This window comes from Poecile atricapillus, chromosome W (genome assembly GCF_030490865.1).
Source record: "Poecile atricapillus isolate bPoeAtr1 chromosome W, bPoeAtr1.hap1, whole genome shotgun sequence".
NCBI classification, from domain to species: domain Eukaryota; kingdom Metazoa; phylum Chordata; class Aves; order Passeriformes; family Paridae; genus Poecile; species Poecile atricapillus.
The window spans coordinates 11216662-12317249 of NC_081288.1; the positions used below are offsets into that span (position 1 = coordinate 11216662).

The 1100588-nt window shown below is 37.9% G+C and overlaps 4 protein-coding genes across 13 annotated transcripts; 2 read left to right on the forward strand and 2 right to left on the reverse strand.

The window, feature by feature from the left end:
• Positions 1-241590: 241590 nt before the first annotated feature.
• Positions 241591-948411, forward strand: LOC131591889 (membrane-associated guanylate kinase, WW and PDZ domain-containing protein 2). 2 transcript variants are annotated; one of them, XM_058862997.1, is made up of 22 exons: positions 241591-242153; positions 453031-453147; positions 656171-656290; positions 704381-704596; positions 711579-711792; positions 723476-723555; positions 790105-790162; positions 796996-797117; positions 798819-799001; positions 827054-827689; positions 856205-856236; positions 860577-860766; positions 877154-877245; positions 883200-883392; positions 884386-884472; positions 886431-886679; positions 899043-899228; positions 902776-902950; positions 905572-905812; positions 907032-907175; positions 924645-924783; positions 945261-948411. In XM_058862997.1, the coding sequence occupies exons 1-22, from the start codon at positions 241853-241855 to the stop codon at positions 946058-946060; spliced, it is 4575 nt and encodes a 1524-aa protein (XP_058718980.1). In that variant the 5' UTR covers positions 241591-241852; the 3' UTR covers positions 946061-948411. The 2 variants fall into 2 exon arrangements, with proteins under 2 accessions (XP_058718980.1, XP_058718981.1); XM_058862998.1 differs by lacking the exon at positions 884386-884472.
• Positions 948412-972324: 23913 nt separating this feature from the next.
• LOC131592022 (protein PHTF2) lies at positions 972325-1033817 on the reverse strand. Of its 7 annotated transcripts, XM_058863251.1 has the most exons (19): positions 1033682-1033817; positions 1019551-1019627; positions 1008366-1008422; positions 1007977-1007988; positions 1004920-1004989; positions 1001882-1002040; positions 997342-997507; positions 996492-996656; positions 991635-991836; positions 990371-990529; positions 987293-987511; positions 985183-985311; positions 983667-983939; positions 982386-982517; positions 981330-981416; positions 980033-980188; positions 977608-977703; positions 975215-975340; positions 972325-974450 (listed from the first exon to the last, which is right to left on the reverse strand). In XM_058863251.1, exons 2-19 carry the CDS (start codon positions 1019593-1019595, stop codon positions 974430-974432), a joined length of 2274 nt encoding a protein of 757 aa, XP_058719234.1. In that variant the 5' UTR covers positions 1019596-1019627; positions 1033682-1033817; the 3' UTR covers positions 972325-974429. The 7 variants fall into 7 exon arrangements, with proteins under 7 accessions (XP_058719234.1, XP_058719235.1, XP_058719239.1 ...); XM_058863252.1 differs by lacking the exon at positions 1007977-1007988; XM_058863256.1 differs by lacking the exon at positions 1033682-1033817 and having other exon boundaries at positions 1001882-1001946; positions 1007977-1008051; positions 1019551-1019628.
• Positions 1033818-1034086: 269 nt separating this feature from the next.
• On the forward strand, positions 1034087-1039040 carry LOC131591519 (transmembrane protein 60). Of its 2 annotated transcripts, XM_058862314.1 has the most exons (3): positions 1034087-1034302; positions 1034689-1034738; positions 1037528-1039040. In XM_058862314.1, exon 3 carries the CDS (start codon positions 1037570-1037572, stop codon positions 1037972-1037974), a length of 405 nt encoding a protein of 134 aa, XP_058718297.1. In that variant the 5' UTR covers positions 1034087-1034302; positions 1034689-1034738; positions 1037528-1037569; the 3' UTR covers positions 1037975-1039040. The 2 variants fall into 2 exon arrangements, with proteins under 2 accessions (XP_058718297.1, XP_058718296.1); XM_058862313.1 differs by lacking the exon at positions 1034689-1034738 and having other exon boundaries at positions 1034093-1034302.
• A 7537-nt stretch (positions 1039041-1046577) lies between these two features.
• LOC131591518 (lysine-specific demethylase RSBN1L-like) lies at positions 1046578-1087965 on the reverse strand. Of its 2 annotated transcripts, XM_058862312.1 has the most exons (9): positions 1087351-1087965; positions 1076143-1076256; positions 1066528-1066788; positions 1066145-1066209; positions 1055058-1055195; positions 1054714-1054856; positions 1052971-1053138; positions 1048188-1048296; positions 1046578-1048105 (listed from the first exon to the last, which is right to left on the reverse strand). In XM_058862312.1, exons 1-9 carry the CDS (start codon positions 1087934-1087936, stop codon positions 1047452-1047454), a joined length of 2238 nt encoding a protein of 745 aa, XP_058718295.1. In that variant the 5' UTR covers positions 1087937-1087965; the 3' UTR covers positions 1046578-1047451. The 2 variants fall into 2 exon arrangements, with proteins under 2 accessions (XP_058718295.1, XP_058718294.1); XM_058862311.1 differs by having other exon boundaries at positions 1066145-1066788.
• Between the last annotated feature and the right edge of the window lie 12623 nt (positions 1087966-1100588).

A 1100588-nucleotide genomic window follows, 5' to 3' on the forward strand; every position in this document is an offset into this window, starting at 1 on the left:
TTTGTTGGCTTAAAACACATACTTTTATTTCTTCAAAGTAATTTACAGATTTTAGATTTGTATACATTACTCCCTCCTTCCTTTCCTTCCTTCCTTCCTTCCTTCCTTCCTTGCTTCCTTCCTTCCCTGACCCTCTCCACCAGGGAGGGAGAGAGAAAGGACAGACAGGGGAAGAAATAAACAATTATTATTAATTTTCAAATGTCATTAAAACAACTTTTTTTTAAAAAAAGTTTATTTTTTCACAGTTTTGTATTATAAAGAGCCCAAACTCAGAATTTATTGAGTCTGGCTGCAATCTTCTTCTGTTAGAAGATAGCTTTTGTCTTTTTTATTGCATGCCAACTTTACAAATACAGTGTTTAATGGCTTTAGCACAATATTATTACACAGCTGTGTTTTACTGGCTGTTACGAATTTCTGTGTGAAAAGCAAATGAAGCTGGAATATTAAGCCTAATAACATTATTTATCACTGATTTTGATTAACTTTTCTGATAAAAATGTTAGTCACTTTAATTCATCGAGGACTAAAATAAACAGTTCATTATAATGAATTAAAAAATAAATCAAATCATACCTTTGTCTCAAAAAATACCCCAAATTTAATATTTTCACCACATCGTTAATAGTTTCAGCTTATATCTTTAAGAAGCAGGTTACTGTTGACTGGCTTCCAACACAAGAGCTTGTAATGGTTTTAAGCTTTTCACCAAAACTGCTGGAGAAAGTCTGAAAAAACCTTTTTTTCATAAATGAATTGCTTAGACAAAACAGAATTCTAAGTTCCTGTATTCCAGTTCCAACATGAAAGGATTCCTTCTCCGAAACAAAATGCTGCTCTAGAGAAGGCCAGAAGGAGGAGAAGAGTAAGAAAGAGCAGTAAAGGTAAAAGTGGCCAGTTTCCTGTTGGAACTGAAGATGGAAGGGGGATCCAGGTCTGGATTTGAACACTGAGAGGCCCCAGGTGGCTGCTGGTGGCTGTCCCTGCGTGCACAGGGCAGCAGCACCGGCTCTGCTCGCTGCAATCTGCACAGGAATTCAGCTCACGCTGGAGTTGCCATCAGGGACCCTGCTCAGTCACACAATGCTCCTGTCTAATACCATGGGGGACAGCCTTGAGCACACAAAAGCTCATGGGCTGTGTGCTGGGGGCAGGATACCCCTGGGCTCTGGGCTTGCTGATCAACCCCTCGGAGCCATCCGTGTTCACAGCCCTCAGTATCTTGAGGAGCAAAAATACCGTGCCAGGTGTGTGAAGGAGCATGGCTCAAAGCAACAAAATTGTAAAGGTCTGCAGTGAGTATGGTACTGGAGGGCCTAGAACCCAAGGAGGCAGTTCTGCCAATACCCAGCACACATTTATTTGTGCAGTCCCATCTACAATAGTAGATGCACATCTAAAATGTCTAGCACAGAAGGAGCAACCTGCCAATTATGGTTTTATTTTCTGTCAATAATATTCCCAAAAAATGCTTTTTACTTGGAATTACTGATTTGTGACAGTTCCTACCTCTCTCACATACACAATATTTAGTGTATATAAACCAGATTTGAGAATTTAATAACTGAATTTTAAAGTCCAAGTTGTATACATCCCAAGTAATTTGTAAAAATTTGTACTGTAAGCTCTCTTGAAATTCCATCACCTTTTACTTTAGGAATGCATAGAAATAAGGAGAAAAGGTGTTATAAAAATAATAAATATGCATTCTATAGTATATTAGTCAATGCTTCAGTACACTGCCAACATATTTAGAAGCAATAAAACTCAGATGACCTGGAGAGGAGATGAACCTTTCTCTTGTCCAACCTTGACTTTATGAAAAGAGATAAGTGCTCTATGCCACACCATAAAACATGTTCTGGTACTTCCTTGGCAAGATCATTCAGAGCTACAAGTCATCTACCAAACTGTTGTCTCCTGAATTAAAAAAAAATGAACCTAATCCACTATAGAAAAGAGGCTGCAAGTGGCTTTGTTCTATTGAATTGATGGCAGAATAAAGAAGAGGCAGTTTTCATACAATTAAAAACCAGCAAATAAAAAGACTCGGGTCAGCACTGGTTTAGAATTGCATCTAGAGAAGGCTGCTGAGGTCATTGATTTTATTTTTAACTACTAACACATTTGTTTCAACTACAGAAGCTGCTCCTCAAAAGAACTCTGAGAATAAACATTCTTATTCACTGCTTTCTTTGTAAAAATAAAACCAAAAAAGCCTTGAAGATTAAGCTACTTATCACCACTTTCAGGGCTATGTTCTCCTTTTTTTCATGGCTTCTCTAGCTGGAGCCTCAAAATCAATTAACTGAAAGGTCTTCATCACCTCTGGAATTCCACTCATTCACATCAGTAATTACAGAAGGTCTCCATGAAGCAGTGGTTTCTCAAAGAGTTAATTGAAATGCAGGAACAGCTTAATACTGATTCAGCAGACTTAGCTCTAAACTTCAAAGGAATTGTGATTTACCATTTGGTTCTTTGTCTATGTAAATTAATCATGTTGCTCAAAGCAAGGGAAATGAAACATTGGAGGCCTTAGAGTCATTACAGCAAAAATGTTAAAATACATTAGTCCTTTGAGACACAAATTCTGAATTTTATTTTTATTTTTATTTTTTTTTATTAAATATTTATTTCACAAAGTATCTATTTCATCTGTCTTTCCTGGCAAACATAGGATTTGCCCCCTGAATCTATCTACACCACATCTAGGTTTATTAATCTTAAATACACGAATGTAAGAAAACACCCCAGGGCCTGATTCAAGTTTTACAAAGGTAATACAAAGCTTATCAGATCTATGGTTCACTTACTCTTGAGATGGAGTAGGCTGCCCAGCACGATTCATGATTCATAACTTCAAATAGATACTACCACTGCTTGAGATGGCCTGAGATTTGGCAGCAACTGATCTCAACACACATGAAATGAATCCATTTCACACCTGCACTGTGAACTTGCATTTTGATCCCCAGATATGCAAAGACATAGATTTACCCCATAGACTTCCCTGGATCTGACATGCAGTATGTTCTTGTTGCTCTGCTGAGGAAGACTGACATTATTTCCACCTGTTATCCTCTGAAATCATGGGGCAGTTGAGAGGATTTAGTATCTGTGTGTGTTTCCTCTCCTTTTCCTCTCGAGCCTGCTCCGTGCTGTAGCACACAACAATGATTCCCTGCTTGGTTGGGTGAGGCCATGGCTCCACAGGAACCAGGGACCACACTGGCAGCTACAACCCAAATCTGCACTGTCTCACACAGAAACAGGTGCAAACCTGCTCCCTTGGGCTGACTGGGGCTGGGACCCCCATGAGAAAGATTAGAAAGATATCCCCAGTATGACAGACTGGGAGGAGGATGTACCTCGTCTTGCATAAGTGTTGGAAGTGGCCCAAAAAAACAGAGTATGTCCTATTGGTGTCTTCTACAAAGTGATTCTCTGTTTCTCAGTAAGGGGTGAGCCCTGAAAGACTCACAGAGTGAGCAGAGACAGCATTTCCTCACTTTTCTATGAGGTAAATTTAACTCTTTCCTATAGAAACCCTCAAGAAGGTTAGTTGCTAATTTTCTCAGTTCACAGGTGGGCAATCTCCTCATTACATCTTTCAGGATGAGCGGATAAGTGTAATTAGATATTTATCTTGGAGTGAGTGCAAAGTCTGCTGCACCTTTCACATTCTTTGAAGTGAGAAGGGTCAGTTTGTAACACCATTTCCTTAGTCATCATTTTTATCTGTGTGTTTTCTGTAAATACAAGCTTAATTACTAGCTCTTGATTATTAATCACTGTCACTGCAGGATAATTCTGTTGTGAAAAAAGACTGTGGTAAAATGATCCTTTACTCAACAGCACAGCGCTGAGTTCTCACAGCAGTACCTCAGTGATTAAGACTGTGATTTTCAAAGTACCTCCAACCCACTATTGAATTGAATCCTAACCTCCTTAGGATCCTTTGAAAATCTCAGCCGGAAATTACTCTTCCATCTTTTTGAATCAACTACAGAACCGTCATGGCTCAGATTGTCTGCTCTTGCCTGTTTTCCCCGAGAGGCGCTGCTGGCAGACCTGGCTTGGACCAGGGGCATTTGTGTGGCTCTGGAAACCTGGTGGGAGCCATGGAAGTAGAGATGCACTTGCAGATGTGATGGGGAGAGGCAGGGCTGATGCCTGTCCCTGAGCTCCCCGTGTCTGCTGAGGAGCCCTGTGCATTGTGCAACATATGACATGGAATTATTAACTCAGTTGACTCTCAGGATGTTGTTTACAGCAAAACTGCAAGAGTGCCACCAACCCTGTCCCCTCTTTGGGTTTAACAGAGTGTAAAATGCAGCACAACAGAGCTCAGACCCTTTGGTGAAGGTTGGTGAGGAAAGTCAGGGTGCTGGGAAGCATCATTTGATGAAGGACACATTTACTGCAGTAATCAGAAGTGTGAGTACTCTTTGCAGTGCATTGCAGAAGTGTGTCATAACCTAGTCCTGAAAAGGTTCTCTGGATCTCTGAAAGGCTGGCTGGCTACAGCCCTCCTCCTGGTAGTGCTACAAATTATTTGTCTCACTTCAGGCAGGAATCTCACCTCTCCTTCCCTTGGATATTTGCACTGTTTCAGCCTCAGCTCCTGATCTACAGTTTACAGATGATTCTAGAGGTTTAGTTTTTTTTTTCTTCTGCAGTCGTTATCAGCTGTTTTTTTGGTTGTTCTCTGTTTAACTACATGACACAACTGATTTGTTGTAGCTTAAACGCCACCTATCACAAGCACTTTAAGACTGAATTTTATAATACACGTTTTTGTGCAGCAAGTCATTAAACTTAAGTAATTTTGAGAGGTTTAGAAAAATTCAAAGAGCGTAGTTATTTCCTTGTTTTTCCCTTTTCTCCCATAGGAGAAAACTTGTCTAGTGCTGGAGAAATGGAAAACAGGGATGTTAAAACAGCCATTACAACTCCAAAAACTCCAGTCCTGGAGCAGGCAGAGCCTCACATGGCACTAAAACCTACCACAGGGTCACAGCTTTCCTCTAGGTCCCTGCCCCAAGCCTGAACATTCCAACACCAGCTTGGCCTTGATCTTTTCTTTCACAGCTGACACCACGCTGTGGAGCAGTGGGGACATCAGAGTGGTGGTGATCTCTGAAACATCTCTCTGCCTGCATGGTCTGGGTGGAGAGGATACCTCCCAAATCCAGCCTAGCAGCACCAGCCCTGTCCCAGGTCCTGGCATTTGGAGCATGCTGCCATGGCTACTGTTTCATGGCCCAGTCACAGAGAGCTGCTTTTTTGTCTCTGAATCATATCATCCTTCCTGCTTTCTTTCTACTTTTATCCTACACACACAATTATTTTTTTCAAAGGAAAGCACATTTTTAACTTGTATCTGAAATATAGTACATGTCTATTTACCTGAATTCTGACATTGTTAACTTTATTTGGCAAAATTTCATTTTCTGAGGGGAAGGAAAACAGTATTCAATTTGTAATAGGTACAGTTCATCTAATTTTATGAGCTGAGCTGTTCATCTGCCTAGAGCAGAGATGAACCTGGATAATGTGGGACATCCAAAGATGGTCAGGCTATTTTGAAGGAAGAGTGTAAAGAGCAGCCAGTTCTAAGCACCTGAGTATGTTCCCAGTACTTAAATACTCCTAGAGAGCTTAACCTGTGTACTGGACTCCATAAATTATTCTGAAAGGTCACAGATATCTCATGGCTTACTATCTTGTCCCTGCTTTGTTTTCTCTTCAGGTGTCACAGAGATAGATTAGACACTGACCTGGTAATATTAAAACAAATACTGTCTGTAGCACAGACCCTTGGAGCTCTGTATGGTTCTACTCAAGTACACAGCTACTGCAGAGCAGAGGCAGTCCTTGGCTTCCTAAAACTGAATGTGGCAATTGTGAAAAATTACCAGCATCAGCTTAAGCCAAGGATTTTCATGGCATCAGTGACTTTTGCTCAAGACCTAAGGTGACAAATAGCTATGGCATGTCTAGCCACAGTGCTGTGAACTGGTTTAAATTATTTGTACTGTAGATCTATTAGCAAAGATTAGCATCAGCAGTATCCCTCCCTTCGTGCATGTGTGTGTGGAGAAGGAGTTGACAGTTTTAGCTGTATTAACCTGTCAGATAAAACAGATATTATGTAATATGGCACTTCTACCTTTGGTCTAGACTCTGTTATATGTGTCTCTCTAAAGATGAGACAAATTATCCTATTTAGCTGTATATGTAACAGCCTGAGGCAACTGAGAAGAGAGTTGTGCCATAAAATGTATAATTGCTGGAGGCATGTTTGTCTCTGGTTGATGTAATTTTGAGCATTCCATTTTATACTTCTCAGAAAGAAGCACCTACCTCTGGTATCAGCCTCTGGTATCAGAGCTGACACCTCATTCCTTGTCCTTGCTGTGAGATCAGTCACCTGTGCTGTTTCCACTTGGGAGCAAGGCTGGTCTGAATTGGGTTTCCCAGCTATTGCTATAAATACCATCTTTTAATTGTGGTTGTACAGAAAAGACTGATATTTAAATTTTATATTCAACATTCCTATTGCTGTGAGCCTGGGCAGTCCAGAGGGTCTCCCTGGCTGTGTGTGATGCTGGCAGTGATGGAAGCCAAACAGTTTGGGTGTTCTTGACAAGGAATATCTCTGTTCAAAGGTCAACACCAAGATGGAATGAAGCATTTCCTTAATCATCCAGAAGTGTTTCTAACTATTCCTATATAAAGTGGATGGTTTTCAGGCTCAGTATCCTACTGTGCCTGTTGGATAGGTGTAGCTTGGTGGCACAGGCAGGATTCTGTGATTAATAAATTTTTTCCTGGCTGTGTTAATTCTGGACATCGGGTCTGAAGGGGGACCCTGGGGAAGAACACCTGCAACAGAAGAGATAGGTCATATAGAATGATACATTTGTAGGAGTCTCAAAAATCACATAACTGAAACCCCCCAGGCTGAGGAGACAATCAAACCTATCTCTGTTCCTGCTGATTTAGCTCCTTAATTAAAGGCACCCAGTGTTAGATCAGATAGTTAACGCCAGGCAGTTATTATTACTTCTCCTATGTCCATAGCTGATGTCCCCTGGTATGGCAGAGCACACTTCTCCCAGGATTAGATGGGTCTCAGCTGCCTCCTTCTGTGGCTCCTGGCAGAGCTTGTGAGATGTGCTTTCCTGCTGCTCAGGACAGGACGTGGCCACCCAGCCGTGTGCCCAGGCAACCTTGTCACTGCCAAGGAGCAGAGCAGGGACAGCCTTGAGATGCCAGGAGCTGCTTCCAAGGGGCTGCAGTGTCTCATTAACCCTGTCTGAGGCTGGCTGACCTTCCTCTGGAAACGACAGCTTAACCACAGTACCCACAGGTGCCCTCTGGCACACGGCTGTATCCGGGTGAGCCCAAGGCAGACATCACCCCACTCCATCCTGCCTCTTCCCGCAGAGAGGAGAGCTGATGCACAGGCTGCAGGGAGAGCAGATTTACACTGCAGCCACTACCTGCCTAATGATTTTGACATAGCCTAAATCTGTATATCCCTTGACCCATTAAAGCTGTTTTTGTCAGGTCAAAATATGTTTGTTTTCCTTTCAGGAGAAGTTTAGCTCGCTTAAAGCAGCCCACAAAGCTTTTCTACTCACTTTTTCCTGGTATTCAAAGTGTTCGTCCTTCAAGGGATGAGACAGTGAAATAGTTTCTTGCTGCTACAGTAACTTAGAAGGAAGGTAAAAAACAGTGAGAGTGAGCTGTCAGCTGGGTGACCCCATCATCTCTGTACCTGTCTGTGTTATGAAGCTTAGGCACAGAGAAGTAGTTTCCTTTTGGTGCAGGGAATAGATCAGATCCAAGAAAGGGTCTGCTGTGTCTTTGCTGGCCTCTTTTGGGAATCTCAGACTGTGAGGAAAACTGTCCTTTTCTCTCCACCTGTCAACACCCTTGCCCTCTGCAGCAGGATCTTTTTGGCACTGCTGTGATGGATTTCTTTTCAGGAATGATTTCAGAGGCAGGAGAAGATCTTTGTGTGTGTCTCCTGCAGCACATCCAAGGCTCCTACCTACACCCCTGCTCAGTGATGACCCCTCAGGAGCTGCTCCTCTCTCACTCTCTGCTGAGTTGCTGACATCTAAAAGACACTAAACATGCTGGACAGTCAAGGACTGAGCACACTGGACTGTCAAGGACAGAACAAAAGCATTTTACAGCTCCAATTGAGTTATTGAGAGCAGTTTTCTATCTGTAACAGTCTTGGGTTTGTGTGTGTGTCACATTTGAATATATCCTTGCATAGGGTTAATAGATGCACTTTGAAGATAGCTGCTCACAACAAATTAATGAGACATTTCAAGACAAAATTCTTACCAGCTAATTGAATTACCTGCCTAGCTTACTAGAATTAATCACTGCTCTCCCAATATATAAACAGACAGCTTTTCATGCAAATTAAGTGATGTTTGAGATGGCTAATGAATATCTTTGTTTGGCAGTTCTAATACTTAGTACAGAAGATAAAATTACTAGAAACCATTCTTTGTTACTGCTACCACATATTCATACTACTTTACCAGTTTCTATAACTATGTATCAAACAATGAGGTTAGTCTGCTTCCTCAGAGGAAAAAAAAAAAGATATATATATTGTAAAGTCTGATTTCTGACACTTAATAGCCAAGCATGAGAGCGACTGCAGTGGTCAAAGGAATGAGTTTTGGGGAATTTAAAAGACTTAAATTATGGAAGTTTTTATATGAGATCTATATTTGTCCAGAAGGTTATAACTATGAAAAGAAAAAAAAACCTCAAAAAAAAATTTTATAGATATATTTTAGAGTTAAAAGAGGGCTTAAGCATTTCTCTCTAATCCACTCACTTCTTTCAAGGATGACCACTCCAGCAGAGGAGAGAAAGGTTTTAAGATTTTCTATCAAGAAAATGCTAGAATAGGAATAAAGAAAACTGGGTTCTTTCTCTATTCCTCTTTCCAATTCAGTTGCAAAAGCCACTTTGTCCTTCAGTGCCTAAGTGCTTGTTCCCTGTATCAACAGCTGCAATACATCCTCTGCTCTTTTCCTTCCTATTAGGAGCGAGAGACCAGAAATAATGGCATAAAACAAGATTATCTCAGTTTATTGCCTTTAGACAAACTGTAAAATTCAAATTGATTTAATAAAATTTTAACTTTTTTTGATTATATTATGGAGTATGAACATACCTATGGATATACCTATGTATACCTAAGCAATTTTTCATGTGCAAAACCAGTTCCTAGGGCAGGAACTTATTATAGTTTCTGGTCTTAGATTTTCACTAGACCTAAAGATCCACACCTAAAAGTCTTCTCTCAGCAGCTGGATTGACATTGAGCAATTCAGCCCTGGATACAGATGATGAAATTGCATTTACTACAGCAAATGTTGGAAATCCATTCCTTGAAGACTTAGGCTGATCTGGCTTTACTCCTGTGTAGAACTGGCCAGTTAAGGAATGAAATTTCATAGGCATAGGCACAGGCATAACTCCCAGGAAGGGGTTGCAGAGTCCTTCTTTTCACAATGTCTGTTCTGCTACTATTTGTGTGGGGTGGATCAGCATTAGAGTTATTACAGGTAGAGAGGAAATTCAGCCAAGGATGATGGAATGATTAAATTATTGATTCCCTTTTCATCTGGAATGTGCCATCAATCTCAAATATTTGTTCAATTGCATGGTTTCCTGTATTTCCATTTTCCAGAAACTCCAGCATAAACAAGCATAATGGTTTCTTTCATGGAATATTGTTTTTAACACATTCCTATCCCAGTAAATTCAGAGCCATGCTTAAATTATTTTACTTTTCTTGGTGATGTTTACCATTTAAAGGCTCATATGAACTGTCTCTCCTAGGCTCATGAATTGTAGTCCTGTGTCTGAATGCACTTCTGTGGCTTTCTGAGGTCAGTTTATAACACGCAAAGTTCACAAATGCAGAATGATTAGGCACTGCTGCTGTCAGAAATAATTGGGCTGTTTACTTTTTGTCAGCTAAAGGACACAATGTGGAGTATCAGACCCCGCCTGCAATGATCTTCCAAGAGGGTTGTCTTTGGTTTAGAGCTTGAATTCCACTTCTTCCCTTTTTCTGTTTGTGTTAGAATATTTACAGAGCAAAATCCTGCTGCCCTAAGACTTTCTTAAGAGTACCAGGGAATTGCCTTTACTCTTGCAAGATGTGTTCTGAGCTCCCTAGCAGCATTTCACTGCACCTTTTCCATTATTGGTGCTGTGCTTTTTTTTTCCCTTAGGTCAATCTGATCAAAGTGTTATACAGTATTCCAAATAAGGTTTTCTTACTGTAATGGATGTTGTCATCAGTGCTTCCTTGTCTTCACTAAAATAATCTTGTTTGATCCAGCCTGGGTTTGCATTTTCCTTTTAGTCATCCTTCTTCTCATGTGAGAAACATTTCCTTAATAATGCTGCCATGTGATATCTGTTCTGTTTATGTCTTATTTAATTTCCTTTGGTGGGATTTCTGCTTGACTAATTACTGTGTCTTTCAAGCACTTTGATGAAATAGACTGAGACCTTAAGTATCACACATATTCACCACCACAAAACCCCCTAACCTCAACCAAACACAAACTTCATGTGCATTCTCTCATTAAAAAGCAAAATTATTTTTAGGCAAGTTTAACAAGGGTGGAGTGAACTGTAATTAAATTGATGTATTATTCCAATGAATTATGATGAGGTATAAGGTAAGATTGGTACTGTCTACTCAGGCTACTTAGGCATCTTAATTAAACTGTGATTTAAAAGCCCACAGGAGTGCAATTCAAAAGGCTGTGCTCTGTGAAGGCAATGAAAACAAACAAGCACTTTTGTGGGGCTCAGTTAAGAATGCAGGTGCCTCGAGTAGGCTAAATTCAAATCCTCTCCCTGGTGCCCACCATGGAACAGCACTGGCTCCAAACTAGCACCAAGTTCATCCTTCGTGAAAATTAAAGAAGTGTTTTCCACCCAGAGGGACACAAGGGCTTATGAGCTTCAAATATAATATAAAATTATGTAGATATTAAAGTACTTCAATTATTTCTTTACCTTGCTTCCATGAATCCTCTTGTTTCTGTGAGACATTTCTAACTCATGATATCCTGTTCACTTGGGCTGATATTTCTTCAGTGCTGACTGAAATTGGCTTAGCTTTTAATATAAAAGTACAAAATATGGATCATTTTTTAATAAAGCTTTGCTGTGTGTATTCCTTAAAGATTTGTGGGATATGATAGTGTTAAAAGACAAAACAGAACAGTTAAAATGAAATATTTAAAAAATCTCTGAAGATTTTATTTTCCCTTTTCTTTAAAAATGTTCAAGTGGGAAAATACAATTTTCTAATGATTGATTATTTTTCCCATTAATAACCAATTAACTGTACAGTTCAGAAGACCTGTCCACTTTGTCCTTTTTAGTTTTTGCCAAGCAATCTGTTGTTTTCGGCTCATTTCCTGGCAAGAAAACTAACTGGTTTGTTTGGGGTTTTTTCACCATACTCTGAGAAAGGTTAATCCCTCTGTTCACCTGACACAGGTTTTAAGTCCTACTACAGCCCTTTTGATCATAACACCAGGATTATTGACAAGCTGCCAAAACATGGGTTATAGCTAGTGCTTTTCTGGGCTTCAGTATTGACAATGTGCCCTACCAACAAAACAGCATCATCATAATAATTTCAATCCCCAAGACAACAGGTGGCAGGTACCAAGCAGCGAATGACTGCCAGACTGAGCCCTGTGGCAGAAATAGCTGTCTTACAAAATGCAGTAAAGTAATAATGGTTGTGAACAATTACGTTTCAAAATGAAATTTTAGAAGAATAAGGCCCATCAAGGTTTCTGAAATATGGCACTGAGCAGTTTAATTTTCCACTGCAGACCTTTTGAAATAAATGCTCTTAATAACTCTTGCTTCTTTTCTTCTGCTATGCAGAGAAGACAAAAATTCATCTCAGTTTTGTAGCATATATGCTCTCTATATAGAACAATTTTTCAAAAATCAACACAATGTTCTTGTTGTGCCTAGCAATATCTGTTAACATTCATCAGTAAGAAAGCTGTAAGTAGCAGTTCAATAAAAAGACAGAGCCTAGATGGGTGACCAATGTAAACAACCTGGAAAGCAGAGTCCTTGGACACTGGATGCATTCAAAGATTGATGGCTCAGGACTGTTTCCAGCCTTGTCTGTAGTTTCCAGGCTCTGTCTGAGAGATGGTAATATTTGAATTATTGGTTTTTTGACTGTCTCCCTGCCCAGGCTACAAAGAGAAAGAGTGATCTACATCACATTCCTTTATCTTTGAAAAAAAAGGTCTATAGAAAATGTCACACTGTGACTATCTTCCTGGGCTTTCGAGTAAAGGAGAAAGAAATCTGTCCATTCTTGTATTGGAAAGACGGAATTGACTGTATCAGTAGCTGAATACTATAAAAAGCTTAAGTGTGTATTTAAGCTGGTATCAAAGGCCCAAGTTTAGGTAGTACCAGTTTCCCCATAAATAAATTACCGTGGGTGGCTATATATTGGTTGCTTGACAATGAAACTCAGGCCATCTGGAGCTATAACCTTTATTAATTGCTCAGCTCATCTTTAATCTCTACTTTTGAAAATAAAAATACTATTTTCTGTAATGTAGAACTTTTACTGCAGAAAGTGATCTATGTGCTCTGCTGATTTAGATGTGATTTTAGGGCCCAAGCATTGCTTTTCCTCTCAAAATACCAAGGTACTTTACAGACAATTAAGCTGAACGAAGCAGGGCATTCACTGCCTTGTTACCCTTGTTAAGGGTACCTCTAGGTGCAGTGCAGAGGACTGACTCTGACCATTTTTCCATATGAGATGCTAAATTTACTCTCAGACTGTTTCAGAAGCATCTCAGCTACATGGTCTCAGGCAGTAAGCTAGAAGAAATTAATCTTGCTGGTTCATCAAATTTCCAGGAGATTTCCTAGGGAATCAGACTCCAGCTGCCATTTATCTGTACTCTACAGCCAGCACAAAACCAGCTTGAGCCATGCCTTGCATGGCATGGGCTGATCACTGGGCAGAGTCAAAGCAGTGAGGAGTCTCAAAGTGGAGGAGAATTTGGACCGTGATTGTGGCCATATAAGTCCTTCCCCCATGGGAAGAACAGGAGGGAATAAAGCAGCAGCTACACCAGGAAAGAGGCTCTCCTCTGCTCTTTTTGTGGTACTCTGTGCAGCAAAGGCTAGTTTGAGCCAGAAATGTAAAAAGAGGAATATTTGTCAAGGTAAAGGATTTGAGGGAGGTGTCTAAAGTAACTATTGGTGAAAAGATGTGATCAGAGATGAAGCAGCACAGCACAGCACGCTCCTGCACCCCCAGGCACTTCAGGGGAGAGAGCATTGCCTTTTCCTCTGCCTTTATTTTTGTTCATGGTTACATGGCTTTGGTTATCATTTAAATAAGATTAGAAAAGGCACAATCCAAAGTGCAATACCTCAAGCATTGATTTTAGTTTTCTGAAATGGGGCATACACCTGTTTTAAATACCCAAGGCAAAGAGCCTGCTAGAGTCTCCAAATTTTACAAAAACTTTAGCAAAACTACAGGAAGGACCGACAGAATCCTACTGCTTTCCTATGGCTGAGCTGGAAGTGTCACAACTTCTAAATGGATTTTATGAACCTCAGAGGCTCATATAACTATTACCAAAATAATAATTTTTGAGTGGATTTCATTTGTTACTCTGCGTTTCACTCAAAATAAAATATAGTGTTAGACTGAGTCACTTCTGAACAATTACTGCTATTTTTTCTCACAAAAAAAAAAAAAAAAAGCAGGATAGGAAAGCTCAAAGCAATCTTTGGTCTTGACTATATCCGGTGATATATCGCAGTACAATTTGGCATAATAAATGTTTCTGAGTTGCTACAAATGAAAGCACACAGACACTAAGTAAAAGGAGCTAAATTAACAATATTTGGAAATTAAATCCCCTCCATAGCCACAGGAACGTTTTATTCAGTTCTCCTGAATAAACTCCTTCCCAATAAATTTGAACTCTAGCCTGGTGTGCTGAATATTTTGGGGAAGAGGTTAATTCTTTAACCTGCATGCTGAGGCTGTCCATTAGCTGTTTTCCACTGATTTTGGCCTGGCCACATATTTTCAAGGATTGTTGAACTGATATTGCCAGGGAGCAGCTGGATGTTGGTATAAGCAGCAGCCATAACCTGGAGTTGAAAAACTTCATGGTTCTTCCCTAGAACAGTTTCCTCAATTATAAGTTTCTGATGGCAGACAGATTTTTTTTAATTAAAATTACATTCTGGCAGATCCCTCATTAGATCTGATGGCCACATGTAAAATATGTGGCTGAGTTGCCTGAGTGGGATCTGTTAGTTTACCCACTAACTGCTGTAACCTGGAGGAAATAATATTAGTTTAGCAGGTAAGAACAACTTACTCAGCATTCCTCACAGGCTGGAGAGGAGGAAAAGGCAGCTGACCCCAAATGGTTTAAAAATACCCCTCCTAGCAGGATGTGCTAAAGCAAACACTGAGAGGGAAATGCTGTGAAATGTTTTCATCAAGGACCAGTGTAATAACAGAGTTGGGGCTAATTAAATTGTTTTAGCCACCAAAGGGATGGGGTTTTCCAGCTGTGTGCAAGCAGCAATAACAAACTTTCCTTAGGGTGCAGATTCTTTCCTGCTTCTTTAGCTTCACACGGCTCAAATGCTGTTCTTACTCATGACAGTCCCATCAGAAGTTTGGCTTCAGAAACACTTGCCTGGCTGCATTAGCTAGGGAAGAAAGCAAGGAGGGTGAATTAAATAAAAATCCAGTGCCCTTGACAGCAGTGGGGAGGGGAGGAGGGAGGATGTTCCTGTAGCAGTTTTTCTCTGGTCTACTGAATGTTCTTAGGAAATTCTTCAGCTATATTCAGCCTGAATTTGAGATCCAGATTTTCTGCCTTCCTTGTACAGTTAATTGTTATTTGTTTGTGCAAATTTTTTGAACTTCAGTGTTTTCAAGACTGGCTAAAAAATCAGGCTCCTTTTTCAGATGACTGGTGGGTGACTTTAATATAGGATGGAAATATTACTAGAGTGTTACTGCTCTTTGGTATCACCCCCTTAGAAGTAAAGAGAGAAATGAAGATTATTTATTAGGAGCTCACTAAATATTCTGAGAATGACAAAAAGTTATCATAGAGCAATATGTAGGATAAAAGATGGAGAACTTTTGACTGTAGATGAGTTTAGATACCTATATATATATATATATATATTACAGGCAGATAAATGTACTATTTAGTTTCTGATTTCAGTCAATAAGCAATTACACCCGATGAGTAAGGAAAGAACAGAGGGTCAGCTGTACTTTCTAAATTTTACAGACAGTGACAGGGCTTCATCCATCATGGTAGCTCAGATCTTCACTGTCCATGCTTTAGTTAATAATATGTCCAGGACAGGGAGCTGGAGCTCTCCTCCCTTGCCAACCCAGTCAGAGAGAGGGCAATGGAACTCTGAAACCTGAGTGACTGATGTTTCAATGAATATGTGCCTGTCATTGGTAGCAACCTTGGACTTTATATATACTTTATATAGATTTTAAATGAGGTTTGCTGAAGATATCAGGAGGGACAGGTGGAAGTATCAAAGCACCATGGTACTTACTACAGAGCATTAATTACAATTTATTTGGGATTTTTCTTGTCTTAATTGAACATTTATATGCTTATAATATGTTATGAAAATCTGAATTTTGAGGAAAAATATACAAATCTTCATCTGAAAAAAAACAAGTGGAGTCAAAAATAAAAAAATGCTTAGGAAACATAAAATTCATTTTAACTGCTAAGAGATACTAAAGCCTTCATTAGAACTGCAAACATGGCAAAACTGGTAACGGGATTCATGTTTCTTCAGTACTAAACACTTAAGAAGCTAATATGGAGCTGCTGAGACAATGAAAGTGCTTCAAGTGCTTTTGATAAGGAACTTCAAAAGTTGAACCATTTTCCCCCTGCCCTACAGAAATTTCATAATTTCTGTCATCCCCTGGGTCAGCTCAGTGTGCAGCAGAGATGTCTTCAGGACCTGGGGAATGTTTTGGGCTGCAAATCCCCATCACCCTTGGCTGGATCATGACTTGAGTGTTGGGAATGACCTGGTTCAGGTCTGGCAGATGCTGCCAGCAACTCCTCCACTTGCTGCTGTTGTTTTCTGAGCAGTTGTTCCTTTCCAGCTGACTGGTGAGTGCTGAGGGAAACCAGGGCAGAGGTCCCAGTGAGTCTGAATGGCCTTGCAGGAGGATGCTGCATGTGCTTTCTGCTGCAGGAGAAACAAGCAGTGTGCTCAGAAAATTAATCGCATCCTTGAATGCTACAGCTCCAAATTAGATGATTTCTTTCAATTCTCTTTTCCCAGAAAACCCACTTAAGCATCACTTAGATGGAAATTCTTATAAGATGAATATGCAAACATCTCCCCCTTTCCCAGTCAGACCTAGTGAGATAATTTGGGGTTAGAATGGGATAAGCCTTATAATAGGCTTAAAACATTTTGTGCAGGACATCCATGACTCATTAGCTCATTGTTCTTCCCTGATGTACAAAATCTTTCCCTTCATACAAGATATTTCTTAGCTGTCTGTTATGTTGACATCTAGGCACTGACTCTTCAGTGCTCATGCCTTATGTAACAGCTTGGAACAGTCATGCAGATGAGTAGGAATGACTCTTCAATGCTGCTCATACCTTGCACCATGCATGAACTATTTCCTTCAGTGTAAGCAGGTAAAAGACAGCAAAGGTATAACCTCCAGTGAAATCAGCCCTGCTCTGGATAGCATCCCAGAAGTACTTTGGCACAAGAGAAACCAATGTGCTTTTGTTCTCACAAAAACAACATCATACCCAACAAAACTCCAGCTGCTCTGCCTCTATGCTATTCTCAGTTTCTAAGAAATGCATATTTCACCTGTAAAATGTATTGGGTTAATTTTCTGGTCTATGCCACATTAGCAAAGACTCACGTGAAAAGAGATGTTGGTATGAGTCATGGTAGTTACAAAATGTTTGAGAACACATGAGAAAGCTCACATGAGATCAACAGCAGTTACCAAAGAAAACACTGAAGTGCTTTTAGAGAGAGCTTTTATAAGAGAAAGTGGAGAAATGAGAAGATGGTGCACTTCAGGTACACACAGGCATACTGCATACTGCAAGATACTGAAAGGATTGAATCCTTTGGCTGTAAAGAAGAATGCAAGGAAAGAAACATTCCTTGGAGGCTAATAAACAAACCCAACACTTTCGGTTTAGGAAGTCCCAAGTCATACTAAGGTGAAGGAATATCTTGGAGAACTACCTCTGTGCTCAACCTGTTCTTTTACATAACCCCAAATATTTTCTCTTCCTAGATGAACATTCCATCTGACCCTGAATGGTTCCTGCTTTTATTTTTTGGCCTTCTTTCAAATAATACTTTGTGATAACAACTGTACTTAACAAACACACTGCTTCATCTGTCACTGAAGCAGTCAAGGAATCAGGGCACTGTCATGAGTAGTTTGGGTTCAAGTGATCTATTTTTCTTCTGCTCTAAGATTGTACTTTTTTTTCCTTTTGTGGCTTGCCTGGCCTTCTCCTACATCTATCACATCTTATTAGGTCTCAGAGATCTTCAGAGCTGTTTGCTGATACACAGGATGCCTAAACTTTCTGGTAGAGGCCTGTATTTTGGAATGGAGAATTTCTTTTCTCAGTGGTCTGAACACTGCAGTTTGACTGCAAAGTGCATTTTGATGAATTCTTAGATATTTGTCTCATGCCAGTCTTTCTAGGACACTTCAGTAGAATTGAGATTTCTTTCTGTTTATCAGACAGATGGAAGGAAAAATGTTATGAATCATTGTTTGAAATGTTTGTCATATGTGTTTCATACAATTCTCTTGAGAACTTTTTTAAAAGGGACATGAAAATTTATTTTCAAATGGCCTCAGTGTTCCCCGTCTTTTATATTTCTGGAAGGATTGCAATTTTGTATTCTTATTCACTTGTCCCTCATTTAATGCTACAATTCTTGCCTGGAAAAGTTGTCAGTAATTGCAGTCCATTTCTTGCAGAGTATGTATAAAATAATAGTGCTGTTCCCTCGAAACAGGGGCTAAAAGCACCCTGGAGCAGCCTGCTTTTAAGAAATGGCCTCCAGTGCTTTAGGGCCACATTCTCCTTGAATAGCTTCCTGCTCCTGAAAGAGCTGGGTGAGCTTTTCATGCACAAACATCACTGCAAATCATTTCCTTCAATTTTTGTCTATCTTCCATTCATGTTAGTGTCACTGAGAAGTTAAGGCTGTCCATTTCATAGCAAGGTGCTTCAACTCTTGCTCCATCACTCTTGTCTTTGCCTTTTCATTATAAGTGTCTTAGAATAGGTCACTAGTTCTTTGGCATATGGGACAGGTGTATCAAGAGGAAAAAAACATGTTTGTTTACTTCTCTGGTCAATCAGTGCCTCATATTTTGCAAATAACTGATTTAAGGGAGATATTTTGAGTTTTGGAGATTGGTCACAGTGTTTCTGAATTGATCTATTATCAATTAGGATTTGTAATTATTTCTCCTTTCCAGGGTCTGTATCCTGATATTTCCACAAATACTCAACATTTCATATCTATCCAGATCTAGATATGCTGATTACCTGTTTGAAGAGTCTGTGGTCCCAGTCTGATGCTGCTGTGTCCCTCCTGGCCTCTGGATTACTTGTAGGCTGTTCTACTGCTCCATTCAAGGCCTGCCTTGCAGACTATTCATCCCTTTTTCCAGCAGCCAAACACTGATATAAATACTTCCCCATTCGAGTTGTTGTCAGTATTGTTCTACAGATGAAACACTTGGAAATATTTTTGCCTTTCTTAAAGTGCCAATAGTGCTTACTCTTTATTTTACATTTTATTTTCCTCTTATCTGTGTATTTCTGCATTTGCTTTTGTAGCAATTTAATACATCTTTTTACAGTTTCCAAATTTATTTACATTATTTGCTGCTCTAACTCTGTGCCTGACTCATATATTCTATATTTGGTTCTGAGCTTATTTACAAGCTCTGTGTGTTGCTCTTAGTTGATTTATTATGGGCTGTCAGACTATTCCCATTTGTGCTCCTTCATACTTCATGGCCATGATTAATCTATCACAACATTGGTTCAAGTTTTAAGATTTGATCATTAGTCAGCCACGATGCACAGGTTGACAATATACTAATTTTGTACTTTTCCTATGGAGATGTGAGTACAGTCTTTAAATAAGAATCATTTGGACTGAAAATACTTTTGGACCATTGCTAGGATTTTACATAGATACTCCTGCTCTGTTATCAAGATGGTCAAGGTCTGTCAGACTTAAGAGAGCTTTTGTTATTGCTATGAAGAACATAGTTCTTGCTTTGTTCAATTTCTATCTTCATTGTAATTTCATCATGTGCAATGTGTTGTGTGGAAATTTCCATCTGCAAAAGACTTCTCTGTCACAGCTGGACACATTGTGGTGGGGTTTTAACACATCAAGATCATTATGTTTTGACTAATATTTGTGTGTTTCTTTTACACATTTACTTGCAGATAAAAGTTACAGGGAAGGGTTGCTTTGTCCTGTTAGTGCTTTCACTTATCTGCAGGAGCCAATTTTAGATACTAATTTTATTGTTAAAAATACAGGTAACATTCAGGTTCTACTGCTTTCATATGCAATGTGTTAAGGGTACCTCTTAACTTTTAACTTTTAACTCTTAACTTAACTTTTAAATTCAGGATTTGCTGGTAGCAAATGTTTTAAATTCCCAAAATTATTTATTACAATAGTATGAAACAATATGGTGATTTTTGTAATGGAGGTGTTCTTTATAATTTGGTTTAGCTAGTTTCAGTTTTAATTGGTGAAATTCACAGATGTGATTTTTCTAAGACTACTTCTCTCCTCTGTGTTCAGTGGCCATACTTTCTTGTCTATTTATTTCACCCTCATTCCTATGTTGTTTTCCCCAAAAATACTGGTAGTTAATTCCAGAATGACCATCATCTCCTTCACTCCCAATGCTTCTCTGCTTCTCTTCTCTGGAGTTGGAGATTCTAGAGCTGATGAGAAACTGAAATTGGAGAGTGCAAGAAAAGACTCTGATTTTAGTAGTTTGGGATAAAGAGAAGAAAACCTGTATCAATTGAAGATTATAGCTTGTCAGATAAACTCCAGTAATCAAAAAATAAGTGTTTATTTTAATAACTGATTTTCAATAGCAATGATTTCCACCCAACCCCAGTTTTTCCTATCCTATGTTTCAATGCTATTGTTTACCATGGCCTTTGGAGACTCTCAGTGTCACTCTGATTTTTCATCAGTGTTTATACAAGCAAAAGCCATCAGCTTGAAATCCAAAAAATAGCTCTTCTCTTTTGAAGGTCATTTCTATGGATTCTTCATGCAAGGCTGACAGCCATCATTATTTTTTGTCTACATCAGTCCCTTCTGAAACACATAACTGTCTATGGTAAACTGTAGTCCACTAATTCCATTAACTTAAGGCTGGGAGGATTGAAAAGAAAAAGTTGGCTTAAAATCTTCTTTTATTACTCAAACTAATTTCTTGCATACATGACAATTCCAAAAAATTAATTTTTGTTTATTTTAATTAGAGTTTTAAGTTATACAAGCACCTATGATTAATCTGTCACCCTGGACATATAAATTACACAAATTTAAAATTTAGAGCACTCACTTTAAATATAATTTCATCAAACTTCTCTAAAATTGTCCCCAGAAAAAAGCACAGCATATATTTCACAGCTATTTCTAATATACACTCCCATTAATAGGGAGCAATACAAAAATAAATTGAGGGCATGCTGAGCTATAAGACAACATTTAGAAGACAGAGAATTGATTTTCTATAAAGCTGAAGGATTTTATAGAAAAGTAAATAAAATTTTCAGGGAACAATTTGCCAGTGAAATATGTGAAATTGGATGTCTCTAAGTCACACATCGGTTTGATCTTCATAAACACATTTGCTTGTCGATGTTGTCAGTGATCATTGCTCAGTCTTCTTGCAAACATCAAACAGGGCATGATAATTATAGCAACAACATCATTAGGGCTGGACCTCCTGGAAAGCTGGAGCTGAGAAAGTCTGCGTTTCCTGCTGGACTTCACCTCACACATCCATAAAATTGGTTGCAAACTGTTCTCTTCAAAGGACATGGATGGAAGGCTGATCTGGGACCCTCGTGCTGCTGAGCTGTGGAGGATGGAAGTGGGACAACCACCTTCTGTCACTCCATCACACTCCCCTGGCAGGAGGGCAAGACCCAGGATACGGTGTTAGCTGTACCAAAGGTACCCCAAGAGGACTCCTGGGTGGGAATTATTCCTTCCCTGCTCCCTTTCTTCTTTATTAGGAGTAAATCATAGCCAGAAGAAGCACATATTTTGACATGGCCATTATGACCAATATAGAACTGTACTACAGGATAGAATAAATTTTTTCAAAGTTCAGTGTGAGCTAAAGGCAGTTTATGAATTTTGTTGTAAAGGGTTGATGAGATGCAGTTACCAAAAAAAGAGTTCTCAACCCAGCTTCTCAAAACAGATCCATTAAACAATTAAAACTAATTTCAACCTTATTTTGCAATCAGACTCTATGTATTATTTTAAGCAGTATCCCTGCCTTGAAGAATATGAAGCAGGCAATAGATTGATGTGGACAGACATGGATATTTATTTCTTTAGTAACAAAGTAATTTGCAGCACTCTAGTTGCTGCTAGCAGAGAATATGTAAGTCATAAAGTGCAGTTAGGTGATAAATTTATTTATAAAGTACCTTAGCCACTTCCTGCTTCTCTGCTCACTAATCATTCTCCCCCAGGAGTTACTCTAATTTTAATCCACCAAGCAGATAGGTAAATGGTATGCAGGGTAGATAAGAATAAATCCTTGTCGCCTGCAAACATAAGATTTTCTGCCCAAATTTATTCAAAACTAAAGGACATCATGAATGTGGACCAGTCTAATCTGACAATTTAAATAAAGAAATTCCCAGCCATGGAGATATTGTTTTGTTGCCCTGAAAGCCTGCAAGTAGGACCTATATCTCTTCAGAATATGGACTTTTCCAGCTTCTTACTTTGAGTCCAAGAAAGCCTTGATAAAATTTCTATTAAAGCTCTGATACCCTAAAGCTTCTTTGTTTTCCTGTTAGCTGGCTTTCACTTCTTTATACTGTTGAGTTCCTGGTGAAGGAAGAATACAGCTTTGTAAGAGAAGAAATTACCTGTTTCAAGCAGCTCTTTCAGAAAACCCCAAACATTACTAGAATATTTGTTCTAAATTTCTGGTGCACCTCATGATAAACAACACATGCTGCCATAATACCTTCCCCTAGGTGAGTGTGTTGCATGACAACTAACAGGGAATACAACTGCTTTTGCTCTGTAAACAGGAAACCAAAATTTTTTTAAAAAAATTAAATAAATAAAAAAGAAGAAAGTTCTAGACAGAAATTATTTTGTCTTACAATGTTCAAAAAATGTCATTACATACAGTCAGAGAGATTAACTTTCATACCTGTCCCTTTCAACTGCTGAACTCCTGTATGACAAAGGACAATTTTATTTATAGGATTTGTAATATGAGAGAGTTTATGTTTAAAATAAAAGTAAATGTTTAAAATGAAAAAAATTAGAAAATAACTCTTACAACGCTAGGCTATTGTTTTTCAAATTGGTTCAGAACATTGCAGAAGATAGTGCTCTCCCTGCACATCCTATGTATGTTACTCATTGCCTGTTCCATCTGCCTCATGCCCGCAAGCAAACCCAAGAGGTAAGCAGAGCAGAGGGATCACCTCGTAGTCAACCTCTGTTTTGCATCAGCCATCCATAAATGTTGTTAATTGCTGCTTAGCTTCTTGATCCAGATTGTCAGAATCTTGGAGTGCAAAATTGAACAATGAATCAATTTATGATGGATATTGGACAGCAATTCTACAGTGGCTTCTGGGAAAGAAAAACCCTGCAAAGGGAGCCCTCCCATAAATAACTCCAAAAACCAGGAGTAATTCTGTTTTCCTGAAAACATTTTTTCCCTATTCCTTTTTTCTCACTGAAATCTCAAATATATAGCTAATAAAAGAATGAGATGTAGCTTAAGCTGTATGTAAGACAAAGTTTTACAGAACTCAGGCTGAGTGACTTTTGTTTCCAGAGCTCTAGCACTAAATCATGACCCACCCATGATCATTTTATGACATACATGCATGCTGTTTAGTTAAGGGTAATGCCAAGCAAGTGAAAATCTTCAAAAAAGAATTAATCCCAACTTAGTGCCTTACTGATGAGTGAAATAATGACAGAGTGCTGCCTTTTAATGTGATAACTTTGGTGATAACATGATAACTGCCATTCTCCAATGAAAACAAAATAAAGAGAGGGCCTTAGTCAGCTGCTTGAGCAGCTTCACAGTTGTCTGCAGTACCATTAGAAGCACAGCCACAAAATTTGTTCTCCTACACACGTGTAATGTGTGTTTCCATGATGCCTCCTACAAAACAGAGAACAGCTGGGTGTTGCAAATCAGTTTCTCACAGGAGGAGGAGGAATTGATTTTAGGACAGCTTTCACTGTAAATAGTTAATTGCCATTATATACTCCACCTGAACATGAACAGCCATTAAAGACACCCAGGCAGTCCTTTATTCCAGGAACCTTGACATGAGCCTGGCTACCTAATGCCAAGTAATGGTTTCCTACACCAAGAACTGGCAAAAGATGATGATGATATAGAACTTTCCCGTGTCCAGGTTCCCCTGAAAAGAGAGCTAAGATTGTGTGGTTTTTCTTAGATATGGTGCCCCTGTGCCAAACAACCTCTTCCTCAAGGTGTTGTTGGCACCAGCTGTGCTAGCAGCTGGATAGGGTCAGCACCAGGCTCAGGGAATGCCTTCAGGACCAGGGGTGGGCCTTGCTCTTCTAATAGTAATTAATTGGCACAAAGATCGATTATCTGGCCAGTACTTTCAGATTGCTGTCACTGTAGTCCTGGGACAGCACAGGTACAAGCTGGATCCTCAGTAACTCCTCTGGCCAGACAGAGAAGAGACTTGGAAACAGATGACAAAGTGAAGGGGTATCTAAGGTCAGATGGAAAAAAGATGGAGAAAGGGATAATTTGGAGGTTAATAAGAAGGAGAGAGAAGATGGGAAAACAGGATGAATATCAGTAATAGTCTTTCTCCTTTTTCCATCCTCTTCAGCCTAAAGACAATCCTGTAGCCACCCATCCTCCTCTACCTTCCCACCTTGTACCAAAGCAAGATCACTCCATTTGTCTTGTGATTGCAATCAAAATGAATTTTGCACTGCCATCTGCACACTATTTCATTACTGGCACTGTTTAGAACATCACAGCAGAGTCAGCAGCCCCAGTGAGAGGGAGAGCTCAGAGCAGAGCCCTCAGCACCCTTCTGGCACGGCACGGGCTGGTGATTCCCAGCTTGGGAACAACTGGGGCCATTCTGCTGCAAGAGAATTCAGTGCAGCTGAATTTCAACAGACAGCTGAATGGTTTTGTTGCTTTTTTTCTCAACTTCTTCATCTTTATTCATGTGGAAATTTATTATTATTGTGAATACAGAAGGAAAAAGCACATTTGAAAGCTTTTGCTTTCACTGCAGATAAGTACAACGTGACAGACAAAGAGATGAATTTCCATGGCTAAGTATAATGTGTATTTTCACTGTAGACCAGCTCCAACCGGCACAGGAGCAATATGTTTTCTCTTCAGGCAAATAGTATTTAGGTGTGAAAAATAAAGATGTCACATCCATACTGCTACTGCATATCACTTTTCTGATTATACTGTCATCTGGAGGAAAAAAATATAACTTTGTCATTATATATATTTGTAAATCAGCTCATAAGTTAAATTGTAAACTAAATATTCATTAAACTTTGTTCTCATTCTGCAGCTGGATAGTCTTTGTGTTTCTGTAGCCCACTCTTTCTTGTGGTTTCTAATAATTCTTTCAGAGATAAATTTCTTAATGAGAATTATGCTGAGATGTAAATCTATAGCTTTGCTTTGATCAAATGTTTCAACTGTGGATGGCCAGAAACTTCTTTCAAAAATGATCCATCTTTATATTCCATACTAGGTGCACAGTAGTGGAAAATCAAATCACTAACAACAGTTTTATTAATTTTAATGTGATAAAGTCAAATTTATTACTCTAATTTGAAATCATTACAGTGATTCCCTTTGAATTCCCTCTGAATCATCTTCTTTATAAGACTTACTAGCAAACGTGCCAAGGCCTTTCATTAGCACAAATTAGAGCAAATGCAAGGATTTGTACTTCAATAAATTTTCACGGATGCATGAAATTGCATGGCCAATAATTGCAGCCAGCTCAGTTATTTCAGCAATTATACTGTGTGCAGAGGAAATTAAACCAAGCCAGCACAAACTCCAATCTGGACAGTTATCCACAAACAAAGAAAAATCCTGCTTTACTCAAATGAGGGCCCTCAAGAGAAAAAACTTGGTAATTTTTTTTTTGTTATCTGTGACTTTGCACCTCCTACACCATGCTGTGACACGAGCTCAGCTCTGGCACAGGTTTCCAAGAGGCACTACCACTATGCCTGTAAGATCATGACTCATTGAGGGGCCTTTAGAGTTTCTACAGCAGTTTTCAGACAGCTGAGATTTTTACAGCCTCGTGTAGTAGTTTTCATTCTGTTCTCCAGGATTTTTAGCAGAGCGTTGCTCTTTGCCCCACATTGTTGCAGTTTGTGTACTGCTGATACAAACTGTTAAACAGCTGCTGTGTTCCACTAGAGAGCTTCTCTTCTACTGCAATTATATGATTGATACACAAATCCTTACCACTAACAAACAAATCTGAATAACAAGGAACCAGCAGATGCAAACACACAAATTAGCCAGACCAATAAGTCCAAGCAGGGACTGCAAATCTGATGCACAAGAGCAGCTGAACTTGCTCACTCAGCACATGCCAGACTCAGGCTCAGAGCAGGGAACTTTCTGTGTGGAAAATGGGAAACAGTTCAAGGCTGGATTGGATGGGTCTTTGACCAAGCAGGTCTAGTGGGAGGTGTCAGTACAATCCTCCCCTAAAAGTAAGGGTAACAGTTTCTTGGTAATAGACCCCTTGGTGGGGGGGAGATTAGACTGAAACAACACTGAGCAATCAGAGTTTATAAGTATTGACATGTAGGGTTTACTTCAGAACAATTTGGTTGCAATGGAAAGCAGGTATGTAGTCATTTTGGTATTATCCACTGTAATATAGCAATACGAAAGCATAAAAATATCACTTAAGGGAAGAGAAAGAAGGAAGAAAGAAAAACTAAAAGTAAAAACATACCACCCATGAGACTTGATTGTTGCAATTTAGGTGTCCATTTGTCAAAGTGATGATTGCCGAAGTGATGGTCACCATCTTGATCCATTAGATTGAAAAAAAAGCCTGCAGAGCACAAAGTCTGATGAAACCTCGGTAACTGAAGGTGAGGTGGGAACAGCCAGGTACTTCCCCTCAGCAGGGGGAGCTTTCAGGCCTCTGGTGGAAGGTCTTGGAAATGAGTCTGGGGGTACTTTAGGGGTCTTCGATGCTTTATGACACATTCTAAAACAGGACAGCTGGCACTCACATCAGTGTAATTGAGTCAGTTATGTCCCATCAGAAAGGATGAACATCCTCAAGACCTTCCAAAGAAGAGAGAGGGAGTTTTACAACTGAGTGAGTTCTGTAGGAGAGGGCCACTGGCATGATGAAAAACACCATTGCTCCTTGCAGGATCTGCCTCTTATTACCCTTAAAGCTCTTGTACCCTCTGGTGGTGATTGTTCATCCCCTCTGTCTTATGCAGACCAGAGTCTTGCCATTACTCCAAAAACTCACCTCCTACCCCTTGGGGGGTGCAAACCTGGCCTCAGCATAGCACCCTACCTCTCCACAAATGGACAGTTCTTTCAGTCATTAACCATCCACATTTCAGTCTCTTACAGGTGTCCCTGCTCATGACAGGAGGTTTGGAAATAGATTATATTTAAGGTCCCTTCCAACCCAAGCCACTCTCTGAGTCAATCAAAATACTGGTTCACTGGCAGAGCCCAGCTTTGCCAGACATTTTTCTGCAGCAGCAGCCACCACCCTGCCTGGTGTCACGAACCATCCAGGTCCCTCACCATCAGCCTGCAGGCCAACCTCTGAGCCAGGCAGAGCAGTTTGAGTGGGCAGTGAGTGATACTCACATTCATCCTGGCGTCTCTGGACTGCTGCAAGTGTTCCCCAGAGCTGTAGACACAGATCTAAATGCACTCTGGAGCAGTCTCAAGCACTCTTTAATTATTCCTCTTGCCTACAGCTCATGCCAGGGACATGGTGTGTAGGCACTGATAATGAATCAATATCCAAATCTCTGGTGCAAACCAGCTGTGACAGTTACAGGGAAAAGCAGTATCAAAGAGAAAAAAGAAAGAAACCCAAAATTAAAAAAAGATACTAATAAATATAGGGTGTAAAGTGTCAGAGAAGTATCTCTTCATCCCAAAATACTTGCTAAAAGGAAAGAACCTGGAGTGACTTGGCCATGGGCTTCAGTCCAGCTAATTACCTTACCCTTAATTGCTTGCCAGGATGGCAAACTGGAGAGGATGCACATCCTCATTACCTCAGTCATCTTTAGTTGTCCAGAGAGAGTAAAATCAGAGGCAGTGGGGTAAGGAGCATCTGTGGCTGACTCTGGAATGGGGACAGAGGCTGCAGGAAGGATTGCTATGGATATGCCTGGTGAGGCCAGCAGAGAGGAGCAGGCTCCTGGGGGACTGGGGGAGTGAAAAAGGCACAAATGGTGGTGAGTGATGAGAAGAGTAGATACATGCTGGTCCACAGCATAGAACAAGTGTGCTAGACTGCTCCATTTGCCAAAATATTCAGTCTTTCCTTTTCTGGGACTGTAACTGGATCCATTATGTATAGGGGAAACTGGAGTGGTTTGCTGTCAACGATGTTTATTCAGAGATCCATTCATTCAAAATTATCTTGCACATGGAACAAGCACTGCTCCCTGTTTATTCGAACTCTAACCTGTCTATGCTATCATGCTTGCATCATTGGAAGTTGCCTTCTGTATCTGGTATCATGTTCCTTGAGGAAAATACTTATTTTTTAAAGCAGAACAATATTTGCTTCAAAAATTATGAGCAGGTTGGAGTGAAAATATAAAAAGTGGCATCTTGAAAAAGAAACATTTTTGCAAATGTACTTTCACAAGTGTCCAAAACTCCACTTTTCGTTACAGTAACTCAGATGTGGCTTCTTTACAGAATCTCTACAAAGATGAATGAAACTTTCTACTGTCTGTAAGTGATTTATTGTCTTCACACTACTGCTGTATTTTATATTGGATTAAATTAGGGTTAAAAGGTTATGTATAATTGTCGGCACTGCTTGGCATATGTACCAGTTTGTCCCACCTCTGCACATCAATCCCAGTACTTTAAAATGCAATTAATACTTGTCTCATTATTAACTGTAATATTGATATCAAAGGAAGCAAATGCAGAGTTAAGATGAAAAGATATTCTTCAATGGTTCATTAACATTTGTTTTTCTTGTCTATGGACCAAAACATAAAGGATTTTCTCAAAGATGACTTTACCAGAATGGAGAAAAAGCATCTCAGTATTTGACTTCATGACTTTGACCCTCATAATTACAGGTAATTAGGGACATAATTGAGATTTATCTTTCAGAAAGCAGCATTAATACTTGCTGGGAGTTCTGTTCTCTAGCAACTGTTCTCCAAATTTATTGTGAGACTGAAACTCATATTGAGTGCTGATATCTACTCTTTTGAACATATTATGGTAGAAATCAAGTAGCATAATCAAGTCTTGTCCAAAATGCTGAAACCTGCAGAGGCTGTTCCATTGACTTCCTTGTAGCTTTTCTCTGCTCTGGGGTTCTTCATCTCCTGTACAATCCCTCAAGTGTTTCCTGCGGCATCTCAGTGATGGAAACTTGAGTAGAAGAAGGGAATACACTATAGTTATTAGTACACTCTTGCTCTTCAGACTGTTTCTGTAATGATAAATGTACTCAGGGTCTGACCCTGAATGGATCTGGGAGCTATCAAACAAATATGCTTTCAAAAAACTCCAGTAAAAATGCTCTGTCACCATTTATTTCAGTTTTCTTTTTTTCTGATAATGAATCTTTCATGTTGATTTAAGGATCCTGCTGTTTTAACTTCTTAAAATTACATATTTGAACTTATCTTCTTTAAATACTGCATGTTTTTTCCCTACATGTTTTCAGGAGATTTAAACATAGAATGAATGATAAATGCAACAAAAGGGAGACACGCAGCATGGATTAGAGAAGGTCATTTTCATTTTGGATGATTTCTGACAGAGCCTGTGGTAATTGTAAGCCTTGTACATAAATTTATAAAAGTTTGAATTTCTAAGTGATGCATATCAATATGTCCATGATAAATGTCAGAGAAGAATGCAACAACCCTGGCTTCCTACATGACAAAATTAAATTTGGGCCCTTTTGGTGGCAGCTGAAAGTCTTCAACAATTTTAAGAATGGAAAAGATACAGAAATAAGGGTTAACACCACAAAAAACCCCTAATATTTTTTTCAAGATATAAGGCCTGTAGATCTCATAGACAGAAGACAATATAACAGGTGGGATTGATTTGTCCTAACACAAGCAGTTAGGTTTTGGATTCGGTTTATGTTCATATGAAATGGTCTACATAAAAGTGTACAATTCAGTTGTCTAAACATTAGGACCTTCTGCTGTTTGATGTGCCTGAAGTTATTCCACATGACTTCTTACTGCCCCTTCCAAAGGACATGTACTCCCCATAAATCCCATATCTTCCTGCAGAACATCTCAGAAAATGTCAGGTTCCCATTTTAGCTGTCTTATTGAGACATGTCTGTTTTGGGGTGAGCTGAACTGAACTGACCTGCCTTGTGGCTCCACTGGGAGCACTGAAGTCACTTCTGAGGACTAGCAGCAGCCCCAGCACAGCTTGTTCACATGCAAACACCTGTGTTCCAGAAACCTTAGTTCAGAAATCTGCTCTGGGCTCAAGTCTGACCTATGTTCAGTGTTGAGAACAAAAGGGTCTGTTCATTTGTCAGGTGAATTTCCCTCTGCGAGGTGATATCCTGGAACCCATGGAGACATGCACACACTGACTTTTTGACATCTGAAGTGAGTTAGAGTGAATATATTTGCCTTTATTATTTGGAAAGTTAAGGTGCTACGAGAAGATAACACTGAACAAAACTTGGAAAAACGCTCCAGAAGAACTAAACTGTTTTTCTTTCTGTTGTAGAGCTGTTAGGAGCTGTTGTGGCTCTATCTCTGGTCAGCACTAAAGGCCTTGTTAACTGAGGGCAGAATCAGATTTATGGTGCATTTACATCTGCAGAACCACGTTCATTTATGGCTCAGTAATAAACATATTGTACTCATCTCCCAAGATTTACCACCATCTGCTGGTTGTTTGCAGCCAGTTTTCCCAAGTTTATTCTTACTGATTTTAAGCCATTTCTGCTTGTGGTCATGTACCATACGAAGTGATTTACAGCAGCATTTACTCAGATAACAGTACATTGCCATAGATCCTTTGCCAAGGCTTCTTGACCTTTTTTATATATGTTGTCCAGGGTTGAAGGATTACTTACATGTACATTTTGGTTATTGGAGATAAGAACCCTGACAATTTTGTTCACACGCTGCTAACTTTATTGAATTGTTCTCTGTGTCCTGTTGTACTGCCTGTGCTATGAGAAGGACATAGATTTTTGATGGAAGAGAGAAGTTATTCTATTTTCTCTGCACTAAAACTTACATGCTTCCAGATTTCTACAGAAAACTCACCAAAAAATTTTCCATTTTGTTCTAGCCTTTGTGTGTGTTCCCAGGTAAAAGGGAGAGAACTTCACTGGGCTTAAGTCTGCATGCTTCTACTGCAGAAACCTCAAGGTGTAAGAGTTCACATTCAGAAATTATCTGATTTAGGCTTTGTAATCTTTGGCACAAGATTCTGCCCTTCTCTCAGCCCTACCACCACATGGCACTTTCTGAAGAAAAAATATGGGCTTTTGCTTCCATAAAACTCAATAGAAACAAATCTGGAGCAAGGTAGATGAAACACCTCTATAACAACCTTCATGAGCAGTACGTTCAGGGTTCATTAAAAAGCATCTGTCATTGCCCCTCCCTCTGAGACAAGCCTGGGTTAACCTTTAAGAAGCTTCCATGCTTTCATTTCCTCTTCTCACTTTGACTGAGCATGTACTTTTCACATCTCTATTGCTTTTAATTCAGCGACTAAGCTGGAGGATGAGGTTTATGTCTTGCTGCATAGCGCAGGCACAAAAGCGTACAAAGCAATGTGCAATGAAGCACAGTCTCACTCAAAGCCAGCACAAAACTGCTCAGTCCAGAAACAAATGGGGTCAGAGCTCCTTTCCTTTGAAGCAAGGGAAAAGGATTTATGTCAGGACTTGAAATGATGCCACTTATTTCTCCCATTCTTCCCTGAAATTAGCCCTGCGCATTGCAGTGGTTGGTGTTAAGCTGTGTAAAGACCCATTTCATTGCCTGCCATCCATCACACACTGCCTGCTCCTAAATGACCCCCAGAGGGAGGCACAGCCAAATCATAGGTGCTCAAAATCTTGCCTATATTGATTTGGTGAAAAGGTATTGGACGTCAGTATTAGATATCACTTCACTGATCTTTATAGACACCTAAATCAACAAATTCCATCTGAAATCTGAAGTTTTATTCATGGTAATACCTAATATTTTTTATTTTTGAGCTACTTATACATTTATTTACTGAACTAAATATCTAGTCTTTTATCTATAGCCAGTCTCTGCTATTTCCCATTTAAAAGGACAAGTAAATGCAAGAAGAAAATAATACTAATCTGTGAAATTGTATAGATTTATATAATTTTTTGGATAGGAGCCAAAACGTAGCCTACCCTAGGAGAATAATAATCTATCACAGTAATATTGGCTGGAAGTGAGTGAGAGAAGACTGAACAAGGATGCTGAGCTGTACTAATAAGACTTCAGCTGTTTGCCTGTGAGCACAGAGGCATATGTAAGTATATAGTATAATCATCTTAACTGTATCTGTCATGCTTTGCTTTGGAAGGGCAGGGGATAAAGGATGTGTTCAGCTGGTTTGAAAAAAAAAAAGAAAAAGTCAATTCTTTGTAGTCAGCAAAATTCTTTACAAAACTTCCCAAGGAGAAAGCAGATGCTGAGTAGCACAAAATTAATCTCGTAACATACTAGCTATAAAGTACAGTAACACAAATCAATACTGCAGCCCTAAACTAGCAGCTGCTGAGCATAGGAATACTCAGCTGAATTGTGTAGGACATACAGGTTTCTTTTTTAGGTCCTGAGTTAGAGCCTGTTGGAAACAGTGACAGAAACATGGCTTTGGATCAAGCCCTGAGCTATAGATTCGTACTGACCAGTACCCGAGGATCACTGCAGCTGAGTCAGTGCTGCAGTGAAGTGCTGCTGGTTATGTTATCCCACACCAGAACCAAATTGCTCAGTGTGAGAAGAAAGCCAATTGCTTTTGAACTTTATGATTTTAACACAGCAAAATCTGACCCTCTAAGTGTAAAATTGTGCATTGCAATTATTTGCTTCTGCAGGAAATGAACTCGCTCTGTATTTAACGCTTCTGTCCAGCAGCAATTAGGATACTTTTATAGCTGAGTGTGCAGCTCTTAATGCCACAAACCCACTGCCTGTGGTAGACATCACTTACCAGCTCAACTGCAGAAACACAGGCTCTTTCTGGAGACACAGGAATTAGTTCTTTTGCAGTTGACTACAAAAGCAGCCATGTTCTGTGACAGCTCGGCTCATCAAAGCTTGGGGAACAGGAATTTGCTATGTGAATTTTCCTTCCTTGAACCCTGCTCCTCATTTTGGGTCACAGCCACCCTTCCTCAGTCCCCATATTTGGCAGGTGAAGGCAGGAAACAGGCATTCACTGCAAATGAAGCAGTTCCAGAGGCAACATGTCCTCCTTGAACTCCTTGAACTGCTCCTCTTTGAAGGCTGACATTTGCAATAGAAAAACATGGTGGATAAACACAGCTGAAAAATCTATCTATGGGCTAGTAGGATTCATTTAACAAACTCCCTCTGGCCCTGGCCACAAACACCTGATACCTTCAAAATCATTTCCATTCTACCTTCTGAATATCTCCATCATTGTCCACATGGTGTGAGGGTCTGCTGCATCTTGGCATGTTGTGGGATGACCAAGCAAAGAGTTGTATAAAGTTGAAGTAGCTAAATGAGGCTCAGTTTCTTGGCTGCTGAAACCTTGGAACAGGTTGCCCAGAGGAGTTGTGGATACCCCAGCCTGGGAAGTGTTCAAGTCCAATTGGACAGGGCTGCAAGATGATCTTCAATGTCCTTTCCAATCCAAACCATTCCAAGATACCATGAAAAAATCACTTCCAATGAGCCTGGTCACAGATTTGGGCTATAGTAAAAGTGTTATTCATAACATAGTAGATCAAGTTAAATAATTTTTTTTTTTTTTTAATACTCCTCTTTTACTATTTTCAAGGGAACAATGGTAGCATATAAAGGTTTTTCAAAGTATATGTTTTCCTTTGGTGACCATAATTCCTTCTGCCACCATTTCCCATGGCAGGACCACCACACCTCTCTCATACAAACCCTTTTCTAATAAACCAGCAAAGGTAAACTTTAAATTAAAAAAATATATAAAGCTTATATAACAATCCTCCTTAATCAGCATCTGTTGATGAGTTCTATACTTTATGACACTTTCCCAGTTTATATTTACTTGCCATATCTATAAAAATAGTATTAAATCTCAGAAATGTTCAGCCCAGAGAAGAGAGCTGCTGTGAATTCCAAGATGCAGCTCCTGATTATACAGTGTACAGAATGAAGAAGAATGCATAAGTAACTCACTGCAAAATGGGAGCCATACTTGGGCACATATTTTTTGTCCTTTGTATCAATGCTATGAAAAGGCAATTAAGTTTATTGGTGATTTATCAAGCACTCTGGCAGGAAGATGCACAGTCGTTGGAGAAGACTTAATTTTTCTGCTACTACCTGACTATCAAGATGCTTCAGACACTGAGAGAACTTAAATGTTATTCTCTTTGTTTTTCCCTGCACCTTTTTAGAGTACTAATTTTCTGAAAAAACCCAGATCTTGTCATATAATTACTCATCCTGGGGACAAAAGTTTAGCTGATATAATTTTTCACATAACTTCATAGAATTCTGAGGAAATAGCACTCTAAATCTGGTATCCTAAAAAAGACCATATCTATTTTTAAAAGAAAACAAAGTATTAAAAGAAAGCAGAATAAAAAATAAATGAAATACTCAAACTCTGAACTTCAGTATTTACTCAACTTTGGTTTAAATCAGCCTTGGACTTCTTGAGTCCCTGCCAATTCAGCCAAGTGTACCTGTGTATGACAATGTTCCAGTGTGTAGGACATCAGCACTGCAGACAGAGGATGCCAGGAAATGCTCCTTTTCTTTGTGGTCTTTCTGATGGCTTCTGTCCCTTCCATCTGTCCCTCACTGTGACCACTCCACTCTGCTTCCAGAGGAAGCAGTGACCAAAATCATAAGCAGGGCTTAGATGCACTTGTCTCTTCTGTGTTTCTGCCTGCAGCTCTGAGCTTCAATGGAAGCTGGGAAGATAACACAGAATAATAATCGTGTTCTAATGTACAATTCTAATTGTGTTTTGCAATAGCAGCTCCTTGTAGACAGACTGTTAGAGGCACACAGGTGCATAACTGCAGTTTTGTTTAGCCTTCAGATTGTAATATTTGATTAACTTTTTATTGGTTTTTCTTAATTTATTTCACCTGATTCTTTATGACTTGCATGGATTTAATGTGAAGTTAACATGCCTGAAGACCACTAAGGATAAAAATTGCTAGAAAAGAGCTACCACTGCTTGATTGGTATCTGCCAAATTCATTTGGCTACTGACTTTTTAATCAGAATATAGTTTTTGCTATTGTTCATGACCATTCATGCAGAATTTCATCTCTATATCCCTTATTTAACTGAATAGAGAAAGTAAGAAGATTTACATTTTAAAAGTTTAAATGATGAGCTGTTGACATACCACAACTAGGCTCACATAATTAATTTATGTATCAATCAGCCACCTAGTCATTGTTACTAAAATTACCATTGGGAGTTTTGGTTTTATTCTGAGTTGCTTAAATATGTAAGGACAAACATATTTCTAATTTTTTGTCAAAGACACAGACAAGCATCACACCATGGGGAACGCTGTTCTTACTATTTTAGGAACTGACATAGCCTGTGCAAATACAGACAAATATCTAACTGGCAAATTCAGTCTCATAATAAAGAAATATATATGGCCAATGATGTTAAAATGTATAAGGTCTATTACCAAAAGATATTGGTTAATTACTATGTAGAAATTCAGTGAATGTATCATATTGTCCTGAGCTCAGTTGCTATTAATGTAACCATCCTCAATTTGCATTGTATGTGGAAGTGGCAGGTCAATAAAGAAACCTGTTGGATGTTTTTGCAAGTATTACAGAAACAAATATGCTGATTAACATTCCATCAGTGTAGCTTGTTATCAAACCTGCTTGGAGGCATAGGCTGAGTGTGCTCCCACCATCCAAAATGACTTCTGCTTACCCAGCCTCGTCTGCACTTCACCATTTCTGCATTGGCACGGAGCTGCTGCAGCCACTGAGCAGGACCCTGAGGTAGCAGCTGCAGCAAATGCAGACAAAAGGAGCTGGTTGTGAGAGCTTGGGATTTACTCCTCCATCTTCTGCCAATGATGCCCTGCTTTGGCAGTGAAAGAGGTGCAGTCTCCCCCCTTCCCAGATCTCTTTGGACAACAAAGACTTGACTCTTCCCATTTGTCACATCTGTAATTTGGTTTTCCAATACTGACAGCAGGGTACTCTTGATGACACACAGGCCTTGAGAAAACAGACCTGTGGGAGCCCACTTACCCCTGGAACATTCTGTGAGTGTGAAATGGCGAGGATGGAGAGCTGGAGGTCAAGAAGGGCTTCAGGAGCCTTCTAAGGGAGTTCAACATCTCAGTGTCTGGGATAATGCCTATGTCCAAGGCAGGGTTGTGTGGCCTACAGCTCTGCTTCTCTAGCCCCAGTCCAAGCCAGCTGTCTTCCAACTGCTGGCTGCATCAGTCTTAGGGTTTTGTTAGTGTGGGGTTTTTTGGTTTTGTTTTCTGGCTTTGTTTTAACTGTGGTCTCTGAACCCAGGATATCTATGAATGATTATCAAGGGGATTACAAAGAGTAGTTATGCAAACCAGAGCTACCATCCACGTTCATTGTTTTGGGTCCCCAGCTCAACTGGAAAAGCGACAAGGTCCTGAGGAAGCCCTGCCTTAAGGGCTGGTAGCAGCCTTGCCTCCAAATGCTGCTCCCACTCTTCTCTCAAGGCTCTCCCTGTGCACAAGGACGGATGAAACACCTTGAACCTGTCCTGTGCCTTATCTAGATGTATCTTTAGCAATTATGCCTGTACTTTTAAGATAACATATAATTAGTAAAAAAGAACACTTGCTTTTTGTCAATTGCCTTGCAGAACAGATTTAGATCCCAGTAACCGAAAGTGGCCTGTACATTAGAGCCTATCCAGAGATGCAGACAGTTGTGGGGTATCCAAGATCAATACCAATTCACAGAGGATGCTATCCAGGACCTGATGTTACAAGTTTCATTTCTGGCTTTAATGAAAACTGCATTCTACATTTGGTCAACAAGATTTCTTGCAGCAATAAAGCACACTTTTTACACTGTGTCTCTGCTGTGGGAGCAATAATGTACAAAGCTCCATACCTTGCTCCTTCCCAGGTTATTAAAAGAACTCTACCTACTAGCTGTACAAATAATTGCTCAAAGGTTATTTAATAACTGTTAAATATAATTAGTGTAAATATTGATATAAATATTAAATAAACAAAATGCTAATCTTATTAAATATTAAGCAATTTCAAGAGTGTCCTGGGAACTTAATTAGTCTCCATAAAAAATTGATTCTTTTCCTCTGTAACACAAGGCATGAACAAATGCTCAGCTGTTTTGTATTGGAGAGCTCAGCTGGTTTCAATGAACTTTAAAAGTCCAGAGTGCTGTATCACACTTTAGACTCACATCCTATTGTTGATGCTCAGGTATGAACACAGGTGTAAAATTTGTTATGGATTGTTTGTTATTAGGAAAGTCTGAGGTCCTGCAACAGGTTGGCAGAGAACTTGATGTGTTATGCTGAATGTCTCCATTACCTTGTCCTTCTGTTGGTGTTTAGCGGTACAAATGTTCTGCTCATGCAGAGCAACAGAAATGCTTTCAGATACATACAGAGACAAAAAGTTAAAAAGAAGTGTTGGCAATAATGTGTAATATTAATTGCCTTATTAAATCACAGAGGTGTTGAGTATTTGATGCACAAAACAGTAATTAGGAGTAATGGGATATAAAGAGGAAAGATGATGTGTTGGACAGTTTTCAGGATGTGTGTCGTAACTTAATTCATTACGCTGTGAAAAACAGTAATGCTGAATATGGTGGAACATTGACTTTTTAAAATTAAAGATACAGTAGGCAAATCACAAAAAAAGGAAAAAATCAGGCTGAAAAATCAGGCTGTTCTGACTATTTTTTCGTTGTTTTTTTAGCTGAAGCTTATAAACTCCCATTCAGGAAAGCAACAAAGTCACACAGGAAATAATGGAAGTGCTACCACCAGCTGGTTCTACAGCTAGAAAAGGTTATGGCTGGTGACAGTCACAGAATACAAGTTACATTTAAGCAGAAGGGTTTATAGAGTTTGGCTTAAAATACAGGTTCTCTGACACCTTATCAGCCACTCTGCAGCTCCCATGTGAATTGTCCAGGCTGGACTCAGCCACAGCCCAGGCAATGGAACCTGAGGTGGGGCTCCAGGGAAATGTCTGGAAGCAGGATACAGTCACAGCTCTGAGAGACAGGACAAGCTCAGGCACCTGCTCTGCCACCCAGCAATGACCCAGGTGAACCTGGCCACTTCAAGCAATGTCAGATCCATGAAAGCCAAGTAGAATAAAAACTCCACTGTGATCTCCTTCTCTCCTCTGCCAGTGTAAGCTTTTTTGCCAGCAATGAATCAGAGCAGACAACAATATATTTTCTCCACCAAATAGAGCATGTAGCAAAAATACTATTTTGAATACTTCGGTAGATAAATATTTTCTGTTTAAACAACAGAAAATTAAAAATGCATTTTCATGTTTGAAGGTTGTTTTTTTTTTTTACATTTATGAAATTATTGACTTTTAAACATAATTTTTCAATTCTAAATTAGCAGCAATTAAAAGAAGAAAAAGAAAAATGTTTATATTAAAGGCTTTATAACCCATAAATGAAGCATTTCCTCCTTTACTCTGAAGTCAAGCAACACATTCTGGTTTATCCCACAATGAATCTTCTATTATTTATGCAGGTTTAATTCTGAATCATTGCCTCCAGCTAGGATGTGCAGAGTTTTGCTAACAGAACTTCTCCTGGCATGCAGGCAAGAGCTGATTTTCTGTCTAGTAGATCAATCCCTTAAGTAGCTTTACCCTTTATCACCTTGGAAAGGGATCAGTGCCAAGCATAGGCCAAGCATTTATTTTCCATAAGTAATAAGCTCATGATTATGGTGCTTGTACAAAACAGGCTTTGTCTTTTTAGAGTTATCAAGGGGAAAGGCAGCACTGATTTATATTTTGTTAAACAATGCTGCTGACTTCTTTGTAAACAGAGAAGTTCAGATGATCTGAGCACACCTGGGAACACATTCATCACTGGACTTGTAGTATTTTACTGTTTCCAGATCTATTTTAAGTTATGAGCATATGCAGAATCTGGAAGATGGTTTCTGTGGGAAAGTAAGCACAGCAGATTAATGAGAGGTTTGAAATTTTCTAGTTACTCCTTTAGCATTCAGGTGAGTCTAAATTGGCCTCCTCAGGCTTCTGACTGAAAGTGCTACACAGAAATGAGTTGCAGGGAACATTTGCAACAAATTGTGGTACTTGACATTTTGTCTCAAACAATTTTTGTTTTGTTAAAATTGAGTATTGTTTGCTTTTGGAAGCCTACCATAGAAAGCCAGGTACTATCTTACAGGCATTCAGAATTAGAATATCTGAGTTTCCCAAGAGACCCTTACTGATCTGTGGGTGATTGTATATTTATAGTATATAATAAAATAACTGAATAATATAAGCTGAGTGTAACATTAGCGAAGTTTTCTTAGTGAATTTGCTGGAAATTTTAATTTCCATGCTGAATTTTTTCAGTATTTGTGTAAAGCACAAAACAGGACAGCCACACTGGCATCTGATAATAAAAATCTATGACTTAGAGTAAATAATAAAAGGCAACCTGCCTATACTGCAAATTAAACGGAGCAGAAGCCTTAGGATGAGGTATATAGAAGTAAAATTCATCAGCAAGCAATACACATCCAATGTCTTGAATTAAATCAGTATATTGAATGGACAAAATGATACACAGTGGCCGGTTCAATGCTACTGCAGGAATTTCCTTTTGTTTCTGCAATGAAGCATTAAAAGAACATTCTAAATCAGAGCAGCCATAAGGCTGAATAACCTGTGGGTTTGACCTCCTCTGTTCTCAATCCCTGATGATAATGCAGGGAGTTAAAACAACAATGTAGTTAGAATGCCTCAGCCTGCACACATTGTCTCTCTGTCAATATCTGAGAGAAATGCCAGCATGTCCTTACTCTATCAGACAGCGTGCAGGCATGTGTGTGGTAGAAAATAATCTAGTAAGAGCAGACGTGCCGTAATTATGACTGAGCTGATTAAAGTTCCAGGAAGAAATGACTACTTTTTCTGTGATGGTTATTTCCATCACAATTCAAAACTCAGCACTGGATTCAGCAGGAATCCTGGAAATGAATAGCAAGAGGGCTGTGTCCTTTAGCAGACACCATGCATTGCAGTGCTGCCGTGGGGTGCAGGCAGCCCCAGCTCCTGACAGCACAGCGTCAGCTCCTGCCTCAGAGCCCCTCAGAAAAGGCTCACTCTGATGGCTGAGAGTGGCCCTACACATGCCAGAGCACTCCTGCTGCAGAATCCAAAGGTGTGGTTTGACACCTCCAGCTAGAGGTCTCTATTCTCTCTGCTTCTATGAAACTTCCCTGTGAAAGTGAAATTTTCTCAGCATCAGTTCCCACCCACGCAGGTTCACAAAGGGAGCAGGCCTTGCCTTTCTCTGCCCATGCCACAACATGCTGCTTTTCAAAGGACAAAGCAGTAGAAAATAAAACCATAACATTGAAGTCAAATAAGGACTGGCCTCTTCCTGAACATCTTTAACACATTCTCCCATGGTACAGCAAATGAGGCAGAAATCTTCCTCAGGATTTTATTTAAAAATGAGAACGGTAGAAGAGGCTTTGTATTTATAGGGGGTCTTTCTCTACTGTGAATCTCAAAGCACAGGAGAAACCTCACTGCCCAGCAGAGGAATATTTCTACAGAATAAACTTACAATGAAGTGTTTTCAATTTTCCAGCCTTTTCCCATGATATAACCACTAGACAAAATTTACAGTCTTCTTTATAGCCCATGAACTTTTAAAACATAGCCATAGCTTGTATCTACACAGTTGCTACTGTATTTTGCTATGAATTTTCTCCAAAACCAGAAGAAAAACTTCCTTTGCTGGTCATCTTAAAATAGGTTCCATAAATTGGATCACTCAGTCACAGATTTAGAAGGAAAAGGAATTGAATTATTTCTGTTCTGCCAAATTCATGGCAGAGATCAATTCTAGGCTGTAGAATTTTTAGATTCTTCCTTTGGATTTTGTTGTGAGTGCTAGAGGGACTTAAGTGTGATGTGCAGAATGATCTTGTGCTTACAAATATTGCTTTCCAAAAAACCAGAGCTTATGAACAGTATTTCTGAAATATATTACATACTTTGAAGGTTTATGGATCCCCAATGTGCTTTATTTTAAGATTACTAGGATTCTTTCAAGCAGGAACAATAAGAATTGTCAAGAAAGTGCACTTTCTTTTGAGAGAATAGAATTCTTTTTTTTTTCCTATTGCCTTAAGTCACTAACTAGCAGAAGAAACATTTTAAAAGCCTAGATGTTATTTTAATCAAGATCTATGAAACTACTTTTATTTCAAAAAGCTTACATTAGGTAGAAAAGGAAAAATGGGAGAAATAATCACTATTTTCTACTTATGTATCCACCTTTTTCCTCTGAAGGAATTCTAGAGCACTTTACAAGCCATCAGACTCGGTGTACCATGGGGACCACCTGGAATGCTGCCTCCTCTGAGGTGGAGCCAAGCAGACCTTCTACACTTAATAGCAATATATAGAAAATTACCACAAGAACTGAGTGTAAGGACTTAAAAAATACAGCTGTCTGTCTCAAAGCAGTTTCAAGGCCACAGAAGTAACTTGCCAACTTGGTTAGAAGTAACTAAGCCACCACAGCTTAGTTGCTTGATGTAAGCACAGAAGGGAGGAATTTGCAACAGGAAAGTGCAGATTTCAGCCCTGATGGTAAGATCTGGTAAGCATATCCTGATTAATCAAAGAAACACTGAGTATTTTGAGTTGGAAGGGACCCACAAGTATCACCAAGTCCAATTCTTAAATGAATGGTCCATATTGGGATCACAACCACAACCTTGGCATTGTTAGCACAGTGCCCTGACCAACTGAGCTGAGACATCCAGGCAAAAATTCCCTCTGTGACAAACTGGCAAAGAAGGAGCTGCTCATACACATATCACCCCAAGTTATGGGAATGACATCTGTGCTCTGTGGATACCTGGAACCTGGACTGTGTAAAGGTGGTGCCTGCAGAAGAATGACTCCAGCCGCAACCCCACACTGAGAAGCCCAGGGTGAGGAAAGACACTGATGGATTCACAAGGGATCACTATCTTCTGCCTAATTTCTCTCTCTCTTCCTTTCTTTTCCCCCCCTCCCTGACCCTCTTTTCTATTTCCCTCTAGCTCCCTACCTCACACTTAAATAAAATCTGTATTACTGACTTTGGCACATGGTCTCGTTTGTGCCTTAATTCAGGCAGCAGCATCTTTCACTAATGGGAAAACAACACTGAGAAATATCTTCTCTGCCTAAAACTGGTTAGGAGAAGCTGTAGTGCAGCATTCCTGATGGCTCATTGGTCTTTACACACATTTAATGAGCTGCAGTTACAATGTCCTTCAGCCCAAGGACAGTACCCCTGCCCAAATGTGTACCTGCCTACTGCACTGAGGGTCTGTTCCCCTCAGCTTCTTCTGAGGTGAGTCATGGCAGCTCCTATAATCTCCTATAATCTCATATATAACCTCTATCTCCTTGTGTTTCCAACTCCCATCCCAGAAGTTCCTCCTCCTGGCTGCCTTTTTTCTGTTCTGTCTAGGTGGCTTATAAAGCCTAAGGGACAATTGTAAGCAGAATGTGGTACCTCAGCACAGAGCTCACTCATATAACCCTTCCATAAACTCACTATCATTTAACTGTATTAATTAGGCTTCTAAAATGCTTCCCATCCCAGTGGCTATGGGGATAATTTCTCACTTGTAGTTTATATATGAACCTCGCCTCCCTTCAGCCTTCCCAGTCAGGATAGCTGCCAGAGAAGGTGCTGTATCCTTTAGTTTCACTATATTAAACCTTCTGGTTACAGATCCATGGTGAGTGCCAGGAATGTGCACTGGGACACTGGTATATTGCACAGCCCTGACTTCAGCAAGGCAGCTCAATTCTCTTCCCCCTGGGGCTGGGAAGCAATGCCCTCTGCAAGGTAAGGGACTCCCACAGGTGGGTGCACAGATAGCAAACTGCTTTCTCTGACAATTAAGATCATGGTTAACAGTTTTTCTTCCAGTGAATGAGTCTGACATTTTCATTCTTCTCTTAAAACTCAGTAGACTACATCAATTTCTAAATATATGAGGAAGAAGAATTTCAAAACATTTAATTTTAGAGAATTTTACAATTCATCAGAATGTTTTATTTTGTTGGTGCCAAGATGGTTCATGTTTTTACTGTAAATGTAGTATGCAGTGATACTGTTTAAAATCAATCTTTAAAAAATTTAAATAATTGAAGTTTCAGTGAAATTAAAATATAATGATTAAAAGAAAGACAACTAAAAATAGATGCTGGCATCAAACTGGTAGGATTGGTATGGTGTGAGGTTTCTCTTCTCTGGAAACTTATTTTTAAAGCCATCTGCAGTTAAAAAAATGTTTTTACTCAGAGGGCGATGAAACACCAGAACAGTTTTTCTAGAGAATTGGTGGATGCCCCACCTCTGGGAGTGTTCAAGGCCAGGTTGGATGGGACTTTGAGCAACATGGTCTAGGTGGAACATGTCTCTGCTCATGGCAGGGGTGCTGGAAAGAGATGAGCTTTAAGGTGCCTTCCAACCCAAACTATTCTATAATTCTATTGAAACAAAATTAAAGAAAATTTAATACTATTTAAAACTTTGCTAGAAATGTCATTGAAATTAAATGTTTAATCCAAAACATGCCAGTGTTTCTGAAACAGAATTTTTCAGGGGAAAAAAACCTTGTTCATCAGGTGTTTATCACCATAGCTCCTCTTAGTTAGAACTCCATACAGTAGGTGTTTTCTGCCACATCCCAGTATGAGTGAGAGACTTGGAATAGCTTTCAAGGAGCTCTGGTTTTGAGGAATTTTCTTCTTGATCAACTCCAAGACACTTTGGGAATTATCATAAACAGGGTGAAATTCAGAACTGGTTAGGCATCATAAGTGAAATAAGAGAAAAGGAGAATTATTTTTGCTTTTGAGAAGAAGTACATCCTTATTACCTTCACCTAAAAGTCCTCTATGCTATTGATGTACATCTGTGAGGATTTTGATTGCCAAAATGATAATTTGATGAGTACTATTGCTTGTTGAATTCCTCAGCTTTTTTATGCAGCAAAACAATAAAAGTAAGACCATTGAGCAGCACAGTGTGAAAAATTGAGGACAGATCTGTCTGTCTGCACCTCAGGACTCTGGAAACACCCTACCAACACATTACAGGGTTTAATATCCTTAGGTTGCACCCCTACTGCTAAATGCATTAATAGAGTTAACCATAGGCCAAAGATAACTGGTAAAGAGTGGAAAACACTTTTGCTGATTAAGGCAAGTCCCTTGCAAATTGGCTTAGGTGTATTGCTGTCTAGAGAGCAACACGTTGCCTTGAGAAACAGTGATGTTAATTAATTTTTTTTCCTGAGAATTGTTGTGGGATTTTTAGATGAATTTCAGCTTGAACATGGAGTGAACATGGTTTTTTTATTGTACCAATGTACATTTGAAAAGCCCTGGAGTCTGCAGGACTTTCTGTCTCCAGAGACCATTGAGGGCAAAGGTGCAGCCCTGTAGGTGTGATGGTCTGACACAGACTGTGTGTAAGATTTGTGCCACTTGCTCTGCTTGGTTTACTGACAAAAATATCCCAAATTTAAACTAACATCCACACAATAAAGACAGTAAGGATCCAGTGCCTGCCATGAACTCAGAAAGTAAATTACCTGGTAGTGTAGACAAATCCTGAAATAGAAATAAATTACAGTTAAGGCTGCTTTCATGTTACATGATCACCAGAATGGAAAGGCATTGTGATTATGAGCTGCTGACAAAGCTACCTCTGAGTACATTTAGTTACCATTCCTGTAGCTTTTCTAATTTCCATAATAAAGTTCTTGCTCTTTTAGACATAGACTCAATGCTTATGAGTGGGGAAATGCTTCTTATTGAGGGTTCCTCAGAGAAATAATTTCTGATTTCAAAAGCTCAGGTGGCTGTGTTTCTTAGGTTCGAGGGAAATGTTTCCTATTTGACAGCAGCCCTGTCATTTTATAGCAGGAGGCTTCCTGCTCTTAAACCAGACACAGGGTTTTCCATTACACCTGCAACAGGGATGATGCTCATTTATATTTAGATATGTGAGATTTACATGCGAGTTCCTGTAAAACTTCTACACACCTTGCTGGAGTCAGCCTCTGTCTGCTGGCTATGAAGGAAGGTTGGAGCACTCATTTAGGATTCATGCCTAAAGTTTATAAAGCTAAGTGAAATGAGTCATTATTTGATAGGATAGCTCATGCTGCTGGGAAGTGTAACATAAACTTCTGTAAGTGTTTCTTTAAGTAAAACATTTATATGTCAATGTATAGCCACAGGGACTCAAAGAGAAAATGTAACTGATGATGAAAAGCATGACATTTTCCAGTGTATAAACTAGTTTGATACAGTAGATTAACTAATAAATGTAATACAGAAGCTTCAAAGTGTCACTTTATTAATTATTTTCCCTAATGTATTTAGGATATTTTGGGAATGGAGATATGGCAAAATACATATTTCCCCATGGTGTCACCAAGGACACATCTACATAACAAATAGAAAAACAGCTGGAATGATAAAGAGGAGTATCTGTGGGAGTTTAATATCTTCTTCCATGTTTCCAGAGAATAATTAAAAAAAATATATTCTAGTCCCTACTTTGTTGCTTATCTTAAATTTGGGAATCTATTTTGCTGCCTTTGTACTGCACTTTATGTTGTGGAACCCAAGCATTGCAAGCAGTAAATAAGAACAATATATTTCCATGTACAATGATAATTTAAAGACATTAGTCTTTGTTTTCTAAAGTGATTGGAGAGCTACCAGTTGGATTTTTTAATGGAGTGAGAAAATACCAAGGACAACAGAAACATCACCGTTGTTTTTAATGGGGGCAGGTGATATTTTTGTAACTGCATGTTAAAATGCAATTCATTAAGAAACAATAAAAACTGCCTTAGCACATTTTTAGTTTAGCTTAGAGGGGTGATTTTTCTCCTAGATTTCTTGTTTTACAACACCCAATAATTTTACTTCCAATCAAATGCAGCATCACCAGTGCATTTTTTTTTTTTGCTGTATTAATATTTTCTACAGATAATGGGGTTCACTCCAATCCCAGCTTAAGACCCCTCTGTGCCTGTGGTATTACACATGTGTTAATGTGAAGATTGATTCCACTGTGCTATTTCTAACCTCCACAGCATTACCTTGGACTGGTGTTGGCCTCAAACTAGACAAAGGCCATGACCAAATTCAAGTACCTTGATTTATTTACATGGGAGGCAAGGAATGTGACTTTCCAATTAAAGCTATTCCCTACAGAGCTGCAGGATCTCATTTACTTGGAATGCAAAGCCTTTTTCTTGTGAACTAAACTCCTCCAGATCTAGGGAATGCATTTAGCAGCCTGTGATAGTGTAGCTCTGGTTTTATCACATATCTATGCTTCCTCCTGAAGAGTTAGTTAGATAACATATGTGGATTTTTATTAAGGTATAATTCTATATGGTCTGATCCAAAACTGCTCAGCAAAATGCTTCAAAGCTAAAGGGACTGATTCTAATCTCACTTAAAATTTTGGCATCAAGATAGTCTTAACATGTACTCATATCTGTGATTACTCCCTCTCAGCTATGTGCTCCCAAGACTGCAGACTCATGCAAAAGTCCTCAATGCACCTTGGCAAGAACCTTCACTCACACACTCATTAAATTTCTTCAAGGTGAATTTTTACATAAAAGAGATTATTTTCCTCACATATTTTCTAATTCACTATAATCATACCCATGACAGTCTGGAGTAACTAAAAGCTATTTTTTTCTTTCTGGAGATAATTTTTTGCAATGACATTAAAAAGAGACTCAAGGATGCTTTTATACTTTCAACTAAGTGTCATGATTGTAAGATTAAAATTTGGCTTAAAACCTCCATACTTCAATTAACTCTTTTTCCCTCCTCACCCAACCATTCACCTCCTTCAGACCCTTTAAAAGCAGGTTAGAATATATGTGGAAGACAAAATCAAAGCATTTTGTCATGTTTTGATTCTTTGTTTTGGCAAATGAAATGAAAACCATCAGCTGGAATGGATGTTGCCTCTAAGTGAGAGAAGGGGCTGGAGATAAGTCCTTGTCTTGGGTTCAGAAAACATGTTTGAGTATATATCTTAAAATACCAGAGAGTTTACAGAAGTGCAGAATATTGTAAAAGCATTTAGGATCAGCCATGTAAAAATCATTTAAGCACATCACAGTATTGAAGTATCAGCAAATGCTTGCAGAATATTGGTTTGAAATACCCCAGCCAATGTTTCTGCAGTGAATAGGGGTGGCACTGCTCTGTTAGGCTGTGAGACTGCAGTTGTATTACAGATTTACTGGCACTTAGTGATTGCTCAGACACTTTAGTACAGAGCTGTGGGTCCAAAGGCTTTGGGCTCTATTATCAAAACCAAAAGTAATATTTTTAAAACATTGGTTTTCTCTGTGTCTGGAGGTTAAGCAGTCTCAGCATGCAGTCAGCACTGAAATTCCAGTTTATTTTTGCACTGGGTTTGGACAATCTCCTCACAGACTCACGCAGTGTCTCAGGGAGGAAGAAGTGGCTCAGCAGTGACAGGGACAGCAGAGCACACACCAGACCAGAGAGAGAGGGGCAGGGTGCCACTGTCTCAACTCTGCCTTCAAATAAATTCAGCCCTTAATCTAATCACCTGCCTGGTCCTATTCTGAATGGAACATTAAAAGCAGAAACCAGAGCAAGACTTTCCACGCCCCTTTCCCAAGAAATAAACAGGGTGAAGGTGAGTTTCATTGGTAATGTTGAAGAATCAGAGAGTTTAAGTTCCTAACCGAGAAGAAAGAATGATTGCCATCTCAGATAATATTTTTCCCAGCAATCAGAGAAGGTTTTATGATTTCAGGCAGTGTCATGATCTTCACCTGACAGGAAAAGAGATTCAGGGAGCAACTACTGTTGGTTTTTGTTTGTTTTTTTCTAGGTATTTTCTTTTTTCTGCTTCCTTTTTGTTTTTTTATGGTGCTTAATACAGAAGGAGCAGAAGGCACATTAGGCTGCATGTAGCTCTGAGTAGTCTTATAATCAGGTTAGGAAAGCACTTTTAGCAGACTAGAGCACAGCTGTAACCTCCCCCAGTGTTAACTGGACGACAACAGATGGAGCAGATGGAGTAGTGTCAGAGGCTGCAGGAGCAATCAGCATGTTGAAGTTGAAGAGTCCCTGAGGCAAGAAAATTCTGCCTAAGTATAGCTTACGTCTTGGGATTTCATTCAAGCTTAGTTTAACTTCTAAGACATGGGGTCCATTCTGAAATCTTATAAAAAATATCAATAGTTTGCAACAACTACTGTGCTGCTTCAGTGTGCAGCCAAATCATTCCTACTCCTCTGGTGACAGACAGTCCAGGCAGATGATTTATTTGCTTTTTACGATTTTTCATTGCAGATTTTAACAACTCATTTAAAAAAAAAAAAATAAAAGCGCATTCCTCAAAATGTGGAATGTATTGAAATTTGCCATCTGCTCCACTCTAAGCATCTATAGGGTTTGGTTGACAACTGCAGCCCATCACTTCTGGCACTGGCTAACCCACAGCTCAATGCTTTTTACTCCCATTTTTCTGAATTTGGCATTCTTCTCTACAGGTTTGAAACAAAACCTCATCAACTCCTTACAATTGCTTTTAACCTTTAGGGCATCACTGGTGACAAGAACATGCTTCTGGAGTGTGAAATTAGAATATTAACAAAAGTGTGAATCTTTTCTTCACACCACACAAAGGAGCAGGAATGCTGGCAGATGAATCGTGTACTCCAAAAATGTTGGCAATTGAGGCAAAATACCATGAAGTGGGTAAAAAATATATATATGCTGGGATGTAACTGTCTGTTGCACCCAGCCCAGCTGGCACACACTGCACCCTGTGCACCAGCTGGCAGGAGATCAGCATCCATCGTAGAAACATTTAGGATGCCTATTAAACTTTTGGCATAGGCAATGGGGACTGTTATCATCTCTCTCCTAATCTATGGGATCACTTTGCACTTTCAACCCATTTCCTTGGAGAAAAACGTCCACATGACAAGACTGTGGGTGCAGTAGGATCCTGAGGAAGCATCTGGATAGACTCCAAGGACTAAATGGCATCTCTAACTACTGCCACCACTTGCACTCCATTTTGGTAAGTATTCTTCTGGCTTCCAGACCTCCAGCAGCCTTCCTGCCAGGCTGCCTTCCCAGGATCCCAGCCTCGGGACCCTGTCCCTGGCTCTGAATCACACCCAAATGCCAGTTTCTGTCACTGCCCATGGGCTGGGGAAATGATTTGTGCTTGCTCAGTGAGTTCCTCAGAGCATCAGGCTCCTTCTCTGGTCCAGTGCTGGAAGACACAAAATAGCTACAGAAACCAGGCACTTTTTTATTTTTAATGTTGTCTTCCTTGCTCATTTGACATATAATGGGACTACAGTGCAGGAAGGCATATACTCTGTGAATTATTGTTGTCAATCAAAGGCAAACCACGCAGTAAATTCAACAGTGACACAAATGACAAATAATTTTAAAGGAAAAGAGAACCAGGACTGTGCTGCCTACTCAGTACTTTTCCGGGAGACAGACAAAGAACTTCATATTCTTGTGCTGTCAGTCTCGCACCTTTTATAAGCAGCGACTTTGCTAGGAAATTTTAAAACACTAGAGAATGCTGATAAATATAGCAGCTATTTTATCTCCATTGGATTGCATATTCCCTGTAGCCTGTGTAATGATATTTTATCTATATTAATAGTTTCTTCCAGGCTCTAACATATATTATTTGTCTCTCTCCCTTTCTTTTATTTCTCTTACTCCAAAGGCCTAAAATGTTTATTGAGGGAGAATGTGGTACAAAGAGAACTTTGATTGTCACATGATATCACCCTATTTTAAGCCACTCTTAATCCTATGACTCATTAAAATTTTCTGAAGCTCCAGCATTTCTGAAAGAAAAAAAAATCAGATACCTTTGCAACTGGGTATTAATATTTGTGTTGTACAAAAATTATTTTTGCTGAAACTTTCCCCTTTAGATCTTTTGAAAAACAATGTAAAACATTTCACATCTAATCAATAGAAATATATTTTTCATGGTCTCAATGGGGTGTTATAATCAGCATAATCAGACAACAATAGGTGATTAATGTATAAATTTTCATAATTTCAAGTCTATCAATACAATGATATGACCTTTCATTTTGGTCACATTTGCCAATCCCATTGTGTTACTCAATTGATCCAATTACATATCTAGTAACAGCTATTGCAGGACTAATTTACTATCTCTGTCCTATTCTTCTACTCTCTGATCAGTAATTAACATCTTCCACATGAAATAATGAAGTTTTCCACTCTAACAAAACCAGATCTTTCAGGTGTTCAGTTTCAACATACAAACAACTGCATTTCACAGAACAGTGCAGAACTTCCTTTTAAATGTCTTCTGTGGTCCCATTCAATGTGAACAAACCTTTAAAGAACACTAATGATTTTATACAGCTATGAAAACACTTCCATGTAGAAATAGCTTGTAAAAATAGAGGTCTTCATTCTGGATGTTATCCAAATAAATATTGTTTTAAAGTGATTATTACTAAACCCAGGATGGTCCTTACCTTACAACCTTCGTCTGTTTTCCTTGTGAAAACCACAAACCCCTCTGTTCATAATGGACACAAACTCACCAGTGTGGGACTCTACCCATGGCAAGCTACGGAGGAAGGCCAGGGAGTCAAGGGCTAGAGAGATGTGCTTCATGCAGGCATCTTCCTGCTGGGTTTGAGGTGCCCCACATTCATTAGTGTGGGTAATTACATTGCCTCAGGCCATGCCATGAGTTCCAGATTTTTCAAGTGAATTAATTTTAATTAAATTAATTACCATGAGAGGAAATGGAGATTCATCTACAATTCTGTGACAATGCTCATGGCTGTGCAGAGAAATCTTTGAGGGCTTCACTGCCTGGCAGTATAGATACACAAAAGATCACACTGACATAAAACTTGCTTGTGATAGCAAATTTTGGTAAGAGTTATTACCTGTGTAAGAAGAAATCCTGTTACACCAGTGTGCCAGGGTTTATGCAGAAGTGTGATGTCAAATAAGGTAAACCAGTGTAAGATCCAAGACGTTTCCTACCAGGCCCATGGCAGTAAAAATAACATGGCTAATCCATCATACATGAACTCATGTATTTTAACCGCTTTCACCCTGTACACCAGGCTTGAAATGCTGCTTGTTTCTGACAATCTTTATATCAGCAATCAAAAGGAGGTCTTCTTCATTAATTTTCAAAGGATGCTGCTGAGGACTGTATATTAAATTTATGTATGTAGAAAAATAATGGTAGGAATTTTATTGCAGTGTGTTTTGGCATAACTTTTTATAATATCACGTTCCAGTCACTGCTTTCCACTATGTCACACCTGCTTACGCCATTTGTGACATGTTACACTCCACAGCTGTAATGCAAAGTGACTTATCTGGTGTAACACAAAGTGAGGCATTAGCAAATGTATAAATAGCTTTGGGAGGGAACCAGATTTAGCAAGGAAATTTTGATTGCATCAGACAGTGCAGATTTTGATAGACTTTTAGTCAGTTTGCAACAGAAGTCTAAATGCTTGCATTATTCAGTGCAATTTGATATGAATTACAAGATGAAGAATGTAAAGAGACATTCTGGTAAAACTCTGTGCCATAATATGTTAAAGAAACATGAGAGCTATATTTATGGACATTACATATCAAATTTAAAGAGAAGAAACCCCACATATTTAAGGACTCATGTCATTTACCAGAACCAGGCCCAGTCATGAAAATACTTAAGCCTATGAATAATTTAACATATGAGGAGTTAAACTAATATACATCAGTTATTCTGATTTTGCTGAAGAGACTAAGCAGGCATGTACCTTTAAGCATGTGTGGAGAGTGTAGATTTTGTCCCCCAGACCTTTTATTGTCAATTTTTTTCCCCTTTACTTTAAGGAAAAGAACTTCTAGTAATTAGAAAAATAAAATTTTAATGTATGGAAATATGTGAAAAGATGTTATATTATGTAACAACAATTTTACAGGAATATATTTTTGCTCAACCAAATGAGTACTTATGGATATTCACTTCCATTTTTTTTTTATTTGTAACAAGTAATAATCAGAAAATTAGAGAAAATGGTTCCAATAAGTAATTGGGAAAAACATTTTCACTGAAAGTTTTGCTTAATATGTTTTCTTAAAAAAATAAACTTTTTATTTGTAAAAAGACTAAAACCTTCCATGAAAAAATACTTTAAAAAATAGCTAAATTTAATTAGCATAAAACCTTGATGAAGAATTTTTATTGCCATAATGTAAATATAGAAATAATATGTTTTGTTACTTCCATTATATAATTGGAAACTATCTGGAAAACATGTATATAAGGATACAACATTAATATATGCAACCTTTACATTGGTGCCCTGTGATTTAAGACTTTTTTTATTATTCTACTCTAGTACTTCCTCTTCATAGTTTTGGATGGAAAATACCTAATATTTTAGAGCTCTTCCCTGATTACTCCAATATGCTTTACAGGAAAACATAAATTCTATCAGTAAATGTATAGGAAGCCAGCATGTCCTACTCAGATCTGAATTCTGAAATATTTTTAATTTATGTAACATGGCAGTGGTATTTCCATCTACTGAAAATTACACATATATTTCTGCAGTGAACCACTCAAAAGTGACTCACAACAGTCAAGAAGTGGAAGAACATGTGCACTTAGCACGATTCTGGCATTGTAATTTTTAAAACACATTATATTTCACACTATATTTCATTTCTGCACTCGTTAGCAGAGCCTGCTTTTTGCAACAGGGGTGCAGACATGTAAATTCCAACATACGCTGGAACACAGATTAATATAATTCTGCAGCACAGATTTGCAGTCAAAGGATAAGAAAAGAGAATAGGTTTAAATATTATTTTTACCTAGAAATCTTTTGGGTTTTTGTAATATGTATGTGGTTTGGAAGAGAAAACTTAACTTCCCACTTAAGAACCTAAACCCCAATATCCCTCGTGGAAACAGGAGATTTGCTTTGCCAAAGCTCAGCAATTTATCTGACATCAGCAGTTCACACACAGGTGATACAACAGAGAATGAGCCTGCATAAAAATAAGGCACACCATTTTTAATAAAAGTATAATGACAAATGAATTTTAATATCCTCTAATGCTTTTTTGGGGTTTTTAGGTTCACAGGATTAGGTGACTGTGTCTGGCATAGATAACATAGCTGAGATCTATGAAACAATCACTCATTTCCAAAGAGTAAGAATAACTGAGTTAATTAGCAGATGTGACTATGAAATAGCTTTCCCATTAAAAAAAAACCCCACAAGATATTAGAAAATAATTACTGCAAAAAAGGTATGAAAATTAAAAATTGCATACATTTGTATTGGCCAAACCCTCAAGGAGAATTGACTGCAGAAGAGCTAAAACACTAGATTGTTTTCTAGTTTTATGTTTTATGTTTTCATAATTTAGAATTTTTTTATGCAACATAGAAAATAAATATAATTTTCAAATCTTAAAATGTGATTTAATAATCTGATAATAACAATACTAATTATACTCTAATACTCCAATAATTCTACTGAAATAATTCAGTAGAATTTTGAGAGGAAAATGCCCTGTCACCCAAACTTTTCACAAATTTGTAAAGGTTTCAGTTTTGACAAGTAAACACCACCAAATAAAAAAAACAAAAAATCTATGAATGAAACAAACCTTCATAAAATTTCTTATCATTTCTTTTAATCCATTTCTTTCTGGTGGAGAATTCTTTTTCATACTCAGCTTCCTCCCACATTCTTCTGCAGTGCAGACTCTTTCTAAGTTAAGTCATTATTTGATGCAATGGGGAAAATAAATTTTCTAAGTTCCTTAAATATATTTTTCCTGTTGTCCAGGCTGCCAAATCATTCTCATAGGAAAAATATTGTTATTCTTTCAGGTTTTTTGAGGTCAGAACTAAAGCTTGCTGCAGTGCAAATATAAGCAGTACAAAACTCATCCCATTACAGTTAGGTCACATTTTACATACAGGACATAAAATACCTTCTACAATTATTCCACACTGTAAAGTTTTAAAGACAGATCCCATGCATTTTAAACAAGGACTTTTAATTCACAGTTAGTGGCTCCAGGTGATCCTGTTACAGCAAGATAAACACTGATGATTAACCTGAAATTCCATTATTTCCCAAATACATACCCTGCAGAGCTGCACCAAAAATTAAATTTAAATGCATAACCCAGTTTTGGTTAGAAAGAAAAATTTTTATTTATTTTCTTGAAATTTGAAATTACATAGAAAAAAAAAAAAAAAAGACTGATGGACCTGCAGAACCCCTGAAGTAAGTAAGCAACATAATTCCTAATTGCAGACTCACTCTTGGATTTAGCTGATGCCAACTTGGAGTCATTCCTCTTTATTTCAAGTAATGCCCCACGCTAGGAAAGAAATTGTCCAATTCTCTGTTTCTTGGGAGAGTAAAAGACATTTCCTGAGGGCTGTTCAGATTTCAGGTGTACTCTGAAGGGCACAAATGTCAGTCAGTGTGACTGGTGTGCTCCTGGCTGGTTAGGTAGAACAAAACCTGCTTCCTCTGACAAGGAGGGGCTGAGCTCCCCTTTCAGGATGGTGACTACTGCAAAGAATTTTAACTTGGAAGATGGGGCTGCCAGAAAGAGCAAAGGGTTAGGGGATGATTGAAAACCACCAGAACTGTGAACAAAACAAAAGGGCACAATTTACACAGGAATATAAAACTACTGTTCTGCTGAAACATTTTTAGTTCTGTCTCATGCAGGGGGGTAATTATGTGTCCCCATGGTTAGTGGAGAGGAGGAACTGGTTAGATCATGCATGTGTGCTTCTGTTACAGGCCAAAAGCCAGTGGGAAAACTATAAAACCAAAACACAGCAAATCTGAAAAGCTATGACACTGCTGTATGGGCACTTTTGGCACAGAGTGAAGCACCACATGGAAGGGAGAGGCTTCTTGGTTTTGTTCCTGCAGAGCTGTCATAAAAGAGGGTTTTGTCTGGAATTTCTGTAGACAGGGCTCCATTCCAGAGCAGCTACTTCTGATCAGAATTATTTTATCCTCATGGAAATATTCCCTGAGCCCCTAAATTCTGTTAGAATTAAAGGATCAAAGCAGGTAAAGTGTCTTCCTAGTCATGTGTGTATAATTACACAGACTTTCACACACTTTACATTTACTCAAACTGCTACATTTTAACTGCAATCTTCTGTAACTTAAGAAATACAAAAAAATGGGATTACTGAATCATTTCCTCTGTAAAAATTACTGTTACTTTTTAAAGCACAGTGAGGTCCAGGGTGTACTGTAACCTATAGACTTCTTTAACACATTCAGATGGGAACTGGAAACACTTGCATAGCTGTGCATCCTATTGAACACTGACCTAATATTACAGCTGAGTATACAAGTAGCAAGAGTAAAGAGAATAAATTTTGATGTGCTTTTTACACAAGCCATGAGAGTAAGAAATAATTTGTTGTTTAGGCACAGACTTCATATTTTCAAAGCAGATTTTGCCATTATTTATTTAAATATCTTAAGAATAAAAATGCAATATGACATTGTTCCCAGTTTCCTATTTCTACAATTACACTATTTTACTTAGTCTTTCTTTAAAGTACTCTAAAGTAAGCAGATTTACAGACACATATGCAGCAACATCTGGTTATTGCCCTTCTTTGATCTGGTACTGGTAAAAGAGCAAGATAAATGTTTTTAAAGCATTTAACAGTCTAGTACAATTACACAGGCAAAGGCATCAAATTCTGCATCAAGAGGAGGTCTCAGGAAACTTTCTGCTAAAATTAAACCAGGGTACTACATCCATCATACAAATTTGATGGAAAACTCTGTATTTAAAGCTAAAAGTGCATTAGTTTCTGGTTTTGAGATGTACTGGAATAGTAAGACTTTTTATTTCTTCTTTTTCCATACTCCCTTGAAATCATAAAATCACCAGTGTCCAAACCATTGGACACAGGTACCTTTGTTTGCCCAGAAGCTGAAAAAGTAGTGCAGGTCACAGAATAAGTACTTCATTTTCCATTCCATTAAATCTGACTATTTGGAGAAAACACAACCTCATCTTTCCCCAAATCTGCCAAAAGATCACTTCAGATTTAAAATACTTCATGATTCTGGATAATAGGCACAGATAAAACTTGGTTTTACTATCTCCAGAATGCTTTTCCACCTCCTGGGAGTTACCAAGCAAGCACACCCTGTCTGATGCCACCTGAAGCTGCCAAGTGAGAAGTCTGGCATGGGCCACTGCCGCACGCCACGGCAGAGAAATGCTACTCACCTGTGGCTTGGCTCCACACTGATGGTGATACATATAAAGCATGATTAATATTACTGACTGCAAATCCAGGGGTTTATTACAGGTAAGGCTGGAAAATACAATCTCTCTATCACTTCACAGTATGGCTAACCAAAAGCAACCCCTGGCAGAATGTACCCTCCCCTCATGCTGGAAGCATTGTGGTGGTGCTGTTGCACTTTGCTGGAAAAGCTCTTATTTCTAGCTAAATTAGAATGCCTTACAAGGCATTTGTCATTCATGGTAACAGTAGGAGAGAAATCAATAGTACATTCACAGCTGATCCCCAGCAGCTCTTGCTCTTCCTATTCTAAAAGGAAAAAAAAGCACTGAGTTCCTCAGTCTGGATAACTTCATTATCTAATGCAAGCCTCAATTAGAGAAGATTTAAAAGGTAAACAGAGCTCAGTCTCCCAAGCCACAAAAATTCTGTATTCCAGTTTATGTCAGGGATGGTGAACACCTCACATCATTGCATTTTACATCTACCTTGAGGAAGCTGGGTACTCTTAGTACCTGTTTGTTATGCAGCTGGTCAAGGGATGTGAGGGTGTGGGAAACCTGCCCCAGTGTTCAGCTGCTGGATGGCCATGTGAAGAGAAACCACAAAACGTGTCTATACTAGAATGTGAACTTCCATTAGTTAATGTGTTGTCTTGGTAAGGGCAGGACTTAATCCCCCATCCTGTTTCACAGTTTTTGTTGTTTTCCCACTATGGCAATTCTCTCTTGCAGCCCATCTTCATCTTTAGGTATTCTGAAGCACATTAACACACACCTCATCAACAATTCTGGGCATCAATGCAAGAAAAATGTTACCACCTTTCTGTTTTCTAAAGAAATTGAGTTCTGCTAACTAATTACCAGTGTGTCCTCATCAGTGTGGGGTTTATTTTTCTTTTTGAACAAAGCAAACCCAGATGACTTTTCTCACCTTAGACAATGAATCTTAGTTTTCTCTGCTTTCAGAGCATAGATAGACGTGAACTGTTACAGCACAGAGATTAGGCTATAATTGTTCTTTTATACAATTTGATCCCAAAGTACTATGTACTTTGATATTCTTTATTGCAGCACCTAGAAATCCCAATTGATTCTGAGCTTTTTTCTAGAGGATGTTTTATTCCTTGTAAGAGATACCAGTCTTCTGAAGCAGATAATCTTAATGTTCAAGAGAAAGCTTTGTCCTCAATTTATAAAGTAAGTACTGAACTACAGAGCACCTAAATAACTTCTTATTTTCACCCTCATGGACTGTGATAGCAGAAACACTAAACTTGATTTCTTAATTGAGAAACCTCTTTGACTTTTTAAGAAAATTAATTTAAGGAAGACATACTGCTTTAGACACGTATTTATTCACATTTTTCTGTATAAATATATGTAAAAAGTGTACAAACATGCATAATTATTTATCCAAAAATATACCTTATACATATATACTTATATATGTGTATCATAGCACACATATATGAGGAAGGGCCATTAACAGGACTCTGCTGTGCTGCTGGGGCAGCCTCAGGGCTCTGCTCAGGACTGCCCTTCATGGGCAACACAGACCCATCAAAGTGAAAATCCAGGACAATGCTGAAGAAACTGTGGGATGTCAATGAGGAAATAAACTTTACATTAATCTTGTTACATTGGTGCCTCAGACCACCTTTATCTGTGTACCTGAGTCATAAAATTGTACTGAGGTGCTACAGTCCTGCAAAGCAGAATTTTCTTATTGATCTGGCAGACATTGTTGGTCTAAAATTTTTTCCCAGTCTGCGAGGGTGCAAGAGATGTAATAGAGACATAAATCCTAATATGAATTGCATTTGAAGTTATTTATTTATTTTTATCTTTTTGCTAACTCTAGTAGTAGAGCTGGATGCCAGGCCAGGGCTGTTGTTATGTTGTGTTATGTTATGTTATGTTATGTTGTGTTATGTTATGTTATGTTATGTTATGTTATGTTATGTTATCCCAAACAAAGGGCTCCATTGGTTGTCCTTCAGTGAGTGAAACTGCACTTGAACACACTTTTGTTAGCAGTTTTTTATGATCATTCTAGTGACTCTGGAGCATATTTCCAAATTATTTAATGAGTTTGATGATAAAATACTGGAACAGTTTCTTTCTTCATATTGTGAAATATTATTCCTCCAGCTCTTATTAACAGAATGTGGGACTGAAGGTACAAACCTCGTGCAGCTGTTTAAAGTTGAATTTCAATGTTTAGCATTGTATGAGACCAGCTCTGTGATGGACTCATGAAGAAAATAAGTTTCCTTTTGCTAATATAAAGTCTTAAAAAATTTTTGCCCTATTGTTGCTCACCTCAATTTTCCTTGGCTTTCCTAAAAATAGATTTCTGAAGTTGAATTCCATTTTGCCTATCTGGTATTGAATACTCCACTGTTAATGTCAGGAGTCAGTTGCTGCTCCCAGCTGTAAATGTGGCATTTGAACTTGGGTCAAAATCTATATCTGATACCAAATGACATCTCTATTATTGCCAATAAATTTCTGATTAGCCAGTGGTGTAGCCCATGATAATACAGAGCAGGACAGTTGTTGAAATGTATTAAAACTCAATGTTTCTTCATCTTCTTCTCAAACTTTTTTCCTCAGTTTTTCTTGGATAGGAAGGGATAATGAAAGGTGAGTAATGTACAATGGGAAAGCACAGCACAGAATAAAGCTTATAAGAATCCAATAAAACAGACATTTATGAAGACAGGATAGGATAGAATTTATAGAAAAAATGATTGCATAGAAAGAAATTAATTTCAATATTAATTTGCAATTCTGCAGGAGGAAAATGGAAAGTTTTTCATAATACACTACTGTATTTTGAGGGGCAACATCACAGGACTTAAGAAAACTTAAAAACCACTAGAAGTAGCTGTCATTTTTTGTCAGCAGATAGTGAGTAATAGGAAATAAAAGCCCTGGAATCTTCTAGAGCAGTGGAAAGCTGTTGGAAACATTTTTATGTTGATATGAGTGGAGAGAGAATGTGAACAGGGGGATGCAAAATACCAGCAGGAGCAGGATTGTAAAAATTACACGTGTTGGTGAGGCCTCCAGCAGCAGGCCATCAATATCCCAGCACACACTGTGATCTCTCTGAACAAACAGGTACGAAGCACAGACTGACTAAATGCTAATGACTCACAGCAGTGGGACACAGCAGGAAGATTAATCACCACCAGCTTCCAAAGGGTACAATGAGACACATCCAAAACCAGCATTCTCCCAAAAACCCAGTAGCTGCTGGGAAGGTTCAAAATTGGATGCTCGTGGTCCTCCCCAGCACCGGAGGGACAGGACATGCTATGGGGCAGAAAAGGATGGGTCAGAGGAGTCACTCTGGCCTCTGGTGTCATATTTTTCATCATGTTTGTGTCCATCTGACATTTCTCCCACTCCAGAGGTGTGAAGGCTTCTCCAGCAGCCTTTGGAGCTGGGGGTCCAGCAGCAGCCTCTTGATTTTGTCTGACTGCTTTCTAATCACATTAAAATTTAACCAATCATTCACTTGCTCTTATAAAATCTGTTCTTTGTTACTCATCCACATGCTTAAGAACATAGAGTTAGTTTAAATATGTTCAAATATAATATGTAAACATATTTTATATGCAGCTGTGTATATATAAATAAAATATTTATTTACATGTATTTGTACAATTTTATATATAACTTTATATGCAATACGCTATACATATAAAAATATCTGCTTATCTATGGAAGAATGGTAGACATATACTGTCTCTTTTTACATAGGATTGCTTTATGGACAAAAAGAAACATGGAGCCTATCAATTGGTTTCAAAAAATGGCAAGTGGCCAATCAAATTAATGAGAAAATATGTTGGGTATGAGGCAGTTGTGCACAGCAGGCACCGTGAGCGCTGGGGACGGGGCTCCCACAGTGCCACACGTCCCTGGCACCAGCAGTGGCACCCTGGGCTGTGCCCTACAGCTCCATCCCCAGCTCCATGTCCATCTCTGCCCTTCCCAGCCTGTGCTCCAGCAGCAGCCCTCAGCAGCTTGGTGGTGCAAAATAAACACTCCCTTTATTCAGGCCTCTCAACAAATTCTCCTAAAGCTTTAACTTGCTTATTTTTACTATGAAAATCTCGCCCCTATCTGTCTCTATTAATTGTTCCAGCAACAGAGTAATTGCTAAAATTACTGGTGTCAACTGCATTGCTTTCTTCTTCAGCCACAGTGCCTGTGGGGTAGCCCAGGATGCCCTGCCTCAGTTAATGGAAGCCTTTATTAATGCTCTGTGGTTGCTCTGTGCCATTTGCTTTCCAACTCCTGCCCAAGACAGGAAAATTAAGAAACACGTCCTCGTCCTCAGCTTTCATCCTTCATTGGACACACCTGAACTGCAGATCCTGCTTTAGCTGAATGTTGATGTGTTTTGTACAGACTACAACTGTGCCAAGAAGAAACATTATTTTTCTAGAACAGTGGTAATGAAAGAAGAAACATTATTTTTGTAGTGCAGTGGTAATGAAACTTTCCAGTTACATGAAGGAAGAGTGCTCAGATCAAACAGAAAATTATATGAAATTGTTTGGTTGATGCGTATGTCCAGGGCAGGGATGAAGAGTATTGGATGTAAACTGGGCATTTTCTTTTCTTTCTTTTTTTTTTGTAGTAGAGAAAGAATTCACATTGGATTTGCTGCTTAAGACCTAGAAAGTAGCCAGAGTTGAAAATCCCCAAAAGAGGTAGATGCCCATGTTCACCTAGCTCTGCTTCAGCAACCACTGTTTTTTTGTAAATTCAGTAATCCTACTGCTGCAGTCTTACTCCTTTTCTTTGTGTAATGAAAACGTTATTTTTGTTTTCAACTAGGATGTTGTTGGATATTAAATATTTTCACATGCTCAGAAAACCAGGAGAAAAAAGTAAAGAAATCCACAGAGAACTATGAAATACAACAGGCACCTGGAGATCCCTGAGGTACAAATTAGTAGAGGCTGTGGATTATTTGCCCTGTTCTCATGTATTTTAGGACTGCTGCTCTCCAGAGTCAGAGAAAAGGCTAGACAATTAGGTAATACAGTATTTATAAGCACACACACACAGACCCCTTCTCCATGGCATTTATTTTACTTTGCAGTGCTGCAGTCAGACACAGCAGTGCTGTTTCACTGCAGCATTTTCATTTTCATTGCCATTGCAATCCGGTGAGGATGAACTATAACTCCTGATTTGATTTGATTTATTGTGCTGAGCCATACTTTGTTTCTACAAGATCATGACAAAAAACTTGCTGAAGGGGGCACAGAGGATGTGCCAGATACCAGATAACCAGGGGGTCTCACTGCCTGCTTGGAACATAGACCAATACTGTCAGTCCTTGAAACAAATACAAGACAAATTTATGTTGACATATAACTCATGTGAAACTAATCAAATTCCAGTGAATTCCAGGTATTGAGAAGAAGGGGTTGTTGGAGCTTGAAATTTGAAGCAGAATTTGACAAGGCGAACATATACGCAGAAAATGAGATAAATAATTACATGAACTACTCTGTGCCTGAGCACAAGACTCTTCAATTTAGGGGTTTGTGCCCATGCTTAACTAAAGATGTGCATTTGCCTCATCTTTTACAGGTAAGAATCTCAAGTACACTCTCTGTTTGACTGCACAGCCATCATTTCATTCGGTGTGCAGGAAATTTTGGGTCGGTTTACTCTGCTATATTGATTTGGGCTTGACTTAGCCATGCAATATACTTCAGATTCAGTGTATGGCTTATGTTCTTTAATAAAAACAAATCTTTCATCTATGACCAAAACCCAAGCATTATGGCCTCACTAGAAGCTTCATTTTTCTTAAATAATTTGTATTGCTTCATCTCTCTAGCAGATCTATGATCCTACTTCATCCTCAAGCTTTCCTAACAGAAATCCTCTACCATGACACTGCCATGTTGTGTATGGGTATTCAACATCTCCATTTGTAAGGTTGAAATAAGATTGAAATAAATGCAAATTTCAGTAAAGCTATAGAAAAGGGGAAGCATCTTTTGATTACAGAGTTTTAAGCTCCCAGTGTATTCAAATATTTTATTATTTTAAATTTTTTATTGCTTCGTTGCTGCCTAGGTGGGAAGTGAAGGCTCTTTATGATTCTGAAATGCAAAATCCCGAAAGCTTTCCAAACCAAAATTTTGTTTTAAGAGTTGCTGCTCACAGCAAGTCTGTATGCAAGAGTTGTAATATGAATGGGCATTTTCAATGCTACTCCAATTTGCAAGAAAACAGAGAAGTCTCTAAGGCACAAACAGAAAAGAGTAAAATCTTCAGAAAAATAGACTCTCTTTTCCATATTTATTAAGTAATATAAATACTCATTGTAAAAGTATAAAATATTAAAGAAATGGAATATTTCCAACAAGATAGGGAGAGGCCATTAAGGAAAATATCAAGGTAAATTGCTTCTGTGATAGCTCTATCAGGAGAATCAGTTATCATACATGAGTGCTCTCCTGCTGGGAAGATTAGTAAAAATGTGATTTTAAAATTATTTGACTTCTTTTTTTGTCTCCATAACTTAAAGTTGCAGAACAGTTTGCATTTTTTAGCATTCCTAAGCGATTACACTGACCATGTTTATCCCGAACTATCTCACAGTCTTTGAAATCCTAATTTATTTCCATGGAAGTTATTTACATTCATATTATTCTAGGTCCTCCTTAAGAGAGAGGTTTACTGTTGTGTTCATTAAAAACTTACCTAACTGTCCTTTTCTTTCTCTGCAAGCTTCTTCTTTCTGGATGAGAATTAATTGCAGCTCTGAATTTGTCAGCTTGTAGGACTTTATGGGTAGGTATGATACTTCATTTTTTATCTCTTCTAGAACATTGCAGGCAATCAGTCTTAAGGAGTGCAGCTCTAGTGTGAATGTAAGGCAAGTGTAAATCCCCAGGGAACAGTGGAGGATTTAAAATATGGGTCCTCTATTTTCCATAAAACTGATATCCATTTAAAGATATTTTCTAGCAGTGAGATTTTGTCCATAGCCAAATGTGTAAGTAAAGAAGAAAGATTTCAGTGTCAGATTCTGATTTGTCAGACTCTGAATACATGAACCAATCTGCGGAGAAGCAAATGCCCACATTATCTGCTATTCTTTCCCACATCAATATTGATCTGTCCAAGACAGGCTCAAAATACAGCCTAAATCATCTGGGAATTCAGGTCATAGGTTCAACACAGTGCACATATGCACTTCTGGTTTGGTAAAATTAATAAACCTCTGTGTGTGCAAGTTAATAAAAATTAAATCAGGTGCTTGAAAATCTGTAAGAAAATGGACTTGCTGGACAGCTATACACAAATAGCTCCTCTAAATCTACAGACAATACACAAAATTATTTTCAAAATTCCTCTGACATTTCATATACACTTTATTTAAGCTAGCTCTGATTAATGATATTTCAGACATTTGTCTTCCTTTAGCAGGCAGTGGAGGCTGGTGCACCTCTCATCAGGAGATGATGATCTACTGGCTTGGTTCCTATATTTCATCTGTATTTGTGTTTTGCCATTTGTAAGTGTAAAAAAGTTAATAGTCCCCAAGTGCATCTGCTGACTGGCATTTAGAAAGTTCATCAGAAACACTTAAACTTTTTTATCTCAGATGGAATGGTACAACATTCTCTCAGATTTACAAGAGTTGTTTATCAAAGATGACACTGGCTGCAACACAAATATCAGCCAAAGTAATTTTTTGATCACTGCCACATCCATTGATTTTCTAACTTCTACTTTCCACAGAATCCTCTGAAAACATATTTTTTTTTAATTTGCTTCATAATGTTCGTAACCACACCTATGCACATTTCCAGGAGCAGAACAGAGGATCATTTGCTTTCCACCTGCTTTACAAATGAGCAGGAAATTCTCCCGTCAACACTTGGAGAAGAAATAATTAATAACTTCCATTAGTATTAATAGAAGTTGTCAGCATGTATCCCTGTGCATTTTATTGAGAGCAGACTTCAAATTGGGCTCTAAATGTTTTAATTTATTTTTAATTTTTAATTGTGTCAGTAAACCAATCTAAAAATCCAGTGGATGTTTTACTACCTTTCTAAACTGTTTCTGGATGAAATGTTAGCACCTTTATAAGGGAATAAAAATTGAGTCAATATTGCTGTTGGTACTTTCCAGTAAGAAGAACCATCAAAGCACACTTCAATAAAAAAAGAAAAAAGAATAAAAAGAGAAAGGGAAAGTGTTGTTATGAGTATAGCAAACTTTTGCTTTTAAATTAGGAGATTCGTTATTAAAGATGAGTGGTCCATCCTTAATTTGCACTATTTCACACTTAAAGTGCAATCTGACCTGCAGTAAAAAATATGTTTTTCTAACAAATATAAAAGATTCTTGTCAAAAAACATGTTGCTACCCTGATGACTAAAGTGTATCACCTGTTAGGCCATCCAAACTGTATCTCCCTCATGTCATTGTCATACTCCCCAGCTGTTTTGATTCATTCAGTGTCCCATGCTGTACATCACAGAGGGCTGTCTACACTGAAATGGCTGGGGGGATACTGACAGCTTGTCAGGGATCGACATTCTGCAGACACAAGAAGCAAGGACATTCATTGAGTGGTGTTGTCATGGGTAGTGGAAGAAAACTCAGTTTGGGGGGAAAGGGGCAAGTTTATATACCCATTTATGCAAGGACTTCTGGAAATACCAAGTTAATTGGCAGAACAGTAAATTACCTGAATAATTTAGGACCTGCCTCTGAAGTCCCACAATAGTTTCTGCATTTGAAAAATATTTAGGAGAAGAGAAGCAGCAACATATATGACACCGATGCATATTAGCAAATTATGTGCCTTTAGCATCCAAGATTTAGACACTGACAAGATATAGCAAACAATTTAAATCATTTACTCTCCCTTTTGTTTAGTAACATCAGCCCTCCCCACTGATCAGAGAGAAGTGTAGCTGTTTTCTGCTATGCTTTTTAAGAGGTAACTAGGAGTGATGTTTGTGCTGGCAGATTGGTTGTTAAAGTCTTTGCAAGGGGCTCAGAATGAAAAAGCAAGCTAAAAATTTAATTCAAGTAAAAACAAAAAATCCCCATTATGATCAACCCAAAAATGCATGAAATTAAGATGGGTTTGGCGCAGTGCTTTATAATTAAAGAGTTGCGGGCTTTCAATCAGAGAAAAACATCATCTCACTCCCTTATTAGGTGCCAGAGTAACTTAGCTTCATTTCATGGTTCTTGCACATAAATTGCCCTTAGATTGATCAGTGTGGAGAAGTTCCTCAGTGTTGTACATAGCAATTTATGTCACAGCAATTCCTTTGGGTTCTAAGGAGAAATAGAGCCATCCTAGCAGAAATGTAATCACTAGATATGCCATGGCTATGCTGCACTAGTCACCTTCATTTTCAGGTGCTGTATGGTTGGGAAGGGCCAGGGAGCATAGGCAGGGGAATTGTTCACAAAGTTTCTTCCCTTCTCGTGGGAAGCTCAGTCCTACATTCACAGTCCTTATTGAGCTCTAGGAGGAAAAACGAATGTTCCTTATTTTGAGTGTTGTGGGAAGAGGGATGCATTTTTCTGGTTTGATGTGAGACCCATTAGATCTGATAAAATTTTTCTGGCTCAAGGAAGGCATCTCTGTGGTCAAAGCTAGTGGGCCAAAAAAAGCTTTCGTCATTTTTGTCAGAGATACACACATCTAGATAAAAATTGGGATCTCACACAAAAAATCTCTTCTCAAAGGATATTCCAAGGTTGTTGCATCCATTCCTTTGAAAGCAAAGTCATTTCTACTGCAGCTCCTGTATAGGCATTGAAGAATTCAAATATGAACAATCAAGACTAAAAATTATGTACAAAATCACCAGTTGTCTCAAATCCTTTTGACCCTTCTTGAACATCTCCAGTGCCTCATTCTGCAGTTGCTGGATAACAAGGTAAGCTGCCAATAAAGGTTTTGTTGTAACCACGTACTATAACCTAGAAAATAAATGTAAATATAATGAAAATCTGTCATTCTAAAAGCAGGCAGAATATCTAAGAGAAAATATGACATCCTAGTCTTCGTTATAGATAATTTCTTATGTAAATGTATGCCACTTAAGGAGGGAAGTTGATGCCAGTTCAGACACCTACCTGAGGTGAAATAAAGAGCAGAAAAATTTGGAATCCAAATTTTCTGTAGAGTAAATATTAAAAAAATTATTCCCCAAAAGACAACTGTGTCTACCCAAATCTGATTATTAAATCTAAGCTGTGTCAATAGCTGTGTATGATATTTCAACAGGGTTCATCAGAGATATCTGGAGGTCTCAGTCCCAGATATAGATGGCATTTTAGCTTTAGCCGCCCAAAATATCCCAAATCAAGAAAGAATAAAAATATCCCAAACCAATACTGATTCCTATGTAAGACCTCCCTAGTAATTCTGAAGACGTGCTTATGACATCTAACAAATCACTGGCATATTCATTGTTAAAGTAGGTTCTGGAATAATACCCAATTTAAACCTGTATTCTTTTAGTTAATATTCCAATCACAGCTTTTGATGGTTCACTATAAATCATTAATTTTATCCATATAGATTTTAAATGGCCAATACATTCCCCTAGTTGCTCAAACTCAATTTTTTTTCTTTTATGTGTTGATCTTGGGATTGAGCTACTTTTTCAAAGTACTGATTAAACAATGATTTATAATAAGATTATCATTTATTGCCATGTTCTTTAAAAATTACACAAATTGAGTTCACAGCCTGTCACTTTTTTTACAGTGAGATCTCTAAACTTATTTCCATGTCTTTTGAAGCAGCTACTTACCAGATTAAGTATCATTATTACAGCAAAGGTGTCACAATATAACTAATCATTTCCTGGTTGCTTTTTGTAAAATAAATACTTGATGTTATCTTTTGTGAACAATAAAATTCTATCCCATAGCTTCCACTTAGCTTCTTAATAAAGTCTTTTCAAAATATTTTGTGGAATCTTCTTCTTTGACAAAGTCCGTTAAAGGATTTCAAAATATTTAGCCACTGAAATTAAAAAAAAAAAAAAAAAAAAGAACAATAAAAAAAAAAAAAGGTGTATTCATATCAGGAAGTAAAATGGGAGAAATTGGAGCATTTATTAAAATACAATTTAATCACAGGAGTTCACATTTATAATTTCTGCAGAGGAATCCAATGTAAGCTTCTGAACTGTGGGCAGGTATTCCTGCCTCTTTCATCATGCAGGGATAATCCTCCAACACCTGCCACATTGCCAGCATGCCTAAAAAAAGCAACCTTAGGAAATCTTTACTCCATGCTCAGCTTGATCATATCTAGAGATACAGCTGCCAGTCTGGCTCAGAACAGCAGCAGAACAATTATCTTGCCAGAGAAGCTTGAGTGAAGTGATGGTTGGGTGAAGTCCTGATTCCTGGGTGGCACTAAGAGACACAACAGCCCCTCCCCCTAGAAACGTTATTTAAATAAGAGAGGCAGATTTGGGCTATTTGTACAGAATTTATCAATCTGCTTTTGCACCATGAGTTCAACATACCTAGAGCACATCTGGCTCACTCTCACACAGAAGGCAGCTGTGCAACATGTGTGTGTCTGTGTGTGTGTGTGTGTGTGTATTTCAGTCCAGGAAATCCCAAGCAGAAACATGACAAACAGTTCCTGGCTTATTCCATCAATTTACAAACATTATGGAGAAATTCATGGACTAACACATTTCAAAATCAGTGCTTTAAGAAGATGTCTTCCAGCTCTGTATATTATTTCACAATGTGATTTTTGTCTAGTTTTTAAACATCTCGGTGTCAAACATAGTGAAGAACCATTGATCTGTATCCATATCTCCTCTTCAGAATTTTCCTGAAATACCTGAAGGATGAGCTACTGAACTCAGTAGTTACAAATTCGAGTGCTATGATTCAGAGCAGTGTGTCAGTGCAGACCTTCTGTCCCAATACTCCACATCTTTTCAAAACTCGCACCTGAAGTCTTCCTAGAGCTGCACATGCTGGTTCTTATTTGCCTTTTATCTTAACTAGGCCCCTATGGAGAAAATGTGAGAGATGTGTATGACAAATATTTTTCATAAAAAAATTGTGCAATTTTGCCAATTAGACTGTTTTCCAGAGCCTTCAGAAACAGAACTTCAACATAGTCTTCACTGCAAGTTTCTCTTGAATTTTTTTCCCTGTTAAGCTTGTCATAAACATCTCTTCAATAAGAGCTAAAAGAAATTACTTTCTTAGGATGTATCAGATTATACCTAAAATAAGGAAATAAATATGACTCTGGTGCAACATTTAAGTTTTTAAAACAAAAACTACTAAAATAATTTATCTGCTGCAGGAAACAGCACAAATACTTGTAGATACCTCCAGTGATGGTGGAGAAGGAATCAGGCATGAACTGCAAAGTTTTGTATATGGATAACTTCAACACAAGTTTTGGATGGGTGTTTGTGTTGCAAAGAACAGTGTTTAGTGGCAAATGGTATATTGGAGAATATATTCGTAAGATGATACATATTAGGGCTTGGTAGATAACTGATCTGTACATTCTCTACCCAGTTCCAGGCAATGCAGACTTGGGCATACAAATAAATACAAGTGAATGTTTACCAGCTACCTTGAGACTTCACCAGAAAAAAATATGGTCTTATCATATGTTATAGATCATAACTATCAGTGATTACACGTTCAGTTTGCATTCGGTAAATTTGTGGTGGTCTAAGGTCAGACTTCATGTCTAAAGGGAACTGTGGTCCAAAGTAGCAAACGCTGTTTTAGGATCCAGGCACTGTGATTTGGCAATAGTGTTTGAACAGAGTTTTAAAAACAAATCACAAGAGAGAAGATGAACAGACTTTATCAGGTTCAAGGTAACACTGAAAAATGTGTGTGCATAGAGTCATAGAGATAACAAATATTGTTAGCGGTAGTTATGAAATACTTGGAGATATAGAATTCACTGAAAAAATATTTTTTCTCCTTTGTCTTCTCTGTACTTGCTTCCTTCCCAGAAAACAAGTCTTTTAATAATGGTGATTTGTTTGAAGTGTCATTTGTTATGACCTGCAAGAGTCTTCCAAAAGTCTCCAGGCAGGACAGGAATAAAATTTACATATCATTAAAATGAGAAGAAGTAGCTGGAAAGAGTAGAAGATATCCTGTATAAAAATGTTTTACAGGTATCGGAATTTCCAATCAGTTTACTGTCTTGTTTCTTTTTAGAAAATTGTAAAGAGAAAACAGTTCATAGAACATCAATCTTTAAAACAGTGTTCCTATTTAAACTAAATTAAATTTAAAATAGCCTTTTAGTGACTGCCACAGTAAACTGGTAAAGAACAGTAGTATTATTCAGGGCATACATGCTTTGGGCAAATACACAAACCACAGTATTTTACCTATTAAATTTGAGCAATTCAATCAACCTGCTAGATTGGATTGATGGCAACATCTGGTCTTCTTAAGACTGAGTAGTTTTGCTCTCAGTTCTGCATGTATCTGCCTTTTGTCTGTCTGGATGGATTTTGCTGTTTTAATTAGACAGCTCTGGTAAGTTCTCAAGTCCCTGATTAATATATTAATCACCCTGGCACAACTAAGTCCCCTTTTAAAAGTGTCAGGTAGAGAATGTAAAGCTTGTATCAAACTGTGTCATGTAATTACACATTTCAGTTTCAGCTTTCATGAAGCCAGCAGCCGTACAATAGCCTCAGTACAATTTGTCTAGCCTGAGAAGGAATGTGCAACCCAGATTACACCAGGCAGCGTATGGCCAACATCTGAGAATTAAACTGAGTGCTTAAAGAATTTCTCCTATGCTTGGTGCAGGTCCCAGTGGAACAAGTGGGTCAAAGATAAGATATCCAAGATTTCCAGTGGAAAAATGAAATTCAACTGTAAAGAGATTTTCTTCTGTCTTCATTTTTCACCCTCTTTTATGACATAAATATCTGAGATTTGTCTTGATCCAAGGGCTTGCTTTCCATCAACAAATGACAAGTAGGTGCCTGTGGTGAAATCTCAAATAATGGAGAAAATTCCTGTGATTTGGCTAGTCAAATGTAAGATAGACAATAGATTTCCACCCCAAAAGACATCTAGAGGCAAGTCTGCTGCTTGGAAAGAGTGGCTTGAGATTGGAAGAGGAAAGGCACAGGCAACCCTAGAAATTCATTCAGAATTAGGACATTTCCAACTACAATTAAAGTTCATCCAAAATCACACCCTTCATATTTCTGCAATATTCAACTGCTTGCTGCAGTTATATGAATTAGTCATTCTGAGGTTGAGTTCACTTATCTGTAAAACCAGCATTTACTCTCTTTGCTTTGTAGGGTGCAACCTGTCCAGTGGCAATAGAAAGAGATCCAAGCTGTATGTTGAAGTCTTAGACATCTTTAGTGTGCTAGTCATTAATTATAAGCAAAGGGACAAGTAAAGCCAAACCAGGTGAAGAGTCCCACCAGCTTACAGGCAAAAGATATCATAATAGGCACTTGACATGACAGGACCACTGATGATTACTGAGTATCACAGGTAGAAATCAAACCTTCTGGTTCTTATTGAAGTGTATCATAAACCAGGAGCTGGATGCTATGAATAGAAAACAATGAGAGGAGACCTACTTCTCATTTCACATTTTATATTTTATATTTCATATTTCCCATTTCATATTTATTTTCTCCTTCTCAATCTCATGAACAAAGATGATTTTGAGAATCCCTAGAGTAACTCCTCTGGCTTTGTGAAGATACACAAATCATAAAACAGTTCAGAACTCTGAGATTGCAGAACTAAAAATGCACTACTGCAAAAGGGACAGTTTCATTTCCCAATCAATTGTGCTGCAAATGTGTGGGGTGCAAGCTTTACTTGTCATTCACTCAGTGTGAGTAAACCCTGTGAGTACAGATGTCTGCTCCCACCTTAGCTCCTGCCTGCCAGTAAATGAAATGTAAAGTTGTGACATCACCTTTCCATTGAATCTCTGTCGTTAAGCAACTCAATTTGTTACATGATGAGCTTAAAACCAGAGCTGGACTAGGTGAAGCTCAGCAGATGAACTTCATTTAGCACCTGCAAATGGCTGTCATAAGCGTGTCCAACACAAGCTGGTAAGAACAAGTTATTCAGCGTTTGGAGTCATTTCCCTAAGAATTGGTGCTAGGTCAGATGCTGTGGGAAGCAGCAGGCAGCCACAGACAGGGCATGGGCAGGCACTGCAACCAGAGCAGATACTGGGGGCACTGGCACGGGCAGGTCTGCTCAGACAGCCGAGGTGCCAGGCCCTGCAGACTGGCAGAGGTTTCTGTCGGAGCTGCAGCTCTAAGCCAGGCAACAAACCAGCTGAATCCTACTGCCTTTTGCTGTGGCTCTTATGCTGTGGCTGCACTTCATTGCCTAGCACAGGCAATATACTTTGATTTTCACATAATTCATGTTTTGCTTTACTATCTAGCTTCATACAGATAAAAAAATGACATTAATTTATTTATGAGGCATAAAATTGTCGATAGCCATTAAGCAAAAATCTTATTCCACAAAAAGTCTAGCACATTCACCTTTTACTTTCATGGTCAGATACTGTATTTATTCAGTGCCATTGGAGCATATAGTAAAAGCAACAATATTTTTACTAATGTCTTATATACAGAGAAGTTTTAGAACATTTGGTTTATTCTTTTTGCATTTTTATGCATTTGTGCATTCCAAATTCATTTCATTGTCCATAAAGTTTTAATGATATTTCAGTCTTTCCAGGCAGATTGTTAAATGTATTATATTATGAGAAATATTTGGATTTTTAATTTATTTATACTTGCTAAGCACTACAGACACAAGGTAGAACTAAAACCAACTATTTAGGCATATTTTGAAAAGAACAGTCACCTTGGATATAGAAAAATTTTAGATGTAAAAGTTCTTTCTATTCTGTGATGATTTCAGTTGATTTTTCATTCTTTCTGAATATTCTGTAACACATTTTAAGAAATATTTATCCCTATTTGTAAAAATATGTAAAGTAAAATTTTGAGGATACTTTTATAAGTTTTATTTAGAAAGAAGTTGAGAAAAAAATTGACTCAGATTAGAATTTTTATTGAGTTGGCTGCTTTTCCATTAACTATTAATTTAAAATAAAGCATAAGATTGCTCTTCAATTTTCATTCATCTGTCAGAAACATTTAGTATAAGTACCAGAAGGCAAACTATCCAATTGCTATTAATTCATTTTAGAGCTAAGCAAATATTTGGGTTTTCTGTCGGAACAACCACAGGGAATATTTGCATTCCAAGTACTTGCTCACTTTCACCACCTTCATAAATTCAAATACTTAAATTTTGTGAAACAGAATATTCCATTTCATGAAATACAGTCAGTAAGTTAACTAAAAGCAGGATAAAGGGCTGTTTTAATTGTTTGACAACGGAAGATGACGCAGATCACTTGATGGCAGATGATAGACACGGTACTTCCTAAGGCTGAGTGGTGGATGGAGGTACAGAAGGGTCCCAGAGCCAGGGACTCCTTAGGTGGAGCAGACAGCACTTCCAGGGGATTGAAACAGCTCCAGGGAATGCTGAGCCCAGTGCTGAAAAGACCGAGGTTCTCAGCACATTCCTCACCTCTGGCTTTCCAGCAGCGTTGGGCCCCAGGCTTGGGAACAGAAATGCAGGTGGATGTGAACACAGAGCTGGACTGTGACAGGAGCCTGAGCCCCACAGATCAACAGCCCCTGCAGTATCAGCTGAGGGTGTTGAGAGAGCTGGCTGACACTGGCAAGGCCACTTGCCGTAATCTCCAAGAAGTCATGGAGATGGGAGGATGTCCCAGAAGACTGGAAGAAAGCTCATGTTGAATCCACCTACAAGAAAGGTTTAAGGGAGGATCCAGGAAATGAAAGGCACACCAGGCTCATTCAGTCCCTGGGAAAGTTATGGAATAAAACCTCCTGGGAGCCATCAGAAGTCAAACTAAGCACATGACTGGGAAAAAACAGTATGGATTCACCAAGGAAAAGCCATGCTTAAAAAACCGGATAAACTTCTGTGACAAAGTAGAAGTTTGCTCAGTTGATGGGGACCAGCAGTAGACATTGTCTACATAGATTTCTCCAAGGCTTTTGATGTGGTTTCCTGTAACAGTTTCCTAAGGTCTCCTCCTGTGTTTTTGTCTGGACAAGTGGTCTGTGCAGTAGATGGGGAATTGGCTGATGGGCTGCAGCCAGAGTGTAGTGGTAAATAGCTTCCTTCAAATTGGCAATACCTGTCACATTTGGGTCCCAGGGACCAATACTGAGTCCAACACTGGTTAATATCTTGGACCAGAGTATCCCTGAGGCCCCTTCTAAATCTGATATTCTATGATTCTACGATAGTGACATGGGTAAGTAGTGGAGCTCAAGGACAGCACATTAATATTAACTAGACAGTGCAGCAGAGGATAAGTTAATTAAAGAATAAAGAAGCAAGATTCAATCTCCCCAACTCAGAGCTGCTGTCAGCCTTTGTAAGTTGAGCAGAGTCATGCCTGTAAGGATGTCAGATCTCCAATGAAAAACTCTCTGCTTCTGGAAGTGATGGTAGCATTTTAGTCCCTAATGCCACTATAGGGGAACCTGGCAGATAATGTCAGTTCTGTAGTGCAATATAACCATAAGACACATTCACCTGAAAATTTGCATTTCATTCACACCTGCAGGAGGAAAGATTGAATTTTAAAAGACACTGAATCACAAAAACACTTTGATCATCAAAATGGAATATGTTCTCAGTGTGATGTAGTAGCTAATAGAGTCTTTGGATGCATGGACATGTAGGGCTGTCTGTCCATTAAGGCAAGCTTGAGTTATCATTCAGAGCTGGAAGCAGCAAGTCTGTCTCAGGGCAGTGCTCCCCGCAAGACTAATCGGTCCTGCTGAGAGGTGACACAGCCCTGAACTGTGCCAGGAAAAACCCACAGGAAAACAAGTCTTGAAAAACACAAAAAACAGCTCACTGCTCTTGTACATAGCATTAGAGAATCTGATGAAATATCATATGTGTTCTGTGACTTCTGCTCAGCTTAGTGAAGATTAAGATGAATGATTCAGTCATGGAGCACCAGCACAAACTCCCAGCCAGCATCGCTCACTACTGCTGGGCAGCTGTCAGACCCGATAAGATTGCTGTGCTGTTTTGACTGTAGCTGACACATTCATGAGAGGCAAATATAAACCAAGGGTGGTAACTGACTCCACAGAATTTTTTTAAGTGTCTGCAGTGCAGGTGTTTACAGACCAGTCAGATTTCTCAGCCCTTGGCAAAGCTTATGAACATCTGGTCAGTGAGGCCAATGAGTAAGAGCTCAGTGTCCTGAACAGGGACAGTGGATGCCATTTGAGATGCCCTGGAGGATGTCATACATCTGTACAGGCTTTTGCTACATGACCCCATCCCAGAGAGAAACCAGTGTCCTGCTGCAGCAACAGCAGGAGGATGCACAGGTTAGCCTGCGGCATATAACTGGCACTAGGCAATGATGATTTGGTAGCTGAATATTGCTACTAATTTTTCTTTTCTGAGAATAGTCATCTATATTGGGATTCCAAAAATCTCTCTGAATTCACTGTTTATTAAATTCTTATTGTCTATAATTGCCTAAACTTATCACACATATAGACATTATACAAATCTGTAACACCTAAATTTGGTGTCTAAATCTGGAAGCTCATTTATGACAATCAAGAAAATATAGAATTATGTACTGGATGTTCCAGTCTATGCACAGCTGAGGCACAGTGCTACTACTGTTTTCCAAAGGGCTACCTCATTTCCAGAAATTCATTTTTGGAACACAACATTATTTTCCTTTGACTCTCACAAAAATTGATTTTCAAGGGATGATCCCAGGGATGAAAATTTGGTAAAATAAAGAATTTGCAGGTGTGTGAATGTAGGGTGCAAACATGGCAAGCTTTGCTGCAGTCTCCCTTTGAAACTCCTGATTTCATGGACATTTGCACTTTGACTCACACCTGCAAAACTAATCTGTCCAATCCCAGTTCCAGAGGCTAATGACCTGAGACATGTCAAATGAAATTTATCAGTCACAATCACTAAGGACAAATCTGTTCCATGTAGCGGAGCAGTGTGCAGAGATTTAAGGTATCATAGGCCCAAGTCAGTAACCAGAGGAGTGTGTAAAGCCAGCTTGGATCTGGAATTAGTTGCTCGTTTCTGTGTAGCCACTGGCAGGGTTTATCTAAGGCAAAGCCGGGTTGTCCTGAGCAAGGTTTGCTGCATTAAAGCCTTCTCTGCACTATTCAACACTTCTGAATCCAGAGCTGACGTCCCTGTCCCTCTTTGGGGTGAACCAGAAGCAGAACTAAGGAAGCCCAAGCTGAGACCTCCTCATTCCTTTCCCATGGAGAGCTACAACCTCCCAATAAAATATGAGAGAGATAACAGGAAAATCTGATCACCAGTGTACAGAAAGATGAAAATGTCACTGTCATAAAATAGTCACAGCAACAGGAAATGGATTATCAGGTATTTTGAGTTCCCTCTGGCAATATGCTGATAAAAAAAGGCAAAGAATTCCAATTTATCTCAAATAACTGGACTTTTCCCCCTATGTATTTGAATTTACTTCATCAGATAAGCAAGAAAAATACAATTTTAAATTTATAAAAAGCTGAGCTTGTGATTAAAAGTAATGGGTACAAGATCTTTTCAGGAGTTCCTTTTTCAGTTCACTTTAATGGTTCTTTTGCATTTGTTGGAAGTTAGTAAAAGGAAATACACTTATTTTATTCAATAAGGACTGCAAAATAAAGTGAAATTAAACCCTTCTACTGACAGATACTTCAAACAGGTAAACTTGAAAAGAAAAGAAATAGAAAAAACACTTAGAGGAATCCAAATTACAACTTCTATCACAAATGGAGATTTGATTTCAGGTGAAAAGACACAGAAACCAATCTGAGCTATCAAATATTAATACAGTCAATGTAGAAGACACTTAAATTCTTAGTTGTCTTGGACTAATGACAGGAAATTTTACATGTTTCCCCTATTTAATTCCCTTTTAGTCTTGTTCTTGTCACCTAGAACATCACTGACAACCTGCACCATTTGGTTAAAATATCATCTTTTCATTTTTCACAGAAAAATCCCCATCTGCAGCAGATGCCTCAAGCACGTCTTGATAGGTTACAAGGCTGCAGCAGACACTGCATGGGTACCTGGCGAGTTAGGGACATCTGCCATGCACTGGGGCTGCTTTAGGCTGCCAGCCAGGAGACCTCTTGGCCCAGGCACCAGGCACAGATAACACAGAAGCTTCCCACAGCAAGCCCTCAGAAATGGCACACAGGGGCTTACATGCCTTGGCAGGCTTTGCAGTGGAATGTGAAGGGAGGAGAGCACTTTTACTTTTGGATACACGGAGAAACAGTGATAAAAATTGTAATCAGATCATTATCACATTGCCAGAATGTCCAATTCAATTGTAAATCTTGGATTTATAACAAATCCAAGAGGCTGTGCAGCCTTGGGCCCGTATTCTTTTCCCTGCACTAAAATTTCTTTTGGCTACAGTACAGGGTTCAGTCAAGCAGTAAATCTCAGGGCCAGAAGAACATGATGGCTACAAGATGAAACTGTGCCTGAGTGAATTTTGGCTTGACAGAGGAGAGGAGCGGGAGGAGCATTGGGGCATGTCTCCAGCACAGGCTCCAGCCTCACACAGCAAAAGGTTCCTGGCTTCCCTCTGCCTCATGCCTGTCCCTGGTGGCAACGGGGTGCTGAACAACATGGTGAGGAGCTCGTCCTTCCTGGCCTCAGGCAAGTCTCACACAAGCTCTTGACTATGAACCTGCCCCTCTGAAACTGCATTTAGCTTCACTGACACAGTTTGAGATAGCTCTGGCCTCAGGCTCCACATAACCCTGCTGATCTGACAACCTGTTCTTAAACCTATGATTAGACGTTGAAGGCAGCAAAGTCGTACCCCAGGAAAGAAAAGTTTTGGTTTGTCTACTGCTAAAGGCATTTTCAGCTCAAAGTTTCCTTGGTCAATTATCACACTTTGGCTGTCACACTGCTTGGCCAGGTCTCCAGTGGGCAGCAGTTAGAGACACAGAAGCCTGAGCCTCTTTTGGGTTCATTTCAAAGGGCTCGGCGATGTGTTGGCACTGCCAAAGTTGCCATCCTCTGTATGTATAAACTCTGTAGTATAAACTAAAGTTACATGTTGGGCCCTGGAGAGACTGGCATGATATGAGTAATTGTTTCAGTGCACAAATCCTGTTGTACTAACCCTGGATACTTTTGTAGGTAGGAATCAATGTCTGAAAAGAACAGAAGGTGCAATGAAAACCCTATTTATTGATGCATTTTAACAAGCTTGCTAAGGTGTGTGTGCACAACTTGTAGCAATGAGAGCAGAATCCTCATATGTAAACACAGGCACATATAAAAATCAAAGATCTATTATTAGTTGTTGAAACAGAGCTTGCTTTGAAACCTCTTTCTTTCAGCTGTTGCAAGTACGTTTATTAACTCAATAGGAGTTGTGAGTGTCCTTTCCTCCAGCAGAGAGGCAGATGAAAAAGCCTGTATTTCTGCAATGGAATGGGCTTTTCTGACCAGTCTGATTAGCAAGACAGAGCAATTTATGTGCAAGTAGAGAATCCACAATAATGCCATTTTTCATAACAGCCACAGAGGTCAACTGCATTTCCTCCAGAGTCCTCAGCATGTTAACACTGAAATACATCACAGGATCAAACCCTTAGTTTATCTACCACTGATCTCTGAGCTGAGCACTTTGTTTGGAAAGAAGCTGCTCTGATCCATGCTTTTGGACATTTTCCCCTGTTTGTTGTCATTTGGGCCTTGTGCTAACTCCCACCTGGATCTAATCCAAGCAGCTCAGACACCGTAACTGTGCAGATATGGAAAAAAAAAAAATTACTTTTTCATTATATCTCACTAACAGAAGTATTTATCATTCCAAGGACTGTTTTTGTAAGAGGAAATGTTCTCCAGGAGTCCATGAATTCCCTGTGGATTATTAGCTACATCACAGAAATTTTCTAACTTATGGATGCAAATGTTAAAGTGACTTACAAAAAGAAATTAAAAAATTGCTCTTATGTGAGGACTAAAGAAAGACTAGAAAGTTTCTGCTAAAACTTCCTTCCTCAATTGGGAGTATTAAGTGTACTTTGCTGTTTTGTGGGAATCTTCCAGGACCAATCAAAAAAGTACTGGATATGTAAGAAAATTCAGATATCACCATCTAAGGTGGGAAAGGTGTTTAGTCAGACTTTTGTGCCATTAAAAATTACATAAATCAAAGTTTAGCAGCAATCTTGATAAAAATTGGCTTTTAAAATTAAATTCTCATGTCTCTTCCATGAGATAACATGAAATAAAATAAGGGTCTATGTTCCTGAAAGCAACTCTCTTTTTGTGTCTTGACAGTGTCTCTGTCAGCTCCTGAGAATTTTGAACAAATTGACTAATTTCAAACAAATGCAACTTCTGTGCCTATGGCCCAAAAGTACTACATTCATGTAAACTTCATGGGAAGTGGTGTTTCTACAATGGAGAAAAATCCAAATCAGCACCCTTCTGGTGGAAAATCTGGATTATTTGGTATAATGGCAGCCCACTGGCTGAGACATCTGCAGGTTCAAGTGTGCAAGTGGTAAACAGAGATCGTTGGGAAACACTGAGGGTGCCTTATGGCTGGAAAACAGAGGTGCTGTAAGGGATGAAGGAAACATGGAGCCCACCAAATGTTGCAGAGGGGATCCTTCTTTCTTTGGCAAATTCTTCTCAAAAGAGAAGGATTTGGGGCAGATACTTGCTGGTACAAATTACCGTTAACTTAATTATAGCTGTTGATTATCTGTGCACAGCTGCAGTGCTTACGAAAAGGGAGACTTAGGCCATGAAGGGGATTCCATCCACAGAGAATGGTTAACTTGTTTGTCCCTCCTACTACTGTCAGAAGGTCAAAGAAAAGTTGAATATTTAGACCACACTGGATATTGTCAGAGTTCTGGTCAAATATTAATTAATGACTTGTCACAGTACCCCTGTGGATGTTGCAAATGTTCCAATAAACCAAGGTAATGATAATGGTGTGGGAGGCTGAAACACTGACATTGCTTTTCTTGCTCCAGAACACTCAATGAGTCAGGAGGACAGGAATTCAGAGTAGCTATGCACAGTCCCTAGGAGAGAACTTCACTGCTGGCAACACAGACACTGAGAGTCCCCCAACCCTTATTCCAAGGTGAAGAAATGAAGCAGAGAATGATGTCAGTCATCAGTTACACCGGCAGAGGTCTTGGCTATTTACTGTCCATTTACCCTGCAATTCCCTGTCTGCAGGCCTACAAAGAGGAGCTGTCCAAGTCACATTCACACTAAACCCACTAGGTTGCTGAGTATGTGATTTGCTGGAGACTGTTCAGCAATCTTTAATGAGAGTGTTTCTAACAGCTTTTACTTCATCAATCAAAACAGCAGCATCTGCATTCTTTCTTCCCTATCAATTTTGCCATATTTTTGTTTCTTCATTCTGGGCTCTTCATCAGCTGCATCTCCTGCCAGCCTCCCCCTCATCACCCATCAGTTGCCACTGCAGAAAAAGATACAGATTTCCATACTGCAACAGCATCTCAAGAAACAAAACACAAATGGTTAACTCTAAATTACTTGGACAACAGCCATGACCTCCCCAGAAGTTAGCTGTTGTTCTGCTCTTAAATTTTCTTTGTGCCGTGGAATTGCCACTGCAATCCCCACACTGCAGGGACCACAGCAGCTAACAGAGCTGGCAGCTGGCCAGCATGTGCCATGCTGGGGGAGGGTTGGGGGGAAAGATCCCGCACAGGTGTGATAGATCCATGTATATGGAATCCCTAAATCAGACAGGTGCAGAAATAGATCAAAAGCACCAAACCTTCACGATAAGAAAATCTATTTCAAAGGTACTGCAGAAACCAGAAGGATGGAGGTGGGGTTTTTTTGTTTGTTTTTGTTTGATTGATTGGTTTTGGGGTTTTTTTGGTTGTTTGTTTTGTGTGTGGTTTTTTGTTTTGTTTTGTTTCGTTGGCTGGATGACTGGCTGGTTGGTTGGGTTTGGTTTTTTTTTTTTTTTGGATTGTTCTCATGTGTGCTTAGCTCAGGCCAAGGGAAAAAAATGAATTCTATGATCTGGCAATAAAACTGCATAGCAATACTTTGCTTCTTGGTAATAACTTTCAGGGAGTTTCTCATTAAAACTGCAGTACTGCATTGCACACATGCACAGAGCTCAGCTTAGCAGCATAGCCAACAACAGAACACTCCACTGCAACTCCCTTATATCCAGCTTCAGTGTCAGGTGTAAATCATGCTTTATTTTTATTAACATCCTGATTCCAGAAGACAAAAGTTATATGTTTAAGCCCATCCTTGTGAGCACTACTGGTATGAACAATGACTTTCCAATACCAGGCAAGTATAACTCACTATAGGAATTATCTGGATAGAATTTAAATGGCAACAACAGGTTCCAAAGGGGCTGGACACATACACTAGCAAAGGCAGGCCTGGCAGCTCCTGGAAGACAACTCTGGGAAATGTGTCTTCTGGTAGAGAAAGCTGAAAGGATTTACTGATGCCCTCGGACACAGTCCCAGATCATTTTCAATATTTGTCCTGGCAAGCAGGAGCAGAAGGAGGGTGAATAGTGGCCACAAGGAAATGGGATGCAGAAGGAAACAGAAAGTAGAGCAAGAAGTAGAATAAGTGTAACACTAATTAAAAGTAAGAAGGAAAATACAAATCTTGGTTACTGGGATTAGTAGCAGCCTTGTGGAGAAAGGTAGGTTAAAGTAAGTGTGACTCTTACTCATCTGCCCCTTGGTTCAAACTACAGTTCTATACTATAAAACAGCCACTTTACAGAAATTATCCCTTTCAGGCAGGGATAAGTAAGGCACTTCCTATGCATGTTGCAGATGAGGGACAATACTTAGACATAATCTTTCATATTGTCCTGAGAATCTATTGTCAGTATTGAGTGATACTGAGAGATTGGAAAAATACAATCAGGAATTCAAGATTTTCTTCAGGTGTTTTTTAACCTGGTTTTAAGGCATTGGGTGAATATAGCCAAGTCATTTAGTTGCAGAAGCTTCTTCAGCAACAATAGTGTGTAATTACAAATTACGAACTCAAGTAGCCCCTAGTTACATATGTTTCATCCTGGACTATTCCAAGGTCACTCAGATAGCCAGCACAGAGACTGAAAGTGATCAGACTTTTCTCAGTATTTCACTATGTCTGAAATGAAAACTCCCTTGAAGCCACATCTTACATTTCTTTCTACTCCCTGAATGTGTCTTTCATTTTGTGAGACATTATAGAACATGATGACTGAGAAAATGAGTTTCTGCTTTAAATGATGCCTACCCACTTAAATCAGCATGATGCTATTAGAACATCACATGACAGACTCACATTGAGTTAACCTTTTACTATTGCATATTCACTGCTTAATCAGATGAAGAAATGCCTTGCTAGCTAGCTCTTGAAAATGTTTTACCATGAACATTGGCTAATTATCATATATTTACATATATTCAGGAAGCTTCTGGTGCACTGCACAAGTATTTATCTGTTAGTATCATAACTGTCTTTTTCTTTCATAATTAAAAAGTCTTACAATTTTTCAATTTGCTTAAAATCATCTAGTTGGTTCAGTATAAAATATCCTCTACTCTCTATAATAAGCCATAGGTTTAAAGTGATAACAAAGGAAACTTGATGGAATAGGTGATATATCCTGTCTGATATTTGTATGACAGATATTCTGGATGAGAGCAGTCTGTATTTACAATGCATTCAGGGACAATACAATCAAATTTTAATACCTCTTTTGCCTTCTTTGAGGTTTGAACTAGAACTAGTACAAGGCAGTTACTGAGTGGTGCAAGTTGTTCGTCCCTTGAAAGCAGACTACTGGCATTATTGAACATGAAAGCAAACTCCTAAGATATGGAGCACTCATTCCTTTTCTGAAAGTTTCTCTTCTTTTTATGGCATGACATTCATAAATTGTCCCACTCAGAAGAGGCGTCTTAATCCCACAGAGTAAAAATATCTCTTAGCCATATCACCAGTGATTAGCAGCACAAGTTAGAAACTAATCTACTTTAGGAGAAAACTTTCTGAGAGAACAGAGATTTTTTTTTTTTTTTTTTTTCTTTTTAAAGTTGCCAAAAATGTGCTTGTGAATGGGTGGTGCTGCTCACAGTACAATTCTGCTAACTCGTTTATCCCCAAACTGACGACTGCCTCAGATGAAATACAGCTCTAGAGTATCAGCTCACGGTAGATTATTACCCCAGATAACTACCAGCTGTCAACAGGTTCATATTCTGAATAGACACACTAGTTTAATACACCATTAATATTATTAACAAGAAAGATTCCAGATGTACACAAAGGAAAGCAAAACCACTGAATTTTTCACCAGCTGCTCATTTTTTAATATAAAAATACTTAAAAAAATTCTGCTGTTGTTCACAGCCCTGACTACATCGATGTACATGTTTCCAAAGGCTCATTAGGATATATTTTGGGTCATACTTGTACATTTATGTGCAAATTTAAGAGGCACATTAGGAATATTTTGTCACACCAGTACATTTATGTGTAAATCAAGGGGCAAAGGCCAAAATTTAATTTTCTAGTATTTCAATAGGAAGTTATATTTTCCCATTAAGAACAGAGATACTTTAGTCAAAGTCATGTTTGCATTACATCAACAGAACACCAAAAATAATTTCCTTTTTGTACAGCAGAGCACAAAGGTCTCGAAGTCTGTATTATAATGAAGTTTTAGAGCATAATGACAGTTATAGTTCTAAAGCTCTGTTATAGACTTACACATGGCAAAGACAGAAAAGACCCCTGTAACCTGTAGGGTCCCATAAAACATAAAACTTAATTTTCCTGATAAACTTCTGCTTACAGCAGAAACTGGAGGAGTAGCCAGTGATTTTTATATTCTTCCAATGGTGGAAAAGTTATCTACTACAGCTCTTGTTAAACTCTACTGATGATTAATGGCCTTTGCTGTTGATACTGTGTGTTCTACTTATTGACTAGGCTTCTCTAGGTTTAATTCCAAGCACTTGTAGCTTCTTGTACGTGTCTCTGTGGAACAGAGGTGTATCTGGCTCTATCAGATTTTTGTTCCACATGTAGGTATTTAAAAAGGCAATTGGATCACTGCTTGTAACTTCCTTTTTGATAAACTCCTATGTACACAACCAAGATTTCATTAGTCCCTTGGCCAAAGAATTGTATTGGAGCCAAGGTTCAGCTGATTATCACAATTATCTCAGTATGCCTGTTTTAAAGCCAGTTCTAATGTGGATAGATCTCCCCACGCTGTAATCAGGTTCTCTATTCTTCCTTCCTAAATGTGTAATTTTACAGTCAATTTTATTGAAGGTCAAATTAATTGCTTGCAGCCTGATTTATCAAGTAATTATTGTGATTGGTTTCCTTCTGTAACATATCCTCACCATTACCTATCATTCTCATTACTTGTGTCTTCCGTGAACTTTGTCAGCAGCAATTTTTGATTTTCTTCCAGATCAGCAGTACAGTGTGGAATATGTGAAATCAAGGACCAGCCTCTAAAACATCCTGATAAAAATCCAACTTACAGCGGCATGTTGAGACACAGCAGTTGTCTTCCTCTTAGAGTAGTCTAGGTAGATTGCAGATTCTCAGTGACAATTGTTATAAATCTCAGTGTAAATACATCACAGAATTCTGAGTTTGCGAACTTGTGTTAGCTCTAACTTAAAAAGAAGTAGCAAATTTAATTTTAAATTGTACAGCATCCACTTTGAAGTAGTTTATGAATTGTTTTTTAACACTTATGACATTATTTGTTTAAAAACTATAGTGGAAGTCATGCCTCTAACCTTGTGTTTACATTGCTGCTGCATTTGCCTCCTTTCAGTGCTCCAAGACTTGAGACAGCACGGAGGAGCCAGAGAGTCCTTAACCATCTCTCTTAAAGTTACTGGATACAAATCTTCTAAAGCCAGTAACTGGATAATAAATTCCTGCAGTTAATGCTTACCATCATCCTGACTGTCTGTCGAAAAGACAGGTTGTCAAGTACTCTGAATGTCTCCTGGTGTCTCAGATCAGAACTATTTATGGCACATGCTTTGTATTACAAATCACAGTCACTGTCCCCGGGCTGGTCATTACAGTAATCAGTGCAAAATTATACCCAGGAGAAAATCCACTGCTAATCTCTCCTTTGTTAATCTAGTCACATCTTCTCTCTTTCCCCAATCCTGTTTACCTGTTGAAGAACAGTGGCTGTAATGTGCTAAACCTGTCTCTGTCTCCATTCCCAACTCAACTGGAAGAAGTTGAAAAAAATGGTTCTTTCAGTCTTTGAGGGTAAAACTAATTTTTTTTTGTCTCTTTGTTAACACAAAGAGAATTGTGTTCACTGTTGGGCAATGACATTTCTAAAGCCCTATTTAAAAAACGTAAAGTACCCACTACTACTGTCCTTCAGCTTTATAATCAGAAGAATGCCTGTCTGTCTAGTGGTATTTTTACTGCAGGAAAGGTTCACATCATTGTTTTGACATCCCTCAGCAACTGTCACTTAGGCTTTTATTTGTGTCACTTACGCTTTTATTTGGGTGGTCGTACATGTGCAGCACATGATGGATGATCTGAATTCCTTTTGTTGGTTTTGTAACCTGGAACTCTTAACAGGAGTAACTTGTAAAATAGTCCATCTGATCTAAATATAACACATGCAGCATGGCAAAAGGAAGGCTTTCATTAAGGTTTCTCTACACAGAGTTACAACAAACTCTTAGAGTGTCCATAAATTATTTTTTTTTTATTTATTTTTGAAAACTTAATCATCTTTTTAAAATGTTTGGCATTGAAGAGAAAAATAAATTCTTACCACTACTTCGTTATTACAAACATGCAAGTGCAAAAATTAAATTTCAAGAAAACAATATTTTTTACAGAAATACCATTTGAACTGATCTTCATATGAATGCAGAGGTTTTTTTATCTCCCTTGAACTTACTTGCTTATCTATGTTGTACTGAGTTCTTATTTTACTAAAAATAGTAGAAAAATTCCTGGTGAGATGAATAACTCATCTTAGGTCTTAACTAAGTCATTGAAGGACATCTGCCTGATCTCATGGCAGTGGCCATTTTTATGTTTCTGTGTAGAGGAACAAATTCCTCCAGTTTGCAACATGTTCAAAAAATCCAAGCAGCTCATGGCTGATGAACACTTCTCAGGGCACAAGACTTGTGATATGCTTGACAAGTCCTTCTATTTTATGAGTCAGATGACTTTGTTAAAGTGATTTTGAAACCCTGTGTGACAAGCCCCTCCTTTCTCTAACCCTTCACTAACACCGATGCATTGTCTGTGTGACAGCCCAAGATACACAGAGGCTTTGTGGTTTATATTCCAAATCAAGCCATACCTCATGAGGCTTCTGTATCTTCCTCAGTGCAGCAGGAAAACACCTGTTTGAAGGACACTGTTGCAGTCATGAATTAAATTTTCAGTCTGCTTGAAGCAGAGGCAGAGGATGTCAGTGATCTTGTCACATCTTGTCACTTTAAGCATTTAGGGTGGTGTTGACTAGAGGTTGCTAACACAGGGTCAGTCAGATGGGTCAGATGGCAGTATTGTATGAATAATAATCAGTGTGCTGACAAAATGGAAAACATGTCAAATTATGTCCTCACAGGTCTGATTTGGGTAGAATTCTATTCCATATTTTCATTAAATACTTGGATGATGAAACAAAGAGTGAGTTTACTAGAATTTTAAATATTATCTAGTTTTGAGGGACTGAAAGTATATTTTGAGACAGTCCAAATGACTTTGAAAAATAGAACAAATATTTTGGGAAACAAGGATAAGACAAGGATAATTTAATAACCAAGTTTTATACTTTGACAAGAATAACAGAGGAAACACAGGATGTGAAATTATTAATAAGTACCGCAGTATCAGGTTGAGATATCATAGTGACTCTCAAACTGGAGAGAAATCTAATAGCTTTGAGGCTGCAAAAGAAGTCCAACATTGTACTTGAATCCAAAACAACACTGTCACATGAAGTGATTTTCTTACTTTGCTTATCTGGAGTCCTGAATTTTATTTTAGGCATACATTTCAAGCACAGCCTGCTTGGATAAAGACTGGAGGAGAACAAGGTGACTATTTATAGCTCTTGGATATGTAACTCACTGACAAGCAACAGAATCACAGAAACATTTGGGTTGGAAAATACCTCTAAGATTATGGAATACAACCCACCACTAAGCCATGTCCCTAAGTGCTACATTTACACATCTTTTAAATTCCTCCAGGGACAGTGACTCCACCACTTCCCTGGGCAGTTTGTTCTAGTGCCTAACAATGCTTTCAATGACATTTTCCTAATATCCAACCTAAACCTCCCCTGGTGCACCTTGAGGCCATTTCCTCTTGTCCCATTACCCCCACCTATTTACTCCCTCCTTTCAGGTAGCTGTAGACAGCAATAAGGTGTCCCCTGAGGTGCCTTTACTCCAGGCTCAAGACCCCCACTTTCCTTAGCTGCTCCTCATAAGGCTCCTCATAAATAGAGGCTAAACCAGCCACACTTGTTTTTTTTTTCTCATGTTCCTGCTGAGAAACACATTCAGTCTTATAGGGGAGGCCATGACCGTACCATCCAAACAGAAGGATGCTGTAGGTGCTGGAACTACGCAGAATATCCATGCACAAAGACTGTGCATGTCTGCAGCATGTGTTAACCCTGCCTGGGGCATAGCACAGTCACTTTGATTAGCAGATTTCCTTTCTATGCTGCAAGTCCTGGTTCAAATCTAGGAACTTCATAGGTGGAAAGGTCATTTGGATTAGATATATCTTTGAATCATATAATGGTTTGTGTTGGAAGGAGCTTTATAGATCATCTAATTCCAGTACCCTGTCATAGTCAGGGACACTCCATTATCCAAGGCTGCTCCAAGCCTCATCCAACCTGGCCTTGAACACTTCCAGGGAACAGGCCATTCACAGCTTCTGTGGGCAACCTGATCCTGTGTCTCACCACCCTCTCAGTAAACAATTTCGTCCTGATATCTAATCTAAACCTACTTCCTGTCAGTTTAAAGACTGAATGCACACACATATCAAGAGGCATTGTCTCTATTCAGGAGTGCTAAAGGCTTCCCAACAGGAACAGTTTATCTTTTATGTTTTCAAATTTCTCTACAGCAGTAGAGTGTCTTTGTTCTCAGTACAGATGTAAGAGGGCTCAAAGGATAGGGTCTGCTTTGCTGGGTGACCAGTTTAAATACACTGTGATCTTTAAGAATCTACCTGGTTTTCTCTAGAAAGTTTAAAAAAAATATTTTAAGAGACATAACACACACATACTCAATTTTTCATAGATTTGGCGCTTTAGATTTGTCTTATTTTTCCTTTTATAACAAAAACTATCTTCATAGTTTTTAATGCACTTTGAAACCAACATTGCTCTAAATTTTTGACTCAACATCAACTTATTATTATTTGAATGCTTGGCATTTTTTTTTCTTAGTGATAAGGATGTTCCTTTACAAATCAACACATTTCTGACCAGATTAGAACAAAGGAAGTACTGGCTTCAATGACACTTTAATGTATCATAGAATAAATATAGTGCTTGAGGGGATAATTTTTTTCTTGTATAATAATTAATCTTGTGATTGAAGCAAGATTATTTCATTTTTATGCTCCATTACAAGATAATTTAAAATGTTACATTTATTTAATGAGTAAAGCAATACAAGTGTTTTGGCAGGACAATATTTTTACTGTACCAAAACTATTTATTTTTATTTCAAGCAGTAAGTCCCAGCACCAGAAATATTTTGTTCTTGCTCACAATATAGTAAATATTTAATCATTCATTGTCACTGCTATGCACAATTTTTCCTTTAGCTCTTTCTTTACAGTGTGACATGACTAACTACTCTTGCCATTATGTTCTCATTTACTAATGTCATCATGAAGCAGTAGCTTGTTCTCTTCACAATGAGATCAGTGCCTGGAAAAAACAAAGCAGAGTAATCATGCATCATATTTACCATAACTGACATGTTATATAAGGGGAGACCTTGTTGCAGCCTTCCATAGTTGAAGGGGCCTATATGAAGGATGAGGACAGAATTTTTTAGCACAGTCTATTGCTATAGGATGAGGGATAATGGCTCTAAACCTAAAGAGGGTTGAGTTAGACAAGTTATAAGGAAGAAATTTGTTGTGGTGAGTGTGGTGATGCATTGGAACAGGTTTCCCACTGGGGTGATTAATGCTCCATCCCTGGAAATACGCACGGTCAGTTTAGATGGGGTTCTGAGCAACCTGATCTGATTGCAGGTGTGTGGGACTGGATGGCGTTTAAAGATCCCTTCCAAACAAACTCTTCTATGATTCTGTGCTGTGCTTAGGAAAGAGTAAACTATAATGGATCAGGAGCATTTAATAATGAACAAGGGAACTGCAGAAGCAAAGAAAAACAAGGCAACAGTCTGATAACACAAGTCAGAGGTTTTGCACCAGGTCGGTAAGTGCTGGCCTGGGTACATCTCTGTAGAGGATGTAAATTAGGGTAGCTGAGCTGAGATGAATTAGAGTTTATCCAGATGTACAATTTAGCTCATAAAACAGAAAATGAGCAGTGAGGGGAAGGAAATGTGAAACAGAGCAAAAGGCTGACAAAACCATTGGGAAGTGTTTTCTGCTGATGCCCTCTCAATACAATGGCAGAGATGTAGGGCCACCAGTGTTCTCTTCCACAGAGCCTCAAGCATGTGCTGAATGGGGCTGGTTAAAGAAATGTAGCAAGCAAAGGAAAGGTTAATTACCAATATTATATGACCTGTAAACTGAACAAAAATTAATTAGGACTATTATCAGTCCTTGATTTGAATTTCTCACAAATTCCTACCCCTTTTTACCTGGCAGCAGGTTGTATGTGCAGCTGGCATTTTATATACACAATCTGCCATTTCTGCTTCCTGATAGGACATGTCATTTATTTAGCACATGGCTGCTAGCATTTACACTGCTTCCAAAACTTACTTAAACAGTTATCTTGTTCTTTGAGAACTTTAATAATGTCAGGAATTTTTGAGAGGGCAATATTGTTCTTAATTTTATATTGTCCAATCTAGCATGTGAGGGGCAAAAAAATTATCTTAAATAATTCCAAAAGTTCCATATCCAAACAGCTGCTAGGATTTCTTCATGTTGTTTACATGGATTTTTCTCTGCTTGAATCTTCTCAAAAAATGCTGTAAAGCATTCTTCTCTGAATATGCTAGTGTCATTTGTATTAGTTAATAAAAAGTGCTTGTTTCACTTGAATCAAGAAAGAACTCTTATTCCCTTAGACTTCACATTTTCTCCATCTAAAGAAAAAGCAGATCAGCAATGCAAAGGTCTACATCTGTTTTAGCTTGTGTAATAGAGCACCCTGTACAGAAGGAAAGAGAATTCAGGATTTTGTTTGGGACATAAAAATGAAGCCGCATGGGAGGATGCTGCTGAAACTTGAGAAAGAACTGGAAATGGGGAACATACTTGTCATTCAGACTTAGCCGGAAATAGTCAAAGTATCCAGCTTTTCTATAAAGATGTCATGATGCTGTCATGGAGTTAAATATTACAAAACAAGCTCAAAGATGAAGGCTCAAAGTGAATTCTTGAGTTCACTCTGTGGGTCGTTTTTTTTTTATGAGCAGGAACGTACTCAAAAATTTCACCAATCTAGATTTTTTTTATCTGCTCACAGTGTCCCTATTCAAGCCCTGTTTTGTGCTTCACATGACACTGAGTACATGAGGAAAAAATCTACACAGCAGCTGCATTAGCAGTGCAGGTGCATAAACTTTATTCTCTCTTTCCTTCAACTAATACCTTCTCCTAGTCCTGTTATCAGTTCTGGTTTATTGTGAGATGATGAAATCTCTTTCTGGCTGAAAATCTATATGATGAAAGTACAACAGTACCAACATTTTATATATACCCAGCTGCTCAGTGGGATCTCTGAGATGAAACAGAAGAGCACACCTCACCCCCAGGTCTGACAGCACAAGGAAAATAGTTCTTCTCTTTTCTAGTAGGTTATGGCAATTGTCATCATAACAGTGACATGGGAGAGGGATGGGGCTCACAATCCCACTCTAAAATTATATATAGCTTATGGATAAGATCAAATAACCTCCTCATGCACTGTATGAGGAAACAATGAGCTTTTGCCTACCCTTCTATATGGTGCAAGCAGCTGGGTAATCATTCTTTGCAGGTATAGAAGGAGGGGAAAAAATGGTTATAGCAACAGTTCGGGGTTTTTTTTTCTCATCAGAAGAATTCCTTCAAACCTCTGGTATTCCAGGCAGCTGGGAATTTTACAAGCTCTTCTGACACATAAATTGTTATTGTGCACAAATATTTGCACGGTGTTGTGCATACCTTGATGGTGCGTGAATTAATTACTGATATCATTAAATAAAAATTATAGTATTGTTAATAACAGCAGCAGTAAAAATACTTACAAGTAAAAATCTTGGTTTCCTGTCCAGGAAAGAAACAGCATCAGGAGGATATCTGTTTGCACAAAATGTAGTGATAGAAATGAACATGAAGTCAAAGCTCAGCAGAGAAATAAACCATAAGGGCAGACTGGGTGAGATGCTGGGCCAGCTGGAGAACATTTACATTCCAAGCAGCATTCCCATGATTTACTCTGAACACATGGTAGGTCATGACTATCAAATAGCTCCAGAGCAGATTCATGTCTTTGTGCCTGAAGAGAAAACTGAAGGACGAAAAGACTAAAAACTGATAATTTAAAAGACATGTTTTAATATTTCACAGAAGTACATAACTACTTCCATCCACAAGGATTTTCAAAATCTTTCTATAGAGAAATCATTTTCTCCTTCATTGACTTCACAAAGATATTAGATATGGTGGGATGAAACCGAAGATGAATTTCCCATAACATCTAGATGAATTTTCACATAAGCTTTATTGCAATAAAAATATTTGTCAAAGCTGAAGGCAGAATACTGGAGTGCTTCGTCATTATAAAAGACATAAAACAAGGACATATATTATGGTGCTTGATTTTTATCTATTTTTTATTTATTTTCTCACAGTTTTTAAGAGATAGGAAAGAAACTGCAAGTTAAATAAGGAAAGTTAGCAAATTCCAACACTTATAAACTAATACTTACCAATTAATTTGCAGATTTTACACTCTGGACTGAATAGTGGATTCATTTCCACAGCTGCTTGTTATCAACTTAATCCTAAATCTCAAATTCCATTCAGTCTTCTGTGCTTTTTCCTTGTTCTACTAAGTGTCCTCTTTATTTCCCTTAAATATGCTTTAATTATCGACTCCTTCAGTGTCCTCCCTATCTGACTACATGTACAAGATGTGTTGTCTTCCTTTGAATTGATTCAATACTGGCACTCACAGCAAAATAAAGTTGGTGCCTACACCATTTCCCACAGAATTCTGATTATGAGCTGACTTCTACTTTCCCAGATGCATTTGGTACATGTGTAGTGTCTGATGTCCTTCAAACAATGTTTTTATATGAAATAACATAAATCATTAAGTCTCATCTTACATTCAAGGTATTATTTTGTCCCATGTTCAGACTCCTCCTATTACTCCAGAAACAGGGTTTTCTGTCATTTCTTTAGGCTCCTGTTCTTATCTGAGATATACTACTGTGAGCTCTCATCTTGATGTAGCTTATTTTTTTGTTTATATATAGCCTTTCAACCACATTCCTCAGGCGATAAAATAGACAAAATCATATATTCTGTAAACCTCAGACTTGTGAAGAACTTGCTTCCTACCTTAGAGTACTGCTCCTAAGGATTTTGCTTATCAACTTTGTTAAAATAAAAAAGTGTGGTCACTGTCCATATAGAAAAACAAGTTAGATTCACACAGTAGCTAGGAAATAACTCAGGTGAAGACAGCTGAAATTCTATTGAGACAGAAGATATTCAAAGAGCAGGAAAACACCCTTGTTACGTGTTGAATTGAACAGAGACAGAAAGAGAGAAGCGTAGAAGAAGGATCTAGGCTGAAATACAGATCCAGAAGTTGAACTTTAACAGTTTGACAATCCACAAAATATCTTTGCCTCTTTAGTAATCATAAAGCCAATGTCTACAGTTTGTGACAAATCTAAAAGGTGACAACTGCCATGATACACTATGTAAGGGTTTATTAGCAGTGCCAAGGGAAAGGCAAAAATGCTGGTTTCTAATCACCAAAATGGTGCATTGCAGTGCCATGTCCTGTCTGGGGACATCACAAATACACAATATATTGGAAGTGCTGGAAGAGCAGAGCTAAATAAATTGTGCTGCAGACTTAAAAAGTAACAAATAAAGCTGTATTTTATATAGATAAATGAAGTGTTAGAACTTAAATGTTGAAGCAAGCTAGACGTGAAAAAAAATCATGGCAATACCTTTGTGATTTTCATAGATCCATTTTTTATTCCTAGACTTGCTGCCTGAGGGACAGTGCTATTAAAGTGGACAATTAAGCCTCATTTAATTGCTGTAGGCATTACAGATTTGGAGTATCACTCGACTTATTAACATTCAGATTTCATTAATCCAAATTTTTGTAATGGATGAAGTGAAGTGTTATTATTATTATTGCAAATTACCTTATTCCTTATGTTTCAACTGCATATAAAGTATTGTAGACAGATGGAAAGTTTTTACTTTGGGCATACTTGAGCAGACAGACATCAACACTGAAGTTCAAATGATCTTCAGGCTGCTCTACTCATAACCACCCACACTACTCCTAATCACATCCTTCACCTGAGGTCCAGCCCCTTCTCCAGCCCAGGGGTTGATGGGAACCACCATGTGTAAAATTCAGGTAATACAAATTTGAATTGTTTTAGTCTTGGATTCCTGGGGGGAAAAGGCAGGAGAAATGTGGCCCAGGTAGAGACAGAGTGCCCTGAAGACTTTCCTAGGAGGTTGCAGAGCAGCCCATGCCCCAGAGGTGCTGTTGAAAGCCTGTCCCTCGCCCACCAGGCTGCCCTGTGTGCTTGCCTTCCTGTGATCACACCGTGATCACACTGTGATCCTGTGACCTACTGTCACCTCCTGGCAGCCCCAGTCGTGTGACAAAGTCCTTAAGGATCATTTTTCAGAGCAAAGGAAGAAAAATTTTCTAGCCACTATCAGCCAGGGCTGGCCAGAATTTCTTCCTGTCCCTGCGGCTGTTGATGAGCGCGATCTGGGCTCATGTATTCAATTATTTGTGGTGGAATAAGTCAAAGGGGAGCACATCAGCTGTCCTGGCAGCTTGCCAAAGGCCGAGCTCCCAGGATAACAGAAACTAGACTTAGACCGCACCTAGTATCTGCATCACAGTAAGTGCAATAGAAAAACCTGCCCCAAAGGTGCAGTGTCCTGACGGGGACACCTGGGGAATATTTTCATTCTCCTGTCTTAGGCTGAGTTTAGCCAAACTTTCAGCTGTAAACCCAGTGTCTGCATTCTCTACATAATGACATTCAACAAACACCTTTTCTTTGCACTCTTCTGATTTAAGTAGTCTTCCATTTCCTAATTATAATTAATGAGGTGCTTCTGAGACTACTGTGATGGAACATGAACACATTAGGTTTAGTTTGCTACTGCAATTGCACCATCTTCTATTTTTCTATCTTATTGTCTTTACCTTTCACACATAATAAAATACCAAAAGTCCTTCCTCAAGTAAACACCAGAATATTAAGTTTCTCTAATATCCTGCAATACACAAGTGTGCTGTATTGAAAAATAGCTGCATTAATTCTAAATGTTTATATTGAATTTTCTATATTGAATTATTAAAATAATACATTAATTATTTATGTGCAGCATTGATGTACTTTCTAGTAAGACAATGTATGAAATAGAGCTGTCAAATATGGAAGAAGGGAAAAATGTTAATATTTGCAACAGAGGACTCCCTTCTCGTTCCAGACTGGAGTTTGTTGTTACGTTATCCATCACAGGTCGACAAAAAGTGTTTTCCACTGAGATATATAGTTGCAGGGACATCCAGATGATTACTGCCTTTTCACATTCACAGTGTTAGGGATCAGAGAAATGCATCCACTATAGATTCAAAAGAACTAATTAATAATTTTGGTTCTGATGGGGCAGTGACAGAATATCTTAGAGGTTTATGGATTAGTTTAGTTGTAAAAGGTCCTGAAGAAAAGGAGGGGAGGAAAGCAGAATCACCATTCTTTTGAGAAAGATTCATTTGACTGGGTTTTATGCTGGTTTCCTACAGAACAGATCTATAATGTTCTGAATATGAGGTTATTTTCTGATTTCTGGGCCATGTCAAATATTCAATATTTGTGGTTTTTTTTGCAAATCTTTTATCTAAAATATCAGTAAATAATTCTATCTCCTTTGAACAGTAATGTATCCTCATGTGTAAGACTGAAGGAAATGATTTCTTTATGAACCAAAGAGAAAGAAATTTATTTATGAAATTAATATTTTGCTCTGCTGTATCATGTGACATAAGAGTGATTTCAAAACAACTGAAAGCACATTCTAAGCTTCACTAATGAAATATATTTGCTGTTTGTCTATAAGTTTTAGATGTAGTTCTACCCTTTATCTAAGCATTTAAGTGGAAAACCAACCACAACTCACCATGTTGTTAAATTAATCTCCACAACTGTTGAAGGCAATGGAATGATGGAGTCCACTTTATATTGACTATTGGCACCACTAGGTTTAATCAACAATAAGAATTACATATACAAATAGTACAAATTCAGTAAAGTTACAGAAAAAAACAGAAGTGTCTCATTATGCCTATAAAGCATTTAAAAACTGATCAACTCCATCAAAGTCTCCAAAATTGCAATTATTTCCAGAAATTTGCCATATTAAGACCAGTCAATATAGTCAGCAGCAACTGTCTTAGCTCACAGCCCTAAAAAGAACTCTATATTTATTAGAGTGATGTGTAATATATGTATATGAAAAAGAACCATTTGTTCCCTGAATATTATTGAGATATCAATTATTTAAAATATGTTAATTTTTTTCTTTCATCTGGATGAGTATCTGTGCTCTGCTGCATAAATCTTTTTAGTAAAAGATTGTAGCATTTTTCCAGTTTAGTTTCTAATTTATGCATGTTTCCCATGCACTGTGTGGCTGATGAGGTATTCCATCTACTATTTGAGGTTGCTATAGCTTTATTATGATTTTTAGATAGGTCCTTCACCTGCCTAATCTATTGTGAAGTAATCTGTTATTATCTAAATTCATTAGAAATGGACTACATTGTGCTATTTCATGAGCAAAGTGTGGTAAAATAGGAAAAACACATTATTTGAATTCGAAGCAACTTATAACAGAATCACCAGTCCATGAACATCACTTGTAGAGCATGCATGTAGCACAGAGCCAGTTCTGATGTTTCAAAAAGCTTTGCAGAGCAACACTATAATTTCCATACAGCTCTCACAGGGCAGAGTTACTGGATTTACACCTGGAACTCTTTATCAGGCAGAGGAGAAAAGAAAAAAGGCTTAACCTACAGTACTTTTGTGGTTCAAACCTTCATCTCTGCAGCAGGAACAGGGAAAGCAGGAGTCTGAAACCTGAGGTATCCAAGGCAGCTACAACAAGCTCTGAGCAGAAGCCCTCCATGCTGCTGTTCCAAAGTGGGTGGGTGTCAGACACTCTTTTTGGGCTTTTAGGCTGTTTGGTTGTATTTCTCCATGGAACATCTTCTAAGACATTTGTTTCATCCAGATAGGGCAGAGGAAATCACAGGAATGTCTTTTTTCCATCCACTCCCTTACCCTCTGTTCTACTAAAACCTAAAAATTTTAGAGGGAAGAATTACAGTTTAAATATCTCATAAGTACTACTGGGTAATATATTTCAAAAAGAAATTTAACCTGTAAACATAATTCTAAAAATGCTCTGTACTATTATAGCTGAGAAATGCTAAAATAATACGGATTAGGTGGAAATTTCACTGAAGATTAATATTTCTTTGGGCTTCACGAACACATTCAAAGGTGAATCCTCTATCAAAAAAAACTGTAGTGTTTTATGCATGTAAAGTGATAGGAGCAAAATATCCTTGCAAGTCAAATTCATGAAACATTTCTGCAGTCTCAGATTTGTGCAGTAATGAACAGGAAATTTCTTAGTCTAGAAGGAAATGTTTAAATTTGGTACATCATTGCCAAACATTTTAGCAAAGCAACTAGACTCCTTTTTTAGAATGGGAAAGGTCAATTCCCTGAGGAATTGTCCATTTTGTCATTTCAGTTACAATAAATTTGCTTTCAAATTCAACATTATTCTCTAAATCTTCAGGCCATAAACATATCTTGGACGATTAGAGCAGACAATGCAGATAATATTAGGAATCTGCTGAGGCAAAGTGGTTTCTGGATTCTTTGGATCTTTTTGACAGTACCAGTTCTTATATTCCTGCAGACTTATCATTTCATCATGCCTCATCTTTTCTAATTTTCCTATTAGCAGTTGTTTAATGGATATTAATTGTAAACACATAGAAATCACTTAAAAGTCCAAGGTCACCATAAATATTTTAGGGACTAGGTCCCTGAAAGCAGGGCCTTAGGAACAAGAGGGAGAGCTGCTAGAGTGAGCCAGCTGTCTGCATGGTCTGTGAAAGGAGTTGGAGGCCACGAGGACAGAAATCTGAAATGTGCAATACAAGATTTGGTTATTACCCCTGAAGAGCAAATCAAGAATGGAAAATTTCCCTTTCTCTTTTCTGTGTTCCTCTAGTCAATTTTTTTAGCTATGGAAAATCAACAGTAGTAATGTAGCTGGACTAACTAGGCAAGTTGATTGATTTCCATTTTTTTAAGACAAAATTTTATAAAATAAATTTATAATATGGAAGAATATAGAGGAGAATTTCTAAATATCTACATTTCATTTAGGGGTCAAAATCCCATTAAGGGGAAAATTCAGCAAGTCAATCTGATTCTGATTCTGATTCCACTTCTTCCTCCACTCCACAATTACAAAAAAGAATTGATCATCTATTTATTACTGAGAATTTTCATTTCTTGTTCTGTGGCTTTGTGACATGTTCAGTTAATGAATGCTTGAAATTATTGCCTTGGAGTTTTAACTATGGAGAAATAGGCCTTTAAGTTTCAAATCAATGTGGATGATTGCAATGTGAAACTAACAATTTTCTTGAAATTAATACTGGAAGTGAAAAGCTATGGCGAAGAAGTAAAATCAAAGTTCATTTTTAGACACACTCCCACTATTTCCACAGAACTGAGATAATTAACCTATGTAAGCATCTTACATTTCTGATTTCTCACTCAGTGCCCATTTCCTAAAACCCACTAAACTCAATGAAAAAATTTTTGGAACTCTCATCCTAATTCAAGTATTTTTCCATAGGATTACTTCACTCAGACTTATAATTCCCAACAGTCCTAAGAAATCACTTGGAGAGAGGATTGTTTTTGGTGAGGAATCCCTGTGATATCAGCTCTGTCCAAGACTACCTGTGTCAATCCCCCAGCAGCATAAGCAATACCCACAGAAACTGCTGAAATCTCTTTTCAATTTCTATAGCTAAAGCCTATTTCAGTCTAGGGCAAGACAAAATAGGGGTTCAGTCATCACAGAGGGCATGTAGCTTCTCCAAATGGAATATATGCAGGTTCTGTGAGGCAACTTATTAAAACAGTTAGAAACTGTATTTATCTTGAAGAGCTTGCAATCCAAGCAGCAAAGACTGTGAATGGGTAGATAAATACAGGTACAAAGCAGTTAAATGGCTTTATCAAGGCTAGTGACAGAGCTGAAATTAGAAATCAAAGTACTTTTAATTCCAACCAAAGGATTTCAGATCTATTGAAGAATGTGCGTGGCATGTGACTTTATTAAAGTTTTAGAATGTATCACAAAGGAGATACTTGTTCATGAAAAATATCTCATGTTGTAGCCAGGCTGCAAACAGATGCATATTTTTTATGGAAAGCTTACTTTTTTCCTGCCTCTTGAAAAAGAAATGAAGAGGCAGAAATCAAATTGAATTTTGATGAACAACTGGAAATTCTTGTCTGCTGTTCCAGCATATTTTGCTGGTGTAGAACAAAGAAAAATAATAATAAAAAGAAATGCAGCAAATGAAATATATATAGATTAGCTAATTTAGATTTATTGAACCATACTCCTTTATTGCAACATAAAAAGAGTGGTGTAATAGAGGAGACTGTGAGGGACAGAGATTCATGGAGAGTAACAGAAAACTTTGATACAACTTTTCTTCAGTGCTGTGTCTGGACAGGTACTTTCTCTGGCTCAGCATTGCTCATTTTTTTCTTAACCTTTACAGTCCCAAAGGCCAGATTAGATCAGAATATGCTAAATAAAATAAGTAATAAATAAATAAACTATTAAATTTTCAGAATTATGCTTTCCAAACCTTGTTATTTCTTATTGACTATTCCTTTAAAAATTACTTTTGGGGTTTTTTTTGTCAATTATCTTTGCAGATGCAACAAAGAGCTCAGGAAACGAAGAAATAACACATTCTAAGCACCCTGATCATGAAGAAATCACATCTTCCTGCAGCAGGAGGCCATGAGACAGAAGGATCTGAGCTGTTCCAAAGTGCTGTTATTGAGAACAGCAGTAGGGCAGAGAGGTGCTGGCTCAGCAAGTGCAGCACAAGGGGCAGCTGATGCTCACACACACGCTGGGAGTGGGAGCAGGAGTGTGTGCACATGTGTGAGAATAGATCAGAAAGGATGCCAAAATCCAGTGTAAGAAGATGCACTTAAATGACACAATAATGTCTTTTTTTACTGTTACCAGTGTGACAAAGAACAGCAAATTATCCCTCTGAACCTGTGATATAGTGTGATACAGTTCCAGCAACACATGCTGACACTTGAACAGCTTTTGAGTCCTCTGTTTGTTTATCATTTTAACTCATAGAATGAATTTTTTATATTTTTTGGACAATAAGAAAAATTTACTAAAAAATTATGCAACAATAGGAAAGGAGAAGAAAGCTGCTGTATTTCTGATGTTAGCAGCTACAATATTCTATGACAATCAGAAGGTTTTCACCTTTTGAGAACACACAGGAAAGATGCACAGTGAGCACACTGCAGTCCTAAGTAACTCAAGATGAACTATTTGATGTTATGTGCAAAACACAGGCAAAAGCTCTTGAGGCATAAGCACTTAGTTCTGAGGGCAAATGTCGTTTGCTGTTCACTGAGTGATGCTAAAGATTCCATTTGCTTGAACAATTACTTTTTAATATTATACATCCAGCAAGGATATCTTGAAAATATATAGGAGCAGAAAGCTATTCATGCTAACCTGGGATCTCTGCAATATTTAAATCTGAGCTAGTCAGCCCCACCTCTCTAATCAATGGAGAGAAATGGGCACTTTGAATGTCTATTTTGGTCAACTATCTCAGGAAGGGATGAATCATGACTTAGAAACATTCATTTTTCCTTGAGCTTTCTAAACTGTAAATCTTTTGAGATAAGGATCTTTTAAATGAGTTTGTGACTCCAAATGACATAAGACATTGACATATAATGCCTGGTTTCAGTCCTAAGAAAGAGCAGCCTATGAACAAGTATAAAGAAGAGGTAAAGGACAATCATTTAGAGTAATTCTGAGCACCATCAGAAGACTCAAAATGGGTGATCGATGTAAATGGCACAAAGATAGGACAAGAGCTTTGTGGACCATTGACTTTTCTGACCTTGGTCCAGAAACCTATGTACTAAGAACTGATAGAATAAATCAACATGGCTAAGTACAGTGTCTGTCACAGGATGAAATATTCCCTCACAAATCTTCATAGCCCTCTGCAAACTTTAAACTTTATATCTCTGAGGTAAATTATTAGCTCCACTGTCAGTGTTTCCCAGCTAATGCAATGGAAATGAGGAACAGCTTTACCAACATTGAATAACAGCCTTACATTAGAAATAAGAAATAGCATGGGAGTCTTCTTAGCAGGTTTGATTCCAGTTCCATTATGATTACGACAGTAATTTTCCAGTTAATTAATCTAAAACACTGCAATCCTGAAATTCAAATTGCTCCTGCTTTCCACAAAATGCTTTCCTTTGATGCATTGACCCATTGCATTAAAGTAATAAGCAAATTGTTTAAGAACATGAAGTAAAAATAATTTGAACTATTTTCCTTCTTATTCTTTCAAAAGGATCATATACACCATGTAATAGTCTGCTCCAGCCTCCAATGAATTTCACAGAAAGACTTGTATTCACTTTAATGAGGGCTGACTTAGTCCTGTGATTCTACTAATTTAAACCAACTATAAATGAGTCCCCTGGTTTTTAAACTACATGGCACAATATTGCCAGGAATAAGCATGTGTTCCACAGTATTTTATTTTTCTTTTATTACTGACTTGACATCTTTTCTTATTCCCACCAAATAGCTGGAAGAGGTGAAGAATAAAAACTATTCCCAAAGATAATATAAAATCCTACATTCAGAGTCTTGACAGTGTTCCCAAACTTGGGAGGTGGCTGTTTGCCAAGCTAAACTCTCCTCCAGGGCTGATGAGTTACAGTCTTCTGCAGAGGGTGATGGTTGGCTACTGCTCCCAGCGTAGGCAGCTGGAGCAGCAACAAAGGAGCCACCAGTTCTGTCACAGCTCAGCCCCTCCTGGAGGGAGAGCAAACCGATGGTGCTGCTGCTGAGTGTGCAGTGAAGGAGGGAAGAGCAGGAGCATGGCTGACATCACTTGCTGAAAAGGAGAGGGATGCAGAAAACCACTTTTAGCTAAACCCTCAGCTGCCATAAACCAGGCTAGCTCCACTGAAGTCAGCTGATGTCCCACCGGTGGATATGAGATGGCCCATTGTCCCTGCACGTGGGATGGCCTCACCTTCAGACCGTGCCTGCTGCTGGATTCACACAGCCACAAGTGGCCCCACAGCTCCACTTTGCCCAAATGACATTTCTGCAAGAATGTAATGCTTGTTTGCTCACTGCTTCACTGCCCTGCCCTATACTTACTCAGTAACTGAAAGATATTCTGGTTTATATACCTCCATTCAGATGTAAACTTACATGGACATTCCTCTGGGAAACAACAATCCATATTTATCAGCAGTGAAGGCATGAAAAGAGGTAAATTGTGCAGGATTTGAAACATCCACTTCAACTGCTCTTAGCCCTCCAATAGTTTATTTGACAAAGAACAGGGAAGCACTGTCAAGTGCTCCAGAGCTGGCTAAGGGCATAGTTGCTACCTTGCCTTGTGTGCACTGCAGACATTGTGCAGAATTTTGGAGGGCTTTGCTGTCTTTCATCCTCAGGAAGGATAGACACAGTGGAGGTCCTGGCAGCAGTGGGTTGTCTCAGGCTCACATTTATTTGATAGATTGGAAAATCTGCAGAATTTGGAAGAGTGAGACCAATATTCTCGGCAATTTTTTATTTCAACTCTTAATTTTTTTCTCTGTTTCTGTCTTGGATCAGTTGCTGAGCTCTGTTTGCTTCTGAGAATTATCACCTCCTTCCTTAGTTTCTGGATTTCAAAACATGATACAATGCACAATATTGAAAAGAAGCAACAGAGTGTCCTAGTTTAGGGATCCAGGACACAGAGAGACTCAGAAACTGTTGTTAGTAGTTCCTTTTCAGATTTTTTTTTTTTAAAAAAGCAGTTTATATTTCAAGACAGGATTTCAGGGTTGATTAACTGCCTTTGCTGTTGTTGCAACCATTATTTTGGTAGGCAGCTCTCCAACATCAGTGCATCTATTTTTGAGCTGAGTGAAATGATGCAGAAGCATTTATTTGTGCCCATCTCTTCTGGTATCTAGCAAAGTTGAGGGAAAGCCTTAGAGTACTGTCAAAGGCCTTGAGTATGGGCTTACTGAGCCAGTCAGTAAGGCATGTCTTACCTGACAGGGGACCCTGCAACCGTTCCACAGAGAATATTTTGACTGTTTATAAATAAATGCAATTTTTTTTGAGATACAAATACAATGGAGACAATGACAGCTGGTGAAAAATATCACATCTTATGGCTAAAGCAATTTAATTGCCAGAATTTCTGGTCAATGCTCAGTAATTGTACTGCAAGTGGTTAGTACTTCTTGCTATTAACATCCCCATGTTTTCTTAATAATGTTGTTTTATTTTAATAGACTGTTCCCATAAAGCTGCTCATGTGACTGTGGTTCATTATAGACATAAAAACATTTGTTTTTATCTGAAGAGTGCAGAAATCAAAACACTGCATGCAAATACCAGAAGCACAAGAAAAATAAAAGAGAGTTACTGATCTTGAGTTAGTAAAAGCTGAGCACCACAAGGGGGAAAGCTGCACATCACTCAGTGCCTCATCACCACGCTGAGGTCCGAAGCACAAGTCAACACAGCTAAAAACTTCTTTGGTCATCTCTGCCCAGTCCTGTTCCTCAAGGTGAGCTGCAGAGAAGCAGAGGGCACAGACTGCCCGTGGCACACAGCTGTACAAGCTTTTGGGGCTTTCTTGTGTTCTCTGCAAAGCCTTTCAGAATCAAGGTCATGGCTCTTACATGTATTTGCACACACATCCTAGAGGCAATTCAAGCTAGAACTGCCAATTCAAACAAAAGGCAAGTTTGGAATTAAAGGCTGACTGAAGTTTAAAATATATGTCTGCGTGAAGTTTGCATAGTAGTTTGCATAACTGCTGCAGCAAAGCAATTCAACTGCTCCTTCTTCAGCAAATGCTCAACATCACTGTGAAATATTATACTGTGTGACTAACTCATTTTAGAAAGGCAATTCCACAAATCTCAATCCTGGACTGTCTAAAAGTTTGTTGCAGCAACAACAGAGTCATGTCACACCTGAAAAGTTTGCAACAGTCTTCCTGGCAGTATCCTGGGATGCTTCAGACCTCTAACTTCTGCATTTTCAAAAGCAAAATATAAGAACTCTACAGAGTATCCTAGCTTTTCAGGACTATAAATGTCATGAATTGTAATCTGGAAAATAGACTGTGAATTATATTTTTCCTGGTGATTTTGTTATTCTAATTTAAAATCTTGTCATAACACTAGCTGCAACCTCTGCCTACTTTATTCATTAGAAGAATGGTGCTTGTTAAAACAATAAAATTTTAGCTGAAATGTGACTTCAGATCCATGACTTTGGAAAACATCTTCATCACTGCTTGCTGCTTCTTACAAAGCTACGCTGGAAATTCATATCAAGTAACATGATAATAAGCCTGCTGTTACAAAAATAATCCTCTTGGTTATTAATAATAAATAAGGTTGGACACTGATTAATTCATGACATAATATTAACAGCATTTTATGAATTAGAGTCAGAAAAAAAAAGGGATTGTTTATGACTAATGAGTTCTTTTGAACAATTTCCAAAATCAATGGATAAAGCTTTAAACTTTCTGTGTCTAATGTAGAGCACAATGCTCTGGCCAGCAGCACCTACGGCTCTTTTAACTGGGGAGCTGCTACCCAGGGTCCCAGGTTGGTCTGGCTGGAAAGTTCCTGTCCTGCAGCCAAAAGTTCCTCTGAGCTCTGACCTTCCCTTTGCTCAGGAAAGCTGAGGCTGTGCAACAAAAGAAACAACAGAACATGTTGCAGGACCAGAAACAAAAAGATCAGGGGGAATGAATTTGATTTTAACCTGTCCACTTGACCTTCACATTCATTCCAGTTTTCTTTTAGATAATGTTCACTGCTAGTTGTAGTTGTAAGTAAAAACTTGCTATCTCAGCTCCTGGTTCAACTTCCTCCAAAGAAACAAAAATCCCATTAACTTTTATAGAAAAAGGATCATGACCCAAGTGATCACTTAGCGGTGTTTTCTCTTTCCTCTAAAAAAGAGAATAGCCAGAAGGCCTAAAAAAAAAAAAAAAAATTCTCTAAAGAAAGAGTAAAAGAATTCACAGAACTCTCCTTGGGGCTTAATGAAGGAAGGCTGCTGGGAAGCTTTAATGAATTTCTGCCTACAGAATCCAAGAGAGAGATCCTCAGGAGAGGATCTGTGCCTCCTCCAGCAGCAGTGAGTCCAACCAGCTCCCAAAGCCACATCTCCAGTGGTAGAAAAGTCTGAACCTCTGCAAGCAATGTATTGCAATTTTTACTATATTACCATGAAAAGCCTTTCACTAACACCCAACCTACATGTTATTCATCTGGGACTTTTTGCAGCAGCTTTTCATGTATTTAGAGATTGTTACCAGCACCTCCATTTTTTTTTCTACATTTCCATTATATCTCCATAATGCTAAACAGTTCTACTTAATTCAGCATCTCTTTGCAGTCTCTGTGACCTGGATCTATGATTGCTCACATTTCTACCTATTTCTCTCACAATTTTGCTACACGCTGTAGGAGATGTGAAGAGTTAAGTATGTGCAGTGTGTTCTAGACTATTCTAAGTTCTTATGAGATGCAAAAGAATCTGGTAAGATACATGAAGCCTACAAAAATCTTTTTTTTTTTTATTTTAGAGAGAAACAAATTAATAACAAGTAATAAAAGTGTTGGATAAAAAGGATTTCATATTTATATTTAATATAATGAGAAAAAAAATTAGATTAAAAGGCAAAGAACTTTTTATGGAAAAAAGAACTGGATAGGAAACAAAAAAACTTTAAAATTTAAAAATAATATTAGCGAAGTCCATCATGACTGTGTATTGAGTCTTCTATCTTACTTACCAGTGAACTAGAAGGACATAAAAACTGTTTGAAAAATATTGTTTTAAAAAAGGATTATCTGAAATAACTGCATGTCTTCTCCGGCATTTCTTACACAACAAGAAAAATAGCAGCATGCAAAACAGCAATTTCTCCAATTTTTCTTAGGTCAGCTTTTTATGATTGCTGGTTATGTTTGTTCTTCCTCTCTAGATTCTCTACAGCTTCCCTTACTGTTCACTGTGTTTCAGAGTCACTGATAGGTAAACCCTCCACAGATTTAGCCTCCCCCATTTGGTGTCCACAGTATATTATGTCAATATATTCCACAGTTCAACGATGTTCTCCCAGAAAAAGGCTTTCCTTTTATTGTTTTAAGACTATTAAACATTATTTTCATGGCTGCCCTGCTGTTGTTGAATTGTGAAAAACAATGAATAATCAATGCCTATTCACTTTCTTCAGGAATTTATAGGCTTTTATCCAAACTGCCTAAATCATCTTTTTTACAATCTATTTGTTCTGCTCTGTTAATTGTCTTATTTTATAAATCTGTTCAAACTTTTGATCAACTTTATCCAACTAAATCCCCTCTGAGATGGAGTGACCAGGAGCCCACAAAACATTCATGGCTGGATGTGATGTATTGAGTGCTACTTGCCTTGCTATTTTTATAGAAAATACATTGCTTTTTAATGTGATTCTGTATTTTTCCAAATGCTGAAGTAAAAGTTATTGTTAGACAATACTTTGGTTTTCCTTTCACTCTGTTTGGAACATAAAAACAAAGAATTAGCGTAAAACTTTACTGAGTGTTATGCTTCCCATTTCACCTCTCACAGTTCAATTTTAATGTCTACTAAATATAATTATTCTGTACTTATTTATATATTTTGTGGTACACCTTGAGTTTACATTTTTTCTGTCCTAATTGCCCTGGCTGTCTGACCACAGCTGATTATGTTTTCTGAAGATTATTGTTTAAAAAATTCTCTACTGTCTTGCTGACCAACTCTTCCCTGGGATCTTCCTATCTTTCTGAAGGTTCTTACAGAATGTTTTCTTGTTCATCTTAATGACCCTTGCAAGCTGTATATCATTTTATACTAATTTTGTGCTTTCTGCTCTTGTCCAAAAATAGTTATCTCTACTTATCTGTCCCTGGCTTAATTTTCCCATCTCCAGCCTTCCTTCCTGTATTACCACCTGTGATCCAGCCACAGAAATCTCTTCCTGCATTTCATCCTCAGCACTTGCACAGTTTGCAGTTGTGCCATTACTGTAACTTTCTTCAGAGGGCTCCCTGTTAGCTCATTTTCCTCTGTACAGATCTGGTTTGAGTAGCAATGCTCTGAGTTTGATGCTGCCTTGAGAGCGCAGACGGAACCAACAGCCTCAGCCTCGAGGGTTTCCTTCCTCAACAGACCTCGGATTTTTTCAAGAACCCCGGTTCCATTATAACTTGTACTGATTTCACTGCCCACTCACAGGAGACTGCATCCACCTCATTTTCACAGAAAATCTGCAGAGGATGCCTGCTATGGCAATCACTTCTATTACTGTTTAAAGAATTACTATAACACCTATGTGCTCAGCACTTAAATACAAATCTTTCAGATAAGCAATGTCTTTTATTTCTGGAAAAGGTGCATATTTTGATGCTAATATTCTGACCAGGTAAATAACCTGTTGCAAGACATAAGGAAGTAAATAATGTGATCAATGTAAAGATTTTGTAAAAAAAAGCAAGAATGGGCATATATACGGAATATTTGCAACACAGGCTCCCTTCCCTGAAACAATTTATCATAAAAGTCAGCATTCAATATAAAAGCAAGGACAATTAAACTTTGCAGCTCATACACAGGGACTCCAGCTCCCAGACTTTGTCAACAAAAATATTATTTGTGTGTGTGTGGAAGGTACTGCAGAAACATTTCTCACTGGTTTCACAAAGATATCACAACCTCACAGAGCTACAAAAAGGCTACTCAGAGACATTACAGAATATAAAGTTCGTTGGCCACTTCTAAACCAGCACCTTGGAAAAACTTCTGCATTTCAGTGTTTAGTCAGGTGGAGTTCCATGGTGTTTGCATTTCTACGTGTACCATTTTCTCAAAACCTTATAGCAGAACTCAGCGCTTTAAGTCATTAATTTTATTTTTCATGATAAACATTACTTTTCCTGTGTCTGCCAATAAAATCAGGGATAACCCTGCAAGAAGCTGAATTTAACTAGTATCAGTAATACCATATATTCACATTTAGGACATTTAGCCATAAGTCATATTACATTTATGTGACACTGCTCTCTTCAGTTATAGTCCTGGCTTTGTTGGGAATGTGGCATCATTGCCATCATTCAAGTTCATTCTCTATTCTTCATGAGATTTCTACCACCTTTGTTGAAAGTCCCCTCATTTTTATAAGTATGTTTCAACTGTTCTGCTTCATGGTCTTTTTAGTATGTCACAGAAAACAAAGTTGGGACTTTTTGTCTCAACATTTTGGTGAACTATCTGTAAAAGTCAGAGGTTTCCTTCCAATTTTTTATGTACAGTAACTCTTTAATTATTCAAAAATAAACCTGGAAAAGAAAACCCTAGACTTCAAAACTTTGTTAAAATGTAACCAAATTCAAAACATAAATAAGATCAGAAAAAGGAAATCCAAAAGTGATCAGCAATTCAAGTTCATATCTTATGAAAAAAAAAAAGTGAATGTTATTTTATTTCTTGATTAGCTAAGTTGTGTTTCTGGATGAGATGTTCTGTATTAGCCATTCCAGAAAATTTTATAAAAGAGTGAGCCCAAAGTATATTATAAATACTTTTAGATTCTAATGTTATGGCCTTAACAATAAACTTTCTTTTTGAAAGGAAAAGTTTGGTGTCTACTGCTGTATGAGCCCAATTTCTAATAAGCCCTTCAGCATTAATGGAGAAGAGACTCATATTCCATATTAATGGATCCCAGAAGTGCTATTTGATGACAAATGTACAAGTAGCTTTATCTTTTGGGCATAGTAACTGAATTTATTTGACTTGGCATAGAAAGCACCAAGATCTGCTGGTAGCCTGAATGTATTAAATAACATCAGTACTGAAGGCAGTAATCTGGAAGCTTCCAGAGAACAAAATCCAGGGTCACCAACAAAAGAAGAAGACGATAAGATTTTTTTTATCCACATCCTATAGTTGGCTTCCTTATTATTATAAACATTTTTGACAACTGACACAGCCCTTCTGAAAGGCACTAAACAGACTCTGAGCAATGCATGCTTCTAAGAGTGCATTTAAATAAATGAGTAAAGGTGTCTCAGCCTCACACCACTGGGCAGCTCTGAGCTGCACACAGAGCTTTCCTGCCATGGGATTCAGGAAAACCTTTCCATCTGCAAATATAAAGCAGGAAAACCTGTGACTGGGTAAACCAATCACACAAAAAAGGATCCCCAATCTCCTTTTCTCCCACAAACCTTGACGTAGATTCATTGAACTTGCTAATGATAAATTTGGTGTATTCCATGTTTTCAGGTGTTTTCATTCATTTGTTATGCAATTTTAAAGAGAGAGACTTATTTATGGTAACATTATTATCAATTTTATTTTCTACATTTTACTCTGGGCCAAAGGACCAATTCTTGCATTTATTCATGTAAAACATGGTCTAAATTGTATTTATATTGTGTTATTGAATTTTTTTGTGTTAAACTGGTTTATGCTTTCATTTTTCTTCCCAGATTGACATGTTCTAGCTTATATAGGTAAATCTATTTTGAGCAGTTTTCTCTTTCAGATAAGGTGTTTTGTCTTTAAATGCCACTACAAGTGCTATGACTCCTGAGATTTTATGCTCAGCCAAATATCTGCAGTCACAGATTCTCATTTTTAGATGAAAGCATTTATACAGACTGTCAAAACTCTCTGTCCTGCAGTTCCTCATAGACCCATCTGTGTATTTATGCAGATAGTCCCCCAGTTTACATCATTTAACTTTGGAATGTCCCACTTTATTCTTTTAGCATGTCAGGTAATATATTTTGCTTTTTGGTAATGCTTCATTTAACAAACAGAATTAAGCTCTGGAACTGGTCTGTGCATGGCCCAGGCCTGGGAATACTGGAGCACTTAGGGAATCGCTCTTTCCTGTAGCGCTGTGGTTTCAAAGGCAGCAAGTGGGATCATGGCTGGGTCCCTTTTCTCTCTGTGAGGCAAGAAGGTAACCAAAAGCAAGGCAAGGCTGTGAACCAGGAAAAATTTAGTTCAAATGGCAGAGTGTTTTTAACCAAGGTTCAGAAGGAAGCAGCCTTTCCACATCTGCACCAATGAAAGAGAAGGAAGAGACCGAGTCAGGCACTGATGGTGCCATCCCAGTGTTTGCATCCACTGCCAAGAGCAGCACAAAGCATCTCTGGTCCAGAAACTGTTGGGACACACAGCTGGGCACTGTTGGAGCCCAAGGCCAGCAGATCAGAGCTGTGGCCAGCTGGCTCTGAGCACAGGGGACACCAAAGAGCGCTGCCCAGTCGGCCACAACACGCCAGGAACGGGAAACAAACCAAAAGCATGAGCTGTGTTACTCTGCTGCTTTATTAGTTATAGATTCATGCTGACAGCATTGCACACACCCTGTACAAGGCCCCAGACTATGTGATGACCTGCTACAGAGGCAAAACCCTCCCAGTAGTGGGGAACAGAAAAAAGTTTCTGCTCACTTATCTTTCTTCCAAAGCCCATCACTCACAAGTCCTATTTCTAAAGTCAGATTGCAGCTGTTCAAGTTAAGGACTATATCTGAAAGCAAGACTGGGCCTTTTTACATGAGTAAGACAAGCCTACTCTGTGTTTGTCATTTCCCCAGCAAGGGTGTGTGGCTGCTCAGGCCTTTAAAACCTCATTCTCTGTCTATATATATATATTTATATATATTTATATATATTTATATATATTTTTATATATATGTATTTTAAATAGGGGAGGGAAGTGTAGGAAATTAGAAGGGTGGGAACTGTTGGAAAAAAGCAAGCAAATTGAGCTGAGATTTTGCTGTGTTTTGGTATTCATATTTTTCGGTTTCTATCAATGTCTTATGTTTGACACATGTTTTTAAAGTTTTTTTCAGGAGTGTGTTCATTAACAAACAAAAAAAATTCAGGTTCATACTATTTTCACCTACTTGATTTGTGTGAGCTTAGCCAGCTGATTTACAACATGAAGTAACCGAATGATGGATGGGAACATTATTCTACTCATTCATTTTTTAACATACAACTTCATGTTTTTATTTCTTGATGTATATTTGCAGTTATGCTGCAAATAACACACAGTCTTGGGGAGGCAAAACAGTATTCATATATATTTAGCAGGCCTCATTTAAGTTAATATAAAATCACTGTTCCTTGAGATTACATAAGAAAGAAGTTTTACTGCAAATGCAGAGGCACGAAGGCACTATTTTGTGGGCACAGAGCAGTATAATAGTTATTTCTGGAAAGAAAATAGCAATCTCATTTAAATATCAAAGTAAATTAATTGAGGCTCCTTAGAAGTAACATCATAATGCCATCAAAATATGAGGTTACTGAAAAGCAGGACATGACTTTGACAATGATGGTTATTTCCACACTTGATAGTGGGGAGCTGCCATACCAAATATTGTTCCTTGTGGTTTATAGGCCTTCCTTGATTTTAGTGGTACAAAACCAGGCATCTGCTACCACATCCTACATTTATATATAGAGTTAAATTACTCCCAAATTAATATCCCATTTTTAATTGTATGCAATACCATTTTGACTATCTAAAAAAGATTTTGTGCTGTGTATGCTTTTTGGCTTCACTGTTTTGCCTGAATATTTTATTGGAACATTAACTCAGGTAACTTGAGAATTACTGGGTAGTAAATGCACTAGTTAGGGAATTTAGATATGGAATTTATATTATTTTTCAAATAATGGGCTAAGGTAGAACTATTATTTTATCTAATTATTCCTTTTTGAAGCCTATTAGTCATCTTTAGATACAGATTAACCTTTTAGGTTTGAACCACTTATGAAAATAAACCTGTGATTTCAGGAGGGAAGCACACAACTTTTTTTATGTATGTACTGCATAGCAGAAGTTATTTTCATACATTCCTGGTCTAGTTTTAGTTCTGATTATTGATTTGAATGGATTTTCACTTAACGTTGATCTCTCAGTCATAATGAGTCATTTTTGACATTTGGTCTTGAGCCATAAAGGTTTTAATATTTCAGCTATATCTAAGTCATCAGTGTCTGCAACCATCCTTTGGCCACAACTTTTCTGCTTTCACAGTGGCTCTGATCATTTGAAATGTGTTTCCTTGAGGAGAATTCCAGTCTTAAAAATTCCTAGTTGAAACTCATGACTCAGTGTTTTTACAGTGTTCAGATCTTTAGGGATACTGAGCCACATATTGCTGGCTCAGTAGCACATGAATTCTGTAGTGTTCAATTTACTGTCTACAGATGTACAAACAAGTATTTGGTCCAAAAGATTGATTCATTGCATCTGCCTTAAATACTCAGGTTCCTTGTCTAACAGGGAGATATCTCTCAGAACGAAATTCTCTAAGTATCTAAAACACCTGTCTCTCTAGCTCTTATAAAGCAAATATTTCCTAACAGGGCTATTCAGCTTCCCACACCCAGTGAGGAGCTGCCCAGAACCAGTGGGGTAGGGAGCTCAAAAAGGGAATGGTCTGAACTACATCCAGAGAACTGCTCTGTACAGGGCAGCCTGAAATCCAGGCTTGCTATACCAGACTGTTAATTTAAATTGATTTTCTCCAGTCATGGGAGACAGAGGTAACAATGATTACCTGCAAAAGGCAATCAGATTTTTAACACATTTTCCACTGATGAGGGCTAAGAGCAAACAGACTGGTGCTTACAGATGTTGACAAGTTCCCCCTTATTTCCATGAAATTAATTACCTAGAGACTTTCTAATCTCCCTTTACATGATTTGGGAAAAAAAAAAAAAAAAAAGTCTGATTGCCAATCTCTGTTATTTAAACACTTTAGAAATCACTGCCTTATGTGGACATACATCTATGTACAAGCCCTAATTTTGAACATGTAATTTTCACTCATCCTTAATGCAGCTAAATGCTTTTGCTTTCCCAATCTCTGAGCAGACTGGGAGCTGTTTGCTACAAAATCCAATTCTTTATTGCATGATACTGCAGCTAATTCAGGGACCATCTGTGTGTACTTATAACTTAAATCATTCCTTTCAATGTGCTTTATATTGTCAAGGTTCAACTTTATTCTCAGCAGTGTTGCCTGTTTACCTACGTTTTCCTCTTCCCAATGGAGCTCATCACTTTCCTTCTGAGCTTGCACATAAATAATTCTGATACAGCACCATATTTTACAAGTTTTCTTCATTTTGGTGAACCATGCAAAAAGGGCAGTTTCTGCCCAGCTAAATTGCAAAGGATACTGTGCTGGAATTGCTGCCCATCCCCTCTGTGCTCTCTCTCGATTGCAGAGCACTGCCCCACAAAGCAGCCAACAGCAAAATGTAATTGTCACCCTAAACACAGGCAGGGCAGGGCAGGAGGCTGTCCCACCTCAGCCTCCCTGATGTCCGTGTGTCCTTGCTCAGGAGGAGCAGGTGTCTGGTGCAACAGTGGCTGGCACCTTGAGGAGTCCACTGAAGATTCATGTGACACATGCAGCACCTCCTGATGGATGGCTTCTTTCAGACAGCATGACAACAGCACAAAGAGAGATAATTAGCTCTAAGGTAGCTGTCTGAGGTACCATGAGCAATGATGCCTGAGGCTTCACTGCAGCTACATAACCATTTGCCAAAGACTGTGTTGCTGTGAGTATTCTGTATATCAAAGCCAGATGGACTTAAGGTACTGCAGGCAGATCAGCTGCAACCCTTATGCACAGGCAAGTGCTCTTTAACTTGCTTTCTGTACATTTGCTGTCTTTTCAGAGATGTCAATATCTCTTTTCAGACCAAACCACTTATAGAAGATATAAAGGGTCTGTGTTTCTGATGAGGGATTAATCTCCCTGAACTCCAGTTCTCAAGTACATGCAGCTGGAGCTGCAGTACTGGCTGACATTTCTTCAGCACCCTGCTCTGTGTCATCAGCTCATAAGGTTTTATCATGCAGCTTTTTATCCTTTGGGGAGTTTTCTGAAAGTTCTAGTTCCCCTGTGACTTTAAATTTTTCATTATGTTACTTTTTTGTTGTGGAAAATGTTTCATCTACAGCCACAAGCCAAAGACTAACATCTATAATTACTAATGGCACATGGTTTTTAAAAGCCTCAATTACAATTACTAAAAGTTGATCACTGCTAAATGTAGCCCCCAATCAGAACTGGAGACAACTTTGGCAAGTGGTGCAGGCTGTGGTTACTGTCAGCTGCCCAGCTGCAGGATTGTCTAAGCCCTCTCATCCTGAATCCTGGGCTCTTCTGAGGAAAGGAGCTGGAGGACTCACCAGCATTACAGGGATCGTAACGTAGATAAAGGAGAAAACAAAAATAATCAAAATTAGAAACAAAACCATCTCATGTCAGGTGTGTAAGGTACATATGAGGAGGAAAGGAAAAAAATGGCAAATCTACAGGTGCCCTGAGAAGTGGAAGAATGTAAGCAGTGAATGAAGGTGGTTGCAAGGAGAAGAGACAGCGAGGGAGGAGCACAGAAGAGAAACCTGGGCAAGTCCCTACGTTTTAGACAGAACCATCAGCGTGCCTGTTCCCATCTGAGGGTTCATCCTCTCCTCTGGAGTCCTGCTGAACAGGAATCTGCCAGATGGTGATCTGAGGTGAAGGAAAGCAACATACCCTTAAATTTCTGTCCAGGGACATTTTACACTTGGAGAAAAGGGACAGGCAGGAGAAATCCTCTGGGAGAAGGAATGGAACATTGAAAATGGCTTCCAGGGAGTATTGCTTCTTCATCTATTTATACTGCACATACATTGCAACAGAATCTGGGTCTCTGCACGATGTTGAGCACATTTCAAGAGCCCCACTCCAACAAAAGGGAAATACAGGAAAAGGAACCATGGGGTTTTTGTTCCCAAGAAACTCAAGACAAGCCTACTGAATGATAATTTATCTATATTTAAGGGTTTTATTCCCACAATATGTTTGTGGTGTATCTTCAGCTTTCTTGAAACCTGAAAAGTGATTTTATGGAACACAGTTTTTTAGTTTGTGTTGGTTTGGGGTTTTTTGGGCTTTTTTGTAGACGTGTTAGAAAGTTATATAAACATGTGATGAAAGTCCCACCAGCACCCTACTTCATTTAAAACTTACCGATTTTCTGGTTTTTTCTGTTGTGCAGATTTCCTTCACAGTTTTCTGGGAAGAACCATACAGATACAAGCTGTGAAAATCCGAGGAAAGGTGCAGGAAACAAATACTCTTTAAAAGGACAGAAAATACAATAAAAAATTAAATGCAGAAAAGAAAGAAAAATGAGGTAAAATGTAAAGAAATAGAAATGAAAACCAAGACCAAGAAGAACTACCTATCTTCATAAAGTTAAGTATACCCTAAGTAACATTAAGTTTTTAAAACAAATTACACAATATTTCTGTACATAAAAATATAACCTGCTTTTGCACAATACTGCCAGAAGGATTTATGAGCCTGCAAATGCTCATTCTCTTCTAAGAAAATCTTCTCTTTAATATTTTTTATCTTGTCTCTCCAATGAGTGAAAAAAATCCACAAATTGTGAGGTGTATTATTTCGTGCATCTTCCTTTAGTATTTGAAAATTTTATTGTACAATTTTACATGTACTACTAGGACCTTGATCCTGCACTTTGTCATTAAAAAAGAAAACTAAGAACATCAGTAACATTTTCTGACATATGGTAAAATACATTATTTTATTATTAATATAATTAATATTATTGCTTCTTCATCTATTTATACTGCACATACATTGCAACAGAATCTGGGTCTCTGCACAATGTTGAGCACATTTCAAGAGCCCCACTCAAACAAAAGGGAAATACAGGAAAAGGAACCATGGGGTTTTTGTTCACATTGGACATTGGACATTAATTGGACATTAATATAGTTCCTAATATTCCAGAGTCAGCACATAAATGGGTTGGTTTTGGCAATTCTGATTGTCAAACATGCTCCCCCTGCCTGACAGAGCTTTTGTCTCAGCAGTCACAGAAAACTGCAGGACTCCCAAGGCTTACCCTGGCTTCCTAAAAAATTTTAAGCACTGTAAGATCCTCCCAAATAAGTGCATGTGTATTAAAGTAAAGATAATCTACATAAAACCAAAGGTTATTGCAGTGCCTTGACTAGAGTTATGCAATCCTCACTAGAGGGACTTTTTTCCTAACTCCAAATTCATGCATTTTTCAGCAATGGAAAACAATGAAGGAAATGTATTTACTAGCTGTAAGCTGTTAAGAGGAGCTTACAATATTCAGTGTAAATGTCTAACAGAGATCTTATTTGGAGGTAAATGCTAATAACCTTAAATGCACTCACAATGCCACTGTGTACTCTGCTTATCTGAGATAATTATAGTAAATGGGAGAGTTTTCCAGAAGAAAGGGTTGTTTGGCTCGTCTTCTCTAAGTACACAGCTGTAATTTTAAAGTCTACATATCATGGGTTTATTTCACTAGATAAATGAGTAATAAATAAATAAATGAATAAATCCATCACTTACTTGGGTTATAACCTTAGGAGATCTCTCCTGCCTTTATTTTTCTTCTCTTTTTTATATGCCTTATCAATCTCATTAAATTTCCAAGTCAGGGATTATCTCATGACATATTTTGCTCTCAGCTATGGCTCAGTAAAAAAGACCTTGATCTCATTTAGAGTCTGTTCACTGCTGTAATATAAAGTAATGTTAATAAAGAGTTCAAAACAGTAATACTTCTGTTGCTGTCCTTGAAGACTATCCTGTAGACCAACACTCAAAGGAAGTAGACTTCAATCAAAGGAAGTTTTCTTTTTTCATGTGTTATCACAGCCTTTTCTCTCTCTGCATAACTCTTATCTGCTCTCAGCTGTTCTGCTCAGTGCTGTCCTGAATGCTCCTTATCTACCTCAAAAGTCCACTCATCAAATATTTATAAATTAGATGAATGTTTCATCACCTCTTAAGTTAAATATACAGATTTCCCTTTCTAAACCCTTCTGAGCCCCTGGATTTCATTTTGTGGCTTGCCTTTGGCCATCCAGTATTCCTTGCAGAGGTACCCTTTTTCCTACAGACTGCACAAACAAAATATCACCAAGAAAATTTATGGCCCTAAAAAATTGCTTCACGAGACCTGAAATAGCAAAGCATTCTTATTAATCCTGAATGTACCATACTACAGGAAAGTAACATGGATCCCCAGTGACAGACCATAAACCATGCTTCTACCAGTTTTAGTACCTTTCTCAGAAGAACAGCTTCCCTGTTTAAATTTTAAAATAAATGTTAGATATTTAAAGCAAGAGGATTCCTTTTGCCCTTCAGATGCTTAGCCAGTTGTAAGGCACAACAGGAACTCCTCTGCCAGCGCCGACATCCGGCTCTCGTGCTGCTGGTGCCACAACTGATTACACTGCACAGAAAATGAGAACTGCTAGCAGCAGGTCCAGGAAGGCTCAGCCCCCACCTTGAAAAGGCTTCAATTCAAAATGTGATTCACAGCTCCTACATGATTTTTTTTTCCAGTGTAGATATACATTTGAAACAGTATGACAAGAAAAAAATGTTTGTTTTTCTTTGGGGGGGGTATGAATACAGCACATATTTTTCAAATAAAATAACTCAGAACACTGTATTAAGTGATGGACTTTTTTTCACAGAGCTATTTTTTTCAAGGTCAAAATCTGCCCCCAGTGAAATCCTGAGAAGATTCACAATTGATTGCAGTGGTACTGGGATATTGCATTAAAGTCCAGGTTCTTTCCTCAGAACTTAGTTTGCATATATGCAACAGTCTGTGGTATGTGTATGGCATTGTATTTTGAAAACTTTCTCATGATTCACAGTATTATTTTTGTAACTCCAATTTAGAGCTGGGAAAAAAGAAACAAACTGTAGCAGAATCCATCTGCCTGAAATATTTAGTGAACAAACACAACCTATATAAAAAGGAAAATGAGAGGAAAAGCAGCTTCATTTTCTTGTAGGGTCATTTGAGTAATTTTCAGTCACTTTTTTTCTATTCTGTTTTCCTTTATTCTAACATGGCATCCTTCAGTCTCTGTCTTCCCTCTTCCCATTTCTCCCATCTTAACCCTTAACATAAGAATGTAAACACTCCTCTTAAGACAGATGGACATCTTTTCTTTTCAAAGAACATTTCTGCTGAATAGAATGTCATGTTCTAATATAAATCAGTAACGGCTTTTCCTGGATATTATCTCAGATTTTTAGAGAGTCCAGCTGTGGACAGCTTCACCTGAACAATTTTTATGCCCATGATAGCTCTAGTGATGGGGAAGGTTATAACACTAACCCAATGACTGTCAGAGGTATTCAGTTGCCCAAGCATAGGTGTCTAGTGATGAGATACCCTGGGGCACCTGAGATATCCCATAGTGGCAGCAGACAAAATAGAGCAGCCTTACAACCTCCTGCCTCTTTCTGGGCAGCTGAAGCAAGCCACTTTTCTTTGAAGATAACCTGCTGAAGGAGCTCTGTTCCCTGACTTAAGTCTATATACAAGCTCTGATGGCTATAACCATGTAAGGGAGCCTGGATGCCATAATGTCATATGAACACCTACAGATATATATGTTTAGATCATATACCTTGGCTTAGAGCCAAGTTTCATTCACATGATTTCAACTGGCACAGGCAAAGCTGTGATCATTGTCATACATTGACAAAAAACTTCTTGTTACTTGGTGACAATTTTGATGCCAAAACAGTATGGGCTTCTCAGAAGATTAAAAAACCCCAACCCAAAAGAACCAAATCCCAACAATTTGTCACTTACCAATCACTTCTAAAGGAAAGGCATGCCTACGGTAAGTTTCTTAAAAAAACAACCAACATCATACCAGACCAGAGAAAGTATAGGAATCACCTAATACCTTCCATCTGCCATGCTGAAATCTATGCAGAGGATGATCCTTATCCAGAGCATGAATAAAGCCTCTCACTGTGACACAGCATGAACTGTAATTCCAAAGACTTGTAAGTATTAGCAGATAATCTGGTGCTAAAATAAAGTAATTACTATTAATCTTCTAGCTGATAATATAGAGGCTGTAATCTGTAAGAAATTATTGCCTTTCTGAGCTTGAGACTGTAGTGTAAATAGCTTTCTGAAAAAAATAAACTTCCATTATTGCAGTTCAGAAACAACTGACTGGCTTTAGTGAGCTCTTATTCAAAGATTTTGGTTTCATACACCAATTAGAGCTTGTTTAGAAATATGGTGTTTTATCAATACAAAAGTGCTAGATTAAAATTAATACTGTAAGTGATGTTATTTTTCAAGAAGAGAGGCAAGTTTTTTATCTATTACATAATGGAGATTAACCAGCTACAGACCTTAACAACAATGAGACCAGAAATCCTTGACATGCAGAAACTTCTAGTCATGATTCAATCTCACACTGCTATGGCAGATTCAAATAACTGCAGGACCTTGAGACAGAAAAACCTTCCATGGAGTTTCACAGGGTGGCCATTTCTCAGTCTTCATTCCAGAGTCAGCTTTGATGATGTTTCTGTGTTCCTGATCCTGAAAAGTGCTGAGAAATCTGAAATAACCCCTAATTGAAGGCAGCTAGAACTGTTTAGAGTTTCTTCTGCTTCTGATTTACCTGAACAAAATGTTGGGGAAAAGTGAATAATAAGAAATGCTGGCCAGGTTGATGCATGAACAATGTCTTCTTCAGTTAAGTAAAAACCTGTCAGTTTTACACAACAGACAAAGAGCCCTTGTGATGAGAAAAAACACTGACTCTAATGTTTTACTGAAGCACTTACTCTTCTTTGACCACTGAATTCCCCATTGCTGAGATTATAAAATGCTATTCAATCTGGGGCACAGCAAGACAAATGTTTAGAATTTAGGGTTTGTAAAATAACTGTGGGTAGAAACCTTGTGTTAGTGATTTTCAGTACCATTTATAACTTTACTTATACATTTTAGCACCACATCAATAGATAAAACTGATATGCTCATTACGTGGGGCACAATCAGGGACTGTACACTCAGGAAGAAAATACTTCTGACATTATGTGATCTTGATTGTGTTTTAAGTGTCTGAAGTGGAGCATTTCAAGGAGACACCAAAAGGAAATGTATAATGAATGATGTCCTGAAAATTTCATGAAATTTGTTATCTGATGGAGAAAACTGGTTAACTTATGACTCTGTCTGGTCTGACACTACATGTCTAAAGCCAGTTTAATGCAATCAGTGAAGCTTCAAGTGTGGAAACACAGTCTTAAAATTGGACCCACTCTGATTAAATAATCTTTAAAATCAGATTTAATTTACTGTATCTATCTTTATAGTGTCTTCTGAGTCTTAACTTTACCAATATATTAATACTGATCGCAAGTCTATTCTGATTAAAAATAATAACATATTCAGACTATGTGTTAGATGTCAAAACTATGTGAAATGACACCAGGTAAAGATGCTATTAATGGAAGTCAGCGCTGCTGAATGTTCAGCTAAGACAACAATTAAAGTATAATGTGTTGTTCTTTCAGGCTTTTATACAATGGAGGCTATTACAAGCACTCCTTCACTTCTATCAGATAATTTACAGGGGAAAATATTGGGTATTAGGAAACAATAATATGGAAAATGAAATAATAAAAAGCACTAAAGCTTTTTGAAAACAGAGTTTCTGTAAAATCTCTTGCTCTCAACAAACTTGTAAATACTGTGAGGTTTAATCATCTCACCAGAAAAGGAGGAGTGCAGGCAGGGTAACTCAGCTCCTCCTTTACTTGTAATGGGAGGGGGGGCCATGCATCAGGCTTAGAGTGCAGCATCTGCTCTAAAGTCTGCACTCACTAAAATTTTGCTTCCATCTCATTTCATTAAAGTGGGTAAGGCCTTAGCCAATGTCTGTGCAAGAAATGGGCAAGAAATAGAGAACGTGTTGAAACTCATTTGAGTATATTGGGAGAAGCAGAGAAAATGTTGATTCCATCCTAGAATCTGGCTTAAAGCTTGTGTCCCTCAAAGGCAGGAGGATGAAGAGCACAGGGATGGCTTTAGCACACGCTGGTCCTCAGTCTGGACACAAAGTTCATTTTGCTGTTTTGGCATAAGTGGCACTAAAGTACTCATTCTAGATGTGACTTGCCTTGTCTATTTCAGACTCGACCACCTTCAAATTAGACTATCAAAATATCTGGTGCAGGAAAAACCAGCACTAATGCCTTCCTTTGCCTGCAAAGCCAGTGGTTATCTGCCTCATGGTCTCCAAACTGTTCCCAAGGTGTGGAGCTGAGGGCCATGCCTTGGAGAGGACAGAACACACCTGTCTGAAGAACATTTTTTTGCTTAGGGTGTAGTTACAGGGGTGAAATGATCTGAGTGAGTGCCTCTTGTTTTAAAGGAAAGGACATTGCCAGAAGGGCATTTCCCAAGAAGCATGGAACTGATTTCACAGAGCTGCTACAAGATGTTCTCATGCATGCAGATGTTATTGATCTGGAAGCTCTGGGAGAAATCTTACAGATTTGGTCAGAAAGAGAGGCAAAGTAGAGTGTCTTCTGTTGATTTTCCTTATTGGCTGGATGTCTGAAGCCTTTACTTATGCCTAGGGGCTTTTTTGTTTGTTTGAGTCTGTGTAAACAAGTGCAATTACAAATCTATTAAATTAAAGTCCACAGAGGTTTTGTATTGATATTTTTATTGCTGTTTAAATCAAAAAAATGCAGGTCTGTGTCATTTTTTCAACTGCACAGATGAATGTAAAATCCAGATATGTCCAATAATGATTTTTTTATTTTCTGTTATGAAGTAATATTACTGAGGTGAGACTTCAAGGAAGAACGTTGCAGATCACAACACTGAAGGTGTGCTTTTTTTACTTTCACAAAAATTTAGAGTTTAATTAAAAGCTTTTAAGAGGGACTTGATCAATCTTAGATTTCAATACATACAAAACAAACAGGAATGGGAAAGTCTATTTGTAAAAAGTCAAAGATGGGCACAGTGATGCCCTTGATGACAGAAAAGCACATCGGGTTGTTTACCAAATACAGTCTCAGCCTTCCTCTCAGCCTTCAGCTCTCCACCTAATTATCAGGTTAAAAAAAAATGGATTTACTTGTCCTGATGTGCATTCAGAAAGTTATCATTAGGTCTACAAGGATTACAGGACAATTTTTTAGCATCCAAAATATTTTCATGTTAAATTAACATGTGCTACATGTTAATTGCGTGAATATCTAGCCTTTTACCATAACATTGATCAGAAGATGGTTTCTTATGCTCAAATGTTCCTGGCTCTGTGTTTCACAGTTTTATGTGTTGTGACAGATGAGCTTTGAGTTTCAAATGGAAGGTGATAATGTGCTAGTCACATCATCCCATTTGATTAGTTATTTCATAAAACTATTTTTATGACTAATCACTTTTACCATGTCAAAATTAATCCTACTCAATTTGAAAGGTTCTCTACATACACAGTAGTAATGGATTAAAATTACATATGGATAATTTTAAAATTTTTAAAATGCAGAAACATTCCATTCATTCTCTACACAGTTTGTAAACCACACATTTGCCTATGCATAGCAATAAGGGAACAAGACCGACTCCTGAATTGTAGTTGTTTGATGACACAGATTGTATTATTCTTTTCAGACACCAATAGAGCTCTCTGTCTTAGAGTCAATTAGGTTTTATACCCTTATGCTTCTAATTGGAAGTCTGTTCCCTATTCTTGTTTCTCTCATGGTTAAAAATCTCCTCATATCCAGCCTAATTGCATCCATAGCTAGTTTATGTGCATTTATTCTTGTGTCAGCACTGTCCTTTACCATAAATAGTTTTTCTCCTTCCTGATGCTTACCCATCAAGGATCTTTATAGAGCAATCATATCCTCTCTCTGAGACTTCATCTGATGGACTTAACAAGCAAAGCTTTTTTAGTAACTTTTTATGAAAAGCCTCTCCATTCTACTGATCATCCCAGTAACTGCTATATTTCTGAACCAGATTTTGGTTCAGCTTCTTAAAAAATTATTTTTTTAGATGGGTTTTTCTCCAGCATCTTGAACAATCCCTAATGATTATATGATCCACCTGTTACATCTCAATATTGCATTTGATTTTTTTATTGTTCTTTATGGTATTTCATGCACTGATTGGTACATGCCAGTCACTGCTGTTCCCAAGATTTTCTCTACCTACTGGTTTGTATGTGTACACTTGTGCATTTTCTAAGATCACTAGCAATTCTGCTGTGATCAATCTCAATAAATGCAGAATATCTGTTGTTCTGCTGATGCACTTGATTTATGGATAACTTTATGTCAATCTGAATAGTGAGAATTCCAAAAAATATGATTTCATGGTTTTGTTCAAGAGATTAAAGCTTAAAGGTCCTGAACTTTGTTGAGACACCTTCACAGTCTGTTAGCAATAATTAACCAAGATCCAAGTTTTTAAAACAACTCTTAAAGACCTTGTAACTATCAGTACAGACTTTAAAGATATAATTACAGACCCTGTAGATGAATTCTCAAAATCTCAGGTTAGTACCATAGAGTAGGAATGCAGAGTTCAAACTGAAAAATCTACCTAGTGCTTTGGGTAGAACAGATGGACATTGACAAATGACATAATGAGGCAAAAACTCTGTCTCAGAGAAGAAAAATTAAAAATTTGTTGTGTAAAAAAAAAAAAAAATAGAAATACTCTCAGGCATCAAACTTCCATTAAGCTCTACAACATGTGAATCTGACCACTTTAGACACATGTAAAAATGCAAATTTCAAAACTTAAGCGGATGGACTGAGTATGAAGAATAGGTCAGAGAGATAAAATCATTCACCCTTTTGTTTTATTCTCCTTTTTTTTTCCCCTTTTTTTTTTCCCCTACATTTTATGAGAACACTGGAAAAATAATTTTGCCAGAAAACATTTCCACTGAAGAACTGGGATAGATCTGACATACCTTTACAGTCTAAAATATAATGTGTCCTTGATTTAAGAAAGTGACTCAGAACAGAACGAAATTATGAGCCAGGGAAATTCTTGCTAATAAAAGTGATTGTTTTTGTAGTGAACCTTTTCACTGCAGGCAGTTACTTCAAGAGCTTCGTCAGTTTGAATGAGTTTGCCAGCAGCTGTCACACATCTCTAGCCAATTTTTCCTTGTCACACACCAAAGAACCAGAATGATTGTCTTTAGCTGTTATGAAAACCACTTGGATTTCTTGGAATACATTTTAGTGAAATTTCTGTGGCATTTCTTGAACTCATTCAGGATGGCAGCCTGGCTCTCAGGGATAGTCTGCTGATACTCAGGACAAGTGCAGTACAAATGCATTTTCCCAGAGTCTTGCAAAGGAGTGTAGCTATGTTTCATCCAAGTGTGAGAACCTCCAGGAGGAAGGATGGCCTTGGGAACTTCTGCTGGACACCCTCTGTGTGACCATGGTCAAACCAATCTGTCACACATGGTCTGTGTGGCCATGGTCAAACCAATCTGTCACACATGGTCTGTGTGGCCATGGTCAAACCAATCTGTCAAGCAGAGCTGAGGAGGTGATGATACTTCAGCACTTTGTGGGGAAACACTGTAATGAATGATGGTGGGATGTTTGGATGTGTGTCATAAAGGGAAAACTTTGCTCATGGCTAGATCCCAATCAAATCCCTTAGCCATGGTAGAAGGGAAAGGTACTCTGGGATACTTACATATTAGTGTAGATATTTGGCTTCAGGAATTAGAATGTTCTCACTCTTGCAATTTGGAGCACAAGCAGGGAAGGTCATAACTGTCCAAACTTATCAGACAGAAACTCAGAATCCTAAGACATGTTCATAGGTATTTCTGTCTTCACTTCCATTGTGAGTCTGATTAATAGTTTGTGGGGGTTTTGAATTCTTTCAATATATTTAAAATGCTAAAACTGGCTATTAGCAAAGAGTTATACCAAACCAAAAGTAGAGCCTTTTCACATTTTAAGAAATGCTACTGCAAAAAACACCTCATGGTGGTGTAAGAGTATCTGAACTAACTAACAAAGCATGTGAATTTCTTTAATCTTCAGACAGACTCTAACACCTGTTTGCTTGTGAGACCAGTGAAAATCTCAGTCCTAATCATATCTGCTTACCCATTACACTTTTTGGGTTATATTTCAGATACTCCACATGGCTGTACTGTGGTCAATGAGTTATGAGCTAAAAATAGTTTGAGGTGAAGGTCATGGCAAACCCCATATGTTTTCCTGTGTGCTTTCCCCAGTGAACTCCAAACATGCCAGCTTCTGCTGAGGAAAAGGGTGTTCAGCCAGATGAGTGCTGAGCTCTGTGCACAATGTGCTACATGCTCAGTTAATCATGAATCCAAGCCCATCCCAAGATCACCATGGCTGTGCACTCCAAGGCTGACTGAGTCCAATGTTCCTGAAGAGGCTCTGTGGACAGACAAGTCACAGGCAGCCACATCCATGAGAAGCCACCGGAACTGGTAATTGATAAGCATGGTATAGATCTTTTGTTCATGAGATTCCATTACATGCTGCTTTTGCCAGTCTCCTAAGTGGAACAGAAATATGTGTCACACATATCAAAAGAAGAAATTACCAAAATAAATCCAAGGGAAGTGTCTGTCATAAAAGTATTAGGTCACAGAGTGCAATTTAAGTGGTGGTCTTTTTCTGCCTAGAGGGCCTGATGGTAATGGGATCTGAAACTAAACAACACTCTTTTGCCCAGACCCACAAAATGTTTCACTCTACCTCCTTGCTGACCTAATCATAAATTCATGACTGCTGTAAAAAACTCAGGCTGTGAGCTTTATTGACCCAAACATGACACCCAGCAATTCAGGAGGGACCAATCTAAACATCTCGTTTCATTTTCTTTCATGAAGCCAAGAGCCCATATCACTTTCAAGTTCATTTTAGCTTTCTTGTGTGCTTCAGCAGGAAACAACCCCCCTATGTACACTTTTGGTCCACTAAAATTATATGAAATTTATCTATGCTAAATTTCAGAGTTTCTACAGGCAACATTTTATATAGTTAGCCATACAGAGAAATGCACCATGCTGAAGAAAAATAATAAAATTTATACATAAAAGTATGTAGTGGGTTATTGTATCCCTTAGATAGGATGGTCCTTGAAAAGAGTCAAGAGCTTCACAGAGCTTCTCAGAGGCAGGGTTTCAGCAAGTACCCTGTCTGCTTGTGTAACACCATAGGGAGTGGAACAAATTAAGAATCTTAAGATATTCAAAATCAGGCAAACACAGAATGAATCAAAGTACAAGGCTGGGAGCAGGAATTTCTAAATATATATATAAATATATATATATATATATATATATGATTTGGAATTTCTTTTTTTTTTTATTTGTAAAATCTCATAGATATTCTTTCACTCAAGCTTTCAGTTAGTAAGTCAATTTTACTGGAAATATATATTCATATTGAATATATTCACTTTCCCAAAAAAAAATAACTGTACGTTTCTTCTGACTGAAGCACCAAAAAATTTACTAAGAAGGACTTTTCCTACAGCATACAGTAAAATCAACTTGTATCTATAAAAAATATTGCCTTTGTTTTGAGATTGTTTGAGACACAGACACTCTGAAAGTTAATATGAGCTTGGGTTGAGCATTTGTTAGTTTAAAGCCACTAAACCTGGGTGAGTAGTTTAATTCACTTTCAAACTAAAAATAGTGAAAAAAAATGCAAGCACTTGAATTCTGAATAAAGATATTATTATTGATTCATAGCTTTCATTTTCTTCAAAATCATGTTTTTAGTTTGAATTAATGGCCCTGAGAGTCCTTACAGAAAGAAATCCTGAGTCTGTTTGACTCACTCTAAATTCAGGTTGAAGCTGTAGTAAAATGCACAGATGTTTTTTTAAAAGGTGATATATATAAAGCCTCCAAAGAATTTGTCATATGCATACAGATGTAGATAATAAAAAATTTATAGTAGCTGAACACATCAGGATCTTCTTGTGCCAAAGAATCATGAGATCAAATCAATAAATTTTAATGCCTTTGTTAGGAGAATCTCTTTCAGATGAGAAGCAGGGAAAACCCAGGGATAACTTGATCAGGCAACAGAGGAATGATCTGGGGAGCATGGTTGCTTTTCTATCAGCTGTTTAGGTGAGATATCACTGTATTTATTTCCCACTTGTTTTCTTCCTACCCTGGAGATGTTTTTGCTCAGAATAAGCTTCTTATTTCAGGTCATGTGAGACCTTGAGAAACTTCCTTTGCACTGCTATGCAGACCAGGATTTCCATGGAACACGGGCAGCAGATCCTGGCCCAAAATATCTGCCACATTTTCTGTCAGTGCCAGGGTGCACACATGGCCCTACTGTCCTGCCCTCAGCCTAGGACCCCATTCACTCCAGCCCTGGGACCATAAGCCCCAGCCCCAGCAAGGCCACAGGACAATCTCCAGCCCCAGCACAGCCCTGTCCCTCCTGTCCATGGGCTGAGTCCCATCCCCAGGGCTGGGGCTGCCCAGGAGCCCCCAGCCAGCTCTGCTCCTGTCCAGGAGCTTCTACCCCTCGTCCCTGGCACACCAGACACAGAGGGGCTGGGAATGATCCAGGCAGCCATGAGGAACAAGCCAGCAGCAGCAGCAGCAGGGTAAATCACAGCCCTTCAGAAGATTCAATAACCTGTCAAGCAAAAGGGTCACAGGGATTCTCTTGGATTCTCTTGGATTGCTAACAGGACAAAGCAGTTACAAGCTCTTCTTTATTTGGAGAGCAGCAGCTGAAGCTGACTCATACAAAATGTTAAATCTTATACTGACCTGCTCTACCCTCTATTACAATTACCATGTCTCTACTTGGAGACTTATGTTCTCCATACAATATGTTCAGCTCATCAAAGTGATGTATGCACACAAGCCTCCATATTCATGCTGGCTCTCAGGAACACATATATATATATATATATATATATATAAATGGATTCTTGGAATTATATAGATATAAATATATACATGGATAGGACAAAAAATCTCCATGAAATATCTGTATGTGAAGTCAGATTTTCTTTTAAGCATAAAGTTCAGTCTTGGTAATTGCTCACACAAATGCTTCCTGGAATATGGTAGGAGCTTTAGCAAAGATGCAGATGTCCAGATAATTCAGATTTATGCATGTATATTTTATGTTTAGTACTATGCAGAGGGAAATAATTCTTTGTAAAGATTTAAAATAATCCATTGGAAAGGTCATCAATCAATCTTGAGGCAAGGAAGCCAAAAGTGAAAAGTCATTTTTACTTAATGTCAACCTCTCTCTCTAAAAAAGAACATTTAAAATAATGTAATTGACAATAATATCAAATTTTCAATAACATTTTTCAGACGTGACATTTCAAATATTTTTATTTTGAGCAAAATTCTTGATATTTTCAGATCCATAAACACTCCTAGAAAAAAAAACATTTTGGTTACACGTATATTAATTTTCAATTAATGTATGAAATGTTTATAATTCATAAAAAATCATTTGTAACAGGTATTTCACTCCTAGCAGGGATTCTAACAACTGTTGCCCAGCCAGCTCTGCAGCAGAGCACTACCATGGTGTTTCACAGATCTCTCCGTGCTCCCCAGCAGAACATATTGCAAACCTGCCCCCAATGACCTTTCATAACAAGTCATTGGTATTTTTTCTCCCTTTGACCACCCCACACATCATGCTTTGCCAGTCAAAGCCTGAACTGAAAAGAACTCATTGTCACATTGACAGATTGCCACATTTCTGACTTGAATCTGCATGTTCACATTAAATTCCTCTGCAAAAGGATTGGGACCATTGTTTTATAGACAAATGTGTCCAATTGATCAATAATATGCTCTCATCAGGCCATGGAAAGTATTTACTTGCTCTCAGTGAATGCCAAAATTCCCTGTCTAATTCAATATGCTAGCAAATGAGGACACATTAAATTGCTTTCCTGTATGTATATGTCTATTGACAAGAGATTTCACACTAATCTCCTTTATACCACAGAACTATTTTAATGGTTGAATGCTTCAGCCTTTGTCTCCACTGGGTAGTAATCAGGCTTTCTCTTCCATAATTTCTCTTCCCTGCCTGCAGATATATACAGCATATTTTCTCCATAAGCAAAATGGAAAAACTTTACATTTTGGAAGAAAATGCATGTGCTTAGAAGAAGAAAACTCTGCAAAGGTGATGCTCAGGCCTGGAATTCTTCATTTCATCCAGCACCACCAGATACTTTTTACAATGCCAGAACATACTTTTAATACCTTGCCTGTTTATCAGACCTAACCTAAGGTTTGTTTTCTTGATTTGACAACTTGCTGGAGATTCTATTAATTTTATGTACATGACACAGGGTTAGAGACATCATTCTGACAATCTGATCTAGGCCAAAATTGTCAGCAGTTGTACGTATATCACATCAGGCACTGAGAGCCTTACAGGAGCCTGAAGTTATTCTTTCTGCCACATGTCAGAGCCTCACAGCAGGCAGGGTAAAGTTGAGTTGTGCCAGAGTTCACTAGCACTCCAACCCAAACAGAAGCAAATTATCCAAGACACACAAGTTCACTGCCAAAAGCATTTTCCAGTTCCAGGACAACACCTCCATTACAGATTTAGCCAAAATTTCACCAGGCTGATATGTGTTGGAGTCTGAGATACAGACTGTGTGCCCTTGTTTTTGGTGTTTAGTTCTGAGATCCAAGAAAACACTGAATTTCATATAATATGAAATTCATGAGCATGTTTTCATAGTGATACATGAAAACAAATGTTAAAGTTAGATAGAAAAAGCTAAAAGTGTAGGTGTGTAGATTAGAAAGTTTCTTAAATCACTGGGTGAAAAAGTAGTTTAGAGAACAGGAGACAATATGGAGGATTTAGGGTGTTGTCCCTTGTCCTTCTTCTTTCTTCTTTATGTTCTTCTCCTAGAGGTTTTTGGGTAATAGTTAGTGATTGGATAGAAAATGCCGCAGTGCATCACAGAGGTGATGGGTCATTGGGTCATTAAGAAAAATAATATACGTGTCTATTGTTAATTGGATAAAAATAGGTATAAAAATAAAAGAACTACGTAGTTCGGGGCCATTTTGTGTATCAGACACGAAGTGTGCCACAAGGCCTTGTTTGTACCATCAGAAGAAAGAAATGTACCAAATTGCAAAGATTAACCTTGTAACCAGCCTAGAGAGACCTGTTAAGTTTTGTAAGGATCCTTCAATAAACACGAGAAACAAGATTCTAACGAGATCGAGAGTTTACTACAAATAATAAGAACTAAGATAAGTGGAACTCTCCACGAGGGAGGATCCCAGAAAAATTCAGCCCAGAGAAGGCTGGGAAACTATAGAAAAGCTGTTTCTACAGAGAATTCAGCCCAGAAAAGGCTGGGAAACTATAGAAAAGCTGTATCTACAGAGAATTCAGCCCAGAGAACGCTGGGAGACTAGAGAAAAGTTGTATCCACAGAGAATTGAGCCCAAAGGAGGCAAAGAAAAGAGAGACAGAGGTAACAATATGTAAGTCAAATCAGACAAGACTATGAAGGATATATCTATATTATTAATATGCTGTATCTGGCATGGATTTTACAAACATACCATATAATTAGTTTTTTCAGATTCAAGGAAGTCTATTAAAAAAAAAAAAAAGACACAAAAATCTGTAACACATTCACAGAGATAAAATAACACCAAACTCATTGAAATAGTCATAGGGCAGAGTCAATCATTGGTCCATAGTCATCAAAATACCACCCTGGCATCTAATTCATTATCCCATTCTACAGAAAACAGAACAATAATTCTTTGGCACCCACACACAGTATTTTCTGCAGTATCTTACCAGGGTCATATGAAATGCTTTTGGTGCCTTTAACTGTTAGTTAATAATTTGATTTATATTTATTTTCTCATGTGAAGAATAATAATATACCTTTATGATCAGAAGTATTAGAAATTTTATGCTAGCAGGTAGGTGGTTGCGGATATTCTTTTAAAAGAAAAAAAAAAGCAATGCATTATGGCTTTTGAAAGACAGCCCTGCAACTTGTGAAGAAATGTAATTCAGGCAGTATCTCTTCGTGCTGCCATGACTCTGAACAGGTTCCTATCTACATCATGTGTGCTGATAAGACAGTCAAATACCACAGGTCTGTGATTTGTAAACATCTGAATCAAGGGCACTGCTACATTCCCTGATCATTCATGCAGTGGAGTGCAGCAAAACGGAACAGAAAAGCTCTTTGGAGCTCTGACTGCAATGCCCAGAGTTCAATAAATTAGCTGAGTCTGGGGGAAGGTTAAAAGAAACAAGCTGGTTTGATTCAAGTTATAATTATTTTTCTTGTATCGTTTTTGGCATTCTCAAAGCTTGTTTATGCTCTGGAAAGTCATGTACTTCTTCCAGCTCCATGCAAATTATTACTCTATGCATGACCTTGTCAGGCAGCCACATTGAGCATTTCATTGTCTATAGGAAAACTCTGCTTTAGTTCAGCCAAATAATTATCACAAAAGTGGTGCAGAAAAAAAATAAAATCCCTGGGTCTAATGCAGAAATACTCCAATTTTTTTAGTGATTTGCAAGACATACAAAGTGAAAATAAAGTATTCAAGTGAAAATAGTAGTAATTTCTATTCATGTAACTGATAAAAACCTGAGGCAACAGGGTACATATGAATTTTTCAGTCATGAGACTACATACTGCATCTCAAAAGGGACACTGAATTGACACTAAACATTTGGCTGTAGCTCTTGCTACCACATTATGCTCACATGGAATTTGTCACTGTCCTCCCAGTTCTGAAAATTTGTCTGAAAGGTACAGATTTGTGTGTCTCAATAAGAGCTTTCTCTTCATTTGGGAATTGTCCCTTCCATTCTGACATGAAGCGGTGCCAGAGATCCCCAGCTTCCCTCATGATTTTGACATAAACATTGCAATGATGCCCTGTTTGGATTCATTACCCCAAAGATTCAGGCTCTTTTCCTAAAGTTCACTTTAGAATACCAGGTCAAGTTTAATGTCAAAATAAGGTTTTTTTCAACAAGTGGAAAAGCTCATCTCTTCCCTATAAGCTGAAAATTTTAAAGGAAGCATTGGTGCCTGGGGAGCAGTTCACTGCCTGAACATTGGTACCTGGTAATGAGTGTTTTGGCATGTGGTTTTCCAGGCTTTTTTTTTTTTTTTTCCTTTTAATAAAAGAAGCCATAAACGATACATTAATCCAAAATATATGAGATGTTGGTCAAATCTGCTCTTTTTTTGTACACATAAGCACCCTTAACTTTCAGAATCTGTTTTGCGCACACCCAAACTGTGTTTCATTTAGTGAGACCAGGTGAATAACATAGCTGTGGAAAGAGGCTCAGGGGGTTGGCCAAGTGCTGCACTCTATGCCATTGGTGACCACCTCATTAGTGACCACCTCATTAGTGACCCCTCATTAGTGACCACCTTAGCTCTCTGAGCTCTGGAGCTACATCACCTTTAGCAACAAAGCTGACCTAGGCTAATTCCTGGAGACCCACATGGCACTTTGATCTTTGATCCATCAGAGTGGATGTACTGGCAGAACATGAAACTCTCATGAAAAGAGGTTCCAGTGGGACCCAAGGCATCCTACAGTATCCATACATCACAGTGTACAAAAAGGTCACTCATGTCCCCTTTACCCTGCTTGGGCCTTAACCTGAAAAACCCCCACTTTGCCCTCCAGAACCATGACTTTCATACAATTTAAAAGTAGCACAGAAGAAGCAACTTTTGCCCTGAAATAAGAGTCCTAAGGACCCTAGGTTTATCAGAATGAATTAAGTGGTGCAGCAAAAACACTTTAATCAATGTTCATTTTAGGCTCATTTAATTTTTATTTTTATTTCTGGATTTCAAAATTGGATGAATAATCTTCTTTATGAACTTTTATATTGCACAGTAAATTTGATAGCATATATCTTTGCAGAAGTGCTAAATGTTACAATATTTAATTTGATTCTTCTGGTTTACGATAAAATTTATATTCATTACACACAGATTGTCTAGCTTAGTTTTTACATATATATAAAAATATATATGTATGTTTCAGGCTAGCCCTAGGAAAAATATAAAAGAGTGTCATTTTACATTTTCCTTAAATCATTAATTTAAAGAACAATATTTTCTTTGACGATAAGCTTTAAAATAACAATTTTTGCTTTCAAGTTTTAAGACCTCATAAGAAATGTAAGGATGAACCTGCTATTTAAATATTCCTAATGAAAACTACTGTTTGTCTCTTTGAGGTCTTGGAACACTTATTGATTGCAAAGTCCCCCAAAGCCAAACATTTCAAGGAAGAAAAAATTCAAATTATATCTTTTAAGTCTTGCAGCCACATATCCCCAGTATTTTTATATGCTCAAATCTGTTTCTCATGTAAACCAACAAGGACGTCCTTTGTTTGGTTAAGTAAATATAAATAAAATTAACAATCATACTATATCTGCCTGTACGGACATGAGAGATTTCATGGCTTTTTAAATCTCAAACAATGTTGTTAATTGGCTAGAATTTAGAGTCAGAAGTGTTTTGCATTACCATGTCCCTGAGCTCTTTCTATCACATAATAATCAGTTTAAATGAACCTTATTCAAGGGCTGCATGCAGACATTGCTGGTGGCATTCCATGGGAAATACCAGGAAGGATAACTGCTCTCAGTCATGGAGAAAACAAGCAAAACACAGCCTTTAACTGCCTTCCCTCCCCTACAAAACAATATTTTTTTTAAAAAAGAGCACTCACAGTACCATTTTGGAGGACACACAGCAGAGCAGTAAGATTTCCCTACCATCTCACTGCTTACTAGGCAGTACAGAAAACATCTGACACTGAAGCTCATTCCCAGGCCCAAAAGAAATTCCACATTTATTATTAGGGACACAGAAGTAAATAATATGTGAAAATAGGTGCTCAAAATGTTTATGGGGAGAGAACCAAGAATTATGTTTGTGACTATGATGCATTCTTATAAACTTAGTCACAGGCAGAGCGAGATGAAAATGGCAGTGCACATCTCAGCAGTTCTGCGCTCTTTGACATCTCCAGGATGTCAGATCTGAACAATTTATTTGAACAGAAAAAAACTCTTTAAAAGTCAAGTTTTTTCCTCTCAGGCTTTCAATGCAACTGTTCTCCAAGAAGCTCTCATCTGATTTTTGGTCCGAATTACATCACACTATTCATGAAATTGTAATATAACCACCTAATCAATTCAACAGCCAGGGAAAACCAGTTGGAAAAGCCCACGCTGAGCAGATTTCTAGACATAGAGAATTAAAGAATTTATGTTTTGAATTTATGCCTTTGAGAACCTGGGTTAAAGCTACTAAGTCATCTCTTGCCAGTGCAGATTGCACTTTTAAAGTAAAAATAAGCTGAAAAGGTCATTTACTGCAATTGTTAGGCCAGGTATTGAATTTTGAAAAAATATTTCTGCAAAGGAAAGGTCAGAGTTTTTAAGCAGTAGGGAAATGCAGAAATCACAGAATTAGTAAACTGTCTGGAAACATGATGAAATCAGAGTAAAGAAAGCATAATTGCTTCTTTCTATAATTTGACTTCTTCAGCATAGTTTTGCTGGTGATCAGCAGGGTAAGTGTGATACTGAGCTGTATGAGGTTGGATCACGCTTTCATTTCACTCTCTACTTGCTGCTCTGCAGAGGATATTTCCTGTACTTTATGGTCTTCCTAACTTCTTGATGCTGTGAAAACAACATGTGCCACATTTTTCAGGAGAAAAAAACTGTGACCAGTTTTCATGGTCATCTAACTGTGCTGTGGTTTCGAGGAAATGTTGGCATGCACCAGGCTGAAGGGGTGATCCTAGGCCTGTTTTTCTGTAGGTTGCATATTCTGGGTGACCTAGTGTGAGATCCTGCACCTGAATGAAGACCTGAGGTCCACCACTGTGCATCCCACAGCCACGTGCTCCCATTCCAAGCCCTGCTCACCCCAGCAAGGACCCTGAGAGTGGAAGTGTGTGTGTGTGTGTGTGTGTTCTCTGCTCCAGCCTTCTCACATGACTGGATAATTGAGACCAAAGCACCGAGGAAGGGTGCAGGTATGAGCACATCTTAACAATCTCTACAAAACCAGAGAATTTAGCTTTCTCATTCACTAGTCTGCTCACAGGGTAGCCTCACATTAAAGTGACAGGTATCAATGACTAAGGAAGGACTACAGACAGGTTCTTCCAGAGACACTGTGTCTAGGTCCATGTCACCATCTCAGCTGTGAAGGCAGAGTTAGAGAGGTGGCCTGATGCCCCCTCTGCATCCCTTGTCCTTTCCAGCAGCAAGAGGGCACTCCCTGCCATTCCCACACAAACAGAGCTGCACAAGCTGTTTGTCACTGCTGACCAGCCAACACCTCTAGCAGACACCTGGCCAGTGCATTTGGAAGTCCTTGCTGGTGCCAGTGCATGCAGTATCAGAGGACCTCTGAGTGACCAGGTTTTGACCAGTGCACTGGTTTTGGCTGGGATACAGTTAATTTTCTTCATGGCAGCCTGTGTGGGGCTGTCATGAAAACGGTGTGGATAACAGAGTAATTTTTTACTGAGCAGAGCTCACACAGAGCCAGGGCCTTTTCAGCTGCTCACCCCACCTCACCAGTGAGGAGGCTGGGGGGCACAAGGAGCTGGGAGGGGACAGAGCCAGGACAGCTGACCCCAGCTGACCAAGGGATATTCCACACCCCGCAATGTTGTGCTCAGCAATAAAAGCTGCAGAAAGAAGGACAAAGCAGAGGTCATTCAAAATTACAGTGTTTGTGTTCCCAACTAACCATCAAGCAAGATGAAGCCCTGTTTTCCTGGAGATGTCTGAACACCTGCCTGTCCTTGAGAAGTTGTGAAGTCCTTGTTGTACATTGCTTGCATACACTGCATTTCCTTTACTTATCATATCCATAAGTTTTCTAACTTTTGCCCTTTGATTCTCTCCCTCATTCTACTGTGGAGGGGAGTGACCAAGAAACTATGAGCTGCCTGTTGGGTTTAAATGACAACAAGGGATTAATCATGTAATAATCCTGTATTTAATCCCAGTGCTCAGCATGGATGTATAAAGTAATGTCACACTGAAAGGAAACACAATGCTTTTATGGGTCACATCCTTTAACACTGGATTTCTGGACACATTTTCACCTCCTAGCTAAGAGCTTGTGAAGGACTCAAAGGTGAGAACCCTTCAAATTTCATGGTATTTGTGCAGCTGTCCACATCAAGAGAATATCAGTGAAATTTTATTTTTCATTTTATATGGATGAAAAGATGCACAGTTTTACTTAGTGGATGTTAGAATGTAACTCAGAACATTTGATTATTCAGCTTCTGCCTAGGCGTGTTTAACACAGCCCAACCATTTCTGAAACTCCACAGGGATTATAGAATATAAGAGATAAAGGGCCCATTAAAACACCACAGTTCTTATAAATTCCTATCATGTCAATTTTTCAGCTGCAAAGGAAGACAGAAGCATGAAAAAACATCCTAACAGAGTACAGAGTCCATCAGTGCCCTTAAAAGAGACACGAGCCTAGCAGTCTTCCAGCGTTGTTGTCTTTGAAGGGTGGATAAGAAAGAGCTAGAGGTTGCAATGTGCAATGAAGATTAAAAGCACTCTTCCTGTAGAGAGGAGATCATCTGACATCCATTTAAAGATAATGATAGCAGTCTATTAAAGGCAGGTGAAACAAAGGGACAAAAGAAGATGTGTCTAAATAAAAAATAATGGTCATGGAGCTTACAGGACTCAAAAATAAACACACATCAAGTCACTAACCAGTAAACAGTAGAATCTTAGGGGCCATTTATCACAGAACTGAACAGATATACATAAAAAGAACAATGTTCTTCACCTCAAATGGTAAATCAAAAGCATGCTTTTAACCAGCAACAGCCCAACAGGGAGAAACAAAGAAGCTTTTTTGATTCACTTGTGACATTGCAGACATAATGGCATCACCCCTCAAGACAGGGAAAGATAAGTCTGAAGTTCCTTCTTAGGGTTTTTTTAAAACCAAAATTAATTGAAGGGAGATAGGCTGCTCAGGATTCATGTTGTATGCTGGGGGTGAATGACAGCCCCATCCAGCTGAATTGATATGTCTTAAATGGTCTATAAAAACCTCTAAAACTCAACAGTGTTTCCAACCAGTCTGGTCACCATGAAGTACAAGACTCGTTTCACAAGTTTTTTAATTTTCCTCATTCAGGCTGAGCTAAGAAGATATGAAGATACAAATACAGATTTCTGCCAGACTGCAGTTCACAGAACAGATTCACAGCTTTTATACATGGTTGCATCTTGTTAAACTCCACAGAGACATGCAGATTCAGAGATGAGTATCTTGTCCGTCAAGCAAGTAATGCTGTTGTATGTGTGGAAAGGAACAGTTTATTTTAGGACTAGAAAAGGAAAGTATTTTATGCAAGACTGCACTAGCCTTGCAGAATCTGGTTTGCAACAAAATTTGGACTGGATTGAGTTCACCTACTTGAAATTGGTAAATAAGGCATTCCTTCACAGATGTGACCAAATTTCCTCAACAACTCAGAGTAGAACTTTTCTGTCTCAAATATCTTCCAGAGCTTTTAAAACTGCTAGCACATTTGCCACTTATATATGTTAGATAGATGCTTCATACCTGGAGAATTTAGAATGTCAACCTCTTTCTTTTTATGCCAGAGGAAAATGATTGTTTGCTTGATCTTTGATGCAAACAGGTTTTGATGCTACCCAGCCACATGTGGAAGCATGTGTGTGTCCACATGCACCTGTACAAGCCACCAATCCATTAGAGATGCCACCATCCAGTGCTTTGGAATAACATATTGCATATGAACTTTATAAAATTCCACATCCTACTTTAGATGTAGCCCACTTGGAAAATTCAAATGCAAAGCAAAAAGATGAATATTGGACTTGCTGTTCTAACAGACTTGGATCACTGAAACACCTACTGCCAGAAAAACTGTTCAAGATGTCTCATGAGAACTTAATATACAATTTCAGTAAGTTTACTTACCTGATAATGCCCCTGGAAAGCTAGTAATAATCATCCTCTTAATGAAAAGATGTCCAAAATTAGACTAAAAAGAACCATCAACCTAAGTCTATCTTCTGTCAGAGTTGCTGCAATATGTTCTGAAGATATCCTATATCCCACATACTGCCTTGCTGGTGACTATATAGCTGTTAAGAGAAAAAATTATTTTCTTTGCATTAGGAGGCATCACAGAAGACTTTTCCTACACAGTAAATGCTACTTACAGATAGATATTTTTCATTCCTCAGTGCTTAAAAAAACCAACTTCTACGCAAGTAACATGTGTAAACCAGATGAGGGAACAAGTCACAGTAATGTTTGCTTTGGTGTCAATTCCATTACTTCGATCAGTGCTACTTCGAGGTGGAAAATAGCTTGGGGAGAACAGTTTAAAATGTTTTATACAGACAAACAGATACTTAGAGAATTTCTGACTTTTGCTCCACAAAAAATCACACGTGTTTGATTGAATTTCTGAAACCAATTCAGAATTCAGAGTGCATTAGAAGTGGTCAATGACCACTTTTAAAAATTTTCATTCTTTAAAATCAGAACAAAAATCCACTGAAGCTGAAAATAGCTCACTATTAAAAACAAAAACAAAAACAACCCAGTAAAAAAAAAACCAACAGGGCTCCCTAGGTGTCACCTCTTTGTCTGACTTCAGTTGTGATGATTTAATGTTGTTCCTATCTCCATTGGATTCACATTAAAGAGGACATAGGACAAATCATTATGGATGTATTCAGGTAACAATTGCTTCTCCAAAGGACAGCCCAGAGGAATTATAGGCAAAGCCACTGTTATGAGCATCTCTTCTGAAAAAAAAAAAAAAAAAAAAAAAAAAAGTACTGACAGCTTACACATTTGTTTAGAGCACATAACAATATCTAGATATTCTCTTTCCCATGTCAGTCTAGATATACCTAAGCACATTGCTTGGTGACTCGAGGATGTGCCCTCTGAGATAATGTCTTCAGTTCAGCAGGTTCTTAAAAGTGAAGGGGAAAGGTTTGACTGGGAAGAAAGCAGAAGATTTGGCAGAAGTATTTTTTGCATGGTCCAAGCAATCTGCTGCCACTGTCTCTGCTCTTCTCCTTCCTCACTGAATGAGTGCAGACTCCTACATGGGAAAGCATAGGAGGAGAAAAGGGAGCACAGGAGAAGACTGAAAATCAGTGTATGTTGTGTCATGTTGTTCAGGGACTAGGCCTGGCACCATAAACCTCCTGAACCATAGGTCCAGTGGTTTTCCTACTTGCAGACCAATTGTGCCACAGCCACTCTTTTGTTGAGGGTTCCATGGTACTCCTTGGAGGAATAAATTACAAACACAAATCAATTCTGTGACTGTCTAAAATATTGTTCACAGGAATATGTGAATGGTGTAACAAATATTAATACTTTATAAAATAGTAATAAATGTTTATGCCCAAGTTCCTAATGCACTCATCCATGGTCTATAAGGATGACTTTGCATTCTTTCAGTCAGCTCTCCTTCTGGCTATATAGGGAACCCAGGTTCCATAAAGACTGTGGTACTTTTGAAAAGACTTCCTATTATGAACTGAATCAGAATTTTCCCTAAACTTTATGAGGTCCTCTGAAATGGCAGAACACTGAAATCCCTTTGATATGATCATTTTCTCTCTGAGTAATAATTATAATTAGCTCTTTTCTAATATCCTCTTTTGGCTCTAGTACAGCTAAGGCTATAAAACAGACATGAAACTTCTCCAAGGCACTGTTGGGAACTACTTTGTATTTTAAGTCAATACCCAAATATAATAAGTTTTCTTAATGTGAATAAAAATTCTATATGAAGTCAAAGGACTTTTATGATGTTCTACAAAGATATTAGACCCCTCTCTCCTTGAAGTAACCTTGACTAGATGGTTACAAACTTTTGAGGGGTATTCTAGAATGTGTCTTGATTGTCTTCCCTCCTACCGCATTTTATCCCTCTCTTACTCCTTTCCTCCTACGCAGAATCTTCCTTTTCAAGTGGCCTGAGCCTCTTAAACATTCTTGCCTCTCTAAAAACTTACTTTCTTTACTTCCTTTTAATTTCCAAATACTTCATACACATCATTTACACCTATGGTGTTTCTTTCTGCAGTAAGAAATCATCTTCAAAGACACCTACCCATGGCCAATAAACAGGCTCATGTCAAATTGTTTCATAATGGCTTTCTGAAAAGCAAGTCTTGAATCCCAGCTACTCCTTGTTGAGGACTGTCTTATCTGCTTATATTTTTGAACTATTTTTGCTATCACCTTTCAGAAAATGGCCTTGTGATGGTCATTGAGGTGTCTGTGTGTGTCCCAGAGGATTCAGTCATCATCTGCTGCTCTTTCCCTGCCACACACTGTCACTGAGCAACAGCATTCAGAGCAGCTTTATTCTGAGGGATCTGCATTCTGCTTCTGTGGGCAGCTTTCACCTCTGATAGAGCTGTAACCCTCCTCTTGTGTTTCTGCCATATTCTCATCAAAGGAACATATGAAATTTTGGATGGGAGGACAACAGGCATTCTCCAGTCCAATCTGCTGCTCGAATCAGGGTCAGCTCTGAAGTCTGAGATCAGGATGCTCAAGGCTTTATGTTGCTGCATCTCAAAAACCTTCATGGAAGGAAAATGTGCAACCTCTTTGAAAGCCTCATCTTGTGCTGGACTATTCTTATGAATCTCAGTCTCAACATCCTCAAGAGTGCTCTGATGGAGTGTAGCTTTTCTCTAATGCTCTCCTACTGTGGAAAATCCATTTATTTTCTTGTCATCAGGTTACATCACCTGCCTGCTGGTGTTGCACAGACAAAAGCCTTTGTGTAGAAATTCATTATTTGGATTGTGGCATAGGATCAGGGCACAATTGGATTGTCTTGTGGACCCACCCAGGAGTCCCAGTTTCAAGGGTTCTCACAGCAGCATCTTCAGCTGGATTGAGTGAGACTCCCGGAGATGTTCTCCTGCTCATTTCATACAATCTACAAGCCTGTGGGTGTGTGTGACTGCTTCAGTTCGTGTGTGATAAAATGTTATTGATTGTCTCCACTATATCCAAAACTGCTTTGAAATACCTAACCAAAGAGCTGTCCTACGTGACCATTTCCTCATCTGTAGGAATATATTCTATTGGCTATTTACACCTTTTGCTCACGTACGATTTGACTGATCCTGTAGCAAGAATCTTTGTGACACTCCACCCACAACATTAATCAATAGGTGTAAGCAAATAAATTGGACTTGACACAGCAGGAGCAGCCCAGTGGAATCTCTAGGGCTGTCTAAAATTCCCACCTGGAGAGCTCTTGCAGCAATCAATAAAATATTTAATTTTAAAGGTGGCTGGTGTTTCAGACAACCACACAGCTTTTTAATTCTCTGTTGGAAGGTGATAATGACAGCAAGCTCAACTCCTAACTTTCACGAGATGGGGGAGTAATAAAGTCCTGGGAGTCTTTTGCTGTCACTGGTGTGTATCTCAGGCATTTCAAAAACCCATGTACTCCTCCAGGCAGTAAGTGGGAGTCTCCAGCTGGGATTGAAATTAGCAAATTCGTTTACTGTAACAACAGCAAATTGACACAAGCATAGAAATGCATTTTTGTTTGATAGTTTTTGGTTTCTGCTTTTGACTATGTATAAAGAACATTCATTCATATAGTATGGACATGTCTCTTTTTTTCTCAGCTTGTACATATTTGTTATGAATGCATTTATATTTCTTGATTCTCATGCATTTCTTCTATTTTATTCAACTCCACTAAGGGTTGATGTGTGGCATTCTTGATAAAATTTGGAAAAAAAAAATCCACATACAAACAAAACAATACAAAACACAAAACTTTCTCCTTTTGTTTCTTATTTTAGATCAATATCTTATTCTTGGAATGAAAGACTAAATTAAAATATTCTGATGTCACCTCATTAATGAGAGCTCAGGGCTGACACTTGTGTGTCTAAGTCCTTCAGTTACCTGCATGACACAGCAAAGATGTTCATTAGATCAAGCTCAGAGAATATGCTTAAACATCAGAATTTATGAATTTAAGATGGCAAAGAGAGCGGGGTTTATGGCCCAAAGAATTCATTAGAAAGTTTTACACAAAATAAAACTTTAAATCTGTTTGAACCTGATACCTGAGATGAAATGACAAGAAGTAAAACAAATGACAATGAACATAGTTTTCTTTTGTGTTACTCTAATCTTTTCTGTGAAAACCACTTAAAAGTTTTGATCATGGTACTCGCTTGAAAGCTGCAGAGGAAGAAGTTAATAAAATTAAGATTCCAAGTAATTCAATCACTATTTAGTCAAAACATCCAGAAAAACTCTTCCTAATTCAATAAATCATACTTTTTCTATTGTGTATGTGTGCATGACTTTTAATGAAGACAGCCCTTAAACACTGGAAAACTGAAATTTCATAAATACATTTGACCTGACTGGAAGCTTTACTTTTTCTTCACTCTGAAGATGACAGTCAAGTCTGAAACAATTACAAATGTTCACAATGCTCCAACACATGAAATGTTTGGATTAATCATATTTTTGCAACACAAAGAAACTTCAAAAAGCCTGTTGTTAGCTTCCTTCAACAGAAATGTTTCCAAACCACCTTGGTAAAAACATAATCACATGTGGATATGTCCTACACAAAGACATATGTGGTTTAAGATAAGAACAGAATTCCACCCAGCCTGGCATTCTGTGACTGACAACAGCCAAAACAAATGTCCTGGGCATATGGGAGAGAGATAAGTACACAATGATTTTTCCCAGAATATTTTCCACCTTCCTGCTCTTTGAACTTCAGAGGTAACCTGGAAGAAATGTGATATAATATACTTTTATATTTCCTCCTGGTAATTGATGTGATATTGCAAACACAAATTTCACCTACATAGCCCTGTTGACTCTAGCAAAAGATAGGGGAAAGAACAAATGTGGAGTTTGGGGATTAACATCTTTGTGCTTGGCAGTGGAGATTTGGAGTGTTTCGTACTTCTGTGTCAGCATTCACAAGTGTTTGGCAGGGCACGTGTGAAGACGTTCAGGGCACCAAAGGTTCACAGCCCTTTCCCAACAGAACACAGCCTGCCAGGGGCAAAGTTACTCTGGTTTAAAAACCTGACTTGGACTAGGAGGGACATGCATATAACTCTCAAAATATCTTTAAATGTCCTGGAAGGCAAAAAATATCATCAATCATTTCAAGATTTCCTGAGGCAGAGACAGTGCAGATACCTCTTGGGGTCTGATCCCAAGCTGCCTTGCATCCATGACAGTGTTTCTATTGCCATGGGTCCTAGGGAAATTTTCATCCTCCTTAATATTAGTTATCAACCTTTTTGATTAACTAATATAGTTAAAAAAATCTGATCCATTCAATCAGTTTAAGTAAGTGTGAGCTTTTTGTGTGAACAGTATTATTTTGAATTAAATTAATTTAGTTTAAATATTCTGAATCAATATATACCAAACAAAAATAAACACATTGTTGGACTGAAATAGTTGCTCACATACAATTTTCAGGGCTCCACATATAACTCCACAGCTTAAGTAATTTTAGACTTTGGACTGTGTATGATGCCATTCCACAGTACATTAGATATTTGAGACAAGGTTTTCTGGGGTTGCATTTAGTTTCTCATCTCTTTCTCCTTAAAAGATTCAGCACTGAGCTGAAGCATTTGCTAAAATAAAAGAGCCAGAAAACAATTTTCATGACTATCAACAGCAGAGAGACACTTGGAGTGTAAAAATGTCAAGATGCAGAAGCTGTTGAAATCAGTTGGAAAATGCTTATCAACATTTAAATTTTGTATCCTGTCCAGCAGGCCAAATATTTACAACCAATAGCAAATTTTGTGGCAGCTAATGGTTTCCAACCAAAAGTTTTTCGCTTATTTATAATAGCAAAAATAGCAATTTCTTTAGGCTATTTTACAAAGCTAAGCATAAAGGGTCTGTTAGTGCCAGATGAAAGCTGTTCAAAGGGAAAATTTTAAAAGCATTTAACAAGGGTTTTTGTTTACTGTCTTGCAATCTATTTGTGACAGTAAAGAAGCTTTTTTGCATTCAGACTACCAAAAGAATTTTTTTCCACTCACAAAAATTGTGTGTTTAAGCTCTGTAAAATTCTTGTTAGATTAAATTATTGGCATGGTATTTTTTTTTAAAGGAATTTACTTATCCTTAATTAAGATATGTGTCAAACTATTGTCCACCCATACATTGCTTTATGAAGGACTCTTAGAAGTTTTATTGAGATACAAACACAGAGCTGATGGCTGCAGAGGATGTTTGCACACAAATTGTGTGCAGGGAAATGAGATGTGCACTTTGTCATTGGTTTAAAAGGAGCAGGGCTCAGTCCTGATGAGGCAAGAGTAGGATGGCAGCAGACTGCTTTTCCTAATGCCTTCACAGGGGTGGAAACAGAGCAAAGAACTGCATGGGCAGCCTGGTCCACAGCAGGAGGGCCCTGCCAGGGAAATAAGGCACATTGTCACTCTCTACAGCTCCCTGAGAGGTGCAGAGGGAGGTGCTGAGCTCTTCTTCCCAGTATTCAGTGAAAGGACTTGTGGGAGTGGTTCCAGCCGGCCCCAGGGAAGGTTCAGACTGGACATTAGGAAACATCTCCTTACAGAGAGGATGATCAAAAACTGGATCAGACTTCCCAGAGAGATGGGGTCAATGCCCCAAGCCTGTCAGTGTTTAAGAGGCATTTGGACAATGTCCTTAATATTATACTTTAACTTTTGGTCATCCCTGAAGTGGTTGGGCAGTTGGATTTGATTGTCACTGTAGGTCCTTTCCATCTGAAATATTCTATTCTATTCTATTCTATTCTATTCTATTCTATTCTATTCTATTCTATTCTATTCTATTCTATTCTATTCTATTCTATTCTATTCTATTCTATTCTATTCTATTCTATTCTATTCTATTCTATTCTATTCTATTCTATTCTATTCTATTCTAGTCTAGTCTATTCTAGTCTATTCTATTCTATTCTATTCTATTCTATTCTATTCTATTCTATTCTATTCTATTCTATTCTCACAGACTCTTCAGTTTTAAACATCTTTTTTCTTCCTTATAATCACTGAATGCTGAAAGATCCAGAAGATACTAGGAAGAAAGAGAGGACATTCCCCTTTACCAAGCTGTTTATTCCTGTTTATACTGTGATTCCCTAGAACTTCTGAAAGAGATTAAGTTGTTAGAAATAACCCAAATCTCCATATTTAAGATCCTGGAAAGTTGGTAGAAACAGTATCTTGGTTTCTGTCAGAAATGCAACAAATTTAATTCTTAAAATAAAATAACTTAATTATTTTTTTCTTTTTTCTTTTTTTTTTTAAGAATATGACTTATTCTTTGAACTCTGTCAGGAATAGGAGTAATAGTAGTCCTGTAGATGAAAATAAATTATTCTTTGATTTTATAATCAGATTTTAGCCAGATTATTCCTTTGACTTTCCCAGCAGATATGATCTGAAGTCTCTTTGCAAAGCTTTTCTAGCTCTCATCTTGTGTACATCAGAGCCAGCTCCAAGGGGAACAGCAGAATAGAGAGACTATTGCATGTATTCAAATACCTGATGTTCTTCTCCCAAAAATTTCACTCATCAGGCAAGCCCATGAGAGCTCGTTAACACAAAGCCTGGCTCTTGGCTTGGTCTGTCAGCTTGATGCCACTGAACCCATGGAGCTACTCCAAAGTGAAGAGAAAACCCCTTCTCATTCATATCTTGACACTTTTCCTAAAAGGCATACATTTCTTCTCTCTTCATGTGAGAAATTTGTATTTGCTGGGAATGAGAATTGGGCTTTATAAAATTACTGTAATATTATTCTTTCCTCTTTTTTTTTTCTTTTCTTTTTTTTTTTTTCTGTAACCAAAGTAAAGCTGAAACTGAACAGTTACATTTCAACTGTCATGTTTACTTTTTATCATTTATGCTTGGCTGTAAAGGGGTGCCAGAATCACGAGTGTCTCCCAACATTAATGGAGACAATCCAAAGCCATTTTTGCAAACTGTTGTTGTGTTACCCTTTCTTGGCCATTCAGCTCACTTTATGTCATCACCTGTAATAGTTCTGCTCCCGCTAGGCTGTGGTCAAATCATGTAAAATGAGTTTAAGCAGAATCCAGTTTTGTTCCTGGCACAGACAAATTTTGGAAGCAGGATGCATTTCTTCTCAAGGGGATCTGAGAAGTCCTCCTCCCATTTCCCACTGGAGTCAGCTTGGTTGTACCTGTGTGAAGATGACAAAGCAATCTCAGAAAAAAAGGTGGTCTATGTCTTTCCTTAGAAATGTGGAGTATCTCCTGCAAGAAACTGTAAAACATGAAGATCCCTTGGTTTTATTTATTGTCAATGTTTATGTTATCTCAATTGTTGTAAGTTTGCAACAGCTGTGAAACCCAAACACAGAGATATTCCTGGAATAATTATCTCCTGCTGCAGTCTAATCAGAGTAGAGAATGTGACTGGGTCAAGGCTCTGGAGTTTTTTAAGATGAGATCCATGTGATGATAAATAATGTATGTGTCTAATGTGTTGCAACAAGATGTAAAAGAAAATTAATTCCAGAGGCAGTTTTTATTATTCTTGAGTCTGTAACCTGCCATCTTCACTGTGAGTCAAATGCCAAATTACAGCTAAAATCCTGTTCTGCAAATGAAATCCTTTAGTCATGCTAATTTTAATTTTAAATTTGATTGTTTGCATTTTACAACTCTTACTAATAGCCTGCAAGCCAGTTATACCTCCTAAATTTTAAGACACACAGAAAGCTCTTTTCCTATTCTAGCACTGTGGATATAAATCATGATGCCATAGCTTTACCTCAAGTGCTTTTCAGGAAGGCTGTGGGTAATGAACTGAGGAGGAAACTGGGCCTATTGAGAAGGCCTGGAGGAAGCAGAAGAATTAAAGCAGGAATGATCTAGGGACCTTTAGTAGATATAAAATAAAGGATACAAAGCCAGAGAAAACTGGGTTTCATCAGCTTTACTAGAACAGTTTATTTCTACAAGAAGATATACCCATGTAAGCAAGAAATTTAAACAGTTGCTCAAGTTCAGCAAGCCATCAATAGGGTCTGGTACCCCTTTGGACTGTCTCAGACCTGGGCACAGCAACTTCCTGCCACCTTTAACATTATCTAGATCAAGTGCTCTTCTCATACCTCAGGATTTGGATCTCATCCTGAGCTTCTAATGTTAAAGCTCCAAAATTACTTCAAGGTACCACCAGCCAAAAGCAGTAAAAGATTTACTTTCCCTTTAAAGAAATTGTTCTGCAATGAAATTGAACTCTTTTTTTTATTTTTTATTTTTTTTCCCCACAGCATGAATCAATTTTAAACAGTGTTTTATTACAGGAAATGAAACATACCAGGTGGAGCTGAGACATGCTTTTTAAATTGGCAAAATTAATCAAACTCCAAATTTGACAGGCCAGAAGAGTTAATATAAGTAGAGTTTCAGAAAGTGCCCACTAGTCAATGCTGTTCAAGACTGTTACTTTCTCAATGGGGAAGAGAGCTCAGCCATTTAGATATCATCTCCTGCATGCTGCATCCCCTTGCTCCCAATGAGGTTACAGCAGTGCATTCCATAACAAGTGACTGGCCATGAACAAACAGCATAGGTTAATCTTTTGCTCCAAAAATTCACTAGCTCCAGGCAGGCCTCTGTCTGGAGCAACTGGGAAAGTGGGTTTAGATGACCTTGATGTGCATAACACCAGGCACAGAGCTAATCATCTGAGAATATATATCTATATCTAAACTATCACAGCTAAATGCTAGAGCTCTATGTTCAGCTGAAATTTGTTGAACATATTTGCACACCAGCTTGGCTAATATCTAATTTTAACAGCAGAACTTCTGCTAATTAGTTCACTATTCAGCAACTCAGGCTTCGAAGCCCTTTTCCATTGAATTAGCCATAAGATGCATATCTTATGAGAAGACAAGTTATCTGGAGAGGGAAAAATAACTGGTATCACAGCACACAGCTCAACTATTGATCTGGGAGCTGATAGTTTTAAATCTCTAACAGAACATTTCTAATAGCCTAAATAAGCAACAGCTGAAAATACTTCTAAGAGAAAGGAAAATGGAGGACGAGAAGACAAGGACAATATTCACAGTGTTATTCAGAACATGAAATCAATAAAAAGTTAAGAGTGCACATAAAGTGAAATGAGAGAGTTGATAGGAAGATTTGAGGTGAATGTAAGGGGTTTTTTTGGTAGAGTATTTTTTGTGATGATCCTCTACTTTTTAGCTGACATTAGGTTGTCCTGGGATTTAGTTTCTAAACTGATAATACCAGCAGAAAATCATTTCTTTAAAAAGCCACTCCCTCAGTGAGGGACTTTCCTATCACAGAACCAGCAAAGATGATTGTGCCATTTGCTCATGCAGGCCTGTCTGAAAACATATATGCATTCAAATGTTGCAGCCTGCAACCTCAGGATCTCGTCCAGGGAAGCAGCAGGATTCTGGGGACCAGCATGAAACACCAACGAGACGGGCTCCCGGTTCATGAAACCATTTATTCAGCATAGGAACAAAGTCAGGTCCAGAACAGAGAGCCCCGAACAGAGGCACAGCAGGGGTTTTTGAGGGACAGAACCGAGGGTTTACACCTTTGAGGGTGGAGTTCAGGGTCAGGGACCATTAGAAACACACCAAGGGAGAACCCCCCAGGGACTCAAACCCAATCAGAACTCCTGGGCCGCCCTTCACAAGGGGTTTGGGGTGGGACAATGTAACTCTTTGTCTCCCTGAGGCCGCTGCAACATTCAAACACTGTGTATATAAGAGGTCATGCAAGATCTAGAGTTCCTCACTGAGACAAATTTCTCAAATCTGGGCAGGATGCAAATGAATAAATCAATTATTCTGATTGAAGGAAATCATTGGTATTAAGCACTCATTATAGGAACACTAAAGTTAACATGTACATGGACATCTTACTCTGAAGATTCCCAGACACTCAAATTTCTGCTTTTGTGCATATCCAGGGTCACATCCATGCCAAAACCTGTACATCAACTTTCCACTCAGCTGGGAGCAGGACTGGAAAGCCAAGGCACTCCACAAAGATTTTATTTCTTTAAAACTGTAACTCCAGCTGCACCCCTTCAAAACAGACCTGCAGGAGGCATTTGCCTCTGGACTGGTGTTTTGAAAGTGGGGTACCAGGGTCTGCAGGGAGCATTTCCCACTCTTTCTGATGATGTTGTTCAACAGAATATTTATCTCTAGTGAGGGCAAGGGAACATACCTCAGTACCACAGCAACCTGTGATCCCATGGGATAACAGAAATTACAGAATTAATGGAGTTACCTAGTTACTAAGCAGAATTTTCCAAGTGGATTTAGAGGTTCACATTTCCAGCCACAGGCCTCCCTTATCCTTGGTAAATGTTAGGACATTTCTGAATAAATATCACTGGGGGCTGAGGTTCTCAAGGGTCAGATATTTCATCAAGATGACCATGTATCTGGAAATCCATCCACAACTCCTGTGTAGTGTTCCTAGCAAAAGGTGATTTTTGGAAAACATCCAGCTCCCTAATCCTCTAGTACAAGCCACAATGTACCAGAGTCCTGACTTAGTGTGCAGTGACTCTGCAGTCACTGCATGGTAGCCTCCAGGGCTTACCACTGAAGGGTTTGAGCATCTGTTTAGAAGGGGGTCTTCATTTCAGCAGTGTGAATATTCCTCTGTGCTTCCAACTTTGCACACAGAAAAGCTTCATAAAGCTACAGCTATTTTTGAGGGTTTGGATAAAATAATATGGAGGACTGAGATATTATTTGCTGTAATCACAAATTAATTATTATAGCGTAAGAATCAAAACTGACATGTGGGTGATATGCAGGCATACATTTCTCTTACAGACTGGAACTGCCTATATTTGCAGGAGAATTTCCAGAAACTCAGATCTTTATTAAAAAAAACAATGTAGACTACAGTCAGAAGAAAAAACAAACAAACAAACAAACAAACAAACAAACCCCAGAAAACCCATGTCTTCCAACTCTCCATATAATGTAATTCCACATAAATTAACTCTTTAAAAAATAAATTGCAACAAAACCTCCTGTTTTCTTCATTGAAGCTTTCATATGCAGTAAACTGTATACAAATCATAAATCAGTTCTTGATTCAATGGTCTAATGTTTTGGAATTTAGAAGGGAACATTTTCTCTGAGTGATGGTGCAGTACATTGCTACACTAAAATATGAACCACTTTGATGAGGCAACACTACTTATCATGTGGATCTTTTTGTAAAACCTCTCCTGGCAAATGCTTCCTATCATATTGATTTTTGAAGAATACTTCAGATTCTCATGCTTTCATGATGGCTTATTAGCATACAGTAATTTTAAAATACATCTATTTTTGGATATATTTTCTATCAATATTAATTAACTATTGACTAAGCTAGAATGATTGAGACAGATGACAGTTTTATTTTGCCTTTTGCTGAATATCTTGCTTACAAATTTTGAACTATATATGCATATTTTACTCACAAGAAAAAAAATCTAATATTGAAATTCTCCTGAGTTTTTAGTCTCAAAACATCAGAAGAAAAATGAAGTTGTGGAACCCATATATTTAAAAACAGAGGTGGGAGAGAAGGGATGGTAAAAAAATAATTTCTGTATATAAATACTGTCATTCTTATGTGGATAAAAAAGAGGAGTACAAATAAGCAAGGTGAAAGGAAGATTGTGAAATAGCAGATTTTACTGATGGCTTGTGAACAGGCAGCTCTGTGCCCTTAAATAGTGTTCTCCACAATACAGTGTAGTACTCACTTCTCATTAAAAATCTGCTGTCAGCAACAGCCTGAAGGCTTTTGGTCTTCCAGTTGTTGAAATAGAAAGTAAAACAGAAATATTACAACCAGTTCTCTCATGTTTGACAGCTGGGAGCATACTGGGTGCATACAAATTTTAATAGCCAAAACAGAAAAAGGGAATTTATTAAACAATTCACTTGTGAACAGTGTGCTCACCAATCACAACTGTTACACTCAAGAGGAAGAAAATTACCTTCTAAGGAATAATCTAGAACTGAAGGTTTAGACCAAAAGTATAAAAGGAGCCACTAGAGATGATCTCCTCCAGTACCTTGTGGTGCTCATGAATGAGTCCTTGTTTGATATGTTTATAAGAGCCTGTAAAGAGATTTTGAGCTTTCTCCTCTTAAACAGATCTTATCTACCTTAAATAGATAATTTTCACAGTGATTAGAAAGTGTTTCCTAATATTTCATTTAAATTCCTCAATGCCAAAAGTTAATTCACTTTCCTATTTACTTTAGCCATGTAATAGCTTGTTCTCTTCTAGTATGACCTTTGACAAGTCACAGTACCATTACTGTGATTTTTTCCTTTGTATCTTTCTTAGACCAAACAGAGCTGATTCCTTTATGAGTTTGGTTTGGATAATAATGGATAACAATGACTATCCTTAGCAAATGCTATCATTAGTGATATGGTGAGAACAATTTTTGTTTCACACTCCCTTCAATAATGCTTGGAAAATGAAAGTTTATCTGATATGATATGATATATCTAAATATGGAAATAAGTGGAGAGTTTCCAAATGATCAGAATAAAACAGTTCAATTACCAAAGAAACTTACTATTGCAATTTTAGTAGGATTGCTTCTTATTGTCACGTTTTTGTAAGATTTCTCTTGACATGCCCATTACTGGCCTTGTCATCTGAAAACGTTTTGGTGTACAGGTGACCTGCCAAACAGGTGACATATTAGAGTGCCATGCTTACAAAAGATTTTGTTTCTCTCCTGCATGGAAGATATAGGATCTGTCCATCAATATCCTCCTCACCAATAATGCACATTTCTCATCATTTTTGTAACTGCTTGTAGTATTGTAACATGTAATATTGTAATAATTGAAACTTTTGTATCATTTTTTAAAGGTCCTTAAAATTGGACATATCTGACATCAAGGCGTTGTTTATTTTAGTGCCAAGGTCAAGCCCTTCCAGAACACACACACAGTTTGAACTGCCTCATCCTTTATTAACACATGCCATCACTCAAATAAAAACCTGGAAAAGCCTCTTGCACACTAATTCCTGCAAGGTAATAAGAAAAATAAAAATACCCAAAAACAAATTAAAAGCTTTGCCTGTAACTGTTTACATTGTCTTAACAAACTTGTCAATTTACCCTCTTCAGTGGGGGCCAGCCTTGACCATTTCTTACAAATATTGTACCTGCAGGAACCTGTGCTCATGCACGATTGTCTATTGCTCCTAAATTCATTAATGTCCTAAAAGAAATAGGAAGGATTTAAATTCAGATTGGGTTAGAAAAATCAGCCTGTTGGTGACCAGTAATATTGCTTGTGACTACTGGGCTTTCAAAATAAAGACAGAGATTTGATGGAGGAAATAAGGAGATCAATTCACAAAGTTGCTGTGGCTAATGTCACTCATGAGCTGAAGGTTTTGGCAAACAGCTGATTTGTAGATCACTGCTCCTTTGGAGTCTTCACTGTCATTAGAAACTTCTAAATGATTCTGAAGAGAGAGGCTGTTTGAATTTACAGAGTTGGATCCTAAAAATAATATTGTCTATTAATAATGAAATTAAGGGTAAGAGGATGGGAGTATTTGCATTATTAGACTGGATTAGCTATGTCCAGAATAAGCTCCTCTGAGCTTCCCTGTGTCAAAAGATGACTTTACCTCACTTTCCAACAGAGAGGCCAATGAAGAGATCATGTATAATAATTTACTGTTATTATACACAAGATCCTCAGTTTCTTAAAAAAACTATGGGAGTTTCAATTTAAGAGTAGAGCAGAAACACTGTTCTGTTGCTAGTGCATTAAAATATTATAGTTAATTCAGTATTAAAGAGCTTCTGAGGTGGACATAAACTGAAAGCCACACACTTTCATGTGTCAAAGACATTTTCTTCCACAAAACATTTACAAGGCAGCCAGAGTTTGGGGAAGAAAAAAGATGCTGCAGCAAGTATATTAATCAGTGTTGGGGCTTGGACTTGTGCTCAAGTGTGCAAGTGGAGAAACCTACCATTCACCCCAACAAAGCAAGCCAGTTCTATTGCCCAGAGAGAAGTTAGTTTATCCAGTCAATACAAGACATTATTATTAAATTATTTAATAATTTAAGGTGGGTTTTTATAATATTCTAAATTTAAAACAGAAGAAAAAAAAAAAGTATGTTAGAAGCATTTTTTAAACTAGATTTGTTAAATTAGATCTGCTGGATTTTTGTATTTAATATATATCATAGAAGTGAAATCCATTAGATTCTAAAGAAAGACTTTTCCTTCAGGGTTTGTACCACCATTTGCTGTATATTGACTATTTTGAGCTGGCACCATCTATCACTTTAATCAGACAATGTAATTCATTCTTTTCATTCTATATGATGGCACTCAAAATCCCAACAAACTTTAAGGACAAAACAATATAGAGCCTCCAGGGAAAACTTTGTATGCCTTTAATATATGCTTTTATATGCCAGCATCCTCACTATGACTGAGCCTGAAGAAATGTTACCTGTCATCTCATATGCTGGGAGGGTAGAAGGATGATCTTTTCAAAGGCTGAGATGTGTATTGGGGTCAAATTGCCTTTAAACACTTTGTCCCCCAAAGAAAATCTATTGTACTGATCAAACCAATTGTTTGACAGATGGATGAATAGTTCCTTTCAAGCACAAGCTGCTGGGCCTCCGGTAAGAATTCCTACAAGGAATTTCATGCCTTGTGTTACAGAAGAAATCAGGCTACATGGTCATTATAGTGTAATTTGTACCTAAAATTTGCATCTGTGAGTGCAACCCCAGAACATGCAAAGAGAAATTAAAATAAACATGTGGTATAAAGAAAGGCAAAAATTCATAAAGTGACTATCTCTTAGGTTTGGGTCTTTTTGTTTGGTTTTTTTTTTTTCTGGAAAACATTACTTCCTTCTCTCACGAGAAACTATTATTTGTGTTTGGCTTAAAATAAGCAACCCTCCTAACCTTTGTTGGTTAAACACCGAGATTTTTAGCATTTGCTGAAAAAAGTGAAAAAATTGAAAATATATGACGGAGGAAGAGTCAAAAGGACCCTTGGAATGAAATGGCAGTGTGATTAATGACAAAAATAATTATTATAAAAATGAAAAGATCATAAAAGATAAATGGGCCAGGAAGCAATGATGTACATTTTCACTTCAGCTTGAAAAATACCAATAAAATTATTCTAAAAGAATTTGGAGAAAATTATTATGAGAAAAAAAATTGAATAAAATATCCTGGAAATATATTAATGGCAGAATTCAGTAGATAAGTTTGGTAAGTTTGAAACCATGAAGTGTTTAACTATCAGCCTGTGAATACATTTGATTTGGAAAAGGCAGAATTAATGACAGACAGGAATCCTTAAATCTTAAGATCATAATTTTTTGTGTCATAAGAAATGCAGTAGAATCCATTCTAAATATGCATGCAAAAATACTTCCTATTAGGTATCACGTAAAATTACAATACAGTGTTACTGCAAACTAATTCAGAACTTGTCATATGGCCAACCTAGAGTAACTGTGCAAGTCCTGCTGGAATGATACAGGAGAATACTTAATTGATACTAAATTTTTACATCACCTGGATAAGCTGAAAATGTGTTGCACTTAAAAAGAAAGGGACAAAATGGGGTGGGGGGGGAAGTGCCTTGGCCTTAAGAATCAAAACAGCCTTCTGTGGAGTGCAGTTGTTTACTGAAGCACAGCTGTGAAACTTACTGCATCTGGTGGAATGGCTGCAAATAGAAATTCCCTGAAATATATGAAGGGTCTTGATTCGGGAAAGTGCTTTAGAAAAAAGTTCTTCTTAAAAGACTGGGTGAAACCCAGAGTTCAGATCCACAAAAGGAGTACAAAAGTCCAGCCAAGGACATTAGTGCAATGCCTAAACTTGGCTTGGCTTGAGGTCACCTGAGACCTTGATAGTTCTGCTACCATGGTGTGCTTTAATGTCACACTAAATTTCCCTCTAAGAAAACTGCTGCACAAATGAGCCTATAGCTGAAAGGCACTCATTTAAAATACATCAGGCATGGCAAAATCAAGGAGGCTAGAAATAGTTGACCACAGTCTTTAAAAAAATTGATGGTAAAAAAAGTTATATTTTCCATTAATCATGACATTTTCTAGAATTCATGTTAGAAACCATTAAAAAAATGCATGAAATAAATTTTGCAGGATACACACAACAGGAAACAAATAACAAATATAGATTTGCACACATAAGAATAATCAATTTACATCAACAAGTGTATAAGACAATGAGTGATATATAAATTTTGCTTCTACTGCTGTGTGCCCTTGTCTTTAAACTGATGTTTACCCTTTCTCTGGGGTTACCCAGATGTGACTTTTCTCTCTATTTGAATTAATGGATTCTGTGATGGTCTGCAAAAAAATGACTCTTGGCTAGTTCTGTGGTGGAAGACAGAGAAGGAGCATAAGCAATTGCAGTTCCATTTTAAAAAAGATGTGTCAAATTTAAATAAATAAAAGAATAAAAAAACAAAAACAAAGCAACAACAACAACAACAATAAAAACCAGCTGGAGACAACACGGGTGTTCTACTCATTCAGTCTGGAATGCCTGAAATCAATCCTGCAAAGACTATCTTTGTGAATTCTGTAGGAAAGAATTCCACATCTTATAGAACCTACAAAAATAGAAATTGTTTTATTGGAACAAAGATTGACAGAGTAGTTATCAAAGGTTCATTGAGAAAGTGAAAGAATTTATTGCATGGGGTTCTGAAAACATCTGCTGCAGATGGAAATTAATTAATATTTTCAAGAATAACTCGAATGATGGAACTAAGCATGTTTCTCACATTTGATAGTGACATCATCCTGGATGAAACTGTGAGTTCATTCACCTGGAATACAAACAATCCTGGTAATTCATGAGAGCACCTGAAAAAGCATAAGGCTGTCTGTGAAACAGTAACCAGAGCAAGATACTGATTATGGGGCAGGAAAAATCAGCTACAAAACATAAGGGGACAACAGATTAGGGAGTAGCTCTGCAGTGGTGTATCCCTTAGAGGGGTTTACAAACTGAATCAAACTTACCTGATGCAAAAAATAAAGACAAATACCATCCAAGGAGTACATGCAGAAACAGTGTTTTCCAAAGTACTTGGATCAACATTCTGGGAATCCAGCTGATGGACGTTCTTGGGCTCAAGTATGGTAAGAATCCATTGGACAAAGTTTGGAGAAGAGGAATGAGACAAATCTTAGTCATGCACACAAGTTCACCACGAGGAAAAGGGCGGGACTGGGTGACCAGAGGAAGAGGCAGCTGAGTGGCAGCTCCATAATTACTCAAAATTGCAGAAGATTGCTGCAGAGAGAAGGAAAACAATCTGTTATTCATGTCATTGGTGAATAAGGCATGCACCAATCAGCTTAAATTCAAGTAAGAAATATTAAAATTAAACAGCAGAAATTGTTTGCTAGAATGATAGTGAAATACTGAACTTTAGTAGGTGGGGTAACCTGTGTACCTGTACATATCTAAGAGCAGGTTAGACAACCATAATGCAGTGGTCCTGGTTTGGGACAGGAAAATGAACTACATAATCTCTCAGGGCACTTTTAGCCTTCTGATTCTGTATTTGAAGGTATCAGAAATAATGTGATACTGCAATAAAGTGAGGCTTGCCAAAGAAAATGCTGAGAGAAATCTTGAAAAGGATTATGGGAAATAGCAACAAATAAAAAAAACTGAATTGTTTTTATCCATATAAAGACATAGAAGAAAAGATAAATATGGTGTAATATGTGAAAAAGAAAGTGTTTTTTAAAATAATATTGAACCAGGATAGATGTGTCAAATAAATGCTGAAAAAGTAATTGAAAATCCAAGTAAGTACAGGATGGTGAATTTATCATCTGAGGTAAAGGAATAAGGTTTATTTAGAGTTTTGGGAGGACAGGGCAATTTCTACTGCACAATAAATAAAAAAATAAAACTCAGGGTAACATCCACTGTAAAGCATAAAATATTTTTGAGAAAATATGAAAGCTAAAAATACATCTTTAAAAACAATTAAATTATATATAAGAAGTACATCAATAGCTAGAAAACCACTTTCATCAAACCTTAAGATTATGTAAGACCTGAGAAAAAAATTTTGGAATAAAAAACAATATTGAAAACACACAGATAAATTACAAATGGGATGGTCTCTATTATCCAAACAACAGATTGCCAAAGGCTTGCCTGATTTCTCAGTAAGAAACTATTTTTAGAGGAAAATATAAATATAGTAGGTATTTTCTATCTGATTTTCAAATATGGTGCTTTATGGAAAACAGTTGGTAAAACCTAACTGTGTGGGAATTAGTAAGTGAATTCTGATGGGAAAAGGAAATGACTTATGGAAAATGACACCTGGCCATGCTGGAGGGGAAAATACCAATCTGGATAGAGTTTACCATTCTCTACCATTGATCTTTTAAAATGTTTTTGACAGCCTAAGCACTAAGGGTAGTGGTGTGCTGCTAAATAGGCCACGGTCAGCACACAGAGGGGCTGGGATAGCACCAGGAAAGAGCAAGACAGCCATGGTTTGTGCACAGGGGAAAAAGGATAAAATACAATATACACAATATACTTCAGAACACTAAATATAAATTTGTAGTGTAAAATAGTAGAGAATGGGACAAAGAGCACCAGCCTTGTCGGTGCCAAAAACTGGTTCTCCCCCCACACCCCCCTCTTCTCCAGGATAAGGAGCTACCAGAGCTGGAAGTTAGTGATGGGGAGCTGAGTAAAGCCTCCACAGTCCGGGAGAAAATAGTGACATGCTATGATAATCAGACATCCACAAGCCTATGGGCCCAGACAGGATGTGACTGAGAGTAACGAGGGAGCTGATGAAAGAGCTCACCAAGCCATTTTCACTCATTTACTGGCAATCCTGGTTAACCAGAGATGTCCCAGGTAAGTGGAAATTAGCAAACATAACGCCAAACATAACAGCAAACATAACAGCAAGAACTGACAGATGGAGGATATAGGGAACCACAGACCTGCCATGCTGGCTTCAGTGCCAGGAAAGGGCATGGAGCAGATCATCTTTGACACCAATTCCCACAGCACTCTCCTGGAGAAACTGTCTAATCCTGGCCTGGATGGGTGTACTCATTACTGGGTGAAAAACTGGCCAGGTGGTGGGGAATGGAGTCACCCCCAGCTGGGTGTAACTAATGTCACTAACGGGATACTGGCTTCTGCTGAATGCAAGAGACCTGATGTGGTACAGAATTACACAACAGCAACTTGGCTACAGAGCCCTCCTGTACCCTTGCCACCAGCCAAGGTTTCTTACACGTGTCTGTTCTGATCACTACACACATAGTTTTGATAAGCTCCAGCCTAAGCACTCCAGTTTAATCACTGGTAATGCTGCTCCTAGTTCCTCTTGGCATTTATTCGGGTATGCTAATTTTATTACTATTACTACAGCTTTATTTTGTAAAGCAACACAAACATCTGCACCACCTTCCCTCTCCACCTTTAATCTTAGCATTTTTGTGGGTGAAGTGAAGAAGGTCTAGCCAGTCCAGCCAGTCCTGGGAACATCCCATGGGACATATATACCGTCTTGGGAAAAAGTAATAAACCCCTGATGCTGTAAGACATCAAATGAAATTCTGTATTTAGTTCTTGTCACCCCTATTCAAGATAGACCAGGTGCAGAGATGGTTATTAAGCTGATTTGTTAATATAATGCCAGTGTGCCTACATTAGCATTTAGTTCAGTCAGGAGTGCCCTTCTCTAACTAATCTCATCACCCTCATTTACCATGTTTAGGGGCCATAAATAAGAATATTTTCAAACCAAGTGAGCAATACCCAACTAGGGCATGTTCCACCCACAGGACACGACAAGAAGAGCAGGCAGGTGCCCTCACAGGGGTGTTGAGCAGTGGCAATGCCCTCTCTGCTGATGCTGTTTGCTCTCTAAAGGGTTGTGTTGGAGCTGGCAATGGTGAAAAGGCACACTGCAGCCCAGCACACCTTGCACAGGGCAAATCCCTTGGAGTCAGGTCCAGCCCCAAGGTGTGCAGCCCGTGTTGGGGTTGCTACAGGAGCCTTGCCTGGGCTTTGTGGCACAGGGATGGAAGAGGAGCATCTCCCCTGAGAGCTGGGCAGTGTTGGGTCACAGGTGGGCGACTGGGATGCTGGTTAGGTCAAGCTAACTGAACAGGGTGTGAGAAGTGGCTGGATGAAACATGAGAAAAATATTTGGTTTAGCAAGTAACAAGGTGAGAGGCTGACAAAACAGCATCATGAGGAATATCTAGATTGTAAAAAGTATGTGAGAAACAGTCAGAATTCTCAGATAATAGGTAACAGAATAAAGAGGACCTTTAGGAAGCCCAGATTTATAAGACCACCAGTGCCCAAGAAAAATAGTAATGCTTTGTAATTTTTCAGCCTGGTTACCTGAGTAAGAATCAGAAATACTAAATATGGGTACATCTGCAGAAACAGTGGAGCAGTGAGGAAAAAGTAACTAGGGCAAGGTACAAAAGGTACTAAAAAATATTAAAAATTCTGACAGAAAATAAAGAAAATTTAATTTTATTTCTTCTGACAAAACAGAAGATTTGTTGGCTGCTTTCTGACAGAAGAAGAGGAAAAATTTTTAAGTCACAAAGCATTGATGTTACCCTTCCACAAGCTCAGGTGAAATGTACCTGTTCAGTTCTGGTGCAATATCCTAATATAAACGTTAGAAAAGGGAAAGGCTGACCCAGTGAGAATAAGTGACAGAAGGAACTGTAGAAATGAGAGTAAATAAAAGAAAATTACTTTCACTTCCCAAAGGATTCCAGCAGCCCTGAAGCTATGCAAATCAATGTCCTCCTAACCTCAAGTAATCTAAAGCAATCCTGCACCTGCCCTTGCTCAAACTGTAAAACCAATGCAACAATGCAGTGAACCACTGCATGCTATAATAAACAAAATCATTCAACTCAGCCCCATAACTGAAGAAATAAAGACTTAGTTATTCAAAAACGAGCTCTGTGGCAACTTAGTCAAATTTGGGATGAGAGCATGAGCCCTATTTTTATTGACAACTTCTGTCTCAGACTGGGGAGCAGTTGAACATGACAAGATCTATCACTCTGTAGTAGTGCCTAATCAGAAAGAGGAAGAACTGCTATTGATACATCTCATTGCTTCAAAGAACCTGATAAAAACAGAACTTGTACCAAGGCAGGATCCTAATCCACATGGATCCATACTTCAGGGAACAGACTTGCTCAAATCTAACAGATGGACAATAAAGTAAGATACTTATTTGCATTCTGATATCAATAACATGAATAGAATCACGTTTTCCATGTAGGAGGTCTCCAAATTCTCAAATTATCTGAAATTATATTTAAATTCTAAATGTTTAAATTGTGGCCACTGAACTATTCCCAGTTATTCTTGACCTAGCTGTTCAATCTCTAACTAAATTCAACAGACTAGTAGAGGAAACACTTGGGAAAAAAAAAACAACCAAACAAAACAACACCTATTTGTTTCTTATTTCAGAATTTAATCATTTCCAGATTAAAGAGTTAATGAATTATAATGATGGAGGTAGAGAAGAGGAGAAAAGGACAGAGTAGAGCAGAACAGAGTAGAACAGAAAGAACACATGCCCTTGTCAAAATATTCTGGTTGCACAAATGACGCCAGTTAAGAACTCAACTGAAAAGATCTCTTTTCCCATGCAGGGGAAATCTTTTCTAGACATACAGCTTTATGTTTTCAACAGCTATAGAAAACAAACGCACATTCCTAAAGAAACTAATAGTAATAAACATGCAAGGTCTCTTGGTTAGTGAATCATCCATATTTTCAAGTGCTCACAATTACAAGTAGAAAAATTCCATTTTCTGGAATTGTGCCCTAATTTGTTCTCAAAAAGAGAAGTAATTTTAGACCCTTAAGCAAAATTGGTTGAGCTTACTGTAAACATTTTGAATAGGTAGGAGCAGCTTGTTGATGTAATTTAGTAGACTTGTCTCCACAGCAAGAAAAAAAACTTAAGCATAAACTTTAAGTCTTGGCTTCTGTAGCTTTTACAGAGATATATGGGAAAAGGCTGGCAACAACTTGAAATGTTATGAATTTTTAAACACATGAATGATGGACTTATTTTTCCCTTGTAAACCTAGGAGAGGATATATACACATTAGGGGGTTCCCATGGCTGGTGAAGACATCAACTTTAGTAGTAACTCTCAGTTACCATATATGAAGCATACAGATTTTTTTGAGCAACATTTATATATTATTTATTTTAAACCAATTATGACATTTGAAGCAGCACTGATACAGCTGCAATGTATAAAAGGAGAGACATGAGTCAGTTCTGTTACAAGATTCGAAAAGAATCTAGGAGTGATTTTCTGTATTTACTGAAATCATAAATCTTGCATTCAATTTAGTGGCACAAACCTATGCACTTATTTCTACCTGAAGTTCTCTCCTCAGTCTGCTGCATCTGAAGTCATGCAGGTTTGTAAGAGAATTGTGATTCGCTGATATTCTGCAAAAAGGGAGAAGAGGTAAACCTGCTGCAGGAACATACCTTAGGTGTATTTGTTTCCAAGTAGATGAATACAAGAGGAAGAAGAATGACAGTAAATCAATTTTCCATTGCTCACCAGAAAGGTGGGAATTCTTGTGAATGTGAGAACTCCAGCTGGATATCGGGAATTGCCATGCAACCAATGTTATGCAGCAAGCAACCCAAATAATGGTATTGCAGATTCCTTTATATAAAACCTTCCATGCTTAGCCATGATGAGAATAAATGCAGCCTTGCCTAAAGGCAGCACTCTGTTCCTTAGCAGGGAGGGGATGAGAGACCACCTAACTCCACACAGCCCAGAAATAAACTCTGCAAGTGCACCAGTGTATGTCTACAGCCTGTGAAGCCAGCAAATCTTTTATGACAGCTTTTACAAGTAGATTTTTTTCTTGCATAGCAGCCCCCCCATTCAACACAATTTTGAGATTAATATTGCCATTGACACAAACAGGAGCCACTGAATAGTCTAGAGGATGCACAGCAGACCAAAAAACTCAGATAAGCCATCTTAAAGTAACTAGACAACAAAATTAAAGAACAAGGAGCTCTCTCTCATACAGTAGGCATGCCACAGAGGAAGGGTCCGGTTCAATGATTAGGGAAATGGGATTGACCAGAAAAGATAGCTAATTATACTTAAAAGGGAAAGATAGAGGAAAAAGAGAACTAGGAAGTAAGCCTGCCTCAAAAATCATAATTTTTAGTAGCTGCTGGACACTTTCACTTCCTCTGAGTTTGTTAGGAATTTCAGATGGATGGCTTTACTGATAGCCAGGTCAGAGCTTTGAGTAACTTGCACCAGATTCCTCAACCAAGTACAGAGTCCCTGTCAATGACTATAAGGCAGATGATACAGCCTTTATTTCTAATATAACATGAGAGTAGCAAGAAGTGATTTAAATATGCTTGAGTCAGCAAGGAGAGCCTCGGACAAGCTGAGTTCTGTGGTGGATGTGCAGAGGGGGTGTCAGGAAACAGCACTCATGGACAATGCCATGGCATTCCTAACAAGACAGCCACAGACTCAGGCAGGAAATAAGTTGAAACATATATAAATATATAAATATAGCTGACAACACAGGAATGAAATTTTCAGCAGTTCTAGCCCCACGAAGAGATGGGTCTGGCTCAGGTAAGTCACCAGGGTGCAGCTGCTTTCCCAGTGACTGTTAATGCTGCTCAGAGACTCCAGATTAATACAGCAGCCTCCAGTATCTGCCACCAAAAGTTGTTCCATGAGTCTAAATGCCAAAACAGTCTCAATTATCAGACAAGACAGACAAAACACCAGTTGTGAGCCCCGTGCAGGAAACTGAGGGTCTCCAGTCTGTGCCGCATAAAGGATATGGGTGACAAGTTTCTGGTTGCTGTACACTAAGAACTCCTCTGAAGCTTCTGTGTCTCAGTATACATCCTAATTAATAATTTAAGTGTTAAATTATTATTATGATAAATGATATTACAAGCTCTTTTATACACAAGGCCCTCATATTTCTACCACTGGAATTATTTTTTCTCATATGTAGCTCAGTGGTCTTCAACTCTTTTTTCATTTAACCACAGGTCTTCAGTAGTGAGAAAAAAGATAAAACCTCACTGCAGTGTTACTTTCCCCTGCAGAATTACAGACTCTAAGATGTATCCCTGACAGAGAAAAAACAGCCTGCAATGAACATAGATTCACAAATTTGAAGGCAAAAGATTATTATGAACATTTATTCCTTCCTGCATAGCTCAGGTTACAGAATTTCCCACAAGTGATTCCAGTGTCAAATCCAGTAATTTACAGTTGAATTAGAGTACATACCCTGAGAATGATTGGAATTTTTCCATAATGATGATGTAGGGCAGTCTATGCTCTGTAATGTTCTATATCAGCTTCCTTAACAGAAAAGCACTGAGGAAATACAAATAACCTGACACTTCTAAAACTTGGTTTTAAAACATTTTTCAGCATTCTTCCAAATCTTATTTTTAATTAATTAGTCTGGACTTGATTACTGAGCTTTGCTACATGACATAGTCACGGACAATTTGTGCAAATATCAACTCTGACAAACACAAGACCCAAGACATAACTGGCACCATGGATGCACTTCTGCACTGAAGGTTAATATTAATGAACAGTGAACATGAGCAATCCTTTTTTGGATCCTGCCCTGTATTACCCTTTTATTAGACATAGTTACTCTGAATTTGTGATCACTGTGCATCTGGGTACAGGAACTTTGTAACACGCAAGATGGGCCTAAGGTGGGTGTTCAGTAAATCTGCCTTTAGCTGTGTCAAGCTTAGTGTGGCACCCAAGAAAATATTTGTGTGGTTCAAGGAGCTTGCAATCATTCAGTTAACACTCATTAACTGATTTGCCCAAATGGAGGCTGCAAAAAGCAAATTTCATCTTAAGATTCTTTCAAGCAACAAGACTCATTTCTCAGCTGATGCAGAAATCAATTTACTGAAGTCAAGAAAGCTTCAAGAAAATCAATTTTCACCAACAGGGATAATGTCATCAAAAACTCCCGAAATGGAAGAATTCCAAAATATTCCAAAAATATCTGGAAAGAAGTTTTCAACCAGCCTCCATGGAAAGACCATTTCTCATTTCAACTGCAGCAAGCTGATTCTATACAAATCAGTGCACCCATCAGCCCACTGCATGCAGTCACCATGGAAAACATGCAGAAGAAAGGAACCAATGAATTCTGTGGTGTCTCTTCTGCCCTAGAATAACCATGCAGCTATTAGAAGTCCACTCCTAGTTCAGTGCATAATTATTGTTATATTTCTTTTGGAAATGACTGGCTTTTATCAGCCTTGATTGCTCCTCCCCTGGAAAAGGTCAGCATCTCCCCAAGGAGGTCCTGCTCGCAGCCTGAGAGAAATTGCCTGGGAGTCCTACCCTTTTGTCAGCTGACCTTTAAATACAATAATGTCAGTTTGTTAACAAGAAAGTTTCATCTGTTACAGTCCTTAGTGTTTGTCTGACATGCCATTTAAAGCACTCATCCGATTTTTTCCTACCCTGTGATCTCATGATAATGCTACAGTGTTAATCTTTGAGGTCACATACTAGGCAGGTTCCCTCTCCAGCCCTTACTTGCAAGCTTAATATAAAAACTTTCATCTGTCATTAAATTAGTTTTAAGGAAGTTCAGACATAAGTTCAAAGAAATATCATACAATTTCCAAAAGCTTTTACACCAGAGTCTAGAAGCACTCTTTCTGTTTCTCTGTGTGATTGGAAGATTCAGGAAACTTGGGGAGAAGTTTTTGATTGATTTCATGGGTCTCATTAAAGCAGTGCTCTGTTCTGCAAAAAACAAATACTGTATTCATCCTCTCTGTACTAAAGAGGCAAATACCAAGCACTAAAGACAGTTATAGTGCAAAACTGTTTTTCAGTAAAGAGTTTCACTAGAATATTGTTGGGTGAATATGAATACTCCAGCAGTGCAGCATAAATTCAAACTTGCTTTCCTCAACTCCTTCTGGTGCTGCCTGTATTCACAATTACAGGCATGATATTAGGCCTTTTGGTGAGCACATATATTACTGGCAAAAAGTAAAGAGTTTTTTCTTTTGGGCACATCATTTTTCTTGTAATACTCTTACAGAAACAGAAGTTCAGGCTCTTAGGGATCCTTTCCTAGGAGTCACTCAAGCAGTTTACACACTACAGGCAGCAGGTTAAATGTAAATTTTCCCTAGAAATTGAGTCCCTGCTGCACCACCCTTCTCCCCAGGCTGCTTATATAGGCAACCTAACCAAGATGCACAGGATGCCTTTCTGCCTCCCAACGGGGTTTCTTCCAGAGAAAACTGAGGGAAGTATGAATGCTGGCAAGCACCACATGGGGATTAAGGCTATGGGATGTGATGCAGAGCACACCAGCCTGCAGCATGGGCATACCAATGAAAAAGAGAAGAAACAATGAGACTGTAAGGTCTCAGTCCCTCAATCTTGTGTGTCAACAAGGGGAGGAGAAAAGAGCAATGTACCACCAGTCTGAGAGCTGGTTAGAGTCAAGAAACTGAGAAGGGGAAATACAACTTACCTGGTATGTCCCTTATTGCATACTGCAAAAGACAAATTAAAAAAAAACAAACAAAAAACAACAAAAAACCAAGCTACTGGCCAAACTAACTTGTCCAAGCCAAGGAAAAATGTTCTTCCAAACTGATAAACACCTTGATCATGAATGTGTGATTGCTTTACACTTGTAGCACCTCTAAGGACACGGATTCTCTGCAAACCACTAGAGCACTGACAGAGCTGTGCTGATGATCTGCCTCCAGCTGTGCCCCATAAGCAATGCTTCAGGCAAAGATGCACACACACACAAACTTCAGATTATTTTCCTACCTCTGCTTGGTGTAGCTTCCCCTTAATGTAATTCTGAAATTCACATTATCCCTTTTAGTCACAGCTCTGCAGGCATCTCATGTTAAGGTAATTATCTGTGATGACCCTGAAGTCCTTCTTGGAGTCTAATGTACCTATCATGCTCATTACCATAATATCCGAGTCTCCGTAGTACCAAGGCATCTGAGTCAGACATGCCACTCGGCACAGCACAGCCTGGAGAACAGCAAAGAAGGAAAATAGATGAAGATAAAGATTCAAGAGCAAAAGCATAGGCTTTTTAATTATTAGAAGATATTTAGGAGATCAAAAGGGTAATGTAAATTTTCAGTGATGAAATGAAGTCTGAATGACAATGTTCAATTGGAAATAATAATGGTGAAAACACTGTAAGAAGCACAGTACAAAACTGCCTTTTAGGAACTGACAGGAAATCTTTTTTTACTAAGAAAAAATAGATTTAACAGAAGCAAATTACAATAGAAGACTAATGACACTGCCATGTACACTGACTAAACCAGGAGTAAGTTCATTGCAAACAATGCAGCTACACGTGTGAAAGGGTGTGTGAGAGTAGAATAAAACTCAAAGTAAGGGAAATTCAGCTTATTACTATTGATGTGTAACAGTGGAAAGTCATATAAAAATAATGCACATTGCCCAGCACGGTATCTGTCAAACTATATATTCACTCTGCTCTAACAGATCTCTCCTTGGTTACTTGTTTCTTGCTGGTTAGTCATTGAGTGACCTCCTTTAAAAAATGACACACTTCACATCTATAGCTTTGCACCACTAATAGTAAAAGTATCAATCACACATTTTCTCTGTTGAATTGTGCATCTCATATTTGTGACTGAAGAGAGGGAAGAACCATGCTGGCACAACAGTGCCTCAGGGTGGGAATCATCTCACCTGACTTTATATGTCTGCACTTAAAGCAGTCAGACTCAACTCTTCCTACAGCTAATTACAAGCTTTTCTGTATTAGGGCATAAATGGCATCTACTTTAAGTAGATGAGTTATGTTCTAAAAGTGCCTGTTTCTCTTTATTGACTGCAAAGGGAGCCAGGAGTGACTAGATCAAATAGAGCCTACACAGAGTAAGCTGAGTCACCCCCACAGTTTATAATTTTGATAAATCACACACATTTTAAACCAAATTTTTTCAGTGAAGCATTCTTTCAGCAAAGCCTTTGGCAACTAGCATGCACGTAGAAAATATGTCCTTCTGTGTGAACCTTCCCTGCCAACACAGGTGCAGGGAAGTCTGTGTCACTGTGTTGGAGTATCTCTTAGACAAACACTTGTGCCAGCTACCAAAGGACAGCAGACCAAAATTGTATAGCTGTAAAATTGTAAGCTGATTGCTTATTAGTCCTCTGTGGCCTGGTCTATAGTAAAGCATTTTAATGAAGAGAGGGATAGCAAAACAGTGTTCATGAATACTGTTTGAAAATCAGATACTTCTTGCTACAGATGTCAGGTTATTTCAGAAAGCTCGCAATGGATGCCTCTGTGGGATCCATTGTCATGTATTGCCTAATTCCCACGCACTTAAGTGGTATCCTCAGCTCACCTTGTGCTCTTCTCTTCCAATTGCCACTGCACTTACCAAACCACATGTGATGAGCTAAAGGCACACTAGTGCAGAGGCCCAGAGCTGCACACCTGCTCCAGGCCAATCTGGTACAAGGGAGTTCTGGTCTGCAGCCATGTAGGACCAAAGGGCACTGACCAGGATCCCTTCTCTATTTCATGTTCATTCCCATCACAACAGTGGCATAGAATCATAAAATTATAGAATGGTTTGGGTTGGAAGGGAACTTAAATATCATCTCTTCCTAACCCACCTCTCATGGGCAGGGACACCTTGCACCAGGCCAGCTTGCTCAGAGCCCCATCCAACCCAGCCTTGAAGACTTCTAGGAATGGAGTAACCACATCCTCTGAGTAAAGATTTTTTTTCTAATTTCTAACCTAAACCTATTCTCTTCCAGTTTGAAGTCATCCCCCCTTGTCCTATCACTACATGCTCTTGTAAAAAATCCCTCTCCATTTTTCTTGTAGGCTGCCTTTAGGCACTGGAAGGCCAAAAATAGGTTGCCCTGAAACTTTCTCTTTTCCAGGCTGAACAAATCCAATTTTCTCAACCTTTTCTCATAAAAGATGTATTCAAGTCACCTTGGTGCCCTCCTCTGGACTTGTTTCACCAGGTCCATGTCCTTCCTGTGCTGGGGACTCCAGAGCTGGGTGCAGTACCAGGGGGGATCTTGCAAGAGCAGGGCAGAGGCACAGGATTCTGTGACAGTTCCTGATCCTGTCCTGATCTGCTGCTCATGCTGCTTTTGTTGCAGCCCAAGATACATGCTGACATCTCAAGGGATATACTTTTTTACAAACAAACAAACAAAAAATAATCTCAGATGATCAAGAAATAACTCTAGGTAGAAAACTCCAGGTAGAATCTACAGGTAGAACAGGTCACCCAGAGTGGCTGTGGAGATAAAAGATGTCTGGACAAGGTTAGCTGGGTCTAGGCAGCCCTACCGAGCAGGGGTTTGGACCCTTCCAACCACAGCCAGCCTGTGATTCTGTGGAAACTCCCACAAAGCAGCTGCTAGGGAGGTTGGTCAGGAGAAAATGGAACTGATGCACTTGTGCCTGTGCCTGCAAAACCAGTGTGTGGAACAACCTTTAAATATGCAGTGGGGAAGGATATCACTGCTGCTGCTCTATGAGATTCTTGTTCAGGTATCCAGGTAAAACTGGAGTTGTGGATTTAATCTCTGCCATAGGAAGAAATTGGAATGTCCTATAAGCCTCTCTATCCATGTCTCCCTTCAGCAGCTATTTCACAGCAAGGCTCCAATTTCAACTGTACAGTTTCAAATATAACAGATCTATCCATGATACTTCATAAAAGCAGCTTTCATTTGTATTGATTTTAAGATAATTCTTACATAGTAGATTTTTTATTTACTCCTGCTTTAGACTGCTTATATTACATTTGTAGAAAATCATAGAGCTTTTCTTAAATCAACCAGTCTAGGGAAAAATCATGTGCAATAACAAAATCCATCCAAAGCCAACACACAGCAGGGTAGTATTTTCAAGGTCTGAAACTGCACAAAAAAAAAAGAGGACTTTTTTTCTTCACGAATATTACACATACAACATAAATTGACTCCCTTTGCATGAAACATTAAAAAATTATATGCCTCACCATGTTTTGGATATTTGGCTTTGTTTCAGATTGGCTTAGACTTCAAAATCAAGTTCTGTCAGATTAAAACCAAGATCTGAATGCCAAGAAACATATCATGCTGAATAATTGTGGTTTTAAAATTTCAGTTATTTTGTAAACAGAAGCACTAAGTCTCACTTGTTATTCTCTGTCTCACATGAAATATTGAGTTTTCAGATAGAAAACAACAGTTTCGTGGTTCAGTGTTTGCCTTAGGACAAGCCTACAGTCTACAGGAGCCTCCAGCCCTAGAACCCTGCTGTGGAACAGTTTATACCACCTTACCCAGATTATTTTGGTTTGTACCTTCTAGAGGCGCTGCAGTTTCAGTATTGAACAACATCTTGTACATTTAGTAGTTTTTTTTTTAATATCCCTGTGCACTTCCTGATGAATATCATTCTGATGAAGCAGTTTTCAGGATAGTCTGATCTTCCTTTGGTATTCTGTTAGTTGTTACAAGATGAAAGAACCACTGAAGGAATTTGTGTTAAATGTCAGTCTCAGAGAATGACGTACAAACAGCCTCATTCTATTTTCTGCACAGAGATTGACTAGAATTTTTTTTAATCTTTCTTTTTGGGGAATACATATGGAAAACTCTTATGTGATCCTGAATTTTCTTGAAATTTTAAGAGTTTATTTGAGATGAGAAGTTTTAATTTTTTTTTTCCAGAAATTGACTTTGAGGATATTTAAAAATTCAGCTAAAGCAAGATTATGGTTTTTTCCGTCCCTAAAGGGACTTAACATGATTCTGTGACAAAATATAAGTACATAAACCTAAAGAAATTATCTTCCCTCTTATTACTTTATAGACATATATTTCCTCATATATTTACTACAGCATTTACTGTTGCAGTGCTTATTCATGCTTTGTGGCTTTCATATTAAGGAAGTACAACGGGAGGTGAGTTAAGTCATGTGGACATACAGAACAGCTTTGGAAGTCACCTTTGCATTATGCAGAGAAGAAATGAAGGGGAAACTCAGCCAAAAGGGAAACAGTTTCTCAGTTTACCCTCTGACAAGCCAAATGCTGAGTACCTGCCCTGTGGGGAAATGTCACACTGCAGTCGTATCAGCAACATGAAAGCTTCAGAGAGAGAATTCAAACCCATGAGACTTGGAAGGCTGAATAACAGGAACTGAGAGAGACAGAAAAAATAATCAGCTGCATTTTCATGGACACGTTGAAGCCATCTAATCTTGAAAGGGGCATAAGTGCTACCTAATGAGATGGAGCTGTTCATGAAGAAATTCAGAAAAATCACAGAAGACGGGAAAAGTAAAAAATAATTACAAGTGACACGTTTTCCCCGTTAGATAATATCAGTGTATCATCCAGCTCTAAGGATGTTCCTCTGAAATTAGGAATTAAACTGGAAGAGGGGAAAATGTTGGTGAGAGTGGAAGACGTAATCACCAGGCAAAAAGATTTGCTACTTTTGCTACTTCGAGGATGATTATACCAAGACTTTTGCTCATCACAAATGTGGTAAACATCATAAGGAATTACAAACCAAACAGACAAAGAAAAGGGAAAAAAAATGCTTGTTGAGACATTTTGTTTTCATGTCTAAAGAAGGGCAATGAAGCTGAGGAAGGGTCTGAAGCACAAGTCTGAGGAGGAGCAGCTGAGGGAGCTGGGGGTGTTCAGCCTGGAGAAAAGAAGGCTCAGGGGGGACCTTATTGCTCTCCAATACTACCTGAAAGGTGGCTGTAGCCAGGAGCAGGTTGGGCTCTTCTCTCAGGTATCAAGTGGCAGAATGAGAGGAAATGGCCTCAAGTTGCACAAGGGGAGGTTTAGGTTGGTTATTAGCAAAATTTTCTCCACTGAAAGGGTGGTCTGACATTGGAATAGGCTGCCCTGGGAGGTGGTGAAATCACCAGAATTGTTCAAAAGGTGTGTGGATTTGCACATGGTTTAGTGAGGACATGACAGGGCTGGGTTGACTGTTCAACTCTATGGTCTTGGACGTTTTTTCCAACCCTGACAATTTAATGATTCTGTAAGGGAAAAAAAATATTACTCCAGGTTCATTGTGAATAAAGGTGATTTGAACAAGAGAGGTGAACCCCAAGGGACAAAAAAGTCAGCTGGCACTTAAAGTCAAAATGGTTGGAGGGAATTTTTAAAATAAATGGTAGAGGAGTGCCAGCATTTGCAGTGATATTTTAAAAAAGAAACCTGAAGAGCCCAAAGTACAGAAGAGCTCAGGAAAGACAAGTCCACTGAAGAAGGCAGATTAATTCTTCAAAAAGACACTAACTTTAGTAAAAAATTGAGGCATTCTTACATGAAAATCTCTCCTTGTGAGCAAAGAGAATAGGGTCAAGGGTGTCTGCAGAGAATCTGTTTGAAACCAAATAACAGTGGAAAAGAATGTGGTGTAAGAGAAAAAATATATTAGTGGACCTGTGGATAAATACTGTTAGATTAAAAATTCAACATTGCTTCTTTAAGGGCAAGTCCTGCTTTACAAGTGTCTTAGGGGGCTCTAAAGGACTAAAAATATATGAGAATAATAATTATTTGACTGGTTTAATCTAACCTGATTTCCAAAGGCATTTTAAAGGAAGCTGAGCAATGACTTAAGAAAGTAGGTCCTGTCATGTCAAAAATATTTGATGAAATATAGAAAACTTAGAAAAGGAGCAAATAAATAGTTTTTACACATCAAGGATGACAACAGTGGTTTCTACAAGTGGTTTCTCATTGTTCTGAGACCTCTACTGGTTAATATATTCATAAATGACCTAGAAGAGACAGTAATCGATGATAAGGTTTGCTGATGGTTCCAAGTTATTAAAGATAGGAAGATGGGAGCCAACTGTGAAGTGTTGCAGAAGAACTGACAAGACAGATTGGGCAATAAAATGTCAGATGAAACTTAGTGTAGATGAATGTAAAGTGATGCCCCTGTGAGAAGCCAATTGTACCTTCAAAGTGGTTTAGTCTGAGCTGGCTTTTACTGCTTGGGAGCAAGAACTTCAGGTGTGATGGTTGGTTCTAAAAAAATACCAGCTCTAGGCTGGTCAGTGTTTTTAAAAAAGTTTAAGAATTGAGCACATGATAGGAATATTGGATAAAAATAGCTAACAAAGAAAGCAGCTCTTCACTGCTGTATAAATTCACAACTCACCCATGCCACACTCTTCAATTAGAAAAACATATGAGTGAGAAGTGTGACACAGATCTACAAAACCACATTGATCACAGAGTAAGGAGAGGGATGGAGTGCTCAACAATAATTCAATCATTGAAAAAGGATCAGTCTTCATCCATGCTCAGCATAAATAACAAAACAATAATGCAAGGGATTGGACAGTTTGACCAAATAGATTTTGGAATCCATCCCTGCCCATGTAAGTCTTATCAACAGGGCATGAGATCCAGTTTGCTTAACTTTAGATGTCTACACTGTGTCTGTACCTGAGTTAGCTGACTGAACTTCTTTTGTGCTCAACAGAAAAATATTTTCAGCATGCAACAGATGATCATTTTAGACATGCACAAAAAGAGTTGTAACCAAAATGCCTGTTTGCTTCCCATGACCATAAAAGGAGCCTAGATAATTATCTCAAGATAAAGAAAGCTGAACTCCAGTCATCTCAAATTTTAGGTGAAAATCAGAGATATCCATATGTTGAACAAGAGAACTATTTTTCTTACCCAAACAGATAAATAATTTTGCAAGACTGTCTTGTACTCAACTGACTCCACAGATGAGGTCCACTCCCCACTGCAGGGTCTCCTTTTATCCTCCTAAACCCCAATATACATGTTCCATGTCTTTCCCTTCCCATTGCTATTATCTGTATCCCTTTGGCTGTGCATTTGTTTTTCCTTACTACAGTTCTATCCCCCATGACTGTCCACCCTCCCACAAATAAGTCTTCCCCTCCCTTTCCTACAACTGATCTCATCCCTTGCTCTCCATGTCAAGATCAGGAGCTACTCCTGCACCTCCACCCCATCAGTCAACTTAACATCCCTAAACCTTACCAGTGGTTTCTGAGAGATAAGATGTGAGATAAGATGATAAGCTAAGTGGTGGCATTCTGGCAAAAGTCCTAAACTCTTTTCAGGTGATTGGGCAATTCCAATGAAGCAGATGTTTTTTTAAGAAATGTAGTAACTATTAAATAGAATAAATTTTAAATTATACCATAAAACTATAAATAGCCATGGTTTATTTACACATGCATGCAGAGCATGTGCCTGTTGTTTTGTACCAGATCAGTACAGATAAAGACTCACTTCAGAAGATATATATTGGCCAGTGTAAATTTAATATTTTTACCTTTAAAAGAAAATACCATTTATAATCTGATATTTTAATAGCCCTTTACCATCTTTTATATTCAATTAAGCAGAGCAGGTTTTGCATCACAGCTTAAAAACAATCAGAGCATGAAGATCTATTTATCTGTTTAAAAACCAAAACCATATTTTGTTGAGCTAATTTTTGACAACAGTTGTGTTTCATGAAGACGCACAAGAATATGTTTCATTTCAGTTTAATTCACTACTTTAGCTTAATGCTGAGCTGAAGCAAAGCTGTGAGAAGCAGAGCATGTTGAAAAAGAAGGAAAGCTCATTTTCTAGTTTCAGTTTGTAAATGAATGATGAGGTGTGAAATGGTGAGATTTACCCATTTTAAAAATTTGAAGAACATGGTGAGAAAAAAAACAGCCCATTGACTGGTGATGATTAATATTTTCATTTAATTTTCATTAAATCTTGGTTTGAGGAGCCTTTTAATGCATTTTTTGTAGTTTTAAGTCCCAAATAAACAATATTAAAATACCATTAATCTTTAAAAGGGCATCAACTAAACTGAATTTCTACTTAAATGAAACTTCATACAAATAATAATTAAAAAGAAAAATTATCCACTAAATAATGAATTCTCCATTCATTGATTTCCAGTGTAATAAAACTATAAGTACTAAGTAGCACAATAAAAGCATGTAGTTTTATTACAACTCAAATATGTAGCAGATGTGCATTTTTCACTGAGCAAATAACTTCACTAAATTTATCAAATTATTTCAGCTAATTAGAACAGACTATTTTGCAGAATATCTTTGAGAAAAGGACAAACATTATTTAAATTAATCCTTGTTGATTTAAATGGTGCTTAAAGTCACTATGATATAAATCACTCATCTTGGTGCACGTTCTGCATATACACTCTGGTTTTGTATGCAGGCAGTGACATCTCGTTTGTAAAAGGCTGAAATCTATTCCTGTTCCATTGTTAGCTGTTGAATATTTACATTTGCAAGTCTCATATTATTCCATCGTCGGTGTTTTTCAGATGTCTGTTCTGAGTTAATGTAAATTGCAAGCATTGCCTGCTTAGTCTGCTGGTACAAGATTTTGTTAGGAAACCTAAGTACAAATAGAATTTCCACAGTTGTCATAGATGTAGCTAAGACATCTAGGTAGGAGAGACACAGGGGTGTGAGAACATCTGCATTTCTGAACATTTGCAAGTGGCAGTGTGATTTACAAATCATGTGAAAGTCAGAGTTTCACAGTACAGCCACAAGATGTAAAATGGTGGGAAATGATGAACTACTGAACTGCACTCAGCTGGGGAAACTGAAAGCTTTACATGAGCCACACGCAGTGCCTCCAAAGTCTCCATGATTGTCACCTAGGATAAATCAACATCAAGGATGCTGAAAGCCAAGATTAATTTCTAAAAGGCATTACACACAGAAATAATGGCCTTGAAAATTCACAAAATAAAGAAGGAAAACTCATGATACAAATCCCAGGGGAAAAAATTGAGTTGGCATTGACATAAAATAATTGTATTTAGGAAACCTCTTTTGAGCTAGTCTACCTCAGCATCAGTAATCTGTGGAGCTGGCTGCAATAGTGAAATTCAAATTTGTACAGAGTAAGCAAGGAGTTCATGCTGCATCAGAGGATGCAAGAATGAGGGAGACCACTGCAGCACTCAAAAATGCTGCATTACCTGCCAAGCAAATCCAGAGGAGATATGGCACTGACAAAGAAACAAACTCAAGCCAAATCATTTTTCCCTGGCTCTTCATATTTGCCACAGGGAAAAAACATGTTTATGAAATACTTGGAAAATTCAAATAAATGCAAATATCCACATAACACCAGTCAGGTAGCATAACTGTAGAAGAAACTGCCTAATTTGAGGATATAAAAAATCATAGTCATAGATATATAAAGTTTGATATTCAGAGGACATTATTTGTTGTAACTGCTGAAACCTGAAAAGCCACAGGAGAGCATAGCAGCTGTTTTTAAAGCTAGATCATGAAGCAGATAGATATATAGATATATAGATATATATGGCAAATTGCATACAAAATCACACATTACATTGGAATTACACATTAAATTGGAAGAATGCAGGTGATTCAAACAAGACTAACACTTTAATGCTTGCTCTTTCCGGCCCTTGTAAAAAAAAAAAAAAAATTAAAAAAGGGAAATTTTTAATGAACATAACTGCAATATTTTTCCAAGGAAATAGACTACGAGTCAGACTAAGAAAAACAGCTTACAAAATAATTTGCTAACATAGATGTATTGAGGTAGGCATGGCCAGATGTAATTCCTCCTTGGATGATTAAGGATATACACAAAACAAAACAAACTCTGATTACTATCTTTTGAAAGCAGTGAGAGACAGATAATACCTTAAGGACTACCAAAAGGACTACCAAATTCTGTATCTCTAATTTAATGTAGAGAAAAGAGGACTCAGTGAAATACAGATCTAATCATCCTAGTTCCAAAATTTTAAATACACTGGAAAACTTATTAAAGGTTCATTTTGTGAATGTCCAAAAGGTAATTAAATGATAAACAATGACCAACATGATTTTGTCAAGAAAATTAGTATGAAACCATTCTAGTTTCATTGAATGGTGTATTAGAAAGGAACAAATGAAAAATATTTTATGTAACTTTATTTTAATAAGGCTTCTAACATTATGTAGCATTATGTACCTTAATGTAATTAAATAAGAATAAGTACTAAGTTCAAGTCGAGTGAATAATCAGTTAAAAATTGGTTTTCAAATTGGCTTTTAACTATGGTCTACTCTTAAAATGTTATGCATAGTCTTACACATGTCTGATCTGTTTTTCATTCTTCTCAGAAATACGTATTTAAAGAGGAGGCTGGGCATGTATTAAGTTTCCTAGCTGACCTAGAAACTTCAAACATTCTGCAGAAATCCTAACAGATGAGATGCACTATATTTTTTCTTTCTAGAAAATTAGGCACATCTTAGATGAAATATGGCAAATTAGTTTGGACTGATATGATTTCATAAACCGATATTGCATTTAATCCCATTTTCCATTTATCTCCATGTCTTAATTATTCTTCTCTTCCAAATTTGTTCAAAAGCTTTTCATTATACTTAGGTCAAACTGACATATATCTAGTTTTCAAGATTACATTTTTTTCTTCTCTCAAATACCATTACCATAATGCTGTTCTCGCTGCTGTACCATCTCGTTTGACAGATTCAATACAATGCCTTGCTGCCAACTTTAAAACTTAATGTACTAGTTCTTTCCAGTATTATGCCATGTACGTTATTCTTTCCCTTCCAACTGAGCATAGGAGCTCTCCTTTCACCTAAAATGGACAGGCACATTCATCACTTATTCTCTTAAAGCTACAGGGGAGATGACAGATGCTGGTGTCAAGCTTCCCTTCAAGGCCATGCTTCTCCTACCAGCCTGCTCTCTAACTCCTCCAGACATGAACTCAGTCCACACTGAGCAGTAATCAGATTTCCTTTTGCCCAAGAAAATCCAGTTTGTCAAGGCCCATGTCGATGGCTTCTTGCAGGCTGATCAGCCTGTGACAGAAGGCAGAGGCCTCTATCCTACATGGCACTCACCTGTCAAGGATAACTCAACCTGGCGGCTTTCTCACTCACTTATCCTTGTTCTTTCTTTGCTCTGCATCATCTTCATTTATAATATACATTACTGCAGTCATCTCCTTTAACACTTCCAAAATATTTTGACTTCCCTCACTTAAAATATACCTTACTGAAGATTTCCTGCCAAAACACGGTTGATGTATGATACCGAGAGTATTCTCCCCTCTCAAACCTCTGTTCACATCCTGGAGGAAGTTTTTTTCAAGAAAAAGCATTCTGATTATGCAGTGTTTACTGTCCTCTGCTGCTTGAGCCCCACAATCCTAGTATTGACTCCTGTAATTCCCAGTTTCTGGGTAAATCATGCACAAATTTTGTTCTACTGAAGCAAGTTGAAATTTTCCCAGACACTGCTGTGCCTGATTACTACTTCCCTCTCTACACGTACAAGATTGTGGATTGTACTAATTCTAATACCTAATTATAATACAGCATGTCACTAGTAATTTTTTGCATGTAATTCTATAGCTCTAATAGCATATATTTTTCATTTTTGTCAGATCTAGACAGATATTTAATCTCATATATTTTTTAACAGGAAATTATTGAAATTTTGAAATAATAGTGATTCATACATACAGATACAGTAATGAATTTATTGTTAGCTTTCAAAACCACAGTCACAGAAAATAATAGATCCTGGATTTAGTGATAGTATATGGTTTTAGGTATTGGGACCAAAATCCTATTTGACTCATACAAAAGATCCAATAACTTTCAGTGAGCCTTTAACAGCCAAGGTTTTGGCCCCACAAAGGATGCAGGGGGTGAAAATAGATTTTAGAGATGATTTAAGAGCAAAGCTTCCAATTTATGATTTGAGAATTCTTCACTTAAAAGCTTCCTAACTCTGCAATTGCCAAAGCTCCATAATACATCAGGTTTTGATTTGTTAAGTTCCCAAGCACAAGAAGCTCTGCCACAGCTCATTTCCAGGATGATATCTTTCTTAACTAATTTGACCTCTTAGCTGCCCAATTTATGCCAATACACCAGATGGAGCAAAAGATTGGTCACACTTCCTGGTCTCTGCTTGTGCCATCCATGGTAACACGGAGAAGATGACTTTCTCTAAATACATACAGACAAAAAGGCCAGGTTATCACAGCACACTGCACCTCAATTAATGGGTGCACACTCTTGAAATCTATAGCAGATGGCCATTTCCTAAAGCATAACTTGCAACACTGTGTATAGAAAAATCTTATGTTGGACTTTATTTGTGCAGAGAGGAAAAATTGAACTTCAGGTTAAAAGACTGTTGAAATTGTACATGGTTCTGTCATATTTTGCATAAACCACTAAAATCTGATCAAGTCACCCAGGTTAACATAAATATTAAGAATTTATTCTAGCAGATGAAATAAAATTCTAATGAACTTTAAGGTTCTATTTGCGTTACTAGGCTGTTTACACTGCATCAGGATATACTCTGTTCTGTCAAGACCAGGCTGTTTTACAGTCGGGAACAAATTTAAAGTAAGAAGATTGGTGGCTGGGACTTTCACTTGGAAAAGTGGAAAACTATGACTTCACAGGCCTTGTCTAATTTTTATTCCAGTGAATGTACCATTTCTAGTATATGAACTATCCAATGAGTAGAGCCTTGATCAGGCCTGGAATAACTTGTATTGGAAACTCAGAATGATTGCACAAAATAGTATGTAATACAACATTAATAGCCAAATAAAGAAGTAAAAGTGTCTTCAGAACGAAAAATCCATGCCTTCCATTGTCTCTTCACTGTGACATATGACTGTCACTTTTATTGCAAACCCAGGGCAGTGGATGGAACCAGAATGAAACAGCCCATGCCTTATCCCAGTGGCTGGAGCAGGCTATTCCCAGGAGCTGAGCAGTCAAACACCACGGCATTAAAAACTGACTTGTCCCCAAAGCAGAAGGCTATACTAATCCAATCTGCCAGTATTTCAACACAGCAGCTTTAGGTGTAGAAAATGGAAATGCTTATGGATTTCAGATAATTACAAAATATATTACTCCTTATCTGCATTTGAGTGTTGATGTCTGTTTATTCCACATTGGACTGAAAGAGTAGAAGGGAAGACAAGTGCATAATACTTCTCCATGTGAGACATTTGGGAAGAGTATGAGAGGATAAGGATTTATGTTCATCTCTGGCTTTTCTAATAGTCAAAAGTGCAGAAATGAAGTCTAGAGATATTCATGCCCAGGATATACTAGTCAGGCTGCAGTCTGCAGTGTGTAAAGGAATAAAAGAGAAGGTACAGGGAAGTTACATGCTCTCCATGTGGGTTTATGAAGTGCCTCATAAATAAGTTTTGCTCAACTGCCTTGATTAATTTCTTTATTCTTTCCTCTCTTTTTTTCCAGTTTTCTCTACCTTTTTTTTTTTTTTTTCCCAAGTTGTCATACTTTGAAAGAAAGTTTTGGAGATAACAGCACTTCTGTAGTGCAGGGTGACTCTTCAAGGATCATCCAGTTTGGACCTGGTTCATGGATGGGATAATGTGCTCACAGAGAAGTTAGAGACCAAACTGCATGGGCAGAAAATGTTGCATCTCCCTGGCCCTACAAGTAACAGCAAGTTAAGCAGGAGCAAACACTGCTACCCAACTACCTGATCTCCTGCAAGGGTGCCTTGGGTGAACAGATTAATATGGTTCTCTCATACATAAGAAGAAAATACCGAATTTGTGTAGAGACATTATATCAAAGATTTAGGAGCAGTTAACCAGCAACACTAGAATATTATATTGATGCCACAGAGATTGAAGAAGAACTAAGGAATGGAGAGGATTCAGGGTGATTGACAGTTTGAAAAACATTGCCTGCAACAAAATTTTCAAAGGTCTGAATCCATTATGTTTATAAAAAAAAAAAAAGGTGATTTGATTATGGGCTGTTAATTCTAATTTGGATAACAATCTGATTGTAGCTGGCTCATCAACCTCATAAATAAAGATAAAAGAAGATTCAGAGACTGCAAATTGAAGCAAGGAAAGTTCAGACTGAGAAATAAAACAAGGTGAGAAACTTTTAGAACAGGTATAAGCAACCACCAAGATAACCTAACAATATTAATGTTGGGTATATTGTTAACTTGTTGATTTGGGTTTTCTGCTTTTTTTTAATGAAAAAAATATTTAATTCAAGCAAATTTATTCAGGAAAGCCTTATGGCATGTATTATTCAAGAGTGCAGAATAGATGATGGTGATGATAATAATACAGAACTAACATCTATTCTGAGTGGAAACCCGAGCTTATTTGATCCAGAAGTGTTTTGCCACTGGCTTGATTTCATTGCTGCTTTTGATTATATTAAAAATTCTTCCACCACACCAAATATACTGATAAAATAAGCACACATAACCCCATCTGAAGTAGACCAGGGGATCTGGTAAAATACAACACTCCAGGAATAAAAGGTTTCTTGAGTTCTTACAGGCAAATATCCATGCACCTGTGTACACCACACCACTGCAAACAGTGGCACAACAGAAAACACAACTGATTGTGCCAGGACAGCATGATAAATAGTCAAACCTAGCTTTGGCAGAGAGGAGCAGGAACTTTCAAAGCCAGCTTTGCCACCAAAGACTATTTATTTCATGTGTCTCCTAAAGCAGGATACTGGGCAAAACAGAACAGTACTGGTACATTGACCTCTCATTGCCAAGGTTCTGTGACAGTAGATCTTTTTAATGCAGTTGATTTGAAATGTGTTCCTTGTGTTTGTTTATGAAGAGTAAGAGCTCAAGGGCTTTTACCACAGAACAGTTTTCATGTAAACCACAAACCCACATTTCATTTGCTAAAGATGTTTAATAAGTCCAAGTGCTGAGTCCTGTATTTTGGCCACAGCAACCCCATGCAACACTACAGACGGGGGATGGTGTGGCTGGACATTGCCCAGGCAGAAAGGGACCTGGGGGTGCTGGTGACAGCAGCTGAACATGAGCCAGCAGTGTGTCCTGGTAACCAAGAAGGCCAATGGCCTCTGGAATGTCAGGAATGGTGTGGCCAGCAGGAGCAGGGAGGTCATTCTTCACCTGTGCTCAGCACTGGTGAGGCCACAGCTGGAATTCTGTGTCCAGTCCTGGTCCCTCAGTTTGGGAAGGATGTTGAGACGTTTGAGCACGTCCAGAGGAGGCAACGAGGCTGGTGAGGGGCTGGGAACACAAATCCAGTGAGGAACAGCTGTGGGAGCTGGGGCTGTTTAGCCTGGAGAAAACAAGACTCAGAGGTGACCTTATCACTCTCTACAACTCTGTGAAAGGTGGCTGTGGTCAGGTGGGGATTGGTCTCTTTCTCCAGGCAACAACTGATAGAATGAGAGGACACAGTCTTAAACTGAGCCAAAGGAAATATAGGTTGGATATTAGGAAAAGGCTTTTTACGGAAAGGATGATAAGGTATTGGAATGTTCTGACTGGGGAGGTGGAGGAGTCACCATCCCTGGATGTGTTTAAAAATATCTCTGGATGTGGCACTTGGTGCCATGGTTTAATTGAGGTGTTAGGGCTGGGCTGGGCTTGATGATCTTGGAGGTCTCTTCCAACCTGGTGATTCTGTGATTCATATTTCCAGTCTCTAAAAGAAATAATAGACAGTCCTAATGTCATTCTTTTTGAAATTCAGCCTCTCCCATAGGCTGTACATTACATCCAGCAGTCATCACAGATGGAGAGCATCTGAGATGGGTTTTTCTTAGTGTTGAAGACTCAGTGAGCTGCTGACTCAGAATCACCTTTCTTGGAGACATGCCTTCCTCACATGTTAGTCCTTTGCTTAGACCACTAGAGCCATTTAAAGAATATTTGATTCACCACATGGAAACATGAATTTTGAGTAATATTCCCCTAGCACTTACAGTGTGGTTCAAAATAGCATCCATATACAGTTATATCTTAAGATGATAATTTATTTTTAGAATACAGCCCAGAGCATTTTTTAATGCCCACATTTCATATTGCATTTGTCTTTGATTTGTGCTATGGAGAATCCCTACTTAATGCAAAGTGTATTGAACATATTTTTTTTTCAGTATTTTTGAACTGACATGCTAATTTTAGACAAGATTAGTTATTCCCTCATCTAGATACTTTATTTTGATCTCTTGCTAACAGGCCTCAAGCCAACTTTAATGTGTCATGTCCTGAAAAAAAGAGTAGAGAAACAGTACAAGGGAGACATAGCTGAGTATCTATATCTACACAACACATATAGTGTAAAGAAACTCAGCTGAAAATGCCCATAACTTCCAGGAAGATATTGTGGTAGCTGAAAAGCCATCCTCAATACCTTCTTGTAAGGCTTTGGGAGAAGTGCCACGGCATTTTGAGAATATGCTAGAAAAAGCAGTCCTATCATTACCCTGACCAAGGTGAATTACTCAAACTACATCATCTGTGATCACCCCAGCTTTTGTAACTGAGGCAGGAGCAAGGCTGGGGTCTTGATTTAGTCCCTCACCTTGCTGGGATCAGCTGGATAAGGTCCCTGATCTATTGTCTGGGCAATTGGTGGTGCTGTCAGGAGGGAGAGTGCCAATGTGCATCTCAGATGGAGAGAGTTTTGAAAGAAGCCCTTCAGTCTGATCAGCTGAAGTCTGTGAAAAGATTCACACTTTTTACAGGTGTGTTAAATGCTTTTCTAGTAAGAAATTAGAACATATTCAGCCCGTATGAGCTGATGCAAAATCACTAGCACTCATTATAACAGACCACCTAGTAGATTTTATAACAGTCTTATATTTAAAACCAAACTATCAGGGCAATCTTCTCTTGCACAGAGCTGACTTTAGCAGTCCCTAACCCAGGCACTTGCCAATTCATTGCCTGCCCAGCAGTGCAGCACCACACTGCCACCGCTAAATGAGAGCCATAAGGACTGAGGCTTGCCAGGGCTGCTCTGCCTGAACTTTTCTTGACTTGCCTGCAACTCTGTGGCTAATTTGTTCTAATTTTGCTTATCTTTATGTGGTACAACCATGGTTTTATACAGATAGCTGTGACAAGCCATCATTCTGTGGAGAACAAGTTACTTACATCTCTAACAACAGCAATGTAAGGTAGAGAAATACAATCCCAAAAAGCCTTGGGAAGTGGAGAGGCAGGATGCAGCATAGAAAAGTGCCTGTCTGGAATGATAAGAGGTGGGCCCAGGCTGGCATTGAGGCGTCCAGAGATATAAACAACCCAGCAGTAGGCACAGGATTGCAGGGTTTGATGGTAACAAAAAGAAGAAACAGAAGTATCTGCCACAAAGTGAGCATTAGAGAGTAAGCATGGATGTAACATGGAACTGTAAAACCATGAACAAAGGCAAAAGGTGTATGGTAGAAAAATGTACAGTAAAATCTATAAAATTGGGTAAAGTAAGGGGAAAAAACCAGCAAGACCAAGACTGGATCCTTCCCTTTGAAGGATCAGGGGGTGCTGGCTTGTGGTCCTACCCTTTCCAGCAGCACAAATCTGCTGACTGTTAGCTCAGAAGAGAAATACAAAGGTAAGCATTCCTCAAGAAAAGCATAGAAAACCAAGAACTGAGTGCTAATATTTCAATTGTATCACCATTATTGAGACCTTTTCTGTACAGAAGCACTCTAATTGCATAATTAGTTTCTTTTCAAGGTCAGCAACAGAAAAAAATGTGCTTTTTTACAAACTTTATATTTACATCTTTTTGCAAAATAAAGGTTAATTAAATTAAGGAATTTTTCCTTATATTTTATTCAACCAGAATTTTTCAATTATTTAGAGAAATCTGTTTTGTAATTTTTCAATATAAAAATATATTTTGAAACGGTGTATTGTATATTTTTATTATTTTTCCACATTAAATATTCTTGATTTTTTCAATATCTTCTCTTTAGTAAAAATTTCAGAATCAGCTTTTTCAGTAGTAAAAACCAGAGCTTTGTGCTTTTTTGCATGATTTCACTGAACAGTTTGATTAAGTCTATTGTGACTGAGATGAGTGAATCATTATTTTACAAATTGCTCTTTATTGGTTCTGAAATACCCATTAATTTTTTCCAATCAAAAACTAATAAATTTCTTTGTCAATTTCATGTAATTTCTTCCAGACTGTAATTCAGACCACTGTTTCTTTGGATTTCAGGACTTTACATGGGTTTCTACATCTGTTCAAGATTCTCCTTGAAGAGTAGAAAATATTTCTTAGGCTTCTCCTAAATTCTTCATTATGCTATTGATTGCAGAGTATTCTTGACTCCAGCTCAACTAGGTAATTGAAAAGTTCTCAGGTTAGGCATGTGAAATGTTTCATTAAACAAAGTTCTTCAGTGTTGATCAGTACTTAAAAGCTTGGGTGAATCTGGCCTTGGAAAATGTTTCTTCTCTCAGAGCAGCTTAAACAATACTTCTCTCTCAGTAAATTATATCCTTGTCACTGATTACTCTACTTCTGGTCCTCTTCAGAGAGAAGAGTGCTATCTTTTGATTTAGGACTAGGTCTCAGTACTTGGACTACAAAACCTGCTCATTTGAAGAAGTAATTAATATCTGTGTCAGGAGACGGGATATTTATTATCAGGTTTAAGTTGTTTCATTAGAGGTACAGCTTGTTCCAAGGAAAAATAAAATCAATTAGACACTGTAGCACTGAGCACTCTAACATCCTAATGTTTATGTTCTTTGGCTCCTTGTCCTCAAAGAAATTCAAAGAGGTGCCAGCAATAAGAATTGTGCCAGCAAAAGGACACCTAAGCATAATAGGACCCATAGGAGACAAGGGTATCTCCTAAATCCCATATGACCCCACAGCACCCTAAAATCTCTATTTGGACAGTTAACTCAGCTCCAACCAGAGCTCCTCTCTGCGTGGTACCAACAGACATGTACCAGCAGTCCCTTGTCAATGTGAGTTGGTGAAATTCCTGAATCAAAAACTAATGGACTTGGGTGGACATACACTGTCCTGGCTCTGATGCACACCCAGAAAATTAAGAATTGTCCACTGCTGCAAATACTGCACTGGGCCATGTGGCACTTGGATCTGCACTGATACAACCATTCCTACCATCTCTTACTTCTCCTAAATCACCCAGGGAAGCAAACTCCATGCTTTGCCCTTCTGAGCAGGGCAGTTGCACCCTCCTCCCCCACCACACCCACATGTTCCTCCTGCAGCCTTGGCCCTGGGAAAACATTCTTGTGTGCACTGAGTCCTGAAACAAGCCAGGAAAATAGATTGGCTTTAGGTAATGGTGTTTTATGACTAGAGAAGAACCACTTACACATCCACCCACAAGCTGAGAGAAGCCAAAGCTACAAGCTCTTTCTCTTAAGAGAAAAATAATTCAAGACTGCAAATAGTCTGAGCTGGGGAACAAATTCTGCTCTACCTGTTGAAATTCTAACAGATCATACCCTTCAGTTTGTGAGACTTACCAACTCTAATGTGACTAGCAGACACAAGGAAAAGGAAGGTTCCTCTCAAGATCAAATCTATCACATCAATGAATTCCATTTATCATGAGTAGATTACTGAGGCTCGATGGGAGACCCACAGGTCAGCTCAAGCATCACCTCTGCAGTACCCTTCTCTGCAGCTCCCACGTGTCTTCAACCCCACCTTTACTTTTTAGGGTGATCCTTCTTTCAGGGCGTCAGACTAGAGTAACTCTTAAATCTCTGCATATATAATCCAGCTATGCATCTGCCTTAGACAATTCCTATCTGCTCTTCTAGAAGGAGTGGACATTAGTGGTTGGACTCAAAAGGAAATTTTTCCCTACACATAACTGTTTATCTACCTGAAACTTCAGCCTAGAGATACCTTTATTCCTTTCCTTGGCTCTTGACCCATCCTATCTTCCAAAAATGTTGTGACACTTGGTAGCACCCTTGTCATGTAACATGTACCCATTCCTACATTATAAATGGTCATTTTTGCACTCTTCAGCAAACACAAAGAGAAGAAAAAAATTTAAAAATTCAAAATTGCTTTCAGTCAGAAGTTTTTCATTTGGGGAAAAAATGTTATAATATACTTAAGGTTTCACAATTCACAGCTGACACATGGATTAAAATGTGACAGCTTTAAGTACGCAATCATTGATTTGACATCCCCAGATAACAGCAAAGTAATACATGTCCTAACCTGAGACATTGTATTTAAATTCTGCAGTAAGTTAGATGGCATTGAGGTCTGGAAGTAGCAGGTACGAAAACTATAAATATTTGCACATGATGTGTAAGGTCTCGGTGCAACACAGATAGGAATAATAATTTTCTTTTTGTGATGAAGACTAATAAATTTGACAATTCTAAGAAAGTTCCTAAACATTTTCAATGATCACATGTGATCACTGTCTTTCAGAAAAAGGAAAATCTTACTTTTAATAGTTTTAAGACTCAATTCTGAGCCACAAGTAGCTATCTGTGAAATAACTTTGGAAGATCTACCTCTTTTAATTTGCTCAAAGTAATGAAAACATTTCTATTTCTACTGAAAACGGTTTCTGCAACTTTTAAGCCAGGCTCTGATAAAGTTCCTTTTATATCACTACTGAAATATGGATCTAATATGGTACACCTGCAGTCAAGTATTTGCATCACTCCTGTAATTGCTATGGATGGTCACTAATACTTAGGGCTCTCGCTAAACCCACTAATTGTAATGATCCAGCTTATAGTCTGTATTGGCTTTTGAATCAGACTCTTCCTCAAGTGTCTAATCAAATCAAGACCTAAAAAAGTATCTGGATCTGCTTTTCTTGAATTCCTTTTATATTATGATATTATGATATTATGATAAAATATTATAGTAATTTGAAAGTTATAATATCAAATATTATTTTGCCATTCTTACTCCTTGTATATAAACCCTGAAGTGAGCTGGAAGGGGGAAAAAAGTTAAACTTGAAAATTATCCAATATTGTCATTCATTATACATTATTATTTTAGAAAATTATGTCATATACGTGATAAGATCATATGTGTCTCTTCAAAATCAGATACATGAAGTGTTATTTTCAAATGATTTTACCTTCCTGTGAAGCTGAGGTTCCTGAACTAAATTTAAATTTTAGCTAGAACTAAATTTTAGCTAAAATTACACTTTTTTCAATTCCTCTGAAAAATAAAGGTGAAAAATGTCAACTTAAGAGACATCCCAAAGATCACCAGGGTAGGTAATGCTGATGATAGTACAATCCAGAAGTTCTCTATTCTGTTTTTGCCATCAGTTCTCATGAACTTTGACATGTAGTGCATTCAGTTTTTCAACGTTACTTTTTCAGAATATATTTTCATTTTAATCTGAACATTTCTGAACTGGAATAATAAAAGTTATTAATAAAAAATTTTTAAAAAGTTGCTAATTTGTTTGTAAGTTTTTGTTTCTTATTTTAAAATCAATATTCAGACCTTTAGACTACATCTTTGTCCAACAAACTGCAAACTTCAGTGTATGAACAAAGCCATTCTATTTCCTTTGTAACTGCCCTTTCCACATAGAAAATATAATGGATATTAAAACTGAATACTCCCCATGCTGCACTACTTTTAATAACTCTGAGAGCCTTATTGGTAACCTCGTATTCTATCATTAGCATCAATTATTGTTCAGTTGACCACAGAAAATAAAGATCTTGATATATCCTCATGCAGAAGATGAGTAAAAGCCTCTCTCAACATATTATTCGTAAGTGTAGTGTGTATTTCTATTAGGATTCCTGGAATGTGATGCAATCACTTGAAAAGAATGGACCATTGACTGCAAGAGTAACCTTTCCTGTATCATGATGATCTTCACAAATTTGTTGCCAAGGGTAAATACTCCCAACTGAGATAGGTTTTTTACAGCTGGAACAGGCCCACTGTACCTTCATTTTTGAGCTGCTCACAACCAATGTCATAAAAGTCACATTTTGCTGGCTTCAAGTAGCTCCGAGTTAAGTGGATGAATTGTTGTTATTTTTTCACCTCATCCTTTATACAGTGCAGAACAAAAAATAAAAGCTCTTGGGAATGATTTTTTTTCTATAATTTCCCATTATCAGTAGTGAACATTAACAAATCTCTTGTCTGGGTTATTAAAAGAAAGTCGGGAGCTACATAACCATGGAAACACAACTTCCAGCCCCCTCAAGCACATGACTACTCCAAGCCATGACAGGCAAAGCCGTGGCAGCAGGAGCATATGATCCACTGGATCTGCTGACATTCTAGGCATTAAATTTTGTTTGAACTTATGTACAGTAGAGTTTTTTATTATTAGATTTGGCTTTTCAAAGAAAAATGCAAACACATAAAATAATAAAGAGGATTTTCCACTAACTCAAATGAGCTTTCTGTGTGTTTACCATGTGTGTGACCATTAATTTATGGTCTATGCTGGCACCTTGAGACCTGACCACAGATCTATTTTGTTTTGGACATTTGAACAAACACACAGTGAGACATAGTTCTGGTCCTAAGGATCTTACATGTCTTACAAATAAATTAATCAAAGTGTGTGAACAGAAAAAAAGTCCTGACCACATCTCTAAATACACAACTATATTGACATCATTGGAAAAACAAGTTGCTTTACTGAGTCAATGCCTAAGGATCCTAAGGATGCACAGAAAGTCTGTCCAGGTTTTAAAAGTTGAACCTCTGTTTCCCAGGTACCATGTTGCCTCAGCAACAAAGCCATAGTTTTCCTCAAACAGACGTGTGTCTTCTGCTCTGCTGATCAGGTGCTTTTCACAAGAACATATTTCACTACAAATTTAAAAACTGTCACTATCACACCCTTCTCACTCCTCCGTGAGGGAAGACTACAATCAGAGATCTTCACAAATGTCTTGGGAGGAGCTGTTATCTTCCCAAGCCAGGTACTCAGGGTGGTGGCAGAAGAGGTGTTGAAACACAGCGTTATTGCAACACTTCTACTGTAGTTAAACCTGACGTTTCACCATTTTGGTTCCTGGAAAGTTCAGCTTCCACTAGGAAGTTCCTGACAGACCACCCTGTGAAGGGCTGTTTCCAGAATGAGGGCATCTTCCATACCTAAAATTAGTGAGAGAATCTTGTTTTGAAATAGATTCAAAGTTTTCTGCTCCTATTGTAGCACTGCAAAATCATCTTTGCATTCTAAGAGCTCCCTAGCCCTAGCACATCCCAAATGTCGACAGGGACTGCACTGAACTGCTGGGAACACTGGATGCCAGTCCCATGCTCCCTGCATGGGAATGCAGGACATCCAGGGGCAGTCTCAGACCCAGCACAGCCATTCATTGGCATTGTCAGGAGCCCCACTCTTTTTCCCTTCTGAACACACCTCCAGCATTTTTACCAAGCACAGATTTTGCAAAATGCATATTATTTATCAAATAATCTTCAAAAACATGTGAAAAGTTTCTCCTTGGGGAAAGAAAAGAACTGCTCATGATGCTGGATAATCATGTTGCTTACAGCAATTTCACAAGGGTTTATTAGTGCAGTGGTGTGAACATACACAAACCAGAGCAGAATATTGACACTGCTGTTTGAAACAGAAACATCCCAGCAGTACCCAAGGACTCCTGCAGGCTTCAGAGGAGGAGGGGATTATGAGGACTGGGAGATTTCCCAAGTTCCATCTGCTTTCTGTGCTGTGAGGAGTGAAATGCCAAGATCCAAATTGGTGGCTGCAGGTTTGTTTCATCATCAGGGTCCTGTTATGGAATGTCCTCCTTGAAATGTGACTAAAGCTTTGCTTCCTGGGATGTACATGTACATATATATATACACATACATACGTGTCTGCTGGTCACATCCCTTCCAACCAGAACCCCATATGCCCATAGAAGCTCCTAACATAAGACCAAAAAGGTAAATACATGGCTCTGGGGGCAGCCCATGATGCCAAAAATATCTGCTTGAGATTTCCGTGCTCTCACAGTGCTGCTGAAACTATGCAGAAGGGAAGTCTTTTGGCCTACAGTCAAGTATCCATGCAGCATAGCAGAAACCACTAGGAAATACCAAGGTTGTTCATTCACTTGTCATCCAAATTACCCAGCCTCCTCTGAGGATGAGAAAATAATGGGCAAGGGCTCCTGTGTTGTGTATTTTATATTTTAGTTCAGAAATTGAAGCAGAGACTCGAAAAGTGAAAATCCTGAAAACACAACACTAAACATTATTCCAGGAAGTCTCTTGCATCAGCATGTTAATGTTTTGTTCCCCTCCTGTTAAAAGTAAGTCATGAAAGCAGGACCTAAATGTCTAGAAGGAGACCAGGTAACTGTGTACCTGCTCTTCCTGTTTGAATGGATTTTCTGAAGCTACAAAGTCTGATTATATAACTAAATCTGAATTGAGCCCTCTAAGTATGAAAGTCTTGTATCATAAATTGCAAGTCTGGCAGATGTAATGCAGTGTGAGCTGCTCAGGTCCCAGGTAACTGTGATCTTCCACTGCTGCAGGCAGACCTGCTCTGCTGTCAGTGCTAGTTCCCATGTCAGCCAGCTGGAGAAACTCCTTGGACATATCACAGTGCCAGATGGAGTGCAAGAACACTTTCCTCTTGTAAAGTTAGAATGTCAGATTTAAACAAATACAGTTGTAGCATTGTTAGGAATCCTGTCCAAAATGAGCAGATGTAATCACATCCACCTGCAAGAACACTGTGCCAGCCCAGCACAGGCTTCTGCTCAGGACCATTACTGAGCCAGGTGAGTGTCAGGAGAGGAAGAAGAGCAGCAGGTGCTCTACATCAGGCACTGAAACGTGGCTTCAGATGTGCAAGGGCAATTTCATCAAGTGCCATCACATGTGATAACTATAACTACCTGGGGTTTTTTAACCCCATCAGCTGCCTGATGCCATTTTAGTCATCCCTTGTTGTACTACCTCATCTTAAATGTCTGCTGTGCCCTCGCATACAACAGCTGTTGAACTATTTAGAGGCTGATGAAGGAAATTGTCTTCTTCTATCTTCTTTATCATGCTGCATAAGCCTTTTACTTGACTATTAAAGATAAGCCAGGTAAATACCCATTCTTTAATTAAGTTCATCTCAGAACTCACAAGAAGCTGTCAGAGTTATTACTGACAATTTTGGATTACTGAATATTTTGGAATACAGAAATGAAAAATAAACTATCCAGTATTTTAAGTTCAAGGTTCTATGAAGCATGGACACAAACCCCAAGTTTTTGGTGGAAAACTCTTCATCATTAAATTTTTTTAGCAAAAGTTGAAAAGGTAAGAGGAGAGCATCACTATTTCCGATTTTAATGTTGGCGGGTTCTCCTGAAATTGTGCCAGAGATGAGTGCCCTTATGAAAACTAAGCACCCTTAGGGAAGATAAGGGATTTCATCTCCTATTTTTCCAAGCAACTATAGTTGGGCATTCAGAGAGATTTAGGCTGAACAGAAGGGCATGCTATACTATAAGCACTTACAGGGACAATACTCTTGGAGAGTAGGTAGGCTAGATTGATTTTGAGTTTTGAGATTCTTAATCTATATTTAGTCAAGATTTAAGTGACTTAATTTCTGAATCAAATTTCTTTAAAACTGAGGCTCTAAATGAAGAAAAACACATTATAAAGACTATTTCCTTTAAGCCCTCTTATCTGGATGGACATAAAAAGAAAAGTTTCTAAGTCATGCTACTTTATCTCCACAGCTGTGTTAGGTACCTTTTAATTTGTGAAATTTAACTGCCTCATTTATTTGGCTTGATGCTTGAAATACCCTATTTTATTTTTTAGACCTTACATTTACATCACTTCAGTGTTAACCACATAATTAGGGCTCCAAAGCTGTCAGAGCTTGACTTGGCCAGTATTGTCATAGGTTTGGCATCAACACAGTTTGAATTCAGAAATGTTATATAATCTCATAAGTAAATTATTTAAATACATGCATACTTGTATTTTTAAATAATTACTCATATGCATGATGTAGTCCATCATACTAATGAATAAAGTATCAGAAGGCATCTTGGAACACTGATTGATTTCTATTTATAAAGGCATTTATGTGCCTTAATATATATTTTACCTTTTTTATATAGCTTTTATATATCTATAAAATATATATTACATATATTATATATGTTATTATATAATGTGTAGTAATATATGTTATATATTACATATATTATATGTTGTTATATAATAATATATATTATATATTACATATATTATATCTGTTATTATATAATATGTAATAATATATGTGTATATTGCTTTTAACAAAATCTTTGTTTTTCTAGAATCAGCCTCTAGCTACCTGTTTAATCATTTGTATCTTCATCCAGTTTACCATTTAATTATGAAGCTGGTGCAAAAGCCATGCCAGGATTGATATTTATTCTATTGTGTAGGCGGTACTAATATATGAGAATACACCAGGTATCTGACCAGCAGAAGGCAGGCATTCTAGTCCCAGAAAAGTTCTTTCTTCTTCAGTTTTATTTCCTGTTCATCATAGGACTACACGAGAAGTTAAGAGAGTGTCAAGCCACAAGACACATGTGAGTGTCCAAATGAAAACAGAAGCACTTGTTGCCATCCTTCTCTGTTTGTGCAAGACAAATGATGTGGTTGTTACTGCCAAAGAGATCAGTCTGTCACTGCTGCACAGAGTGGCTCTTCAGAGGAGCCAAGCAGACCTTGCTGGGGTCTTGCAGGGCACAGTAATGTACCCAAACCTTCAGCAACCCCACGAGGGGCTTGCCTGTCTTTACAGCATGTTAAGAAAAAAATCTAACTGAAAGACATTTCCAAGAAGCACAACCTAAAATGAAATCTGATTGATGAGCCACAATTGGAAAGTACAAAACACATGCTTTTATTCAAGTCATTAGTCATTGTGAGAGACCAGAAGGATTGCTGGCTCAAAACATATGTGGGGTAAGGGGCAAGTCAAGTCTTCCCCTGCCAGGCAGTGCTCTGCTTAGTACATCCCACCTGTATCCAACCTGTGCCACATCCCTGGCAGACAGGAAGCAATGGTCCACACCCCACCTCTGGCATCCCTAACCCAGCTCCTGAGCAGTCACCAAACCAGAAGTCCCACCTGGGAGGATGGCCTGGGGAAGGCAAATTGGACTTAAAACAGAATGTAACACAACTATATGTCTTGACCTTATTTTCTCGTGGCTTTATCATCTAGAGCATCACCAGAAGCAGGTGTGGTAGCTATATTTGTTCTTTTCTATAGCTCCTACATTTTCCCTCAAATTTCTTCCTCTCAGACTCTGAGTAACTTAAAGGTGGATGGATTGGAGTTTGCTAAGTTGAGGGGGCTTCCCTTTGTTAAGTGCTTTGTGAAATGCTTCATGTTGATTGAATGTTGTTTTGAACTTTTGCCAAAGTTACCCGACTTTCTAAAGATTGCCAGTGAATTTTATGTTGTTTAAAATGCAATATGGAATATAAAAAACTGAGGGAGAAAATGAAAGGCTGGGTAGGAAGAATTACCTCTGTGCCACAGTCCAGTGCCCCTCCACTGCTGAAGGCAGCTGGGTGGGTGACTGGCAGGTGACCCACTATAGAGACCTCATATAAATCCAGCACAGCCGAAGTGGGTGTCATCAGCTAGGAGTTCCTGGTGCTGGGAATAGTCAGATCCCACTCCTTCCCCTGTGCCTGGGACCATGGCACCAAGCTGCACCAGAAGGAGAAGTGGGTGCTGTTACTATCAGATGCCTTACTGTGTTATCTGCAGATGGGGATCAATGCTCTTAGTGAGCTCGACACGTGATGATTATGCAAAGATAAAAAGGCAGAGAGACAAAGAAGTGCTTGTATTCCCTTGAAATACTGGCTATGTGTTCGTTTAATTACCATGTAATCATTTTTAATGAGAATCAGAAATTTGGGTTATTCTTAGTCACTGAAAAAAATTCTGGTACTAGTGATCTAAACAAAGAGAAGAAATGAAAGAACCAAACACATAATAAAAACTGATGTCTGTTTTTTTTTCATTTTTCTGTTCAAACACAACTCATGTTGCTATATACAAAACCTTAATGACCACAAAATAATTTTTGTCATCACTATATCAGGTTTTTAATGTGATATTCTTCATAGCATCTAGTAAAAAATACTCAATTATCAGCCTTCTAAAGGCCTTTACAGCATGCACTGCCAATAACAATTAAGTTGATAGTGACTTCTGAATAAGTGACTATCCAGATCTATTGACCCAAGAGTTAAATATTAACTGAGGAGATTCCAAGGTCAATATTCTCTGAGAACACCACTAAATCCTAATGGCCTTCACAATAAAAACGATGCACCTAATACCACATATATTGAAATCTGTTGCCTGGATGCCACAATCTTTCTACGAACAAAACAAAGCATGTTCAAGAAAGAGGGAAACCTTTGTTATAGGTGTGAGTTAAGAGCAAAAGGTGCAGCAATCCAGCACCTTTTGCTGGATCCATATGGATCCATATTCCATTGTATTCTTCAAAATAAGGTGCTCTATTATTATTGCTCTAAAATATGCCAGGAAAAGTTTCCATCTGTAATCAGCACAAGATGGAGAGAGCAGGTGGCTGCTTATCTCTTCCAGGTTCATCTTCTCTATGAATCTTCATCCAAATTTAGCTTGAAACTGTGAAGAGAATTACATTTCCCTTTTATACCAAAAGCAAGGCACCCATCTCAGCTTCATTTGAGGATCAACTGAATTGATGGAAATTTGCTATGAAGAACATTCTCGAGAAGATATGGACTTAGAGAAGACAGAAATTTCTGATACAAATATCTCCTACTTTTTTCAATTAAAAAAATACCAGTTTCAAGAAATGCACTAAACAACAAAAATTAAATTTTACTACATGATCCATTATTGCATTTGCTTTTCAGTTAGTCAGAAACATTAAAGTTGGCCTATTAGATACTACTATTTATATTTCAGTCATCTGAATTATCTACATATATGGTCTTGGTAGCAGCTAATTATTGCCCAGCTGAAGCTCTTTCAAATTCAGGATTTTCTGTGTGACAAAACATCCAAATGAACAAAAAGAAATGCCTCAAAGACTCATGTCAGTCGCTCAGCAGTTCAGAAGGAGGGGCAGGAAATGAATCAGAATGATTTCCAGTCTCATAGGTAGAACACATATTCACAAATTTGTTTAATGTATAGCATAAAAAATAATTGCCGCAGTTATAAGATGTCCAGTAAAAGATTTTATTATGCATTGAGTTTAACTCTTACTCAAGGTCAGAATTAAAGGGCAAAAAAAAATCTTGTTTTAAGTCAAAATAGCCCTAAAGCAGCTGCTTGCTTAGTTACTGTTATAAGATCAAAGAGATCAGCCCAACTGCACTTTGAGAAGCAAAGTTACTAACATATTTCATTTGATTAAGCATGGTAAACAGATACTTCCACAGATAAACTGTGTTACCATGTTAAGCACCAGGCTCTAAGAGAGCAGCAAAGTGATCCTACTCAAAATTGTTCTTTAGGAGCCAGTGACCTTTGGAAAATCCTGACTCAATTGATTTCAGCACATAGACTGAAATCTGTGTTTTGCATAGAGATGCAAGGATGGAAAATGTAAGAATGTAAGGATAAATAGTGTAAGTAAACATGTCAGCAGGATGGGAAATCCCATTCCAAGAAGAGGAAGATTACGTTCAAAAGGTTTTGTGTGCATACCTTAACTAGAAATTTTAGGAGCTTTAATATAGGTCTAACACTGACTCACTGCAAATTTTTCACCCATATGAAGTTTTTCAACAAGGGGTAAGATTCACCCTTCCACAAACAAGCTTTCTTGGGCTCTGGGAATATCTGGGGGAGAGTATTTTGTTTTTCCATGTGTTCATCAATCCATTATTTCTCCATACAATTTTCTTGGAATAAGGGCTATGAGCTAAATTCAGATAAACAGATTTTTTTTTTTTTTTACCAGAGTGGTATTTATAACCTATATGTCAAAGTGCATGATCCAATAGCAGTTAAGAAAATTTTAAAATATTTATTTGTATTGTATTTTCTCCTGTCTGTGTGCAATGTTAAGAATACATCTCATTGTTTATTATTATTCTGCTTGACACTAATCTTGGGGGGGAAAGAGTGAGAATTTTTTCTTATTTGCTCACTCTAGTTTCTGATATTTAAATGCAAATTACATACTGTTAGCCAGATTGTTATTCTTATCTCCCTGAACCTTGTCTTTCTTATATCTCTCATTTGTTCTGCTTTACTATCTGTGAACTGTCTTTTTTTAATTCCTACAGGGAAATTCCCTCAAGCCTGTTCTAAGATGTACAGTAGAAAACATTCTCTTCTCTCAACTGGTAGAGCCATTCATATACATCTCAAGTCTCATGCTGCTGGAAACTGGAAAATAATCAGAATATTTGTTTATATATCACTGTTTTTCTAAAGTTCAAACCATTATAATAAGAAAATCCTACCATGTATTCATAGAGAAAAAATGTCAAACAGAAAATATGGACATATCAGAAGACTGACTCTCAAACAATACTGAACTAGGGGAAGGAAACAAAAGCAATTTTGAAGTTAAATATTTCAGAAAATGTAGGAGATGAACAGCAGGCAAAGGTCTCTTAGTCATGTATCTTTTTTTTTTTATTATTCTAAAATGCAAAATTGTAAGACTGAGCAGAAAGACAATGCCATGAAAACAGTTTGGTTCACTTTTAGACTTGAGAATGTACTGCCATAACTGAATTTCAATTTCCAGTGAGAAAATTTTATTGGAAACTGACATTTCTGAACATTTGCAAGATGGAAAATATACTAACAATAACATGTACAAGGGCATGAGCCTGATAGACTCATCGATTCCTATGAGAATTCCCAGATTGCTTTATAAAACATTTAGAAAAACTGTAGAGAAAACTAAAGGAATGATTCTTCTTATAACAGACAACACAGATTTAGGAAATAAATACTGACCTTAACTATTTGCTGCTGATTTTATTATTTTAATTAAATTTAGTATTAATGGAAAATGCTAAATCAGCAAGAGTTTTCTATGTTGAGAAAATGAAAACATCCATGAAACCGCTTTCTGTGCATAACCCTATAAATGCCTTTCTACATTAACAGACTGTCCTTATCAGGCTTTTGTGTGATGTGGCTTTGCATGAAATGATTCTGCTCGACCAGGATTGTTGAGCCAGGTGACCTCCAGAGGTCCCTTCAAAGTTCAGCCATTCTGGAGAGCCATTTAAGCACGTGAGTAATTTCAATATATAAGCAGTGCCACTAAATGAAGACTGCAAGATTTTTACTTACTTCTTTAATTGGTTATAGATATGCTTAAAATTATGCATTTGTGTTTTGACCCAGGCCTCAGCTTTGTCCTGAGTTTCCTTCAAGCTGAGCCCCAACACAAGCACTGGCTGTCCAGGGGGGTCAAGTATCAGGGATGAGTGCACCTCATTTCTTCCAGTTATATCTTTAGGTTGTTTTCTTTCTTTTTATATTTGTCATTGCTTAAACTTCAGTACCTTTCCAAGCAGATATTCCTCTCAGTGTAATGCTTTTAAGTCTCCCCCAGAGAATTCACTTCTATTCTTCACTACTATTCCTGGCTTATTGCACATAGAGCCTTGCAGCTAAGCAGAGTGCTGACCCCTGGACAGGATTGGGTTTTTTATCATCAGTTTGTATGGGGTTATTCTTTGTAAGGTCTGGATTTCTGCCTATGGCCAGGGTAAATCCTTAAATGTTATTTAAAATCCTTCCATCCACTTCTTTCTCCGATAAGTTTAGGGATAAACTTTTCTGCCTGGTTCTTCTAGAAAATGCATGATTTTATTTAAATGTGAAAAAGGAAATTTGAGAGTGTATTACCACTTCATCTCCATGTATGGATTAATAGCTCAGTAGTAGGATTAGCTAGAGAGCTAAGGATGACACCACCTGTGACACACTGGAAGATTCTTTGTACTCTAGAAATGTTGCTATAAACCTGATCCACTGAGGCCAGGTTTTTCTCCAGACTTTGCTGTTTTAAAACCAGAATATCTTCCCAGACTCCTGTAGGATTATAACTGACTTGCAAATAAAGTAACTCAGAAAAAATAGTCCTTGATTTTAGTCACACTGAAAGAATTGTCCTTTATTTTCTTTTTCACAGTATAAACTTATATTTTAAACCTTTATTTTGATCTCAGTTAAAGACATTTTGAAAAAATGAAAATTAAAAAATCCCAAAATCTAATATTTTCCATTTGTCACCCAATTGCTAATTTATTTTTAATATAATGAAGTGCTGAGTAGCAGACGACTATTTCATTATTTCTCTGAAATAAAATAGCTTAAGAAATATGCTGGAGCATTCTTTAGCTAGGGAGCTAGACCTTAGCAGGGCTTGGATAAAATCAGAATCTGACAATCAAAAGACAATGATTCATAAACTTTCTACAATATTTTTTCCCCAGAAAATTACTTTAAAAGGAAGTTATAATCTTTCCTGTTCTGAATTGCCCCAAATCCAACCTCATTATTTTTTTTAATCATGTAGAGCAGGGAAAAAGTCAGAATCTTAATCCTTCCACTGCAGGTTTTGTGGTATTGCCAGTCTATTTTCTCAGGAATTTGTTCAGATGTTGTAGGAACTGGCAACAGTATAAAACATGTCACTGGGCAGGTCAGGGTGCTTTTCTGCCGTATTCAGGATTTAGATGACCTTTTCTCAGGGCCAATGATGTTGAATTTAATCTTATTAGAAATTTCAGCTGCAGTGGTAATAGGTCACTGGTGAATTGTATGGAGAGTTTGTGTGAGAGAGAGGTTTCCTATCTGTTTTCATTATATCTAATACAGATGGATAAGCAATGATTGTGTTCAGATCAGATTTAAACTGAATGAGTTGAAGATGAGGCTTCAAAGTTTAAACCTGAGTTATATAGGTTTGGTTTCAATGACCATATTCTCCAGCCTTACCTTGTAAGGTCTCTGTCATCCCAAAGCAGTAGAATTTTACTCCTATGATGTTCTTTCCATGTCTAAAGTAGAACAAGAAGAATCACAGTTTTCATTTGGACATGTCTTAAGAGTGACTCCCTGGGAATAGATGGAAGTTTTAATATATGCATTTCATACTTCTGGGAATTAAAATATCATTTTTTTTCAATAATCTTTAAATCCTAAACATTTGCTCTCCATTTCCAGTTTCTTCTTGGACCACATCAATGTATTTTTGGAGCCAGCTATGATTCAAGCACTTCACATTTACTTGTTTTCTTCAGTAATCTAAAATATGGATTAGATTTCAATTCATATGTTAATAGTGTGCCAGTTTACTTTGAAGATCGACTCTAATCTTTCATCCATTTTTATTCTTATGTGAGCTTGTCGAGAGAAAATAAATGCCTGGCTGGTCAAGTGCATATTAAAACACAATGCTAATAAAGATGAACTATTGAACTGAAATGTGCAACTTTCAGGTGTCTTCTTTTCATTTTTCTTGTCTGCAGCACCCTTTCTTGGTCCCACACCACTAATTTAGCTGATAGGCTGAAGACTCTTGGGGCTCACTGCTGGTGTTTTGCAAAAGAACCATTTCTAACAAATTAGACGAGTCAGTTGGATCTAGGTGCAGGGAAGATTAGTGTCTTCCTTCTGAAAACTGGCTTAAGAGCAGAATTTCATTTAGAGAGAAAAAATACAGAATGTTACTATAAAAAAAAAAAGAAAATATAGTATTTTAATACATGATAACCATAGTGGTATTGTTTTGTTTTGTTTTAATGGAAATAATGCTTTATCAGGCCTCTAAAGGCGAGGATGACTTAAGTGAATATTTTGCAACCTCTTCTTTCTCTGTGAATGAAAAAATGAAGTCTAGTGACAGCCTAAATAAATATGACTCGAGAGGTTATTAGGATCAATACAAAGTTACCAGTACTCCTATCACTGTGCCAGAGGGATGCTCTATTCCTGTAGCAGCAGAGAACACCTTTTATGGTCACTGCACTTTACAGGAACACAAGTACGAGAAAGAGTCATCACATTTCTACTTTGTTACGCTTTCAACTTCAACTAGAAGGCCAGACACCTGGAGACACTTTTACTATATCTTAACTAATTTGTGTCAAGAATATTCACAAGCCAGGTATTTCAAAATGAAGGCTTCATTGTTTGAATGCCTTGCTCACTTTACTTTGGGTTAACTGTTTCACAGAATCTTGGTTATTCTTTCTTGATATTCATGAAATGCTGCACTGTAACCTTGAAATTAAATGGTCAGGTGAAAGAAAAGCCATAAATTTGTTATAAAATTGTAGTTTATAAAGTCCAAAATAAAAGCAAAATAATCCATTGGGGCAAATCAGGGTTTACTTCCTTTAGACAGTTTCCATTTTTTTCTTATTGCCCTTATCTAAAAGGAGGTAGAAAGGAGCAAGAAACAAAGAATGCTAAATGTTGGCATAGTAATTGTATTAAGTTTTTCGGTCAGAGCTCATTTTTTCTTAACTTTCCATAATGCTCTTCATCTGAATTAATCAACTCACAGAGTGTGGTTTGTGTTTTAAAAAGAGCTTTCCCCCCACACCTGCCCCCCCCCCGAGATACAGCTCGGAAACTGGCAATTGAAAACAGATACAAAATGCATTAGTGGGATGAAGTTGGCTGCCTCAACAAAAAAGTCAGATTGACACAACCATTAGACAAGACTCTCAAGAAGTTCCTGTGTCTGATACAGCTTCTCAACTGGATTTAAAGGGGGAAATGCATAAAACCACACGTGCTAGAGATAAGCCTGGGCTCATGGGAATCAGGTGTTTCCTCAGCCACTTTGCAGATGTGTCCAAGGTTGACACCGAGCTGGGCAGGAGGGTTCTGCAGACAGATATGAACAGGCTGGATTGATGGGCCAAAGCCAATTGTGTAAGGCTCAACAAGGCCAAGCACCAGGTCCTGCATTTGGGTCACACAACCCCAGTGACACAGGCTGGGGCAGAGTGGCTGCAAAGCTGCCTGGTGGAAAAGGACCTGTGTGTTCTGGTCAACAGCAGCTGAGCATCAGCCAGATGTGCCAGGGGGCCAAGATGGCCAATGGCATCCTGCTCTGTATGAGTAACTGGTGAGGCCACATCTCACATCCTCTGCTCAGTTTTGGGCCCCTCACTACAAGAAGGACATTGAGGTGCTGGAGTATGCCCAGAGAAGGGTAACAAAGCTGGGGAAATGTCTGGTGAAGTAGGTGAGGGAACTGGGGGTTTTTGACCAGGAGAAAAGGAAGCTCAGAGAGGACCTTACCACTCTCCACAACTCCCTGAAAGCAGTTTATAACCAGGTGGGGGTCAGTCTCTTGTCCCAGCGAGTGATAGAACAAGTAAAAATGGCCTCAAGTTGTGGGAAAAGAGGTTTAGATTGGAGACTAGGGAAAATTTCATGCCCAAAAGGGCTGCCAATCATTGGAACAGGCTATGTTTGTAAGTAGGAGTCACTAGTCCTGGAGGTATTTCAAAGATGTGTAGAAGTGGAACTTATAGACATGGTTTAAGTCTGGACTTTATAGTACTGGCTTAAGAGTTGGACTCAATGACTTTAAAGGTCTTTTCCAAGCTAAACTATTCTGTGATTTTGTGATACTTCCTTATCAACCACATTACAACATTTGATTTATATAATTAAATTAAATTCCTCTTGCCACCTGCATAACTTGACAAACAACTGATAATAACTTTCAAAAAGCTTTATAATACATTACCCTGGAGTGGTGGCTCTCCAGACTAACACAGGTGAAAATTATCTGAACCTAAGTAAAATACTGAAGGATATTTATGGTAAGCAGGGTTTATATGTATTTCTTCCAGCATTTTTTGTATCATTGCAGGGATTATTCACAGTCAGTGCAAGGTTTTGTCAGTAATTTTCTATAGTTTCTTTTACAACCATAGAAAAACATATTTTTTTGCCTGCTACAATACACATCTCTGCTGAGGAATTTTGCTGCAGAACTTAATTGCTATATTATGTTCTCCATCACTTCTATGATACTCCAGGGAAGAAAGAATGAGAAATTTATAACTGCAAAAGGAATATTTTCACTCCTTTGGGCAGCTAGATCTTGAAATAGTTTTAAATGGAATTTCAGGCATTATTACTTTAGCAGTCATCCTCTTTCTAATCACATGTGGTACTCACCCATCACTTGCCAGTCCACCAAAAAGTAGCTCTTTTTCACCTTAAAACAATTCAACAGTTAAAATTGTTTACATTAGGTCTTTATTACAACTCAGTTAATGATTCAAAATTATACTGGACTAGCTGGAAAGATTTTAATTTTGTCAGACCCATGAGGTTTTGTCTCAAAATAAAGTTCATACCAGAATTAATCTGGGTGAACTCAACAAGCCCATTAGCTTCAGTTGTTTCAGCAACTCAGGAACCTAGTGGTGTTTTTCTGAAGATAGTTCCAAACTGAGTTTCATTTTTGTGTGCTTACACTGTACCAGTTCTCCCTGAACTGGCTATATCTGGTGCAGATCCAGAAACACTTGTCTTCTCAAGCCTTATGAGAAAGCATTTAGAACAAAATAAAATATATTTCTGGTTCAGCACTAGTGAGATCATCAACATAGTGACTCAAAAAGAGAACAGGTAAATGCTAACTATACAGCAGAGAAGAATTCATGGCTTTGTGATACTGTAAATCTTTTGTGCTTGATTGGTTCAAAATCACCTACTCAACACAGAATATGCATTGTGTCCTTGAATTCATGAAATCTTACTCATTTTTATTGGAGACTCTCTAAGCATATCCACCCTCCAAGACGTTCTCTAGCACTCCTCATCAAAAAGCCTACAGATCATCTCAGGCTTCAAGGAGACGCTGCTTTGTATTTGCCCATTTGACTCTTCAGCTCAGGTTCATCTCATCTGTATTTAGACATCTAATATATGTAAAACCAAGGGAGAAAGACAAACCACTCCTGTGAGCCATTGGTGGCTTGGGTGGGCTGAGTCCTCCCCAGGGGTGCCCATCCTTCTCCTCTTTTTGAATAAAGATGCTAAAAAGACTGTCCATGCCATGGAGACTCCTGAGCAAGGCACATAAAGTTACAGGCAATGTTCCAGGCATGAACTCTCACACCTTTATATGACTTCAGTTTCCATAGGGACAATAGAATAGGGCTTTGCTTTCAGAGGGTTTTAGTAATATTGTAACACCATTTGTGCTCGACACTTTTAGCACATCTTTCTGCATGCCACTATTGCATTACCTACAACTTGTGGATTATAAAACAAGACAACCTGATGTGTGATATTATATAATCAAGGCAGTGATGAGACCCAGGAAAACAGATGGGATGCTTGATTTTCTTTTCCTTCACAAGCTTTTTGCTTTAATTTTCATTTCAATATTGTCACAATTCCAATGGCTTCTTAGCAGAACACTCTATTAAGTATTACACTATAATAGACACCGTTCTTTCCCATTCAACCCAGGCATCAAAATGGCCATATTAAAATTTCTAACTTGAACTTTTCTGTGATATGAGAAATAGTTAGAAGTAAAGAAACAAAAATCCTTTTCTCTTATCCTTTCCAGATGCACTTGAAATGGCAAGGAACGGCTTGCGTGTTGGTGGTAACAAAACAGTCTCCACACACAGAATTGTACTGGTAGCTACCTGAATCTGGGAAAAAAGGATGAGAGGATGAGGAAATGCCCACATCACAGAGCAGTGGTGCTGCAGTCTGAACCTGAAGGAACAGAAAAACTTGTTCCATATAACTCAGAACTAGCCACTCATCCATTCCTCAGCTGAGCTGGGGTGAAGAATGTAGGGCATGAATTCATACCAGAGATAGATATTATTGTAATCAAATCAAATGGAAGCTGAACTCTGGGAACTGATGTCTAACTCTTGCATTCAAACCTTGAAAGTCCATCAAAAGGGTCATAGCACTGACCCCAGGTGAAATCCAATTTCTTTTTCGTCACACGTTTTTAATTTTCTGTAGTGTCTGTCCCTCTTCCTGTTCCTGTACTGTCTGAGTGTACTTAGCTAAATTTATCTGCTCTTCATTATCATCAGGAAAGATTATTTTTTATTATCTTTCTCTTAACATCATTTTACCCTGATGAAAAACCCCACCTACATACATTCTGTGAAGCCTTGCAATGCCTGTTTACATACCCTGAATCTTTTCTCTCCGACTAATAAAGTGCTGTCACCAACCAGGCTTTGCATCCCATCTGGCATGAACATAACACTTTAACTACTTAACCTGAGCCTATAGATAACAACTATTCCTCAGAGTTATCTAAATATTATTTAATATTTTCATTTGTACTAAAATTGAGTGGTAACACATTCCTGGCAATACTTGCTGGGGTAATAAGTGCTTCTGGTGTTAGGACTGAGGGGGATAACAAGAGGCCAGAGGTCTTTGAATCTTCCCAGAGTCCTCATAGCATGTTAGAAACACTGCACTTAGGATATTGTACTGTGAGCAGGAAATGAAAGGCAAATAATAAGATGAAAAGGCTGTGCATTAGAAATGCCAAGGGTATAACCTTTCTGACAACAATGCAAAATGATTCTTGTCTAATGCTATACTTCCACAATAATTACTTTTAATATTAGCACATTGATTAATTTTCCACTGCACGTAGTAGTTTGCAGTTTGAGTATGATTTAGAAGCTGTAACACATCTGTGTAGGTTACTCCCAGTGGGAACTGCTTACCCAGTTTGGAATCAACAACTTTTAGTGTTATTAGGTAGCTTTGTGTCCTGCTGATGTTTATAATTTCTATAGGCTGTTCTTGGATAGTTCCCAGTGACAGAAGCTATACTTTTACCATCAAATACCATAAAGGAAAAGGTGCACAAAAGGATGGATTTACAGAGGTAACTGAGCACCTTAAAAGTTGAGAAGCACCTCCACCTTGGGGCTCAGAGAAGCGTGCAAGTCCAGCATGCTCTGGACAGTGGTCTGGGCCAAACCCAGCAGTGTTCCCAAAATTTCTTTGCCATGCGACTGAAACTACCCTGCTTGCAAGGGGAAAGTGATAATTTGCACATGCCGCTGAGCATTGGTGGAGGAACCCTTGCCAATGAGCCTGCAGGTCTCACCCAGAGCAAGGCTGGGTTATGGGCAGATTCTGGCCTGAATTTCTGCTGTCTCCTGGAGCACCTGACATCCAGGGGTTATACTCTGGCCCAAATGAGCATCATAGGTAAGTGTGGGATAACAATTCATAATTTAGTTCTCTGGAAATGTGTCAGGGAGACCATTTTTCACTATGCAAAGATCTCAGATAAATACATGTAAGTCGTCTGTGGTTTGTGTTAAAAAGAACGAGGAACAATGATTTCAGGAGTTCTGACAATCAGAGATAGATTTCATTGTTAAATTCTCTCTCAAAAATGTGAACATACACATAAACATTAATCTAAGCATTTTATTCTCCAGTCCCAAATTTGTCTCACTCAATTTGGCAAATAGCACACACTCAGTGTGTGCCTGTGAGAAAATAATGTTCTCCCCTGTGCCTCAGCTTCCCTTTTCTATCAGTGGAAGCTTCTAATCTAATCATTTTTAAATTTGTACACAGAAAAATGTTTTCAAGCTTAATATATCAAGATAAATAAATTACACAGAGATGTTTACAAAAGAACACTGCATCAGTGCTGAGACGTTCATCATAAAGAACAATTATAGCAAATACACTTCGAATATTAAGCCTAAAATGTTTATAAGTGTATAAATCTTCAGAACAAATCCTTTGAGCAAAGCTGCTGCTTTCATAAGAAAATGCTACCCAAGAATAAGAATGAGATTAAATTTTGTTTATGTATATAGCATACCATAATAATGTAGCTGCATTGGTTAAAAAGCACTAATGACATCACATTAATTACTTTAAAGAGCTACATTGTCTACCCCAAGTGCTAAAGATCTGCTAGCTGTAATGAGCAAAGACAATTCCCCCTTAGTATAAAATCTTTTCTTTAAAATACACTTTTTGCACTTCATATATATCACATTCATGTGTGTGTTAAATGCAAACCAAGAGGAGAAGACAATTGCTATCTCTAAGCAGTTGAGGTGCATAAATATCAAAGAGGGAGAGGTGTCACAAGATTATAACAAGAAGATACAGACAGAATAGTTCAGGCTGAATAGGAGGGAGGGTTTCTTAATAATGATAAGGTCTATTGAACCATGGAATAGTCTTTAAAGAGAAATAATAGAACCCCATCTCTGGGGATAAGTATAAGCACGCTGGAAAAAAATATGAAATGAAAGGTTGCAAGAAACAATCCTGATGTGATTCAAGATTTATCAGTTTGTTGTAATTGCTTTTCTTCAATTTAAATTATCTGTGTTTCATGGTGGACAAACAGAAAACACACCACACAAGCACTCTAGACTTTCAGTGATAGACGCAGTTTAACAGATTAACATTTAGAAGACAGATTTGCAGACCTATCGATCATTACATGAAAGCACTTATTATTCAGAATATATATTGATAATAACCAAGAATTCATATTTAAGTTTCCAAGTCTCCATTCATTTCCCCATTACCTCTGGGCTTCATTTCAAAACAAAACAAAAAGGCAATGGACTTTCTGACACTTATCTCTCTAGATCTTGTCAGAGCACAATCACTATGGAAATTATGTTGCTGATTAACTTCAAACTTCCTTGCTTTTTTATTTTTATTGCCATGGATATTTTTTTCCTTATAAGTACTAACACAGAGAATTGATAACATGCTTTGTAATATTACAACTCATGGAAAAAAATACTGAAATTGTAGTCTTCTAACTTGAGGCCCTTGAGGCGAAGGCATACAGAAGTATTTTCCATTTGTAGAGGAGGACATTCATCTCTAGGACAGTGAAAGAATTAGGGGTTGGCCAGAATTAGGCCAGCAACCATAAATTTAGTCTCCAGAAAGGTCACATTTGCTAGAAGGACTGTAGTTTGAAATAGCCTCCTCTTTTAGTTTCTTTCCCAAATCTCTGTTTTAGTTATAACACTAACTCTGCAGAGAGGAACATCTAAAGATTCCTCCACCTTCCAAGTCTGGATTTACTTCAGCAGTCAGGGTCTTAAAAGAACCAGCAACTGACCTTGATAAGCCCTTGAAAGCCATCTTCTAGAGAGGAGATGGCAAAGCACCACAACGTGTAATATACGGATATCTTCAGGATGTCATCCCTGACAGAAATACTGTGGTACCCTGAAGACCACAGTAATTCCTGAAAGTTTCCCAGCAGTGACTACAGACCCAGCATGGAACCAGATTAAATATTTTAGCTGACCTGGCTACTTCAGAATAGAAACTGCATATCACTTTGTCTGATTTCTGAACTCTTACAGAGTTCAGCATTTATTCTCTCCAGAAGCACAAAATCTGCCCCATACCTGAAGATAGGGCACATAAGACGTCATGGCACTGAATGATGAGGTCCTTTTGATACAAAAGGGATACCCAGTCAAACATGAAATTGAAGGTCTTCTAACCTGTCTTGATAGAAAACTAAAATACATGGCAGAGGCAAGGTGGTCTTTTCTGCTTTCTGCAGCTGAACTCTTGACTGTGCCTGTAGTGTAATGTTATCTGCGTTTATTTACACTCTGCTGCCATAGCACTTTAGTTCTACATTCCGATTCCCTTCCAAATGCAAAGGTTAACAGAATAGAGACTTCTTAAATAAAAATCCTCACCTTACTTCTCTACTTAATATGAAACATTGCCTTTTAGTGTGAAACACATATTTTCACCTCTGATTCATGGTTCTCAGGTGTATGGTATTATGTGCTCACATACACTCTCCATCACAACTTCAAGTACATAAAAGCCAGCAGTTCTGGCTGCTCTGATTCTCATCCTTCACCTTTACCAGCAAGAGGAAAACAACATGAGCAGTAGAGGGTCCCTGTAAAGTATCTCACCTGCCCCTTTCCCCCTGAACAAATGACTTGTATTCCAACTTTCCACACCACATCCCTATCAGCTCCTCAGAGCAGCACACATCTTGTCTGCTTCTGAGTTTGGAACACGCTGATTGACAGGCATACATGCTGATCAACAAACCTGGGGATATTTTTGGCTTTCCCAAAGCAGAGGGCAGTAATTTACTCCTTGCATACTTTGCTGCAAGTTTTAATGACCAGCTGGTTCATTATGGCAGTAGAGGGAGGCAGACAGATGGAGGAGGAAAGAGGCAGAAAATTCACTGTTTCTGTTGTGATCAATTGTATGTGGAGAACATAACTTCCGTCTCCCCGTAAACTGAAAACGGCTCACAATGGTAATCTAAAGATTTCTCTAACTATAAAATGACAAATTATTTGACTTTTTACAGTCAGCTACGTTTTCTAAATGTCATTGCTATAGATACACAGGATAAAGAAGAGAAAGATTTTAAATTTGCCAATACTTCCAATTAAAATGTAAGATTTAGGGTCATTATAACTTGTTCATACCTGGATGATAAAAGAATCTGCCAATATCTGGTAAGATCAGTTTTTTAGAGGAATTCTGGAAGGAACCTGAGAACCAGAATAACAAGCTATGTAAACCTACTGCTTTGGATAAAGTTTTAAAGACTCCAAATAATGTTATGATTTCCAGACTGAGCTTTATGTTAGCATGCAGCTAAAACCCTAAGACAGGGTTTAGAGAAAAACATATAGGAAAAATGAGTAATCCTGAAGAAGTTTTTATTTTTGTCTTAATTTTAAAGACAAGTGGCTTGAACAATTAGAAATACTGTGTTCAAGGGAAAAAATACCCAAATACAGGTGATGTTTGTGTTATGTTTAGCCATCTGAAGTTAGATATCCAATCTAAGCTGGTCATCTAGATTAACTTTGTAGGTGGAGAGAGGTCAGCACTCATGTCAACCTCCATTATTTACCTGAGAGCAATGAACTAGCTCTTCAAGGAACCTACTGATTTCCACAGATAGTTTAGAACACACAGTTAATTTTGAAGTTTCACAAGTTGACTAGATAACAACTAACCAGGCTGATTGGGTTTCTTTGTATAACAAAAGATTTGCAGTCAACTAGAATGGGTCACATGAAAGTCTCAGGGGCACTTTTGTTATGGAGGGGTCACCATGAGCTGTTGGAAGGGAAGCAGAACCAAGGTGCAGAGACAGCGAAGGGCTTGGCCACCTCAGCATGGAAAAGGCAAAATGAAACACTTGGATACAAATCAATGTAAATTTAAATCAACAGAGGAGCTGAAAGCAGCCCAGCAGACACCAGCACTTCAGGCTTGCCACGTTATTCTGCCTTACATTTCTCCAGATGCCCATCTTGAACTTCTGAGCACCTGAGCGCTTGCCTCCAGTGTGCCACACTGCGCCACACAGATAGGAGCTTCTTCATTTAATTCCTGGGAAACTTGGACCTTGCCATCTTCCCAGACCACTTCTATGCACAGCAACCTTCTGTCTTCTTGAAATGAAAAACAAAAATGGAGTAAAGTTGCCAATATCTTTTTGCCTTTCTCGTCATTCCCATTCATTTATTAGTCTAATAGATGAACCACTTTTCTATGAAGCAGCAAATGAATTTTCTCCGCGCTGAGAGAGGTTTTGAATGGCAAAACATATGTCTTGCCAGTCATCTGTGCAGATACAGACTTTTATAAGCAGATCTTAAACCATCTATTACTAAGCATTTATTGTGCTAAAGCATCTGTTAAACTAAATCCATCTTAATAATTTATCAGCATCCATACAATTCTAACAAACTGTATTTTCTCCCTGGGTATGTCTTTTGGTTCTGTAACTTAAGTTTCACAGGTCTGATGCCCACTTGCATTTTATCGTTAAATTCTCTAAAAAGTAAACAGAATACCCATGAAACACTGCTGAATCTGAACATTAGTGTAGCACATCTTCTGTACAAGATGACGCTGGTGCAAAACACAGGACAAAGCAGAATCTTAGGTCTTCAGACATCAGTGTCCTTTTCTTAGTCTGAGCATTAATGTTCCCCCATACTTTTTGAGTTTTCAGAAGCCAGTAGTATTTTAGATCTGCAGGAGGTTGTGAATAATAATGTGCATTAATAAGGTAGCAGAAGACACAAGTTGCTGCTGATTGCATATCCAAGATTGTTGTTGATGACTACATTACTTGCTAAAAAAAGTAAACAAATTCCACTTGGAAAGATCCAAGATATGCCAGTTGCCTAGTTGCTAAAGAATATTAACTTTCCAACAAAAAATGCTCGACTGTGCTATCATTTTCAAGGGAAGCATTTAACAAGTAACATCCTTTTGGAAAGAATATAAAAAAACACTTGAAAGTATGATACATTTTCAAAAGAAGTAAGGATTTTATTCTTTTCATTGTTTGTATAATCATAGTCTCTAGCATTAAATCCAGCACTAAAATGCCCAAGAAATCAAGCAAATCTTCAAATATGTAATATAAATTGTTTTTATGAAACAATTTGTCACCAGATTTCATTTCACTTTTTGAGCTACAATTAAAATAACCACCTTTATTTAACCAGCAGTGTATTTTGATAACCTTGTATGTCTGGTTAGAGTAAGAATTCATCTTATATCCCTGAGTCTTTCTCATTGACTTCAGCTGAGCTTTTCCCATGAGGATGGATGGTAAAAGGATTAAGCTGCTTTCAATTTTTAGTCCATATATTTTTATTTAGGTATATGAGCCAAGGCCAGTACTGAAGGAGTTTATTTTTGGAATATGGGAAATGTGAGTAGGCAGTTGCATTAATAGATTTATGTAAAGTTCTTCAACATGCAACAATACATTTCACATCTAGCTTTTATTTAAATTAAAAGCTATAGAATTCTGGGATCCATCTAACAGAGCCTGACTTATAATTTGGTTTAGGAAATGACTTATTAATTTTTATACAATATCCAGCTTCCTGAGCATCACTGAAAAGAAAGTGCAGGCTCCAACTGTTAGACACAAAAATACAACACAGTATTGTTTGGAGACTCCCACAGAAACAAAAAAAAAGGATATCAAAATGAGAGTTAGGTTCTTCTTTCCAACAAAAAATAATAAGCAACAAGTCTTGGGCTATTCCAATAAATGATTTCCCAGGGGACTGGTAGAGTGAGGTACCAGGAAGAACTGTCTGGCTGCTGTTGCTCACCAGGGAAGTTCAGGTGGTGGTTGCTGATAGGGTGAGGCTTCTCTGACCAGGGATGTTAATGGCCATAACTACTCCCATGAAATTAACTACTCTGTAACAACTATTCCACAGTAGCTTCTCCATGCAAGCATCAATTTTCAGGCTTTATTTGTCTGGAATAAAGTGCATTGTTCATGTTTCAAAACAAATTAAGCCATAGTTGATCTTCCAGAATAATTATGCTTGTCAGTCTAATCTTTAATGACAAGTCTCCAGAAGACAATAGAAAAGCCCTGAAGATCTTCTCCATGTCCTGGACATGGGTACAGGACCTTTTTCTGAAGATTATTTAACTACTGGCAAATATATGTTGTTCTAGGACAAGGACCTGTTTAGACACAGACACCACACCAAAAGGACACAGCTCATGCACACACAGGCACCAGGTTTGTTCTGACTAAAGTCCCAGCAGAGCTGAGACCAGGCACATGCTGCTGGATTATGTGCAATATTTGCTAATGCATTAAACATTTGTAATGCCCATTTTAAGCATTAGCATTGTGAAATACAGATGGCAAAACCTAGGCTGGGTGTAAGACATCTTCAGCAGTGGTTCAGTTTCTCAGTCTGATCAGTGGTACCTGAGAAACACAAGATACAATCATGGTCCCTTGTTGCATGTTATCAAGCCTTTCAGTGGCAAGGTAAAAGCACACATACCAGTGCCATGTATAAGTGACAGTATGCAGCATTTGTTGACACCAAACTGTTGAATTTTACATCACACATGGATATTTTTCACTTTGCACAATTGAAAACAATGAGGTACAAATTGAATAATGCATAAAACCAATGAGTACAGTGCAAACCAGAAAATTTTAGAGGTGTCAGTGCAGCATGTGAGCATAGGAAAAGGAGTTATTCCTCAAGATATATCTAACTGCTGTGTCAGAACAGCAGAGCCTGCAGAAAGCTATTCTTGCTCTTGATGTTGCTAGCACCCTGCCTTTATCACAGCCTCACAACATTGGGCACTTTTCCTAAGTCCTCAGGAAATGTCAGTAAATGTGCAGGGGCTTTTTCCATTTTTTAATGGAAATTTCCTACTTCTCACAATGTTAATGTAAAGATTAGGAAACATATGTATCCAGAAAAGACAATCAGAAATCCCCAAGATAATAATTATTTTTCATACCTAGATTTTTGATGTGTATGTTTTTTAAAAATTTGTGGTACTGGCTTTTCTCATAATCTGTAGCAATTGATTATTTATTTAGTTAAGTTTTCGTGTTTAGCTACTTATTGCTATTGTACACTTTTATTCCAGATTAAGAATCAAAAAGGCCCAAATTTTCAAAAAAATTCAGAGTAAATCTGGGTACAAATCCAGTTTCCACTTTGCAGACTTATTTTCCCACAGAAGTGATTTTGGTTTGGATCAAAATAAGCAGCAAATCTGAACAAAGTTTGCAGCAAAGGAGCAGCTCCCTAGACATGGCAGCTGGCCAGTGAAACTGATGCCCTTGTTAGCTTTTCTAACATCCAATTTAGCTGCTGTGAAGTTGCTGGGGGCCTCACACCTGCCTGGTACAAGGGTAGACTTTCCACTGGACTCCCCTGGGGACAACATCCATGCTCTCCTAGCCTTCTCCTAGGAATTTTTTATAATTTGTCAAAGCACTCAATATCACATAACATTCCAGTTTTGACAATAACTGGAGTAGGTTAGACACAAAGCTCTGGAAAACTGGAAGAACAATGACTTTTAATTTTTCTTTTTTTTTTTTTAATTAATGAAATTGTTGTAGCTATCTTCATTGGAATCATGGTGAAAGTCAATGTATTTCTAGTATAGTGATAGTCTGTAACCATCAAGTGATCGTTTGAACACAGACAAAAGCAAAGTGTGTTCTGGCATCTGATAATATCATAAAGTTTTGTGAACATCATCCGTACATGAGTCTGAAAATAGAGATATCTATTTCAATATTCTTTCACTGAACAGCAGAGCAAATAAATATTAGTGCTGGGTGAGCAGACTGAAAATCTGAGATTTTACAAAACCACCACTGGTTTAATCTTCAATATCACTATCAGACTCTCTATAAAGAGAAGGAACAACACTTTAAATTGGAAAGATGCGCCATGGGAGAGATCAAATTTTTTTCTCTCAATGGTTAACTTATGTATTTCTTTCCTCATCTGACATTTCATAATGCTTTTTCACTAAAATATTCTCCGTCTGAGGATCTCAACAGGATTTGTTGTGAGTACAGTTTCCCAGAGGTGATTAAGTACATTGTTGGGTGTCTCTGCTGTCATACTGGGATACCTACAGACAGAAAGATGGAAATAGGGCCAGCTCAGAGTTCTGCCTCAGCCTAGGAGAACTGGATTTGCTTTATTGGGTGAGTAACACCTGTATGTGACTGGGAGTTTGCAGATGGCATTGGAAAGGATGTAGTTGGTATGCAGAGCCACATGGGGCTGAAAACCTACTGTTTGGAAAGGGAAATAATGCATGTGGATGCCGGAACACAGAAACAGTAATAAAAACTTGTCTGTGAAAAACATTGAATAGTGACATTATTGAAAGAATAGTGTGTTTAGATGCTTAAAAAATGCAGTTTCAAGCAGTACAGCTTCCAGAGTGAGGAATTCCACTGTGCTTCTATTCTTGAGAAGTCACTGAGTCTGACAAGCAGGGTGGGAGGGATAATGGCAGAGAAAAGCCTGGCAATGCACAAATAAATGCACAAAACTGAGAAGGCTTTTCAATCCCTTTCATAATTTTTCATCTGTTCTGACTGTTCTTATAGCATAGGTATGGAACAAAAAACCCTGAAATTAAGGCCAGGCTTCTGCACATGAGTAGTTTTTCCACAGAGGGCACTGGAAAGAACTAGCAGGTTCTCATGGAAGACACATACATCGAAATGAATTAGTAATAACACTTGGCTGAACAGGGAGAAGCTCTGGTCCACTGGCCCCATAAGTATGGGGGAAGGACATTTTTAAGAAATCAGGCAACCCTGGCACTAGGTTGGGAAGTAGTAGATGTGATTTCCCTTCCCATGTCTGCCTTACTCCTCCTGCCTAAACTTGAACAAGTCTCTAAGTCTCCCTGTGCCTCAGTCTGTAATGGAGTCATAATATTTTCCTGCCTCACTGTGGGACACTGTCATCCTGATATTGTGCTGATGGGTACAATTGAACAATCTGCCATATATTAAAAAGAAAACTTGTTCAGATGGATGGTACTTTATCACTGAAAAACGTCAAGTGAATGAGGTGTACTGGCTTTTTATAGGTTCCTTGTATGTGCTTTGTTATAATAAGAAATTCATCACCACTGTGGGGACCTGAGTCATCTTTGTCCTTATTCTGCTCTTTTTCTAGTGTTTTCCTTGAATGCAATACACATAAATCAGTAAAAAATGGAGTAATACCATGGCAAATCATGGGTTTTGTTTTCCTCCCTGGAAGTTGCACTAGCTCTGCAGTCCAAAACAATTATTACCATGTAATTTATTTTCAATTTATTATGTTTCTCTGAAATACAAATTGGAGTTTGCTGGTTATGCAACAGCTCTCCATATTCATTTTCTTACACAATGAAACTTCAGCTGGGAATACATACAAATTAAGGATTCAAATCTTTCTAAGAAGTTTTGCAAAACTTCCTTTAGAGCCAGCTTCTATCAAATCCCATTTGGTTTTATAAGCTGCTGAAAACTCTAATCAGAAACGTCTGTACTTATGTGCTCAAAACATAGTATCATCTATATCTTACCTTACTTCCTTGCAAAAATCTCTGAATAACATCAAAATGGCATGCCTTTCCTAATTCAAACATTTGGCAAAACAGTGTTCTAATAAATGATGTAACAAGGGAGATCATAATAAGAAACATCTGTACAGATTGCTGAAGGCAAGCTCAAAGTATGTCAGAGTCTAAGAATTTACCACAAGGAAAAATTACAGAGAAAAATATGTTAAAAATGTTTATGTTCAATGTTGCTTGAAAAAGAACATGAATAAAATATGTAACTATACCACACAAGTAGACCACAACCCTCTTCTCAAATTTACAAAGCTGGTGAAGGGCTGGCATAGGGACATAAGATTCTACCCCTTACTAGCAGAAAAAGATTATGACCTCTCCCTTTTTGATAGGAAATCTCAAGTACAGAGAGGTCAAATCAAAATTGTTCCTCTGATCTGAGCGTAATAAAACTTGGGCAATCAATCTCATTTACCTTTTTCTTCACCAAAAAATGCAGTGTCTGAATCTTCCATCATTTTCAGCTAAAGAAGACAGCACTTGGCCTCCTTGGACAGCATGTCTAAGATTTCTCAAGTAAGAGGCCTCCAAAATGAGTATGGGAATTGAAGGTCATCCATCCATCGTATAAGGAATTTGCCTAAGGACACTCCTACACTGACCATCCTAATAACCTGATTCCTTGTGCTTCAAAACAATACTGATTTTCATTTTTTACAAGACTTTTCATCCATCTGTACCAGTAGGGAATGAGTAAGAAAAAACAAAGGAAAAGATGCTGCTGAAACACACAGTGTTCTGAAATCCCTAGCAGGCCCTTGCCAACAGGTAGGGAACGCAGCCACTGAGATTGGCAGCAGTGATGTAAAAGAGTGCCCTCTGAATGTCATGCCTTTAGATTCCAGGAGGAACAAGCAGGGAAAGAAAAAAAACAAGGAGATTGGACACATTCTGGAGAATGAATAATAAAGTTGGACAAGTGCACAGCACCCTGTCAGCCTCTTGCTAACAAAAAGTCAACTTTTCCAGGAATCGATGCCCTATGCCTGGAGTCCAAGAGGCAGAAGTGCTAAGAATGTCCAATGTTTTGTATTTCTTTAAATTTGGCCAGGTCTAGAAGGAAAATATTTGCAATGTTATGCACTATTGAATGGGGATGTCTCTGCTGTGCCAGATACCTGATTATGAGAGCTCAAGGACTACTGACAGTGTATGTCACTGATACTCAAAACTAAAACTTTTGCTCTGTGCTTGGCTAGTAACTGCATTTTTTTTTTTTTGTTTTGTCATTCCTCAGAGCTTTTCAAAGAGTGTTTTAAAAGTGGAAAGGCACTGTTTCAAGGTTTTAGTTGTTGATAATTGTTTCTCCACGCATGAAGCTACACAGTTTTGAGGGGAGCTCAGGATGGCTTTTTAATAAAAACTCTGTTACTTGGAACTATATAAAATATTTTTGTGTTCTATAAAAATAATGCTGATTCTGTTCAAATAAGCTCATTGCTGAGATGCTGCAGTAAGCTTCAATATTTTTAGACCATTTGGGCCCCAGGCAATCAGAAGTAAATATATTATTTTAGCTTATCCCTGGTGTAAACAGAGAAAACCTGAACATCAGGGTAAAGGTCATAATCCCATGGGCAACATCTGTTCTCTTGAATTTTGAGGAATAGTTTGGACTTAATATGCAATAAAACTCAAGAGCTCTGCTCAATCTTCTCACACCCCTCCAAAACTCCCAGCCCCAAAATGTTGAAACCCTTGAATTTCACCTCATGTATCAGACAGGAGTGGGTCAGCTACAAGTGCTGGACAAGCTTCAAACTGTGACTCAGTCTCAGTGTCCCAGCTTCAGTGAGAATATCCAAAAAGTTTTCATTACCTCTTGTCATCACTCTACATCAGGAAATATAAAGCTCTATAAACTAATTTTATTTTTTTCAATCTGTATTCATTCTTCTAAAAAAAAAAAGTCAATGCTTTTCATTGAGTTAAAGCATCACAGACAGAAAATATAGGATCTTTATGTTACATTTTGCCACACAGATATACACACTTAAAAACTTACACCGTTTATGTATATTTTCCTTTAATTATGCTGGAAAGTGAGGAATGGCATTCATTAATTTTTTTACCCATAATTTCTTGCTTTGGCAGGAATCAGAGTCCATTTCAAAATACCAGGTGCCTCAGTTACGCCTGATTATTATTCATGTAAAATTATTTCACATGTTCTGCACTAAGAATATAAAAAAGTCGTAGAATCACAGAATATTCTGAGTAGGAAGGGACCCACCAGAGTCATCAAGTCCAGCTCCTGACCCTGCACAGGTCACCCCACCCATCCCAACAGAAGTGTTGTCCAAACACGTTTTTGAACTCTGCCAGGCTTGGTGCTGTGACCACTTCCCTGGGGAGCCTGTTCAGTGCCCAGCCACCCTCTGGGGGAAAACTTTTTCCTTATCAGGAAATCAAAATTTCCCTTGACTCAGCTTCATGTTGTTTCCTTGAGTCCTGTCACCGGTGACAAGAGCAGAGATCAGTGTCTGCCCCTCCTCTTCCCCTCACAAGGAAGTTGTACTTGCAATGAGGTCTCCCCTCAGTCTCCTCTTTTGAAGCTGAACAGACCAAGTGATCTCAGCCACTCCTCATAGACCTGTCACCACCTTCATGGCCTTCTTTGGACACTCTCTAATAGCTGAATGCCTTTTTTGTGTTGTGGTTCCCAAAAGTGTCCCCAGCACTCGAGGTGAGGCTGCCCCAGTGCAGAAGAGAGAGGGACAATCCCCTCCCTTGTCTGGGTGGTGATGCTGTGCCTGATGCCCCCAGGACAGGGCTGGCCCTCCTGGCTGCCAGGGCACTGCTGGCTCTTGTTCAGCTCGCCACTGACCAGGACCCCCAGGTCCCTTTCCCCAGCACTGCTTTCCAGCCTCTCCTTCCCCACTCTGTCTGTACATCCAGGGTTGCCCCATCCCAGGTGCAGAATCCAGCACATTCCCTGGATGAACTTCATATGGCTGGTGATTGCCCATCTTTAATTTGGTGAGATCTCTCTGCAGGGCCTCTCTGCCTGGGAGGGAATTGACAGCTCATCCAAATTTAGTTTTGTTGAGAAACTTCCTTAGTATTCCTTCAAATCCTGCACCCAGGTCATTTAAGACGATGCTGAAGAGAACCAGGCTGAGGATGGAGCCTGGTGGAACCCCAGCAGTGACAGGTCCCCAGCCTGGTGTCCCCCCATTCACTGTGACCTTTGTGCCTGACCCGTGAGCCCATTGCTCATCCACTGTGTAACTCCAGCTGTGAGCTGCACATTTTATCCTGCAAGAGAAAGTACCAAAAGCTCTGCTAAAGTCCCAAAAGATGACATCTACTGGCTTTCCTAGATCAGCTAGGGGGCTAATTTTGTTGTAGAAGAAAATTGGTTGCAACAAGAAGGACTTTCCCCTCATGAAGCCATGCTGACTGTCACCAGTGACTGCATTGTTTTCCAGGTGCTTTTCAGTACCAACCAGAAGAATCTTTCCCATTATTTAACTGGGCATTGAAGTGAGACCAATAAAAAATACTTCTTATTTTAATATTTATTTATTTATCTATCTATCTATATATCTAGATTATTTGAATGATATATATTATTGAATTTTTATTATATTTTATCAAAATATTTATTATTGAAAAGTGTATAAAAACAGAAAAGTAGTTATTGTTTTGTATGACACACCCTTCAAGATTTTAGATCTAAGCAGTTCACAGTCATTCAGATCTCTTGGGATATTCAGATATAACACTGCTACAAGTCCATCTCTGCTCTTCTCAGGGTTTGCACTGCTTACAGACACTGGAGTGCCTATCTGCTGCATACCTGCAATTATGATTTATAAATAACAGTTTATAACAAACTGTGCCTGTGTTGTTCTGCTCACAAGAACTGAAGTACACATAAAATGTGAGTTCTTCAAGGATATTATGCAGTGGGCTTGTTTTACTGAGGCTATTCTAAATCTAACATAGGGAAACAGCAAGGTTAAAATGCCAGTATATTTAACTTTATTTATAGCAAAGCAGCTGTGCTAGTTCAAGGCATTTTATTTTTCCAAGTAAGCTTTTGCATAATGGTCTGCCTTTCTTGTTCAAATGAAGAAAAAAGAAAAAATTGGCAACGTATAAAAGGAAGAAAGCAGACATAAGAAAAAATTCCTGACATGGATCCACAGTGACACAATGAAGACCCGAGTCTGGGAATGCACCAAAGACTGGACATATTTGGAAGAAAATTAGGAAGTCACTTGCAGAGATCTCTCTCAAAGACAGCTATTTTCAGATGAGTTCTAGATCTCCTTGAAATGTCTTTAATCAAACCAACTCCAGACTGCAGATCCAAGCTCCAGCACTTAGAGGGTGCAGCTTCCCCTGAGCTATGGTATTTTACCATTAAAAACTGACATACATGACCTTTCATTACCTAAATAAACTGAAATCATGTCTTCACTCCTACAAACCAGTGAGGCACACTGAGCATTGTTCTATGCCAGCATGCATAAGAAATTGCATTTTGCATTAAATTAGATATTAACCGATAGTAAGCAAGTATTTATATTGCTACACTGAAAAAGGCTTTAGGAAGAACACATGTAATTTGTTTTCACGCTTAACTCTGTCTCCTGACTGATGGTTGTTTGATTTCTGAAGCTGTGTGATGTATAAATTCTAGGCAATTATTAAGTTATTTAAGATGCAGGAAGATTTAGATCAACTATGAATACATCTTCTATATATTTACACACCATTTATACAGATGACAAAGGGTCACATCCTGAGGACGTTGGCAATTTATGAGATCCCAGGATCTGTCCTAAAGAATTACATGGGGTTTTTGTATTTATTAGAGGCTCCTGTCATTTGACCATTGACCATCTGAAGAAGAGGATCACATCCACAGGCAGAACTTGCTGTACCATCAAGCATTTTCTTGGCTGTGCAAGTGTAAGTGATTCCCACAGCCCTAAACATAACAGCATGGGAATCACTGCACCAAATTACATTTTAGATCCTGCCAACTAACTAACACTGGAATAGACAACATGGGTGCCTGAGTCCACTTCTACATAATCTCAGGCAAATACGTTGCTGTCACTAAGGCCAGAGGTTCATAAGGACATAATTTTTGCAAAGCAAAAACAAAATAAATGCTTTTAAATAATAACAGTCAGATTTACACAGCTTAAAACCAATAAATGTTCAGTACTAAGAGAGATTTTACTGTTCTCACCACATACTAACACCTTAGCACTAAACCTGAATTACAATTAAGAGACTGAGATAAAATGGAAAAAGATAGGCTCAAGGCAGAAAGATTTACAGACCTTAGAAATGAATTTCTAAATCTCTAAACACCATTTTTCGTAACTGCAGTGATAACTTTTTATTGGAAACTGTCTTGTGCTGCTTTTTTATTTTATCATGGTAGCACCAGCACAAGTGCACTTGGGATGTCCATATGGTCCTGGACCCAAGCCTGATGCATGTTTGGCCCAGCCTTTGCAAGACTGCCTGCATTTCCCCACATACTCCCACCAAGGACAAGGTTTTCCACTTCCAGAATCCAAGACTGCAGTGGTACTAGGGCATGACCCCCATGATGTCAAAAGAGCGGTGAGATTAATCTGTGGAATAACAAAATTTGCACTGGATAATTTCCGTACTGTGCCTCACAGGACATCTTCACACCAGGCCTGCCCAGCCAGCACGTGTCACGTGCTGTGTGAATAAGGCTGGAGAGGAACAGCAGGACAGGCAGCAGCTGTGACTGAGGCTCCCTGCCCAGGGTCCTGCACCCAAACAGGGCCTGACAAATGCCCTTTTCTAACCAAGGTCTGTGCCCAGCAGCTGTCTCCCTCCTCCTGTGGCCTCAGAGGGGCTGCTCACATCACTCTACAGAAACTGTGCCCCTGCTACCTGGCCCAGGGCAGGAACCCCCCATGTCAGTTTAATCAGAAAAGCGAGGGGTCTGAAGGCACCTCTCCATGCTTTGTTCAGAGAGCACCCCCAGAGCAGGAGCATGAGCTCATTCACCACCACGTGAGTAACAGAGAGTGCAACACCAGGAACATTTATTTGTTTATTTAGTAGGTGGGTTCATGCTGTGCATTCTCAAGTCACCCAGTGAAAAGTATCAGCCTTGTCAGATCTCTCCACAAATACATCCACAAAGATGAAGTGAATATGACAGTGTTCAAGGAATATTACAATAAACAAATAAATACATAAATACATAAATAAGCAAAACTACCTCCAAAGCAACAATAAAATCATATATCCCCACCCATCCCGACTCCACTCCCTTCTCCAAGCTGTTTAAGTCACAGATTGCTACCTACCATGATTTCTTCTTTGGGTATATTACCACAACCCAAATTTTGCCCTCTAGCAATGGATTTATCAGTATCTCTGTGGTATAATATAGCTGAAAATGTGAAATTATATATATATTTCATATGCTTCAGTAGTTGTTTAAATATATTGATCTTATTTTTCCCTTTAGTTTATTTAGCATATAAATTGACTCTTTTAGAGTTATGTATATTTTATCTCTTAAAAAAAGTAGTATAAGTTATAGGTCAAGAACAGATTTTTCCATAATACTGCTCTGGTTTTATGCTGTTGTGACTGGTAAATTAAAAACCATACCATAGCATTAAAGTACCACAGAGAAGAACTGGATCTTGGGTTGATACAATTCAGGAGAGCAACAGTCAACAAAAAAACAGTGTCTACTTTACCCACCAGGGATCCACGCAAATATGACTCAAAACTAGTTTGCCCCATGGTGCCAGCCACAGCAAAACAAAGCCTGCCTCACGTACACATTTTAACTCTTTCCACAGCCACAGAAAGTGGTAGTGGAGTGTTCCCCAGAGGTAAATGTGTGCAGCCTTGCTGGCTGCTGTTGCCAGCTCAGAAGAAGTGAGCACATGTTCTCTGAACTGGGGAGAGCACGACACTACAAGCATGAGCTGCAAGAGGCCTGTGGAGGTAATGGTCACTCCTGCCCTGGCTGTTACACAGCAGTGAGGGATATCTTTGTATCCACCTTCCAAATGACCAAATAATACACAATTTTAGGGAAGTATTCATGGCTTTCCTACATTTTCATGTGGTTTTACTCACTGGAAACATGGAAGTTTTTATTGCAATATGACCAGACATCCTTGCATCATTTATGATTTTCCCAGGGCCACAATCATCTGATAGGAGGATCAAACCCATTTAATATCAGTCTCATTTCAAAATGTAATTAAGATTGTAATCCCATGAGAAACTGCTGCATTTTTCTGAAGAAAGGCAGATAGCATTAAATCAATTCTCAGACATGCAGGGGTGGGAGAATGACCTCTCCTGCTTCTGTACCAGGCCAGTGCAGAAGAGGGTGAACAATTATGAGCACCTTCCATTTTTGAAACACATAGTATTATGGGTGTTAACACAAATGGGAAAAAAACCTCACCAAAGCCAAATGCTGTGCTCATCATGTATTCAGAAGTTTTTGGAGGAATATCAAATCTAACTCCATATTCCTAATGAGTACAAAAAGGCTGATTCTACACAGTTGGCAGGTTGGTGTGAGCCATATAACAGAAATTTGTGGCTGTTCTCACTCTGGAGCTAGAACTAGGGCTATTGAAATGATGGATGCTAAGGGATGTTTCCCAGTATCTGCTGCAAACCTGCTTACATTTTGCATGTAAGTTCCTTTTTCTGCAGTGTGCTGGGAGAGCAGCAGATCTAAATGCTCTCAGTTATAAATGTCAGCTTCAAACCACTCAGGTGGGATCGACAGCACTAAACTGGATTAAAAACAGCCCACATGAGAACAGAATCAGACCCAGCAGTTACAAAACAGCTATATTAGAAGACAGTTAGCTGTTTCCATAGAAATGGAAATATAGATTCAATCCCTTCAAATCAGAGCTCGGAACGAGGCAGGAGTAACCAAACTGTTTGTAAACGTGTCATGTCAAACAAATCTCTGGTAAAAGTGCAGACTTGTACCGCTTGTAAAGCTAATGTAACTAATGCTCATAACACAAAGTCAGGAAAAACGCAGGCCCCAGTGTGTCCGGGCTGCCCCGCTCTTGGGAAGGGGGAGAATTGGAAGGCACCTGTACATCAGTGATTATCGTGCTGGCTCCGTCCTTAGCCCGGGGCAGAGCAGCTCGGTGCTCACAGTCCCCGGGCTGGCCCCAGCGCCCGGCCGGCCGGCCCGGGGTGCGGTGCCAGCAGATGGCACTCCGGAATGCTCCATCAGCCCTCCCCAGCGGGGACACGGGCCAGGCGGGATAGCTGAGCGGCTGGAAACGCTCCCACGAGAAATGTGTGTGGGATACGGCAGGGACAGCCCCTCGCCAGGCACAGACTGCGCCCAGCTATCCTGCGGTGTGCGGACTCCTCGCTCGGTGCCCCGCAGCTGTCGGGTGCCAGCAGCGGCACTGGGGAGCCCAGCCACAGTGCTTCCAGAGCTGGGCTGGAAATCCGAAACAGCCCTGACTGGCTCCAGCAAACTGCCCAGGCAGCAGCTAAAAGGAGCCTGGAAGAGTGAGTGAGGAGAATAAGCAGGAGGTGTGAGCGCAGAAGACACCAGAGCTGCAGCCGCTGCGAGGGAGGCTGAGGAGCCCGGGGCTGTGAGAACAACGCCCGGGCAGCCAGAGCAGCGTCTGGCCTTGGGGAGGGAGCCACGGCTCTACCTCTAACCATTCTTATTCCATACACAACGAAAATCAATTAGCAGACACTTTTCTTTCGAACTTAATCCCAATCTCGGGCTTTTCATTAGTTTGGGAGAGTGCTGGCAACTCCCACGTCAGCAAGAATTTCCCGATTGCTTTCAGAAACGCTGCTTGCTGCATTCCTCTGAGAAATGCCTTCCCATTTCCACAGCATAAACAAGCACAGGCATGGGCGAGACTTTCTGAAACCCTTTGCAGCAGCGTAAAATGGATACTCCTCCACATGCCTTTATTTCTAAGGGTGAACTTTGACTTCCCTGCTTCTAGCAGTATTTTTTAAAGGGTTGTGGTTTTTTTTTTTTTTTTCCTGTGGGGGTTTGCAATAAAATGAGAAGAGGAAAGTGGATAAAAAGCAAAAAGAGCAAAATGTAAGTAAAACAACAAATTGACACTTCCTGGGGAAGACTGAAAACAAATAATATTTTTGGGGGGAACTGTTTTTGCATTAATCTATTCTTAATTTCCAGTATATCCTCCTGCCCACTGTAATTTCACAAGGCCTTTTAATTATCTTTGATCATAATGGCACATTCCAGACCCTTATTCCCTATTTACAGCATTTTGTCCTCCACGTCAGCCTACAGTACTTGCAACTACTTAGGAGATGTTTGTATTCTTGGTAGGAAGTCATTTATGTGCCTTTGTTCTTTATTAGGAATGGCTGATTTGGCTAGGTGGAAACCATTGATGACAATAACAAAAATATGGGGAAAAAATATTCCAAATACAAATTTCATTATTTTAAGAACAAAACCTGCTATCAAAAGTATTTTTATTCCAACTAAGACATTCTAGGTTTGTGTTCTGATCCTTCAAAAATTATCCTGTATTTTCTTTTCAGTTCAGTTGGTCACTATAGCAATGCCCTAAACCATTGTTATACATGGAGACATCAGTAATTTTAAAACCTTTTATTTAAATATTTCTCTATTGAGGTAAACAAAGATACAGAGCTAAAGCTCTTTAAATACTATGCAGAAGTTTTCCATGCAGAGAGCTCTAGGAGGTAATAAAACAGTTGAACATTTTACACACACATTTGCAACACTGTTCTGAAGAGCAGTAACTTGGTTACTATGTCATAAATACCTTATTATCTCCTCTGACTTTGACAGCGAAAGAAGGGGGTAAATCCTATTTCTGAACCATCAATGGAAAAATATGGGGCTACATCAATGCTTTAAAAAAAATTACTTGAAAAGCCCAAAGCTTTGTTGAAAGTAAATGATTAATTCTTGAAAATTTGGGCACATTTAGATAGAGACATAAAAGCTGAAAAAGTACAGAACTCCCTAATCTTCCTGATTATGCTTCCTTTAAGTAACTACTCATTATACTAACTTCATGCATGTCCTCCTATCATGAGTGAAAATTAGACTGACCAAAAAAGAAAGAAATAAATAGGAGTTTTCTTTCTTGTCGCAAAACCAGGTTGAAAAAATAAAATAATTTCACCTCCCTTCTCACATCTACCTGCTCATCCAATTTTTGTATAGTGAAGATTTCTTTCTTCATTCCTACATCTTTTGACCTCCCCCAGGTCTTCCTTCCAACAGTGCCCTGATTTGTCATGTGGCATATAAAACTACCTGGAAAACTTTTGCAGCTACTCTAAACTCGATTAGATCTCAGCTAATCTGAGAGCTAATCCAATCTAGCTACTCTGACTGTGAACAAATTCGGGCAGGGTGTGGTCATTCCTCCTCGTGGCCCCCTTTTCAGCTCCATGCCTAGCCCCTGTTGAAAATCGCTTACTAGGTTTCCTAACAGCCCTTTCCTACAAACTGCTCTAACAGCAAAACTTACCCCCACCTTTCGGCCCCCAGAATCAAGAGCTGCTGATGACATCTTCCTCTTACCTAGAAGCCAGCACAGTGCTTGTGTGATGAGCAAGAAAAAAAGTCTATCTTCTATCCAGAGCTTTCAACCTGACACATGTTCTCCATGTTAATGAATTTAAACACAAGTTACTGGAACTTCTCTGTCCTTCCAACTGTTCCACTGTGCATGACATACAGAAATAGCAGCTTGATGACACCAAAACCAGAGATTATGTGGGATATTACGTACACATTATAAACATAAGGGTGATCAGTTCCTTCTGGAAAGTTATATAAATTTCAGCCCTTGCTCCAAGGACTATTTAATCAGGCAGTACAATGCTCCATGCGAGCTCCTTGTGCTCTGACCATGGGGTAGAATGTTGTCCCTCCTCTCCCTTGAATACATATAGTTATGTACTTTATGAGAAATTGAGAAATGCAGGCTGCCAAAAGGAGTTGATCACAGGATTTTTACTTATTGAATGGAGATTAACCATTAGATAGTGGAAAAATTAGCTATAAAGCATGGTTTGTGCACATAAATGTTCTTTCCTACAATTTAACATGAGGCATAAGAATGTTGTAAGAATTTTTACACTCATATTGAAGACACCAGTGGATCTCTTTCTTGGCCCCAATCTATACACCAGACAAACATTAATTATCAAGGTATACTTTATACTTAGCTGGGTTTATAGCTCAAAGTTTCCCCTGACTACTCAAAGTCAACCCGTAACTCTGTAAGACCCAAGTCCTTCTGGAGCCCCACATCTGGAACCAGTGCAGTGCATCTTTGAAAGACGCTTACCCAGATTCAGCACAGATCAGTCAATTGCTCTCTTCTGCAGGAGGTTTTTAGAAATCAAGGTGACAATTTGCTATCCTAACTGGGGACTCTGGACTCCACTTGTTTAATCTACATGAAAAATGTCACCACACCCGCTATCTGCAGGTTCTGAAGTTGTTACATATTTTACAAAGTATATAGATAGAAATATTTTTTTCCCCCAATCAAGGTTTCCTATTCCCATGGTTTCCAAATGACACTTTAAATGAACAGTAGCTGATTTTGGTAGCTATTTTACAGAAACGCAGCATTTGGAGCCTTGCCCACACAACAGCAAAGTTTTATGGGTATTAAGAAAAGCAGTATTTATAATTCTATTCTGCAGCTACTAACAGAAGATAACTGTTATATATATTAATTTTAATAGTTGCGGTTCCCATACAAACGAGGACACAAAAATATAGCCATATTATATATCATACCTATATATATTAATTTATGCAGGATATAGCACAAGAATAAGGGAATGATATTCAGTAAGCTTAATTTTGAAAGCATTTTACAGCTCCTAGCAAAACCTGAGTCCTCCTCACCACTGCTTTTCGATGCTGTTTCTGGCATCTCTCGCAGTGCTGTAGCTATTCCCCAAATGAACACCCTTTTCCCAGCACAGGAGTCCACCCTGCTCCTGCTGCCCTGACTTTGTGCCTCTCTGCAGGTGTCCCTTGGCTCAACCACACAACTGTGGGTGCTGGTGGGGCCCTCCTGTTTGATGTCAACTGGGCAGGGAAAGATCTCACCTCTGACATATCCCAAAGGCTCAGAAGGCTCTTGGAGCCCCACAGCCAAATGATTCCACCCACTTCTTGTCTGTTGGCAGCTCAATTGCTTCTCTGAGCCTTGTCAAAGATGCCTCAGAGGAGCAGGGTGGATTTCACCAAGGAGACTCAGCTTTTTAGCTCCTTCAGGAAAGCTCCAGACACCAAAATTAACTTTTGCACCTATTCATTCAAGCAGGAAAAATGAACACCACCACCACCACCTTACAGAAATGGTTTTGAACTTTGAATCTAACACTTCAGAGAAGTTGGGAGACACTTAGGAAAGAAATCAAATCCACTTTCCTATAATATTATAAACTATCAATCTGCATCTCTTTTATTCATCAGATTATGCTCCTTTATAAACATCATACCATATGTCAAAGTACAGTTTAATCATGCTTGCATTAACACATTTGTTAACAGATTCTGGAAATAATCATAAATTATTGAAGTATTATAGTGACTTTTATTTGGACACAATAGTAAAAATTTATTCTAAATAATAATTTGTTTTAATTTCTTTTCTCACTTTTGTGTATACAGGTAATTCAAGTGTCATCCTTGGGAAACAGTGTAATTTTTAATTCAAAATCTGTTTCTAATCAAAAGCTGTTTACTATGACAGGTATATTAACATTTCTAAGTTAAAAAAAAAAAAAAAAAGTAAAATATGACTGTCATTCAAAATCAGTTTTAAGATAATTCCTTTGCAAATCAGGGCTTGGCTAGATTTACATTAATTTTTTCCAAGAAGGGATCTCTAAAGATTCAGGAATCTTCATGCAGTTGCATCTGATTAAATATGTCATGTACAGAGAAGGAATAGCAAAGATTAAGACAAGGAAAAAATAGAGAAGATTACATTTTCTATGACTTTCCTCTTAGCTTTCTAACTAAATCCTGTCTAATGTTGACAGCAGAGTATTTTAACTTCCGTCTACTACTCCGCAAATTATTTTTATGTCCTGTTACATAAGTATATCTTGACTGCAATAATGCTTTAGAGGGATAATAAATAAACAGCAACATAATAAAGCATGTTATGCTGCAAAGAGCAGTGCACAGGGACAGCATCCTGTCCAGCTGATTCTTTCCCAAGTGTGTAGCCCACAAATTCAGAAATACATCATTTAAGTTTAAGCACTTGAGCATCAGATTTTCATTACTGTTCTAATAAAATGGAATAATAGATTGATAGTTCACTGTACTAGTTGCAAGTTCATCTGCACTTGTAAATTTTGCCAGGCAAGGTGAACCTAAAGCTAGGAAATGTAAGCAGAGAATTATTTTAGAACTCATCTGAAGAAAATATGGGAGAGCCTGAGAAAAGTTTGTGAACCCTGTAGATAAAGTAAATTTTAAATAATTTTGAATACCTCAAACATAATTACAAATCCTCTTCTTCCCTTTGGCTTCTTCAAGGCCATAACAGCTTCATTTTCTGTGTCAACATAACTATGCAGGGCACTGATCCTAGAATCACCTGCAGGAATTTTGTGCTTCTTTAATGAGCTATGCCCGTAAAGAAACTGCTTATTTGTTTAAAGTTCAAAGCACATTTAAAAATGTGTGCATTCAGAGTCTAAATCCATTTGCATTGCAGAATAGAATCACATAATTCATTTAGGTTGGAAAAGACCTCTAGGATCATTGAGTCCAACTGTTAACACAGCACTACCAACTCCACCATTAAACCATGTCTCTAAGTACAACATTTACACATCTTTTAAACACCTTCAGGGATGGTGACTCCACCACTCCACTGAGCAGCCTGTTCAAGTGCTTGACAACTGTTTCAGAGAATAAATTTCTCCTAAATCAAAACCTTCTCTGGCACAACTTGAGGCCATTTCCTCTTGTCCTGTCATTTGTTACCTCAGAGAAGAGTCTGACCCCCAGCTTGTTACAGCCTCCTTTCAGGTAGTTACAGAGTGATGAGATCCCCTCTGAACTTCCTTTTCTCCAGGTTAAACAACCCTGACTCCCTTATAATGTTAAAGCCACTCCTCATAATGTCCCAGAGGCTTCATCAGTTCAGCTGCCATTCTCTGGACTCACTCCAGCAATGTCCTTAGAGATCCCTTTTTGGAAAAAATTTAAAATTAAATCTTGCCAAGCCGTGATTTGAGAGGGAATTACCTTAATAATGTCCTCCTCAATGTTGTCCCTTTTGTGAGGGTCCCAAAACCAAACACAGGATTTGAGATGTGGCCTCACCAGTGTTGAGTACAGGGGGACAATCAGTGCCCTGGTCCTGCTGGCCACACTGCTGCTGATACAAGTCCAGATGCCACTGGCTTTCTTGGCCCCCTGGCACAGCTGGCTCACATCCAGCTGCTGTTCACCTGTTGACCTGCACCCACAGGTCCTTTTCCACCAAGCAGCTTTGCAGACACTGCCCCAGCCTGTGGTGCTGCCTGGGGTAGTTGTGGCCAAAGTGCAGCACTCAGCCTTGTCACACAATTGACCTCAGCCCATCAATCCTGTCCAGATCCCTCTGCAGAAACTTCCTGCCCTCCAGCAGATTACCACTGCCACTCAACTTCGTGTCATCTCCAGACTCATGGAGGAAACACTCGATCCCCCTGTCCAGATCATTGATAATGATATTAAACAGGACTGGCCCCAGTACTGAGTTCTGGGGAACCCCACTGGGCACCAGCCACCAGCTGGCTGTGACTGCATTCACCACCCTCTGGGCCCAGCTCTCCAGCCAGTTTTATCCCCAGTGAACAGTGCTCCCATCCAGGCCATGATCAGCCAGTTTCTCCAGGAGAATGCTGTGGGAATGGTGTCAAAGGCTTTACTAAAGTCCAGGAAAACAACACCCAGAGCCTTTCCCTCATCCACTGTGTGGGTCACCTCCCATGTGGGTCATAGAAGGAGCTCAGGCTGGTCAAGCAGGACCTGCCTTTCACAAACCCTTGTTGTCTGGGTCTGATCCCTGGTTGGCCTGCATGCTGGCACTTAAGTGTTATGGCACTCAAGATGTGCTCCATAACTTTCCACAGCAACGACGTATTGTTTTTGCCATAAATCACAGTTTTAAAACAGGCTACAGTAATTTTTCATACAATATTCTGAATTGGAAGGGAGTAACAAAGATCATCAAATCCAACTCTTAAGTGCATTGCTCATATGAGTATTGAACCCACAACATTGGTGTTATTAGCACAATACTCCAAACAACTTTTGGTAAAAAGAAATCCCCAACCCAAATGTAAAATAAAACAAAAGTATGAATATACATTGATTTCACCCAAGTATTAGCTCATTGATTAATTAAGAAGTTAAAGATAACAAGGAACTGTTGCAGTACTCTTTATTCTAACTAATAATGGTCAACTAAATTCAATTTACCACCAACAAGATGCTATTATAATAAATGGTTAAATTTATTTACTAATTTAGCCTGGTGTAGTAGATACACCAATTATTTTTGTTAGCCCAAATAGGGGCACTTAAGAATGCTTATTCCTATTAGAAGAAAATTGAGCTACACAGTGAGGGACAGAGCCACAAAGCAGTCCTACAATTTGTTAAGTTCTGATGGTCAGGAGTCATGACTGTAGAGTACAGTACTTGTTCTGCAGCCTTAGAAGAAGGGATAATTATTGTGCTTGCTGTGTTAAGTTATCTAGAAGCATGGAATTTAAAAAATAAAAAAAATCCAAGTCCCCAAAAGAGTTTACAGATCTGGATTCCAGCCAGACACAACAGTGAGTGAAGCAAGCAGATGGGAGAATAAGGGCTAGGATAAGGAGCAAGTTTCTCCTGCTAAGTAGTAGTCACAGCGTAACACCTGCCTACTGCCATCCTCTTATCACTGCAGAAAGCCAAGTGTTAGTAGTAACAAACACTGTCAAGTGCCATGCTTTTTCAAAAAGGAGTGAGCTCCCAAAGTGTAAGCACTCGTAACAGTCAAAATCGCTGCTAGAATCACAATTTCTAGAATCATAAAAAGCGCCTGTGATTCAGAACAAAAATACAAGCAGCTACATTCTTTGTAAAAAATTTATGTTGCCTTCTACATCTCCAGCAATTATCCTAGAAAATAATCCACTTTTCAAATGACAAACTAGACTTATAACTACTCAATGGCAACATTTACATGTCAAACTAAAGGTAAACTGTGGGATATATGTACATATAGTAGAATACTGAAGTTCAAAATAAATCATTAAGAACAGAAATTCAAGTTTATTTTAACTCTTTTTCGCACCAGGATTAAAGTGAGCCTCTTTATATTCACACAGACTTTGTTTTGATAATTAATTATAACATACATATATGCAAATCAATTCAATGGAGTTTAATGCTGTCATATTTACACCTAGAAGAAGTGTAAATTACTTTACTTGTTCTTTTTGGCTGTAAGAGACTCGCTATTTCTAAATCACAAAATTGACTTATTTCCTTCAAATGTATAAAAAACAAACAAACCTTGAAAAGGTTCAATTCTGACCTATTTTTTATCTGTTTGGTTATTGCTGTCTAAGAAACAAGGTGACTTCTTGCTCCCTTGCAATGACTGATAACATGATCCTCAAGGAGACTTCTGTATAAGATGCTGAAAATTCTAGTCTAATTCTTTCTTTGCTGTGGATTTTTTTTTTTTTCTAACAATAAACTGGCTAGCTTGAGAAGACAGTTTCAATACTAATGTCTTAGATTTTGCCATGGTACAATCCAAGAGCAACAACTTTCAACATTTTTTTTAATGTACAAAAATAACTAAAAAAAATCTGACTAACTTTATTTCTTTTGAAGATAGTGCTAAAATGATGGACTTCAGTAGAAGCCAAGGTCCACCAGTGTGCAGATCTGCTTTAGGAAGATCATTGCATAGACAAAATCTGCAGGTGGAAACCTGTGTACTTTCTGAGAGAAGGGCATCCTGAGGTTACTGAATACCAAAATTGAAGGAGCAATATCAGGAAAACAATTAAGTACTTCAGAAAATAATAATGTTAATTGAGTAGGTCAGATGTTTTCTTATACTAAAACTGAATGGAAACAGCTGCCAGTGCAGCAGTCATTTTTTAAGTGCAAGCAGCAAGGACAAAAGATTTGCTTCAGTGACACTTAAAAATGCATACCCAAAAATTAAATCACATAATAAATGCAGCACTATGTGGGTCCCACTGAAAATTTGGTTTCACCTGAAAATAAATAAAAAAATTATTAATTATTAGCTTATGTCTGTAGGATAGTGCACTATCCAGCACTCCTTTCTAAAGTGTATCCCACAAGAGAAAAAATCCTGTCAAATGAACAATTTGTCATTTTCTCTCATCACTGGGAGAAATCAGTTTCAATCTGAGACCAGCTGAACTAATACCAATTGCACCCATTTAGTATTGTAGGAATGCCAATATAGAAACCCAGTAAACACATTATTAATTCATTCAGGGCTCCTAGGTTTGTAAATTAAGAGGGTTATCAGTCTGGGTTTGGAAGTGTCTTAATAGTGTCAATTAATTTTTAAATTGAATTGCAGACTAAGAGCTTAACCTTCAGGTCAAGAGGTGCTCAGAAGCCAATTTAATATAAAAGTCAATGGGACAATTGCTACGAAGGAGTACTTCTCAATCTAATAATTGCAGAACTGGTCTCCATCCACAATATTGCTTTCATACAACTTTATGGCAAAGATGATGTGTCTCAATGAACAGCTGTGTCAGAAGACTCCAGGGATGCAGGTCTGGTTGGCACACAACCACACAGAATTACTGAATTGCTGAGATAAGACGTGACCTCTGGAGGTCACCAAGTCCAACCCAATGCCCAGAGCAGGGTCAAGTAGAGAATGTTGCTCAGGGTTGAGCCCTATTGGATCTTATCTACAGTGAGTCAACCTCTCAGCAGAGTTTATTCCAGTGTTCAGTCACCCTCAACAACTCTTATATGCTCAGAAAGTCATCATGGAACTATGTGATCTTGCCTGCTTTTACCCCTATTATCCATGATATCTGTATTCAAATCTGTTCAGAGCATAATCCCTGATTTATGATGTAAATACATAGCACACAGCTCATAGTGATGGTAGGAGTCTGTAATGGCATCTGACAAGAAGTTCATTTAATTGAAAATCTAAAGTGAAAACAAGACACATCTCAAACCAATATATATCACAAAGTCTTCGGGAAGTAATATAATTCTTTTAAAAGTTCTTTCTAATTACAGTAGTTCTTTCCTTCTTCCTCTCCACTCTTTTAAAACCTCTTTTTAAATAAATCTCAGCACTGGTGTTAGACTCCTTACTTACCTATGGTATGTTCATTATTGTACTACTTCATTATTAACCTTGGGGTGAAAAAGAATGGAGTGAAGAACTGTGGATTAGAGTCACCAATGCCTGCATCATTAACTGAAAGGGACAAAAGAGCAAGTGTTAACTGGCCTCAGACACAACAACCCAGGCACTGGCTATGACAGAAAAGAACAAGACACACAAATAAAGAATCCTTATGAGAATAAAATATCATGATAACATGAAGGTTATGAGAGCTCCAATATTATTCAGATGGAAGAAAGCTAAAAAACTGTCCTTGAATAAAGTCTCTCATATTAATTAAATTATATGTAAGAACTTGCAAAAAGAATCTAATTGCCCATGTAGTGTTTCTTCTTCATGTGTGTTTCTAACTACACAGTGACTGAGAACATTTTTTCCGTTTAGTGATAAAAAATTCAACACCTAGCAAACACAGTTTCTTTCATTTCCAGCTATCATATAACAAGGCAATGATAAAGTACGGTATCTTTTCCTCTCAGCTCAAGAAAACACATTTCCAAAGTCAAAATAAGAATAATTTGACTACTGAAATTTTTAAAATCTATTTTTATATGCTATGTGTTCAACACAAACCTCTCAACTGCTCGCAGTAAGGGCTAACTTGCACCTGTCTTGCTTCTTGAGGGCAAGCATGCTTCCTTCTTCAGATTCAATGGAGGTGTCTAACTGGGAGTTTTCCCCAGGATAAGCAAGATTTCTGGTCAAGTGTCAAATATTCCTGGAGACTGTGGCCTTGACCTACAATTTACAGGAGCAAAAATGTTGAAGTCTTGATTGAAGGTTCTGTCTTCAAATCATTAGATTTAGGTCATTACATCAGCTGAAGCTTTTTTTTCTCCTGAAAACGTCATCTAAGAAGAGCATCAGTGACCTGACAGTACAGTGCAGTTCCGTCAGTGAGCTGCTATTGATGGAAGCACCTGTGCAGAAATGTTCTTACTGAGAAAAATGGACAGCCACCAGCGTGACAGAGCATGGAGCCATATCCTAATAACGCCAAAACTGCACAGTAACGTGATTCAGCTTCCTTGAAAGCACCTTTGTTTATCATCCCGAAAACACAGCAAAGCCCATCTTGTGTTCTAAGCATGCATGGACCAATTCCAGGACTACATACACAAAATTGACTAAAACCTCAGGGAGTGCAAATGGTGTAAATGCCCTTATGTCACATCGTCTGGGGCACACACACTCTGGTTGTGGAGCAGAGACAAGGGCTCTAGGGTTACCCAGCTACTCAAGTTTTGAGTATTTACATATCACTCTGAAATTAAGCCCTGCTAATTCAAAATAATTTTTGTCACTAACCTCAGTGTGATGATACTTTTACTTAAACGTGTCTTCATCACCAGATAATCTTGCAATACAACCAGCAAGTGAAAGCAATCCAAATGTTTCTGCAGCTGTGAAAAACATTGACAGCAGGCAGTGAAGACCAGCTGGATCCTGATTCTCAGCACCCCCTGATCAGAAAAGGGATACCCTGTCCTTCAGCTGTCATGAGGCAGCACAAATCAGGAACACTGCTGAATTTAGAAGTGTGGTAGAGCAATGGAAATCAGACATCATCCTCCCCAACTGAATTCATTAAAGCTTCAGGCTTACTAAGGTAAAAACATTGAGGATTTGGCCAGTTCAGTGCTTCAGCACCACTTGCACCGAAGCGCTAAATTGACTGAGGTGTCTTTCCTACTCAGTTTGGCTCATGCACGGCCTCTGAGCAGTGACAAGCATTGGGTGAGCTTCTGCAGGCATTATTTTAGAGTCATTTTCTCCAAACTCCTCTCTGCACCATGCTTTAATATTTATGGAAATGTATCTACAAAACATGTAACCTCTTAAAAATTTCCATGGTGATGTCTGTGTGAATACTTCTAACTTCAGAAGTATTTGTTAATTTTCATGACAAAAAGACTTCACAATCACATTAAGTGCTAGAATTTTGACATGGAGAAGTTATTCCTCTCAAAGATGAGAGAGATGTGCAAATAAGGTTCTGAATGGACATGCTGTCACAATTTTACATGGAACATCAACAATACATCCCTAGAATAATATGCTTTCATTTTATCTTTTATAAGTTCATAAAATATTCATCTCCTTTCCCAGCCACGCTGTGAGATCAATCTCAGCAGCACTGTTAGTTCATATGAAATGTAAAATGAAACCGATTATAAACATGAAAGAGGAAAGTCTCATTTTGTCTAATCCAAGGGGAATGAAAATAAGGCAAGGAAAAAAGAATTCAGAGAATAGGTGCACCGTAGTTTGCTAATCTAAGATATCATCACATACCAGAAATAACCAAATGTTAATGGATATTGTAATGGTGAGGTAGATCACTGAATACTAAATATTAAAACTGGAAAATGAAGAGACTAGACACAGGGTAACTTTAACTATCAAGTGCACAAACTGGTGCCGTGGCAGTAGAGAAGTCATCAATTCAAACCCAGGCTCTTACTGAGCCACTTTATCTGCTATTTTTCAGAATACCAGCCACCACTCAGCAGCAGTAATTCACAGTGAGCCTCACACTTCTCTATCATTTCACTGTAACAGATACTTGTTGGTTTGCTATCTTTCTACTGTCAGGACAAATTTAAAGGATTATTTTTTGATGGGGTGTTGTGTGCAGTTTTGCTTCTGTCTTATTCTGTCTTCTACTGTGGATATTTACTGGGATGCAATTTAAACTCACATTTCTGTAGAAAGAGGCTATCATTTGTTTATTTCAATGGCTCTTTTCAAATTTATTTTGACAGACTGTCTCCAGAACTTTCTCCCTGAGGAAGTTTTTGACCTCTAACAAATTTTCTATATCTCACCTTAATCAACTCATGAGCAGCTAGCAAGAGCAGCATGGGAAGTATACAATACCAAGGTTTGACAGGAAGTGTACAATATCAAAATTTGATAGCAAAAGAGAAAGGTAACTGGGAAAGATCACATTTAAAACAAAAGCCAATACAGAGATGAGAAGGAGAGAACAAAATGTTTCCTGCAATCTTATAAACCTGTTGTAAACAATACTATTTAGTTGAACTTCAGTCTTTGATTTTTCTCCGCTCCCAAAAGTAGCATTTATCTTTCAGTATAGCCATAGAGACTGTTTTCTTCACAGGCAGAAGTGACCAGATTTACCCTCTGCAAGAGCTATTGCCAAAACAGAAATCCTCCAATGGCTTGAGATAGCTGAGTATTACCATCGCTTTCCATTTTTGCCAGATGTATGATTTACAAAATGTTGAAGTTTAAAATTAAATAACAAATTATTTTGAAGCACTGATGGCCAAAGCTATGGAACATTTTGGTGTAAGACAAATAAAAACCCAACCAAACACACACAATAATTCTTTTGATCTGTAGTATAATAAAACATATTTTTTATCAAACTTGAGAATTTTGAGGACTTGGGGAAAGGTTTTTAGACAAATACCCTGAGGTTTTAGCCTTTCTGAAACAAGTGTTCTCAAAAGCTGAAGCCAGGAAATGGGAAAAGATTATACTAGAAATAATTCTAGGCTCATACTAGTAAAACTAAGCTCATAGAAGACATGTGTGACTGTAGTAAATGTGGTAACAAATATCTAGTGGGGTTTTTTGTGAAATTTCCAGCTGAGAAGGTTTGGAATTTTAAACTTTTATCCACAGAAATAAAGGATTTGGAATTTTCTCAGATTCCCATAGGGAACATTTAGACCTCAAGGCAGAAGAAATCAGCTACGACACTCTGGAGCTCCACTGATGGCAAGATTATCTATTACAAACTTTTCAGACAGCTAAGGGTATAGGGAAAATATTTGTGAATTTAGATTTAATCATCTGAATTCCTGGTCCTAGATGAATACATGTCTTGTGGTGAATCTATATTGTAGTGTTGAGAAGCTTATTTAAGAATAACTGTTGGGTGGCTGACATGCTGAACAGAAAACTGTAGAGAGAAGAGGAGTTATGCCCATACTAAAATGGAAAAAATAAGAGATAGCAATATCATGTAGTTATCATCCAGTCACAAGGAAGCATGTGCCGAAGAAGGAAATTTAATGTCTTCTGAGTTCAAGCCTAACATTACAAACACAATTACAAGGCAGAGAACTCCATTCCTGCATAAATAATAGAAGGTAATGGATGTATTTTCTTTTTATCCCCTTTGGCATGTGCAATACATCATTTTCTGTTTGAGGAATTCACTTATCTAAAAACACGGCATACTGAAAATAAAACCAGAATTCAGTTACTTTTTACTGAATCTGTAATGTATCAGTAGAAAGGATTCCTTTCCAGCTACCAAATATAATTATTTATGAAGTCTCACACTTCAGCTTACTCATGTGCTCAACTTTACTCCCAAATGTACAGTGACTTGCTCCTGTGTTTACAGGCTCAGATTTAAAGGAATAATAAAGGCATTTGTGTTGTTTGGCGAATGTGTTTCATTATGTGCTGTTGTTACTTTTGCTCACAGGAAATCCCTTGTGTTAGATACCCTTACATTCACAGTCAGGACCAGTTCTCATGCGCTCCTGGGATGAACCAATGGAAGGGACTAACAGAAAGATCTAGGCAGATCATAAAGTCCTTTTCAAGCTTTTCAGGGACCAGACAGTAAATCTGCTCACTCAGCCCCTCAGCCACATGTCGGGACACTTGCCCTGTCAGAGACAAGAATAATTTTGTTGCACAGATACCCCTCTACCCCTGTAAAAATTGAACAAAATTAGCTGAAATTGTGCAAGGCAAACTATGCAGATCTGGTATTACTGCCCCAGGCTCAAAGCACTGAAGCCAGTTATATGATGACAAAATTGTACCCATACACAGTCAAGTCAAAACTCTAAAATCATATGCCTCCTGTAAGAAAATGCTGCAGAGAAACACTGAATTCTTCAGCCATCTTTTACTCTCTCCTGATCTTAACAGTTATGACCTGCCATTGTACTCAACAAGTTTTCTTGGTCTCTGAACCCAAAATCCATCCTTTCCTGACATGAGGATCAACTGATCTCATGATCTGATAACACAGAGAACTGCTTTGGGAAGACTCTTAAGGCTCCTTTCATCTAATCTCCCACTTCTCTGCCAAACTGCAGATGCCTATGATGGGGTCTGTCTGGCTCACATTGCTGCCCACCTTCAGAAGGCATACTTAGTGCCCCTGGAACACCAATCCCACCACCTGTACATTTTAATTAATCTCTCAATTTTAATTACTAAAACTGCAGTTAGACATGAAGGGTTTATTCAGCTGGATTTGTCCATAGCACATGTGAAATCAGAAATGTTCTACCAGTTACCTACTGGTAATGTCATCTATCTTAGAATTGTAATGAGCACTTAAAAAACTCTGATCAATAAATTATTAGGGACTCCTAAGAAATAGAAAAAATAACACCCACAGGATGCCCTTCCCCCATCTAGGGGTATTTCCAATATTTCTTGACATATTTATTAAAAGCTGCATTTTGGGAAGATGTCCTAGTGTTGTACATATATTGTAGTAAACATAGAGTTACTTAAAAATTTATTTTAATTAGAAAACAAATCAACAACCACAATCCTATACTAGCAGAATGACTACAAACTATAAACTAAGAAATGGTGACTGCTTTAGTAGAGTGAACTTTTTTAGTAGAGTAAAGCAGATTTGGCATACTCAGCAAAGAAGTGATTGTGGTAAAATTTGTGAAACTGTTGGATTATGAGAGGTCTTGTATTCCTCTTTTCAATTATTTGCTTCCTACACCATTTCTCAACTAAAAACCAAGATTAATTGAAAAGGCAGGGCTACAGAGAGACAAACCTACCTATTCTCTTGCTTTCTTTCCAATCGCTTTAACCTCTTTTTGTCCAGACCAGAGACCCTGCTCCCTAGTGACAACAGGGCACTCATGATGGTCTTTGGAAAAGGAGACCATTACATAAGTGAAAACATCTTAGTACCTTCCAGTCAAGGCACCTCTCCAGCTCCCCTCCCATCTCCAGCTGTCTGTACTCATGCATTCCATGTTTCCAGATATGTGGGGTCTTGGATTTGTTTATCCTTTGAGCCTACTTTTGTGAAACCACTCACACACAGAGTTTTGCACGTCTGACCAGGGTGCCCCAGCAAAACAGGTGAAATAACTTGCAGAATAGAGATGTCAGTAATTTCTCAATGTTTTCTTCCCCTCTGCATGTGTCTGTTCCACCTCTGGAACACAAGTAATTCTGAGGGAAAATGACCTGAAGAGCCCTGGTTTCCCACAGACTTATAGTGAGGCTGATAATGAGCTGTAATTGAAACTTTTCTCATTACCAAGACATTTATATGGTCTCTCAACCATGTGAATCACAGTTTAATAAGAGGCAAGTTCATGTTACAGCCTTTGGGACATTTACAGGATCTCTCAGCCTTACCCAGCTGCCTGTTTTCATGAAATAGCTTAATTATATTTGAGATAGATTTGGGTGAAACTGCCCAACAGCTTCAAAAGTTATTGGAGAAGTAAAGGAGACACAGCCAAGCATGATCACATAAAGGCCTGTTTCCATAGAAACCAAGAGGAAAAACAGCAGTACAATTTGAAAAATTTCATTGCAGAGTCACTTTAATTGAAATTTTAAAAATATCTGACCGTCTTTAAATCACATGCCACAACACAAAATACATTTCTCCTGCCTTATCCCATTCAATACCCCATCTGCAGACCCCTGCTTTCGTGTATGCCGCTCTCCTATATCCTGCAGGCACAGAAACTACGCTTCTTAAAGTTAACCATCTCAGGATGTTGTTCTGAGCGTATTTTGTCAACCTCCGCTTTGGATGAAAACTACTTTTTTAGTCAAGGCAAGTTTCCCAGAAAGACAGGCCAATTGGTACACTCCATGGCTCTCATACATGAGGCACAGGACAGAACTAATAAAGGGGGAGCTCACAGGAGAAGTGAGCCACAGAATCACCTGCTAAACAGTCTATCTCGCTGCTGGGGCTCTAGGGAGGATCTGCAGGTTGGAGTGTGGGATTTTGGCCACCAAGGACAAGTATCAGAAGGCAACCTATGTGAGGGTGGTGAACACCTGCTGGGTGACAGTCAGGAAATTTCTTCGGACGAACTGCCACCCCTCTTTGTCATACCTTCTTCAGGTGTAGCACGCACCTGAGCCACCAATTCTGGCTCCAGCACCGTGTAAACAATAATGCCCATGTACAACTCGATAAACTGAGACCACCGAGTGGTGTGAAGCCACTCCGCAAACGCCCTTGACACGGACAGCCTCGAAGCAAACAGGTGTCGCTTGGTTTTGTAGCCACAGCCCGAAGCCCAGCTGCTTTTGGTCTTTCCCGGCTGCGAGCAGAGCTCCTCGACCGCAGGACCCTTCTCTGCCCCGGCTCGGGCAGCTCCCCCAGCGACCGATGGGTTCGAGGAGCTGCCGGTCCCCTCGCGGCTGCAGTGACCGGCCGGAGCGGTGCTGGGCAGTGTCCGGCTGGGGCCGGAGCGGTGCTGGGCAGTGTCCGGCCGGAGCGGTGCTGGGCAGTGTCCGGCCGGAGCGGTGCTGGGCAGTGTCCGGCCGGGGCCGGAGCGGTGCTGGGCAGTGTCCGGCTGGGGCCGGAGCGGTGCTGGGCAGTGACCGGCCGGAGCGGTGCTGGGCAGTGTCCGGCCGGGGCCGGAGCGGTGCTGGGCAGTGTCCGGCCGGGGCCGGAGCGGTGCTGGGCAGTGTCCGGCCGGGGCCGGAGCGGTGCTGGGCAGTGTCCGGGGGGTCGCGGCAGGCAGCGGGGCCAGCACCATCGCTCCCCCCAGCGCCCCTTCCCGGCCAGGGCCGCGCTGGGGCCGGGCGGGGGTCGCCGCTCTCTCTGCTGCCCGCCGAGAGCCCTCGCCCCCCCGCCAGGGCCGTTCTCCGCCTTCTGCCGGCCGTGCCAGGCAGCCTCTCTCTCGGCCTTCACTACCGGGTCAGGCGAGGCGGGAGCGGCGAAGCAGCGCCCGCCTCGCTCCGGCTCCGGCACCGACACCCCTCCTCCTCCTCCCCGCGCCGCGGCCGTCCCCTCCCTCCCTCCCTCTGCCTCCCTCCCTCCTCCCTCCTCCCTCCTGCCAGTTTCTCTACAACTAGTGCATCCACGCGCAGGCAGGGTCCGGCCGCCGCGGCTGCCATGGATATCAGCTAAAGCCGGGAGGAGCGGGCACAGAGGCGCTCCCCGACCCAGCTCGCAGCCCGCGGGGCCGCCGGCCGGCACTGCCGCGGCCGCTGCCGCCCGCCCCGAGCCTGCCCGGAGAGCGCGGCTGCCCCGGGGAGTGGGGGCAGACAGGGAGGGGGGGAAGAAGCACGGACTGCAGGGAGGGAGTCGGGCAGAGCATCCCCACGGCAATGTCCAAGGGCTTGAAGAAGAAAAGCCACTGGACGAGCAGAGTCCACGAGATCGTGATCGTGAGGAACCCGGAGGGACAGCTGGGCTTCGAGCTGAAGGGGGGCGCCGAGAATGGGCAGTTCCCCTACCTGGGGGAAGTGAAGCCCGGCAAGGTGGCCTATGAGGGCGGCAGCAAGTTGGTGCCGGAGGAACTGCTGCTGGAGGTGAACGAGACCCCCGTGGCCGGGCTCACCATCAGGGATGTGCTGGCCGTGATCAAGCACTGCAAGGACCCCATCCGCCTCAAGTGCGTCAAGCAAGGTAAGGCGGGCACGGGCCCCCCTCTCTGCCCACCCCCTGGGGGCCGGGGCAGGTCTGGGGGAGCAACTTTGTTGCTGCAGTTTGACTTTCCCCCCTCCCCGGCGGAGCCGCCCCCTCCCCGGCGGCGGGGGGAGGATGCGAGCGGCGCTGCGCGGTACCCGCAGCCGGGCGAATTAAATGTGCGTCAGTGACAGCGCTTCGCCATGCCGGGGGGGGCGGCGGCGGCACCCCCTGCAGCCCCGGGCTCAGGGGGACGGGTCCCCGCCCGACCCGACCCGACCCGACCCGAGCCGACCCACCGGCCCCGGTCCCCGCCGGCCTCCGGCTGCTGCCGCCGGCGCTGCCGGGGCTGGAGCGGCGGCCGGGGCCGGGCTTGCCCTTGGCTTCGCCTCGCTCCTGGAGCCTTGGCGTGGGAACAGGGGCTGCAGCCCCGCGCCGGGTCCCTGGTGGCGCCCAGGGTGGCTTTAGCATCTCTTAAGTGTCATTAGCGGAAAAGTCATTCATTTGATCCCTGGTGAAAAGGATCGCTAATCCCAGGGAACGGCGTGCTCAGAGCAAGTGAGAGGACAGGCAGAAAGAAACTTTTGGGAGAGAACGGTATACTCTTGCCTCGCCTCTGTTTCGCTTATTTATTTTGAAGTACTGTAATAGGTTAATGCGTTTCCAGGAAAGTCAGTAGAGAAGAGGCGCCACAGATGCTGTTTACATGTTTGTTTCTGTCCTCTTTAAACTATGCTGAGTTGAGTTCTCTGCAGCTGAACGCTTGCGAGGAGGTTTCTGTTAGCCCAGCAGCGTTTCTGGAGCACAGGAGCTGCTCTGGGAGCCGAGTCTGTAGGTGCTCCTTGGCGATGGGTGGTGCAGCGGCTGTAGGCGGATCACTAAAGTACGCATTCCAGCCGGGCAGCGAGCCCAGCCATTGAAAACTTGGGAATTTCTGCGGTGCGAAGTTTTTAGATACCATGCATCAGAGGCGCTTGTGCTCTGCAACTACAGCCATCAGCCTGTGCTCAGAGGACACAGAGGAGAATCTCTCTGACACTGGGTATAATTTGGCAATTTTACTTCCTCTTTGTAATTGACGGTTTATTGTTTAAAGTATAATTTGCGATACTTCTGAATGCTTGAAGAATATGCTAATTATTAGTTTATCCAAACATGGCAGAACCAGCAGAAAGAATCTGATTTCCACTTAGGCCTTCAGAATATACTTTATTGTATATTCAGTTATCTCCATGAGGTCAAGCCTCTATGTACAGATATAATCTCTGAGTTTTTTTATTAGTCCTTATGGTTAAATTGTGCAATATGCTGTAGATCATATCTTGATAGTTGGGCTGTGCAGGGAGACACAATAGTTCATGTGATAAGTGAAGATCAAAAATGAGTATAGTGGATTCTGTCATGGCAGTGTAGTGTCATCTCTGGGCACCTGAATTCCAGGAAAGGTGCTCTGTACTGTCCTTTTTTTATTAATAATTTTAGTGTGAGTGGTCTTACTGTGAGGGGATTCAAAAAGAAGCAGCAGTTGAAGTGTCAAGAACATAAGGGTAGATTGTCTGTAATCCAGTTGTTACTTTTTTCTTTTTTTTTTTTTCAGAAATGCCGTAGATTCTTTACAATAAGGCTAATTTGAGGTTACTTTGAGTTGCTGTGTGAAACATATATCCTATCTCTTCACTGTTTTTCTAATATTTCTCTTGAAATCAAAGCAACCACCGGTGATTCATTAATGTGTGCACCCTTAATAAATTACCTGTCATACCTGAATTAGGGACATTAGTCAGGCTTTTAGTCTGGGAATTACTGCAAGCTTCTGCATGAGACATAAGGGACAGATTCTGAATTCTACCTAATTCTGTGTATCTGTACCTGTATCTATACCTCTCTGAGGAGTTTCAGTTCAGTATGTTAACTCACTACAGTTTTAATGCAAGTTCTCAAAGCACTGGCCACATGACTGTGTTTGGAAATGACAGTTTAGCACAGATTCTTGGACTGAGAAAGACTTCCTGGCTGGAATGATCTTTCATGTGTTCCAGCATCCTTTACGCCAAAGAGAGAGGCCTTCTGGATCAAACTCCCTATTTGAAGGAAAAAAAAAAAAAAGAGGTCAATGGTTTGTGCATTTTACATTTTACTACCTGACTCCTCCTTCAAGTGTAAGGCAGCGTATCCCTGCGCCCCTCGGTGACAAAGCACAGCAGCCACGTTACAGCAATATTACTATTCCCTGACAGTGCTTTGCAGCATTGTGTAGGAGAGAAAGGGCTGGGCAATAAAATCTTTATATGTTTTTGTAACTTTTGTACTCCTTCTGATTATAAAGCACCTTTAGTGTGCTGGAACAAGGTTAATGACTCCATTATCATTGTTTCCGCATAATTTATCAATGCTATCTCTGTCAATTAGAATAGCATGACCTTGAATGCACCATGTGACTGTAGCTGCTTCTTCAGTGCTGCCTAGGAATGAAGTCAGAGAGAGAAATGTGGAGGTAGGACATGACTATTTATAATGTGATCTTTAAGAGACTGCAAGTATTTCTCTTGTTTGGAAGTTTTGACAATTCAGCAGTGAAAATTCATTTGTAGATGAAATCAGAGAATGGGTAATTCAAGAATTAGCTGTTTTGAAGCATAGAAAAGGTGCTTTCATGATTTTTCCTTATGTTTGATTAAACACCTCTCTCTCTGAAATAATTAAATACTTCATCATTTATCACATTACTAGATGAAATACTTCTTTTGAAAAGTTGGATAGAATATTGTTGTTATGTGTTAGCTAAACATCTTGAGTTATAAAAACCCCAAACATATAATGTAGGAGTTGATGCATATTATGAAGAGGAGTAAACTTCATGAGAAACTGATTTGCAGTTCCATGATACGATTCAACATAAATTCTCCTAGGTATGGCACCTGATAAATAGGATTTTAATGCAGGGCATTGTGCCTGGGTTTGCATGGGAAGAAAAGACTGTAAGAATTATTACTATTACTATTACTATTATTGTGTCTTATTTGTAAGAGTTCACAAAGAAATATTCCTTGGAGATTATTTCCTGTTTGGTTTTTTTTGTTAGTTTTTTTTTGCAAGCCACTTGTTGTGCTACTGTTGATCTCTGGAAACACATGGGATGGTCTTGGCCCAGATGAAGTCAAAGGCAAATCTGTCCTTGACATCAGATAAAGAAGGCAGGGTTTCCTCTGCAAACCCCATGCTTTTTTAAATATATACCCTTCAAATGAGAGAATCGTATACAGCAATTACATTAGTTGGGTGTATTGCAAATGTACATTCTGACCTTCTGCTCTCTTGGGTGAGGATAACAGCCTTGTACTGTTTCTTAAAGAAATACTTCTGAATTTCAAATATGTTTGTTTTTACATGTGGAACAGTTTGGATTAAGTGCTGTCTTCTTCCCACACATGTACAGATGCGTAGTTGTAAAAGTAGCAGTGTGTTAAGGAAAGGCATCTTAATTTGGATAAGTAATCACATGGGGAAGAGTCATACGGGGAGCAGTGTTGCCTCCAGTTCCATTCTCTGTTCATCACTGCCGTCTCAGATCCACAGTAATTCCCACCAGTGGCTGACACAGGTCTGTGCTGTGCACACTCACTCCTTGAAGGGTAGCACAAACAGCCCAGTTGTATAAACCAGGATCTTTATTCTTTGTTATAAACTTCCACAGATGCCCTCAGCAGAATCCCAATGAGCAGTCTGAAAACATGAATTTCAGAACTCAGGAGCATTGCAACATATTTTGTCCTGGAGCTCTTTCCTGATGCATCTCTTTCTCAAGGAAAATGGTTTGGATGTATTAAGTAACCAGGTGATCTGACCAACTGAGCAATTTAATTTATTTTTAGAAGTATTTAGTGGCCTGACTATATTAAATATGAATAAAATAGACATTTTTTATGGACACTTTCTAATGGCTCATATCCTACTCTAAATAGTTAGACTTTAAGCATCAACCCCTTATTCTTTAGCTCCTTAAGCAAAAAAAGGCATTTAGTACACATAATGTAAGGAGGAACTAAAAAACGGTTTAATTTTTGCAGTCCAATAATTTTCTTAATAGTGAGTGCATGCTAGAATGTTTTGCTGACTATAGATATACTTGGGCATATTTTCAAGTGCTTTCCCAGTCTGGAGAAGATTTGGACCCTCATTAGGATGGATACAAGAGCAGCTGAGTTTGGGCAGACTGGATCCTCCAATCCTATTCCTGGTGGCTGCGACTGTGGTTGCTGAGCAGAGACTAAAAGGACAGTGTGGTACTGTCCCAACACCCACTGATTCGTGGCTAAGGGGTTTAGTAGCCTTGTAGTGCTTTTTCTTAATGGGTTCATCCATAAGCTTTGCAATTAAGACCTGGTCTAAGTTTTAAAATTTCTTTAAAAGTCTATGACAAGCCTTTTGACAGAGAAATGCAGGAATGTTGTGATTTTCCAAAGTTTTGCCTGGATGTCTAAACATATTAACTAGTTAAAATATTAATATTTTACTACAGACTTTTTCAAACACATATTTCTATGTATAGTTATGTTTTTAAATTTTTTTCTAGTTATTTAAGGTCATAAATAATTCTCTTCTACATTCATTAAGACACTCTGTGCATATAGTTAGTCTTTGGGTGATCTTTTATTCCTGGATATCACTATATACTATGTTCCAAGATGGGAATGTTGGATATGTTGGACATAGTTATCTTCACAAGAAGAACAGTATTTTGCAACAGAAGGCTGCATGATTTTCCAGAATAAAAAAAAAAATAAAAAAATCACAGGGGTCTTTGAAAAGCCAGACCCAAAGAACCCTGAAAACCTGTGTGGCTGTACATTTCTTTATGACTTTTGCATAGGTAGTATTTGAAAATAAACTGGGTTTCAGACCTTCTCCTTTTTCCTAATTTGTGCTCCTTAGGATTTTACTAACTCCTGAAATTAAATTCAGAGTTCTTTTTTTACCATTACTTTATGTTATTCTTATGCTTGTCCATCTTAATTTAAAGACCATTGAAGCTGACTTCTGACTCATGTAGCTTGTGATTTATTCTTCAGCTCCTCCAGAGAGCTTGTGATGTTTCATGTCAGGGACTCTGTTCACCAGCAGTAGAATTATATTCATCAGTCTTTTTCCTTCCCTGAGAATTACAAATGTGCCATTAAAGGATGGGGCCGTGACTTTGTTAGTGCATCATTTCCTTGAAGAAATTAAATAATTGAGAGTGCTCTGCTTAGTTCTGTTTAGTCACATAAGGTAAAGTTAATTTTACGGTAAGACTTGTCCATCTGCTGATGCTGTTGACATCAAAGGAAGGTACTGGTGTGAGGGGGTAGAATTGTGTCTCACTTCCTTTATGCATCCTATAACCTCACCTGCATTAATTCAGCATTTCATGAAAAATATGGATTCTGAGCTTTTGCTTGCAGTGTTCTTGATCTTCTCCTTGCTCTTTATAGATGAGGAGCTCCTTTCATGGCATGAAAGATTCTATAAATTATTCATCTACATATTTTGTATACAAGAAGTGGTGTATACATGGAAAATGTACCCCTTCAAAAGGGATTTATGGGAGGAGCTGGTCAGAACTGTGATTTAGAAAGGGTGATGGAGAGGAAAGTGCTGCATTAGTTGTAGAAGCAGATGTTTTTTGTTCTTCTCTTCCTCATGGTGTTATAAACAAATAAAAAAAAAGGTTTTTTTAAAATTTATTTACTGGGGAGGATCAAAGGAAAGTTCCAAGAACATAGTGATATTCCTTGACTGTGTTAACATTCTGGAACTAATTTTTTTGCTTATGTACTTAGGTGTTTATAAGACTATACATAAAAATTTATACAATATTTGGGGTTTTTTTTGAGACTGGTAGGAATTTTCATCTGTAGGTTGAAATTGTGTAAGAATTTTTATAGTACTGCTATACAAGTATTGATACAGTACTACTCTGTATTCTATATTTTTCATTCAAGTTTTGGTACAAATATATATATATATGATAGTTACAATGAACCTAGTCTCTGGTAGCCAAGCAATGTACAGAATGGCACAGGATTCTGCAGTAAGAAATAAAATAAACTTTAGAATAAGGTTGAGTAGATGTCTATCCAGGTAGGTGCGGTCTAGATCAGAGTTGGAAGATAATGATTTCAGTGGCAAAGTGCCTGTCATTGGGTTTTGTTGCTGAATGCCATTGTAATTCTGGCCTTAACTGAATTTTCTATAACCACAGGGGCTGTGTGATCCCAACAGTATCTCTTCAGCACATCTAATTTGTTAAAAATCAGCTTTTCTTCAACCTCATAGAAATCTATCCAGTAAGAAGGTGTCATAGTTTTCTGGCCATTTATTTATCTTTGTAGCTGTAAGCTGAAACTACCCAATGAAAAGTGGAATTGTGGGCAGAAGCGAGAGAAAAGAAAGATACCTAAGGGCTTCAACAAAAATTATTTAGCATTCCTAAACTGGACAGAAATCCTCATTGGTAAATGATAATCTCACAAACAGTACTTATGGTTTGAATGTTCCTTTAATGTTAACCTAAAATCTCTCATTCATTCAAACCTGCTATCCACAATTTGGAGACTTCACTAGAAGCTGAGCTGAAAAAAAGCTGTTGTGTGTATCTGCCATGTATTTATCCTTTTCACATTATTCTTGAACTCCTAGTCAGTACCTTCAGATTGCTAGAATCCAGAAGGCTTAATCAAAAGGTAGTTTGCTGTCAACACAGCAGTACCAGGTGTCTTCTCATTCATACATACATTATGATTAGTAATATATGAATAATACTGTTTTGCTCTGCTTATCAGCTTCAGATGTTTCTCCTGGATGTCTTTGATGATTTCCACAGTGTATGAATTTGAGATGAAGGAAAGTAAGACAAGGAACAACATGGAGAAAGTAAAATTGTGTGAAAGTTCCAGGAAAAAAAATTTAGAGATTATTAAAGTACATTACTGGTTTTAGAATTTACATGTTCTATCATATTCAAGAGAGTGTATGGCCCTGTACCTCCAGCACAGGAAAAATCAGCACAGGGAACATGTGTTTCCTAGGTCTGTCTTAGTTTCTCAAAACGTGCTGAAATCATAGAATCATTTAGTTTGGAAAAGACCTTTAAGATCATAGACTCCAACTGTTAACCCCACACTTTCAAGTCCACCATTAACCTGAAACTCTTAAGTGTCACATCTCCAGGGTTGGGTGGCTCAACCACTTCCCTGGGCAGCTTGTTCCAGTGTTTGAAAATGCTTTCAGAGAAGAAATTTTTTCCTAATATCCAATCTAAACCTCCCCTGTGCAGCTTGAGGCCATTTCTTCTTGTCCTATTATTTGCAGCTTGTGAGAAAAGGCTGACCCCCACCCAGCTACAATCTCCTTTCAGGCAGTTGTAGAGAGAAATAAGGTCTCCCCTGAGCCTCTTTTTCTCCAGGCTGAACATCCCTCCACTCCCTCAGGGGCTCCTCATCAGACTTGTGCTTCAGACCCTTCCCTCCCTTGCCCTTCTCTGGACTCGCTCCAGCACCTCAGTGTCTGGTTTGTGGCCCAGAACCGAAAACACATCATTGATAAAGATATTAAGCAGGGCTGGCCCAAACCCTGAGCCCTGAGGAGCCCCACTGGTGGCTGCCCACTGGCAGGACTGAGCTCCATTCCCTGCTCTCTAGGCCCAGCCATCCACTCAGTTTTGTGTGCAGCAAACGGTGCACCAGTCCAAGCTGTGACCAGCTGGTTTCTCCAGAAGCATTCTGGTGTAAAATAGGCACAATTAACTCATTCCAAAGGAAAAAATAGCATTCCTGCTTCTTCAGATGAAAACAGAGTTCTTGTTAGCATGTCTGTGCTTCTGTCCCAAGTTCTGATGAAAGTATGGTGAAACAACGGGGCTGTCTGAGAAGAATATGTGCCTGGAGAAACACATACTTGTGTAGGGTGACTGTCCTATGTGTGTGATGTTCCTACAAAAAAAAGAGATTTAGTGTTTTGGTATGGACAGAACTGCATACTGGGTTCTTTGCTGCTGAGGCAGCACCTCAGCCTCCCTGGCTCTATTTCTGCATCCTTCTTCTCTGACGCCAGCACAGTTGTGGAGTCACAACCATAAACACTAAGTAGTGGTAGTGCAGTACCATAAACACTAAGTCATTACTGTGCCTTTCTTTCCAGACCTCTAACCTTTGGAAGCAAGTGCAACAGTTCAGGTATTCAACATCATGTGAAAATGGAATTGAAATACCAAATGTGCATGTGTTTTACAGTTTTCCAACAAGACAAACTGGCTGTCTGCTGCCACGCACTCAGATGAAATAGCACTTTTCTAGGTACCTTTCTATTATAATATTTTTGTTACTTTCTTGAGCCATCCTTGGTTCAGATCAGTGTACTTTGTGGAGGCCCCCATACATTTGTAAACCATGGAGCCCTATCTGCTATCAACATTCTTCTTTCTTGCCCGCTCCAAGGCTTTTGTGCTACTGAAGCACCTTCCTGTGTCACTGGAATTCATCTTGAGCCTTTCAGGTAGTGCATCTTTCAGGTCTGGCATTAGCACCAACTAGTTTATTCTGCCAGTTAGATATATCTACCCTCTGTGCTTGAGTTCACTTCAGAAAGCATACAGAAACTTGTTTTGACACAGAATTCTGTCATTCCATGATTCCAGATCATGCCTGTTCTAATGGGAGAAAGCCTGGTATAACAATCTCCCATTGTGCCTGGTCTGGGAGATACGTGACATGGCCTTGACAACATATGGTAGTCTCTGTAGCCAGTGATGGCAGTCGTTTCATTGAATTATCCAGAATTATTAAATTGTTCTCAGAGTTCCCAGATTACTACACTGTGGGACAGGGTTTCTCTTTGACAGTCTGTGTCAGACACTGAGGACAGAATGGGGATCACTCACTCTCTGCAGAGTCATAGTGTGTTTGTTTTTAAAAACACTAAAGAAATACTGTGTCCTCATTATGCAGGAAAAAAAGAAACAAAATCCCTAGAAATAGACTTCATCATTGTGAGTAGTGTTCATAGATTCACTGTACTTAGCAGAACAATGGAAAACAGTGGTAGAGTATAATGAGGAAAATTTTCTACACTATACTAGCAAGTACATTGTGTAGTTCTGTTAATGTAACAGTATTCCAGAGTGTAAATCCCTCCTGCAAACAGGTACAAATCGTCTCTTATTTCTTATCTCTTTATTGCTATCTTTGTATCTCATGTTGTCCTTGCATTTCTCAAGATTAAATGTGCAAAATGATTTTTTAAATTGCACATTTTAAAGTTATTTTTGTAATATAAAATAAAAAAAAGTCTTCCAGATTTGTTCCCATCATGTCAGTAATGAATTAATCTGCATATTTGTGATAAAATATTGCCATTTCATAAAACAACACCTGTCCTACAGAAGCTGAAAGGAAACAGAATTGGGGCATCGGTCTCATTCCAGGACATCCATTTCACATGTAAGTTCTTATAACACACACCATTTTTTTTCTACTTGAACTTCGACTGAAAAGTGATGAACAGTCCTATTTGAACCCCATATGAGTTGTACTGAATAGTTTCTATCATGTTACATTCTCACAGTTGATTCCTTAACTAGTATGAAATGGAGTGGCTGTGTTCATTTTTGTTATTCCCTTACCAAGTCCTTCTTTGTGCTAAATCTGCATTAATAATAAATGTCACATAAGCCTCTCACATGCTTCCAAAATGGTATGTTAGTATAAACAAGTATTAATCCCATTATATTTGAATTCTCTGTCCTTGGTTTGTTTTTTTTTTTTTTTTATAGGAGCAGCAATTTATATTTCAAAGTGTTGCAGAGTCCTGTTGCTAGCTTAAAAAACTAAAAGATCATGCAGGTGCTCCTATCATGGAATTGAAATCCTTGTGAAGTGGGAAAGGGAGCAGCTGCTGAACTCTTGTATCAGACTGATGGAGAAGCTGAACATTTCTGCAGATTAAACTATGGAGTGCTTTGCCTAGGTAAAGTGTAATTACCCCCCAGATTCACTGTTCAGCCTCTACACTACTCATTTTGAAAACTCTCCTTGAAGCTCAGCTCCACTGGGATGCCTGTTCTGCACTTGATGATGCTAGGTGGTTTGCTCTGACCCCTCTTCATTTGAGTATATATATAGTAATTATATAGTCATTATTTTTACTGGTATTTCTGATTTCTCTTTCCATGTGGGCTTGTTATATCTGCCTGTTGTCTCACGCATAAAATCTGAAAACTCTTGGTGAGAGAAACTGCCTTTTTGTTGTAGCAACTAGCATGGCAATTTCAAGTTGAGAGTCTCTTGTTTCTATGGCAATGTAAGGAAGTATTCACATTAAATTCAGAGTCTAACATAATGAATTTCTTGGAATTAGTTGCTGGAAATGTTCTGTATCTTTTTAACATAGGATCTGTAACTCAAATTGATCATCATTCAGTCTTGATGATAGAAGATTTACAGTGGATAAAAGTTCAGCAATATTTTTGGATTTAAGAGAATATAGTGGTTGTTACTAATGTGGAGCTTCTATTACTGATAGCGCTGGTCTGTTGTCTCATATTTTTTCCATTACAGCTACTGCTAGTGAAGCCTATTCAAAAAATCTTTGTTATACTGTGTACAGAGAGTATGTTTCCTGAAGAATTTGGTTTTTCATTTTATCTACTTGATTACAGATGTGGAAGAACATTTCTCCCCTGTAAACGTCTAGAAGAATTACTGGAATTTCTGATAAGCTAGTAAAAAGAGCTTTTTCAACACTCACTCTATTTGGTCATTTGCCTGTAAAAATAGTATAAAAGATTTCAGGAAAATAATCCATCACAGTACTGGAGGTTTTGTTAAGAAAATAAAGTGAAATCAGATGTTGGGTTTGCTTAATTAAAATTAAAATTTGGTAATTGAAATATCAATTAAAAGTTCTTCTGGATTCATATTTATGTTAAACCTGTGACAGTTATGTACTAAAATAGTCCTCAGAACAGATGAACCCATAAAACTTAAATATGCCACTTTTAAATATGTGTGAAATATTGTATGGGTTTGTATACAGTTAATCTGACTTGCAGAAGTGTAGCAGCTGCTTTGCCTTGATAGGGATTTATGTCTGTGCCTGTGCTTTAAGGGTAGTGAAATTAATATTTCTTAGTGTAAAAGTCAGAAAAGCTGAAGGTTTCATTTTGGTTTTGGTTTTTTGCATATGTGAGAAAGCACTTCCTGCATGTGGCAAGAGCAGTTCCAGTTCTAGAAAAGTAGTAAATCCAAAAAGTATTGTTTTGGGGTCAATATTAAGAAGATTTCTGGTAAGTAGTAAGCACCAATTGCTGTAGGAACAGGTTGCATGAGCTGCAGAATTCCTCCCTCTGTATCTGCACTGCTGGCCAGCTAGTGAGGATGCTGCTGCTGGGAAAGAGATTTACTGGGACATTGAACCAGGAGTCTTCACTTGTATGCCTTTAGACACTAATATTGGCCTTGTTATTAGACTACCTGAATAGCTCCCAGATTCTTAAAATCATTTACAAAAAAAATTATTGAGAGTTCCCAGACAGGGAGTTATTCTTGATATCTTCAGCTATCCCTGTGAATTTCAGTGTGAGAAGGGAAACTTCCCTCTTTGCTATCCTGACTTAGAGTTCTTAGAAACCATAGGGAAATTATTGAGTTTTACTATCATAATGATTTTTGTCCTCTGTACTCTCTTTTTATGGTTTTGTTTGTTTTTTATTTTTTTAATTAAGTTTATTTCATTATTAAAGCCTGTCCTTCTTTTTAGGAAGAAAGGATCTTTCTAAATACATCTGGTTTGCCCATAGAACTGGTATTGTAGTTCTCCAATATAATTGCTTAGTTTATTCCTTTTATTCTCTAAAAAATTAACTCTTAGAACATGAACGTTGTTATTAGCCTATCAAGCCAACTGCAATAAGATCCCATGGTGACAGGTACTAAAATCTGGCAGTGAAAAACACTTGCTGGCCCAAAGGGTTTATACAGGCAAATTAGACACAGAGGATAGGTAGGAATTGACAGAACTGCACAGTGGTGAAATGGCTTGCCAAAAATCTCAGCTCGATCAATAACTGAGAGGAGAGCACTGCAATGTAATTTAAAAGTCTATGCAAGCAGTACTGCATCCAAGTAAAGGCACACAAACCACACAAAAACCCCTCTCCTGTTCAATGAGGGTTTCTATTGATTGCTCGAGTAAAACATTTTTGTAGGTATTTATTTTATATTTTACATGACAAATCTCTTGTAAAGCAGAAGCTTTTTTAATAACAAAGAAGCACAATCATGCAGAGGTATCTGCAGATGAGAGAGTGTGATGGAGTGTTTTCTCCTGATATGAAATGCATTTCAGAAATATATTGGAAGTGGTAAAGTGTAGGAAACCAAAGTTATATACATTTATTTATTTTAATAAGCTGTTTATGTTTGTTTGAACTGCTAATTGGACAAGTAGGTATGCCAGTCACACCGTATGACACATTTACTAAAATTCTTTTGGCCTGTTAAAGCCACTGTTTGACAAGTAACTAATTTAGTTTGGTGGGGTTTCTTTTAGGGTGTTTATTCCTCTACCCTCCCTTTGTCTTTTTGTTTGAATACCTTTTAGAAAAAGGAGAAGTCCTATAAATGTCACCATAGGTAGAGTTTGGTTTGCTGAGTGAAACGTACAAAACACTAATTAAGATTCCTGTGGGAGCCTCTAACTTTTCACAGTGGTTGGGGATTTCACATTGGCTTCCCTGGGTGGTGGCTCCTTTCAGAGCCCTGGTGTTGCTACCTTTTGAGCCAAACTGGATGAGGTTATTGGCAGAATCTTTGATTTAGCCCAACTTGACATCCAATCAAATTAATAAGGAATTGTGGAGAAGTGAGTCTATCCTGATATTAAAAGAGACCTGGTAATCCCAGGCAGAGCTCTGTTGTTGCTGTGTCAGTTGTGGTTACACCAAAGATTTCCTTTGTGCCTCTGTGCTTCTGTCCCTCTGTGAAGAGCTGTTGGTGCCTCTTCCGCTTTCACCTCCTCTTTGGCATTGGTTTCCCATTTCTCACTGGAGAAACTTTTCTCCCACTCCCCTTGAGAAGGCTGGTGCAAAGGAATGTGTTGCCTGCCCTGCTGGAGTAGGTTTCACTGTCTAGAGGGTCTCTCTGTTCTCCTCCTTCAGTGCCTGAGGCAGCTGTGGAGTTAAAGCAGTGATCAGTGAGAGGTCAGGGTAGGATTTAGCTTTGCACAAGGCTGCTTAGGTCTTGCTGAATCCACCCTTTGTTTCCAGGAGAAAGGAGCAGCATAACATTAAGATGGCATCTTGCTGAGGTTCTGCAATCCTTCTTTTAATCCCCTTCTATGTACCACAGTACTTCTAGATCCTTTAAACAGAGCTTGCACAAGCCAATGCAGCACATCCCTGTTTTTTAATTCTGTTGAAGCATTCATGTGTCCTTTTGACATCTGTGCAGTCCTGTTTGATCTGTGGCACCCATTATTATATAGATAGGACTTTGGTCCTGAGGTTGATCATGAGCATACTTGTTTGTTGTCTTGTTTGCATTATTAATTCATCAGGCTTTTACAGGTGCAGTCATTGGTAGGTCTGAGGACAGAGGAAACCCTGAAAAGCTGATGTCTCCAGCTGGTGAGTGAGGGCAGCTGGTTCACAGTGCATGGTGAAACTGCTCAACAATTTGCTGCAGAAAATGTGTAATGTTCTGTGTGGCCAGTATCACTAGGGAATAGGTGAGATGGGCTAGACTTTGGGTCAGGCACCAGTCTGTACTCCTGTAAAACAAAAGTCCAAGCAGTACTTGATGAAATAGCACTGGCATCATTACCCTGGACCAGGTGTCCTGAATTCAGCCTGAGATCAGGCTGTTGAGGCATACCAGGTGTCCTCATAGCAGAAGGTAAAAACACCTGTGTTTAAAGGGTGCTGGGTGATTCTGCACTGGTGAATACTCATTTTCTTTTTCTTATGCCTCTGTATGTGTCTCCCAGTGTCCTCAGAAAGATGGGATAGCTGAAGCTGCACAGGGTGCTGGGCCCAACCACATTCCAGAGTAGACGATGGAATAGTGCACTGCTGTCTTGGTGAGAGGGAACCTGAGCTTGCCCTCTGGGAATGTTGTGGGGCACCATAAAGATGATGCTAAAGACAGACTTGCAAGCAGGTCACCTGGATGGGCACCAGTTTGAACTGTGGAGCAGGTCTGTACAATAATGTACAGACTATATGTGCAGGACTATACTTGGGTATGAATTCCTCAATAAATGGTTGAAATATTGCCTTCTTTTTCCTCCATTTTTTTAAAGCACAAAATGAAACCATATTTCAGTGCTTTATTATTTTTTTTAAGCAGAATCCTTGTTTTCTGTCTTTTTTAGCATAATTTTATCTGTTTTACTCAAGAGCAAGTGCTTCCTGCTGCTTTGCCTGGCCATATGTTATGCACACTTTTAAGTGTCCTATCCACTCCATCACCAACTAGTTGCAGCTTTCCAGTTGCCTTTCTAGCAAGAGATGACCCCATCGCATCATGATTATCTTCTAAGATCTGATGGATCACAGAACTAGTGTGTCATTGCTCTGAATCAAAACTTTATGCACATGTTTATTCAAGTTTTGCCTGAAAACAGTGTTAAGTGTCACTGTTGAGAAGCGATTTCTGATCAAATGCAGGAGGAGACAGGCCTCTGTAAGTCTATAGCCTTTTTAATTTTTCCCCCCTCTGGCTGGTAGCTACAGATAAATGCTGTCTCTAGAAAAAATCTGCAGTTAAGGTGGGTGAACCTGAAGAGTATGATTTACACAGGAGATTTTCAGGAAGCGGAAAAAGTCCCTCACAAGATGTCACCCAGATTGGCAATTCAAGGATCTCTCTTTATAGTTTAGATTTTTTTACATATATTTTTCTGTTACAAAGAGCATATCTGTTGAACTTATTATACTGTTGAACTGCTGTAATTATTTTGTAAATCAAATATTTAAATTTTATTATAATGTAGAAATGACTTTACGAAGATCAGATATTTTTTTCGGGCTCTTTTTTTTTCACTTTATTACCCTAACCAGCACACTGCAAAGGCTGTGTGTTCAGCCTTCGAACTGTATGTAAAATATAACTTCAGTAGTAAATGGGACCTGTAGCAGAGTGGCTCCATTTTTAGCAACTAAAGGTATTTTACACATACGGGGTTTTGTATAAAACACAAAGAAATCCCTGCAGAGGAATTTTTTACAAGAGCGTATAGTGATAGGACAAGGAGTAAAAGTTTCAGACTGAAGGAAGGTAGGTTTAGATTAGAAATGAGGAAGAAATGACTTACTGTGAGGGTGGTGATGTGCTGGAGCAGGTTGTCCAGAGAAGCTGTGGGTGCTCCATCCCTAGAAGCATTCAAGGCCAGGTTGGGTGGGGCTCAGAGGAACCTGGGCTAGGCAAAGGTGTCCCTGCCTGGACAGGGCAGAGGATTGTAACAAGATGATCTTTGTTATGATTAACAGTATCGTAAGTCATATAACATTAAAATTTGGCTTTGAGGGGCTAGAAACTGCAGTTTTCTCAGAGAATATAAATTGCAGGTGTTCCATAGGTTTCAGTGTGAGGTGCATATTTCTTGGAATATCGGAGCCAAATGGAGCTGCCCATGCTGAGCAGCCCAGCAAGTGGCTCAGCTGGAAGTGGCTCTCATCCCCCAAAATGCTTCTCAAGCCTGCTGGAGCCAGCTCCTGCTTCCCATGGGAGCAGCCTGTTTCCAGTGCCATCCTAGCACAAACAATAGCTTCTGACTGCTCCAGCCCAGGAGTGGTCATAACTGTTTCCACCTGGGTTTTTTCATTTGTCAGCTTTGAGGTCTTCCTTCGGCTCATTTTCCTTTGAAAAAGTTCGCCTGTTAACAATCAGCTGGGCCTCATGTTTGCTCGCAAAACACCTGCAACAACACATAATTTCTGCTTCACTTATGTCAAATGAGATCCAAGAATTACATGCCCATGCTGATTTATGCTATACTGTTTAGAATTACATTGGAAATGCATGAATTTCACGAGTCCTGCTGAGCTTTACTTTATTTTCACATACCAATATCAACTACTCAGGGAAATTTCATATCAGTTTTATCAAGTTCACAGTACAACATGGAATATTTTGTATTTCTCTTATAGGAGATTTCCCAATCAACTGCTTTCAGATACTGCATTTCTGTATGTTGGGGCTGTGTTTTAAAGGTTTATAATTGAGTTTTGGTTACTAAAGCTGTCTGTAAGCAATGCCTGTAATTTGTTTCTGTCTTACAACTGTTTATGAAACCAGAAAATTTCTGATTGTCTTTGTTTTTCAGAGATGATTGTATTTTCTATAATTGTTTATTATACATACAAGGAATAATCTGGTCAGCAAAGAAAAGTGAGGGAAGGGGAAGAAAGGTAGGAGTGGTTTGCCTAAGAGGCTACAAAGATTTGTCAGTCTGTAGTGCTGATGCTATTGCCTGAGAATTTCCATCGTTTCAGATGACATATTCTTGCACAGGGCTCTTCAACTGTTGTTTTTTTTAGAGGAAAAGAGCATCTAATTCAGACCTGGAAAGTTTCACTGGGAACTGGAGATGTCCTTCCTTTGGAGTCCTGTCTGTGATGTGCAGGAAGGACTGTTCTACAGCTCAGCTTGGGAAGTGGAAGAGGCCTGGAGCAGATGCCCTGACTGACTACAAGAGTGGAAAAGGGAGAGAGATTGCTCTCCCCAGTGAGACAATTGTGTTTGTTGGAAATGATGGGAGACCAAGGGGGCTGTGCTTTTAGTTGTGCTTTGTGCATGGGGCAGAAGCCAGTGCCCTTGGCAGGCTTCTCCATGGTGCCTCATGAGCCAGAATCCCCATGCAGACATCAAGTGGAAGAGTTTCAGTGTAACAGATCACTAGAGCTGTTCGTTGTCCTTCACTGTACAACTCACATCAACAGAGGAAATGAATGCACTTGGTCTGAAAAAATTCTGTGTTCTTCCCAATTTTTATGAGTGTGTATAACAAGAACCTTTGGAAAAGCCGCATGTTAATGTGTAAGTGGTTAAGTTATTAAGGATTTGATTTAAACCAGCAGATTCAAGGATTTCTGATAAAACAAAAAATCTGTCTTTTTATCCAAATCTTGTTAAGCATGTTGTGTATGTAAAATATCCTCTTTTTGTGATTGTTTTCATGGACATGCTTTTTTCATTTTGTCAGTGGAAGAAGTTCAGTTTTTCTGTACTACATTAAAGCAGATCCAGAGCAACTAACTGATCCCGTCTGTTTGAATCCTTACTGGTGTGTTGGAGCATGTTCAGCATCAATCAGATAAACATTCTTCTCTATCACAGTCTTTGATCCTGTGATTTGATAGGAGTTCTGTGCATAATCTCACTGTGTTCCAAACATCTTGGCTCTCTTGTCTCTTTTCACACTTCCACCCTGTGTTTTAACTGTGCTTTATTATATAGCTCTGACACTAGAACACTCAATATACAGAACCATAGAAATAGTTTAGAAAAGACTGCCAAGATTGAGTCCAGCCCTTAACTGAGCACCTTGTCAAGCAGACCTCAGCTCTAAGTGCCACATCCAGTAGTTTCTTGAATACCTCTGAGGACGATGACCGTGAAGTATTGTGTTGCTATCATAGAATCACAGAATGGTTTGGGTTGGCAGCAACCCAGGAAAGTTCCAAGTCCTCTGCCCTGGGCAGGGACATGTTTCATGAGACCAGGTTGCTGAAATCCCCATTCAGCCTGGCCTTGAACTCTGGGGATGGAGCATCCACAACTGTTCTGAGTAACCTGTTCCAGTGTCTCCAGTCTTCATTTACCCTCACTGTAAAGAATTTATTCTTAATATCTAATATAAACCTACTCTCTTTTCTTCTGAAACCATTTCCCCTTGTCCTGTCACTGCATGTAGTCCTTTTCCTCCTCTCTTGTAGCCTTTTAGGTACTGAAGGATGCTCCAGGGTCTCTGGAGCCTTCTCATCTCCAGTCAGAGCAATCCCATCTCTCCCAGCTTGTCTTCATAAGGAGGTGCTCCAGACCTCTGATCACTCTGGCCCTTCTCTAGACTCACTCCAGCAGGTCCATGTCCTTCTCATTGGGGGCCCCAGAGCTGGACACAGCACTGCAGATGGGGTCTCACAAGAGTGGAGTAAAAGGCAGAATTACCTCCCTTGGCCTGTTTTTTGGTCATGCTCCTTTTGATGCCACTCAGAATATAGTTGGCATGTTTAATGGCCTTGAGTGTGGCTTCTAAAGTATTAAGGAAGATGCTATCTTAAGGGGTAAACCAAAACTAACAAATAGACCAAATGAACAAATAAACAACCCCCCAAAACAACAAAACAAAAAACTCCAAACCCTAAGAATAAAAAGAGCAAACAGAAAGGAAATTAAAGTAAAAAACCAGATCATCCAGAAGATGCTTTGTAGACTCCAGAATTTAAAACCAGCGTTAATCCATTTGAAGTGATGTGATGATTCAAAAAAGAAAGCATACAGCTTACAGCTGTTCTAGAGTGGGGCTATCTTTGCTGAAGTTCATCAGTCCCATGGCCAGGGGAAGGATACCAGGGTGCCACTGCTCGGGGTGTCAGAGCAAACTTGGCAGGGCCAGCAACTGCTGGGAAGGGGACAGCAGTGCTGGGGCCATCTCAGCCTTTAGTGGTGATGTTTGGGTGGATGGAGAAAAGATTGGAGGTAACTACAACCACTTCTTGCTATCCATGCCAGACCAGTGCATCTCTTTTTGAGGATTCCTGTAGTTAGTTATATGCAGCTGTGCATGTGAAGGATCTTATACTGAAGTCATGACAAAAGAACAGTTTATAGTATCAATGTCACTTGATACAGTGCTGAGATACAATAATGCCATTATTGTGGTTGTTACCTGTTTTAAAGTGGCAAATCTACTGGTAGTTTCAGTATTGTGAGACGTTTGAAATGTGCAGTGGTGTAGATTTTAAGATGCTTAAGTAGATTAAGCAATGGGCAGGCACTCAAGAGATATGGGCTCTGTCTGATTCTCTAGAGACCTTAAATAAATTTCTCAGTTTCTCTACCTTAGTTCCCCAATGATTACAAAATCACATAGATTATTAAACTAATAATAGGTCTGTTCCTCAGAAAGACTTCTGAGGGAACTCAATTAATGATTGTGATGCATTTGTCTGCAATAGCGGTAAGGGTAGCATACTAATCTGACTTACAGACATGTAATTGCTAATTATTCAATATTGACCTCATCCTTGAAAAGTAAACTCTGAAAGCTGAATCAGATATAGTGTACATATGATATAAGTTATAATTACTTTTTTCTTAATTTAAGGGTATGTTTTTTGTCCATTTTCTCTGCATATAATGCAGTGGCTCAAGATGCTTTCCATATCAGTTTTGAGAAAATTCTCTGATCAAGTCAGTCATGTTTTTTATTATGTCTTCCTATGTTTTATTTTTTATTTTAGCTGAACATATGGACTTTTCTCTTTAGCTAAAAAGTAACTTTTCTGCTATTATTATTTTCCCAGAGGGTTAGTCTCTTTTTGCTGGAGATAGTTAATGTAGGATGTTCACAGAGTACATTACACTTCTCCTTTCATCATGATATCCTGTGTGCTAAAGGTTTTATTTAAGCATTTAAAGCAGTTTATGTAAAACTGACAGTTAAATGTTTGGACTGTGGGGCAGTTCCAGAGAGATTAAGTCTTACTTTCCAACAGAACTGTAGTAGTAGAAGTGTATATTTGTGAGTCTTATCATGAACACTTGGCAGATCTGACCAAAAATATCTCTGTTAGTTTGTTATTCTTCTTCTGCATTGTTATCATTCTATGATTTGTCTGTTTTATTTCTTCATATAAGGAATCTACATTCTGCATTATATTTCCTTTCTTTTCTAATGTTTTGTACTTTATTTTCATCCAGAATCATACTTGTGGTCATTCTCATGTTGGCTGTAGATGCACCATTGAAAGTGAAGAGAGTTACAAAAACCTCAGTCTCAGAGTCAATACTAAAGCTAACTGGGATGAACCCTTTTTCTGTATTTGCTGGATTCTAATTGCCCAAATCCTACAGGCTGGTTGCAATATTTCAGTAAACTTTGGGAGTACTAGGTGCATAAAAAAATAAGTCAAGGAAAAGATAAGGCCACACTTGACAACCAAGTATTAAACTTGATTCCAAATGAAGGTGGCTTAGAAAAGAAAAAAAGTTGGAGTTATTCCTTTCATCTCTATTTGATATTAAAGAATTTATTTATTTATTTATTTATTTATTTTAACATACTGATTCCCATTTCCAAACTGTTTGGAATTTTTTAGGTAGCTTGTCAGGTATCCTACATACCAAGCCTGGGGCTGTTTATTGTTCTCAGATGTCAAGGAAGAGAGGGTATCATCTTTTTTTCTTTTTCCTCAAAATGATCTTACAAAACTGTGGTTAGTTTATTAGCATAGTCTTGAAAGGACGATTATTTTAAAAGAAGGTAATTCATCTGCATAAACAAATATAAGATGTAAACAGACTGAATTAGTTTCTTTTTATTTGAGATTTTTTTTTTTGTAAAATTTGGGGACAAAATCTGCTGTCTGTTAAAACACTGTACATCCTGATTATATTTGCTGTGGACCTGCCCTGTGTGCCTGGAAGAAATGAAAACACAATATGCATCACTATGTTCCTTTTGTTTTAAGGTACCACAGACTGTCATTACTTCACTTATAGGGGCTGATGTCAACTTAGTTGACTGATGTCAACTAAGATAGATTATTCCTAAACTTACTTTTTAAATTACTATTTATCCACCATAAGTTAGTTTATATTCACTATATTGAGTAAAAATGGCCAAAATGTCTGGTTTTGATGCATAGGAAACTATTATGCACCAGAACATTAAATTTAAGGCATTCCATATCCTTGCTTTATATTTCAGGTTTACTGTTTATCATAGTGTCCAGTGTGACAAGCTGTATGGGAAGGATTTGTTGTTCATTTTTATGGAGCTTGAAAAGCTGAGCTGTGGCTTGAAATGATCTTTGATTCTATCCCTCTATGCAATTACAAATATCTTAATATCTCAAATATTCAAACCATTCACATGTAAAGCAAGAACCAATAATTCAAGTTCTTATCATCTTTAGTTTTGTATAATCTGCTGCCCACAAAGCAATTGAGATGGATGGGATGAAGTCACATTGCTCTTCCTCAGCTGAAGCTCTTAACCAATACATAAATTGTAGATTTTTTTATGGTAAATTGTTGTGGCAAAACTGTATTCTGAAGGGATCTGTACTGCTCCCTAGCTGACCTAAGAACAAAAACTGCAAGTTAGGTGGCTGCATCAGAGTGGCTGAAAAAGCAGTTCATTGTAGGTGAAACATTTGCTTAAGGCTGATATCATGATCTAGGAACAAAGCAGTAATGTGCATATTTTTTATTTTTTTTTTCATTCTCAGCAAAATTCAAACTCTCTTCTCAGATTTGAGTTTTAAAAATCCTTCATCAGCTGTGATGCAGATAAATAGGCAGATTTTTCCAAACAGCTACGTAAGCCTTTTGAACAGTTTTGTATTTTAATTATAAATTTCTCATATGAGAACTCTCTTACATGTTTTAATATAAACCCTTAAGTTTAGTAGTAATAAGAAGTTACTACAGGTTAATTCATAGGGTAGTTAAAATTAGTATCAGGTTTACCTTGTGTGAAAGAGAAGTAATTTTATTAAATGGAAGTATTTTGGAAATTTTTAAAAATTGTTTTGATTATTTGTCTTTGAGTAGTTCTAGCTTTTATTGATTCTAGATTTATGGATGCTTGACTTTCTGGATAGTAAGCTTTGGTATCAAAGATCTAAATGCATTTGATCTAAAGCTGAGCTGGAATGGCTTTTCATAGCCTATCTCATTATTCTCAGCCCGTAATGATTAATCATCATTAATCTCACTAGGAAATATGGATATGTAATGATTTTTGGAAAACCATATTACAATTTCAGGCAGCACAGACCATTGAAAATCAAAGAAAAAATAGGTTTTGAAATAGAATATTCACTGTTGGGATACTAAAGTATGTAAGCCTACAGAAAAACATGTCAAGGCTGGGATTTCAGAAGGACACATGGGAGCGGGAAATCACTGAGATAGAATAGCCCTCATGAAACTTCTCTAAGAGAGTAAAGTTGCAATACAGTCTTGGTTTCCTCGAATGATTTTATGATCTCAGGGACCCTGAGAGAGCTGTGTTGAGCATTGATGATCACTGGGGATTGAGGCCAAAGCTTGTCTGGTATTGATAATAAATGCAACTTGGCCTCAGCCAGTATCACAGCTGTCTTTTGTTCTCCAGGATTCCAGTGCAGGAACTAAAACTGGTAGGGTTATTAGTGAGTCTGGCTTCTGCTGTCCTGTAGTGCATGATTTAGTTTAGTAATTTGTTTAAAAGAGCCATCTGATAATTTTAGCCATTGATTGCATTTGGTGCAGTAATATACAGTAATATACAGGTCTTTATTTCTGCAGAGTCCATTATTCAAGGGGAGGAATCATATCTTATTCCTTCATTGTATACACATAAAAAATGAGAATCATTATTTACAGAAAGGGAAAAGGAAGTAGCCATAGACCTTGAAGATAATAATTGATTATCATTTTAATTTATGTGGAAGAGACAAGTAACTGGATGATGCAAAGAGGAAATGAGAAATTGTGTTAGTTTGCCTTTTTTTTTTCTACTGGCATTTCATACATTCTCAATAAAAAATTGAGTGATCATGGTGGAGTCACGTGTTTTCGCTCTTGGTAAAACACACTGATTTTTCCAGGGTAAATAACACCTCAGAAGTGGTAACTTGGGAGGTGCCTGTAATGCCACATTTACAGAGCAGTGTGAATTCCTTCATACCAAGAATACAACAGCTCACCTCCTTCTGAGAAGGTCACCTGGTGGCTTTCATGGTGTGGATTCTGCTCTGTGGGAACTAGGAATGAAGTAGAAAAAACACTTTTTGGTAGGTCACTACCCAGAGATGCTTGTGTCAGATGTGGGCAGTGCCCAGGGCAGCAGTTCTGGGGAGCCCAGGGCTGCGTGTGTTGAGTGCATGTGGAGAGAGTGGTGTCACTGAGCTGTGTCTGGTCTACCCTGCAGTAATTCTTCAACAGCTTTGGTAACGTGTACAGTCAGGGTGTTCTTTCCATCTCCTGCAGCCACTCATGCAGAATTTCTCTATCAGTTGCCATAAGAGTTCAAAGACTTCATGGATGTCTTGTAAAAGAGCAGATTACTGGTGTATATGAGATAGATTTGGGAGGTATCAGCGACAGCTGTCATGTAAATTTACTGCAATTTCCAATAATTTGCACTCCTTAGCAGCTGTAGGCTGCATTTCACCACCTGATACAGAAAGATAAGTTTGGGTTTTTGAAGAAATCTGTATTATATTTCTGGAATGACTAGGAATGGTCTGTGAAAGTGGAATATGTAAAAGATGTCCTTACAACCCAAAGATTAGTTTTGTGTTTTAGTATCTGCATACTTTTCTATGAGTGCAAAAAAAAAAAAAAAAAAGAAAACCAAAACCAAAACCAAAAAGTTTAAATTAGCTAAATCTGGTTTTATTGTGTATTAATGGGGGAAGAGCAAAATTATGTTCTTCAGTAGCATGATGAGATGCCTCAATATTCACTGAAACAATGTAAAACTAGTGGAGGAGAAAAGTAAAATCACCCTGTTAACTACAATAAATAAGTAGCTAGGTTTTAACACATAAGGATAAATCAGGGAAGTAATGCCAAAGATGTGTCAGAACTCAAATTATTATCTATGTTTATAACTCTATCATGAAATTTTGTGGGAAATTCACTTTATCTGCAGAATTGTTGCCCAGAATTCTCTAACTCTGACAATCTTAAAATAAATGGAATTTAAAAAATACAAATCCATTCAAAAGGACACTTTCTAAAAAGTATATTTCAAGTGAGTTTCAGTAAAAAGAACACAGAAGCAGAGACTCAATTTATATCTGACTGAATTTACTAATTTTTTTACTGGATGGTAAATATCCCTTTCGCTGAATTCCTGTCTGACCACTGAGGATAAAATCTACATCATTGTGTATTGATTCACACGTTGGAAAAATCTTTTGTACAAAAGAAAAGCAGATTTGGTCTCTTATTTGTGATGTGCTCAGAATCATGTGACTTAATCACTTCGGGTAGTAGCTGGAACAGATAATCCCCTTGGAGCTTAAGGAAGTGGTCCAAAATCAGGGTACAATCTTGCAGTCCTCAATTACTTGATTACTTGACCAAAGACCATCAGCCCTATTTTTAAAAATGTTTGTTGAAAGGTATAAAAGTAGCTAGTGGAGTTTTCAGGTGGTTGAGGCACTTAGGAAAACTTTGCTTACCAGCTGGATCTTTATATGCTCACAGGCCTTTCTTTATGTTTTAATATGGGATTATGAATGGGAACCCTTATTTTATTCTAGCCTAAATATGCTCTTGATTAAATGTCAGAATGTAGATCAACCAGTTTTAATTACTAAATGGATTAAGAGAAGGGGAGTGGACCTCCTCTTTAAAAAGCAGAGGGGATTTCTTCTTCAGTGGTTTGAGTGGGTGTCCTCTCCTCTCTTTGGCTTGTTCACTGAGCCTGTATGGATGCAGGAGAGAGGAAAAAGCTGTTACTCAGCCAACTTCCAGCTTTTTGGCTTGTTGGCTGGAACAGTCCTACCCCCTAAAGATGACTGATAAAGGTTTTTGGGGTTTTTTTATGTTTTTTGCTTCCCTACCTGGGTACCTGTTGCTAAAGAGGAAATGCCAGTTTTCCGTTTTGAAGAATTGTTGTAGTAGTTTGTAGTAGCTGTGATGTTCAGTTCACCAACCCCAGCCAATGTAGTGGCCCTTTACAGTTCCTTCCTCCCCCCAAACAACAGGCCAGGGGCACAGGGAGTGGGTTTGGGCTTCGTGGTTTCTCTGTCTCTGCTCGCATTGGTTGGGCCATGAATCCCCCTGCTCTTCAGCTCATCACACGCCCCTCTGTCCTGTTTTTCCCAGTGCTGTGTGCCACTGTTTTAGGAAAGACCATCTCTTTAATGGTGTACATTAGGCCTTTGTTTACATTGTAAAACTTTTGTTACATTTGCACAAATGGGGAAATTTGTGGATGTACATTCTTAAACCAGGGAACAGGTTGTGGAAAATAGCTGTGTTGAGATCAAAGCTCACAGGCTATTGTGTGAAGAGAGTGGTGCTTCATGGATGTTGAGTCCCTGTGAGGAAGAAAGGTTGATGGTGACAGATGAGGGTTTTTTCTAGAAACTGTAGGCAATCTGAATTTTAATTTTCTTTTTTTTTATCATTTGTGGACAAAGTATTTGAAACTGTTTGAAGATAACTCCTAATCTAATTATTGCAGAATCTGAATACCTGAACATAAATAAAAAAAAAATCTATACAGGATTTTTCTTTGCTTAGGCTGCTTAACAGCTTATGTTTGAAGAATGATTTAAGCATCTCAGTTCTAGAATAGAATACCAATAACCTGTTCAGACTGAAGAATGGTGCTTTCACTGTCTTTTAGTGAACAGCAGCAGCCTGAAAATTCAAAGCATCTGTGCCATCTTCCCCATAGGAGGATGTGCAACCACTGTGCAGTAGTTTGCATGCAAAAATACATATTGCCCAAACTAGGTGAACAGTTTTGTAGGTTGCCTCCATACATATTTATATGAATGAATGATTAGTATCTTGCTTCTCCTTGAACTTCATAGTTGAAATTTATTCCTATATGATCAGGTATCCATTACATTATGATATTTCACTGCCAAGTCACTTTCCCAGAGGATCATTTACTTATTCTTTTTATCTGCTTGCTTATAAAACTGGTATAATAAGGAGTTTTACATAAGGGAAAATGAGGGTTTGGCTGTAGGGAGGAAATAAGGAGCCTAAGAGAATAGCTAGAAACCCTGCAGGCAAAGAGGATGGTCTGTTTCATGGTGCTGTTACATCCTTCAGGGGTACATCAATACTATATTATGTCGGAAGCAACCCCTGCAGTTTCCCAGCCAGAGTGTCTTGTGAAGTCTCTGAGTCAGCAGATAATGGAGACAAACTTGGGATTTGAGAGTCTTTTTAAAGACTATTCTTTTCTTTAAATTGACATAAAAAACAAACAAAGCTTCCTAAAACCACTTTCTTGGTCTTTCTATATTTAATTTTTTTTTGTTCTTATGAGTTATTTTTGTAACACTTCTTTTCAGTCTGGTCTGTTTAGGTTTTTATGCCATTCTCATCACTATTGTTTCTGAGTGCATTTGAATACTATATAAAATGACATGACAAACATCTGTCACATGTTGCTCTTTCATCCTCTCCCCGGGGGAAGAGCCATGCCTGCAGTGCTGCATTTTTGTAAGACCTTTGTTGTTGCTTGGGGTTGGATTTTTTTAGCTGTATACATGCTGCTGTAAGTTTATGTTAGAGCAGGATGGCTCAGGAGAGAATCCTTTGTACTTGGAGGAAAAGGAGAGGAAGATTTAGAGTTGCTATCTGAATGTCTTCCCCATAAATATGGGAAAGGGTGGCAATACTCAGGCACTTGTCTCTGCTTTCAAAACCTGCTGATATTTTTGTGGTGCTTTTTGAGTCATGCTGTAAGATTATGGTGGGCAAGTTAAAGCAGAGGACTTAGGTATGCCTTTGGTTCAGCATGTGGTAAAGTCAGGGCCGTCCTGTCTTGTGTTTGTGATCCACTTAGAGCTCCTCTGAGGTTTTGTCTCTTGGACAAGCCTTCTCCCTGGACAAGTGACAAGCAGATACAGTCTGCAGGTACATTCAGGTGCCCTGAGCACTGTGTGGTAGCACAAACCTTCACTGTGGTGGTGCTGGTACTTTTGGGAGGGTTGTCTAGTTCAGGAAAGGGAGATAATAATGACCTTCTGCTTGCTGGAGTATGACATTATGTCAGCAGTGGATCAAGACAAATACTCTTGCAGACAGAGTTGCCTGGATGGCCCTGCTGCAGTGGCTGTTTTGGTAGGAGCCTAAGTCTGCCAAGTCACATTATTGGGTAGAGAGAGATCACTGCAAGTGAGTTCCTATGGTCTCAAAGCACCTGGCTGAAACCCTGGCTTGTTCAGGTCAAGCCAATGACTCTTGGTTGCCAAGGGAGACATGAAAATGGTTACTTGAGTGAAGAAGCTACTGGAGCGGGCAATTCTTCCATCTCCTTTTAAAAAATGCATGGAAAATATATGGTGCACCTTTAACAGAAACAGCTTTAATTTTTCTCACCAATTACATGATTTCAGAGCTACAATTAAATTACTTTTTCATTTCCTTCACTTTATTTCAGGACTGCATAGGATGTATGGTAACAATACTGATTTGTGGGTGAAGGTTACTTTTACTCAGTAAAGTGATGGGTGACTGTGCAAGACCGTGCCTGGAGTCACAGAGGCATCTATTCTGGACATGTGGATCAGGAAAGGTTCAGCTGAGGCTGGCTTAACTTGCATTACATCTTCCACTCTGTTTCATTTCAGGATTTGCAATTTTTCAGTCTAGCAAGACCATTACCATCACAACAATTGATTCCACCTCATACTCACCATGCAATTTCTAATAGATGGGTTTTTAATGAAGATCATAAGGTTTGGAGGTTTTGAATGTTGTTTTGTAGCTCAAGCATATCTCTTAGAAATATGCACCCTCTTGATTTAAGGGCCTTAAAGGATAAGAAATTAATGATAGGTGAAGTATTCCATAGCTAATTATTCAAACTCTTAAAAAATCTTAATTATTTCTAGTATATATTTCTAGTTTCAGCTTCCAGTTGTTGAACTTTGTTAGGCATTTGAATGAACATTAACTCAAAAATGCCCTCGTACTTAAATCTGGAGAAGAAAACTAAATTGCTTCTTAACCTTCTATGTATAAACTACACACCTGAAGTTTATTGAGTAATATCCATTTTCCAGCTCTCCAGTTGTTTCTATAGCTCCTTTTTAACTCTAATTTATCAACAGCTGCTTAAAATACAGACACCAAAGCTTAGCCCAGTATTCCACTAATGGTTTTATAAAGCCAGAATAGTACTGCCAATTCTGAGCACTGTTTGCATGCTTACCTCATTATCCATGCAGTGATCTTTTTCACATTTGATCACCTTTTTTAATCTACCACTTATTATAACTATAACATTTCTTATTCTGAGACACAGAGTGATAGGATTTATTCTCTGTTAGGCAATAAATCTGTGTGAACAGAGCTATGAATTGTGAAACTAGGCTTTGTCTCCTTGCATGCCTCAGAATGTGTGTGTATCTTGCAATTACTTTCAATGTCATAAGTGTGACATGTGAAAGTAAGCATTCTGACAGTTGCAGTGGGGAAAAGGGCATAGGTCAAATATCTAACTTTTTTTTTCAGTGAAAAAAAATAATTCCATAAGAGGCATCTATCAGAAAACAGAATTATGTCATTGCTAAGTGATGCCCTTTATTAGTAACCCAGCCATTAGTGGGGACTTAAGCTACTCTTAGGCATAGGCAATTCTGTGAGGTATGGTAGGAAAGGAAGAAAAAATGTTAAAAGATTAAATAATTAATGAGTCAACAAGATTAGGTAGGGCTCTTAATCACAGTTCCCCAGTTACAATTTTGAGAGGGTAGTGAAGCAGTCAGTTTGCTGTGTTACATTCAGATGCCATAGCTGGTAAAGGAAAAAAAGGAAAAGACAAAGTCCATGTTCTTCCCAAAAGGACAGAGTGTATCTGGCAATAACCACTCACACAAGTGAGGGGCATACAGCTATCAGAGTACTTGGGAAACCCATGCTGTAATTCTTGGGTCACTGCTGATGATGTCTTGGACTTCAGCCTCGCAGGTCAAGCTTGGTCTTAGCTGGATTCTTTGGGCTGCCCTTTTCCCACCTTAGATGTATCTGATCCTTTTGGACAGCTTTTTACAGCATAAACACATGTGTCAGGTTTCAGCTATCATGGGAGATAATGTGAGATCTGATCTCATAGCTCACATGGATGCACTTGCTGGCTGGCCAGCTCTGGGGGCAGCTGTGTGCTCAAGGTAATCGAGCAGGTCTCGATTGCCTCCCCATATCTGAGCTCATCAAGATCAAACAATACAGGAGGAGACACAAGGGGGGATGGTAGATGAGGGAACAAGTATATGGGTCTGCCACTTGTGAAAAGTATGAATGGGTAGCACTGAGAAGATGTAGAAGAGAAAATGCAGCCAAGGGAGTACTTGAAAGAATACAGGGGGTAATAGGGAGAGATTTGAAGAATAGTGGGGATTTTCAGAGGGCAAAAAGGAAATGTGGACAGATGCGTGGGGAGGTGGTTAGTGAGACACAGGGAGGGTGTAGCGGCAGATGGGAGTGTGAACTTCAGTTTGCTAAACTGCAAATCATTAAATACCAGCTCCATCTAATCAGCACCCTACATGCCTTGGGCATCATTTGCATGGCTTATGTACCAAGAGGAAGTGATTTTCTGGGAAAAGTGATTTAATCTATAAAAACCAATTTAAGAAGCAGGCTATTCAGAAGGTTCTTAGGGCATGAAGGATGGTATGGCAGATAGGAGTACAGTGACATAGAAACATAAATAAGAGCAACTTAGCAGCATTATTTGCATTTCTAAAGGTTTTACTAGAGCATGTGTCAGTATGACAAGTAATGTTTTTATGTCTTATCACAGTAATGCTCAGCACATTTATTCTACTGAGGAAAGAGTAAACATTAACTATAAATAACTAGGGCTGCAGATAGTGTGGGGTTTTTTCCTCTGACTTTTCAGATAAGATACAAAAATTGGCTCAGCAGGGCCCTGCTGGAACATGTCTGATTGTTCCTATTTCCCTCCCTTCTCCTTCAATTTGGAAGTAGTCTCTTTTATTGTCTTGGGTCTACTGATCCTTGAGACTAAAGTTTAGTACCCTAAAGTTATCATCTGCATTATGAAGGGGGACTTAGGAACCCCAGTCCTTTCAAAAGATACCTAATAAAAGGTGGCATTTACATACATGTGTATGTATCTGTATATACATTAGCCTGTATCATTTATATGTAATAACCTAATGACTAGATCCCTTGCCAGAAGTGGGAGGTCCAAGATGCAAATCTTCTCCCTGATGAGATCTAAAATGTAATTTGCTTTCTTCTAAGTAGATATCTTCACCCCAGATACCCAGCACACTTATATGGTATAAGAGCTGCTCTACACAGTCCTTTTGAAATTACACAGCTTTGAAGAACTGAATGCAGGCTAGTCTGATTTCTCATTGTGTAATTTTCTTAATTTTGCCCTTAGAGAGTAAAGTCATTGAGTTTCCTACAGTTGTTCATCACATACAATGGGGGCGTCATCTCATTTGAGATGTTCAGATTCTGAATCATTTATTTGGGCAGTTAAACAATTTGTTTGGTATATGAACTTACCAAAAGCCTAAACTTAAATGTTTAACATCATCCAACCCACTGGATGTATATGTATATATGTAAATCAACATAAGAGTGTTTTACTAAATTGAGCCTGGTGGGTGGTTACTCTTCTGCTATTTGGCAATAGGTCTAAATTTGCTGAATGTAATTTGTCATGGACAGAAATAACACAATATCTGTGAGGAGACCTAAACTGTGGTTATTTTTTATTCTTTTATTATATTAATTTTTTCAGCATATCACTAAAGAAATATCAGAAGTATATGTTTAAGATTAAACCTTTTTGGGTGTTAGCAAGGATTGCAAAATTTAATTTTGATTAGCAAATCAGAATTTTTCCCTTACACAATTGGAGTGAAATCATTCAGCAATCCTTTTTCCTCTGAGATATGTCAGCATTACAGTCAGCTCTATTCCTTTTGTTCTGTGACTTCCGTGTGAACTGAGGTCACGCTGTCATTCTCTGTGGTGAGTTCCTCTCTGACTGTAAGGTCAGATGAAGAGTCACACAGAACCTTGGCCACTGGTGGCCAAATGTATCAGGGGTCTTTCACATCCCTCTGGTCTTACTTGGAGAGTCCTTACTGAATGAGGCATCATCTGCTCCATTTGACGTGGTCTGGCAAGAATGCTGGGGAGCTGGCCAGAGTGGTGAATTAGCCTTGATCTATGGCTGGTATCTCCTGAATCTGGTAAATAACCAGCCTGGGCACAGCACATGACTCCTATTAGCATTCCATACCTGGATTAAGATTTACAGTAAGCTCATTGACCATGCTGTTGTACGTTTGCTGTAGTTGAGGCTTTATGCAAACGGATCTGTAGAGAGTGGCACAAAAACCACTGTCCATGGGGGAATGGCCAGTGTAGAGCTGCTTGGTGAACTTCTGGGGTGGGGAAATCACTGCCATATTTCAACACTTTTTGCACAGTTTACCAGGCATGCCATGTTTATGTAGCTAATAAAGTTATAGCAAGTAATTTAGTTCTTACTCCAAAGTTATGATTACTGTTTAAACACCAAATTAGGGTGTTTAAAGTACTTTGTGTTCCCAAGTAGCACAAAGAATTATATAAATATGGACAGTTCTGAATTTGCTTCATTTCTGGCAAATGTGAATTCTCTTGTAACTCTGCTGTGTGCTGCTAAGTACTCAGGTTATATTAGGTCAGATTTTGGAATGTAGTGTCTTTCACTGTGGGAAATAAGCAGTATAAAAGGAACTTAAAATTTCAGGAAAATTGAGCCTTACTGGACAAAGCTATGTTTTCTATTGCTGCTGCAAACTGAACGACAACACATGAAGAATTGTTTGGATGTTGAGACTTAGGTTCAGTTTCATGCCCACATCTTTTTTATGGGTAGAATACTTTATAAAAAAATTAATAGCTTAAATGCCATGCAGACTGAGTTCACACCATAGGCAATAAGCCCCTTAAAATACAGGCTTTTTTTTTTCACACAGCAGCAATCATTATGGGCCTTGATCTCAGGGCTGTTTTGTGCAGAGTTCTGTACAGTCCATAATAATACCTGAAAAGCCGTGCCAGTTAGTGAAACTCCTTTCTATGACACTGTAAAATATCTTATGCTGGAAGTCTTCTATGTATAGAACTCTGAAGTGTTTAAAAATGAGCTCAGAAACTGCCTTGTGTGGGTGTGGAGTGTCCCCATTTATTTTCTTTACAGTTGGAATGCACCTGGTTGGCTTAGACCTGGTCGATTTAGGCTTTTTTTCATATGACTAAATCTTTTTCTTTTGTAACACACATTCATTTTGGAAACTTACTGTAACTGTTTAATTACATTTTGCAATTCAGTAGTTGATTCTTGACTATATACCAGAAAATATATAGATTTTAAGAGAGGTAGGATGCTAAAATGGATGGCTAATTATCTGTGCTATTTCTAAAATGCTGTTTTCTGAATGGCTACTTTATCAGCAGCGCATCAAAGCATTCTTCTAGAAAGAAAAAAATAAGTTTGCTCATGAAGGCTGTCTGCAGCCAAAAATGCCTATCAGCTTTAAACTTGATAAGTCAATGAATCAAAAGAATATACTACTAATCTAAACACTCAGCATTTTATGAAATTTTTGAGAGTTAAGGGTACATAAAATATTTTAGAACTGGTCTTTAATTAGAAGTTTTAATATCCAAAGTTTTGTTCTTGGGTAGACTTCATTTCTGTGAAAGCTGGCTGATTTGGTTAGTTTTTAACATATGGCAATTTCTTAATATGTAACTTACATTTTACTGTAATATATATAAATAAAAATAAAAATAAGGGTTGCATAGTTTCTTTTAAATCTGGTAATGTTGGTTGAGATGTAAAAATAATGAGGCAGATGAAATTAATTTATTTCTACTTAGGCACCCTCTGTGGTTTCTATTCAGTCAGTAAGCCTTACAATGTGTAATCATGTTTAAGCAATCACAGATGCATAGTTCAGGCCTGTACAGGGTAAGAAGTTCTGGAAATGTTCTGCTTTGCAGCAGTTATCTCACCTCTGGTTCTCTAGCACGTGGTGTCTAGTTTTGGACATCACATGGGGAATTTGATAGAGTTAAAAACTTGTTCTCCAGTAATTTGTCTGTAGGGATCTTTCTTGCTCCCATCAAGCTAAGAGGGGTCACTCACTTAACTTCAGGCAGAGTGTGTCTAGCTGTTTGTAGACAAAAAAAGAAGCAAAAATATGAAGTTTGTCTTTTCAGTTTCTTCTTCATCCTGTGAAATGAGAACCTCATACTCACTAAAAGGAAAACAAGCTGGTGTACAAAGAAAAATGCCCATCCCCTTCCTGAGATTCACATGCCGGAGGGTCCTGAGAGTTCTCAGTTTCTTGGAGCTGTGTAAGGCTTGACAGCTTTTAGTCTCACACAGTGAAACTTATTGCAATATGAAGTCATCCAAAGAGGCAGCATGTTTGCACTTCAAGAGATTTTATAATCTGTAAAATATGAAGAAAATATTTAGCAACTCAAGGGAATGAAAGAGCTGCCAATGAGTTGCTGTGTAAGCTGACCACGAGGATAGTCTCTGGAGAGAATTCCCACTGCTCTCTCTGCACCTGCATTGCAGTAGTACCTAGATAGACAGTTTTTAATTGCTTCCCTCTAAAAGTCCCTTTGGTTCCTCCTGGAAGCAGTATTCCAGGTGGTACAGGCAATTGATATAATTTGCTGTAAGAAGCGTTTTACTTTATTTACTTTATTTACGAAGGTAAATATAAATAGTGAGAATAAGGTAACAAAATGAGTGATACAAATAACCAACCAAAAAAAAAATTCAAAAAAACCACACTAATTTAGCATGGCATGTGACCAGTCAAATCTAGACAAGAAAGAGTACAGCTGTACAAAACAGAAGTGTCCCTTGTGATGAGAGATGAGCAATGCGTATCGGGCGTGCTACTGATTTTGAGAACAATCATTCTATTTTTGGACTGTTGTGGCCAACTGTGGCACAATATCTTGTAGGGAAGGCTATTACAGAACTACCCATTATTTCAGCTATACTTAAAATTCTACCGGCATTTGCATGATAAATGTATTTCTAAAGGCTACAGCGAGGCGGTAAATGTTCATTCAGCAACAATGACAGCTGCGATTAGCCATTTTAAAAATATAGAAATAGAAGCAGAAGTTAACACAAACAAGCTCACATTCTGGCATTTGTTTACAGGAATTCGGAAGGTGGACAAGCACTGCAGGGATGGGACATCACTGGTGTGAGGTTGTACAGAACACAGAGCAGCAGCTCTGTCTACTGTTTTGCAGGAAAGCTACCGTGTGGTTTTAAGATCCCAAACCTTTGATAATCCAATTTCTGTGAGCCATTAGAAGTCCCAGATGAAGTGCCATAAGTGATAATTGTGGACCAAGTCAAGGTTCGAATTACCAAAAATGCCAGGAAGAACCTGATTTCTGTGAGGCTGAAAGACAGATGCCATAACCTTTCCCCCTGTGTCTCTACACTCTCTTGTTGGCTTTTTTCAAGACTTTCCTTGGCACAGATGACCCAATATCAACTGGTCTCAGACGACATCTGTGTCTATTCTTCCCATGGGAAGAGTGCAGTTGGCACCACAACTTTGCCAAAGCCTCACTTGTGTAATGAACTCATTACCTTGGAATTTTCTAGCAAACAGGTCACCAGTGCTACACCCAGGCAGAAAACTGGGGGAGGTTACGTGGTTGAGTACAGCTGCTCTTGCTTATGGGTGATACCTGCTTCTGCATATAGAGCTTGCTGGTTTTGCCGTCCAGTTCATATTCTTAGGTCAGACTGTCTGTGGGATGGAGAAGGACAATTCTCACCTCTCTGCAGAGGACAGAGTAGGTTCAGGTTTCACCTCTGATGGAAATGTCCATGTAGGTTTAGGCTTCACCTTTGGTAGGCTTGCAATGTGATCGTCACATTGTACCAAGAGTGTGAGAACAGCCCCTTCCCAGAAACATTGTCTGATCTTTCTTGGCATGGTCCTCAAAATGCAGTAGGCCCCACGTATGCCCACAGACTAAAACACTCTAGTCTGTAGTCTTTGCATTTGGACAGTCCTCCTGTCCCTCCTTTTGCCATGGAGGCAAACATGACTCAACTATCTTCAGGCCATCACCTCGTGATGGTTTCCTGAGAGCCCTCTGACTGGACTGTACGTGTTTGCCAGCAGACGTGGAGCAGCGCTTGTTCTAGGCAGCCAGCCCAGATCATGCAGGAGAAAGTTCTTCCTCACTCCTGCTGGACAACAGTCAGGATTAGGATATTGGTTGGTCTGGGTTTTGGGTCATTTTTGGGAGAGGGAGGATAGGTTTAGATACCTTTAGGCAATTTTACAGGGGGGAGCTCTGGGGCCGTAGTGTCATGAAGGCAAGCACAAGCAGGCCTCTGAGAAATGGGTATTTTGCATGAACTGGACTTAGCACATTACAAGTTTTTTGGTTCAGAGAAAGAGCAGGTTGTTCAGATTCCCCAGGAAGAAATGTACCTGTTCAGCTACTGCCAGTGTAAGTCTGACCCACCTCTGGTCAGGATGGCCACTTAGGAGTGACAGCCTTGTCCCTTGCTTTCTTCACAGAGTCATCAGGCAGAGTGTCTCGGTGTGATGGGTTTTCCTGTGCCCCACTACCTATCCAGCAGAAGTCCAGGCTGCAGAGGGCACACCAACCGTGTGACATCCCAGATCTTCTGGCTCCAGTAGACCTGTACGATGCCACCAGGCCATTACAAAGCTTACCAAGAGTGTAGATGAGGAAGAACAGCTGCAGCAGGATCGAGTAGGGTGGAGGTCTGGTGCAGCTGTGAGCCCATAAAGTGGAAGAACTTGGTGGGGTGTGAGGAGTTCCTCACATCAGATATGAGAGTTTGACTGCCTATTTCCTTGAAAATTACATAATCACCTGTCAAGTGGAGACACCCAGGCATCCTACTCCACTTCCAAGCAAGTTTACAATGACTGGTCTGCTGCCTCACTTTTGAGCCCCTGTATTCTCAAGTCTAGGAATTCTACTCACATAGCTGGATTGATGAGTGATGCATCTTTGGAGGGCACACCTGCAAACTCATCGATGCCAGTAGTGTAATGTCCATAGCCTTTGATGGGACTTAGGCTCATAGTATTCTTTGTTTATTAAAATGTTACTGTTGTTGGCTTTGACTTTGACATTTGCAGCTGCCCTGTCACAGACTAGTAACTCTAATTAAAATGGCATAAATTGATCTAATGAGGAAGTGGACAGACTGGGCCATAATAATAGGGCAGAAAATACTAGAAATCTTCATATTTTTAGTAGTATTTCAACAGACATATGCTGGTACTGTAGATACCTTTTTATCAGGTTGCCCTTAAGATCACAGAATATTTTAATTCTATTTTTCTTTGTCATCTCATTCAGAGGGATAAAGTCCTAAGAGTGGTCCTTGGTACGTGTAATTTTTCTGGACTTTGGGCCTCACTCACTAAGGATGGCCAGTTTCTCAGACTTGTGTGGCAAGACTGTGCCTGATCTCATCTGGTCCTAGTAAACAAGGGTGGCCTGTATGAAAATATGTATGGGACAGTTCAACTGCTGGGCTCTGAGTGTGCTGGCTGCAACAAGAACAGCTGCCTCATTTTGAAATGTCTCCTATATTTGCTTACTGGTGTCCCATTGTGGTAGATAATCCACAGAGTTAAATATTGGTTGACTTTCAGGTCTGCTCCTTGCCAGTGGCTCTTCTATATAAGGTTAATACAGTTGCCTTGCACTTGTCAAACCGGAAAACAAATGTGTTAACAATTAAAGCTCATTTTGCACTGTACAGTATGTGACTGTTCTCTGCACTCAGTGTCCTTTGGGAAGATTTGGAGCTTTATGTCTCCGTCAGCCTCCCGTGGAGTTTAATTGCCACTTGTCCTAGGGTAGGGGGGTGGTTTTGGGATGAACCCCTAGTTTCTTACAGAGGGAAATGGGGAACTTGGCATGGTCTGAGGGGACCTGAACCTGCAGCAAAACTGCTGTACAGAGGAAAGAATGAATGTTGGCAAATTCATGACTAGTATTTTCTGGGCAAACCTGTGGACTTGGCAGGCACCTGGGACATTTGCTGCTCTTCCTTATGTTGATTGCTGAGTAACCCTGTAGTTTCCCACAACCCTTGTGATGGATCAAGCTTCCCTAACTTGTGTCTACAGAGCTGAAACAAGAACTTTCCTCCATTAAAAATGTGTTTTGGGTGAGTTCAGGGAAGTCTGACATTGTCTAACTCTTAGCAAATCTCCTGTCTATTTTCATGGCAGAGGAAGAAGGTTCTATTGTTTCCAAGCCTTCTCCAGTAATAGTCTGTGTCTGTTGTATCAGAAAGAAAAAATGTGAAAAAAAAAATCCAAACAGGGGAAGAACTTTTTACAAAATCAGAGGTATTTGAAAAGATTGGTAAAACAGGTGAGCCTGAAGTTGCAAAATCAAGCTGATGCAGCATGCTGTCATAGGAGGATATTGGTAGTGCAGGGGAGCCTTTGCATATCACCCTTGCTTGCAATTGCTGTGTTACTACGGCTGTGTTCAGGGTTGCTGCTGGGCAAGAGCTGCAGTATCTCATCCTCAGACAGCCCCAGCAGAATTTTTAAGGGCTCCCTGCTGTCTTTGCACATATTTGCATCAATACCATTGGCAGTGCCACGTAGCAGAAGCTAGTGACTCTTTGGAGCTCCTGGGCACTGTGGTTGTTGGGAGGGATCAAGCATGCTGCTGATGGCACTAGAGAATGGATGGATAGCTTTGCCAGTGTGACTTTCTGTTCTTTAGCAGGAGCAGGATACCAGCATGTCCCAAGAAGTACATGCTGGAGCTCTGATTGTGTGTGAGGGGTACTAGGTTTTACCTGTGGACTTTGTACATCACCATGGTGATTTCTGAAGCCTGAGCATGTGGTGGGTTTATATTCCTTGCCATCATAATGATCATGTGTTTCCTTCTGTAGTATTGAAGAGGAAAATATATCACATTTGGACCCTACATCTCTTGTCTTTGCACATCTTCAGTGGGGAATTACAATCAGTACAGCAATGGCCTTGCCAGCCTGACAGCTCTGCTGACAGTGTAAGAATTAAGAAGCCCTTAAAAAAAACCCAGTGCCTGCTACTGCAGCACTGATGATTGCACTTTTCCATTTGCCTGGCCCTCCATGGAGCCTTTAGCTCCCTCCTGCTTTTGCTGAACCTTGCAAGTGTTCACCTGTCATAGCAGGGCTGTGCAGCAAGACCAGTGCGAAGGCAGGAGGCCAGTGACAAACTGAGCCCTTCTGAGTGGATAATTGATTGCCTGTGGAACAGGCAGAAGCTAAAAGATCTGGGAGGAGCATGCTGGAGTATCTGGAGATTTGGAAAGTCTCTCCTCTGATAGAGTACTGAGGCACCAAACACAAGGTCAGTAATTTGGACACTGGTGGGCAGTGGTAACTCACAGCTCTCCCCTGGTCCTTGGGAGGCTGCACCTACCAATCCAGGCAGGTCCAGGCAGTTTACTCCTGGAGCTTTATTGGACTGCTCAATATTTCAGCTTCAGTAAGGATGGTAGAAATTTTAGAGAATTAGGTAGGTAGTAGGTTTTGTTACCTTTTCTGTGTGAGTTATCTTTACACTTTACAGTCACAAGTCTTTAAGTTTTTAGAATAAGAGGTGCATAAGGCCTAAAGGGAGCCTAAGAGCTTCATCTGTGATGGGGGGAGGTGTCAACTTAATGTTCTCAAGGTGTTCACTTAGACCAGTTCTTCCAGTTTCTGGTTGAATGGCTTAAACACTACTTTATGTTAAATATTTAATACTTTCTTATAAGTTAAAAATGGGTAATGGCCAAGTTGCTTCTTCCTTTGAAAGAATGTGGCTCTCTCTTTCCAACTGGACTGAAGGTGGTATTTTTGTGCCATAGTAGGTGAGTGACCTAACAAATTAGACACCTGTGGGGATGTCAGAAGTTATTGCCAGAGTACATATTAGTGCAGAGACTTCTGGATGCTTTTTTGGTTTCCCTGTGCTAAGATGCCTGTGAGATGTCAGGAGGCTGTGCAGTCAAATTGGATTTCCATGGCTTGTTCATATGGATTTATTAAACTGCCTGTTTGTAGCAAGTAGGTAGTAGGACATCTGTACTTGACAAAGGGATTTTGAGGACAGACTGTTAGTAACTGTTGAGTGTTTATATAGAGTCTTCCATATGAATGTCTTCTTAAATGTAAAAGCATCCAAATACTTGGGATTTATCAATTATTATTAAAATGTACTTAAAGAAAACACTGGTAGTGGGGCAACTCCGTCAGCTTTTAGTGTGGCTGTAGTATTAGATCAATAGTTTTTTTTAGAAGAAAAGGGAAAAAATCTGGCCAAGTTTGTACAAGATAGTTACCATGAGAACAGAATAAAAAATCTCAGGCCTAAATACAGGGATAGCAATATTTTATAGTGCCAATGGCTATTCTTTATGGCTAGTTTTTTCTAATCAAAGTCTAGACTCAGTTCTGGTCACTGATACATGCAAACCAAAAACTAACATTTAGATTAAAATTCCTACAATCACATTATGCTAAGTAATGCTAAGTAGTGTGGATTTACTGAATTTTCCTTGTAAGTGCCCTTTAGAAAGTACCTAAAGTTCAGATAATTTACTACAATAGTTCTGATAATTTTCTGAGTAAATATTCCATGTCTGAAAATTTCCATACAAGGTAGTTTAGCTGCAACCACGTGGAATTAGGTAGCAAGAAGTTCATACGTGTAGTTTGTAGAACTTTTTGAAGTGTAATACCATCTTAATCAGAATCTATAAATAAGAACGCTTTAAAGTGAGAAATGTTTCCCTTCTTTAGGATGCCCCAACTAAACCCACCTTAGGCAGCCTCACAGCACAGCATGAAATGGGATCTGCCTCAGGTATTGAGTTATATTTGCTTTAAAAACACATCCATAAAGAGCACTACAGAAGATCATTTGTGCTAAAAAGGAAAGGCTGTCCAAAGTTAAGGCTCTGTGGGAGATCTTTCCTAGGGCGCACTCAGACACAAAACTTCCATCTCACTGCTCAGTGACCCTGATGCTATCAGGTGCTGAGTGCCTTCAGCTTCCCTTGCTGTCAGTGGGAAAAGACCTCCACACCTCCAGATCAGGCCCTTGGCCTTCAGTATTTGCACACTCATGCTGGCACTGTGTGCACTGGGGTGGGTATTTAATGCTGGCACCAAAGACTGACACTGCAGGTGTCCTGGAAATACTTGTGATAGAAGCTGAAGGAGCATTTGCCTTGCTTACAGGGTAAGAAGAACTTTAAAGCTGCTCTAGTATTTGCTTTGGAGATTTCATGCTAATATTTATGGCTTTCTGCTTCTTTCTGTGCTTAACATTTCCTAGCTTGCAGTTGAGTTACTAGTTACAGCTAGTTATCTCTTGGAGACTGGAGACACCTCCCCCATCTCTTCTTCTCACAGAAAGGTTTCACAGCCTCCAGTTTCCCCCAGTGCTGTGACCCCCAGGCTCCCTTCAGTGCCCAGAGCCCACAGGTCTTGTGCTGGCTGCCCCGAGCATCAGCCCCTGCTGGGCTGTCCCTCCATGGGCACAGCCTGCCCAGGGTACCAGAGCCCAAAAACAGGGCTGGAGATGTTACACTGTGTTACAATGTTCTCTGCACTGATCTGCTGGAGATTTCTCTGCTAATTGTATTTTCTATAATGTATTCTGCAATGTTTTCTGTAATGTATTTTCTTCTTTCTGGATGATCAGTAAGTGTGGCAATTCCTATTACTAATTCAGTGACTTTAAACAAATCCTAGGAAACTACTGAGGCTTTTCTCAAGGGGGAGTGTACAGAAAAAAGATAAATGGTATTTTCCCCTTTGGTATTTTCTTTGCTGAGTATACCTATGCATTTACATAATCATAAAGCCAGTACTGCATGTATTTTTGTTACATTTTGAGTTTTTTGGTTTTTTTTTAAACCCATCACAAATTGTGTTACTGGAAACAAGATGTACATCTGGACTGTAACTAACATGATTGTAGTTTTATTGGCTAAGTGTGGATCTCTATATGAAATGTTTTCACGTGTCTTGAACTCAAACAAGAATGTTACTTTCATTGATGCATGGATTTCATGGTCTTTCAGAATTAAATGGAAAATACAACCTTTCAGAAAGCCTTAATGCCTTTCCATATGGAGGCAGTGCCTTGTTGTGCACATGGTCCTCGATTTCTTTTCAATTCTGAAATTTCTTACCTTATCATCTATGTTACTTTATTATTTTTTATTATTTAATTTATTTATTTATTTTTCTTTTAATAAGTGAAATTTAGCTTTATTGAACTTGATGTATTTATAATGCTGGAACTTTTCTTGTTTAGTGGGAGAAGTTGCAAATACAATTATTCCATACTAGGAGAAGAGGTTGCTATATGAAATTGGAAAGCTTTGTTGTAAGGCCTGTTTCTGTCCATAGAATAATAATATAGAATTGTAGATTTGTATAATATAAGAAATACAGAACATGAAAAAAATACTACTACACACTTTTTTTGCGTGCTGGGTGTGATTAGCTTTTCTGGTCTAGAAATTAAATTAGAATGAACAAACTTAAATGGAGTTTTCTGAACTGTAAGGTTAAATTGAAAAACTCATGTCAGGTTTACAGAATGTTAATTTGACTGGGGTTACCTTTTCTCTCTGTTAGGGAATTTGATTTCCTCAACTTTAAACAACTGTCTGGTAATCAGATGCTAGGATCCAAAGTCAAATCCAGTGCACTAAAATCCTTGGAGGCTGAAAACCCACCAACCCAGACAGCAATCCAGCAAATTTACTTTCCAGGACTTCGTAACCTAGTAAACATCTCCTTTCCTTACCTGAAAGCTTCCAGGATTCCTGTTATGAGGAGATAAGCACTCAACTCCTGCCTAGACTGTATTAGCAATTGGATTTAAGGAGGGAATAATTTATACCTCAGCTGGGTCCCTTGAGAAGCCCCAGAAAGTCCAGAATTTAAATTACTATTTCAGGCTAAATTCCTGTCCATCTTTTCATGCTCTCTAAATAGTACCCACAGTGCTCAGCTCCCGTGTAGTGTAAGGGTGAGGACTATATGAAGGCTGATGCCACGATAAATTAGCATTTCTTCTAGTACATCCCTAAAAATAGCTCTTGATGAAATTATATTAGCCATGAAGGGAATCCCTCGCTCTCTGGGCTGCTGTTCATGGAGGAGCTTTCACCAGATGTGAAATGAGGGCAGACAGTGTTGTCAGAATCCAGATGAACATTTCAGAGGTGGGTGCTGATCCTTTGGGCTTGAATTGTCCTGTTGAGAGAGGGGGCAATGTGGAACGGAGATGCTTTTGCCTTTTTCCTATTTTTCAAATTCTGTATTCCCTGTAGCTCCCAAACAATGTACCACACCATTTGCACATAGGAGTGATCATGTGATAAAATTTCAAGAAGAATGCTATGCCAAGCTTCTTATCCTTTTTCCTGTTGCTAGTATTGTCATTGATTAATCCTTTTGTACAACATACCACTATCCACTCATAATTCATCTGAATTTTGTATTTTCCTAGTATTTCATCTCCTCTGCTGTAAGTGTTCAGTTGTTGGCCTGATTGTGAGCATTGAATCAGTTCCTGAAGTGATGGAAATAATCTACAGTGTCTCTGCAATTTGAGACCAGGAGTCCTGCTTCATCTGTAGTGCCCATATTAATTTGAGATATCCCACCTATACATTTTCAACATAAAGCCTTTTCATTTGTGTTTAACATAAGCAGTGCTGTCAGATGTATCTCTCCTACAAAAGATGGAGAACAAGAGGGTTTTTTCATCAGTATACTTCCAAATGTTCTTAATAAAACTGAGTAACTTCAGCTTTAAGTCTGGTGGCACATGTATGTAATGTTAACAAAACCAGCTGGAAACCAGACTCTTATTGTTACTTTAGCAGAAAATTAGAAAGGTTTGATCCAGCTGAGCAATGTTCTCAAAGTGCTGAGTGTCCTTATCTTCCAGGAACTTTAATGAAGTTGAAAGCAGTGAATTAACTAGATTGACCTGGCATGAATTAATCAAGACATCCCATCAGCCATTTAGCAGAGTAAAGCTGAGCAGTGTTTGAGTGGTCAGATCTCATTGTGTAAGATAGTGCTCCAGTTCTCAACAGGAAAGTTATGTATCTGGGGTAGGACATGATGGTTTCCTGCTTGATGGATGAGTAACCTGCAGGATGATGAAATAACTGGTGAAAAAGGCTTTAATTCAGCTTGCTTTTATAAAATTTTAGGTTTTTTTTTTTTTTGATGAACAGCATGTATTATTTAGCTAATTGCTACTTTAGTCCTTTTTATGGACACTAATTATGGTAGTTTGAAAAGTGCATTGGAAAGAAATATACATCCTGCTTATCATTGTCATGTGCATTCTAGGATAAGAAAATGGAGACAAATACACCATTTTATTTGAAACTACTCTGAGAATCCTGCAGCTGCTGGAGTTCTGAGAAAATGATGACCTGTACTCACCAAGTCAATGAGAGCTGACTCATGCTTATGTAGCAAATAGCTGCTGCACTTAAAGGGTACGATCAGCCCTATAATATAAATGTGAATTGCATATGCCCACACCTTCAGTCACAGCAGTAAAAATCTGCCATTGTATCTCAAATACACTTTTATCAATGTTCTGCATGTGCTTGGAAAGAAACTATGTTATAGTGGGGTTGAATCCAGATGGTGTAGGAGGAGGGCTAGGACATCTTCTGCAGTAGATCTTGGGCCTTGCAACCCCATCCCAGAAGAGGTCCCAGAGCCCATATGAATTTAGGAACAGGATACAAAGTTTTAATACAATTATACTACTGTATGTGCTTTACAGTATATATGGATTGTAATGTACTGAGAAGAGGAATAGGAAAGTATTTTTTTTTCCTCTGGTGAAAATCATATTGCTTTATAATTTTGTTTGTCGTTTATGTACCTGCTTCATTGCTGAAAATACAGGTTAGCATTTGGATGGCACAAGCTTTTCATTTAGGTGTAAACACAGGCATATGCAAAAGCCTGTGCAGACTGTGTCAGAGTGTCTCAGATTCACACCTGCTCCCTCCATATTCCAGCAGCTCTTGTGTTGCTTGGTTTAGGCAGCAGCTCTTGAAGCATTATTTGTGTCCCTGTGTCCAGCCAGGACCTCCCTCCAGCTGACCAACCTTCCAGGTACGTGCTGAGCATGTGGCCAGATGTGCTTGGAAATTGCTGATGGTCCTAAGACATCCATGAGTTAACAGACAGGAGCTGCTCCTTGTGACTGCTTCTTTGCAGCTGCATAGGCACAGCCAGGGACTTTGAGAGGAAATGCTTGGGGTTTGGATTGGTTCCCTGAATTTTCCATTAGTTCCTAAGGAGCTAGAGCTGTACCTACAAAAGGTAAAACTATTTGACTCTTCAGAATATTTGCTGAACCACATAACAGAATAATCTGACATATTTCTGTTGAATCGTGGTTTTTATGGGCAAAGACGTTATAAATTCTTATTAAAAGAAGACACATAGAAATGGAGATTACATTGGAGATAGTATGTTCAAAATTCTGCATGCTTGACAGTGATAAATTAGACCATTTAGCATATCATAAATTCAGTGAAACAATATTTCAAGGGAATCCCTAAAACCAGTAAGTTCTATAAATTAATGAAGACACATAGGAACTGGAGTGCAAAACTCAATTAAAAAAAGAATGTATTTTTAAAGAAAAGCAAGAGAATATGGTTTATGAATGTAGTCCATGTATTCTCCCACGAATAAAGTATATTTTCAGGTTATGGTCACTCCCATAAGTTGTTTGAATTTATTCATCATAAAATGTGTCATGAGAAAATGCATGGCACCCGTTGCTTCTACTGTTGGCAAAACTAGAAAGGAGGCTGCATGTTATATACTGAGGAATGCCACTTCTGAGACTAATATTGAGTCTAATGCCTTTTCACACACTGGAAAAGAGTGCAGAAACTACTCTGCTCATGTGAGGTACTGTTTCCTCACATGATTTCTGGTTTTGTTGTTAGAGAGCCTCTGGCAGAAGTCATGCTAACTATAAAAAATTGGTGACAGGGACTTAGCTCTTTGCATCACAAGCAGCAAAAGTTCTTGACATTTCTTCTCATCTGCACCAAACATGCCTTCACCAGGTATTAAAAATTAACCTTATCCTGCAGCTGTGCGTGTTCTGGGAGTTTGTGTGCCTTTGGGAGTTCTGTAGTGGCAGAGGAAAAAGAAAAAATCTGGGAAAAACAACAAGAACAAAAAAGCAATCAGCCTTGACTCAGAAGTAAGTTTCTCTTCCTCTAAGACTATTGGAAACTTCTCAGTTTGCTTTATAGAATTGTGGAATTATTTAGGTTGGAAAGGACCTTTGAATCTAGCCATTAACTGCACTGCCAAGTCCCCCACTAAAACATGTCCCTTGGTGCCATATCTACATGATTTTGAAATACCAGGACTGGAAGTAAAGTCTTGGCAATAGCAGCTCACAATTCAGGCTGTTGCTCTGAGTACTGTGCTTTGGCATCATCAAAGTTTACCTAGGGAACATGAAACTTCAGAATTCTGATGCACCCTCAATATTCAGTGAGTCCTGGTTCCTTGCTTTTTATACCCTTCCCCAGAGCTCTTTGGACTGTCAGGGACTCTTTTCTAGTGTCTGGTATGTGTGGTGATCATCACTCTGGCTTCTGGAACTTTGTCTACAAGACAGCATTTTGCTATAAGCATTTTGCAATTGTCAGTTCACAAAGTCTTTTATAATACAAGGCTGTTGTTATAAAATCTCTAGGTACAAATATAGATATACAGATAGTTTAATGGCATTTTTCTGACCAGGGATTCTGTCACCCACTGTTGCCACAGCAGTGTGTGCAGTAGTCAGGGTGTCACTGCAGCAGCAGTGCTGAACAAAGGTACCACACAGACACAAAGATGCAATGGATCTTCCCAGTGCAGTCATCTGTCACTGATGGCTTATCTCCAAAGCAGCACATGGTGCCTGAACAGCGTCTTATCCCATTCCCACCATCATTTGCAGTACTCAGCTGTGGTGTTACGTGTCCTGCCTCAGCTCTGATTCTTTATTCATCAGCCTAGGCTCAACAGAGAGACACAGAGATGGCAGAAAATAGTACCAAAAAAGGCAGGGTTTAGTTGCGTTTTTCTTTCCTCTTGGGAAATTCGCCTGAAAGATTCAAGAGGAGGCAGCAGGACTCACAGTGAACACATGTAACAAAATACACTCTGCATCCTCACTGTCCTTACAAACTTCAGCTGTTGCCAGAAAACATCTACCCTGCTTGTGAGATCTGAAAACATATCACAGATCTGAGAAGCATTAAGGTAAATGAGCTAAAACTCCTTCCTAGTTGTTAGATACAAATAAAGGAAGCTGTCTCAGAACTCTGCTCTTTTCCCCATTTTCACCTATTTTTTTTAAGGCATCGTCCATACCTGAGGGAATAATGGGTGAAGACAACCAACCTGGATCAGGATAAGAAGGCCTGTAGAATTAAATTATCCTTTGAACCTGAACTTCAGTAGAGCCTTTCTGTAAGTGCTAGAAGGAACTGAAAACACAAAGAAAATAGTTAAAATAAAAATATGGTCAAATTCCTTAAGAAAATGAGATTAGAAGAGTTTAACAGTGAAAATTATAGGAATCATGACAAAAAGAAAGGTGTTAACTTTTTCTCTTTTTTCCTACATTTACTAATCATTAAGCTCTGACAAAAACCTTCAGATATCATACAGCCCCATACCAGACACTGAAAAAATTAACTGTGCCTCAGGCAAAACAAGCACACTTCCCCACCTGTATTAGAGTTTCTCTCCTATCTTAATTTTTTTATTAGTTGTTGATTCAACTCTTATCCACAGTTGATAAGAACAGGTAGGTTCAGAAGGTGGTTTGTAAGCCAGATCTGGACTCCAATTTGTGTCATAAACATCATCATCTTTTCTATTTTCGGTACACTTACAGATCCAAAGATCTTTGTCTTTCTTGCCTACCTTTATCTAACAGTTACAGTGAGGCAGGCTGGTGACCAATTGCTGACCCTTAGTCAGTGGCCACAGGTCAACATTTAGACACTGAACCCACTCAGTGCATGGAAATTTTTCTTTTATCATCATCTTCCTTGTTCTTCTAAATACTCATTTGATAGGACAGTTCAGGTTTATCTGAATGAAGGCAGAAAACAACACAAGGACAATCTTTAGAAGAGTGGGAGACCTCTGCCTGGTGTACCATGCAGTTTTCTCTTGCATTTTCATTGTTGTACCTTTAATAAAGTGGCAGTTTTAATTAAAACTTTTTTGAGTAGTTTAGGAATTCATAATGGCTCCCAGATATCTTGGTTTTTGTCAGAGAAAGCATTTGAGCAGCTTTTCAAACTCAGCATTAATATGTATTGTGTTTTCTATTGCAGTTACTTTTTCTATCTCATGTAGTCAGTATTTTCAGAACTAGATCTCAAAGAATGTCCCTGTCCTTTAAATTTTATTAAAATCAACTGGTAGACTTAAAGGTATTTAGAAAGGCTTGTTGGACAACAAACATGTTGCTTAGGTTTCATTTTATGCATTTTAAATTTTCAATGGAAATTTTGAATAGAATGAATTTAATTGGTCATCTTTCCTTGGACAGAAACATGTCAGGAAATGGAAGCTATTGGAGCCAGTTTTACAGTGGATGGGGATGAACCAGTTCCATGACATCACCCCATCCCTTCATGGAATTTGATAATTGCGAAAGACTCAGGTCCATGGATTTGTGGTTCTCACGCTTTTGAGACTTGGTGGAAAGGAAAGGGAACTTCAATTTACCTTTTCTCTTTTGTCAAGAACATCCAACCAGGAAAGAATGTGAAGAAGTTATCTTATTACCACTGTCAATATGCACAAAGTCTGCAACCCTCTATGCTCTGCATCTTCCAAATCCAGAGACTTGCACAGCCTCCCCAAAGGAGGTGTTGAAGGAGTCCTTCCAGGTGCATGGGGATCAAAAGCAAGAGGAAGAGTAGAAATTTTGTCAATACCCATTTTAGTTCAGTATTGCACACAGGCATCAGCTGATGCCTAACAAATGCAAAAAAAAAAAAAAAAATTGTATTTCTATCATTACTGAAGTCAATTTGGCTGTCATACTGTTTTCATCTAGATAAAAGGAAGTGCTCTGAGAATGTCCATCATTATAAGAATGATGACTGCATTACTATAATACATTTCAGCTCAAAGCACTTCACAAAGCACAGAGCATAAGCACAAGCATAGATATATAAGCCTCTACAGATAGAGAAAAAGTAATGGTCATATTAAAGCACAATCTGCAGATGTGGGAAGAATACACAGTGCATAGAAATTTATTGTAATAAAAATATATAGATAGAAGGGGTGCTTTGTGGTCTACATGCCATTTAATATCCTGCATTCAATTTGCTACAATGTAAATCAAAAAAACCCCACCCAAATTCCAAAAATGCCTCTTCCAGATTTACCTTCATTTACAGCAAAATTTATCACCTCATTGACCTCTTGTTAAATTTAGCTTTAACAGTTGTTTTCTTCAGCAGTCTGTAATTAACTGTTCTTGTTTTCAACTTATATGAGAGTCTAAGTTGCTGAACTGGTAAGGAAGATCTGGCCCTCTGTACTTAAGGTATACAAAATCCTTGTCATAATTATTTTTGACACTTCAATCTCTCAGACTGAAAGGCCCATGAAATGCAATTCCGGTTTTGACACTTCCCTACTGTAACAGTGAAAACCACAAGAGTGTTCTGAACTTGAGTTTTCACTGTTCATACTGTGCTGGTCATGTTTGATGTACTTGAGAAATGAATTGGTAAACTCTTGCATTGATTTTTAGGGAATTGTAAAAAGAAATATAAATTTACTCTTAATTTTTGCTGGGAAAGACTAGTTGAAACACTTGGAAATTAGAGCACCTTCTGCTGAATATAATTGCAAACAGCCATAGGTGAGAGGATTAGTTTTTATTTTTGATGCTTACCTTGCATTAGTTGGTTTAGCTTGGTCTGATGTAATATCTTGTCACATACATGATGTGACAGATACAATTAAAACCAGTTTCATTTCACATCTTGAACAACTGATAGAAGGAGCGTAGCTTGTTTGTGAAAGAAATAGTTTATCATCAAAAAACTTCAAATTATGCTTGTTTTCATCATTTATTTTATGAAACTCAATAATTAAAACAATCTGCAGCACTAACAATTGTTTTTAAAGGTTGCCTCAGTAAGTACATTATTTTCTAATTTGATAATAGATATCTTGATTTCTAGCCTAAACGACCTTCACTGCCTTGAAGGAATATTGGTTGAACACCTTATGAAGTTGTTGCTATTATAAATTTTACCCATCATTTAAATCTATGTGAAGAAATACAGCATCATTGGAATGTTGCAATGGAATCTGGGCAACTAGATATTGTCTGTCTCATCTCTCACTATGTCTCAGCCTTTCCAACTTGGTGATCTCTATACAAAGTAAAGAATTTTCACACTCTTCTAGATCTAGTATTAAAGTAAGAATTAAAAAAAGAAGAAATATTAATACTGATAAAGCTGTGTAAATTATTGGTGTGTGTGTTTTGAAAAGCTAATGCGTAATATTCAGCCTTGAAGGACAGAAGCTTTATGGAATAAGCTGTTCAGTTCTTTATATTGTATTTCAGTGTCTAGCACCTTGCACTTTCTTCTAGGTATGCTTTTGTAATCCATGGGAACTCTAGAAAACCTCCAGGGTTCATGAATTGCAGCTGTGAAGTGTTTGTAAAAATAATATACCAGATATTTAGAAAGAATTAAAATGTTCAGATTTTAATTCAGGCTGAGTTATATCTTTGTAACAGGGTCTGCGTAAAGGGATGCAGACAGTGCCAGACACCTAGGCCAGTATCCAAAAAGAAGTCGATAAATTGCTCCCAAGAACTGTATCTTAGTAAGAATAACTCTGTGGAAAGTGGAACTCTCTGTTTTATGAGCACGTAGTGAAGACATTGTCCTTTTTTATTGAAACTCAAAAATTTTAACCCGAGAATTTACGCAATGACTGGGAGAAACTGTAAAACACTAGAGTTTACAGAAATCCAGTCCAAGACTTGTTCAGATTGACTGGATTCTGAAAGCAGAACATGGACCTCAGCTTTGGTTTGATCCTCCCAGAGAGATTACTGCCTTGTGTGACTGAGGAACGTAATGTACCGGCGATAAACTGACAAGGAATAATGATGTATAAAAGATGAATAATTAGTTGGGACAAAGCACCAGAAGGCATACTGCTGAGAATTTAAATAAAATAATAAAATCCTAGTACAGTGTATTTGTGTGATTAAAGAGCAGTGGTGAGACAGGCAAGATGTAAAAGAATGGAAATGGTAATTGGAAAAGGGAAAGAGAGGTTCTTGTCAGTAGGTTTTTTTCCAGTTGCTCCTAAGCGGCTGGACTAACTTTGCCTCTGCAGATTGGAAAATTATTCAAGATCCAGTGGTATTTCACTACATATCATGCACCCCAGCTATTTGTGTCAGATTAGGCTTCCGTTTATTTCCAAATTTAAGCCATTTAAAATACAGGAACTATGATTCCAAAATTGCAACCAAATTAGCACATATAACTGCAGAATTTTTTTGTGGGGGTTTAGGAAGTCTCAAGACAAGAAAAAAAATTATCTTCAAGTCCATGTTTCCATCTTCTTTCCCTTTTCTGTGAAGTCGGTGTGTTCTGTAAGTGTTGTGGGAAAGGAACACTGGACCACAGAGACAAATGCCTTTCTCTGTGCAGGGGCACTGTACATGGAGAATCCTTTAAGATAGATGGAAATTGTTCCTTCTCCCTCCTAAGCACACTTGCATCAGCTGCATAGGTTGTAAAATATGCAGCTCATTCATGAGCACTCTAGTAAATTTCCATCACCAGATTTGAACTTTTCTTCAACAGTGGATAATCAGAAGAGATAAATACTTCCCTGCCTCCCTGCAGTGCAGGACAAAGATAGCCATCAGCACCCAAAATGAGGACAAAGAGAAGGAGCTCTGCCTTTTTATGTGGCTGCTCAAATTACTAAGAAGCAAAAAATCTTTAAAAGAAAGTTATTTTTGTAGATTAGGATCAATAAATATAACCAAAAGAGCTGGTTTTAAAGTGATAAATCTCTAAAGCTTAGCATAAAACCTCAAAAAAGGCAATTTGTACTGTGGGCATCAGCCATAATTTTCTTTCTTTATGTGCAAATCAGTCTAAGAAGTTTAATACATAATTCATGCGTGTGAGTAAATTTATTTATTTTCTTGGCATGGAATGATATTGTCTAAATAGAAAAGGATGTGAAAGCACAGCTATTCAGTAGGATCATAAGATAGGATTCATTATCTTCAAATGTATTCTGTGTGTGATGCCGATGGATGATTTAATATAATGCACAGCCCCATTGCCAGTATTCTTTATGCCACACAAGCTTTAAAAGGCATTATGTGGCTAAAAGGCAGAGATGGCCTTATTTAGAGCTCTACTTATTATCTGATCCCTAAAAGTGAAGGAAGAAAAGGTCCACAGACTTTAGTGTTTTTTCATGTTAAAGAGAGATATTGAAACCCATTAACTTAAAGCTGAGACTTCTTCCAGTTGTCATGGGATGTTGAGATGATATATAAAGGGACAACTTTGTAATTTAAATTCCTACCTACTGTTACTATTTTGCCAACAATATTTTCAGCCTACTTTGTATAAATTCCTATTTTCCTTACTTCACAGGAGACTGTGCTTCAGGCATACCAGCAAGTCAGAGATAGGTATCTAGATAAAAGTAATGCTATATATCCTGAGCAAAACCACTTCCTTAAAAAAAGCAGTCCAAGGTAAGTGTTCAATGGATGTTACAGGAACACCAAAGGATCAGAGGTTCAGTCTTTATCCATTCCTAGGGTTGCAAAGCCAGAAATCATCCTGCAGACCTTGAGAGCTTAAACCTCCCAGCTCTGGTGGAGAGGGTCTGAGTGGAAATTGCCCAAAACATCTTGTGTTTCATACACAGGGCATCCTGTTTCTCAAAGTGATCACAGCTTCTCATCACCCAAGTGATGCACTGGTAGTCTTTTCTACGTTGGACAGAACTCAGCTGCTTCATTTGTTCCAGAAAAATATTGTCTGATGGTTCAAGGACAAGAAACTTTGGATTCCAGGTAGGGAAAAGCAGAGTTGCAGGGCAATGTTGTTTACTGAAGCCTAGGAGAGATGCAATTTTTGTTTTTTTTTAGATTCTTTTGGAAGGCAGATAGTCAGGCCAGCCATATCTTGCCATGATTACATGAATTTTCATCCTTCCCTAAAATTGTTGCTAACTTCTGAGATTTGTTTGGTTGTCTTGTATGAAGCATCTTGTATGAGTTACATACTTGGCTATTTCACACATGGTAAGAATGGAGGACTGGTCATTTAAAAGATTCAGGGCTTTGTTACAGACTCATAGTTTTGGTACATTTAATGCAGAATTTGGCTAGAGTGGAGTTATTTCGGGTTTTTTATTGAAGATGTTTGCCACAAACAAACAATGTGGTGTTCTGTAACAGGTTTATTTCTTGCTCAGTGCTAATTCATTGTATCCAGAAGCTGATATCTGAGCTGAAAATACAGAAGTCAACATTATTTGAGGCTGTTTTGATCTCCATGACATTGTTTGGCTGTAACTTCTTATCCCAGTAGTATTGTCATTGAGGGTACAGGAATGACCTGCTGGAGAATTTCCAAATAGGTTTGTGCTTGTGATTCATTATTCATTAAAGGAGACAATCTATACAAGGTTTTTAGGGTAGTCTAGTATGATGTGATGCTTTCTTCTTCATCCCTTGTTCTCTTTTCTGCTGATTAGAAACAGAGTCTGAGTTTTCTGGGATAGAAGGACAGCTTGATTAAAACAAAAGGCAAGAATATGACTTTTAAAAATAAAGGCCTTGTTTCACAAGGAGTTAGTGATGTGTAGAATGAGTTTAAGTGACAGGAGTCAAACCAAGAGCCATGTCCTCAGCATGCAGATTCTTACTTGATGGCACTTGTTCTCGCTCAGCACCAAGGCAGAGGTGGTCCTGGAAGGGCTTTTCTCCTTGCCCTTGGATGAAGGGCAGAGCCCTGGAAGGTGATATTTGATTCTCCAGGTGGAAAAAAACCCAGATGACTCTGAATTGACAAGGACAAAGGGGGCACCGCTGTTGGGCAAATCTCCCAGTAAAATAACTGGATTATTTATGAGGATGATGAATATTGTAAGTGAAAAGCATGATTAGTGGAAAAATATTAATAAACAAATTATTAAAGGAAAATGAACTAGTGAGATAGAAAATTATAAAGTAAAAGAAATGAACTTTCTACAATTATTAAAGGTATTCTGATGTCTTTATTTTGTACTTGAATATCCCTATAACAGCAAAAGAGCTAAAGAGGGACATTCCTTCTCTCATACTAAGCATCTCTCAGACAAACAAATGTAATAAGTGATGTGAGTCAGCACTTCATTCACTGTCCAAAATTTAAGAATGTGAGCTACTCAGTTGCTTTTGATTAGTCATAAGAGTGTGGCAAATGCATAATTTTAATATAAATATTTAATGTTTGTGCTCTGTAAGTAGTGAATAGTGATACTGAATGTCAAATTTTGGATAATACAGATCTCATTTTCTGGAGGGTAGGGCATCTGTGACTTTTTAAAAATGCTTTCATTTGTCCCACGCAAAGACTAGTTCAACAAATTACCTACATGCGTGCATAGTTTAATGTGTGGATACTCATGGATTTAAGCTTAAAAATTTGATCTTTAAAGCCTTAATTTGTTTAATTGCATTACTGAATTAATGCATGAGATGTTTAAAAATGTCTTGAACTGAACTCTTTGGGATGTTATGACATTCAATTAAAATTTGTAAACCACTTCCTATAGCATCAGCCATTACCCATTAATTTGTACTTTATTTACTGACAAGCGCAGGATGAAAGTCTCTTTACCAAAAGTGGAACACACTGCTTTGCAGTGATTCCACTGTGTACCACCCAAGGAGGAAATGAAGTTTTGAGGCCTTTTCCTATGGCAGAGTTTTCCATCATCAGTAGAACACAGGCCTGTCCCACAGCCAGAATGTTGAAAGAGGGAAATACAGGCTAAAACAGAGGAAGAAAGCATTCACAGACTGAAGGGGGAGAAAAGACAATTGTAGAAGAGGGATGTGATGTGATTTTCCTAGGTTGTTTTTTCATGTTTTTTATTTGTGTTTGTTGGTTTGGTGTTTTTTAATGTAAACAGCTCCCTTGAGATCGTTTTATCTAAAATTGTAAATAAGCTGTGCATAGGACTGAAGTAGCTCTCTAGGGTCAAGTCAATAACTAGTCAGAGTTTATTTAAGTCAGGAGAGTTACAACAGAGCTTTGGCACATGGAGGTTTAGTTAGTCAGAAATGTCTGCTCTGATGGAAAGCAAAAGAAAACCAGCTTGAAAGATACTGCACCCTTTGAGGGTCAGTATAATCCTGTCAGTATTTAAAATGGATTTCAGAACTGGTAATGTGACTGAAGTTGGGTCTGCACCAGATTCCTGGTTCAGTGAACAAAACTTAAGAGTGTGTGTCACTTTGAAGATAAAATAATCCCTCTCAGGACATACTGTCAAAAGTCTGATGAGATGAAGTGCTGCAGCTTTGACTGATTCTTTAGTTGTGCTTTGACTTCAGTGTCCTTTGGGTTATTCTTTATTAATCTAAAGAAATCACACCTTCTGGCTATTTCACACTGTTTGAATTGCTAAACAGGTTTGGCTCCTTGATTTCTAATTCCAAAGGAGTCCTCTAGATCATATGAATGACCTCGGGCAATATTGCTAGTACCTGAAAACAATTCTCTGGATTTAGTTACTAGCAGTGTAGTCAATATTACACAGGCTTATTTCAGGAATTTCTTTGGGTGCAGAAAAGTCACAGTAGCAGTACTTGACATTGAGACTCCAACTGCAGTTCTGGGCTTCCTCCACAGTTCTGGACTTAATATTCCATTCTGCATGCTCTTCATCTATACTAGCAACACACTGAAATTAGTGACTGTTCCAAATTAATTATAGTCACTGGGTTTCTTTGATGTTTAAATATCATTGCAGAGCCTCCAACTTCCCACATGGACCCTCTAAAACCCTATGTACAGTTGAAAAATTCTTCTTACAGAGAACAAAGGAGGACGTGAGTTTTTTATTGGTTTCTTACTCTCTATGTAGCACAGAGGCCTTGAGTCACTTCCTGTCCCAAAATACCAAACAAATAATAGTATTGGTAAGTGCTAATGATTTATGGGGTCTAGATCTTAATAGTCATGGGATTTTTAAAGGAGTTTTGAATTTACTTCATATCACTGTGTTGACTGTAAGCTGCCACAGCCAAGTATGAAGACTTAGTCCTCATCCTAATGAATGGTTGGTTGGTCTTTTTCATTTATATTATTTCACTTGTGCTTATTGAATGTTGAAGTTATTTAATGGCTTAGAAGGCAATGTATTTTGTCTAGATCTATTCATCCCAGAGGCAGAGGTTTTGATTTCCTTCTTTTTATGCTTCTCAGTACAGAGTAAAAGCAGACTGAGGAAGAATTCAAGAGGCTGACAGTGTATATTCCCTTGAGAGTAATTTTTTCTCAGGTTGGAGACATTTGGCTCAAGTTCCTTTATTTTAAAGTTCTTTTCTGTTTTCTTCTTTTTCTTCCTTTAACATTTAAATTCTACTGAGTAATTGTACTCTGATAATAACTTCTCTGAAAAGAGATGTTATTTCTTCTGACTTTATTAGCAGTCATTCCTGATGAAAACATTGTGGAGAATGAGAAATTTGCAACACAATAGATTATTCATTAGCTGTTCCAGTAGATAAGTTTGGCGCAAAACCATTTCAATCTACTGATTATATGTTTTGAGTAAAATGAGTTTAACGTTTTTTAAAAAATCCTAGTTGATCTGAATATTTTTTATTCTTCTATAAAGGATTTCTGTGAAACATATTTTTTTTAAAGGTAATATTTGCAAGATGTGGAAAAATACTTCCATTCTCTCCATCCCTGCTCTGTAGCTTTGTTTACCTAAAGCCACTGTCCCAGCCTTGGATCCCCCAGGTCCTTGACGTCACTTTGATGGACTCTCAATCCACTGAGTTGTCCTTTTGATTTCTTAATACCTGCGAATTCTCATAGCTCAAGCTTTTCCTACTTCACTAGTGCCTGTTACCCCATTGTCCTGCTGGTGCTGATGTCTCAAGTCCTCCTGATGAAGCCTGTTAAATTCAGGGCTGCCAGCAGGATGCAGAGAAATGGGGCAGCATTTCAGGCTCTTGGAAATCTGGAGCAAATCACTCAAATCAAACTGCAAATGCAAATTTCAGTCGCAGTGTAGAGGCAGACCTGACCTGCACAAGTAAATCCTTAGTTATTGTGGATATTTTTGGGCCATGTAGACCCTTCATGGCATGTAGTGCTTAACCTGGGTCTGACACTGCACTGAGCCCCACAGTCCCAAACCCCAAAGCTGACTGAAGGCTCCTGTGTACATCTTTGTGGGCAAGGGAAGTAGAATAGATGTATCCTAAGGCTGGCAAGACTTTTCTGTAAGGATCATCAGAAAATGGTGGGAAAATGCTGTCTAAGGGAAATTTCTGTTCTCTGTGACAGAGTCAATATTTTTCACTGAATAATCTAATGAGAATGAAACCTTGTATTCTGGGAAAAGATCTGCAGGGCAAAAATGAATTCTAATAAACTTTCTGAGTTTTATTCAAACATCAATTTGCTTCTCTTGCACCTATTTTCACTCATTTCTTTCTCATTTTTCCTCACGCCAACTGTGCCACTTATGACCCTCTCATTCCCTTATCATATTCTTTCAGTTCTTTTGTTACCTCCTCTGGTAGCACCAAACACATTTTTTCTCGCCGTATTTTTGCATGTTATCTCCTGCCACAAAATCAACTCCCCCTGTTTGTGAAAGATTTACACAATCTCCTATTTTCTCAGTTCTTTCTGAATCATCACTTTATGCTTAAGCTCTTCAGATTTACACCTTTGGCAAAAAACCCCATTTATTCCTTCATTTATTAGATTCTTCTCATCCCCTGGGTAATCCTGTTCTTTGTCATTCCTTTGCATTGTAAATTCCTTTTGTATTGGTTCTCCAAGAATTTATAGTGCATCTGTTGCTCTGACTCTGTGCCTGACTTTCTGTTAATGATATTGAGATACTTTATTTAAATTACGGCAGTGAACAACTGTATGACCTTCAGACATGCTTTGAAATTGGGGAGTAAACATTCTGGGTAATCAACAGTTTTCACTGGAATCATCAGAAGATTACATTATTTGTTGTGTAAGGGAAGAATGTGATTGAACCACAAGTTCATGAATCTTGAACATGAATCTTGATCCAAAAAAGTTAATTGCACTCTAATGTCACATTTATGACCATCCCCCTGCTAAATCAAAGGCTGTTGGTATTGTTCTCGAGAGGAAATACTGCTTATGTAGATTCATTTTTTTCTGAGTATGAAAGGCCACAAATATTTCCAGAATGCTAATGACATTTAACACTGTCTAGTTGTTGTGTTGCCTCATACACTGTGCTGATATTTTTTGTCTTCTTTCATTCTTCTCTTTTTCTTTCTTCAGAGCTTAGAAAATAAAATTTAAAAAATTTAAAGCTTGATGACTTGTCTTGTCAGAGGCGAACCAGACCCTAGATGGAAGAGAATTGTTTCCTGATTGAATAATACTCTGTAACTGAGGTTTTGAAGTATTTAAAATTGTGGCTAAAACGAACATGGGACTCCCCTCTAAATTTCTTTTATAGTAACAATGTTTCATGAAGCATAGACCATGAGATGCAGAAGGAGAAAACAGAAGGAAGACATGTCTGGGGCTTGTTTCATTCATTTGATGGCACTTAGGTACCCTAAAGACATGGGTTTGAGAGCTTACATTTCTTTTCCACTATGCAAGATTTACTGGAAGTCTACTACATATTAAAATCATATATTTTCATTTACTAATATCAGAATTTTATGCTTTGTGTTGCACACTCCTGATTTTTCAAAAGTTGATAGGAAATGGAAAAATATTTCACCAGATCTCAGAAATTATTATGTGAAAATGTGAAAATAGTATTTTGGGGCTAATTGTCTATTTTCAGAAGTGTGCAGACTATCCCTATATATTTTCATTAAAAATGTACCAAAATTTTAATTTGTGCTTTTGAATTTCTCTAGGTTTAATACTATTTGAGATGACAAGAATACTATAAACCTTCACCACCTCACTGAGGAGGTTTCAGTATTCTGTTGAGTGTTCACATGAAGCTGTGGATACGAATGAGAGAATGGAATCCCTGTTTCATGCCTGCAAGCTCTCTTTATGCACAGCTTAATAATCAGCAGTGTGATTCTTCAGAGGACAACAATAGGCTTTGATTTTGAATTTTTTTCATCAGAGCTACCATTGGAAACTCATGTCCAAAAGGAGGGTATTTTTTTCCCTGACCTTGCTATTGTTTTTAAAATGCAAAAATTAAGTATTGGTTAATAAATTTATTTTCTAGACATGCCTGCCCACTAAGTCTTCTTTGAATCATTCTTCACCATTACTTGCTGTCTCTTAGTTGGTGTTTCTGGCTTTCAGTGCTGAAATGAATGGGGGTAACGACAAAGGCATGGGGAGTATTAGGTGGTTTGTGCCACTCTTGAGCAGCTCTTGCAGCTCTTAATGGTTCCTTTGTAAATAGTAAACAGGATTGTTCTCAGTGCTTTATTTAACAATATATGATTCACTCCATCCAGATGATTTTCTTAACTATAAGAACTCTCTACACTGGGAGCCATTTAGAGACCTTGGTTAAAGAACGGTCTTCAGCTGAGTCAGATGGAGTTCTCTAAGCAGCATGGATGTTGGGATATAATTGATTTCCTTGCAAGCTAGATGCAAAGCTAATTTCTGTCTATACCAATATTTGGAAGAGAATGGCAGCAAGATTGTAGTGGCAGGGATATAACTCTGTGTTGGGTAATGGAGAAGCATGGTTAATGAGAAAGTATCTGACATACTTAGATGGTTAAAGGAGGACAGGTGAGGAAATCCTCCTCCCTTGACATCTGGTGGAGACACACCCAGCAGGAGTAAAGATTTGTATTCATTTTGGCAGATGCAGCATGCCATGTGACAGTGCTCTTTTGACTCACAAGCAGCTATAATGAAAATACATGGCAGTTGTAATTGCTCAACACTGCAAGTGATAATTTAAATATTGAGGTACTCTGCTGTATGAGTTTTTAAGACTGTGCTTCTCTGTGAGTGCTTTGGGTTTCAGCTGTGTGCAGCTCAAAAGAGTAGTAGTAGACTAATTCTCTTTCCAGGAAAAATAGATTCTTGGACCTTGATACTTTTAAATATTCAAACTTTCCAACTTTCCGATAATTGTAATTGCAGTGTTTGTTTATGTAATGCCACAACCTTGATTTGAGGTTTAATAATTTTAATTGAAGGTGGTATTTCAATCTAAACTTGCAAATAAGAGTATTGTCAGAAAGTACAGTGAGTTCTTTGACATCATTGATACCACTGAGTTTGACATTTATCATGTGGGAAAAAACCTGCTATTGATGGAGTTTTTCTTGTTTATGTTGTTTTTAAACCCAAGGAAGTTTTATTTTGCCAGTGTAAGTTCTCTGTGAGTGTGCTGAGTGGCAATGAGAGCACTTTCTGTGTCTGCAAGGGCCAACTGTGTTAAGTGATGCCACTTAGAGAGTGACCACAGATTCCACTGACAGTGTGTTCATGTGGTGAGAGGCTGGGAGTTTGTAGAGTCTTTTCACAGCCTCAGCTTAGCCTGAATTCCTGTCAGTTTTCACATAGGCTACTTCTTCCCTGTTAGTCATTTCAGTTCTGCTATTTGTGAAGAAAAGTCAATGTTCTGCTCTAGGAATATGGTCCTTGTGTCTCTCTCATTTCAGGCTGGTGGCCTAATAGTCCTGGGTGGCCATGCTGCTTTTTGGCTTCTGCACAACACATCTCTCACTGGTTTGAGTGGGCACACGTCGATCCATCTGTGATTCCTTTTGCATACTCCTGACTCCCTTGGGTCAGACCTGACTCTCCTGGGTCAGTTTATCTCAGTCCTGATCCTTTGACCCTATCCTGTTGCACAATTTAGTTCCCTGCCGACTCTGTTTGGTTATTTTCTATTCCTGCTCCATTGACAGTGTCATTAGGAGATGTAAGAGAAGATATGTTGTCCAAATGGATTGTTTAAATCTTAGGAAAAATAATTGAGACAAGTCAGGAATGATATTTATGTTTATAGTGATAAGAGGTTTAAAGCTAATGTGGCCCATTTGATCATGTTATATGACATTCTCTACCTCACAAACTTGTATTTTTTACAACTTTTTCTCTCTTAATCCTAGTTTAAAAAGTAGACTTACAAATATTCCAGATATGATTTGACATCTCTTTTTACTGCAATGTCCAGCTATTCTTATTCCCAGTAATAGAAACTGAAAAGAATATTTTAAAATTTATTTTTCATATTTAATATTTGTACGCTTCTTTGTTTTCTGGAGAGCTGAGGTGAATCTTTTCAGTGTTGTCTGGACACACTTTCAAAAAAGTTGCTTGGCATTGTGCAGTGAGCTGAAGAAGAATCTCTCCAACTGTTCCACAGCCTGCTCTAGCTGTCTTTCTGATAGGTATTGATAATAACAGGAAGACTTTAATGTAAACAAATTTAACCCAACTCTAGGGTGCTCCAAATTATTTTGATTTTTTTTCACCCTGATAGCTGGGTATCTGGTAGTGTTTGAAACCCAAATTCAAATAAACTTGCTGTTGTTTGTACCTGCATCACCTGGTGTCCTCAGATTTGGAGGGGATTCTTTAGCAGAAATTCCTACTGCATGTTACATCAATTCCCAAACCATATAAAATTTTCTCTTACGCCATGTGTGACTTCTTTCTATTTTCATGATTAGAAGTTTAATACTTACATTTTCCTGTTCTGTCAAATACTGTTGTCATAAAACCTCATTATATCCTCTGTACCTGGTGACTACAGCATATTGCAAATATATTTGCTATTTGCCTATTGCTTATTTATGAAACATATGCCCAGTGTTTGTCCAATACTCTGGAACACTTCATGGGAGGCAACACATGGCACCTGTTCTTAGTCAAGGAAAATGTTGCTGAATCAGAAACTGATTAAGGATTCCTTTGCTGCACATGCAAAATTCCATTGCCTGAAGGAGGGAAAAAAAAATAAACTGAATAACTTTGACTGAAAGCACCATTCTGTTGACAAATGTCTGCCTAGCTGCTATGTTGTGTTCATTCAAATGCTTCCTCAGAGTTTCCCACCATGCTGCTCCATTTTCACAGAGTTCAGTAGCAGCCAGAAATCTGCTAGCTGCTTATGAAGCTAGTCATAAATTTATCCTTTCACAAGTATTTGTGGTTTCCATTATTTTTTTTCCTCTCATGCAGTTAATATGATTGTAAAATCATTGTTTTAAACTTTTTTCCTATCTGAGTCAGTAGTACTTAGTATGTATGGGTGTATACATAATTCAAGTAAATAACTTTTAATAAATTTCCAGCTTGCTGCAAGAGGATTTAATCTATGGAGAGCTGTTGGTTTCATTCACAGGAAATATTTACCTATCCATCCCCTCAGGCTATGCAGGAGATATACTTTAAATAAGAGAGCAGGCTCTGTGCAAATAAACTTGAGATTATTCTCTACCTTGAGATAGCAAACAGATCATTGCCTGAAGAGCTCCCATGGACTCATGGAAGTGGGAATTTCCCTCTCTCTGGTTTTATTTAGGATCTTCTGCTACTTTTATGGCCTCATTTTCCCTTCTGTCCCAGTCAGAAATAAAACAGTCTGACCATTGATTTTCAGTTAGCAGTAATATTTTTATTAATTATTAATATCTGCATTATATATAATATTAATTAGATATGATATTATATTATTAATTTATTAATATAAATTAAGGAGTAATTATTTTTATAAATGTGTGTGATTTTTCCCAAGATTCTTCAAAGGGATGTGAAATATTCTTAATATTGGTGCTTTCACCACTAAATTGCTGGAGAAGTAGAGCTTTATTTATAAAAAAATATTTTTTTCCATTGAAAAAAGAAAAAAAAAATATTTACAAGGTAATTGCATGTGAGACTAGCATGGTATTATGCATGAAAAACATTGAGCTCAATGCAAGTTAATGTAAGTAAAGTAGTCTAAACTCATTGAAACTTATGTCCCTTTCTGTACTGGACTAACCATCATTGTTGAGAATGTAAGTAGGGATTTGAGAGGGTCTTTTGTTGTTTTGTGCATTCTCTTTTATATTTTGAGCTATCTCTTAATTTGCAATTTCTTTCTTATTTAAATCCTTGCCTTTCCTTACCACAAGCGTAAATAATCTGTTGTCTTTCTGATCCCACAATACCCATTGACTCCATCTGAATTTTCCATATAAAACAATTTTAAGATAAGATGTCAAATATTAAATCTACAACAATAATTTTCATTATTTGCTTGAAGTGCTGTTGAATTGATACAATGGGCAAAGCTGAGCAGGCAGCAGAGAAAAACTGTTCATAAAGTCAAAGAGTATGATGTACAGAGATGAAGGACAGAGAATCTGCATTAATCAACCTGCCAGGAAGAGACCCTGAGTAGCCAATTAGAGCAGGTTGTTCTCACATAAAGACTAAATGCCACATTATAACATTGATCCACACCTTAAACACTCATTGATTTTTACAAGGTGTTTCATCTGTAAAAATGTGGTAAAAGATACAGATTTTAATGAAAATTCAGTTGAATAAGGTTAATTAAAGTATAATCATACCATTTCAGATCACTTAAGATCTTCATTTAGGGAACAAGGACATTATATTGGCACGTGCTGTATCCAGAGCTGGGCTGCCCAGTACATGGACTGACTGCAGAAAGTCCAAGGAAGAGACACAGAAACACAGAACTTAGAGAATCTCCTGTTTAAGGAGATTCTTAGGGAGCTGGGAAGAGAGAAATGCCACATGGATCTCAGCAATGCATGAAGTGAGTGGGGAGAGAAGACTCTTTCTCTAACCAGGCTCTTACCAGTGGTGCCCACTGAAAGGACAGCAGGCAAAGAAATTTCATTTAAGCATCAGAAAAAAAACTTTTACTGTTAGAGTGGACAAAAACTGGGAAAGGTTACACGGGGAGGTTGTGGATATTATATCCCTGGATATAATACAATGGACACAGCCCTGAGCAAACAGCTCTGACCCTTTTCTGAGCAGGAGGCTTGATGAGACAGTCTCCAGAGATGTGTGCCAACCTCATCTGTGCTCTGATTGTGCAATTCTGTCACACTGGGCAGTTTTCTTATTCAGGAAAAGTTTTATAGGAGCTCAGATTTTCTCCAGCTCTGCAAGGCCAAGATTATTGTTAGATTTTTTAAGGTATGTATAGGAGAAACATGTTTTTCATGGTCACATTGATGGATTTTATTGCAAAGAAAAATATGGAGGCTAGCTTTGGAGCAGGCTGCGGGCCCCATGGCCTGACAGGCCTGCCTGAGAAGCTAGCCTGGGAAATTCATGGGAGGATTCAAAACAATCCTCAAAGACACAAAACAGCCTGCAGGTGCTGTTTTCTGATTCCCGTGTTTTCCTTGCAGGAGAAGGTCAGGGGGTGGTGAACCCCACTGACCAATGATGGTCATGTAGTACTTTACTAACCAATAAGAGTTTCCTTTCTGTACTTTCGACGAACTAGTCTATATAACATGACTGAAGCAATAAACTAGAGATTCTCTTCTCTTCTGACTCCCTTGAGAGTCCGTGTTGTTCTTTCCGCCGTTCCCAATTAGAACGACAGAAAAATGTTGTTATTCTTCCGTAGACTAAGTGGGTCTGAAAGACCATAGAATATTTGCAAAGAAGAAAATACTTTTCAGGGGATGAAAAACACAAAGAGTTCACTTTGAAAAAAGTGAGGTATTTTTGAAAAACTGTGTAACGTTAGTTCAGGGTAAACATCTGCAGAATGATAGCCTGTATTATAATGTCAGGATGCTTAAAATTTCTACATGAAATAATTACTCTTTTAGTTTTTATCTTGCAAATGAGTAAACTGAGCAACAAAGAATATAAAGAAGCAATGCAGTAACACTTTGTTATACACAGAAATAAAAACCTATCTAGGAAGTGTAATTTCTAGACTCTGATTTAATATTCCATTGCATTAATTGAAATGACATTGTGTTATTCAGTAAGTTCTGTAATAAGGAAATTCTGATTATTATAATAAATCCATCAGAAGTTAAAATCAGTAGCTTACTGTTTAAGTGACATTGTAGAGAGCAAGTTTGTTCTTGTTCTGTCAAACAGCTGGTTTTTGGGAGACCCATAAAGGTGAAATCATAGCTGCAATTGAAATTTAATAAAACCCAAGATCCTGAGTTTCACAAGTGCTTTCAAAAATTGTACCTTCTATGTCTAACAAACATTTCTATAAACTTGCAGAAAAGTTGCTGGAAAATAGTGTGAAAAAGATGTTTGCATAAATATTAAGTTGGGTACAGCTGTTCTGAGAAAGCATGAAGCTAAAATAGCATAGGAAATGGAAGCAAGGAATTCTTTTATGTTTAAAATATGAGCCTACATAAGAAGAGATTAATGAGAATAGTTGGAAAATGAATTCATTTAAATATGAGCATTTTCCTTTTTTGGACCTGCTAAGTTATGGTTTCATGAATATTTGTCAAAGTTAATGTTGTGAAGCTGAGCTGTTGCTTTTTCTTGGAGAATAATTCTTGTTGTCTTCCTTTGTGTTACATATTCTCTTTAGGAAAATGAAGAGAATGCATTGATTAATATATATGCTGCTAAATCCTCATGCATAGCTTGATTCAGTTATGGAACAAAAACATTTTGCTTCTTGTGAAAAAGTAATGAACTGTATAAATACAGGAATCAAAGCTTAAAGTTGGCTGATACTGATGAAGGGCTCTTCTCCATGGAAACTTAATCTTTGTTCCGTTTCTTGACGTTCAGATAAGCGCCATCAGGTTTTTCCAGACTTGCTCATGCAGGGTCACATCCATTATGGTGCTGACAGTCTCAAGGGAAGAACAATGCTTTGTCCAGTTGTGAGGTGATGTACTTGGAAATAATGCAGCTGCTGCTGCAGATGTAAAAACAAACAAACCAGCCAACCTCTTCATGGTATACTACAGTGAAACAATAAAGCAAAACTTTTCTTAAATGCAGTTTGCATATGTATAAAAATATTATTATTATTATTATTAGTTTCTAAATTATAATTGCATGAAGAGCCTCAGATATATGCTTAATCTTGATTTTTAAGAAGCCAGTATAATCATGCATGTGGGGTCAGTGAAGGTATTCTGGCTTTAGTAAGGGAAGTACTCTGAAGCACAGCTGAGTGGTCAGTCACAGTCACGATTGTTCACACTAATACCCTTCAACATTCAAACACAAGGAGCTGCATTCTGTGCAGGGTGATAGGTCTCCAAGTCATGTCTTCTGGGTACACCTGGTCTGTGTGCTTGTAGCATGGGACTTTAAATACTTGGAAAAAAAGTCCCTAGCATATTTAAGTCAAATAAAGCATTGCCGTTGCCTTAAATGGATTTTTTTTTCCCCTGTAATTTGGTTGCATGTTGAAAACTTGCTTATAGTGTTGTTTATTCCTAAATATTCTCCTGAGGCAGGTAGGTTTTGCCCTGTGGAGATACTTTTGAAAGTTCAAATAAAGGCTTCTGCAGTTTCTAGTCTCATTAAGGAGAAATTCTCCCTCGTGTATTGAAGTTGTCTCTTGAGTACTCAAAAATTGGCTTGCACATATATCTCTAGTGCCAGCCAGATGGCATAGTCCGTGGTATGGAATGTCTAGGAAAGAAGTGTGCTAGAGCATAGGATGATAGAACTCTTGAACTCTTGGGACCACAGGAAGGACATCCAAAAACATCTCAACTATTGCTGGAAACAGTTTAGGCAGTTAAACTCTGGGCCCAGGTTATGTGTAGATACCAAAATGTAGATTCTTATTCTGGATCTGTATCTCTGCCTCATGCCTTTACTCACTTAGTGTAAAGGAGTAAAAGGACACTATATTGCCTTCTAACCACATTCCCTACTTGAAATGTGTTCTTATATGTGTGTGTATACATATATATAACTGTAAATGAATAGTCACACATGGTGCATTGGTTTTGGTATACATATGAGATCTCTCATCCTTGGAGATACTCAAAAGCCAGCTGGACATAGTCCTGTGAATTCTTCTGTAGTGACCCTGCTTGAGCAGAGGGGTTGGACCAGGTGGCCTCCAGAGGTCCCTTCCAACCTCAGCCCTTCTGTGGCTCTGTGTGATGTTTGCTTATAGGCAAATTTTGAGCTAATAGGAATATGCCAGTAGATGGTGCTCATGAATATATAGCTTTGTTCTCACATAATTAGCAATTTTTTGGTAATGAATGTTACCAGGATTCCAGCATATTGTTTATGTGGCTCTTTTAACAGCTGCATAATTAAAGTTCAGCACATACATAATTGTTTGCAAGGTAAGAGCCTAAATTATGCCAGAAGGTTGTAGATGAAACTGATCCTATAATAATTTCCTCAGCTGCCTTCATGCTAGCATGAGTCCTCCAAAACCAAATTATTTCTAATCTGTTTGAATTTCCCACTACAGAATGACATTGTTCCTTGGCTCTGGAATTATCCCAAATCAAAGAATTTTGAGCATGTCAGGGAATGCTGAACATGAGCTACTGGCCTCAGTGCTTTATCACAGATAAATTAGGATAATAACATCTTCTGTTTGCTCAGGCTGCTGGAACTGACCTGAGAACTGTATTGGACTCGACTCTGTTGAACAGATGTTGTAACAAGATGATAAAAAAATCCAATTTGTTCCACAGAAAAAAAGAAAAGTGTTTTATTTACATGAAGGGCATAACCACATTAAAACAGTTCGATGATTATACATTTCAGAAAGTTGTTGCTGTTAGAGTTAGGACTAGGGCTTATGAAAGACACATTTACAAGTCATTATGTCAGTGGCTGCTGTAGACATAATGACCCCCTGAAAATGCTGCAGTGGGAACTGCAGTGGGAACTGGGTGCCTAAGCTGAATGGTAAAACCAGAAACTCAAAGAAGGAACTTGAAAACCTGAAGCTGAGTGAGAAGCCACAAGAAGTTAACTGTAAATGTGTAAGAATGGTATCTGAATTCCTACCCCATGGCAAGAGCTAATCTCTGTCCTTGGATCCTGTGAAGGGATGCAGTTTGGAGTCTAGCCACTTCCAGATTTATATTTATGGAACAAGGGAACAGAACCTACTAATGTCACTGTAAGGAAACACTGATAGCATGATAATAGCTGATTTTCATAGGCCACAGTAAGTGGGTAGACACTTCCAGGAGGCAGGAGAAAGCTGTCTTCTGCAGCCTGCACTCACCTGTCTCCCAGGTGAGAACTTCCACCACCCCATGGCTACCTGATGCAGGTGGGCACTCTCTGCCCAGCCCAGCAAACATTGGGACTTGACTGAACTGGGAGGGCAAAACAGAGCCTGACCCTGCAGCTTGGCACCCTGGCATGCACTGGTGAGCTGTGCAGACATAGGCAGGTCACATTAGTCTCTAGTAAAAATGCAGAAACTCTCCAGAGACCAGGCACCATGGATTAAAACTCTCCATTCTAGATGATTTTTGTGTGTACTTAAGAGCCTGTTCCTCCATGCCTTGTTCTCCTGTGTCCCCACAAGGCCTGCTCTCCTGCCCACACAATGCCTCTGCTCCAGCAGCACCGGGGTATTCCTCCACTTGGGCCAGCCTGCAGCCTGCTCCTTCACACATTATTGGCAAAGTGGCTTTTGTTCACCTCCAGCTAAGGAGGAGTTTGGTCCAAAGTCATTTTTGTCCCAGCAGAGGGTTCTCTTGTGTAGATCAGGGTTTTTTCTCAGCTGTTGAAAAAATTTCCATGCAGGTTTCCAGGCATGTGACCTATAATGGAGTTGGTGATTTGGGAAATTTCTCATATTGACTGAATCCCACACTGAAGAGCTTTCTTGCTTAGGTCTTACAGGGAACTTGAGTGTGCCCATGCAGCTCAAGTGCCAGTGCAGTGCAGGGGGAAGAGCATCTTCCTGGTGAAGAGCAGAGGGAAGAGCATCTTCCTGGCATCTTCTTGGCATGGACTGAGTGCAGCCCACCAGGAAATTGGCCAAGCTGTTTTTGGATTTGACTCATTCTGAAGCAAATGCTAAAATTATTACTAGCTCATGTGAGTAAATTCATGCTTTTAAATGATAGGAAAATGGGAGTGTATAAACTTGACACAGAAAAACATACCTTTATTTTAGTGCAGGATAAGGCAAAAGCTGAAAGTTTTGTGTTAATGGATTCACATATTGTTTACATTTTATTTGTATTATTTTGTTGGTCCTTAAATACAAAAACATCATTATAAATATTTTAGATATTTTCAGCTTGTAAGTTCTTTTGCCACAGCTGGTGGTCTGTTTTGCCAATTTGGATTAAAGGAACCAGTTGGAAATCTAATCCATTTTACAAACAGAGTTTAAAGGAGAATAACTTACAACACCTGCTAATAACTCCCCAGCCAGTTTCCGTTTCTTTTTGAGTTTTTTTTTCCCCCCCTACTTTTCCATAACTGTGCCAGGGTTTGATCATTGACTCACTGCTGTTAAAGGCAGCATTGCCACCGACTTTGGGTGCAGACTTTGAAGCTCTAGAGGTGGCTGCAAGGCTCGGTGTGCTGTGGAAAGCTGCAAAGCTGCAGCTGTGTTGCATGATGGGCTGCCTGGAGCCACTGTGGGGCCACCCCCCACACATCAGCACTCTCATACCGGCACTGCAGAGGCTGCTCTCAATCCTGGCATTATCTTTAAGCCAGCCAGCTCAGTCTGCATGTGGCAGAGCAAAGCTCGGGGCAGGCTGCTTTGATGTGCATGTGCCCTTGGAGAGACAGGGAGCAACTGAAGGAACTGACTGTGGAGGGAACCAAACAACTGTGCCCAAAGGACCAAAATATGCACAAAGCTGTAAATTAAGGGGAGAGGAGGAACAGAAATGCTCATGAATAAATTTATAGCTTCTGTTGTGTGCTTGTAAAATTCATTTTATAGCACACAGGCTCTCAAGTGCATCATCTTCCATGAGGTACCTAGAAAATTTGTGAATGTGAGAACACTACCAGCAGATGGAAAGCTACTACGATGAGTTTACACAAAATTCCCTGTCAGTCTGACTCATCCACCCACCTGGTCTGTGCTGCCAGTGAGGTCAGACTTCACAGGCGCTTTGCTTTCTGTGCCTTGTGTGGATTCCCATTCCTATGCCAGCACATGGGATACCTCCCCAGCAGACGGACAGGGACACTGGACCACCCTTCCCTGTTCTGCTCCCTTCCCATCTGGGTTTGTCCTGAGATGCCTGAAGTAAATGAGGCAATCAGGAATGGGAAAATATCCAGACAATTGGGTAGAGCATGGGTATCTGACAAAATAATTTCATTTCTTTACCAGTAGTACATTAGATTTCCCAGCAGTTTCTTGCTAGAACATGTCCTCATCTGCCCCTTTCTCTTTCCACACATGTACACATAACCTCTTGGCAGCCAGACCTCCCTCCCACTTACTGTTTTGGAGGCAGGATAGTGGCTGAACTGCCTGACACTCATTCACAATTCCCAAGATCACCAACCACTGCCACAGTGCATCAGTAAACCATTCATCTCCTACAACATCTTGCAACAATCACTTCCAAATACTGTTCAAAAATGTCTTACTCTCCCTCAGCAGAGTACTCTCCTACAAGTATTGGAGGAGAATTTTTTTTTAACCTCAGGCATCATAGCATCTAACTTTCCCTGTTGATATTTTTTTCTCCACGCCAGAAGGATGATTTTGTTTGTCACATGCATACATTTTCCAGCTTCATTAATATAAAGGTCTTAATAAAAATGACTTTTTTTTCCAGACCATCTCAGCCAAGAAATGTCTATGTCCTCTGACATGAATCAGTAAAACCCTGTTCCTGTGCTGCATAAAAAAAGCCACCTTCAGCACTAAAGTAATCTTTAATTTATGCAATGTTTGAATGGTTTTCATCAGTTACTAGATACAATGATTTGATCTTCTTGTACAATCATTTCATCTTAGATATCTCATTTGCCAAAAAGTGTGACAGATCTAATGTGAACACTATTCTTTATTAGAATAAATTACTTTGTATCCAGATTTTTTACATTTTGATACTTGATTACCTTAAGAGATAATTCAAAATAATTATAATTTATTTTCATTTTGAAGTCTCGTTCTTTTAAATGAGTCACTGATAAGCCTGTTAATTCCCTATTGCAATTCAGAATCCGGTCTGCTATTTTAAATAACCAGTTACTTCACAAGGAGCACAATTCCATATTCATATGGTTCACTCTGCCAACCATAATTTTATTTTTTCTCTTTTGTATTCAACATAAGAACTTCTGAAGATGTACAGGATCCAGTCTGCCTCATTTTAATCCTCACTGCTCTCCTTTGACTGTGTGGGGTTTTTCAGCACCTTGAGAGTCTAATTCAGATTTTGTGCCAAGCACCTTTATAGAAATGGGGGGAAACAGTACAAGTGTTAGAGAAATAGGTTTGACACCCAGTCAGCCCAACCTTTTTTTGGCAGTGTGTAGCAGCATGCCAGCAGCCACCCTATGCATTATGACAAGGATACTTTTCCAACCATGGGGATCTATAGGCTCATAAGGAACCAGTGAAAAGGAATGAGGACAAGACAGATAATTCTGGTCATCTTGAAATCACTGTGCAGAACCCTGAACTTCTGTATGAATTAAGATTATAGTCATTTCTCCATGGAACTTTCGGTTTTTTACATCATATTGCTGTTGTATCAAAACCTCTCACTGGTACAAGAAGCAATGCTTAGGTCTCTTCAGTGATTCCAGACTTCAGTGTACTTTTCCTTAGGATTTCAGCACTCACCTCTGGGGTAGCTGCCCTGCTTATGGCATGCTCAGGATTTCAGGAATGGATGCTCAGGCAACATCTGGCAGCATAAAATGCTGTATCAATTTGCAAACACAGAAAAACTGATATTGAATCACCTCATACTTGGTTGATCAAATTAAGGCAGGCAAGGAATTTTCAGACTAACTGGGGAGGTATCTAATTAAATTTTCTGGAAAGCAGACAATGGACCAACATGTAGAAATTTGAGTGGGCTGTATAGGCCCACCTCCCTACTGAAACAAAAACTTCCCCTTGGTTTGCCCTTTAGTAGAAATAGATTAGTGCAAATGGCATTGCAAGGTTCAAACTGGCCTTTTGAACTTGACACCAAGGAAGGTCAGGAGATTATCTGAACGCTAACACTGACGTGGTTTGTACCTTCCCTACCTTCATTAACACCTTAATTGGGGTGTAAAGCCCACATCCTGGCTGATGGTTGACCTTTCTGTTAGGCTTCCTGGGCAGGAGGTGTGTAGGAATAAGAGGAATAGAAGCAGAAACCCTCAGAACAGATGTTTGCCTAAGTGTACCATTTCTGAATGAGACATAAATTAAAATACATGTAATTTATACATCAAGGTTTTGATCCTTCCACAAAATCAGTTGTTTACTTACTTCTGTGAGTAGTCTCAATAAACATAGTTTCCAGAATGAGATACTGAGCAGAAAATTTGATGTATTGCCTGTTTACACAGGGATCAGCTTCAGTTGGGCCTGTAATATTAATACACACATCTACAGATCAAAATTTCCCATTATTTTTTATTCTAGGGGAGAAATATTTTTGCCTATATCAAAGAAAAATCAGTAATTACTACAGCACTTAGTCCTCAGTATTAACTGTGTATGCTTTTTTAAAACCAAAAGTTTTTGCATATTTGTGAGCATGTCCTTATAATAATTAAACTTAGATGTATTCATAATCTGACTAGGAATAATTTATTTATGAACTATTTGAGACTTAATTTCTTCTTAATGTTGTTTTGGAGACATGCAATATACAAGTCTCTTGACACTCATAGAAAAAAGAACAAAGCTTTCTCTTCAAAGAGAGTAAAATAGAAAAGGATATTCCTTTTTTGGCTAATCTTTAAGATGTTTCAGGTTTGTTTGGGCTTTTTGTTTCAATATTTATCCTATTTTTAACTCATCAGCAAAGGCAACTTTTATTACTTTACCCATTCCAGTTAATACTTCCCTAAACAGCAATGCTGAGACACTCTCAGCAAATTTTTACATGAATTTCATCAAATACATATTTGGGCAACTACTTCAGCATTCGATGCTACCCCAGGAGCAAGAAGAACATAATTTCCCTGAACTAAGTGTCCGCAATCTCACAGAGTCACAGAACAGCTGGGGTTGGAAGGGGCCTCTGGAAATCACCTTGTCCAACCTCCTGTTAAAGCGGATTCCCCTAGATCAGGTTCCACAGGAATGTGGTTTTGAGTATCTCCAGACAATGAGACTCCACAGCCTCTCTGGGCAGCCTGTTCCTCTGTCACCCTCACAGTACAAAGTTTTACCTCCATATTCAGATGGAATTTCCTGTGTTTCAGTCTGTGCCCATTGACCCTTCTGTCACTGGGCAGCACTGAAAAGAATCTGACTCCATCCTCTTAACACCTGCCCTTCAGATATTTGTATGGATATTTCCTCTAAGCTTTATCATCTTGAGACTAAACAGGCCCAGCTCCCTAATCCTTTCCTGGTATGGGAGCTGCTCCAGTCCCCTAAGCATCTTTGTAGCCCTCCACTGCACAGCCCTCTCCATCTGGCAATAAACTTAACAAAAAAACCGCCAACCAAACAAAAAAACAAACAAACAAACAAAATTTTGATTTGCACAAAATGACATACTTTTCCAAAACATTGGCCCTTCTGGCACAAGTTATGCATCTCTTCTCTCCCTCCACCCAAAAATACCAAAATTCCACATCCTCCAGCCCTAAGTTCTTCACAGAGCTGCACTGCTCACAAATTAACTCCACCAACAGCAATCCCACAGAACCCACTCTGCAGCCTCTGCTCTTTCACAGACACACATGCAGCTCTTCCCTGCCTGCCCCAGGATGCTCCCTCATTACCCAGCCAGATTCAGGAGTGCTTTATCTCCCCCAGCTTCAGCACAGGGCCCTGGGAGAGATGGAAGGTTGGAAGGACCAGACAGTAGCAAGGTGACAAAGGAATTAGCTGTTTAGCCAAACACACTAACACTACCTGTATCTTTGTGTGTACTGACTGAGAGATGTGTATACTTGAGAGAGGACACCGGTATGAGCTGCTTTTCAATTATTTACCTGAGATCATAGTGCACATCCTATTGACTTCTAACTGGTTGGACTCTTTTTCACCAGGTAACTCTGCAGGAGTGGTCCTGATTCCCCTCATATTCCCTTGATGTATCAGAGCCAGGGAAATACTTCTCTCTGTTGTAGGACAGGAAAGAGAAGCAGGCATTTCTCTGCCACTCTTCCAAGAAGTAAATTGGATTCTTAATCATATAGAGAGTGTGAAGCTTGGACGTGCTCTTGGTGGCAGAAGAGCATTCAGAGATGACTTTGGTGCTTGATCTGGTCTGTGGTGGGGAAGCAGTTAGAAGGTTTTGGTATGATACTCATTTGGAGGGGCTAACCTCAGCTTAGACACAAGTGTGATTATGAATCTATAATGTTCAAACCCTGCATATAACTCAAGTTCCTAAGAAAAGGTTAGATAGTTGCCATGAGTTCCAGATCCTGTCTATGTGTTCAGCCTGGAAGAACTGGAAAACAATGAAAAGCATTTCAAAGAAATGCATGGTTGGTGCTCTATTGGGAATGGCGAGAAGAACGACACAGACTCTTGTGAGTTGAACAGGAGAGTTCTTTCTCTTCTAGGTTTATTACTTCAGATCTTCTTTTATAGACCGATATGTGGAAGTACAGAAAAGTAAAACTCTTATTGTTTAGTAAACTAACACATCACCATCATTGGTCAGTGGGGCTCACCACCCCTCGACCTTCTCTTGCAAGAAAACAAGAAGGTGACAAACAGCACCTGCCAGGCTGTTTTCTATCTCTGAGGATTGTTTTAATTCCTCCTTATGATTTCCCAGGCCACTTTCCCAGGCGAGAATGAGAAAGTTATGCGGCCTGCTATTCCATATATGTCTATGTGTAAAGATTTAATTGGTTAAAAAATTTTAAATCAATTTTTGTGGTGAAGGATGGGCTAGAAAACTACAGGGAGGTAAAACTCAAGTCACATTTTAGCCACTTGAGTTGAAATGTAGTCTGTGTTACATAATGCCCATCATGAAAAGCCCATGAATTCTTAAATATGTACTTTGATACTGCCTGACAGATTGATTTACTGTACACGGACTCCTTTGCAGGCGTGCACCCATCTCTTTGTACCAGAGCTCTGCAGAGAGGGCCAGGGGAATCTGTCTCCTGGAATGATTCTAGGTTGTAGTAATTCCATTTTTTGTTGAGACCTAGTGTCAGTGGCCTAGATTTTTCTTCCTTTTTTTTTTTCTTCCCATCCTTTCCCTTTTTTTATTCTTTAAAGCATTGTACTTTTAATTAGATGCAATTTTTGCTTACAGATGGGAAAGACAGTTGTGTTACATAACAGACTTGGTGAAATCCATCTTCTTTTCAAGGCGTTTCTGTGTAACATGTGCTAACAAATCTTTCATGATTAAGGAATGGAGAATTTTTTTCTTTATTCACTTTCCTTAAATGTTCTTACCCATCCTAGTTCAGTTGAACTAAAACTTTTCTAGAGGACTTTTGTAAGTCTTGCACTGAAATTCCTTGTATTTTTACTAAAGAAAAACAAGTTAATGTACTAAACTTTTAACTTGTACTGAGTCTCCTGATCTTACTGCAGCCTAAGGATGTTACTATGGAACAACAATAACAACAACAAGAAAATACCTTAATTTTATTGTTCTTCCTGCAAAACCTGTTCAGTGAAGTACCTGTTCACTCTTAAATCTGTTGTTGTGTAACATTTCATAAAGAATGAAGTGTATTCTTGGGCACATGTCATAAATGATTGCTGCCCTTGTTGAATGCATAATACTCCTTGGCGGAGAACCTTAAGGTAAGAAATACTGTTTATTGTCTCCCCACAATATGTTAGTCCCTGTAGAGCAGCATAATCATCAACATCCCTAAATATCATGTGGCAAGTTCCAATGTTTAAAACTTTGTTTTGCCACATTTAGAGATTTTAGTGTTTCTCAAGCCGCAATTGCATCTCTTGCTACTGCTTTGCTAATTCTCCACATTTTGACATGCACTGCTTTATAAGATTTTTCAATTGTTAAGAGATTTGTAAGCTACTTAAACAGATATGTAAGAACTATCAAAATTACCAAAATACGTTGTAAGCATGTTAGTTTTTCTTTTACTCTTGATTATTAATTAATTTTCAATAGAGAGGAAAATATATATTCAGAAGGATGCAAATATTAACTTGCTCCCAGTCTAGTTCCTTGAACCTGTCTCCTTCCTGTCCTTGAATGCAGTCCTTGAATCAAATAAACTTGTAAGTCCTCTTTCTATGCCAGAACTGTCCTCTCTCAGGAACTAAATCACTCCCAAGGATCGCTGCTCTATGTAACATGAAGTGGTGTACATATATCTGCCATACAGAAATTGAAGGTTTGATCACTGAGCATTCAGCTGGGATATTTCTGTTGTGAATGCTTTATAAGCTAGAAAGTGCCAATTTAAAATTTTCAAGAAAGGGCAAAACTTCCTTGTGTCTCAGTACTTATGTTTGCATAAATAACATGGTCTAGATGTTGACTCTGATATATTGATTTAAAATGAAGTTACTCTATTCTAGAAATATATTTTTCCCCAGAGACACAATTAAATTGGAATAATCTCATGAACTTTGTTTTATTGTGTCTTTTAGGAATAGCTGCAGATGTTTGTGAATCTGAATAGTCTGGTTACCAGGTCAAACTCACTATTTTTAATTTTTTTTTACTTTTATCTAGGACATGCTGGTAAAGGGTTACAATTTTTTAATTAAATTTCTCATATCTCACTGTAATTCATCTTATTGGTGTGTTTCAGGTTTTTTTGTATTCACTGAGTATGCATATCATAAATTGTTGTAATTATGAAAAGTAAACAATGGTGTTCCTTAGAAGCAATATAATTTCTTATTATCCTGTTTTAAGCTGTGCCAAATGACAAACAACACTACTGTGCAGTGCTCAGAACACTACAGCAAACAAAACTTTAGGGATAAATAAAAGGCTTCTGTAGAATATGTCAAACAGAATTTGCTCCAGTCCTTTTGGAATACCAAACTTGTTCATCATCATTTAAATAAAGAACTGGAAAAGAGAAATGCAAACAATACATGAAATTTATGGCATGGAATTTATGCTATGGAAGTAATTAGGTTATTCTTCTTACAAATCAGTTCAAATAAATTCTTTAAATTGTTTTCCCCCACAACAAAAGGTTTATAAAAATCTTCAGGAAATCAATGGCATGTATGCAACAGAAAATGGCTTTTAGAGACTGCAATATTTGCAGATCTTTGTACTAAAGCAATGATCTAATAACTAGGAAAGACTGAGGCTTCTGCACAAACATTGCTACATATCTAACAAATACTTCAGCTTTTTAAAAAGTCTTCTAAATATATTTTTTCTTTCAGTATGATTGGACTAGAACACATCTTTTGTTTATAAATGACCATGTACAACTGCACCACTAAGACTTCTATTAGTAATTAGGTCAATAAAATTCCCATTTAAAATCCCTTAGTTATCTATGTAAGTGACAGATTAACCCTCAGAAGAAACCAGATAGACTCATCAGACCTGTAATACACACTTAAAGGAAATCTCTAAAATTGATCAGTAGTAGACCCTAATAGAGAAAGCAGATAAAAGGGAAATCATGTTATCAAATAAATCTCCCTTATCTTTACTTAAAATGAACTAGACAAGATTTATACTTGCTATCTTTAGAGTTATATTGTCATGTTTCTTGGATGGACTTGCTTTCATGTGTAGAGCTGCCCTGTCCCACATAAAATGCTTCAACTCTTCTCCATTGATCTACTTTAGTAATAGAAATTATATTTAGCCCTCCAGAATAAATTTTATACATTGTCAAAAAAAAAAAAAAAAGCTCTGTTTTTTGAGTTGGTTATTGAAAACGTTTCTTGTTTCTTGTGAGTTGCTTAAAAGCCCATTGAGAAGCCAGTTGGTTCTCTTTTATATCTCAAAACTTTTCTTTATAGCTAAGGAACTATTCTCTGTGCAACATTGTCTGCCTCAGTGCTGTCATCAGTGCTCTAGGGTGTGCTGTACCCCATGTCAATCTCTCTCATTAATTTCTCCTGCAAAGCTGTCCTTTCAGATCAAATGTTCCTCCACTTTTAATGCAGTTACTGAAAGCAATTACCTTGCCAGACAAGGTGAGAATAGAAAAACAGCTTCTCTTCTTCTCCTTAAGTTGGCCACAGATTTCCCTCTGAGGTCATAAGAGTCACAAGTGTATTGCATTTTCTGCAGTAGAAATCTGGGACTGTGTTCCCTTGTCAGCACTTTGATGAGATCAGCTGGGATACTGCTACTACAAGGATCAGTGCTGTGTCCACTGAGAGACAATTAGTTTGTTGCTGGGTACACTTCTTGTTTTCTGAGCATACTTTGTATTACTTGGGTATTTTTTTTCCCTGAAACATGCATGTATGATAATGATTTTGCTCCTGAGAGATTACTATTTATTTTATGAGTCTTAATATTTAGGTCTGGCAAAAGATTCCCACCAAACTTACACTTTATCATCTTTGGCAAAGAGCATTATCTGTTGTTGTTTTTATTATCTCTCTCTGTACTTACATTCTATCTTAATTTACTTTCCATGTTGTCTTTGTGTATTTGAAAGAAGATCTGCTTTTATTTGAGAACTCTCAAGAATATGTTCACTGAACTTCAATTATTTGATTTACCTGGGGGGAATATTCTAAAATGGCATTTGATTCTTCTGTGAAAACACTGTAGTCGTGCAACTTTAATTTGGATGTAAATATTTCACAGATTGAGGTCATAAAGACTGTATAAATTTATGTACATAAATTAGCATAATAAAATATATTATTGCCATACACTTTGTGCATGAGTTTAAGGACTTGTGGGTTTTTCACTAATGTCAGTTTATTTATGTCTTTCCCTTTCTACCCACTGGATTTCTTTTTCTCTTCCCTTTATAAATTTGTCTTTATTTGCCTTTGGAAAATCAAAATACTATACTATAGTAGGAAATTTGTCTTTCTTTTCATCCTGGGAACAAGGACTTAACACTACAGTTGGATGACATACCAGCTTTTACTTTGTGTTTTTGGCATGAGTATAATAAATCCTGATTAAAAAGCCTATCTAAATTTATTAATATTTTAGGCTGAAATGGAATGGAGGGAAACTTCTTCAAGATGATGAAGATAGAATCCCCTAGGCTGTGAGGCTGGGTAGTCCTGCTGCAGTTAAATTCATTGTCTGAGCAGTGAAGGCCAGCACTCAAACTGGGAACAGACTCAGGAGCACAGACTATGGCATTAGGTGCTATTAATTAGCAATTATATATTGCTATTAATAAATAATTGCTATTAATTAGCTATTAAATACCTGTGATGAGAGATCCTAAAGTCATTGAGGGTTTTACTGTCATAAAGCTTCATTGGAGGTACAGGGTGCCCTGGTCCTCTTCTGAGTCCACATACTTACCACATATGTACCTTAGGGAACAAACATGCTTTGGAACCATCACACTTGCCTGATTCCAAGTGTGGAATGTCAGCAGCTTGGGCACTCTCACAGCTGATGTACATGTGTTTGTTAAGTGGACACAATGCATTTTTGACTCGTGTTCATTGACATGGTGTTTAAATGAGGTCGTAACATCTTAGAAGCATCTTGTTGAGATGATGTGTGCATGCTGCAGCAGCTTAATTCCTGCTACTCTACTCTGATGTCATGACTGGATAAAATGTCTGGTGAGTCTTCTTATTTTAAACATGGCACAGTTTAGGAATCAGAGGGAAAGAAATACTCAAGAATAGAGAGGGTGAAATGAAGCTCATTATGAAACTTTCAATAAGTTACTATGCTGCCAGACAGACACATAGACAACCATTTTCTTACAGAGAAGCCTTTCTCTGAGGGCTGTGAAGAGACATATGAGGAGCAGCTGAGGGCACTTGGTCACTTCAGCCTGGGGGGACTGAGGGGAGACCTCACTGTGATTACACCTTCCTTGTGAGGGGAAGAGGAGGGGCAGGCACTGATCTCCTCTGTGGTGACCAGTGACAGGACCTGAGGGCCTGAAGTTGTCGTGGGGGAGGTTTAGGCTGGCCACAAGGAGAAGGTTCTTCACCCAGGGGGTGGTTGGGCGCCAGAACAGGCTCCCCAGGGCAGTGGTCACTGCACCAGCCTGACAGAGTTCAGGAAGTGTTTGGAAAATGCTCTCAGGCACAGGGTGTGACTCTTGGGGATGGGGCTGTGCGGAGACAGCAGTTGAACCTGATGATACTTATGAGTTCCTTCCAACTTTTCAGACTCTGTGATCTGAGGTAAGTCTGCTTTATGCCTTTTTAAAGTAAAATAAAGGTACTTTGAGGAGATTGAGGCTTCAGAATGTATTGAGTGTATTCCTGCCTTGCTGCCTGACTTGGCTACACCTTGAGTCTTGCTAAAGTCTGTTTTCAAGTCACTTACCCTTGCTTGCAGTATTTGCAGGAAGACTGTTGTGTTCTAGTTGTCATTTCTCTCCTCTGGCAAGTCAAAACACAGTGCCAGCAATCTGCTTTGCAACCTGTCAGCTCTCCAAGGTTGTCTCTGCTCATGCTGCTTGAACAGATTTTTTGAGCCAGTGTTTTTGGGTGCTGAGTTTTGGGGTTTTTTTCTCTCCTTTTATTTTGGAGTCATATTCCCTTTCACCTCTGCTGTTGCTTTAACTTCTTGCTTTTTTAGCTACCCAATGGTAATGTGCAAAGCTAGAATCTGTGAGTTGGAATTTGTTATTCTGAAATCCTGGAAAGCCTGTGAGCAGACTACAGATTTGTAGTCAGACTACTTTTTATGGAGGATTGGCATGTGTATGTTTTTCATCTTACAAATATCATAGTATTTTCTGGTTAAGAGAATTTTCATGATCAAAAGTGTGATTCTTTGGGAGGCTGTGGACAAGAAAGTCTGTTTCACCATGACAAGTGCTTCCAATGCACATGGAAAGGAGTCTTCTCAAAATTGCCTTTGGACCAAGTCCCAAACTAACATGGTGGTAAAGCTGGGGCTGTCACTGAGCCTTCAAAAATCTTAAAATGCAATTATTATGATGGAAGTGAACAGAAGGATATGGAAACACATTAATTGAAATTTACACTTTTTAGATGAACATTTGGATTGCTTTGTTCTTTTAAAGTTAATCTTCTTAATATTCCAAAGACCTGATGTTTAGGGTCATGTCCTTGTGGCATAAGTCAGCCATGGTGCAGGCCTTCTCAAGGGCTTGTGGCACACAATGTATCTGTGATATTTTTTAACTCAAAAAATTAGCACTAACTAAACTCTGAATTTTCTTGGGTAGGAAATATTTCCTACTTGTGGTTTTCAGCTACTGATGTGTCCAACAGAGACTGCAAACCCAGTCTTCCCATTTTCACCCAAATGTCCCATGCAGACTCAAGCCTAAGCTTGGTGCCTTTTTGTGCCAGCAGTTCACAAAGTATGGCCACTCTGTGAGAGCACTTGAAACTGAGGCAGTTCCTGGGCCAGACTTCTCTATACCACAATATTCAGTCAATGCCTTTAAAAGAGGAATTTGCATCCCTTGAAATGAGGAACTTATCAAATTTGAAGTTATCAGTGGTATAATGCTCTGAGAAAATGCTGGATAAAATTGGGGCAACTAACTTCAACTTAAAACAAAATGATGACTCCTGGCCTTCCTTGAAAAAAGACTTTTGAGTGTCTGGTGCTGATCTATGAGTATAGAAAAGAATTCCTAAGACTTTCTGATTAATATTAAAGGTGCACCTCTATCCTCTCCCTGTTTGTAGTAACTGAAATAAATGCCTCCCTGTTCAAGCAGTTTTGTCTTTCTGTCACCTCAGCCCCTGGAGATGCTATTATAAGAAGTTAAGACAAATCATTTAGAAGTGCCTGATTCTCTCCCCAGTGAGTAGGTGAACTCAGGGTGACCAGCTTTAACTTAGATTCCTGAATTTTAGCTTCCTAGAGTGGAAAAATGTTAATCTCCTCTTTTTCTGCTAAATGGAAGCCACATTGCTTAAATGTCTCAGAGTAAGTGAATGGCCCTTTCTTTTTTAAATGTCTCAGAGTAAGTGAATGTCCCCTTCTTTTTTACTTATCAGCACAATTTATAATATTTTTACTCTTTTCAAGGTTTTGTGTAAACCTTACGTAACGCTAGTTTAAGTAAAATTAGTTATACTATTCTTCTGCTTCTACAGGGCACAGTTGCCCAGAATTGTCCACACTGTATCGTGGTACTGTTAAATACCATGATTGTGAACTTTAGGTCACATAATTTTTTGTAAGTGCATTTGTGCATTTTCCTCTTTTTTAAAACTTCCTGTTTATTATTACCTGATCTAGATAGCTACTGTACATCTTACTCTAAGTTGTTTAACTAGAGAATAGGGATAAAGAGTTGGCCAAACAGTCCCTTTCTGATGGATGATCCTGCTAATTGTGACAAGTGGTTTTCTTAGAATGGTTTGATCAATAAAATTACCCTGAATTTAAGATCTCAGTGTCTTTGTTTCCTTAAAAAGTAGTAGTGATGTTCTTGTAGGCTTGGTCAAGCATTTGATTTCTCAGGCAAAATTTTCTGCTTTGCCCAGTTGAGACTGTCACTAAAAGGTTTTGCAATTTTTAAAGTTATATGATTTCTTATTTCAGATCGGGCACAGAATTTATCCAAATGACAACTGAGGGAAATCTAGCCTACAAAAAACCACTTGTCTGTAAAGGGAGGAAAGGTGGCTTTGTAGACAGATGGAGGTTAAGGTTACCTAACAGTACAGGTTTGTAAGCAATCAAATATATCAAGTGATGTCCCTGAGGCGTTGGTACTGGCACTGGTGCTGTTTAATATTTTTGTTGGTGCTCACGGTCCTGAAAGCCAACTGTGTCCTGGGCTGTGTCACAAGCAGTGTGGCCGGAAGGTTGAGGGGGGTGATTCTCCTCTTGTACTTCACTCTTGTGGAACCTCACCTGGAGTTCCAGGTCCAGTTCTGGGACATCAACAGAAGAAGGATGTGAACCTGTTGGAGTGAATTCCAAAGAGTCCCTGAAGGTGATCAGAGGGCTGGAACACCTCTCCTGGGAAGACAGACTGGGGGAATTGGGGTTGTGTAGCCTGGAGGAGAGAAGGCTCTGGAAAGACCTCGCACCAGCCATACAGTTTCTAATGCAGACCTAGAAGAGAGCTGAAGATTTGCAAGGGCATGTGGCCATAGGACTTGGGGGCTTTGAACTGAAAGATTGTAGGTTTAGATTAAATATGAAGAAGAAATTCTTTACTGTGAGGGTGGTGAGGTGCTGGAACAGGTTTCCCAGAGAAGCTGTGGATGCCCCTGGAAGTGTTTGAGACCAGAGCTGATGCAGCCTGCTGTAGTGGAAGATATCCTTCCCCATGGCAGAGGGATTAGAACTAGATGATCTCTAAGGTCACTTCCAACCCAACCCATTCTAGGATTCTTCTACATGACAAAACAGTTAATGCCAGAAAATACACTTACACATCACAGTGATCTTGTAGCTCTTGACCAAAGGAAAATGTGCCAAGAATTCCCTTTAAATGAAATTAACTGGTTGTGCTAGTTGCACTTTATCTGCTAGATAAAGCAGAATACTTTATCTTAGTTTTTCTAGATGGATATCAGAACTTTATAGAAAAAAGCCTAATTTCTCATAAATGCTGGCCATAAACATATATACACAATTAATGCAGAGTTATTTTGTGGGAGTTAGAGGAGTAGGGGAGTTAATATTTATTGGTACAATGTACTAGGAATGCAGCCAGATATCCTCTGATGCAGGCTGTGCTCAGTAGCAGTGAATATAAGATTAGCAGCACATGGAGTGAAAGACTGGCAAAGACAGGACTCTAATTCAGAAACAGAGAAGTTGGATTTATGCATTAAAGTTGTTATTGTGCAACACTGTACAAAAGGCAGCAGTGGAGAGACCATTTGCTTTGACTTTCCCCCTACTTAACTAATTGCTTCCTCCTAGCTGCTGCTGTTACACATACAAACCTCAGCATAAATGCCTCCAGGTTTCACTATAATTGATCATAACAAATCTTTTGCCGTCAAAGCTCAGCTGAACCTTCTCAGTTCAGTTTACTAACAGTTATTCTCACTGGTCTCTCTCCTAAGATTGACGTATCTTTAACTTAATGTTAGTCTAAAGAGGCCTGAGCTTGTCCAGATTATTTACATAAATCTTGAATGTCTTTTTTTTTTTTCCCCAGAGACATTTTTAAGATCTCTTGCTTTTACCTGGGCAGTACAGGAGACCAGATAAATATATTCCATAAGCTTGAAATACCTTTTCTTTTTAAGGAAAAAAGAAATTTCAACCCAGAGGGGCCTTTGGATATAAAGATTGAATTTATGCTCTTAATAGAAAAAAAAAATCAACCAAATGGCCTGTGGGCTTGCCTAGCAGTTATAGGACCTGCATGTATGGGAAATGGAATGATTTGGATTTTGGCTGTTCCTCCTACAGGAAGGAGCTTCAGTGAGGGGCAAGGCTAAGGAAGGATGCCTGTTCCTTGCTAAATTATACTCTTGCTTTGTGTCTGTGCAAACAGTTTTCTTGCTAAAAACATCATGAAAGTAATAGAAAAGGATAAATTATTGGGATTATCGAATTAGAAAACAGAACCAGAAAGATAATTAATCTTTACACAGTAGGGCAAGTTATTTACACAGTGTGTCTTCAGTACTGTTCAAGTGGCAGCTCTTTCTATTGGTGTGGATGGGCCTGTTCTTTTGGTCCAGGGCTTGTGCTACACAGCACCATTTATGCTGGAGAGAAGGACTTCCTATAAGGAGATGTCCTTCATTGTAGGCACTTGTTTTATTAATGGGGCCACAACTTTTTCATTTCTACATCAACACATCTTGATTCTTTAAAGGATTCCACTCCTTTTCTTGACTTTGTTTCCTCTTGAAATGATGATCTACAGTTGGATTCATTAATAAGTACCAATGGGTTTTACAGCAAGGACAATTTAGAGACATATTAGCATGGCAGTTGTCTGTGGGGTTATCCAGCCAAGAAGGGCACACAGCCTTTGTGTTTTGCCCAAAGAAGAGCTCACAGGACTTGTAGAAAATCCATTTGTGCTCTCACTGTAGGGCTTGCTTAAAATACTTGTACTTAAGTATGAAATGCTGAAGTTTTACCTCGGTGTGGCTGTCTTGCCTGTCTCATCAAATATCTATGACTTCTTTCATTTTCATTTCTTCTTTAGCTTTTATAAGGTACTGTGTATAATGTGATAGTAATGTGCACCAACAGGTGAAACAGAAGATAAAATCTCAGGCCTTTCTTAAAGTCAGCTATGTAATTTGCATGGTGTCACATGGTATGGTGGATCTGGTGAGGTGTCTGTTTGGAATTAAAACGTATTTTAATTTTACCTCTTCAGGGATAAAAAAGCAAAGTCTTTTTCAGTTCCTCTAATAGGAAATTTTCAAGTTTATTGCTGAGGATTGCAGAAGTTTTTTATTCTTTGTGTTTGGGGCTGATTTTTGTATTAGTACTTGAAACACTTTGACTTTCATTTTACTGTTTGGATGGAACTGCCAGGCTTTCAATGAATGTCTTGCAGTATTAGTTCTATTTGCTGACATTAAATGTCTAGGTACTTTTCTTTCTGAACATCTAGGTTTTTCTTTGTGTAGTGGAGGGATTTGAAGTTTATAGCCTGGATATGCTGTTTTTACTACGCCTGTAAAAATCCACCCACATTTGGCAAAGTTATGAACATTTGAAAAACTGCATTTCACACATTCCTGGTCAAGTTTTATTAGATTTCTTTGCAGCTGCATTTGCAAAAGATTACATATGTTTTGGTTGTTTGCCTCCCTTAAGACGGGACTTTCCTTGAATTTGCTGCTCTGAGTTGAACAGGTCAAACCAGTACAACCGGAGGAGCTGAGACAGAGGAATTTGCTTGTCATGTTTTCTAGTGAGCATCCTGATATGATCAGTTAACACAGCAATATGAATTCAACATTAGGGATTAAACTTCAGAAGGGATAGGAACTGGGCAGGAGGATGGGAGTGATTATTAGTTAAGTAGTAAGTAAAAGTGTTGTATTTGCAGGGCTAAACAGGAGTGGGGACAGGCCTAAGATGAGATGAGGATCACAGAAAGGAGCTCTGGTTGTCCAAGGGACAGGGGATGAACTGATGGTTGGATTGCTTGAAGAGACTATGCTGAAGTTGGAGATAAACCTGAGAGGGGAGGGAGGTTGGGTGGGATGGCCTTGAAAAGGGGAGAGACAGCCTGAATGTGCTGGATAAAGTCTCCTGTGTGACTTCAGTCTGAGTTCTGCCAGGAGATAAAGTACTTCAAGTGTGCAAGATGTGTGCTTGAGAATAAATCATGTGACACCAAGGATAAGTGCAATGAAAACTTTTTATTACAAAATTAATGCATTAAAATGCATTAAAATGCTGATATTGATTAACCCAGTGTCCTCCAACAATACTTGCTTGTGTTGATGAAGAGCTTCTCAGTCATTCAGTTATGTTGGCTGCTCCTTATAGCCAAGACTTTTGTGATCACTCTACCCCATATTTTTGTCTAGACCATATTTCCTTTTGTTTTGCATTGTAAAAAATCCTTCTGTCGATTGGCCAAGATCCTGAAATTGTTTTTCTATAACATCCAACTACATTTACCACCTGCAATCAGAGAAGAGCCAGCAGATTGTCCTTGGTGTCAGTAGAGAAGCTTTATGCAGCAGAATTTATGAGTTTCCAAGATTTAAAAAAGAATTTGTTTATCTATTGATTTAGTTCTCTTAGGAGGTCATGCATTCTGTCTACTGTAAATGGAGACTACATGCCTGCCTTTGTTCTTCTGCCTGAAGCCCAGGGTATGGTAACCCTCAGTATCTTCAGTTTTCTTGGGAACATTGCTGTAGTTGTTTAGTGTTCTCTTGACCTGTTGAAATCCGCTATAAGACAAGAGTGACTTTCACATAAATTTAGCATTCCTTCTGTAGTCACCCAGCAAGAACAAATTCTCATCTCTATTTTCTTTTCTTTTTTGCTCTACGTAAGTGTACAGGTTTTATAGGCCTTTTATTTTTTCCTGTCTTTCAAATAGTTTTTACATAAAGAAAAAAAAACAACTGTCTGGCAGAAGTGAAAATCAGATGTCAGCAGAACCTGTCAGGTGTGTCAGCAGAACCTGAAACCTCCTGAAATAAATTCTGAGCCCTGACCCACTGAGCTGAAGCTGATTGATACAGCTCAGCATAATTGTTTCAAGCAAAAACATGGGGAAGCAAAGTGAGCATTAAACAGATATCTCCTTAGTGACTCAATGTGTAGCTTGAGAAAGAAAACCATTTCATGACTTTAGGAAGTACACCTTTTCCTCTATGGATCAGTATCATTGTATTTTTGGCCCATCTGCAGTTGAGGAGGTCCCAGTCAGAGGAAGCTTCTCTAAAAACAGAAGTTCTATGCACTTACATCTACACCTTGCATAGAAGTTCATGGTCTGAAGCAAGAATACCTGTTTTTTGGCTTATATATTCCTTCTGAATGTCAATTGAATGATAGCATTCTGGAAGGCAGAATAGCCAAAGTATAGCAAAGACTGATTTCTGTACTAAGTGATGACTTTTCGACTGTGACAGAATTTTTTTAAAAAAAAATAGGATAATACTGCAGCACCCTACCAAAAATTTCGATGCCTCTTTTCTAATAGCATTCAGTTGTTTGTTTCAAAGCAAATAGGAAAGAAAGAGCCATAAATTGCTGAATTTATTAGATGTTTTGATTTACTTTTTCCAGGCTAAGACAAGAAATCAAGTAAATATTCAAAACTATACAACTTTCTATAGTTGCTTACTTTCTCCTGATTATAATGTGTTCTTTATGTTTTGGAAGAAAAAATGGTTTATAACCATGCAGCAAAATTCTTTTGAGATGTATATAGTGTAAAATCAGTTAATCACCAACAGAAAGGAGATCCAGGGTAGAATTACTGGGCTTCTCCCAGGGCACATGATGAAAGTTTGACCTCATGTTTAAAAAGTAATTTAGACCCAATTCAAATTGCATTGAATTGAGTGGGAAGCTGTTGTACTTTTAATGGAAAAAGAGTTGGGGCCTTTATTAGTAACTTTAATATAGTGCTGTCTCAAGAGGTTGCATTCTGCTGCATTTTATGTTTGAATATGACTGCCTTCCTGCAAATGTGATGGTTATTGCGATTTCAGCAGCAGCAGACAATTTCTTGAACAGATTACCATTACAAGTAATGACAAGAGGGAGAAAAGTTTATTGCCTGCTTGAATTTTTTTGTGCATGAAGCACTAGAAAAACAAAGGTTTAAAGAGGAGTTGCATTCCTTAGTTTTAGTGCACACTGCTGTGTTACAGAAAAAGGGGAGGTAAGGGAAAATACATGTACATATGGAAAATACGTCATGAAATAGCTGTTTCACTGACAGCTGGAGCTGAGGTGCTACAAAACATCCCAAGAAAACAGTTACAAAACTTTGACAAGCATTGTCTCGAGGCAGTGGAGCAAAACTTCTTCCATTCTAGTAGGATAAATGTGGATGTGTCTCCTTGCTTTACTTGTGAATGAAGCATCTAAATGCCACTGAGCAGTGCTGCTCTGCAGGAGTAGCTCCATGGCAGGAGGTGATGCTGTGGTGCTGATGCTGGGCTGTGGTAGAGCTATTTTATACTGGTGGACCCATCTAAGCTCTGGGCAGGGCATCCAATGGGACAGCAAATATATTGCCTACAAACTTTTGCAGGGATTAGCTTCTTATTTTGCCCCTTCATCCATCCTGGGAAAGATCAAGGACCTTAGTAGACTCTGCCCAGCTTTCCTCCTGCCATGCTGGAATAAATTGGAATAGTTCCCAACTCCAGATGTGTATTTCACATTGTACAGGATATCTGCATGTAGGCTCTAGCTCTCACCTGAATGGCTTCTGTTTTTTAAATTTAGAGCGTTGGGAAGCAAATTGCATGGATCTAGATGATTCTGTACCGTCAATTCTAAGTAATGCCTTTCTGAAGCTTACTTCAATTTTGGCTCCTGGAAGTTGGGTATATTTCTGGGTTACTTATATTTCCCTTTAAAAGCAAAATTTTTCATTTTTGTAAATCAGTAAACAATAAAAAGTTAGGTGAATCATACCCAGGTGGTTTTTCTGACAATTTTATTGTCATAGACATAGAAAGTACAGCATTGATTAGAAAATAGGAAAAGTTTTAATTTTTTTTAAGCAAAGAAATGCACGATCTACTCAAAATTGACTTTTTATGTCACTGCCCTTATCTTTATAAAAGCATAGCATTATGAGGTGCTGAAATAATAAAAAATAAAATTTGTTTTTCTTTCCTAATTTCAATGCTGATTTGAGGCGGCCCTGTAATGAAATAGTAGAAAACAAGTTCCTTAAACTTGTTGAAGTGTCGTCTTCTCAACATTTAGGAAAACTAATGTCACAAAGACATTAGTTTTAAATATTGTCCCATAAATCTGTCAGGAACCTATGTTAATATCACTGTGTATATTGAATTTTCTTCAAAGAAGTTGACCCACCTTCCTTTATGCAAAGCAAATTTCTGAAAGCAGGGTAGTGTCTAAGTAAGGAGATGGAAGTGGGCTGTGTTACAGTGCTAACAACTTTCCTCTTGTAATCTTTCAGAAAAGTTTTTTTGTGACCACACCCAATTCTATTTTTACTCTTCTGTCTTTATCAAGGTCTTAGGTTGTTTGATCAACTCAGTCCAGATCTCAGTTGATGCCACATAAGGATCTTGTTTGACACCCCACAAAGGACTTGGATGTTGGGCATGGAAGGATAAGAGATGCAGATTGCTAGGTTAGCATCAGCCCAAAGCAGTGGAGGATCTGCCAATGCATGGGTCACAGGAGGAGGCAGCTGCTGCTTTGGAGTGTTGAGCATTTACTGCTGCATCCATTGGCTGGGTGAAAGAGAACATTGTTTGGCCCTGACACCAATTTTGTGTCCCTAATTTTCAGCAGTTTGCATGGGCTTAAATACTTACAGATATATATTTACTAATTAGCTGTGTGAATGTTGTTTGACTCCGTTTTACTTCAGATCTATGTAATTCCTGCTTTCATTTACTCATTCTAACAATGTGCATTACCCAAAACTGCCCTTCATGCTTAGGCAGAGTACAAGTTTCTTTCCAGAGCAGTGCCAATGAACCTCCTTTTCATCAGCTATTCTAGTGCTTGATTTCCAATCAGTTTATTATTTCAAGCCAAAATGTCCATTACTCTAGCTTCCAGATAATCACAAACCAGAGTCTAGACTGAATTTCTGCCTTTGTTTCCCTTGCAAGGGTTTGTATCTATGGTTTTTAGAATGGAGAACTGATGTTCAGATGCAGTGATTTTTCTGCAGTATATATTATAAAAGGGGCTAAAATAGTTTAGCATTGATGTTTCCATTAAGTAAAAAATATGGAAACTCTCTGAAGGAAGCAACATTAAATTAGCACAATTATATATCACTCTAATCTCAACAAAGAGCCTTATTATTAGTTGTATTTCTGCTAACCACTGTGGACATGATGTAATAATAAAAAAAATAAATAAATCAGAAAATATAGAGAAAAACAAAAGCAGGGACATGTATATGCCCATTTTTGTTTTTTCCTGAAATGAGCAAGTGGTGGGAGAGTAAGAACAGGCTTGTAAGAAAGAGACTAAAGGCTAAAAAAGCCCTGGGTAAAAATTCTTCAAATATCTGGAGACCTGTTTTCTTTGACTTGGTGGTGTAGAAAGAACACTATTTTTTGGGGGTGGGGAGTGAGTTTGGGGGGTGGGTAGGGTTTCTTACATTTTTTTGTTTGTTTGTTTTTGGGTTTTTTTGGTTTTGTTTTTTTTTTAACAGTAATTGAATCAATATTCATTATAATAACCTTGTAACTTCTGTGACAAAATAAGGCCACAGGAGTCTGGGGGGAGACCATCAGCCTTTTCTTTCATCATGCTACTAGCTGCTTCTGTCCAGGTTGGCACTTCCCTTGGTTACATGTGCCAAATATTCAGGATTATTTGTTTGGCCACAGAGCAACCCTGCATGGATTTTTAACACTTTGGTCAGTGACCTTTAATGCCCCTCCTTTGGTTTTCTTTTCTAACACCGTTTTGGATTTTGCCCAATGGTTGCTCATTTCTTTCAATTAAAAGTAACCCTTTTCCAGTGCTGAAATATTTCACTTGTTACTCTGTTCTATGTAGAATTTAAAGATTTTCAGTATTTTTAATATTTTTTGATTTAGGATGGGATTTCAAGTCTGCATATGACAGGTTTTAATTTTTCTTATTTTTTTCATTTACAGTACCCTGAATTCAGAAAATAGGCATAAAAAGAATAAATTATCCAGCACGTTTAAAGTTGAGAATAGCTACATAGGAATGGTGCTCATCTCTTGCGAGATGGTATCGAAAAACTTACATGAACTGAGAAATTAGAATTTGTTCTTGGAAAGAAATTAACTTAAATTTTCATCCAATAACAAATATGATCAGAGAGAGATTTTCTTTTTTTTTAAAAAAAAAGTAATTTAAATAGTTTATCAAATTTATTTATTTATTTATATATGTATCCATTTATTTATTAACTTAGTTGTCAAAATTATTTACATCCCTAGTTGCTCAAAAATAGCTATTATTTTACAGTTCATTCTATATTTGGATTGTTGTTTCAAGCAAAACAATAAAACATTATTTAAGTGAAAAATGTTAAGTCATTGAACAGGCACTCTCTAGTGAAGATTAAAGTTCTGGTATGTGCTGCAGAATCTTGTACAGCTTGTGGCTGTAAAGGTATCTGTATTAAATTTTGTAGATATTCCTGTAACCCCCTTCTCATTTTACATTAGTGCTCAAGTTTTTCCAAAACCTAATTTTTTTTTCCAAATTCATCACCCTTTTGCTTTTAGGTTCATATATAGGAGAGTGATCAATAGTATTTTCATAAATCCCATTGAACCTCGAGAATACTGTTCAGTCTTTGCAGAATTAGGTCCAATAATAATGAAGAGAGAATTCACAAATGCCAGTTTTGTGGTTCAGACTACCCAAAGCCATTTATTCAGATGCTGTTAGTGGGCAGAAGGAAACACTGATTGGGCTAGTAGGAAACTGCAGAGGAAAATCTGAAGGATTTGGATATATCTATGTAACAGTAATTATATCTTCTGCTTATCCTTCCATCAAGGGAAGCATTTGTGACTTTTGCTTAGTGAAGTGCTCAAACACCTTGTGGAATGTTTCTTTCCTTCTCTTTTTTATTTTTTTCTTGAAACAATGCATTGGAGAATTTTATAATTCTGTGATTCAGTATTTAGGTTTCATTTTGAAACCTCAGGATTCAGAATACACACAGATTTATGGTATGTACTACTGAGGAAATGCTTTCTTGCATTCCCTTTCGGTGATACTAAATTGAGGAAGTGGACTTGATTTGAAGCATAACTCAATCACTTGACTCTTTCTTCATAATTTTGAACTGTGAGTCTTAAATAGACACATAGGCATATTTCCATCATTGGGCCAGATGGAAATAACCTTTTCACTTAGCAGAACCCAGTTTGACTTGAGCCTGTCTTTTCTCTTATTTATTTTAATGCATTCCATTTCATGTCTCCAAATGTTTTTATTTTTACCCAGCTCTATGGGTCAGTTCCAAAATTTACACGCTACAACCATTCCTCTCCCCACCTCTACCAGAATGAGCAATCATATTTTATTCCTTATTCTCCCAAGTGAGCTACTTCTGCCAGACTTGTGTTTGTTTTGTTTGCCTGCCAAACTCCACCAAATGTCTTGTTTTGAAGATGATGGGCCTGTCTCCACATGGATTCAGATTGTTCTGCAGATTTTTTGAGGGTTTATTTTGGTGAGAATTTTTTTCTTGTCTTTTGCTTTTGGGCCTCTTTGTTTTAATTTTTACTTTTAGGTTTTTTAATCTGTAAGACATTGCAGCTAAAAGGATCTTCAGCTAAGGAGTGAGTTTTGTTCTGTTCTTCCAGGATGATATATGTTCAAATATACTTTAAAGCAATCTTGAATTCAGAGACTTGCATGGCAAGATCATTCACTCATTTATGAAAGAACTAGCACCTATCCAGGAATTTGTGGTTTAAACACAGTATTTACAGCTAGTACACTTGAATAGCTCTTCACTTTGTTTACATGACCTGTTAAGGGCAAAACTTATGTTCATTCATATTCTTCTACAATCAGTGTAATCCTGAAAACTGCCATGAAAGTTCCATTTCAGTAGTTCCCTACTGACATTTTTATGGAAGTCCTCTGGGATGTGAATTTTTATTTCACTGCAGTGGGTAATGCCTATGTAAATATGTCTGGGAGAATAAATCTAATTACATGCAAGGCTGAATTATTTTTTTTTTTTCCTGAACAATTTATCAATTCTATTCCACTCCAGAAAATGATAATGATGTGGCTGTCCCAGCTGTCATTAGAATATTACAATGGGAGTGGGATATTTTCCACACAGTTGAGAGCTCAGCCAGAAGAAATACCTATGTTTGAAATATTTTTGGTTTGCTTTTTTAACATTTTATTTTTAATGTGAATTAAAACCCTTGAGTTCCATGGTGCTGTAACTGCCGGCATAGGAGAGATTCTATATTGATGTCTCATATTCCCAGGGAGGCCATACAAGTCCCTGGGGACAAGTTTTGGGTGTGGTTGTGTGGCCCCTCTCCTAAAATGCTGCTGTCACTTGCACTGTTTTAGGGAATGGCTCTGAGTGGGCTCTGAAGAGCAACAGGGAATCCTAAGAATGTGTGCTGATGTCAGCAGTGGTTTTCCTCATTAAAACTCTCCTGCTATGGCTGGAGAGGAGAAACAGACAGTGAGAAGGAACTCAGTGCAGGGAATGTGTTGTAATCTGTGTCCTCTTCCTCTGGTAGAGGTGCCTGAGAAGGACTGAGAGAGGTGTCATGACCAATACTGAGCCAAATTAATACCTAAGAGAGTATATTTTTTCACAATTAAGTCATTACATGAGTCCTTTCTTCTACTACTCCCTATCATCTTAGTTTTTTCCTGCTTCCTTGATGGTAAATTGAAGGAGAAAACCATTGCTGTTAATCCCAGGCAATAAACACATAGAGGGAAGCTGAAAAATGAGCAATTTCCACCAGTTTTCCTACTCCTGTCCTGTGAAATTTTACATCACAAACTAGTTATCAGAAAAGGCAAGGGAGGGAGAAAACAAGACATATAAAGTAATTTCCTTATCCAGTTTTGCAGACTCATAACAGTGAAATGAAAAGTGGGATTTAGCATTTGTGAATTGCCTGTGGATTTAGCACTTTTAGGCTGCCTGTATTTTGGAGGAGTTTATCCTGATTGAGTCTGCTGTCACTCAAGCAAAATAATGTAGGAGAGAAAAACTTTGTGGATGTTTTGATCCCAAAGTGAAAGTAACTGGTACTTTTGTCTGTCTTGAAATCTGTGCAGTCGTTTACAGCCATGGCATGAGACCAGGTCATTTTGGTATTATTTTGGTCTCACTCCAGAAAATGTATAAAATATCTGTAAGACAGTAGGTAGCAGAACACCTGACCCTCTCTTCTCCAGGGACCAATGTTAGTGTGTTAATTTAATGTTATCAGTATGAGAAATGGCTGTTTAACATATATTAAGTGCATAGAATCATTCAGGTTGGAAAAGATCATTAGGATAATGGAGTCTCAGCTGTAGATTTGAAGTTGTTGATTTGAAGTTTACATATACTCTTCTTCAAGGAATGGATGAGGAGCTCTGTATGCTTTCCTGGGGTCATGTGGTTGGTTCGTTGGTTGCGTTTTCCCACTTGTCTTGGTTTGTTTGTTGGTTTTTTTTCTTATAAAGGAGCAAAACATAATGAAACAAGAGTGATGTACCACAAATATAAATCTTGAATGGGTCAGTGAAATTTTTACCTTCTTCTCAGCAAACCTGAAGAAGCTAGAGTTAGAAAATTCTGGTCAAATATTTTATTTTTTTTTAAAAATTGAGTAAGACCTTTCTTTGGCCCTTCAGTTTTTTTCACAGACTCATAGAATATGCTGAGTTTGAAGGGACCCATGATGAACATTGAGTCCAGCTCCTGCTGGCCTGCACAGGTCAGCCCAAGACTCACACTGTGTGACGTGAATACTTTTTGTATTCTGACAAGTTTGGTGCTGCGACCACTCCCCTGAAGAGTTTGGGTGTTTTGTTTCTTTGTTATAAAAAAGCATATATTAATCATTGCCTCTGAGGTGTCCTTTCCAGAGAGTTAAATTTTGGACTGTGAGAGTCAGTTTTGTTTATCTCTAGGTAGCAGTGTGTAGAGGATGCTTTGTGGAAATTTTATTCTATGGTGATTATTCCTTGAACATTAGCACCATGGAAAAAACAAATCTCCAGCATTTCTGACACAAGAATTTTAGAGACCAGAATTTTAAGGCCATTTAAAGACTACAATAGAGAGAACAGTGATGCAACTTGGTGCCACTAGTAGATCATTAAAGAGAGGAAAATACAAGAGTCAAAACAAAGGAATACAAGAGAGAAATGGGATCCTACCTCTGCATACAATAACTGGACTAGGAGACACTCTAAGATCAGTGAGGCGATGACAAGTCATGAAGTTTGAAGATGCAAAATATGTCTTCAGTGCTATTTTCTTCATGATGAAGATAATGGGAGACTCGGAAGTATTTTACCATCCTCTGTTACCAAAGAGTGGATTAAAATAGAAGTGCATCAATTAGATTGATCCTTCAGGGCTTTGTATGTGCTGATTTCCTGTGGCAATGTTTGCCTGCTTCCAGGGAATTGTTTGTAGAGACTTTAAACCAGGTGAAACATTAGACCAAGAGATCAAATAGCATCTTTCCGTTTCTAAGGTGCACTGGAATACGATGAAACTGTGGATTTCGAGCACTCTTATAACAGCAAATGATGATAAATTAGTTTAAAGACAACCTTTGAACAGGACTAGGATTTCAGTGAACTACCACAGAAACAGAAATAACTCATCTGCAATTTCATTTGGCTGCGTGATGCACAATGGAAAAGTTACAAATGGTGTTATTTACCACAAGGCTATTTTTAAGGGCATGTACCAAGCCTGCAATGCAAAATTTATAGCTGGGTAATTCTACTTAGTGACTGAAGCTTGCACACACCCTATAGGAGACCATAACATACCATGGATATTTAATCTAGAAGAAAAATTATGTTAAAAATCAAGAAAGGAAAAGTGTACCTCACATGCCCTCTCTTGCTATTTTTACTCTTACTAAGATGGACTGTGCCAGCATGAAAATATTAAGACTTGTCCTCAGAATAAATTTCGAGCCAACCAGCTAATAAATCATTACTTGAGGAGAAGCTGTTTGTGTGTGTGTGCATGTGTGTGTTTTTCAAGAAAAAGCCAACATGCACACAAAGATGTGACACAATATTCCTTCAGACAGATTTTAGGACACAAAAAGAACAAACAGAAGTAACTGAACTGCATGTTTGAGGCAGACTTTTGCAGACGTGCACTACATGGGGTCTGCATGCCAGCTCTCCCATCCTCACAGCAGAGGCTGCTGCAGAGCCTGAGCTGTGGCTCTCAAGGCACATTGTCCTGCTGAAGTGTCTGGAACAGGGCCTTTTCCAGGGCATGTGATGTCATAGAGATAAAGCCTTATTTTGGCATACAAATGTGCAATTCTATTGTATTTAGTTTAAAGATGTTTCACTTGTCAAAAGAAACACAGTGAACAGTTAGACATTAAATGCATAGGAGGGGTGAAGAGATAAGAAAACCCAAACCCAGCTATATGGTGATAAATACTTTCTGGTATGGTCCTGGTTACCTGAAGGTAAAGGATTTGATTTTAAACTCTCAAATTCTCAGAAGCACAGCTTTGTTGTGTAATATCTGTCTGGTTTTTACCTTTTTCTGAAAGGAAAATCAAATCCTTATTTTTTTTTTTTTTTTCTACTTTCTTACTGACTAAAATACGTCATGATAGAGGACATTGGAATCACTGGAACTTCTATCCATTGATGGTGGCTGTAATCTGACTACTCCAATAACGATGTGAAAATGCCAGACTTGTAGGAACTGGTTATTTCAGTGCATCCTTATCTGTAAAGGCCGGATTTATTACTAGGCCTATTTCTGTATCTCCTATAACTGGGTTAGAATAGTTGTCACTGAAGCTTTAATAGACTCACACATCAGACAAGCAGAAAGAAGAGGAGAGTGGCAAAAGCTTTTTAATACTTCATCAAAATTTTATTTCTTTGCTTTTAATAAAATCTAGTTAGGGAAATTTATTTATAGGACTTCTAGTATATTTATGAATTCTGAAATATAAGGGGAAAAGTCCCTCATGCTTGCATGGCTCTTAACCAAAACATTGCTCTTCAGACACTTTTTTCTCTCTTCTGTTTTGGGTAACATGTTAGTGAATGCATAACAAACTGTGCTAACTCCCACAGTCTGTCACTCTGTACCGCAGCCTCTTCTGTGCCATGCTGGATCGAGCCTGCACCCTTGGCTTTTCCAGGCTGCACTTTGCACTTTTGAGTGGAGTTGTTGATCCTTGTCTGGCATTGGCTTTGTTGGGCAGCTCTCCCCATCCACGCAGTCAGATCACATTGGGGCGCGCGTACCGCAATACCCGCGACCCTGTTTTGTCAGGTCTGTCTGGCTTGTTCTGCTTTGCTCTCATCTCATCCTCCCTCCTGGCTGCCAGGAGTGCAGGAGGACAGGGTGTTGACAGAGGTCTCCACCTGACATTTCCAGGTGTCAGGCAAAGAGATCCACTCTTCCCTCTGCTTCCCATGCCTGCCTCTTGCTGCCTGCCAGCACGGGCCCCAGCCTGGTGGAGGGGTGCTCAGCTGCTCCCACTGGAACACACAAGGTGTACAAGGTGTTGTGGGTGCTCAGCTGCTCCCACTGGAACACACAAGGTGTACAAGGTGTTGTGGGTGCTCAGCTGCTCCCACTGGAACACACAAGGTGTACAAGGTGTTGTGGGTGCTCAGCTGCTCCCACTGGAACACACAAGGTGTACAAGGTGTTGTGGGTGCTCAGCTGCTCCCACTGGAACACACAAGGTGTACAAGGTGTTGTGGGTGCTCAGCTGCTCCCACTGGAACACACAAGGTGTACAAGGTGTTGTGGGTGCATGTGAAGCAGTGAATTTCCCTCGTGTTCTTGTTCCAGTCCTTAATTCTCAGCGACATGAACGCTCTGCATCCTCCTCATCTCAGCCATCTCTGATTAAGCAAAAGCTGCAGTGGGGCTGCTGAGCTCTTCTCTTCCCAAGAGTTAAGGTCTACCAACATATAACCCTGAGTGCTCTTGAAGAACTCAGCATGTAAATGTAGAATAAATTATATTATAAACATATATATATGTTCTTTTATAAACATGTCTTCATAGAAAATTTAGAAGCGTTTTCTTCTGGATAAGGGATTGCTTGCCACGTCTAACAAGAAATCATGAAGAATGAGGCACTTAATGTCAAGAAGTTATTTATGATTAAACAGTCATGATACTAATTAACATTTTTTATTTTGCTCACTGAAAAAAAAGCAAAAATAATGAAGTTATAGCTTGGCTTTTTCCCTACTTTTTGCTTATATTTTTTAAAGTAAGTGAAATAGTTCATTATTTGACTTCCCAGGATTTCCTGAAATGGTTTTCACTCACTCACTTCCTTTTAAATTTTGGTTGCTTGCTTGCTTATAATAAGTTTCAAAAGGTCTAAACTGCTTTCTAGGAATAACATCTGCACATAAGTTTTGTTTTTAAATGAAGGTGTCAGTCTGAGAGTGTTTGACAAGAGTCTCTACAATTCTGATCTTGCTCTTTCTCAACTAAGTTGTGTTGGGAAAGGTTAATTATAAAATAAGGCAGGCTGAAGGAGCAAATTCAGCATTTCATCAAGAATGTGCGTGCTGGTTTTCAGGGGTGGTTTTTCGATTTTAATTTTTTTGAAATGATTTTTTAAGTGCTTCATAATTAAATATCCATGCTTCATTTTATTTGACTTGTAATTTGGTCACATGCTTCTGGAAGAGAAGATTGCCAGGCATGACTGAACGGTTGGATCTTCCTCAGTGTTGGTCCATTTCTGTTTTACAGATTTAATTGACTCCAGATTCCTTCTGCACACTAAATACAAACGTATTGTTTGCTTTAAATCCTGGAATGCAAATCAGACAAAGGTCCCCCTGACTCAAAGGGATATCATTCCTGAGAGTTGTAGGACTGAATGAGCTGAACCTGTTGCGCCTCAAGGAATCAAAAGCAGTATTAATGTCTTTCATATCAGAATTGCATAGAAAAATATTATCAGTCTCTGAGTTAAGCAGCAACAGCAGATCTTCAAGTTTTCACTCCAGTTTTACTTCTTTTGCAGTTACACAAAAGTCCCCTTGGGTGGGGTGGGGTACGGCTCTGTGAAGACAGATTGAGCGAGCTCTTGCAGGTTTTTCTCTGTGTTTCCCAAGTCCTTCACACAGATATTTTCCTTTATTGGTTTATTTGGTTTGCCTCATCCCAAGGAAGCCAGGCTGGAGCCAGGGAAGTGTATCAGGCAGGCCAGGCAGTTGATCTGGCTCGTGGGAAGGCGCAGCAGTGACATGCCCCGAGTGCTGCTCCGAGCTGTCCTGGCGCGGACCGCAGCGAACTCAGAACCCATCACACCGTGGGAGCTGCTTCTGGCTCAGCTGGCAGGCACAGGTCAGTCACACTGGGTAACACTCCTGAATGCAGAGTCACAGCTGAGCTATCTCATGTTGATCTGGAAATTAAAAGCTATTTACATGTAAGCAGAAAGGTCATATCCTGGCTTATTTCTTCCCACAAGTCTGCAGAAACAAGTTAATATAACAAAAGGCATTTGAATTCAGTGGGAATCAATCAAATGAATATCTTTGTTAATGCCAAATACAGTTACGGGTTCTCGCTAGGTATATTTCCCCAAAATTTGGCAAAAATATGACAATAATTAAGGGTAAAAATCAGGATTGCATTAACTATACGCTGATAGCAAAATCACTAAAACCTCATTAAAATTCTCATGTAAAACTTCTAAAGTGTTCATAACTACTTTCTTAAATAAGAGCACAAGCTTGTCATTTAGATGATCCCTGAAAGGAATTATTTTAAAATATAGTATACAGCAAGGGCCTGAAAGGGATTCCCCAGTCAGAGTAATTCTGATAAGGTACACTCTTATGTTGTGAGCAAGGTGTTGTAGTAAATAAAATAATTTGAGAATTTTAATTTTGGTGCTGTGGTAGTTGATAAGATGCACAATGGTCTTTTTATGTCTATGGGCTTTAATATCTAGCAGTTTCCCAGGAGAACTAATTCAGTGTCAGGACTAATGCTGCAGTTACTAAGTGTTACAAGAGGATGAGAAGAGCTGCTGCTGCCCATTGCCCTCAGTTTCAGAGGGTTTCTGTGGGTTATTTTCCTAAAGAAGAAAAAGCTTCAGCCTAACTGTATTAATTCAATTGTGGCTGAGGACAGGGAAGAATTAGCTGGGATCATGTTGCCACAGTAAAACCTTTGCTGGAACAGCCAGGTCTTGGAGAACGATGCTTCCAAGGTCTCATGTCCTTGAGAGGAAGAAACTGGAAGTAAAAGTGCTTCTCCAGTTGTAGGGTGACTTGCTGCTACAGGGCTTCCATGCCAAAGTCAGTTTTTCAGAGCAGTGCACTTCACAGACTTACTGCCATGTGTCATACTGAACAGAACCAACCATGTCTCCTGAGGAAAAAGGGAAATGAAAGGATTAACTGGTGATGGGACTTTTCTCCCTCTCTAATTAAATAAATCACTTTTATTCTGGAATGGAATTCTGACCGCATCTCAGCAGTTCTGGTGATTGGCCAATCTACACCTGGTTTGGACAATTGAATTTAAGCACATTTTTGTGAAATTGAATGTTAAGGAGTCTCCACATTCCTCTGAAATTTGGCTCAGCTGTGACTTGCTTTTCCCGTTTTGGGAGAGGGGAAGAGTCATAGATTTGAATGTTACCAGGAATATATGGTTTGGAAAAAAAGGGTGCAATCTCTGGTCCAAAAAAAAAAATCAACTGCTTGAAATGAGAGGAGAAAAAAAAAAAAAAAAGGAAAAAAAAAAGAAGAGGAATGTTGGGAAGAGTCCAAATCCATAAACCTCACAGACGTTCCCCATCAGTAAATGCCTTTTGTTTTTGATGATGTTGTAAATTATATATTGGGGGTAGACATAGCAGATTTTTCCACATAAATGCAGATGATGGCTGCATGAAGAAAAGTGAATGTGTAAATAGTGATGTCGTTGAGAGAGGGTGATAAAGGTCTAATGCCAGGTAACCAAAAAGAAATATTTTAAATGTGTAGAAAATTGCTGGGTCTCACTCCTTAGTCCCATATTTGTGCTATAGACACAAGTAAGGAGCTACTGACTGGGTCTCACACATATTTCATACAGGTTGTGATCCAGCAGGACTGGTGTGTGTGCCTGACACACACAAACACAAGTGGTGTTTACCTGATAGGATTTTTCACATTCTTGAGCTTCCTGAGAGGCTGCAGTGTTTAAAGCAGGCATTCTATTTTCCCTCACATGGGTGATGAGCTGAACAGCACTGGGCAGAAACCAGCTCTGTGTGTACCCCCTAAAATTCAGTGTAAGGACAAGTCTCAGGTACAAGACACGGTCTAACCCATGCAGTTGTATGAGTGCATGTGAACATGTGTATGTTGTTTGGCAAAGAAATAGGAAAACACATTCTCTGTTTTGACACATTCATGCTATAAAGTTCCAGTCCGTTAGATAAAATTATCTGTAAAATGGGATCTCCTTCACTAGCTTTTTGTCATTAAGGGAAACTGTTACATCAGCATCAAAGATCAAATCAATCCCATTTTATTTATAATATACCTAATTTTGGCTGGTAGATTAGTGCCTATATTCTGCAAATAGTATTTTGATTAAAATGTTAAATGATAAAAGTTATTGCAGAAAAATTGATTGTAAGACTTTATTGGAGGTTTGAGGTTTTTTATTTTGAGGGGTAGAAAAAGAAAATTTCGTGTCGTCTGAGTTCTTCAGTGAAAGCATACCAGAAGTTTCTGCTAAAATAATTTAGAAATTAGTAATACAGTTACTTTATCATTTTGGTGATTACTAAAAATATAGAAATTGTATTTATGTTACTTAGAATTAAAATAAGGAGAGGGTTGCCTGGGAACTTGGGAACACATCCAACTCCTCTCTTATCTGGAGGCTGGATCAACCATACCTGTGTACTACCTGAGAGATGTTTATCTGGCTCTTTCTTAAAGATTTGCAGTAATGGAAGTTCCACAGTGTTTGTAGCCAGGCAGTCCGTTCTGGTGCCTCTCTTATACCAGAAATGGTTTTTTTCAACTCTGTTACTTGAATCTGCCATAATGCAGTTTAAGGTCATTCTGTAGATGAGGAGGAGAGATTCTTTCATTTTTAGCAGCAACTGCCATATATTTATTTAAGGAGTTATTATCCTTCCAAGTCTTCTGTAAGTTAAACACTATTCATTCTTCACTTAACATTTATCCCAGGATTATACCGAAATTTAGAGTCTGTAGTGTAGGGGTTATAACTGCACTTACTGTGAGACTGATTTGGAGTGCTTTAATTACAGCTCTTAATTATACCTGCTTATTCCAGCAGATAGCTGTGCTGCCACCAATGATTGTCATGCCAGAATGGGAAGAACAGAAACTGTGTAGAATATCAAGAGCTTTTTACCTTTTGGTTTGAGGCTGTGATTGTAGAATTTTGTTACCATGGCATTTCTGTACTACTCTGTACTGCTACTCTGGATATTGTATTGATGTTACAAGTTTTTTGTATCATAGGGAAACAAAGCAGAGACTATAAATCCAAACATATTAATTGTATAAATTATATTATTTTGGGCAATTTTTTTATAGAAACAATGTCAGATATGGGATTTTTTTCTGTTCTTATTGTTTAAGTGTAAAATTATAAGGAACATATTAGGAGGTTGAAGGAGACTCAATTAAAAGATTGCAACAAACATTAAGATTCATTTGTAATGAATTGCAAGCACTAGGCAGACTTTTGTAGTTCTTACTGGTCTTGATTTCATTTATTTTAGTAATGCTGCAATTCCAAAAGCCGGAAAATTTCATTTTTCCTTTTTTGAAAATGCAGAGGAAATTGCAGCTTCAAGTTAGATGTTCTGAATTATATTGAATGCCTCAAATTTGCATTTGCGTTTGGCTGCTTGATTGGTTTTGTTTTCTTTTTTGTTTTCATGTGGGAATAAAAGGAGAAAATATTATTGAAATGAGGGACCACAAATACAGTATAAGATGGGAGCAGAAAGATCTCCAACAATGCTGTTTTGCAGAGTATCCTGGGAAGGGTTTTAACAATGGAGACTTGATCAGCTTGAAAATTCATTTATATGAAAAAAAAAAACAAAACCAAATCAAACTAAAAGAGAGGCAAAAAAACCCCTCGAGCTTGTTCCAAATGGGAAATGTGTGTGCAAACATATTTTATTTTTTTCTGCCAGATTCAGGGCTAGGGATATCCATGAGTGGAACAAAGGAGAGAGGAGAAGGGTGAAGGGGGATGTCCATGGCCCTGAAGGACATGGTGAGCGAGACCTCCAGCCCGAGCAGCACATCACTGTCAATGCAGCCACCCCTCCTGCCCAGACATCACCTGAACACCAGCTGCCTGTAGACTGTACATTAATACCTCTGGTCGTTTTTAGACTCTCTGCAAATCACCCAGTGTTTAAAGCAGTCTTTTCTCTAGATGTGACATGGATTTCTGTTAATTTAGTTCTAGGAGCAGTACAGCCACAAGCAACTTCCTCATGCTGTCCTGCCTTTGAGGTCAGCCTGCTGGAGTGGGCTGATACACAATTCAGAGTTACTCCTCAGTAAAGGCACATAGCTTATCACCCACCATCTCCTTGCTCTTAATGTTTTAAAAGAAAACTTTTTTTTTTTTTTTCCATCTGCTTTCTTTCCCCTGAAGGCATAGACCAGTAGAAAACATCTACTTTAACTTCTGGTCTATGCAAGCTCTTGAAAGCCTCATGAGCTTCACAGCTGTGGTGTTCAGCTGCCTTTTATCTAATTCACTGTCATTGTGTGGTATCTCAGTGACCATGACTATTTGCAAACATATTTTTCTCTTTCTGTGGGGGTGGCAGATTCTTCACATGAAGACCTGGACACAAGTCATTCTCACACCAACAGGAACTTGGGGATCATTAGTTGAGGGTGGGAGTGGGGTCAAACATCAACTTTGTACGGATGTCGGATGTTGTGGATCATAGAGAAAGGAAACCCATTGATCTGAATGCTGTTAAGTGCCTGCTTGGACGTGTTCTTGAGATGCAGGAAGCCTATTGATCTCTGAACTCAATAGGCCAGCAATCCATTTCTGTAGGTCAGAGGGACAGCCTTCCTTTTAGATTTGTGATGATTTTACCCAATGCACTGGAATGTTTTCTTCATGGTGAATATTTAAATGATGGTTCCAAAGAATCATCTCTTTTTAATCTTTCCTGTTTGTGGCATTGTTCCTTGCTATTTATGTTGGCAGATAGATATATATATATATAGGGATAGATTATTGATATAGATTGTATAGATGATATAGATAGGAACGTATATAGTAACCCAAATTACGATTTCATCTCTGGTGAAGTGAAGGTTGTTGCAAAAATTAATCAAAAATTTGGTAAGTTAATAATAAATTTATTTTGAAAAATATGAAATTAAAGGTGGAATTCATCTGACCAAATGTACTCAGCTAAAATAGAACCTGAAAGTGTTTTCATATTTCTACAGAAAATGAAAGGAACTTATTATGAACTAAATATATTCAACTAAATATATGCATCTTCAATAGAAATTCTAGGGATGGTTTAGGGAGGAATAGAATTTGGGGGGAATAGAATGATCTCTAGGTCTCTTGCTATAATTCATTCCTTGTGTAGAAGTGTGTGTGTTTATTTTTATACATATGCATTTTCATTTCTAAATATATATATATATAAAATTCTGATGCAACTGGGTTAGTATAATTAAGCTTATGACTGAATAGTGCAAATAAGTGTGAGCCTGTAGATAAATACAAGGGCAAAAGGATACCTTGACCCAAGCACCAGCAGAACAGAGCTGCTGCTTAGTTTCTGCATTTTAAATGTATAAGCTAAACAAATAAGCTAACATGATTGTGAAACATTTAAATTGTGTTACATTTATTCTTTGAAAATAAGAATATTGCTAGCAGAAATTCAAGTTTCCATTATTAAATTAATGCAATTTCAAGAATGTAATTAAAAATCCAAGTTTCAGTTATTGAATTAATGCAATTTTAGTGAAGTAATTAAAGTTAAAGCAGAAAATTACTGTTTTGGCATTGTATCAAACTACAGTTTTAGGTGGTATTATCCTAAACATGTGAATAACAAGCAGATACTTAAATGAAGCACATGCCAATAAATTAAGACTTTCACAACTATAATTTTTTTATGGTGACTAATTAAAAAAACCTCATAGAATACATTCAGGAAAATATAACCATGGAAGTTAAACCAACAACAAAACCCCTTGGTATTGTCATGAATATAGAATTTGCTGGTGCCATCTACTGTTGGCAAAATAGAGATGACAGAAAGATGTTAAAAAAGTGGTGAATATGAGCATAAGAGAGGTAAAATAATTCCACTCCTTAATATCAAACTGAAGAAAAAAATGATAGAAAGGTCAGATTAGTTTTTCATCTTTCTGAGTTTTTACCAAGGAAAAAAAGAGAAATAGAAATAAGTGAGACTGTATATGAAAATGTCAGACTTTTTAAACCACTCAAACTCCATGATTGTTCATCAAGGAAAGCCAGAACCAGATATGTGCAATTCAACTATTTTGGGATTGGAGTTTGTCTTGATAGCTTTATCCTGTTTTTCTTTAGCTTTTAAATCCAATGGGGTCAGTTCTTCAGCTTGTACAAACAGGTGTTGTTTAATTAATGTTAGTGTTGGAATGCCATAATAAAACGTGACTGTGAGGAATGCTCTTCCCCCCCTGCTGCCCCCCACTCCCTTTTCCCGTTTGTCAGGAGCAAATTTTCTTCTTTGGCTTCAAAGGAAGTAGATAAATGTTGGAGTAGTTTGAAAAGTTTCAGCAAAAATAGCACAGAGATCAAAAGGATAACTGCAATAGAAATAATTCAAGTTTTTCATAATAAAACAACAGTAAAGGACAAGTCTCTCAACATAAGAAAACATGCTAGGAATTTAAGAAATTCAACTGCTTGTGCTTTCCAAGTGCACTTGAAGCAGTGACAGGCAAGCACAAGATGTCTGCTTGTGTGCAGAGAACTTTGAGGGCTCTCCTCCTGGAGATTTAATGTCTGTCATTATGGGCTGGGCTGGTTCTTTTTTCCCTTTTAAAACTAAACCCTGTTTGCATTGAAATCAACATTAAAGGTCTTGATTACTTTAGCCAAGTGTACTTTCAGCCACAAGTGACCCTGAAATAGGAAACTTGTCCATCCCCTGGACAGAACTATGTCCTGGATTGTAAGCTGTTGTTCCCTTCCAGTGTACCTTTGGAATATGTGAGATGACTCTGAATGTGAATAGGATTTAATTTAATGTTCAAGGTCAAGTAGATGACCACTCTGTCAGTAGCCAGACTGAGATATTAATTTAGAGGCCAAATATTTTTTCCTTCATGTTGCATGGAGCTTGCCTGTAAAACTCAACAGGACTTTAAACACCATTGATGAAACATAAATACCACACAGAAACACAGAGGTAATACATTGAATCTGTTCTAGGAAGACCTTGAAGAATTCATTTTATTTCAGGTGGACAAAAAGCACAAAAAGAACCAAAATGTAAATTTGCTCTCTCATAGTTCATACATGACTTAAATTCAGGACAGCTCCCCAGCAAAGCAGAAGTGTGAACTGTTGCTCAAGCTCCTTTGGAGATGGTGGGTGAGAGTGAAGCAGCTCTGGTTGCTTATCTGGAAAGCTGTGTCTGGAGCTGGGAACTGCTGGGTGTCTCCTGTTCACTGGCTCCTGGGCCTGAGGGAGGATTTGAAGGGCTCCACACTGACTCAAGGCATCTGCAGTGAACGTGGTTAGAAATGGTACAGATGAGCTGTGGGTACCAGTGGCCTTCACTGGCCTTCACTGGCCTTCTGCAAGGCCAGTGAAGTGAAATGATGAAAGTGAATGATGAAAACTTCCCACATAAAGGGATTCAAGCCAGTGTTTCAGACTCCAGAGCTCAGGCCTGCCTTCTCGGGATGAGGAGCATCATCCTCCTGTTTACCAGCTGTCTGCTGAAGGTGGCAGTGGTGCAATGACCCTGGAATGAGGTCAGGGCATTTAGGTCAGGACAGAGACACCTGTCCTGACAGCACCAGACTTACACATTTCACATTATGCAGCCATTTGGTTACCAGCCACTGCCGTGGGCCACGTCTGGCTGGAACTGTGCTGTCTCAGTGCTCAGTGTCAAGGTGTTGGCTGGTGACACAGCAAGCTGTCCTTGCCTGCCAGAAGGAGCTTGGGAATGTGTAGATGTTGGTACACTTGCAATAATGCCTTCACTTACTTGGGATGTACGCAGTGCAAAGTTGATCCTCTCCTGCCTAAAATGCCAGAGGGGTTTGTCCACTTCCTTATGGTGCCGTTTCATGCACCACTGGGGTCAGGATGGAGGGGATTTAGGTGGAAGGGTTCCTGCATATAGGGAGAGAAGGAAATTGGAAGCTTGAGAACGCTTACAGACAAGTCCAAAATCACTCTTTATACATAGAAAACAGTGAGATTCATGGGTCCTGTGATTCACCATGAATGATTTTTGCAACTTTGCTTCATTTCATGCAGAAACAAACTTCACATGTGGAGTGAATCAAACTGGAAGGTACAAAGAGAAGGGATTGCCTTCTGTTTGAAAAAGTTCAGTGCTGCTGTGAAGGACTGGATTATAGCAATTCCACTGAAGTTCTATATCATTTTGATCAATTTGTTTAAATGTGCATTTTCACAGAAAAGAGAAGCTGGGATTGCAGTTACAGGCACGCTGAGCACTCAGAATTGACAGAGAAATTGAATGCTTTGGATATGCAACCCAACAAATATGAAGAGTACACATTGTATTCCTTTCTAACCAAGTCACTAAATATGTGCTTCAAGAACTGTCTTGAAGTTCTTAATCTTAAAACTTCAGATAATAGAATTCTCTTCCTAGAAAGAATCTGATGAAAATGAACTAATATTTCTGATGTTTGAGATCATATCAAGAAAGATTAGAAAAAAATCTATTAACAAATTTACTGCTTCTGTTTGCAGAGCATGTTTGAATGGGGCATGGTAAACTAAAGCATATGGTCACACAGTGAACACTGAGGAGAAAGCCAGATTTTAAATATCTGTTCATTGAATGAACTTTGCCATCCATCTTTTATATTAAAATGAGCAGAGGTTTTGCAGAAAAGTTTGGATAAGGTCATGCAGATAAGAATGACATCATATTGCAGACACATGGAAGTCTATCCCTTAAGTATGGCTTTCTGTAAGTTTTTGAATGTTTGTTGAGATATAGCTGAAGTTTCTGTAAGCAACTGTGGTTTTTTTGATGTACCTTTTGCTTTTACAGCCCCTACTCATTTAGTTTGTACATGCTCTGTGTTGTGGCTCCTTTGCAAACACTGTTCTCTGTTAAACTGCTGCTTCAAGAGTGAATCAATATATATCAATGCATATAGACTGAAATTGCATCTTAAAATAATTTAAGGCAAACTTAGGGAAAAAAATTAAAAATCTTTCACTAAATATGATTTCCTTTCCTAGATAATTGGTGATCAAATATATTTTAAGTCTGTGCCAGAAGTACTAATCACTGCATAGATGTTTCTCTGCTGTGAAATTGCTCAACCCATCCAAAGTCCAGCAGCAACCCTCCACTACTTAAAGTATTGAGTATTAAATATATTTTCACCTGTGTGTAAAATCTGAATAACAGCACTGTACCTTCTTGCTACTTTTCAAGGTTTTTCCACAGATTAATTCCCATCTAGGACTTTGGTAATGCAGATAAAAAAACACAGTTAATCCTTTTGCTGTGAATGCTTTAGTTTTAGTATATGTTGCAACAAAACCTTTCCTGTGCTGTGTGGGTATGGCTTTTGTTTGAACATTTCTAGCATTAGCTATTGTTCAGTTTTTGTTCGTGTTAGATTAATGCTGCAGCACTGCTGTAAAGCCATGGTGATGCAAAGGCACAGCACTGATCTGTGTGTATGGGTAGGGACAGGCTTCCTCTTCGGTTCCTTTTTTTGGAGTGTATGTGTTTATTTGTATTTTAGGGGGGTTTTATTTGATTATGATTTTTTTTTTCCTGTTCTGGGGTGGGTTTTGTTTTGTTTCATTTTGGTTTTGTGTGTTAATGCTTTAGGATTAGTCAGTCTATTGTCTGCTGCAGAAGTACTTGTTTGTCCTTGGGGAGATGAGAAGTATTTTCAGAAGCATATTGTACAGACTCTGAATAAGTGATTTGTGCCAATATCTTCCCTTCGAAGTAGATGGCTACCACTCTTGATTGGAGTGAAAAGTGATTTCTACTGTATGACTCAATGATTTGATAGCATCTCTAAACCTGGATGGGTCAGGGGGAGAAGTCTGTGTGAAGGTTAAAACCTGGCATGAATCCAGGTTAAAGTCTTCAGCAGATACTCTTAAATGAGCAGGGTGACTGCAGGTGCACTGCCCTAATAGCAGTGCTTTGTCCCTGGGCAAAGTTCAGGTTTACCCTTATCTAAAAAAACATTTTGAATTGTTTAGTGGTTTAGTATTTAATCACTGCTTGTTGGTAATGCAAAGTCTCAGATGTAATATATTACCAGACTTTCCTTTCGAAATGTTTCCATACAAACTTCATAATGATGTGTGAGCCAGATGGGTAGAATTGGAAACTTAAGTCATTTTTACCCTAATTATGTTAAAGGTACTTTGCCAACAGGTACACTAACCAAGCACATCACACTAATGTATGGGTTTTTATCAGCTTATGAATCTAAATTATAGCTTTATTTTATTATAACACTGGTAGAAATCTGTTCTACATCCAAGTATCAATTATGTAAATTTACATCCCTTCTCTTCCTGTCCGGAGAAGGTTCCTTAGCTGTTCTGGTGACTGCATCTGGCTACACATTTAAATAGCAATAATTTTTCTCAAGTGTGAGAAACTCTGGAAACTGTCAGTTTTAAGTTATTATATTAGATATGCATATTTCAAACTCTGGAATTGAGGTAGCAGCAGCCAAAGTCAGTGTACATGTTTTTTTAAATGTAGCTTTCTCAAATTATTTCTATTCTGGTCTAACTTGAGTGAAATAATTTAAAATCAAAATATCTAGGTTTCATTTTAGTGTATTCAATATGTTTTTTTAAGGCTTTGCATTTGAGTTTCAGATCCCATCAGAAGATAAACTTGATAACACTTCTGGCCATCTGGTTCAGGAAGTCTTTTGTTGCAGAATGCTTCCTTGCTTTTTGTTAAGCAATTTTTCTTTTTCAGTCATTAGAAATTTGTTCTGGTGGGGTGGGGGGAGGAAAAGATCAAATTAAGATTTACAATATGTTGTTGTGAGAAAGCAAAGTGATTTTAGACGATTTGGTACCCCTGGTGAACGAGCTGTTCCTTGCAGTGACTACTTTGTGGTGACTTGGCTGTCAGTGTATTTTCCAATAGCAAGGTGACACTGCCATGAGGAGATTTGTCAGATTTGGCAATAATTAGCATCACTGGAGGCTTAGCAGAAAGCTCAAGGTCGAACTGTTTCCTTGCACTATTTCTTTTTTCCTCTTCTAGGGATGTGATCCTTTCAGAGAGGGGTTGAGGCATTCCTCGGGTTAAATGGGAAAGGATAGATTTTTTCACTTTTCTAGATAATTAGAGGCCTTTAGTCTCTGAAGTTCTCATTCTGCAGCTTTCATGAGCATTGATTTTTCACTGGAAAAGAATTGGGGAAGGGAGAGAAAGAGAGAAAGCAGAGGAGGCTGCAGGACATTTAATTTATGAGAACTTAAGCTAAAATCTCAAACATATGCAAAGAGAAAATGTGCTTAGTGGACTTGGTATTTTTTAAGTCGTTTTTTTCCCTCAGAAGACCAGCCTGCCACTGGGTTGTTTTAGCAGTGTCCAGTCAGCAGAGTCCCAGCCATGAAACAGCAGTGACCTTGCCAGTGCAGGGATATTTCTTTAGCAGTGTTTGAGCACTGTTCAGATCCTTCCCTCTCTGTGATCGTGCTCAGGTTAGTGATTTTATTTCGTTTTTTTTTTCTTTTGAGAGCCTAATGTTGCATTTTTAAAATGGAAAATGTAAATGAAGAAAGTAGATTGAAGAAAGAGATATATTTTGGACTCCTCAATTTAAAAATATTACTTTAAATGCAAAGACTGAAATTAAGCCTGTTAATCTTTTCTTAGAGTCAAGAAAAGATTTCCTCACTCTTCACTGCCAGAATAGCAGCAGAGCTGTTCCCACCATTGCTGTCTGGATGGTGTGTAAAGGAAGGAGGTGATATTGCAAGTAATTATGTTGGTCTGGAAAATTATTTATTTAAATGTAATTAAAAAAGCTTTAGGATAAAGAACTGAGTAAGATCTATTATTCTATGATATTAACTACCCTCTGAAAAACCATCTGTTTCTGAAGTCATCTTGGTAAAGAGTCTTGGCAGTTTCTGCCTTGCTCATGAGTTCTCATGAATGGTCTGTTCACTACATACAAGGTTAATTTTTTAAAAATATTGATGAGAAATGATCAGCCACTGATTTTATTTTTTCTTTTTTCAATGTAGAATACTGTAATAAAACAGTAAAATACAGAAAACATGGTGGTTTCTTATTGTTGAGATAGAAAAAGTCAAATAATCAATTAGAGCATCAAATATATAACCCTTAAATTTATCTCTTGGTTTGGAGCATTCTCACTTATTGGCAAACAGAAGCATTTGGAAGCAGATCAGGCCACTGCCCCTCTGCTCTTTTTGACTGTTTAGAAGCTGTTTCCAGCTCTTTTTCCAAAGAAAAGAGAAATTAGATGGGCTCAGTTTTATATGTAGACTGGTAGTTCTGGGCTCACATGTTCAAACCTGATGTTCTCCAAGTGTGGATTATTTACACACACTCAAAATTTAGTGTATACAAAAACTGCAGCATTTACTGCCAGGGGGATCCTGGGGCCAGTGGGTGGGGAACAGGATCAGACCTAGAGAGAGGAGCAGCAATCAGAGCCAGCCAAGAGTGGATGGGCACGGCTGTGGGGACAGGGATGGGCCAGGACAGGGGTGTCTGCTTTGGTGGGGTGGGATTTGCAAGCTGACATCTTAATTCCTGCCATCGATAAGTGAAATGTAACATAATGGGCAGTATTAACTCTGGCAAACTCAGAGCCATTAGCTGACACGGTGCACCACAAAAGCTTAAGATGAGTTTTAGGAGCTGAGGCCAACTCCATACAACACATTTTTACCTGATATTGAAATAATTGACAGTATATGTGCCCACTGGCTCACAAATGTGCAGTCTTGTGACTTTCTCTTTTCTCTGAAACACGTGAGGATGTCACAGGGAAGGGTAGGCTTGGAGGACACCTGAATGAAAGATACACAGCTGTACCCCTACAGTAGCTGTGGCAGTGGCTGTGCTGAAAGTGGACTGGAGGTTTCCTTTTTGCTGGTCAAATAATAAAGCTCCCAGTTTGGTTCCAGCTGTGCTGAATTGGAAAGAAGAGGCTCAGAAGAGCTGAGTGCTGAGTGTATTAACTTCAATGTATACTGAAAGTTGAAGAATATGTTACAGAACCTTTTAGGTTTAAATGTTTATTTCAGAATTTGATAACCTCTGCTAGCTCTGTAAACTGTGTGTTTGTCTAAATAGCATCATTTTAGTCTCTATATATCACTGATTTCTAAATACAGAAACACTTGACTAAAACAACAGGGGGAATAAAAAACCTTATTTAGTAATTTATAATTCGTACCTTCCTATTTCGAGCTCCACAGTGTCTTCTAAAACCTAAGATACGTAATTACTATAAATGTTCTGTATTGTCTTACCGAGCTCTATGATTCATATCAGAGTCTCAGAGAACTTGCTTTAAGAAAACCTGGCATTATTCTCTTCCTTAGTATTGCTGTGCTTGAGTAGACTTGTGTCTTGTCCAGCAGTTCTTGCACAGAACAGGCCATCAGACACAGTCTGTGCTTCTTCCTGTGCAGCAGGAAAACAACCCAAACAGTGTCTGAAAGTTGACTGGACTACAGGGCAGAAACTGGCTGGAAGAATTTGATCTGAAATGAAAATCTGTGCTCTGAGGAGCATCTCAGTGTGCTTGATGGAACCTGCTTTATGTCTCTCAGGTTGTCTAATAGAGAAAACAGTCTATAAGTAACATTATTGTGCAAAATGTAAAGTAAGAGTAATGAAGATAAATCAAATAGATTAAAAAATTACCTAGTGTAATAGTTCTAATATAATAGCATTGACAGTTGCTTTAAAAATATAAAAAACTCACTTTTCTAGTTTTAAGTGGATTACAAATATACTTTGTCATTAATTTGAGTTGCAAAGAGAATAACCTTATACTGTTATTGGAATCCTTATCACCACTGGAGAGATCTTCATCTTCATGCAGTGTTCTCCAAATTATTCTAAATAAAACACTGCAATGTCTCTTTATTTATTCCTTTATCTCATCTGGTCCACTGGAATTTGTGGCCCCAAGCTGTGTAATGGCAAAGTTTGGCTATTGATTTATTGCTCAGTGCCTCCTTGCTGGCACACTGAACTCATGGGCATGATTCCCTTTTGAATCCCACTGGGAACAGAGTTCAAGAGCTGCATTGTTTGCCTAAAATATCCTAATTACAGAGTGGTCATCGATCACAGGTTTGGCTGTGTGCAGTCCCTCCCACTGGTAGCTCTAACAGGGTTTGTCCTGCTGGCTGTGAATGGATTTGGTCTTCTGCTTGTTCAGAGGTCTTTCAGTTCATTTCCCTGCCCTCACAGGAAACCATATCAGTTTATAAAAAAACTAAGATCCTTTCCAACCCAAAAAATCTAGGATTTTGAATATGTTAACAAAGTTTTCTATAAAATCATCTCACGATGAAGCAGATATTCTGTTCTATGATATTTGAATTCATTAAAGATGAATAGTGCAGCTTTTGTTGAACATTAGAGAGTGTTCAAGTAATATAAAAGCAGGGGACCTTTTGGCCTCAGAGTTATTGGAGAAGTAATTACTGTAATTGTACTACACTGTTTCTTTTCATCACAGCTTGATGCAAATACCGTATATTTTGCTTAATACTTGTGTAAAACCTGTAATCTTAAATAACACATGCTGTTCTTTGGCACATGAAGGTCTACAGTCTGTTTAAAAGGAAAAATTTGATGTACTTCTTGGTTGGAGAGATGCAGCATGAGCAGTGACAGCAGACAGAAAGATGGATCAGAGCTACCAATCATTACCATTAGGGAATTCTTGATGGAAGCTCTCTGTGCTTTGTGAAAACTCGACGGGTCAGCTTCAAAAGTTCTAACACTTTGGTAATAATCTCAATTAGTCATCCAAGTCTAGATCTTCCTTTTCCCTGAGTCTTTGTGCCTGGATGCTGACAGCACTGTTTTCAAATGGAGGAGAGAGCCAGAAGGAAAAGCAGATACCTACTAAAGTAGCTTTTCATAGCACACAGAGTAGCTTTGGGCCAGGAGAGAAAGAACAGTTTGGTAGCTGCTGGCCCAGGTGTGAAAGCTTCAGGTGTGAAAGGTTCCCTGCTTCCTTTCCCTGAAGAGATTCACTCTGCCAGTGGGCAGTGAAGAGCCACGTGTGTCCTGACAGCTGTCCTGGAAATCTTTCATCTGGCTGGAGAACTCAGCTTTCTGTACTCTGTACTTGAGCAAGCTGTCATAGAGCTCAGTGCTGCCTTCCTTTTCCATGCCAGCCTTCTCAGGAAATCAGTGCTGGTATCTCAGTCCTTCAGGGACAAAGCTGATCAGAGGGTTTGGGTCTTGATTTTATACCATTTCCTGACCTTCAAGTGTATCAAGAGTCGTTTGAAGAAAAATGAATTCCTAGAAATGTCTGCATTCAGTTTTTCTCATCTTTCCACAAGAGAATCGTAAGAACAGATTTCCCCAAAGTATACAAACAGGTGGTCTAAAAGATAATCTGTTGGCACAGTTTTTTCTTACATTTTGCAATCCAGTAGGGAGGGCTAATCTTTGGCCTTCAGTTCCCCTTCTGCCCTCCCAATGAATGATGGAGAAGAAAGAATAAGGCACAAATCTAAGCTGATTTGCCAAAAGATTTTTGGATTTTGTTGGTTGTTTTTTTTTCCTTTCTACAGGGAAAAAAGCCACCTATCTGAACTGGGAGATTTAAGTGTCTAAGTAGTGGAATTCCGAGTGTAAATATATTCTTAAAAGGACTATGAGTATAGCTGCCCCAGAAAAGTGTTAGCCACTCCTGTGTTTAATGCTGCTGGAAGCTGGAACTTAAGGAAGAAGACTTTATTCCACTTGTGGAAGTCCAAACCAGTATCCAGGTGTTTCCACAAAATAGAGGTACCACTGTGAGTTTCTGTGCCCTTATGTCTGCAGCTGAAAAGTACAATGTTTTAGTCCTGCTTCAGGTAACAATGTTTTATTCCTGCTTCTTTCTTCCCATGACAAAAAGGAAAAAACCTAATACAGAGGAAGAAGTGCCCCCTTGCTAATTACACATTTACTAGCCTACTGTCCTGCCTGCTTCAACCCCCAGAGACAAAATCTTCCCTTTATTTTGTGAGGCTATGGAATTCATCATTCCTAATAATGGTCTGATGTACATGACTGTCTGAAAAGGGTTTGTACCCTGTTTTTAACGTGGAGATGTTTGTCCTTTTCTTTGTTAACAATTTCCAGACTGTAAATCAAAGATGTAACTTAAGCTTCCATGTCTGTCCATTAAAAAAAGCTTCAAAACCAAATTTTTGTTACTTAATACCAAAGCAGATAAAAGCCTGAAAGGTCATGTAACACTGTGCCCTTGCTTTCCCCAGTGATCTAACACTGGTGCTTAGTGTATGATTTCTGCCCCTTTTAAATTAAAAAAATGAAACCATTTTAATAGAAGTGAGATACAGCTCTGTCAGCATGTTTTGCACAGTCCTCTGCATCCCCTCTTCCAGAGGTTTATCTGTGAAAGTGATACATGGGCACTGAAATTAGATGCCTTGGAAAATCCCAGCTCTCAGTGCCAGAGCAGAAAACTGTGCTGAAAACTTGACACTAACCAGAATCCATCACAGTTTTTCGTGAGCTTTTTAGTTTATTTTTTTCCTTTTCTGTCAGAATCCACAGAAAGGACTAAGTGTTGAGTGGCAAGTCTGAGACAGTCCCCAAAGCAAAACAAGAGGGAGTATCACTTTGCAAGCGGTTTCTGGAATATCTCCAGACCTTAGAGCAAGCTGTATGGCTCCTAACCCGCCCTTCCTGGACTCAGTCCTTGCAATTAGCAAGGGACTTTCAGCCTGGGAAATGACAGCCAGCTATAGCTTTAGACAGAAGGAGAATAATAGGCATTGTCCAGAGGGGGAAACTAGTGGGGCTGTACAAGAGCCTTCCTGCAAAGTTGTCTATGGGGTAGAAATCACGAAACATGGATGTTGGATCCTAATGATGTGGGATCTTTGATCATCTTTGGATAAAGCCATGAGAAACAATTTATAGATTCCCTCTAGAAATGCCTCCAAAGCAGGTGCTGTTGTTAGATCCCCACTCACTGTCCACATCCCCTGTAGTACACAGGTGATTTTATTAATTTAGGACATTGGCTTTTCTTTGCTAAATCTGAATCTAAATCTGTTTCATTTTATCTTTAAAATATTTCTATTTATTGAAATGCCTTCTGGGTTACAGAAATATTAAAGTCAGTGTTTAGAGAAACAGAGGATGGAAATGCATTCTGCTGATCATTCCCTCCAGAGACAGCAAAAAACCTATATGCTCTTTTATGCAGTACCATGATTTGTGATTAAAAACAGACCTGTTGTAGTAAGTGGTATACTAGGAAGCCCGGATGGAATATGCAGCCTCATTTTGTAGAAACTGATTTTGGAAGGATGTTAGCTGATCTTGAAAAGATAGTCATTAAAGATATGTCTGTGTCAGAAAAAAAAACCACAACTCTAGCTGCTAGGGAAATCATCTGTGAACCATGATTTTATTTGTAAGTGTGCCTCTGTGACTTGGTGCTCATGTTAATCCTCTCCAGTAATTTCTCTACACTGCATCATGTCACCCTGCTGTTAGAAGTCAAGATCCTAAATTTCATTAATTTATAAGGGATTCACCTGTTTAGCTGGTGAATGATCCTTAACCATATGCTATCAGGAATAGGGAAGTGAAATAGTTTGGGGACTGGATAGCTAATAGAGAAGGTGTAATATCCCCTTAATCTCAAAGGACCATTGTCATCTCTCATGAATAACTGCTTTGTTCGTGCTAGGACAGCTGCTGTGTGTGGCAGACTTTGTGCAAAGAAATTGGAAGACATATAATAGTACCTTGCGGCTTAAAAAAACCAGCATCTTTTGTGGACTAGGTAGGAGTACCAAGGAGAAAACTCGCCTCAAGGTTTACAGGGTCAATAGCATGGAGAAAAACTTGTCCCTAGAATATCCTTCTCCATTTGTCCTTTTTTTATATATTTTTTTTTTCACTTTATACCAGTTATGAAACACCTTGTAGTCTCTTCAAGTGTCTGAACTTGTCTGAGCTGGTGATAAATGATGTCTTGCAGATTGGAAATGTTGCTGCTATATATCTTCAAAGAGCTCTTCAGAGCCAGGTAAAATACATGACAGAAGCAACAGAAGCAATATTCATGCCTTTTTGCCAAGAAAAATTACCATAAGAGGAGGATTTTAAACATACTTCTTTCTTCATTAGGATGTTTCGAGTTATCAAATTCAGCAACTCAAGTAGGTACCAGCATGAAAGGGTGGTGACTTTCCTGAACTTCATAGCAAAGCTAGAAAATCTGTCTAATTCTTCTGTTGAAGTCAAAGCTTGACTGTGAATTTATTGTCTCTAGTATCTTAGTATCTGCATGTTTTTGGTTCTGTTGCTGCCTTTGGTGCATTTTTCTTACATTCATTAAAATGATCATTTTAAGTAAGTCTAGGTTTAGCCTATTAAGGGAAGAGAATCTGCCTAAAAGGTTAATACATCCTGGTGGAAACCATTCTGGCAGTGTTAGCTATCTGGATATACAGATGAAGCATTCATTCTCTTTGGTCCTAAGCTAAAACATTGATTATTTTGGTCATTTTTTTAAGTTGGAAGCCTTCTTGGATGAGGCCCAGAATGATACTTGTACTTTGGAAAAGTGATCCTAATAGCCATAACCAAAATTTTCCTCTGTAAATATGATAAATATTTATTTTTCCTTTCAAGCATAAACATTAAGAACATTAGTACTGTTACTGTTACAACAAAGGTTGTATGGAAATTGCATTTCCTCTAATGAGATCTGCTTGTTAAATGCCATGGTGTACTGAAAACATTAATATAGGCTTTTGCCAAGTAATTTATGATAGACATTTGGTGGCTGATTTGAGTAGGTATCTTTCTCAGTGGTCAGAAATAAATAAAAACATGTTCTTAATTCTGAGCTGTCCATATTTAAAGATTAATTAATTACAATTCGTGCACTGGAGTTGACAATGCAGCAAAAATCTTCTTTTGATAATTCTCATAGAGTCATTACAATAAAGAATACACAGATTCCCCTCTCTTTCTCCCTCTGCTTTTGTCTTTCCTTTTCCTTCTCTGATCCAGAAAGACGTATTTGCTTGGTCATCACAGAGAATATTTTCCAGGTTTAAAAATGTAATTTTCTATCAGAAGTTTTCATTATATTGAATTGGAGACCTGGCGTGCGTGTGATCTGTGATAAGAGGCACTAAGGAAAAACACCAGGTAGGCATAACTCCTCTGTAATTGAGGAAAGCAGAGTGAAATAATGGTTATAAAAGTTGTGCCAGCAGATTAATTTCCAGGGGTGCTTATTATTATCAGAAAAATGTGACAGTTATTTTTATGATGGAAAGCTGCCATCCATTTTAATGGATCTATACACATTATTAAAGAGCATAGGAAGAAAAGCAAGGAGTTTACAGTTGGGGTAAGGTAGATGTTTTAGTCTGCTATTTTGTGAAGCTTTGACTGCTGACAAAACTTCCAAGCAAAATGAATGTAGTACTGTGGATTTGCCAACACTATGTGCAAGAGAAAAAAAAAAAAAGATCATTAGTGGATTATTTCTATTCATCTCCCCAAGGGAAATCAGACTTTTGCAGTCACTGGATCTCTGAATGCAGATGATAGGTTCAAAATCAATTGTCCGATTTAAGCCAGGTTTGACAGAAAAATGAAATTCTGGTGATTGTGGTACTGAAGGCTTTGGAAAAGGAAGAGTCAGATGTAGTTCTGTTTAATCACAGGAATATTAGATACCGGAGAATTCACATGGGAAAGAACTGGTGGAAAGGGCCCATGCTGGATTGGTGCATTTACCAGTACTTTTCTTATTCTGTTTTTTGTAAATAAAAAGTTGTCAAATAAAGATCAGAACAACCTCATCAGCTTCTGTTTTGTTCCTGTGTCTGATCTAGTTCTAGGAGGATTCACACTGGCCACACAGGGAGCCAGAAACAGGTCTGCATGCAGCATCATGTTCTGCCTAGTTTCTTTCAGACACAACCTTGTTTCTAACATTGTTTCTGATGTTTGTAATTATTGCTCCTATTGTTTGTAGATTTTTTGAGGAAAAAAATAGAGGCTTATTTTTCAAAATGTGATTTGACTTAAGGCTCATGCAATAATGTCAAGACAAGAAACGCCTTTTACCTCTACACTGTCCCTAGAAGTTTTTAAGAAGGTGTGTCCTTTATAAAGTATCTTGGGAGTCTTATTCCAGCCTGAGAGTAGGTTGGTTCCACAGTATGCACTGCCTCATCTTCCATGCCTCACAGTTTCTGCAGCAGGGAAGACAGGCAAATTCCAGAAAAATCCCACCCAAGGAACACTGGAGGATTTCACAGCTTCGACACAGTCAATGAATGCTGTCCCTTGAGTTGACCTTCATCAGAAGAACAAAAATACTTTTTGCCAGTATTTGTGTCAATTCAAATGTCTTTTATAGAGTTTTACAGATGTATGAAGCCATTTCTTTTTCTTCTTCCAACTACTCCTATATTCACGTCTGTACCTCCCTTAATTGCATTGGATGCAGAAATCTCTCTAACAGAATGAGCACCACATTTTTCAGTGTCACCGCAGTCCCATCCATCAAGAACTTTATCCGTCATCTAATTGTATTAACCTTGAGTGATTTGACTAGGTCAGCAGAACACAGAAAGGGAAAAGGCTTTACCAGTTCTGTCTCTATACTTTAAATGTAGAAACTGCTCAGATGTATAGGCAAATAAGCAGTCTGTCATATGGGAAATCAGTCGTTAGACTGTTACCCCATTACAGTGGGCAACAAAAAGAAATTATATCCTTCTCAGACCCCTTTTGACCTCTCCCTAGAACATACTTTCAGAAGCCATCTCAGCATTAGTGTTAATCATATTGAAGATACTAAACAAGGAAACTTATATATTTCTTTGATAAAATCCGAGGCTAGTTAAGTCCATGTAGAAAACTGCAGTCCCCACTAGCTTCTCTTTCACCATGAGATCCAGTATCATCTAAGAAATTTAAAATAAAAGGCCATGAAAGTTTCTGGACATAAGATGATTCAGTGACTTTTCTTTGCATAAAAGACAGAAATGTGTTATTTGGGCACAGATTTGGAGGAAAAAATAAAAATTTAGTAAGAAGTTTTTTGGGGCAGGGACTGGTGATGTACTTGTTATGATCCAGAAATATGTTGCCTTATGTCATCTCAGTCTGCTTTTGACACAAAACAATAATTGAAAAGAATTCTATTCCTTTGCAAAAACATGTCCTATCATCAGATTTTGCTGAAAACTTTGTATTTTTTGAAGAGTCTGTTTTAAAAACCCAGACAAACCATTAGCAGGACTTACAGAGCCTTAGAATCTCAATTTAAAGACTTTAGTTCTTAATTTGACCCAGCTTTGATGTACTTATGTCAAGAGTGGTGCAAGATGTGGCTATCACACAATACTGTAGCAGACAGAAAGAAGCAAGTGAAAAATTCCCTTCATGTACACAAAGGTCACTTCTCAGGATCATTCAGTCCTGGGGTTATAGCAGGAAAATGTTTTGCTGTCTGCCATGTTATAATTTCTGCTGCTTGTTAAATACAATGGATGAGGAAATTTATAAAAATTCAGGTTTGTTGTAAGTGCTTTTAAGTAAACTGTGACAGTAGTTGTCTGTGTTTATTCTAGACATCCTAAATGCTTATGGTAAGGCATTTTGCAATATAAACTTCTGCATCTTCTGCCTTTGCCTTTGATGGAGAAGGTGAGCTTTACATGAAATATCTTTCATTTCTTACTTGCAGCTACTGTTCAGAAAGTAGAAACTGGTATTTGCCTTTTGAATAAAGACATTGAAAAGAATAAATAATTTTATTAAAAATGATCTAGGCATATAATTTGTTTATTTGTCTTCACAGTGCCACCGTGTATGTATTTATTTTCTGCATGATAGTTGATTAATCTGTTTCGACAGCAACTTAATTTACTAGCTAAGAGATAGGGCTGAGCATCTATTAGCAAGTATTTCTTGTGAGGCACTTGCCTGAGGCTAGTTTCTTATTTAAATTAAGAACCTTCTAAAGCACATCAGCTAAGTAAATGTACCTGAGTGTGTTTGAAATACTATGCATGTCTCTGTTACTAATCAGAGAACAGCATAAAAATGAGACTGAAAATCAGTGTGTGAAAACCAGTTTTAAGATGGGGTTCTTCTCTTCTTCTTATGAGGAGGAACTAATTAGTATTTGCTCCTTTCTCCTTTTATTATAATGTTTTTCTTCTTCTAGGATGCTCTTACTTTAGCTATCCCCATACGTATTAAAACATTTGAATATTGGTAACGTACTATAATTTTAAAAGTGGCAACACTTGTGCAAGTGTTACACATTCTGGCTGATCAAAGGTGGACTGATGAGGAATCCTAGCATTTGAAAGGAGCAAGAACCAGCAGCCTCTCCTGTCCACATCTTTGTCCCAAGCAGGTAAATTAAGGGTAAAGTCTGAAGTAGCGCTCGAGGGTGTAAATGTAACAGGAGTGAAGGGTGCAACATCCCAGGGACAGCTCTGTGTCACTGTCACACCCATTGCACCCACAGCAGCCCAGGGACAGCTCTGTGTCACTGTCACACTGCACCCACAGCAGCCCAGGGACAGCTCTGTGCCACTGTCACACCCACTGCACCCACAGGAGCCCAGGGACAGCTCTGTGTCACTGTCACACTGACTGCACCCACAGGAGCCCAGGGACAGCTCTGTGTCACTGTCACACTGACTGCACCCACAGCAGCCCAGGGACAGCTCTGTGCCACTGTCACACTGACTGCACCCACAGGAGCCCAGGGACAGCTCTGTGCCACTGTCACACTGCACCCACAGGAGCCCAGGGACAGCTCTGTGTCACTGTCACACTGCACCCACAGCAGCCCAGGGACAGCTCTGTGTCACTGTCACACTGCACCCACAGGAGCCCAGGGACAGCTCTGTGTCACTGTCACACTGACTGCACCCACAGGAGCCCAGGGACAGCTCTGTGCCACTGTCACACTGCACCCACAGCAGCCCAGGGACAGCTCTGTGTCACTGTCACACCCATTGCACCCACAGGAGCCCAGGGACAGCTCTGTGTCACTGTCACACTGCACCCACAGCAGCCCAGGGACAGCTCTGTGTCACTGTCACACTGCACCCACAGCAGCCCAGGGACAGCTCTGTGTCACTGTCACACCCATTGCACCCACAGGAGCCCAGGGACAGCTCTGTGTCACTGTCACACCCATTGCACCCACAGGAGCCCAGGGACAGCTCTGTGCCACTGTCACACTGCACCCACAGCAGCCCAGGGACAGCTCTGTGTCACTGTCACACTGACTGCACCCACAGGAGCCCAGGGACAGCTCTGTGTCACTGTCACACCCATTGCACCCACAGCAGCCCAGGGACAGCTCTGTGTCACTGTCACACTGACTGCACCCACAGCAGCCCAGGGACAGCTCTGTGTCACTGTCACACTGCACCCACACCAGCCCAGGGACAGCTCTGTGTCACTGTCACACCCACTGCACCCACAGCAGCCCAGGGACAGCTCTGTGCCACTGTCACACTGCACCCACAGCAGCCCAGGGACAGCTCTGTGCCACTGTCACACTGCACCCACAGGAGCCCAGGGACAGCTCTGTGTCACTGTCACACTGCACCCACAGCAGCCCAGGGACAGCTCTGTGTCACTGTCACACCCACTGCACCCACAGGAGCCCAGGGACAGCTCTGTGTCACTGTCACACTGCACCCACAGCAGCCCAGGGACAGCTCTGTGCCACTGTCACACCCATTGCACCCACAGCAGCCCAGGGACAGCTCTGTGTCACTGTCACACTGACTGCACCCACAGCAGCCCAGGGACAGCTCTGTGTCACTGTCACACCCACTGCACCCACAGGAGCCCAGGGACAGCTCTGTGTCACTGTCACACCCACTGCACCCACAGCTGCCTCTTGCACACAGCCAGGGCCCCCCAGGTTTCTCGGGAAAATCTATGCAGGTTCAACTACAGCTGATTAAATAAGAAGAGTTGCTCCATGTGCCAGGGAGAGATTAAATTATTTTGTATACAGGTGATGTTCTAGTCTGCTGCAGTTGAAGGCATTTTTAATATTTTTCAGTGCTCAAATGAAGCCAGAAATGTGTTGATCTCATTCTGGGGAAAAAACACCCACAAGCAAACCTATCAAGCAAACAAAAAATGCAAGCAACCAAAAAGAAAAAAACAAAAACAAAACCAAAAACAAGCCCAGAAAACAAAAAAAAAAACAAAACCAAAAAACCAAGCAAAACCCAAACAAAACTCAAAAAAGGGGCAATGTTTTCCTTCTGATCATAATTTACCTTCTAGAAATAAAAAGATAACAATTTATTAAAGAAAGAAGTCCTTGGAAGCTGACCTCTAAGCCTATTTTTGATCTTTCTTTTTTATCCTTATTTTCTAACAGGTAAGAGTTAAAGAGCCATCTTATTTCTTACTGAAATACTTTATTTCCCTTCAATTTGCTTTCTGTCTTAAAATGACTATTCTTCATCCCGACCTTGTGGCATTTAAATAAAATGGAACAAAATGTGTGTATTATGTGAACAGAAGTCACAAGAAAGGACAGCCATAAGGAGAAGCACATTTGTGTCAAATTGGTTGAGCTGTGATGTTCTTTTGCACTGCATAACCAAATGCAAATATTGCGTTGAATGAAAAATGCAAAGGGAGCCACAAAGACTGAGGAATAACTGAAAAAACTGTAAAGGCACATGAGGTAAAAACTAAAAAAATAAAATAAAATAAAAAAGTGAATTCTGGCAGGGCATATGTGACACCAGTGATGAAAATATACAGAAGGGAGCAGTGTGTGCAGAAGAGGACAAGAAAAGTGAAAGTAACAGAGATTAAAGGGAACAAAATAAAAAACTGGAAGAAAGGGAAACAGAAAGATGAAGAAAAAAATCATAATATTTGAAATAAGATTAAATTGAGTTTTAAGTGGCTAAATGGGGAATTAAAGCAATAAGAAAATATAATCCAGAATTGGGGTAAACTGCTATCTTTAGCAGTTGATTCTCTATAAACTTTGACTGTTTCATGTAAATTTTCTCAAATACTGTGTTAATCTGGTGGCACTAATATTATTTATCCTTGTAAAAATTGCTAGTCTCAGGGAACACTTACCACAAAAGTAATTTACTGGACAAGCCCAGCAATTTTGAGTTTTAGTAAATAAAAAGCTACAAGCAATTAATAAAACTGCTAAGTACTTGCTAACAAAAATCTGTTTTAAAATAGTGTTTCTAGGATTATGCCCCCTGTAGTTTTTTAAATATCCCAGAAGTGGTAGAGTTCCCACAACTCCCCTCAAGCAATTATTTCACAGTTTAAGAAAGCTGTGGAGATAACTTCTGAGCTCAGCTTCAGTCTTTGTCTTTTACTCGGTTAATTGCACAGACAGGGCTAATGAGAAACAACTTGCTCAGTATTAGCTTTTGTCCTTTGGAAAACTGTTCCCAAGTCCCTTCACAAGCTGTTGTTTTGCTGGATTACAGATGTATTTGAAACTACTTTCTTAGCTCTTCTTCCATTTCCCAGGTCATGCTGTAGCTCTCCTGTGGTTCTTTTCTGGACTCTGCAGTTTTTCCTTCCTTCCCCTTCACTCTGCAAAATTGAGTCTAGATTTTATTTGGGTGCCATGGGGTGGTACAATTATTGCTGTGTCTTTAACTGCATTGTCTCTAACATTTAATGTGAAGGTCAGAATTCAGTACAAGTAATCAAGGTTTGATCAGATCTGGGGGACTTTTTGTTAGTCAGGTGTTGGATAGTGTTGGGTTTTTTCTTTTTTCTTTTCTCTTTTTTTTTTTTATTTCTTTTCTCAATTCTAGCAGTTCCCCCACCTTTGCTCTGAAGAAAACCCAAACAAAATGCTTTACAGCAACACTGCTGAAACTGAGGACATGGCCCCCAGATTTGTTCCCACAGGTCTCCAGTGCTTGCAGCCAGGGAGAAGCTGGAGGGCTCTCACAGCAAGCCCTGTGCTGCTCCAGTGCTTCCTCCAGCATGGATGTGAGCAAAGGTTGCAGTCTGCCCATGGATTCTTTAAGCATCCCCATGTGGAATATGCTTGGAAGTGGTGTCAGCAAGGCCCAAGGCTGGATGTGGCCCAGGCCTGGCAGGCTGTGGAGGGAATGTGTGGGTCCCAGAGCCTGGAGCCCCGGGATGTGGCAGCTCCTCTGCCTCCAGGCTCGAGCATACAGTCAGGGAGGGCCTAAGGAGGCAGGAATGAGGCAGAAGACAAGCTGGATCTGTCAATCAAGAGCTTGACTACATAAATGAGTATTTGGTTTGTATGACCATGCAAGTCTCTAATTCCAGTTCCACATCTCCAACATTCCAGTTGCAAAAACACTTCTTGTTCTTTCAGTGCAAGTTATGCTCCAATCTTCTTGTATTCTAAACAAACACTTAATTACCATATCCATTCAGCAAGGAACACAAATAGGTAATTTTTACCTGAGTGACCTGATTTTGGTTGTACTAAACTGAGACCTGAGGTCTGTCCACACCCTCAGCAGTGCCTGGCTCAGGTGTTTACGAAGGCCTTTAAGACAAGATTGTCTGGTTGTGAGACTTCTCTAGAACACTTCAGTGGCTTCCAGCCATCACTATCACAGATTTCATAAAGTTTAAGAGAGGACTTGATATTCAATACTTGTCAATGGATTTTTCTTCCATAAAGTTGTCCAGCTGTTTTGTGAACTGAGGCAAATATTGTAAATCCTTTGGGAAGTAATATCATAACATCTTTACAGTGAGATACATAGAGAAAAGCCTTTTGTTCCAATGTGCTAAATGATGCTATTTTTTGATGGTCCCTAATCCTTCTTTAAGAGGGCAGTAAGCAGATATTACTTACCCATTCATCATTCCAGATTTTTTTGATTTCTTTCCTGTCCCACTCCAATTTTTATCTTTTCAGTTCAAAAGTCCCATTGTATACAGTCTATGTCCTCTGCTGTAATATTTTCTATTTTGCTTTACTTCGGTTTGGGTTACTGTGCCTAATGGACTTTGCATTCATTCCATCAGTACTTTGTAACTGTCGATATGGTCAATGAGTTTCTTTCTCTGAAACCCTAACCTTGAGATCTCATTCCTTTGTGGTGATAACTATTTCAAACCCAACCACAGCATAGTTTTCTTTCCTTACATACATCACGTCGTTTTAATTTATATTTCATTTTGTCTTTCTTTCCACTCAGTGCCTTGAAGCTCTTCTGCAGCATATCGAGTTGGCCTTTGTCTTTACTCCATGGAATAGTTTTTATTATAACTCACATTTGGTGCTGCACTGTTCATTCCCTCATCCAGAGGGAACTTGCCCTTTTTCTATTTTTTTCCCCCTTTCTTTTTTGCTGTTCTGGCTTTAAATATGCAAGAGAAAATAAAATTGAGATCTCTCTCAGTCTTGAATAGGTTTCCTAATGCTTCATGCAAATGTGACTCAAGCCTGTGGGTAAACCTTAACAGCTCTAAAAATAACAGCTTTACCTTCTCCTATCACTGACAGGAGATTCCACCTGTCCAACTAAGATAAACTCTCTGCCTAAAGGAGGCCCAGCAAAGGCAAGAGCAGATACTGCAGAGGCATTTAGCAGAAGAAGTATTCACTTCAGAAAGCACAGAAGAGGCAAATGCCACAAAGCTGCAGGCAGAGAGGACTGGGGAATTGGCAGCCAGGATAACAGCAGAGCAGTCAGACCTGGTTTTTCCTCCAGGTTTTGCTGAGCTGACAGTGATCTCAGTTTTCACAAGGTTTTGAAGAGCTCAGAGGCCCTGGCTTTTCCCTAAACCGTGGTGGTGGTAGTTGCACTCCAAGGGTTTTAACAAGTTAGTTCATATGAACTGATAGTTTATAGATCAGTGTCTGTAAATTCATTACCCACTACTTGAATCTTTTAGAGAAAATTATTATGAGTGTGGAAAACAGTGTCAGTTTGACCATTTGAAACTTCTTGAAAGGTTTATGATTAATGCAGTCACTTAACATTTTCTGTCATGATGTTTGCTCTTTTTCCCCACTTCCAGACTCCATGTACAGCTCATTAAGCACACCTGTGGCCACACAACTATGAAATATTTTGTTATTCAAGATGCATCCTTCTGGTATTAAACTAGTGCTCATGCCCTACAGGGTTTGTTTTCTCTATTAAGAAAATAGCCAGAAATGTGCTTTTTAAAGAAATACTACAGGGAGCTCTACTGTTCCCACCTTGCTCACCAAATGGACATTGTGTACTGCAAGGAATGGAAGCAATCAAATTCACTGAAGTCAGAAATTTTCGTATTCCTCTTTCCCATTCACAAAGAACAACTGACTATTTATTGTCCAGATATTATTTGTGTAATTTACTTTTCTAAAGGACCAGTAGAAATGTTATTTCTACTGAAAGTGAAATAACCATTTAAAGCAATGTTTGGCTTAACAGTGAATTTACTGATTAAGCATTTGATTGTTCACTTTCAGGGTCAGTTCAAGAAACACCATAGAAACATCATAGAATGGTTTGAGTTGGAAGGGACCATAAAAATTATCCAGTACCAGGCCCCCTTCCAGGGGGTGTTTAAGTCCTTTGCTTCCCAAAGTAACCAGTAATATGTAATTTGCTTTAATTACTGTTATTAATTATCCTGTGCTTATCTGTACTGTTTTGAACAACTTAGGCTGTATTTGGCTAAATAAAAAATATTATTTCTAAGTAAATACTCCTTTACTCCAAAGGAAGCCAAACAGTGTGTGAACTTGGAATATGCACAGTGTAGTGGTTTGATTTAGCTGACAATTTAAAAAGTATCTGTCTTCAAGAATAGCAGCTGTTCTTTACATATAACTGAAATTATTGTTATTATGGAAAAACAACACAGAACAATTTACTTTTCCATTCAAGGTCTGTTCTTTATGGGGTTGGTTTGTGGGTTGATTTCTTGCTTTCTTGGTTTTGTTTTTTGTTTATTTGTTTTCCTTAAGATACCTAAAGCAATTCAATCTGAAAAAGAGTGCTTAGTAAATTTAAGTTAAAGAAAATTACCAGGCTTTAATTTTGGTGGATGCATCCCACACTTATTTGTCAGAAAGCCTTAGAGTCCAACAGGTCACAATGTCTTGTTGCTCAAACTATTCTGAGCATCTTTCTCTGTCATACCCAGGAGGTTCGGTTTAAAATTGTTGCTTTCTTCTATTAAAATTTGGACAATCTGAGTCCCCCAAATGCTGGCAGTGGCTTTTTTACCAATAATCCTAGATATATGAAAAATCAGAATATTATGACAAGATTGATTACTCAAGTCAATAATCTACAAAAACTGCAGCAAAGCTTGTACAATAAGACCTGTTGATTATGTTCCTGAACAGATGAAGGAGAATTTGAGCTTCTTAACCAGGGCAGTAGTTTACTATCCACAGTGGGCTATATAAGAACATTTGCTGGATGTTATCGTAGATTTTCCAGTATTTTTTCAATCATTAAAATTATTTGTATTTGTCTTAATAATGCCTTTAAAATTAGTAAATTCAACTGCAACAAATATATCTTTAGTTTTTAAGGATCAAAATCATGCCCTGTTTGCACCTGTCTTCTAAAACCAGAAGAGAACAAATACTCAGTTTTCGTAACAGAGCCTCTTAGCTTGTGTCTGGCAGGACTGCTGGCAGCAGCCCAAGGTATTCCTAGAGCATGCTGTTAAGGCTTTGCACCAGGTGACAGGCAGAAAAGGTACCAAAGCCTACAGGTAGCATTTAGCTCCCAGCAGGCAATTCCCAGCTGTGCTGCTTTGTGTGTCAACCATAAAATGTGTGTTGTCTTTCTGAAGCCTGACTAAGCAGCTTTGGATATTACAAAGGCTCTGCTGCATGTTTTAATTTACATAGATTAGTCTTTCTCTTTTTTTATTACATTGACTAATCAGGAGAATATCTTAGCCTAGACATGTTTATAACTCTGTCTGGCTGTGTTTGGCTACATAGATAAAATATCCTCTCATTTGCATGATTATTGCATGAAAGCAGTACTCTTAGAAGGCCAAAACACTGATTTAATAGTCTTTCCCCGCCTCTCTTTTTATTTTAGATCCCAATTGTCCAAATCCTCACCTTCTTCCACTTCTTTGCTTTGGTGAAACCTTTTCATGGCACAGGCTGAACAGCTTGGCTCAATTCTCAGGCTCAAAACATTGGATGTGGATTTGTCAGGGATGGGGTTTGCTGTGGCTGGAAGTTTTGCTGCTCAGCATTTGTCCTTCCCCAGGTTGTGCTGGGCAAACAGGACAATCCAGGTGTGAGGAAGGAGGTGAAGCCAGGGTGGAAAGAGAGAAAGGGAAATATGGAGCAGTAGTTTGCTGTAGGGAAAGTCTTGGGAAAACTGAGGACAACCTTTGGGCATTTGAAGGCCCACCACTGAGTGGCTTTTGTGGCTGGCTGCAGCTGCTTCACAGGGGCTGGCAGGCAGGAGGAAACACCTCAACACTCAACTGCTGCTCCATCCTCAAAACATAAACTGCTCTGAGTAGAAAAAGAAACAATTAGTTTCACATAAAAGTCAGTAAAATAATAGTTTCATGTCTTTTTATTTCAGGAAACAAAATTGTGTCAGAGTGCTACCAAATCTGCAGAAATACAGCTATAGTAGTTGACTCACAGAATTTTACAAATGTGGGATAAATTCTCAAAGAAACATCTGGTCTTTCAATTTTTCTATCAGATGGATAAGAGAATGGCACAAATTCAGGCTTGAATACTCCTTCCAATTTTTTTTGAGATGTGTATTAGCAGATTTAAGCTTTAGCATTTCATATCAAGTATCATTTCAAATCTTTCTAATGAAAACAGAAGACATTTCAGATTCCAATAATAAGGAGTGAAGAAAATCACTTAGAAATAATAAATCAGTCAAAAGAGAAGCAAATTTAAGGATGTCATGTATAAATCAATCTGTCATCTTAGTTTTGTAAGATTTTCATAAAGCATATTGGATAAACTTCCAGCAGTGACTACTAACACAGTTTTGGGAGATGAGAAAATGCCATTTGAAAATGTGGGATTTTCTCATCTTGTTTGGAATATGGGAATTTTTATTGTGGAAATAGAAATGATGTGTGAGTTTAACCTGAACTCAACAAATAATTATGTAAATTAATTGAAAATGCTTTGAAAAATCTTTGGAAAAGTGATGACTTATAAAATCTAGAAATTCCCAAATCTGTGGGAATAGATATGAGAATTTTTCAAAACAGTGGTTAAATTTAAATGAATTTAACCTAAATGTTGCTTAACTTACTGAATTTCAAACTTTTTTTTTCTTTTTTTTTTTTTATTTCACCAGAAAATGTAAGACACTCCTCTTCCCAGTGAGTGATCTAGTTACAGCAACTGCCTGAGCAACTGGGAAGAGCAGCAGTGACTCTCTTAAGTGTTTTGGGGGGACACATCTGTCACAGCCTCAACTTATCACATCTAACCCCATTACAAACCAGCATTGGCCACTTGCTCCCAGTGCTGTCGTAAACAATTCACTTAGTTTTCTTATACAGTCATCTAAACATTGTTCCTAGCAAAGAAAACAGAATAAACTGTCTTCACAGATGGATGACTACACTCTGATTTATTCTATCGATTCTGCAAAAACAGCTGTTTGACTTAAAGCAGGGACCGTGAACTGCAGGCCAAGAGACCATGAGAGAGCAAAGGAGAATGGCTGATGATTTCAGAGACAGGTAGTTGTCCTTGTCCTTATGCTGTCACAGTAAAATCCAGTCAGCATGAGGTGGTTTTGTGAACTCATGTACATTCTTGCTGTTCACAAGGGTTTTGAAATTTATTTCGTAGCTCTGTCAATGTGAGTGTTGTTACCAGTTCCAGTGCTGACACATTCAGGCCTTCCAAGTGAAGGCATCGGATCATGGAGCCCTCATTTGCTCCAAACTACTTGTATTTGAAATAACTACAGTGCACAGTAGAAGGGTTAACTGCAGAAATGTACCATCACTTGTTGCTTTCCTCTGCTTTTCCTTCTCTCTTGTCTTTTATTTTGGGATGCAAAATGCACATTTTACCAGCCTAACATCTTTCCCTTTGTATACCTATTACCTTTCACAGTGGGATCTCAGTTCTAAGCTGAGCATCTGTGCACTGCCAAAGTACAAATGCTTGCAGACGTGTCCTAGATGAGTGGGGAAGTGCATCACTGTACCAGAACACCCATTAATAGCTCTCTTAATAATGGTTTCCTGAAAATGTTTCCTAATAGCTATAAAGATTCATTCTTTACCCTTAGTTTCACCTACATTCAGAGCCTTTTTGCTAGAGCTTGTGTGGTAAAGTGTCTGATATTATTATTGATAGTTATTTAAAAGATGGTTATGAGAAGCCAAATGTAGAATTTTGTATTCATGGCCTTTAACAGATTTCTGATGTCTTTTCTGATCCTACTTTGTCTAGTATTGTACAAACCATCTGAGCTTGTCTGGAAAACTAATTTTGTTACTTCTTGTTTAGAACAGTAAGTTCTAATGTGTATGCAAGTGGAGTTTCTTACCACAATTTTTGGGAGAAAAATGAAACAGCGGGGTAATGACTTGTGTCTGGATTTCCTATGCCTCTTGTTTTTTAATTTCCTTAGGGCATGGTGAATTGTGGAGAACACTGTAATGATTGGGACATGTTTGGTTGTTTTGTTTTGGTTTATTTTTTGTTTGTTTGTTTGTTGGTTTTTTGGGTTTTTTGTTCATTATATTTAAATTATAGAAATGAAGACAGCTTTTCAAGAGACAGGAACTGTCAGTCCAGGCTGGGCAGTCAGTGCTGCATTGAAATTCAGACTCATATTACTGTGATGCTAATAGTTTATAATCAAATTTATTGACACTTAATCATGTGACTATCAGTATCTGTAAGAATTAAGTTTGATGAACACGTGAAAAATGTTGACATTGCCCAATCTGTCTGTGTCATCATAAAGTAGAGTATTTACCAAGTAAGTGTACCTAGGCTTGGAAGTCTTTTCCACATTCTGAGTCTTGCAGATTATTCCATTTCAAATCACATTAATATGTTGCAGGATCAAGCTCTCAGATTTCTGTTTCACTTATTGTTATAAACTGTATAATATTACAAGTAAATCAGAAAATTTAAGGCAACACCTCTTAGGGTTGTCTTAAGCTGCTTATATTTCAAATCAGTTGATTTGCATAAACCTATCTTTCTTCCTTCTTAATCAGCAAAAATAATCTTTATATTCCTAGAAAACATAGATAGGACTGGGAAGTACTTCACAGAAGTTGAATAGTGAGTGGTTTTTCATAAATTCCTGTTTTATGGTGAAGCAATTGGAAATTTTATTGTACGTGACCGCTTTAAGCACCAGTGACACAGCTGTGCTCCTCTTAGGACATGCAGCATCAAGCATTCTGTGTGATAGCTTTTGTGACATTAATACTGAAAATTGATTTATCTTTGTCAAAATAAATGATACAATCACCCAAATAAATAACACAACTAATAAATTAGAGTTTGACAATATTCTCTAGTCAGTGATTCAAAAAAGTGATTTGCTTATGATTCATTCATGTACATCTGTGATGGCCTGTCAAACCACCTGACTAAAAATGACTCATTAAAATACAGAGGTGTGTCAAATGCATCTCAGTGAACGTTCCTAAATGTTTTCATTTTGGTCTCTCAGTTTCTGCATGTCATAAAGTTCCTTTACCTTTAAGAAAGTTAAAGTTGCTGGGGTCTCCTGGGAGTCTTTTCTCTTGACCAATTATCGGTCATTGCTGAGAATTGACAGCAGTTTTAGCCATTGAAAAGTAGAATCAACTCGTGAACCCCACCTTAAAGTGTACACCCAGAAGTCTGTGGTGCTCCTTTGTTTTCCTGACTGTAAAGCGTGGCGGAGCTCCGGCTGGCCTCCGGTTCTCTGCCCAAGCCATGTGGCCGGGCAGGGGCCGGGCCGGGGCCGAGCCGGGCCCGCCGCGTCTCTCGTCTCCCGGCCGGGAGATGAGGCTTGCCCCGAGCTAGGTCGGGCTGGGCCGGGCTCGGCCCGATCTCTGGTTCAGCTGGAGGTTTTGCTGTAACTACATTCACTAGAAAACTGCTGAGTGAAAGAGGAAAGAAACTCTGAGCCTGCAGCAAGCAAAGACAGAGACCACGCTCTCTAAAAGCAGCTATGAAGAACTTTCCAGCGCAGACGGCTCTAGCTCCTGTTCAGCAGAGATCACCGAACCATCTACAAAAAGCTTGGGCAAGATTTTAACTCTTTCTTATCCAGATGAGACTTGCAGATTAATCTTTTCATCCAGAGAGAGAAAAGGAAAGTAATCAACATGAAAAGAGACTTTATAAACTACTAGTGGCAAGAAAGAAAAGAGACTTCAAGAAAGGTAGAGAATTAAGGAGATGCTTTAATTAAGCTGAAATATCTTTCTGTTAAAACTATGGAAATGGACAATGAAGTCTTGAGAAAAACCCCTTTAATTCATAATAGAGTATGGAGAGGAATAAGGTGTTCAAAGTGTAAATTTAAGTAATAAGTGAAGTAATTGTGGTATAGTGAAGTGCTGAGAAATTTGAAGCCTTGAGAGGCAATGAGAAAAACTGTTTCTTAGTGAAGCTCACAGAAGCAGATGAAAAATACTTTTTTTGCCTTTGACTAACTTATCCTTAAAAATGCTATCTTCAAACTCATGACCCATAACACATTTTCAGTGATGTAGAATGGGAGGGGTGGGCTTTAATAACAGTAGCTCTGAGCAGCTGATATCAGAGAAACGAGAAACTATAACAAAAATAGTTTTCTTGTGACAAACTCCATAAATTAACAGAAAGGAACTTCTGTTTCTCTACAGAAACTGAGGAAAAGACTATAGAAAGAATTAGAACTGTTTAAACTATCAAAATTATACAGTTTTTGTCTCTGTTGTCATGTAAACAAAAGAATAGTGAGCAGTGAGAAATGAAAAGGTTTTTCTAAAAGTTTATTCTGGTGTTCTTATTCTTGTAGTTTGTCAATAAACTCTTCTTTATTCCTTTTAAGTTTTATGCCTAGTTTGCTCTTATTTTAATCCATATCTCACAGCAAGAAATAAATAATTCCTTTTTTCCCCTTTTTGTTAATTACTGGTTTAAAACCACGACATTTCTTGGTGGAGAATGCGGGCAATCAAAATTAGCAAATCTAGACCACTACATTAATAGTGTTACTGTGAGATAAAAGGTTAATTAAGAGCAAAACATAATTGTCTTAAGTTTATATATAGCAGTGATAATAAAAGTCTAGGGGTGGAAAATAGTGAATGTTCTGTTTCTTCTTTTCTGTCAATTTATTGTGTTAAGTTGTATATTAAATATAATTGATAATTTTTTAGGTGAGGGTTCACAAGTTGAAGGGGTGGAATGTCATAAAGTTCCTTTACCTTTAAGAAAGTTAAAGTTGCTGGGGTCTCCTGGGAGTCTTTTCTCTTGACCAATTATCGGTCATTGCTGAGAATTGACAGCAGTTTTAGCCATTGAAAAGTAGAATCAACTCGTGAACCCCACCTTAAAGTGTACACCCAGAAGTCTGTGGTGCTCCTTTGTTTTCCTGACTGTAAAGCGTGGCGGAGCTCCGGCTGGCCTCCGGTTCTCTGCCCAAGCCATGTGGCCGGGCAGGGGCCGGGCCGGGGCCGAGCCGGGCCCGCCGCGTCTCTCGTCTCCCGGCCGGGAGATGAGGCTTGCCCCGAGCTAGGTCGGGCTGGGCCGGGCTCGGCCCGATCTCTGGTTCAGCTGGAGGTTTTGCTGTAACTACATTCACTAGAAAACTGCTGAGTGAAAGAGGAAAGAAACTCTGAGCCTGCAGCAAGCAAAGACAGAGACCACGCTCTCTAAAAGCAGCTATGAAGAACTTTCCAGCGCAGACGGCTCTAGCTCCTGTTCAGCAGAGATCACCGAACCATCTACAAAAAGCTTGGGCAAGATTTTAACTCTTTCTTATCCAGATGAGACTTGCAGATTAATCTTTTCATCCAGAGAGAGAAAAGGAAAGTAATCAACATGAAAAGAGACTTTATAAACTACTAGTGGCAAGAAAGAAAAGAGACTTCAAGAAAGGTAGAGAATTAAGGAGATGCTTTAATTAAGCTGAAATATCTTTCTGTTAAAACTATGGAAATGGACAATGAAGTCTTGAGAAAAACCCCTTTAATTCATAATAGAGTATGGAGAGGAATAAGGTGTTCAAAGTGTAAATTTAAGTAATAAGTGAAGTAATTGTGGTATAGTGAAGTGCTGAGAAATTTGAAGCCTTGAGAGGCAATGAGAAAAACTGTTTCTTAGTGAAGCTCACAGAAGCAGATGAAAAATACTTTTTTTGCCTTTGACTAACTTATCCTTAAAAATGCTATCTTCAAACTCATGACCCATAACACATTTTCAGTGATGTAGAATGGGAGGGGTGGGCTTTAATAACAGTAGCTCTGAGCAGCTGATATCAGAGAAACGAGAAACTATAACAAAAATAGTTTTCTTGTGACAAACTCCATAAATTAACAGAAAGGAACTTCTGTTTCTCTACAGAAACTGAGGAAAAGACTATAGAAAGAATTAGAACTGTTTAAACTATCAAAATTATACAGTTTTTGTCTCTGTTGTCATGTAAACAAAAGAATAGTGAGCAGTGAGAAATAAAAAGGTTTTTCTAAAAGTTTATTCTGGTGTTCTTATTCTTGTAGTTTGTCAATAAACTCTTCTTTATTCCTTTTAAGTTTTATGCCTAGTTTGCTCTTATTTTAATCCATATCTCACAGCAAGAAATAAATAATTCCTTTTTTCCCCTTTTTGTTAATTACTGGTTTAAAACCACGACACTGCAGTGTGTAAGAGAGATGTTTCCTACCTTCCATGTGGCTGGAAGCCGATCTGATTGATGTCTAGTTCCTTCAGTACTGTCTTGGATACTGTCAGATCTAACTTTGAGTTCCTTCCTGCTTTTGGCTCACTTTACACAGGGGATGTTGTGACTGAAGTGTTGATGTTGATCTCTGTGTTTAATCCCTTTATTGAGCGGAATTTTGCAAATCTGTGTTGTGCAATTATTCTTTTTTCTATCACCAACTTTAATCATGACTGTGAGTAATTAGAGTCAGGATGTCAGACTAGATTTCCACTTTAAAGGTGTACCCAGTAATCATGCTGATCTCAGATGATAAAAAAGATTAATTACTGTACTCATCCTGGCTACTGCTGGATATTTTGCTAGAAGGAACAGTGAGAAAGAGTGCAAAGCAATTAATTAATTGAGCTGTATGCTTGCTCTCTTACTGCTTTTAATACTTTTGAGTGCTATTATCATTTCTGAAGCTTTTATGAACTCTTGTGCGTATTTGAGCACTTTTGAAAAATTACCTAACAAATATAATCTGTGGCATTCAAATCCATTATAGTCTTCTCTCTCTCCAGATTGTGTGAGATTAGTAAATCACATTGTAAAGAAAATAAAATGGCTATTAGCCTTTTCCCTCCACATCAGATGTGGTATCTTATACATGGCAGCAGTTGAGAGCAATTTTAGCTGGAAATATAAATCCACGAGCAAACATTAATATAGAAAGAATTTCCAGTGATTTATCTACCCTTTTTATGAAGAGTAAAACAGGTGTGAAACATGCCCAGGATTTTGTATGTGACTAATTTTATTTGACTGGCATTTCTCACAACCAACCTCACCACACACCGATTTTACACAGTGCCTGTAGACCATGAGAGATCCATGCATTTCCTACTCTTTAAGTTCACCTCTGAAGGTATCAGTTTAAGTAGAAACTGATCAGAGAAGGTGCAGGAAGTGAAGGAAACATGAAGCAATTCAAGCCCATGCAGAAGGGCCCTCCCAACTTGCTGCTGCCTCCCCAGGGGTGTGAGTGGGTCCCTGGGGGTTTGATGGAGTCAGGGTGATGGGTAACTGAGAGTGTGTATGAGTTCCTGGATGGGGAAGCTCCTTCCTTGGGTAGCAAAATCCTCTCTCCCAGCCAGCAGCAGCAGTGGGAAGGGATACAGATGTGTCAGTGACCTGACTGAAATTCTCAGCCATTGTGGTCGATGCTTCTCTGCACTGCCTCCTCTCGTCTTGGGCTGCTACTCCTGCTTCTTGCATTTCTTGGTATTGGCATGGCACTCTTTTAACTCAGTTTCTTAAATAATGTGCAGTGGAACTCTTTGGTCTTTGAGGAGATATTTCTGTTCATGAAGGCATAGATTGCTATCATTTATTAATTGTTACAGTATGGCAATAAGCCCCTAACCAATTACGGCCCCACTATACAAGCCAGTGATTCAGCATAAAACCAGAATGTTTTTCTGGCCAATAGATTTACAGTCCTTACTTTTCTGTTTTATAGAAAGGAACTAAAGGCAGGGAATGAAGATATATCTTTTTTAATGTCACATAGCAAGACACTAACAGAATCTGGAATTTAAGACCTTATTAATCTTAGTCCACTGCTGTAACCAGAACAGCATTTTCTTGCCTTGCAGTAGCTGATATTATTTACTTAGTGTAGCTAAGTTTTCTCACTTGGTTGGTAAGAAAAACTATTAAACTGTGGTATAAGAATACCATAAATTTAAAACAATTAACCTTATATTCACTTGGGCAAAGACTTTTGTGTTTTTAATATTTAGAGGATTTAAAGGTTATTTATATTTTCCTCAAAGCCAAAATATGTGTGCATGTTGTGTGCAAAAACTGCATTTGCTTGTGTTTTGCTTTTTCCCTCGAGGAATGAACCAATTACTTCTCTCAAACAGAGCATGACATACTGGAGTAAATTTTAAGAAAAAAAAATTAGTCAAAGTTAAAATAAATAGTTATGGTAAAAACAAACGAAAATCCCTCTTTGAATTAAAGAAGTGAGACTGTAACATGTCAAGAAGAAAATTACAATAGGAATTTTCTGTATTATAAATGATGCTGCTCTCCAAGCAAGGATTATGTAGATCTTTCTACTTCATTAGGATGCATTCACCTGTGAGATGATGGGATTTCCTGCAATCCAAACGAGGATATACCCTCCCATAGGTATCTGGTTAACAGCTCTGTGGCAGTGCAGGGGGAGAGGAATGAATCTATGCAAAATAATATTGATTTTTATTACTTTTGATATATTTGTAGAGGAAGAGGAAGAGGAATTGAATGTTGTTTCTCAGACCTGATATTTACTATGCTCCTTGAATATTTTGCAGAGACACAAGCAATGTAAGTGCATTTGCTCTTAGCAATTCAAACCCAGCACTCAGCTCTGGGAGGTGTTAGAGTGTGCTCAGGTCCAGCAACCCCCCCATGGCCCAGCTCACATCACAGGGCTTTGTTAAACCTTGCAAAGTGTAACTGTGTTTTGTGAGCAGTGTTTATAGAATCACTGAATGGTTTGGGTTGGAAGGGACATATAAAGGGCCCTCTAGTCCAATCCCCCTGCCATGAACATGTTCAGCTAGACTGGGTTGCTCTGTCCAACCTGGCCTTGAATATTTTCAGGAGTTTAGAGTCTCTGAGATTCATTATACCCGAATTTTATTACTTTTGTCAAGTTTTTGTGTCAAGAAGGTCTGGTACTTAAAGACTAGGACTCCCTGTGTATGGGTGATCCATAAAAGTAAAATCTCTGTCAGGATTGTGACTGTAGACAAAAGTATCAGGAAAATCTGTTCTGGAGCATTTATAATGTTCCTGCTGAAATTCTCCTGCCCTGTATATCCATATTGTTTTCCCTGCTTCTGTATTCTGCTCACTGTGCAGAGCAGCAGGAAGGGCTGTTTAGGTACAGAGGATCCCCCATAAGACCCTTCTAAGAAAACTGGTACATGGAGGAAATATCTCAAAGGCTCATTTTTTGCTGTTGGAAATGAGTTTGAGGACAAGTGGCATCAGGTTAGAAGGGCTGGAGGTGTGAGCAGCCGTGGCTGGAGAGAGCCTATGGTGTGACAAGGGAGTGCAAGTCACTGCCACAAAGTCCCTGTGGCTCTGGACACAGGGGAGGGACTTCCCAATCCGGGGGATTTGTGTTCATCTGGGAGGACACTGAGAATCAAGGACAACCTACACAGTTAGAGGTAACAGTGTGTGCTTTTGAGCAACTGTATCTCATAAAAGATATTACCTCTCCCTGAAAACTTGTCTCTGATAGTTGAGGTGGTCTCAAGATGCTACATTTAACGCAACAGCACTTCACTGTATCTGCATATTTATGTGTACAAAGACCTGGCTGTTTGATCCTCTATAAGCTTCCCTCAAAAAAACCAAATTTCATCTTTCTGAGTTTGAGACATCACAAATGAGAAGTTAATACCTCAATGATGTTTTCATAATTAATGAAATATTTAGCTAAACTAACCATATATTCTGATATAAAATGAAATAAAATTTAAAATGTCATTTCCCTGCTGATAGACTGACAAAATTTTTGACCATGGAGGGAAAGATTTTCTGGAAAAAATCAAAGCAAAAAAATGAACAACTAATCCAGAAAACTTTATTCTGCTGACTATCAGAGAAAGTTATAAGCTTTTAGTTTTGTTTTTTTTTTTTTTTTTAATTTTCCTCCCCAGCATATGAAGTCACTCTCCAAATTCAAAAGAAACGAAGAGTGATATACATGAAACTCTAGAGAATAGCTGTCTAGTTCAAATTCGATGCTATAACTGAGTGTAATTATTCTAAGGACCTAATTGAACGAATATAGCCAAGATTAAGTGGCTGTGGCACTTGCACTGTAAGCACAGAGAAACAGGAGTCCTGCTAATAAGCACAGGATGTTTGTTTATGAAAACTTACGGATGTTTTTATGTACAGCTGAACTCTGTTGCCTATATTCAATTTAAAAATGAAAAGTTTTGTATTATAGTAACCAAATTTGCAATTTTTTACTAAAACTACTAGTGAAATCAGTCACTGAATTTAGTGTAAGTTTTCATCTGGATAAAAGCTTCTGGTTTCAGTTCATAATTTCAAATGTATTCTAAATGCCTGTCATTACAGTTCCATTATGGAAAGACCAGACACTATGGCTCTGATTCTGATCTTAGGGTGGGGTAAATTAGGCATGAGGTCAGTGAAGTTCCAGGTACATAAAATACAGGAGTAAAGCCTGTCCTGCCATCTCTCAGCTGGGGAGAATCAGCCTAGAAATGACTCTTCTCACAGCTCAGTGGTGGCTGAGTGTTTTATGCAAAATGGTAGGAAAACATTAATGGTCCAGGCCTAAAGTCACTTTGCTCTTGATTCGTCACTCCCTGCCTGGTCTGCAGTTTACCTGAGCCCACAGACTGCAGAACTGCTTTGTTAGTGTGTCAAATTCCTTGGAGACGAGAGCAATCCATGCACAATAGTGTCACAATAATCTTTCCAGCTGTCTTTGCATTCTGAAAGTTAGAGAAATCTATGAATTTCAAAGTCCTGCAGAGCATGTAGACCAAAGATTAATGGAAGTTTTCACATTAATTCCCTGGGATTCTCTGACATCATCAGCCATTGTTTCTGTGGAAACTGATGTTCTTTCAGGAGACCAGTGGCTGCAATGCATGTAAGGATATCTGCTGATACTTGTAGGATTTCATTATTCTAATAAATTTCATATAAGCTTATATAGAGAGGAAAGGCTAAGAAAATTCATTGTTTTAAAGGAAAAACCTTTAAAATTTAAAATTTTTAAAAAGTACAAAATTCTTACAGTACCTCTTGGATCCTGCTTTTTAAATAAATATCCCCTGCTTTATTGCTGGAACATTAACAGATAATGTATGGGGAGTAAATAAGGAAGCAGGAAGTATTCATTCTGCAGTTGCTTCCCTGGGTACTCTTATCCCTCATCAAGTTAAAGTATGTGTTAACTAGTACAGTCACATATCTAGCTACCTCCTTACTAACACAAACAAGACTTTCTCTATGATAGCAGGTGGCAAATTAGTTTTTAACAATCTTGCCCACCGAAAAGGTAATTATTTCTGTGTCTCATTTAAAGGTTTTGTTTTAAGGTGTTGTTTTTCATGCTGTCTTGGTTATTTTCCAAGCTTAATACTCCTTTTGTTAACTGTGATCTGTGATTGCCAGACTAAAGGCAGCCACTTGTTTTGACAAATAGAATGTAGTATTTTTCAAGTCGGTATCCATTATAAAGGATTTGTCTCTCCAAATTTTGTTATTCATAGGATATAAATGAACATTACAGTCGAATTAAAGCAGAATTATTGTTGCTCATAACAATCTCTGAATATTTCAAAATGTTATTTTCCCTCAAAATTGTTTAAAAATTTTTTAAAATCTCCAAACATTTGCAGAGTTCAGCTGTGTGTCCAAAAACCTTATCTGCAAGAAGCAGACATGCACAGTGAAAATCAAGATGAAGCATAAAGATCATTTCAATTTAAAAAAATCTAATGTAGATTAGAATATAATTAGAATATAATTAGAAAGATAGATAAAAAAATACAAAATTTAACAAAGAAGGAAAAGCCAAATTTCTCCAGTCAAAAAACATTATTTTCTAAAGTAAAGGAAATGAAGTCTGATCTGCCTGAGTTAGTAACTGTTTCTGTACCAGACCAAACTCTCTTGCAATGAAATTCTCAGATATGTAACTAAAACTGTAACCTGTGTATGGCCAACATCCAGGGAATGGCACGGTATAAGAGCTTACAAAAGGAGCATGAGTCAAACCATGAAGCTCTGTGATGGGCATTGTGAGTGAGGAAATAGTTTCCAAAATAGGAAAATGATTTTTATTATGAAAAAAAAGCTCCTTTTTTTTTTTTTTTTTTTTTTCAGAAAAAAGTCCACCAAACATTAGTTAAGAATTTTTTATGACTGTGGGTTAAGTCTAGTTGATGGGCTACTCTTAAGAAGTTATTTCTGTTATCTACTGCTGACCTCTATTGGCTTATTCCCACTGTATGCTGATGTTGTGGCACTGCTGTTTTCCTCCCTTGGGAGATTTGATTTAATTAAGGAAGTTTTGTAGCAGAATGACAAAAATTTGAGCATATATATTTATATATGTGTGTGTGTGTGTGTTTCTTGTCATGAACAAGTACACCCTTTAAGTTACTTTCCAGTCTCAGGTAAGTCAATGGAAAAGCCATTATCTTGGAATAATGAATTGGTAGGGGCTTCTTGTGTCCATGAATTTACAAATATGCTTAAATGATTTTATTGAGGTGTGGCCCTAGATATACTACACTATAAAAATGAAAAATAAACACCATAATTGCGGTTTTCCTTTGCCTCTGTTAGTCAAAAACTACTTTTGTTTTAGAAAGGATAATTTGGCAAATCATCAGACTGTAGCATAGTCTAATTGGTTTTGAAGCCACAACATAAAATTTAAATTGGGAAAGATATTTAACTGTGTCAAATATTCTGTTTGTTTCCTCATAGAAGTCAATGTCATAATGTAATTTCATTTCACTTGCTCTTATCACTTTTTAAGTCTATTTCTGGTTGATGAGAAGCTCAGTATGACCTGGCAGTGTTGCACTGGGCAGCCCAGAAAGCCAGAGAGATCCTGAAGTGCATCAAGTGTGGCCAGGATGTCAAGGTTCAGATTAGATATGAAGGAGAAATTCTCTCCTGTGATGGTGGCAAGACCCTGGCACAGTTTGTCCAGAGAAGCTGAGGCTGCCCCATCCCTGGGAGTGTTCAAGGCTGGATTGGGTGGGGCTTGAAGCAACCTGGTCTCCTGGAAGGTGTCCTTGCCCATAGCAGGAGGGTGGAATGACATGATCCCTTCCAACTCAAACCATTCTGCAGTTCTAGGATTCACATACTTTACATCATTTTTTCTGATATTTGTACACAGAGGCATAATTTTATTTGCTTCTGTAATAACAGTAATGTCTTGGATCAATTCATAGCCTAAAGCCACTGCAGTGACAAATGCAAGTATTAAGACATTCTAGCTCATACTTAGCCTCTCTACCCCAGTCTCATCCCCAAGATAAGACTTTCATAAGGCCATTCTTTTGATCTTTGAGATGTGCAGATGGGAATGGAGGTTTAATTTCAAAGTTTGCTTTTATCAGAGACAGGGCCTGTGGTTAGCTCTGTGACAATGTACATAGCCCTGTGGAATGCATGCAGTAGGTAAAGTGATGCTCAGTGTGTGCTTTTTAGAAGAAACCTTGGTTTGGAATTATTTTTAAAATGAATATTTGCTTTAAAAATTAATTGTAAAAATTAATTTTTAAGTATCTCTAGGATTTTGCTGGTTAAGGTACTGTACTGGAATTTCAGATCTTAATGCCTTCCCTGTGTGGAGAGGACAATTCAAGGAAATAAATGTCTAAGAAATAGGTTTTTACATCATGGCAGTGTGTGCATGGGTTGTAAGTGCAGCCTGTAAGAGCATGATGATTCTCTATGTAAATGTTCTGTGATCACTCAAACCAGTGGGAGCAGATGTAAGAAACAGGCTTCAATGGCTACATTAGGCTTAAAATTTCAGAGATTCAGGCCCAAAATAGTTTGGGATTTTCTTGTTTAATTCTCTCCAGGGAAACATAGGAAACAGCACTGAAAGGATGAATAATAAGGCTTAGGAAATGCCATGTCCCTTTGGGTAAATTATAAAACACATGCCCACATAGGAGATTTTTTTCTTATTCTGTCTTAGAGCTGCCAGAGAAGGACTGAGAAATATCTAAACCCTTGGGATTCCTTCAGATCTAAAACTATCCCATTGTCATGTAGTCCTAAAACATGCAGGATATTCTTTTTGAAAAGGAAACTGCTGTTCTGGCTGTTCCCTACTGAAATTTCTATTGGGAAGAAGCATTTCAGAGGTCAGTTGCTCTTCCAGAGAAATGTTTCATATTTCTTGGCTTTTCTAGCGATCAAAGCTTTGCCAGTGCCTACTAAGTAAAAAATATCCCATTTGTAGCAAGCTGAATTTAACTGTATCAAAATGCTTTATAGACCATGATTATTAGTGCTCTTGCTATATCCTGAAGATTTTTCCAGCCAAGTAATCTAAGCTAGTGAAACTCTAATGATGGAGCTACTCACAGTGAAACCTTAGGTTTAGGCTTTGGGCATGTAGCCAAGATAATGAATAGCAGAGATCAGAAAGATTTGCTGTGGCTGAGGCAAGGCACAAGGTCTGGCACATGAAACATGCGTGCAGCAAGTGCAGTCAGACAGAAGGAGTAGGAACAGGTTTGGGTGAGGCAGAGAACAATGCTGAAAGAGACCCAAGACTTAGATCCAGACTGATGTGAGGATCAGAAGCAAACGTTGAGCAGCACTGACTCCATGCTGGGCTGTCTGCCTCTGCTTTGGAAAACCTCATCTCCCAAAGAAGGGTGGTACCTACCTTCCCATCTCCAGCAATCACTGCAGGCACTGTGCAATGTCTGCCTTTCCGGAGTTTTCTGGAAATAGGTTTGGGATAAGAATGACCCAGAGCAGGGGAGATTGTAGTGGAAGAGCCTCTGAGAGCACAGCCCAGTGTGGCTGCATTACAGTGAGTGGAGAAGAGCCACCAAAGCAGGAAATCTGGCATTCTTTTTTCATGGGCTGCATCCTTGCCTAACAGGTATCTGATGACTGAAATATCCAGGTATTTCAAGAGTTCTTTTAAATTTGGAATTAATAGCTAATTATTCACCAGATCACTGTGGGTGCAGCTAACCATTTTTATCATCATGATAAAGACTTTCAAAGTGTCTAGTTTAATCTTGCCTCAGGATGTATTTTGTGACTGTGTTAGGCATATGCTAATGACCTAAATACTGTCTTTTCTGATTTTGTTTCTTTTGCTTTTTTTTTTTTTTTTTCCATAAGAAGCTTTATATTATTATTATTTTCTGGAAAAAAAAAATAAATTGAATAATTGCAGGAAAAATTCACTATTTTTCCCTGAAAAAAAATTTAAATTAAAGTAAGAAAAGTCACTCATTTCCTTTTCTTATTTGAGTAATCAGTCTTGAAAAGCTTCAAATTAATGGAATATGAAAATCTGAAAGACTGCATTTTCAACTCAGGCTGGTTTATCTGACTATCACAAGAATTTTAGAAATTAGATTTATCAGTGTCTTAGTGAATATACAGTTCCATCATGAGAAGTACCCCTGCATTGGTTTCAGAATAAGATCAAACCCAATACTGAAAAACATCTGACAGGCTTGTGCAGTTCAGCTTGCAGGTGGGGAGAAGTCTGTTTTAGAAGGCTCTTCCCATTTCTTAGTGTTTTCTCGTGGAAAGGCAGTGAGGCATCGTACAACAGTATGGTGCTGTTAAGATACAGCTTTAGAAAGCTCTAACTGTAGTTTCCCTTAAAGCTTACATTCTTGTTTAGTCGTATTCCAGAAGTTTAGAAAAACTATTGTGCACTGAGTCTCTGTTAAGCCTTTGTCAGGAGTGTTTGATATTTTAATCTTGTAGAGAGCAGTGAGTGAATTGTGTTAATTAGCACTACGGTTCTCCTGTCTCAGTGGTAGCAAGAATGTTTCTTAAGAAAAATATCTTTTATAAGGAATCTTTTATGCATCTAATGTGCAAATTTATCCTCTTAAAATATCTATAATAGAGGGATTGTGTACCTACTCTGAGGTAGGTTTGTAAAGGGGACAGAGCTGTGGGTTATGTGCAGTGGGTAATTGGCCAGTGGTGAGAGGGGCAGAAAGCTCTTTGTGTTTCCCTGTACAACTGCCAGGGCAATGCAGTTCACAGCAAAAGCACTCAGGGGAAAAAAAATCTTCTGCATTCTCTAGGATTCAGTCTTCTACACAGGATTAAGCTTGAAGAGTATGCATTATAGCAATAGATTTGGAGGAAGCTGATGATTTAGAAATTCTGTCCCTCAGAAACAAAAGAAAAATCCAAGCATTAAATAATAAAAGTCATCCTTTCCCAAGATCCTCCCTATCGTTTGGCATAGCACTAAACAAGTCTAACCCCTGTGTGACAAGAGATGGGTAACTATATTTTTTTTCTTCAAACAGACTTTCACTCAAAGAAATTTCTGCCAGCATTGCCCCTCACACCAAGAGTACACGAGCTCTCTGAAAAATTCCAGGGCTCCAAGTGTTTGCTGCACTTTGTGGCTATCGGGGCTGCTTTCCTCATGCTCTGCAGAAGGCTACAGGAGTCTGATGTTTTGCCGAAAGAGCCCTGTTGTTCCAGAAATAGATTTAATGACCATTTGTTTTCACACCTTCACAGTGCACATGCCCTACATTCAGTTTCTTCTTTCTCCTTCATCTGGTCTTGGGTTATTAAATGTTGACTGGACAGCAGTGGGTGACACATCCAGAAAGCAATTAATTAGCATTAAAAGTGCTGCTGTCAGAAGTACATCCATGTGACTGGGTAAGAACATGTCCAGATTCAGTTTGTTTTATTTTTCAGTGCCATCAGCCTGATGGTTGCTTGCATCCAGTTTGTGTTGTAGAAAAGTTGATATTTCCTTGGCAGTTTTTACAAAGACGAGAACTGTTGCAATGAAAGGCTGGCTATAAAGTACTCATTTCTACAGCGTTTCAGACTTTTGTCTTAAGTTTTAGGATAAGAGGAGCTTTGCATATTTGTTTTAGCAGGCCTTTCAACTGTAATAATAATAACAGTTAGCACTTTTCAGTTTCAAAATGCAGTACAAATGATAATTTCACAACACCCCAATGATACAGTATTTCACTTGCTCAAGACAATGAAGGGAGTCACCACCAGCGCTATAAATGAAGTGGAAAGAAGGAGATATATATGAAGAGAAATACTTTTAAGAAAACTCTACAACAATTCTTTATTTCCTGTGGGTTCCTCTTTTTCTTCTCCTTTTCCAAAATATACATTTTAATGATGAGGTGCTGAGTGCAGTAGAACAAAACTGAGGGAGAATATTTCAGGTTTGGATTTGTTCATGGGCTTCTGACGTTCCACAGCTCATAGTACACAGAGATTGACACTTTTCTGTATGATTTCAGTATCACTCTTAAACGACAATCTGTCTTTTGGACAGGTGAGAGGGCAATCCAGTGCTTGAGATTATTTTATGTTCTGAAAACAATGTAATACTTCATGTCCTTTAGTGAATAACCCAGGGTGTAAAAGTTAGAAAGGAGTTGCAATTTCATTTTCATTGTTCCAAATCTCCAGTTTTTGCTTGTATCTAGAGAGGGCAGCAAAGAGCTGCAGTTTGAAACTTCTGCAGCAGGTAACCTGCCCTGTCTGCTTTTTCTTTGATTACAGCCTTAAAATAACTCATCATGAAGATATTTTCAAAGTGTTTTTCAGTTTTATGACTCCAAGTTTTTTGGGGGTAGCTCTACGTTATGAGACAGAATGGTCAGAATTAGCAACTTGACCATAGGCAAAGGATCTTGGCAAATCAAGACAGTGTCTCATAATCACAACCTAAATTCAGTTTATCAGTCTCAGTGCCTCCAGGTAATTTGGGATATTAGAAACAGAATTTTTATTAAACCTCTGGAAACCTATTCAAAGTCAAATGCATTTCCCTGAAAGAGCAGGCTGGATGTGTATCCCAGACTGACTTAGCAGACAAAGTGAAATTCACTGGTTTCATTGCTCTTCAAAAGGAAATCCTGCTCCCTCATGCACAAACACTGCAGGAGCAGATGAACTGCTGGCAGAGGGGACGAGTCTTTAAAAGTGAAGGAAGGGGGGTGATCTGTGGGATATTTAGAGGGCAAATCCATGAGCATCACATCATTAAAGAAAAAGGAGTGGATTTCAGTGGGTTCAACAGAGATGACTCCTTTGGAGCAGAGATGTAAGAACAGACATTACTCTGAAATCCAGACACTTAAAACATCTGAGCTTTCCCTCCACTGTTCAATATTCCCAGCTGCCTGGCTTAGGTACAAATTTTTGTCCTAAATGAGTTAGTGGGGATTTTGCCACTAATTTCAGGAAGACTGGCACCTGAGGTTAGCAGAAGTGTCCTTACTGAATGGCCTATGTTCCCCTGTGGTCATCTACACCATGGCTGGAATATATCATGTTCACAGCCACCCCTGATTACCAGCTTGTACATTTTGTGGTGTGCAACTGTGCCTGTCAGCCTGAAAAAGCCATGGTTTTATAGCAGTTGTATTTTTCTCATATGCTGGACCTAAAGGTGCTCTATTTTTACTTGAGTGTGCCACTCATGTACTTTGATTCTTTAGACAGGCAAAGTGCTGGCCCTCACCTCATGTGCTGATTAGAATTGATTTCCATAATATCCCTCTTAAAAGAAGGGATTTATATCATCTTTAAGTGGGAATTATCTGAGGGAGGGGGTTATTTATATGTACAAATATGTAGATGGGTTGTATAAAATGCAAAGTCAGACTGCTCAGTGACAGAGCAAAAGGCTAGAGGCACAAAAAATACAGGAAAATCTATTAATGCATAATTTGTTGTTGTTTAAACTGTTGGGATGGATGGAAACTTGGCATGGATAGCTCAGGTATCTTATGGAATCACCTCTCATGGAGATATCCCAGAGCTGTTCACGACTCAGAACAAATAGCTGTAGGTGACCTTGCTTTGAGCAGAGGGGTTGGGTGGGAGGATATCTGGAGTTCCCTGCCTGCTTCAGCCATTCTGTGATTCTCCAAGTAGATCTTCTTATCATAAACTGCTGGAAAACAGTCAACAGTTGTGCAAATACAGTTAAAGCTACATGAAATGTTTATTTAAATATAAAAATTATCACTCATTGTAAATTAGTTTGATTATTTTCCCTAATAATCTCAAGAAATTAATGCATTCTTTTTAAAATGCCTAGTACAGTATCTGTTTTATCCTGCTGTCTGATTTCCAGAAAAGATTTTTTCCTAATGTCTGCAGTGCTGTGTAAAGTCCCTTTAAATATTCCATTTGATAATCTTCCTTCCAGTTTTTGAACTTCAAATGTCATTTGAAAGTCCTGAGCAGAAATAAAATACAAATTATGATGGAAATATGTCAAAGATATAAAGAAAATGGGCATGCTTTTTCTTACTCTGTTTGTTTTATAAATGTTGTGACATTTTGACTAAGAAATAAAATACAGCTTTTACAGAACTGTGGGAAAATAATGACTGAATTTTTGGTAGACGTAACTGGACATTCCTGAAAGTCAATGCATTATTTTTTTACATCCCTCTTCCAGCCTCAGTGCTGTAGAGCAAGAACTTTCCTAGTCATGAAACAATACTAAAAATAATAATTATTAAAAAGAAACACCAACAAACAACTAACAGCTAACTAAAAAAACTAACAACTCCCCCTGAAGCTCTGTGGAACATGCAAAGAGTTACCCGGCAGAGAGAAATAAAAACAATTCAGAAACAGCTACAGCATGCTGCTTGGCATCAGAGGAACTTTTCACGTGAGCTCTTTAATAATCTCATCTCATATTAATCATTCTTAGATGTTTGGTCTATCATTTGCTAATAATCTCTACCAAACTTTACTTTCTTACTCTTGGCAGTAGCCTTTTGAGTAATTGAAGATTGTTTTCGTGCTGCCTCTTCATTGGTCATCAGATTTTAGGCTAAACTATCACGATTATTTATTGGTTTGGGGTTCCCCCCATCCATCTGTTTGTTCTTATTGCTGCCATGTGGACTCTGTCCAGTGGTTAATGTCTCTTGTGATGTGTGGACATGCACCAACCATCCTGTCTGCCAGCCAGCAGAGGCTGCTACAACAATTTACAGTTGCAGTTTTGAAGTATATGCAATTGTTTTTTTTCAAGGAAGGGCATTTCAAAGAGCTATTCCCTATTTTACCCTTTTTAACTTGGATGCTTTTCAAGCCTTAAAGCTGGAAAGGAGATCCTGGCCCTTGTGGTGTACATGTTTATTTGTAGAAAGGAAAAGCTGCCCTTTTGTGTGCCTAAGGAGTTAATGTACTGTTTAGACTGATTAATGAGGATCACAGCTGTCCAATTGTGACAATTTACCTGGGCTGAATGGACTGAGAGAAGATATGGCTTATTATACCCACCAGGTAAGTTGTTTTCCTTCCCTACAACAGCCTAAGACAGTTGATGTTTGACAAGTAGATGGCAGAACCATGGAAATACCTGTGCCCTTTTCTATTATCAATTCAATTATTTATTTTCCTTAAGAAAATGTATAAGGAATTCTATTGTTCATTATTGATCATTTTCCTGCTTCTAATTCCCTCTTATGATCTACTTGAGTAAAAGCATTTTTTTAAAAGTGTACTTCCAGTTTGTTAAGATTGAGTGATACTCTTCAGGGTACTGGCAGTTCCTCACAGCTTTCCTAAAAATTTACTTTCTGATCTATTACCAAGGTCCTTGCTGCTTCCCGTGGTTGTTATTTTTAAGAGGGGAAAGGAGTAATGTTGACTGGAGAATATCCACTCATCCATAAATTTCTGTGTATGGAGAGAATGTACAGGTCATCTACTATCTGCGTAGCTGTTCTTTCTTCATCATCCATATTTCTATCCCAAATACCCAAACAATATAATTGAGAGCATCTTATTTACATTACAATCTATGACTGGATGTGGAGATTTCTGTTTTGAAAGGTGCTGGGTAGATCCACCATTATGTGCTGTGAAAGTTTTTCCATGTGTTTGCACGATTGCTATAGCCATGAAAGTGCCTGTATTCTTGTAGCTTGCTTGGAGAAGACGAACTGGGAGAGAGTTGTAGGTCACTGACCCTCTGAGGTGCCTGAAATGGTGTGACATGTTTCTGCAGGGAAAGGGTGTAAGAGAAGGGACAAATCTGCCTCCCTGGGCAGCCAGGTCAGCCTGATCTCATTAGCTCCATTCCTGAGATAGAAGTGCAAAGAAATTGGGTAGTAGTGAGAAAGAAGTTATGTGAACCTTAAAAGTAAACCTTACTTAAAGACCAGCCCTGGGAGCAAAATTCAAGCTATGCATTGTTATGTTCTTAATTGGCAAACAGAAGACAAGTCAAGAAATGAGTGGGTTAGGTTTGCTACTATAAGTGGGCTTGTTTGTGTTGAAAGTGATTTTTAAATTTTAGCTATTCATATTTCTTTGTTTGTTTTAATTTGTTTGAAAATAGCTCAATTTTAATGAATTAGAACACCTATGTCAAAAGAAAATAATAACAGAGTGAAACATTTTATTAAGAAAACCAACTTAAACCTTCCTGAGCACTTACTTTTTCCATGAAAAATAAAAATAAATTTAAGATAAAGGATCCCAGAAGAAACTCAGACACCTTAAAGAAAGATAACTTTTTGTTTTGAATGAGTGCTATTTTTTATGTGACGTCTAAACTCTCTCAAAGAAATCGTTTTGACCCTTGTTGTGATGAAGAAACAGCTAAGGAACCAGAGGGGAACAGACATTATGAAATAAAGATTGCTTCAGTCTCAGATTTCTTTTTTTTAACTTCCTTGTTTAATGCTGCATAAAGTACCAATAAATCTCCCTCTAGGTTTTATGAGCCCTGCTTTGTAGGTGACAGATCTCAGGCACTGATAGGTAGTCAAGGATTGGAGAAAATGAATGTCATAAAAAAGTTTGGAGGAGAGAATATGCCCTGATGACACAAAAAATACATTTGTCACTGTCCAAGTTCAGTACCTGCAGATTTGGAGCCAGCTACGTTTTCCTGGCTTTCAAATACATTTCTAGTACCACTGAGTTGCCAGCAATCTATTCTGGATGGTTCTGCAAATGAGTGTTTCCCACAATGTCTTAATTATACCTTTTATTATTATTATTATTATTTCCTCCTTGATGGGATTCCGCAAAGCCACAAACACGCATTTTAAGATGAACTATTAAACAGAAAGAAAACAGTCACCAAAGCTTCCCCAGTGACTAATGTTGTGTAAATACTGTCATGGTACAGTTGGATTTATTTTTAATTATTAGGCCAGCCTGGGGAAGTGCTGTCAGAGAGCAGTGATAGCCTGTCCATTGCTCGTTTGAGCAGAACAAAGGGCTTGACTTGGAGCAAGTTACAATGCAGATAGTGTTGTCTGAGTTTATTCTGCCTTTCTTGTTCTCAAGCAGCAGAAATGTAATCTAGAGCTGCAGTGGAATTTAATGCTAGGGTAGATCCCTCTGGAGTTGTAACTCAGCTATATATTTCTTAAAATAACCATAGTTTTCCATTTTATATTTTTATATGATTTTGACCATAGTTAGGAAATCATAATTCTGATCTGTCTGAGGTGTTAGTCTCATTGATCTGTTCCCTCCTTAACTTGATTTTTTTTTTTTTTTAACTTTGACTTCTTTTTTTATTCTGGGAAGTGTCTCATTTTATTCAAATTGCCATTAGACCCTATAAAACCTTAGGACTTTTTCCTGTACAGATTTGTTCACATTTTATTGCTTAGGTTTTCAGGGGGGTTACGCATATGGAAATAAAACAGAATTGGAATGAGCTGAGTGGGAATATATAACTTACACAATGCTTATCTTAATGTATTGTCTTGCATACGGTCTTTTCTTACCCTTCACTTTAAATGTTCTGTTTTATAAACCCATTGTTCAGTCCCACTCAGTGCTGCTGCTTTACAAAGTAGATGTGCACTAAAGATGATGGTTATTTTTCCTGTTACAGAGTTGAGACACCTGCGATTTTAGGAGTTTATTCTATTTGTTTGAAGGGAAAAATCACACACAGGAGTAGTTTATGTTGAGACAGGTTGATATTTGGGGGGAGTAGTGGAAACAATTTAAATAATCCCACAAACTCAGAGACCAGTAAATAACCAGGATACTACATCTGGAGGAGGACTTCATTGCTTGCCTATGGACACCTAATGCAATTTTACATGTCCTGCAATACCTGAGGTATTTGCAGAGCATATATTGACATGGCACAGGAGCTAATGAAGACCTGTGCTGCTCTGGATGTGCAGCTTGGAGGCCAAGTGTCCAAAAACCATATAAGGTAGCCCTAGATGTCTTCTGTATTTTGGTAGGCAATGAAAAACTGACCTTGCACTTTAAGACAGCAGAGCAGTCTTGCAGTGAGAGGTGTATCCCAGATGTTTTGCTGTCTTTATTTCATCTTTTTTCCCTGGATATTGCCCCTTTATGGGTGGGTTTGATTGTATTTTTTTCCCCACGCAGTACTGACAAGCTGGAAGCCATTTGTAAGGGAATACTTTCAGACCATGTGAAACTTAAACTAGTTTTATGTATACATTTATATATATAGATTATCTTAAGTTTAAGGAACCTAGATATGGACTCCTTAGTCTACATATTGGATCTCGAGCCCGCGCCCTTCCTGCAGAGGTGATTTATGGCTTTATGCAGGGAAGTTCAGCACACTGGATGGAGCAGTGCACTTGTAGCATGTGTGGGTGCTGAGATATTGGGACAACCAAATTCATCTCGAGCTCAATGAATTCAGAGGATTAACTGTGGCATAAGCTGTATTTAGTGTCTAAAGGAGCTGTGTCGTATTGAAAACTCTGTCAGATGAAATCTTCTCCTCCAGCAGGCTTAAGTACATACATTTGAAATGGTTAGGATCAACAGCAAACAAAAAAATATTCAGAACTTAATTCTTAGGGTCCTGATGAGGAATGAAAGTCATGAAACCACACTGCATTATGTCAATTTTTGACCTTCTGTACTAGAAAGGAAGCATGGAAATACTTTGACCAGTCTGGTGCACACAAATATTGTCTAACATCTGGATAGCAGAGCAGTTTTGAGTGGATGGGAAAAGACTGTAAACCCAGTAGAGACAGATAAGCAGAATTATTTTAACTGTACCTTTTGAACCAATTTTGAAGATTTTGGGGATTCAGGATGGGAACACAGCAAATATTGGCACTCACTCCTTGCAGAGCATCAGGGTATTCTCATAGTGTAAAGAAGATCTCTAAGCAGCTGTAAAAAATATTAGAACTTCAAATGCTAATGTGTTTAATTGCAGAAAGTTCAAGGAAGGTTGAAAATGTCATGTACAACTTACTTTTCATTCTTCCTAGGCAGAATTATCCAACTCATCACTGCAGCCATTTTAGTGAGTGTCAGCTCTAATCCCCTTGAGAGTAGTCAGTTCTCATTTTATAAAGGAACAGAATGGCAGAAAGGCTAAAATACTGTTGTTCAGAGGAATGGGTGAGAAGAATCTGTTTTTTGAGTCTCTGTATACAAATAATAAAGGTATATTCATAAAAGGACAAATGACCAAGGTAGCTTCTCCCTCATCTGAGAATCCTTAGCTGAGAAATGGTTACTGCATGTACTCTCCCTGTCACTTGGCAAAAACCCCACGTGAGCTGATCTGCTGTCATGGCTGAAGGAAGATACAGGGTGTTGGTTTGAACTTGAGTGAAATCTCCTGTTCATGTTCGGCTATAGACGCACATGTGGTGACTTGAGCTGACAGGATCTTGGTTAATCTCAGTACCTAGATGGTGGGCTTTCAGCCCAGAGAGATAAATAGAGCTGCCATCCCCTTGTCTGTCTGGAGAGCTGAGGAAGCCTGTGAGAGCCTGAAGTGCAACCCCCTGTTCCCAGCCAAAGCCTCTATCCACCTTCCATATCCTTCACAATCTGAAAAATCCTCAAAAGCTTTAATAAAGATTTCAGTTTTCAGCATTTGAGATGGAAATGCCAGGGTTTGTTGTTGATGAAGTCTTGAACTCAGAAGTCTTGTAGTTATCTCAGAGAAATGTAATGGAAATCAAAATACAGTCTCTAAAAAAACTGATAATGCTGTCCTAGAGTTTGTTTTTATTATCCCTTCAATTTCCTTCACTTTTAGTCGTGCATATAAAATGAATAAATCTATTTGCATTAACTACTTGATGCTGCCCAACTACTGAAAACTGGAAATTATATGAGGAAATATTTACTTATCTGCGAGTTAGATTAAATTAGGCCAAATTAGGCCATATGTTCTGGAGTTTGTTCTTGTGATGCAATTGTATTTGCTGTGAAGACATTGTCACAATCTTTCTTCCCAGAAGGCATAACTGTTGAAAACCCCTTTTTTATGAGACCTCTTTTGTGTAACAGGTTAAAAATATAAAGACAATGTCATGTTAAAAGCATGTGTGCAATAATACTGACAGCTTTATCCTTTCTATTCCTATTTAGACTTCATTCACTGCTTTAGTCAAGCACCTTTTTAAAAATCTACTGTTTCATGATTTCTATTTGGATGAGAAAGTAGTATTAAGCATTTACAGCAGGTAGGGTTTTTTTGGGTTTTTTTTATTCCTGACTGACATTGTAATGATAGAAAATTGGTAACTATCCCCAGGTTTTTATCTACAGCCATCTACAAGCTTCCTTCTATTCAGAAAGGTTCTGAGTAAAATGTAAAGCAAATTCACAAAAATTTGTTCAAATGAAAGTAAAACATATAATTTGATCTCAGTCTTTCCTCTATTGTGATGATATTATATAAATGTTCTAGTGAAAAAGTTAAACATAGAGTTCTGCTCTTGAAGTTATTAATTCTCATTGAAAATTGCCTAGCCTGAACTTGAATTAACTAACCTAATGCAGGAATGGGGATGTCCCTAGTTAATCTGTGCTGAATTACATGTCAGGAGCAGCCTGTGATTCATCAAACTAGAATTGTGTTCCCAACATGTAACTTAAACAGAGACCTCTACACTTACTCTTCTTTTACTTTCTTTTACTTTCACTTACTCTAATTTAAATATTAGAAATGGAAATGGAAATCATAGACAAAATCAGTATTTGGCATAGATGCAACTAGATGAGTAATAGGAATATAAACAGGAATATCTTCTCTGGCTCTTATCGAAAAATTTTTGTTTATACCTTAGGAGAATGGAAACATGTTAAGTTCAGCTGTTATATTTTGTAAATTTAAAACAAATCTTTGCTATTTTATAAAATATTAAAAAGAAAACAGTAAAAGTGAATGGCATGTATAAAAATAGTCATAATCACATAACAAAAAACCCCACATGACTGATACAAGTGCTCCTGGCTGTTGACAAGGACTGCAGAAAACAGCAAAAATTCTTGGTTGCTTATCCTGAAATTCCATTCTTATTACATGCAGAAATTAAGTGCCAAAGTCTTGGTTTCTCACTTCCTTTCTCTTTCCCTGTCATTATTTTTATCCTTATGTTTCTCCTCCCTTGGCTCTGTAATCCCCTGAAACATTTCACAGTCCTGATTTTCCCATTCCAGCTCTCCATATTTCCTGTGCCCAGTCAGCTTTGTGTCCTTCATAATCTTTCCTGCTTTCATGCACATGTGTTTATCTCTCTGCATCCCCTTATCTATTCCCTCTCAAATCTCCTTATCCTAGATTCAGAACATATCCTAACCTTGCTCATGCTGCAATCTCCCCCTTGCTTTGATGATACATATGGCTCTCAGCTGCCCAGCCCTATGTACACGTCAGTTTGCTTTTCCTCTGCTACAACTCTTTCTGCCCCACTTGGGTATAGTGTGAGCAGGAAAGCTTGAATGACTTCTGAGTATCAGTGTAAAAATCCCCTTTTTGTCACTTCCTACCTGGTGACAAAACTAGTATGCTGTGGATCCCTGCAGGAAGCTGAAGAAGAATAAATTTTGCTGCAAGAAATGCATATCACCCCTCTTTCAAATCCTGGTCCCTAAAATCTTTGAAAAAACGTAATTATTTTTGTAGTAGGAGTATTGTTAATTCATTAACTAGATGCAGATTGTGGAAGTTCATAAGGACACAAAAAGAGCATAGATCTTTTGGGTTTAATCAATTAAGTACCCTGAAAAATCTCATGTCAGTACTTAGGAATAACACACTGTCACAGTGTTCTGGTGCTCTAGTTATAGTTTATGTGGAGTGGCCCCAGCAGGAGCTCCAACAAAGGATCTCCAAACCATCTCCCACCACTTGGAAATGTGTCTTTACCAGATACTGAGGTAGTTGTTGTCTCTTAGACTCCCACTAGTTAATAGATATGTGACTTTTTAACACAATAATGTGTCCTAAGCTTCTTGCTGATTTCTTGATTTATTATAGTATGTTGGCTCTATTCTTTTCCAGTATTGAAGTAGAATGATTTGGTAGAGAATGTGCTGAAACTATGTAAGTTACGTGAAAGAAAGCTGGTGCTGAACTGACATGATCAACAGGTAGAGAGCATCTGCCATCAGTGAGAAAGAGTATGATGCATTTATCAAATTTCTGTTTATTCTGAAATTAACATAGGAAAGCCACTGCGCTTTCAGGTGGGACTGAATTCTGTCCTATGTTCTGGCCGTCAGGAGCAGATAACAGGAGAGCTGAAATGTGCCTTTTTTTCCTGCCTTGTTCCTCCCCTCTTAGCCTTCTCTGCAGAGAAGTGGCACTGACTGGATGATACAGCAACAAGGAAGGGGAATTTGATTTCTTCTGATGCTTGTGAAAATGCTGCTTCTTTCTTAATAGGAATCTCTGTTCTCTTAGAGATGAACAATTTAATGCACATGGGCACACTTTGCACTGATGGTTTATATAATATAGTTTAGATGCTGGGTATCATTTCCATTGAATTCAGAGGCTCTGCCGATGCAGATGTACAAATATCCTGTGTCCTGGGATGCCTTTGTAAATGGATTTTTCTTCCTTTTTTTTTGTCCTGTCTTCAGTGGCTGATTTGTGTTATTCAACATCTGTTGCCTTTTATCACAGTGAATTTCAGCAATAGGCAGGGTGATTCTTCTCAGTTTATATATCATTTTTAGTGCAGTTATGGAAGGAGCAAGAACGAAACGCTATACAAATATTGTTAAGAGAAAAAACCCAGCTAAATCAGAGAAAAAACCTCACACCTCAACCAACCAAGCAAACCACACTATCGCTGTGAGAAAAAATACGTAAAATATGTTGAGTTTCTGTTTCTTCTTTTGATAGTTTTAATCTGATGAGTGGTTATACAGATATATTGAATTCTGCATGATAAAAATAAGTAATTTGATTTATAAGACTATTCACCATGTTTTTGCAAATGGTCAAGACTGCATTGCATTTAATCAGCTTTTGAAATAAAATGAAGATTTTGTATAAAAAAGACCAAATATGACATGAAGGTGCCTCGTGTCAAGTGGATGGTTTAGACCTCCTTTACTCTTTTGTCAAAAGCTGAACAGTTGCTTTGAATTTTTTTGATCACTGAGATTCAGTGGGAGGTTAGTGAAAATAACTTGTGGAAAGCTATCAACAGGCATAGGATCAGAGTTGGGTAAGCAAAAATTGAGTTACCGTGCTAAAGGACTCTCTTCAGGTTTCTTTAGAGAGAAAACTTCCTTTTTTAACATTCAAGAAACTGAAATCTTTCATTAAGATCTGGCAGTCCCAATGGGGTCAAGTATTTAATTATTTCCTATGAGTCAGGTTATTTCATTAGCATCATAAGGCTTATGAAGCACAGCACATGTATGGAAGCTGAGTGAGCAGGAAAGAAAAGAAAAGGCTCTGCTTGTGTCCTGCAGAGGTGTACAGTGTTTGGAACATGCTGTAAGACTCAACTTGCAGGTGCAAGACTGAAGATGCCAATGAGGAAAGGGTACAGGAGACATCCTTCGAGTTCTAGAACCTTATTTTCTAGGAGTTAAAGCAGCATGCAAGGTTGATAAGATTAATGAGGTAATTAAGTTATTTTTTTTTAATGGCCTCCTTCACAGAGACAGGGGATCTGCCTCAAGTTGAGGTGACAATAGACAATGTTACAGAAAATAAGGAAAGAGAAAGATGCAAGAGAACATGCTTGCACTGCCTAAAAACATTCAGGAAACAGGACAGGAATATGATATTTATATTAGAGGGTATTCAGTGGCAGATTTTTTTTAAAAATTGTGGGTTTTCACCTGGTCATGAATCATCTGGAAAATTACAGTGAAACTTGCTGATGATAGTAAATTATTCTGTATAGCAAAGACAAATGCCAGCTTGAAAAGCTTCACTGAATAATTGAGAAATGCAATGGCAGAGGACAGGATGTTCAGTATCGAAAAAGAATTGATAGAGAGAGAGAGAGATAAGAGAGAATGAGAGAGAAACATTTCCTACTTTTTGCTCAGCAGTGAGAAGTGCGATAACGCCATTCTGGTTTCTATGCCTATAAAACATCCGGGTGCTTTCCCTGTTTTCTTTTTTTTTTTTAATCTTTTTGATAATTTGAGAGCTGAAGTTACCAGCTGGTGGTTTTCCCTAAAAATAGTTTTAGAGTGAGCACAGTATATGCATTTTCTTTCACTGATTTTGTAAAGGTACATTACTAGTGGTACAAAATAGCCATAATTTGCTTTTGGATACTAGAACTACACAAAAACATGAATGGGGCATACATATACTGTATAGACAGCTTTCCTTTTGTTGCTTTGGGCAATCATATAGTTAAGTGATAATGCTCCTGGAGATTGAGTCCATGAAGCAATAAATGGCTTTTATAGTTTATTAAATGCTGAAGTGCAGCTGGAGCTACAAAAGCCATCTCAAGCAGTAAGTATGTTATTACCATTATGGAAAGATAAGAGGAGAATATCATGGGAATAGGAATTTTTAAAATTTTGAGGCAGGTTTAAGAACCGAAAAGATAATATTTTCATTAAAATTATTTACACTTATAATATCCCACATTAAAAATATACTAAAATCCCACTTATTATGGGGTAGATATGAACCAATGCTGTCTCTAACCTTTGAAATTTCAAACAAATCCAGATTCATAATATGTAACTGAACACTGATAACATTATCTGTAAAATTTTGAAGCAACAGAGTGAAAAAGAGTTAAATTTGAGCTCGTTTGGATCTGAACTGAGCTGCTCTTTTCTCAAAAATAAAGCACTGAGAAGGGAGACCAGTGGGTTTTGCAGCAAGAGTAGTTTTGCACAATTTTCCTCAATCAGTATGAGTACCAAATTATGCTGGTATTGGAAGCTACCCTGTTAATTTTTTTTTTTGTAATCTCTGGCTTCCTAAGACATGTCCCTGCCCCTGGCAAATGTCTGTTATTACTACAGAAGGTTTGCAAAGGAAGCAACTGTGGAAAGGACAGTGCTAAGTTCTTTCTGACTCAGTCTCTAGTTAAACAGAGGAAAGTCCTACAGCAGCTGAACACATCTGTTCCTGGTTCAAACCTGCAGCAGAAGTGAGGTTGCAGCTCCTTTTCTCAGGACATGGGTACCAAACTTGATCAAGCCAGGACTGAAGTGAACAGAGGCTTCTTGTGTGGGTGCTATGACTGGGACCCTGGTCATCAAGTGGTCATTCTGGAAAAAGCCTTGATGGATTTTGCCAAAAATTTAATATCACTAAGCAATTGTGCTTTACCCTAAATAAATTTGAAGTGATTAATTTTCTCTCCTTCTTTGACCCAGTGAAAGAGATAAGAATAGCTGCATGATATGAATCAAGCCATAATTGTGTTGAAAATTATCAAAAATACAAAATAAATCTTCGCCAGTATTTACATTAAAATCATATCTTCACTTTTGAACCATCTCTTCAGGACTGGGGAAGCAAATACTTCAGTACCTAAGTGCATGAACTGAATGGTGACACATTCTCTGTCCCCGTCCTTTTCAGTCATTGCCATTGTTTTATCCAGGAAAGCAAATGGATTTACACTGGAGTACTAAGAGTTTAAAACTGTAGTCATTGGCTGCTGGCACCTGGATGAGTGATTTTATGTCACATTTAGCCAACTATCTTGTGAGCTCAGACTTTATAATCAGAGTTAAACCACCAGCAGCTATGGCCCAGTGTATATGCCCCTGAATTTAAGACCTAAATACAAGTCAACACACAAACAGTGGGCTGAGCAGAACTGCTTCTTCATCACATCTCCATTTCCTCAGATGCTTGATGATCTCCAGGACAACAGCTCAGGAGTCTTCAGTTTTAGAATAATAGGTATGACTCTTTTCCACATACTTTAAGATTCGTAATGAAGGCCCAATCTGTTCTCATAAAGTCAACAAAACTTCCATCAGTGACTTACATGGAAGCAGACCTGAGTCCAATAAAAAAGCACCCTGTCACTAGAAAAGCAAACTGCAAAAAACTCAATTTAACCAGGAATACTTTGGGTATTGTATTGTTTAGATCAGGTTTAATCATGGCATGTATTTGTAAACATGTATTTGTAGTCTGTACTGTAGTTTTAGCTTTAAATCTCCATTGAGCTTGACATATATTTATTATAAATAATATTGAAAAGCAGTTATTTTCACTAGATCTTGTATGTAGATCTCAAATGCATTATGTGACAATTCCTGGCAGCTGTCTTTCTATAATGTGATCCTGATGAACAAAATCTCCCAGGGTCTGAATGCCAACTTTATCCTGAACTATAGTTGTTTCACATCTCTTTTTTCAGCCATTTATTTAAATCCTTGCCTTGTTTCTTTAAGGAATTTTTAAAGCCTTGGGAGGAAAGCAGTTTTTATATCACATTACTCTCTTTATGTAGAAACTAATATACATGTTATCTTCTTTTGCCTTTGCTAAAGGCACAAGAGAAAAAAAAAAAACCTGTGCTTTTCTCATCTAAGTGTATTCTTCTGGCTATCCCTTGAACAGACTGCAGTTCTTGGCTGAAAACTGTAACTTCATCAGGTAATTATAGCAGCAGATATTCACCCAGGTGGGAAAGGTCTCAAGAGTCCATGTGCTCAAAGCAGAAGAAACACTGAATTCAGTGCAGGTTGCTCAAGGCTTGCCCAAATGGGTCTTGGAAAGTCCGAGAATGGGAACCTACAGCCTCTGGGAATTCTGCTCCAGTGCTTAATTATCCTCGCAGTGATTTTATTTTCCTCTTATATCCAGTAGGATCTCCCTGTTTCAAGTCATGCCCATCACCTCCCTTTTGCACTTCAGTAGAGAGGTCTCTTTTTGACCACCCTTTTGGTATTTATTGGCAGGATGAGGTAGCTGTCCCTGAAGCCGTCTCTTCTCTGGACTTAAAAAAGCCCTTATATCATGCTTGTTGAATTATATATGTTCTGTTATACCTATAGTGTCTTTAGCTGCAAAGCACATAATTAATTGCATATTCTGCTCTGTTTTTCCTGAGGTCAGATCATTTTTAGCATTATTCATTACAAGTTTGAATGTCTTTTCAAAGTGGTAACTAAGCAAATGGTTTATAGCTATTAGAGATTAGTCATAGACAATGTCCGTCTTAAATTATTTGTATCCATAATTGCATTTTCATTCAATGGAGTCCATTATGAGGGTGTGTTTTTTTTAAAAAATGAGATGCATACGTTTATACTTCATGTGCTTCAATCCTTAAAACATGAACTGTATGAGGAAGTGTCAGATTTCTTCAGCCTGCTTTCAAATAGACATTTTAATATAGGATGCATACAAATGCATCCTTTTTGGAGCAGGACAAGAATTGAACATCTATCTGCTGACACACACACCAGAGATCTTGTTTTTGTGCCAGTCCTATGACCATCTTCAGAGGCAGCAGATCTACTGATGACAGGCAAAGGCAAGCCTTGCCTTCATGCTTTTATCACTTCAGAATTACCAGCTCTACCCAAATGAGGCACAAAAGTTCTTTCATTATTAAATTAGTAACAGAAATCTCAAGTGAAAGCCATGAAAATTTTAGTGTTCAAATTAACTGTGTATCACATCAGTGCTTCAACATGACAGCTCAGAGATTTCTCAGCAGGCCTTGTTCCTGTAGCATCTCCGTGAGCTGTCGGGAGCTGTTGAAACAGTCAAGTTCATGCTGTAGGACCCATGTTTGAGACTAAATTATGTCCATTTTTTCTCTGCTGCAAATATGTGGATGGACATTCATATGGTATATGACTTTGGTAGCTACCCACAAGATTTTCACATTCAGTTAAAGGGAGTGTAAACACATCTGTTTGCTTGTTTCCTATTCTTGCGGCTGTAATTGAAGCAATGGAAAGTTTTCACTTTTCAGCAAGTGACATAGGCCTCCATTGCTGACATTTCAGCTAATGACAGGAAATGCTCCTATTCTAACCTGAGTTCCACTTGAGTTGGTATGGTTTGCAGAATTTCAAAAACACAAAATTAGTTTGTATTTTTTTTTCCCAATAGCTAAGTTTAAAATAAAAATGGATGAAAAAAACCCCAAATAAATCAACTGATCATGCTTATTTTCCACAAAGATTGACATCTGACTTGTAGCAAAATAGGACTTTATATTTTATTTTGTGTTTCACCCATGGAAGCAACTGTTAGCTAAGTTAGACTGCTTTTGATGAAAGTGAAGGTGTTCAGGGTAAATGGGATTTCATATGTCCCTGCATTTGAAGGTATAGGATCATTGGGTTCCTGATTCATGGAAACAATTGTAGGGAATCAACAGGCATATGAACAAGATCTTCCTAGTTGCTTGAAATATTTATAGACACCCTACTATATCTGGAATATTTAAATTATTTAAATGACACAGACCCTGTGCAGTTCTAACATGAAGGTTACATGTTTCTAGTAAAATATGCAATTTACATTTCTTTAAGGAATTGTGAAGTGTAGATTTATAGCACTTGATGACCTTTGGCAATGCAGTATATATGCAATAAATAATCCTCTTGGGGATGCATGAATCATTTTTCTCCATTATTTAATCCAGTGGTTACACAGCAGGTCATTCTGTCATTAGATGGTGTATTTCTGTCTGGTAAACAGAGATAAGTTTGGTAGGCATGAGAAATGAGAAGTATTTCACCTGCTCTTGACATTATTATTAATTATATGTATGGCCCACAAAAATATGCTAAGAACTTGGAAGAACCATTTAAGCAATTTAATGCATTTTGTAGTGGTCCAATAACCATGGAGTTTTTTACACATATATTTCTCCTTATGTAGATAATTTTACAAGATGTTTTGCAAGCTATTGACCTGCCAGCTCCATGTGTCACTGTCATGTGTGATGTGAAGGCCCTGCTGATTTTTCCTGCTGTCTTGTTCTTTCCATTTCACAAAGGGATGCTGGGATTCTGGTTTATATTGTCACAGTACTTTATATCTTAGTGTTATAGTTAATTTGTATTTATTCAAATATAAGTTTACATTCTGTCCGTAATAATGCCTGTATGTGTTGAACCTGTGGAGGTACCCAGAGAGAGAAGCTGAGGCCAGCAGGTGTTCTTATGAGCCCACACTTGCTTGAGTTGTACCCTGATGGAGTTTGTTTCAAATGAGAATGAGACTGCCTGATTCTTTTTGCTCAAAGTTAGCTCTGGTTTTCTTACATGTGGTGAGGGCATGTAAGAGAAACAGCCCTGCAGGCATCCAGGTCAGTGCAGAAGGATGGGCAGGAGGTGCTCCAGGTGCCAGAGCAGATTCCCCTGCAGCCCCTGGAGAGGCAGCTGTGCCCCTTCTGCCCAGGGAGGTCCATGGGGGAACAGAGATCCACCTGCAACCCCTGGAGGACTCCACCCTGGAGCAGGTGGGTGTCCAAGGGAGGCTGTGACCCTGGGGGAGGCTTTTGCTGGAGCAGGCTCCTGGCAGGGCCTGTGGTGCCATGGAAAGAAGGGCCCATGCTGGAGCAGCTTTTCTGGAAGGATTCCTTGGAAGGGACCCTCACTGGAATAGTTCAAGATTGACATCCTGTGGGAAGAACTGGCCCAGGAGAAGTTCATGGAGAATTGTTTCCTGTGGGAGGGACCCCACACTGGAGCAGGGGAAGAGTGAGAGGAGTCTTCCCCCTGGGAAGGAAACTGTAGCAGGGACAGTGTGGGATGAACTGACCACACTGCCATTCCCCATCCTCCTGTGCTGCTGAGGAGCCAGAGAGTTCAGCATGAGGCTCAGCCCAGAAAGAATGCAAGGGTGGAGGGAAGGTGTTTTTAAGACTGGGGTTTATTTCTCATTACCCTATTCAGAATTGATTTGTAATAAGTTTAACTAATTTCCTCGAATCAAATTTGTTTTGCTGAAGATGGTAACTCGTGACCAATCTCTCTCTGGCCATATCTCAGACCATGAGCCTCTCATTATATTTTCTCTCTGTCCAGCTGAGGAGAAGACAGATAGAACAGCTTTAGTGGGCACCTGTTATCCAAGCAGGGTTAATGTCTTGTTTTGAAAAGAGAGGTATCTGCTAAGGAAGGCAGAAACCTGCCTTGAAATGGAAAAATGTAAACCACTCCCCCCCACCCCCTCCAATTATTATAATCTTGAAATCAAGGGGCTCTCAGACAAAGATATGGGAATAGGAATAATAGTTCTTGACTAAGAAAATTAAAATAAAAATGCAGTAGTACAAAAAACAAAACAAAATAAACCAAACCCGTTGACAGTCAGAATACAACTGTTGGTCAGGATACAAGGAACAGTCTGATTAAAGGGTGGCTGCAGTCTGCCTGGAGTGACAGATGTGGTTCTGTTGAAGCAGTGATCCTGTAGAAGGGTGCAGTTTTCCTCTGAAGGTCCAGTGGTTTAAATGTGTCCTGTTCCCTCTGGGAATCCAGTGGAGAAAGGCTGCTTGTGGTGTTCCAAGGCTCAGATTATATCCAGGTAGGAATGCTTGGCTCCTCCCACTGGATGGAGCATCTCCCAGGGGGATGATGTAATTTTATCAGACATGCAGTGAGACTCAATAGGCCATTAGCAGAAAATATCCCCCAGGAGTTATGAGGGAAGGGTCATGGAAGAGATAAAGGACACTGCCACACCTGGTTTTAACAGCTGGTAATAGAATACATCCTTTTGGTTACATCTTGCATTGCAACCCAAGACAGTTAAACCACCACATCTTTGTACATTTCTATGTTTGGACCAATCTCATTCACATTTTTTCTACATAATTTGTGACAAGGATTCATCATTATGTTGTTAAACCAAACGGGGATGTTTTCACATGTGATATCAAATCTTGCATGCTTAAGCAGCCATCCAGAATGTAAAAAACAGATGGACTGTCACCATCTCTTTTCATTCCTAAGCAAACCTAAATCACATCTTCTTAATTAAAATGTAACATTTTCCTTCATTTGTGTTGACATGGAATGAACTGTAATAAAGAGGAAATGCTGCTAGGTTTGATAAGAATGAAACTTATATTGAGCATCCAAGTGGGGTCTTGGAAGCAGATCTGGTTAATCAGAATGGAAGCATTATATTTGACATTGTAAAGAGGTGCAGTAGCAAAAGACCATTGAGTACTATTTGGAATAGAAGTGTGCCATTTCTAATTGTATATGAGTTTTTGAAACCACACATATGCTAGGTCCAAACAAATTTGAACTGCAACAAATATTTAAAAGGCACTCAAAATTCATAAGATATGGAAACCAACCTATTAATTTGAGACAGTTCTACTAAGTAAAGAAAAAAATGAGAGGGAGAAAAAAGGAGCTCAGTGAAGCATAACTGATTCCATTTATGTGCTGAAATAAAATCATGGTGATAAAGATTTGTTCAAACAGCAGCTCAGGGCAGATTGGAAGTTGTTTTAGAAACAAGTGTATGTTTTTTAGTGCAGGTTTTTAATGGTAGAGCTGCTATATTAGTATTTTTCTTTTCAGTTACAGAAAGACAGTGTGTGTTTATGAGTGCATGCATCCTCTTGGCATTTAACATCATTTCCCTGGAGGGGGGATTACAGCAGTTTGTTTAAAAGATCTGGAATACAGAGACAATATTTTGTGGATATCCAGAGAGTAGAGTTTGAGTATATTTTTATAATAATAGAGATATCTTATAGTACTCTTCATCATATCACAGCCCAGAGAGCTCTGCAAGGTTGTGAAACACAAATCTACCTACCTGGAGGTGTTTATTGCAGCCTCTTGCAGGTGAAATAGAAAATGCTTATTAGTGCTTTGCAGCAGCACATGCCTCCATCAGAGAGGGACAGGGAAATTTCTTACAAGATTATCTACCCTAAGACATGCTTTATTATTATTTTAATACCAAAGTTGTCCTTGAGTCTATCCAACTTGTGTAAAAATGTTAGGGAGTTGTTTTGTTACCTAAATGTTCCACGTGGTGTCACTTGCTTTTCCATCTTCCTGCTATGGGCAGTTCTGTTTGGGGACACACATGCAAGTGCTTTCAGAGCCCCCACCATGCAGGCTCCTTCTTTTGAGCTTGGTTCAAAAGTGTTCGGAATTGGAAAACGAATCATAAATGACTGAATTATTGTAGTAAATTAAAAAACCTCTTCTGACAAAAGTTAATTAATTGATTTGTCCATAAAAAATCTTGCTGTGGAAATGGGGAGAGCTTTGACCCCAGTGTGAGGGAGCTGTGTAGAAGTGGCAAAGGCCCATGGGCTGTTAGCTCTGGTGTTGTGGTGATACAGCTCAGCGCTGAGCCCCAGCCCCATGCCACTGGCAGAAGCATCACCATTGCTTTCATAGTTGGGCAGGGTAGCGTTTCCTAGAATTAATAATGGCTGCAGAAATGTTCTTCTGCCTTTGGAGGGCAAAGACCTTTCTTTGAAAAACATTACTAGCTGTCAAGTGCCCTTTTATTTTTTTCTTTATTTTGCTTCTGTCAGAAATAGACAAAAACCCCTGTTGAAATCCATTAAATTAAAACCTTGTATTTTAAAGGTCTTGGAATTAATTTCATTACTAAAGCTTGCAGAATATCATTATTCAGCATTTTTTATGTCCTATTCCAATTGCAGGGGCTTAGGAGTTGTTTGCACTTTCAAATGTAAAGATTGCTTAGAGAGATTTGATGCTTCACAAATAAATTGCTCCATATTTATTGCTATAAGGATAATCTTCCAAACATGAATTGATGCCTCTCTGACTTCCTGGGAGTTTAACACTTCTACTGCAGAAAACCTTCCCAATCAACAAAAGAGGGTAGCTGCTGATTACTTATATAAGGTTTGCTACCTGAAAGCCTGAAGGACACAGATGGTGTGATATTACCATATGTACTTAAATATTCACAGAGTGTTAAAAATCACATTGATAGTTGGTGGCTAGGAAATTGTTCTGAGCATTTAACAAAATACATTTTCTCACTAAACCAGTTTCTGTATGCCTTTAGTAGGTCTAATGGTTGCAATTCCTCAACTGAGACATAAGCTGCACTCCTGTATTTGGTCAAGTTGGCTTAATGAAATTTGAAAAAATAAATTTTTACTATGAATTTACCACTCCACTTCCTTGCAATTTTTTTTTTTTTTGCCCCTGTTGTCTTGGAGATTCTTTGCACATTGGGATGAAACAAATGATGGAAAATAAGATAATCTCATAAAAATAATTCCTGCCTTCATGTTGTGCCAGTCTCCAGGAGAGCAGATCAGTTTGGGCGCCTGTTGTATGTAATACATATTTTATATTTTTCTTTAAACAACTATGGTGCTAAAGAGTTGAGAAATTATGAATTTTAGACACTGTAGGTGCTGAACGAACGAATTCAGAGATGGAATACAAGTCAGAAATGTCTGCAAGATGAATTGCTAAAGGAACAGGATGCCTGGGTCAAGATTAATAGTTTGTTTCATCTTGACTTTTCTAGACTTGCAACATGGGGCTTGTGAAGGCAGAGGTAGATAAAAAGGATGTGCTTGGACAAAAATTTGAGGGAAAGTGGATCAAACCATTAAGTAGCAAAGTTAAAAAAATCCCAAGAAACAAAAATTTGTTTTACAAACTTATTTTCAATTTAAGTGCAAAAATGTAGCAGCCTTAGACTAGACAGAAACTGTTTAATGTTTTTTTATTGGATGAATGCATTATCTTTGAATGAGAAAATCGATGCATTGTTCATGTAATTGGCAAAGATTTGTGCTCCTCAAGATTGCTCCTGATGGATTAATTTTCAGGATTTAGGTGCCATTGTTTGGAGTAGTGTGTGACATATTTTTGTGCTTTCAAATTACTGAAATCACTGCCTTAGGAAAGAGAAGAAAACCCAAGATATTTCCTCTGAATGCAAGTGTACAACATGTTCCTTTGCCTTCTAGGACCCAACCTTTGCCTTCCATTACAGGCTTTTTCTATAGGTGTGTTGAACTGAGTCACATTTGACATGACAGTCACATTTCTTACATGTGTGACAAAACCAAAGCTATATTAAAAATGTAATTATTTTGGTTTTTTTGAAGACACAGTCTAGGTATTTTGAACTACAACATACACATATTTCAGATATGTAATTACATTATTGTCTAGTCAGTGTCTCTTAAAGCTGAAATTATCTATTTCCATTCTTTTAAGGATATTATCCACTTCTATTGAAGTGAAAAGTGAAAATTTGTTTGATTTCATTGGTGTTGGGGTGCCACTGGCAGTGGGAAAGGATATTCTAGAATCGATAGCTTTCTTGCTTCTTCGTCATTTCAATTTAAACTTTAGAATCAGAAAAGATGAGCTACATAAAACCCATTCATAATCAGAGATTGTATTTCACTGCAGTTATTCAGCACGACAGAAGCACACACCACAATTTCATCTCTCTTGTTAAGATTTAGAAACTGTTCCAGTGCTGAATAACTTCTAGAAGTGAATAAGCCACCAGCTTCTTTTCTTTTGTGAGTTCTATAATCCACTCCAACCCATTTAAAATGTGGAAGTGATACTGGTGAAATGTAGGCTCCACAGAGCTCCTGGGATCTCCACAGAGATCAGTTGTCTTTCATGTTGCTAGAAGGTACCTCATTATCTAATAAAATCAGAAATTTTACATTAACTGTTCTTATCTTTTGTTAGATCAGATAGTGTCATTGGGTCTAAGTGACATGTTTTGATGTTCCTTTACCTTGTCTTTGTATGTGTTGTGCACATATTTTGTTCTGCACTGTCTTGATGGAAAAGCAGCTCAGCTTACTGCCAATTTTTGACTGCAGTAAAAGAATTAGAAACATCAGGTTGCCCTGTGATAACATCCTTTAAATATTTGTACAGGTTTATAAAAAATCATCTGTTGTTGTCAAGCTGAGAAGATCAAAGATGGAAAATTATGTTATTAAATATAATACATGTGACATTTGCATACTCCCTAAATCAATAATAAATTTTTGAGATTGTGGGGCATATTTGGATGTTAATGTCCACAATAATAAAATATAGGGCTAGATCTATAGAAATCTTCTCTACTATTAATCAAGTTCTTTAGTAAAGATGCTTTCCAAATTGCCTTGGACCATGTTTTTCTCAGTAGAATAGAAATAATTCAAATTGATTAATTGATTACAAATTGAAGAAGTCTTACATGATGTTCAGAGTAAAGTTCAAAGTCTTCTGGAGTATAGCACCAAGTTCAGTCTGTTCTCTGATGCCTGGAGCAGCTGGCAGAGTCTGGCTCACTCCCTACTGCTGTTCTCTTCTATAATCAGAGACAGTGGCAGAAGCACTGCAGGAAAACATCATTATCTTATCCCTTACACTTTTTCTTTCCCTTACACTGGAAAATTTCTTCAATTCAGATATGTTTTTCCTAAATTTAATCCTTATTTTGGGGCTTGAGAAGATTTTCAAGTCAGTAATCTACACCTTCTTACCTATGTTTGCAGGCATCTTTAAAAGTGGTTTATACAATTCCTTGTGGGAATTTTCAGTTAAATTTTCATTCTGGTTCACTTTGTAATCCACTTTGTTCCCAAGATTCTAGCCTGCTATTTAAAGATTAGAGCCACACATCTTTTTCTAAATGTCAACAGGAGCTGCATCTAATACTTTTTTCTAAATGTTCTGGTCATCTGTGAGTGTTTTCTGCTACATGAAGGTCCCAAACAGTTAAACCAAATCAGTTGGTACATGGACACCGTGGTGTTGGTCATGCTCTGCTTTTCTGCTTAGAAATCTGTGGCATAAGAAGGCAGCCCAGGGAGCAAATACATGAGGAGCTGTAGTGCCCAGTGAGGCCTTCAAGGTGAGAACAACAACCTGGAATTTCATGTTGTGCTAAAGAAGCTGATGGGATTTATGATTTTGGCTCTCTTCCAGCAGTGTACTTAAAGCCAAATCATAGTCCCATTAGATAAATCTATTTATGGAGGTAGATAGAGCCTCTTTAATGAATGCAAGCAACCATCAACATTAATAAAATTTGTGAATAAAAAGTAAGAAGAACAATTAGTTCATAACAATTAGTTTGTACGATTCTTTTGGGTTTTATTTTTGGAGCTTTTTTTTTTTTTTGGAAATAACATTTACACTTTGTCCATGAAAAAAAAAATAAAATAAAAAAGATCTACACCTTAGGTTCATTCACATATCTCTGAGAATCAGATCCTTTTGGCACACAGAGAGCATACTGTCAGTCACGTTCGTTATTTCACCTGCAGCTTTTGATATGCAGCTTTTATTTAAAGAACCCAAACAAGCAGAATTGTAAATTAAATTATTCAAACCATAAGAAAATGTAGCGCAGCATCCACAAGTATGCTTATTTTGTAAGAATGGAAACCCACTGACAGTCCCCCTTCCACAGTGTCTTTTAAGAAACCATTCTCACAAAATGAAAGTCATTGATGCATCATTTATTACAGGATCCTGCAATTATTGATGAAAGTTCAGAAGATTAATGTCTAGAGGTTGAAATAAGCATGAAAAATTCTCATTCAACAGGCTCTGGAAGGAGCAAAGGGATTATTTGATATAAAGGTAGAAAGGACTACAGGCAACTAAAGTTTTGACAATACATATTGTGGAGTTACCTTAGAAAAGAAGTAAGAAGCAGCAGAATGTTATCTGTGCTTTGGATTCAAGTTCAGCCAAGTACTGCCTATTACAAAACTGCTTTTAGGTTGCTGAACCATAATAATAGTTTCAAACATGACCCACCTGGGAGTTCAGAGTCTGTGGGGAAACACTGCTTGGGGATTGGCAGAGAGCAGTGAAGGCAGGAGATGCTTCTGAAGACCCAATGGAAAAGGAAAGAATTTCTTCAAGACACAATGAAAGGTTTAGCAGAGGTGGAAAGGAAACAGGAGTCAAAACATAGTGAGAAGGGAATTTGATGTAAGGCTGGAAGATTCACAAGCCTGGGGTAAGGGATGCAGAGAGCAAAGAGCCAGGGGTGATACAGCAGAGTCATGTGCTGTGGATAGGCCAGACTTAACTGTGATCCCTAGGCCAGGATCTGCTACTTCTCAGCATTACTGGTAATGGAAAATGTTCATCATGAGAACCAGCTCAATGCTGCTTCAGAATTCTGACAAAACTGGGTATTTTTGGCTTTAAGTGCAAAAGAAAAATCTCTCTCTGGATGCTGCAGTGTGGATCAAGAGTGGGAACACTGGCTCTGTTTCCACTGCCCTGTCCCAGACACACAGGCTGCTGGTGCTGGCAGTAATAATAGCAAGGTCATTACCTCAGGACCGAGCTCTTGGGGAGAACTGACAGCCAGGACATCTCCTACTAGGACAGTCTGCCAGTGTGGACATCCACTTATTTTGCCTCTGCCTGAAGCTGGCCTTATATTCCTCTCTGGGTGGTAAATCCACATAGAAAGAATGTCTTCTTACTGCCAGCCCCTACTCTTTCTTTCAAACAACCTATGTTAGCCTGGGCCATGTCCATAAATAGCACCATAAGAATTTATTTATTTATTTATTTATTTTAAATACATGAAATTACTTACAGTTTCCTACCTCCTTCTTTTTTCCTCAGTGCCCCTGAACCCTTGTTTTCTCCACAAAATTGTTGTCTCAGTCAGAGCAAGGGATAAGTGGTGATCACTGAACCAGTAACTACTCAATATTTCTTTTTAACATCAGCCATATGGTAAGTCTGTGATCATTGCTGAAGTCGGTCAGGGGCTTAGAGACACAAAGCTTCTTATGCCTTTGTTAGGCCAGCTGTTTCAATTGGGAGGCTGAATATCAAACATCCATGGTGCTGAATTTATCTAAAAAAATCTTACTATGTAGGGAAGGATTAAAAAAAAACTTGACCCTAATATGTGCTGAGGATTCTTACCTAAGAATTCTTACCAACTATCCAAGGCTAGCCAGAACATGACATTCCTTCTTTCTTATCCTAGTTGCTGTTTTTCTCCTGTTCTTAATCATAATACCAACCATCCATGTCTTTTATTTTAACTGATTTTAGCAACATCAGAGAGGGAAACAAGAATATTTCATTTCCAGTTTTATTTTGAGCAGAGTTCAAAAGTTTCCATAACAGCTGGTGGTAATGCAAAAAACATTTTCTGCCATATTAGTTTAAAATAAACTTTTCAGCAATATCATAAAAGCAGTAACATTTTGATAAAATTAATTAATGACAGTGCAATTACATGGCAGATGCCTAGTAACTTCTCACTTTGCTGCAGATTGTAATCAGATGTTTTTTAAATGCACCTTATCAAATAAGACTGTCTTTAAAGCTCTTCAGAACATTAATAAAATTCCTGGTAATGCCATTGCTGGGAATGGGAAGGAAAAAGGGTTATTACCTAAAAAAAAAAAAAAAAAAAAAAAAAAAGGGAAAAAAAGTTTGTATTTTTCAGATATATATAATGGTTTTACACTGAGAATGGAGCCGAGTGCTGGGTTGGCTGTGGGTGTATGCTGTGGTCCCAGACAGAGCCTGCTCAGCTCTTGCTTTTGGCTTGCCTCAAAGCTATCCTGTCAGCTGATCCCATTCCCACAGCTCTCTCCTGCTAGTGTAAATTGAAGCAATTGTTGAATTGACAGAAGTTATGCTCATCATGTGCTTGAAAGAGGAAGAAGAATTGTTGAAAACAACTTATCTGCCTATCCTCCTCAGCTTAGGAATTGTGTTAGAGCCAGAAGCCTTCTATGGGTATGTTAACCATGAAAGAATGGTCAGTGAAAGTGTACACCCCTTCATCCTCACCCTGCCCCCCAGTAAACAGTGCTGGTAAACTGGGAATGGATGAGGAGGAGGTTGAGGTATTCAGCAAATTCAGGCTTCAATGGCAATGGGAGCCTGCTGGATGAGAGGCTGGACCCAGCAATGTGCAAAGCCAGTCGTGTCCCAGCCTGCCTCCAAAGCAGCATGGGCAGCTGGGGGGAAAGGGGATTCTGACCCTCTGCTCTGCTTTGATCCCACCTGAGCTGCATCCAGCTCTGGGACCCTCAGCATAGGAAGGACATTGACCTGTTGGAGCAAGTCCAGAGGAGTGGAACAAAGATGATTAAAGGGATGGAGTGGATGGAGTGTCACTTACAAGGGAAGGCTGAGAGAACTGGAATTGTTCAGCCTGGAGAAGAGAAGGCTCCAGGATGACCAAATTGCAGCTTTCCAGTACTGGATGGAGGCTACAAGGAAAATGGAGAGAAACATTTTACATGGGACATTTTACAGGACAAGGAGGAATGGCTTCAAACTGAAAAAGTGTAGGTTTAGATTAGTTGCTAGGAATAAATTTTTTGCTGTGAGGGTGGCGAGGCACTGGAACAGGCTGTCCAGGGAAGTTGTGGATGCTCCATTCCTGGAAGCTGGCCAGGTTGGATGGAACTCTGAGCAACCTGGTCTCATGGAAGGTATCCCTGTCCATGGCAGAGGGGGATGGAATGAGGTGATCTTTGCAGTCTCTTCCAGCCCAAACCATTCTGTGATTCTTCTGTGAATTTGTCAATCAAAAAGTCCCGTTCGTTAGTCCAAATCCCCAACTAGAAGAAATCAAATGGATCATTCAAGACCAAAATTACAGAGCCATTCCTGTTGCAGAGTCTTCACAGAGGGTTTTTTGTCCCCTGGAACAGGAGAAAGAGGAGTTGCAATCCAATAAGCAGAGCTGCAGTATCAGCTACTCCTCATTGAAACTTTCCGCAGTATCTCACAACACATGCTTCAATAACTGCTGGCAAGTATTGGCTTTTGGAACACTAATCTCCCTGCCAGCTTGTTGTGGTACCAGGGTTGCTACTAACTGTGTGTCAGCAGTTGTAGTTACTGCCTCCAGGTCAAGAGGCATTTCCCATGCTCTGTAATTACCAGCCAAACACCAAAGAATTAACTCTGTCCATCTGACAGATTCAGTGATACTGTGTGATTGCTCCCGCTGAAGCAATAACCATTCACTGACCAACTGGTTCCTGCAGGAGACTTGTTTTATAGCTCCATTCAAACAAATTTAAGAAAACAAGAATCTGAGGAAAGACTCTATGGCCTGATAAAAGTAAAGCTAAGATGTTGTACCTTACACACTGACATTTTCAGAGCTTTGATTTCAGGCACCAAATTTCAGAGTCATCAAAGCAATCTATTTAGAAATGACAGAAAACATTCACATAAACACAAAATAATCTATTGCATAAATAAAGGTATGGAATAAAAAAGAAAACCAGATGAGTTTGATAATGGAAGGAAACAAATGAAAAGCCTGTCTGTAGAAGAAAAACAGAAATAAAAATAGAGTGAAGGAGAGGTTCTGTCCAAAAAAGCTGTTTATAATGTGCAGTCATTTCAGTTTAGCACCACAAGGAATGAAAAGTATAAACCAGCATCCAGGGCTTCAGGCCAAACCTAGTGTTCTGGTTGTCAGCAAATGGTGAAAATGCTGTCAATTAGCAAAAAATCGTTCTCTGTCCTCTCACATCAAAGCAGTGATAATGTGCCTTTTGATCGCCTGGCAGCGCTGGGATGGGAGAAGGCAGCCTGCTGATGGGAAAGGACCCACACAAAGATGAACACCCTGTGTAAGTGTAGCTGGGTACCTGCAGAGCAGGGGATGGCTGATGGGCTAAGTGGGAGCAGCACGTGCCAGGGGCCTGGAAAATGTGAAAACCTCTGTTTTCTGCTTATTTACGTCACTGGGTAATGCAGCTGAGTCCTCCCCACTGCTGAAGGAGTGAGGAAAAGGAGACTGGTGGTAGACATGAATGACTTTTCATTAGGTGTTCAACATTTCAGGTGTATGCAATCTGTCTTGGTTCTGAGATGGAGAGTGAGACATTAAGAAAATCAGATCCAGTGCCAAAATATCATCAAGACTTATTTAGGAATCATAGATACAGGGGTACAATTTTTATTTTGTTTAGGAAAATGGCTTCACAGGCACTGAAGTGAAATCTGATCTTGATTATATACCTATAAACTGGTAGTAAACATAGCTGAGAGCAGAAATAGATCAATAAAAGTCAGTCATAAAACTGAAAATAGAGAGAGGCATTAGGAGTTTGTTAAAGTGAAAAAGAATATGGACATAGCATGCGAGAGCCAAACCCTTTAGCTGGAGATTCAAATTTGGTTCTACTAATCACAAAGTGATCCTGCAGAGCTTCATGCTGCACAAGGGCAAAGAAACTGAAGACTTGAAACTGGTCACCTTTTGCTTCAAACTGTGGTAAATGGGAAGCAATTTTTCATGATCTTGTTCTTTGAAGTTCTCAGATCATTGAGTTCAACAATAAAAATGACATCAGCAGCATAAAGTTTAAAGTAGTGAATTGATTTTTAAGCTCAGACAGCCAAAGGCAAAAGTTCTCAGTAACATAAAAATGTTAAGCCATGGGGTTCTGGGTCTAAACGTTGCTGTAGATCATTCCCACTTGTAATGCAGTGTGTATACGAAAAATCTGTATCTTGGTAAATGCCTTGCTTTGGATTTCTCTACCACAAATACATTAAAATCATTCACACTGATAGCATCTGGGTAAAAGGCCTGAATGTGAAATAATTTTCTGAATCCTCTAAGTCACTGTAGGTGAAAATTCTGTACTACAGAAAGGAAAACAGTTGATAATAGATACTAAATATGCTATTTAAAAATGTAAAAGACCTAGCTGATTAGGCAGTGCATGGCTTGTCCATGTCAGAAGTACTGTCCTGTGGTGACATCCTTGGCTGGATGCTTCTTTTAACTCCAAAGTTCTGTGTTGCTAATTGCACCTTTTTGTTGTCCTTCTTGCAGCTTTTGTGAAGGTTTTCAGCCTTCAGAGCTGAGCCTTTTTCTGCTACAGGCAGCCAATACTGCATAGCACAGTGCTGTGCTCTGCTCACTTGCCACAGTTGCTGGTAATGCAGAAGAAGAGAATTGTAATGCAGGTTGCATCTGCCTGTTCAGTACATTTGGAACATAATAGAAAAATCAAAATATTTTGTTATTTGGAAATTGAAAAGACAATACTCAATTAAATTGAAGTTAACAGCAAAGCCTGAAATTACTGTATGATGTAAGTTTCCTTGCATTTTGCCTCTGTGATTTCATTGAAAATTTCAGGCTGCTGAGCAAGGTTTAATTTGTTCTTAATATTTCTGGATGCCAGCTTGCATCTGTGTGTTTTGAAAAACAATACTTTTGTGCATTTGGGAGTATTTTTATAATAGAAAAGATTTCAATAGGAAAAAAATGTGTCTCTTTAACTTCAGGATGTTTTTTTCCTGCTGTTGCAAATAAACTTGGGGAGAGCTGAGGTTTTCCTGAGTGCTGAAAATATTATTCCATGTTTGTACTGCATGAGGATGCTTTAGACTTTCCCATTTCAAAGCCCAGAAGTTTCTAACCCTTTTCTGCCATCCACTTTTACCTTAAATCAATGTATAGGGTTTTCGATTGTGGGGTTTACAATTTACAAGATTATGGTTAGTTTGTATTTAATGTTTTTTTTTATATTGAACAGGAAAGTAGGAAAGGACATGGTCTCACCTCTGTTGATACTTTGGTGGCAAAAGTGATAAAATTGTTTCCATCTTAACATTTGATACTTTGTGAAATTTCAGTGGGATGTTTGTGATAGTGTTTCTTTCAGCAATAGTCATGTAGTTACTGATTTTTATAAAACTGCCTGAGCTAATGATGGCAGCAGTGAACAGGGATGTGCACCTCGCTTGTATCTATCCCAGGCTTAATTTTGACCTTGCAGATTCTTTCGCTGTGGGGACAAACCTGCCAGGCCTCTCTAGAGATAATAAGGTGTGAGAAGTCTCATATGAAAATATGATAATAAACAAGCTAAAGTAATGTTGAGCAGTTGGAGTAAAAACAGCATAAAAATTAAAACTAATTCTAACAGATGATCAGTGAAATTAAGGACTTTAAAGATTTATCCATTATTTTGCCCATTGGGCATTTCTAAAGTGTAGGTAAATAGTTACAAGGCAAAATGTCATATGAACCTTTTCTCCTTATTTTTAATTCACACAATTTAAACACAGCCCCTACAGAGCAGCACAGATAGTTCCAAAAGACAGTTATTCAGCTGGAGGAAACATTAGTCTTTAAATATAAGGTGGTTCACTTTATATTCTGTTATGGATTATTTAGTGCTTTTCATATACTATAGCTCAAAGTGTTTTACTAAGCAATGAACTATGGTAGAGATGTGCTCTGAATGCAGAACTCAACAGAACTGCAGATACAAATGAATTAGAGTTATTTTTTGTGTCTGAAAGCTGTCACTTGGATCTATACAGATGATGCATTGGGATGAGTCCTCTGCAAAATAGATGTTTGCTTTTATGGACTAACCAGAAAATGTGAATCCAGGGGTAATATTTGCAAAGAGGAGAGGTGTCTTTGAGATAAAAGAATTTTTCCACCCCATGAAAACACAATTGAATATATATTAAAAGTACAGGCAGAAAAAAAAATTAGTAAATATTCTACATTATTCTACATATTGTTTATCTCTTTTTTTTTTTTCCTTTTTAATGATTTACAGTTGTATAATAAATTAATGCTGAGTAGCTGCTGAACAATGCACATAATTTTAACCTCTTCAGGTATGAGGTCATAGTTACGTGCTTCATCATCCTTCACTGGAAAGGCAGGTGAGTCCTAGCCACTGGTGATACTTGCTTGACTGCTCTGAAGTGACTTTGTTCACTACTGTAAATTGATGTTGTTTGGTTATTTGCCTACATCCTCAGTCACATAGAGATTGGAGTGGTTTGCACCTTCTTTGATATTTGAATCTTGCTATTTCTATTCCTCTTTCCAGTATTTTGAACCCTCTTATGGAAGTCCCCTGTCTCTTACTGTATTTATTGAAGCTTATGAAAAGACAAAGAGTTAGAATAGAATTTAGAAAGTAAAGAGAATATTTTATTATATATCTACTGTGCTTCCTTTACATCTCATCCTTCTGTAGCACAACAGTGTACTCTAAGGCAGTACTCTAAGACTCTGGGAATAAGAAAAGAAAGATATCTTCAAAATTAGGTACTACAATTAATGTGTCTCCAGTCACATGATGTGTTACATTTCTCAATGGATACCTGGGCAAAGTGAGTATCTTCAGTGCTTACTGCTCTTATTGGTCATCACAGAAAAGAAGCAATCTGAAGATTGTTTCAAATGAGAGAAACAACATTACACTGAAGAAACTACAGATTATTTTTTCTCTCTCTTCTCATTCTTCCTGTTGTCTTTGTTCAGAAGAGTTTGGAAGATCACTGAAGTCAAATTATAATAATTTTTAGAACTAAAGTTTTTTTCTTATTCTAGAAGAACAGAATCCCATTTTTTTCTGTGTATCTCATGCTCATGTAAATGCTATTGTACAAAAAGCACAATTATATATATATTCAATTAATATAATAATTGGCATGAATGACATAAGCGGCAGAAAACCAAAAGAACATTGCCTTTTGGAAGAAATGGACTATGGTCGAAGTAGCTCACTTTTGGAGTATCAGTTCTTCATGTCCTGCTGCAGGTAACAGTCCAGTGCCTTATCCTTTAGACTGGAATGCTCAACATTGGGGTTTGAGTGGGGTTTTATTTTGTTTTGTTGTATTTTTGCATCTGTGCAGGAAGATTGTGGGGTACGTCTCCTTCAGGCCTTGGGCAAAGTTAATTTTTTCTATGGTTATAGATTGTGTCTAGTTATTCGGTGTCTCTAGTTATGACTCTGGAGTTACCTGATTTAAAAAGACATTAAACTCTTTATTTCAATTAATCTTTTTATGCTAAGGAATGGCTAATCTAGTTAGGTGAGCTATGAAACTTGGGCATAAATGCTCCAAGCAGATTGAATAGACCAGACCCATTTCTTTCAAAATCTTTCCTGTTTTTTTCTGTGCCACCAGGGGAGGTCAGCTCTGATGCCCTACATGATCTCCCCTGGCAGGTCATTGGAACAAACACAATTTTCTCTGTGGTTATGTTCTTTTGCCGTGGGGGTTTAATAGTCTCTCTCTTCTTTGAGTTGGTTCTCTTGTCTTTCTATGAGTTGGTTGGTTCTTGCTACAAGCACACCAGTACATTATTATTAACTAAAAAAAATAAAAATAAAAAAATATTAATGGCCTGTTAACATGGGGTCTTGGTTCAATGTGAAGCACAATTTTTATGTAAGAACACTGGCTGTGGCTTAAGATACCAAGATCTGTGTTCTGAACCTCACTCTCTAACAGCTTCTTCAGAGCCCCGAGCAAGTCACTTTAACTTCTCCGAGAACTCTGGGTGACAACAAATATTTCAATATCTCACAGGGTGCCAGAAAACAAAAATTCTTCTAGATAATCTGCAAGGAGAAGGTAGTATGGCAAAGGAAAGCCATAAGTTAAAACCAAATGTGATTAAAATATCAATAGAATTGTATGTGTTCCAGGGAAATGTACCTTCTGAGTAGCTAACAGAAAACAGCAGCTATTACATGCTGTCAGGAGTGGAGAATCAAAATGTCAAATGTTCTCTGCTTTGCCACAGTTTTTGTTGCACTTGCTGTGTGCCCCAGCTCTCAGATTGTCTTTATGTCCCTCTCTGGACTGGGTGTGTCTGGCTCGTGCTGGAGGCCTCCAGCCAGAGCATACTCCAGGGCTCCAGCTGTACCCTCACCTGTGCCAAAGTGAGCTGGGAATCACTTCCCATCAGAAAGTCACAGTGCAGAAAGTCATGTAGTCCAGAAATAGCTGCTACCTCCCCAGGTTACTATCTTCCAGAGCTTAGCATGTGATTTCTCCCCTTAAAAACACTGGAGAGGTCTCAAAACACCTTAGGATTGGAGCTATATTAATTCAGCATTCTTTTGCCATAAGGATTCTGTAGTATCTTATATGCAGAAAGCCCCAGGGTAGATTTCTTTGCTATTAACTGCTAAGGACCAGTCTCTCTGTGGAAAAATTTGTTTCATGTTCTGGCAGTGCATCTGATATATTAGTTGCCAGAGAAATGAAATCGTCTGACTCTTCTCATGCATAACTTTTATTGTTGTTAATATTAAAAGTTTTCTAGCAGAGACAAAACTGCTGTCAGGAGTGGTATGGTGAGGGAAAAATGCTTTCCAGCTATGCCTGGCAGCTTTATTGGAAAATAACTGTGGGAGAAGTCACCTATAAAACAAATGAAATGGCTTGGCATTGATAAATACCATGGCAGTTATGTAGAACTTAGGAGTGGTAGTAAATGGGAAAATATGAAAGCTCATTTACTGAAATGCATGAACATTGTAACGAAAAGAGTAAGACCCTGTTTGTTACTACTGTTACACATCAGTTTGTGATACAAAACAACAGGGCAATATTCCAGTATTTGGTGTGCTGATTACAGCAAAAGGAAATGAAATCTGTTGCTTTGCAACTTGTCCAACAGCTATGTAAAATGTGGAACTAATGTAATGGCTTATTTTTTCTTACTGATAATGAGGCACAATTGATGTCAAAACATGCACATTTATATAAATAAATCTTCAGTCACCTTAGAAGAATACCTATAGTGGTAAAAATCTGTATTTCTTTGGTTATGCTCTGGTTTGGTGAAAAACTGTTTTCATGGAAGGGGCAGCAATCAGATCTTAAAGTACATAAGCAATCTCTTGTACTTGACTAACATTTAAAGCTGTCTTATGGAATCTGTTTCTTGCTTTGCTCTTAGCCATTTGAACTTTCCTGTTGTCAGTAAAATCTATAAAAAATGACAAGGGAATTCTGGTTTATACAAATGTGAACTTTTAGCTCTTCTGAGACAGTGTTCCACAAGCAAAACCTAAACATTTCAGAATTATTATTATTATTATTATTATTATTATTATTATTATTATTATTATTATTATTATTAATTACTGCTACTATTATTAATTCAGAAAGAACCAGTGTCTGATGTTTTAGTGCACTTGATTTTCAACTCATCCAGCAAGATTCCAAAAACAAATATCTGTACTGCAAAAATTATCCTCAAGTAACTGGTTTCTGGAATGGGAGATAGGGTGTTAAGTTTCATGCTTATTTACCCAGCAGTGTGTTTTGGACAGCAAACTGAGTAGATCAGTTTTAGTTGCTGTTTGGTAGTGTTCTATATGCAAACATGTCTAATGGTTCTGTGGTCTTCAGCTATTAAGACTGTCAAAATATTTCTGCAGGAAAAAACCTCATAAGAAAGTCATGGCTTCACCTTTGAACCACAGCAAGATGTTTTTCCTTAGTCAATACCATACTGTTGTCTTAGTAAAGTATTGCTTGTTTTGTGTTTATCTGCATCCGTTTCTAATGCATTAGCTGTTAAAATTTTAAAAAAAAAAAATATTTTTTGCACTTTTTGGAGAGTACTTAGTGTGGCTTTTTAAAATATTTTCATTGCATTAATTTCCTGGGGTAAGTATCCAAGGCATGGTCTGGAAACATGTGTTCTGTGAATGCCTAAATTAGTATTGAGGTTTTAGGTAAAATTCTAGCATTTATCATATATTTGTAAGAAATTACTTTCAAATGTCAATTGCATTTGACATTTCCTTCAATTCTCAGTAGTTTAGAAGGGGACATCCAGTATGAAGTATGTCCAGAGACTCTGGACTCAGGACTTAAAATAAAATTGCTTTCCTGATTCCATGGCATGCTTTATGGAAGCTTTATGAAAATGCAGATATGAGGTTTTCTTTCTCTGGTGGTATATGGAACTTCTTTTATCTAAAGGTTTACCTGTTAGAGTATTAGTAAGTGACTTCCTGGTTAGAAACTATATACAAGATTTGCATAAGTGAACATCATTTATATTAAGGAGGCTGTTCCTTTCACTGCAGATGTCTGAAAGTGCTGTTCAAATGGATAAAAAAGAAAAGCAATTTCTTAGGCATATTTTGTTTATTTAATAATTTTCAATATATCTGAGGCAGCACTGCTATGTTTAAACCAAAATTTAAGACAAAAATTTCATATCCACATATAATAAATGTATGGTGCAGAATAAATCGTAGCTGGTGTATGCGAAATGGCTGGGTCTGAACAGTAAAGGCAACAGTTTTGCTGTTTGATTCCTGACATCTTTAAATATGAAAATAAATGTATAATTCTGCTTGGAGAAAAAGCAGGAGGGGCTGGTTAGACTGCTGCACAGCTTTCTGCTTTCAGCTGTAGGACTTGGTAGGCTTCACCAAAGGTCAGGGAGGATATCTGGGGGATTATGGATCCCCTTTGTTGGCAGATGTTACCTGATAACTCTTGTTACCAGCACCAGTTCAAGAGGCTGTGCAGGTTTTCACCAGCCAATTTGCCAAAGCACTAAGGAAGGGCAAAATTTACCTGCAATTATCCTGACCAAGCAAGTCCAGTATAGAGAACCTCAAGCTAAAGCCAGTTATTCTCGTGGATGAAAATGTCATCATGTGATATCCAGGGAGTTTGTTGTATTGTTACTTTTGTTATATTTTTCAGTATTCTTTAATATCAGATATGACAGCTTTGCTTTTTCTCTTCTGTTTCTGAGTGCATATAAAACCCAATATAAATATATGTGGAAAAAAATGTCAAAATAATGGAGCTGAACAGAGCTACAGGGATAGCCAAGGTTCTCTGTTAAAAAGATATATTTTGAATTGTCTTTATTTCTGTGTCACAAAGGTTCACATCCTCCAAAGTGTATTATTAAAAGTTTTATGACCATGCTCAGACAATTTATACCAAATAAGTCCAATGAAAAAAAATTATTGAGCTAGAAAGAACACTATGTAGCTATGATAAGCAATACTTTATGTCCTTGCTAATTAAGAAGTGGAGTAATAAAATATTTCACTCATTTTTTCTACAGTAATGGGTTTCTAATTTTTTTGAAAAAAAAACTTAACTAAATTACAGAAAACCAGTCTACTTTCTTTATGTCTCTGAAATATTCTATTAAAACCTTCTAATTTCTTTAAAAGTAAAAGAAATTGTAAAACAAATTGATAGTTACATTGTCACAAAGTATCAGAAATATGTTTAGAATAGGTAATTTAATAATAAAACATTTATTGTGCCTCTTTGCAAAGGCAAAATGAGTTGGCAATTATAAGCATATAAAAAAGGTATGCTTAGACATACAAACAAAAATAATACCGCTCTTAAGCAAAGAATGAACTACAGTAACTTTTACTACATCCAGTTTTGAAATACTTAATTTAAATTCTTAATAAACTTTACATAATTTTAAGTTAGCTGCCCCAATATCCACCCAAAATGAAATTGTTCGTAGGCAAGTGCAGACCTTTGCATCCCCTGCAACTGGTAGCACTAAACAAAATTAGATTAAATAAGAAAGAGAATGATCAACAGTCTGAAGAAAATTGACTCAGTGCTGATGACCACCCTCTAAGAAAGACATTATATAAGTGATCACATAACCAAGCCAACCAAGAGGGGTTCCACAGTAAAGCAAAGTAAGTGATGTGGGACTTTTAGGAAACAATTCTCATGGGAAAAAAGTTGTTAATAAGACTGAGATTGCTTTTTTTTTCCTAGAAAGGTAAATAATATTAAATGTATATTGGAGTTGACCTAATAATATGAAAAATAACACATTTATCTTCAGAATTTTTGATCATAATTAATTTCATTTTTTAAATTATTTTGTTTTTAAAACTGTGAAGATGTCCATATCACAGCTTGTCCTAACCTCTACTCTTAGAAATAAATATTCATCAAGTGTTACTGCACATAACTATGATATGGGCTTCTTGCACCTGTTTTTGAAACATCTGTTACTGTTAGAAACTATTTACAAAGCCAATTAACAATTTGTGTAGAAACAGACTTGTATTTCCTTCTGATTATGATAAGCTCAAATCTCACAAATCTAAGCTCACTGCTGTCCCAAACCAAGAATATCTTTCAGTATCTATAGTTTTGCATCCCATGTTCGTAAAAATAATCCAAGTTTCAGTTTTTCTGATTCTCCAAGGAATTAATCTTGCTGTCCAAAGGATCCATTTAGAAATGAGCTGCTGTTTGTTTGATTTTTGTTGTTTAGTAGCTCAGTACAATGCACTTGAAATGCAGCAATGGCCAAGACTTCGTTACTCTTCCTGTTAAGTTCCTCAGCAATGGGATCAGTGGATATTCTGGTTTTAACTTGCATTATAAAATGCCTTATGGGCTTTGTATTACATTAGAAAATAATATTAGTGTACTGTGATTCCCTGTGAAAGAAAAAAAAAAGGATAATAAATTATCAACATTTTTTAGTTAAAATTTAACATTTTGAAGTTAAAGTTTTCCCCTTGCTCACATGCTGGGGACTATCCTGGCAAAGGAGGTAAACACCGGGGGTTCATCTATTGCCTACTCAACAGGCCTGCACAGAAAACTGACTCTTGAGGTTCCTGCCCTTGGAGGCTCGTAGCTTGTTTGATCACACCTACACACAGTTGTTTCTGAAGTGCATCAGCTCCCCGCTATGTCAGTGGAAACAGAGAAGGGTGATTCCAGATGGAAATTCATCTTACTGATTTCCCTGAGGAACTTGCCCCTTTCTTTTGTTGTGTGTAGACACAGTTTATGGTAATTATGGTGTAATTATGTTCACCTAATTTTAGATCTCTGCAGGCATTTGTAGAGTCTGGTTGGTGTGGCATATACTAAAGCAGCTGCTTTAGGGTGAGATGAATCATGTCTAAAAATGTTCATTCCTCCCTGTTTACTGTAAGGGAAGTCCGTGTAACTATCTCTTAAGTAAATGTCTCAGTTTTCCATGCAGGAGAATAATTAGGCCATCAGCATTTTTTGTGATGAAGGTTGTCATCTAAATTCATAAGGGCTGCTCCATTTGACCTAAACGATTAAGATCCATCAATTAAAAAAAAAGAATGTTAATGAACATTAACATTAAAAAAAACCAGAAGGAAAATTGGATTGTAACAGTTAATTAGCCATACCACTGAGGAGCACTAGGTTCAGGAAGTGCTGAGCAAAAAGGTCCAACAAGGATTGAAAGTCGGAACTACCATCACAGATAAATGCCCTAAAACTAAGCCTTGAGCTGAATCTTTCTCTTTCCCAGCAAATATTTATGCAAGATGGAAATGAGGAATGATTTAATGTTGCCTGCAGGACCCCTGGAATATCTTAGACTTGTGCTTGGCAAACCGTGTTAGTTGGGCTGAACCTGGATGGGTTTGAATCACGTTCTGCAGAAGAAGGATTTGAGTGCAGGTGTCCTCACATTTCTGAGCATATTCCTTAAAAGCTGAAAGGCAGAGAAGTATCACTGGGGAAACAATCATCATTCATGCCCTTCAGCAGTGTTTTGAAGGACAGTTCTCATTTCCCTCGACTTCTGAAGGACCAGGCTCATGGACCAGGCTTCTACCTGCAAATGTTGCGCCAGGTGCCACTGTGCCTGCGTGGTGTAGAGTACAGGCTGGTTTTGAGGTAGGGGTTTCCTATTCCTTACCATGTGGAATTTCACATCCAGTAGATCTATTGCAACCACCTTGTATTTTGTGCAATCCAACTCTTCTCAGCTTTGCCATCAGCCTCTCTCAGTACTGTGGATTCTGTCTGGGAAACGGGAAAAGTCTGTGTTGCTTTGTTCCTTCAGTGCTGAACCTTTCCAGCCCTTTTCCTATATGACCAGACCTCTTGAACCATAAGGGACATACCTTCTGTTCACAGAGGCATTTCAATCTCAGCTGAAAGTCTGAAGGTTATTAAGGTAAATGGAAATAGAGTATGCATATGTGCAAATTACTTTTTCACAGAGCAAAAGAGAGCTTCAGACTTGTTCCTTCCTTATATTATTTTCATTACTTAATGTGCTGTTTGTGTGAGATCTGTGTCATCCTTCAGGCATATAGTCTACCCTCAAAGTAAATGGTAGAGGACACTATATTCTATGCAATAGTTCTGATGCTGTAACTAAAAAAAAACATTAAAAAAAAAATAGATAAACCCAGACACTTCCAATGCACCAATACACTTGACAAAAATACAGAATAATTTTACTGTTCAGTCTAGAATAAGTTTGATAGTAAGATCTTACAATTATATAGAACTTTTCATTTCTAACAATCTGTATGTGGTCTGTAAAGAGACAATGAGTTCACGTGCAACCTTCAAACAAACAATGAGATAGAACAGTGAGAGAGTAGGAATCACCTGACCAAAACCAAAATTTTTCCAGACACTGGAATTAGTTCCTTATTGCTTCTTGATGATTTTTGCCTTTTGTTTAATCTGAATGAATGGACCTGTAAAATACCACATCGTATTTAAATGCTGCCACTGTGCTTTTTTGACTGCCAGTTTGCCATGTTAATGAGTGTACTTTCATAAGCAGACATTACCATTGCATTTCTTAATGCTAAAGTTTATCAAAATAAAAATATGCACACTATTGTCACACAGGTGTTAAATTAGATACTTTCATTTATTGGTGGAATGAACCAAACAGTAATGAAACCCATAAAGAATCAAGGATAACACTAAAGATGAAGCTAAAAATTTCAGATGTTTTAGTAATTGTATAATGTACAATTTTAAGTTACATTTTCTTTTAATTGACAAGCTTCTTTTTTAAGAATTTTCCTACTAGTTTTATTAATTTTTGTTAATTTTTTTACAATTCCAAAAGGAAATGCAGTCTGTCATACTTCATGTGTGAAGTATGCAATTAAATATTAATATGCAGCTATGAAATTTAGGCACACATAAAATCAGGTAATATTTAATATCTATTCTGTCTTTATTTCACTTTCCTTTGAAACATCTAGATTAGCTACAGCCAAGAGTTCACTTGGACTAAGTGAACTTGAACTCTGAAAGCAACCCCATTTTTTCATGTGTGGAAAGAATTATTTTGATTTTTTAATTGTTATTTTTCCTATGAATAAGTTTTAATAATGCATGCACCATAAGTAAAAAAAATAGTTCTTTAGATTTCTTGTTGAAGCTTCTATATATTTTCTATATAACCTGAATGAAAAAAAAAGGAAAATAAATGAATTCTGTCTAGAAGCATTTGTGGTTTGTGATCACTTACTGGTTTTCTCAGAAATCATTGTAATTATGGTGTCATTTGTAACAGAACATGTAAAAATATCTCTTAATTAGCTGGCACTTATTTCAAGCTGCACAGACCCTTGTAAATGTAGTTTACAATGAACCACCCATGAATCATCATATTTTCTAGTGAGTGTTATGAGGCTGTACATAAAAAAAACCCAAACAATCTTTCTCAGGTGTGTTGGGACCTGTCAGGGTAAACATTTTGGTATTTATAACACAGTAAATGTCATGTAGCTTTTTGAGCTATCATATCAAAAGATATGATTTGTCATCCAGAGGATTAAAATTACATTAATTTTTGGAAATTATTTTTGGAAAAACATTTTGCATGGACTCATTCTTCTGCACTGAACAAAAGTAACTAGTATTTACACTAAACATACTTTATTCAAATGGAAATTTAGAACATAAAAAGCTGATTAAACTTAACTCTAAATAATGTGTATATAGTTAAGACCTGAAACATTTTCTGTGTGCAATTTTTTTTCACTCTCTAAAGAACAATGATAAAATGTTGGCCTGAGACTTGGATTAGAGGACACATGAGTCACCAGCATGCCATGAGAATATCCAGTTGTCATATCAAATTTGTCATTTGTGTTAGCAGACTTGTGTAAGTAGAAATAATTATTTCACGTTAGACTTCAGACAATTAGGTCAAAACTGTATTTAAAAATGGAGAAAAAATAAACTGCCATTCTACACAGTGACCACACTACTCCAGGTCCTACCTGAAACTTCTGTCTTGGTGAGAGAAATCATTGTTTTCTAAAAGAATTTATGAGTAAAGAAGAAATTACCAGATACTTCAACAAACAAGTAGGTTAAGATTATGTATAATGTGCAAAACATTAATATTCTCATAATGAATAATTAAAGTTTGTTCACTTACATAAATGCACAGACATCTCAGTTTAGGTGAACCCATTACAAGCAGAAATATAACTGTACCGGTGTTTAAACTTTTCTAAGCTAACATATTCTATTTTCCAGGGGAAGTATGCCTCTTCAAACTGTTTCTTGCAATTTCTAAGTAGCTTAGATAAAATAGCTTCTAGATTTTGCTGTTCTCATGATTCCTGGAACCAAGGCTGTAAGAGCTACAAAACAAAACCACAAAAACACCCCCAAAAAACAAAACAGTAGAACCAAAACCCAACAGCAAACAGAAAACCACTAAAACAGACTAAATGCCATTTTGCAATGGAACAACCATTATATTTATATTCCACATACCACAGCTGATAACAGTGGAATAACTGTTTCTTCACCATTTAAATGTGGTTGTTCTCAGTGGAGATCCCAGTAGAGTTTCTGGAAAGAGAGCAAAGACCTGTTCCTCAGGGTCAGACCTTTTCTTGCAGAAATTTTCCTTTTCTGCATTGACCACATAGGGTGTCCAAGGCAGCCAGTGCCCTGCAGCAAGAGCTGTGGATCTGGCAGTGGCTGGGCAAGAGGGGCAGCAATGAGTTTGTCTTTGCAGCATCCAAACTGATTCCAGTTTATTAGCACTAATAACGAGCCTTTAGCATCCACTCTTGCCTTGGATGTCTTTTGACTCAGATACAGAGAAAAAACTGAAACCATTCTTAGGAGATCTAAAGAACTGCCATCCAGAATCAGGAATAAACTGCTTAACCAATACCAGCTTTTAGCTTCTCTGAGCAGCTGCTGCTATCTTAAGCAATTACATAGCTCTACAAAAGACTGCAGTTTCAATGTGTTGTGGGGGGAGTCTGTATTGAGTTCATTTACCCTGAACAGCTGAGATAGGAAGCTATCCCTTGTCTTTTTTGTCTCTGTTTAGTGTATAATTATGATTTCCTAATTGCATTTTAATATCATCTGATTTTTAATTCTACATGTGCCCTCTCAGTACACTATAATTCATGCACAAGGTGAATGTATTTTTTTTATTTTAACATTTTTGCAAATAGGTATTTTTGTTCACTTTTTATTACAAAATGTATTTTAAATTATTTAAAATTTCCTAGATCAATTGTTCTTATATGTTTCAGCACTGTAATTAAAACTCTCTAATTCAGAAGAAAAAATTAAAAATTCTTATGACTACATGGCAGGTTATTGAGTGGTAAAAATCACAATTAAAAGTCTCATCTTGAAAGTTATCTGCTTCTCCACAATGTACTGATATCAAAAGAAGTCACAGAAAGGTTTTTAAATTAAAAAAAAAAAAAAAAGTAAGAGCCAAACTTCACTTGATTTCTTGTGAAAATGTCTGGGAAAAGCTGTACTGCCCAGTTATGTTACCAGTTTAAGAATAGCCCACAGTACCTATATTGAGTTTTTCTTTTTGAAATGTGAATTACCTGTATTTTCCAATTCCTATTACCTACTTATGCAGCATCTGTGCAGTTTGGTTGACTTCAGGGCAGTTATTTTTGATAAAGAGTGGACTTTGGGTGCAAACTTTTCCAGCTCTACACAAACTTTAGAAAATACAATATTGTCAACAGAATATCCTCCATGAGGAGTGAGGAATCCTATCAAGAGGACCTTCCTTCCAGGAAAAAATCACTGGTAGAAATCTGGGCAAGCAGAAAGCTTGGTGCTTCTTCTTAATGACAGGATGACGGTGAGGAATGTCTGTTGCTTTGTATTGAGAGGCAATTAATTGTGTAAATGCAATCCAGGAATAAAATTAGCCCATTGGTAGTGTGTTGGGGACAAAGCAAGAAAGGAAAGTCACCCATACACAGGTGATTGAATTAGAAGGTCTTACAGATACAACATAAGAAGTTACTGAAAAATCTCAGTAGGTCTGTTTTCCTTTTGTAAGGCCAAGCTTCATTAGATTTTTTATTTTCATATTCATTAAAGGCTTTAAGTAGTTGCAGGTTGAGAACAGTAGTGTTCACATTTTAGTCCCCTGATCCCAAGAGGGGAATGTGAGGACAGAGTAGAGCAACCAAATTGTATAAGAAGGATGTGTAAGAAGGGAATGTGAGAAGGAAGAACTACTTCAAGTGGTCATTATTTTAATCTCTAAAACGTGAAAGATGAAGGTACACTTGTGGATTAGGCACATCTGAGTAAGAGGATTTTATTCTCATCCATTTTCTAAATTTAGATGTAGTTTGGTGAGAATCTTGGGGTCCTCTGCTGAGTCATAACCACATTGGTCATTAAACAAATGTACGTGCCTGAGGAATTTTCAAACCATGAAGCCAAGAATCCCATTTGGGGCTTTTTGGACCTAAAGTGTAACATACCTAGAGTCAGGTATGTTACATCTTTTTCTTTTATTGGGCTCAAAGCACATCAGATGCAGTTACTAAAAGACAACAAGGACCTGTACATGGTTTAAAGTAGTTCTTTGTGGTGTGAGGTGTACATGTTCTCCTTGGTAGCACCAGCTAGAAAAAGGGACATCAGGAGAAGGGTCAAGTGATGTCAGTCAGAAGTGGAATTGATATGTTTCATCTCCATTCACAGGACTCTGTTTTATGCATTAATGAATAGTCTCACACTTCTGTCTGACTTGAAAATTCTTTGCAAGTAGTCACTCATTTTTTCACAGTTTAAGAAAGTTACCAGTGTTTTGTGCTTGTGCCTAAAAATTAAGATTTTTTTGTAAGGCATTCAGTTAAGTACTTGCTGAAAGAAAGGGTTAGGATGTAGTTAAGCATTGGACAGGTCATGCTGGGCACCCATAAAATATAAAGGACATAAATAAAAAGGCTAATATAAAGGATATAGCTGTTGTGATTGACTGTTCAGAAAGTAGAAAGCAACAAATGAAGCAAGGATTTTAGTAAATCTTCAACAGGTTTTCTGTGTGCTGATATGTACAGTAATCTGAATAAGTCTTCCTAGTGCAGCAGACCACGAACTGAGGTTGTTCCTGTTAACTTAAACTGGGTCATCCAACTCACCGTTCTCCTGCCAGAAGCACGCTGTAATAATCATAGAACCCTAGAATGGTTTAGATTGGAAGAGAAATTAAAGTTCATCTCATTCCAGTCCCCCTGTCATGGGTAGGGACACTTCACTAGACCTGTTTGCTCAAAGCCCCATCCAACCTGGCCTTGAACTCCCAGAGGATGGGGAACCCACAACTTCTCTGGGCAGCCTGTTCCCAGAGCCTCACCACCCTCACAGGAAAGAATTTCTTCCTTATCTCTAATCTACATCCACCCTCTTCCCTGAGCCTTCTCTCCTCCAGGCTGAACAGCCCCAACTCTCTGAGCCTGCTTTCAAAGCAGAGGTGCTCCAGACCTCGGATCATCCTCATGACCCTCACTGGGATCATTCCAGCAGATCCTTTTCCTCCTTATGCTGGAGGCCCCTGAGCCATGTGCAGCTCTGAAAATAGTTTTGCAATAAAGGAGCTATTTTTGAGTCATACATGGGTCACTACAGAAAGACTTTTAAAAAATGTTACCAGCTAATGGTAGTAGTGCAGAACACCTTGATTTTAAGGTAATTCTTTCAGCTGGAAACTTCTGTAGAAAAAAAGTCTGGGTTTAAGATTTTAAAAGGTTAGAAGTTAAGGAACTGGAGAGCTGACTTACTAGAATTCATACATATTTTATTTATTTTAATACTTCACTTTTCACCCCACCAAAACAGCTTCTAATGGATTCTCAAGTCTCTAGAGATGATTTTGAACATTATTTTTTGATGGCATAAAATGCATCCATATGTCTTCTTTATTGAATGTTCCTAGTGCTCTGTGGAAAAAAGCACTTCCGTTTACAGCAATACCTTTTTTTTTTTTTTTTTTCCCAATTAAACATTTTGGAAGACCAGTCAATACAGATTTAGCCTTAAATTCTGATTCTGGTTGCACCACTATATAATGTGCAGATTTGACATTTCAATAAATGCCTGAATAGAATGAATGAAAAGATCCTAGTTTCTGTGTCACTTAGTCAATGTTGTGTCCTTAGTTAGATAAGGAATCAAAGTGATATTCTTAGCAAAATACAAGAAAAACTTTATAAGCTTATTCACTTCCCATGTGGCATTGTAAAATGAAGTTTAAAATGAAGCTTGATGGATACTTTAGCAAATTTTTGTTGACAGTTTGGCTAGGAAGTTAACTGTCCCAGCATGAAATCTAAATAAGAATTATGCCAAAATGTTTGGGATGGAGGGAAATGCATGGGAAGGAGTGAAAAGATTGTTGGTGCAAAGTTCGCAAGTGGACTGCAGGCAGTCTTATCAGACACCATGTTCTAAATGCTAGTGTCATGTTTTCCTGCATCAGTCTAGGATTTTTTTCTTCTTCTTCTTTCTCCTTTATGATTTGCCATAGGAATCAGCTCACAGAAGTGTCACTTTAGTTGGGCAGGTCAGCAGTTTTTCAGATGCAGGAAGACATCAGAACACCTGTTTATCCTAGAAGACCTTGGCTATGAAAAAGGTTTAAATTATGGAAAAGGTGTGAGAGCTGTACCACACCCATCACTATAGAAATGTGCCATAGCTTAGGGCATGATCTAGGAAAAGCAGAGAAAGGTTATTATTACTCTAAACTGAGAGAATTTGTGAGAAAACTAATTGTCACATTGGATAATCTATGATCTGCTCTGTGGACACTGACTGCTGTATCTTCCATTTTTGAGGGACTTACATGTACAGGAAAATAAATGTGAAAATGAAATTATACTTCATTTGAAAAATCATGTTAAGTAGAAGGACCAATACAATCCTGTCCAGAAAAATGGTGTCCTGTCTTCTGTGGTGTGCCAAAAGGAGTTTGGAAATTTCAACACACATCTTGTGTTCATCAGAATAGTTTTCTCATTGTTTTGTCCTGCTCATCAGCAATACATATTTTCCTCTGTAAGTGCAGCAGCTATTTAGCCATCAACAGAGTGCTTTGGGGATAGGGAAGGACAAGCAACCTAGCTGCAATAACATTTGCCTTAGCTAAAGGAGTGGTGTAAAGAACATCCCTTGAGTGCAATAAGAATGTTAATGTCAGACAATTAAGCCTTCAGAAGCAGTGAAATGCCAGTTAATATGGCATTATTAACTATTGAATAGTGTTAACTGTCCCTTGTGCACAGGTATCTCCTGGTATTCGTTAATGGTATAATTGTTTACAGTTTTTCACTCAATATTCTATAACATCACATATTTTTTATCTGCAGCATCAGATCAGTCCCTGTTATTAAACATGGGCAATAACAGAAGAATTATTAATAATAAAAAGGAGATAATTTTCTATTGGCCTTCCCATATGTATACAACTAAAAGTAAAACTTTAAATATTTTTATTCTCATTTTAAATTTGTTCAAATATCTACTAGAGAAAAAAAAAAAACAACAAAAAGAACAAATTGGGGATAGGGAATCTCAGTGACAGCACATCTGAAAATATTTTTTTCTCATCAAATTGCAGTTCCTTATTTTCCTAAATTTCAAAGATTTAAGAAAATGAGTTTTTTCAGTAATAACAATAAATGTAAATCTACCATAGCATCTTTGTGCTGTTAAATTCAGAGTTTCTTTTGTGTCATAAGCCACTTCACCATTTAGGGATATCAGTACCTACAAACTTTAGGCAAGTAGGTGAAAACTATGAAACTATATCAGTAAGTGCAAATTAGAATTTTTAGAGGTGTTTGTGCAGAAAAACGAAAGTTCAGTTTTCATGCAGGAAATAATGTTTAAGACTTTATTGTTATTTCTTGCAAGCATTTTTCTTCTTTGTTTTGAAATACTCCCATCTCCTATTTTAGTGGCTGACTTTGAAATCATAGTAAATACCTTTGTCTTTTCAAACAGAGCATATTTCTTACTGGTCACCTGTGCCATTGAATGCCATGAATTATGGTTTTAATAAAATAATTCCTATTGTATTGCAGTTTTCCTATTTGTCCTAAGTAGTTGTGTTGAATCCTCTCTTTTTCTGTGTCCTGTGGCAGCCTATTTCATTATCATTACAAGCTTTCTTGTTCTGATACTGAAATACTATTAAATACACAGGGTTCTATTGGCTCTGTGAACAAATGAGAGGCTTTTCAGAAGAGCCATGAGTTCATTTCATTTGATTCCTCTCAAGTACCATCAGATTTCCTTCAGTTCCAGTGGTGGTGCAGTCATGGGTCCTGTGGCTCTTGGTGAGGTAGTGAGGGGTCTGTGTTAGTTCTGTTCTTATCTTTGTATGTGTTGTAGACAAATTAGTAATCAGCTGCAGGGAAAATCTCCAAGAGATAAAAACAGAGAAATTTGTTCCCTCAGTTTGTTCAGCTCAACATTAACAGGAAAAAAGGAAAAAAAAAAAAAAAAAAAAAAAAAAAAGAAGAACAGGGAAAGGAAGAGGATGAAGGAGAAAGAAAGTGGTTTAATTTGTAACATAAACTTTTCATGGAGCAGTTATGGGTATTTAATTATTGAAGGGAGAGAGGGGTATTGTAAGGCAAGGACTGGAAACAGAAGTCAGAGACATTCAAATTAAAATTAAGGCATACATTTTTAAGAGTAAGGCAAATGAATTCACCACAAAAAAAGGGAAGGGTCTCTAGCTTTTCTCATCTTCAAGCCTGTAAATGTTTCTGGAAACAGCAGCAGCAACATGAATTAATAGGCTTAGTACAGGGGTCACTGTATTGGTTGAAATAGAATATCCTGCAACATGTGGGAGGTCAGACTAAAGGACCTAAAGGGTTTTGCTGAACTTGAACATCAAGTACTAGTATCTGTAATCCTAAAATACAACTGCATACCTTTGTTCATGTTTGGGGTGGTTTTTGATCTTTCTAAATCGGCAGCCACCAAATGACAGATATGACTTCTCTGCGTTATACTTTTAAATTCCCCATGTTTTCGATGCAGAAATTCAAAAAATGTAGTTTGCCTTAAAACAGAAAAGAAGTAATCTTAAGGCTGTTTCATGCTCAGTTCCATGTTTAGAGACATAAATATTGCTCAGTGACATTTTTCTAACCCAATCATTGTTTCAGTAGCCTTTGGCAGCCTGGCTAGTTTGAATCTGAAGCTCTGAATAAATTATTTCTAATATCCAGCATTTTTCAGTATAATTTTTTTCTTGTTTGTGCTGTAGTAGTTGGCTGCTATCCCAAAATGCATCTTTTTTCCCTTTGTGGTGTTCTATTTTTGTCACAGATTAATACAGGCATTAATATTAATAATAATGGTAATGATGATGATGATGAAAGTAGCAATAGTAATGAGTGTGTTTTGGGGTACTTGTTAGGGCAACAGATAGTTGTTAGGCTTGCAGAAGAGCAGCCAAAACAAGACACATAGAATAAGTTAGTATAGCATGAAAAGAAGGAATTTCTAGCAGGAAAACATTTGCAGTGAGAAATTAATTTTATACTTGAGTTCATCCTCCAGATCAGTATCACAAAATGCAGGCTGGATTCATTTTGGCTGAAGATAAAATAGCCAACTCTGACAGGCCCACCATGAGTATATGGGCTTAGACTAGTTGGTACTTTTTAGGAGATGCTATAGTGCTGGCAGCATCCTCAGAAGTTAGCTTTCCTCTTGGTTTTCCTTGATGTATAGCATTCCTTTGTTGCTGAAATATCTCCAACCAAAATAAGTTGATAGCTTCATACACTGACTATTCCCTTTCTGAATAAGGGCATCTGCCAGCTCTTCTTTGACAACTGGTGAATTAGTACATCTTTTATGTGTTCCTTAAGAACAAAACTCAGATCCCCTTTTCATGGTGTCTTTGGTCTATTGCTGATTAAAAGATGCCTCCAGACTGCAGTACAGGACAGACTGCTCTACTCAATTCTCTCTGAAATGTCTTTCCTCTATTTGTTTAATTAAAGCACCAAAAATCAGATGCTTTTGTGGAATACTTCTGAATTCACCTCAGGAATATGATCATAGCTTTAACTGAAGTCAGTCTCTAAACAGCCAGCCATTGATGCTCTGCTCCAAGCTTCAACCAACATCAACACATTCATAACTTTTTGAAATATTTTGGTTTCTTTCTTTTTTCTGGGATGAATGTGACTTTCACTCCCCTCACTGTGTCAGTAGAGTTCCCCTGCTCTATATGTTCCCCCTTAGGAGTTCACTATTTTGATGTAGAGACTAGTTCTGAATCGGAGTTAAACTGACATTCTGACACCATTGCAACTTGTTATTTGTGCAAATAAAAAAATCTGATCATTAGCAGGGAGTCTCTATTTTTTTTATAATATTCTTTGACTGCTAGCACAAATATTTCTTCCCCTCAGTATTACAGAGTCTGAAGGTCCTTAGGGCAGTTGGCTTGTGCTATACTTATACAGACATGTATAGATTTTTCCTTTTTTATGAGGCATTTCTTTAAATCTGACATCTCTTGCAAGAAAGAGGTATAAAGATGCAGATGTGTTAGGTTCATGCAGGTTTATACAGACCCAATACTTGCTTGTTTGGGACAGCAAGAGCCTTGGTCCTGTGGAGTTCACTTCTCCTGAGGACTCAGCGTGGCTGGCAGGGCCAGCAGGACCTGTTCTCTATTAATACTGATCCCCAAGCTGCACTATTTTTTCAGTTTCTGAGTTTCTGAGAAATTACATTGATCAAGTCCAATGCAATCTTTGAGTTCTTCTACCATGTAAACTAACTTACAGTTTTGGGGCATCATTTGGCAGCTCAAGGAGCCTTCAGAAGCAACCTCAACATTCAAATTGAGCCCTTAGCATGTTTTAGTCTGAAGGGACTCCTGAAACAAAAAACTCCTTCCTAATGTGCAGTGGATAATATGGCTTATTTTTTGCATTAAATATGCATTTTAAAGTCATTGTTTCATCCTGTGCCATCATCCTTTTCTTGTCTTCCTAAAGCAAGAGACACTTGTAGAGTCCCTAAATGTAACCATGTGCTTTTTCTGCTCTGACACCTTATATCCAAAAATCTGAATGCAGACCTACTCTAGCATTAGCATTATTTGAGCTTGTTATTATAGGATGAGTAAACAATCTGACTTGCACACTAGCACTGTTCTGCATATGAGGCCCAAGTTCACCAGTATTTGTCCATGAGGCCTCACAATAATGTTTCCAAATGGATAAAAGTAAAATACTTAAAGCCAAATACTGAAGTTATTCTGTTTCCTTTCAGTCTCCAAGTGTGTAGAAGAGAATACATGAGATGAACAAAAATTTTCTTTAATATAGCTGTGCAAGCGTCCAAGAATCTGGCCTTTTATTGTTTTAATTTCCTTTTTTATTGCAGTCTTAGAGAAACAGAAAATTTTTACTAGCTTTCTGATTTAAAACCATAAAACTCTCCATTATCTCTGCATGCTAGTTTAATACTGTCAAGCATGTTAAAAATAGAAAAAGGTAAATTGACTGCTAGCATTTCTTATATGGTGTAATATTTACTTACAGTATATTAGGTCTGTAGCTCTAAATGAAGGAAATGGCATTAGGAAAGTACAGCTCTAATACTTTATGGGGTATGCATCAAAATCTCACCAGAGAAAGGCAGGTGAAATTACAGGCACATCCTGCTTGATAATGTTCGTGTTTGAGGCTCTTGAAATGGCTTTGTACCATATGCAGACTGATATTGACCTTAACATGCACAGATAGAACTGGAAATGTGTAACTATTAATCCACACCTCAGTGGCTTGCCAAATTCTTTATTGTCCCATGATTTTAGCCCTCCAGTTTTCTCTTTTAATTAAGTAACAACTGTGAAAATGTAATAAATTCTGTGCAAAACAACTAAGCATACTCCTGAACTACAGACTGTATTGATTTCAGTCCAGTAGATCATAGCCATGGGGACAATGTGCCTGAAGGGTAACAAAATGAACCTACAGCTCTGTCATCTCATTTTTGTCCCCTGTTGTGACACCTTTCTGCTTCTGGGGATGCAGAGTGAGCAATTTTAGTCCGGCTGTAATTGTGTGTTTTGCTCTGTGGCTCAGCAGACTGGGGTATTAGAGAAATGCAGCAGCAGTCTCTTCCCCAGAGGTTGAGGGCATTGTGTCTCTGCAGGCAGAGTGCATGATCTTGCTGGAGTGCCCACCATCTGCCTGCCTACAGCTCTGGGAACAGGAGCATTTTATTTCTCTGTTGAAACATATTATGTAAGCACACATTTTTCACAATCTAATTTTGCACAATACACAGTGTCTCTTTTGGTCATTTGCATTTTCCAGCAGTGCTAATTAAATCAGCACGAGGGGACTCAGCTAACCAAGTGAGACTGTCCCAGAATATAGCAGCCTCTTCATGCACCGAGCAGCTGGTTCAGTGCTCCAAGACCAAGTGCTGTCTTTCATGCTAAAGCACCATTCTGCACAAAAGGTATCTTTGATGGCAAAAAGACATTGCTCTATTGGCAGCACATACAGTAATTTTGAAGGGTCTTTTGAGTGGCATTAAAAAAAATATAATTTTTTTTTTTTGTTTTAAAAATGAGTTCTGTTATTGTAGGTTTTTGGGAACAGGCTAATTTGAAGCTTCATTGTGTTTGTGTGCTGGGGATCTACTATTTTTGTCTGACCCAGAGACATGGGCTCATGGTCTGGCTGTGCCTAGAAGTGAAGAACAGTGTTGCAATGCTTAGAAAACTCTTTCATCAGTAAGTACATGGCAATCATTTGTTTTGTCAACTACAAATCTCTATGTTGTATTTTGTGGTTATTTATTTGCTTTCATTTCATCCTGCCAGCCTATCTCTGAGACAAGTAGGAAGATTTTTCCTTTCCATATGGGTAAAAAAAAAAAAGCGACTGTAGGAATTGCATCCTCAGTGGGAGTGATTCAGAGGCAGAATTAGAGAGGGTGTCTGCCCTGCCACGTTGCAAGAGCCAGAACAACCAGACTATGATGTTTCTTTTTTTGCTTTGACAAAATGTTTCTCAGAGACAGACCACCAAACATAATGACCCAGAGTGTGATCCTGTGGAATAGTTCTCTGATGTGAAATGTTCTGGTACCTGGAGCTGAGTGCTTTTATGACAAATATTGTTATATTTAATTAACACCTAAGTAGGGTGTTAATTCCCTTTCAGTGGAATTTACAGTATGGTCTTCTTGTAAATCTCCAAATAGTACATCTACTGTTAGTCTAGTTTGATTTGTTTTTAAGCCTAATAATGACCTATTCCACTAGTAGAGCAGAACTTGTTACAGGTGACCTGAGGCACTCCAGTGTCTTCACTCTCTTCTGTCTTGTCTGAAGAGCAGGTTTCTTAGTGTGCAGAACATATCAGTGCTTCAGTGTTTTCCTACAAGGGCTCAACACTGCATCCACTGGTCCTGTGGCCTCTCAACACACCGAGGCACTCGCCTGCTCTTGGCTTGGGGACCTTCCTCAGTTTCCAGCATGACTTGTTTTGGTTTTGTGTGCTGAGAAATGTTCTGACTGTCCTGGTTAACTCGACAGTAACTGCGAGGTGGTGCCACTGTGGGCTGCAGGCTGAGAGGAACATCCCACACAAGCGAAATACAGAGGGCTGAGACACTTAACTGAGTATTGTGGTGTTTATAAAACTGGAGGATGCCTTCTCAGCCTCAGGCTTATTTGTATGTTTTGTGTTGCCTTAATTTCCCATTGCCAAATAACAGCTGCAAAGCATCTCCTCTTTTAATTTTTTCTCAGCTTTTTACTTTTGTTTTGACTTGATATGAGTGCCATGTCCCTTGATTCTTGAAAATAGCATTTTCAGAAAAGGAGACACATTTGGTAACATATATGCAATTCAAAGATTATCAATAATTTTGTGAACTCTGAAAAATTCAGATTATCTATTGCAAAATTGAGTTTGCAATCGACAAGTTTCTTGAGTACAAAGTCTGCAAAATGCTGTTGTGCTATTTATGACTATCTGAAAGCAAGACAGTAATGTATTATGGTAGTGTTTTTTAATGGTACATTGTGAGTTCAGACTGAGATGCTACAAAGACTTTAAAAAACTGGGCTGCCATGATTCAGATACCAACCTAAATCATATTTTTAAACTATTATTAGAACTCCTACAGTGGTAACCTCTGTGAGCTTACTTCCCTCATAAATTGTGTATTACTGGGATTCTTTTACCCAGATTAATTTTTTCTTTTTACAAAATGTCAGCACATAATTCACAGCCTATTAATATGGCAATATTATTTCCAGAAGTAAGGAAAATAAGTCTCTATCTCAAGCAATTAAAATTGTGCAGCTACGATTTAAGTAAAATACCTTTCAAATAATTCAAGTCTGGTAAAATAATGCCACTATTCCAATTCAGCCTTCCATATTTTATTTAAATACATGTCAGACCTCAAAGCTCCATCACAGTTGTCTTCCACAAAGATAAAATGAAAAGAGTATTAGAGAAAAAGAATATTTGTGTCCCTAGTAGATGAACAGTTGTACTGATGTATTAATAGAAAAAGAGTATTAGACAGAACAGTAATTTTCCATTAAAGGTGAGGAGCAGATTCTGTCTACTTTTGTGAGGAGCTGGCTTTTCCCATTGCAAAGCAAGGACAGGAGAATGTTTTTCCACTGGAAGAGAAATTTGAACATACAAGTTCTGCTTTAGGGTGGGTAATAGAAGTTGTAGGACAGAATCTTCACGAGGAGTGTCAGTCCCTCCATGTGGCTCCCAGCACAGGCTCCTGGGTGGCCCAGAATGGAGCTCAGAGGGGACTGCAGGGGCTCTGGATGTGCACAGCAGAGGTGACACAAGGGACATGGGTGTGGCTGCTCCTGAGCAATATTGTCTGAGCAGGCCCTTCTTCCAGGTGCTCTGGGCATTCACCAGCTGACCCCAAGGGAGCTTGCAGGGTTTTGGTGCTGGGTGAGTCACCCTTAAAGCACAGAGATTTCCACTGACACAGTGAGGCATAATTTGTATCCAGCCAGAACAAACCAGGCCCCCATTATCTCCATTACTGTGTATTACAAATTAATGCTGCATTTTTCAGAGAAATCAATTTGTCTCTTTTTTTCTAATGAGCATCTCAATAAACATCACTTAGGTTTTTTTTTTTCTTCCAAGTGAACATATAAAAAATATTTTGCTACAGTTTGATAAAAATAAAATTCTTACAACTTTATGTCATTTTTTTCCTCATTAATTAAATTTGTCTGTTGGACATTTTTGACTAATATAGAACTTCTCAGAATAGAAATATATTTCCTGGAAATATATACAACTCAAATAACAATGTAAGTGTTTTTCTGAAGCAAAAACCAGCCTTACTAGTCTGTTCAAATGTTTTTAGTCCAATACAGTCAATCTCTGGTTAAACCTGTTCTGTGCATTTTCATCTTTATGAGCCATCAGTTTTCAAAGAGGCTTTGTCTTTAGAAGAATACCAATAAGATGTATTATTTCCTTTTTTCAACTGGCTTCTTCAAGTCAGTTTCTAGAACTTTCTTTGGGAGCTGTATTTGAGAGCTTGGTTACATAGCAAACATTGGTGTTAGCAAATTTCATACTCTGTTGTGACACCCTTTGACCAAATAGAAGATTTTCTGGAGTGGGAGCATCTGAATGCCAGGTAGTGTTTGACTGCTAGTAAAGGCTCCTGTAAATATGTACAAATTTCAAGAGAAACCTATCTGTGCAAATATTGCTGGCTTCTATATGACTGCACAGGTTGAGTGTGGGTTTTGACATTCTCATTTTGTGAGCAAATGTATAATCTCTTACAATTTTATGTTTGTCAAAAACATTTGTAAGGATAATTATTTGCCTTGTAGTAAGTCTTGTAGGAACAATAAGATTCTTTTAAATATCTCAGGAGCAGTCATTAAAATTTTTGTGTAAGTTAAAAATCAAATCATTGATAAACAGGAGGCCTCTACAAACAGCTGGTTCATAATTAGCTTTAGCAAATTTGCAAAACTGGAGTTAAAGGCAGTTCATTTCCAGGCAGTCTTTGCAGAGAACAGCAGCATTATTTGAACATCACTTTATTTATGCACCTATTAACACCAAATAAAAGATGAGTATTCTGAAAGCAAAGTGCCCCAAACTGTCCTCTCTGTTACAGGAATGACAGCTGGACATTTTTTTTACCAGCCAGTTAAATCGTGGCATTTCCCAGCAACTTCAATCTAGAACTGTGCTGAACTGAAGAAAACAAAACAAAGTACCTCTAAATAGAAAAGGTACAAAATTATTTTACTGGGTAAATATCCATATTTTGAGGTTGACTTGGGGTAACTTTGATATTAGAAAGTCCACATTGCATGCTGCTAGCAGCCTTTGGAAGGTGCTGCAGCTGCCTTTGCAATGGAAAACTCTGTGGCCACGAGGAGTGGAGCTCTCTATTGTAATAAGAGCTGAAGTTCAGCAATCTGAGGTAAAGTACAAAATGCAGATGTGTTTGGCTCAGTTGATTCTCCTGCTGACACAGCCTCTCTGTATCATTACAAACCACATTTTTGCTTCCAGCACACTGCACACTTATGTCTTCACATTTCAAACAGAGGCTTGAGGCTAGCCACAAAAACTAAGAAAATAAACCAGGGAATGATACGCTTTTACAGTCTTCCTAGAATCAGTCTTCCCCCGTGGTGCTGATCTTATTTGTGGCTGCTCCAGGGTATCCTGTTTATCTGGTCCTCAGACTACCCCAGAAGGTACAACAAAGGCAGGTAACACAGTGGTGAGCTGGACACAGGGTGTCCTTAGGCAGTGAGGACTCCTCTTTTCTCAGAAACAAAGTGGAAACTTTCTCTTCTGAGAAGATCAAAGAGTGCAAACCTCAGCCTGTCATTTGGTCTGCGGAGAGCAGGTGGAATATGTCATCTGTAGAGATTAGGGAATTACGTATTTGTACAGGGACATTCATCCAAATATGAATTCTCATAGTGGAGAAAATCACTCATTGGCTAGAATTTATTGCAGTTTTTTTAATAGAGTCTGTATGTAGTGCTATCCCCATCCAGTTTAATCTGTAAATCCTACAATCTTGTATTTTAAAATTTTGAATTTAAAATGCTAGGAGAAAGAAATCAAAGGATTAAGCTATGGATGCAAGTCTAATGGTTAAAAATATGATACATATGTATGATATATAATATAAAAGATCTATAAGCAAAAATATTAGTAATATAATCCATACCCAAAGAGAAAGACTACAAAATAGCAGGCTATGAAAGAGAAGGCCATTTCCCATCAATAAATTATTTCTTAAAATGTTTTCATTGTATATAGCACATAGAAGAATACAAAGATCTATTTTTTTTTCCAAAACCTTGAAATTTATTTAGATCTCCATTAAAGGATCAGGGAATACAATTTATTGCAGTAGCCTCAAATATGAAAGAAATTAATTTTCTCCATGAGGATTTTCTTGCATAATTTCCACTTGGTTCTCTGTCATACACATTCCACAGAGCTCATAGCTCACATCTCACCCAAAATGTTTGAGGCTTTGCAGATAAGTCAGGTGGCAGACTTGGCTGAAGGTAGTGGTGAAAGTCAGGCAGAAGTGTTCACAGTTTAATTGAGGAATAGAAAGGCTTTAACCTAAAATGCACCTTCAGCTGATGTCTGGCATTGTAAAAACTGCTTCTCATAATTGACTAATTTTTTTTTGGTTTTTTTACTGTTATGGTGTTTACATGTTTTACGTGAATTCCTGAAGGAACATCCCTTGTTGAATATGCTCATTATACCATGACTAGTTAAATGCCAACACTCATCTTCATACTAATCTGAGCACTAGATAAGTTTGTTGAGAATAATTTCCCTTAAATAATAATAGGCTTAGCTACAGGCTGTATTTTAATAATGAACACTTATAAAATCCAACCAAGATGTTTCATATTGCTTGGAATTTTCTTATTCTCTCTTAAAAGTGATTTTTTTTTGGTTAACTGTTGCCCGTTAAAGAAACTATTAAAAGTAAAGCATCTTACACTGACTCATAAGTTTTAAATGCTTGAGATCTTCATTAATCAAGTACTAAAATAAGACATATTTAATTTGTTAAAAAGTACCATTTGTACTACAAACAGAAGGAATTCAGATCAGTAGTGGTAATCATAATTTTTTTCTTTAATGAAGGCTTTCTTAAGGATTTTTTTTTTAAGTTTGTTACAATAAAATATCACTGAACTTGTGGAAGGGAAAAAGGAATTTTGGTGCTCTTCTTCTGAGAGGATCATACAGCGAAAAACCTGGGAATACAGCAGAAAATTTTGGTTTATGCTTAAAATCTTTCAGGGTATAAATGGATGGAGTGTTTGGGAGCTGTGGCTGATGTGGGCTTTCTCACAGCTGTGTGGTGCCCATCCCTCACTGATGCTCATTGCTGATTTTTGTGCATCAGCCTGAAGTTGTGTGGGTCTGCAGAAGAAGACAGGAAGAGGGGAATTATAGGACACCTCACATTAGGTTGTATATGACAGAATGAAAGAAAATGATAGAAATGTTTAAAGTTAAAAAGGACTTTTCACTAAAAGGATTGGAATGACTAAGATGGGTTCTATAGGGTAATTTCAGGTATTCTGGATTCTTACTGGACCATTTAAAAAGACATTCAGAAATGAGCAATTAGACCATGCACACAGCTTTTTACCTGTGATGACTATGAGTTTCATGTTATATCCCAGAGAGTCACAAAAAATATTCTTGCACTCACCTTCCTGGGTAAAAGAAATTTCTATCTCATTGGTAGAGAAAAGAACTAACAAATCAGATATTCCTGATATAGCTGATTTAAAGAATTTAGGTCATCATTTAGGCTGCTTATAGAAAGGTCAATTAGATTATCTGTGAACAGTGAAGGATAAATTAATGCAGCAGGCACCAAATTGCATGTATTGTACTGAAGAGGTGCAGAAGAAAATTGAGCTGTTGTCAGATGGCCATGGACCCACACCATGGTATAGATATAAAGCTCCAGGTACCACCTGAATAAATAATTTGGATGAGACTCTCCAGCAGAATGCTCCTGCTGAAGCTGATGAAAGCCAGGTCGTTCAAGGCATTTGATTTTGCCAGATATATGGCTAATGTTTACAGTCAGAAGCAGAAGCCTGTTAAAAACAAAGGGAGAGCCAGTCTGATTAAAGTAGGGCAGTAGAAGAGAGGAGGTAGTTTATACTGAAAGTTTATGAGGTTGTCTGCTTTATCATTACAGAGCAACGATACTAAGATATTTCCTTTAGTTTCCCCAGACATAGATCATGTACAGATGCAAATATAGATCTAAAAGTCTTGCTTGCACATAGATATTTCTAACCAGGAATATTTATAGAAGCCAGGGAAACCGAAATATTTTAAATTTTAATCCCAGCCAATAAAATATCTAAGGCAGATTATTCTCAGATGAGATGCAATTGATTGTATTGTTAAAAAATTCCAAATAAATTACCACACCACATTTTGGGAAGCCAATTAAATGAGAGATTATGAATGATACAAGATGAGCAAATACGAATGGGTGAATAGTCAGAAGTGTTTGTTGAAAATTTACACCAATAAAAATATGTTATGGGTAAAACAAAATATTTAGAGCTACCATTGAAGGAACAAGAGGGATGTTCATGTTTACATATTCTTCAAGGAAAGTATAATGCAAGTGCAGACATCAGCTTGAGCATCAGTGAGTTAGCACACAGGAACTTACAAAAAAATGTTATAATATATTAGAATTAGAGAAAATTATAAACCTTTATCCCTGCCATTTTCTTGGAAATGACAATTATCTTCAGGTTTGAATCTTCTACTGAGCTAGAAACTATTCAGTACCCTTTTGTCTGTGTGTTCCTTATTGTACTTTTCTGATTGAACTTCTCTACTAGATTTTATAAACACAAACAAACATGAGAGAAATACATTAGAATACTGTAAAAAGTTATACCTTGCTTATTAAATTCATAAGTACTACATGCAAACAGAGCAGTTTTTAGTTCAGCCAAGTGTGTCTTATTTTATAATGTCTGGAATCAACTTCAGTCATGGTTATGAGTTTGCTGTCATGATTGGTAGCTGTACCTAAACCACACATACATTATGCAAGAGATCATTACTGGAAGTATTTAATTCACATCCTATGTTTCTCAGCTAGCAAAGCAAAGGGAGTCATTGGAGTGAAATGAAACTGAAACAGAGCACAGGCCCCAAGCCAGCAAAAAGGGAAAATAAAAACCCATAAAAGCACTGCATGGCTGCAAGCCAGTGAATGCTCCATCATGCAGTTGTCAGCCTCCTCCTGTGGCAGCGGCCAAAGAACCCTTTAAATTATGGTCTCTGGGTTGGGTTCCTAAAGCTTGAGCTGTGTAATCCCTCTGACACACAACAGTGCTTCCTGCTGCTGTCACATGCAATGAGCAGGATGTGGCTGGGGAGCTCCTTCCCTCTGAGCTCCAGCTTGGGAGCCACGGGGCAGCGCCGCGGGATTTGTGGAACGGCGCGATGGGCACCGGTGGTCCCTGAGCACCAGCCCAAACTCCTCCACTCTGGGTGCCCTGGGAATAAGAGAAAAGAAGGGGGTTAGGTTCATGTCAGGAATTTCTCAACATGTCAGTAATTTTCAGTGTTCTACAAAAAAGAGAAAATAAATGGAAGTTGAATTCTACAGAAACCAAGTCAGTCACTTGTCTAACTGGGCTGGATGGGACCATTAAATAGTAGTTACTGACTGTAAAAATGCTTTTTCCCTGCTTCTTCTTCTATGAACTTACTGTTAATGCCACTGTTCATCTTTTCCTCCAAAGTAAACCAAATGCTAACAATTTCTGTGTCTTATTTTCAGCATTTTGGAGGGCATAGTCCTATTATTATTATTAGTAGTAGTAGTAGTATTATTAGTATTATTAGTATTATTATTAGTATTAGTATTGTTGTTGTTATTATTATTATTATTATTATTATTATTATTATTATTATTATTATTATTATTGTTCTTGATTTATAAAGCCTGCAACACAAACTGTAATTCAATGCTGATGAATCAAGGCTGGTTTACATATTTGCAATTCACTATAGTTTTCTTGCAAAAAGTCTTATGGACCCATTAGTGCACATGCAGGATGCTGTCCTGATTGTACTTCAAAAAGATCAGGCTGCTCCAGAGTTCAGGTACTATAAATACCACAAAAGCAAGTCAATATGCTTTTAAAAAGCATCAGGTAAAACTACAGAACTTTTTAGGGGAGAAAAGCAGAAGAATGACAATTGATAGGATGAACTAAAAATACACTGCATCTATTTTTCAGGGCTCTAGAACTATTTTATTTTTTTACAATTTCCAGGAGGAAAAATTCATTTTTATACCAGATTTTAAAAAAAAGGTAGCTTATGCCCAAAGAATTGAAAAACATTAATTAGTTCAGGAATGGAATGGCTTTTTAAGAAGAAAATCTGTACTTTTACATGTGTTGACTGTAGTTAATCTGACTGCTCTTTGAAATCAACAAAATTCTACAGTATATACTCAGATGTTAAGAAAATTATATTGTTTCCATTGTGTTTGGAAGCTGCTACGTTTTATTTCCTCTACACCAAGGTTTAATTTCTGTTTATTTCTGTTAGAAATTTGCTTTTGAATTGCATGTAACAAATGCAAGGCTGTAGGCATTTCTTCCTGTAAATACCCATTTTTATATCTAGTTTGAAATATGCAATTTGCTATAAATACAGGTGACTCTCTTTAGGAAGTGGTTAGGAGGTTTTAGTGCATTCATTGCACATGTTGAAGTAAATGAACTAAATATGTTTCAAACAAATGTGTTTGAAACAAGAGACTGTAAATAAAAGTGCACTTTGAGGGTCAGAAATCTGTGTAGGTTCCTAAACTTACTGATGTTATAAGTTGAATGATTTGGGTTTGTCAGTGGGCAGGCTACAGCTGTTCTCGAGCTGGCATTTTCTCAGGCTGCCAAAAAGCATCTGCATCACTGGGCATGTTCTGTACATTGGAGCAAGAGCTGCAGGACCTTTACTCTCTGCAGCTGATCATGAAGGACAGCAGACTCAGAGAATTTCTCTACAGCCTCATCAGAAATCTCAAAAGAAATTAGAAGGATGGTCTTGTCTGCAAACTGAACCTATTGCAAGAAACAGGGTTAGCAGTACAAAGCAGGAGATCAGTTAGAGCTTGGGGATCCTGGAAGAAAAGAGATCCATATGGAAGTTCTCAGCCTCAGGGAACCAGGCATACAGGTATTTTGTGCTTTATGAGCTGGGGTGCTTTTTTCCCCCTTCTTTTGATTATGAAAGTGTGCTGGGTCTTTTGGCATTAGCTAAAGAGAGAAATTATTTATAAGCTTTTTATAAACCTGGAACAAAAGGTTTTGAAGTCACTGACAAAGAGCAGCAGTAACGACATTATGGAGTTATAATAGGCAGAAAAATAGGAATAGCTGTAAGAAGAAACATATTTTAATTTATAACCATTTGTGCTCTGCAGTGACTTTCAAATAATTAGATAGGGATGTTATGTGTTCCTATTTTCAGGAAAATCTTTATATAGTCTAAGTCAATAAGACTTTTGGCAGAGGGTTCAATAACAAATGCCATTTGAAAAAAAATGTTTTAAGGTTGCATGTGTGAAGCAACAGGTTAAGGATCTATCCACCTGCAATTTTTCATCTTAGGAATATATGTCAGAACTCAATATAGAAATTATTTTCTACATTTTTCCTATGTCAGAATTTCAGAGAGAGAAGAAATTGAGTTATTTATAGACTTCTCCATAATTATAAATGGGATCCCTATTCAAGGTTAAAAGAAATGGGGAGGAACTATATTGGGAAATGCTTATTAATCATGTTGGATTAGATTTATAGATATGCCTTTCATAGAAGAACATGATACACCAGTCAGTGGCTAAACAGTAGTTTAAATTCTTTTGTCCTAAAGTTATAGTAAAAGTGGCAAATACAAGGTTTTTTACTCAGTCTTTTCCACATTTGCACTACTTTGCTGAGATGTTGTAATGACATTTTTGATGGTGGAAATAAAATATGAACTCTTGTTTTTGATAGTGTGTCTTTCAATTGTGAGTTCTATCAGAAATAAATAAAAGAAAATGTATAACATTTATATGATTGCCTAGTACAGCCACATTTTATTGTGGTTACACAAGGACTAAAACCACTAAACACTGCAGAGAGTCTTTGAACGAAGATTTTTGTTTTAATAAGAAATGGGAAATTGGTATAAGGTCCTGGGAAACATAATATCTTTATTTTTTAGATACATATGTAGGTAGTTGTATAATAATAATAATACATTCAAGTTTTGTGTGGAAAGAAAATTGACAGCTCTGTCCATAATCCTGTATGTGTTTTCTGAACTGTACAGATTTAGCCAGTTGTCATTAACTGTTTTTAACCTTTACAAGTATCAATAGTAAAAAATACTGTACCAACCACATGCTTTGACCAGAAAGCTCTGCGTGCTTTTGTTCTCCCTCATGACAGAAACATGAAGGAAAATGAGCCACAAAGATTTACAAGTGATTCATTGCTTCCATCAAAGCAATATAATTTTAAATTGTACTTTCATTTGTCTTTTCACTGACAGGAGGCATTGTTGATAAGGACCTTCGTCACTACCTCAATCTCCGATTCCAGAAAGGTTCGGTGGACCATGAGCTCCAGCAGATCATAAGAGACAATCTCTACCTCCGCACAGTGCCATGTAAGTAGGGTGCAGATGGACAAACCTGGCATTTTAGTGGCAATAGACCATCTGGGTGAATGCTGCTGAGGCCCTTTGCCATGAATGAAGAGGTGGTCTGTGGATAAAACAGACTTCTTGTTAATAGATTTGTGGTTTGGTTCTAGTCTTCCACATAACTGCTGAGAAATTCAGCTGTGCAATGGTGATGTTTTCAAAGTTGTAATTTCATGAAGTCTGGCTCTAGAATAATAATAATCTTATTTCTTCTGTAGTTTTAGAAAACACAAATTTAAAGAGAAAAACAACAGTTTTCTGGGCTGGTTCAGTGGATATCCATTGGATTTATAAAGCAATAGGACAACAGAAGAAATGTGTATACCAGATTTTATTTGAATGCAACAGGAATGGCAATGAAAGTTTGTAGTGTCTTGCATATGTGTTTGTTGCCACGTAAGCCAATATTCAAAATATTCTGAAATCTCTAAAATAGTTTTCATTGTATTGACAAGATTCAGCTATTTCACCAATAGATATGAAATTAAGCAGAGTCACACAAGCCATGTCCAAATGTCAGGGCCATGCCTTTCAGAACAGATCCACTTGGCTGACAGACAACATATCATTTTACATGGACTGAAGTTCCATTATTCTTCCCTCATAAAATAATTGCTTAGCAGACATAAAAAGGGTCTTCTGGTTTTGGCAAAAAAGGGGTGCACTTTTGAACTTACAGGCTTGACACTGGAATGATAGGCAGAGGGAGGTGTACTGTGCTATTTCTATGGTAGTGGGTGGATGCCCTTTGAAAGCTGAGTTTTGTGAATGGTACTGTATGTTTTTTCTTTCATAATATTAAAGAATGGAGCTTTGAAAAGCTCCTCCTAAAAAAATAAATATAAATGCCTAATTTCTAATGTTCCATTTGCAACTGATCAGAAGGGAAGGTGGAGAAAAACATTTAGAAGTTATTACCTGTATGCAGAAAACAAAAAATGTTATATTTATGTGAGATTTGTGATAAATTAGGTTTGTCTGAAAATGCTGAGAAACATTACAGCTGTATTGGAAATGTAATTACAAAAAAGTTTTGAGACTAAATCTCACTTCCAAGGATGTCTGGGAGCATCATTAGCCTAAGTGTATTCTTATTATTACCCCAGTCCATGCTCATTAGTGCCACAGGTCCAGGTCAAAGAAGAATAAAAATACAACAATATTGCAATTACTGCACACACATCCTGTATGACAGACACCATCTGTCAGTGATATGGGCACAATGAGTATTTTTTGAGGTTGTTTTGTTTTCATTCAAGGCAATAATAAAGTGTTCTCATGCCTCAAGTAAGATACTATAGTCACAGAAGCAAATTTGTCATTCAAAATGCAATACTACAACCACAAAGACTAATTTGGTCTGTAAACAGCACAACCTTTCCTTATTGCTGTGACTTCTCCATCTTCTGTGTCACCTTAGGCTGTTAAATTCTTAGGTCATTATTGTATTATATAATGAGCATATTTGACTAAGTAAAATCTGCAGTTTGAAATATACTGTAGTGTTGTAAATGGCAGGTGCTGATTTGCTGGGTAACCTGGTGTGTTCTTATATTCTTGAAGAGTGGAGGACTCTTTTCAGTAGTAGAGGTAGCGATAAAACCCAACAAAAACAAACAAACAAAAATACCCCAACCAAACAAAACAAAAACAAAACAACACAAAAAATCCCCCATAGTGCTTAATTGGTATATTTTTTTCGAAATGTTATTGAAAATTCTATGAAAGTAATCCTTCTTAAAAGTGAGTATTAAAAAAAAATGAAATGTTCAAATGCAGATAGGATGATTTATGGTTAGCTAAAGGATTTTTCATAATCAGTCAAATAAGAAGAACACCATCACATAGTTTTCAACCCAAATTTTCTCTAAATCATAATTGTGGCGAATCTTTTTTTAATGCAATTTTACTCTGTCCCTAGAATTTATTCCTAGGAGGGAAAATGTTCTCACCTGATTGTTTATTTTCATATAACTTAACTAATTTTTGAATTACAAACTTACCTTTCAATAACACTGGTATTCAAAATCTTCTGCTCTGGGCAGTATTTTGTTTTTAAGCTCTGTACATAATCTAAGAGTACTGGTTGGTTGTCCTAACACTGTCCTTAGTATACAGTGGTAATGTTTACCTGACTGTACCACTGCCCACAAGTTCACTTCATGAATGCACCTAACCATGAGCTTATTACAGATATTGCAACAGATGCCAACATGGCAAAAGCAGCACCCATATTTTTCAAATTCTTGTGCAGAAAAGTAGAGAGGGAAACCCAGCTGTAGGCAGCATTGACTTAATTTCCAATGACAAGGTTGTAACACGAAGAGGAAAAAAAAAAGAAAAATATGTGACAACAAAATTTCATCTACAATCTTTGCTGTTACAGAGGCATGATTGCCAGTAAAACCATAAGAGGGTTTGTAGAGTTTTTACCTTGGGTTTTTCTGTTCACACTGGAAGCACTGGCCCCAGCAGTGGAGTGGGCATGAACATGGGTTTCTCAGCCTTCTAGATTAGATTAAGTCATCTTTCACTTGCATTTATGAGTGAGTATTCTCTGTGAAACCAGGAAGCAGAGAACGAATCCATAGCTGTTTTAAATCAGGATAAGCTAGCTCAAGTTAGACAACTGAACTAGTATTTACTAGAAACTGGGTAAGGTTTAGCCTTGGACTCAACCCTGGCAGTGTTAAAAGCTAGGCTGGATAAGTCTTTAAACAACCAGCTCTAGGGGCAGGTGTCCCAGCCCATTGTGAGGGGATTTTGGGACTTGATGATCTTCCAATCCCATACCATCCAATAACTCAGTGATTCTAGGTAAGACTTTGAATTGTCTATTATACAAGTGTACATCCCTGTGTACACCAAAGAGTAGATGGGCCAGAATCACATGATGTGAGGATAATGGGTCAATTCTCCCCTCAGAAATTGTATCCCCTGGGAATGGGATGAATTGGTTGGGTTCGTGATCCTTACATTTCTCTATTTTTGCTAGTGCAGTGCCCCTTTCTACTAAATTAGAAATGACCGTGTAACCCTGAGAGTCAAATGCTGCCTTCCACAAGGGTTGCAGTTCTCAGTGCATATGAAATTGATTTTCCCAGCATTGCCAGCAGGAATGATATGCATACATCCCAGGGTGAGATGTACAATGGTATTTGCAGCAGTCAGGATGCAGACATTAACAAGGCAGTTTTCGGGGAAAGAAAAGTTCCTCATTTTCCACTTTCAGAAGACCTAGCTAAAGTCTGTGTCCTGCATTTTCTTCCCCTTTTCCTGTTGTGTAGAATTTTAGCACTTTTCATATCCTAAACTTACTCCTGAAGATATTTAGGAGCACTATTGTGGTTGTCCTGCAATACAGAAAAGCAGGGAGAGAAGCTCATTGATATCTTCTGGGATATAACCTCATACTGACAGTAGCTCAGATGAACTGGTCTTTCCTGCTGCACCATAGGAGGATGCAGCCCATGAATGCTTTCTGAACAGTGAAAATGGGGGAAAATAGCTTTAAAAACATTATGGGGATGAAGAAGCTTCCCTCCTAGTCTTTGAGTTGACAAAAAAAAAAAAAGGAATGATGTAAGAATGGAGAGGTTTGGAGCCTTACAGCACTGGATATTTCAGTATTACCATTAGCACAGAAATTGAAGGGAGGATGTTTTATTTAAGACATTTATCAGCAGCATAGGAAAAAAAATTAATTTTGTGACTGAGCCATATGCTGTATGTGAGTGACTAGGGGCAAAAAATGGAATCATTATGAGCAGCTGTTTCCCACATACCAAATCATGATAACAGATCCTCCTTTTTGTCACTTCCCTGTTGATGCCATGGGTGCTTTGTGTTAGGTGAATATAATTAACACTGCATTGCAAATATCACACCTATGAACACTTAATAAGTCACATAAGTCACTTCTGCTGTGACTTATTTTTTTCCATCTTCTGTGAATATTTAGATTTAGGTCATTTTGAGTCAATATAAATTAGAGCCTCATTTTCAAATATAGTTCTGTTGTATTGCATTTTAATATAGTCTGGTCTATATATAAATTTAACCCACGTGCTGCAATATTGTCTATGTACTGTTGAAATGTTATATCTTGCAGCATGCTTATGTTTGTTGTCTGGTCCTCTTCCCAGAAGAAAATGTACATGGAGTGATACATTTTCTGGGTGTTGGTTTATTTATCATATATAGTAAAAGTAGAGCAATTAGCTTATATTTTGGTGATACTAAAGTCAATAAAATATGTTTATACTTGAGGCTGCAGGGGAATTTACACTTTCAGACCTGAAGAAATCTCCATCTGCAAAACAGTGCAAAACAAACAAGGTCTTTCCCACTGTCAGAGAACTGTCATAGATTGGCAAACCTTAGTCATTTATAGTCTACTTTGTGGATACCCATCAGAAATAAAGAACTTCTGGGAGTCTGTAAGACTTTCCCAATGATAGGTGACTCATAGTTTGTGTTTCTTCTAAAACCTTTTATTTTGGTCACAATAATTGGTAAATACTGAATTAAATCCATATTACATGCTTAGGTTTTCATATGAGGTTTCTAATTTCGAAGCTGAGAAAAGAGTTGCAGAATTCAAGTGAGCAATAACTCTGTACTTGTTGAGGGTAGCCCAAACTCAGAAGCTCCCTGTGCATTGTTCTGCTGCTCTGGATAAGGTTGTGAGGTATACCTGACTAATCCATATTTGAACAAATATGAAGCCTTTCAATTTTTTTTTGAAAAATACTTTTTTTCTTCTAAAAAGTATATAGCCAAGAAAATTCAAAGGGAAATGTGTGAACACATTGATGAGACTTTCTCCAATGGTATATTTTTCCTTACAAATTTGTTCATGTCAAAAGTATCTTACAAGAGGTACTGTCAGTGAAAGAGCCGCCAGTTTGGCGTCATATGGAGCTATTGGTAGGATAAAATAACCTGTACTTAGCATACCATGCTGCCAAGAAATGTCTGCATCACTGGGAATAACATTACCTTACTTCAGTGACTTCTTTATTCTTCCATTGTTAGCTATTGCTTAGACTGTGATGGCTCAGAACAGAGCAATGCAGAGCTCTTTAAAAATGTTTTTGTTGTTATGTATCTCATGGACCACACCTCCAAAGTGTACTTAAAGTGAAATCATTGGCATCTTGAGTAAAATCAGGTAAATATGTGAAATGAGAGCCGCACTGTGCTGGTTGCAGTATCTTAGAAATTTACTTAGAAAGTATCTTAGAAATTTAAGAATTACAAATATGATGAACAAAGCTTGCAACATTGAATGTAAGCATTCCTATGATTTCTGAAGCATTTTTTATTTCTTACATGATCTTTCCAAATTGCCTTTTGATGCTACAAGATTTTAAAATATATCCTCTAGATAAATTTAGCCTCCATCTTCAGTCAAATAGGTTAAAAATTGATTTTTTTCTTAAGGTAAGCTGAGCTGCTCTAAATATCTGTGTTTTCTCTCAGTCTAGAGAAAATAAGCTGTCAGAGACAGTGGATACCAATCTTTACTTGGTGATTTTTAACTGAAGAAAAACTGAACAGTGAGCATGGAACACCAGCAGCTGTCCTTAGAAATCCAGAATAACAACAACAACAAAAAAATTAAAATAAAATAATTGTGTAAAAGAATCAATAGTCTTAATTGAATGACAAATTAAACTACTAAATCTATATCTGCATCATTGTATAAAAAGGTCCAATATCAATTTTGGGAAGATGTGCTTCTTTTGTTATTTTCTGTCTTCTGGGGCTTTCAGCTACAGCCATACAAAAGCAAATGTGTGGTAGTGATGATGGGCATCCTCATGAATAGATCATCTGGTGCATACTGAGAAATTTATGTGAATTGGTAAACACTTGGCCAAGTTCACCAAATAACCAGTTTCTCATGTTTATGTCTCTGAAGTGCACCTGCAGTTCAGGAGCCTCCTCAGACCCGCTGCACCCCAGGTCCTTCTTGGGTTGTTTAGACACTGCTCTGTGCCACCACTCCCTTCATTTAAAAAGGTCAATAATTACATTAATGAGACTATACAAAATTAGATCTTTTCTCAAGATTTAAGGTTTTCCCACCTGCACAGAAGAAGGCACACCTTTCTGCATATTTTCTGTGTCTTAAAAAAAAAAAATAATTTCAACCTTCTGTGCATAATAAGCCCAGGTCAATGGACAAGTGTCTCTAGTGGCACCATGTTTTAGATTCACAAGTACCCTGACTAGAATAAATCCCTTTGAGAAGAAAAACCATCAGAGAATAAAGATTACATAGGTGCTGTAACACCTGAAGAGATGCTTAAGACCTAAGAGTGAATAAAACTTTGGTTTCAGCAACAGGGGTGAGATTAATTTGTAATTCGCTGGCTAAAAAACTGTTATGAGGAAACTCCTTTTCTGCATTTCCTTTTATTTTCATGTATCCTGAGGATTCTGCTGTCCTGTTTTGACCCATGACAGTTTGTCAAAACTTTTTATTTCTCCTTTATCTCCAGGTTTTGATTCTACCTAATGCATTTTTCTTTTTCTAACGTATTACCGTTATTAACACATCAACCTCTTGACTAGCTATCAATCTATTTTGGATTATTCAAATAATTCTGTCAAATTTATTCCATTGAATCTGAATAGAGAAACTTTCTTACTGTGGAGATGGCAGAAATATATTTTGATTGGAAAAGAAATAATTAGAATAATGCAGAGGTTCCAGACCTCTGTATTTCAAATGAATGTAGGGATCTGGATTTAAATGCAGAGCAGTGTTGTAATTTTGGCTTTTAAATTCTTGTCTTTGAATTTTAAAAGCTTGCATGGACTTATATTATAGGGTCTAGAAAACACTATCCTTTTCAGTTAAGAGACCAAATTTTTTACCACTAAATTTCACAATAAATTACGTTTGCTAGTATTTTATCAATGCATCATTGTTGAAACTAATCAATAATACCTGTTATACATTGCTAAGATATTTTCACATTGCTCACAAAAATAGTGGATCATTTTTTATGTAGGAAAACATGAAATTTTTCTCAAGGATGCTGAAGGTCAGACTCCACATGTGTTGTAGTGGCCTTTAGCTTGTGACAAAATGTACACCAGCACTCAGTTTAACTCATCTGTAATTTCTGAGTCCCATTTTTGATTTTGACTGGTTATTGAGCTTTCTTTTTCAACTTGGTACTGCTATGTTTTCTTCAACTCTTGTTGGTATTGACTTGAGTAGATGCTTGACCAGTTATTTCATCTGACATTTGTTAATATAGAGAAACTTAGAAACATTTGTTTTGTTTTGGTTTGGTTTGGTTTGGTTTAGAGCTTTAAATCAAAGTTTAAAAATCAGTTTTCGTACAAAAACTGATGCTTTTTTTCTCCAGAAGAATCTGTGGAGCCGTTCCTGATCACAGGTGTGTCAGAAATCTTGCAGTAAAGTTCTGCCCTGTTATGATTCATTTATTTCACAGAACACTTCATTTAATTGGGAAATGCATGTTGCGTTGTACTCCTTCTTGAAGAGCTCTTAGAACCCAGAGAGCAGGCTGTTGTTTAATTACCTTTAATTCATTGGGAATTGTATGCTATGGGGGCACTCAAAATGGTGATTTGGCAAGATTTCCTTTCTTACGAAAAAGTAGAAGTCACTTTTATATACAATATCCTCATAGTAGCAGCATCTATAAAAAAATTCTCTTGTTCCCTTAGAGATGTCCTGCTTTGACTTTCACTAAAATGCTGAGTGGTTCTGAGCCTCTGCACGCTGTTGGCTCCATATTTCTAATCCCTGTCTGAGTCCCTGCTCAGAAAGCTCATGGTTTGGTGTCTGACTCTGAGCCTGCCGTAACTGGTCAGGGACAGGAAGCTTGTGACTTCAGGCTGTCGGTTTTACACAGGTTAAAGAAGCTGGCTTTAACCAAAGTTGATGCTTAGAGCATGGACCTTTGTAACTTTAGTCCATACAACAAGAAAGGCACATTGCCAAATATACTTCAAGGTTTATGTCCTCTAGATAAGCTAGTGCAGCTACCTTCTCAAGAATAGGATAAAAATCAGGCTGGTTTCATATTTCTCTCTTTCTCTCTTCTGAGTCCCGTGAGGACATGGTGAAAGATACAGCTGAGTAGTGAGTCATTCTACTGTTCAGGGTTTCATTCAAGGAATATGTGAAATGTAAAGTTCCCCATCAATTACCAAGACAAAGATTATTCCCCCTTGCATATCATGTATAATGAGGTTAACTGTCATATATATTATCTAATCTTCAGCTTATCTTTGTGTACTTCAAAAATAATTATTATTTCCTATAAAGCTTCAAAACTTGCCGTGAGATCATCAGTCATTTCTATCTACAATGCAAACACATCTGTACTTGTATTAAGAGTCGGGCACCAACAAACTATTATTTAAATGCACAATTAAAATTGCACTGACTCAGAAACATGGCACTTGGAGCCAGAAACAATTTTATACTCTGGACTGTAAACTGTCAGAGAATAGTTGTTGTTCTGTTTTTGTACTTTATAATGCAATGTCCTGGAAGAAAGTGATGAATTTTGGAGAAAATCCTTCCTTTCATCATCTTCACAAAAAGAGAGCATCTAATTACTCCTTTCCTGTCATTATCCTCAATTTGTATCTCTCAGCTCTGGTATGTCTAGTGGTTTTTTTCAGAGAGTTTTAATTTTCAGAATCTTCTGAGTAAGATAAAAGGTTATTTCTGTCCTGGAACAGAACTGTTCAGTCTGAACTGAAAAAAATCCCCAAGACATCGGAAGGATTTAGTGGGACCTTGCTTCCACTAGCTTATGCATTTAAAAACCATATTAGAAGCTCACATGGCAGTGTGTTTCTACAAGCATTTTTCCCTACACACTTGAGGGAAGTAACCAGGCTCTAAGTATAAAAAAAATACTATTTCTGTTAAGTTGTTCCTACTTTATTGAAATTATTTTAAAATTCTGAAAAAGCAGTAAAGTCTAAAAAAAAGAGGCAGCTTCTGCAAGATCCAATTATATTGTCTCTCTTTGTCCATCTTTATGAAGTGTGGAAGATTTGAGCAACAATAATAAACATGAGAAAATATTAGTTCTTGTATAATCCTCCATTAGCATCATAAAAGAGAATTCTGAATAAAGATTAAAGGTTTATTTTTTAAAAAGAAAAAGGCTTCCGATTTAAGTTCTCTCTTCTATGAAACAAGGAAGCTTGAAAGATGAACATAAAGGAAAATGGAAAAGCAAAGCAGAAGGGTTTGTTCAGCAAGGGAAAGTGACAGAATCTGCACAACGGATGGGGCAACCTTGGATGTACAGACAGACTGGGGAACGAGATGATGGACAGCAGTGCCACAGAAAGGACCTAGGGTCCTGGTTGATGCAAAGTGAAACGTGAGTCAGCTCATTAGTCACTGCACCCTTCTAATGGTGATTTTTACTGAGTTTAGAACACGGAGGGTTGCTGAGGGTGTGTGTTTAACTGCATTATGGCCAGAGGCCAGATCATGCTCTCATAGGAAGGCAAAAGCTTTCCTGACTTGGGTGAGAGCTTCCTGAGGATCACAGCATTGTTGCCATTGTTAGCAACACAATATGTCATAGACTGCAAAGAGCAGTAACAAGTTGTGGTTTTTTTCTGCTTTGGAAATGTCTGTGCTCATAACCTGTTACCAAAGACTAGGCAGAAGTTTTAAACATTTTGAAAGGATAATGATGGATTTGGAGAGACAGTAAGCTCTGACCAAAAAATGCACCTTCTGTGCTCCTATGGAGTGACACCTCACAGGTCTCAGGTACATGACACAGTATCAGACAATGAGGCAATCATCTGTGAAGCCTTTTGGGTGGTGGAGGGAATAGCAAAGGTAGCTGTAGAAGGTGCATTTATAAACATTTGTGTGATAAATTAAATACTTTCTACAGTTTCCTGACTTTTGTTAATACTCAGTCTGAAACTAGATAATTGTTTTAGACTTAAGGTCATCTTAAATTCAGTTAAAAATATACTTGAAGTTGGAAAGAAAAGGCTTTGTATTTCATTTATTGGAGTTTTTCTGATGTGATTACTATTTATTTACCCATTTGTGCTCTGACCAGTCTTAAAGGAAGGAAACTATCACCTGAGCTTGGCTTAAACAGTGAAAACAAGCTGTAAGTCACTTGAGGGATGATTTTAACCCACTGGGTAAGAACATAAGGAAAATTATGTAGGAAATGTACAGAGGAACAGTCATAACTTGGAGCACAATTTTTACTGTTCAAGTGAAATATCATCATGAACTTTCATTGAGTTGAAGTGAGAATTAATTTCATTCTCTATGTCTCCTGTAGAGTTTTGCTAAATTATTTCAGGCCTTAGCTTTCTGCAGGTTGGAAAATAATGCATCTCTTCCCCAGATAATACAGTGAGGTTTATAGCAGCTTAATTTTCTTTCATTGTATGAGTCCATGTAGGACTTATAAAGATGTGATCTGCACAACACTAACAATCCTTCAAAGCTAAAGCTTGAACAAATTGATGTCTTTAGGTCCATTAAACTCAAGCACAAAGCACATCACGTTCATGGACAGAAGGATTAATAAAGGTGTAGTAGTACACAGAAATAAAAAAAACCAGTGAATAATTACGGAAACAAGACTCAATCTGATTGTTCCAGAAGTCATTCACAGGAGGCTCTTTAGTGCTCTGGCACTGCATTCTTCCACTCCACTTTTATTCTGATGCAGATCATGTCACAAGATAGAAAATATCTTTTCTTCCTCTTATGTGGTCCAGCAGAGGTGTTTTAAACGGGTTCACAGCAACTGCTTCTAATTTAGTGTTGTATCAGTGCAAAAAGAGAAGGGATTTTAGTGAGAGAGAGGAACATGTAAAATGTTGATCTGTTTCTTTGGGTCAGACCATGTGTGTACCTCACTGTGCAGAGCTGCTGTGTTCCCCGTGGCTGTGTTCTGTCCCTGTTCAGACAGTATTGTGCAGTGCTGCAGCATGTGACAGAGGAATCTGTCCCCATGCAACACTCCACAGGGTGCTGGAGTCTCCCTTCATACCCCAAAGAGACATCAGAGAAAATGTGGAATACGAGTTCCTTGGCCAGTATGGAGTGTCTTCATTAACAGTGCACAGTCCTAGAGCATTTCAAGGTGATGGCTGTGTCTGTGCCAGAAAAACACAGACGGAGATGAATGGAAAATAGTGAAGCTCTAGGCTGCTGGGAAGGGATTTCTTTCCCTTCACCTCCACTTTTAAAAACATGATGTAGTTAAATGTTCCATTTGTTTGTCTCCACTACTCCATACATCTCCTACAAAAGTTACTTCCAAGCTTATTTATCAGTGACGTGTGCTTCCAAGTTTATATCTGAATGATATAGCCCAGTTTTCACTTCTGGAAGTTGAAGAACTACAGCAACTTGGCAAATATTATTCTGCAGTATTATATCAGGGCAATATTTTATATATGTCTCTTAGCACAGATTTTTTGAAGGGATTTTGGGAGTTTGGATGTTTTGGTTTTGTTTTTGTTTGTTCAGTTGTTTGGGGTTTTGCTGTTGTGGTTGTCTATTTTGGTATGGTTTGTTGGTTTTGTTTGGGTTTTTTTGTTGTGAGGGTTTTTTGTTTTGTTTTGTTTTTTCTTTTGTTCTTTTTGTTCATGTTGTATGTAGCATTATTTATAATATTAGGAGCCAGAGTTTTGGTTTTATTCTCATTGTCCTTGTTAGATTTGGGATTCTGGCCTGCTGCTGTTAAATCTGGGCAATATACTGCTCCTTCTGTGTCACTAAAAAGCTTTAGCAGAAGAAACCAGTCACAGCCCTAAAGTGTGGAAGAGACTAGCAGTAAAGAGTTCACCCTCACCTTCCTCTCACCCTCTAGCTCCTCAATAAATTCTGCAGCAGGGGAGAGACGAGTACTGATAATCAGTCTGCTCTCACCTCATGGGTTCCCTCATCAAGGCCAAAATTATGTGAGCATCACCTGCCTGTTCCTTCTCTGCAGGCACCAGTACCACTCTGCTGGGAGTTTCAGCTTGTTTGCTGTCCACAGAGGTGAGGATTTGGTTGTCTAAATGTCACTGTATCCAGTAATGCTGCAGTAATACTGTTGATTTGGTATCCTCCTATCATGTATTGTTCATGGCTAACACCTGAATGATGGGCCAGGATCCTGTAAGATACTTCAGATGAGTAATGCCAGGAAAGTGAAAATCATTATTAGAGCAGTTTGGTGATTTGAGGAAGCAGACTATTTTACATGAATGCAAAGTAAAGGGTTTGCAATCAGATAAACCCCTTCTTAACTTCTTAATATTCTTTTCTGTTTCATCTGGTTTGTTTGGTGGGTTTTTTTCTGCTAAATTGTATTATTCAAATGAAAATTCAGTGCCTGACAACTAAAGCATGCCTAACAATTATATTTCTTTTCTAAAAAGGCTGAATTTTCTATTTATCCCCTGGTGCTTCAATCTATGAAAATGTTATATTAATTATGATACATGCTGTTCCCTGTTGATAGTGCCTGGAGTTATGCAGTTGTTGTATTCCTGCACATTGAGACAATGCAATGTCTGCATGGGTTGCAGATGTGAAGGGATCCATACATCCTTGCTGGGCCACACACAGCACCTTGCAAGATCAAGGTTTAAAGTGTAGTGTTCACAGGGACTTTGGTGGAACAGGGGTCAAAAGCTGTGCCTTGCTGATGTAACAGCTGAATTAGATGTGCAGGTAGAGCTCTTCTCATCCTCTTCTGCAACTTATTCTGTACAATGAATTTTAAGTTACTACTCTTGAGTTTCCAGTAGTCTGAATATATCAGGAACAATTTCTCTGCTGATGTCAATCAGTATAACTTCATTATTGTGGTGGATTTTCAGAAATGAGCATCGTTTCAGGCTTTAACCTTGTTATGATAGCCAGGAAGCATCAAGTTCCTTTTCTGAATGATTATTCTGCCCCAGCAGAGTAATCCAGCATCCAGTTCTCTGGATGTTACTGGTGTAGATTGGCACATCTTTATTCAATGTTGAGCTAAATATGTTCCTGAAATATCAAAATAATTAAAGTTTTGTAGCATTTTTCTGAAGAGACTTGTAAATTGTTTTGTTCTTTTCAATTACAAAAGAAATTAACTAAAAGTTTAAGCATAGATCTGTAAAAAGTTGCAAATCTGAAAAGCAGGAGCAGCTTTATTGTTTTCTTTAAATAATGTACTGTTATTATGATTGTCATAGTTTAAAAACAAACAAAAAAAGCCCAAAACCCAGTGCTCACCCCGATGTTTAAATTAAGAGAACTGTATTAGTTCATTTTTATGGTTTTGAAATAATTCACTTTGCAGGCTAATTTTGCAGCATGGTGGAGATTGTCATGATTTCTGCCTAGGAAGGGATACCTTTGCCAAGGTTGTTTCTGTTGCTTCTCCTTATTTATTTCTTTGGCCTTTACCTCTGAGAATAAATGTCATGTTGTGGCTTAAGCACTATAATAAGCAATAGCATGCCTGAGTGCCGCTGGAATTGAGGATGTACCTATTCTTACCTTTGCAAAACCGGTGCAGGCTTCACAGCTAAACCCAGGTGCTCTGATCACAATTAAAGGCAATTTGGAAAATGAAATTCTGTGTGGTCTCGTTTCATAAACAGTATTTTGATGGGGCTGTTTTAGTCCACATGTGTTTCTGAAAACAGAAGTGGAGCAGTGAGACCCTGGGCCAGCCCTGTTCACATAGGAAAGATGTTTCTATTTCCTCCAAAGGAAGAACAGCAGATACTGGAGAAAGACAGTAGTTTTTTTATGCTGGTTTTTGCTGGGTTTTTTGGGTTTTTTTAATGCTTGTTCATGCTGGTTTTCTGCATAAGGACTAAGAATGTGTGAGATGAGGCTGCACAGTGATCATGGGTTCAGAGACAGCAGCAGGGAAGATGGAAAAGGAGAGCACTTGGTTCTCTAAGGAAAATCAAAATAAGAGGTTATGTTTTTTACTAGACTGAAGGAGAAAAGCTGTGGGGAAAGTAATGTGTGACAGAATTATTAAAGATTTCATTATAAGAGAAATAAGAAAGAACATGAATTAAGACAAAACTATGACATTTTCCTAATTTTTAGTGCTGTGGTTTATAAGTGTAGTAATTTTCTTCTGTCGTAAGTTACAGTGTAGATATAGTCGCAAACCACTTATATTTTTTTTTTTTCCTCACAGGAAATTATAACATTTTAAGGGTGATTTTTAAAAAATTAGACTTTTTACTTACTTTGCTTCTGTTTATTTTTATCCTACCTTTTCTGCTAAACAGTATATGGGAAAAAAAATGAAGTTTTCAATCTCCCTTTAATGTGAAATAACTACAGCTCTCAGTAAATGTGAAGACTGAAGCAATTTCTTTATGGAAAGCCCAGTATTGCTTTAAATATTAAAAGAAAAAATTTAGTTGTCATGCTCAGAGAGACTTTCTTCCCATAAATTTACACTTTTTCAAATTGTTAATTAATTTTATGCAATCATTTGGATTTTGCTGGAGGGAAGAAAAATAATAAAATAGGTGTTGGCAGTTTCAGCTAGAAACCTTGAGTGAGACAGAAAACAAAGATAAATAAAGATTCTGAAACAGCAAGAGCTTGCTAGGAGCATATCTAGCCCAGTGTTCATAAAATTGAGATTATATTTATTTACAGCAGTTCTGTCAAGCTTATGTGAGTCATGAAATAATAACATATGAGAGAAATAGTTCCTGATCTTTGTGCCAAGCAGGTGTTTAGGTATCAACTGGAAAAGTCAGTAGCATTCTTTAAAAAATACAGAGAAGCTATGTCAAAGGAGAAGGAAAAAGAAATTAATTTTTTTGCTGTCAGCTGATGTGAATTATGCTCTTTTAATCCCAGACATTTCTCCAGGGTTTCTCTTAAACTCAGAAGCATTTGAGATGCATGATGAGTCCTGGGGTAGCTCAGAAATGCATTGCACTGATATCCTTTTTAATGTGAGAGATGTTTTTGTCTAAATGATAGTGTGAACTGAGCATTCAAGGAGTTTTATCCAAGCAGCAGTACTAGACAGTGTTCCTTACCAAAAAATGCCCATGAATTTACAATCAGAGATGCTCAGACATATCCTGGTTCTGTATGGCTCTCATGAGGAACCAGGAATGACTCCAGACTCCTCAGGAGGGAAAGAAGTGGGATATAGGAGATGCTCCTGATGAGAAATTAGATGGTTTTGACCAAATTGTTGCAGTAAAGAAGACTGCTGCTACAAAGCAAACAAAAAAGGTTTTATATTTAGTTTCTTTTATCTTTAGAGGCTTAAAACTTTCTAGATTGGGTAAATATTTATGACAAAATTAATGTTGAATCTTAATCATTCATTGGCATTTACCTTTGGTTCTAATATATGTGTCTCTATTTTTATTGACTCAAGATATTAGCATTTGAGCAAAATAAGAATGTACATGTGAATGAATAGCTTCTTGGTTTTCTTTTGGGATTTTTTTTTTGTTTGGGGTTTTTTATTATTATTTTTTATTTTTATTCAATGAGTTTTTTTAGTCTCACCTTTACAAGTTCTAACCAGGAGTTGGAACAGCTTCTTTTTATTGACATGTCAGAAGACCCAATATAAGAATGTTCTTGAAAAAGTATTTTGTGTTCATTTTAGTCACAGAATGACTGATGTACCAAGGGTGTGCAAACTAATGAATAGTGAAATGATTTAAACACGTTTAATTTAATTTAGTTTAATTTGAACACAAATAAGTGATCATGAGAGTGGTGGTTTCTGTTACTGGCAAAATGCAAGCATCAGTTTAGTGCAAGAAAGGCAAAGTAGGGGCAAATGGAAATATGCTGATTTCAAATGCCAAAAATGAAACACGAATTTGACCAAGAATTTTATGCTGAATCTAGAGATACATGCTGTAGAAAATCAAGGCCACCCTGTAATTAGAAGGGAAAGTTATTTAGGGTTCAAAAGTATTTGCTTTCATTTTAGCATGCCTCTTTCTTCCTGTGCAAACTTAATAAAGTCACTAAACTTTTGCTGCAAAATCATTTTTTTCATATACAAACTAAGAGAAATAACAGTCTTTGTAGGTCTCTTGTGAATGAAGATTAATAAAGACTCTTTAAATAATTTCGTATTACCAAATGTAGTGTGAAATGGAACATACTATCAAGTAAAATGTATTTAGTTAGTATTATCAAAATCAAAATCTAAAAAATTACTCAGATCTGAAAAAAAAAGCATCTCCAGGTAGACTTCATATAATGACAGATTTCAACACCCAGTTGTTTCAGGTTTTGTTTCTGCCCTCTTTCTATAATAATTTCTTGGTGTGTGTTTTAGTGTAAGTCACAATACATATGCACTATAATCCTTGAGCAGGGTGTTTTTGTTAAACACTAAATTTGTAAGACTCCATAATATTGTGAGAGGACAGGGTTTTTTTTTATTCTTTTTGAATTAAAAACATGACTTTTACTTTAATGGTTATGGCTAATAAACGTACGATTTCATATCTTTCAAGAGGAAGAACATTTATTGAGAAAAATGCTAAAACATTCTTTATATGAGTAATTTCTTAAGCTTAATGGTACTCTAATGCCATGAAGAGAGCTTTGGGGAGGAGGTATTTCAGGCTTATATTAGGTAGTTGATTTTGATTATTTTCATAGAAGGATGGTGAAAAAAGAGATAAGGAGTAAAAAAAATATCAAAAATTTCAGACTCACTATCAATACAGATATAAGTCCATGAATAATCCATAGTTCAATATTAGTTTTGGCTTATAGAGGTTCACTGAGATGGAAGTTCTGCCATACATTTGACCAAGATCTAGTTCCTATCTCTTACTCAATTCTGACATAAAGATTTGAATTAAATTTGGTGATTGTAAGTTTATTACAGGCCTTAGTGGGTTTCCACTTCAGCTGAGAGTATCTCTGATTATTATGCATTTAATTTATTGTTTATAATTTTAAATATGTAAACAGAGGTTGACAGAACTGTAAGAAGTGTTATGAATTCATTGTGTGTTCATTGCCCTGAGAACTGTTTCATGAAGTATCCAGTAATTGTCACTTGCACATGCAAGCACATTTTATATGAATAAAAAGAATTTCAGTTTCATTTTGATAATCTGCATTGAAAAATAATGCTTAATTTGTGGTTAAAAAACATCTTCAGTTGGGCTATGGCACAAAAAGCATTATAACTAACTCAGTGACTTAGATGTCAGGGCCCTCAATTACACTTTTATGCTCCAGGAGGAAGTAACAGCTAAGGAGAATATGAAGTATCATTTCAATGGTGAACCACATATATGTGAATTAAGCTCAAAACATCAATTTTCAGATAATGTCTCATAGCTTTCAGCAAGCTCTGAGATAATAGTGTTTTGATCAGTGGGGTAAGAGAAATGCCAGTCAATTCCACAAAGAAAGTTTGCCTTTCATATTTTTCCAGTTTTCTCTCCTTTGATAAGAGAAGGTAAGAGTGCATGACTCAGCTGAACACAAATAAAGCTAAAACACAAATAAAGTAAAACGAGGCTGAAGGATGCTTTAACAAATAAGCACAGAGACAGGTCATGTATGTTCACACATTAAAGTGTATACTTTCATTATTTACACGTTTATCAAAAGATGTTCTTTCTGGAAAAAGTGAGGAGCTTTACTGAATCCGTTGACTTGGGAAATTTCACAGCCAAGGGTAAAGCTTCTGTAAGATGAATATGTAAATCCATCCAGAATCTTCTTCCAGGAAAAGGTAAAAGAAAATAAAAAAGAGTTTCAATGTTTAGCTAAAAAAAAAAAAATATATATATATATATATTTATAAATAGTAAGTGAAGAATCTACAAGGAACAGGAAAGATGTTTATCAGACAGGAGAGTAAGATCTGTTCTAGTGGTTGAAAACTAAGACTGAGAAAAATAGAGATGAATTAGAACTCCAGAGAACAAAATGAAACAAAATTAATTATTTGATCACCTAAATAGAAATTGAATAAGGAAAGAAGAGAGGTGATTCCTTAAGAGGATATGATTAGGATTTGCTATATTTTAAACAAAACAAAACAAAAAAAAATCAGTAGGGATCATTTAGAACCTAGACACAGAGAAAAAATGACAAATGAGGAAGTGTGTAAATTTGGAGGTTTTGTTTCTAGGGGTTTTTGTTTGGTTGGGTTTTGTGGGTGGTTTTGTTTTGTTCGGTTTTTTTAATAAACAACCTTATTTCATCTGAGATATGGGCAAAACCAAAAACTTGACTTGGGATGTAGGGGAGCAGATTACCTCCATAACAGAATATCTGTAGAATTTAAATATTAAATTGCAAATTTGATATCCAGAATGTTTAGTTCATTTATAACATCACAAGTAACACTAATAATAGCAAATATAGCTCATTTTAGTAGAAAAACATCTTTCAGGAAACTATTTCTTTATTTGCTCACCTCTTTCAAAAGCAAAACTTAAAATGGTTTGAAGTGTTGACAAAGAGAAGTCAGAGAAATAAATAGAAAATAAGAAAAAGTACAGCAGAAAGGGTTTAAAAGGTCAAGCTAATCTGATAGTTCTTCTATGAAATAATTGATTATATCAGCTGAGGAAGTGCACCACAGAATTAATTGGTCTATTTCATGGTGATGTTTAGTATGGAGAGATAAGAAAGAGTAAAGCTGCTATATGGTAGATTGGAAGACCTCATCTGAAATTTTCTGTATTATTTTGTATGTCCAAGAAGGATGTAAAATTGGAAGAAGCACTTAGAAGACATACAGAGCTGCTCAGCAGAGCGAAGTTCTTGTCTTACTGGAATAGCTTTGCCTAATTACTTCAGCAAAGTAAAGATCAATACATAAGAAGAGTTTTATTCTCTCTCTATAGAAAGTCTCAGGAATGTATACCAGAGTGATAAAAAGAAATTTTAAGATAAAAGAAATTAAGCAAGGGATAAAACCTGAATATGAATCTATTAAGACTGGAAATTAATGGCACTTTTGAAAATCTGATGGATTTTGGTTTTAAGGGAGCAAACTGAAACTAATTTTAAATACGTGAATGAGGTTAGTTTGTATTTTCCCTGGGATTGTAAGCTGAACTTGGTGATAAAAAGGCTATTGTTTTAGCTGATCATTCCTATCCTGTATGTGATACAGCCATTCACCTTCAGTGATGTGTTTGTGTGCTACAGCCCCATTGACAGGATTGGGATTCTTGGTAGGAGTTTGTTTTAGTCCAGATTAGCAAAGCATGTCAGTATGTACCTCAGTGCCAGTGAAGTCATGAGTTACTGAATTTAATTACTAAAACATACATCCCCATATAAAAGAAACTTCCTTTTTTTTGTTTGTTGTTTTTTTATTTTTTTGTTTAAGACTGGACATAGATAATTCTGTTGATATTTTAACACTTTAAAGATAGAATTTTAACCATGCAAACTCTGAGAAACAATGAAAAATTTCTCAGGTGTTCTTAAAAAAAAGCTTTTTCTCAGACCTAATTCAGTCAGTTTTGTGATTGTCATCAGTTCATGCCAGCCAACAAAACAGTGCTGATGTTAATCCATTATATAAAGGCATTATTACAGTATCAGAGGTGTAAGTATCTCTGTGAGCTGAGTGTGTATATGCTGATATGATATGTATAGAGAATTATGGTCAATTACTCTCAGTGTAGTCACTTCTGTAATTTTATGTGTGTCTAATGTAAGTGAGAAATAGAGGAAGCAATACACAGATGTATCTACTTTAATGTTTTAGCAGTTCCTGTTAAAAACACGGACCTCTTCAGATTAGGGTAATCAGTGGTATACTCAGTGGAAAATAAAAGGATAAATGTGCCTTTTCTCTGAAGCCTTCATTTTACAACATGGTAAATTTATTTTGCTATCTCTTAGATTTTTAGTAGTTCATTGCTCCATAAAGGATTGTCATGTACAAAGTGTCATTCAAACTGTTATTTAAAGGCTATTGTTGATTTAAAAGCATTATAAGTAGAGTAAAAATATAACAAATCTAGAGAATGGAGTGAAAGGTATGTTCCAGAATTAGGGAGTATTCATAAACACAAGCAGCTTTTCTTTCCCATATCAACTGTTTCTAGTGAAGAAAGGCCTTTGCAGAAAAAGAAAAAAAAAAAAAAAATTAAAAAAAGACTGATATGTTAAACCTTTTCTGACACCAGAGGAGAAGTTATGTTTATTCTATTTCACTCCCACTTCCTCATGTGTGTCTAAATTAATTTAGAACAGAACTGTACAAGTTAATTGTTAATAACTTCTTTTATTTATAAGAAATGAGCTCTACAAAGCAGATCAAGCACACTTCTGCTGTTTAATGTCATCCCATCAGTACAGCAGTGCAGAAGGTCACCCACCCAATGCACTGAGTATCCTCGGGGAAAGAGACATTTTGCAAAACACAAGTACCTTCAAACACATATTCTGTGTAAAACAAATCATGTACAGTAAAAGGAATGTGACTGCAGTCCTCAAATACATTGCATAAATATTCTCACATCTCCAAAAGGTTGTTTTCACAAAGGTAGTCATTGCCAAAACAGAAAACAAAAATTTATCAATGTAATCGTACAAGAGATAAGTACCTTGGTAGTTTAATAGGCTGAAGCTTTTTTTAATTTTGAATAGAAGCCTTTTTACCCAGAACTCAAGAGCAATAAGGAATATTTAATTGACAATGTTGAATTAGGTGTCTACTCCTACAGTTTCAGATGCAAAAGTCTCAAGAGAGAATTTAAAGTAGTGGTTCTCTTTAGGAGTAACTGATGGATGGGGTGACGAAGTATTTTGAGGCTGTTTAGGTCATCAACATCATCCACAGGGTGTACATCACCCAACATAATTACTTTCCTTTTCTCTATGGAATGGTCAGTAGTAAAACTTGTTCATTTCAATCTCTGTAACTCTGTTTCTGGTTATTGAAAATTAAAAGCCTTTGGGTTTCATATTTATTTTCAAAAATAGTTTTTATGTTGGCTACATTGTTACCTGCCATCAAAAACATTAATTTCCCAATAGTATTTTTGGGAAGACTTTACATTAGCACAAGGTGAATGCTAACCCCTGCACCTAAGTGCAAAAGAGCCCCAGATATATCAAGAAATGGACTTGATTGCAGAATCTATTCACAGGAAATTTTACATTCTGTCTTGTGAGAAAGCGGCAGCACTTCTTCTGAATTACAATTGTGCATATTAAACCATTCTGTTAAAGATGCGTATCTTTGAATAGTAAATTTTGGACATATTGTGGCATCATAGTGTTTTACTAAGAAAACCAATCTAGAAAATCAGCAATGTCACACCTCTTTAACCTCATTTTAACTTTTATATTGACTATGCTCTAGATGTTCTTCTGATTTGGGATTTTAGAATTTCTCAATTATTACTGAAATTCCTCAAAAATAATGCCTCCATTTATGACAGTCTTTCAAAGGAAAACATCTAAAATTTCTTTAAAAGCTATCTAGGGGGCCTTCTAATGGTCTTTGCACTATGTGTGTCTTTCATATAGATTCAGAAAGATACTCCATGAGTTAAGCAGGAATTTCTAGATTATCTATCACTGTTATCACCCACCAATGGCAGTGACAGCTGCTGTCATTGCAGATCTACATTTATGCACAGAAAGAGGAGTGTAATCTCCCTTCTCACTTTCTCAACTGGAACCTACATATTATTGTCTTCTCATTTCCCTTATGCTCTTCTCACTCTCCCTCAGATTTTTCCTCATTCCTGAAGGAGCCCTTTATTGCTTTAAGGGACATCCAGTCAAAGTCACAGTATAATCATCTTGATACAGGCAGAGCTAAAAGCTGTTGCATTTTTCACCTGGTTATAAGCATGTCACATTGACCTGTTTCTACACCTCACCCAAAGAACTAGTCTTTCTAGGTAATAAAAATTTTGTTCCAAGTCACACAACCAAGATGATGCAAACATCTAGTGAGCAGATTTCCTTACAAGAACTTCTCATCTATGTAAATGTTAATACATGTGGAATTTATTTATTACCAGCTTTGAACTTGTAATGAATACTGCATTCACAGTCTGCCTTCTTAGTGTCTTTAGCTTTACATATCACACACTACTAGGACTTTCCTTTCTTTATATTTTGCTTACCACTACCATAATAATCCTTTCCCTCAAAACATCATTTTGGGATTCCAAATCTCGGTGAGTACTGCTTCCATCAGTACCAAAATATTTCTTTGGTCACATCCCATTAAATGGTGATGGGAACTCTAATGTGGCCAACAAGGCTGCCCCACTGTAGAGCTGTGGTTTTGCTTTGATCTCTTTTTGAGTGTATTCCAAGCCATGCATTTGATCTATTCTGACATCTACCCTGGGAAAAAAACGTTCTTTTCTTTCCAACATTTATACACACAGGCCAAATAAGCATTTTAAACACAGATGTCTAGGTACATAAAGTCGGAGTTCCCTTCCAGAATCACTATTCTGTTCATTCACCTCTTGCATTCATGGTGCTAATTTTGCTTTTCCTTTGTGAATGTTCATCTTTTCCTTTAGCTAGTATTTTAAAATCTTTGACAAAGGTAGTTTTTTCCAAATATTTTATGCACCAAATTATCAAGGAAACCTAATTCACTTTGAAGTATGTATGAAGGAAATGCATTACAATTGATTTTTCTTTAGAATATTTTTCTCTAAGGTGAGGCTGGACATACAAAAGAAACCCTGCAGCAAAGGGGTCCCAGCAGTGTCTCACTTGTAGTGATTTTTGCATTCAACATTTTATATGGAACCTTTTGTATATATTCTGTGAGTGATCTTCAACTGTTTCTAATTCCAAAAGGGGCTGAAGGCAACCTATGGAAAAGGAGCAGCACTGATGTTAAAAAACAGGCAAGGACTGAACTGCATGCAGCCCTACCAAACGCAGATGAGAGCAGGCAGAGCTATTTTGTGGCTAATTCCTCACTCACACCTCACCACCACTTCCCTGCCCCAATGAGGTGTAAAAAAATGGAAAAAATTGAAAAATCATCACTAGTGCTGCTTTCCATTGACTCTTGTTCAATGGAAAGTGCAACTGCCTGCAGTAGAAATTAATGGAGTTTGTCTGCTCTCACACACAGCCACTCAAACTCCATGGCTCATACTTAACTTATTTTACATTTCTTCATAGCTCCCAAAATGTGATAAAGATACAAAGCTACAAAACCCAAGGTAAACTCTCCCTTTAAGTCTGGCTTTTTGTGAGATATGCTCTTTGCAGAGACATCCATTTTATGTGTCAGAAAACACCCTATAGATAAAGAGACTTTGACAAAACCTATTTGTCATATTCAAGTAAAAAGAAATTGTCATCCTTTTACCGTCAGGTAGAAATGAACAAGAGAAAAAGCTGAGTTAAGTATCTTATTGTACACTAATGAAAGCCTGAGACTGCAAATATTTCAGTTATGGCTCTGAGACATTTTTTTCTTTCCTAGTGAAGATGTGAAGAACATATCAAGCTGTTTCTGTCCAACCAAATCCCTTTTGTGCTCATACAGAACTTATAACAGGACATTGACATTTATTACATCATCTGAAGTCCACTGTACACAGATAATCATAAAGATTACACTGCCAAAATTATAACTAATATTATCCTGATTTTTTCTGCACATACCCTGATTTACTGCTGCTATTTTCTTTGAATCAAATGAAAAGAGAATGCTTGAAATAGTTTAAATAATCTAAAGTTATGTACAGCTGTTTTTTATTAAGTGTTTGCCAGCCTGAATAATGACATGTTTTTTTTGGCATGTCATAATAAGGCTGTGGTAAAATATATGCATTATGATTACATGAGTTAGTAACCAAGGAAACTAAATTGGTATTGTACCAGTGTCCTCCAGGACATATATAATTGAGAGCCTGTCAGGTTTTCTGAGGAAGATGTCAGGACTTAACAACATCCTTGTGAAATTCTGATATAAAGACTGAAATGTATGAGGTGAGAGAGCAGGTACTGCATCAACTGCAACACACTTGTCTTTGTCTGGAAAGGTGTTCATCAGCAGACTATATACACACTTTTTTATTTTTCAGTGGCATTTTTGATGTCTTCTCAGTTGCTCACTGAAACCCAATGCCTCAAAAAAAAAGCCTTCCATTAAATTGGAGCCCACAATTTCACTGAAATCAGAAGCTGTTGAAAACATTGGACAACTTCCTGCTAGATAAGATTGTATCTTTAGAATTATTTTAGACATTCTCTACATTAAGACCTTCATTACTTTCACCTAACCTTAGGTGAAAAGCCAGTCGAGTTTTACATGTATCCAACTTGAATCTCACTCCTATGGGCACCTTTTGTCAAGTCAGAAAGGAGAAGTATCCCAGGTAAGGTTAAATTGGATGTCTCTTCAAAGACCCTCAGAAAAAAATCATATCCACTTGAATACCTGAACCTAAATTAAACAGGAAGTGCCTTTTTCCACTTTTGTTTTACACTTCTTTAAAGCTGATACCTTTTTTGTTTTGAAAGCCCCTTTAACTCCCCCCATTTCAGATTAATCCAACTATTGGTCATCTTCCTCTTTAAGATAATTTTAAAAGAACACCTGCTTAGATATTTCTAACAGCCCTTGTTACCCATTTTGCCAAGAGTTATCCTTGAAAGTTCTCCACAGATATCCCCTTGTTAAGGTCCTATAATAGCTGGGGACAGCTATGTAACAGTGAATACTTCTAATTCTACCCATGGAGTTCTCAAATTTTATTGTCTTAGTTTTATGAAATCTTGCATTTTTTTTCTTTGTTTTTTTTTGTCATGCACTAGGGCTGTATCCTGATAGTACACTTAAAACAGTGACTTAACACTTCCCTCAAAGCAAGCAGTTGCAGCTTGACAGCTTCATAGTATTTCTTATAATTTTAAAAGAGTGCATACTGCAACTCAGAATTAGTTTGCTGAGAACCACAAATAAATTTTTTATGAAATATGCTCATAATAAGAAATCTGAGAACATCGCTTTTTTCTGACTGGAAAGGATAAGTGGTTTCCCACTTATCTATGTCACTCGATAAGTTTGGGTAGTATGCAAAACTCCTCCTGCACTAAGGAGCAAATTATCTGATATTGCATCTATTTATCAAACATATGGGTGCAGAGGAAGACTTCAGAGCACTGGAAAAGAAAACACAGCTTTTCCTCAAGGTGCTCATGTGTTTAAACAACAGCAAACTCTGCTTTATTTTCCTAATATTTTCAGTGATCAAAAATGGTATCCTGGTATGAAACGTAACATGGAATTACTGAACACACAAAATGCCCAAAGTCAGAGCTCCTAAACTGATGTGTGTGGAATAACCCCTTCTCTTGCCCAAGTGTGAGGCAGGACGCCCAGAGTTTGCTGCCAGTAAGTTTAAGTGATTTCTCCAATCAGTTCCTAAAAAGGTAGAGGCATAACATAAATAGATGTAATGTTTGTAATTTGAAATATCAAAAATAAATACAATGATCGAATAGCTCTCATGTTGTCACATAGGGAAATCGTTCATACTTTTCACAGGTGTGAAATTCCATAGTTTTGGGACCTTCTGTCAACTTGCATTTAAATAAAGTGTTGTTTTTTGTAAAGAACTCATTTGGTTTTGAGGTATTTAGACAATTGGTTCTGTTATGAACTTTCTACTCTCTGTTAACTAGCCATGATGGGAGTTGCACATCTGAAATCAAATAGTACAGAGCAAAATCAAGGTCACTTCTGACCTGCAGCAGAGACCGACACAAAAAAGAAAGGTGATTCTTATTTCCACACACTGTATTATAAAGATCCAGGCACTTTAATATTTTCCTGTCTGCATGCTCCACAGTTGCATGAAAATAATATGGCACAGCACAAAAATTGTATCATAAAATCATTCTGAAACCTCCTCCAAGCTGTTGTCATGGCAAAGGAATCTAATGAGAATGCTTTTAATTCAACGATGTTTCAGTGGGCCTTAAAAAATGTGAGTTAGAGCCAGATAGAAAATGTTTGTGATTGAATTACAACCTGGAATCATCTCTGTGTGTTTTAGATACTGGTTATCATCATAACCCCAGTACTAGGAATATTGGAGGGTGAGATCCTTCTGCTTTATACATTGTCAGAGGTAATAGATGGACAATTTGCAGTGTAATAGTGGTGAGGAGGGAATCACTCCACTGATACCCCCAGTCCTTATATAGTGTGTGGAAAATGTCACCACACTGGGAGGCTTATTCTTTACATCTCTCAACCTGAAAGATGTAAAATTATCTTTCTTTGGACTCTCTTATGGAACAGCTGGAGAAATTTTGAATTACTTCTGCTTATGATTTCAATTTAGGAATAATTTCAAAATATTCTCCTTGGAAAAAAGTTGAGAGCATTAATTTTCTGTGTAATTTTCACTGTTTCTAAGGAAGAAAATAAAGAGATGATTGGTCATTCATCTGTTCGGTGTGGCGGCTGGCATCTCTGTGCCAGCAAACACAATTAGGGAACAGATTTATTATATGAGCATTTCAGAATCAGTAATAACACTAATTAGTTTTATCTTTTCCTGGAGAGAAACCCAAGTAACCCATCTTTGTGTCTGTGCAAAAAAAAAAAAAAACAACAAAAAAAACCAAACCAGTTTAAGATCCAGCTGCTGAAAATAGAAATCTGAAATATTCAGATTGGAAATAAAATGCTGATTCCTAACAATGAAGGCAATATGCCACTGTAAATTTGTTAGAATAATGATTAGAGAAAACAAGAAATTCATCTTTACTCGCAGTCAATAGTAGCAGAATCACAGAATGGATTGGTTGGAAGTGACTTCATGGAGGTCATCTCCTCCGATGCTCCTGCTGAGGCAAGGCAATCTGGATCCAGCTGTCCAGGGCTCTGTCCAGACTTCCCCACCTGGAGTCCTGCAGGTCCTCTCCTGCCCAGCTGCTTTCCAGATGGGTGTGCCCCAGCATTGGTGCATGGGGTTGTTCTGCACTTCTTATTAGCCACCTACAGAAACTGGAAAGGTTTTTAAATTTTTTTAAGTGCAAGATGGTATTTAATTTTATAATTGGAAAGAATAAATCTTTTTTCTGTAAATTAAATTGTTTGCTGAAGGTGCACTGTGTAGGTTTGGCAATACCAGATTACTTGTTCTGGCCTAACAAATGCCAAAAATGTGGGATGCCCAACAAGAATCAGCAAGCGTAGTTTGACTTTTAGAAATACAACTGCATTCTAATACTATTCTGATTTATTGTTTTCATTCATGTTCAAAAAATAGATCAAGTAGATATTAGCAGTTAACCAAATCTCTAAATTACCTTAGCATTTTATGTCATGAAGTTCAAAGAAGAATAATGACAGAATAATGGTTAGCTATTGCTATGTTTTAAATGGTTGTTAACCATTAATTGGCTTATCACTTTAAACAAGCTGTTTATAGAAAAATGTATATTAAAAAAAATAAAGTAGGTTTCAGTTTTTTATTATGTTAATTATATATCACAAAATAAGTAAATGCTCATATTATAGTTGACTCATGCTTTTATTTTTTTAATTTCAATTTTAATTAAAATTTATCCATCAGATGGAAATCAAGATATGTTACCCTGACTATTTCCTTCCAGGAGACTGGAAAGGTTGAAGACAAATATAGAAGTTCTCATTCTAAAAGCAGAAATTTATGATTTACACCTAGTTTATAAGTAGTGTGAGTCTTAGCCTCCTGATTTTATGTAAGAATATGTAATCCACTGTGAAACAGAAGGATGTCAGGTTTAGCTATTTAATAAAAGCAGAAATTATCAGAAACATTCTAGATCTTAATTACTGATGATCCCATTACTGACATGGACAGTAATTACAAGAAAAATAGTACTCTGCTTTCTAATCTGAACCCTAGTTGAAATGCCACAGAGTGCCTGGCAGAGGGAACTGGCAATTTTTTGAGTGAGGAACTGGATTTTGACAACGGTGGCTCTTCCAGGTCAGCAAAAGATGTCTACTAGACGTGTATAAAAGAAATCCCATCACCAGGAAAGTGAAAAATAAATATGAACAGAATGGGGAGCAGGACAGTTTGAAATTGAATGCATTTAAGAGCAGTGAAAGCAGTGAGAGAATAGGTAAGTGAAGAAGAAAAAAAGACAAACTTGTAAAATCCAGTTATTTTACCTGAGAGAGAAAGCAACTTAGAAGTGTGGTAAGGGCATTATCTCAGCTAGCTGCATGTCAAAAAGTTCTCCCAGTCCTTGTGATACAATAGTACATCTTTTCTTGATTTTCCATTGGAATGGTGCCTGGCCTTGGACAAAAGAAGGTGAGGTAAAGGGATGCCCTGGGAGATCATGATGAAATGAACCCTGGAGTGGGTTTAATGATCAACCTGTGTGTGTGTGATGTAACCTTTGATTACAAAGTGAGCTGCTGAAACACATTAAATTGTAAATGAGCAGTACTAAGAGTCTCTTTGTTGCAACAGAAATAGAATTTATTGGTGTGGTGTATCTGTGCTTATGTGTATAAAAATCACAAACCAGAAGAATATGTGCTCCAAGTACCCCAGTTGCACACTAATAGGGGCAAGGAGAGTGTGGTGCAGGATAGAAAAGAGATTATTGAGTTTGTAAAAAAGCAGTTCTATCATGCCTTAAGTGACTTAGAACACCTGATTTCTACAATACATCAGAAGAAAAGTTAGTATTGACTTAATCCTAATAAAAATGCAAGCCTTGGAAAATAATTGAGTGTGAGGAATAGTATCCGTAAAATAATTAACTTCACTTTATGATGAATCACAAGTTAAAACTTCCTATCTGCCACCTCATTTTTAAAAATAGGGATGTCAAAGAAATGGGGGAAGAGTTAAAAATTATACTAGAAATGAGAACTCAGTTTAGTGTTTAGTTAATCATAGTCACAGAAATGTCACAACTGAGCAAACTTTTGAATGGTCACGAAGGTAAGAACAGGAACATATCCATGTGGAAAGGACAACATCGTTTTGAGTGGGGGCGTTATTTGCTTTCTCCTAAGTTAAGAGGACTTAATGAACTCTAAATAAACTCATCTACACTGAGTCATTTATCATTTTAAGTTTCTTCCTTAGGAAAATTAACAAAATGTTTGACAGTTTTGAGATGTTAAAATGTCTTGTTGTCTGACATGTCTGACATAATTTTTTGTTCTTGCATTTCTGCAAAGTTATAGCTACTTGGAGAAAAAAAAGTGTGGTGAAGTATTTTATTTATAATTTCCCATAATTTTGGTAGTGAGGCATGATATTTAATAAGATTTTTAAGGCTTTCTGGTCCTTTATGTCCTTCTCAACTCTATTACCAAGATGTATACTAATTAGTAAAGTGACTCTTATCCCTTCATCAAAAGTAGGGTGAAGGTTCATTTAAGGGCCATGGGATCACAGAAGCAGTGATATTATCAGGGGAGATGATGATCAGGATCAGTGGATATGGGGATTCCATGGTGTTCTGGGTAGGGTTCCCTTCCAAAAATACCCAGACCCACTCTTTGGTCTGCTGGCATTGGTACCTTGAATGGAGGCTGCAGTATCTCTGTCCTCTCCAGATGTCATGCAATTTTAGATGGTTTTTTCCTCACAGAAACGTACAGTTCCCCTTAGAGAGCACTTTGCCTTTTTTCTTTTCTTGTGTGCCTATGACATTTCTAGGGAGCTTTTAACAGCTTGAATTCTGCTTTCAGCTATGTCTGAGAAAGCCTTATTCAAAGGGGCAATTACATGTGTGGCAATTGTCTGCTCTCAGTAGTTCCTAAATAGGCCACCAACAAAATCTAAAAGCCATGCATGGGAACAGCATTTATCCCAACATTATTTCTATGAAAACTGTGTATAAAACTACTGTTTTCTAGAAATGTCTGGAGTACAGAATTGTAGAATGTATAGCTTTTTGTATTTTCCCATTTAAAATGTCTCTTCAGGTAAAGTGTTTCAATTGTGGAAATGCTCCCTTGATTTCCCACCTCAGACTTTGCTAGAGAAATGTGAGACAAAGGATACCTTGACAGTTAAAGGGAATAGCACTGCCTTCTAGATGAAATATCACAGAACAGTGATGCTACCAGACAGTTTTTGTAGGTCTCTTGCTTTTTGGCCCAAATAGTAAAGTTAGGCAGGCTGGTGCCTACCCTCCTCTTGATAAGACCCAGTATTGTCATAATCACTGTGCATAAAATAGTGCAGAAAAAAAACAAGCAGTAAAGAGAATTATAAAACTTTTGGGTGATAAGGAAAAAAAAAACAACAAAAAATCAGGTTGGTACCAAAAACACTTTTATTAAAGCCAATGGAATAGCTACAGAATTTTTTGGAAAGAAAAATCAGTGAAAAATCTTAAGTTCTAAGATAAAGCCTTCAGTAATGTCACTTTTATTTGGTTTTAAACTGAACAGGTTTTTTATAGGCTCCACTAGAAGATTAAATGAAGTATTCAATTTAAAATGTTCTTTTAATAAATGTTTATTTTGGGGTTAGTTTGCAATCTGTTAAAAAGAGCAACTTTTCCAAAACTGTCAGAGTAGATCATGCAGGAATGTGAAGGATGCAGAATATTTACTTAAGAGGAAATGGCCTAAGGAATTATTGCTAATTTTAATTAAGTTTTTTGCCTACCCAATTGGTCTGCTATATCTGGACATCCTTAGAACTACTCTTTTCCTGCAGAACACATTGTTTCATGACTGCATCAGAACCTTCCGGTAATTCATTCACAAAGATTGCTTGTCATTTGATCTTTATTAATGCAAAAGTGGAAGGAACAATTTATTTACAGTATGATTAAGAAAAAGTATTTGGTGAAAAACTAATTACGTGTGATACTGTGTCTTCACTTATTACATTCATAATTTTTTGCACTTTGCTGCTTGTGTAGCAAATGAAGTATCCTGAAAATTTATCAGTAGGAAATTCTACCTGTTTTTCCTTTCCTGTGGGAAGTAATTGACCATTTGAGACTATTGAACCACAGAAATTTTTCTTCAGTCACCTGCGTAGCCCAAGCTGCACTCGAAGTCAGCTTGCTAACTGACCCATGAAGTTTATGAAGGACATGAACTTGCTTAACACGCCCTGTAATAACCACTAATGGTCTCTTCAGGGTAGCTAAGGTGTTCTCCTCTTGTCCATCTTTTTTCTTGCATCACTGACCCTTTTTAGAAAATTGCTAAGACCTAAAGATTAGTTTAGTGGTCCTATAAAAAAAAAAAAAAAAAAGGAAAAAAAAGGCCCATTTCTTACCCAAAAAAACCCCCACAAACAAGCCAAAAAATGCCAACAACCTCCCTCCCCAAAAAAACCCTCACCAAAACAACCCAAAACTTCTGTACCCCTTCGCTAAAGCTGTATTTTAGTCAGCTAAAATTACTTAGTAATGATACAAAATAACAACAGTCCAAACTGGGTTGTTCTGTTGTGGTTTTTCTGTACATATGCATAGTCTGTGCACTAAAAATCCATAATCCAAAGAGTAACAAAACCACAGGTGCAGGGAGATTATGAGAAGTCTCTGGGTAATTACCCAAAGCATTGGGCTTTGGGTTTTCTGTTGTCTTCATTCGGTAGCTGTAATTAAACTGTGTATTTTACAAAAAAGCTTTTTAATGAGTTTCCCATTCCAGTTTACCTGGGAGGTATCCAGTTTATCCCAATAGATTTCTAATTACCTCCAGTGAGTTGAAGGGAAGTCACTTGCCAAAACTACCCCATTCTCTGACCAGGAAACTATTTTAACTCAATAAAGATAAGTTATTTAGAGAACAAGTTTCTTAAAAGAGCTTAAAATTCACTACTACAAATGATTCCTTCTGTTGGTGAGGAGCCCTTCCTGGACACCAGGAAATTGCTAGATACCTTATAGTTCCTCACAGGTTGATTGTAAGGAGTTCATTGCCATGGCAATCACCAATTCCTTTTCACAAGTGAGATGCTGTTTGTTATAGTCTGGTACCAGCAGCCAGTGAAGGTCATTTCAGAGAACCAAGTGGGGAATAAAGTACACAGTTCTTTGGGTATAATGCCTTTGATATAATATCTTTACTCAGATCTTTTCCTTCTTTCTTGCCAGCTTAGGTGGAAAAATATCACTTCTTTCAAAGAAATGGTTTTAACTTAGTGTTCAGAACTTGAACTGGATTATTTTTATTTGAAAAGAATGTCTGATTGATAAGAGCAGTGTGCAGTCGGAGGTCTTTGGATCAGAAGAAGGCCAATCAGCACAAAATTTTTTGGGGTCAAAAGTATTGATTCCATGGATACATTTGTTGTGCAGTATTCTCTGTGTCCATGACAATGCAGCTTTCTGGTTTTCGTGTTTATAGGGATCTGGCTGAAAGATTTAGAAAAATTCTACCTCCACATGACTGAATAACTGGACCTGCAAATTCTAGTCTTCCACAGGAGGTTTTACTTCAGGTAAAACAGCTGCAAATTTTGGCAAACTCAGGCATGAACCTACTCTAAATGAATTAATACATGCAGAGACATCAGCTTCATTGAAGCCGATACATAAGCATTTCACCTCAGAAAAATGAAAATCCTGTAATTACAACAAGTCATTAAAAATGCCATTCCACAGAAGGATTTTGGTCACAGCTGTCCTGAATCCTGCAGCACAGTTGTCATGGGCACTCACATGTGATCAAACTATTCAGCACCATGAGCAAGAGTTTGGCTGTTGATGATCAGAAAGTGCCTTTGTGGATAAAGCAGCATTTTCATCTATCTCTCAAGATTCTCATCTCTGTGCTCTCAAGAAAACTAGACAGAGCAGGATATCTCTACAGGTGAGAGTATTTTCATTTAAAGAAACAGCAGTTTCATTAATGAACATTTTTTGTTCTGATGCAAAGCTAAGTGACATTGATAGTGACCTTATAACATTGAAATATAACTTGCTCTTTAAATCACAAGTTGATTTAGAACCAACACAAAGAGAAGGTGGGTCTGTAGTTAGGATTTTTTTTTTCTATCTGTGCTATTGATTGCATATTTCTTAAAAATATGCTAATGTATATAGTGCTTGCACAGTGCAGTGAAGGGTATGTCTTTAATGACCCCTTAACTTTAGGTATACTTTACAGTTTCAAAGAGTTGAAGTGTCTGGAAGCAAGTTGTTTAAAGAAACAACTCTCTCCCCACTTGCTCTCATCCAGCTCTTTCCTCACTGCTATCCTATCTAACACATGCTGTGCATCCCAGAATAATTTCAGTTGGCATGATATGCAAAACTCATCAAAAATTAATAGGGCAGTATCCACAGATCTTCTTTTCACTTAAAGTACTTGTTAGATATTTTCCCTAAGGATGACCTGATCTATCTTAAGGTAAAGTGTTTCAACTGTGAGAGTGCTCCCTTGGTAATAAAGACTGGTAACAAATCATGAAACCAGTTAGGACATTAATGCAAACAAGTTATGTTAAAGCTGGGGACTAACTCTTCATGCCACCAAAGTGAATGTCTGTGAGAGGAGCACTTTTGTCTGCTCTTCCTGGCTGCGCACAAATACAGAGACACACTCTCACTCACTCCAGCATCCTGGCCAGCACTGCTAGGAAGGTAAATAATATTCCCTTTAGGAAATAAAAATAGGATTATAGGTAGCACTCAGATTTTGTCTGGACTAGTGAACCAGTGTCCATTTTAGCATTCCTAAATCCAGGTGGGAATTTAATATTCTCAAAATACCATGTTAGGGCAAGGCCTAGGCAGGCAGACATTCCTCCTCTAATTTACTTTTGGTGTGAAGGATGCCCAAGAGCATAACCTAGAAGGGAATTGTTGATCTCTGGTTGGGATGGACAAGACCCCAGGGCTGACCATGGTGTGCATCTGTATTTCAGCCTGTGTGTAGGCAATCTGTGCTAGCCAGGGTGTCCTTTCCTCTATGGGATGTGTTGGATGGCAAGCCTGCCTCTGGTGTACCCTTGCTTCTGCAAGGGCTTCTTTCATCTTTTTGTTCTAAGTAATGAGGGATTAAAAGTCTTTGAGACAAAAATAAGGTCAGCTGAAAGAGCCTTTTTATGACTGTACTTCTTGGTTGTACAAAACCTTAAATAAAGCGTCTGACTTGGCATAAGAGCTCAGTGTCACGAAAGTTAATATCTGAGAAATATATTCATGTTTCCTGAGAAGTTAAGGGTGCAGTTGTAATTTCTTTCCTTTTAGATCTAGGTCAAAAATGTCAGTACCTATCAAAGACATGAAGTCTGTAAAAGAGAAAAAAAAAAAAAAGAAAAGAAAAGAATCACTACAGAGTGTGTGAATACTTCTAGGAATACCATCACTGCCAGTCCCAATCAGGAGAGAGGTACACACCAAAAGGGTGTGAGCATATGTCATGGAAAAGTATTTTTCAAATGAAAATCAGTAGAGGGAAAATGCAGAGGTAAATTTCACTATCCAGCCAAAGTTCGAATATAATTTAATGTTTCATTCTTTTTTATTTCCTGAGAGGAAACAGTTCAAGTTCTTCATTTGAGACAATGGAATAAAAACAGCTTTTAGCCTAAGGTAATTGCTCATTTTCATAATCTTCACAAGAACTTCCTCAGATGGACATAAGTGTACCTGGGGATCTTTAATCAAGTTGAATGGATATTTTCCTTTTGCTAATTAAAGCTAGGAAGTTTGGTGTGAAGTAAATTAGCAGAATCTGGGTGTTCTGTGAAATGTTAGTACAGTACTAACGCATCTTGATCCAATTGAAACCCAGTATGTCATACATCATAGATTCTCTAGAAATGCACATGGAAAAAGAGTAGCATTTTGAGGACTGTAAAGTATTATATTTCATTTAGAAGGTGAAAACTCAGGCTGATACTGCAGAAAGCCATATATCACTACCCGTTTTGAATAAATGTCAAAAATATTCATGTTTCATAAAACACTACCAAAAATATCCATTAAATTATATTTACTCGTTGTGGTTATATACACCATAGATTTCCCAGGAGAGAGAGGTTTCAATGCAGTTGTAGTTCCTTCTCCCACAGCCACTGGCCTCAAAGACAATGCATGTACTGGGTGCCAAATGTTTTAGGAGCGTCTCCTCTGCGGGTCAGCATATCCAGTGAAGGTGGGTGTCTGGTTCAGCTGTTCAGTTGCATTTTTTTTTTTCAGATTTTCTCCTAATTAAATGTTTAGACTAACGTATCTGAATCCATGCATATGGAAACTTAGCTTAGATGAGCCTCTGCTTTTCCTCTGGTGTTTTTTTATGCCATTTGTCACATGCTGCAAACTTAGCTTTAGACAATAGTTTAATTTCAGAAACCTAAGCATCAAGATTAATAAAGCATAAGGCATTTTTGTTTTAATGTTAGAAGGATTGCCTGCACAGAGGACTGTGTGAATTTAACTCCACCTGAAAGGATAGGCATATCTAAGTAAAATCAATTCAGCAGATAAGATTAACATTGGGTTGTTTAATTCATGCTCTACTAATGTTAAGGTGAACCAAACCCTGAAAAAATATATCAATCCTTTAAAAAAGCTAGGTAAGGTCTTAATGTAGCAGAAGCAGTTCAATGGAGTTTGAGCTTAAATGTGAGTTATGCTATTGTTATTAGTGAAACCATGTACAAATACATGGAGAATATTCTTAAATAGTTTTCATGGATAAAGTCTGTAAAAAATGTATGGTTATGTGTGAGGTATACAACCACCTTCATCAACGAGGACTTCATTTAAGATCTTAAAAATGCAAAACCCTACATAATATCTTCATTAATTATTCTTAAGATATGAGCTCTCACATGTGACATAAATAGTCAGGAGAGATTGACTCAGTTGCAGGTATGAGCATAATGTGTTACTTTGTCAGTATTTAAACATGCAGCTCAAATAGATTTGGAAATCTGCTGCAGCATGTTTATTTTAAAAGCACACCCAGCCTGAGGAAAAATCTTCTTACATGCAACTCTAGAAATCTATCCTTTCTTCAGTCAGGCCACAGGAATGACACAGCCTCATTGATGCTCTGTATTCTTTTGCTGGTGTGTAATTCCTGTGCAGCTCCTTCTCACCTCAGCTTCTCCCCGTAGATACTTGACATTCAAACTGTGTGAATGTCCTCCTATGGAGGAGTTGGGCATGGAAACACATAAAGCTCTAAAATTAGGCCATGATGTTCAAACTCCCTAAGATAAGGCAGTAGATTTCAACTGGTGTATGAAATAGAAATTGAACCTAGTTTCAATTTAATTGTCTCATTTCAATGCTGAATGAAAAATTAGCAGCAGAATGAGAACGGACTGCCTGGTATTTTACAGTTTTCCAGTAGTTAATAGTCAAAGCAGGATATTTATTGTCACTAATAAGTGGGTTTTTCCTGCTAATGTGGCAGTGGTTCTCATATGCCTTTGAAAATTATAAGCATGCTCATGTATTGTCAACATTCAGGTACCAGATGAAGTTCCAACAAGTTTAGTAATTCATCCACCATCATAAGGCACAATGAACTGTGATTGAGGAAGTGATGAATACTGCAAAGCTTGTGAGCATCATCTGGCTTGCTCTTTATTTTGAATTCCAGTTAAACAATTGTCACAATATGTTCTGAAAGTGGTGAAGTGCTACTAAAGATCAGAGATGAGTAATAGCAGAGGATCTGAAACCTTAAACTGTAAAATACCATGGCCAAGAAATTAGTCTTCATATTATAATGTATCTAGACAAGGCCTAATTAAACTTGCAGATTTCTTCAAAGAAATCAGATTTTAAATCTTCCTTTACCTCAATGAATCTTGTGCGACAACTAAAACCAACATAACTTTCTACATTGTTGACTAAGCAGTTATCTGTGCATATAAAACCTAGACATCACTGACATTTAAGATACTGTTTCCATTTAAAATCCTGACACTTTCCTGAGGCTTTCAGATTATGGAATTTCCTTAAGCTTCTATTGTGAAGTACATTCCCTGGACAATACTTTTTGTGTTGAACTGTGAACATTTACTGAACTGAACAATACATTCCTTCAAAGACAACTGATCAGGGAAATCTGTCATTGTTTATATGTGGTTTGGTCTTCTAGTTCAATATTTCACCAAGAGAAGATTTCAGTTTTTCAGCATAAGAACTTCAGGTCAGTAAACAGACTGAACAAAAAAAAGCAAATTGAAAGTTTATTTTGCAAATTCTTGAGGAACAGCTTCAGTCACTCATCCAGTAGAGGGAACTCTAATACAGTGCATGGCAGGTGACCTGGGACTGCTAGAGAGTAGAATCACAAATACAAGGCAAAGTATAAAATGTATTTATGCTATATATCATCTGTAAAGCAAAGTATCTACCTCATATGTGCTATTAATTTTTTTAGTGAGCTTATTCCAGTTTGTTTATTTCCCTTTCTTCCTTTTTTTATATTCTGTGGTAACATAAATCTGTCTAGCAGATTTAAGGCATGAATTGCCAGTGACAGTGTCACATTTCTAATAGTTCATAAATTTTACAGATCATGTGCCATTGACCATTTAGTTGAAAACTGGCCAGAAGGAAAAAAAAAGTTGTTAATTTTTTAAGATGCCACAATTATGTGTCAAAGTGGCAGATAGGATTCTCTCTTGGAATGACTGGCACACATCCTTTGGAGGAGAGAGGAGCAGTTTACAACCCTAAGACACAGTAGTCACCAAAAAAACCCAATGTTGTATTAAGCTGCTTTTCTATAGAAAGTACCAAAAAAAAAAAATAAAAAAATCACTCATCTTCTATTTTCTCCTTTTTTTTGACCTTTATTACCTGAATATGCTTTCAGCTGGTATAACACTGTTTCACTGTTTTTAAGGCTTGGTGTCTTCACTCAGTCATCATTCTGTCATTTACTGCTTTCTTCTTGTTGTTGTTGTTGTCCTTAGAGACAAAATGTCACCACATTGGTTGATCACTAAATAGGCTTCTTAGGGAAAATTGTTTCTTGTTTCTTCAAAACTGCTGAAAGTCAGAAATAGATGTAACATTTCTCTGTTACAATTTAAACTTAAGATCTTTCCCAGGTCTGTCTTCTCCAAAGAGCTTTAGTTCTTCTCCTACACTATGTTGAGACATTTGGTTATTTCTACACATAGAGGTATTCTGTGGTCTTCTATAAAAGATAGAGAAAAGTTAAAAAAATGCAAAACCTGCTGACATCACTGAACATTTTTCTAAGCTTTCAAAGCAGAAAAATTTGTGCACCTAGGGCAGGATATTCCATATTAAGTTCTCACATGGAAAGGGATTGAATCATATGGTTTAAACAAGTATTTGTTCTTATAGAAAGGAAGAATATCCCTGCACATATAATGTGTTGGCATTTCCAGCAGCAGCATTTCAGATCCTGTGCACAGCTGTGAAACAGAGCAAAAGTCTAACCCAGCATCTGCTGTGGACTTGACAAGGCTGTGGCTACTCAAGCACAGAACAGTGGCCTCTGCTCTGCTGGCATGCATTTCCAGAATTAAAGTTGCAGAAGGACAGGCTTATTAGCTAGCTAATCTGCCTTTCCCATGAAGTGCCCTGACTATTGTCCTTTTCAGATGAAACTCAACTTTCCCCTATATTTAAGTAGTAGCCTTTTTTGAGAGGAAATCATTATGGGTCATCTAGAAATGATTGTTAATAAAGGAAGTTTTGGGAAAGTGAATTAATTTCAGTTACAAAAAGAGGTTAGCTCAGTTGGTTAGAGCATCATGTCAATAATGCAAGGTTTCTGGGTTCTGTCTCTGCTTGGGAGACTCACTTAAGGGTTGGACCCAATTACCTTTCTAGGTACCTTCCAACTCAGAATATTCTGTGATTCTGTGAAAAGCCTGTTCTTTAATTCTGTTAAAGTTAATACAAAGCTATTTTTTAGCTTCTGCAGAACTAAGAGGCAAAAAATTGCAGGAATGCTTACAATTTTTACTACTATTTTGTAGTTGCAGGGGAGTATAAATTTTCAAGAAAAGTGGAACCAAATGAAATATGGATATCTAGTCTTTCTCATTACTCAAATCTTTTGCTGCATCCCTAGGAGTAAGTCTAAAATACTAATTCTAAGTTGTAGCACGAAACCTAGGAGAAAATGAAGCCATGCATTCCAGAGATCAGTTCAGAATGTCCTGAGGATGCCAAAAATAAGGAGGAATTAACTTCATGTTTACCTTTTAATTCATGGTCACTCTTGAATATGCATTGATACCCAGATACAGGAAAAGATATCTCTGAAGCTCCAGGCTGTGTGCCTGCATAAATTCCCTGTTTAGTATTTTGTGTTAGCTTCCTGTAGAGTATCCTCCTATGTAATGTATCCTGCATTAAATATGCTAAATGCATCAAATCTTCCTTGAAATTTGTCTAAACACAAGGGGGAGAAATAGGTGCCTCAATTCATCAGAATTCTGCAGTGGTGTCAGACTTGAGAACATCACTTGGGCTCCCTGAATGATTACACTAATGCCAGATATTTCATTATATAAATTACATGTCTAAATGAGGCATAAAGTGGACAGTCAGAATATGCCCCTTATTCAGGATACATGTGCCATATGTTACTCCCAGGTTGGGTTTTCTATTCTCTGGTCATTCAGGATGGTAGAGCCAAATAGCTTGCTTTGTTTAGGAAAATAGTTTCAAAAATAGAAAACTGTAAATTCATATTTATCCACCTAAACAGTCTGAAAGCATGAGCCTTGACAGATATCTCTAGCTGCTGAAGTACAAATGCTAGATGATAATACTTGTGGAATCTTGACACACCATTTCTTGTGTGTGTTTATTTTGGGTTTTGTTCAGAATAATTTTTACTGAATTTTTTTTGCCCTCTGTTTTCTGATCTATCTCTAGAGGCAATTAACAAGTGTCAAACATCTCCACTGGATTTTTTTATTTTTCAAGTAAGCAGGTTTGTTCTGCAGGAAAAGGACTACCTTGAATTCAAGATGCTGTCCACTGTAAATGCTAATTGGTATTGACAGAGGTAAAAGGTATGAAGACTTATTTTCATTAATTGTTTAAAAATGGATTATTCTTTGTAAGAGTAGTGTTATAATGAGGCAAGATTGCTTGTGTGGCTCTTGAATTTTCAGAACATTTCCCTTTTCTTGGCATTTGCACCAATTGCAAAAAAGCTGGTTTGTTTGGGTTTTTTTTGGTGATACTTCTGTGTATATACAGTGCAAAGCAGGTCTGTGCAAATATATTGCCAAATTATGTTCCAGTTTCCCTGATACTGCTGGCAACTAAAATATTTCTCATTTAGCATGTTAGAATTTGATCTGGATTGTTAATACATTAAGTGATGGAATGGATAATAATTTCCTAAAGTAAATGTAGGACATATCATACAATATTAAAATGTGTAGAGGGCCACATGTATAAGATGGGAAGGTAATTTGATCTCTGTTAAATTATTTAGAACACATTTCCATTTAAGTAAAGAGCTAATGATAAGCAACAGGTTATGCAGGTGAAGATTTGCACATTGTCTTACAGATTTGTATTAAAGATTTCACATGGTTGATTACATTTCAGCAAATTTGCAGAGTTTCTCTTGTAAATAGACCATGTTTTATTCTGAGTATTGAAATGAGAGTTGGTGTTTAGGTTTCCAGTGCAAACATGTGTAACAGGACACATGTGAAAGTGCAAAAGGACAGTTACTAAAATACTAGATTTCTTTTTTTATTGGTACTACTTCTATCATATACAGTGCTAGCAGAACCTCAGGAATGATGGATTTCTTTAATGAATTTCTTCACTACATCAATATGCTATATTTGAACAAAACATTGAGATGTTTTAAAAGTATCTATTATCTTGAGTTGTTTAGAATTATATTAGTTGGTAGGTTGTACTGTATCTAATATAAAGTGGTTGCAAGTGAAACAGACAGCAGGATGGCTGGACCTGATTTATTGGAAAATATTCAGTAAGCTTTTTTAATACTGATACTTTTAGCAGATTCAATTTGTCACTGAAACCAAAACTAAATCCAATGTATTAATCCATATTATCATCTTTTATCAAATGTATCATTACTAACTTGAAGGGGTTTATTTTCTGCATTATATTTGTAATATAATATTCACTGAATGTTCTGCATCAAAAGATAACTGATGCTGGCCAAAGAACAGGTGCACAATTCTCTTCTTTTTGCAGTGCAAGATGGGAGAGAAACCAAGTGCTTGTCTGGCCTTGTGCCTTGGTGTCTGCAGTACCTAAACCTGATAGAGTGAATTTCCTGATTAAGGAACAGTTTTGCCTATGATTTGCTGACCTCACTTGGAGAGTGTAGACTGGGTGTTCCAAAAAGCAGCTCAAAAACAGTTCTTGGTGTTTGGTATCCATTTGCAGCCATTCTTAGTATTCACTTTGAATGCTCCCCCTACACAGAAAGATGCACTTAAACTTCAAGGTAAATTTGTAGATTTGTGATACCTTGAGCAATGCAGCTGCTCAAATAGAAAATTCAGAGGATGTATCTGCTCCCCACAACCCTTAAAGAAAGACACCATAACCCCAGGATCAGTGGGTCTAGAATTCTGCAAGTACAACTGGTGGGGAATGCTTTATCATGATGCTCCATAATCTCTAGCTGATATAATCTATGTCTTTAACCATTAGTGTAAAATTATTTTCTTCCATGTGCAATGGGATTACTCTTTTGCATAACAGATGAGAAAGAGTTCAGAAATCTTTAATCTCTGCCAGTTGGTTCAACCAAGCAGCCTAAAGAGGTGTGCAAATTTCCTATATATAAAATAGGAAGAAGGAAATCAGCATTTGATCAATGAATTGTGAACATCAAAAGGGCATTTGTAAAAATAGCTGATTACATTCACTTTATCTGCTTGCCAGTCTGCTTGCTCCCAAATGTTGGCGTTATGGAAGATGATAAATACACTGAATTTTCTAGGCATGTATGTGCAGACTTGTGCCTTAGCAGAAAGCAAAAATATGCGTATAAAAGATTAAATTTTTTCATTTTTCCACTTCTGACCTTAAATGTTTACTATGTTCACCCTCAGCATCGTGATATAGTAGAGGGGATTTATTTAATTCCATTTTTCACCTTTACAAGATCATATACAGGTAGTGCTTTATACATCTCTCCCAAGTACTCAGATGATTCCACTATTGTGTTATCTGGGTATTTCACAATTTTTATTCTGTAAATTTATGGCACCTTTGCAAGCAAGGAAATGTAATTGGACCTATTATTCAATTAGGAACTTAGGCACACCATTAGGGAATGGTAAAGGAAATAACAGTTAGTGGGTTTAGCATGCTTCAAAGTGGTTTTTTTTTCCTTTTTCTGGCATTTTTTGAAGTGACTTTTAAATTCAGATAAAAGGGAAACTCTTTATATCTAGTCGGTCTAGTCTAGACAGATCTCTAATGCAGAACAAGATTACTCTCACCTATGTTTGTACTTTTATAATGCAAATTTTGCATTTGAAATAGTTGCTAAATTCATGTTGTAGGCCCTCAGTGGGAACTGGGTGTTGAGGGCATGAGTTGTCTTATTAACCACACAGGGAGTCTGTGAAGATGAAAATCAAGTCTGTGACAAGAAGATGGTTAATTACACTAAATCTAGTTTATAGCAGCTAGATATCTTGGTCAAGACAACATAAGAGCAGAACAGAAAGCTGAAGTAGTATTTCACCATTCCTAGGTCTGTGTCCTAACCTCTGACACAATCGGTCTTTCCATGACCTTGATCACATTCCTATCTCCTGGTCTTACTACTGGTCATTGTACAGCCATAAATTATACAGTGAAATTCATCCCACTGCACTTCCAGTGCCTATGATGTGACCACCAATACAAGTACTGCTCACTTTAGACTCTGCTTATTGAAAATGTATTGTTGAGGTACTTATTCCATTGAATATCAGTGGAGATTAGAGGATTATCTCAAAAGTGAATGTTGACATTCATGGTCTCATTGTCAAAGAGTGTGAGCTTTTGTAGCCATAACGTGTTCATTTCAGACAGAACAGATGAAGACATCTGAAAAACCAGACATTTGGAAAAAAAACCCAACACTAATTAATTTCCAATATTCAGAAAAAAATGAGCAGAAGTCTCATGGCATGATTTTTTTTAAACTTTCAATTGATGACAGTGCTTGGGATTTGATCCCATTCTTTCTTCCTGAGAACAATAGTTGCTGTGAAAAAGCATTTGTGTATGGATTTTATACATATCATATACCTTCAGTTTACATTCTTGTTACTATCAATCCCTTAGATGTCACAAGTTCTGTTCTTTATGTGAAATTGAAGCACTGGGATGAAGTGATTGATAATAGGACCTATATTCCTGATGTAAATTGAAAGAAGTAGAACTTCATGTACTCTTGAAATGATTACCCTAATTTACCCAATAAAATTAGGGCCTGTAGCATATAGAATGTTTTCTGCTTTTTGGACCACAATTTTTTACTTCACTCTCTGTTCTTTGAAAGTAAATTCTATGTAAACCTAATAGGCAGGTAGGTTTTATAGTTTTTGTGCTCCTGTCTAGTTAGAGAATCTGCTCAAGGTGATGCCAAGTCTTTTTTTTTTTCCTTTCTTTTTTTTTTTTTCTTTATTTGTAGTTCTCTAAATGATATATGAAGTCTTGAGACAAGAGATTTCGTTGTATTTCATGAAGGACCTTAGGTCAACCAAGGTGATGAATCGTGTGATCGAGAATATCTCTGGGAAGCCTCTGGTTTTCTGAGATTTACAACCTAGTGAAGGCTAGTCTTGTACAGTGACTCAAAGAACATATAAATCAACAGAGATTTAGGGTTGAGAATCCTTTTCATCCATCCAAGCCCTAAAAAGAGCAGAATTCTTTCTCTGCATCCCATTTCTATCTCTGAGTCTCACTGCAAATTCTGAGGCTTAGAAGTGTTGAGATATGACCTGCTTTTTTATTTCAAACTAGCTTTTATTTTCCCTCTGTAAAGAGCATACCAAAGGCAGCTCATAAAGGTTCAGGAAATATTTTTAAAGTTTGAAAGGGGACAAGGCAGAAAACAGTGATAAGTGGAGTGATTTCCTGCACCTGGGGCTTCTGTTGAGTACTTATTAATCACCCCTATCCTCCTTGCCCTCTGAAGTCAGTGAAACTATTCAGCTGAGTAGTAGTGTAAACTTTCAGAAAAACAGATGTCAACAGGACAGAGATTACAATGAACTCAGGTAAGTTATAATACCAGTGAGTAGAAATGAAAGAGTATTAATTGCAAGGAAAACAAAAAACTTAAAGTGTGAATGATATTAAAAACAACAGAAGAGTTAACAAGGAAAGGCATGGGATTGGGATTGGGATTGATGATGCTTTTACTCATTTTGAGAAAAAAGCCTAATGCTATTATCAAAATATGATAATATAAAATATAAATAAATATATAAATAAATATAAAATCTCTATTTTATAGAGAAAATCAAAGAAAAATATGGAATTTACAAGCTGTACTGTAATATTTATATTCAAACCCTTAAAGATTTCCCTTTTCTTTGTACTTTTTCTTGTCAGTTGCTGATGAAGACACAGAGTATCTGTGTTTCTAATGAATACAACTGTCAGAATAATGTAGCTGTACAAGCAATTAGGTCTGTGTTCTGAAACAAGGTGCACACATGTTGAGTACATATGGGAAAGGGCAGGAATGAATTCAGAACTCTGGTCATACGTAGAAGCTTCATAATAAGGAGTTGATGGTGTAAGTGCAATTATATAGCCATTAAAAAAAAATAAATTTACTAGTCACTAAATATGAATCTATCAGAAACTTGAATGAAGAACTTGAGTCTTGTAGTTATCAGAAAATCCCAGTGTGCACCAAGTGCTGACTACTGAGAACTCAAAGGAATTAAAGTGTTTAGTATTTCCTGTACTGCAATACTAGTGAAGATGCAGCAAAAGAAATTGGTATTTCATATGTGTAGTATGGGGACAGAAAAGCAAATGGAAATAAAACAGTTGTATAAAAATTGCTGTTCCTTCTATTTAGGTCAGCTTCTGTAAGCCTCATGGTTTTGACATTGTTTTGTGACATATTTTGGTATAATTGAAGTATTTTATTATTTGGCTAAGGAAATAATGTAAAATGGTCCAGTTCTGAATAGCATGCAATGATACTAAAATGTTAGCTGGAAGCAAAAGCTGCGTTGTGGTGATGGGGTAATAACAGTGTATTTAGGAAATATCACCTTTGTGGCTTGCATCTCAATAAACAGAATAGCAAGGTCAGTTATGATTCAGAGTTGAGAGAATTAGACTTTACCTGGGCAAATGCTGGGCTTGTATCCCCTTCACAGAGGGCATGATGTGGGATCCTTGTGCTTTTCCTAAGGAATAAAACCAGGGCCTGACACTTGTGGGAACAGAAACAGCTCCGGGATTTTTGTTGTTTCTATGGAAACAAACTCCCACTTTGTTTACAAGGCAGAGGAAATGCTTTTTAATGCATGAATTAAGGGGATGAAGCACTGTGCAAAAGAGGTGAGCCTCCAAAAAATCCTAGGAGTCGAGACCAGCCAAGCCAGATGGGGTAAAAGCAAGGTTTAACAAGAGCTCATCTGAGGACTTTGCTAGTTAAACAGAGGAGAAAAGCATCAGCTGCTGCTTCAGGGAGGATGGATCGCTGCTATTATACCAACGAGTGTTTCAGAGGTTCCTAAATTGTCTTCTGTCTCACACTCAAAACTGCCACATTTGAGCAGCGAAAAATATTGTTTCACTTCCAGCTAAATGCACTTTAATGGCTTCTAGACAGCTGTAAAGCTGAGCAGCAGGCATAATTCTTCCAACAGGATATAACATCCAGTGTGTTTCTTGATTATCCACCTCAGTCTGATGCTCTACAGATTTCCAGCACTTCACACTTTTGTATAAGATATATTTCTAATAGAATGGATTCATATTCCAGTTTGGATATCTTTATGTTATACTCTGAGGATTTATCAGTCCCCATCAATCTGTATTTTATCAACTTGCTCTCTGAATCTCCATAACAAGAAATGATTTTATTTCATGATTTCCATTAGCTTGAAGGTCATATTTGGCTTTCTGCAACATTTTTTTTCAACCCAGCAACTACAGGAAGTTTGGCTGCAGGTCAGTAATTTTGCTTTAGTTAGGCCCAAGTAAAAGGGAACATGAGAAAAATTATGTGGTCTATAAATTCTTTGTAGAAAGTATTTTCTTTCTTGGAGTCATTAGGAAAAAAACTCAGTAGTCAAACCTGTGCATCTACCAGTCACAACATTTTTACTGCTATCCTGTGAATACTTACTTTTACCTCCAAGGGTCTGCAAAAAATCTGAAAAAATTCTAATAAAGTATAATATCATAGAACATCTTGAGTTGGAAGGAACCCATAGGGATCATTGTTGTTGTTCTAGGTACTGGGTATTTTACTTTCCTAGTTACATCTCTGTAGTAAATTAATAATTTAGAGTAATAATGAGATAAATGTTCTTAAACAGTACCTTGCAGAAACTCACTGCACAAAATCATTTGCGTAGATGTGCTTTTACTCGTTAGTTTTAAAGTTAGTAATTCTGAGGCTGCTGTGCTGTCTGCTGCCTTCTCTGCAAGGTTCAGTCACTGAGACTGGTTGTTTGGCTTTCATTCATACTGTTTATTCCTGCATCTCCAGTGAATTGGTTAACTTTAGTGATTTTAGAGGCTTTCCTGAATGAGGTGGGATAGGTCCTTTTTCTGCAATAACTCAGAAGAATGCATGGTTATAATTTCTGGTGAATCTCAAACATGTGACAAGAGATATAAAAAGCAGGAGATGGATAAGTATCCAAAAGAATGAGGTTAGGATTAACACTGTGGCTTTTTGTTTGATTCATTCAATCAATGACATTTGTAAGAATCTCTCATGACAGTTGTTTTTTAAAGCTACCCAGTTATCCCAAAGGCAGTGGCATTTTTGTTAGGTTCAAATACAGTTATATTTTTCTCCATTCTAGCTCTCTGACATTTTGATAGTCAAATTTAAAAAAAAAAAAACCCTGTAATCTTACTCATCATCCTAGGGTCATGCAATTTTTAGAAAATAAGATTGGATGAAACATTAGCTATTCACTTCTAGGCATATTTGTTTCTCTCAGCCTTCCAATTCAACTGGTGGGTCTTTCTGATGCATGATGAATACCCATTCAAAACCAAAATGAGGATACATTTACTGTGGTGACAGAGAAATGTATTGATACTGACTGAGATACAATAAAAGATGAAAAAGGATAAAAAGACCTGGACAGTGTGTGGTATTGTCTGATTGCCCTGAAATTTCATCATGTTGTTTGGTCCTGCATGCCATTCAGTGGCAATTAAACCTTATTAGTTTGCTTTTCTCATTATTTCTTTTCAACCCCATTTAATGCCAGGAAACCTGTTGAACACTGCATGTTAGAAAAACATCTTGGCTACATTTTTTCTTGCATAGCTAGAAATCTACTAGTTTGATGGGGATCTTACAAGTCAAAGTAAAATCACATTTATACATTGAGTTCCTTTGTTAAATTATATGCACAAGTACCCCTGGAGTTTTCCTTCCTGATGATGCTGTCTTCATTTTGAACTGCTGTTTTGACATTTGTAGAGTTTTAGCAAATGCTTCAGGAAAAGGTCAGTTTATAGCGACATTTTCCCTTTTCAAAAACCTGTGGAGAGGACACTGAATACAGGTTTACTTGATAAGCCATTACAGATTTAAAAACAAGTCCTTTTTTACTATGTTTTTGAACACTTGTTTTTCACAGTTTTTTAGTGGTTTTGAACTGTGCTCCAACCATTTACTAGAACGTTCTTTTGACAGAACTCAATTCTGAATGTTTTCCTTGCACACTGATAACTTTAAAAGTATTTCACAGCTTGGGGGTTTTTGATAGAAAAATGAAGTGTTTAGAAGACATAGGGCTAGGGTACTAATGTGACTGACTTAAGTCCAAATACACTGAAAGTGCTCCTGCAAAAATCTCCCTTCTTGTCTGTGTGCTTGTGCAGTGTTTGCTTCTGCTCAGCTCTGCTCCAGCTATATGTGCAAATGGTTTTTTTCCCCCCATTCCACTGGATCATTTCCATCTGCCAGCCTGTTCTGTAATGGTTTGAAATCCACCAAATTAATCAGATACTGTCTAGTAACTTGAATCAATATTTCCCAACATAGCCAGAGCTTCTGTCAATGATGTCATTGAGTAATTTACTGTTTAGGGAATAAAGGCCCATTTATAAATAAGAATATGTCATCAAACTTCTTTTTTTTCATATTTTCAAAATCAGGATATTCCAGTAATTTCTCTCTGACATATTTTTACAACAAAAAATATGGTTCTTCAAAAAAGTTCTCTAAATATTAAAGAAGAAATAGTTCGCTTTTTCAAAAATATACAGTTACAGCATGAAAAAGTATATTGTGAAATGTATTTCTGTCTGGATATATGTTCCCTGCCCCTGAGAATTCTGTGCTTTTAGCTACCAAAGAATTATACTGGTGCCTTAGTAAACACAAAATTTGTTTCTATCAAAGCAAGGCCTCTTAGCTTCAAATAGTAAACACTTAGAGAAAACTTTTAAGAAACTGTTCAACGTTCAATGTTTCTATTGCTGAGGTGGTTGTTAGGAAATAAAGATGATAGAAAAATGTCCATAAATATATGTTTTTAGCCACAGTATTAACACCATGAATGTATTTTTAATGATGTGTATGAATGTATTTTTAATGATTGAGGGAATTGGCCTTTAGTCATTATGTACTATACACTTCTTATTCAGCAATGAGACAGAATATGCAAACTGACCTTTTCTTTGAATGAATTAGAATAGAAATTCTACTGAATTCTCAGGACTGTGTGTACGGAACTCATTAGAGCTGTCAAATTACCTGTGCTCGCTGAGCTGATAGGACAGAAAGGTAGCAATACTTTATGTGGCCAGATGATAGGAGTCCCACAAGCAAAATGACTCAGTTCAACTTGGATGAAAAGTCTAGTTAGGATATGGCAATGACATGTATTTAGTCAAACATTCTGTAGCCACTCCACCACCAGAAAGCAGAGAGATCTGATTAGAAATTCTTGGTGAATTTGATAAATGAGGAGGCTGAAAATACCCACACCAACATTATCCCCTTTTTGAGAGTCAGCAGACATTCATTTGAATTTTCAGTCTTTTTGTTTTCTATTTTTCAACTTTTATCGTTGTATAGGGGATTATTTTTCAGCATTTTTGTAGCATGCCCTTACTGATACACTCCAAGATATTTTTTATTCCATCAAGTCAGAGCAAATTTCTTCCCAAATTGTTTACTTTACTTTTGACTGACCTAAATTGTATAACAAGAGCATCTTCAAATAAAATATATGTTCATATGTAGTAAATGTGGTTATGAAACTGTTATAACAGCATTATAACTAGGCCAATGAGAATATTCATAGCATGTGCTCCTCTGAACTGCTGCTTTACAGCTGTTTTTGATAGATTCACTTTAAAAGTGGTAATATTCATGGTAGAACACTTCTCCAGATCTTAAATAGAAATAGCATAGATGTTTCATTAATAGATTCTTTACTCTAAAGGAAATAAATATATTTAGAAGATATTAATAGCTTTTACCCTTTAGCTTTTGGTTGTGGTCTTGTACTGAAAATCGCAGGAAAATGGCAGTGCAAGTGATATGCTATGTAACATTCAAGCATTAATGTTATGTGTAATATTGAATTTTTCATATCTTTCTCAAAAAAAAAAAAAATCAACTGATCCAGAAGAACTTTAAAAGAGTTTTCCTTGCAATATTATCCACGTTTTTTAAAAGCATGTTTTATAATATTTGTTCTATTTTCATCCAACTTGATATATGAAAACATTGTTTCATGGGTTTCTTTGGGTAATCTCTTCAACTATAATAATTTATTACCTTTCACTTTTTGTGTTCAAGCCAAATGAACAGGTTGCATTAATTATTTCTTTTCCATATGAACTAAATTATTCCATCAGATGTTTTTGAAGAGTTTTTTTTTTTTTTCATTTTTCAGCTCAAAGTAGTGAAACTTTCAAAACTTCCCAGTTTATGCTCTATCAATGAAAATCTCTTTCCTCTCTCCCTTTCTTTTCTTGTTTCTCCATGAAAATTCAGTAGTGGAGAGAAATCTGCCAGCAGAGCAATTGCCCATCTGACCTAGTTCACTCAATCTGAGTCATAGTCCATCCTGTTCATAATTGACTATGATTATTTGGGGAATTTAAATCTTCTGTCTCTTATGAAAAGGCATAACTGAACTTTTTAGCCTAAATATCCAGCATCAGAAGGTTTCAGGTTATATTTGATGCTCATAAACATATGTGTAGGAATTAAATGCTAAATACTGAGAATGCAATTTAGTTTTATTTTGATTTTGAGGTGGTGATTCAAAACTATATCCTTACCATATCCATACCTGCTGGGGTTAGGGCATGAGTGGTCCTACTGAAATTGTTGAAATTAAGTATACATAGAATTAAACATATGACTTTTTGTTTCCCCAGTCCATGCAAATGCAAAAATTAAAAAAAGTTTAATGAGGCTTGTAAGCAACCTGAAACAAAATAGAAGAGTTAACCATGCTTTTTTTATGCCACTGGATTTTCCAAAGCCTTTAACAGTTGTCAGCTGGAGTTACTTGGAAAGCATAATTCTGAGTTTTCAGTAGCGTGAGAAAATAGAAGTTTCATTACAGAAGAGATATATCCTGTTCAGTAAAGTCTTCATATTTGGAAAGCGTTCAGAAAATAACAGTAAAATAAGACTGACTCTAATTCTAGAAAAGCTGAGAGAATCCAAATAATCTGAACATGTATAGTACAAAGAAAAAAAGGGAAATGAAGATCTGACTTGATCATGCGAGAAAGTACTTCAGAGGTTGTAATGGAAAAAGTAGTTTCTGAGAGCAGAAGCATTTTACTTTTAAAGACAAAGACTAATAAAATAATAAAGCTATAGCTGGGAACTGGGTGTAGAGAAATGCGGAAAGAAATGAAGGAGAGCAGGTGGCACTGCAGCTCACTCTGGAGATCTGTGGATTGTTCACTTGATTGTTCAGACTTCTGTAGTCTTTTACAGGGTTGAATTGATTTCTGTTGGACATGATGGTAGTTAAAGCACTGGGTTTAAGTGGAGACACCTGTATTCAGGTTTCTTAAAGCAAGTCATTCCCTTCGTGTTTTTCTTAGGAAGAGTCTCTAGATCAATGAGATGCGATTGATACAGGATTCACCGTATGAAATCCTGTGTGGGCCATGCTTTTGAAAAGGTCAGATTAATCTATCACATCACCCTGTGAAAGGCATTTTCTTACAGCCTGGAGCTTTCCTTAATTGCTTGCTGTGCCTATATCAGTAGTAGAAATAATGAAGAATTTTCTAGATGCTTTGTCCAATATATCAGCCGAGCTTTTGGGTTATTCTCTGTATTTCTGGATGAATTTGATAATGATCATGCATTTCTGCATTTATTTAAAGAAAGGAAATTTGTGATTTGTCCTGTAGCTAAGTACTGATCCTTGCACTTGATTCAGATGTCTCTTGTTGAGCAGGGAGGGAGGTGCACTTGTGTGTGCCCCATGGGGAATGCACCCACACACGTGGGAATGCACACACATGGGAATGCACACCCACACACACACGTGGGAATGGACCCCTACACGGGAATGCACACACACGTGGGAATGCACAGCGTAGTTTTAAGGACCTGCTGGAGCTCCTGAATGCTGATGCATCAAGTGAGATTGTATAAAAGTCATATGCTGCTCTGATGTTCCACCTGGGTGATGGTGTGGAAGTCAAACACAATGACATGAGTTTGTAAGCCGATTAGAAGTGGTAAAGGTTGCTTCTGCATTAGAGTTTAGCATCTAAAATGCAGCTGAAAGAGTTTGGAAGAGATTTAGGCATAAAATATGTATCCCATAATTCGCATCTGGTCTTTTAACCTGAAAAAAAATTCTACTTTTAAAAGGTTAAAAAGTTTTAAAATAAAAAGTACTAAAGAAGCCATTTCATTTATAAATTTTTGCATTATGCAAATGCTGATTTCAATATGCCAAGTAATCAGAGAATTACATATCTAAATATTTCTAATTATTTTAAAAGTAATGGTGCATATTCTTTCATGCTAATGCAGTCCTATGCCGTTTTCACTATCTGTGAATAGTAGTATTTTCTTCTAGCTGATTTGCAGTAAACTTCAAAATTTGTTGCTCTAGTTTGGTCATGCCAGAGTGCACTTATATTCTTCGTGGTATCAAAAAATATATTTTTTTTTCTATTCAGTCACTTAAAACTTAGTGTTTTGTAAAAAGTGTAAGTATTATAAAAAAAATCAATTTGGGGTCAAATATATATTGAATGTGTTTTCTGCAAGGCTATAAAATATTTCAGAGACTAAATGAGTGCTAAATTTTACATTTAGTTAAGAAGTTCATCACCTTTTAAAGTTTCATATCATCTCTCTCTGAGATATGTAATCACTTCCACTGGAGCACTAAATGATTGTAGTCCACTGGAGCAGTGGTGGATATTTTTTGGAAACTGCTTTTGGTCAGTTTTGTTGTATTACTGTGTAAAGTGCTTTGAAATACCATCAGTATTAAAGAAATGTTTTTAAAAAGTTATAATCTGTTATGTGTAATTCTGTGCACACATTTCCTAAGCTGTTGCAAAGATTATCGAGGAGGTCAGACTGGCTAATCACAATGGTTCCCTTGGGCTGTAAAAAAAAAAATTTCAGACTAAATAACTAGTAGCAATATTCTGTGATTAGGTGAAAAGATAAACAGTAGCTTAGTACTTGAAAAGTATTGCATGGGTTTGGTTTTTTTTTTATTTCTAATAAAGTTAGAGAGAAATTGCAGTTCTCTTTTAACTTAGGACATCTCTTATGTATTAATCTCTTTGAATTTTATTTATTCTGTTTTTGGAGGGTAAGTGAATAATTTCATCAATTTTGTATTACTTCAGTATGTTTATTCTCATTTTAAAGAAAACCACCGTACTGCTCCCTAATCATTTACGTAACGTTTTTACAGCAGAAAGAAAAACATTCTCAAGCTCTGTTTTCTACTGTGAAATTACTAGTATTTATTCAGAGTCACAGGTCTGAAAGATATGGTCAAAAATATTATCACAAGAGATTATCAGATGATCAAAATTTACCTGGATTAAAAATTTAGAAGTGGCTTACCTGAAAAAGTGCTGAATCCTTCTCTCAGATGTAAATGCTCTAAAACCTAGGCTACAACTTAACTTTGCAAAGAAGATGGGCATATATATTTTAAATGCTACTTCACAGTGTAGGGTTTTTTCATTCATGTTTTTATCAGGAAGTTTCTAGGTTTGTTGGTTTAAAATAGGTACCCTGATTAAAATTAAAGAATCCAACACTTTCCTCCATTACAGCAATATTAAATGTAGCTACATTTTAAAAAGTTAAGGTAAACAAACTTTTTCAGTCATCTAAAATACAAGGAGAACCTGCTGTTTCCTTCACATTCCTTGTGTTTTATACAAAAGGCAACATGTGCAGCTGAACTGAAAGCAAAGAGCTTGTTGTGATATTTACAGTACTACTATTGCCCTTCTGAGGAAAGGTAAAAGATATCAAGGACCTGTAAACTATTTCAGTGAATAAAAGGAGAGTTGTGTATAGGGTATTCTAATTTGCTGAGATTTCTTGACTTTTTTTTTTTTTTGCCAACAGTCCTCCAATAAAGATTCTTGCAAGCTTGGGACAGGTACATCTTACCTTCCAGAGATCTCTGTCTAACCTGGCTCTCAGAATGAGTTTCTCCTGATGAAGGAAATTTCAGAGGAGCTGGAAGACCAAGGCAACTAATGATTATCTTTGCTGCTCGCAACAGCTCCTCCTAGTTCAGTTTTTTGCCCATTAATGAAGTCAGGGAACTTTCCCCCCAGCTTTGGCAGAAAGACTCTTCTAGAAAGATTAGCTAAATAGATTAAGAACAGAACCATGCAGTGACATTCACAATGCAATATGACTACAGTCATATTTATATACATACATACACATATATAAGTATATCTATAGATACAATATTTGAACCCACAGCAAGGAATCCCTTCCTGCACTTTCTCAGCATGGTTTAAGGCAGTTTAATGGGGCGTAGAAAGAATATAAAGCCATTTGAAGGAATAAAGACTGCCCTAATTACATGAAATTCTAACCAGAATTTTGCTGTAGAGTAGGAGCTTAGGCAAAAAGACCACCACTACATGATAGGCAGAAAAAAAAAAGTCAAAAATCCAGATCATTACAATAAGTATTTAAGAATTATAAGACTCCACCACAGTCACACTTATCATGCTTAAGAGTCTGTTTCCTGCTTGAGACAATCTTTCTCATAACATGATAGGAACTGATGGAAAAAAGATATCAGAAACATTGTCAGTTTTGCTTATAGTTAGTAAACCTATCTTTTACTGACAGAATTTTGTCTCACAAAAGTGAGATCTGTCCCTTTAATGCTAAGAATACATGAATTAAAGAATCGTCTGTTTGAGTTTTTGTGTATATGAAAAATAAAAGTGCCAACAAAAGTGTCTGTTGTGCATGTAGCTGCTCAAGTCATGAAAGATAGGTTTGTGACCTCTGAATCCTGAACTGCAGGTGTGTTCAGAGAGGATAAGACCTAAGCATAATATTTGAACATTATTTTAACTAATTATAAATGACCATATGCCAGATTTCATCAGTATTATGCATTGGTTAGAAGACATATTCATGTCTAACGCATGTTTGAAAAATCTTGTTCCAAATATAACCACTTAGATAGCAACAGGACCTAGCAAACCGTGGTAAAAGCCTGTATACAATGTGTTTTTTCTTGTAGTCCTGGCTGTTCCTTGAATTGGCTTTGAAGACTCATAAACCCATCCTCCCTTAGCCAAACATAAGGTAGCTTGATTTGGAAACAACTATCTTTCATGCTATTTACCTTTCTTATGCTGCACCCAGAGCATCTTGCAGGCTGGTTTTTACACTAATAAAACCCAGTGGAAGGCATGATTGGGGACCATTAACCTTTAGAACACAAAAAGCTTAAGCTCAGGGAGCATTTCTGAGCTGCCTCTTAGGGCTTTGAAGCCACTGCTTCCATCCTTCTTCTAAATTGCCTGAATTCATTTTCAGGGCTGATAAACTGTCAAGTGAATTATGAGACATGGGCCTTGGGTTAATTTATAGAAATGCTCCTGCACCAGTGCTGAAAAAACTCACCTTTCTTTGTTGATTATACCTGCTTCAGCTTTCAGAACTTATTTTGCCTCTTTACAATGTCTGCATTTCAAACTCTCTTCATTTTAAAAAAAATTATGAAACGGATTATTAGGGAGGGGCATTTTTCTATCTCATCTTTCACACTCCTTCAGATACAATACAAAGTACTGTAAAGTAACAATACATGTATGTAAAGCAGCAAAGAGTATGTAAACAGATGGTCAAGTTGGCTCATTAATTATTTTTTTTAATAAGATGAGGGATTCTATCTCAGTATACTGCCAGCACTTCACCCGTCAAAAATGAGTTCAAAGGAATAATTCACCTTTTATCTTCCTATATTCAATGGCTAGACAGACTGCAGTTTATGCTTATCTGGCTAGCTGAGTTTAGAGGGAATTACAAGGAAATCCTGTACTTGCCAGTTACCTTTCAGTGTTGGGTTTTGGCTCTTTATTTCCATATGTATTCAATATAAGTAATGTGGAACTGGAAATAACTTAATTGTCCTTTCTTGGTTAACTATTTTGTATATTTTTTAGATGGAGACAAGTACCTCAAACTGAGATATTTAGGTTGTATTCCCGTGAAAATTGCTAACAAAAACAATTAATCACTGCCATGTTTTGCTTGCCTTTGGGTAGCTCTCAGATTGACATTAATGTTCATTTTTAAATATTTGTATGATTGGACATTCAAATATATCATAAAAACTACAGTATAAATTGTCTTACTGAGAGAAAAGTTGTGAACATATTTCTTTGCAAAAACAGACAAAAGTAAACTATTCACACTAGTTTGGGGTTTCTTTGCATATATCATTGTCCTCTCAGCACTTCAGTTTGGGTAAAATCTATTTATGCTTCAATCTTTATAGTATATGCCTGATTAGTTCTCAAATCCTGTATCAACAATATCCTTTTCATGGTAATGGTTGTAAAGACCTTGCATGTATAGCAATTATATATAATATGCCCCAAGAGAACACTTACATTTCTTAGTACTGTGTAAGCATCTTGTCATGGTTTAACCCCAGCTGGCAACTGAGCTGCATACAGCTGCTCACTCACTGCCCCTGGAGGGGATGGGGAGAGCATCAGAAGAGTGAGAAAACTCAGGGGCTGGGATGGAGACAGTTTGGTAGGTAAGGAAAAAATCACTGTGTGTGCAAGCAAAGCAAAACAAGGAATTCATTCACCGATTCCCATGGGCAGGCAGGTGTTCCTGCCTCCTTGAAAGCAGGGCTCCATCATGCACACTGGTGACTTGGGAAGAGAAATGCCACCACACCCAAAGCCTCCTGCTTTCCCCTCTGTCCCCTGCTTTGTGCTGAGCATGAGGCCGTGGTGTCTGTTGGGGTGAGCTGTCCCAGCTGTGTCCCCTCCCAGCTCCTTGTGCGACCCTGCCCAATTGCTGGTGTGGTGGCGTGAGGAGCAGAGAAGACCTTGACTGTGTGTGAGCTCTGCGTAGCAATAACTAAAATATCCCTGAATTATCGACACTCTTTCCAGTACAAATCCAAAAGATAGCCCATAACAGCTACTATGAATAAAATTGTATCCCAAGCAAGAGCAGCACACATCTGGAAACCTCAAAGTCCTGTGAATGAACAGTTTACCAGGCAGTCACGAGCTGTACATGGGGCTGGTTGAACGTATTTCTTGCTCAGAGAAGAGGTACTATAACTATCACCATTTTGGTTGCTTCTCTACCAAGAAATCTTCATCATGTCTGCACCTATTACAATTGTTTTCAGTAATGTAATAAGGATTAGTAAATACGAATCCTGTTTCCTGCAGCATCTCTTACTAAAAAAGCACCACATTGCTATGACATACTGCAAGCAAAATGCAAAGAATGGTAGCATAAACCCAATAGAGTTTTTAGCTTCAGAGATCTTTAAACTTTGTTATATATTTGGCACAAAGAGCTGTGAAGATCTGCAAAGAGAATGATTTGATTTTTTTCTTTTTTCAATTAGAATACTTTGAAGCAAGTTACTTTTTTTGCTCTGAGATTTTTCCTGACCTGAATAATTAGAATGGTAATGTGTTCATAGATCAGAAGTGTATTCTGAAACTTAATTCCCTCAGCACCATAGACAATGAGTATTGAAATGGTAAGCATTATTTTCTGAGGTCCTGATCTTACAAAGAGTACCATGTAAAAACATGGAAAGAGCAAAGTCACTGTGTGCGGGGAAGGGATGTGAAAGGAGATGAGGAAGGTGAAAGAGGTTGTGGTTGATTGGCACCACTTTCATCCCTACTATGGAAACGGCTGTGCTAGTAGGCACTTCCCACTCCTTCCATACATGCACAGGGGTTGTCAGCTGTCCTGAATTTCTCCACTTTTCTTCCTGTACATCATCAGGGAGACGTTCTGTCCAAACGCAGAAGCCTTCAGACTTTATTGTAGGGCCTCGATAGCCCCACGTAGAGATGTTCTCCCAGTCATAACACAAAGTTCTTTACCCACAGAATTACCCAGGTCAGCTGCACATCCATGCAGCATTTCCATCCAGTGCAAACAAAAGTGGCTTTACCAAGGTCACAGCCTCAGAGGAAGGACTGCTCTCTAGATTTTATGTTGCTCTCACTGTAGCGTCCAAGCTTAATAAACAGAATGTAATAAGAAAAATTACAAAATATACAAGAATTAAGCTGATCAGACATTCTTATTGTAGGAATGCATTTTTTTCTATTATTTACCTTTGGAAGGTATATTTGGGTTATAAAGACCAAATTGATTGTGTTTTCTAATTATGAAGAAAATGAGGAAAGAGGCTGAATATTTATTTCAGAATTGCAGTCTACAGTATTTAAAATGCATGACGAGCTACAGTCTTGCTTCCTAATTACTTAGTCCCTGTCACTTCTCATTAACATGTAAATCATGTTATAAACATAGTAAAGGTGGAGTAAAATATGTCCTGAGGGGAGGGGGCATACTGGAAAATTGCTTTGGGCAGTGTGGTGATGAGAGTGTTTCATTTGCAGCTCATCTGTATTCCACTCCTATGGGAAGATGCATATATGAGATTTAAGCAATCATATTTTCTTTGTCCTAGGCTGGAGTGGCTGTTGCACTTAAACAAATTGATCTCAAGGTTCTAAATTATCTACGAGGAAATTAGCATACAAAATATAAGACTATCAAAAAATATTGAGAATACATTTAAGGAGTAATTGTATTCTTCTTTAAAAAGAAATAAAATTTGCTTAAGATTTTTAGTGATAGCCCTGAAAATAAGAACATTGTTAATAAGATGTTTTGATTCATAGCAATCCACCAACAAAAGCCTCTTGGCTGCTTACTATATAAAAATGGATTATACATAAATTAGACAACATTCAGAATATGCAGAATTACTTGCCTTTTAGTATATAATATTTAATATTTGCAAGAATAATTGTTTCAAAACAAATTCATGTAATATTATTAACACTTCTTACTTAGAAGAGTCTGCTTCTGAAAAGACATCAAGGCCTATAAATTTAATGAGAAAATCAGTTTATATGTATGATTTTGCTCTTAATTTACTTACCTATCACTGACTGAATGATGAATAAGGTAGAAGGCCTCCTTCTAAAACAATGCACTCAAACATGAGGCAAAAATACATACTGTTGAAAAAATATAATTTAGGTGCTTTTTTCTCTGTGGACAACTACTTTGGAGTCCTTTATCTGAATGAGAAAACTGAATTTGAAAATTTCACCTTCTCCATGTAGTCAAATTTTGCAGTGGATTATGAAGAAAAATATTTGGGCTAAATATTTAGTGAGATAAATATATTTTATATATAAATATCATTTATATTATGTTATAAATATAAGGAGTGAGCGGCTTATATGTATTTAGCATACTTAGTAACTTGATTTAGCTCAAATTTTGGTGAGCTGATGTAACCAAAATAAAGGTTCTAGAAAGACCAAAAAGTGAAATGAGCATGTTATTGTTTCATTAAAATTAGCCTACAGATCATAATTATATATGTTATGTGTATAATATGTTATACTGTACTTTTTAGCACTTTCCATATGAATATGGCAGCATATTTAAAAAAGAGATATTGGCAAGTGATTAGTGGACAGCTGGGACTTTTGGCATGAAGGATGTGTATTTCGCACATCTAGAGCTTACTGAAACATTTAATATTGAGGAAAAGATGAATTTTCTGTCCCATCTTGAGAAAGGGGAAACAATTTTCTTTATTCTGGGAAGGATTGTCTCATTCCCCAGATTCTGCAGATTTTCATGACATCTGGTTTCCCTAGACAGTGCCCTGCTATCTGCCATTACATCCACTTACAAAGCATCAGTTCAATCATTCATTTAAAACGATGTGTGATGGTTAGCAGCACTGTGAGTGGAAGTAGCAGCTTTGATTAGAACAATTTGCTTGCCTCTGAGTCTTCTTATTTCAGGAAGCCAGTACTCTCAGGAAGACATTGTACTCCGGTTTAGTGTTTTCTTCACTGACAAAAGAGTTGGAGATATATATATATTTAGTGAATTAATTGAAATTTTTCTGTGCAGTGTATCTTTTTTAATTAGATGTCAATGACACTACAATAACTGCTTCCTCATCTTGGCTTGTGGTTTACTGGACATATAAGGCTCTCAAGCAAAAAGGAGATAATGGTTTCAGCCAACAGTAAGTGAACTTTAAACTTCCTGAGTTAAGAAAAATTGAAAAGACATTTCAGAAGATGAAAATGAGATGAGACTTTTGATGAAAGGAGAAAGAAAAGGGATGTTTCACAGGATGACTGTATGCAGGGATATAGGCTGAAATGAGGCTGTCATCACATTTTTTGGTAGAAGTTGGTGTTTAAAAAAATCTGTTGATTGTTACAAGAAGAAGTTAAAAGTAAGAAAGGTAATGTATCATCAGCTAAAAGAACCTGCACACTGGCTTGCCTCAGCATACCAGGAGGTAAATTAAAATGGGGTTAATCCTTGCATTGTGATTTTTTTTTTCCCTAAAAAGAGGGAAGGGTCAGAATCTGTAATTTCTCAACAAACTGATAATCAAGTGGATTTACAGACCCTGGTAAACTTTTGTGCTTGAGCCCCACAGGAGGAAATGTCTTTGCTCAGAGTGGTAGGAAGAGGAAGGAGGTGGGGAGTGACAGGTTTGGGTCTCTCAGTGGTTGTGTGAGGCAGTGGCAGGGCAGGGGGAGCTGAGGCTCAGTGGCCTGGCTGCCTGGGAACTCAGCAGCAGCAAAGCCTCCCTGGGGCTGACAGGACAGGTAGCCCTTGCTCTTCCCATCTGCAAGGGCAGAAGGGTCACAAATGCTGAAGAAGTTGCAATTCAGCCCCTTTCTGAGCCTCCTGGGGGCTCTGGGTCACGAGGGACAGTACCTTCTGTAGAAAAAATGCTCTTTCGCAAGGGTGGTAAAAGGAATTCACAAAAGCCCGAGCTTTGTCCTCTGGCACTGCTATCCTTTAGTTACTCCACCCCAAAGACAGTTCCCAGACAGGTCAGAGGACCCTGAGTGCTGGTCGCCCATTTCCTTAAGCCACAACTAGTTACCTGCCATCACAGCAGCATTTCACCCTGCCTGCTTCGTTGGTTTGTAAGAGAGTGCGACTCTAGGAACAGACCCTTAACCTTCCTTTGCCCCATGCCCAGCCCAATTTCCTGAGGGCACTTTTGCTCCCACAGTGTTATTCCCCAGCCACCAGCCTTGCAGGACTAGAAGTCTGCAAACTCATTCAAAGGTTTTGCACAGTGTCGTGCATGGACCAGCAGGAGTCTGTGATCTGCTGGAAAGTAACAGGAAAGCACTGAAAAGGTGACTGTTTTCTCCAAAATAGAAATGAGAATCTGGAGGAGTTAGCACAGAGGTAAAAGGTCCTAAAATGCCTCATGTACAGAGGGCAAAAATGTAGAGGGAAAAAAAGATTAGCACCAAAAGCTCCCTTTGGAGGACTGCAATAAAGAAAGGGTGGTAAAAGAACCATTACAAGATGTGGGTGGGCATTATAGTGAATAGGTTCTCAATGATGTTCTACAAAAAATAATTATCTTTTCTTCAGTACTTGTCTTTTATTATCTGTGTCGTTTCTTAGTAGTTATTTGAAATATCAAAAGATAAAGTTGTGTAAGAAACGTCAAGAAAAACTGTTAATTTCACTTAACAGTAACTAGAAACGAAGAGTTAAGTGAACCAGAAAATGGACAGTTAAGAATAGTTTCCTGGTAACAAAAAAATTGTGTGAAGCACAAAGCAGAAAACAAAAATTGAAATAGAAGTTGGGAAGAAGCTATGTACTTTGGTTAAATTTTTCCATTTGAATTCTGACCTGTTATTAAAATTTTCTGAGCCAGGCAAAAAACTGAAGGCAGCCTGGGAACAGTGCTCAATGACAGTGACATTTCCTGACAGAGCAATTCTTTGCATATCACTTGTACTAATTGTATTCAATCTGACAGCAACAGTTTAACCCATTCACCAGGGGAATTGTCTTGCTGCGAGACCAGTGATCTATGTTTTCATTTAGATGTCAATCTAGCCTTGTGCTGTGTATTTTAAAGGTAGAATTAGCCTTAAATGATTGTACTAATTTGATAAACATCATCTGCCCTTGAATTGTTGCACAACAGAATCTTAAAAAAGCAACTTGTTTTCTCCTGCAGAAAAACTTAGAAAACTAAGGGGTTTTGCCTCTTTCAAAGCCAGGCTGAATGAAATCACTTATTTCCTAAGGCAGTTTACTTTATTTGACCATAAAGGAAAATAATTTTGGGCATCAGAAAGTGTTTTGCCTCCAAATATATCCAGGGTGCTTCATACAGTTCCAACGACTAAAATCCAAGTGCCTGTGCCATTTTCTTCCAGTATGAGTGGGTTTTTATTTTTCAAATGAGAGGCAGGAGACCCTATCAGTCTGGAAGAGAGAAGCATTAGATGAAAATCAGTTAAATACATCCATTCATTGTGGAAATTATGCTGCCCATAGAAAACTTAATCGTGGGTGGAAATGGAGAGAGATGAAAATCCTGTATGACTGGCCAAGCTCAGAGGGTTGGAAGCTGCTTTAGATGCACATTCAGTTGTCCTTTGAAAACTGTCAAGCCTTATAAATGCTTCCCAGGCCTGTTTCTCTGCTCCTACAACACTGCTAGCTGCAGCAGAAAATATCACCAGAATAAATCTTCAGAAATTACACCCTGCCAATGGGTTGTACTGAAGATGATGGGTGCCTGAATAGACTTTTGAAATACAGCTAAAGTAGTCACTAAATGCAGTTACGGTGTGAAAAACTCACCAATACAGGATGGTCTATTAATAAAAGGTGTGAGCTTAATTACAAAAGGGAAGAGAAGAGGAGATGTAGGGAGAGCATTGTAGGTAACCTTCAGGACCTGAAGACCTGTAGCTTTTAATATATGGCTGTTTTCTGTGTGGTGCTATTGGCTTGGGTGGTTAATTGTTTATATACCATGTTAAGAATTATGGGAATGGCCCACTCTTCTAAGAGACTGGGAAAGAGAACAAACAGAAAGTTTGACTACGGTTGCAGATAAAAAACAAAATCAAAATTAAAAAAAAGTAATTTTAAGAGAAAGAAGAAAAGTTTTATAGAGAGGTTACAGAAAGAAGGAAAAAAGAGATGGGGAAAAATAATGAAGATAGTTTGTGTTTTGCAGAAAATTGATATATGTTAACTTTAAAAAAAATCTAATAAATTGTTTGATATAGCACAGAAAGCTACAGTACATCTATCAATGGACAGCTTTTGCAAAGCCATGCTATGAAGGCAACATTTAAATGGTAGCCCTTGCTCAATTGGTGTGGTGAAATTTTTTGTTTGCATAATGTCTGACCTCTCTTTCCTTTGAGAAATAAAGGCTGTAGAGCACTCCTTTAGTGGAGATACGTCAAAATTTTCCTTGCAGAGAGATAAGGAAAAACTTAAACTAAGTAAATAACCAACATGATGGTGAATTAATGTTTAACTGAAAGTAATAGACATTGATCCAATACCAAGTTCTTTTAATAGACCTTGTTTGCAGGGTCAACCTTTACTTGATCAATGTATTTATACCCAGGTAAGGGATCTGTGCATTACTTATAGAACGCAATGAGACATCATGTTAATGTTTAACATTATTATTTTAGACATTAATGTTTAATGTCTAAAAATCCCTGTAGATATAGAAATAAATACAGTAAAATGCAAGTATTCCTGTGCCAATCCTTAAATGAAAGACAGATGATTTGAGCAGGTTTAATTGTATATAACTTCAGTCCTGTTAAAGAGAGTTGTCTAATTTCATGCTAGTCACAAAGGCTTCCTTTCCAGTAAATGGAATAAATAGGCATAGCTGAAAGATAAATAATCTGGCCTACTTTAGAAGCTATTTTAGGATGAAACGTATTATCTTTTGGAGGTGCTTGTTTCTCTTTGACAATGATGAAGAGAACTGACTGTGACAGACCTAGAGTAATAGGTTTAACTTTTAGACCCCTCAAACATGCCAAATCAGTTACATTCTTTGTCATACGAAGGAGGGTCAGAGTAAAACACTGGTCTGCCACCAAGAAGAGTTTTAATTTTTTTCACAAAACATGAGTTGTTGTCTTAGTAATTCAGATATGCAGTAATTCAAGAATCCTTTTGTTCTGCTTTTGTTTTCTCACTGTTACCCACAGCTCTTGTTGGTCTGTGCTTCAGAAGCTGTTTCATAGAAGTTTGTGAGGAGTCCGAATATGATGTATTATTTTTAAAAATACAAGAATATTTTGTGGAGGATTTTTATTTCCATATTTTGTATGCTCCTCTGAATAGCATAGTAAAGTTAAAAATATCTTCCAGTATGAATTTTTCAACAAAAAAAGTCTGTAGTTGTTTCTGAAAATTGTATAAAAATAGAACAGAAAAAAATATCAAATACAGAACAGCACATAGGAATGCAGCTTATTTTGATAGATGACTACAGATTGCATATTTTTTGCCTTCACATGGTGAAACCTTAGTGCAGGTTAGCAGCAGTTTCCCAGAAACTGTACTGAACATTTGTACCTGTATTGAGTCGTGTGCTTCTCATTCTACCACACTAAAGTTGATGTTGTGCTCATCTTCTGGATATTTTCCCGGTGTTATGTGGAAGCATGCTTGTACATGGATCAAAATATGGTATTTCCATAAAATATACACAGTCATCTATTTTCCTTTGAATGTTTGGAGCTTGCTGTTGTGAAACACTGATTATAATGAGCCCTGTTGTTTTAAGTAAATATTTGAGGTTCCATCTGAGCAGATCTCTTCTTGTGTGGTAAATGGCCTTGTTACAAACTGCTGACGAGATGCAGTGCAGAGCACGCACAGTTGTGGTCCAAATACATACAGCTGCATGTAACTCCCTGCAGAAACTGAAAACCTGACAATGTCGTTTGCATGACATCATTTTTCTCATGATATTAATCTCTTTTATACCATTTTGAAGTTACAGATTCCAGCTAAGTTAACTGTTGACTATTTTATTCTTTTTTTAAGGATTTTTTCTGTTTACTGAAAGGGTTTTAAAAACAGTTGCCACTCTTAGTAGAGTTACTGTGATATTAAAGCTGTCAAGGACACGAAATAGCATCATAACATTTTGACAGAGTATAAGTGACTGTGCTGTAGTTTTGAGATTGCGGTTTGCAAGTCAAGGTCAGTGGAGGTAACTCATTAGCAACAAGGCTTTCAGAAAATGACCATGTAGTGGATTGGCAGTCATGTAATGTTCAGCTGTATCTTCACAAGTGGGGAGGGGAACACAGTTTCTCAAAAGGTTTGTTTCTAGGTAAGCAAATGTGTTTTGGGTCCCTAGACTTCAATCTCTTTCTTATTAAAACAGTACCACCAATGGAAGACTGTTACATTTTTCAGAGTAGGATGAACCATCATCTTGGGTAAAGTTTCAAAATGTATAATTGTCCTGGGACTTTCTGGTCACTTTTTCTAGACCCAGTGTAAGCAGAGCAGTGGGTTATAATGAGGACCATATGGATGGGTAAAGATGCTGTGCCTTATACACTGGAATGTCCAAAGGCACCTGAGGAATCATGAGAGGCTGTTGTGCAGGCAGGGAGTTCCAGTGTGTGTATGGCACAACTCATATGACAAGTTGGTGCAGTGAAGGCAATGAACATCCAAGATTGAAGCTGTTTAAAAAGGGTGACATATGCCTGTGAATTGGTCAAAGTCAGATTCATCATTTCTGTTCAGACAGAAAAATAGGAAGAATAAGAAGAAGGATAGAAGATGAGGAAGGGCTGTTTATCTGCCCTGACATTAAAAAGGATAAAAAATAATAGAAAAGAAGAATGGCAACAAACATATATGCACAAACATTACCCCCAACCCACCCCAATAATAAGATTTCACAGTTAATGATCAGAGGAAAACACAACCATATACTGACTGCTTTGCTCTGGACAGTCATCATTTGTGTAGAACACCTGATATTACTGCTGTTTTGAACTGATGTTTGACACTTTTTTGTTTTAAACATGGTTTCAGATAATATTTTCTTCTGATGTTGAACCTCACCTGTATTTAAAATAGAAGAGGAAATAGAGCATCTCACATAAGAGATATCTTAATAAAGAACATGAGCAACTTCAGCTCTCTCCAGTCATTAAGGGTGTTGATTAAGAGTACATTTTCTCACCCTCTCTTTGGACTCTTGTGTGAATCATCTGGAGAAAAGCTAATAATGTCAGAAAGGTAACAAAGTTTCTTGAGAATTTTTGATGTCTAAAAAACAGATCTTTTTCTGCAAACTTCCATCAATTCCATGTAACATGTCTTCTAGGTTCTATATTCAACAGTGAAAACAACTGCAAAAGTTTATATCAGGTTTTTCAAAGGTATTTTAGGAAAGAGATACGAAAAGGGGATATTTTTTTCATGAACTGAAAGAATCTAGTTTGAATTACCACAAGCTTCCTCTAGACTTGATGGAAGTTTGAATAATCTTAGAGACAGTTTTAAGTGAGAGTGAAAAGGACTGTCAATAAAAAAAGCCTCCAACTAAGGGTAAAGTATTTTATGTGTGTGGTATAATATAGATGTATAAATAGTGTGAGAGCTGTTGGAAGATGGAGGAGCTACAAGAAGCTTAGTCATATAGGAAGGAGAAGAGGGCTGAGGATTTTTCAGAAATACATTGGTCTCTTTAAGAGGAAGATTCCAACAAGATCAAGAAAAATTCCCTGTTTAGATCAGTTCAAATCAAATAACAATTTGAGACAGGATATGAACTTCTTTGGGGTTGGGGGTTCTTTAAGTTCTTAAGAAATAAGTAACTGTTTTTAAAAAATAAGATACCAAAAGGATAGTAATATTCCCTCATTCTTTCAGACTATGATGTCAAAGACATCTAGAAAAAGTGTCCTGTGATTTTTAACTTCTTTTGTTATTGAATAGACACCACTGAAGACTTTAAGTCATTCCCATGCTTTTTAAGCAAATTAAATCTGTCTCTGGCACTCAGAGATTACAATAAGAAAACTGTGATTGCTGGGACACCAACAGCTACACCACAGGAGTCTTACTAAATCCTGGCATGGGTATCATGTGCCTCAAATCTTAAATCATGAAATGAGTGAGCAATGGAACACACCAAACTTGAAAAGATGTGTCTCTGTGAGTCACTCATTTTGGTCCACTAAGGGCATGAGACTATGGAAGACAGAGCTCTTTCTAGCATTTTTTTTTTTTTTATCTGTCACCCAGAACAATAGTTTTGAACATGGATGTTAAAGAAATACTGCTTACTTGAGTGTGAAAATTTGTCATTTGTAGTCAGGAAGAATCTAGTCATCTTTTAAGAGTGCACCCTCATCAGTTTTGCTGACGATACCAAGCTGTGCGATCTTGTCGACATGCTGGAGGGAAGGGATGTCATCCAGCAGGACCTTGACAGGCTTGAGAGGTAGGCCAGTGTGAACCTTGTGAAGTTCAGCAAGGCCAGGTGCAAGGTCCTGCATGCGAGTTGAAGCAATTCCAAGCATAAACAAAGGCTGGTGGAGAACAGATTGAGAGCAGTCCTGAGGACTTGAGGGTTTTGGTTGAAAAGCCAGGCATGAACCAGTAATGTGCACTTGCAGCTGTGAAAACCAGCTGCATCCTGGGCTGCATCAAAAAAAGAGTGGCCAATAGGGAAAATCACCTAGGTGATTTTCTCCCTCTAGTCTGCTCTTGTGAAAACCTTCCTGGAGTTCTGAATCCAGTTCTGGAGTCATCAACGTGAGAAGGGCATGAACCTCTTGGAGTGAGTCCAGAGAAGAGAGCAAAGATGATCAGAGGTCTGGAACGCCTCTCCTATGAAGGCAGGCTGAGAATGAAAGATCTGTCTAGTCTGGATAAGAGAACATTCTGGGGTGACCTTAGAGCACCTGCCAGTACTTAAAAGGGGCTTCAGGAAAGGTGGAGAGGAACACTTTGCAAGAGCATGTAATGATAGGACAAGGAACAATGATTTTAAAGAAAACTTTAAAGAAACCCTAGAAAGCGGACAGGTTTAGATTAGATATTAGAAATAAATTCTTCACTGTGAGGGTAAAAAAATACTGGAGATACTGAAACTGGTTTCCCAGAGAAGTTGCAGTTTCCCCATCCTTTGGAAGTGTTCAAGGCCGGGTTGGATGGATCTCTGAGCAACCTGGTCTAGCGGAAGGTGTCCCTGCCCATGGCAAGGGGGTTAGAATGAGTTGTTCATTAAGTTCCCTTTAAATCCAATCCATTTTATGATTCTATGATCTTTAAAGCACAGATTGTTCAGTTTAGTTGGTGTGGAACTTTTGATTAACTGTAGTAAAGACATGGTTGTTCATTACCATAAATGAGTTATCCTTCCTATTAGTTTAAGATTATAAAATGCCTTTGCAGTGGTTTACATCCTTAGTACTGCACTTATAAAAAAAAATTCAATATATTCTCCCTATCTGACTTTGCACTGAGAAATTATTTTTTGAGAATTTGACTCATTTATAGGACCTGGTTTCAAAGTAGGAAACCACTGCTAGAAGTGCCAAAGGCTAGAGATATTAAGATGATGGCAATAGACTGTTTTAATCAGTACCTCTGAATATGAATTAAAATATAATGCAAATTACAGTGTAGAATGACCAAATGGGCCTATATAAATTTTGGGTAATGTTTCTTACAGATGGAACATCAATGACTATATATTGTAAAAGTGTTACAGTACTTCTTACAAGGAAGTAGTAATAATATGTCAACAGTGTATCAACAATAATCACAACTCCAGCAAACCGTGTTTTGACAAATGAGGTTGGTTCATTTTGTTTTGTTTTATCCTGTCTTGAATAGAAGCACTAGAAACATCTACTACAAACTGTTAAGTCTGCTGGAAAAAGGAAAAAATATTTCCAAGATGCTTTCAAGTATGGTATAGCCAAGTCAAATGAAATATTAATGGTCTAGATATCTACTGGTACATTACAGTCACACAAACAGACATCAAAGGATTTCCTAGGTTATAAAAGAGCTATCCATGTGATTGTGGAAACTGAGATTACATCTAGAAGAAAGCCATTCTGACCTGATTCAAAAAAATAGAGATTAAATTCTCTGAGAACACCCTAATAGGGGAGCTCTACTCAAGTAACTGAAATCAGCAAGGATGTAAAATAGATTCCATATTTAAAAATAATTCACGAAATTACTGTGTGAGCTAATTAAAGAATACTAGAGGGAGTTTTATTGCTTGGGGTGTTAAAAATTAGAGTGGATGAGACACTAGGGGGCCTGTTCAAAAACCTTTGAAACCTTTTGAAGTCATTGTAAACTTGTCCCTTGAATTTCAGCAGGTTTTGAGTCAGCCACACATAGTTGTGCTAAAAGAATTGCTCTCCATTGTTAAGGTATGCAATACATCACTGCAAAGTGTTTTCATTTTTGACTTGTATGTATACTTGACAAATGTAAGTGTGGGAGAATATAAACACTTATATTTGTATCTCATATAATGGAATTTGTTGTAACAGGAATAGAAAAGAAGATAGATTTCACATTTATATGACGAAGTCATATATTTCCATATTTCTTAGCATTAGTAAGGGATACAATCTCTGCTCTTTGCTAAAACTCAGGATCTTTTCCTAACCAAGATACAAAAATAGGCATAAATTTTCCAAGCAGAAAATTACTGCTGAAGAAAATTTAGTAACTGAATTGGGAGTCAATAAAAAATGTAATTTTTCATTATGATAACTAATTAATTAGGTTGTAAAGAAGTGTGGACTCTAGCATGGAACCTAACAGGAAGGAGCCATCTATTTTCCATAAGTTTTTCATTAGGTATTCCAACATTCTAGAATAAAATTTTTAAAATACTTTAAAATGGATGAGTACATTCCACTAGACTTGCATATTCATAACTCAGTTGATTTTTTTCTTAATAAAGACCAGGAAAGTCCATGTGAAGTTTAACTTCTCTTCCTGTAAGTCTTGTAAAGCTGTATTATACGGAAGAATAAGTGTATTCAAAATTCTCTGTTTGTGCAGATATTTAAATATATTTGTACTTGCATGTGCAGGTGTGTTCATGTGCTCCCTGAAGAGGCAGGTGGGTGGAAATTACTGTTCCAGTCATTAATGTAACATCAGAACTGGGTAAAAGTGGTTTTTTTGGAAATGTCTCTGTGATGAGTGTGAGTGCTGACCCTTCGCTGTGACAGATTGAGAACAAACTGGAGGAGGGCAAAAACCACTGGCCAAACACCAGCTCCTGTTCCTGTGCCAGTGTCCAAGGGGATCTGCCTGTAGGAGTTCACTCTCTGGAGCCAAACCCATGTGAAATAACAGCAAAACAAAAGTGGCTGATACCTGTTCACTTAAAATCCCTTCTGCATTAGAACTGCTACAGAATTCCTAACTATGCCACTTCTGTCTAAAGTGTCACTGATTTATATTTCTAAATAACCAAATTTCATACCTTCTAGCAATCTAAGAAACGAAAACAGAATTTTTAATGTCATAAAAAGATGGCAATTTTGGACGACTTTTCTATAACTTAGAGATCAGAGCTAAATTTGTAGTTTGGTTTTTGTTGTTGGGTTTTTTTCTTTTTGTTATTTTTCTCTATTTTCTAGATTCTGTAGAGTTAGAGCATCATCCAACTAGTTTTTGGTTAGCTGTGAATTCCATCGATTGAGCATCGTTCATTTGTATGTTCTTTACACAGAGTTATAAGGAAAAAGATTTTTATTTACCAAAGCTTGAGTACCCATTTAAAACACCTAAAAAAGTTGCAGTTTAAAAGAATTCCAAGTTGATCCATTGACATTTACAATTTCTATTGATCCCTGTATGGTGAATTTGTGTCTCTAGGTCTTAAATAATCCATTCTGTAGAATCCACTCAAGTACAACCATGTAAACAAAGAAGTGGAGCTGAAATCCAAGATAACGATGTTTTAAAAATATCTATGCACATGATTTAATTGTAAGAGTGAATTTTTACTGATCACATTTACTATACCTGTATTTCTCAGGAAGTAGTAAAAAATAGCTTTTTTTTCCCCAAGGATTAATGACATTCTGCCCATTAATTTGATTGGTTTAATCAGTAGCTTCCACAGACAAGGTATGCAGACATAAAATACCCCATCCCCAAAAACCTCCCTAATAATTTCTCTATAATGTCTGACTTGGCATAATAGGCTGTTGAAAATTAACAAAAAAATATGTAATTGATGCAATTTCTGTACTATAAATTTGAAGTTAGTCAGGAAAAAAACTCTTAATTTTCTGTCTTTTTATTGGAACTAAATACAGATATAAAAATATTTGCAAGTATCATTTGAAACCAACTGAAATATGGAACAACCTAAGTTCAGGTCTAGTGATCTCATATTAAAGTATCTGTTTATGTTTATAGTACAAAGAATAAAATTAAAATTCCAGTGGTGTTCATATTTTTTGGAAAGAACTCTTTTAGAATTATAACAACATGAAAAAGTTATAAGAACCTAGGATAACTCTGTAAGGGAGACCAGACACTGAGTCCTGACAAAATGGGTTGAAAGTCATTCTGATCTTTTGGCTATAAACAATCCCCAGTGAATAGGATTTGACATCAATTTTTGTCAGTGACTTGGTTTATATAACAAAACCATTACAGACTAGACAGAAATGGCATGCTCCACTCAGGGAAAGCTTAGAGGGAAAAAAGTACTATAGGCATTGCATAATTTCTCTTCAGATAAGTTACATGAAGGATGAGCCTCAAATACTTGCAAAAACCCCAGGACTGACAGTCCCAGGATTGGCAGCACCCAGTCAGAGCTTGGACAAGGCATAATTGAGTATTGACATTGAGAGACCGTGGGAAATATCACCCTTTCTTTGACCATCATAGGAAATATGTCATGATGAGCAAACTGGGATTGGTAAAACATTCATCTGTCAAAACAAACAATTTTTGCTAAAGTTCAAAGCATCACTGCACCTTCCAATATGGGAAAGATGCATACAGAATGTTCTGTGTTGTGCCTGAATACTGTTAATTGTATTTTCTTTTACTATCTATCCATAAGTAAACTAGAATGAATCTTCATTTAATATTCTGTATATATTGATATATGTTCCTGAGGCCCTATTTTCTTCCAGTGTATTTCAGTTACCTAAAAGCTACTGTTCTACTGGAAAAAAAAAAAAAAAACCAAACCACAAACAAACAAACAAAAGCAAACAGATGGAAGCCCCCAGAAAACTGCTATGAGAACAAAAATAGCAAAAGAAAATGGTAGTCATTCATAGTATCAGAAAGTTTTTACTTTTACCTAGAGTTTTTTTATCTCCAAAGATTAGGCTTAAATAATATTTTTCAAGTATTTATAGAATATTTTCTGCTTAAGCAGTCAAACTACTTTGAAAAGTTTTAAATCAGGATTTCTTTGTGAAGATGTGAACATGAAAATGTATTAAGTCACATAAATGTTCTGAGGTCACGCATAGAGCTAGTCAAAGACTTAGGAATAGACCAAGCATTTTGTTCATAGTTTAAGACCCCTTGCCAACCAGAAGTTGATTTTAAATTCGGTAGATATAGGATTTTCCCCAAATTTTGTGAAAGAAAATATTTTCTCTGTAGATGGGAAAATAATATCAATGCAATTTATGATTTTCCAAAAGTTTCTTCTTTTTTTATGAGACATGAAGATTTTTGCAGCATCGTAGGAATTCTTGGATGCTATAAGGTTAAAGCAGTTTGCATATCACTACTAGCAATTTAAAGGAATCTAAATTTTAGAAAAGGCTTTCTATGGTTTATGGGCTGACAGATTTAGGTTTTATTTTTGTTAGTGTAGTTAGTGGCAGCAGAGGTATTAATAACCAGACATTTGAAGAGTAAAAGTAATTTCAAAGTTCCAGTAAGATTTAAAGATCTATTTTGTTGTTTGCTATCAAAGCACAGAAAACTTTTTACCCCAAAAAACTAATTTCTAGTAAGGTATATAAGAAAATGAGAGTAGTGTCTTAGAATATGACATCCAAACAAATAAACATAGAGATGAATTGTGTATCAAATTTCCTCCAGGGCACAAACCTATAAGCATTGAAACTTGCTAATGCAACCTGAATGATTAGGTTGTGTAACTCCCTAAGTTATTTCAAAATTTATTTTCTGTGAGGAAATGCTATTTATATATGAAACAAGTTGGATGGGAAAATCCTTATGAAGAAAGGTGGAAGCTTATTGACAAAATGAAACTTATATTTAATTATGTTATTCTTCATCCATTCTAAAATCTAAAAAACTGCAAACATAAACATTTATTTATTGCATCAAAAGTTTTAAATCAATTTTGTCAAGGAAGGTAAACTTAAATTCCAATTTCACTCTACAGAAATGTCTGTGTGATGTAGGAAAAAAAGGAAACAGAAAATAGTAGAAAATGCATTATGTCTCAGTCATCTAACATTGCTTAATGGTACTACTAGTAGTTTTATAAATTCTTTTCATATTAGATTTATGGATTGGTTGCTAGTAATTTCAGATTATATTAGGCATTTATTTCTGCAGTCTTCATTTACAGTGGGCTGTTGTCATTCACACTTAAAGATACAGTTGTCTCAAAAAATACATTTCTGTATTAACTGAGAGGTAACTGAATATTTTGTAAGATTGCAAAAATCATTGTTAGTTTCTGTTGATTATAATAATAATAATAGGTCTTGATAAATAAGGTGAGGAAATTTAGAAAATTACCTCCATCAAGTAAGACTGTCTTGATACACATGTAATTGGTCAGATGCTTCTAACATTATTCCTCAGCAATGTGATGTTATTTGCACAAAGATATTCTTCTAGCCTTAGACATTATCTCTCTGACAATTAGTAGCTGATAAATTAGGTGCTGATGGGGAGCCAACAGAGTGCAGTCAACTGTGAGTGTGAAGATAGCACTATTTGCATTCCTTATTATTCATAAAGAATTACAGGACGCCCACACATCTGACATGATTAGAACACATGAGCAGTAGATTAAAATCATTCTGTATTAAATATAGAAAATGAAGTAGAAATGAAAATACATTTTGGCCATTATAAGAAAGTGGTGTTTGTTCAGTACTTCCTAACTGATCTCTGTATTTCTGTCAGCTGTCTTTTCAAGCAACAGAAAGCTTTACCTTTTTCTGGAAATACTTTGCTTTATATTTCAGTACAACTTATTGCCTAGGAATTACATTAGAGTCTGTACTGTAAATCCTAAGTCACATTGGAACTGAAAACTCAGAGGTGATATTTCTTCCTGGCTTCTCTCTTGTTTTTTGGGTTTTTTTTTTTTAAATTGTGGTATTAATTATTTTCATGTGAATTTTTAATAGGAAAGGTTATTATTGAAGTTTTAAAAATCTTAAAAGGTAGCTGAATCCCTATATTCTGCTAAGCAAATGTAACATACCTGTCCTTAAATAACTGCAGACAGCAATATTCAATGTTGCAAAAAAAATAGAGAAGAGAAACCAAATATGCCTGGAAAGAGACTCTGGAAGTTGGTGTGAAAACTCACAGGAGGCAAACAAGAATGTATTTTGGATCATCCCTGTGCTCCTGTAATCATAATATATACCCAGACGTGTGTTACTGCTTTCATTTAACTTGCAATTTTCACAAGTCTTGAGTTCCTGTGAGAGCTTTCAGGTCAGAAGAAGTTCAATGGCATTTTGTGACAGAAATCTGATTGACACAAACATAAATACTATCTTTTTAATCAAAGCATCCAATCTCTACAATCAGATGCTTAAATTCCACTAGACACTTACTCTGATACTTACATTGGTATACCATAAATCAGTAATAATTACACTAAAGTTCCACTGACTCAGGCATCTTTTCATGAGTAGACACAATCAATCATCTGTTCACTGCCTGCAATCCTGGTCACTGGTCAGCTGTGGTCCAGGTGCCAAGGAGCTGTATCAGAGTGCTGAGCCTGAGGTTATATACCTACCTCAAAATCACACAGCTTCTGGATCAGGAGGCTATAGAAACTGTAATTTTGTTTGATTTGACAATATCTGTCATACTGCTTGAGCAAAATTTTTAAAACTCTGTCCAGGAAAGACCAAGAGCAGCAGAGGGGATTGCAAATTAAATCACACTAGTTAAGGGTTAGGCATACTTAGCTTGTGAGAGACTTAACGAACCTTTATTACATAGTTGGCATGATAGCAGAAGAAATTTCCAGATGACAGATGTAAGGAATACTAAAATATATATTTGAATTATTTATATACCTCACTGGACCTAAAGATATTGAAATTGCTCCTGCTGAGGAACAAGGTACTATTTCAGGGAGTTTTCCTAGTAATTCTGTTTAGACCACAGGAACTTTCAAATTGACAATGATGTTTAGGGGATCAAAGACTAAGTAGAAAATAAAATGTTCAGTATTCAGTATCATCTTACCAGTTTAAATTTCCCATGACAAATTTTAATCACCTCATTTTAGAAAAATTGAAAGAATTTTGAAGAGCAAAATAAATAGGAGCAGAAGACTTTGAAAGTAATGAAGAGAGCTTGAGAAGTCTGACACTAACTTATGCAAGACATAATAGTAAGATGTAATAACTTGGAAGTACTGACATTGTAACCATAATGTATCTTTTATCATCATACCAAACAGAGGGAGTACTCTTAATTAAAATTAAAGATAGTCAATAATATTTAATGATAAAATGATTATTTTCTATTATTTTTCCTTTGTATTATGTTGAATTTGTCTTTGAATAAATTGAGTTTCAGAGTTGAAAGTATTAAAAAAAAACCAAGACATACATGTGACTGAAGAATATCCATAGTTATATGTCATGGGGTGACTTTACTTTTAAGGTGGCTTTGGGAGCTAAGGAAGTTGAAGCTGCTAGTGGCTGATGGGAGTCTTCTCCTGACCAATTATCGGTCATTTCTCATGAGAAACTCCATAGATTAGCAGAAGAAGATTTCTGTTTCTCTACAAAGACTGATGAAAAGACTCTAGCAGAAATTGGGACTGTTTTAAACACCAAAGTTCCAAAGTTTTTTTGTCTGTATGTTGTCATGTGAACAAGGGAATAGTGGGTACTGGGGGATAAAAGGGTTTTCTGGAAGTTTATTCTGGTGTTCTTATTCTTGTAGTTTTGTTAATAAATTTTTGTTATTATCTTTTAAGTTTTAAGCCTGTTTTTCTCTTGTTCTAATCCATATCTCACAGCAATAAGTAATTTTTTAGTTACTGCTTTAAAACCACAACATTTATTTGGTGCATTGGCCAGGAAAACGAAATTAGCAAATCTATACCACTACATTATATCAGATAAAGCGTGTCCTTTTGAGAAAGGATACAAACTCACAGATTTCTGAGTATAGGACAAAATATAAACTAATGGCATTTTTTTGCCTATGGGCTGATTGTTTCATAATTGTCAACTGCAGAGTTCCCTTCACCTTCATTTGAAGCATGAGGTGATGGCCTCTGTCAAAGATGGGATAGTGGATTAGATGGATAATTGGTCTGATTCCTCATGACAGCTCAAATGATTCTATGTAAAGTCAAAGTAAAGGAGAAGAAAATCAAGCTCATACTTTTGTCTGAAAATGAAAACAACTGTCTAGTTTGGTGGGTAGGGTTTTGTGGGGAAGCTACTTGCAAGCATTTCTGCTACACCTAAATAACACTGAAGTGAGAATTTCTGGAGATTGTTCTAAAATGCAATTCCTTGTAGAAATAGGTTGTGCTAATTTAAGTTCTGGAAAAGGTTTAAAGCTGTATGAGCATGTCCTTCTGCCTGTAGTAATACACTTTGCTGTGCTGCAATCCTCATTCACCCAGGCAAAGTGCACTAGGTAGGTGTGGTAATGTTCCTTCTGGCATCTGAGCCAGCTTACCTTTGACCACTGAAATATATGTGTGGGATTCTGCCACATATTCTCCTGTATTCTGCTGCATGTATTTATCCATAGACATTTTAAGCCTTTTGGGTCCATTAGATTGACAAGATAAAAATAGATGTAGCTACCTTTCAACATCTACATGATTACTAGATCTGTATAATGAAGTCGTCTCTTCATTAGAGAAATAGCAGGAGCAGTTCTTTTTATGCTGAAGGGTGCTTGAAAGAAAGAAGAGTCCTTCCTTCTTGGCTTGCTTTTGGCTTTCAAGGAGAGTATGCACAAACAACCCTGAGTTATATTTAATGAATGCAGCAACAAACTTTTCCTCCATGCAATCTCTGTTGCTTACCAAGTACATCAGGACACAGAGAACATTTTGTTTTTCTTCCATGTTCTGCTGCTTTTTTTTTTTTTTTGTGTCTGTTTTCCTGTTTTTGCACTGTTTTGGGCAACTGTGATCACTGGAAGGACAAAATGATGATCATAAGATGAGGGGAAGCTTAGAAACAGAGAAGGAGACAGCGTTTATGTGAGGAAACAGAAGGTATGGTAAAAAAAGAAAATTATATTACTCATTCTTGAAACAATGTATCTCTTATTTTCAATAATTGCTAATATTGTTTTTTAATAGAGGTCAATTATCTACTTTTGACCACTTCTAAAAATTCCAGTATGATTTGGTTAGTAAAAGACTGCTGTGGAAAAATAACAGAAAAACAACATTTTATGGAAAGACTGTTTGTCAAGCGGCAAAAGGAGTAAGACGGTAGAAATATGAGGTCAAATGGTCTTGACCACCATGAATTTACTGCAGTAGCTTTTAGAGCAGCACTTATCTCCTAATTGCTAATGCCAGACATGTAGTGAGATGTTGAGCAAGTCATGAATTTCTTCTGTGCACTTCTTTATATAGCTGTGTGATGGGGGCCTTTCAACCCTGTGCTCCATGGGGCACCTGGGGCATCTTTAAACCACATCCAAGTTATACAAGTCTTCCAGGCTGTCAAACAGGGTCCACTGAATCAGCTCTTTGGTCAGCTGAACAGCAACACTCCTACTGGGGGACCAGTGAAATCAGAAACACATTAGATGGATTTTATTGTACTCAATGAAGTCTGAGAACAGTGCATGGCATGAGGAGTGATGGAGTAAATTTTATGCGTTGAGTTTTCCATCTTCTTTATGTAAAATCTGCTGGTGTTTGTTTTTCCAACACTTTGGTTAGTTGTTTGTTATGTCATATCTTTAGCTACCTAATGTACATACAAAAGTTAAAATGGTAAAGAGTCCTCTAAGCCAGAAGATGGTAGTGTTTTGATTTGCCTTGCTCAAAATGTAGCTTCTCTATTTAATTTATTTTATTCTTATCTATAAATTGGAATTATTTTCCAATACCCAAAATAGAAGCAGTTCCAAGAAGAAATTGAAGTACAAAATTTACCAATAGCTCCCTACAGAAAGGTGTCTTGGACTCATTTAATGCACTCATTTATCAGTGCTCTTATTTTAGTGTTTTCTTTATAGTGCTAGTGATTGAAACAAATCCTCCTGTTGATTTACACGTATTCTTCCATGCAGTGCGTGGATTTTTCTGGGAAACTTTGACCAGGAATTGCTGTGATAGGGAAGGTTGCTTAGCACATGCAGTTGGCAGTGGAAATTCAAATGTCAAGCACTGAGTGAAAAACTGATTTCCACAGTTTCATAATTAAGTCCTTTCTTATGCAGCCTTGCTCATTTTGTGGTCCCAGGTGTGAGAAGCAGCTGGTTGGCTGAGCTTGCGTGGGTGACCAGCTGTGCCTGGCACGTATTCACGCAGGAGGAAATTGCAATGAAAAGGTGCATTACTAAGAGAAACATGCAGTGTCCACAGGTTGGTATCACCCCCTGCCCCACAGAGCAAGCAGATGAGCCTCTGCTTTTCAGACAAATGAATATATCAAATGTAACAGTTCCACAGACTCCTCTGCATGTCCTAGTGCAGGGATGGTGCAAACAGCAGATCACTGTTGGAACTGGGGAACCAAAATGGCATTTCATGCATAGACTGAATTAGATACCTACTTTACATATAGGTGTACACGTACATTTGTGTCTGAGCCACACAACTTGATGGCCATAGGTAAGTGTTAAAAATCTGGTATTTGCAGTTAGAAGCTGTTCAACATGGACCTTGATGCTGCCCCAGGATTCACTGAGATAATAAAGTCTTCATGTGACAAGATTTAGATTTATCCTAAATGAATGAGCTGTATCTCATCTTGCATATGTAAATATGATTAGAAAAAAAAATTGTTTACGTCAATGTAGCTAAATGCCCATTTTTCAAATGATGATAAGATATTTCCCTTGCATTTTTAGGAAAAGATACAATTATGATAAATGACAGATTCTGTATTTTTCTTCATCCTTGGTTACAAATGGTGGTAGGTATTAAAGTCCTAAAATTGACTGATGTACATTGCACAAATATGCTTTAAATATATAATATATATAATATATATTTATATATATATATATATATAAATATGTATATATATTTTTATATATACTTTAAACTGTGGACCAAAACATGAAGTAAACAGTTTCATGTGGCAGAGTAATGAGTAATCCTGGACAAGCACAGGCTTACCAGTAATACAATCTTTAGGCTATACAGTTTTGTGTTCTTGCTTTATTAGACAGTTTCGAAAAGAAAAAAATTTCTTCTCAGTTATTAAATGCCCCAGTCAGACAACAAATGCATTGGCTGGATAAGGAGTCTGGAGAACATATTTCTATCCAATATATCTCCCCACAATCTGAGTTTTGACACTTACCAACAGTCTGTGCAAACAAAGCATTCAAATATCATTTTTCAATCACTTTTAACAAGAAACAGTTTGTGATCTTGTTTCACAAGTATACAGGATTTTCAACAGTGTTCTAATTTTAGAAAGGTAAGCGATATAATTTGAATGTTGAAGAAAAGTCATTATCGAGAATAATGGAGTAAAGGTTGTTTTGTGATAGGTAGACAAATAAACCTAAGTTGCTAAAGCAGAAAATGGGAAAAAATGAGGTTGGAAATAGTAAATTTCTGTACTGGAAAGTACTGGGCATTGATGGATCATGAGTTTACAGAGAGAGATGGAGGAGAAGAGATGATTCTGAAGGAGGTCAAATGCATCCATCGAGACATGGAAAAAGAAACAACACAGAAGGATGACAAGGTAGAGCAAGTGGTAAATGGACGAGTTGATCCATGACTGAAACTCAGTCTGGGAGGTGTGCTAAGGAGTTGAAGGGGATGTCATTGCAGCTGTACCAACTACCCAGTATGAAAAAAAAGAGGCTTGAGTAGAGGAAGAGTCCAGTCAGAATTATTTTTCTTTTTATTTTCCTCAGTCAATGTAAGCTTTGAAATATTACATATATACTATCTATAGGCTCTGAATTTTGGTCATGTCCATAGTGCAATAAGTACAGTTTGATTCAAAGCTCTTTTTCTTTATTTCAATACTCACTTAAATGGATTTAGATTTATATGTCCAGATACATGTTTAAGGAGATTGAAGCAAGTAAGATCAGTTGGTCAACTGCAGTTTTTTCTTCTTATATTTAAGCATGAAAACACTGAATGCTAAACCTGTCATTATCACACAGTCAAGGTTGAGGCAGCATTGTGGAGATGTAGGCTCAGGAGCTAATCTCTTCAAGCACATAAAGAAATTAGATTAATAAATCTGATCATGAAAGAAAGTTTTTTATGTGGATGGATGGGATTTATTCATTATAGGCAGCCTCGTTTGGCTTCTGATTTTAAAGAAAATGTCCTTGTCTGAAACAGAAAGAAAATCATGTTAAAAATGTTTGTCCACCAGTGTCATTTGGCTGTAGGAAAAGATAAACTGAGTCAAAAGACTCTCTTCTCTTGGGACTCTACTTCAGGGACTCCTCAGAGACCTTGGACACAGCTGCAAAGGTGAACTTGCATTTTTTCAGAGTAGTCATTTCTACTCTTCTTCAGTGCTGTTTCATCTTTTCTATATTCCTGGATTATGGAGTGTGGATACAATTTAAACAATTTAATTTTCAATGTATAATTAGCATACCAGTATAAGTGGCCTGATGCTTTTCCTTCAGAAAGAGACAGAAAGGGGCACTTAATATTTCTTTGCAAGTTCAAGAGTTAATATCCTAAATATTGCCCTGGGAAATATCTTCCTGAAACCCACCACTCTGACCTTATGTCCCATGGCTTATGGCTTATGTCCCATGACCTCTTGTGCCACTGCTGTGACTGACCTCCACAAAGTCTCATCGTGCATTTGTATGAGCTCAAACTACCTTTAATTTTGTTAAAATGAAAGAGATTCAGTGGGAGAAGTTACTAAAGCAAACATTTTAAAATACACAGCAGTTTATCCTGCAATGAAAGCCAGTGCCTGACAAATAAAATTACAGCAGCTATAAAAGAAAAGTGTCCCGGTTTACAAAGTTAATGATATCTTTGGTAATTAAGTTACAAAACTAATGTAAACACTGCAATTCCTTAGTTATAGCAGAGCTTGTAATGTGCTTTTGTCTGTTCTATTTTCTTTCTGAGTGAATACATAATAGGTTTATTGTTTAAGTTGAGAATAAACTGAATTACAACACTAAGCCCTTAATTATTTGACCATTTGGAGTACAATTAAATATCTCTAAAAACTGGTTGGTAGTTTAGTTAGCACTCCCAAGTTTTAAATGAAAAACTGAATGATATTTTAGATCTAATTTACTTAAACAGCCAAATCAAATCTTGCTGTGAGCACTTATCAAAGTTAATCTCCACTTGTTCGTTTTATAAATTGGGAAAACCAGCTGTTTTCAACCTCTTCTTTAAGCCTGGGTTGCTTTTAGTGGTGGTGAACAGACATCTGGTGGAATAGGTATTATCTTGAAAGAGAGTAATTTTTATTTAAAGGCATGCTTGCTGTCATATGATTTAAAAAAAAAAACTAAAAAGGTATAAAAATCTACTAAAACTTTGAAAGAACAGAGGACATTGCAGTAATCTTGTATTTAGATTTTCTTTCTTGCAAGTAAGTATGCAGACTTTTTAGCTGGATATTTGAATGATCAGTAGGCACTTTCATTTAATTGACTCTCCTGATTAAACAGTGAGACCATCTTTTTTCATCCAGATTCTATTTATTCTCCACTTTCCCTCTGGATTCATAGAAGGAAGAGAGACAAAATGTTCTGAAATATGTTCATTTGTGATTTGGTATATTTTTGGTATAATAACCCATTTTGATGTTACCTGATTATAGGAGAGATATACATTAGCATCTAGCTTTAATTTGATTTTATCCTGTCCCCATTTCCTATATGGTTCTATTTCAAACTTTATTTCAAACTGTGTATGCAGCAAAGTTGTCTTGCAACAAAATCCATGGAGCCAAATAGGTATTTGCTACCAGATAATTTGATACTTTACCTTCTACACCATTTTGAACTCATGTTACTTTATCATTTACACCCCACAAGCCAACATGAAAGTCACCCATATTTCCATGAACATGAATTGAAAAACAGTATTTGTCTGATGATTGAGGGAGCTATATAAACACTTACTGCGTTTTATTTTTAAAGAGCACTGCATTGAATAACCTCTGAAAGATTAGAGGCTGTGGGTTTTTTTATCTGTATAATGCTGACCAGTTTCTTTGCTGATAGTTGAATTTATTTCAATTTGTTTGAATACAGAAAAAAAAAAGCCAATATGACAGTAATATTTATTCAGACCACATTGACCGTTTGGTGTTTATGTAACTCTATCCAGGATAATAGAAATATTTCAATATACCAATATGCTAAGAGTTTGACCCTACTCCATGTGAATTTTAACATTTCAGTAGTTTTCTGTGTTTAAGTACAGAGACCTTAGACAATTTAATTCCATGCCAAAGCTATGTAGGATGAAAGGGGAAAAAGTGAAAATTTAAATCAAAATGCAAAAGCAAAATAAATTAATACAAAACATATAAAACTCTTTTTCAGACTGAAAATATTGGTTAGAGTTGCTATTTTAGACATGAACATATAGAAGACTGAATAGAATAATCCTGTTTCTGAATTTTGAGTGGACAAATGTGAATAATGGTTATTTTTCCAATTTTGTCAAAGCAACCCATAGTAGTAAGAGCAGAATATCTTCTCAGTGTAAATGGCTCTGACAGCCACAAACAGGCACCCTAATGTGGTACCCACGGTTGTAGTCAACAACTACTGCAATGTCCTCTACAACACCTCTTTTTATTTTCTATTATTTCACAGCTTAAGGCACCACCAGGCAAGTTGTTTCCTTCTCAGCAGGAGCTGCTGCAGCCTGTTGTGCCAGTGCTGTGAAGCGTGGTGAGGCTGTGAAATTGAGAGATGGGCAGAGAGAAAAGAAAAGTAGGTAGTCAGGAGGACAGAAGGGAAAATGGAACAAAATCTCATTTGTGTTGGATAGGGTTGTGTTGGTGCCCTGGTACCAATCAGAAATCCCTGGATGTGCTTGGCTAGATGTCCAAGTGATCAGGACTCACTAAAAGGGATAGAGTTTCTAGACCACAACAGAGGCTACTGATCTTTACAAAGGATTACTCCAGGAATTCTTACATCTTTCTTTTTAAATTAAAAATAAGGGGGGGAGGTGAAAAAAGGAGAGAGAGAGAGAGAGACTAGAATTTATTCTATTTATTGTAATTGTTGGTGAAGTTGCTAACAAACCATGGATTTCATTGTCCTTTGAATCTGTTTAGTTAGAGGTCTGTTGCTTTCTTGTACCCTTGCTGTCAGAATTCCACCTTACCCATTAACCTATCACTTTATCAACTTGCTTCAGCTGAGATGATAATTGAGATAGATCTGTAGGACCCAGTACAACGATAAAACACAGACACAGTGGATACTGAGAAGCATTCTCATACAGCTTGGCTACTGTCCATCACTTTCACATCAGTTTCTCACTCACAATTCTACTTAGGGGATTTTTGTGGCCAGATATTACCTGTTATGCCTGTTTGAAAAAGGCACAGAATGATACCCCATGGATCACCAGTGATTGGTTTTAGTGCTTGACCTGAAAAGCACTGAGAAAGGAATTGTTTTTCTGAGACCTGCTGATGGAAGATTTGCTGTTATTTTAACTGAGCAGAGGAATAGGCTGCATGGTTACCATGCTGTGTCCCTCAGAGACAGCTTTAGTACCTGGAAATGTTCAGGGAAGCTGAGTGAGGGGACTTCTGATGTTCTCCATACCCATACACTGCTATGAAGCCTCTTTAGAGATACTCCCAGAGTGCTCCTGACAGAGGATTTAGACATTGCTTATATCAGCCATTTCTAAATTCATTTGAACTTGACATCACCTTTTTTCAGTTTATATGGCAAAGCACAGTAATTATTTCGTTGTAATAGGTCACATCAGAAAATTTTCACTTAAACAGCTTTTATTGTTGGAACAGTCTTTTTTTTTCTTTTTTTTTTCTACTTTGCCTGTGAAAAAACATGGAAAATATTTTCCCCATTAGAATAAATATATATATATATATATTTAAGCCATGTGTTTATATTTCTTTGACTCTTAGTGAATTTCTTCTTTTGTTATTGATTAAATTGACATAACTGCTACAGACAGAGTCAATAATGTCATTGTTTGTAGGAGTTTCACAGAAGGCCACTTCTACAGCTGTGGTCTTTTTTTTTTGCTTTTGCATGTCCATTTCCATTGGTATCCCCTCACACCTGCCCAAAGCTCCACACTTTTCTGTTCTAACCTTTACCTGGAGAATACCTAAAGAAAGGTAAAAAGTCTTTAGACATATTTATTGTATGTTCATTGTTTTATGATCACGGAATCATCTCTGGAGATCATCCAGTCCAATCCCTTGCCAAGGCAGGGTCCCCCAGAGCAGGTGGCACAGGAATTCATCCAAGTGGGTTTGGAAAGTCTCTGAAGAGGGAGACTCTGTTGGCAACCTGTTTCAGTGCTCTGACACCCTCAGTGTAAAGAGGTCCTTCCTCATGTTGAGGTGGAATTTCTTGTGTTTAAGTTTACAGCCATTGTTCCTTGCCCTGTTGCTGGGCACCACTGAAAAGAGTCTGGCACAATCCCTTGTCACTTTGAGATATTTACATCCATGAATGTGTTCTGCAGACAAAACAGGCCCAACTCCAGCTCCCACAGTATCTCCTCATAAGAGAGAAGTTTCAGATTCCTAATTCACGTTGTGGCCCTCCACTGGACCTGCTCCAGTAGCTCCTTGTCCTTCTTGAACTGTAGAGACCAGAACTGAGCACAATACTTCAAATACACAAACACTACAAATACACAAATACTTCAAAGGGGCCTCACTAGGACAGAGTAGAGCACCAGGATCACCACCTTCAACTTGCTGCCACGGTTTTCCCTCATCCTTGGGGTTTTTCCATCCCAGGTGCCAGACCTCTCACCTGCCCTTGTTGAGCCTCATTATTCTCTCCAACCAAGTCTCCAGGTCTGGCATCTCCAACCAACCTGTCCAGGTCTGGCAAAATGGCAGTGCAGCCTTCAGGTGTATCAGCGACTCACCCCAGTTCCATATCACCAACAAACTTCCTCAGAGTGCCTTCTATCCCTTCATCGGGGTCATTGATGTTGAACAAGTTGAATAAGACTGAAAACAACCTTAGTAAGACCGAAACACATTGAATGAGACTGGAAAATGATCAGTTACAGCTTTAGGTTGAATGGCTCAAAGTTTCTGCCAGCATAGAAGAGATTTTACTTTGTAGCATTATTTCTACAGGAGGCAAGGATCACCGATCCCCCCTGCCTACATATATCTATGTCTTTGTGCTCCCTTCAAAAACTTTTGAACTTGGTGCATCTTAACTGAATGTGACAGAAGTAGAGGGGTCTAATTAATTAAATAATTAGATTTTCACAGATTTTTAAATGTTGCAGTTGTACATCAAGGTCAATCAGTCACAAGACACTTCTATAAGGGATTATGTTTTATTAGTTCCAGTGACGTCAGACATTACTGATGTCTGTCATTAATCACTCAATTGCTTTGGTGCCAGAGGATGTGTAAACACACATGATAGATGTAGATGGCTGTGCAATCCATTACTTTTGAACAGTGCAGATTTTCAAACATATAAAAGCAATTATGGTGGCATTTGAGCATCCAATAAAATGTCAAACACCTAACAGGGTTTCATGTATGGAAACCTTGGGTGTTAAGTAACTAAGCATTTTTAAAAGTCTCCGTGTATCTTTGCAGGCATATGAGAGAACATCTGCTGCACTTTTTAAGTACGAGCAACAAAGGTTCCTTTTCAGTCCACTGATGTGCTCGTTTTTAGGAAACATGCTCTGGGTTCCAAATTCCTCTCTGGTTCCCTAAATTATGCATATGGACAAGGAAATTTAAGCAAAACTAACCAACCAAGAAAAAAAAAAAAATATGGACAAAGAATGTTTTAAAAAAAGCTTCAAATTTTTCAGTCAATTATCTGCAGACATCTTTCCTTTCTGAGGTGCATTAAAAATGTTCACAAGTAAGGTGCAATAATGTGCTAAGCATATGAACCTGAGATAGTTGCCAAGGATTTCCTAACAGTCGGCAGAAAGATTTAGGTGATGCTGGAGGCTAATTCCCCCTAAGATAAGTACTAAAGCTAAGTGGAAAACATTGCCCTGGGGTCATTCCTGTCTTTTTTTTGAAAGGCAGACTAGATGATTAGGTTCTATTTGATATCTATCATTTCTGTTGCTAAAATTAGCCAAAATTATAGCCCCATCTAGTCTCTAAATTGACATATCAATTTCTGTGAAATAAAAGTGTTCCTCAATGTGAAACAGGTAAGATTTACCCCTTAATATTCCTTCAAAATTGTCTATTGTTCTATTTCATAAGATATAGTTTAAAACTTGAAAAATTTGAGCCAGTGTTCAAAAACTAGTATAAGTTCTGAACTATTACCTTTTCAGAGACTAAAGCAACTTCAAAATTTCCTTTATCTGTTTTAGAGCTCAGAGATTGGGCCTGGTCATGCAAGCACTTTTCCTATTGTTTCCCATCATTCCCATTGTTTGTAGTCTTGTTAATTGAGAACTATTTGCCTAGACCAGTCTAAAATCATATTCATGCCATTGCAAATGCTCTGAAATATTTATCTTTGTCATTGATAGATAAACTGTGAATAATCAGCTCAACGTTCTGGGTGAAAGTTAAGATGAAAGATTTTTTGTAAGTTATTAAGAAATACTAAAGATTGGAATTTCCTATGTTCTCTGTAAATATATTCTGAAGTTCTGCTAGGAAGAATTCAGACCTAGAATCAGTTAGATTGTTTGGGAGGAGTTTGTGTTGTTCTCCTAATCCTGGACAAAACAACATGCTCTCTTCTCGGAAGTGTGCAATACATTTTCTCATAAAGTAATGAGATTACTTCTCATAAAGTAATCTTAGGCTTGAAAATGTGGACAAATTTTATTTTTAAAAAAAATATATTAAATTTCCCTATAAAATCTCTCAGTACAAAAGATCCCAGTAGCAATGAGCCTGCAAGCAGCTTACATGCTGCTTCTAAATAAAACTTTTATTCCAGGCTCTCTTTTTTCTCACCTTACACACACAGGCACACAAGGGACTCACTCTTGGCATTTTCTGCCACTTGGTCTCCTAAAAACAGACAATAGTGTGTCATCCTAATTGAAAGCTCTCGATGTCCTATTACACCAGTGACAATTCAGGCAAACAGAGCTTCCAAGCTTGGCAAAGGGTAAATTCTTCTCACCTGCTTCCTATTCATTCACCAGAAGTCTGTTGGAAGTGTGAGAGAAGAGGGATGCAGCTCACACAGAAACATAAATATCATTTGTAGCCACCAGCGTGCCAGGTGGCAGCTGATCTGGCAATGCCACACTAGCCACGCTAAGGGAAAGAGCTCTAAACCTGTCAGATGTTCCTTCTTCTCCCCTGTACCATTAATCTCATGCTCATTATCAAGACATTTTCAAGGACTAACACAACCAGTTTTCTTCCACAACTGGTATTTCTGGATGACAGCACAGGAAGGGTCATCTTCAGATTCTGCTAAACAGAAGGTGGGTTTGTCTTGGTTTTAGAGGTCATTGCAGTATCTTGCAAAGCAGCAAAAATAGAAATGGGTCCCATATGTCACCAGAAATCTGCATTTCTGGAAAAAATAAAGAAAAAAATTGTAATTTACACAATATTTTATTTTTTTTTACCACAATGTATAAAAACAGAAATAAATGCCTTCTCTTTGTGAAGTGTAAATCTACTGTGACAGTATTTATTTTTATATTGCTAATTCACATTGGCTGAATTTAGTAAAGGAAAACAGTATTCATTTTGGAGGATTGTTTTGGCTTTAATAAAAACTATTCCAAGACCTGCAGAGATGTTGGAGGTATGAAAAAGAGAACTGGATCTTATTCCCTTTTTGTGCAACAGCTAGAACATAAACCAGTATCCCTCGGTCAGTCCAGGAAAGGATTGGACAAACATGGGGGGAAAAGTGTGGATGCAGACGCTTTATACTGGAATCAGTGGAAATCCTGAACACATTTGCTGTGGAAACCATGGAGAATCACAGCTGGCACCCAGAGTAATGCCCCAGACAGAGCAGGGGTGCATTACTCCCTGCAGAGTTCCATCTCTCCTTCTGACACATGCTGTTACTGATTATCAGTCCCCAGCAATTTGATTTCTCCTAACAGTGTACATCACATTCTAAAAGGTGCTTAAAGAGGAGTATCAATGGTATCTAGAAATACAGCAAGCAAAGGGCTGAAGACAGTTAAGTTGTAAACATCAGTGCATACTCAGTCTACCAACTGTGCTTTCAGAAATGTCTTTTTTTCTTCCTTTGTATGATGTAGTATTGTTGGGAAATCAAATGCAAATAAACATTACTTTGGAAAAGATGGAGAAGGAGGACATTACCACATTCATTTAAATAAAATGAAGTGAGCACAACTGACTTTTTTTTTCCTTCACTGCTCAATGTGGTATAATAAATCATCCTTGATGTTTCCCCATTTTATTATCATTATCTGTGAACAAGCTGGAAATAAGTTGATTCTATATCAGCTATGACATTCATCTGAAAAACAAGACTAAAAATTCTGTCTTCAGAGGAAAAAATTAAAACCATTAGGGAAATATAGAACAGAATGCCTAATCAAATGATTATATTGAATGAAGGAAAACCATGATTTGGCAATGAGGCATTTTGCTTTGTAGTCAGAATTAACTTGGTAATTACGATGAGTTATGAATTTTGCAATTATTATTTTTTTAGAAATGTGTAACTGTCCAAGAGAGTGGATTTCAAAACAACAGTGTTTCAACATCAAGGAAAAAAGTGTACTAAAGTACTAAATAGAATTAAAGTTTATATATACACAAAACATAACTGTAACTCTGCAAGTAACCTTAGTTTGCACCAAAACCAGTATTTACTGGTGAAAGCAGGGACACATGATTTGGGAGGAATATGGAAACACTTTACAAACATGCAGGAACAGAGTTAGAAATCTCAAAGCCCTTTTGGATTGGAATCCAGTAGAGGACAGAACAGGCAATAAGAAGGCTTCTGCAGGTACATCTGTAGGAAAAAATAAAAAAAGACAAGTGTGTTCCTGCTGCTGAACTGTGCAGAGCACCTGGTGATGAAGGATGTGGAAAAGGTGCCCAGTGCCTTCTTTGCTTTGATCTTTACCGGTGAGACTGGCTTTCAGCAATTCCAGGTCCCTGAAGCCAGTAGGAAAAGTGGAGAAAAGATTACCCTTAGGGAAGAAGGGCCAGAGGGACCATAAGGGAACACTCAAACAGGACATACAGAAGTCTGAGTGCATCCTTGAAGGTTTTTACCCATTCGTACTGAGGGAGATGGCCAGTCACCACAGGGCCACTGCTGGTTGTATTTGAAAGGTCACAAGAAAGCAAATATTATTCCTATATCTAGGAATATATCTAGGAAAAGGAGAAGGATCCAGGGAACTGCAGGCTTGCCTGCCTCACCTTAGTCCTTGAAGGGGTTGGAGAGAAAAATCTTGGCAGCCATTACTAAACACACTAAAGGACAAGAAGGTGATTGGAAATAATCAGCTTGAATTTATGAAGCAGAAATCAGGCCTGATCATGCCGTGTGCAGTAAAATAACTAGCTTGGTGCATGAGAGGAGAGCAGGAGATGTTCTTTATCTTGACTTTAGTAAGGCTTTCAGCACTGTCTCCCATACAATCCTCACAGACTAACTGATAAAGTATGGATTAGAGAAATGGACTGTGAGGTAGATTGAAGACTTCTTGAACTGCTGGTGCAAAGAGTTGTGATAAGCCACCCAAAGTCCAGCATTTGAGGTAAATCTGCAATGTGCAGGGTAATAATGAAGCAACAAAAGTATCCTGTTTAGCAGGTGTCTGTGAAATTCAAAGCACACGTTATGGACAGGCTGATGCAATACAGAATAGACTTTTTGGGGGTAGATGAAACAACTATGCTTACATTCAGAGTAGTCAGATCTTAAAGAGCTTCTCCTCCTTTCTCCTGGCATGGGGATTGTGTGGCTTGTAAGAAAGCTTGGTTGTGGGGCAGGATTTTCCTGTAAAAGTACCTTGGTCAGCTTTGGGACAGATCAGCATCTTGAACTAGCACAATGAATGGAGGAAGAGAGAGAGGATGAAGCCACGGCAAATTAGCTCTGCACTGACATAAACTCTTGTCCCCTTCTCAATATGAAACAATGAGAATAAATCAAAGAGCAAAATTTCAGGAACTAGACCAGTATGTGGGCACAGTTGCAAAGAAGATTTTTCTCCTACTGCAAATACATTCTAAATTATCTTTCATGTATTTATAGAGTGATTATTTTTCACTGTATAAATCACTTGACACTATACAATAATGTTGAAAGGAGTAATAGTTTAGGCAAAGGCACACTTCTCTCATGGAAACAGGACTGCTTTGAAATGTTCCCATTAGCTTGACTTTTCGCATATCTGTTTTAAATTTTATTGAGCAGAGAAATATTCCCTTTGAAGTAGTGCATCTAGATCTATATTTTGTTACAAACGAGGTTAGAAATATTTCATTATTGATTGTGTGATTAAATAGAATGGTAGCTAGAAGGAAACCTATATTAATGTTCAAGTGAATTTGGTTTGTTTTTCTTTTGTTGGATAAAGTACTAACTATATGAAGGGAAATTGCTTTGGTATGGTATGGATCAGCTGACTTAAAAGGGTTAACTGCATTTCTGGAAGGGCAAACCTATTTATTTCCTTATCTGTCTTGTACCAGAGAAAAGCAACTGGCATGGAAAGTATTTTATAACTGTGGCTAAGCTGTTAATTAGAACACTTCTCAGAAACAATGGATTTTGTGAACAAAATGAAACAAATCTTTGACTGAGGAGAGCAATTCAGAGAAGTTAGGTATTAATTTTGCTTACAATTTCCTGCATACTATAATTTAGGACCTTCTGGATTTTAAACTAGGTATTTGTAAAATTTGTAGATGTGTATTAAATTACGTATTTTTAGAATTTGTGTCTTAGAAAAATACACAAATCTCCAAGTGTAAGCATAAAATTGTATGAGCACAAAATCTTTTTGTTTTCTTCTTTTTCACTTAAATGTGCACATCCATAACACAAGGCAATATTAAGGCAGTGATAGTAATAGGCTTAGCTATTGGTGACTTTTTTTCTGAATAATAGTATGTTTCCTGAAAGATGTAGCTCGGGGATTAAACTCCATGTGATCTTTGCTTTAAGCTCTTAGATGAATTAGAGAGGGAAGGCAAATATCTCCTTTCGACTTTTTTGAAACTAAATATTACAGCTTTTTTATTTCAAAGTATAACATTTAGAAACTTATGTAAAAAAAATGAGATATTTTTTGGGTTAAATACACTGGAGAAAAAACACTTTGTTTTTTAGGTGACCTCAGACTTGGTGGTGATGTTACATGAATGAAAAGGAACATATAACTCAATTAATTATCACAAAAAATAAGAACTATTCATGCTAGGAGAGAAACAGATGTCCAGAATTTACTTGACTTTGCCACTGTCATGTAGTACATTCTGCATGAAAGCTAAGACTGGAATGCAGTAGTTTCTACCTGAAATATTCTTCAGAATTTTAAATAGCGGGATATTGGCTTTAGGCATTCATTTGCGTTCTGGAAACTGGTCTTTGTTGGAGCTAGGTAAATGAAAATACTTGAATAAAGTGCAAGTCCCCTAAAAAAATTGGACAGGTAATGTGGATAAAGTCATCATATTATAATGTATTATTATTATTATTATTATTATTATTATTATTATTATTATTATTACTGTAATGATTTTCCTTTAAAAATATGTCAGAGTCTATAAACCTTAACCATTTATTTTTCTGGTAAAATTTGCTTAAAGGGGAGAATTCTACATTTGTTAACAAGGATATCAGAACAAAAATTAAATCTCAATTTTTTATTCTCAGTTATTGCTCTTAAACTAAAATCACATGATCAGTTATTGTCACACATGTGGATTGGAAATATGAAGAGATCATGAACTTTATAGACCTGGCTTGGAAGCTGAGGTGCACTTCCACTTTATGTCAAGCAGCTTTTTTCTGGCCAGATAGGAGCCAGTCTGGGGGAGCATTGTGAGGAACCGTGCAACTCTTTTGGGTTTTATTCATTATGTGATGGTATGAATTATCAGAGAAAAAACAAAATAAAAAACCCAAAGCAAACAAAGACCCAAAAAGGCAGTAAATGCTTGATTTTGATTTTGTAAACCAAAACTGAGCATCCAAAGTGTCAGCTAAAGTCAGTGGAAAGCATTATTGCTCAGCCCCTCAGAAAACAGCTGAAGAGACCATGATGAGGCAGTGGGTGAGAGAGCCTCACTCATAGAACTCTTGGGTTTTAAATAAAACAGCCAAATATGAGACCAAAACACCTCTTTCCTTCCTCTAATGAACCACAAATCCAAGGTGACCTATGGCACTTAAATATAAGCACATAGCTTTTAAAGAACTTTATAAAAAAAATTGTAAATTTCATGTTAATTCCTAAAAATAATTCATTTTTTTAAAAAGGGGAAAAAAGGAGAAATGTTTTTTTGATTTGAAATATAGTAAAGGAGAACTTTCAAAATCAGTCCTTTAGTTATCTCACAGTTATCTTTCACACTATATATAACTATAACTATAACTACATAACTTTCACAGTTATAATTATCTTTCTATTTGAATACACAATCATTTTAACATTTTACACTTTCTAAATTTTCCACAGAATCAAACAAATTTTTTTATTTTTTCATATCACAAAATGGGGGCTTACTGCAAATATAAACATAAATAAAGCACCTGCTCCTGATGAGTTTAACCAGTAAAACAAACTGCTTGTTACTGGTGGGCCACTTGTCATGAAAACTACAAACTGACAAAAGAAATATAATTTCTTTAGTGAAGAAGAAAAGTTTTGCAAATATTGAGATTAAATTCGTGCTGTATTGTCTGTGTACCACATGTATGCACCTAAGAATTCTCAGCTCTTTTTTGATGTGGACACTGCAAATAACAACCTCTCATATACAGGGTGAGAAAGAAAGCAAATACTGAATTTTATTCAGACTGAATAAAATAGCTGAAGAAAACAATGCAGAAAGACAATCACGGGGCATGAATTTTTATTTTATTATGCATATCATTTTATTTGAGTATTTGAGAAATAAGCTGCTTCTGGAGGTGCTTGGAGAGTAAGAAAATCAAGCATTATTTCTTATTCCAAAATAACACTATATTCTATGCTACACTAGTTTTGAAGCACCAAACATCTCAGTGAATTGATTATCTTAAAGAAAAAGTGCATGTCCCCAGTATACATACCTGTTTTTTCACCACTCTTGGTGGCAGTATCATTAATTAAAGTAGATGCAGAGTTTTTCTTTGTGTATTCATCAAATTATGACTATAGGTTGTGGCAATCTGAAGGAAATGTGCTTTAAATAGAATTATCTCAAAATCTGAAAAGCACCCTACCTGTGGGAACTGCCTCTGGAACCAGCATTATGCTGCATCCCAACTGGTGGATTTTTGCCATCAAATGACAATCAGGCTTTTATTTCCTGTATTCATACTGTCTTGTCAGCACAGTGATGGAATGTGAGAACATCTTGAGATGTACAAGACCAGTGAAAGTGTGATTTAAGTACTCACAGTAGGTGACTGAAATGCAGTGTTGGTCTGGGTTTTTTTTATTTACCTTAAGTTCAGCATTGTCTCAAACATAAGCTGCTACATTCAATTTTTCATCATCTGTTCCTACTGATCTTAATGGGTCCTGAAGGTGCTTGATTTTAAATGGTCTCTCAAGTTCTTAAATAGTAATTTTCCACTTTTTGTTGCAGTGAGTGGGTAACAGAGCACTTCAAAGGTATGTTTCCTGTGGCATTTGCCTTCCTAGTTATGGAAAGAATTAGGAAATCCTATTCCCAAGTCATCTACTGCAAGTCTTCTAGTGATAAATTTGGAAATGTGTCACATTATGTTGTTTGACATATTGTTTGACAATCTTCCTTTCTACCAGATAAACTATTAAATTAATAAGTTTACTTTATATTAACTTTAGTAATTCAATAATTGAATCCTCATCAATCAGTAATATATCATACCTGAACTGCTCGTTCACCTAACCTCACAAACTGCAATCATTCTTATCAGTATTTCTGTTTGTTAACTTACTCTGCATCACCTATCCACCTCTGTCTTTAAAGAAAGAAACAGATTTCTGTTTGTCCTTTAGTCTCTTGCCCTGTAATAAAAATTAAATCCACTCCTTTCCTTTCTTACCATTTCTCAGGTTTGGAATGCTCACTTTTGCTGAATGAGCTGATTTTTTTCCCTATAGCCAGTTTCTTCCTTCAAATCTAAATGTTTTGTTTTGCTCTTCAGAAAACTGATGTGTTTGCATGAAATTTTACACAGTAGTTTGTCAGCACTTGAAATAAGAAATACTGTACAACAAATTGTCCATACTGGAGTAATGCAGTTACAGTGTAATTAATGCAGCTTTCAAGGCTCTCCTGCCTTCATTAGTGTGTAAGAATATTTTCCATTCATAATTCTCTCCATGACAACTCATAAAATGAACAGTTTGTGCTCATTTTGTGCTAGTACTCATTTTGTTTCTCAGTCATCCAAGACCATCTGCACACTCCTTACTCTAAAGATATATATTTCCATTTCAAATCAACTTGCAGTTTGCTGAATATAGCAACCCAAATACTGTGATTGAAGACCACTTTAGATAAACTCAAATACTTTAATTTCTTCTTCTAAAATTCCTGTGAACTAGGTACTTCTTCCAATAGTATGGTCTCTCTTGAGTATGTATAGACATCTAATTTTGTCATTAATTCAGAAGGCCCATAATGATTTGCTGTTTCCCATCTTAAGTTGAATGGGTTTTAAAGCACAGATCCTGTGTTACAATTTGCACTATTTTATTTTTTCTAAATAATCTTATCCCCAAATCCAGCAAAAGTAAAATGTAAAAAGAAACTAAACATTTCAGTCATAAACACAAAGGGGTGGGGGAAAATCTTGTAACATTTGTATATTTCAATGCTCCATAACATTGAGCTCAGGTTATAACTTAAATAATAAGCAGTTCATTTTTCCATGTTCAGGGACCAGGCACATTCTGTCACAAAGAACCATCAACCCAGCACACACCTTCACCATCCAGGCTTCATGCTGATCATTAAGAGCCCCCTGCAAGGAGCCTGAGGTCAGGAAGTTCTGGCCATGTACATATTCTTTCAAAACTAGAGATCTGTAAAACAGCTGCCTTCTTTTTTTCTACTTAGAAGCAGGGTAACACACAGAGATTGATGCTATTTAGGTTTGAGAAAAACTAACAATCCATCTCTCTTAGTATCTTAGTAACTCCTAGCATCCATTCCTAGATGGGAATTACAGGAATAATGGGAACAATGATTACTCTTCTGCTGTAGTAATGTAGTCAGGAGTCAAAAAAAAACCAACTTCCTTCTACCTAATTGCAGCAGTAACTCAACTTTCAACTTCTGCAACAGCTATATCCACTTAAATCAGCTTCAAAACTTGCATAAAGATGGGTTTGCTTTTACATTTTAGCTTCCACAGGTCTTCAAAAAAACCAAAATTAATGTTTATGGAAAATAGTCAAATGTATTAATTGAAATATATGAGTCACCTACACATCTATAAATTTCCCTCTGTAGCCTGATTCACAAGCTAACCACCTGTCAGATTTAAACTGTGGGAAATGAGGAAATATAAAATTAACCTTAGCTCTGCCCTTGCTAATCCATGGCCTATGATATATATTTTTCATTTTGTTTTTTGCAGATAATATAAAAGAATCATGGAAAAAGCACTTTGCTTACTTCACAGAAACACTCTATTTTCCCTTTAACTCACTATATATTTTACCACTCTGCCCTGTCATGCACTGCTTTTGGAGATGGGTTGTCACATATATTCCCAGTGGCTTTTGCAGAGGTAAAATTGGAGTGAGTTAGACTGAGCTGTCATGTACTGTAATCCTTTATTTTATGCTTTTCATAAGTTTTGATTTTTCTGAAGTGATGCTGTGTAAGAAATACTAGGGATAGTCTTAAATATGTGTTAATAAAATTTTTTTGAGAATGTAATTTCTTATGTAGGAGGATATAGATCTATATCTGACTTCTGCCATACGGGAATATTGTCTTAAGATTGAAAGCCTAACTATAACATAGAATCCTCCTACAGCAACAAAACAAGGAAAAAGCCAACCAAAAAATCCCCACAAAGTAACCCAAACTAAGAAAAAAAAAAAAAAAAAAGAAGATAATAGAACTGAATTGGACTGTTTTGTAAGTCAAAGTCACCACACATGGAAATTTTTTACCATCTGAATAGGCAAGGACTTTTAGAAAGGTGCTGAGGATGCAGTTGACTCTTCAGCATGACGGAATCCAGTAAAGGATGTATCTAACAATGTTTTGAAGTTTTTATGGTAAATAGTGAAATAGCTTGCTGAACTGTTTTGTTGTGATGGTAACATAAATGTCATAATTAAATCTATCATTTGGCATAGGAAAAGGGATCCTATGGGAGGAAACAAGTCATGGTATGTGCCATTTGTATCATTATGAACTATGGGCTTTTAGATTTTGATGCATAACCTTGACTATCTTCCAGACAAATATCAGAAAAATGTCCTAAAAGGTTGTAGATTTTTACATGTTGGATGATGAGTGTTGGAGTCTCAGCACAATTTTAAAGTTGTCCCATTCTGTCTTAGTTTTGCTTTTTCTAATTATGTGTAATTTACTATACAATGATGGAAAAAAGCACTATCTTTACACCTCAAATCCTGCAGATTACATGTCTTTTTTTTTTCCAAAGAACTGTTGATGCAGATGTTATGCTCATAAAGATTCACATGCATATGTCTCCTGCAATGATCCCCTGTACCTTATGAGCACAATTAAGCCCTGCAGCACAGTTAAATGCCATTCTGCTTTCATAAACAGGTAAACTGAGGCATTGCAGTCATGACTTGCTTAAAATGACACCATTTTAATGATAAAATTATTGGTGCGAGCCAGCAATTATTTGATCTGAACTGCAAGAGCATACAGCATCCATTAAGCCAGACCAACTTCAGCCATTCTTCTTTATAACTTTGTACTACAAATGTTTCACTTGCATTAAGCTATAATGGTTGTTGACATTTATATTTCATCTGTTCCAAGTACCTCTTTCAGAAGGTTCAGCCTTCTAAAACCACATCATAATTCCCTTTTTAGACACTCATATTTTTCACTTATTTCTTTCCATTTAGTTTCCACCCTTCTCTGCAAAACATCATCACTCTGACCCTGCAGTGTGCTAAGCACACTTTAAAATTCCCTTTCCTTTCCTGATGATTTGTTTCATTAGTGACATTCTTCAAATCAAATGTACCTAATCCATGGTTCAGTCTACTAACAGGAAATCGGTTCAGTGAACAGGGTTTTATATAACAAAAGAAGTGCTCACTTAGAGAGTACTTTTAATACTTGTTCATTGAAAAAAATGCTGACCTTAGGATTTTTCTGGCTTTAATGCTCTGGTGTTTCAGTTTGGATTTAACTGTAAATGAAAGCCTTCAAAAGCCATATAATCCATTGATCTCATACTTGCTGAAGCATAAATTCCATGGTACATGAGTGTATTTTATTTCTTTAATTTTTTTTTTCTGTTGTAATTATGTCAGCTATGTTATTCTCAGGTATGCCTAATACTGTTGTCTGTTCTGCTGCACATTTCTTAACCAGGGTCCAAATGTCTACTTCATTTTGTATTGTTTAATTTTGAAATTACTAATTGCAATCCCAGCGTCTGAACTCATTTGATGGGAGAAGGGGGTGTCCTCTTTTTTATGTTATCAGTACTTCAGTTACTAGACTGTTGGGGGATAGGTGTTCTGCTTAGAGAATTTGTGTATCTAAAGATACAGTCATCTTGCTTGATAGATTTTTGTTGGTTTTGTTGTTTACACAGACTTTTAACTTTTCCTGAGACATTTCCTGAGACTATTTTGTGTATTCTGACAAGAATATGTTTTAATTTTTTTTTTCTTTTAGAGAGGGTATAGATATCAGAAACTACAACAGACTACAGACCATTAGATTATTTTATCATCTCTCAAATCAGTTTAACTAGCTGCACAATTCAGTGTTCCGAGGAAATACCAAAATCTACTGTGACTATCACCACTGTTAGCTTGGCTGGCTTTCAAAATTATTAATCTATTGGTAATACTCCAGAAAGGGAGAAAGATGGACATTAAGGTCAGGGAATGAAAACAAGACCAATTATGCCAAAGAAACTCTGTCTTGAAATTGTAGCAGTCTAAGGAATTGTTGTGCCAATTAAATACATTTATTTATTAATTTGTTTCTTTCCTCAGGGAACAGTGATTCCACCGTGTTATTGATTAGAATATTTAGGTCCTAAAGTAAAAAAGCCTTTTTACTGAGGCATGTCATGCTTCTTTTATTCTTTCATTTTTAAATCTAGTAAAATAACATCTATCTCACAGAACACAAATGACCTTGTGCAGCTCAGCTATCATTAAATTATTAATATAAATTCATTTTATATTAGAAGCATGCATGGTGATCAGATTTCAAGAAAAGTAGGTTTCTAAAGAAAGGAAGTGAGAAGAACCCATCCAGAATGTGAGCAAGAATTATATAAGATTATTTTTTACTCTTAGCATATACTTGAAGAGCTTTTTCTTATGATTTGTCTCATTGGTTTTCTATTGCTCTTCAGTGGGATGCAGGTATTTGAAAATCCTAGCCACAGAATCACAAGACGTGCATATTTTCTATGTACAGATCCATAGTTTTCAAAAAGGACTTCTTGTGATACTTTTTACCACTACTCCTCGAAGTGATGGTCCACCTCATCACTCATCTCTGACTATTCTCTTCCTTCCCTCTGGAATATGTATCTCATGAAATGAGATGCACAGATGCAGTTTTAACCCTGCCCCAAATATCCTTCTGATACATCCTGCTCTACCTTCTTAAAGAGAGGACAGAAGCAATCCAGCCATTCCTTCTCTAGTTTTCAGTTCAGAATGCACTTTATCTGACTGTAGCCTGGTCTAAAAAAAATTATTCCTCGCCATTTCAGTCATCTGTTTTTGCTATTGTGATGAAATGCCAATAACACTCAATAGCCTGTGCTACTGGCAATAAGATCACTGTATTGATTAAGGAACTCTTCCTTATCTAGGACTACCTGTAAAATAGAGTATTTTGCTATGACATGAAAAAGCTGAATAGCTGAAATATAATTCCAAATGCTCAGTGTAGCATCTGCAGTATATCCCAGTACTGATGAATAGCTATTCTTCTTTATTCACAATTAAAAATACCCTTAATATTCTACATATGAAAATTGTTGCTTGTACCATCACTGGAATCAGATGCAAGGCAAAAATCCACAAGTCCTCTTATGACTCCTCTAGGGAACATGAGAGCAGCAGTAAAGATATAATCTATATAACTGACCATAATCTAGTCAAAGTTTCAGCTTTCATTTTGGAGTAACCGTGTATGAGTTCCTCCTGTTCTGCTCTTTCAATGAAAAACCCTTCTGTATCATATTTTAATGGAGTAGGAAGTTAGAGATATTTGCAATACAGTATCCTGTTTGGTTTTTTTTGCTTGCTAGGCTACAAGATTTTGGCAATACTCAGAAGTTAGTTCTTATTTTATCTAATCCCATAGAAGAAACTAGAAAGGTTGAATGAATATGTACTGAATTTTGGTATGTATAATCTTTGTTCACAAGAATTTTTTTGTCAGTGGAGAACAGTGAGGTAAACTGTGATATCAGAAATCTTGACATGTGTGTCAAAAATGGGTTTCTCTTCATGTGTGAAGGTTTTCCACAGAATACAGGAAAATACAGTAGAAGAGAAAGTAAGATTAAGCTCTTGGTGTTGATTCTGACAATTGGATCCAGGCCTGACACTTTGGAAAATGAGTAGTTGCAGCTACCTACCTTCTAAGGAGACTGTAAGATGTGTGCTTGGGATGCCAACTCATAACTGTAAATCATGACACTTCCAACTAAAGTATCATTAAAGATTGGGTGTTTAGTATTTTTATTTTTTTTTTAATTTCACAAATAGCAACTGCAATTGTTCCTCTGTATTTTAACTGTTTCTAATGTTTCCACAGATTCAATGAATTCACAGATGTTCTTTAATCTTTACTTGTCAGCTTTCTTTTGCCAAATGTGGGGCTTCTTAATTCCAGAATCCTTATAGAAAAAAAACACCACTTCTTTAAGAGGTTAAAAAAGTTGTGATTTCCATCAAAGTTAACAAAAATTCTTCTAGAGAAAAGATTTTTTATTTGTTCTAGGGGAAAAAATAGACCTATAGAAGTCAAATATTATTTATTAAGCATACTTTATCAGTTTTGGTTTCCATTTGACAGTCAGTGTCTACAGAGTGAATGGCATTATTTGCTCTGCTTTTGAATTTGAAGGCATGGGATCTCAGTAACGATAACAGCTCCTGCCTTGCAATGAGGATGGTTTGCCTTCCTCTTTCACTGCATATGGAAGTAGGACCTGCGATTTTGTACTGAAGAAAGAGTTTCTTCAGCCCATTTCTGGAGTCTAAAATTCATCTCAGGCCTATGAAGTTTGTCTACCAGACACACTGTTCTTTATCCTCAGTTTCCAGGTTATATAATGACCTATATATTAGCCAAATTGAGTTCTGAGTGATCCAGAGTAAGGCTATGATTCAGTGATGGTGTTTGAATATGGCTGCATTTGTACACACCTTCAACTTATTCTTGTCTAAAGAATAAATATGTCCTTATTCTTGTAAATATGTGGGGTTTACCCTTTAAACCTCCCACTTTATATTGCATGATTTTTCTACTGTGTATTGGTAAGTGCTTTGACTGAAAGTGGATCTTTGTAAAAGGTGCCTTGGAGCCACTGTTAATAGTCCATCATGGCACTTCAATAGTTTGACTGTTTTGTTTTGAGGATTTTTTTGTGTGTGTGTCTGAATCTTCCAAAGCACATTTCATGAATCTTTTGTTTATTATGAAGAAAGAGAGGCTATTTCTTATTCTGATAGAGCCAGTGCTGAAGATGCACTCTGAATTCCATATAGCAGAGTAAACCTGCAAGCCACATATTGAAGGAGAGACATGAAATATATTTTCTGAACTCTCATGGCTTTTAGAAAGAAAGAATGCCTCCATGATGCCAAATCCACAAAAAGGGTCTCTTATGAACCTTGTGGTTGATCTCCAGAATGTGCTCATTACTCAGGCCTTCCTGATTCCCCCTACCCCTTCATATCTTCACAAAAATTATAAAAGCTTGATAGGTTGAAGATTACTATTGCATTGTATAAATCATTTGAAATTGGCCATTGTGCTCCAACATAGTCAGGGAGACTGAAGGACACACAGACAAATGTATGTTTGTGTATATGCCATTTCTTTCTTTCCTTCCTTCTTGATTCCCTCTCTTAATGCCATTACAGAAACTTGATTCTCCTTAAGAAACCAAAATAAAAAATTTCACTGAGTAACACCAGTGAGTCTGCACTGACTTTTGGGAATCACTCTTGATTTATATCTCTCTGAGAGTTAATTAAACTCTGAGGCTTAATGAGATCATTTAGGAACAAATCTGCAAGGACATATCATGGGGCTTTGTGCAGGTGAATAGGTCCAGTGAATGGACTGGGATTATTCAGCCTTATACATTTTTGCAGAATCAGGTTTTTACTTCTAATTTAAAATTTTAGTTTTTCTTTCAAGTTTTGAAAAGAATCTAAAATATTAAAATGGGTTTAATACATGCAAAGAAGATTAGTAACTACAACGCCTTTGTTATGGCCGTACTGAAATATTTTATATGACTACAAACATAGTAATTTCTGATTCAGTGTATCTATAAAGTATGCTTCCTAACAATACTGAGTGTAAAAGAATGCAGTGTAACCAACCAGTTACAACCAGTGTAACCAACAAAACTATAATGTTTGATACAATATTTGTACAGAATGTCCCATGATTAAAGATAAGGCACACTTAAAAAACCCAAAAAAACCTAAAAAACCTAAACCATAAAAAAAATAAAACCCACACTTTGAAGAATAAAAGGGAGAGCAAAAAGTTGCTGCAACAGCAAATGTTACTATAAGAAAAAAGAAAAATTGAGGAAGGGAAATATGGACCAGTCATAAGAGACGCAGAATAAGAAGAGAGGATAATAATGAATGGAACGTGAGAGGGCAGGGCTGTGAGCCGCTGCCTGCGGGGCTCGGGGCACTGCTGCTCTCCAGGGTCCTGAACCTGAGAGACGCCAGGTTGGTCGGGAGGAACACGGAGAGGAGTGGTTTAATTAAGAAAATTTGAGGTGAATGGGGCCAAAATTACTGGAGAAACTTAAATGTTGGGTTATTCTTTTGTGTGCGTAAATAAGAACTTTCAGAAATTTTATTTATTTATTTATTTATTTATTTATCTACTTCTTTATTTATTTACTTATTGAAGTAGGGATTGTGTTTTGTACATCCTGTGCATTTCACTATGGTTCTTATGGAGAATTTCCATGTTTTTGCATTCTCATGCACAATGTTTAGAAAAGAGTTTGATGTATTCTGCTGACACAAACTTCCCATTGTTGCATTCCTTGTGCATTAGATCTAATCAGAGATATGCTTCCATTCTGCTTTTCATACTGAGTTAATTCCCTCTTCCAGTGGGCAAGCACACCACAGAGTGTTTCATTTACTTGTCATGGTGAGATCAGGAAATCTAATGTTAATTATTATGGTTTCAATTCCCAACTCAGCTGCCTATGTCAGATGTGCCACTGTGTGAGTGTTTGACTATTAATGACTAGCTGGAATATTACTATGTACAGTAGGAATATGAAGCTTGCTTTCTTTTTTTTTAAAGCAAGATCTTCTAGAAAGAAAAAAATCAAAATGATACCAGAAATATATGTCCAGTAATTGATTTAAATACAAAACTATCAGTTATATGTGTGCATATAAGAATTAAGTGATACAATTCTTTGGACTTTTAAAATGCATATAACATTTAAAACACTGCATGAATACAGAGGTGAATACTATTAATCATAATAATAATACCAGATTGTTAATAGGAAACAAAAAATCCAGAATTTCGGTTTAATCTCCTCGCCTATAGAAGCCCTATTGATTTCCCCACGTTTGAAATTTCAGAGTAGAAGAGCAATTTTATGAAAAATGCTTACCTCCTCTTCCCATACAACACAGCAGGAGGGGGAGAAAGAAAAAAATGTGTCATTATTTCCAAATGTTGGGTTTCCCTAGAACAATCATATATGAAATTTTAAATCAGCCACTTCCCAGTAAAATATTGTTGGCTTTAGAGGAGTATTATAGTCTTTGGTCAGTAATCATTAGGGGTTACAATAATGAATGTGTTCCCTTTCTGTAAATACCAAGCTTAGGATTTGGCCTATTTGTGGAAAAAGTACAGACCTTCCATTTTCTATTGCAAAGGTATTATAGCAACCCCATAAAAACATAACTTACTTTAAACAAGATATCTTAATATAGTGTATACAAGCAGAACACTCAAATGTATTTTACTTTCTTCTGTGAGTTCCTTTATTTCAATATGACATTAAATAAAAACATTTTTATATTTACAATTAATATAAATATAATAAATTAGTAGACTAAATGCTGTAAAAATTTGTTTTCTTAATTTGTTATTAGCATTATCTTAATTCAAAATTTGCAATAAAAATTTTGAGAACTGTTTTAGAAGTGGGTTGTATCATATGTAGGGACTAGGGAGGACTGAGCAAACACGCAGTTGAGCAAATAATCTCTAGCAGATAATAACTTGGAAGCATAGTGCAATAATACTAGTCTGAGAAGGCTCAGTCAAGAGCCTTGTTATTTTGCAATATTACATCCATTCCTCTTGCAAATTTAAATTTTCTTATTCTTTCTGTTTCACTCCTACTAGAAGTAGCACACAGGATTAAAGAATGTTTGCTAAAATGTAATTTAGCTCTTCTTAAATCATGGTGAAATAACATTTAAGTAAAAACATAGTCATGGCATATTAATGTTGATACAACCACAGTGATTTTTCAAATTTACACTTTAATTGATATTTACAGATCAGGAAATTATTTTTCTCCCTGAAAAAGTTTTACAAAACTTATTACACTTGTCTGTTTAAGAGAGGAAAAATAAACTTGCAAAAATATTAATTTTATTTAAAACTGTATTTAATCAAGATATCATTTACATAAAAGGAGAATTGGGAAAACCTTTGACCACTTTTCATGGATTTAGATAATTGTCTTTGCAACATACTAAGTGCTTTTAGCAAAAACATTTGGCATCTTTGTGGTTTCTTAAATTGGATGATGGAGCACTAGGGCGCAGTCAGAAAGATAGGTTAAGGATTTATTTTTATTTAATTTTTTCACATAACGTAAATATTTGAAATCTAGAAAGATTCTTTACAAACTTCTATATTTTCTCAAAAGAACAAACAATTTATTTTTTTTTTCGATCGGACAAAAGATAGTTTTGTATAATTAAAAAATGGTATCTTCCCAGTTCCAGATAGTAAAACTATCAACACATGGGCAAAGTCATAGGTGCAGGAAGACATTCCAACTCTAGCTTCAAATAAAATAGGTTACATGCTATAAACTCAGACCAGGTAGAGCTTTAATTTTTGCAACCAGTGCCACAAGAGTTGTGTGATTAAGCTGCTGTTTAATAAGGAATGGGGCATCTTGGTATGATACTTATTCTCTGGGAAAGAGGGGAAGAGGTCCTCTAATAAGAGAAGTGTGCTGAGTGAGTCAATCTAGTGCCATTGGAAGAAGAGTGAACAGTGAATAAACCAGTAATTGACATCTTGTGGTTACCCCTATTGTAATTCAATTAAACTGTATTGAGTTCCAGCAGGGGAAAGCGGTAGGGGCACAGATCCTCACTGCCATGCTACCATAGACCATCCTATGCAGGCACTGGAAACCAATTTAAAAACTTACTTAGCCAAAATAACACATTTAATGAACACACTGTCTGAAGAGGACTATAATTACCTTCTCCTTCTCCTCATGAGCCTGAACAGGCAATATTACAAGCTCAAGGAGAAACAATTGAACTATCCCAAGAAAGTTAAATTAATATCCTCAAAAAAATAATCAGACATTTTTATGGAACTTTTTTCCCATCGCTACCCACTGGCTTCTGCCAAAGTTATTAAGGCTACTGTATTTAGCAGTTAGATGAAGACACTTAGTCTTCTCTGAAACACAAGTCTAAGAACAGATTGGCAAAGTAGTTTTGTTAAAGTTTTGCTGAAAGCTGTACATTCCATTCCCCAAATACTCCACAAGTTGAATTTTATGGAATTTAATTGAACCTTGTACAAATTTTGTACAAGGAAATTAGTTTCCTCTCTACTGAGCCCGAGTGAGGCTGCATCTGGTGTGCTGTGTCTGGGCTCCTCAGTACAAGAGAGACCTGGTGCTCCTGGAGGGGGTCCAGTGCAGGTCTGTGAAGATGACTGGGAGACTGGAGCATCTCCCATATAAGGAAAGTAAAAGCTGAGAGAGCTGGGCCAGTTCAGTCTTGAGAAAAGATGACTGAGAAGGGACCTTAAGAATGTCTGTAAGTATCTGAAGGGAGAGTATCACCAGGGTGAACCAGGCTCTTTTTGGTGGTGCTAAGCAACTGGAAAAGAGCAAAGGAAAAAAAGCAGAAACTGATTCACCAGGAAGTTCCACCTGAACACAAGGAAGAGCTTCTTCACTGTGTAGGTGACCAAACAGTGGAACAGATTTCCCAGAGAGGTTGTGGAGTCTTCCTCACTATAAATAATAAAAAATATCTGGATGCAATCCTGTGCAATGTGCAACATACCCACAAGGGAAAAAAATGCATGGGCATTCCAGCAGACTTGATGGTGAATTTCCTCCTCATTGTCAAAGGAATTTAGTTACTTCTATTTTTATCATTCATCTACTTTTTAAAGAAGGGAAAGTTTCCATAATTTCTTTTTGTGGTTTCCCGTAATTTGACAAGGAAAGGTCATGAATTCCAAAGAATATTTGTATTAATGTAGCTAATCATCTCTCAGGTCTTTCTGTCTCTTTGAAAGTCAAAGATAACAACTAATCCATTCCATGGAACAGCTTCTGTTGTGGCTTTCTCTAACATGAGTCACAGACCACACATCAAATGGCTTATTTAAAATGTGACTGGATTCAGACCACATCTTTATCTCAGCCTTCTTTTACTTTCTTCTTTGCAGTCTTTAACCTGTGATGACAAAGGACTGTAGGTAAAACCAAAACCCAAACCAAATCTACCTCAAAATTGTTAAATTTCCTGATGATAATTTACAGTATTTTTAAGGGCAGAAGATACGTAAAATATTGTAAATGCCATTTTTGTTGTGGTTTGCCCCATTGTATAAATTATGTGTGTAACTTGTATGCACTTGGATATTTTCACTCATCAATAATATTGATGTAAAGGATCTGAAGTCAATAGCTGTTTTCTTCCTTTAGCACTAATTTAGAAACGTAGACTTGCAAATTCTACATCTCAAGAGTAGTGGAAAAAGAAGCCATTTGTGCCTGTTGCACAAATTCAAAAAGACTTCATAAATACATGACATACCCGTTTCTTACTGATTGAATATAGTTTCATTTTTAAGGATATACCTTTCTGACTTGCATATAAATTAGCTGTAAAAAAGATGCAAGCTATTTCTATGGCTTCTTTTAGGAATAAATCCAGCCTTAAGGCTGCTATTATTATAACTAAAATAGGGATTTTTATTGTTATTTTATGTAGATATATGCATTTTTTTACTGTTTTGAAATTAACATTGCAAATATTGAGACTATTTCTATCACAAAGTAGACCATTAATTTATTTTTGTCATGCCTCAATAATTTGATTATGTCTGTGTTGTTGTTTGAATTAAAGCTCTAATTTTTAAAAGAGTATGATTTAAAACTTGTTATTCTTCTGGGAAACTTTCAAATTCCTCCCAAAAGATTACAGGAGATAAACTTAATGATTAAAAAACCTGTATTTATTTCTTGAGTAAAGTATCAGTTTGTACTGATTTTTATTTTGATAAATATTACTGCACACAGTTTCCAAAACATAATTTTTATCTGCATGGTTGAGAGAGGTTTTCATCCATATTTATTACGTGGTTTTATTAATTATGTATACATGTCTTTACACATGATTTACATACCTAGTTGCATGTATGCATACAGCTTTTAGATGGAAGATTAGCCTCCAGTTTTTTCCAGTGGATGAGTCCTGTACTTTTTACAGCATCAACATGTAGTCTGAATGTCTTGCTCCTGTCAATGTGTATGGCAGCCCTGACATTATAGAAGGCTTTTTTTTTTTGGAAGCCTAAAATCATTGCTCTATTTCTTAGAAATAAAATTACTTTATTTTGAGAGTTGTAAACCATACTTTGCAATAGATGGGTGACCGCAGAATTTCATTGTTGAAAAGCTCTACTGTACTCAGTTTTGCTAAAGTGAACGTTTTGATGACTGTAATAAGTGTGCATAAGATGTGATCCTCTCACTTATCAAGAAACTCATCACATTCAGTGGGAGTCCTAGTAGTTGACTACATGGGAAATTTGTCGAGCAGTCTCTGACACACACTATTGTAACTACTCCTAAGCACCAGGCAGGGTAATTTGTGTCTATATGCCTTCTCAGCAATGATAGTTTAGGTCTATTTTTTTACTGAAAACAAGCCTTATGTTGACTTTGTAACAATAATAAAAGGGTTGACAGTACCCAAGTTAGAAAACACCAATATACATGCCATTCTGAGTTCTGAAGATATAGCTTGGCTGGCCCTGCTAGCCTCTCCAGGTGAGTTACTCAGCTGGCTCTCTCATATTTGACCCATTGCAGCCAGTAAATGTCGCTACTTTGCTTGCAATATTGTGGCTTCAGGAGGGTGAAAGGAAAGAGCTATTAATAGAGGAACTACATGTGGCTACACAGAGTGCCCAAAAGAACTGCTGAATTCCACCTGTAACCAGAAACTTAAGACAATTGAGATGAAACTGTTTTGCTCCTGTCTTAAGTTGGTTCATATGGCCTTCATTGCTGGGGTCATCTTAAACATGTTCTAGTGTTAAGTGTGCAGTGGTTGTTAGATACCTTTCTACAAGGATATGCTTACCTGGGCATGACAAGTGTCCCACTTCTGACTTTTTTATCCCATACATAATTAAATGAAATGTAGCAAAGCAAAAGTCCAGTGATTTTTTCTTTCTCCATGAAGACTGGTGTGAAATAATGCCTCACACACACACACACACACACACACATATATATATACACATACAATGGAATTTTACCAGCCCCTTGGAGTCAGTCTTGGCTTCTGCTAAAAGCTGTGGCAAAAAATTTTGTCTATGATAGGAATGATGTGAAGCACTCTTACTAGAGTATTACTGAAAAGGATGTGTCAGGGTTAAAAGCCTTAAGTCTCTGAAAGTCAGAGCAAGAAAGAGTTGCTAGTATCAGTCTAGTAGATATAATAATAGCCTAATGATATGGTGAAGCTAATCCATAATCTCTCATATAACTCTTTTCCCATAGTATCCTAAAAGAAATCCAGGTTGCTCCTTTGTGTACTTCTCAAAAGAATTGCCTAACATCGTAAGAGTGATAGTGTAGAAAGCAGAAGGTGGAAATTGCATTCTGCGTGTAGTGCCAGAGGAGCTGAGGTGTCTGTGGACAGATCCGCAGTTATTACAAGATGAGCAAATGGTTACTTGTTATCTTGTTGGAAATATTGGGAAGTTTTAGAAGTGCCTGTGTTGGATGGATGAGTAAGCTTTCTGATTTTAACCTGAGTCTTTAAGAATATGGTCATAGGAAAACAGGTTTAGATTTCTTCTGGAATAGATGATACCTTACATCTTCGCATCTAGTTTCTCAGAAAGATTGGTTAAATGCAGATGCCTACTTTACCCTTTGTGCCTAGTTTTGTGGATGTTTCCTGTTTGTTACCATTTTATAATGAATGCATAGGAATATTTTGGGTGAAATTGTGGTCTTATTAAACACAATAATTTTTTTTTAATGGAAACTGAGGTTAAAAGCACAGTATTTTTCAAGACTCACAGTCTGTTTCCTACAAGATTTTCTTGTAGCATATTGTTTGCAAGTAATTCTTACTTCTGCAACAATATTTGGGTATTTCTTATTACTTGGCAGTAACTAGGATTCCCACAGAATCTGAATTCTTTCAGTCCTTTAGAGCCTAAATTCTAAAGCCCTGCACCGTATGGCCGCTTTAATCAGGGTAATCCCAGGGAGCAGGACCATTGGATAGCCTACAATTCAGAAAGTCAGTTTTAAATATAATAGCCCTTACATCAAAGATACTTTGAATTGCAATATAATAATATGAATAAAGAACTAATATTTTTTTTTAGTTGAGTACAGTCCATTTGCTGATGAGAAATTAAATATGGCTCCAGCATAAATATTTAAAGATTGTATTGTAAAAAATGTACAATTGGGTACAATCTGTAAAGGGATACGGAACCAGCAGAGCATCAAAAAAATAAAATTATGTTTATTTAGTAATAAGCCTCTAATTTTAAATATTTAAGAGTGTCATGGTATCCAAACTATGTATCAGTATTGCCACTGGAAAGTTTAATTGCATATCTTTGCGCTATGCCTCCTTGTGTGGATTGCCAGCGCAGAGCTGGAAAGCAGAAGGATGCCTGGTGATCTCCTCCGAGCCCTATTTCCCTCCCTGCTTTGTAATGTAAATGGCTAGTTTGAATCCCACCACGGATCCGTGCGCTCAATCCCCGAGCATCCTCTCGGTTTTTAACCGGAAGATCACCTGACCGCCCCCTGAAGCTGCCCCTTGCCGGAGGAATCTCGGCGCTGGGCTGGGAGGTGGCGGCTGCGGGGGCCGGCGGCGGAGCCGAGCGCTCCGGCGCTGCCGGGGGCGGAGGGAGCGGGAGCGCCGGGAGCGCCGCTGCCTCAGCCCTGGAGAGAGGGAAAACAAAAGAGCTCAGCTGCAGTTTTGTGTTGCTGTGTCTGGCTTAAGCAGAAGATTCTAGACATTCGTGGCGAAAAATCAAAGCACGGCTGAGACTACATCTATCGGGAAGATAATTTTCGTCCCCAGAATGGGCTGGATCCAGTACAGGTGGTTTGCAGATCATGCGAAGACAGACGGGCTGAGAGCCATGGAAAGGTGGGATAAGGCGCTGCCTTCTCTTTCTTGCCTTTTTTTCCTTCTCTCTCTGGATTTGTAAAGCGGTACAGATGGAACCTGAGTCAGGGTCACTTAAAGAGATTAGATGGGGTTTAATCCCACAAAACAAAACCAAAATGGGAGACGCTACTGTGTTCAGACAGATGTTGAACCCAAACTTGTGCTGAGTTGGACTTGCCGTGAGCAATCCTTGTGTAGCTTTTGATGTTGTCTTTGTTTAGAATAGTTCCTTCATGAAATACAAGGCATTAGGACAAGCTGCATGCTTCTGTAACAAATTGTCAGATGACTGTTCCAATGCTAATAGATTTTTGCCTGAGAAGCTGCAAATGAAGGCTTTGGAGGTGAGTTTATGGAAATAGGAAGAGCTGTTGACTTTGAATTCCTTGTGATGCAGGCATGGTTAGAAGTTGAGCCGTGCTTCTTGTTGTACATTGTCTGAATTGTAACAATGGGCAGTTCAAGTAGAGCAAGTTTGAATGGTGTTTCTTCAGCAATACAAAATGCATTTCACCCGTATGATCTTTGGCTTTTCACAGAAGGCAAGGAATTTTGCCTTTCTTTGGAGGAAAAAGCCAACCGATTTTTTTTTAAATATTGAAGAACAGGAGAAAATTAGCATTTTTATTTGAATGGTGGTTGTTAACACCAGCATGCCTAAACATCTAAAACATATCCCGGCAATTTCTCATTTCTTTTGCTGGGCAGATGCATTTCTTTTGTTCCTGAAGAATTTCTCTGCCTCTTTAGAACAAAAGGCATTTCCTTTTATTATTTATTTTCTTTAATGGCAGCAAGAGAGTTATATACAAATTAGCAATTTTATACAGGTTAATGCTCTGCTTCATTCTGAAGTAAACTGCCTTAAGGTATTAGGAGGAGAGGGGGTGGGCAAACCGGGGGAGGCTTGACCGATGCCCAAGAAATACTGAATTCAGATGGATTTAGATCATACAGAGAAGCATACATTTATCCGTAACTGGATTTCAGCTCCATGTCATGCAAAATCTGCAGACTATAGCAGGAAGACTCTTAGCAACCAATAAATCAGATTTGTAATGGGCCTTTAAAAATATCTGTGAGGGGTGACTGCCTGGGTCCCCTTTGGCCAAATTAAGATGCAATCTGACAGTACAGTAGCATCTGTGTGCTGACATTTTCTCGTGAACCTTGTGAAAAATGGCTCCAGATCTCTTCTTCAGTCCCCAAAAGACTGTTTCTGAATAGCCATGCATTTTTGCCTTGTATTGTTGTTTGTTATAATCACCATTCTCTCTGGTAATGTCTGACTGGCTTGTTTTGCTTTGCTTTCTTTGACTGTTTGACTGGCTGAGGGGCTATAGTGGGCAGTGGTTGTTTTACCTGAAATCAGAACCTCCTGTCAATACTACAGCTTACAAAAAAGAAATATTTTTTTAAAAGTGTGTATTGCAAATGTGTTGTATAAATATTGCTAATAAAGTACCTGCTGTCAGTTCTGCTGGAATTAGGTAAGTGGGTTGAAAAACATGTGTCTTAAATAATGTGCCGCCCACGATACAGGTGAAAAAGAAATGCCAGCCAGTGGTGAGTGCAACAGACAGGTAAAACTGAAAATCCTAACAAAAGGCACTGGAATAAAGTCATCAAAGGCCAGAAGTATATGTATGGGTACAAGTGTTTGTTTATCCAAGGGAGAAGTTCACATTCAGATACTACGAGAGCGAGGGGGGAGGAGGAGCAGAGGAGGCACTCCTTTAATTGTACTACAAGTGTGCTGGGTGGAAAGAGCCCCGCATGGAATGGCCATTCAGTCTGATTCTGCAGCTCTGCTCCAGCGTTCCTGAGCAGCAGCTGCAGCCCAGAGATGGGAAAAACCTCTGTCTCTCCACATGTGGGGTGATTGCAGGGCAATGGGGAAGGGGACCGTGTTTCTCCAGAGGATTCATGGGGCAATTGGAAATTTCTCTCCGGTGAAAACCGCTTTTTAAATGTCCCTTCAGATAAGGTGGCTCCATAGCACAAAAGTAGGGCAAGCAGGAGGAAGAAGGGTAGCTGTGAGAAGTTGACAGTAGCATGGATCCTCTCCAGAAAATGTGGCCAGTGTTTTTTGTGACTACTTAATAGTGCCTACTATTTTTGTTGGTGCTTAGAAAGCATGTTGTGTGAGTACTTATAAAACCCCCAAATGTTACTTGCCAGACTTGTTACTGTCTTTTGAGATTAATTTTCATAGACCTAACTGCTTCCACTACCGCTGGAAAGGAGCAAAAAAGGAACTTTAACACTGCATGTAGATCCCATAGCTCCTTCTGTACAGGTAGATAATTTGACAGTAGTAAACACTTGCTTCATGGAAAGTGACACAATTGCACATTGGGGTTGTGAAAAAGAAAACAAACATCTTGCAAACCATCAGACAAGCAGAAATGTCAATGAGAGATGTTCAAATAAATAGAGTTTAAAAGCTTTGAGTGACAGAAAAATTCCAGATGCCTTATTCGCACTGACCATAGTTACAAAGCACTGGAATGCAGCTGCAGTTTTGGAAGGTAAACCAAAGCAGGCTGATTTTCAGGTGTGTATGTACATAATCAGAATAAAATGGCAGTCCAGTGCTGAACAGGAACAAATTCGATTTCAGAACTTTACACATTAAGAAAAACTGGATTGAAGATCACTACAGGCAGAAAAGTTTCCAGAAGAAATTAAATGAGCAAATTTAACCCTAAAGAAACACACACATCCAACTAGGAGTGCTGTCTACTGATTATGTGATTATTAACTACAACATTATTTAAAGTGGGATTTAACAGTGAAAATCTGATTTAAGAAATTAAGAATGACTTTTGACTTTTATTGTCATTACAAAATGAAAACTGCCCAGGGACATTGCTTGGAAATACACAATGTATTTCTTGTGGTGCAGCACTGGAACTCTGTAAAGGGGGAGGAGAAACAGATAAAATGGTGGCACTAGGAAAATTTCTCATCATCACTTTCTGAAAGCTGTGTAAATACATTCTGTGGATAAACATAAAAGTCAGTCTTGTCTTCTAGTTGCAATGAAAATAAATAATAAGAATTAGGTAGATTAGTATATAGTAACAGGAAAAAAGACACAGACCCAGAGTATTGAAGTCTGAGCAAATTATATTTACATTGAAGCACTCCAAGTAGGAATTGCCAGTGTTCCAGCTGACAGACTCATCAAGCAGCCCACCTATTTCCCACTTCAGTAGAAAAATGCCTATACAGAAACCATCCTGCTCTCCCTGCAAAATAAGCTTAAGAACATTAAAGGCCATATAGTATTCCCGGCTGCCCTAATGCAAGCAGTTTAAATAAAGTTTGTTGTAAATGATGTCACTATAACAGAGCTGATTGTAGCCCATAGGGCCAAGAAAAGAGTATGGTCAGTATCATAATTTACTTTCTCCCCACCACCCCCCCCCCCCCCCATCTTAAGAATATCCCAGCTATTCCTATTCCTGTCATTGCTTCCTCACGTGTACAGCATACCCCAGACACACATCTGATAAAAGCACCAGACAAAAATTTCAGATCTCTCTGATCACTGTAGCAACTGTTCTCTGACTACATTATGCTGTAGGATAAAGAGAAGGATGATTCTTTTGGTGGTCTTTGGTGTTTGTGTACAAAGTATACCTATGTTTAGACTGCCCACTATTTTGTAGAAAACAAAACATCAATAATAGAGTTAGCTGAAAATTGTAAACTGAAAGTTGGCTGTGTTCTTTCTCTAACCATGGAAGGTTAGGTTGACTTTTTCAACTAAATAAAGAAAACCACTCTCACCTGGAACCATGCAAGATGCTTCTAACCTGACATTGCAATCATTTTCCTGTTACCTTTCTAATTTCTTTGTATTTCTCCTCTCATACTTTTTTTTCTGACTCTCCACAAACTTCTTTATTTATGTAAACCTTCTTTGATTTAACCTTACCAAACATCTATGACTTTTCCCTTCTGGCCCAGCTCCATGTTCTGGGACAGTGAGAAGCAATTTCTGCCACCAGGCCTTTCTTTAGTCCAGGTGAAGTCAGAATTTGGTTCAGGGGAACTAGGTCATAGAGAGGTGCATATCCAGATTCCTACAGAACACAATACTCTCAATCTTATCAGTCTTCCTATGACAAAAAGGAAATTATTTTTTATCCCAACATCAGCCAAGTATACCATAAAGAATTTAGCCAATACTCCCATGGTTCAAACTTCTGAAGGGAACAATGAAAGCTGGTGGCTTTCTTGGGACAATTTTATAATCTGAATCTGTATCCTGAATACCTGTATGATCATAGGAATGGTACTAAAGGAGAGTGGGGTTTACAGCTCAGTTTTGCCTCTGCTGAAATTGGTGCCAAGTTTCACTCTAGAGATGAGACAAGAGAGCATTTAGTAGAGAAAATACAATCTTGCAGAGGGGCTCAGGTTAAATACATTTTATCACCTTCCTTGCAAAGAAAACAAGCAAATAGGATTGACAGTGGGTGATCACTGAACCTCTAACCCCCCTAACTATTATCCCTTATGAAAATATGAATAACAGAAAAAAAGTGCCTGGGAAAGATTCTTTAATCTGAAGGTATTAGGAGTTAAGTCTTTACAGCCATGACAATCTCCATTGACAGAATTGCTCATAACCCAGAGGTGATGGAATACAAATGGGCATGGATATGGGAAGCATTGCAATAGAGAGTACATCACAATAAAAGCTCTCTTTCTCAGTTATCCTTTCCTTTCCAGTCAAATAAATAAATTGCAGTGAAGTACAGTGTGAAGAATTATTGCCACTAGAGTGCTTTTCTGATGACAGAGATGATGTAAGCTATAAAAGTCTGTCCTAGATAACAGAAATTAAAGACTTCTTGAAATTAGTAAAAACTCTACGAACTTCTGGTACGTTTGTAAATATTGTGAAGTTTCTAAAGATTTAGGAATGCTTAGAGTCTGGATTGATTCAAGCAGACTAATTGGATATGGATTGTGTAACTTCAGACTTGGTCATCTGCTGAGAAAACTGCTTTGATGGGAGCACAAAGCCTTGGCACACCTGTGCTGCTCCTCCTCCATCTGTCTCTTCTCCCGAGGTCCTGGATTAAATCTTCTGGATTGCTCATGACATTGGCCAAAGTTATTGGAGTGATTGTATTCATCTCTGTGATGGCAGAAGCCATGATGAGTCCAGGAGGTGATAATATTTGTAATGAAACATTGGTGAGCAGAGCCTCTGCAAGGACAGGACCTTCAGGGCAGAGTTCCCTTTCATTAAAGGATTTTTCACCTTTAGAGTCAGCTTTTTGGAAGACATTCTGAAACGTAACTTGGCATCACCCTGTAATGCTATGCAATCCAGAATTTTCTATTTTACAGTGCATATAATCGAAAGAGGCATGAGAATCACTCCCTTTGTCACTAATTAAGGTTCTCTATCACATGGCTGAGATCAAGAACCTCTAAAAGCAAAGCTTGATTATGACACTAGCCACTGGAATATTCCATAAATCTAGAACATCTGGGGAGAATTGCAGATGGCTGAATAAAGGAGCTTGATTGGATCATAATTGTTCACTGTTTGATCACATTGTTGGGTGGGGCATTGTTGGCTGGGGCAACTGGAAATGCGTGTGCCTCTGTCTTCAGAGCTCTGCAGCTCCTGACTGACAGAAGGAGACAGCAGTTTTGGTGTTTCTTGTTTGGATGATGTAATAAAAGAGATTCTGGAAAACACAAGTGAACAGTTTGTGGAAATGCAAGTATCATTGCATATCCACAAACCCAGAAATCCTTATGGGATGAGAGATAGCTGTCCCTCAGACAGCACTAGGAGGAATTTGCTGCACAAAAGCAAAGGGTAAGTCAAAACTTTCCTAGCTTTAAATGGCTGGATTTTAAAACCTGGAATAACTGAGGGGATAGTCTGTTCCCATTCTGTCATCGCAGCCGTCAAATGCTGTTGTCGAACCAACTGCAGCGACATAACCATCAAAAAACACCTGCCTGTGTGCCTATTGGAAAGTCCTTCTGAAAAAGGAGGAGTGTGCCAGTAGGGAGCTCTTTATTGTGTTAGGTTTTTTCCTTCTGCAGATTCAGCAGGTGCTATATATTATCCTTTACAACCTTCAGCCATTTGGAGCTAGGACACTGTAATTATGTTCCCTGTCCATGGAAGTTACTGACTATTACTGTGTGAAATACGAGCCCTGCTCAGAATTCAAAACTAAACCAAGGAAGCATGTTTGCTGCTGTTTTCATACCAACAGAATAACAATTGTTCATTTTCAGTACTGTTCATTTACACTAGTAAATGCTCTCTGCCCCTTAAATGGTGGAACCTGCATAAAAAAACTTTATTGCTGATATGTAAAGAAGTCAAATTCTCAGTGTTTAAAGTTCTCTCTTACAAGTGGTAGTTTACATTTGTGTAGTTAATTTTATAAAAAAATTCATAGAGGTTCACTCCTTTGTACATGTGCAAATAAACTGGGAGGCTGAGACAGAGAAAGTGCACAACCATTTTTAAACAGAAGTAACTTTCAGTCCTCTTTGTAGAGATAGTCAGGCTCTCAGGGCCCTTCCCAAAGAGTTGTCTTAATTACCCATTGCTCTTGCATTTGTATGTGGGTTGGTTTGTAAGTACCTGCACCTGGCTCCCCCAGTGATTCAGTAGCACAGGAGAAAACAAAGTTTGGTTTCCTATCTCCTGCTGCTCCTACTTTTGCAACCTCATCCACATCAGAATTGCCTTCTCTGAGGTTTCATCACTTTCTGACTAAAAAGATGTAACCTGTTTTTATCTTGCTCTGTTCTCTCCTGGAGTTATTCCTATATGGGGGGGTGCCTTGCACACTATTGCATTAGGATAAATAATGTATGCTGTCTATTGTGTTTCGAAGAATGCATCAAAGAAAGCTCTCCATGGCATAGTTATGATTACAAGCAGGAAAGAAATAAAAGGAGAGAGAGCACAAGAAAATGTAGGTGCTTTGGTATTGTCTGCTAGTTCAGCATTACAGCGCTTGATAATAGTGTGCTTCTTCTGCCACAGCTCTTGGCGATAGCCACAGCAGTCCATGAAAAAGATCTGTAGCCTACAGCTGCCCTAAGAACAAGGAGAAAGTTTTTGTTGCTCTGTACCTTCAGGAGATAAGGTTCAGACTGTCCTTGACAGAGGTGCACTGCAATGTGACCAGATCTTGAGTATTTTCTTGTCCCGTTCATTTCTTTTTCCCACTTTCATTTTAATGGGAAGGTCCCACATGTCCCCACAGTCTCTCAGGGAAATTACCATGGCGTTAAGAAGCATTATCTTCTCAGTTTGAGGTTCTTGGCCCACATCAGGTGAATGAGTCTGTGATAATTGCTACAAATGTTGGTGCACCAGACCCACCCACTCTGGTGTGATAACTCCAGAGTAAGTAGAGGTATAAGGTATATATAAGGTATATATATAAGATATATATTATATATATAAGATATATATAAGATATATATTATATATATAAGAGTATAAGGCAGAGGACAAACTCTTACCTCCTACCAAGCATTATTTTTTTAATGTACCCTGTTTTTCAATCACTTTTTTATATAAAGCTTAGTATACATGAATTATCCACTGTAATAAGAATAGATCAGACAGTCCAGATTCCACCTCAACAGCAAATACAAAAATTACTGGCAAAATATGTTAAATGTTTGATATGGAATTTGCTTCCCCAACTGGACTAACAGCAGGTATTTGGCCCAACATCCTGCTTTTCACACTGAGAAAGAGTAGCAGCACTGGGCCATGTGGGGTAATACTTTCCTTTTATGCCTCCCAGTTTCCAATACAACTCGCCAAGATACTGGGATATTTTCCAAGTGATATGACATTCTTGTTCTAAAGCACAAATTGATATTTATGTGGCCACACAATGCAGAAGAAATGTCATTTCCAGTGCTGTTCTCATGGATACACGCTCAGTGGTGTGTATGTAACCAGACCTTTACACCTCAGTACAGGGTGACCCAGTCATGGAGGAAAATTGGTTTGTTCTGCCTTCACCTGAGCTCACTGCTGCCTTGGTGATGAGCCTTATATCTTCAAGCACATCAGACCTTCCTGCCATCATTAGAAATACTTTAAAACTTTAAAAGTCAAAAGCCTTGAGTTTTGGCTAAGTCAGCATGTAAATCTGAAAATGTGTTTCATTTGTGATAAAGATATTTCTGTGCATATGAGTCATGCCTGGAAAAGGCAATGTACAGTAATCCAAAAAGAAAAAGAAAAAAAGAAAAGGAATAAGAATAAACTCTTTTTCAGGAAATTACTATCGAAAAAATCTAGGAAAGTGTTTGATGTAGAATGTGCCTCCTCTTTTGGGATCACAGGATTTTCCATCAAATCACTTCTCTGTTACGGGAATATTTTTCCCTTTTTTTTTTTTTTTTTTTTTTTTTTTGTAGGCATGCCTTTGAAATGCCAGTTCATCTTATCACTTTGCATATGAATTTGGTTTGTCTATTTGTTCATCCTTTTTAGGGTTCTCCCTTTCCCCAAAGGTGTGAGGGGAGATTGGATCGAAATAGATAGGTGTTGACGAACAAATGCATTTTGATCTTTGAGTGCAGTACAGTTGTCTGTAAGAGACAGCCTCTCTTTGCCCTTAAAATTACTGACCTTCTCTCTGAAAATGGCTGTTCTTGAGCCTTGGTGTGAACATCTTACAGTGACAGAGAGAATTGGCCATTGTCAACAAAGGTTTGTAACCAACTATCTCTGCACCAAGAAGTCAGTGGGAGGGAGAGTGTTTAACAAGCTGAGTGAGTGGCACAGAGGAAGACAGGGCATGGAGAGGAACTGAGAGCAGAGGGCTTGGAATAAAGGACCAAAAAGGAAAGAAATCCAACAATTCACAGAGAAATAGAGAAGACAACCAAAAACAAAATTAAGAGAAATGAGAAAGAAAAATTAAAATGTATGATTGCAGAAACAGGAATCCTTATGCACATCCTCCGGCTGTCATGATAAAGAATATAAGCCAAACAGCTTTTCCTTCACTTTTCCATGGAAATAAAACAATTATCAGGAAACTATTCTATTTTATTCTTCAGAGAAGTTATTTAAAAGCAGTTCCCCATTGTGGAAAGACTTGACATCAAGAAGTTATTGTCTCTCACAAGCATTCTTTACGGTTACTGTTTAACTCAAATGCCAGAAAACTGACATACCATGCTACTTAACAGAAATGGATGGGTTTGCCTTATGGAAGCTGAAGAGTAAGGAGAAAAATGTCTTTGAAAAAAAAAATAAGTGTGAGCTGGACTGTGTTCAGGGAGAGTTAAACCAGTGCTAAAGTTTCCTTCTGCAGGTCGTAAGGTTTTCAGGGCACTGAGATCCTTCACTTCCACCCCAGGCTCTCCTTGCTCCTGATGCTTATGCCATTCCCCTCTTGCTCTCAAACATCCATATCCCACCATCACAATTTCCTCCCTCCAGAAGGACCCAGTGTCTGGTGTGTTGTACTGGGCTCCTCTCCACCACTGCAGCTGTGGGAGTGGTTGATGTCAGGGCTTTCACTGGGGGAAAAAGTCTTATGCAGGTTTTCAGCATCCTGGTGAACCATAGGCTGTTGAGGAAGAAGAAAGTAGAAGGGTGAAGATGGAGAAACCTAGTCATTGTGGCCTCTTCACAGCATCCCTGCTCATGAGAAAAGGCAGTGTGAGAGAAATGGTTCAAAATCCTGGGTGCTCTGTGATATAATATTATATGACAGCAAGAGAAAACTGATTTTTGACAAAAAATCACCTTCTAGCACTTTGATGCTCAGGTTCCTTGAAGCTCAGCCTGAATGAAACCTGGTTAAATGAAACTCTAAAACAAGTGCTTTATCTTGAAGTCTTTGAAGAAGTGTCTTCAGTCCTGAAACACACTGAAGCTTTATTACAAGCCATAATCTGATCTGAGGCACTGTGGTGTAAATCTGCAATTACTCACTCAAATCAGTGGTATTTTCCTAGCAGTGGAAGAGAGGAAGTTCACCCCTTCCTCCCAAGCAGGGAGATGAACTCCTTCTAAATCACCGGTGCTGTAAACTTCTCCTGATATAGTGCTGGCACTTACTTTCAACTGGAAGATTAGAATTAAGTATCACCTTAATTTTACAATTATACTATATTTAAGTAAATAATTATGTTTTAAACTTTCTGTTACACTGTAGAAAATTTACTTCGGCTAAAATCCATACTTATTATTTTACTTTAAATTCTGTGCTCAGGAGTGTTTCCCAAAACCTGGGAAAGCATAGTAAAAACATGGAGAGCTAGTTGTCTCTGAAATGTTGCTACCAATATTTCTGTTTTCACAGTTAGAGAGGCATTAAATTTCAGGGTGGTCTAAGGTTTGTCAGTTTGTAATAATGACAGAAGTGCTGGGTTTATCAGAGAAGAGGTGTAGATGGTGGTAAATGAGGAGTCAGTGTTGCAATTTTTATTAAAGTGACAAGAGGCAAAGACTGAATTTGCACAAGAGAGTTCATTTGCTTAGACACTGTATTCTGCATCCCAGGTGGTTGTGTCAAACTGAGAGGATATTCCAGGAAATAATCAAAAGAGTTCTTTTCTAGGACCATTAGTCCTAATCCTCTCATCATGTTTTTTTGGGTTTTTTTTACACTAATATCATGTGCTATTTTAGTCCTCTTTACTAGTCCTTCACAAATAGATCTTTTTTCTCCTCATTAAGATGGCTATTAACTTCTTAGTGATTTCCTCTGATGCAATAGGTACTACACATCTTGATCAGTATTATTTGTGCACATTTATAAACAGAAATTCAGTGTCCACCTTAAAGGGGTCATGAACATGCACTTCATTTGACATGTTCTGTAGCTGTACAACTGTATTCTACTGTTCAAGGATTTCAGAATTCTTAACATAAAAGCGTATTTTACAAAGGTTATTTTTTAGAAGTGTAAACCATGCAGTATTAAAGCATTCAAAGAACTTATTCATCCATCCAGCCATCCATAATAGAGACACTAAGAGGTTCATATGCAAGATTATAGTTTTTCCACTGATTTTGGCATAGGAAGGACCAAACCTGAGTCCTTTCTGCATACAAATGAAAGTATTTGACAATTTCCTGCTAATGAGAAGCAAAATATTTACCACCTATTAAAATTAGTAGGGTTATAACACTGTATCAGAGATTGAATATTTCCTTTTAATTAAAGTACCTGTACCATTTTTTCAGAAGTGTAGAACTGCAAAAGACCTCTAAGGCATTGAATTCAGTCCCCTATAACCACAGGCAGCTGTATCATAAAATCTCCTGGATAAGCAAATCAGTTTTTCTGTACTCACTGCATGGAGCACCAACTACGTTCTCATCACTTATCAATGTTTTTCATTGATTTCACTACTGTGCTCTATTCACCAATTAACTGGGCATATCACCTTCACTGACCCAAATACAGACATTTTGCAGAATAATCTCTCATCCAGCAGCCAGATTTTCTGCTTTATACCCTTCCACCTGTCTAGCTGCATTGTGATCATATTTTTTTTCAACTGAATTATTTTCCTTTTTTTTTTGTAATTTTAAAGTCATGGTCATAATATTAAGTAATGGGTGATTTTTAGATGTGTCAGTCAATACAGGGAAGAATAATTTCCAATTTATTATTTAAAAATGTATTTATTTTAAAATGTTGTTCACAATAGAAATTGGTTTAACTTTTGTTGCCACAGTGCACATCCAGTTTGTGTCAAATAAATGTAACAACACAAATCTAGTAACACAAGCAAGCATTGTCCTTGGTGCTTGAATCAAGGCATGTACTACACAAAAGAGAAGTTCATTAAGCTGTTAAAAATGTTTGATGATGAGGCTTCCATTTTGCCAAATCTTCTCCTGGACTCCTGGTCGCATTTGTGGTAATGATGGATCAGTGAAACAACCCTCATGCATAAACATGATTGCTGTATTTGCTGCACAGTTCTGGAGGTCTGACATTTCACTAGGTATAGCCCCTTTAACTGTGATTTCTGCTGTGTTCTTATTAAGTCTTACATGATTTTAACTTTAAAGGAGAAATGTCACACCCCTTTAATCACATCACATTTATTTATTTTATTTTTTGTGCTTCCACATTTCAACATTATGTTAAATCATTCTTCCTGTGACCTTGCTTGGTCCAGACTTTCAATAAAGGACTTTCTCTACAAAATTAATACAGACCATTTCTTTTACACAATTGTGTTGTAGGGATATAAAAATCTGTAGGTGACAATTAAAATTAATATTCCATGAGACTACTAGAATAAACTCTTGAGTATTGGGAAACAGCAATGAAGAAACAATTTTTGTCTATAGAGCACCCAACTCTTTATATTAATAGTCATCCTTTGATCTCTGCCTGGAGCTGACAAGATAGGAATCAAATTGTTAATTTTCAGAGTTTATTTCTTCTAATAAAAATAAAAAAAGAGAGAGAGAGATAATTGCAAAAGCATGTTTTACATCAGTATGGGACTTGCCTAGCTAAAGATACAAACAGGCAGAAAACAAAATCTGGCTTTCTAAACAGCAGTTAAGGTATTGTGCTGACAGCTAGCTGTGATAAAAAATAGTATTTCCTCCTCTTAAAATAGCAGTTTGTGACATAAATTCAATTACATAAACAAACTATTCTGTGTTGGTGAGGTAGCTTTTGTTTCTTGAATATTTATCAAGTTCTTTAGTGTTACTTTGGCCATGATGAGCTGCTGTGACTCTGGGCTGTTACGTTTCTAGACCCTTCTGTCAAGGAGGATTCAAAGCACTTGTCTGTTTACCAGCAGCATCGCCTGCAGAGAAATTAGAGACTGAACTCAGTAGTGAAGTGGTAACTTTTAGCTATATTCACAAGTGTCTCTCAACCCTGAGATGTCACTTGAGAAAAAGCCACATTTCAGAATGCCTTGAGATTCTGCTTTTGAAGTGCTGAGGGGAGACTGAGAGATGGAGAATAGGCTAAAGTCAGGTACCACAGAAGTAAGAAATGGCCACGTATGGACAACTGGGTGCTCTAGCCTTTCATGACAGAGATGAGTGACTTCGCATTTATACATAAAAGCTTTTACTGACCACAGCACTTAAGATAATCAAAGTGAAAATTCATTTATTTCCCATTTGGTTGTGAAGATATTTAGCTTCCTGAAAGACTATTTTTTTTTTTTTTTTTTTTTTTTTTTCCTGTGAGGAATGTTGTATGACCTGTAAAGAGATGACTGAGGAATAGAAGAAGTACTGCCATGACCACTGATTTCTTTATGAGAAATGTATTTTCACATAAGAATTTCAAAAAAGAGCTTAGCTTGATAAGCCCTGGGAGGTTGCTATTTTGGTAAACACAAAATTTTACTGGGATATTTCTGTGGCTGACATTAGAAATGGAAGTGATAAAGAAGTTTAAAAAGCTCTTCACACATCTAACATGAAGTAGGAGGAGTGTGTGCTATGCTTTTTGTCCTGTGTAGCTTACTGACCAATGCTGATGTCCCAGGAGTGAACTTGTTATTGGTTCTGGCAGGCCTTGCAAAACCAATACAACAGGAAAGAAATGTGATGAAATGACAAGAAACCAAAACATAACAATCCAATAACTCTACACCCACATTTATGAGTGCTGATTCAAAACTAAAAGAAATCAAAGAGGTATAAAGTCACTCCAAGATAAGTGTCAGGACCTGTGAAACAGCTTGTGGTACCCAGAGAAATAATAAAGAAAAATGTGCATTTGTTTAAAAAATAACAAATGGATTGACTTAGTAGGAAGCTGTGTAATTGCTAAAAGAAGGATGTTATTATTCTTTCGCATTAAACTGATGATGGGTTAGTACAGAAACCAAATCTGAAAAGGAAATATTGTGAAAACAAAATCTGTAAAGGTTGTTAAGCAACTGGAGGAATGAGTAGGAATTGCTTCTCCTGTTGACATGCATTTCTAAACAGGCTGAAAAAAACCCTAAAGGTTAACTCAGTATTTTGGAAATTACAAGGAAAGGATTCAGTGGCCAACACTTTAGACTGTGTTATCTTTATATGATTGCCAAGCCCTTACTGGGGCAGTATATTTGGATATATGACTGTGTCAACTGAAACAGATCTCAGTCCAAAAAGAGAGTGGGAAGAAACAGGAGGCACCGGGATAGCTTAGCTCATCAACACTGACTCTGATCTCATTAAGATTCATATAGTTAATGAAAAAAATAAGGCATGCTTGGGAGTTTGAGAAAGACACTTTTACTTTAAACATAATCTACATTATATAAAGCTTTCTGTGTTTACACTGTGAAAGTGCTGACACAAGCTGAGAGTCACTCATAAAGCAAGTTTATTTTTCAAATTCATCAAGTACAGAATGCACAAAAAAGCTTACAAAAGATGGAAATATATCTCAGAAAGACAGAAAAAGATTCAAAATAATTTTTATTAGCCTAGAAAAGATGCTGGTTTTCATATAAATCTATTATTTGTTTTCCTTAAAGACTTAGCCATAGTTTGGGACAGAAATTTTATAACTCTAGAGATACATCATTTTCAGATTCATTGTGAAACATCCAATATTCATTCTTGAACTTTCATATAACCTTAGCTAGATGTTTTACTTAAGGCTAAAGCTTCTCATGAAGAATTAAGGCTGTCCCAGCTTTTCCCATTTCATTTCTTCAACCATGCAGTTGAAGAAATGAAAGCACTAATCCTTCTCAGCATGGCTTTTAGTTCCAGGCAGAACAGGAGTTCACAGAGCTGTTGGACTATCAGATTGTGTCACCCTGGAAGCCACATCCACATTGCCATGGCAATGACATGCAACAGTTTCTCTGAGCTGAACCTCCTCCACTGAACAGCTCCCAATAGGTGACAAACACGGGTTCAGCACTGCATCCGATTTTGGAGTTTTTATAAACCACTTCTGGTAGATTCAGGTTGTGAGATCTGTGTGTGTGTATCCTATGTAGCTATATCAGTAAAAATCTGAATTAGCACGTGTTCACATAGGCTCTGGATAGCAATAGAACTCACCAACTTTCCATACAAATAGGTTATCTTATGCTAAGTGTATTCTCCTGGATCTGGGAATTATTGTTGTTGTTATTACTATTATTATTATTATTATTATTATTACTACTACTACTACTGATCTCAATGCACCAATACAAACACAGATATTAATGTTTATGGAAAAGTTGGGGATTAGAGGCAAGTCCTTTTAATGTGCCCTTGACAGATGGCTGAGCTCTGTTGGGCTGTGACTTGACTTCCTAGAAGAAAGACAACACTGGAGACTGGGCTGGGATTCTGATGAGTTCTGGATTTGTTTGGGTTCTTTTTAATAGTGGTCTAGTCCATATTCATACCTAAGTCCCTAATGCCTTTGATCTTTTGACAATGAAATACAGAGATTGGTAACTATGCCAGTCCTTCTATAGAACATACTTAAAATTAGAGATCTGATTGTGTGATTATGCATTTTTCCAAAGTAACTTGGTTTTTATTATCAATAATAAGAATTATAGCTTCTTACAGGTAAGATTTGATGTCTACCTTACCTAAATACTCATATACACATTTTTAAGGACTTGTTGTGACATCTTATTTTTGTCTGTATCTTTCCTGAGAATGCTGGCACTTCTGTCAGGCGCAAGTTCCATATATATCCACCTCTGGGTGTGCAAGGGTGGGGAGAAGACAGCTTACTTATAACAAAATTGTACTCAGATTTCACATATGTTAGTTTCTTCTGCATTGGAAGGTATTGGAAAATGTGTAAGATGGAAGAAAAGGATTACACTTCTCAAATACACTCATCTTACAAGACTTGCTCTCTATTGATTTTTCCTCAGGATCTCTTTGACTCATGCTAACTTGATGGCAGAAATCCTTGCTCTGTAGGGACGAAAACACTTCAGCTGTGTAGCTTTAAAACTGATGAAAGGTTTGTTTAAACACTGAGGGAATAATCAAGTCACCTTAAAATCATCTCTGTACTTGAGATGCGCATAGTGTTGTCTCAGTTTGGGAAAATAAATGGTGCTGATATGTCTAGTACTTTTCTATAACTGCAGATACTGCATATTTAAAAAGCAACACATCAAAGTGATTTAATGCATTAATTGGATAAAAGGAAAAACAAGTAAGTCTCTAAATGAAGGAAACCTAATAAAGCTGGCAGATCTTTTGCAAATAGAGAAGTATTTTCTTTGTATAATGAAGAATTCTTCTGAAAGCGAATTTTTTCTTTGATTTAGCCTTGATTAAGTGTTTCAGGGGTAAAAAATCCAATTATGCCTAAACTCAGTGTGTTGAAAATACTCAGAAGAGAACTTAAAGCTAATTGATGTATCTGAATTCATATTCAAAGTGAGGAATTACCTAACATATGTCTGTAAAGCATTGTACCAAGGTGTTCATTTCCCTGCAGCGTCTTTCTTCTTTCAAGATACTGCCCTCAAAACTTTAAATCAAAACAAGGAAATCCAGTATCACAAATGCACTGATTGCTTTTCAAACTGTCTGAAAAGTTCAAACCACACACTGAATTAGTGGAACAGAATTCTCTAGAACTTTTCCTTGACTCCAATTAACTTGTTTTCTGACCTTGGGAAAAGTCTTTGGACATTTTTTTATCTGTATATTAATAATGTAAGGACAATGATGTTTATGAATTGATGTTTACAGGTTTTTTTAAAAAAAAATAATTTATACTGAAAGACAAAAATGTGGAGTTCTACTGCTCATAACTTTCAAATCTCCTTAAACTCAAATATGTCCAATTTGATGTTACTTTTTTATGTTTCTTACTTCATGCTCCATTACTCTGTGATTACTGGGGTGTTGGTAATGTTGCTACACCTTATAAGGGCAAAGGCATAATGTTATGTTTCAGTGGCCTACGAATACAGACACCAACAAAAGAAATTGATGAGATAGCAGTGAGTTTCCAATTCCTTGCCCTAAGGAAAGAGCACACTTTGGGCCTCTTATATGAGAAAAGTGTTATTTTTCCTTTTCCTTATGAACTGAAAGATGAACTTTTCTCAAAACTGAGAAAGATTTAGGACTACACCAGATAAGCTGGCATATTTTACTGGCAGCACTCATTTGCTTTCTTTATGCTGAGAAAGCTGACACAAATAGGCTGCAAAAAGAGATGATAATACAATGAGAGATAGTTAAAAAGAAAATTGGGGGAAATGTAACCAGTTCATTTTCCTCTAAAATGTAATTTAGTTTTTCCAAACAGCAATAAGAATAGGTATTTAGGATAGTAAGTGGAGGTATGTATACATCCCAGATGGACTTTTAACTGGAGTAACATCATAATGATATTGGTATCTGCTAAAAAAAATCAGCAAAGATCTTTATATGTCACTTTAAAATAGTTGGAAAATTATATTTCCTGCTGCTTTTTAAATTTGTACATATGGTCAAATTTCAACATCAAGGGCAACACTGAGGTGCTTTTTATAGAGTCAAATTTTGCCTAGCAAGATTTGCCATAGCTGCAGTGTGAAATGAGTTCAGAAATGAGTCCAGTGTGGAATGAGCTTTTTTCAGGGCTGGTCCAGAGCTGGACCAGCACTGGCTGATAACTGTGCTGATAGCTGGGTACATCTGCACCAGCAGGGCACAGCCTGCAGTGGGGTGCAGGGATCCCCTGGCACTGAGTGTAGAATCACAGCAGAATCCCATGGGAATGGAATCCCATGGGTTCCCACACAGGAAGGGATGTGGTGTCAATTCCCAGCCAGGTCAGGCTCAGTGCTGCACTGGGGGATGGCTGGTGTGCTAATGTGCCTGAGCTGGTAAAGTGAAAGCCACTGTGGAAAGTTTTGCATCTCCCTCCCATCCTCAGGGACAGCATAGATCCAGCAGATGGTGTGTTCCTCCTCAGCCCTGGCTGATGCCACCAGTGCACTGTATATTTACAGTGGTCATGTAAACAGAGGTACTTCAAAGGCATTATATGAAGGATATAGCAAAGGCTCTGGGCATCTTTCCTTTGATGCTTTGAGTTGGGGATGAAGCCTGCTATGCTAAAAGAATTTTTCTGTGTGAGGTCAGTTTAGCTCTCAGTTTAGCCCCAAAAACCTGAAAGTATGCTATTTTTTGACTTGCTGTTGTTATCAGTTTTTACACAAAGCCATAGAGCAGATAAATTTAAGAATATTTTGAACAGTTATTTCTAGTGTGCTTAATTAGAACTGAGTTAAGTGAGGACAAACCCAGACTTGGAAGTGACTGCTCCACTTAACCACAGATCACTGGTCGATGAATCTTTTTTCTACTAATATAATTGCCTCTCTCTGTTTTCAGGTCATATTGCATGGATGTCTGATTTGAAAGATGTTCTCTAATGCTTACTCTGCTTGTCTTGGGGTGTATCAATGCATTTGAAAGTGCCTAAGAGGATACAATACATGGCAGCTGCCTATTTAACTCATTGCTTTTCGTTCTCATGAATGCATCCTCAATGTCTCATAGAAGGGTTAAATGAACAAATATATTTTGTGGAATTAGCTTTATTTGCCTTGTTATTAACTTCATCCATTCAGCTTTTGTTCTTGGATGATGTGAGGGAACTTTTCAGATGTTAGAAACCCTTTTATCAGCTTTGCCAGTGACATGCATGTGCTTCTCAAAGGAAATGCACTTTTGTCCATGGCTTGCTTCAGAGAATAAAAGGGAGGTTTAGAAACTGAAATGTATTTTACAGAATGACTGTTAATTCCCTATCTGATATAGCTGGACTTTAGTCAACAGAAATGCTGTGTAGCTGATAGGATTTTTTTAACTATGGAGACTGTGATTAAAAGTAATTAAATATTGAAAAGTTTAAAAGATATCTATGAACCACAACTCAATAGAGGTATATTTAAGTATTGTTCTTAGATGAGGTACATATTTTCTTAGTACCTGATGATTTTACTAATTTCAAGTCCTGTTCCAGTATTAAAATGACATCAGACAGTTCAGTTATAGAGCAGGTTATGTCATCTTTGTATGTAGCAATCTGCCTGTGTAAAATGTATGAAAATGTGTTTCAGATGCGTTAAAGGAACATTACTTCATGAGTTAGAGCATCCCTCCTTGAAGGTCTTTGCCAATGCATTGTACAAGGGTGAACCAGCAAACTGTTAATATAATTTCACTCTCCCTCTAATCTCTGATAGTTGTTGCTTCATCTTAGCAAGCAAATGAGTTCATTGTGTACTTTGGAAAACAATTCACAACTGATAAAATATAATTACTACTGAAAATCAGTAGTCAAACTTCAGGTGATTTCTACAGAGTTGGGACTGACATACTCCTGCACATATGAAACAGGACCAGCAGAAGCTGAAACATAGTTAATTTTAGGAATATCCAGAAGTTATACTTTGCACACACCTAACACTTGTCATCTAGCAGGAGTTACACTGGTTATTCCCATTCAAAAACAGGCATGGTTTAGTCTTTGTCAGTTATCTACATGTTTTTGTTCAGCTTTGTGTGGGGGGATAAACTGATCCATGCAAGTATCCAGAGATGCCAAGCAGGCAGGTCAGGGACACTGCTCACTGCTGCACTGCAGTCACAGGCTTCTCTCCTCACCATAAACATACACTCCTTTTTTTTTTTGTTTGTTTCTCTATAGCTCAAGAACCACCACAGAAACCAGAAAGAATACTGTCTGCTCCCACTGCTTTTCAGTCTGTTGCTAATTGAGACATAGCAGTAACTCTGTGATGCTGGTGTATGTGACAACTCACACCCATTTACTGTCTATTAGTGTTATTCTTCTAGCCTTAGAAACTAAATCTGGCATCCCATTTTACAGCTTGGGAAAAGATCCTGTGAGGAACAAAGCACTAAGATGCAGTCAGAAGTGTCTAGTCACTAATACCAGTCACCATCTCAGCTCACAAAACAGCCTGGATTAGTGTTTGACAAAAGCCTATTTGTTAAAAGAACGAAAAGGTTTGTTTTAAAAGAGAATGTCTTGGTAGGATGCCTATTAAAATAACAATTACAGCCTATAGAAATGGCAGTTTTGGAAGAGTCCTGGAAATTATCTACTTGTCATCTACACATCCACTGCAAAAAACTTGTGTAGATGTGATGTCTTGAGTTCATTAAAGGGGCTTTTGCCAGGCTGACAGACCAGGAATCTGAACTCCTAAAAACACAAGCCAACCCTACAATTTTTCTCCATGTAAAAATATTGCAGTCATAGCAAACATTTCAAAGACTAGACATTTTAAAATTGCAGCGAGCAGGGGATCACTTGAAGCATTGTTCATGAACCAGTGTGTCCCTTCTTTTCTAGGGATGCTGCTTCAAATTAGGTAGTAATTTAGAAAATATCTGTACTGCAGAGATAAATCATTGTATCCCTTCAGTGTTGCCACAATCAAAATATGCACAAAAATGCCTTCTTTGAGTGTGCTGGCATGTGAAACCTGCCCTTCCTGTCTCCTTGCTGCCCTGAGATGAACTCTTGCTGCACTACACAGGGTTGCAATGAAGATAAGCAGGTGGTCAGCCTTCCCTTTCTTGAAGCTTCCCAAACCTCCCAGGCTCACTTTGGAGTCTCTAGTTGTTTATTCCTATGTTCTGGTATGGAAATGTCTTTCAACTTTAATAAATTGTAAGTAATTTTTGGCCCAACTCTGTCCTTGCAGCATTTATATATGACTTCTATAAAGCATTTCCATCCTTCAGCCAGCTGTCTTCAAGGCAGCTGTGATCCACTGTGCTGGTCTGATCTCAGTGATTAGGGAACTTCTTCCCTCTCTGTAAAGTCTGCTAAGTCAGATAGTCCCACGCTCAGGGATCCACATGAGGCCCTGCCACAGTTTGCTGCTATCTGAAATTAATATTTAAGCCTGACAACATATTCAAGGACCTGTGGTATAGGATTAGGAAGATTCAGGCTTCAGAGCCAAACACAAAACTTCCCCAGCATTTTCTCTCCAAAGTTAGCTGGAAAAAAACTCTACAAAATTTCTGTATTAACCATCAACTTTGGAAAAGAGAAAATCCACAATTTCTAATGCCGCACTTATCTTAAAACATACTTGCTTTATTGGGAGGCTGAACCTTTGCCTGAAGCTCTTCTGCCTGACTTGTAGAAGCTGCATCTGGAGCAGATAGTAGCACTCACTACCTCAGTGTACCTGTAAAAAGCTGCTTAGGGAGAAAGAAACCATAAAGATTAGGGAAAAATAAACATTAAAGAAAGGGGGAGAATCATATTTCTTAAAGGCAGGACAGTATGAAAGCATCGAAAGGTCAACACTGTCTGTTTAGGGCCAGGCTCTTAATTTAGTACACTAAGGAATGCTTCATGCTAGAGGGGAGGCTTTTCAAGCAGTGTCGGTTTACATTTGGCCAGAGGAAGAAGGATTATCATCTCCTTCCCAGCAATATGGAAAGGAGGCCACCATCCCACTCATCTTCAGGCATGTGGAAACAGTGGGGAAATTAAACTCACAAGAGCTCACACTGTTTCCTGTGTGCAAGTCTTTGCAAAGCAAAGACTGCTTCCCATACACTGGCTGCAAGGACTCTGACAGACTGCAGTGAGACTCAAATCAGTGCTAACTGACAGCATTCTAACATTTAAGAAGGACAAATGGCTGAGGAAATGCTTCTGTAGCCATTGCAAAATCTTCCAACCACTTTTTTTTTATATCTTTGGGAGTTCAGTTTCCTCAGACTGACCAGATACAGCTGCAAAAGTTCACAGGGCCATCAGCACACTTTCTTTGGATGCCTCAACTCTAGCCTGCCTGTCTAGATACTCCAAAGTAATTTACGAGCACAGCAAGCTTCAGACAGCCCATCCGTGCTGCTCCCTGGTACGGTGTGTGCACAGGACTGTACAATGGGCCTCGCACCACTTTCAGCCCATGACCCAGTCTTCACACACTGCTTCATGGCTTCACACAGAGCACTCCCACTGCTGATACAGATACCTTGTGGCTGCACAAAGGATTTCACTCTCAAGATTGTCTATTGATCATCATTTGTGAGCCCTGCAATTCCCACTATTGCTCTCCTGTGAATCATTCCAAGCTACTCTGGGAAATTTGCTGCCCTTTCTGCTCTCCTGATAAGTCACCACCTCCTTCTCATGAGCTGGCAGCTGATTGAAACGGATATGAGATTTTCAAAGCATTGGAATAATATTTAGCATTCTAATTATATTTTTGTAGGTGCTAGTAATAATAATGTAGTATTGATTCATCACATCTCAGGCTGGAAAATTCAGCCAGCAAGTCAGCAAGATTGGAAAATGCAAAATGATTTTTAAAGGCACTCTGTAATGAAATACTGACTTAAAAATTTTAATTGTGAAAAAATAGTATTTCTGCACACTCTTCCATAAGTGAAAACTTTACATTGTAAGATACAGATTTTCATAGGACAGAATTTCACTAGAGCAAGGGAAAAAACAAGGAGTTAATTCATATTAGGTTAGGATGAAAGGAGAGCTGAAAGAAATTCCACTGAATCATAAAATAAGCTGAATTGGAAGGCACCCATCAGGATCATTGAGTCCAGCTCCTGGCCCACATCACCATTCCAAAGAGTCACACCATTTGCCTGAGAGACTTGTCCAAAAGCTTCTTGAATTCTGTCAGGCTGGTGCTGTGACCACTGCCCTGGGGAGCCTGTTCCAGAGCACAACCAAACTCTGGGGAAAAAACCTTTTCCTAATATTGAACCTGAACTTCCCCCAACACAACTTCAGGCCACTCCCTCAGATTCTGTCACTGGTCACCACAGAGGAGATCAGTGCCTGCCCCTCCTCTTCCTCATGAGGAAGTTGTATCCGCAGTGAGGTCTCCCCTCAGTGTCCTCCAGGCTGAAGAGGCCAAGTGATCTCAGCCACTCCTCATATGGCTTCTCCTCAAAGTCCTTCACCATCTTTGTAGCCCTCCTTTGGACACTCTCTAATGTCATTTTTTATACTGTGGTGCCCAAAACTCCCCCAGTACTCAAGATGAGGCTGCCCCAGTGCAGAACAGAGTGGGACAGTGCCCTCTCTTGCCCAGCTGGCCATGCCAGATGCTCCCGAGAACACAGGTGCCCTCCTGGGTCCAGCAGGATGGTGGGGTAAACTTAGGGGTGAGCATGCAGTGCTGGAAAACAGAAGATCGAGGTGTGAATTTCTGCCTTGTTGACTGTATTTCTTTCTTTGGAATCCTTATAAGTGTTAAAATGAATTTATCTTTCTGTGGCTGCTCCTGTGAAATACATTAGCTATTCATAGGCATGGAGATCTATGGGCAGGAAGGGCACTGGGCGAGAGGAAACTTGCATTAGCCAGTGTGGCTGAGGGTTCATGTAAGCTCTGCAGTGGAGAATATGACTCTTATTTAGTAAGCAAAATATTCCTGAGGCTGAAAAACTTCAAAAATTGGTTGGCATTCCATCCATTGTGCACGCATATACCCCTCTCTGCTGGTGCTACTAAGGCAGTCCTTCAACTGAACAGCAGCTGCCAGCATAAGAGATGCTTTGGAGATCCCAAGGACAGCTTAGCTTTAGGTTTAAGATACAATCAAGGGGAAAAGGACCCGTGGAACAAGAATGCCAAAAGGTCTCAGAGAGGAAGGCCATTTCATCTGTGTTTTAACAGCTGCCACCTGCATGGGCATGATGAAGAGATGCTCAATGTCTGGAGATCCGTGTGAAGCTGCACACAGGGCACGGGGAGCTCAGTTAAATGAGTGCTCCTCACCTGAGGCAGCTCTGTAATTGCCACTGCCAGTCTGTGGCTGAATAGGTCTGGCTGCCTGAGGACTTAATATTCCCCAGGTTTCCACAGATCTCTTCCTTAATGTTCTCTAATGGATAAATGCCAGCACAATGCAGTAGATAAATATGTGCTCCTAGTACTATTGACACTGCAGATCAGGCATCCGTACTTAAAGCTTATTTTCCTCATTTTTTACTTACTTAAATAGAGAAAGAAAAGGGAAAAGGTGCAAGAGGCAAAGGGCTTTTTTTGAAGGAATAGCAGCAGTAATAACAAATCAGTCTAGTTATTGAACTGCTTAGAGCTGTCAGAAAGTAAGAACTTCCTGTTCATTTTTGATGGCAAATGGAGAAGGCAATCTATTCCCCCTTCTAGCCTCTTGTTCTTGAGAGAGCTAGTCCTTTCAGCAGAGAATTTGAGTGACAGAATTCATACGGACTTCAAGAAGATCAGATGCAGATGCCAATGGCATCACAGAGATGGCATCCTCAAGCTGGTGAGGGCATTGTGTCTATTTAATGGGAAATCATGCAGCCACAAGACAAGCTCTAAGCAGTTGCCTCATTTGCCTTTTCCTGAAAGAGGGGCCACAGTACCTTACACCCAAAAGCTGTTCAGTGGGTTCATCAGGGATCTAACAAGCAGTTTGCAGAAATAGCATGAGCTTGATTTTAGATAGATTTATGATTTATTTGCTTTTTAAAGTTCTAGTTACTGCAGAAAAGTGCTTGACTCTTTTAATGACAGTAAGTGCATACACTTAAGAGGTTTTGCTCCCTCGTTGCCCTGTACTTTTGTTACTGCAGGCAGAGAAATAAGTGGGATATGCAAAAATCCTACAGTCATGTTCTGTGAAGTTCTCACAAAGATAGAATGTTTGAACATTTCACCTCATCACCATAATAAGAAAACAGAGCAGACAAATATGGCTGGGAAGAGCATGATGTGTATATAAATCCCAGTCTAAAACATAACCGCTTGGTCAGATTTCTGAGAACAATGACTTCAGCTCAGTATCTCTGGTAACAGCATTCATCTCTGCACACTGCTCCTAGCCTGTAGATGAGAATGGGTTTGGATGAATAAATGTTTCTTGCTTTTATACCAGATACACCAGAACAACTTTGAATTGAATAATTACAGAGCGAACTCTGTGAGCCAATAGAATGACATGAAATAACATCACTTCAGAAACCCTACATATTCTTAGTAAAAATTTCAGAATTTGTCTTCTCTCATTAGACAAAATGTCAGCAAAAGTTTGGAGGCCTTCAACTCTGGAGTTTTATTATGGTTCATACTGAACTAAGAAACTTGGTGAAGTTGTGATCAGAGTTTAAAGGGGGGAAGGGACACAGATGGCTCCTGTAAAGTTGGTTTTTCTCCAGAAGTTTTGTTTCTACACTAACTTTACAAATGTAGCTAGGATTTTATAAATAGGTATCATATGAAATGCAACATGGCCTGTGAAATTGAAGCAGCTCTTGCCTAACCTCCAAAAGACTGATTTGGTTTAGCTAAACTCTGCCAAGTCAGGAGTGGATTTGAAGGCAATTACGAAGCCATATGTTGTCCTTATCTTAACACAAACAAACCCTTTTATTATAGCAGAACTCCTGCACTGTCACGTGTTCCTTCACAGGACACAGCCCAGTCTCACACCAGTGGTTGTTTCCCTTTTGGCTGTGCCCACCTGCGCCTGCAGACCCCAGTGTGCTGCCTGGCTCCACTGCCCTCCTCTCAAACATGTTTTGGGGCTTGGCAGGCACGGCAGCCTCCGCACTCATCCAGCTCCCTGGGCAAGGTGCCACATGAGCCATTGCTGGTAGCACAGGGAAGGGGAAGCAGGAAGGTGTGATCATGAAAATCAGCAACCACTGCGTGTGCCCATGCAGGATGAGGTCCCAGGGTGCACGTCACATGTGGACTACTAAAAAATTATAATGATGGTTAAGGGGGGATGCAAACTGGCCTATAGCCTGCAATAACCCAACAGGTGTACATGGCTTCGATTCTGCTGTGTGCTGAGCCTTAGGGACCATATACTGTTAATAGTGGTTGACATAAGTGAGATGTAATGGTAGTTTTATTAATATTTTATGTGCAGGGAGTTCAGTAAATTCTGGACAAATCTTGGGAAAGAGGCAGAGAGTGTGTGTTTGTAGGAATGGAGGGAGGCAGGCAGGCAGGCAGGGAGGCAGGGAAGCAGGAAGGAAGGCAGGAAGGCAGGAAGGCAGGGAGGCAGGCAGGAAGGTAGGAAGGGAGGAAGGCAGGCAGGAAGGCAGGAAGGCAGGCAGGAAGGCAGGAAGGCAGGAAGGAAGGCAGGAAGGAAGGCAGGAAGGCAGGAAGGCAGGCAGGAAGGTAGGAAGGCAGGCAGGAAGGCAGGCAGGAAGGCAGGAAGGCAGGCAGGAAGGTAGGAAGGCAGGAAGGAAGGCAGGAAGGAAGGCAGGAAGGAAGGCAGGCAGGAAGGAAGGAAGGCAGGAAGGCAGGAAGGCAGGAAGGCAGGAAGGCAGGCAGGAAGGAAGGAAGGCAGGAAGGCAGGAAGGCAGGAAGGCAGGAAGGCAGGAAGGCAGGAAGGAAGGAAGGAAGGAAGGAAGGAAGGAAGGAAGGAAGGAAGGAAGGAAGGAAGGAAGGAAGGAAGGAAGGAAGGAAGGAAGGAAGGAAGGAAGGAAGGAAGGAAGGAAGGAAGGAAGGAAGGAAGGAAGGAAGGAAGGAAGGAAGGAAGGAAGGAAGGAAGGAAGGAAGGAAGGAAGGAAGGAAGGAAGGAAGGAAGGAAGGAAGGAAGGAAGGAAGGAAGGAAGGAAGGAAGGAAGGAAGGAAGGAAGGAAGGAAGGAAGGAAGGAAGGACCCTTTCCCTAGGGAATAAATTGCTCTTCTTCAATACTGTTCATTCATTTGCAATGAGACACTTGTACTTTCCTATGACACCAGAAAGAATCCATAAACTCCCTCATTAAATACACCTTAAAAAAAAAGCCCATACTATCATGATACTGCAAGACCTTAGCAGAAACACTGTGATTTCTGAAGTCTCATGCAGAATTCAGAATTGTATTTAGCAGAGGATATTGTTCCACTGCAATGTATTTCTAGAAATTAACCTGTTGGGAATAGGGACAGGTGCAGAACTTGGAGGACTAGGCTCAGCCTTCAGTATTGCCTGAATTTTCTGTCTGACCAGGAATAAATTCCAGTGTTAAGGTTTTACATTTTTAAATTGAGATTATGACAGTGCTGAAAGTCCTGCACATGCAGAGCATCAAGTGACAAAAATGGACACAAATTGGTAGCATCTCTTATCAATTCTATTTCTATCCTAACCTATCCATCTTATCCAGCCCTAACCCACCCTATTTGCAAGACCATTCTTCCTCTTCAGATGACTGCATAGATAAATGCACAGTTTGATATCATTAAATATTGCATTTTCTTTAGTACTTTACTTGTTTAAAGGTACAATTCCTTTATAGTTTTGGTAGAAGTCTCTTGGAAAGCCTGTGCCATGACTGCCAAAGTGGGATGTTAACATGAAAATAACTTATGATGCCAGATACATAATTAATTCCAAATATTATGTTATATTCTTTGGGGTTTTGTTTAAATATCTTCTTTATTTTGAGAATTTCAAGCAACAATCTTCAATATACATTGTCCTACTGATTTTAAAATGGGATGCTTTCTGTATTATTTTTTCAAAAACCTTAAATAATTTCTGTTTTAAAAGCTTTATCAATTAATCTTAGTTAGGAAAATGCATTATTTGGTCTATTTATGCTCTAGGTAGATCATAAGACATAGTTGATATATCATTATATATATATATATATACACATATACATATATATATATGATAGTTGAGTATAGTAGATATTTATAGCTGGGAAGGACCATTCAGGTCTAGTCCAACTTTATGCATTCCTTTAAACACAGAATTTCACCTGATAATCCCTAAAGCAGAGGGAATTATTTTTCCTTACTATATTAGCAAACCTTATTAGCCCTAAGAACCTCTGGTAGAATTTAAACATGTCTTTATGAAAGGCTTTGTATCTTTATTTAAAGATGATTTGAAGATGAGGATGCATTCCTGGTGCCAGCCCATCCCAGTGCTGCAGGCAGCAGGACAGTGGACACGTAGGATAATTAGCAGAAAATACAGTGCTCCTTTCTCTTCTGTGCCACATCTTTAAATGGAGGAGCCTCTTCTGGAAGCTCAAAACCAGGCAGAAATATGCCCTTTTCTTTGTCACTCTTGCCTGTTTCTTTTCCTTAAAATGTCATTAATATGAAAATGCAATTTTTCCTTGTTCACTGCACTTGAAATGCCAGTTGTGTCATTGCCCTCTTCCACTCCATGCTCTTCACTAAAATCTCTGCATTGTTCCTACTTCCCTCAGCCCCTGTAAGCCCAGCACAGCAGAGGAAAACCTCCAGGTGAATGGATATCCAGGACATGGCAGGGTCCTCTGCCCCTCCCTGACCTCGCTGCTGTGCAGGGGACCAGACAGAAACATTTCTGTGCAGTGCTGATGCTGTGTTAGGCCACATCTGGAGTGCCAGTGGCAGCCTGTGATCCCCGGGCCAGGCTGGGGGCATCTCGCAGGCAGAGCTTTGCTCAGTGGCAGATGATGAGCTAATGAAGCTTCAGTGATGCTAAATCAGACTTTGGGGCATTTAAAGCAAGGAAGTAAGGTGTCACACAGTCGGGCTTGGGGGAGGGGAGAAAAAAATAAATCTTTCAATGATCCCAGATTAGCAAAAGGAATTGCTGAATTAAAAGTGTGGCTTTAAAATGCCACTTTGTGTGTTGCAGGCAGGAAGATGTGTCCTGCTCTCCCATCCATTTTCTAGTACAATAATCCCATTGACTTTTCTGTAGTTTTTCCTGATTTATACTCATCTGAGATAAACACAAAGCCCAGTGTCTTTCCAAGCCATCCATCTTTGTTTGTGGAGAAGTACTACTGAGAGAAACAGCTCAGCCATGCGTAAGGGGAAGTCATAATCTGACTGTACAATCTGCAGTAGGACATTGTATTATTAGCTCCTGAGTACTCTGTTTTATAGCACAAATGGACTGAGACATGCCTTTTTTTTCCAGCTTCAGAGAAACTATTTTTTAATGCAGATCCAACCATGTCAATAATCTAGTATACTAGTTTTTCTATTTTGTTCATATTTTCACAGTATGAAAACTTGTGCTGCCCTGGTGTATTTTCTGCAGTGAATTTGAGCTTGTTAAAATTGGAAAATACATTCCAAAGATGTGAAGCTCTCTTTCCAGAGGCCTTGATTTTTATTCCTTTCCCAAGATCCTGAGGTAGATTATAGCCTTCACTGCCTGCAAGACCTACTGTGTAAATTGTGAGCTCTTTAAGACCAGCATCTGGTTTTAGTGAATCACATTTTCTTTGGTGTGTTCCTTTTGCTTCCATTTACAAACACAGGAGGAACATAAAATTATACATCCTATGAGTGTACAGTTCTAAATTGATGCTGGTTTAGGACACACTCAAAAATAATATTTTTTCTGCTGTACACAGTGAGTGTGCAGAGCTCTGCACACACAAAAGTGAGATTAATATAATGTAGATTTCTTCTTCATTATTCTGTGCACTTTCAGTGGTGATTGCATAACGAGATGAAGAAGATATTGCATATTATTTTAATTTAATTCAAATTATTTTCTGTACATTTACCCTCAGAAAAGGTAGAAAAGTTGGATTATTCCAGTGTTCTTTGAAAAGCTTTAGATTATTTTTTTTTTTCTTTACGTGGACATTTCCAGTTAAAGAGGATGATCTGCACTGTAATTGCACTACCTCTCCTAACTCCTGGATTCAGGATTTTTTCCGATTGCTCCACACTTGCTGCAGAGAGCAAACTGGAAACAGTGTTGACCACGTATTTTCTCATGGAACTCTGATCTGTGGGACGTATCCTTCCACTGTGTTCCTGTTGTCCTCTTCCTCACTCTGTAGTCATGCTGGATTCATAACTGAGGCAGAGACTTCTTGTCTTTTCTTATCCATGCTTTGGTGCAGTTGTTCTATGTTATCATCATCATATCCATAGTGAAATATATGTAGCTATGTATAGAAAGTAAATGAGAGACTAACTTGCTTTAGACATTTAATTTATCCTTATACACTCACTTTGCATTTCCCTCTCTGAAGGAAATGTCATGCTGCTTGTAGCAGTTTTGTTGGAAAGCTGTACTAATAGCAGTGCTATCCACCTCCTGACAACTGATCTGTGCTATGGATTTAAAGGTTGCAACACTACAATGTCAGCTCAGTTTTCATAAAGATATTCCTTTCATCAAGAACCTTAGGGAATATCTGTAACTTTGGGGATTTGCTTTGTAATTATTTTCTGTTACAAAATAAAAGTCAAGCTATATACCTGAGAAATGGATCAAAAAAATGCCTCAAAGTAGGTAACACTGCAGTGAAATACAGGGTACAGCTCACCTCCCATGGTATTACTAGAGATGTCAATTTATACTGTACACATTTTTATTTTCAGAAATTTACTTTCTTAAAGAAATCTGAAATAAAATATACTGAGACATTCTGACAAATATTTCAAATTAAATTTCAGCAGTTCTTCCTGAATGAGCCCCTGATTTTTACATATAGCAAATTTCTTTAGATTCTATAGTTGGAAAATTCTCAGAATTCTAGAAAAATGTGAATGCAGACTAAGATGCCTTCCTTTAGGTGCTTAATATTGGAAAATATGGCCATCATGTGTAAATACAGGTCATCGATATGGCACAGAGAACATATCAGCATTGTTTTATTCCTTTACTGGCTTTAGACCATGCTCTACATATCTCTTTATGTGCCAGTGCTGGTATGTTGCAATGGTAATGCTAATTATAATAATAGATGCAGTAGTGACTTTTCAGCACTGGATGGATTTTCAGAAACTTATTGAGGTCACTAATTCATGCAGGCTATGAATAGAAGTGATTTTCCAGCACTACCCTAGAAGAAAAATACTCTGTGATCTGTTATCAATTCATAAATCTATGTCTCCTAGTTCTCACAAATGACAGATAGTCTGTTAAAAACATTAATGTAAAAAGTGATGTACTGCATGCAGTATCAAAGGTGTAGGTTATATTTATACTTCATAATAGAACATTCTGTACACTAAAAGTAGTGCTAATGATTCCCCTGTTATAATTTCCAGCTGCAGAAACTGCAAAGATATGTGTTTTATTTAAAACATATTATGCACAGAAGAAGACTCTAATCAGAATGCATTCGCCTTTGAAAAACCAAAATTAGTGGTAGTACAGACTTCTGAAAGCTTCTCTGATGGTTCAGTGCCAGCCTGTAGCTCATTTTGGTGCAGCTGGAGCTGTTTGTGTCTATTTGAGTAGGTACTGCTGTGGGTGTGCTAGAGGACAGGAGTACATGTGCATGACTTTGGTATGTGCGTGACAGTCAGTATTTGGTTTCCTAAAGAGACCAGAAGCTGTATGACATGAGGATTTCACAAAAAAAACCCCAAATGCCTATCTGTTCCAGCCAGCTGGACTATTCCTGGAAACAGTCTAAAGATTTAGATGTAACTGGCAGGGTGCCAGTTTGACACCTGCACTTTGTCTACGTTTTCTGTGCTCTTCACTTTTCAATGAGAAATATTAAGACACATAAAAGAAGATGAATTTCATGTGTTATGGTAGTGATGACTGACTAGGCAGAGCATTCCAAACCAAAGGACATTATGGCAAGGAAAAGGTCTTTCTTGTAAATCTAGGCAAGTGTGACCATACATATTTGATTTCAGAGATTTCACTGAAAGGTACCTTAGATGGAAGGGGAAAAAGTGAGAGAAGTTAAAAAAAAAAGCATTAGGAAGCTATCTGTAATCTTGCTTCACAGGAATCTCTAGTGTCTGTTAAAGGTAGGATATTTTCTATGGGAAAGGACATTCTCTCTCCTCCCTGTCCTGTCTGGTGACCATTGCTCTTCAGTCACCACTGTCGGTGACTAAAGGGATGAATAAAGAGCATTTTAGTAATAGTAATACTTTTAATATTAGTAAGGACTATCTAAACAGGTAGTATGGGCTATTAACGTGCCTGAACTGCCTTTTGGAGGGCATATTAAAGTGGTGTTTAAAACTGGTTTTGCTGTCCATCTACATAGCCAGGTAGATCCTTGAAACAGTTACAGATTATCCTCAGAAGAAAATGTGCTTGGTTATCACCAGCAGGAAAATGTGGCAGTAAGACACTATTTAAGTGGCTTAGTGTGTATATGCAGTTGGAGCACTAAACGACGTTGCAATCCTCTTGTCTTTCTCTTCATTCAAGTTTTTGAAAGTTCTAGTAATAAAGGTGCAATATATTAATTGAATGACACTTTAAATGCTAGTTTTAAAAGGCAACTTGTGGGTTTTTTTTAATAGAAAGAAACCAAGGGCAATTAATTTTCAATAAGAAATAAATCTAAAATTCAAGTTTAACATTTGCAATGCACATATTATTGTACTGCTTGTCTTCTTAACAAAGTCGTAATTCCTTTTTACTGAGACACTAAAAATAGCTGTGGCTGTAATATATGTCATGAGTCATAAATCAATAAGAATGTTCTGCAAGACAGTCTATTGATTTAGTGCAATTAAAGTAAAACATCTATTTTGGACTTCTGGGTGCATGAAAAGGGTAGTGGTTTTGTCAATGGATTGTCTTTTGGATGAAAGGTTTATTCAGTTCTAGGCTGTTGTTATTAAAGACGGATATTTGTTATTTTGCATGTTTGCCTATCTTAGGAAATGAGGAGATTTGGTTAAGAGAAAGGCATTAAAGAGAAGTGCTTTAGGCACTGAAGGGAAGTGTTTAGTCAAACACATAATAACAAATTGTTCATTTAAAGTGCAAACATTACAATTGTTAAGGTGCATGGTATCAGTGATAAAAGCATTATCTGAGAAGTATTTACACAATCAACCTACAAGTGAAAATGTGGCACCATGGATGAGTTTGGAAATATGTTAATCTAACTTCTTATTTTCAAAAAAGTGAGAGGAGCCACTGACACCATGTGGAAAACTTGGAAAGTGCCTGTGACAAAATAATTTCCAATTTGGTAGCCTGATCTATCTTTCTTTCTGACTCATCCACTGTTAATAAGACAGGGTGAAGGAGGAATGGTTTTCCATCAGTCTGCAGTCTTTTAAAGGTGACAGTGCTGTTCCTTGTGCTTAAGGCCATGTCCATCACAAAAACCCATGGAGTAGGGATAACTGAGTTGGGTTAAAAGAATTCATGTCAGCAAAATCATACTGTGTGGTTTGCAAACCTGAGAGTCAGGGGAAGCTGTTAGCAGCAGAATACACAGTGCTTTGAGGATAAAGGTGGGCAGAGTGTCTGCATGCACTCTGTCTCTGATCATAATAGCTAATGTGTCTCTTTGTGGGCCAAAGCCCCCCCTGTAGTGCCAAACCTCCATAAATAGAGACAAAAATGTTCCTTATCTTTTGGGGAGTCGGGGAAAAAAAAATATATATATACACATATATATATATTTCTTTCTAATGAGAATGTTTCTGAGTATAAATCTTCCCCCTCACCAAATTTTGCAGCAATAGATCATCACATTGCATAAAACAGAATTTAGTATTTCCTTCAGAAAGATAATCTTATCAGGTGGGAAATGAACTACAGACAATGTACAGGAGAGAAAAACTCTCTTTCAGAATTAAGCCTTTTTATTCAATATTCCTAGAGAGAAAAATGTCCCAAATAATGTACTAGGAGAGGCAAGAAGCATAAATACATGGTGAAAATGACTCAGACAATGTTTTTTTCTAAATAGAATGGTTTTGAAAGCACAGAAACACTAACAGCTTTCTAATGGTGCAGTTTCTCAAAAAAGATATTCACCATAGCCATCATAAATGAAACTTTTGTTCCTTCACTTTCTGAAAAATTATGTTTAACAGAATTATGATGTACCATTCCTATTTGTGACAAAAACATTTGAATGGGTATTTGAAAGATTCGTTAAGACATTCAGTTTGGCTGCAAAAGGAAAAGCTGTATTAAAAAATTCTTTGACTTCATTCAACTTTTTTCTTCAGTGAAATGTTTCTGTTTTGCTCCGGTGTGCTTTAAAATTAGGATTTAATTCATTTTCTGTGTAATTATTTAAATTTTCTGCTTTCACTATTGAACTCATTCATAATTAAGTGAGACCTATTAGGGTCTTCTACAGTGCTGTCATTAGCAAATCTGGATTGTTGGATCCCTTTTCTGCAATTAATTTCTTACTATATATTTTTATGTGTCCTATGTTGCATTTAGAATTACTATTATTATTATTATGATTATTAATTATTATTCTTGAAAAAAGTGTTTAAAAAAATATATGATGAAGTACCAAACATACTCACAGATACATTGACCCATTCTCATGATTTCCACTTTATTTTTCAATAAATTTTTGTTTGTATAGGAAAACTATTTATTATATCACAGCATTATTTAAATTAAAATGCTAATTGAGTGGGAACCTGATAATTTTTATGAAGAAAGCCTGAGAAATAAATTTCATGTTTAGGTCAACATTTCACAAGTAGACCAGCAGAAACTAATAATGAAAAGTGCTTATATGCTTAAAATATGCAATCACACAATGAATAATGGCACACAGATGTTCAATATCTTATATGAGATGATTCAACATCTCTGTGTAGACTTAAGGTCTAATCAGTCTCAATGTTTTTGGTGTTTATTGCTATTCAGTGTATCTACTGCTTATTTAAAATATGTTCTATCAGTCTGTTTGTGCTCAGGTGCATGTAGCATAAAATCATAGTAGTCTCAATAAGCTTGTGATTGAAGGAGATGAGCAATAAAACAGTATCATGGTTTTTGGAGTGTATTTTTTGTAGCAGCAATAAAAGTACTGATGGAATAATCTTACAGCATTGTGAAATTCACACTATTTTCAGTGGTCGTGTTTTGTTCCCATTTGGGCTCCAGTCTTGCAAGTGATGGTTATTTGGAAGAACACCTATGCCTAATCATATCCCTTTTTAAAGACTTAAGAAGTCCTCACAGTTCCAGAAGCCTTTCCAATTGTGGGCAAATGCAGAACCAGGGCCTTGTTGAACAAACCCAGGGCTTAAATGAACACAAATAGGTTTTATGTATTTACTTCAACAATTTGAGGATTTTTTAACTGCATATATTTGTGGCATTTGGAGTTGAGAAGACTAAGGAGGAGATTATCTTCATTTTGCTGCACACATTGTTATTTATAATTATTTTGGTACATTATCTACTCTACATTCCCTGTCTTTCAAGAATATTACCTGCTGACCTGATCTTCAAAACATCACCTACTTTTCATTTTCCTATAGGTTTTAACTTACATGTTGTGTTTATAGCGCTGTTAAAATACAACTTCATAGTAAATTGGAAAATGATACTGCAGTTGTTATTGAGTCCTTCTGGCATTAGAAACATTTCCTCTGTAACCTGTAAGATATGAAAGTTCTAATGGCCTAGATAAGCACTTCTGTAATATCGCCATTAAAGGACTCTAAAGATCTGAAGGTCTACTTGGAGACCTACTATTCATGTCTCCTTATCACTGCTTCATAACAAGTTATTCCTTGTTCTTCATTATACTTCGGGAACTTGGGCTTTTATTATAGAAACAACTAAAATGTGAGCAGGCAACCAAATGCTATGACTGCACAGAGAATTCCAGGTGCTGGTATGAAAGAAATTATGTTGAATTACTCAGGATCATGACTCCTATACCATGACATAGTATTTAAGATGTTATAACTTGTATATGAGAAAGTAATATAGTTTCAACTATTAAAAAAAACAAAAAAACAAAAACCAGAGCTTTTCCCTCTTCCTGCATTAGTTGTAGCAGCATGTTTTGACCCATTAATGAAAAAAACACAGACAAAGGGTATGAAATAGTTTCTACATACCACCAATCTTATTTCCAGCTAAAAATACGTGATTAAATGGTAGGCACATAGTGTTTGGAAAAGTCTGACAATTTGTATGTCAGTTGCATGAGTTAGAGTCAGAAGATTCATGTAACTTTGTGCAGAAGACAGGGCACTACAAACCAAACAGTGACATAACTTTCTCTGTGCCCTTTGTCTGGCATAAACTGTTTTTTACATCCCCATTGCAAGCTCCAGACTCCACTGTCCTGTTCTTCAGTTGCCTATAAAGCAAAATTTTTGGTATTTTCTTCCTTGTGTTAGCTGCCTGTTTTGCGCAGAAAAGGAAGAGTAACTACTTTGTTCCATTTTAGCCCACAGTTCTTTTCCTTCAGCAGCTGTGCTGGGTTGACCTTGCCTGGATGCCAGGTGTCAAAGTTTGATGCTTGGAGTGGCTGTGGCTGTTGTGTCTTGGTGGCAGCAGGGCTTGAGTTACACAGATCTCAAACATTCTTCCAAAGCTTTCTGCATCTGTGTTGATGTGCACAGAATTTTACCCCTGGCCAGGATTTAAACACACCCTGGATTTCGGTGGCTCTGGGCTTTAATACACTTCTGTATATCAGCCCTGATAAACCACTTCCAAAGGACAGATAGCTTCTCCAGCCCAAATGAGTTCTTGGAAGATTGCTAAGGAACATGAAAAACATGTGAGGAAGGAGATAACTTCTTGTCATGCTACTATTTGACCTACACATTGGAATCAAATTACTGTTCTTCATACTGAATCTAAAAAAGACATTTACAAATAAAACCAAGAAAACTGCATTAGAAAAATACGCTGGAAAGGTTTCTGAAAGTCTGTTTTCACTAGTGACTGATTTCAATAATTAGTAGCTAACATACAGATCCATATTTGTGCCTTCAGATACCCATGTTTAAGTATCAATTAATTAAAAATTAACATAATTTATCATGTTGATTTTCAGGAATATTCTCCTTATTGCATTGGTATGTAATGAGTAAAATTTGAAATGGGAATGGAAACTCCAAGACTTCTTTATTCTAATGAACTTCATTTTACTGTTTTAAAATTGCTAGGTATCAAAATTTTGAGACACTGGAAAAACTGAGTCTGAGTCATGATAAACCCACTGAAATCAAGGCTCAATTTAGTATTCCTGCATACAGGTTCAGGTGTCTGAAAACCTATATTTATATTTAAATATGGCCAAATCTGTTATAATCTGATAAAGTTTCCAAATCCCATGTTTTGCCAATCATGCAGAATTGGTGATTTTTTTTGAAAATGAATGCTTAAACTAATTATTGAAAACTACTTTTTCTTTATGGGATCCTTTTAAAGCTGGCCTTTGTTTATGTAGTGAGACCTCAGCCTGCTGGTACTTGGTGTCAGTAACTCAGTGGAGATGGTTGGGATGGCTCAAGTCCACAGTTTAAGCTGGTTCAAGAGGGCTTTCAAGGAAATCACTTTCTTCCTGCTGTTAGATTTGTGCTTTCCAGGTCATTTGACAGCTCATATTTGATCCAGAGGAGCTATACAACTGCATTTATGTTGATATAGCAAGAGCAAGAACTACTGAGTTTATGTGCTTTTAAAACAGGTTAGACTTATAGAAAAATACCTGGACTGCCCATGCCTAACCTGTGGGGGAAAAAAATGCATCTCCCATTATAATTAAGCTATCAAAGATAGTTTGAAATGAAATTTTTGAAATTAAAATGTGTGTTAGAACAGGATCAATACTCTGTGTCGTATGGTTATGGCATCTTTGATCTGGTACTAGGAGCCCTAAAGCTGGATTTACTTTATCACTGAACCTCATCTGGGAGTCAGCAGAATCATCCACATGGGAGTTTTCTATTTGAAAACCCAGAGAAAGACACTGATATCTGTTTTTTTTTCCACTTGTAATGCCACCAGCCTTTATTTTCTAATAGCTGATTTTAACATATTTACACAGTAAGTAAAGATATTTATAGAACCTATATTTATCATATATTAAACTGAACTGAGCTGAGATCCAGCAGACTGGAATTGCTGCAAGTCATTCCAGTACATTGGATAAGTATATAATTACCTACATTATTTAAAAGACAGAGATAAACATATAGTAGAGGTATCACTGAGGAAGGTCTTTAGCTGTTGTAAATTGTTACAAATTTCTATGGAGAGCCTTTATAGTAGCTTAAGTTTTAATCAATATTATGCATGTATTTATGGTCTAGAGTGTTGTACTACTTATGTTAAATGAATAATAATGCCATTAAAGCAAATACTAAAGAGGAAATTATCTTAAATTTTATTTTGTGAAGAGCAGATCTTTACCTGTGCTTAATACTATTGATTTTAGGGAGAATATATATGAATTCAGTTATTGTTTTACTAAAATGTTTTTCAGAACTGCTTTTGTTAAATGCAACCTAAAAGAGAATGCGTAGGCTGTATGAAAGGCTTTTTTTTTTTTTTTTTTTTTTTTTTTTGGTTAAGTTTTGTTGTAATTCTGACAGTTTTGAGTCTCTACAGTTAGAAATCAGCATTCTTTCCTCCTGGTGCATATTTATTGTACAAAAATAATGGGATTCAGTTAATCCTATTCATTCTCAATAGAGTTAAGAGGACTTAGTGAGTCAAGTTACTCATTCTTTAATATGATGCTCATTAAACATGAAATGCAACAAAGTTAAAATAGACATCACTAACCATGGGTGAGATATACCCGTGAACCGTAGTCTTGCAAATTCTTTTTCTCCTTCTGGAGTCTTTTTCTGAGATCTTGAGGCAGCTTATGTTACCTACCATGACATGAAGTTGCTAGAATCTGAAATGAGATGAGTTAATGGCATTGCATTATCTCCTGATGACAAATCCATTAGAATATGTCACTGCTCTCACTTATAATTCTAGTCTCTGCTTGTTTGGTGCTCATTGCAAAGGAAAATATGCAAGTTTTTATACTTCCATTTCTTTACAAATGTTTTGCATATCTTTATCAGACTAAGCAATACATTCAAATGAAGGGCTAATTTGTGTGTTCTAGTGGCTATACATAGATTTGTTGTCTTAAATTATTTAAAATCCTCTTTGTCAACTGGAATGACCTACAGTATATAATTCATAATTGTATTAATTATGAATTGCATGGGTTGTTCTACTCTAAAATGAAATATTTAGATAACTATTCTATACTCTTCTTGAATAATCTGCTTTGCAGAAACTGTATGCATCATACAGAGGCAAGTTTTTATTGTTCTTTACTCTGTGTTAAATTATTTGGGATGGCAGAAAGAATCATTCTTGGTCCCCATCATTACTGACTCTCCCAGGACAGGGGTCGAGGCAGTGCAACACTGTAGAGCCTGGGAACAGCTGTTCATTCCTGCATTCCCTAGGATGTGATGAGTTAGATTAAGTTGGCCCTTCAGGGTGGTGTCACTTATGGAAATCACTGTTCAAGCACAGGGCAGCACTGAGCTGGGAAGTAGCACAATGGGTGGCAGGCACCACAACCTGTCTGGCTGCTGGGTTTTAATTCTGTCCTTTGCCTCCTGAATTCAGTGCAATAGGCATGAAAGACTTGTACTGAGAATTAGAAAAGAGATTTGTCTGACTTTGGTAAGACAAGGGCCAGCAGTGAGGGAGGGCAGGTAATGTGTTCAATGCATAATAGCTGGAAAAAGCGAAGGGAAGAAAAAGTGGGAGAAGTGAAGTCAGAAATGGATAGATAATTCTCCTGGGTGGAGGCAATAATGAAACATTGATCTTTTGAAGTGAAGATCAGGAATCTGTAAGAAGCCATAGGTGGGGAAGAAGTTATTATGGTCAGAGTCATTTTAAGCAGGGGGCATAACTGCATCAGCTTAAGAGCAGGGTATAATTGCCCCGTCAGAATACCAGTCAGTGAAAATAATTACAGAATTTCACATTAAATTTATAAAATAAATTGGTTGAATAGCAGACTTAAATAACATCTTTAAACTAACTACATCAGTGGACAAGGGAAGAGCTGTCTGTTCTATCTGGACTTTTGTAAGGCCTTTGACACAGTCCTCCACATCCTTCTCTCTAAATTGGAGGGATACAGACTTGATAAGTTCAGAGGAAATGGTTGGATGGTTGTATCCAGTGAGTGGTGGTCAGTGGCTCCATGTCCCAGTGGACATTGGTGATAAGTGGTGTCCCTCCCTCAGGAGTCTATTAATATCTTCATCAGTGAAGCAGACATTTGCAAATGACATGAGCTGAGTGGTGCAGTTGACAAGCCTGAAGGAATGGATGCCACTCAGAGGCACCTGGACAAGCCTGAGGAGTGGCCCATGGGAACATTTCGGTGTTGAGCAAGGCTGAGTGCTGGTGCTGCACCTGGGTCAGGGCAACTCCAGGTTCCAATACAGGGTCGGGGAGGAAGGGATTGAGAGCAGCCCTATAAAGAAGGACTTGGGGGTGCTGGTGGATTCAAAGGTGGACATGAGACAGCAATGTGAACTCACAGCCCAGAAAGTCAACCCTGTCTTGGGCTGCATCAAAAGCAGCATGGGCAGCAGGTCGAGACAGGGGATTCTGCCCCTCTGCTCCTCCCTGGTACAGCTCTACCTGGAGTGCTGCACCCAGCTCTGGAGTCCTCAGCTCAGGAATGACATGGACCTTTAAGAATGGGTCCAAATTCACTCTCCCCACCTTTCTGTGTTCCAGAGAAGGGCCACAAAAGGGATCAGGGGTCTGGAGCACATTTTCTATGAGGACAGGCTGACACTGTTGTGGCTGATTCCCCTGGAGAAGAGAAGGCTCCAGGCAGACCTTATTGTGCCATTTCAACACTGAAGTCTTCATTTTGGGTGGAATAAGTTAATTTTCTGCCTAGTAGCTGTCACAGTATTGTGTTTTACATTTAGTATGAGAATAATTTTGATAACACACTGACAATTTAGTTGTTGCTCAGAACTGTTTATTCTAAGTCAAGAATTTTTCAATTTCTCAGGCTGTGCCATTATGCAGAGGTGCACTAGAATCTCAGAAAGAGCATGGCCAGGACCCCAGCTGGCCAAAGGGATATTTTATACCACAGAGCTACACCATAGCATGCCTAGAATATAAACTGTGTGGAGTTGTCTGAAAGGGGATAATCACATCTGTGTGTCACTTGTTTTTCTTAGGTTTTGTTCTTCTCCCTGTTTTTGTTATCTCCCTTTTCATTACTATTACTATTGACAGTTTTATTATTATATTTTAATTTATTTCAGTTATTAAGCTGTTCTTATCTCAACCCATGGGTTTTATCTTTTTCTGATTCTCATTCCCATCTCACTGTGGGGGCTGGGGAAGAGTGAATGAATAGCTATGCTGTACTTAGTTGTCATCTGGGGCAAAACCACGACAAGGCCTACTAGAGGGATGGGGACTGACGTTTTAGCAGAGCCTGTTGTGTGTGACAGGACAAGGGTTAATGATTTTAAACTGAAATAAGCTAGATTCAGATCTGAGAAAGGAAGAACTGTTTTACAATGAGGGTGGTGAAACGCTGGCTCAGTTTTCCCTGAGAGGTGGTAGATGTCCCACTGCTGGAAACATTCCAGGCCAAGTTGGACAGGGCTCTGAGCAACCTGATCTAGTTGAAGATGTCCCTGGTTATTGTGCAGAGGACTGGATGACCTTTAAACATTCCTTCTGACTCAAACTATTGTATGATTCTATGAAGATTGGTGGTCTTTTTAGAACGAGATATTTATTATTTATTTTTAACTTGTTTTGAAATCTGAAGCAATATGTCCTATATTCACCCTACCTAGCTTTAAGAATTTGATTGATGCATTAAGTTAGGTTAACTACCAAAGTTAAATCATGAATTGATATTTAGTAAAGCCATCACATTCCAGGAAGTGCCTTAAGTCCTTAAAAGTATCCAAGAAATGAATGTCTTAGCAGGAAGAATTTTCCCTCCTAGCATATGTACTTCATTTTTATTGTCTTCCTAGGTATTCATATTGTATAAATTTGTCTTTTCATTATATGAATTCTTACTGAGTGTTTCCTGTTTTATAAGATTCATTGCTAAAGTTATGGTCCCATATATGTTAAATACCTACCAGCATAAAAGTTCAGCTCATTTACCCAGCTTTAGCTGTCAAATTCTAATTTACACAGCTTCAAAATTTAGCACATGCATTTCAAGTTCTTTGCCTCCCCAGTAAAGGCCTTCAGGCAGAGAGAATACAGCAGTGGGGACATTTTATTCATTATCATTCACCCATTGTTCCTTGCATTATTCTTTTATGCTTTTCTTTTTCCACTCTAGTTCTCTTTCTCTTCTTTTACAATGGGAACTGATGAGGATTCTCCATTTTAGGGAATCATGGCATGTTTTTTCAAGGCTGACCATGCAGTGTTAAAATTAATTGGCAATGGTTTATGATCTACCTTTTCTCACTTGGGTTAAAGCAATCAGCACTGCTTAATGTTATTATATAGGGCAAACACAGCACCATAAAAAGTACAAAAAATGCAAAGTGGCTTGAGACTGCAGACGTAAAGAAGATCAGGTTTCTATGTGTCTACCTCAATACCCTCAAATATTTAAATCTCTTTTTGTTTCATTTTGACTTTGGGCCACAGGTTGGGTATTTTTAATTTGTTCTTTTAAGTTAAGTTTGCATTAAATTTATTGTTACAGTTTTCTTCTTATGAGTTAAAAATATTTTCTGCTTAGGAAATAAATTGTTATTAAATATTCTACAGATATAGAATGAGTAATTAGGCTTCCCTGGAAGTATTTAACAGAGGAAGAAAGCCCTCACTGCCACCATTTTATGTAGAGACTGACAAGGTAGAAAGGTAAGTTCCCTGCTACCTCCGTATTTCCAGGCTGGAACTTTTTACATAGAACCTGAGTAACATTTTATTGCCTCAAATTTGGAAAATTTTCTGAAGAAATCTGGGAATCTTCTAATTCCATATAAAACAGGTTTATGTACCCTTGGTCGTGCGTGGTGGTGAGCAAACTCTTCATTCACTGACTTTGGTAGCTGAGAGCACTCAACATTTATTAGATGAAATCCTTTCTAATTATAAATGGGGAATGAGTCAGGCTGTTCCAGTCATGATAAATGAACCTGATTAAACATTTTGTGTCAAATATAGCACAGTAGAAAGGAAAGTTAGGAGTGAGTGGATTGAAGGGCTGCATAATTACCAGGAGCAGAGCTCATTCATTTCAGGGAGGCAGCTCAGTGCAGCAGCGTCAGTGCTGCAAACTTTGGGGGAGAATTACAGGAAATAGAGGTTCTCCATTGGAAATCAGCCTGGAAGACGTGTATTTAGCTTTCTGGCCTCCAGACACCCTCTGAGCTTTCTGTGGGTTTGCTGCACATGCCTCAAATTTTAAAGATGAACTAAATGACTGCCAGAGGCCAGCTCGAGCCTTGACTGGAGGGTTCATGAAACTTCTGCTGAAATTTCCAGCGAGGTGCTAGTGCAGGCTTCTGAGCAAAAGCCAGCTGAAGCAGATAAATAAGAAAAGGAAATTATTAATAATTAAATACATTTAAATCTTTTCTATGTCATGCCATATTTATGCTTATTTTAATTGATTCTAAATCTTAAATGTCTGATTTTATAATTGCTGATAGTTATTAAGACAATTTTAAAAATCTAAATAATTTCTACTTGTATTTCTGCCTGGAAGGGCTGTTTCATAGTATTTCTCTTGATTAAGAAAATGAAATTGTTTGCTTTTAAGTTTTGCAGGGAGTTCTGATATATGCTGTCAAATGAGTGGGAGAGTAAGGGAGAGAACAGATAAGTAATGCTTTAGTGATTTCTTAAGATTTAATAAGTAGAGGATTATTTGTTACCTTGCCTAAAATTTATAGAGTTGCCAGACAATGTTTCCTACACAGGACTGGAATTTTAATTTCTTGCTGGGATTGTTTGCTGTAAGGTTTTTCACCATAGCTACATTACAAGTTCAAATATGCAAACTAATATTAGTGTGGCCACCCTGGGAACACTGCAAAGCTGGCAGTTAGTATCTCCCATGTTTCAGATAAATATCAATAGCACAAAAAATATGCAATCCAACAAGGATCCATCCATGAACCTGACTCTACATACACCATGAAAATATTGAGGCTATTCAAGGGCTGCAGAATTAAGCATTTACATCAGGATCAAACATGGGAGAATGCATAAAAGCCTCTGACATTTTGCCAGTCATGGGCACTGCAGGAATCAGTGGCAGACTTCTGTTTCAGAGCACAGCTGCATTTCTCAGAACAAATGCAAACTTCTCATCAAATTTGTATCATGAAAATGAGGATATGGCAAATCTCACCATTTTCAAAATGTTTTGTAGTTATTTTGTTTTGCATGCGGAGTTCTTGGGGTGTAAAGTAGAAATGTCTCTCGTGGTTTTTTAAAATCACACAAATACAGCAAGCTGAGAACAAATAGAAATGTCGTACAAAGATATAGAATCTTTGATTAGTTTTTAAAATTATCCATTTCTGTCTCCTGATCACATTTCAAGGACACATCTTTTAATGATACCCATTCCACTAAATTTCAAAGACTTCGTGTACTCTTATATAACATAGAATATACACTATGTATTTTCAGAGGAATACTATAGGTACAAGATAAATTAAAGAGGAGTCAGTTTAGTACAGAATAAAAAGCAAACACAAAACAACAATTTTCTTTTTCTCTTAGAGAATAAATCTAAGGATGATACTTTTGGAGAAATTAAATAATCCAATTCTATATCTCTCTGGACATGCATGAACAATTTTATTTCAGAAATACAAGCAATAGTGAAAAAAAATAACATCATATTCTGCCTTCTTCAGAGCTCTATGATTTAGTAATGATCTTTTTAAGCTCTATTCATGAAACATCTTGTATTAGCAGAATCTGTGTGCTGATGCAGACTTTTGCACGAGGTGTTGTCATTACATCCTATTTAACTGCTGAATGTGTTATTAAAAACTAATTATTTCTTCTTCATCATTAGTGATTTTTTGTTTGATTTACTATGGATACAGTCATCCAGAGGCTGAAAATTTAAAGATTACATTTCTTTGTAGTAGTAACTCAATTAAGATCTTCCTGTTGCTATTGTCTAAAACAATGAGAACTATCTTCTGTGTGTTGCAGTTCCCCATAACTCAAGACTGATCACGTTTGCCATATGTCCCCCACCCTTCTTGCACTTTGTCTCATAATGTCTTCCTGGATATAGCTTCTAAATCCTCAAAAAATGAGAGCTGATTAATAAAAGGTGTGCAAAGCATAATCCTTAGAAAATTCTAAGGACCATGATGTAATAGTAAACTATGTGTGCCATCTGAAACAAAGAAGGAAGAAAACCCCAGCACATATTGTCATTAATGTCAACTAATCATTGTTCAAAGACAAGTCAACCTTCCAGTTTATTGACAGGAGTACATTATTAAAATTGTGCTTATAAAATTAACAGTCTGTAAAGGAGAAGACAGTGAATTAGGGAAGACAGGTCTGATAAGTAGCAGAAAATGAACCAGGGAGTTAAGTGCATAGTATAAAATAGTATTTGGTGAACACCTATGGCATAGATTATCCCCCACTAACTAGTATGTCCTTAAAGCAAGGAAATACTCCAGCTTTACTCTCATCAAGATTTATTTTCCAGGTAATTGTGTTGGAAGCGTCATGTTCCTTGATTTCTTGGCTTGTCTAAGCACTGATTAGGTGTTGCTGCTGATTCTTATGAAGAATAAAATTTAGTCAAAGGATTAAAAGGATTAGAAGGTGGTTTTAATTATTCAAAGAATGAGGCTCTGAAATTAGCTTCCAATATAAGGGTCAGGAACTTGCTTGCTTTCATCTGAAGCCTTGATCACTTGATGTTCAGGGTTATTGGGGAGCGTGCACTCCAGCAGGACACAACTGCATTTGAGAACGTAATCAGTTTCTCTTTTGGTAGGAGTTGGTCTGACTGAAGGCCTTTTTCTCTTGAAAAAGCTCTGGAGTTCTTGCATTAGAAAAGATACAGTAGAAAATGCTGTCATGATCCTTTCCCTGTTCCTGTCTGAGAGAACCTCCCTAGATGTAGTCACACTGGCAACAATAAAGCCTCAGGCTATAGGCATATTTTGGTATAAAATTCCTGCCTCCCTGCTGAAGTTACCAAATCTAGAAAAGGCACCTTTAATTACTAAGATTTACCTTTCTTTCTCAAACTTGTGCCATGACTGGTCTTGGACACCTCCAAATCTTTCCTCATTCTTTGTAAAGATCCTTTGTGGTAGCAAGATTTTTAGTCTTTTATAATGAAGAAAATCAGGCATAGAGATTTTTCAGTAGGATTTAATGCTCTGCTGTTTGTCCTGGTAAGAAAGGATTTTTGCAGTGACAACTGAACCCCGTCTCCAAAAGCAGCCAGAGTGGCAGAACTCTCTCCTCTGTGGTAGCTACACCACAGTAGCTCATGTCAGAGGTAGTTTTGCAGAGGATAGCCCTGTATGTCCATTTTTCAATGGGCATACCTGAATTTCTTGCCCAATTGTCATTAGCTTTTTTGAGTCCCCAATCCACTGCCTCATTTCAGATTTGTACCTGTGCTTTGACTATATTGAGACATTTTGCAAACATATGCCCTGAAAGCAGTGGAGAATCTGCCAGTGATTACATGGCTTCCTTACTTAGTGAAAAAATGGTGAAAAGTAACTGAGACTCCAATCAGCTGTGATTGTCAACACCTCCTTCAGTGTTAGCAACCTACTGGCAATGCTAAAACAGTCTATAATCTGGCCATGGCTCAAGAAAATATCACTCTAAACTAGTAGTCTTGCCAACTGTTATCCTAGCTCTAATCTTTTCTACTTCAGTAAGGTAACTGCCTCACTTTTACCTCAAAAACTCAAGAACCTTTTGAATATATTTTAATTAGTGCATATTTTTTTTAACAATTAAGGACAAATATACATACTTTTAGGTCTATAGCAGATTTCACCCTGGTTCACCAAGAGATGTTAATATGTTTAGAGGAGCAAGCAAACAAAGGTAAATTGAGCTGATTCTGTTATCTCTTCTTATCAAGATGAGTGGTTGTTTCCTCTTGCCAGGCATTCTCATGTCAGTGTCTCTTTACCAGGTCCTATTTTTCTGAAGTTTTCATCTATTGTAACCGTGAAATAGAAACTCAGGAAGTATTACTAGGAAAAAAAAGTTCATTCTTAAGCAATATTCACCTGCAAATTTGGAACGATGTTTTTTTACCATTTTTTTGTATAAATATCTGCATGAATGTATGTGTGTGTCTGAATAATGTCTGTCTCTGTTTCTCTTTATCAGATGTCTGGACATAACTTCTGATTGTTTTCCTATTTTCTCCTTAGTTTTCATCCCTCTTCACCCTTGTATCTCAATATCTAAATAATTGCAACTTCCTCATAAAATCCAGTTCTGTCATCATAATTAAAATATCTCATCACTAAATGCTTTGGTTTGGTCTTCACTGATTGAAATATGATTATTTCTGCCAGGTGTATTTAAAATCTCTAATTTTCCTTCCCTCCTGAAATCCCCCAATGGGAAAGCATGGGGAAGTTTGTCTTCATTATCTCTTTTTTATCTGCCGTGCACAGTCCTGCTGTTATAATTTAAGTGTGAAGGCACCGTGAAGAATCTCTACACATTCTTGATCAAAGACAATTCAGGAACAATTTGATTTATGCACATCCAAATGTCATGGAATTTTGTGGGAAATGTCAGCAAAGTCAGGAAACCTGCTATCTGCTGAAAAATTCTGAGAAAGTGAGGAAGCTGAGCTCTGAGAGATGGGGGAGTTAAATTTAGGAGACATAAAATAAGATGCTTCTATCTTTGATTTCTGCCCACAACTTTGTTAAAGGGTATAGTTCCAGCAGCAATTGAAGCAGGAACAATATTATTGTGCTGATTCCTCAGTAGCTGCTATTCAGAGTTCTGTACTTTGTCTTAAAGCACCTTAAACTGAGGTGGTTAATATCACCCTGTGAATGGCAGTGCCTGGGAAACCAGTATGTGTTTCTTCTAACATGACAATTTTGAGACTAGTGATTGCTTTCAGAGCACAAAGTGGACTGAAAGTACTGGTATTACCTTCCCCTGTCTCAGCTGTATCCAAGACAGACTGTCAGTGTCCAGCTGCAGTCTTTAAAAGTCAAAAACAGAATTAATGGGAAATTACAGAGTCTTCCATTTGGCTTGAATACTTTTAAACTAGCTTTATAAGTTCCACCAGTGACTAATGTGTTTTTTCTCCATAAATAAGCTTTCAATATATGTGGCCATGCTGCCTCCATATCATCAGAACAATGATGTAACATCTCCACTTTACACGGTACAAATGTCACCCAGATTGTTTCTGATGATTTCTGTACTGTTATGACCGCTAAGAATGGTCATACATAGAAAAAGTAGTTTAGATTATGAGATTTTTGTTTTGTTCCTACTAAAATTGCACCAATTTTTTTACCAGCTGGGAGTGTCACTGTGGTGTTCCCCTTAATTACCTTGCCTGGAGAAATTGAATCACGTGCTAAAGGTCTGGTGCCTTATTGTTACATATGTGTGAACAGCTTGAAATAAATACTAATACTAAAGGATTTCACATAGCTCCTGTTTCCAAAGGAACCAGTTTCCTGTTGTCTGGGCATGTTCAAAGAGGGTAGGTCAATTGTAAGACCAGAATAAACCTTGCTGTGTTTTCGTGCTGAGAAAACAAACAAGTAAAAAACCCAAATTATGATAGAAAAGCTGATTGTAAATAGCAAAGCATTAAAGAAAATTCTTTTAACACTTAGATGGATGAATGGCTGAGAAGGTGTCTCCAGGGATAAAAGGAGAAGCTTATGGGAATGTCCTCACTTTTTTGAGTTTCTTTGATTAATTCTCTCCCTTTTTTTTTCCTTTTTCTTTCCTCTGCACAGCTATTTGAATTGGACCTAGGGAGGGGGAGCTGGGGCAGGGTGAGACATGTCTTGGGAACTTAACGTGTAGCCTCTTTTTTCCACACTTTCATTATGGGGGACAGCATTTTAAAAACCTTTTCTGGCATGTGTCTTGTTCTGTGAGGTTTAGATTTACATTTATCAGCGTTATGTTGCTTATTATATATGTTATATATATATATATGTGTGTGTGTTATATGACATGTTATATGTTTTATATACATATATATATATTATATATGTTATATGTAATGTAAGTTATATATTATATATTGTATTATACCCAGATATGAAAATACCTTAACCACATAAAATCCTGGGGTTTAGATCCCTCGATTCTGCCATTCTGCCCCCAGAACAGCCAGATATTTCATCCACATGTTAACAAGGACAGCAGTGACCCAGGCCACATTTGAGTTGCACATTACAAGAGGAGGATTGCTAAATGGCAGGACATAAGCAAGGGCAAGAAAGTGTTAAAGAAATAGCTGATCTCTAAATATTTTCCTTTACTTCAGTGGGCTCAGTACAGCAGTCTATACTGCAGTATTGCCTAACAGGTACTGTCATTAAGAGCTATTCTTCATTTTAAGGAACAACCATGAGGAAATATTAGCTCTTATGGGGAATTAGTATGGATCAGTATATATCTCTGCTGCCTAGGAGAAAAGAAATAAACAAGATGTTCAACTGGGAGAGAGTATAAAAATCTTATTTGATCTGGATGTTTATCCTGCATTCCCAGTCAGTCTACCCCAGATATAGACACCCTTCTCTCCCTTAGCCTACATTCACTCTTTCAGTACCATTAATTCTTTCAGCCCTCTGGATTGGGTATCACATCCCAGTGTGATTTCCAGTGCACTTTCCTTTCCTGGTGATGGGAAACCAAAATGAGCCTTTCCCTTTGAAGCATTTCCATTTGGGCTGAGTGGTGAAATCACTTTTAAATCTGTCTGTAATGACAGGATAGCACTGACAGAGCAGAAAATCCATGAGGAGACTTTACAAAATCAGAATTTGGAAGGGACCTCTAGAGGTCATCTGATCCAGCCCCTCTGCTCAAGCAGGACCAGCCAAGTTGTGCAGGACCATGGCCAAGTGCATTTGACTTTCCCCAAGGATGGAGACTCCACAGCCTCCCTGGGCCACCTGTGCTGGTGCTCAAACATTGTCTGCAGGGAGGCCTGCAGCAGCAAACCAGAATTTTTAAGGTTTTATTCTGATAACAGTTAACTGTAAATCTGCTGAAGTCAAGAAAGAGACGTTTCATTTATACTGGTGTTAGTAAGATCAAAATCTGCCCTGAGGCTCTTATTCTTACATAGATGTCTTGTAGGGAATGATGTATTCTTTAAACAGCCAAAATACTGGCTTGGTTGTTTTTTTTGGTTTTTTTTGGTTTTTTTTTGGTTGTGCTTTGGTGGGGGGTTAAGGGGTAGAGAAATGTAAAAGAGGTTATGTAGAATGAAGCAGCAGTAATGTACCTGGAGTACTTCTGAGTGTAAATAAATAAATATTTATTTTCCTGATATAAAAAATAAACTTAGCAACAGGTTCCCAGCCTGTTTTTTCTTCTATTAAGGAACATGAATCACTAATGGAAAGACTAATTAATTTAGCTAAACAAAAGTTCAAAACTTGTTTCCAAGTCACCATTTATTATTTTTAGGTTTGCAGGGAAAAAAAAAAACAAACAAACACAAGCCAACAAAAAACAGAATATCCAAAGTTGCTATAATAATTCAGTGGAAACTTTTTTATTGAAAAATAAAATAAATCTATTTAGGGAGACATATTGTTTGCTGATCTGTTTTGGTTGACTAGATAAATGGCCTAGCAATTATGAAATTGTTGTACTGCTAATCAATTCCTTATCAGTACAGACTTTCCTCTTGAGAATAATCTCATGTCTTTGGTGACATTGCAAAGTACAAAGGAGTACACTGAAGATGAGTAACATTCAGTACTAGTATGGCAATTATAATATGCCAAGTAATGCAAGCTGTATATTTTACTTGGTCTAAGTGGTATCTCAGACCTTGATGCTTCAGGCTTTGAGTAAATTCTCGAAATTTTTTTTGTCAGGAATTTGTTTTGTATCTAGATACTTTATCAACACTAACATTTTCAGTAATCTAATAATTGCAAATAAAATACTGCATTATGGTAGATGAATGAAATTTTAACTCATACCACCTTTCATACTGTGTGCTTCTGCAATCCTCTACTCTGTCACTTCTGTTGCTATTTCTCATACAGTTTCCCCCCATTTTATCATTCAGCTCTTTACCAAGATTTGCTTTTATCAGTATTCCAAACAATTTGTCTAAGACAAAGCTGTATTCAGAAGAGAGCATCTTCTGAATGAAAACTTATGGGCACTTCATTGTGCCAACAGGTCTATCTAGAATGAAATTATTCCTTCTTTTTAAGGTACATTGCATTTTTTATTCTATTTTTTTAAATAATAGAAAGATACTTTTCAAAGATATTTTAATAGATCATGCTAAGTACTTTCTATCAACTTAGTAACATAATTAAATCAGTGATCCTAATGCAGTAAATTTCAGCTGTTTTTGAATTTGTCTTTTGAATGCTATCCAAAAAGGATTTCTGAAATCTTCTTAAAGTAGATATTATACTTATTTTAGAAACAGATCCTTGCCAAGTTCACACAGTTAACTGGTCCTGTGCCTAGTAACAAATAATATACTATTTGCAGTTCATGTTGCAAGGCTGAATGATGTGAATGTATAGATTCATTTTTATCCCCTTGCATTTGTGCTGAAACAATGGAAGACATTCTAAATATATTTTCTGTATGGCAGTCCCCCAAAATAAACCTTAGCTGCTTCAAGAAATGCTCCTGAAAACATGCCATTGCTCACATTTCCTTATCATCGTTAAAATTTAGATTCTGTACTTAGTTTATTTAGATTTAATACTTAAACCACTGCATGGTGGACTGGGAAACCCAAGTTTCTCTGGGGAAACTGAAGTACCAAATACAGCAAGAGGAACTGGTGAAGCTTGAAAGGTTTATTTTGTTTTGTTTTGTTTTGGTTTTTTGGGGTTTTTTTTTTGGGGGGGGGGGGTTCTGGTTGGGTTTTTTTATGGGTTTTTTTGGGGTTTTGGTTTTTTTGGTTGTTTTTTTTGTTTGTTTGTTTGGGTTTTTTTTAGGAAAAATGGAAACAGGAAATTCTCTCTCTGAAGATCTTTGTAAGAGGTTGAGGACTGGAGTGACAGACATGTATGGAAGTGTCATTTCTTTGTAAACAACTTATAAGTGATAGAGCACACATTTTCAGGCACATTATTTTCCAAGACCCCTCCCTTTCTTCCTCCCTTCCATTTGTCTATATTGTGGATCCATAAGGCCATAGGATTTCCAAGTAGATTTTTCTCCTACAAACAGAGTATTTTCCTTGGTTGTGGAGTGGTGGGCAGGAGGACAGGTCCTTGGGGGGCTCAGCACAGAGGGCACTACACCCCCATCAGATTCCCCTAGGAGAAAGCCTGAATCTTAACTTCTTCCTGAGTGGACCTCAGAGAAGATCAGCTGGAGGGACAAGGTGCACAAACACATTTCTCTCTTCCATAAACTCATTTCTCAGCTGATTTACCTCACAAAGATTCCATAAAGTTTTAACGTTCTGTTTAATTACAAGGTTTAGCAGCACAATCTTATGTTTATTTTTCACTACAATCCATAATAAGCCCCATCCAATTCAGGAGTCTTTCTTAATAAACAGCTTCTAAAGAGTCCTTAAACAACATCTGCAGAGAGTCAGGATAGCTTTTTGTTGAAAACAAAGACATCTTGGAGTTATTCTGGCTAGCTGGTTCCCTTCCAGGCTGGTGTACTGTAGGATGCAGTGTGGCAGATGACAATTTAGGGCACAGGCTTTCTGAGCAGAACAAAAGTAGCTTATTTGCAGTTACTCCATTTTTCTCAGAAATATGCTCATTGAAAGCAAAATTATTTGATACTATGGCTCAAAACAGTAATTTAGTATGTCCAATTGTAACAGTCCACATTTTAATGTATTCTGTATGAGAAGAATCTAGTGAAATGACACTACAGTATCAGTATAAAAAGCATCTAAGTCCAAGTGTCACATACTTATTTGTTCAGTTGAAATGAAGTTATCAGCAAGATAAATTATCCTATCAAACAGCAACCTTCCTTCACTGACTTCAATGAGAGCTTAATAAGAAATCTTTTTTTTTTTAGAAAAGAGAGGAAAATTCAAGTTTCTTGTGAAGCTCATGATATTTTGCAGTCACTCTTTGATTCTTTATAACATTGTTTGAAAAAAATGTCTATTTCAGGAGTTGCTTATTCCCTCCTATACCAGTATTGTTTAGACATGCCTGCATGCATCAGGATATTATTATACATACAGTAGTTGCTCTGAAATGTACATATATTTGGAGAGAAAATTCCAAATTTTTTTTTAAGAAATTAAATGAGCACAGTCAGGTAAGGACCAGGACACAGAGCTGAAGTTCTGCCATGCAATATAGGAGTGAGAACTGCAACAGTTTTGGTCACAATGGAATATGATTAATTTCCAGCTATAGCATGTCCTTACTAACAGCAATAAACTCCAGTTATACCCCTTTGGTCACCAAATAGTCAACAACCCATGAAGAAGTTATTGCCTTTGAGCTTACTTTAAGCAAAATATTGTAGAAGTTCCTATAGAAAAATGTTCATGAGTTTATTCAGTTTAACTTGAATGGAAGGATAAACAAAATAGGTCTGCAGTTAAACACTCTAATTTTGAATATGGAACACTGAGAGATTAGGAAAACTAATTAGTGAAGTCAACTGGAATGAAGAGCTAAGAATTTTAATATAGACAAGACCTGGAATGTGGAGGAAGCTGACCTAGAGTGAATGCAAAAACTATGAACAAATTTTGAAAAGAAAGAATAATTAGGGATATAGCGGTTAAATGAGAAATGCATTATGGATTTGCTCAGGTTGATCATGCTAAGGTTGTCTGTTTCTAAGATAACTGATATTTCTGAAAAACAAAAGCAAATAATTTACTACAAACAAAGTTAAATTTAATCTGTCAGCATCTCAGAAAAGTATTTAATATGGTGTCACGTAGGAAATTATTAGGCAAATTAGAAAATGAGAATTAATGAAAGAATTATGGGGTAGTGGTCCATAAAGGAATCTAGCTAACAACAGCAGGCTTTGATAAAAGGCCGCTATTGGTCTGAAAGGGATTTTATAAATAGAACTAACAAGGGTAATTATTAGAACAAATTGTATGTAATGATTCTTTCAGTGGTATTAGTGTAAAATACAGAATATAGATTAATTTTCAGTACAAAGGATGAATGGAATATCATAGAAGAGTACAAGTAAAATGAAACCTAAGAATATTTTATTTAAAAATCACATATTTTTGCACTAAATATTATGCATGAAATGTTGATGGAGATAAAACAGCATGCATTAAACAGCACAGACTAATTAAACTGATGTGACCATGTCTAGAATTTTATGCATAGTTGTGGCAGTGAATATTTGAGAAGATAAATTGGAACTGTGTTAGGAATAGAAAAGGATATTGTTCTACCAGTGGTAATGAGAGACTGTTTCATGACAGGAAAGAGCTTGATACAAAGAAAAAAATGTGTGTTGATAAATGATCGCTTTGTTCCAAGGTGCAAACACAAAGGTAGTGAAAGGTACTTTACTGAAAGTGCAATCTTGGCACAAGGATAAATGGGAATAAATTGGCTATGAACAGATGTCGGCTGAAAATTGGAAAATGTGCCTTATTACTCAAAGGTGCCTGACCAGTTTTTCTGAGGGCAGTGTAGGGGTAAAATTTTAGTTTGAAATGAAGTTGGTAGAATTATGAAAGTGAATATAGGACCTGTCTTCCAGGAAGAATGGTGTGGATTTAGTTACTCTTTCAGTCATTTCTCTTGTTTTACATATGCAGCCATAAATGCAGATAGATATTGTCTGCCTTGATTTTATGCCTTGCCGGTGTTTTTATTCCAAATTGCTTTGAACTTGGCAAAGCAGAAACATTAAATTGTTCCTACAATTATTTATGCATAGTAGCTATATAATGCTTAGGTTTTCAAAGTATTCTGTTGACATGCCTGCCATTCCAACAGTTTCCCCAAACACATTAACTTGCTCAAGGTTATACTACAAGCCAGTGGCAAAGAACACATTGGAGGTCCATTAGACAGAAATGGCAATTTTTAGTTGTAAACCCTAAAGTACAGTGTCATTACTTTTCCAGAACAGGGTATGAATGGTTATGAAAGATGTTGGCATGAACCCTTTTTTCCTAATAAGGGGTTCTTCCAAACAAGATTATTTCAGTTATAGTCCTTTTGTTCATTCTGTATCAGCATTACCCAAGCATTGCTCATTGTTATTCTTAGAAGGTAAGACTAAAGAGTCTATGGATAGGTAAGCAGGCAACACTAATTCCAAATAGTAATAAAATTATAGGTATGTAAACCCAGGATGATCTCATTAAAGTAATAAACTCAGAAGGATATTGAAGACCAGATGGAACTCCAAATAGGAAAATCTATAATGGGACATAAGGATGCAAATTACCCAGAGCAGAGTTTTTCCACATTTGAATGTAGTTCCTTATGTCATAAAAAGATATATACATAAAATACAATCTGTTAAAGTATTTGTATTGAAATCACAATTTCTAAATAGATATACTTCGAAGGCTTCTGAATTAATGAATATGTATGGGAATGTTTTCTTTCGTGCAAAGATTCAGTGGAAAATGTCAAACTTCGTATGATGTGTGGAATCAAAATTTCACATTTAACATGTCTGCAGCTTCTCAAAGGCTCTATACCTATTTACATGTATGCACTTGAAAGGAGTTTACTGAACAATTCATCTATAGAATATTAAAGAACTTATGGATAACTACAGATAAATTGGAGATCTCTTGTTCAGTCAGTGTCTATTATTCTCCCTTTATCTGTCTCTGTTGAGCTTTGGTAGTAGGATCCATGCCAAAAGGATATGATCTGGCCAGAATCTGAGCAGTGAAGTGCAGAAAGAGCCATCATACTGGTTTTAGAAATCCATCTGTTCTTCTTATGCAAATAATATTGCAGTGCTGGAAAAGCTGGCTACTTTGAACATCCCTTTATGACTATCATACATCTTGCTTAATTAGTATTTTAGGATGACTATCAGAATATTTCAATGTTGGAAAAAGTCCTGTATATCTCTCACCAAAGGCTGGTAGTGTCTTTGTGTCAAATTTGAGGCTTGTGTCCATATTGATAGTCCCTCTCCAGCAGTCCATTCTGCCTTGGTGGGGTTTTTTTGGCTTTTCTGTGGAAAACACATTTGGTGTGGAAAATTATAAAGCATACTGGAAAACAGAATAAGTGGATTAGGATGCCTGTGTGAGAACAATTATGGTCTCTGAATAAGTTTCTATCATATACAGACAATATGTAAGAATTAGGCCCAAGCAGGTGTTTTCTGGGCTTTAACCCTTTGTATCCCAAAAATCAGTGGAAGGGCATGTGCAGGTCCACTCTTAACTTTTGTGAATCAAAGGAAATAGAAAACAAGCATTATGAAGTGTTATTCACTCACTGGGTACTGTGTGTGGTATCATTCTGTGGAGAGCTCCAGGGGGAAAGCAGGCATTGTTTATATTGTGTGTTTTTTCAATAAAATATTATTGATTTCTAACAGTGCAGAGACAGTGTTTAACATTTGTTTCAGTTATTAGTATGACTGAAAAACTGAGCACTTAACAATGGCCCAAGTTCCTGTGGTACGGTGACACTTGCTCTGACTTTGTTTCCTCGACGTGCTGGCCAGTCCTGGCCTGGAGATCACCCTCAATAGCACTTTGGCAGCAAAAAGGGAATAAATGTTGCAGCATAGAAATGTCAGGTGAAATCTCTTTATGCTCCCTTCCCTTCTGCTACTTCTTTCCCTCAGTTACTAGTTTTAAAGAAGGCTCCTGTGGGGGTTTGGCACAAGGGAAAATAGAGCAGCTGGTGAGCCCTAAACAGCAGAACAATGCTTGCAGTCCTTTTGCATTAAATGATCTTAAGTCATTGCTTTACACTTAGGTCAGTTTGGTTTTCAGTCAGTTTTGGTTTTCAGTCAGTTTGTAAATCATGCTAGCAACTAGATATTTTGCAATCAGCTTGATCTGTTGCTGTAATCTGATCTTGTTCTACTGATAAGCAGGTGGACGTGGGGAGCTGCTTCATAGTAAAAAAATAGTGAGACTATATGAAAAGGCTTGGCAACATATTTCTTAATTGTTTGGGGGCTGGAGAGCATTCTGGCAATTGAAATTAATATTTGGGATTATTATTCTGGGTGGCAGATGTTCAAAAGCACCTTTAAGCCTCACTTCAAATCTTAAGTCTGAAGCTCCAAAGCAGCTCCATCACAAAGCTTGCAGTAGACAGACAGTATTTTGTACTAGACACTGCTGACCACATTACAGTAGGGTTACTTTTAGAAAGCAGTCAGCATGTGAAGTGGATTGCATTCAATAAAGAACTGCCAGATTCTGACCTCACCCTGGTTTCACTCCGGCAGGAATCTCCAGTGGAGTTAGAATAAGTCAATGGGCCTATTTGAAATTTACACCAGAGGATATTAATTTGGAATCTTGCCCATGCCTGTGTTGCTTCTTCTGAAGCAATGTTTCTATTCTAGCAGCTCTCTAAAATTGGTATTCTTCTGGTTATGGGGGTTAGAAGATTGCCCTAACTTTATTTGGACAAAAAGTGGTTATCCAGTAAAAATGGATTTGTTATTTGTTATTATTACTTTGAGTAATAATAACATTTCATCCATTTTTAAATTTCACATACTGGACTCTTCTCTTAAGCCACAAGTGATTTTGAATCCTGTTTCAGGTTCTATATTACTATTCATAAATTTAGATTATGAGGAAAGATTGATAATTCTCATATAACAAAAATTAAGATTTTTAAATTTAAAAGTTTAAAAGGCAAGCAAAAGTACTGTAGATTTATTTTTTAAATGTAATTTTTTAAAAATACTTTTCACAGTTTGTGAAATCAAATTATTTTGTTAATTGGGACTGGTGAAGCCTGAGAAGAGGCAAAGTAGTGTCTGATGGTGTGAGGTCCCCAAGTAAACAAAGCTCCTCTATGTAAAACATCTCACATTACAGACTCATCAGGGTATTAATTCTCCTGGGAGAGAGAACAATGCCTGAGAGTAAATTCTGAGAGGTAGTCACTTTTCAGAACTCAAAAAAACATGTTAAACCCTTAAAGAGTGGAAAGTTTTTCTTTATACCTTTGTGCGGAATCATAGGAGTATGAATTCATATTTGCCATCAAGGATGTAAGTGGGTACTTTAGACCACATGTCATTTATTTGCAGAGTTAAACTTCCCTTAGAGTCACTGGTGAGCACTTCAGAACAGATTAGCCTTACAATGATGTTTTAAATTCTGCTTTAAACCGGTTTCTTTATTCTCTATTTCTTTCTCCATCTACCTTCAGGATATTTTTAAAGCACATGTAGCCAAAACTATGATTTTCTGTCTTTAAAAAATAAATAGAGCTGGGATAATTGAACTAATTGTTTGGGTTGTTTGTAATAGCTCTTGAGAGAGAGGGTATTCATCTGAATATTGTGCTAGGATTTCATACTTCCTTGCTGAGCCACACAGTCCACTGGATATATAGAAAGAAACTTCTAAACAAAGTGAAGATATGGAAATATATATCTAATTTCACTCCTATGTATCCAGTCTCTCAATTTTAGGTGGCTGTTCTGACATGCAAGATGTCCAACCCAATTGAAATGTGTGTTCTTAGTTTCTACACACCCCAGTGTGATTATCTTCTGTTTTCCCTAACTGAACAGTAACAAAATGCTCAGGGTTTTTTCTGACACCTGCCAGGTGTGATGTCAAACTTAGTGTGACTGGATGTAGCAGAGGTGTAAGGTCCTAGTTTCCCAAAGTTTAAACTGAATAATTTTTTTCTGAAAATACAGGAGTGAAGACAGGCTTTCCTGAAGTAGTTCAGAAAACCTGTATCTTTCTTTAATAATACAGCTGGTATTTCTTCCCTGTGTAAGATCTTTTTTTAATGTCTAAGGTCAGACTGAAGGTGGGAATAAGAATGAGGGTTCTTAGAATATATTGATTCAGTTTTACTTTCTCAAATGATGCTGCATCAGGATCAGTAATTCTGTTTCTTTCTCCCTTCTCCAAACCATGGCAAAGTCTAATAATTGCACAGATTTTAGACTGCTTAGAATAGTTGACCTTTAAGCAAAAGAATATTTTCAGTCCTAGTTAGAGAGAAGATTTTACTTTGCTGTGATAATTAAGGGAACTGGGATATTAAAGTAAATTTAAACTACATTCATGGGATGGAATGCATTATTGTAAGAATTTAATCATGATGTAATAGTGTGATTGGGAAATTTCATATGTGAGGAGGAAGTAAATGTCATTCATCAATACTGAGCACACTGATGGCTTAAGTTAACCCCTCCTCTTCACACTGCAACAGGCTGGGAACACCCAGATGTTCAGCTGTTGCAGGCCATCCGAGCACTGGCAGTTTTCATCTAAAACTGTTAATTTCTTAAGATGAGCTAACTCTGCTCCTTGAAACCATGAAAGCAGAACCTGTTGGACAAATTGCACACAATTGCATGTTTTACCCTTATTACTTAGGGAGAAGCAATGGCTTTTTGGAAATAAGAAACAAAAGTGAGCATGTAACATGCTCAAAATTAAGTCAATTATTTCCTGGAACTTGATCTGTCTCCTGTATTTCCCTCAACACTAGCAGAAATAACTAAAGTGCTTAACAATGCTATTAAATAAGAAAAAGATACTTGGAAATCATAGAAAAATGGCGAGGATGGGTTTAGTTTGGTTTGGTTTGGTTTAGTTTTAATCATCTGAAATATTTGACATATCCGATACTTAAATATTTCAGACAGGCAGTGGCAGTCTTTGTCATGCATGCTTGTTGGATCCTCTGTTGGATCTTTTTCTGTGATTAAGTCCATTTGCTACAAATTTTCACAGACCCACTCTTCATTGGTCTAGAAACTAGAAGTGGTAATTTTAATCATCTGTCATGTCTGACTACATGACACAAAACACAGAGTTCTACAAATGTTTGTTTCTTGCCTGGATCTCTCATCTTCTCATAGGTATTACACCCTAATTTCATTTTGAAGTCTTCATATCAGAGAAAGCTTTCACCATGAGACTTGATGTCTCTGCCCTGGATTTTTTATTTTTCACCCTTGAAGTACATTTAAATCAATGCTGCACATTTACTGATATTTGTCCATTTCAGTTATAACAAATATACTAAGCTATATTTGTCACAAAAAATGGCATTCATGGAGCAATATTGAAGTGAGTTTTTTCTTGAAGAAAAAAGTCTGTTAGAGCCTACTGAAGACAGAAATTAGTTATGTGATGCCATCTGACTCTTTTCCTGTAATACCAGGCTATTTAAATTTTCATTCAAGTCTACTGAAATTGATGTAAAGGTGATAAATCATTGAATGAAGCTCTCAGTTATTAGTTGAAGCCCTAAAGCAAGACCTCAGAAGCCTGCAGATTGTGATGTACATACACCCTGGTTCTATGCAGGCTGAACTCATCCTGTCTATGCACTTACATTTTATTAGCACCTGGATCAGCTTTCAAGCTTTGCTTTTGGTATTTTTTCCCCAAATAACTGTAACCTCAGCCAGCTGACTGTCCCCAAAGTTGCTCAATGACCACAGAAGAGATTGCTGGGGTGACACTGTTTTGGATGGCAGTGACACCCAACCACATGTGCTCAGATCTGCAGCTGGAGAAAAAGATTTACCCCCAGACCTGGCTACTTCCATCCTTCAGTCCTTCTTCAGTCTCACCCAGAGCAAACTAAAGAAGCAATGACTTACAAAATAAAAAACAGACTGTAAGAGGGGAACAGGCCCAGCAGAGGTTATCCAAGACTTCTATAATTTTCCTTTTGCAAAGTTTTTCTGGTTTCAGTCTATGCCTCTTGTGGTTTGAAGATTTTGGTCAATAATCCCTGTGGTTTTCAGCCTGGCTGAGTCAGACTAAGGTAGGGCTACAGCTGTGATAGACATCTCAGCTAACCCTGGACATATCACAGCTGTAATAGACATCTCATCTTACTGAGAATACTAGTCTCAGTAATACCAGATGATTTATTCATTGGCTTGTTGATTCTGAAATTATTCATCCCTGAAGTGTAAACAGGAGATGTAACTTTTGATCAACTTGTATTCAAAACTTCTTTCACATGAGACTTTATAAACCATAAAATTGCTTTTCACATTACTGCTTAGAAAGATTGAAAAAGAACAAAAACCAAAAGCAAAACCAAACAAAAAACCAACCAAACAAACAAACAAAAAAACCCACTAAAAAAACCCAAACCCAGCAAATATTGTTAAATGTGCTAAGACAGTTATGTAACCTTTTTAAGAAAAGAATTCTGTCCTTGTAAATGCTGTTAACACATTCAGAGAAATTTAGAAAGCCACACAATAATTATGTTTAAAATCTTTAGCTCTTCAGCAAATTTTCTCAGACAATTCTCCATAGGAAAGAAATCAGAACACCTTTTTTAGTCATTCTTCTGAAGCTGCCTTGGACATTGCAGGGCTCACTTTGGCAGTTCTCACACATGCTAGACAGCACAATGAAAAATGTTGTAGCAAACTGAAAAAGAGGTTGGAATGGATTTATCTTTTTCTCCTTTTTTGTCTTTCTCCTTCCTGACTTTCTTTACTCTCCCTTCCCCTTTTTCTTCTTTTTCTTTCATCCCCTCATTTTCTTTCCATCTCTCTTACCTTCACTATCTCTTTTGTTTTTTTCTTTCTCCATGTTGGTTGGTTAGTTTTAACTGTCCTGTGGCTTAGTTCTACACAGAAAGATTCCTCTTACTTTGAAACTAGCCATTTATGAAATGACACAGAAAGATTTTAGTGTAAAAGGGAAAATAATCAACAATTTTAGCTGAAAATTTGAAGGATTCTCTTCGAAAATTATGCTTATACTGAAAGAAAAACAAAAGTTAATCACAGTGATTTTTTTAAAACTATTATAAGCTTAGAGGGCAAAATTACATACTTAATTTTGATTAACAATAAGTACTCAATCCACACAATGTTAAAATGGATTATTTTACATTTATTTTTCAGATTCACCCATAAAAAGTCAATTTGTTTTCATAGCTCTAATCAGACTTCTATCTGTGCTCCCTTTCTCAACTTCCCATCCTTCCCTTCCTTCCTCCCAGAGAAATGTGCTACAGTTTTTTATACATCAATTGATCTTTAAACATTTTTCATTACGGGCTCTGTGAGCTCTGTTATGTTTCCAATTACAAAAAAAATTATCACTTTTAATCCAAAATCTGAAGGTCACTAATTAGCTCATTTCTGTTCCACAACAAGAGAAACAGTATTAACTTCCATAGCATCTAAGCTGAATATGAATGCCTCATTAATCCCAGACAAGCGAAAACAAATATCCGAGGATGGATGTCAGTGTGGAAAAATAGCCCAGGAGAGGAAGACACAGAGAGATCAGACTGAGTTTGTTACCACAAAGACATTCTTATGTGCTCCACAGACTAAGTGATATCAGGGCACAGTGCAAGGTTCTGGAGAAGAAATGTTCTATTGAGAAAAACATCATTTGTAAACAGTGAGGTTGATTTCAGGTTCAAGAATTCCATGCCAGAAGCTCTCCCAGAGCAATACTCAGCACCTTATTCGTTTTTAAAGAAAGTAGTGGTAGTTAATATCCTCAGTCAACAGAAATCTTCCCTCAGGGACAGGGCACTTCCTCTTTGTTATCATATATTTTATTGCTCCCTTCTCACAGGCTTTTTGGGAATGCATTAGGAAGCTGCTCAAAGCCCTGCTGGACTCAGAGTCCCGATGGACTCAAAGCAGAGCCCTGAATCTGGATTTGTGCAAACACCAAACCGCCTCCCATCTGGTGGGAGCAATCTGCAGGTGGTGCAGTGTTCATTTAAATTAATTAAAATCATCAATGGATCATTTGGATTGTAAATAATCATTTATAAGTTGGAGATGAAAACGTATCCATTAAAATTGGGACCTAATTATTTGTTAGTGCTAGTGCACAGCAAGTCACAGAAGATTTAATATGTGAAACTCTAGATACTGATATTTTCATTCATTCCAGTGCTACTGAATAGTCAAAGTTGATGGGTTTGTGGGTTGTATTTGGGAATATTTCAATAGCAAATATACAATATTAAGTACATAGAATAATATTATGATGCATAAGCCAAAATGAATAAGGATGAAATAGTAAAATCCTAATGCCTCATTTCCACACATTTGTTACAATTGCTTGAGTGGACATGTTCTGACAATACACTTTGATTATAATGAAGTTGTCTTTCCAGTTGAAGAATCTTCCCCTGTAGTAATTAAGATTCTCTTAGTTTTCCAGTTAAATTACTTTAGAGAATTGTTTATTCTTTCAGAATGTTTCTTTTCAAGGAAAAGCAAAACAACCCCCAAAAAACTAACAAACAAACAAAACAAAACAAACAAACAAAAACCCCACCAAGTTCTTTTAAAAAGGGGTTTGTCTCTGTTAAATCTAACTTGGTATAAGTAATTGTTGATGAAATCAGGACGACTTCCTAATGGTTCTTAGTAAAAAACAAAACAAAGCAAACAAAAACCCAAACAAACAAAACCAAAACATAACAAACTATTCTTACCTTATCAACATCCTTCCAAAAATATTATGTGAGCATGTGAGAAACTTGAGACTGGAGAGATCTGTGGTTAAGATTTTTTTAAAGAAAATTTTAAACATAATTTAGACCTTTATATTTTATTCAATCATCTGGCTATAAAACAAATTGCCATTCACACTCTACTGGCTGTAGCTGTGAAAATTTGCAAACTATGATATCCTGACTTACACGTGCTTCTTTTCTAATAAGATTTTTTTTCATAAGAGGGAACTATAAATATTGAAAATAGATGAAACTAAGTACCACCACTTGAACTGAAGGAACCAAATCTTATTTCTTCACTGGTTTAACTAATTTTTCACCCTGCTCCCTGAAAGGAACTTCAAGAGACAATACTAACATTTTCTTTTCCCTTTCTAGTGCTCCTGGGAAAAATCCCTCAAAGGAGGTTAATATATGATTTCTGCAATATTAACAGGCAGTGCTGTGTCTCAGTGCTACCTTTGTCATTTGTGGGAAAGTTTTAGTTGATCACTGAAAGTTTAATCGAAAGACAGTCATTTGGATTTAAGAGGACTAACCTGTTTATAGGCAATTATACTAGAAAGCTGCATGGATAGCTTACAAATGAAAAAAAATCTTTTATTCCAGTTATATTTTTGCTTCCACAAAAAGAAACATGTGTGAGAAGAGACAGCAGTCTCAGATTCTGTTTTACAACAAAGCTGTAAAATGATGGTTGCCTAAATGAAATTGAGGAAATCTAAAAAAAAAAATTTTACAAAAAAAGGAGAAAGATAGTTTCTGGCATCCTACATAAACAATAGCCTTTGTCTCTTGCATCATCACATTAGATTTATTACAGCTGTATGCTCCAGGTGTAAGTGGAATATGTGATGTGAGTTTAATTGGCTTATTTGTCATTAAGCGTGCTGAGTTCACTACTGCATTAAAGCCTGCCTGGTCCTGCTGCTATTAGAAATATCTCTTGTTAAAAAAATCAGCCATTCCACCACAATCTCTCAAAAATATTCCACTGTGACCAATACCAACATTTTTTAAATTAGACTTAACCAATCAACAAAATAGCTGTTGCCTCCTGTTCTTCCCCTCCTCATCATATTTGAGAAACCTTTGTCCTTCCAGTTCCGGTGCAAAACCCGCTCATCAAAAGCACAAATTCTCTTTTTATTTCTGCCACAGGCTTCAGACTATTTCTAGCTGCTCAGAGAATGAATAACACTGGGCAGCTCTTTTCATCTCTCTGTGTCTTGATATAGCAGTTCTGTGAATAGAAGGAATAGATCTTAACCCATCTCAGAGACTGCTGAATGAGGTATAGGGCAAGAGCATAGCTTGTAATTAATGTTATGGGTACTCAGAAATAATCATATGGAGTAATGGAATAATATAATTGCCCATATTTTAGGTCTTCCAGCCTGTAGTGCTTATTCCAACCATATCAAGGTGAATTATGTCTAGGGAATTAGAATCTACAATTCAGTGGACTGAATTTGTTTCTCTTTTCCATTTACTTACAAAAAACAATTATAAGGTCTATTTTAATGTCACTAACAGTATGGATCAAACCTAAATGGGATTTAAATGAAAACAGTTAAAAATAGGGGGAAATTAATTTAAACTCAATCCAAAGAAAATGTTAATATCCAGTACAAGTTCTTATGGAGACTGAAGCCATCTGATAAACTGTATAATTTTCTTTGAGGGATCTATTACTATTAATAACAGGTATTCACTGCATTTCCCTGCTGAGTTTTTCAAACTTCTCCTATTTATATTACATTATCTGTGCAACTTTTTTTCTACAAGTAGATACGGAGAAATACATCATAAATATAAAAATATGTATTCATATATTTAGTCTCTAAATTATTAGTGAAAAACAAGTTTTCTGTAAACACAGCCTTGCTTTTTAGAGAGAGAATTGGTGGCAATTTTCTAGTTGCAGCCCCAATTGGAATTGTATATGGGTTTTATTGTTTTGCTATCTTAGAGTGGAGGGTGACGGTGCATTTCAATCATCCAACAATAATTAACACATAAATAAATGACATTTGAATATTTGTCAGAATCTGTGAGTAATCTAGACTGAGACAGGGTCTGACATCCTGTCTGGTCAGATGAGATCATTTGAGTTGTCTTTGTGCATCCTGAGTTTAAATTTCCCTTTTGTTTGGAAACAGTAGGCTTCCATGGATAGTAAAGTCCTGTCTGCTCCCTTAGGACACCCATTATATTGAGGACTTAAAAAAACAAACAGAATTTAATTCTTTAGTTTTGCCAGGTCACTTTATGATTGTTCAACAGTTCTCTTTGTTTCTTCTTCCTTTTTCTTAGAAAGAGAATTCTGTTGTGGTGTGGGTGAGCTCTAGACATAGAGTTGTCTAGACACAGACATTTAGTTGGGATTTTTGTTGCAGGATTTATAAAAATACATACATGTGTGTGGAGCAGATATGTTTAAAAATGCCATCCTAATCAATTATTTAAATAAGCCCACAAAATAACATGCAGACGTCTTTATTTTACAGACTCTATAAAATGCACATAAATCAAGCCCTGAAATAAAATGTAGTAATGAGAATAACCTGTTTAAAATACTCTTCTTTGCATATAACTCTTTTTAGTACTATTTTGACTAAGAGTATTCGTTGGATTTTTTCAAAAATATACTTCAAATATTTTTAAAAATACTTAAAATACACTTCAAAAGTATAGATCAAATCAAAGTCTTTGGTGCATGATGGTTTGTAGTTTTCCCTTGTCTGCTTTGTGGGTGGTATGGTATGATATTGTTTACTTCCAAAAATACAAAATTTAATAATAGAAGTATCCTACTCTTTGCTTTAGAAGGAGAGTCAATTATGTATGAAACTTGCATTGCTGTTACATGGTTTTGTGCAGAAGGTGAATTATGTTTTAAATTAAAGAGAAATCTGTGCACAAACTGAGCACATTTGTTCTTCTGAGCTCTGTAATTTTAAGGACATATTAGAAATTGGGTGGTAAAAGGAAGTTATCCCTGCTGCAAAATTTTTTGAAATTACTCTGCTGAGTGTTGCAAACAATGTCTTGATCCTGAACTGCTGAAATCATAGGAACTTTATCATTGTCTTCAGTCCATATGGGACAAAGGAAAAAGAAGAGGGTGAAGGAGTAAAGATTAGAAAAACATTACATAAAAGAATGGATTTGAAAAGTAAGAACTGACAAGGATGGTTATATATCTCACCATGTTCACTGGAGGAGAATGCAGAGGAGAAGGATAAAAACTATCTACCAATATATAAAAAAATACCATAAAGAGTGATTGATTATTTTTCTTAATTAATAAACACATAAGGAGTAACAGTCTTAGTCTTTTAAGCTTAAATGGTAGAAATAAACTTTATAGAACACAATTATACAATAATATTCTGCCAGTGGAAATTGTGTAATTATTGGTACAGAAAGTATTTAGAGCTGAGCCTTGTAGTACATGTGTAGAAGAAGCTTTATCATGACAAGATGTATCCAGCTTTGAAAATTCCAAGTATAGGAACACAAATCTAGCCATAGGTACCAGCTGAAAAGAGTCCTGTAAACTCTAGCAGTGGCTCAGCCAACAGGCCCAGAATCCTCATTCACCATGCAGTCCCACAGAGTTGCTGGGTGATCTCCTTTTGCAAAGGAGGGATGATGGTATTTTCTTCCTTATTATACATTCCAGCTGTTAGACCTAGACATTGTAAGGTGTCTTAAGTGTGTAGGATAAAGAGAAAAAAAAATAGAAGGACAGAGAAGAAGGGTGTGTCTATATGCAGGGTGTGTGTTTGCACCTGCATTCATTTCCTGAATTGCTGTAGTCTTAACTTTTCCTTCATGGAAGAAAATGTAAGCAAGTCCCAGAATTTGGGGCATAACAACATGTGCTGAGATCCAAGATGGGAATTCGTTCAGTTCTGGAAGGGAGTCATCCTTCCTGCTGTTTCCTGTGTTCTCTGCTCTGCACTGCAGGGATCTGACCCACAATGACCAATATCAACATACATCTCTCATTAAGAGAAGATGAAAGTATCCAGCTAAGAAATTCACCGTGCTGCAAACCTTGACTGTCACCCCACAGCTCAAACTGAAGTGCTTTCTCCTTCAGAAACCTTTTCAGAGATACCTTCCCAAACCTACACAGCCACAAGTTGCACAGACAAGTGCCAGTGGACATAAGTGCTCCAAAGCTTTTCAGATCACAGAGCCCAGACTGGGTCAGCGCAGGGTCTGGGATGGCACTGGGAGAAGTCAGGCCTGCCCCAAAGGATTTCTGCCTTTCTTTAACACCAAGTTTGCACCCTGCACATGGATCTGTGATACTGCTATCTTCTCTTCTGCAGTGGTTTATACACAGTTTTTTTTGAGCAGAACACTGGGCTTTTTTGAGAATAAAACCTAAAGATGTGCATGCACCTGTTTGGGAAAAAGTGGTTTTGAAGGTTTTTGTTGTCATGTCTCTGGTGAGGCTGGAGGATGCAGTCTGTAATTAATGTAAAATATTGTCAGGTGTTTGCAACTATACATTTCCATCTGTGAAAATCTGGCCTGCCCTGAATCTCAGTGAAAGGCAAATTTTATTTGAAAGCATTGAGCTGAATCCACAGCAGGACTTGTTACAGTTGTTTGAAATGTGAAATTTATACTTATATTTATATGTATATTTTAAATTTATATATGTGTAATTTATATTTAAGGAAAACAGGATTCATGGACTAAATAATTTTAGTTGTTTTGAACCTAGTGGATTTACATTTGGAGTGGTTTTGGCCTTTGTACATTATCACTTAAAAGCTGTTACAGCTCTCAGATTCTACTTACAGAGCAAGAGGTTCCCACAAACCAAGTAATCTCTTCCATACCAGACAGCGAGTTTGATTTCTGCCTCTCCAGGAAATAGAAAACTGATGTCTGCTATATAGGATAAGGCCAATATATGAAGGCATGAATCAGCACTTCAGTACATCTAGGAAAATGGCTTTGGTTCTGCAGGGGGAATGGCATTATTGTTACTTCCTTCTTTTTAGCAAGTAGATTAAATAGATTTGTAAATTCCTCACTCAGTAGTAAATAAATGGAAATAGCATCACAAGATAGGAAACCAGCTAAAGAGCTGAGCTTCTGCAAGTCTCTAAAATGGTTCTGAGATTGCCAAAGGATGCTTACCAATAAATCTGAGCCACTGTGAGTGATATTTGTATGTCTCAGAGACTCTATTAAGGGATAAGAGACAGCAATAGAAACGATGAAACTGAATATGTGCCTGCTCAGTTAATTTTGATGTAAATGTTCTAGGTACTGCTCTTAGTATCACATTAGCCTTTACTGGGTTGTTATTCTACAGTAATCCATCAATGTTTTGCAATTATTCATCCCCTGAAGACTTTTTATGAAATGTTTGTGTGCTTTTAGAATTGCAGAATGGATGTTTCAAAGTGAGTGTGCAAATTTTGTAAGAACTCATGTAAGTGTAAAACAAAAAAAAGTTGTCAATAGTCTTTATTGCACACTATTTCCCCAAATGCTTTACAAATTAAAATAATAAGACCATAAGATCTCAATGAGAAGGAAGAGGGAGGAGGGGGGATTTTGAAGAAATGGGGTAAGTAGTGCTAAAGGGTATTTTCAGTTGAGATTGTGATAAGTTAAAGAGAGTTACTGAAACAGAGACTCAACAGGAGTCTAACCCAGAAAACATGATCTGCAGGAACTTAATTGTACATCACTATTTAGAGAGGAATTTTGTGTATTGCCATTTCTTTAGAGCTGTTTCCCCAAGTCTATTAGAACAGGTAGCACAAATATTTGTAATAGTCTGTTTACACCTGAAGACATCAGACTCTAAAATGTTACTTTATGCTAACAAGCAGGATGAAAGTAGTCAGGTTTCTGCCAAAGCTGCACCTTTGGAGCCATTTCCTGGCTAATCTGTCAATTACCTGAATGATAATAGAGGATGAGAACCCTGTAAATGCACACAGTCTGTCTTGTTATTGTTATTTTTACTGTCCCACGCTTGTCTGCTATCTCTAGCTTGAAATGTTTCTGATTTTGGCCTCAGCACATTTTTTGCAGAAGAAGATAACATCAGTGTTTTAAATTTGTCATTTCTAAGAGCTGGAGAACGCACAAGAACGTAGGTACTTAATTCCTTCAGAAGAAAGAGGTCACAGACAGGAGGTGAAGCAGCGCCGCCTTAAAAATTACAGCAATGACAGTAAATGTCTGCAGAACTGCACTACAGGAGAGACAACTCTTTCTTCCTTACAGCCTGCTCAAGACCCCCATCCTCAGGAGTCTGAGCTATTTGTGCCTATAAATTGATGTATTTATTGCTGCTCTAACTGGCCATAGACATGGCGTCTGAAATTATTCCTCTTTCTTTCCTCAGTAGGTGGAATTATTTTCAGAGCATTCAAAGTCGTTTAAGATCTCGGGAGAAATATTTTTTCATGGTCAATGCAGAGTCCCTAAATGGAATTGCCTTCAGGGTGATTCTTGTATGTTTCAAGTGATTAAATACTTAAAATCCAACCTGATGAAAGCGGACAATCATGTACACAGTGGAAAAAGTTCAGGAAAGATCAGCAGAATTTATGTTTTAACCCAAATCAAGAATGAGGAGAGGCTGTTATATGTTGCAGGCATATTTTTATAACATGCATACTTAGTATGTATTCATATGTGCAAATATACATTGCAGAAAATCTGTCATGTAAAATCAGCAATAATATGCAAAATGCAAGCATAGCTATTTCACCAGACCCTGTAATGTTCAGCTTAATGATAATGAATGAAAAAAGTCTGTATACCTCTTTGCAAAGGGTGATAGAAGTAGCAATGTTCTTCCAAACTGTCTCTTTAAGTTATCCTTAATGAATTAATATGGTACTATGGAGTGAGCAAACAATGCTGAGGTGTCTTGGGGATGAGAGGTATATTCCAGCTGTTGAGCTTTACTAAAAATGTCTTGAATCTTTCTCCTGGTTGTTCTGCAAAAGTGCCCAAAAAGAATTGTTGCACCCTTTCCACCTCTTGGTGCTTTATTGAAAAAATTGTTATCCTGTCTTGTGGACATTGCATTTGGTCTCAATATAGATAAAATAGATATATAGATAAAATATCTTTTACTCTGCTGTCAGACCTCGTGGTTATTCTGAGCTTGTTTTTTTCTCCCATATTCTTGGGGAAAGTAATCTGAAAAAAAGTTAACCAGCCCTAAATTATTTGCACGGTTATACATAAGGTGGTACTTGAATTGTCACATTAACATGAGCAGAGTCACTAAAGACTATTAAAAAGATGCCTTTCTTAAATGTTGGGTGCAGACTTGACACCACAATGCATATAAGCATATGAGAATGCATCTGGAGCTGAGAGTGTTTTTTGTGATTTTACTCATGATGGAACTCCAGCTCTTGTATTTGCTACCTCTCACCCATCATTTCTCTAACACTGCATGATAGCATGGAGATATCAAGAATGCATTATTGTCAATTTTTAGCTTGAGTAATTTTTCCATATATCCTAGCATTTTCATGCTGTGGAGTAAGTACGGAGTTATTAATTTTGCCACTGTTACTGACATAGTATAATGATTAAAAAAAACTAGAGTAGAATACAATAGAACAGAACAGAGTTTCAAAAGATTTTTCAGATGTGAGGGTCCTAAATCCTAAAGATTACCTGAAATCTTAACTTAGCTTTGTGCATTCAAAGTGTGGGGCAATATCTCAGTAAAGTTTGAAGTCTTGCTGTATTTGTGCTATATTTACATATTAGGTCCCTAGATCAGCGACTGTTGTGGACTGTGTTTTCAAAATACAACTTTAAAATACAGAAAACAGTATTTCTGAGTACTTTATTTCAGACTTTATCCTGTTTCTCAGACTCAGCTGAAATCTGCAGTGGTGGCTCTAGGTGGCACATTCTAACTGCTTCACTAATCCAAAATGAGGATGTCACCTCTGGGTCAGCGCTTCACTAATGAGAGAGGCACAGTGAATGCACACTGGATAAACATGGGCGAGCTCATTCCAGTACCTGGTGGATGGACACAAAGCATCACATTTGGAGCAACAAATCAGTACATTAAGGAGAGGAGACTGAATTCTCTTCCTATGTGAAGAGCTGGTTCGTTCAAGGACATGAGAGCAGAAAGCCACTAGACATTTCTTCTTCTGTAGCTTTAGTTTTCTTGTTTTCTTGTTTTCTTATGTGTAGATCATTGCATTTGTAGTTTTCAGAACCAATATTAAGTAAGGAGATATTTTTATAAGAAAATAGAGTGAAAATAGAGAGTAATTTCATAATAGTTGCAGTGTGTGCATCATTTCCTACCTTGTATTTATTTCAGGTCAAGATTTGTATGTCAAACTGCACTGTAGGATGACCTTTTTAAGAAGACTTTGAACTCTTAATTGAAGGCATTATACCCAGTATTTTTATATTGTAGCAAAGTATTATAAAAACAATAATAAAAAACAGAAGTATCAGAAATTTCATTTTTCATTTTACCATAAATTATCTTAAAATAAACTAGATTAAAAGCTGGATTAAATTTTACCTGTTTTTGTATACTGCTAAGCAATTTGAAGTCTGGAATATTCTTGATTCCACAACATAAATTGGTGTAATAGTACATTTTATTTAATGAAGGTACAATGATTTCTTGTCATGCTGTGAACCAAATATAGGAGATCATATTACAACTGGCCTAGGAAATTTATGCAATGAATAGTCATTATGTTTCTGAAGGAATGGATGTTAAGGGAAAAAATACTCATGATATGGAAGAGCCCAGTATATCAAAGAAGGGCACTGGGTACCTCTAAACACAGTAGAGGAAAAGTTTTTAATTGAGGTGTTAGGTGTTATTTTATTGTTCATCTTTCAAGGCTGAAACTTCTACTACTTTAACTACACTCCTCTGGACTCTAGAGTTTAAGTGTTTTAGGTGTTACATTTAAAATAACTTACTTCTTACATTCAATACTGCATTGCTAAGAACACAGTTACATTGTCTATATTTTATATGAACTATCATATAAAACTGTTATATTTTATATGAACTATATTTGTTTTGTCCATATTTTATATGAACTATCACCTGCACTGGGACTTCTGTTGTCAACTTCATGCCATTTTCTGTTTTCTGATTTTGCTGGTAGTTCTATGCTGTGTACTTCAAATGGTTTCTATTCTCTCCTTATTGTTTTTATCTAACTTTAAAAGTTACAAATAGGGCCTGTATAAAATAGTTAAGAATCCTAATCTCAGATGTGGTGAAACATCAGTTTATGATTATTAATTGCATTTTTGCCTGCTGTTCATGTGGAAAAACAATGTGAAGTAAAATCATTCTATAGCACTTTGTGTCATGCAGCTAAAAACTCCAGAATGTGAAATGGAAAGAAAGATGAAATTAAAAAGATCTCCTTTCTCCTGAGTAGAATGTGATTCAAAATCAGAAAAGAAATAGTGCACTTACCAGTAGCCAGTCTATAAAAATTATTCAATACATAAATATAATATGATGTTAAGTTTCATAGGATTAGTCATACTATATTTAATTTCTGTACAAAATGTCAGTAAAAATATTATCACTTCCAAAGATAAAATAACCATGTATTAGCATTTCAAAAAAAACCTGAAGTTGTGCACTTGAAAAGTCCCTCCTCATGTATGGGATATGTTTTTCTGCGAAAACAGCTCTTTAGAAGCTTGCTACAGGTAACATAATAATGGGTATCTCAGTCAAAACCTTCTGAAATTAATGTAGATTTCTCAGTAATGAACTTTTACAAACCTTCTAAAGTTCTTCATCAAAGTATCTTGTTAAATAAGCTGCAGAATCAAAAAGTCCATGGAGAATGGAAAGTTAATTTCAAATCTGTTAATTAAAGCAAAGTAAAAAAGTGTGCTGCTGATGGGAAAATCTATGTCTCCTTCACATCTGTACCATCATACAGGTTAAAGAAAATAGAGAAATTACAAATTCCCTCTAAGGTCTTTTCATGCCAGTGTGCTGTAATGCCATATGAAGTAAACACAAATCCAGTCATTAGTTTTCTTTGACAGCATAAAATAATTTTACCAAAAAGAAAAAAAGAAAAAAACATAGTGTTCCAATAAAAGTGCTTATGCTAGTTCTGTATTCCCTGATCAACAAAACTGAATCATTATGACACAGCGAGGGAGATGGCATTACAGGGTAAGATTTCAGGTTCATCTGTGTCCTGTTCCTTGTTATGAGAATCACGTAACAACACCGTTCCTCAGAAAACATATAGCTATACAATTGTGTACAGCCTGTTGTGTTGGTAACATCCCTTCTGTTAATTCCAATTAACAAGGATGAGTTCCTTCAGGGCTCCTGTGGGGCTTTAGAAAAGCGGACTGCTGAATATCTTATGTTTCTTTGTTCAATAAACATTGCTACCATTACTTTTATATAACATTTTGATTTTTATTATAGCACTACGTCTGTTAGCAGAAGCCAAATAGACATTGTCTTTCATAAAGAGCCAGATCATTCTTTAAAATATAAAAAAGCAGAAATTCCCATTTTTAATTCCGAGTGACTGGCTTACTGTAACCAAAATATAATAAATTCCTTGGCTCCATTTTTACACCAGGTAACTCTTTCTTAAGTACTCCTGTTTGCAGGCCAGCTGAGGACAAGAAAGCAGAGGTGTAATTGAACATTTGGGATGGACCTTAGGGCACATGGCATAGTTAGTTAGTGACAACTGCTGCACGTTTCTGGAGCTGTGTCAGACACTCAAGTTTTGAGCTGAAGGGAATAGGAGTGTTCCCCACTAAATGCGAGTTTTATTCAAAAGCACAAAACAAATCTCAAGCAAAGCCTGGTGATGCTGGTGCATTTGAATTTCGATTTCAGACAGGCAGTACTCTCTTGGGCATTTCTAGTCGAGTAGAAGTGGCCACTTCTTTTATTAATAAACTCCATTATCACAGGACCATCTCATATTTAGCCTGGACAGTCTCTCTGGGTATAATTTGCTCACAGCTGGAACAATTGCAAAGTTATAACCATCTTGGAGAGTAGATCATATTGCTCAAGACTTTAAGCTAACTTTGAGAATCTACAATGATATGCAGTCTTTCTGGAATACCTGTTCCAGTGCTTGATTACTTCTGATGTAATTTTTTCCTATCTTAATATTTTAATTTATAGTGTTTGCTAATTTTTCTTTCTGTGTATTTGGAAAAATTAGGGGATAATTTAGGTGGAGAAAGTTCATTCCCCACTCATTCTTGGATGTCTCTTAATAAAACCACTGTATTAGTAAATCTAGTTTCTTGGAAGCAGTGGATTTTTTTTTTAAGTGAAGGAAGACAGACTGGAGAGTGACATTTATAAGTCTGCTTGTGTAAAATATCTGAGATTGGTCACCAATTCTTGATCAGTCCTGAGAAGGTTTTAAACTCTGGGACTGGAAATCCTTGAATCTAAGTATGCAAGTGTCATATCTCTTCCAGAGACTATAATTTATCTCTGGATGGAGGTAAGCTATCCATATTATTTATTGGAAGCTGGTGCTTCTGTGTCTGTCTCATCCAGTTACCTGCCTTTAATGAGAGGCAGCTTGAGGAAGGAGTACACTACCCAAAAATGAATACTTCTGTAGCTAAAATCATCTCTAACTTCATGCTGAATTCATAGAGTCATAAGTTCTACTGCCAGAGGGGATCATTATGTTCACCTTGTCTGACCTCCTGAGTTACATAAAAAATAGAGTTCTTCAACTGTTTTTAACAATTAAGGCAATTCCTACGAAAATAACCTTAAAGATACACAGAAGCTACTACATGATAATAATTCAAATTGTTAATTAGCCTCAATATTAAAAACATACACCTTTTTCTAGTCTCTGTGCATGAATGCTCACCTGGCTACTAGATAGATCATGGTACTAAATATTTTATGAAGCACATAATTATACATGAAACCAAATTCCTGCTTTAAAAATATTGTATAATTTGAGACATCAATCACTCTCCTATAATGTAAAATTTAAAATATTAGTTAAATCCTTCCACTGTGATATCCTAGTACATGCTTTGGAGCTGCGTCTGATTTCACTCATATTCCTGTTATCTCTGTATACCCTAGTTGCTGCAACAGAGTCAACATATTATGAGCTCATTTGCTTTATGTGTTTAAATGTGTTCCTAGAATAGCACAAAATCTTCAGGGATGCTGGGATCATTTGGATAAAGAATGTGTATGTATTTCTTGTATTTTCCTTTCTGTTCTCTAATGGCTACTACATTTATTTTTAGTATATAACTATTCATCAGGTTTTCCTGTACCTGTGTTGTTATTACCAAAGTGTAGTTAGCATATTTAAGTATGACTGACATACGTTTCAGCTTTTGCAACATTGTGACTCTCAGCTCTTTCAAGAAAGAAAAACAATGAGAGAACATTTACGTGTGACATCTATGTCACTCAGTTTTACTTTGTTAGAAGGACAGTCATAATTACTATTAAAATGTTCAACAGTATAAACTCAACACTGCAGACAAAAATAACGCATCTACATAGCAACATCCAAGGTTAGAGAACCAAGGAAGATATATCCACATTGCTATAAAGCAAGGTTTTCTGAGATATTGCAGCATGGGGTGAAAGCAGAGAACTTGGTGCTGTGCATTTGTCTCCAGTCTCGTGTCTTCTTCTAAGGGTACTTTTGAAAGAGCTTATGGTCCATTACATTTCACCTGAGGAGATTTTCTTTTAGCTTTTTCTTCACTGGGAGAAATGAGTTTGCACTCAGTAAAATGCATTTTCTATTGAGATGGCCACCATACAAAACCAATTTCTTCTGAAATACTAATTGCTTTATCTTCCTACCATTTTCTCTGTTAAGTCTCCTGCCTCTTCCAAACTTTGCAATATGTCAAGACTTTGTCTTGTCCACATTTTAGTTAGAGGGCTCATTTATGGATCTCATACAGTTTCTATATACCTATTGCATAGCTATTATTTTTAAAAAACAGCAGCCCACAAAAAAATCTATGCAAGAATCCTTGAAGGTTTAACAGGTGATATAGTGGTGCTCTCTGATATTAGAGAATTAATTCAGTTGCAGTGAATTCCTTGACTTTATTGGATTCTAAGATAGAGGAATATAGAGATTGCTATTTATTGCAAAATTTTAGATTTAAATTAATATTAAAGTATGATGAAATTGTACTGTGTGATTTATAAGCTTGATTTCAATTACATGAATTTTTTTAAAGCCACAGATTGACTTCTTGGCTGGTATAAATCAATGAAATTGCTGTTATTTATGCTAGTTGCACCTATGATTATATATTGTTAGCTTCTTCATTACTCTGTTCTTTCCTTTAGGTATTTCACAAGAAAAGTCCCACAGCCTTACTTCAGAATGTCAGGAACTGTAGAATTGATTCTCATGGGAGATTTGCATCAGCTGAGCCCACTTAACTTGATAGTTCTTTATTTGTAGCTGATCAAAAATTCAACAGCCTGTATTGTGCCTTTACCTTCTTATCTAGTGGCAGTTTGGGACTGCTCTGAAAGGACAAGAGATGGGTGTGTATTTTTTTAGAACTTGCTTTACATCACAGGAAAAAATTGTGAAAGAGATACAGACTTTAGGTAGCTAATAGATTATTTCAGATAGAAATATAACACGCTCTCTCTAGTGATTAATAGATCATTTCCAAAATCTTCATACATTTATAAGATGACTTACTCAAAATGTTGACTACTAAAACTTTAAGCAATCTTTTATGTTCTGGTATTACATGGTATGAATATGCTTTACTGCATGCATACTTTGAATAATATCTCAATAAATTGAAATGTTTCATTAGATGTACTTGAAGATTTCTGGATATATATCATCATCATTAGTTCTTTTTTATTTTTTTTAAGCTCATGTGAATCACAGAACCTATCAGTTATCAGTGGTGAATTAATTTTCTCTCTGCAGATAAAATAAAGAACAACTGTGAGTTAAAGAATAAACAGGCCAATTTTCACTCATAATTCTTACATCTTAAATCTTCATAAAGTGTCATTAAAATTCAGTGTTCCTTCTGCAGATTGATGTGCAAACAATACAGATTTAGTGGATATGCAAGGGGGTGGATTTATGCAGTAATTATAACATTATGTAATTTATAATTATTATCTTTATTAGATGTAATTCAGCCAACCAATATAATTTTGATACACGCAAATAAAAATATAAAATATAAAAATATATAATAAAAATATACTTGCTGCCCTTAATAGCCTTAAACAAACACAGTGTATTGAAAACTCTTTTTTTCTATTGAGCTTTCTTCCTGTGGAGTTCAGCAGACATAAAACTCTGTTATTGCTGGATTGTTTTATTCTAGTTTCAGAAGTTGTTTATGGTAGCTAAAAGAAAAAAGGCTTTGATTCTCATAAATTTTCTTCCTCAAGGTCAACTGATGTAGCCACTAGTTCTTGACTAGTTTACAAAACCTAAAAAAAGTGTTATTAAATTTATTATTTTTTAATTCAGGGAGCCTTTTATACTGGAATTCAAATTAAATTTTTTGAAACACATTCTTTTAAAACAAAAATAAAACCAAGGAAACATTTTAAAAACAAGCAAAACAGTTAATAAATCAATGAATTTAGTGTTAAACTGTGGGGATTAGACATTAAAGTCACATCTTTTTGTGACCTGTATTTACTTGGTCACTGAAGATACCACACTATTTTTTCAAATGGTTGACAAAGATGCTCCACCATTGGTTCATTTATGTTTCCCATGGGCTAATAGTTAGTTTTGTGTATAATAGTTAGTGGGCTAATAATAGTTTTGTCTGCATAATTTCTTGAGTTCCGTGCCTGTTTGTGGTAAACTAGTCCTGCAAAGTGGGATTTGAAGTTCTATCTGGTAACCCATCAGAGAAAGCTCATGATTTGAATGTTACTCCCTGTGAGCTGGTTCCACAGCTGTAGGGAAGTCCTGCTGAGTGACAAACCTCAGGCTTGTTGGTAAATGAGGAGAAAAGTCACTTCCCATGGTGTAAATGACTTCTTCTTTCTGCTGAGCACAGTGGCACAAGAGTTGATGTTGGTGGTGTTGATGTGTTAATATGTGGCTGTTCCTATAAAAACTGCAGCAATGGCTTGTCCTTCCAGAGCTCACTGCTGTTCTCCTCTGGAGAAATAATTGTAGCACAGAATTAGCTGAGGTTTGGCAAGTCTGAATACAGCAGTATATCCTGATTGTACCAGGTGAGCACAGCAGTACTCATGTTTGAACAGCTTAGTGACAAATGTCATTTGCTGCAAAAACACAAGGAGAGAGCCTGAGCCAAAATAAACTCCCTGTCTTGGTGTTCACTGCCATACCCATGGTAGCAAAGCAGCCCTGCAGTGTAAGTGTGGGGACACCACCTTTTCCTAGAAAGGAAAGGTATCCCAAAGGAGAAAACCTTCCCCACACATTATTTGAGATAAAAACCTGTTCAGCTAGAGAGACTAACCACTTCTCAAATAAGGAGAAGCTTGTCTGACGTGACAATTCCTAGAACTGAAGTGTCTGAACTTGAGCCATACTTCATAACAAGCACATATTTGTGGATTTGACAAGTGCAGAGCAAGCTAAGGAGCAGGCAATGTATGTGTGCCATGTACACTACTTGAAGTAAATTGCCAAGTTATAAGTTCATCTGAATTTTTGCAACTGTTGAATGCAGGGGCATTTTTACACACTGGGATGAAGGGACCACTGTATGAATTGCATGTGGTGCCAGAAAAAAAAACAAAAACCCACCCAAATAAACAAAAAACAACCCAGAACAAATCAGGATTTGGATGAGAGAGATGGTTAAGGTCAAAAAGCAATAGTGTTACGCTACATAGGTGTACAGAGCTAAACTGTGAAGAAACAGAAATCCTAAGATGCTTAAAAGGAAAGGAAGAGTATCACTAAAAATTCAGAATATCCATGTTCTCTGATAGCTGGGGAGCTAGAATCATTGACCCACACATCTCAGGGAATTTGGTTTTCTAATACTAATTATTAGAACACAAATTCCTAAATAAAAACTCATTGCATATAGAAAAATAATAATAGGATAATTAGATCTGCCTCAGTTTGAGACAGGTGCTTTTAATTTGCTCAGTTATCATCAGTAGGAACAGATGCTAGTTTTTAGTAACTGTTTGGAGCTAAAATAACTGCTCTCTAGTAACTACTGAATTTAATGTTGCAAGACGGATTATTAGAATTCATATCAGAAGAGGAAGCTTTACTGTATACGAAAAGCATCAATTTTTTGTTATCCAACCACAGTAATGCTTGCTACTCACCAATAACTTTTCTTTAAGCTTTGTCAAATACAAGAAAAACATCAAGGTCACACCTGGGACTGAAATCCTTTAGGTTGTTCCAAGCACTTTTTTATTCAGACATAACATTTATGTTTTTCTGGAATAAGGATTTTATCCATTAGTTGGATCATGTAGTCCTTGTGAAACAACCTTCACCACTGGAATAGCTACACCTCCAAAATAATTTCTGTTGAAGATAAGAATAGCAATGGGCTTCCTGCATTCAGAATTATGTGGCATTTATTTCCTCAATTTCATTGTATTTGACTCCTTTTAAAGTTAAATGTAAGCACTTTTTTTTGTCTATCTTCAAAACAAGAATGAACATGATTTTTCAATTTATTTTAAAAAAATTAAAGATAGTTGGAATATTTATGTTTACATCATGCACTTTAAGGTTTATGAGTATGCTATAAAATGATGACTTCTGTATAAATAATTTATTCTACTGTTTTTATCAAGGAGTGTTTTATATTATTTTTTTTTATTAATGTGAGTTAAACTGAAAATAGTTTTTTTCCTAAAAACAGATGGAAAAAAATCTGTTTCAAATAAATACTTGTGTTTTATGGGAAGTAATATTTTTAGTAAAAGTATTTTAGTATATAAACTAAGATGGTTTCAAAATAATAGATTTATTTTCTGAATACCATGGTAGAAATGTTCCATGATACACTTATTGATATGAAAGAAGAATATATTTTTTTGCTCCTATTTTAAACTGGACTTGGTAGAACAGAAAAATAAAACACTGTGCTTCTTTGGAATTTACTGCATAAAGTCTTTGTTCAATGAAAACTTTATTCTCTATAAGGAACAGTGGAAGAAAAAGAGAAGGAAAAATATTTTTTTAGGGGTTGTTACCCAGATGACGTCAGTAAACCAAGTTCTTCTGGATAGATCCCTTGGGGTGGATTAGAGTGCAAAGACACTGAATGATCTGTGTTTGTAAATATATATATATATAGGGATTACAGGGTTTATTTTAGAACAGTTTGGTTGTGTTTGGTTGCAAAAGAAAGTACCTATGTAGCCATTCTAGCTATTATTTTCTGTAGCAATAAAGCAATATGAAAGCATAGAAATATCACTTATGAAAATGTATAAGGGAAAATAAAGAAAGATAAATATAAGCACCTACAGAGCTCACAATGAGACTTGTTTGTTGCAATGTAGTTTACCACTGATCAAAGTGATGGTCTTGATCCGTAGGGAGTGGGGGAATAAAGCCCTGAAACACAAAGTCCCGTGGGTTAAAATAGGCTCAGGCTGGGTGGGGACACCCAGGTACCTTCGTCATGTGGAGGGAGAGTTTTACAGTCTCTTACCACACACCCTGGATCTGATACAGCACTTTTACATCGTGTGCAGGCATCTGGTGGAAGCCTGAGGAGTGGGTGTGGGGGCACTTTGGGGTCTGTTATGGTTTGTGGCACCTTTCACGCCAGTAATGCCCCATCAGACCTTCCCTGGGGGAGTGGGGGCAGTTTTACCCTGAGCAGAGGACAGTGACCATTACAAAGAGCACCATGCCAGACCGCAGGGTTTGAGCCTCTCAGTCAGGGCTGCACATCTGCCCTCAGCAAATGAGTCTGTGGGCTTTGGCCTCCCCCACTGAACCCAGCCAGAGCTGGTTTTCAGCACAGCTACTGAGAAAGGCTTCCTTTGTGGGTACATTCTTCTCCCTTCAGGCTTGTTTACTTCTCCTTAGTCTTGAGATAGCTGGACAATAATACTAGATTTATCTTGTCTCAAGTTTCCATCAGGTAGTTTAACTCACAGTCCATTTCCAGTCCTGGATGTGTCCTGGAAGGGATTTGGCTTGGGTGGTCACAGATAACAGTTTGCTAAAATGGACAGAGGTCATCCTTTGGTGATTTTAACAATGTTTAAGCATTCAAATATAACTTTTCAGCCTCTCACAGGGGTTCACATCATTATTGTCTATAGCCTACTTTTGCTCTTTGTACTGGAAAGCAAAGGATGTTTTGTCTTACTACAGAAACAGACAAGAAAACATGTGCTTGCTCTGCCAGTGTGCCCAAGAGGTGCAGCCTTCAACAGTCTGTAACCTTCAGATGAGAAATGTGCTGCCACAGGGACAGAGCAGTGCTGCCATGGGAAGCAGTCCCACAGCGTGACTTCTCCTTCTGCTCAAGGCCCTCCATGGCATGTGGTGGCATCCCACAGTTAGAAATGCTGTCTAGCACTGATGGGATCCCTATGGAGGGACTGGCATTCCCTGTGTCTCAGCAGAGCATTTGCTCTGCTGTCTGCATAGCAGTTGGCCACCGGGATTTCAGCAGGGAATCCGCTGGAAGTGTCGCACACAGTTCTGCACAACCACTCATTCTCTTCTTCGAACTTGTTCAGGAAAAATGACTGCAACGGTATCTGCTGTTACATCTGAGCATCTTTTTATCACCAAACCAAGGTCTGGTCCAGTGCCTGGTTATTGGTTCAGAGTTTTGGCTGTGTATATCAACTTTTGGGCTGAAAGCCAAGGAATGCAACCATTGGAACCAGTTACAAACAGGAAGATATGAAGATCAAGTAACATGTAACTCTCTTCTACCATTCAGACATCTTCCATTGTAGTTTCTGAAAGTACTTTTTAATTCAGAAATGCCCTGGATTGGGTCTTGCTGGCATGCCTTGTGAACAGATACTGTTCAGAGGTGAACGAGAACATAAATCTGAAGACTATGGAGAGAGAATAGACATATCTGAAGTCTGCCACATTCTAAATAAGATTTTTTTTTTTCATTCACACATATTAAGTAGTTGCCTATTTTAAGCATCAACTCCCTTCATTTTTCTGTTGGTTATCTGACCTGATACTCTTAAAATCCTTTTATGGCTTTATAGTATTTATTCATTATTGATTGTTCTGTATTATTTATTCTGTAAAATTTAAACAGCTGAAATGAGCTTGATTAAGAATACATGTGTGGATGGTTTCTATGGTAGCCTATTTCACAGTCCCTCTTTTAATGCCTCTCAAAGTAAGATGTAGATTTAGAAAATCCATTTTTAAATATTTCCAGAGATTTAATAGCAACAGCTAACAACTTCACAAATCCTTTCAAAATGTTCTATTAAATAGACACTCTACAGAGTGGCTGGGTTCCTATACATATATATATTTTTTTAAAAAATATTATATTATATTTTATATAAAATATAAAAAGCAAATAAGAATATTAGTGGGTTTTTGAGTTGAAAAGTTATTATTGCAGGCATTGCAGAACCTTTCAAGGTACACTATGGTGTGTGCATGACTTAAGAGAGTTCTTCATCCCTATGTGGTAATAAGTACAAGCTGCATAACAGAAGTCATCCATAACAATTTATAACGTTAATAAAATCAAGAGGTAAAAAAGCAGGTTCTGTTTTTGATAGCAGAAATGTTGTCCTTTACACTGGAAATGGTGTGATTCCATGATTTCTGGAGGTATATTTCAATGATGTGCAGTATAAATAGATGTTTTGACATCACAGTTAAACTAATCATCCTAAACCTCAATAATATTTCCACTGATGATCCAATCTATAACCATCAGCAGGAATAACAAATTTGCTAATACTGGACAAAAATTTATCTGTATTATCTCACTGTATAGCAGAAATGCCCATGCCAACTGACTACTATGCAAATAGTTCTCTAACTATATCATCTATTCTCTTGAAAAGCTTCAGAAATCAAGCATTTCCCAGCAAAGACTCTTCTAAAGACCATAAGAAACCTTTTTCTAATTAAGCTTTTCTAGTAGTAGAAAGCATTTTGCATGTAATTAGGTGAACTTTTATTTTGTTAGTAACATTAAAAGTTTCTGTCTGGATCTCATTAGCAGGCGATTTTTATAAATCTGTGTAGAAATATAAATGTTCACACATGTGTGAGTCTCTCATCATGATGTCCTAATGTATGTCTTCATTAGTTGGGTAGTTCTCTTGTGCACATATATTCATTTTCATGTAAAACCTATTCTTTATAGTTGTAGTAAAGATTTTGGGGGGTGTAAATAACTGCCATAGGAATCATGGTCTAAATGTAAAAAGGAGGTAAAAGTTTGTCATCATGTTTTAGTTTATATCTTTACCTGAAGGAGTGAAAAATCAGGAAAGAAGAAAAGTGACTGTCTAAACTTGTACAAAAAAAAAAATCTTGGACACTATTAATTATTTATTAGCTCAACAAGTTCCTAGTTAACTAAAATAAAACCCCAGACTTTGTACATCATGATCTACCACTCATTAATCATCAGATTTTCAGCTTTGTTCTCAAGTATTTCTTTATGGAAGGTGACTGCTTTCTTTCATATCTGTTTGGAAAGCTGATATGGAATTTTCATTTTTTAATAAGCATTAATGATATTGGGATATATTGCTGGGGTATTTGCTAAGACATTAACAGATTTTATGAATAAAATCCTAGTGTCTTTTGGAGGTTCCTAATTTTTGTTGTAAAAAAAAGCAACCTACCAACCAATCGCACACAACAGAAAAACCTCTTGGGGCAATAAAGTGGAATACAAAATTATTCATAGCTGATTTTCCTTCATTTCATCTCTTCCACTTTTTGAGCATTGAAAATCAGATTCCTTTAGGGACTTGGCTAACCCCTGTAAGGCCTGTACTTCCAAATGCCAGAACAGCCAATTTCACAATTTGACATTTTCCAGGAATTATGAAGAATATAGTTTAAATGTTTAAGATACCTGCATTAGCAACAGCTTTTGTGATTCTTTTTACTACTATTTTCTGCAGTTGTCCATGCTTAACTTTACACAAAGCATTCACACTTCCCTGTTATTAGTTTTTATCTTTGAAGTTTATTGTTATCTTGAAAACTACTATTGGCAAAGATAATAAAAAAGAAGTTATTTTATTTGCTCAAATGCTGTATTCGCCATGAAACTTGGATATGTTGTTAATACTGGATCAGAGTTCTTCTCAAAGAAAGTACCCTGCAGACTTAATGAGAATTCACCAACTGCAGGGAAGTCACCCAACTGATGCCACAGTAACCAGCAATGTCACTTTCCCATGAAGAGGGAACACATATTGTGTCTGTGCCTAACACAGGACAAGAGCACAAAGTGCAAGTATCTGTCTCAGTGCACAGCTGTTGTGCTGCATTTCTTCTCTGGATTCTTCTTGTTGGTTCCAGTGGTCCTCTCATAACCAAATAAATAAACAAATATATAAGGTTCCTACTCACAGTCTTTAGCTACTGTCATTCACATCTCTCAGTTTTACTTTTCCGTTCAGCTCCAATATGACTTTATTTTACAGTGCATAAATTATCTTAAGGCTGTTCACTGTCTGTCACATTGCACGAAACCAAGAGAACAAATAGAAAACCCAGACTGTGTTTAATCAGAGGCTTCTGAATGCATATTGAATCTAAAAATAATTTTTAAAAAGATATTTCAAAGGATGTATACATCTGGAATCTAATAATCCTGTTAACCACCAGGCAGAAGCTTATCTAGCTTACCTAGTGCATGTGTCTCAAGTTTGGAAATAATGAAGATCTAAAGAACCATTCAAAGAATGCATATTCCATAAAGGACATGCTTATTTGCTCCTGTGTGCATTTTAAATCTCAAATTCAGGAATTCATTGTTTCTGTTTTACACTATAAAATATAAAATATTTCTCCTAAGGATTATGTGGTGTTGTAGAACATGTGCACTAAAACCCACTGCATAGTCCCTTAAAACTGATTTTCAGTCTTATGTTTTCCTTCTTCAGAAAAAATCAAAATGTATCCAACCTCATGAATCCCAAATTATAAAACTGTGAAAACCATGGGTGAGGCTTTTCTTTTTACGTGTATCTTTTGATATGAATCAAATTCTCAACCTAATTTCAGTGAACAGTAGATTGAGCCATGTAGTTCATCTGTTATTTCTGCTACTCTTAGTAGATGCTAATTATGCAAAGGGATTTCAAAACTTCCTTTTTAGTTCACATGAATTAAGCACCTAGACATAAAGCTTTTAGTTCTGTGATGAAGTATGGCTGCGTGCTTCTCACTTTGTACTAAAACTTGATCAGATAATCCAGGAGAGAGTAAAAACACACTGCTGCTTCAAAATAGCATCTGATATTTCCCTCTGCAAATTAATTATTAAAATTATCTGCTTTGCAAATAATGCTGCAGTCTCAGAGCTCAGCAGTTGCTAAATGCCTGCTTTCACAGAATGACTGTGCTTGGGAGGGACCTCTGGAGATCACCTTGTCCAATCTCCTGCTAAAGCAGATTCACCTACACCAGGTTGCAGATACTTGTGGCCAGGAAAGTTTGGAATATCTTCAGAAGAGGCTTCTCAACCTCTCTGGGCAGCCTGTTCCTCTGCTCTGTCTCCCTCACAGTAAAGAAGTTTTTCCTCATACTCAGATGGAACTTCCTGTGTTTCAGTCTGGGCCCGTTGACCCTTGTCCTGTCACTGGGCAGCACTGAAAAAGTCAGACCCCACCCTCTTAAGACCTGCCCTTAAGATATTTGTATGCTTTGATGAGATCCCCTCTTAGCTGTGTTCTTGCCTCACTGTAGAGCATTCAGTATCTTTGCTAAATTTGAATTAATTATAATCCAGATCTTCTTAACATATTTGCCAAATGTTAGTGCAATTTGAAACTATTACCCCTGAAAAACATTTTCAGGAATCTGGAATTCATTCCTTTGCTTCTGGAGTAATAGGAATACATCAGAGAAATTGTTAGTGTTGCACACTTGGAAAGGGGAAACACTTATTTTTCATGACAATTGGCAAGACGGGACTTAAGCCATTGTGGTTTATGTTGTTATTATGAGAATTGTCATAAACACTTGAAGCTTCTGGCTTTATAGTACATCTAAAATCACTTTACTTGAAAATTATGTTTATTATTCTCTTCAGCTGGAAATTCAGTAGATCAAGACAAGTGTGGTGCTTCTCTGCTTAATGCAGTTGGTAATTTGACAAGATAGGTATAATTTCCTATACATTTCAGCTCCTCACAATAATAATGCTCCAGTGTAATTTGGCAAACAAACAAAAGACCTAATTAAGTAGTGTTGAATTTTTCTAAGGCAAAGTGTACACAAGGTCATACCAAGGGCTTAGCTGAAGTTTATTAAAGATTAGCAGTCTGTTTCTGCAGGAGAGATCCCTCCAGCTACTGTAATATATGACAGCCTGGCGGACCATGTTCTACAACAAGCTGTTGTACAGAGCGGAGTTACGGAACAAATTCTCAGTAGAATTTCTAATAAAAGGGCTTCATATATTAAAGATATTTTTCTTCTTGCATTTTGTTACATTTGGAAGAGATAGGCAAAACAAGACATTATTTTCTACCATATATTTGGAAAATTACTCTAGAAGTAGGTCATTATGCAAAAAGGACTAGATTATTCCCATGCTCTTAATTTACACTGTAATCCTTGTGGCAAAGACACACCTTTGCTTTTGAAATTACCTCATGCAGTAGGACCTAATCTGTGAATCCAAATATAAATCAGCTAAATATGCATGAAGATGTTTGGATAGTGTTGTGCAAGGTTTGCCCTTAACTTAGCAAAAAAAAAAAAAAAAAAAATAAAGTAATAATTTAAATATTTATAACATGCCTGTAAGCTTGGAGCATTGAAACCTGTGAGCCCAGTCTGTGAGTTGGTATTGGGCCATGCAGGGAGTAAGGCCCTTACTTCTACTTTTCTGACCATCATATAGACTCTACAAGGACACAAAAATATTAACCTTGTGATGCTGCTAAAGCCTGTAGAGTACAGATTATTTACTGCAAGTAAATGAAATGTTCCTTAAGATATGTCTAAAGTACTGAGTGAATATTTCCCATCATAGTTCTGGGAGTTTTAACTAATATTCATATTCCTATATTGACATATAAATAAATGAATTTGCCGTTTTTTCTTTTCCATAACTACATGGAGTTAGCAGAAAAAAAAATGCTGAGGGAGCACCTTTCCTGCTTTTGAAAGTAGCAGAGCTGGACAGAGACTGTGAGGATTCAGAGCCTCTAAATAGTAGAAATATGTTCAAAGATAGGCTGTGCACTTGACTCCCAAATAAGCATTAAAATGTTCAAATTATGTAACTTAATTCTGAGATTTAAAAGACATATAAATTCCAGTTGTTCTCCTACCTCTTCAAACTGGTGTGGAGTTTTCTAACCCTGAACTCTTCTAGAATCAATAATTCTATTATTTTTTACTAATAAAGGTAACCTGGACTGAACGCTACATGAACTCACCATTTTCTCAATCTGCACTAGAAGTCAACATAAAAGTTACCCTAATTTATTGTTCCCCAAGCTCATAAAAGCAGTATTTCAAAAATAGTTTATTGCTATTAAATTAACACACTTTTTTTTTTTATTTTTTATAGAGGTAAAGATTTCTTATGTGTCTAAACACCTGCCCTCAGGTGTCTTAAACTCATTTAAAAGAAAAATACTCTTTCAGAGGCTATTTATGTAAACAGCACGTAATTCCTTTCCTGGAATATAGCACCATCTTACAACACACATGAGCATGGAAAGCCTGGACTCAAGTATGCCAAATTACCACAACTCCCCTGTAGAAGAGAAGAAACCAGCTGCAAAGAAAAGGGTCATTTTAAAACAGAATAATAATAATAAAAATATATAGCACATATCTTAAATATCTCTAAATGCTACCAACTATCCATCTTGAAGCTGTAAGTCCAAACAAAATAATTGCTCAGTGAATGACCCATTTGGTGAATGATGCAAGTGGTCATGAAGGTCAACACCAGTCCAGATTTCGTAGACCAAGGTACTGCAATTTCTAAAGTACCTACAGGTTGTGTGGCAGCACTTGCATGACTGGACTGGTCATAGTTACTTTACCTTTTTTACTCTCATTTTGTGTCTTCAGCAGCACTAATAAATTGCATTTGTCAGAAATATGCATAGTGCAAATACGCCTTGTTTTTGGTCTTCAGAAAGATCTAAAAGTATAATATTCTTTCATTATGGAATTCAAAGGTAATTTTTTCATGGGTTACCTTGGTAACAAAATTATGAGTTCATTTTTCCATTTTGCATTGATAAAGGATAAATATAAGTAGTAACAACTGTGTCCTGTTAAAACTTGATGCTGCATAACAAAAGATATGTTTCTGTGGAAATATGAGGCTTGGAATTAGTCCTTTGTTTTAAGTCTTGAATCACCATAAGTTTTAGGCCTGCTTATCTGTCTATATGAGTATAGTAAAAGACAAAATCTATTAAGAAGTATACCTCTCAGTTAAAAGCAAGGAAAGAATTTCCCTGTGGTCTGTAAGATTCCAATATATAGATCTCAATGTTCAGACCTTGATGGGTGTTTTAGATGCTCCAGTAACCATGTCCAATTCTGTAAACATGCACATTGCAAAGTCCATGGTGCTTACAGAAAACTGTTAAGGATGACAGAAGTATTATTAGCAACAACTCGGTTCCTCCAGGGTGAAAGAGTAAAAGAGGCAATAACCATTGATTATTCCATTAGCCAGGGAGTTGCTTTAACTATTTCCAAGATCTTAGGTCCTCCAGCCTGAGGGAATGAGAACAGATGCAGGAAGGAAATGGGACTCAGCAAGATTTTATCAAGAGCAAAAAAAATCTTCTGAGGATGGAAGCTGCTGTACCTGGGGTAAGAGTCACCCTGAATTCAAGCAGCAACAGATCATGGTTTGCTCCTTTCTCCCTTTTTTTGGGGGGGAAGTGACTACATGATTTTTTATAGGTCTGCAACCCTCAGTACACAATGTAGTGCAGGGCTCTTGGATCAGGCTCTCTGAATATTATAAAAGGCTGGAACCATCCAAGAGACAGTGTTATCTCCTGCAATGGTCTAAGCAGATTAGACAGAATATTTAATTAATAATTAATTAATGCAAGACATATGCAAAAGATATCATATCTGTACCATATCTGAAAAAAACATGACTAGGTAATATAAGGGCAGAAAGATTAGGTCTTAAGCTTCCAGTTTAAGAGAGGGATTCAGAATCTGAAATTTAGCCCATTACAATTTTCTAGGCAAGTTGAACAAAGACTGTGACCAAAGTAGAGAAACACAGGGATAACCAAGTCTGTTGTTGGGCCTCCTTTGACACTTTGCCATAATCCATTATGCATGAAAGCTGAATATACATGTATTTAAAGCAAACTTACATTAAATCTACATTAAAAAGTACATTAAATCTAAATAGCATAAAATCATTAAACATTTCAATTGTGAGGGAGCTCTTTATATCATCTGGTCCAAATTTTCACTCAAAGCAGGGCTAGCATTTTATGTAATTTGTATTTTTATTTTATTAATAAACTGGTAATCCAAGCATGTCTACATGAAAAAATATTGAAGAAACAGTAATCTAGAGATACTCATTTAATATGCCAGCTTCCTCCCTGTGCTGTTTCTGGGTTTTCTAGCCTTCTGCTAGCCTTGATTTTCCAGTGTTTTGTGAGGAAGATACAGTTTCTGTCAATATTCTTTGACAGTGAAAAATTTCTCAGGACAGAGCATGCAGAACAAACATCTGATATCTGTGCTGTTAACAGAGCTCCCTGGAGCTCAGGGGCACAGAAGAATCCCTGTGCTTAGTTCTCACAAAGGGCCAGAGGTCAGATAATCCATGGGAGATAAATTCAGCATCCTTGTGGACAATCCAAGTGTCTGAGTGCTTTAACCATACCATCTCCAAACACAAGAGTAGCCACAGAATCGGTCAGGTTGGAGAGGACCACAGAGGGGCATCTGTTCCAACCTCCCTGCTCATGCAGGGTCATCCCAGAGCACATGGCCCAGGATTGCATCCAAATTGTTCTGGACTATCTCCATGAGGAAGGCTCCACAGCCTCTCTGGGAAACCTGTTCCAGTCATTGCACAGTGAAGAAATTCTTCCTGATACACCTTCCTGAAGATGGAACTTCCTGTGCATCAGACACTGCCTCATGTCCTAGTGGGTGGCACCACTGAGCAGAGCCTGGCTTTTTCTTCTTAGCATCCTCTCTTTAGATATTTATACACATTAATGAGGTCCCCTCTCTGCTTTCTTGAGGCTGGATAGGCCCAGCTCCCTCAGCCTTTACTCATCAGATTCTCAAGTCCCCCAGTCATCCTTGTTGCCCTCCATTGTACCCACATCAGGAGCTCCACATCTCTCTTGTACTGAGGAGCCCAGAGCTACACACAGTACTCCATATGGACAGAGTACTCCAGATAATAGTATGAGAATTCCCAGAAATTATCAGCCAGCTTTAATTGTAAATGTTGAGATGAGAAGAGAATTGGAAACAGAGAAAATGAGGGAAGGGTCTTATAGATTTATCAAAATATATTCCCCATGCTACGTACTAAAGTATTATCTTGACAGGCTCATTCAGTCTTTGACATGGACTTCAGGCTGTATCTGAGGGAAAAAGGTCTCTATGACAGGCAATCAAGTTAATCTAACACTTTTATGTCTCTGTGTCTTCAAGTAAGAGAAGAGAGTTTGGACAGGCTTCTAGCCACTTCCCAATGTCAACAGTCTTTAAACCAAACCCTGCAAGTGCAATGCAATCAGTACAGTACAGTAAAATACAGTACAGTAAAAAATTGATTAAGATGTTTCAAACACTTAGAGACTGAGGAGAACCTAAACCACTTCCATTTCCAAATGGAATTTTAAGACTTAGTGTTTTCAGTCAAAGCAGTGATAGTCTGACCACGATAAGCTGGACCATTAGGAAATCAGGTCAGTTTCAGATTCTTCCCTGCTAACATCCCAACTTCTGCTGGCTAAGCCAAGTCACTTGTCAGGCTGTGTGTAATATTATCTGTCAGCTTTTACAGAGTTCTGTCATCCAGAGATGACAATAGAGGCAATAACTAAATATAAACACCTTTGCAGTTTGACAGAATGGTTAGCAGGTGATTTTTATCCCACAGGCCCTGAAGCCTAACTATTTGTCAAGTCTACTTATGGCACTGAAACAAGCAATGTGAATATAACTCTTGCAGATTTACTTACAGAACTCTTATTTTGTGTTCTAAATAAATGTTCAAAATACCATGAAGGAGATTAATTGTAATTAATTGATTTTGGTTTGTGTTACCTCTGAGTGCCTGATTCACTAAAGGTCTTTCTAGTAAGGTAAAAAGAACAACAATATGATAGTTTTTCATTAGTGAGAATAAATATGTATCCAAATAATATCTGGCATGATCTTAAACATACATCTCATATACCTCTGTCAGCTTCAGCAAATATAGCTAGATTGCTTTGAAAGGCATCCTCACCAGGAAGATGTGCTATGTAATTTATTGTGTAAATGGTTTACTTTGTGACTTATCCAAAGCTTTCAAAAAGATCATTCTGCATTTAGGCCATGTGCTTGACAGTGTGTCTTTCATCTTATCAATAGGCACCACAAGGCCACATAAGGAGGGGGAAGTCCCTGGTGTGGACTATATTTTCATCACTGTTGAAGATTTTATGGAATTGGAGAAAAGTGGTGCTCTCCTAGAAAGTGGAACATATGAAGGTAAGCTTTTACTGCTAAATCTGTATCATGTTTTCATTGTACAGCTTTCTAATTTGATGGAATTGCACTGGGATATCCTGTTACAAATGTGTCATTGCTACTGTTATCAGAAATTTGTAAAGAGCCATATGGCTATTACTAAAATATTTTCATTTGTAAAAGCTAAATGCAGATGGGTTCATTGTCATTTTAGTATATTGTAGTGGTTAAGAGAAACATGGTACGACATTGCATATACAGGACAGGAACACTAATCCTTTACACCAAATACTCAAAGACATTTCCACAGAATTTCTGCAAACAGCTGATTTTCTAACCTAGGACAAACACATTCTATAACAGAAGTCGGGTGTAAGGCTGATACTTTTCCTTTGCACGTGGGAACCTGCAATTATCCATCTATATCAGAAGTTGAAACCTCACTACTTAAGTAAAGGAGCAAGAATTTGCTATGTCATCTCTGTTTTATGGGATTTGTAAAGTTATTGAACTCATTAATTTTGTAAAATGGCAGTGGGATGGGGGCTGTCCTAATGGCTGTATTAGGAATGCCTGTCTGTGGGGCAAAGAGCCAGCAGCTTACTGCATGACTGCTTCCCAGGAGAACTGATGATTCATCTGATTTTAAACCTTTTCCAAAACACAGCTATCCTGGAAGTGAAACTGTTGTAAAGAGGTGGGCAGTTACATAGCTGGGTATTTTACTAAAACCAGAATAATGATACACTATTTTAAACCAGATGTTTCTTGCAAATACACTAGTATTTTAAACAACTGGGTAATAGATAGTGGTTTTTTACTGCAGTATTCAGAATTAGAGGGAACGCCCTTTATAGGAAAAATATGACCTATATATACGGGAATACCTGGGAGAGTAGAGCCATTTTACAAAAATCAATCCCATATTTTCAGCTTGTAGCAAAAAAGACAATGAAGACTTTTTTGTCCTGACTTTGTCCCTGCCAAGAAAAGCATCTGAAGCTGTTCACCCCAAAAAAATCATTAGCTGTGTTATAAATAGCAGCAAAGAAGGTAACTTTTTCCCACCTAATCAGTACAAAGTACCCATTGTCCAGTAAATAAATTTTCATTAAGAGTTATATCAATACAGAACTTGTAACAAAGATTTCCATCAAAGAAGGTCAAATAAAGGAAAGTATGTCATCTTTCAGGTTTCTACTTTTTTCAACCACTGTCTGACACGTAATGGTACAAGTTACCTAAATGTTAATACAACACCAGAATTTTACTTTTATCACAGGTTAATTTAATAACAAGACTTTCTTGAAGTGTCTTTTTGTTACCTTAGGTGTTTGAAAGTAACATTAGAGGAGCTTAAATGGAGCACAAGTCTGTCATTGTTTGACCATGTAATTTCATTAGTTTGCAGCAAGTTTGTAGAGATTGAACTGCTACAGTAAATTAATTCACAGTGCTCTTCTGTCCCTCTAGGGATACTGAGATGTGTCTTTTAATACCAGTTACCAGAGTTGAGTGGACAGCAAGGTGAAATATTGGTTGAGGAAGTCTGCATAACTCCTCAAACCAGCTGAGGACCCAGCTGAAGAGAGGTCCAAAGTTGTGACAGTGCAATGTCTGTCACGTCATTTGCTTATCACAGGTGGCAAGTTCACTGAAGCCAAGAAATCAGAAACTAAACATACAATTAACTATACTCAGCATACCAATTCTGCCTAAATCCTGTCTTTGAGTCCCTGGTTTTGTGATTACCAGATGCACATTCTGACAAAAAAACAGATATTATCTGCCTATGTCTTATGGCAAAAAATAGGTAACACATGAGAAAATTTAAATATTTTACTGATGCTGTTTCTCCTGTTCCCATACAAAGTCCTTTGAACATGACCATACAAAGTTCCACCTCCAATTTCATGGTTAATTCTTGACTGAAGAGACTTCTTTGGGGAAGAATGTTGCTCAACATCCTGTCACAAGTTTTCCTGAGCACATTAGGACTTTAATGATTTACTGATTAAAATTACACTAACCAGAGAAAAGAAATTTTCAGTTTCCCTCCTGAGGAGATGATTTTTGAATTCTTGCATAGATTAAACAACTTATTTGAGCATACATACTCTGGTAGATGAATTTTATGGTCCTTATCAACACTGGTTATTAGATTTATGAACAAATCAACCTTCTTTTTAATAGTTCTTAGTGTTAATAGATTTTAGGTTTGAAGATTTCTTTATTCTTTTTTTGTTTTAAGAGAATCATTCTGTATTTAGCTAAGTTTCTATGTAGTGTAGCTGAGTCACTCTATGCTGATTATCTAAGTACAGCCACTGTGAACCAGTTCATCTCTACCAGAAAAATGTTTTAAAGAAGAGATTTCTCATTCAGTTGAGAGAAAAATTCAGACTGTGTATGTGTGTTGTTTTTCATCAGTTTTTGACTAGGACATTTGTTTCAGTCAATTTACCTTCTAGTGTGTGAATTCCAAAGAGAATCAGGAACATCCAGGTAAGCCAGAGGAGGAGGAGGTCAAGTGCAGACTTACCTGACACTGAGTGTTTGTATTGTTCATTGTAGTACCTGGTATTGTTGGGAGGGGGATATTTTCTCATAGTAATGAAAAAACCAGTAAGAACCATCAGAAATGTTTTGTTCTATTGCAGTAAATAATAGTTGTGATTACAGCCTGGACAGTATATAATCTAAAAGTGAAAGCAAGATATATTCTCAGAAAGGTAGAGTTGTACAGTTCTTTTTATTTTTTTTTTCTTTGAAGCACGCTTTTTTGCTTTTTTTACTTTTTTTTTTCTTAGTTTTAAAATAGATTTTTAAGTTATAAATTCTTTAGAACTAAAAATAGGATACTCTGTGACCTCCTTACTTCTTTAGGCTTTGGATACACCTGCCTTTGTCCACTGCTTTTGTGACAAGTGTGAATGACTGTCGTATTCCAAAGTGCTATAGAAAAGCAACAGTATGTTCATGATAAAAACTCTACAAATCTCTTCTTTTAGCAGTTTTGCAAATGTGAAAATATTTCATTTCAGTAGGACTAAATGCATTATTATTTTGACCTTTTATACTTATTGCTTTCTGAGCAACTGCTGGTAAGAAAGCTGTCTTTATAGATATAATTATTCTAAGCATACATAATGTTACATAAACAGTTGCTGTGTTTTTCAGCTAACCTGTGGCTAAGTTCCCTGTCAATCTAGGTGACGTTATTCAATGCAGAACAAGAGGAAGAATACAAGAAGCAGTTCCACTCTCACTCAGATTAACAGTCAAAGTCATGTTAACTTCAGTGACATTGTCATTGAGTTTTGAATTTGTAATAAAATTATAAATTTTATTATGCACATTTATATCAAGTTAAAATGTATTATACACCAGCATGTTGCTATTTGAGGCAGGGGCTGTTTGCCTGAAGCACATCAAACATTTATTTCAAGGTTTTGTATAATAGCAAAACCAAATCCTAAAGGTTTCTCTTTGTTTGCTTTTCAGTAGAATTTCAATTTACTGTAGTGATTAAAGGAATTCTGAATTGGTTCAAAATGATAACTTCATTATCCAACACACTTATTTAGATGACATAACTGTGGTTCTATAACGAGAGGGGGAGGTGTTCCTGTGCAGAATGAAAGCTATTGCCATGCAGAGTCATGTAACAAAGGAAGATGTGCCCCAGCAAAGTAATTTTCCACATTCCCACATTCCTTTCCTTGTTTCTGGGATGAAGATCAAAGATGGTCCTTGAATTGACACAATGTGTCAATCTATAATATGCAGAATAGCAAAATCTGTGATGAACAGACAAATTGTCTGTGTATGTGTATGTGTACAGTCTTTTACAACTTCTCTGGCAGGAGGTTTGGCTCAGCACACTGACATCTCCCCAACACATCAAAACTTGCATGGAGACCTCATGGATCACTGATATCAAATGTTGCTCCCATCTCATTAGATCAGCAAAATTCATAGCCAGTGCAGCATATCAGTAGAATTAAAATGTACTTGAACTGTATATTGCTTAAGAATGTCAACACTCATTAGCAGAAATCTAACAGCTTCAATATTTCCAAAACCCAGATATGTTAAGGCACATGATCAAAGGTTATATCAGGACATCATTGTAAAGTGTTAAAAATGTAAGAGTTTAAGTGCAATGCATGCTATGGGTAGAATTGTCTCTTAAAAGTGACATATGTAGTGGCAGCATCAGAAATAAAAAGAGATGTTCAGTGTATAAATACTGTAAGAAAAAGAAACATGATTGTTGGCAACCCATAAGGATAGAAATGTATTTAAAATACATTAAAGCAAGAGGTATTTTAGCAATGTAGAGGTCTATAACAAGTGAAAACATGAAAAAGCCTGTTCATAACTGTTAGATGTGGCAAAAATAAGAATAGAAACTAATTTGACCAGTACACTTACCAATAATGTGCTAGGTAGAATTTTTTTCTGTCAAATTTTTGTTTTCCTCAGAAAATCTCCATAATAGTTGTTTTGTAAAAGACATCTTATTTGCTTTTAATATAATAGTCCTTGAATTTATTCCATGAAACACGATGATTTTAGTTATTGTGTCATTAATTTTGTCAAAATTTTATTATTTGTTTGATTGTTTGGAATTGTCTCAAAGTCATTCACTGGAGAAAATTCCAAGAACACTGAAGTTATTTAACCACTTACATAATCATGGACTTCCTTTAGCCCCACTGAATTCCATGGTAAATTTGCAGCTGACTTAAAGGAAAACAGAATTTCACCCCTGTTTTTTTTCACTGATGGAGTATTATTTGGCAGAACAGTAAGAGTTAGATGGGATTTCTCTAAAATTCCACAAATCTGCAATTATTCAGTCTTTAAGAAACAGGTTGGATACATCCCATGGGTGAAACCTTAGTGTTTCGTATTACTTCATTGTTCAAGGACAAAATTTCCAGTTGTAGGCACAGTTTTGAGGGGTCAGCATTATAATGAGCTCTGCTGGGGAAGAGAATGTGGGTCACAGCCGGTTTCTTGCCTGTGACTCTCCCAGTCTGGCACATAAGCAGCACTGGGAGGTGCTCTGGTTCCATTCACCTGGAGACAGACCCCATACTGTCTCCTTAAGAACACCTTAAGTTTTACATAGGCTTTCATTTCTTCTCTCAAGCCAAATTTAGCCTAAATGATCGAAACCCTTCTGTTCAGCTAATGCACTTTCAATTAACATTTCATTTTAATATCTGTAAATTTTAAAAATGAGTTAAGGACTGTTCTGTGTAGGCAATGGAGATTTTAATTACTGCTTTGTGGTGAAAATGTTTTATAAAGAGCTGGTGTATGATTCCAGTAATTTTGATTCCATTCTTCCTTGAAAAAATTGTAAGGTATTCAAAAATTCCACCCACTTACTGTATGCAGTATTCCCTTGTGTGCAGGACATCCTGAGCACTCCACAGCAGATGGATACAAAGGAAATTAATCAACATAAAGATAATAAAATGCTACCCTCCTAAGACCTAAGTACAGTAGTTAATGAAATATTCTGATTTAAAATTGAAAACAAGGATTCATGAGGATAGATGCATAGGGATAAAAATAGTAGTCCTTCAAAAGCCATGTCTTTTAACAGCAGAAGGTGTTTCCAAGGGCACAGAAAAATGAAAAGAGATACTTGATAGTAAAAATCATATTCCTGTTGGAAGTGCCTCTTTCACCCCTTTCATGAGAGGTAGATCTCATATTAATGTGATGTCAACATTTCAGCCCCATATTCAGAGAGAGTGTAACTGTGGGTATTGTGACATTTAGGTCAACAAATAGGAGAAGAAATCTTCAATACAGTCAGTGACTTCTTGATCTAATTGGGTTCTTGCACCTGTTCTTTATTAGTAAGATTTTATGGGTTTTGTTGTGTTTCCTCTCTTACTCTTGGGAATAATCTTTATTATTTCATCAATAAATTTGAAATTCAAAGAACATAAATGGTCAGAAGCTCAAAAATGTAATGGCAGCAAATATATTAACACATATGAGGAATCCTGGCTATATTTTTTAATTCATTTGAAGTCATAAAACATCACATTTACTTATTTTTTTTTAACTTTATTTAATTATTTTGTAATTTTCCCAGGGAAATGATAAGGAAAGAATCAAATTGAATACATACTATTTCTTCTTTGAAAAACAGCTGCTTTTAAAAATTACACTATTGCATTGTAAAGGGTGACTTTCATCATTTCTACAGTGCCTTTTTAAACCCTGGAAGGTGGGAGTAGCATTGCAGAATGTATACTTTATGTCTGTTCTGAGGCTGCATAAATTCTCATTATTTTGATAATTGTTATTCCTGGTGTGTGGTTAGCAACAAGCTTTATGGTTATAAGGTCCTGTCCTGTGTGGGTCCATGTCAGGTCATCATCCTCCACAGCACTGGTGGCACTGCTGGGAAGTTTACAGATACCAGGCTGCAGATCATGCCAGTAGGCAAATACTGTTATTTCATAAAAATGTAAGATATGGTCTGTTTTGATCTACTGCAAGAATGCAACTGATAAAAAAAGATAACATCCAGATGTATAGCATAATATATCATTAAAAAATGTCACCTGGGGGCCACGTGTCAGTATAGGTCAAGCCCACTCCCACAGGCATCCAGGAAACAGAAGCTTAAGCTTAATGACTATGGTTTTATGCATGAAACTGGGAGAGTGGGGCCATCCAGCCTTCAGAGACAACATTCTCATCCAAAGATCTGATGGTTCCTTCATCCTGTGTAGTTCCAGAGAAATCCAAGAGCTCACTCTGTGGCTTCCCCACTGCTTCTAACGGGGTTCAGCTGGAAGAAAACCACCAGTCATTGGAATTGTCTCTGTCTCCAGGAGCATCTGTCAGCTCCATCCCCTGCCCAGCAGATAGCCATGGATACACTTGATCTGTCTGTGAGGCTGTGAGAGTGATGCACTTGACTGTGGTGCAGTCAGCATCTCAGCTGAGCTCCCTGGCTGACAGCTGTGCTGCCAAGGTGGAGGCTTCTAGGAGGCCAGGGCACTTTCTGTATAGACCAGGGTGCTGGCTGCTGCTCCTCCTGAGTCAATGTCCAGTGCTCCTTTCAATCACATGTATCAGACACAAGGTCCCAGACTAAGCCACTGGGGTTTGGTAGAGCCCATAGTTCTGCTGGCTGGGGCTGTGTGGTTCAACAGAGGCTGCATGGATATTCAGTTCATCTGATTTGGGATTTGTTGAGATTCTGTGACTGCTACAAGCAGAATCTTATTCTCAGCTCAGAGTTGCTTCTGTTGCTATTGGCTGGTGATTTTCCCAAGAAAATCAGAAGGATGTATGCTCACCAACCAGACAACACACTTTGCTCATGTGTGTTCCCAGAATGTAGAGCAGGACCAGGTACAACAGAACACAAATTATAGGGGTCTGAGTGCTCCAGAAACCCTGTCTGATCACTGAAACAACTGTAAACATACTTTATTTTGTATCAAACCTAGATCAGCACCAAGAGGATCTCAGTTGCAGGGAAATCTAGAAAGAAATTTTGCCTTCATGACTTTTCCCAATCTGGGTTGAGTATCAGCTCAGGCCTAGACCTCTGCCCTAATCTTTAGAATTCTGTGCAGTTACTACCAGAAAAGTATTAACAAACTGAAGTGTCCAGGAAAAAGTAATGCAAATTACCAGACAAGCTGTAGGGAATAAATTTAGAGAACTCATCAGATAGGACTTTGTTGAGTAATGACTGAGAAGCTCAGAGAATTTAAAAAGTGTGAACCCAATGGATGAATAAAGATAATTCAAAGTTGGGCAAATAAGTAACCAGGGCTAATGTGATGAAGCTGGAAAAGATGAACATTTCAATTTAATACTGAGAAAAAAAATTCTCATACTGATGTGATTTAAAAGCTAAAATAACCTCCAGAGGTGTAGAGACAAGTTTCATCTCTTAGAAATTTTAAAGTAGTTATTAGCAAAAATATTCCTGCACTAGTAGAAGGATTAATTAAAGGCTGTATTGTATGCTTCAGTGTAGTATATATTAATGCTGTCTGTGTGACACATTAGGTTTTGATTGTGGGGTTTTTTTATAAAACAGGTCACAACCAGTTCATGTTTGCATTTCAGTTACGTTTCTTAGCGAACTTTGCCTGCAGTACATATTGTGTAGCTTTAGTTTAAGTGCTAACAGTGTTAGAAAAAAAACATCAAACTGACTTGATAAGCCACATGAACCTGTAGGTATTACAAAAGATGTAAAATAATTTAACATTTAGATTTCAAATCATTATGATAAGTTCTGCAGAAATGTTTATCTACATTGCTCAGCTACAGAGATCTCCATTTTTCAGTACATTACTGGAAAGACATAATATTTGTTATATCCAGTTTATATGTATTGGTCATGTTGTTATATTTTTGTGAAGCTGCTCTAGATTTTATGTCCTCTCGGATACTACACATTCATTATATTCCTCAATATTAAGCTTCATATCACCTTCCTGTATTAAATAGTATTTTGCTAAATGCCATAAACTGCAGTCTGAAGTCTGTTGGGGAGGTTCTTTTGAAAACAAGTGGAGAAAATCCTCTTTCTGTTTATCCCAATCTCAGAATTTTCCAAAAATATTGAAGGTGTTATATTTTCTAAACTCAAGGTATACTGAAACTTCCACAATAATTTTCTATTAACATCTTTCTATGAATCACAATCTTATTACTTTTTCTGAGTATGTTCCCTAAATCCTTCTTGCCTTCTTTGAAGACTAATAAGTGTCTTCTCCAGTCTTTGCTCACCTGATCACAACTTTTCAAACATGATAGAGAATGGTCCCAGAGCAGCCACAAGCCAGTTTCCTGGCATTTTCAGATGCATCCTATCCAGTCCTATGAACTCACACATATCTTGCACATTAGCTGACCTAATTAGTATCTAATTTGATCCTTCTGTACCATGGTAGTGCCTGTCTCTGCCATCCTTTGGTCCTAAGCAAAGACCTGAATGTCCTGGGAGCAAGCAGCAGACTTTACCAGGCAATTAAGATATTGAGTCCTTCACACTTCCCAACCATTGATTATCCTTTCTACACTCTCCATCCCTTGGTCACTCTGTCCCACGTTCTCCCCAGTCTTCCTTAGTTGCTGCTGTGGCTGTAGAAACCTCTCTTGTTGCTGTTGATGTGCTTCAGATATCTCAACTCCATGTTTTCTTTGGCCTTCCTAATTCTGCCCTGTATCCTGGAAAAAAATCTCTATTTCTCCTTGTTTGCCTGTCCATGCCTTCCTGACACATCTGTAGTAAGGAGTTTTCTGGGAGCAAAACTGATCCTTGAAGTATTCCCTTGTTTGTACAATGTTCTATAAAATCAGTATAAGGCTTCTCTATACTAGCAAGGATTGCAGTTTATGTATTTCTATTCATTCAGTAGAAATTGCTTTGCAGCAAGACACAAAAAAAATCCATTTTATGGCCTTGTAAGGAATTGTGTGGGGTTTTTTTAAATCTCAATTTGATTACTCTGTTTCAATAGCATGGTATTTATTGTGAGACTTTGCAGTCCTGCATGCAACCCAGGCCATGGTTGCTATGGTGGACTCCAGACAGGTGAAAAAAAGTGTGCATCTTTCTGCCTGCTGGCAGAAAATAAGACAGGAAGCATCCTGTCAGGATGACCTTAAAATAATGAAGGACTTTGAGAGAAGTAGGTTGTGCCAAGTGCAAAATAATGCAGTATGAGTGTGGGAAGAAGGCCTGGATTTGTATGGTTAATTGAAAAGAAGGATTCAGCTACTGATACAGCTTTTTCTGCAATAGAGTTACATTGCTTCCCAAGTGAGCTAATTAAAGCAAGATAAAAGACCAAAAAAACCACAATCACTAAAAGAAATGTTTGTGTTTCAAAGCAAGGAGTTTCTGATTAAAAACAAAACAAAACAAAAAACCCTGAAGATATTAAAAACAAATGAACAAAACCTTTCAAGTGCAGGGAAATCTGTATATTTGGTTTATACTTTTTTCACAAATAATGTCTCTATGTTTTACCTTGTGTAAATTAAAACAGAAATAGAACTACAGGGGGTTTTGGCCAATGGAAGGTTCCCCTTGTATTTCCAAATAAAAAGTGGAGAAGCAATCAGAAATCAAGGTCAAAAATATTGCTAGAGAATTAAATATAAAGCACAGGTGATGACCTACATTTACAGTTATTTTATTTTGTGCATAGAGAAAAAAAAAATAGCCAAGGATATAGATTAAGATTTAAAAGATACTACTGATGCAGCAGAAAACCACTCCTGCATAAGGAAAGTTCACCACTACTGAAAGTGCAGTAGAGGCGCCTCAGTCTGCAAAATGAGTGGCTCTTCAGAGATTTGTGTTTCCAGACTCAGTTAAGAGTAAATCTAATCTGCTTCAGCCATCACCAGGAAGAGACAGGATACAAGGTAGCCATGGCAGGTTGATATTTGAAGTAGTTTAGAGGATCCTCCAGACTGCTGAAGATCAGAGGAATGCAAAAACAAAAATCTTGCTTTGATCTAAGTTCACCACCAAATTATGTTACATACTCTATCAATGAATTCAGGACTATGGGAGAAAAAGTCTACAATTTAAAAAACAACTTTTAAGGCCTTCTGAATTGCATAATGATGTGTCTGATAAGAATACTGAGCTTTCAAATTGGTGACTGGCAATCAAATACTTTTACTGTCAATGGGTAGACACATTTGTGGGGTCTTCCACAAATTGTGGGGAAATGATACTGTTGTTCTTCCTTCATGTTTTTTGCATATGAATGCTCTTTTCTAATAAGGTTTTAGGAGCTTTAGATTAAAGAATTGTTGCTATTTGTATTTATGTGGTGTCAGAGAACCCCAGGCATAGACTGTGAACCATTTGCTAGGTACTGAAGAGGCAAAGAAAAAATAGAGAAAGCCCTTTATTTTGTTAATTTATGAATATATATATATATATATATATGAAGGACAGCAGATGACATCAGTCAGTAGAGAAAACAGCTGAATGCCCAGCAGTGGATGTCCCTGGGCCAGCGCTTTGACTGCTGTCACAGCTGTATATTGGAATATTAGAGATGAAAGAAGTGAGAAAGAGGTAAATAAAGGTGCTGAAGAGGGAATAGGCACAAACAGAAACACATTACATCTGAATGTCATAAAAACACTTTTTACTGTGAAAGTATTCAAGTCCTGGCACAGGTTGCCCAAGGAGATTGTAGAGTCTCCATCTTTGGAGATATTCAAAAGTCATCTGGCCATGGGCACCCTGCTCCGAGTGACCCTCCTTAAGCAATGGGGTTGGACAAAATGATCTCTGCAAGTCCCTTCCAACTTCATCTGCCTGAAGTTGGTGACATCATAGAGTGGCTATAAATAATTCTTCCTGAGGGCACATCAGGAGCAGCAGGAGATACAAAGAGATTTTGTAAGAGCGGGAGCTAACAAGAATAGAAAAGATAAAGCAAATGCTGAATTGAGTAATGAGTTATGCAAGTGGGATAGAGGTGGGTGCTGTGATAAATAAAAGGCTGCTGGTAAATTAATCAAAAGCAGCAAAGTGTTTAAAAGGTAGGTAAATACAGTGAGGATTGAGCAGCTCTTGCAGCTCAAAGTGCAGTGTTCTCTCACTCTGAGGAGCTGGAAGATCCCACCACTGGGAAGATCTGGAACTGGTGTAGCTCACAGCTGCTTTCTTGCTCAATTTAATAAGAAATATGTTATATTAGTTTAATAACCACTTGTTAAAAAGAGAGTAGATGAATGATTTAATCTCTTACAGCTTCACTAGGAAAGTTAATTCACAGCTGAAAAACCTTAAAGCACAGATTCTGGCATAAACAATATAATTGTCATCATTTTTAACGCATTCTGTTGATGAGAATTATATTCTATGTGGTTCAGAGCTATCCAAAGCAAGTTGGTTTCCCGTTTTCTATTACAGTAGGCAGGATAGGCTGCGTGCTGTCACAAAATAGCCCATTAACAGTCTTCTATGATTTCTAGGCTTTGAAAGGCTTTTGCACAGAGACAAAGGAGGAATGTGCAATGTTTCCTCTTCCCTTGCCCAGTAGGTGCCAGGCCTGTTAAGGCTCTGTGACAGAGGGTACACTCTGGAGCAGATCCTTTCACTATCACTCTTTTGAGGAGCACTTCATTTTTTATGGATAGACTGAGTGTGACAAAGGAAAGAACATCCTCCTCACCAAGCTGGCACTTGGGATATGTCAGACATAAATTTTTCTTTACGAGTTAGACTTAACCAAAAGCCGCTGGCTGTTGTAACTTCATAATTGAGAGTCCTTTGAGACAAATTCTGTCTCACCTCCCTGTGGAGATTTTGGTTGCAGGTACTTGTGTTGGTTATCCCTAGCACACCTTTTGTTGTCAAATTGTTCCCAGCTATACTTGGATACTGTTGAGCATAAAGAATCCACAGCTAAAAGAAATAGAAATAAAATCTACAGCCTACTGAAACTGTTATTATCTTTGGAACACCTCTACCTCTCTGTCTGAGACAGGATAAAAATCTGTTGATTGATGAAAATTGAAATTAAAACTCTGACTGACTCAGCTGTAAAAAATAAGAAAGAAGACAGATGGTATGAAGATGCACATGATTATATGCTCAGTGGCAGAAATTAGCTGGAAAGAGAAAGGAAAGAAGTGATAAAATGAAGGAGCTGCCCCTATAGCCCTTTTTAACAATTTCCCTTCATAATCTCACCTGGCAGTGCCTTTGCAGTACCAGCTCCCAGCCTTTAGTACCTCACTTACTGCAACCCCCACAGTAAGGGGTTACCATCAGTGTTAGAGTGGATTGTTCTACCTAAAGGAATAACCTTGAGGCAAAGGCAAGTGTGCTTGGTTGATTAGGGTAAAGCAAAAAGTTTGGTTTGCCACCCAAAGGAGGGGTGGTGCTTTTGCCTTTTCCTTACTGGGGTTGTACTGGAAGAGTGAGTAGAAACCAATAACAGGAGCACAGTCAACAGAAGGTGCTTTGTGAGAAGGCTGAGCTGACCATGACACAATAACCCTCTTGCCTCACCTTTAATGCATGCAAGAGAAAAATATTTTTAGAAGCTGTGAGGTGAAAATTTGGTATTATCTTCTATGTTGGGGCTTAGGTTGAATCAACTGGAGCAGAGCCTGCACCTGTGACCTTCTGGACTTTGAGCAGTCTTTACCTAAATTCTGTATGCTTTTTTAGTTTTATCTGTTATTAGTAATTTCTTGCATCCTAAACTATTTTTCACCTTCGGTTACTACTGCTTTTGTCAGTGAAAGTCACATGAAGGGAAAAAAAAAAATCATTCCAAGCAAAAGATTAAAAGACGATGTCTTTTCCTAAGGAAAATGATTCTGACTTTTGAAAATTTCATCATTTCTCCTCATTGCACGTATATAGTGTGTTCGGAGTGTTTATTTTAATGGTACATGGCTTGTACAGAGCCTAGTTTTTGCATGTGTCTTCAAATGGTGAAACAGCTAATATGAACTTAAGAAACCCTTTTTTGGAGTGTGGCAATCCAATTCAATATGCAAAATTCAGGAAAAAACATGCATCACATAGACAGTAAATTTTTTGAGACAGGTTTTTTTTCCCCCATAGAAATGCATTGTCCCATCAAAATGCTGTTAGTGTAGAAAAAAAACTAGGGCAGAGAGGGGGAGAGGAGGGAAAGGGGTTGTTTTGCTGCTTGAATAACAGGTACTGTTTTCAGCACTGCCATAACTTTTCAACTTATAAGCATAATTTTTATTTGTAAAAAAAGGGTTGGGCAAAGCATAGTGATATATTTTATAGTAGTCTTCATGCAGCTGACCTGCAATTTACAAAATAATTACTTTCCTTTGCTGCTTTATCTCATTCTCTCCATTCCTCATTTCAAAGATGCTCAGAAATACACTGGTTTGTGAGATAGCATTTCGTTTCAGAAATGACATTCCAAATAAATCATCAAGGAGGAAGAAGGTAAAACAAACCAGCTATGCCTTCTTTGTATTTTTTGATTAGGTATTGAAAATAATTCTTCACAGCACCTCTCCTTTATCAACCACAAAAGTTTGGATGATACACATTATGAAGACACACAGCGTTCAGATAAAAATAAATATTGAATATCCTTCTTTCATTTCATTCTGTACATTTGCATTGTATGAATGAGTCAGGAATTCACCAGGAAAAATTGCATGTGACTGAGAGGCTTTTTTATGTATTTATGCAACTTAAAACTTTAACTTTAGTGCTCCTAATCATCCTGTAGAGACATTCAATTCTCTTCATTTTTTATATTGAGAATTTCAGTGCTTAACTTCGGGTGCACTAAATTACAGGGCGCTTGCTGAAGGAGTTAAGGTGAACACTCCTATACAGCTGAAGACCTGTTTAAGATCCCAGAAGAGGCCCTTAGCAGAACAGGGACTGTGTTCGAGGGCTGATGATCAAACAGAGGACAAGAAAACACATCAGTGTTTCAATCTGTTTGGTACAGATGCAGAGATGAGCTACCATTTCCATCAATAGTCCTGATGAGCATCAATTCAGAGGAAGTCAGTTCTGTCATTTGCTAGGATTGCAAAAGAAGCCTGGCAGGTGGGGGTCAGGTTCCAGCTTTAGTCATATCAGTAAATCTGATATTACTCACTGCCAACCACTTTGGCGCTGCGGTGGCTGAGATCTGACACACAGATTGCCACAGTCTGTCTGCTCTTCTTGTCTGGCACTCACAAATGGTCACCCTCAAGATCACAGACACACAGAATTGCTTAGGCTGGAAGGCACCTCTTCAGGTCATCTAGTGACCATCTTTGAGAATGAAGAGGGAGCAGCAAATGTTTCCTACCTGGGCTTTAACAAGACTTTTGACACTGTTTCCAGCAACACTGTCATGGAAAAGCTGGCAAAATATGTGCAAGAGAGCAGTATGACAGATTGAAAACTGGCTGAACAGCCAGGTCCAGAGGGTTGAGATCGATGGTACAAAGTCAGGTTGGAGGTAAGACACTGGTGGAGTAATGCCAGGGATTGATCCTGGGGGCAATGTTCTTCCTCAAACATCTTCATTAATGATGCATAAAATGGGACAGTGTACCCTCTGCAAATTTGTAGATGACATAGAACTGATGGCTGATACAGACACAGTTGTGTTACCATTCAAACGGACCTGAACAGGCTGGAGAATCAGCCTGAGAATAAACTCATGAAGTTCAGCAAAACTGGGGAAAAATAACCAATGCATCAGAATATTATCCCCAGGTAGAGCTCCAGGCATTCCAGCTACAATCTCACAAAACAGTCACCTTGCCTTCCCAGCCTGTCTTTCCAAAAGAGTCTGTATCTAGCCAATACAGAAATTTAGTTGCTATTGCATCATGTCTCTGTTAGGTCAATGACTGTAACTGCATGTGGATTTCTGATTCCTCCTGTTGGTTTGCCCATGCCATATCCATTATTGTCAAGCATTTCAGAGAGGCACCCAGACATGTTCATTCACCAGAACATCGTTTCATGGGCACCATCCTCTTTATGAACCTATACTTAAAGTGATTCTACTTCATCATTGGTTTTGTTAATTTCTTTCTGACTTCTCTTCCCATCTCCCCTGGTTCTTACCTTGCCTATTCCATCCTCAGCTTGCTCACTTGCTTTTTGAGGAATCTCCAGCTCTCCTGGAGTTACCAGTTTAAAGCTCTCAGTTTGGCCATCCTTGACACACACTGTATGCTTCTACTCCCATGCTTTGGATACAAGAACCTCCTCCCTCATTCTGCTTCATTCTGTTCTTTCCAAGAAGGGATTCCAGACTTCTGCTGTTGTAAATTTATCAAGCTCTGTCTCACAATCATAGAATATTTTATTCTAATTTCATATGAAAATACTGCTCTAGAACATCATTCCTCATCTACATAGAAAGTTAATTTCTGGATTTTGTTCCTTACAAGCCAACGTCCTTCACTTTTATGTCAGTATTGGATTTCCTTTATATGATTCCTTGCTAATCAATGGTCTAAACATAACTGCCCTTTTCATTTTTGATATGTCCTTGAGTGTGACTGATATCCAGCATAGTTTCCATGTAGGACTGGAAGATGTTACACATGACCTGTAAGTATTGCACTTTTCCATAATAGTTTCAAGGGGCTACACAGGACAGACTACAATGTGTGAAATGGCATCAATAATTATGTTTAAGTACTAGTCAATTTTTCATTTTACTCTTACATCACCCCTTGGTAGAATCTGTATTCCACATTGTTCTCGTTCTGCTAAGCTGAATGAACCCATGTTGGTTTAGTCACTTCCGGTGCAAGGGTTGGTAAAACACAAACTGAAGAGAGATCAGGTTCCCATTTTCCTGCTTCAAAGTGTGTTTTAAAGCCCTGTATAGTTTTGAGGTCAGAATAATGCGCCACCTTATACTTGGATATTTTTCCATCTTTCCTTAATATTGATATTTTATTTGCTTTTCTTCAAGCATAAAATTTGATATATACCTTTAATATCCTCACTGCCAGTCCAAGAGGTCAGGTACTGGATTTCTGCAGTGGAAGCTACCTGTTTTGAGAACACTGAACTTTTCTTTGCCATTCTGCTTTCTCCCACACACTCTGCAGTGTGTAACTACAGATACGTTAATTCCTTGTCAAGAATGGAAAATAACTGTAAATAACATTAAAGAGGAGAGTGAGGTGAATTTCAATATCAGAACTTCAGAATTAAGAATCAATTAATCATTTTTTTCTCTGTTTTTTTCCTGTTAATTCCCCCAAACCTGAAGGCTAAATCTTCTCCTTTCTCTGTTAACCTATGGAGGCTGGAACTGGGAAAAGAAAAACGCAAATTAGGAATTCAGTCCTCTGAAACACATGCTGAAAAACTCAAGGGAGCAGATTTGGAATGTCTTGCTGCTCAGACATGAATGTTTTCTTATCAGTACTGTCTTCCTTTCCTCTGCTATCATTTTTGCTTTGGCATTCTTAAGAAGTGTCTGAAAAGGTAGATATTTCCAGCAGTAGGAGTCCAAAAATAAAGGCTCTAACCATAATCATCCCAGGTATAACTAAATCTTGTCTATGTATTTGATTACCCCTGGCTGGCTCACCTTCTGGCGAGGAAAATTTGTCATTTCGGTAGGGGGGAGAGGGGGAATGTTTTAATATAACTTCCTAAATAATAACACAAACCAGAGCTAGTCATTAGATTTACCTATCAGATGTCTGAATATTTATCACAATTTATGTATTTTTCATTTGCAATGAGTCACTTGAGGAAACGAATACATAAGTGCTACACAGAATGCTATTTTTTCTCATTTTGCTTAATATGAGCAGACTAAAATTAAATGGAATGACAGAAAGGAGAGCTGGTTAAGTCTTGTCAGGTCATTGAGGTTGTCTGCCTGCCAAAGAAGCTATGTTGCCTGAGGTATATGCAGGTGCTTTGTTTCAGTCTAATTTTAAATGACTCATACAGTGAAGCTCCTTGCACCACCTCCCTTGGGAGACAGCTCTGTGATCTGACATCCTAATGGGGAGAAAATGCTTCCTGGTACTTGGCTGGACATTTTATTGTGCACAGGTTTACTCCAGTGTTCCTATTTGCATCCACCAGGGACTTTCAAAATAATTTTTCTTCTTCTTTCTGGGTTTGACCCTCCTAAAAGAGGTAATGATCACATTTCCCCCGATTTTTCCCACACTGCATTCTGACTTGTAACTTAGACTAGTCCAGTCTAAGTAAACTATTTCTAAATACTGTCTAAGTGTTCCTAGCACCATTGCATATAGTCTGATACTATTCTTTCATGTTATTTTTTTCTTGTTTTTTGGCACTGAAATGCTTCAAATTCTGGATCCAAGGTGTAAGTTATCAACATGTCATTTCACTGAGGCTCCTTCAGTCGGTGTTCACTGTTGTTTCTCCACCAGCTTCACTACTTTAACACTCTCCTTAATAGCACTTGGATGGGTTTCGCATGTGTAACCTGGGACATCACAGGAAAGAAGAGGAATCAAGCTGAAAGTGGAAAGTATGGTAGAAATGAGTATTTACAGAGTAAATTAGAGGGAATGAAGTGGTATTAAAATTAAATATACTTTAGTAGCGATGGGAAATTGCAAGGTGTTAGCCTGGAGGAAACTAAAACTTGAGGTACCACAATTTTATGCAGAATGACTGGAAGCTAAGTGTTTAATATAAGGGGTAAAAAAAGTGAAATCTGGACAATTTTTATCACAGCAAAAAGTAATATTTTTTGTCAGAGAAAAAAATGCACAGAAAGCATCTATGCTTTAGTTCACTAGAATTGGTTTAGAAGAGCCTCATGTTATGTGGTGCAGAGGAAAATCAAGTTAATCGTGCTCTGGTCCCAAAAATCAAGTTAATGGTGCTCTGGTCCCTGTAGCCACTTCACCCAGGCCTGCTGCTTAGAGGAGTGGGGTCTTGCAGCAAGACTTCCAGTCATTCCCTTCAAAAAAGCATCAAAAAAAATCCCTGCCCTTAGAGGCAGCCTGGAAGCTTCACACTCTCCATTGGGACCTCCTTGTTCCTCTAGTGGGGCTTGGGTACCAGCTATCATTACTTATTAATAATTTTGCTTTATGCCAGAAATTTTCCCCTGATACATTGTATTTGCAAGTCAGATCAAGCAAAGCATATGTCATTTCTCTCTTAGCTAGAATTATGTCCTTCACTAATGCATTCTTTTTCCTGAATGCCTTCACTGACTTGTGGATATTTCCTAGACATGTTATTGTTCTTCTTTGCATGGCACCAAACAGAAGTTGATCTTGAAGGAGCTTTCTCATCTTTTCTTTTAGTTCCTCTGGGATGATGTTTGCTGGTGCCCAGTACCTATTTCCAACTTTTAAGCTTCCCAAGCATTACTTGGGGTAAAGGGTTTCAGTGGTGCCTTGTGAAGAACCATAAGCAACTTAAATTACCAAAGAATTTATTTCTCAACAGTTAATGTTTTTGCTTTCATGGAAATAATTTCTTAATAAATGCAATCTAATCCAATGCTCATCATCATCTTCACCAAATATTCCAGTGTTCATCAAGGCATTATTTTATAGTTTCTAATAAGACAGATATTTATTTCTTGCACTTATTATTTTTTGTAATTTCTAGACTCTGCATTTTCGATCTCTTCTGGTCCTTTTGTGGTATATGATACTTTTTTTAATGATACTTTTTTCTCTAGAAAACCTACGAGTTTTTTTTTTTGAAGATCTGTGTTTCAGATGTATTTTTATACAACAGAGACATTCCTGAATGGTCCCACATGGACTCTGAGTAAATAACTGAAACTGAGTATCTTTCACCTATAATTGGAAAGCAAGGATTGCAATTGCATTGAACTATGGTAGCAGTAAGTTCAGAAAAATAGACATAATCTCAATATCCATGAGGCTGAGATGATATTGATCCTGAAGCACAGCAATAAAATGAGATTTGAAACACGTATAGAAAGGGAACTACATCTGATCACTTTGTCTTCTGATATACAAGGGTATCCATTTAAATACCAGGTAAATCAAAATTACCTTAGTAGGAAAACATACTTCTACTTTCCCCCCAAGCAATATAATGTTTTTAAGCTAAATTGCCATCACTAGGATGAAAGACAAATAAGGCAGTTACAAAAAAACAGAAAGGAAGACATATAGACATAACCTAGAAAGTTTCTAAAAGGTCTAGTGAAACTTTCAATATTAGAAAAATCATCTTCTAAAAATGACAAGATAAAAAAATACTGAATATCAAGACAATTCTGGGATACATACAGTACCTTTGGAAATTTCAGGAATGCTATTAAAACTATGAATATGAGGTAAAATTTTCCTATCATTAATCATAATTATTATATAAGTTAATATTAATTTATCCAGTAAAAGCATTAAGGCTTTTAGTATTAATATAGTATTAGTTGCTATAGTATTAATTGCTAATTGAATTAAAGACTTACACTAAGACATATTTGCTGATATATTCACATCAGTAAAACATTCTTGAGAAAATGTGCCTTATGTTAGCAAGAGAGGTTTTGTAAGGACAGAACTCCCACTGCTTCCATGAATAAGATAAACTATCCCAACAAGAGGCGTTCTTTGCTAGTATAAATATGTCCACTCTGAGACTTTTGCCAAGGCAGTCATGTTAGTTGAGGAGGCTGTGAGGGATATTTTTTCACACTTTCAATAAAATTACTGTGACAAAAATCCTGATTAGTCGTCAGTCATTTCAGAATTAAGGAAAAGATTTGGAAATCAAGGTGATATTCCCACGTCTGTTCAAAGGAGAGCATAGAGGCATCTCTGATGTTTTGGATAGTTAGAAAGAATAGAGTACAACATCTAAAGCTAGAAAAATTGGGTATTGCCTTTCATAGTTTCATTATCACCAGTTTCAATAAAGTGGTTGAAGTCCTGGCTAATTAAAAAGCCTTTTTATTAAATAATGTATTTTATAAGTCAGCAAAGAAAATAATTTGTGATGGTGAGGACAACTGAATCACTCAGTGGGCAAGTGAGATTTGGTCCTCAGGTGACTCACAGTCTCGCTCAGGTGATTAATGTTCAAAATGTTTGACTTGTAAGGTGTAGTTGCATCACCAGTATAATAACATTTCCCAAACTGTGTCTCTTACTGTCTTTTTACTGGGATAAAGTTGTCACACATCGTTTAGCCAACACCTTCTATAAAAAAAGAAATTTAAAGTCATCCTGTGGTAATTAAATTTTTTTTCTATATATGTTTACAATATTAATTCCAAACCCAGTACTTACAGTTTTCTCTGTTACCCTATGCTTAAGATGCACCTTCCAACAAAGGACTGGATTGAACATCTAAAGATCAGATCATGGGATATATATTTGATGAACATACCATGACATTATAAATGTAAATTTTGTAACCACGAGATAGCTAACATTTTGAGAAATATAACTGAATGCAGTCTACATGAAATAATGTGAAAAATACTGGACTAGAAGCATCTTATTGCCAGTAGGCAAACATAGGGCTAAGAAGGTAGTTAAAAATGAAAATTACTTATGAGATAGATTTAGAAGTTTGGGGGTTGCATATTATAAGCCTTTGTTTTCTCATCTTAAGGTCACTTATAAATCACCATGTTATCCAGATGTAAAGTTAGGATGTACTCCTCCAGGTCAGCTGATGAAGCTGGAAAAGCCAAAATCTAAAGATCCTGATTTGTGTTCCATTATCAGTTAAAATTATGTTTTCAGTATTGCTTCTCAAAAATTATCTTAATGCATATTATTTAGTCTGTGGTTTTAAGATGAGTGGTGTTAGGAAATGAAAATGCAGTAAATAATATGACATCTCTTTCCGTGTTCATTACTTTGGTAATTGAAATACCCCTTCAATCTAGTACAGTACTTGTTTCTACTCTCATTTTACTGGTTCTATTATAACTTATTTGAATCTAAGCAGATGAATCAATAATCACAGTATTTGTTGCAGTGTTCCCATAAACATGCTGCTTCATGATTGTTCTCCATTTAAGATTTTTATATTATTATTCCTGTGATAACCAAAAACATGTGACTTCTCTGTTCCAGTCAAATGACTTGGAAGGAGTCATTATCAGTCTGTCACACACAGCTCAGATTTTAATATCTTTGAACTAATCACAAACCAGTTACCCAGAGACAGAGCTCAAGCAACAGGAATAAGTGAATTTGAGAAACTGTAAAATGAACAGAAAGACACATATTTAAAATCACGTTCCCTCATTTATTTTACTTCACATGTGTATGGAATATTAGTATAGTGAGTAAAAAACCTCTTTCCACAAATGGTTAGAAGGAACTTTTTATTGTCTATAGATAATAATTAATGAGGCTCATACATTTTCTCATTTTATTTCATATCTTCAGAGTTTTTCATTATTACAGGAGCCTATAAAAACAAGCTGTTTTGGGGAGTCACATCCCTGGTATAAAGCAGTTTTGTTATCAATTATTTTAGCATTACCTAAATTAATGATATAAATTTTGGAGCTTTATCTAGCTTTTGAATCCAGTTGCTTTAGGTTGAAAATTATATAAGATGATTGCAAGTACTTGTGGCAAAAATCTTAGAAGTGTCAAGGTGAGTTAAATGTTTAAAGTGCATTGAAAGCTTTTTTAAGTTTGCATTCCAGGTAAGGTTTATAGTATTATTCAGGAAAAAACCATAGAGAAAGGAGTAAGCTGTAAATAATATGGATAAAGTAGATTTAGAATTATTCAGAGTATTTATGTATTTATCCAATTTAATTTATTATCAAGCACAGAGAGACCAGAATAATGTAAAGATAAAATGATTTATATAACTACAGTGAAAAAGTGATTGCAGAACACACTCTCAAATATTTGAAATGTGTAAACGTCAGCAGGGAAGAGAGGCTATTTAGGATGTTGTGAGCAGTATTAGTAAAATAGCCAGATTAAATTTAAAAATAAAGGATTTCATCTAGCTCTCAGGGTTAATTTCTGACAGAAAAATCCTTTGGGTTATAAAATGTTTTTCGAAAAGAAGCAGCAGTAAAGTCCTCTATTAGGAAGTCAAAAGTAAAAGTCTGTGTAAAGCACAGACTGAGGAAATGATTTTGGGAAATTATTATCATAAGTGTCCCTGGAATCCAGCTTTAAGAACAAAATAAATCTTTCCCATCTGTACTTTTGACCAAAAATGCTAATTTTTATATGTTTATTTTCCAAGACTCATCTTAGTATTCACATAGAGAATAAACGTTGTTTGTTTACATTTTTTAAAAGATTGGAGCAGCTTTTGATTAGTGCTATGAATTAAAATTCCTATTTAAAGCTGAAAGGAAATTCACAGCAGAAAGTAACATCTGTCTACAGATAACAGAAATTTAGTTTTCACAGGCAGTAACCTGCCCCTATGCGTCTTTTGCAATTATATTAATATTAATATTAATTGCAATTTGTTAAATTAACTGAAGATTTCAGTAGTGCTTGGCTTTTAGGTTTTCTTTTGATGTTTCATGTAGAGGTTTTGAAGGATATTGGATGGGGACAAGAGCATCAAAGGGCTCTGATTTCCTACCAGATATCCAAGATAAACCACACCCTTTCAACCATTACCAACAGAGGACGGGTCTGTAGGGAGGCTGAATTTTCTAGGTAACAAAACTATAGTCCCTAAAAGATGGTGTGATAGTGACACAAGTGGTGTCATGCTCAGACAATTGTGTCTAGGATGTCGATATCCCAAAGATATCTGTTAACAAGATCCAGTTAATTAGCCATGGGGAGCCTGGAGAGGGATTCAGCAATCAGCCCCTGTATGTCAGCTTCAGGCTGGACTGAACCACTCCCTCCAATGTCAGGCCAGGGGATTTCAGCTGCTTAAAACAAAGTCCTTTAGTATCATTTGGGAAAATGTTGTCTGCCTTTGCACTGGAAGCTAGTATGGGAGTATGGGAGCAGTTCTGCAAGGAGAACTATTCACATGGTCTGGTCCCATTTGTCACTGAGTACATCCTGCAGGTTAGGCTCCATCCTAGTCTTGCAGGTGAAACACACTTAGGGGGCAGAGGACATTTTCTGTGTTAATTCCATCAGGAAAGGGTACTGTGGGCTCTGAGATGTTTCCACATGCACAGTGATGCATGAGAAAGAGGAACAATGGAGGGTTGCATCACATGTGCACTGCTGATCCAAACTCAAATGTCCAAATGCATATACAGATGTGGTATATCTCACTGGACCTTCAGCTGCTGTTCTAGAAGGGTACAAGTCTCCCAGGAGTCCTGTTTCAAGTCTTCCAGTCCTGTGTGAGTGCCCCAGGCATCTTCCTGACTCCAAAGCTGCAGAGGGCACTTGCACTTAATCAGCTGGCCTGTAATACTGATCTCCACTTCATTCCGTGGAAGATAATACACTAAAGGTGGGCATGTGGGTTCAGGATTTGTTATCAAATGCCCAGTTCCATACAGTGAAATAGACTGAAGTGACAAAATTCAGTCTCAGTCTCTGCCAATGTTAACAATGAACTTTCAATTGCAGCAATTGAATCTTTTTTTTTTCCCTGTTTCTGGCATTGCCAATTGTTTCTATGTTCACTTCATGCTCTAGTTTCACATACTTCATTTTTCATTTATATTCATATTTGAGTAATGTAATATTTATACATTTGGTCTTGGCATCCAGTGAATACTAACGACAGTTAGATGTTCTCTCAGTCCCAGAAGAACCAGCAAAGAATTTTGTAAATTACACATCGCTTATCACATAAAATCTCAGACTAGTATTTGGCTGTGTATCAAATGCCTCTAGATCACAATTGTAGAATTAAACTATGGAAGGTTTGGAAGTGCTCTGTTTTCTGCTTTATTGTAGACCAATATTTCCAGTTTCCTTAGCTGGTAAACTTATGATCTTTGTTTTATTCAGAATCCAGCCACAGTCTGGAGTGAACTTTGTTAGTCATGGCTGGAGTATGGGAGAGTTTCCTTTACACAAACTATAGTATTATGTTTTTCTTTAGTTGGATGTTCTCAAAAAAGGATGATGAAAAACAGATTGGTGTAAAAGTAGCTGTGCAGACAATACCACATCCACTGTTTGCATCCCCAGGCTGGTACATATCCCCTCAATAATATGGGGAAGATCCTTACCTATACTTACATCAAAGATATATATAGATATAGGTATAGATATATAGATATATAACTGTATAGTATAAGCCATCTTATAAATAGTGACACTAATCTGTAAATGTAAGTGCTGTATGAATGCTACCTGACAAAAGCAGACTGATAATGACTCCTTCCAAACAATTGCAGTTTGGTTTTCTCATTTTATTTCCCTTTTATTTTCCTCCGCATTCGTAGCCATGGGGAAAATCCATTTGCCAATGAATGAGTATTGTAGGGTGAGCTGAAGTGGCAAGAGAAACTCAAAATTGTTGAAACTCTGCCATGGTCTAGTTGATACGATGGTGTTCAGTCATAGGTTGGACTCAATTATATCAGAAGTCCTTTCCACCCTAACTGATTCTGTAATTCTGGGATGGTAACAGATCTGGGGAGAATTTAGCTGAGGGTTAAACAGTCACAAACTGATTCAAGCCTTCTTCAGAGCATTGGGTCCAAATGGCCACTCCATTCTGTGGTCTGTTAGTTAACTGCTGGTATTTTCCCCCATCACATATTGAAGGTATAACCCATGCTTCTCTTAATCTCCAGCATATTATAGCTATCAGATCAAAGTGCTGGTAAAAATGAAGTGTAAGGATATTTTGCACATAGCCTGACATACTGAAGTATCTCATTAAATGACTCACTGAATATAATATGAATTATTCCAAATGCTGGTGAAGCTGAGTCAGCTGATGAAGTAGTTTATAAATAGCATAAATACCTGTGCTTGCTTTCCTGCTGTCTCTAGCTATTACAGTCCATTAACATCAGATTCATATTGCTTTTCTGTGCTATTCAGATTATTCAATCCACTAAGACACAGGAGTGAGAGAGAAAATCATGAGAACTTTTGTGTCGGTGCTGTTGCCAGGGAACCACTTTTTATTTCAGTGCATGGGACACTGGTGTCCCTTTGAGTCTGAGCTGCAGAAAGACAATTTCAGAGGAGGAGATGAGGGATGTAAAACAGAATTAAGGAAATCCTAAACTTTCCTTTTAAAGAGAAAAGGACTTATACCAATTGTTTCAGAAGCATCCTGAATGACCTGAAATCTGGGGTGTTCTTTTTAATAAATCTGACTAGAATTTTGCAGGGAATGTTAATGACAGATGGGAGAGACTTCTTGGTCTCTCCAGACATGTCGTGGATAATATTACATACCTTTTTCTGTCCATGCATTGTGCTGCATTGCCATTTAAGCACAACAGTGAATATCTGTCTGGAATGACAAGGGATATTTCAGTCTTTCCAGAACTGTCCTCTGCTCACAGGTATCTGTACAAACTTATTTGTACCCCCATATGCCTGGAAGGGTTTCGTGACTTAATCTAAACAGATATTAACCATTCTGTCATTTAAACAGCTTTACAGGCCATATTTCTTTTAAGAAAATCTGTATATGTAGTTTTTGAAGCACAATAATTATGAATTTAGAAATAAAATCTAGAAAAAATGCAAACACAGTCTATTGCTATGAAATCTGTATAACATGAGAAATTTCATCACTGGATTGCCTTATGTCATTTAAAACTCATTTGACATTTTCATTTTGATCAGATCTTCCTCAGAATTAAACTATACATAAAAGGAAATTGAAGAAGCACCAGTAAAACTATTCTAAAGTTAATATATTCTTTTTCTTCATTCTTTAATGGAAGGAAGCATTGACAGCAAAGAACCATTGCAACAGTAAAGTTGCAACATCCCCCCACCTCCTATGAGGTATTGGAGTATTCAGCTGGTGGATGGATAAATAATGTATAAAATGCTCTTTTCAAATTACAATATTTGTGAGATTCCGATTTCTTTTTTCTCAACAGAATTTTTCTTAGCTACATGCATTTCTTATTTGGAAGGCATTGGATTAAAAAAGGGAATTCACTGAGATTTATTTTGTACCTTAATTATATTTAAAATAGACACAGGAGAACAATATAACTGCAGGGTAAGAAAAAGATCTATGCTGGTAGGTTCTGAAGTAGATAATACTATATGTTTTTTCTGCCACTCATTTGTGATGTTCAAGTCATTAAAGCACCTGGGAGATGAATGGTACTAAATAAATAATGAGTTTTGAGTGATCTTTTGGAACACTAAGAATCACAAAACTTTTTCGAGAGAGTGGGAATTGCAATGAATCTTAAATAAAACTAAATAAGTTCCTAACATCAAAGCTTGCTGTCTTCACATTTGTTTTATCTCCTTAAATTTCTACTTTCTGTTTCCCTCTCATGAGAAGTGGAAGCCAGTTTTTTATGGATGAATATCAGAATCAGGTTACAGTCTGACAAAATTTTGTATGTTCAGGGTTTTTTCAGTCATTTTGAGAAAACTTCCATTTTTCAGTTATATTTATTGATGTGTGATTGACACAGAGTGTTTTAAGCATAATTTAGGAGGGTGTCTTCCTTAACCAGTCACATTAAAGAGATAAAAACTGTACATCAGTGTAGCTTGCAGCAGGTCAAGAGGATTAAAATTCCAATTCCAATCTTTCTTCCACCACAGCCCATACTATAGCTGTAACCAAATATCTGAGTATGTCATGACCTGGATGAATGTGGATGAGTGGAAACTAGATAAAATTTGTTATATAACTTATGGATACGTGCATATTTTTAGTATTTTTATTAAAGAGTTTATTTAAATAAATCATGTATGATGATTGCTAATTATGAATGACAACAGCTAATTGTTTTGGTAGCCTAACTAGGGGTCAGAATATCTAGGGAGCTTCTGTAATGTGGAATAGTATTTAAAGTCTTGATAAAAATATGCCTCTTGCTGAACACTTGAAAAAAGTTTGTTAAAGCGGGTGTGAAGAATCATATTTACATTAGTTAAAATTCAGATAAGTTGAAATTTAACTTTGTGCTTGCTTGATCAAGGTTATAGCTTTTCAGTAGTCTGTGATGCATTCCATATATTGTATATCATTTATTCTCCAGTTCCAGAGCTGTAGAGGTAACTGATATCATCTCATGTATCATTTTTGCTCCAGCAGTTTTTCATGCAGTTTCTGTCAATAACAGGATGGAATCCATACCTTTATGCATACACACATTTCTTTATTTCCTAAGGTTTTGATACAGGTCCTACTGTTATGTAAACGTGTGTATATCCAGCTCTCTTGGAGGCTTCTCAGTCATAATTATTAGGAAGCAAAATATTTCTAGGAAGTATTTGTCCGTCTATGTTAGTTTGTCACTATTAATTCATTTTGTTCTTACAGCTCCTTCTGTGCAACAGCCCCACAGACATCTTTCTTATGCTTCAGTAGGTATAAAATGGTATATATATATTTTTTTTTTCTGATAGGCAGACACCATAGCTTTCAGAGGTTGTATACTACACCATCTTAGAAACCAAAACCCAAACGTGTGAAGAGATGTTTTACTGAGTGGGGGGCTCGTTGCTGAAAGGCAGATGACCAGTTCTGCCTTAGAAGATCTCAGTAAATGATGGTAGGCTGTAATCATGAAGATTTATGAAGGGATGATTAGTCTGGGACACATTTATACAGGTCATGATATTTTTTCTCATAATTGGTGGTAGCTAAAGAGCATAGAAAACCACATTAAATGGGTGTGAGCTCCTTCTGTGGTGTTTGGGCAGAGATAAAGTGTCTGTAGGCTTTTAGGACCTGAGAGGTTACACCATCTTTGTGTATGAAGCTCCTTGAAGCTCTCCTGGCTGTTCTCTGTCCAGTTGTGGTGCATGCAGTGCAAGCAGAATGATGACAAATTGGAGGAATTCATAAGAAATATTAAAGTCAGACTTGAATCTGTTTGATTTTCCACCATTAAGGTGAAGAGGTGACTTTGTGACATTTTTCAAGTATTTCTGCAGTGTTTGTAGAAACAGATACTGGGTAATAGATAGTTCTTCAGTCTCGCAGCCAAAGTATAATACAATCCCCTGGCTGTAACTTGAACCTGTTCAGATTAGACATGAAGCATATGTTTTTAGCAATGGAGGCAAAAAATGAGATACCCATGTATCAAATTTTTAAAACTAAGGTTATTTTTTCCAGTCAACAATTCAAATGCCAATTAATTCAGGGATTGATGTATTCACAAGGATAGCACGATATGTTACAGTCCAAGAACCTGGATATTATCCCTTCTTATCAATTAATAAGATTCCTGTAGGGAAGAAGAGAGGTGGCTTGGTTTGGATCACACTAGCTCGTGCAGAATGCTGCTATGAGATTCTGTTGGTATGTTCCCAACAAAGACAAATGCCAGCAGGCTGGAGAGGTCAGAGTTGGAGTCACCCTGAGGCAGGTGTCCTTTTTCTGTCTGTGCTCAAGCCATAGGTTGAGCCTTTCCTGGTGCAGGGTTGTTGCACAGCATCACAGGTGAATCTATTTCTGGCATCCTCTGCACTCACAGCAGATGGGGCCATCTAATAGTCTTGGCATTCCCAGAGTTCTACCGCTGCCGGCAGTATGGGGGAGGCAGATCTGCGCACAAAGAGATGTCCTGGCTGTTCTTAGGGAATTGTGTGGTTGGTGGCATTGCCAGGAGGCGCTTTGTGAGGTGCAGCCAGCTTTTGGGAGCACTGCTGTGTGCCAGGAGCTGCACCTTTACACCCAGGTCTGATGTAGCTGCTCTGCTCGGGCATCGCGCGCACATGGGCCTTGTGCACATGAGGTTCTGGCTGCTTAGCAACTGCCTAATAGGGCTGTCCCAGAAGAACACACCGTCTGTTTAGTCTATAAATGTAAAATATCCATTTTAAATCTGCACAAGTACATCCTAAAGAACACTGGAGCAGTCTCTGTTTTTATAATGCCAGGGGTATTTGGCATTGTCAGGCCAGCAGCTCCCCAGCGCAGTAGCAGTGCCAGAGGTGTCTGTCAGACTGTGACTGCGCAATCCATTGACCCTTCATCCAGTGAAAGCTCCTTCTTATTTTCCTCCTGTCCTTCCTGACCTGTTCCACTCTGTAGAGAGCATCATCAGCCAGGAAACTGCTTCATTTTCACTCAGTTTAATTAAGTATCAATGGTTTGGAAACTAAAAATTATTAGTGTGTATAGGAAACAAGCATAAGCTTCAAAACACACACAGACAACATAGCTCTTAAAAAAATATGTTTCTTAATCTCAGATGCCTTCTTTTATAATACATTTGCTAGGAAACTGTAATCCAAATTAGACAGAAAAAATACCACAATGCAAGTATATAAAATCATGGGGATAGCTTTGCTAAACAATTCACATTTCTGTTTTTCTATTCCTTAAAAAATAATATTTTCAGTTCAACAATTTTTACTTGACTTAAAATGTAATCAGCTGAATGACAAACACCTTCTAGCTTTCTTCAGAGTAAATAGTTTGGCATGTTAGCTTTTCAGTTTAATCTAATGAAATGGTATGTCAGGATTAGTAAGAAAAGGAAAATTAAATGTGGTTTTGTCTGCTTTGCAGTTGGTGACCGATATCTACACTGGTAGTAGATAGGTTAAATTTAGCTCAAAAGCTTCCATAAAGAACATACTTTTGTAAGAAAAAAACAAAAACAATAACAACAAAAAAATGCAAGGAAAAGTAATTTTTAAAGTAATTAATTAGCTTCATTTTTCCTGAAAAGAAGAGTCAAGTGATTAATCAGCATGGCAATTAATAAAACATGTCACTTGGGTAAAAAAGCATACATATTCATACATTCTTCAAAAAAAGTCTGTGAATGGACTTTGTCCAAGGGTTTCTAACCACCAGGTAATTATGTTTTAAAACTGTCCTGCTATTTTGTGAACAGACAGACTGACCTATGAGCAGCCGAGCCCAAAACCTCTTTCCAGGCTGCAGCAGTACAGGCACACTGAAGCAGTTCTGATTGTTTTGCTTTCACATCTACTCAATACAACTTTGCATACACTTACACCATCCAGGTGTCTTGATTGCCAGTTAGCAACTTCTCCACTGCAGTCAGTGTACAACAGTCTTTGTTTTACAGTCATCTGAAGGACACTGAGTTCTGCATCTGGAAAGCTTTCTTCATTACTAACCTGAAATACCTGTTTTAATCCACACTTGCATGAAACAAAAGGAGATTTAGAGATAGAACACAAAAGAGCTGGATACTAAGCTAGTGCTAGGGCCAAAAAAAGGGTTTTTAATGGGTCAAAAGATCCTTACATCCTTTACTGTGCAGTGTTTGAGTTGGATTCATTATGTCAGTATGACAGCTGGATTTCACTCCTTTGTTGGGGCATAGACAGACATCCCACCCAGCACCAGCTGGTGAAGAATTGGCCAATGTGGCTGTTCACTGATGCTTTCTCCCACCCCTCTCTTTCCTGTAGTTCCCATTTATCTGCCAGAAGAGCGGCTTGTACTCAACAGCCCTCTGGTCTCCTTCTGACAAAATCAGCTAGGAGCACTGGAGTGAACTCTCAGTAAGGATGATGGTCCATAAAAGGGCAGTGATGAGGGGGATCAGGTACAACTTTCACAGGTCTTGGATTTATCCCAGCTTCCAGCACTGCTGCAGTGTAAAAGTTATTTTGAGAAGTGCACACAAAAATAGGCCTTGCTGAGCAAGGTTGGTGAATATAGTGACAATGACATCATTAGTTCTTCTGGACAGAAAATGTGCACAGAAATTCAGCATTTCCAAAGAAAATACAAAACTTTGTACTAGAGAGGCTCTGATGTTAACGCAGCGCTGTTATGCTAGCACAGCATTTAAACTAATGGCACACAGCAGCAAGTTTCAGGATCATTCTGAATGACATTTTTAATGTGGAACATCCAGCTTAAAAATCAGAACTGACAGTAGCTCTGAAAGTTTTTCCTTGCAGCCTGCTCAGTGATCATCTAATCTTGCCTTCTGTCTGAGGATCTCATTCTTGTGCATTCTCCATGCGTGGGTCACCTTTGATCTTCTGACACTGTGAACCATTAATAGCAAAGCTTACACAGTTGACTTCTTTTGTAGTGGTGACTACATATTCCTTAGATTTAATACAAATTTTGGTTATAATATATGTAGTGGCCTAACAGGGAAAATGTCTGGATCACCTTGTCATTGCAGTGATGTAGCTTCAACCTGGCAAATCTTCAGTTCTTTAAACTTTCCTCTTTAGCTGTACTGAGTCAAGTTCAGCAGTATCAGATGGTCACAATACCATCAAAACTCTTTAGAACTGAGAATATTTTGACAAAATAATTAATTTTGAAATTTTAGCCTGCTAAAATGGTGTTTAGTATGAACGAGTTGGACCAAGTGTTAACTATGTACAAGGAGTATACTGTTTTTAGACATACGGAAATATTATTATTACTATTATTATTATTATTATTATTATTATTATTATTATTATTATTATTATTATTATTATTATTACTATATTCATTTTTAATCTGCTTGGCTTTCACTTACAGGATTAAAGACACTGATTTTAGCAATGCTGTTCTGAGTCTACATGAGAGTAAGATAGCTCCTTGCTGTGTTTAATCTTAGGAAGAGATTGTTGGTGTTGCCCAAATAAATTGTTCTTTGAGGCCCTCTGCATACTCCCTCTGGTAACTCCTAGTGACCTAGCTGGGGTCAAGCTAAGATATGACAGTCTCATATCAGTGTATGAGAAACCTCATACACTGCATGATACTCATACACTGAGCATGATATTACAACTGTGTGCATGTAAATGGATATTCTTGTGCACATCTCTGGCTGCACAAGTTGCCATTTCTATGGATGCTACGAGGCAATACAGGTTGCTCCATGGAGTATCAATATCTTATCTGGTAATTATTACTTTATGTAATGAGGAATGTACCTCATGATTCTGCATACATGATTTTCCGACAAGCTCATAGACTGGAACTAGAGTCCAGAAGAAACTTGCACCTGGCTGAAGACTGAGGCCCATGTCTACTCCCAGCTATTTCTGCTCCTTCTTATTCTTTGTTCTTTTGGGGACAGGAGTGTGAAATATGGATCTCAGAACCTGCAGAAGCATAGTACTTCAGAGGCTCTGAGGACGTGAAGTTCAGCCTTTACACTCTGCCACTCTGGCATTTGAAGTAACCATGTAACTGCAGCTCCTTCTTGACTCAAGGCCATCCTTGGCCACTAACTGCTGTAAGATATGCCCAGAGCATGCAGATGCTGAGCCAGATTTAAGGCCAGATTTGAGAAATATTGTCAGGAATTGACTCCTAAGAATCCAGCCTACTCTGTAATAATGTATCCCAACTTTTAGGGAAGGAAAGATGCAGTGGCCTTGTGAAAGTCCATAAGGCTTTGCCAGTCTAGGCGAGAATGATGAGGAGAAATGTTTCCTGGTCTGCGAGTGCAGGTGTGTGTTCTTCTCTCTATCTCCTCAGCCTACAGTTTTTTGCTGCTTGTCTGTTCCTGCTGTGATGCCTGCAGGGTTGGATCAGAAGCCTCTGCTGTGGAGCTCAGGTCATCACCAGGCAGGGCACTGGGCACTCCTGTTGCTAAGAGCAGCCTGTCCTCTCCCAGTTGCATGTGTGTGCCTTGACAGGGTCAGAGCGTGATTGAGGAGTGAGAGATGCACAAAAGCAGAGCAGGCTTGAAATTAAATAGTCTTTAAAGTTTTTTTTAAACTAGCCTCACTCTGGCACAGACCCCTGCCTTAGGGGGGTGATCCAATAGAATAGCAATGACCTAAAGCTACTGATCTACCTACTGAAACATGCAAGGAGGAAAATTTATCTCAAAAATGACGATATGAGAATATCTGGGCTGCACATAAATGTTTGTAAAAGATCTACATTAACATTATAAGAATGAGGACCTTTTTTTTTTTTTTTTTTCCTGACAAAAACTGGAGCTTTTTTCTGAAGTACTGAATGCTACATAGAAACAAAAAAGTGGAAAAATCCTGGTGGGTGAGACCTCCATCTCTCCTCTCATTTATTACTAGTACCAATGGAGTAGCTGTCCTAATTAAAAAGAACTTGCCCTTTCAAACAGAGGAGCTGAATTCTGATCCAAATGGCCTTGTAGAAAAGAAATTGGTGAATGAAGTCATTCCTCTAATTAACATTTATGCTCCTGATGTTAACAATGCACTTGTAAAAGAAACCAGTAGCATAGATACTAGTCTTTAAACCATCTAATGGTCTGATTTTAATTGCCCTTTGGTTATCAGTTCAGACAGATCTGCCAGGGGTAATTGCATTGTAAATCAGATATCTCAAATTCACTAATGAGCTAATGGACGATAGTTATTTGCGAGTTGAAGCTGATAATGCTTATTTAGACAAATGGTGTATTTATGTGTTCTGTGTTCCACATGGAGAGACATGACCATTTGACAGTAACTAGGTTACAATGTCTTAGCACTTACTCAGTCTACTCCATTTTTATCTTCCATTTTCCAGGAAGTCCCTGGAAGTCTCTTTCTGTGATTTGTAATTCAAACAACTGTAGTTTGGAGCCCTGCATTTCTATTTGACTTTGTTTATATATTTCTTGTCTCCCTTAGCATAAATCATAATGACAGCCTAATTGGTTTACATTTCTGAAGCAGTTTGAAATGTGAAGTGTTGGGTAAGTGTTCAAGGTTGTTATTGCTTAGTGACTCTTCCCAACCACTTTCTGTCCAGAATGAAAATTAGGGAGAAATTATTTGCCATTTGCAAGAGCAAATATAGTGAATCTTGTCATAAGTAATCACTCAAAGATCACCAAAAAGTAACCTTTGTTTCACAGAATTGCACTTTCTAAATGCTTGAACTTTGCATTTCCTTCATAACACAGTAAGTCCATTAGCTTCAGTGAAAATATTTGATTTACGCTCATGCAAAAGGAGAATCAGATCCTTGATATCTGTGAGAGGGTACTTTCATGCTGGAATGAAGGTTGTGGAAAAGACAGGTCTTCCCTGAAGATTTAGTTGTAATTAAAACACTGGGACATTTGATAAACCTAGAATTTGAGATCATGACATGTTTATTTCACAGGAGGGATTTGAGTAGTTGCACCAGAATTTTACAGATTGGAAGATTCCTTCATTCACAGATGCATAGTTTACCTAAATAACTTAATATACTAAACTGATTGTTCTTTTTCCATAGAACACTAACCCTTTCGCTTTTTCATAGGACCAGACCAATGCTTAGTACTACCAGAGAATGTTTATTAGGCGCAGTTTTCAAAAAGTAACGTCAAAAAAAGAAAGACACATTTAATTTCCTTTGTTGCTTCTGCTGGCTCACAGGGCAGAGTCAAGAGGTATCCATGACAAAGGAGAGAAGTCTTTTACCCCAGAATGGGATTTTAGGATCTGAAATGAAGCAGGCAGGCAGGCAGGCAAAACAAGGGCAGCCAACAAAAGGTAGCCTGGGGCAACACAGTGTGTCAATGAGAAAGAGAGAGATAAGAAACACTTGGACAGTTGTGCATGTTGGCTTCAATCTGTAATGACTGTGCAGACCACACATCAAAAACATTTGGCTGTCCTTGACAGAGAATTAAAAGAGCACTGATTTTTCAGCTCTTTGTTTTTTATATCCCTCCCCCCCCCGCCCCACCCCAGTCAACCTGCTGAATAGCAATTCATTTGCTTTACTTCTGTTTTTAATTATTTGTCTAATTGCCTTCAGGCACTTGTTAGATGTCATCTTTGAGAGACAAAATGAAAACTCTTCATCTTTTTCATCTTTTTACAATTGTTTTTCCTGCTGCTGGTCAGATGGATCTACAACTTTCAGTGTTTTAAACAAGATTTCTATTGTATCTTTCTATTGTAAGTTAAGGGCAACACTTCCACCATCAACTCCAATAACACTTAATTCAGTCAGCACTGGCAGCTGCTGCATTTCTGCAGAACTGGGCATGCAGAGACCTCCATGACCTTGGGAACAAAGTGTCTGTTGGTGCCTAAATTCTGAAAGAGTCAAAGAGTGGAAAGCACCTATTTTTACCCCACTTCCCCAGCAGTCCTATCCACACTCAGAGACTGAGTAATAAGAGTTGGCCAAATGGCAAAATGTCCAGGCTCTGATGGTGGTTATGACACTTTCTTTATAACCTCTGGCCACTTTCTTGGTCACCTCATGTCCAAAGAAAAGAAGAAGTGGAAGGTGAGAGTTTATTAAATATCTCACCTTGCCCTCCCAGTGATTGGTTTAGCTCCTGAATGAAGGTGACCCTCCATTCCTTCTTTTGGGAGAATGACATTGTGAAGTTTGTTGTCTGTGGGGCCTGAAGAAGTGCATGCCAGAATGCGTCATTATACTGCTTAGGAGCAAGAATTAGGAGAAAAGACTCATCAAGCATGATCATGTTTTTATTACAAATTTCAGAACTCTTTCTTTACTGTTTTGTTTTGGTTTTTTTTCTACTTTGTTGTTTGGTTGGTTTTTTTTGGTTTTGTTTTTTAGGGTTTTTGGGGTTTGTGAGTTGGTTAGGTTTTGTTTTTATTTGGAAGTTTGTTTGTTTATTTTTTGTACCTGGAATCACTGTGAGTCTCTGAGTATTTTTATTTAATCTGACAACTCCTTAAGGGAAGACCAATAGGGAACATCTGATTTATTCATGTTGTGCAAGATGACTATCCAGGACAATCTGCACATGCCTTTTTAGGCACAAAAGGAAAGGATTCCCTACATACCTCTCCAACTGGCAAGATAACTTTCTCTGGTAGCAGCTTGAATAAATGAATACAAAAATTGATTGACTACAGGGATCTCTTTTCTTCCCCAGGTTTGAAGAAACTGTCAGATGAAATTAGCAGTCTAAAGTGGCTTCACAAGGTTGTCAAGGCAGCTGGAGACAGATTTCCAACTATAACACAGAGAAAATGCCACTCTGAAAATGTATAAGGTGTCTATAAACACAGCTTTTAAAATAAGCTCAAAGTCCTATGAAAAAAAGGAAAAGGAGACACCAAACTGATCAAATCAGGGGTGGGGGCATTAATCCAGCTTCTTATGTCAGGCAAAAAAGAGATCAGACAATTCTCATGACTATAAGACCTCTGCAGTATCATTTTTTGAATAAACTTCACCTGGCCCCTGCTTCCCTATACATGACATTTTCAGATAGATTTGTAGCAACTATGGATTGATTTAACATATGGGTAATCTCTCACAAACTTTGGTATAGTGACTCTCTGTTCTTGAAACTCGTTCCCATTTTTTAACCAAAACTTTGTCTGAAAAACTTAGTCTTTCTTTCATACCATCTTTTACAGAAATATAGTTAATTTGTGCAACTGAAACGCATTTTATTTTTATTATAGGAAGCTTATAATTTCACTTGCTTTTGTTAGAATATCTTTTATTTCTGTAAGTTTTTTTCCTTAAAAAAGTCTGGGCCAATGCTGTACGGAATAAAGTTCTTAACCACATAATGAGAGCTGCATGATATTCTTTTCCTTCCGTTCATGACTCTAGCTTTTATTATTATTTAGCAGAAGGAAGGTGCTACTCTACAGTGAGATGTCTGCAGTAATGTCAGTGTCACTCTAGAAAGAATAGTAATTTACAACAAAATGGCTCTCCGTAATCAGTAATAAATTTTATCTAACATTATAACTTCTCCTAGACTTATATTTTTTCTCTTTTTTAAGCCTTCTGAAGCTTCAGAAACATTAATTTCTGAGGCCCAGACTGAACTAGATAAAATTTTGTCTAGAAATGTTCTTAGACTTTTCTCATCTTTCCAGATAATTTGTAAGGGTATAAAACCATGTAGGCACTACTGTCAAAAGGGAGGGACTCTGCTGCAAGCTGTTCTCTAATATGGCAAAGGATTTTTACTTCTACAAGAATCTTAGCCATAATATAAAATATACAAGGTGAAGCAGAAAATCTTATCGTTTGCTTAGGCTAAATCTTTAAATGAAGAAAGTAATGACATGATTTAGTGTGTTGGGACCTTGATCATTAAGGGTCTGAATCATGTCCTCTGTCAGTAAGCTTAAAGGTGTCTGGACCTTCTTGAAAGGTAACAACCAAAGCCCAAGTACACTTCCAGAGGTCAAGTAATCTTGTCTAAGATCACTATCAGGGCAGATGGAGAGAGAGAGCTCCTTAATTTAGACACTGACCTTCTAAGCAGGAAAAGTGAAATTAGCTTAAAACTCACTCTCTATCACTTAGGGATCATACCCATTTAGGGACAAGTGATTGCTCAAGGGCCCCATGCAGACATCAACAGCCAGCTCACAATAAAAAAGGTAAGTGTGGTGGGAAGAAATCTCTTGGTATGGGTGCTTAGCTGCAGCAAAGGACACACTGTTTAGAAGTTGAACCATGTCTCTTTTCTAGGAAAGCAGAGATTTCAGATTATACTACTGCTTTTTAGAAGATGAGGTCAGATGATAGAATTGCTTTAAAGTGTGCAGCATGCTATAAAACAGTTACTAATGTATTTATCAAGCTGTATTGATGCATAGTCTTGTTCCAATAGCCTGCATTCATACCTTTGTGATTCCTACTTTTGAAGTCCAATTCCATTTTCTATTAATTATTCAATCCTGTGCCTTTGTCCATGATTTTCCTTAATTCAAGCAGTCTGTCTAGATTTTTTACTTCTGGTACACCGTACTCAGCAGAAGATCAAATTATGAAAGTTAAAGGTCATTTCATATTTTCTGGTGGTTGGGAGATGTGTGATGATGTGCAGTGTGTGCAGCACTCTGCTGCATCTGATAAGCAGTCCTCTCTCTTCTGGGCCATTATCTAAAACTGATGTGTTCTGCTTCTCAGAAAGAAATACAAACTTGAAGAATATTTCGGAGAAATAAGGTCAGGACCTTAATCTTAGAGGAATCTTAAAGCAAGACAGTTCCCTCTCTGTGGCCATCTCCACCTGGACTTAACACAGGATGGTTTATAGTTACTTTATCTGAAAGGTATTTACACCTTCAGCCCGTGGGATTCCCACATCTGACAGCAGAGCTGTTATTTCCCAACTGTGAGAGATTTAGTTCTCAAGAGGATTGTATCTGTTCACATGGTTGGCTTTGGTAGAAATTAAGGGGATGATGAAAACACTTCAGTCAGTGCCTGATTTGTAAAGGTGAAATTGTTCTTTCTACTTGCTTCTTTTACACTTACATAGAGCTTTAGGGATTAGTCTTGCATATGTGCCTAAATTTGTAGATGGGAAAACAGCTAAAAGATTAATTAGCAAAATCTAAGGAATGCAGAGTGTTTATAGGATAAAGCCACCCTAGTACGTAAAAAGGTGGAAGAAAAAGGAATGCTTTAATTAAAAGGGAAAGCAGCTATGTAAAATGGAACTATGGAAACAGTGATGAAGAAAACTTAGAAGTCTGAACTCCCTGAAATGTGCTAAAGTGTGAAGTGATACCTCTGAGGAAAATATATTTTTTTAAAATGAGAACTAACATATATGTCTTAATTTGGGGTGGGGGGGGGGGTCTTCAAAATTTCAGAAAATCAGACCATGCCCTATGCCTGTCAGGTGTACTTTATATGTACCTTAATATTATGAAAATTCATTTGCTACTGATATTTTTCTTGAAAAATACCAATTAAGAAATAAAAAACAAACTCATATATCCTTACTCAGTCTGTATGGGTGGAAAAAAGATGTTCTCATTGGGGTCAGTTGGTGTCCAACAGTAAGAGAACAGCAATTTTGTCATGTTGGAAGGGTTGACAGCCTGTCTGGTCCCCATCACTGTATTTGTGAATTTAGAAACTTCCTCTGCTATTGCATTCATTGGGGGCCAGAACACTTGGGCAAAAATCCACAGCTATAATTAGTGACTTAATTTTAATGTAGATGAATAGACAATCCTGAAGCCAGTTATTAAAATGTCATTACTTGACACAGAAGTTAGCATATTTGCTAATGTCTGTTAGCAGAAGCTGCAGAGACCAACCCAAATGAGAATTCTGCCTGGGGAAGAGGCAGAGCAAACACAAGGCATCAAAAATCCCCCTGCCCCTGGGAAACAGCTGGATAGCCCCTGCCAGAAAATGCTGAAGTGTTTCTTGGGAATGCACAGGCAATAACTTTGACCACTCTGTTCTAGCAGAATGCTGGGATGTCCAGAAAGTATTTCTCTAGCTGAAACCCAATGCAGTCAGGAAATAGAAAGGGAAGAAAAAACAGACTTTGTAACAAGCAGCCTTGGGGATGTCAATATCCAACAAGTATGGAATTAATTCTGTGTATCATATCATGTGTAACTCATTCAGACAGCACTCCCAAAGTAAATAAATTTTAATCTGTATTTTTAATTTGGACTTTAATTTAACAGCAAGGCTCAGAATACTAAGAAATCTGAATTCAAAGGCTTAGTTAGTAAGAAAAGAGCAAAAATATCTCTGGGACCTTCAGCTTTCTGTCTAAAAGAAACTAAAAGTAGCCACAAAAATCATAGTAAAAGTATACCTTGCTTGTGAATATTTCAGAGAACACAATAGAAGTTGCTGTTGTTTAAAAACATAATTGTGAATCTATATTTAGTAACTGTTTTTCTATAAATTCTGGGAGATCTGAACTATGACCTTTCCTCTTCCTTTGCTATTTTAATGACACAAGTTCATGAGTCAAAATAATACCAATGTAAATCTAAAATCTAAAGGCTGCAGAAGGCTTCATTTTTTAATTCCACTTTCTTTGGAGTCACAATAAGAGTTCTGCAACTTTAATCCATCAAGCAGCTTTGCAAAACCGTCATGAAAATGTATGAACCCAAGAACAAAATCTACTCACCCAACCTTACAGCAATGATTAAAAAAAGCCCTAATTATGGTATAGTCACCCGTCAAAATAAATTACTCAGGATGAGTGGGTGAAATGAAGTTTGCTAGACTTCCTTAAGGAGGTGGTAATTGTCTTGGATTTTGTTAAAATACATCACTAATTATATTTTAACAAAGTCTATGTACTCTTTACCTCTTTAGGAATTTTATAAGATGGTTGTAAGAATACTGAGAAAGGGACTTTTCACTTTTAGAATGTTCTATATTTGTGTGTTTTTACTGCAGAACAAAACAGACATATAAAAAATACCCTTGATTATACTTCTATGGCAAAGTGACATGTGTACACAGTGAAGTGAGAGCATGGTGATGCTACATGCTTGGTTCATGGAAATCCACAGAAACATCATTTAGGAATTCCTTCCTGTCCTTGACATCCATTGCATGCAAATGATGTTCAGGATAAGTGGTTGAATCACCATCCCTGAAAATGTTCAATAAACTTGTAGTTGTAGCACTGAGGGACATGGTTAGATGTAAACATGGCAGTGTTGTGTTAACATTTATAGTGATTATCTCTAGAGATCTTTTGCAATCTTAACAATTCCATAGTTAAGTTTTAATAATAAATCCTTCAAAGAAGATGTCTGCAACACATATTCCTGGGATATGTTGTCCAGGAACACTTCACACAAAATTTGAAAGACTACCAACCCCATATGGTCTTACCCTGCTGGCTGTACTGCCAATGTGTTGGGCCTGCCCTAAACACTACCAAAACCATGAGCTTGTTTTCTTGTTGTGTTCTGGAGATTAACAGAAAACTATACTTAAACTTACATTCCAAGATTGCACAGAGTGTGGACTCCATACAGCAGCAGACATCAGGGCTGTGATGTCCCAGGGCTGTGTAGATGGAGATTTTTTTAGGCAGTTCCTGGATGATGATTGCTTTACTTAATACCAATTAAACGCTCCATCAGTTAAACACTAAGATCTAGGTAGAGTGAATATAGACCGTAACAGTGCATTTGCGGACTCCAAAGCAGGTTAAGTTAAAAAATAAATCTTGTTATAAAAAAATCATTGCTTTTCATAGTATCATAGGATAGTTTGAGTTGGAAAGGACATTTAATGGTCATCTAGTCCAACCCACTTCAATGAGCAGGGACATCTTCAGGTAGGTCAGGTTCTTCAGACCGTTTTCCAAGTTGACAAATGTTTCCAGGTATGAGACATCTATTACCTTTCTAGAAAACTTCCAGCGTTTCACCATCCTTACAATAAAAAATGTCTTCCTTATTATTGAGTCTGAATCCAGCATCTTTTACTTTTAAACCATTATCCCTTGTCCTATTGCAACAGGTCTTTCTGAAAAGTCATCCTTTTAAGCCCTCTTTAAGTACTGAGTGGCCACAATAAGGTCTCCCTGGAGTCCTCTCTTCTCCAGGATGAACAAACCCAACTCTCAGCCTGTCCTCATGGAGTGGTGCACCATTTCTCTTCTCTGGACCTGCTCCAATGGGTCCACATCTTTCTTGTGCTGAGAATCCATCCAATCCATCCACAGGTGGATGCAGCACTGCAGGTGGGGTCTCATGAGAGCTGAGCAGAGGGGCAGAATCCCCTCCCTCGCCCTGCTGGCCATGCTCCTTTGGATGCAGCCCAGAATATAATTGGTTTTCTGGACTGTGAGTGCACATTGCCAGGTCATGTCCAGATTTTCTCCCACCAGCCCCTCCAAGTCCTTGGCAGGGCTGCTCTTGATCTGTTGATGCCCCACCTGTGCTGCCACAGGGACTGCCCCACCCCAGGTGCGGCACCTTGCAGTTGGTCTTGTTAAACCTCATGGGATGGGCTCCTGGATACTGGCGCTTGTCCAGGTCCCTTTGGATGGCATGCTGTTCTTCAGGTGTATCAACCAAACCACGCTTGGTGTCATCAATAAACATGCTGAGAGTACACACAGTCCCACTGGTGATGTCACTGATGAAGATATTAAACACTCTTTTTCCCAATATGGACCCCTGAGGTACACCACTTGTCACCAGTCTTCATCTGGATACTGATTATTAACAGACATAAATCATGAACAGATGTTTCTTGTTGTATGTTCTTCTTATCATAAATAAATTCAGCCATCTTCTTTTAGTCAAATTATAAAATAATATTTGTTCACAATTTTATTTTATTGAAAAATAAGCTAATTTCTGCCTACCTAAAACTCTCTATACATTGTAATCTATTACATTTCCATATGTGTTTGTGAACTGTTAAAATATCAAATGTAACTCAAATCTAGGCAACAATTAGACTTCAGAGTACTTCCTCTTAATTTATTATCAGTAGTCAGTGAACACAAAAGCAAATATGTAGAGGTTTAACATTCATCATAATATTCGCAGTTATTGTTCTCATAACTGAAAAATAAGGTTTGTCTTTCATTTCCCAGAGTTGTGGCTGACTCAGAAAATTTTGACTGATACTTCAGCAATTCAAAGCTGTATAAACAAAAAAAGACAGATCAATCTAAGGGAGAGAGCTGAATAAGCACAGGCAGGTGTGTATTTGTAGCTGTATATTGTTTCATCCCATTCTAAAAATAGGTGTGAAAAGGAATGTGTCTCTGGGCTCAGAATGTGAGTCACACCATAGCTGGAAGTATATTCATCCTAAAAGCTTCTTGCTCTGGCACACCTCTTGTTTTCTGTCTGGTTTTTCATTTTTACTATAATTTCCTAATTCCTCATCACTATTTTAATTTTTCATAGCACATTTTAAAACTAGAGTTTTTAACTTCTTAGATGAGATCACTGGAGCTTCAGGACCAAAGGACGCTCTCAGCAATGATCCCTTTGCTCCACAACTTGATGGCTCAGGCTGGCCTGGCCCAGGAGCTAAAGGAGCACATCCTCTTCCACAGCCTGGAGTGCAGATGTGGCACAAAGCCCTTCCTCTCCCTTCTCTGCCCAGAAGGATGGCAAGTGGAAATGTCCACTCTATGCTGCATTTTGGCTCTTTCCTCACAGAAAGGGAGAGGGACTGGGAAGGCCAGGCAGAGGAAAATGCACGTAGGTCAGTCCCTGCAATGGAGCACAAAGCAGAGTACGACATGGGAGACACATTTATAACTGTGCCCAGTAACTGGGATCACTAGGTGTCAAGCACACCAGTATAGCCCCTGTCAGTATATCTGAGTCTTGGTATCACTTCAGCATGAGGATTCTTCTGCTTCTTTTACTACCACCCAAATGCTCTTTTTTCCTTCCACAAAGGCTTACTTTTTCTCAGGAAGCAAGTTAGGATATTGCTATCATCAAGCACTTTATTGATAAAATAAAAGTCTTCCTACATCCTGACATATGTGAACTAAAGTTAAGGAAAAAAAGTAAGCTGTTTCGTCCTCCTTAGTTCCTCATTTTTCTGCTTCTTGTGACTTTCTGACTTCCTGATCCAGTCTCTGTCATCAGAGCAAGCCTACCCATTGATTTCTCTGACTCTTTCTTGCAGAATCAGGGTGCTGATCAGGGTTCATACAGCTCAGGGGTGGCAAGGGATGCTTGGTAATTGTCACTGTGCTGTGGCTTCCAAGCCACTTTGGCAGCCAAGTCAAATAGGTCAGGCCAGACCATCTTCAGTATCCAGCTGCACTCAGAACCAGCTGGGAGCACTGAAGCAATCAGGAGCAGCAGCCAGATGGATTCAGCAGTGGTGCTTTCTCTGCACTGCCTGTCTGCACAGAGGCTTTGATTCAGGCCCAGCACGGAGAACTGAGGCTTAAACTGACCTCTTGACTGTGCAGGGGTGGCAGGTGAGTATACACACATTTTTTTGAGTACAACAAGGAGGGACCTGAGTAATAGAGCAGCTGTACTTAGTCAAATGGGGGGAAAATGTCTCTACTAGTGCCCCTTGGAAGATCACAGAATCACCGATATTGGATGAGACCTGTAAGATGTTAAAGCATAAAATACAAGAACAGGGAAGGCATGCAGAGTTACATTCTGCACTCTACCAATCTGATTGTATGGAACTCTTGATTCAGAATTTGAACCTTTACATTTAATAGGCTTTCATGGTCATTTTTTCTTCTATGACTTTTTATAATTGCTTTTTTTTTTTTACTGCATTTATGATACTGGCAGCATGTGACCATGAATGCCACTATTCTCTTATGCTGTATAAAAAAAAAAAAAAACAACAAAAAACACTTATTTTGCTTGTTTTAAACCTGCTAATTTAGGATTGGGCATCCTCTTATTCTCAAGTAGTGGGAAGCCAAGCATCCATTCATTGATTTTCTAGGCACTTTCCCAGGGTTGTCCTGTTTTTATCCATATCTGCCGTATCCCCCTTCAGTTGTCCCATTTCCAAGCTGAAACCTCAAAAACAATTTAAGCAGTTCCAAGCTTTAATTGCCCTTCTTTATTTCCCCCATGTAATTTCTGAGAGGCAAGTACCAGAACAGCAGGCAGTATTCAAAAGAGAGGGTACTATGTGGTTTTGTATAGTGCTATAAAGGTGTTGTCTGGTGTGTGCTCCATTCATTTTTTAAAAGAACTCCAAACTGCTGTTTTTTCTAACTGCCAATGAGCATGGGATTTATATTTTCTTCTAATCCACTTTCTTTTTCTTTTTTTTTTGGTTTATTTTTTAATAATTCCTTTTTAAAAATTGACTACGGTTGAAATTATTTATTTGACGTTCCTTTTTTACCTACAGGAAAATGAATTTCAGTACCTTATTATTAGTGTTTCAACAATAACCCATTGAACCAGCCCTGGCCTTGCTCGGGGAAGATGAAAAAGAGAGCAGAGGTTATCAAAATTTCATGGCAACAAAAGTTATGTTTTTTAAACATTTTAGTCTCTATATTATGCCTAGGTATGACATTTGCCAAGGTTTTATGAGAGTATCCCATTATCTCTAATATCCCAGGCATTAAGTAAGGAGTTTCAAGACACTAAGAATCTCTTCTTCATAAAAGATACAGTGCACATTGATTCTAATTTTTCTATAATGGAGCATTGCTCCTTCATTGAAATGTCTGGATCTCTCACCCTATATATTTTTTCCCATTGTAGTTTAACTAAATTTTTTATGACACGCTGATATCAATATGTGTATAGTTTCTTATTTTTATTTGCATTGGTTTTGCACAGTTTTGAATTAAATGTATAGATCAATAGATAGGTAGCAATGAATAATTTAAAATTCACTTTTAAATCAATGGTTATTTGATCATAAAGCACATAAAGTGTTATGTTACAGGACAGAAGTTGGAAACTAAACAGCATTTTCATTTTGAAACTGAATGAGTTAAATCCTCTTTGGCCCCTGATCTTACATGTGCAATTTTTTCTTATATTTTTATATATGTGATATTCATAGATGTTTTTTTGGTAAATTTTATCTCTGTCTCTAATGCATATAGTCAAAGTGAAAACATGAGAGTGTCCTTCAGTTAGAACACCTCATCTACTATTCAGGATATTAACATTACTGCTATTTACTAGTGCACTCAATTTTGTATGACAATGACAAAAGTAAGAACAAAGGAAAAGAAAGCCAAGGTACTGCACTTTAGTTTCACAGTTTGTGTCACACTGGTGCGATACCCCTGGGATAGCCTTCTACTATTTATGGCATCAGTGGAAATCAGTGACTATTTGACAAGTTTTGTCAGGCTTAAGGCCTCTGAGGCACTAATTGGGACTGGTAAAATGGCTTAGACCAGGGAGATTTTTTAATTGAGGAATCCTTTTTTCAAAATATGTGATATTTCAGACACACAGTCTCACCAGTAAAGGTAATGTGATCTTAGAGCAATACAAAAGTAGACTTTCAACTGAACACTGTTGGTTTCCAGATACTCTCAAAATAGCCTGTACTGTCAGAGCATAGAAATTTGAATGCAAATAGATCTGATCTTGACATTTTTTGGAGGTACGGTTTTGTGAGTGGACCAATGTAATTTTTGTTTTCCCCCTTAGACCCCAAATTCTGCTCCCCTGCTTTAATTCTGGCAGTCAGAGAGCTCCCACAGTCACCCCTACAGAGCCACATCTCATTCCCCTGCTGGGGCTCTTGGTTAAACCTGCTGCCATATCACAAAATCCAAAGAAAATCTGCAGTAAGTGAAACTTTCACTCAGACATCCCTAAGTCCAGAGTGACTATGAGTGTCATTTAACACAGTAGGTTTTTTCTGTGTATTACAATTACAGAAACATCTGTTATTAATATTGTTTTGCTGAAGCACTGTGAAGAATTCATTGAGTATTCAGTAGTTGCAAGGCTGTTCAGTTACTTACCTGTACTGAGGTGGAACATTGTAAGTCCTCAGAAACACACAGAAATACAAGTGCCAGTAATAATTTTTACTCTGCCTGCAAAATTTATTTTATGATGGTTTACTGTGCATGTATAACATATGCATTTATTTTTGTCATACCTATGTGTGGTAACAATGATATTGTCAGTTGCTACTGCTATTTGATCATACAGAAGTCCTAAATAATGGGATAAGAAATTTTAAAATGGTCATAAGGTCTACAAATATTGTTAACAGCTTGATATGCTTATGGAGGTGTGCTTTTGGGTTTTTTTTTTCCTTGTGGGGGGGGGGGGGGGGGGAGACATGGGAGGGCAGAAAAATTTCTCAGACCTGGACAGTATTTTTATTTTCCCATAATAACTGCTGTAAATCTACTTGTAAAACAACCTGTTCATTGCCCTTCAATACAGCTTACAGGTGAAAAAAGATAGCAGCATAAATGCCATGTTTTCATCTTATATTACTATTTATGTTTCTTTTTAGAAAACACATGCTTTTTAAAATATTTAATTATGTCACTGATCTATTTTTAAACATATTTTTAATGAAAACTTTGTGGTATCAGTAATACACTAATTTTGATGTTAGATGTGAAAAAAACGCAACCACACAGATATTGATAGACACGATGGGACCGTGGTCCATCTAATCTAATAATCCTTCTGGCAGAAAGTGGATGACTCAGAGGAAGTTGCCACAAATTTCAGGAGACACAAATAGGGGTAATCTGTCAGCCACCTTAAGTCTCCTCAGAATTCCTTAGTACTTTGAGATAATGTTAAGCCCTAAAGCATAAAGTTTCAGCTTTCTTTGAAAATATATTAGCATCAACTATTACAAATTTTGAAGTCATGAATAGCAAAAGTTTGACAAATATAAAAAACAAGATAGTGAAAGTCTTACTGAAAACTGCAAATCTCTGAATCATTCAATGATTATTTACTTTCTAAGCAGGTGAGATAATTTGAGGGAGTGAAATGACATAATAAATAATAATTATTCTTGTCATAATATTGATCCTCAAGAAACTCTTGTTTTGTCACATAAATGTTGCAAAACTAATTTGTCCTAACTAATATTTTGAAATAAGAGAACAGCTCTGATACACCACTGGTTGGTAAGGTATTTGGATGAGAGGAATGTAAGCTTAACCTGTTATAGTTTCAGAAATTGTTAATAAGATACATATTTGTGAGCATGATTGGATCACTTGTGCTACCACCAAGAAAATTAATTGCCATTTCAGGAAAGGTAAACATTCAATTTTGCAGAAAACATTTTGAATTATTCTTTATTTTAGCTGATGAGCCTGATCCTACCTCACACATCCATTAATCTAAGACAAAAGAAGCAGCAACAGCCTGTGTATTTCTGCAATCTAATGTGTTTTGCCTTCCTTTTCTTTCCAGACAACTATTACGGCACTCCAAAGCCTCCAGCAGAACCGGCTCCATTGCTGTTAAATGTGACAGACCAGATCCTCCCAGGTGCCACTCCCGGGGCTGAAGGCAAACGTAAAAGGAATAAGTCTGTGAGCAATATGGAGAAGACAGGCATTGAACCACCAGAGGAAGAAGAGGAAGAAAGACCTGTGGTCAATGGAAATGACGTGACAGTAACACCAGGTCTGTTCTTCCTTCTTACTTTGCAGTGAGTTTCTGTTATTCAGAGTCCTCAGTTACCTCCTTCTGTAGTGAGATTATGCATGTTCAGGTAAGGATGTTCTTGCAAGAGGGAAAGGCAGGAGTCCTGAATATTAGGATTTCTCTGAAGCCTAAAAAAATTACTTAACCTCTATTTTGGGGAGTCATCTCACTTACCTCAGCTGCTGTAAAGATTTCCATCTCTGAACTAGTCTCTTTGAACCCTCTTGATAGACCAAAGAGAAAAATACCTTCGTTCAGAGCATGGATTGTGACCTGGTTTAGATTTCTAGGTTAGGAAATCATTTACAAGTGCCTGTTCCTCTCTGTCGACTATAGAGGGAGTCTGGAGAACTGCAATTTGTTCAGATAAATAGTCTCTGTGTTTTGGGTCTTCCTGTTCTCAAATGGTGACACTCACAAGACTGTTCAGCACTTTCTGAAGTCAACTTTTGTAAATTTTAATGAAGACTTAGCAATATCATGGAATACTGAAGTCACCACATTAAAAAAGTTGTGGCAGGACCATTAAAACTTAGCTGGCAATACTATCTGGAGGACACTTTTCAGGAATGTTTCAGAGCCTGCATAAAGCTGATAAGGGTTTCAGATGTCAAGTCCTAAAAGACAATTGTTCTTTTATGGCTTGGATCACAATGCTTCAATAAAAAAAGGGGTCTGGCTACTGACTGATATCAAGAGAGAGCCTATCAAGAGCCTATTCTGAAGCAGGTAATCAACTTTCCCCTCAACCTTTCAGCAAGACAATATTTTACAGAACTTAATAATTCTTATCCTGAAACATAATTTAAGAAAATATTTTTGTTGTTGTTCAGGTAGAAAATTAAAGAATTCAGATTTTTATATCTCTGAGAAATAATGCTGTGAATCCTTTTTGGTAAACTTAGAAATTCAGAAACAGATTGTTGAAGTAGAAGTCTAATGACAATCACATGATGTGAACATAATATGAAATATTGCAAGTTCTCTAAATGTATAGGTTACTGTGAAACTAAAAATCTATTACCTAATCTTCTAAGCTATGTAGAAAGATTTTCATACTGCAAAGTCTATATATATCTTTTTAATTCCTGCTTCATTACAAAGTATACTGAATTTGATACCTTCCCATCCAGGATGATTTTGCCACCTGCTTTTCTTTAGCTGTTGCCTAGCATTACATATAAAGGAAAATTCCTGTGCAGAATCCATCTCCATCTACCAAAATTGTCCAGGATCCGTTGGGTGAGAGTGGGTCTGATTTCTTCCCCTTGGCTCTCCAAAGGGCTGCAGTATTTCTCCCTTTCCACTGCCACCACATGCTGCACAAGCCTTGCTCACCCTTTCCACACAAGATTGCATCTGTTGGCATTGCTGTGGTGCTTAGTGCCTTTCCTCCTCAGCTAAGCAGGAAAGGATGAAGCCCAGAGATTCTAACATCAGCACTGCCGCTGTTGCCAGGATACTCCCACAGTGAAAGAGGCAAGGCAGGATTTGGTGTCTGATGTGTATTGTAGAAATCATTAGAAAGATCTTTCTTTGTAGGTATTCGAAATGTGCCACACAAGAGACAATTGCTGAGGAGCAATTTCCAGGACAATATGTTCCATCTCCCAGTGGATCAAGAGGCAATATTTACCTGCATTTTTCCTTGCATTCTACACCTATAATATGCTTCTCCCAGGCAAATTCTGTGTGAACAATGACTAGGCAGCACCCAAGAAGCAGGCACTGGCATGTGCTGTGTAACAAAATAAAACACATGAGCATGGGTGTAAGACATCCCCCCCTCTTCCCCCTCCTCTCCCCCCCAAAGTAAATCCTGTCGGTGTGGCCAGCAGAACAAGCAGTGCCTGTTTTGGCTCCCATGGTTTTATAAGCAGGGTTTTGTTTCAGTTACACTGATTGAGGACTTTGGGGATTGTAGCAAAGCAGCTCTGTACATACATGCTGTGTTGCTTTTGTTGGCCAGTGTGGCTCCCACAGACCCTGTTACTGCAGTCATTTTCTCTGTGAGCTGACAGAGGCTTAGTCACCTCTAAAATGTCAGTGCCTTTGTAATTTGTGTCTTTAAACAATCAGGAAAACCAGAATATTTTAATTAATTAATTTATTTTGAAACTCTTGTTGGAGAGAGCATTTTCGTTTTTAAAAAGAATCAACAAAGGTAGGACATTTGTTATTGCCAATTCTTTTAGAAAGTGTGCTCTGTTTTAAATACTTCACTTCCAGGAGGAGGCTTTTATTAATTATAAGACTCGTGGGACATCTGAAACATTGATTCATTTTTTATAGATGCTCATCAATTTAATGGCTTATTAACTGCATATCCAAGCCTGTCAACTCAAAGGACTGCTCTAACACATAGGACCACGAGGTTCAAATAGTAACAGATCTTAGATGATTCTGAGGAAAAGAAACCCATCCTTATCAGACCAATTAAGTGATATCTGTGGTTACAGAGGTCTTTGTGCTTTTAGTCTGAATTTCCAGGCAACTTTTCAGTGTCAGTTGGCATCACCTTTGCTAGTGTTGAGCTTTAGCAATTTTTCATTAGTACCTTCCATATGCCTTGTTTCACATCCATCAGATTTCCCTGAGACAGTTGTATGTGGACAAAGTGACCATAATTGCCCAACATGTTTACTCTTCCTGATTTGTATCACCTGTCCTCAGCCCAGAAGCCACCAGGAATTCTTCTCAGTGCTTCAGGATGGGGCTTTTGGCCTTTTTAGGATGGAGCACTCTCAGTCCTTCATCATGGATCAAGTTATCTCAAGACAAAATAGTATGATTTGGAAGATGGGATTTATCTAATCCAGCTTTAGAAAATTATATGCCTAAATGCCATACTTTTTTGTTTGAGCTATTTGCTCTGTTCATATAAAATAAGAAGAAAAAAGAAATTTTGAAGTTTAAGAGAGAATAGCTGTTTTGTATACACATTTTAAGGCATCACCTCTTCGGTTTAGAATGAATAATTCAGTCCACAGATACAGAAGAGCCTAAATGGCTAAATTTAAATGAAGACCCTTACTATTTGCCAAGAAACATATAAGAGACATAATCTATAGATTAACTGTTAAAATGGGCAAGTCTAGGCATAGTATTTGGTTTCTTATGCTTAGTGCAATTGTCCACATTACTGGGTGAGAGACATTGCACTTAAGAAAACTTTCCTGATGGACACTGTATTGAGATTAATGATTTCTGCAAGACTGATGCTTTGACCAAAGAGGTAAAAAGAGTCTTGATCAAATTGAAATCAGAAACTTGTCAGACATTCAACCTTTTTTACTGCTGTCACTGTTTATGTCTGCAAGGGATTGAGTCAGTTTCCTTAACAATTGGCATCAGTATTTGACACGGTGTTGGTCGTGTCACATTTGCTTTCCACTTCTGACTGATGAAGTTTATCATCCAAACTCCAGAAGGATCTCTTTTTAGCATTGAAAGCATGCTTATGTATGTGCATTATTCTGACAGTACTTGAGCAATGACAAGTTGCACCCAGAAAATTAATTTCTGTAAGGCTCAAATTAATTGAGGCATAAGATATGACATAAAGTTTCAAAATTATCATTCCAGGCCTTAGGAATGAACAAAAGACCAGAGTCCCAATGCCATCACTCACCATGCAAGGTGCACTAGTCCCAGGATACAGGTTGAGTTTATTGTTTTATTATTACACAGCTAAGACAGCCAGAGGCATGAAAATAACATACAAAGCTTCCAAGAGCCATGAGATTTAAAAACATACAAAACTTGGTATCCATTGATTTTTCTAGATGCATTCTTTAGACTCAATTTATCACAACTAAGTCACATCCTATGAGCCACACAATGCCCTGTGCTCACCCAGTCTCCATGATTCCCGATTTCCTTGCCCATGTCATGCCCTGGTTCTCACTGTGTCAGGAGTCAGTGGGAGCAGTGCCTCCACACAAAAGCACCAAGCCCTGAGTATGGCTCCAGCTCTGTGGGAAAGGGAGAAATTCCAAGGCTGCAAAGTTACATCTTCACAAGAAAAAAATACACATGTATTGGCAAATATGAGTTAAACTACTCTTGTTTCCACAGTTATTTTAAAAGGATAGACTCTTTCCTGTACAGAATTTAATTTCTTAAATTCTATTTAAATTACTAAATTTGAATTTTATCTATGAATTTTATCTTTAAATTTAATCTATAAATTACTATTTAATAATTTATTTTTTCTTTGCTAGTATTACTTGGATCATATTAGTTGCTTCTTTTGGATGAAGAGACTAAGTTTTTTAAATTCTCTGCATGAATAATCTGCAACATTAAAATAAAGGAATAAAGTTACAAAGTCCTCTGACATGTTTAGAGGGCAAATTTCAAGAATTAGACTGTAAATAGTAGAAACAATTTTCACCTTTTTTTTCTTCTTTCTGTCATCATGATGGCTGGGATTTGTTAATATAGATATTGAAAATCACAAGTCTATGATTTTTCTCTTCAGACCTGTTGAAAATAAGATGTGGAGGAAGAACACATACTAGAGATATCATGGTAAAATCCCAGGACACAGCAGTGTCACCACATCTGTGCTCTATCAGACGAATTGGTTGATGAATAGTCTGTGTATGTGATGCACCCATGCCCCAAATGAATTTGTTCTACTGTGGTCATACCTACCATGTGACCTTAATCCTTATATTCAATTTAATCTGCATATCTTCCTTCCTGTGGTAGAAATGTGGTCAAAGCTGCAGGCAACATCAGGAATACAACTCACAGGTCTGTTAATAATGCCTGAAGCAGATGAAGACTTTTGCTTTTAAAAGATAAGAATAAAACACCCAAAAAATTATTCAGCAATTATTACATTGTCCTATTCTCAGGGGAAGTGGGGACCATATATCATCTCTGCTTTATAGGAAACTTTTACATATATGAAAATGCTACAGACAGAGAGATTCATGTTTCCAAACAGCATAAAATGATTCTAATTCCACATGGTTCAAGCATGAGTTTAGCAGCATGAGCTGCATGTGGATGTAGAGCTGAAGATCATTGCCCTTTCCAAGGTTGAATTTGGGTTTTTTTCCATGCTATTCTAAAGGGTTGATGTGTCAATGTCAAAAGTATTTTTTAAGACCAGGAAAGCTGTATATGCCATTTATCCCCAAGAAGCATCACCTTTTACTATGTCATGTAAAGAAAAAAAGATTAGTTTGACACAATTTCTTCCTCAAAAGTCTTGACAAGTATTTATGATTTCTGAAGAGTTTACATGTAGGTGGTTTGATTCTTACTTCCAATCCTAGGAATTAAAAATAAAAAGATGTGCAGTTACAGTTTCATGTAACTTTTCAGTTACAAAAAGACAAAATGGCCTAATTGAGTAAATCATTTCAGAGGAAACTTAGGTACTCAAAAATTAAGAATAAAAAACTATCTAAAAACCTCCATCATAGATACTTTGATAAAACCAGCGTTGGGTTTGTCCTTTCCAAGTTTATTTTCCACAGGAAGGTGTTGCCATTACTTGCCGTGAGCCTGCTTATGTGCTACTCTCTGTACCCTGGGTTCCATCTCATCCAGCTCTGCCAGTTGAGAGCAGCTGGCTCATCTGTGTTTCACCTGACCTGTTCTCTGCCCACTCCACCTTCTTAAGCCCTATTGCTGATATTATGTTAGTCATTTAATCACAGCTGATTTTTTTTGTACTAGTGACTGAGGCAAAAAGAGCACTAATAGCCTTGGGGGTTTTTTGAGTCATAAACTATTAGCTTTCCTTCCTTCCCACATAGTAGAATGGATCTGCTTTTTGTATTATTTTTATTTTAATTTTTATTTTTATCATTGCACTTACAGAAGGTTTTGTTGTTAGCCTTAATGTCCTGACTGTATCCCACTTTCTAGACTGACTGCACTGTTTTGCTGTTAGATGCCCATGTTGCTTTTCTGTGTTCATCATTAACAATTTAATCTAGTTTTCACCTTTTGCACAATTCTGTCCCAAGCAGCAGATCATTGCAAATTCATGACTTAATTAAAATTAACTTTGATTATACTTACCATTTTTCTTTTTCATTAGAAATGAAAAATTTCTTCTTCTTGCATTCTGAATACTGCTCATTCTATCTTTACTAGTTCTCCTGAACTTTTTATCTCTTAGCATTGCTTGCCATAATATCACATGCTTTGATTCTGTGGGTTAATTAAAATCTAAGCCTTTATAAACAGTTTTGTTAATTTTTTTGTTGTTCTTCTTTCTTGCTGTTGTAAGCATCACTAATTAGAGCATTTCACCCAAGCTGTCTTACACCTTCCTATATGTTTCACACAGGAATCTGCATAGTTCCTTGCTCTGGGTGCACTATTAGATCATTTAATAAATTGTCATCTTCTTGCACCTTACTATAGACTACAGTGTTGACATGTTGAAGCATTTGATATTGGTTGTGGGAAACAAAGCCTCCCAGAGGTCATATTCGCAATGAAATCACAACTTTGTGGTTAATATATCACTGTGAGTCAATGGATGTCATTGGTTTCTTTGATATATGGATACGGATAAAGCAATTAGTGCATATACTTTTTTTATATGAAAAGGATCTGTAGTCTGTAGTAGAACAATGAGGTAGTTGTTTTATATATATATATATATGTGTTTATGAGTATAGTTTTAAAAGTTAAGACATGAGACATGAGAGCTGCTAGAGCAGCTGCCTTCTGCTCTGTGCTTCCTGCTAGTCTAGAAGGACTCCTGGGACAGAATGAGACAGAACTCTTTACTAGTTTCTTGTTTCAGTTTGGTTTTATTGCTTTATTTTCTTCTGTTGTGTTCTAAATAAAATAAATCATCAGAGGGACCGTTCTGTAAACCCAACAGACTTTTTATTTTAAGACTTGAAGTTCACGGACTTGCACACAGTAAATTCTTTGCCATTAACCTGGATATCCAAAACCTGTAATTTTTATTCTCTTGTAGAATCAAGTGAACATGAAGAGAAGAGTACAGCTGTCTCGGGTGAGGCATCTACCACCCAGCCTTCTCCTGCACCAGGATATGGTCAACCTGAAGAAGCAAAGGAGGATATGGATGTAACAAAACAGACTAAACCTGAAGAGAATGATGACTTGGGCCCACTGCCTGATAACTGGGAAATGGCCTATACAGAAAAGGGGGAAGTCTACTTTATTGAGTAAGTCTTATTTCTTCTTTTTTTTAATAACTGTATTGTATTCAACTGGGTGAGAAAATGGTTTGTAAGGTGAAGTGGAGCATTGCACTCCTCCTCATTAAAGCAGCAGGAATGTTCTGGCTGTCAGAGCTCCTGAGGGCTGGTGGCAATTCCTGCATTAGTGATTTAGATGGAAGCCTGCAGAGTTTTAAGGTAGGTAACTGGTCAGCTTACTTTGATGGCAGGAATTAAAGCTTTTGTTTCTTCTGTTGAAAGCAAGGCCTTTCTGCTCTTCTGGTGCTTTCTGCTGGAAAAGTAACATAATCACTGGTTTTGTCATTCTTTATGTGGACAGAGGTAGAGAAAGTGAAGCTTTTTGCTAATTAAAGGAAAGGAAAGGAAAATAAGTGAACTAAAAACTAGCTAATGATCAGTAGAGGGAGACCATGCTATATATAGGAATAGTAAAATAAGTGAGCGGACTATAAGGAGAGTTAGTTATGTGTAGAAACTTTTCCCTGCTGGAAGGTTATACATACCTGTTCCTAGTTAGTAAACTCATTGAAGCAATGGATATGAAAGTTCTTTATGCTCTATGTGCTCTCATTGAGCTCTTAGAGAGCTTTCAAAGGAGGGCCACAAGAATGATGAGGGGTCTGGAGGGGAAGCCTTATGAGGTGCAGCTGAGGTCACTTGGTTTGTTCAGCCTGGGGAAGAGGACACTGGGGGAAGAACACATTGCAGTCTGCAGCTTCCTCACAAGAGGAAGAGGAGGGGTAGACACAGATTTCACTTTGTGACCAGGGATAGGACTTGAGAAAATGGCCTAAAGCTGAATCAAGAATGTTTAGATTGGATATCAGGAAAAAGTTTTTCACCACAGAGGGTAGTTGGGTACTGGAACAGACTCCCCAGGAAAGTGGTCACAGCACCAGCCTGACAGAATGGAGGGTTTGCACAATGCTCTCAGGTACATGGTGACATTGGAGTGTCCTGCACAGGGCCAGGAGTTGGACTGGATGATCTTGATGGATCCCATCCAACTCAGCACATTCTATGATTCTATGATTAATGTACATGACCAGGATAAAAATACAGCAAGTTTCAGAGTTGGTATAGCATTGTGTTCCTCAAAAGAAAAATAAACAATGGAAAAAGCAACATTTCCATCAGTAGAACTCTACTACAGAGGTAGAAAAAACATTTGCTTTAAGGAACTGCCTCAGTTTGGAGCATTGTCTGTTATTCTGATTATTTGTAGGTAAAAATAACATTTGGTGGTGTCAATTATGCCTTAAATCCTGTATTTAATTTAAAATGTTGTGACTATCACATGAAGTGTAAACAAATGTTAAGAATAAAGTTTGTGCATGAGACTTTTTAATGAATACTGGCATGACCAACCATAGCTTCTGGCATACACAAGGCTGAAAATAGCAGTAACTATTAAAACATAAGTGTGCTTGCTGAAAAGGGCAAAAATATGCTTATTCCAGAAAAAGAATAATTATAATAACTTTGTCCAAGCATGTAGAGAAGAGCTAGAATGACCTCAGGGCTAGCTGAAACCCTTGTTTCCTTCTTACCTTACTCCCAAATTTAATTTTTCTTCACATATTGAATGCTCTGACAGAAAGCAGAGGGAATTATATGGCACTTTTATTTTACTTGTAACAAAAGCCTGTGGGACATTTGGGGGACAGAGGAAGGGATGATGGGTCGATCACTAACACACCAAACTGTGAGAGTAGTAAATACTGCAGGAGGTAATTTAAAAGAAAATGAATATATATTTTGTAAAAGATTGAGTGATGGTAAATAGCCCTGATGCTCTACAGAGCAGCCATTGCACTCCTCAACTTCCTTTGATGTTGCAGCTTACTTCCTTTCCTGGAAATGCTCTGGTTTATACTGCAGTTCTGACAATGCTTATCTTTCACTTCCACTAAATGAATGTTATGTAAAGCAAAGAAATCAATCAAAGGTGCAGACTGGATAGAAGGACTATTGTAAGGGCTCCTTGCTTTTGAGATTATATTCTTGAACAATGTATTTGCAAAAAAGTGCAATTACACATCTGCAAAAATACTAGATTATTTGCTAGAATTCTAGCAAAAGGAACAACTCTGATCATTTGAGTTTTCACATTGCACAGTCTTTTCAGGGTTAAGTAGGAATGTAATGCTGTGGGGATGCTGTTAAATTGCCTCTTTGTTTACAAGTCACTTTGGTTAATGGCATGAAGAGACTCCATTTGCTTTCACAAAAAAACGGAAAGATAAAAAGACAACAAAAACCTATTTGTCTAACAACATCTCCCTGAACAGTAGTAAAGATTGTACTAGATTATTAAATAATAGATGAAAAACAAACATTTTTAAAGTGTACATCACAATGAGTGGGGGGAAAAGAGTCACTCTAGGCAGCATCTTTTATTGCTTTATTTGAGGCTCATTTGAATTGTGCCTTAAAAGGCTAAAGCCTTCCAGCAGCAAACTATCTCAAGTTCCAACTTGTCACAGGTATACCCAAAGGTCTTAGATTTCATGACAGCATTTTCATTCACTCACCTCAAACTAACCTCTAAAATTTAGATGTGATCTCACTTATCAAAACTGCCACCAGAATAGTGTGGCAGATTTACAGTGAGAGAGGAAGTGACTTCATAAGGGGAAGGATAATTGTCTATAGACAGGATTATTTATTTGTTAATCACTAATGGTTCAGTTAGCATTTTGTAAAGCACAGTGGAAAGAATTTCCTCTGCCTCAAGGACTACAAAGACAAAAAAAAAAAATATCATCTACTAGATGCACTGAATGATTCAGAGGATGGTTGTATTTTAGAGCATATATTGGTCTGTTTCTTCCTTTTGTTCCCTTTTTGACATAAGTGCATGACCTTATGTTTACCTATTTTAGTATTCACAGACAGAACAAGAGCATCTCTTCCTGCAGCGTTAGATTTACCAGTGTTTTTCAGGAAGAGCTACTTAAGTACATTTCTTGGGCTGTTTCCAGCCTCCCTTACATATGAATATGAATTTTCAAATACAGGCACATACTACACAAAGAGGACTCCATCTCTTACATTTGGTTTCACTGAGAACATATGCTGATGAGAACATGCAATAATTAACAGACTGTATATAAATTGGAATGCCATCAAAAAATCCTCCAGTTTTTTCTCCTTCTTCCCTGCTTTAAATATGGCTGATAAGTGTGGCATATTTTGGCATGCTTAAATAAATCATAGTCATCGCTGATTTTTAGCTTTTCCCTCTGCCGGAGCTAAGGAAAGGCTGTGATTCCCCAAAGACTTCAGACTTCGCCTTGCTAACAAGTCTGAAACCCCATACTAGAGACCCAAGTTTATGTTGTCCTCACAAAGTCAGCAGATGCTGGTTGTGCTAGATCCCAAGCAATCAGTGTTTGCTGTGTTGGTCCAGTGCAGTGCTGAAGTGAATAAAAAAGGACCAAGATTCTGGGTGCCTGTGCTATCATGTGCAGTCAGCCTGAAATGTGGCCCTTACTCAACGATCCAGCTCCAACCCATACATTAGTACATCATAGACTGTCCTGTACAGTTGGCTACACATTGTAATACTTTTTGTAACAGGCACAATTGGTTTTCTGTCTCTCTCCAGCTTTCTCTCCACACACAGGCAGCAGAACTCTGAAAGGGCTGCAGGGACAGTAAGACACGAAACCTAAAGCTATTTGATTCTACTGTTCAAAAGCATATGTGGTTTCCTTTGCTTATGCTACATTAATTGTTTTTTTTAGTGGGGAAAGGTCTAGAATAAATACCACTGAAGAACATATTTGAAGGATCATCTTTTTTAACTTGTGCTGATGAATTTTAGGAGAATGTGGCCACATAAGTTTTAACAAACCACTTTCCTGTACATCTTGCAGACATTCAGTCTCTTTGCTACTTCAACACCTACTTCTTAAAACAGCATAGTCAGCATTGCTTTTTGGACCTGTTGCACTATCTTTTCTAGTTGTTAATGACTTTTTTTCTCTACTATGAAAGTACCAAAAAAGACTGAAAAACATCTATAAAGTAGTCCACTGTAAATAGACTCTCCTTTTCACTGTAAAAAACAGCCATTAAGTTTTTTAATATTAGTGCAATTTCAGGTGATATCTGAAGAGTACAGGTACAAGAATATTGCTGTGGACTGCACTGGGATGAGTTTTCTTCGCAGTAGTTTTTAAGGCAGGAAAGTTTTTTGACTGCAGGAATAACATTTATCCCAACATCTTGTTTACCTGAAGTACCATGATATATTTTGTTGTTCCTGAGTGCACCAGTGCATCAGAAAGCTATTTTAGTTAATTAAGGAGTTTAGTTTAGTTAAGTTTTAGTTATTTTAGTTAAGCCTGGATACACCATTATTATATTTTGTACTAGAAGATACTAAAAGTACTGAGTAGAACTATACCCTTCTACCTGCTCAAGATTATTTTTATATCCTGCAGTAACTACAGGAACTTTTATAAATTAGTTTGGCACTTCTGCTTGTATGTTACATCATCAGAATTTCAGTCCATAATGCTGAAATATTTTGGTTGTCTGGATATTTCTGCTACTTGAATTAAGTAGTAATTAGGATGAAGGATTTATTTTTTTTCCCCACATACTGTTGCAATATTCACTTCTGATGGGATTTTTCGTTGGGAAACAAGCCATCTTGTGTCACTATGATACACTGTGTTGACAATTCTGATCCATCAGGGGTCTTGTGAATATCATTATAATTGTCTGCAATTTGTTTTCTTTGTTTATATGTTGGATTGGATCTGTTAGTTTTGGTCAGCATAGCAAACCAGATTTCTAATGTATTTTGGACTTCAGCATGACACACAGAAGGACAGGCAGCTGAAAGAAACCAAGAGAGATCTTTTCTCCTGAGACCACTTCCTTGCTTCATGACAAGTTAATTAGGATCACAAAGATGGTAGAATTGGAAAGAATTTGTGGAATGCTGAATTTTATTTTTTTTCTCTCTCATCTATTGATGTTATAAAGACATTATCAGTCTGTACTAGTGCTGTCCCTTGCTCTCATTTGCTGTTTTTATCTGTGCTGACATCCAGGTCAAACTGCCAGCTTAACTCCTCTTGTCTTTCCTCACTTTCTTATTTCTGGTCTTTCCCCCAAAGGTCTCTTCTGCTGTGCTCCGCAGAATTAATCTTCCAGCACATTTCCTCTGATATTTTTAGTGTTGTTATAACTTTTCTTCTTTGTCTTTACTGAACTAGAAGAATCAGCTCACCTGCCTTGCCATATAGCATTAGGTATCTAACATAAACCAGTCGCCAAGACTCCTTCTGTGGTCAATGGAGAGAGAAAATTACCTCCAGAGGCTGATTCATCCTGTCCATATATAAGGGCAGAATTACTTTGCCAAAATACAACTTCTTCTACCAGTAAATATGTCTCCACATATCCAAAACTACATCTGCAGTACTTTGCAGTTTGTGTCAGGAGTACCCTTTTGAAGGAAATCTTCTGGCTGTATTCACACATTTTGATTTGGCTCATATTTCAGTGTAGCCACATTGCATTCCTTTCAGATGAAATGGAGAAGAAAGTGGATCTCTGGGAGTACACTTAATTTTCTACAACCTTCAGGCCCTGAACTCCATCCATGATACCAGATTTGAGTTAAATCAATCTCAGTTCCTTCTGATCTAAACCATTTCCATATCTAAATTAGCAGTATCAGAAGACTGAAACTCTTGGTGCTGATGACCCAGCAGCCACAGCTTCTAGGTCTTTTCAGGTGCCATGGGCTGCAAGCCTGTGAATGTAGTGCAGTAGGTGAGCTCCTGCTGTGCATCTTTTGGTTTAAATTCAAGTGAAAAGCCTACAAGCTTGGAGAACACTTAGTGTGAGAAAGAAAATAACAGAGAGAGATTAATTTGAAAAGTGACCCCCTGATCAAAGCCAAAGCACCACTGTAGAACACAGCAACAGCCCAAGACCTCTCCATTATTGCAACAGATATGACACAGAACTTGTCCAAACCAGGACCCTTCTGGAGTGGCAGCCAGAGGCCATTTGGGAGATGACATATCAGCATTATGTCACTTTAGTGACACACCTATGGTTAGGTGGTTCTGATGAATGATAGGTAAGATAAATTATTCTGCATGGGTGTCTCTCCCTTGAAGAGAGACGAATCCTACACAATTAGCTATGTAATTTTTGTAGTCACATGGGATGAAGCCCATTCTTTGTCAGAAATTAAACTGCCTCAGTCAAAGAGAATTACTTCAATAGCAGAAATTACCATAGGAGACTTTAGGCATTTATATATTCCAAAAAAAGTCTTGCATAAGCATCTTCTGCTCCTTCGAATGCCTAGAGGCAGTGCCATGTCTCTGGGCTGAGTGCATAAGTGCTTATCTACTGCCCAAGGCCATCTAAGATTCAGAGGATAGGAACTCCCAAGCCTGGGTCTCTTAAGGACCATGAACTCTGAGCACATCGTGAAATGCAAGGCAAGCTGGCAGTCACAGCTGCTGCCATGCAAACCTCTCCCAGGAGAGGACAGCTTCCTTTTGTTCTGGCTCCTACATGTGTGCAAGAAGTTTAGGTAGCATCCCACAATGGATGGATTGCAAAATTGCTGGTTTAATGCTCTGTTTTCCTATCCAAGTCCCTCCACACATAAATTACTTGAAGATCATTATTGTGCAGCTTGAAAATCTCTGCAGATACACAATGCTTCAGCACAGAGAAAAGGGAGGGGTTAGCACTGTTGAAGTTAGGGGGCCTACAGAGCACTGTGGTTTTCTTCTCTTATGATCCCCTCTGCTCAAGCTGTTAGATCAAGGACCAGCTTAAATGTAACATGTTCACAATAAAAGCCCAAGCAAACCCATATGTGCTGTCCCCAAACACACTGAAACAGCACACTGGTAAATGCCCATTTTGAAATGCTTTTCACAATAACATGCAAGTTACATACCTTGCAAGATGCACAATTTAGACTAGGTTTGCCATGCTTTTCAAAGACATTAAGGCTATTCCTGTCAGTAAGCACTTCCTATATTCCCTTCAAAAATGTTTCAAGAGATTGCCTGAAGGCTTTGTTAGTACAAGAAACTTTATCTGTCAAAGTGCTTTAAACTGACAGATTGTTAACAGAAATCCATTATAGTCAAATCTTACATAAAATAATATACTGTCTAACAAATAATTATAATAAAATGATAACACTTTGTTAGATAAGAAAAGCCACACTCCTAATGTTTTTTACTCCTAAAGGTATTGAGTAGTGTCCAATGAGAGTTCCAGAAAGCCTCTGGTCCTGGTACCCAGCTCCAGAGCTATTGACAGGGAACAGAGGCATTTAAACAGTCCCTGTGAAGCCTTAAAAGCAGAGCTACAAAGAAAATCTGGAGAAGAACATGAGGTTGATTCAAGGCTTCTGGGGAGTATTCTGTGCTTTCTTTCACTCTGTTTAAACCAGTTGAAGAACATTTTTTCAACATATATTTAAAATAGTGTACAACTAATACCAGATGACTGTGATTATATTAAACTGTTTCTGCTAGGTGCAAATACTTGGAAAAGAGGGATGATTTAAGTTAGTTCAGCAATAATTATTTTATTGACTTTGGGCTAAAATATTAAGCTCCACTGCTTTACTGAATGACCTTTAAAAATAAAAGACAAAAAACACCACAATATACTTCAGGCCTATATGCAGTTTCTATTTTGTGCATAGGTAACAAATTTGGATGAATTTTAAAAAGTTATGCTCTTCCATGTTCCACCTGCTTGAAGCAAGACCAAAGGGATCCTTTATTAAGGAAGCTTTGCTTTAAAAGTTTCAAAAATTTGGTTTTTACTATTGATTTTTAGAGATTCTAAGACATGCATTGTTGATTTGCCAGCACTTATCTCAGTAGTCCTAACTAGTAATCAAAATCATTGAAATTATGTAAAGATGGGCTTTCTAGACATGTTTTTAATGATAAGGTATAGTTATGGCAAGTAATGAAGCATTGGCCAGTGTAAAATGTTGTTGGAGCCACATCTGTATTTCTCACAGGATGCTTTTGTTGCATCACTTCACTCTCATTCCATCACTGACAACTCCAAATGCCTTTCTGAGCATTTATTCCACAACTGCTGCTGCAATTCATCTGCAGTTCATTCATGACTCATCTGTAAATCCCCAGCCCCTTTTCCTTCTGGTTGTCTATAAGACTTCCCAAATGGGCACACATGATTAGTGGTGAGGTAGGCAGGTTATGTCCCCTACAAGGTTTTTAGTGCTTAAAAAGCATTCAGTGTGCACAGCTTATGCAGCAGATAAGTGTTAATGTTACTTCTGCCATTAGTGTTAATTTGAGCAATTTACTGTTCCTTCTGTCTCCTCTCCCATAGCTGAAGCTCTCCTAAAGGCTTCCTTTAAATTATATTAAAAACAGTTTAGGAGATAAAGGTTGTCTCCATTTAACTTTTACAGATTTTAGTCCTTTGCAGAGCTGAAGGGTGAACTGCTGACACAAGGGAGACTGGAACACCCTGCCAAGGAAACCTCCTATGCAGGACAGAAGTAGACATGAATAAAAAACATGATGCTGTACTACAGAGCTACTCATTTCCCTTTTTTACTGAGGCAACGTGATGGTAGTCATGTCTGTCCTCGAAGGATTGTGTGTTGTGTACCTGGTTGCTAAGATGATCCAAGGAATGATGATCTCTAGGGAGATCATAAGGGGGCATTGATGGTACTGTGGAGGTGTTAGAAGTCAGGTGGGGTTGATTCTGCCTTCTTTCAAGTCCTACCTTCAGAGCAGGAAAGTATTTTTTACCCACTAGAGCACTTCTCTAGAAGAAGTCTAGAAGCCTTTAAAGTCCCGTTGCAAGAGTTGTTTAATCCCACTGCATTGTATGTTTAGTATAGATTATATAGTGGAGAGGCAGGGAAAGAGAAAAGGCACAGATAACAGGCAAAGAAAAGAGGGATGAATTTCAAAAGCTTCTTTGCTCCTGCAATTATTTGTCATAGCCAAAAGTTCTTGTGGATGAGTTTTGCTTTTACTAAGTAGCTGAACAGGTTTGACAAATATCACCTAGAAGAGGACATTGAGTGCTGTAAGCGTTGATCTAAATGAAATATTATCTCCATTCTGTGAAATTTCACTGCAGACTGAAGGATCACTCTTCTCTTGGAAGAGCTGTTGATTTTTTTTAATGTTTTTTATGGTTTTGTTTGATATGGCCATCTTGCACAAAACTGGGACATCAGTCCTGCGCAGTTTGTGGAAGGCACATTTATGCTAAAGGGAAGGGTAAGTGTTGCCATTCTCAGTTTCAAGAAAAGCCTTGAAGGTTGTAATTCAACTAATTTACATTTTTAAATATTGATATGGAATTGGGCTTGTTTTCAGCTTGGCACCTGTTTTGCAGATACTTGAAAACGCTTTCTAAAAATATTATCGCGGCACTTTCAGGGCTTTTGAATTGGCCTAGTCTGATGGGTGGACATTGGCCAGTTGACTTGCAACAGATCTGGCTTTTAGTACTGCTGGTGTCACTGACTTGTGTGGTGGCTCTGGACAGTAACTTCACAATTCTGTGTTTCCATTTTCTTGCCTCTGAAACAGAAGTGGTTATTTTTATTTCCTTTGTAAAAGGCTTTGAGGTTTGCTCTATACCACAGGAAACGTTGCTAGTAGTAGTCATATATATTGCTCTTTTAAAGACATAGGAAACTATCTGTGATTCTAATTTAGTCCCTGCAGTCAGTGGGGTTCCCTAAAATAATTCAGAATTAAGAGCTGGGAGAGAGTGGCAGTTGTCCAGACATGCCCACACTCCAGAGATGCAACTGCAGATCCCACAGGTATGTCCAAGCTCACTCTGAACTCTGGCACTGCTACCAGGGTGTCCTTGGTGGTGTGGAGCTCAGCATGTGCTTGGGATGCACCCAAGTAGCTCAGTGGATGGATGCTGGGGTGAGGAGCCCATGCTGAGCTCCATCCTACAGCACTGACACTGCTGGAGCATCTCCCCCAGTTAATTTAAAACTAGCTCAAGTATGTCTGCACAAGCTGTGGTTGGGCTGTGACTGCAGCATAAAAATGCACCCTACAGGAGGCTACAGGCAGCCAGAGCTTCTGAGAAAGTGTCTTAGTTACACTTGCAATCAAGCACAGGCTGCTGGCATCATTTCAAATTCACCTTACCTTTGGCTCATCGTACTTCATACTCTGCAAATATAGTTCAGCTCTCAAAGATTTCCCTTTGAAGGTTTGTTTATCATCTTCACCTATCATGTATGGTGTTCTAGACTAGATAATGCTTTTAAGAAAAAATAATTTAAATGCCTCAATTTTCATTTTAGTTGCCATTTTATCCATGCATAACTCTGATCTACATTCTTTCCTATTCAAAATGTGGAGGAAGCTTTAACATGGTGACAGTTCTGCTGAGAAGTAGGCACTGTCACTGTTTGGAGAGAGAGAAATCGAGGCAGAGGAAAATTTATCTGCCATGGAAGACAAGGTGGGAGAAGGAATTGGTTCTATTTAATTTATTTTTTCCCTAGGGGAACCAGTAGTGTTGGGATCACATGGACTGTGTCAGTAACTAACAAGCTCACAAACAATTGCAACTTAATTCATTTTTTTTGCCCAGTCCTCTGTTTTTGTACACCTTATATCAATGTTTATAAGAAAAGTTGTAAGCACACTTTAAAATGACGCAGCAAATTAATAATAAATTAAATAGTTCAGTATTTTATAGAATGAGCTTCCTCCTAGGATGTATCAGATAAATAAAACATGGGTTAGAAGTGTCTCTGAATGATGGTATTATAGGAAAGGCATCTCAAAAATCAAGGAGTAATGATCACATCTTTTTCTGTTTTATAGTCTTCTTTAATATATTTACAATATTTGGCTCCAAATTTAATTGCTTATGGGTAAGGTATACATTGAAAGGATCTGGCTTTAAGTCTCATTAGCTGTGCTAAGTATCAATTCATTTGGCAAAATAATCTCCCAGAAAAGAATTTGTGCCAGTTCAATGCTCTTTGATGGCTGATTTCTCAAAGATCTATTCTGAGTATAGAAAGGAGCCACATGATTCATTCAGCTTGTGCATATCTATTTTATCTCTATAGGAGGATTATATATGGAGAGATAAAGGTTTGTTAAACAAAGTATCATTAATCACCCTGTCCGGAAATGTAGACTTTGCAGGAGCATGCTGTAATTTGCATCACTTTTGCTATGCCTTGTCACTGCTGCTGGAGAGAAATAAAAAACCTGTATTTATGAAAAGGACAGGTTTAAGATGAAAATAATTCTATCCTAAAACTGTGAGAATGGTACAGAATCCTGTCGCCTGCACTCGATCAACGGGAGAACACTGTATTTGTAATAAATTCCTTTTGCTCTGGATGAGTTCTGCATTTTCAATGAGGTTAACTTGGCAACATTCTAGTTGATTTTAATAAAAATAGCTGCTTTGAGGACAGGGAGCTGAGGTTGCCAAATTTACAACTGCCTTGCACAATTACTCTTACACCTCCTTCAGGGCTACTTAGAACCAGTAAGCAAATTAAGTGTATCGATTGCAATTTTGTTGGACTAACCCTTTTTTCTTAAGGAATAAACTTGATTCCTTTCAGTATGTGTCTGCTCAGAGTGATCTCGTTTCTTTTCAGCCATAACACAAAGACAACATCATGGCTGGATCCACGACTTGCGAAAAAGGCTAAACCTCCAGAAGAGTGCAAAGAAAATGGTAGGTGATTAAGTTTTCCTTGCTGTTCAGAGGGGATTTTCCTTTGTGTGTGTGTGTGTCTTTCAGTTCGTACAAAAATCAGGCATTTGGGGGAATGATGAAAGGTGTTTAATTGCTGCTTTGGTTAGAAGCCATAAGTGATACCAGTTCTCAGTGTGCCATGTGTTTCTGCTTTTTATTCCCCTTTCTGATGCTATCCAAAGCTGAGGATCACAAGTGTGTTTTCTGCCTGTTGTGTGTGTGACTCCGGGACTGACCCTCTCCCTCATCTCCTACAGAGAACTTTGGTCTGCAGAACAGAATCCTTTTCAGATTCTGAGCTTTTAATCTACAGGCGATTCAATGCATAAGGGAAACTAGCAGCACCGTGGGAATATGAATATTGTTTGATTTGTATTTAAAGGTACAGTGCTATGCTATTTAGTAGCCAATTTAAACAAAATAGTGTCTGATAAAACAGGGTGTGGGAGGGAGAAAAGAGATCAGTGTCTGTCAGAGTTCAAGGCTGGATTCGGGGGGTGCTACATTGCTAATGCTTTAAAACTTAAAAGCATACGTACTGCTGAGGATGTTTAAAGGAGCTGGAGCTGTTGTGCAGGAGAGATTATATTGACAGATTCAGAGATCTGAAATAATAGAAATAATATGAGTACAATTTCTAATTTTTCTCTGGTAAAGTTTATCAGTAATCAGTATCATTTAATAAAGTTAAGGCAAGAATGTGTTGCAGTTGATCTATTTGTGATTTGGGGGTTTTCTTTCATTGTTTTATACTTCCATGTCAGTTCGATTAGTCAGTTGTTATGATTTCCAAAGACATCTACTTATTTTATTGTTGTGAGATACAGAGCATTAAATGCATGCATGCTATGTGCTTTAATTCAAAGCATTTTTAAGTATTTTAAATATATTCATGTTTTCATGTACTGCATCTGATTTATTTTAAATTTTCCAAAAGACATTCATTTGGTTAATGTAAATACTATTAACAGAAAGGAAACTAAGGGCTGATTAAGAAGTCACTGTAGAGTCACTGGCTATATGAATTGCAGGGTCAGTGGTTTGGTAAAAAAATGTTCCTGGGTTGGATTTTTTTGTAAATGGCTTTCTTTTGAAAGATTGCTATGTTCCAAAAATCACTCCTTTATTTCAGCAGCAATTCTGACGTTCTCTTCTGACATCAGAAATTACATGAATGATTTTGTGATGCTTATTCTAGCACGGACAACATGAGCTCCCACTAAAGACTAAATTCTACAGTGATTACAATAGAGGTCTGATACTGAAACAAAACAAGGGCACAGGAGCTTAGATTTTTTAATCTCTCACATTACTTATGTGAATCTATTCTTTAGCCGTCTTCTTAGAAAATGCTAGTGGAAAAAGCAGGAAAAAAATTCCACCAGTATCTGTGGAGTAACATTGCACAGAGGTACTTGGAGTAAATATGTGTTGTTTTTTTTTTTTCCTGTTAACTATTGTATACTGATATCAGAACAGCACTGAGATATTAAAAAAATATCTAAGTATCTGAAACAATTTAAAATGAAGATCAGTGCATTAAAGAAATAGCATTATTTTATAGTTATTTGACTACTGGATTACTGAATCACTGTTGTATGCTGGGTCATGTTGTTCTTTTAAGGTTGCTCAGCTCATTAATGCAAAGTACTTGGAGTGATGCATAAAAGACTTTAGGGAGAGATTTTCTATTCTTACAGTGATTGTTCTTCCAACATCCTCTCTTTTCTAAGGTTCTTGTTTTTCAAAATTGTCATTCGTCTTTTTTTTTAAATCCAATACCTGCAGAGGAAAAAGTTCTTAAAAAGCACTTATATGCCTTAAAATGCTTATACCTTGCCATGGAGGTCCAACTCAAAGGACTTTGCTATGGCACACAGGGATCTGAAATTTTCGTTTAAATTTAATCTGACTTCAAGAATTAATTTCAGCTATGGCTTCGTAAATTTTTTATGCCAAACACCCTTTCTGTTACACTTTGTGATTTATTCTGGCACATTTTTCTCAGAGATACAAAATTTTAGGAAGACATCAGTGTTTAGGTAGGAAATGATACTTACCTTGATGCTTTATCACTATATGCATAACTCTTGCTTTTCACTGACATTAATTTTGTCACATCTGAAACTCATATTGATTCTCTGAGATACATTATGACGTCTTTATCATCTACCAGATTCTGCTATCAGGTTTTCATTGTGAATAACCCAACTTTAGTATTCTCCTTTCAGTGCAAATCCTGCCAAGTCCTCCTTCTTCATTCTGCCACCAGCATGCAGTTTCCACACCAGACAAGGTCCAAGCAGAGTACAATACCAGAGTCCTGATATTCTAGGCTGTTCTAGACTCCCCTCTGCTCCAGGCATTTCCTCTCTTCCACTTTCTGCTCTTCAATACTCCTTTGACAAATATAATTTCTTCATTATCTCTGGCTTCTGTAGCTGCAAATCCCCGTGCTTGCTCATTTCCTTTCACAAAATCTGAGTCAACCTTCCAGCTCATCCCTCCTCTTGAAACATTTTCACATGCTTTTGCCAAGAGATTGACGATCTCTACCAAGTCAAGCTTTCTTCACCTGCATGCTGTCGACTCTTTCTGTTTTTCTTTAATGACACCTACTGCTCTAAAGCCCTTTGCAGGTCAGGAGATTTTAAGTGCTGATCTTCATTTCTGTCTCTATGTTGTGGAACTTTTGTGTGAGTTTCAGCAAATTACTTTGACTTATGCTTTTCCAGACCTACTTAGATGGCAGGACTTTGAAGCAAGAACTGCCTCTTCTTCTCTGTTTTTATGGTGCCAATCTGAGTTTCATAATAGCAAGAAGTAATAGCTGGCAGTTCTACAATAACAGCTGCAATCTTTACACATTTCTGATTTCCTCCAAAAAGTCTTGACCTTAATAGAAATAATTGGCATTTCATTGCCTCCTGGAAATATAAATTAAATATTTTGGTTTTCTGAATTTAAATACTACTTTTGAATTATTTTTTTTCACACCAAAATTGGTTAAACAATTATTATGTGTAGAGTAACTAGAGAAGTTATAGTTCTGCCCCCTTTACATCTGTGAGCTAGATTCCCTCATTGCTGAATTTCCTGTAAAGTCATATAACATAGCAGATTCACAGGCTTTGCATGATTGCAGATATATTATGTGAGTGGTCTTCTAACTGAGTCTGTTCTTCAGGAAAGAATATGGAGAAGAATGACAAGTCCCAAAAGGCAGTAAGAAATGTAGTTTAATATTGAAAGGCAGCTGAGCTGTAATGACATGAAATATCGAGGGTTTAGAAAGTTAATTTTTCATTAAAAAATGTAGCAATTAATTTTTTCAAATTCTTTAATTCATTTTAGGGGACTTTTATTCTGGAGAAATATCAACAATTTCTTCTGTTTCCAGTTTGGGGATTAAACTGCTCTTGAAATTTCCTGGGATCAGATATGTCAAGTTTCACTTATTTCCTCTAAAAATTTCTCTGATTTCATTACTAATCCATCCTAAGCCATAGTGTCTATCACTCTTAACCCTCTCTTTCTTTTTATGTCAACCTTCTTTCTCCTATCCCCTAGTTTTCAAATACAAGTAGGCCTACAACTATAAATAAAACTTTGATTTCACCTAGCATTCATCTGTCATCTCTCTTTCCATCTCCTCTCCACCCACCAACTTGACTGCAAAATATAGATGTTTGTGTAGGGTGAGCCGAGTTGCCTTTATACTTCATTGACTGTGAATGTCAGCTCAGCTTTGGCACTTAGAGGACACAGACACCTGATTCACCTGTGTAAACACCTGTATGCAGACAGACTGCTGCATTTCATAGCCTTCATGCTGAACTGAACCCCACCCCATCCCATTTCGCTGGGTTATGTATCCCCATTCCTGCAGTCACAGGTGGTACCTTTGATGCTCTCACTGCCCCACACAGCTCTTCTGCAGAATTCATCATTGGTTACCTGATTCCTTATATGCTGCAGTAAGATGTACCAACCTTTCATTTTTTTTATTTTATAGATGCTTTTGGGCACAGGCATGCTGGTTTTATGGGCAAAGCATTACTTCTTGATTCCCTTACACATATTTCTCACTGGAAGCCATGTAGTGAACTTTTATCTTACATGGATACTGGTTATGTTTTCTGATGCCTTCTAATGGCAAGTTGTAGAGGATAAATACTTTCCTACAAATAGGTTTTTATTTGATTGTTTTTACTTAGAACTCCCTTTTGCAGATTATTAATCCTATTTTAAGTATTATTTAATCAGTTTTGTAATGGAGCTGGCATTACTTGTAATAATATTGATCACAATGATTTTTTTTCTGTCATTTCTTGACATATTGACATGGTTTTCTCAAGCTTGCATTTTCAATTTTGGGTTAATTAAACCATGACAAAATATCTTGAACTGTTATGACCTTTGGAAGGGCATTTCATGCTGGCAACACCATCTGGCATTCATTGACCAAAACACCATTCCACGCCAGACTCATAATAATGATAATAAAAATAAGAAAAGGGTCACCTCATTAGATTTTCTTCCTAGGAGTTCAGAAGACACTTCTCTGGACAACCTGGTTCAGTGACACAGCTTATAAGAGTAATTCATCATTCTTGGATAAGTTTCAAGACAATCAGCTGTCCACATGTACACACCTTGCCTGGCTGTGTGCTGGGCAACATTCTGGTATCTCCTTGGGGGAGGTCCTGCAAAGAGTGAAGCTTCCTTGGAGGACACTTATCAGCGTCAGAGATAAGTCCTTTAAGCTGTAATGGACTACAAAGTATTACTTTGCCTTCAGAACCATTACAGCTTCTCACAGTCTCAGCCACAGAAATCCCTACAGAGTGCTAACACTAATCTTAAATAGAGTTGGTAATTGCAAGGAAAAGGAGTAAAAGTAGAGGAAAAACCTTCTATTTTCCTTGAGTATTTAGTGAGCACTTGGCTCTCTTGCACTCACTGCTCCCACTACTCACCCAGATAGTGCATTTAAATGGGGAGATGCCAGGGACACAGAGGCATCCCATAGCTGCCTGCTGTCACAGCACACAGCCTGCAAGCATCCCTGTCTTTGGAGGTATTGGCAACCCACAGCAGTGCTTCCAGCAACCTGAGGATTTTAGAGGTTGCTAAATGCAGGTTGAGGAAGTTACTACCTTGTCCCATGGTCTCTCCTAAGGAAAACCTCAGGCTTTCATTCTAACTGCTTCATGAAAACAAATCAAATTTCTGAGTTTTATGAAAGAGGGTCATGCAAACACATCTTTCATGTGCCTGTGAAGCTTATTGGCTTGTAAAGTGCACTGAGATTCACAGCTGGAAAGGTTCATAGAGATATGAAATATTATTTTTGCTAATGGCCCTGTATGTGTAAAGTATTATAACGTGTCTAACAAATGCCCCCTGTAAGGAACACAGCATGTTCATCAGTGGTGTAAGATACAGTGAATAATACATTTTCTAACAGCAATAAAGGTTTACTATTATTTTGTAAGACCTTTTCAAATTATAATATAATTTCAGAATAAAATAAACACATTCACCGGTGACATACCCCAAAACAGGGCCAGCACACTGGAGCTGAAATGACAGTACAGTTTAAACTACAGCGCTACTGAAAGGTGGTCCAAGGCTACACGACCACATCAGAATGGCTATGGTAGCTTGAGTTCCTGCTGGAGCTGCTGAAGCTACTCACATCCAGTTTCTGAGAGCATCTCTCTTTCATTTTGCTGCCAAGTTAAATGGCTAAGCTTTAGTAGTTTTCAGTTAGAATGTGTAATGAAATTTATAAAGGGAGGGAGATTTTGTAAACTCATCAGGAGAAACAGGACCAGAGTTTTAACAAGTCACATCTTTAATGAGCTATAAATTGGATTCCACTCACCACTGAAGCAAGTAGCAAAATTCTCATTGACAGCATGAGGTTGGCTTTTGCCACTAAAATACAAACAACGTGTGCTGTGAGAACAGAGGTGGCCTGAAATATCCGTAGAAGGATTACTGAAAGGAGTGGTCCTGTCTTTTCACACAGAAAATAATTCACACCACCACATCATGCAAAGATCAAGGCCTTGATGCAGTAAAGAACAAAAGGATGAAATTCCTTCTGAAGTATGCACCTTGTTTAATCATAGGTAGAAATCAACATACATGTTTTTTAATCCTATTCTCTCCATAGCTTCAGTCTCTGACTTCTGAGTGACTATGAAGTGTGATAGACTTAACAATGTGGGGCTTGTGGGATTATATCATTACAATGTCCAGCTACCTTTGGCTTTATTATTCTCCTCCCTCTGATTTTCTATGAAAGCTCTCGTTTTTAACAGAGATCATTAATGAAAAAGGAATGTCAATCTTCTCCTTTTAAAAAATTATTCTTCATAATCATCTCATTTTGAATTTCATCTAGAAAGCCAGCAATTTTATCAAATTTAGAAGCCAAAAACCAATTTGGTGTTCTTTGACGGAAATTTTGACTTGTTACAAAGAGTGGTTGGCTATTTCCTGGCAATCATTTTGAAGTTCATTGCTGCCAAATAAATACAATGACTTGCTAAAATCTGTAGTAACACTTGTTATTTTGCAGATAGCTTTAAAGGTAGAGTATTTGTCATTAATTTAAACATTCCTTGACTGCTCTTTGCTTACAAGGCATTACAATTAAAGGGAAGATGTATTCAGACCTTTCTGTTCCATTAGCAGTTGAGCTTCACAAATACAAGTACCTCAGGGTTTTGTCTTAATATTAAGTGAGTTCTTTGTATTTATTATTTCCATTTCTTTTTATTTTTGCAGTATGCTTTAAAAAAGGTCTCAGTTATTTTCCTTTTGTGACACCTGGTCTTTGACTCCAGCCTAAAATCCTGAAAATGAGTGCTGGAGTCCCTGTTAAATAGAACTGGGAAATCCTGTCTGAGCACAGATATCCTGTATTCAAGACTTGACAGATAATGCAGCACTTTAAAAAGCCTCTGTCTTTCATGACTAATACCCTCAAAGACCCAGAGGCAGATAATCACTGTCTGTGGGACAGAGGAGAAAAACCGTGGTAACATTTCAAGTTTTTTGAGAAGTGTATCTGCCTGAGTGGGAGGAAGGCACAGGCACTTAGTGTGTGGATGGTGGATATTGCAGAGCTGTTGGGAAGGGAGGAACTGCATTTGCAGAATTCATAGTAGAAGGCTTTGGAATAGGATAAGTGGCTATAAAGGTGGAAAGTATTAAAAGCAGAGATGTGGAGAATGTGTTGCTAGCTATATAAAAAATATTTGGATTTTGATGTCTTTATGCATTAGAATTATTTCAGCATAGAAACACGAGGGAAAAGTATCTCTGGATGTGAGGAAATCCTGAGACCTAGTAAAAGGACTGATAAGGGAAACAGGCAGGATTTTGGAATCCTGACAAGAAATGTTAGAATTTGTTTCTGTTAAACATCAAACCTTTATATGTAATTACATTCTAGAGAACACAGTGTAATATTTCATCAAAATAATAATTTCTGATTACACATTCTGATGAAGCAATGGATCTTTTTATCTATGCAACTGTAAAAATTAAAAGGCCATAGAAATGCAGAATGATTCCAGATGAATATAGTCACTTGCTACAAACACAAATGAGCCTTACTTACACATCAATATGTGCATATTTCTGTAGCCATGCAGGCCAGATTCAGGTAACTCCTGGGACTGGGAGGTTGCCCAGGGATCTTCCCCTACAAAGATGAAGCACCGGACTCTTCTGTTTGATCCTCTTCCTATTGATACATGAAGAAGGGGAAAAGTTTCATACGAGGGGAAAAAAGTCATATCTCACTATCAAAACTATTAACAATAGCTCAAACTAGCAGTTTTGCCTGAGAAATTACCTAGTCAAGGTAACATATCACTACTGATAACCTACATCTTTCCTATACTGACACTGCAATGATAACATTGTTCTGCTTCACTCTAGAGGTAACAACTTCTTTTGTCTGCATACTCAAATGTACTGGACATTGGACTTTGTTTCAGTGTACTTCTGCTTAAATAGATTGAAAACTTTGAGAAATATTTTAATTGTAGAAATTTTTATTTAATCTTTCAGCTCTGACATCACGGTGAAGGACATGAATTGCTCTGTCCAAAAGTTTTGTTGTTTTGGAAGGAGGGAGCAAAGGTTAAAGAAGAGTTGGATTTATATTTTTAAAATACTTTTTCCTCTTTCAATCCCTGCTGGATTTCTCTTATCTATTTTCTTTTAAGTAGTCTGTGAGTTTTACTTTTCACAAGAAAAATCTTTGCCTAGAGAATTTAAAGTCATAGTTTACCTTCTCTGTAACAGAATATTTACTTGAGGGAGCAAGGTTTTTCCTTACAGAGGAACACAATTTTCACTCCTTTAACAAAATTGCAGTCATTCCATTTTTCCAGTGACAGAAATAGAAACATTTGATCTACATCTGAAATTCCTGTTCTTTCTGTTCAAAAAGGTGTCTGGAATAAGTGTATATCACTTGCATAATTAAACAATTATATATTTCAGCATTCATTGTGGTCATATGCAACTACTGAATCTGACAGTGTCTGCCACTGCTCTCACAGGATGGTCCTCATGCTTTTCATGCTGTGGCTTTTGCTTGACCATTATCTTATCTTCAACATAGGTGATGTTTTTAGAAATTTTTACCCTTGGACAAAGGGTGGACAAAGTCACTTTTAGCTATTTTGGGACTGTTGTATTTTGTTATATATTTTGTTTTATTCAGATATTCATATTTGAAGGGTTTCTGTCTTCAATTGATCCTCTGCTTTCTTCCACTGGACAAGAGGAATTATTCAGTTTCTTTCAGCTATGGAAGTGGGAAAGGACTGCCCTCACTGGTGATTTGGGGCAGATATTTTTGTAGACCTTTCAGTCTCATCACTGTTTATTCAGCGGGTTTAGTGGGAACCATTAGGCTGTTGCCAGTTGTAGCTCCATTAGTATTCATTAAACTTACCATTATTTTCAGGTGGTCCACTTTGTTCAAAGATACAGATATTTTCTTATTTTCTAGCTCTCAGTTCTCTATGGTCACTTTCTGTGGCATGGTATTTCTGCCTGGCCCTTGTGTCCCCTCCAATATTTGACTTACTTTTCCTCTTCATAACTGAATAATAAGCCTATATTTGCAAATTCTACATTAATATACAAAATCATAAAATGTTGCTCTGGTGAGTAGTGAAAAATGGTATGGAAATACCTTAGAGTGTGTGTCTTGCAAACTATTAAACACATGATGTTTAACACATATCTCTTCACAACATAGGTGACTTTCAAAATTCTTCGAACTTTCTGAGATTGGTCCCCTTCCTGTCTCTTTTTTAAATTCTTGAAGGATTTTATCAGTTTTAGTTTTGTCTCACCATCCTTTTGTTCTCACTCTTCTCTACACTGTCTGGTCTTATGCTGTCATATTTAACATCTCCTAAATCTAATAGTTTAGATTATTCATTAAACGTGGGTGTTAATTTTTGAAAAGTTAAATTTAGTTTTGGACTTTTGTTGGTCTAGTGAAAAGATCATGGCAGGTATAACAGTATTGCTTTCTATACTGATTGCTGGAATTTACACAACAATTCTTGTTTATAAAATTCCTGATTGTAACTAGAAGACATTTATTAACATGTAAATTTCTATAAATAAATTGAACAGGTAATGCTGCATAGAAAAATACAGTCTTAGATCTATTTCAGTAAATGTTATTTAATTAAAATTTCATAATGCCCAGCTTAAATTCTATATTGTTTCAATAACTGAATCTAGTACATGGTTAAAAAGTAGAATTTGGTCTGTCAAGGAACAAAGACAAATAATATTTCCCCCCCTAATATTAATCCTGCAAGAAATACAGTTCTGAGGTTAAGGAACATTTGCCTTAGTAAAGAAATGAAGATTTTTTTCTACCTGCATTATCACTAGGTAGGCAAAAGCAAAATTAGAATAAATTGTTATGGATAAAGAATATTAAACAAACTTTAATCTCTTACTTAAGCACAAGTAAGTTTATAAGTGACACTACTACAAGAGAAGGCAGAAAATCCTCTTGTTGCTAATTTTTTTAGATTAATATTGAAAGAGCCCTGCTGATTTATTTTTTGTTTAGAGAAGGCCAAACAAACACTTAGTTAATGAAAGGTGATAGGGGACTTCTTCAGAATCCACTGAACAGCTTCTGTTGAAGAACTTTGGATTAGGTGGAAAGATTATACATCTATAAGGAGGATTTGCCTTTTTCTCAGTGTAAGCTTCCATCATTGATTGACTTGAAGGGCTCCCTATTCAGATGAGGAATGTGCTTTTTGAGATTTTGTTTATGCAACACCAGATATTGTAATTACATCCTCATGAATATTCTTTCCAGAGAGAACAATGTGCATTCTTGTGGCAGTGAAATCCCCATTTAAAATGTATGTGCCAGCAGTGGTTATTCTGGATTGTTTGTGCCTTTGTGATACACTTTCCTTCTCTCACTTCTAATTGTTTTTGAATGACTGTGGCAGTGGTCACTGGCAATTAATGACTGATGGGAAAATTGCATGAGTGTTCCCATGATTACTGGGACACTAACAAAACTAAAATTAATGCCACCCTCAACCCCCCCACACTTCTTTGCCAACCATCATTTCTGAGATACTGATCTGATTCTGAAATGACTCCTTCATTTGTTCTTGGGGTTCAAATAGTGTAATAAATTTTCTCTCCTTGGAATAATTGATAGAGAGCCCAGCTAGAATACTTAGTGTGTCAGGGTATTTTTTGTTACATAGTTCTTAATCTAAGAAAGAGATATAATGGCAGATTCTTATTCCTTTTCTGGGATAGTAAACGTTCCCCATTATTACCACAGTAATTAAGTTAGACATTGTTGTTAAAAATAGAGAAGGCTTTGAAACCTCAATAAGAAAACCTTTTAAATGTTTGTCTGGTGGAAAGGTGGAGCTGATATTTATATAATGTCCTTTGCAAAATAAAACCTGTGTTCCCAGGAAGGTTAATTGGGCTTTATGTTCATGTTGCATGTGCAGTGTTACACAGAGGCAGTGAATTTGCACATACTTCAGAGTGCATTTACTGTTATCAGTGCAGTTCATTTAATACTTAAACTTTAGGCAATAGTGAGGCCATGCTCATCTCATCCTATTGACCTAATCTAGCTCTTTCTACCACTCTAACCACTGTAACTTCTGAGCCGCAGGTTCTGTGTTTTGCTGCCTTGCTCTCCTTATGTATGCAGATCTCCCACTGATGTTGCTGTAGGGAGCTGTATAAGATAAGAGGAATATTGATATTCATTAGTATCACATGCAACTGAGAGGTGATGTTTGAACTGGGAATATTGCCCTTCAGCTTCACTGCTGTACATTGCCTTTCACATGACTCAGTGCCCATCAGCTGAGAGACTTGAATTTGAGGTTGAAATAATGCTGCCGTGAATTTGATCCTTCTGAGAACTGAGCCACAGCTTTTATTTTTCAAACATTATGTGTAGCCAAATTCTATTTCAGCTTTGCATATATTCATACACACCAAGCAAAGCAAGATAAGCTTTAAACTGGTTGAAAGAATTTTGGATTTCTGCTTGGAATTTCTCCTTCTGTGTAATGTATTTCCAACACTGCAAGTCTTTGAGTTTAATGCCAGAGATATATTTCCTGCACTAACTTTAAACATTGCCTTTGGGAATTGCTCATCAAAAAAGTTAAACTAAAAGGATAACTGTGATCAGGTTATCCTAGGCTGGATCAGGTGTTCCTAGGCTGCTTCATTCATACAATGGGGAATTTTGTCATGCTGTGATGAGAGTCCTTGATGAGAGATGAGAAATACCTTGCTATTGTTAAAACTAAAATTATGCATTCCTATCTCACCTTGAATTTTATAGAATGTTGTTTTTGTATTGGGCTTTAACATAGTTTTAAGTTGTATTTTTTTCTCTATGAAGTGTTCCAATATATTTTTTTTTTTTTTGGAAGATAGAGGAAGTCAACTCCCTCAAACCTTCAGCACCAGAGTAATGCACTAGGGTTGTCTAAAAGCAGCTCTATATATTGCAGTTCTTTCAAGCATATTCAGTGCTGTTTTTTTCATGAAATGTGGTCAGGGAAAGTATAGTCCTACAAAAAGTTTTGATAAATATCTGTATTAGGAGCTGTAGAACTCTTTTTGGTCTAAATTTATGTGTGGTATCTGACCAGAAAAATTAGACACACACATTCTTTGAAAGCAATTTTTATTCCTGAATAAATTAAACATAGTTTTCTTTCCATTTTAGCAACCATTTATGTTGTTTTAAAAAATAATACATTATTAAGTGAATTAGGGCTATTTGTTTATATTAGCTTGTTAGATTTAGAAACAGAATTCTGGAGTCTTTTATTGTGATTCTGTAGCTGAAGGAAAGTTGAATCTTATGCTGAATAAAGATAAACTCCTACTTTACACGTAGTGAGGACAGCATAATAAGAGCACAAAATCTGTTTTACTGGCTCAGAATAGCTCTCTGTCTAATGTGTATCCTGTCTCTAAGTACTGCTTGGAGCAAATGGTTGAGAAAAGGCTACAAGAAACAAAGCAGGCATAATCTCCTCTTGCACCTTCCTACTTTTATCTTTCACTGTGTTACAGAATCTTTGAGCTGGTGATGGTCTCAGGATCACTGTGCTCTAACTGTCCTTTTTAAATGTGTCTAATTCCTTTTAAGAGCCATTTAAACTTTTCCACCCTCTGGGAAAGGTTTCATGTACATTATCATATCCCTTTATGGGATATTTCTTCAGCAGGAGAACCCTGGACCACAAAATCTCACATTGGCAAATGAGGTCTTCCAAATCTCTGGCAGCATTATCTAACCCCGCCCCCCAGCACCTCTGCAGGTTCTGCTACCTGTTTTTTGGTTGAATGACCAGAACTACACACAGTACTCAGGGTGTAATTGCACTTTTGATGGCATAATGATGTTCCCTGTTTTAGCTTCAGTTCCTTTCCTGACATTGCTGACATTATGTTTTCTTTTTGACTACCCATGGGCTTAAGCTGGTGTCTTGAAGATCTTTTCTCTAAGCATTAATACCTACTTTAGAGCCCATCATTACGTATGTGTGTATGCACAGTTAGCATTCGTTTTTCGCTCTCTGCATTTCTTTGCATTTATGGAGATTAAAATTAATCGTCCATTTTAACACTTAGTGTTATGAGATTGTTGTTCAGGTTCACACAAGCAGTTTTAATTTGATTTTCTGGAATAAGCTTTCTGAGTCTTTCATCAATATCTCAAAATCAGAAAAGTGACTTCAGAATCAAAAGATCTTGAGAAGGAACGTGTGGCAATTTTTATTTACCTTCTTTATGCTTGATCCCTTAAGATGATTATTTGCGTAATTTTATTCACCAGTAAAATGGACTAAATCTGTACTAAAAGAGCCAGAAAGAGAGTTAATACAATCATCTTGTTTCTGAAAAGAAGGCTTTAGGAATGCATGGTAACAGCAGCTCCATTTAATTAGCTGAATTTAATTACTCCACAGAAATGAAACCAGCTGGCCCAAGTTAGCAATGGAAAAGTGGGGTATTGAAATCCAGAGCTGGACAGCAGGGACTCTGTAGACACCTCCAAAGAGTGTTTCACCCCACCTTTAGCATTTATGCTAAATGAGATGGATTTTCCTTCTGACACCCTTGTCTACCCAGGTGGATCTGAAGGGATCAGCAGGGATCAACCCTGGGTGAGAGGGACATGGAGGTCTTTGAAGTACATGAGATGCTTTTTGCTTCAGTCTCGGCGCACTCCAGGAAAATTCTTCCCCTTTATAGGTCCTGAGGCAACTAGGCTGGGGGATTGACAGAGAAATTTATTTAGTGTGGGATGTCCAGCAAAACTGGTCTGACAGAGCAGCAGCAGCAGGCATTACCTTCCTTTTCTTCTGCCAGACACACTGAGCCTTTTATGTGTCCTTTATTCCTGTGAAGCTCCTGTTGATGCTGTGCTACTGAAGAGCTGTGTAAGAGGTGGACAACAACCAGATTTGCTAGGGAATAGGCTCCTGGCTTCACTTCATTGCTTTGAGAATGTTTTCTAGAATCTACTACTTAAGGAAATAGAGTTATGGTCAGATAGAGCCTGGAGTCACGACTGTGGTCGGTTAAAAACTGTAGGTAAAGGGGAAATTTCCTAGTATATATATATATATATATATATATATATATATATATACACACAAAACTTTTAGTTTTAAAAATAATTTTCCCTGGTATTATCTATCCATCTAATGGCTTTGAAGAACTTGAATGAAAGGATAAAAACTGAGGCTAAGTTTAAATTCATTTCATCCAAATTTTGAAATGGGATGCATCAACACTGTAGTATCATTAAAAATGTTACACTGTTTTTCAAGATTAACCATTTTAAGAATTTCAGGAAATAATACTTATAGCTTTAGAAGATTTTGCTAGTGTGTTATATCCACTAAGTAACCTTAAATAGCATAGAGAATAGGAAAAAAAGAGAACTTTGCATTAAGGGAACCTTTTGAGAAAGAATGCTATTGTTTAATTGCAACTTAGTGACCCAGTACCTGGGTTATTTTAGCTTATTAAGAGTGTATAATACTCCAAAATTCATATTCCTTTGTGATCTACCAGCATCACAGCTTAGTGAAACTCTCCTATAGCTTGGTTAACTGCAGGACACTGCAACTGGGAGTTTCTGAATAATTTATCTGAAGCAACGAGTATCATCATGTGACACTGTATCAAAGCAACTGCTCAAGTAAAAGCCAGCTGGGTACAGCCGTTGTATTTCAAATAGCTGCTTGAGTTGTCTCTCTGGAAAAATTAGAAAACATAATGAGCAAAATTAGAAAACCTGGGGAGCAGCCTCCATGGATACCTATTAGCAAGAAGTAATTTGATTAGTCTGAAATCTGTGAAAGTTCATTATTTACAAAGCTTTGTAGTGTTATAAGAGAAGTACATGTCTACAAACACAAATCTATTTATACAGCATGAAAATATATAAAGTATGAGATGAGTACTAGATGTACCTATTTTTCTGTATCAGCTTTATGAAACACTAATAGAATATTGGCTCAAAATCTAAGAAGGACTCAGTTTGTGCCCAACAGAAACTCTTGGATTGTTTCCCAAAAGGCTTTCTGCAGTCTCACTAAAAGTAAAAGCTTCAAACACAAGATCCAGGAGAGGCTGACAGAAGAGATTTGCTAAGGAAAGATGCACAGCTCTGTTAAGTATTAGATTGATGCTTTTGTGAGGCAGGTCTATTGAAAGTGCCATTTGTGCCCGCTCTGCCTGATGCTGACTAGGAATACAGAAACGTGACGGGCAGCACTGAGAGAAGGACAGACCTGCAGAGTTTTCAGCACAGTCAACGGAGGCTGCAGCTGGTCTGCATCTCTCAGGATCAAGCCCTGCTCTAAACATTAAACTGATTTTACTAGCTTGTCTCCTAGTAAATCTAAGATCAGAGTGGTTTAACAATGAAGTAATTTATGACACCTTTTGGATCCACAGTTTTCAATCACTAAACCAATCTGAGGATCTATTTGTGTCATTGGCTTTTGCAGCTATGGCTAATTGTTTTTTTTTCTGAGAGACATGGGAGAAATACTGCTTCATAAGGTTGTCATTAGCCTGAGAAAAAAGAGGTCATTGATTAGAGTCATGAATAGAATGGCTTGTAAGCCAAATTACCAGTTGGGGATTCCCGAATGGCCAAGGGCACAGCCTGTCTGATCTTAGCAAAAGTCTGCATTGCAGTGGGGAACCCTCTAAAGGATGCATTATCTTGTGATGTTGACCTTAAATCAAGTCTTTTGTGGAGGAAATAAACCAAAAGGCTTTTATATTTATAATATGCTAATTCAAATATGATCCAAAACCAGAAAAATTCTATAGCAGTTCACAGTGACGGGCATATTTTATATATATTTAGGTACATGTCTGCAGTATATGAAAACAAGAAAAGGATCCTTCCATAGTGCATAAAATGTGAATACTACATCATTATTACACAGCAGTTTGAAAGGGGAGGACTGCATAACAATTCTATTATATATACTAATATAAGCAGTGACACTCTTAAATTGTAAAAATAACCAGAAAAAAAAATATGTACATTGAGACAGTGCTTTTGTTTCTTTTCGTTGAAAGATATTTTTTAAAAATATTCTTTTCAAATGATAGTGCTCTTTGACAGACATTAATAATGACAAAGTGGAATCTTTAGGTATCCAAAGACCTACTGATACTCTGTTAAAATTAATTTTTCTGAAAACATCATACAAACATTAAATGTGTATTGGAACATTCTTATGATTTATTGAATTTTGCTAGCTAATACATTTCTAAAGGAAAAAAATAATAGTAAATTCCCTAACCTTAATGTGAAGTGGCCCGTTCCACATATGTGTACAGAAGTGTGCATCACCAGTACATCAACTTGTTTACAATTTAATGATGAAAAGTAAAATTAAAAGAAAATAAATTCATAAAAACAATTTACAATATTTACAGGCTGAATGAAGCATTTTACTATTTTTTTCTTTTTTTTTTTTTTTTTTGTCATAAAGGGTAACTGAGTCAAAATGAAAAGGACAAAACCAGTCTCTTTTACAAAATCTAATTTGACCTACAGGTTTTGGACCATTACAGGAACACAGATGCTTGTAGTGAAGTCCATGCTATTGTAATTTCTAGAATGTTGTATTTTTAATGATTCTAGTTAAATTGTTAAATGTGATGAGAAAACAGAGCTTTAATTTAGCCTTATGAATCTGTTCCATTAGCCTTTTAAGAGAGCTTACATCAGCTAGCCATCAGTAGCATGTTGTGGCACCCAAACTTTCACTGAAATCTTATAATCCATTTGTCAAATTACCAGTTAGCATAGATGGACAAAGCTCAATAACACATTTTGAGGAAATACTTTTACAGGAGCTTTAAGCACACTGTCCCAAGAACTACAGAGTATCCTGCCCCAAAACTTGCCTTTTGTGGAAGACAATGTTAGAACGTGGTTCTGCAACACCTCTGTTGGAGCACACTGTTCTGCAGAGAACTGCTATAGTGATTGCTGTTTGAGGAGCTTTTATCTGTTTTGTTTTCCTCCTGAATCCCACCATTGGCACTGTTCTGTACTACCTCTTTTGTCAATACTTGGATTCTCTGATTTCCACTCTGTCCCCTGGAAAGGCAAGGCAAAACAAAGAAACAACATAGTCTACTGTCTACTGGAATTTTTAGTGTTAAATGCTCTATCACCACTGGGCTGAAAATTGAGTTATTTATTATCAATTTTAATGCCATCCTAGAGTTCCACTACAGTTAGCGCTGCACTACTTTCATTATAAAATCAATTTCCTGGAGATGCCTATCTCCATTGGTTTAATATATACCACACTGAATGTTGGCATACAGGAGCTGGTGCTCTTCCAAGGTAGAAGTATTGACTGCTGAAGAGGAGGTGTAGTTAAAATAGGAAAAAGCAATAGATTTCCCGTGTTTCAGACTGGCTGATGCTCTCCAAGCCTAAAGGACACATCTCACTGATTTTTTACTTAAAAGTCCCCGTTCCCTGTTTAGCTGTTGGGGAGCAGCTCCCATTCTATCCTGTCTTTCAAGAAGTACCCTCTGATTAATCCCAGTTGTCCCTTTTCTCTCACCTCTCAGCTGTTCTTCAGTATTTTCCCAGGGGTGTACTCTAGACTCCAGCTTCAGTAACCTCCACTGTTCCCACCCCAACACCACAGAGGACCAGAGCTCTTCCTGGGCTCACAGGTGTGGGCTGCCTGCCTCAGAGGGACCTGTGTTTTCCTGTATCTATCATTTCTATGCCCTGCCTAGGGGAGCTGCTGTGCCCAGCTCTGAGCAGCCAGGTTTGTGTGCTGCCAGCAGAGCACAGCAGGCTCAGACACCCTGTGCTCAAAACCGGGTCACCTGCATCCTGCAAATTTCAGACTGGGAAATCCCCAGGGCAGCAGAGGATGTAAAATTTATTCAACATGGAAAAGTTTATAGCTGCCTTTGCTTATGCTCTGGCAATGTCACTGCAATCACAAGGTTACAGGAACAACAAGGACACTACATCATGCTATTAATACGTCTGGTTTGGGGCTTTTTTAAGAGGATTTTGCAGCTTTAACAGTTTTATGTGCCTACAGATACTCTTAGTCATGGATTTATTAGCATATTTTTTCTCTTTAAGTATTATTAGATATATCTTCAGAAACTGTGTTTAAACTTGTCTCCTTTGAGGTAATTTAATGTGTATTAAAAGCCCAACTTCTCTTCCTTTAGACTAGAGGGCTACTTCAACTCTTCAATTGTTTATCATCCTCATAACCTTCCTTTACCTCATTTCTATTCATCCTATTTCCTTTTCTGTCTCTCTTCCCCTCCTCACCCTTTAAGTGATCTTAGCAGATGCTAAAGATGTCAGGCTGATTGCTCTGCAGATACAGACTCTTTATTGGACTTTAAAGATGTTGTTAATTCAAGAGTAAGCAATGTCAGTCCTATATCACAGATTATCTGTCATGGACTTTACCCAGGCCCCTGTTTAGAGAAGGAAAATCTATACACCATGTTCTTTGTCTTCCTCAGTGGTGACTGCTGAAATATTTGCAGATTGACCACTGATGATGAATTAGTTGTGTGCATTAGGTGTGTGCTACTCTGCAGCGTGTCATTGTGTCAGAAGCTCCATGCTTGATGGTGTTTGGGCTATTAACCAATTACAATCATGGTTATTTAGTATTTGCACCACATAATGCCCTAGATAACCCACTATAAATGAATCACTAAAAGCACAAAACTGAAAGCCACAAATGCTGAGCTAATTAGAAAAAATACTAGACAGAATGAAAAAGGAATGAAACAGACTTTTATATATATATATATAAAATTCATTTAATTCTCCCCTAATTCCCTCTTTTTATAACAGTTTAACATTTACATATTTTCATTTTGCTGTGTATCATAAAGCAGGCCCATTTTCTCCTGCACTTTTTATTTTTTAATAACTTCTGCCTATGTCTTTACTTAATTTTCTTTTTTATTTGTTAAATTTCCCCTTTTTTTGGGCATTTGCCCATCGCCCCTTTTTCCTTGGAGTTTATCCAAACTCTAAGCCCCTATTTGTGTAGCCTGCCCTTGGACTTCTGTCCAATGTAAATTGTTTTGTTCTCTCTGTAATTATTTTTCCCCCTAGATTCTGGTTGGGGTTTTTTGCCTTATCAAGTTCCTCAGAGAGAGGATGTCTTCGTTAGACAGGCAGCCATAAAATCCTTCTGTAGGGACTGAGGCTGCATGTTTACAGTTTTGGGAATGTAGAGTAGATTTCCACTCAGTGGACCAAGTTAAACTTGGTTTAAAGGACTAAAGGAAAAAAACTTAAAGGAAGATTTTAGTTCTGCTACTTTCCCATTCCATCATTTCAAGGAAATGTTTTGGATTTAGGGTATATAAAGCTAACAAAAACTTTACCACTGTTTATCAAGCTACATAACTCTAGTTTCAGGATCACCTTTGAAGAAAACCTATAGTCTTGTTCTAACAAGAGATGAATGCATTAGTTCATGAAGATAACCCTTACCAGTTCCTTTTATTTGTTTAAAATACCTGTTGAAAATCATCACTATAAAAAAGGCATATATCAGCCTAGAAGTTTGAAATATCAGTTCAGAAATCCACCACCTTATTCAAATCAACTTTTCAGGCACTTAAGGTATTACTATACAAAATTAAAAATATAAATTTAGATTTAGAGCTTGGCAATTGGCAAAAGTGAGTCACCTGCTTGGCTGTTATGTAATGACATGTCCAAAGTTAGTGAGCTGTTAAATTAAACCTTTCCTGTTATAATGCTGATAATACACTAATATTTGTGTAAATTTGCTGTGCAGTCTGAGGGGGTGGGGGGAAGTGATGCTTGTATTATATTTTTTACTTTTAAATTTTTTTTTGCAACAATTTAATTCTGCACACACTATCATCTTTTACTGGAAAGATTTACTTTGCTGTCTGGTCTTAAACTCTGGCTAGCCCTGACCACCTAGTCCTTCTTTAAGCTCATGTGTATCACCAGTTTAAAGTCTCTTACATAAACTTCCTCACATCCAAGCTGCAGTCTGAACCCACATATGCTTTTGTCTTTGCTATTCCAAAATGCATCTTGTGGCTATTGTCAGACTTTGGAGGGATTCAGCAGTAGAAAGCTGCCCCAAAAATCTTCCTGGTATTATGAATAACACTGTTCAGCAATATCAACCTTTTCGTTGTCACTTAAACTTGGGCTACTCAGTAAATGTTCAGTTTCAGTCACTTAAAAGTGCAAAAGCCTATTCCCTGCTAAAGATGCTGAGAGTTTACTTGTTAAACTTTGCACCTGTATGGGGGAAACTGTTATCTGTCAGAATCATGTCAAAAGCCTCTGCACAAGGAAAGATTTGGCTGTACCTTGAGTTTCTTCTTAGCTCTCCAGGAGTGTCCAGTGCTTTATTCTCTACAGAGTATCAAAATATACAGTTAGGCAGGGTGCCACCTTCCTGAGAGAAAGGACTTCATCAGATGATTGATAAATGCATCCTGGCATAAGGAAACAGCTTTATTAAGTGCACAGACAGGACATGTTTTGTCATCTCTCACCTAGACCCGTCCTTAAAACTTTGACAGAGAAGTGCAGAGACTTCTGAAAACCAGGCCGTTTGTACCAGGTTCTTTATCACAATTAACTCTAATTCAGTAACTTAGTGTTCATCTGAATGCATACTACAATGAATAGTCAATCATTTTTCATTTAATAATGTTACATGTAGTTTTTCCCATTTGCCACTTGCAGCTGGCATTTTTGCAATACATTTATTTTTCAGACATCTTCTAGTGAATCACCAGATAGAGCAGCTGTGACAGCTATCCATTAATTATATCTCTGTATTAAGATCTAATGAAAATCTGACTTTCAAGGGAAAGTCTCCAGTAGTGCCCAAATAGCAGCAGCTAAACCAGCACTGTCTGGTAGTTGAATTGGTGGTTGATTAAATATTTGTATAGAGATTCACATAGCTGTATTAACCTCAAATATTATTTGTGAACAATTTGCCTTTGGGATTAGGATGAAGAAAAGCAATAGAGTTTTTATGTCTCAGTAATAATTAGTATTGCCTTGATGCACATTTGCACTATGCCAATAACAGGCAATCCAAAATCATGTGTGCCACGGCCTTTCCCTTGATTTAGACCAAGCAGAGCTTTTGTATTTCAGATACAGGAAAGTAGATAAGCTGCCTTATTCTATTTACTCCAATTTATAAAAAGTGAAAAGAAAATAATCAGCAAGGGTTTAGAGGTGTTTTAAGATACTAAAAAGTGAGTGATGTGCAAGATGGAAGCAGCTATTTGGCTTCACTGAAAGTAGAAACTGAAATCAGAAGGCAATACGTAAATGCGTTCATAATTTTGTCTCACAGCTCTCTGTGCTCTTGTGGCTCCCCAGTCAGTATCTGACTTGTGTGAAGTCAGCTAGGATCAGCCTGGGGACACAGTGTTAACCCAAAGGGCAGACTCTCCCTGTAGGCTGGGGCTGGAGAGACCTCATAAACTGCAGCCAATCGAGGGGGGCAGAAATGAGGGGAGTTTAATTATGCAGACACCTACACAAGGGATGCTCGGGTCTTGGAGGGATTCCCAGGAAGATACATAAAAGCCCAATTCAGTAGGTTTCTATTACAATCTCATTCAAGAGTCGATAGACTGAAGCTTATGCTGGGGAGGAAGACCTGTTTCATTGATTACTAGAACTTTCTCATCATCTGTTTTGTATGATTCTGACCTTTTCCTAAATGAAATGGAAACTTTTCAATTTTCTCATTGAAAATAGACACAAGAGCTGTCAGCGGGAACCATAGACATACCATTTCTGTCAAATTTGTGATTTTCCTGTCAGTTTTTTCTTTTTGTTACTGGTGTGCCATAATGCTGACAGCTTTTATTCTTTGAACAAAGCCTAGCAAGGAAGTCTCTGTTGAAATGTGATTATTCCTTTGACTGACATAGATAGGGACTAGATGTTCCCACTTCTGATGCTGTAACCGTGCTCCTAAAACTGTCACCCTTCACCTTGTTGGGTTTTTCAGATGCCAAATATTTTCTAGGGTCTGACAGAATTCCAGAGAAAGTGCTGCTGTGTTCCTGCTGAAATCATCATCAGACATCCTGTGTATTTCAGCTGCAGTGCATTCAGACATAGATTTTTGCTTGCTTCACCTTGTAGCAATTTTTAATCTCCATCAGCCACAAAAATGAGCTTCACTGTGGCTACATTTAGAACCCATTTCCCTTTAAATGCTAGCCTTTTTCTATTTCTTCTAGTGGGAAAAGGTGAAATTAGTATAATATATTTATTGCCACCAATATTAATACTCTACAAGAAATAGTATGTCTATTCTCTTGGAAGGTTTCAGGATGCTCCAAAGTCTAAACCATTTAACATTCATCTCATCCATCATATGGTACCCACTGGTTTTGACACTGTAGGAAACACAAACTTCATTGAAATAATCTCTTTCAGATATGAACATGGCCATTAGAAGGATATGATTGGCAGCTCATTTGCCCCTAATATACAGCCACTAATTTATGCCAGAATTGTAACTAATACTGGTCAAGACAATCACCATAGTGATTACATGTGGCAAATATAGTTTCTTGCTACTAGCTTTCAGAAAAAAATATTCACAGTGTATTCATAGTCTTTCCAGTTGATTTCATAAGGTTTATAAATAATTCCCGGCCTTCTTTGAATATTTTTAGTATTTAGAATCTTAACTTGTTACACTCCTCCTTTAGATTTCATCTTCATCAAAGAAGCATTTATGAGTATGAGGTACCCTTTCACAATTCCTTCCATGTTCTTTAGCTTGGATGAAAAAAAATGCATTCTGTAATAAAAGACATACAAGAAAAATTACAAAGTGTTTTTAAATCCTAGTACTATCAATGGTTTTGAAATAATGAAAGTAGCATTATTCTTAGAAAGTAGCATTATTCTTAAAATTAGTTCTCTCTTTTTTAACACTCTTTGTGATTCCTCTGTCTAAAGAATGAATCCATTCCTCTGCACTGCTGCTGTTGAACTGTGGATCGCATTTCCACAGTCAGCTTTGTTAACATTAAAATACATGTTACATAGGCTGTCTGGAGGTGATAGAGGTCCTTTTCCTCTGTAGTCTCAGAACCCCAAATCTAATCAAGTCATAGAAGCCCTGGGGAAAAGGCCAGGATCCGGTAGTTCTAGGGAAGATGATGGACAGCAACTGGGTAAAGGGCGGTTTATTAGTTAAAAAGACCTCCTGTCTTATTTTTTAATAGTTTCAAGAATAAAATTTAGAGCAAAAACATTGAAGGACTTACTCCAGTTCAGAAAAATTTAAATAGACTTTCCACTGTAAATCTTCTAGTGTTCATTGTAGATTTTAAAACTTGAAATCTGGGGAGTTTGCAAGGTAGAAAAAGAGGCCTTATAACTTTTCTGTAGATCAGTTCATAATGTAGTGATTGGAATTGCATGGAATTGAATGGAGTGTACTGAAGGGAAAAAAAACACCTGCAAAATAATACATAAATAGATACAGGATATTTATGTTTACATATACCAAACAAAAGATCAAGCTATTTGTCCAATTGTGCAGGAAAAGCTTTCTTTTGAATAATAAAAATAAAAAAATAAAAAAAAAAGAAAAAGTAGGGAAAAAAAATGTTTTCCTTTTTTTCAAGACAATACTCTCAATACCTTATTTTTTGTTCCTGATCTTATTGTTTAAAATGCTGATTTTATAGAAAATGTAGTATAATTTACCTTTTGCTGTGGAATTCAAAATTAGTGGGTTTAAAGGTTTTATGTTTAATTGGAAATGGCATAATATTTTTTATGAGCTAGTTTAATTCTGTATGCACATTCAGTTTTTCAGATACTGTTATAGTTCTACCATCCTGAGCTGTACAGAGAAGGCAGACAGCTGGTAGTTCCTGCTGTTTGGATTTTCTCTCTGGGGCAGAGCACCTTGGAATGCCCAGTGAACATTGAGTACAGAGATACTGACAATGCCAGGTGTTTAAACCACATTGTTCATTCTGCTCTAAGCACTGTATGCACAATAATAGATTCTGTAGCCCTGAACAACATGTTTTCTTAAATCCTGCTTTATGGACCTCGCTCTCCATGCCTAGGCATAAGGGATATTTATTTCATAACCAATGCTTCTAGGTTTGTTACACATCACAACAAAAGAGAATTCTTCTGGCATTATAAACAGCCCTGGTTTAAGCAGACATCAAAACCAGAAAGTTTTCTATCTGAAAAGCATGCACAGTGGACTTCTCCATGAAGAATTCAGTGTGTTTAAAAAATGTGTATTTGTTAAAAACACTGGGAGTAGAGTCCTCCTTGAGAAATAAATAAGTGGAAATAACTGGAAATGGAAAACAAATCCTGTCTAGTTCCTCACTGTGATTGTAGCACTTGGTGGTATGCTATGTTGTCAATAAGAGAGAAAAAAAAAATTAAGTAAATGCATTACAAGCATTACTGCTGTGATTTGGTAGACTTGCTGTATTGAGTTTTGCAGTCTTTATTAATACACTTCACAAAGGATAACGGTAATATGCTGTCTGAACTTGTCACTTAGGAGACTAAAACAACAGATAAGAGACCAAATAAGAATTACAATTTTCCCTGAGTGATATATGCCAATGTTTCTGCATTATTAGCTAATCCACTGAGCAATAGAAGCCATCTTTCTTCACAAAAATCTTGTCTTTGAGGAAATATTACTGATTTACTGTTCCAAACAGTAAAAAATAAATCAAGAAAAATGCTCTGTAATTTTTGGCTAAATTTGAATTTAAAAGGGGGTGAAGAAAAATAATAACATTATGTTGTACAAGCACCTTGATTAGAGTTGGTGTAGAGCTGTTTGGCTATGCAGCCTTAAAAATTGGTAAGTCTGGGTTCTGCACTCTTGCCATTTAAAATATGTCAGTGAGGGATTTTTAATCTCAGTGTGGAAGGTGGTCCTGTAGATTTGTTAGAGGACACAAGATTCAGGTACTCCTGACCCAGTGATAATATCTGCTGAGATTATGAAAGAGATAAGAGACTCACCTTGAATTCTATAGCATTTATGGCACAGGTAGAGGCACACAGTGTACTCAAAACCTACCCATTCCAGTACACAGGCTGAAGTAGTGGGAAAGAGCTCTCCACCCATTACAACATATTCAGTACTCCAGTTCCTCCCTATAAACTGGGATTTATTCAGAAGTGGCTGCAAAGAGAGTAGAATGACTGACAGGCATCACTAGCTCCTTGTCTGTGTTGGGCCCTCATTTCTCCAGACTCCGAGGAGTGAATTTAAAAGACTTCAGGAAAGCAGTGCTCTGCTCTAAGGGTCCAAATGCTGCACATTTTCCTTTCTGGACTTCTTCCCATCATCTATATGCCTTTCTCACCCCAGACTGAAATATTGATGGCTCAACTATATGGCAATGAGAAAGCAACTTGAGTGTCAGGGGACAACCAAATTCACTCAGCAAACTAGATAAGGTTTATGGTAATGTTGTTCAGTGTTTTAACAGTCTCTGCAACTTAGCCACAGCAGGAGACTCTGTCACTGTACAGTAAACAAGAGCTGATTGATTTTGTAATCTCAAGAGGGACACCTGCCTTCCCATTTGACTAAAGCTCTCATTTCTTTTGCTCTAGTAAATCTTACAAGCTAGAGAACAAACAGCATTCTAGTACTTCATACATTTAAAAAAAGAAAATCCATTTCCATCTTCCAGAGGACAGAACTGTAGGTGCAGAAGGTCAGCAGTGCAAGTTCTCAGGCACTCTGTTGCACCATGCTCTTGATAAAGAGCTTTTTCTTTTTGATGCAGCTGAGACAATTCTGGCATCTGTCTGGTACTTCTGTCTTCCTCACTGCATGCATGTTCCTTTTGTATAAGTCTATTTGTATGAACATTAGGAAATAATTTTTGTAAAATCAAATGAAAAAGGAGAAAACCAGTCTGCAGGTGATAGAGAGTAGCGTAAAATTTATGCATTTAAGAGTAAGCCAAGTTTTCCGTAAATTATTCTTCATGTGTTTAGAGCCTTCTCATATTACTTTCTTCTCTCCTTTTTTGTATTTTTTTTTTTTACACACTAATTTTGAAGGGTATCCCTGAAGTTTTTTAAAAGGCATGTAGATGTGGCACTTAGAGACACGCTTTAGTGGTGGACTTGGTATTGCAGAGGTAATGCTTGGAAATGATGATTTTCAAGGTCATTTCCAACTTATTGGAAAGTTGGAAATTGCATGATTCTATGGGCCTCTTGAGTCCAATAAAACTGCCTCTTATGGCATGTGCCCAGAGTTTAGAAAGGCCACTTCTGTTCCATCATGCCTTTTTAATGCTCTGTAATTATCAGATGTTTGGGCTCTCTTTGCAGTGCTGTGCTAACTTATAATCTATAAATGTGTTTCTTCCATTATTTACTGTGACTTTAAAGAAAATTAGAAGTCTTTAGAAAGACTACAAAGAATAACTTTACAGTAATTCTAATTCTGGGGGAAAAGTGTCTGTTTAATTTTCACACTGAGGGAGCACCTTGTTTATTTCTAAGGAGCTGAGAGCTGTCCCAGGAGTTGTGGTGTTGGATGGGAGCTCCCAGCACATTCCTGAGTCCACAGGCACCAAGCTGGATGCCTGCTGAAACCCCACACACTCCTTGGGAAACTGGGCTGTGGGGGAGTTTGCACAAGTCAATTTTTAAATTCAATGGACTCTACCCCTTCACAAAATTCAAAACTAAGTCCTAAGCCTCATTCTGTTCTCCAGGCTGCACCCTGGGCCTTTTGCTGTCTATTTGGAGTAAAATCCCAGTGCAGGTTCTGCACATCACATATCCCAAGATTAATTTCAGTTCCTTGTAGAATCCAGGTGGAGTGTCTCTGAAAGCTCTCGGTAAACTTTTATAGCTCTTAAATTCACAATTGTGCCCAAGATAAATGCTTTCAAATAATAAAGAGGTTTTTTTCAACATTAAACACCCAGGCATGAGGAAACACCAAAATTTATGCAGCATTACCCACTCTAGTTCAATCCTTTTAGTGTGAATCAATGTATATGTTAACTGCATGAGTTTATTAAAAATAATTCCTGGTCTCAGTTAGTGTGGCAGACACCCAGCATGTAAGTTTTATGTTAAGCTGTTAAAAATTTACAAATTTTTTTAGCAATTAAAGTTTATTTCAAAATGGGATGTATCAGCTGTCTTAAGCTCAGTAAGTGTGCTTTGTGCTATCACCTGCTCAGGCCACTTCTTTATCCATAGTCTTTCTTCCAGTTTAAGTTCTACTAGCTTCAAGTGACCACTGAAGTTGTGAAGTTTAACATGCTAAATAATGCTATTAACAAATACTTATGTGTATATTTTAATATGTCCAACTTCTTTGAATGAAAATTAATTTTCTAACAGCATTTCTTCTAGTATGGGAATAAGTTTTGCCCATTTTAAAGACAAGGAGAAGTTCTCATTGTGAAGAGCAATGACTAAAATATTGCAAGGTAACTTGAAAGGATGATCATAGATTTTGAGTTAATTTACAGCTGACTTGTGGTCAAAGGAAAGTAGTTTTTCTTCAGCATCTAACAAAACTTCCACAGCAGCAATTGCATTGAAAGATAATATTAAATTCCCTCAACTTCTAGTTTGCCTGTCAGAGATTCAAAGCACTACTGAAATGGTGTTCTAGCAATTGAGAAGCACCTTCTCAGGTACTGTATACCCCAACTTTCTGGCGCCACTGGGACGCACAATATTTTCCTAAATGTTTAATTGCAGTTTGTCATAGAACTGAGGTGCCTTCACTAGTGTTTTGTTTTCATATACCAATTGTTTTCACTTTCAGTCTTGCACAGAAAAAGAAAGTGGTAATATAAGGAAGAAAACAAAATATCCTGAGTGAGAACATACTTTGCAAGTGTGTAAAACAAAAACTTCATATGTAAATACTTAATTACAAAATGAAATCAGATCTGGTTGGGTTTTCTGGGGGGGATTTTAATGCCTTTTGAAGTCAATTAAGCTTCAAAACTGTAAGAGAAGAAATGAAAAATCATCAAGCAGTGCTATGTCCTTAATTTTCAGGTTTTACTCCTCCAGGCTGTCATTACTCATCAATAGTCTGACTGATGTGAGCTGGACAACTTTCATGTTATTCTGAAGTACCCATTTTGACAAGGCAAAATTAGTAACATTTTCAGGGTACTTAGCAAATCTCAGTTATATTGGCAGGCAGCATTTATTTCTTCAGCCTGGAAGTCCTAGAATTGAGGATGCAGAATCCCAAGGGAGAATAATTCCCTTCAGAGATAAGTTCGTGTCAGCTTTCCCTTCAGAGAGGTGGGTGAATTTTAATTGGGTGCATCTGGGATTTCTCCCATTTCCCAAGTCTGCCTACTGCCTTCCAGCTCTAGCAGGGTCATGTCTCCCCAGCTCCTGAGTTGCATTTGATCCTTTGAGAAAGTCTCAGTTGCGATTTAATAAGTATAGCTCGAGAAAAGTATGCCTCCATCTCCATATTTACAGCTTTAACAAAGCCACATCAAAAGCACCAGTATAAAACACACCAACAACTGAAATGGAGAAAGGGAGCAAGTTATGCAATCCTTTATCTATTGAGGTTAGATAGCCAAAAATAAAATCACCATTGTGAAACTTCCAAAATTATAGAGAATCTTATTTGATCCACTTTTTTGTGCTCTACATACCCAGAAAGGGTTGCAAAAGGATTTATGAGGATCATGCCCCTTGGGCATCCCTACCTCACACTATCCCCCTATCCCAATCCCTGGTAAGCTCTTTCCCATGTTCTCCAAACCCAGTTAGATACTTCCTGGTTAAAGATATTTACACCTGTCAGTGAATCTAACTTCACTGGAAGATGTTTCTCTAGTGCATATTTTTTATTCCAGATTTGGAAACCTATACTGATTAGCTAGTCCTTTCCATGGAGCTGTTAGTTTTTAGGGAAGGTTACATTAATTCTCTAAAAACTGTATAATTGCTTTTGCTTATAAAAATAGCAAGGGACTGCTTTTCTTAGAAAAGAAAGTAATGCTAGTAATGCTAGTTAATGTATGGTTCTCATTACCCCTGAAAACAAAAAATTCTGCCAAAGCCTGGGATCCTTTATAGGAGTAAAATTTGATCTCTTCTCTTTGCCCTTCAGACAGCCTCGCATCACTCCTCTAATACATTAGTAACCTTGCCCACCCAGATCTCAGTGAAATGTCAATAATTATCTGCCATCTAGAAACCCAGTACCCCACAGGAGGCTCATGTCACCTCTGAGACTGTGTTTGAGTGAGGAAGGGAGGCAGAATCATGTCTGGCTGTTTGCCAAGAAGGAAGAGGAAAGCAATATGACCACCAAGAGCTCAGTTTAGTGAGGCTGGAGGGCATGAAATGACCAGAAAGTTTGGGTACCTTGCACTGAAGTAAAGGTCAAGCTGAGGACAAGACCAGAATTAGTTCTTCTGCCATGATGGGGTTTTGCTGCTCTTTCAGTTCAGAATGTTTTTTAAGAGAAATATGTCAGGAGATGGAAATGCTGAGCCACAGAGCAAAGTCAGCTGCTACCTTGAAATATGTACCTTGGAATACATGATCCACATTCTCTGTCTCTTACTTGATGTCTTCCTTACTGACTAGCTGAAAAGACATTTGGGAAAAAACACCATGCCTAAAAGTTATGAATATCATCAAAAGAGTGCAAGTGAAAAAGATGATGTGAGAATTACAAATTGGTATGTCCAGTATTGAAGTTCAACCTGTATAAGGCTGCAAAATGCTGAAATTTCATAACGGACATCTAATTAATATTTGTTGTTCTAGATGTTCATAAGGTCTATCTTGGCACTGGATACTCATATTTCTCTGTCTAGCTTCATCAGATCTCTGTCTCTGATCAGATCTCTAGTGAGACAGACTTTGATAGAAACCCACTAAGTTATGCCACCACATGAAAGTCTGTGCCTGTACTACACATTTTTAATTGGTCAGAGCTGTTGTTTATGTTGTACCAGACAGTTCCTTTACAGTCTCATGTTTATCATTTAATAGACTATCAGGAACTAATTATCAGGTTTGTTTCACTTTGTCAGACTGACTGCATTCTCTTAAGTATTCAAGTAAGTATTGAATTGTGTATACTGCCTGGTTTTCAGCTGGTGAAAGTACACACTAGTAGAACATTCAGAAGTGAAGTATCTGTTTGCTCAGGGTACTGAGTAGCTTAATTCTTAGATTATTCCTTATTTCTTTTATACATGAACATAAAATAACTCGTTTACTTAAGCATTGTGGTATGTCATTAATTCTATGTAGAGTCTGTAACTACCGTGCTGTTCAAATCTATAATTTAAATGAGGCTTTGCACTCGATCTAACTGAACAGAGAAGACAGGTACCATAATAGCTTGCAATAATTGACCTGGTGGAGCCATTTTGGAATCATTTCAGAGTAATATGCTTGACCCTGCAACCTTTCCTCCCACAGACTGTCTAACTTCAGTCTTACAGTTCCAACAGAGGCTATTAGTTTGGCATCATCTCTGATTCATGGGCATGCGAAGAATGAATGCATTAGATATGAAAAAAACACATTTTGCTCTCCTGGCCATAGCAGGATGTTGGAATTGAGAGGGATCAAAACACATTGTTTGAATCTTGTATCTGAGGTGATGGTGGTGATCAACATAGGCACACAGACAGGAAGGATGCCAATAGGTTGCTCTGTTACAAGCTGGAAAATTTAAATGTCTTGCCATTGAGTTGGTCTGTCTGAATCTTTTCTGGGGGGAGGAAATTGCTCTCTGACTGAGGAGTATTTTCCTTTCCACTCCCTTATTTACTTGGGAGGTCCATTTTCAGGTAAGACCACTGTTTTCAGAGGAAGCCAAGATTGTGACATTGCATTCTCTGTCCTATTCAGCAAGAATTTTAGGAGCAGCAGAAGATGCAGTGCTGGGGTCAGAGATGTGGCCAGCCATGGGATGGTTTTGGTGGGATACATAAATAACAGAGTATATTTGGGGGCAAAATAAATGGCTTGGGCAGGGAAAATGAAGTAATGGTTTGTTACAGCCCTGCCACCCCAGTCAGAGGTGTCAGACTCTGCTGGCTCCCTTTGCTGTTCTCAGCTGTGGTGAAGGAACGCAGGGTGTTCCTGCTTGTGTGTACACAGGTATTTGCTGAGGTTAAATGTGAGAAACAAGACATGGACTTCCATATAAAATTGCATAATATGGACAAAACAAGCAGAGCTTATGAATGAAAGGGTGAGATTTACCTTGCTGCAACTGAAATGTCACAGTGGCCAGTCTTCCCCGCACCTGGTCTTGCTGTTTCCACTGTGTGCATTGCACAGCCAATTGTGGCTGGGTATACCTGTGAATTGAAGAGCCCCCAAGAAAGAAATCACTTAGAGTAGACCACCCTCTGGCCTTGGGATTCTTCACACTGATGGCTAAATGAGTTGAAAAGGCAGCATCCCTCTTAATAATTGTGTGGGCCTTTTGTGATCAGGGCCAACAGTTCCCAGGAAGGGCAGCAAACATGTTCAGCAGCTGGAGTGGTATGGAAGTAAAAATACATAGACTGAGGATTGCTGAGGCAGTCTGTGAGTCAGGCAGGGAAAAATGAGCATTGCCATGGAAGCTCCAGATGCTGCAGGCCGTCAGAAGGGGTGCCAGGCCAGCCCCGCAGATCCCACACCTGGGCTGGTGGGGCTTTTTGGAGGTTTGGTGAGGAAAATAAGACTCATTCCCAGTGGATGCCAGGATGTCAAAGGCTTTCTTCACTGAACTTAGTGATGTCACAATTCTGCTCTTTGCCAACAAAATATTCTAAACAGCCTCTAGAAAAGTAACTGGAAAGGTGAGAGGAGCGGGCAGAGAGGCTTTGGACCTCTCAGCCTCTGATTAAGTGATGCTTCCTTAACATCATTTGAGTGGGAAGAATTAGCCCCCACAGATAATATCTGAGGCTTCAAACTCCTTTCTCTTGTCAGAGTAAAAAAAGTCCCTTATGCTGCAGGAAAGGTATTAGTGTTTCAGGCCTATGGGGCACAGCAGGGCAGGTACTTCTCTGAGGACTCTTGTGCTTTTAAGTGGCTCCAATTATTTTCAAATGACTAAGTAGAGTGCTCATTAAGCATTTCCCTTAAATGAAAATAATGACCTACAAGGTCATGTTAATTAAGAAGCACAGTAAGTCAGTGAGAAGAGGTTTAGTTAGTACAAACAGTGGGCCCAATGCTGCATAACACCATGCTCACAATCAGTCTGGGTTTGCATTCATCCTTGTAATATTCAGAATTTGTAGGACAGGATCATTGTACAAATAAAAATTCCTGCAGATCAGTTCAATCTGACAGCAGCCACTGGCTCATTATGTGGCCATGAGCAGTATCTGCTTTTAGCTCACACTGACCAAAGCACTCTGGCTTACTGTGACCAGGAGCAGTGCCAATTTACCCTACTGAGAAGAAAACTTGACATGTTCCAAGACTTTTACTGGCTTTTCAGAGTTTGTCATTTGTACTGGTATGGTGCAGGATCATACTCAGTGATGAAATTTCACAGTTGAATCATCATTTTTCAGCTACAAGTCCCATTAGCTGCAGGAGGCTCTGGTTGTCAGACCCCCTGAGACTCCAATTAGAGCAGCACAGCCCAGGCTGGGCAAGGATTTCTCCTCTGTGAACGGGTTTAGATGTGCTGAGTCTCACATGTTCTTGCCACACTTTTGCAAACCCTCAGCTCCCCTTGCCCCACAGCTCCTCTTTCAGACTGTCCCAGCTCAGCCCCGCCATGTTCCCATGGGAAGCCCACCCGACTGCTGGATCAGGATACACAAGACCCCAGCACAGGGAAAGGCTGTAGAGATGCTCTGCAGCCAGGGGTTCAGAGTCACACACAGCTCTGTGCTGCCATGAGTCCACCTGGACAGTATTTTGGTGACCAGCTACAGCTGCATCCCTTTCCCTTTACACAATATACCCCTGGACCCACAGTACCAGTATTCTGTGTCCATGTGCCCCCTATCTAACATCAGGAGCCCAGGAATACACAGGATATGGCACTTAGCATCCCAAATATTTGTACTTTGAGAAGATGAAGAATGCATGCGGTTACCAGGATAACAAAAAATCAAGAGCCCTCTCAGAGAGTATATAGGATTGTTATAGCTGACAGACCCCTATGAAAATCAAGGGAAATATGTAGTTGGGCCTAAAACTGCAGAAATTTAACTTTTAAATTTACGTCTTACTTTGGAAAGGAGTTAAAAGGCTCATTTTGTAAATGCCTGCACACAGCCGTACACTCCACTAAAAAGTTACCAGAGCATTCTTGCACATCTGTATGTAGTAAACACTGGTTTTCTTCTGATTATTAATAAAACTTTGTAACCGCAGAGTGACACTGGTTTTCATGCATTTATATCCTAAAGTCTTTGCTTTTTCCAGCCAAACAAGGAGTTATTAATTAAAATCTACGTGTAAAAAAAAATTAATTAAAAAGCAGAAATTAAAAAGTCTGGCATTTGTTTGAGCAAATTATCTCATGAAATATTAAGATGCTGTGGTGGAATTTTGTGCCTCATGTTACAGATCTATGCCTCTTTTAAGTCACATACATGGATGTGTATCTGCTTCTTTGTGTGCAGTAGTCAAGGACATGTCTCTTCTCATGTGAACTGTGACAGCTCTGTTGAAGCCAGCAGAGCTCAGGCAATGCACACCAGCTAAGATCTGCCCCTTACTATTCACCCCCATCTGCTCTGTGACTCAGTTGTACCAGAACTGCCGAGCACCTGCCTGCCTGATGTTTTTTTAATGAGTTGAACTCTTCATGTTGGGTTTGTGTCTCTGCCAGGTTCCGGTTTAATCACATATAATTTTTAGTGTGAAGTTTCACCTTGGGCTTTGAACTTGTAGGCACAGAACAAAAAGTCCTGTTTCTAGTGGAACTTGCATAAGTAGTAATAATAATAAAAGCTGGGAGACAAGGCAAGTATTTTAATTCATAGGTTATGACATTCAGCTTTTATGAACAGGAAGAGGAATTATCCTCAGTAGACAAAAAATAATGAGGTTGACCCATATTCTGTAATAGTGTATGAAAATTAACTAAAGATTTGTATAGTTAAGATAATGAGCATTTATATTTAAAGTTATAGCCTGGCCTAATTGTGTAAAAGTTTGTGGGAGAAGATACATGTGTGTACACAAATAGATCAGTGGCTGTCTCTGGAGTTTCCACTCGGCTCCTGTGAAGCTGTTCAGTATGTAATAAATCAAACTCAAATGGCTTGCTTGTAAAATGCTTGGCTAAAAGTATCCTAAGACGCATGAGCCCTGCTTTCCCAAGAATGGGATGTATTTTTTTAACTTTCAGATTAGAGTCAATATGTGATGTGTGTTTTGCAGTTATTTAAGTAATAATATATATTTATTTATCAGGAAGTAAAACTGTCGCTAAGGAAAAAAAAAACAAAACCTAGCTCTGACATCCTGGAACCATGAACATCAGCTTCTAGAGAGCTGTTTAAAGAATTTAAATACTAATATATATTGGGATTTGCTAATCTCTTGATTTGTCCCTATAAAAGAAATTACTTTAATCTTTAAAATTCTGATTTTTGGAAAAACATTGTAAAGGAGAAAATAAACAGGCACACACAAACTTCTTAGGGTAAGTGGTTTGTGAATTTGTTAGTTGTAATAACTATAGCATTTGATTAGTACTTATAATATTATATTTGTAGTTTTGTTACCCCGTTTATCTGGGAATCTGAGTGGTTTATGTATTTTATCATTGACTACTAAAACAGAATAGATTTTCAGTTTGGTTGAATATTGAAAGGTGAAGTACATTAGAACATCTTAGTGAAATTAAATGTTAATAAAGAAACATTTTATAATAGGAAGTGAAAAGAATAATGCTAATCTACTGATATGGTTGGAAGAATTTGGGGTAACAGTGAGTTTTCCCTTTTCTGAAGTAGGAATTCCACTGAATAATGTGTATTCATGTTGTCATAAGAATACAAGTAGCCAGTGACTGAAATATTATATATAAATTTTATTTGAATGAAAAGATTCCGGAATGCAGTTCCTGTCACTTGCAAAGGACAGCCATCAGGGAGCAACTTCAATGTGATTATTTAAAAATTGCATACACAACAAATACTCAGCTATAGAACCCTTTAAACTGCATGTCCTCATTTGTCTAATTTATTCTGAAAATTAAAGGATGATTTCCAGTGCACTGTTACTGTTAAAGACAATCATTTGGGACAATCTGAGGACAGCATATCAGGGAAACTCAGGCCCACAATTCTGTGTTTCATTTTATTTGCAGGGATGCATCCTGTCTCCCTGTATGTGCCTTTCTGTTTTGCCCTCTTGCTGTGACTGGTGGGGTGATACCGGTGAATATTCTTTTTGCAGCCTGGAAGGGAGAGTCCATCAGCAAAAGACTGATACAGACAATCCACAACATGCTGCCAAATCACAGAGTTAACAAAAACACACACACACAATTTTCTTTGTGGCTATTTCTCACAGTAGAAATCACAGCACTTGTATCGAAATCTGTGAAGGGTTTAGGCTTGTGGTCTTGCTTTGCAGAATGTTATGAGCATAGGCGCTCCTCTTGCTGAACACTAACAATGTCATGTGTTTCAGAAAGGAGCACAGGAAGCCCAGGAGTGGCAATTAAAGTTTAATTTGAATTAGAGGAAGTTTCCTCTTAACCTTCATGAGCTTGTGATAGGACCTCAATCTGAAGGACATTTTTCCTTCAGTTATTATCCCAAATATTCATTATACTTATAAATTATGAAACCTGTTTTAAATCCTGTTAAGTCTTGGTGATAATCTTGGTGCTGAGTTTATCAGGTCTTACAGAAAAAATTCATTTCTGTTACTTAAATTCACTGGCTTTAGATTTCCTATTTAAATGTGCAGAAGATAACCATGTTCAATTTATTTCCTGTATACCCATCTGTAAAAAAAAACAAACCACATTTAAAACAGTTCTGATCTTTTCAACCCCTCCCCCTTTGTGTAGAATTAATTTGTCTCTACCTTTTTATTTAATAGTAATTAAATTTCCTAGTGTGAGAATCAGTGGCCTTGTCTATATCTGGCCTGCATTACTACCCTGGACTGCAGGTAGACTTTAAATTTTTTCTACACCCATTGCCTTGTGGAAGAAGAAATGTTTGCGCATTTAATCTCCAGCACACAGAAGTTGAAAGAAGCATCTATGAAAGTTTTTCTCTCCTCTACCTGCCATCTGTGTTTCAAGTGGTTTAGTGATGGGCTTGGGTGTTCCAGAGGCAGGAGCCCAAGACTGGCTCCCAGCCCAGCTTCTCAGGATATTTCTAGAAATATTTCCAATGCTCATAAGGGGGCACTGGTGCTGATGGGAGAACGGCTGGAAGCGGGCACCTGCAGCAGTGGTGTTTCCTCAGGGTAAGTGCCCTTGCACAGCAGCTGAGTGGAAGTCAGTGGTACCCAGAAGAGCTTTTTCCCAGATTAAATGTAATAGTGAATGTTGTGGTGCTGGGCTCCCAGTTTCATGTGTACACAGAAGAGAGGCAGCAGTAGAAGAATACTGGAATATAATGGAATAGAAGTAGGGACGCTTTTCTGTGTCTGATCTTCCCAGGACAGACAGTGTAGCCTACCCAGACTGGCTTGGACTGCAGTGGCATGGCTGGAGGCTCCTGAATGTGTTCTTAAGTGTTGTTCCTAAGGGTTACAACATCAGCAATACTCAAAAGCACAAGATGTGTCTAAAGCTACCACTTAGAGCAGTAACACCTGAGTTGCCTCAGAGCAGTCATTTAGAGCATTTCAGCAGGCAAGAAAAAGGCTGGCTGGTGAATTCAGTCTCAGACCTTGCCTGAAGCATGCTCTTACACTACATTGTAAGTACAAGTGCTGTGGGTTTGAGAATATTACAGTTTCCCTAAGTCAGATTTCCCAGTAACTTTTATTACAGAAAAGTTCTATGAAGCTTTCATTGAAATTCTGATCAACTTCCAAAACTAAGTAAATGTGCCAATGACCACAAGTTCTGCTGCATTTGGGGCAGCTCTTTTCCATGTGCCTAGATAGGAGGGCAAGAGAAAACATTTTGTTTTCCAAAGCACTTGGTATTTTGATTTTCTTCATAGTAATTCTCCTAACCTCTGCAAAAATATTAATTAAAATGCTTTCTATAATGTTTTAAAGCCAAATTAACCACAAATATTACTGCCACAGCTCAAGGGAAAAGGTGTCATTAATGCTATGCAAACTATTATAACTGTATACTTTTACACCTATCCAGCTGAGAAGTAAATACAATATCAATAAGACAATTTATTAGCTAACTCTACTGTGAAATCACTATTCAGCTTATACATTTCTTCAGTAGCAGAAAAGTAATAGTATTAAGAGTTAAGTAATAGTATTAAGAATTAAAATAATTGATGGCTGGAACTACTTATATACTAAAGTAGCTAACTAATATTGTTGAATGCTTGCTGTTGTGTAACTGGTAAACATATTGCTGAATGAGATCAATTAACAGTATTCCTACTCATAGATCAGATCACCTTTTGTGGATATCAGGTCATAGAATCAGTAAAACCTTGTTATTTAGCTGTTTGATTTACTATCAGATAGAACCTCTAGAGTTATAATCCATGATCTGCTTTTTGATTTTATTCACATGTTTCAACTACTCTGTAATAATGTGGTAGTTTAAATTTGTTTAAATATGTTTAAACCTCAATTGCCAGTTTTAATATACACATACAAGGGATTAAGTTGTCCAGTTTCCTTTTCTGTCACTGTGCATAGGAATATATAGCTGTTTTGCTTTTGTGGCTCCATATTCTGGTCCCTTCAGAGATGCTTCAGGTCTTCTAGGTACTCTGAAAACTTGTGTCCTTGCTAAGACTAATGTAATTTGCATCTTGCTGTATATATATTAATTAATTTACAACATTATGCCACCAAATAATCAAAACCAGAAACTAAAATGTTAATCTCACTGCAATCTCAATGCATTCCATTTGAGCTTTGAGGAAAACTAAGACTTTTATAAGTAGGTTGTTTTTCCTATGATCATATCAGTTTGAAATGTATAATGAAAGAAAGCTCAGGTATGAAAAAATTGCCATGTGGTAATTGTCTTCCTGAATCTTATTATACATCTGGAGACAGAACAAAACTTTGGCCTAGATAATATATTTCAATACATTCAACACAAAGAAAAAGAGACAGTTAAATAATGCTCTTTAGATGATAGAAACATAGTCCTGAAAATCCAAACACATTAAAATTCAGGTTGCTTGTGTGATTTCAGTTTGGGTCTTTTATTCATAAAGACTGTGATATTATCTTTTTGTTATGTGCGTATGAGTATCTTTCACTTAGGCTCTTTCTTCCTTGAGTACAAAGGACAGAACTTTGTGTACTCTGGCATGGGTCAGAGCTCTGTAGAAAAGACTTGTGCCTGTGGATGTTTTTGCTTCTTTTATAAAGTGTTTGATGCAAGGAATTGCGAGAAGAAATGGCCAAGTGGGACAGTTTGAACCTTGAGTTAATTTGCTCTTGCTGAATCTAGCTCTCAAGACCTGCATTCTTACGCTGCAATTTGGTGGTGTCCTTTTTAAAGTGGTGGGTTTAAGATTCTGGAACTCATCTTAAATTTTCAGCTTTAATTATAAAGTTTTAGTATTGTTTCCATATATTTTACTGAAAATTAAAAAAAAAAAAAGCAGGGGGAGGAAATGATGCTGAAATATTTCTGTTCATATGGTTTATCTGCAACTTTGCAAAGAGCAGCTTCAATAACAGACTTTCCTTCACATGAGCAAGCAGCAGAGTGGATGGGTTGTGGCTGTAGACTGCTCTGTAATGTCTCTAGGGCCTTCTGCTAGCAGGGGGCTGCATAGTCTACAGCACACAGCTCCCAGCAGACAAGGAATGGTGAAATTCAAATATCTTGGATTACATGATCTTGTACAGAAAAAGCACTTACAAAGTCTGATATTGTCACTTGTCCCTCTGTTATCTCATGCAGATATGGTTTGCAGTACAGTTGTGATAAGGTGCGCATTTCTATCTCATCAGCTGCCACATCATGCATAAGCATGATCAGAAAGGACAGGATCTGTGGAAATTTTACCTGACCAGGTTTTGAAACATTTAGTGATTTTTTTGTTTGAGTTTACAAAAGGCCCTGCTTGATGTAAAAACATTCTCTTTAAGATATATTCACAAGAAGAAGCTTTCTTATAACATTTCAAAATCCGGATCATTGATTTTTTTAATCATTGTCACAAATATATTTTTCTTAGCCTTTTCTAGGAAATAGCTGGATTACTTTCATTTCAATTTCCTATCAGAAGTTCAAAGGAAGTAGAAGGAAGGTTATGAGGGGAGTTTTCCAGCAGCTTGGTAACAGTAGTTGTGGCCAGCGCTGCCCACAACATAAGGGTCCTGCTCTGAAGCCACTAGAAAGCAGCTCCATGGACAGATTGTCTTGCAGGTTTATGTCCTGCCAGGAATGTTCTCCTTTTTGCCTGACACATAGCCAGGAGAACCACCTGGGTTTTAGACACATATTTTAATAATCAGAATTGCTACAGAATCACAGCGCTAGTTGCCACCTGTGTGAGTGAAAATGGCCTTGGTAAAATCGGCATATTTCTTAGTATGACAAGTTTTCTGGACAGTTGCTCTTTTCCTTTGCTTGATCAGAGAGAGATGCCACAGTAATTGGTTAGATCTGAGACTCACCAGACCTGTCTGTAAGCAGGAGGCACTATCCCCACTTTCATTCATGTGATCATTCATACTCACCTGATCTCCACTCCAGAATATCATGGGCTGAAACTCCCATTTTATAACTGCTGATTTTCTGCATTGCAGTTTCTTTTTTCTTTTTTTTTTTCTCCAAGACCAATTATTTCTCCATGCTCTCTAAATCCTAAATTGAAGTGAGTCACACTTAAGGCTTTAAGTGTACTTGAGAAAATCCAGCTGAATTTAGTTTAAAGAGACAAATCAGGTAGATTTCTGTCTTCTGAGAGACTGCATTATAGAGATGTTAGCATCAGATACCCTGGCAGGATTTTATTTCTTTTGTTGGCTTTTTCTATGTTCTTTTATCAAAGAAGTTTAAAACTATTGAGTTCAAGCTCTAAATCAGATTGTTTTCCAGCATGGTTTCTCAGAAAAAAAAGGCTGCAAAAAGTGAAGTGCTGTTTCTAGCTGAGGTTAATTAAGGTTTTAAAGATGGTAATGCAATGTTGCATTTTAATATATTCTTCAGTAAGGTAGTACCTACTTGGTCACTGCCCTATGAAGATATTTTTTTCCTTTTGGTTTTCCATTTGTTTTAGAGCCATTCTCTGCTAGCTTGTTATTTCTGCAAGAGGAAAAAGCTATGTCAGTGTTAAAAAGATAGCACTGTGAAAACATCTACTGAATTACGAAATCATGCTTCATATGTCTAAATGTTCCAGAGTGAGACCTCCAAAGCAGTGCATGCCTGCAGATGTACAAAATTGGATGTGTGTATATTTGGGTGCCTGCTCTGTTCAGACTTCAGTCTGGCTGCTCTTCAGTCTGCTCCTGGAGCTGTGTAGCAGCATTAGTGGGGCAGCGAGCCCAGCTTAATACACCATCGTTTGGGTTTGAAAATCGGGGAGGTTTTTTCATATTTTACATGCTACAGTAACAATCCGAATGCCTGCACTGTTTCCAAAGCCCTTTGAGAGATGAATTTATTATAATACTGTTGTCATAGTTTCCTTGGTCACCTGCCATTCTCCAAAATCTCTGCTGTTTGTTGACTGGTGCTTTATTACATCATTTTGATATTGAAAGGAAGTGAAATACCATATTTGTACTATGCTTTCAAAGCATCTACCACAACTGCTGGTTTGAAATATTCTGTGATGCTGTGTACTTATAATGCCTGTGAGCCAGGAATAGAACATTTCAATAGTTAAGAACTTCAGCTGAGCTAAAAAAATGTTTCACAAAGGCATTGCTGTCTGTTGCATTATTCAGTGTTTTCAGATGTTGATGTGCAAGAGGTTATTAAACATGCTGGTCAACCTTGCTCAAATTTACAATTTTTATATCCTGCACGCGTGCAACATTTTTTACTTCCACAAGGCACTCATACTAGCACAGCATCAGTACATCTATAATAGCATCATTAAAAGATTTATGCTAGTCAGTATTTCACTGCAAATTATAAAAAGTGAATCACATTATATTTTACGGGGATTTTGGAAAGTAACATAATTGTCATAATAGTCTGGGGAAAGGATGAAGAAAGAAATTTGAACAAGTATAAATCTTGGTTGAAACATTTCCACAGTAATGATTTTGCCTACCATTTTCTTCAAATTAGTAGAATGAATTTACAGATCAGAATTTGTCTTTCTAAAGTGTCAGTTTTATACATTGAAAGTTTTCAGCAATTTTAGCATCAGAATCAACACAATATATCACTAACTCTTTGGAAGGTCTATTATAAGCAATATAATTGTGGTCCCTTCTCAATTTGCTTCTAAAGTTCATTTAGACAAACAGATTCCAGTGTAATAAAGGCAAACAAAAATATAATAAAATATAGTAGCTAGGGCTAAAGTAACAAATACAGTAACTAGGGCTGAGAAATTATTGCCATGTAGTCCCCAAATATCTAATGATATTATAGAACAGCTAATTTAGAGGTTACATTTTGCTGCTTGCCTAATGGCTATAAGCAGTTTATAATTTTTCTTGTAATTAGTTATGCAAAATAATACTTTTTAAAATATTGTGATGCAGTACTTAGAAACACCATTTTCTGTCAGAACATTTATTTCAGAGGTCAATTTTAAAATTTTGACATAGCACAAAAATTTGCCCAGTTTTCAAATTTTTACTGATAGAATTTCTACTCTGTGACTGGAAAGAACAGTTTTCAGGAACAGTGCAGTGAATCACTAAATTTTCACAATCACCTTTCTTCATATATTCTAACTCAGCCTTATCATTCATAAAGATGTTCGTGACTGCTGGCTCCTACAGTGAGAAAAGTAACAAAAAGGTTGATGTGAGCATAGAAATGGCACATAGGTAATAGACAATAGACATATGTCTACCTTTTCCAGTAAATCCTCAATATTGTAGTGTAAGACACGAAATATAAAACAGATGTTTTGTTAATGATGTCCATCATAACCATTAAAGTCTTGGTATGGGCAGAGGTTTACCAGTTACAGGTTTATACACTGAATCTACATACATCATTGCTTTCTTAATCCATCTGTGCTTAATCCCTTCCATTTTGTGCACAGCCAACCAGTAAAAAATACCGAGAATGGGTAATTTTTCAACCTGGTGAGAATGATGCTCCTTTATAGGAAAATATGTGAACCCCAGGTATATTTTTGTCTGTTAAACAAATAATCACAACAATTCAAAAAGCAAAAGAAAATGAAAACAGTTGCTTTTAGACTGAGAACACCAGTAAGGCTATACTTCTGGGAAATGGTAAATTTCCTTCAAATCTTCTCTGAACATGAAGGCCATATCTTGATGAGAAATAATTTCACACTGTGTTTCAATTGAACAAGTATTATTCTTATGAATTTCATCCAGAAAAAGTATCAGCAGCCAAATCTATCCCAAATCTTATACCGTTTCTGAAGTTATGGGTCTGTAGGTAAATTTCCTTATCATTCAACTCCATTCAGAATAAATATTTTAAAGATTAATCTTTATCGTATTTTGGTGTCTAGTTATGGGTTTTGTGTTCTTGTAGCATCACTCCAGCTTTCAGTGACAAAATTAATTCCATGGTAATTTCTCAATTTACAATACTATTGCCCACATTATTAATTATAATTAGCATTATCTGATCCATAATCCATGTTTGGCTGAAACTCAAGACTCTCAGAAGCTAATCCCAAAACATATTGTGCAGTCTAAAACCTGGGAAATAGTTTGAGTGGAAAAAATTGTACTTAAAAGGACTGCATGTGAAATCCAGCTGAGAATCTTTTGCAAAATTGTATTTTACAAAGCTGTCTTCTGAGACTGAAGGTGGTTCTTTAAATCATGCTGAGAGTAGTGTAGTCTAGTGGTTCACAGAGAATCAGCAGTCCTGGACTCTGTCCCATACACTGCCAGGGATTTAATGTGTGACTATGAGAAATTGCATCTTTTTTTTTGTTTCAGCATCCCCATCTGCAAAAATGAGCATAATAGTATTTGCTTAATTTATTTGAGATTTAGAAACATTGGTATATTCTCAAGAAAAGACATTATAAAGGTAATACTTTGCCTTTGAAATAAATTTTTCTATCTTCTCCTTTAAGTATTTCTATTCCCCTGCATGAGGAAAACATGTTATTAAATGGAGTATTTAAAGATAATTTCATTAGGAGCAAAGGACTTGACATTGTACCTTTGACAGTATCCCTATTTTTGCATTCCAGAAGTTCTTATGACAATTGCTGCTTCTGTAGGTAAAACAACCATGCATCTAGGAAACTGTGTAGACAATACATACAATTTTTCTAGGTCTGAATGTCATGGGTTCATTTCTGATTAATTTCAGTGCAAGCAAATCTCGCTTCTAATGACTTTAATATGTGCTGGCCCAGGTCCAAGGGATTCAGTACAAGCTGTAGCTACCAATCTCACAGCAACTTTAACTATGCCACCAGTAATAACAGCTCCACATTCAGAAGTAGGTGCCATTATTTTGTCAGATTTAATCAGCTAATCTCTTGGTTTAAATATCATGAATCAAAAGCACAGTTTAAACTATCATATCTAAATGCTTCTTAACATAATGTTATTGTACTTTGTGGATATTTTGGAGTAGTGTATAAGCACATATAAGTAGTTTTGTGAAAAAAGAAAGCTGAGCACAGAAACCATATTTGGCATTTCATATGGAAAAGATTTTGCTAAGCTGTTGGAGAATTAGTTATTCAACTGCACATGGGAAAGCAAGTATTGCTTTGAGCAAGTAATTTAAAGAACAAACATAAAATACCTCAGTAGTAAGGATGATGCTGTTGAGAATCATGATTTACCTGAAGTCAGCACATAAACTCTTGAATATAAGGATCCTTGCAATTCAATAAATGCTGAGTTGTAACTGGAGGCAAATTCAGCCTTAATTGAATAGAAACATATCTGTGTATCCTGTAAATCTCAGAAAAGCAAAAATGTTCAACAGTATGGCTCAGAAGCTGAAATGCCACCTATCCCATTTTATCAATTTCTCCATCTGCCTCCATCTCAGCCTGCTAAGAGTATAGATTTCTTTTCCAATTTTTAGAAAATATATGTTTATCATAGATAAAACATTTTCATTATATATCTCAGTTAAAAACATTTTTCACAGTCCTGTGTGTCTTTATTGTGTTTGCTTAGAAGTTTTACAGAATAAATTATTTTCAGTTACTCTGAAAACACTGTGTTTTGCCACTGCTTGACCTGTTGCTGCTATAGCTTTATGATTATTAATATGTATTGTCACATAGTATAAAAGAGAGCCTTTTTTGAGGTTACCAAACAAATGGGTATTAGCTGATCTCAACCCAGAAGAATTTATAATCTAAGAAAACTCTTGACAACTCCAGTGCAGCAAACAAATTAAGGATCAGCTTTCAAAACACGTTGAGGGGATGCCTGACTAGCTCTTAAAGGTCTTATTCTGCACGAGATGTAGCAAGATAAATTTAGCTTTCTTGCAGCTCTGTACAGCTCTTGCAAGTCTATTGCTAGACTGTTTCTGGGACCAAAGTGGTGGAAATGTGGCTGCAGTGACCTACAAACTACAGACTGAGGTCAACACTTAGTGTCTTTTATTCAGTAGAAATCCTGCAAGTGCACCTCAGTTCATAGTGAGAAAAAAACTGAGGGCTTGGTTGGACCTGAGAAGATAATTCAGATAAGAGAATATGTAAGCCATTTTGCTTTTCTGAATTTTATACCTTTACACTATATGGGGGAGGAGTGGGGAGTTGTTTGTTTACATTCTGCTCTTTTCTTAAGCATCAGAACAGCTGTGTTTGATGAGCTGGAACTGAAATAGGTCAATAAAATGTTACCTGTGTGATTAGAGAGAACTTACTGGATGTGTAAATATGATTAAAAGTCCTACAGTTTAGATTGGAATGTGTAGCACGTACAATTGAGGATTAAGGGAATACTTTTGTGAAACTGGAAAGCAAATTTCTCTTTAATATTCAATTAATTTCAATTAAAAGGATTTAGATTTAAAAGATCTAGGCAGTAAAAGCAAACATTCAACAGCACCTAAGCATTTTCAGAAAGTGTCTGCCTCCTGAGTAGGCTCTGTATTGAAACACATCTTGGAACCAGAATCAAAGGCCGAAGCTAAAATGGACGAAAGGAGTAATAAATACAGAGGCTAAATTTATTTGACCCATTATATACTATTGTACATTTTACTTCTTTTGTACACTTGTATTGTCTTTCTTGTGCCTGTTTCTATGCAGTTCTTTAATTTTTAAATACATTTGGCAAATAATTATCCAGTTATCTAGGCTACCTCAGATCTTGTAGATGGTGCCTGTGTCTTCTGCCCTAACATAATCATGGAATCCTTGATGTTAGGAGGGACCTCTGAACTCCACTAACTCATGGTCACTGCAGCCAAGGCTGGCTTTGACCTTCCCATCCCCAGCATGTGAGCATGACATCCAGCTGATCACGTCTTCTCTTTGTCTTCACTTGGATGAGAAAGTTCCTTCTGTGCCCCAGGAACCTCTGCTGTGTCATCCCTTCAGCAGATACTGGGCTGGTTGAAATACCCCATGATGACCAGGCCTCCAAATGTGGGACTGCTTCTTTCTTTCTGTAGAGAGTTTAATCTTGTCCTTCTGTTGAGGGTCTAATCCACTTGTGCTTCCTGATCAGGCAGCCTGTAGGAAACACAGACCAATCCTTACCTCTCTTTAATCCTCATCCACAAGCTGTCAGTTGGCTCCTCATCCATCCCCAGGCAGAGCTTCATGCATTCCAGCTGTTCTGTCACATAGAGGGCAACTCAGCTTCTTGTCTTCCCAGCCTAAGGGATGTGTATTCCCCACCTAGAATATTATCAGGCCAGTCAGGTTTTTAACACTGCACTGGATCCGTTCACAGACCTTCAGATGCTCTAAGATCATTATTTTGGGGAAAGAATGCCATATAAACTACTAATGTATTATTAGACTTGTGTCTGCTTCAAAAGGTAGTGGCAGTGACACCTTGCTGGGCTGAGAAACCCACCTACACCATCATCAAGAAGCAGCAGTCCTGAGAAAAGCCACTTTTTGAGAAATTTTGTATAAGTCACAGCACTTCTTAAGATTTCTGATTCTTTTTGAGTGCTAATTCAGGGTGAATCAACACAAATTATTAGTGGCAACATGAAAAAAAATACTAAGAAAGAGGGAACATGTTTGTGAGAAGATTTATGAAAATGGAACTGAGGATCTGGGAAAAGTATCTCTGAACAGTGAGTGGTTGAAAGCTGTGGAGAGAAAAGAGGAGGTGAAAGAAGCAACAAAAGAGTAGCTTTTCTGTAGAGAAATTGTCATTCCTGGAGACAGGTTGTCCACGTTGCACATTACCAATTATCCTTTATATCACAGAATGATTTGTGTTGGAAGGGACCTTCAAAGATCATCTGGTCCAACCCTCCTGCATGCAAAGGGACATCTTTCACCAGACCAGGTTGCTCAAAGCCCTCCTCATTTTTCCTGAAGATTACAATACCATTAGAGTTTCAATGTGAATATTAATTATTCCTTCTTCTGAAGATAAAAGGGAAACTGAAGAATCCAGTAAATCTATATACTTGGGAAGCAGAACCTTGAATACAGGGATTTTCAACCCTTTCCTATTTCCAGCTCCATCCCTGTGTGTACACTAAGTGTTCAGAACTCAGCTGAAGGTTAACCTACTAAAAAATACCCTCAGTCCTGAACGATACCCATACATAGCAATAGATAACTATAGAAAAGCAAAGCACAGCCTACCTTAATCCAAACTTATTTCATTTAAAAATTATTTAATTTTTAATCGGAAAAAGAAGGAGGGCTGAAATGAGAAAATCTAGACTTGTATTACAACACTAAACTAGACAAGTCATGTGCTTCAAGTTTAAAAAAAAATGTTGACAGAACAGCATATATAACACTGTGATTTGATACTATGAGGACCACTAATGTGTGGGCTGAGATTTTTAGATAAAACAGACATAAGATGCTTACATATTCTTAAGCTATTCAAGTTATAGTTCCTGGAAAATTTAATTGTAATAAAAAAGTAAATATGAAGCTACTGGTCAAAGATTACATTAAGATCTCTAATGATAGTGAAAGGAAGTACTGAAAGAAGCTGTAACAATATCAATAATGGGAAGAAAATTGAAAACAAAGAATTGAAATGATGAAGGAAAAAAGGGGGCTAAATTGGTTTATTTAATTTAAAACTGTTATCTTACCCATCTTTTAATTCTTTAGTAGATTTTTTTGGGGTACATTTATCTTTGCTGCCTTTTTATATGAGAGTGATGGGGTGTTAGTGTACTATGATTTGCTTCTATACTGGAACATATGGCAACACTGTCTGGTTTTGTTAACTTCATCTTTTTCGTCTTGCATCAACTGCATACAAATGGAGTTACAATGTATTTTCTTTGGTAAATGTGAAAAATAATCTGTGGATGTTGTCAGTCTACTATATGATTTGGAATGGACATCATAAAAAGTCTATTCTTACTGAAAATTGCACTTTGACATTTTCAAAATCTGCTTATGCACATTGCTTTTATTTCTGTTCATTTAATTACCTTATATTATATTAGCTTATAACTTTGAAAAGGAATGTGAAATGCTAGAAGTAGAACCATTAGCAGAGATTCCCCTTTTCTTGCCTCTAGAACATAAAGGTTATCAAAAATAGCCATTAAGATAAAAAAGAAAAAAAAAGACTAATGGGAAAAACTGGTCTAGGGAAAACATTTAGGGCCTTTGTGTGCTATCCTGAAGAGATCAAGATATTATTTTGGGAGAGAAGGGGAAAAGTTAGGCAGTTGATTCTGCTCTCTTTTTTTTCTTTCAAACATTTTCATCTATTTAATAGGATTTGCATTAGACATGAGTTTAAATGAAAGACTGCAGACATACACTTTTAGATAGATTAAAAATTTAATTTTGTATTCATATTTGGCATCTCAAGACCATTCATATTGCAGTAACTGGATGATTTTTCCCTCTCTTTAATCCAATATTTTGTTCTCACAAGATCAAGCGCTGATGTCCTTGGTTTTGGGTTTTATTATATTTTTTTTCATTTTACTGTCACAGTCTTCAATTGTTCTTAATATAAGAAATGTTTAGCAATTTATTAAAATTAAAAACACAAGTGGCCTATTTATGAGGCAATAGCAGTAGTTTCCCTTGAGGAGTGATCTCCCTCTGACCATTAGATTAACTAATATGACAGAAGAAAACCCTCCATAAATAGTTTCTGTTTTTAAGATAAGACAGTGGATAATGGACAGTTACCAGGGGTTAAACTCTGCTGCTTCCCATCAAGTGGTGACACTGGTGCAGGTTCTCTGGGAAAGGAGCCCGCTGTGCTTCAGGGGACAGTCTGGATCCCAGCAGGGCTGGGCAGCAGATGGGTGCAAGGACCGCCCAGGGCTGGGAAGCGACTGCCACTAGAAGGTGTAAATTCATGTGCCCATGCACAGAAATGTTCCTACTGCAGCAACTTCCACATTATGTGTCTCTATTTCCTCAGTCCTCTTGCCCTGCTAAATATCCCTTCTTTCTCATTGCTATAAAATTACCCAGATTATCTCAGGTTTGCGCAGTGTAATGAAAGAAAGGTTTTGGCTTATTTGTGTAACCTTGAATTGTAGAAGACTTTAAAAGTATCTGTATCAAAGTTGTGTGCTCTGCATCACAATTTCAGTCCTTTATTGAGAGCTCCTCCTCATGAGAGACAAGTGTGATTACACAAAATAACACAGTCATCAATAGACCCACAGGAAATTTCCATTCCTTTAAAGATTTTTTAATGTTTATTCTTGTAATAAAAATAAATAAACCTATTGCTATTAGCAGTTAAGAGAAAGATCCCAAAAGGCTACAGGAAAACTTTAATAAGAAAGAGAACAATGTAGAATCATGAGCAGGGCTGAATCAACTTTCCTATCAGTCAAGGATAATTGGATCTGTGAAATGGTTTAATTGTTGTCTGGTTGCAGTGAATTACTTTTGCTACAGCAAAGAAGGTGCTGTTGCCTGCCATTTTTAGGGCAAAACAGCCTCCAGACTTCCAATTTTGCTGTGTGAACACATTGAACTGAGAATTGATGATTTCTGGGACCTTGGCACTAATACAGTATTTTTCATTACTTTCATTGGCTATTTCAGCATGTTGTCAGCAAGTGTGGAGGGGAATGCCTGTGATTGATAGCTATGAATAGGCTGGTGTCTCAGTTCACTTTATTAAATTATTTCAGAACCTTGGTAATGTCCGTACGGCAGAAGTCTGACCTGCAAATCGAAGAGTGGGCAGAGTCTAGCTCAGAGACACTGGCACCAACCGCCTTTAACTGCCCTGCTCTGAAGGGACATGAGAGTGACCTTGAGGTTTGTAGTACTGCAGTTGCTCAGGAGACCCCCAATTTTGCAGGTAATTAGATATCATCAAACCTAACACAAGAGTGCAGGATACTGGAAATCTGAGAAAACAATGTGTATTGGGCTTGCATGGCAAGGCATTGGTGGCAGATGGCTTCCCCCATGTCCAATGGAGCCAATGCCAGGTGGCTACAAAATGGACCCACTGCTGGCCAAGGCCAAGACAATCAGTGACAGTGGCATCACCTCTGCAATAGCATAGTTAAGAAGCAGTGGGGGAACAGCTACATCTCCCAGAGAGAGGAGTGAAAATATCTGAGAGAAACAGCCCTGCAGGCACCAGGTCAGTGCAGAAGGATGGGCAGGAGGTGCTCCGGGTGCCAGAGCAGATTCCCCTGCAGCCCCTGGAGAGGCAGCTGTGCCTCTGCAGCCCAGGGAGGTCCATGGGGGAACAGAGATCCACCTGCAACCCCTGGAAGACTCCATGCTGGAACAAGGAAAGACCTTTATTATATTTTCTCTGTCCTGTCCAGCTGAGGAGGAGATGGAGAGGGTGGTTTTTGTGGGCACCTAGCATCCGGTCAGGGTCATCCCATCACATAGCAATTAAGTGTTGTGAACATCAGACTCTTTGGGATAGTGTAAAACTGACAGGCCTGATACAGCCCATATTTATCCTGTTTACAGTTGTAGTCCTAAAAAAACTGAGCGGCATTAATTACCTTTATTATAGGAAGGCAAGGAAATGCAAATATTCTCAGGAGGACCTTAGACTGCCATCTAAATGAGTTTTAATTATAAAATCCTTGGGATGTTAAGCACTCACTGGTGAGTTATATATTCATATCACTGGGGGCTTTGTGTTTAAAGGAACAGCCAGCACATGATTTTAAAATCATATTATACAACCCCTCCCCTTTTCTTCTACACTTTGTACAGATATGCAGACTCAGATTCTGCAAACTCAGAAGTTGTAGACATAAACATTCTCTCTTTTTTAGGCTATATGGTACAAACTGTATGAACAGTTGTTCTTATTTTAACTTGCAGGAAACACCATTGTCTTTTGTCAGTTTTAGGAGACCAAAGGGCATCCTGCTTATTAGTGACTCAAACAATTGAGAAAAAAAATAAAAGGGAAAAGAAACTAAGAAGCTAAAAAATAAAAAAAAAATTTAAAAAAGGGTGGAAAAATGGAGGAAATAATACTGACAAATGAGAAGAGATAGACAGTTAAAGAAGCATAATATATGGAGGGAAATGAGTAATTCAGGACTAGTCTAAGCAAGACTTGCCCAGCTATCATGCTATGTCTTCCTCCCCTCACAGGCACACCATTGCTTTCTCTCAGTATTTCCACTAGTCTTCCTATCCCTTAGTCCTTTCTCATATCTAGTCATTTTAAAATGCTGGAAGGAAGAAAGAGATTAAAGACAAAAATGAGACAGTTGTGAAGCAACACCATGTTCCCTCCTTGCACTTAAACTCCTTTACTGTTAAATAGTACAGATTTTCCTGCAGCACCAGCTGCCTTGTGTAATTAGCACTGCAACTGAAAAGTGGAAAACTAATACATTTTTATCATTTCACTGTGTACTAAATGGCTGGCAGAGCCTGCCATTGCCACAGGTGTTAGAAGTGTTCCAACCCAACCAGTTTACAAACATGGCACTTGCACAACTATTTTTGTCAGTGGAGCAGAGACAAATATGCACCTAAAATGCATGTAGCATTCAGTTGCCTGCATTTTAAAGCTTCTGATAAAAGATCGGAGGCTTATTTTTTCCCCATGGTACAGAAATCATCTTCTGTGAGCACAGACCAGTGAACCAGATGTTAACCAAGCCTGTGAAATGCAAGCACCTAAATACAGATCGAGGAATAAAGTCGACACTTGTTAAATCTACAAGTCCTCACTGTAGCTCAGCCCAAAAGGCAAACCTTGGAACTGAGCACACATGTTCAGTAGGCATATAACATTTTGCTCGAAATAATTAAAGTTTGCGAAGGGAAAATGTAACTATCTCTTGGTAAGTGCACACAGTGCATAGATCATAAATTACAAAGAAACTTAATTTTTCCCATTCTCCTGCATCTGAAAGCTATGGCTGATAATTCCTCCATTACTTTATGTATCAGTAGAGTGCCTGTCAAGAGAGATGTAAAATCAAGTCCCTTCCAGCTCTGCTTGCCTTTAGGATAATAGTCTCTACACCTGAAAAATACAGGAGTCTCCATAAATTTTCATCTTCTCAGTTCTGTCTGCAGATGGTCAGTACAGTTTATTAAGTTTCATGGAGACTGCAAATGACTGAAAAGAAACATAACCAGCCACAAAAAGTTCTGATCTGTACTTATTTGCTCTTCCCTGGTTATAATACAGTTATGCATAGTTGCACACAATGACAACAAAATCAATCTTATCATTTCTTCTGCTTGCAATTTTTGTAGTTTATTTGTCTGGTGTACTCAGACTCTTTTCTAGTGATTTTAGGACAGCCTTGGTTGAACAGCAGTTTTATGCTTTTCGGCCCTCATACATGTATTTTTGTAAATAACTGAGGCTGTAGTCAGTAAGTTCATGCTGCTGCCTTTCTTTCTGGGCTTTCTTAACAGAATGTGTTGACGTCGGGGGGACCCAGCCGAATCACTCTGTCTGAATTTTTCTCCTGGGCCATAGGGAGAAATCTTCAAAGAATTTCAATCAAGTGTCACTAGGTCAGTCTGTAAAAGACATGTCTTTGTGTGCCTTTATCTGATTACTTCTAAGCTGGTTTACACAAGAATAAGAAAGGCATAAAATAGACAAAACTAGTCTGAAATGAAATACTGAAGTGAGAGATGAGTTCAAATTTTTGTTTTGTGTTCCTATATTCTGTAGTAATTTTGTGGTTGACCATACATCTTTTGGGATAGTTGTAGGAGAAGCAGTCTGGAGGTCTCCCTTATTTAAAGAACCTTGATATTTAAGAAGCTGAAAGGACTGGAGTACAGTAAAGAGCAGAAATTAAAAGACTGGCAGAAAAAGAGGAAATAAAATTGATATTTGTTTATTGTGCCACTGAGTTGGTACAGCTTCAGTTTGCTTCATTAAGCACAAATGCAATTAAAATTAATTAATTTAATTTAAATAACCAATTTATATAATACCTACCCATGCCAGGGCATACAGTGAGGAAAAAGTTACTTTCTGTTGGAGCTAAGTAAATCAGTTGCTGATTCCAAAATTGCATGTATCAGTATTGTGAAAATCAGATGCCTCATTTCTCTGGGTTGATGTTTATGTTAAAGGCAGCCATGACTGAGTAACCTGAAAGTCCCCTGATGTGCAAATAGTCTATTGCTGCACACACATGAAAAAAATGAACAGACACTCTCTTCTTCCAATAACTGTTTTTTCCATCTCTCTGTCCCATTTCCATCTCTGTCCCACTAACACAGTATCCTTTTAGTCCTCTCTTTAGTGTTTAGATTGCTACTCTATTCACTCTTAGGGGGGTTTCACACCAAGAAGGAAGAGAGAAAAATAAAAGGAAGGCAAAGTAGTTATTTCATCTTCTTTCATAGTAATGATTTTTTTTTATTTTCATATGCTGAAATGTCATTAAAAGTGACAAGACACATATTTTGCATTCCATTTGCCTTCCTTTTATTTTTCTTTCTTCCTATAACTTTTCTTCCATGTTAGGACATGCCAACATTAATGAACATTGAAACATGAAGAAAACATGGGTAGATCTTTATTGTTCTATTATCCCACACAGTTTAAACTGTTGAAGGAAAAGTGACTTAGAAACCTGATTAGTTTGTCATTGACACAAGTAGATATATTAACTTGACACTAAAATTGTAAAGTGCCCTTATGAATGCAAGCACATGGTGTCTGGTACATTAAAAAAGGAACACACACCAGTTTCTCATGCAAAGTTCTTTCCTGACGCTCTCAAGAACCATACTGAGAGTGAGTTTTGGTGTTGCAGCGGCCTCAGGGAGGCAAAGAGTTAACATTGTTCCACCCCAAACCCCTTGTGAAGGGCGGCCCAGGAGTTCTGATTGGGTTTGAGTCCCTGGGGGGTTCTCCCTTGCTGTGTTTCTAATGGTCCCTGACCCTGAACTCCACCCTCAAAGGTGTAAACCCTCGGGGGTTCTGTCCCTCAAAAACCCCTGCTGTGCCTCTGTTCGGGGCTCTCTGTTCTGGACCTGACTTTGTTCCTATGCTGAATAAATGGTTTCATGAACGGGAGCCCGTCTCGTTGGTGTTTCATGCTGGTCCCCAGAACCCTGCTGCTTCCCTGGACGAGATCCTGAGGTTGCAGGCTGCAACATTTTGGCAGATGGCATTACAATTCAAATAAAGAAAAATAAGCTTGTGAATTCATATATATTTCCTTGTCACTCAAATGCCAAGGGATTTTTTTAACATAATGTTTAAAGTATGGAATGAGTGTCCCCATAAATATCACTAATGCATAATGATGAGTAAGTTATAACAAAAAGTTTCAGAAAGCAGTTCCTTGCAACAAAAGCAGCTTTTTATTGATTGTACAGCAAAGCAAAAAGTAATAAAAAATGGGCCTTTAAAGTTCTTTCCTTCAATAAGGCAATGAAGCCATTGAGAAGAAAAAAACTCTAATCTTATTTCACTAGTATAAATGAAGAATTCTCACTTCAGCAAGTGCAGTGTTTACGTGAATTTTCCCCAGTGCAATGTAATCTCTCTCATCAATTGTATTGATTTCTCTATTTCATCAAATACTATTTAAACATCTACTGTATCTGCATTATGCATATGCAGCCAAGTCCAGAACAGTAAAAACATGTTATTAAAAAGCATGGTAGTCATGGAAACAGATCATATAGGAAGTACCTTGTGGCAGATTCTTCTGATTGTTCAGAACTTCACTGGCCACTTGTAAATAAAACACAGAAATGTAAGATGCCTTGTACTTGATCAAAGCACTAGTTTATTTAACCTGCTCTCAGATTTGCATCCTGGGTCAGTATATGCTGATTCTGAGGCAGTTGCACCTTATCACTTGAAATTTTACAGTCTGGGAAAGATAGCTTTTTATTTGTAGACCACCCACAGATAATCAGTTCATTGTAAGCATACAAAGTAGTACTTAGCTGTTTTGGTTTTTTTACATTATCACTACAGATGCTACATTTTTCTATCTCTTTTAATAATACATCTATCCATTTGCATCACTGGCCTGTCAAATAAAATCAAGTAATTGCCATTTGTTGTAATAACAAAGCAGAAAAAAAGCCACCAGAAAAACAGACAGCATTATTCAATGTGACTTATTTTGAAACACTGAGTTGAGACTCCCAAGGCCCAGTGAGAAAAAGGCAGTCATGAAACAAATGTTTTCTAATGTTGATTGAAATTTTAATTAAAGTTCAGTGTTGTTATTTAAAAAATTCTTCAGAAACAAGGTAAGATAACATGTTGGACCAGGAAACATGGTTAGAGGAGATGAGGAAAAAGGGGCTTCCTCCATGCACAGAAACAGCATGGCTGTATGGAGCTTTCCTGAGCAGCTGTCTGATGGAGAGTCTGTGGGGCAGGATCAGAGGAGAGGACAGTAAAGGAGACCATCCTGGGCTGTTGGTACAGATCCCCTGATCAGGGTGAGGAAATTTAAACAACTCAAGTAAGTCTCTGATCACAGATTCTGGCTTCCATGGGGAACTTTAAGCTCCCTGACACCTGCTGCAGGGGCAGCAAGAAAGAAGACAAGGAGGCACCAAGATTTCTGACAGTTTTGGGGAATAAGCTCTTGCTACAGGTACCATATAAGCCAATGAGAGGTGATGCACATGTGGACCTGTTATGAACTAATAGCAAGAACTAACAGGAGATGTGATAATCAACAGCAGTTTTAGGTAGAGTAACCACAAAGTAGTGAACTTCAAGATGCTGTGGCAGAGGAGCTCAGAACACAGGCAGAAATCAGACTCTGGCAGTGTCAGGATGATACATGGAGTCCTCTGAGAAGATTTCTGGACACCAGAAGAGAGTGGTGACAGAGTGTGGTGGGTTGCTCTTGGCAGGATATCAGGTGTCCATCAAGCTGCCCTACCCATTTCCTCCTCAGCTGGACAAAGGGGAGAAAATAAGATGGGGAAAAACATACATCAAGATAAAGGCAGTTTAATGAAGTAAGAGCAATGGTCACATGTGGAAGCAAAGGAAAAGATTTTGCTCTCTTCTTTCCATCAGCAAAGTGATGTCCAGCAACTTCCCAGGAAGCAAAACTTCAGCACACGTAGCAATTGATGTGGAAGAGAAATGTCACAAATAATGATTGTTCTCCTTCCTTGTCCTTTCTCTTAGCTTTAATTTCTGAGCAGACATCATGTGATACAGAACATCCCTATTTTCATTTTGGTTCAGCTGTACAGGCTATGCCCCTTCCCAAGAACTTGCCCAAACCCAGACAACTGTTGAGATGGGAATGCTGGGGAAACATCTGTCATACTGTGCCAGCACTGTTCAGCAGTAGCCAAAACACTGGTGTGTTATCAACACCTTTATCAACTGGAGCAAAGCACAGCACTACAAGAACTGCTGTGGAGAAAGGTAACTCCATCCCATCCAGAGCTAGTGCACTGGGAAAAGCTAGCGTGGATTTACACACTTCAAATCATGCCTTCATGTCTGGCCAGCCAGTTTGCTGTGCTAAAATTACTGGACTTGTGGATGAAGTAAAAGAAGTGGATGTCATTTATCTTGAGTTATTCAAAATTTTTCTTTCCTCTCTTTTTTTTTCCTGTCGGCCACAAAATTTTGTGTATCACATTTAAGACATTAAAAATCTGTGTGGATGGAGAATTATGCATGTAAGTAACTGGGTATTGAGGATTAGAGGGTAGTGGTTAATGGGCCACACTGTGCCTGAATGCCTGTGGAAGAGGAGTATTGTGGCAGTTTATAGACAAATCTGCCCCTTTTTGACATGTCTGTGTCTGAAAGAGGCAACAAGTCAGCTTTGCAGATGACCCCATGGGGACCCATTGACATGGTCAAGGCAATGGCTGCATTGGGACCTAGCCAGGCTGGAGGACTGGCCCAGCAGAACCCCCGTGAATTTCAACAAGGACAAAGGCAGAGTTCTACACTTGGGCAGGAACAAAATCTTGTAACAGTTAGGGCTGGGAAATGACTTGTTAGACTGCATCTGTAATACTGAATCCAGTTTTTGGACCCCATGATACACAGGAGCTCAGCAGAGGGCAACCAAGACAGTCAAGGGCAGGGACACTTACCCTGTGAGCAAAGGCTGAGGGTATTCCTGTTTCCCCCTTAATAAAGGCACTGAAAATAGCACCAAAATGTGTCATTTGGGTTTGTTACAGAATAATGAACTTTTTTCATTTGTTGTACTAGAGGTTAAGAGGTGAACAGGTAACTAAAGTTGTTGAATTTGAGTGACAAAATACCTGGAAGCCTCCCATAAAATGTGGCCTGCGCTGTTGGTAGGTACATACTTTTATATGGATCTTTTTAGGTCACTAGCCAAATTTGAGGGTTTAGGTTTTATAATAACAATAAATTCAGTAACTCCGCAAGTTCGCAGGGTATGTGGTTAAACATTTAGCAACAAAGCAAAGAATATAAATAAAGAGACTGAAAAGCAAATAGAAGAAAAGCCTAACTTCATGACATCATGCATTTGTTAGGTAGCAAACACTGGTTTGTAACAAGGCTGAATTGATACAGTCAGTAATGAGGTACAAGCACTGAAAGATTTGAACATCCGAAAGATCAAAAAGAATGTTTCTTTTCAATCTGTTTTTTTCAAAGTCTAAAGAATATAGCATAAAACAGCTGTGTTAATAAAATCAGTTTCAAAGGCAGAATCTTCCACATTGGAGCTCTATGTGGCATGAAGAAAATCTGCTGAACTTCAGGAATACAAATTGACAATACAGCATGTAGTTTGATGTACTCAGGGCTCCTGTTCTGCAGGCAAAATGAGTGTGCCAGTGCCAGATCATCTCACTGCAACCCCCCTGCCACAGGGATGCCTTTTACTAGACCAGGTTGCTCCAAGCCTCATTTAGCCTGGTCTTTAACACTGCCCAGCTGAACCTTGAAGCAGCCAGTGGTGCCACCTTGGCTTATGGGCATGGAGCCCACCAAGGCACAGGTCAGGCTCCTCCAACGAGTCGGCATCTGCAGAAATGTCTCTCAGCCTGAAGGGACTTCATTCCTAGCAATGCCCATGTCAGCTAGTTTAAAGGTATGAGCTGCGAGGTTGTTGTAGTGACCCTGTTTATGTGTACCCTTTGTTATATTAAAAATGAGATAGCATGCAATTTAACACAGAATTCAGAAATTCTATCACACTCTTCTTGGAAGCTAAGATACACTGCTGTATTATTAATCCAAGGAAGCCTGGATGCATTCTTATCCAGGCTTCTGAACAAGAACTTGTAGCTAAAATGTGAGATATCTCTACTTCCCCAGCAACATGCTGGTCACTTTAGTGGGAACTTTGAGATCAACAAGGAGCTGGTTTAAGCTTCTCTCTCCACAGAATATTCTACGTACATAAATTCTGTAATACAAACCAGCCACCTGGCACAACTAATCCAGGATCAAAGACAGAGAACAAGATAAAAGGATAACAAGATTTGATGAAAAAAACTGTAATGTTTTAATAATATTTTTTTCAATGTTTCTGCTTTCCTTAAATCTATTCTTTATAAATACATAGAAAACAGGATTTTGTAATTTGTTTGAAATCTTTTAATGGAAACTCTTATCTTTCTCTTGAAAAGGTGAGTACATTTCTCTTGAAATGGAGAGTACTTTTGACCAGCTTCAGCTATTGCCCACTGTAGCGGTTTAGATTTGCCAATTCAAGTTTCCCGACCGACGCACCAAATAATGTGGTGGGTTTAGTGCTGGCTAAAATCAGCAGGGCACTTACTCATTTCTTGCTGTGAGATATGGATTAGGAGAAGGGGAAAACAGGCTTAAAACTTAAAAGGTATAAAGAAACTTTATTAACAGGACTACAAGAATAAGAAACACCAGAATAAAGCCTCCAGAACACCTTTCCTCCCCCTGCCAACTTTTCCCTTTCACAACTGACCACATAGAGACAAAACCTGGGATGTTAAAGCAATACCAACTATACAATAGTCTTTCATCAGTTCTTGTAGGGAGAGGAGTTTTCTCTTGCCATGCCATGGAGATTTCTCCACAAGAAACAGTTTTCTTGTGGCTTTTCATTTTCACAAATAGCAGCTGCCTGGGCAAAATGTGCTGCATCGTGACATTTCTCCTATTTTCACAGCCCTCCTAGAGGTGTGTCCATGGACCATGAACTCATGGGGTATTATTTTAAGGCACAGGTTCTCTTCATCTGTCTCTGTGATCATCTCTGGGAACAGAGGTTTTCTTCTTGTGTCCCTAGGGGCAAAGGGTCTTCATCAATCTCATCTCTCTCTCTCTGTTCAAGCTTCTCATGGGATCACAACTACTCCAACATCTGCTTGGCTTCATCAATGGATGCCTTTGCTCAGATCTACAGTTAGAATACTTCATCCCTCCATACCGTCTCATGAATTAAAGGTGATATTTTAGTATATCATTGTCCATCTCCGTAGTACTACCAAAAGAATTTTCAGCCCCATTAGGGCATGTCCTCATCCTCTTCCCATCTGAGGCTTGACTCCTCCTTCTACTCTCCTTGATGTTTTCATGTTATCTTTCTATGTGTCATCACTCCTTTTCTCTCCCTGAAGAGAGGAACAAGGTCTGCAGGTCTCATCTGTGTAGTGTTAATATCTTGCCCAGTGGCCATGGCAGGCACGGTGTTGGATTTCAGGCCACACTGGTGTCTCCCTCTGCCTGGCAGTTGCTGGGAGGGGAGGCGGTCCTGGCTCGGCCTGGAGCCATCAGTGCAGGCCAGGGAGGGTTTGGTGTCGGTGAGTGTCACCAGCCTCCATCCCCAGCCCGGGAGCCGCTGGGGTCCTGCCCGGCCTCCCGCAGGGGAGCAGGGCCAGCCTCACCAGAGCTCCGTTACCTCCTGAGGCCGGAAGCCAAGAGAGAGAGTTCCCTGGTTTGTGGTTTTCAAAATGTGGAATTCACGGGGGCAGATCTAATTTCTAAATGGTGCAAAATGTTGTCAGTTCTCAGAACTAGCCAGCTGTTGGCCTGTCCTAGGCACAGATGGAGCTCTCAGCAGCCTCTCTGAAAGAAATCACTTCCATGGGTGGTTTCTTACTTTTTTCGCAAATGTCAATCAATGTGAAACCACCATACCCACTTACCTCTTGAGCACTGAGTTCCTTATTAAACCTTTATTAAGGAAACCATCTCAGGCACTGCCTACGGTAATCTAGCTAAGTTCTCAACATATAAGTTATTTTCCCCCTTATTTATTTTTAATTGATTGGAGATTTTGCTTTTTATTTGAATGAAAAGATAACACACCCTTTATAGACTTTTTGATTAAAAAACAAAAACAAACAAAAAACAACCCAGTCATTCAGTTGACAATTTTTCACTCTATTAATGCAAATCGTAATTAGCAGTTACACAGTTCTGTGTGTCAGAGGAATCAAGTATACCTAATGTTAAAAAATATCCCTACTGCTGCCAGTATTTCACTTGGTAACAATGCTGGGAAAAAATATTATTGAATTTATAGTAATATTGAGTAATCTATGTTCTACATAATTAAGGATGTATCATGTCACAATGAGCTGCACAGAAGGAAGATGCATTTATCAGATGTATTACTTAGACATTTATTTTCATTTTGCAAGGAGAAGTTTTGCATAATGACATTTTATTTGTGAGAATAAATTGCACATGAATGCTTTTTGATTGCAGACAGAACATAAACAGTCATGATTCTGTGAAATTTACTGATACGAGAATGGCAGTTGGAGAACACAAGTTTCATTGAAATTGAATTTATGTGGCTTGGCTTGGAGGTGGTACATTCCCTAGGTTTTCCAAATCTTGCATGAAAGGAATAGGCAATTTGGGGGGGTTTTGTGGAGGTAGAATTTTCAGTCCTACCTTTGCTATTTTCACTGAGAGAGTAAACAATTCAACTTCCAGCTTTTTTATCTAATTTTTATCTCTCCTCACCCACTCAGTGTTACCGTGACATATACCTGTTGATTTGGTTCATTTTTTTGAGCTCCAGATGGAATACAGATAGGTGACCTAGCAGAATTCACAGAGGTATGGGGGTAGTAGGTTAAGTCCTGATTTTCACTGGGTAGTGTTAACCTCTTTCCTTTTGGCAACCTGTATCAGAGGTTTCAGGAGCAGCAGCACAACCAGAAACCACAATGTATTTCACGTATCAGCTGGATAATGTGGACTTACGCAAACAAAAGCGTCCAAACCAAATATCTCCAACCCGGAGCTCCTGAGGAAGCAGTGCAGCATGCCTAGAGCAATATCCACACCCTGGGAATCTGTGTGCTGTGCCTTAGGGTATTACAAGCAATGATTTTGTGTAAGCTATGCAGTGAGAACACTGGTTTAGACTTAGAGATAAATATTTGCAAAGACTGTATCTTTAAGAGAAGCTGGAAGACTGTGACTGTGACTGTGCATTAGACTCTGGGGCTGCACTGTTTTGTAACTTTTAATCCAACTCTTTTGGTACCCTCTGCAGTAGGTAACTGACCTGAAAAGGCAAAACTGAATTTGAAACAGGGAGAAAGAAAAGACAAGCAAGAAAGCAAGAGCACAGGCATTTGAGTGGCAAGATACAGTATTTTTCTGAAAAATCTCATGTGTAGGTTAGAAAATGATTCCTGGCCTGTGCATGGGTGTTAACAAGGCAGGGGAACCAAACTTGTATTGACTTCCACAGGTTTCACATGCTCAGTGACAGTATTTTCAATAACAGCAGGCATTATATTTTCTTTTTCTCTCTCATGCTATATTCCTTTGAACTATATAAATATTTTGATTTGCAGGTGAATCAGGAAATATGTTCTCATCTTTCTTTCCAGCCTGTCAGCAGTGACACAATGTTGTCTGTTGTTCTGAAACCTTGAGAAGTTTTTATGACTCTCTTTAACTCAGTTAGTAAATTATAAACTTCAGAAAAGTTAATCTCTGGGCTTGGTAGTATGCTTTTTCATCTTGGCACATTTTGATCCAAAATGTACTCTTTCCTCCATCCCTAGAGAATGTTAAGTGGCACCATTAAAAATCATTCTGAAATGAAACAGCTTTTAGAAGGCAGGATAAGAGCATCTGCACCATTAGCATAAGCAGTCTGTTATGAGAAGGCAGTACAAATGCTATTAAAGTGACCTGCTCAAATTCATATCAGTCTTTCTTTCTTTCTTTCTTTCTTTCTTTCTTTCTTTCTTTCTTTCTTTCTTTCTTTCTTTCTTTCTTTCTTTCTTTCTTTCTTTCTTTCTTTCTTTCTTTCTTTCTTTCTTTCTTTCTTTCTTTCTTTCTTTCTTTCTTTCTTTCTTTCTTTCTTTCTTTCTTTCTTTTCTTTTCTTTTCTTTTCTTTTCTTTCTCACAGATACTTACTGAGCAAAGGTTATTTTGGATGAGTGGTGTTGGCTGGATGCTGCTTCTCTTGTAAAGAATAAAGCATACATTGCAAAATCTGGAGGATATAAACATACCATACATATTATCCAGCACCATTAAATCCACTCATGGTGTCAGTATTGCCAACCTCTGGGCAAACTATACTGATTTTTAAAAGGTGATTTTATAAATATTCCTGAACAGGCCATGCACTGGATGATAAGAGAGTGTTAAATATTTAAAATTTAAAAATAAAAGGTAGATTTTTAGGTTTTTTCATTTTATAGAGGGAAAGCTTTCAGCAGTCTATAGACTTGGAGGACAGGAGAGGTAGAAGTGTTGAGCTCCTAAAGATGAAGATGTCTGTCATATTGTAACCCAGTATCCATGAACTAGTGCTTGCAAAAATTGCATGTGGTTGAGCGTGCTGATGCTATGAAATTAATATCAGCTGTCAGACATAGCTCCATTCTGTATTCACATCATGGCGGCCATCAGCAATCTCCTTCACTAGTGTTTTACAATAATTCTCTTTTACAAATATTTACTGTTCATTTTCATCCTTAATGATCATCCCTGAGCAGATTGAAATCAAAAGGAGAAACTGTAATGCCCTCAGCCCTAATCTGGCAAATGCCTAGCTTACTGTTTTATGAAGCAGTAAAGTATTTCTGACCTTTAATCTTTCATTTCAATAGTGAAAAATGGAATTGATGCCACTATTTAATGTAATGAAAAATAATCACAGTGCTCTTGAAAGCTAATGTAGCAGAAGATTCTTCTTAGAGAACCTCTGTAGTAAACTACACTCCACTAATCTTATCTGCCATTCTCAATAGGCAGGGGCCTGGGGTTTGTGCTCTAGCAATTCTGTTTTACTGGTCAACACAGAATTTTAATTGAACATAGCTTATAGGCCTAATCTTAAATGGAATAATAAAATCACAGCATAACCTTATATGGAGTGTATGTATTATGGTACAGGAAGGTAATCTTGTTTATCTTTCTTCTGAACCCGTAGCTATCTTATGAAGTTAAATAATCAGTCATTCAATCCATGCATTTAAAAGTGGATTCTCCTTAGTATGTCCAATATGTTAAATTTTTACAGAATTTTACACTACTTTTTCTTCTTCCTTCTTGTAGTTGTGCCAGTTCGTAAGTACAATTAAGTTATGTATTGCTTTAGGAAAAAATACACCAGTAAGGTAATAGTGAATCCTCAATTATTTCATATTTTTATGAATATGTAAAATTAAATATGTCATCCACATCTATATACTTGTAGTGTATACACTTACATAAAAATACCTACTTTCAAAGTTGGACAAAATATCTACTTTTTTATTTATTTATTTCATACTTGGAAAAAAAATGCATCTACTACTGCACTTTGGGAGAGGAACCTACGCACACCTGTATGTGTATGTGTATGGGATGTGTTTGTGTGTATTTCTATATCCTGGTGTTACTGGTACCTGTTTGAGTTTTCTCTAAGGAAATATAATTTTAGATGGACAGATATGAAAGCAACATTAAATTAATTAGCAGAAGAAAACTGTGCAAGGTTAAATGAAAATAAAATGTACTAATAGTACTTAAGTTAATACTTTATATTCATTCTGTGTCATAGTGTTTGGTAAGAGCATAATTTTCATAGCAGATTTTTGCCTTGTTTATCATGCATGAGTTGGCAGTGAAACTTTCTGTAGGGGCAGTACAGGATTTGTGCATCAGCTGATTTCTTTTTGAATATTTATGGATTACATTGAACAGTCTTGTCCCAAGATCCACAGGATTTTGTGAGAGCCATTTTAGGCTCACCTCATTTTACTCAAGTTCTGAGAAGGTCTAGAAAGAACATCACCAGGGCTTTCTAATGCTTAGAGCTTTGACATGCCAGTGATGTGCCCCTGCAACAAAGCAGGTCAGCAGCTTCCTAGGCTGCCCTTGGCAGAACATCACCAGCAGATCAAGGAAATTATCCTGCCCCTCTGCTCAGCACAGGTGAGACACAGCTGGAGTGCTGGATCCAGGACTCCCAGTACAGGAGAGACATGGAAATAAAGAAGAGAGTCCAGAGAATGGCCACTGAGGCAATTAAGGGACTGGAGCATCCCTCCTATGAGGAAAGGATTAGAGCCTTGGGATGGTTTAGCCTGAAGAAGTGAAGGTTCAAGGGAGATTTTACCAATCTAAATAAGTACATCTAGGGAGGTGCAAGGAGAACAGAACCAGGCTCTTTGCAGTGGTGTCTGGTGACAGGACAGGAGGCAAAAGGGCACAGACTGAGTTACCCAGAAAGGCTATGGGGTCTTCATCTTTGGAGATACTCAAGCACTGACTGAAGATGGTCCTGAGCAATCTGAACTGGCTGACCCTGCTTCGAACAGAGGGGTTGGGCTAGACAACCTCCAGAGTTCCCTTCCAACATCAGCCATTCTGTAATTCTGTGGCCTGCTTGAATACCTTATGCTGCCTTTATTCCTATGAAGTGACAATAACAAAACTGCCCTGACAAAAGCAGTTCAGAGTGTGGACTTAAGAAGATTTCAAAGTTAACAATATTCTAAGAATACCAGTAAAAATTGAGCATCAACATTAAATCTTCCGTTAAAAATAACCAAAAAACTAATGTGCCATTTTCTCATCTGCCTGTCTGGCAGAGGGTTGTATCCTTCATTGCAGAATTGGAATAGACTGAGCAGGAACAACCCCTGGGGCCAATGTGACATGAAGACCACAGTAGTCTAAACAGATTCACTCAAGAAATGATCAGCTACTACAGATGCATTTAAAGGAGAAGTAACAAGCTGAGATTAGCATGGCCTTTTAACCCTTTCACCTCCCTTTTGCCACTCAGGCTTTACTTTCCTACTTGCCCCTTTCAGGATGTCAATAATTGCCTATTCATATTGTCAGTGAAAAAAAAAAGCTCTCATGTCATCTAGCAGTACTTCTTTATGACCAGTGTAATGACTATTCAATATGATCTACATCAGTTCTGTTCTGTCTAGTTTAGTATTCATTGTCTCCAAAAAGGTACTTTAAAATAGGGCAACAGAGTTTAAAAAGAAAACAAAAATCTGAGATAAGGAATTCCAAAGTCAAATTTTCTTATAGAATCTCAGTACCGCTCCCCATACATTGTGTCATAGTATTTAACTGCATAGAAATCAATCAATACCTGTGCATGATGGGAATGCCCATTGCTTTGTGAGTCTCTTCCATCCAAGTCACCACATCTGGCACTGAGGTTTTTACTCTGTTCATGTCAACTGAGATACTTGCTGCCTCTGTCTGGTGCCTTTTAAACACAAGGTGAAATTCTGTTGGCAGTTTAATAATTTTTTAAGCATTCAGTGTGAATGACAATCAAATAAGTATGGATGTACATGAATATATATGTGGCAGTTTGGTTATAAATGAATGCAGATTGATTTTTCAAGATTATTAAATTAATATTTATAACATTTTGATTATTAAGACAGAATGTTTTAGGGACATCTGTTTCTGCAAAAATGTAGTTAGCTTTATGTTCAGATGATGCTACAATATCTTATTTTGATTTTTACTTTCACATACTGCTCTATGCTCCTGTGTTCCTGATATATAACTAAACTGTGGAACAGGATGTCTTTGGAGATTGTGGAATTGCCATCACAGTAAGACAAATAATGAAAACATTTCAGTATACTTACTGTATTTATCTGGCAGGAGACAAACTCTTTTTATTCCTTCTAATCCAACTTTTCTAGGATTCCTAAGAAAACAGCTCAAAAAGCAAAATATGTTTTTTGTGTGTACAAATTTGTGAAAATAGAATGTCCTCACTTCCTCTGGCAGTGACGTCACACAAGATGTGTTACAGCTGTTGGCTGGTACAACTGTTGGAACAATAAAAAGTTCGACCAAAATGTGTTGCTCTAGAAACTGAGAGCTGGTTTTGCATGCAAATTTCCAAGTTACTACTACTTGTGGCTGCCGTGGGGTATGTTCAAGATTTGGTATTTGCTGTAGTCACTGTATCTAATTTCACTGTTATTTCCCTCAACACCCAGCAAAGATCAGCAATTTTGTTATTAGAAATCTTTGCATTCTGTACTGCATTTACTGAGAGGGATTAACTCTTTGTTTTTCAGAGCTTCCGTATGGCTGGGAGAAAATTGATGATCCCATTTATGGCACTTATTATGTTGAGTAAGTTCCCAAATTCCATATTAAGCTGCTATTAATGTGTCATAACCTAATACTGGTTATAGTATTAGGGTATCCTCTGCAATGCTCAGCCTGGCAAGGAATGGGTACAATTACTTGGCATGTTAAACTAAGGGTATACCAGGAATTCTCAGTCATCAATGAAGTTAATGTATCCAGATATATTGGAATGTCCCCAGTCAGTGACTCAGGCATTCAGTCACTCTCTTTATCCAGTCTGGTTTTGTTTCATTCCAGCTGACACTTGTACAAAGAACATATCCATTCAAGAAATGTTGCATTTTCTATTTAAGCTTTGGATATCCAGCAAGGTATAAAAACCTTGTTAATCAATGAATAGAGCAAAGCATAATCATTTTAGCACAGTTAAGATCTGTTTCTGGGTAGTCCTCGCTGCAAATCAAATGTTTATACTGGTTGTCCCAGAAGTCAAGTTATTTATACAGTACATATAAAATTTTATGTGTTATTTTGTATTAAAAAGTGCAGCTGAAAACAATATAAATTCTATTTTCATAGCACAATCCTTGCTTTCATTTTCTTCAAATTTTATTTTAGTCATGAAACAAGAAAAAAAGCTTTTTCCTCTATGCAAAGGCCAACAAACTGCTTTTTGTTTGAATGGTAGAACCTGACCAGTTTGTACATAAGTAAATCTGAGACATGAGTTCCTCTGCTTTTTAACTTAGCTTAGTGAACGAGACTTATGCAAAATGAATCTTGATTCAGATTATGATACCTGTTTGAGAGGAGTCAATTCACACTCTGCTCTCTACAGACAGTATGCAAGAGAAGAGATAGAAAAACATTCCTGTCACTGTGCAGACAACACTTGAAAGGTTGGGAAACAGCTATCCATTAGTGCCTTGTATTAAACAAGAGAGATCTTTAAAGAATATGACCCCTGACCTTAAATCTGTTTCAAATCCTGACACTCAAGAAGAATATTTATCTAGTTATTTCATAGAAAATAGAAAATTTCCTTTGTGTCCCGCATTTTTCCCTTGGTCTCTTGAATCCATATGAACACGCTAACTGGAGGAATGCCCTGGACAGTTATTGGAGATGCAGCTTTTCCAGGCTCGAGGATATGCTGCTGTTATGCAAGGGTTCAAAGGTGCAGGGAGACCAAAAATTCATCTGATTTCTGGATGTGTAGAAGATATAAGATGGCCCTTTCTTACTGTTATAGCAGCAGCTTGTGGATGCCCTTGCATGTTCCCCAGCCTTCTACAAAGCAAACTAACAACTGAAAATGGTGTTTGATAACTGCTCTGTTTACTCCTTCTGTCCCGGTCTCCAAATGCCAGAGCACCTGCTCTCCTTCTTTGTCCCCAGCTTGCTTCCTGCCCTCAGGTGAAAGAGGCAGCAGCTCCATCTACTTTGCTGCTCAGCTCAAGTCACCTTTGCCAGTCCAGAGTCAAGTAAATGCTAAGTTTTGAAGTCCCTACATAATACCATTAAATTACTCCCCCTTGTGATGCCTGAGTTCTTTTATGATGTCCCCAAGCAGGTAGGGGCTGCAGTTCTCATATTATTTTGTACTTCACCCCTGCCAAAGATTTCTGAACGTGCAATCATGCAGCTGCTGGGTGTAAGCAAAGCCTCTGCTCCAGTGGTTTTTAGTGTATTTTGGGGTTTAACAGGTGTTGTGCAATTTCTGTGCATGAATCTCTTACTGAGACTCCGCTTGGTTGTTAGTGCAGCCCAAGGCATTCTGGCACCAGCAAGGCTCACACTCCACTAGAGTCAGAAAAGGAACAATTATTTTTCTGCATTTCATGTCCAGCCATAGGTAAACAGATGCAAGACACCAGGCCCAGATGTTATCGTGCAATTACATATTTTAAGGCTGTTAGTGCCAAATTTATTAATCCTAACACAGATAAGATTTGTGGACCAATACATCAAACCTACTGCAGTCTCTGAGGTTTTTAGAAGTGGAATGGATGCTCATGGTATGGCATTAAAACTGCAGCCCTGCTAAATTCACATGGAGTTTTATAGTCAGTAAAATGTAGCTGTAGTTTAATTTGTGGTCTGAGCTCAGTAAGTTTGAAACAAAGATTGCTTTCCATTTTTCTTGCTACAATATATAACAGTCTCAGCTTTTTTATTACCAGTATTCAACAGATGTGTTCATTTTTAACTAGATAAAATCAGATTACAATAAACTCTCTTAATTTTGTCGTAAAAGTAGTTAAATTATGAAAAGCAAGGTTACAAGCTTCCACACATTCAGGTCCAGTCCAAGTTGACATGCAGGCCTACAAAACCCTCATGAAAGAAGGACTCTGCTCACTGGTGTTGTCATATCCCATGGGAAGTTCGTAAGGTTGAGTAATGAGGCAGACAGGCTCTATTTCACCTTACAAGGAGCAGCCATGTTCAGCTCAAATATTCTGATACCAGAGAAGAAGCTAAAAAAGAAAACAAACCAAAACAAAGGAGTTTAGACCTCTTGCTAGTCGAGTTCCTAAAGATGAATCACAACGTATTTGGAAATTCTGTTACAAAAGTCTCCAGTATAACCTCTCTTAACCATGCATTAATGCAGGTGTGAGATAATGTTATAATTTTCATTTGCTTTGTTATGAGGGTCCAGACTTCATTTGTGTAGACATTTGCCATAAATGAGAAGTGTTTGCTATATGTTTGTTAACTTGCATACAATCCGGTCTTAATCTGTAAACTAAGAACTAACAGCAGTGAGCTGTGCAGGACTGTGGAGAGAAAGTAGTCATTAGAGTGCACTGGGTCTTTCAGGATTCTAATTGCCAAAAGATTGTTTCCCTCTTTGAGGATGATTAACTACAACACAGAGCTCAATTTTCAGACATGGACTCTTTAATAGAACAGCTAAATTAGCCGTACAGGTATTTATTCTGGCAAAATATACCTCCTTGACTAACAACTGACAATTCTCTGTTACTACTCAAACAGAAAGAAATTATCTCAGATCTCTTTTTCACTATAAAGTGTTATCAACTGAAAAATGTGAATAAAAAGAGTAGAAAGGCATTAAAAAGTTATGCATTAGAATATCCATTTTATGGGCATCCTGATCCCCAGAATTACTCTGTTGTGTAATAGGCAACAATTTTGAAAGCTATAGGCAAAAACCAGAAAAATAACTCCACCCCACATATTAAAGTAGCTAAGAAAAGGAGATAGGTTATAATCCTTGTACTGGTGCCCATGCTCTGAACTGCTACCATTTTGTCAGAGTTCAGTGCCTTGACCATCAACTATAGTCTTCAAATTAGGCACTACAGCCCACAAATCTAAGGATGTGTTTCTGTTGTCTTAGGTGCATCTAACCTGAAACTCATCACAAAAACAACTTAGCCTGGCCCCACTGATTGCTGAGAGGGCAGAACTGTGTCTATATCTTATAGGCTGGCTGGTGGTGATGGTACCTCTTCATCAGACAGAGAGAGTATTTTGACATCACAAGTAAACATAGATCAAAAGAAAATCCTACCTCTGAGGGTCTGTCCCCAGTTAAGATACAGTGAGCTAACAAGGGCCAGCAGCACCAGCCTCCTTCTCCACACAGCCACAATGGCACTAGAAGAAATTAGTTGGATTAAGCTTTGGATTAGGATTTTTGATTTAATATATATTGTATAAAATAAAGGAAGAAAATTGAAATTAGAATTGTTCACTGAATTAGATCCTATGAGAAATTAGCAATACATTTTGGCTACCATCCAAAATTTGTTTTAACCACAAAAGCACTTACTTGTAACCATCTCTAAAACACATACTTGGTTTGTCTTACAAAGGCCTAGACTAGTAATATATATTTTGTATGCTGTGGAAGTAGCTAGATGAAAAGCTAGAATGTCCTTTTAAGAGAATTACTTAGCTTAACAACTTCTTTCTCAAGTGAACTCATCAAGAGCACTTTTTCTGATTGAGCCATGAAGCTGTACTTAAAATTGCATAAAAGAGATGTGTTTCATGTATCATCAGTATAGGAACATAATACAACATTACTGACTGATAAAAATGACTGATTATAATTTTCTTTTCTTTGACTCCTCTTGGACACAATATTTAATGCAATTTTTTTAACTTAGTTGGAAATTTCACATTGTGCTCTTGAGATTGCACACTACCAAAAAAAACAGTCAAAATGTGGGAATAAATTGGAGTTCAGAGTTACTGAAGTTGTACCAGCAACATGAGGTGCTTCAAGAACCTGTGTGTTAATCTTGCTATCTAATCTGGTAGGACAACATGCCTTTTTCAATATAGCTGTTATCAAATATATTTCTGTTTGAATGGACCAAACCACAATTTAAACTCTACCTAGGAACTGTAGGTAGGCAGTAGGAAATGGATTCTAGCTGTGATGTCATTTCCACAGTAATTAACCTTTCTTGAGCCATGAACACAGATTAACTAAAATCCCAATTTCTTTTATATCACAGAAGCACATATAATTTGAATCTTAGGTCTGCAGAGGCCCTCCTGCAGCTCTGTTATGTGCCCTGCAATTGCAACATGACACTAAGCATAATGCAAGGTCCTGAATGAAGATCTGGAGTGAAATCTTGAATATCCATTACATCTGCATAATATGGCACAAAAGCCATGGGATATCTCTGCTCTTGTGGAGGGCAGCTGGAGAACAGGTCAGGATAATTTAGAGCCCCTAAAGTAAGAGACGATCGCTATGTTGGAGCAATTAACCCACATGTGTAGCAACCCTAGTTTTAACCTTATCAAATGCTAACATAAAACAAGCTAGATATTGTACTCCATACCTCCTACTGGAAGCTGTTTTCAAACTTCACACTTCGATTGTGAGAAGCCTACAGACTTCATGTCTGAAATCCTGGCATCTCTAATATATTCTAATATTTACTTCCAAATGTACTCATAGAATGCAATTATATATCAGAATTAATTCTTCTTGAATCCAAAGCTAAAACTCCTTTGATCTTCTATAATAGAACACTCTATTTCACTGGTCTTCTTGTAAACCTTTCATATAGATTCATTTCATTTGATCAAGGGTACTCAGAACTTTATTGAGTTTCATCACTGTCTTGTGTAAAGGCAAATGCAGTATTTCCTTTACAACATGGAAATACATCACATGATAAACACATTGTATAATTACTTTTTTCATGCTTATGTTAGTTCATGATTACTTTTTTAAATGCATATCTTGCTTTCTCCATTTTAGTGAATTTTTTCTCCCATTCATAATAAGTTTCTAGAATAAGGTGCTGACAATTACTGAAATTACAGAAAGTAAAAGTCTAGGAAAGGAACACCTACAATCTTAAACAACCTGTCTGAAGAAAGAAATAAATGAGAGGGACTTTCTCTGTCTACAGCATAGACCAAAATTTACTGAAAGCTATTAATCAAAATTTTAGAGTATGAGAGTAGCAGCCACTTGAATGAGTTATAGCCATGTGAACAAAGAAACTTAAAGATTTATCACATTTACTTCATCTCATTAAATCAAATATTCTTTTACATGACTGAAAGTCTTTTCACTTCATTAATACTGGCCACTAAATCCTATTTTGCTAGTGTATTGCACTCCCATAGGACTTGCTGCCTTTCCTCTATCTCACTTCCTAATGGCAATTCCACTTATTTTCTTTGAAGTGGTGTTAGGATCAAAATCTCAAAGGACCTGAAAAGTGCTTAATGTGGCACAAAAGGTCACTGCAATGTAAAAAAAGACCCTTTTAGGATCTTAGAGTTGTGAAAGTTACCAGGTAACGTGTCCAAGTGCTTAAACTCATGATTGGGATTGGATTTTCAGAAGACCTCAGTAGATGGTAACCCAGTGAGAACAAATAAGGAGTGACATAAGCCTGCCCTTCTGTATATATGTCTTCCACTGGAACAGTGTTTGAAACACAGGCCCCTTCTCTTCGTTGTATTCTGTTGTGATCTCTTGCAGCTATGTTCCATGCAGCCTACTAAATTGTTTTGCCTCCTTTAGATGCAAAATATATCCCAGGACAGGACTGAAGGATAGCTCAGTGATTGATAAAATGTGTGCTTTAAAGAATTAAAATCAAGGATATGGTGACAGTATGTAGTAAAGATCATATCCTAAACAAAATGCAGAAAAATAATGATGTAATGCCAGAGATGGATTTAATGACCTGTGGTAGGGAATGTAAATCATCAAGAAGAAATGTGTGTACTAACTTTTCTGATATTTCTATATGACCTATGTAATGCTAACCTGCCATCTAATTTAGTTTCTTCGTCTGATTTTTTTGTACAGCTGAGCAGATACGCACCATAGTACTATAAAGGAATAATAGTTAATTTATTGCCTGTGTAAGATTTATTTGTAAATTACCATCATAAAAGAACTCTGTTGTCTAGGCTTTTCTTTTTGTGTAAGTGACTGAGTAAATTCACTTACACAATTAATTGATAATAATGCACAAAACTGGTTGAGATCCTTTGAATCATACACAGAACAGTGATCATGCTGAAGACACAAAAAACTGTTGCTGTAGCGTGTTTCAGCAGTGCTGCTGTTTTATATGTACTTCCATAGATGAAAACCATTTGTCTGTAGCAGAGTTCAGCATATTGAAGCGATAGGATGCTGCTCAGAGCTGTTCATTACACAGGGCACTGGTAGTATAATCTCATCCCCAACAAAATTGTGTGGAATGTAAGGGACACACTCCGGCCCATTGGGGGCTCCTCATAGTTTTACTCTAACCACACACACCTTAGCCACATGCAGCACTCTACTATGAAAATTATCATTTTACCCAACTGAACCCAGTTTTTAATCAAAACCAATTTTTTTCCAGCCACATAAATAGAAGAACTCAATTTGAAAACCCTGTCCTAGAAGCAAAAAGGAAGCTACAGCAGCATAACATGCCCAACGCAGAACTTGGAACAAAGCCTATGCAGGCCCAAGGTTTCCGAGGTATAGTACCACATCAGCTGTCTTAGTTAAGATGAAAGATCCTGCCCTTCTGTTTTTGTGACAATGATTTTGTCATAGTGTAGTTAAAACAGTAGTGTTGCCAATGCTCAAATGTCGCCCTGAAAACTCAGCTTCTGAGCTTGCTAACATAGTTTTCTAAAGACTTTCCCAGGACAGTAACTGCAAACATAGATATGTGTACATTCTTTCTGTTACACGTCTTGTGATGGACATCTCTCATGGCCAGTGCTGTGAGAAAGTGTTATCCTGACCATCCAATCCCTGGCTGTGGTCAGGAGCCTATAAATCCTGGAGGGAAAAATAAACCTCGCTCTTTCTTTCACCACACCTCGACCTGTGTCCGTGTGATCTATTCATCTTCAGCAGTAACACTCAAAAGGTTATCACCTATATCTTAACAATATTCTCCCTTAAATGTCTGAGTTCCAATTGTTGCAAGACTCACCAACCAACTAAAACTTTCAGAGGCGCAAAGGAAAACCAGAAAAGTTGAATCTAGTGTTTCCTAAGGGCTGAGAAACTGAAAGCACAAAAAGAATCCTAATTTTCTAAATAAAATCATAAATTCTGTTCCTGGGAATATACGACTCTCTCTTGAGCACCCGAGGATGGCAATGCCGAAATACTTAATTGTACTTTCTCTAAATTACTCTTAATTGATGTTTGGTATGCTTCTAAGCTAGCTCATCTAGCAAGCATCAATTAAGTTAAAAGCCTCAAGCACAGAGTTATAGGAGTTTACAAGAATGCAGCCACTTGGTGACATAAAAATTAATGTGCTCAAAAGGAGCTGGATAAGCAGCAAACAGTAGTGGTACAGAAAAATGAACGTTAATGTAAGGTTATAGTCAGAGAATGAGGCTTGTTCTCCTTTGTAACAGTAGAAAGCTCCTCATCAACCTTACCTAGACCCAAATTTGCCCGCCTGCGCCCCGCTCCCAGGAGGTCCCGCAGCGTGAATGACCTGTCGCAGTGCCGGCGCGTCCCTGCCGGGGCACATGGGCTGTACGGTACGTCCCCGCTGCCCACCAGCCCTGGGACCAGCTGGGGTCACAAACTCTGCACGTTCCCCAACCCACCCTCACCGAGTGTGCAGCATGGGAGAGAAGCACGGGGACCCCCCGGCACCCACACCGAGGCACGAGGGGACACAAAGTTTGCACAGCAGTCATGTGTGTCACTTGATGGATGCCTAAACCCCGTGTGTTTGGAGAGAAAAGCTCGTCTAATACTTACCTCTTCTTGGTAACAAGTGGAATGAGACATTCACAGGGGATATTTTCCTTGTTGTGGTTGGGAGGGAAATAATGAAGAGTGTATTACTTTGTAGGCAAAGCTGAATTTATAGGTTAGGAAAGAGGTTTTTAAATTACATCACAGATCATTTTTATTGTTGTAATTATTTTAGCTACACAATATCCACTTCAAAATGGATTTCTAATATCAAAGGATATTTATATCTTTTCATTTATGGCTGATCTGCCATAGATAAGAAATATTTTTTAAGCTTTGTATTAGTGCAACAATCCACAAATATTTTTCCCGGAATGCCTGCACTCTTTATTTTCTTGCCTTTGATACACAGCCACTTGGTGTCAGCCAATATTGTTATCTGCTGTCCCTGCTGTGTTGTGACTAGATCATAACTTTTGTCTTTCTTGTTTGTGTTGACTGATGTAGAAAAACCACTCTTCACCCGTGATGCATCACAGCTGAAGGGGACTTTCCTCAGCACAACTCTTAAGAAAAGCAACATGGGTTTTGGATTTACCATCATTGGTGGGGACGAGCCAGATGAGTTTCTCCAGGTGAAGAGTGTAATTCCTGATGGGCCTGCAGCACAAGATGGGAAAATGGAAACAGGTAATCTTGAAAGTTCCTCTATTCTTTTATATGAGAAATAGATTTCTGAGTCTCACTCCCTCCATGAGTTTTCCATATGACTTTCTGTATTAATATGTAGAAAAGGTAAGTTTGTGGTAAAAATTTCATGCTAATAAATACCAGATAGCTTATTTTCCCCATTTCCCAATATTTTAAAGGAAAAAATATCTCTACAATTCCCTACATAAAAATGGGATATGGTTTGTAGGCTGTTTACTTAAGAGAAGTCTACATGGAAAGAAAAGAGATAGAGAGCACAGACTACTAAGTGCAAATTTATTTCTTTAGAATGGGTGGTTTTGCAAAATAATCAGTTGAGTCTGATCCAATACTGTTCTCATTAGAACCATCATAACAAGAGTTTTCAGTGTGGCATATGGACACACAGACATTTGTGTCCTATTAAAAAAGAATCTGTGAAAACTCATGAAATGAAAGGAACTCCTTCTGAAGATATTGAAAGCTGCTCTGAAGATCTGGACCACCACTGCAAACATTTTCATGTTCACAGATTGATAAAGACTGTAAACCACTGTCTAAAAGTTCACATCAGGTCTATGTATGGATGAAACTCTTGTAGGAAAATGAATTCATTTTCCATGGAGCTGTCATCTTCTTTAGGAATAGACAGTCAGAGAATAATAAATTATTTCAGTTGGCAGGGACTTTCAGTTACTAGCCCCCTGCTTAAAACAAGGCTAACTTTGTGATTGGATCAGGTTTCTCAAGGTCTTGAGAAAATTTCCTAAGACACAGATTCCACAGCCTCTGTGGTCTCCTGTCCCAGACTTTCTCCACTCTCATGGTGAAGACTTTTGCCCAGAATTTGTGGACACCTAATCCCCATAACTGTTGAAGGCCAGGTTGGAAAGGGTCCTGAGCAACCTGATCTAGTGGGTGGCAAGGGAAGTAGATGATCTTGAAAGTCCCTTCCAACACAAACCATTCTATTATTTTTGTTCTTTAGGTCCAGTTGGGCTTTCCACAGGTACAGCTGGTTAGTAGGGACTGAAGTCCTGTGTTCTTGTGTTTGTGCAGCCCTGTCACTCTGTACCATCTCTCCCCAGCATAATTTATCCCATGTGCATAATTTATCCATTTCTTACCAAGACACTGAAATAAGGAAATGCTCATTTGGGATTTTTGTTGCCTCTGTAGAAAAACCATTTCATGATGGCTGGACTCACTATGAAGATAATTTTCTAAACTTTGATAATAGATCATTGTGGATTAATCACAGCAGCAGAGAAAGATCCTTTCATTGTGTTACAGTGCAGGGAGCAGACACAGAAACCCATGCAGGCACAAATGATGGTGGAATAGTCTGAAGTGATTTTTCTGGAAATTTCATTTCATCCTTTTATTGTAGTCAGCTTTTTTTATCATAGTCATATTCGTATGTCAGAATAAATCACCCTGGATTCTAGTTTATTTTGTAGGACTATCTAGGACTTGCCAAGTAGGAAGTTTAAAGGTTGTGAAAAGTGTTCTTTAAAAAAAAACCCAAACAGGATTTGCTTCAAAGCTAATATTATAGTCAGCATGATGTTTCTAATGCAAAATAGGCAAACAGAAAATTTATGTGAAGAAACAAAAGGTAAAAAATAAGTAGAATATAGATTTTTGGCACTGATTTTACAAAAAGACATTAGTCTAATATCTTTTTAATTCTCAGTTCTTGTTGCTATTTTAACTTAATGCAGTTTAGTTCCCAAAGGCAAAATTTATTAAATTAGCTGATTAGGTGAACAAAGGATACAACAGACTTCCTGAAGTTCAGAAGATTTCAGTGGCATAAACTTCATTTTTCCCCCTAATATTTTTGTACTATCTAATGCATGGCATGAGAGATTTTCTTTGTTTGTCATGGTTTAGCATTCTCAGACACAGAACTCAAATATAGTTACTTGATAATCCCTCAGAAATGTGGCCTGGTTATTAGTGAACTTGATCATATGGAGTTATTTTCTCTGGAAAACAGGGTATCCTTGCAACTTAATTGAATTTTTATGCTCAAATTGAATATGAGTTTCATAATACTGTTGATGGTCATCATTGTAGTTATGCACTATGATTAGAGCATGTAAGAAAAACGTTCTTTAAAATGCATAGAAGTAGCATTGGTTTTTTTCCTCAGGTAATTAATTCAACCACATTAAGAATGTAAAACAGATATACATTCAAATATATAATCACTCTACAATTATGTGACCCCAAAACTTATAAAATTAGAACAAATTTTGTCCTCAAATGCCTTCATTTTTAAGAGTGACGGATTCTGATGTAAAGTAATTGGAGAATCTCAGGCTAATTATTGTGGCATCCAACATGTTTTCTATGACTAAATTAATTTCTAACTATGTTAATGGTAAACTGAAAAAAAAATATTTAAGGTCAGAATTTTTATAAAAGTTTTGTTCAACAAAGTGCTTGTATTTCCTGATATCAAATCCTTTTCACATTTCCTGAATTAGAATTTTTCTCCCTATTGAGCTATTCTACAATATAGTCAATTGAAGATATGAAAGCCTCCCAGGTTCCATCAATAGCTTTTTGTTCATAAAACTGTTAAAATTTTACATTGGAAAACTACTTGAAATTGCATCTGTTTCTTTTTGTTTGTTAGTTAGGCATCATTGGATAATAAATAGAACTTTTTAAATAGATTTTATTTGTTCTTTTGATACAAACTGTGTTCAATTTATATGTACTCCGGATATGATCAGAATCATGGGCAGCTTCGGTTAATGATTAAAGCATCATGTTGTGGCAATAGGGCGTCATAGTGGAAAGTCTGAGGGCAGTGACCATGATCTCTGAAGCAGCCTGAGTGTAAGGGAAAACCACAGCACTGGTTCCCCCAGCTCTAATATGATTCTGGTCCCTTTCCTTTGCAAAGCTGTTACTATATTTTGGCCAAGTGGTTATTGAAATCTTCATATTCAGACCTGCATCAGATTTGGGGGAAATAAAAAGAAAAGGCACCATCTTGTTTATCTTACCTAAACTTTGGCCACAAGCTGAAGATACCAAAGCTGTACTTCAAGCAAATTGTTAAAGAAACAAGCTCATAGGAAACTACCATTGTAACTTTGGTTTATTTCCTTACCCTAAATCTAATATAGGGGTATCCTATACTAGATAAATCCTATATTAGGATATATCCTATATTAGACAAATGCTATGCAAAGAGTGAGTCTCTGTAAGACACTGTTGCCCTTTAATACGATCATAACAAAGGAGTTTGACCTAAAAATTTCAAAATGGGCAATTTTGGATTTCATCCTTTAGAACATAGAGCTATAGAATGGTTTGAATTGTAAAGGCATTCAAGATCATCCAGTCCCACTTCCCATACCAGAAACAGGTGAACCTTCCACTAAACCAGCATGATGTCATTGGCAAGCTTGTTGAGGGCACACTCAATTCCTGTGTCCAAATCCAACAAAGATGTCAAAAGGTGCCTGTCCCAGTTCTGACCCCTGAGGAGCACTGCTGAAAGCCTGGAAGCCACTGGGAACACAGAAGCAGCTGCCTGACTGTGACTTGGCATTGCTGTGAAACAAAGCAATGAGGCAAACCAAGTGCACTGAGATGCAACAAGAGATATCTGAGGTCCTGACAAGCTATCAGAACCACTTGGTGCCCAGTGCTGGGCACTAAGAGGTATTTATGTTTTTCCTACACCCACAATAAACCTCACAAGCAGACTCAGAGGAACCACATGTCAGTGGAAGAATCAAAAACAACCAAAATTAAATTCCTGATCCCATTTGCCAGATGTTTCAGAATTTGTAGGGGCTATTATGCCCCCATGTAAATCTAGCATCTGTGCACTAATGGTTGTTAATAATCCTGAAAATGCCTTTCTAGGATGTGTTTTAGCATTTGGAGCTCAATCAAACTGCTGGATATGAACATTACACTCCACAGCATCTCTGTCTGTCTCAGGACAACCTAGAAACTGATACCACATTCTTTTCTAGAAAATTACATTGTCTTGTCTGAAGCCTCATGCAGCCAACAGAAAACTCTCAGTATTTAAGATGCCCCTGCATTCGATTAAAATGCTGAGTGAACATCACTGGTAAAAGACTGCATCTACATGAAAAGATTTTTATACAGTGAGTGATTTTGACTGACTGCTGTTCTAAGGCAAACAAAGATTTAGGCCTGCGGCTGAGTCAGATAAAAGCTCAAGCTGCAAAGGCAAAAAACTCTCCTACAATTCTCAAGGTTATTCAATGGACTGGATAAACTGAAACACTCCCACATAATCAAGCTCAGGGAAAGAGTCTCACTCTACATTTCAGCAAGCTCCATTTCCTCTGGTGAAAGTTTTCAGGGAACAGCTCAAAGACATGGTGCAAAAGCGGTTCTTGGAGTCTGGCGATGACCCTTCTGACTGATGAATATCTTTGGTCACTGCAGGTTGAACTTTCCAGAAACAAAAATCTGTGGGGAAATGTCATAGCTCAACAGTGTGAATAAAGAAAGGGGAAATATGTTCTTTCATTTCATCTGCCAAGCATGCACTTGGCCAGCTTTAAGATGCTAAATCATCTGTAAACAATGGAAACATGGGCTTTTTTAGATGTTGTTCTCTCAGGAATGGTACTTTTTCTATATTAGTTAATTTATTCCAGAGATAGAAATTCATAAATTAAAGTTCATCTAACAGATGATGAATCTGGTGATTGACCCTACAATGTCACTAGGTTTAGGAAATAATTATCTAGTTTTATTAATGCATATTTTTTCACAGTAAGGCTAATATCTTACAACCTTTATAAAAACTGGAGTACTCAAGACAGAAGTAATTGGGGATATCTGCAAAAGGATGCAATTTTACAAGTTCAGGCAGTTGCTTAATTCTGTTCCCTGTTTATTCATTGTCAGATCACATGAACAAACCATCATCTTACCTAATGTGAGCTCAGCTGAGATGCAAACTGTCTAGTTTGAGCAACAGAAAAGATGAGCTATTTATGCACAAAGAATGCCTTCAATCCAAAGAAGAAAATATGTTAAAATTAAAATCTATATCTTGGCACTCATCTGGAAATGTTAATACTTTCAGAACATCATTCAGTGTATCATGACCACACACCAGAGTACCTATGTTCTTTTTCAAACAGGTCATGTCTTTCTGAAGTGCTATCAGTCAAAACCCAATCAATAATCTTCTCTTTTAAAAAATTCCCTTTCTTTGGTAGCCAAATGTTTACCAGAGCTGCCATCCCAAGAGGTGCACTGACCAGGAGCTGGTCATGTACATGTTGGGATTGATTTCCACAGTACCTGAAGCTGGCTGAAATTTAGTTATCTCACCTGCCTGACACTTTCTCATCCAGTGGCTCCAGGAAAGCTGGCATCCCAAAGTTAAGGCATGGTGTTAGGAAAGCGAGAATCTGTTCTACTAGTTGGACTGCTGAGGAAGGACTATCTTTTCATTGGTCTTGGCATCTCCAGCCAAAACACTTTTTTAATATGCATCAAGGCCTCATGAAGTCTCAGTCTTGCAGCTGCAAGCTGATGCCAGGTGAGGCAGGACTGGGAGAGCAGAGCAGCATATATAAAACCAGCTTGTATTATCTGCTTCCCTTACTACCCCTGCTTTATTTGGAAGCTAGGATGTTTCATCTGATGCTTTACTCTAGCTGAGACTGCATATCCCTCTCTGTCTCTATATGTTGCTAACTCCCATGGAGTTCAGAGAAAGAAAATTAACTGTTTGGAAACTAACTAACAGCAATAACAAAAATTAGTTCAGGCACTGTGGGGAATTATTTCTCCCACCCACGTTAGGCCAGTCAGTGTGAATTTGTGTTATATTTACTGCTTGTATTCCAGCATCCTCCAAGCTGATGATGAAATGGTGCAAAGCACAGCAGAAGCACAATATTTACATCAGGTAAAACCAAAACCTATAGTTCCTTCCACTACCGGTGCTAGTTACATTTTCTTGTTTGTGAGACATATGAAGAGTAACTATTTGTTTAAACCTCAGCCTGGTTTTGCAGTACCAGTCTTCTTTCATCACAAGTCATTTTGGCTTTTTAAATCAAGGAGATTGTGTGGGTCTAGAGACTGGAACCACAACGTGAGTGCTGTGATCCTTGCACCAGACATAAAGACAGAGTTAACAGATGCCCTGCTAGTTTGTTGCTGAGACAAACTGATATAACCTTTATCCCATCTAATTTAATCCATTTTTATTTCTCACCATAAAAGCTTGCACATCATATAACTAATGCCAAAACTATGCAAGAGTCAATATTGCTAGTCCTCTCAATTTTATCCTGAGTCTCTATGTAACCAGAACTCTTTAAAGCAAAACTCTCTATTATTTTTTGTTGTTTAAAATGGACTAAATCTGAATCTTGTCTAAAATTTTACAGGATAAATCTTCTATTCCCCTGTCACAGAGGAAAGCGCTGAAGTATGACCACATTATATTTAAGAGGTTTCAAACACAAAGCAAAAATGCCAGTTTTACTATTTATTTGATATATATTAAGACTAAATTTAGCTGGGGAAAGTGATATGACTTGTGGTTTTAAATGTGTGATGGTGAGAGTAAAACTAATATTGTGTCTTAGAAATATTAATAGCAATTCAGAGATTATATTTCAATCCCCTGTTCTTTCAAATTTTAAGGCAGGAAATTCATTGAGATCTGTATGTAAATATGAAGACAAGAAGGTAAGACTTAGGTTGCTAGAAATTTTTCATACTTGTGCTACTCTTTTCTGAGATTTATTTTCCATTATATTTTTTTATGTTTCTATGGCTTTCAGATAACTTGGTACAGTGGTCACATTAATATCTGTAAATTTTTCCTTATGTTGACCAAAGGATTAGGAAAGGATTAGGACAAACTTACTTTTGTCCCAAAGTTACTGAATTTTAATCTCCATGAGGTTCTTATTTTAGTGTTTTCTTCATATTTTCCTTCTTTGGGTATTCACTATATTGTGAGGTACTCATTGAATGATAACCAGGACAGAGACAAGCCAAGACTAAAAAAAGTATCTACATTTTGTATAACGCATGCTATTACTGCCTACATCTAAGGTCTTTGTGTGCACCTTGTCAGATTTTTCAGTTGGCTGGTGTAATATTCAATATCTTTGTGTTCTCTCTGAGTTGCAAAAAATCCATGTGTCGCTATCAGTTCTGCCTGATAGGGATTTAGAGCTGGAGTCTGTGCTGCTTCTCCGGGCTACTGAGCATTTGTTAAGTCATAACTACAAATAGACAATCCTTGAGCTATAAAGAGAGCTTTTGATTCTTTTTAGCCCTGTCATTTGTCTATTTCCTTGAAGTCTTCAGTTAAAGTTACTGATGCAAACTGAAAGAGCAATTGTAGCAGAGAATCTAAGTTGAATTTCAAAATGCTTCTGAAAATGGACAGTGTGTTGTGTAAGTCACAGGAACAATTAAAAGAAATTCTTAGGAACTTCTTGCCTCCACATCACATGCTGTCTCACTTTGTGAAATGATTCTGGGCTTGCATTAGTACAAATGTAATTCACTGGTGTCTGACTCCATATCTTGGGGTTTAGCCCTGAAGTCTGCCATAACGTTGAAATTTTGGGAATCTTCTATCTCATATTTTACACTTAGTATCCTAACTTGAGGTGGTTAAGAAGAGTGGAAACAGGGAGGAAAAAGGAAAACTGAGACTACCAGTATGTGGGTGCAATTCAGTTGCATATATATATGTGACCAGTGCCATTTAAAATTCCAGGGATCCCACCTAGCCTCCTCCTGCCCTTCCAGGCAGCACTCTCTTGTAAGTGCTGTGTGGTACCTACAAGTTGCATACAAACATCTCAAATGCCAAAGGCTGTTGCAAATGACATTAGACAGCTGCTTAAACAACCTCCCTCCTCCTTCAACAGCGAGTGTGTTAATAGACTCCTTTGTTTTTTCTTATCATCTATTAGAGTGATTGATTGATTAATTACTGTAATAATAATCCTTTTCTGACAATTTTAAGGATGTTTGTTTCCCCTAGCCTAATTGAAAACTCACATTTGTGGTTTTATGAATACTTTAAAAAAGCAACAAAAACCCTTTTTAATTTAATGGACTTAATTATTTCATTTAACTATTCAAACATTATAAGAAGTTTGATGATTGAATTCATCCCCCATATACTGGGGATTACAAATTCATTTTCATCTCCAGCACTTACAATTGGTACCCATAAGGAATATGCCAATAATGAGATTGAATATTGTATTTGTAACTTGTTTTCTTTCCTATGATGACTTTTCTTCGAAATGCACTTTGAAGTGACTCACTCATTTTTTCCTAGTCCACATATTAAGCAGTAATGCAGGAGGAATCTGAAAAGAACACCAATCTTTCATTTTGCTTTGATAAAATCCATATTTATACCCAGGTAACAACTCACAATAATCATGGTTTATGGCACTTACCTTATTTTAAAAGAAATTCACATTTTTTAACACAATATTTTAATTCATGGTTATTAGTCCCAGGAATGATAATGTGTGCTTGTCACTTGAAACAGCAAAACACTGGACATGTAAATAGGTGAAATTCTGGGTTATGTAAGTGTGCCACATGATCTTCTGCAGGAGAGAGTATATGAGCAGGTCTGCTTATAAGTGCTAAGTTTTTCTAATACTTAAGCCATTAGAGCAATTCTTCCAGCACCAACTACAGAAAGCTGAAGATATTTGATTAGAGATGGCTGAGGTCTGAGTATGTCCAGACATGTCAGATTCCACATGTGTCTTTTATCCACTTTTATCCATTCCACTTGCTGTCTTTTTTCCAGCTGTTTCAACTTTGACCAGATTCTCCCTGCAGTTATGTTTTTATTTAACCCAGAAATCAGTGGTGAAGTAATTTGATGGGAAAAGAGGGCATAACAGAAATATGATCTATGATAATATAAAAGTCCTGTCTCTTATGGACAAATGCAACACAAACCACAAACACAAGCCATACACACCCTCTAACTTAAGACACCGGTCTCAGTGTCTTTTAGAAAAAGAGTATATGGAGACATTCTGGTGCTCAATGGTGCTATATCTTTAGCAGAAAATGAGATCATGCAGAAATCAAGAAGTATGGTAAAGTAAAATGTGAAAGAGTAAAGGTGAAAATGCAAGGAGACTATATTTGGACACAAATTATTCAAGTATGTGCAGTCTCATATTCCTTTCCTATTAATTCAAGGTCTGATTCTGTAAAAAAATGGCCACAAAGGCCAAAGCATAGGCAAGGATACTAAAACTATGTCATGCTTATTTCAGTATGCAGAATGCAAAGGCAGAAAATATGTTAAAATATTTATTCTGTCCACAATCACATCCTAATACACTTTTATCCATTTAGAGTGTTCATATTGAAATAAACACTTGTGTATAAAAGTTCTAGGAAGCCCATAAATTCATTCTTCAATCTGAACTTCATCATGTGAAATCTGCAGATTCTGCTACTAGGCCATTTAACATAGAACAGGAGATGATAAATTATCACAATCCTCACATTTATTAGGACAGTTTTTGTAAGTTTTGAAAGTTGCCACTTGAGTAAGCAGTGTGCTCTGAGCTCAGTGGCTGCCAAAAATGCTGCAGTTGCAGAAATTACTTTTTTCCTATCAAATTAACATTTATCTTACATGATCTGGCTATTTGTATGAACAGACAAAAATATACATTGAAAATAATATGCATCATCTTTCCATGTACTGTTTCATTCAATAAATAATGACATTTTGTTTCTCAAGAAGAATGATTTCTGAGGTCAGAAAGAGGTCCTTGCTACATAAAAAGATGACAGGGAAAGTGAGAATTTCATATTGCATGAGGGAAATAATCTGGAACTGTACTTTTCAATATTGTCAGCCATGTCACATTTCATTTTCTTTTGTTTTCGCATATAGGGCTTTATTTTACCATTCAATCATCAAAACAAAAAGTAAATATTTAGCTGAGTTTCAGATTTTTATTTTACTTTTGTATTAAAAAATTAATAGATTTATGTATAGTCACCTCTGCCTCCACCTTTGTGCAACCAAATACAACCTGTACCTATATTAAAATCTGAGACTTCAAAAATTCCACTCAGTTTTGCCTTTAACCATTTTTGAGAACAAATTTTAAATTCTTCAAGAATTTAAGAATATATTAAGGAATTAATTTTAAGATACAATTTCTGCTGTACATTTAGAATGGCAAATATCTGTCTTGACAATTAGCAAATATTTTGCTTGAAAAAATTGGTTTACATCTGTGTGCCTGAATTTCCCCATCCAAAAGGAGAAATAATCATTTTAGAACTTAGTAAAGTCCAATAATTATTGAAGTTAGCAACTCCCATCGTAACTGCTAAAAACATAAGTGAAGAGAAGCCTAATGGAGTTCAGCTTAAGATATTAAGACCAAATACAGTCAAAGTTCAGTTGTGCAATGTATATTAAAAGAGAAATCTGTGCTCTATTGCACATGGATCAATATTTTTGTCAGTGCTCTGAGTTTTATCGTTTGATGGTATGAAGTAAAACTATCCAGAGTTTCATTAGAGATGACAAAACATTTCCAGGCATATAAATCATATTTGAGGAGCCTTGAGAACTTTTAACTAATGGACAGTTACAGAGACATTTGAGGCATTTTTATTAGAAGTTCACTTCTAAAAGCATCTTTCACTGTCTGTTGCCAGATCAGGATATTAGCACAGATGCACCTCTCATCTGACCCTGTTTAGCTGCTCACATAGCCTTTATAAGAAGAGCAAAATTTATTCCAGCACTTATGCGACTGCCTCTTTGTAATTGATGAGTCTGACATTTAAAGAATGGCTTGTTTGTTTAAAGACCTGTAATGAAAATTTCTCAATGACATAAGGAGCACCTTTCCAGCCAGGAGGAGGGCATGAAGTGAATCCTGATGGAAAGTGAGAAGCCCCCTGGAAAAATTCTTCCAGCCTTTTCTCTTTCTGCCCCACACAATTGCTCTCCCCTCCAGCAGTCACGTAAGTGTGACGATGTGTCTGAGTCAGTGGATGGAGGTGGAGCTCACGGTGCCCTGCTGCTCCCAAAAGCTCTGTGGGTGCAGTCGTGGGAACTGCCTGGCACCTCAGCTCCTCCTTCAGCGGTACCAGAGGGAAGCAGCACCACGGTGGTGGAGCCACGGTGCCTAAATACTGCTCTGCTGCCATGCCCAGATGAGTGAGGGTTGTGTACAGGAGCTTAGACAAATTCTTGGTGTCTGGAGCTTTGCCAGGTCTTGGCTGTCAGCCTCAGGGGGTGACTGGCTGGTGGAGAGAGGAGAAGAGGGTCCAATCTCCAGAGACTGGGTGCAGAACCGGGAGAAAACTGACTGGATTAGGATATGCTGGAGCTGAAGATGACATAATTTGTTTTTGTTCTGCAGGGAGGCAGGGAGAAAAGGCAGTAATTTTATGCTAGAAATGGCTGGAGAGTGGGTGTTTCTATGCATGTGTGAGTGTGTAGGAGGCAGGAGGGGGAGGGCAAGGTTCTAAGGAAAAGAAGAAAGGAGCTCTGCAAGAAAGGTCTGAGAGCACTGATGTGAGTACAGATCTTTTAAACATTGGCAGTTTCACTCTTTTTGATGTATTGTTTTCTCCTTTAGCTCCAAATTCAAGTAAATTAAAATTCTTTGTATTAAATTAATCTCTTCTGCATTAAAATCAGCATCATTGTATGCAGTATTTACTGAGACTTTCTTTGCCATATTGAGCATCACCTGTAGTACTGCTGGGGAAAATTCAGATAATATTGGACACCCTGTCTTGATAGGTGATCCTTGAGAATTCATTCATAGTGTAAAAGTTCATCATGAAGTATGCTGGATTTTGCTGCTGCTCTGTTATTTGTGATCTCTTCTATTCCACCTTTACATAAGCAAAATAGCAAGTCTCAATAAACAAAGGCTATCAGAAGTTCATGATTACTGGCCTGAAATCATGTCTTTGATCCCTGCAAACCCATCGGTTCTGAAGAAGCTGTCAGAGCTAAGCCTGTAACATGGGGAAGGGCTGAAAGATCACTGGAAAAAATTGGTTGTTTTGCACTGGGGTGATTGAAAAGAGGCATCAGAAAGAGATGGGAAACTGGAAAATGCAGAAATTGAGGTAATGATGAGAATCTGACAGTGCTTTCTTGTAAGGGAGAAGTGGAGAAACATCATTATATGGGAATGAAAGACACCCTAGATGTGTGGGGCAGCATTAATCAAGCCCCCCTCACTAGTGTGTTACTAGGATTATTCTCCTGATACTGGCCAGAACATCAGCCAATGCTCTTGGTACTTCTCTTGTTTGTTGGAGTCTGGTTGACTTTCTTGCACTGAAACCTCCACAAAAGTTCACGTGTCACGGAGCAGCCTGGTGTGCTCAGGCAGGTTTTCCTTGGGCAGCTTAAGATGAATGCATCCATCCACAGCAAAGCCACTGCCTCCTGTCAGGCCCCATCGCTGGCACTGGGAACCCCGCGTGTACTTAACCTGGTTTATTTCACATGTGGGATCGAGGGTAGATTCCTCTGCCAAATTCCACATGCAACACTGCAGTGCTGCACGTGGTGTGAAAATATTGATCACATTTACGTGTTTATACTTTTAACATCACTTTAGAAGGTTGTTTTATTTTAATGGGATGGAGTTGTTCTAACACAGATGGGAGAAATCGAAAACATTAATCTCTGGTCATTTTATATACAGATCACAATGGCAGCATCATTACTCAGAGTTCAAAAAACTTCCTTTTTTTGGCAGAGGTTTTTTTTAATCTCTTTAGTCAGTCCTGTTCCAATTACTTTTTGCATATCAGACAAGAGTATTTTTTTAGACCAAATTTGATTGCATCAAAAGAAAATGCCACTGACTATTATATAAGAGATTCAAGTGTTTCTAGCACAGTTGAAAAAGTAGTTCTGAATTGTTGGGGGAAATAGGGATAATAAGAGGAATAGTACTTGAGCAATTGTTTATGCCAAAAATTCCACTCCAGCCAGAGTGCTGAGTGGATGAATTCTTATTTTAAACTGTGCAGTGTTGTAAATACTATCTTTCAATAGTCCGTTCAGTTTGGAAAGCAGGATTGTGATACTTTAATCATTTTGTTTACTACAAGAATAATGAATTCATCTTCGCTATGACATAATACTTGTAATCTCAAGTCAATTTGAAGTAATATTTTTTCAAGAAAATATTGGGGGATTTTAAAAAAAGTCTGATTGAAAATATTATCAGCTTAAGAACATTCAGTGAAAAAAAAAAAATCACAGTATTTCTAATTTTTAGAGGGTTTTTTAATTTACTTATCCCAGAAAAATTGCCACAGACAGAAAATCTTCTACCTAACCCCAAGCTAGGTGTGATCAGCCTGGTCCCAGGGATATAGGACTTCATCTTTTCCACATAAAAATATAACCACCGTTAGATGTTAGTCTCATTTTGCGGGTGTGTCAGAATCAGGTGCTAATTTTTTCTCCAGTATGAATCCTGTGTTAAACATGCTTTACCACAGGCTGGCAGAAAAAGTCAGGCTTTCCCTGATTTGGGTTTCCAGTTAAGTTGTGCAGTAATGGCAGTGGCTATAGCAAGCTACATCAGGCTGGCTCTCTCTCTGTCTCCCTCTCCCTCACATACCTGGAAAACACAGCTGTGGGAAACAGCCAGGCCAAGTATGGGAAAAAGTATGGGAACAAAGACTCTATAGCAAAGAATAAAATACAAAGTGTGATCTTAATAGACAGTATCAAAATCTGTTTGCACAATGCAAACACAATCAAGACAATGTAGACAACCTTCCATTTATAATTTTCCAAAAGATTACCCCAAATTTGGAGTATATAATAGAAATCATAAAAGACACTTGAAACAACTTATCTCAGAGTCAAGACTAGAGGAAGAAAGTCAATGCGTTTAGGCATTTTCTGACAGCCATCCCATGGCAATGCAAGCAAGCCTGTCCAGTTGACAAGCAGAGTGATGCACGATACCTGTACGGTACCATTACGTCCACTTCAACAGACTACAGCAAGATTTTTACTCTTTGTTGCAGTGACAAGATAATATTCTCCCAAATATTAGAAATTACATGAGATACAACTTTTTCGTCATCTCTGTCTGCATCCTGCTATAGCAGGGTTTAGGGACAGGCTAAATATCAAACGTACTCCTTCAGACCAATTTAAATCTCTCATGCACCATAGCCTTACTATGTTATTGCTATTAGTGATGGAGTTAGATATCTTTTTAGATCCCATTTATATCTATAAAAGAGAAAAAATACATTAAGCTCATATAATTTCAATTCCTTTTGCTTTCATTTCTTTGTATTTCAGTCAATTTTATGCAACAGTATTATCCTTCCATTAGATAAAGGCACACCTCATATTTTTGTGTCGGAATTAGGCAGTGCATCTGTCTTTTAATTTGGGAGAGTGAGAGGTTTGAGGAAATTGCAGAATGCTCATGTAACTAATTTTTCTTTTAATGGCAATAGTTTTTAGTCTCTTTCACATCTTGTTGGTATCTAAGCACATCTGGGTCTTACTTAGTAATTCAAAATCCTTGTTATGCCTCAAGAGCATCCTTCCCTAAAGGATTCTATTTATGCAAGTGAAAAAGAGGAATATATTATCATTCATCTTAAACAGTTTTGCTTTTACAGATTCCCTTTAACTACACAAAAATAACCACACAGACAAGAACTCATTCTACCTTTCATGGCTGGAGGGAGGGCAAGCAAGGGTCCTTCAATAGAAGAAATGTATAGAGTATGGGCAAGAGAGAGTTGAGAAAATATTTTGTTCTAGTCCAAAGTAGAACCTGCATAGGCTCCAGTGGAACAGAAGCACATCTGTTATGGGCACACAGTTCTTCCCTGTGCATGCAGAAGGCTTGACATTGGACTTGAACCTCATTTGTGCTATTCCTCATCTTAGTGATCATATTTTTTTGAATGACAGGACAAAGCCATTAACAGATTTGGGGAGTATGCTCTTTGAAAGATTGTCTGTGGACTGGCAAGGACTGTGCAAATACAAAAATACCTTTCAACTGCTTTGACCAGCATGGGGGACAGTAGGCACTGTCAGAGGGATTTGTCTCACAATTTCTTCACATCATTATATTTCTTCTTCCTTTGTTTTTTTCTCTATTTCCATCACTTCACTATCAGTTCCACTATTCCCTTGTGCTAGGCTGGCTTCGAGGGATCTCTGGGGCTGTGGGACTCTTCCTGATAGCAACAGCCTGAGACTGGGCATGTGGACAGGTGCTCAGTGCTCTCTCTCTGTCTTGTGCCTTCAAGCCCAGGTAAACACAGCTGGAAGAAAATGTGCCACCTCTGCTTATCAGAAGCTCTGCACCAGAGAAACAGCTATACTTGCTGTTCTATAAATTCCATATTGCCTCAGAATCCAAAACATGCTCTCCGGTTTTTAGAGTAGATGGACAACTTTCTCTAAATCAGTACTGTTTGTGAAGCTAGCTGAAGATATATGAATAAGTGTGGAAAAAATGCATACCTCTGTTTTCTAGAAGTACCTTTTAGATGAGTTCTACCAGACGGAAGTGTGGTATTCAATGTTTAGTTTGCAGCTCATTGCAATAAATCTGGGAGGACAGTGAAGTCAGAGGACAAAAATGTGGTCACTGCTAGCATCAAAGGTACTGTCCTCTCTTTTTAGGGTGCCTAACAAATAATGTTATAACAAATAATGTAGGGTGCATAACAAATAAGCATGCTGAGAAGCATATTTCATAGATGTAGTGTTAGAAATTGTGCTTAGGGACATTAACAACATGGTATCAATTTGGGGTTTTTTCCATAAATCCCTACTACAGTCCCAGTTAATCAGAATATTCCTTGCCATGGGCGTTCTATTACAATAGTTTTGCCATAAGTGATACAAATATACGTACTTTTGGAGGGATTGAGTTTTAATCTCAATAAAAGTAAAATTATAGAACCCTTTAAAATTTGTTTCTTCACAGTGTTTAATTGTAATTCAACTCATTCATGCTGAAAGCCTTGAAAATGTTTCAAAAGCAGTTTACAGTATTACAGGCTCACAAGACATTTAATACATTGATAGATTGGTTCATCTTTATGTATGTAAAATTTCTCAAGGCTTAACAATCTGGGGATTCCTTGCTGAGAACAGCTAAAGGACTGTCAGTTTCGGCACTTTGTTCTTGTAAACATTGATTGAAAACATAATGTAGCAACTATTAATGGAATAAAATTAGGCACAAATTATATTTTTTAATTATAACATTTAGTACATTTTTATCAATTATTGTAAAAGCTTGTTCTATTTTGTTTATTGTTCTTTATTTTTTATTGTATTGAACTGGTATAGTTCAATAGAAGTCTCCTTGATATATCATCATAAAATCTATTAAATCAAAATGCACTAGGTCAAACAACCACGGAAGGCATTCACCCAGCAGTGCTTAACTTTGCTGTTAGGACAGTGTTACTTATGGTGATTTCTCTCTTGTTGGTATCAGCAGCCCCGTCTTTGGTTTGAGTGATTCACAAAGAGTCTTGAGGTTTTTTTCTGAACTCATAGTTTGCAGTAAAAGCAGAGAGAGCTAAAATAGACAAGAAGCCATACTTTGATTTTTATACCCAGGGTTGTTTGCCTTTTGATCTTAGGTACCTGAGTTTCTCTGATTATAATCTCCATTGTAAATAATGACTGTGTAGTTTCACTGTATTTCTAAGAATTGAAGTTGACATATAAGCAGTTGACACCTGATTATTTTTTTTGTCTGGAAACCATTTTCAGGTAGTGTCTGTATGTGAGCATTTCTTGCATAAAAGCCTGAAAGATTAATAATTTCATACTTAAAATGCCATAAGATGCAGAAAGAACAAGAGGAGTTTTAATGTAAATTGCCCTTCATTTTAAAAACATCCATTTTTGGAGCAGCATTCACTAGTATACTCCAGTCTGTTTGTGCCTTCCTGAAGCAGGACAGGGCTCTTAGGCAGGAAGTTAGGGTTTTTTAAACACAGGGAAGAACAAAGCACCCAGTGCACAGCAATTTCTGCTTTCTCCCTCACTGCTGCTGGAATTCATGTCCCACATTCTCCTGCTCCTTCCATTCCTGTACCCCACAGCACACACACCATCATCCATTGCTCACCCTTAGTTATCCCCTGTCTCCAGTGCGCTGCATCCACTAACACATGGCACTCTTGCCCCTCTTTGTGCACTTTTCATGCAGCATTTCCTGGAAGGAAGTTTATGGAGTGGCTGTCCCACTTCCCACCATTTTTGCAGGCTTTCCCAAGAGAAGGAAGTTGTGGATGTAACTTGTGGAAGTTGTGCAAGGAAGTTGTGCTTGAAAGAATTCTTCCATTAATCACATTCAGTCACTATGGCTATCATCTCCAATGGGATGGGAGACTGCAACTTGATGTGTTTTTGATGGACACAGAAGCAGAAGTGATACAATCTCAGGGAAGGATGGTGCCACCTACTCTGTCAGGAGGAGGACAAATATTGTGTGGAATCAAATGGCAGTAAGTGGTAGCCTTTTGAGGAAAAATTAGATACAATGATAATTTTGGCAAAGGCTTTTTAATTACCATGGGATGATTCACAGGGGACATTGGGAGATGGCAGGCATAGTGTGAGAATGCTTTTTCATGGTGTGAACAAATAGTCTGATGTGGCATCACAGTCATTCATAATAACACATTTTAATTTACCTTTATTCATTAGCTAAGTAACAAATTAATACATTTAGGCATCCAGTAAATTACTTTCTAAAGAGGAAGATAATGGTTGTTCTCATAGACAACAGGATTAATGTCTCTTTACATTAAGATTTGACTGAGATTTGACTACTGAACAGCAATTGATGTATCCATATTGCAACAGTGTGTGGCAAGCATTGGGATCCAAACATTCAGCTGAACCCCTACATTGCAATGGAAAATGATGGAGTATTTGTCCTGCAATGGTGTAGTATATATTTACTACAGTGGAAATGAGGTCCCAAAAATATTGTGACTTCTCAGTGTTATAATAATTCTTCTTTCTCTCAGAAACCAAAACAGAAAATAGGGAAGGTGTGTGAGACATTAAAGGAGGAAGAATAGCTAGTGGAAGATTGAATAATACCCATAAGAGGGGAATGTGATTCTTAGCCATAAAGCTACAAGGGTAGAAAGTGACCTTTTCCTAACTATTATAAGGCTGAAATTTTCTGTGTGTTGTAAAGCAGTGTTAAAAAAGGAGCTGGTGGGACTTTGGTTGATGTTTTTCTCTCCTTATTATTATAAAAAAGAATATTATGCAAGCTGAATTTTGTAGTTTTATACTCAGTGTAGTATTCAGAAATGAGCTGAAAAGTGAAAGAATAATTATTCAGTGGTGAAAGTGTTAAATTGTTTTGCAAAGAGTAAAAATATATTGTCCTTGAAAATGAGTGCTTGGCAGTGCAAGAGGCTCTAGAGATATTAAGGTAACCAACATTTGCTTGGAAGGAAGGTCAGTTTGATAATACATTACCCTCTATTAACCTGGAAAAATACAGTAAAACCTTGGAGAACCTAAAGGAACTCAGCTATTTATCTTTGCCATGCAATTTTAAAGCAAGTAATATATTCATACATGCCTGAAAAACTATTGAGTAGATCTTTTGGTATAGAAATTATGTGAGAAGCTCTCTGAAGTTAACGTAATCTTTTGTAGATGATTTTACTATGAAAAAAGGAAAGAAAATAGAGAGGTAATTTATAAGATAAGCACATATAAACTAAAATTTGAATGGCCTTTGTAAAACTTCTGAATAGAAAATTACTTATATACTAGCCATACATTTGTATAAGCATTTGTTAATGAATTGGTAATCAAATATAGCTCCATTTCAAATGCACTGAGGTATTTATATGTAGTAGACTACAAGTAAAAATCCATTTATTTAGCAGAAAATTGTTTCACTGTTTTGATACATTTAATTTCTGCTTGATAAAATGCTCCCTGTCTTTAATTTTGCATAAAAGCATTAATCTGTAGTGGTCCAGACCTCTTTTGAAATATCTGTATTTGAAAGGTGCTGACCTTGTAAACCCTGTTGACTACTTTCAAGATACAGCAAGATTTGAGGCTTTATATATATGTACAACCAGGAGTGCACATATATGTATACTGAATTTCTGGTTTGGCATGACAGAAGAAGCACCAAACACTAGGATGAAGCAGTGAATGAGCACACATATCATTAAAACTAATGGCATGATTAAGATGTTAATCAATCAGATTCTTTAGGGTAACATTTGGTAGTGAATTTGTAGCATAAAAAATAGCATCTGGGACAACAGTAAACATTTCTTTTGGGAAGAATGTAGATGCATGTTATTATTATCATTATTGCTGTAGATTAACGTTACTAATCAATACATCAGAGCAACACAATCACATTTGGTGTCTGGCTTTTGGCTCCACATCCATGGTTTGGATCTGAAATAGCCACGCTGACTGCTGGCAGCTCACATTGTTCTCAGTCAGCACAGTGCGGACTCGAGCAATGAATACACAAAACATCCACAAAGCAAAGCTTTAAGTCTTAGCTTTAAATTAAATTAATAACCTGACCGATAGTCAAGTCAGACTTGTACTGGTCTCAGAGAGTCATCTGGGGAATTAGGCACCTGGATGGGCAATGTGCAAGTGTAGCACGAAAAACAAAGTATTGATCAAACAAAAATCACAGTTTTGCTAAATAGATAACAGAGGTATCAAACCAACCCACTTCTGGCAGTAATGCCCACTGTAGTTATAAGGAATCTCCTTGGAAACCATAATATCTCTAAAATAGAAATGAATTTTCAAGTTGTACCTCTATAGATTTTAAATTGAGATGAATCCTACTCATCTATCTTTGGACATGTTTTTTAAGTGTCCAACAAAGTGCTGTTGCTTTCACAAATTACTAATTTAGTGTGTGACTAGTTATTCTTGTCCTCATGGTGCTAGCATTACTCAAATAAATAAAATAGCTCTATTAACCATTTCAGTTCACAACGTGGCTGCCTATTACTAAAAATTTCCAGTAACATATATATAAATATAAATAAATATATATATATATCTCAACATATGAAGGCATTTGTCACTGTGCTGCAGCATCTTTATAAATGCTCTATCTAATTCTTTACCCCATCCATCTCCCTTTTTCCTTCCTGGCAGTTTATGTCAGGAATCAGCAGTGGCAATGGTGTGTAGTTGACAATGCTGCTGAAAATGTCTTCCACCAGGGACAGGCGGCACATGGCCAGGATTCCCAGTGGGGCACAGGGGCTGCTTGTTATTTACATCATGCTTTTCTGTACCCCTATGCCTTTAGGCTGCCAGGAGGCTGCCTGGGCTACTTTCCTCCTCCTGGGAGTCATTACCTAGATAAATGTGATGCGCTGCCTACAGAAATAAAATGTGCATACAAAAGCAAATGTGTTGTAAATTTTGACCTCCTTTTTCTAAAGAAAAAGACGGGGTTTCATTTCTTCACGAGCCTCTGCACACAGTGACGCCTTTCAAAGTGATCCCAAATAGCTATGCAAACATGGCATACATTTTCTATCTCGCTCTTCAGATCCACTGACGCTCTGTCATGCAGTTCATTCACACCAGGCATTTCAGGATGCACAAGTAGTTCCTGCAAGCAAAGCTTAGACAGAGCAAGCTTACATAATTTGTAAATAAAAGACTACCTGGAAAATTGGACCTTTTTCTTTTTAAATGGTCTTGCCTCCAATATATTTGCCATCTTTTAAGTAATTACTTTTTTTGTAAAGTAGCAGTTTTAACATCCATGCTATGCTTTCAGATGCTTGAAGTAATGAAAAACCATTTATAGGAAGAAAATTTGCCTACTCTTTACTGTTTTATGACCAGCATTCATTTAAGTATGCTTTTGCTATTGCATTACTTACATTTTTTAATCTACAATGTTTCATGTTTACTAGATCAGCAAATAATCAAGGTCTTTATATTTTTCTGTAATGTATTTTATTTCTCTTCCAAATAAATGCTTCTATTTAAATAGCTTTTACCACTATATGCAAAATACAAATAAAATGAAAATAGTTTCTTCTGCTAATCCACATCTGCCTGAGTGTAATTACATGATACATGCTGGTTAAGCACAAAAATTTTGAACAGACAGCTTTTTAATTAGGCATATGCATTGGGTCACAGTAGAATTAAAATGGGTTCTAAAAAATTGACTGTATAAAAATGGCACATGCTTACTCAACAGATCTGAGTCTTGGGTAAAGTTGCAGACAAGTGTCTGTGTCACATATTTATGTCGGCCCCTAAAGCAAAGTTCAGAGCCAGTACTCATTACTTCATGATGGGAATGATGAAGCCCAATGATGGGAACAGATTTTAGCCCAAGTTACCACCCCTACAATGACATTTTGTGCAAGTACTGACTCAAATCTGACAGATGATTTATATCTGTTGCTCAGATTGCAGAAAGAGGAAAATATTATGCCAGTTTGAGTGCCTGAATGCCTAGTAACAGATGTTGGGTTGAATTTTTGTCTGATTTAAAGAAATAATAAATTAGTATAATAATAATTAATTCTTTATTAAATAAATAATAATTTTTATTACCTGGATTTTTCCCCCTGAATGAGTTCCCAGAGTTCAATGAGTGAAAGAAGGAGCTGTGGATAGTGTTTACCTGTCAGCTTTGCCGAGTTTGTCACACACAGGTAAAACTTTCTGTATGTGGTGAAGACTGGGAAATGGTCCCAGTATGAGGAGTGATATTTTAATGGACTATTTCATGTTCTCACATAGCAGCAAGTGGTCCTGAAACTATTTCTGAATGCAGAGGCAGCTGCCCATTATGTCTCCCAGCAGCTCTTTTCATTTCACTGTGGCTGCTGCAGTAGTGTCTATCAGAGAAAGTTGTTATAAAGCTGATAATAACGTGCTCAGTTTTAAATTTAGCTCTTTTGATCAGTAGCAGCAGTTATTGAGTTATTGTATGCATGTACTTCTCCCCAGGTTGCCTTTTTTATATGTTTTACCAGTTAATCCTATATTCCTCTTTAGAAGAACTAAGTATTTTCTTGGCAAGTGTTTTAAGTATTCCAGTACTAATATGCAATAGTCATCTTACACTGCAATCTCCTTCAAGAAGTTATTGTAATTCCAAAATTTTTATTTAAAAATAATGGTAATTTTATACTGAGTACTAACAAAATTAGGGCCTTTTTTCTTTTACTTTCTTTTTTTTTTTTTTTTTTGAGACAACTCAGGCTACCATGAACTAAAGGACCCTAGGCTTTATCTTTTATCATGTAAAAGTCAGGCCATCAAGTCTTAGGAGCTAGAGCCAAATGGGTTTTACAAGGTTCTGTGGCAAGTCAGAGTATAAGAAACAGAGAATTTCTGTTTGTGCAGAACTGTCTGAAATCTTTTGCAGCCAAAAAAAAAAGCTTCTGGTTATATGTAATGGAAATTATTTATTCACACACTGGATTAACACCTATGGCAAGTGGAGGAAAGTTGAGCTTCAAATTTTCAGAATGTAATTTGTCTGCTATTGTTTAACTAAAGGATCCCTCACACACTAGTTCTCTGTAACTGCTGCTTGTAAGTGTATGTGTGAATGTAAAAATGGCTCATTTCTTACAAATCTTTGCTTCTTTCATGACCATCAATCACATGCTGTTGTTATTAAAATTACCCCCATGTTTCATATTTTGATACTGGAAACGTGCTCTGAATTTATTATTAACAGGTTCCAGTGCCAGCAATCATGCAGCACTCTGCAGAAAGAGAAGACAAGGTCACTGCTGAGAAGTGACAGAAATATCTGGAAATGACAGTAGCAAGTGTGGGTGGGCAGGTGAAGGGAAAGCTTCAACGATGAAGTAATCATGTATTGCTAGTTCTGAAACTGATGCAAAGTATGCATATGCAGAATTTAGATTACATGGGTGAGAATTACAAGTGGGAATACGTAATGCTGGAGAAGTTAGCAGAGTTTATGATGGCTATAAATGCAGCAAAAAATTATGCAGCTCCAGCCCTGCAGAGCTGGTGTGTCCTGTGCTGACTTGCAAAACCATGAGCTGGTTTTAGCTCCGTTGCTATTGGTTTATGCTGGCTGCAGGGGGTTAGCAGAGGAGCTGTCTCCACCCCAAATCACAACATTCTGTCATAATTTAAGCACAGAAACCAAGTGCTAAGAGCATGATCAAAAACCCAATAGAAAGAATGGAGACATTTCTACTAAATTTTGATAGAAAATCTAATCTGCACTTTTTTCTCTGCATTCATTCTTCAAAGTTTAGTGAATTGTAATTAATAATGAGAATGGCTTTCTGGTATGCAATTCAGTTCACTGAAATAACAGTCAGAAACCTAAGTGCACAAGAAATATAATAAGAAGAAATAGGCAAAATGTTTGTATACAAACAGTGGGAAGAGAAGTGAGAAAATGGACAAACTTCACCTAGAGTGCAGAGCACAGAGAATCCAGTGTTAACAAAAACCTATCAGAAACAATAACTGAAGTCAACTGAATAGTACAGGTTCTTCAGAAAGGAGGTAAATAGAGCTGATAACATTGCCTGAAACTATAAGATAATTTGTGATGAAAGTAGTTATGTCAATAAAACAAATTCTGCTTTGATCAAGCACTTCAAGCATGAAAAAAGTTAGATTTTTTTCAGAATTAATGCTTGTGGAAAATCCCCAGGGTGTCAGATTTAATTCTGCAGCATTATTGTAGAGAGGAATGTAAAACAGAATCTGTCATTAAAAGATGTTGAAGCTCAGAAATTTCTTCACCAGTTACTAAACCAACTAAAGATAATGACAGTATAGATCTGGTTGTTGCTTTGAAATATGTAGGTAACAAAATGTAACCTCTAATCAAACATTCAGGCACTGAGTCAATTAACATTACAATTATGTGACAATAAGTAATGATCAGCAGCCTTTAATAACCAAAACAGGCTAGTTAAATATATGAAATACTATGGGGTTTGTTGTTGTATCTGTGAAGAAGACATCAAATTTCATCAAGTTTAACATACTGTGTTGTATCTGACAATGGGGGACTAGGTTCAGCCACCCAGGAAGTCCCCTCCAGACCCATTTTCCTAAATTTTTCAGTTAAATGCAAGAGCCTTAACTAAATCAGAGGTAACTTTAGGACAGTTTAACAAATTTGCTTGCTGTCAGTATTTAAGATTCTTCAACTCAGTGCTGAATTTAGACATTGAAGAATCTGTTTTTGTGGTAGTGTAGATTTTTGAGATGTAGGCCAGGGTATCTGTTGTCTACTGGGTGTCTATCAAACCTGCCAGTTCATCTAAAGAGTCTGATTCAGATGCCTTCTCCATAGATCAGCCCTTCTGGGCTCCCTCATCCCTGAACAGTCTCAAGTAAGATGAGGTTGGTATGGCATGTGTACATTTTGTAGTGAGGAAGATGAAATTTGAGAACACCTGATAGAGAGGATGTTCACCCCAGAGAAGAGAAGTCTCAGGGGGGTTTTATCAATCTGCATAAATACCTGTACAAACAAGGTAGAGCCATGTTCTTTCCAGTGGCAAGAAAAGAAGCGATGGGAAAACACTCAACCACAGGAGGTTCCCTTTGAACATCAGAAAATGCTTTCCTGCTGGGAGGGCGACTGAGCATTGACACAGGCTTCCCAGAGAAGATGTGGAGTCTACCTCCTTGGAGGTTTTCAAAAGCCACCTGGACATGATCCTGGGCAACTGGTTCTAAGGGATTCTGATTGAACAAGGTTTGGACAACATGACCTCTAGAGATCCCTGCCAAGCTCAATCATTCTGTAAGCAAGCTCCAGTCATTTTAGCAAATTTAATTCTAAAAGTCAGGCAAAGTTTGATGCTTAATATAAATGTTCTGCATAACTTCAAAGATACCCACTCACTGTGAAACTGTGATTTCTGGAGGCAGACTATGGCTTGCTCAGAAAATCAGACAGGAGTTATAAAGTGGATCACTATTATGCTCGTCCATATGCACCCATTATTATTAGAAGCAGCAGAAGAGAACAGGCAGAAAAGATGCTGCAGGAACCTTTAAGGGAGTTTTCCTAAAGAAGAGAGGTTTTGAACTTTGCATTAACATGGCACTGGCTCTGTAATGCTCTTATCTCTCTCTTCCTACCAAATGCTGAGTACTTCTCTGTGTCAGCAATGAGGAACTCTCAGCCTGGAAAAATGAGTTAGGATTGGGGAAAGTACAGCTGAGAAATTAATTTGAGGGATTTCTGAAATTAACCCCTTTTTTCCTCCTTCTAGTCTCACGAGCTGAAACTGTTTCTCCCCACTGCAGCCCCACTGTAACTCCTTCCTTTGAGCTGAACTTAGTAACTCATGCCCTTGTGCTCATCACACCTAACCTGTGGCTGTACATTCTCCATGTGACAGTACAGCAGGTGGTCCCAAACAGGCACACTGTGACTGAGTTACAGCTTCAGCATCTGCCCAGCCATGCTATTTGTGTTATACCTCAGGAACAAAGAGCTTTAAAAATATTGATTCAGGAAATGCTGAAGGATTGTCTGCTGGCCTGTGAGGGATAATGGAAGCTTGTTATTTGAAGTTCTTCCACAAGGTCTTCTAGTACTCAGTTTTACCTGTTTAGTGACTGAGGTAAGGGACTACTTGGCTTGTATGTTTCCTGACTGCACTCCTTTTGCAAAAGCTAATTTCTTTTCACTACAGATCTATATAATGTCAACTAGTTCATGTAATTTTCTGATATATCGAAATCATATTGATTTAAGTTTTTTATCATAGCAAACCCTGTCCAAATACTCAAAGTGAAGGGCTGAAAACAGGCAATGATTTACTTGCCCCAACACAAAAATTGCATATTTCTTTTTGCACTCTGCTAATGTATTGTAAGAGAGGATGAACAAACAGATTGGTCTCCTCCCACCACATAGCTGCATTGCCAGCACTCAGGGAAATAAAGACTGCATGGATTAAAAAGTCGCAAGGTTACTATTAAGGCATAGCTACTGAAACAGGAGCATGCACTGAAGAGCTCTCAGTTCAACAGAAGCAGTCCTGTTGTGAGCAATGTCAGCCTCACTGCTAACGTGGGAGCCAGGGGTGAGAATGCAGGTAAGATCTTTCTATAGCAGGGCATGAGCAAATGATGATGAATTGCAGTCATTGCCACAGAAATTTTTACGGTGCATATTTTCTTTTAAATTTTGACTTTCGAAAACTGCTTTATTTTCAGCTGCTTGAGACAAAAGCAAGGGAGTTTTTTCAGCACTGCCTATGAAGTGACATTATTGTTTGTGCTTGTTTTGAAATCTATTTATGATGCACATTTAAGAGAGCATTTGCAGCTCCTAAGGTTTATGTGTGTAATACTCACAATCATTTAAACAGACTTCCTTAGCGTTTTTTCCCTAGGCACCCTCTGAAGAAATCCTCCTCTGAATCACAGTTTGTGCATATGCAATTAATTACTGTCAGGCTGTTACACAGACTGATCATGTGGGAATTGACCATTTCATTTTCACATAGAAACAGCCTTTGCCTTTTGTCCTCACTTGGAAACAGCCCTTACATTGGCATCTTGATTATCCTCAGTTTGCTGGATTAGATGTTTTGATTGAAGTACTTGAAAGACATAATTTCATAAATACACTTCAAGCAATTCCACCCAAACCACCTCATTCTCCCTACATCATTGTCATTTTATTGCTGAGTTTTCAAATGCCTTTAAAAAGCTTTGTGTTGTGATGTGTCAATTTTTGAATTGTGTACTTTGTAGAGATCTCACAGTATCCTGGTGATTAATGATAGAATAATAAGACAGTCTTCACTTAGAAAAATACTTTAACTTCTAGTGTTCTCTAACCAGATATCCTTTTCTTTTTCTATAAAGATGCAAACATTTTTATGAAAGTGAAAACTGACTGTGGGTCATTAAACTATTCTGAATATTGTTTGCACTGATAACTCGTTTTTATTTTATTGTGCACCTTAACAGTACATAAAAATTATTTATGGTTATAAATATACAGATCTATTCTAACACTAAGAAGAATATTGAACTTGTTTCTGAACTTTTCAGTAACAGTAGATGGTTCGTGCTTGGGCAATATGGAGACCCATAAATAGCCTGTTGACTTAAAGTATTCTGCTTCCATATGCTCAGACTGGTAGGTCTGCTATACATGAGACAAGATCTGAAGATAAAGGTAGTATCTTTGGTTTTATTTGACCAGCTGCCTAGGTGAAAATACTAAACTGATTTTCATATATTTGCCTAGATTTTTCTAATGTAAAGCTATTGAACCTACCAAAAAAAATTTGTTGTGTCATTGTCCTTTAGCCTTTTTGCTACAACAAAATGCCATGAAACATCTCTATGTTACGTAAGATAAATAGTTCGTGCCTAGAATAGGAAATGACAGTAGCAGTTCTGAATGGCTGATGGCAAGTAATCACATTTAACAGAAAAGTGTCAATATCGTGATCAATGCAAAAAGTGTTTCCTTATGCACATGCATACACAGTCTTGCTTTGCTATTCATTGATTTTAAAGTCCAGGAATACTTGAGGGTTTTGGTTTTTTTTTACTCTTCACCAAACAATGGCATTTCTTGACAACACATTCTCCAAATAATTGTCCATTTTACCTTAGAAAAAGTAATCTATAGAGACTACACTGAAAGGATTTGGAAAAATAGGGAGGAAAAGTTGAGAATAGGTGAATGTCTGGATGCATCTAAATTTTCCATCTGTGAGCTTACACAGAAAATAGCTGGTATTGTTGTTGTGTCTTTGTATTACATTTGCTGCCAGACAAACTTTACTTTTTTGTCTCTCCTATATGAGTCAGTATGTTGATTGAATTTATCATATTTTTTTAGTAGACTTCTATCTCATTTTAAAAAAAATACACTGCATATACAGTAATTGAAGTTGTCTCATGTTGTCACTGTTTGTTCTTCTCGTTCTAGGTGATGTGATTGTCTATATTAATGAAGTTTGTGTCCTTGGACATACTCACGCAGATGTAGTCAAACTCTTCCAGTCTGTTCCTATTGGTCAGAGTGTCAACTTGGTGCTATGTCGTGGATACCCTTTGCCCTTTGATCCTGAAGATCCTGCCAACAGCATGGTGCCACCCCTTGCAGTAATGGAGAGGCCTCCGGTAGTGGTAAATGGAAGACATAACTATGAAACTTATTTGGAATACATTTCTAGGACTTCTCAGTCTGTTCCAGACGTAACAGATCGACCACCACACTCCTTGCACTCCATTCCAGCAGATAGTCAGCTTGATAGCACATTCCCACCACCTGCCCATGATGATAATGTATCAATGGCTTCTTCTGGGGCCACCCAAGCTGAACTCATGACCTTAACCATTGTGAAAGGGGCCCAGGGCTTTGGCTTCACTATAGCAGACAGTCCTACAGGACAGAGGGTGAAGCAAATTCTAGACATTCAGGGATGTCCTGGTTTGTGTGAAGGTGACCTCATTGTTGAGATCAACCAGCAGAATGTACAGAACCTGAGCCATGCAGAAGTAGTGGATATACTTAAAGAATGTCCTGTTGGAAGTGAAACTTCTTTGATTATCCATAGAGGAGGTAAGTTTGGAAAGTCTGTACAATTACAAAAATGTGTGTAAAAGGTTCTAAACCATAAGACATACATATACTCACTACATCCTTGTTTGCTAGATTGGAAATTAATTTCCATGTTGTGGGAAGTAACACCATTGGTTCTGAAAAAGTGTGTCTGTAATTAAGTATCCTAGGCAAAATCTTACAGTTTGTTGTACATTCCTTTATGTGTTTTGAGTGTCAATGGTTCCATCTCTGTATAAGGGTAAAACTAGGGCAGTTAGGGGCCTTTCACCCCATAATAGTTTGTGTGGTATCTGCAGCAAACTCATGTAGTCCCAAAGCAGTGCTGCAAGCTTTAAATATAGTTTTATGTATTGACTCATTAATGTAGATCAAAATCAGAGCAATTTATTTGCCCTTTACAAGGTTACTGGTTTTCCTAAGCCATTTTGCCTCCTTTTCATTCATTGTAAAAATTTTGTACAACAGTTGCTTGGGTTATTTTCTTTCCTGATAACAGAGATCCATGGTATATATTTCTCTGATTTAAAAAAAATAGCTTCTAGCAACTTTTTTTCTTACCAGCCTGACACAGTAAGTTTGAATGTTCGCCATTGGAAGGGGAGAGTCAATACTTCTCTATAAAGAAGCAATAAGAACAGAAAAATAATTAAAAACTTGACAGGGATAAGTTATTTCATAGCTGTTATTATTTTAGCCAAACAAAATTATTTTTGTGCTTTGAGGTGAGCATCTTAATTTATTATTACCTGAAGTGAAAAATTATTTGATTCTTTAAATTAAAAATCTTTGTTTCTCTAGAGGAATTCATATGTACTTAATGTACATGACTCTGTGCTTCAAAAGGAAAGGAAAATAATTCTATGCACAAAGATGCAAAAATACTAACTACATTCCTTCTGAAAAATAGAGATTGGGAACTGAAGCTTTAGTGTTTGCATATGCCAAGTGTTTATCATTACAATATCTAAAAATCCTTAGAATAAGGAATATAGTAACATTATATCAAATTGCAGAAGTAGCAAACAGAAGGTGATTATAGGCAATCTGTAATCACATGGTCAATAAAGGCACATAGTCAATAAAGTATTTTTCATGTATATATATAAAAGAATGATTTACAAGAGGCAGAATTTGATATTTCTTTGGCATGAAACCAAATTAACATGGTAATTAAATTGGAATCACTATAGTATATGAACTTGGAGAAAGTTAATGGTTGCAGAGAAACTGTATTCATTGGTATTAAATCTGGTTCTCCTTAATGACCATTAAGAATCATGAGCAATGGAGTAAGCAACAATTTTTTATGAAGAAGTTGGCAAGCTGGGGAGAATTTCATAGCAAGAAAAAAGCATAAAGATGATTAGAAGGGTTAGTGTAAACCCAAAAAGGTGGAATTTTATTTTGAAAAAGGCAAGATAATCACTTTCTAGAGGAAAACTATTTAGAACACCGGTCTTCAGACAGAAGTGGAGTGTGAAATCCAGTATGCTGAACAAGCCTGAGTAATAATAGACAGCAAAATAGATATTTCAGCAATCAGTACAGGACAGTAGCAAAAAAAAAAAACTGAAGCAGCAACATACTCAAGCCCTTGAGGATAATTGCTCTCTCTGAAGAGAATTTCTTCTTAGATCATTGATTCGTGATCAAAACATGATGGCTTAACATTGATCAACATGATAGCTTAACAGGTTCTGGTACATTAACTGAGCTGTTTAATAACTGAGTTATTTTCTACACATGGCTGTGGCAGGTAGGAGATACTACACTGAGCTCAGTGCTCGATAAAAGCACTGTAAGTTTACACCATGTGGTCCCTCAGGTCAAACACTGAGGTACAGGTCATTCCCCTGGCTCAGCTGACACAACATACTAGCTCCAAATGCAGTAACATTTAACCCTCTGTTGCTGGGCCAGGAAGTGGTTGCTTTAGAGAATGCAAAGAGAAAGAGAGCATGTTCATGGTAGAACAAAAGAGTTTTGTTCATGGTAGAACAACAACCAAGACTAAAGCAAATGTTAGGAAGTACTACAGTGTCGTTAAACTTAATGGGATGATATGGAACAAATGCAAGTTTACTATCGTAAATTTTCATAATCAGTAATATCATATCATAATTTAACATAATCAGAAATAATTACTATACCTTAAGGTTGTGAGACTAAATTAAAATTTAAAAGAAGCTCACTTGTTTGAGTGATTCAGAAGAACTGAAAAAAAAATGTGTATGAATCAAACCTACTCTCCATCTAAGAGATGGCTAAATCATATCTCAACACAAATAAGTGAACTGTTTTAAGATGAAAACCAGGGTTTTGTCACTTTTTTTTCTTCTGTTCATAGGAAAAGGGAATCTATGTGGTTAAATATACACCTAGAATGAAGGTTATTATGTCTATGTTAGTCGTCATCTCCTTTTGTAGTCCCTGGGCAGAAATAAGTTTTTCTATGATGTAATTAATGTCATTACACTGTAAATGTTTCAAATAAGTCAGGTATATCTAGGTATACCTTAAAACTATATTCGCTGCTTGACTGATTATAAAGGGAGTAGAGGATGACTGATTCAGGTGTATGTCTCTATCCAACATGTTATTAATAATAAACAGGTGATAAAATTTGGTGATGTGCAACAATCTGAATACAAAACCAAATACTTAGAGAAACTTCCTAACTCTAAAATATTTACTCAGTGACACCAGTAAAGCAAGGCATACTTTCTCATTACTCATGGATCCAATTTTTAGTTTATTATCTTTGATGTGTAATGACACTTGAATTATGCCATCCTTTTCCATCATTACCCTATGCATCCTGTCTTTAATTTCTCATTTTTAAGATTAAGACCAAAGGGCTGTTCCTGCTTGTGGAGGAAGGCTGTGTTTTACATAGGGTTGTGTGTTGCTTTGTAATGTTTCTGTCTGAAGTGAATATGGCCTGACTGCACGCCTAATTGTGGCAAATCCATTTCTGTAAGTGACTTAATTTCTCTCTCATCCAGCAATCTTATCTATATTGCAGACAAGAAACAGATTGACACTGACTGAGATTTATTCTCACTATAGCAAGAAGTATTTCATACTGGAAAAAATACTTCCTTGGATGCACATAGTATGCATGCTCTAGCAGTTTAAAAACCATTGTGCCTCAAGGTTAAAAGGTCAACAGCCAGAGTATGCAGGAGAAGGAAAGGTCTGCATGTTTCAAAAGGATGGAGGGAATATCAGTACTCACATTTAAAGAGGCCAATAAAATCTCTTTCACCATCATCAAAGAGAGACTTGTCATGGGGTACAATCCAGCTGGGGGGATTCCCACAACTCATAGTCTACTCATTTTAAGATTTCTAAAGCAGAAGTAGCAATGTATATGCTTGCTCAAAAAAAAAATAATGGAAATAATATAATTGTCTATCAAAGGAAATGCAAAGCACCTCTCTAGCACTGGCTAGACATCTTACTTTCTTTTTCTTCCTTATTGGACAAGTTCTTTGCTAAGTAGATGCACCATAATAGTTCAGTATCTTTACATCTGTTTTTGCTGAACAACCATAATGTTTCCATTGACTACTATAAACTGACAGATGTGTTTGTACTGAAAAACAAAAAGTAAAATTAATGGAAAAGTTAGTGGAAAAGTGTTACCTAAACAAAAAATAAAAAATAAAAAATATTATAAAAGAAAGAAAATAACACGCAAAGAGATTTATTCCTTTCCAGCTTTGCTTCAGGCTTTATCCTCAGCTTCTGCAATAGATTTCATTGAGTATAGGCTGCGGAAATAGTGTGGAAGAGCTTTCAAAAATCAGTCTTTCTGAATGTGGATAGAGCATAAATTTTGAATTAGCCCAGTACTACTGAAAAATAGCACTTAGTGGTTGAAGTGGTATGAAGCAAATTTATGTAGAGGAAAATATTCAGAAATTAGGATTTCAAAAACTAGGTTTGACATGTTCCACTAATTGAACTATCCAAGTATTTGACATATGCCATCTCTTTTGGAACGTACCTTTGAAATATATGAACCTATAGACTGCAGCCCAGCTCCAGAAATGTTCCTGTCTAAAAAAGGATTGATAGATTCAAAGGTAGATCCATCAAGACTATGTGTGAAATGCTGTTGTTAAGGAAACCTGCAGACAACCCAGGACTGATTCATGAAGTTATGGCAACTTATAACAGGTGTTGAGAGTGAAACATTAAATTCACCGCAAAAAGTGGGAGACTGAAAAAATTCCTACATCAGATGGCTATTTTATAGTCATGGAATCAGAGAATGGTAGAATCAAATCTGGCTCTGAGAAACTGGGAATGTTGGTACAAAATTGAGCCAGAGAACTGACACATTGTCAACACTGTTTAACTGTTAGCCCTGTCCGGGTATAGGACCAGAGTGTCAGCAGCCAGTGTCACCGTGATACAGCACGGGAAATAGTGAGCACCACATGCAGTGCACACACAGTCAAGATGAGGAGGGAGAATTTAACTATGTATTTGTAAATTTTATGAATAAAAGGAAGGCAAATTATCTTTCTCAGATGTTGTATAAATCTTAGTAGAAGTGTGCAACTCCTTAAAGCCACTAACAGTAATCAGTTAGTGATTCAGTTACTAAAACCAGTAAATCACACCCAGCATTAACAATTTCAAAAACAGACAGAAATTTCACCAAAAAAACCCACTGAATATTCTAGTGAAGAATACCAGCCCCTCAAAATAAGCTGACTTCTTCTCCCATAGGTGTGAGATTACTTTTATTTTATTTTATTTTATTTTATTTTATTTTTTTCTTTTCTTTTCTTTTTTTTTTTTTTTTTGACAGGATTTCTATGTGCTTCAATTCCTCTGGTCAGAAAAGCTTATTCTTCTTTATCTCCAGGTGAGGCAGCACTGTCACCCTGCTAGCACTAGTCTGGCCCAGGAAATTCTGATCTCTTTGTTCCATGAGCTCAGCCCACCACTGAGGTCTCTGTAGCCTTTATTCTCATTCTGCAGTTCTTCATTCAAAATATTAACAGAGTACCTGTTGCAAACTGGAGACCCTGTATCTCATTGATTGCTCATCCCCAGTTCAGAACTTTCTAGATCCTGAGGATTTAAAGAAATTAAATTCTTGGAATTATGTTGCAGGTTTTTGATTTGGGACTTACAGAGGTTCTCCATCATCCTACTGTCTCTACTGTTTTACATCTCTGAGTCATTGACAAATTTTCCTTTACAGTCACTTCCTAAAGGAACCCACTCTTGGTTTAGCTGCATCCTATGGGTACTCTAAGTTAACAGTAGTCTGTTCATACTTTCCTTGTTCATGAAGTTCTGCTTCTTTCATTGTTTCTGAGTGAAGTTTTTGGGACAGACAAGGTGTCATATCTCTCCTGTTTCCTGATCTACTTTCTCCTCTCCAGATGTTTACTTCAACTGTACATTTGTTTCTATTTCCTGAAAGTAGCCTAATGTTGAGAGGAATATTTAGCAATATCTGCATTTTTTTCCCTTCTGTGTTCTTAAATGTCACATATATCTCTTGTTTGTGAGTTAAAGGGACTTAATCACACAAAGGGAATGTGCACATGAACCTAGCAGTGAATCACTCACCCACTTGAACTGAACCACATGATCCATTGATACCTGGAAATTGGAGACATAAATGCCTTCTGTTGAACATGCTGCTGACGTCATCCTCTTACAATTTTCTGTCTGATTTGCCACCAATTTTCCATCTCTCTAAGTTGTTGTTCCTGGTTCCATCTGCTTTAAAAATGATGGAAAACAAAGGTTCACAGCTGACCTTTTTCCTTTCCATCTCAAAATTACGAACTTTTTTATGACATCATAAATTCAACACTTTCCTCAGTGCGATTTCTATGTAAACATATTCTCCTCATGCTGGCTTTTGAGTTGTTTCCCTTTTCTTCATGCCCGTTTTTGTTGCTATTTTTAGCTAGTAAAGCCAAAAACATTTAATGATCAAAAATATTATGAGTCATGCTATATTGTCCACCTGACTCTTCTGTTAGATGTCATGTTGTCCTTTTACCAGCCATGGACACTTGCCCCTTCCTACCTTTGCTACACAGAAATCAGTATTTTGTGCAAAATAGTTTCCTAATACCCTTGTGAGAAGGACAGTTGTCTTTCCTTTGTTAATCACAAAAATAAAATTTCTGAAATACTTTTAGAAAATACTGTTAACATGCAAAAAATAAAAAAAAAAAGCTGCTGTTTTATTAACAAAATTCCTGAAGCACTGCTTTCCTGACTCATTTTTAAAAGGTATGTCTCACCTTGCAGAGTATCATATTTTTAACTGTGAGATATGTACTCTCCTAGTAACCTTCCAATTATTTACATCCTTTTTGCCCTACACATTGAGACTGTTTCATACTTTTGATTCGCTTGAAATACTTTTTAAGCATCTTGTTGCAATTATCAGGCATAAAATCTATTTAAATAAATTTTACAGGTAAACAAAAAATGAGTTACATATAGAGCCTTGTTTATGAAGAGATTCTAAATCTTTTTACTGAGAGAAATTGTAACCTTTCAGTAAAACAGGGAATGTCAAATTTGAACAGGAGGAGTTACGGCAGGAGACCAGTTATCCTAAAATTTGCACTAATAAAACTTTCATATCTTTTCTTGTATAGCTCTGATTAGCAGTGAAACAGTGTGCAATTGCTTCCATATTTCTGAATAAAAGATAAAGAAACCATAAAACTTCTTAATGAATATGGATTCCTGAAAAAATAGACATTAATAATAGTTAGTAGCTGTTACACTGTATTACTGGAAGTAGTATTAATTGCATTGCATTTTAAAGTGGTAGTGCTATGGTTTTGCTGCTTCTTTCTTATTAATGTTTGTGCACTGTGTGGTACATTTGTGGATAATTTTGGAAAGCATTAGATAAACCCTTTTTACATATATTACACAGAAGGTTTTTAATGACTATTAGAAAGCATTTTGTTTCAAAAGTGCTTTTATCACTGGTGAAACTGTTTTCTAAAGCAGGCTTATATGGTCTGTGTGAAATTTGAACAGTTTTCAACTTCCATTAAACTTGGGGACACTTCTCCTAGGGATGTGTGTGCCTAACTCTTGCTGACATTGGAAGGAATTAGTTTGCACCCTGGAGAAGTAGGTCCCTTAGAAAACCTTTTAGCAAAAAGAAACACAAGTGTATAGGCATATATTGCCATCAATGCATGCCGTAAGGAGGTAGCTACCATTGCTCCAGTGGCTATTCTGCCATTAAACTCTTACAACCAAGGGGCTACAAACAGTGAGCAGTCAGAGATTAGAATTATTAGGACTAAAAAGAGACTTACTATGCACACAGGATTTGTGCAGAGCTGCAGGAACTCTGCCTTCAAGACAGACAACTCCTCTCTTGAGGAGTACAGGGCAAGTTATTGTCTGATAGCTACAGCCCACATCACTGCTAGAACCCAAGAGCTCCACTGGCAGTACTGCAGACTGTTTTCAGTCTAAATTATATTAATGAATGAATTCACACAAATTGAAGAACAGTTTGTTTGAGAAAACACATTTTTTTTGTCTTGTCTACCTTGGAATCTGGCCAGGCCAGAGAAGTTTCTCCTCTGCACTTGCAAGCAGTATTACGAGAAAACATAATGGTATTATCTTGGACTGTGCATCCCAGTGAAAGCTGACATCTTTTGAAGCCAAATACCTCCCAAGCATGGTACGTGGGAGAGCCTACTGCAATACTGAGGCATGAAGAAACTTGGGATTTTTTTCCCAGTCACCCATAGTCTAGTTTCTGAGTGAATCTCACCTTCTTCAGAGGAGATTTGGGAGATCTCAGCCTAAGGATGGAGAACTACAGAGCTGGACTCTAAAAAAGTGCCATACAACCTGTGCTTGTGTATTGAGGCATGTCTAAAGTTTAGTCTAAATGTGTTGAACAATGTTTTTGTTGGTTCAGTATAATGTAATGTCCTATTAAACAGCATTTGTTGGGCTTCCAAATCTGTTGTCAAAGTACATTGTGTAGACGTTGTGATGTGGTGATTTGTAAAATAGTGCAATATTTTATAGTAATAAAGTAAGCTAATACACTATGAAACAAGTGACTACATTATCTATTGTGCTACAGACGTGAGACACAGCACTGGGGAGATGGGAAGGTGTGCTTTCCAGGCACTTCCTAAGCCACAAAACTCTCTTGGCCCCTATGGTTTGTACATCCAGTAAAAATGCAGAAACTAAATTAGTCTTCTAAATTACTTATTAATCCCTGTACAATTCTTTGAGCAATTTGCATTTACATTCTTAGGAATGGAAGGAAGATTTTAACAACAGCTATGCTTGCCCTCTGTGATGCATGCTCAACTTCTTTTTTTTTTTTTTTTTTTTTTTTTTGTAAACTAAGATAATAACATTTATTAGATACAACACTGCCTTTTCAGGAAGCCTTTGGGTGACCAATAATTCAAACACAGTCAAAACCAGCACCAGGATACAAACCCCTTTGTTGTGTCACCTTCAGTTTACAGTTAAAAAAAAGGATATGGAAGCCAAAGCTGCCAAAGCACCAATTCTGAAAGCTGACTCCCAAGTATGTCCAAACAGATTTCTAAAGGAAAAAAATTGCTTTCCAAAGCCAAATTTTCATAAGTTGGAACAGTATTTCAGCACAGAAGAAACATACTGTGCAGTGTTCCTGTTTGGTAAATAAGAGAAATCTTGACTTTTATTTGTTTGGTACCTTTTATTACCCTAAGCTGAAAGAAGGCAAGCTTTCTTTACACACATTCCTACGGTCACCTTATATTTAGTTCATATTTCAGATGGGTGCAAATTATACTCATTGGGCTTTTTAGAATTTTTTTTTTTATAATTTAAGCATTTTTAATTATATTTCATGTGTTATAGCTTAAGCAGTTCTAAAAATTCTCAGATAATTAGAAAAGTACTCTGTATGCATGAATACACACACAGATGCAAAATCTTTGAATGAGAAAATATTTTAATGATCTTTACATCCATTTTACCAATTCATTTCAATTTCTATAATTAGGTTTTCTTCATAGCAGAAAATTTGCCAGTATTTTAAGTTGATAAATGATGATGATGATAATAATAGTAGTAGTAATAATATTTATAATAATGCCATTTTTCTTAAAGAATTTTTAAAAATTCTTGAGTAATATTTCAGGGATTATTTGACATCATAGAAAAGGTTTACTGATAATGGGAATACCATAGTATTATCTATATTTTAATAGTTTCACGAAATTCATTCATCAATATAAATCAAATATCTTCTTCTACAATCCCTGCATAACTTCAGTGTTTTAACTTATGTATTTTAACTTGTTCTCAATCAATGTGATTATTTAAAGCATCTGAGGCCACGCAGTGCCTCTCTACTGCAATATAAACACTATCATATCTCTGAAGTACAGAAAAAGTCACCTTAATCTGTTCCTTAAGGGGAAAGAAAGGAAAGTTGAGGAACTGTAAATATGATCCTAGTGGGATAGTGTATCAGATCTGGCTTCTCTTTTGCATCGCTCTTAAGCCTCACACAATTTAACATCTTGTTCTTTGGAATAAGTATGAGAAAGTACCTGGTGAAAATGGAAAGATTCTAGCAGCTGTTTAGCCAAAATGAAGGATGTTTACATCGATGGAAGTCCCTAGAGCAGTCCAGAGAGAATTCTGAGAAAAGTCCACTGAGCTTTGATCTGTGGCCAGTGAGAGCCAACAAATGTGGCAGAGTCAAAGAGAGTCAGCTCCATCTGGTTTCTGCCATTCTTCACTAGCTTTTTCCACGTTTTACCCAGTCCTTCCTCAGTCTGCATGTTTATTGCTTGTCATTCTGGCTCCATTTTCCTGCGTTTGGCAATTCAGAGAAGCTGCCAATCTTGAATGTCAGCCCAGTCTTTGAACTTAGCCTTGCTTTGAGCAAGAGATCGGCCTAGCTGAACTCCAATTTTCCCTTCCAAGCTAAACACTTAGAATATTTTATGGTTCTCCATATTTCCCACATTTAGGCCCAGAGTGCTAAAAGAGAGGGTCTCTGACTGAGCATCATCTGGATGATTTTAAACTTCTTGCACAGTACTTCTCAGATAGAAAGAGAAGCTTTTTAGTCTTGTCTCCTTATTACACCATATTGAATATATATTTATTTATATATGAGAGTTATTTAAAAGTCAATGCAAGCAGGAAGAATGGTGACATGCTTTTTGATTTCAGCTTGCCAGATGTGTTCCTTGAGATTAAATACACAGCAAATTATTCTCACACTGTAATTGAAAAATAATGTAGTGTTTATTTACTTATTATGTAGCATCTCAGAGAGATCTCAGTGGCTTGTGGGGTTGGCTCTAAAATAGAAGCATCTGGAGAGTCTGATGCAGCTAACATTCATGACCACCAACTGGAATAATCATTTCTACTAAAGTTAATCTTGAATAAGCAAGAAGTTTCTCTTGTAACTTGATCACTGCATATCCGACTTTTAACTTTATGAAGTTCTTTATCCTAAATAGCATCACATTAGGATGCATTGTTCTAAAAGAAGAACTGTCTATATACAGCTTCAGTCAAAATGGTCTTTTTTAAGCGTTCATCTCACAGTGATTAATTGATTCTATGTTTTTCCACATGTCCCTAAAGGCAAATAAACTGAAAATCTTTTACATGCAACATCTTCAACCTGTCTCCCCAGTCTTGCCTTGCAACACATACAGCGATGTTCTCTTCAGCACTTGTTATCAGGGATCCTGTGTAGGCAGCTACAGTGAATCCTTCCTCATCTGCTCTGGGCAGCAAGCAGGGATCCTTTGTGGTGAGGGAAACAGGCATCTCTGTGGTGCCATTCAGCTGCTGTAAACAACTAAAGTAGCTGAAATCGATAGTATTCTAAAATAATGTATTCTTCCCTGCTGATTATTAAAGTTTTAAAAAACTCACCTACCAACATTAGAAATTTAAATATTTGCTAACTTTTGGTCAACTGAATCCCAGCTTAACTGTGAAATAGTTAGATTTCTAGTCTACATGGGTCAAAATATATACCCCTACAGCCAGTGGTGGAAAATAAGCACCTGAAGAAAATTACTTAAGTGGTTTTATTCTGTCATTGCCTAGTTTGTTCTCTGGGTTTGCCCATTATGCTCCACAGATTGGAGAGAAGTCTGTGTGAGAACCTTAGATTAACTGACAAGCCAGATGAACAAGGATGCATGGGATGAGTCCTGCCAACACACGAGAGGCAAGCATAGGTAATAATCAAAGTTAACAAAAAAACCCTCCATTATGCACTACGGCTAAACCTGGAATCCCATTCATGCTACTATAGAAAACAGTCTGGATTTCTTTATAAAAATAAAGTTAGAAATTAAGACTACATAAAATATTTAATATTAAATATATTTTAATATATTTATTAATACTTCAAATTTTATTATAAAATGTAAATGTTTTTATATAATGGACTTTTGTAAGTCCTTACATGCAACAACTCCACTCCTTACCTAAAAATAGAAACAAGTAAAATTAGTATGGCTTATATTGGATTGAAAAATTGCTTCACTTATCAATCTTTTAACACAATTATAAGTAGGAAATCAGTGCGAGGATTTATTTTTAATGAACTATCTATGGAAAAGTTCTTGGCTTCTGACTAAATGTACTTACTTTGGAAATCCTGTAGGAAACCTAAAATCAATACTGATAAACTTTGCAGTTGACAGGGAATTTGATCCATGTCATTGGATAGATAAGACATTGCTGATAAAGAGCAATGTGGAATGCTTAATAAATTAAGAATCAGCAAACAGGAAGTGTTTTTTATCCAGTCATTGCAAATTAATTCCTGGAAGTGAGTAGGGAATGCAACCCAAATTTGTAAAGTGCTTTTGAATCATTATGTATAATCACCTGAGCATAGCATCACAATGAAAAAAGGCAGATTCAGCAAATTTTCTTAAAGCTAAAGGTTTTATTTATATTTTTCTTAGAAATATGGCATTGGTAAACTGTTTTGTTGCACTTATTATTAATGTTAAGAAAATCAATGAGGTCCTGTTCCAGATTGTCTTTCCCTGCTTCTTCATACTTGTCCGTCCATCTTCATTTTCCATTTTTTCCCATTTACTTCAGAGTTACTTTGTGACACTTCCGTATACTATGCAAAGATCAAGCATCTTCTGGACATCTTATCTTTAACTAAAGTTTCTTTTTTTTGGACCTGAAATGTGGGATTTCTATAGGATTTTCCATACAGTTCTTCATTAGCAAAAGTAATGGCTGATTCAGTTGTCCATGTGCAAGGTAGATGGAAAGATGTTTCCTTCCTACCTAAGTCCTATAATAGATCTCATTTCCCATGTAGACAACTAGGCATGTAATTTCAGGATTTATTTCCTGTGAGGAATCTTGAAAGTAGTTGTTCATTAAAAGCTTGTAAAGAATAAAGAAAATTACTTTGCTTGGGAAAAATAGTCTAAAAGAGAGCTGAAAGGATAGAAACCATCTAGTGAAAAATTAGACATTCAGAAAAGATGTTTTGGGTCACATAAAGATTACTGGGAGGAGCCATGTTGTAGGGTGATCCTTTTTTCAGCAGATAGGAGGCACAGTCCCTGACCTACAGCTCTCTGGGTATCGCAGTCTATTAGCTGTAAAATTGCTTCAAAGACATTTGTGATTGTCATGAATAAATATGTACCTGAAACAGCTGCAGCCACCCTCTGTGTCAAACAAATAACAGCAATCTGATGGAGAGATCACTTTGGTTTCTTCCAAGTGTGTAGGCTGCCCTCATTCCTCTGAAAAGTGCCTCAGTTAGGCAGGTCCTTCTGCAGTGAACACAGGTGCCTCCTTCCTGAGGCCCTGATGGAGAGACATTTCCAGTGGCTGTGGGTTCTGAGCAAGTGGAAGAAGGGTCAGGGCAGAAAGCTGGAGGTCTACAGCCTAATCCAGCAACCTGGTGAGAGGAGCAAAGCACAGAGGGCTGCAGAGGAAATGGGATGAAAACCTGGGGAATAGCGAGGAATATACAGAGCTTTTTATAACTCAGGGAGTCATTGATTTCCCTGGAAACATGGACCTCTAAGGTAGGGATCTTGTGAGCAGGGCAAGCTGTTCCAAAGTTTCTTGGATTTCTGTGTTCTCCCATTAATTGTTTTACATCTTCCCTATTTGAAAACATATTTTAGTTCTATTATGTTAATACTCAGTGGTTTGGGTTTTTGTTTGGTTATATATATAACCAAGCCTTTGGACTTGGAGTCCAAAAGGCAGATCTAGAAAAAATCTTTGGCCAGCCTGGGATCAAGCTTATATGGCAAGAAAACATCAAATCAAGACCTGCTATACTGCCAAATAGAAAAATAGAAAGCAATTTATTCACCAGTTTGGTGTATCATTTGCCTTAAGGATTAAAGGCTTGAATTCTGGAACTAAGAACTGAAGTTGCTTTTTCTTCTGAACTGATAGCCATTTACATGCCTATTTAATTGTGAGTTAATAATGAGGAAACAAAAATTACACACTAATTCTAGGGATTATATAAATAATAAATAAATAAATAAATAGTGGTTTAGAGTGATACGATAAATTAGAAAATAATCATTTTGTGTATTGAAAATAATGTTGCAAATTTAAAAAAAATAAAATTGAGAAAGAAAACTTAATGCCTCTTAAATTTTTCAGGTAGGGGATCAGGCCTAGTTTCTAGAGAGTGAGTATTAATTCTGAAGTACTCAAAAGCTTTTTATTTTTTGCTTCTCTCTGTTGTCTGAAAGATAAATAATTGCTGTGTAAAAACATATATTTTTGTCATTAAATTTAAATGCATCTATTGCAGATCACTGGTGTAGAATTGCAATTTCTGACTTGTTCTTACTAGGAAAGGGATTAATAAAAATTCATTACTTATGTTTTTACAGAGCTACCCATTTTTATTCATTAATATGTGATAGCTACTTGCACACTGGCTTGGTTTTTTTTCTATTTGCCTCAATATTAAATAAACTTTACCAGATTAGGGAGAATTATAGGTATTGCCGTGTCTCCCATTTAAGGCCTCTTTGTATAGCAGAAAACACAACTTTCAGAACATCCTTCAGGGAAAAAATTGTTCTGTGGAGAGTCTGACAGCATTTTTTTTTTTGTTTGCTTTCTCTTGCATAATGATTTTATTTTCAATTTGCAGCAATTATTTCTGAATTACTAACTTTTGGGTAGATGGAAATATATTTTTTTTTATTATTATTATAATGGATTTGTAATGTTTTTCCTCTATCCTATGAGTCCTAAAGCTTTTAAAAAAATTCACCAAAGAGAACATCCACTGAAGAGCAACTTAATCTAGAACTGTTGGTTGCCTGATGGATCAAAAACTTTTTGATGGTATGAAAAACAAGGGCCTGCTTATAACAGGGTAAATTACTTCAGGCTCCATGTATGAGGGACATCTAATATTTAGTGCTTGCTAAATATTAGAGGATCCTGCTAAATGTTAGATGGTCAATAGGTATTTTGTCTAGACCTGGACAGAAATTTCATCTGAGATATGATTTATTATGGTTTTTATCCATTAAATATTCAATATATTCTGGAAATGCAGCTGCTTTTCACAAAAATGCTGTTAGAGAATTACCATTTACCAGCGAAAATTCCCTTTGATAAAAGTCTCTAATTTGAATTATTCTCCTTCGCTTTCCTCTTAAGTAGACCCTTTGTTGTTGATCCTTGTGACATGAATTATACTCTTTAAGTTTGCTTGTTAGAGTTAAAAAATATTTTTTTTTTAAATAACACCAGCAAAAATTTCCTCTACAGGCTATTTTCTATCCTTTCAGATTGGGATTATACACCAGTAAACCTGTAGGGTGACTGAGTAAAGAGCACACAGGTCTACTCTTAGTGTCATTTTAGTTATCTGTTCTTTGGGGAAACCCAAGGAGAAAGCATCCTGACCATCACAGATTAATTGTCCTGTTCATCCAGATTCCTTCAGCCATCTATGTTCTTCAGGCATAAATTAAGTTTTTGTCTTGTGATCAAATGGGTATACTGAGGTATGAGGGTAGACTGAGGAAGATGGTTTGTGGATCCAGTGACTACATCCCAGTTTATTTTCTTATGCAGTACATTCTGATTTTAAATAAGAAGGGACATACATGCATTGTACTCTAGCATGTCTTTCTAAAAATGCTAATTTTTAAGGTCCACAAAGTGCTTCACGGTTGTCAGCACTATAATCTCCTCTGTTTAACTTGTCATGTTTATGTGCCGTTCCAATTTCCTCAGTATTGAGGGGTTTATTTCCATTATGTTGGACATGTCATCTAACTCAAAACTGAAACCAATTTGTGTTCCTCTGAGAGACACAGCAATGTCACAGGGGGAAAAAAAAAAAACGAAAACCTATTCACAGTTTTTCTTCCTTTTCCTTGTAATACATTCATTTAATACTTATCATTTCCCAGCTATCTTGTCAGGATCCTTTTTCAGCATCATTTTTTAGTGTTCTGTTCATTAACTTTTGAAAGTACTGCACAGGACTACATGTGATCAGCACATAATCTAAACATCATAAAATTCACATCAATACTGTTCCTCTCTCATTAGACTTCAGGACATAGCCGTTCTTTATGTTAATTGCTCAACTCCAAACTTTCAGGAATTCATAAAAAATTGACATTTCTTAATGGTTTCTTTTGCAAGACAGGTCATCTTGATCAATTTATCATGCTTTATACTCTTCAGTGTTCTGTACTGCAATAATATCATGCCCATCAATCATTATTACTCTCTCATTTTTTCTTTCAGGTTCCTGTGGTCTTATGCTAAACCATCTGAACTTCATGTCATTTTAACCAGTATAATTTAAATCACTAAAATGATCAGCAAAGCTTTTATAACTTCAGTTTTGTTCTACTTGATAAGTAAATTGTATACTGAGAATTACCTCCCGAGTGGGAATGTGAAAGCAATGACATTTATCTCTACTAGGTACATGTCAGAACGGACAATATCAAATCTTCAGTAGCTCAAAGCAAAGCATCTTACCTGGAGGTTCAACCAGGGAACTGCAAATTTAGAACTTTGCTGTTCTTTTCACAGTTTTGTTACCCTTTGTACATGATTTTTCCACTAATATCCCTTGCCAAATATTCTGCTTTTCAACAATAAATGTTATCTTTTCACATCTAAGACATAAAAATGTAAACCTTGGTCTTGTGATAAGTTTTGCTTCTCCAGTTGTTCTTCTCTTTCACAGTCTCAAACTGTCAATCTTTCTGTTCTATCTGAATCCCTATAGCCAGGAATAAACTCATCTATCAAGCTGGTGTGGAGGAGCAGGAAATTGGAAATTAATTATTCCTTTGAATAATATCTTGATCCAAAGCATCAAATAATCATGCTATTGCTTATCCCAGCTCTCACCACTGTGGCCAAGTGGTATGATTACCTTTTCATTATGTTGTCATTGAGTGTTTGTCATTCCACAATGTGGTATGAAAATGCATCAATTATGGTTAACACACCTGAGTTCCTGACACTCCCCATTTCCACAGAACAGATTTCAAAAGCAAATTAATAAAATTTAGAACCATCCAGACAGCTTCATGCATATTAAACACAAAATACTGAAGTTACTGTGTAATTTAATAATGACAAGCAGTCAGAGGAAGCCAAGAGATTCTCTAAGTATGTAATTACACTCATTTGTTGCTTTATGATGAACTTTCGTCCAGTCCTCCCAAATTTTAGAGAAACCAGGAGGAGGGAGACTCTGAGCTCATTAGGAACATCCAGGACCATCTGAGATGTACTGGCATACCAAGAAATCTTCACTGTAATGGCAGAATAAGGGTAACAACTGAAGCTCTAAAGTCTTCCATAAATTCTGTGTCATATCTGCCAATCTAGGGCAGATTTCTGAATAACATAAGGTATGGCACCCTGGATACTAGATCTGTGTTTCTGCATCTGTGTTCCTAGTTCATGGACTGTGACATGAAAATTTACTTATAAATATGTCTGAATATCAATATCTAAATCTGGTATATGTATGTGTGTTTGTTATAACTGATGGGGACTTTAACTAACTGCTGACATACAGGCATCCATCCTATTCTGTTGAGATGCCCATGGATATTCCATCTCACTTCCTACCAAAGGTCCTTTTGTCACAGTTGGCAGCACTAGAAGGAATCACATGCAAGCAAAAGAATGGCTTTATTATTAAATGTTTTTCCCCCACACTTGCTGAAGTCATTTTGTGAACGTATTTTCATGAAGAGGACTTTAGGACACTGTATTAAAACAACTTAAACACCATCTACATTTCAGCAGAAAATATTTGGAACATGCCTTGATATTCATCAATGTGACACACTATAATGCAATGTGAGATTTCTTTATTGGGCTTAGAAAGTGTTAAAGCTTAAATGGGATCAGAATCTAGACACATGAAAGAGCAGAGAGAGTGATATAGTTAGGTAGAGTTTCTGACTGTCAGAGAGCTCCAAAAATATAATGCAGCATTCCTGAAAAGTTTTTGAGGCTTAAATTAGCTTTCACTAAAGCCAGGCTGAGTTGTCAGACGCGTTCTTAGCCAGCATACAAAGTCTTTATGGGTATGGCAGCTCTTGCAGGCCCTTCTAAAAGCAACAGCCACAAGCTGTCAGGGTTCTGAACTCTCAATTTATATTCCAAATGATGTTGCTGGTTCTGTGTGTATGACACATACCAGGCTTTTCACCTTGCTGGGTTTGGTCTGCTCAGGGGGAGCTGCATTCAACAATATGTTTTTGCCCGAGATAAGGCATTGCTTCCATTGCCAGTTCTCACAGCATTAGAGCAGTACAGTCAAGAGTGCAATTGCTACCCTGGAAAGAGAACCAGTAACACTGTTTTTAGCAGCAGTCATTGGACAGCACACATGAGGAAACCTGGAGATTCTTAATGGAAAATTTCCCTTCAGCCAAACAAAAGGGTTTTTTTTCACGTCTGTACAAAAATATACCCTTGACCTTTTCAAAATGTTGATAGAATCAACAACCTGTGAGCAAACATCTGAGATGTCTTGCTCATCATGTATGATGAGTACCTATGCATGCAGGCTTTCGCTAATTGGGTTAGTATTCAAATAAAAATACATATTCTTAGGCTTCAGAGGGGAAAATAACAGTTCATCCAATACTACCTGCATCTCCAAATCAAAAACTAGAATATGAATTAAAGGATTTGAACTTTTAGTAGAAACTTTAGTCATAAAAAGAGACAAGACTCTTCCCCAATTCCATAAGATAGCTTTTTCTACTCCAGGTCAAGTTATCCCAGTAAAATTTTTTCTGCAGCAGCATTTTCTCTATTCCAAAACTTGACTGTCCTTCAGATAATATAGTTTACTATCAGCAAGGAAATAAATCTGTAACAGAATGCCACTGTTCTGGTAATCAGTGTCTGAAAAGAGAAGACAGGTTGTGTAAAAATGAGACATTCTGTAGGTGTTTAGTATCAAACTCTGTCCTTGGAAAATAATTCATTCTTGTTGACCACATACAAAGCTTGTTCAAAAATTTATTTTTCATTTCTGCAAATTGAGATTTTTATTATTTTTTCAATGTCTAGTATATTTATGCACCAGAATCTGTCACTAACTGTAGCATTTGCCTCTGCATTATTTTAGATATGATGCAAAATTCTCTGCCTCACATCCAGATTAATTGGAAGGACATGGTACTTGTTGGGTTTTTCTCCTGGTTTCATAAATTATTTTAAATCTCTGACTGATAAACAATTCACATATCTGTAGCAGCCAAGAAAAATAAATACCTGTATGTCCATTAGAATGTAAATTAACTCATTACTGTGCCAGCCTCTGACCTTTTCTGATGGCTGTATTCTTGCTAACAAAAACTCTTTGCTATTCATGAAAGTGAAATTTAATGGTAGCTTGAGATTCTCTGGTGTATTTTAGATTACATTCTGATAGACTCAGGTGACCAGCTTGAACAGCAATTACTTCTAGCATTCATGACTTTGAATAGCTATCCTTTTTCTAATTATTTGTGAAGATTTGAATATTGTTGAAAATTTGTTGCTTAAGCAGGCTAGGTCAGTGAAACTTCATGAACTGCACAAAAAGTGCTCTTATGTTTACAAACTTGACTACTGATAGTATCTGATCTCACAGTAATTTAAGCTTTTGTATCAGCTCTATAAATATGGAAACTCAGAATCATAGAATCATAAAATGGTTTTGATTGGAAAATACCATTAACCCAGCACTGTAAAGTCCGTCACTAAACCATGTCCTGAAGTACCACATTTACACATCTTTTAAATACCTCCAGGGACTGTGACTCAACCAGCTCCCTATGCAGCAGGTTCCACTGCTTGGCAATCTTTTAGGTGGAGAAATTTTTCCAAATATACAATCTAAACATCCCCTGTGCAACTTTAGGCTATTTTCTCCTGTCATATCTCCTCTTACTTGGGAAAAGAGATCAACCCCCACCTCACTACAATTTCCTGCCTGAAATGTGTAGAACAAAAAGGTCCCTCCTGAGCCTCCCTTTCTCCATACTAAACACCCCCAGCAGCTCCCTCAGGTACTCTTCATCAGACTTGTGCTACAGATCCTTCACTGACCCTATGCAAGCCCATCTCTGGACCCATTCTCTGAACAATTCAATGTCTTTTTTGTCCTGAGAAGCCCAAAATTGATTGAAGGTGTGGCCTCACCATTGCTGAGTACAGAGGAATTATCACTGCCTTGGGCCTGCTGGCCACACTATTTCTGATACAAGCCAAGATGTTAGGGCTTGTAAGATTTCTTCCAGCCATTTATAGAATATTTCATGTGCCTCTTCATCCTGGCTGGGTGGTCTACAAAAGACTGCCACCATGTTATCTGTCTAGCTGGCCTTTCCCCTGATTCTTAAACATTCAACCCTGTCATCACATCACTAAGCTCTAGACAGTCAAGACAACCCCTAACATACAGAGCTGCCACACCACCTCTCCTTCCTTGCCTGTCTCTTCTGAAGAGTTTATAGTCATCCATTGCAGAAGTCCAGTCATGTGAGTCATCTCACCATGATCTTGCCATACCAAGAACTGTGCCTCCACTTCTTCCTGTTTGTTACCTGTGCTATGTGCAGTGATGTGGACATTCTCCAGCTGAGCTATTGATCCTGCCACCTTTTTGGGGGGAGAAGCCCTAATTCATGTGTGACCAGTCAGCTGCTTTCATGGTTTCTAGCACATCAATAACCCTCATGTCCCTGCTGCTGCCTGGATCTCCATCTCCTACCTCCACTGAGACAATAGACCAGAAGACATTGCTGGCACACTGTCCCTCAAACAGTGACATGCAGCCCCCAGGGTTACCTCTAGCCAACCTGGTTTTATCCCTTACCCCTTTCAAATCTGGTTGAAATCTCTTTCAATAAGGCCTGCTAACTCCTGTGCATAGATTCCCCACTAGGAGACACTGTACCCTCCCTATCTGTGCTGTGAAGTCCTGGTGCTCTCCAAACTAACCCATGATCAAAAAAACAAAACCCACACTTGTGCTGATGGCACCAGGCTCAGAGCCAAGGACTGATCTGCTGGTTCTTCCTGTTTCTTCTGTTCAACTGTAAAAATAGAGAACACTTCCTGTTCTTCTGTTCCCTTAACCACTCATCCCAAGGCCCTGAAGGGTCTCTTTATTTCCCTCTAACCTCTTGTTGCAACTTCATCACTGCCTACCTGAGAAATGAATAATAGGGCTGTGTCAGGGTAGGAAGCTTTCTCTTCATATCTTTAACCAAGGCAGCAGGGAAACAACAGGCTTCCATAAGTGAGTCTGGGCTGCATATTGGGCCCTTATTCCCTTCAGAAGGGAGCTTCCTGTGACAGTGACCCGTCTTTGTTTTGGAAGGCAGCTTTGGCACAGGGAGCAGGCCAAACTGATGATAACATCAAGCCCAAGCTGGATGAAGCACCACCCTTGTTATGTTTGGTTCCACTTGCAAAGCCTCATACCTGCTATGCCCGGACACCTGGGGAGGTGAGGCAGTCCCAGAGGAGACATGCACTGGGCAGGCACTTGTCACCACTGCCTCCAATCCCTTAAGTCACTGTGTTCAGGCAGGGGGAGAGGATAACAAATTCTCTCTATCGTGTGTCTTGTCTATCTAGGGAGCCTGTCTCAGGGAAGATAGGGAATGAAGGTTAGAGCACAGTGCTAATAATGCCAAGGTCATGGGCTTGATCTCTGGATGGGCCATTCCCTTAAAGTTTGACTTGATCCCTGTGTGTCTGTTCCAACACAGAATATTCTGAGATTCCAGTAGTCTCTCTTACACTCCCCTTGATTCCTCAGCCTACTCTCTTCCTCCACTGAGCTCAGGAGCTGTGCCAGCTGTGCCAGCAGTCCTGGCACAAGGGCAGTGTAAATCCTAGCACTGGGGTGTTAGCATGTGCCCACTGGAGCTCCACCTGGGAAGCTGTTTCCCTCATGATGAGTGCAAGTTAGAGACCTTGTCTTTCTTCTGGCAGGGTTTCAGCACGTTTCCTGGGTGCCCTTCTGTCCCAGTTGCCACCAGACTGTTGCATCATGCCCTTGGTGCCACCTGTGTGCCCACCCTGCTGATGGTCCTGGTCCCTAGAAATCCCTACAGGCTTCTTTTATCCTTTGGAGAAAGGCTTGGCCTGTTGCTCCTGGTCCTGTCCATTGCTGTGTCATGAGCTGCAGGCTGCTGTTGGCCCTCCTCTGAGCTTCCCAGGTTCAGACAACTCCCCTGCACCTCACTGGAGCACTCCAGAACCGATCATGTCAGCCCCAGAGCCACTCATCTCAGCAACTTCAGTAGGATGAGATCAAGTACATTTTCCTAAGGTACTCCTCTACCTCTACATCATTCCTGATAAACTTCTGTCTCACACTTTATGCTACGTGTCAAGAAGTCTGAAACTCTAAAGAGCGGAAATAAAGACTTGGACTGATGATGCCCCCAAGTCATCTGGAGTAAAGATAACTCAGAAAGGGTGGTACCCCAATGGGGTAAAGATCTAGCTGACCTTCCTTTGAACAGTCCCTGCTTTTTGCCCATACCTTCATAGGTTGTCTATAGGCAGGAACGCATACATTCTTTGGGATCACTTTTCATAGCTGTAGTAGGCCAAAGAGTGAGAAACAATGGTGATTTAAACTGGAGCACTATTTTTGTTGCTACTTTTGTTGTTTGAACTACAGTTTCACTGGGGTTGAGATCGGGAGCAATCAAATAGTGGAGCATGAAGCAAAATGCCAGCACAAGCAACTACTGAGAAGCAGTTTGTACCATTTTGAGTCTTTTTTCAGGAAAAACTGGGTTTAGTAACATCTGAGCATATGTATATAACCATAAAGAAGACATACATATTTCTTAGTTTTATTAATGCAAACCTGCATTTGATACAATTGATGACTGTTACCAGCCTTCATCTCAGTGCAACACGGTGCTATCTCATTTACTTGCCATGCTGGCTGTGTGTAGCCTCCTGCAAAGCAAAAGGCACTGGCTTTAAACATCTGGAACGTTGTGGCCTGAGCAAAGGTGGTGGGTCATTCATCTCACTCTGATGTGGGATGTGTTGATTTTTGACCCATTGCATCAGGTGCCATCCCAGCTAAAGACCAAATGGATCCTCCACAGCATGGCACCATTACTCTGAAGGACAGCTGGCAGCAGAACTAGCTAAATATGCTTGAAGAGCTAAAGCTCACACTCTTCTTACACCTACTCTTTATTTCAAGGTAAATCAACTTTTTATTGTTGCTAGAGTAAGAGCTCAATATTTAGAGCGATTTAAAAAAGATGGACCTTTGAAAAAATATTATGTAATAATGATTGATTTTATTGGAAGTACTAATTGCCATTCCAAATACATCATCTGATACTTTAAATATGACATGGTCAGCTGAAACTTTTTATCACCTGCTTTTTTTCATAAGTATTATTTCCATTTATTTTCCTTCATTGTCTCCTTTTAGATTTTGTTTACTACAGTATATAAACTAATTTAATGTACTACTTCTCATTGATCATTTTTCTTTTCCTTAAAAGGGAAGAATATATTTGAAGAGTAATTGAATTAATGCTATGTATTTGTTCTATATTCACACAAAAAATTGTCTCTCCCACAGGCATTTTCAGAATTTTAGCTGTACGATATTTTAAGTCTTAATGAGTCAGCTCAATGGTAGCATTAGTTCTATGCACCCAATCTGGCCACACCTAACATAGCTCAACAACAAGTAAACATACAGAGGGAGAAACCAGGTGTAATGTGAATGGTAAGAAACAGTTCCCTGAACCCTGCTGAAGGTGAACACCTGACTCTGAACTCTTAGTGTTCTAAGTTCATTTTCAGTCACATTCATTTGAAGTTAATGAGTATCTGACACCTCTGGAAATCAGGCCCATGTAGACAACTGGTAGACATCTCAGGGATCCCAATAAGAGAAAGAAATAAAGCACAGGGGGAAAAAATTACTGTTACAGTAAATTTATCCAGTAACTTTTCTAGAAAGGCAAACTTTTGCTTGAAGTGTTGTCACATGGATGTTGATAAGATGCCCATGGAGTCAGTTAATGCTCTGGGAGTGCTCATCAGCCATCTGTTCAGTGACTTGCAAGCATCTAGGAAGGAGAAATGTCTGTTCAGTGCTTAAGACAGCTTTGCTCGGGAAGCCATATGCAACAAGGATATTAAAGCCCAAAAAACACTCCCAAGAAGCACGGTGGAAGCTAGTGGGCCTTCGTCCATTAAAAGTGAAAGTGTGACAAGTGATGTGGAGGGATGTTGACTTACCCTGAACATTGCTTTAGATTAAAAGGCTTTGTGTTTGATGCTGTTGAATTCCTCCCTGCAGCACACGCCGTCACTGCAGAAATCAAACTGTTCCCAAGCTTCAGTTTAATTATCCATACACATCTGCCACAGAGATGGGCATCGTTAGAAGTCCTGTGACTTCTCAATAGCTATGTTAGTTACTTACAATTCTACAAGGTGTGAAGAACTTTTCCAGGAAACAATGCAAAAAAATGTGAATAATGAAGATGGAAATGAAGCAAAAATCATCCCCATGGGAGCAGACCAACAACCAAGTGCTGGTTTTGTATTACTGACATTACAGAATTTGCCAAATTCATGATTTTTACTGAAAAAAAAAAAAACTGAAAAGGAAACAAATCAGAACTCTGTCTTGCAAATGCTTTAAGTCCTGCCAGATAAGCTGCTTTTAAAAAACTAAACTTTTCAACAATAAATCTTTGCTGAAGTGTAAGACACATGATATCTGTAAGAATATTTTACAACAAAAGCATATTTAACCTTGGATATAAGAAGGAATAGATACAATGAGTATGATGTGATTTGTCTTTTGTTACAGGATATCTTCATCAAAAAGGAGAAGTACAGTAAACTGAAGCTGGAATTTGCCTTGATCTGAAAAAACAAAGGAAAAAAAAGTTTTTCTTCCTAATATATTTGAATCCAAAATCTGTTTTCAGTTCACAGTGTTTTTTAGTTAAGTTACAACATAGAAACCATCACAGCTCTGATTTCCAGGGAAGCTCATTTTGGAAGGTGGTAAATACACGTAAAAAGCAGTCTCAAAAAGAATCTTGGTAACACTGCTTCATGAGAAAACATAATTCTGATTTTTAGAAAACATATGATTGTTACTGTACCACAGATTATATTTTGAAATTAAATAATTAAAGTGTTCATATGTGTTGGGCACCAGCTGCCATACTTTATTACGGTTTAAATAGCCAACTTGAATATGAAATCATTATATTCTCAACATTAATTTTACAGAAGCATATGAGGTTATGTATTTTTATTGTGGCAAGCTTACATGTATTTTCCTGCTAGTACCTGGCTGAATTGCCAGGTGGTTGCTCTTTAACAAAAGCCAGTAGCCCCACTTTCTAAAACTGATGCAGATCTGTTCTCTACTGGCTGTCTTTACAAGGGGTGTTAATAAAAAATAAAAAAGGTACAGAAATCTTCAGAAGGTGGGCTACAGCTTGTGTGGTGAGGTTACCATGAGAAGGCGTGGCTGTCAGGCATATGGGTGAGCCAAAAGCCACTCATGGTAGGAACAGGTTGCATGAAGTATTTTTAGGAGAATCTAAGTTGACTTATTATTTCAAATTTTAAATGTGTATGTGGATATGGAGGTAAGGGGTGTTTATATGTAAATGTATATAATATTTTCAGCTACTTAAGTTCTTACGAAGATGTCACAAGTTGGACAGCAGGAGTTTGGGAGTTTGGGGGGGGAAAAGCAGAAATCTGGAGGTGGAATGAGGTTGTAAGAGCTTATCCAGTATATGTTTCTAGTTAGATGAGTGTTGATTAAAAGGCTGGCAGCATTAGTACTGTATTAGCACTCAAAAGAAAGCTGCATTTTTTGGAGAACAAATTTCAGCCCTGTTGATAAATCAGTGGCTGTATATGAATTGATGCCAGTCTGCTGGCAGGTGTCATTCAGGTAGGATCCCACTGTCCCTGGTGGGGAAGGCTCACAAGGCATGTAAGGAACACAAGTCAAGGGAAAGAGTGGTGTGAAGTGAGGTCAAACTGAATGAAAGACCACTTCTCATTGCCTGCTGTACATGTGACTGCAGATGGCCAACACTGTTGAGTGGACACTGAATATACATTATTAAGGTATATTCTTCAGGTGAGATTGTAATCCTCAGTTTTCTACACATACAGGATTTACTCCTGTACTCATGCAGAGTACTATTTTAAAGTGAAATATGAAGATGGGGTGCAACACGCCCAAGAAAGTGCATTTTGCTTTTATGTCTCTTCATGTGAAGTTTCTTTTACACTTGCAGTGTGCTACATATGCAATATTCTCTTGAATTCTTGAATTTGCAGCATTTGTTGCATGTCTTTAAATACCAGTGATAATTCTGGATGTTTGGTACTCAACAATTATCCATGATCAGTCTCATATTAAATAACTGATAATGCCATATATTCTATAAAGTCAGTTTTATTTAGGTTGAAAAAGGATGTTTAGTTCAGCTGTGAGTGTATATCCTATGTGAGACAACATTAAAATTCTCAAGAAATATGTAAAATATGTAGTGTAAAGTTTGCTTTATGGAACTAGGCCTTCACCCCTTTAGCCTAGCACCTAGTCTTTGACAGAGGTGAGAGATTATTTCATCTTACATGTGGTCAAGGTGTAACAGACAAAATTAAACCAGAATAATTGATTTTACTATTAGTCCCAAGGTTTGTTACCTTTAGAGATTGTTGCTTCTATAGCATCCTTTTGTACACATATGGATCTCCAATTTTTATTTTTTTTTATTTTCCTTTGGAACTTATACCTCTCTGGCATCCTATATCTGTTAGTTTTCTTAACATAATTTCATGCTGTGTGAATAAATATGGCCTTTTATTTGTTTTGAGTGTAGATGTTGTCATTTGTATGTTGCAGTCTGTGCCCATAACCTCCAAGATAAATATAAGTTTATATTCTCTTTCTTGAAGCGAATAATTTTTTTTTTAATTGAGAGGCTTTTTAAAAAAAAGCTTGACTTGATATATATGTCATTGTTTATTTTTTTTTTAAACACTTATTATATTTTTAATTGATAGTAAAATTTTTATGATATCTCCAGCATAACTTATTCTTAGGTGGAGACAGTAAATAAATAGGGAAAAAAAGACCTTTCCATTTAATCAGGAGTAATTTTTGATGACAGTAAGTTATGGGAGGTGCACCAGTATGAATGGGTAAGGAGTGTTACCTCTACCAGTATTTTCTGAACAACAAATCAGGGTAGTAAGTTGATTTGAGCAAGTTTCTAGTCTTATTTTTAGCTCAGAGAGGAAATGTCCTTTTTAGTTTTCACTCTTATTAGCAGTAGAGAAACATAGCTGGTAATAAAAAGGTAGCCATCTGCTATCCAGTAAGTTATTTAATAAGTTTCTGCTACAGAATCTTTAATACTGAAAGTGATCTACAGGCCAGATCTTATCAAGGATGCCTGTTATCTCAGCTTGAGTTTGCAGTAGGAAAGAAATCTGTCCACTTGTTAATAAAGCAGTTTTTATCCAGGCATTGTAGAGTCAGTAAACATAGATCTTTCCAGGATTACTTTTTTCAATAGACTTTTTTTAAAAAATCACATCAGCATTACTGAATAGCCAGTGTTTCACTACAAATGGCTCAAGTGCTTTTACTCTGCAAGATATTTCAGTTGAAATTAATTAGGTATCAGGGCAGAAAAGATTACCTCATTATCACAGAATTCTAAAAATTTAAATATATGTGCAAATATAATTCCTGTTGTGATTTTTCTGTTGAAAGATACTACGCTAATGTTCTCATAATTTTAGGTTTCTTTTTACAGTCACTTTAGAAAAAAATAATGAAGTCAGTACTACTTTTTCAGCTGAATTCATTTTTTGAATGAAAGAGCAGCCCTCCTATTAGATATCTCTGTTTAACCCAATTTCTCTATCTGACAAAACAAATGAACTCTTTGTTATTAGCTTTTAATCTTACTTAGGAAGGTCCACTGACTTTTTTTTTCACCTGCTATTAACCTGGGAATGAGTTTTCTTAATGAAAGCTGTGTTGAAAGCTGGTATTTTAAAAATGTGACCCAATACCCTTTGTAAGGTTTTTTTATTATTTAATACTTTGTAAAGGTATTTAACATTGTACTGCATAAGATAGGAACAGTGTTTACAATTATTTCCTTTTATGAAAAAGACATATCTGGAGTTTTAAACAGTTGTAAGCTACAAGAATTGAAATTTAGGAAAGTCACTGAAGCAAGTTATCAGTCAATAACTAAGGAAAAGGAGATAACTACTTGTGGAAAAGAGGTAGTCATGTATGACTTCTTGCTAACTAAGACCAAAAACCAAGACAGTATCAAAATAAACAATCCTCTCAAGACTTGGCCACCTTATTTAGACTAATGAAACAGTTATTTTTCTTCAGGTTTTTCTTCTAAAAAAATCTCTTGTATTATTAGGTTTTGTTGATGGGATGTTCTGAATGCTTCTTCCTAAAGGTGCGACTGCATTTGACACATCAGTACCAGGTCATTTGGTGTCTTATCCAATGTCCACCAAGACATTTGGAAGTCCTTTTGATTAGTTCTTTTAATTTCAACCTAATCCCATGCTGTTTGTAAAGTATGGCAATGATCTCAATAGCTCCACTTGCATATATATGTATATGTATATGTATATGTATATGTATATGTATATGTATATGTATATGTATATGTATATGTATATGTATTTCTGTCTATTTTTTCTTAGAAATTATCCCTCATGTTTTGTGTTTTCACCCCTTGTGTGTAGAGAATTTTCATATCTATCAATATTATCTGCAGACCTGAATGAGAATGGGAGCATAGACACCACTTAGCCTCCATTCTTTATGCATCAGAAAAAGCTGCTAACATTATCTTTTGTTTATTTCAGGTTTCTTTTCTCCATGGAAAACTCCAAAGCCTGTAAGTTCCCTTTCAAAATTGTACACATTGAACTCATAAGATGACTATCATGCAGAGCAAATTTCTGTAGACTTTCATCTCCCAATCTTGTTCCCAGCTCATGGGACACCTCTCAGCAGTGCCCCAGTTCCAAGTGACACAGCACCAGGGGTGGCCTCCCTGATAAGCTCTGAAGGTCTGTTGATTTGGAGTCTGCCAGAAGTGGTCTGGAAAAAGTAAAACCTTAATGTTAAGATGGGTGGCAAGAACCGGAAATGAGGTGGCTTTAAAATAAGAGGTCTGGAGGAGAAGGAAGCAGAAATGAGGACAGTCTAGTCTTCTAGTTGGCAAATTCTTTGAAATCAACAACGTGCACTTCTGGTTTACAAGTGGCTTGAGTTTAACATCCTCAAAGAGATTGTTATCTTTCTTGCATTAGGAGATCTAGAGCTGCAAATAGTCACATTTCAAGTAAGATCTTGGGCTCAATAACTGACTGAGGTGCTTTTTAATCAACTTTTCTGCGTTTCTATGATTTTGACCATAAAACCCAAGGTGTAAAGACTTTTCCTATTGTAAGACTGTAAGAAATGACTGTATTTAATCTGTTGACACCACATTATATAATTTCTTGAATTTTTATAGCATTCACAGTATGAAAAGAATTTGTAGGCTGCTATTTTTGGTTGTCTGGTTTGCTTTATTGCTGTAGGGGGTTGTTTATTTTTTGTTTGCTTTTTTTTTTTTTTTAATTTGGCTTTTTATTGGGATTTTATAGACCTTAGAGCAATCCTTAATCCTCATCAAGTGTGTGTAGAGGAAAATAGATACTGAAAACTCCTAAGAGCAGTGGGAATAACAATAGCAATACCTTTTAAAGGACTTAGAGCCTTCTTATTGGGGAGCAGGCAGGGGAAGTATGTTAAATCTGAACAACTTTACATACTCTCATACTGGAACATGGCATGCTTAAGTTTTGTCAAAATAATTTTCGTATCCTGTCAAGTACAAGTAGCAATCAGCTGATGCAACTTCATCAGACTGCTTCAGTTTACAGTGGTTTTGCTATAAAAGGACAGAGTCTGTATACAATATATGGGACTAAGTATTGCATAAGTTGCTTTGATCATCTGTGAAGCAGGAAATTTTTGAAAATAGATTATTAAAGGCTGGCTTTCTCTCACCAGTTTAAGACTCCTGAATGGCTGGGGTGTTCAACCTTTAATCTCAGATAAAAAGTGAGGAAATAGATAGCTTGGAGCTCACTTGTTAAAGATCCACATTTGAAGACCTCCTCCTGTTCATACTTAGCCTTTTCATGTACACATCAAATATATAAATGTCAGCATATTTGTTGTTGATGATTTTCTGCAACATTTCGTGATATAAGCAGTATGGTAGTTCATGCTTAAGCAGCACTTGCCAATAATTGTAATCTAGAAAACAACCTGAGTTGATGCAGTTTTTCATGCAATGGTGAGGAAACCAGGGTTCAAGAATACCAGAATACCATTGTGTGCTGTACCTGCAGGCAGGCTGACTGCTTACAGCTACTCTGTCTTGGGGTAATCTCAGCAAGAAATTTCACAAATGATTAACCCAGTTAAAGTAGTGTGAATTCCTCTGTCTGTCACCACTTAACTAGAGAAACAGTCAGACATAAATTTCTTGTGTCTAAGGCCTGAAGATAAGATTAAAACCAAGTGTCTGCAGCACTGTCTACAGACAGTCTGAAGCAGTAAGGCCAGCAGAAGAGGTTTAGACCTCTTCTCCTAAACACCACAGCACAGCCTGTATCTGTGTAACAGCAAAGGAAAACAGGGTAACCTGGGGTAACAGATATTTCCAGTGGTCCCTGTGTATACAGTGGATATATTATATATGTATATCATGTACAATATTAGTGCAAAATGACCATGAGCAGTATCACCAGACCATTGCCCCAATTTAGATTTGATGCCCTTCAGTCACTACTGTGCTTACTCACTTTCATTAATTCCTTCTTTTCTGAAGTAGCATTATAGTAACTTCCATTACTGAATGCTAGGTGACTTTTTAATTAGTTCATATGGGTTTGGGAGATATAATTCCCCTTCTGTTTATCTGCTTATTTAGCTGGTTGAACTTCACACTTGAAGATTTAGAGCTAACCAGCAAGCAAGAATTAGACATATGGGACCCAGTAGGGTTTTGCCAATTGATCTCCAGTTTCCTGTCCTTTCTCCAGGGTAAAGTTTGCTCATCAAAGATGATTATCTCCTCCTTTCTTTTTTTAAATCTTTAAGTATTTTAATTTTGTCCAGTTTCGCATTTTGAAAGAGGTAAGTGATCTATTTCCCCAGCACTTTCCAAGAAATTAGGAATCTTTCACTTCTAGACAGATATGGCCCTGCATGTCTTTCCTCTTCATAATGATAAGTTAAGTTTCCTCTTCATAAGATAGTTTGGTTTCACTGGCTTGTGTTCTTCTTTTAGATTCCTAAGGGAAGGTAAAGCCTAAACATATTTTTCTGGTAATTTCCTTTATCCTAAGGAGCTTGAATTGAGATTAGTTCTTCTTTCATCTTTAGACAAAGGGGTCATAATCAGGTGTATTTCTAGAGACCTTTGATTTTACACTTCCATAGTGTAATTATATATTGTATGTGTTTATAGCTACTGGAGATAATTTCTTTAGGCCTGTCAGAAGTAGTACTGTGTTATTCATGTGACATAACACACAGGCTAATTTACCCAAAGGGCAATTATTTGCAGAGGATAAATTTGTCTTGGTGTAAAGGTTACTTGAAGGTACCCAAAGTACATTCCTGTACCTAAGCTATTTCAATGGGAGCTCAGGTATTTCCATATGCCCTGTGTTGCACAGAATGTACATACTTATAGTTTTGAATGAACCAGCCCTACTTACTGCTGAAATTCTGACAGAAACATGGCTTGAATTATAATACTTTGTAAAAGAATGAGGTCCTCAACAAGTAAAAAGGGCCAATATCTATAATCTGTTTATTCTTACGTATGATATGAGCCTAAGAAGGCCAGATCACCTGGGATATGCAGCAGGATATTCATCATATACACCAGGAGGACACTAAAACATCTGTAGTCCACACATACTTGGTGTGAAAAAAGCCTGATGCAGTTAATCCTCAGAAGGGAGAGTAAAGGCTATCTGCTGACACAAACACCTTCTGAAACCAAGGTAAAAAAGATAAATGATAGTCACAGAATTTATAGAGCAAGCTCACTGTAAACCTGCAATCATCTTTGATAAGGCTTGGCTGATACAACAATAGAAGTCAGTGGAATTCAATTACAGATCAGATTGCTTCCAAGAGACATTTTTTATGTAATTACCATTTTTGGGTTATGTGTGAGAACATACTGTTCTGGAGGCTTTACCACCCTTGTCCTCAGGAGGGGTTATAGGAATAGCCAAGTACTCATCTCCTGGGATAAACATTTGTGTTTTGTTTAATTTAGCCTCTTCAAAGAAACTTGCTAATGCAATTTGATTAGTAGCCAACTTCTTAAAAAAAAAAATGCTGATCCTCAAGCCTTCTTTTGCACAGCCTATCATATCTTCAAGTTTGATGTACATGTAAAACTGCTAAAGACAGTCTTGAAAAGTGTGAACTGAGGTGTCTTTCATGCATAGACAATAGACTGCTGTAGTCTGCTTTCCTGTAAATGGCCTGGAAGAGCCTTATCCTGTGCTTAGAAACTTGGTTATATAACATCACTTTAGTGGGTTTATTGAACACTAGATGCTCGAATATGTGATGTAATCATTTTCTCTTTGATTTTGATTTATTTTGATTTTCTTTTGGTTTTGATTTTGGTTTTTTAAATCTTCAGTTGGAGCTGTAAATTCTGCTCCCAGTTACAGTTATCTACTTCTCCCTGGGAAGCTAGTTATTTCCATGTATTCTCAGAAGATACAGTGCTAAGGTCATTCACTTGCTGCACAGTCTGTCCCTTCTTTTAAGCACTACGTTATGTATGTTATGTATTTTGATGAATTTGATACTTGTGTCTTTACTAACCCACAGATTCCACCTTTAGCAAATAATTTCCAGTAGCTCAGCACATTCTGTGAGAAGCCCTCCACATGCTTCAGAGGTAATGCTGGGCTTAATCTAACCTGAGAAAGGCCACATCTTGCCATAAGCAACAAACTAAGTAAATTTAGCCAAGTCATTTTATAAATACCAAAACACACGCCTTTCATTTCAAAAGGCAGCAAATAGATTTACTAATTTTGCAAAACGTATCTTCAACAGAAATCGCTGACTTTGGTCTCATTGTGGAAGCCACAGTTTTTGCAAAACTTCATTGTTATTCTCTGTATATTTTTATTCCAGATGATGGAACGATGGGAGAATCAAGGCAGCCCTCAAACAAGTGTGTCTGCTCCAGCTATGCCGCAGAATATTCCCTATCCACCCACTCTTCACAGGAGTTCATTTCCTGATTCAACAGAGGCCTTTGATCCACGAAAACCTGACCCATATGAGCTGTATGAGAAATCAAGAGCCATTTATGAAAGTAGGCGTAAGTGAAAGCTCTCTTGACCCTGCTGACCATTTAGTACATAAAATTTTGCTGCTGAACGTGTCACTGTTGACATAATTTTCTGTACTTATCCTTTGTAATTTAAAGAAAGAAACTACACTTCTTTCCAGTAAATAGAGGCCATTCTAAATGTTTCAAAAATTGTACACATATATTTTCATAGATCTTGCCAAGATTCTCATACTTGACTTTCGTAAGTGTTTTTTCCTTATATTTTTGATCTCCCCATTTTGACTGTTAAATCCTTGGTGAAGAACAGTATATGTACCACCACATTTTACTGTGTTTTTTTTCCTTCATAATCAACCAATAGAAAGATGTGAATTTATCAATGAAAAAAAGATTTTCACCTTCTTTCACTTCAAAATGACATTTTTTAAAGTAATTTCAAATGTATTTGTTTTTATAAAAATGTCTTTGACAAGTTTTCAGTTTATCCTTGATAGTTTGAAAGTAAGCCATAGCATGAAGTACTATTTGAAGACTTATACAAAATAGTACTGAGCCATTGAGATGCTCATCTTGATTTAATTTCTCATGCTTTTGGAAATATATTCCATATTTTTGACAACAAGAATAAAAGGGCTTAGACTTATTTACTTCTTTTTGTAAAGAACATTTCAGCTAAAATTATAGGTCTAAAATTCTGCAGCCTTTGCACTTATTAAGATAAATTCTTAAAAAGACTTTACTTTTTTACTCAAATCTTCTTCACCACTGCCATTACTTGCACATGGTGCCTTTCAATTAATTTTGTAAAATACTTGAACCTATAGATCCAAATATGCTATAAATTACACCTAAAATATTGGAGCTGATTCAGACCAGCCCATTTATATTAGTTGGGCCCAGAGACCTGGAATGTTCACATTTCTTCAGCATGCAAAGGGATAGACTGAAGGAAATACATTCTTGTCCCTAACACTGGGTTCATACTGTTCTTACTTGCCTTGGCCTATACATTAGTTACAGCATCAGCATCTCCTCTTTGGCTTTGGTATTCCCAGTCCCCACAAGAATGGATATGCCAGAGTTCATTTTGCATCAACTCCAAGTAAACCCTGATCTAGTCTCAAAGCTGCATTTCATATTCCTCAGTTCTTTACCACTGTGGCCAGTGCCACCATCTTCTGCCACACTGATCCTAATAGTGGAACACATTTCAGCATAGATTGTCACTCTAAAACTCACACTTCCATAATACAGACTTTCTTTTTTCCTTTTAAGATCCCAAATTTAACTTTATGTACTTAAATAAATTGCTGGCTCTTTTGAGAAATACCAGGTATCTTACTCACTGTAAATATGTATTTGAGAAGTTACTTAGACCCCTGTAAAAAAGTATTTAATCTTCAATTATAAACTATTCAGTAGACAAAATGAGCTTTCCAGTATATTTACAAACACCATGTAGTCCATGGTGGCTGGTATTCCCAAGACTTGCAAAAAGACTCTACAAAAAGAGACTGTAATGTTTGAAATTTTTAAACTCATTGAAGTATGGATCAGGATACTGTGTGGAGTCGGCCAAACAGGTTTCAAAGAAGTAGAACTATTTCTGGGCAAAGATTGGAAATAGTTTTCAGGCATTTCCCCTCTTTCACTTTCTCTTCTGCATTAAGGGCTACACTAATACATAAATAAAAATTTGCTTGAACTGAAATGTTATTCCCCAAAGTGATAGAATTTGGTATATGATAAATTAAAAGGAAAATAATCCATTCCATACTTAGAAAGGATTTTATCTAGTTCATCACCTCCACTGAAAAAAAACCTCTTGGCTTTGTATAGAGCTCTAACAAACAGGAATAACCATTTGCAAATAACCATTTCCCATATCAATAGGTTTTAGAAGGGATTTAGTTTAACAAAAATCTTTCCACTCAACGTTCAGAACCATCTTCTGTAGTTGAAGTCACCAGGCCAAGAATGCAGACTTCCTCCATGGAAACAAGTATCTCTGCGAGACAATTAAGAAAATATTATAAATTCCATATGGATATATTACATACATACTTATATAGCATTTTCTTTCATTCTAATCCCCAAAATAAGCTTGATCAACGTGTGCCCTTCATAAAACTGTGGAAATAAGATCTGATGTCAATTACAAAGACACACCTACCCCCCCAGAAGACTATATACTGCATTGCAAGATATATTACACCATTCAATATTCATGGGTGCTTTCTTCAAGTTTTCTGAGCACCTCTTTGACCAATATGAACTCTTATCTTTTACTTATATAATCTACTGTGTAAAGGAGTGTATGCTTCACCACAGGAAGAACTTCTAACACAGGGTTTGGAGTTATACTTAAGCCTGTGTTTAAAGGGTATAATTGCATTTGAGTTCTGTCCAAAAGGCAACTGGAAAACTGTATGTGAGATGTTTTCTGCCAGCTGCCGAGAAAAACAAAGAATTAAAAACTGTGAAGCTGCTAGGCCCAAAACGAGAAAGTGAGGGATGAAAAGCAAGACTGTAGTAACCTTATCCTAGATTTCCAGCAGTGTCCCATGTTCCAGCTAATCCTGGAAGCTTCAGTTTCTTATCTTCTTCCACCATTATCCCCTCAACATTTTCTCTAAGATTTGATTCCACAGTTCCCAACCAGATCTTGTGTGCATTCATTCATATCCCTTATATATAAATAGCTGCCTCCAAAGATCCCTATTCTCCCTGACACTTTTGTTTCCTGAATGCCATAAGCACACATTTTAGCAAATTCAATTTGTCAAGCCTTAGCACTATGTGGTTGTCCTGTTTCCTGAAGATGGAAACAACAGGAAGGAAATCCATTACTGAGTCAAGTAATTGTCATCTAATTTGAGTATATAGGAGGCAGAGTTTCAAGACAACACTGTTTCCTGCCATATGGCAGTGTCAGGTTGGTTATCTTTGGGAAGAACATACCCTAAAAGTGCACAGGAAAAGTTCAGCCACTTGGTTTTTTTAAGTATTTCTTATCTCAAAGTAAGTTCGGCAAGACCTTCTTTTCATCTTCATCTTCTAAAAATAGGACAGAGAAGTGAACAGCCATGACCTGCAAAATTCAAAATGAAAGAGATTGTGCAAAATTTTTGTTTCTCTCACTGTAAGACTGTTACTAAACAGTTCATTTTTGTACTTCTATAGCTCTGAATTTCTACAGAGCCTTTTATCATAGGATTTCCCCACAGTCAGCACTCACCAGGACCTTATAAAAACCTCCTGCTTCCCAATCAGAGAGGGAATGATGCAAGTTATGAAAAACACAGTAGTTCTGTGAGAAGTACAAGCAACATGACTCAAAGCAGAGCAAGAACTAGACCAGTGTGTTGCCTCTAGCTCATCCCTTCCTAATGATGGCAAGAACAGGGCTTCAAGCAGGAAGTCTCAATGAGAAAGTTATGATTTTCATTCTACAAGGAACGTTTTTCCACCTAAGGAACACGAAGAACCTGCAAGACCCTGTGTGATGGGAAGATTTCAGTTTGCAATGATTGCATATGATTTACGAAGCTACTGCTTCTGCGCAGGAAATAGTTTCATAGAGGCAAGCAAACAATGCATTAGTACAAAAACAGAGTGCAACTCTATTTTGGAAGTCATAGTACCTTTAAAAATTGTTTGTTATGAGTTAGCTGTTACCTGTCAGCTCTTCCTTCTTAACTGTCACCAGCCTCTGCTGTCACCTCTCACCTAAGCTCAAAGCTCCAAGTAGATAAGAAAGGAACATGAGGGGTTTCCAAACACTGAGGAGAACTACCACATCATCTAAAACAACTGCTTAAAAGCAAAATATGGGAAACTGGTTTATGTTTTCTTTCTTTACTGTGTGTCTATGGTTTTTGTGGTTTATTTTTGCTTTTTCCTTTTTGGGCTTTGGGTGTTTTTTTCACTCTCTCCCCTCCTCTGTTCTTATTTCTTCTCCATGGTGAGGAATATCTACCTAACTTTCTGCTGTGACATAATTTTCTCAGCTGGATACTTTTTCCTTTTTTCTGTCCCACTATTAATTTAAAGCAAAACCTTTAACGCCTTTCTCCTTATGAAGGCTGTTAGATTGTAGGAGACAGTGTGACTCTCTTGATTACCAGGTTAGGTACAGAACGTAGAAAATGGAACATCTGATCAGGAATTTCCTATTAATGAAAAAATTATGACTTCATGTGCAGCAGCTTGTTACAGCTGTAACTGGAACCCTGGAGTTATCATTAGGAGACCTCCTTCACCTAAATTTTAAATTTTAGCTCTTATAAATTATCCTTATTCTCTCATATATTTTATATTGAACTCTGTTTATTGTAGATTCACAGTTATAAAAAACTTTGTTCAGACACCCCTGTAGGCAGACATTAGTCAACCAGGAGTCACAAAGATATTGGGAATAATAATGCCATAATATTCTCTAGTTATAATAGAAATTTGAGGTTATATTCCTCTAAGGAAAGAGGTAAAATAAAACATTTTTTTTACATTGATTGGGTTACATTTTTCCTTCTGTTACTGTGGTAGCCAAGGCTGGTGATGTGACACACAAATGCCAGTAGGAAGAATGAGATAAACCAGTGATAAGCTCTCATTAAAAATGAAATCTGAACAATCACAGTTTTGCCTTTAGCTGAAAGGACAAAGGATACTTTCTTCAAAATCTCCCATGTTATTTTCTTCTCTGACCACAATATTTTGAGTTTCTCAAGTCCTTTTCAAATCTATCTGCTCTTTTATGCAATGTATTTTTTTTTGTGCCAGAGATTTTAAAAAATTGGAAAAGAACCAAAAAGCAAAGTTCACTAACACCTGTGAAATATGTAAATAGCAAATGTATTTGCATAATTAGCCTCCACAAAATAAGGTGTATTCTTAGGCAGACTTATACAGATTTTCTGTAAGGGTCACAGACAAGAACTTCAATTTATATTCACAGGCTACCTTTCCTCTGAAGCATCACCCCAGGTTTTCAGCACAGATATACATTAAAACAGGAAAGATTTGTCAGACAGCATTATACTGATCCATAATGTGTAACTACAAAAATACCACTCTTGCAGAAAAATACTAAGGCCATCAGGGTTTCCTATATTTGATACTCATGGAACATAAAAAGAAATATTAGGTGTCTAGCACTGAATGCATTACCACCTGAGGGTTTTTTTGGCATAGATAAGCAGAATTTTCCTGCCAGTGCTTGTTGGCTGAAGAGCTACAGTTAAAAATTAAGGATTGAAAATACTAAAAATTGAAGGATGTTTTTCACATAATTGGTACTACCACTTTTTTCAGATAGTGTTTTCCTGACCAAAAAAAAAAAAGCCTCTAACATTTTTTCCCATTTTTGCTCATTTTTAATCTAAAAATAAATCTCATTTTGGTTACGCTTTAACATATATGTATACACATCTGTGTACAGATGCATATATATGCTGAACTATGATAGCACTAAATACATAGTATTCTGAAGTATTGTATAAAGAGGTTTTTTTATGGGTAAAGGGTTTTGAACTGCGAACTAGAAAATCAGGTTCTAGTTTCAAACCTTCCTTGCACTCAGTTTACCATATCTTTCAATATTTTCATTCACCAGTTAGTGCCCTTTGTGTCAGTAAGTCATGCCTGCCTTCACTTAATAAATAAAAATGTTGGGAAATTGCAAATTAAGGTCTATTATCATCAAACTACTCCTTGACCTAGAGTATGAACAACTGAGGTATAGGAAGGGAATTTCTCAAACCAGTTTCCAAACAGTCCATGTTGGTGTTTTGCTTGCATCTATTGCTACCCTAAGCAACAGCATGGAGACTGTGTAAGAACTTATATTACTAAATGAATATAATCCTTTCTTTTTAATAAGAGATGATATACAATAAAAGGAGAGGAAATTTAGCAGACTAATGTCAAATGGTTTTGTATTGTTCGTCACTGCAGAAAGAATTACCATGACAAAATGGATTTGTTGCTTATATGAACTGACAGTGAAACCAAAAGCATTTTCAAATGGAATTATGAGTGTATAATCATCACAGTACCAAGGATGTAAAATGATTTTGATTGCTGGATTGCAAAGTAGGTCCCTAATGACCTCTGCTAATATGAAGTGTCAGTTTTACTGCTGATGGCAGTGTTAAAGATGCGGTATTTCTTTCTCTTTAAAAATTTACACTTTCCTAAAAGATATACAAATAGATTTTGATCTGCAAAGTGGCAGTGTGTACTTAAGAGTCAAAGTAAAAATTTAAGACAACTGACTTGTAGGCATAGGCCACAGGTACATGAGACAAATGGATGCTGCTCCGCCTATGAGCTGTGTCAAACTGCTGCTTGCACATCTTTGGAAAGAACATTGCAGCATAATCACACTCATTCTTCTCACTTGTGAAACTCCTGTTTACCTAAAGCATGGCTAGTACTGAGATGCTGAAATATAGATGTTCCCTTGTGCTAGTTCTGTTCCATGTATTCAGCATTCAACAAAGACTGGTCCAGAAAACAACAGAATATGGAAAACAAATATTATCAAAAACTGTCCCTACCTTTCATCAGCATAATTCTTCCTCCAGAGAACACCAGTGGTTCCACTGGTGTAAATAAAAATACCCTTACGTCATGTTGTGGGTAATTGTGCTCCTATAGCTGTATCTTGACAGCAAAGAATCCCACTATTTTCAGCATAGAGTTCATATAAATCAAATGTCCCATCCCCAGAATGTGTCCCAGGTCTTGTTTATTGTCTATATATACTCACAAATATTTTACAGTTTTCAGTTTAAAATTAATGAGTGAAAATGAAATAAATTTATGAATGTAATTTATTTTAGATTAAAGAAGGCAGGTATGCAATATTTTTACTGTTCTATCTTCTAATATCAAAATTATTCTTGGCTTTGCATTCATCTGATATGCAAAGAATCATAGATTGCCACAGAATGGTTTGGGTTGGAAGGGATCTACTTCCAATCCCAAATCTTGATGTATGGCAAGATTTCTCAAAATGCATAGCTGCATGCTCATCCTTCAGAGCACAGGGTCATCATCATGGTGGAGTTTTATTTTAATTACAGTTATATACAAATAACAGTTCAGAATATTTCTTAGTTTTATTTTCCCGATTCTTGTTTCTAGGACAGGTTAGCTGAACTAAAAAAAAAAAATTAAATCAGTGAATTTAACAAGTATTTTATTATACTTTCAAGCTCTACTTTGAAAGTACTTCATTCCTATTTCACATGAAAACTGCAACTACTCATGGCAATGCAGATGCAGAAGTTCAACTAAAAAGGAATCATAGGGAGGATACAGAAATCTTATGTCATCATTTTAAAACTTTCAGCACTTTGAATGCCTATTCATAGTGGCAGTGTTGGATAGACTTGTCTCTGTCCTGACGCCTCCAAAATTTCATTCTTCTACCTCATTTCCTGCGAGGTCGAGGCAGGACATCTAACACATTTAAAAAAAAAAAAAAAAAAAAAAAAACAAAGAAAAAACCCCAACTATTAAAAGTTTAGAAAATATCAAAATTAACTTAATAATAAATAAACTGAAAGTTTCAAATTGCCTTGTGTAAGATTAGTTTCCTATAAACCTACCTGACAGATTAAAAACAAAACAAAATAGGGTCTCTCAGTATTCTGGTAAAATTACCAGCTCAATTTATCCTTAGCAGATAGAGGGCACCAGGATATGTACAAATGATGTGCATTCTGCTCAGCTGAGGACCAGGTCCAGCAGTCCTTCTTCCTCTGTTGGAAGTTGCTTTTCTGTAGGGTCTTTGAGCACAGAATTAGGTGAGTTTTGAGAAAAACTCCTTATCTCTGCATTTGACAGATGGAGACAGTGCTAATTCCATTCCTCTATGTTAAAGGTTCTTTACAGATCTTTCCTCTTTTGAAGTTTTCTGCTATCTGCTAACAGTTTGCTTGTCGCATGAGCACAGCTATTTAGAGGATATATTTCATTTTCCAAAGTGTTAGTGACATTATCACAATTATGTGTACTGCACAGAGACCCATACTGCTGACAGCAGATTCTTCCCAATATGAACATTTCTTTGCTATGGTTACCAAAACCACAAATCTGTACCTTATCTAGGCTTATCTTTCTGGTGATCAGACATTTAAAAACTTTAGGGCTTGATTCAGCATCTTCAGCATAGCACAGTTCCAATTTTCATGTGTGTGAATTCCTAAACTACAGTGAAAACACATGCTGGGTGCTGAATGGTTGATTACAAGATGATAATTAACACTGTGAGAATCTACATGAAGTTCTGCAAGGCAAAGGAACAAAAGCTGTATCAGACTTCATGAGATTAACTTTGAAGGAAACCACCTCATTGACAGGCAGTTTTGCTTGACCCCAAATAACAGTTCCCAAAAAAGGACACTGCTAACTTACTTAAAATATATGGCTGTCTGTCTTAACAGAGCAAGTTGTTCCCTAATTGGTCACAGTTTGAGAGTGGTGGTGATTCTTTCATTTTGCTGCTTGAGGCCAGTTCTGGGTGATGTTAGAGTGACTACAAGCAGAAATGGAAACAGAATGAACCAATCTTACAGCAATTCCAAAGAGCAATTCTAGCTGAGTGGCCAAGAGAAAAAAACTTATGTTCAAACCTAAAAGCTTATTGAGACTATTGAGATGAAATTGCTTTCTCTACATTAAAATGACTTTGTCTCTTTTAAGAGCGCCATTAAAATCTTGAAAGGCTGTGAATAAAAAAAATCATTTCTCCAAGTTTGCAGTGGAGCAGCATCAGTTTCAAAGGTTTTGGTTTTCAGGAGCTGTGCTGGTGGAATATTTTATATTTAGACAGAACATCTCGCCTGAAGGATCCCAAATCACTGTACAAAATCTGAAGTGAAGGAATTTTCTCCTTTAACCATCCAAGTAAAATAATGCAGCCACCTATAAAGCCAAACAGCATAGTGCACTTGACACAACACAGATAGTAAACACAAATGTGACAGGAGCACCAAATCCAAATGGATGTCCCCATTTAGTGGACCTGGATTTGGACAGGTCAAGGCTGTTATCTAAATATCCTTACAAAAAATTTAAGACATGTCTATTCTTGATAGACATCTTTTGGAGAATATCTTTGCCCTGCAACAGGCATTTCAGTATTATCTCAAGTGAACTCTAAATCACTCAGCTGCTGCCATTGCAGCCCATGCTGCCTTTAGGAAGCAGTCCACCAGACAAGTGGCTTTAGTCTAAACTCATTCAAAGTGGTACACAGCCTCTCACAGAGGAAATGTTATATTATGTTTCTCACCACACCCTTCTGTCTTAAGAAGATGGTATATACTCATAGATTGCATCACTCTCCTACAAATGCTGTTGTGAAAGACCTTACCTCCTTTACAGCATGAAATATGCATGCTATACATATTACAGTCATATAAATGGGATACCTTATTTGCCCTTTTGTTGTAGGTCAATAGAAGTCACCTCTAGTTTGGAATGTTTTGGAATTCACTCTTGGTGCTGCCAAAATAATAAAACAGAAACTCTTGTTCAGAACTTTTCAAAATTAACAAAGGAATGAATGAATTCAGCTATGGACTCATCCAGATCCTTCTAATGCAAGCAAAATAGTTTTATATAAAAAGAAGACAGTTATTTTCTGCACTTCATATAGTGAAAAGCAAATACTTTGAAAGTACCTGCATAAAATGTTAAAGGAATTTACGTGCATTTACCTTCATGTACAATCAGTTGTTCAAATTTGCAACATACGTCCCCCTAGAAAACTCTTCCTCTTCTTGATGATAAAAGACGTTTTGCAATTGAGTTGTATAAAAGCGGGGGTCAAGTCATCTGAGGTCAAGACATCCAAACACACCCTTTAAACTTCCCCTTTTATTGCTGTACTTGAATAAGCATAAGTATTGTCACTATTTTTCACAGTTTTAACCAAACTAAAAATTTTATATTCATCAGAACCTACATTGTGTTAAAGAAGCATTACCACCTCACCATCTTTTTCACTTTGCACGGAAATAGCCAGGGAGGTCTTAATCTAGCAGGAATATGTACATGTACCACATGGAAAGAAGGAGGGGAGGAGAAAACAAAATTTCAAGGAAAAATAGAAAATGCATTTTAGTAACACAAAACACAGCAGAGAAATTGATGCTGCATCTTTAAATAACTTGAGAAATGTATTTCACCTTTAATTCCCCATTTTCCTATTCAGAACAAGTGCTGCCCAGGACTGGTTTTCGAGTGGATTCCTCTGGCAAGTATTCTTCAGCCTTTGTTTTCTGTAAACTAGTTGTCCTTCATTTTATGTTTTAGCTATTCTTCTTTTTTTAATCATTTCTCAAGATGATGGCCAGTCATGACTGCCCAGTCACCATTTTATTGTGTATGATCTTTGTGGGGTTGTAGAATGCTTATGCCAAATCTTTTTGTAATAGATTTGCATTTTGAGCAAGGAAAGGTGTTTCTTGGACACTTTTCATTATGTTTTACTGTGTTTTATGTGTACCTTCATATTAGTGTTCACTCTTTAGCATTAAAGTGTATCTCTTTATCTCTATAGCTCTTACCCAAGTCAAAGATTAATCTTTTTTTTTAATCTGAATTTAATTCCATCGTAATTCTATCACCAATTCCTTGCTCTCACACTTGTGCTGTAAAAATGTAAAAGCAAAAACTTTTAAAATAAGATTTTTGGGGTGTTTGAGTCAACACTAATCTTGTAAAATGGCAATGGACTTTTTCAAAAAACAGCAATATTTGATTTCCCAGTGTTATCATGCTAAGTGAACTGTTCAAACAGGCATCCCATACAAAAAAAAAAGAAAAAAAAAAGGCTGTTTTGACAATCCTATCAAAGCTTTTCTAGTCCTACACAAGTTGGACAGAGATCCTAAATTAAATATAACGTTGGACTGGTTTTGCATAACCCAGTAGGGTTTATACATTGAATAACTCTGTTATCACAGCAGTTCTTTTTTCTTTTCTTTGATAATTTTCATATTGAAGTTTTTATTTGCCAGCTTTCCTCTCTACAAATATCAAGAGGGAATATGTATGCTGTTTTAAAAAGCTATTCACATTGCAGAGCAGAAGATCCATGCCTGTTTTCCAGCTTTTCGCATCTTTCAAGAGCATCTGAAACTCAGATGAAGTTATTGTAGTTTTGTGTCAATCAAAATCCACAATTTATAATTATTTGTATCAAACAAAAATCTTCACCATCTTCAGTAAAGGAGTCCAAATTAGGTTTCTTTTCAGTAGGTGTCTGAATAGACCCAGAAACACTGTTAAATTATTACAGCAATACACTTCATCTTTCCTTTAATTGCAATATATAGAAGAATATTTTTTAATAAAAAAAAAATATCAACATTTACAGGATTGTCCTGAATACCACATTTATTACTGTAAAATCACATAGCATTTGTTCAACTTGTCTCACACAGAAAATTAATTAGGCATTTTCAGGTATATATTTTCTCAACATTTAGGAAACAACTGTATGCATGCCTATCAGTGCATGTTCACTCAGTGATTCAGATTAATATGGTGCAGAAAGGTAGCTGGGAGTTGATAACCACATCTTCACCTGTGAGATCTCACTATTGTTCAGTAACAGTCTGTTCTGCTGCCATTACATTTAAAGCAAATCCTGCATCATTCAGGAACCAGAAAGAATTTCCCAATGCTCTTTACTGTCCTCACTGTGTTGCAATGATCAGATCACAACTTGTCCAACACCATTCTCGAATTCATGGGGGAGCCAGCTGGTTTTATAGCCTAGCAAAGTGAATTGATGTGAGTTTTTTTTCTTCCAGGCCAAATTAACTGTTAAGAAAGTTTTCCTTCAGACAAAGAGAAGAAAAAAAGTAGTATGACTATAAAAAAAAAAAAAAAAAAGAGAATAAAGTTGTTAGCAGGCAAAGTTAAAGTTCTTTTTCCAATATAAATGTATAGAGGCAAGGAAGGACAGGGAGCATTATCATTCTGGCAGAGGATAGCTGTCCTAGTTTAGGGCAAATTAGGGAGGAAAACTCCAAATGGGGATTTCCCCAGGGAAATGCCCCCTCCCTACCAACTGGTCCAGGAAAAGGAAAAAAAGAATTCTTAGAAAGAAGTGTAAAAAGCTGTTTATTTAACAGAAAATTGTATAATATTAAATAATAAAACCTCTTGCTGTTCGATGGGGTGGCAAATCTAGGAAGAAAAGTCCTTTTCATGTGGTGTAGCTCGGCTCGCTCAGTTTCTTATCAGTCCCTCCGGCGCTGGAAAGTGCCGAGGCCCAGGCCCCGGTGGGCCACAGGCTTGTGAGCTCCCGGGGTTTGGCTGGGTGTTCAGTCCAGAGCAGGCTTGCACAGATACAAGAAAAAGGAAAAAAACAAAGGTCCAGGGAACTCCTCTGCCTCAGCTAGCTAAAACTAACAAAAACCAGAGAGAAGCTCTGTCCCGCTGTCTGTCCGTGCTGCAGACACCACAGTCCAGGAGCGAGATGTGTGGGAGTGATGTTTTTCTTTAACACAACTGAGCGCTTCTTCTTCTCCCTCTCTTGTTCTCAAAGCCAGTCTTAAAGGTGCAGAACTTAATATATAACATAAACCAGACGATTGGGGATACCAGTATCATAAAGTCACCCCAGGACAATAGCCACATTACATGAGCAAAAATATTGACTTTAAGGTGAAATTCTCCTTTCAATAAAACTGGCAGGAGACAGGTCATTAAGGTACATGAAGCTGACTGGAAGGATAAGCAAACTGGAAAAGACAGTGTTAATTCAGTATTGGCTTGTCTGCAAGCCTATTCATTACTTCTTACTTGTCATGAACCACAAGATACTAATCTAGGTTAGTGAGACAAAACAAAAAGACACATTTTCCATATTGAAGTTCTATTAACCAACAGTTTGTAGTATATTGCAAGTCACAGGAGTGTCATTTTCTGTAAGTACAGGTAATTTTCTCTGTATGATCAACTGAAAATCTGCTCCAGCAAGAAAACACAAAATTTAGTCTATCTAACAATCCTTTGTGAGGAACAAAAAAATACCAAAACCCTGGAGAAGCAAGCACTTGAGGAATATCAGTTGAAATGTAAGCATTTACATGGGTAAGAATACTTAATCAATGTATATTCAGGAATATTGAAACTGCTGCCACATAATCATAGGGGCTTTTAGTAAATTTACCAAACATGAGCTCCTGTGGAAAAGCACAAAGTAGTGAGCAACTTACCTGTCTTTCAGAAACAAGAAAAAAGGATCTCAGCAGCAGTAAGGCTTTAGAACATGTTTTTCGTCAAAGACTAACTGCCAATATGGGGATAAACTGAGTACTATGCAGAGGGAGTGTAATAAAGTTGGTTGGTCGGTCTAACCTGAGAACTGATTTTTTACACCAAACAAGTGATATGTGCTTAATTAATCTATACTTCACATTTTACAAAATGCCAGTTATAACTGTAACACTTCCATGTTAGCCTGGAAAAGAAATGCTTAGCATGAAATATAAAGATGAATGGCTAGAAAGCAGCTAAGCAATTCTACTAGAATAGTCTGGACTGAAAGATTAATATTGGAGAGCCTTGCAATAAGTCTTCTCTCTTATTTCATTAATCACTTAAGCACGAAAACCAAGGCTAGAAGTCAGGTCCACTTTCGGCAATGTAAGTTCAGGAATCTATGGTGTAGCTGTCTCCAGAGCAATGGAAGGGTGATCAGTAGAGCCAGTGGAGTCATGTCATACCCAACTTGAAAGCTGCAACACAGGTTTGTGTACCAGGCAGTCACTGGAGATACTGTGATCGTATGATACTACTGCAAGGCAGGTGACCTAGTGACAAAGGCCACAAACAAGCTCAGTTGGCAGCATCCTCTTTGCCTACGTCTTTACTGCTAAGGTCTGTGTGTTGTTTGCTTGCAGAGGTTTGCAATAACAGGAATCTAGACTTGATGACCCAGGGATCCTTTCCAGTGCTTTGCTTCATTAGTGGGACAGAAAAGAACATTATTTTTTAAGAGTAGTTTTCAGTGACCTGTTGGCAGACAACGGGTTCCACAGAGTTCCAAGTCTTTGGGAAGGAAGGTTTTTCTGAATGAGCATTGTAGCCCAGTCAATTAATCCAAAGGTTTCCAAACTGTATTAGGGCTCATAGAAAAATATGCCCCTATATGGTATTTTTTAGACTAAACCTTTTAATGGTCAACTGGCTAATCTATTTCATTCTAAATGGGGTAGAAAAACAACGTCTATTACAAATTAAATAATACCCCTTATTAGTCTTATTATAATTAGTCTGTTGCTAACACTGCTTTGGCTTGGCTTTGTCAATGTATTTGAGGGACATTTTCATCTCAGTTTGCCAGAGCAAGTATTCTTCACAACCTGACATTTTTATATTTTCTTATTGGATTCCCAGCTGTGCATATTCATTCACTTGTGCACAATAAAGGCAGAGCTCAGTTTGTGACAGACTGCTGGAGACAGTTCCTTTGAGTGTTAGACCTGAGTTACAAATGGTGATCACACTGTGTCTGTCTACAAAACCATCTCCCTAGTGCTAAGCCCCATCTTTGTAGGCACAGCAAACCAGGTAAAGTACTGTTTTCATCTGAAATTCCTTTGTTTTTCACAATTACCTAATTATTTGCATTAAGCTAACATACTGTACACACCCAGAATTTATTTGCTCCTTAGTTTTGAGCACATTAAACAAATGGGAAAATTCAGTATAATAGCCTGTTTGGTTCTGTTTGGGTTTGTCTTCTCAATACATGAGAAGCAAGTTGGCAAGGAAAGGTAATACTTTTATTTTACCAATTGAAATATTTGTGATTCAGTCTCACTTTCAACAATACAAATTGTTGAAATAACACACTATGCTGCTGTTTACAGAGGATTTTATTGCACATAGTATAGAGCCAATGCATGTCACTCTGTATCTGCCTTTGCAATAATACCTGACTGAAACAAATCAGGCTTTAATCGCAGACTACACCTGGCTAGTGTGCCAAATTCCACAGTTTATGAGGTGTCCACTGATGGCTCTGAGGGGTGATCTATAGGTGAGTGCTGCTGAGGTTCCATATTTCAGCCATCTGTAATCCCTCCCATCCTGAGGGAACAAGGCACAACTGGAGATACTTATGAGCAGTTTGCTGAAACAAGCCATATCATCCCTTTTTTCTCTTGGGGTCAACAACAAACTGACGCTGACCAAAAGCTTTTGTGTCACAATGTATAGACCAGAGTGCAATCCATAGGAAAGACCATTCCTGCCAATCACTGCTTTAGGTGATGAGCCTAAAGCATCTCTGAGCATGCAAAGAGATAGTCACAACAGACAACAGACAGTTTCTTAGTCTTCTAAATGCTTACAGTTTCACTTTATAATATTTAAATTATTATTAATATTATTATTATTACTATTACTATTATATTATTATTGTTACTATTATCCCAAAACACTGTTGTTTTTTTTTAAGTGAAGCTAAAGACACTTTTATAAGAAAGTGATTTTTAAAAGACTCTATATTCCTCAACTGATATATTTCTGTCTAAAGACAGGTTAGGCAGGCATATGGAAATGCAATCTTATTGATTCATAAAGCTGTTGAGACTGTAATTGAGTAGCACTGAGGAGTTCAAGTTAATGATGTTAGCTTTCAATTTAAACTCTGAGACTGAGAGGTTTATAATGACTATTTTCATCAAAACTCCTTATTGAGGGCATTACCTAGAAGTGGAATACTTAAAAGCTACATTACATAAAAATGCATATCTATATATCTTTATATCTATATATCTCGATAGATATAGATAGATATAGAACTAGAACTAGAACTAGAACTAGAACTAGAACTAGAACTAGATCTAGATATAGATATAGATATAGATATAGATAGATATAGATATAGATACAGATATAGACATAGATATATAGATATATCTGGGTTTGGAACTTAAATGGCCTGTAATGATTTTCATATTTTGTGAGTGGGACTGATGTATCTCTGTCTCCCATTTCAGTTTATTCTTTGTAGGATTTAATGAACTGCAAGGAAAAGACAAATTAAAGACCAGAGGTGGATGAACAGCAGTCCATTATACAGTCAGTTTTAGGAAGGAGACACATTTTTGACCTCTATTTTGGACAGTTTTCCATGCTGTTCTTCTGTGGATGTATTCTAGTTTGGTTTAGTGTATTCTACTGAACATAACTATCCTCCAAGAGACACCTACATTTTCAATTCTCCTCCTTGTCTGTGGCCCATTTGTTTCCACCAGCTCCAACCAGGATGCCATTAGTCACCTGCAAAAAACACAAGGTGGGAGGGAAGTTGATGCAAATTCTCAAGGTAAGACCAAAATGCTTTGCTGAGTGGAATTTCTCTTTAAACCAGGTCCAGATTACAAGGAGCTGGATGTTCACCTTCGGAGAATGGAGTCTGGGTTTGGCTTCAGGATCCTGGGAGGAGATGAGCCTGGGCAGCCTGTGAGTTATTTCTTCCTGATTTTCCTTTTCCTTACACATTCTATGATCTGTATAAAGGGCAGAAAAATATTACCACATAACTGAACCCAAATGAGCACCGTGTTAAGGCTACCAGTAAAATTACTTTTATTCATCCATAGAAAAAGACAGGCTGTTCACATCTAAAATGCGTTACAGAGAATTAAGTCAGAATAAGAAGGCATTAAGGTGGAAACAGAGCATCACTCATCCCATTACTGCAGAGTATGACCTGGCATCTCTTAATCTGGACTTTCCAAAATCAAGTGTAAGCAGAAGATTCCAAAAATCCAATTGTGTAAGACTATCCATAACCATGTTCAGAGTAGGCAACGTGTAAAATGTATGAGTGTGATTAAAAGACACAGTCAACAATGCATTTCATTTACGGGAACAGAAGATCTCACTAGGGAGTGATAGTCAATGTTCCAGGTTAAATGACAACATCGTGTGAGGCAACAGGCATAAAAATGATAGCTTTACACCATTAGGAGGGAGGAACCCCTGAAACTAAATAACAGGTAACAAAATAAACATAAATTCTTTGTTAATAAAATATAATATAAAATAAACCATATGCACAATATTTAAAAGAAACAGTGAAGCAGCCCAGAAAATAAAGGTCAAATGTGCACGACACACTACAAATGTGTACACATTTTGATGAATTACTGATCTATCTAAATACTATAATTTTGAGAGCAAGCAGAATTAGTACTCTTTCAGAAAAACCCTGATGGCGTAACTATAGTCTGACAGCTAGGACTGATCTCAAGTCAATAATGATAGTGCTTTATTATCACCATTTTAAGCACAGTCTGAGTCCTGTGTTACCACATTTCTGAGATAATGTATAATTAATTATTATATTTGTATATTCCCTAGTCAATGATATATATATTTCATATTCAAATTAATACAGAATAGTATATTTTTCATTCAAGCCTTAAGGTTAACCAGCACATGGCTCTGAGAAACAAAGAAGCTCTTATATTTTAAAATTGTCAATATCTATCAAAGTACTGATAAATCTTAAAAATTTACTGATGTCTCCCATAAAAAGAAAAGAAAGCAGTGTATTTTAAAAATTGTGCTTCAAATGCTGTTTGAAATTCAGTCTAGTTTAGAATTAGCATTTTCAATGGTTTTTCAAATATAATGTATAGCTGCTCAGAAGGACTCCAGGACAACATTGCTTCATCCTTTACCCTTGCAGTGTGCCTGAAGCCCCTCTGATATGTAACTTCCTTCTGTGCAGCATGTCCCAGTGCACATAAAATGAGGCCACTGAGCCACCATCTGCACATTTTCCAGCTAAGCATTTTTCCTGTCCCTTCTGATGGCCCAGGCAGTATAAATTCTCAAAGTACACCTACTGGGTGAAGCCAAAAAGGAAATCTGTGAGGTGTTAGTGGAAATTTTCCATTTTATCTTTTTAGACTCTTAGGAAATGGCAATAGAAAGGCACTACCTTTAAGACCAGGTGGGATGAAACTTTGAGCGACATGGTGTTGTGGAAGGTGTCCCTGCCCATGACATGGCAGAGAGATTGGAACTAGAGGATTTTTTTATGTCCTTTCCAACCCAAACCATTCTATGATTCTATAAAGATCTGGAAATCTCCTTCTAACTGCTCTGCACCATAATGTCTAATGGCATTTCCTATCTCCCAGGAAAGTATCCAAGGCTGCTCAATATTTTGCGAAAGACTCTCTTGGTGTCTCCTTTAGTGCTTTTTTCATTACAAATGGATAATTAAGCAGTCACAGACTAAGCGTCTGACTGGCTCTGCTTGTTGGAGTTTTATGACAATCTCATGGGGAAAAGTGCAGCTCAAATGCCTTATCCAAAAGATTATTATTTATATAAAACTGAATTATTTCAACCTAAAGGACTAAGAGTAAACTCATGTAGAATATCTGATATTCTGGTATTTCATATCCATAATACGTACCAGAGTTGTGAGAGACCTGAGTCTCTGCTCAGCAATCCAGTAGAAAAGAAATTTTGAAACAAGCCTTTTGCCCTGCAGCTACATGCATTATGCACTGAAGTATTACAGAGGATCAGCTCTTTCTAGTGTCTCTTCAGCAAAGGACTGACCTGACTTTACTGTCTGAAGTCAAAAAGCCATAGCTGGCTATCAAGTGCAGAGGAGATAAACACCTTGCTATTTTTAGAGAGCAGGACTAAAAATGCTGCCCTCTGTGAACCACCCTCTAACACATTTCACTGTCCTATTGAACAATTTCTCTCAGCCTGCCCTTAGCCTCAAGGTTGCTATCTCTATTCCATGGTTTGCACATACAAAAGCATTTTTCCCCGAGATTTATCAGTCAGTCCAATGGGTTTTATGTGTCTTTGCAAACATTTCTCAAAGTCCTCAGGAGTTAAGAAGAGCTTAACTTGGAGCTGAGGATTGTACAAGGCAAAAAGGCACCTTCTTAGAATTAAGTGTTACAGTGATGAGGTTTTCAATTCTCACTCCCTCGTTGTTGTCCATCTTGTTTTCACTGCTCAAATTCAACACCAATAAACACAACAGATGTACTCTTTTTAGTGTCCCTCTATTTCATATTCAAAGTACAAGACTTTTTAACTCTGTTCTCTCTCCTCCACTGCTTCCCTGCTCCCCCATGGACAGCCTACCTGCAGCCTCAAATTCCTTTCACCTCCAGTAAAGGAGAAGCAGTTTTTGCCTGTTCTCCAAACCTCTGCCTTTCCTATGAAACAAGAACTGAGACACTTTGAAATTTTTATTTCAGCTCTCCTGCTGTGCAGTCGGTAACACAGAACAAAAGGAAGCTTCTGTCTTTGTGGCTTGATTTCTAAAAAGGAATATGGATTCTTCAGCATAAGGCAATAACTTTTTCAAAGAAGCAGAATCCAAGTAAAGTTATTTTAGAAGGATAATACTGTCACTGTGGAGGGATTGTAGCTTAGTTTCCCTCTAGTTATATCAGCTACCTGGTACCTTAGAAGGAGAAAATTCTGCTGCACTACTCCACTTTCCATATTTATAATCATAAAAAATTCTTCTGAAAGGAAATACTTAAATTTATTGAGAAATTTCAAATATCAAGACTGTGTGTTTAAATCTCCTCTCAAATCTTATAATATTGCACTACAACAGCTATTTATCACATCTCCCAGTAACTTGAGGATTTAAAGATAATCTGACTCTGTTATGGTGAATTATGATATTACTGAAAGGTTGCAAAAACACATAGATTGGTACTTTATTGAAGTTGCAAATTGCTGTCCCAAAGGGGAGATGTATTTTACACACATTTGTGGGGCTCAAACTCAGGATCACAGGAACATATACATAATTTCTTTAAGAGTTTTACCTTTTCAACACAGACAGATTTAGATTTTTCTCAAAAATGTCCTCAAGTTATATGTTTCTATTCTTTTTATTATCAATGCCAAGATACATTCTAAGGATCTTCCTACATTTCTAAGACATAGATATCCATAGAGCAAAATGCAATGATAAGGCCATGCCTTTGGAAATCCTATTTTAGCAGTAGTTAGACAGAGTTCAGATGATTATCTTGGATTTAGACATCACTGACACTTAAAATTAGGTAGATCACCCTTTATGTGTACATGCTTAAATTTTGCTATGTGCCTGTGAAGCTGTGTTATATTCAGAGAAACCAAAATACAAGTTCAGATAATTACCAAGAATCACGAAGAAAGTCAGGATCAAAGCAGATTAATCTGTATAAATTAATGGACACAGGCTTTAATTTCAGATTCAGATTTAATTTCTGCCACAATCATCCTAATCCCAGAATTTGTCCTGTTTAATCTCAAACAATGGGAGAAACTTTTCTTTTTCTCAGCAACATACTCTTTATTGTTTACATGCCATCATCCTTCTCCTCACGCTTTCAAAGCAATCTCATGCCAGTATGAAACCACATTTCAGAGGTAATATAATCCTGATATATATTTTTCCAATTTGTGCTTTATGTGTAGCATTGATAACTATTATGGCAACTTCTCAGCCATGAAATGAGAGCAGATACTGCATAAGAAACAAATTCAGACACAAAAAATAAAAAAGCAGGAAAATCAAGTTATTCTTGCTATTAAATACACCAAATAACAGATATGGTGGCCATCATCTCAACGAACACACCTAGTTGAAGTGTTTAAAATATGACTCTGCTGCTTGTGTTAGGAGTCCAGCACTGAGATGAGTAACACAATCACATTCCATGTTGGACATATGAAATATCAGCAATAATTACATAGTCAGAACTAGAAAAAGTTTTTCCAGTTTGCTCTGTATATTGATGACCTGCCATGCTGTGATCTGAATTTTGTTTTTCCAAAGGTTAAAGATGCTGAAATTGTTTAATATTTTGTCAGAAAATTATGAAAAAACTGCAAATGCTCAACAAAATCAAAGAAGGAAGCCAATCCAAACAATCTCCCAAGATGCAAAGGGTTATCATCCATCTCTTCTCAAAATAACTAGGAAGAAGTTCTTACTCATGTGAGATGCCGAATTCACAAATGTTTTGAGAATACTTTGGGGATATCTAGCTAAATGTAGCCTTGGAGAGCTTTTCTTCTGTCCAGTAAAGGAGCATAGTTATATGTTTCATAGTTGAATTTTGCAAAAGTATTATCCAAAGCTTTGAGGTATATTTCTTCATTTGAAGAACAGAATGGAGAACCTGAAACAGCCTCTCTAGCCACTCAGTCTGGCACTGCTTAACAGGATCCCAGGAACACCAGAAAGCAGGAAAAAATGCATCGTGTTCTCTCTTTGCTAAGTTTTGAAAGCAAAAGTAAGCCAAAGGGAGGCTAAAATCTGGGGAAAATTCTCCAGGCTCCACAGGGGATTTCATTTAAACACTATACTGAGATACTTACAACTCTGCAGCTAAGACCACAAAAAAACCACAGGCCCACCTGTGTGACTACCACATCTAGCCTTTGCAATTCATCATGAAAAGTAATGCTTCATGGCTTTTATCTTTTATCATTTAAAGCAGATTGTCACGTGGCATGTCATATCCATCATTTTGTGCTCACTCACAGTGAAAAAGAGAACAGAAAATTTGGAACACACTCTGTGAATGCTTTAATATTCTTTCAAAGAAAGCGGGTTTTGTTTGAATCAAACTCAACTATTCTACCAGTTATTCCACGGGGAAAATATATATGTCTTCTTCTAATAAATTATATGAATATCTGCATAGAAAGTGGAGAAAGTCATTAAAAGGTTTTGGACAGATTTTTTACTAGTTTATATGTCCCATACAAACTAAATTTAAATGTCGATTTGGGAAAACAACATCTGCCCAGAACAAGCTGACATTTTTTTTCCTCTTTTTTCCATTTTAATCAAGCACTGCCTGAGCAATCATTCATTACAAGTGATAACATTAAATATATTACTTCTTTTCCCCTAAAGAGTCTCAAAGCAAACACTGTGTAGTGGGGTCACTTCTACTGCTGACCTCAGGTATATGACTCCAGGTGCTTAAATCACACAGCAGTGAAGAACCTTCAACAAGAAGTACACAGACTCTAATTTTAAATAGAAAAGATCCTTACATGGAATTAATCTTTTTAAGTCTTCTGTATAACGTAGTCTATAGAAACTCAACACTCATTAGAGACAGATTATCTTGATTTGAACATATCAAGCTGAACTCAGATTAGGATTCTCTGGTATGTCTCTCCTAGGCAGGTAGGAAGCACCTTACCTTCTTACCAAAGGAAACATCTTCAGACTGAAATCATACCCATGAGAGGACAAGCACAGCTTTCAGACACACACACAGATCTCTTCAGCTGTGCTCAATCACTAGCTTCATCTCAGAAGAAAGAGAAAATCACTGCAATATTAATGTCACTAAATTGGAGGCTCAGTGTAATGTATGACAGGATTTTGTTTCTTTGCTGCCTAGATTCTCATCGGAGCTGTAATTGCCATGGGCTCAGCAGACCGAGATGGTCGTCTCCATCCTGGTGATGAGCTGGTGTATGTAGATGGGATTCCAGTGGCCGGCAAAACCCACCGATATGTGATTGATCTTATGCATAACGCTGCCCGAAACGGGCAGGTGAATCTTACTGTGAGGAGAAAGGTGCTACCCACGGGTAAGTGAAGGCTGGGAAAGGTGAAAGGAAAAACAGAACCTAATGCTGGCAGCACAAACCAGTGCTGTTTAAAAAAAAAAAAAAATAGAGGAAATCAAAGTGAATGTTTGTGTCATTTTGAGGAAAGAATAATTGTAAATACGTGTCCCTTGTTTCTCTGACAAAAATACTACAACTGAGTGTTGTTTCCTTCAGAAGTGGAAACATACTGGCAACCCTGGTGTGGTGATCATAAGTGCTCTGGGTTTGTTCCATGCTGTTTTGGTCTGTGCTGTCTCCTTTTGTCCACTTTTGGGACTAAGCATTCATCTAAGTTAAAGCCATTTGAGCTGACTATGTCAATAAGAGAAAGGCTCAAAGACTGTTAACTGTTCAGGGCAGGAACTCATTTCACTCTTGTATGTGTTAAAAGCCCATTTCTGGTCTCACTGATGTCATCTGGAATTTCCCACTGAACTGCAATGCAAGATGGCTGAAAATCTTCTGTAGGGCACAAGTGGCTCTTAGGAATAGGGCCAGATTCTTCTGTCATGCAGATATATTTAGAAAATGAACCCAAAGCAATATGAAGGATTTGTAGTAAATTAGAAGTTTACACTAGCTCAGTCTCAATTGCTGAAAAATATTGTAACCTTGAAAAATGTATGTGGCAGCATCTATTAAAGCTTTAATGGGAGAATTTGATGACCTTCCATTACAACCTTTGCTTACTTGAGAAAAGAAGTTTATTTAAGTACTTTTAAAACATTTTTGGTGAGTACACTTCACTGAGGTACCAGAAATGAGCAAAACCACATTCCCAGCCTGTCCTGTCTTCTGCCTGCCCATGCCCTAGATCCACTGTCACCGCCTGCGCCGTTCCCCTTCGCTCCTGTGCCAAAAAGCCGCCCTCCCACTCACCTTCGTCTTCGCAGTCCCCCTCCCACTGCGGCACCGCAGCTCCCTGCCAGCCGTGCTCCTGCAGGACTGACTTTCTTCTGTTACTGACTCCAGAGTCCGCCAGCCAGAAAGGTGCCCCAGCGCCTGGTGCGACGCCCCCTCGCAGCTCTCCCAGCGCGAGGAAAATGGCCAATAACCAAGGTAATGCCACATCCTCGCCGCCAGCACCTCTCCCGCGTCAGCTGCCCTACGCACTGCAGGCAAAGTTAGCACGGAGCGGATGCCGGCCTTGGCTGCTGCTTGTTAAATATTGAAGGGTCTGCTAGCCCATCTGGGCTCCTGGTGCAGACAATAAGCAAGCTGGTAAAACACCTGAAGTTATTCTTGGGCCTTGAGAGTGCCACACCAGGGAATGTAGCATGTAGCTCATTGATGTTTAAGTATTTCAGGAGCTGAACAGGATTTTAATGTGGTGTGTTACAACATAAGCTTTGTGGAAAAATTCAAAACAGCTGATGCTGGGCGTGACTGAAAAATGGTATATTAATACATCAGTCCAATTGATTTCATGGGAGTTTCTCACTAGCATGAATGTATACAACAGAGGGATCTGGGGTTTTCCTTACCTGCCTGTAGCTGATATGCATATCTTAGCCCTCACCTGGAATTACCATTTTGTACATATATTTACTCAGATCTGGAACAGAAAATCACAATTCATAAGATCTGGAAAACAATTTGATTAGGAAAATATGATTTTTGTAACAACATGGATTAAAATGCCATTTTTTCACTAGCAGGACCAAAACATAATTTTTCTGATGAATATCTATTGCACAGTTGACAGTCAAATAGCCATTAAATTTTTCCTCCTTTATCATTCTTTCCCTATATTTAATCACATTCAATTGCATTCTTTTATGGCCAAGCCAACTCTTGGTCATTCTACAGGGTAAGAGAATTTCCTTTCTGTTGCAGCCATACTGACATAAATAACATTCAGCTCTCTGAAACACGACAGCCAGAAAATGAGAACTCTCTTGTCACTGACTATGGCATTTAGTTGCAGATTTGGTTCAATAACTCTTAGAGATTTTCAGGAGTATAATAATTGTTTGTTTTTCTTCCTCTTTATACTCTCTAATTACTTTATTTCATAGTTGCAGAAGAACTGCTAAAGGACACACCTGACTGAGAAAACAACAGCTTGTCCTTGGATGCTGTTTATTTTATTAATATAGACATACAATGAAGGTCTAATTTGCAAGCTCTCTACCTAGGATGTATGTGTATATGTGGGAGCTCCTCACATGTTCAGTAAAATTACTCTGCCACTCTTGTTGTTCCAAACAGAAAACATAATGCTTACATTTATCTGAAAGTTCTGTATTAAAACTGTCAATAAATGCTGATTTGTGTAAACAACTTAGATCTGCAAAGAATATAAATAATTTTTTCCCGTCTGGAAATGTACATTTACTGTTTTCAATTGCCAAAATGCTCACACTAAAAAGTGTATAATTCCACAAGTTTTAACCTGTTTCCTGTTCTTGTTACTGGAAAGCAATACTAAAGTGTGCATGGACTCCATTTTCACTTCTGCCCTTTTGAACTTGCCAAACGCTTTAAATGACCACTGCTTCTGCCATGACACCCACAGAAAAACTACTTGTGATAATTTTTTATTGTATAACAGCTCTGCTCTTTGAACATCTTTTGAGCATGCTAATCAACTTGTAAGAAGAACATTATGCAGCTAATCCTAATTACTCTGTTAGCCCCTGCTTAAATTCTTGTAATCCAAACACAAATAATTTTTTATTGGATTAGACGGTCACATTTTCCTCTTGATGACAGATCCACCAGCAGACAAGGGAATAGCACTTGGTAATGTTTTTGCAATCCAGATAGACACTGTTCCTTACTTTCCTTTCCTCTCTTGTAGCTAGCATAGCAGTCAGCGTTCATGCTTTCTTTATCTGATTGCCCTTGAATGTTCTGCATAATTGTGTAGATTCCTGTCTCTCTGCATCTATTACAGCTCCTAGTTTAATACTTGGGGTAGTCTGGTCTGTAGACAGTCAACTGTATTCATGTTGCGTTAGCAACAGAGCCACTGAGCAAGTCAGACTGTGACACTGGTGTGATTTATGTTGTAGGAGAGCCCTGCCCAGAGAATGGCAGAAGCCCAGGCTCAGTGTCTACGCACCACAGCTCTCCAAGAAGTGACTACACGACTTACGCCAACAGCAATCACGCTGTCTCCAGCAGCAATGCTACACCCCCCGAGGGCTTCACGTCTCACAGCCTGCAAACCAGTGATGTGGTGATCCACCGCAAGGAGAACGAAGGCTTTGGCTTTGTTATCATCAGCTCCCTGAACAGGCCCGAATCTGGGTCCACAATAAGTAAGTAAATCACGTTTTTCAGTTCATATTTCTCTAAGTTTGCCCCAAATAAAAATTAAAAAAAAAAAATGAATTTAAACCTATCTGCTAAGAATTTATCATTGCAGAGATTTCAACTGAAGATTCTCTCAATGTTTTTTCAGGGGCACCATATTTCTCTAAGTTTGCCCCTAATAAAAATTTTTTAAAAAAATGAATTTAAACCTATCTGCTAAGAATTTATCATTGCAGAGATTTCAACTGAAGATTCTCTCAATGTTTTTTCAGGGGCACTGTTTGTTTTGTCTTGGACAAAACCAAAGGTTATCCTGGCTCTCAAGCTCTTTGCTTCCCACATTTCTTTGGCTATCACAGCAATAGAGGATTCACCCACAAAGTAGATTTTCTCTGTTACTATGTCTCAAAGAGACACTGTAAATAACAAGTAGGGTTGTGTGAGCAAATTATTCTACATGCAACTGAATTAGACTTTTTTTTAATAAATGAAGATGAAGTTCAGGAAGTTGGAAAAAAGCTTAGATCACAGCAAACCCTATGACAACAGCTGTCCAATTATGGGACTGCAGAAGCAACTGGAAATTGGGAAAAATTGTTAGATGCAAGTGCAGAGAGGTTGATTTAACTGGGTGGAGCATAGACAGCATAGAAATTACAGCTGAGTACAGGAGGATAGGTGGATCTCTCTGTACTCGGTAGTACTCAGGTGGCAAGATCTGCCTTGATAATTATAGCTCTTTCTGTTCAGAAGACTGATTTTTTCTGTGAGTCAATTTTATTGCTTTAGTAAAGATATATGGTGCCACTTGAGCTGTCCTGAGTGCATCTAGGGAGAGGTCAGACAGATGTGACACGGGACCTTCAGAAGACTCAAATGCAGGTAGTGGCAGCTGGAGGCACAGGGGCACCTTTGGGTCTTTCCAGTGACATTTAACCCAATGAGCACTGAGCCCTCTGGAAGAAGGAAGCAAAAAAGGCTTGGTATTGAGAGACATGCACATGCCCTGCCAAATAATGCTAACCACAGCTAAAATATCCAGAGAAGTGAGAACATTTATCATTTTGCAAGTTGCAGCCTAATACAATGCTTTCCCTATGCTAAAATATGTTCTGAAAAAACTGTTCTTTTGCCTGAAATTGGTTCCTGACAAAATAAAATCACAATTTCAACTTCAGGGCCAAATATCATTCTCCTAAATTCATACCTGAAAAGCAGCTAAGAGAGTACTGGGAAAACCTTATCTCACAATAGCAAGTGATCTCAGAAAACTTTTTTGCAGTATTTCACGACCATGCAGTTATAAAAAGAGTTGCTTTTCATGTTACCTCAGCTGAATTTTAAAACTCCATGATTGCTGGAATTAATATTGTAGCAAAACCATAGCTAATTAGCCTCTTGAGACTCTGAGGTTTCACATTACTGAATATAATAGCCAGAGAACTGGAAGTTCTTTGCATAAAATCAGAAAAGAAAAAAATAATCCATCAAGGTACATACATGTTAATCAGTTAAGTCAGTCATGATTTTTTCAAGAAAATTATTTTATAGAGACAGTTTACAGAGTGGTTGGGGCAGATGTAGAGGGAAAGGGGAGAGGGAGAGAAAGAAAAAATGCTCGAGCAACCAAAATTTCTGTGACTGGATTAGTCTCTTAAAGACTACACACTCAGGTTCAAGATCTTGCTTTGCCTCCTACCCTCCAACATGTTCTTTCAGTACTTTTCTTTCTCCACAAGCAGCTATGCAAGTAGTCATTTTTGATGCTCAGTTGAACATCTCTAATAGTAAAGGGAAATGACAGCCTGCTGTGGAAGTGACAAGAGAATTTATTCAAATAACTGCATTGAATTTCAGTGATCCCAAAAAGTACCAAATCCTAAGTTTACAAGAACAGCAGTGAACAAAAAATTACATTTCCTGTAGACAGTGACAGAAAAGAGAAGAAAATACCCTTTCTCTATTAATTCTGTTAAAAAACTGCAATAAATACCCTGAAAATTACATCATCTGTCATCAGTATGGAAAACAATCTAAAAATTATTGACTCTTTCTAGAGTAAGAGAGGTTATTTTCTTTACCTACTATTTATTTGGGTAAGAAATTAGAGCTTTATTAACAGGAGCATAGGCAGTAGATTGAGGGAAATTATTACCCCCTTTTTCTCAACGCTGACTGCCATCCATTCAGAATACAGTATCTAAGTTTTGGGCCCTTTGGTAGAAATCGGAACAGGGAAACTCTCCTGAGGTACTTTTTAGCTTGAAGTAACAAAAATCCTTTTATTGAAATGTACAATCATGGGTAGAAAGCATATCAACAGTAGGAAAATATCAAATGGATTTAGGAAGTGCAATGTCCAAAATATATGATATATCACTATCAAAATGTGGACCTGCAGAGCACCATGCTAACTAACACCTTGGTAGTTACTCCTTTTCATAGCAGCAGTATGTTAATTGGGTGAAATGCTGTGCACTGAAATTCCAGTGTCCCTTGTTCACAGGCAGTGCACTTGTTGCCAGCTCCTGTATCCCCATGTGGAACAGAATTATGTCATGCAGACATGCATTCACAGTTAAACAGTAATGTTGTAATTGCAAAACAATTCTGAAAATATCAAAATAGGCAAAAATAGGTCAAAAATGGGAGTATCATGTAGTGCCAGACACTGTTAGGAAGAGCAGCACCCAGGAAGTTGTCTCACTGGGAGCATCCTCAGGGCAAAGTGAAGAAGGCTTCCTTTGATTTAAGAATGTTTATTTCAATAACTCTATTCCCTCCTCTACTTTCTTTCAAAAGCAAAAGACTTGAGGTCTTGGAAGAATAAGTATCATCACCATTTTTCCTCAGGAAGGCAATTAATTATGCACTGAAAGTATTTTTCTTGTTCTTGAAATCACACTTACAAACAGTATTTTACAGTCCAACAGATTACAACAGCTCTTGTTGAGTACAGGAGCAAGCACTTTGTGTCACTGGGCACCTGTGCTTCAAGCACTGCTAAAATTGAAGCAGTCATTCCAGCAAAGTTGCCACTGGCTACAGAGCTGCAGGTTCATTAGTCTGCTGCTTTGCAGTTGGTCTGAAGCTGGAGGGGCTGCACAAAAGCTGACCTTCTGTTTGCCAGGAGAGTTTGCTCTGCCTGTGAAGCTGTAGGACCATCCCATGAAGTCACAGTTCCAGCTGAGTCTCAAATCCCTTTTCCACCCTCTGGCGGGTGTGGGCTGCACTGTTCCCACACAGCCTCTTAGGAGTGCTTCATGCTCCTTCTGACCTGAGAATGAGCCATGAAAGGCTCGGGAGCTCCCAGAATCAGAGACAATACTCTTTTTTAAGGTTTAGGGTCTTGGTCAGCTTTTCTTTTGACGTGGTTTGCAAGAGGTTTGTTGTCACAGTTGATTTATGGGCTTGTCTTGGCTGTGCAGAAATTTTCAAAATACTAAATGTTGGTTTTTTTACTATTGATGTAGACAAAGAGTGAGGGAAGACTACAGCCATAATTAGGAAACACGCTATTTTTTACATTTTGTGATGGGTAGAACTGTAATAGCTGTCATTTTGATAAATTAATGTAAAGTACTTTGGAGCCAGCCTTTAGATCTGAATGTCATTTTTCCTTACTGGTTTAAACATCCAGTTCTTGTGGCACACTTATTTTTCTGTGTCTATAATGGTAGAAATTTTGTTTCCCCTTTTTCAAAGCATTGCTTGGGATGTTCTCTAATCCAGCACAGGGGATTATCTTGCACTGAACTACGCTTCTGATGTGGGGAGATCAGGAGTGGCAAACGAATGACACGGATTCAATGAAGAGATTTTACAGGGCAGTGCAGGGGCATAGAAAAGGTCAGCCATGCTTCAAAATTGTATCAGTAAAAGGAGATAGAGTGGATAAATAAAGAGCTGTGCTTGAGTGGTATGTCCAGGAGCAAGTCATTTTGCCTAGTGCAGCACACAGAGGATCTTAGAGTGCTAAAAGATTACGAAAAGAAAATACACCTGTCCAGGCTCCTGACCTATTTCTAACGAAAGGATTAACTTCCACTGCCTCCAAAATATATTATTGTGCCTTCCTCTAGATCCTGTTCCAATATTAAAGGGGGATGTGGCTCTCATGCCTTCTCCACACATGAGAAATTACAGATAAAATACTTAAATTTTAGTAATTCATCTACACTTTGCATTACATTTACGGAAGTATTTTTAGGGTATCAAGATAATTTCACTATCTGCAGCCTATGGAAAAGCACTTGCAGGCTTCTGGAGGTAGCCAGAACGAGATTTCTGCATGAATGTGTCCCACAGTTTTGTGGAGTAAACTTGTCCCTGGCTTCTTCATATCTTACTGACACTTTTACTTTTTGTGTTTGGGATGCAGCTTCACTAGAATAAGTACTTATGATCCCCTATAAATCTCTTTACATCATAAATTTTTTAGAGAGAAACCATGTGTTGTAAACAGACCTTGTTAACTTGCAACTTCCAATGAAATTGGAAAATTGGCAATATTTCCAAGAATTTTACTGTAGCTGGTACTGTCAATTAGCACAGTTATAAAGTGTAAATAACTGTACAGGCCTAATCAATAATTTTCAAAAAATTAAAGACTCTGCATACTCATTATGATCTTCCTCCTGCTTCACCAAAGAGTAGTTGTAGATTTAATTTGCCCCTACACTGCATATGCCAGTGCCTGCTGGATTTTGAAAACATGATAAAACAGTCTAATGGAAGAAGTTTCTTTCATTTCTCAAAACATGTAGTCTTAACTAAAAAACATAAATCTAAGGTAAACCTCTGCTGACTGCAGAAAACAGCATTCTGAATGAGTCCCATTCAGCCCAGAGTTTCTTTGAACTCCTTGCAGTTTAGAGATAAAAACCAGTTTATTGATCAGTGATAACTGTGTGATCTGAGTTGTTTGTGCAGCAATTTCACCTATGCTTTTCCTGGGTAAAATGGTGCATATAATTTTTTGTGGCCAATCTTCAAATTCTCAAGGATACAGAGCTTTGGAAATTAGGATGTCTGGCTACCCCACCCAGGACATTTTTGGAGCATAACAGTGAAAACCCACACACAATGTGCATCCCCCATGGAAGATATTTGTAACTTGTGGGCAAGGAATCTGGATTCTCATTTCCATGCAGCACTAATATTCAGGTTTCAGAGGCAGAGCTGTTCTGCCTCTTCACCTACAAAAGCACACTTTCTAAGTATGTTTAAGTAAAACTTGCAGCTGAAAGAAATTCCTATATGATTTAGTTTTTCAAATCCACACAATTAATCATAGTGAAATAACCTTAAGAGGTCAAAGAGGTTTTTAATATCATCAAAATGCAATGCTGCAGTTTGCAGGCATGAAATACTCAAGTGTCTATTTTATATTTTTTGGAGATAAATAATGGAGGATCTTAACTGCATTACTCCCCTCTCTGGATGATTTCTGTCCTCCAGCATGTTTCTGAACACATCATTTGGACCTACAGGTGCTACCTATGTGCTTTCAAAGAACCAACACTGTGAGTTTTCTTAGCACAAACCCATCAAAGCCACCAAGGTTTTTTCTAATAATTCCACAGGGCCCACTTTGCTTTCCTTAGAAGCGTGAATTAAAGTCTCTAAGTTCCATTATTTTTCCTTAGATCTTGGGCTTTCTAAGGTATGTGCAGTCCCTCCCATTTAGCTGCTTTTCCCTGTGCTATGCAAGCAAATATGCTCCATGTAAGCACAAAATGGGATGTTTCTATTCATAGATTCATTAATCGTATAAAGAAAAGGGATTATTTTCACATGCAAGTGTGCAGCATGCCACAGAGATTTCTATTTTCCAAGTAAGTGTCAAATAAAATTTCCTATCAATATCAGGAGAATATTTTTTTAGCACTGTTGGAATGTCCACCATACTCAAGTTTCCCAAAATTTAGATTTTTCCATAGCAATGAAATTACAGGTGTTTATATTTAATATATTCTTCCAATTAAAATCTGGTATGCTAGAGCCTGCCAGTTGAATGAAAACTCTTGCATGTTTAGAGAATATAATAAATATTCATTTGATCACTGTATAACATTGAAAAGGACAGCTGGCTCAGGAAGGTTCATTTGCTTGGCTTACTGTCTATATCTGTTAACATTAGAAAGCATTGCAAGAATTTATCTGCCAGTGGCTTTTAATAGATAAAGCAGAGGTTTGATTTTTTTTCCCTTTAACTGATGCTTTTTTACATTTAGCTACTATATAGAGGGAGAAAACTGAGAAGTTGTGGTCTAAAAATTATAGTCTCAATAGTTACATCTAGAAGGACTAAATAGATGTAAAAAAATTACCGATGTAAATCAGAAAAGCCTTTTGTATAGTAATGATTTCTTAGAATCCACTCTTTTTAGCTTGTGGGTCTTTCAAATGAGGAGAAATTATTTTCATGTTCAGAAAGCAAGAGGCTAATAGATGTATCAGTCTTGTTTAACTTATTCATCAGTGGTCTGAGTGAAAGGACAGAGTGTACCCTCAGCAAGTTAGCTGTTGTTACAAAACTGGGAGGAGATGCTGATACACCTGAAAGCTCTGCTGGGCAGTCTGGAGGGTTGTGGGGAGAGAACTTCTAAACTTCCAACAGGCAAATGCAAGGTCCTGCATTAAGGGATTATCCCAGGCACCAGCACAGACTGGGGCTGACTTGTGGAAAGCAGCTCTGTGGAGAAGGAGCTGGGGGTCCTGCTGGACAACAAGCTGTCTGTGAGCTGGCACTGAGTCCTTGTGGCCAAGGAGGATAGTGGTGTCCTGAGCAGCATTAGGAAGAGCAGGTGCCAGCAGGTCGAGGGAGGTGATTCTGTCCCTCTACTCAGCCCTAGTGAGGGCACATTTGGGGTGCTGGGTCCAATTCAGGGCTCCTCAGTCATGAAAGACATGAAACAACAGGGGAGGGCCCAGTGAAGCGCTAGGAGGGTGATTGGGGAACAGGAACGTCTCTCTTAGAGGAGAGGCTGAGAGAGCTGGGCCTGTTCCACCTTGAGAAAGATACAAATATCTTAAGGGTGGGTGTCAAGAGAGTAGAGGCAGAAAATGGGTGTTTGGAACAAGCTGAAACACAGAAAGTTCATTCTGAAAATCTTCTTTCCTTTGAGGGTGACTGCGCACTGGGCCCCCAAAAGGTGGTGAAGTCTCTCTCTGGAGATATACAAAACTCATATGACTCAATCCTGTGCAATTACTCTGAGTGAACCTGCTTTAGCAGGAGGTTGAACTATGTGATCTCCAGAAGTCCCTTCAAACCCCAACCCTCCTGTGTTTCTGTGATCATGGTGTTAGAAGCAGTAGCAGTATTCAACTGCTCTGGGTTTGTGTTCAAGCATATGGACACTCGGGTACAATGACACAAAATGTTTTCTCTTTTATGTGACATGCAGATGTGGTAAGGATATAAATTTGAATCATGGAGAGTAAAAGTGGATGACTTTTATCAAATAAAATTATTATTATAGAGAAAAAAGTAAATTTGTAGTTATTGGTAAGTTTCTGAAAGCAGACCTTATCCATTTTCTAAGTGCAAAGATTTCCTTTGAATCATTTTGTCTTTCATTTTTTCATTTAATTTCTCTTTAATTAACTGAGAGCTGATCATTGCACTATTAAATATGTTCTGGGAAAGCCTCAGCTGCTACATGCCAACCATGGGTCACTTTGTGTTGTAATGTTGTAAATATCTGAGCAAGATTTAGGAGGAAAAATTAATGACTTCAAATATCATAGAATCTTTGTGCTCTCAGGATTCAAATCTTCCTCAAGTAATGAAATTTTGAAAAATACACTGCAGGAAAGTTACATTCCATTGTAAGATCTTTTGTTAGATAAGGTTCCGGCAGCATTGCTACTCTCTGCTAGATTATTTTAGGTCTAGGATTATGCCTTCTGTCTTGGAAGGATTTCTTTTATCTTAAGGTAGATATCCAACTATATCACTCCCGAGTATCACGTTTTGCATTACTTGATAGTACTGGAGAAAATGACCCTACATGTCTATTTTGAAGGACTGTGTGGTTTGTATACATATAAATTCATTCGTACTAATTTCCCGTATTTTCAACAATTAAAAAATATGTATTAATCCTTGTATAAAGTAATTTTTTCCTTGCAGTCTCGTTCATTGTGTAGTCTGAGAGAGCCAAGAAATTAATTGTTCTGCAAAGGGGCAGCTTGTTTTCTGCATTCACTTTTAGCAAAAACAATGGGTTTCTTGAAAAAAAAAAAGCCACAAATTCCGGGCTTTCTGTATAGCCTGATATAGGCTATATATAATGTTGCTCAGGAAATTCAGTGTTTTGAAATAAGTGGATTAGATTCTCTGGAAAGTCTCATCTAGGCACATGCTGCCACTCTTCAATATATATATATTTGTTTGGAGTAGCAATAGCTTGTGGCAAATTGTTCAAAGAGGCATGAATAGATTAGTAAAAATTGTTAAGGGTGATAGGAAACATTTACCACTAGTCGGGTGATCTGGGACTTTCTTTAAAAGGTTAAAATTAAATGCTCTTCTCAGATCAAAATAAAAGAACAAATATGATTTAAGAAAAAAAAAAGTATTGTAGGTTAACAAATCCCTAATTAAATGCCAGACATGGGAGGTTTCTTTCTGAGACCTGCCATGATGGGACAGACCAAGCAGCCACCCAGTCCCTTTGCTGTGGCCAGCTGCACAGAGGACAGCATCTACAAGACTTTTACCAGGCATTTTGTCAGCTTTCACAGCCAGGGTTTTCTGATTTAGTCAACAGTGGGTCCACCCCCATAAATTGGTCTGATCCCTTTTTTAATCCTTTTATTCTTCTGCCCCTCCAGAAAGTTGCCCCAAATTCTCTTTCGCAAGGTGTAGACAGTAAATTCATGGACAGCTCCTTTGAGCAGAGGCTGGTTTTTGCTTCTGACTTCCAAGCTTCCCTTCTCTGAATCTTTGTGAGTTCATGCTATGATTTTTGAGATGAGGGTACTGAAATGATCAGCAATACTCTGATTTTAGGTGCATGGCAGTAACTAGCAGTAGTTTGCTTCACTTGTTACTCCTTTTCTAATTCTTAGTGCCATATTGACTGTTTTAATGACATTGCTTTTAGAGAAGTAGGCACACATTTCAGAGTCTCTTGAGTGATAATAATTAATTTAGGGCTCATCTCTGCTTAATCTTAGGCAGGGGTTTTTTTTTCCTTACTTGCATCATCTTGCATTTCTTTTCATGAGGTCCCGTCTGCCACTTCAGTCAACCCACTCCCTGCTGACACTTTACAGCTCTTCCACACTTGTTTTAGGCGTGACCATTCTGAACAATAAAAATTCTCCATTATGGAAATTCATAGTTCATTTCTACCTTTATTCCTCAGCTTTTACCTAATTAATCCCCTATGAGAATAGCTCCTTCTTATCCTTTCAAAGAATTTCACCACCAAAGGCTCTCTCTAAAACTGAAAGTTTTCTAAACTATTATAACATGGTTGTGTTTTTTTGATGAACAACCTACACATCAGATAATCTGCGTCCCTTAGAAGAATTTATGCTTGTGAAAAAAGCCCTAAATAAATCTTCCCTTCCCAAGGAAGCATTTGGGACCATGGCAGCCAGCATATTGTGGCTTAGGAGGGCTCTCAGGCAGAGTTCCACTGGGAAGAGAAGCAAAGAACAGAAAATCCTCAGGATAATATTACTGGGAGGGAAGGAGCTGGGGGATAAACTTCCCCTCATATTATCTAGGAATGTGCATAAACCAGTATCTGCTGAGTGGCCATGAGCTCCTCTAGTAAGTCACTAGAATTGCCCATAAAACCCTATAGAGCATAACAGAGTAACTTTGAATCCAACAGATTCAGATTCCTTCTGCAAAATTTTCCCACACCTTCTTGCTTTGCAGCAAGATCAAATGGCAACATGTGACACCAATACAACCTGAGGAGTATTAAATCTTCAAATATCAAAGCCACCTATGGTCACCTATTGTTGATCCTTTCATAACATGACAGAATGAGGGGAGTTCAAGGATACCAAAACATGTGGAGTAGGTTCCTTTATCAGGAAGGTGAAGACCATTAGGCTTAAAGGAAAGAAAGAAAAGAACACCAAGTTCCTCCTCCTTCTCCCTCCCTTTCCTTTCCTCAGGATTTGGATCCAAATTAGACTCTCGTTGCTCTCCCACCTCCAGCTTTGATTTCAGCAGACATCTGAAACATGCAGACATCTGCTCTATTCACTTGTCAGGTACAAGAAGTCCAACAAAAAATTTTCTGGCAAATTAATAGGACTTCCCACCCCCCACCCTCCCACACCCCTTACTACTGAAAAGATGTCTCTACTTAAATATTTAGGCTAGCAAAAACATCTTTAGGGTTAGAAATGGCAAGCCTGGAAATTGTAGTTGTGGCATCTCTACCATATTTCCCCTTCTTTCTTACTACCAAATTTCTTACTTTTTTACATAAGACAGTCTCCTTTTCATATCTCCACTAATACATAGTAAAGAAATGATAATTTCAGACAGATCTTTTATTACATATGGCAGAAACAGGCACATTTTAGTATTAGTTTGTGATTCTTGGTGATGCTTTAAGAGCTGATATGATAAAAAAAGCTCTTTGTAAACATAAACTGTTTAAGAGTCAAGTTACTCTTTTATTGTTTGCTCACTGATATGTATGCATGGCAGTTATATGCCTGAATTAAGGGCAGAATAAACACAATTTTTGTTGAAAGTGTGGCTGTACATATTTAGTATATTTTAAAACATAGAAATATTTAGACATTGTGACATAAATTAGGTGCTTATTTCCTAAGCAACAAGATATTTCTGAAGTACATTTGTTATGTCTTTGTTGTGTTACTAAAGCTGTGTTTTAATTTATATTCTTGCCTGAACCATAGTGGTACAGAAGCATGCAGTTTGATTATGGCTTGCACTTCAGAGTACTCATTTATATTTTCAGTGTTCTGAAAACTAATTTTTAACACTGTAAACAACACTTACATCCATACTAGAAACAAAAATCACTTTGAGGTATGTCTGTTGTGACTTTATATCAGATGTGCAGTCTGTGTTAGTCACCAAAACCTTCAGTAAATGTTTATCAGGGTGCTGAGAAATTTGTTCTGCAGCAATGTATTCTGAACACATCTCCTGTTAGAGCTTTGGTTTATATGAGCATTGATAGCCAAATATTTCCCAAAAAGTGTTTGATTAATCTTTTCCTTAATTTTTCCAAGTTCTCTGTAGAAAATTAAATGTTAAGGTTATATTATTTTTGGAAAAAAAAAAAAACCCACACTGGTTTTAAACACCAGTTTAAAGGTTGATAGTGAGGCTGAGCCACTTTGTGCTGTTTTCCAGGACTGAAGTGTGGGACTGTGGAGGAATACTCAAACACCATTAGGATATTAATAGACTATATAGTCATTTAATTGTGATAAGTATATTTATGAGGAGTTGGGAGAAGGAAAAGTAGCATGCTCTTTGGGGAGCCTAGAGAAAAGACTCAGCTATAGCATATGCATTTAGTTAAAAAACAGATGATAATAAAGAATAAACACTGGTCAAAAAAATTAAGAACAATATGTAGAAAATTCAATGGAAAATGAGGGAAGAGACAGAGCAAGAGCATGGATGGAGTAAACAGAAAGGTGAAGAACTGCAAAGAGCAAGAGAAGCTTTACTCTATAATGTTTTGAGAAGAGGGCTGAGATGTTTTGATGTAGTACATGTCTATGTACTCATAGCTAACTGTCAATTCAATTCTATTCATTTATTAATAATATCTAATTAGAGAGCAGCACATCTCAATAAATCTTCAGTATTATTTCTATTTATCAATAAACACATTTGAATGGAGGAGAACAATTTCATGTACCCTTGGCATTTTCAGTAACCATTTTTTGTATATAAAATAAATAATGGTTTTGATGCCTCTATTGCAACATACAAGTAAAGAAATTCTGTAAACCAGGATGTGGGAGACAATTTATGACTGCTACTTATTGTGTAAATTTATCCCCTTTCCCTGTTTTAATGCCTTATTGTTTTCCTGATCTGCTTATTAGGTTGTTTCATGCCAGGTTTGCAAAATAGCTGAATTATAAAATTAATTTCTACGTCATATGTATATGCCATGTGTATATATGTATCTGGATTCTGAATTTTTAGTGAAAAAACACAGTACTGTGTTACTGCAAATGATATTGCATAAGAATTTGTATTCTTTTATGCTTTTACACAAGCTGTTTTGTAATTCATATAAAATTTTCTTCCAAAATGAACTTATTTTCTTTCATTTGTGAACATCACCACCTGTTTCAGCATATGTTAACTGTGACTATTGTTTCTTGTCTAGCTGTACCCCATAAAATAGGGCGGATAATTGATGGAAGTCCTGCTGATCGCTGTGCAAAACTTAAAGTTGGAGACCGGATCTTAGCTGTGAATGGCCAGTCTATTATTAACATGCCTCATGCAGATATTGTGAAGCTAATTAAAGATGCAGGTCTCAGTGTAACTCTTCGCATCATTCCTCAGGAGGGTAAGTCAATGGCCCTTAAAAACAGGAAGAAAATTTTAAGTAGCCTCCAATTAGCTTAAATTATGTCACCATTTGAAAGAGCACCTTTTGTTCTCCTTCCTCTGCTGTAGCGTGCAGCACACCAGAATTACGAGCTTAGAACTAGCTCAGATAGGATCTGAATTCTTGAAAAGGTTTCAAGTTATGAAAAGGGGTATTTAAAGCAAACCTGGAGAAACCTGACAGAGAGAAAAAGGATGTTAAGGTCTTTTGCAAGAATTGTCTTCTACATGGAAAAGCACTCCACCTGAGAGACAAGTTTTGAGTTAGTTCCCTTATATCTTGCTATAAGCCAAGCCAGTGTTTGACAAAGTGATTCACAAGAAACTGCAATGGCTGTCACCAGGCATGTTCAGCTACCAGCTACATGTGACAAAAAGTGATGTGAAGGAAGAGTTCAGATTTGGCAGTTTCCTCCATCACTATCATATAGTGATATGTCACTGTAAATGCACAAGGCAGGAAAGAACTGAACCCTGAATTATTTCTAGGGTGAGAATAAGGGGACAGACTCATTACTCTGGTCATTACTCCACATCTAATCAGTGAAGATCTTTTGATGTTGGTTCCGTGGGGTTTGGGGTTGATTTCAGGGCTTTTTTAGTTTAACAGTGTGCTGCACTGCTACATGAATTGTACCACATTAATGACACTATGTCTTTATATCTCAACAAAAAATACCAGTAGAGCTGGGAATGACACACACAAAGTGATGGAATTACTTAATGGTCCAGTTAGAGGACCTTCACCTCATGCTGCTGCATCCAGAAACAGGACAGGGAAATAGTCTGACACTGGTCATAGACTGCAAGTGAGGGAACTTATATACTTTGTTAAATGAATCCAGTGAAGGGAAAAACACAAACATACTCAAATTTAGAATTCACATCAATTAGCACCTGTGTAATTACTGAAGGTCAGCTTTGCAAGCATCTAAAACAAGTATGATACTTCATCCAGCCCATTAAGTTTGTTTAAGCCTCTCTGGTATTCAGGTTAAATATCATTAATAGTTCAGTGTTAGAGATGGATACATTAAATCAGAAAGAAAGCAGGGGTGCAGCTGAGTTGTCATACTACAAGATGTTCTCAGGTGGTAGCAGTGAGAAATTATCTGTGCCCAAGGCACGGCTTCCCTATGTGACTGTGTGACACTGGACACCCCATTTGCCTTCTGATATTAGCTTCCCAGCTTATAAAAATTGGTAAAAATTCTAATACCTCTGTAATATATTCTCAGGTAAAAAATACCATATAAATGCAAAGTGGTTTTAGAAGCAGCTCATGATTTGACCAGTTCATCCATAGTTATGAGAGTAATGTAGAAATGAGGGACATTTCCAATCTTCCTCTCTAAAACTTGCAATACAAAAGAGACTCACAGATGCAAAATGGGAAATTACAGCCTTATGCATATTATACAGACAAGTATTGCTTATTCCTGCATGAGTGTTTTAAGTGCAAATATACAAGCTTTTTTGAAAATTAATATTAAATGGAAAATATTTTTTATAAAGTAGACAAAAATGTTATAATTGTGAGTATAAATTAGATAAGTAGAGAATATGCAGCCATAGGGGAAAACTCACATGTTAAAATTTTAAAAATAAAATACATAAAAATTAAAACTAGATTCAAATGTAAAACTAGGCAAGATCTGTACCATGTATAGCTATTGCTGTTAGGGATGCTCAGACGTATGTGTGTCTATTTTGTTCGTTTTGCACCATGCCACACTGGCCTCACTCCTTCTGTTGCAAGCAGGAATAGAAAAAATATAATATTTGCCTTTGCTGTTGATAATGCAGGAACTTCTGCAGTGCACTGTCCTCCTGTGGGTGGAGTCTCTCACATTTATACATCCTAATAGGTAAATGGTGAACAGGACTGTGCTAGTGATATTGGAAGAAATATATTTGATATGAGCTCAGTACCACCCCTCCAAGTCCAGCAGGAATCCTGAATGAAGACTGGCATCTTAATAAAAAAGCAACAAAACCATATTTCCTATGCCAATCTCTCTGTCTTTGAATTTTGTGTTGTCTGGAAAGAATGATTCTGGTTTTCTACACTCTTTCTATGTGAAACCTTAGTCATTTGACATAATACAGTGAAATAAAACATCAGTTTAAATGGTTAGTCAGAATTTATTGAGATTGGGTTTACTGTTGTACTGTTCACGGTCCCCAAAAATTTAAAAAGACAGGAAACTCTTGATGAGCTCAAAGACAGGAGGAGCTAATGTAAGGACACCAGTGTTTTAGTTTTTATTACATGTCTGTCATCCCAAACAGTGTATAAAGCAGTAAAATGTTCATTTCTTAAAATTATTTTTTTTCTCTAAATGGAAAGCTTTTCAAATATCTTCTAGCTGTGCTAAGGCACAGGGAGATGATTCAGGACAGCCAGCACAGCTTTACCAAGAGTAAGTACTGCCTAACCAGCCTAGTGGCCTTCTACAGTGGAGAAAATACACCAGGGGCAAAAATAGGCAAGGGAGGAGCTATAGATCTCACCTAGCTGGATCTCTGTAAGGCCTTTGACATGGTACCCCAGCATCCTTCTCTCTAAATCAGAGAGAGATGAGCTTGATGGGGGGATTGTTCAATGGATGAGCAGGTTGAGGGAGGTGATTCTGCCCTTCTACTCCACTCTCTTGAGACCTGGAGTTCTGAATCCAGCTGCGGGATCCTCTGGACCTGCTGGAAGCAGTCCAAAGGAAGGTCATGAAGACAATCAGAGGGCTGGAGCATCTCTCCTATGAGGGAAGGCTGAGAGAATTGGTGTTGTTCAGCCTGGAAAAGACAAGGCTCCAAGGAAATCTTACTTGGACCATGCAGTACTTAAAGGAGGCTTATAAAAAATATGGGGACAGACTTTTTAGCAGGGTCTGTTGTGATAGGACAAGTGGTCTGACAGCTTTGAACTAAAAAGGGATAGATTCAGACAGATATAAAAAAAGAGATTAGATTTTTTTTATGATGAGGATAATGAAACTGGAACATTTCCAGAGGTGGTAGATGCCCCATCCTGGAATTCCAGTCAAAATTCAAGGCCAGGTTGGACAGGACTCTGAGCAGCTTGGTCTTGTTGAAGATGTCCCTGTTTCTTGCAGGAGTGTTGGACTAGACAATCTTTAAGTGTCATTCCAACCCAAGCTATTCTACGACTCTGATTTTATCTTTCTATCATTCTATGATCAGTATATCTATGCTTTAAAAGAGTACGTGAAACATGGAAGCAATTTCCCTTGTTCAATTGTGTTTTGAATAATGACAGTGTCAACCAGAATTAAAGAAGTCACCAAGATTCCGGATCCCACAGATTATCAAAAGGAGACCATTAGGTTCAAGTGTCTTAAAATCTAATTATAACCTGAGAGAGTAAAAGCGACAAAGCATAAATTTGCAGAGATAGTGCGTGACCAAAAATTATTATTGTGTACCTTTGCCCTTTATTAAATGCTGCACTGTGACAGGTCTTTAATCTCCATCTCCCCATTATGCAGAGCTGAACAGCCCAGCCTCGGCGCCCAGCTCGGAGAAGCAGAGCCCCATGGCCCAGCAGCACAGCCCCATGGCCCAGCAGAGTCCCCTGGCGCAGCAGAGCCCCGTCGCCCAGCACAGCCCCGTGGCCCAGCCTCCACCTCCACAGCCCCTCCAGCCACAGGGACACGAGAACAGGTTTTGCATTTTCTCAGTGGTGTCTATTTTTTGTCTTTTTTTTTTCTCCTTGTATGTTAGTCTGGAGTCAGGAAGATATTTTTTATGGTGGGTTTAATCTCCAGTGTATCAATTACCAGCCAATTTCTCGTGTGTAATTTATGCATATACATTAGCAAATTTATCTGTCATGGAAATCGACAGAAATTTTGTGACCAGCCCTATTAAAAGCTGTGGGATGATACAACTTTCTGTGACCTCCAATCAGCACTATTTAGTCTTTGGATTATTCTTTAGCATGTTAAACAAGGCTGATTATACTGACTGTCTTTATGCTAATCTTCAGTAACCAACACATATCATCAAGATCCTCTTTCCCAAATGATGCTGGTTATAGGATTGTAACTTTTCTCTTCTGAAAATACTTGATTTCACTTGTGATTCAGACACTACACCCTCTAATTCTCCTTGCTTAACAGATGTATTACTTTCACTTGCCCAGAATTATTTCCTTTCAGTTAGTCAGATTCACTTTGCCTTATATTTCATTGACTTTTTCCAAAAGTGATCACCTAGAAGTCATATGTTTCTGACAAAATTCAGTACAAAGTTTTCACAAAAGTCATTCTATGCTGTTGGAAGTCAGTACTAAATAGCTGTTAAATTGTGAATTTTCAGGTGGGACCAGCAAATTATATTAATTAAAGTTCCAGAAAGAAATTCTGTAATGATTTTACTGAAAACTGTAAGCTCTAATTGCTTATGTCACCATTTACAAATTCAGCAAAAATTACAATGCCTCCATCTGTGAATTGAAACATCATCTTCTGATATGCAGCTGTGATCATATATTGGGAACCTGCCTAAAGATTACTCTTGTTTCAGAAAAAGGTTAACTATTGCTAGTTCATGTAGTATTATTTTTCACTAGATTTTATAAGTTAGATTATATCTTGTTTGTACAGCCACATACATTGTTTCTTTACCAAAATAAGATATTAATTCTCTTAAGAATATTAACTAGTTTTTTTACTTCCAATATTAATAAGGCTCAGTATCACAGTAAGCCTGTTTGTCCTCTATCTTCTTTTCACAGGATCATGGCATTGAGTAAAGAAAGTAAGAGGATTGCATGTATGCACACAAATCTTATAATATGTGCCATGTGCAGGTTTTAAAAGAACACGTGGCAGCAGTCTATTTTAATCTTTTCAGAAAAGTCAAAGGGAAAAGTTTCGATTTTTTTGTGTCTGGTTAGACATTCAGATTATTAAAACTATTGTGTAGGAGGATTTGCCATAATGTCACTGTAACTACATTAATAAAACAATGAAGTCATGAAACATATCAGATATTTTGAAACATTTAGATTCAGATTACCTTTTTATATATGAATCAACATAATGAAAAACAATGCTGTCATTTTTGCAGAGTGTAATTTTTGTAATCAGTAAGTACATTTCAAAATACCTTTCACAGTCTATATGTGTCTCTGTTTCTGTATGTGTCCATAAAGAGACATGGTCGCTTGGTTAACTGAAAACTGCCAGTCCATTATAGAAACAGAATTTGAAACGTCTATGTCCATTATAGGAAATAAATATTTCCTTCAGCACCCAGGGAAGAGTGTAAGAACATCCACTCTGTGAACATTTTTGTTAAAATATAACCCTAATTACTATCACAAAATTACTTTTCTAAAAGAGTTCAGGAGTTCCTTTGTGCCTCTTTAGGACGCCACGTGGCTGAGGTATGGAAGTTTGCCATAAGGAATGTTCTTTACTTCACCCTGAAGTGCCATTATGTGTTAATTTCCATGTGCTTAAGGAAAATCCCATTTGAGTAAAGTAAATAACTAGTCATTGCACCTCAGAAAGTCATGTTTTCTTTCAAATTTTATGACCCATCTCCCTGTAACCAGTTACCAGCTAAAGCAATACTTTACTTGTTATTAATACCTCATAACCAAATTTATTTCCTTTTCACTTTGTTTTATTTCTGTGCATAACTACTGACATGACTTTACTGTCATAGCTTTTAGCCAGATAACATCACAGGAGTGTATAATAAAAATAATACACACTATATTAAAAGATGTTATATCAAAGAATACCTTTCATTAAAAAGATAACAGCTAAAACAAAGAATTTCTCCTTTTTTAACCATTAAAAGCTCACAATAAAAATATTTTATGCCAGTGAAAGGGTAGATAAACTGCACTGATATTCTACTTATTCCATAGAAATATTAATTCTGGAAAAAAGCACTTTATCAGATCAGTGAATTATTTTGTAGTGAGTATAGTGGGTGTTTTCACACGCAGTTTCACCTAAATAGGCAAGGTAAGTGGGAAGCAAGATGCTTTTTCTGTTCCTGTCCCTTCGAGTCTAATTCTGATCTCACTGATACAAGCTGGAAGATTGCATAGTATGACCTAGGGGAAAATTGCTTATGCCCATGTTTCAGAAAGCGCTCACTGTTTTTGGATGCCTCGACTATGTACCCTGGAGAGATTTGCTTCTCTGTGTAAATTTGTTCCGTGCAATTTTGCAGCCAGGCACACTTTCGGTCCTCAGTATTGCATGCAACACATATTCTTAATGGGTTGCTACTCTGAAACTGAGCCGTCGTGCTTTCCTCAGTTACAGGTCAGAAGTAAAAGCCAGGCAGGATGTGAAGCCTGATATCCGGCAACCCCCGTTTACAGACTACAGGCAATCCTCCGCGGACTACCGGCAGCCCCCGCTGGACTACCGGCACCCCCCGGTGATGGATTACCAGCAGCCCCCACCGCTGGACTACAGGCAGCCCCCCCTGATGGACTACAGGCAGCACTCCCCCGACACCAGGCAGTACCCCCTGGCCGAGTACAGGCAGCCCCAGGTACAGGCACACACACCCAGGGCCCTCCTGCACAGCAGGCACAGGGTCTGCAGGGACAGGTCGTGGGTACTGGTAAAAGGAGGATGCCACTGTGGAAGGAAGAGACACATTAAAGGGTTTTACTCTGAGTAACTATTTCTCTGTAGAGGAAATTAGTTCCAAACCATTAATATTAATGTATAACTGTGTGATCTGTAAATTAACATTACATTTATAATTGTGTGACAGCAATGTTAAATAAATGGCACTTTTAAGGTACTAGGGAGTTGAAATGAAAATTCTAACATAAAAAGCTTTTTCATCAGCGGATGAATTTTTTCATTCTTGGCACGCAGTCATCAAACAGTGGGTGTACTTAGGTCAGAATGCATTCCTACAGCATTCTTGAAAATTAAGATTTTATCTAATTGGAATAAATAAATGAAAATCCTGACTGATAAAATTAAATTTCTGTTGGTAATAGTCTGGATGAATAGAAACTAGACTATGCAACTAGTTTCTTTGACATCAAGCATGATCTGACAAATTCAAAGAGATGATGAGTTAGATGAAGATTTATGGTACCTTGGACAAGACTCCTCTGATGACAGATATTTACTGACAGTTTTGAAGGTTGAGGATTTAGCTCAAAGTTCAGACTTTGGAAAAAACCTTCCTTTCTCCTTACATAAAGGCAGGAAAAACAGAGGTCAAAAAGTATTAAATAGGAGACTGTAAACTTCTGAACATTATATGCTGGAACCATGAATAGGTGGTTTGTACATCCATATTTTCAAAGGCAGACACATAAACCTGTATCAAGAAAAATACTGAAATTCCTAAATGGGATCCAAAGAACCCTATGAAAATATTGTGCATTTCAGTATCTAAGTAGAAAATCTCTATTCCCATGTGCATGTCTTATAAGATGCTTCTTAGCATCTAGAGAGATGCTTGGGTTGGCTGTTTCCCAGCATCTCCAGTTTAGTTCTCTAATCAGTAGATACACAACCCAAGTGTGCTCTTTGTTTTCTCCTTCTCCCATGGATCTTGCACTTTTGGCTAACAGTGGATCAGAAGCTACATTTCAATTTCCCTCACAGACCCCTCTATGCACCTTTGCTTATATCAAGTGGATCGATACATTTTTGAAGAGATCTATTTTAAAGTTTTCTTGAATGCATAACGCAACGTCTATATTTGTCCATAATTGTCTTTCATCTTGTATTTGTCTGTACAGGACTTTGATTATTTCACCGTTGATTTGGAGAAAGGAGCCAAAGGGTTTGGGTTTAGTATTCGAGGAGGAAGGGAGTACAAAATGGATTTGTATGTGTTAAGGTTAGCAGAAGATGGACCAGCAATAAGAAACGGAAGGATGAGGGTGAGTAAAATGCATTGTGACTTTTTTTTCAACATTTACACATATGTTTGGTGATGGGGTCAAAGAGAAAGCTTTTGTTGACCTCTGATCAGGTTTTAAAGAAATAATGCCAAATACACTCACAAAATAAACTCATTCCATAGGATTTCAAGATATTAGTTGATACACATAGTAGATACCTGTAGTTTCTTCACAAATAAATGTATTACTATTGACTGGTAACAGCTTTTACTGTGTTATAAATTTTTGTCATTATTTTCACTTTTATCTGAGCAACTTAAAAATCTCAGACAAAGTGTGATGTTTCTTCGATAATAATAACAGAATTAACATTTGTGTCTCTAATCACAAAAGCAAAGGGATCACTGTATGACATGTATTAGATAACTGTGAAACCTAAGACCTCATCTGTGTTATTTTACTAATTTAAGCAAATCACCTTTGTAGTGTTTGCTAAATTTGTTTCTTGATCTTAATCTTGTTTGTAGGGATCATGATTTTTAAAAAAAAGCAAACACATGGTCTATATAGGAAAAATAACCTAATCAAAAGTAGAGACATTTGATCTGTCCAGTTGTGACAAAAAGGTATAAACTCATCCAGGCCTGCTGATACTTTGCAGAATTGTGAATACACAAAAAGGAGAAGGAAAGAACATAGGCAAGACTACCGAGAGTTGCCATAAAAAGTTGTTTATGTATTTAATTAGTGCAGTCATGTTCAACCAATATTTAATTTCAAAGATGGGCAATGAAAATTGTTTTCTGTACAGTGGTAAGAACAGATTTTACAAATGTCATGGTTGTTACACATATTGTTTCACAGTCTAAACAGTCTTATCAAATTTGATGTCTTAATGAAAGAGCACTGTCTCTCTGCGTGTAGCTCAGGGGTTTTGCTGTGCTTCAAATGACTCTTAACTTGGCCACTTGGTAGAATTGAAAATTCAGTTAGTCCTCAGTTGTATCATGGGGTGCAATCCCCTGGCACTGGCAGTGGTGGCAGAAGCAGCCCCTGTATCAGGAAAACCAGTGGCGCAGTCAGGCAGGCAACTGGTAATTGAGTTAACCCACACTGCATTTTTTGTGTGAAATATAGGTGATTTCATGCTGCAGCTAGAACTTTAGCTTAGGAGTATCTTCTCTGGTCTTCCTTTTTTTCCTTTGTTTTAGTATTGTCATTGTCATTGTCAATTGCTCTTAATGAGAAGCCATATGCAAGATGTACCTTAATAGCTATAATGTGATTAAAGATGGAGAAAAAGCTGTGCTTTTAATAAGCTCTGGAATTACGTATTTGGAAACATACGGCTAAGAATGCAGAAAAAAATAAAAGAACACTTTTAAAGAGGGTTCATTCCAAATAGCAACCCATATTAGGTAGAAAATTAACATTAAAACCTGTGCATCATTTAAACAAACTAGTAGTAAGGAATGAAGTTAGACTATTCACTCTGTGAATAGCCAAAATATAGAAAGTATTTAACATGAATATGAGGGTTTTTTCAGTTGCTTTAGGAAAGATTCTGTATGCTTTAATGAATACTGCTAATATAGTTTCTGTAACAACTTGGTTTAAAGCTTTTTCATTGTAGTACCTCAACACATAGCCAAGTGTTATTCTGACCAGATAGCTGTAACTGTAGTTTTTCCTCCCTTTTAAAAGCACCATTCTCTGAAATCAGTTCCACATGCATCCTTGTCACTGAGTCTACTCTTTTATTCTCCTGCCTCACAGACATTTTAATCTGTCAAATGGGTTTGGAACTTGAAAGGTTTTTCTATTCAGTGACCTGTGACTGATGGACAGCAGAAGCCCAAGAAAGAGCTTCAAAATAAAAATAGAAAAAATAGAAACAAAAAAACAAAAAAAAAAAAAGGTTGAAAGAAATATATTACATAGGAAGGTGGGCAAAGGAAGCAGAGTTCAGTACCCACATATCCTTTCCTAGTTTACATCAGCTGTTAACAATGCAGGTTCATTCACATTTTTTGGCTGGTTGTTGCATCTCTGTATCTCTGTTTCACAGGTGCATCTCTACAGCAAAACATGCAAAAATGAGGGCAGTGCTTCTTGCTTTATGCACCCTTGTCATTAAAGCCATGATTCTCTGATTCTAGGCTTTCAGCACCAAGGAAAGCAAACCATGCTTTTGTGGTAGGATCTTACCAGAATCCTTTCCACCTAAGAGCTCTTCTGATGACCTACTTGTCTTCATTATTGTTTTTCTTGCTGTTTCCTCCTCCTTGAGCAGCCTTCTTTAATTTAACTGAAGCTCTACAGAGAAACATTGAAACAGATAGCACAAGGTGCAGATATGGTTATAAAAAGAAATAATCCACATAACTCCAGCCCTATTCCCACTCATAAAACCAAGAAAAGAAAAATAAAACCAGCTAAATTGTTGCAAAAAATAGATCACATAATGAAACATGCTACCTGTAGAGCACTTATATGTAATAAGCAAAACATATTCCATAACTAACATTTTATTTGCAATCTATGTATAGCCAGAAAAAGGCCCTGAGTGACATTCATATTGATACAACGCTCCCTATTTTACAGAAATAAATTGAATAATTACCTTAAAGTAATAGAGCTGAAACTATACTAGTAGTTCTATAAAACTGTATAATTGAAGAAATGACATCTCAAACTGAAAACAGCTCCAGGTAGGGAAGTCAAAGTCTGTAGGTTTACTCTATTAGTGGGCACTGCAAAACTACAGTGATGGAATGAGTCCCAGCAACTATATTACACTTGGACATGTGTTAAAAAAATATGAGAGTCCACCACCATACATTCAAAAGATTCTAAGGTCTAAACACGTGTAAAAGTGTTAGGAACTACAGATGCAGAGTATATTAAAGTAAAAGCTGTGATTACAGAAAACAGATGTAAATAAAGAGCTGGAATGGAGCTATCTCTTGTAAAAGAAAAAAAGTAGGTCCATTACTGAGGAAGGTAACTATGGAAGGAGTAAAACATGGCAGTAACAGCAAAGTGAAACAGAACAAGAAGGCAATGATAAAACAAGATGAAGAAAGTGACATCAAAATCAGGACATCCTTAATGAAAATTTCAGTTTGATCTTCAGACTTCTATGAACTTCAGTGAGACTTGTGACCAGACAAAGAACAGACTCATAGAACAGGCCCAAGAAGTGATGATCTTCCACTGGCCCTGCCAAAACTGTCTGGACTGATGTAAGAAAGAAAAAGGTTTTATGAAGTTCATTATCACATCACCATTTTCAATCATTATTGCATCATTATTCCATTATTGCATCTATTATTCTACTTCATGACAGATGAAGCTTTCTACTTTGATTTTCTGCAGAATTGTCCTGAGAACTGGAAAAGTGGAAGAGCAGGGAGTTGATGTTATGCAGAGTTCATCAGTTTTCTGATCCTATTGCTCTTCTACTTGGGGATCACTTCCTGCCAGCCTAGATACACGTTGCATTAAGTCTTGAGGTTCAACAAATTATTCCCATAGAATCAGGTTTAAAATTTTCATGGTCTTCTTACACTTAGTTATGGCATCTTCACATGCATTGAGGCTTTTATTTGAGCCCATAGACTCTGCAGAAAGCCCAAGCATATATCTTAGTTTGACTTGGATTCATCTATCATTAGACATGGGAAGGAAATCCCCATCAAAGGACCAAGAGGTCTACAGGAAAGTGATTCTTTGCATGTATCTTCTGCCCACGTGGCTGTTAAACTATTCTCAACCAGTGCTGGAGACCCAGAGTTGTAAGTGCAGATTTGTATAAAATCACATCAGGTCATACACCACAATTTACTGTGGCAAGATTTTACTGCAGTTTATGGATAAGATATATGGCAGCTCCTCACAGGAAACTGCTGTAAGGGAGAACCTCATTACTACACTGGAATTAAATACTGACAGTGTATTTCATATAGATATATAAAATGAATCTACTGATACATTATAGATATATAGATACATACATTAGAAATTCTACATTGTAGATATATAAATATATAGATATATAGATATCCATTATACATTATAGATATATAGATATATAAAATATATCTAACTGACTTAATTCTGACAGCTGAGCAGAGAGCAAGCTATAATGGGGGCTTCTGAAAAACCTATCTATGTCTGTGCTCCATAAGACAAAGATGTATCAAAATAACCATGAAAAAGTTTGGGCAATTATTAGTGCCTTTGTTATCTTTTCCCAGACTGGCAGACATCTCAGCACATCAGGATTCCATTTCTCAAGCAATCCTAACATCAGGGAAAAACACTGAAACTAGTTGGTGATGGCAATATTAAGAATAAAGCTGCAAGGCCCAAGTCCCAGAATAGGGCAAGAACACAGCACACATGCGTCAGTGACAGTCATATTGAGTTGAAACTGTCACCAGAGATGAGGAGCACAACACAAACACTGTGGAGCACAGTCCCCACAGCCTTTGAAGACTCAGACACTACTGGAAACAATTTTACAGGTCCATTTAGATAAGGTTCATGCTAACATATATTTTATTCTTTCCTCGTGCAGAGGACAATGATTGGTAAAGCTCTGTTTGCAGATCTCTATCCCTTCCTGTCTTAGAAGGAGGGGATAAGTTCCTTACTGCTCTCAGGGGAATTGTTAAACATGGTTGTAGTGTTTGCTAGACATGAGATATGATCAAACCGATCTCTTATTGCCTTGAATGATATCTCCAGCAGCCAGCATGTTTATTGAAACCAGTGTCAAACAAAGAGCTTGTGGCTGAGGGCTGCAATGGTCCAGAATAACAAGAAATTCTTGAAGAATGAGGGTGAAATGTGCTTTTTTATAGACAGTGTATGTCTGTGTCATTTTGTCACTATGTGAGCTACATCCTTTTTTCCACATGTTCCACAAAAGCCATGTATCTCATCTCTGACATCTCTCGTTTCATTGTCTTGTCAACTCATTTTTCTCAGTCCTAATGCACCATTTAGCCCTATCTCCAGCTTCCTTATATCTCCTTATACTACATTATTTTTCTTGTTTTATTGGATATTTTTCTTATATTTTGTCAGGACAGACATCTGAAATCCAGGCACAGCAGAATTCTTTATCTTTCATGCTCCACATTTCTGCTTAGACTCTTCAGTCTTTTTTCCTGTTTGTTGCATTTCTGTGGTTTGCATCCCTCTTTTTCTTTCAGTGGTACACAGCTGGAGATAAAACCAGGCACAATGGATAGGAGGTTCCTGTAGTGTCAATTATGAGCTTCTGTGTTGTTGCATAAGAGTCTGTGTGGCCTTGCTTGGTTGTTCCAGCTTGCCAAGTGAGCAGTGCAGTGATGCTCACACCAGTAACCAATCTATGCTGTGGGCAGCTTCATGGCATTCTGCAAAACAGCAGAGTTTGTGTATTTAATAATTTCCCATAATAATAAGGTTCACACACAGCCTTATTTGTGGTTATTCAGAAACATTCATCCACCCACATAGAGAATTATTCCTAGCAAAAAGGGAGAGTTGGATATTCAAGAGGCAAGGGTCAGAAAAGGCAGGCAGAAAGGGGGTGTCTGTCTCTTATTTGGAAGGAAACAGAACTAAAGTTTCAAATCATGGAGGACATAAATATTACATTTAAAACTTCTGTCAAAACCCGTGTATGAGCATTCAGCAACATTCAAAACTGATATTTTTCTCTTTGTATGCATCCTAAATCACATTTGCAAAAGAGTTACAGAGCTCCTATCAAACACATAATCTGATATTAAAGTCCTCTCTTGAGCCATAGGAGAAATAACTTTAAGTCCCTTTCGAAAAGTCTGGAGTCCAGGCTTCTGAGCAGTAGGGTGGCATGTAATAGTTGGCTATAGCTGACCGTGTCTCACAGAATAGATTTGTTGCCATTAGGACTCTTCAGGCTTTTCAAAGGAGCAGGTGATATGTAGGCATCTGGGCTCTCTAAATGCTGTACAACTGTGGAGTTTAACAAGGTAACATAGATCTGTCTCCCTGGAATATGACATTTCCAAACACCTCAAGCCAGGGCACTCTGAAATCACTTAAGTTGTTCTGGATTCAGTGAATAGATAGTCAGAGATAAATTAATTAAAACCCTACAATGTCTGGAAAGTCTTTTATGCCATGCAAAGTAGAAGTCTCTCTTTTGTTTCATCATGGTGTTTTTTCCATTTCATCTTTCTTTACTGCTAGGTGTTGCACATGTTTAGCTTGGTGTTCATCTAGTCACTTAATCACTGTATCCCGTTTTTGCAGCCCTTGATTTTTAGGTTCTTAGTAGATTAGTTTGTAATTTGTTTTAGTAGGTTTGTTCTATTTCCACCAAACAAGGAATCATTCCCTTTCTGAGGCTTGGATGTAATACAGCTTCCATAGACACAGTTGTTTAGTCCATATTAACATGTGCAAAATATCTTCATTCTTTTATAAAATTACTTTTCATTTGCTGTTGTCTTGCATCTCAGAGATGAGAAAATCCAACAGAAATGCCTGGACTACCAGGTACCATATTGACCATATTGTTAGATTCCTATTGCACAACCAAATTTTGTACCAGAAACCAGAAACTATGCAGTTCCTGTAGTTTAATACATAGGAACCATCCAACATAAGTGATTCTGATTATTGTTATATTTCTTCAGTCCATCCAGAACAAAGTCTTTGCAGGGTTATCTCAGCTGTTTGTAGTCCTGTTGCTAAAGGAATATGGAAAATGGGTAAATATGAAAAAGCACTCATCAACAGGACTGATTGTTTTCTGTCAGTGACCATCAAATCAAAGCTTAAAAGGAAGAATGAACAATTTCTTATCCTACAGTAAATGGAAATCCTTGAAAGCACTTTTCCATGTAGACCCCACAATCTGCATTGACTCCTCACTCATGTAGAGCGTCTCTTGAGATTTCTTGTTAATGAAGAACAGAGCATCTATTTGGGATGCTCCATCAGTGATTAATCCCACATTACAGGATGATTTCCTGCAGTCTAACCTTACCTAAGGTTGCAATCAGTAAGTACAGTTAGCAAGAAGTAGCTCAGCTCAGCTTGAGGGTGATTAGAGCAAAAAGCATTAAAAATAGAGAGAAACAGTTGTCACACAGTAAGAGAGTAGGTGGCAGATAAAGCCATTTCTTTATCCAATCGAGAAAGCTGCAGCAAGGAAATAGGAAGAATGCAGGAATAGCTTGATCAGTCATGAGTTTTTACAAACATTTAAGGCAATCCCGGTATCCAAAAATGGGTGAAGGATTTACCAGTTTAATTTCTGATACAGCATATTTTGGAATCCTGTTTTAGATTGAAAAGAAAGCACAAGACTGACATATTTCTGAGTGACTCATAAAAATCCTCAGGTTCTCCAGGTCCTAAAAAGCAGTGTAGTCTTATGTTCAGAATATTGGAGGAAAGTGGATATTGCTGGTGGGAAGCCTCTCTGCAAGTTTACTCTAATCACAGCAAACACAAAGATAGGAAGAGCAGTGATATGTCCTAGGAGCCAGAGAGGTTTTCTCCACATGGTGTGCTGGCACAGTAGGGATTCATCTGCTGAATCCTTGATGTGTGTGAGAGCTTGAGAAGGTTGTCAAAAACCCCACTGAAAAGTCACTAATATATGGAATAATCCCACACATCAGGGGCAGAAGTACACCCCAGGAGCATACAGTGCTCCACCAGCAGCAGCTTGACTAAGGTTTTGTGCACACATCTGGAAGACAAATGCCCACAGGGTGATTCATGCCAGTTAAGTAGCCCATTTTTTCTACATAAGTAGCACTTACTCTTAAAACCTGCAGCATACCTGGCTTACTTTATACAGTAATATAAATCTTACCTTCATAATAAGCATTCAGTGAATGTCAACACTGTCATTGCAATGGAACAAAAAGACAAAGATATTCTTAGTCCCATCCATTTATTCTGTGATTTGTGATCCATCTGAACAGTACAGGAAGATGTTAGCTATGCTTTCCCATCGAACTGCATGTCCCTTTGGGGTAATCTAACTCACTCTCCAATTCCCTACTACATACATCACTGTCCAACCTCACTTGTAGTGAGACTCGGTGTGATTGATCTGAACTCAGAGAATTCAGCTGGGATACTCAAGCACATGAGCTGGATGGCAGCCTGTGGCAAGAGGAGCTCAATGCCGGGTTAGTGTAATTGGCAGAACTCAAGAAAGAATATATTGACATGCAGACATAAAGCTGATCAACATTCTACTGTCTGCACAACAAAGAAATGCAAACTGAGGCCTTCAGGGATCCTGAATATATTTTGACAGTATAAAAGCTTAATAAATCAAGAGTGAATTAACTATAGGTGAACTATTATTCAGCATTCCTCAAAAAATCTGTGTGTGTTTATTAGAATTTGTTTGCAGAAGGGTAAGTGTTCCTCTAACATGCTTAATTAACATCCTTCTTGCAAAAATGTATCTACTCTGGCACACTCAAAGCATCCTTCTAACTCTATGCCTTGTAGCAAAATCTTTCAATCCAGCTGTGGAAAAAAAAAAGTTAATAATCTCAATAAAAATAATTTAGTATTAAATTTTAAGACTAAAATACTTCATTGGCAGGTAGGCATTGTATTTAAATATGAGGTTTATGGAATATTTATGAAGGTTTTCAGGTCTAAAAAATTAATTAGCCCTAACTGAAAAATTAAGAATCAAGTGTTAGGAAAAAAATGAGCACACCACACGATGCTGCTCTGATAACTAAAATACATCATCACAGGAAAACACAGGAGTGACATAGGCTTCTCTTCTGTGTTTTCCCAAATCACATGTGGGAGCTGGGAAAGATCATCTCTGAAGATAAAAGGAGAGATATGAGGCCCATTGCCTCCATACCAGCCTAGTATCCTCATTCCAGCAAAAACAAGTAATGGATGCTTGGAAAAGTATGAAATGATTCTTCACTGCATATAACATCTAAGACCCTGGCAGTCAGAAGCTTATAGATTCTTCTATGCTAGGACTCAGTGCTAGGACTATTTTTAACCATTTATTTGAATGTATTCATGCTTAGACATTCCAGATATAATGGATTCCAAGTCTAAGTGCCTGCATTGTTTGGAAGAAAAATCCTTTTTTATTTGTTTGTAGTTACAATACAAAAAACCTTACTTCATCATTTTCCATATCATTCTCTATTCTATTCATCTACATCATATCCACTTTTTTCCCACTGAACCTTACCATTCTATTCCATCTTTCATCAAAAGGCAGCTGTTCTTTACCCCTGACCAGCCTCATTGGCCTCCTCCAAACCATTACTCAATGCATCACATTCATTTGGAGGTGCAAGCACCAGAACAATTTGCCGTTTTCAGGATATTGGTGCTCCTAAATGACACAGCAATGACTTCTCCTTTATTCTCCACTTTCCCCCTAACAGTTGGTATTCTGTTTGGGTTTTTGGCAGTGCTGACATTTTCAGCTTAGTGAGCTCAGCACAAGGACTGTGGGATCTGTCTTTTCAGGGGTGATGGCTGATTTAGATGATGAAGTCAGTAATTTTTCACATGTACTATGCTTGGTGCTTCGCTTTCAGCACCACTGGATTTCACATGCTGCTTTAGCACACAGGATTGTGCCATCTTTTTTTAGGCTTTTAAGTTTAGATATGACAATACAGCATGGTAATGTGCTGTCTGCAAATCTTATCACTTCATCCCCACATCATTTGCAAGTATGCTGAGCAGAATAATCTCTGTGGTAAAGTCTTCTGATTGTGAAAATTGACCACTTATTTAAAGCATTTTTTTCCTAGAATTTAATCTCCTGCCTAGAAGACCCTATTCTTTTTCATCCCACAGCAGAGCCTCTATTGAAGACTTTAGTATTAAAAGCTTTCTGCAAATGTCACTATGCTAACCAGATCACATTAATCTATATAGTCATTGAGAGCTCCAGTGACCTGCAATAGATCTGTGAGGAATGGCTTCCCTCTACAATAGCCACACTGACCCTTTCTCACTACATCATCATTATCCTTGTGCCAGCTAAGCCCCACCATCCTTATTGCTTCCTTCCATCTGCTCAATTGAACATGAGACTCACTTGGTTACTTTCCAAGACCGTTCTTAAAGACTGGTGTCACACTTGCCACTTCCCATTCCTTTGAAATTCAGCAATTTACTGATTTAAGCAGTAGATTATATCCTATAGCTACTAGCTGAACAGCTTCATATCCAAATTCTTTTAGAACTGAGGATAAAAGTCATCTGCTTCTGGTGGTTTCTCACTACCCGTTTCATCAGTCTGTTATAAAATCTTTGCCACTGACCCTGCTGTTGGAGTCAGTTCCTCACTCAGCCCTGCAGTGAGCAGACCCTCTGCAGGAGTTTTGCTGCCCTCCTCTTCAGTGAACATTGAGGCAAAGAATTAATCTGCTTTCTGATGTCTTTTCTACCTTGTGCCCAAACTATCTTTTGAGATCTGATAGACTCCATGCCTCTGGTGTGCTTGAAAATATCTTCTTAGACCTTACATTTCTGCATTTTTACCCCCCAAAATCTTTTTGTAGTTTCATCTTTATATTGTTGGAGTTTGTTTGCTCCTCTTTTGCTGCATGGATGCAACTTTGGATGAAGGAATCTCCATGCTCAGGTTTCTCTGTAGGATCTATAAAATCAGCTTGAATTTGCTTTGCTTTTGCCTGATGAGAACTGCCTGAGACCATCAAGAAGATACCAGAAAATTTTCTTCTTCCTTTTCATAGCCTCCTATCCTTGATTGTAATAGTGAGGTACATGTTATTAATATTGCATTATGCTACAATGAGCTATCCCACCTCAGTTTTAAAAAAGTAATAGTGTATCAAATACCGTAGGACAATGCATTTTCCTTTTATCTATGACAGCTTTATTTCTCATATACATGGATTATTTTGCAGCAATGTTGCAAAAGGCATCAAGTATACTGTAGTACCAGAAATGCTGTCTTTTCAGCCCTCACGACTGAAAACTCCTTTTTTCCCTCTTGCAGTCCCCATTCTTTGCAATCAGGCAAGCACATTTTCCTCTTTTCAAGCTCTCTTTCTCAAATATCACTACTGTTTCTCTCTCTCAGGAAAAGGTGAAAAAGTGAACAGAAAAAAGCTAGAGCTCCTGCTGAGGAATGGTGTGAAGGCCTTTTCTTGCTCTGCACCATGCCCTGTGTCCCCTCTTTCCCCCTTCTTTTGGGCAGGAGTCAAGACCGTCTCTCTGTAGGATAAAAGGCCTGGCCTTTCCAGGGATAAGAAGCTCCACCTGCTTAAATAGCTGGTTGGCCACAGACAAAAAGACTTTTCCACTCCAAACTTTTATGTGGTTGGTTCAAAAGTAGCAGGGAATATGTTACTGTAATCCCCCCAAAGAGAAATTCCATGTCCCCTGCTGAGACATCCGAGCTCACATACCTAAAATGCACTGTAGGGAGTCCAAGATTACCAAAACCCCATAGCTTTGCTCAAGCTATGTATTACACCTGGGATTTCCAGGCAGTACAGATTCTCTGCTGTGAGGAAATTTGCACAGCACTTATCCAGCCTGTGGATAAGTGCTAGAGCTTGACAGTACTTGGAAATTCATGAAAACAGGTACTCTGGAGTTGCCTTTTGGTCTCCAAGTACAGACAATTTTTCAGCCTTTTGGACCAATTGACAATAACAACCACAACAAATAACATGTCAAAGTGTTTCAGTTATAAAAATAGAATGCCCATATAAAAAGAATGAAATGTGATTAGTCTCTTTCCTGAGATTTAATTATAAAATGCATTAATAAAATGACAGATAAGAATGCCCTTCACACAAACCATTTGAGGCTGCTTTTATCATTAGATTTAACATAGACTGAAAATGTGCATACACAATTAATTAAATTTCATGCAACAGAGAACCATACACCTGCTTAGAGACTGCTTCTTACATGCCAACAGAGGCTAACATACACAAGGCTCTCAGCCATTGTTTAAAAGCACACTCAAGCAAGGAAAAACCTCTTTACTACATAAAAGCTATATGTGTTTCCCTTCTGGTTTACCCTGTTTCTGAAACTCTGTGTGTATGGTCAGCTTTATTTAACAAGATCAACAATAATTGCTTTGAAATATGGACAGAACAAAAGCTCTGCAGATAAACCCACATGTATTTATTCTAATGATTTGGAGAAGCTTTACCATTTTTTTTCTAATTAAACTATCAATAGTGATGTCACTTAAACATTCCTTAGGAATATTGCCTTCTCATTATTGCCAGAAAACATGTTGCCCAATTTTATAGCTCAGTTGCTCTTACACATGAATGGAGCATCTGAATTAACTTGAACTGAAACAGATTTTTTTAAAAGAAACACTTTCCATGCACACAAACTACTTTCATAATTACATTTAAATCATTAATATTCAAATTTCAAAACATTAAGGGGTTGAAGCATTCAATGTTTTCTTTGTGCTTGCACATTGTAAGAAGATAATAGAGGAGCGTTCTGCTTACCAAGTGGCTTTGGGTTAGGAGGAGAACCAGTGGGTTTGGGTAGGTATTTATCCCAAACAGCATGGAAATTCAGCAATGGTCATATTCTTCAGGAAGAATCACAATGCAAAATCAATGTGTATAAATTTTCCAGATTCTTAGCTGCAAAGAGTACGTTTCTTCAGAATAAGTACAGCTCAGGCAGCAGCCAGGCAAGCTTCCCAGGCTGTCTTGCCAGCACCCTTAAGCTGCTGAGAACATCTGGAGGACATAGAGGTAGATCAGTCCTGCTTTGCAGTCTTTGCTGAAGACCAGCAGGAAGCTTAAAATCCAGAGTTGATGCCAGTCTGGAGAGTGTCCCTCATGCAGGGCTTGTCTGTTGGGACTGGGAAAGGGTACATCTTCAAGAAAATCTTTAAAAAAACATGAAGAACTGGAAAAAAAGAGATCTACTACCTGATGAGACTGTGGAGATGGCTGAAAATATCCAGTTTTCTTTGTATCAGTCTCCATTGAGACGTTCAGAAGAAACATAAAGAGAAATTAGTATAAATCAGAATCAGGAGAAACTGCTTAAAGCATACTTAGATTCAAGTTTGCAGAACTTGCTGATGTTCGTGTATGCTTAATAACTAAGGTAAATTTATAGACTCTTAATAATTATGTCTAAGAATTCATGGAGGACAAGAAAGTTAGAGAAAGCAAAATATATACCCTATTTTTAAAGTCAAATAAAGAAATTTCCCTTTTGTCCTCAGAAATAATTTGTTACAAGTTATCAAAAAGTGGAGAAAGTTCACTGGCATGAATTGTGGAAAGCAAGTCTTGTCACACCAGTCTATTTTTCCTTTTTTTGTGTCTGATTTTCATTCTTATTTCTAAGTGGGAAAAGGGGGAGGAGAATGTACAATCTTCCTTTCATTTTTCAACACTAGCTTCTATGGAATTCACATAAAAAGGTTGAGGAAAAAAGGCTCTAGGTGGAATCTCTTTTAACATGGTTACTGACAATAATTCCTCTCAAAGGCTGCTCTGAATGATTTGCTCCTTAATCGTAAATACAAGTGTGGTTCTGAGGCATCTGGGATGAAACCAACTCAGTTCAATATTCCATTAATAATTGGAGACCTACTGATAAATAACAAAATAAAATTTGCTGACGCCCATATGCCACTATCCATAGGGAGTTTAAAAAGTCTTTGAGAAACAGACTGCTTCATAATAAAAATTTTGTACTAAAGCAGTTAACGTGATAAAATTCACCGAGGTGCAGAGTGCTCAGTTTTGCGCAGAGAAATCAGGTGCCCAATCTAAAATTTGAGATAACTGTTCAGAATCCAAACTGACCATGGATTGCAAATCTGATATATTACAAAAAGGCAAAGAATTTGTTCTGTGAACATTATTAGTAAATGTGGAAAGAATATTATCATTTTTATCTGTTCTACTTACCCCCCCTCCCTCCACCTTCATAATATCTCCAGTTTGGACACTGTAAACAGACATGGAAGGATCCAGAAGAGAAGTGCAGAGAAATGCTGTGTGGCATAAACTGCAGGAATCAATATTTAATCCTAAAAAGAGAAATGAGGATCCCATGTAGCAGACACTGATTTTATGCTTGCAATTACCTCTGGCCTCACCTTGGTGTATCCTCAATATGTGGGTATATCTAAGATCCTCTTTGAAAATCACTGGATTTAGAAAAGACAGAAATAACTCCACAAATCTAAAAAGTGATTCCACAGTAGAAAAGTTGAGGGAGAAAGCATGTTTGAATGCCTGGACAAAGAGAAAACACTCATCAGGCTTTCCTCCCGTATCAGCCATAAGAAAATCTACATCATGGAGGGAAAGGAAGGGAAGGTTATCAAGGTTTAACTGCAGGAAAAAAACAAGAACTGTACCTTACTGACACATGAGGAAGCACTCCTCAGCCAAGTTTTTCTCTTTCGTATGGATTTCCAGACATGAGTGTAAAGTCTAATTGAAGCTTTTCTTGAAGAGTGTTGACAATATTTCTCTTCCTTGTTGTTTTCTCATCTAATCAGAGCTAGGGTTGTGCTGCAAACGCAGTATAATTCAGCTGTACATCAGCCATAAGACACAAAAGCAGGGAACACAATTAACCCACTGCTCCTGCAACTGTTCATTATACCTCTGGTCTCACCCTTTCTGATGTAGATTTCGGAGTGCCTAATTTTTGCAAACTTGTTTCTCTCCCCTCCTTCAGCCACATAACCAAGATGCTAGCCCTTTTTTTTTAAGCTTTCTCAAGTTATTTGCACATAACATTTTATAAGAAAAGAAAATATCAAATCAACTACAATATTTTATAGTGAAAGAAAATACCAAATGAGCTATGTGCTAGCTACAAAGAAAAAAAATTCAAATTCAGAGAAATACAGAAAAGGTTACAGTAATACAAAGATAGTTCCTGCATAGTGACCAGTGAAAACAGAATGAAGGCAAACAGCAAGGGGAAAATGTGACATTAACTTAACCTTTTTACATATTAAACTCTGTATTAAAATCTTTCTGTCTTTCTGCTCTGGAGTGCAGAAGATTTTATTTGAAGGACTGTACATTCTATATGCAGCTTTCAGTACTAATTTTAAAAGGTATTCATCAAGGAGTGTTGAAAAACACCTCTTTCATTTGATCTAATCTCTCATGACATGCTAACAAGAACATTTTAAATACCTTCTGCAAAATATGGTCTACCCAGGCAATGTAGCATAAAAAAAAAAAAAAAAAGAGCTGTCCTTAAGCCTTCTGAAAATCTGACTTCACTTTTACAGGATTTCTATGAGGTTTAATTGTTTCATGACATTTAGAAGGAGGTTTTCCCAAAATCACTGAATTTTGTCTGTATTTGACCTAACTAATATCCTTATGGAGATGCTACTAATCTGTCTACTGTCTGTATTACAGTAGTGGTAACATAGATTTTATCTTTTTGCTCCAAGTGTATGCACCAACTGCATTCTCCAAAAGTCAGGGGGATGCAGAGAGCCCTGTATGGCCAGACCTGGGGGAGATCTCACCATGAGACAGAGAGCACCTGTTTTGTTTGTCAGTGTGGCCTGAAGACCATCAGAAATATTTCAAATTTTACACTGCATAGTACAACCAAATGCATTCTTTATAAGAGAGAAAATTGGCTCAGGAAAAAATTTGCACTGCAAAAATAATCCTGCAAAAAAAAATTCTGATTTTTTTCCCCCCTCCACTGTTAATTCTGCAGCATTTACAAAGTGTGATAGCAAGGCTAATAGGTTTTATTTGGATCAATGGCTTTTTAGTTATGCAAAGTACCGGCATAGATCATATACAGGATCCTGGCAGGATGCAGCTCCTAATGACAAAGTATGAATTCTATTAATTCCCATTGAGAAACACTGCCACAGTACTTCTACTAACATTCTTTCTGTCTCTGAGCAAGAGTAAGGACTAGATAATTTCTTGACATCTTTCCCAATTTTCTTTGATGTTAGGAGTTATGTTGACATTTCATATTGTGCACATTTATTTGGTAAATACTATATTTCAAACTCAGGAAAGAAGGAAAACCTCTGAAGGATTACACTTTTAGCCGACAGAAGCACAGTTGTAGCAAAGAAAATATACAAAACAGAAGATATTTCAATGTCCAAGGCCAGCTAAGAGCTGGTTTTGTGAAGATAGTCATGTAAGAGGGAAAGAAAGTGCGCGTCACCTTGAAGTCTGTATATTCTCCGCTCTAGGATGTGTAGGCATTGTTGTTGTAGTGTAATGAGGAAGCTGTAGGCGCACACTGAGGCAGTAAGATCCTGCTGAACTAATGTGCTCCTCTGGCACTGACAGATGAATGTGCTGACCCACTCAGCTCTCACCCTCATGCCCTACTCTTGGCTGCCCACCACCTGGACCTGCGCCTCTACCAGAGCCAGGAGATCATCCCTCCTTCTGGGTGTCACTAAGGCTGCCCTTCCAAGGGGGCTGGGAGGCTTCTGCAAGACACGAATTCCAAAGGCTGTGGTGCTGCCAACAGGAGGCTCAGGTGTCACCTCGCTGTGTTGCTTGCTCAAGGCTCTCTCAAAGGGGTATCTCAACAGGCTGTGCAGCGCTGCTCCCTCATGTGCTCTCTGCTGCGCTGACCAGGCACAGCAGAAGGCAGCCGCTCCCCTACCAAAGGAGAAGGTTTCCCCGTGGAAAGCCAGCCAAAACCAAAACATGCAGGCTGGAAGCAAAGTCAGGGAAATAAGGGTGGGTGGGAGATGCAGACATCAGTGGCACATTTAACTGCTGTAGAAATAGAGCAGAAAAACAATAATGAAGCCAACTCTGACTGGAAAGCTGGCCAGGAGATGAGTGGCACAAATCCATAATCAGAACCCTGGAGTCAGCTGCTCTAACTAGACAGTTCAGCAACAGGCTGTGCTTACTCACAGCAAAAAGATCCTGTGGTAAATAGTTCAAAGTATGCTCTTTGAACTCCAGCAAACCTCCTTGTCCTGTGTCATAGCACTAACCTTTCTTTGTTTAATAGTGTGCTTCATAACAACTCGTCATTTGGTGTGAAACTTTACTACCAAGGTTTGGAAATTCAAATTATGGAAATTTATATTTGTGCTTTGAACCTCTTTTCCCTATGAAAACAGCAAGTGGGACAAAGTTCGCAGGCTCACACAACACTGCATGTTACAGAGTAGCACGGATAATGTTCCGGTGATTCCACCATATCAAGCAATTCAACAAAGCCTCTTACACACAGAAGATGTGAGCAAGTTACAAAGGCATTACGCTGATTTCAGCAGAAGACAAGAAGCATTTGATACACCATATTCAGAATCCACTTTGGAGGTTATTTGATCTGCCAGTAATATTCCTCACATAGACAGGAACAAATTTACCTTGATGTGTCTGTCTGTCATTCAAGTAACCTGTGATCCATTGAATATGTCTCTTCCTGAAACACTCATTTTACTGCAATTCTGTCTGACTCAATATTCTTCTTACCTGACAGGTAGGAGATCAAATAATTGAAATCAATGGAGAAAGCACAAGGGACATGACACATGCCAGAGCAATAGAGCTAATCAAGTCTGGTGGCAGGAGAGTGCGACTGTTGTTGAAACGTGGAACAGGCCAGGTCCCAGAATATGGTGGGTTTTCATCTTTACATTTTTATATGTGCATGACTCTATATAAATTAATTATATTGTTTTTGAATTAAGTAGCAGTTGCAGATATTTATATATTATAATTTCCTGGAGCACATTAAGTATCGTAAGTGCTTACCTGTGTAGAGATGGACTTACTCACACGTGTGTACATCTCTGTCATCTGCTGCCCTCCCGACACAGGCAGTGGTTTTTAAGATGTGCATTTGAGGAAGCACTACAAACCTCCGAGGGAACATCTCTGAGTGCTGGGAGTTGCTGATTTGCCCATAAACTCTCATTTTCTTCCTTTATTGGAATTTCTTCCTTATTGGTACTTCTCTGCACATTTTGGGTCACAGCAGATGATCTTGTTGCCATGCAATTGAGTGGCTCAGGCTGAAACTAAGCATTATCAAGAACGTACTCCTTTCTTTGACTACTTCACCCATTGTATTCTCTCTGATGGCTGATCAATTAGAAGCCAATTCTGAATTTAAAACATGAGATTTTGCTCATTGTGGTGAGAAAACAGGATCTATTCTTCTTATATTTTGTTTCAGAGGGACTTCTGGGACATTTTAAGTATTTAAAAAAGTGTGAGTCATTTAGACAATATAGAAACCTTATTTCATAACTGAAATGACAAAAAAATAAAAATAAATTATCTGAAGGAAATTTCAAAGACAAAGAGTTTTTTTGAAAACTGAAATCAGGGCTTACTTTATAGCATGGTGTAACAATTTCCTATATTTATGTAAGTTCTATGATGTGCACCTCTGGGCCTTAAATCTCTTAGGAGAAGGGCTATTTTTTTAATGAAAAGTCCTTAACTTCTTTATGCTAGGAAGTCCAAAACTCTATTAAACTCTTTTAGTTTTGAAGTTCCAGAATGCTTTCCCATTAGAATCAGAAATTACAATCACATAAAAATTCAAATACTTAGGCTTAACTATAGGTTCAGGTGAGCCTTTGTTGCCAACATAAATTCAATACCTCTGTCAAAGTCAATTGCAATGAAAGTCAGTTCTTTCCCACCTGTCAATACACATGGTAATTGCACTGTTTTCTTCTCTAAACTAGAGCTAATTCTATGGCTAAGCCAATACTCAGGACAGTGTATGCTGCATTTTTTACAACTTTCAAGAGCTTCTGAATAAAGGCAGAAAAGATGGGCCATAACCCACTCATCTGGTAATAAAATTAATGATTTATACTTTTGGTGAGTAGAAGCAGAGCAGAAATGGCTTTCAGGGGCTCTGATAAAATGATACTAAGATATTGAATATCAATTTTAACTAGTGTGCAATCTTTTCAGAGAGACCTCCAACAGAAATTCAGGTCACCTCCAAAGCTGTTTTATGGGGAGAGGTGCATCATTTTTAATGAAAGAACAAACAAATGTCCAGGACTGATATAGTGGTAGTAATCCTTCTCAAATAGCAGAACTATATACCAGCAGTTCTCTGGTTCCTCAGAAAACAATTTGATCTAAGGTAGGCTATGAGGAGCAAAGAATCAGTTGCAGTTCAGACCCATTTCAGATCTGAATTTCTTAAGGTCCCAGTTCCAAATGGCACTTAAATCCAAAATAAATTTCAATTATTTATATAACCTTATACAATTTTACATTATTCCTGTAAAAAATAAAAATGAAACAAAATTTAAAAAAATAAATTTAAACAAAAAAAAAAAAGAAAAAAAACCCCAACAACTTCCATATAAGTGTCATTGAATTCGGAAAACAAATCTCCCAAAATGTGCACAAGTCTTCCCTTCTACAGAAGATGATGAGTAGAAAATACATATAAACAGTAGAAATCCAGACACAGCTTCTAATGCTAACAGAAAGCAACAAGGTGACTTCACAGTGTTGCTTAAAGCCAAGGTCGCCATTTGGGAAGGCATTTGGAATACTTAGCATTAGTTGTTTATAAATGCAGATTACTGAGAAATAAAAATTGCTACCAGGAAGTGCTGTTTAATCAGACCATTTTCCAAGCTGCATCTCCAGCTCACAGCTCCATACAGGAGGAGTAGCTGTGCTTGAAAGCCCCTTTTTCGTACTGCACTGAAAAAGGAGTAAAAATGTTCAGGAGTTACTTCACAGTGTACATACAACCTGCAGAAAGCATCACAGCAAAGGAAAACGTCTGCACATCTGCAGTTCTGCGTCTGTGCCTTATGCAGGCAGAGAAGTGTTAGAGTTGCATCCAGTCTGGAGGCAGAATGGAAGCAAAATAAGACGCCTGTTGAAATTGACTGAAATAATTTAAGTCCTCCCTAGGCCATTTGCCAAAGGTGTAAGAAGTAGTCTAAGAAGAAGCAGAAGGTGCACCTAAATTCCAACAGCAGCCTGCCTAGGAAGTTAAAACAGAAATTAACAGAACCAAATATAAATGGGAGTCCACATCTCAAGGAGGCCAAATCTCAAGGTTAAGTCATCATGCTGCGAAGAACATCTGTCAGAGACCCCCAGAAACATCTTTTCCAAATAATGTAAAACTGAATGCAGAGAAGATTGTGACAGCAGGCTTGAAGACAAAGTGGTCCTGAGGACAGCAGATAAACTAGTCAGTATTTAGTAGCTCCCTTTTCCTTCAACCAGATTTCCACAACTGAGATGTAATGAGACTAATTGGAGTTCTTTTTCCTAAAATAATCAGGGTTTTTTTAAGCAAGTACATGTCAGAAATATTTCTTATACTCATCTGGGTCCAGATGTGGAGAGCACCAGTGGGAAATAGTACTTAGTTGAGTATAAAAATGCAGGGCTGGAGAACAGAGTATTGGAACTGCAGTGGTGGTGTGCAGCAGAAGCCTTGGGATAAACAGAACAGTAGCACAAGTGCACCAGAGTCCTCTCCTGGATATTGTCTCTCAGTCCCTGACAGGCAAAATGGCCAGGGACTTCCCAAGTCAGGTTTAGTAATGCTATGATTAAAGACCTTTCCAACAGCAGAAACACTCAGATTCATAGCACTAAAAAGGAGAACATTTATATAGAGCTACCTAAACCAGCCAGCCAGGACTATCACCTTTTTGTTTTCAGTCTTCAACTTCTTGATTTTCCTTGTGTTTTAAACTGCAGTGCAATGTTTTTGCTAGTACAAAGTATGGTGGTACATACTTAAGTGCAAGAAATGTCAGTGTCCAAATGATGCTGTGATTGACACCAGTAAAAGCTGTGTTAAGGAAAATTCATCAATAATAAGAAAGTGATTTGTGAAAGAAAAGAATGTGCATTGAAAAGAAGAAAGCACCTAGTGAAGAAAGCAAGAACAAGCTGCTTTGAGGGTGTAAATGTCCTGAATGAGTTATGTCAGTTTATACTGCCTGGAAATCTGTCCATTTCCAATCTTGGAAAATTCTGGCTGAGCTGAAGCACTGTTCAAACCTAGGGTAAGAAATCGTGTGATGCAAATCCACCATTTACTTCCATTCTGGCTGCTGATTTTGCTTGAAAACAAATGCCAAAAATCACAGACTATATCAGAGGCAGAAATCCCCTTGTAGTGCACACTACCATCAGAATGTAAGCAAAGGAGCTCAGACATGATTAATGCTTCAAAACTATAGCTGATTTCACAGCAGGGTGCAACAAAAGAAGTGTTGGAAACAGGTGTTTTATCACCCAGCATCTCAGAACATGTTTGCTGAGAATAAGGATAGCCCGAGGAACTGTGCTGCTACAGGAGGTGAATTATCACAGCTCATCCAAACCCAAAGAACATCAGCATCATGTTTCATAGGAAATAGTCTGCCAGCTGAGTTCTCCAGAGAACCAAGTCATACTAAGAAATCATATTAATGTGCAAGAAAGACTAGAAGTACTGCTGGGAATCCTGATCCCAAAAAGCACTTAATGCCTGGGAAGTCTGGCTGCAGAGAGTGTGAGGTTTCATTCATGTCACAGAACACGAAGCCCAGAGTCATCACTGCAGAACTGAGCACTTCCCCCACCAGCATCAAAACCAATTTGAATAAAGGGACAGATCAAGGTATTCATTGCAGTGGTTGCCTAATTTGCTGTGTGTACACCTAGGTAAGGGGTTACTGACTTCAGCAGGAGCTACTGGGTGTGCAGCAGTTCTAAAAATCTGTCTGTTCACACTGTGGGAGCCTCGTTACAGATGCTCATGTAATCCAGGCTTTAGCCATAGCTATAGAAACACCACGAAAAGGACATGTACTTTACATAGCCAAACACTGGGATGAAGCATCATCCTTAAAGGCAAAATGCAGGAAAACTGTTCACAAAATCCCAAAATGGTGAAGTTCAAGAGGAAGTAAAGCTGACAAATCAGTCTCTCTATTGAGCTGTGAGTTCTGCAAGAAGCAGGTTACCTCTAATGATTGATCAGCCCCAGAAAACTACATTTTTTTGTGGCAACATCTAGTCTTTTCTCTAGACGTCTTTGGAGGAAGTTCCCTAGGAAAGACTGTGGTGTTTCACTCTTAGTCCCAGAAGTCCTGGCAGCTTGTTTTTTCTGGCTTACTGCTCCTGGCCTTTCCTGACTGGAGATTTTATTACTCACAGTACATTAAAATATGTAAGTTCATAGAAGTTTCTGAAAGCAATGAGTCTTATAATCAAATGACTGCCAACAGGGTGTAAAGTTGGAGAAGGCTGAGGCAGGTTAGCACCTATAGGTGGACTCCATCCCTCCAGCAAGGCACAACCCCCTGCCCCCATTGCTTTCTGTGCAGAGGGAGCAAAAACACTGAATTTCACCTGTAAGGAGCATGTGGAGTAAACCAATTTGTTTCTCTTCCTACTTTTAGGACTACAAAATCATTTGTCAGGTTTGATATAAGATTTCTATCAAGTTTCACTTAGTTTTAAGTTGCTTAAGAGCTCCTGCAGGAAGTTATAAGTTTTAGAAACTCCAGCCTATTTACATGAAGAATTTGGACAATTTTTCCGTTGCCCTATCTTGGACATCTGGATCTGGTCCGGAGCATTCTAGGTCACATTGTGGTACTAACAGATACACAGAGCTGTGGGAACTGGAACCACTGAGGTTTGAAGTGCAAGGGATCTGCATTGTGTGGTGATGGCTGGTGCTTTATGGACCTACACAATGACGGTCTCTTTCCCTCTCTTCCCCTGCTTTTCTTGACTTTATTCACATACAGGTCCTGGGGTTGCATTGTGTATTTTTAGACTCTCTGTTTCTTCACACAGTGCCAAAGCGTGTACACAGCTCACCCCATGGGCTCATTACATATAGGACATTTTACAGAACAAGGGTTTGGGTTCAGTATGGGCTGTTTAAGGAAGATTAAAGTTTCAGCGTATGCAAATTGCTGGTTAAGAGATAAAAGCAACAAATTACTTAGCAATAAGTCATTTTTGAAGGGCCTTGAAGAAAGTCTCATCTCCTGCTTCAGCACTACCCCAGCAAAAAAAACCAAAAATGTCAGAGTTGATACCAATACAAGGATTTTTCATACAAATAAATTGGCACAGTTCTTAAATGCATTAAACCCTTTGCTTTTGATTTGTTATGACTCCCTCAGGAAGCACCTCAAGATGTACTACATATCCATAGACCAGGTGAATCTATGTCCTGAATATATATGTACAGTAGTTTCAATAATCCACTAATATTTAGACTTACAGCATGCTTATTTGTCTTATCTTTACAGAAATACTTCTTTCCTGTTACATATAAGCTTTTCACTCAGTTGTTCTAAACTTACTAAGAATTCTCTGCTCTAACAATAATAAAATGTCTGTATGTCACTGGTTCTGTTAATTCTAATGATTGGTCCTAGGCTGTTCCTCCCCTTCCTTTAGGAATGGTACCTTCCAGTCTCTCCATGTGCATGAAAAGTGACAAGCATGGGTCCCCATATTTCTACTTATTGGGCCACCCTAAAGACACGGTTTGTAAACTCTGCATGTATATTATCTTTCTAATACATTTTGTTTCTCACAACTGTTAATAGAGTATTTTCCAACTTTTTCTTACATGTTAGCTCACTTAGTAGTTTCTATGGTTTTTCTTTCATAACTGATTATCTAAGACATCAAAGCAGCTATGCATTCTACAAATGTATTTTAATATCCTAAATAATGAGTTTTGCATGTTACACTGCTGCTAGTGCAAAGGTCTGCTATATATCCATTTTTTCTCATGACAAAATTTTGTTTTCTGAATATGACTTTTCAGGTAGATCTTTGAATTTAAGCCAAAATTTCCCTCCTCTTTATGGCACTTGGCTTGCAAAAATATTAACAATATGAAGGTGGAAGTTGGGTGCTGATTTCAAATAATATTTATGTGCAGCCTCTTGAATAAATAACAAATGTAAAATTGAACACATTTTGAAATGTGCTGTAAGGCAATACTCATTTATTAAACCCTGTGGTTATGCTAAATTTACACAAAGCTCTTTGCTCTTGATTTCAAGCAATTTCCTTCATAGAATCAGATCCAACTGCACAGATTGTTCAGATACACCTAATTTGTAATACAAAGTCAGGGCTCAGATATGATACCTGGAAAGCAAAGGAAAAGAAAAACTTACTTTTTCTATTTTCCAATCTATTGATTGCTGTCATCACAGAAAACACAGCAGTGTCCAGATGCATTCAGCTCTGTCTGCTTATGACTTTGCACAATATAGTGCATTTGCTACAATTATAAGGACAGTCTCACACATTGAAGGAGACAGACTGGAAATGGAAAGGGAAATACCCAGAGACGTCTTCCAGCCTTTGAGATTCAAGTAGCTCCTCCAGTGTGATGCTCACAAAATCCCTGCCGCCAAAAACCAGGCACTAAACTGGGCTTAAGTTACCACTCTTGTGCATACAGATCCAGTAATCTAAACAATGTGTTTCCATTTAGAGCTTATTTCCAGTCTGTGTCTATAAATAAAATTTTTTTGAACACAGACACATCCATATGCTTTGCTGCTGCAGAACTGGACTCTGCAGAGTGGAGGCTATTTGGAAATGTTTCCATGTATTTCAGGTGTGTATGTCACCATCAGGGACTCCCTAGCCACAAAGTTCCTACATCATATAGAAATGTTAATTCCACCATTCCCTGTATTATGACCTTACCTCTGTTTTGCTCTTCATTAAACACAGCTCAGAGAGGTTAGATATCCAGGCAGGCATTAAGGCCATTTTACAAGTCCCAGTGTTCAGCTCAATGAACTGCAGTTCCAATGCAAGCTCTACATATTTATAACCTCAACTTTCTGGGCATCATCTTTATTTTTCCTTCTATAGAAAAACCTACACAGGAAATAAGTCTCTTTCCTGAAATAAGTAGAAATGTAAATATTCTATAAATATAGCTAAAGTTTATTTTGCAGAGTCACCCAGCTGTGAATGGCTCTAATTTATTTGGCAGGAAACCTTGCAACAGAATTTTTTTTCTCTGTGTATCCAGAAAATCAAAAGAATTTTAGTTCTGGTCAACACCAAAACTGAAATACTTGATTGATAAAAAAGCAGTGTCATGTCAAATAAAAATGTGTTTACTATAAAATATCTCAATTTCAGGTGTTTTTAATGAAAGAGTTTGGAGGGGAAAATTTTCATAACAAGCCTGTTTTGATGTGGCTGTGCTACCATTCATTAGAGCACTGAGAAAGGAGTCAAATTTCCTGATGCAGAGCAGATAAATTGTCCATTCTAGTATGCCTTAGGAGAGGCCCTACCATAATATCATAGAGCAGTCTGTTATAAGATCTCATCTCACCCCAAGGAATTTTTCACTTTTGTATAAATAATCACTTCTGGAAGATGATCAGCAGGCTTACTTGAACTTAGATATAGCACAGGAGAGATGCAGGCAGTTTGAAAGGTACCTCCAGATCAAGTGATACCTGCCTGTGCTTCCTTGCACCATGGGTTTGGTAGCCCTTATTAGTGACCATTCCACTTATATTTGAAAAAAAATAGATTAAAAATTGGGAGCTCATACTGTGAGGTTATTGTTTGAATATAGTTATATCCTGCAGAAGTCTTCAGTTTGCAGTCTGCTACAAACTGATTTTTCTAGTTCTATTAGAATGTCTGGAGCTTTTACATTTCTCTAATAAATGGCTAAAGCATCTTGGCCTATACTTTGAAGGCAGATACTCCTATCTGTTCAGAGTACTGATCAGATAATCCAGTTCATCCTTTTTTAATGCTCATTTTGTAAATCTCCAGAGCTAAGATTGGGTGCTGTTTGAAACTTGAACTACCCTATATATCATTTATCTGATGTGAGTGCAAAAATCAATAGTCATTTTGGAAAATTGCCCTTTCTGCCTGTGACCACCTTGCTGGAACTGCAAACATTCATTCATATTCCTGCTGCATTTCCAATACCATCTTCTTATTTCTAGTAATACCAACTTAATTTCAGGAACCTGTGGTGTGTAAAAAGAAAAAAAAAGAAAAAAAGAAAAAAAACCCAACTAACTAAATGAACCAATATACTGGTTAATAAAATTAGTCTAAAACCATCAGGCAATTTGAATATGGGTTCCCAAAGGTTCTAGAATGTTTTATTGCTATGGGTAAAAACTATTCAAGGGCAAAATTGAATATTAAAACCTGTTTTACAAACATGTCTTTAGTATTTAATAAATATGTAGCAGCTGGCAGAAAAGTAGAACATCCTTCTATTAAATAACAGTGGATGTGTATGTATAAGTGGGTGCATATAGTTATTTGTGTCTTATAGCAAATTTCTATTTCAAAAGATATGCAGACTTTTTATTCCTTGATATAAAAATAGAAAACATAGCCTTGAAAGAGAGAGGGATACATGGCATGACACTTTGAGTTTTGTGGCAATGACTTTGAGCTTCCAGGAGGGCCATAATTTTTCCTCACTTTTTAAATTCAAAAATACTGAGTCCTAAACATTGCTTTGGCAATTACACTCCCAGTGGATTCAGGCCAGTCTAGTTGAATAGTCTAACCCAGGCTTCCCCCATCTGTATAACAGGGACAGTAATATTTACTTACCTATCTCATGGGAGTGCTATGAAGATTAATTATTTAATGCTTGAGGAGCACTTTAAAGATTAAAATTCCTAGTTGACTACTCAGTATTATTACTAAAGCAGAGCCTTGCTAATACACACCAAAATTGGTAGTGTCCCCCCACATCTGAGCAAAGATTTATTAATAAGGTTGTTGAGCAAGTTCTCTTATAATTAAAGCTTAATTATTCTAATGAAGTATTCTGGGGTAGATTTACTAATATGGTGTAAAGTGTAGATAATTACAGCAAAACTACAGAAGCATAAATATTATCCCTGGTTTGGTTCACATAAACTGGCAAGCAGACTTCCCAAAGCAGGGGCAAGCCCCACCCACAAATCTTTTTCTAACATTTATTTTCACGGCTCCCTGTATTTCCATTCAGTTGACAATACTGGAAGATAAGCATCCAAAATACAAGACCTGAGAGAACGCAGCCGTACCTCTGTCTCCACAACATCAGTTTTATCTTTCCTCATATAATGCATATAAATGGGTAAAATAGGAATTCAGTAACAATTACCATGTCTCTGCAGTTTGCCTGGGACCAAGTCCAGTCTTCTCCTGTTGCAGTGTAATATCCCAGAAAATCTCTCTCCTGCTGCTCATCTCAGTCCCTTTCATTTGCTACAGAACCCAATTAATAGCAAGACTGCATCACCACACCTTGTTCTTACTCTGTTATCTTCCCAACGTGTCTGTGATGGTGTCCTTGCCACTGTTCCAAAGGGAACACTGTGAAGGCACACAGGAATATTCTTATATCACCCAATCCCTGTGTCAAAGAGCCTTGCCAGTGGCCTAACTGTGATACCCAAGACTAAATTAACAAGGCTTCTCATGATCTCTCCTCACTGACATCAGAAATATGATGAGTGTAAATAATCACGCAGGGACTGACACAAAAATCTGTTATTCCAACCACTAGGGAGGCAAAGACAAGCTCTGTCCATACAGGGACATGGAGGTCCTGCCTCTGTCCTTGCTCCACCATTCCATGGTGCAACTCCTGGCTGATGCTTTGTGGCCCAGCCACGGGGAAAGGTTAGCAGAGGTCATGGCTTCTGTCAGATTTCTTAGAACTTCTTACTATTAGCTTGGGGGGAAAAAAAAAACAGAAAATTAAATGTGGGTTTTTGTTTTTTCACTTTTACAGTATGAGGTAACTGTGGCTCTCCAACCAATGCTTAACACGTGATTTGTGTTTACTTACTAGGAACTGAATATTAAAATGTAAAATTCATTTGTTCATGCACTTCCATCTCATGATGGAGTTTTCAGATAAATTTGTCTCAGCATAACAAAGATATCAGGTACCACAACAGCCCTGACAGCAGGTGTGGTCCCAGAGTCAGCTCTGTGTCTTCATTGCCTAAAGGTCTCCAGTTGGAAAAGTTTTCTGAAGAGACACTAAACTGCTTCTGCAGCTTCCACCCTAAGCAGAACAGGACTTATTCATGAGCTTTGTGACTGAATTCAAACCTAGTGTTTTGCTTAAGATCCTGCCCTCACTTGTAGTGAGAATCCTAGTGCCCACCAGAAACAGCTTTCTAGGATCATGTCATACACAGTTAAAATGCTCTGAATTCCTCACTTACTAAGTAAATTTTATTTATTATCTACATGCTTTTGATAATGACAGCTATTTGTTGACCTGACTGAATGCAATGCCTACTGTTAATGCCCATTTGATCTGTGATAATTAATAATTTTAATATTTAACTTTAATTATGTGTGTAATATCCAACTCTTAAATTATTCAGTCTCTGCAGAATGTTTTTCATTAATATCACACATTTTATTAACATATTTATGAACACCTTTTATGACTTAATGTGGCTTAATTCTATTAATAAAAACTAATTTGAAAGTCATTATCTTTTTTAATTATACAGTAACTTCCAGTGTAGTTTTTCCAGTTCCAGCAGGGCTCTGGGAGAGAACTGCTGAGGTTTCTCCAGTTCTACTCTGCTGTCTGACCACACAGAAAAAATAAAACCTTCTTTGTTGACAGAATGAGCATTGCCTGAGTAGCTCTGATCTGATAAATATGTGAGATGCTCAGCACTTCAAAAAGGGCACCAAACCACCTGGAGGACCTATTGAATGATAATGTGTGGCTGGAGCAGCATCACTCAAGACTGGTACTTAAGCTGTCCACAGACATTGCTACAACATTGACATAGGAGTGAGGAGCTTCCTGTGGAGGGTAAAAGCCCCATGCAGGCTGCTGCTCTTCACTTCAGCTCTTTCAGTATTAGTAATCCTGCAACATTTATGCAGATGGATTAATCTGATTCAAGGAAAAATCTAATTTACCAAGTGTTACAACCTGTCCCTGGAGGCAAGGGTATCTGCAGTGCTTGTTAATAGATCCCTTGGGGGGGATTAGAGTGAGGGAACACTGAATGATCAGTATTTATAAATATATATATATATATAAATATAAATATATAATAGATATAGGGTTTATTTTAGAACAATTTGGTTGAAATTAAAAGCAGGTATGTAGCCATTTTTATTATTTTACCTATAGTAATATATCAGTGTAAAAGAATAAAAATATCACTTAAGAAAATATAGGAGGGAGGGAGGGAGGGAGGGAGGGAGGGAGGGAGGGAGGGAGGGAGGGAGGGAGGGAGGGAGGGAGGGAGGGAGGAAGGAAGGAAGGAAGGAAGGAAGGAAGGAAGGAAGGAAGGAAGGAAGGAAGGAAGGAAGGAAGGAAGGAAGGAAGGAAGGAAGGAAGGAAGGAAGGAAGGAAGGAAGGAAGGAAGGAAGGAAGGAAGGAAGGAAGGAAGGAAGGAAGGAAGGAAGGAAGGAAGGAAGGAAGGAAGGAAGGAAGGAAGGAAGGAAGGAAGGAAGGAAGGAAGGAAGGAAGGAAGGAAGGAAGGAAGGAAGGAAGGAAGGAAGGAAGGAAGGAAGGAAGGAAGGAAGGAAGGAAGGAAGGAAGGAAGGAAGGAAGGAAGGAAGGAAGGAAGGAAGGAAGGAAGGAAGGAAGGAAGGAAGGAAGGAAGGAAGGAAGGAAGGAAGGAAGGAAGGAAGGAAGGAAGGAAGGAAGGAAGGAAGGAAGGAAGGAAGGAAGGAAGGAAGGAAGGAAGGAAGGAAGGAAGGAAGGAAGGAAGGAAGGAAGGAAGGTTGGTTTGTTCTAAGGCATGACAGCTGTCTCTCACATCATTGTAGTTGAGGCAGTTATGCCCCATCAGAAGGGATGAATAATTTGAATGTCCTGATACTTTCCCCAGAAGGGTTTTACAGTTGAACCAGTAGTGTAAGGGAGGAAATTGGCATGACAAAAAAGTATTACCCCACCTCACAGGATCTGCTTCTTATCAGCTTCTTCTCTTATCTGGCTCAAAATACAGCTTGTCCCTAAACAAACACCCGCTCTGCTCCTGGGCTGTGACCTTGCACATCCTCAGCAAAGCACCTGTTGCTTTTGCAGATGGACAATTGTTTGAGTCATTAACCATCAGCATTTCAGTCTTTCACACCAAGTTTGCTCAGATTGATGATCACAATGATTTGAGTATTTAGTTTATAGGACTGTTTATTAGAATCATATCTATGGAATAATCTAAACTGGGTGTTGAAATTAGAGGTAAACTGTGCACCCATAAACATCTGGCCTTAAGATTTGCAGCCAGAAGACTATTACAGTAAATTAGTAAACTGATTTACTACATTAATTTACCTGTTTCTAAAACACAACCTTCTTATAGGTGTGGCTCCATATTTTTTCCCCTCTCCCATCCTGTGCTTTGGATAGCTTTTTCCTGCATAGAAAATTTACCCTTTTTTATTCTTGAAGTTGTAAGGGCAGTGTCAAAGTCTCAACCCTGTTGTAAGGTTAGAGTGATGCTGTAGAAAGCCAAATGATGCAGAGCTTAGGCACTATTACAAAATCACAGTGAATTGTTTATGGATGCAATTTATATTTAAGGGGTGAACAATGGCAGAGTAACCAAGAAAGGGCTAAAGCAGCACCCCAGGATCATCCCAGACAATCCAGGCCACCTGGTCTCCGCGGCAGAAAGTCGGAGTGTTTCTGAATTCATTAGTTATCTCCTGTGTCAGTCTGAAAGGTGTCAGGGCACTTACTTGCAGTAGCCTGTGTTTTCTAAAAAGGACCCGATATGGGGTGATGGGTGTAGATCTCTGTGCTCATCCACTCAGCTTTGATCCACAGCCTCCAAAGGGTTTCCTGTAAGGAACTCCCCAGCATTGGTTGTGTACATGTTCAACAGAAGAGCAGACATCTATTTCCAGAGATCTTCTGAGACACCTCTCCCTGTGACTCTGCAAGGCAATTAAATTATTATCTCAAGTGGTGAGGACAGTAAAATACTGGTGAAACAGTGCCATAATTAAAGAACCAACTCAGGGAAAGGGATTTACTGATGATGCCCTGGTTATAATAATGTAGGATCAAAACCAGTGCAGAATAATAATAGGAACCCTCCAAGTCAGATCAGTTGCTTCCCATGTTTCTTTTTTAGCCATACTTAAAGACTACATTACATAAAAAAGTGAAAAGTGCTTTTATCCATAGCGCTTGCTACAGATTAAAGCAAACACAAATCAATGTGTGTGGCTTTCTTTTTTCAAGAAAACATTCACCATTTTTCTAAAGAATTTTTAAACTTCTTTTCCTTACAGTATAAAGTTTTGCCCTCCCTTACCAAAGTTTAAATTTTCCCTTTTTCTCTGTTCCCTTAGCTCCATCACCAAGTAAGATCATCTCCTGAGCTTCTGTAGATTTGGTCTTCCAAGCATAACTAACAATCTGCTCTTTCTGCAGTGTTGCAATAATTCTAAAATTAGATCTCTGAACATGAAAGCACTTCTCTAACAAACCTCTAAGCAGAGAACAGAAAAAGTGATGAAAGTGAATTTTACCTGAGATAAGATCATTCAAAGTCTCATTAAATGGTTCTTGCAAGAACTTTATGAACACTGTGTCTGCTGCAAAAATATTTAGGGCATCTTCCATTTAATATCTAGGTAAAGTATGCAATGGAAGATGGATATAATGAGCCTAAAGGAACTAAACAGTTGATCATCAGTAATGACCAGGAACATGAAAAGAAGTAGGGCATCTGAGTATCAGTGGCACTAAGACCTGAGCCAAGCAGGATGTAGAGTTGTGCTTCCCAGTGTTGGAATAGGTCAGTGGCTGAATTTTTTGGATATAAAATTAAACATTTTGAGTTTACAGAGGAGATAGAAGTATTCATCACTTACACTACACTTACATTCATACCTCTTCATTCTTGTGAACATCTGCAGAAGCCACGCCACCAATAGCTCCATGTAATAGGAATAGTGGCCACCTTTTCTAGTATTAGGCCAGTAACAAAACCAAAAATGCACACTGACTTTGGGGACAGAAAAACTAGGTCTGGCATTGTTTCATACACCAAATATCAGTCCTTTTTAATGAATCATTCTGCTCTTTTGAAAATGCCAAGCACAAAATACAGAAGTGAAAGACGTCAGGACTCAGATGCATGTTTGTTTTCCTGTAATCTTTTGTGATTTGTAAACTAACTCTGATTACCCTGAGCAACCATCCTCAAACTTTGGAAAAAGTTTGTGGAGCCAAAAAAACTAATTACTAAAAAGTAGAAAGATTCCACTCTTGAGCAAAGCTACATTTAAAGTTATATTTATAAGGTAATCTAAACATTCAGAGTCACCATGACATCGTTGAGTACAAGCAGGCAAGTGGTATAATAAATATGGCTACATTGTGATAGTAAATAATTAGATTAGGCTTTCATTATATCAGAAACAAGACTTCAAAGTACTCAGCTGCATGTGTGAGAAAGGAGTAGTTCATATACTAAAATAACCGAGTACAACCTGGGTTTATTTTTATAAATGAATATGGCATGTATCTAATTCCTATACATAGAATTAATATTTTGCACCCATATCATGCTGCCATCTTCCCTTTGTGAAGCATAAGAGCAGTAGTATTGATGGAAGGTTTATCCCACCTGGATGTGCCCACAGTGACTGACCAAAGGAAACACCATATCACAGCAGAAGGCACCTAAACCCATTGGTGTTTTCTTCCAGGGCTACTGGTATTCAGGGATCTGAATGTGGATAAGTTCAGTGGAAGGGGAGACAAGCAAAGTGTAATTTTAAGCCAAGAAAAGGGCAATTTGTGAGAAAACATTTGCATAGCACATTGAATAATTAACAGGAATTACAGTTTGTAGCTAGAAGTTCAGGCAGGATGTAAGGTGGGGGCAGAGCCCATTGCCACTCACTTCCTGGGAGAGGCTGGGGGAAAGGGTGGAAGATTGTGTCACATTTCCATAAGGCTGATAGTTAAACAGAAAGTACCAAGAGCTTTTCTAACCATGAAATCTTCAGAGAATCATTTATTTCAGGAGACAAAGGGTGCTGTGTGTTTGGACTGTGGAAGTGTCAGGATAAAAGATTAAAGATTTTTTTATATATTCTGAAATATCCCTCCTTAGAGAGCATTAAAGAAAAGCTTCAGGAGACCAATGCAATCAGGAACATCAAAGACATGTCAAGCTATAATGAGAAAGACCCAAATGCATTCCGGGTGTAGCACTGCCAACATAAGTGGATACTCACCAGGGGACAGTTTGTCTCATTTTTGTTATTAGCAGCATCTGTAAGAACTGCTTGCCACCTCCTGGCAATACATAATTTCAGACAAAAAGATGGGGGGAAGAATAAAACACATATTTTTTATTCAATCAAACCCTCTTTGATTCCCTAGGAAAATAATTCTGGGAATATATGAGAACATCTGCTTAGACATTTCAGAAAACACTTCATTCAGACTAATGAAAGTGTTCAAAGCTTTAATATATTGTACATTATTAATATAATTTCAAAATTAAAAAGGCCTTGAGATTTTATTGTACTTAAGTAATAAAATGTGATGTAATTTCTACTCTTGCTACTAAATATTAAAAAAATTAATATTAGTACTTTATGGATAATTATATCTGATGAAAAATCACACGTCCTTCTTAAATTGCTAAACAATTACCTAAAATATTTTGATCCTAAGGGAGAACCTAGCCACAAATCAGAGGTCCATGGGCAGAGCTCACCTCTCTATTAGGACTAAAGCCAGGGTTCTTTTTCTCATGGTTCAGCCATCAGAAAGCACTGGATCCAGGTAGAACAGTTAAGACAGCATCAAATAGACTCATGAGAGTAGTATCCTCATTTCCACTCCATTGAATGTGTGAGAGCTGACAGACCAAAACAAACAATTCATGTATGTGGCAGCTCTACATCAAATAAAAAAACCTTTAAACAGAAAACTTCTGCTCCTGATGTTTTCCCTATGTCACTCTTCCCCTAAAATGGCTGTATTCATCTCCCACTTGTCCTCCCACACTCTCAAGATCCTGTGTCTGTGGTGGCTCTTACTAAGTTAGCAATTTACTCCTTTGCCTGCAAGTGAGTGAAGCCAGTCGTAGGTGAGTCATTCTTACACATCCCATGGAGAAGTGCCACCAACTTGTGGCACAGTAGCTTGTGGAAACTAAAAGCCACCCAGTAAACACCTACTAAATTACACCAAATGAAATGCCATCACCATAACAGATTATAGTGCTGCTCCCAGCTCATTTGTCTTGTCTAAATTAGTAGGTCAAGGGAGATTTTCACCCTTCAAAGAAGGAAGGCAGGCATCTATTAGTGTTCAGTGAGAAGTGTACTTTTGAAAAGCAATTTCTCTCACAGTAAGGATGTTATCAGTGGTCACAAAGGCAGAAGCAAGTTTAAAACTATACTGTCCCTAAATCTCTCCAGCAGTTGCAATTGAGTGCAATATTCTTCTCTTCTGCTTGCAAGTTGTTTGGGCATTAGTAGTTCATGCTCTGTTAAACAAATACTGTTTTCAGTTCCTCCCAGAGGTGAAGGAAGAAAAAAGTAAAATCAGTGCTCTGTCTGGTTTATTATGTTTACAAAATGCTTTGAGATACATTGGAATAACAGACAGTAAAAGTAGGTTATGTTCCCAATTAACTTAAAGATTTTATAAAAAGCCTTAGACCAACAGACAAATAATATTCAGAAATATTAATAACTCTTTCAAAAATGTAGCTAGAAACTGAGTATAATCATGAAAATAAATTACTAGTTTAACTGCTCTGCAGGATAAAATTTTACATTTTTCTCCTGTTTATATTTTTTATGGAGAAGCAATCATTTTAGTGCTGGTTGAACAAATCCAAATGAACCCTTACATCTTGAACACAGCTCTTTAAAAGGTTTTTCTTCTGAGCAAAAAATTACTTACATTCCTGCACTTTGCTGTACTCTAGTAATTTTTATATTTTTCCATGATGTTCAGACATTAGAGGGAAGTTTCCTACAATACCCTCACATGAGTATTGTCCTCACTAGCCAGTGGCATATTGCAACAATGGCTTATTGACATTAATGTCTAGCAAGGCTGAGGACAACTTTCTATATAATGTCATTTCATTCAAAAGAAAAGCAGCTTAGGCTGGGTTTGGCTGTCACAGACTGATGGTACTTAAACCTAAAAGAAAGTAATTTTCTTCTTACTTGCAAGTGTTATATTGCCAAAGAATATAAATGATAGTTTTATTCCATGGCAACATTGTTCCATAACCACTGGAAATACAACCTATATATAGGTGTCTTCCCAGGAAGTATTTTGAACATAGTACAGCCAGTGACCCACCTGGGATTGTCCCACAGTCGAACTTAAAAAGCTGTGGCTACATGTTTTCTTCCTTAGTTGATCAAGTTGTTTTTTACTTAGGGTTTTCTGGGGAAGAGATAAAATCCAGTAATGCATATAATATGGCATGTGCCAGTTTATAGACACCTATACTTATATATCAATATATGTAAGAGATAGGCTGATTCACTTTTGTTGAAGTATATTCTAACCCACCACCATTCCTCACTACAACATTTGGTTGTTTTTCATTCCCTTTAAAAAAGAAAGTAGGAGAAATTCTGTCATCTCCAGGAAATAAAGCAGTAGGCCACTAACCCCTAGGTCTCCTCTCCAGAGCATCCCACAAATAACTGGTACCATATTATCCTTTGTGCCTCAGAGGAGCCACAAGAGGTGTTTGCCACCTTGATTTTGAATGGTGTCTCCTGGTTTGTCCTCCTGGAGGAGAAAAAGCTGATTTGAGCATAGTGGTACATTTTCCACAGCAGCAGTCTTGTTACCCAAGAGCATCTTGCTGCTCCCGGCTGTTTGGTGTTTTTGCTGGTGTGCAGCTGATACTACCCAAAGTAACAGGCTATTTCTGTAATCAGAAGTTCTCACAGCCTAACACAAGATTGGATAATGGCCCACTTCTCTTCACTGCCGCTGAAAAACTGTGAAAAACATCTCATGGACAACTAGGAAAGAAGATTGTAGTTCAGACAAATATGTTGGTCCAACCCTTGGCACCACCTCTACCCTGGGTAGGAGTGACAGTGCCATGAAAAGTATAAACTTAATTCTCCAAAGCTCAAGGTGGCTTCTTCAGAGTTGGCTCAGGTACCTTGCTGGTGCACATAGGCAGCTTTATGCTGAGTCCCAGGATAGTTTTATTGATTTGGACTCTGTACACGGTTCCTGGCTCAAGTATTAAATACAATGAGACCCCCTGGATTTCAGATTGAAGAAGAGCCAGGGTGGGGTCTGTGCTTCCCCCATCAGGCACACGCTGTGGTCCTGTACCAGGCTGGTGGTGCAGAACAAAAGTAAAGAACAAGCCCATCAAAGTCAATGCTTTTTGTAGGCAAGCTCCTAGGAGCTGATCACTCTACATGCACGAGTCTTCCTCTTGTTTTTTCTTGCTTGAGTGCCAAGCTGGGAGCAGATGGTACATTAGTCACCCTTAACTGGAGGGTAAGAAAGTGTGATTTCTTTTTTTTTTAAATTCAGTTGAGACCCTCAGCCCATTTAGATTCCCAGCTCAATGTTTATTTGTCTTACACAGAACTTGTACTTTCTACCCCTCTCAAATGCTAATCCTCTCCACACATATGCTCATTATGCAAAAGCATATGACAAACACCATCTGGGAAAATAAATAGCTCCTCAGCTAACTGTGCTGCTCCCTCCCTTTACGTCACCCACCTCACTATTGTCTCTCCTATTTTTATCTGCAAGGCAGCAATCACTCAATACAGCTATTAACTTAACAGTGCTGTCTTAGTCAAGCAAGCTGCATATCCCAGGCTGGGCAGTAGAATCTACTGCATTTTTCAAGACAATGTGTATCTCCATGATAATTTGAAAGCAGCCATAGCACTGAGAAAAATGCATGTTACTTTTTTAAAGGGCAGTTGATATCACTGAGAGATATTAGTCCTGACCTGAAGAAGTCCACACTCATTTTTTAGCTAGAAGGTTACATTTTCTCCCCCATAAAATATGCAGCTCTTGCCACAAGTTCTACCTCGTTTCCATGGATTCCTGAGACAGTCCTTCATCTCTGACAGATTATTCCTCATACTGTTCAAAGCCAGGCAATGGAGCTAAATAGAGAATGACATTAGCCAAGTTCAGTGATTTCTCTAACCTCTAAGTAGACGGGTAAGAATAGGAGCCATGCTGTCATTAATCACGATGAATTTGTTTTCTGCCAGAAGGTTAATCAAAAGAAACGAGGATGTATATGCAAGAGAAAGGCATCCCAGAATATTCTGGCTTGGATTAGGGAAATCATCGTGAATCAGCAAAGGAGACATTTATTTAGCTAAATTAAACAGGATCTGCACAATCCAACCGTATTGTGTTGAGGCTAAGTAACCAGGAGAAATTCAAAATGCACAACCAGGAGACTCAGCAGCTGACACTGTGATATAAAGGCAGAGCTGTGTAAGTACCCTGTAAGAATTGTGGGGCCATAAACACTGCAATACTATATCTGTTCAGAAAAAATATGAGACAGAATTCAATGATGACCTTATCTAAGCTACAAATTCTTGTCAATTATTATATGCTTGTAGGGACATGTTTAATAGATGGCAGAAAGTCCTTCTCATTTGTCCTCAGAGACAACACTGATATTGCCCAGCTAAGAAATCCATTATACAGCTACAAAAGAAGCTATTTGATTTCATGAGCACGTGCCTTTATTATTTTAAGAATAATTTAACATAGGCAGAGGAAAGCAGAACCTGTATGAAAAAAAGACTGGGGTTTCTAGCATTTGCAGTTAACAGCTTTGTGGTTCTTGTGTCTCCTGTTTTGTTGGTTTTTGTTTTGTTGGGATTTTTTTTTTTGGTTTTTGTTTTTTTTGGTGGAGAAACTATTTTTGGTTTTCTCCATACTGGTTTCCACAATTGAGGGAGTTTCACCTCACCTGAAACAGAGGGGTCTAAGGCTGGTACATGGTTCGGGTATCAGTGTTGCTCCCAATACATGTGCTTATGCAATACACTCTGTGCTGCAATGCCCTTAACTCTCTTCTCTTTGTTGTTAAAACAGACGAACCAAACTCCTGGAGTGCTCCCTCTGCCACCTCCCCAGGTCTGCCGGAAGTAGCTCTTTCCCTCGACGACATAATCTCACCATTATCTTCATCACACATAGCCCCACCCTCTGACCCTTCTCACCAGATAAGCCCAGAGCCAACATGGGATATCAAGAGGGAACACGATGTAAGGAAACCAAAGGAGCTTTCGGTGAACGGTCACAAAAAGAAAAGGTTAGGAGAACAAAGAGAAAGGTCAGCAAGTCCTAAAAAGGTAGACAGGTCAAAGCACGAAGAGGCTTCTTGGAAAGGATATACAGAAGGCAAAAATAAGACCACTGATGGTGGCAGGCCCACCTCAGAAAGCAAAGTGGTGGGACACAGCGTTATGATCGAGGCTGGCGCAAGAGAGCACATGTGTGCTGGAACCAGTGATGAACAGTTTGGGAGGCTGAGGAAGCCAGAAAGCAAGAGAGGAGGATCTCTTAGCAAAAAAGAAGATCACAGATCCACAAACACCAGTGAGAAGAGGTCAGCTGCAGCACCCGACCATGTCAAGATCGATACAGGAGCTACCAAGACATACAGTAGCAACCGCTGCGGCTCACCTGGAAGTGATATGGACCACAGCCAGAGGGACCCTGATGGGAAACCCAGCGAGTTCCCCAGGAAGGGACATCTCCACTCCATTAGCACTCGCAGCACCAACACCGCAGTTCGAAAGGCAACGGTCTCTCCAGGGCCGTGGAAAATCCCTGGCTCAGACAAGCTACCGAGTGTCCTGAAGTCTGGTACTTCTGCCATGAGCAGATAAGCAAGGGACTGTTGCCCTCTAACTGTCTCAAACTGACGCAGAACATTCTTCTTAGTTTTTGTCTCACATTGGTTTGTTTTAATTTATTTTAACTATCACACATATACACAAAGCATTGAGGAATGAAAACATTAGTGTGTAATTCCATGACAATGTGCACAGTATCTAATAAGTTCAAAAGCATATAGTCAACACAGAGATTTAAAATCGACCCTAAAGTCCCAGTTCCATTTTAGGGACTTTGGCAGCTATGGAAGAAACCAAAACAATATGAAGGACAGTACATCAGAGAAGGATAGTGCAGTGTAGCTTTAGCATTTTTTTCCCACTGCATGAAGGACTTGGATTTCATTCAAACTTTATATCAAGAAACTGGAACAAGTTAGAGCAATCACAAACTGGAACATCGCCTTAAATAAAACTGCACGGAGCAAGCTGAAACCGAGAGAGGATCTTTTCATGGAGCTAAAATGTTGTAAATAAATTGTTCTCGACATATCTAGACAGGGGTTAAAGGGTTTCTTTAAAGCATCGTTTGGAACTGTACACCCATGACACATCTCCACTGTTAACGCTTTGGGATAGTCCACGTGGTACCCTGTAGCATAGTTCACTGGGCGCTACGGGAGGAGTGGGGAATCCAGTGGATTAGTTTCTGTGATACCATTTCTACTGCCATTTTTGTGAACAAACCATGTTTCTGTACATTGGAAAGGAGTTAAGGTGGAGTTGTATTTGCAAATTATTATCAAAAGTGATTTATTACAGGTTCCCCAAGTCCTGCGAGGTAGCACACAAACCAATTGGTCAGGCTCAAACCCCAAGCATCTGCAAGGCCCTTGCAATGAAAGGAAGAGTGCTACAGAGAAAAAGCTGCAGTTTCCTTAAGGAAAGGCCTTTCCTTCCTGCAGAAGATGATAGCATCACTTATCAACAGTGCTATGTTTCATACCTATCCACATTTACTTAGGACGCTCTCATCTCTCATCCCCTCAGTTTGGCAGAGCAGGTGCCTTTCAGGCACACGTCAACAATAATTAGACTGCTTTCTGAAATACAGTTGTTGGTGTCCTCATTCAGTAAATTCAGTATTTTTCCATCTTTAAAATGGTTTCCATTTTACCATTTTTTTTTCCCTATCTCCATTTTTTATTTCTTTTTGTTTTTATCTTTCTTGCTTGTCTGTTTTGAATTTTAAGCCTTAAGTGCCAGGTAAACATTCCAGTCTGCCTTCACAGGAAATAACTCCGAGTTCAGTCAACCAGTCATAATCCTGTTTCAAAATGTGTGTGTGTGTGTCTGTGTAAATGTGCATATGCTTATTCGTCTGTCAAAATTAAAACAAAATCCTGGGCAATAATACATTGGTAATTAAAAAAAAAAATCATAAAGCTAAGTACTGTCAAAAATTTGTATTTAAAATTATTGTTCACTAGCAATCTTAGTTCCTCACATGCTCTGCTGAAAAACTAGATTGAGATTGGCTTTGTTCCAAGAAATTAGCACATTAATGTATGTCTCAAACATTGCACTGGACTGAGAAATTTATAGACATGTTTCTTCCTGTCCAATTGTTTGAAAAGCCTCAAGTCAAGGATTTTGCAGCTTTCAGACATTTTTTTTTAGAAAGAAAAATCCATTTATAATTTCTAAAAAAGCACAAATCCATGTAGCTGTTTATAAAACTCTTATTTAATGGAAAAAAAAAAAATCTTTATCCCCTGAACTAGAATCCAATATAATTTGCCATTAATTTATTGAATCTGATTTTGGACAATGCTTCTGTAGTGTAGATGCACGTCCCGGTATCTTATTTTTATGTATAAAGAAAGCAAACAATGAAATCTGAAAAACAGTTGAGATTATGCTTGCATAAACTCTAATTTGCACAGTTCACAGCTACTCCTTGTGCAGTAATTGCTTTATGCGGCTGTAATCGATAACCTGTGAAGACAGCACATCATCTAAACCCCATTCCAAATAATATTTCTGTGTAGTGTTAGCTGTGAATTTACCTTGTACAGCTCTATCTCTATAAATATAATTCCATGTATTAATAGTCACAGAAAGGCTGTAAGTGAGCAACTATTTTTATGAAACGCACCACTATGGATAAATTAACTTTTACAGAAATCTTGTTTACTGTATGATATTCTAAACCACTGTCAAATAAAATATATATCCAAAAATCTTTCATTTTTTCAATTGTATATAGTTTGTGTTAATTTTGAGTAACAGGCCTCAGTGTTACCCTGAGAAACAATCATTTTCTTGCATATGAGTAGAGTTAATTAGCTACTGCCTTATAAAAAATGGAATCAACCATTTCAATTTCTTACTCCAGTTTATGAATAAACATGTACATGACCAAACAAATTTTATAATGGCAAGTTAAAGTTTATGAGGTGACACAGACACAGGAAAATCTCTTTCTGTTGGAAAAGCCTAAATCCTTATTCCCCTTCCAACCACAGGAGACACAGGACTAGGGTGGCCAGATTGCCAGTGGTGAGAAACAACTTCTGAGAGCACACCACATATACAGAATTAACCTGAGCATAACCCATATTTAACTCAGATATCGAGCAGTTTTAACTAGCCCTAGAAAGGTTTTGTTGACAAGCTCTGTTAAGGGGGCATAATTACATTTGCAATTTATTTTACAGAAAAAAAAGTCTTGAAAAACATCATAATGGTGTAAAAATGTTGGTAAACAGCCAGCTTCTTTTGGGACCAAATCCACCCCTCATTAAATGTTCCTTACCTCCAGTTAGGGAAAATAAATCATCAGTTTATAGACTCTAGACACTGTAAGATGTCTACCTGGAAAACAAGCAATATTTTTCACACAAATATGACATTTTTAAATATAAGTACTCCCTATATCCTTAAAATATAATTTTCTTCAAAAAATGATAATTTGCCTTCATACAGCCTGAGACAACTGCAGAATCTTGTTTTTTCAGATTAATATTCCCCAGAGAAAATTTCAACCAGCTGAACTAATAAAATAATTTTGCATTACAATAAACACATAGAAAATATGAAGCATCTTAAAAACTGATGTTGCTTAAATAGCCACTGTTTTCATGGCTGGAAATCTGGGTGTGTGCCTGGTTCAGTCCCAGTGGTACCACAGGGAAGTGTGCTGAAGCCATATGGCTTCATCCAGTCTAACTTTTTGTTGATAACATGTCTTTTGTCTTTTAAACATAGTAGTACAACATTTGCATTGCACTGTTGTTATTATGACACCTTTTAATATCTCTTTTTCATACCTATGCTACATCAATTCTTTGATGCAGATTCTCTGCTCCAAACTGCAGTGGAACAGTGTAAGTAAACCTGCCAGCCTGTGATCACCAATGCACTTTTGGGCAGGAGTGTTGACAAAAAACACCACAGACAGATTTCGGTGCAGCCCTTTTCTTAAGCAAATGTGGGCTCTGGAGCTCACTACTTCTCCAGGTACTTCTCTGCCTTAGGCTGTTCACACAAACTGCAGAGCCTGGAAGAGCAGACCTTCAAACAAATTAAATAAAAAAGGCAGGAAATTTAAAAGCTCCCACAAGATCTCACCAAAGATGTCATCTTTTCTTCCAGAAAGCTGCTGGACAGACAGCACTCTTCATTTAGTTACAACAGAGCATAGGTTGCACTGGTTTCACTTCACTGTGCTCCCCTAAACAGGAGGGGCATTTGTAGCCCATATATCCACTTATTCCATGGTCTCAGTGATTAGACTGCCAACAATTTAGCCCCAATGTGGACAGCTGCCCGCTAGGAACTGATGCACAAGTTCAAATATGGACCCATTTCTTCCCTGATAATTTTCATCTGAATGTGCAGCCAGCCACCGTTACCAAAACCTTCTCATCTCCATCAAAGATGAGATGCCATCTGATTTGTGCCATCTCTGCTAAACACAAACATCTCATGCTTAGCCCTCTCTACATCCCATGTACTCTTTATCACCACCAGACTTATTCTGAATCTCCTTTTCCTCCTCAGCTTCCCACTGGTTCTTAATCCTACCTCTGAGATAAGTGCTGGTGCCATTCAGTAAATCAAATCTTTCGTTCCCCATTTTCTTCTTCTGTTCCTCAGAACTATTCTTCCTCTTTTTCCCTTGTTCTTTTGGCCCTCTGTCACCATTTGGCATTTCTCAACCTCTGATGTGTATCAGCAGCTCAGCATGAGACACCTCTTCTAAGAGTTGTCATGACCAGTCACACACCAAGTCATTAACCCGCTCCTGGGGGTCGTACAAATGTAAGGACACACCCAACAACTTGCACTGAAGCCCAAACCACCTCTCTTGTCCTCCAGAAACCGCCAGTGGTTACTTTTTAAACATTCTAAGTCTACATGCAGCCAGTAACTACTTTTGCAAGTACAAATAATGTTTTATCTTCTTTGCTGAATGTCTGTACTGATAATGATTTCAGCATTCAGGCCAGGGTTTGCGGATGCAACATACCATGATCTCTACTGGAAGTCTCCAAATTCATTTTACAAAGGCAAGGACAGGCAAAGCTGCAGGCAATTTCTGTCTTAGCCACTGTGCTCTTTTTGTACATCACTGCTGCCACGGAAACCTGGGGCCAGAACTGCAGAGGCAAAAGGGGAAGAGCACACCTCAGCAAATGAGGATGTCACACTCCAGGTTTCTCATTGCTTGGGAGTGCCTTGAAGTGAAAAAGTTTCTTGGTACACTGCCATGGAGCTAGAGAAGCCAGCTAGCTAGAGAAGGCTTTGAACTTGCCCAGGGATGTCTGATCCCATTAGGGACTGACTTCACAAAAGTCTCCAAAAGAGCCCTTTCCCTCTTCTGTCCCCTAGAAGCCAGGATATTTTCTCTAATTGCTGCTAAAAGGCCACACAAGCCTGGCAGGCTGCCTACTCTCCTGGCTACTGAGGGGCTGGGAGAGAATTGCCACAGCTGTGTCCTGCAGGCTTCCCACCCTCCAGAGCTATCAGACTCCAGGACCCCCAAGGCTCTTTCACCATATGTCAGTGGAGGGGCCTGGAGAAGTGGACACCCAGAACCAAACACCTTTACCTTCACAGCTGTCATCCAAACAGTGAGTGACTTTAACTAGCCATCACTCAAAGGGAAATCCGTGCATTATCTGGACAGAAACAGCTGTTTCAGCCAGGATTCATACATCACCAGTGTCCCAAGCCCCTCACAGGTCCCCTGCTCAGCGCCCAGAACTGTCCTCTCCCTTGGAGAGGGACACTCAGAGCAGCCCCTCCCCACCACTCAAGTACCCATAGGTTCTGCATAGCCACCACCCTCCTGGAGCCAAGGCACACATGCTTAGTCCAGCCCAGAGGATTCTGGAATATTTTTCTCAGTATTTCTAACAGCAATGATGTGATGACACATCTGTCTCCATAGCTGGCAACTCAGCTTAGAGCAATTTTTTTTTTAAATGTCTTGTCAAGACACAGTAACATAAGCAATATCTCTGAATTATAGCCAATCTAAAAATTATGTTGTGCCCTTCCTGTCTTTAGTGCCTCTATGACAATAAGTCACTCTGCCCGTTCAATTAATCAATAAAGAGGGTTTTGCTTACAAGGTACAAATCTATATCCTTTAAACAATTGGGGGAACATCAGTGCACAAAGACCCACTCACACACAGGGGTCTGGAACACCATCTTCCATTCCCATTCAGGAACTGCCCAAATACCTACATTTGAGTTGATGGGATGGCTGCCCCTCTTAGGAAAAAAAAAACAAAACACATTGGAATGCAAACTAATCCAGAAAGCTACTGTTCATCTACAGATCATGCTGTAAGTGTGAAGACATTTAAAGTGAGAAAAATAATAAATAACCAAGAAATTGTGTTGGGAGAAAGAGGAATGATGAGACTTTCTGTGATGCAGCCACCTGCTGACCTGCTCTATTTTCAACTTCTTCAAGCTTAAAAACTGAAAAAGATGAAATATCAAACATGACAAACGCTGCAACAAAGCTCTGCAAATCTTGGGGACAGCAAGAAAGACTATTTAGTGATTACACTTTTTAAGAGAATTAATTTATTTACATAAAATGTCTGGGCTGGTGCTTGGAAGAGGAGAGCACACTGTCCCAGTGCCCTCCAGCAGCACCCCGGGGTGTCAGTGGGCTCCTCCCACCCAGATGAATCCCTCGGGCTGTCCAGAGGCTGCAGCCGTACTGAGCAGCCTCAGCAGAGGGCTGGCACTGCCATGGTGGGCACCAGCACCGCTGTGACACAGGAAGGGGGAGAGTTCAATCCCTGGGATACTTCCCTTCATCTCTGCACCCCAGGAGTGCTGCACAGCACCAATGGACCCGCTGTCCACCCGAAGGTGTTGTAGATGTGGAGGCAGGGGAAGGAGCAACTAAAATATGAAAGCCAAGTCCAGACCTGTGATGAGAGACCCAGTGCAGCTGTAAGCAGAAAGAAAGGTTCTAAGGAACCACAAATCTACTGCTACTGCAGGGTGAGACCAAGGCACTGGCATCATTCTATCTTTCCCCTCTCAGTAAATCTGGGACATTGCTGTCACTGAAGCCACATGAAACACTTGAAACACCTTAACACCTTGAAACACCTTAACACTCTGAAAAAAAAAAATGCAGATTTTCTTCCTGGACTGCCCTTTGCTCAAAAGTCATGAACAATAACAGGCACCCCAACCAGTCCAAAACTCTCCTGCCACCACCAAGCAGAAGGGCTACCCATGGCTCTGAAGCTTCTATTCATGCATATATGTGGAATTAAAGAATTTTGGTATTAGTACTTTCCCAAAGGGATTAAAAACTATGCCAAGAGCTTTAGCTGAAGTACTTAAATAACTGCAGTCCATAAACCAGAAAATTGTTCATCCTGTCTCTAAACCAGCAAGTACAAAAACCTAGATTTAAGTACCTATTTAATTCAGAAAGAAAATCAGACCTTTCCCATCATAGTCCAGAAAGCTCACCATCTATGAAACATCTATTCCGATTAGCACTTCATTCATTTCAGAAGTTTTTAAAAATATGCCCAGCAGGCAACATGGAGCACTGCGATCTGTTAGTACAGAATATTTCAGAGTACTCCTCAAACCTTGAACATCACAAAAAATACTGATTGATTACTCTTTTATATTGCTCCAGGAAAGATCAATGCCAGCATGTGCCCCCTCCTGAATGACTCCTGTCTCAATATCCCTGGTACTGCCCAACTTTTCAGGTTGATTTCTGGTGGAAATGTGCCCCAGAGTCACCATGCCATGGCAGCTGTAGGAGGTCACAAAGCCTTCTGGAGGCACCTTCCCATCTGACCTCACCTCAGCACCAGAGCAGCCTCCCTGAACCCAGGAGCACTGAGAACACCCCTGTGTGACATCCAGCTGAGAAAGGGTCACTGCTCTGGCTTTGGAGCTGCACAAACATCAGAAGTCAGGGAGTTCTGCATCCCTGAGCAAGTGGCACTAAGTCCTGTGTTATGACATCCCAACAACTAGCACCCAGCACCACAAGCCTCCAAACGAGCCTCATGTCAAGGGCAAAAGCTCTTTCCCTAACCACCACAGTTTATTCTGAGGGTCTGTTTGGGGTATAGAAGCCCCTTAACTTGGCTGTTTATTCCATTGCCATACTAATTTATAGTGAGGCACTCTTCCCGAAAGAGGGCAGCTCCAACAGTGCTTCTGCCCCGACTTCACATCTCAGTACAAAATAAGCTTCATGTCTGACAAAACTGAAAGATCACAGCTCCAGGCTCAGTCATGAAGCTCTGGAGGATCAGCAACCTCAGTCCCTCTGGGAACACGTCTCAAGCAGCCTCTGCCCAATGCTCTGCTCTCATCTTTCATCCTGCTCTCTATACGGAACATTTTTCACACTGGCATACAAATTGCAAGTGCAGCCCAAATTGATCCCCTCCATACCTTCAGTCCCCTGAGGTTAACAAGTAGGTCTCTACCTCATAGTTTTATAGGTCCATTATGTTCTTTGATTAGCAGCTGTGTCCCAGGCTCAATGTCTTTGGAATAAATTCAGAAAATTTGATAGCTAGTGTTTCTAAAGATGATTGTTACAGTATTTTGGAAATTACATAGGAGTTATTAGTATTTCAGCCCCCCTTATAATCCCCAGCATCCTTGGTCTTCATTAGCTGCAGTGAGCACCCCAGCAATGGGAGTGACAAGGTCACTGGAGGCGATGCCACCAGAGCTCTCCACTTTTTGTTAGACCTTCCCACTCAGGTATCCCTCCTCTGGTCTGCAGGGCCTGGCAATCCCCATTGCATATGCAGCTGATGAAGCCCAAATGGAATAAATTATGGACCAAGATAATGACAAATTCCCCATAATTTCCCCATTCATTTCAGGTATTTCCCTCACAGCAGGAGGACACAGTAAACAATGTGTACAGCAGCTCTGCCACCATCAGCCTGAGGCTGGCCTGAAGCAAACTATTCTGCAGAATCAGATGCTGATTTTCCCCATCCAGGTCTGGATTGCCTCCTGGTGACCCAGCCAACACAGAAAAGTGATTGGGGAACACTGATCCAGGACTGGCCATGTAAACATTACAGGCTCAGGTGGAACAAATGGGCCTCACGAGTCAAAGCAGGGTAGCATGAGCTGTCACTGTACAACAGCAACAATTACTCTCACATCAAGCTACCAAGCACAGGAAACCTCAGCCAGCATAGCCTGAGGGACAGTAAGGAACTATTACATGTTTCTTTATAAAAGACTGTATTGAAGTAATAGATTAAAAAGCAAAAAGGCAGTTGTAGCATTGTGAAATACAAAGTATGAATTGACCCCTTCACTTAATAACATCTCTTACTCCCTTTTCTTGCCTTTGTATGTCAAAAAGCTGTCCACAGCCAGCTTTTATAGGATACAGCAGTTGTTTGAGCTGCCCTGGGGGAAAGGGAGATAAAGTCAGCCCAAGTGGGATGCTGCTGCCTTTGCTCAGTGCCCTGGAACGCAGCGCACGCCTGCACCGACACGTGTCCAGAGCAGAGAGAATCGGGCAGCTCTGCCACTGGGCTGACTCTTCCTGGCAGCCTCACTGCTGGGACAGGGCAGCTCAGACCTGGGATCTTCCTGGCCACTCCAGCACACTGCAGGTTTTCTGCCCATGGGACTGTGCCCCTGGCATGCAGGGTATGCCAGCCACGCAGGCAGGGCCCTGCTAAAGCTCTTCTGCTCTGTATACAGAGTTATTTATAGGCAAGAGAAAATAGACTTTGCAACCCAGTGCTGATCTTCTGAACTTTAGCAAAAAGCATTAGGAAAAAATGCAAGCAGTGTATTTTTCACTAAGGTCTTTCAGCAGAAAGGTCATTCACCAGCATAATAAAAAACAAAATACTTTAAAAGAAAACAATTTTATCCTCTAAATCATAAATATTATACATAGTCACAGAATTCTTATCATTGGCTAATATTGAATCATTTTAAAAATATTTTCAATTACCATGTATGTGACCTTAGGGAGCTACCAGATGCTTTATGGTGCCTAACAGAATCAGGGCATGAAAACACAAAACAAAATGGACACAGGAGCAACTACCAAGTCATAGGAACTCAAATCACAGTAACACTGTTACACAGACTGACCTACAGCTTAAGTAATGCCATCAATATAACCCATAAAAAGTAAACAAAACTAGAACTACATAAACTTATAAAATTAGGATAAGAGTATCAATTAATTATTAAGAAAACAGTCAAACTTTGAGTCTTTGGCAGAGAGGAAATATCCTCCCCAGACTGGTATCCACAACATGTCTGGTCAGCTTAACATCAACTGGAGTCATCTCCTCAAGATTAAACCTTCTCTGTGAGTTCATTATGCAATGTCTTTGAATTTCATTTTCCCCTTTGAAACAAACTTTTTCAGGTTTTCTTATTACTTCTATCATGACATATGTGCAGTGTGTCACTGCCAAAAACTCAAAGGACATGTAGCCTAAATCAATACTGGGAAATTGGTATATATATACATATATATATATATATATACACATATATATACATAGTATATATATGTATATATATATATATACATATACATATATACATATATATACATAGTATATATATGTATATATATATATATATATATACTGGGAATACTGGTAATCAATGGATAAGACTATGTCGTATAGCAAGGAGCTCTGAAAGCACAGACATCCCAAATAATCTGTTAAGGAGCAGGATGACACCAGGATCTCAAGGTGACAAACACAAAGCACAAATCACCAATCAGTGTTCCCAAGAGCTGTGAAGAACCTGGTTTAAGGCACAGCTTAAAACATAGTATGAATATCCTGCATAGGGTGACAGTGCAAAAAAGGCAGCAAGGGGGTACAAAAGGCAGTTGTGGATTCTTCAAGACCAGGACCAAAGGACAAAGAGAGAAAATAATTGCTCCAGCACCATCTTCCCTGCTCTTGACATGAGCATCATTGCTGTGCATCTGCAGCAGTTCCTCTGCCAGAGAAAGATCTCTGCCCTTGGGTTTCCCATTGTCACATTCTGCCACTGCAGCTCAAGCAGCCACTTCTAGGACATTACCTTTTACCATGTCACTGGCTAGAGAAAATCAGGATTTTAAGAGCAATGTGTGTGTGTGTGTGTGTGCAAACATGGTCTCTGCTCCAGCTTTCCTCCTCCATAGCTTCTGCAGTGCTCTGAGGCACAACTGGTCATTATGGATTAAAGGCAAGTCATCAGTCCCTGCACTTTTATACAATATCAAGCAAATGAGACAGAGAATATCCAGTAGCCCAATGGCTAGAAAGATGAATTTTAGTGTCCCAAGTTCAGTTCCTGTTCCAGAGAATAGTGGGATACAAATACAGAGCAAGATTAATCTCATCCAAGTTTAGGTATCTACATTACCATTCCTCATTCCAAGATTTTTTTGAAGGACACCAATGGGCACTTTTACAAAACTATTTATCGGACATCTTTAGGAATGAATTAATTACTCTGCAGAAGCATCTAATAATTTCCACTGATTGGAAAAAGGGTGCAGGATCACTAGCTCCAAGTCATGGCCAGCATCTCTATTTCTGAAGTCAGGATAGTTAAATCCCTACTGAAATATTCCCAGATGTCTTTAATCTGAGGCATGTTCAGAGCATATCTATAGGATCAGTGTGCATGAAGGATTTAAGCAGGTAAACACTGAGGGTTCAGCCAGAGTTATTTGTTATATTATTTGTGTGCAACATCTCCACTCAGTCACCCACAGCTGGGGCAGAGGCTCAGCCCCACAGACAGCCAGGAGGAAGCTGAGCTGTAGCTCTGCCAGTGTGGGACAACCTAGAGAATTGCTACCAGCGCTAACAAGGAAGGTGACCAGGCCCTTCTGAGAACTGGAGCCTTCCTACCCAGGGAGTCCTGCTGAGACCAAAACTCCCAGTGCCTGTTATTGTCCTGCCTGCACCGCTTGTGCAGTCGCTGCCTGCTGCAGCCCCAGAACACATGTGCAGTGCTCAGAAAGTAACACAAAAGTGAGTAACTGTGGGTGTCACAGGTTTATAAGAATGAATTTTTCACAGTGCATCTAACTAGCAGGTAATTACTAATGTGTTTGCAAAGGTGTCATGTTGATAACTTACAGTCTCTCTTTCCAAAGTTCACATTTGCATGGCAGATCCTGTGTCCTCTTCCAAAGAGGTGATACTGCTTTTCACTGTGATGTGCATTCAGCATCTGGAGAACACAGCTCAGGGTTTGGTGTAGAGTTGTTAGAGAGAGATGTGTGTGTCTAACAGACCATGCACACAGTTTCCCTCAGAGTGCAGTTCCTGGGGGGCTCATCACAGGTCCCTTCTTTCAGGTGCCTCTGCCTGAAACCTGTCAGCACATCTGTCCCTGACCCACAGCCCACCATCCCAACACTAGCTCCTCACACTTGTTTACCTTTCCTTCTTGCAGACCTCCCAGATGATTTTATTTTTGGCTCTGGTGTTTTTTTCCCTCATAAATTGTCCCCCTGGTATTTTTTTTCTCTTTTGAAAGAATATCAGATATTTTCAAAATCTAAGCCTGGGTCTCTCAGAAATCTGACCAGGTCATCACAGAATGTGGAAAAAATCAATACCTGGGTACTAACTTCTTCCTCTGGGGGCAAAGAAGCAGAATTATTTTCTACATCTTTGCACATGTGATAGGATTGGTGAAGAACAGAAGATGAAATGGAACTTCCCTGCCTAAAGAGGGCACAGAAAAGAGGAGCTACACATGCATGGACAGACACACATGTTCACAAAACCACATCCCAACATTGGCACAAGCAACCCCTGCTCAGGTTGGTTTATTTTCACCAATAAAGCCAGTGTAGGTACATTCAGGCCTGACTTTCTCTTGTACCAGGATCATTCTGGCTTTCTATCATGATACCTGAATTGTGTGTTGTTTTTCTTATGGTAATCATGACCTTGTAGTTATGTATATCAAATGATTATTCTATTCTCAAGGAAATAAAAGGTGACTTATATGAACACAATAAAGTGAGTGCGTTTAGTAAGCACTATCTGTGCCATGCCTGAATCCCAAAATACTCTTTAACTTTCTTGGCTTTCTGGAAAATGGTTAGGGGCTGGTATAGCAGCCCAGAAGATAAGGGGATAATGTGTATGTCTCAAATAGCAATAGCTGGATGGCTGCGGAGCCAATCAATGATTGTTGGTAATAACATGCTCTGGGAAAGAACAAGATGTGTCTGGAGAAGGGGAACATACTGAGGCAGTACTTTTCTGTGATAAACATCCTTTTTCTGGCTGCTAGAGATAAGCACAACACAGTCCAGTGCAAGCATGAAATGAAGCTGAGAAGTGGACCTGAAACATAGTGGAGGATCAAGACCACCCAAGACCCCCAAAGCACTCAGACTCATATCCAAAAAGGTCTGAAAGAATGGACTGCATGATCACTAATTCACACAGAAACAGAAGAAATGGTCTTCAGGGCAGGAAAAATTATCTGCAAAAAGGTACACCCACCAAGCCTGGGATTCCTTCCTTTTTTTCTTTCTTTCTCATTCTCTCTTTTTTTCTTTCTCTCTTTCATTTATCTCTTCCTTTCTTTCTTCTATTTCATTTTACCTCTTTATCCAAAGCCCACTGTCATGTGCTTATATTAGTAAGTCAGGGACTAATTTACCAATTTCCATGCCAAATATGTAATTTACTAATAAAACTTCATGGTTTTGTGTACCCTGAGTTTTGTGATTCCTTTCAATCATGAGCATTTACAAATCTTGAGGGCTCCCTCTCCCTTAAGGGTGGGGCAACACAGCTGTGTAACAATGTGAATAGAACTGTTATCCCCCTAAGCCACAAAGTGACACTGGTAGAAGAGTAGGGTATTATGGTCATCAGATGTTTGCCTATTCCAGACTTAGCCCATCCAGGTTTTTTCATGTCATAAGAATAAGAAGACTACCAAGCAATGACTGTGGTTACAATCTACTTGTACCATTCACAGCTCACACTGACACTCCCTTGCTACTAAGTGACATAAAAGGTACCATACAAGTTTGGGTACTGGTGGCAATTTTTTATTTCTTACCTAGGTGGTACATTAATCAGTTGTGTTTGCAGCATAGGGATTTTGAGAATGGGAATTCAGAAGCACCTTTTTTTCCTAATCCCTTTTAATGACTACAACATTTTGGTTTCAGTCTAGTATTTCCTCCAAGGAAGCAAAAACCCTTTGAATTAAACTAATGTTAGTTGTCTATTACTGGATAGCACAAAGAGAGACTGAAATTAAGGACTAACAATATTCTGAAACTAGCATGACCTTAAATTACAGCAGGTTAATAAATCACTTCAAATGTAAATCTCCCTCTGCTCTCACCTTGAGATCTGAATACCTTTAATCAAGTTGCATAATAGAAATTTTGATGATCAAAGCCTGCAACTGCTGGTAGAGTGAGACTACAAGTTGGAGAGACAGCTGGGACTTAAAGTTTGTGCTGCTCAACAAAAAATGCTTTGGAAATTCAGTCTCTCAGGAACCTGTAAAACAAGAAAGTGTTGCAAAAGGTTTCAATATTTAACAAAAGCCATTGTAAATCTTTTGAAGCCCATCATGGGAACTCAGGGGGACCAAGGAGATAGGAAGGGATCAAAGAGTTTTTGGGGCAAGTCACAAGATGGATGTTCATGAGCACAACGGTGGGATGAGTTGTGGCAGCCTGTGTCCCAGCAGGGCTCTCAGGAAATGCCCTTCCCCTGGGACAAGGACAGCTGACACCAGAGCGTGGGGACCTTGCAGCACAAGCACATGGGTTGCAGGGTCAAGCCAAGACTCATAAACCTGAGAGAACCAAGGATAAATGTAAGGGTTTTGTCATGCTAAGGAACTGAAGGGCAGCTGCAGCACCAGCATCTTAACATTGCTGTCCTGCAGTCAGCTCTTCATGGGAGTTGAGGCAAAGGTCCAGTGTCACTTGTTCTGTGGTCTTCTTTAACATCAACCCAAAACAGACCTGCATGCATCTGTTTTGTTTTGGTTTTTTTATTGCCTACATGCCAAAATTCTGCAAGTATGAACAGGCAGAGTTCATAAACCTTCAGTCTGAAAATCTGGGAGAGGAAGACAAAAGGGCAAATTGAAAACAGAAGACAACTCAGAGTGGCATTAACCTCCCTGACATGCTTCCCTCTCTATACCTGTAGCAGCTGCTACAGCTGTAACCAGACTGTATCAGGCTGCTAAACTTAAAGTGTTTGTGGCTTTCTGAGAATATTCTTGTTCAAGCATTTGCTCTCTAGGATCTTCCTACTGGGGTGTGAGGCAGCATAAGGCTGTCTTGGTTTTCTCTCTGTTTATCAATATTACTGCTCACAGTCACAAAAACAGCCTCATCTTAGAGACATGATTTATGGGTGTGTATATCCCTCCACACTCAGGAAGCTTCTAAAAGGCTGGGGTGGGGGGGAGTGTCAAGTTTATTTAAAGTTATTACAAGAAAAATAAGATTCTTAAAACTCTTAATCATATAAATCAAACCAAACTCCCTGTGAAATAAAAATGAAAGCTTGGCTTCACTGGAATAAAACATAAACCTCTGATTTCAAGGTGGACAGGATTTCACATAAACCTAGAAGAGAAATGAGCTGCAATACCCGGTTTATCTCAGTGCAGGGAAAATATCCCCAGCTGAGTACCAGACTACTTGAGTTCTTCAAGCCTTTTACAAGGAACATAAAAGCCAGAGATCTGGTGCCAAATCCCCTGGTTGGCTCTCTCCAAAACGAGGGGTAATTCTTATGTACCATAGAGGATTCTAGCATGTGCTCAAAAACAAATACTTAGATTTTTTTCATCCAAAGCGAAACTGTCTGCAGGTCTGCGGTGCCCTTCTGCCCCGATGTACTCTGCAAAGCTGAGCTGGCCTGGAAACCCAGAGCACTCCACCTCAGCTTAGAAGCATGATGCACAGCAGCCTTCCCTGATTATCAGTGTAAGAACTGCAAGCTGGATCATCTGCAGTCCAAATCACCCCTTCCTGGAGAAGCAAAGGCAGGCCTGCCAAGCAGCCCTTCCCTGCTGCTTTGTGCCCCAGAACAGGCAACATTAAAGACATTTTGCCCATGGTTTTGCTTCTCCAGCATTTTCTGTTTGATATGTAAACCAAGCCATATTAAATGTATGTGTGTACATATTTGTATGCAGCCCACACATTTTAGCCCATTTCTTACAGCAGTCTGCACTAATAGATTGCATCCACCGCAGGTCCTCAGGTTCCTTCTGTCTCAGCAGAGGACCTGGGAAGGCAGCTCAAGGGGAGGGACTGCTGCATTTTAAACACTGCATCCCCCCTTCATGAAATGCTGATCTCAGGAGGAGGCAGAGCCTGGCTTGCAGTAGAAGAGTAATTGCCATCTGGAAGTGAGCTGCAGCACTTAGAGCATCTGTGCCTTCAAAATGCAGTTTTCAGTCCCCATCTGCAGGCAGGATGGAGCAGAGCAGCTCAGCACCCCAGCTGGGCTGAGGGCATTAGGCTGAGCTGTGCCCAGGGCTGGGGGACACTGAGGTGAGCTGGGTAAACCATGGCACTGCAGGGGAGGATGAAGAACAGACATTCTGTCCAAATGATGGCAGGGATCTGCAGATAAAACTTTGTCTACTCTTCATCACTTAGTCGCCAGCCAGAGCTTTAAGGGTCTGGTCTGCACAAGCGGTTGTAAAGGGGCAGCTGCTGGGCAGTTCTGCCAGGGTCAGGGTCACCCAGGGGTAGGTGTGCAATATGTACACACACCTGCTTTTGATGAAATGACAGAACTGTGGAAACAAGCTGCAGGCAGACACATTTCTGTATGCAGCCGGGGCAGAGCAGGTACTGCGGCAGTGCCTCATGCTTAGGGGAAGCACCAAGGATGCAGAGAAGAGCAGCACAAACCCTGCAGAAACTGGGGGTGTGCATGCAGTGCTCAGGCTGCTGGCTTGGTCTGGTGACCCGAAGCAGCCCCAAACTACAGCAGCTTCCCAAGCCTCACACCAGGCTGGGATTTCATGCTGGCTGAAAAAAGACAGAAAACTACCTGCTCAGCAACAGAGAGATCAATTACATGAGCAAAACCAAATCAATTCCCAGATTTCCAGCTCGAGGAAATGGCTAAACACATGACAAATCTGGGGAGATGGGTGTGTGCAGCTGAACTGTGAGCTCCATGGCACCTGTATGGTGGCTCACTGCTTCCTCAAACACCAACAGCCATCAAGCTCCTGCTTGCTAAGTTGATGCCCAAACCCTAAGGCAGTAAAATCCTAAAGGCAAATTTTCCTTAGTCCCCACACTGGAAAGCGAAGATTAAGAGCAACATGTTGAGCTTCAGCCCAAGGCAAAAGAAAAGAAAACTTAATCAATGCTTTCAGGTGAGATACTCTTCTCTTTAGCTGAGGAAGCATGAGGAAGGTTTTGATTAAAGTCCACCTTCCATCCCTTTCCCATTTTAGGAGCTTTCACCATTATCTAAGCACTCTCCTTCTTCACCTTCTCACAGACAGCTTGCTAATATAGGCAATGCTACTCAAATTTGTCAAAAGTCATTTAAAATCCCATCAACATCAGAAAATTGTAAAGTGTAATATTAACCCCTAAGTCCAGCAAGTCAAGAACTACTCTGTAGTAAGTTTGGCTTCATTTTCTGTTGTTACATAGTCCTCTAATTAATACATTTTTACAACTGAAGTAATGAATTTTTCTATATTATATCTGTCTAATAATATATCTCCCAAGAAAAATGAGATTCATCATTATTTTAAAACACTGGCTTTATGGGGTTTTTATTTCATTTATGAGATCTGCACAGATAAATCAAAAAAACCTCACTAGTTTCCACCACCCTCCCAGAATGGGATTAATTTGCCATAACAAAAATGGATGGGAGCTTCAGAAGTGCTCACTCCAAATATGCTCACAGTGACTAATACCATGAATATGAAAAATTATCTTAACCGATATCTAGGTTGCAGATAGATCTTGGCAGAAAGGAAGACAGAGGAAATGAATGTAATCACTGCAAAATATGTAAAAATGACGGAGAGAGGAAAGTCTAGACAATGTGAGATGATTGCCATGCTCTCCAGCTTGGAATGCGAAGCCTGTCTTCTGATTGTTCTGAGGTTTAAACTGTCGAACACACACTGCTCTTCAAACCCATATGGGCAAGCAATTTGCCATATGTTTTAGAACATGGCACAAGTACCCAGAGATGCACTACTCCTAATGCTGCAAATAGAAAAAAGCGAGAAATGCCACCCCTGTCTCTCTGATACATTAACAAGGGAGTGGAGTGCTCCAGGCTTGTTTCCAAAAAAATACCAACCCTCTATACGGTAACTTCTCTTTCTCCATGCTCATACCCATGTGAGCTTGCCCTGGCTCCCAGAGCCCTGGCACCAAAGAATTGATCTGGGGCTCTGGGTTGATGTTAAATTGTCAGCAGTTTGTCCAGGCAGCTAGAAGGGCCAACTGCATCCTGGAGTGCATCAATCACAGGATTACTGGCCAGTCAAGGGAAGTGATTGTCCTGCTCCACATTGCCCTGGTATGCACTTGGTGCAGTGCTGGGCACCTCAGTGTGAGGAGGATATAGAGCTATTAGAGAGCATCCCAAAGAAAGTGACTAAGGTGATGAAATCTGTTGAGGACAAAATTTACAAGGATTGGCTGAAGTCACTTGGCTTGTTCAGTATAGAGAAGGGAAGGCTAATAAGTGATATCAGGGCAGTATAAAAATTCTTCAAGGGGGGAGAAGAGAGCTGCTGATCTCTTTTCTCTGGTAACCAGTGACAGGACAATGGAATAAAGCTGCATCAGGAGAAGTTTAGATAAGACATTAGAAAAAGGTTTTTCATAGAGAGGTTGGTCATCACTGGAACAGGCTCCTGGAGCAAGCAGCGATGGCACCAACCCCATAGGAGTTCAAAGAGCATCTGAATGATGCTCTCAGTCATATGGTTCAGTTTTGTCTTGAAAGAAGCAGGGAATTGGACTTGATGATTACGGGGTCCCTGCCAACTTGAAATATTCTAAGATTCCGAACCATCCAGGTCCAGCAGCGCACTGTAGCCACCATAATCTTGTATGGAGAAAAGACCCAGGGACAACTGTCTCCATGTCCTCCCAGCCCCTCTGAAGCACAGGAAGGACAACAGGGGCAACAGGACTCCAAGGAAACCACATGTGTTCCATTCGCCTTGACATCTTCCCTCTCCTATCCTTCAGCCTACCTACACCATGAAGAGGTTACATGGGAAAAAACTGTGCTTTTATGAAACCTTACTCCCAGTTTCTATCATTATTCTAAAGATCAGCATTCCAGGCACTCAGCCTTTAATTAATGAGACAATGCCATATTTCTGTAGGGAAGATGTGTTCTCCTCAAGATCCCAGCTGGTGATTCTTGGTCTTCTCCTAAGTCTTTCTTCTACCCCCATGCACACACTGCTCTCCTTCTTCATGTCTCAGTGATCCATTTGTCTGCTCCTCCCAACCACATCACACATGAGCAGAACACCACTCCATCATGGAACCAATATCTCCTGTTATTTAAAGATATAATATTAAAATAAACAGTCAGCTAATGATGGCTCATTTAGAAGAGAGTGTGCAAAATTCCTAAATATATTGAAAAAAGAGCTCTTATTATTGAATGGAGCATCTAAACAGCCTTTACAACCTCATATACTTACCAATGTTACATGCTGCTGATACACCATTCACCTGAACAGATGTCAAACGTCAGGGCAGGCTGTGGACACTTGCACATAGGATATCTCTTTTGAGTCTGATTCTATTGATGCTGGTTTTAACTACTTACAGTTTTAGGATACTAAACTAAACACAAACAGTGTTTTCTTGTAGCCTAACAGTCAGCAATTTACTTCTGCTTAAGTCTGACATCTTAAGCCAAAAAGGTAGGACTTCAGTTTACCTTCAAATAAAAATTTGCAACCTGATTTCAATACTAAGATATCTTCCCTCTGCCATATCAATTAAAAACCAGATAATCCTGCTGTTGGTATTAAATAAAGTATATTAGTAAGCACATACATAATAAACATAGGAATATTCTTAGAATAATAATAAGAAGAAATGGTGCTCAAGGCTGATAATCTGTGGCTGCCCCAGTCAGAGGAGCATCTGTTAGGGCTGATCCTCACAATTCTATCCCAAAGGCTCAGAAATGTTTTCTTAAATAATAACTGCATTTAAGAAGGAGCACTGCAGGGAATTAACAGTCCTGCTGTCTTGCTTGGGTTTTGGTTCTTGCTTTTGGTTTTGTCTTCTGATACAACAAAAGCCTTTGTATTTTTAGAACACAGAACTGCATATGCAAGGAAATCTGTGGCTGAAATAGGCCCCTTGTGAAGAGAGAGCCTCCATTCTCTTTGTAGCTGGCCCTTAAGCACTGTAATACCGTCATGAGGCACTCCTAAGCCTTCTCTGCTCCAGGGAGCAGACCTAGCTGCTTTAATCTTTCCCCATAGGGCAGGTGTAGATGGTGGCTTGATCCTCTCCAGCCTGTCTGAATCTCCATCTAAGGTCAGTAGATCTTCTTCAACCACTACCCAAGGTACCTAACATATACAAGGCACCAACCTAATCTTCTGTGGGACCCCCACTAATCCTCATGGATTAATTTAAATGAATTTAAATGTTATCTTCAAAGATTAATAAATCTATCTTGCCTTTTATTTCAAGTGGCCCAGTTGAGAGAATTAGAAAGAAACAAAATATGAAGGTAGAGGCAAAAGCTGCTCCACTAGTCCCAGTAGTGCCTTCCTTGGCTGTCCATTATTAAGCCAACACAAAGAACATTTCCAGGAATACCATTATGCTGCTGGATAGAGAAAAATGCTTCTGATTAGCATGTACTCAATATGCTTGGAAAATTAGTTCTCCTTCAGAGAATTCCAGCAACAAGTGAAACATCTGTTGTTTCCTCCAAGTTATAATAATTATTTTACAATTACTCTTTTGCATACTTTGAATTTCTAATATTTTTTATTTTTATCTAGAAAGCCAGGATTTGTGGTGCAATTGGAATTCACAATGTGCACATGTGTGTAGGAAAGAAGAACAGGGAATAATGGCAGTCCCTAACTGCAGCGTTATGTCACCCCAAGGCTAAAATTGTTGGCCATCTATATTATTTGCATTCACTGTATTAATTCCCCTCTATGGGGAATTAATTCCCTCTACACAATGGGAATTAATCCCATTTCAATGAATTCTATGGTTCCTATTTATTCCAAGGTTGATGGCAGTGATCCCTATTGTTTATAGCCACACAATATGCTTTCTGCAGCCAAAAATCCAGCTTCCACCCCCTTCCCGCAGCACATTGCTTGTGCAGCTGTGGCAGTTCCAACGCTCGGGGTATAAACAACTGAAATAAATGGTGTTAAAAGAAAACCCTAAGTGAGTTGGAGTAGCAACAGCATGGCAGCAGAAATGTGCAGAGGCACTTGGGAGAGGCCAGAATTGCTTCAGCCAGTTTCACAAGTGGTGAAAACAGGTCATAGCACAGGCAAAAAAGAGCTGTGAAGTCAGACCCCTGGACACCACAGAAGTCTAAAGACCAGTAATATTCACATCTACAACACTAGAGATAGACTCACCTCATTACATTCAGTGCAGTTTATCTGCTATCAAGAGCTATTGCTTCAAAAGGTGATGCACAAAGGAGAGGGGAGAAATGCAGGTTAAATATGGTGCTTTGCTTTTCCTGCTGTGTTTGCCTGCACAATGACAGCACAAGTGCCACAGGCAATGGCTTGTTACAGAAACAGGGCTTCAGCATCTGCCTCCGAGAGTCATTGTAAGTTATTTCTGTCATCCACATAGGCTGGATGAATAAATAACTCACCAAATACACTTAGGAGCAGTCTAACTTAGCCCGGGTTTAAAAAAGATTGGAACCAGAACATCTTGCTGAAGGACAGGGGTAAAATAACAGTGGTTCCCCCTCTGCAAGCCAGAGATTTTTTTGTGCTATTTTTATTCACCCTGCAAACATTTTCAGGCCAGCCAGCAAAGGCCTTTGAGGAGTATCTTTGACTCAGCTGCAAATCTACAGCCTGAAGATAACACAGGAGACATATGGCAAAGCCTTGTCTCTGTCAGCCCTACTCCCTTTGAGGAGAGAGTACCCTTGATTCCAGCTGCTGGGAGGACACACATCACAGGGACTGCTCTGCCAGAGATCTTGGCCGAGCAGGGAGGGCTCTCTGCTTCTAGATGGGTTTTACACCTCAATGGCATCACACCTTTCCAGCTGGCAGCAGCATTGCCATGAGGGATTTCCAAGGCAACAGGCAAAGAACGAAAGCATGACCCCTGCAACTCTACCAAAACAGGAACAGCATTTCCCCATGTGTGAGGTCAAGGTCAGAGCAGATCTTACCCATCCTTCAAGTTACTCATTTCAGTAATAAAGACACAGATCTCTCCAGGTACACCTGTGTGTCACCCTGCTACAGGCTGTGCCTGCACAGTGCTGCCTGCAGGCTGCAGAACTGCAGCTGTACAGATGTGGGCAGCTCACCAGCTGCTGCACCACAGCGAGGGAGAGCTCTGAGTGCTGGGGCAAGACCACGGAACTCATGTCTGGAAATCTTGTCTAAGAGAAAACAAATAAAATTTAAAAAGAAAAGAGGAAAACAAATGTCTTCCTTTCCAGTGGCAGTTGGATGAATTACACAGCTGCAAACACTGTTAAAGTTTCACTACAAACAATACAGTAAAGCTGGATTATCTGCCCTAATGTACGTGGCTTGAAGTTTTGCATCTGATTCTAAATTATCACACACTTTTTCTTTTACATTCAAGAGAGAAATATCCCAGAGGATCACTAAAATGAGGGTCAAAGATCAACTGAATGAATTCCCCTCTAAAGGTAAATGTGACTTTTTAATGACTGCCAAGGAAGCCCTGGGTCAATTTGGCATATCAAATTTAGACATCTCAGGACAAAGAACCCTACACAAAGTGGAAGAACACAGCCCTGGGTACAGTAAGCAGAGCATGCAGAGCTGTTGGAGAGTGACTTTTCATTGAGGTCAAACCTTTATCCCTAGGTTGGTTGTCTTTGACCTCAATCAGCACTATTGCAGAGATGGTTTAATGAAATAATGGAGTGCTCCAAACAACTATTTCACCAGAATTCACTGGTTTAGTGCCAACTTCCACTTAGGTTCCATTTGTTTAACTGCAATTTTCAATTAGTCAAGTAATTCACTTCCCATTTATTTACATGCATGAGACAGAGCAAAAGCAAAAGATTTCATTTGATTCATAATCATACCCAGAGACTCAGGCTTGGATTGTGATATGGGCAGAAAGCAGCCAGCTAATTCCTTACAAATTTCATTACCAATAAGGTCATGCTTAAGAAGCAGCAGCTATTTATGAGGGCTAGAAGTGAGAAGCTGGTGAGTGTTTCAGAATGCAAGCATGCCTAAACATAAAGTATTGTCATTCTTAAGCAAAAGACTGAAGTAATAAACTAAATTAGTAAGAAATGGAGTATTTTTGTGAGCTTGTCCCTAACGTGCATGTGATTTTCTTTCCTTGAAACGACTAATCAAACATAGGGGAAAAGAAGAAATAAAATAGACAAATCTTTCTGCAGCACAACCTTATTTTCTACTCTGGATTGTGCATTTATACAAGCTTGCATCGGAAAAATTTAATCTGACCAGCCATCAGTGATGTTTATCAGAAGTGCTTGTGTCCATACTGAATGTTGTAGCTTCATCTCTGAAGAGCCAGAAAGGAAATCTCTCTTGATTTCTCTCTCCAAAGAATTCTGTTACTGACAGCAGGAGATGTGGCATTGCTCACAGCCCAGAGAACTGACTTATCACAAAACCAAATCTGCAGCAACTTCAGATTTCTGAAAGTTTGTTTAAGGATGCCAAAATGTCCACTCAAGTGTAAAATTATTAGAGTGGGAAGAAATAGGGAAGAAATAAGTAAAAATACAAACCTTTAAAAAATATTTTATCTTATTTTGTAACACTTTTGGAGAGTTAGTTGTAACATCTTGAGGTATATATCGACTCTCAAGCACTTAATCTAAACTAATCTGAAGTAATGCTCTACAGATATTTTACACTTCCATAATTAAGACATTCCATAAGGACTTACATGCACCAAAGGTACCTGGGGGAAGCTCTACAACGGCAGCCTGACAGACAATCCAGATGGCATCAACCAGACGGGTTTCTTTCCCCTTTCCCATTTATTCCCAGAGTCACACTGCAAACTTTCCCTGATGAAACCAAGATGGGACTTAGAATGTGACCTGAATGTCTACATTAACATCCAATTAAAATCCAAGGTCTTACATACCTGCTTATGGTTAAAACTCTGGTGTGTCTTTGGCATGACAGCACTAAAACAAGATCTGCTGAGGCCTCTTTGCCAGCAAGCCCAACCTGCCTTAAATGTGACATAACACCAGCTGAAGCGCTGCCCAGCTGCCCAAGAGTCCTGGCTGCTGCCACAGCAGCCGTGTGCTCCAACGCCAGCCCCAAGCAGAGCCCACTGCAAGGCACTGCTCCTGGGCTAGAGAAGCAGATCAACTCCTGGCACAGCAGGCTGGCAAATTCTCCTTCAGATGAACCTCCCCTGTATCAAAGTGAGTACCTGAGCAATACTCCACAGCATCCTCCAGAATAATGTAGTTGTCCATGCATATTAAACTGCAGAGGATGTAGCATTTGAGGATCAAAATGACCAAAGAGGACAGACACCTGGTGGCAGAAGCTGATCAGCTTTGAGACGCAAGACATGGGGATTCTCTTTAGCCTCCCCCAGGATGATTTGGGCAAGCTGCAGTGATCTACAGCTAAAGGTTGACAAAGCCTTCAGCCAAGTAACAAGAGACAAGACTTGCAGCTGCAGCCCCCTCTGATTTCTGCTAAATCCTAAACTCTCCATTACAAGTCCTGTCCTGTCCCAGTCCTATTCATGGGAAGTAGCAGCACACTGTGGGGAAGATCTTGGGGTCCCTTTCCTATTGAAAAGGTTTCACATGAAGGCCCTTCTCAAGGCTGCCCATGTTTCTAGAGAATGTACATGACGTACCAGACTCCAACAGTGACTGGCTGCTTGAGATAGTAAGGAGGAAACCTTATCTCCACCAAGTCCCAGGCAATGCTGGGCTCTGGGGTTATATTTCATAATGCAGATATCCAACTCTGACAGTAGAATTGTCACCAGAAGGGGGTCATCAGTTCCAGGTATCAGAGGTATCACACTCCCTTTCTTTCCCAAATTATCCCTCCTGCAAACTGGCCATGGACATTTCCCCCTTCACAAGACAGCTGTTGGGCTGCTGTCACCAGCGGGGTCAATTTGCTCAGTCAGGAAGGCAATAGGCAAAAGAAGCAGATAAAATGAGCAGAGCTGACAGGTATTACCACAAACACATCTATCAGCCCAGTCAGGAACACTGGCAATGCAGGTATCTCCTGCTGTTTTTGGTCAGACACTCCCCAAGGCCCAGCAGAATTACCAAGATCACCTTCTGTCTGAACAGGGACTTCAAAGGACATATGCAGGCTCTGTCCATCCAATGACAAGATGATGGTGATTTTTAGGAAAAGGAAGTGTCAGCAAAGCAGGATTCCAACAACTCAACCGAGACTCACTACTTTTCCTAAGACTGACAAGGTACAAAACCAGTAGCCATGAGGAAAGCCACAGTAAAGTGGTGAACTGTGTGAAGACTGTTGTGGGGTTTTTTTTAACAAAACAAACAACATGGGTACCTTCTCAAGATGAAGATGACTGCTTTCCCCATTGGAAAAGATGACTTTTGTCAGCTGCTATTTATTACTAAAAGATTTGCTTCCCCAACTCCTGTACCAGTAGATATATTCTGTGAAGTCATGCAATAAAAATATGATTGCTTTATGGACTGAGAACAAAGAATCACAAACTCTCCTTCAAAGTCTTCTTTCACATTGCTCTTACACTGAAGGAAATTCACTACTGCCAAACTCATAACAGAAGTCTACCCAAGGAGGCAGCAGTGGGCAGATCCACCAACAACCTTTTTCCTCCTTTCCCCACAACAGACAATTGGATGCCTTGGAGTTTGAAGCATCCAGTAAAGACAACAGCAGCAGCCCATTACCACCACCTGTAAAAAGATCATTTTCTCTACCGTTTTCTGCTGGATGCCAAAGATGGACCTTTGAAATCTGAACCAGTCATATCCTTAAGCATTACCTGGAATGAAATAAGCTTGCAATCCAGAGAAGTTTTTGGAAGTTACTACATTTGGTAGCTACCCAAAGGGTTTTAAATGTCCTATTCCTAGAAGATAACATGGAGAACTAATCAAATCATTAAATTATCTTTCTGCATTTCCCCTATACTTCAGCTTGGGTTGTTCTACATGATATTCCATGTGCAGGTTTCTTTCCCAAATGTGCTTTAATTTAAATAGAATATATGGATTTAAATCAAAACAGGCAGACACAGAAATATGCTGGATGTTACTAAAAGATATAGCTCACTGCATTTTTTTTTCTTTTTTTCCATCAACCATAGAAAGCTTTATTCCAAGCCTGATAACACTTTCAGTTACAAAACACGTGGCAAAAAATAACAGTTAACACGCAAGACCTGCCATATTTCTACTTGCCTCTATTCTTATACTGGACTTCCCACATTGAGGGATGGAGAATAAACCTCTCTTATTTTTAACATAATGAATATACCTAAGGGTAGCAAATAAATGTTTTTATTATTTTCAATTTCATTTCACAAATGTTTTACTTTCCCCAAGCCGCCATTTGTTAGTGCAACAAACCACACAGTGCTAGTTGCTGAGGTATATATGGTTAAACTAATTTCACCTTCAACCCAAACTGCAGTGTTTTCTCTCACCTTTTATTTTTTAAAGTAATGAAAGCCATATAGTCACTATTTCACATTTCTAAAAATAATTCCACTCTAGAGTAAAGAATGGTTTTGTAATAATGACAGGCTGCAAAAAGCAACAGCCTTATCCTCTATCACCCATAGAACTCCTGCTGTTCTTTTTTTTTTTTTAATATATTTTGTGCAAAATTAAGTTCTGTGTAGGTCTGTACCATAATTTGGAAAAAACTGTGTATAAAATGTACTTAATTTTTAAAAACAATCCCAAAGTCAAACAACAGAGAAAGGAGAAACAGATCAGAGGCAGCTGAAGTTTTCACATGAGAAACTAAATATAGTATGTTCTTAAAGCTCCAGTAATACATTCTTCCAAAATCCAGAATGCACTTTGGTCATTATTAAACATTAGTACAGAGGCAAATAAAATACAAAATGCTTGTTTGTGTTGCTTTATATATAAAAATATTTTTATACCACATAAGTTTAAGATTCAATACTTCCAATCTTTCAAGATTCTGAAGATTAGCAAACATAGGGCAATATCCAGACTCTTGTCAACAATTACTTGTTGTTTTTCAGTATGAAGCCAGTATTTTAGAAACATAAAATGTAAGAATACTTGTGCCTGGTGGTATTAATACTCCCAAAATAATGTGTAGAAGGAAAGTTTGTTAGAAGTTACTTAATTCCACAGGGATGGACACATTTTTGTCACACGGAAGAACCACGAGTCAATATGACAGGTCCTTGTGGGAGGCAGAGGGAGAGGTGTTGGAAACCCCAGCAGAAAGCACATGGGAATGACACCTGCTGGGGAGGAATGGGAGTTATTTTAAAACACAAACCTCCCAAGCACCAGGCTTTGTAGCTCTGCTGCTCACCAGAGCAACTTGTTCTTTGTGTTTAATTGTTCTTAAACTTCAATGTGGTATGAATGGCATATACTATAGTGTACAAGAGGAGAGCATCTATCTATCTTTTGCTCAGTCATTCAAAGCATTCCTTTCACCAGTAAATAATTTGCTTGTTTAAATATTCAACTTCAACATATAATACATACTGCTCCATAGTTCACCATAATATATCCCAATTAATATACATTTATATGTATAAAGTTTCTCATTAAAAGTAACAATAAAAAGTGCACATGCACAGTCAGAGCTGCACAGAACAGCTCAGTATTTCAAATAAATACAATATTTAGTTTTTATCAAAATATCATACAGCATGGTAACCATTTACAATTATTGCTCTAATAAGTGTGTTATCAAAGAACACTTGTTGACTTCTTATATAATACCTTTTTAATATCCCAGGATATTTAAACTGCAGCCTATATGAGTTTAGATCCTGGAATTACTCAAAGTATTAGAAATTCCCACCTGTTTCTAATAGTAATAGAAAACATTTTTGCTACCTGTCCTACTGTATCGTCAGTACTTCATTTTCTGAGTATGTCTCACTTTTCTATTGCAACCAAACATCTACTGACAGTGTCCTCATAAATGACTGGTGCAAATTAAATATTCTAAACAATTTTACCAGACTATCAAAAATCAAATTACTTCCATATAGTGTTACTGGTAACTAAAAATGTTCAGCATTGGCTTAGCTTTAACAGATAGAGCAATTTAGTGTAATCGAATTTCAGGATTTCAAACTCTCAGACACACAGTTTTTGACCTTTCCTAAATCTGACCCTTTCAAAAACTAAGCAAGTAATTTGAAAATAAAACATAAATGTCAACTAAAACAAACATAAATCAGTGAGAAGATGAAATAAATACAAAGATTGCACAAGACAGATGTAAACACTTCCGTTTTCCAAATTAATTCCTTGAAGAGGTTGTAGCTTCTGAAATACAGATTCAGTGGCTGCTGTGAGGCAGTTTTGTCCATCAATAAGCTTTTCTTTAACACTGTGTTATTTCATCTTCTTTCTATACTGTCAAGATTTGATCTTCCAGAGCTGAAAAAATTAGAGCAGTACATCAACTTATTTCTCAAATAATTTCTACCAGAACTGCAATACCACCATGTTTGGTTTTTTTTACTGCATTTGCTACATATGCTAATGACACACAAAATACATTTGTCATTCATTTACTTCTAACAAGAAAAAGATAGTAGATGTAAGCAAACTTAAAAGGCTAATAAAGGGCTTTGTGACAACTACAAGCTTGTGCCTCATAACCTGAATCTTGAAATAGTTTCCAAAGTTTGCAGTTCAGGGTGGGCCAGAGAGAAGGATCTAAGGGAACAGTCCTTCAGCAGTGACAAACCATCACTGCAGGACTGCTCACAGCAATCCCATTTCAACTGCAATACTCGCTGCAGTGCAAGACAAGGACAGCCTGCTCTGTCTGCCTCTCTTAAAAAGCAACAGAATCAACAGTGAAGAATTAAGGAGAGAAACCAAATCTGGGATATGAAGAAAAGGGTAAGGAAAGTTTTGTATTTATGTGTACAAATGTCTCTGTATTTATGCCTAAGAATTCTTGTAATTAAGTGTTTCAAATAAAATTACAAAGCCACAAAATGGAAAAAAAAAAGTTTAAAGGGCTTCTCTGACAAATACACCATTATTTTTCTAATGTAGATTTAATTTAATAATTTAGTAACAGTTTTCAAACAATAAATCTACTAGTTAGCATGGTTAAGAATTGACTATGCTTCAATATGTGTTCCACCTATAACAACATGCTGAAAAAAGGATGCTTCTCAAGTATTTACCTTTAAATTAAATCCAAGCAAGTCACTGATGACACCAGAAACAGCTGACAAGATGACAACTTGCGTGATGTTATAAAGCAGTGGATTCATTGTAAGCCCATATAACCTAAAGGGACTGTCCAGTTCCTAATAAGGCAAAACAACAGCATCATTAAAAAACAAAAATGACACAAAGGGGGTTTTGTTCACATATGTAATGAGCAATATTAGATACTTTAAGAAGCCTTCAAGTCCCAGTGGAGTATAACATTCTTCTATTATTCTGCGCAATGTGCAGGAAAACATCCATCACAGTAACTGACTGTTGACTGGTGTTGTCTAAATAAATCTTCCAAAAATTGGAGGCTACCTGTGTACAGTATCTACCAATTTGCTCATGAAGCCAAGAAAATAAAGAGCTAGGTGCCACCATCTCTGAATTCCTTACAATTTTCCAGAAATCACCTTCAGTGTTAAAAGAACTGAGAGGCAGCAGAACCACAAAAAGAAAGATTTTCCATAATGACAGAAGACTACCTCACAACTATGAAAATCAACAAGAATGTCCTTCCTATTGCAATTGCCTTCCTTTTCCATTAATTTTGAAACTACCAACTGACCAATATAGCCAAAAAAGGATGATAAAGGAAAAAAAATCCTAATAATCACTAGACTGCCAATATTTTACTTTTTTTTTCTATCGGAAGGAACAAAAAACTAGCCCAAATTAATCCACAACAAAACTTGAGCAAAAAAGCTATTTCACCTATTTTCAATTATTGGTGTGTGAATATAGTCACCCGAACTTTTCTGGCCTAGAAATATGTCAAATAAAGGAAAGAAAAGGAAGTTTTAAAATATAAGAGTCGATTATATAAAATCTGCCAACTGCTTTGGTCATTTATATTTTCTAGCTTTAAATTCATCTTCATCCCTCTCCTGCATTACATCCTGAGCCTTGAAAAAGACCTTATAAACCCTTTCTTAAAAATGAAGAATTTCAAAGCTATGATTCTTCTTTCAAAATGGTGAAATAAGAATGAACAACCTTTTCATTTAGATGTAATGTCGTATAAAACTGCTGCAAATACAAAAGATACAAAAGGCATGATTCTGTGAAGGACAGCAGACAAATTCTGCAAGGAAAAAGTTTTTAGATTTTGGATTCATCTTACCAATTCTGTAAGTAAGAAAATAGTACAAATATTCAACAGAATCTAATCTTTATAAAAGTTTAACAATCAAAACCACACAAAATCAAATGAAAAAAACCCTGAGCCCATTTAGCTAGTAGGCATGAGGCATATATTTGCGCTGATCACTAAGTACCAAGAATTTATTTAAAGCTCATAGTAGGTGGCTTGGAAATCTCACTTTTCGGTACGTTCTCACAGTAACTAAATGATGGTCTGGGTCTGGAATTTGTGCCACAAAAGTAGAGTTCCTCACTGGAAAAGGCATGAACAATTTTTTTGGAATACTGAGAAGAGCATGAAAAAATGGAAGCAATTTAAACCAAGAGTTGATCAGTATCCAACCTACCCACATTCTCACAGCACACAAACACTTCACCACCTCATGAAATGATACCCTGAAACTGCTGGGCTTTGTTCTTGTCCAGTCTCTCCTTGAATCCTGATAACCCTTCTGCATCCATAGTGTCCTTTGACCACCCAATGCACTGAGAATACTTCATTTGCTCCACAACCAGGTCCTAAAAGCCTTGTAGTACCTTATTCTTACACCAGGACACAGTCACTGATTTAGCCAGTCACTGTTGCTGTAGCACAACTCTCAAGCAGTTGCCTTGTCAGCTCTTGAGCCCTTGCTGACTGTCAGTTGTCACATGGAAAGTGCCGTGTATCTTTTGAGAGAGGAGGGGACCAACACACCCCTTGCTCAAGGTGTGCTGGTAGGAGGAATTAATCATCTAACTACAAGAAATACTCTGATCTCAGCTACTGGCTGGCTAAATTAAACAGAGTTTTAACTTCACTTTAAGGACTGCTCCCTGGCACATGGGAATCAACAGGCTAAGGGACTCAAAATTCATTGTGTGGTAGAGTAAGGCCACAGGGTCTTAAATCACCACTGTATTGACACTCAAAACAGACAAAATTGTATCATTTATTTCTCAAGCATTCATCATCTTGACCAAGGTACCCTTAAGTACCTTCTCTCACATTGCTAATATACAGCTATAGAATAAAACTTACAGGCTGCACTAATAATTTGCAATCCACAATGATAGCATAACAGACTGCAGTGTATGAACAAGCAGCATCCCTGTAAAAGAGGCACGGGGCAAATTTAAACTAAAGCACACCCTACTGCCTGCAGAAGTCAGACAAGTGACTTTAACCAATCTATTCTAGTTCTTTTTTATAATATGGGAATACCATTTTAATTCTTACCTTCAATAACTTAGTAGCAAGCTTTAAAACATTGTTCACTAGAGTCAGTTCTTCCTTCTTATTAGGTTTTTTCTCCATTTTCAAGTACAAGTTTATCTGATTAAAAACAAAAACACAAGTATCACCACCTACTCAGAATTTAAAGGAATTCATCTGAAGCTATTTAATATTTTAACAATGTGATTACTCAGCAGCCATATGACAAAACTATAATGACATTTCAGCAAGGAAGCAAACATTTTGTTTCCTTTTTAATATTCAAGAACAAGTACTGGCTCAGCACCACAGGAAAACACAATGCTTTATGATATAACAAATGGCATTTGACATTATTATAGTGCCAATTTTAAAGTTTAATCTGATCTATAAATTAGGCACAAAAAACCACCATCATAGGTAGGGTTTACATAATTTCTTTTCCTCATTCAAGGGTTGCCTGAGGTTTGACAATTCATCCCCAGAAGGTTTTCATACTAGTGAGCAGACCTTACAAGACTTAACATCCTCAAAAGTTATTGAACAGAATGAAATGCTAAACCATAACTCTGCTAAAGTGTAATTTCTTTTAAAGATTCTAGTGTAATTTAGTACTTCATGAGCACCTTGAGTGCAGAAAATCAATCTTTCCAGTGCCTTGAAATATTTGAAAAATTATTAAACCCTTCATTGCTGTAGGAGAACAGTATAATCAACGTTTCAATACTTCTGTGATACAGACTTTTTTAGGTCATTATTTCTGAGAAAGTCAAGAGTTCAAATTAGCTCTCTTTTGGCCTTTTAGCAATTTTGAAACATCAGCTTTCATTCTCAAACAACCTGTCTTTGATATCCTAGATCACACAAAGACTAGTTTTTTGGGGTTTTTTTCTTTTCTATTGCATAACAAAAGCAAATCAAAGGAAAAAAATACCTTGAAAAGCCACTAACTTTTTATTTTAGGATGACAACCTTCAAAATAAAAAATGAACAATTTAGCAAAGTAGTCCTTCTGATGACACTTATCTGACTACAGAAAGGAAGTCCTAGTATATGATGCTATGATATATTTCATGACCTCATTGTATGGTGGTTATTGAAATAAGGGCCATAGACATCTAAAACAAGTAACTGATTATCAGATCTGCACAAAGACCACTGTAAATTTCTTACACAGATTAAAAATCAAAATCTATGCCTAATCTATTCCAAAACATATTAAGCTCCTGAACTATTACTATTGCATTTTAAACTAAAATTATGCTTTCAGAGCCAAAGAGATTCCAATCTTTAAAGATAAAACTATTGATTTCAACAATGCAAGATTTATAAGCAGGACGAAACAAAAAATAAAGGCTCTAATTATCAACTCTGAAAACCCTAGGAAGATTCAAATCTCTTTTAAGAGCTATTATGATATCCTTAATTTCAATATCAAACTTGGCATCAGGAGAAGGAGTGTGTATGCACAGCCATCTACCACACCTATTTTGAGATTCAAAGCAGGCAAGATGACAGCTATGGTCACACCATACATTCTATTTTGCTAACATATTTCCAAGACCAATTAAAAACACTTTCAAGAAGGACCTGAAAAATTACAACCAAACAGCATAAAATCAAAAAAATCCCTCTTAGTTTCCCATCATGACTCCTAATCGTGAAATTCATAGGCTGAATATAAAGCACAAAGAAGTGCTTGGAACTTGGCCAGCAAAAGCAGAATTTTCAATTTCATCTTATCTGTGGAAAATTTAAATTGCATCTGGGAGTTGAGACTCATTTGTCTTTTTTTGTTATTGTTGTACTTTCCAGTTTGTTTTCAGCTTTGTTCTCTTCTCAGTAAGTCTAATAACTGCAGTGTGCCACTTTCCAGGACACTGGATCAGATGCACTTTTTTAGATAATATGAGTGTTAGTCAATTTTTTGGGCTTGACCTTTCTTGAAAAAGCCAAAATGTTAAACTTCCATGAGTCTGCCTCAAAAACACTGTAAATATGCTGTAAAAATGACTGAAAAAAAAGATTTCCAAGGAGTCTAGAAGAGACTGTATGTAATCCATGCAACCTAGCACTCCTAAGCTATGGGACTCAACACAGGAACTCACTTCATAGAGGGTTACGTTTGTTTTCAAATCTTTTACTCACCCATCCAACACTGAGATTCCAGAGGGTTTTTTTCATATTTAAAAACTATGTTTTATGTTTGTGTTCTGTTAGATGTTTAATTATATCAAAGGAGATGGCATCTCTAAGGCCACTTACTTAAACAGAAGTTGGGATAAAGTCAAATATTTATCTCAGAAACTGAACACGGGTTGCAAAGTTGTTTCACTTCCCCATAATTAACTCCCTAATCCAAACTATTTTAATAAATCCACAAGGCCTGAGACCTACCAGATTAAGTAGTTGTTTAGATATAAAAATATAGGTCTATACAAATTTTCACCTGCTCAGTAAGTAATATTGAGGTATTGCTGTACTTTTTACTTGTTTCAGATCCAAGAGTAACAAATCTTAAGAGAAAAACCGTTAGAGAAATGCACCAAATTCCGAGTTCCCAGTTGTAGTGACAATCAAGGAAAATCTCATGCATATGAAGTAGCTGGAAAAAGAAAGAGAAAAGAAATCAAAATCTCATTTCAAGTAATAATTACATTAATGTGCTGGCCTTACATTGATTCACATTTGGGGAAGAAGTAAGAAACCACCCACAGAAGTGGGTCTAAACCACTACAATTATGATACAAGAAATAGTTACATATCTCCACAACTTCAAGAAATGCATCCCAGAAATAAATAATGGAAGGCTTTTAGGCCTGGAAGATTTGACCCATAATTTTAAATCAACATTGTATCAGATACATGAGGTCTGAAAAAAGATAAATAAGAATATATACACTAAGACAATATTAAACTCCTGTTCAAACTTGCAAAGGCACTACATGGCATAAAAAAAAAAATACACCTTCACATATACTAAATTTTATGTAATTTACATTCTTAATAAAATACTTATGGTCAACTAGCAGGGAAATACAATAGAATTAATTAGAAATTGGAAAGAAAACACAATCAGAAGCCATTCAGAAGGTCCCCCATATTTTGAAACAGATGCTCAAAGCCAAATCTTAAGCAACAGAAATCTTCTTTAAACATAGATTTGCTTACTGAAAGATTTTCCACTAGAGGGCAGGCAAATATAGCCAAGAAGCTTGCTTCTCACAAAAAGCATCAACTAAGTTCAATATCAACTGTATTTGCAGAAGTGTGTTTTGATGCAAAATGAAGAAAAAAAAAAAGTGTTCCAAAAACCACAGTGAAAAATAAAGGAGGATACAGATTTAAAATACAACAGTGATATCACAGAATATCCTGAGTTGGCAGGGATACACAAGGATCATTGATTGAGCCAACTCCTGGTCCTGCTCAGGACACCCTCAAGAACCACACTGGCCCAGGTGTAGAATCCACCACTTTCCCTCCTTAGACTCCATCCAACTGGTGATTGCCCAGCCCTCTAATCTGCTGCAACAAAATTTTCTTTTGCTATTACAGAAAAATATTCTAAAGTAGGTGAAATGACAATACAAAATGGAGCTCTATTCCAAAAAGCTCTAACAGCTATTACTGTTTTTTCACTGGGGTCTTCTAACAAACTAAAAATCACCATGAAAAAGGCACTCAAAACAGTTTTAAAAACTATTTAAGTCATGGTTGTTTCTTTACAAGTAACGTTTCCTCACCTGTGCACAACAGATAAACACAACTGAGATAGTCAGTAGGAAGGCAGATGAAACAATTACATCCACTGAGCGCTGAGGACCTCGACGCTGAAAATAGAGGATATGCATATGTGAGTGAAACCCCACCCTGTCACCACTAGTTTGAACTAGCAGGACTAGTTAGAATCACACTGTTCTTCACTGCTTATTTCTCAGTTGAGTCAGTTCCCTACACACCTTCTTCTGATCACTTTTTTGTTAGCCACATTATGATACAAATGTTCCTGGTGGCACAGGAAAAGGTGGAATATACAAGTGTGGTTGCAAGGAAATAAGGGAAGACATTCCACAACAGGTCTACCACATGCAGAAATTTAAAACACCCAAACTACATTCTATTATCCAAGTGATGTTATCCTCCTTTCACCCCTCCAGCACCACACTAAATCTTGTTTGTTTATAGATCCTGCTTTCCACAGCCTCCACACTGTAATTCCTTAATGTTTTCACAAATCTTTTTCTGCTTGTCAGAACTAGTGATAGGAGATTTCAGGGATCAGAATGTCTTACAGGTAATACTTGGGCATAACTTCTAGCTTCACCTGGCATCCATATACACACAGCACAAATCACAAGAACTGTCTTGCTTTATAAATCCCTTGTGTTAATGACACCAACTGATGAGACTCTTAAAGTAAGATATTGTTAGTATTAGACTACAAGTGGTCACTTTTTACCCAAGATACTCACACAACTTTTCAACTGGCATTACTAAGACAAGACGCCAACTCTGAACACATCCAGGCTTTAATCCAAGGTGAAAACCACACAATAACTTTCTCAAAATCTGTCTGCCTGCAGGCACTGCTGGCTCAGACTCACAGAAATGAAACATATATGAGACATATGCACCAATAGTAAACGTACAGGAGGAAATACTCAGACTACAACACCAACCTTCCATCAGCAGCATAGGAGATATTTTATGTTAGAACATAAACATACCATATTTTAAGATGTTTGAAATTTATTAGATGTGTTTAAATCTTATTAAAGAAAAAATATACATTCCTTTACCTTTAGATAGGACCTGAGAGAAAGCCACATTTTTATATTCTGCACTTTCTTCAAGCGGAAGTGAGGTACCTCTGATTTTCTTGCCCTTCTAGCAGATGTTAGATGACCAAAAAGTTTGGCAAAAAGTAGCCTCTGCAGACAAGAATTAAAATTTACCTTAACTGTTAAATGATTTTCAGAGGTACTAAAAAAATAAGAGAAAAGGCTTCACTAAATATGTCAATATAATGTACAACACACCAGTATAAATTAAAATAAGCTAATATAAACCAGAAGTAAGTGCAGCATATTATTAAAGAGAGGAAATACACTAAACATTTTAAAAGTCTCCACATCCTAATGATTAAAAAAATTTTGCTAACACTTTGAGTTCCTTTCTTCAAATTTTAGACAACATATCTGTTTATCCTCTTAAAATATTTGGAAAAAAAACCCTAAAGCTGCCAATTATTTGCATTAGAAAGCACCTGTACCACCGAAGTTCCTTTTAATAGAAATCATTATTAGAAGTAGGTTAATTCTATTTTGTATTACATCACTTAGTTTGACTATAATTTGAGAATGGAAAGTATCAAAATGTTTCTCTTGCAGACCAGTAAGTATTTATATGCTGCAGCTTGTAAGGTTGCTCTCTTAAGTTTCAATTGAAGTAACAAGTAACGGTGTAGTACTTCAGAGAGCAGCTCTCACCATCTCCATCTCCAGAACTCATCTAACAACAAAGCAGGCCAGGGATGGACAGAACTGTTCTGAATGTCCCACCCCTGGAAGAGTTCAAGGCCAGGTTGGATGAGGCTTTGAGCAACCTGTCCTAGTGGAAGGTGTCCCGTGCCCATGGCAGGGGGATTGGAACTGGATCATCTTTAAGTCCCTTCCAACCTAACCATTCTATGAATTAAATTGAAGATTTTGAATAAAACACACCGGAAATTTATAGAGCCCTTTTCCTGAAACTACTTTTCCTTGTGGAAATCTGAAACAACTGGGACGTGAATAAGCGTTGGGATAATTCATTGAGCCAGCTCTCCCCCAAAAATTCTCTCCAGGAAAAAATAAAAAAAAAACCCACCAACAAAAAAAACCCTTTCAGCTTCAGGGACTTCAGTCCAGTAGAACTGAATCATCTCCTAAACTGCAAGCCCACTGAAGTGTTTGTCATCACTGATCTATGACTCATAGCCTGCTGAAGAAAACAAGTTTAAAATATCCACAAAGTCAAAAAGTGCAAACATTAAACCTTGGTTTGCTTTAGATGAAAGTCTCTCAGTTTGCTGTTCATACCTGTTTATACGTTCTCTCTGCTACACAGAGCAGAAAAAAGAAAATCCACACTAGGGACACCCGGACCACGAAACTTATAATAACCATTGAGAGAACCAGAACATCTCCATCTGATCCAAATGCAGTCATGCAAAGCTCAGTGGCAGAATGTGCAGCCAGTTGCTCTAAATCTTTTGCTTGGAAAAGTCGAAAGACAAAGGGCATTAAACCCAAGATTAAAGATATGACATTTCCAAAAATCTGATAGCCAATTCCTGGTATATAGCTGTTCACCTAAAACCAAAAGAAAACAAGTATATATTTAATTTTGGAATGATTTTTTCATTAATTCAATAAACAAAATATTAATGTTTTTTATTTTATCACAAAGAACACTTTATAATCTGGTAAATTGTATGAAAACTTCAGCCAATCAGCTTCCCACTTTACTATTAAAAAACCACAAAGTCCTCAAAGAGCACTCAACACACAGGAACCAAATAAGACAAATCATTTCAAAACCCAACAATAAAACACTGCAGTTAAACTCCAGTGCATATACCTGCATTAAAAATTCACTGAATGCTGAATTAGCCAAGTGGTCCAATCAGAGTGGGCTGCTTAGATCCTGTATGTTGCTCCTATTTTTGTTTGGTTTTTAGGTTATTATTTTTATTTTATGTTATTATTTTTAGCAGAATCAAAGTGTTTACTGTGCAGACAGGACTGGAGTTCTGTTGTGCTGGCTATGGCTTGCTGAGTTTCTCTCTGCTGTGTATTGCATCCAAACCTGTCAAGTCTCTGAGTCAGGCAGAGATCAGAATTAGGTTTGTGAATAAGTTGCTTTTTAACAAGTCGGAGAGAGTGAGTATCAACTTGTCAGAACTAGTGAGAGTTTTCTTTGGCTATGCTTGGATTTTATGAGCTCCACAAAATACCCATGTTGTCTATATTGAAAAAGAGCACATCAAATGCATTTCCAACTGTTTCCTGAAGAGGAGTACTAGGAAAAAGGAGGAAGCACTAGTGAGAACATCCCACTCATCCTCTTAGAGGTTTGTTTCCTAAAGAGGAAAGCTTTCTTTTCCAGTCCTAACTTTAGCAACCAGATACTCAGATCTGTATATTCCTAACTCAATAAATAACTTGTTCATTTAAATCAAGGAGATAAATTCAAATATTCACAGCATCTATCAATAAAACTGAGGTTGGCTATGTGAGTAAGCACCTAAGAATGCAACCTTTTACTGTCCCAACACAGAAGATCTGGTAGCTCTTTAATCTAGTAGTAACAAGTAAACCAGAGTGATGCAAGATATAGAACAATGTGAATAATAGATACTCAAACAGTAACACGAACAACAAAACAAATTTAAAAACCCACACCAACCAACAAAAAAAACCAACAACAAAAAAAAAAAACCCCAAACAAACCAACAACAAAAACCCGAACAACCATAAACTAACCTTAGTCATGATAGTGGTAGTGCTTACACTTCTACATACAACATTTGAATAAAGTAAAACAAATACTCACTCTGTTCATTATCATACCACTGATTTCAAGCACAGACATATCTGCTTTCTTGCAGTCATTACCCTCCCATACAATTGCACTTATTTTTTCTAGTCCTGGATTCAAACTGTGGATCCAAGGCAAATGACTCTGGGAAAGACAAAGAATATCTTCTATCAGAAATAAAAAACTATTTTCATGTCAATATGCCTTTGTCAACAGTATACTAACAAATACCCTCCCTGAAAAAACATCAAAACAAACAAAAACCCCAAAAACAAAAACAACAAAAAACAAAAAAACTCACACATACAAAAAAAAATACCCCAAAACCCCAAACAAACAAAAAACACCAAAAAACCAAACCAAACCAATTTAGACTGACATAAATATTGCTGCATAGCATTTACTTCTACTATATATCAACCTCATTCTTCAAAACCATCCCCTTGTTTTCCAAGAAATAGATGTGAGAACAAATCTCTATACTCCATTTTCTAATAGGGATGACTCAATGGGATTAAGGATTTATTGGCTTCTTTTTCACTCAAACATACCCAGGAAGAGAGAAATATGAAAACAAAGTTCTACATATAAGTAATTTTTAATTCTGACATTTAATGAGTCGTTTTTTTATTTACCCTTACATTCTGAAAAGCACTCTTCTCAGGTCAAGCCTGAGGGAAACAGGTTTTTTTATTTGCTCTTTGCACACTTCACAATCCTTGTTATGCACAAAGACCACCCTTGCTGTATGTGCCAGACAGAGAGCAGTAGGTGTCTCATCAACACACGCAGCTCCCAGAGCCAAACAATCCCAGATTAATCTTCTGAATGCACTTAGGGATCAGGAACCCTTTCTTTCAAGCCACAGAGCCAAGTGAGAACTAAAGGATATGGAAAAAATGTTGAGGAAACTAGTACTGCTGTGGCCATTTCTTGATTTTCCCCAGCCCTGTCTCTCTCCTATCCCATTCAGGAGATCAAATTTGCTTTCAGCTTTAGTTACCTGGCCCAATGTGCATCACACTGCTGGAGGTGGTGGTGCTGGCAGGGGCAAGGGCATGCTATTATTTTTAGATTTTAATTATCATTGATTAAAAGTAAAGCTTTATTTTCATTTTATTGCTTGCTTTGTAAATATTGATCTGAAATATTTGTAATCTGCTGAGTACTCAATTTTCTTCCTTCTTATTTCCACTGGGTGAAGAAGAAATTATTTATAGTATTGTAACAGCGTAAATATTTGTTGCAGGTTTTTCTTCACCACAGTTTTCCACACTCTCCCTCTAGAGGGAGTATCAGTACCAGGAGCTGAAACTCAAAAATTTACAATCTGCAATCAAACAGAAAAAGTTCTTAACTGGTCAAATCAATATACTGATTCCTGAAGTCAATATATACACTGTAATTCAACTCACTACTCCAAGGTTTAGTGTTTTATGGAATGCAAGCAGGAAGAACTAAAAATAAAAAAAAAAAAAAAGACAAGATTGTATGAAATAATCCAAATTGCTATTATTAACTTTAAGGTAAAAAAAAAACCAACTTATAACCAAATAGAACTTAGACATGTATAATACACCCATGAGATCATATATATACACATATACATAAAGCACATGCTATCCTTCTGTTTGCTTTTCTTATATATACATTTCTAAATAAGCAAACAGAAAGATGCCTGAGATAAGTGCTTATAAAAGCAATTCCACTAGAGAAAAACAAAAGGGGGAGAATACCCGCCAAAACCTAAACAACAAAAAATTAAATGAAACAAAGGAAAAAAACAAAACAAAACAAACAAAAAAAAACCAAAACCAGAAAAACAAACAACCAAACAGAACTACCTATCACAGAGGAAAAAAATCAATCAGTACTTACCCTAAATTAGAATTATGATTCAAGCACTCTAATATTCTATAGGCTATTTTGATGTATCATCATACCCTCTTCTATTGACAAATTAATGACTGAACAGTAGAAATCAAATTTTACTTCATTCTATCAGATCACTTTGGCTCTGTTACTTCCATCTAATACAGGTCTTTCTCACAGGCCTTCTGTAATGTATGACAGATAACACTGAACTTGTGTGTAGTGTAAAAAAGCAAAATTTGTGGATAGCAACCTGATGAAATGGGTCATCTCTGAATTCTTTCTTCACACACGGATTCACTTGAGGGCTTTCCACGTCTGTCTCGCTGGTACAGGATGAGTGGCACTCAGCACAGTGTAAGAGGTCCTCCCACAGCACATCTTCAGTTTCGGACTCCGGCCTCGCACTCTCCGAGTCTTGTCTGGAGCTTGAGCACCGAGAACTGCAGCTAGTACCTGATTTAGGTGTATCCTGAAACACAAACATCCACTGGAATTAATGCCACTGTTTTATTCTACATCATTTCCTGGCAGAGATGTTAGAAAGTTCAGATTAGCGAATCTGTGTTTATCTGGATTTTTAGGTTCTAATCCATTATCCTTGTCATCAGAAAGATTTGTATGTTATGGCAAGTGTGCCTAAGAGGCTGCGCTTTTTAAGACACTGTACCAAAAAGTAGCAATCCCTGCTTTTTAGGGAGCGGGTCACAGAAGGAAGAATCAAATCATACTCATTATTAAAAGGAAATAACTACTTCACAGATTTTTAGACTTCCTTAGTTTAGAATTTAACAGCAATTATCAAGCCACAGACTCCAGCTATATCTCAAACTTCTGAGGAATTGACCCTCAAAGTCCTCTAAAGTCACATTGTTATTACTAACATACCTTCTCAAAGACAGAGTGAGCTCGTTTGAAGACAGTAATGCATCAGGTATAGAGGGGAAAAATAAGCAAGGTACACCTAAACCTGGCATTAGATATGTGTCCATCTGTACAGTTAGACATAAAATTTTCATTATTTAAACAAACTGCACTCGACAAACATGTATGACTTTGTAAACTTCAGTTTAACCTAGCTCTTACATAAAGAAAGAAAAATCTTAAGTTTGGAACATTCAAATCTCAATGCATACAATGAAATGAAACAATCTACTGCTGTCCTCAGAACAACAAGGTAGAGTTTAAACTACTTTTTACAATAAACAGAATCCATTTCCAGCAATACAGGGGTGCAATATTAAAAGCAGTATCAGCCTACTCACTACCGTCTTCTAGCAATTTCCATTCCCTCTTAACACCAAGTTTATTTCTTTCTACTAATTTCTCTTGAGAACACACAATTTTTTACACTGAAAAAAAAAAAAATTAAGCACTGTTTCAGCAGACATACTAACTTACTGTGATTCACAGTCCATTACTATCTGAAGAAGTGTTCTTTATTCTTTCTGAAAACCATTCTTAATGTATTTTCTGCAAACCATTTTGTAAGGAAATGTTTTGAAAAAATTTGATCTGAACTCTTTCTCCACCTTTTACAAAGAAATGCAGAAAGTGTCTGACATTTTTGTTATGTGTTTTTTTTTAAAGCAAAAAAGAAATTTAAAATAAATTAAAAAAAAAAAATTATAGAAGGCAGTCACTACTGGGTACCACTGAGGCTTAAAGTTAAAAAAGTAAGAACAAGACAAATAGTTTGCCCAAACAACAGTTGACATGTAAACATGAAGATAAAAGAAAATGTAGGACAGAATTTGAGAGTATATCTACTGACTTCACTAATTTTTTTTTAAAATACAAAGAAAGCTTTCACTGATTTGAAAACCATTGTTTCATTTCCTTTGTAATGGTGTGGGGGAGGTGAGTTGGTAGCAAGAAAGAAAAGCTTCCTCTTTCATTGCATCAGTCAGATCAGTGAATGGGGAATAAGCAGAAAACAGTACTGCCACAGCTAAACATGGATTACATTTTGTCTCCTTAGTTTCTGAAGTATCTACAAAGCCTTCCCTAGCTTTGAAGCACTCTATGCAAGAGAAAATATATCTAAGCTGAAAAACAAAATAAATCAACTGTAATGGTGTCTTTCTGCTTCCTCCTGTGAAGCTCTACGGCTGCACAAGCACACAGTGAAGGGACATCTTCTGTAACATGAAACAAACAGTGCCATTATCACAAACCACACATGCAAAAGGCATTAAGTGCTGAGATCAATCAACATTCTGGATCTTCCTAACCAAAGTCTGTGAGAAATAAGTGAAAGAAGAGCTTGTTTAATAATGTTTTTTATGCAAAGCATCAACTTCAAGGCTTTGCAGTTGTGATCAGAGCAAGCAATACCTGAACCCATTCAACACACTTCTCCTATATCAAGTAGGGTTTACTTATGAGATTCTGCCTATCAAACCCATCTGTCAGTGGACTTTTGTCACTGCTGATCTTACTTTTTGCTTTCTTTGCTCAGCCTCAGTGAAAAAATAGCCATACTGCCTTTAAAAAGTATTCCATATCTGTGAAGATGCATACTATTAGCAAAACAGCCTTAGTTTTTAAAATAATGAATAAATAAACAAAACCACAGTGAGATATTTCATTCTTTTTCAACATTTGAGGCCTTAGAATTAAGGTTTCTGCTAACATAGAATCTGTGAAATCCCCTATTATAAGCTATAATGTCATCAAGTCACCTAAAATTTCAATATTTTTTATACTTCAACAATTTTGTTAAAACTGTCATGACTTCATGACAAGATTTTATATTATTGTTTCAACAAACACGAGGAAATGAAAACTCAATCAGACTTCTCTGCAAGAAGGCGAGTAAATCCAGAATACTAAATGGAGAGAAAGAAGAGCAGTATCATGATGAAAATTTGCATATTCTCAATTACTACTGTTTCTGCAACAAAGCAAATTTCCAGAGGAGATAACTGGTGTAATGAGACAGCAACAGAGTTACCATAACCCGATGCAAAATCTACCAAACATATTTTAGTCTCCTTATAACAAATTGAAAAATAGGATGAAGTTCAAAGAAACTAGATTACAACCTCTTAATTTAAAAACACTGTCATTAAACAAATGCAAATTAAACAAATTTTGTCATTAAACAAAAGCAAAAAAAACCCAAATTCTCTGTTCTTCACTAGCATGACTTCCAATTTACAAACTCCTAAAATCCAGTATAGGAAATAAAAACATTTGTGGAAATGTCATAGTTTAACTCCAGCCAGCAACCAAGTACGTGCAAGCTGTTTGCTCAATATACCTTACTCATTAAGAAGTCAAGTGGTTTTAAGAATTTCCAGGCAAGAAGCAATAGAAGTGAACATACCTCCAGAGGGTAGTGTTTCTTATAATGGTGAGATTTCCTGTTTCGAAGTGTACAGTCACTAGAAGTGCGTTCTACATTGCGGCGTAAAGAATAGCCAGTTTCAGGCCCTTCCTCACTAGAAACTTCATCTGACAAATTTGTCACAGTCCTGTGAGTATCCTAGTGCAAGAAATACAGTATTAGTAAGACACAGACTCATATTTACTAAGTCTTGTTCTCAACTAGTGAAATCAAATTTCTTTCTACAACTTTGGTAGCTATGCTCAGTTAAAACAGATATTAATGCATTTTCAAGACTCAAAAGTAATTGGCAAAGCAGAAATTATGGAACAGAAATTGCAACATCAAAAACATTTTTTCAAAGGAAGGCCTAGTTCACATTAGCCTCAAGAAAAATTATGATGCTCTTATTTTAAATGTGATTTTTCAAAAACTGAACATGCCAAGATAGGCTTAGAGAAAAAGCATCCACATCTGAAAAGAGAACAAACCAAACCAAAAGATCCAAACCAACCAACCGATCAAAAGTAACAGTATAACACTGAATTATCCACATATTCATTACAAAGTTAATATTTACCACCTCTTACAAGGATGAAGTGCTTAGAGGATGTATGTTGAATACTGAGCTCACTAATGTGCGATACTTTGAATACAGGATATCCAGGAGATAATAAGACCCAGACAAATTAAAAGTCTTTTCTTCCATGATCACTTCCTATGATTCTCCAATTATTCTATTATTCCCTCTCATTCCTATTCCTCGCTATAGAGGGTCCTGCCTATTGCACTTGAAGGGAAATCCTGCTTTTTTAATCTTTCTCACAGACCAATTAAAAAAAAAAAAAAAGAAAAAAAAAAAAAAAGGAAAAGGAAGATGATTCAGCGGCAAATAAATGCTCAGAATGACCTTAAAATTACAAATTGTCAGTAATCCAAAATCTGTTCCATTTTATCACAGAGACAGACCAAGGATGCCTGGATTTTCAGAGAAGGTACAGAACATTTACCTGGTCAGGAAATACCCACAGATAAAGCACAGCACACAAATTTGTGCATTGTCACAGAGAATACCAAAGAATATTAAAACATTAAGGTTCCTCCTACAACAAAAAGGAAAAGCCAGGAATATGATAAAGTAAGACAACTCACTATAATTTTTTGGCTCCAGGACCCTAAGCCTAATTTCATTTAAAAAATATTTTAAGAATAAAGTAGATAAAAATGCATCAACGGCATCATAAAAAGCAACAAACACACTTACTTTGTGGTGACTGTGGTTGCTCAAGGCATCTCTCACTGTGGAAGGGCTCCACCCTGTCTCTTCTGGCCTAATCACTTCACACCGACGTTCATGGCCCTGCACACATTCTTCACTGCCTTTACCTGGCTTTTTCCCATCAAGGGACACGTAGCCATTATCAGTTTCAGTGGATTTATCTATTGAGTTTTTTGCTTTCTTAGATCTATATTTAAAACAAATACATGATTTAAATTAATTATTCTCCTAATTATTTCCCAGTCTAAATCCTGCTTATTCCTATCAACCCATGTTTTAGTTCTACTAAGATGTCCACAAATTAACAATATTAACATTTGATTTTGATGCCATATTTGTAACTATTTAATCTTCCAAATAATATCCATTATCCTCTCCTAAAATTGTTATAATATAAACTCTGTGTGTGAAAGAAATGTATATCACGTATTGTATATATGTATATATATGTATATCATATACATACACACATATATATGTATATTATATATGTAGCTACCAAAAGAAAAGGAAAAATGTTTTAAAAATAAAACTTCACAGCAGCTTTGACAGTAGAACCACAAGACTCAAAAGTGAAAGAGAAACCCCTCTATTCTATATTAACAAATAAAAGAGGTTTGCTAGAAGTTGCTTTAATAATTATTAATTCAAAGCAAGCATGCAATTTCCTGAAGCTGCAAACAAACATGCTGTTTAGTACTTTGTACACTGATATTTGGTGTTGTTTTGAATATATTCTGCTTACTGACAATCCTACTGAATAGAAGGGGATCTACTCTTTTCTGTATTATCCAGTAACTCCCCAGACAACATTTTTCATTATCTCTTACAAACATACCAATCTGTTTTTTAAAAGAAAAAATCTGAAGGCTACTTCCACTGAATAGTCTTCCATAACATCCTCCAGAATCAAGACCCTTTCCTAGACAATAAATGTACCAGCAAGACAACCTCATGCAAGAAGAAGGCTCTCTCAAAGCAAACATTTGGATGATTACACTCCCAAACTAGAAAGTGCAGTGGATGAAGGGATGAAGAGGAATAGCAACTTGCTACCTTGCTGACAGGGACTTTTAGTCTTCTCTTAAGCTTCTGTATTGTCAAAGTAAATTAAATTTTGTTTTTTTTTTTTTTCAAATTCCCAGAATGCTTGGTGGGAAAAGAGGGGAGAGAAGACAAGAGGAAAGTGTTATTTAAATATGGCTTCTGAAATTTTTTATTTCAACTAGAACACGGGCATAGGTCAGGGAGCTACCAAGAATCTGTTCAATTGATCTTGTGCCCCTGTGACAGAATATGTACTGCCTTTCTCTTTAAGGACTGAGGAATTCTGTGAGGGCTTGGATTACATAGCAGAAGATTAAATTCCTCTTTAATATGTACATCAAACAAATTGGGAGAATTTGGAGAGCCGACTCACATTCCTTCTAAGGTAAGGTATCCCACATATAATTTGTTTTTGCCTGAATGCAAAAAATGGTTAGGGACAGTTGGATAAAATAGAAAAAAAAATCCAAAAAGAACCAATTCAGCTCACACAATAATGGCATGCAGAAAAAATGGAATAAAGGGAGGCAGACAAAATGATCAAAAGAAGAGACATTGTTACTAAGGTATTTAATTCTCCCTTCCAATCTTTAATTTCATTTTGTCACCCTAACAAGGAAAAAAGTTAACATTTATATTTCTTTTAAAGCAAAGGGACTGCCTTTCAGTGGCAACTCATTGCAAAATAAGTGGGGTCAGTCATGAGTACTGAGGAAATAGCACTAAAATTAAATTATCTGCAATAAGGATGAGCTAATCTGTAATTCATTAAATATTATTCCAGCACTTTTAAAAAATTTCTTTCTAACAGTGCAGAAGTAAATACAATTCTCATCACACACACATCCCGTCAAAAACACTTCCTCCATAAGGTACTAAACTGTATGAGTGGATTAATGGGATAACTCTTCTAAGTTTGATTTGAGAAGTTTTTATACATTTTATACAAAACTTTAAAGCTAGAAGAAACAGCCTCGAACAGTTGAATAGGGACAGACAAGAGAAAGAACGAACATATGCATATATGCACAACCTTTTCAGATAGGATTTCAAGCAATGTTTGAGTGCTAAAACAGCAAGACCAAAGCTACTTGTCTGGTATCACCTAAGGCTCATTCTAAATAGCAGGGAGCTTGACTGAAGTCTTTATTTGCTTCTAACAGAGAAACTGAAGTTATTTTTTTGTAAGACTCCCTAAATTAAATGTAAGCCTCAAGCCAGAAAAACATACATTTGGGCTTAAAGTTAGGCTTTTGTGCACGTGTGTACCCTTGGCTTACAAAAATGTATCGTTTTCTAGAATTACTATATATACATACATCCTTAATCAACTTTTACAATTTTAGGCTATAACAAAGTATTTAGAGTAAAACAAAGAACACCAGGAATAAATACAATGTCTTAAAAGGCTTGAATATATATAAAAGCTAATCAAGAACAACTTTCAGTCTTATTCATGCATTAGCCAGAGAAAATAATATGGAAAAGTTAAGTAAAGTTTCTGGAAGAGTAGATTTGAACTCTCAAATGTTCCTCCAATGTATTTTCACTGGCATTGATCAGAAAAACTCTCCTCTCTGTTCCCACTGCAATATTTTTAGAGAAGTTACAAGATTTCCATTGGAGTAAAGACACTTTTTAAAGCAAATGCCCAAATCAGTACTACATTTTAAACAAATCACCTGTTTGGACAGTGCCCTCTTTTCGAGTAAAATTTATCAATAGTATTTTCTAAATTGCCCCTGTGCTGGGTAAAAGTTTAGAATTACAATTTTTAAATAAGACTGACTTCTGCCAACTGAAATGGTATTTACTGAATACACAGTTCCAGTTTACTGGGCACAGGCAAATGGTAGAGGTACACAGGGTCCTGCCCTAACACAGAGATTGTAATTTCTGAGGTTAACTGGAAATTATGCATTTATGATCTATACTTAAAATTCCAGAAAACAGTATGTCAAAGATTAATGTAAGTGAAAAACTGCTGAAAATAAGATAATGGTAAGATAACACTATGAGATATTCTATGTAAGACATTCTAATGTGCTCATCTAAAGTGCTTCCAAGTGTGTCTTAAGAAACAGAACAGGTGTAGCTGTGAAGATGTAGGTGTAGCTTCACTGAACCAAGATTTCATAAGATTTTCTTTAAGCAACATCACCAAGAAGTCAATGTACTCCACACTGCGCTCTTGCTTCCTCATTCCCAGCCCCACTCCCATTGTGCTGACAAAACTGTTTGCATTACCATGAAAAAAATTACATGAAGAAACTGAACTGCATGTTCCCCTGGGGAAAAAAAGATTATTTTTCATCTGGACAAGTCTGTATAGTTCTGGACATACAAACAACTGTGCCTCTGCAACTGAAGGGGTAACAAAAGACTAAGGGCAGTTTACTGCATTCTCAGTCACACCATGCTCTTTTTCCTTTGAAGACACTGTGTATAGTAAGTAGTCATCATGGAGCCTTAATGTCAATATATACATACACACTACCTCTCATGAAATGGTTTAAACAAGTCTTTATAACTCTTTCTAAACAAAGCACTTCTCAACTGAAAATACTCTGAGCCCAACGGAAAGGCAAGAAAAAAAAAAACTTCCAACACTCCTCTTACTGCAGATCGGTATCTTCAATGAAGGGAAAACAAAACATCAAAAAGTTTACAGGATTACACTTGAAACATACCAGAGAGAATGCCCACAGACCCAAAGAACAGCCCTGGTGCCTTATCACTATGACCCACAGTTTATCAAAGAGAGCTTAACCCACACAGGAAAAAGGTCAAATGAATTCTCCTCTTACAACACTTTCAAACATTTTTAAAACTTGACCAGGGTTTCAAGTAGATACTCCCAGAACATAAGTTTTACCAGTGGTTAAGAGCACAGATCACAGGTATGACAGACATGTTAGTGTTGCTGTATTTACAATGCAGCATGCACAACAAAACATCAATGTAATAGCTTGCATTATCCCTTTTCTCCATTTAATACTACTTGAGTCTATTTTCACTTATTAATAAATGCTGATCCATCACACTCAAAATGCTGTATGCATAGTATGTCTTGCACATAGAGCTATAGAATGGGTTTTTTAAAAACTTTTTTTAATAGTCCAATCAGTGTTTATTTGAATCCTGAAGAAAAAGTGTGTCAATTGATGAAAGTGACAGAGTTAAATAAGCATTCTCTTGGAGTAACAAGGAGGTAATGTAACAAAGTAAAATTAGAGAGTTGAATTTTTCTCTTCAGCCTGGAGAAGAGGCTCCAGGGAGACATTTGAGCACCTTCCAGAGCTGGAGAGGGACTTTTTACAAGAGCACGTAGTGACAGGACAAGGTGCAATGGTTTCAAATGGAAAAAAGGTAAGTTCAGTTTTCAATATTAGAAAGAAATTATTAACTGTGAGGGTGGTGAGAATGGAATAGGTTGCCCAGAGAAGCTGTGGCTGCCCCATCCCTAGAAGTGTTCAATACCACACTGGATGAGGGCTCTGAGCAACCTGGTCTAGTGGAATTTAACCCTGCCTGTGCCAAGGGGAGAGAACTAGATGATCTAAAGGTCCCTTCCAACCCAAATTATTCTATGACAATTCAGTATTTTTTCAAAATTATTGAATCAGCATTTGCAAAAGTCAAGAAACAACGTGTTAGTCCATTTTCAAATACCCAAATGAGTTATTGAGAGCAAAAAATAGATCAACAGAAGTTTAATCATTACATCAAAATTTACTTAATTAGAAAAGGGATAGTGCATCTCTAACACATATGTAGCCTTGAATAAATACAAACCCTGATAAAAAGAAAGCAGCATGCCAGATATCTCTGAAGACAGCGCCAATACTGCAAGAGGTGCTTGTACCGTAGCTCTGCACTGTTCCCTCCTGTGTGTTATCTGTGGTACTAGAGCCATCTCCTTCCCTATGTACTTCCAAATGTGCTGCTTTCCTTAATTTCCTTCATCAGAAGAGATTAAAATGGGAAGGTAGTTTTGTAAGTGCAATCTGCTAGTTCTATAACGTGTTCAGCAGTTTAAGCATGCAAAAACAAGCAAGATTTCAAAGTATTTTGCTAAAGCTTTGTCGTATCAATTTCATAAACTCCATTTAATAAAAAAAGCACGACACATTCATTATTGTAATACTTTAACACAAAACACATTTCATTCCATCATCATCAGCTTAGACCTACAAAATTCACTGCTGCAGTGTTTCCCATTTTAATGGGATAATGCACTTTAGCAAAGCACAGTCAGTGGCGTGCTTGGAAGACTTCAATTCTACATTACCAAGAGCATCTCTCTTCACATATACTTTCCACAGATTATTAGCCAGATTTATAAAACTAAATTTCCAGTAATATAAACACTGTCACTCCACAACAGTTATTCAGGTAACTGTTTTGAGACAAAATGTCAGATTCAATTAATTAAAATTCAAATAAAACTCTGCCTAAATTAGTCAATACATAAAAGTTAAAGAGCACCAATTAAGCACCATTTTGAAGTTTCAAATAAAAACAGAGCACCAATTTCTCATCTCTAGCAAAGCACAGACTGTAAACCCCTACATTTTTTTTCATGCACATTCTCTACAGTAGTTTAACAATCCTAAATGATAAAATATTTTAACACAGTCTATACCTTCTTCTTTTACCCCCTGTGCTGGGAGGTGGCTTAGGAGTTCGTGTTGAAACAATCTGACAGTGCACAGTCCCAAGCAGCAACATGAGCCATATTGGCCCAATGACTTCAGTCAGAGGTATATTATGTGGGCTTTGGGCTGTATAGAATAGCACTACAGCAGCAACTGGAAAAGAAAGGGAATGAAGTTGAGTTTAATGTCTGAAATGGCCAACTCAGATGGCTTTTGTCAAAAACAAACCAGTCAGATGCAAACCTTCACCTGCATTTCAAGCCAACTCATGTAATTCTGAGAGAAGGATTGTTGAAAAACAGTAGCAATTAGGGTCTAAACAGTTCACTACTGTCTTAATACCCATCTTTTCTTTGATAATTGTAATATTATAGATATTGCCCAAAAAAGTGGCTGAATGAAATAAGGAGAGAAAAACATCTGGAGTGCTGTATTTGTCATGAAACCACTTTAACTATGGTGAAACAGCAGTAGGAGACAAAACCAAAAAGTATCAGTCTTAAAGCAGCCCAAATAAATTTAATTCTGTATCATGTGTTATGACAAAGCACAAACCAGTGAGTCTGATGAGACTTGAAACTAGAAACTCCTTACACAGCAAACTCCATGTCCCAGCCAAGGGAGAAAACTGCCCATATGGATAGGCAGCCTTGCGTAAGTAAATCCTATAAACATTCTATATATACTTGTGCACATACTTTTCAGTGGTGAGGAAAGATTAAAAGAGAAACCACGTAAACTATGGGGTAGTCCCGCTTAAGTGACCAGGGCTCCAACTAGCACTTCTGGTTGGTGAAAGGGCCAGATTCCAATTTCATGGCTGTTAGTTTTGTAACCTTATAACCACTTTTCATATACAGCCAACAACCAGCCTCCTGTACCCAGAGCTCAAACACTCAGAACCATCTCTACAGCCTCCAGGTCAACCTGAACACTTCCACCAGGAATAAAGCAGGTGGAAGAAGCAAACCCTCTCCCTCTCTGCTTACTCTATGTCCTTGTTGCTCTGGCTGGAAGAGCTGTGATGTGTAACTCAGCTGTGAGAATCTATCAAGAAAAAAAAAAACAACAAAAAAACAAAACCACCCACAGAAGCTCCAAGAAACAATTCAGAAGCAGAACTGGGAAATAATTCTCTATGCCTAACATCCGTACATCCCATGAGAACTTGGTTTTGTTTGGGTACTACTGAGAAGTGAAAGTCCTGTAATTTAGACCTGTTTCTAACACAAGAAATACAATTTCAACAGCTATCACCAGTTCTCTACTGAAATTGACTGAAAATAAAGCAGCCACATACAAAGCTATGTGCCACATTCAAACATCTAAAATAAATCCCATGAAGCAACACTTAACACAGCAGGTACCTGGATGTGATGTTCTCCACTAAAAAGAGGTTTTATGTGTTTTTTGTGAAATAATCTTTAGCAAGGTAACCAGTATTAGAAACATGATGAACATACAAAACAATGGAATGTTTTTGATTGTGGAGAAACTATTTCTAATTTATCATCTGTCTTCTTCCTAAATTAAAGCACAGCTTTTGAATGGAAATATCCTTTATTACTATACATGAACTTTTTATATGTTTTTGCTGTATAAGATTTCTCAAAGACCACATGCATCAATGAGAAATCCAACTCATTAAAAATCAATAAAAATAGGTACAGATAGCAAAAGAGAACTATCTCTTTCTAAATGAGCTTATCTGAGTTCCTCACACATACAATTAGCTCCATGAGACATAAAATGTAAAGAAGGAGCTGATTTTGGCTCCTATCATACAGTTCGGAAAAACACATACTTATGAGAACACAGAGCTCCACAGATCCATGTGAAATGATTTGCAGGAGTAGGCCTACACAAAATAATTTTAAAATTCACTACTGCTGCTTAAAAAACACTAAGTAAAGCAGAGCTGTGTAGAAAAAATCCTCTTCCAGAAGACAAAAATCTGCAGATTGCATATTCCTATCACAACGTTTCACACAGGTTTAGAAAAATATTACCAATCTCCTGATCTTTTTTAAGAATGATGGGAAGGAAATCCAAGAATTTATTTCTGCACAGTGTGACAATACATTCCAGTTCAGGTGATCCAAGAATTGCTCCTACCAACAGCTACGTAAGATTGGTTGGAGCAGGATTTCTTACAGCACATTTAATCATTTCTTTATGTATTTATAGAATTTTGACCTACACTTTTCTAAAATACAGTGGCTTATTTCATAAAACAGACATAAATGAAATAATATCACATTGAACAAAAAGCTGCCTCAGAGGAAGCAACCTTACATTTCAAAGACCAACAAGAATTTCTTTTCAAAGCATATAAATATTGGAAATATTTTTAGTATCAAATTTAAAAAATGCATATATATTTAAATATATATCTCACCACCATAACAAACAACCATTAAATATAAAGAAAAACTTTAATAGTGATGTAAGAAATATACAATAAACACTAAGTTTGCACTTCATTTTCCCATTAGAATATAAAAACATTTTAAGTTAAAAAACAGGTATTACTCTATACTAGATAGATAAGGAAGCAGAAAAAGGTTTTACATCTATCTTGAGTCACTGGCCTGTTCTGTGACCTTGAGTATAAAACATCTCTCTGTAGCTCTCTTATCACACATTGTACTAATCACTTTACACTAAAGGAAACCAATGCAAATAAAACCTGGATTTTAGATCTACAGCCAAGGAAAAGGTTTTTTCTGTGGCTTTACATTAATGCTAGCAAGTATTCTGGTAAAGCTAATCAATTTTAAAGCAGTAATTCCAAGTAATGCAATTCATAAATCTTTAGAAAATACTTTAGGTAAATTAATTTAATTATGAACACAAATAAATGAAATATAGTCAAACCGTTTTACAACAATGTCAGTGAGAATCTGTCATGAAGACGAAGTCCAAGCTACAATACAAAATCCAGATTCAGGGCAGAAATATGGCCACCGGAATTCGAGGTGTTTTATTTTTAAGCTTCAATCATGGATTCTTGACATTTTGATGCTGCCTTACCAATCCTGTACAAAATTAATAACTAAGCACCCTTTCTGAGTAAAATAAAAGCAAAACTTCTATATAAATGCTTGGGAGGGGCTGTTTTGAATAGTTCCCAATAAGCAAATATGTCCATTTAATTTCACTTACATGTTTATTGCAAGTCTTTTATTTCAAAACTATCAAAAAATCTGCAGCTAATTCTCCACAGTTTCAATATCAAGTATTTCAAATAGTTGAATTATAATGTAATATGGAATACTATTCATTATTTCCAGCTATTTGTTAACTCAGAACCACAGAAATACTTTGTCACATTACAGACTATATGGATTAGGGAAATGATGCATTCCAACCAGAACTTAGTAAATCAAAGACCTAAGAAATCTGAGAGGAAAAAGGCTAGTTACAAGAAAGCTCTGTAATTAATGTCCTAAGAACTTGCTTGCACTCAGATTGTCTCACTATTTTTCTACTTTTAGGGTCTTATGGAGGTGTCATAAATTAATTGGGAGTATATTTTTCTAAAACACATCTACAAGTAAGAAGATAAAAAAATTGCTGCAGTGGTGTTTCTCAGAATAAGACACCTATGAACATGGTAAAAAAACAACCACAACTTTTTTTACTACCTATATTACTATAAACAAGAATAAAATTATTAACACTATGGGATCTCTTACCATAGCACAGAAAAATTAGGAATCTATCTCAGAAATTGGGATAAGAAAAAACTTTTGATAGGCCACATGAGCATTTGTCAGTACTCCAGGTCTTGGGGCACTGGAATGGTGAGATTAATTTTGTACCTGCTAATAACATCACCACACTGCCTTTTTTTTATAACTCCATATATTGTTCTAATTAAAATTTCCAAATGATACAACGATTCACAACTGAGACAACAGATGGTGAATTTGAAAAAGTAATATTGCATGTTAATTGGATTTCAGTGGAAAATTCATCAGTCATTTAGCTTCTCAGGGTACTTACATTGCTCCCAACTTTCATTAACCTTCTGTTCTATATCTGTTCTACAAACTTCTGAAACACTTATTCTTTTGCTAACTTTCATACTGACTCACTCCATTACATTCTTCCCTTTCTAATTTTCCTCTTATGTATCACAAATAATTAAGAGACTCACAAAGTCAGATTGCTAGAACTCAATACTGAATATTCCAAAAACTGTGAACTGATTTCTGTTTGTTAACAGTTGCCCTGAACTGAATTAAATAGTCCTGAAATTATATTCAGATGTAATAAACCAACGTGTGCCAAATGCTGAAGAAAGCCTGTGAGGAGAGTGTTAAATTTTTCATTATGCATTCTTTATATACGTAAAAGAAATGTTAACCAAGAGACATATGCTTGGGACTGTGTCATTCCAGTATTTTCTGAAAATACTGGAATAGACCTTAACATCATGAAGTGAACCAAGCAGCACACTGCAGCTTCCACATGGTTAAAATAAGGCATTCAGTCAAAGCTGATGGTGTAATCCAACTCTACCTTGGAGAAGGTAAAGAACAAGCAGCCAGAAAAAAATGACCCTTGATGTCACTTGTAGCCACCACCTGTAGAAGAACGGAAAGAAAACAACTCTCACGATTCCTTTGCGGGTCAAAGATGTCCAAGGACTTTCAGGTTTTGCTTTAGCAAAAGCAGATCCTTTAAAAAAAAAGAAAAGAAATCTCAATTTTTTTCATCATTATGGCTAACAGAAACCTCAGTTGTTTAATAGCAGAGTAGTTAAGATAGTGAAATGGTGGAAGTAGAAGAGTTATTCAAATAATTGCATTTAATAATTGCTCCTTTAAATAACTATCTCCTCAATCCAAATATGCCATAAATTGTTGATGTCTTCTTGACTGACATTATCAGGAACTCCTACAAAGTATTCAGAATGTTTGAAGAACAAAACACTGCCATATCAAAATTATTCTAAAATTAATTATTAAAAATTGTTTTGTTTCACAGAGGTATCAAAAACTTGATATGAAGCAACAAGTCTCATGCTCGTGCAAGTGCAGGCACAGCAAAGGCCTTTCCCAACACAGAAAAGGGATCTAAAATACCAGCATCTGTAAATTGCACCAGCCATATCATTCAGGAACATGGAATGCGGTTGGGAAGCACTGCAGTGAATCTGTCCAACTGAAGATTAGCCCCAGGATCAGGAAGACACCCAAAGAATAATTTATCTTTGTGTCTCCTTCTATACTGCTTTTCTTATTCAAATGTCCTTTCTCTCCCATATCTATTTCTTTTCCTTCCCAGCCAAAAAACTATGTAAAATTTACTTAATGGGAATGTGATTTAAACTATGCAAAGTTATTGACTGAAAGGGTAACTTCTGCATGCTGCTACACCATCCCCATCTCATTTACAAGCAGCACTGGCATTAATGAGTACAGGTAAATGCATTAGTGGCATTTGTGCTGCACAGGTAAAACTGCCAGCTCTGAAACTACTTTAATACCAACTTAGACATCCATGTAATCATTTAAACACTATTCATGTACATCACTGCACTGAAAAGGTCTAACATTGTTTCTTAGCTTCTTATAAGCTCAAATGTTATTTGATTTGTTTCTTTCTCTCATATTCCCAGTTTTTAGAAAATTATACTGTTAGATATGAGAAAAGCTTATCTGCACAACCACAGAGGAGTTCAAAGAGAAAATTGGAGGGGGGAGCCCAAATAATACCTTGCAGGGTCCTTCCAGGGTTTTCCTCATAAACCCATCCCTGGAACCACCAGCCCATCTCAGACCCATCTCCATGAGGCCATTGCAGGACAGAGGCAGAAAAGCAGGTGGGAATCCAAACCATGGAATGAATACAATGAGCAGGCCCTGCCCAGGGCTGTCCCAGAAGAGCCATGGACCCTGCTGTGAGGTGTGAACCCTCACCATGCACTGCTGGGAGCAGATCTCCAAGTCATCCTTCAGAGGAAAAGGGATGCTGCTGCCTCAGGGGTGGGACTCATTGCAGGATCCCAGGGAAAAGGAGCTCAGATGACACAGCACTTATAGGGCATTCAGGGAAGAATCCATGGGTGGGAGAAAGAAAGGGTTTGGGCAATTTAGGGAGGAACAAGTGCTGTGAAATTGAGGGGTAAAGGGCTAAAAAGGACTGGTCACACAAACAGCCAATGCCCAGAGCACTGTTTGACTGGCCATGCTCAGCACAGCCTGGACTCCCTCAACTAGAAAGTCCTAAACCCCCTGGACTCTCCTGGGCCAGGGGCCATCTGCTCTGTGTCCCAGGACACCAACATGGGGCTGACACATGGGGCTGGGTGCCAGCCCCAGCAGTCAATGCCGCAGCCTGAGGGAACTGCGTGTCCATGGTGTGGCTGTGGTGCCGGCAGCCCCAGCGAGCGCGGCACAGCCAGCGAGTCCTGGCAAGGACACGGCTCCAGTCAGAGGGTCAGGGCTCCAGAGCCAAAGGGGTGAGGGGCTCCAGGGCCAAAGGGGTGAGGGCTCCAGGGACAAAGGGGTGAGGGCTCCAGTCAGAGGGGTGAGGGCTCCAGGGCCAAAGGGGTGAGGGCTCCAGGGCCAAAGGGGTGAGGGCTCCAGGGCCAAAGGGGTGAGGGCTCCAGGGCCAAAGGGGTGAGGGCTCCAGGGCCAAAGGGGTGAGGGCTCCAGGGCCAAAGGGGTGAGGGCTCCAGGGCCAAAGGGGTGAGGGCTCCAGGGCCAAAGGGGTGAGGGCTCCAGGGCCAAAGGGGTGAGGGCTCCAGGGCCAAAGGGGTGAGGGCTCCAGGGCCAAAGGGGTGAGGGCTCCAGGGCCAAAGGGGTGAGGGCTCCAGGGCCAAAGGGGTGAGGGCTCCAGGGCCAAAGGGGTGAGGGCACCTGGGTCAAAGGGGTGAGGGCTCCAGGGACAAAGGGGGAGAGCAGGCCTCTGGAGGCCAGCACTGAGGGTAAGGGTGCCCAAAGTGTACCTGGCTTCCTGGAAGGGATGCAGGAGATTGTTCTGGCTGCTGGGCTCATGGATAAAAACACTAAATAATATTTTTCCTAGCTTTCATGAAGCATGAGGGAAATTACATACAGATAAGAATAAATTAAGACTAAATAAAGACTTGGAAAAGTCTCATATCATCTGACCTTCTGTTGCTGTTTTGTTATTTAAAACAGACAAGAAACAACCAAGGCCTATGCACTTTTTACCCTCCAGAAACTTCCAACATAACATTCCCTCCAGATGTCAGAAGACTCGAAAGAAGTCTAAATGCATGGCAGTAGGAGCCTTTTAAACTAGTAACTCTAAAATGATAAAAGACAACACACAAGTTTTTCTTTTTTGTTTTCCTAAATCAGGATCTATACAACAAAATTTAAATTAAATTCTTAACCTTTAAATTTAATCTTAATATCATTATTTAACAATATTTTCTATCCATCTGCTTTAGGGAAGAGTTAGGCTGGCTGTGTTTTGTTTCATTTGGGATACTTTTAAAGCTACTAATCCACTCTTGTTATAAGACACAGGATGGCTGTTATTTTAACACTGAGAAATTCAACTTTTTCTAGCTCAGAACGTACCTCTTACAAGATCAACATCTATGAGGTCCGGTTTCACATGTCCTGTTTTCTTTGGTTTGTTTCTCAAACCCTGCAATAGACAAGTATTATCAAAATATTTCATGCAGATGACAGACATTACAAAAGACAGAAATATCTATGTGGTCAGTAATTGTATTTAACCCATACTACTACTGAAAATTCAGGCAAACATGTCAGCTTCATAAATCTAAAGTAATATAAATTAAGCATTCCAAATAACAATGCACAATGGATGTCTTTCACATACTTTGCAATCTATATAAAACCCAACCAATTACAGACCCACCGGGCTACTATTCAAGCAGGCACTGAGCACTCATGGCTTTGCATTATGCAGACAGTGTATGCACACACTTGCAAGAATTAGTAATATATGTCTATTAGCTTTTCAGAATTTCTGCAACAAATTACATTCTTGAATTTCTTTTCTCCTTAGATGTCTAACTCCACAAAACGCTTACACTGGAACTCCTTAATTCCAAATCCAGATAGCAAATCATGTTATAATGCAGGAGCCACTAATCAGTAAGTTCTCAAAAATCCAAATTCTAGAAAAGTATTGAATTTTTCCTCAGTAGTGAATATAGATTAGCCAATTAAAAGGAAGGGAAAAATCCCACACAGCAAGAATGCAGCAGGAAGAAAAGCAAGCTTATTTTGTCTTTTAGAAGCAGCATCTTCCATCACTGAAGAACCAAACTCTCTGGCAAAGCTTTCAAGTTTGCTTTTAATGCTAAAATGAGACGCTGTACTCTCAACTCTAAGAGACAGCTCAGCTTATTCTGCTCCCCTTAGTTTAGATTCTTGGTCACATTAGACAGTAAGGAAATCACAGCATGCAATTCATACAGAGTAAAATAAAATATTTAAAAAAATATTTAGGATGCAAATGGAATTATTATGAAAGTAATTTAACTGTTCTCATTCAAAATGATTTAAACTGGTGGACTGTACATTTCTACCATTGCCATGGTTCAATAACATGTAAAAACACAACTAAAATGTAAACATTAAGTATAAATGAAAGCATAAAAATGAAATTGTTGTCCATGAGAGACAGATCAGTGTTATCTGGTGGTGTTGATCTTTGTAAGAATAGTATCAAGCAAAATGTTCAATTGAATGCAGCTCAAAATATTTCTCACATCTAAATTAAACTGGATTTATTTTTCATGCAGAAATAAAGATTAAAAAATCAAACTGCAACAAGCCAGACTATAATGTCTCCCAAATTTGCCCTAAACCAGGACAGTCTATCAGAAAAATGAGTTTGCTTGAAACAAAAAAAAATTAATACACAGAATTGAAACATGAGTAGGACAAAATATTGCTCTGAGGATGACAAATAGAGACAACCAATTATATTTTAAATTCAAGCACTACAATGACCTTATAATGCAAGATTTCTCAGAACTGCAGTCCTAAAAGTGCAGCAGTTTTATGTGGAATGAGAAAAGGAGTCCATAATTAGAACTGGAAATTACCGTAATTCTAGAATCAGCTACAGATTCTTGTGAATCTTGCTTAAGTGAGCCACTCCATTTCCACATTTCATAAAGAAAACAAGCTTAAAAAGAAAATGCTGAATAATAATTTTCAAATGTATTAGTGCTTATAGGCCACAAGATCTCTCTTGAAAGTCTAAATAAAGATGTGCCTCTTGGAAAAAATATCTTCTAAAAACATACTCAGTCCTAGGAAAAATTTACCGTTGTGGCTCAAATTATGTTTTCATGTTAAAGAAAGAACTCTGAAAAATCTAAGTCAAGAGTACAACTTGATGCGACCTTCAGAGGAAAAGAAATGATGACTCATTTTTTTAAAATTCTGTCAAACAATACTTTCAGTGTCCATAGACTTCACTGAGTTGGCTCCTGAACTGCTTGCCACACACAGAAGCATTCCATTTATTCATATGCATTTTCTACACTTTCTTAATGCATCACAAATCTCTAACATATGTGGAAAACAGCACTGTTTCAGACTAGGGTTATTAAAAAAAAAATATTCAGTGTTTTATAATGCTCAGACCCTCCAGTTGGTTCATATAATTTCTATTCAGCACCAAACACATTTCAGGTAAGCATTAGCAAATGAGAGTTCAAATAAAAATGCTTAAAAGTAACTGTTATTATTGTAAAAACTCTTTTACACAAATTTTAAAATTAATCTTAGATTCTATTACAGTTACAACTAAATTATAAATTTGTAGTAAGAGAAATGTATTTTCTAAGATTTTTTCAGATTTTTAGTGAAGTTCACTTATAAATCATTACATAATTATTTCTAAATTTATAATGTCAAACCACTGTAGGAGCTTTGAGATTAAAGCACTAATGTGTAATATCTGAACTTAGTCACGTGCCTTGGTGTCACCACTGAACTCCATTCAGTCTACCCAAAATAAAACACCACCTGTAATTTGTTCATTATTTGACTCCTGAGCCAAAGAAGATGCTATTTCCAATCAGCACAGGGCACTATCTGCAGTAACTCTTTGAATAACATGCTGTTACACAGCAGTTAATGAACTCCTCTCGTGGCTGTGACGGGGTTTCATGGCCATGGGAAGGACCCTTCCAGCAACCCAGGCTCACCTGTGGCACTGTGTGCATTTCTGTACAAAATCTCTGTAGTTTGGGTCAGTAAAAGTTCCCACAGAAGGCAAGCAAGTTTCCACATACAGTTTTGCTTAAGTACTGGGGAGTGAAGAAACCCACCCCTAAGGAAACTGAAGCAATGTACATTTTACTAATGTTAAGTAATAGCAACACCTTGAAACTCATGCAGAAATAGCACAATACTTCCATGTAGTGTTGGAGGGGGAAAAAAGGTTAATTGCAAGAAAATATTAACTAAATTAACGTCATGGGTACTTCATATGCAACCCATAGAACTAGTACCTATGGGATTGATTCTATTATCTCCAAAGCAATTTATCAATGTGGCAGACACTGATGGTACTGTTAGTTAAACCAAAATGCACAGAACACTGTTAAACTGCTTGTTCAGAGAAACAAAGCCTGAGGTACTTACCAGTCTAATAAACTGTACAAAACAATGACAGCATCATAAAGGAGGGAAAGTAAACTGCAGGTATAAGGTAACTAACTGAAAGCAAAGAGAGCTCAGATAACTGACATTAGAATTCATCACAAAGAAAAGTGAAAGACAGAAGTATTAACACAACTAAGCCCTCTCAAGATAAAAGAAAAAATAGTACTGAGATACAGAAATGCATCACACTAAATGCTGCAGTTATTAATTATGTAAAATAAATAGAGCATAGTATGCTGGTTACATTTGGTTACACTCCAGAAGTCTAGTTTTACTTTACCAGTATTAAATACCACCACATACAATGTAGATCACTTCAGCATACACAACCACCAAAAAAAAAAAAAAATTAAACACTGTATTATTACCTTTATTTCTCTTTGCTCTACTGATTTTTCCCATATTTGTTGATCATATGCTCCAATCTAAAAAGAAAAAAATCTACATGAGGATTTAAGAGACATTGATCAAACAAAATCAAATCAACCTTCAACAAGAGAAGCATGAAGCCAGCAAGTTATTTCCTTGGGGAGTTTACAAAGAAATTTTTATCTTGGCTGGACAGGATCAAGCTAATCTGTAGTGGAACTGTGAGAGAGGGGGGAGCTGAGCCTCACACAGTCCCAGCCTTCTCCCAGGACTTGTGCAAGTCCAAACACTGGGAAGACCACGCTCCCTCCAACCCCAGGTCGGGATTCCAGCCTACCTGTGACAGAGAGCAGAACTATGGCAGTTACACTGACATGGCCTTTCAGATAACTTCAAAAGAAATATGCACATCTAGCTGAACCCATACCCTCACTTAATTTATTTTTTTTTAAACCATCTATAATTCCGATTTCATTACACCCACTTTTAAAGCCAGATGGTCTTTAGCTCTATTTCTTAACAGTGCACAGCAAACAGCTATATGGTCAGGCTGGTAATCAACCAGGTTATAGCACAAGGGGAACCCAAATAATACCAAGAAATAGCACATTTCCCCATTGACTGTCAAACACTTAGAGGAAGGGCAACCTTAAACTTGAGGATTTAAGATGATGACAAGAACAAGAATATATGAGACAACACATCCTAGTCTTGTAAGAAGTTATCAAAGATTATCAGATTGCTTTGAACTCTACACAAACTGTATTTCTAGGTAACAATCAGTATAATAATCTCTTTCTCTATGGCAATTTTAAAGCCTTTCCATCCCAGCTGCTCTACCTAGACACATAAATCATGTGTATCTGGGGATCGATTCAGATCACAAACTCTGAGCAGTTAAGTGTAAGATCACTTTTAGGTCATGAGAGAGACAGATGCAGTTCCTGAGATTCAAAGATCCTTTTCCAGACTGCAGAGGTGACAAGCAGCTCAGTCAGACACATGACAGAGAGGAGAAAGGAACAACTCCCATCATCTGAGCTATAAATAAACTGTATAAATTCAATCTCACTGCAATAGTGGGACTCCTCCTTCCAATTCACAACTGCAGCAGACATAAGAGACCCAAGTGCATGCACTTTGTACCAAAAAGCATGGTTCACATTTCTCTTTTAGTATTTCAGCCTTCAGCATTAATTTAGATGTTATAAAAGAAAGAAAAAGAAAGAGCAATTTTTAATTAAAAAGGATCTTTTAACCAAGGATCTGTGAAAAAACGCAAAAAAATACTCAGGGAAACCAACACACAAACACCAACAAAAACAAAGAAATCTATAGGCTTCTTCTGTGCCTCTAAATCTGACAAATTAAAAAATAACATTTGAAGAAATCAAATTTAGAGTAGTAAATTCCTATATCTAAGATTGAAAGTGAGAACAGCAAACTGAAATACTGAATTGCTCTTTCCCAAATTTAAATAATATTTCCCATTCATAAGAGCTAAACAATTTCTATAGTTTGCTACTTTAAAACTTTGCAAAAGAAACAATTTACTGGCTTTTTGATAATAATAAATACTTTACACCATGCATTTTGAAAAAAAAAAGAAACTGTGGAAAATAACTAGGAAGTCAGACATAGTAGTGGGAAGAATTAAGCATTTACTACAATTAAAGTAATTAAACCAAAGGAACTTTAACAGCTAGCTTCACCTGGATAACAGCCAGCAATTAAAAAGTCAATATATTGAATAACCACTGCACCCAGGCATTTATAGCTAATTGTTCTGGCTTTTTCTTTAAATACATTTTAAATGAAATTTCAGGCCTTTCTGGTTTTCATTAAATTTGCTAAGAAGAGCTCCAAGTAAAATTTTTGTGCTGCATAATACGGCATCCTCCTCTCCCCACTTCCAAAAAAAATTTCTTTCTACAAGGACAGAAAGGGGATGCAAGTCTGTGTGTCCCTCTCTGTTATGCAAGAACCAAATGCGGAAGGAAGCCTTTGTGCCAATAAAGCTGCAAAGCAAACTCCATTCATAATTCCATTCATAGCTGAAACTGGTATAGAGTTGAAAGTCTATAAAAGTGTTCTTCTTTTAGACAAATAACAGACCATTTGTTAAAGGAATTCTGGGAAACAGATCCCAGAAGACATCTGACACAAGGAAGCCGACTGATTAAAATCTGAATTATATTTTCCTACAAATATTTCTTTTCCCTCTTTAGGCAGCATCTTCCATCTCCACAAAAAGACGAGGGGATTTTGCCGTTCACATTACTCTTTTAATGCTGCCCTATAAAGCAATTCTACCATCAGGAGGTAAAATAAGAGTGCCAGAACTACTTTAAAGGATAGGGTCCTTTACAACTGTTTTGCTGGAGAAGAGGGTCTGTCCAACCACCTCTGATCAACTTTAGTTACTGACATCTGAGCACAGGACTATTCACTAAGGCATGCTGGTGGGAACTGAAAGGAGTGGAAGAGAGAATTACAGCAAGTACCATTACAATCTCTCACTTGGTTTTCGTTGTTGTTTGGGGCTTCTTTTTAAATCTACCTCCTAACACCTCTTTGTGCTTTAACAAAGTTTAAGGATCACTTCAGGAAGCAGGTGTGTGTGCCACTCAGCACATCAAATTCCAACCCGATATTCAACTTCCCTCTCGCCACATGCATAAGCATCCCTCTACACTTCTCTTCCAAATGTATCAGAAGAAAATACATAAAAATAAAGGCATCATCATAAAGTAGCATACTGGATACTGGCACACTTCATTTCCTACATTAATCAACAGAAGGAAGAAGTAGTGTTATTAAAACAAGGCAAGTAAAAAAGACAAGCATTATTTTTTTTTCTCTCCTTTATGTCAGGAAAGCAGATTTAGAGTTTGCAAAATGTGTCTTGCAGAATTCATTGAAAGGTACATAAATTTCATTTACAACAAACTAAATTATAACATATAATGATTACCGGAGAAGCTAGACACGTGTATGAATTAAAATCAAGAACATAATTAGTGAATGAAGAATGTAAGATAATACTAGCAAACCTTCCTGGTTTTAAATTATTGAGTGCACCAGCCAATTCCAGCTTCAAAGAGTTTGGATTTACAAGTATTTGCATTTTAATTCTGTTTTCTGGTAAATCTAATGTAAATCTAAAACAAATGTAGCTCTTGGCTAGTCGTGTGTTTCCTTACAATTGTACACACCTGCAGGACACTGAAAAGAAGCCTAGCACCTAGTCTAGCACCAAAGAAATTCAGCTCTAACTGCAAGTAAAAGGAAGGAATAACCTTCCAGAGATAAGATCAGGTTGGAACCTGAATAATTTAAACATACACAAAACTTGATCAAAGCAAGGTCTCCCTCAATATGCAGTGTCCCAGGGCTTCTCCGCAGGCCAGGCATTCCAGCTTCCTTGGCTGGAACTATTCTGTCAACAGGAATGCTCTGACCAACTCCAGTACCCATTTACTACCCACCCACTGTGCCTGGAGTCTCATCCCTCACAGCTGCAAGTTCTGCACCATCCTTCAGAGACAATTTAAAGTACACAACACAGGAGTCAAAAAAATGGTCCCATTGTTAAGTACACAGCTGCAAGAAATGCCTCTAAAATCTCTTCAATATTATACACAGTTTAAATCACACATCGCAGGCCTCCTCAATGCCAAGATTTTGTCCAGTCTATCCAACTCTATTATCTCAAAACACTCAGTTCTGAAGATCTTACACCTTGATAAATACCAAGTAAAGAAGATAAAGGGGATTCTGTTTGTTTATGCATTTGTAGAATTAGCAAGCATTCCTCAAGCAACTATAAAAATTTTCAGTATATAGGGGATTGATTAAATGCAAATTAAAACTGCAGCCACTCTTTCACAACAGAGAAGCAGGTGTTTAACAGCCTAAATTAGCAAAATATAATAAACTTTCAAATAGGTTTTCTTTAAAAAAATTTCCTCACAAGTAATCATTTAAAAAAAAAAATCTAACTTGTATGTGACTTGGCAGGGAAATTACAATTACATATTTGTTAAACTCAATAAAGCTAGCTCTTTACAGAAAGATTAAATAAATTTGAGATCCTTTATACGTGGAGCCTCCTCATAACATTTTCTGGGTTTGATATATGTGCATTTCTTGCAATTATCTAAAATAGCTGCACTTACTCTTTCCCAATCAAATATGTCAGGAAGCATTTGATCAAATTTCTTCATACATCTGAAATCTGGCATCTGTACAGTTTGGTTGTGTAACATCAATAGCAATTAGCTTAAGTAAATAGTTAAGCTATTGAAAACACAGCAATATTTAGTTCAAAGCACAGAAGAAAGGGTTTTAGCACTGTGCCATGTTTCTTCCCAGTGCCCTTCTCATAACAAGCCACGTGTGCATAAAGATTGAATTTGAGCTTTGTGAATGACACTGATATTCACTTTAAGCTAATGTAGTGATGGTATCAACCTGTAGCCCAATACTCGCAAGGCCCTTCTGATTCTAATGGAATTGATCAATATTTCAAGAGGCATTTATAATTTATGACCATGCAGACTAGCAAAGATTATAATCCTAAGAATACACAGTATTTCCTCTTGGATCTTAAAACCTTTAATGTTTATCAATAATGAAATTTGTGTGCTAAACTTTGCTCTTTAAAACCTCTAAACACTTTTACAAGCCACATCACAATAGTATTACAAATTCAAAATATGTAAGATCTAGAGTTTGGTAAATAAGTAACAAAGTTTCTTCCTTGGACTGACACCTTATTAAAATATTTAGTGCTAAAATATTAGCTAATATGCTTTATTAACATCTACAGTCCAACATAATTAAAATAACTGTATGATTTTCTGTATCGATTTCAGAATTTGGGTAGCCATATATAAATAATTTCTATACAGGCATTATTATTAATTTTTACAATATGTCTCATTTTCTCAAAACTTAGAACAGGATTATTGAAAGTTATTTTAAACTCCAGTTTATTTCTCACATGAACTAAACCCTGTTGCAGCAAAGGCAATAGTCTAGTAGCTCAGCAGTATAATTATCTCTATTGAAGTAGGTTTCTAGTCTTGAGATAGGGTTTTTTCTAGATATTTTTCATTTTTAAGGGTGGTAGGTGTTTTTCAATTTTGTTTATGGTGGATATGTGGACTGGACAAGCTAAACTAAGACAAACTTAGCTGACAAACCACAGATAGAAATCACTATGATAGTTTTATACTGTCTGTTACCAGCAAAGAGTTAAGTAACTTTTAGTCAAATGGAAGGCAGTGAAGGGATTAAGGTTCTATATCCTAAGGTACAGAGCTTTGAATTTATAACTGCTGAATTGTTACTCCTGATTTTAAAATATCCTTATACCTCTCCCTTCTCCTCTGTTTGGTGGCAGAGGGAGAGCTGAAACCAGCTATTTTTAGAGTAAAATTAAGCAAGCTATTCAAAATTTTAGTAAGAATTATTTATTATTAACTATTTGAATTTCCAACTAATGACCCAGTTAAATTCTGCCAATAACTGCAACACCACTGTATTTACAGCCATTTCACTGAACAATAATTTTACTAAGGCTTGCTTTAGTGATACCATCCCTTTCAGAGTCCAATAATAGCTAATTAAACATTTATTAACTACATACTAATGGTTTTTCTGAATTATTCTTTACAGATTCATTCTTAAAATCTGTTAGCCATACTTATCTATTGCCCTGAGTAATGGTTTACAAATTTTAGCATATCTATGAAAACCACAAAACACCTAAACACATCTTTTCATCACACAATTGAACATAAAGAAAAATTATATACAGCAGAACACTCAGAACCCTTTGCAGGTTAAACTAAAGGAGAGTACAGGAATAACCAAAGGTAAACACAGCACCCTAGGTGCTGTCTGAGGCGAGCTGGTCAAGAGCACTTCCTTTCCTAGTCCAGGGCTACACTATTGCTAACAATGCCCAGCTGCTCTCCAAGGGTTAAAGATTTAAGACCTCTGAAACATTTATTTTTTTTTTAATAATAATGTACTTGCAGAAAACAAAACAGCCTCAAGATGCAACTGGGAAAAGAAAACCACTCTAGCAGGCTCATAATTCAGTATTATTCCCTGAAGACCTCTGAAAATCCAGCAACTTTAGTGGTGTTGCAACTAGGATTTTAGAATAGCATTGCTCTTAGGTCCCTGATCATTTCCCCTTCCCATAGCATGCTTTCCTTGTTGCCCTTGCATTTGTCTGGGTGGCTAAAAGACCAATCAGATCATGCAGGAAGAGAAAAGGAAGTGTTAGGCTGTAATTTACAATCAGAGAACCCTTCTCAAGACAGAGCGATTTCATCTCATTGCTCCCCAGCCATTAGACATTAATTCTACTGCTTGTAGAATTGCAGTCTTAGTTTTAGCTGGATGTGTTTCCTGACCAAATTCATTAAATAAATCTATGAAAGTCTACGGGAAGGCAAAGCAGGTGTGGGAGCCTACAGGCAGGCAAAATGCAAGCCTGTTTTGTTCAGCCACAGCCTCTGTTGGAGTGATGCTTTGCACCAGATTCAGAAACCAGAGTTTTGCCTCACCAAGCAAGGCACTAAAGGTAAATCCTCACTAGGTCAGGCAACTACTTGAGTACCAAATGTGGAAGGAAACTAACTGAACATACATTTTCTTCCTCAGTGCTCTGACAAACGCCAGCTCCAACACTTGTCAAGTTTCAGCACTTGAAGTCAGATGTTTTTAAATCAAGTCAGTTTCAGCATCCAAAGTTTCAGGTAAAAATAGCCATACAGCCTGTCCATTTGGCAAAAACTGCCTTTGGCGCCAGGATGAATAATGCATCATGTGAATTTAGTGCCAAAAAGGAAATCAAAAAGGTGGTTTCAAGGTAGGATATCATTTTCATTTAATTCCTCCTTTAACTTAATACAAGGACCAGGTTAGGAAAGTTAAAGCACTGATAGAGTTAAACATGGGCAGGGATCTCAGGGCAACACAAACAAGCTTCTACAGGTTTGTTGACAACAGAAAGAATGCTAGGAAAAATGTGGGCCCTCTGTGGAAAGAAAAAGGAGAGCTGGCTACCAGGGACATGGAGAAGTTTGAGGTACTCAGATATTTCTGCCTCAGCCTTCACAAGCAAGTGCTCCAAGTTGCAACCTGCTCTAGTTGGGAAGATGTTCCTGCCCTATGATGAATTTTCAGGTCCCTTCCAACCCAGGCCATTCTATGAATCTAAATAGGCGAGTATAATCTTGGACTGATGAGCTGTAAAACGCTGAATATTAAGATCTTAAATCAATGCCATTAGAACTCTAATTTTGCCCTTTAAAGCCATGAGAGAGAAAACATCTCATTTGTTTTATTGTGCCCTTTAACAGCTGTACCCAAGGGACACCAAAAGCAGCAGAAAGCTGCACTGGCAAAGTTAAATGATATGCAATCAGGTGCAGGATTCAGCCTCAATTCATTAAGTTTCATTCTGCTTTCTCCTACAACCATTCCCAAGAGAAGGAACAACATAATTGTACAAATTTGTTGGAATATTTCAGGAGGAAGAGTTTCCCATTTTAGCAGCAAGGCTTCTGTAAGGATTGAAAATCAAAGTCGTTAAGGTACATTTACATACCTTCTCCAAACTGTAAACCAGACCACAAATTCCTTCTATTATTATCTGTACAACTCAAAAGCATTGTAAGAAATGTATGCAAAAAGTTACAAGCAATAGAAGCAGTATTCTAAATTATTCATAACTTTATTATTTTTAACATCAGCTACTGTTACTCAGGCAATGCTTCAAGTACATCTATAGTATCAGTATCATAGAAAAGTTATGCCACCAGATACTGAAATTGTTTTCAATAAATGCGGCGTGTCAGATTTTGTTCACAGGAAAAATGTGATGGTTTTCTCCATCAAATGACTCAACTACCAAACTGAAGCAATTTCAGTATTGTGGTACATACACATAATCCTAAGGATATTAACCAAGTGGTGTATCTATGTGAGTAGTAGCTTGGTAGCTGCCTGGAGCCGTTCCAGGGAGCGATGCAGACACCCCTGCCACTCCCTTTTATTGCAAGAAGCAGGGCAGCTCCAAGGGCTGAAAACAAGCCAGACAAACCCTTTGTCACACCTAAGTACCTCAGCACTGCACTCCCTAGTGCATCAAGAAACACACCAGGTTTCACTTTTTTTTAATTTCTACAGAGTCAACCTGTATCTAGAAGACTTCATGCCTTGAAAAAGTATTTGTACTGGCTGGGAAATGCAAGCAATCACTGGAAGCACTAAAACTCTGTCTGTGCAATCATGTATCTCAGACTACAAACTGCTGTAATACCAATCTCAAATCTTAGATTCCAACTTAAAATAACTCAGATTGATTACAGTATTTTTAAAAGACAGTAATCAGGAGCTCCTGTGCACCAAAAGCAGAGTAAATCTGTTGTCAAAACAGAAAAACATGTTTACATAATAAAAGGTCTGACCTTTTAAACAATTAGGGGTATTACAAAATCATCCTGGTGTAAGGAGCTCAATTTCAGACAATAGTATGAGTCATGAATAAACTTGCTGTTTGCAAAACTTTCCTAAAGTAGGGTTGGAAGAGCTCAATTGCTTAACTCTTTCCATTGAAGAGATATAAAAATGTCTCTTGTGCAAGAAACCAACCAACCTTTGAAACTCAGTAGAGAGACATATAAATAAATATATTAAAAAACACATTAAAACTGAAAACTAAGAAAGACAAGGAGCAAGTTATCTGCTCAGTATTTCTTACACAGCCCCAACCTACTCAAATGCTTCTTAGTCAAGTATAACTAGAAATACCAGAAGTTAATGTTTCTTTTCAAGACATTCATACACCAATTTATTAATCTGAAAACACCTTCCCAAAACAGTTTATTTTTCTCATTTCATCATAGATGCAAGTAATATCAATTTGATCAATGCTGTTTGCAACCCTGGTTCGCTTTTGCCCCAGAAACAAACTTCTATTGCCAGAATGTGCTACTTTTTTATACCTCCCCACTTTCAATCCCAGTTTTAGCTGTGATGAATCAGTAGACCTAATCAGTGGGACAACCAACAACTACAAAAAAACCTCAAAATTTAAAACTGGAAGGAAACAACAGGTCCTAACGTTCAGTATCTTGACATCAAAAGCAAGGACAAAAAAACCCATCTGCTATCAACTAAACACTAGCACAACTCTTTCTGTTCCCCAAATTGAAATCTTTGGTTTAAACAACAAATCTATGGGTAAAAAATCCTGTGCCATATAATAGATTTAAACAAATAAATAAGCAAAATCTAAGGCATAAGTGAAAGAATCTAGATATTCCCAGGAACAAATCACACACACCACAATAGAGAGCTAGAAAACTCTTCAGGGTTATCAGCTGGATCCAGGAGAACCTTCAATATGTGGTACCTAAGGAATTACAGTCTAATTCACATGAACATCTGCAACTCTTCTTCAATACAGCCATTTGTCTCAAAACATTACACTTTCTCATACTAAAGCAGCACAACTTGCTCATTTGGCAGACTGCAGTCCACATGTGGACTGCAATTAAATTTTGTTCACACCAGGGAGAAGACCAACATCAAGTTTATACATAATCTTATCCTTCCTGAAGACAGCTCAGTCCTTCCAGAAGTAACAGAAGTCACCTCACCACAACTCCTTGCCATAAAGGCACTGTACAATTCCTGGCCAAGCAGACCTCTGTAAAAGCCACAGAAATGTTGGTTTTTACTATGAACAAAAAAAATGGAAACATGTGAAATCACGGGAAAAAACGACAGAACAAGGGTTAAAAGAATGAGCTACAGTGATAACAAGTAATCCTGTTAGGAGCAATGTCCTGGGAAAAGTAAAATTGAGGAATGGGTTGTTTATATCAAGACCAGAAGGCCTGCCCTCCGTAAAATCACACCACAGTGACTCATTCTGCCTTCCTAACATCAGGAGGATGCAAAGTTGGAGCATATCAAATGTGCCATTCCTTTTATTGAATGACCAACAGGAAAACAGACATGTTATTTGAAGAAAAAAAAAAAAAAACATAAAAAAAAAGCCAACCAGACAACAAACATGAACTTCACTTAAGATTTACAAAAACTGCAGGGTCTTTCTTGCATCAAAGGACCATCTATTTGTAAAGCTGAATATCATGAAAGATCTGTCCAAAGGATAGTGCATCATCACCAACAAAAACAACCTCAGAGACATGATGTGGATCTGACACCCAGCATCTCTTGCACTGCACAAAGGGATCCTGATCAGACCAAATACAAACACAGCTTGGGGTCTGGATATCAGTATTCTGATATCACTACACAGTGAGTAAATTAAGTGTGTGAGAGAATGAATGGAAGCAGGTAAAATCAACATCATTTTCCCCTGCCATGAGATCTTGCACTGAATTTCATTACATTAGGTCTTTTACAAGTCATCTTCCACATCAGAGTACATGGCAAAAAACACAAACAAAAAACTCATCATTAAACTGCGAATTATTTTCAAGTTTTTAATACCTAATTGAATGATTGGTATAAATTAAGTCAGCAAAATTACTTTTTCTGGTCTTTCAACAGTAATTCACTCTTGCAAAGACCTCAACAAAGCAGTATTATCTTATTTCTAGGAAGTAACCGTTGCTTTGCTAGAAACTAACCAGGATTTCTGTTTATTAGACCACTGTCATTATTTACTTGAGGACAAGATGTACCCTCTCCAAAAGACAGCTACAGACCCAAGGAAAATACTAACTCACAGAAACTTATTAAATCATGGAGAGCCAAGACTCTCTCTTTTGGGTACGTATTGTTACTGACAGAAAATTTGTTTCAATTCTTACTTTCTACTTAAATAAAACGATTTTTTTCCTGTGCTACAGAAACAACATTCTCCTGCACATAAACACTCTACTGAGAATGCAAAATTTGGTTTTTTCACAGAGCACAGGTAATCAAGGGAGTAAGGAGTTTTCAGCATGGATGAAATGCTACTTCATTTCACTAAATACAGTCACTAAATACTTATTTACCTATGTAAGAAAAGTTTCAAGCTACTCACTCTCATACAATGCTAATAAGTAATGTGTAAGTATTTTATATTTGTTATATTAACACATAAACACAAGTCACCATAAAAACAAAGAGAAATCTTACCTTTTTCTGGTACCAAACTATAGCATCAGTTACTTTGGACGCCATTTATTCCACTGAATTCACAGAGTCATTTTAGGCTGTTAACAGAAAGAGACAGAACTTTACTTCCACTTCCCTACGAAGGCCAAACAGGCAATGCAGAAACACTCCCGTTACCTGCAAGTAACTGAACAGCTGCATTTACTTTACACATTGTCTCATTTTTTTAGTAAGAGTTTGGGCTATCTCCTCTAGGCAAACAAAAAAATACAAATCTGCTACTACAGGACATCAAAAGATACACTTTTGTCCTTCGTTCCCAGTTTAACACACAGACTGCACAGAGATGATCTGTCATTGTCTCACAGGAACCTCACAAAAGTTATATTACACAGCTTTTTCTCTTTTTTTTTCTGATAAATTAAGCAACCTACAGTCATTAGCCCAACACAGTATTCTGAAGCCCAGGATAATGATAAAATGCAAGAAAAATTCATACAGACTATTAGATACACTTGGAGAAGAAAACAATACCAGTGCTAGAACTTCACTAACCATAAAATTAATACCCGCTTGAAAACAGTAGACCAAAACTAAGTCAAAAAGATAAAACCAAGGAAAAATTCTAGTTGTTTTAATGGTAACAAATAGCAACAGCATTAGTCTTTTATGCCACTGTAATTAGTTTTAATAAATAAATAAATAAATAAATAAAAACAAAAACACAACCCCAACTTTCAGCCTATGTAAAATATTTGTATCTTGAAACTAATTTTTACAGTCTTCTTTTGTGTAATCAGCCAGGGTTCATAAAAAAAAAAAACAAAACAAAAAAACCAAGAAACCACCATAACAAGCCTTCAGGTGTATCTGTGTCTCTTGCACTGGGAAGCCCAGAACTGGACTCAGCATCCCAGCTGTGACCTCACTGATGGCAAGGACATGGTTAAGGATATCACACGGATGGCACTGGCTTAGTCCCCAAATACCAAACTATACACCAAGCATTTTTCAAGATCCATCTTGTGTAAAAATGTTACACTTTACTATAAGATTGTCAGTATCAACAATATTATACTTAATATTTTTTCATTAAAAGGAAGCAACAATTATCAACCTGTAGGCAGTTTTTAGAGTAAAATATTATTTGGGATCTACCTCTTGATTTAAAAACAATTGTTTACAGCTTTTACACAGATAAGAAAGGCAAAGAAAAATGCAACATTCAACAAACGGGATGGAAATCAAAACTGTACAATAAATTTAGTGTCTTTATGAAACTCTCAAGCATTAGAGTAACTCAAGACACTTTACAGTACTTTAATCATCACCAAAACTTCAGGGTTTGGGTATTTTTTTTTAAAGCAGGTATTAACCATATGAAGTTCAACAAGGTAAAGTGCCAGATTCTGCACCTGGGACAACCCTGGTTGTGTTTAAAGACTGAGGAACAAGTGGCTGGAGAGCAGCTGCAGAAATGGACCAGGGGTCCTGGTTCATGCCAAGTTGAACATGAGCCAGCAGTGCCCTGGCAGCCAGGAGGGCCAGCCCTGTCCTGGGGGCATCAGGCACAGCATTGCCAGCTGGGCAAGGGAGGGGATTGTCCCACTCTGCTCTGCACTGGGGCAGCCTCACCTCAAGTGCTGGGGGCACTTTTGGATGCCATTATACAAAAAAGGCATTAAGGTAGAAGACAGCTTTGAATGGAGGGCCACATCGACGGGGTTGTCCTGTGCAAGGCCAGGGAGATGGACTTGATGATCCTTATGGCTCCCTTCCAACTCTGTATGATTCTATTTCCTTAAAAAATTACTCTCTGAAAGACTCAATTCTGCACTGACATTTGTTCATTCTTCTCTGACTTGTGCATGGACATACTCATATTTTATATAGTGAATTACTTAAAAGATATAAATAATACTGCCTTTAGTTTGGACGTGCACCATATACACTATAGTACAAACCTTCAACAAATGGACTGATATTGTATCAGTGCCTGAGGATTTCTAAGAAACATAATGCCACACATGTTCATGTTTCCCAAACAAACCTATTTTTAAGATTTCTAACAGTGTAACTCCGATATATTTTATACAACTTCAGCTAAAACTACAACTCAGAAGAAAGAAATGTCTCAGAGAGCTTAGACAGTCATTGAAAATTCCAGAAATATCAGAACACTGACAATTGGTGCAACTGGGCAAGCAAACACCTAAATTTTTCCACTGTTGAAAATATAATTTAAGTCACATCAGGTCAGTTAAAGCTGGCAGCCATGAGTCTGTCAACATCTGTAATTGTTTCTGATCTATTTGCTTCAGATAACAGTCTATTTTTCTAAGAGCAGCTATCAATTATTATGAATTCATTGCACAATAAATATAAAAATACTATCACATAAAAGGAAGGAACCTAAGAGAGACTCTGATATAACCTGGCAAACCACATACTTTTCTTTCTCACCCTTACAAAGCTTACAATAGAACTTGCGTTTTTATTGGAAAACCTCTTCAATTAAACACTACTTCAAAAATCCTTTCCTACACCGGACTCAAAAGTGACATAAAATCCTTCCCCCCACACACATGGCCTCCATACACTCCACCTACATCACACAGTCACAGTGACAGCAGCTCACTGCTACAGAGGTGCCAGTGCAAGAAGGGGCCACACAGAAACTGATCCCATTTGTACCCTTGCCTTCCCTGTCTTCATGACCTCATCCTGGAGGACCTTTAAATCCTTCTCATTTCTCTTAAATAACACCCCTCTCAAATACAATACACACTACTTCCTACCAGCCTAACTACAGGATGAGAAAAAGGTTGGAACAACTCATCAGCAGTAAAGAACTGCTGAACCTGGACAGAAACCTTTCCCTCAACAGCTACATTAACTTGATGTCTTTCTTCAAGGTCAATGACAATTTCAGGAAACCAAACATCAATTCATGAATCCAAGACTTTGAACTGTGTTGAATATGGCTAAAAGTGGATCAGCCATTTTAAAGGCAGTAACCTTTGTTTGCAGTAGCTTTTCAATTCACTCAAAAATCCTTTGCCTCAAGAAACAATTACCTGACAAAACTATAAACCAAATATAAAGAAGTAGCTTTATTTGATTTCTATCAACAAACCTGTTACTTAGATTATCCATGGTTTTCATATTTTTTAAGAAACTCTGCATTAAATCCTCCATAGAATCTATTTTGGTGTCATTTAAAGCTTATTTGCATACACATTTGCATAAACAAATGCAAAGATGATGCTTACAAAAGTAAATATGACAAAATCATGGGATGGATGTCTCAAAACAGGGTTTGGTGTGCTAAGTAAAAATACCTCTACTAGGAAACATCACATGTTTTCTTCAAGAGCTACACAAACATTTCTGAGACAGCACAGTAACGAAAGGTGAAAAGCTTTATTGAATTATTTCTGTCCAGTGTTTCTGCTTGCAGGAGCTGGCATTTATCTGTGGTTTGGTTTTTAGTTTGTCTTTAGGTTTTGGGGGATTTAATGAGGTGAGACACTATGAATTTAATAGACTCGGCCTCAAGCTTGCTTATCTAGGTGAGGGATGGAAGGAAACAACTCAAGGCACTTCAGCTGCAGCCCTGGCTATCTGCCCACAGCTCACTGAACACCTTAGACTGGAGACTAAGTATTTTAGCAATTTCAGAACTCTGCATACTCATTACAAGTTACTCTGTCATTCATGTTTCCAACTGACATCAATCCTGAGGTCAGCCTGTAAAAGCCCAGCTCTAAAGTACATTGGGATCAACTGGGTAAAAGTGAACGAGTGAAAACAGGTGACAGACACAAGCACGACAGAGCAGTGCCTGCTCTTCTGCCTGGTTCTCCCCTCATCCCTCTGGATCCAGCTGTCTGTTCCATGTTCTGTCCAATACCTGCATCTAGGATAGGGACCAGCTTTAGCACTCAGTTGTACAATGTCCTGGGCAGGGCAACTACAGCAAGATTAACTTCATCTTAACTAGAAGACTTAAGAGCAACACAAAAAAATACTCCCAGCTTCAGAGATTACACAAAGCATCCAAATATAAAAGCTTGATCACAACATCTCTGTAACATTCAACAGAGCTTTTGTTATATTTCCATTAAACTCACAGTTAATGCTAAGAATAACTAGCAGTATTTTTTCATCAAAACTTCCTTACTTTCTTAAAGCTTAACAGAGAGGACTACCTAGTTTTGGTGATCCCTGTTTAGAAGTAAGGTTTCTTAGCTACTTCCCAGTTCAGGGCATATCATATTACACAATACACCTTGCAATCAAATTACTGTTTCTCAAAAGCCACAGAAATTTATATTTAGATGTCTTTAGGTAGCTAAGAGCTCATGCAAGCCCCACAGTAGTGCAGTGCTTATTGACTAAAATAGGATTGAAATAAATTCAAAGTATATTTAGAAATTTTACTCATATCCACAGTGCTTCGGTGACCCTAGTCAAACATATGTATACACTTCTAAATGACAGTCTAAAGCAATCTGAACTGACAGAAGTTCAGAATAAAACTGTTCACTTCCATAGTGACAAAGAAAAAAAAACAGTTTTTTTTTAAGAATATACAAGTCTAAGCAGCGTCAACTAGAAAAAAGACATAATTAAAAATACAACACAAGCAAGGACTCATAGGCAAATAGTTGCTTTCCTTGCCAGTAAACACTGTGAATCACTAAGTATTTCAAGGAACCTGTTCCCTTTATAGCAATCCCAACCTGAATGGTCAGGATACCGTCCAGCTATTGAGTCAAGACTTGAGTGTCCTTCTCAACTCATTATGATCATAGACTGATGAAGCAATGAAGTTGCATGTTCACTATACATCATCAGAATTAAAACTGCAAAACTTAGGTTGCTTTTGTTTCAAATGTTTTTTAAAAAGTCATTTAGTACCTTTAGGAAATTAAAAGTAGTTTTTAAAAGGCTATCATATAAAACCATGAGAATACTACAACCTGGTTCAAACTGCTTTCCAAGACAGAACTGTTTTACCATTATGTTAGATCCTCCATACTGCAGTTTCACAATCACAAGCATAACATCACTAACATTCCCTAGCATGTAGAGTAAGAAAAGACAGTGAATCAGAACAGTAAAGACTATGGCCTAAACAACTAATTTTATGGCAACATTTGAATCACACAGACTCTTTTAAAGCATTACACTTGTTAATGCAGAGCTAGAAAATAACTTTAATGAAGGAAAAACCCCTCAGTTTCTAAGTTTAACATCAAAATGCAAGTTAACATTATCATCAAATTGCTGACATTATTTGATAATTTAAGTTTAAATGAGCCAAATAAACAGCTTAGTCATATTAGGCATCCACTGTTGACTGAAAAGCTGCTTCTGCCATGGCGTAACAAACCAAGGGAGGTATCCCTGTAATGCAGGTACAGCACTAAACTTACCAGGAGTCATCCTTCCTCCACTCAAACCCAGGGGAGTTCTGCCACTGCCATGAAGAAGAGGATGAAAGCCTTAAAGCAATGCTCCAAAAGAATCATTACTTTTCATGTGCATTACACATAAACCATTAAATCTACATCTCCTTTTTGAAAGGGAACATCAAATACTAAGCAATGCACTCACTGTTCTTTTTAAGTACTTTATCTATGCATCACTGTTCCCAAAACAGCATTTCAGAATTGCAAATTGTATACAAGCAAATGAGAAACTTGTCACTCCCAGGTTCACACCTTTCAGTGGAGGTTTTATCATGTTCCTTCCAGCTACCCTTAAGAAAACCTGCAGTCAAAACGGAAGGAAAAATGTCAAGTCAAATTAAGAAAACCCCAGACACTGCAACCAAAGCATGGAAAGTACTCTTCCTGCCATGCCTGCCGAGCCCCCCCAAGTTGTCTTGCAATCCAAGGTCATACAAGTTTGTAAATAAAAAGGAATTAACATACTTGCTTTCCTCATGGAAAACCAAAACCTCTGCTAAAACTGGATACCAGTATTCCTAGGATGCTGCTCATGAGAGTTAATTTTCAAACTCTGCCCTTCACTTCATCTCAAAAAAACCCCAAAAACCCCTGAAAACCCAAAATACAGTTACCCTCAAACAACCGGTTAGAGAAAACAAATCACATCCCTAGATGCCTATTTTGGGAGGTTTTTGTTTGTTTGAGAAGGCCAACAGCAGCAACAACAAAATACGAATCAGACCCTATGCTGGCTGCTGTTTATGCTGTTCATGTTCTTTATGAATAGAGATGTACCCAGAGTGTCATATGTGATGACAGACACATCTGGCAGAACGTCCATGCCTGCCTGTGCCTCCAGTACGATGTCAGATGCTGAAATGCTGATACTTTCTCAGGCCTCCGTATTTTGCCCATAAACCACTGTATCTGATGCTATTTCTGCTGCTGCATATTTCCTTATAAGCTCATGCCCTTTAGCACTCACCAGCCAAAGCAGGAAGATATCATAGACACAGCACAGAGCAGGTAGTGAGAACCAGCTTTCAAAATCTGCTTGGAAGTAGACTCAATTTAGCCATCCTTACTTCCACAGCAAATACATCAGTATCTGAAGCAAAGAAATGCCACACAAAATAACTCACCCAAGGAATACTTGTTTTGCCCCTGAATTACACAGATGCCTGAAATAGCAACAACATGTTGACTATCAGGATTTCTGAGATTTATTTCAGGTTCTGGTAAAAGAACATTGCGTGCAGTTGTTGCAACTGCTGCAGCCATTTCTGGAATCTCTGCCCTCAGCCTTAAGATCAGTGTAAGTTTCCTAATTTTGTTACATAACTGGTTCATGGCTCCATTTGAAGTAACGTGACACAATCTCATATATACTTTACTCACAAAAATAGGGGGGAAGCACTCCTGAGAAGTCCAAGATTCTACACCTCCTATAATTTACTTTTGAGCCTGATGCAGTATTAATTAGTACTTACTAATTCACAAAAAACTTCTAATCTTTAAACATATTCTGTTGTTCAATAATGTAGAAAAATCCAAGTCCTTAAAGGGAATTATACTCAAGTTAATTTTACTTCTTATCTACTATAAGAGATGTCTGTTTTAAAATTCTCACCAAATACAGTAATTGCTGTTAGCACACTGGATCTGAAAGCCATTTCTGAGAATGCTGTATCATTTAAAAAAAAAATAAATAAAAACCAGCACATGGTCAATCTCTAGTTCTTTCTATTCCTGTTTTTTGTACTGAATACTATCCTGTTATCCCATCAAACATTTGCAACCTTATACTGAGAAATCTCTAAAACACTGCATGTATACATCTGCTCTTACAACTATAACAACTTTATTAAGGAACAGAATTTCTATAAACACCAACTTTTTAATTTATATATATATAGCTGCCTTAACAAACACTTGAAAAAAAAAAACAATCTCCAAACAAACAAATATAGTCTCCACCTTGAAATAAAACACCATGCTCCTTTTTCTTCTCTCTTGAGATTCTTAACGCAATAATAAATCTTGCTCACTGGAAATACTGACTGTGTTTAGGAAGACATGTTTATCTGTCACCAGGCACTGCACAGAAGAGTTGTGGCTTCTTGATGACTACAGTCAGGAAGCTGAAAACCACTCCTAAATCACCAAGTTTGCATCATGTTCTACAAATAGTTATCCAGCAAGTTTTTGAAGTAGCTGAGGCATGAAGTGGCTGAGCTGTCAGAAAAAGCTGCTGTCTCTTGTAACAGCCGCTGCTCTGTAGGAACACAGTTGAAAATGCTGAGCTTCTATTCTTAAAAAAAAAAAATAGTCTCTGGAGTGATCCAAGCAAGGAATTGCAGAGTAACAAGCCTTACATGTGTATCTGGCAAGGTCCTCAAAACAATCATTAAAAATGGAACACCATTATACCTGAAGACTATCTGATAGGGTCTAATCAGCAGTTTCTACACAGGAAGATCATGTCTCAGTCTATCAGTATTTCTGGACATGTCAAACTAACTGATAAACAAGAGCAAGTGAACATACATGGACTTTCAAAGAACCTTTGGAAAGATGTCAAAGACTTCCAAATAGTCCATTGTCTATGAAAACATATATTGCCACAGATCAAAACCAGCCAAAGCACTGAACAAAATCTGGAATCAACATTCTTCCCTGCAACCAGTTAACTGGGTAACAGCAGCATCCAGTCTGCATAGGGCAGGCTATTGATCACCTGATATCAGTGCCCAGAAGCTCCTTGGATCACAGACCACTGGCCTGCAGCTCTTCCATTCAGTGCCAGTCCAAGGCAAAGTGCACACAAATCCCTGTCTCCTTCATGCAGAACCATCCTAATCCTGAAACCAAACAGACTAAATTTTCCTAGTCTGGTCTCTTTATGTTCCACTAGCTTTCACATACCTTAGCACACTGCAGTGACAGAGGCAGACATTCAGGGCCTCATCCAGCATACATGTGCCTGGTGACTACCTTGCTGAAGGATGAGAGCATCCAGAAATGGCAAATTCCAGGTAAGTACTCAACCATCAGACTTTTAGTAGAAAGATGAATACAGACACCATGTCATTACTCATCAGGCCCTGACAGGTAAAGATTGCTTACGAACAGAGATGCCCCACATTCCTGCTGGCTCCCAGAGCTCTAAAGAGGGAACTTCAAGCAGAAGCAACCTCTTCCTAAAGACATCCACACAAATGATGGCAAAGGTCACGATGGCCCTGTAAGGCTCCACAAGTGTTTGAACCACTCTAGACCAGTATCACCACAGTATACTGTCCCGAGTCGCCAGCTTCCAGCCCCACAGCCCATGGCACAGGAGACAACTCCCAGGGCCTGCCTGCCACTGCTGCGCCACAGCCGCTCGCGCGATTCACCCGCAGAGCTTCGCACTGTGCTACGGCACCAAGGCGCCTCTGACCGCAGCCAGCGTGAACACTCCAGATCTCTCCCCGTAAGCCTTCTCGAGCACCATTAACACAGTAATCTCCACTAATTAGGGCTATTTCCCCCCTCCTCCTCCTATTTGGACCAGTAGATTAGGGTTTTTATGAAGTACTGCCTAAATTAAGTTCTGGAATAGAGTGAACTGAACCCTGTCCTATTATTCCACATTTTAAGCTTCTGTAAAAAGGTCCAGCAGTGCTCACTATATTTATCTTTTATACTGCAAAGAAAAGAAAACCTGAAGTAGTAACATTTCTAGATGGCCAACTTACACTAGCAAAGCTTAAGAATATGTATGAATTTTAACAATGAAAAGGCAAAATATATTCAGTATCAACCATGTCAATGTTATCTGTAAGGGAAGGCAGGGGGAGTGAACTATGAGCACCACTCAAAGCCTTAAAAACTGATATCTCAAATCCAAAAAGGAACTTTGGCAGCTCAGAGACCTCTTCCATCCAATATAATACAGTCAGAAGAGCAGAGACCTGAATAAAAGGGGAATGACAAGGAAAACACTGCAGTACAGCTCTGTTGATCATGTGTGCAATATGACTTGAAATACACCTATTTTATTGGGAGAAGAATACTAAAATATTGGGGGAGGGGTTCTGAGAAGGGCTATGAATTACCAACCATGTGAAAGACTCTCCTATTTAAACAGGCAACCATGAACAGAAAAGTAAGGCATTATAATAAATTAAATGAGACTTCAAGAGAAAAACAGAAAATAGAGTCATGAAAACAACAGCTTCCCAATAACACAGGCTACTTCATTTATTAACTAAGTTGAGACGATAGCAAAGCCAAATTTTTAACAGAGAAATACTATATTACAACACATAAGTAGACTGTTAAACTCACTACCACAGGAAGTCACTGAAGCCAAGATTTTACTCCCATTCGAAAAGAAAGCAGCTATTTAAACACACAATAACAATAATAACAAGGGAAAAAAATAAACACACAGCTGAGGGAATCTCAAGCTTCATAGCTCAGGATGCAAGGAAGCATCCAAAGAGATCACTGGGCTGTATTTGGCCATCCAAACACTCCCCTGAACCCGACCCCACAGCAGCCAGAAGCCAATACCAAGGATAATATGAGCCACACACAGAACAAACTGTCCCTCAGACAGATCAACACCAAGAGTGTTTAGCTGCCAAGCCAGCATCTGCCAACCACCTAAACCCCAAAAGCATCTGGCGCTGGCCAACTTCCAAAATGCAGGGCTTGCACGATTTCACGTTTGATGTGATATTGCTTTAATTTCTTCTCCCACTCTGCAGTTGTATTTTGTTTTTTAAGAACAGAACCACAAAGTATTTGCAAATAGGAGTCCAATGCTTGGACTCATTCCAGAAAGCCATCTAGGCTCTTTGGAGAACATCTACTAACACCACCTCAAATGAGCAAAGAATTAAATACTGAACATTACAAGTATTCCCAGCAGAAACAAATTTGAAAAAAATCCCCTTCACATGCATAAATTAAGAAATAAGAGAATAGTTCTAGGAACCCCCTGCTATCCTCCCCTTCAACTAAAAAAAAAAAAAAAAACCCACAAAAAACCCCACCACAAACACAAGCTGTATTTTCAAATTTCCTGACAATACAATGGCTATCTCTCTATATGTATTTGTGTTTCCTCTAACTTTGAAGCTGCTCTGAGATGTGCTTGGACCAGACTTCCAATGACCCTTTCCTAAATTATTCTATGATTACATGTAGAGCATACCCAAACATTACACAGCAATACATTATAGCTCAAATTAGTATTAACTCTATTTTCCCTTATGACAATTTATTAAGCTCTTTGGGTTCTCCTTAAAAATTTGAATATAATTTCTTCAAATAATTAACCATTTCCTCTGCACCCATCAAGAAGGCCCTTTATGAATAACAGCACAGTAAACTCAAGGGAGAAAACATGACATTTAAAGCTTTCTAAGTCTGCTACTTTTCACACTACCGCATATTTCTGAGTAAGTGGTGGTCAACTGTCCTCACACAGTAAGATAGAGCAGTATCTCTGCCAGGTACCCAAGAGTTTTGTTTTGTTTCCTTTATAAAACAAAAAAACATTAGAGAAAAAACAGGCCTACCTTGCTCTGTGGGCAGAAGCAATTAAGTCTGCCTGCTTTTACCATTGTCCCACAGCTCCCTATTGTCCTGTTCCACCCCACCCATAATATTTTTCCTACCCCCCCACCCATAACAACCATCCCAAGTGTTTGGCTGGGCCAGTAGAAGTAGGCTACTGCTGATGGCTCAGAGCTTAGCACATAGACTGCCCAAGAGTTGCTCACCTCTTGGAGAAGGGAGGGACTCAATTATGACTGCCTTTTTTGGGTAGGAATATTAATTTGGGTTACTACCTGTCAAAAGTTCTATAAAAATTTGTCACAGTGTAGGTAGTTAATGTCTTTCAGTTGCCATTAACTTCAGTGTCATCATCTGAGTAAGAAGTGACTTAAATAGGAGAAGACAGACAAAGAAAGCAATTGTACAAGCTTTGTGCCTTTAGTAAGTCTCGCTAAAAATGCACATAAACTGTCTGATGATGAATCCATAAACATAAACTGTTTATTATGGAAAGAACTTCCTCACAGACAAAAGAAAACCCAAACCCCAATCTTTGACTGTTACCATTCTCACTCACAGGGGTCCTGAGAAAAAAAAAATAAAAATCTTCAATAATATTTCTGCTAGAAATAAGTAAAGATAGATATATAGAAAAAGCCAAGGAAGACAGTATATGTAACTTTGGAGAATTAGGAAAGAAATAAAGTCCACTGCTTTCCAGTGACCCCTGCCAGCTGTGACAGGAACAGCATTGTTCAAATCCAAGAGCGCTCCACCCCTCACTGCCTCGTCAACTGCCTCAAACCAGGTTGACTGGAATTCTTTAACACACCTATGTCCCCCCTCCAATACCCACCACCACTGTTTCCTATTTCAAAACCTACAGGACTTTGATTTCTCCCCGAATCCACACCAATGTCTGGCAGCTATGGATACACCTGGGATTAACTTTTTGAGACAAGCTGAGCTAACTCTGCTTTGGGAGAAATCCAGTAGTACCAGAATACTTGAAATTCTCCATGGTGTTCCCAACAATTACTGACAACTTATCCGTATGTCACATTCCACACAACACAAGAGGAAAAAGTTATAGTACAAACACTGAATTAAACCAACTAGGTTTCCGAATTCTTTTTATGGTGACTCAGGCTTATGTTTTATCCTTCGTAATATTTATATCCAGAATAAAAACATACATTGGCAGTAAAACATAGCAACAGAACGTTTAACTGCACAAACATTCCACTTCAAACAGGGATTGAGATCTTAAATACACAAGTTCCAAGCACTGCTCTCAACCTTCACCTTCAGAAATGAAAGTTGCTTGCAAATACTGTACAATGGAGTCCATCAAGGTGATGTGCATACATACATTCGTAAACACCTTACTGGAACAGAAATAAGACTTCTGAGAAAAGGATTATCCTTTCCAGGGAGTCACAAGCAAAGAGGCAAATCAAAGTAGATCACCAAAACTCAGAGCTACAAAAATAGCCAAATGCATACAGCTATTTATAACTCAGAAATTTATTCACAGAACACTTTTAGCCTCTTAACCTCAGGGAAACAGAAAGTCTGATGCCAAGCACTAATGTATGTAACAGAAGTACACCCTTCTGCTGCTTACTGACCATTCCAAGTGCAGCTGAAGATATTAGGATTCACTTACTAGGATTAACAGGTTATTTCAAGTGAAGCACTTCTCCCTGATAAAACAGATACCACCATCTGTTTAACATCGTCAACAGGAAGATATAAGCTGACAAATTACTGATGACACACTGTACGCAGTCTCATTCCTATTAGAGAACTCATGTGTCCAAACTGTAAGACAAACTGTATTTTCTATGGGAAAGTTTTATCACAAAGAATTTCAGAACATTAATTAAAGTACTTTCAACAAGTCAGGTTTTCCAATTAATTACTTTTTCCAGCTAATTATATGAGAGATGGATAAGACACTGGCAAATTTGGAAGGAAATGCAAGACCTGGCAGCACTACTTTTCAAGTGATCAATAACATATAAAAGCAGTAATCTTGGCACAGAGCTTGACACTATGGACTCAAAGTTTCAGTGAATCTGATACACCTGAGTAACACCCACTCAGAGGCTATGTATGAGAAACAGAAGTAACACCTGGACAGTTCTAGTACTGGAAGATAAATTTTCCCCAGCTCCTTTGCTTCCCACCGAAAAGACAACAAATAAAACACCAAGTAAATGAATGTGACAGCATAAATTTTGAGTGAAGTTCCCTAACATTTTGATTCCCAAACGGAAAACCAAGCATAAGCTGTGGTCAGGTTGCCACTGTTTTAGGGTGGAAAGGAGGAAAAAAAAAAACCAAAACAAAACAAGGGTAAAGAAAAACAAAACATGAACGCACGTAAAACACAAGAATACAAGAAACGAGGTCCGAGACGAACATGAAGATGCTGAAATGCAGGACCTTAAAAGGGAAGCAGAAAACACCTTGTATCACCTGACACAGGCACTGAGGCAGCTCACGGTACGTTCGAGCAGCTCAGCGGGGAGAAGGCGCCTCACAGCAGAGCCGGAGCGGGCAGGCACAGCCTCAAGCACGGGAAGGGCCGCGGACCGTACCTGCACCTCTGCCGCCCGCACCGACGCCGGCGGCGGCGGACACGGCAGCCCGGGCACCGACGGCTCCGAGACGGCGCGGCCGGACCCGATGAGAGCAGGGGACGCTCGGAGCTGCGCTCGGACCCCCCGCCCCGGCGGCGCCGGCACCGCGCCGGCTCCCGCGGGAGGGAACCGCGGCGCCGCGGAGGCCGCGGCCGCCCGCCCTTGCCCCGGCCGGGATTCCCCCGGGAGGGGGTGGGGGGCGGCAGCCGCCTCGCTCCCGACGCCCAGCCAGGGAAGCCGCGACAGCACCGCCGGTGATGCGCGCCCCGAGCCTCCGCCGCGCTGTCGCCCAGCATCGAGAGGGCACCGCCGCCTCGCTCGGCCGCCCCCCTCGCGCTCCGGTCGGCCCCTTCCCCAGCCGCGCGGGGAACTCGCCGCCCCGGTTCTCCCCCCACCGCTGTCCCGGCGGGGCGGGGACGATCCCGAGTGCCGGGGCCCCCCCCGATACCGGACCCCCCCCGGGTGCCGGAGCTTCCCCCGCCGCCATCTCACCGTTCGCCGGTGCCGCGGGGCAGCGCGCGCCGCACGCAACGGCGGCGGGAAGGCGCGCGCGAGGCAACAGCTGGCGGGGGGAGCGGCGCGCGCGTCCAGGCGCCAGCGGCGGCAGCAACAGCGCGCCACCCGCGCGCGCCGCCGGGCCGGGGGCGGGGCCGGCGCGGGCCGGCAGCCAACGGCGGCCCCTCCCGCCCCCTGGGAGGCGGGGCCGAGTCGTGACTGGCGGCGGCACAGCCCAACGAGGGCGCGAGAGAGGAGGCGTTGCGCTTGAACGACAAGAAGCGGGACAGAGGCGGGGTCTCTATGACGGACAGCCCCTTTCACCAATTAGCGGCGGGGGCGGGGCTCAGGGTGATCCACCGCCCACTGGGAGTGGCGGCGGGAGCTCGAGGGGCGTCACCGACGGCTGATGGGAGGAAGGCGGGGTTAAGTTGAGCGACGTCAGCCTTACCCAATGACAATGGAGAGCGGCAGGACGCGCGTTCCCGTTGGCCAATAGCAGTCTCGGGGCGGGTGAGGGAGGCGGGCGGTTCCCTGAGGCGGAGCCGGAGGGGTGGGCCGGGCGCCCCCTCAGCTGAGCGCGGGCCCCGCGGACCGGGGGATGCGCCGGGATCTGCGGTAGGTGATGGACAACAAGGGGGGCTTCCGCCTCGGGGACCGCCGGCACGGCCGGGGAAGCGGGGCCTGGCGGGACAAGGCCGTGAGGCCGAGGGAGGGGCCGAGTTTTTGAATACAAAGCTGTGTTTAAATGGGGTTTTAAATCGGGCCTACCGCAGTATTTCTTTCGAAGTGTTAAATTACCCATACGATAGGAATAGGCTCTAAAACGGTATTTAATCGAACTGGGGTTCTGTTAAATATGGTTTCACCATAATACGAATTTCAGGACTTTTTTAGGCGATGTTAAAGGTTTAAATCTAAATGTATAGGTTCATGTTATCATTGCAACTGAGCTGAGTGTCATATGTAAGTTGCCCTCCTCTCTATTTTTTTCTTCTAAACAGGACAGAATTAGCTATCATAATATCCTCGTTATGCAGATCATTCCACCAAGGTCAGTGATACTCCTTGGATAGCTTCTCCTCACTGAAAATTTTCACTCCCTAATTATGTAGGTCCCATAATAGGAGTCAAGAGCTTTTTTTATTTTCACACATCCATCAGTGTTCTCACTGAAGAGCCAGTTCAGACCTGTAGTACAGCTGCATCCTTTTCAATGTTGTTGGGATAAGTGGGCTCTAGCAAAGAACCTGCCCATCATCTTTCTTTCATCATGAGATAATCAAATGCTCCATGTAATCAAACCTTTCACTGTTATGTTACTCACTGTTAGCTCTCAGCCTTCAAAATCTGGTAGCTTTCTTGGACTTTAAGATCTCAAAAGTACACTTGGATTTTCTTGAGTTTTCATCTAAAAATGCCTCTGAAAGGACTGGAGCCTTGCAGTCCTTCCCAATCTGGCAGTAATGTCTGTTAGGTCAGAGAAAAGCAGTGTAACTTCTTCCCATGCTGAATTTTCTGCCTGTTTTTTCCAGTTGTTGCAAAGTGATTCTTAGTAAATGGAAAGTATTTTCAAGTGAGCAACCTTCAAATTGAGTAGCCTCATGTAATACATCTTCAGTAGCCTTGTGTTTCCTCCAGAGACAAGTGATAGCACCTTTGAGTATCTGATAACCTGATACTTCTAAGAGTGTTGAGTTTCATTTTTCCTTTCAGACCCAAGTTTCCAGTCTGTTTCTGTTTGGTTTCTGTTTTCTCCAGTTTGTTAATAAGAGAGTATCTTTCTTGTAGTGTTTGTAGCATTGATTTCTAGAACTGGTTTTGAAAAACATTCTTGTGAAAAGAATGTTGAAACTTCAGATCATGACTCTTCATTTTAGCCACAGACTTGCACTTGAGAATATTGGAAGTGTTTTCAAAATACTGTGTAAATGCTTTAGGCCAGACATAATTCTATAATTCCCTGCCAGCTGGTTTAGGTTTGTTTCTGTAACAAGAGCAAAACAATGATATCTAAACTTTCTCTGTTTTGTTTTTTTTTTTTTTTTTTTTTTTGTCCCCATAACTCCTGAGTGCTGCTTCTGAGCTTAATCTCTTCCCTAAGGAAGGGAAAGGTGGGGGGTCTTGGTTCCACCTTGTCAGGAACTGGCTTTCACCAATCCTTTGGTGATCTGAGCAGAACTGAGATTGTGAAAAGCAAAACTACAAAATCCTACCTTAAAATTTTTTTTTTTTTTTTTTTCCTAGTTCAGCTTAAGGAACTGGCCTGCTTTGGATACAAGTGTGTCAACCCCCAAAACAAAGAGGGAATGCACTGACTGCAACTCCAATTTAGATTATTTTAAGCAAAACTGGATCTTCTTACAAGAAATCTTACTGCTATCCACTAAATCAAATCCATTCAAACATCAAACCCAGATTGTACAAAATAGCAGATCTGTTGAACTGTATATCAGAAGATGCAGATAGAAACTGTAGGATGATTTCAGTGATGTACAGAATTGTTATCTCCTCACTGTAAGGTCATCTCATAACCAGTTGAGACAGCAGCTTTTACTTCTTTCCAGTAGCCAATCTTACCTGAGTACAGAATTTGTTCAACTTCCAAATCTGGAAAAAAATATCCCAGTTAAAAAGAAAAACGTAGCAGTAGATTTCTTCTTGTTGGGTGAGTTCAGCAGCCATAATCAGGTGATGTTGTGTGCATTGGTAATAACACAGAGGAGGCAGCAGCAGCTGCTGGGCACAGGTGCTGGGGACACAGAGGGGAAGCAGCTCCTGTCCTTCCCTCAGCAGCTGGTGCTGGGGCTTCAGTGCTTCAGAACACAACATCACACTTTCAATAATTCAAATATTATTGCAGTCTGGAGCAAATCAAAGCTCATTTTCTTATTTCAGTTGGGAGACTATTAGTGTCATAAAGAGAATTATTAAAAATTTTAACTTAATTTTTTTACATAATTAAAATACCTATTTCAGCACCATTTCACTGGCAAATATTCATTTTTGTAGCATGAAATAGAGGAAGATCACAGTCCTTCACACTTCAGTTTTTTACACTTGTAGAGAAAGGCTTTTGGCAGATGCAGTGATAAAAGCTTTCTAGTTAGGAATATAAAAACTTAACTTTCATTACTGTAGTGGCAGATGCATTTGTCTTGTTTTTCTTTTGTCATGACTACAGAGAAATTTAAATATCCTATGCAGCCAATAAACCTGTCAGCCAATGTCTGAATACTTGAGATACCTGCCAAAAAGCAAGCATTATCTGTAGCTTTTAGTAATTTCAAGATTGCTGGCTGACAGAAAGTTGGGCAGTGCTCACTGGCTCAGTTTGAACCCAGGTCACTTGAGCTGCAGCTCTACAAACTGCAGGTTCCCTCCGGGGGTTTTTGTGCTCCTTTGTGCTGAAACACATTTTACTTGTTACAGTATTATTTTGTTATTATTTTATTACAGAGAGATTTTGTTACAGAGACAGAATTGTTACATTTTGTTTTCAAGTGTTAGCTATGAGTGCTGGTGGAAAATGGATCTAAACATATCCTTAGCATTCAAAAATCCCTAAATGAGTCTGACAGCTTATTTAGGATTAAAGTACAGTTTGTTTCACAGAACAAATTTAGATTAAGGCAGTTACACAGCTGACTTAAGGCACTCCAAGGGAATGGTGGACTGGAACAAACACTGTTCAGCTGAGCGTGGTAGTTATGAAAGTGCTAGGAAGCAGTATGTGGGTGAGTGGGAAAGCGGGAGCAAGGAATTGGTCTCCTTTATGGAATATGCCTAATGGTGGTGTAGTGCCATCTTCTGATGCCTTCCCTCCCCCTTTTGTTTTGTTAGGTTGTTGCTGACAGTGAAGGACTTCCTCTCAAAGCTGTTTAAATGAGAATGTCCCTGGCGCAAAGAGTGCTGCTGACATGGCTTTTTACATTACTCTTCCTGATCATGCTGGTGCTGAAGTTGGATGAGAAAGCACCGTGGAACTGGTTCCTCATTTTTATTCCAGTGTGGATATTTGATACAATTCTTCTAGTTATGTTAATTGTAAAAATGGCTGGACGGTGCAAGTCTGGCTTTGACCCTCGCAATGGCTCCCAGAACATGAAGAAGAAAGTCTGGTACCTCATTGCAATGCTGCTGAAATTGGCCTTCTGCCTCGCCCTGTGCGCGAAGCTGCAGCGATTCACCACCATGAAACTGGCCTATGTGTTCATCCCGCTCTGGGCCCTGCTGATTGGGGGCATGGTTGAACTTGGATATAATATCTTCTATGTACGGAGAGACTAAGCTCTGCCAGGCGGTTTCCAGTGCCAAGACTGGCACCAAATTACTAGATTACCACCATTTTGCCACAAATTTATCTTCAAACTAGAAAGCCAAATGAGTCAAACTGGAGACTTAAACTAAAGCAGGCTGAAGACTGAAAGTAGACTTGTTTCATTTTTTTATTTTAAAACTCACATATGCTCTTGTAAATAAAAGTATTTGTTCAACATAAGCTGTTCTGATATGATTACTGTTACTTGTTACATGGAATAAGATAACAGGTTCTTCACATGCAGGTAGAAGACCTCGTCAAAGAAACCACAACTGTTCTACCCAGAGTATTCAGCACATTGAGTAATCCTAGGAAAGAGGATGAGCTAAATTTGATTTAAAAATCAGTAACAATTGACAGCAGCCAAATAAGAGCAAGAAAAGGAATAAAGTAATGCACCTTTTTTTTCTTTTTTGACAGTGAGATTCCATTGCCAGTCTAAAAATAAGCACTGTTTTCTAAACTGCTGAAACAGCCCCTAACCAGTATGCTAACCTTAGGGAACTCAGTTGGTAGCTGAGCTGTGCCAGCAGTCCTGAGATCCAGAGAAGAGGGAGACAATGGTGATTCCTTTCCAAGTGAGAACTCACCAGTGTTGCAAGAGACTGATAATACAGGGTGAATTCAGTACTGCATTTGTACCTGCCCAAAGTGGTACTTGAACTCTTGTTCAAGTTTTTAATACCCGAGGATGTGAAATTTTGTGGGGGTGAAGCCTTGGCTTCGTGGAACACTGGCAAACTCAGATATAAGGAAATTACCTTTTTCAGGTAACAAGTGAATAGGACTTCAGGAAAGAACTGGAACTACAATTGTATTTTGTGGACTAAAGTGCTCTTTCAGGAGATACAGTAACACCAAATTCAAATGTAGCAGTTATCTGGGACATTATTAACATGCATACTGAAAATGCTGATCCATTTACAGTTCCTAGAGACAAAAGAATGTAAAGTGAATAAAAAAACAGTCTAGGGTAACAGGAGATTACCTAGACCAAAGTGTCTCACTAATAAAATTTTAATTATGTACATTCAACTGTACTTGTCTGTGGAAAAAAGTCTTCCTGAAGTGTTTGGATTTACTCTCACTGTTTTACCACACAGGCATGGGTAAAAATGCAGAGGAACCATACTGTGGGAGACTGATGAAAGAACTTTATCTAAAAAACCAACATGTTCCATTCTAATGAATCTCCAAATGATCTTTAAAATGAATTTAAGTCATATTTATTTCAAAGTGGTTGACTGTCCTGCCTTGCTAAAGGAGAAGCCAGGAAAAAACAAAGACAAAAGAATTCTAAACTGTAGCTGCTGTTAAAAAAATGTAAAATATTTATAAACCCTTTAGTATAGCAACATACCAACTTTTCTGAGCAAACCCATGTACCCAGCCCCAAGATATGCGCATCAGGTAATTTATGGGGAGTGCCTGGCAGGAATTTGTTCTAGGAGAACTTGTTCTAGGAGGTGTACCTATGCATTGTGTAGTTCTGAAAAATACTTAATGGACGGACCCTGCTCTGTGTCTGAGACTTTTTGTTCCGTCATATGAGGGTCCTGTGGAGAACTGACGTCTTTCAGTCTTGAGTGTCTTTTCAAGTAAAATTGGCACTTGTGATTAGGATGAGCTGTGGGGAGGGGACGAGTACATTAATCTGAGAACGTGCTCTTAGACCTGCTGGCTACAGGAGCTGTGAGAGCGAGCACACCCACGCAGGTGCCACGGGTGGCTGTGTGTGGGGAGGAGAGGACAGGCTTCATCTGCACGTCCCACTTGGTTCTGTTCTGCTAACGGGAACCCGGGCCACTGCGCCCCTGTGTGGAATGCACTGCCACTCCATGGCAGCCAATCCAGACCTTGTGAATTTGCTATGGCTACTTCCAAAACATAAGAAGAGTCTCTGAAGCCCTACCTCCAATTCAGCTACACTTTGACAACCCACTTAACAAGCAGTGATACAAGTGTGTAACAAGCATTCCAGCACCTCAGACAAGATGATTTTATGTGCAGACACACACACACTTACCTGTGGCAGGTATGGGTCCAAGCATAAAATAATACCCATAATCCTTCCCCATCCAATAAGAAAAAAAATTCACAACCCCCTTGTTCAAAGGATGCCAGAACAACCCCATGCTGCTCAGGAGAGCAGAGCAGCTTTTCTCAGCCGAGCTGATGATAGTAATTGATTGTTATGACATGAAACAAAAGACGGAAGAATAAGAACTGGCTTCATTGAAACTTGGTGTATTATTAGCAAGATAGGCCATGAATGGTGACTCTGCCCCCTTAATAAACCCCTTCTCTTCCACAGATGTAACAATTATCTGAAAGTTTGGCATCTCTAATTAACTAGAATCACACACAGTCCTTACAAATCTCCTTTTAATTGTTGCCTCTAATTCAAGTAGAAAAAGATCAGCAATTTCAGTTTTGGTTGTGAGTTTGGCTTTCTTTTTTCTTTTTTAAAGGTTTACAAATCTTGAAATAAATTATTTGGAAAGCTGAAGCAGATGCTTCTTGCTGGTGTTATACTGAAGTCAGAAACAGCCAGACCGAAGTGCTCAACTTTCCAAGTTCCTTGTCCTTACAGGGAAACTTGGACAAGAGCGTATCCCTTTTGAGAATTTTGTATCATATTTAAGTGACCTGAACAGATCTGAGATCTTTGTGCACACTGTGCTCCTTCTTTGCCTTATCAGAACTTCACTCAGAAGGATTTATGATACAAAGTACAGTACATCCCACTGTGACGTTTCCAGAAAGTGCTGCAGGAATTAATTACATCTGTTCATAATTACGCTGTTCTCAAAGGTGCTGATCACAGCTTGGAAATGGAAGCAATGCTCCTCATACATTTTCCTAAATTTACCAACTGCCCAATTGATCTTCAGTAACAGGATAAAATGGGAGAAAAGGAAATTTGATGAAGGTGACAGGGAAAAGGAGAGCTCCACGCTGAGATGGCTCACACTGATTTGTGATAAAAAATCACAAGGATGTTAGCTCTTTGTGGCAGCTGATGGGGGACAAAGGAGAGAATTTGGCCTTCAGAAGCTTTGTTTTAAACTGCAATTCAAAAGCTTGTTGAAATCAACTGGAAGTATTTCTCTGTACTGATGATATATATTGGACATGGAGAGATAGATTTCACATGATTTCTCTCCATCATGTATCGAAGTTTGAACACTTCAGCATGCATTGCAGGCAAGTATTTCCTTTTGTCAGATTTCAGAAAAAATGCATGTGTGTGAAAGGTCATGAAATTTTTCAATTGCCAATGCATACTGGTTTTTGTGATTTGTCACCATTTTAGAACAGTATCCAGTTTTGTGTTCTTTTTATATGTGAAAAATGCAGTTATGTGACATGTACATCCTCACCTATAATGAAGTTTAACCTGAATGCTCTGAGAACATGTGCAGACACACAAAATGCACTGCCAGGCACAGAGGGCAATATTAAAGCCTGAACTAGCACAGGACAGGGGTACACAGTCATTTGAGAGATTTATTATCAGTATTATTTTCTGACACATCTTCATCATAGTACAGAAGCAAAATGTTTGTCTAACCTCATGAAAATTTTCACAATTCCACAGTGTAAAAGTTGGGTGACACAAAGTGGAATTGAAAACTATGAGACTCCCAAACCCACAGAATTTTAACATCAGGTGTTCCATATTTTGACATCAATATAATTCTGGGAAAAAATAACATGTTTTTCAGTAATAAAGCTCCTGAATAATTGTATCCTCAGAAATAAGTTGTTTGAATTGGCATGGAAAACTTAGCACTATCATGTAACACATCATGCTTTTTAATTAGCATTGCAATAAAAATAACCATGCTGAGTTGTGAAAAGAACATTTGCACCTCTGCACTGTAACTTGACTGTTTTTTAAGGTTTTGAGGGAGTTCATCTCCCATATGAGCCTTGTAGACATGAATGGGCCTGGCATCAACTTGCTGCTGAAAAGCATCAGGCTTTGGGAACTAAGGCAACTCAAGGAATCTCTGCAGATGGACCACTAGAGTACTGTTCAATATAAATTCTGCATTTTCTTCTTGGACTTGTACTGAAGCAGGATAAAGAACAGGAAAATCTGCAACTCAGTGACATCACTCCCTCTGATCTGCCTTTCCTAACAAAACCAACATCCCAAGCAGACAAATATAAGAGAAGTCTCCCTACAGTCAGAACAACAGCATAAGAGCAAGAAACAGGAAAGCAATGAGAATGTAAGCTTAGTTCATCCACCTTAATTTTTATCTCAGTGTTCCTTCTCAAGTTCATGAAAAAATCACCACAAAGATGTTTTTAGTTTAAAAATTCCATTTCTGTGATTAACTAAAACTCTCAGTTGCTTCAGATCACATTGGCAAGTACCGGAGTGTTACTCTTGCATGCTAAGGATAATGATTTAGTAGCCTTGACTTAGGTTACCACTCTCCCACACACAGGTCTAAATCTCACAATTTTCATCTCCAGACACCAGGAACCGCTTTTCTCTGCTAACAGCCCCACTTTGTCTCAACACAACCAGATAAAAAAGCTCCCATAAAAAGCACAGTCCTTAGAACACAGGCCTGAGCTGCAGCCAACATGGCACCGTCATTCCAGGCGATGGCAAATTAAATGATAAAATATAGTATCAAAATAGCTATTGAAAAATCAAACTTGATAGAATAGAAGTTTAAACTGTGGTTTTAATCAATGCTTGTATCAGATAACTGTACACCAAATATTAAAGGACTATTTAGGACTAACGCCCTCATCAGTAGGCTCATCTATCAGCATGACCAGAACAAGAGAAGATCAATGTTTAGCTGGCACTCAAGTACAGCACGGCTTCAAAGCAGAGATCATATCAGCATCAAAGCACAGAGAAAAACAGTGGTTAGAATATAATACACTAAATTTGCAATGTCAGTATCCCTGATGATTCTAACAGAAACAGCAACCTAAATATTGTGAAGTTAATCACTGCTTCTGAACAGAACACAAAATCACTTTTTTTAAGGAAAATTAAATGAGTGACTGATGGGAATAAGTTCCCCAAATATTCCCACATATGCTGCAAATTCAGTGGGATCTGCACAAAAGATCAGTAACTTCTATACAATTTTAAAGTGCATTTTATCTGTTTATGAAAGTAATAAAATATCAGCTGAACACAGTGAATCATAATCAAATCAAACATTCTTGACAGTCATTCACAGCAAAGCACAAAGCAGTGAAAATTTGTCCTTCCCATTTCCAGCTTGGATACATCCTGGTAAGGTACAGGCACTGCCTAAACACAAGGCTCTCTACATACCTGACCACTACAAGAAAATAAATAAAACGACACTGGAGAAGCTTGAGGAGCTCTTTGATCTCTTGATCAGAATCAGTACAGCTTTCAGCCTAGCAGGGTCACGTGGCAGTGTACTATCTTACAACAGTTCATTCTGCCAATGAACAAGGAAAAATCATGGATTTATTTTGGTCAAGTCAGCATCTTATCCACATGCAGATATTAGAAAACAGTCATTTTGACAAATGAACACCAGTCTTGTGTTTCTTGGAAGACTTACTCAATTTTCCAAATCTGTAATATTTGGGTCTCTTTCACAGTACTCTATTATTTCAGATTTCCATTTCCTACATCTTTTGCAATTCCAACTTATTTACTGTGCACATGTATATCCACTTAAAAATCAACTTTATTTATCGCCAAGGAATTATTTCACACATGAAGAATTAAATCACCCTCTAAAATAATACTTTATTTCTAATACTAGATAGAATTAATATTTCAGTTAAAGTAGTAATGAAATATTCACTATAGTAACAAGGAAGGGAAAATCTGCATGCCAGCAGTACCTGTAATGAAAATGTTCTTTCAGAGTCAATTTTCAGGTATTTGGAGGGCTGGGGGTGACACAACACTGAATAACACTTGTATGTAACACATGAAGTCAGTCGCCAGTGAAATGCAAAAGATTCAGTAATATTAAAAGAAAAGTAGCTACTCCCTTGAAAGCTTTTTTAGCAACTGTAACAATGCAATTCTTTGCTACCCAAAAATATGTATCAGAATCTAGGAAAACATCTAATTTTCTGCACATCATGTTATTATCTGGAACACCACTGCATGTGCAGGGAGATAGGAACAGCACCAATGGCCTGGGGCAGCTCTCTCCAATCTGCACAAGAACAAGGGCCAAGAGAGACAACGAAAACATTGGAGATTTCAGCCAAAATAACAAAGATTTATGTATCACCAAAATCCAGAGAAAGGGGAAAAGTAATAAGCAAGGACTAATTTCAGTACAGCAGAACACATGAAAGATTTATTGCTGAAGCAGAAGTCTGAAGATGAAGTTGTATGCAGCAGGAATAAAGGCTATAGCACAGGACTGAAGCAAAGCCTTTGCTAGATTAATGAACAATTTGGGAGGTGAAATTCTCAGAAAAAGTACTCCCCTCTCAAAGGACAACCTCATTAAAATGAACATTACCACAGGGAGAGGACAACACTTCTTTTAAGTATCTTCCTTAAAAAGAAAGTAAAAAGTAAACAGTAATGCAACCAGTCAGCCCAGACTACAGAAAATGTAAAATAGAAAGGGAGATCTGGTAGCCATTGATAATCCCAATATGGTTCAAATTATGTCTGCAAGGAATTCTGCCTAAAGTGAGAATGTAGACTGTCTCAAAAAAGCAAAAGACAAAAACTGCAAAAAAACTGCCACTTCAAAAAATCTCTTAAAATTCTGAAAGCAGTAAGAAAAAATGAGTTGAAGATGTGGCACCTCAGAAGCAAACTCTCAGGACTAAGATACCTGAGCAGAAGTTCAAGACCACATCAGCCAAGACCACTGAGCAGGTCTCCAAAAGAAAACAAAGTTCTACTAATAAGTGTAAAGTTGTATTTGCTAATCCATTTTCAATGATTTATTATTTCTGTCTGGACAGGGCCTATGCTGAAGAAAGTTGGCAACTGTCCTGGGGGATGTATGTCCACACTGCACTAAAATCTAACAGGTTACCAAAAATTACTTGAACCCGAATGAATGGTCGGCACATGCATGATCAGCACACTGGTAAAATTGCTATTCTGAGTCAACTAAATAGTTTTGGGAGTTAGTTTTGTGTTTTATATTAAAGAGCAGTATCTGGCAAGGTTGATTTTGCTAAAGGTGGAGCCCTCATGTATCCCACCTGCAGAGCTGTGTGCTTGGTGCAAACTACAACCTGCAGCTCTGCTCTGTTGCTGTTGTCCCATGGGCAGCAGAGAGAACAGGAATGAAAGGCCAAGTATATGGATGCTCATGAAACCAGATTACAGGTGGAAGCATTATTTCCAGAACACAATAAAGGGAGCTGAGACCACATTCCTGCTAGAAGGAAGGATCAAATTCTTACATGAACAAATTAATTTTTTCAGATCAGAATCTGCTAGAGCAATAACTTACCACATCACACATGAACCATTTGCTCATAGCAAAGGGGAAAGCAAGATCCCTGAGGCTGAAAAACTGGTAGTAATCTCTTAGCCAGCATAAAAGAAAACAGTAGTAAGACTTAAGGACATATTAGCCACATCCAAGAGACTCACATTTCTATTGCTTCTCTAATACATAATTATGGCTATGTAGGAGAAATGTTTAGCAATTCAAATACTGATTTAATTAATAATTCCTTGACAGACCTATTTTGGATTAAACCAATCAGGGCACTCATCTAATAAATAGCTGATTTCAGTGCCACCTGTGAGTATGCAGTAACATTTTAAATTTTAACAACCTGTAATGAAAAAAACATTTACAACAGAAGGACCTCAGGTAGTTGAACTGGACATTGCCTGAAAATCACATTGTTCTATTGCTACAAATGAAGCCAAAGTGACCACTAAGTGCATCAAAGTTTATGAACTGTGTACTTAAGGATGTAAAACTTTCAAAAATGTTATACAGAAAAATCCTAACAAAAATCAGGGATACGGAGGGCTTTGGAAATAATAGGCCTTGGATCTGAAGTTTTACATATTTAGCTGAAGGACAGGCTGTAGGGCAGTTTACTGCTGTGTGCAGCTACCCGAGAGAGATGTATCATTCGGCTGTGTTTGAACTACAAAGGAGTACACTACACAGCGAATAAATAAGTTAAATGACAGTTACCATATCAGCCTTGAAATTCTCTTCCCTCAGAACACAAAAGAATCCAAGTGTTCCATAGATGAGGAAAGAGAACAGTGAACTTGGACACTGCTGTTATTTTCTTAATGAAACACCTCTTGCTTCCCAACTGTGACTCATGAGGAACCTTCCAACTGCGCATACTGGCAAGCCTCTTTATTGCCTGGCACTATCAGCACAGGGAGCAATTCAAATCCAGGTATGTCTCTCAATTACAGGTCACTGCCAAAGCTGAGGCCTTTTTAGCTTGGTAAGTAACCACTTAAGTATTCTTTTATTTGTAGTCAGGTAACAGATTTGAGGGAGTGGTTGCTTTTTTGGCTTTTTTTGTGGGTTTGTTGTTTTTTTTTGGTTGGTTGTTTTTTTTGTTGTTTTTTTTTAAGTGAAATGGAACTGTGTGAACTGGGCCCTGAGCAGGGCCAAGAGGCAAAGCCCAGAAAGGAGTTTGCTCCCTTGCACCAGCTCATCTAGAGAGATGCAGGCAGGTACTGATAGCGCTCCTGGAGCCCACTGCATGTCTGTCCAACTGCCCTCCAAACAGACAGTGCGTCTCCCTGTTCCACATGAATATCTGACAGCAGGAGTTTGGGGAGTGCCTGGAACAAACACCCGTAAGGAATCATGTGAAGGGAGAACTGATTCTGCCTTCTGATTAATCTGCATTTACAAAGATGTCTCAACTCTACCTCAGTTTGCTACAGATCTTCACCCTCAAGGCATAAGGGCATCCTATGCATTAGTGGCAGGTAGAACATAACCACTAAGAGAGGCAGTTGAACTGAATTATTTTTTGCAGACCCAAAAATAAAACCAATCTGTTATTATGAACCTTTATTAAGCGGCTCACATTTCAGTATAAATCACACTAAAAAGATTCTTAAAAAAGATATTTACACTACAGTGCTGACACATTTAAAATGAAAAAATTGGTATAAATAAGCTCTATGGAAAAGCCTGGAATTGTCAAAAAGAATTCTGGCTCATCTTACAAAAAATATATATGTTAAATGTCAGCTCTACTCTAAAACCTACAACTCAAAATTATTTAAAGACTTCTTTATGTTAAACCTGCAGTGTTTACAGTGCATCTGGCCCTAAGTGCTTTGATACTTCACAGTTATGGACAGGCACTGAGGAATGTTACAAAGCTACATAACTATTTTCTGTAACAGATGCGAAGACAAGTCACAAACTTGCCTCACAATTTATGATCTTTACATCGTTAAGTTTAAAAAGGGATTTAAAACCATATATACAAATTTAGCACAAAAAATCATCCTCTCTTTGTCCATGCAATTTTGGATATGATGAGCTAGGTTGTCTTGTATCATCTGGATGTACGTGACCTCCAGAGCACAACTTGCCTTGTAAGTCCTTGTTGCCAGGTTCAAATTTAGAATCCATTTCCAACTTTAGTGATGTCAACTCAGTGTGATCCAGCCTAGCCTGAACATTCTGTCCCCTGACGTCATTAGGTGTCACTGTCTTTTCAGCAATATCAACATTCATGGGCTCTTCTTTTACTCGGAGAGACGCAAGAGGTTCATGTTTTATCGGCAAAAATTCCTGCTGCAGGTACTTGGTCTGCAGAGCATCTGGAAATTTGGTGTCTTCAGAGGTATCCTTGCTCATGGTACAAATTCTGTCAGTCTGAAGTCCAACAACCGAAGACTTGGGGTCTGCAGAGGTCTCTGCTTCAACAGTACTTGTGTTTTGAGAGAGTTCTTCCTCTGAATGATAGAGCTTGAGCCGGATGTGCCAAGCCAAACTACACACAGCTGAAACTGTTTTGAACTGGTGCACAACATTCCTCGGGATGAAATAAATGTCATTATCGAATAACTGGATTCTGGCATATCGAATGCCTTCCCTTCGCAGCTGATTAAGTTTTGCATCATCAACCCACTGGACACACTGTAGAGAAAAGGTGGGGGAAAGGTGAAAACTCTGCCTTAGTACTCAGAGGACACTGATCATCAGTTCTTAGTGTGCTCACCTGTGAGAGTGGAGGCTCATGCAAATCTAACTGCATTCGCTGAACTACCTCCAAGAAGTCCTCAGCATGAAAACAAATTACATCTTTGGTTATACGAGGCTGCTCAGACCTACAGAAGAGTAAGACGTGCACAGTCAGAGGCTGAAACTACCATGCTAAAGAAACAAACAAAAAGTCTGCTAGCAAGGAAAAAGTGAAGTTTTTAACTGAAAAAACCTCAACAAATCTACTATATTTAAGAAGAAAAGTTGATCAAAACAGTTAATTCTAAAACACCTCATTAAACTGGTTAAACAAATTAACTACAATTTCTTTATTAGTGGAAGTAAAGGCAGCAATAAAAGGCCAACTAACCATACTATCTTTCATTTCTATAGTTAACTGGCCTCTTAGCTGCCTAGATGCTGAAAGACAGCTGTCCCAGACACTGGGCTTACTCTGTCAGCACTCAAACTTGATGCACCCATCAGGTACCTGAGCACGCAGCAGCCTGACTGGGAGCACTACAGCACTGCTCAGCATCTCAGCCTCAAACACCTTGCTCAGAGTTAGGAGTAAAAGCTGAACCTACATTAAGCTACCACAATGCCAATAATCAGCTAATACTAGCATCCTCCACAAAACATTCCTTAAAAATACATCCCTATTTATGCTCACTAGAGAACTACACAAGAGCAAACTCTGAATTAGGCTTTGTCTCCATATTCAAATGGTTAGGAGAAACATTTCTAGTTCCAAAGCATCTCTCTCAAAGAAATGCACACCATTTATACAGTTCTTCCGGAGAAATTATCTAGAACGAGCTCACAAAAGGAAAAAGCAGCTACAATCCTTGTAACTTTCTGATCTAAAGGCCAAACTCTGTTCCTCATTGAAAACATGTAAAAAATAGCTGCACATACTTGCTTTTGAGGGATGTTTGCATTTTAAAAGGACTTTTTTTTCTTTAAACGTGATGATATGAAGATTTCATTCATAAGGGATAAAGCTCACATTGAAGTGGTTTTGCAAGGACAGTTTCTCAGCCAGAAAGAACCTGTTTAAAGATTTCTTTCCTTCCTCCTCTGGGGTCCCCGGGGCTCCTCCTCAGCCCACACTGGGCACAGGCTGCGTGTCCAGGCGCTGCCCATCGGGAGCAGGGAGCGGAAGCAGGGATCAGAACCGTGATCCAGGGCTGTCTGCCTGCCTCTGCCAGCCCTCCCTACATCCCTCACTCCACTTCCACCCCTCCAAAAACGGGGTACAAATCAGACATGGGGAGCCTGGGGAGCAGCTGATGCAGCAGAGCTGAAACATTTCAGAATCTAATAGATGTTCAAGAGCTCTTTTTTAAAAGCAAGATTATCACCTATTTTTATATAAAGATCTATATATATATGTCCTGTTATTACTGTTCTAGGAAGCAGGCAAAGATGTACAGTTCATTCAGGCTTTTTAAACATAGGAGACATTTATTTTATTTAGGTCATGACCTCAAAGCAAAAAATAACCAGTCTGAGGCTATTTTCAGGAGAAAAAAAAAAACCCAGATCAACTACCAAAAATATGATAGGGAGAATTTTCAGACCACGTATTTTACTTTCAGTTTTGCAAAGATTAAAATCTGTCTGTATTTTGATCTATATATTCCCAAAGCAGACTTAAACACTGAAAGAGAAAAGCTTCAGAAACACTTCATCAGTGGAATTATTACCTATATTAATCTACCTTTTATAATGCAGGTGGGGTTTTTTTTGAAAATATGAATTTGCATTTGGAGTCCCAAATTTGTAAATGAAGTTCAGACTTAAAATCAATTGAGAGAATATTTCACACACTTAGAGAACTTAAATCCAAATGAATGTACTTTCCCAGCAGTGCCTATTCTGGTTTATGCACTGTCATTCCTATTGTCAACCCATATAAATCCAAAAGGATGGACCACCAGCTCTGTGCTGCAATTTTGTCACAGAACACAACATTCCGTTTGCAAACAACTGAGAAAAAATACCATCAGATAATTTTAAATTCTGTATTTGCAGATTTTATCTTTAGCACAACTTTGAGATAATATTTTGCAAAACCTTTAATTTAGGTATCATGTACCTACCCCCAAGCAAAACTGTAGCACAGAAGTTCAGTTAATGTCCAAAATGACATTAAATGAAAACAAAACGTAAGATAACTTCAGCAAAACCTATTTAAGACTCTACTAGAGAACTGCTAGAACTGGTTTTGGCAGTATTTTTTCCCTTTAAGCTCATTCTTCAAAAGGATTGGATTCCTGCTGCCGTAACTTTTCAAAACAGATCCAAAACTAGAGGTTTTACCATCAATATTTCTGGCCTAATGCGTAAAGACTGGCAATATATAACAAATTCCTATGATGATACAGAAAAGCACAACTTCAGTCTCTAGAACACAAACATGAAAGCTGTTTGCTGAAGCAGAGCTTTCATTTTGCCAACAACAATGCTAAGAATTGCCTTTTGCTGTCCTTGTAAAAACCCACCCAAGCTTCCCACATAAAAATCTTAAATTTCCATAATTTAAAATTTCACTGGCACTTCCTAAGTTCTAAAGCACACTTGGTATCACATATGGAAATGGCTCTAAGTAATCAGCATGATAACACCTGCATTTATCAGATTTTAGTTCAATCCTTAAGACGTTTGCTAGCAGTATGTAAATTGTAAATATTCAAAGCAATAAAAATAAGATCATAATACAGTAATTTTACAAAATACCTCAAATCAAGATCCTGTAACACTTGGGAAAAGAAAAATCTTTGTTTTCTTTTTCAAAATACTATACTTAGCTTCCATGTCTGCCCTCTAGCACCACGACATGCTTTTTGCTTTCCAAGAGTTCTGTTCCTGTCTGTTCTGAAAGACACCATTTATCCCACCTAGCATTGATATTCATCCCTATCAACTAGAAAATAAATCCTACTTTCTTTAAATCTACAACAACTTGTAAAGTTTCTTTTGCACACTCAATCCATTTTTATGGATTTAGTTCAGGCAGGCCAGGAATTGTTTTATTTTCTCCTCACAGAAAGCATTATTTTTATATATATTATCTCATCCTTAGAACATGTGCATTTTTACTGCCATAGTGCCTTAATCACCCCAGAATATCTCCAGCTTCTCAGGTCTGTTCAACTACTCCAGCAGATAAAAGAAACAAAACAAAAATGAACAAAAACAAAAACTAGATTTTTCAAAACTTCCATTCATGTTGCCTCCCTGAAAATAAATCCATCCACAAACTGCAAATTATGGCAAAACTAATATCTAAAATAATTTTAATGTGCTACCTGAATCAATGATGCTTCATTATCATAAGCTGTAATTAATTCTCATTATGTAAGTACACTGAAGTGGCTTTTCAAAAATACACGAAAGGGGAAAGGCAAAGCACGAATTATAATTTAGGCCAAATCAAGCATGAAATATGTAACTTTTATTGTGTTGCTTGTGTTGTATAATTTACTCCTCTCCATACATGAATAACAATTTTTTTATTTTGAATTAAAAGATACATTTTCAGTCTTTACACTGAAATGAAATGCTGATATTTTTTCTTTTATTTCCCAAACTGAAGGACTTGCAAGTATGCTATAAAGCTATAGGATGAGAATGGAAAGTTCCCAGACACACAAATTACTATCAATTCAACTTCTTAATCTGCACAAACATCCAAGTTCGGGGAGCAGGGTTCTGTTTGGTTTCTTTACTTCCTTGACAAGTCCCTCTCTCAAATGTGCAAAGTGTAATTTAAAATACTTAGATCTGCACAGTTAGCTCAGCTTTTGCCCTGCTACTAGTGCTCAGTCTTAATTCACCACACAACAGTCAGAGCAAGCAGGTAGTCGAAGGCTCCCACTGTCATCAACCTGAAGAGGAAGGAAACTGAAAACCTCAGAGCCCAAGAGACAAATACATTATCATCTGAACAATCCAGTTCTTCCCCAATGACAATTATACTACTTTCTATGTCATTGAACTCATGCACTGAAACAAATTCACATCATGATGAATGTGAACAAATTCACATCACTTTACCCAAAGGGAATTCACTCTTCTAATTTCTAGACAGACACAAAGAGAAGAGTGTATTTAGAGCGTTTACATATGCAAAGGTAACCTCCAAAACTAAGGTCATTCTCCACAGTCTGAAGATGCTGGAAAATGCCTCTTATATCTGGACCAGGAAGCCCATATTGTTATGGGCTTTTTATTTGGTTAACATGTAAACAAGCTTCAAATGAGGCACATTTCATTTCCTGAATCTCACACAGGAATTCCAAAGACAGACACCAAAAAATATCACACAACTTCCAACACGATTCTTCCTAGGTGAGCTTCCGTAAATAAACCAGGGTTATAACAGCCGTGACTTGAGAAACAGAAGCATAAGAATTCTGATCATCTCCAGACAGCACAAAGAACTGCCAGAAGGTCTCCATGTGCAACTTTGCTGCACCAACATCTCACTCTTTATGCATCACTTTAAGCAAAATGAAGTGTGAGGTGTTTTTACATCTAACATGACCTCAGTAACAGCAACTCAATATAGCTATTGAACTGTCACTGCAAGGTACCTTTCTGGTTTCAACCACACAGCAAAGCCACATGCAATCTAAAGAGGGCAGACAAACATCTAATGCTCAGCCAGGACCTATGAAGTCTTCATTGAATCTTTAATCCTAGATTAATCTATTCTGTACTCCCTTCCAATTATAAATGGCAATTCAGGCAAACATTTTTCAGGCACCTAGGTGAAGCTGATCAACACCTACCACTCCCCACAGTGCACAGCTTTCAACACTCCCACAGCAGCTGTGGTCTGTCGTTCAAAACCTTGTCCTATGTGATCCGCATGGGCTCGGGTCCGGTCTTCAAATAGCATTTCACGGGGTTCACTGGTTCGAGGTAGGTACTGCAAGTTTTTTATTTCATTGGTAGTTCTGCATAAGAAAAACAGTAACAGCGATACAGAAATTTCTCTGAATTATCTATTTTCCAACATAGACAATAGGACTACTCATCTATGCAAAAAAATAAACTTTTTTTCCCTATTTTAAATGGATTTTCTTGTAATTCAGTTTGTGTCCATTCTCTCTGTTCATGTCACTGGGCACTGCTGCAATAAGTCCTTTCTACAGCCTTTTGTGAAGTTCTTAAACACATTGATATGATCCCCATTTCTCAAGTGTAAATCCCAGTTCTCCCAGGTCACCAGACACACTCCAATATAGCCATGTATGTCTTAGCCTGGTGAGACCAGAACAGGGCAGGATACTGCAGATGTGTCTCCCTGGTGATGAGCAGAGGGAACAATCCTCCTCCTCAATCTGCTGTGCTACTCATGCTTGAAATGGCAACTTTTCCAGGATGAAGATGAGATTGACCAGCCTGCAGGTCCCCAAGTTCTGCTTCTTACCCTTCTAAATGAATCCATTTAGAGGAAAGCAAAAGAATTTGCTTTCTTCCGGTCCTCAGGAGGCTTTGCCAATTGCCATGACCTTTCAAAGACAGTGGCCTTGCAATGATACTGGCCGGCTCTCACTGCACTTGTGGGATGTCACCCATCCCAGCAGGTCCCACAGGCTTGTGTCCGTCTAATCTGCATGTCTAGTAAGTTTCTTAATCTGATTTTCCTCCACTGAAGGCAAGCAGCCCTTGCTCCAGACACTCTTCCTGTCTCCAAGACAGAGCATTCCTGAAAGTAAATCTCACTAGAAAAGACAAGGGCAAAGAAAGCAGTATCTCAGCCTTTTCTGTGCCCTTTGTACCCAGGCCCTTTGCCCCATTCAGCAAATGACTTCCATTTTCCTAGTCTTTCTTCTACTGTCCAGATGCCTGTGGAAATCCCTGCTGCCCTTCACATTCCTTGCCAAATTCAACTCCAGATGGTCTTTGGCTTTAGTTGCATCCCCTTCATGGTTGGACAGTGTCTTTATACTCCTCCTGAGGCACCTACCCCAGCTTCCACTTCTCATATGCTCACTTTTTGTGTTCACATTTTGCAAAGAACTCCCATGACAATTCCTTATGACATACAATATTCAAGTTCTGCAGAGGCTGTCCCTACTCGTCACCTGGTTCTTATACGCAATACCACAGCAAAGCTTCAAGATTTCATTTAATGTTTGAGTTGTTACCTACCAGGTGAGCAAAAAGCCCTTGTCCCCAGAGGTCATAACATATCCACTCACATATAACAACAGGGGTATCAATTCCAGTCTCATGGCACATATCAGTAATTGCATGTGTGTACACATTTTCCTGAAATTTTCACCTTAAATTTCTACTAATGCTCCAAAAAGGACCAGCACCTTACTTGGCCAGACAGTAAAAATTAAATCAAAAAACTCCAGATTCTTACATAACAAAACAACAAAAAGGTAGTTTTGGAGATGAAGATTTACAGTAATTTATATTAACATATAATATCAAACAGTAAAAAGTTTGGGATAAAATGAATTTGTAAAGAAAAAAATGCTGACCAGACATTTACCAAGTAAAATAATTCAACTTACCTCTTCCTTTTGAAAGGTGACTTTGGCATGTCAGCCACAGGGATCATCTGTTCTCCTGGGCGTACCCACATAATGGGACCATCATCACTGTCTTTACGACTCTCTAATTTTAAGCTAGAAAGTGTTCCCCATGGCAGTGTACACTAATGGAAAATACAAGCCACAATTGTTAAGTGAGTTACTTTAAAAAACTTGTTAAAAGCAGCCTTTACCTATCCCAATGAAAGCATTTATTAGAACACTCAATTAACTAAACAAGTGTCACATACTCTCACTTTATTATTGTAACAGCACTACACAGCATGTTGTCCCCCTTCTCCCAGCCCATTCCCTTCTGTCCTTACTTTTAAGAAGGGTGATTCTTCCAACATATCAAGGAATTCAGGGAAGTAATCCCCCACTTCCTCATCAACTGCTCCAACCAGGCTGATCTGTCTCATTGGGCCAGCTCTATACGTACCATGAGAGTATGTTCTTTTTACCTACAAGTAGAATATGACAAGAGAAGTCATACCGAGTCCTCTACTGTGCAAAACTGACATTCAATGAGCACCCGTAATCCCTATGCTTATGCTTTCTGAGATAAAAATACTTTTTTTTAGCCCTTCAGTCTCCAGTGTATAAGATTATTATGAAGTCAATTACTACAAACTCAAAGACAGAAGATCTTATTAAACTTCCACGACAATTTGGTTTTTATTGTAACACCTGACGGTAAACTGGAGTAACTATTTATTGCCTTTCAAGAAGGTAACATTCCAAACCAGTAAATCTAAAAAAAAAAAAAAACCAAATAATTTAATTAATTAAAAAAAAAAAGTTAAAAATCAATGCATGTTATGCTCAGTAATTAGTCAGTAAGGATTCTTACCTGGATTACTCAAGTCTAGCTGAATTTCTACCTTTTTTTCTTGCAACGGGCAGAACTCTGAGTTACAAGTAATTTAACTCTAAACATTTCCTCTGCTACTCATCCTTTCCAGGACCGCCTCTTTGCAAGCACATTAACTGAAGCAAATTACAACAGTGAACACAAGGCTCAAAGAGTTTGTACAAAAAGCAAGACAATGATCGTCACTCCTTCATTTTTGCTGTGCTAGCACATCTTGTGCTCCCTTCAGACTTTAATGGCTGCAACATTCACCTCTCATGAGAAATCTTCTACTGTGAAATTTGAACAGAAACACATATTGTTTTAAGGTTTTTTCAATAATCTGATCTGTTGTGTTAGATCACCAAAATACTCAGGCATGAGACTGATGAGGATCATGTCCACTTTAAGCTTCTAATTTCCTATTTAAGAGGCTGAAAGACACAGTGACATTATGAGATGAAATACAAAGTGAACAGAGGAAAGAGAAGATGGATTACCACACACACCAAGTAAAGCTCCTGTATGGCCCCTGTAGACATTTTGCATCCAAAGCAAGAGAAGTATAAAAGTGCAAGGAAAACAGTTAATGAAATACTACTTAGCTATGGTCCTCACCCAAATGGACCATCAACATTTCTAGTAGTTATGGCAGTGGAGAATTAACAGCAGTTCCTGAAAATAAAACATGGAACAACACTGTGCCTTTCTGAGAAACCACTGTAACCAGCTCTTTCCAGAAATACAGAACTGAACACTTTTCTGATCATCCCAGTCATCTCTCATTCCTCCCAGCAAACACATTTATGGCTAAAGTAGGATTTCACAAGATGTCTTGGCTAATGTTACAGCAAGCCATCACAGACACACTGAAAAGAACAGTCCAGTAATATTCCCTTATTCCTCATATCCTTAATCATACATTCCTGCAGGGCTTTTTTTTTTTTTTTTTTGCAGAGACAGCTGGTGATTTCGTGATAAAATATCACAAAACATTCATTTCTGCTGAATCTGCATCAGCTCAGTCCTCAGTTATATCTGCACAGGCACAAAACATCAGGAGCTTGTGCAACTACAGCAATAAGCTAGGAAGAACCCTAAAACCACCTTCTGAAGCTACAGACACCCACAAACCTATGACATTTTATTAAAAAGCCTAACATGCAAAAGCATGTTTCTTCCACTGACATAAAGAGCTTAGTATTCCACCACTCCAGTCCAGGATACTGAGATGCTGTTTTCATCTAAATCCCTGATTAAAGAGGTTCTGCCTTTTTCCACACTTCCTTATGCTACCCACTACCACTCTCCCAACTAACAAGTGGTAAGAGAAAATGGCCTGAAGTTGTGCCAAAGGAGGTTTAGATTAGGTATTAAAAACATTTCTTCACCAGTTCTCAAGCACTGGAATAAGCTGCCCAGGGAAATGTTGACCATCTCTGGAGGCAATTAAAAGTCAGGTAGATGTGGAATTTAAGGACATGGTTTAGTGACAGATTTGACAAGACTGGGTTAACAGCTGGAGTCTTACAAAGGTCTTAAAGGTCTTTTTCATCCCAAATCATTTTATGATTCATATAGACTATTGTTATAAATTCACTCGAGAGAGTGTTTAAGTTTAATAAAGGGAAATTTTATTAATTATAGCAAGCAAGCAATAAGCAAAATTAAAAAAAAAATTAAAAGCGTCCCACGACCCGCGTCTTCGTCCGGACTCTGTGCACAGAATTTAAGGGGTCGACCGGTCTCCCTTTTGCTTATTGCTTGCTTGCTATAATTAATAAAATTTCCCTTTATTAAACTTAAACACTCTCTCGAGTGAATTTATAACAACTATGATAAACTGGTTGTCAAAGTACTCCAAGTGAAAACTCTAAAAATTCTCCTGAAAATACTAACTTAAAGCTTGGAAAAGCTGTGAAGCTTCCAGCTGGATCAACCCACCCATTTGGCTTATATACCACTATGTGTTGGTAATGAAACATAAAGCCAGCAAAGTATTTAGCTGCAGCATAATGCTTGCATTAAGAAGACTCAATTAAGAAATTTTGCATTTGTTCCCAAAAAAAAAGACCATGCCACTGTAAGTTAAAACTAAAAAATGAACTTTTTCAAGCATTGTTTAACCCCTTTCATCCCCAGCTCTCCCAGTCAACCACCCTTCCTTTGATCACAAGGCAGTAGAATTGCTTCTCAAGATTCATCTTAGCAGAAGAAATACCAAAAGGAATTCTTAAATAATATCAGTAAGAAACAATGAGTGGTTTCTTGTGGGACCATACTCAGAATCACATCATTGCAAATACAGAATGAAATGTTTGAGTGATTATGAACTCTGTAGTGGCTTAACCTCAGGAAGCAGATACTCATCTTACACCCCCTGCTCACTCACCTCCCACAATGGTGAGACGTGGGAGAGAACAGGAAAAGCAAAGAAATGTATGGGTCCAGATAAACACAGTTTATTCAGAGAAGAGGAAAATGAGGAAGAAAAACCACCAAGTGGTGTTTTCCACCACTCACCAACTCCCACAAGCAGACTGATGCCCAGCAGTCCCAAGTAATAGGCACCTTCCAGCCAACCCATCAGCCCCCTCAAGAATTTTGCTGAGCAGCATTTTATACAGCACAGAATATCCGTGCAGTCAGTTGGGACCAGATGTCTCAACCATGTCCCCTCCCACCTTCTTGCCCACCCCAGCCTACTCTCCATGGGGGTCCCTGGAAGCCTTGACACTATGCCAGCCATGCTCTGCAACAGCCAAAACACAAGTGTGTTACCAACAGTTTTAGTCACAAACCCAAAATACAGTCCACGAAGAAAATTAATACATGTAGACCCAGTATAAACAGGAAATTAATTTATGGTGGTGATCAAAGGGGAAGATTTGCTCTCTCTTTTCCCTTCTTTCCTGACAGCATTAGGTCCTCTGAGGATAGACAGGGAACAAGCCTAGGGAACTGATCTGAATTTAATCCAGGAATTACCTAGAAAAAAAAATAAATCTCTATTTCAGAAATAAATAAATAAATAAATAGGCCATAAATACTAATGCCTGGCCAGAAAGATGAAGCAGCTGTGGGCAAGCAAAAGCAACTCCTGCCTCATCTCTTCCATGAGCTAGGTTGTAGCATCCTAAACTCTAGTCTTAGAGAAGAGGTTAATGCTTGAACTGCATTACCTTAGATTGGGCTAAAGACTTAGACAAGCATGTATGAAAAGGTACGGTCATTCTTAGTGAGGAGCTAATTTTCACTCACTCCCAATTTAGACTGCCACTAAGCAATAGTGTGAAAACACCAAAACCTCCCATTAATGTTTGACCAATAACAAACACAAAATTAATCCTAATAAAGACAACAATCAAATAAATATAACCTATGGCATATTAGATAACAGAAACATTTTCCCTTCTTTTTAGTGTCAGTATCCTTTGCCTGGTTTGTTTATAGGAAAATAAATAGATTCCTCTGTATTTCCAAACTCACAAAAATATTAATGTACTAGAACCAGTACTTAGCAAATTTTATATTAAATTATGCACTGACCACTAATGAAGTACTTTATATATGAAGTATAATATATATACATACACACCTTCTATAAAATAACCTTCCCAAATGTTATTTCACAGCTTACAGTGTGACTAAGTTTTCAGAATTTTGCAGACTTGCTCTAAACTGGAACGATTTAAATCCATAATAAAAGGAGAAATCAAGGACATGCTGTTCTTCTAGCATGTGGTTAAGAATGAATACACAGAAATCACAAAGTACATGCAGTATAATACCATGGACAGGTAAAAGAGAAACACATAAAATAATAAATATGACATCCTAACTTCTTTCTTCTCATGTAGCTTACACTTGAAGTATGTCACCTAAAAACACACAAAAGGAGACTCTGTCATTCTCCTGCATCACAGTAATGAAAAATTATGACAGTAAAACCACCACTGAATCCACCTTTAGTAACACTTGAAAATTATCTGCTTCTGTGACTCGCATGGCCTCAACTGATTTTTTAATGCAATTGCAAATGTTTTGACAGAAATGTCTGGGTGTCTGACAAGAATCTGAAGACTAAATGCAAAAATACATACATATATATAAATACCAAAAATATATTTGAGCATTATCATCCTACATATGGAAACGTTTTAGACACTACATGTTAAAGATTTTGTGTTCGAATAAGTTACAAAGTGGAACGAACAATGCACAGAAACCAAGCATTTCAAGAGAGGAATTTAAAAAATGTAAACTGAGGCAAGTAATTCCTATTTTTAATACAGTAGGGTGTGGGTTGTTGTGGGGTTTAGGTGGAGGAGGTTCTTTTCTTAACTGAAACTTTATAATTTTCCTGCTAGAATTTCAAGGTTTAAATTTACTTCAATTTTTTACCTTTAAAACCAAGAAAGTCTGGAAAAACAGTCCTCAGAGAAAAAAACATAACCAACACAAAAACAAAATTAAGCTCTGTGTGCAGAACCTGAAAAAGTGAGGACAACCCCTCACACAAAGTCAGACCACAAACAAACTATCATTACTATCACAGGTCTTCCCCTGAAATACTTATTCATTAATATTCGACTATTCAGTGTCTGTCACAGCTAACATGACAACACAAATTTATTCCAGACTGAGAACAAAAGCAAGAAAAATTATTTCTTTGAAAATGCAATTGCCTGTTGTTATGGAATGGGGCTGATTGTGTAGACCTGTGGTCATCCTTGAACTACCTCTGACACATTCAAACAATGTAATTTGACAACTCAGTAATAAAACCAATCCCTCAAGAGTAGTTAGGTAGTTCTGCTGGATTAATGGAACAAAATGAACTCACCAGTTCAAGAAGCACCACATCTTGGCACAAGAACATGCAACTGGGAAGAAATAAGGAATGAGGACATTTTCTTTTAGCAGCAGCAGGTGCCAGATTGGCTCTGACCATTTGTTTAATTGCAAACTGTACAGCTAGAGTGACTTTTCCTAAAGTTCCTAAACAGGTTGAATGATGTGCATCCTCTCACACCTATAGCGCAAAGGCAGAAAGGTAAAACAAGACAAAGCTTTAATAAATCAATGAGAACTCCAAGTTCTGGGGGGAAGCTGACAGCAACGGAAGGAAGGGATGCCATCCAGAGGCTTCAAAGATGGGCCTTGTGAACCTCAAAGTTCAACAATGCCAAGTGCAAGGTCCTGCATGTGGGTTGGGGCAATCCCAAGCACAAATACAGCACAGAGAATCAACCAAGAGTAGCTCTGGGGAGAAAGACTGGGGAGGTGCTGCTAGATGAGAGGCTGGACATGACCAGCGATGTGCAGTTGCAGCCGAGAAAGCCAAAGGTATCCTGGGCTGCACCAAAAGGAATGTGGGCAGCAGGGAAAGAGAGGGGATTCTGCCCCTTTGCTCTGCTGAGACCCCACCTGCAGTGCTGCATCCAGATCTGGGGTCCCAGCACAGGAAGAGCATCAGCCTGCTGGAGCAATTCCAGAAGAAGGCCATGAAGATGATGAGAGGGCTGAAGCACCTCTCCTATGAGGACAGACTCCTCACAGACAGATTGGAGTTGTTCAGCCTGGGGAAGAGGCTCTGGAGAGACCTTAGAGCAACCTTCAAGTACCTGAAAGGAACTACAAGAGAACTGGAGAGGGACAATGTATAATGGCACGTAGTGACAGAACAAGGTGGAATGGCTTCAAATTTTAAGAGGGCAAGTTTAGCAATTACAAAGAATTTCTTTGCTGTGAGGGTGGTGAGACAGTGGAACAGGTTGTCCAGAAAAGCTATGGATGACGCATCCTTGGAAGTTCAAGGATAGTCTGGATGGAGCTCTGAGCAGCCTGATCTAGTGGAAGGTGTCCTGTCCCTGCCCATAGCAGGTGGTTGGAACTAGATGGTCTTTGGGGTCCCTCCCAACACAAACCACTCCATGATTCTAACTCAAAACCACAAAACAAGCTCTTCAAATCTGGAAGGCAGTTACATACCATCTTAAAGAAACAGGTGTCAAGAGAAGACAGAGGAGCTAGAGACTATTTAGCACAACTCCAGTTTACAGAAAAAAATACCTAGCTGGATACAACTATCAATTGCCTTGAAAATAAGATAGTAAGAACTAATAAACATGGTCACATTAAAAAAAAAAAAAACAACTGAAACAATCAAGTCAAACTAACCTTTGTTTCCATGACTGGATAGGCTTGTTCAGAGGACCAGTAGATATCTTGACATTTGACATTTCAATTTTAAAAGCTGCTACAGAAACATGGTCTAGTAAGAGCAAACTGTGGGCAGTTTTGTCTGTGCTCACATAACTATCTAATTTTGAGGCAGGCAACAAGGATACCTCCTTTGAATGCAGTGTATCCTCATAAAACCCACAGGTATCACAACACTGGAAGTCCATTACAAGAAAGGCTCAAAATTTACAAGATCTTGAAAATGGAGAGGGGATCTGAATGCAAAGGATATAATTCAGTTTAAACAAAAGCAAGAACTACACTCACATACATATTTAATGAACTGCGTAAACCTGAACAGGGGAGTGACTCAATCAGCAGGAGCTGCTGCTACAGCAGATCACAAACTGCTCTGAAAAAGGAAGAAATAGATACAGGAGCAATAATGGGCTAGGCACTTGCAGCAATCTTCTCATAGTCTTTCACATCAATACACCAGGCAGACACTGTCGATTTTTAGTACTGTATATTAAGAAAAAAATATGGATGACTGAATTGAACATAGGGGGAGAACACTAAGACTAGTAAGGGTATAACATGCAATCACAGACTGAAATAGTCAAATTATCTAGGGAGAGGGGAAAAAGGGGGCTGTTAAGCAGTCTTCAAATACAGAGAAAACCGAATGAAAAGGATAAGTTGTTTGGCTTGTCCACTAAACATCAGAATAAAAGGATAAGAGGTCAAACAACGAAAAAAATTATTTTACAGCAGGTTTCTTTGGAAAGAGTGGAATCATCTTGAGATCCCCTGCAAACACATCAGACAAGGACTTGTCAAATATGGATTTAAAATAGTCCATCTTGTTTTGCAGCAGAGGAATTGTTTGGTACTGTGCAGCATTTTACTTCATCTATACTAAGAAGCTGCCTCAGATGCAAGACAGTAAAATCAATGCACTAAGCATTGTTCCTTTTAAATGTCAACTGTGAGCTTTAGGGTTTCAGCACAGCAATAAAAACTTACACTCGCCCAGCACAAAGGAAAAATAACAAGTTCAAAACATGAACATTTGTCTCAACAGCACTAAATAGCTTAAGTGAAGTGATGTAAGCTTCAAGTAGGTGGCAAAAGCTGATTATTTATGTTCTTTAAAATCCCCATAAGAACCTAACAAGATTCATGGCTATCGAGTAACTGATGCAGCTGTTGCCATCTACACAAATACAGAGCCCAGGGAAGATGTAACTACAAGACAGTTTTTCACCACCTGAAGGACTGACTTACTGGCTACAAGGATATCTAGACCAATTTCATTTTGCCCAGTTACAGAAACTGACTAACCCTTGCAGTCAGTTCAGAAAGAGCTGTTCCACTAATACAAAAAAAATTTTACAGAGTATTCAGGTATAGGCCCAAACCGGATGATGAAAAATTCTCCGGTTCCCTCCCTGCAAAATTTAAAAGCTAATTCTCATTAGAAAGAACCAGTTCCAAATTCCCTTCTCCTGCACTTCCTGTAAACAGTCTCATAAATCTGTGTTTCTTATAATCCTCTAACAAGTAAAATTACATTACTCCTATCTGACACAGATATATTGGGAAGCAAGCTCAAAGGAGTTAGTTCTCAACTCTACAATCGTGAGAACTAAGTAAATTACTTGAGAGATGCAGACCTTCCAGGTAAACTTAGGAGGACTCCAATTTGACCTCAGCAACAGAATTTACTGTGCAATCTGCCCCTTGTCAGAGAACTTGACGACTTCAAAATATGCATTACTTAAAACCAAAAAATCCCAAACCCACATCTGTCACAAAACAAGAGGTGGAAGATTGATTAGTAATAAAAGACCAACTTGAAAAACAAAATTGATGAAACACTGTATAATGCTTTCCATTTCAAGCTTAGCTCAACCTTCATTCTCCTTTCTAAAACACTTTTTTTCATCTTTTTAAATACTTACATTTGTCAGATTGATTACATTTGGTACATGAGCTCTGAGAAACCACCAAGGAACCTCTTGCACCAAAGCAAGCTTCATTTCAGTGTTTTAGTTAAAATTGGCAAAGGAATACCCAAGTTTCTTAAAGCTGATGAAGTCCAAGATACATACAGATGTGATAGAATCAACTTCCTACTCAGACCTCAGAAAACAAATCCTTCCTCAACTGAGGCTATACAACAACTGTTAGACATTGCTCAGGCTGCTCAGGACAAGGAACACCACAGCACGAAGCCTGGGCGATGCAGGAACAGAAAGCTAAATACATTTACAGTTTCATCAAACTACATTGCAACAAGATATTAGAATCCCTTTAAAATATTCACAAAGAACTAAGTGAGACAGGATAATGTTCTCCATCTGCACAAAATGTAACAAGTCAAAAAGAAGAATACAAAGCTAACAAAACATTTTAACTGTAGCAGACCACAAAAAAAAAACAGAATAAACAAAGTAAAACGTAAGTAAGAAAATAATCAATAACTAGGCAACCAAGATACTGACTTAAATATTCCAGAAATAGGAATGCTGCACAGAAGACAATTAAAGTCTGATGTCTGCCTGTACATGTTATTTATATACCATATACGCCTTACTTAGCAAAAAAATATACGGAGCCAAGCATTTTCTGTCAAACAACCAGAGAAGTGACAAAATGCCATGAAAACTAAGGGAAAAAAATGAGGGAACACAGAGGAAAAGATGATACCAAAACTAAACCTCCAGCCAAGTAAAATATAGCTTAGACCATGGAGCTGATCAGTTGAATGCTGTAATAATACAGTTTGGCTTCTTCCATATACAACAGCCTCCCTCTGTTCCTCCTTCATTCACACAAAAACAGGGAATTATGATTTCAACCCCAATGAACACAGGACTGGTTTAACTACAGAAAACTACAGATTTTGATATTACCACTGTAATACAAATTTAATCTATCTTTTTCGTAAAATAATTTTATTGTAATTCACAAAAAAAAATTGGGCTTTTCTTAACTATTTCTGTAGGGCAGGTACTAGCACACAGTTATGCCTGTGTTAATGCTACCCAAGATAATCAGCTGGACTTAAGGAACATACTCAGAAGGACAGATCCAGCTTTTCTTATATAAAATGGCCAAAGACCAGCTCTGGAGAGCTGCCCGTCACATGTTCTGTGATTTTTATTATTAATGATTCAGTTTACATACTCAAGAAAAACAGTGACTGTAGTTCACAGAAGATTCATATTCCATGGCAGTAGATATTTTGTCAGCCAGCACTGCAAATGTTCTCTTGCAGCAACATTTTAGCTCTGCATATCCTTGTGGATAATACACACTTGAAATTTGTCAATACATCCAAGTGTTCTATGCAAATGTTTATACAATCAAAGGGAAAAAAAAGGCACGTTTTTCATGAAAAAAATGACAGTGTAACTTACACTTGAACTTTAATTGTCTCAAAAGTGAAGACTAAAATAGCTTAAAGCTGATCCATACAACATCTAAGTTCACAAATACGGGAGTTAAAAGGGTAATTGTGAGATAAAGTTGATATAATTAAAAACAGGCTTGAGTTTCTGCAGAAATTGTTTCATACTCACTGCGGGGGCTTTTTTCAATAACCTCATCGAGGTGAAAATTGGACAGATTTTTTTTTCCTGAAAACCAGTGCTATAAATAATTTCTGTGCAACAGAAACATATTTTCTACAGCAAGTTTATAAACAGCTGACATGATGTTTCATCAGCAGTTGTTGTTAAGAGAGTATAGTCATTTCTTTCAAAAAAATTTAAAATAAAAGAATATTCAAAAGCTACCAGTCATTCTACCATTTAACTTAAGAGCTTTCCAGAGAATGCAGCCAAGTGAGAAGAAATGCAAAGGGCTAAGGATCAAATCAGTAGCCACATTAAGCCCCAAAGCTCTTCTTTAAGGACGGGCTTGGAAAACCCAAACCACAAATGCAGCTAATTTACATGTGCCCTATGCAGGTTTTTATGTATAACAATGTATGAAAACATTTCAGTCTTATGACAAAGTTCATAGATAAACTACTGTTCAGACACCCAGAAAGCCACAGCTAAACCATTTTAACCCTCCAAAATTCATGGTTAATATTCAGCTACAGAAACAAATTCAGAGAAACCTACACACACAAGCATGCAAACACTTGCCCTCCCACCAAAAATCCAATTTGACATCTCAGTTAACAATTTTATGTCTCTTCTCAGCTTCAAAAACACAGAACTGACTTAAAGAAATCCCTTGTTTCTAGTCTTCTTGTGTCATCCACACAGCAAAGCTAAAGCAACTACTTAAAAAAAAACCCATTCACAGTTGTTTGAAACCATTACATGACTTTAGAAGGTAAAATGCATAACCTCTTACCTGAGCATGAAAATTTGACATAGTCGTTGTCTCTATATCTTTCTTTCCCAAAATCTCCATTTTCACTGGTGAATTGGGAAAATTAAACGAAAAGTAGTCTAAAAAGTCAGGTAAATAAGTAGCTGCCCCATGAACAATACCCATTACATAGTAAGCTGCACAGTTTTCATTTTCACTAAAAACCAGACCCACAAACTCTTCTGCAAATCTCTCCATCTCCACAGGAGACAAGTGGGAGAGTTCATTACTGTAGGCATGGATAACTGATGCACCTCCGTTAGGCTGGTGCTCAATATGAATCAGCTGTTTGAACTCCAATGTGTCCAACCTTTTGAGTTTATTTTGAACCCGTGGCTCCTTTAACGAGACAAATGGAAACTCACTGTTCTCTGGTATCTTGGACTCACAGTCCTTCTTGGGATCCATACTTTTCCCACTGAAATCCTTAAGATGATCATCTATGATGCCTTTGGCTTCCTGATCCTCAATATCAGAAACCAATCCTGAGCAGATGGTCTGAATGGATTTACTGTACATTTTTGGACGCTTCTTCTTTTCGTTCTCTTTATGTTTCTTTTTCTTTTTCTTCTTAACTTTTTTAATCTGCAGCTCTTCTGCATTGGTTTTTGGTTTCTCCTTCCCACCTGTTGAGAGTTTAAAAGAAAGATCTCTTAAGGATGTTTTTAAACAAAATATGCATTTAAAGATTGGGATTCAAAGTGACCAAAACCCTCACCGTGGCACACAAAGACCAGAGACCAAAATCAAGGGTCACAGTGTGTATGTTACCAAAAGTGAAGAAGGTAAGAGACACCTGCCATGGTCACATTTCAACTAATAAATAACCTGAGACGACAAGGGAAAGACATGTCAATAACCCAAGTTTCCCAAAGCTGCTTTCATGATGAGTCACAGTCCTCCATCCCCTTTAGCTGGTCATTAGCAGTCACTGTCCCATAAGGTCTAGAGACATCACAGGACAACTGTCCAACGTTGCCAAACAAGGGGCTTACAAACCATCCATGATATGAACCCGCAGCAGCAAGCTGCCCACAAGATGCCACTGCCAGAACTGGCCTTGTCTGATGGGCTTCTTCACATGGTCATTCTTTCACAACTAGATAAACTTTGTTGAAAAAGTACATGTGGGAACATCTAAAAACTGATCCCATACATATAACATAAATAAAATTAAAACAAAAGACACATTAAAGAAAATGCTCACAAAAAGGGAACTAGCTTCAAGTGCACATAATATACAAGCTGAAGCGAAAACAAACTGTCCAAAATGTCCAAAATGCCCTAAAGGCAGAAATTACCCATTTGGGGATAACAAATTCAAGTGACTCCCAAAGTAGATGTTCTCACTTGTTTTAAACAAGTGAGGGTTTGGTTTTTTTTCAAGTAATAGAAGTGGTAGCCAAAAAAACTTCTAGCACTTCACTGCCCTAAGAGCAAACAGTCAAAATGATTTAGCACACAATAAAACAAAGTTAGCGGGTATGTTTCAGCACAAAATTATATTCACACCAGCGATTTGAGACCAGCATGTTAAAACACAGAAGCTTTGAAGTTTAAAAATCATGTATTTCATTGCAAGACTAAGTAATATGAAATCTGCAGGAGTTAAGTTAGCCAGTTAGCCAACCAATTGTGTTGCAGTAGACCATTTTCAGCTTGCCATCCTCCACCCAAGTAACTTACAAGAGCCCTTAAAAAAGAAAAAAAAAAGAGGGGAAAAAAAAAAAAAAATAAGTGAGACCACAACTGTTGGTACATGGACTCACAAATTTTTGTTGATGACTAAGAGTTTGGACATGGAAGACGCAGATACTTTAAAGGAGAACAAGCAATTAAGACACTTGGATCTGAGTCTCCTAAGGTTTGTGACAGCACCTAAATACTTCTGGGATTCCTGAAGTGGAGGCAGATTTCATTATCTCCCTGGATTCTATTCTCTCACAGAAAGGGGAAGTGCCCTGAGGTCACCTCAATTCTTATTTGGTCCAAACAAGGAAATGGATTTTAGGATTTCTTAACCTAATCCACACAGTTAATAACTACAAAGACTCTCTTCACTCAGAATCAGATTTAACACGACACACTCTTTGAACACAATTTCACCTTTAACTAAGTTAAACTGCCAAAAGGCAGAGTATCTTCATGGAAGTCTGTCCTTTCTTAGGCTAAATTTAATGTAAAATCAGCATCAAACCACTGCAACAGGACTGCTTCATCTGGTAGATGCAATATTCACAACTTCTACGTTAATATCTTCTTTCTGTCACCAGAGTCTAAGTCTAGTGGGCATGAGACGACCAGGAAGAGCAGCAACAGATGTTTAACAACTAAGTATCTCAACCTTAGAGGAATCCTGAAAACAGCTCATTCAGGGTGGCAGTGTCCTTGCATGCAATGTCATCACCTGACACAAATCACCTACTGCTCTGCTCTGGGGTATTGCAGTGGTGTCATTATGGCATTGGCTCCAGTCGGCAGAAAATAAAAACAAAGAAATGGTTTATGACAGTGGGAAGTTAAATATTGCAGGCTTTGCAATCTCAATACCAATCTCAAAATACAGACTCAGACATTTTTACCCTACTCCTGACTGCAGGAATACATAACCTGAAAGCATCCGTGAGTATACTAGTATTGCAAACTCTTAAAAATGCTTTAACATAGCGTTTTAAAATTGTTTCACTCTAAATATGAACATTTTTTGCTATACTGATGGATATCACAAAGAAGTCAAGCACTCTGCAGATATTATATTACTTTGAATATACGAATTATGGAATTATAGCACCAAATGCTGGAGCAAGGAAATACAGGGGGAAACAGGAGTTACCTGCCAACCCACTTCACTCATTTTTAAATGAAGCTCAGATTTTTGTTGAAACTAGTCACTCAGATCTGGGACAACATGCATGGCAGGGAAAGGATGGAAATTTATATTTACTGGGCTTCAACCAGAGTAACATAAATGGCAACAAACTTCAAAGCAAAAAGCTATTTGCTGTAGGAAGAGCCAAATTGCTCTCTCCTACTTGAGCATGTTTGCAATCACCAAAGAAAATCTTAAGACAACTGAAGATCAGCACCTGTATGTTCTTGCTGAACATACAGCTATTAAATTACATTCCATCATTACTAACTGAAATATAAAGTACCTCTATAATAGATTGGTATGAATCTGTATCTGTGCTAAACAACAAAAACTATTGACTTCCATTCCTAAAGTACAAGAAGAAAGATGATCTGATTCCCCCTTTCAATCTGTCCCATTGCTTTTATCTTCTGAGAAGTTCTACTAACAATCAATTTCATTCAACTGCTCCTGTTATATGTGGTGAAGTTTCTTTAATCCATCACTTAAAATATTTCAAAGATGCAGCTATGCAATAACATTTTTAAAGAAAAAAAACCCTAATCAAACAAACGAAAAGATTCCACTATTAAACAACAAAAGAGACTTCCTTAGAGAGATGGTCAATGCCACGAGGCAGTCAGTGTTTAAGAGGCGTACGGACAATGCCCTCAACAACATGATTGTTGTCTTGGCCAGCCCTGAAGCAGGCTGGCAGTTGAACTGGATGATCATTGTAGGCCCCTTCCAACTGAAATAGTTGGTTTTTTCTAATCATCAGTGAGCAGCACTCAGAAGAGCACAGTCATGGTCTTGGAAGTAGTGGTGCCTTTAAGACAGAAACAACATAGATGGAATGTCAATCAGTCTGAAATAATGCAAAGGTCACGTGCACATATCCAAGAAGGTTTGTCTTCAAAACCAGTTGTAAAAGTACTTTATATTTAACCTGGTAGACATCTATGGAAGTACTTAAAACCTTAGAAGGAATTACACTAAGAGTAACTAAGAGTTAGTACACTGAATTTTTTTAAGAATATATATTATTCCCTCTGTTTTCATACCATCTCTATGAAACCTTCAGAAGAGATAAAAGTTTTTAATCAGAGGAAAAAAGTAATTATTTTTCAGTTACATAAAATAAATTTTCCGCTCAGCTTTAAATACATTGATTTTAATGTAGACTGCTTTTACTTCTGAACACAACATAAAAGGGTTATGCCATTTACATATATATCAAGTATTACAATTCATCGTTTCACACTTTCTCAAATCACACCAAGTTGCAAAAATGATGCACACAATTTGGAACAAAATAATTATTTGCCCACAGCCCCTTACTTCTGTGCGCAACTCTCTACCACAGAATTTTTTGTGTCTCTGTATATAAGAAGGATGGAACTGAGATCAGTTTTAATTCTGAAACACTTGGAAACCAAAAAAGCAACAATCACTGAAAGAACAAAAGGCTGTATAACAAAAAAAAACCACAAGAAGATCCATGATGAAAGGCAGCAGAGGTCCCCTGAACTGCTACTTGCAGCTGAGAAAAAAATGGTGTCTATCCTTGGGAGACAAAACATGAATCCAGTCTTCAAAGGTCTGAGCTACTGATGCCACTGAAGTGGAAAAAAGCCTTAAAACACAAAAAATCAGATGATAAAAAGAGTTTCAAATGGGTTTTTTTAAAAACATTACTAGAATTAAAGACTTTGAAAAAAATTGCATACCAACAAGAGTAAAACTTGGTTCTCTAAAACCGCTTCAAGCATAAATTAGGTAAAATGACTTCAAAAACTGATAATTCGTTTTGTGCCTTTTTAAAATTCACACGAGCTTTTGCTACTCCATACACAACACAAGTTCTGTCAAAAACTCCATTTCCTCACTAGCAGAAAATGACATACATATAGAAAATTATTTTTATATATACTTCATACACCACATTGCACAGAAAAGACATTTTAAAATCAAACTGTATATTGGAAGACTGAAAAAAATGTGACATTTTAATTATTAGTTCAGCCTTCAAATGGACATGACACAGCTGAGCAATGTATGAGCTCACTGCCAGATGATCCAAGCCCCTACTCTCCTCCATCACTGCTCCCAGCACATGGTCCTGCACCACTCCTGCTACTGACTTATGCTCATCAATTGCACAGTAATTTAATGGCTCAGCAGAAAACTATTCACTCTGCTCGTTCACAGCACTGGCAGACAGGAACTAAAGCACACAGACCATTGGGAGCAGGACACAAGGGGTACCAGAACCCACCCTTCCTCGGGGGACCAAATCACCTGGTCTGCTGAGCTACACCCTGTTCCCCACACCTTCTCCATCCACCCCAGCACTGAACAGAGGTGATTTTTTACAGGTTAAAAAACGTCCCACCACCTCACCCAACAGTACATTTGTGAGACAGGACCAATTGCCTAGCAAATCTTAATAGAAATTTCTGCAGCCTGAAAAGGTTCAAAAGTTCAAACTTTGAAATTTAATTTTAACAAAGTTATAAAATTTACCTTTTAAAGGTAAAATTTTAGTTTATTTAACTGTAATACAGATCAGACTATGATTTCCTCCATCTATCCTCTTACAATGAGTGTGGGCGGTGCTTGCTCTCCATACTGCTGACATTTGCATATATCCACTTTTAGAGTATTTTAGTGTACAGACAATTCTCCTGAAGAATACAAACATGAAATGAAAAACTGTTTTCTAGAAGTAAATAGTATTTCTCAGTAAAGCTTGAATGTGACAGATAGAGAAGGAAGCACATTTCTAGCCTAAGGCTTCTGCTCTGATCAATTTCAAAGATCCACTCTGAAGTAGATGTTTAAAGCTGCTCAGAAGCTGCAAATACTTCAGAGCAAAAGGAGTTAGCTTGCTGGAATATTGGAACTGCTATCAGCAATGCCCAATAAATACTTTCTTCTGCATTAGCTGTAGAGAGGAGCAGAAACATACTCATTCAGTCACTCCTCTGCTGTATATATCCAAGTACTTTGAAGTAAAATGCACTGCTTCTTCCAAAACCACTAACAGTGCTTTGACGCTTCACTAATGGACCCCAAAAAAGAAGAGCAGCTTTCCACATCTCTCTAGGGCAGTAATCAAGTTGCTCCAGAGCAGACATACAGAATTAGTTGAAGATACAAATAAGCAAGCCAAAAGTTTAAATAAAGATCCCAACACAAGGCTGAGATATCCAAACTACTTTGTTTTAAGTCAGATTTGGGAACAGCAGTGCAATACTTGATGCAAGCTAACTGGATTAACCAGTACTGCTGAGGCACACAGTGGCAGCCCAGAAGGTATTTCAAAGATTCTTCACCAGCACACATAGTACAGGTGTGTACATACATACATATACATATTACTCTTGCAATCTAATTTTACACATTTTGAAGTTTGTGGCACGTTTGTCTCTAAGTGTCCTGAGATCCATTTAGACACAACAGGTACTGAACCTATAAACAAAAAGCTTTTTCCACCACGTGGCTTAGAAACACAAGACAGAAGTTTAACAATTTTCAGTTGTATTGAAAACATTTTATTTAATGTGACTCACTGCCCTAGGACACCAAGAATGAGAAATAACAGGGACAGGAGGCAAATAGAAGGTGCCTCAGCATCCACATTTACAGGAGCTTTTCCTTTTGATCTGTTTTTAAAAAGTAGACTGAGTTCACACTTCACCAGATTATAAAAAAATCGACTGGACCGCTTACAAATAAGCCTATTAATCATCCTTCTCTTTGCAGGACCACTAGTAACTTTGTCACATTGGTGCAAATATTCTGTATGAAATGCTCAGTTTCTAGACAGTAACTAGATACAATGCAGACTTTTTCTTAAAAGTTTAAATCACTTAGAGTTCCCAAAATTTTAACATGCACGTGCCAAGCAACTTTTGTCTGATAACTGAGCTCTTCCTTCCACACCACAGAGACATAAAGGCAATTCTACAGCCTTATCTATAGAGAATGCATCTTTTAAGTGCAAAGGATGACAAAAAATCCTTTTAATTCTAGGTTCATAATAAAAGCCACCAGGCTCTCTGGAGTCTCATTTTCTTTAGTAGCCTCAAGCATAGCAGAAAAATCCTTTCTTAAGAATCGCCCTTCTCCAACTCAGGCAAGTTTTATCACAGCTTTCAACAGCATTTCAGCCCAAGTTTAGGCAGATGAACAGCTCACAACACAGAGCCTCCAAGTACAAATAAACTCTTCCACATTCAGCTTAGAGCACCAAAACTAGGCTTATGCACCAGCCCTCCCTCAAAAGGCATCAGTCACTCACTACCGACCTCTTCTGTAACTCATCACCTTTCACCTTGAACAGGCAGTTTAGCTGTCAAAAGTCCGTAGGCTGTAACCTCCACCCCCTCAACCAAAGTCAGTCACAAACAGATGGTCAGAGCAATATTTTACAGCAAAATAAAGATCTCACAGAAGAAGTAAATAAGCTTTCTTTAGGCACTGTACTGTTGGTTTCTAAACACACACACAGACACACTAAGAATAGAAAAAACCACATAAGCAAAAACCCAAAGAAACAGAAAGCAAACTCATTCCAAAACTTTGTTCCAAAGCACACACAGTAAATTCTGAGTTCAAAACAATGCGGCTTGAAGCTTAATTTTTGTTACACAGGAAGAAGACACTCTTTATCTAAGAGTATTTGAAAAGGTCACAAAGACACTGACCACTGACATATACAAGAAGCTGCATCATAAAGCACTTCTGCCTCTGCTCTCTCTTGCCCAGGATGTAAAGTTAGACCAGCAGGACAGCTCAGGAAATGTTATACAAACCTCACAGCACATACAAGCACATCCAGTCAGATTTTGGAGGCACACAGAAGACACCAAGCTGCCATTCTGAATAGGATATAAACCCTGTGGAGATGATCTGTTTGCTCTCGTTACTCCCTCCTTTCCCTGAAATAGGAATTAATTTTGCAGGATACTGGCAAACCAAACACAGTCTCTACAAAACACTTAAGAGCCAACACCTTAAAGAAAACCTAAAATATACTTGAGTGATAAAAAGCCAAATGAAACAGGGTAAAGCATCTAATGCATTTGTAGCACTGTTTGCTGTGAAAATAAGCTATCCTGCTTTTCAACAGAAATGTTCTAACAGAGTCTCTGGGCATTTGCACTTTTACGTTAACCTGAAAATAAAGCACAATTTTAGGCTCAACAGCCCCATTAGTTATCATCTATTAGATCGGTGTGAGATAACTTGCTGTCTGCAGATTGCACCTCATCTGCTGAATGGCAACAGAAACAGGACCCAATGTAAAAAAAGGCTGCTACTCAAAGCCTATAGAACCCACTGTTACGGCAGTTCAGTTGCCCAGTGTCTCAACCACTGACTTCCTTCCATGCTCAGCAAAGACTAGTCACACCTGCCCTTTTCAGAGGAAGTCACCAACTTACATAATCCTCAAGTTCAAGGCAATACTTTGAGATCTGATCAACACAGGCTTTAAGCTGTCACTGTTGTTAATACAGTTACTTGTGTGAAAAGTATAATATGTGATGTAGTAATTACAGGGTTCCATGCCTCTGACCTCATATGAGCATTCTGAAGCTCAAGATTTGATTTGAGGGTTTCAGTTTCTGATTTGTAAATTAAATCCTACATTATTCAAGGTAACAGAAAAATATATCAAGAATTTGTTCCTAATTTCAAAAGCAGAGTCTGAAAAGAACAGATTAAAAAAGCATTTGGTCTACTCAAATGAGCAACACCCTCACAGAAAATCTGACACAGCATGACCTAAGAGAGGAGTAAGGTGGTTCAAGTATTGGCTTAACTGCTGTGCTCAAAGGTTTATGAGAAACAGCACAAATTCCAGCTGGAAACAGTCACTGCTGGAGTGACCCAGACCTTAATTATCTTGTGTCGGTATTTTTCAGCCTCTCCATTAATAGCATCATGGGACAGAGCACACCCTCAGCAAGCTGCAGCTGATCCAAAACTGGAAGGAGGAGTTGACGCAGCAGAGTTACATCACCAGTGAGAGGGATCTCAAGAGGCTGTAGAAATGGGCCAACTTGGGGACTCACAAAGTTAACAGAGGGGTGGGCAAAACCCAGCACCTGAAAGGAATAAACCCATGAAGCACACGTTGATGACCTTCTTCATTTCCTTTATCCGGTTTTTACACACACTGATGAGATTCCCCTTGAGCCTCCTCAGACCCAGCTGTCTGTCTTTCTTCATAGGCACACAACAGACACAGCTTATGTTGGAATGGACCTTTGAAGAACATCTAGTCTAACCCGCTGCAGTGAGTGGGAACATCTTCACAATTACATCTGGAGGCTCAGAGCCCAATCCTTGACCTGACCTTGAACTCTGCCAGGGTTGGGATATTTGTCACCTCTCTGGGCAACCTGTTCCAGTCTCTTACCATCACCATTACAAAAAAATCTGTATATATAATCTGAATGTAGTTGTCCAGAGAGACTGTTGCCTCCACTCTTGGAGACAAAGAGTCTGATAATCCTGGACAACCTGCTCGTTGATCATACTTCGAGCAGTTGGACTAGAGCCCTTCCAACCCCAACTACTGTACAGTTCAGTGGATGTACAAACCACATGAGAAAGTAACCTTAACTACCTTTCATTAAAGAAAAAAAAGTAAAAGAAATTAGCCAAGATTAAGACTGCCTGTTGTATACAACTGCTTAGTATTTGAAAAAGCTCCTGAATTTTAACACCCTAATTATTCAGTGTTGTACAATTAATGTTAGACATAAAATGTAACATGCATTCATCTTTCTTCTCCACAATATATAAAATGATATCCTACATCTTTTGTCAGCAGTTACTGAAGCATCACTAATATTTTTCCTTGAAGTACTGGTCTTTCCTGTAACTACTATTGTATATGCAACACTGTGATGACAGTTTTATCTTTAATTTCCAGTACGTAGCACAGTTGACAAAAAAAATTAACATCTACAACATGTTTTAATTTGCAATTGTTGTACCAACTAACCAGGAAAAATGACATAAGTCAAATGAAAAACATAATATTAAAACACAGTATCCAATCACAAATACTTCTAGCACTAGAATGAAAAATCACTACATATTTTGAACCTACCTTTCTGCAGTAATTTGATCTCTCCATTTTCTTTCTTGATTTCATTCATTATTTTGTGCTTCTTCTTCTCTTTTTGCTTCTTTTCCCTTTCTTTAACTTTGTCTTTGATTTGACCTGAAATGCAAATATATTTCACAATTAAGCAAGAACAGAAAACTAATTGTCACATACATGTTTCCTATTACTCTTATGCAAGCTCTATTAAGAGGATATAGAGGAGGAGTTACAAGGAAATCCCAGTACTTACAATATGAAAAGCTAATATTTATCTGTTGCATAATCCAACATAAGCTTCTTTAACTCAGAAAAGTTTTGTTTGTTATGTTGTGGCTGCATGCAACAACCCAGCAAGTTAACTGTACAGTAATTTTTGTGTACGCCTATACCTTTTGCTCTTACTTTGCATCTGCAGTCAACTCATTTGTTGAAACTGGAATTACATGCATTACATAAGAATTGGGGGGAAAAAAAAAAGAGTACAATTTGCATTTTCTTGGTACACATCTACACTGAAAACCCCCTAACTATACGTACTCTGAACTTAAAGGCTTTTGCATATACCTGGGAAACATGGTTTTATCTGTAAACTGAAAAATCTTTTATATTACATTCACAGGCTAATGCATTAATAGCAGTCAGATATAATTAATAAAAACATGGGATGCGCTGTATTCACACAGCAGATTTAATTCACTGGTGCTTCCCCTTCTTACCTTCAATCTGCAACAGCTTCCCTGAGCAGTCTCATTATTCATTTACTTTCTTGTCAAGTCACTCCATGTTTTTAAATCCCTGACACAGAAAAGCAGAGCCTTTAGGCATGCTTTCTGCATGTAAAATACTAGACCTAGAGGAATTCATAATTTCAAGCAGTCACCCTTGCAAGCCAAGTTGAGATTCTCTTATGAGGCCAAGGACTAAAGAAGTCAGATTTTACTAGGCTTATATGCACTGCAGCCACTTCACGCCTTGTTTCCTGGCCTGAAGCCAGTACCTGCTCCAAGAGCTCACCGGGCTTTTTAACCTCCACAGGGAAAGAGGAAATCTGATTTCAAGCTTCTACATAACGTTATGCTTCAGTAATACAGCTGAGAGACAGCCCTGATGTTTTATTCATGGTACTTGCATTATAAACCCCAAGTGGAAGAAAAGAAATCCAATTACTCTTCCTTAAGCATTCACATAAAATAGAAGCAGCAAGTATGCTCACTACTAACAAATCAGAAATATTTCAGAACCAATCCAAAGAAAGCCCTGAATTCTAGAAGGCAATGTAGAGTGACCCCTAACCCAACTACTCAGGAAGCATGTTGATAAAGGTGCAAAGAGCTGACAGTAATCCACATAAATTAATGCGCTAACAGTGATTCCACAACATTCATATCTTTCCTCTGAGGAGTATTCTAATAAGAATACAGAACTTAAACCCTCACAATTCTTAGGGTGAAGCAAAGAATATATTTTAGTGAGAGTCTTAAGAAAAGAAGTCAAATAAAAACCAAAATAGATGGCAATTGAGATATGTCTGTTGCCTCTCCACAGATCATAAGCAGTGGGGAGAGAACAGAAACTATACTGGCACAAATATAACCAGGTAGCTGCACTTACAGGATGTCTTAGTTCTAAGTGACTGAAATAGTCATCCAAGAACAGCCTCCTCCTAACACCTCTGTGGGAAGGGATGGATGACAAAGCAGATTTATGTGTATAGCAGACCATGGAAACCAAACAAGCTTTCCTAAGCAACACAAACCTTTCTAGGAATAGGTTAAACAGACATAAATCTTCCTCTCCAACCTGTTTCTCCCCAAAAAAGAATCTCTAATTTTCAATTCCCCTGCAACTTGAGTATGAAATTGGGTAAACTGTACAACAGGAGTTAATGTAACACTCTGAAAGCAGACACTCGGCTAGTAGGCAGTAACACCAGGCTTGATTTATAATCTTTGCTGAATGATCAACTCAGCCAGAATTACAATTAACATGGGAAGACCTAGATTTCATCTCAACATTTTTGTATGGTTAAGAGGCACACTTGACTTCTGCTATCACTTGCAAATCAAAGCAAGATTGAAGAGCATACACAAATCTTGAGTCTTGCTGAAAGAGGACAAAAGACTCAAAGAACCCCTTACAGCCAGCTCATGAAAAGCATCACAGGCCAATGAATCTTCCAGTTTTGTCAGAAGAACATATAAAGACAGAGAACCTTTTCAAGAGCCTCTAGTTTATTTTCACATCTACAGGGCAATTAAGAGTCAATGGTGAAACCTTCCCAACAAAAGAAGCAAGGAACGCGTTCAGCAACAGCATAAGTAAATAGCTGCAAATACAATGTAAATGTAGCTGAGGGAAGTCCGGAGTAAACTTTCCCTTCTAGAAATCACAGTATTGTAACAAAACCAGTGTAGAGCCTGATGCAAGTAAAAAACAATTGAGAAGCTCAATCTGAATGTACAGATTTTTTGGTTTCTTCCCTCAAAGTTCACAGAATAATTTAACAAACAAACACAGTTCACTTAAAAAAAAGCATAAATAACTATTGAAATTTTAAAAAAATCTTTGTATATTAAAAAAACCTGTGCCAAAATGAGAGTTATTATATGGATTAACTTTTCAACTTAATCCTCAGTTCAAATGCCTGGAGTTTATGAATATTAATAAGTATTTTCTAATCTGGCTTGAAAAATTAAAAAACACAACTCAGACAAAGTTCTGCAGATTATTATCCTCAGGGACATCCAGAAACATGAACATTCTTCACAAAATCCCTCCTTTAAAATTAATACCCCAGTATTAAGCAATTTACAACCTACATATCATAGAATAAACAAGTGAGTGACACTGGCAAGGGAAAACAAAAAAATCTTTTTCTGTTGAAGTTACGAAAACCTGGAATGTTCTTGTACAGCTTGTTTGAAATTTACCAGTAGAAGCTACTACTGGTCTGCATTTCATTTGTGGGGCAACAAGATTACGAAGTAGTAAAAGGCAGAAAGATGTTCATGGTAAGTCTTCCATGTCCACAGAATATTCTGTAGTTAGCTTCCACCAAGACTATTCCTAACAAATAAAAAAGAAAAATTAAAAAAGCTTCTTGAGCTGCTGAGAATGAAATGAGCCTCCATGGAAAAAACAGCCCAACTATACAGCCTTCCTTGGCCTTTACATACCTCCAAAGATACTAAAACTAAAAGCCAACCGTTTGAAATAATCTGCATCCTAGGGCAAAAAAGAAAGAAATCTATCTTTTAATATGCCCCACCTATCAAACACATGCTTTTACTTTATATGATTTTGACAAAGAAATACACTGCTCAGCAAATAACTAGTCACAGACTAAACTGAGTTTTCAAATGCTCCCTACTTGGGTTAAAAAAAAATATATAAACCCAAGTACAGCAGGAATCAGCTATGGAAGCTCACAAAGAGCTAGGTTCAGTCCTTAGTTTTCAAGCTCTACTGACTGAGAGAAAAGTCTCTATTACTATAAAGTTACTCCTAACTCTTGTAGCAAGTTGACCCTGCCTGGCTGGACATTAGGTGCCCACCAAAGCCACTCCAGGACCAACCTCCTCAGCTGGAGGGGAAGAGAAAATACAACAAAAAGCTCACGGGTTGAGGTAAGGAAAAAGAGAGATCATAAGCAGCATCAGTTACTGTCATGGGCAAAACAGACTCGACTTGGGGAAAAAAATTGATTTGTTACCAATCAAAAGTAGAGTAGGGTAATAAGAAATAAAAAACAAATATTAAAAATATCTTCCCCTTGCCCCTCCCTTCTTCCCGGGCTTAACTTCACTCCAAATTTTCTCTACTTCCTTCCCGAGTGACCAAGGGGGATGGGGATTGTTGTCACTTCATCATACGTCACCTCTGTCGCTCCTCCCTCCTCAAGAGGGGGTGACTCCTCTCACTCTTCCCCTGCTCCAGAATGAGGTCCCTCCCACAGGAGACCGTACTCCACAAATTTCTCCAATGTGAGTCCTGCCAATGGACTGCAGCTCTTCACAAACTGCTGCAGTTTGGGTCTTTTTCCATGTGGTGCAGCCCCTCAGGCACAGCCTGCTCCAGTGTGGAGCCCCATGGGGTCACAGGTCCTGCTAGCAAACCTGCTCCACCATGGGCTCCACTTTCCACGGGTACTGCCAGGAACCTGCTCCAGCAAAGGCTTCCCACAAGGTCACAGCCTCCCTTGGACACCCACCTGCTCCAGGGTGGAGTCCTCCAGGGGTTGCAGGTGGATCTCTGTTCCCCCATGGACCTCCCTGGGCAGAAGGGGCACAGCTGCCTCTCCAGGGCCTGCAGGGGAATCTGCTCTGGCACCTGGAGCACCTCCTGCCCCTCCTTCTGCACTGACCTGGGTGCCTGCAGGGCTGTTTCTCTCAGATATTCTCACTCATGTCTCCAGCTGCAATTGGTCCTGTGCAGTAACTTTTTCCCCCTCTTAAAATACATAATCCCAGAGATGCTACCACCATCACTGGCAGCTTCTCACCATCACTGTATCTCCTCCCCTACTACCAAAACCTTGCCATGCAAATCCAGTCCAACTCTACTAAATAAACCAGTGTATGCTTCTTAAAATACAGAGGTTTGTAGGAATAAGTATCCCTGTTTAGAGGAAATACAACACACAAAGAATTAAAGAGATTTCTACATGTCTCATTCAAGTTCACAGCAAAGAGTGTCACCATAAAGTCCATATTCTTCGCTTTGCATACATTGTTACAGAAACAGTACACCCACACATGAAAGAAATGCTGCAACAGCAGTACATTAAAGTAAGTGCTACATATAGACAGAAGAATTTTATTATGGTGTATGCCATCTCACGTTTCTAAAGGGAATCTGAAAAATACTTTCACTTTACAACAATTCTACACAATGAACTGAACTAATTAAGAATAGTATGCATACTTCCTCCTCAAATTCCAAAGCTACTTTTTCTGGATGTTAGGTTAAGTACATAAATAAAAGAAATGGATACACACTGTATTTATACATTAAATAGCTATTTACAACTAAAGGCTATAGTACAAGTTCTCAGTTTCCCAGTTCAGGAGATACCTTCTCATAATGACTGCCACGATTTCCTAAGCAGTACATACAGGAACACAAATTCACAGATCACACCATCCTGATTTCAGAAATCTAACCAGATCTTTTTCTCTACGGCAAACTTCTACAGACAAAATGGTAAAGTAAGAGCATAGAGAATGAGTGGGAAGTGCTCTCTAGTGGGTGGACTATATGCAGCGTGGTGACTGTCACTTGGGAAATTTGCACCTTGAAGCCCATGCAGGAACTCAAACAAGCAAGTCCATTTCAGCACTGAAAGAAGAGAGCTGTACAACTCTGTCAGATGCTGCAGCTGCTTTGCATCATTTTCCAGATGGTAACTCACATTAGTAGTCAGTCATAGATTACGTTCAAAGTATTCTGCTTCTCTCTCTCCTGTTTGATTTAAGGGCTGTCACTGCACATGAGGCAAAATATTTACAGACTACTGCTAAGGGACACCATCAGTATGGATAACACCAGCAGTGTAACGGAAAGGAAGGGGGAATAAGGAGGGGCATACCAGAACATCAGTTACCATCCCTTCCATCAGCAATCTCCTCACTTTGAACAAACACCCGTAAAAATAAAACCTCAAGAAGCCATGTTTAATTGGTTATGAAGGTACATGAAGTACATTTAACATCACCATATTAACAGCTTTGACACCTGCACTTATTAAATCCTACAACATGGACTGCAGAGCATGTTTCCCAACTTAATGAACATGGGAAAACCAATACAGTATTTCCAAGATCCAAAAAAATCATCAAAAAAGGGATAGGTTTCACATCCCAGCAACCGGGAATATATGGCTGCCAACCCTTTCAGTAATTTAAGTTTAAAATCCAAGATATGACTAAAGAAATCCCCTTATCAGGCAAGAACATTTCCCCAAGCTCTTCAATGAATGAAAAGGAAGACAGATCCCTTCAGAATTAAAAACACTTCCAAAAAACTGAAATATGATCTTTACAGCTCCCAGTTTTTTAAGCTTCATATTTCCAAGGAGACCTTCTACATACAGAACTGAATGAGCCAAGTTTAAGCTCAAGCACTGGGGAGTTGCATCAGAAATCAGTAACACAGAATGTGACAGCTGCAAACAAGGCCTCTTCACGAGGTTTCAGATCAAATGTTTCAGCCTCCTGATCTTGTATCAACTAAGAAAAACTATTTGGTATTCTAAATTCAGAATAAGTTTCTGCTGCAGAAATTAAACACAGAGCTGGATTCTGGGGTACAGGAAGGGTACAGTTCTCCAGCTTAAAAAGACTGCGTTCTGCCTAGCAAGCACCAGGTTATCTTATCACAAAGGGGCCAGGGTCCCTGAACAAAAAGCTGCAGTCCTCCAAATTTATCCCAACATTGCATACTTACATTAATGTCACTACCAGCTCTGAAAACTGTAAATCTCCAACATCAGAAATTTAAGAATTCCCTCTTCCTCCTGAATACCATACTTAAAACCCAAAATACTTCCTAGACTGCTTACAGTAGGGTATCTAAATAGAAATATATTGAAGAATTCAGATGAGAGTGGTCAAGAAGCCTCATAAGCATGAAAATGACTGCTATATTTAAAAAATTCAACAGAGAGGAGGGGGAAGTGAGTCAAGCCACGTAGTACAAGGAAAAAGAAAAAAAGGGAAACAGAAGTTAACAGAAGGAGGATATGTTTAGCAGAAGCAAAAATAAAAGACAACCTAGCAAGCAAGATGCATGGCCCCAGTTCTAAAGAAGGGAAAAAGAAGACCCAAAACCTTCTTCAACCTACTTTGATAACAGACTATGAAATGAGCATCCCACCAGATGCAGACCAAAATTATTAATACTGGAAAGTGTAACTTCTTGAAAGCCAAAATCCCAGAAGAGTCACACAACACAAGGTAACAGTTACCAGAAGAATCAAATGCTCATCTGAAATCTAATCTTATCTTTCAAAGACATCAGGAAAAAGAAAGCGGGGGGGGGGGGGGGGGGGTAAAGGGAGCTAAAAAAAATAGACTAATATTAAAAACAAGAGCTACAGCACCATATTCAGCTTTCCTGCTCATATGGGGAATCCCCATCTACAAGTCAAAGATGTCAACCTCATTTTGCAACTGCCTGCACACTGAGGCAATCTTATCAGCAAATGGATCACTGAAAAAAAAAAAAGCGGGGGGGAAGGGAAAGAGAAATCGTACACAGAAATGGCAAGTAGAAAAGGTGGATCATGCAACTGCATTACACCTCACAGCAAGTATAGGGACCAAAACTAAAGACTTGGACAGGCATTGTTTAATGAAGTGGGGAGTGGCTGAGCTGAAATTGTTTTCATAACAGTGCAAAGCTCAACTATGAACTGCTAGAGCAGAGTATCAGTTAAATGACTAACTGAATCAGCAGAGTCATAGCATGTACAGCAATCACTTCTGTCAGACTGACGCCGTGTTTTGAAAACAAAAACATTGCACAACTTTAGTTCCACTATCAGAATGTACATGGCAAGTGAAATTCAACAGTCTAAACCTCGTTATCTGCAGAATAAATCATGCATCCAGCAAAAGGCTCTTTCAGGTTCTCTGCATGGTAGATCATCTCTGAAGGGGTCACTGAACTCCATTCATTGAATGGAATCACAAGCTGTAAGGCCTGGTTATGACTCTGCAACTTAAAAGCCCTTGGCAATTAATTAAAAGACCAGAGAAGTCTTTAAAGGAAGACTTGAAGAAAATATAAACATTTTTGAAAAGCTTTAAACGCGTCATCCATCTTGGCTACTACCAAGCTTAACATCTTCCTATGACTTAGGCAATAAGGGTGCCTCAGAACTATGCTCCCTTACCCCATAATCACTACTGCAAGTGAAGGACACATGCCAGCTCCTATCATCAGCTTTTCTGAAAGCAAGGTGAAAAATCTCACACTCTCCTCCTCAGTGTCAATACCACTATCACCACTACAGTAATTAAACTAAAATTTAAAATTTAAACTAAAATTAATTTTAGTAATTAAACTAAAATTGTTAGCAATATTGTTAGCAATTGCTACTACTCTCAAGGCCAGATCTCACATTCATTTACTCCACATCACTGCACACCCTGATTCTCTGTATTATTTTGTCTATACCACAATCCTAACAATCTCATGAGACAAATTTTGCCAATCTCCTGATTCCCCTAGCTTTACTCCTCATTTTCTCTAGTACTGAAATCTGTGCAGGCCCTCAGTCTCACAAAGGTAAAGCTTTTTCTCCTCACACCCTACGAGCTCTGTGCAGCAGAGCACACAGCTCACCAACCAGAAACATGACTCCTCCTCATTCACAGGTACTGGAACAACTAGGAATTCCACTCCATCCCATGTATGCACCTGCAATGTATCTCCATTTTGGCTGCTAACAGGAGGATGGACTTCTTCCATTTCCAAAGCCTCAAAACAACCAAGGAACTCTCACCCATTCCACCTGCTTATCTCTTAGTGTTTCTGCCTCTACACCTCTAGTCTGCCCACTGAAACAATTCTCCTTCTGGCAGGTGCAACACTGGCATGTGTATCAGTTCCGAATGTTAGCAGAGAAAAACAGTCAGTACCATCAATTCCACACTGCTGCTCTTTTTCTACTTTTGCACCAAAAGCAAAAAGGTTATCTAACTGCAGGCTCCAGGAAGAAGAAAGAGGCTGCACTTGCCTGAAAGAGGCTGGTTTATAGAATGCACTGATGACAGCTTCTACTAACTCACCTCATGACACCTAAAGGAGAATATTTTATCCCTACCTCCCTGGCCCTCATATATTCTGTATGTGCAAGCTTGTCAGCTTTTCATAATTACCCGAAATCATCTAAATTTACCCATGTCATATCTGTAAGCTGCCCAAAAATTTTCACTCTCCTTCTATCCTACCTCTCTCTAACCTTCCTGGCCTTTTCTACAGCATCTAAGTATAATCTTTTGCCCCAAAACAAGACCAGAATCACCCCCATACTGCTTTTGCCTGCTATTTTCCTTTCCTGTCAGTATTTCAAATTCATTCCACATTCACTCATTATATGCTGCAACCACAGTCCCTCTAGTATCTTTTTCCACTCTGTAGCTTCAGCACTCCCTATGCACAAGTCCTGACTATTCCACCCACCCACTTTAACGTCAGTCTTAGCTTTCCTCTGTACTTCGGATTCTATGTGCCTGCCCCCCAGCCATTCTTTTCTCCCTGCATCATAACTGCATTTTTCCCTTTCCTCTCTGCAAAGTAAATTATTCACAGGATTAACAGCACAAACCTGTTCTTTAATCTACAGTCAAATACTGAATCACTTTTGAAAGGCTGGCAGCTCTCAGAAGACTCAGTGCATCCTTCACTTTCTCACAGCCTTCTCTGCAGAAATATACATATTAATTAAAATAAAGTTATTCTTTTATTAAGGAAATTAGGCCACAAAATTTTACCTTTAGAAACTACTTCCTCTAAACAGAAATCTGTAGACTCAGATGCCAAATAGGTATCATTTGCCATTGAAAATTTATTTGTTGCATGTAGATAAGCTTTCAAGGAATAAATGTAAGGTAAAAAGATCTGTTCTGAGCACTCAGCAACAAAAAAGAAAAAAAAATTGTGTCTGTAAGTATATAAGCTTTGAGAAAAGTATCTTTTCCAGATACAAGGCACAGAATCTCCTCTTTAAAGACAAATAACATCAGTTATTCAGTTAACACTATCAGTGTCAATTTCTTTTATCAATGTGAAAGAATATTTCATCTTGTTATTGTAATATGGTTCCAAGATTTACTAACATGATTCCTTAACACTGGTTGGACACTATGGGAATCTGAGTAAATATGGTTATTAATTACATAGCTTTGCAAGAAGGATATTGGGTGAGTTTCCTAGCAGCTATCCTTGAAGACAAAATTACTTCACCAACATCAAATGTGTACTGAGGATCATTTCTAAAGGCTTTTTCCAAGTCACATTTTGGACAGGAACAAAGTAAGGGAAAAAGCCCTAAAATGGAACACTTGAAAGCACGGAAATTACACGCTTAAAACCCACTTGTACATCACCAATCAAGATCCAAGTAAATAAAAAAAAAGAAAACCCTCAATGAAAAGTGAATCATAGACTAAGATACTCATGGAAATTAGTGGAAAATGAACTAAGGCAGCGCAGACAACATAATCAATAGACAAAAAGGCATATTGATATTTCTGTACAACCTTGGCTGATCATGCAATTACAGGTATAGGCCACAATCAAAGTAACCTAAATTCACACAAAAGCTGTAATTTATCTTCCCTTTAAAAGAAATGAAACTTGATTAAACTAGGTAATGGAGTGCACGTTTCAAATTCCTTATATTTCAATGTAAATATAAAAGCATCAACATCTGGTTTAAGGTCACTGGAGACTGGGAAAGGGCACACTAGAAATAATAGCATGTATTTATGTACTATCATCATATAGTCATGTATCGTCTTTTAGTTTCCAAGATTTACTGTTGATCACAGCAGGAATCCAAGAAGACTTGCCTGACATCTTGTCCTACCTCGAATAGCCATTTTTGTCCAACTCCACTAATGAACTAACCCAGCACTCCTCCCCTTATCCTGAAGGCCTCGAGCATTCCTTGGGAGATGTGATCTTCAAGAAATAAAGAAAGCCTGAAGCAGCAACTACACGAGATTTCAAAAGTCTACGTACCTAAATCTTAACTACATGCTCTCTAGTATTCAATGACTTAGCCCATAAAAATTAATAGCCTAAGAAACGAGACGATTCACGATTTAATTTTTAAATTACGGCGATTTTTTACAACATGTTCTCCGTTTTTCCTCAATTCAGTTTTGTTTGCACATTTGTAATAAATTACTCGGCATCCTCATTTCCCTAATAGGTAAGAAAACCTAGGGCCTCTGGCAGCTTCTGGCTGACGCCATCGCTAATTCCACACCCCCTTTTTTGACAGAATTGACGGCGGACTGAGCCGCCGCTGCCTTCCCCACGAACTTACACAACGCCAGCGATGTGTGACCGGGTCCAGCACTGCCCGCAGCCCCCGGCCCGGGTCACAGCCACCTCCCGCTGCGCTGAGCCCGCTGCGCTCGCTGCCCCTTCCAGCCCTCCCTTCCCGCCCCCCGCTGCCGGCGCTGCCCCGCCGCTCACCTTTCGGGAACAGCAGCTTCACCTCCCCGTTCTCCTCCCGGCTCAGGGCCCCGCCGCCATCTCCCGCCGTCGCCACCACGGGCAGGACCCCGTGCTTCCTCCTCTCCTTATCCCGCTTTTCCTTGGGTCTCTTGGGCTTGGCGCTGCCGCCACCTCCCGCCTCGGCCGCCAGCGCCAGGCGGTGCCGGTGGTGGCGGTGCTGGTGCTGCGGGTGGGACGAGGAGGGGGAGGCGGACGGCGGCAGCAGCACCGCGGGCGGCAGCAGCTTCCGGGACAGTGGGGAGGGGAACGCAAAGCCCCCCGCGCCCGCCGAGGGGCCCGAGGGCAGCGTGGCGAATCCCCAAGGCCCGGGGCCGCTGTAGCTGGGCACGACCGCGGGCAGCGGCTGCTTGGCGCTCCCGCCACCGCCGCCCCCTTCACCGTTGACGCGCTTAGCGCCCTTCAGGCTCCGCTCCTCAGCTCCCTTCACCTTCTTGGCGGCCGGCTGGGATCCGCGGGAAGCTTTCGCGTCCGGGGCCGTCCTGGCTCCGAGCACCTCCTGCTCGGGGGGCGCCGCGCCACGACCGGGACTGGGCAGCTCCGCCATCTTGGGCTCCGGCGTCTATTTACTCTCGGCTCGCCCCAACCGACAGCGCTGGGGGCGGGGCAGCGCCACAGCCTCACCCAATGGGCCGGGGAGGCACCGGACAGACAGCGAGAGCAACCAATCGCAGACGGAGAGAGGGGGCGGGCTCTCAGGGGATTGGGGGCGGTGGCTCGACTGAGTGCGCAGGGCGCGCGGGGGCGGGGGCGCTGGCGGGGCGGGCGCGGGAGTGGAGGCGGCGTGAGGGGAGCGCAGCGGGGACTGGAGCAGGGGACAGGCGGCGCTTCTGAGAAAAGCGTTTGGTTGGGAGTAAGGAAGGTTTGGATTCCGCCGCATCCCGGGGGTTTCGTTAACGCCTCAGGTTTTCGGCTTCTCCGCTCTGGGAGCGGCTGACGGGATCCTCGCGGCCCTGTGGGCTATTCATGGGAGAGGCGTTTGTTTGGGAATAAGGAAGGTCTGGAGTAGCGCCGTTCCCCGTGGATGTACCCCGCGAGGCGATGGACCTGTCCATTGGGATGTCCCGGGGCCGGAGGGTTGTTCATTCGGCGGTCTCTGAACCCGAGTTCTCCATGCTCTCCCGCATCCTGGAGGGAGTCAGATAAAGCTTGGAAGCTCCGGAGGTCCTGATGGGAGAAAGGCAGAGGCTGCCGAGGTCAGCGGCTGTGCGAGGTGCCGGTGCCAGCCCGCCGGGGATAGTCGAGTGTCTGTCACCAGGGGATCGTTGACCGCCGTGGCTCAGGGAAGGGATTGGAGCTTAATGTCCCAAATAGGAGCTCCCCACTCGTGCCTTTGGCGACTAAAGCTGCCATCGCCGCGGTTCAGGAGCAGACCGAAATTCCCCCAAGTTCTGGTGTCAGCAGGAAGCGTCGTGGAAATGCACGGAAATTTCTTGGAGTTTCGCATTGCCGGGCTCCTGCTCTGGTCAGTCACACCTCGGGTCTCCGGGTCGCCGCGGGGAGAACGGAGACGCTGCCACATTACACCGAACCTGGCAGATAACAGCCAAATGAAATTGCTCTGAGAAGTTCTGTACACGATGTATTAGCGCGCAAAGCTTTTAAGTTTAGATTTCTTTGCTCCACAAAGCATTTTCATTTGAACTGCCACTGATCAGCCTCAGAATAAGCTCCTAGCACCTAAGCCTATCCTTTGTTTCTTTAGAAATTGGAAACCAGGCTGAATGCAGTTCAGTGTTCATTTCAACAGCAGCAAAGAATAGATTTCCTGTATCCAGACAATTCAGCTTTTTCCTCAGATGTTTCAAGTTCCACTACTGTGAGAGCGTATCCTCAAACTGTATTTCTGGGTCTGATGGGGAAAATGGCATCTGCGTCAAAGGAAGAACGTTTCACAGCATGTATTTCGGCAACAGTCAACTCACATCCAATCCCAGATTGAAATCGAGTACCCATGTGTACATAGGCTGGTAAACTAGAGTGGGCCTATGAGCATGAAGGTCATCTTCAGCTCCCCTCAGAAATGCTTTATTTGTATCAGAGGGTGAGAAAAACCTGTGCATTTTCATGGATGTCTCTTTTCCAGTAAAGGTGTACCCATCCACCTTAGTCCAAATCAGTCATTTTGTCTCAAGTGATGTTAGAGGTGCCACAATATGCACATGAGGCCATTGGTATCACTATATGCCAGTCCCTAATGGAAACTGAGTTGTGGTGACTCTAGAGTAAGGATTTAAGGCACCTCATGGCACTGTCTCAACAGGTTTTACAACCAAGTTCATCTTACTTTTATGCCAGTATTGATCCCAAGTCAACAGTATATTAATATATATTATCACTCAAACTTCAGGCAAGTCACAATCATATTTTCACCTTTCACTTTTAGGGACTTTGAGAAACGGAAGAGCAGCATTTCTTTGTTCTTTAACTAGAGTAAATCCTAGAGCTTGGTTTTGGTTCAAGGAACTTGACCATAACCTCTGTAAAATGCCAGAATCAGGCATAGGAGTACATCACTTTTCTCTGTACAGCAGGTTTAGCAAGACTTATTAGGCTAATGAGGCTGGATAGCTGTATAAATAGCTGAATATCTTGATACGTGCACTTACATCAATGGTAATAATTGACAGGTCACATTTCTGATCTTTGTAGTGGACAAGCTTGGATGTCTTAAAAATGCATTGAATTATAATGCAACCCAGCAATATGAAAATAGATATAAAGATAAAACTGGTGAAAGAACTCATAGCCCAATACTTGATTTAAAAAGTGACAAATAAACTTCTAAATGTACAGCAAACTAACAACTGATAATATGCTACTAAACTCAGGTCAAGCTGAAGTTGCTTCCTGTGCTTCCTGAAGTAGCACATGGTGCTTGTAAGTATAAGTCAAATTTTTATTAGTGCATTCTTTATAAATTTCAGCTGGAGCAAGATGACAGAGTACCTATTACATGTAATTGTTGCTTGTTGGAAAGCAGTGTGACTAATGTTTGGAGGTTTGCTGCTGCTATCTCATATCCATTTGTCACCAGAGGAAATTGCAGGGTGCATGATGTTCAGAAGCCAGCTCTGTTTCAGCTCCTGCAGTCATGCTGCTGTATGGGCATTAGAGGGAGGGGTGTTGTCCCTGTCACTTGTTTTGTCACCAATCACACAGATACATTAAAGTGCTCCACCATACCTGTGGTGAGCACACATTCCAAAGCATTAAAACTAAATTTCAGGGTGTCTTCCTTATTACCTGCTTTTGCTTTAATTAAACCTCTGGCTGCTGGTGCACACATCCCAGGCAGATGCTCCTGAAATAAAGACAAGAAACACCAAAACTGCTTCAGAATAGAGTGTCTTCAACAAAATAGGGGCAAATAAAAAAAGTATATCTTGCGCAAAATACAGATTAGAAGCAGAAATTTTTCTGATGTTAATTGAAAAATGAAATATATATTAAATGATACAATCTCAAGAAACATTGTCAAAACATTGTGACAAACCAAACTACTACACAGAAATACAGTAGTGTCTCATGTCACAAGTCCAGTCCCCTATGGAGAGAAAACTGTGAGAAATGGGGGTCTTTGTGGGGATCAGCCCTTGAGGTGTTGGCAGCACCCCACACAGAGACCAGAGAGCCCATCAATTTCAGCAGAAGCCTTAAAACTGACTATGGAAATTCTATCTATCTATCTATCTATCTATCTATCTATCTATCTATCTATCTATCTATCTATCTATCTATCTATCTATCTATCTTTTTATATGCACTTAGGGAAATCCATGAAGACTTTCTAGATCATGGAAACCAAAATGAGGCAAAACTGTAACAGTAAAAATGTAAGAATGCACAAAGCAGTCCAGTATCCAACATACATTAAGAATAAGTTTCCCATGTTATTAGCCTGCTTTTTGCAAATGCATTGCCATTTTAATTAGAATAATTATGAAATGCTGATATAAATTGTTATTAATCAAAGCATTTATTTAAACAAATTAGTTTATATGCTCACCTAAACATAGAATCATTTCAGACATCCTCTATAAAATAAAAAGCTGAATGTAAGTGCTGTACACAGGTTGAGTTACAGTGTACTCTTAACTGCTTACCAAAGTGATGCTTTGTAGCCTTACTCAGGTCTCCAAAGAGAAAAACAGTTTTCAGAAATGTTATTTAATCTTTTTATAATTCCAACAGTTTGCTCTCCATGTGCTTACTTCCCTGGTTTGTCATCTGCTCTGTTCTTAAGTCAAGCATGGAAATAATTGTGCCAAATGTAAATCGAAAACATTTGATAACACTTAGACGTCTTTATGCTGGTTCTTGTCTGCAAAATTAGCTAACTGTAATTTTTAGTGTTATACATTTTTTCTTCAAATTCAAGTTTCAAATTTATTTGAACATGGACATGGAGATGAAAACTAGCCTTACATGCACAGAAATGTACTGACAAAGGTGATCTCAATGTAAAAGTGTGATTTATTATAGAAGAGCTTCATTTTCCATAGTCAGGGTTTTCAGAACAACCAGTGACATATCCAAATACTTCTGCAATTACCACCCAAACAATTGAACTAAATGAGGCACTGGGGACTAACTTGGCTCAGAACTGGGAGCTGCTGACAGTACGATGAGCCTTGCTGCAGGGGGACAAGAACTGTCCTCTCCTGCCCTTGTCATTCGCAAGGGACATGCCTGAGCAATGGGAATGTGCAGCCCAGCATCTTTGATCAAACCAGTGATCAAGGCAGCAGTTATCCCAAAAAGTCTTTTTTCCCCTCAGAAGCAGCGGATGTCTCTGCTGTCTGCTCAGGGTTAGACATTTGGCAGTGTGGCAGAGAAGACAACTGGGACACTCATGGTTTTTATTACACTGTTCATCTGCCAACATTTTACAGAATCCATAAAAACCACAAAAAGGAGTTTACACTTCAGGGAGGACCTACAGTACTTGTTTCTTGGTTAATGTTCTTTTCAGTCAGCTACAGATTACTGCTGTAACAGCTCTTTAGTCTTTACAACTGGTTTTCTCACTTGTGTTTAACATGTTAAACACCCCAGCTCTAATATTTCTTTTTTTTAAAGTATAATAACAATAACAACAATGGAGTAAACTTGGAAAGTCTTGATATATACAATTTTAAATATCTGCTTGCAGTTGAAAAGGTGATTTGCTTAGCTGCTGTCTTCATAGCACTGAAAAAATTTTTTTGAATATTTGAAAGATCATTAGAATTTTTCAATACAAAAGATACATACATAAGTATGAAAGCAAGAGGATGCAAGCCAAGCAAAACTGTATTTCCTTACACATGGAGGAGATGGATCAAAGTCTTAGCCATTTTCTTATTTCAGTAACAATTAAAAGAACAATTTTCTTCAAATTAAGCTGCTGGCTTGCAGCTCTGAATTTTTTACAGATTTCTTACAGCCTCCTCACTGCAGTTTGAGATACCTGGATTCTCTGCTGCTCTGCACAGATCTGTACAGATACTTAAACAAGTAGTCATTTTTTCCCTCTCCCTAGAATATGCTACTGTTAGATCCACCTTCACTCAAATCCCTCTAGAGTGTGTCTAATCCCATATTTGTTCACTATATCCTGTCTGCATTTTTAAAATACAATACAGAGCCTAAACCTTATATCCCAGCTTATCTACCACAGCTGCTAAGCAAGGCTGTGGCTGCTCCCATCCTTGGGGAGAGGGAAAAGGGCTCTTTCTGTGGGCTGTGACTGGAAATCACCATCTTTTCTGCTTGTTGATGCTCCAGCTGCAGGCCACTCCAAACATCACGGAAAGAAGGAAGCAAGTCTTTGCTTCAGCAGGCACAGGAATCAATGTCTATTTGCTATGACAAGGACTTAGACCAGCCACGTTTCCAGTTCAGCTGTGCCTGTCTGGGCTATAAATAGACCCATATCCCATCCTTTCATTTTTATCAGCTTGGAAATTCTATAGAAGTTTTTCAACAGGAGATTCCAAGGATTTCACAGGTGATTGCGGAACTAGTTTGGTTTTGACTGAGGGCGTTTTTGGTTTAAGTTTTGACATAGTTTCTGTTATTTATCTTTAAGTTCCCATTCTACCCAAACAATTCTATCATTCCACTAAAGAAAAGGCACAGACTCACCCAAACTAAACTCTCAAAGGATACTTATTCCTTAACAAGCAGTTCTATGAGATGTGCATATCTCTTATTTTTACCAATGAGTTCAAGTCAACTGAAATCTGTATGGATTTCCTTATGGCTTTTTTTTCTTATGCCTAAAGGCTTTTGAAATGATAGATCAAAGAATGGTCGTGGAATGGTTGGGTTGGAAAGGACCTTAAAGGTTATCTCATTCCAACCCCTCTGCAATGGGCAGGGACACTTTTCACTAGACCAGGTTGATCAGAGTCCCATGCAACCTGGCCGTGGAATACATTTACTTCTAGGAAATTCAGGTCTTGTGTCTTAGGTACAGACACTTACTTGCAAAGTAGCAGTTTATATTTGTAAGTGTATATATAAAAAGAAAACAAACAGCTAGTTATAGATATAGCAGCTAATCTTTCACTGCTCACCTCAGCTTCTTGCTCACATAAACAACATCTTAATGGAAAAATCCACAATAAAGACCTTTCTATCTATTCACAAATTTCACTCCACAGTAGAGTGAAGGCAGCAGCTCTTTAGATCAGTGGACAGTTTAAGACAAACTGTTGAAAGTAAAAATGCATTTGTCATAATCTCCTCAGATTTTCTCTGAAATTTCTATACCATGGCATTAGGAAAGCATCTCACAGTATAAAATCACCCCAAAATGATTAAATATATGTACTGGATGGCAGTTAGGGGCTTTGGGATTCACTCAGGATAGACGGAATAACTTCAATGTAAATCTAACGCATCACTATCAGCCTCAGATCACAGTCTTGAAATAGGAGATGAGCAGGCTTCTTCCAGCCTGTTCATGTGAAATCACAGTTGTACCTTGTTACTTGTACAGTCTTGCCCTGGATTAGAGGCAGGAATGCTGAGCCTATCTGATGGATAGCCTCACTTCCAGCAAATGTGCAGGATAGGTTTGTCATCTGACCACAGACTCTGGCCCAGAGGCTGCTCCAAGTGAGCTCCCTCATGCTGGTTCCTTCTGATGCTCAGAGTTAATGGGAAAGGAGAGGAAGAAGCAGATGGAAAAATTCATCACACATTCTTAATCACTGAAAGAAGAGACACTGGAAAGTGCTTGCATGATATATCTACAAAACATCGTTAAGATAAAAATTCTAGTAAAAACTCCAGCCAGCCTTCTGAGTTGTGTAACTGAAGTGTGCAGCAAATTTACAAGCAGTGACATACCCCAGTGACCTCTTTCTGGACCTTACTGTTAGACATATTTTGGTCTCTAGCAATGTGAGGATTTGCCTCATGGTTTCAAATACAAATTAGATAGGCACATGTTGTGGTCTGTAAGAGCAACTATCCATCTTTTGAGTTATGGGGAGTCCCTAAAGCACATCACATGCTCCAGAAGTGGTGAAGAGAGGAACCCTGAACAGCTGCAACACAAAGCATTTGATTTTAGTGATAAATGCTGCTCCCTTCCAAAATACCTCCCTGTGATCTGAGGATTGTGCACAGGCCCAAGAGCAGAGCTGCCTCTCTTGGAGCCAGACCCCTCCTAGAGACGGGGTTGAGCTCAATCTTATGGACTACCATGGAAGATCTCGAAGCCAGACCTTCTGGCTCATGTAGCCATTCCAGCTTAGCACCCAGAGGAGGCTGGCTGGTGCCCGAGGTCCAAAGGAGGCCTGATGTTTTTAATTTTTTTTTTAATTGTAAGACTAGACACCCCCTTTCCTATGAATCAGAGAGTCTCAGACCACCCTCCCTGCTGTGGAATAGCTGCCCAAATGAGGGCTCCATTCTTCTAAAGAAAACACGTGAAAGGCAGTAGTGGCAGAGAAGTAAATTCAGGATGTAATACATAACATAAATAAATTTGTGCTCAAGTTATAATCTTGTCTGACAAGAATCCTTGCATATTTCCAGGAAACCTTCCCTGACAAGATTATAGTGATATGCAGCAAGGCCAATATGAATATGCATCTGTAGGGAGCATATTTCCAAGAAACCTCTGTCCAATAAGATTGTAACTCATGAATATTCATCTGGAAGAAGTGTATTTCCAAGAAACCCGACAAGATTACAACATTTACACCCAAAACAACATGAATACTTGTCTACAAGAAGTGTATCCCAAGAGACCTCTGAAAAACCTGAAAATATATAAAAAGCACCTTTGGACAGTTGCAGTTTGTGAAGCATGGTGAAGCAGGGCTAGCAAGCCCTTCCCTGCCTCACCCGACGCTGTTCACCTGGTACAGCGTCAAACTGAATTTTGCTTATGGCTTTTCACAATTGTATTTTTTAATAAATTCTTTTTTATTAATCAAATTGGCTACTCATTTATAACAAGAACAACTTTGACCACCACTCAGTATCCAAACTGTAAAAAACTAATTTATCTGTAGAAATACTTTGTAGGGTCTGAAAATTTATTTCCAAAAAGGGTAGATTTAAGGGAAAAAATATACTTGAGTGTTCTTTCCAGCATCAATGAACTGGTATGAATTTGCTGTCTGATAACACAGAAGGGGAAAGAGCTGCTCAGCAACCACTTCAGAGCTGTTAGGTGTCTCACTAGTCCTAATGTATAATAAAAGTTGATTTACATCATAAAAAGAATTACTTGCATTGCTTCCTTCTTACCAGTGATTTACATGTCAACAGGCAGACAAAGATGTATTAATTGCATGGCAATGGTATCACAAAGTGCCCTTGTTCAGGTATCACTGAGGTCTCAAAATCCCTGACAAGAGATTTCTGAATTTAACATTCTTCACATCTCCACTCTCCCACCCACTCCAGGATGTCTCAAGGCTCCATTTATCTTTATTAGGTTATTATCCTTATTATTCTCCCATCTTGGAGAGTAATCTTTGTCTGGGTCTGATCAGGCAAAACACAAGAGGCCTGTACTCAATGCAGATTTGAGTAGAAACTGGAACACAACAATTTATTTAAAGAAGCGTCTTCCTCGTGCTGCATTCCTGTTACCCAACCACACCTCTCTGCCCTTCTGAGGAGCTTACAAAACTGGGAACCTGCTTAACAAGTTCACATCAACCTTTTATTACCCACAGGCAAAGACAGTTTCCTCCTTGTACTTGCTACAATTCAGCTCTTCCACCTCCTCTCCTCTGGCATTACATGCTCCTTGCTCTTCCCAACCCTGCCAGACTCACTTCTTACCACACACCAGAGACCATTCTTTGGATCACTTTAACCAGGTAACTTGTTTCACTTCTGAAGTGTTCACACATTACTCCCCACGAATCTCACAGCCTGAGTTATGAGTAATTTTTTAATTAACTTTTATTAAAACCAGTGTACATGTGCTTTTTCAGAAAAGGCTGTTCACATTAATGGGAAAGGTAATCCTAGATTCCCTACTGGAGCTCACAAGAATGGCTATTTTAGCTTTTGATTGTCTCTCATGAAACAGATCTGAAATTACACTACTGTAGTTTAAGAAAACTGCCAGCCTTTCACTGGTGGGTTCAGTTGTGTCCAGATACCACAGTGACATGTGGAATTAGAATGCACCAGGCCCAACCTTCCTTCACATACAGCAAAATAGTGTTCATTGCAGACAAGACTGAAACCCCAAGAGGAGAAGTGCACTAGACAGGGCTGATAAAATGTTTAACTCACAAAGTTAAATGTTCACCATAAAGCATATATATTTTGCAGATGCAGCAAATAAAAGAACAGCTACAGCAAATGTACACCACAGCTGGCATGTTTCCTCACGAGGTTTGTGTATTCCTCCTGCCAGCTTCTCCAGGCTCACTTGAACAAACAATGAATGTACCATTTAACGTGAAAACAGCAAGAAAGCAATTAAAAATTTGAACAAATGTACCAAAATACTTGAAAACACTCAGATTATGAATGCTGATGGGGTTTCTTGGTCCATTTAACATTAGGCCAGAGATGTAGCAGGTAGATATAGTAGGATGGAACTACACACCAGGTGTCTTCTGGTGAAGAGTGGAATCAAGCAAGCAGAAAAGCTCAGCAGTCTTTGATACTTCATGTTTGAAAAATGGGATCATCTTTGATCCAAGTCCAGCTCTTCTTTTGACTTGACAGTCAAGCTCTCTATGAGATTGTGGCACTACCTACCCAAAAGATCAATATTTTTACCTGCCTGTGATCTTTTACATTAAGGACTGTAACTCTGTGGATCAAAGTAGGAATTGTAGATGTGAAAGACAACTTCCACCTCACTAGCTGAAATCTGTGGAGCTCAGTCACAGTGCCTGAGGCAGAGCTAACCCCTGTCCTTACGAGCACCCCAGAACTGCAAACACAGACACACAACACCCACGGATGAATACCTGCATTGAGCTCACCACGGCTGTTTACATGCACAGGATATGTAACTTCGCAGGATTTAAGCCAAAATGCAAAACTGATTTCTTACCTTGGCTTCACCACAGTAAGTTCTTCATGCAGACACAATACAATTTCAGAGGCAAGAGTCAAGTTTTTAAAGAAATCAACTATTACAGCAATGATGACTGAATAGATCAAAACAGCAAACAACATTATTTACTCACTGCTTTAAGACTGAAAATACTAAGCTTTTGCCATGTGGTCTTAGAAGCAATGAAGTGAAGTATTTGGTATAGATCTTGAGGATATGACGGCATTGCAGCCAAGAAGACAGTTATTTTCTTGTTCTGTTTGACCCAACACTTAACAAACCTGTGTTTTGAATAAGTACATGCATTGAACATGGCTAGGAAAAGTCACATCAGAGAGCCTGGCTATTACTGGATATTACTAAGCCTGCTACTAACCACTTCACAGCCTTGCTGTTTTAATAGGCTTTAGATACTCAGAGGGCTGCAGGGCAGTCAGTGCACTGTACTGGCTGGCCCCAGCTATGTTCAGTCATAGGTTCATGTGTTCCATGCATTTAGCCTTGTTCTTTAGCCCACACAGGATAACCTCCCTTAGAGCCTTAGAGCCCATTTCAGCTTCTTAAGAGCTGAAGAGCATTTTGAGATTGCGAGCAAGGCCCTTCTTTGGCAATGGGCTGTAGGAATTGCACCTTGTTTGTTTGAACTGCAGAGATCTTACTCCTCCCTCAAGCCTCGAGAAAATTCTCAAAGCCGTAGTTGTGTGTAACTATATCTGGTTGCTCAGTCCCATTGCCTAAAGTCCTTAACTCCTTGTTCCTCCTCAAAATCCCCTTTTGAAGGCGATATAATATTCATTGGTAGTCTTTTCCCAGTGCAACCCTCTCTTGCTGGGTTCCCTTTCTGTCTGCACCATGTCAGGGTTATGCTGCAGGCAAGACCTTTTTATTTGGGTGCTTCCCAACTGTCTGATCTGCAGCTGCTCCAGCAGCACAGGGTTATCACACTGCCCAGTCACTGCGTCACACTTGATCTCATTCATTCTTGTAGAGATTTATCTCCAAAGAAACCCAACCCAAGATTTCAATATGCAAAAACCTAGAGGTAATTCTTTCAGATTTTCATTGTTCTCCCCAGTTTCAAAGCTAGAAACTTCTTTAAGGAAAATTACGTGTAAATGCAGCAGGCTTTCCTAGCAGCTAAGAAATGAAATTGCTCATGTAATGCTCTAATTATTACCAAAATAGACTGTTACCTGCCAAATCAATACATAACCTTACATATGCTGAGTAATAGAGATAAGCAATGGTACTAGTAGAGGTCAGCTTTCTTCTGAATCATGAGAATTCACATTGCTAAAACATAAGAAAATTCATTCTTCTTTTGATGTGATAATTCACTGCATGATTTAACTCAATATTAATACCGTTAGAAAAAAAATAATTAGTATATTAGAAAAATACTGAAGGAGAAACAAGCCAATGCAGCAGTTATCAATAAAAATAGCTGGGTTGAGTAGCATAACTGCTTCATTGCTGCAGTGATCAAGTCAATGCCTGAAAAGCTGCACTTCAGAGATGCAAGTTGAAGACTGCTTTCAGAAAAAATAACATGCAAGACTGGAACTAAACAGGATTGATTTTGATATACGAAATGGCTTCAGTGATAATTTGCAAGCCAATGTAATGCTCTAAACCCTTTTAGATTCCATTTCAAATAAACCACAAGGAAAGGTCTTGGGTTTTTTTGATGAAGCTGTTAAGACGATAATATTTCAAAGTTATGACGTGGAACTCCCTAGAGTAAAGCATCCAGACCTGCAGTTATCTCTGCACCGCCCACAAGAGTGGATACAGAAAGTAATGACATTGGGCAGGTTTCACCTTGCTCTTAAAACTACCAGCTTATCTGAAATACAGTAGGTGAAAATATAAAACCCAAAGCAGGGAACAGTCAGTTGTGAATCAGCACTGTCAAAGGAAACAGAAATCCATACTGGACAATTGCAGTTTTTTATCACTAAAGCAAAGAGAGGCTGCAATCTTTCTTTTGAGTTTTTTTCTGTGACAAACTCAGCCTAGAATATAATACAAATCTGTATAAAACAAAGGGGGGGAAAGATGAATCTGCATGTACTTTAATTAAATATAACCAGGTGGCCTGTATGCAGTGCAGATTTGGGTCAGCCTTTGCTGTTAAGTGAAATTCATCTGTAAAAAACAGAAAATCTACTACCTACACAGATTTGTGTTTTATTGGTGGACAAATATGGAAGGGATCCTTGAAAAGTACATCCAAAACATACTTGGAAATTTTCTTATTTAACTTTTTTTCCCAAAAGTTCAAATGATTTGGACTTTGTCAGCCCAGAGGTGCTGACAGCCCATCTTGCATTACAAATCAACAGGAGCTCTGTAAGAGTGAAAGTCTGAGCTAATCATCTGCAACATGAGGGAAGGAAGACAAAGTTCAGGCCAGCATTATTCTGCCAGCTGCAGAACATTCCAGCTGTCCGAACTGCTTAAAAATTAGGAATATAGTTGATGTAGATTATCCCAGATGGCATATATCATAGAATTATTTATTTTTAAATGAATAACTGCAAAACTACATCCATGGGAAGTATCCATAGTGCACACAGTTCTTTGAAAGAGCTCCCCAGCTTGGAAGTCTGTCACATGTATGAAGCACATGGTGATTAAAACCAGAGTCAGAGACAGTAAT

Bases quoted from the DNA above. Each gene is read 5' to 3' on its own strand.
- LOC131591889 (XM_058862997.1), top strand. From the start codon at position 241,853: ATGTCCAAGGGCTTGAAGAAGAAAAGCCACTGGACGAGCAGAGTCCAC. The intron at 704,597-711,578 runs GTCTGTTCTTCC...ATTCTCTTGTAG, and splicing joins TGACGTGACAGTAACACCAG to AATCAAGTGAACATGAAGAG. The intron at 902,951-905,571 runs GTTTTGCATTTT...TGCTTTCCTCAG, and splicing joins CCACAGGGACACGAGAACAG to TTACAGGTCAGAAGTAAAAG.
- LOC131592022 (XM_058863251.1), bottom strand. From the start codon at position 1,019,595: ATGGCGTCCAAAGTAACTGATGCTATAGTTTGGTACCAGAAAAAG. The intron at 981,417-982,385 runs GTAAAGGAATGT...CTCTATTTTCAG, and splicing joins CTCTCAGGTCCTATCTAAAG to CGTCGAGGTCCTCAGCGCTC. The intron at 974,451-975,214 runs GTAAATACTTGA...TAATTTTTTCAG, and splicing joins TGCTTGGATTTAATTTAAAG to CTCTGGAAGATCAAATCTTG.
- LOC131591519 (XM_058862314.1), top strand. From the start codon at position 1,037,570: ATGAGAATGTCCCTGGCGCAAAGAGTGCTGCTGACATGGCTTTTTACA.
- LOC131591518 (XM_058862311.1), bottom strand. From the start codon at position 1,087,936: ATGGCGGAGCTGCCCAGTCCCGGTCGTGGCGCGGCGCCCCCCGAGCAG. The intron at 1,054,857-1,055,057 runs GTAAGGACAGAA...ATTTTCCATTAG, and splicing joins AAGAATCACCCTTCTTAAAA to TGTACACTGCCATGGGGAAC. The intron at 1,053,139-1,054,713 runs GTAAGTTGAATT...TTTCTTATGCAG, and splicing joins TCACCTTTCAAAAGGAAGAG to AACTACCAATGAAATAAAAA.